The 889440-nt window shown below is 51.2% G+C and overlaps 274 protein-coding genes and 11 non-coding genes across 285 annotated transcripts; 143 read left to right on the top strand and 142 right to left on the bottom strand.

Annotated features, from left to right (window-relative positions):
• Positions 1-106: 106 nt before the first annotated feature.
• Positions 107-2052, bottom strand: V8C40DRAFT_246960 (F-box protein). The gene has a single exon (XM_083216220.1). The coding sequence runs from the start codon at positions 1902-1904 to the stop codon at positions 171-173; it is 1734 nt and encodes a 577-aa protein (XP_083072654.1). The 5' UTR covers positions 1905-2052; the 3' UTR covers positions 107-170.
• Positions 2053-2214: 162 nt separating this feature from the next.
• V8C40DRAFT_279811 (uncharacterized protein) lies at positions 2215-3962 on the bottom strand (the record flags this gene model as incomplete). Its single annotated transcript, XM_083221290.1, has 3 exons — positions 2215-2804; positions 2931-3255; positions 3853-3962. The coding sequence occupies 3 exons, from the start codon at positions 3960-3962 to the stop codon at positions 2373-2375; spliced, it is 867 nt and encodes a 288-aa protein (XP_083072653.1). The 3' UTR covers positions 2215-2372.
• Positions 3963-4421: 459 nt separating this feature from the next.
• Positions 4422-5833, top strand: V8C40DRAFT_246959 (uncharacterized protein). The gene is made up of 2 exons (XM_083216218.1): positions 4422-4750; positions 4807-5833. The coding sequence occupies exon 2, from the start codon at positions 4848-4850 to the stop codon at positions 5748-5750; it is 903 nt and encodes a 300-aa protein (XP_083072652.1). The 5' UTR covers positions 4422-4750; positions 4807-4847; the 3' UTR covers positions 5751-5833.
• Positions 5834-8206: 2373 nt separating this feature from the next.
• On the top strand, positions 8207-9481 carry V8C40DRAFT_266528 (uncharacterized protein; the record flags this gene model as incomplete). Its single annotated transcript, XM_083219763.1, has 5 exons — positions 8207-8473; positions 8530-8710; positions 8770-8942; positions 9013-9115; positions 9183-9481. 5 exons carry the CDS (start codon positions 8207-8209, stop codon positions 9479-9481), a joined length of 1023 nt encoding a protein of 340 aa, XP_083072651.1.
• Positions 9482-10611: 1130 nt separating this feature from the next.
• On the top strand, positions 10612-13621 carry V8C40DRAFT_246957 (Rgp1-domain-containing protein). Its single transcript, XM_083216217.1, has 2 exons — positions 10612-11318; positions 11389-13621. The coding sequence occupies exons 1-2, from the start codon at positions 10796-10798 to the stop codon at positions 13320-13322; spliced, it is 2457 nt and encodes an 818-aa protein (XP_083072650.1). The 5' UTR covers positions 10612-10795; the 3' UTR covers positions 13323-13621.
• Positions 13494-15586, bottom strand: V8C40DRAFT_28176 (aminoglycoside phosphotransferase family protein). Its single transcript, XM_083221673.1, has one exon. It carries the CDS (start codon positions 14937-14939, stop codon positions 13665-13667), a length of 1275 nt encoding a protein of 424 aa, XP_083072649.1. The 5' UTR covers positions 14940-15586; the 3' UTR covers positions 13494-13664.
• V8C40DRAFT_279809 (isopenicillin N synthase family dioxygenase) lies at positions 15432-17161 on the bottom strand (the record flags this gene model as incomplete). Its single annotated transcript, XM_083221289.1, has 4 exons — positions 16601-17161; positions 15912-16511; positions 15619-15845; positions 15432-15564 (listed from the first exon to the last, which is right to left on the bottom strand). Exons 1-4 carry the CDS (start codon positions 16643-16645, stop codon positions 15432-15434), a joined length of 1005 nt encoding a protein of 334 aa, XP_083072648.1. The 5' UTR covers positions 16646-17161.
• A 109-nt stretch (positions 17162-17270) lies between these two features.
• V8C40DRAFT_246951 (amidohydrolase family protein) lies at positions 17271-18597 on the top strand. Its single transcript, XM_083216216.1, has one exon. The coding sequence runs from the start codon at positions 17339-17341 to the stop codon at positions 18473-18475; it is 1137 nt and encodes a 378-aa protein (XP_083072647.1). The 5' UTR covers positions 17271-17338; the 3' UTR covers positions 18476-18597.
• V8C40DRAFT_246949 (J domain-containing protein) lies at positions 18278-19616 on the bottom strand (the record flags this gene model as incomplete). The annotated part of the gene is made up of 1 exon (XM_083216215.1): positions 18278-19616. A coding segment is annotated over exon 1 (737 nt), but the record flags the coding sequence as incomplete, so codon positions are not given.
• A 130-nt stretch (positions 19617-19746) lies between these two features.
• Positions 19747-21713, bottom strand: V8C40DRAFT_279807 (T6SS phospholipase effector Tle1-like catalytic domain-containing protein; the record flags this gene model as incomplete). Its single annotated transcript, XM_083221288.1, has 4 exons — positions 19747-20621; positions 20695-20915; positions 21003-21388; positions 21444-21713. The coding sequence occupies 4 exons, from the start codon at positions 21711-21713 to the stop codon at positions 19909-19911; spliced, it is 1590 nt and encodes a 529-aa protein (XP_083072645.1). The 3' UTR covers positions 19747-19908.
• A 1885-nt stretch (positions 21714-23598) lies between these two features.
• Positions 23599-27651, top strand: V8C40DRAFT_246945 (L-aminoadipate-semialdehyde dehydrogenase). Its single transcript, XM_083216214.1, has 5 exons — positions 23599-24339; positions 24391-24486; positions 24539-25046; positions 25099-26667; positions 26724-27651. The coding sequence occupies exons 1-5, from the start codon at positions 23708-23710 to the stop codon at positions 27468-27470; spliced, it is 3552 nt and encodes a 1183-aa protein (XP_083072644.1). The 5' UTR covers positions 23599-23707; the 3' UTR covers positions 27471-27651.
• Positions 27652-27785: 134 nt separating this feature from the next.
• Positions 27786-31507, bottom strand: V8C40DRAFT_275226 (uncharacterized protein; the record flags this gene model as incomplete). The annotated part of the gene is made up of 7 exons (XM_083220679.1): positions 27786-28871; positions 29484-29520; positions 29560-29635; positions 29696-30021; positions 30081-30352; positions 30402-30498; positions 30582-31507. 7 exons carry the CDS (start codon positions 31505-31507, stop codon positions 27786-27788), a joined length of 2820 nt encoding a protein of 939 aa, XP_083072643.1.
• Positions 31508-31943: 436 nt separating this feature from the next.
• On the bottom strand, positions 31944-34334 carry V8C40DRAFT_246938 (MFS transporter). The gene is made up of 2 exons (XM_083216213.1): positions 32496-34334; positions 31944-32421 (listed from the first exon to the last, which is right to left on the bottom strand). Exons 1-2 carry the CDS (start codon positions 33854-33856, stop codon positions 32115-32117), a joined length of 1668 nt encoding a protein of 555 aa, XP_083072642.1. The 5' UTR covers positions 33857-34334; the 3' UTR covers positions 31944-32114.
• A 1047-nt stretch (positions 34335-35381) lies between these two features.
• On the top strand, positions 35382-36602 carry V8C40DRAFT_275224 (alkene reductase; the record flags this gene model as incomplete). The annotated part of the gene is made up of 1 exon (XM_083220678.1): positions 35382-36602. The coding sequence occupies one exon, from the start codon at positions 35382-35384 to the stop codon at positions 36600-36602; it is 1221 nt and encodes a 406-aa protein (XP_083072641.1).
• A 2148-nt stretch (positions 36603-38750) lies between these two features.
• V8C40DRAFT_28036 (uncharacterized protein) lies at positions 38751-39323 on the top strand. The gene has a single exon (XM_083221389.1). The coding sequence runs from the start codon at positions 38862-38864 to the stop codon at positions 39174-39176; it is 315 nt and encodes a 104-aa protein (XP_083072640.1). The 5' UTR covers positions 38751-38861; the 3' UTR covers positions 39177-39323.
• On the top strand, positions 39268-41269 carry V8C40DRAFT_246931 (amino acid/polyamine transporter I). The gene is made up of 3 exons (XM_083216212.1): positions 39268-40127; positions 40194-40783; positions 40848-41269. The coding sequence occupies exons 1-3, from the start codon at positions 39392-39394 to the stop codon at positions 41130-41132; spliced, it is 1611 nt and encodes a 536-aa protein (XP_083072639.1). The 5' UTR covers positions 39268-39391; the 3' UTR covers positions 41133-41269.
• V8C40DRAFT_246928 (uncharacterized protein) lies at positions 40857-42053 on the bottom strand. The gene has a single exon (XM_083216211.1). It carries the CDS (start codon positions 41933-41935, stop codon positions 41360-41362), a length of 576 nt encoding a protein of 191 aa, XP_083072638.1. The 5' UTR covers positions 41936-42053; the 3' UTR covers positions 40857-41359.
• A 766-nt stretch (positions 42054-42819) lies between these two features.
• Positions 42820-44153, top strand: V8C40DRAFT_246926 (1-(5-phosphoribosyl)-5- ((5-phosphoribosylamino)methylideneamino)imidazole-4-carboxamide isomerase HIS6). Its single transcript, XM_083216210.1, has 3 exons — positions 42820-43229; positions 43313-43499; positions 43563-44153. The coding sequence occupies exons 1-3, from the start codon at positions 42930-42932 to the stop codon at positions 43850-43852; spliced, it is 777 nt and encodes a 258-aa protein (XP_083072637.1). The 5' UTR covers positions 42820-42929; the 3' UTR covers positions 43853-44153.
• A 1072-nt stretch (positions 44154-45225) lies between these two features.
• V8C40DRAFT_246922 (uncharacterized protein) lies at positions 45226-50937 on the top strand. Its single transcript, XM_083216209.1, has 6 exons — positions 45226-45694; positions 45780-45938; positions 46011-48704; positions 48846-49194; positions 49250-49980; positions 50071-50937. Exons 1-6 carry the CDS (start codon positions 45680-45682, stop codon positions 50533-50535), a joined length of 4413 nt encoding a protein of 1470 aa, XP_083072636.1. The 5' UTR covers positions 45226-45679; the 3' UTR covers positions 50536-50937.
• A 733-nt stretch (positions 50938-51670) lies between these two features.
• Positions 51671-53993, top strand: V8C40DRAFT_266513 (coronin; the record flags this gene model as incomplete). Its single annotated transcript, XM_083219762.1, has 8 exons — positions 51671-51704; positions 51779-51867; positions 51942-52084; positions 52204-52350; positions 52444-52865; positions 52928-52964; positions 53046-53160; positions 53220-53993. 8 exons carry the CDS (start codon positions 51671-51673, stop codon positions 53991-53993), a joined length of 1761 nt encoding a protein of 586 aa, XP_083072635.1.
• Positions 53994-54394: 401 nt separating this feature from the next.
• Positions 54395-54815, top strand: V8C40DRAFT_246916 (uncharacterized protein). The gene has a single exon (XM_083216208.1). The coding sequence runs from the start codon at positions 54419-54421 to the stop codon at positions 54752-54754; it is 336 nt and encodes a 111-aa protein (XP_083072634.1). The 5' UTR covers positions 54395-54418; the 3' UTR covers positions 54755-54815.
• A 997-nt stretch (positions 54816-55812) lies between these two features.
• On the top strand, positions 55813-56422 carry V8C40DRAFT_246914 (uncharacterized protein). Its single transcript, XM_083216207.1, has one exon. The coding sequence runs from the start codon at positions 56021-56023 to the stop codon at positions 56285-56287; it is 267 nt and encodes an 88-aa protein (XP_083072633.1). The 5' UTR covers positions 55813-56020; the 3' UTR covers positions 56288-56422.
• Positions 56423-63934: 7512 nt separating this feature from the next.
• Positions 63935-66273, top strand: V8C40DRAFT_27842 (homeodomain family transcription factor STE12). Its single transcript, XM_083221065.1, has 3 exons — positions 63935-65678; positions 65740-65823; positions 65894-66273. The coding sequence occupies exons 1-3, from the start codon at positions 64039-64041 to the stop codon at positions 66180-66182; spliced, it is 2013 nt and encodes a 670-aa protein (XP_083072632.1). The 5' UTR covers positions 63935-64038; the 3' UTR covers positions 66183-66273.
• Positions 66274-66694: 421 nt separating this feature from the next.
• Positions 66695-68017, bottom strand: V8C40DRAFT_246904 (uncharacterized protein). Its single transcript, XM_083216206.1, has 3 exons — positions 67623-68017; positions 67471-67559; positions 66695-67405 (listed from the first exon to the last, which is right to left on the bottom strand). The coding sequence occupies exons 1-3, from the start codon at positions 67909-67911 to the stop codon at positions 66827-66829; spliced, it is 957 nt and encodes a 318-aa protein (XP_083072631.1). The 5' UTR covers positions 67912-68017; the 3' UTR covers positions 66695-66826.
• A 590-nt stretch (positions 68018-68607) lies between these two features.
• On the bottom strand, positions 68608-70170 carry V8C40DRAFT_266509 (ankyrin repeat domain-containing protein; the record flags this gene model as incomplete). The annotated part of the gene is made up of 1 exon (XM_083219761.1): positions 68608-70170. The coding sequence occupies one exon, from the start codon at positions 70168-70170 to the stop codon at positions 68608-68610; it is 1563 nt and encodes a 520-aa protein (XP_083072630.1).
• Positions 70171-71267: 1097 nt separating this feature from the next.
• V8C40DRAFT_246900 (enoyl-CoA hydratase echA) lies at positions 71268-72546 on the top strand. The gene is made up of 2 exons (XM_083216205.1): positions 71268-71528; positions 71612-72546. Exons 1-2 carry the CDS (start codon positions 71387-71389, stop codon positions 72340-72342), a joined length of 873 nt encoding a protein of 290 aa, XP_083072629.1. The 5' UTR covers positions 71268-71386; the 3' UTR covers positions 72343-72546.
• On the bottom strand, positions 72427-73735 carry V8C40DRAFT_246898 (uncharacterized protein). The gene is made up of 3 exons (XM_083216204.1): positions 73125-73735; positions 72848-73064; positions 72427-72780 (listed from the first exon to the last, which is right to left on the bottom strand). The coding sequence occupies exons 1-3, from the start codon at positions 73358-73360 to the stop codon at positions 72514-72516; spliced, it is 720 nt and encodes a 239-aa protein (XP_083072628.1). The 5' UTR covers positions 73361-73735; the 3' UTR covers positions 72427-72513.
• Positions 73736-74156: 421 nt separating this feature from the next.
• V8C40DRAFT_246897 (uncharacterized protein) lies at positions 74157-77473 on the top strand. The gene is made up of 2 exons (XM_083216203.1): positions 74157-74316; positions 74423-77473. The coding sequence occupies exons 1-2, from the start codon at positions 74266-74268 to the stop codon at positions 77153-77155; spliced, it is 2784 nt and encodes a 927-aa protein (XP_083072627.1). The 5' UTR covers positions 74157-74265; the 3' UTR covers positions 77156-77473.
• A 26-nt stretch (positions 77474-77499) lies between these two features.
• On the top strand, positions 77500-79044 carry V8C40DRAFT_246896 (tryptophan synthase beta subunit-like PLP-dependent enzyme). Its single transcript, XM_083216202.1, has 2 exons — positions 77500-77840; positions 77951-79044. The coding sequence occupies exons 1-2, from the start codon at positions 77726-77728 to the stop codon at positions 78946-78948; spliced, it is 1113 nt and encodes a 370-aa protein (XP_083072626.1). The 5' UTR covers positions 77500-77725; the 3' UTR covers positions 78949-79044.
• A 62-nt stretch (positions 79045-79106) lies between these two features.
• Positions 79107-80353, bottom strand: V8C40DRAFT_275215 (uncharacterized protein; the record flags this gene model as incomplete). Its single annotated transcript, XM_083220677.1, has 2 exons — positions 79107-80167; positions 80233-80353. 2 exons carry the CDS (start codon positions 80351-80353, stop codon positions 79107-79109), a joined length of 1182 nt encoding a protein of 393 aa, XP_083072625.1.
• A 188-nt stretch (positions 80354-80541) lies between these two features.
• Positions 80542-81563, top strand: V8C40DRAFT_246893 (mitochondrial 54S ribosomal protein bL19m). The gene is made up of 2 exons (XM_083216201.1): positions 80542-80753; positions 80828-81563. Exons 1-2 carry the CDS (start codon positions 80609-80611, stop codon positions 81331-81333), a joined length of 651 nt encoding a protein of 216 aa, XP_083072624.1. The 5' UTR covers positions 80542-80608; the 3' UTR covers positions 81334-81563.
• A 497-nt stretch (positions 81564-82060) lies between these two features.
• V8C40DRAFT_27783 (uncharacterized protein) lies at positions 82061-83183 on the top strand. Its single transcript, XM_083221000.1, has 2 exons — positions 82061-82211; positions 82271-83183. The coding sequence occupies exons 1-2, from the start codon at positions 82192-82194 to the stop codon at positions 82881-82883; spliced, it is 633 nt and encodes a 210-aa protein (XP_083072623.1). The 5' UTR covers positions 82061-82191; the 3' UTR covers positions 82884-83183.
• A 1484-nt stretch (positions 83184-84667) lies between these two features.
• V8C40DRAFT_246884 (uncharacterized protein) lies at positions 84668-88034 on the top strand. The gene is made up of 5 exons (XM_083216200.1): positions 84668-84879; positions 84968-85403; positions 85519-85585; positions 85731-86710; positions 86767-88034. Exons 2-5 carry the CDS (start codon positions 85345-85347, stop codon positions 87641-87643), a joined length of 1983 nt encoding a protein of 660 aa, XP_083072622.1. The 5' UTR covers positions 84668-84879; positions 84968-85344; the 3' UTR covers positions 87644-88034.
• Positions 88035-88206: 172 nt separating this feature from the next.
• Positions 88207-90895, top strand: V8C40DRAFT_246878 (FAD-binding oxidoreductase). Its single transcript, XM_083216199.1, has 2 exons — positions 88207-90101; positions 90465-90895. The coding sequence occupies exons 1-2, from the start codon at positions 88488-88490 to the stop codon at positions 90495-90497; spliced, it is 1647 nt and encodes a 548-aa protein (XP_083072621.1). The 5' UTR covers positions 88207-88487; the 3' UTR covers positions 90498-90895.
• A 1397-nt stretch (positions 90896-92292) lies between these two features.
• On the top strand, positions 92293-94775 carry V8C40DRAFT_27701 (Zn(II)2Cys6 transcription factor domain-containing protein). Its single transcript, XM_083220919.1, has 4 exons — positions 92293-92546; positions 92708-93277; positions 93416-93535; positions 93627-94775. The coding sequence occupies exons 1-4, from the start codon at positions 92487-92489 to the stop codon at positions 94395-94397; spliced, it is 1521 nt and encodes a 506-aa protein (XP_083072620.1). The 5' UTR covers positions 92293-92486; the 3' UTR covers positions 94398-94775.
• Positions 94776-95688: 913 nt separating this feature from the next.
• On the top strand, positions 95689-96753 carry V8C40DRAFT_275213 (proteasome core particle subunit alpha 4; the record flags this gene model as incomplete). Its single annotated transcript, XM_083220676.1, has 5 exons — positions 95689-95719; positions 95789-95795; positions 95857-95909; positions 95977-96364; positions 96423-96753. 5 exons carry the CDS (start codon positions 95689-95691, stop codon positions 96751-96753), a joined length of 810 nt encoding a protein of 269 aa, XP_083072619.1.
• A 25-nt stretch (positions 96754-96778) lies between these two features.
• On the bottom strand, positions 96779-97644 carry V8C40DRAFT_246870 (CHY zinc finger protein). Its single transcript, XM_083216198.1, has 3 exons — positions 97510-97644; positions 97400-97443; positions 96779-97329 (listed from the first exon to the last, which is right to left on the bottom strand). The coding sequence occupies exons 1-3, from the start codon at positions 97512-97514 to the stop codon at positions 97010-97012; spliced, it is 369 nt and encodes a 122-aa protein (XP_083072618.1). The 5' UTR covers positions 97515-97644; the 3' UTR covers positions 96779-97009.
• Positions 97645-97867: 223 nt separating this feature from the next.
• V8C40DRAFT_246868 (P-loop containing nucleoside triphosphate hydrolase protein) lies at positions 97868-100855 on the top strand. Its single transcript, XM_083216197.1, has one exon. It carries the CDS (start codon positions 98026-98028, stop codon positions 100528-100530), a length of 2505 nt encoding a protein of 834 aa, XP_083072617.1. The 5' UTR covers positions 97868-98025; the 3' UTR covers positions 100531-100855.
• A 4541-nt stretch (positions 100856-105396) lies between these two features.
• V8C40DRAFT_246858 (cation transport protein-domain-containing protein) lies at positions 105397-108668 on the top strand. The gene is made up of 2 exons (XM_083216196.1): positions 105397-107243; positions 107358-108668. Exons 1-2 carry the CDS (start codon positions 105573-105575, stop codon positions 108318-108320), a joined length of 2634 nt encoding a protein of 877 aa, XP_083072616.1. The 5' UTR covers positions 105397-105572; the 3' UTR covers positions 108321-108668.
• Positions 108654-111820, bottom strand: V8C40DRAFT_246857 (VPS9 domain-containing protein). Its single transcript, XM_083216195.1, has 4 exons — positions 111479-111820; positions 110957-111280; positions 109165-110896; positions 108654-109087 (listed from the first exon to the last, which is right to left on the bottom strand). Exons 2-4 carry the CDS (start codon positions 111253-111255, stop codon positions 108902-108904), a joined length of 2217 nt encoding a protein of 738 aa, XP_083072615.1. The 5' UTR covers positions 111256-111280; positions 111479-111820; the 3' UTR covers positions 108654-108901.
• Positions 111821-112283: 463 nt separating this feature from the next.
• On the top strand, positions 112284-115071 carry V8C40DRAFT_246856 (uncharacterized protein). The gene is made up of 5 exons (XM_083216194.1): positions 112284-112382; positions 112473-113345; positions 113407-113687; positions 113759-114005; positions 114061-115071. Exons 2-5 carry the CDS (start codon positions 112875-112877, stop codon positions 114763-114765), a joined length of 1704 nt encoding a protein of 567 aa, XP_083072614.1. The 5' UTR covers positions 112284-112382; positions 112473-112874; the 3' UTR covers positions 114766-115071.
• Positions 115072-115188: 117 nt separating this feature from the next.
• On the top strand, positions 115189-115284 carry V8C40DRAFT_t132. Its single transcript has one exon. It is a non-coding gene; the product is annotated as a tRNA-Val (tRNA).
• A 281-nt stretch (positions 115285-115565) lies between these two features.
• Positions 115566-117446, top strand: V8C40DRAFT_246852 (uncharacterized protein). Its single transcript, XM_083216193.1, has 2 exons — positions 115566-116225; positions 116411-117446. The coding sequence occupies exons 1-2, from the start codon at positions 116105-116107 to the stop codon at positions 116989-116991; spliced, it is 702 nt and encodes a 233-aa protein (XP_083072613.1). The 5' UTR covers positions 115566-116104; the 3' UTR covers positions 116992-117446.
• Positions 117447-118352: 906 nt separating this feature from the next.
• Positions 118353-120105, top strand: V8C40DRAFT_246849 (glycoside hydrolase superfamily). Its single transcript, XM_083216192.1, has 2 exons — positions 118353-118510; positions 118584-120105. Exons 1-2 carry the CDS (start codon positions 118470-118472, stop codon positions 119938-119940), a joined length of 1398 nt encoding a protein of 465 aa, XP_083072612.1. The 5' UTR covers positions 118353-118469; the 3' UTR covers positions 119941-120105.
• V8C40DRAFT_246847 (uncharacterized protein) lies at positions 120049-124502 on the bottom strand. The gene is made up of 6 exons (XM_083216191.1): positions 122084-124502; positions 121839-122021; positions 121720-121779; positions 121590-121637; positions 121348-121503; positions 120049-121295 (listed from the first exon to the last, which is right to left on the bottom strand). Exons 1-6 carry the CDS (start codon positions 124176-124178, stop codon positions 120283-120285), a joined length of 3555 nt encoding a protein of 1184 aa, XP_083072611.1. The 5' UTR covers positions 124179-124502; the 3' UTR covers positions 120049-120282.
• A 167-nt stretch (positions 124503-124669) lies between these two features.
• Positions 124670-127904, top strand: V8C40DRAFT_246845 (uncharacterized protein). Its single transcript, XM_083216190.1, has 4 exons — positions 124670-125385; positions 125458-125659; positions 125725-125886; positions 125947-127904. The coding sequence occupies exons 1-4, from the start codon at positions 124825-124827 to the stop codon at positions 127212-127214; spliced, it is 2193 nt and encodes a 730-aa protein (XP_083072610.1). The 5' UTR covers positions 124670-124824; the 3' UTR covers positions 127215-127904.
• On the bottom strand, positions 127479-127578 carry V8C40DRAFT_t130. Its single transcript has one exon. It is a non-coding gene; the product is annotated as a tRNA-Ile (tRNA).
• A 197-nt stretch (positions 127905-128101) lies between the features above and the next one.
• V8C40DRAFT_266491 (uncharacterized protein) lies at positions 128102-129609 on the bottom strand (the record flags this gene model as incomplete). Its single annotated transcript, XM_083219760.1, has 2 exons — positions 128102-128973; positions 129036-129609. The coding sequence occupies 2 exons, from the start codon at positions 129607-129609 to the stop codon at positions 128102-128104; spliced, it is 1446 nt and encodes a 481-aa protein (XP_083072609.1).
• A 1297-nt stretch (positions 129610-130906) lies between these two features.
• Positions 130907-135185, top strand: V8C40DRAFT_266490 (ankyrin repeat domain-containing protein; the record flags this gene model as incomplete). Its single annotated transcript, XM_083219759.1, has 3 exons — positions 130907-131594; positions 132764-132844; positions 132916-135185. The coding sequence occupies 3 exons, from the start codon at positions 130907-130909 to the stop codon at positions 135183-135185; spliced, it is 3039 nt and encodes a 1012-aa protein (XP_083072608.1).
• A 911-nt stretch (positions 135186-136096) lies between these two features.
• Positions 136097-138387, top strand: V8C40DRAFT_246843 (uncharacterized protein). Its single transcript, XM_083216189.1, has 4 exons — positions 136097-136785; positions 136888-137462; positions 137550-137702; positions 137784-138387. Exons 1-4 carry the CDS (start codon positions 136365-136367, stop codon positions 138144-138146), a joined length of 1512 nt encoding a protein of 503 aa, XP_083072607.1. The 5' UTR covers positions 136097-136364; the 3' UTR covers positions 138147-138387.
• On the bottom strand, positions 138046-140271 carry V8C40DRAFT_246839 (putative sodium bile acid cotransporter). The gene is made up of 5 exons (XM_083216188.1): positions 139852-140271; positions 139512-139697; positions 138995-139433; positions 138562-138934; positions 138046-138502 (listed from the first exon to the last, which is right to left on the bottom strand). The coding sequence occupies exons 1-5, from the start codon at positions 140024-140026 to the stop codon at positions 138287-138289; spliced, it is 1389 nt and encodes a 462-aa protein (XP_083072606.1). The 5' UTR covers positions 140027-140271; the 3' UTR covers positions 138046-138286.
• Positions 140272-140857: 586 nt separating this feature from the next.
• Positions 140858-142843, bottom strand: V8C40DRAFT_279791 (Golgin subfamily A member 7/ERF4 family-domain-containing protein; the record flags this gene model as incomplete). Its single annotated transcript, XM_083221287.1, has 3 exons — positions 140858-141140; positions 141201-142515; positions 142674-142843. 3 exons carry the CDS (start codon positions 142841-142843, stop codon positions 141030-141032), a joined length of 1596 nt encoding a protein of 531 aa, XP_083072605.1. The 3' UTR covers positions 140858-141029.
• Positions 142844-144579: 1736 nt separating this feature from the next.
• V8C40DRAFT_27413 (uncharacterized protein) lies at positions 144580-145169 on the top strand. Its single transcript, XM_083220571.1, has 2 exons — positions 144580-144795; positions 144881-145169. The coding sequence occupies exons 1-2, from the start codon at positions 144684-144686 to the stop codon at positions 145057-145059; spliced, it is 291 nt and encodes a 96-aa protein (XP_083072604.1). The 5' UTR covers positions 144580-144683; the 3' UTR covers positions 145060-145169.
• A 109-nt stretch (positions 145170-145278) lies between these two features.
• Positions 145279-146852, top strand: V8C40DRAFT_266486 (uncharacterized protein; the record flags this gene model as incomplete). The annotated part of the gene is made up of 2 exons (XM_083219758.1): positions 145279-145757; positions 145838-146852. 2 exons carry the CDS (start codon positions 145279-145281, stop codon positions 146850-146852), a joined length of 1494 nt encoding a protein of 497 aa, XP_083072603.1.
• Positions 146853-151226: 4374 nt separating this feature from the next.
• Positions 151227-155135, top strand: V8C40DRAFT_27372 (TMEM198/TM7SF3 family protein). Its single transcript, XM_083220521.1, has 2 exons — positions 151227-151736; positions 151796-155135. The coding sequence occupies exons 1-2, from the start codon at positions 151421-151423 to the stop codon at positions 155020-155022; spliced, it is 3543 nt and encodes a 1180-aa protein (XP_083072602.1). The 5' UTR covers positions 151227-151420; the 3' UTR covers positions 155023-155135.
• Positions 155136-155553: 418 nt separating this feature from the next.
• On the bottom strand, positions 155554-157403 carry V8C40DRAFT_279787 (pheromone A receptor-domain-containing protein; the record flags this gene model as incomplete). The annotated part of the gene is made up of 4 exons (XM_083221286.1): positions 155554-156131; positions 156203-156220; positions 156317-156701; positions 156776-157403. 4 exons carry the CDS (start codon positions 157401-157403, stop codon positions 155684-155686), a joined length of 1479 nt encoding a protein of 492 aa, XP_083072601.1. The 3' UTR covers positions 155554-155683.
• Positions 157404-158712: 1309 nt separating this feature from the next.
• V8C40DRAFT_246822 (single-stranded DNA-binding protein) lies at positions 158713-159932 on the top strand. The gene is made up of 3 exons (XM_083216187.1): positions 158713-159329; positions 159429-159517; positions 159597-159932. Exons 1-3 carry the CDS (start codon positions 159046-159048, stop codon positions 159644-159646), a joined length of 423 nt encoding a protein of 140 aa, XP_083072600.1. The 5' UTR covers positions 158713-159045; the 3' UTR covers positions 159647-159932.
• V8C40DRAFT_246821 (glutathione synthase) lies at positions 159866-161815 on the bottom strand. The gene is made up of 4 exons (XM_083216186.1): positions 161372-161815; positions 161226-161301; positions 161003-161151; positions 159866-160947 (listed from the first exon to the last, which is right to left on the bottom strand). Exons 1-4 carry the CDS (start codon positions 161671-161673, stop codon positions 159924-159926), a joined length of 1551 nt encoding a protein of 516 aa, XP_083072599.1. The 5' UTR covers positions 161674-161815; the 3' UTR covers positions 159866-159923.
• Positions 161816-162411: 596 nt separating this feature from the next.
• V8C40DRAFT_246815 (DEAD/DEAH box helicase) lies at positions 162412-169373 on the top strand. The gene is made up of 4 exons (XM_083216185.1): positions 162412-162949; positions 163100-167958; positions 168016-168573; positions 168659-169373. Coding segments are annotated over exons 1-4 (5577 nt in total). The 5' UTR covers positions 162412-162948; the 3' UTR covers positions 168818-169373.
• A 795-nt stretch (positions 169374-170168) lies between these two features.
• On the top strand, positions 170169-172308 carry V8C40DRAFT_27305 (5-aminolevulinic acid synthase HemA). Its single transcript, XM_083220428.1, has 2 exons — positions 170169-170679; positions 170749-172308. Exons 1-2 carry the CDS (start codon positions 170358-170360, stop codon positions 172272-172274), a joined length of 1848 nt encoding a protein of 615 aa, XP_083072597.1. The 5' UTR covers positions 170169-170357; the 3' UTR covers positions 172275-172308.
• A 557-nt stretch (positions 172309-172865) lies between these two features.
• Positions 172866-176095, top strand: V8C40DRAFT_246812 (uncharacterized protein). Its single transcript, XM_083216184.1, has 5 exons — positions 172866-173506; positions 173817-174494; positions 174585-174770; positions 174855-175132; positions 175226-176095. Exons 1-5 carry the CDS (start codon positions 173409-173411, stop codon positions 175882-175884), a joined length of 1899 nt encoding a protein of 632 aa, XP_083072596.1. The 5' UTR covers positions 172866-173408; the 3' UTR covers positions 175885-176095.
• V8C40DRAFT_246810 (bifunctional hydroxyethylthiazole kinase/thiamine-phosphate diphosphorylase) lies at positions 176059-178240 on the bottom strand. The gene is made up of 5 exons (XM_083216183.1): positions 177821-178240; positions 177517-177652; positions 177086-177404; positions 176805-177016; positions 176059-176706 (listed from the first exon to the last, which is right to left on the bottom strand). The coding sequence occupies exons 1-5, from the start codon at positions 178104-178106 to the stop codon at positions 176154-176156; spliced, it is 1506 nt and encodes a 501-aa protein (XP_083072595.1). The 5' UTR covers positions 178107-178240; the 3' UTR covers positions 176059-176153.
• Positions 178241-178388: 148 nt separating this feature from the next.
• On the bottom strand, positions 178389-184465 carry V8C40DRAFT_27253 (snoRNA-binding rRNA-processing protein UTP10). Its single transcript, XM_083220372.1, has 3 exons — positions 183998-184465; positions 179775-183915; positions 178389-179708 (listed from the first exon to the last, which is right to left on the bottom strand). Exons 1-3 carry the CDS (start codon positions 184372-184374, stop codon positions 178803-178805), a joined length of 5424 nt encoding a protein of 1807 aa, XP_083072594.1. The 5' UTR covers positions 184375-184465; the 3' UTR covers positions 178389-178802.
• A 187-nt stretch (positions 184466-184652) lies between these two features.
• V8C40DRAFT_246806 (SGNH hydrolase-type esterase domain-containing protein) lies at positions 184653-186407 on the top strand. The gene is made up of 5 exons (XM_083216182.1): positions 184653-184893; positions 184964-185246; positions 185299-185395; positions 185458-185582; positions 185658-186407. The coding sequence occupies exons 2-5, from the start codon at positions 185241-185243 to the stop codon at positions 186243-186245; spliced, it is 816 nt and encodes a 271-aa protein (XP_083072593.1). The 5' UTR covers positions 184653-184893; positions 184964-185240; the 3' UTR covers positions 186246-186407.
• A 1074-nt stretch (positions 186408-187481) lies between these two features.
• Positions 187482-190061, top strand: V8C40DRAFT_27206 (uncharacterized protein). Its single transcript, XM_083220314.1, has 2 exons — positions 187482-188078; positions 188157-190061. Exons 1-2 carry the CDS (start codon positions 187886-187888, stop codon positions 189869-189871), a joined length of 1908 nt encoding a protein of 635 aa, XP_083072592.1. The 5' UTR covers positions 187482-187885; the 3' UTR covers positions 189872-190061.
• On the bottom strand, positions 189962-191441 carry V8C40DRAFT_246803 (Isochorismatase-like protein). The gene is made up of 4 exons (XM_083216181.1): positions 191092-191441; positions 191004-191019; positions 190852-190905; positions 189962-190755 (listed from the first exon to the last, which is right to left on the bottom strand). The coding sequence occupies exons 1-4, from the start codon at positions 191234-191236 to the stop codon at positions 190251-190253; spliced, it is 720 nt and encodes a 239-aa protein (XP_083072591.1). The 5' UTR covers positions 191237-191441; the 3' UTR covers positions 189962-190250.
• A 1001-nt stretch (positions 191442-192442) lies between these two features.
• Positions 192443-207533, bottom strand: V8C40DRAFT_279778 (AAA family ATPase midasin). The gene is made up of 2 exons (XM_083221285.1): positions 200223-207533; positions 192443-200164 (listed from the first exon to the last, which is right to left on the bottom strand). Exons 1-2 carry the CDS (start codon positions 207459-207461, stop codon positions 192590-192592), a joined length of 14814 nt encoding a protein of 4937 aa, XP_083072590.1. The 5' UTR covers positions 207462-207533; the 3' UTR covers positions 192443-192589.
• Positions 207534-207682: 149 nt separating this feature from the next.
• V8C40DRAFT_246787 (mitochondrial 54S ribosomal protein bL12m) lies at positions 207683-208659 on the top strand. Its single transcript, XM_083216180.1, has 2 exons — positions 207683-208004; positions 208095-208659. Exons 1-2 carry the CDS (start codon positions 207786-207788, stop codon positions 208422-208424), a joined length of 549 nt encoding a protein of 182 aa, XP_083072589.1. The 5' UTR covers positions 207683-207785; the 3' UTR covers positions 208425-208659.
• Positions 208486-210114, bottom strand: V8C40DRAFT_246784 (CTD kinase subunit gamma CTK3-domain-containing protein). Its single transcript, XM_083216179.1, has 3 exons — positions 209527-210114; positions 209265-209441; positions 208486-209191 (listed from the first exon to the last, which is right to left on the bottom strand). Exons 1-3 carry the CDS (start codon positions 209680-209682, stop codon positions 208763-208765), a joined length of 762 nt encoding a protein of 253 aa, XP_083072588.1. The 5' UTR covers positions 209683-210114; the 3' UTR covers positions 208486-208762.
• Positions 210115-210258: 144 nt separating this feature from the next.
• Positions 210259-211922, top strand: V8C40DRAFT_246782 (uncharacterized protein). The gene is made up of 2 exons (XM_083216178.1): positions 210259-210731; positions 210791-211922. Exons 1-2 carry the CDS (start codon positions 210544-210546, stop codon positions 211626-211628), a joined length of 1026 nt encoding a protein of 341 aa, XP_083072587.1. The 5' UTR covers positions 210259-210543; the 3' UTR covers positions 211629-211922.
• A 702-nt stretch (positions 211923-212624) lies between these two features.
• V8C40DRAFT_27139 (pyrroline-5-carboxylate reductase dimerization-domain-containing protein) lies at positions 212625-213993 on the top strand. Its single transcript, XM_083220269.1, has 2 exons — positions 212625-212819; positions 212925-213993. Exons 1-2 carry the CDS (start codon positions 212741-212743, stop codon positions 213872-213874), a joined length of 1029 nt encoding a protein of 342 aa, XP_083072586.1. The 5' UTR covers positions 212625-212740; the 3' UTR covers positions 213875-213993.
• V8C40DRAFT_246776 (histone acetyltransferase catalytic subunit HAT1) lies at positions 213895-215862 on the bottom strand. Its single transcript, XM_083216177.1, has 3 exons — positions 215645-215862; positions 215309-215590; positions 213895-215247 (listed from the first exon to the last, which is right to left on the bottom strand). Exons 1-3 carry the CDS (start codon positions 215670-215672, stop codon positions 214112-214114), a joined length of 1446 nt encoding a protein of 481 aa, XP_083072585.1. The 5' UTR covers positions 215673-215862; the 3' UTR covers positions 213895-214111.
• Positions 215863-216072: 210 nt separating this feature from the next.
• On the top strand, positions 216073-218722 carry V8C40DRAFT_246774 (LMBR1-like membrane protein-domain-containing protein). The gene is made up of 2 exons (XM_083216176.1): positions 216073-216588; positions 216659-218722. Exons 1-2 carry the CDS (start codon positions 216278-216280, stop codon positions 218445-218447), a joined length of 2100 nt encoding a protein of 699 aa, XP_083072584.1. The 5' UTR covers positions 216073-216277; the 3' UTR covers positions 218448-218722.
• On the bottom strand, positions 218713-221546 carry V8C40DRAFT_246771 (uncharacterized protein). Its single transcript, XM_083216175.1, has 6 exons — positions 221001-221546; positions 220826-220897; positions 220562-220626; positions 220229-220410; positions 219518-220149; positions 218713-219444 (listed from the first exon to the last, which is right to left on the bottom strand). Exons 1-6 carry the CDS (start codon positions 221085-221087, stop codon positions 219007-219009), a joined length of 1476 nt encoding a protein of 491 aa, XP_083072583.1. The 5' UTR covers positions 221088-221546; the 3' UTR covers positions 218713-219006.
• Positions 221547-222926: 1380 nt separating this feature from the next.
• V8C40DRAFT_27057 (cAMP-dependent protein kinase catalytic subunit TPK2 domain-containing protein) lies at positions 222927-225392 on the bottom strand. Its single transcript, XM_083220201.1, has 4 exons — positions 224007-225392; positions 223618-223871; positions 223186-223563; positions 222927-223109 (listed from the first exon to the last, which is right to left on the bottom strand). The coding sequence occupies exons 1-4, from the start codon at positions 225267-225269 to the stop codon at positions 223082-223084; spliced, it is 1923 nt and encodes a 640-aa protein (XP_083072582.1). The 5' UTR covers positions 225270-225392; the 3' UTR covers positions 222927-223081.
• A 1881-nt stretch (positions 225393-227273) lies between these two features.
• On the bottom strand, positions 227274-229179 carry V8C40DRAFT_246766 (concanavalin A-like lectin/glucanase domain-containing protein). Its single transcript, XM_083216174.1, has 4 exons — positions 228946-229179; positions 228860-228883; positions 228697-228767; positions 227274-228633 (listed from the first exon to the last, which is right to left on the bottom strand). Exons 1-4 carry the CDS (start codon positions 229027-229029, stop codon positions 227874-227876), a joined length of 939 nt encoding a protein of 312 aa, XP_083072581.1. The 5' UTR covers positions 229030-229179; the 3' UTR covers positions 227274-227873.
• A 1028-nt stretch (positions 229180-230207) lies between these two features.
• V8C40DRAFT_246765 (protein translocase subunit TIM13) lies at positions 230208-231083 on the top strand. The gene is made up of 2 exons (XM_083216173.1): positions 230208-230376; positions 230464-231083. Exons 1-2 carry the CDS (start codon positions 230290-230292, stop codon positions 230629-230631), a joined length of 255 nt encoding a protein of 84 aa, XP_083072580.1. The 5' UTR covers positions 230208-230289; the 3' UTR covers positions 230632-231083.
• On the bottom strand, positions 230972-232506 carry V8C40DRAFT_246762 (coiled-coil domain-containing protein 55-domain containing protein). Its single transcript, XM_083216172.1, has one exon. The coding sequence runs from the start codon at positions 232288-232290 to the stop codon at positions 231058-231060; it is 1233 nt and encodes a 410-aa protein (XP_083072579.1). The 5' UTR covers positions 232291-232506; the 3' UTR covers positions 230972-231057.
• A 27-nt stretch (positions 232507-232533) lies between these two features.
• Positions 232534-234188, top strand: V8C40DRAFT_246759 (uncharacterized protein). The gene is made up of 3 exons (XM_083216171.1): positions 232534-232848; positions 232918-233221; positions 233317-234188. Exons 2-3 carry the CDS (start codon positions 233093-233095, stop codon positions 233971-233973), a joined length of 786 nt encoding a protein of 261 aa, XP_083072578.1. The 5' UTR covers positions 232534-232848; positions 232918-233092; the 3' UTR covers positions 233974-234188.
• Positions 234020-238373, bottom strand: V8C40DRAFT_246756 (CPSF A subunit region-domain-containing protein). Its single transcript, XM_083216170.1, has 4 exons — positions 238033-238373; positions 235799-237878; positions 234321-235608; positions 234020-234250 (listed from the first exon to the last, which is right to left on the bottom strand). The coding sequence occupies exons 1-4, from the start codon at positions 238274-238276 to the stop codon at positions 234224-234226; spliced, it is 3639 nt and encodes a 1212-aa protein (XP_083072577.1). The 5' UTR covers positions 238277-238373; the 3' UTR covers positions 234020-234223.
• Positions 238374-238530: 157 nt separating this feature from the next.
• On the top strand, positions 238531-240465 carry V8C40DRAFT_246752 (zinc-finger of mitochondrial splicing suppressor 51-domain-containing protein). The gene is made up of 3 exons (XM_083216169.1): positions 238531-239409; positions 239472-240129; positions 240192-240465. Exons 1-3 carry the CDS (start codon positions 238581-238583, stop codon positions 240217-240219), a joined length of 1515 nt encoding a protein of 504 aa, XP_083072576.1. The 5' UTR covers positions 238531-238580; the 3' UTR covers positions 240220-240465.
• Positions 240466-240671: 206 nt separating this feature from the next.
• V8C40DRAFT_246747 (PXA domain-containing protein) lies at positions 240672-244416 on the top strand. Its single transcript, XM_083216168.1, has 3 exons — positions 240672-241363; positions 241421-242207; positions 243836-244416. The coding sequence occupies exons 1-3, from the start codon at positions 240865-240867 to the stop codon at positions 244293-244295; spliced, it is 1746 nt and encodes a 581-aa protein (XP_083072575.1). The 5' UTR covers positions 240672-240864; the 3' UTR covers positions 244296-244416.
• Positions 244417-255283: 10867 nt separating this feature from the next.
• Positions 255284-257690, bottom strand: V8C40DRAFT_26788 (GTP-binding protein RBG1). The gene is made up of 7 exons (XM_083219907.1): positions 257467-257690; positions 257357-257377; positions 256937-257219; positions 256442-256832; positions 256108-256354; positions 255900-256020; positions 255284-255801 (listed from the first exon to the last, which is right to left on the bottom strand). The coding sequence occupies exons 1-7, from the start codon at positions 257485-257487 to the stop codon at positions 255782-255784; spliced, it is 1104 nt and encodes a 367-aa protein (XP_083072574.1). The 5' UTR covers positions 257488-257690; the 3' UTR covers positions 255284-255781.
• A 185-nt stretch (positions 257691-257875) lies between these two features.
• Positions 257876-263996, bottom strand: V8C40DRAFT_246735 (ankyrin repeat domain-containing protein). The gene is made up of 3 exons (XM_083216167.1): positions 259462-263996; positions 259173-259399; positions 257876-259099 (listed from the first exon to the last, which is right to left on the bottom strand). The coding sequence occupies exons 1-3, from the start codon at positions 263387-263389 to the stop codon at positions 258578-258580; spliced, it is 4677 nt and encodes a 1558-aa protein (XP_083072573.1). The 5' UTR covers positions 263390-263996; the 3' UTR covers positions 257876-258577.
• A 561-nt stretch (positions 263997-264557) lies between these two features.
• On the top strand, positions 264558-266306 carry V8C40DRAFT_246730 (uncharacterized protein). Its single transcript, XM_083216166.1, has 3 exons — positions 264558-265301; positions 265368-265635; positions 265687-266306. The coding sequence occupies exons 1-3, from the start codon at positions 265164-265166 to the stop codon at positions 266052-266054; spliced, it is 774 nt and encodes a 257-aa protein (XP_083072572.1). The 5' UTR covers positions 264558-265163; the 3' UTR covers positions 266055-266306.
• On the bottom strand, positions 265402-267260 carry V8C40DRAFT_246729 (putative polyprenol reductase). Its single transcript, XM_083216165.1, has 2 exons — positions 266556-267260; positions 265402-266482 (listed from the first exon to the last, which is right to left on the bottom strand). Exons 1-2 carry the CDS (start codon positions 267124-267126, stop codon positions 266094-266096), a joined length of 960 nt encoding a protein of 319 aa, XP_083072571.1. The 5' UTR covers positions 267127-267260; the 3' UTR covers positions 265402-266093.
• A 1420-nt stretch (positions 267261-268680) lies between these two features.
• On the bottom strand, positions 268681-270646 carry V8C40DRAFT_26691 (WSC domain-containing protein). Its single transcript, XM_083219803.1, has 2 exons — positions 270330-270646; positions 268681-270277 (listed from the first exon to the last, which is right to left on the bottom strand). Exons 1-2 carry the CDS (start codon positions 270553-270555, stop codon positions 268704-268706), a joined length of 1800 nt encoding a protein of 599 aa, XP_083072570.1. The 5' UTR covers positions 270556-270646; the 3' UTR covers positions 268681-268703.
• A 3569-nt stretch (positions 270647-274215) lies between these two features.
• Positions 274216-278440, bottom strand: V8C40DRAFT_246720 (PCI domain-containing protein). Its single transcript, XM_083216164.1, has 3 exons — positions 278044-278440; positions 277658-277921; positions 274216-277566 (listed from the first exon to the last, which is right to left on the bottom strand). Exons 1-3 carry the CDS (start codon positions 278044-278046, stop codon positions 274597-274599), a joined length of 3237 nt encoding a protein of 1078 aa, XP_083072569.1. The 5' UTR covers positions 278047-278440; the 3' UTR covers positions 274216-274596.
• A 1404-nt stretch (positions 278441-279844) lies between these two features.
• V8C40DRAFT_246719 (ubiquitin-related domain-containing protein) lies at positions 279845-281060 on the top strand. Its single transcript, XM_083216163.1, has 2 exons — positions 279845-280596; positions 280647-281060. The coding sequence occupies exon 1, from the start codon at positions 279864-279866 to the stop codon at positions 280491-280493; it is 630 nt and encodes a 209-aa protein (XP_083072568.1). The 5' UTR covers positions 279845-279863; the 3' UTR covers positions 280494-280596; positions 280647-281060.
• Positions 280475-281495, bottom strand: V8C40DRAFT_246718 (uncharacterized protein). Its single transcript, XM_083216162.1, has one exon. The coding sequence runs from the start codon at positions 281489-281491 to the stop codon at positions 280868-280870; it is 624 nt and encodes a 207-aa protein (XP_083072567.1). The 5' UTR covers positions 281492-281495; the 3' UTR covers positions 280475-280867.
• A 1824-nt stretch (positions 281496-283319) lies between these two features.
• Positions 283320-283822, top strand: V8C40DRAFT_246716 (guanine nucleotide-binding protein subunit gamma). The gene has a single exon (XM_083216161.1). The coding sequence runs from the start codon at positions 283442-283444 to the stop codon at positions 283604-283606; it is 165 nt and encodes a 54-aa protein (XP_083072566.1). The 5' UTR covers positions 283320-283441; the 3' UTR covers positions 283607-283822.
• A 1082-nt stretch (positions 283823-284904) lies between these two features.
• Positions 284905-286309, top strand: V8C40DRAFT_246711 (Rdx family-domain-containing protein). The gene is made up of 2 exons (XM_083216160.1): positions 284905-285393; positions 285576-286309. The coding sequence occupies exons 1-2, from the start codon at positions 285268-285270 to the stop codon at positions 285948-285950; spliced, it is 501 nt and encodes a 166-aa protein (XP_083072565.1). The 5' UTR covers positions 284905-285267; the 3' UTR covers positions 285951-286309.
• Positions 286310-286599: 290 nt separating this feature from the next.
• V8C40DRAFT_26567 (type 1 serine/threonine-protein phosphatase catalytic subunit GLC7) lies at positions 286600-288075 on the bottom strand. The gene is made up of 4 exons (XM_083219678.1): positions 287788-288075; positions 287302-287703; positions 286849-287148; positions 286600-286758 (listed from the first exon to the last, which is right to left on the bottom strand). The coding sequence occupies exons 1-4, from the start codon at positions 287965-287967 to the stop codon at positions 286714-286716; spliced, it is 927 nt and encodes a 308-aa protein (XP_083072564.1). The 5' UTR covers positions 287968-288075; the 3' UTR covers positions 286600-286713.
• Positions 288076-291377: 3302 nt separating this feature from the next.
• V8C40DRAFT_246703 (PHD-zinc-finger like domain-containing protein) lies at positions 291378-296080 on the bottom strand. The gene is made up of 3 exons (XM_083216159.1): positions 294343-296080; positions 293232-294262; positions 291378-293157 (listed from the first exon to the last, which is right to left on the bottom strand). The coding sequence occupies exons 1-3, from the start codon at positions 295807-295809 to the stop codon at positions 292026-292028; spliced, it is 3630 nt and encodes a 1209-aa protein (XP_083072563.1). The 5' UTR covers positions 295810-296080; the 3' UTR covers positions 291378-292025.
• Positions 296081-298551: 2471 nt separating this feature from the next.
• V8C40DRAFT_26538 (leucine-rich repeat domain-containing protein) lies at positions 298552-301981 on the bottom strand. Its single transcript, XM_083219649.1, has 2 exons — positions 301364-301981; positions 298552-301299 (listed from the first exon to the last, which is right to left on the bottom strand). Exons 1-2 carry the CDS (start codon positions 301415-301417, stop codon positions 298801-298803), a joined length of 2553 nt encoding a protein of 850 aa, XP_083072562.1. The 5' UTR covers positions 301418-301981; the 3' UTR covers positions 298552-298800.
• An 11359-nt stretch (positions 301982-313340) lies between these two features.
• V8C40DRAFT_246687 (major facilitator superfamily domain-containing protein) lies at positions 313341-315982 on the top strand. Its single transcript, XM_083216158.1, has 3 exons — positions 313341-314353; positions 314416-314627; positions 314691-315982. The coding sequence occupies exons 1-3, from the start codon at positions 313755-313757 to the stop codon at positions 315731-315733; spliced, it is 1854 nt and encodes a 617-aa protein (XP_083072561.1). The 5' UTR covers positions 313341-313754; the 3' UTR covers positions 315734-315982.
• A 261-nt stretch (positions 315983-316243) lies between these two features.
• V8C40DRAFT_26455 (uncharacterized protein) lies at positions 316244-318549 on the bottom strand. The gene is made up of 4 exons (XM_083219545.1): positions 318214-318549; positions 317580-318149; positions 316569-317495; positions 316244-316483 (listed from the first exon to the last, which is right to left on the bottom strand). Exons 1-4 carry the CDS (start codon positions 318438-318440, stop codon positions 316360-316362), a joined length of 1848 nt encoding a protein of 615 aa, XP_083072560.1. The 5' UTR covers positions 318441-318549; the 3' UTR covers positions 316244-316359.
• A 1956-nt stretch (positions 318550-320505) lies between these two features.
• Positions 320506-323273, bottom strand: V8C40DRAFT_246684 (alpha-N-acetylglucosaminidase). Its single transcript, XM_083216157.1, has 3 exons — positions 322686-323273; positions 322470-322618; positions 320506-322401 (listed from the first exon to the last, which is right to left on the bottom strand). Exons 1-3 carry the CDS (start codon positions 322928-322930, stop codon positions 320552-320554), a joined length of 2244 nt encoding a protein of 747 aa, XP_083072559.1. The 5' UTR covers positions 322931-323273; the 3' UTR covers positions 320506-320551.
• Positions 323274-324747: 1474 nt separating this feature from the next.
• Positions 324748-326094, bottom strand: V8C40DRAFT_246682 (uncharacterized protein). The gene is made up of 2 exons (XM_083216156.1): positions 325931-326094; positions 324748-325877 (listed from the first exon to the last, which is right to left on the bottom strand). Exon 2 carries the CDS (start codon positions 325720-325722, stop codon positions 324904-324906), a length of 819 nt encoding a protein of 272 aa, XP_083072558.1. The 5' UTR covers positions 325723-325877; positions 325931-326094; the 3' UTR covers positions 324748-324903.
• Positions 326095-328307: 2213 nt separating this feature from the next.
• On the top strand, positions 328308-330295 carry V8C40DRAFT_279754 (Alpha/Beta hydrolase protein). The gene is made up of 3 exons (XM_083221284.1): positions 328308-328880; positions 328957-329112; positions 329182-330295. Exons 1-3 carry the CDS (start codon positions 328370-328372, stop codon positions 330240-330242), a joined length of 1728 nt encoding a protein of 575 aa, XP_083072557.1. The 5' UTR covers positions 328308-328369; the 3' UTR covers positions 330243-330295.
• On the bottom strand, positions 330204-331519 carry V8C40DRAFT_246678 (uncharacterized protein). The gene has a single exon (XM_083216155.1). The coding sequence runs from the start codon at positions 331324-331326 to the stop codon at positions 330367-330369; it is 960 nt and encodes a 319-aa protein (XP_083072556.1). The 5' UTR covers positions 331327-331519; the 3' UTR covers positions 330204-330366.
• A 322-nt stretch (positions 331520-331841) lies between these two features.
• On the top strand, positions 331842-333525 carry V8C40DRAFT_26416 (uncharacterized protein). Its single transcript, XM_083219516.1, has 2 exons — positions 331842-332093; positions 332224-333525. The coding sequence occupies exons 1-2, from the start codon at positions 332030-332032 to the stop codon at positions 333435-333437; spliced, it is 1278 nt and encodes a 425-aa protein (XP_083072555.1). The 5' UTR covers positions 331842-332029; the 3' UTR covers positions 333438-333525.
• A 4537-nt stretch (positions 333526-338062) lies between these two features.
• On the top strand, positions 338063-341140 carry V8C40DRAFT_246669 (transcription factor domain-containing protein). The gene is made up of 5 exons (XM_083216154.1): positions 338063-338504; positions 338578-338786; positions 338857-339208; positions 339284-339947; positions 340003-341140. The coding sequence occupies exons 1-5, from the start codon at positions 338195-338197 to the stop codon at positions 340808-340810; spliced, it is 2343 nt and encodes a 780-aa protein (XP_083072554.1). The 5' UTR covers positions 338063-338194; the 3' UTR covers positions 340811-341140.
• On the bottom strand, positions 341051-344559 carry V8C40DRAFT_246664 (OPT oligopeptide transporter protein-domain-containing protein). The gene is made up of 8 exons (XM_083216153.1): positions 343390-344559; positions 342987-343326; positions 342711-342929; positions 342461-342656; positions 342168-342373; positions 342057-342083; positions 341778-341992; positions 341051-341727 (listed from the first exon to the last, which is right to left on the bottom strand). The coding sequence occupies exons 1-8, from the start codon at positions 344141-344143 to the stop codon at positions 341240-341242; spliced, it is 2445 nt and encodes an 814-aa protein (XP_083072553.1). The 5' UTR covers positions 344144-344559; the 3' UTR covers positions 341051-341239.
• A 179-nt stretch (positions 344560-344738) lies between these two features.
• V8C40DRAFT_246663 (thiolase-like protein) lies at positions 344739-346379 on the top strand (the record flags this gene model as incomplete). The annotated part of the gene is made up of 3 exons (XM_083216152.1): positions 344739-345275; positions 345344-346066; positions 346147-346379. Coding segments are annotated over exons 1-3 (1292 nt in total), but the record flags the coding sequence as incomplete, so codon positions are not given.
• A 214-nt stretch (positions 346380-346593) lies between these two features.
• On the top strand, positions 346594-348027 carry V8C40DRAFT_246662 (ubiquinol-cytochrome C chaperone family protein). The gene is made up of 2 exons (XM_083216151.1): positions 346594-347126; positions 347180-348027. The coding sequence occupies exons 1-2, from the start codon at positions 346757-346759 to the stop codon at positions 347731-347733; spliced, it is 924 nt and encodes a 307-aa protein (XP_083072551.1). The 5' UTR covers positions 346594-346756; the 3' UTR covers positions 347734-348027.
• On the bottom strand, positions 347894-348866 carry V8C40DRAFT_246661 (dihydrofolate reductase). The gene is made up of 2 exons (XM_083216150.1): positions 348653-348866; positions 347894-348510 (listed from the first exon to the last, which is right to left on the bottom strand). The coding sequence occupies exons 1-2, from the start codon at positions 348797-348799 to the stop codon at positions 348043-348045; spliced, it is 615 nt and encodes a 204-aa protein (XP_083072550.1). The 5' UTR covers positions 348800-348866; the 3' UTR covers positions 347894-348042.
• Positions 348867-348957: 91 nt separating this feature from the next.
• Positions 348958-350424, bottom strand: V8C40DRAFT_246659 (thioredoxin-like protein). The gene is made up of 5 exons (XM_083216149.1): positions 350123-350424; positions 349906-349984; positions 349769-349809; positions 349227-349707; positions 348958-349135 (listed from the first exon to the last, which is right to left on the bottom strand). The coding sequence occupies exons 1-5, from the start codon at positions 350154-350156 to the stop codon at positions 349063-349065; spliced, it is 708 nt and encodes a 235-aa protein (XP_083072549.1). The 5' UTR covers positions 350157-350424; the 3' UTR covers positions 348958-349062.
• A 285-nt stretch (positions 350425-350709) lies between these two features.
• On the top strand, positions 350710-352196 carry V8C40DRAFT_26294 (uncharacterized protein). Its single transcript, XM_083219407.1, has 4 exons — positions 350710-351026; positions 351088-351278; positions 351351-351677; positions 351776-352196. Exons 1-4 carry the CDS (start codon positions 350933-350935, stop codon positions 352088-352090), a joined length of 927 nt encoding a protein of 308 aa, XP_083072548.1. The 5' UTR covers positions 350710-350932; the 3' UTR covers positions 352091-352196.
• A 105-nt stretch (positions 352197-352301) lies between these two features.
• V8C40DRAFT_246655 (chromatin segregase YTA7) lies at positions 352302-358330 on the bottom strand. The gene is made up of 4 exons (XM_083216148.1): positions 358088-358330; positions 355011-358007; positions 354673-354948; positions 352302-354614 (listed from the first exon to the last, which is right to left on the bottom strand). Exons 2-4 carry the CDS (start codon positions 357882-357884, stop codon positions 352905-352907), a joined length of 4860 nt encoding a protein of 1619 aa, XP_083072547.1. The 5' UTR covers positions 357885-358007; positions 358088-358330; the 3' UTR covers positions 352302-352904.
• Positions 358331-360550: 2220 nt separating this feature from the next.
• On the top strand, positions 360551-361284 carry V8C40DRAFT_26262 (uncharacterized protein). The gene is made up of 2 exons (XM_083219376.1): positions 360551-360793; positions 360920-361284. Exons 1-2 carry the CDS (start codon positions 360680-360682, stop codon positions 361133-361135), a joined length of 330 nt encoding a protein of 109 aa, XP_083072546.1. The 5' UTR covers positions 360551-360679; the 3' UTR covers positions 361136-361284.
• Positions 361285-361425: 141 nt separating this feature from the next.
• On the bottom strand, positions 361426-364482 carry V8C40DRAFT_246646 (C6 zinc finger domain protein). Its single transcript, XM_083216147.1, has 3 exons — positions 363232-364482; positions 362997-363134; positions 361426-362672 (listed from the first exon to the last, which is right to left on the bottom strand). Exons 1-3 carry the CDS (start codon positions 363895-363897, stop codon positions 361962-361964), a joined length of 1515 nt encoding a protein of 504 aa, XP_083072545.1. The 5' UTR covers positions 363898-364482; the 3' UTR covers positions 361426-361961.
• Positions 364483-369075: 4593 nt separating this feature from the next.
• V8C40DRAFT_246636 (uncharacterized protein) lies at positions 369076-370076 on the bottom strand. Its single transcript, XM_083216146.1, has one exon. It carries the CDS (start codon positions 369746-369748, stop codon positions 369497-369499), a length of 252 nt encoding a protein of 83 aa, XP_083072544.1. The 5' UTR covers positions 369749-370076; the 3' UTR covers positions 369076-369496.
• On the top strand, positions 369856-373045 carry V8C40DRAFT_26196 (uncharacterized protein). Its single transcript, XM_083219319.1, has 3 exons — positions 369856-371215; positions 371317-372247; positions 372306-373045. The coding sequence occupies exons 1-3, from the start codon at positions 370211-370213 to the stop codon at positions 372758-372760; spliced, it is 2391 nt and encodes a 796-aa protein (XP_083072543.1). The 5' UTR covers positions 369856-370210; the 3' UTR covers positions 372761-373045.
• A 664-nt stretch (positions 373046-373709) lies between these two features.
• Positions 373710-375722, top strand: V8C40DRAFT_246631 (tRNA dihydrouridine synthase). Its single transcript, XM_083216145.1, has one exon. The coding sequence runs from the start codon at positions 374113-374115 to the stop codon at positions 375577-375579; it is 1467 nt and encodes a 488-aa protein (XP_083072542.1). The 5' UTR covers positions 373710-374112; the 3' UTR covers positions 375580-375722.
• V8C40DRAFT_246630 (uncharacterized protein) lies at positions 375627-376839 on the bottom strand. Its single transcript, XM_083216144.1, has 3 exons — positions 376260-376839; positions 376029-376164; positions 375627-375967 (listed from the first exon to the last, which is right to left on the bottom strand). The coding sequence occupies exons 1-3, from the start codon at positions 376275-376277 to the stop codon at positions 375771-375773; spliced, it is 351 nt and encodes a 116-aa protein (XP_083072541.1). The 5' UTR covers positions 376278-376839; the 3' UTR covers positions 375627-375770.
• Positions 376840-379520: 2681 nt separating this feature from the next.
• V8C40DRAFT_266424 (uncharacterized protein) lies at positions 379521-381067 on the top strand (the record flags this gene model as incomplete). The annotated part of the gene is made up of 5 exons (XM_083219757.1): positions 379521-379556; positions 379623-379766; positions 379824-379871; positions 379947-380238; positions 380325-381067. The coding sequence occupies 5 exons, from the start codon at positions 379521-379523 to the stop codon at positions 381065-381067; spliced, it is 1263 nt and encodes a 420-aa protein (XP_083072540.1).
• A 463-nt stretch (positions 381068-381530) lies between these two features.
• V8C40DRAFT_246619 (beta-mannosidase) lies at positions 381531-385190 on the top strand. The gene is made up of 4 exons (XM_083216143.1): positions 381531-382148; positions 382229-382407; positions 382477-383882; positions 383958-385190. Exons 2-4 carry the CDS (start codon positions 382280-382282, stop codon positions 385109-385111), a joined length of 2688 nt encoding a protein of 895 aa, XP_083072539.1. The 5' UTR covers positions 381531-382148; positions 382229-382279; the 3' UTR covers positions 385112-385190.
• Positions 385181-387936, bottom strand: V8C40DRAFT_246618 (U2-type spliceosomal complex subunit CWC22). Its single transcript, XM_083216142.1, has one exon. The coding sequence runs from the start codon at positions 387819-387821 to the stop codon at positions 385464-385466; it is 2358 nt and encodes a 785-aa protein (XP_083072538.1). The 5' UTR covers positions 387822-387936; the 3' UTR covers positions 385181-385463.
• A 540-nt stretch (positions 387937-388476) lies between these two features.
• Positions 388477-389726, top strand: V8C40DRAFT_246617 (dolichol phosphate-mannose biosynthesis regulatory proteins DPM2). Its single transcript, XM_083216141.1, has 3 exons — positions 388477-388685; positions 388779-388859; positions 388945-389726. Exons 1-3 carry the CDS (start codon positions 388683-388685, stop codon positions 389128-389130), a joined length of 270 nt encoding a protein of 89 aa, XP_083072537.1. The 5' UTR covers positions 388477-388682; the 3' UTR covers positions 389131-389726.
• V8C40DRAFT_246615 (uncharacterized protein) lies at positions 389378-394269 on the bottom strand. Its single transcript, XM_083216140.1, has 3 exons — positions 393526-394269; positions 393273-393351; positions 389378-393096 (listed from the first exon to the last, which is right to left on the bottom strand). The coding sequence occupies exons 1-3, from the start codon at positions 393530-393532 to the stop codon at positions 389775-389777; spliced, it is 3408 nt and encodes a 1135-aa protein (XP_083072536.1). The 5' UTR covers positions 393533-394269; the 3' UTR covers positions 389378-389774.
• A 1589-nt stretch (positions 394270-395858) lies between these two features.
• Positions 395859-396785, top strand: V8C40DRAFT_25933 (uncharacterized protein). Its single transcript, XM_083218946.1, has one exon. It carries the CDS (start codon positions 396142-396144, stop codon positions 396661-396663), a length of 522 nt encoding a protein of 173 aa, XP_083072535.1. The 5' UTR covers positions 395859-396141; the 3' UTR covers positions 396664-396785.
• A 1-nt stretch (position 396786) lies between these two features.
• V8C40DRAFT_25932 (uncharacterized protein) lies at positions 396787-397814 on the bottom strand. Its single transcript, XM_083218943.1, has 2 exons — positions 397366-397814; positions 396787-397155 (listed from the first exon to the last, which is right to left on the bottom strand). The coding sequence occupies exons 1-2, from the start codon at positions 397550-397552 to the stop codon at positions 396890-396892; spliced, it is 453 nt and encodes a 150-aa protein (XP_083072534.1). The 5' UTR covers positions 397553-397814; the 3' UTR covers positions 396787-396889.
• Positions 397815-398186: 372 nt separating this feature from the next.
• Positions 398187-400713, bottom strand: V8C40DRAFT_275171 (uncharacterized protein; the record flags this gene model as incomplete). The annotated part of the gene is made up of 2 exons (XM_083220675.1): positions 398187-398333; positions 398413-400713. 2 exons carry the CDS (start codon positions 400711-400713, stop codon positions 398187-398189), a joined length of 2448 nt encoding a protein of 815 aa, XP_083072533.1.
• Positions 400714-401716: 1003 nt separating this feature from the next.
• V8C40DRAFT_266417 (uncharacterized protein) lies at positions 401717-402450 on the bottom strand (the record flags this gene model as incomplete). The annotated part of the gene is made up of 4 exons (XM_083219756.1): positions 401717-401849; positions 401927-402022; positions 402083-402136; positions 402224-402450. 4 exons carry the CDS (start codon positions 402448-402450, stop codon positions 401717-401719), a joined length of 510 nt encoding a protein of 169 aa, XP_083072532.1.
• A 2278-nt stretch (positions 402451-404728) lies between these two features.
• Positions 404729-405141, top strand: V8C40DRAFT_25857 (uncharacterized protein). The gene has a single exon (XM_083218751.1). It carries the CDS (start codon positions 404852-404854, stop codon positions 405080-405082), a length of 231 nt encoding a protein of 76 aa, XP_083072531.1. The 5' UTR covers positions 404729-404851; the 3' UTR covers positions 405083-405141.
• V8C40DRAFT_246605 (uncharacterized protein) lies at positions 404738-406688 on the bottom strand. The gene is made up of 3 exons (XM_083216139.1): positions 406089-406688; positions 405945-406026; positions 404738-405860 (listed from the first exon to the last, which is right to left on the bottom strand). The coding sequence occupies exons 1-3, from the start codon at positions 406469-406471 to the stop codon at positions 405201-405203; spliced, it is 1125 nt and encodes a 374-aa protein (XP_083072530.1). The 5' UTR covers positions 406472-406688; the 3' UTR covers positions 404738-405200.
• A 396-nt stretch (positions 406689-407084) lies between these two features.
• Positions 407085-409764, bottom strand: V8C40DRAFT_246599 (uncharacterized protein). Its single transcript, XM_083216138.1, has 3 exons — positions 409096-409764; positions 408426-408997; positions 407085-408248 (listed from the first exon to the last, which is right to left on the bottom strand). The coding sequence occupies exons 1-3, from the start codon at positions 409108-409110 to the stop codon at positions 407465-407467; spliced, it is 1371 nt and encodes a 456-aa protein (XP_083072529.1). The 5' UTR covers positions 409111-409764; the 3' UTR covers positions 407085-407464.
• Positions 409765-416574: 6810 nt separating this feature from the next.
• On the top strand, positions 416575-417684 carry V8C40DRAFT_246583 (uncharacterized protein). The gene is made up of 2 exons (XM_083216137.1): positions 416575-416833; positions 416910-417684. The coding sequence occupies exons 1-2, from the start codon at positions 416744-416746 to the stop codon at positions 417321-417323; spliced, it is 504 nt and encodes a 167-aa protein (XP_083072528.1). The 5' UTR covers positions 416575-416743; the 3' UTR covers positions 417324-417684.
• Positions 417685-417853: 169 nt separating this feature from the next.
• V8C40DRAFT_246581 (mitochondrial import inner membrane translocase subunit TIM14) lies at positions 417854-418874 on the top strand. Its single transcript, XM_083216136.1, has 3 exons — positions 417854-418006; positions 418159-418286; positions 418358-418874. Exons 1-3 carry the CDS (start codon positions 417956-417958, stop codon positions 418494-418496), a joined length of 318 nt encoding a protein of 105 aa, XP_083072527.1. The 5' UTR covers positions 417854-417955; the 3' UTR covers positions 418497-418874.
• V8C40DRAFT_246579 (uncharacterized protein) lies at positions 418624-420854 on the bottom strand. The gene is made up of 4 exons (XM_083216135.1): positions 420197-420854; positions 420082-420128; positions 419350-420033; positions 418624-419295 (listed from the first exon to the last, which is right to left on the bottom strand). The coding sequence occupies exons 1-4, from the start codon at positions 420584-420586 to the stop codon at positions 418854-418856; spliced, it is 1563 nt and encodes a 520-aa protein (XP_083072526.1). The 5' UTR covers positions 420587-420854; the 3' UTR covers positions 418624-418853.
• Positions 420855-420955: 101 nt separating this feature from the next.
• V8C40DRAFT_246577 (ATP-dependent DNA helicase YKU80) lies at positions 420956-423914 on the bottom strand. The gene is made up of 7 exons (XM_083216134.1): positions 423234-423914; positions 423118-423178; positions 422532-423044; positions 422087-422478; positions 421812-422023; positions 421292-421755; positions 420956-421225 (listed from the first exon to the last, which is right to left on the bottom strand). Exons 1-7 carry the CDS (start codon positions 423716-423718, stop codon positions 421208-421210), a joined length of 2145 nt encoding a protein of 714 aa, XP_083072525.1. The 5' UTR covers positions 423719-423914; the 3' UTR covers positions 420956-421207.
• Positions 423915-424033: 119 nt separating this feature from the next.
• V8C40DRAFT_25579 (DUF4149 domain-containing protein) lies at positions 424034-425538 on the top strand. The gene is made up of 5 exons (XM_083218129.1): positions 424034-424167; positions 424244-424277; positions 424402-424699; positions 424787-425117; positions 425190-425538. Exons 1-4 carry the CDS (start codon positions 424121-424123, stop codon positions 424951-424953), a joined length of 546 nt encoding a protein of 181 aa, XP_083072524.1. The 5' UTR covers positions 424034-424120; the 3' UTR covers positions 424954-425117; positions 425190-425538.
• On the bottom strand, positions 424970-426299 carry V8C40DRAFT_246570 (uncharacterized protein). The gene has a single exon (XM_083216133.1). The coding sequence runs from the start codon at positions 425682-425684 to the stop codon at positions 425283-425285; it is 402 nt and encodes a 133-aa protein (XP_083072523.1). The 5' UTR covers positions 425685-426299; the 3' UTR covers positions 424970-425282.
• A 1187-nt stretch (positions 426300-427486) lies between these two features.
• On the top strand, positions 427487-428961 carry V8C40DRAFT_246567 (4-nitrophenylphosphatase). Its single transcript, XM_083216132.1, has 4 exons — positions 427487-427831; positions 427897-427918; positions 427972-428040; positions 428112-428961. The coding sequence occupies exons 1-4, from the start codon at positions 427763-427765 to the stop codon at positions 428870-428872; spliced, it is 921 nt and encodes a 306-aa protein (XP_083072522.1). The 5' UTR covers positions 427487-427762; the 3' UTR covers positions 428873-428961.
• V8C40DRAFT_246563 (uncharacterized protein) lies at positions 428881-430657 on the bottom strand. Its single transcript, XM_083216131.1, has 4 exons — positions 430013-430657; positions 429875-429939; positions 429583-429809; positions 428881-429526 (listed from the first exon to the last, which is right to left on the bottom strand). The coding sequence occupies exons 1-4, from the start codon at positions 430469-430471 to the stop codon at positions 429099-429101; spliced, it is 1179 nt and encodes a 392-aa protein (XP_083072521.1). The 5' UTR covers positions 430472-430657; the 3' UTR covers positions 428881-429098.
• Positions 430658-431059: 402 nt separating this feature from the next.
• On the top strand, positions 431060-433335 carry V8C40DRAFT_275169 (DNA topoisomerase 3; the record flags this gene model as incomplete). Its single annotated transcript, XM_083220674.1, has 6 exons — positions 431060-431140; positions 431207-431404; positions 431455-431633; positions 431690-431859; positions 431911-433232; positions 433294-433335. The coding sequence occupies 6 exons, from the start codon at positions 431060-431062 to the stop codon at positions 433333-433335; spliced, it is 1992 nt and encodes a 663-aa protein (XP_083072520.1).
• A 313-nt stretch (positions 433336-433648) lies between these two features.
• On the bottom strand, positions 433649-434552 carry V8C40DRAFT_25482 (uncharacterized protein). Its single transcript, XM_083217907.1, has 3 exons — positions 434276-434552; positions 434040-434195; positions 433649-433737 (listed from the first exon to the last, which is right to left on the bottom strand). Exons 1-2 carry the CDS (start codon positions 434424-434426, stop codon positions 434044-434046), a joined length of 303 nt encoding a protein of 100 aa, XP_083072519.1. The 5' UTR covers positions 434427-434552; the 3' UTR covers positions 433649-433737; positions 434040-434043.
• An 854-nt stretch (positions 434553-435406) lies between these two features.
• On the bottom strand, positions 435407-436292 carry V8C40DRAFT_246557 (uncharacterized protein). The gene is made up of 2 exons (XM_083216130.1): positions 435936-436292; positions 435407-435871 (listed from the first exon to the last, which is right to left on the bottom strand). The coding sequence occupies exons 1-2, from the start codon at positions 435988-435990 to the stop codon at positions 435675-435677; spliced, it is 252 nt and encodes an 83-aa protein (XP_083072518.1). The 5' UTR covers positions 435991-436292; the 3' UTR covers positions 435407-435674.
• Positions 436293-437222: 930 nt separating this feature from the next.
• V8C40DRAFT_25451 (putative Sin3 binding protein-domain-containing protein) lies at positions 437223-438658 on the top strand. The gene has a single exon (XM_083217835.1). The coding sequence runs from the start codon at positions 437479-437481 to the stop codon at positions 438544-438546; it is 1068 nt and encodes a 355-aa protein (XP_083072517.1). The 5' UTR covers positions 437223-437478; the 3' UTR covers positions 438547-438658.
• Positions 438659-443675: 5017 nt separating this feature from the next.
• Positions 443676-446392, top strand: V8C40DRAFT_246544 (pH-response transcription factor pacC). Its single transcript, XM_083216129.1, has 4 exons — positions 443676-444256; positions 444384-444587; positions 444646-444727; positions 444794-446392. Exons 1-4 carry the CDS (start codon positions 444008-444010, stop codon positions 446119-446121), a joined length of 1863 nt encoding a protein of 620 aa, XP_083072516.1. The 5' UTR covers positions 443676-444007; the 3' UTR covers positions 446122-446392.
• A 1035-nt stretch (positions 446393-447427) lies between these two features.
• Positions 447428-449610, bottom strand: V8C40DRAFT_275167 (alcohol dehydrogenase; the record flags this gene model as incomplete). Its single annotated transcript, XM_083220673.1, has 3 exons — positions 447428-447500; positions 447712-448023; positions 448589-449610. 3 exons carry the CDS (start codon positions 449608-449610, stop codon positions 447428-447430), a joined length of 1407 nt encoding a protein of 468 aa, XP_083072515.1.
• Positions 449611-450751: 1141 nt separating this feature from the next.
• Positions 450752-451820, top strand: V8C40DRAFT_246535 (NuoB/complex I 20 kDa subunit family protein). Its single transcript, XM_083216128.1, has 3 exons — positions 450752-450990; positions 451118-451286; positions 451361-451820. The coding sequence occupies exons 1-3, from the start codon at positions 450948-450950 to the stop codon at positions 451809-451811; spliced, it is 663 nt and encodes a 220-aa protein (XP_083072514.1). The 5' UTR covers positions 450752-450947; the 3' UTR covers positions 451812-451820.
• Positions 451821-452664: 844 nt separating this feature from the next.
• V8C40DRAFT_25344 (NEDD4 family E3 ubiquitin-protein ligase) lies at positions 452665-455963 on the bottom strand. The gene is made up of 7 exons (XM_083217611.1): positions 455786-455963; positions 455655-455674; positions 455542-455580; positions 455357-455462; positions 455150-455286; positions 453041-455072; positions 452665-452969 (listed from the first exon to the last, which is right to left on the bottom strand). Exons 1-7 carry the CDS (start codon positions 455806-455808, stop codon positions 452870-452872), a joined length of 2457 nt encoding a protein of 818 aa, XP_083072513.1. The 5' UTR covers positions 455809-455963; the 3' UTR covers positions 452665-452869.
• Positions 455964-458080: 2117 nt separating this feature from the next.
• Positions 458081-459911, bottom strand: V8C40DRAFT_246523 (polyadenylate-binding protein). The gene is made up of 4 exons (XM_083216127.1): positions 459752-459911; positions 459402-459522; positions 459073-459329; positions 458081-458959 (listed from the first exon to the last, which is right to left on the bottom strand). The coding sequence occupies exons 2-4, from the start codon at positions 459477-459479 to the stop codon at positions 458701-458703; spliced, it is 594 nt and encodes a 197-aa protein (XP_083072512.1). The 5' UTR covers positions 459480-459522; positions 459752-459911; the 3' UTR covers positions 458081-458700.
• A 158-nt stretch (positions 459912-460069) lies between these two features.
• V8C40DRAFT_25219 (uncharacterized protein) lies at positions 460070-461226 on the top strand. Its single transcript, XM_083217337.1, has 2 exons — positions 460070-460702; positions 460791-461226. The coding sequence occupies exons 1-2, from the start codon at positions 460338-460340 to the stop codon at positions 461062-461064; spliced, it is 639 nt and encodes a 212-aa protein (XP_083072511.1). The 5' UTR covers positions 460070-460337; the 3' UTR covers positions 461065-461226.
• On the bottom strand, positions 461211-462925 carry V8C40DRAFT_25215 (uncharacterized protein). The gene is made up of 2 exons (XM_083217327.1): positions 462347-462925; positions 461211-462293 (listed from the first exon to the last, which is right to left on the bottom strand). Exon 2 carries the CDS (start codon positions 462237-462239, stop codon positions 461505-461507), a length of 735 nt encoding a protein of 244 aa, XP_083072510.1. The 5' UTR covers positions 462240-462293; positions 462347-462925; the 3' UTR covers positions 461211-461504.
• Positions 462926-463122: 197 nt separating this feature from the next.
• V8C40DRAFT_246516 (SNF2 family N-terminal domain-containing protein) lies at positions 463123-467303 on the top strand. The gene is made up of 4 exons (XM_083216126.1): positions 463123-463444; positions 463511-463678; positions 463774-466740; positions 466796-467303. The coding sequence occupies exons 1-4, from the start codon at positions 463361-463363 to the stop codon at positions 466946-466948; spliced, it is 3372 nt and encodes a 1123-aa protein (XP_083072509.1). The 5' UTR covers positions 463123-463360; the 3' UTR covers positions 466949-467303.
• Positions 467304-467496: 193 nt separating this feature from the next.
• Positions 467497-469750, top strand: V8C40DRAFT_246515 (oxygen-dependent protoporphyrinogen oxidase). The gene is made up of 3 exons (XM_083216125.1): positions 467497-467998; positions 468070-468678; positions 468736-469750. The coding sequence occupies exons 1-3, from the start codon at positions 467546-467548 to the stop codon at positions 469462-469464; spliced, it is 1791 nt and encodes a 596-aa protein (XP_083072508.1). The 5' UTR covers positions 467497-467545; the 3' UTR covers positions 469465-469750.
• Positions 469751-470221: 471 nt separating this feature from the next.
• On the bottom strand, positions 470222-473439 carry V8C40DRAFT_275163 (mediator complex subunit MED14-domain-containing protein; the record flags this gene model as incomplete). Its single annotated transcript, XM_083220672.1, has 3 exons — positions 470222-471629; positions 471708-472894; positions 472960-473439. 3 exons carry the CDS (start codon positions 473437-473439, stop codon positions 470222-470224), a joined length of 3075 nt encoding a protein of 1024 aa, XP_083072507.1.
• A 1269-nt stretch (positions 473440-474708) lies between these two features.
• Positions 474709-477179, bottom strand: V8C40DRAFT_246511 (glucose-6-phosphate dehydrogenase). The gene is made up of 6 exons (XM_083216124.1): positions 476976-477179; positions 476752-476827; positions 476667-476687; positions 476225-476569; positions 475204-476143; positions 474709-475118 (listed from the first exon to the last, which is right to left on the bottom strand). The coding sequence occupies exons 1-6, from the start codon at positions 476990-476992 to the stop codon at positions 475003-475005; spliced, it is 1515 nt and encodes a 504-aa protein (XP_083072506.1). The 5' UTR covers positions 476993-477179; the 3' UTR covers positions 474709-475002.
• A 2276-nt stretch (positions 477180-479455) lies between these two features.
• On the top strand, positions 479456-480174 carry V8C40DRAFT_266391 (60S ribosomal protein eL33; the record flags this gene model as incomplete). The annotated part of the gene is made up of 5 exons (XM_083219755.1): positions 479456-479480; positions 479543-479552; positions 479757-479852; positions 479918-480018; positions 480077-480174. The coding sequence occupies 5 exons, from the start codon at positions 479456-479458 to the stop codon at positions 480172-480174; spliced, it is 330 nt and encodes a 109-aa protein (XP_083072505.1).
• Positions 480175-485902: 5728 nt separating this feature from the next.
• On the bottom strand, positions 485903-487220 carry V8C40DRAFT_246496 (uncharacterized protein). The gene has a single exon (XM_083216123.1). The coding sequence runs from the start codon at positions 486550-486552 to the stop codon at positions 486169-486171; it is 384 nt and encodes a 127-aa protein (XP_083072504.1). The 5' UTR covers positions 486553-487220; the 3' UTR covers positions 485903-486168.
• V8C40DRAFT_246494 (DUF2406 domain-containing protein) lies at positions 487221-489798 on the top strand. Its single transcript, XM_083216122.1, has 5 exons — positions 487221-487963; positions 488046-488126; positions 488190-488306; positions 488373-488420; positions 488494-489798. Exons 1-5 carry the CDS (start codon positions 487720-487722, stop codon positions 489135-489137), a joined length of 1134 nt encoding a protein of 377 aa, XP_083072503.1. The 5' UTR covers positions 487221-487719; the 3' UTR covers positions 489138-489798.
• V8C40DRAFT_246490 (vacuolar ATPase assembly integral membrane protein VMA21) lies at positions 489708-490657 on the bottom strand. The gene is made up of 3 exons (XM_083216121.1): positions 490233-490657; positions 490069-490160; positions 489708-490000 (listed from the first exon to the last, which is right to left on the bottom strand). The coding sequence occupies exons 1-3, from the start codon at positions 490322-490324 to the stop codon at positions 489864-489866; spliced, it is 321 nt and encodes a 106-aa protein (XP_083072502.1). The 5' UTR covers positions 490325-490657; the 3' UTR covers positions 489708-489863.
• On the top strand, positions 490570-494808 carry V8C40DRAFT_246489 (DNA-dependent ATPase FUN30). The gene is made up of 2 exons (XM_083216120.1): positions 490570-493031; positions 493131-494808. Exons 1-2 carry the CDS (start codon positions 491099-491101, stop codon positions 494291-494293), a joined length of 3096 nt encoding a protein of 1031 aa, XP_083072501.1. The 5' UTR covers positions 490570-491098; the 3' UTR covers positions 494294-494808.
• An 888-nt stretch (positions 494809-495696) lies between these two features.
• On the bottom strand, positions 495697-497218 carry V8C40DRAFT_24933 (uncharacterized protein). Its single transcript, XM_083216728.1, has one exon. The coding sequence runs from the start codon at positions 497088-497090 to the stop codon at positions 496233-496235; it is 858 nt and encodes a 285-aa protein (XP_083072500.1). The 5' UTR covers positions 497091-497218; the 3' UTR covers positions 495697-496232.
• Positions 497219-498822: 1604 nt separating this feature from the next.
• Positions 498823-499165, top strand: V8C40DRAFT_246485 (uncharacterized protein). Its single transcript, XM_083216119.1, has one exon. The coding sequence runs from the start codon at positions 498886-498888 to the stop codon at positions 499117-499119; it is 234 nt and encodes a 77-aa protein (XP_083072499.1). The 5' UTR covers positions 498823-498885; the 3' UTR covers positions 499120-499165.
• A 3389-nt stretch (positions 499166-502554) lies between these two features.
• On the bottom strand, positions 502555-505369 carry V8C40DRAFT_24883 (SEL1-like repeat protein). Its single transcript, XM_083216623.1, has 2 exons — positions 503176-505369; positions 502555-503094 (listed from the first exon to the last, which is right to left on the bottom strand). The coding sequence occupies exons 1-2, from the start codon at positions 505244-505246 to the stop codon at positions 502847-502849; spliced, it is 2319 nt and encodes a 772-aa protein (XP_083072498.1). The 5' UTR covers positions 505247-505369; the 3' UTR covers positions 502555-502846.
• Positions 505370-513121: 7752 nt separating this feature from the next.
• On the top strand, positions 513122-516834 carry V8C40DRAFT_266385 (chitin synthase CHS3; the record flags this gene model as incomplete). Its single annotated transcript, XM_083219754.1, has 2 exons — positions 513122-516323; positions 516398-516834. The coding sequence occupies 2 exons, from the start codon at positions 513122-513124 to the stop codon at positions 516832-516834; spliced, it is 3639 nt and encodes a 1212-aa protein (XP_083072497.1).
• A 1019-nt stretch (positions 516835-517853) lies between these two features.
• V8C40DRAFT_24837 (PLK family serine/threonine-protein kinase) lies at positions 517854-521418 on the bottom strand. Its single transcript, XM_083216527.1, has 4 exons — positions 520779-521418; positions 520274-520722; positions 518527-520210; positions 517854-518455 (listed from the first exon to the last, which is right to left on the bottom strand). Exons 1-4 carry the CDS (start codon positions 521112-521114, stop codon positions 517934-517936), a joined length of 2991 nt encoding a protein of 996 aa, XP_083072496.1. The 5' UTR covers positions 521115-521418; the 3' UTR covers positions 517854-517933.
• Positions 521419-522197: 779 nt separating this feature from the next.
• On the top strand, positions 522198-523715 carry V8C40DRAFT_246467 (optic atrophy 3 protein-domain-containing protein). Its single transcript, XM_083216117.1, has 3 exons — positions 522198-522444; positions 522510-523502; positions 523564-523715. The coding sequence occupies exons 1-2, from the start codon at positions 522379-522381 to the stop codon at positions 523098-523100; spliced, it is 657 nt and encodes a 218-aa protein (XP_083072495.1). The 5' UTR covers positions 522198-522378; the 3' UTR covers positions 523101-523502; positions 523564-523715.
• V8C40DRAFT_24795 (uncharacterized protein) lies at positions 523336-524545 on the top strand. The gene is made up of 4 exons (XM_083216437.1): positions 523336-523502; positions 523564-523715; positions 523781-524006; positions 524091-524545. The coding sequence occupies exons 2-4, from the start codon at positions 523631-523633 to the stop codon at positions 524509-524511; spliced, it is 732 nt and encodes a 243-aa protein (XP_083072494.1). The 5' UTR covers positions 523336-523502; positions 523564-523630; the 3' UTR covers positions 524512-524545.
• Positions 524546-527213: 2668 nt separating this feature from the next.
• V8C40DRAFT_24747 (uncharacterized protein) lies at positions 527214-528510 on the top strand. The gene is made up of 3 exons (XM_083216337.1): positions 527214-527784; positions 527841-528157; positions 528222-528510. Exons 1-3 carry the CDS (start codon positions 527727-527729, stop codon positions 528279-528281), a joined length of 435 nt encoding a protein of 144 aa, XP_083072493.1. The 5' UTR covers positions 527214-527726; the 3' UTR covers positions 528282-528510.
• A 394-nt stretch (positions 528511-528904) lies between these two features.
• Positions 528905-529897, bottom strand: V8C40DRAFT_246457 (ribosome maturation protein). Its single transcript, XM_083216116.1, has 3 exons — positions 529535-529897; positions 529337-529460; positions 528905-529266 (listed from the first exon to the last, which is right to left on the bottom strand). The coding sequence occupies exons 1-3, from the start codon at positions 529696-529698 to the stop codon at positions 529210-529212; spliced, it is 345 nt and encodes a 114-aa protein (XP_083072492.1). The 5' UTR covers positions 529699-529897; the 3' UTR covers positions 528905-529209.
• Positions 529898-530735: 838 nt separating this feature from the next.
• Positions 530736-534002, bottom strand: V8C40DRAFT_279730 (uncharacterized protein; the record flags this gene model as incomplete). Its single annotated transcript, XM_083221283.1, has 7 exons — positions 530736-531605; positions 531663-531884; positions 531960-532194; positions 532251-532469; positions 532527-532631; positions 532801-533130; positions 533187-534002. The coding sequence occupies 7 exons, from the start codon at positions 534000-534002 to the stop codon at positions 530749-530751; spliced, it is 2784 nt and encodes a 927-aa protein (XP_083072491.1). The 3' UTR covers positions 530736-530748.
• A 1549-nt stretch (positions 534003-535551) lies between these two features.
• V8C40DRAFT_24696 (calcium-transporting ATPase) lies at positions 535552-538893 on the top strand. The gene is made up of 4 exons (XM_083216219.1): positions 535552-535769; positions 535871-536028; positions 536097-538723; positions 538784-538893. The coding sequence occupies exons 1-4, from the start codon at positions 535652-535654 to the stop codon at positions 538875-538877; spliced, it is 2997 nt and encodes a 998-aa protein (XP_083072490.1). The 5' UTR covers positions 535552-535651; the 3' UTR covers positions 538878-538893.
• Positions 538894-538979: 86 nt separating this feature from the next.
• V8C40DRAFT_246454 (proteasome core particle subunit beta 3) lies at positions 538980-540368 on the bottom strand. Its single transcript, XM_083216115.1, has 4 exons — positions 540133-540368; positions 540036-540054; positions 539517-539968; positions 538980-539440 (listed from the first exon to the last, which is right to left on the bottom strand). Exons 1-4 carry the CDS (start codon positions 540133-540135, stop codon positions 539297-539299), a joined length of 618 nt encoding a protein of 205 aa, XP_083072489.1. The 5' UTR covers positions 540136-540368; the 3' UTR covers positions 538980-539296.
• A 194-nt stretch (positions 540369-540562) lies between these two features.
• Positions 540563-543002, top strand: V8C40DRAFT_24622 (uncharacterized protein). The gene is made up of 2 exons (XM_083216072.1): positions 540563-541057; positions 541127-543002. Exons 1-2 carry the CDS (start codon positions 540921-540923, stop codon positions 542529-542531), a joined length of 1542 nt encoding a protein of 513 aa, XP_083072488.1. The 5' UTR covers positions 540563-540920; the 3' UTR covers positions 542532-543002.
• Positions 542478-543654, bottom strand: V8C40DRAFT_246451 (60S ribosomal protein eL36). The gene is made up of 3 exons (XM_083216114.1): positions 543482-543654; positions 543274-543374; positions 542478-543163 (listed from the first exon to the last, which is right to left on the bottom strand). The coding sequence occupies exons 1-3, from the start codon at positions 543536-543538 to the stop codon at positions 543004-543006; spliced, it is 318 nt and encodes a 105-aa protein (XP_083072487.1). The 5' UTR covers positions 543539-543654; the 3' UTR covers positions 542478-543003.
• Positions 543655-544821: 1167 nt separating this feature from the next.
• Positions 544822-545696, bottom strand: V8C40DRAFT_246446 (uncharacterized protein). Its single transcript, XM_083216113.1, has one exon. The coding sequence runs from the start codon at positions 545595-545597 to the stop codon at positions 545253-545255; it is 345 nt and encodes a 114-aa protein (XP_083072486.1). The 5' UTR covers positions 545598-545696; the 3' UTR covers positions 544822-545252.
• A 626-nt stretch (positions 545697-546322) lies between these two features.
• Positions 546323-547500, top strand: V8C40DRAFT_24647 (DUF5308 domain-containing protein). The gene has a single exon (XM_083216118.1). It carries the CDS (start codon positions 546476-546478, stop codon positions 547007-547009), a length of 534 nt encoding a protein of 177 aa, XP_083072485.1. The 5' UTR covers positions 546323-546475; the 3' UTR covers positions 547010-547500.
• Positions 547501-547512: 12 nt separating this feature from the next.
• On the bottom strand, positions 547513-550506 carry V8C40DRAFT_246441 (Transketolase, thiamine diphosphate binding domain-containing protein). The gene is made up of 6 exons (XM_083216112.1): positions 550313-550506; positions 550058-550104; positions 549881-549976; positions 549684-549768; positions 547904-549562; positions 547513-547835 (listed from the first exon to the last, which is right to left on the bottom strand). Exons 1-6 carry the CDS (start codon positions 550364-550366, stop codon positions 547719-547721), a joined length of 2058 nt encoding a protein of 685 aa, XP_083072484.1. The 5' UTR covers positions 550367-550506; the 3' UTR covers positions 547513-547718.
• A 1531-nt stretch (positions 550507-552037) lies between these two features.
• On the top strand, positions 552038-553336 carry V8C40DRAFT_24383 (uncharacterized protein). Its single transcript, XM_083215519.1, has one exon. The coding sequence runs from the start codon at positions 552130-552132 to the stop codon at positions 553222-553224; it is 1095 nt and encodes a 364-aa protein (XP_083072483.1). The 5' UTR covers positions 552038-552129; the 3' UTR covers positions 553225-553336.
• V8C40DRAFT_246438 (SacI homology domain-containing protein) lies at positions 553128-556711 on the bottom strand. Its single transcript, XM_083216111.1, has 3 exons — positions 556100-556711; positions 554269-556045; positions 553128-554209 (listed from the first exon to the last, which is right to left on the bottom strand). The coding sequence occupies exons 1-3, from the start codon at positions 556293-556295 to the stop codon at positions 553351-553353; spliced, it is 2832 nt and encodes a 943-aa protein (XP_083072482.1). The 5' UTR covers positions 556296-556711; the 3' UTR covers positions 553128-553350.
• Positions 556712-558128: 1417 nt separating this feature from the next.
• V8C40DRAFT_24388 (CASC3/Barentsz eIF4AIII binding-domain-containing protein) lies at positions 558129-560919 on the top strand. Its single transcript, XM_083215529.1, has 2 exons — positions 558129-559196; positions 559306-560919. The coding sequence occupies exons 1-2, from the start codon at positions 558547-558549 to the stop codon at positions 560798-560800; spliced, it is 2145 nt and encodes a 714-aa protein (XP_083072481.1). The 5' UTR covers positions 558129-558546; the 3' UTR covers positions 560801-560919.
• A 4529-nt stretch (positions 560920-565448) lies between these two features.
• On the top strand, positions 565449-568897 carry V8C40DRAFT_246426 (uncharacterized protein). The gene is made up of 3 exons (XM_083216110.1): positions 565449-565847; positions 565988-567023; positions 567085-568897. The coding sequence occupies exons 1-3, from the start codon at positions 565725-565727 to the stop codon at positions 568620-568622; spliced, it is 2697 nt and encodes an 898-aa protein (XP_083072480.1). The 5' UTR covers positions 565449-565724; the 3' UTR covers positions 568623-568897.
• A 687-nt stretch (positions 568898-569584) lies between these two features.
• V8C40DRAFT_246424 (uncharacterized protein) lies at positions 569585-574165 on the top strand. Its single transcript, XM_083216109.1, has 2 exons — positions 569585-573226; positions 573280-574165. The coding sequence occupies exons 1-2, from the start codon at positions 570028-570030 to the stop codon at positions 573816-573818; spliced, it is 3738 nt and encodes a 1245-aa protein (XP_083072479.1). The 5' UTR covers positions 569585-570027; the 3' UTR covers positions 573819-574165.
• A 220-nt stretch (positions 574166-574385) lies between these two features.
• Positions 574386-576685, top strand: V8C40DRAFT_246420 (gamma-tubulin). Its single transcript, XM_083216108.1, has 7 exons — positions 574386-574445; positions 574518-574558; positions 574709-574875; positions 574969-575151; positions 575219-575512; positions 575589-576053; positions 576148-576685. Exons 1-7 carry the CDS (start codon positions 574438-574440, stop codon positions 576376-576378), a joined length of 1389 nt encoding a protein of 462 aa, XP_083072478.1. The 5' UTR covers positions 574386-574437; the 3' UTR covers positions 576379-576685.
• Positions 576527-577875, bottom strand: V8C40DRAFT_246417 (metal-dependent protein hydrolase). Its single transcript, XM_083216107.1, has one exon. It carries the CDS (start codon positions 577790-577792, stop codon positions 576722-576724), a length of 1071 nt encoding a protein of 356 aa, XP_083072477.1. The 5' UTR covers positions 577793-577875; the 3' UTR covers positions 576527-576721.
• A 901-nt stretch (positions 577876-578776) lies between these two features.
• On the bottom strand, positions 578777-579960 carry V8C40DRAFT_24274 (camp-regulated phosphoprotein/endosulfine conserved region-domain-containing protein). Its single transcript, XM_083215276.1, has 2 exons — positions 579818-579960; positions 578777-579574 (listed from the first exon to the last, which is right to left on the bottom strand). Exons 1-2 carry the CDS (start codon positions 579851-579853, stop codon positions 579116-579118), a joined length of 495 nt encoding a protein of 164 aa, XP_083072476.1. The 5' UTR covers positions 579854-579960; the 3' UTR covers positions 578777-579115.
• A 3527-nt stretch (positions 579961-583487) lies between these two features.
• Positions 583488-586960, top strand: V8C40DRAFT_246406 (glutamate--cysteine ligase). The gene is made up of 6 exons (XM_083216106.1): positions 583488-584098; positions 584160-584232; positions 584292-584357; positions 584423-584592; positions 584650-585367; positions 585462-586960. Exons 1-6 carry the CDS (start codon positions 584088-584090, stop codon positions 586581-586583), a joined length of 2160 nt encoding a protein of 719 aa, XP_083072475.1. The 5' UTR covers positions 583488-584087; the 3' UTR covers positions 586584-586960.
• A 6779-nt stretch (positions 586961-593739) lies between these two features.
• On the bottom strand, positions 593740-594836 carry V8C40DRAFT_24151 (uncharacterized protein). The gene is made up of 2 exons (XM_083215036.1): positions 593989-594836; positions 593740-593920 (listed from the first exon to the last, which is right to left on the bottom strand). Exons 1-2 carry the CDS (start codon positions 594593-594595, stop codon positions 593862-593864), a joined length of 666 nt encoding a protein of 221 aa, XP_083072474.1. The 5' UTR covers positions 594596-594836; the 3' UTR covers positions 593740-593861.
• Positions 594837-596425: 1589 nt separating this feature from the next.
• V8C40DRAFT_246394 (GATA-type transcription factor) lies at positions 596426-598790 on the bottom strand. The gene is made up of 3 exons (XM_083216105.1): positions 597521-598790; positions 597149-597466; positions 596426-597097 (listed from the first exon to the last, which is right to left on the bottom strand). Exons 1-3 carry the CDS (start codon positions 598286-598288, stop codon positions 596918-596920), a joined length of 1266 nt encoding a protein of 421 aa, XP_083072473.1. The 5' UTR covers positions 598289-598790; the 3' UTR covers positions 596426-596917.
• A 1295-nt stretch (positions 598791-600085) lies between these two features.
• V8C40DRAFT_24101 (uncharacterized protein) lies at positions 600086-601608 on the top strand. Its single transcript, XM_083214934.1, has 2 exons — positions 600086-600424; positions 601056-601608. Exons 1-2 carry the CDS (start codon positions 600358-600360, stop codon positions 601454-601456), a joined length of 468 nt encoding a protein of 155 aa, XP_083072472.1. The 5' UTR covers positions 600086-600357; the 3' UTR covers positions 601457-601608.
• Positions 601609-608457: 6849 nt separating this feature from the next.
• V8C40DRAFT_246374 (uncharacterized protein) lies at positions 608458-609104 on the bottom strand. Its single transcript, XM_083216104.1, has one exon. The coding sequence runs from the start codon at positions 609092-609094 to the stop codon at positions 608837-608839; it is 258 nt and encodes an 85-aa protein (XP_083072471.1). The 5' UTR covers positions 609095-609104; the 3' UTR covers positions 608458-608836.
• Positions 609105-611151: 2047 nt separating this feature from the next.
• On the bottom strand, positions 611152-612453 carry V8C40DRAFT_246371 (uncharacterized protein). The gene has a single exon (XM_083216103.1). The coding sequence runs from the start codon at positions 612106-612108 to the stop codon at positions 611713-611715; it is 396 nt and encodes a 131-aa protein (XP_083072470.1). The 5' UTR covers positions 612109-612453; the 3' UTR covers positions 611152-611712.
• Positions 612454-616476: 4023 nt separating this feature from the next.
• V8C40DRAFT_279719 (glycoside hydrolase superfamily) lies at positions 616477-619314 on the bottom strand (the record flags this gene model as incomplete). The annotated part of the gene is made up of 8 exons (XM_083221282.1): positions 616477-617830; positions 617881-618047; positions 618142-618271; positions 618339-618442; positions 618520-618742; positions 618818-618981; positions 619049-619131; positions 619194-619314. 8 exons carry the CDS (start codon positions 619312-619314, stop codon positions 616477-616479), a joined length of 2346 nt encoding a protein of 781 aa, XP_083072469.1.
• Positions 619315-620236: 922 nt separating this feature from the next.
• Positions 620237-620308, bottom strand: V8C40DRAFT_t129. Its single transcript has one exon. It is a non-coding gene; the product is annotated as a tRNA-Met (tRNA).
• Positions 620309-621175: 867 nt separating this feature from the next.
• On the bottom strand, positions 621176-623043 carry V8C40DRAFT_23979 (guanine nucleotide binding protein, alpha subunit). The gene is made up of 5 exons (XM_083214687.1): positions 622802-623043; positions 622450-622634; positions 622089-622246; positions 621757-622015; positions 621176-621692 (listed from the first exon to the last, which is right to left on the bottom strand). The coding sequence occupies exons 1-5, from the start codon at positions 622917-622919 to the stop codon at positions 621348-621350; spliced, it is 1065 nt and encodes a 354-aa protein (XP_083072468.1). The 5' UTR covers positions 622920-623043; the 3' UTR covers positions 621176-621347.
• Positions 623044-625053: 2010 nt separating this feature from the next.
• On the top strand, positions 625054-625751 carry V8C40DRAFT_23947 (uncharacterized protein). Its single transcript, XM_083214645.1, has 2 exons — positions 625054-625494; positions 625575-625751. The coding sequence occupies exons 1-2, from the start codon at positions 625136-625138 to the stop codon at positions 625657-625659; spliced, it is 444 nt and encodes a 147-aa protein (XP_083072467.1). The 5' UTR covers positions 625054-625135; the 3' UTR covers positions 625660-625751.
• Positions 625752-626006: 255 nt separating this feature from the next.
• Positions 626007-626210, top strand: V8C40DRAFT_246358 (uncharacterized protein; the record flags this gene model as incomplete). Its single annotated transcript, XM_083216102.1, has 1 exon — positions 626007-626210. A coding segment is annotated over exon 1 (151 nt), but the record flags the coding sequence as incomplete, so codon positions are not given.
• Positions 626211-629913: 3703 nt separating this feature from the next.
• On the top strand, positions 629914-631939 carry V8C40DRAFT_246353 (spermidine synthase). The gene is made up of 3 exons (XM_083216101.1): positions 629914-630103; positions 630461-631027; positions 631335-631939. The coding sequence occupies exons 1-3, from the start codon at positions 630070-630072 to the stop codon at positions 631610-631612; spliced, it is 879 nt and encodes a 292-aa protein (XP_083072465.1). The 5' UTR covers positions 629914-630069; the 3' UTR covers positions 631613-631939.
• V8C40DRAFT_246352 (carbon-nitrogen hydrolase) lies at positions 631868-633324 on the bottom strand. The gene is made up of 2 exons (XM_083216100.1): positions 633116-633324; positions 631868-633002 (listed from the first exon to the last, which is right to left on the bottom strand). Exon 2 carries the CDS (start codon positions 632933-632935, stop codon positions 632027-632029), a length of 909 nt encoding a protein of 302 aa, XP_083072464.1. The 5' UTR covers positions 632936-633002; positions 633116-633324; the 3' UTR covers positions 631868-632026.
• Positions 633325-633414: 90 nt separating this feature from the next.
• On the bottom strand, positions 633415-633486 carry V8C40DRAFT_t128. The gene has a single exon. It is a non-coding gene; the product is annotated as a tRNA-Met (tRNA).
• Positions 633487-634036: 550 nt separating this feature from the next.
• On the top strand, positions 634037-635253 carry V8C40DRAFT_246347 (uncharacterized protein). Its single transcript, XM_083216099.1, has 3 exons — positions 634037-634181; positions 634326-634690; positions 634752-635253. The coding sequence occupies exons 1-3, from the start codon at positions 634133-634135 to the stop codon at positions 634932-634934; spliced, it is 597 nt and encodes a 198-aa protein (XP_083072463.1). The 5' UTR covers positions 634037-634132; the 3' UTR covers positions 634935-635253.
• Positions 635254-635324: 71 nt separating this feature from the next.
• V8C40DRAFT_246346 (phytanoyl-CoA dioxygenase family protein) lies at positions 635325-636800 on the top strand. The gene has a single exon (XM_083216098.1). It carries the CDS (start codon positions 635545-635547, stop codon positions 636469-636471), a length of 927 nt encoding a protein of 308 aa, XP_083072462.1. The 5' UTR covers positions 635325-635544; the 3' UTR covers positions 636472-636800.
• V8C40DRAFT_246345 (WKF domain-containing protein) lies at positions 636468-638430 on the bottom strand. Its single transcript, XM_083216097.1, has one exon. The coding sequence runs from the start codon at positions 638107-638109 to the stop codon at positions 636892-636894; it is 1218 nt and encodes a 405-aa protein (XP_083072461.1). The 5' UTR covers positions 638110-638430; the 3' UTR covers positions 636468-636891.
• Positions 638431-638435: 5 nt separating this feature from the next.
• V8C40DRAFT_246340 (proteasome core particle subunit alpha 1) lies at positions 638436-639943 on the top strand. The gene is made up of 6 exons (XM_083216096.1): positions 638436-638557; positions 638636-638777; positions 638842-638901; positions 639012-639106; positions 639162-639374; positions 639437-639943. Exons 2-6 carry the CDS (start codon positions 638771-638773, stop codon positions 639821-639823), a joined length of 762 nt encoding a protein of 253 aa, XP_083072460.1. The 5' UTR covers positions 638436-638557; positions 638636-638770; the 3' UTR covers positions 639824-639943.
• Positions 639944-641194: 1251 nt separating this feature from the next.
• V8C40DRAFT_246339 (tubulin beta chain) lies at positions 641195-643274 on the top strand. The gene is made up of 5 exons (XM_083216095.1): positions 641195-641342; positions 641528-641551; positions 641637-641662; positions 641744-641840; positions 641915-643274. The coding sequence occupies exons 1-5, from the start codon at positions 641331-641333 to the stop codon at positions 643091-643093; spliced, it is 1338 nt and encodes a 445-aa protein (XP_083072459.1). The 5' UTR covers positions 641195-641330; the 3' UTR covers positions 643094-643274.
• A 4090-nt stretch (positions 643275-647364) lies between these two features.
• On the top strand, positions 647365-648156 carry V8C40DRAFT_266352 (uncharacterized protein; the record flags this gene model as incomplete). The annotated part of the gene is made up of 3 exons (XM_083219753.1): positions 647365-647615; positions 647674-647839; positions 648025-648156. The coding sequence occupies 3 exons, from the start codon at positions 647365-647367 to the stop codon at positions 648154-648156; spliced, it is 549 nt and encodes a 182-aa protein (XP_083072458.1).
• Positions 648157-648614: 458 nt separating this feature from the next.
• Positions 648615-649667, bottom strand: V8C40DRAFT_246330 (uncharacterized protein). Its single transcript, XM_083216094.1, has 3 exons — positions 649162-649667; positions 648877-648969; positions 648615-648784 (listed from the first exon to the last, which is right to left on the bottom strand). The coding sequence occupies exons 1-3, from the start codon at positions 649463-649465 to the stop codon at positions 648720-648722; spliced, it is 462 nt and encodes a 153-aa protein (XP_083072457.1). The 5' UTR covers positions 649466-649667; the 3' UTR covers positions 648615-648719.
• Positions 649668-651508: 1841 nt separating this feature from the next.
• Positions 651509-653242, bottom strand: V8C40DRAFT_246325 (TOR complex subunit LST8). Its single transcript, XM_083216093.1, has 4 exons — positions 653092-653242; positions 652990-653011; positions 652432-652927; positions 651509-652371 (listed from the first exon to the last, which is right to left on the bottom strand). Exons 1-4 carry the CDS (start codon positions 653111-653113, stop codon positions 651949-651951), a joined length of 963 nt encoding a protein of 320 aa, XP_083072456.1. The 5' UTR covers positions 653114-653242; the 3' UTR covers positions 651509-651948.
• Positions 653243-656998: 3756 nt separating this feature from the next.
• Positions 656999-659797, bottom strand: V8C40DRAFT_23707 (uncharacterized protein). Its single transcript, XM_083214177.1, has 3 exons — positions 659236-659797; positions 658985-659169; positions 656999-658919 (listed from the first exon to the last, which is right to left on the bottom strand). The coding sequence occupies exons 1-3, from the start codon at positions 659530-659532 to the stop codon at positions 657467-657469; spliced, it is 1935 nt and encodes a 644-aa protein (XP_083072455.1). The 5' UTR covers positions 659533-659797; the 3' UTR covers positions 656999-657466.
• Positions 659798-662190: 2393 nt separating this feature from the next.
• Positions 662191-664472, top strand: V8C40DRAFT_246312 (interferon-related developmental regulator-domain-containing protein). The gene has a single exon (XM_083216092.1). The coding sequence runs from the start codon at positions 662689-662691 to the stop codon at positions 664066-664068; it is 1380 nt and encodes a 459-aa protein (XP_083072454.1). The 5' UTR covers positions 662191-662688; the 3' UTR covers positions 664069-664472.
• A 368-nt stretch (positions 664473-664840) lies between these two features.
• On the bottom strand, positions 664841-666596 carry V8C40DRAFT_279718 (major facilitator superfamily domain-containing protein; the record flags this gene model as incomplete). Its single annotated transcript, XM_083221281.1, has 5 exons — positions 664841-665219; positions 665320-665841; positions 665912-666096; positions 666210-666304; positions 666365-666596. 5 exons carry the CDS (start codon positions 666594-666596, stop codon positions 664841-664843), a joined length of 1413 nt encoding a protein of 470 aa, XP_083072453.1.
• Positions 666597-668178: 1582 nt separating this feature from the next.
• V8C40DRAFT_246308 (integral membrane protein DUF92-domain-containing protein) lies at positions 668179-669706 on the bottom strand. The gene is made up of 3 exons (XM_083216091.1): positions 669439-669706; positions 669294-669375; positions 668179-669225 (listed from the first exon to the last, which is right to left on the bottom strand). Exons 1-3 carry the CDS (start codon positions 669622-669624, stop codon positions 668363-668365), a joined length of 1131 nt encoding a protein of 376 aa, XP_083072452.1. The 5' UTR covers positions 669625-669706; the 3' UTR covers positions 668179-668362.
• Positions 669707-672209: 2503 nt separating this feature from the next.
• V8C40DRAFT_279717 (Zn(II)2Cys6 transcription factor domain-containing protein) lies at positions 672210-674306 on the top strand (the record flags this gene model as incomplete). Its single annotated transcript, XM_083221280.1, has 2 exons — positions 672210-673141; positions 673190-674306. The coding sequence occupies 2 exons, from the start codon at positions 672210-672212 to the stop codon at positions 674304-674306; spliced, it is 2049 nt and encodes a 682-aa protein (XP_083072451.1).
• Positions 674307-674342: 36 nt separating this feature from the next.
• V8C40DRAFT_246305 (ADIP-domain containing protein) lies at positions 674343-676978 on the bottom strand. Its single transcript, XM_083216090.1, has 2 exons — positions 676650-676978; positions 674343-676593 (listed from the first exon to the last, which is right to left on the bottom strand). Exons 1-2 carry the CDS (start codon positions 676830-676832, stop codon positions 674620-674622), a joined length of 2157 nt encoding a protein of 718 aa, XP_083072450.1. The 5' UTR covers positions 676833-676978; the 3' UTR covers positions 674343-674619.
• Positions 676979-677193: 215 nt separating this feature from the next.
• On the bottom strand, positions 677194-678937 carry V8C40DRAFT_246302 (ribosomal RNA-processing protein 7-domain-containing protein). The gene is made up of 2 exons (XM_083216089.1): positions 677886-678937; positions 677194-677659 (listed from the first exon to the last, which is right to left on the bottom strand). The coding sequence occupies exon 1, from the start codon at positions 678859-678861 to the stop codon at positions 677923-677925; it is 939 nt and encodes a 312-aa protein (XP_083072449.1). The 5' UTR covers positions 678862-678937; the 3' UTR covers positions 677194-677659; positions 677886-677922.
• A 258-nt stretch (positions 678938-679195) lies between these two features.
• V8C40DRAFT_t127 lies at positions 679196-679293 on the bottom strand. Its single transcript has one exon. It is a non-coding gene; the product is annotated as a tRNA-Leu (tRNA).
• Positions 679294-679551: 258 nt separating this feature from the next.
• V8C40DRAFT_246301 (pyruvate kinase-like protein) lies at positions 679552-681576 on the bottom strand. Its single transcript, XM_083216088.1, has 2 exons — positions 681217-681576; positions 679552-681151 (listed from the first exon to the last, which is right to left on the bottom strand). Exons 1-2 carry the CDS (start codon positions 681434-681436, stop codon positions 679716-679718), a joined length of 1656 nt encoding a protein of 551 aa, XP_083072448.1. The 5' UTR covers positions 681437-681576; the 3' UTR covers positions 679552-679715.
• Positions 681577-682287: 711 nt separating this feature from the next.
• On the top strand, positions 682288-682359 carry V8C40DRAFT_t133. The gene has a single exon. It is a non-coding gene; the product is annotated as a tRNA-Gln (tRNA).
• A 519-nt stretch (positions 682360-682878) lies between these two features.
• On the top strand, positions 682879-684110 carry V8C40DRAFT_246297 (AhpD-like protein). The gene is made up of 3 exons (XM_083216087.1): positions 682879-683594; positions 683681-683726; positions 683804-684110. The coding sequence occupies exons 1-3, from the start codon at positions 683112-683114 to the stop codon at positions 683848-683850; spliced, it is 576 nt and encodes a 191-aa protein (XP_083072447.1). The 5' UTR covers positions 682879-683111; the 3' UTR covers positions 683851-684110.
• A 98-nt stretch (positions 684111-684208) lies between these two features.
• V8C40DRAFT_23529 (uncharacterized protein) lies at positions 684209-685578 on the bottom strand. The gene has a single exon (XM_083213827.1). It carries the CDS (start codon positions 685284-685286, stop codon positions 684567-684569), a length of 720 nt encoding a protein of 239 aa, XP_083072446.1. The 5' UTR covers positions 685287-685578; the 3' UTR covers positions 684209-684566.
• A 740-nt stretch (positions 685579-686318) lies between these two features.
• Positions 686319-687494, top strand: V8C40DRAFT_246293 (serine/threonine protein kinase BUD32). The gene has a single exon (XM_083216086.1). It carries the CDS (start codon positions 686497-686499, stop codon positions 687274-687276), a length of 780 nt encoding a protein of 259 aa, XP_083072445.1. The 5' UTR covers positions 686319-686496; the 3' UTR covers positions 687277-687494.
• On the bottom strand, positions 687238-689165 carry V8C40DRAFT_246292 (uncharacterized protein). Its single transcript, XM_083216085.1, has 2 exons — positions 688485-689165; positions 687238-688415 (listed from the first exon to the last, which is right to left on the bottom strand). The coding sequence occupies exons 1-2, from the start codon at positions 688508-688510 to the stop codon at positions 687512-687514; spliced, it is 930 nt and encodes a 309-aa protein (XP_083072444.1). The 5' UTR covers positions 688511-689165; the 3' UTR covers positions 687238-687511.
• A 335-nt stretch (positions 689166-689500) lies between these two features.
• On the top strand, positions 689501-692119 carry V8C40DRAFT_266337 (clathrin adaptor complex small chain-domain-containing protein; the record flags this gene model as incomplete). Its single annotated transcript, XM_083219752.1, has 6 exons — positions 689501-689511; positions 689579-689612; positions 689717-689834; positions 689914-690188; positions 691359-691802; positions 691940-692119. The coding sequence occupies 6 exons, from the start codon at positions 689501-689503 to the stop codon at positions 692117-692119; spliced, it is 1062 nt and encodes a 353-aa protein (XP_083072443.1).
• A 126-nt stretch (positions 692120-692245) lies between these two features.
• Positions 692246-693612, top strand: V8C40DRAFT_23367 (RNA polymerase III-inhibiting protein MAF1). Its single transcript, XM_083213421.1, has 2 exons — positions 692246-692354; positions 692433-693612. Exons 1-2 carry the CDS (start codon positions 692349-692351, stop codon positions 693450-693452), a joined length of 1026 nt encoding a protein of 341 aa, XP_083072442.1. The 5' UTR covers positions 692246-692348; the 3' UTR covers positions 693453-693612.
• Positions 693613-695004: 1392 nt separating this feature from the next.
• Positions 695005-699431, bottom strand: V8C40DRAFT_23359 (uncharacterized protein). The gene is made up of 2 exons (XM_083213406.1): positions 696724-699431; positions 695005-696660 (listed from the first exon to the last, which is right to left on the bottom strand). The coding sequence occupies exons 1-2, from the start codon at positions 699034-699036 to the stop codon at positions 695284-695286; spliced, it is 3690 nt and encodes a 1229-aa protein (XP_083072441.1). The 5' UTR covers positions 699037-699431; the 3' UTR covers positions 695005-695283.
• A 4698-nt stretch (positions 699432-704129) lies between these two features.
• Positions 704130-705661, bottom strand: V8C40DRAFT_279715 (HNH endonuclease signature motif containing protein). Its single transcript, XM_083221279.1, has 3 exons — positions 705267-705661; positions 705094-705215; positions 704130-705031 (listed from the first exon to the last, which is right to left on the bottom strand). The coding sequence occupies exons 1-3, from the start codon at positions 705628-705630 to the stop codon at positions 704336-704338; spliced, it is 1182 nt and encodes a 393-aa protein (XP_083072440.1). The 5' UTR covers positions 705631-705661; the 3' UTR covers positions 704130-704335.
• A 1255-nt stretch (positions 705662-706916) lies between these two features.
• On the bottom strand, positions 706917-707522 carry V8C40DRAFT_266333 (uncharacterized protein; the record flags this gene model as incomplete). The annotated part of the gene is made up of 2 exons (XM_083219751.1): positions 706917-707159; positions 707220-707522. The coding sequence occupies 2 exons, from the start codon at positions 707520-707522 to the stop codon at positions 706917-706919; spliced, it is 546 nt and encodes a 181-aa protein (XP_083072439.1).
• An 854-nt stretch (positions 707523-708376) lies between these two features.
• V8C40DRAFT_246274 (cysteine desulfurase) lies at positions 708377-710650 on the bottom strand. Its single transcript, XM_083216084.1, has 3 exons — positions 710159-710650; positions 709262-710085; positions 708377-709008 (listed from the first exon to the last, which is right to left on the bottom strand). The coding sequence occupies exons 1-3, from the start codon at positions 710421-710423 to the stop codon at positions 708586-708588; spliced, it is 1512 nt and encodes a 503-aa protein (XP_083072438.1). The 5' UTR covers positions 710424-710650; the 3' UTR covers positions 708377-708585.
• Positions 710651-711268: 618 nt separating this feature from the next.
• V8C40DRAFT_23291 (amphiphysin) lies at positions 711269-713073 on the top strand. The gene is made up of 3 exons (XM_083213238.1): positions 711269-711522; positions 711674-712892; positions 712964-713073. The coding sequence occupies exons 1-3, from the start codon at positions 711487-711489 to the stop codon at positions 712984-712986; spliced, it is 1278 nt and encodes a 425-aa protein (XP_083072437.1). The 5' UTR covers positions 711269-711486; the 3' UTR covers positions 712987-713073.
• Positions 713074-714295: 1222 nt separating this feature from the next.
• V8C40DRAFT_266330 (uncharacterized protein) lies at positions 714296-716363 on the bottom strand (the record flags this gene model as incomplete). The annotated part of the gene is made up of 2 exons (XM_083219750.1): positions 714296-716149; positions 716220-716363. The coding sequence occupies 2 exons, from the start codon at positions 716361-716363 to the stop codon at positions 714296-714298; spliced, it is 1998 nt and encodes a 665-aa protein (XP_083072436.1).
• A 1456-nt stretch (positions 716364-717819) lies between these two features.
• Positions 717820-721628, top strand: V8C40DRAFT_246265 (chromatin-remodeling protein SPT16). The gene is made up of 5 exons (XM_083216083.1): positions 717820-718043; positions 718109-718193; positions 718270-718391; positions 718460-720065; positions 720134-721628. The coding sequence occupies exons 1-5, from the start codon at positions 717867-717869 to the stop codon at positions 721249-721251; spliced, it is 3108 nt and encodes a 1035-aa protein (XP_083072435.1). The 5' UTR covers positions 717820-717866; the 3' UTR covers positions 721252-721628.
• Positions 721629-721969: 341 nt separating this feature from the next.
• Positions 721970-724262, bottom strand: V8C40DRAFT_23197 (ligand-effect modulator 3 family). Its single transcript, XM_083213035.1, has 6 exons — positions 723861-724262; positions 723753-723789; positions 723591-723687; positions 722718-723504; positions 722496-722658; positions 721970-722434 (listed from the first exon to the last, which is right to left on the bottom strand). The coding sequence occupies exons 1-6, from the start codon at positions 723955-723957 to the stop codon at positions 722329-722331; spliced, it is 1287 nt and encodes a 428-aa protein (XP_083072434.1). The 5' UTR covers positions 723958-724262; the 3' UTR covers positions 721970-722328.
• Positions 724263-728003: 3741 nt separating this feature from the next.
• Positions 728004-729643, top strand: V8C40DRAFT_246252 (uncharacterized protein). The gene is made up of 2 exons (XM_083216082.1): positions 728004-728636; positions 728732-729643. The coding sequence occupies exons 1-2, from the start codon at positions 728558-728560 to the stop codon at positions 729148-729150; spliced, it is 498 nt and encodes a 165-aa protein (XP_083072433.1). The 5' UTR covers positions 728004-728557; the 3' UTR covers positions 729151-729643.
• V8C40DRAFT_246251 (hydroxyisourate hydrolase) lies at positions 729527-730446 on the bottom strand. Its single transcript, XM_083216081.1, has one exon. It carries the CDS (start codon positions 730095-730097, stop codon positions 729687-729689), a length of 411 nt encoding a protein of 136 aa, XP_083072432.1. The 5' UTR covers positions 730098-730446; the 3' UTR covers positions 729527-729686.
• A 427-nt stretch (positions 730447-730873) lies between these two features.
• V8C40DRAFT_246250 (guanine nucleotide exchange factor GET3) lies at positions 730874-732511 on the top strand. Its single transcript, XM_083216080.1, has 2 exons — positions 730874-731629; positions 731699-732511. The coding sequence occupies exons 1-2, from the start codon at positions 731246-731248 to the stop codon at positions 732332-732334; spliced, it is 1020 nt and encodes a 339-aa protein (XP_083072431.1). The 5' UTR covers positions 730874-731245; the 3' UTR covers positions 732335-732511.
• Positions 732512-733071: 560 nt separating this feature from the next.
• V8C40DRAFT_23054 (cleavage polyadenylation factor subunit MPE1 domain-containing protein) lies at positions 733072-735763 on the bottom strand. The gene is made up of 3 exons (XM_083212731.1): positions 735287-735763; positions 734940-735228; positions 733072-734881 (listed from the first exon to the last, which is right to left on the bottom strand). Exons 1-3 carry the CDS (start codon positions 735456-735458, stop codon positions 733339-733341), a joined length of 2004 nt encoding a protein of 667 aa, XP_083072430.1. The 5' UTR covers positions 735459-735763; the 3' UTR covers positions 733072-733338.
• On the bottom strand, positions 735686-736836 carry V8C40DRAFT_23078 (uncharacterized protein). Its single transcript, XM_083212789.1, has 3 exons — positions 736366-736836; positions 736087-736291; positions 735686-736003 (listed from the first exon to the last, which is right to left on the bottom strand). Exons 1-3 carry the CDS (start codon positions 736737-736739, stop codon positions 735914-735916), a joined length of 669 nt encoding a protein of 222 aa, XP_083072429.1. The 5' UTR covers positions 736740-736836; the 3' UTR covers positions 735686-735913.
• On the top strand, positions 736660-739112 carry V8C40DRAFT_246245 (metallodipeptidase). The gene is made up of 3 exons (XM_083216079.1): positions 736660-738134; positions 738195-738437; positions 738537-739112. The coding sequence occupies exons 1-2, from the start codon at positions 736738-736740 to the stop codon at positions 738373-738375; spliced, it is 1578 nt and encodes a 525-aa protein (XP_083072428.1). The 5' UTR covers positions 736660-736737; the 3' UTR covers positions 738376-738437; positions 738537-739112.
• A 73-nt stretch (positions 739113-739185) lies between these two features.
• Positions 739186-740694, top strand: V8C40DRAFT_246244 (yippee zinc-binding/DNA-binding /Mis18, centromere assembly-domain-containing protein). Its single transcript, XM_083216078.1, has one exon. It carries the CDS (start codon positions 739484-739486, stop codon positions 740336-740338), a length of 855 nt encoding a protein of 284 aa, XP_083072427.1. The 5' UTR covers positions 739186-739483; the 3' UTR covers positions 740339-740694.
• A 1214-nt stretch (positions 740695-741908) lies between these two features.
• V8C40DRAFT_246241 (alpha,alpha-trehalase NTH1) lies at positions 741909-745301 on the top strand (the record flags this gene model as incomplete). Its single annotated transcript, XM_083216077.1, has 5 exons — positions 741909-742102; positions 742311-742656; positions 742717-742780; positions 742847-744725; positions 744805-745301. Coding segments are annotated over exons 2-5 (2224 nt in total), but the record flags the coding sequence as incomplete, so codon positions are not given.
• Positions 745302-746748: 1447 nt separating this feature from the next.
• On the top strand, positions 746749-748587 carry V8C40DRAFT_266320 (isocitrate lyase 1; the record flags this gene model as incomplete). The annotated part of the gene is made up of 4 exons (XM_083219749.1): positions 746749-746979; positions 747046-747201; positions 747265-748160; positions 748230-748587. 4 exons carry the CDS (start codon positions 746749-746751, stop codon positions 748585-748587), a joined length of 1641 nt encoding a protein of 546 aa, XP_083072425.1.
• A 15-nt stretch (positions 748588-748602) lies between these two features.
• On the bottom strand, positions 748603-751670 carry V8C40DRAFT_279705 (kinase-like domain-containing protein; the record flags this gene model as incomplete). The annotated part of the gene is made up of 4 exons (XM_083221278.1): positions 748603-749606; positions 749692-750330; positions 750409-751244; positions 751303-751670. The coding sequence occupies 4 exons, from the start codon at positions 751668-751670 to the stop codon at positions 749317-749319; spliced, it is 2133 nt and encodes a 710-aa protein (XP_083072424.1). The 3' UTR covers positions 748603-749316.
• Positions 751671-752948: 1278 nt separating this feature from the next.
• V8C40DRAFT_t126 lies at positions 752949-753034 on the bottom strand. Its single transcript has one exon. It is a non-coding gene; the product is annotated as a tRNA-Cys (tRNA).
• A 637-nt stretch (positions 753035-753671) lies between these two features.
• On the top strand, positions 753672-756062 carry V8C40DRAFT_246230 (fungal specific transcription factor domain-containing protein). Its single transcript, XM_083216076.1, has 4 exons — positions 753672-754074; positions 754135-754226; positions 754282-755136; positions 755202-756062. The coding sequence occupies exons 1-4, from the start codon at positions 753997-753999 to the stop codon at positions 755905-755907; spliced, it is 1731 nt and encodes a 576-aa protein (XP_083072423.1). The 5' UTR covers positions 753672-753996; the 3' UTR covers positions 755908-756062.
• Positions 756063-756082: 20 nt separating this feature from the next.
• On the bottom strand, positions 756083-756164 carry V8C40DRAFT_t125. Its single transcript has one exon. It is a non-coding gene; the product is annotated as a tRNA-Gly (tRNA).
• A 454-nt stretch (positions 756165-756618) lies between these two features.
• On the top strand, positions 756619-759777 carry V8C40DRAFT_246227 (Zn(II)2Cys6 transcription factor). Its single transcript, XM_083216075.1, has 8 exons — positions 756619-757228; positions 757341-757435; positions 757507-757719; positions 757775-757939; positions 758005-758318; positions 758376-758578; positions 758641-759098; positions 759162-759777. Exons 1-8 carry the CDS (start codon positions 757166-757168, stop codon positions 759592-759594), a joined length of 1944 nt encoding a protein of 647 aa, XP_083072422.1. The 5' UTR covers positions 756619-757165; the 3' UTR covers positions 759595-759777.
• On the bottom strand, positions 756728-756825 carry V8C40DRAFT_t124. Its single transcript has one exon. It is a non-coding gene; the product is annotated as a tRNA-Leu (tRNA).
• V8C40DRAFT_246223 (uncharacterized protein) lies at positions 759490-760744 on the bottom strand. Its single transcript, XM_083216074.1, has 3 exons — positions 760573-760744; positions 759968-760509; positions 759490-759892 (listed from the first exon to the last, which is right to left on the bottom strand). Exons 1-3 carry the CDS (start codon positions 760657-760659, stop codon positions 759814-759816), a joined length of 708 nt encoding a protein of 235 aa, XP_083072421.1. The 5' UTR covers positions 760660-760744; the 3' UTR covers positions 759490-759813.
• Positions 760745-760888: 144 nt separating this feature from the next.
• On the top strand, positions 760889-763631 carry V8C40DRAFT_246221 (DNA polymerase epsilon noncatalytic subunit). The gene is made up of 2 exons (XM_083216073.1): positions 760889-761679; positions 761746-763631. Exons 1-2 carry the CDS (start codon positions 760988-760990, stop codon positions 763394-763396), a joined length of 2343 nt encoding a protein of 780 aa, XP_083072420.1. The 5' UTR covers positions 760889-760987; the 3' UTR covers positions 763397-763631.
• On the bottom strand, positions 763536-767525 carry V8C40DRAFT_246219 (Fusaric acid resistance protein-like-domain-containing protein). The gene is made up of 3 exons (XM_083216071.1): positions 767015-767525; positions 764395-766936; positions 763536-764333 (listed from the first exon to the last, which is right to left on the bottom strand). The coding sequence occupies exons 1-3, from the start codon at positions 767102-767104 to the stop codon at positions 763798-763800; spliced, it is 3168 nt and encodes a 1055-aa protein (XP_083072419.1). The 5' UTR covers positions 767105-767525; the 3' UTR covers positions 763536-763797.
• Positions 767526-767977: 452 nt separating this feature from the next.
• On the top strand, positions 767978-769766 carry V8C40DRAFT_246218 (HAD-like domain-containing protein). Its single transcript, XM_083216070.1, has 2 exons — positions 767978-768447; positions 768894-769766. The coding sequence occupies exons 1-2, from the start codon at positions 768323-768325 to the stop codon at positions 769501-769503; spliced, it is 735 nt and encodes a 244-aa protein (XP_083072418.1). The 5' UTR covers positions 767978-768322; the 3' UTR covers positions 769504-769766.
• Positions 769767-769795: 29 nt separating this feature from the next.
• On the bottom strand, positions 769796-772126 carry V8C40DRAFT_22842 (kinase-like domain-containing protein). The gene is made up of 4 exons (XM_083212304.1): positions 771528-772126; positions 771292-771449; positions 770685-771213; positions 769796-770622 (listed from the first exon to the last, which is right to left on the bottom strand). Exons 1-4 carry the CDS (start codon positions 771810-771812, stop codon positions 770089-770091), a joined length of 1506 nt encoding a protein of 501 aa, XP_083072417.1. The 5' UTR covers positions 771813-772126; the 3' UTR covers positions 769796-770088.
• A 2312-nt stretch (positions 772127-774438) lies between these two features.
• Positions 774439-779492, top strand: V8C40DRAFT_246214 (chromatin-remodeling histone chaperone SPT6). The gene is made up of 4 exons (XM_083216069.1): positions 774439-774838; positions 774901-775083; positions 775139-778760; positions 778827-779492. The coding sequence occupies exons 1-4, from the start codon at positions 774665-774667 to the stop codon at positions 779087-779089; spliced, it is 4242 nt and encodes a 1413-aa protein (XP_083072416.1). The 5' UTR covers positions 774439-774664; the 3' UTR covers positions 779090-779492.
• A 229-nt stretch (positions 779493-779721) lies between these two features.
• V8C40DRAFT_t123 lies at positions 779722-779816 on the bottom strand. Its single transcript has one exon. It is a non-coding gene; the product is annotated as a tRNA-Ser (tRNA).
• A 150-nt stretch (positions 779817-779966) lies between these two features.
• On the top strand, positions 779967-780061 carry V8C40DRAFT_t134. Its single transcript has one exon. It is a non-coding gene; the product is annotated as a tRNA-Ser (tRNA).
• Positions 780062-780078: 17 nt separating this feature from the next.
• V8C40DRAFT_246213 (O-methyltransferase) lies at positions 780079-781550 on the bottom strand. Its single transcript, XM_083216068.1, has 3 exons — positions 781321-781550; positions 780588-781229; positions 780079-780533 (listed from the first exon to the last, which is right to left on the bottom strand). The coding sequence occupies exons 1-3, from the start codon at positions 781396-781398 to the stop codon at positions 780495-780497; spliced, it is 759 nt and encodes a 252-aa protein (XP_083072415.1). The 5' UTR covers positions 781399-781550; the 3' UTR covers positions 780079-780494.
• A 1683-nt stretch (positions 781551-783233) lies between these two features.
• V8C40DRAFT_266309 (ATPase-stabilizing factor family protein) lies at positions 783234-785841 on the top strand (the record flags this gene model as incomplete). The annotated part of the gene is made up of 3 exons (XM_083219748.1): positions 783234-783411; positions 785392-785548; positions 785619-785841. 3 exons carry the CDS (start codon positions 783234-783236, stop codon positions 785839-785841), a joined length of 558 nt encoding a protein of 185 aa, XP_083072414.1.
• Positions 785842-787420: 1579 nt separating this feature from the next.
• On the top strand, positions 787421-788191 carry V8C40DRAFT_266308 (Pre-mRNA-splicing factor SPF27; the record flags this gene model as incomplete). The annotated part of the gene is made up of 2 exons (XM_083219747.1): positions 787421-787457; positions 787548-788191. 2 exons carry the CDS (start codon positions 787421-787423, stop codon positions 788189-788191), a joined length of 681 nt encoding a protein of 226 aa, XP_083072413.1.
• A 740-nt stretch (positions 788192-788931) lies between these two features.
• Positions 788932-790572, bottom strand: V8C40DRAFT_22647 (cyclic nucleotide-binding-like protein). The gene is made up of 2 exons (XM_083212275.1): positions 789782-790572; positions 788932-789710 (listed from the first exon to the last, which is right to left on the bottom strand). Exons 1-2 carry the CDS (start codon positions 790439-790441, stop codon positions 789018-789020), a joined length of 1353 nt encoding a protein of 450 aa, XP_083072412.1. The 5' UTR covers positions 790442-790572; the 3' UTR covers positions 788932-789017.
• A 3441-nt stretch (positions 790573-794013) lies between these two features.
• V8C40DRAFT_22602 (transcriptional regulator of RNA polII, SAGA, subunit-domain-containing protein) lies at positions 794014-796035 on the bottom strand. Its single transcript, XM_083212267.1, has 4 exons — positions 795702-796035; positions 795325-795614; positions 795155-795260; positions 794014-795077 (listed from the first exon to the last, which is right to left on the bottom strand). The coding sequence occupies exons 1-4, from the start codon at positions 795931-795933 to the stop codon at positions 794368-794370; spliced, it is 1338 nt and encodes a 445-aa protein (XP_083072411.1). The 5' UTR covers positions 795934-796035; the 3' UTR covers positions 794014-794367.
• A 306-nt stretch (positions 796036-796341) lies between these two features.
• Positions 796342-799519, top strand: V8C40DRAFT_246189 (Spc98 family-domain-containing protein). The gene is made up of 2 exons (XM_083216067.1): positions 796342-796624; positions 796705-799519. Exons 1-2 carry the CDS (start codon positions 796485-796487, stop codon positions 799220-799222), a joined length of 2658 nt encoding a protein of 885 aa, XP_083072410.1. The 5' UTR covers positions 796342-796484; the 3' UTR covers positions 799223-799519.
• A 3801-nt stretch (positions 799520-803320) lies between these two features.
• V8C40DRAFT_246180 (uncharacterized protein) lies at positions 803321-804545 on the top strand. The gene is made up of 3 exons (XM_083216066.1): positions 803321-803716; positions 803776-804088; positions 804141-804545. Exon 2 carries the CDS (start codon positions 803794-803796, stop codon positions 804073-804075), a length of 282 nt encoding a protein of 93 aa, XP_083072409.1. The 5' UTR covers positions 803321-803716; positions 803776-803793; the 3' UTR covers positions 804076-804088; positions 804141-804545.
• Positions 804546-805727: 1182 nt separating this feature from the next.
• V8C40DRAFT_246178 (uncharacterized protein) lies at positions 805728-806705 on the top strand. The gene has a single exon (XM_083216065.1). The coding sequence runs from the start codon at positions 805929-805931 to the stop codon at positions 806286-806288; it is 360 nt and encodes a 119-aa protein (XP_083072408.1). The 5' UTR covers positions 805728-805928; the 3' UTR covers positions 806289-806705.
• Positions 806706-807144: 439 nt separating this feature from the next.
• V8C40DRAFT_22523 (DNA replication factor Cdt1 C-terminal domain-containing protein) lies at positions 807145-808936 on the top strand. The gene has a single exon (XM_083212255.1). The coding sequence runs from the start codon at positions 807240-807242 to the stop codon at positions 808743-808745; it is 1506 nt and encodes a 501-aa protein (XP_083072407.1). The 5' UTR covers positions 807145-807239; the 3' UTR covers positions 808746-808936.
• Positions 808937-809907: 971 nt separating this feature from the next.
• Positions 809908-812270, top strand: V8C40DRAFT_246175 (major facilitator superfamily domain-containing protein). Its single transcript, XM_083216064.1, has 3 exons — positions 809908-810703; positions 810819-810961; positions 811018-812270. The coding sequence occupies exons 1-3, from the start codon at positions 810221-810223 to the stop codon at positions 812057-812059; spliced, it is 1668 nt and encodes a 555-aa protein (XP_083072406.1). The 5' UTR covers positions 809908-810220; the 3' UTR covers positions 812060-812270.
• A 543-nt stretch (positions 812271-812813) lies between these two features.
• Positions 812814-813657, top strand: V8C40DRAFT_22503 (uncharacterized protein). The gene has a single exon (XM_083212251.1). It carries the CDS (start codon positions 813040-813042, stop codon positions 813613-813615), a length of 576 nt encoding a protein of 191 aa, XP_083072405.1. The 5' UTR covers positions 812814-813039; the 3' UTR covers positions 813616-813657.
• Positions 813658-814912: 1255 nt separating this feature from the next.
• On the top strand, positions 814913-818553 carry V8C40DRAFT_246166 (DUF3405 domain-containing protein). Its single transcript, XM_083216063.1, has 2 exons — positions 814913-816136; positions 816195-818553. Exons 1-2 carry the CDS (start codon positions 815442-815444, stop codon positions 818056-818058), a joined length of 2559 nt encoding a protein of 852 aa, XP_083072404.1. The 5' UTR covers positions 814913-815441; the 3' UTR covers positions 818059-818553.
• Positions 818554-819363: 810 nt separating this feature from the next.
• Positions 819364-821352, bottom strand: V8C40DRAFT_22466 (uncharacterized protein). The gene is made up of 3 exons (XM_083212246.1): positions 820973-821352; positions 820258-820527; positions 819364-820161 (listed from the first exon to the last, which is right to left on the bottom strand). The coding sequence occupies exons 1-3, from the start codon at positions 821056-821058 to the stop codon at positions 819447-819449; spliced, it is 1071 nt and encodes a 356-aa protein (XP_083072403.1). The 5' UTR covers positions 821059-821352; the 3' UTR covers positions 819364-819446.
• An 833-nt stretch (positions 821353-822185) lies between these two features.
• Positions 822186-824756, bottom strand: V8C40DRAFT_246160 (cytochrome P450). Its single transcript, XM_083216062.1, has 4 exons — positions 824372-824756; positions 824197-824293; positions 823536-824128; positions 822186-823465 (listed from the first exon to the last, which is right to left on the bottom strand). Exons 1-4 carry the CDS (start codon positions 824490-824492, stop codon positions 822381-822383), a joined length of 1896 nt encoding a protein of 631 aa, XP_083072402.1. The 5' UTR covers positions 824493-824756; the 3' UTR covers positions 822186-822380.
• A 1669-nt stretch (positions 824757-826425) lies between these two features.
• V8C40DRAFT_266297 (formate--tetrahydrofolate ligase-domain-containing protein) lies at positions 826426-829596 on the bottom strand (the record flags this gene model as incomplete). Its single annotated transcript, XM_083219746.1, has 5 exons — positions 826426-826534; positions 826591-829118; positions 829188-829225; positions 829309-829329; positions 829473-829596. The coding sequence occupies 5 exons, from the start codon at positions 829594-829596 to the stop codon at positions 826426-826428; spliced, it is 2820 nt and encodes a 939-aa protein (XP_083072401.1).
• Positions 829597-831641: 2045 nt separating this feature from the next.
• Positions 831642-833404, top strand: V8C40DRAFT_246154 (translation initiation factor eIF3 subunit i). Its single transcript, XM_083216061.1, has 3 exons — positions 831642-831829; positions 831981-832578; positions 832643-833404. The coding sequence occupies exons 1-3, from the start codon at positions 831780-831782 to the stop codon at positions 833006-833008; spliced, it is 1014 nt and encodes a 337-aa protein (XP_083072400.1). The 5' UTR covers positions 831642-831779; the 3' UTR covers positions 833009-833404.
• Positions 833405-833698: 294 nt separating this feature from the next.
• V8C40DRAFT_246151 (zinc finger CCCH domain-containing protein) lies at positions 833699-835947 on the bottom strand. The gene is made up of 2 exons (XM_083216060.1): positions 835332-835947; positions 833699-835243 (listed from the first exon to the last, which is right to left on the bottom strand). Exons 1-2 carry the CDS (start codon positions 835706-835708, stop codon positions 834139-834141), a joined length of 1482 nt encoding a protein of 493 aa, XP_083072399.1. The 5' UTR covers positions 835709-835947; the 3' UTR covers positions 833699-834138.
• Positions 835948-839658: 3711 nt separating this feature from the next.
• Positions 839659-841735, top strand: V8C40DRAFT_22205 (beta-N-acetylhexosaminidase). The gene is made up of 3 exons (XM_083212223.1): positions 839659-839912; positions 839990-841159; positions 841225-841735. The coding sequence occupies exons 1-3, from the start codon at positions 839769-839771 to the stop codon at positions 841645-841647; spliced, it is 1737 nt and encodes a 578-aa protein (XP_083072398.1). The 5' UTR covers positions 839659-839768; the 3' UTR covers positions 841648-841735.
• Positions 841736-842300: 565 nt separating this feature from the next.
• V8C40DRAFT_279702 (uncharacterized protein) lies at positions 842301-843193 on the top strand (the record flags this gene model as incomplete). The annotated part of the gene is made up of 2 exons (XM_083221277.1): positions 842301-842412; positions 842466-843193. The coding sequence occupies 2 exons, from the start codon at positions 842301-842303 to the stop codon at positions 843191-843193; spliced, it is 840 nt and encodes a 279-aa protein (XP_083072397.1).
• A 195-nt stretch (positions 843194-843388) lies between these two features.
• Positions 843389-844401, bottom strand: V8C40DRAFT_266292 (uncharacterized protein; the record flags this gene model as incomplete). Its single annotated transcript, XM_083219745.1, has 2 exons — positions 843389-844158; positions 844236-844401. The coding sequence occupies 2 exons, from the start codon at positions 844399-844401 to the stop codon at positions 843389-843391; spliced, it is 936 nt and encodes a 311-aa protein (XP_083072396.1).
• Positions 844402-845808: 1407 nt separating this feature from the next.
• V8C40DRAFT_246142 (uncharacterized protein) lies at positions 845809-849559 on the bottom strand. Its single transcript, XM_083216059.1, has 4 exons — positions 847136-849559; positions 846803-847070; positions 846633-846742; positions 845809-846566 (listed from the first exon to the last, which is right to left on the bottom strand). The coding sequence occupies exons 1-4, from the start codon at positions 849144-849146 to the stop codon at positions 846205-846207; spliced, it is 2751 nt and encodes a 916-aa protein (XP_083072395.1). The 5' UTR covers positions 849147-849559; the 3' UTR covers positions 845809-846204.
• Positions 849560-849767: 208 nt separating this feature from the next.
• Positions 849768-850889, bottom strand: V8C40DRAFT_246139 (uncharacterized protein). Its single transcript, XM_083216058.1, has 4 exons — positions 850570-850889; positions 850432-850482; positions 850347-850359; positions 849768-850264 (listed from the first exon to the last, which is right to left on the bottom strand). Exons 1-4 carry the CDS (start codon positions 850570-850572, stop codon positions 850092-850094), a joined length of 240 nt encoding a protein of 79 aa, XP_083072394.1. The 5' UTR covers positions 850573-850889; the 3' UTR covers positions 849768-850091.
• Positions 850890-851031: 142 nt separating this feature from the next.
• On the top strand, positions 851032-852119 carry V8C40DRAFT_246138 (SUMO family protein SMT3). Its single transcript, XM_083216057.1, has 2 exons — positions 851032-851405; positions 851514-852119. The coding sequence occupies exons 1-2, from the start codon at positions 851169-851171 to the stop codon at positions 851580-851582; spliced, it is 306 nt and encodes a 101-aa protein (XP_083072393.1). The 5' UTR covers positions 851032-851168; the 3' UTR covers positions 851583-852119.
• On the bottom strand, positions 851724-854922 carry V8C40DRAFT_246133 (LIM domain-containing protein). The gene is made up of 2 exons (XM_083216056.1): positions 854579-854922; positions 851724-854499 (listed from the first exon to the last, which is right to left on the bottom strand). The coding sequence occupies exons 1-2, from the start codon at positions 854652-854654 to the stop codon at positions 852110-852112; spliced, it is 2466 nt and encodes an 821-aa protein (XP_083072392.1). The 5' UTR covers positions 854655-854922; the 3' UTR covers positions 851724-852109.
• A 472-nt stretch (positions 854923-855394) lies between these two features.
• On the bottom strand, positions 855395-855903 carry V8C40DRAFT_266288 (uncharacterized protein; the record flags this gene model as incomplete). Its single annotated transcript, XM_083219744.1, has 4 exons — positions 855395-855503; positions 855596-855686; positions 855758-855792; positions 855854-855903. The coding sequence occupies 4 exons, from the start codon at positions 855901-855903 to the stop codon at positions 855395-855397; spliced, it is 285 nt and encodes a 94-aa protein (XP_083072391.1).
• Positions 855904-857403: 1500 nt separating this feature from the next.
• Positions 857404-860900, top strand: V8C40DRAFT_246122 (dynamin-related GTPase DNM1). The gene is made up of 4 exons (XM_083216055.1): positions 857404-857695; positions 857757-858143; positions 858207-859826; positions 859910-860900. Exons 1-4 carry the CDS (start codon positions 857597-857599, stop codon positions 860219-860221), a joined length of 2418 nt encoding a protein of 805 aa, XP_083072390.1. The 5' UTR covers positions 857404-857596; the 3' UTR covers positions 860222-860900.
• Positions 860901-861015: 115 nt separating this feature from the next.
• V8C40DRAFT_246121 (F-box protein) lies at positions 861016-863465 on the bottom strand. Its single transcript, XM_083216054.1, has 2 exons — positions 862493-863465; positions 861016-862426 (listed from the first exon to the last, which is right to left on the bottom strand). Exons 1-2 carry the CDS (start codon positions 863174-863176, stop codon positions 861257-861259), a joined length of 1854 nt encoding a protein of 617 aa, XP_083072389.1. The 5' UTR covers positions 863177-863465; the 3' UTR covers positions 861016-861256.
• A 210-nt stretch (positions 863466-863675) lies between these two features.
• On the bottom strand, positions 863676-867092 carry V8C40DRAFT_21973 (transcription factor domain-containing protein). Its single transcript, XM_083212206.1, has 5 exons — positions 866673-867092; positions 866608-866610; positions 865473-866520; positions 864228-865415; positions 863676-864161 (listed from the first exon to the last, which is right to left on the bottom strand). The coding sequence occupies exons 1-5, from the start codon at positions 866792-866794 to the stop codon at positions 864027-864029; spliced, it is 2496 nt and encodes an 831-aa protein (XP_083072388.1). The 5' UTR covers positions 866795-867092; the 3' UTR covers positions 863676-864026.
• Positions 867093-868948: 1856 nt separating this feature from the next.
• On the bottom strand, positions 868949-870580 carry V8C40DRAFT_246114 (thioredoxin-like protein). The gene is made up of 2 exons (XM_083216053.1): positions 869541-870580; positions 868949-869490 (listed from the first exon to the last, which is right to left on the bottom strand). Exons 1-2 carry the CDS (start codon positions 870240-870242, stop codon positions 869416-869418), a joined length of 777 nt encoding a protein of 258 aa, XP_083072387.1. The 5' UTR covers positions 870243-870580; the 3' UTR covers positions 868949-869415.
• A 1898-nt stretch (positions 870581-872478) lies between these two features.
• Positions 872479-874991, top strand: V8C40DRAFT_266283 (drebrin-like protein; the record flags this gene model as incomplete). Its single annotated transcript, XM_083219743.1, has 3 exons — positions 872479-872674; positions 872742-874808; positions 874867-874991. 3 exons carry the CDS (start codon positions 872479-872481, stop codon positions 874989-874991), a joined length of 2388 nt encoding a protein of 795 aa, XP_083072386.1.
• A 710-nt stretch (positions 874992-875701) lies between these two features.
• Positions 875702-876515, bottom strand: V8C40DRAFT_21923 (uncharacterized protein). The gene is made up of 3 exons (XM_083212203.1): positions 876269-876515; positions 875904-876100; positions 875702-875810 (listed from the first exon to the last, which is right to left on the bottom strand). Exons 1-3 carry the CDS (start codon positions 876368-876370, stop codon positions 875783-875785), a joined length of 327 nt encoding a protein of 108 aa, XP_083072385.1. The 5' UTR covers positions 876371-876515; the 3' UTR covers positions 875702-875782.
• Positions 876516-879274: 2759 nt separating this feature from the next.
• V8C40DRAFT_279692 (uncharacterized protein) lies at positions 879275-880851 on the top strand (the record flags this gene model as incomplete). Its single annotated transcript, XM_083221276.1, has 1 exon — positions 879275-880851. Exon 1 carries the CDS (start codon positions 879451-879453, stop codon positions 880849-880851), a length of 1401 nt encoding a protein of 466 aa, XP_083072384.1. The 5' UTR covers positions 879275-879450.
• A 229-nt stretch (positions 880852-881080) lies between these two features.
• On the bottom strand, positions 881081-883371 carry V8C40DRAFT_246104 (eukaryotic translation initiation factor 3 subunit D). Its single transcript, XM_083216052.1, has 3 exons — positions 883055-883371; positions 881742-882978; positions 881081-881671 (listed from the first exon to the last, which is right to left on the bottom strand). Exons 1-3 carry the CDS (start codon positions 883263-883265, stop codon positions 881386-881388), a joined length of 1734 nt encoding a protein of 577 aa, XP_083072383.1. The 5' UTR covers positions 883266-883371; the 3' UTR covers positions 881081-881385.
• A 265-nt stretch (positions 883372-883636) lies between these two features.
• Positions 883637-886015, bottom strand: V8C40DRAFT_246101 (bZIP transcription factor). The gene is made up of 6 exons (XM_083216051.1): positions 885552-886015; positions 885212-885440; positions 885046-885133; positions 884607-884972; positions 884063-884443; positions 883637-883970 (listed from the first exon to the last, which is right to left on the bottom strand). Exons 2-6 carry the CDS (start codon positions 885348-885350, stop codon positions 883886-883888), a joined length of 1059 nt encoding a protein of 352 aa, XP_083072382.1. The 5' UTR covers positions 885351-885440; positions 885552-886015; the 3' UTR covers positions 883637-883885.
• A 1654-nt stretch (positions 886016-887669) lies between these two features.
• On the top strand, positions 887670-889060 carry V8C40DRAFT_246096 (lysophospholipid acyltransferase family protein). Its single transcript, XM_083216050.1, has 2 exons — positions 887670-888279; positions 888377-889060. The coding sequence occupies exons 1-2, from the start codon at positions 887781-887783 to the stop codon at positions 888805-888807; spliced, it is 930 nt and encodes a 309-aa protein (XP_083072381.1). The 5' UTR covers positions 887670-887780; the 3' UTR covers positions 888808-889060.
• Positions 889061-889440: the final 380 nt, after the last annotated feature.

Below are 889440 nucleotides of genomic sequence, written 5' to 3'. Positions count from 1 at the left end.
ACCTTACCCGTTGGATTACACATACCACTGTTTTTTGTTTTTATATTTAATATATTGTTGTCGGTCTATTTCATTCGCCAATTGCTCCCCCCCCCCCCCCCCCCCAACCTATTCATGCTGAACAACTTTATAAGATATTAGCTATCTTTGCATGGTGTCTTGCCAAGCGACTAGCGAGATTGAGCAGAAGATTGCCACCGTGGAAGATCCCAAGGTTGCTCAAAGTCCGCAAGAAATGCGTCACGTATAACGCCCACACCACGAGGAACTCCAGAACGGGTAGGTTTTCCGGCAAAGGGATTGTTACCACCATTATACAAGAACTCGTCGATTTCCTTATTGAGCTCAATAGCCTGTCCATCCCTGTAGTAACCTCTACGAGGAAGAGCAACTTTGACACTGGGTCGAATTTGCCGTTCTTGCCAACCTAGGGTGTCGCGCATATCTTGTAGCAGATCAAGATATCTCGCACCATCGTAAAAAAACAGAACGCCGAGCTCAAGTAACTTTAGCGTTTGTGGAAGCTGGGCTAAAAATAAGAGCAATTCGGATTTTTTGACATGAAAATTCCACAATTTGAGATGCTGAAGCTTTGGCCAAGAGTTAATTGGGATAATGTCCTCCAATGAGGGAGGTTCTTCTTCATCCGGATCCTCCATATCCATGTCAGTTGCTAGAGCAAATTGCTCCAAATCCACAGCTTTAGAAAGTGTATCTTTCAAGAGCCCGCTTCGGAAAGCTTGCCAGTTGTAGAGATACTGCCCCTCAACGTTAAGAGAGAGATGAAAGCGTCGCAGGCCAGGAAGCTCAAGGATCGATACCACATCTATGAACGCTTCGCAAGGTTGCTCAAACAAGCGGCAGCTAATCCCAGTTTGAAGTTGATTGGAGTCAATGAGAAACTCGGAGACATGGTGGTGCTGCCGCTCTTGTGCGAGAGCACAAGCAACAAACAGAAAACCACGCCAATTTTCTCTGACCTGCCTAGCCCAAGCCTCGCGCTCCTCGTCCACCCATGGTGCGGCATCCAAAGGAGACTCTGGCTCACGACGCGCGGGCCAACCGCGGGGAAGAGGGTAGTTGAAGCCAAATGGAAAGGCTCGAATCATTGGCGTCTTATAGAGAGGGCTAAACAACATCCCATGGGCGGCAGGCGTGACGGTGACAGTCCGTAATGAGGGGAACTGTCGGAGGCCATATATAAAAGCTTCTTTATCAGCACCGCTTGCAATAACCTCGTCCTGTTGGCGGACCAGATTCTGATAGTATGCCCACGATGCTGGGTATGACATCTCGCTCTCTGCCTGTTTTTCTCTTGTAAGACTATCCCATTGGCCTTTAGTGTGGCTTTTATGAGCGCCGATTTCCCATAGGTTCGCTTTTCGCGCACTTTGAAACCACTCTTCATCTGCTTCCTGAGCTGTTGACTGAAATTCCGCCTCCCACGGAGTGAGAGGGTCAGGAGGAGGGCCTGTGATCAACATTTCGGGCCGCCGTGTCGCTTGAGCCTCAAAAGCAGATCGCGGGAGCCGGGCATCGTCGTAGACAATTTCAGTAACGCCGTGGCGATATTCCTCATGGTCGGCAATTGCGCGGAAAATTTTGACGTTGAGCGGGTTCGCAGAAAGGAAAACACGATTGATGCGCAAGGCCGATGTACTAGCAAGAAGCCGGCAAGAGAGACGGAGGTTCTTGATATCGCTGTTCTCAAGCCGGCTCACGATGTTGCCCAGAAGCTCACGGGGAAGTTCTGTCAGCAGGGAATGCGATTGAGAGGACAGCCTGAGGTCTGGTTTGGGCTGCTGGGCATTGGTCGAATGAATCGGCTGAGCAGTTTCTGGCACTGTGCCCCGTGTGCCATGTGAATTAGCCCTCGGGCTCTGTTTTGGTGAATCTTCATCCATGGCTGTTGACTTTGCGCGCTCTCAATTCTCAGCGCATCCCAAGGAAGAACTCTTCGATTTAAACAAGGAGAGAATTGGAAGAAATTGGAAATGAAACGTGGCGGCAACGCCCCAGCGCCACGCAACGGCAGGACACGGTGAATGAATGCTGTTGGTTACCACGACTTTTGTGTCACAACAGTGTGGATCGAGTTTTTATTAGAGGTGGGCATATCCAGCAGGGTAACTGTCTTCATAGAGCATGTTGCTTTTTTATCTATATATTTACAGTCGATTTCTGCCGCAGCCACTTTGCAACCAAACTCTGCATCGAATTCGCAACCTGTTTTGCTGCTTGAGTAAACAACCTTTTTGCTCTGTTACTCTCCTCGAGTACCTGTACCTGCTTAAGTAGCAACCTCTTTTGCATTACTTGGGCTATTCGGAAATAAAGATATCGGGAGAAAAGAAACTATTTTTTGAAACTATCTAGCAAATTTCGTCATTGTGCTCATGTTGACCATATAGCTCTCGAATGCTTCCAATCCGGTGATGGGTGGTTGTACACTGACGCACAATTGCCCCCCAATCCGGATCATATACCGTGCCTTCTGGCCCCAAGTCATGCCACAAACATATAACCAGACGCTCTTTTGAGGCTCGTATAGAGAGGTCTGTCCCACAAGCAAGACAGGGGAAAAGAATTCGAGTGTCTGGTGGTGCTGAGAAAGCCGCGTAAATAATCATCGCAAATTTTAATTTCAGTTCATTCTCGTGGATGATTCCATCCAAGGAAATTAAATGAGAGCAAATTTTTAAATAGTTTACGGACTGACGTGATACCATCGCGCCAACGCCAAGATAAGTATGGACGGTAAGTAGTAAATATCTACCATCCACAACCTTGGGGTAGAATGAGCGCTGTTCGAGGATGCCGTCAACTATGACGATGATGTTACCACGTCGGCCCTCGAAGTGACGCGGCGTGAGAAGTGTTTAAAGGTGTTTCTGATGTGCGGCCTTTTTTGGCTGTTCAATCGAGTATACTTGAGCGTAAGTTCGACATCTATGCGCTGGAGAAAACTCTTCATTGAAGAAAATCTTTGCTTCCGTATGTTCTCCTAAAACATACATCTCTCCATCCCCACACTTGGGATAATTTAATAGGCGAGATGCTGGTGCGTCCCAGCTATAAGTTTGGTGGAGTTTGAAGCATGTGGAACACACCCATCGATCAGGCAGAGACCTGGTAAGGTGAGTAAGATAGTTTAATCTACCGTTTAGTATAACCAAGATGTCTCCCTTCCCAGCAAGAAAATATCGATGAATGATTGCGCAGAGGGGCCGACAGGTCTGGTAGACGAGCAGTTGGCTATAAGGAGGAAGAAAAGCAAATATCTCTATCAGTAATTCGATCGGCAGTTGAAGGATATAGCTGTGAGTCTGAGGCCGAGTCTTGGATCTGCGTCATGAGAGGCGGAAAAGAAAGTCACTGATTTTCATGGCAGAATCTCCTTCGCTTTTTCTTGATTTTTCTTATTCTTTGGTAGGCGTAAGTATTTTGGAAAGAGGTAGGATTGATCGGGGCTTAAGCTCTTTATAATTTCTGATGCGAGGTGGTTTGACTTTTTTGTTGTATTTGATTACTGCTAGTATTTGAAGTAATGTCGATATATATATATCTGAAACCTTTCTTGGTGTTATAATTCTGCCTCTTCAACATACTTTGTACTGGAAGCCCTTGTGGGATGATGTTAGCAAGAAAAAATGTGGAGAGTAAAATTGTAAGGCTCAGGTAGTATAGCTAATCCCAAAGTGGCTTCTTAGGCATACTCACACAATACTTGTAGAAAGAGTAGAGAGGGGGGGGGGACTAGGGTGCGTTAATAGGCTTTCACAACTAAGGGCTGTTTTGCATACCTACTAGTAATAATGACTATATCACCAGAGCGGGACACATGAGACTTACTTTGGAGGAATGAGCAACAAAGCTGGATCTATACCATTTGTTAACAGGATTCGGCAGAAGAGTACGAAGCTGGAAACATGATCTTCGCGAAAGATATATAATATAAGCATATCGGGTTTGAAGGCACCTGACACATCACTACGAATGCACACTGCGATGGCTGGAAGTTTGTCTGTCATCCACCTTGTCTAATGTGGCCAACTTAGATGAGAGTACTGGCACATAGTGTATATACTAGTTTCTATCGAAGGGGGGGGGGGGGGGGGGGTGAAGACTTGACGATTCTCGCTGCATGTGACATCCAATACCTCGGTACACTAGCATACATGTAGGTAGCCTCCTTTCGCTCTTCGCGTCCTAGGTTAGCAGCTGCTGCATGTTTACATGTCGGGTAGTTTTTCGCGCTGTTGTATTTAGCGTCCACGGGCCTTTATACAGGATGTGGAATTTTGCCATTTTAGTACCTTGCTGGTGTCAGAACTTAGGCTAAGTAAGGAAATAAGAATTTCTTGAAAAGATTAAGGTTATTATAGTAGTATTTTATAACAACAAAGGTCCCCACCGTAAGTCTCTCAGGACGTTTGCGTTTCCAGAGGACCGCGAGGCCTTGATGTGGTTATGCTACAATACGAGTATCTACCTATAAGGTACATGTAGGTTTGGAGTGTCACGCGGAGGGGCACTGGGCGGCTTGTGACTTGTGACTTGTGGCTCACTCTGACCTTAGAATATACTAGGTACCTGCAATCTCCCGCCACAGTTTCATACCGAGAAGACTTGGATTCTGCCATGCTTGCCCGCCTCTGTGTGAAGGAGAAGCACAAAACCCGAGAGCAACAAGCTTTTCCTCATTACCACCATTCGCAAGATCTCAGCAGCTTGCGACTTTTGGTACTTGGTAAGAACTTTGCAGCCTACCCAGCAAGCCAACACTTGAAACTTAACCAGCAATAGATATCGAACACTACTCTTGATCGTAGCTACCCTTTCGGTGAATGGATCAACCTTTTCGACCAGGCCAGATGACCCAGGGCCATTATAACGCTGCTAATGCAACACTTGGAGTCGCTGGTTCGGACACTCTAGACACAGGACAGTTAAGTGACCGTGTCGAAGATTCGAGAACACATTGCAACATGGAAGTTTATGACCAAGCCGAGGCATTCTCTGAGAAAGATGGAGATCTGGAGTTTTCCCACACCAAAGCCATCCTCCGACAAGGCGACCAATTTTTCTACTGTATATCTCAGCGTCGCCTTTCTTTTGGCTCTACGGTTGATTTCCCACCTTCAGACCTTCACGAAATCCCCCAGGATATAATCTGGCCCAAGGTTGACCTCAAGTTAACCGAAGCGCCTAGACCTTTGCCTCTCGACTGTTACATAAAGCAGCCAAGGTTGATCGAATATGGCGATACAGAGGCATCTCTCAACCCTGGCGCTCAACTTCTGCATGAGGCAACCATATGGGAGATTCTAAACAAGTCTCCTCATCCAAATATCGCTCGGTTCCTTGGCTGCATCATCAAAGACGGGCGCCTTACTGGGCTATGCTTCGTTAAGTATCCTATGAACCTGTTCGAAGCAGCAGCAAGCTCAAACTCATTGGACATACAACGTTGTCTACAGGGCATTGAGAATGGAGTACGGCATCTACACGGGTTGGGATTTATTCATAATGATTTGAATCCGTCGAACATTATGATGGATGGAGATACACCGGTCATTATTGACCTGGACTCGTGTCAACGGGAAGGAGCAAAACTGGGTCTCAAAGCTGGGACAATCGGGTGGAGTGCATGTGACACCGAGTTCGCTGAGCGCAAAAATGATATTGACGCGCTACCTAAGATCCAGAACTACTTAGAGGAGACCCGTAAAACACATGTTAACATGTGAGTCTTCTATGAACTCTATAGCTAAGAGTTCTCGGCACCTATACATAGTTAGAGGCTGTCAATCAAGGACGAGCTTATAACTCACATTCATCGCCGTGGCGGTACGTAGCTCCTCGAATATCTGCATGTAGTTCGATGACAATCCCACGCCTTGTACGTGTAGTAGCTTCCATCCGTTCGAAATGCCGTTCGAAAAACGCAATTATCAACAAGCGGGACGATCTGATCAGCGGCCATGGTTCGTAGAGAGTTGTCTGGTGTGAGTTGGAGGTTTGAGAACAAAGTAATTTCAAGACGACTATGTAAGGTTGTAAAAGCTATGGTTGAGTGAGGCTTGAATATGCGATGGTTACTTGAATTTATGCCCAGAGGAAAGCTCTGAAAACCATGCTCTGGTTGGAGATGGACTCTGGAACCTTCGACCTTCATTTACTCGTGCGGTAACATGCAGTGGCGGTGAAGTATGTAGTCAACCGCACATGAGTAAATCAGTCATAGATTGCCTATGTAGCTGTCCTTTGTTAGCTGGTTAATTGCAATCTATCTCGCACTCTTCCTCTATTTCAAACTGCTCTTGAACCCCAACACGGAAGCCAACATATTTCAGTGGCGAGATGCAAGGTGGACAAACGCTCAACCCAGAGAGAGAAGGATTCGTTTGCCCTGTCTGCCTGTTGACCTGCGCGGAGCTGGTCGAGACCACCCCCCTCCCCCTTGTGCCGTAACTCACCTACATGAAGGCAAGAGTGGCCGTGGTGTAATGCACCAATCAGCTGACCCTAACGGCTGTCAAGTAACACGAAAAGAGTAACACGAAAGATATGGTTGGGGTTCACCAGAGGGACCCTTCGCCCCAACTGAACTCACGTGGAACTCCTACAACTGTCGTCCCAAATATGAATAGTAGTAAGTATCGTCCTTGAAGAATTCATTTTGAACATCACACATTTTATGCGGGATGTATTTTTCTATTTATCGGCTTAGTCTTATGTTATTGATCTATCTGATATATAGAGATGTGTCCATATACACTAATCTAAATACTCTCCATGCTTATGACGTAGAAACCATCAGCAAAAAGAAGTATAGCCGATATCCGCAACGCCGGAAGCCAGTGTACTTTAAACCCGACAGAGACAGTAGCGCAGCTGGACACTCAACTCGTGGATTCGCAGCTCAAATAGTTACACAACTCTTGGAAGCCTCAACAAGGCTTTCCTGTTAGATTTGTTGAGTTTTCACTTGGATCTGTGTGACCACTTTCCTTGGTCAAGCCCACTTTCTGTTTGCGGCTGTTTGCAGCTAGCTTTTCCCTCTTTCATAGATCAACCTAGCAGAACACAGAGGGTTTTGCACCTTCCAGCTTATTAAGATCGAATTCACTAACATTTAGCACAACTACAATCCATCATTGAGCCCGAGGTAACAAAGCTACTTCAGTAAAACGAGCGTTGGTATTCTCACAGAAGAGCAAAGCGGCAAAGCGTTCGAGATAGGAAAGCAGTCTTAAGCAAGCAGAAATGCAATAACATCAAGTCTGAAGTAGGAGATGGTGAGTGATGTTAAGAGGTAAGTGAAGCGGTAGAGCACAGAGCTAGTAAAACGGATAGGACAACATGGAGTATTTACAGGCACTTAAACTCCGCATAGACAAGATGGTTGGTGGGGCAGGCCAAAAGCGGCGTCTATAGTAAATCACAGTATCCCTACCGTGTGAATCCTACGCGAAGCTATCCCATCTTGATTTGTCACGTTCTGCATATATGCCATTTACAAATACAAAGAGTAGCGGAAATATATACGTTATCCCACTTGACAAATCAGGATGGCTTTGCGTAACCTATTATCCCTGCGTTCTGAAACCTTCCTGATTTGTAACGTTGGGCATATATGTACCGATGTATTTGCCGTTTTCTCGTATATTTATGAAGGGTTAGCACATCATCACATCATAGATGTGGCTCGTTCAAACAACAACCCATGAGAAATCTTTTTGCGGACATTGTGTTTAGATTTCAGAGGATATAGATACATTTATAATCAAGATAGGAGTGACAATAATGCTGGAGTAGCTAGTTCAGTAGATAACTCCGCTACAGCCTTAGAGTCAAACCCCCGGATCAATTCTTTGCTCAATCTGATAAGCAACAGCTGATCACATCATACCCTGGAGAGCGGACATGAGAGCGGACATCAAAGCGGATAGAGTATAAAGCGGTTATTTGTCAGCTGCTCCAACCGGAAGGAAGTCTTGGATACCGGAATTAAATGGGTCTCTACATCTTTATATCAAGATTGTGAAAGCAATTAACATGGGCGTCTTGATATAATACAATATAGCTTCCTAATCCTTTCACAATTACTTGTGGCGGCAGCAAAGCTTCATTGTCATACCAACACAACGACTATTCAAGAAGTGAAAAGCAATTGAAAAGTCTAAGCGCAATTTCTGACAGTATGAGACCCTCTGAATACGCTATCCCTCCCGGAGGTTTGGTGCTAGTCACCGGAGCCAATGGATACATTGCGTCGCATGTTGTCGATGTATTGTTAGAGCTGGGATACAATGTTCGCGGGACTGTTAGGCAAAGTAAACCATGGTTAGATCGCTTCTTCGAAGATAGATATGGCAAGGGCAGATATGAGAGCATCGTGGTGTCAGCAATGGAAGAAGAGGACGCCTTTGCCTCTGCTGCCAAAGGGACTGACGGAATCATTCATGTGGTAAGAAATGGGCTGATATGCCAATCTCTGTATTATATTTACTAACTTACGCCTAGGCCACAGACGTTAGCCTTGCCAGTGATCCTCATAGGATCATACCGGCTGTCCGAAATGGCACAATCAATGCCCTCAAGGCAGCTTCGAGTCAAGAGTCAGTGAAGCGCTTCGTTCTGACGTCGTCTTCTACTGCGGCAATCGTTCCTCAGGCCAACAAAAAGGGCGTCATAATCGATGAGAGTAAGCATCGATTGCATGTACTAGCTACGCATATATAACCTGGCCTAACAATCCCCCAGATACGTGGAACGACGACATTGTCGCTCTCGCATGGAGCGGCAAGGCGCCAGACTCTGCAAAAGGCTACGTAACGTACGCAGCTTCGAAGACTGAAGGGGAACGGGCCGCATGGAAGTGGGTGGAAGAGAACAAACCCGGGTTTGTTCTCAACACTGTATTGCCAAATTGCAATGTAGGCAAAGACTCTTGGCTCTCTCGCAGGCTATTCGCTTTTTCTCACGGACTGGCTAATGAATCTCAAGTTCGGCCGAATTTTGATACCAGAGCATATGCACGGTTCTACAATGGGCTTCGTTCGTAACTTTTTCAAGCGAGACTACTCTGCCCTGGAATTGCTGCCCCCACGTAAGTAAACAGGAGATTTTAGTTACGGCGACAAGAGTTCGATTGCTAAAAATGATGCATCATCCAGAATATTTCGTCGACGTCAGAGACACCGCTCGTCTACACGTGGCAGCCCTTCTTGACCCAAATGTCAAAGCAGAGCGCATATTCGCCTTTGCAACAGAGTACAACTGGACAGATGTGCTTACCATTTTGCGCAAACTACGTCCAGACCAGGAATTCCCTGACGATCCCGAAAATGAAGGCCGTGACTATACGGAAGTTGTTCCTATAGCCAGAGCCCAGAGGTTGCTTCAAGATTTTTTTGGCCAGGCAGATTGGACATCTCTGGAGGACAGTCTGGCAGCTGGGATTGAGGACATCTAGCGGCTGATTGCAATATGGCCTGTGTCTGCGTTGAGCTTTGAAGAGAGATGAAAATGCACAAGACATCTCTTTTTGGGATGTCTGTGGTATAGATGAAAGCTAAAATGGTATTTTGATCGAGTCGAGTTACATAGGAGTGACGCTATCGTCAATGACAAATAAATTCTGCGTATAATCCAAGCCATTTATCTACTACTACAGCTATATTTTCTCTAATATTACTACTATATCTACATTTCTCTAATAACTACCACTATATCTATATTCCTCTAGTAATTACTACAATATTTAGGTATAGAGTACAATTCAGATGCTGGCTGAATAGGCGTTCCCCTACAAAAGCACTTCTTAATGGGTTAATTGAGTGCTTTCATCGCTAAATGTATGTACTTATTTATTTTGCGGTCTCGGTTTTTCTACCCTCCGCTTGGCAGATACGTGACTACTACCTAGTGAACATCAGCTGTTGTATGTTTATTTTTATTTTATTTTTTAATTTTTTTTGTTATCATATTATGGGAATTTTTTTTGGTCATCCGCACGGGCGGAAGCTGTGAACTCGTCGATGGTTAATGTGTCTTCATTTTGGGTTCCATTTCCTTCTTTGGCCACACTGTTGTACTCTCAGGCTTCCGTCTCTCATCTCATATGACATGCTGTGCATGCAAGTGAGTGCAGGGAAATGCGAACCTTGAATTGCATGCTCTGCTGCTGATTTGCATCTCCCAATCCCGTCTTACTGTACATACAAGTGAATACGCATCTACATTATCATTGAATGAAATGGACGGGAGTGTTTTGTTGCACCCATTGGCGGCTAGCTCAGACCCAGGACAGATTCGCCATTAGATTAGGCTGAATCAGAGTAGCATTGGCCGTGCTAGACATCAAAACACGAGCATTCAAGGGCACCCAGACAGGTAGGTCCTAGCAAAAGGTACATACACAAATACATACATCCTTGCCCTGTGCAAACAAGACAAGCGCCAGTGAGGGGCGCAAAGCTTCCAGGGACCTGCAGCAGCGGGGAGCCCGGCGCTGATTGGCTGCCGCCCGGCCTCCAGTGGATTGTTCCAGGGCCTGGATTGACAGACAGCAGCTCCAGCGCCCTGCTCGAATCAACTCAACACCATGACGTTGCCACCTCAACCGCACTCGACCATCGCCATTTCACCTCGCTCTCCCGTCACTACTTCTCGGCCCAGCTGTGTGGTGCTCCTCAGGCAAGGCTAGACGCAGCGCAGAGTTGGAAATGTCGGCTCGGCCTCGTCCTGGCCGCCGCCCTGCTCCCGCCTTGCGCTGAGGGCCGTCACCATGTCCGACAGCTTCAGCAACATCCGAGTCTTCGTCCACTGGCGCGATCAGACCGTCTTCGCGGGCGAGGCGGTTCAATGCACCGTCACCTTTCGAAATATTGCCCCCGAGGCAAATCAGCAGCAGCAGCAGGTTCACTCCCGCCCTCCGTCGCAGTCACAGTCGCAGTCCGAGAGGCAGAGGCTTGCGTCGCCCATTCAAACCCGGGGCAAGGCGGCTGCATCGGCCAGAGGCCATAGGCGTGCGGCTCTATCGCTAAGCGTGCCATCGCCGAGCACAAGAAGCCGGCAGGGCTCGATCCAATGGCCTCAAGCCGTCGTTCCCGGCGACCCCCGGGGCCATGCGCACAAACGATCCGTGTCCATCGTCTCCATCGGATCAACCACCAGCACCATCGACGAGCATTCACAGTCGCCGCGTTATGAAAACTCCCCACGACAGCCGCGTCATTCGCATAATCGCGCCAGCAGTTTGCAGATTGCGTCCCGCGGGCCGCCCACAGTGCCCTCCACTCCCCAATCAGGTATTGCAACTACTTCAGCAAGCTATGTTATGACTATGGACAACCAATTGGCTGACTGATTCCCCCCAAGGCTCATTCTCCCAAAGAGGAACATCTTCTCCGCTATTTACTGCTTCATATCCTCCCGATCGATTTGGTCGGATACCAAGCGGTGGTCCAAGAAGCCCCCAGTCGTCAACTCTCTCGGTGCAGCGCAGGTCCTCCAAAACCTTGGCCAGCCCCATGCCCGAATTCCGATTCCCCGCTGCGCCCGCACCAGATTCGGAACCAATTGCGAGCCCTCGAAAAGCCTCGGGCAATAATATCCATCTAAGTCCAAGGACGGGACCGGTCGACAGCCCCATCCCTATACGCTCAAAGGAGCAGATCTCGCCTGCGCCCGACAGACCGATTCTTACCGCGCGTATACTCTCTAGCACGAGCATGGCTGGAGGGACACCCCGGAGCAGTGGTGAATTTTATTCGATAAGCAATCACTCGTCCGAGACGCTGGCCTCGGAATATGTGGCGCAGCCTCTGACCAGAGGTCCTGGGAGGCCAACGTATCCGCGCCGGGGTTCTGCCTTCTCCTTGCACCAGTCAAGGACCGAATCGCTCATGATGGGCTTTGCCCAAATCCAGGGCTCTTTTTCGCTAGATGGCTCCCTGATTAGTCTTGCACCGTTTGAACAGGTCAAAAAGAAGGCCGTTGTTGGCGGGCGAGGTGGTGGAGTGGTTGGACTGGAATCGGGTCGTCGAGAGAATGGCCTCTTGCGGGGCTTTGGCTGGGGAAGCATAAGCAATTCCCTAGGCGACTTTCTCGGTGGCGGAGAGCTGAGCACCATCAAGGAAATGCGTGGTGTTGCAAACTCAAAGGCCGTTCCCCTGCTGAGCACCCCGCAGTCGATCCTCTTTGTCGACTTACAGCTGGCTCCCGGCGAGAGCCGCTCATTTGAATACACATTCAAGCTCCCCAGAGGGCTGCCTCCTACACATAAAGGAAAGGCCATCAAGATTTCATACAGTCTAGTCATTGGCACCCAGAGACCAGGAGGCGCTAGAGAACAGAATGTTCGGACAGTTGAGGTACCGTTCCGTGTTTTGGGGAGCGTTAACAATTACGGCGAGATTCTCGGGCATGATCTCATGAACCCCTATATCTTGCTTCGTGATGAAGCCCTGGTGAAGATGGTTGGGAAGCAGCAGAAGAGCCATAGAGAACGCGAGGTCACCGGGGCAACAGCTGCCATGAGCGACTTTTTATCATACGTCGACGGCCTAACGAATCGACCTGGTGATAAAGCAGGCGGCTCGTTGCTGTCTCCGACGGCGACTCCAGATCTACGGCGTCTGTCATCGTCGAGCTTTGACGATACGACCTCGGCCAAAGAGGCAATCCGTCTTGCTATTATGAAGAGCAACCTGACTGGGCAAGGACAGCAGAGCGCCAATCGATTCGAAATTGCGCGGAATGGGCAGAGGGTCGGCGTTGTAATGCTGACCCGCCCAGCTTACCGTTTAGGAGAGGTCGTGACCATGGTTATCGACTTTTCAGATGCCGACATACCATGCTACGCGGTACACGCAACCCTGGAATCGTCAGAAAAAATAGATTCGACGCTGGCTCTGCGATCAGATTCGAGTATTCACAGAGTAACTCGCAAGGTGTACGTCGCCTCTTCTGAATCCACGCTCTTCACCCGACGGGTGGTTTTCACCCCTACGATACCCATCTCTGCTACGCCCGAATTTGTCACAAGCGGCATCAGCTTTGAATGGAAGATTCGCGTCGAATTTGTGGTGCCGTCACAGGGGCACGATGCCTTGAGGGGGCAGCAAACGCCATTCCCACTGCTGGAACAGATTTCGAGGGACGACAAGGGAGGGTTGGTTCTCGTAGCGGTTGAGAATTTGGCGTGCGAGAGCTTTGACGTGCCTGTGCCTCTGCGCGTGTACGGAGCGGTCGGAACTGGGTTGGAGCGCTTGGAGAGAGATGAGGCGGCCGAAGAGGGGCTTGTGGTGTAAACATGGAGTATTTTGTTTGTAAAGAGGAGGAGTTGGAGTATTGATGTTTGTGTTGTGTTGTGTTGTATGTGAGTCTTTCGAGCTTTTCTTTAAACTTGAGCCTCTTGAAGAAATGTAAAGTATCGATGATGATTGGAATCAAAAGGCATATGATGAAGGGATATTGACGCCATACATTGTGCTTGGTGAATGAAAAGTTGAGATGTCTGTACCCGGAAATAACCCATTCTAGTAAACATGCATCAGATAAAAGAAAAGGAAAAGTTTCATTATTCATTATGCTGGCTGGCCATTTCGCTCTAAATCACATCAAATTCACATCAAATTAGCAAACACAATGTGTTACCTCTTCCCCATGACATTCTGTACAACAGACCCCAACTCTCTGCCCTCATCACCACTTCTTCCCAAACTCATCCTCCTCTTCCTCATCCTCATCCACTCAACACCTCCCCAACACGAAAAGTGTCCAAAATCCCAAAAGATGTTCCGATGATGCACTTTATCTAAACTCTCCAACCCGCTCGGCGCCTCTAGAAACAGCCGCAGCTTCTGTATCTCCGAATCGTCCCTCCCGGCCTCCACAACGCGATCTATCCTCCCATCGTCAAACGCAATACCCCTCCAGAGTAAGATGCCCAACTTTCGTGCTGCTTCCACCTGTCTCAACTGTATCCCCTCTCGTCTAGTCAAAGACAAGAATTTCCTCCAAAACACTTGACGCAGCTCTTCATGGTCTTGATAATATCTGAAACCTTCAGAGGGAACGTGTTCTCCGAGGATCTCTTCGACGCCGTACAGAGCCATCCCAAAGGGCAGCCATTCTGCCTCAGCCCAGTCAATAAGTCCCGTCAACCGTCCCGTCTTTGCATCGACCATCATGTTTCCCGGGAGAACGTCTCCGTGCGTAAGACACCAATCCGATGCCTCTATGCTGTCAAGCCGGCTCTGCGCTTCAGAGACGTGCCTGAGCAAATCTTCTCCCGGGAGGCCATTTAAAAGACCAAGACGCCACCTCATAGACTCGCCGATTCTGCCCTTGGAAATACTACCCGCTAGCATCGGCACGTCTCCCAAAGGCTGTCGCCCGCGAAATCCCATAGCAAAAACCTTGGCCAGGCCGCGCATCAGCCTCCTGTTGTATATCTTATCGTCAGCTTCACGGCCATTCATCTTCCGCCTCGTCCGAAGCTCCGATAGAGGGATTCCTGGGATCCGTTTATGCAGGTAGACGTGCATCGCTGGTGATCCGACATTGCTATCGATATGTTGTATCACGATGTCTTGGATTTTGCCTAGGTACGTCGTTGTCGGAGCGTATTTGCCATAAATAGCCTTCACCTCGCTGCAAGTATCTATATCCAATATGAAAGCCTCTGGCCGAAACTGCAACAGATAATCTTTTGATAGATTTAACGTATAAGAGCAATAGCCCTGCGTCGACGTCGGCGTTGCTTCCAGGCCAGGGAACCGTACACGTGCATATTCATCGCACGCATCTCTAGTCGTCACATCAAATCCGTTGCGAATGAAGAACGCTTCAATATCCTGATCATTCAAATAAATCTCACTGTCAGCCGTGCGGCTGCCGGCCTTTTCGGAGCTGCCCCAAACCATAATCAACTGAATGACTTATATAGCTCAGGTGCACAGGTGCGTTGAGCGTCTATAACACAGCATAGTGCTATTACACGGCGCAAGAAGCTCCATGACAGGGGCCGAGTGGTTTAAGACATATTCAGGTCAGATGATGAGAGATGGAAACAGGCCCCCAAAGCAGCCCTTTATAAGTCCAAATGTTATCATAATTCGCACTCATAGGATCGCTAACCAAAAGCCACCCCCACATCCTCCGTGGCTCTTCCAAAGCTGCACATGACGCGGCCCCTCATCAGAGTGCGGCTGAAATCGCCATCATGGGCTGTATCCTGGTGAATCCTCAGGCCAGGCTGCAGGGGTTTACTCATGGAATATCATGTAACCGAGCAGCGCGGGCGCTCCCCCCCTTGTCACCGAGTCGTCGAGATGGAATGGATTATCATACATAAGTATTTCCCTGTGCGCTCACACGCGCTCTTCGCCTTGATACCGGCCATCTCAACAACCAGTTTAATATGTCGCGGTGAGTCTCTGGACGAGGTAGTCGCCGCTATTGATGCTGTCATACTTCTTCTCCTTCTCGGTTGCATACGTTCCCGGTAGCACCTCGATAAGGTCCTTGAAGTTGGGGTTGCAAAAGTAGCTGTCCATGCATTAGCAGTGCGGAACATCAAATATTGCATCATCATCCACTTACGCAATGCTATATCGTGAAGGATACGTCGCGCCCTCTTTTCGCGGCGGCTCTACTACCCTATGAATAGTGCTCTTAATCGTATCGTTGCTCCATCTCGCCAACAGATCGCCGGCGTTGACGACGATGGTGTCCTCCATGGGAGTTGCATCGACGAATGTTCCGTTGGGGCTCTTGACCTGCAAACCGCCCCGGTTATCCTGGAAGAGAAGTGTGATGGATCCATAATCCTATATCAAAAATATTAGATGAACTCCCTTAAGCAATCATGACGCGGTGTGTAATTGGCCGCTTACGCTGTGCTCCCCGGCACGAACTTGGCCTGGGGTATTGAAAATCTCAGACTTGACTTCCGGATAGTGTAGCAGCCGCAAGTTATTATCACCGACGTCAACAAACCGATCAAAAAAGCTCTCCTCAAATCCCATTCCCAAAGCGATAGCCCGCATGACTTCAATATGCAAAGCCTTGCACTGCTCAAAAAAGTCCTTCATATCCGTCTTGAAGCCAGTAATCGAGCCCTCTTCGCTAGGCCAGTTGTTTGGGTGGCCTTCCTCATCGTCGCGGCCAATCTCAAAGCTCTCCTTCAAGTCTGGCACTGCGCTACGAATCTTTTCCACCTCGGCAACGTCCTCTAGCAAGGAAACCTTTTCACGCCCCTGGGCCACGTAGCCACGGTTGGCCTGTGGAGTGGTCCATCCTAGGACCGCTTTCTTTTCGAGAGGTTGTGCAAAGAAGTTTGCCGACATAGCAAAGGTGTGCTTTACCGTGTCTTTCGAAATGGGGTGGTTCTTGAGATAGATGAAGCCAGCGCCTTGGAAGCCATTGAGAATCGCCTTGGCGGTCTCTTGCCGTGTGGTTGTGTCGCCATTCAAGAACTTGGAAAAGTCGATGAGCTAAATGCGGATGAGATCAGTTAAAAAGTCCAATCGGTTGATCAAACACAACGTAGTGTCATATAATGAGCGTCAAACAAGGTACTTACGGGAATGAAAAGTCCATCTTTGCTCACTGCAGCATCAGTCGCCATTGTATGCTCGGTTGGGTAAGAGTATGCTTAATTTCATGGATATTAATGTGTCCTAGCAGAGTATTTTATCAAGAAAATCCAGCCCAGGTACATGTATTGTCATAGGTATTTATATGGAAAACTCAAGTCCAAATTAGCGCAGAGCTACAAACTTCCCCATTCCAATGCAACCTCTGACACGCGATAGCGCGGGCGCTGAAGGACAGAGTCGTGCCACCGTATGAGATCCTCCAAACTGAGTGAGATAAAAAGCACTTCGTATCTCAAGCCAAAACTTAAGCCTGCGATAAGCTGGGGTCAAGACACGGCAGCTAGTATGCTTAGTCCGGGGTGTGTGCATTGGATGACTGATTCGCTGGACGCTGACTGGTGCAAAGGGCTGATTATCACGGTGGAGAGTTGAGAACTGGTGCGGGGCAATGATCTTTGATGTGCCATGCCCCTCTTCGAGACTCTCTAGCTTGCCTGTTAGGTGTTGTTTTGATGGCAATGGATCCGCGTATCAGTGCAACGTCTGCGTCGCTAAGAAGGAGGTCGCTGAAATGAACCCGTGTGCTGGAGTTAAGCCACTCGAGGGCTATACCCCCGCTATGCTGCTGACGGAAAGATGAGTTTGTCCCACCATCATACCTCTTCCTCCTGAGTAACAGCCTGAAGCTTGCTTGTTCAAGATCGATTCTTCTCCAGCGTGAGATGGCGACCTCCAAGATTCGCGTTGTGGACATCCACACGCACATGTATCCTCCGTCGTATATCAAGATCCTCGAATCCCGCTCCGCAATCCCTCTGGTCCGTTCATTTCCACAGGCCGCTGATCCCCGCCTGATACTCCTCGAAGCCGAAGTCAAATCTCTTGAGGAAGCCACTCAAGATGCCACAGCTAAACTTCCTGGACGGCCGCTCACTTCTCACTTCGCATCGCTTGCTCAAAAGGTCCATTTCATGGACACCCATGGTATCGACATTTCTGTCATATCTCTGGCTAATCCATGGCTTGATTTCCTGAGTGCCTCTGAGTCGGGGAAGATGGCTGAATCCGTCAACGAAGAGTTTTCGCGAATGTGCAGCGAGCATCCTGGACGTTTGTTTTTCTTTGCAACTCTGCCTCTAACCGCGCCTCTTGAGACGTTGCTGGCCGCGGTATCACATGTACAAGGCCTCAAATACTGCAGAGGGATTATCCTCGGCACCACAGGTTTGGGCAAGGGACTTGATGATCCCGCTCTACTGCCTATTCTTGAAGCTGTGGCAGCGGCCCACCTGACTATCTTCTTGCACCCGCATTATGGACTTCCGAATGAAGTATGGGGACCTAGAGCCAGCGCAGAGTATGGTCACGTTCTGCCCCTCGCCCTCGGCTTTCCAATGGAAACCACCATTGCAGTGACGCGGATGTACTTGGCGGGTGTATTCGACAAGGTGCGAGATCTGAGAATGATCCTAGCCCACAGCGGAGGGACCCTTCCTTTCCTAGCAGGCAGGATTGAAAGCTGCGTCCTGCATGACGGACAGCTTGTGAGAGAAGGCAAAGTTGGAAAGGGTCGACGGACAGTTTGGGAAGTTTTGAAGGAACAGATCTACCTTGACGCGGTTATTTATTCCGAAGTTGGACTCAAGGCGGCGATAGACGCCACTGGGGCCGATAGATTGATGTTCGGAACTGATCATCCCTTCTTCCCACCTCTTGAAACAGATGAGCAAGGAGAGTGGGAGAGCGTGAGTTTGAATGCTGCAGCAGTGACTAAGGCTGTTGGTGAAGGGTCGGGGGAGGCATCGGCCATCATGGGAGGTAATGCTATAAGCATCCTTCGCCTGGATCAAGATATTTGAATAAAGTGGCGCTGGCTATTTTTGAGTAGTTCGTGCCAAACTGTAGACAGATGAGATATCAGAATGGGTTTGTGGTGTCTCGTTCCTCTGCGTAGGAATAGTTAGACAGCCGCGTCTTGCTGAAATTTTGTCTCTGCATCGTAGATCCGTTGCCTGGCTTCCCTCATTTCCTTCTCGGCGTTTTCGAGCTCCTCGCTATTCGTTACGTCCAGCTTCTGCAGGTTTCTCACCGCTTGAACAGCTCGCAACTTGTCGCAAACCAGTTCCCAGTACATCTTTTTTACTGAGCCGAGATCCACAAGATAATCGCCAGGAACCAGAACGGCGCCATTTGCAGGTCCCGAGGATTTCTTGACAGCACCCGTGGCCTTGAGCGACTCCTTGACCTGCTTCCGCCTTGCCTTTTCCTCTTTCTTCTCCTTGAGTCGTCGCCTAGCCTCGGCCAAGTCCTCCATTTCCTGCGCTGCCTCAGCCTGCCGCTTCTTTTCTTCCTCATGGAGACGCTGCTCCTCTGCTAGCCGCTCCCGCTCCTTGTCCAACTTCTCTTGCTCTCTCTGTTGCTGCTGCTGCCTCTGCTGTCTATGAGCATTTTCGCGGGCCTCAAGGTCGTCGGCAAACTTTTGGTGTTCCCTGTCCATGGCCTCGCGCTCCTGCTTGCGCAACAGTTTGGCCTTGAGGGACTGATCATAAGCAGCACGAGCATTTGGATCGGACAAAATGTCCCTGGCTCTCTCAAATAGCTCCCATTTTGCTGCATCAAAGTTCTCGCGCGCCTTGTCCGGATGGTAGTTCAAAGACGCTTTTCTCCAAGCTCGGTGGATGTCTTCCTTGGGAGTGAGAGCGTCCACCCCAAGGAGCTCATAGAGGTCAATATTCTTGTCCGCATACTCATTTGCGAACCCTAAAAGGTCCGCCTTCTTGTCGTCACTCATTGCAAGAGTCTGTCGGTTTCTTCCGAGTTATGTGCGAGATGAAGTTTGGTATAACGACTCGGAGAGAGTATGTCGCTGCTGAAGAAGTCAAAAAAAAGAAAAGAATTGAAGCTTTTGGTGCAAGTCGGTTTTTTAATGAGTAATTTGAATGAAGAGAAAAGAGTTTTCTAGAATTTTGATGTCGTTTAAACGGCGCCTGCCTGATGCTTATGAGATTTTTTGAGTGGTAGAATGCAGTCGCGCCTTCGCGCCTTAGCTTGATACGCTATCACGTGACTCCCAGAAGCCTCCAAACTTGCCACAATGAACAAAGCATCAGGTACTCAAGACAGTGCAAATCCCATTTATATCTTCATTCACCTCTATAAAATGCCGTCTTTCCAAATTCCAATGCCGTATTATATCCTAATGCCCTAACTCATGAAACACGCTAAATTGTCTGTGAACATCACTACTCTGCCATTAAATGATCAATCTTCAAGCGATAGCTCCTCGACCGCCTTACTCCTTGCCACTTCTCAAGGCGGGAATCTTCTTCCCCTGCCAGTCAATATCCTGAGTCTCGGCAAATAGATAGACGTTTGGCGTTCCCTCTGAGAGTTGAAGCAGATATCTCTCATAAGGCCCCAATGGCTCCTCCACCATGATCCTCTGCTTAGGGTCCGTAGGCGCAGAACCCTTTGGCCCCGCGAACTCCCAAATCCATCTTCCAGTCTGTTGTTTATCCACTCCAGATTCATCGAGCGGGCCTTGCCACCAACTAGGATGATGAGGGATTGAATCTTCAAATGTTGCATCTGTATGCTTCAACTGCCAGCTGGATAGTGAGGGACAGCTCCAGATTCCCTTGTCGTCCAATCCAAGCCCTTTGCAAGCAAGGCGTACTCTGGCAGAGCTGTGAATACGTTCATTGGTGTCTTGCAAGAAGATGTTGGTGTCACGTTCTGTCTTCGGATCGGTTCGCTTATATAAACCAGGCGTCCTGTCTTCGAATCCCGAGAGCTTGTATATGAAGCTGCCAGCCTTGTTGATGGACCCGAGTGCCCACGGCCGCACAGGCTGGTTGCTTGAATAGATGGGGTCAACAGCCCATTTTGGGCCCTTCTTCTTTGTAGTTTGCAGGCTTTTGTAGTAGCCGATGGTCTTTTGTGCGACCCTCTCGAGACATGACAAATCGAACTCGACTCCGACAGATGCCATCTGGTCCATCATCCCTGGTGTGCCCAATTATCAGTTCCTGGCTCAATTCTTTTACCAACAATTTTTCTCCTGATGAATAATACTTACAAGCAAGTGAAGAGTCAGAGGCTTCTTGGTCGGGCCAACCACCACCACAGTTTCCATGGTTTCCTGGGAACCAGACCTGCCTAAGATCGGTCGTCAACCTATTCTCTGGAAGACGTTCCCAGACAGCTGGAGAAAATGGAGCGCGGGTTTCATCTAGAGCAAGTGCCTGAAAGGCATGTTCTATGCGGTCCGACAGCGATGTATCATGCCATTTATATGTGCTGTGGAGGTTAGGTTCCTGCGATGCCGCAAATAGAAGGGAGACTTATTCGTCGTTTGAGGGATGAATGCCTATCTTGTCCAGCCACGAGACCTTGGGGATGCCCAGGCTACCAACAGTGTCCCAAACGCAGACGGCCTTGATTTTGATCAACTCGCCATTCTCCTGGTACACGCGTGTATACCCCAGCTCCTCGAGCCTCTTTCGGTATACGGCGGCTGCGTTTGGTCCTTTGGGTTTGTTGGGAAACGGCTGCCCTGGGAACTCGTCGTCATAATTATCGTTGTTCCAGTTCTCCATGTCCTTGAAGATGGGATAGAAGTACTCCAAGCCCTCTCTGGTGAGAAGGCCTAGGTTGCCAATCATTCCCGCGACCGATCGAGCTGTGAAGGCCCCTCGAGAAAATCCGACGAGGAATATTTCATCGCCGTCCATATGATTGGAGGATAGGTATGAGTACGCATCGCGGACTCGCTACATTTCCAAGTCAGCTCAATTTGCTTTCCAGAGAGAGTGCGATTCTTCTCACTTCTGAGAGACCCAGGCCGAATGCGCCGCCGGTGAGGGTGTCAATGGCATTACTACCAGTTCCCACTCCGGATTCATATGACATGACTTGCAGGGTGCCATCGTTGCACCGCCGCTTGAAGCATCGGCTAATTCGCGTCACATTCGAAGGTACTTGAAGTGTTCCCTGGGGGTGCTCCAGAGTCGGCTCTACGTAGCCGTTGTCGCTATTCATCCACGTCCCATCGCAACAGACGATGAGTCGCTTGTGGACAGGAGGCTGAGAACCCATCTGGACGATTTTCGCAAATCTTTTACGTATGAGACTGCTTGGGTAATTGATTGTTGTGAGTAATGAGAAGCACAACCTGACAAAGGACACCACTTACACAATACCTATATATATATAAATCAGGCAGAAGACACACACCAGTCCTCATGTGAGGCGGCCTCCCCGCAACGCCCAGATCGTCGGTTACCGTTACCCTCTCCAGAGTGAACACTTTTTACCAAAACAATGACTGACTATTGGTGGCGGAAGGGGCATGACCACAGCTACAAAGCCGGCCTCACAATAAGCTCTTCGTGATGGTGTGCATCCCATGAGACTAGGTGGTCAGCCCCAGCCATAGCCCATCGTCCCTTGCTTCAAGCTTCTCCTTACGCTACGCATTTTAGCATGTCCAATACCCATGACCAAAAAAGAGCCAAAGCCTAAAAAGGTTGAGGGGGCCAAGGCCAAGAATCTAAGGCTCTTTTGCCGTCAACCACTCAGGTGATCACCAGCAACTCAACTCAACAAGCGCTTCTCAGCTCCGAGCCGTTGTGGAGCGCCGTCTCTCAGCCCTACCGTTGCATCTGTAGGGAAGCAAATCCTGCGTCATTCAGGCGATGCTGACGGCTGTTTGACGACCCAACCACGGTGGTGCAGAATGGCTCATTATTAGCAAGTTTCAGTCCAGGCCTCGTCTCTCGCGTAAAGCGACCCTTGCAGTGCCCAGAACAATAGACTTAAGCCCAGCCTTTTGAGGTGGTTCTAGACCGGGTTGAACGAGTTATGATTGAGGTGTTAAGAAAGTGCTTATGTGCATTCTGAGCTAGTGCGGTTACTGGGAAATGAGATTAAGGCGCAGCTTTCTAGCCAGTAAATCGATTTGGTGTCCTGCAAGTACTGCAGAAGGATTATTCGCTGCCACCACGTTTCAATCAGCAAACCAATGATAGTTCAAGCTATAGAGGTGCATGTAAGTGGCAGTCATCCTCACTTGCTTGGCTAGTAGCATTTATGTTGAACAGGGGATGAATTCATATGGGCGCCACATATCGCTTGTACTGTGCTTTCACTGTAAATCCGAAGTACCTCTACTGGCAGATCCAGGAACAAGGCCCAGCGTTCAAGTTCTGTGCCGCCGCTGTTGCTTTCGCAGACGCAAGGAAAAGTTTCTGTGTAGTTCCCAATGCAAGCAGATGCTAGTTTTACTTCTCGCCTAGAAATTTTCTGGTAAAACAGCTCGGGAGGTTGGATATAGCGAGTGAGTATGGACTCAGTTTGCAGAATCCGCGCCAGTGTAATATGTCGATAGGGAACCCCACAACTACCGCCGAAAAGAACCGGTCGAGTGTCGAATATTACACAGCGCACCTATGCTCGATACACCATGCAATGGGCTATATAAAGGATCATGTGTTTACCGTAGAGAAAATCTTTTATTTCTATGATATGGAGGGTTTTGATGTAGGCGCATTAGGTCGCAATCTTTGCACAATCTGATAAAAACATTTCCCGGCATCCACGGTCGATTTGCGGATCAGTGTCACGCCCTTTGTACATTCGGCCACCGTCTTAATCTTGCGCGATCTAATTACTTATTTTACGGAAAAGACATTCTATGGGAATTATAAGAAGAAATGAATTAGTCGTTGCAACACTTGTTAAAACCAGATTTGTCAAGTATACCTCATACGTAGCAACGGAACCGGTACTGAGTAGCTGCACGTCATCTGCTACTGCTACGGAGTCCGTAATGCTACAGCTGTTCCCCGCCATCCGGCTCAGGCCCACCTTTTTCAGCTATGCAGCCAATACGGTAGTGGCTGCTAGCGACCGCCTACTATTATAGGATACAGTGCCCCTCCCGAAGATCGGAGTGCGGCAGAATTCTTTTAACCCTCCTCAACAGGGATGACTCCTTCAGAATAATAGCTTGAACTTATATATACTCCAGAGACACATTCGATACGAGGTGTCTTCCCATTCAGTATAGATCTTGCTATATTGCTGCCGCCATGGGGCTACCTGATCCTACCGCCGACCTCGATTGGTCAGGCTACATTGGCGCCATCCACGAGATATTCCACAAGAATGCTTTGAAGCATCCCGATGCGCCGTGCGTCACGGAAACGGCTTCTTCCACCACGCCCGAGAGAAGATATACCTACAAGCAGATCTATGAGGCGTCCAACATCTTGGCCAACCAGCTCCATGAAGCTGGAATCACCAATGGCGATGTTGTCATGATCTTTGCCTACCGTTCCGTCGAACTCATCATCGCCTTCATGGGAACCCTTGCTGCCGGTGCCACCATTACCGTCCTAGACCCTGCGTATCCCCCGGCAAGACAACAGATCTACCTCGAAGTCTCACAACCAAAGGTCCTGATCACAATTGGCAGAGCCAGGGACGAGAATGGTACTTTTGCGCCGCGTGTCCAGAAGTACATTGACGAGGAACTGTCTCTCAAGATACGAGTCCCCGAGCTACGAATGAGCGATGACGGCCACCTTACCGGAGGCGAGGTCGACGGGAAAGAAGTATTTACCGACACTGAAAACAAAGCATCAGCGCCTCCGGATGTTCTGGTGGGACCGGACTCAACAAGTATCCTCAGCTTCACCAGTGGCACGACATCCACACCCAAGTACGAGATCCGACAACTCTCCAAGTTTAGACATTAGCTAACTATTTTCAGGGGCGTGTTGGGCAGGCATTACAGCTTAGCCAAGTACTTTCCATGGATGGCCAAGACTTTCAATTGGACTTCGGAGACGAAGTTTGCCTGTCTAAGGTAAACCCCACCGAAGATGATGCCCGTCACAAGCTCTGCTAACCAATACCAGTGGTATAAGCCATGATCCTATCCAGAGAGACATTTTCAGTCCAATTTTCATGGGTGGAGAGCTCATTATCCCTGCTCGCGAGAACATCGCCCACGAAAAGTTGGCTGAGTGGTTCCGCGATCACAAGCCCAACGCGGTCCATTTGACGCCCGCCATGGGTCAAATCTTGTGCGGCGGTGCCAAGGCAGAGTTTCCTTCATTGAAATGGGTTCTTTACGTTGGTGATATTCTGACCAAGAAGGATTGCGCTTCACTGCGCAAGCTGGCGCCCAACGCGGACATCTGCGCCGCGTATGGTACCACTGAGACGAGCCGCAGCGTATCATACTACCATATCAAGAGCCACGCCGAAGATCCGAATGCTTTAGATAAATTTGGTGATATTGTTCCTGCTGGAAAGGGTATCGAGAACGTCCAACTCCTCATAGTCAAGCGGGATGATATTACCAAGCTTTGCGGCGTCGGTGAGGTTGGTGAGGTTTTGTTGAGAGCAGCAGGCTTAGCTGAGATAAGTTTTCCTCTTTCTTTTTTGAAAAAGTCCTGCTAACAATCTACTTTACGGATATCTGAACGACCCGGAGAAAACCAAGGAAAAGTTCCTCGACAACTGGTTCGTCGACAACCAGAAGTGGGTGGAGGCTGACAACAAAGTTGCCGACCACGCCAACGAGCCCTGGAGAAAGTATTACAAAGGCCCACGAGACAGACTCTACAGAACCGGTGACTTGGGGCACTTTTTGGACGATTCTGGTAATACCGCAATTACAGGTAGAGCTGATGATCAAGTCAAAGTTCGTGGCTTCCGCATTGAGCTCAATGAGATTGATAGCAACCTGAGAGGACACCAGTTAGTCCGCGAGTGCAAGACACTGCTTCGAAGAGACCGGAACGAAGAGCCAACACTGGTCAGCTACATTGTCCCTGAAGACCAAGAGTGGCTCAAGTGGCTAGCAGAACGCGGCTTGGAAGACACTGAGGATCAAGGTACCGAGATCGGGCCCGTCACCGTGTATTCCAAGCGCTACCGGCCAATGCAACCGGAGGTCCGGGATCATCTCAAGTCTCGATTGCCAGTTCACGCTATCCCGACTTATTTCATCTTCCTGAAGAAGATGCCTCTGAACCCCAACGGCAAAGTTGACAGCCCAAACTTGCCGTTCCCAGATGCGGCTCTGATCTCGGAAGAGGCTTCAGAGGAGGATCTGAAGAGATGGGAAACGCTCAGCAGCACCGAAAAGGAACTGGCAGAGCTGTGGGCAACCCTGGTCAATGGTCTGAACGCCAAGACTCTGCATCCCGAGTCTGATTTCTTTGAAAGTGGCGGGCACAGTCTGCTTGCCCAGCAGCTTCTTCTCACTCTCCGCAAGAACCTGGGGGCCAATGTGTCCATCAGCACACTGTACTCAAACTCATCTCTCAGGGCTCTTAGCACCCAGATTGACCGCCTGCGTGAGGGCAAGGGCGACTCGGAAGTGACGGAGGATGTCGAGGCCGCATATGCCCAGTCACTCGAAAAGCTTCTCGGTAGCCTCGACGCCAAATATCAGACGGCGGACCCTGCGGCACTCTCACCGGCAAGTAAGACGACCGTCTTTGTGACTGGTGCCACGGGCTTCCTGGGCTCCTTCATCGTCAAGGACTTGCTCGAGCGTGAGAATGTACACGTGATCGCCCATGTCCGTGGAACGAAAGGCGTCCCAGCCGCCCTCGAGCGGCTCCAGAAGTCACTCCGCGGATACGGAGTATGGCAGGACTCTTGGGCCACCAGGCTCAGTGCAGTCATTGGTGACCTGGCACAGCCGCGTCTTGGAGTTGATGACGACACATGGAAGACTCTTGGCGACACTGTCGATGTCGTTATCCATAACGGCGCCCTCGTCCACTGGGTGAAGCAGTATAAGCATCTGGAGCGTAGCAATGTTCTATCAACAATCGATGCCCTGCGGCTCTGTAACCAGGGCAAGCCTAAGCTTTTCTCATTCGTTAGCTCGACAAGCGTTCTAGACACGGATCACTATATTGACTTGTCACATGAGCAGACCAAGTCTGGACAAGGAGCTGTCATGGAAGCAGATGATCTCAAAGGTAGTTCTACGGGTCTCGGCACTGGATACGGCCAGACCAAATGGGTAAGTAACCTCTGCGGACCCAATTTTGCATTAACATTCATTCTGACGGACCACAGGTATCTGAACAACTCGTCCGCGAGGCTGGCAGACGTGGCCTCCTCGGATCTGTCGTCCGACCTGGCTACATCCTTGGAGACGCTACCACAGGTGTCGTCAACAATGACGACTTCCTCATCCGCATGCTCAAGGGCTGTATCCAGTTGTCTAGCCGTCCTCACATAGTGAACAGCGTCAATGCCGTACCAGTAAATCACGTCTCAGTCGTCGTCGTCGCAGCCAGCTTGAACCCCGTCCCGGCCGAACCCGCAAACAGTGGCAGCAACGATGTCGGTGTCCACGTCATCCACGTCACTGCCCATCCTCGCCTGCGCATGAACGAGTATCTCTCCATCCTGAGCTACTACGGCTACGATGTCCCCGAGGTAGATTACGATCACTGGAAGGCCCAGCTCGAAACCTTTGTCTCGGAAGGTCCTCTTCAGAAGGACGCGGAACAGAGCGCCCTGATGCCTCTTTTCCACATGGCGACGAACAATCTCCCCACAAACACTCGCGCGCCGGAATTGGATGATCGCAATGCTGTTGCTGTCCTCAAGGCCGATGCAGACCGGTGGACAGGCGTCGATGAGAGTGCTGGAGAGGGCATTAGCAGGGAAGCTGTTGGTCGCTTCTTGAGGTACCTCGCCGAAACCAACTTCCTGGCATGGCCAACTGGACGGGGTAGGGAGCTGCCGCCTATCAAGGCTGGTGTTGTCGAGGCGCAGGCGAAATGGGGTGTTGGAGGCCGTGGTGGTACAGCATAAGGAGAGGGAATGGGAACAAAAGTTGAAAAATCTGGATAGTGAAAAACATGTGTCGATAGATCAGAGAACATAGGAAAAAAGTAAAATTGTGAACATAAGAGACCCTTTGAACTTACAAGTAAAGCACCACATTTGTGTCTATACTGTTTGTTGTAAGCGATATAGGAAGTCTTCAGACGCCCCTATGATCAAGGTCAAATTCTTTATGAAACACTATTTGACTTTTTCTTCCGTCCAAATATCGTACATGATTCGTACACACATGAAACATGCTGCCTCATAGTAGTCGTAATACACACACCAAATCTATGCTCATTACTGGTGCTGTTCATCCAGCCTCCGTCTTAGCCAGTCCGGGACAAAGGCCTTGACCTTGACGCCGCTCTTATTATCCTCCTCTCCCCATTCCAGCTCAAACTCGTCGCCATCTTTAAACGTCGCGGCCGCCTGCTCCCCCGGCAGCACCACGTCCGTCATAATCTCCAGACGGCACAGCCCCAGCCCAATGTTGCCCACCCCGCGAAGCCACTTGCCGGCGCTGCGGCCTCGCTTGCCGGACCGCCCGATGCTGGTCTCAGCGGGAATCATGTCCGCCGTCAGCGTCTCGGGGGAGCCGCTCTCGGGCTCGTAGACGAGGCTCGGGGGCGCCGCCTTGGCCTTGTCGTAGATGACGCAGGGCAGGATGCGCTTGCGGACCACGCCGCGGTGCTTGGTGCGGATGGTTAGCTCCTGGCCTACGTAGCAGCCCTTGTGGAAGTCGACGCCGTTCATGAACTCCATGTTACTCTCGAGAGGTAGAGCCTGTTCGCGCAAGATCTCGTCCTGGCCCTCTGCGACGCCGTGTAGATATCGACGAATCGTGTATGCATCTTCGGTCGTCTGGTCAATGTCCACCTCTGGCGCCTTTTGGCCCGCAAGCTGGATGATTCTGTATCCCAAACCAGGCGCTCGAGGGTCTTCGTAGACAATTCTAGATTCGTTCGGGGCGATGTTGAGCTGCGAGCCTGGAGTGTCGTTCCACGCATGCCACACAGATATTTCTCCCGAATCTATTGCTCGGAAAGCAACTTTAGCCCTGAGCTTGTACCGCTTGATATACTTTGACAGCGCATTGATTTGCGCCGCATCCACCTCGATCAAGAAGCCATCCCCCTCTTGCGCCGGGTCACCCCGAACTGGGTATATAAAGACATCGTGCAGCACCCTTCCTGTCGCATTCAGGAACCCCGTGTAAAAGGCATCGGTCCGAGGCTCGCCCTTGCTAGAGACGACGTTGGCGGTGATTATTCCCTGTAGAAACTTGGCCGCGTCGGGACCCGTCACGGAGAGCAGCTGCCTCGAGGACAGAGCAGCCAAACCCGCAGCTGGAGGCCGAGCAGACGCAAATTGGCGACGCTGGAGCTTGCAATTGCGGCAGACGAGATTCGGCGAAAAGTCGTGCAGCAAAGGGCGCCTCGAGAGGCTTCGCATGATTGGCGCCGAGGCCATCGAGAGGGCCGATACTGTCTAGGGCTGTTCCTCTCTGCGATTAGAGGAAAATCGATAGCACGAGCGCTTGATGAATTGAGAGCGGCAGCTCGGTGGAAGCTTCAGCGCGCAACCGGAGAGAGAGGAAAAGATCTATGGGCGGTTTGATTACGCAGCAAAAGGTGGGAAATTCGGAAGAACGAACCACTCGAGGCCGAAAAGATGCAGCTGTGATCCGATGGTGGGGAACGTGGAGTGCTTTGTGCCTGGTGGGGGAATTCCGGCTCTTGGGCCGAGCACAGCCGGTCATCACTAACAAATCTACTATATATCTTCATTTTCAACAACTAGGAAGGCTTCATGATAGTAGTAGAAATTCAACGTTAAAATGTTGTAAATCATAGCTATATGATTAGTCTGTTTTTGTGTGCAGTGCAATACTTTGAAATGTCCACATGCTAGTAAGATAGTATTCCCATCGTCTGATATCTTGTCATCAGGACCTTCAAATCAAAGTGGAAAATAAAATATCGAATCTTCTCTTACTAACAATCTCCTTGATTCTTCATGCTTGTGTAATATACTAATAGAATCTAATCATTGGTCCGGGTCCTGGCTGTACCTAAACGGTCGGGGGCCGCACGCTGCCTCAGAAGCCGTTGTGATTTCTTGAGCATCCAAAATGTCCAAATAGACCCCTACTATCAGTTAGTCCAATGAAACAAGAAAACGCGATTCCACCTTAGCAATAAACATACTGGCCATTTTCCAGCGAGGAACAATATCTTGCAGCAGCTCCTTGAACAGTGACATCCTCCGAGTTGTGATATCGTCGGGCTCGCCTCGACTTAATCTGATGAGGAACAATGCCGCCTGATATGCGACATGCGCTAGAAATGGTGTGGCAACCAGAATTGAAGTGGTATCTACCATCTGGTCTCTAAATCCTTGGGCGGTGGTTGCTAGATGGTCCAAGGTAGACAGCGTCTCCTCCGAAGTGTCTCTCGCAGAGATGTAATTAGGTATGAGGTCCATATTATTGCTCTTCGCCCGCCATTGGTATTCCTGAAGCAGAAATATTGTGCTATAATTGGTCAATGTTTTGCACTGCATCACGCAACTCTCAATTCCGGACCCTCTTACCTGGAGCAAATCGATAATTGGGGACAGAATCCAGCACATGTCCTCAGTTCTCTCACACTAGCTTCAGCATTTGAGACTGTAATCAACGCATGAACAGCTCGTCTCAGTTGTGCTATCTGCTGATCCCTTTCCAATGGGTCTTGGTGATTATCCGGACAAACAAGATCGAGAGCTTGACTGAGCATATAAGTGGCCTGTCCAAGCCTAGAAAACATGCCCATCTTTAGTGAAAAGCCCTGAGAGATGCTGAAAGCATCGCTTGGCTTTGCAGTCTAGTGATACTGTCAGTTTAATGATGAAACTGGAAGCGACAACTCTTACGCCATCATCCCACAACTTATCATCAACCGGGAGCAAATCGTCAAAGGTTGGATTCTTTGTCGCGAGGGGTCTATTAGGATTGCTAATGTTCATAAACCTATCCATTTGTTAATGACAATCTGCGAAAAAGGTACTCCAGCCCCAGACAGCAGATCCTCTTCATGCCTCACTTAGACTCACCGATCCAAAAATAAGATGGTCCACCACGCCCGTCTCCGCTCGTCAACTTCGGACATTGAGCGTGGACTGCTGTATTCATTTGGTGATTCCTCTCTCAGGTTGTTCACCCCAATTGCCGTACCATAGCGTGCACAAGCTCCAACCGTCAGATACGCAGCCGGATAGATGGCCTGCCCGAATTCATAGAGCGCAATCAAGATGCCAGCTTGAAGAACCCGCAGCGACAAAACTCCTGCCGCCTCCATCTCGAAATGCAGTCTCTTGGCATTATGGTACAGAGCAGTAACATCAAGTGCTCCCGTCCCTGGGTTAAGATCGCGTGCGCAGTACAGCTGCATACATATGATGAGAAGACTCAGTTCGCTTCGTCGCTGCGCCAGGGGGTTCAGCAGATGTGCAAAAAATCCCTTTTTGGAAATGAGCGGCATCCACCAGTGGATCGAGTCAAAGAAGGTATACGCAATGTTGCGGATGCGTGAAGGATCATTTTCGAATGGCGATATATCTGCCGGTATAGAGGGATGGATACGGGGCAGCTCAAGTTGTGCCTGTCGAAAGATTTGCGGAGCGATGAAGTAAATCGCAGTTGCGGTGGCGGTTTCATTGGAGGTTGTAGGTGTCACAGGTGTCACAGGTGTTACGGGCGTCACAGTAGAAGTAGACGGAGGTATCCGGTGATCATATCGGCTATCCAGGCGTGATACATTCGCACTGGAGCTTGACAAAGTGTTTGGCGTGGCCGAGCGGCCCTCAGACCGTATCTGACGAGACCTTCGCCGCGATAGATAGACGCATTGGGCACCTTTCCTAGCACACAGGGCACAACGAGGAAGGGTTCGATCGCATCTCCGTTTTCCTTTCCTACAAGGATCGCAGGCAAACCGAGCATAGTTGGCCGGCGCTTCCTCTCCCGATGAGGACGTCATGTTCTGTACGTGGGTAGTAGCTGATCAATACATGTATGTTGCGGAGCTGGTCTGCGGAATATCCGCCCGGGATACAACATATGCGCCTCGGCTGCGAGATTCCGTGTAAGCGGCCAAATTGGTAAATACCGCAACTCGGATTGATAGCCGACTCGAATCGCTTTCCTTGAATGATAGTTTGGGCCGATCAAGTTCTGCAAGTGATGCAGCAGGACGAAGCATCGGGTATGCGGAGCTGCGGAACTGCGGAAGTTCCGCACCGGCAGTATGTAATCATTGCTTTCTATGTGAAGCTTGGCATTAAACCGCCATGTCAGCGCTATCGAGACGCCGTTCTTTGGAGAAACCACAAGCGAAATTCGCTAATCAATGAAGATGGCTGCTGCTCATCCGCTTTACTTCATTCACATAATTAACCTTAATTCCTTTCTCAGGTCGGTAGCCATGGCGTTAGGCACAATCTTATTCATTTCTCTAGCGTCATTGGAGACAGCATCGTGATCAAACATATTTCCTGGACCTACCTGATATAGGTGTCTTACTAGGTACATGTATGTATCATTGCAGAATAAAGAGACATAAATATTGAGTTGACATCATGATGCAGCTAAACAGGCGCTGGAGTACTTGACCTGGCCGGTTTTCGGCTCCGTCTCCACGACACAAACATAAAAAGCATCGTCAGGATCATTCCGAATCCTGCTAAACCTACGCTGAAATATAACGCCGATCGATATCCTCTAAGCAAATCGCTTCCATGATGATTCAGTTGGGTCTCAATAGTCCCCGCAAATCCCAAACTTAGGGAAATGGAATAGTTGATTGTTGTAGCAATGAGAGATGCTGCAAGGCCCTGGTGCTCGCGCGGCATGGCATTGCTTAGAAGAATAGTTCCCGCAGGAAACGACATGTCCCTAACAATCAGGTTAGTCCTTTCATTTTGCATCACCTTTAACGGATAGGACAGATGGCTCGCCCGTCCACATACATGCCAAAAGGGTAGATCAAGACCATCACAAACGCTTGTGCCCAATAAGTCTGATCGACCGGAGCTGTGGCCAGAAGCGTGGCTGCAATAAGGAACCCACACATTGCCATAAACATGATGACGCTTGGTGAAACGCGGCTGAGGAGGTATGCGGTTGTGAGGCCTGCGATTACGCCCATAATTGGCGCCGGAGCCCATTTACCTACCGCAAGGAGCGGTTCGTCGCCCTTGATAACTTCCATAAACTGGTAGTAGTAGTAAAGACCAATGCCAAAGCTGGCCCAGCCTGCCGCGATGCAGCTTAGAGTCCAGCCAAGATCCCCCGTAAAAACAGAGGTTGGGATCAAAGGGAACTTTGCCCTGCTTTCAACAATTCCAAACCCAGCTAGAGAGAGAAATCCAACAATAAGAAGAACATAAACATATGGGTTTGACCACCCGGCAATCGGTGCCTGGTTCCAGGCGAAGTTGATGAGAGCAAGACCGGTGATGCCAAAGAGAGCGCCAGGAATGTCAATTCGCTCAATAAAGTCGAATCGATTTCCCTGTTTAATCGAAGACTCTGTTCTCGGAGGCGGATCCAGCGCTCTGGGAATCACAAAGATCCCCGCAACAGCAAGGCTAAAGCAGAAGATGGCCATGATCCAGTAAGACCAAGGCCACCATACCCGCTGTGCCAACAGTGCGATGAAGACGCCCGCGACGTTGAATCCAGCTGGAGCAGTGGCTCCAAATAGACTAAACACCAATTCTTTCCGTCGCCCAGGAGGATACGTCCTCCCCAAGATAGCCACCGCATTCGGCAGCACCAATCCGGCTCCAATGCCCTGAAACGCACGGCAGCAGATGAAGAATGTCGTCGATGTCGAGTACACGCTGAAGCCAGCCAGCAGAGACCACAAGCCATACCAGAAGAAGCCGGCGATGAAGAGCCGTCTGTGGCCATACAAGTCACCGAGCCTGCCGGCGACGAGAATAAACGTGCTGTTGGTAAGAGAGAATGAAGCTGCGAACCAGCTCAACTGGCCATCGCTTACATGCTCCCAGCTCCGGCCAATGATGTGGGCGGTAATGATGGACAGAGCAAGGCCAGTCTGTCCTAGAAACTGGGCCATGGAGACGACAAAGAGGAAACAGGACTCGTGGAGCAGCGACTCGGGCCTCTTGGCCATGGAATGCGTCGATATCGCGAGAGAGACCGGGCGCGGGGGCCGCAGCGCATTTTCGTCGCTGCCATCGTCATCGTCTTCGACCTCATCTGGTCGGCCGTCTTCCTTCTCAGTGTCGGAACGAGGCGTTATTGGCGGGCTCTCGAGGGGAATGTCGTTGTCTCTGTGCCTGTGTATCCGTAGAGGCGCCATAATCTTGAACTGCGCGGCTGCGCAGGCGGATTGACGGCAAGGCTCCTGTCGCAAGACATGGTGGCTAATTAGCGAGCCCCCTTGTTCTTATATGGGAACCTGTTCATCACACCTCGGTGGTATATAAGAAATTGGTAAAGACCCGTCCGAGTGGAGCAGATCGCACCCGTCAGGCCGAGATTTGGCCAATGCTGAATCGTTCGGCGGCAAGTTGGGATAAATTTGACAGGGTTTCCGGGGTAAAATTTGACACGGCAAGGCCCTGTCACTGTTTCAGTGCCAGAGTAGAGTTTTGAAGACGGCTAAAGACGATGAAGTGATTTTGGCTAAGCCGGGGTTCTCGCTGGTCCGCGATCCCGCATCGACCAATAAACGGCTGGGCGCTGCTCTATTCAGGTCAAACTGCATCATTGAAGCAAACATATCCAGTTGATTGATAAAATAAATGCACGTAGCCAGCCGCCCGCACGACTCATGCTCTTGCCGCCAAATGTGGCAGTTCCGGCCGTCTATCCGGGTTGCATTGCATGGCAGATGAACGCGCGGGGCTGCGGACTCTGACTGCGGGATGCGGCATCCGCAGGCGGACATTCATGTTGAAGCTATGCACCTCATCGACGGGCCTCTAGAAAGAAAACGACATCGGTTTCTAAGTTGGTTGTTTGTGATTTCTCAGGATTATCAATCGCTCCAACACGATGCCGTCAAGTCCGAATGAATGTGAGAATCAACCTACATGTAGATATATGCTCACATATGCCAGCTGCAGCATGGCAGCCAGGGCTCCGACTTCTCGACGCCACAACTTTGGCCGGGATATGGTCATAAACATCGATGAAGTCTCACGATATCCTCGCCACTTGCTCCCCCTGCTGTTTACATACTCGTACGTCCCACGTACCAAGAATGACATACTAACGGCCCGCCACCTCGAAAGCCACAGCCCCCCTGAGACTATCATGTAAGATGCTCCCTCGTGTCAACGGCACGCCCTGCAATCCAACCCACCCAGAGCTTAGCTGATCTTTGAAAGAACCAACCAAAGTTCCAAAAGCTCCTCGGAAAAGCTCTTGGGCAGATGATTCCGGGGGTCTGCTTTCCGCCTCCACATCAACTTGGTAGCTCAGCGAAAGGCAATGAGACGGTGTGAAGATGCGTCAGCCTTGGCTCAAACAAGTTGAACGTCCGCAAGCTATTCCAACCAATCGCCTCTAGTATTGTGCTTGAACGAAGCCCGCACAATATGAAATCTAGACTGATACCCGCTGTTATAAGTATGGGGATTAGACGGGTTTTCACAACGAGTCACCGTGCCGAGCTGCTCTCATAGCTCTGTGCGATACTCGGGTTCTTGTTGTATGTGCTGGGCTTTCATGCTTCATATCTCTCTCTCTCTCTTTCGGTTGTCTATCAGTCAGCTACATCATAGTGCATCATATTACATTTCCTCTACTTGAGCTCTCCGATCTCATAGACTTACTTATCGACACTACCGACTGTCATCTTCATGGAATCCACAGCAACGATGGACTGTCCAGCGGAAAACACAGTTCTATTTCTCCCTCTAAAACTTGGGAATGAAGCCATTTCCAGTCGCATCGTCATGGCACCAATGGCAAGGCTTCGAAATAGCCGGCGACACGTTCCTCTGGTCCCTATGGTGCCTACTTATTTCGCTGAACGCGCCAGTTATCCAGGATCTCTTGTCATAACCGAAATGACCATGATATCTGCTCGCGCGTCTGGTTACCCGCACTCTCCTGGAATCTGGACGAATGAACAAGTTGCGGCATGGAAAGCCGTCACAGCCGCTGTTCATGCTCAAGGGTCACGAATCTACCTTCAGATTGGGGCTCTTGGCCGAGTCGCAAACCCCAGAGTACTAGAAGAAGACGCAGTGTTGTTTGGTCTGCCTAGGGACTCGGTTCGGTTTGCCGCTCCAAGCTCAATGCCTTGTAGCAAAGGGCATCCGACACCTACAGAGCTAACCACGGAAGAGATCAACACACTAGTAAAAGATTTTGCTACGGCCGCAAGGCGCGCCGTGTTTGACGCTGAGTTTGATGGAGTTGAAGTTCACGGCGGTTATGGCTACCTCATCGACCAGTTCATCCAAGACACATCGAACCAGCGCACAGATTGTTACGGCGGCAGTGTTGAGAACCGCTCCCGGTTTGCTCTCGAAGTCATGCGCGCGGTTGTAGATGCCGTTGGCCCTGAGCGTTCCGCAATTCGTTTGTCGCCATGGTGTTCCTGGCAGGGAATGAGGATGCACGATCCCATGCCACAGTTCATCTATCTTATCCAGCAGCTCCGTGGCCTAAAGCTTGCATATCTACACTTGGTAGAGGCTTTTAGAGCTAGGCAAACAAACTCTGCAGAAGCTTTATTCGGCGACAGCAATGATATTCTCATCCGTATGTGGGGAATGACAAGCCCAATCATTTTGAACCACGGTTTCGATGCCACAAGCGCCATCGAGGCTATCGAGAGATATATCGGGGTGGCCGACATTGCGGTGTCTATTGGCGCGCCCTTCATGTCGAATCCAGACCTCATCTATCGCATCAAGAAAGGAATACCTCTAGCACTGCCAGACCGGTCCAAGTCGCACTCAGTGATAGATCCAGACGGTTATATCACCTACCCTTTTTCAGATGAGTGGAAGGCAGAACAAGACGCGAGGCTACGCGAGACAAACCTTGGCATTTTGCGATCAGTGATGGAATTTTATTCGACATACTAGAGAACCAAATCATCAATTGGAGCATGTCTGCATGTAGATGTAAAGGCGCAAAGTCATGCAGCTAAGGTAGATCATATCTGGAGCTATACGATCCAACACCAGGATGAGTTAGCTCGACGACACCACCTCACAATAGGTAGTACTCGGTAGATACTAGCACTAAGCTTATATAACACGCATAAAACTATACAAAGCGAAAGAAATTTGGAAATAAGAAAACGCAAATATATCATGAATTAGATGGCAAAATGAGCTGTGCCTCGTTTCGAGAATCCCCAAAATGGTGCTATCGAGGTAGGGCTTGATACTCCCAGAAAGGCCCGGCATTTCGAACAGGCCATTGCCCAGCACCTACTTCTTGCTCAGGGTCTTTGTAGAGACACTCCGGAAGCTGGATTAGCCATTGACGGACCCAGGATATTCCGAACTTGGCAACTCAGCTGGCAGCTTGGGGAGCACAAGTGATAGCTCAAGTGGCCACCTTGATTGCCGGTTGTGTGTAGTCGCGCGCTAAACTGATTTTCTGTCTAGCCGTTCGGAAGATGCCGCCAGTCCGAGCAAACAATCGCACAAGATGCGACGCAACACACAAATTCACTTCCAGGACCGATAATCGGCGCAAATCAGGAGTTATTTGGAACACGTCCAATAGGCTACTCGAAGGATATCAAAGGTCAGCATGGGCAAGTGCGATATATGTCTCATTTTCGTTGTCAATTTCACCAAAAGAGAGGCGATCAGCCCACTGATAGGATGCCCTTTAACCAGTTTTGGCATGAGGCTCCGCAATAGTCAAAATCACACGAGTAATACTAGCATTAAAGTGTTGCTCTAGAGGTGGCTAATCGCTGATACGGATTCTCAGCTAAAATAAACATCAAACTGATAGGAGATTGGAATACGGGTGCTGACACGAGTCTCGCAGCCTTGGTGCCTGAATTTCCATCGTACGTCTAGAACGAAAGATAACACCAAGCGCAGTCACGTGCCATCCAGGAGAACCGCACGTTGTTTGGCGGTGGCAAAAACGCCACCACGAGATCTAGACTTGGCAGCATCAAAGCGAATCTTGATTACTGCATGATTCCGTGATCCGACGACGAGTGACGATGGAATTACAACTACAGTCAGCTTCGACCGGCCCGGTCATTCATCTCCTTTCCCCAAGGTTTCGCTTCCCCAGGCTGAGACTCCGCGGCCCCGTCAGGCTGGGGAAATAGTGTTTGCGGGGGATCGTGGGAAGGTGGTATTTTGAACCGTGTTGTGACCATTGGCAGGCGAGGTTTTACCTCATGGTATGATATTCTGTGGGTGTCATTTCGACACATGGGGCAACTTTCTGACTACACCGATTCAGAACCTCGAACCGGTTCCGATGTGGCGCTTGAATAGTGCGGGGAGAAGGTTCACTCTCGTGTCAAGTTCGCCTCCGTGGAATCCCGGAAACCCACAAGAATACACTGTCTTTGGATATCGTTGACTAATGAATTGCCCGTCAAGGCGAGCTTGTCAAAATGTCATGGGAAATGTCGGGGGAAATGTACCAGCTGGAGAGGCTGAGGATGTCGGGGAACGGAGCAAACTGTCAAATGCCAGGGGAAAGGTGGCTTGCTAGCGCATACCGAGGTGTGGGGAACAGCAAGGAAGGCCGGGAAGAATATGTGCAGAAGGAAAAATCGCCGCCACTGTCTTGACTCGGCCGTGCCTTGGGATGGCGGTTTGGAGGCTTTTGGAGAGGCTTAGGCCACTCAGCGCCCAGATCAAGCCAAGCCCTCTCGTCAGCGGGATCTACGGCATGTGCCCCAAATCTGCAGTGTGGCATACATCAAAGTTTTTCTTCAGCCAGGCACTACGCCGAATGGAAGAACAGTGTGCGTGCAGGAACGAGATCAGGCGCAAGGTGCCTGGAGTTTATCTGGGAAGGTTGCTGGCAATGTGCGCAGACATGGATCCCCACGAGGCCGTATCCATCGCATTATACATGAGGATTACTACCCGGACAGCTCAATGGACGCAATGGAGCCATATCTGGAGATAAGGCAGGGGCTGGACCATGGCCTCTGAGATGATCTTGAGTCAGGGTTGTTCCAGCTAGCGCACCAGCCTGTCTCCAGGCTTCCACTTTGATGATTGTGATGCTGCGACACACACTGGGTCCACTGCCGATAACCAAACGCCAGACTATCTCAAGCGGCGTCTCACTCTTTACCTAACGCGTCCCACTTGGATATCGGTAGCCGCAACCCCCGTGACTTGGTAATGCTGGAGGCGAAACGCCATCAATATGACGAATCTCTAAATTTCACCTATTTGGTCGACGATTCGGAGCATCGCGCGTGGGCAGTTCCAAGAAAAGTTAACTCGCGCATCCGCGTGGCCGGCGGGGAGGGTGATTGGATGGGGAAGTTGGAGCTAGATGGTTTTAGGATCTCACCGTCGAATCAGCGCATTGCAGAGTTTCATCGTCTTATCAAAAACGGGCATTTCTGGGGGAAGGGGGACCCCAAATTTCTCCAGTTCCCCGTCCCCAACATGGGCCGTTCTCGGGGGCCCCGATTGTCTATCGCCCATTGAGAAATGTCCCGAATCTTGTGTGCACTAGCTGCGTTATCAACTGCCCCCATCAGTGCCGGTAGTCTGACGCCTTAGAGCATCATCAGTCCCGGTTGCGTTCCCGGTTCCGGTCCGGTCGGTCAACTAGCTTCCTTTCTTGTACTCCCTATTATATCATTTCACATTCCCTTCTTCTTCTTCCTTTCTCCAAGTTGTCCTGCTTCTCCAAGACGAAAATGGAAGACTACAGCAACGACCCCAAACATGACCTCACCCCAGAGGCTGCCGCCCTGGCACAACTGGGTCACAAGCAGGAACTCAAGCGGAATTTCTCCCTGATTTCTATGCTGGGTCTTGCCTTTGCCATCCTCAACACATGGACGGCCTTGGCAGCTTCAATTACACTCGCTCTCCCCTCCGGCGGCGCTAGTTCCGTCATCTGGGGTCTGATCGTGGCCGGTATCTGCAATCTGTGCCAGGCTGCTTCTCTCGCCGAGTTCCTTTCCGCCTACCCCACAGCCGGAGGTCAGTATCACTGGGCCGCCATTGTTTCATGGAAGCGATGGAGTCGCGGCATTAGCTATGTTACTGGGTGGATCAATGTATCCGGCTGGGTTGCTCTTAGTGCCACCGGTGGTTTGCTTGGCAGCACATTCATCGTGAACATCATTTCGCTGCTTCACCCCGACTATGAGCCTAAGGCTTGGCATCAATTCCTGATTTACATCGGCTTCGCTCTCATTGCCTTGGTCATCAATGCTTTCATGACCAGAATTCTGCCTCTCTTCACCAAGGCTGCCTTTTTCTGGTCGGTTGCCGGCTTCGTCATCATCAGCATTACGGTTTTGGCCACCGCGTCCCCCGACTACCAGTCTGGCGAGTTTGTCTACGGCAACTTCATCAATGAGGTTGGCTGGCCCGATGGAATGGCTTGGCTGCTCGGATTGCTGCAGGGAGCATTTGCCCTGACAGGTACGTTGAACCGATATTTGTTGAATCACAGAGAAAGGGCACTGCTAACTCGTCTCACTTGAACAGGTTTCGATGCGGTTGCCCACATGATTGAGGAAATTCCGGAGCCACATAAGGAGGGCCCCAAGATCATGCTTTACTGCATCGGCATTGGCATGTTCACTGGATTCATCTTCCTCACCGCGCTGCTCTTCTGCATCAAGGACGTCGACGACGTCATCAGTGCTGCTTACGGTCCGCTGCTGCAGATCTTCATGGACGCAACCAACAGCAAGGCTGGCAGTGTGTGCCTCCTCATGTTCCCCCTCGTCTGCATGCTTTTCACCACCGTCACCCTGGTCGCCACCAGCACCCGAATGAGCTACGCTTTCGCTCGTGACAAGGGAATGCCCTTCAGCAGTGTCTTCGCTCAGGTGCACCCCACTCTCGACGTCCCTATCAACGCTCTGCTCTGGACTGTGGCTTGGGTCATCATCTTTGGCTGCATCTTCTTGGGCTCTAGCAGTACCTTCAACGCCATCACATCGGCATCCGTTGTGGCTCTCGGTGTCACCTATGCCATTCCCCCGGCGATCAACGTCCTCCGAGGCCGAAAGATGCTGCCAGAGAATCGCTCTTTCAGGATTCCCGAGCCTTTCGGCTGGATCATGAACATCGTAAGTTTTTATCTCTACACCTAGCGCAAGCGTATAGACCAGAAATGCTAACATTCATTGACAGGTTGGAATCCTTTGGGCTATCTTGACCACCGTCCTCTTCGTGTTCCCTCCGGAGCTTCCCGTCACCCCTGCCAACATGAACTACTGCATTGTCGCCTTTGGCGTCATTCTCCTCATTTCGGGCGGTACATGGATTTTCGGCGGCCGAAAGACGTACAAGGGACCTGTCGTGGACATCCAAGGCATGTTCCACGGCACTGTTGACGGCTTGGATGGCCTGGAAGGCCTGGACGCCGCTGCGCAGTCGGACAGCGTTCGCGAGGATCACTCTGCGGAAAAGAAATAAATTTCCTTGTCGTAGATATAGCGAGTTAAGCGGGGATTCTGTTTTTATGCAATGATTTTAATATGATACCAGTATTCATACCAGTCCTAATCGTGATATTCGCCGAAATGAAAAGTGCATATCGCAAAACTTCTTATGCCAGTCAGTATCCATACCGGTCCTAATCGTGATGGCCGGCAAAATGAAAAGTGCAATCGCCAAATTTGCTACGGGTAAATTTCCTTTCACTACCTGAGGTAAAGAGCGTGAGCCTTGCCAATTTCGACAAAATCCCAAGCCGTTCCCGCCCCTTCTTCTGCCTTCTTCTCGACCAACGACTTGCCGTCCTCAGAGATGGCCACCTGCCACAGCTCCTCACCATGAATCGTCAAGAGCACATAGCCGCCGTCTTCATGCCTCTCTGTCATGAAGTGCTCATTAGATTTGTGATGCGGCATGCAAGCTTGTAGCGTTTTGCTCTGCCCCTTATACCCAAGGTACGAGCCGGAGACGACGTTTCGGAAGCCGTACCAGCCGGATTTCTTGACGCATTTCCACAGCCATCCTTGTGCAGCGAACTGGTCTTCAACGAGTACCAGATCGCCGAAGAAGAGCGTGATTATGCGGTGTGGCTTTTGCTTCTCCCGAATCATGAAAAACCTGTCGGCTTTGGGATGGTGCTCTACCGATTGAATGGTGAGGACGGACGAGCCGTCGTCTTTGATGTTGACAGGGTCTGACATTGTGGAGGGGGTGGGTGTGTGACACTCGTCTGCCGAACTGGTGGTGATGATTGAGGCGGTGTCCCAAGTGCTTTCGTTCATTATCCAAGAGTCTTCATGGGAGGTTGACGAGGTTACGAAAAGGCGTTTTGATGGTTCAAGGATGTGGTTATATGTGCATATGCGTGAAGTGGTTCATGTTGGTTGATGGAGGGGAGATTACGTAGGAAGGATGGAAGCTCATTGCAGACAGCTAAAATACTGGGCGTCAGTCACTGTGGTATGGAGGCCTACAAACGGCAAACGGCGTGGCTGAGTGGGCAGTTTTCTATTGGCGGGAGGCTTGTGAGTTGCCTTGAAATCATTGGTTATCATTTGATCTGAACTTGCAAACGGATTGAGGCATCAATAGTATGCTATGGGTAGTTTGAAATAGTGAAAGAACTTGTTCAGGTTTACACATGCATTTCTTGCTTCGATAGAGCTGCAGATGGAAGAAATTCAGGGTAGCCGAGGACCAGTGTTGTACTTGGGTACACCCATTCTATTGATAGCCATGCTGATAAGACAATAGTTCATGTGATAGGGCGGAAAGATTTGTTATTGTTACACCACATGATTTTGTTATCTTTGAGATTGATAACGCCTCGAAACACAACTCACGAAGAAAGTAAACAAAAGGCTGATGTGGAGAACTAAACGACAACTCTGGGATACTGCTAGCACATGAACACACTACCAAAATACCCTAGAATCAACGGATCGCCTCTAATTAGGTACTGAGCGGCCAGATAGGCGAGGGGTTACTACAGGCAATCTAAAGCCAAATATCGGTGTAAACTAAACCAATCAAACCTTGGGAAGATACTAATGCTATAACAAATAAAGAAACTCGATACAGTCTTCAGACGTTAGTCGAGAATCGTAAATGCCGATGTTTTCTTTTAGTGCCGTGAAACTGGTGGCGTCACATCATCCACAACACTAAATAGCCCCACAAGGCGGATAGTGGGCAAGATCTTTGAAAAGAGTCATAAAACTTGCAATTCTCAATCGCAATTGTCGCTCTTGCGAATCCGGGGAGCCTCGCATCGTCATGACGCGCTTTCGTCCCTGCATCGACCTGCATGCCGGCCAGGTAAAGCAGATTGTCGGCGGCACCCTGGACAGCTCATCCGAGGCCCTCCAGACGAACCACGTATCGCATCACCCGGCGGAGTATTTTGCGCAGCTGTACAGGGACAATGAGCTCGAGGGCGCTCATGTGATTATGCTGGGCGGGGGAAACGATGGCGCTGCGAAACAGGCTCTGCAGGCATGGCCTGGAAGACTCCAAGTGGGAGGCGGCATTAAGGATACGAATGCAAAGGAGTGGATTGATGCGGGAGCAGAAAAGGTATAGAATAGACGGCCCCCTGTGTGTTACGTCAACCAAAATCAATCGTCTCGAGGTGCTAACCCGGATGCTCCTTTCGTTAGGTCATCATCACGTCCTATCTCTTCCCGGATGGCCATTTCAGCCAGCAGAGACTGGATGCTGTTCTCGGGGCTCTGGGAGGAGACAAGGCAAAGCTGGTCATTGACCTCAGCTGTCGCCGTCAGGGGGAGAAATGGTTTGTTGCCATGAACAAGTGGCAGACGCTGACAGACATGGAAATCAATCAAGGTTAGTCCAGTAATCAATCCCTTGGTAATTTGATTACGGGCTCGTTTTATTAAACATTTGCAGAGTCAATAAAGCTGCTGGAGCCCTACTGCTCAGAGTTTCTCATCCACGCCGCGGACAATGAAGGGCTGCAAAGGGGGATAGACGAGAAGCTTGTTGAGCGTCTGGCAGAGTGGTGCTCTATTCCGGTCACATATGCCGGCGGAGGTCGGCAATTGGAGGATTTGGAAACGGTCAAGAGGCTGAGCGGGGGTAAAGTCGATCTGACGATAGGGAGTGCTTTGGATTGTTTCGGCGGAACGGGCGTCAAGTTTGATGATTGTGTGCAGTGGAATAGGAGCCAGGGGGTCTGAGGAGAAGAGAACCAGACCGTTTGTTGACACCAAAAAAATCCCCCAAAAAATCCATGGATAAGAAATGGCCCGACGCTAAGGGACCGCCAGTGTGGATGGAGTATGTTATGTATGTTGTGTTGCAATGTGCCGTGCAGGTTACCGTCATAAAAATAGAGTTTACCACCCTGGATCAAACAAGATTGTCCATCTGCTGGCCCTCAGGTAGGACTGGAGTAAATGGAGTAAAGCCTGGGTTCGTTGAGTTGGTTGAGCCTTACGGGATCGGAGTGGATCAAAGGAGGTCATGCTCCGTATATACGAGTCCCCGTACTCATACAGTACACAAATTGGGTTGTAAGACACAAATGCGCACATCTTTGATAACGCAGCCAGGGCCTGGAAATTTGCTGGCTCAAGCGTCCTTCACAAAACCCAGGTCCTTTCTCTCGGTAACCATGGCGTTGCCGTGTTTCACAATCACCTGCGGTAAGAGTGGCGATGATAATACCAATAAAGGAGTAGCACCAGCACCAGCGCCAGCACCCGTGAGATGAGAGCGCCGTTCATGCAAAGTAAACAAAAGAAAGTAAACACCAGGATATGGGTCTGTCATGCATCCTCGAGCCTTGCATGAATCCACTGGCCGAAGGAAGAAAGGACAGCGAAAAAAAGAAAAAAAGATGGATCACCGCCTAGCAGCTAAGGCGTAAGGGTAAAAAGGCCAGAAGGAAAAAGAACAACATGGGCCATGGAGCAACGGAGTATTTATGAAAGTATGATGGCATCTATCGGAAACTGACCGCTTTGCATGTGTCTGATGACGACACGCAACAGGGCAGGCCGAATGCTTTGCAGGCCTCTAGCGCGAGATGCGGGTGCGAATAGCCTCTGCAAGCCTCTGCATCAAAGGGCTGTACGTAAACGAATGGGTGCATCGTGCGGCGGAATCAGCCGAATCAGCGTCCTCAGACGGCCGAAACTCTGCTCGCCGTCTTATTGTTTGCATGCTGCCTCGTCTCAGACCCCTGCCGGCTGCCATGGCGACTCTTGCAGGTTCCAATGTTGAGTTTTTGGGGCTGCAAAGCTCCCCGTCGCTCATAGGGCGCTGGTACGAGCAGAGGCTCTGCTAGCTCCCGTTTTCCTTTCCCTGGGCTGCAAGCCGCCTGACGAGAGCCCTGTTGCAGCACGATTTAGCGCGCCTCCAACCCCTCCTCAGCTGCGATGTGCCCCGGAAGGCCCCCCAAAGCTAGGCAAAACAGTGTGCACCAGCAGCCGCGTTGCCACGACAACCCCTGGCACATTGAGGGGCCCGTGTTTTGTTTTGCGTTAGGCCAATCACGCTGCCCGACGGCGGTGCATTTGCTGCTTCCATGTTCCCTTAAACACTCCCGACCTGCAAATGAATAGGCCCCCCTTCTCTGAACCTCGCCAAGTTGTCATCGTTTGATATCGATTTTGGATGCCAACGATCGAGTCGACTTTACGACTCCGAGGCAGTTTTTTTTATTTCCTTTTTCTTTTTTTTTTTAACTGACATACTGAAGAGAACAGAGTTAACCCGGCGAACATTCTGATATTCTCGCGCCCCCTTTCCCTTTTCCCCTCTCTCCTTGTTCAATTCCAAACGTTCGTTTTCGAGGCTGCCGTCCCCAACCTTAGCCTCCCTTTTATTTATATATACCCTTTGCAACAAAAATAAAGGAATACACACGACGCCGGCAAGTCGTTTTGCATTCCTCGCTCGAGTCACATCACCTCTTTGCGCTGATCCGCCCTACGCGCTGATGCGTCAAACGTCCTAGCCCAACCCGAGTGCAAGGATTAGCCAGACCAGTTTCGATCGATATGTCATCTGAACCGGTACGCCTAACGTGGCCCCCAAACTTGGCCCCCGACACGAGAGGCAGCAGAAAAAAAATACTAACCTCCAACCTCTTCTCTCCAGGTGCACCCATTGCGCATCGCCAAGGGCACGCCAGGCTCGTCACCAGCTAAATCGCCCAACGCCGCTCCCCAGCCCCGCCCCCTATCTGAACTTTCTCCCACGGAAAGGAGACGCAATTCTCCTAGCTGGAACAACCAAAATCAAATGTCTCCTACCAAGGTTTGTGGAATGCTTAGCGACATTGTGTTTGGTGATGTCTCGCGCTGACATGGGGCGTGTGCGTTTTTTTAGAAGTCGACTCAAAACAGCGGCAATGATTCGTCTCCATTCCAGAACTCGCCCGCCGATTCGGTGACATCGCCGCGAGTGTTTTGGCAAAATCGAAATTCGGAGAACATGTACGGCAACGGCTCGCCCTCTCCGACCCGGCGCTCATCGATCGAGCGTCTCCAAAAAGCTTCCCGCGTCAAGAACAGCAACATCAAGGCACTTGAGCAGAAGCAGGAATATGACCCAACCCGAGTTCCTCAGATCGAGAGGCCTCTAGCCAAGGTCCAGAGCACATACGGTTTGCCGATAGGCTCCCCCGCCCCTTACTACGCTGATGGCGACAAGTCCATTGCTGCACCTGCACCCATGAGTCCAACAAAGTCAGATTCTGGTCCCAGTACGCCCAGAGGACCCAGCAAAGACCAGGCTTCACCCACCAAATCCTCACTTTCGCCATCCAAATTCAAGAGCAGCTTCGACCATGAGACGGGCACGTGGTCTGCAGATGCATCTGCCGTGGACGGCTCTCCTAGCGGCCGCCCCTCGCATCGGCACACGAAGAGTGTGACGTTCGACAATGCGCCGCCCCAGATCAACGAGTACGAGATGGCCACTCCGGATCTCTCTTCTATTGGAACGAATTCGCGCGAGGGCAGCTACGACTCGATGGATGAGGACGAGGAGGAAGACGAGGATCTTCTCTACGATCCCAATCACATGGGCGGCCACGATGATGAGAGTTTCGATGCTTCTCTAGAGGACACAGACAAGACACCAGTCGTCGGCCCCGATGATTGGGCCAAAGACAACTCTTTGATGAACCACGAGCATGAGGATTATGATGGAAGCCCCATGCCTGAAGGGGGTCTGGGAGGAAGCAGTTCGGGGCGCCTATCCATCGGCTCTGTCGCAGAAAATCGCCCTCTTCCCCCTCTTCCAGGAAGTCATGTCAGAAGCCAGTCTACCGGCTCTGTGCCCTCATCTCCTGCGCTCTCTCAGGATCCGGAGAAGATGAGTGGTTCTCACAGAAGCCTACCTGTCCCACCTCCAGCCTCAGCCACAAAGTCGGATATCGAAGACTTCATCAGCGGCAAGATGTCACTTGAGGAAAGACTCAAGCTCATGATGATGTCTGATGACAGCAGCGGTAAGACCGCTGCCGAACAACAGCGCGAGCGACGTCTTCGCCGAAGTTCTGGTCGTAGTCGCAGCTCACTGTCCCGTGATGACACGCTCAACACGGCTGACGGCCACGATAGCCAAATCGCCCTCGACATCCACAAAGATGAAGAGGCCGAGGTCCATGAAGAGGAAGACAACCTCGGCGACATGTCCGGACTGGGAGACTATCAGCTGCCACAGCCCATCTCTAGGGAGTCCATCATGAAGCGTGTCAACGGGAGCAAGATATTGTCGGATCCCGAATCAGAGTACAACTTTTCTTCGCCACCGGGGAGTCCCCTTCGAGACCAACACTTTCCTCTTGACCCCGATGTTCCCATTCCGTCCACTGAGGACTCTCTGCTGGATGACGAGGACGACGAAGACGATGAAGAAGATGGTTCTTATGATGATGAAGAAGGCGACGGCCCTTATGATGAGGACGACCCCGTGGAGAGCAGCGTGATTATTCATCGGGTTATTCATGAAGACGATTCCGAGCTCGACATGTACGATTCCGAATACGATGACGAATATGACGACGAGTCTCACTTCGAATCCGACGATGACTTGGATGCTTCGGGCTCTCATTATGGGGGTGATGACAGCCAATCTACGGAGTCTGGGCTTAGGACTGAGCCTACTGAGCCTACCGTGGAAGACCCAGCCAAGGAACCTGCCAAGGAACCTACCAAGGAGCTTGTCACGGAACTTGTCAAGGAGCTTGTCGACGAGCCTGCTAAGGAACCTGTTAAGGAGTCTGTAGAAGAATTGTCGCCTCCGGAGCATGATATTAGCGAAGAGGCGCTGACTCCTCGTGCCGTCTCTCCGGCGGAGACTGAAGACGAAACCCACACCGAGGCTGAATCTAGTATGGTCAGCGAATCAGCACTTTCGGTTTCTGATCTATCATCGGACGCCACTCCTGAAGCTACATTGGACATATCTTCGTTTGACCCTTCTATGCTTTCGGGTTCCGAGCTTGAACCAGCCGCTCTTGAATTCAATCGTGAATTGCCAGAGGCGACAGACTCAGAGGGAGAGCACGACGTATCGCCAAAAGTATCAACTGAAATCCTCCGAAACAAGACTCCAGAGAAGTTGGTCCCCAAACCTGAATACGACGGTACTGGCTGGGGCGACGATTCATACGCAGACAGATCGGAGGATAGATCGGAAACTCCCGACTCTGTCATCCATAACCCCGTATCTGATGAAGAGGAGATTGTCCGCAAAGAATCCCCTGAGATTCCCGAGCGGCTTGCAACTATCAAGTCCTCTGGTTCCAAGTTGAAGACGAGGATTTCCAATACGCCTTCGGATATCGTGGCTATGCGGGAGGCTCGTAGACACGTTAGTGGTGAAATACCCAGTGTTCCATCAATCCCAAGCAAGCATCGCGCGCTCATGTCAAGAGATGGCAACGATGCTGAGTTTAGCAACGACAGTTTCCTGGCCCGGCACCCAAGCTTTAAGAACAAGAGCCTGACATTGGACCTGGACATGGGCCTCAGCTTGGATAAAGACTTTGAACGAGTCATTGAAACGCAAAAGGTAGCTTTTAGTCGCCCCTATTCTCACACAGCACAGATAACCACCAACCACAACCACTCTTCACCTCGACAAGTGTCAGGGGAGCAGCACACTTCACCAGATAAGAATCAACTCGATGCTAATATTACCTCTCGTTCTCAGCGCGGATATCTCATGCGACAAAACACCAAACTCGTCTCTGCCAGCGACAAGGATGCCGAGGATCCTTGGAAAGCACGATCTGCTAACAACTCACCCATCAAGTCGAGCCGGCCGCAGTCGTGGACTGTGGAACCCTGGAACAGCCAAACTCGCCGCAGTATTCGAAAGGGCCAGCCGATACTAAGCCCTGTTCCGCCATTGCCGGGCCAGGAGAGCAATTCGACCGCTCTGAACAAGGTTGTTGAGGAAGATTACAGTGTTGATGCGGCCGGCCCCGATGCGGGTGAGAGAGGCCGCCTGTTTGTCAAGGTCATTGGTGTCAAGGACCTTGACCTGCCAATTCCAAAGAGTAAGTGTTCTTCATGTCCTGAAATGGCAGCCGGATCTAACTTGTTGTTTCTTAGATGAGCGCAGCTGGTTCAGCCTCACTCTCGACAACGGTGTTCACTGTGTGACAACAGCTTGGCTGGAGCTGGCTCGCAATGCACCAATTGGACAAGAATTCGAACTTGTCGTGCCCAACGACCTCGAGTTCCAGCTCACGCTGAACGTTAAGCTAGAGAAGCCCACGTACTCCCATGTCCAGCCTGCAGCAGTCAAGATGACAAAACCCAAGTCATCCACTTTCAGCAGGGTGTTTGCATCACCCAAGAAGCGCAAGGAGCTTGAGCTTCGACAAAGGGCAGAGGAAGAGCGGTTTGCGCTGCAGCAAAAGGAAGCGCTGGCACAAAAGCGTAAGGATGCTGGCTCGGCCTATGAGCTCCTTTCACCGTTGGCTGCTGAAGATGGAAGCTTTGCTCGAGCCTACATCTCCCTGAAGGAGCACGAAAACCGATGCTTCGGTCGCCCGTACACAGTCGAAGTTATCTGCTTCAACGAGTGGGCTACTGAGGAAGAGAGTTTTGCATCCACCATCAAGAGCAAACGAGGCAACGCTGCTGGCATTCTCAGAAAGGCGCCGTACAATATCGGGAAGCTGGAGCTTCAGCTTCTCTTTGTACCGCGCCCCAAGAACGTTACGGATGATGACATGCCCAAGAGCATGAACTCATGCATTCGGGAGCTCAAGGCTGCTGAAGAGAGACTTGCCCGTAACTGGGAGGGTGTTCTGAGCCAGCAGGGTGGTGACTGTCCTGTAAGTTGAAGTTCCAACTTTTTTTTTCCCTTTCCTATTCTCTTTGCCCCCCACTCTTATGTTCTAGTTTTGGCTAACACATTGAATCAGTACTGGCGCCGCCGATACTTTAAGCTTGTTGGCACCAAGCTGACTGCATACCATGAGGCTACTCGCCAGCCCCGAGCGACAATTAATCTTTCCAATGCCAAACGGTTAATTGACGATCGTCGGACACTTATGGAGAAGGAGACAACGGGCAAGGGAGGCAAACGCCGCAGGTCCGCCTTTGCAGAAGAGGAAGAGGGGTACATGTTTGTTGAGGAGGGATTCCGCATCCGGTTCAACAATGGCGAGGTGATTGATTTCTACGCCGACTCTGGTGAGGACAAGGAAGGCTGGATGAAGGCCCTTTCCGACGTCATTGGCCGTGGTGATGCCGGATTGGAAGAGGATCCCAGTGGGCCCCGATCGCGGGCGAAGTGGTGCGAGCTTGTCTTCAAGCATGAAGAGCAAATTCGGCGCCGAACGGATAGCCGGAGAGTGCACTCACGGACAAGGAGCACGTTCAACTAAAAAGCGGATGGGCAAGACGCCAACTTGAGATGTACTTGCTATGTTATGAATACGTGTTGGATTATGGAGTATGACCGACGAAGTCGTGGCGGGGGGGGGACGGCGCATTTTTTTTCTCTCTCTTGCTACTACAGACACATTCATTGGCGTTGCCGGTGGTTTTCTTTGCGTTTTTTCTTCTTCTTCTTCATTGCTGCTGTTGGCCTCTCATTTTCATTTTTCCCCCTTTCTTCTTTACATTCTACTTTTTTCTTCATTGTTTGCTGTTTTGATTCCACAGCTGTTGCGACAAAAGATCGCCTGTACGTATGGATTTTGATTTGTACTAAAAACGTTTTTAGCAAGTATAATGAGACCAACGCAGCCAATGCGCAGTTCCTTGATGCAAAACTTGGAGTATGTAAACTGTAGTAGTTAGTAGTCGTCGCTTTGCATGATGTTTGACCCCTCTTGCTCGTTCGTTTCTGGAGAGTGAATGAATGGGTGCACGGGTGTAGGAAGTTAAAGGGGGTTCGGTATCAGGAAAGGGGTTATTATCATGCATGTATTTTAGGAGGATGGGCATGCTTGCTCCTTTAACACCCTGCCTGCTCTTGTATGTAATGAATATTGTATATAATAAACTATATGAAGCTATTCCCATGCTTATCAGATGCTTTACTGTAAACAAGGCATATAGTAATAACAACTACAGCATACTCACAGCAGCAACACCCCCTTTGTAGACCAACGTCATTTGCTTTGTTTCCTTAATCTTACAAGGTCCCCTTTGCATTCAAGCTGAGACACGTGACCCTTGCGCCATCTCGCATTGATGCCCGCGTTAATTGAGCCTTGGGAGCGCTGACGGCAGCACCAAAAAGCGGGCTGGTGGGGTCCAGCTGGCGAGGCGCAGCGGGCCCTTTCAGTGGGCTCAGAAGCTCTGGGGGGGTCCTTTTGGGGGGGTCCTTCGGGGGGGGCATCGTCACCTGGAACGGGGATGGTGAAGCACCTGGACTTCTGCTTCCTTCATCTTCAGCACCCTCAAACCCTCAGCTGTTCTTCCAAAGCGCAAGCCCGCAAGCCCTCGATTTCTCTCTCCCGCCTCTTCTCTTCTCCCTTCTCCCCCAGATCTCGTTCGCCAGAGGACGCCGCAATGGCTGGTCGATTCGTCCGGGCGTCCAAGTACCGTAAGGTCCCTCCTAGGCGCGAACGCATTTCACTGACTGGCGCTGACGACGACGACGAGGCTGACGGACTACAGGACACATCTTTGGCAAGCCCACGAAGAAGGAGTTCTGCTACGATAACCTGCGCATCAGCCGGAATGCCTGGGACACAAACCTGGTAAAGGTACGGACGGCGTCGAGACGCGACATGCGACAACTTGGGGATACGAGGTTGCTGATCAAAGAGCTGTAACATAGGCCAACGCCGAGTACCTGTCCGTCAATTGGGATTCCTCTGGAGGCGGCGCTTTTGCTGTCATCCCCCTCAACGAGAAGGGAAAGGCACCCGACCAGATTCCTCTGTTCCGCGGACACACGGCGACTGTGCTCGATACTGACTGGTGAGCTTTGCCCTCTCTGAAACCTCTCCCCCCTATTTCGGGTTGCCTTTTGCAAACGCCCCTTGTCAACCTGCCTTTCACTCAGAGGGTTTGGGTCGCTGACTTGTCTTATCGCCTAGGAACCCGTTCAACGACCGCATCATCGCCTCGGCTTCGGAGGACGGAAAGGTCTTCATCTGGGAGGTCCCTCAGGACTTTACGCTCTACACGGATGCCGAGGTCATCCCCGATGTATCGCCGGTCAGCAAGCTGGGAGGCCACACGAGGTAGGCGACTGCCCTTTCGATTTCGATACATGATCCGTGCTTCTGAAGCAGGAGGGAATAATTACAATAACCATACTAACCAGCTCGCGATAGAAAAGTCGGGCAGGTCCTGTTTAACCCCGCGGCCGATAACATCCTCGCCTCTGCCTCGGGCGACTTCACAATCAAGCTTTGGGACATCGGCACCGGCCAGAACCACTTGACTCTCCCGCACGGCGACATCGTACAGAGTCTGTCATGGAACGCCAGCGGCGACCTCCTTGTCACGACGTCGCGAGACAAGAAGATCCGAGTGTGGGATGTCCGCCAGGAGAAGCCTGTGCACGAGTACGCGGGCCACACAGGTGCCAAGAACAGCAGAGCAGTCTGGCTGGGCGAGCACAACCGCTTCGCCACGACTGGCTTCTCCAAGATGAGCGAGCGCCAGATTGCCCTGTGGGAGCCTGGCCGCAGTGACCCCATCGGAGGATTCACTCATCTGGATGCCATTTCTGGTGTCTGCATGCCGTTCTGGGGTTCGTTTATGCCAACACTTCTCCAAGTCGCGCTGATCGGGTCGCTGACATGTGATTTATAGATGATGGTTCCAACTGCCTCTACCTTGCTGGCAAGGGGTAAGCTCTCTCTCCTTCTTTCGCCTCTATGGGTTACCACCTTGTGGATACTGTGTGTGCAGCTACTGACCAGCTTTACAGTGATGGCAACATCCGCTACTACGAGTACGAGAACGACAAGTTTGAGTACCTGAGCGAGTACAAGTCTGTCGACCCCCAGCGAGGTATCGCCTTTATTCCGCGACGCGGTATCAACGTCAGTATTTCCAGCTACTCGTGGGCATTACTTTGACAGCCCCGGCTAACCCATCCCAGGTTCACGAGAACGAGGTCATGCGCGCCTTCAAGACAGTAAACGACAACTACATCGAACCCATCTCCTTCACTGTGCCCCGAAGAGCAGAGACTTTCCAGGCCGACATCTTCCCCCCGGCCGTGGGCCTCCGTCCCGCCGTCAGCGCCAAGGAATGGCTCGATGGCAAGACCGGACTCCCGGCCAAGATTGATTTGGAGAGTGTCTATGAAGGAACTGCCCCTAAGGAGGTTGCTGCCGACTACCAGCCACCCGCTCCCGTAGTGGCCCCCAAGGTCGAGCCCAAGAAGGAGGAGCCCAAGGAAGAGCCCAAGCCGGTTGTACGAGCTCCGCCTCCCAGTGTCAGTGACCAGAAGAGCTCCATTGCCGCCATGGCCAACAAGTTCCAGGACGACGAGGAGGAGGAGCCCAAGCAGGAGGAGCCATCCAGCTTTGACGAAGAGGTCAAGCCGGCTGTGCGAGCACCTCTGCCTATCCGATCCGATCCGAAGCCGGCAACTCCTCCAGTCGCCTCACCCGCTCCAGCTCCTGTCAAGCCCGTTTCCTCCGTCCCAGCTCCTACACCCGCCGCAGCATCCAGTGATCCTTCAACCTCCCTGAGCGAGATTAAGGAGCTTATTGAGAACCAGACCAAGGTGATTAGTGCGCAGAACGACCAGATTGGCCTCTTGACGTCCGAGGTCGAATCACTCAAGAAACGGCTTGGATCAGGATCCCAGGACCAGAGCGAGCGAATCAGGCAGCTCGAGCTAGAACTAGAAGAGGCACGATCCTAGATCCGTGTCTAGTACAGCAGTAGTATCACGGCCTTTACCTATCCAGATTTGTTTACCCTTTTGTTCTAAGAAAAGCTGTGTGTGTGTGTGCGCGCGTGTGTGTTGTTGTCGCCTCATCGAGAGCCTGGAGTCTAAGGGGCGTGGGAAAGACGGGAACGGGAGGATCTTGGAAAAAAAGAAAGCAAAAGAGTCATTCCTGAGAAGGGAAAAAGCAAATGAAGGAAAAAGCAAAAAAAAAAAAATAGCTTGATGTAAGGGGGTGAGGAGTGGTTGGTTTGATGCAAGGGCAAGCAAGGCAGCTGTTGTTGGTTTTCCTGTTTATTTGTTTGTTTGTTTTTTTCTTGATGGAGAAGAAAACGAAACGAAAACGTTGTAATTCACTTGAACTTGCATTTATCTGTCTGTCTGTCTGTCTGTCTGTCTGTATGTGTTGGAGCCAGAGACTTCTTCATATTTTGCTTTTTCTCGTCTTTTTTTTTTATAGCTTTGTTTCGAGCAATTCCCCTTGTTTTATTTCAGCTTATTGCATCCCGTTGTTGTATCCAAGGATCTCGCTTAAAACCTGCTTTTTATCTTACTCTTTCCTTTCTTTTTTTCTTCTTCTTCTTGAACGGTACGAGTATACGATGGTGTTGTTTTCCCGCCTTGTTTTCTCGGGACTTTTGTCCGCGGTCCAGCTTTGCTTTTTTCCCCAGCCGTATTTCTATCATTACTGTAGTAGACAAGGTAGTTCAACGTGTGCTGGTGAAATTTCCATGTGACTTGTGATGAGTAACAAAAGCCAGGGATGATCAACGAGGCTGTACATGATCCCTACTCATGCTTTTGTGCCGGGACTCACGGGGAATTCGAGAAGTGACCAGTATACAGAAACAGACAATCCGCACGTATGCAGCACACTAGACTCATCTAGAGAGGCTGATCGTATTCTCATGTATGCGTATAGTATACTCATTTTGCGGTCCCTGGTTTTCTTTTCTGCAACCTGCTTGGCACTGTACATGCTTGGTGAGTTGTATGGCATGACACATTCATTGGTTAGTTGCAAGCATCTGCGAATAGTATCTGCAAGCATCATCCTTCTTGCAAAAGCATGTGAGCGTTGAAACTCGAGGTCTGATTTGCGAGGTCGTATCAGCACGATGTCATGACCTCTGCTCATGATGGCAAACACATGAGTCGTTATTCCTCATCGTCACAAGCCACAACCGCTTCTTTTCCTTGCTTTTCATCTTTCCTTTTTTTTTCATTGCGTAAGCAAGGCAAGCTCTCTGCATTCAGGGCTTGTAAATGCAACGCCATCATACATGGACCATCCAAGCACGCCGCTTACAACGTGCATATGCGAAATTGAAGCTACCCTACAAGATCCTCCAAACGAAGCCGGATCTGCAAGGGCAATTTCCACGGGCCTGGGTAGAATCAGGCCATTTCCCCAGCGATCCTGTTGTCTCTCCCGCAAGTTGGTCTGAATTTCGCCTGGGACCGCGGGAATTACAGGTAACAAAAGCACGGACAACTCAACCACCCCCCGGTTCCCTGTCAAAAGGCGAAGGAACAGACGTCTAATTGCCGCGGCTGTGACCTTGTAATCGCATCACGGGGGTGTCATTGCTGTTCCCTCTCTTGTCTTTTCTCACATCTCTCATGTTCGTAACTTGCAGGCCTCCATCGCCGGGGGAACCGGGTGTGACAAATCACAATTCTCAGCTCTCACCAGCATACGCCAAATCATGAGATCAGCCCTATTTTGTGACCGTCCCTCAGATAGTTCTGCTGGTACGTACTCCGTGCCCAGCTTTTTGTTCCTATTATTAGAGACGAAGACGAACGAATGCTTTATATGAAACCCAGACATCGGACGTCCCCCTAAGACTTTGCTCTGGTAGTTGACCGAAGCGGCTGAATGGCAAGAGGAGGAGAAAGCGTGAGGCACCGCGCGCCGATGTGACGATGTCAATGCGACCTCTCCGTCACAGGGATTCCAAAACGAGCGAAATAGGAATAGACGGTGCCCACGGAGCTGGATGCCCTCTGTTTCAAGGCTAAAAGTTCCGGTTTCAGAACGTTGTACTGTGCCATGCGGCCAATCGGGTCACAGCCCATCAAAGCCATCACGACTTGCGATGCAGAGGGAAGGGGGGGTTAAACGGCATTACTATGGATTATACGGGAGCGCAGGCGAAGAGCGAGAAGCGGGCATCAGAAGCCTGTACGGAGTTGCAGTAGTATGCGCAAATACCCAGCGAAAAGAGACGCAAGTGATGGTCTGCAGGGGTCGGCAGCGGAGATGAACCTGGGATGTGATGGCTTTTCATAGCTGCATACGAAGGATGCCTAGAGGGCCAGAGCTTCTAAGTAAAGATTTGTGCCTGGCAGTCAGGGTGCTGGTAGCGATATTGCAAAGGGAAACCAAAGCGAACAATGGCTATTGCAATGCTGGTTAGCTAGCTTTCACAAAAGACTGATGCCCAGCCATGGCCGACATGCAACACCGAAGACTCGCATGCCCCCATCGCCGATGGCAACCATGGCAGACAATGCCAGGATTCAGTTCCCGGCCAGCGGGAGATCTGGGGCCGAAGGGTAGCACTCGCATCTGGGCATCAGAACGAAGCACCGGACTTTGAACCCGTCGGGCATGATGAAAAGGCCATGGGTCAGCATTGACCAGACTCGACAAAGGAAACACACATCAGCCACGCCAAGCACAGTAGACGTCCTTCACGAGTCAAGGCTCAGCTCAGCTTCTATGCTCAGCTTGGCTTCCAGAGCGCAGTTTCCAGCCTCGAGACTCTTCTGTGGCGCAATCATTTCATTGTTCGGTAAATAGAAGCCCTCTAGCTGAACACATGACCAATATTCCCATCTTCTAGATGCAATGGTCGTCGTCCGTTTCGAAACGTGATACGAACAAAGAAGGCTGGAAAATTTCCAGAAACGGACTGCCTTGGAGAGTTCGGGTCCGAGCAGCATGGCCCTAGCTGTTGTTAGTCCGTCGCTCGTCTTCTAGAAGAGGATGAAACGGGGGCCCTGAGTCTCGTGTATAATGAAATATTGCTCCGTATCTGGCCTAGGTCTCGACGTCTGCATGTTATCATGTAGACTAGCACTTCGTGTCGTGTAAAGAGAGCCAGGTCTCGAACAAATACTCCGCACAATGCTCAAAACTGAGCTCATGGCCGTCTTTGCTGCGGATCCACTGCAACGCCTATCGCTTTGCTAGACTCTATTCGCATTAGACAGCGATCGAGTCAGCCATGCCAGGGAAGCAAATGAGGGAAATTGACCCCGTAATCGATCGGCCGGTGAAAGGCCAGTGCGGCGGACATCGGTAGGTAACAGCTCATGCAGGCGGTCCGTCATCGAGCTGAGTTGGTGTTAGCAGCAGTAGCAGCAGCGGTGGCGGCAGCACCCTCTTGAACGAGTTTCGCCTTTTCGAGAGCTGATGCGCTGTTTCAGGTTCAACAGCTACTCGGACCTAGTGCCCAGCCTCGCCTACTAAGTGCGATGCGAGCTTCGGCCTGGGCTCTAAGGAGCTTGAAGACATCGTAAGAAGGCGCCGATCTAGTCTCCTCTCGTGCCAGCTTCATGAGAAGCCACTGGACCCAATTGCTGGCCAAGAGAAATTTGGAAATCAGTTCCGTGCTTGCATATCCTCCGTACTCGTACTGTAGCCCAAGCCAAATTGTGCGGTCCAAAACCAGCACCGCATTCAAGGCCAGGGTTGACGATGAATGACTAGCCGACACCAGTCCTGCGCTTCTTGGCTCCGTTTCAGCGTCTGAAGCCCGTGTGGCGTTCTTCAAGAAGGGCCTTTTTTGCCCTTCTTGACGCCACTCGACATCAATTCCATGCAGAAAACATGGCCAGCTGAATCACATCGCTCAGTCGTTTTGGCTGAGGGACGCGGGCCCATCCATGTCTTGCGTTACTATCTTTATCCCAAGGCCCATTCTCAAGACCGCGTTTGGTAACAGGAAGGGATACTCTGAGCGGTAATGCAGAGTTTACATGATATAGCACAGAGAAAAGAGAAAAGAGGATGATAACAATATGCAAGGGGCAACGTGCAGCAAACCAATCAGTACAAGCTCCGTGAGCACCACGGCTGGTGTGCTGGGACAAACTTTGAAGGGAACACGCTCTCGGGTCCCTGGTTGGCCGATAGAGCGTTAAGCTTGATCTATATTTGGCCCGCGCCCTGAGTTGTTGGGCGTCAAGCGGCATCTGGCGAGTGCCGTCGAGGGTTTACTACCAATGAAAAGCCTTGCGCAGTGCCAAACAACTCTTTGAGAGGCCGATTTGCGGGCCATGAATTCGCCACGCCATAGATGGATGTCGGGACTCCAGAAAAACCGTTTAATATATTCACATCGTGATCCAGCCAGTGCCGTGCGAGATGCATATTAGCTGCAAGCCGAAGCGCCAGGAGCCTCTCTGAGCAGAGGTGATGATGATGCTGATTTGTGAAGACTGGTGTTTTTACATCCTGATCATGCTGCCTGTATCGCACCGCATGTAAGACCCGCATGCCCCCTTACATGCTCCCTCTCACAAATAGCCATCGCCATCACAAAATGGCTCGGAGTCTCAGATGGCCGCGGCGCGTACCGGGCTATCAGTTCAGACGGGCGGGACGATCAAGCACGCACGCATCTATCTTCATGTTTCAGATGGCCGCTACCTTGGCCGGGGGGAAACAAGTCATCACATCGCAGGACCCCATAGCTGCAGGATCTCGTCATCTTTCCGTTTACAATGCCACTAGTAGCGGCTCGTTGTGGTCAAATCTTTCAAAGATGTCGTCTTGGCACATTGGCGGCGAAGAGCAAAAGTTTGATGCCTTCTTTGTCAACACATCGTCGGCCGCAGACTCTTTTGTGGAGCAAGTAGTTGGATTTCGCTTTGTTAGTCTTCCGCTTTGTGCGCCGTGCGCCAGACTCGTCGATCAATTGATCCAGACCGAAGCGAGGAAAAGTGCATGGCAATGGCGATTGTGCCTGGACGATCTGATGTGCTGGATCATCGCCTTGGCTTACTTGCATGAGATGAACTTGCCGAAGGGTGTTGGTGGAGGTCGTTTGTAGCAGCACAAACTTAATACTGCCTTTACAGCGTACACACGGAAGCATCCATGAGCAGATAGATGCAAAGCATTCACTTGGGTAGTGCTTGTCTGACGTCTTCCAAAGCGCCGAGTTCGTATCACAGACAGCTCAGCTCTGTGAGCAGGCATAGCCGCAAGCCACCCGGCTGCATCTTGCGGTTGCTCCAACGCCCGTGGGTTCTTAGTCTCTACCGCTCGCCGTCGTTGTCGGACAAGATGCGGTCGAGAAAGAGGACGGACCGTGGGCTCGCCATCCAAGGCGCCCGGGTACAGAGTCATGGCCCGTCTAGTTGCGGTCACCTGCATTCATCGTCAACACGACCTCACGGCATCAGGCTTAGCGACGTCGCATTCCAAGCTGTCGAGCAACCGACGCACCCATGCTCGTGCATGATAGCATGAGGGGTTGGGCTCAGCCATGATTCGGCGGGAATATGTGAAGCAAGACATGGGACAGGATCCAGGGGCGTACACACTCTGAGGGAGCCAATCAGCGCTGCGCGTGTCTCTAGCAACGCCTTGTCCCCGCCGAAGCGTCGCTCCAGGCGCGTTTCATGTTGAGAAGCCTCTCGTGCAGCCGCTTGGGCCAACTTGTGATCAGGGCGATGCTGGGTTTGCAAGGCTTTTGCGTCGATTGGCCTGGAGTTGCTTCTGGGAAGATGGGAAGAGGAAGGCTTGGCGTGGGCAAAGGCCATCGGCAGCGGAAAAAGGTTTGGCAGGCGAGGACCTGCAATCATGTGTACGGAGTACCAGTACCTAAACACGTATATACTTCAATGCTCGACGGTGCTCGTACATACAAGCAGCAGCATCGTGAGGCGAACAGAGAGATGGACGTTGCTCGCATTTGGCCAAAATGAAAAGGTTCCTGGCTTCGATACCAAGGAGGGAAGCTGGAAGCAGAGTTTCATTGCCACAAGCCACTTCGGAGAATGCAGCGCTCTGACTCTCCTCTCTGGTGTGCTTCGGATCGGATGAAATCAACGGCCTTTGCTCTCGTCTTTTCTCCCTTCCAGGATTCAACGGCCACAACCCTCTCCAGCCATTCTGTTTCGGATATGACAGGGGGGTTGAATGTGACAGGAGAGTCTTTTTTTTCTCTTCTGTCGAGGCAATTCTGCGCTGCCAAGGAGATAGCATCTGATCGTTACCACCGATTTGAACAACGAGGACCAGCATCGCCATCCAAACCGGACCGCGTTGTGGGGAATCCTGATCACATCACTCGACGAAACATGGGCATTTGTCGTTACAGGTGACGATTCGGACGCTATCTAGCCGGCTCTGCTCAGGCGGCATGCCGGGGTTCTACGAATATGAACGAGTTTGCAGACTAATTGCTGTCATATAGCGGACGACTCGGGATGCCACCCGGTGACTGGGCAGACAGAGGTCGGCAAAGATTGAATTTGCATACCGTGGCCTTTTAGACGAATGGCATCGGCTCCGAGAACTGAGTTTCTGCCTCTTGGAAGCCATAGTGGTGGTATTCCGGGATGAGTTGGATCCATGGCGAACAGCAACATGTCGCCGTTTCTTTCCAGGCAGCAACTGTGATAATCCACGATGCCATCTTGTTGGACAACTCTGGCGCCTTGATTCGATAAATCGAAAACAATGTTTATCGGATTCATCGTTGGGGGGTTCCTGGTTCGCATGCCGGCAGTGACGGATCACGGTGAGGCGAGACACCGGCAATGGGAGCGGGAGCAATCTTTTGGTAACGCTGACTTGTTCCTACGTCAAGGACCAGGACACACGACGAGCCCAATCGGACATCCTTGCTGACATGGCTACGAGATGCGGTCGTCTCATGAGCCGCCAAACACTTGCTCCTCGATCGGCGCTGCGAGTGAGAAGTCGCTCTCAGGGAGTGAGGTGAGTTTCTCGATTAAGCGGGTATGGACGCGTTGCGGGACCGGCAATGAGGCACGAAAAGCATGCGGCTGTACCTGTATTCTCCATTCCTAGTCTGTTCATGTGCTCCGAGGCTTTCATGTAATGAATAAGGGACCAAATGAGCCCTAGATTGCATGTTTATGCGGTCGACACATCCGGCCAGGGGTATGGACGACTAGCGCCCAGCATAGCAACGGACTTATGAGAGCCACACAATCAAACAGAAGAAGCTAACGCAGGTCTTCTTTCTCGTTGCCATTAATTTCCATTCTCCTTTTGGCCATGGTCGACGAGCTGGCGTTGCGGCATGAATGGCATTGAGCCGCCTTGTGCGCCATGCCCCGAAAGGCTATTCGTCCAACAAGTATCCAAGTTGCCATGTGGTTGCGAGCATGCTAGTGCACGCAGAGTTAATTACTTCGTACATTACCGTAGCACCGTACACACTGTAACGACAGAGTCAGTCCCTTTTGGGGGGCAGGGGAGCAGCCTTGGATAGAGAAAGGAGAAGATGCAGCAGCAAGGTCCGGGCTTGTCAAATGAGAGCAAAAGGAAGGCGTTGCATTGACTTGCCAGAGTTGAAGGTGACGCTGAAGGATTGGATTTTATGAACGCTCGTATGTCTGGATGCCACTCACTGACCTGCAGAGCGCCCAAAAGCCCCCCTTTGCTTATTACGAGCACTCGTCGTGTAGTGGTGATGGTCGACACACGCCCGTCCTATTTTTGTCTCGTTATCTGCACGCCCACTCTCTGACACTGTCGTGCAAAAAGCTGTTGAGCAGGGAACTTGGACTGGGCTTTTGGTGGAGGCTAGATGAAGGGGCCCGGTTTTGGCCCTCCCTGTAGCCCCCCCTTGGCTGCAATTCCACCAGCCAGTGCTTGTTCTATGGATGGACTCGTCCACATTTCGGCCGATGTGCGAATCTTTGGTCCAGTAGGTCAATTCACTGTTCGTCGCCGACTTGACTGGTCTGATGCTGTCGCTGCATATGCGCTGATGCATGTACTTTGGCTGTGATTGGGCTCTGCAGCAAAGCGCTCAGGCACCCAAACAATTGCTTTGTATGGAGTGGTTGGCTGTGGAGCCTCAGCCTGAGCGCCATGGCGGCGCCAAAAACGTGCACTGACCGACGCAGCTTCCACGTCAAGACTGCATCAATTGCTTTGCTGTGCTTTTGCTTTGCTTTTGCTTTTGCTTTTTTGCTTTGCTTTGCTTTGCCTGCAGCCAAAGAGCTTAGACGAGGCGAACAATCTAGCCAGTCCGGACCAGCCCTGTCCTGTCCTATCCCGGTCCTCTTATCGACTCTCGCCTCTGCACCTCGTACCTGTACTTGTGGCTTCTTGGTGGCGTGTCGTGCCGTGTTGTGCCTCTTCAGCCAGCACCGGTAACTGAACTGTACTGCAACTGCACCTCCACTCTGTTATTATTAGGCGGCGCTCTAGGGGACGCACCACCAAGGTACCACCGCCCAGGGCCTGGCCCCAGTGGGTGCTCATGCGCTATGACAGCAATTGCTCGTTTCCCAGGAGGCCCACACCCTCTCAGCAAGTCGCGCCCCCGCCGCTCTTGCCCGTACCGCCCACGTCCTCCATGCCCTCTTCAGGCTTAGCTTGTGCCTGGCTGGCGCCGAGCTGGCTGTGCGCACCGACCCTTGCACGTTGTTTTTTATTTTTATTTTTATTTTTTGTTATTAATGGGCTCCGGCTTTTTGATTATTTTCTTGCGCGTGTATTATTAGTGGCCCCTCACTCTCCTCCCCCTCTCCTTCCGCCAAAGGGAGCACAGCTTCGGCCAAAGTAGATACGGGGTACACTGTCACCCGCAGCCACGCCACAGAGTACGCCGCGTCTACTCCGTGCCTGGGCTGACCTGTTAATAACGGCTCTCCCACTTCCAGCCAGCGCTTCTTTAGCAGGTTCGGCTCCAGTTCACTCGGTTTTCGTTCGTTCAGGCACAGCACGAGTACAGTACAGTATACATACAGTACGTCCAGGCACAGGCACAACTTGCCGCGCAGCAGCAGGTACTCGTTACTTGTCCCGTCCACCTACACCTACAGTACAACACACCAATCCAATCCAGTCCAATCCAATCTAATCTCATTGAAGCTACCACCACCTAGACAGGCACCAGACAGGCACAGGCTCTCAGGCACAGGCTCTCTCTCCCAGGCTCAGGCATCGCAAAGACGCACAACCCATTTGCAAGGCCCGCGCCACTCCACCCCATTAAACGTGCCATCCCCCGTTGTCCATCCTCACAGTCCCCTTCTTCTGAAATCTCTTCCCTGTGTTTCTTATTTCAACGTTTTTCTGCCCTTTCGCTTCTCTCCTCCGCCTCCACCCTCTCCCTCCTGCTTTTCTCCTTCTTCTTCGGAGCCGCACAGAATTTCCTCTTTCTTGTGCCTCTCTCTTTTCTTCATTTTTATTCTTTTCCCCGCTGGGCCAGGCTGTCCCTCAATCGCGCGCATAGATCGCCGCAATCCGCTCGTCGCTTCAACAATCATCCCTCAAAGAACAACAACCCGCGAGGTTTTGCCGACTGCGCTCCTCTCCTGGACCCTTCGTTTCTATACGCATTTAATTCGTCTTGCGATCGACAACCGTTTCTGCTCCCCAACGCACGACGGCTTCATCCTCGCCTTGACGGTTCGCTTTTTCGGACGCGCCCATACATTCGCTAGACGCTGTTGTTCGGGTCGTTCCCCCCTTGCTGTGCAACCTCTTTCAGTCGTTTCGAGCTGGTCTCTCTCGGTCTCTCTCACTCTCTCACCAACGTCGCGTCGAACCATCAATTCCCGCGACTCTCGGGCAGCGCCTTTCATTTGATATTTCCTTTTCTCTGTCTACAATCTGGTCTCGCACCACCTCCGCGCGCAATCACCAATTACCGCCCGCCACGGTGTCCGCCACACCCGCAGGACAATCATCCGCCATCGCCAATTGCATTGGCCACCGCAGATCGCCGTCTCCCCAGACGCTGTCCTCCAACACACTTGACTCACCAAGTCGCATCGTCGCAACTCGCGCATCATGTATTCACAACACCCGGCCATTGCGCCTCAGAAACCTGAGACGTTCATGTTGAGCACCGAAGCTCAGCAGGCTCTTCCCCATGATGCCCAGGTCGCCCTTCAGCAAGTCGACAACCTCAAGTATTTCCTCATCTCCGCCCCAGTCGATTGGCAGCCGGATCAGTACATTCGACGCTTTCTTCTGCCGACGGGTGAATACGTCTCTTGCATCCTGTGGAACAACCTCTTCCACATCTCCGGCACTGACATTGTGCGATGCCTCTCCTTCAGATTCCAGGCCTTTGGCCGCCCCGTCAAGAACTCCAAAAAGTTCGAGGAGGGAATCTTCTCCGATCTCCGAAATCTCAAGTCAGGAACTGATGCCTCCCTGGAGGAACCAAAGAGCGCTTTCCTCGACTTTCTCTACAAAAACAACTGCATCCGTACCCAGAAGAAGCAAAAGGTCTTCTACTGGTACAGTGTGCCCCACGACCGCCTCTTCTTGGATGCTCTGGAGCGAGACTTGAAGCGGGAGAAGATGGGCCAGGAAGCCACCACTGTCGCCGTTAGCGAGCCCGCGTTGTCCTTCCAGTACGATTCGTCGCAGTCGCTCTACGAGCAGCTCACGAAGAGCCAGCAGGCCAACTCGTCCTCCTTCAGCGCTCAGCAGTCTTCCTTTCACCCCAGCCAGTCCACCTCTCCCGTCATGAGGGCCATGGACTCCATGCCTCCCCCGAGCATGATTCCCAACACCATGGCCCCTATGGCTGAGACCATGGACTCCATGGTCCCCTACGACACCATGACCATGGCTCCCGCCGTCCCCCAGCAGGTTGCGGCAGTCAAGAGGGAGGCTGACTTCACTCGCGTCCACTACAACCAGAATGGAATCCCCATTACGCACAGCCACCACCGCCATTCTTCGATGCCCGCCTACGGCCTGGAGTACTCGCCTGCTCCGTCCTTTGTGTCTTCGGGCTACGAGGACTACAGCAACCGGGGTTTGTCCTTTGAGCCCATCACTCCTCCTCAGCAGGCTCTCGGCATGACTGCCGAGCCCGCCTACATTGCCAACGAGGAGACTGGACTCTACTCTGCCATCCCCGATCACCTCTCTGCCATGTCTGGCCTCGGCGGAATGGTCCAGATGCCGTCCCATCTTGCTGGCCCGCAGTTCCCTCGCTCTTACGGCGCAAATAACATTTACTCCGTCATCGAGGGATCTCCCACCTACAAGCAGCGAAGACGCCGCACGTCCATCCCCACCTCAATGTCTGCCATGGCACCTACGTCAACCCCGTCTGCCCCTCACAGGCCTTCGGATCTGCGTCGGTCAGTCTCCGTCTCCATGGGCCCCGTCGCTGAGGGAGAAGAGTCTACTGGCAACTCACCTTCCAGCATGGTTTACCCCTCTCAACACAAGGACCTCATGGACATTTCAAGACATGGCAGCCCCGCTGTTCACCCCATGGCTCTCCAACATGACTTTTCCCACATCAGCGATGACCTCTCTGGTGAACGTTCCATGATGGCTGGCGGCATTGTCCGACGTGCTCGATCAGCTACTGTAATGGAGCTGGGTCCTTATCCTCACAAGTCTCACTCTTGCCCGATTCCCACCTGTGGCCGACTCTTCAAGAGACTAGAGCACCTCAAGAGGTAAGAGCTCCTCTAAAAATAAATAACCTTCGAGATGGCAAAGCTAATCATACGACCCTAGGCATGTCCGAACACACACTCAAGAGAAGCCTTACATCTGCCCTCACTGCAGCAAAGCTTTCTCCCGATCAGATAACCTGGCGCAGTATGTGAACCCCTTTTCTCCTCATAACTCCATGGTTATTACCAGCAGTTTCCTAATTCAATCGTTACAGGCACAAGCGTACCCACAGCCGCGAGGATGGTGGCGAGGGCTCATTACATCTCTCTGCCGAGGAGGAGGAGGAGTTTTCTGGCGAGGAGCATCTTGGATCTGTCGAGGAGGCGTCACCAACATCAGAATCAGCCTTTGCCCCTGGCTCGATCAACGCCGTTGTTACTAGCGGCGGTATCGCTCCTCAGACCACCATGACTTCCAGCCATAGCTTCAACAGCCTCCAGACCCTGAGCATGCCCATGACCATCAGCCAACCCACCCCCATCAACGCTGGCGGTGCCATGTAACGCGCCTTGTTTTAATCTGTTCTTTCTTTCCATATGATCTTTTCTTTATTTCATTTCTCTATTTATTTGCGTCATGATACAATTTCACGTTCTATGGATCTCGGTTTAGGGGATTTCATGTTTTGTTTCCTTCTTGATATCATTTCTTCCTCCATCTTTCTTTTATTTTACTCTTTTCTTTATGCGTCTTATGCTCGGATTGTCCTTTTTTATTTACGGCTGCAACAACAGATTTGCTCTTTATACACATTTGGCTCAGGGCCGACGCCAGCGGAGTAGCATCTGCTGTGTTTTTGGCTCTGGACGAAAAAACGAAGAGAAGGGGCTTGCATGTGACAGGAGTGAAAATGACGCCATCTGTATATATATATTATATACTATTTATTCTTCAATGTCAGATTATAAGGAAGGCTTCTCGTGGAAGGAATTACCACTTGGGGGCTTTCCTTTGTGTTAGTGTTGAGGTGTAGGATTCGATCAATAGACATGAAAAACAGTTTCTATTTACTTTTGTTTTGCGAGAATGCTCTTAGCAGTGATGTGATGTGTGCCAAATTGACGATTGCCCATCTACGTTATATAATATTTACTTTTCCGCTCTCAATCAAATGACTATGGTATTTCCAATTCAACGCTTCTGCTTCTCATCGCTTGCCTCCCCTTCTACCAAAAGTATCCCTCGTTCCCTCAATCTTCTTGACATCTCTCTCGCTGATTCTAAGCTCAGCACCCTTCATCCTACCCACAGCCGGACCAAATCCATTACCACCGCCGCCACCACCTCTCCGATCTCTCTTCTTCTTCTTGCCAGTCTCTCGTTCCAGAATAACGCCAGTCTCCTTAGCCTCGCGTCTGCGCTTAGCCTCTCTCTCCACAGCAGCAGCATTAATCCCCTTGCGCATGTGCATAGGCATCTTCTCCTGCTTAAGAATGGACGTCTTCGAACCAAGCGCCTGTATACGCATATCGAGCGCCTTCTGGCGAACGCGACCAGAAGAAAAGGCCTTTGGCTGGGCGTTGGGGGATGAAGTTGTGGAGAGTGCGGCGGCGAGGGAGAGGGGCTTGTTTGTTTGGAGGAGGTGGGATTCTGCGATGAGGCGGCGGAGCTCGAGGTCCTGTGCGAGGAGAGAGGGGGCGTCTTCGGGGAGGCCGGCGGAGGATTTTGAGGAGGAGGGTTGGGCGGTTGGTTTGGGGGAGGAGGTTTGGTCTGGGGGACGGGAGGACTGTTTGTATAATTGTTAGCATTGTGTGTAGTTTTGGGTGGTGGAGAGGGAGAGGGGGGATGTACCATGAAGGCTTTGAGTTCGCGTTTGGACATTGTGCTTGTTGTGGGAGCTTGAGAGACGGAATGATCTACTACTTCGATGACGGGAGTGTCTGGTGGTCAAGTCAGCGAGGAGAAGATACTACAAACAGCAGCAAATGCGATGCTCGTCTTACCGTCTTCATCTTCATCTTCCTCTTCGTCGTCGTCGTCGTCGTCGTCGTCATCTTCTACATCATCATCGTATTCATCATCGTCTTCGTTCGATAAACCATCCCATTCACCTCCTTCACTCCCACTGTCGCTGTCGTCTTCACTTCCATCCTCTTCCTCCACAGCCTTCGCCTTGCGCTTCGCTTCCGGCAGCGGAAGAAACTGCGCCTCAAAGTGTCGCCGAAAGATTTCTTGTGCGTCTTCTGTTGATACTGTCGGCTCTGGAGCCTTGCGCTTTCCGAGGACAGCCATTGTGAAGTATGTGGTTCGGTGCAATGATGTCGACTATGGCGCTTGCTGCTACGAGGAAACCTAAGAAAAAGAGTGAGGCTCGACTTTTTTGCTTTATCGTTATCGGTTTCAATTGTTGCGGTGCTGAATTAGGCTAAGCGCGGTATTGTAAGTGCTGGAGCTTCGGTCCCACTTTTACGGAGTGATGCCGGGACTTTCTTCTATCTATATGTACCTCCGTACTTGGAAGTGTCTTATATAGCAGGTCGAATTATTTATTTCTAGAGAGAATTGCAGTAATATCGCTTTTGCTGGATGACGTTGATTTAAATACAATGTATGAAGAAGGCTTGTAGGTTGGCAAGAAAAAGCATCTTGAACATGCAAAAGAAAGCGCTGGAGAAATCCATTGAGTCTCATTAAAGAGGGAATGTCGATTTAGCACACCACTTTTACTATCCAGCATCATGTGGCTCAAAGTTGAGAATAATTATAATACCAAATACTAGAAGGAGATATATATAATAGCAGATGATAGGAAAATATATCTACAGTAACGGATACCAGAGAATTATAGCGATAACAGCAAAAAGTAGAGATGGTAGAAGAGCGTAACGTATACTAGAGCAATATAGCGATGGTAGCAGAAAGTGGATATATATATCTATAATAGCGGATAGTAGCAGAATATTGCGACAATATCAGATACTCAAGGAACTAACCTTCCAAGCAAAGCATCCCCTCTATCCCATCCCTTCTCATCCTCGCGGCCCGAGTATCCCGGAAGAGAAGCGCTCGCACGCCTCGTTCGCCATCAATCATGGCCTGTTCAGTCTTTTCTCGCCCAAAACGATCTTCCATATATACCTCGAGGTTCTTGCACTTGATTATCGATTCCACTAAGCTTAGGGCAATATCAGAATCGACCAATGCGTTGAACATGACAATCATCTCTGCGTGGAGCGTCATCGTTGCTCCGTGCTCGGTTAGAAGCCTCATCAAAGGAACAGACTTGCTTCTTGGGGCGTTTTTGGCATGGGCGAGCGGCGTCCAGCCCCAATCGTCCTCCGCGTTAATATCGACATCGGGGTGTTTGACCAGAACCTCGGCCACGTCCGGCCACCCCATTTGCATGCAGAGAGCAAGAGGCGTCAAGCCGTCTTCGTCCAATGAGTTGGGATCAACCTCTTCTAGTTTAAGAAGCCTTTCAACCATCTTCTTGCGGCCCAAGAATGCAGCCCATGAGAGAGCAGTCATTCCCCAATAATCCTTCTTGTCGGGCTCAATGGCGTGCCATTTCAGTAGGTATTCGACTGCCCAGTCGTGGTTTTCTTGGACTGCTTTGATGAGAGGAGTCGTTTTCTTGCAGTTGCCCAGATTGGCGTCTGTTGCTGGATGCTCAAGAAGGAGCTTGACTATCGTCTTATCCGCGATACAAACGGCCTCCTGTAACGGAGTGTGTCCGTACCAGTCTCTCATATTGGGATTGACATTGGGGTGTGCCAGGATCGCCTTTATGGCGGCTTCATTCTTGCTTCTGACTGCCATGTGCAACACGCTGTTGCCCAAATGATCCTCCGCGTTTACGTTTACTCCTTTCTGCTGAATCAACAGGCCGGTGATGGCCATACGGCCACGAAGGACCGAAAAGGTGAGAGCTGTGATGCCATATGAGGCTTGAGAATTGATGCTGATTCTGTGTCCATGACGCTCGAGTATCACCCTCACAGTAGCTTCATGGCCATTCTCGGCCGCAAGACAAAGGGGGTTTGACCTTTGGTTGGAGTTCCAGTCGACTGTCATATTCGGATTATCCAGGAGCAAACTGACGACTTCAGCGTGTCCTGCCTTTGCTGCCCGTTCCACACACGTACATCCGGATTTGTCCTGCCGGTTCAGATCCAAGTCTGGTCTCTTGGAGATCCAGTCGACAATATTCAAATGCCCATTTGATGCCGCCAGGTGAAGAGGCGTAGCACCATCGTTGTTTACAGAGCGTGTGAGAAGCATCTGCTTTAACCGAGGAATGATGTTGCTAGATATGAGACTTAATTCCAGATCTTCATCTGGGAATAGCGACTTCAGCAGCATTTCCTCCCCATTTTGTGCTAGTATATGCACCAAGTTGTTGCCATTATCATCGGTGGTAGCCAGGAGATGCCGCGAGTACGTGAATTGACTTGCGAGCGACGGGATCGCACGTAGAAGGGCGTACTGCTCTTTACAGTCGAGGTACGCGGCTATGCTGAGTATAATTTCGACGGGAAGTATGGCCGCCATTTTGCGACTGGTAGGACGAGCAGATTGTATGTGATTTAGATTGTAGAATTGGATGGGAATATGAAGAAGAGAGGAAAGGAGAAAGCAAAGAGGGATGGTAAGCAGTATGTTTATATAGGTCGACAGCCACGGCTTATCGCTGTCATCGAATGTAAACAACATGAAAATGATTGGCGTGAAGCCACCATCTTTGGCTCATGTGGGCGTAAGTTAACGGGACTGGAGGCTGAGATTTGCACCACATAGCAACACTGGGAGAGACCATGGCGTAAGACGCCATAATCTTATTCACGGGAAGTTTGTCGACTCGCAGCATCATCTTTGAACCTTCGACCGCCGCAACTCATCTCCCCAGCGATGCGAAGAGTATAATGAATGGGCAGTGCTCTTGACTTCAGCTCATTGTAACAAGAGAGGCAACATGGGTTTATTGATTGATTCTTATCGTCGACCAGATGATAATACAATATAGATGAGGCAATAATGCAATTGAGTGCCGTGTAAGCTCGAAGTTTGGCTGTCAGACACTCTGGTTGGCGCATGTAAGCACGGGATTGAGGCATCTTATACTATTGCCGATTTCAATGTTAGCTGCGCCCAAACTAGCCCAAGCCATCCGCTCTTCTTGCTGGTAAAAGGCAAAAGGAAGCTCTTCAATAAGAACATCGAATTGACGCAGAAAGGAAGTGAAGTAAATTGGTTGCTTCATGTCCTCTGGCATAACACTGCGTGCCACCATGGCAATGATTCTTGCACCAGCTTTTTCCTCCTCCCTTTCGTGTTAGTCCATGCTAATTTTAGCTTCTGGGATTGTCTGACCGATACTGAGCTCGATCATCTTGGATTTTGGGATCGTTTGTCTAGCTGTTACCACTCGAAGCTCCTTATTCCCAACGTTATTCTTAACAATTAAGAGGTGCATTCTTTTTTCAAGATGTCAAAGATTGTCCATACTTGGACCTTGCGGAGAATGAATCAGCCACTCTTTGCGTACAAATTTTAGTACGTTGTCTGCCTTAGTCAGCACCCCTCTCGCCGTGTCGTCACTGGAGCTCCGAGTACAGGCACCTGGTAGCAGTTTATCCTCGGCTTAGAGCCGATGCTTTCCAGCATTTACCCATCCAAAGCCGGCATCTTCATCTCATCTCATTTTGTCCATTGGAAGCTTCTCTTTTGATCAGACATAAACACAATCAAAACACAAAACACACTCATCATGAATACTTTTCGTTTTGCGAGGCCCGCAGTCGCCAAGGTGCCGTTCCAGCGGTCCACGCTGCCTCGAATTGCACGAGCTTATAGCTCCAAGTCTTATGAGTATATCTTGACCTCGACCCCGAAGCCGGGCGTTGGACAAGGTGAGTATCAACAGGTGCAGCGTGATTCTATGTAGAGAAAAATGAGTTTGCTAATCAACAGTTTCTTATTCTCCCTTTTTTAGTGACTTTGAACCGACCAAAGGCACTCAATGCACTCTGCACCCCTCTTATCAAGGAGCTCAACGAGGCTCTCAACGACTTCAACGCCTCCGATGAGACCTCGGTTATCATTCTTACCGGCTCACAAAAAGCCTTTGCCGCCGGAGCCGATATCAAAGAGATGGCCCCTCTCACCTTTTCAGAGGCTTACACCAAGGCATTCATCGAGTCCTGGTCCCTGCTGACCACTCAAGTCAAGAAGCCCATCATTGCAGCCGTCTCCGGCCATGCGCTCGGCGGTGGCTGCGAGCTTGCCATGATGTGCGATCTCCTCTACTGCACCGAAACCGCCAACTTTGGCCAGCCCGAAGTCAAGCTGGGAACCATTCCCGGCGCTGGTGGTAGCCAGCGACTCACTCACGCCATTGGCAAGTCCAAGGCCATGGAGCTGATCCTGACGGGCAAGTCTTTCAGCGGTGCTGAGGCTGAGAAATGGGGCCTTGCTGCTAGAACCTTCCCCACATACGAGGCCTTGATGGAGGAGACACTGAAACTCGCCGAGACCATTGCTGGATACTCAAAGGTCGCTGTCCAGGCATGCAAGGAGGTTGTCAACAAGAGCCAGGACCTTGGCCTGCGGGACGGAGTTGAGTTTGAGAGACGTGTTTTCCACAGCCTGTTTGGAAGCCAAGACCAGAAGATTGGCATGAAGGCTTTTGCTGAGAAGAAGAAGCCTGAGTGGACTCACTCTTAAGCGGTTGGACAGATAATATGGAGGGCAGTAGAGATATATCACTGCGATGATACAGGCATGTACGCTGAAAAGGCGCAGACAAGATAAAAAATGATAGAAGCATTGATTACTACAAAACCTGGATGATTATTCATGCAGCCTTACTATGCGCTGCAATCATTTCCCGGGACTCTATTTACTTCCGCCAATTCTCGTAATGTCGTCACATTCCAGCGTTTCCTTCTCAATTCCTTCTGTCGCCTGGCTGAGTAACGTCGCCGCCACATCGTGTAAATAAACGATAGGGAGGCTGATGACGCTAGTGAGGACATTCTGAAAGGTGTTGGTGACAATATTTCCCTGCTGAGGATCTCGAATGAGGCCCGGCTTGACTACACAAGCCTCGATAGCATTGTTGGAATTCTTGGCAAAGTCCAAGACGCGAGTTTCCACCTCTCCCTATGATGAATTAGTTTAACAACAAACGTTACAATTCTTATTTTCTCATGCGAGATTTGATCCTTACCCTCATGAGACAGTAGTCACCCAACACCCATGGTTTCTTGGATTGGTCGCGCTCAGCATTGGCGCCACTGACATATACAAACCGCAGAGGCTTTGTCGTGTTATTCCGAGGAGCCTTGGATAACTCTTCAAGACCAGCAATGGTGTAGTCCGAGCAGATCTTGCGAACCTCATCCCACGGCATCTTGCTGGAATTCCGAGGAGTTACCGCCATTAGCCTATTCGGTAAAGAAGTGTTAGGCTATCAGCTCACTCAAATGTTCATGGATCAGTCTCACCAAATGCAGGCGTCGGCATTGGACAGATGCTGCTTGACGTTGTCCGAATAGTTCAAAAAGTCATCACACACAACAGATGTCCATTTTGCTGCATCACTAGAGTCTTTGAGGCTCTCTGGGACTGGCGTTTCGCGGCGACCAATTCCCACGACTGAAGTTACAACAGGACTGGTGATGGCTTGTCGAACGAGCTCTGTACCCACGAAGCCGCTGGATCCAACAATAATGACTTTCATGGTGAATGATTGCTTCTGACACTGAGTGATGTTAAGGTGAGTTTATTGAATGTCTGCAAAATGTGAATTGCGTCACTGGCTCTATTTAAGTATGCCATCTCCAATCCTTGCAGCTAAGTGTTTGACCTTACTAACTGGTCCGCATGCACCCTTTACACCCTTTACATGTGCCTACCTACATATGCTAGGATTCTGAGGATAGCCCACGTATGTGGCGGAGATAGGATTCGGTCCGGAATTAGGCGCTGCATGAGGCGTCGTATCGGAATTATTATGTCCTTAGAAGACTGGGTTGGTTGGTTGTAGAGATGGAATTTATATCGGAGAGTATCAGAAAGAGGGAAGCCATGCGAGATGCTATAATCAAGCTCCATCCATACCTTAGTTGGTAAGAGGAAGTATCAAGGTGACGGCCCAAAGTGGAAATAAGCTGCACCAGGCACTTTAGGGAGCTAATTCACACCTAGCAATTGGCTTTGGGTATTATGGCGTTTGTCTTGGATGGAGCTTGAAAAAATACAAGAATACTACACACAGTATGGCGTTTTTAAGCATATCGACTTTTGTTTTGAAGCTATTCACAGTCTATTTTCACAACCAACATCTTCTCAGCTGACGATGCTCATCTAATTGCTGAGCTGATCTTAATTTGCACGCCTTTGCCTGCAGCTCACCCAAATTGGTACCTCTGTCTACCTCGTATCCCGCCCTCCAGTGACGAGGCATCTGCAGTACGTACCCACCGCCCGTCTTGCCCTGAGTGGCCAGTGAGTGACCACCGCTCCAAATCTGCCCAGCCCTTTTCATGATGAATCGCAACTTCTCTCGCACAAATCATTTGCGTCCATATGCGCCGTCCAGATTGTCCGGGCATCTCCCCATCCGCCACAAGAACCAAAATATGAATGGAGTCTCGCAAGCCGAGCTTCGATCTGGGCAAGGAGTTGACGTGTTCGGTACGAGGCCCCGCCATTTGGTCCCTCCATGCTTGATGCTTGATGCTTGAATTCATATCTTCAAGGATATCTTCATAGTCTGACTAACATAACGCACCTCTTTTAGATATGCACTGAGCTCCTCTACCAGCCGCTCACTCTGCTCGACTGCCTTCACACATACTGCGGAGCCTGTCTCAAAGAATGGTTTCGCTTCCAGGCTGAAAAGGTCGGCCGCGCACCTACCCCGCCACCTCCAGACGCAATCATCTTCACATGCCCATCATGTCGAAGCTCGGTGCGGGACACACGACATAATGCCACCGTTGCGACGCTCCTTGACATGTACACCGCCGCCAACCCGGCCAAGGCGCGGTCAGAGGCCGACAAGCAGGAGATGGAGGAAAAGTACAAGCCAGGCGACCAGGTTCTGCCCAAAGTCAAGACCCGAGAACGGACGGCTGAGGAGAAGCGCGCAGAGGAGGAAGACCGGAGGCTTATCGACGAGGTTAGGGAGATGAGTCTACGAGAGGCGGTTGCCGCAGCTGATACCCAACAAGCGAGGTCGGCTCGAAGACACGCAGAAGGCCGGAGTAGCGATGGGCGGGCTCGATCAGGTTCAGATTATAGATCGGATGGCCGTTCGCAACGGGCAAGAGATGGGAGAGGGGGGAATGGACAGAGCAATACCGAACATTTGGCTGTGGAGGGCGACTCGCAGGCTCGAAGCAGACGAAGCGAGTCCCGGCAACGTCAAGTCGAGCACCAGTCGTCACTAAGGTCTTTAATCGGGTCCGAGATGAGTGAGCGGGATATTGAGAGGGAAATCGAAGAGTTTGCGCGGCAAATCCAAGAAGAGGGTCTTTTAGATGGCCTTGACCTTGACAACATCGACTTGAGCCGAGACGACGAGCTCAGTCAGCGCATCACGGAAGCGTATAGAAGGCGCCAAAGAGGCCGCTCAAGGCAAGAGTCAGAAAGGAGAGCCGAGACTCGTGCAAACGATAATGCTACATCTACGTCAAGGGATTCCAGGCTACGGCCAGATAATGCCCGATCCCAAAGCCGACATCGAGCGCATTCACGATCGACAAGCGAAGTTGGAGACAGGAATAGGCCGCCAGTTTCACCATCAGCAAACCTCGGAGTTCGGGAGCCAGAGAGGAGAGCAAGAAGACGAACAACCAGCGGCGGTCATCACCCAACGCTGCCGGTAGGCTCGTCTCTGTCTGCTATGGATACGAGGCCCGCTGCCCACTCTCAAAATGATTTAGTCCTGAGAAGGGATCCGAATGAATTTGATCCTACGGCGTCAGTACCTGCTCTCAGAATCGGCAGAAGCTCTAGCTCGACCACTGTCCCTGCTGCTGCTGCTCAACCGGCCGATAGACCAGCAATTGGCAATGGGAAAATTGCATCCTTTGCGAGTCGCGCGCAGAGCTATCCATCAGCTTCCTCGACTCCAAATTCAATCAACTCCGAGTTGATGGAAATAACAGCTGCGCGAAATTCAAAATCAAGTCGACTAACTGAGGTGGTGGTTAGCCCTCCTGATTCTTTGGTATCTAGCCCTATCCAAAGCCCAACGGCGGCGACGTCGCTACACCAACCACCACGATCTCAGCAGCTTTATGAAGAGCCTTCGATTAGTTGTTCAAGATGCAAAAGGCCTGACATTCAATACGACGTGCATTACAATTGCAAGGCATGCACTGACGGCCACTGGAACATGTGCATTGACTGCTATCGGTCAGGCAAGGGCTGCCTCTACTGGTTTGGATTTGGCTATGGAGCTTGGAAGAAGTGGGAGAAGCGCAAACAAGCTGACGAATCGATACCTATGCCTCACATGCTGAACGCTGGTCGCTATAAGCAGCCAGCGTCAACAACTGTTAGTGCGGACGGTAAGAAGAAATTGACGACTGACGATCCAAGGTCGAGACTGGAGACTGGCACATTTTGCTCAGGGTGCTTTGCGTGGACCAATGATTGCTTCTGGCGCTGCGACTTTTGCAACGAGGGCGACTGGGGGTTCTGCAACAACTGTGTGAATCAAGGCAAGTCGTGTAGCCATAGGCTTCTGCCATTGGCTCATGAGGGAACGTTCAAGTCTACATATGAGCCTCGCAGTCCCAGGTCGGGCGGCCGACCTTCTACGGCGACGGTCATAACAGGGGCACAGCTACCTGGGATCGGACCATTTAAACCACTAATATTCAACTCAAAGTGCGACATTTGCAAGGATACTATTCCGCCATCTTCAACGAGATATCACTGTTTCAGTTGCTCTAGCTCGGCTGTGCAAGACGCCACTCCTGGAGACTACGACATTTGTACTTCTTGCTACGGCAATTTGGAATCCAAGGGAGATATTGGTGAAGAAAACGGCTCATCAGGATGGAGAAGGTGCCCCAGTGGCCACAGAATGGTCGTTGTTGGATTCATCGAAGGTAAACTTGGACAGTGGCGATATGTGGAAAGGGATCTCGTTGGCGGGAGGGCCCTCCGCACCGAGCCTCTCGAGAATATTGCGCACCCGGATTTTCAAAAGTGGTCATGGAATGATGGAAAAGAAAAGGTAGAGCGTCTTGTCGCTACAGATGTGTCGGCGACAGCCCCAGAAAGCTTTGGCGAGATATCGTATGCGCGCACATTTCCACCAGATGGCGGCTCCGGCCAGGTAGCCCATGCAATGTGGTCATGGTATCCCAAGTCTGGTGCTGAGGATGAACTCATGTTTCCCCGAGGGGCCGAGATACAAGAGATCCGGGATATCAATGGTGACTGGTTCTTTGGGACGTACATGGGCGCCAAGGGTCTGTTCCCAGCGCCATATGTGAAGTTGCCGCAGCAGTCATGAGGAGGCAATCTGTGATGTAGGCTTTGGATGGTGTAATCGAAGGAGCAAGACATATCTACGCGGGAAGATGGTGCATGTGGCTGGCCAGGTACCTCGAGCATTGGGATGCTTTGAAGGAGATTAAGCATATTTGTTTACATGAGCTTCTTGGCTCTACTAGTAATAACTATTTGTATAAAGATGATAATCAAGCCTCACACAAGATGAGATTTGCGCTTATACCCAATATACCAATCATCCTACAAACGGTCGGTGTAGTCGGATAACTTTCGGCAACATGACAGACATAAAGATGGAATCATTGCCATATCATATCCATAGATCATATTAAACATTCATATTACCTCTAAAGCTCTCCGCTAACGGCATCTAATTGCAGCGCAAAATGACGTGATCGGACCATCGGGGAAATGCCCCACCACGGACCCTCGGCGCCAGCAAGCTTCTGGGGAAAGAGAGAGAGAGGCTTATGAATGTGAATTCTGAGGCTTTACAACAGCTTGCAACTCTCTCGTAGTTTATCAATTGAAGCTATTCCCAGAGGTTGAAAAGGCATAGCATCGTTACGCCATGTTCCGACACACGACGCGGCGTCTGGCGGTTGCGGCGGCCAAGGCTGCTGAGCCGAGCGCATATACTCTGGCCGTGTCCAAGGCGCAGGGCGTGGCACGAGGGTTGACTGGAGGTATGAGATGAGAGGAGATATGAGATGAGATGATGCTGTGATGTTGATATGACACTGTTGTTGTTGGTGTTACTGCTGTTATATATCGAGGCTAACCATCGCACACGCAGCCATTGGAAACACGCCTCTGATCCGCCTCAACCGCCTCTCCGAGGAAACCGGCTGCGAAGTCCTGGGCAAGGCCGAGTTCATGAACCCCGGCGGCTCCGTCAAGGACCGCGCCGCCCTGTACGTGGTCAAGGATGCCGAGGAGCGCGGCCTGCTCAAGCCCGGCGGCACCGTCGTCGAGGGCACCGCCGGCAACACGGGCATCGGCCTGGCGCACGTCTGCCGCTCTCGGGGCTACAAGCTGGTCATCTACATGCCCAACACGCAGTCCCAGGGCAAGATTGACCTGCTGCGGCTGCTGGGCGCCGAGGTGTATCCCGTTCCCGCCGTGGCGTTTGACAATCCGCAGAATTATAACCATCAGGCGAAGCGGCATGCTGAGGCGTTGGAGAATGCGGTTTGGACGAATCAGTTTGATAATACGGCGAATCGACGGGCGCATATTGAGACGACGGGGCCGGAGATTTGGACGCAGACGAATGGCAAGGTGGATGCCTTTACTTGTGCCACTGGCACTGCTGGCACGCTTGCTGGAACTACGCGCTATCTTAAGGACATCTCGGGTGGTCGAGTCAAGAGCTTCCTCGCCGACCCTCCAGGAAGTGTGCTGCACTCGTACATCTCGTCGGGCGGCAAGCTGATTGAGCGCACGGGCTCCAGCATCACCGAGGGCATCGGCCAGGGCCGCGTCACGGACAACCTCTCGCCGGACATTGACCTACTAGACGGCTCACTAACCATCTCGGACGAGAAGAGCATCGAGATGGTGTACCGCTGCCTGGACGAGGAAGGCCTGTACCTGGGCGCCAGCTCGGCGCTCAACGTCGTCGCCGCAAAGGAGGTGGCCGAGAAGCTGGGCCGGGGCCACGTCGTCGTGACGATGCTGTGCGATGGAGCGTATCGGTATGCGGACCGCTTGTTCTCGCGCAAGTGGCTGGGGGAGAAGAAGCTCTTGGGGGCTATTCCGAAGCATTTAGAAAAGTACATTGTGCTGCCGTGAGCTCTCTCATTGAATTTGTTTTTTTTTTTATATTGTACACGTATATATCATACATATATAGACTTTATCCCTTTCTTTCTTCTCTTTTTTGTGTGATCCTTGATTTGTTTCCTGACGCCTTCCCCCTTTTCCTTCTCTGCTACTTTGTACAATGAAGTTTACCACTTGGGTGCTTGTCCGACGATTTTTGAGTATTCCTGGTCCCAGCCTTTTGTCGGGCTCTTGCTGGTCTGAACAAAGTGTCGCAGATGATCAGCCAGAGCAACTTCCACCGGCGCAAGGCCCTGGGCCTCCTCTCCAACAATCTCGCGCGCGAGCGCAATACCTTTGATGTTCTGTGCCAAAACCTGCACGTATGCGCTTCCGTTCAGGGCAGTGGGAATCTTGACGCCCTTGGGGCTGGAGTTTCTCTCCAGTGTGGGGTTGAGCTTTGCGAATTCGGCCACCTCCTCCAGGTTGGCGTTCGTTGAGTCTTTCCACAGAGAGCTGAGCAGTTCGACTTCGTCCTTGAGGAGCAAAATGTCTTGCTCGACGGCTTCGCCCGCTGCCTGCTTAACCTTGATGGCGGATGCCCTCGTGAAGAGAGTCATTCCACGTACAACGCGAGAAAAGTGTAGTCTCTCTCGTGTAGGCTGGCCCTCGACTGTGTGTTCCCTGCGCTTAATAAGATCAAGGACCTGGTCCGCCCACTTCTGCGCCTGCTTCGTCTCGGCCTCGTCCCAATTGCTGCTGCTAACCTTTTCGTTGATGTAAGAGAGCACCCGTACCACCGTCTCTCGGTTAGTGAACAAGAGGCCCGTCTTGTCCGACTGCTTCGCGCACTCGATGACGGCGTGGATGTTGCCGCTCTTGCCTGCCATCCGCACAATCTTCCCCCAGTGGTTTGCTTTGAGCCGTATCCCCGCCTTCTTGTACCCCGCCAGCAGGGTTCCCAGGTTAGCCCAGTCGTCCTGGCTCTTCATGCTGCTGAGGGCCTCGGCGAGGATCGTCTTTGAGTTTTCGATGCCGGTGAAGTGGTCAATGGAGGAGAATTTGTGTTCGAGGCCCTCGACCTCGATGATGATGGGGTTTTGCTCGAGGTAGGACTTCATCTTGGGGTCGAAGACGAGCCTGCGCTGCTTTTCGGGGAGGTAGGCGGGGAGGATGATGTTTTCTTGGATGGTGTTGAGGATCTTGTTCATTTCGGTGTTTTCCGTCTCGGCGAAGACAGCCCTGACGCCTGTTTGTGCTTCCAGTTAGAATCTTCCGTTTACAAGGCTCAGAGCCATTCTTTCAACTGCATACCATGTGCTGGCGAGGTGCTGAATTGCCTCGAAACAAGGCCCGAAGACCTAGCCGTCCGTCCATTTAGTCGTCCAACCGACCGGACAGCCGCCCTCAGCGACTGACTTGACATTGTCGCCATGTTGGTGGGCTTTCTAAACAATGCCGTCGAAATGGAAAAAGTTCCTTCGTACATGCGAAGGCCCATTGCCGTAGTCGCAAGATGGTTGGGTGGGTCGGAGAAAAAGAGGCTCCGGGCCAATCACGGCAGAGAATTGCCTTTTGCTTTTCGACCCATTCGAGCTTTTGCGAAACGTCCGATCCTAAACCTCGACGTTGAATCCAGCGCAAACAACCGGCCAAATTCTCTTCCCGGTGGGCGCCAATTCCGATCACGATGAATGCTGCTGTTGCGAGGCAGCCGGTGGGCTGTCTGAAGGCGGCTTTGAGGAGGACGAGATTCCAGAGATCGTGGCAGCGGTGCATGGCGACAGAGGCTGCGAGCCCCTCCATCCCCAGAACGGCCTTCAGTCAGAGACAACGTATGGCACTCTTTGTTTGGGAATCAATAACTTGGTGGCAATCAGCTTTGCTAACGGTGGTTTTGATATTGTAGACATGGAACAGCAAAAGGTCGCAAAATTCCAGATTTGGCCTCAGGTCCCTTCACCACGAGCCACCCATCCCGATCCGATGCCCGCCTTGAAACGGCAGGAGATTGCCCGTCTCGATCCGACCGGCGCCAGGACGAGGCTCTTTTCCCGAGAGCACGCCGACAGTGCCAAAGTCGGCGACGTGCTCATGGTGACGACCAAGGCCGGAGAGCCCTTTTCAGGAGCATTCATCCAACTGCGGAGGCGCGGCGTAGACACGGCCATCTTGCTACGAGGACAGATGATGAAGGTTGGCGTGGAGATGTGGTTCAAGATTTACAGCCCGACAGTTACGGGTATCGATATCATATGGCGCAAGCCCAAGAGGGCCAGGAGAGCGCGGTTGACGTTTATGCGCAAGCCGAAGCACGACATGGGCAGCGTGGACAACCTGGTGTCTGCCTGGAAGAAGGAGAGATATGCGCTGAGATCCAAGGCCAAGCAGGGTGGAGGAAGACAGGTCAGGTAGAGGGAGAAGGGATAGAAGAGGCGTCATGGTTCATGTTGTATGATAGGGTCTGCAAAAATGTACAATTCGACTGATTACACCAATGATTTCAATACAAATGTAGCAAGACATCAAGTTTTGTTTTATGAGAATAGCTTTCTTACTTACGTGTAAACATTCATAAGTGAATCAAACAATAGAATTATACGTACTTGTGCTCACGCAAAGTATGAGGCCAAAGAAGCCAAAGCGATTTGCATTTATACAACCTTACAAAAGACACTCAGACGCTCAATTCTAGGTTAGTACATGCAAGTTCTCCAAGGACGGCCATGGCGGTTTGTCTTTATCGATAAGAGTGGCAGACCAAATCTACCTGCCTACTACGGAGATGCCAATTGGCTGCGACCATTGTCAAAACACTAAAAGGGTGGGAAGCCCTAACAAAGTACTAAGGCAGAGAAGAGGCAATTTGCAACCTCTCTATCTCCTCTTTCTCCTCCACTTGATTCTGCTCAGTGCTTGCGCGGAATTTGCCAAAGCGGACAGTATGAAGATGTCGCGCCGCTGCGGTAAGTGCACCGGTAAGTTGCAGGGAAGCAAAATGCAGGGATGATGCGGTTTTCGCCTTTGCGACTTTTACCATCGCAAAAGAAATTCCTGACATTTTTTCTTCATTTTCGTGGCATGGGGAAAAAAATCTTGGTATTTGGAATTTTGTATGTTGGAGTGGTAGGTTATATACTAAAATATCGCAATTTACATCGCCTTCGGGCATTTGGTCAATTTATAACGATGTACGTTGTATCCCCGCTCCTGTTTAGAGAGGTCGCAAGTTCGAATCGCTAACGGTGCAAACAACAGACAGAGAAGATTAGCATGGCCCCTGCACTAAGGATGTAAGTTCTACTACCCTGGACCACCGCTCAGGTCAACCAGATACTAATGGATTCTGCAGGACACGCTCAATCAAAGAGAAGCTAAACATTTTTTTTTTCTTTTTTGCTTCTTACAATTTCTCTTCTGCCTTCATTTTTTTTCTTCTTTTTTTTTCTCGTAGCGTAAAAGGACACAAACGTCTTGCAAAAATATATGCAATGCAAATGCATAGGAGCGCATGGAGTGAAATGGCTGCTGAGTCAGAAATCAAGATGTCTTGTGCTCCTACTGGAATCATAAGATCGAGTGCCACGTCGATCTTGCTTATACATACAGGGATTCTTTTGCTACGTCTACCTACTAAATATGTTATAGTCAAGCATGAAAGAATATCACTTATACTATGTTTTACAACTCTACGCATGCAAGTGAAGATGGGGCAACACGCCATGGGAAATAGAGCCAAGCAGAAAGGCATCAGACATATTTCACCCCACCGACATATAAACGCAATCCGCGTCAAGGCAGAAATAAAGACTCAAAAAGAAACCAAATTGAATCTCTGGGAGCATAGAATCCCTGTCTCATCAACACTCTCTGTCAGACATCGACGCTTCCTTCGGTCACCCATCAACGTTCGTGTAGATATGCATGGACAGACAAAGCGAAAACAGCAGCCAATCCTACCATAACGTGGGAGATAGGAAGCAGCAACATTGTTTTCCATACGTCTGGATTCTCCATGATATGAGATGTCAAAAATCTGCCAAGATCTCCACACATCGTTCCCTGCCAACAGCTGAAAGCGATGAAGCGAAAGTAAGCCGTCAACAGCAACAACCCGGGGTGAAAATCAAGGCAGAGATCCTGGTAATTGCAGAATGGAGGCACATCAAATCGACAACGATGGGAGAAACCGGGGAGATATTTCGAGCGACGGTGGCAACGGGCCTACCGGTTGACCGTACGGTACGACGGATGCAGCTCTTGATCCTCCATGGCAACTGGCATCCTGTTAGTTCCGTCAGATAATATCAACGTGTCTCAATATTGAAGGGAAAAGGTGCTTCGGCAAATATCCCTGACTGCATCGCATCGAAGACGACCTGTCACGTCCCCAGGAGTTGGCAGTCTGCGTGGTATAGGGGCGTGTTTGCTGAGTCCTTGAAGACGCGCTTTTGCCACTGCCAGGTGTGTCTTTTATTCTGGCCGTTTCGGTCCTTGCTGTGAGTGATACTGATGAAGCGGTCAATTATGAGCGTCCAGGATCATTGTAGCATCAAAGACTGCCGAGAGCCACGAGGTCTACTGATGGGTATTGATCACCACGGCTGAGGCGTAACGCGGCAAGTTGAATTGCCCAGGCTCACGATTGACAGCAAAGCTGATCCGAACCGGTTTCTGCAGCATCGAACGACGGCCGCGCAATCACGAGATGGCCGAGTGGATGAGATGGATCAGAAACGAGGATCCGTGCAGCCAAGCGAACAGACGAGGCGCCCGCCACGAAGGCCTGGTGATTTGCTGGCCTTGCGTGGTAGAGTTCCATCCACCGTTTTCGCGACGCATCGAGGTGCAGCTGCAGCATGTCGGCTCTGGGGTTGCTTGAGTACATGTACATACATGTAGGTTCGCTCTTTTGGATAAATTCGGGTGGTTGGACGCGATGCCAGCTGGACGCTCGTTGGGTCTTAGACGAGGCGAACTTTGTCCCCATCCTTTTTCGCCTCGATCCGAGCGTTGGCGGACCTGTCTGGACTGGCCTGGCGCAGAGTTTATGCGGCCGGCGTGGAGACGCGCATGAGGACCCAATCGCGTAGACGGCGAGGATGCTTCAACGGTGCCACGTCTGTGGTTACGGAGCATCTGTCAAGCTCGCCCGCAGGGAACTCCAGAAAAGTTTCTGATACATCTCAAACAAGTACTTGTCCAGAGAGTATAATAACAGTCGAGGCCCTGGTGGTAGAACAAGAAGAAAGAGACAGAAGAGCATCAAACAGTAAAAAAAGCATTAAGTCATATATACTACTTAATACCACTATATCCATCTGTTGATATTCTCTCTTTGGAGTTCTTGGCTGAATTTAAAGTAAAGCCACCCGCTGGGCCGTTCTATCGATAAGATACTCTGCCCCCCATCCCAAGTACCTGTACATGTACCGGTACCACGACGACGACCGTCTTTTACCGCTGCCACTAGTAGTGCTACTGCTGCTGCTCACCTCCTTCGCCATGGCCTATTACAGCCTGCGCCAGAGCGCCACAGGGCCGCTAAAGACGCCCAAGAAGATGGCGCCCACGCCCACTGGCAGCACCGGTATTAGCACCAGCAGCAGCGCTGGTACGAGTATTAGCGGCGTTAGCACACAAGTAACCGCCGGCACAACGGGCGCCACAGGCCTGTTGGAGGAGCTGCAGCCCGGCAACGTCGAGCTGGCGGACCAGTTCCCGGAATTTTGTTTACAACCCCAGCGCCCCTCTGGTCTAAATATCGACACCAAGCTCGCTGCTTCATCTGCATCGGTCCAGCTCCAGCTGCAGCTCCAACATCTCACCAGCACCAGAAATACTTGTAGTAGTACTACGACGACTGCCGCTGCTTTTACAACTGCTACCACTACCACCGTCACCACTACTTCGTCCACTTGCTTGACCTCCCTAGGTCTCTGCACGCCCCCCAGCTCTCCAGTCAGCTCATCCGCCGTCTCCAGACTCGCATCGCCTGTCAGTGTCAGTGCCGCCAAGGCTGAGGCTGACCCTGCGCCTGTGTTGCCAGTTGAGCAGCGCCTGCAAACGCCCCTCTCTCTATCTCTACCCCGGCCACGCTGCGCTTCGGACCCCCAGCGGAGTGGGCGGGACAAGGAGGAGACTCGTAGTATTACCGGCACTGCTGCACTCCAGCGGTCAGAGAAGCGTCGCTCGTCATTGGGCACCAAGGCCCTGAGCCAGTCTCCAACGCGCTCAAAGCTTTCCAGTCCTCCAAAGCCACCGCCCAAGCCAGCAAAGTTTTCCAGACAACCTCGCCCGGCAGAAACCCAGAGTCAAGCTGACTCTGACTCTGATCTCGCCCTAGCGGAGACCAAGGCCTCTGCTGCCGACGTACTAGTCGATTCGTCGTCGATTCGAGGGGTCCATGAACAATTCCTCAACAGGATGACTCTTTCAGAGCAGCAGAGATGGATCACGGTCCAGGAAAAGACGTTTACCAAATGGTATGTTTCTTTCAACCTGCCTGCCCGCCTTCCACAAAGGAAAAGAAAGGGGACATCCGAGTTACAAGTTTCTTAACCAACCCCTTGTGTAACATGCTGACAAAGACATCCCTAGGCTTAACACAAAGATTGTAGCCAGGAATCTTGAGGTCAAGGACTTGGTGCCGGACCTTAGCGATGGTGTAAGTTGACCCTATCCACACCACGATGCTGTTGACTATTTTCCTATTTTCATTTTATCTGCCTTTCCTCCTGCGTCCCATTTTTCTCTTGCCCATGTCAACTCAAAGAAGGCCTCGCATTAACACAGAAGCAATGGTTTACTAGGTTATGTTAATTCACTTGCTCGAATGTCTGTCTCACGAATCTCTCGGTCGATATGCCTCCCGGCCGAAGCTCCGAGTCCAGAAATTCGAAAATGCCAACCTGTCTTTGGACTTCATCAGGTCGAGGGGTATCCAGATGACAAATATCGGTGCTGAAGATGTCGTCGATGGCAACCGCAAGATTGTTCTCGGTCTTATCTGGACCCTGATTCTGCGCTTTACCATCAGTGATATCAACGAGGAGGGCATGTCGGCCAAAGAGGGTCTGCTCCTGTGGTGTCAACGAAAGACTGCATGCTATGATGAGGTCGAAGTTCGCGACTTTAGTAGCAGCTGGAACAACGGCCTTGCCTTCTGCGCCTTGCTCGACATTCACCGCCCGGATTTGATTGACTTTGATACCCTAGACAAGTCGGACCACCGCGGCAACATGCAGCTGGCCTTTGACATTGCCCAAGAGGAGATTGGCATTCCCAAGCTGTTGGATGTGGAAGATGTGTGCGACGTGGCGAAGCCTGATGAGCGAAGTTTGATGACATACATTGCCTACTGGTTCCATGCCTTCTCCCAGATGGAAAAGGTCGAAAATGCAGGACGACGAGTTGAAAAGTTTTTCAACAACATGCAGGGCGCGTGGGAGATGCAAAATGCCTACGAGAGACGAATGCGGGAGCTCCTCAAGAACATCCGAGGCCAGGTTGACCAGTGGCACACGGCCAAGTTTGAAGGCACCTATGTTGATGCAAAGGCCCAGGCCGCTCAGTTCTCAGAGTACAAGAGGGGTAAGAAGCGAGAGTGGGTTGCTGAGAAGAGCGAGCTGGCCACGTTGTTGGGAAATATCAAGACGAAGCTCAGCACGTACCGGTTACGGCCCTACGAACCTCCGTTCGAGGTCAGTCAAGAGGTCATTGAGAGAGACTGGAAGAGTCTCACAAAGAGCGAGATGGCTCGCGCACAGCTCATTAACGAGACCATTCGAGAGTATGTGGACTTTTTGTTCTGTATGCAGCGGAGGCAACTGGCTAACAACGTCGCAGTATCAAAAACGCCCTACGAAAGTCATTTGCAGATAAAGCCAACGACTTTGCAATGGCTTTGAACACCATGCAACTTGCCATTTCAGGCTTGGATGGCGATATTGAAGATCAGTTGCACCACGTCAAAAAACTCAGCGACAATTTGGCACCTCTCGATCGATATCTCAGCACCATTGCAGAAGTAGATGCCATGTGTGAGGAAGCAAACATTGAGGAGAACGACTTCACTACATACACATATGACGAATTGGCCTACGAGTTAACCTTGGTCAGATCGTCCGTCCAGAAAAAGCTGGCCTTTTTGGAAAACCAAATGGTTGCCCGCAACATGACCAACTTGACGCCCATCCAACTGGAAGAGTTCGAGAGTGTGTTCCGTCATTTCGACCGCGACGCTTCAAATTCGTTGCAGGAGCTCGAATTCAGTGCGGCCCTGGCCTCGCTGGGACTGGTTTTCTCTGAAGAGGAGATGCACGACTACTTTGTCGATACGTCTGGGGGCAAGGAATATGTCACGTTCGAGCAGTTTATTCGTTTCATGGTCGAGGTCACCGAGGACCAAAACACTGCCGAGCAAGTTTTCCAGTCGTTCCGAGAGGTCGCAGATGGAAAACCCTACGTCACAGAAATGGATCTGCGCCACAGTCTTGTTCCTGAAGAGGTCATTGATACGCTCCTCAACATGATGCCGCCACACAGCGGTCCGGATATGTCAAGGGATCGGGGTAAAGCCCAGTACGACTACATCTCCTTCATGGAGAAGATGATGGGTGGCGAGGATGCGGACGACGATATACCGCCCGGTGTGCTCCAGGATAGCACCAACACTGGTGATCGACCCCGAAGAGATTCCAAGGTCAACGGCGTGCATGCTTAAAGAGTCCCAGCGACGAGCAGAATGGTACATGGCCCACTGTCATTTTGTGGACGGCCTCCGTATATTTCTTTGTATACTTTCCCCCTTTTCTCCTTGTCGCGCACATATGCCCATTATACGGAGTACCTGTCTCCTATGTTGTCTGGATACTACTTGGTTGGAGAGGCAGCGGTGTTTTTCTCGGTCCCCTCGATGCATGCACGCATTGCTTATTTTGTTTTTTCTCCCTTTTTGGATGGTAATGGTGATGTGCGGATAAAAATTGGACACAATTCTATAGTGTATTGTATTCCCCACGTTGAATTAATAGTACTATTACGGTAGATAACCAAACTAATTGGCACTTGGCCTCCTATTTATCAATTACGAAGAAGACTCGTATTGCCTTTTACGATGGATTCCTTTTGCTCGTATTACATACAGTTGACCAAGCTTCTTACCCGGCATCAATTCTCCGAGGCCGGACTCGGAGGCAGAGGCCCACTAATGACTTCAGGGCCCTCAAAAGCACCGAATTGTAACTGCCCGACAGGCAATTGGGCATTTAACCAAGGGCGTCTTAGTGGCAGAAAAAAAGAAAAAGTGACGCCTGAAGGTGGCTTTATGGCGCTTAAGCATCAATGAGGTGCTTTTGCTTGGCTCATTGTCTACGTCCATACGGAGTACTAGTAAAGAGAAAAATAGGTAGCTCCGGCTCTTGCCTACCCGGTAATCGCCAGCCGATCGAAGGTGCTAAGCAAAGGAAGCTTCAACCTTGGCCCCTCTGATCTCACTCTGTCTTTTTTTTCCACCCTCCGACATTGGTTGGCCTCACGACAGCAGGATTCTCACCCTCTGACTGAAAATGGTGACACGATCGAGGCTTGTGCGAGTGCTGCAATCGCCCGGCCGGCGAATGGGCGCAATTGGCGGTGCCAGACTTGTGCCCTGCCATGCAATTTCGCCTGCTCGATGCTTTGCGACTTCGGTCCCGAGATTGTTGTCTCAATCACAGGCGGTCCAGCACCTCGCCAAGCTCACGTCCGAGACGTATCCGGGACTGACGAGAGACGCCAAATATGCGTCACTGACGGCGGATGATGTAGCTTACTTCAAAAACCTGCTTGGAGGCGAGCAGGCCGTGATCGATGGCACCACCGGCGGCGCAGAGGACGATCTCAAGCCCTTCAACGAGGATTGGATGCACAAGTACCGAGGTCAAGGCCGTCTCGTGCTCAAGCCAGGATCGACCGAGGATGTCAGCCAGATCCTCAAGTACTGCAACGACAGGAAGCTGGCGGTGGTGCCGCAGGGAGGCAACACGGGACTTGTTGGGGGCTCTGTGCCTATTTTCGACGAGATCATCATCAACATGAGCCGCATGAACCAGATCCATTCCTTCGACGAGGTCAGCGGCTCACTGGTGTTGGATGCTGGATGCATCTTGGAGGTGGCCGATCAGTACCTCGCTGAAAGGGGATACATCTTTCCCCTCGACCTAGGAGCTAAGGGATCGTGCCATGTGGGTGGTACAGTTGCCACCAATGCTGGAGGCCTGAGGCTGTTGCGCTACGGCAGCTTGCACGGAAACGTCTTGGGCATGGAGGCCGTGCTGCCAGATGGCACCGTCATGAACGACCTGTGTGCTCTGCGCAAGAACAACACGGGCTACGACCTGAAGCAGCTGTTCATCGGTGGTGAGGGAACCATTGGCATCATCACCAAGCTGGTCATCCAGTGCCCGCAGCGTTCTGCCGCCGTCAACGTGGCCTACTTTGGCCTGGAGTCGTATGAAAAGGCACAGCTTGCCTTCCGGGAGGCTAAGAAGCAGCTGGGGGAGATCCTTTCTGCCTTTGAGCTGATGGATTCCCGGACCCAGCAGATCGTTCACAAGATCAAGGGCGAAGAGAGGCCTCTTGAGGGCGAACACCCCTTCTACTGTCTTATCGAGACCAGCGGCTCCAACGGCGACCATGACTACGAGAAGCTAGAAAAGTTCCTCGAGGACGTGCTGACCAAGGAAATCGTGGTCGATGGCGTCGTGGCCCAAGGCGAGGGGCAGGCCAAGGCACTGTGGAGCTGGCGCGAGAGCATCACCGAGTGCATTGGCCACGGCGGCGGGGTGTACAAGTATGATGTCTCGATCCCACTGGCCGAGATGTACTCGCTTGTCGAGGATGTCAAGGCGCGCATGGGGGAGGCTGGCCTAATCGGCGAAACCGAGGAGCACCCGGTAAGCGCAGTTGTGGGCTACGGCCATATGGGTGACTCCAACCTGCATCTCAATGTGGCCGTAAGACGGTATGACGCCAAGGTCGAGGAGGCTCTAGAGCCCTTTGTGTACGAATGGATCGAGAAGCGTAATGGTAGCATCAGCGCCGAGCATGGGCTGGGGCTGGCCAAGAAGAAGTACGTGCAGTACAGCCGGAACGAGACTGTGATTGGCCTGATGAAGCAGATTAAGAAGCTCTATGATCCGGTAAGCCAAGCCCACACCTCGTTTGTTCCCCATTCTCAGTTGTCGCCTGTCGCTTGTTTCTTACCCTTGCTTTTGCGCCTTGTTTCAACCTGCTTTTGTTTCATGATTTTCCTCGTGTTTCCCCATACGATACGACCCTCTTTCGTTTCTGTCTTTTGCATGATCTGATTGCTTGCGGCTGGCAACATGGCATATCACATGTCTCTTGAGTCCCGCGCGGGAGGGCATATTCGTGGCTGTAGAGATGCCGCGGCGCGCGCGCTCTCATGCACCTTCTTCCCAATCCAACCTGACCTGAGCAATATCTCCCAACTTATGCACTGCTACGCACGTAGGGCTGACACTGACAATGGCTCATGACAGAATGGCATTATGAATCCGTACAAGTACATTTGATGACTGGGGGGTACATACAGTATTCGTCCGAGGTGGCGGCGGGGATGCGATAGCACGAGTAATATCAAACCAGCACAAGTGCATTTTTGCGGTCGGTGCATCCTAAAAAAAAACCCCCAAGGCTCCCTTTTTGGGCCTTTTGCATGTATGTAAGTCATGACAGACAGATGCGGACCGCTTGGAAGTGGGAGGGCCTTTCATGGGCCTTTCAAGGGCCATCCCCTCCCCTGGATCCCCTTAGGCAGATTCGTCACATCTTGTAACTCTTTTGAGCCTGGCGCCATTTCCCGATTTGGCTCCGTATCGGCCGACACCGGTTTGTGTGACGGCAGAGACGCGGAACAAGGAGAAGGCAGAAGCACCATGATAGTAGTATTTTGCAAAGTCCCCTATTTTTCTTGGTCTACTGTGTCTTCTTGTTGTTATCCCCGGCGCGGCGGTCTACGAAAGTGGGCAATACTGTGCTAGCAAAACTTGATCATCGTAATCAACTTACAGGCACCCACGCAGCACGGCTGGGACGAGGCTGTTGGGCTCCGGATGGTTCCTTGGGGTTTTCGCGGCTGGGGACCCCCGGACAACCTATCAGATTGCCGGACAGGGTGAGCGACGGATAGGTTGGGATAGCTTGAGGGAGCCACAGAGACCCAAAGAGGTCCAGAGGCCACAGGTTTTCTCATAGGTCATATTCCTGTCATTTCAGCGAGCCGGCCAATGGCAGCACGCGCCTTGTCCAAACATCTGATCGCTGACACAAGACGACTTGGGCGACCAAGCTCAGCCGTCTCGGTGGGCCAGCCAACCAGGAGCAGAGCTGGCCCTCCGCGTCAGCCCTACGAAACTTAGTGCCAGAAAGAAGATGGTGGGACTGCAGTCTGCAGCACAAGCAGAAGGGCTGCCAGGCTAAGGTAGCGTCATGCCGGGCGGACGAAGGCTGCATTTGCAGCGGAAGTTGCCCTGCTTGCTTAGCTGGGGGGGATGGGGGCAGAAGAAGCGGACCAAAAGTGACAAGACACACAGACGAGAAGACTCAAAGCTAGACCGAGAGCCAACAAGAGGCCTCGGAGCCCCTGAACCGACCGGCAATGTGGTAAGCCTTGCATCTCATGTCGTCCGTGGGGCTGAGGCCGAGAGGCCATCTCAGCCTTCCCATTCGCCGGACGCCTGGTCGCCGTTCGTACGTTTTTGCTTCGGTGGTTGCCGGGCCTTTACGTGGGATGCCACCAATCCACAGCCAAAGGGAGCCAAAGGGCCCATGCCAAAAGGCGGAGTTGTGTGCCTGGCAATATGTCCCAAGACCAGCAGTGACCAGAGGTGAAAGGCCACTCACAGCTCGAGATTGGACATCTTTCGTGTGGGGATTCACCATTTCTAATTTTTTCCCTCTCTTCCCCCCCCCTCCATGTATGGGACGTTTTGCTTGCCATGTGGTTCTGGTTTCCGGCTTGGGCCTTGTTCCCTTACCTCACCTCCGTATCATTAATGTCCCGACCCTTACACACCTGTCCCCCATCTACCTAACTTACCTACACAACCTTGTTAGCCGGAATAGCTCCCGCGTACCCAGTCCCATGCTTGGTCCTCGTCCAGGAGGCCTATAGACCAACGGCGTCCTCTTCCTCCCTCTTTTACAAATATAAAACAGACCCAACGATGATGCAAAGAGGATAAGCGGTGGCAAAGAGAAGCAAGACTGCGGGCCGGGTTGCAATAGACACCGACCAAACCAAACAGCTTTCAGCGACGAACGAACCGGACATTTTTCTTTTTTTGTTTCTTCCCATTTCTTTCTGGAAAAGGCTGAGGAACAAATTCGCCGGCCTTCCACCCCCACAAGAGACCACACACACACTTACGCGCTCGCGCATACACGAACTTCTCATACATACATTTGTTTCAAGCTCACACACGCACACACGCACATATTCGCACACACAATTATAAATATATATCTATATATATATACGCGTGAGTCCGAAGATCGACATCATGGTTGGTGTTCCGGGCAAGTATAAGGGGTGCGAGACCTGCCGCAGACGTCGAGTGAAGGTTTGTTCTTCTTCTTCCCTCCCCCCCTTAACTTATACACCTTTGTCGATGAAAAATGAGACATTATGATGAAGAGAAACGAGAAAAAGAGAGAGAGAGACAGACACACACGCAAAGAGGAAGATATAACACGGGCAGCAACTAACATGTCGAGAAAATAGTGCAGCAATGAGCGTCCATTCTGCCAGAACTGCATCAGCAGCGGCAGAACATGCGAGGGCTATGAGAGAGAGCGAGTTTTCATCACCGGTACGCCAGAGACCAAAGGCCGTGTAGCTTCGCATCCGAAGAAGACGACACCTTCCAAGAAGCCAAAGGCCAGCCCTAGCCCCAGTGTCAAGGCTTCGGACGAGCCTGGCAGCAGCAGCAGCAGCATCTTCAGCGGCCCTCAACTCTTTCAACCCCTGGCACCACTTACCTCTGCGTGGGACGACTACGTTCGATTGACACCCGGGGGCCAGGGGGGAACCGGTTTCCCAGCTCTCATCACCGCGCTCCAGACGAATTTGCAAAGCGTGGCGAGACTCGAGGCGGCTGTCGGTGGTGAAGGCGGCGGTGATGGATCCGCCGCGGGACTTTTGAGTGCTATACAGTTTCCTCCCTACGCGGCGGCTGAGTTGCTGCCGGTGGCGGACGATGCCTTCGGTATGAATGCGCAATGTTTTGTGCGCCAAAAGGCCACTAATTCTGAGCATGACTCGACAGAGAGCTACTGCGCGTTTCTATTCGAGGTGGGTTTTGTTTTGTTTTTGCATTTCTGTTCCCTCGTCGTGGTGTTTTTGCAATTGCAAATCATCACCGCGGGATTTCCTCGGACGAGGTTCGCTCTTCAAGTCCGGTCGAAGCTAATTCGGAGATGACTTACACAGCACGATTCGTCCGGCGCATCATGGAGGCTCACGGCCGAACAGATGACCAGACTTGGTCCGCACTATTTCGCCTCTTTCCCGAATCACCACTTCTTCGTGAGGGTATATCGCCCTGTAGCTGTAGGTCCTCGGTCGATGATTTCCCCTCTGGCTGGCTGTCCGGATCTTCCCCTTCCCCTTTTCTCCGAATGCTAATTGCTGGACAAAATAGATGAGCATTGCTCTCCTGAGCAGACGAGATACCTTTTTGAGAGCTCCGGAATGGACCACGATACCATGGGACCAGCATCCAAAATCTGCCCTCGACCAGCTGTTTGACATCATACTTCAGCTTCCCGCCATCTTCGAGCAAATGGATCGAATCATCCACCTCCAGGCAACGCTTGCCCGCCGAACACAAGCCCAGGAGCTTTTGCATCATTGTCTGGTTGTCGAAGCGCAGTTCCGCCAATGGCTGCAGGAGGCTTATAGGGGAACGGAAGAGCACCCGTACCCATTCTGGGCCGAGGAGCTCAGGAGCCCTGGCGGCGCCATCCCCTTTGCGAACGCATATACCTTCAAGGACGGAGTCACCGGCTTGATGTTCGTCTATTACTGGATGGCCATGATCCCATTCCACCGCTGTATTGAGCATATTCACATGGCCATTTTCCAACCGGTTGTTGACGCCTATCCCAACATGTGGCCGGAACTGCCGCCCACCCTGCAAATCGACCCAGCGCATTACCAAGACGGACGAGAGTTGGCCGCCAACATCTGCAGGGGACTGGATTCAGCGCTCAATTCGACCGTCCAGCCGGACTTGCTCCTAGGGCCGATGACGGTTGCCATGGACTTTTACCGGGACGTCAACGCCGCCTCACAGGATGGCGTGCTTGAGATTCTGTGGCTGGACGGCTTCAAGAAGCGGCTGTGGGCAAAGGCGCAAGCCGTGACGAGTGTTTTGCAAGCCCACAAATGGTCTGAAGTGGCCAAATTCTAATGAATAATCAGTACGCATACATATGTCAACCGATATAAGTTGATGAGAGGGCGCAACCAAAACCGAACGACGACGAGGCCAAGAACGAACGATGACATTACAGTGTAGAATAACTTGTATAGCGACATTTGAAACTTTTTAACCAGATAGAATCGATAGAGATTTTCATATAAGGGAGGCAGCTGGACTGCCGTTGGAAGGACAGACAGCAGCAAAGAAGGAACATTTTTGGGGGGAAATCAAGCGGGGGAATATTCATCTCACCTCCTTCAGGAAGGGGAAGTTTTTTTAAGGGGAAAAAGAGGAAAAAGGAAGACTGCATCAACTTTCTATAGCTTGAATATTATACATGGCCCAAACTTCTTTTGGGTGTATGCACGAGTATTGGTCATGCCTGTGATGTGGTGGCTAAGAATAGCTGTATAAGAGATACAGTGTGGGGGTATGGAATTTTGGGTGAGCGTTGCTGCAGATGTACAGTGCTTGGGGTGATATTGGTACTGTTGTTTCTGATTGATCTGATAGGCGAGGAAGGGGTGCATGCAGCGGTATTACACGCATTGAATACGAACTGCATCTTGATTATCTTGATAGAAACAGGGAAGCACGGTGTAAGCGGAGAGTTTGGAGATGATGTGAGTGGTGTGTGAGGGAATGTCGTGATTTTGCGGTATTGCGAATTAGCTTTGTTGAATGTTTGATTGGTTTTGGGGGAAGATGGAGAGATGCAATGGGAGGAGACTATGGCGTTGGGAATGACAGTTGTAAAAGAATTTGGCTGATTTTTTGGAATTAAATATTCTCTTTGGTAGTATGAATTTAATTAATTTGATCGTATTCTTCTTTATAAGTGCATCAGATGGAGTCTTGTTGCTGATTTGACTCCATTCAGCATGTCTTGATGCTCGTGTAAGTCGAGGTGCTCGCGGTACAAAGTACTTTGCAGTTGAGAATTGATGTCATGTGACCATGCTCTTCGAAACACAGAGTACGTACCTTGAGCCCGGCCCCGCCATCACGTTTCTCCGTTCCCCCCAGCGCGGCTGCCACAGGGAAGCTCCAGCCAGCTCCAGCCTTTCCAAAGTACCGCCACAGGCAAGGTAGGCTGCCACTCTGACGAAGCTCCGCTAGAACCAGCATATCGACCCCCCCAATTATCGACGTCAAAGTACCAGAAACAAAAAACAACAACCTCCTCTTGCCCACAGCATTGCCCGCCAGACTGCACTCGGGTGGCCTCGAACAATTAATCATTGAGTGACTTTTTTTCCCTTTGCAATAATCAGCGGCCATGGCGTCTGGTTACGACAGAGCTCTGTCCGGTAAGTTATTACGCATTCGCTGGCTGGTATCGATATCCTCAGGTTGCTGACATTTGCTGTGTGTTCTAGTCTTCAGGTTTGTTGCCCGCTGCAGCCGTGTCTACTATCGCGCCCTGTCCATCTGACATTTAGACCAGCCCCGACGGACACGTTTTCCAGGTTGAATATGCCGGCGAAGCTGTGAAGAGAGGTCCGTTTGGATGAAGCTGTCCACCCACCCGCCCCCCCACCTTCGACTGACACTTTCTCGGGAATAGGAACATGCGCTGTCGGCGTCAAAGGCAAGGAAGTCGTGGTGCTGGGATGTGAGAAGAGGTCTGCGATGAAGCTGCAGGACACGAGAATCACGCCCTCCAAGATCCAGGTCCTGGACCACCACGTCGCCCTGGCCTTTGCCGGCCTGAATGCAGATGCCCGAATCCTCGTCGACAAGGCACGGTTAGAAGCCCAATCGCACCGTCTGTCGGTGGAGGACCCCGTCACGATCGAGTACATTACAAAATACGTTGCCGGTGTGCAGCAACGCTATACACAGGCTGGAGGTGTCCGACCGTTCGGTATTAGCACCTTGGTGGTTGGATTTGACAATGGAAGCGAGGTGCCCAGACTCTACCAGACCGAGCCCTCTGGTATCTACTCAGCCTGGTAAGGTTCTCGTATGCATTTCATCAAGTCTCTGATGGCTGACTCTTGATCATTACAGGAAAGCAAATGCCATCGGCCGTTCCAGCAAGACGGTTCGAGAGTTCCTGGAGCGAAACTACAAGGAGGACATGGACCGGGAGACCACCATTCGACTAGCGATAAAGTCTCTTCTTGAGGTGGTACAGACTGGTGCAAAGAACATTGAGATCGCGCTCATGGCCCCCGGCGCACCTATGGAGCTGCTGCCGACGGACGAGATTGAGGGTTATGTGAAGGAGATTGAGCAGGAGAAGCAGGAGGAGGCTGCCAAGAAGAAGACGGGACGAACACCGGGCACCGGAAGCGCTGCCATCCTGACGAGGAGCGGCGATGACTCTGCTGCTGAATAGAGAATAAATGGAAATGGTATTTATTGGAATGCAAACTTTAGAGCGCAGATGCTATTGTATCAACATGATATGCAAAATTTGAAGAGGGACGCCATAATACGATTGCTACCTCGGCTGATGAACGAAAAAAAGAAAAGAACTCCAATTAATGTGATGCCATGGAACGCCGAAACAGGTGCTTTCCAAACAACGACCGTATAAATAGTATATACACAGCCCATGCCCCCCCCTCTTCTCCCTTTTTGAACATGTGCCTTTAGCCAAGCTTGTCAGCTTCTGGCGTGGGGTCGAAGATTGTCCTCCGGCCCTCCTGTCGGACCCTCTCGTCCTTGAGCAGCCTGTTGTCCATCCGAATGTCGTCTCCTTCGATGGTCAGCGCGGCCTTGGGCGTCTTTGCCTCGAGGACGTAGTGGTTGTCGCAGTGCGGGCAGTACTCGTCGCTCTCGTCGAACTCCTCGGCGTCCTTGCGGAAGACCTTTTTGCACTTTTTGCAGGCGAATGTCATTTCCATGCTTTGCTTGAGGGGGTGGGTTTCTTGTTCGGAGTGGCATTCGGCGCAGTCGAACCATTTTCGGCCTTTTTTGATGATGTTAGTGGTGGAAAGGAGATGGAAGGATTGTTGTGAGTTTGTTTGGGGGGAGCGTACAGCATGGTGACCGGATGGCGACTTGGGCGTTGAGAATGTGTTTGCTGGGAGGTTTTGGTTAGTTAGCTGTTTGCTGGATGTTGGGTTTGTGGTGGTTGTTTCGTGCGTACCACATGATGAATGAGATATTGATGAAACTGGATTCGTCCCTGTTGGGTATATGGACTTATGTAGAGCAAAACGAAGCAGAGATGGGCGAGATATAGGAATCCTCCTTTTTCTTGTCCTTAGTAACGAGTGTGGTGATATTTCTGGAGCTGCTGCAGAATCTCTTGGTCTTGGGTTTTGTCTCCCAGACGCCGCCCTCTGCAGCTGCTATTGGTGGGGGTGCCATTTAGTGCACTGGCCCCCTGGACTGTCTTCCGCAATTTACTTCTTCCTCTCGGTGGCGCGTCTTTGGCTTTGGTGCTCGGTTAGTCAGCATCTGCCTGCAGTGACGGTCATCTATTCGTCGAGCATGACCGTGAACTCTGATTAATCTTTCTTTCTTTCTTCTTCCCCAGTCGTCGGCTTGCTTGTTCTCGCCACTTCTCCTTCTATCCACGGCGGTGACGCGCGCGTCTCCCCATCAAGTCAGCGATTGCGTCTCGCAGTCTCTTTCTTTCGTAGCAGAATCAGAATCAACGATGCCTCCTATCAAGAGAAAGGCAGGCAGCAGCGCCGTGCAGGGAGGACTCAAGGCTGGCCGGTCCTCGCGCATGTCGACGCCTGGAGGCACGACTCCCCGCAGCATCGATAGTGGCGATGAGGTGGCGGAGGAGGACGATGCGCCGCTGGACGAGGAGCTGGAGCAGGACATCGACAAGAATATAGATCGCTTCTCACTGGGGCGGTACCAGAAGAAGCATCACATCCGGGAGCCTCTCCCGCACATCTTTGGTAGCAATGATTTCTCGTACCTCGATCTCAAGAAAGATCACCAGAACCGGCCGCTTTGGATTGACCCTCAGAAGGGCAGGATCATCCTCGAGAGCTTCAATCCACTGGCGGAGCAGGCCCAAGACTTCCTCATTACCATTGCCGAGCCCTTGTCGCGCCCGACGTTTATGCATGAATATGCCCTCACAACGCATAGTCTCTACGCCGCGGTTTCCGTTGGCTTGTCGCCTCATGACATTATAAATACTCTTGATCGCTTTCTCAAGACGCCTCTGCCGGACGAGATCCGATCCTTTATCGAGAGCTGCACCCAGAGCTACGGCAAGGTCAAGCTCGTCCTGAAGAATACCAAGTACTACGTCGAGAGTCCAGATCCCAACATGCTGCAGATGCTGCTCAAGAACCCCAGGATTGGCCCTCTCCGCGTGCAAGGAACAGCAGAAATCACGACATCCGCTGCGCCCAAGCTCGGCAACCTTGTCATTCCTGGCACGAAGAATGCTGCGGGTGCCAAGCAGGCGAACGGTTTGCAGCCAGCAAACGGCGAGCAAGCGCAAGACGGCCAACCGGCCATGCAGGGAGGCGACGTGCTTGCTCGACTCGGCGAGGAAGATGACGATGACCAGGAGGTGACGCACTCGTTCGAGATTGCCGATAAAGATGTCGAGACGGTTCAGAAAGAATGTCTCAACCTAGGATTCCCGGTTCTCGAAGAGTACGACTTCAGGCGAGATGAAGTCAACGCGACACTGGATATCGATCTCAAGCCCGGCACCCAGATCCGACCGTACCAGGAAAAGAGTCTCAGCAAAATGTTTGGTAACGGCCGTGCCAAGAGCGGCTTGATTGTCTTGCCCTGCGGTGCTGGAAAGACGCTGGTTGGTATTACCGCAGCGTGCACTATCAAGAAGGGTGTCATTGTGCTATGCACGAGTTCCATGTCCGTGGTGCAATGGCGAAATGAGTTTTTGAAGTGGTCCAACATTAATCCAGACGATATTGTCGCCTTCACGTCGGACTCCAAAAACAGCGTCTTCACGGGAAGCACCGGTATCATCGTTACGACCTATTCCATGGTTACCCAGTCCAGAGCTCGATCGTACGATGCTGAAAAAATGATGAGGTTTCTGACGGGGCGAGAATGGGGTTTGATGCTTTTGGACGAGGTGCACGTTGTGCCCGCCAACATCTTCCGAAAAGTCACGTCTTCCATCAAGACGCACTCTAAATTGGGTTTAACGGCTACGTTGCTCCGAGAGGACGACAAAATCTCTGATCTCAATTTCCTCATTGGGCCAAAGTTATTCGAGGCCAACTGGATGGAGCTGTCCAAGCAAGGCCACATCGCTCGAGTGCAATGCGCCGAAGTTTGGTGTCCCATGCCCACCGAGTTCTATGACGAGTATCTTCGGGCGCCATCGCGCAAGAAGAATTTGCTCTACATTATGAACCCCCGCAAGTTCCAGGCCTGTCAATATCTGATCAACTATCACGAATCCAGAGGTGACAAGATCATTGTCTTTTCGGATAACGTATACGCGTTGAAAGCATATGCGTTAAAGTTGGGCAAAGCCTTCATCTACGGTGGTACTGGTCAGGCAGAACGTCTACAAGTGTTGGAAAATTTCCAGCACAACCCGCAAGTCAACACTCTATTCCTGTCAAAGATTGGAGACACATCTCTGGACTTGCCAGAGGCCACATGCCTGATCCAAATCTCATCGCATTACGGTTCTCGACGTCAAGAGGCCCAGAGACTTGGTCGTATCCTTCGAGCCAAGCGAAGAAACGACGAGGGTTTCAATGCGTTTTTCTACTCTCTTGTCTCTAAAGATACGCAGGAAATGTACTTTTCCTCGAAGCGACAGGCCTTTTTGGTTGATCAGGGCTACGCATTCAAGGTGATTACCCAGTTGGCAAACATTGAAAAGACGCCCGGACTGGCCTTTGCAACGGCGACTGAGCGTCGTGAGCTGCTACAAAAGGTGCTGGTAGAGAATGAGACGATGGACGATGAAGACATCACGGATGACTTGTTTCACAGTGGTACAATGGGCCGAAAGAAGAAGAAGGGAGCTGCCCGCCGAACAGCCGGCACACTGGGCGAGCTCAGTGGTGGACAAGATATGGCTTACATTGAGCAGAACAAGAAGATGAATGGTGCTTTTAAGAAAGGAAAAGGGAAGAAGGAGAGCAGCGCATTCTTTAAGAAGATTGGGCGCGAAAATGCCAGGCGAGCCGCCTTGGGTTAGACGTTTGATCTTGGTGACAAGTTTCCTCTCCCCCTTCTGCCTTCCCTTTTCTCTCTTTTCATAATTATTCGTTATTCACAACATTCACAACCATACAGATTGGATGACCAGATACTACTAACCAAGGTTTGATTTTGATGCGAGGTGTTATGACATATATGAAGGTGTTGCTGAAAAGCACAAAAGCAGCCTTCTTGGTGAACGGCGTTAATCTCGGATTTTTTAATTCATGGTGGATAAGATTCTACCTCCTGCAACGGATGCATGGAGTTATACACTATAAAAGAATGACCATACCCATACAATATTATTATTACTATTATTATTCCTACTTGATGTTGCTCGTATTTTTAGACTGCATGCCGCGGCTAGTAAGTACACCTTTGTGTGAGCGTCTCGTGACAGCCATCGTATGTTGATTGGCATGGAGGGGGCTTGCATATGGCGAATGGAAAGGCATTGGTTCGGTCAGCAATGTGCAGAGGAGGTTCGATGCTGGGTGCCCAAAGCTCACTTGGTGAGTTGCATCGAGGAGCCCAAGCAGAGAGGAGAGGCGCAGGGTTGTTTCATTGGCTGCTGATGCGAGAATGGGCCACTACGCCTCCTCATGATGGGCTGCATATCACGAAGGAGGCGGGCGTTAAGCAGCGCGAGTTATGATAAGAGAAGTGAGAGATTGCCTTGCTTGTGTGTGGTATGTGGAGATATTGTTCATGTTATGTTGCTTTGAGAGGAGATGGGAGATGATAACTGATGGTGGTGAGGTGTTGGGATATTGGTCGTCTTACACGATGCCTTTGGAGTCTTGCATCACCTTTTTGACACATTGTATTGCGATCGAGATTGGTTTGATGATTCTCATGTAGCTAATCATTCTAAGAATGCAGGATTTCTTAAAATTTGGATAGTTTTGAGTAAAACTCTTATAGATCGTCCCTGCGAGAGTGATCGTATTTGATGCTGCGAACCCGACTGCTAAATATGAAGTGTTACTCGCTGCAACCGGCGTACAAGGGGGAAAAGAGATACTGGCAACACCACTCCAAACAATTTAAACCCATAAAGCAGTTAACTGTTCCTCCGACACCAATTATCCATGCTGGATTCCCCTTTTCTGGTAGCGTACCAATATAATTGAGAGTGAGCCGCTTGAGCCGCGTTTCTCATTCCTTTTGACGAAGTTTGAACCACACAAGGTCAATGACCCGATGCCGGCCTTCCGTAACTACCACTGGTAAAAGTCCATGTCAAGCATATAGAATTCCTTGTGTAGGCGCATGTACTTTTGGTCAACTCCTCACCGTATCGTAATACAATATCTGTTTGTTGCTTCTCGATTGGTGTAGCTGCCAACCAGTATACTCTGTGATGACACGCCTGCGTTTAAAAGGCCGACCTACTGCTGGCATTCAGCTTGGGCAGCAAGAGGCTGGTGCCTCATTGTGTGGCAGATGCGTATAAGCGAACACATTTTGAGGAGAATTTAGCCGCCGCCTTGTATGTAGTAACACGGTTTCACCCATCTTCTAACGTTGGTGCACTACGCGGATTTTGCTACCATGGAAAGAATGGTAAATGAACCATGAGTCTCTTATCTTTACGTGGTTGTTAGACTCTGTCGTCAGAATCAGGCCACGAAAGATCTCTCGACAAATCACCGTGTTCATCCATCACCCCAGTTGCACGTGGCTATACCAGAATTAAAAAGCTATATCGAGTACCCTGGGGAATTGTTGGGCCTGGCATTTCATTGGGGAACATGGCCTAAAATCCGATTCTAGATTCTCATTAGACGTCATGAGATTGGAATGAACGACGTGTGCTTTTTGTATGCACATGACGGACAACAGATGCATGGTCGGTGTGCGGGCGGCGGGATGCTTGCAAGACATGCATGGTGCTGTGAGAGGCTTTGCAACGGTATATTGATATTAATTTGGTGCAACATGCGTGTTGGTGGCCGGTATGCTGTCTCGTGGGGGTGGGTTGTACAAACGCTACGGGATGTTGAATTTCGTTCTAGAACTTGGCCGGGTCGAATTGAATGGGAAATGCCATTGTCTTGGTGTAACGCCGGGCGCGCACGGAGGGCAGTGCTAATGAATCTTGCGTTTGCATTCTGATGCCGTGCGTTGCGTTATCTTACACAAACTGGGGTCACTTGTTTTACTTAGTTCTGTTGCAAAGCACGGCGCATGAATCGGAGGTTGCATCCGGCCGGGGGAGGGACAACAAAAGAGGCCAATGGAAGAGTGAAAGTTGAATAAAAGTGCCGCAAATGACATGCTCGCCCGGCTTTGATTTGGGGGATCGGCAGCAGTGCATGAGGATCCCAAGTGACGGGGAGCAGTGACATCATTGCTGGCGTCTTAGATGCTGCCCAACGCTGCCCATTTTGGGGTGTTAGTAGTAGTAGAGGCAGATGATGGGGATATCCTCATATTGGCTTATTTGGTTGACCGTACTCTGGGGTTTCTCCTTTTTTGTGCGGGGAAGCAAATACTGGTAGCAATGGGTCATTGATTCTGTAATGAATTTTCACTGCATATTATGACCCTAAATGATCGATGCTGATGTTTCATGGATGTTCAGTTCAGGCGTTTTTTCCTTCTCTGTACCCCGGCTTTGCGGCATGGCCGTCGGGCGCTACGGGGGATTATTGGTCGGGGATAGTCGCTGCGAACGAGTCAAACTGGCTCCGTTATACATAGCGGGAGGATTCGCTGTTCGGCGTTGGCTGACCTTGCTGATGTTTTTAGGGGGCCATTCCGAGGAGCTGGAGCATGCGTGGCGGATCGAGTGTCCAATTGCCATCAAGACTAGCAGTGGTATCAGCAGATGGGCATTGGCGGGTTAATGTGTATAACTGATGTATCAATTGGGCCAAACTGACGATTTTCTTGTTAAAGAGCAATGCCAAATGTGCTGTCAATGCTGTAGATTTACTATAGCAGGGTGGGAAGCCTCCTCCTATTGATTCCTGATACTTGATAACAAGGGCATGACCCAGGTAATAGGAGGTACCAAACAGACGGAGCATGAGCTGAGAGAGGGCAGCAGCTCCGTCCAACGTACTGTCCATCGAGATGGAAAGCGATGAGTACTCCTGTTATCGAGGTACCAGCCCCCTTGGTGGCATCCTGCAACAGTCATCCAGCCTCCTCTTAGCAGCTACAGGTACCCAGTCTTGCCAGTGCTCCATGCACTGACGTATGTGGGGGCCTCGTTCTTGCGTTCTGGGTCAGCGAAAGACCTGGGCTAAGCTTTCTGCTAAGCCTCTCCCGGAATAGGCCGTTTGACTGAGAGAAGGAACGGAAGACGCTGAAAAGTCGGCAGTAACAAGTCGCACGAGGCGCACGTCGTCGATTTTCTTTTGCCCCCCTTCCCTTTCCTGGTGAGAGAGGCTTTGACTTCATCCCCCGTTTCTCTCCCAATCTCTCCCAATTCTTCCTCCTTCATCCTCCAGCTATCGAACCGAAACACTGCCAAACAGCGCCTCGAAACGGAACGATCTCGACCCTCTTAGACGGTGGCGCGTCTCGCACCGTCTGGCTGTGCTCCATTCTTGGCCGTCCGTCTTCCGTGCCACCAATCGCCGCCAAAGGGGCTTGGCATCTTGCCGCAGCCGCGGGACTCGACGAGGCCGGGATAATTGCATTGGCCGTTGCTTGCACCGTAACCCTGCATCTGAGCTCCGTCCACGCTGCATATTCGGGTGGTGGTGACACTACAAGTACCACAAGTCCGGCTGTTCAAGGGCCACACGCAATCCAGAGAGAGGGTGCCTTGCAACCACTGGCCTGCGCATCACATCAGCCCACGGGCCACGACAACGAGAAGGGGATCCCGGAACCCTGCTTTGGTCCCGACGTTTACAGCAATACTTATACGCCACCGTTCTCGTCTTTTTTTGCCAATTGCTTCACCGTCTTTTCCTGAGCCCGATTCTGCTCAGCTATCTGCAATTGTGCCTTGACGACGACCCCTCCGATTCCAACTTGCGCCATTGATCAAAGCGTCTGCAAACCAGTCCACAGGTTGCAGGCACGCCCGGCCAATTCGCAAGAGGACTCGCCAATTACGATCTTCCTCCTCGCCAATCTCCCCAGCAGTATCAGCGCCATCCTTGTCTTTTTTCCTTCTCTGGCTGCCACAAACCACGGCTACCTTGCAAGCATAAATCAGTCAGCGGTGTTACCTGCACTCCTGATAAGCTCGATATCAGGTCCAGGCCTCCTTGCTCCCCCCTCCCGCTACTGGCTCGTAAAGTGTCAATCAGCACGCGCTATTCTTTGTCGCTTTTCTTCACCCATCTCAGCGATAGTGTCGACTCCTGCATCCGCATACCACTATCGGTACTCCTCTTTTTTAACTCTTTCTGCTTCCCTTTTAGAGCTTCTGAAAGTCAGCTTCCCCTGGACTACGAGCTTTTCCCCCCTGACCAGACATGGTCTCCTCACGATAATCGCATCTCGCCGCCTGCATTACTCTCGATCATGCCTTTTTGCGTTTTGTTGACTGTGAGGTCCTTGGATTGGACTCACGCCTAAAGAAACGCAATCCGAACCCCGACGATCGAGATTTTTCTGTCAAAGGAAAATTTGTCTTGCCAGCGACATCATCTTCGCGCTCGCACCTCATTGTACTAATTTCATAATCTTATTATACTCTTGCGTCGCGTCCGCCTGGCGTATTTGGGACAAAACCTCGTTTTGTTCTTTGGGTGCCGCCTGCATCTACCCCTTGCAATACCTGGAGCCTCTGCTCCTCCTTGGATAAAATGTTTGACGAGACTCGCGCCTTTATAGCGGCGCAGATCAAGGGTGCTAAACCCGCTTTTGTATCAAAAACACCACATTTTAACTTCATCACCGTCCACTGTGAGTACCTCACTTACCCGTTGTACCACCTTTACATCGCCCAGAGCGTTTCCATACTGACTGACGCGCGGCTTAGATTTTTGGATTATTTTCGCAACATTACTGTCCGCCATTCTCATCTATGCCGGCGGCAAAGGGGAGCTTCATTTTATTGATGCTCTCATGTTTGGTAGTGGTGCAAATACACAAGCTGGACTCAATCCTGTTGATCTAAACAACCTTAATGGATTTCAGCTGGCATGGATTTACACCTTTTCTTTATTCTCAAATCCCATCACGCTGCATACATGCGTTGTGTTCCTCAGGCTTTACTGGTTTGAGAAACGCTTCCAGCACTGGGTCCAGGAAGCCCGATTGCGCCGCCGAACTCTCAGCAAATCCAAATCCAAAGCACGAAATGATTTGAGCCAGGCCGAGAATGGCCTCGGCGTGAATGGAAGACACATTACTATTGTGCCGCGGGGTGAGAGGGCAAACAGAATCACCAATGATGGCATTCTTCTGGATAAGATAGAAGAGGCCGAGCCTAAACCGGTTGCGAACAGCGATGCAAGTGATACGACTACAGTGTCTGAAGACTTGCACAAGAGCGTTTCTCTTGATGATATTGACCCTCTGGAACAACCTCGTCAAAAGGACACATCTCACGCGATTTCGGATGAAAATGGCTCTGCGCCTGGTCCTCAATCTGAAAACCCCCCTTACCTCTCAACCGCCATCACATTTGCCGATACTGTTAAGAGGAGTGATGGCTTGGGAAGCGACCCTACCAAATTTCCTCAACGACGCCCCAATGCCGAACATATTGCCATCCTTGAGAGGCAGCGAAACCAGGATAATGAGGTTCTTCGCATTCCCGGGCCGCGGGAGACTGAGAGGGGTCTAGGACCTCGCCGTCTTGAAGAAGATGATCAACAAGAGGACGAGGATCGGCCAGTTGCTCGTCAGAGAACTATTGAGTTTCGTCGTAATGACGAGCCCAGCGGTATCCACGGCCGACAGCCCACTATTACCATCGCTGAGCCTGAGCATCATAAGCGGGACGAACTCAAAGATGACGTTGCAGCTGCTGGCAACGTCGTTGATAGCCTAAGGTTCCGAAGGCCGCGCTTTTTCAACAGATCACAAGATAAGTTACATGAAGACGGCGAAGAACCCAGACACGAAAGGTCAAGGACTCCGCATCCACACCCTGTACGAACCAAAACAATGGACACTATTCGCTCTGTCTTGACACGGGACAAAGTGGATGACATGCCTTATCTTAGTTATACACCCACCATGGGACGTAACTCGAATTTCCTCGGCCTGACCCTGGAACAGCGAGAGGAGCTCGGTGGTATCGAATACCGAGCGCTGAGAACTTTAGCCTTGGTATTGATATTTTACTTTTGGATCTACCATATTCTGGGTGTCGTCTGTTTGCTTCCCTACATTCTTCACAACCAGCATTACGGAAACGTTCTTGCTGCCGACGACATTGGTAGGACATGGTGGGCGTTTTGGACGTCCAACATGGCCTTTATGGATGTGGGATTTACCCTGACTCCGGACAGCATGAATTCATTTGCGACTTCCGAGTGGGTCTTGATGTCTATGTGGTTCTTCATCATTATTGGAAACACTGGCTTCCCCGTCATGTTACGTTTCATGATCTGGGTCGCTTCTAAGCTTACGCCTCGAGGCACTGGCCTTTGGGAAGAGTTCAGATTTTTGCTCGACCATCCTCGTCGGTGCTTTACTTTGCTCTTTCCATCCAATGCCAATTGGTGGCTGTTCTGGATTCTCATTTTGCTTAACGTTATCGACCTCGTATTCTTTATTGTCCTCGATGTAGGTTCCCCTTTTCCCTTTCCCCTCATTTTCACTTTTCTCCCCCAAGTCTCTCTTTACCTCTTCGTCCACTTTTTTTCTGCCTAAGCGACTGATGCTGACGACTTTCTCCAGCTCGGAGCCGAACCAATTACTGCTCTCCCGCTTAGGAACCGCGTTGTTATTGGCCTGTTCCAAGCTGCCTCAACCCGAACCGCTGGCTTCTCGGCAGTCAGCATGTCAGAACTTCACCCCGCCATGCCGGTTCTATATATGATAATGATGTATATATCCGTGTTTCCCATCGCCATTTCTATCCGACGAACCAACGTCTACGAGGAGAAGTCTCTGGGCGTGTATCGTGACCGGGGCGACGAGGACGCTGAGGAAGCAAGCGCTCTCGACTATGTGGGGACACATTTGCGACGTCAACTCTCTTTCGACTTGTGGTATGTCTTTTTGGGCTTCTTTCTTCTCGCCATCACTGAAGGCGGCAAGATTGTTGGAGGCCGGTTTGACTTGTTTGCTGTTCTTTTTGAGATCGTCAGTGCCTACGGAACCGTGGGCTTAAGTATCGGTGTACCGGGTGTCAATGCCTCTCTCTGTTCACAGTTTTCCGTTATTGGCAAGCTGATCATCGTGGCCATGCAAATCCGTGGTCGCCATCGTGGTCTGCCATATGGCCTTGATCGTGCTGTCATTCTCCCGAGCGAAGCCCGCTTGAAAAAGGAACAAGAGGAGTCCGAAGCCGCTCTCGCTCGGACAAACACTGCAGTATCTACTGGCGCTACCTCAGCTTTGCAGCGACAGGCAACTACAGGACGAAGCCGGAGCAGGAGTCGTGACAGGGCTAACGGTAGCCTGTTAACACAATTGCTCCACCCGGGACCGGTCGTTCCTCCAGATCCATTCTTGCGACCAAGGGGAAGATCGGTGGAGGGACACCAGAGGAGCATGTCTGCGGACGTGACTGGCGCTCTGCCAGAACCCGCGGGCGCTCACTTACACCCCTCAATAGAGGAAGATGACGAATTGCACCAATTGTCGAGCAATGACTTCCCACACAAGCCAAGACGGATAGAGTCTTCTGCTTTTTAGAAGAATCCATGGAAATAAGACGGATTCGATCAACTTCGTTTCTTAATCGCCTAGGAGCGGTTCTGTTACTGCTGTATATATTCATTACGTTGTTTTGCATTTTCCACATGAAAGATTCCAAAGAGGGCTTGCGTAGAGCAAGTGGAATCCCCGAGTTGGCCGTGGGTGGCGACAACAGAAGCCCTCGTGGAGTTGGTTGGCTTACTGCGCCTGTTCATGCTTGGATTGTACTCGGAGTCGCTTTTGCGGGTTGGAGCACCTTTTGTTCCCAAGACTTTCATGTCACAGCGGTCGCCCGCATAATGTATTTATGATTGCAAAGAAGAAATATATGGGACTTTGCCAAGGTCAGTTTATTATTTCGTGATTGACGCCTGTAAGACCTGATGCTCTCTATCCGTGTTGCCGTGTAATGAATGAAGCCACATGCTCCGCCACCTTTCCATCTACTTGCAGCTATTAAGCAAAAGGCAGAGAAAGAGATGAAAAGAAATTCTATCCAGAGTGTTCGAAAAATGTTTAGGAAATCGGTGTAGATGAGATTACGAAGATTCCGTTCCGTCTCTACGCTGCCCGTTTATTTACTTATCCTCAAAGGCGCCCATGTTCTTCAAGGCGCCAGCAAGGCGACGATAATCCTTGAGCAGATCTAATACCTCACTGAGCCTCAGATCGCCCGGATTCTGAAGCTCCATGAACCGTTTATTGGGAGGGCTGATTTTGGGGATTTCTTTTGGTGGTAGGATACCTGCGATGTCGGGGAATGCCTTTTGTTGTAATTTGTGTTAGTGGTCATTGCATAACAAGTGAAAACAATGGAGTGAGTGGGTTGTTGGAAGCTTACAGTTGCCAAGTCTCCTCCATCAGTTGGCTTCACGCCATCCTTTGCGTCTTTTGAGTCTTTGCTATCCTTGGCGGCATCCTTGGCGTCCTTTGCGTCCTTGGGAGGAGTGACCACCGGGGTGGATACACTTCGACCAAAACCTCGGACTAGGCTGATGCCGGAGAGTCGGGCCATGGGGTTGAACGTGTTGCCCAAGTTTCGCATTTGGTCCAACATGGCTGGCTGAGCTGGTGTAGGAGAGGCGGCTCCGGCTTTTGCATCCTCTGCCGCAAAGAGCACCTTTTTAGAGGAGCTCGCGCTGCGACCACTGCGGGCGCTGTCTGTGCTATGGTCGCGACGACCGCCAATTATGCTCAATACGCGATCATCCCGTCCATTCTGGGGTTTGGCTTGCTCTGAATCTGTCGCTGCCGCTGCTAGGGAGATGGTAGTGTCTTCATCTTCAGGGGGTGGGGTGCTAACAAGCTTGCGAGCGTCGTCAAGGGTCTTTGGGACGGCGATGGGCTCCTTGGGATCCTCTTGACGCTCCTTAAGCTTGCCGAGGAGGAAACTGTAACTCTCACCCAGACTGTTAGAGATGGTTTTAAGTCCTTGATCGGCTGTGGTAAAAACGGCATCACTGGCGGCACCAAATGCCTGGGTGGGTGTGTTAATCAAGTCGCTGAGTCTCCGGTTCTTAACAGTCGAAGCCGGCTTGAGGCTGGGCGATGATTCGGGCTTTGGAGCCATAGCATTTTCAGTATTAACCGCAGATGTACTTTGCGGTGAAGTTGTAAGACCCTGAGAGTATGCGGGTGGGAATGTTTCCACTCTAGGAGTCGCAGGTTGCCCTGGAGTCTTTATGGGTCCCGATGGACGCTCGTCTTCTCTCAAGGTGGCCAGATCAACTGTTTGCAAGAAGCTGATGGCAGCCTCGAGGTTTGTAAGGCAGTAAGCCTCTTCACCCGTCAGCTTTTGCTCCCATCGAAAGCTTTGGATGAAATTGAGGTCGCTGATAACGTTGAGATGCTCTGGGGGGAGTGTGATGAGTGTATAAATTAGCATTGGCATGATTTCATCCGCAGAGGCTGAAGGATGAAACTGAGCAAGCGTGTCGACGATACTCTTATGCGCAGCCTTGAGACGATTTAATTTCCCAAGAGGATACCTTGACTCGCCCATTCGAACCAAGTCTTTCCTGGCAGACTCAAGCTGACCACGGATAACCTCTGTCCTCTCGGCCGTTGACTTTTCAGTTTGCGGTTCCACTTCACCCAAGTCTATCCCGAGATCTGAAGGACCAATGCCAACAAGGGACAAGGCGGCGGTCTTGGATCTAAGCTTTGCATCCTGAGCCTCATCCTGTGTACTCCTGTGGCGATAGATTCGGTCGTAGATACCCTCGCATAGCCTCCTTTCAACGGCCTCCTCGAGCAAACTTCGTTTCGCCTCTAGAGCTTTCCTTGCCTTCTTTCGATTTGCTAGCTCTTCGGGTGTAATCATCTGCTGTTCATTCTCTGCCTTTGATTTGTCTTTTGAGCCTAACGAGGCTGCTTTTGATCGAAAGCGGCTAGCGACGGAGGATGATGGTGGTGGAGGTTGAAAGATCTCACGGCTCTGGCGCGAGGCGAGGGCGCTAATATGGGTGCCGATATGAGAAGATGCTGTAGTATAGAATTCTTGAAAAAGCTGGGATAGCTTGGCGATATTCGGTGGAGTGGAATGAACTTTGGCAGAGAGTGATTCGACGAAGCTACAGAAGTCGGTCAGACAGGCACTAGGGTTGATTCGAGCGCAACATCCATCTCCTCACCTATCGGTTAATGTAATTAGCTCGATTGGAAGATCGTCGAGCTCAATGGATGCTCGCGTGATCTCAGGCGGCTCATCATTGTCGGAATTCTCGGCAGTGTCAAATGTGTCGGGAGCCCCGGCGTTGGCCCCGGCATCTCCATGCTTCTCGGAGGGCGATGGCGAGTGGAAAGTATGTGCTCTCTTGGGGGTTTCACGGCTGGCTGTAGAGGTGGTGTTTGTTTGATGTGAGTAGGAGGAGAGTCTGTCTGGACTTGGTCGAGCTGCGGGGGGAGTGTCGGTGGATTGCTGAGAAGCCATGAGCCTCTATACGAGTAATGGAGTCCTAATAGCACAATGGTGTAAGTCTTTTGTGGCTTGGAAGGGCGCATTCAAACAAGACAGAAACGAATGTATAAAGATAAGGTTATCAAGTGATGGCGTTGTGGAGAGTCGAGGAGAGAGCTGTGGGATGAAGTAGCGGTTGAGGTACCTAGGGGCTCGATGGGGTTTCACAAGTGTACCACAGATGAACTATACATACTTGATATGTCTAGAGTAGCACCAGCTGTAGAGAAAGTGGCGTAATGTAGATGCCCTCGCAAAAGGGATGCAATGGGGAGAGGTCGAGTAAGGAGAGGCTGTCGAGTCGGAGTAGTTGGGCAGTGGATTCGTAGATAAGGTTACGATGGCTGAAGAGCGGACGGCAGGGTTGAACGAGGGGCTGCAGATGGATCGGCTCTGCGGTGAAGGAAGACGAATAGGGAAGATGCCGAGATTTGGTGCCTGGAAAGATGCAAAACAAGGCCGCGACGAGATGCAATGCAACACAGACGAAGTTGTACCTGGGACGAATGGGATGACGAAGCTTTGAGATGATTTTGGAGTTGGAGTCTTGAAGCTCAGATCCGGCGCGCCACCAAAAGCTGTACCAGCACAGTAGCGGGCGGACGCCCCACTTTCTTGTTATCGGGCTTATCGATATGCCGCAGGCAGCGCTGTCACTGCGGTGGTAATGCTTATGCTGATGCTTACAGCATGCTCAAATTATCTGTCTTCTGTTCTCTTATCTCTTGCTGAGGAATAGAGAAGACAATGTCTCAAGAAAAGATAGTGAAAAAAGGAAAAAGAAAGATTGACCCCTTGGGTTGTATCCATAATGGATTTTCGTTTGCATCCAAGCAGTAAAAGATCAGCATAAGATTGGCCGCTAAAATCTCCAAAAGCCACTGTACGCAAACAATCAATTAGCACCGTCGTCATTCTCTCTCATCTCGAGCCGGGCTCTACTACACCCGATGCTTTGTGCACGCACACTGTACTACCTTGCTCCGTAATATCAGTGCTCTATTATCTTGGTACGACTACCTACGGATACCTTATCCAAGATATTAGTAGATGGAAATAAAGGGGATGAAGAAAGGAAATCCCCAGTCAATGGCTTAACTGTGTGTGAAATGCAATACCTCAGCAACACTAAAATCATCACCTACTCCGGTCCGCACTCCGTACTCCGTATACTAACGCCAAACAACCAGCCCAAAGATGCCGAAGAAATGCGGAGGAGTCCCCAGATTTCCCCCCACGGCTCCACGGACAAGCCTGGTCCCTCGATATTAGTCAATGTATTAGCCGTGCCGTCCCGCGAGTCGCATCGCAACACAACTGAGCCGCGCTTTAAACCGAGGGCAAGCTGCGACTGTCTTAAAGAAGCTCGAGCTGGGATCCATTTCTCTCTCTTCTCTTCTTCACTTCTTTAAGAGAAACCATCCCATTGCCACGACTGTATACCGGTTTCTTCTTCCTTTGCGCTTCCTACCTCTCCTATCTCATCGTTTCTCTTCTTGTTTCTTTCTCTCTCCATTTTGCGATTCTACCCTTCTCAATCACCCTTGATCCGAGGTCGGGGCCTCTCTCCATCTCCCTTTACCATCGCCATCATGTCCGGGCCACCGTCTCGCATCCGCTCAATTCTCGGCCATCTCATCCCTCACCAAACTCCGCCTCCTCACATCCATCACCTGTCGCCAACATTCTTCCTCGAGCGCGCTGCATCCATTGAGCCGAATGCCGAGGCAATCTATCACATCACCTCCAACGGCGCCATCTTGCACCGCACCTACCAGGAATTCGCCGACCGCGCCAGAGGCTTGGCCTATTATCTGAAAAAGCACGGCTTCAAGCGCGTAGGCATTCTCGCGCCCAACACGCCTGCTTTTCTCGAGGCCATCTACGGCATCCCGGCTGCTGGAGCAGTAATCGCGCCGGCTAACTACAGGCTGAAGCCAGACGACATTGCCTACATCTTTGAGTTTGCAGAGGTCGACAGCATCATTGTCGATCACGAGTTTGTTCATTTGTTGGATCAGTTCAAGGAGAAGCACCCAAAGGTTCCTTTGATTATTGATTCGGTACGATTGATCACTTCCCTGGGATCGTGTTTGAAGGCTGACTGACAAAACCTGTATTCAGGATACCGACGCCACAGAAGGCCAGCTCTGCGGACCTTTCGATGAGGCCGTGCTAGAGGGACTGAATTATGATCGCGCTACGGGCAATGCAGGATGGGCTGGGCTTCATGCGCATGCAACTAATGAGGATGATATGATTGCCATTCCCTTTACCTCTGGCACCACATCTCGGCCCAAAGGAGTCGTCTTCACTAACCGAGGTTCATACCTTGCCGCCATGGGTAACATCATTGAGTCTGGGCTTAACCAGGGCCGTTGCAAGTACCTGTGGACTCTGCCCATGTAAGCAATTCCACCTGCGGTAGACACCACCGCCGTTGAATTCAAATTGCTAACGATGACTTCTTTACCAGGTTTCACGCCATTGGATGGACTTTCCCATGGGCTGTTGTGGCGGTGCGCGGCTTGAATGTCTGCCTGCGAAAGATTGACTACCCACTGATCTGGAAGCTCTTGAAAGAGCAAGGCATCACTCATTTCAACGCAGCTCCCACAGTCAACACTCTCTTGGTAGCAGCAAAGGAGGCCGAAAGACTCCCTCACGAAGTCCGAGTAACGGTTGCAGCCAGCCCGCCAAGTGGCCATCTCTTTGAGCAAATGGCAAGTATACCTGGAAAATTTGCAAGTTATTGACTACTGGCTAACAAGTTTGTAGACCAACCTCAATCTTATCCCTGTCCATGTTTATGGAATGACAGAGACCTATGGGCCTCTCACAAAATGCTACGTCATGCCGGAATGGGATGATCTTCCACCGCAGGAGAAGTACGCCAAAATGGCTCGCCAAGGCCACGGTTTCATCACTAGCCTTCCCATCCGGATCGTCAAGCAGGATCAGCCGGGTGGAGTTCTGGTAGACGTGGAAAAGAACGGGAAAGAAATTGGCGAAATCGTCTTCTTTGGAAATATTTGTGCCAAGGAATACTACAAAGATCCCGAAGCCACACGAAAGCTATTCGAGGGAGGCGGCCTGCACTCGGGCGACTTGGCAGTATGGCATCCGGATGGAAGTGCTCAAATTCTGGACCGTGCCAAGGATATCATCATCTCTGGTGGTGAGAACATTTCCTCGGTGGCTCTTGAGAGCATGTTGGTCGAGCATCCCGACATTCTCGAAGCCGGCGTCGTGTCGGTTCCAGATTCTCATTGGGGAGAGCGACCTAAGGCCTATGTCACAGTCAAAGAGGGCAAGAGTCTGGTTGGGGAAGACGTGATCAACTGGGCCAAGCACCAGAGCAACATTAGCAAGTTCATGGTGCCCAGAGAAGTCGAGGTGGTCAAGGAGCTGCCCAAGACGAGCACGGGCAAGATTAAGAAGAATGACCTGCGGCAATGGGCCAAGACTGGGCGTAAGGAGTAAAAGAAGAGGCAATGGGCAAATAGCGAGGGTTTTAGGATTTTGTTTAGATTGTAGAGCGTCTTGACTTGTTTATTAATTTTGGTGGATTAAGACGGATTAAGAGGATAGAAGTCTTCCAATGTTGGTTAACGGCCGGAATTCATGTGCTTGGGGAGCACTGGATACATGTATGTATGCAGATTAGATATGACCCTAAACTCTGCTGTTTGGATATTGATCTTCTAGAGTTTTCGGCGAGAATCTGAGTTGTAATTATCTCTTTATTGGCATTTTTCTTGGTTTTTAGTATCGTATTCTACTTCTAAATATGGCACCTAATATCTACAAGTGGTATTTCTGATTTGCTGTTGAGAACATCAAAACATCCAACTACCGTGGCGCCAGCTTTATAGGCTGAATATTGAAGGCCCTTCGACGCGAAAAGGTCGAGTCGTATAACGGTTAGTACAGTCGCTTCACATGTTCAAATCGAGGATGCGGAGCGCGCGACAGACCCGGGTTCGACTCCCGGCTCGACTACGCTTTTTGCCGGGGCGGATATTATTTTTGGCTGTTGTGTTTGAAGATGAGCCGTGAAGAGGATGTTGTTGTCGGGATGTTCATTATGGAGCTGTTTAGGGAAGAGCAGGCAATGAGTGAACGATTCAGTGCCTTTTCCTTTAAGCATGAATCAGGTCTTGTCTTAGGGTGTGGCTGATAGCTTCAGCATCTGTACTGTATGGAGGTGGGATGGAGGCTTTCTGCAATGGATCTTTAGCTTTGAGCCACCAGCTACCTCCTTGCCTCTATCAGCTGTTACAGAACTGTGTGCATTAAAGCATTCCCGCGAGCTGCATTGGATTAGCTGACATCATTTCATCTCTACATCATCCTTGTTTGCTCGAATTAAATCTATCTCTCACCACTGGCTACATACATGGCCTTATGTGTGTAAAAGAGCAAAACCGATCGATTCAACGCCCTGGACAATCATTGCCTCTCTGGAACTCGAGCTCCCAGTGGGGGTCCTGTCTCTGGTTCTAGAAATTCGACAACGGCGCAGTGGAACGATCCAGCACCATCGAGAGCTTCTGCACCCAAGCTTTTTAGCGCACAGACACCTAAAAACCCCCCAATCACAGCATCCATCGATTCAATTCATTCATCCATCCGTCATCCCATCGATCGACTAAGCTGCTGTTGTTGTTTTTCTGCTTCATCCCGCCCGCGATTATTTATTTCTGCATTCACTCCACCTCTCGAGAGCGGCATTCAATTACCGGTCAAACGTCTTTAATAATCATCTTCATTTGCAATCCATCTTCAACTTCTTTCCTCTATTTGCAGGCCTCAATTCATCATGAGCGGGTCGCGGCCACTGCGGGGCGGGTGCCAATGCGGCCGGAATCGTTACATCATCGTCATCCCAGAGAATGGCATCAAGGACGCTCAGGTCCTGTTTAACACTGAGCCACAGCATCGTAAGTATTTGGCCCGTTCTGTATTGTTTAATTGATTGCTTGAAAGAGTCTCTTTTACGGGCTATCAATCCGCTACGAATTGGAATTGCATGGGGTCGATTGATAGTCCGGGTGATTTGTTGTTTTGTTTGTTTGTTTACTTGTTTTGAACCCCCAAAGCTGACAATCCTGGTGCAACCGCGCAGAGATTCCTCTTGCAACACCTCTAGCAGCGTACATTCGTGTGCCGCTATCATGGTACCACAGCTCTACGTACGCCTTCTTCCCAGATGAAACGCACACCATGATCCGCAAGGTCTACTCGCACCCAAGCCAAGACTACTCTAAACGGCATTTCTGCGGCTTCTGCGGGACGCCCTTGTCGTATTGGTCCGAGGAGCCTCGCAGCGAGGCCGAGTACATCAACCTCACCCTGGGAAGCCTGCTTCGGGAAGACATTCGAGACTTGGAGGACATGGGCCTGATTCCCGAAGGCGACGAGTCGCCACCTAGAAGCGAAGCGGCGACGCCAGCAGTACCGACTAGAAGAACCGCCCTCCAGCAGTCGTTTGGCGTGCCGTGGTTCGACGGGCTGATTGAGGGCTCGCGGCTAGGAAGCATGCGCAGGAGCTACGGCGCTACGCGATCGCGCGATGGGCAGACGAGCATCGAATGGGACATTGTCGAGTATTCGGAGAATGGCGGCGGAGAAATGGAAGTGGAAGAGGATGAGCCTGCCGGGGCAGTGTCGACGCAGCTGGGCAAAAGGAAGCTCAGAGATCATTAGTTTGGGATCCAGTGATTTATGCTCGGTACAAAGTCTGTGTATAGGCAGTTTGATAAGGGAAAAGCGATGGGACCTGGTTTAGGGCATGGCATGGCCTGGCCTGTTGCGTGTATATGATGAGCTGTCGCTTACGGCTGCTCCCTTCTTTTGTCTTTCTCGGTAAGGCGTTTAATGATTTGTTCTTTTGTTTTTGGCTCGGACAGTGGCCGGCCGGGGTGTTTTACCTTTAGGCGTATCTCATGTCGGCGACAAGACAGAGGCTATATAGACACGAATGGGATGAGGCAAGTCTTTGTAGTACTGAGCAGCCGTGGTTTATTTACCCACCATCTATCGACCTACCTATGTAGGTATATGTAGCCTAGCAAGATGCCGCCCGTTATGCATATAATATACGGAGGACCAGTAGGGTCAATACTTTTCAATAGTTTGCAGGACGAACGAATTATGCCACCGTAGCCGAAATGCAGGTTGCTTGCACTTGTGCTTCAACATGCAACTCTCCCACGTGGGCTGTCGGCTGAATCTATCCGTTCGGGGCTTCTGAGCAATGTATCCATCACAAATAGCCAGATCATCCATCAAGTGACTTGACTTGACCATCCCGAGTTCCCCGATGGGCATCTCTGTCCGTTCTCACCCCATCGAAATCCTTCCTCAATACTATCACCACTAGTAAGTAATATCACCACATTTCTCTTGTCGGCCCGCTGCCACCACTTCGGACAATCATCCACCTCACCCACCGGCCTAGGCTGCTTGGAGCCCGCCGGATCGCCATCCTCCGCGGCGCCAGCTTCCCCATTGAGGCCGACTAGCCCTGCCTTGTGACTTATTTGTCGTCGGTCAAGATGGCTAGCTGCTGTTGCAAGGCTACGTTGCGAGATGACCATTTTTTCGGTATCCCCGCCCGTTTTTCTTTTTGTTGGTTGGCCTCTCTGTTCTCTTCACTATTCAGTACTAAACTTGCACTGCATTTTAGACTTCCGGGGTAGATACCATGTTGCGCCCCATAGACTACCAGAGGTAATACGGGGTTTATACGGGGCATGTCGAGCAAACTAACGTCTAAGTAGATAAACAGGCACCAGACCACCTCGGACCCTTGCTTTTCTCACGGCCGTATTGGATAAACTACTCGCGGCCAAGCAAGCGGTTGGCTAAATGCGCAGGTACCCAGACGAGACGCAGCGCCATCCAAACTATCCGGGAAAATGCAGCGTCTCGCATGATGCGGGCTTTGTATTTCTCCATGTTTATTTTCCGACGTCAAGGTGTGAGGGGGGGGATCGTTAGTGTGTATATATATCCGGGGGACCAAACGCTATTTCTCGCCGTTTCTAGCTTTGCATGAACTTGCAAGTGGTGTTGTGAATGAGTGAAGTGAAGTGTGTCTTATTCATCTCTTGATTACTATATAGTATATATAGTATTTTTTATCTTACGGCTGAAAAAAGGGGAGAAACAAAATTGTGACAATGTTGCCCAAGGACTTTCAGTGGGGTTTTGCGACGGCTGCGTAAGTCTTTGTCTTGTCTCGTCTCACCTCATTCATCCCTGCAACATACAACTTACACACAAACCTCCGACAGCTACCAGATTGAAGGCGCCATCGACAAAGACGGCCGAGGCCCCAGCATTTGGGACACCTTTTGCGCCATTCCTGGCAAGATTGCCGATGGAACCTCCGGCGTCACGGCCTGCGACTCGTACAACCGCACCGCCGAGGACATTGCGCTGCTCAAGTCGCTTGGAGCAAAGTCCTACCGCTTCTCCATCTCCTGGTCCCGAATCATCCCCAAGGGCGGCCGCGACGACCCCGTCAACCAGCTGGGGATCGACCACTATGCCCAGTTTGTCGATGACCTGCTCGAGGCGGGCATCACGCCCTTCATCACGCTCTTCCACTGGGATCTGCCCGAGGAGCTGCATCAGCGATATGGTGGCCTGCTGAACCGCACCGAGTTCCCGCTGGATTTCGAGAATTATGCGCGCGTCATGTTCAAGGCTCTGCCCAAGGTGAGGAACTGGATCACCTTCAACGAGCCGCTGTGCTCGGCCATCCCCGGCTACGGCTCTGGTACTTTTGCCCCTGGCCGCCAGAGCACCACGGAGCCATGGATCGTTGGCCACAACCTTCTTGTTGCCCACGGCCGTGCTGTCAAGGTGTACCGTGACCAATTCAAGGACCTCAACGACGGCCAGATCGGCATCGTCCTCAATGGCGACTTTACCTATCCCTGGGACTCGTCTGATCCCCTCGACAGAGAGGCCGCCGAGAGGCGATTGGAGTTCTTCACGGCGTGGTATGCGGATCCCATCTACCTGGGCGACTACCCTGCCTCTATGCGCAAGCAGCTGGGCGACCGCCTGCCAGAGTTTACGCCCGAGGAGAAGGCCTTTGTCCTCGGCTCCAACGACTTCTACGGCATGAACCACTACACCTCCAACTACATCCGCCACCGCACCTCGCCCGCCACCGCAGACGACACCGTTGGCAACGTCGATGTCTTGTTCTACAACAAGGAGGGCCAGTGCATCGGCCCAGAGACGCAATCCTCGTGGCTTCGTCCTTGTCCCGCCGGCTTCCGCGACTTCCTCGTCTGGATCAGCAAGCGTTACAACTACCCCAAGATCTACGTCACCGAGAACGGCACGAGTCTCAAGGGAGAAAACGACCTGCCCAAGGAGAAGATTCTGGAGGACGACTTCCGCGTCAACTACTACAACGAGTATATCCGCGCCATGTTCACCGCCGCGACGCTGGACGGAGTGAATGTCAAGGGATACTTTGCCTGGTCGCTGATGGACAACTTTGAGTGGGCTGATGGCTATGTAACGAGATTTGGTGTGACTTATGTGGATTATGAGAATGGACAGCAGCGATTCCCGAAGAAGAGTGCGAAGAGCTTGAAGCCCTTGTTTGACGAGTTGATTGCGAAGGAGTAAGCGGGTGCTGATACCTATGACATTTTTGTGCTGGGATGCAAATATGAATTCACGATGGAAAGGATATGAACCAGAAAGGAACGAAATATGACATATCTGGATTGCTTAGGGAATTGGTATATAATGAGTAAAAATAGAAAATACAAAAAAAGAACTATAGTCCTATACAAACAGGATGGAAGTGACATAGCTGGGAGCCTCTGGCCCTAGCTTTCTCGATGCTTATGCCGCAAGATAGGTATGTGAATCGGTACTAATACGCAAGTTTTACAATATTGTTATTAACAAATAAAGTATTTTTGATCTCTCAACTGCTAGCATTCATTACTCATTATCCAATGTCTACGATTGTGCTACTGGAGAGGCTCCCTCATTACCTCTACTCACAGCTTGAGAAGGTATCATGTTCTGCATCATGGGCCATGCTCCATTTCCGTTCCCATTAGGCCAATTCTGACCGGACATCTGTTGTCCTGGATTGAACATTGCCTGTTGATTACCCATCATGAAAGGTTGCTGGGGATGATTCTGGCCCTGTGCAAATTGTTGAGGTATCCAATACATGCCTTGTGGACCATTGGCCATCACATATGAGCCCTGAGCCGGCATCATCTGAGGCGCCGCTGATTCTGAGGTTGAAGAAGGTGTCGCGAGTCCAGTTGAGACGGGCATGTGGCCTGTATTCGGGATGGCACCGGCCATCATGGGAGGCATCCCAGTCATCGGTGGAACCATACCGCTAATTGCTGAAGGAGGTATAGCTGGCTGAGTTCCTTTAGTAGGACCATAATTAGCCTCATCATCACTCGTGTCAGTCGTATCATCATCATCGTCTTCATCCTTCTTAGCTGCCTTGGGATTTTTCGCACGAAGCCTCATATTCTTGGCGACTTCATCCGCACTGAACCCATATATACTCTTAAGATAGCGCATAAACTCGAGATACGCGTCCGAAACAATCTGAACATGATGATGAGTCAGTTCCACCTGAGTAGCATGAGCATCACCACCTCCCGAAGCAGTCTGGGCATCGAATTCTGCCATGGCCAGGGCAGTTTGGCAAGCGTTTCGGATTTGGCGGCCGTTCCAACGCATGTTTTCGTGCTTCTTCCAGTAGGCGGTGGCGTATTTGAGGATGTCCTTTTCGTTGATATTGATGATGCGGCCTTTGTCTTCGAAGCGTTTTTTGATGATGCGGAGGTTTAGGCGGAAGATTTCGCGGGTGGAGGTTTTGTCGAGGGGTGGGTAGTAGAGACTGATGTGGATCCGGGATGTAAAGGCTTCGTCGAAGTCGCCGATTCGGTTTGTTGTGAGGAAGAGGATACCGGCGTAATATTCTAAAACTCGAAGAAAAACTGCATGCCAGATTAGATAACCTTTCTTCTATGTATACTGGAAGAGTCTTACCTGCAACGAGTCCATTTCGGACAAAGTTCTTTGGGGAGCGCTGGGCAAGGAAAACATCTGCTTCATCGAGGAGAAGAATGCATCCCCATCGGTTGGCAAGACTAAAATTTCTCTCTAGGGCTGCTTCTACTTCACTAGCAGTAGCACCAAGATCACCTAAATCGGGGGAATGAATACGTTAACATATGTCTTTTGTCTAGATACATCTCTCACAGAAAGAGGAAAGGGTATAGAACTCATACCACATGTAATTTGGAACAAAGGCTTGTTGAAGCGCTCAGCAACACCCTCTATAACGGTCGGATCAGTATATGCACACAGTAAAATAGACTGAGTTAATATTCAGGTTGCTATAGTAAATGTTATACTTACCAGCAGTAGTCGTCTTACCCACTCCGGGGGAGCCGTGTAGAAGAAGAATGAGACCCTTTCCTATACCGAGAGTTAGCCAGTATTCAAAGTAGCTGATAATCGGCGAAACACAGGACAACCTTTTCCTCGAATAATGTCGACCTCTTCATTGTCACTAACTCGGGCCTCCTTATTCCGAAAGTGCTGATCAACTAAGCAGTAGACTATATCCTTATGCTGCTTGGGAAGCACCAGTTGGTCAAAGGCTGTCTGTTCTTTTGACCCCTCGCTGACAGGACTCAGATACTTAAGATCAAGTTTTGCTATTAGTGGCACATGATTAGCAAACATTTCTGCATCTCCTTCATTGGTTAGGTGCACAAACCCCATTTGCGGCTTCGCAAGACAAAACCAAATACTCGATAGGACATAATAACCAGGTCATCATTCGTCAGAGAATTCTTGGAGGCCGTAATTTCCTTCAACGAACGGGGGTATATGGCTACCGATGGCTCATCATTAGGCTCGTCGGGACCAGGCATCAAACTCGCGATATAGTTTTCGTTCCTCGTCTTGTCGACGTAGTTGTCATTGTATATGTATTCGCCAGCACAACAAGCAGCCGAGCAGCTCTCCTCCTCAGATGAGCTTGATCCTCCCAAATCCTTTCCAATAAGAGATTCAATCTCGGGCTGCCATCCGCTTGACTGTGTTGCAGCAAAGGCCTCTGCGAAATCAACCATGACTTGACTGTCAACTTCGTCTCGTGCCTCCAGGGTGAATCCATTGTAGTGCATGTGCTTCACGCTGGCCACATCAATAAACATCTTGCCACGGTCGATGAGCTCTTGGTGGAAGGTAGCCTTGGAATCCTCCTTTGCGGAGTCGTCGCGGCTCTGGTAGTTTGAAGTAGGGCTATCTGCAAATCGGATGGGATACACTTCGAGAGATGTTATCGCCTTTTCACCGTCGAACTTTGAAATGACGAATGATTTCGACACTGGGCCGAGTTGCTTTCCGTCAAAGTCAATGTAAACACAAAAGAGAGTGATGTGAGCAGCTGGTTCGCTCTCGTCTTTCCTCCAGGCACGCCAGGGAGGAGTGACTTTGTGTCCAGTGCTTGTGATGCTTATAACTCGGTAGGCTTGTCGTCGGCCTTGCGCTACGACATCATCTCCCGGTTTGAAGAGATACCATAGGTGGTTGAAGGAAATGGTGCGAGGCTGAGTCTCTGATAGGTAATTTATCTTGGCCTGGATCGTGTTATCCATAAAGTCAATGAGGCAGCTCATATGCTGGTATGCCGTCAACGAATTTGTAAACTCATCATCCTCGCTTGCCTCATTGCCTTCAGCGCCGGATTTTGTTTCCTCTTGGTCCTCTGAGGGTTTTGGTTGGTCTAGTAAAACTTCGCCGTTGCCGAATTTCTCTTTTAGCTGTGCAAATTTCTCGCGAATTTCCTGGTTGTAGTAGACGAGTGCTCGGAAAGGTCGAATCATGACAAGAGCGCTGTTCATGCGATAATCCTTGGCTTTATTCTTAAAAATGTTGTTGAATATCTTTATAATGCTCTGCGATCTGATTCGAATTCGCTCTGGCACAAGCTGTTTGCCTCGGGTGACGTTGTTGGCGATCTCAGCCCACGATGAGACTTTTTGCTCTTTTCCGCCTGCGCTTATTGCTGGGTTTTGCGATTTTTCAGCGTAGCGCATGAACCAGGGGTTGTTATAGCCGTCGTAAGTGATCGAAGGCTCTTCCGTGAGGACTTCAATGATGAAATGATCCCTGTTTTGGTCTCCATGATGACCCTGGAATTTAAAACTGCTCCAATCCATTGGACTCACTTCCACCTGCACTACATTCGGCGTGGCCTTATCCGGATCGTCTTCAGCATCCGAATCTTCTGTTTTGATTCCGTTAACCTCTTCCAGTGTCGGAATGTGTGCTCCAGGTCGCGCATCTTGTAGCTGAGTTTTTAGTACGTCGAAATATGTAGCCCACTCCATTTCTTTCTTGGTCATTGTCTCTTTGGTCTTTTCTTCTTCTTCGATATCTCGAAGCTTTGTCCTTAGGCTCCTCAATTTACGCCAAGAATTATATGAAGTGTTGCCTTTATTTATGAGGGTTTCTGTCCTCTCTTGCATCAGTGTTAGTGAAGATAGAAGGCCAGGACCCTCTTCGTTTGCGATTTCCTCGACGAACCCCAGCATTTGCTTTTCAAGTCGCTCCCTATCGCGTTTCTCGCGCTTAGCATCTTCTTCTACAGTATTGAGTCTTTGTTGCAGTTTGAGCAGTAATTGTTCCATGTTTCCTTGGTGCCCATTAGCCTGACCAGAGGCATTTGTGACTGGGGATTCTGTCATGGTGATGCTTGGGGGTACTGCTGCGCCCTGATTTGATTCAGTTTTTTTCGCATCATCAGCCGAGGAAGCATCCATGGCTAGTCGATGAAGATGGTATTTGTATTGATTATATGACATGAAATAAATATAAAATAATGGAATGAGTTCCGAAACGCCGCAGAAGAGAACGCAATATCCTGCCTACAGCATGTCTTTCTTCCTAGGCAAGATACATCTATATGTATGTAACTAATGCTGGGACAGGGATCGCAGCAAAAGGCGCCATCTTGTCCAATAGAGACAAACTCCATAATCATGCAAACACTTGAAGAGGCCTGTCGATTAGGCAGCAATACAGCCAAGAAGGAATCATTGGCTGAAACGTAAGGCGACGGGACAACTAGAATACCGCGCAATATCTTGACGGTTGCAAAGAGCAAGGAGTGGTGCACTTATGGAGGGTCGGCAAAGCAATTGGTAGGAACAAAAACTCAGCCGCTTATGGATCCAGCGTATATGAGGTTAGCTTAAAGGAATAGGTAGCCTGTCAAAATATATATAGAAAGAGGGGTAAGTCATTTTTGGTTTCACAAGGGTGTTGAAAAGTGACAGGAAATAAGCAAGTGATAGGAAATATCAAGGGATGGCTAATACCAAGTGGCAATACTATTAACTATTTTAATATGTTTTCTGAATTACGGTTCCGTCAGCCGTAAGACACAAGACACTCTTCCTTGCCATATCCACCCTTTGTATAACAGTTTCTGTCTTCAACTCAACAGCCATGTCGACTAAACCTTCGTCGATTCCACCGGTTCACCTACAACCTCCATCTGTTGACTATATTGATAATCGGCTTCCAGAACACCACGGCGTTTTTAAAAATACAAATTCTCACTACGATCATACTGTACAGAAATATGTGCGAGATGAATCTGGCAAAGACGAGAAAAGCGTAGTCGGAAACCAGGACAAGGGTCAAACTCAGAACCAACTCAGTCCGACATCTCAACTGGGAGACATTGGAGACCCCGAAAAGTTTTGGGGTCTTATTTTCCCCGCGGCGATTGAAGCATTTACTACCAAGTATCCAAAAGAACCTGACGGGCTCGAGAAGCTAGGCTACCGCATCCGAGACCAGACAACATGGAAAGGCATCAATGCCCAGCTCCACAGAGCGCGTGAGGTTTACGATGGTACACAAGTAAATTTTCAGGGTCGTTGCAAGCGAGCGTTGCGCAAATTGGGTGATAGTGCTATTGAACCGACATCGAATGTCGTCAACCTCGTTCCCAACATTGAATACATCTCTCCTGTGCTTGGAGCAGTGCAACTACTTCTTAACGTGAGCTTAGCTATATTTCTTGATAATACACTAGGCATACGCAATAAATCATTGCTGACTTGGTACATGAAGGCGTATAAAGTGGCATCTGAAGTGCGAGAAAGAGTCACATCTAGCTTCGATGAGGTAGAGATTCAAGAACTCTTCAACGATGCCGAGGTCTATTTGATTACGTTTCCAGACAGTAGCAAGGTAAAAGATGCAACTATATCACTAGTAGTGACAGTGATGAAGGCAATCGAGGATGCTATCGTATTCTTCTTGTCTAAGCAAAGTATGTTTCTTTACATCAACGGCGGGCACTTTAAGCGGTTCAAGGCTAACATGATAACATCTAAGTAAAACGACTTCTATCCGCTTTTTATCGTGGGAAAAAAGGATATCAAGAGACTCTTCTCAGAAGCCTTGAGGCTATCAAGATCAATAGTGAAAAGCTCATTCAACAAGCACAGAGTGCACACCTCTTGTACACACAGTTCAATCTCGCAGCCATTCGAACCGGTAAGTTTCGATTACGAATCGGACATTGCAGACGATTTCTAACAGTGCACACCATTGTAGAAGCTAAACGGTTTCATAATGATGCCAAAGACCAATCGAGGTATACTACACTAATGCTCAACGATATACATGAAGTCTCCCTGGAAGCATGCAACAATGTACTTATCATGCTCAATGATGCCGAAGAGAACAAAAAGCGACAATTACAGATTTTGGCCAACCAAGAAAGTATACTCAGCAGACTGGAAGAGATTTCCAGAGGATCAACTCCAGTGCCTCCGGAGACTCTACCATGGCCAACCCAACAAATGTCGAGCTTCAATTCTCAATTTCAGTTTAATCCAGTACTACCAATGAATTATCAACAATATTTTCAGCCAGCACAGCAACAGATCCCTCTACATACTGGTCAAATAGGCTGGTTCGACAGCTTTCCTAATGCAGCCCAACCGAGGCCTGTATCACCACAGCCGAGGATCGTTAGCTCTTCGATCATTCTGGACTTGCTGAACATTCCACTTGACCTAGACAGCGTGGATCTACTGGCTGTCAAGGAATATAGTTATCGACTACCAAGGAAGTACCACACCCGTGCCGTGCAAGTGACCCAAACACGAGAATCCCGCCAATTCATCGTCGCCCCCACCTCAAGACGACTATTGATCCATGGTCACTTTTCACCACAGAGTCTTGATACATGGCAAAGTTCTCCGCTGTCCTTTTTCTGCCTCTTACTGGTGAAAATGCTCCGTGAGAGGGAGAGATACATCACCCTGGTGTTCTTCTGTGGGTTCCATGCTGAGGAAGAAGACAGCAATGTCGGTGGCGCAGCGATAATTAGGAGCTTTATTGCTCAGCTGCTACAGCAAATACCTTTCGATTTTATGCCGCTGGATACGGCGATAGACTTGGATAGTATCTCCAAGGATGACTGCAAGATCTCGCATTTATGTGACCTCTTCGTCTATCTGGTTCGACACTTGCTCCGCCAAGATCGCACTCTTGTGTGTATCATTGATGGCATCGGGGATTATGAAACAGATGAGCTCGAATCCGATATGCTGGCTGTTGTAAAAATGCTTCTTCAATTCTGCAATGAGGCCGAGCACGGCAATGGCGCAGGTCTATCACATGGCGATGTTAAAGTACTGGCTACAGCTCCATTTTCCACTGAGTCAGTCCAAGAACTGTTCATCGGTGAAGGAAGCGAAGATGAAGACGATTCGCCATTTCTGACAATGGAAAGCTTTCCGGATGTAAACGACACTGTTGGCATAAGCATGCCGTCGTTTTCCTTACGCAGGGGGAATACAGATGAGCTCGATTGAGGCACCGATGACTTTAATGATAATGTTAAATGAATTGTCAATAAATGATATCTTTCGTGTCATTCTTCTGGGGCCCGATCTCGGTATATCCTTCTGTTCTAAGCAACGACGGGGTACAGCCTATATTTCCAGCAAACGATCGAAGGTGAGAGGAAAGCTCACCTATGTAACCATGCATATGAACATGGGATACACTGAAGAGACAATTTTCACATAAGATTCAAAAGACAGAGAAAGAGCAAAAAATTAAGCGCATTGGAGATTTGCTCCCGGCAGGGCTTGAACCTGCGACCTTCGCATTACCAAGACTGGGCTGAAAGCTGAAGTATTAGTACGAAGCTCTAACCAACTGAGCTACGGAAGCGCTCGATGATGACCGGAGACGACGATAGGAGACTCTTGAACTCTGTTCTGCGAGGGATTGAATCTCCAAATCACGATGGAAATAGATGTTGGGAACAGGAACACAAAGAAATAGTCTTATTATTTACATAACACGGGTCTCAAATAGATGTAAAGCAAAAACATCACACATCACACATGACTCGCGTAAAATAGCTCGCAGTTTGTGATCATGTAATCAGCATCGCCAAATCGTTGGTTACCATAGCGAGATCAAGAGGAAACATCTTCTGTCAATCTGTTTCTCTTAATACTGACTACTTATTATCATCTTCCTGTGGTATCTTGGTGTAATTAATGAACAAACGCTAAACAAATCTCAGTAAACATTCGTGATAGTCATTCTCCTTGCTCCTCGTTAGAGTACATCCCCAATACCCAAAAACACTCAAACCTCTGGCTTTTCCTCCGTCACATCTATCGTTTGGCTGGGCCTCCTCCAGCCTTGTGACCAACTCCAGATAGATTTAATCCATTCTTTGCAATCACTCACCCCCCCTGGACATTTCGTTATCAATCACCCAGAACAGCAGTATAAGGGTAACAGGCACAGAGATGGCCCAGTAGACGTAGAAGAGTCTTTCACCAGCTGCAAACTCTCCATTCATAGACAGGACTGACGCCACAAAAGTGCAAGGCACAACAACGGTGGCTATCTTGGCGAGTTGGCCTGAACTTCGTGCCATTTTGTTGGTGGCTTCTGTCTGAAAGAAAGATTCACGAGACTGAATCTTGGCTTCGCGGGCCTCTTCCATATTAGCACGAACGGTATACATCCCCATGTGACTGCTGATGATTTCATCCATCCCCTTAAGCTTTTCCTCGAGAATTCTCCATGCCCTACCCTCCTCTGTTGCGATACGCTGAAGCTTTTCATCTTCCGGTGATAAATAACCAGTGTCTCGGAGTTGGAATTTCCAGGTGATGGCTTGTAGCTCCAGCTTATCAAAATTGATGCTCTGCCGCTCCTGCATCAGGCCATCATACGCCTTGATGGCCTCGTCGCTCTCGTAGGCCCATTTCTGCCTGACTCGGTAAAATCGTTTATCTTCCACCAGAGCATCGTGAAAATGACGCTCGCGTCGCCAGACATGCTCTTCCCACACTGCCCGGATGCAATTGCGAGCAAAATAAGTGGCTGAAAACACATCATCGTTAAAGACCATGGGCACGTTCTCGTAGGCCTTGACGAGACTGTTGAACATTGAGCGCTTGTGCACTTGAGCATGGCCGTTTTGCAAGGAATTTACCATCACTTCTCGTAGGACATCTCGCCCAGGTTCCCAATTCTCCAAAACAACCGATTCAAGCCCATTTAGATGCAAATGAGAAAGCTGAGGATCGAGTAAAATAACAGCTGTGTTGGATCGTCTCTTGTCAGCATATTAGACCTGTTTTCAACTCGGAAAAGCGACAAACCTGTCCATGAGCCGTTCCCATACGACTTGCTCCAATAAGATACCAAGCTACGAAACATCAACCAATTATTACTCTTGTCTAGGATCCCTGCTCCGCGGTAGAAACTTCCACAAAAGACGTCTACAAAACCATCAACACGAAATCCCTTGGGAAGGCAACGTCTTTGTGGCACTGGTACTCTCCAATACGTCGAGCTGCCTTGTTTGACGTACTGCTCATCCATGATATTGAGGTCCACGCTTTCATCGCAGTGTGCCAGGAAAAACTCTGGAGGGATGTCTAGCAGGACTCCCAACATCTCTGCTAGCCGCGCGGAGACGTCTTCTAGGATGATGATGCGTCGGTTTCTCTTCTCGGCTGTGCCGTCTTTGGGTGTATTCTCCCAATACATGAACTCATCTCGCGGGTTACAAAACGTAGGCGGGCCATTTTCTAGGCCAATATGATCCCCTTCAAACTCATATATATAGTAAGTGCATGATACGCTGTGCGGCACCTCTTTCCACGGGTGAGTGGTCTCTTCTTTCAGCATCTCAGTTTCTGCAATACGCCTTGCCCTCTCTGCGTACGCCATGGTTTTATGCTTCATATCATCATTATCCGCCCAAAACACATTCGGATCTGGAAATAGTCAATAACATGTTACATTATGCTTCAGTCGCCGTGACTTTTGCTACCTTGATCTGATTGTGGCATCGTGCCCCAGTACTTTGTTGGTCTCACTTACCGGTCTTCCTACCTTGCGCCTCCCAGTTGAACTTTGAAGACAATGACGATTAAAAAAAGATGAAAAGTTACTGATAAATCCAAGTGTATTAGACGAACCAAAGCCATCATCGCCCTTCAGATGCAACATCCCCCTTCAACCGATATCACTACAAGTGCCACTACTAGTACATGCAGCATCCCACACTTCACAGGAAACAACCGTCTTCTGGCGAATGAGGAAGCACTGTGCAATGACACATGCGAACTAATGCATTCAAGTGACCTATGGCGCTGTTAGCACAGCGAACTATTAGGCCTCGTCTGCATGGGTAAGCAGGGATTCTCGAAAAGCCAGCCGCAGCTGAAATGTTGAACTGAACGAGGGGGTGCTGGCATGACACACACAGCATAAATTCTTCTTTGCTAGATTCATTAATTTTGTATAAAAATACGAAGCATGACGACCTTATCAGTCCATGGGATCGCTTGTCTTGATGGTGTAACTCTCTCGTATCCCTCATTTGTTTTTACTTCTCTGCTAGCAAACACACTCGTGAGAGTCCATAGAGCTCTAGGATTATCTACCCAAGGAGAAGGCTCTTTGCTTTGGCATGTTTCTTAGATCTTAATAGTACATGTATGATAAGCTGCGATGGCTAGATCAACCAACAGTATACTCAGCCGACGCATGATAACTGCAGCGAAATCCTAGGGTAGATTCATCACCGGCGGTTGAGTAATAAAATTCCAGCCATACCGATAACGCAAGCCCTAAAGCATATAATAAAAAGGCCGCCTATGAATCAAAGCTTGAATAGTAGATCTAAAGTTAAAAAAAAAAAGGAGCAAAGTTTGATCATAGTCCCAATAAATAGAAATATACTCTACTAATACCCTGCATGTAGAATGCGATATTCTCCCACTTTCTCTAGCAGCGTATTCTTACGTCTACTGTCACCAAGGCGCTTTTAATCGCCATGGCTGTGTTCCATTTTCTTGGTGTCACGAACTCTCTCATCTTCTCGCAGAGACATCGACGTGAGCGCAATACCTCTGTCCCTCCAAACCAGTCTCCTCAGCCGAGCCATCCATCATTGGATCAAGTAACCGCCGCTTCTACGGAAGGTGCTTCTACGTTTAGAAAAGATCCTTCTAAAGAGAAAATGCCCAAAGAAATTGCGCCTCAAGATGACGCTCCTAGAGAAAAAGCTTCTGGAGATGATAATTTCGGAGATGATGAGGCTGGAGATGTTGAGTCTGCAGACGATAGTGAGACTGGAGACGATGATGAGTTTGGAGACGATGATGAGCCTAGAGACGATGATGAGGCTGAAGATGGCGGTATATGTCGGGACGATGAGGCCGGAAACGGTAATCCCAGAGAAGATAATTCCAGAGTCGGCGATCCCAGAGACGACGACACTCTTGAAAATGACGGCGATTCTACCCAGACGATGCCACCGTCGTATCAAGAAGCAACTGCAGCCTGGGAAAATATTGCTGACCCAGATGGATCCCGTTACAGCACCTCATGTGTTTGTGTATCTCACCAAGGCTGCTGCCGCAGGCATAACTCACTACGGTCGCCGGATTGCAATCCTTTACAAGCATTAAGCACATCTCAAGTCCTCCCCAGATGGTGGTCGAATGGAATGCATCTCATACAGATGGAAGCTGGAGATTCCAATGAGGGAACACCATCGTCTAGCACGCAATCAGCCCTCACACTTGCGCCTATACATTCTGCTATATCCTACCATCTATCGCTGGATAATCTACGTTGCATCCGTCGTCGAATTAGAGACGAAGTCGAGAAGGCCCGTATTCAACCACTATCCGACAAAGACCAATGTACCTCTGTAACATCTACCAGCTATAGGTGGTCCATTAGGTGGTCCAATGAGATATACTTTTACCGAGGCACCTTTTTTACAAAAGCAAAAAATCATCTGCTCTCTACCTAAAGGATACGAAAATTCACCCGAACGCTTCGCTGCCTGCCCGCATCAGAGTTTGTCCATCTCTGCCCCGAAGTTTTTGATAGAAAACAACCTGGATAAGGTACAGACATGCTTAATTTATAATCCACCACGCTGTTCTCGCCATCTAACGGAAACGTGGAGCAACACTCATGGGCCTTATGCCAAGATAACTGCTTGCGCGATATGCCACTTAGTTGCTGAGTGTTCCCTAAAGTTGCGGAATCGCAATTTTTATATAAAGTATACTTGCTACAGAGACCTTGGCCCAGGAACAGATCTTCATCATCCTAAATGGCTTGCTTTGCTTACAGGCGCGGGCAACCCCCATCTACAAGAAAACAGGCACGAAAGGCTTTATGCACACTTTTGGCGTATAGTTACTGCCTAGAGAAACAATTGGGAGTGACTTTTCGGCACCTCAAATTTGCTATCCACCATCCCTCATACAGATTCAACGGCAAGGATAATATCATTTACTAGAAGAATATAAAATATAGTAGTAAATACTAAAAGATTATAGCTATAGTAGCAGATACTAGGGGAAACCCGTTATAGTGATAGAAAGTAGCCATAGAAGCAGATACTCAGGAAATTGGGTATCAACAGCCTAAACAAATGCTTAGAGTCGTAAACAAAAGGCTATTTCTCACATATGGTTTCAATCTTCGAACTCCACGCTGCCACTAGGATTATGAATAGCTACTCCCAAATAATACCTTACGGATAGGGTCACTCACCAGTCATTAAACGGGGTGCCCCATGTCAGTTCTATGAAGGGCGAAACCTTGGCAGAAACCGCGAATAGTTTTGTTCAATCACATGTAAAATACACACCGCATCATTTTGTGATAACCAATCTTGGCCATTCTGTTTCTCGGTGATAGGTGCGGCTGGAATTCCAGCTTCTAATTCGCCTAGCTGTCGATCCCGTGATTGCAGCCTTATCCTCGGGCACGGCATGCCCAAGTATTTCAAACCCCTCAGCACACTCACAGCATCAATGCATCGACAATTGACACGCTGACAAATGTTTCCCAGCAATGGAAAACTACAGTATCTCCTCTAGTTCATTCGAAAATAACGTCCAGATCCACCAGGGAAACAACTATTACGCTTCTGGTCGGTCACGCCCATCTTGTTCCTACATAAACCTGGACGGGGGCACTTTGCTAATCCCTGCGACGGTACAGAATCGCCTCGAAGCAAATCCGACGCATGTCGAGATGCACTTTTTCTTGCAGACCCAATCGTCGATCGTGAGAGGCTCAAAAGCATAAAGGGCCGAAGGACTGCAGGCACATGCGAATGGATCAGAGATAACGAAACCTACCGATCCTGGCTTGACGGCGACTTACGATGTCTTTGGATTACTGGCGGTCCCGGCAAAGGAAAAACAATGCTCTCAATCTTCCTAACTGAAGAACTTGAAAAGCGCACTCAAGAAAGCAAAGCCACAGAACTTCTATTGTTCTATTTTTGTACTCCAGACGAGAAACACAGCAGTGCTGTGGCTATTCTTAGAGGTCTAGCATACCAGCTGGTCAGAATGCGCCCAAACTTGGTCAGCCATATCTTGTCCGACTTTGAAAGTGCCGAGAAGACTCAAGAGACACTAAATTCTCCGAACGCTCTCTGGATGGTATTGGAAAAGCTCCTGCAAGCCCCCGACCTTGGAACGGTCTTTTGCGTACTCGATGGACTTGATGAATGCGATGAGGAGTCATCAAGCCTACTAGCTGAAAAATTTTACGAATTCTTTTTGGAGAACTCCAAGCCAAGCGGTGCGCAGCTCAAACTAGCGATTGTTAGCCGAAAGATTGATAGGTTGGATGTCTTCCCCCAGGTGAAACTAGATCCTGACAACAACGAATATGTCAACAGCGACATTCAAAGCTTCATTGCCAGCAGCGTTAAAAGACTGGAAAGGATCCGGGGCTTCAATGTTTATCGCGAGAGTATCGAGGCCACTCTTCTAAGTCGAGCCCAAGGCACATTCCTATGGGTCGGCTTCGTCATAGCAGAGCTATCGAGAAAAAAGACTTGTACCGAGATCATGGAAACTTTGGAGGGAATTCCTCAAGGGCTGCATGGAACTTACAGCCGAATGTTGACACAGATTGAAGCTAGTCGTCGATCAGTTGTCTTTGACCTTTTGCAATGTGTCACCATAGCTGTTCGGCCTCTGTCATTATCTGAACTGACGGAAGTTATTCGTCTCCCACCCACCACGAAAACCAGCAAGGACCAGGCCATTCTTGATTATATCACACTATGCGGGCATATTCTCACTGTCTATAATCAGCAAGTCAGCCTTGTCCACCAATCAGCGAAGGATTACTTATTACAAAGTGATGCCGATAGCGACCCAATGCTCAAAGAGTTCCAGATTAACGCAGAACATGCGCATGCTACTCTAGCAGAAGTATGTCTTGACTATATCGAGAAGAGCGACTTTTGCAATGCAACTATGGATATAGAGGATGCGTTAGTCCTGAAGAAATGGCCTCTATTGCAATACGCTGCAATGCACTGGCCAGAACATGCAAGTCGGTGTTCAGATGCGGATAATAAGAATGCATTGAGTCTTTCAAGACCATTTTTTCAAGAGACATCTAGTGTGCGGAACCACTGGTGGCAGACTTACACCAGGAGGGATGGGATCTCTCTATTCCAACCCCCCTCCGATCTCTCTTTGCTACACATTGCCTCTTGGTTCGGGATATATGACTTGGTTCGGGGGCTGCTTATGGCCAATACTTTGCTCAGGACACCCCCAACGGCAGATGAAACTGGCAGTAGTTACGCCAAGCCGCTTGAGTTGGCTCTCAGCAATGGCCACATATCTATTGCGCAGCTACTGCTTGCAAACGGCGCGGATGGTAAAGACGAGGCACTGGAATCGGCTGCTGGCAGTAGTGATATAGATGCTGTGCAGCTACTGCTTGCATACGGCGTAGATAGTAAAGCTAGGGCGCTGCGATCGGCTGCTAGCAGTGGCCACATGTCTATTGTGCAGCTACTGCTTGCAAATGGCGCGGATGGTAAAGACGAGGCACTGGAAACGGCTGCTCGCTATGGCCACACGGCTGTTATGCAGCTACTGTTTTCGAATGGTGCAGATGGTACAACTGAGGCGTTGCGACACGCTGCCTTCTTAGGCCAAACGGATATAGTGCAGTTATTTCTTGCAAACGGCACGGGTGGTAAAGATGACGCGCTGACAGTGGCTTCCTTAAATGGCCAAACGGCTACGGTGCAACTACTCCTTGAAGACGGGTGCAAACGGTTAACGGAGGCGTTGGAGGGGGCTGCCAACAGAGGCCACACGGCTATTGTGCAGCTACTTCTTGCATATGGCGCAGATGATAAAAATATGGCGCTGCAAATGGCTGCCTCCTCACACCATATGGATATTGTGCAGCTCCTTCTTGCAAATGGCGCGGACGATAAACTGACATGATGCTATAGAGCTAGACTTAAAAGTAGGCAGCTCTTGATGGCAGACGGTGATGGCAGCAAAGATGTTGAAAGGAGCGGCAACTGTGCAACTACTGCGTCAACGAAGTAACCGCAACATATAAATGACATAGGTTAATCATCCAACCGCTAGACAGAAAAGATTTCATATAGTTTCGGGTAATTAGCACGCTGAGCCTCGCGTAGAACCAGCACTTATGATATGCGCATTGGATTTATAGGGCATAATACTGCCTACCGTCAACAACTAGTGATCGCATCTGTAGATTCGTCCTTTTGTTAAAGACCGGGCCTGGATGTGTTGTCCTTTTGCCCCGTTTCGTCTGGGGACTGGGGTCGGCGACGTGCTCCGGGCCGAAGCCACATACCGCTCCGGATGGCGTCTGGCGCCACTGCCGTGACATGTGGCGGAAGGACCGGCCAAAACGCCGGCAAGTTCGTGGCGTCAGTTTGTGGTTCTCGTTTTGACAACCTAATGTATAATTCTAGTCTTCTTATTTACCTTCTTGTCCCTTTTCTTCTTCACCGGTATCGTTGGTGTTATTGTTGGAGTCTACATCGAGGCTAAAGCGAAGCTATAGCTACTATTGGTGCTATCGATCGCATGATAGTTACAGAATATTCTCTATTTAGGGGTATTAAAGATAACAGAATACTGTAGAGGAGAGAAGTCTGATGCGCAGGTTGCCTCCGATGTTATACGCGAATATCAGTCATGAGATACCCTTGTCGGTGCAGCTAGGCAGACATCCGTCCGTCGCATCAGTAGCTGCGCCCACTGCATGCATGATGTGATTGGCCTCCGCTGGGATCAGATCCTGGCGCATGTTGCAGTGGGCTAGTGTTTGGGGATTGAGCCTGGGGATTGAGCCTGTGAGGCTCACTGCGAAATCGAGCTGAGCCTCAATTTAATCGCAATTCTTGTTTTCTTCGCCTCTTCATTTGGCTGGGCACCAGCCTGTCACAGGAATATAAACCAGGTTTGCCAAGGAGCTTTATCCAATTGCAACTAATATCTCGCAAATATCGTCCAACAGTTATCCTCGAGTGCCCACCCGGATCCTACACATTATACTGCATTTGACCACTGGTTAATCCTCGTCAGCTAAGGGGATATCTAGGGCCCAGCTGCAGACTCGCCCTGACAATCCGAGAAAAGAATATGTTGGAAGACTCAGCTGCTTCGGGCTTTGGAGGCCAGGGAAATCGGGAATGGCTATTTGATTGGTGTCCAACTTTCCGAGAGTCTCCCTCGGAGAAAGCCAATTTCGATGTTGCGATGATTGAATGTTGGAAATATGAAGACGATGAACCAACCAAAAAATACGAACTCTGTGGCTTCCACACAGAAACCATGAACTCGTGGCTGAAAGAGCCCACCCCGACGCGAAATGACCGACAGCCATCGGCCGGCTTCAAGGTGGCGGTGTTGCCTTGTGCCGATTCCGATAAACTTCCACACTTGACAAATAGCGAGATACAAGCGTTTAACGCTGCTTTTGGGCTGCCATATTTTCAGAAGCATTGCTGCTCCATAGACAGCGGTGCATGCGGCATGTTTTTGCAGCCTGACAACAGTTATGGTATTTGACTTCTCTATACATGCACCTAGGGGCCTACATACGTGCCTACTAGGTAGTATATGTATGCACATACATGTGTGAATAGGCACTGACTGCGGCTAGTCTTTATCATTCGAAGAGCCACTGACTGGGCTTCGATCGGTTCGGCGCTTCGATACGATCCCCAAACGAACATCACTTGTGGGATTTTCTATATTGCACTTAAAAATATCAGCTTCGCAAAGTTTGAGAAGATGCCTGAGCAATTCATGAATTGCAGTCATCCTCTCTTGCTGCCGCTGCTAGCCGTCGAGAAAACATTTGAGGCGAAAGCCAATCACCTTTGGATGAATTTAAGAGATCTAAAAAATATAGAAGAAATGACGGGATACGGTCTCAGCGTCTCGGAGAATGCGACAGACTCACAGAACGACTACCGCGTCCTGGTGAAAGGACTAGGTAAATTGCAAAGTCAGCTGTATTTGGCACTGGCAACAATAAATTCGTCTCGATACATGGCTCTATTTCTGCGTCAGAAAATACAGCATCTTAATGGAGTTATCCCAAAGGAATGTCAGCAAAAACTAGCACCAGCATGCCACATGTTGGATGAGCGAATCGAATTCCTTCTGAGCAATATGGAACACATGTGCATAATGGATGGCATGAAGGAACGAATGGAAGCGCAGCAAACCGTCGTAAGTACATTTTTATCTGGACTTCATTTTTTTTTTTTTTTTTAGCCAAAATGCAATTTGAGAAAAAATAGAATTGACAGTCAAAAGCTTTTCAACCTCATTGCTCAGGCAGATAGTCTGATCAATGTCAGCCTCGCGCAAGATTCCAGAGAAATGGCCGTGGCGAGCAAGCAAGACAGTTCAGCTATGAAGATCATTGCCCTACTCACAACTTTTTTCTTACCAGGCACCTTCATTGCGGTAAGTTTCAGACTATCTAGCTATCCCGCGGCTAAGCAGCAGATTCCTATTTGACGCATGATATGCTGACTCTCTTCCTAGTCATTCTTCGCCATGCCGCTATTTAACTGGTCTGAGCCTTCACTCCATCAGGTCGCAAACAGCCACTTTTGGGTGTACTGGGCCGTGACAGGCCCTCTGACATTAGTCACTATGGCAGGCGTCATTGCCTGGGCAGTCTGGAACAGCCGTCGCATCCAGCTCTTGCAGTCTCGTGCGAGAGAGAGCGTGGTTGGTGAAGCCAACAGACGCAGAGCGAGGGACATGGACGAGAAACAATCACAGGAAACGGAGACAAAACGGAGTTCGATGTCGGAGCGAGATGCTTACAAAAAGTATTCCATGTTTGATATCCTTAACCACCGCCGGCGCCACCATCACGATTCGGCCACAGCCGAGCCGTGAGAATTGGCAGTTGGACTCAAACGAGATTTCGCATACGATGCAATTCCATGGCTTAGACCACGCTCCCAAGCATTGATCTTCATGAGACATTAGGTGCACATTAGGTGCGCATTAGTTGTGATATCTAAACATATACCCCTCTATCCGCTTTTCACAGTGTCTTTCTCTTCAACCCTTTCTATCGGCACTCTTTCTTCCTCATTATCATCATTATCATGAGCCGTTATATCGCTTTCGTGATCTCCTGTTGTCGCAGGTTGCTCCTCATCAACAATCCCTGCATTACTAGCGCCTGGTTTTCGATCGCGTCGTAAATACCATCTAAAATAATAGACTAGACCTTGAGCCATAAAGACCTTATTCAAACGCTTGTTAACAAATAAACACAAATCAAAGAGTGGATCCAAAAACTCACCTGTTCAATTGTATAAAGCAACACTGGAATCGTGATAAACGCCCTTGTCAAATCGTCCGCCTGAGTCCACATTGACGTTACCAAAGGGATACCCAAGCTTGTCGTTTTGGCCGCTCCGCAGAAGCACACGGCAATGGTCTGCTCCTTAGACATCTTCTTAACAGAAACTATACGTTTGACGCGCTCGGGCAGACGAGATTCCGTGACATGAGGGTTGACGTACGTTGCAAGAAAGGCGGGTGGACGAGCGAGGTAGAAGCAGATAAGAGTGAAGATCATGTAGAGGCCGATATTAATGAAGACGTTGAATATGACGTCTTCTTTAGATAGCTTATAAAGCGCACCAGTGCCGAATGCGCCTGAAAATGTAGTCCTTTCGTCATATCTTGGTTAGTTAAACAGCAATACTCAGCTTGGAATATGCCCAACTCACCATACTAGCAATATCAGGCAAACGGCCGGCAGCTTTCCCAACATCGTCACCCTCAGCACCTTTGCCACGAGATCTCCCTTCCACCACCTTACCGCCTGTCCCACTGCCAGGGGTAGCAAGACGCTCAGGCCAAGCTGCTTGGCCACGTTGGCATACATGTCGCCCAGGGTACTCGGGTCCGCAGGTCGCCAGTTGTCAAAGACGGAATCTCGCGGTATGAAGCCGTATATCAAGATTGGCGTGAGGAACGAGCCGAGGGTGTTGCCAATGACTACTGAGATGACGGCCGCAGCTTCATCGCCTCCTGCCGAGCGTGTCATGACAACGTTTGAGGCGATGGTGGTGGGGAGACAGGCTGTGGCGAGCATGCCGAGGATGATGGGGATAGAAGGAGTGCCGTGCCGTAGAGCGCCAGCCGCAAGACAGATGTGAACAAAGGCTAGATTTCAAGATCTTGTTAGTATATCACATACAGCGACTATCACAGAAACGAGCCGTATTGACAATCTGTACTCACCCAGCATAATCACGGGAATAATCACAAAGCTGCAGCCCTGAACCATAATATGCAGCCTCCAATTTGTCAGGTTCTGCTTCAACTTATCCGGAGGAAGCTGCAGTCCGTTGATCAGAAATATGATTGCCACGGCACCATACAGGATGCTATACTCTGATCTGATGACACCCCCATGTTCTGCGACATCTGTATTTGTTGACGTAACCAACCGATTAGCTTACTCTATTCCACGACACCGCCCCTCATCCAATTGCCGAGGGCAAATCCGATTCAGAAAAGAAAGGGAACTCAGCATCGTTGAAGATGTCAACGAAGAGAAAATGAAGAAGAGAAAACTCACGTGGGAAGAAGCATCCAAGCACACATGCCACGCCGAATCCAATGAGCAACCACTGCGCCGCCACAAACTCGACTCCCTTCCAAATCCACACCAGAGCTTTGTTTTCCTTCCAATTACTCCTGTCCGTCGTCGCCGTCACTGTCGTCATCGTTGTCGTTAATGTCGTAGCAGCCATGGCTCCCAATCACTTCGTCGTAAATATCCAAAAAGCAGAATACACATCCAACGAGAAAATTTCACCATCCAAATGTCATAAAATCATCGAGAGCACGTTAATATGAAAGCCAACATATTCAAAATAATCAGAGTGAAAATGAGAAAAATGTGAGAAGAAATAAAGAAAGAGGGAAAAGTCACGATATGGGCCGTAGATAAAATACCGTGCCGGTCGGTCAAAATATGTTTAAAGACCGAAAGGGCTGCACAAGTTCTGAGACCGCGCAGGAATGCTGCGGGAGCAAAATGCGTCTTATTACCGGCGATGAAGGGCGGGTCTCGTCGGCCGATCGCTAGAGATATCTGCCGACATCGCATATTGGAATAGCCAGAATAGGACAACTGAGGCGGTCGTCGGTGGGATGATGGGTTGGAATCTTCTTGTAAGCGTCATGATAACGGAAAAGGGGGCGAGGGCCTGAAAAAAAGCATCAGATGCAAGGGGAACAACGAGCTTTGAGACAGGCATACAATGGCGTTACATGGGCATACTCCCGTGCGAAGCATAAAGATGTGAGAATGAGGACTCCTCATTAATGCTTGGATAATCACAATAGTATATTCAATCCAGACCGCTATTAAATACGTCGGCTACTCCTATCGTCTGAACTCTTCATAAGCTTATACAGTCGGGACGTCAGAACAACATTCGCCCTTCGTCACGTCCCGTTTTTCACCAAGTGACAAACATCTAATCATCCAAGAAAAAAAAAGTCGCTACCTCCTCAAAAGGTAGCGTCAAAGCAAGGCTAACCCCAACGCCGTGCGATGCCTATGGTATCAAAACAAACATTCCTCTGAAAAACAAGTTTTTCAAGGATCAAATCGTAACAAAAGAGCCTGCTCTTCTCATGGCGCCTCCATTGGTCGTGAGAATATTAGATGGAAGAATAAATATAAGAAGAAGAATGAGGCAGCAAATCTTCAGACAGACAAAGAAAAAAGTCTTAGCATATGGTTGTTTATGCGACGAGCACGGGTGCCGGCTCCAAGGGCATAGCTGCAATGGACTCAGCAGCACCGGTGCTACTCGGTGCCGGTGCAATCTCTGGGTCTGGTATTTGTATGTCCAGCTGAGGAAAATCATTAGCATTGGCCGCTGGAAACTCCAAGCAGGTGAGAAGTCTACTTACAGTCATGTAACCCGTACGCCGGAGCGAAATGAGTTTTGGAGGGAGAATGCCTTCCTCAGACGGTGTGGTCTTTTCTTTTTCTCGATTCCACTTCTCTATCCACAACTCCAAGTTGTTCAATCGGGATTTGATACCAGTCATACCGAAATCATCCCAAAGCCATCCAGTAACAAGACCCAATACCGCGTCAAGCACATTACGGGGATTGTAGGGATCAAAAGCCGGTACCAGCTCCTTGTTGAGTTTGTCTATGATGCGCCGGAATTCAGGCTCGGGAATCCCAGCAGGATCCAGGATCTCAGGGTAAAGATTCGAAAACGTGGGAGCAAGATCACCCTGGAGAAGCCAGTCGCGACGGATTCGGATTATCCGCGTCTTGGCATATTCTGCAGAGTCTGATGGTACATGGGGGTTTAAGTGAGGGAAGCAAGGGTGCTGCGGTCCCCACGATTCCCCTAGATCTGGCTGGATCTCTTCGCCCATGATTGACGAGTTGGATGACGAGATTGCAGATCCTATACCATCCCCAAAGGATACGTTGGAGAAGCGAGGGTGGTCCATTACATCAGGTCCTCGCTCCAAGTCTCTGGAGTGGGACCTCCTCGGTTCCTCATTTTCGGGTAGCATGATGCCTTTGCCCTTATCAACTTTGGGATTGTTGGTAGGTGGCGGCGATTCGCTAGTGAAATCGCCGCTGGTCCTCGTTTGGAAATCAAACCGGGTTGGGGAGAGGGTTTGTGAGCGTCTCTCGTCGTACGAAGCCCGGACAGATCCAGGCAAGCTTATGCGCTTGTTATCCGTTGTGTTGAGGTCAAACTGAAAGCTGAGTGGTGTTGACGAAGAGTGCCGCACCTGTCGGTGTTCGGTGAGAGTCAGCAGGGGATAGTCGCCAGCACCGGTGACGTTTGGGTCGGCAGTGTCGGTAGATTGATCGAGGGCCGGGTGCTGTAGTGGGACAGGAGGCCCAATCGGACTCGAAGGGCGTCGCTTATGGGAGGGAGCTCTGGGGGTTGAGTTTGTAGGATTCCACAGACGGGCGGAGGAAAGGCGCTGAAGTCGAGTCGGGCCTGCGGCCGATGTTGTGAGACTGCGAAAAATCGAGTGTTGGTTCCGCTTATGCAAGACGGGCTGTGGCGACGCAGGTTCCGTCACCTTGGAAGCGTCGGGACGAGGAGGCTGGTGAGAGGCCGAGGGTGAGGCTGGGACGGCGTCAGAGCGAGGGTTTGCCTGCGCGCCTAGGGAGGGCGGGCCGGTTGCTGTTGAAATTGCCTGAAGCTCGTATGAAGCCGTGGGAATGGTGGAAACGGCACGGCCGCTGGGACGACCGCGCAGCGAGGAAATGGCGAGGTCGCGTCGGGCCTAGAAGTCGGCGAGACCAGCGCAAAGCTGCTCCCAGATGAATTCGAGAGTGCCGTTGACTCTGAGAAGAACCGCCGCAGATGCGATAGAGTCGCTGCGGGAGAAAATTGAGACTCTTCCGCAGTGGCCGTCGAGCGCAACGCTGAGTTGGAAATGCACGTCCGGAGAAGTGCTGAGAATGGTTTGGCGTTGAAGCCGTACTCGTATCGGCTAATCAGGGGCGCGCGCTCGAACGGGTTAGTGCGGGTGATTAATTCTCTTGCGCGGCTGTTGCGTGATTGCATATTTATCGATTTGGCATCAAGTGCGATAAGACAGCATCGAAAATATTCGGCAGGCTGTGGAAGATGCTGGGAGAAGAAATATTTTTAAATGCCCATTGCTGGTGGTCCAAGTAACGAGCCGAGATCAAATGGTTCTAAAATAAGAATAAGAAGAAAAAATAAGAAAAAGAAAAGAGAGCGAGAATGGAGAAAGAAAAAGAAATTATGTTTACCCGACCTGTACCGGAGGAAGAAATGGTCTGTGGCCTTGGCCTGGGAGCCGCCTCACCTTTATCTGTGTTTGATGCTTGTTTGCTCGCCAGCCTGCACAAACCACTAACACGCCTTTGCCCTGACGATCCATGCAGCATCTCAAGTGCGAGAAGCCGTGCTTACTTACATCCATGAATGCTTGCCTAAGCCGCTGCGAGTGAGCTCTAGCTAGGAGAATGCGGCATGGCTTCGGGACTCTGCGTGGGTGGCGCCCAGCAGCAGGCGAAGCTGAACCGTTAGACTTAATTTTGCCCTGCCAAGGGTCATTTATTATCGTGGATCTTGTGACGACAACCCAACAGTCGAAATTCCACGATGGGACTGGGCTGCTATTCTAAGGATCAGACCCATGGCGAACAGAAATTTGCATCATCACTCGCGGCAATCCCGAAGATCTAGAGGCACGCATAACACATGGCATGGATGGTGATAATGCATGAGAGATCACACCGATTCACATCATGCCACTCACTGGAACTAGTAGACGACTCGCTTCAGGATGTGGCTTGCAGAAATACCTAGTAAGTTAGGGCTATTGAGCGATTTGACAGCCCTCACTGCGACCTCCTGATTGCTGCATAGAGGCGTTTCTAGCCTAGTCTCACATTTGTCTGAGGAAGCAACGCTGTTACGTACAGGCTGGGGCTTTTCATCCAAGAGCCAAGGCCGAAGGATTGAGTTTACCGGGGGATAGCAATACATCTACGAATAGGCTGGGGTGTCGAATAGAAGACTGGATGGAACAATGATAGCAACAGCTTCGTATCGTCAGCCTCAGCTTCAGCAGCAACAATAGTGCCAGGGGTCATCCCGGGCAAATCTATCGGGTCTCACCGACCAGGCTTCATGCGGAGAAAGAACTGAAAGATCGTAAACCCCTTCAGCCCGCCATCGATCGAGCAGCAGTAATTCCGAATAGGGGGCTGAACGAACCGTGCGCTTCCATATTGCACGGGCCGCTGTCACTGCTGTTCCCCGGTGGGAAATGCCAGCTAGTCACCACGGTGCGGGACAGGGGCCAGCACTCAATTTAAGTCTCCTATTATCACTGTCCGAACCAAGGTTAGAATCGGATTTCTCAAGATTGCCCTACCTGTTCACATTGCGGTGATACGGAATATCACCACGAAGGGAAATTATTCAATGCGCACTTGCGAGATGACGTAGGCGATGATCTGCAAGAGCTGTTCAGAGCTGGGAGGCGGGGCGAGATCTAGGCTGGACCTCATTTCTGGGAACTGACTTGTCAGCCCGCAGTTGTTTGCTGCTGTCTGGGGAAATGAGATGGGCAGTGTAGGGCCGAACGATGGAATACAAGCTTGATGCCTGATCTAAATCGATCCATCTACCGCAATTTACATGCATGTATACTGTAAATGCTATAAATGTTGTGCTCTTGATCGGTGGAGTTGTGGTCGATACAGGGCAGGCCTTGAAGTCAGATGACTATATGATGACGCTTAGAAAAGCGCGAAATAATGAGAAACCCCATCCAGCCATTAGTAAGCTACTATGGCGGATATATAAGAAAAATCAGGTAACCACTCACGACAGTGGACCAGTTACATGTACATGATTCATTCCATTCATGTCATCAATGGCGCTTTTGGCGCTCGGAGCCTTTCGTCCAGAACTGTTCCAGTGGAGACTTTGCGTGCTGTTTGTCGTGTCATGTTGCGCCGCTTTTTGGGGTAGCTGGTGTAAGGAATGCACAAAGATATCACTGCGGGAGATCATACATAGATGGACTTCTTATCAATCTTGAGGGTACTAACATAGATAAAGATGCATCAACACATCAAAACATTGCGCCATCTTATCCATCCATACCTTATCATTGGACCTTGTATCAATGCTATATATTAAGGTACCGCTATCAGTCGGTGACATTTTTGCTGTCTGCAGCCCGCCACTACGTCAAACCTGCCAAAATCAGCACAAGCCCGCTGTACCCCAGATTCTAGCCCGCCCAGCCATGCGGGAGCGCTAGCCATTAGCAGGGAAGAGCGCTGGAGCATCCACTGACACCCGCTAACAGCAGCCGGGCCTCGAATTCCAGTTGACGTAACGACTGGACGCTGGACGCTGCGTGTCTGCCCACCACTCCATCTCTCCCTCTCCTCCCTGCCACTCGTCCAATGATCCTCTGCTGACATCCTGCACAATCGTGCATATCCTAAACCATGTCGGCGGCAGCAATGCCAGACGACGGCCGTCAGGCCTCGACCGCTTCATCCTCAGCTCGGCCCGGACTCGCCGCAAGCTCCGGCATCAGCCTCGGCCACGGTGTCGGAAACGCCAGCAACGCTCCTCCTGGACATTCCATCCGCCGTGTCAAAACCCTAGACGAGCCCTCGATGCGATCCGGCTCCATGTCGCGGCACTTTTCTTCAGATTCCTCCTCCGAGGCGCCTCCGCGCAGGAGCTCCAACTTTTCGGATTACAGCCTAAATGAGGCACGCGACATTCTCAACCCCCGGCCGCACGCTCACGGCGAGGTATCTCATCACGATTCATCGCCGTTAGCATCTCTATCGCTGGCTTTTGCTCTATTGCCTGCCATCGCCGGCGTTCTATTTCAGAATGGCACCTCCGTCGTCACCGACATTATGCTTTTGGGTCTCGCGGCCATCTTCCTTCATTGGTCGGTGACGCAGCCTTGGTACGTAGCAGCACAACTATCGCGTGTAGCACGCTCTATATGGTAGGAAGTATAATAACGAGGCTCATACGCTATTATAGGCAATGGTATCACGCTGCGCAAGAAGTCCGTACCTTTGAAGAACAATCGATTAATATAGCGCTTGAAACGGACAGCGATCTCGACTCTCAGGCCAAGGCTCCGAGCACTAGCACACCCTTGGACGATGTTCCTGAAGAGCGAGAGGGAGATAAAGCAGATGATTCCAACTCAGAAAAGAGAGAGACGAGAGAGAAGGTGGTAACGGAACAGCAACAGGCTGCTCTAAAGGAGCTATATCGTCACGAAAGTCTTGCTCTCGCGTCATGCTTCGTATTACCGATGCTTAGCGCATACCTCCTACATTATATCAGAGGGCAGCTGAGTCGGCCATCTGAGGGACTCGTTTCCAACTTCAACCTGACGATTTTCCTAATGGCAGCTGAGCTGCGTGTATTGTCACATATAATCACACTGGTCCAGTCTCGGACGCTGCATCTTCAGAAAATAGTACAAGATAGCCCGTTTGGTCAACGAGTTGGCACCGAAACGCTACTTGAGGAGATGCTCAGAAGGCTTGAGAGGCTTGAAACTCTTTCAACGTCTCAAGGCAACGTGATTGCTGGGCACGGAGAATCCCTGGGTACGACCACGGCGACGGTGAGCCGAGACGTGAGAAATGCTATCCAGCCAGAGCTAGATGCTCTGAATCGAGCCGTAAGGCGATATGAGAAGAAGGCAACGCTCCTGCAGCTACAGACAGAGGCTAGGTTCTCTCAAATTCACGCAAGGCTGGAGGACGCCATATCCTTGGCGGCTGCGGCAGCAAAGCAATCGAATCAACGAAGCAATTGGCTCCCGTGGGCATGGAAACTGATCGTGACGGCAGCGACGTTTCCTTTCAAAGTTTTCCTGGAGATACTCGCCCTACCGTTGAAGCCCATAGTTGCATTTGCAAACAGAAATAAACAGCCATCTTCCGCCAACCTTCGGGCACCACGGAGCAAGCCGGGGAAGCCACCAGTGTCGGTAAAATATAACGGCGATCGAGTGCCGCCGAGAATCATCAAGAGATGATACCTTTTCAATTCATGTTGCTTCTTCTGTTGGGGTTGTGTTTTGGGCTTGTTAATGTTTTCGTTATTAGCAAGCAAATTGGTACAGCAGACTGGCCAACGGCTGTATTTGAATCACGATGGATATTATTGTTATTACCATGTACATCATTAAAGGAGATACCTGATAGCACTGCCTCTTGGAAATCATCACTACTACAATAGAGTTTGATCTTGAAACGCTTACCCTGCAAAGTGATGATTGATGAGCGGCCTTTAATTTCCAGCTGGAATAAACTTCCTCGCCTGCATATTTGGATGTGTTTACTACCAACTTAATTATTTACGGGTGCTTCGCTTGTGGCGTTGACTTGTTCACATTTCCCCACAAGCGCCTCTCTCAGCTCAAAGTGAAGCCCCCCGCGATGTCACGTCTATCACAAATCGATGTTTTGAACCCCATGTCAGATATCATGTCGCTCAAGCTAATCAACTATAAAAAAACAATACAAACCATTATCGGGTAATGCGTATGAGCACGTGTTCGTGAAAATTTCCTTTCAGGTTGTCCAAACCAGCTTTTCGGCCCAACATTCGGGGAGGGGACGGGGTTACAAGAAGGTTGTGCTACCACACGGCGATGGCTTCATATGTCAGGTGAGGCGCCTCAGCTCATGGTCACTCCAGGAGCGGAAATTACAATATTTTTTGAGTTTGAACTCTTGCATGTCACGAGACATTCATTGATTGTTTATTTTTGCTGTGCCAAGCTGCGAGGTAAAATTATGTACCACCATGCACTTCGAGTTGAGTTAGAAACTGAATCAGGTAGCTTTGAGTTGAGCTTTCTTTAGCATCGTGTATGAGCGAACGATGGGATTAGCTCTGGTTGATCAACAACAACGCGTCATAGCATTTCCCTAGGTTCCCCTCTTTTATTTGGCGAAGCTCGCTGATATGAATATGCATTCAGATGCAATGCGTATTGCTGCGTTCTTCAAGTACCACGTACAGTTCTTAAACTTTTTTAAACACCAATGGATGGTATACTACCCTACGGACTCGTAAGCCATTTCTCTCAACAGTAGGCGTTGCCTCGGCGCCAAAACCAACTAAATCTTTTGTGTCATATTGACACCGCTTCAGGGCCAGAGCACGGCTTCGATGCTGTGAAGAAAAAGCATGTGGTGCAGTCCACACTTTTCGCGTCTTCCACTATAGCAGGTAAAGCTGGAAGATGAAAACGGTGTGTGTATCGTTGAGCTGCTTGTAAGTGGAGTAAATACAGCGTGGCACGATTCCCAGTAGACCGCGCATGGTAAGGTTTCACTATCGACGGAGATGTGCACCCAAAGTGATCACTGATGAACCGACCAAAGTTTAAACAGGCCGATTTGCTGCTGCAAGATCGCGAAAATAAAACGGGTTTCATGGGAGGTACGGGCCTGAACGTGGGAAGAGGTTCTGTTGTATTGTGCACCACGACGAGCCAGTCATATGTCGATATCGAGTCACGCCAGCGGAGTGGATCTTTTAATTTCAGAGCACAATGTAGCGTGGCGCAAGGGATTGCATGAATGAACGCTGGCTGTGTCCTGGGCCCGAAAGTTTGAAGTTGCACCAGGACTCATACGGAGTAGTCCATGGCTGATAATGTCGCTGCTTTTCATGTGTTGCCAGAAGAGAACTGGTTCTTCCGTGCATGTGCTCTGTATATCCCTGGCTGCAGAAGATGATTGTTCATGCTCCTCCTGCATGCCAACATCGTATCATGCAAGGGATATGCGTGGTTGCGTACTCGTACGTACAAGTTCGAGTGACGATGGGCACGATTGACTGTACGTGGCTGGGATGTTTATAGACCATACGGAGTACATGCAATCTTTCAAAGTAGGTACGCTGAAGAAAGTGGTGAGCCGTGCAGGCGGTGGTGATTCTCTAGCAGACGGTGGCGGAGAGACATTCATAGACAGACATACAGCGGTCAACATGTCTGTCTGCGATGTAACAGTGTGAATCAGGATTCAGTTGGCGTTATCGGGGCTCCGTAGCCGCTGGAGACGTGATGAGCCTTGGATGCCACCACATCCGACAAGACAAGGAAATGCCTGGTCAGACAACTCGACAACTCTTGAACCTTGCATTGCAGTGTTTCGCAACCGGCCACTTCCAGGACCATGGGTGGTCAGCGGCTGCTCCGCCCCCAATTGCGATGCCAGGATATTCAGTGAGAAAGACGCTCTTTGGCTCGTCCGGAGTGCATCTCTCCGTACTAACAGGATGATGCATCAGTGGCGTCTCTTGCGTAGGGATGCGGTGCAAGGGAGGATTTCAGCTTCATTTTTGCTTTTTGCTAGCAGTACAAAATACGGGGTACGTGCAGCAATTTGTAGGATCCGGGAGCGAACCAATGGCTGGTCATTCACCATATGTAAGGGATAGCATAATGAGATACGGAGCACAGGAAACACTTGGGCTGCTGCCCGGTAATAGGAACTGAGCTTTTCGGTGGATTGAAGAGAGGCCAATGCCATGCCAGACACAGCTTGATAGGTAGACAGAGCACCTAAGATCTTGACTTAGGGGAAATGAGACCGGAGATCTCGGGTACACGGATCACTTCTGGTTGGGCTCAGTCAGTGTATCCAGAAATAAACAGTATCAGTACCCATGGAATTCTCCGGCGAATGCTCCGTACAGCAGGGGAGAAGACGACACAGTCGAGAATTTAGCCGTCCAGGCGGTTGGCCTTGAGTGACACAACGAGTTGAGGCTTTAGGCCCTCGTACTACTGCGGCGCCCTGCAACGAGCACTGCTGGGCCTCGATTTGGGTAATGGATGACGAGATGGCGTTGTTGGTGGTGCGAGTCAAACGAGCTGATCAATACCTCCTCAAGCACAGACTGATTTGCCCAGTACCAAGGAGCTTGTAATACTGTATGCATCATGATTCTCTTCTGAGTGAGAGTGAGGGATGAACAGTCAAATAACATGGACTGACAAATGAGTGTCTGCCACGAGCTCACCAATTCTTCTGTCGAACCCAGCCAAATACTGCAGCAGCTCCAATTGGGTGGCGCATCACACGGCATTTTAGCTTCTGGCTTGGCTGGCTGAAAGCGGATGGCACCGCGCCCGGCTTTCCTGCCAGCCTTGGCGTTCTTTTGGCGCAAGGGGCAGTAGCTGAACAACCCCGCCCGGCCAGAGCTCTTTCCTGCCCCTGGGCCGGCTGGAGCAGCACAGCTCAGGTACCACTGGGGCCACTACTACCACTAGTGCCCCAGCACCTGCGGTAGAGCTTGCGGTAGCATGGGGCAGCGGAGGTACTTGCGGGTACCTGATGCAATGAGATCGGCCAGGTTCCTGCATGCATCTCTGCCGAAGCCGCATCTGGCCCTTGCGCGCCCGCTCGCTCTTGCTCTTACAATCTTGGGCACAGAGCATTTTGCAATTGAGTACATACGAGTCAGTACCTGTGATTCCAACCAAGGCTGAGCTTGTCCGATTGATCATCTTGTCTTTATCTTAGCTGCTCACGCCAAACAACACCAGAATAACACCAGAATAACACCAGGCGTCATTGATGGGGGCTAGCTAATGCGTCCTAATGCTGCGAGTCCTCCCTCCGGACGCCTCTCAGTGTACGAGTACATCTGCCTGCACCACGGCGTCACGCTTCTTTGTGGTACCGCCCAGAGCTGCGAGCCTCTGCTCTCGACTTCATCTCTCCACCAGCCCTGCATCCACCGCTGCAGCCGGGAAATTGGCCCAACAGCCACGCGCCATGGCAGATACCCGCTATCCAACCAACTAGAAGCAACTAGCAGCTTTCAATTCTCACGATGGACCCGCCTTGGGAGCATGTCCCGCGATTCCGGGTTTGACTTTGGGTCCGTTCGTCAGAGATACAGGGAATAGAGCCATAACTGACGAGTACGGTACCAGCATGTGCCACACGTCCAAGGCTTACCAGGTGCTGATAGAACCGCAAGCACTAGACATGTGGGCAAATGCCGTGCCGATGGAACTGATGCTGTCCGCATGCAGGTATTACCAAACCAAACTATTGGGCCGGAGGGGGAAGAGAGTGAAAATTGTGACGCTCGTTGCTTTTTGGCCACCACCAGCCTCTGCCCCATATTCTTTCCCTCCTCTCGCTTGGTGTTTTCAGGTCTCGCTCGATTTTTTCATGGTTATTTGACCGTCTCCCCCCATTGTGCCTCCTGATGCAGATGAGACATCGTTGTTCAGTCTCTTCGTCCTCCTCCACCAATCCCCTACCGCCGCTACCATTCGTGTCTCAGCCCGTGCCAACTTGACCTGGGTGTAGACTCGCAAGCGTATTAGCGCTATCTGAAAGCAGTTTTTCTTTCTTTTTCATGTAATTACCCCGACCTGACGATACATTCTTTCGTGATTTTGCTCCTTCGCTTCATTCAAAGTAATCCTTTCTTACCCTTATTGCTACAACCAGTAGCTCTCGGATAATGCTTTTGTGAACCGGCAGATATAAGCGGGAGCCTTTTCTGATACTAGAAGATTCGACATTTACCGCTGGCGGTACCCGTGATCGGGCTGGTACAGCGAGGATGTTGAAGATGGTGAGGCTACAGGCACTCGTATGCCTCTTGTGTTTTCAATTGGCCACAGCCCAGGGCTTTCGTGCGCTGAGACGAGATGAACATTCCATCTCATCACCCACTGTGTCATTATCCAGCCCACAGCCAAGTTCTCAGCACTCGGCTACCAAAAAGCCGGATGACGAGCACAAACAAACAGACGGCCCTAAAGAGCCAACCATCACAAAGGCTCCCGAGACAACTGCCTCTGCGGAGACGACAATTCAAATCACAACGACGTCGATTGCTCCAGAGGCACCTCTCAATAGCTCGACCTTGTTTAACAGTGAGAACAAGTCTCTATCCTCTATCGATTGAAGTTTGTGCTGATATAGAGCGTGCTAGCAACGATCCCGGCCGGCCATCTACCAATCCAACCTACCATAACTCCAGGATGGGGTGTTGCCGGCGTCATTTTGATGCTCACCGGTCTTGTCTACACCCTAGTAGGCATCAAAAATCGATGGATTAACTGTTTCTTCTCGGCCGCCTTTCTCACTGCACTTGGAATCTCGGTTCTTATCGTCTACATCATGAATGTCCCAGTCAGTCTAGGTATTCAGGGAGCATATGTCGTTGCCGTTACCTTGTCTGGTTGTGCACTAGGCGGAGCATCACTGATCTTCAAAGATTTGACCGAAGGTTTGGGGTGTGCTCTGGGCGGCTTTTGCCTCAGTATGTGGTTCCTCTGTTTGGCACCTGGAGGCTTGATACACGATACGATCGGTAGAGCCATTTTCATCTCCTGCATGTCTGTCGTTGGCTTCTGTTTTTATTTCAGTCGCTATACTCGGGATTGGGCCATGATTTTCTTGATGTCCTTTGGAGGCGCGACGGCCATTGTTTTGGGCATTGACTGCTACAGCAGAGCCGGACTGAAAGAATTCTGGGCCTATATCTGGAATCTCAATGATAACCTGTTCCCCCTCGGTGCAGACACCTATCCCATCACCAGAGGCATTCGAGTCGAGATTGCAGCCATCGTCATAATCTGCTTGATTGGAATCGTTTCCCAAGTGAAACTTTGGAAAGTGGTTCGAGAGAAGCGCGAAAGAAAGGCCGCAAGTCTTGCCGAGAGCCGGAGATACTTGGAGGAGGAAGAAACGATTGTTGGTCGCAACATCGAAGCGCAAGCAGCAAGAGAACGAGTCGAGTGGGAAAAGGTCTATGCAGGCAGAGTCCTGGTCAACAGCAAAAGTACAGCTTCACAATACTCGGATGGCACCGATGGTGCCAGCAACAGCAAGAGCTCTCCCGCTGGATACTCTGGATCTGCCTATACAGGCCTCAAAGCTGATGGTATCGAGATGGCAGACCTTTCAGACTCAAGTGCTGCACATACTGGTTCAGATGGGCTTGTGTACTCCGAAAAAGCCAAGGGCGTCAAGGTCATGGTGCGAGTGGCTGCAGATGAGATAATGGAGTCGTCAAACGACAACGAAAATGAGATCAAGGAGAAAGTTGTAACTTTCCCAGAATCTGACGCAGTATCTTATGATGGCGAGAGATCCGCCTCAAAAGGGGATGTGGCAAAAGGGAAACAACCCTCCCAAGCAAGCTCGGAGGCCGATGGTAACTCTCAACAGAGGCACGTCACAACGGTACCTGAAGTTGTACCCCTGCCCTTCAAGATTCCGAGCGAAGACGACTTGAAATCCGTTGGCGATCGATCTTCTGTTGCAACTTTTGCTGACGACGAAGCTATCGCACCCGCATCTCTCCCACGAGATTCTCTTGTCAAGAGGGTCTCACAAGGTTCAGTCACGCTTCTGAGAAGTTTGTCCCAGCAGAAGAAAAATGTTTCCTCTGAGCGTCAATTAGAGACTGGCGAAAGTACTGAAGAGTTAGTTGAGCCGGTTGTCATTCCCCACCACGATGATGACCAGTCGTCCCTGGCTGCAACTGTTGACTACGACAGCTCGAGCGATGATGACGCGCATAGTTCAGTCATTGGCAACGAGCAAAGAAGGAGTATCGAGATTACCGCAGAATTGGGTGACGCTGAAGAGACTGGAGAACTAAAAAAGACGGAAACAGAAATTGTCGCTGAGAACAATGGTACCAAGGCGGATAATGAGGCATCCCAGAACAATGCCGAGCAAAGTATCGCGCCCAAATCAGACACAGAACTACAACAAAAAGATATCGAGCCAAGCCAAATGGATGAGAACCAGGAAAAGGGTAAAGAGAGCTTAGAAGCTAAAACTGAGGATGCGGCTGGCGTTGACGAAGAAAGTTCGCTGCCTCGCGAGCAGGAATCTACAGCAACTGGAAGCAATGGCGCCGAGGTTTTAAAGCCGCTCGAGCCCACTGAAAAAGCCACATCCCTTTCTTCAGCGACCTCGAATCTTGTTAGTCTGACCAAGGACCGATTGCCTGAATCTTTGTCCAGAGTTGCCCTTTCGTATAGAACAAACGAGTGGACCAAACATCTCAGCCATGCGGATACCCCGGAACCTGAAGCCATCTATATCGAGCCATATGCATCTGAACAAGATGCTCAAGAGGTCCCCAGATATGTCGACGTGGAGGACCTTCAGAAGACTGTCACTGGCGAGATCATCTCTCCCCCAGCCGCCAAGATATCGAATTCTAAGACAACACAAGTCTCTTTCGCTCAACCGAGCCACAGAAACGGCAAAAAGAAGCATCGTCTTTCTAATGTGGTTATTTCAACTGCAGTGCCTCCAAATGTTGCGAGCCCTAATGGAAGCCCCGGATCGCCCCTCATGGATGCCTCTCTCCAGCCAGCCTCACCAACCCTGCGACGTACTTCCACAGGATTTGCTCCAATTGTCGAAGAACAGGATGGCGTACAGGCAACTGGTATACCCATTTCCGAAGAGGCAATGCAACAAGATCGTGCGCAATCGAATTCGACACCTTTCCGGCCCATAGTGCCTCGCGTTGTATCCTTTTCTAACCCTAATACCTTGCTTGGTCAACGAGAATCTGTCCTCCGGAGTAGGTCACAGGGCAACCTTGTTTACAACGTGTCCGAGTTTCCTCCTATAGATACGCAAGGATCTGTTGGTGATGCTGAGTCGCTCCATAACTATCCCGTATACGGCCAAGTACTGAGTCCCGACCCTGATGATCTTCCACTCAATCGACGGAGAGAAATTCTACGCCAGAGTAGCATGACAAATTTGCCGCCATCGAATTTCAGACTGAATCGCACCAGTAGTGGTGTTGAGGTTTCGGGCAATACGCAATTCAACTCCCACCAGCCGAAGCGAGAATCTATGGTCTCAGGAGTAGCTCGAGAGACAAAGCTTGCCAACTTCAGACAGTCTATAGCTCACGACCTTCAATCTATGACTCCTGGTGTACCCAACAGTATGGGGCGCGAGACACCTTTTGCATCGACGTCTACTCTTATTGACGACATAGAAGTGCAACGCACTATTCTGATGGAGAAGAAGGAAGCCGAAATGCAGCGGAGGGAGATGCAGAGACGCCAAAAGGAATGGAATGATCGCATGTTTGACAGTCGTATGCGGAGTGGTGACCTCCTGGAGGCACATCGAGAAGTCATACGCAAGATGCAGAGTGCTGCAAGAGATGCATAAATGATCAAGGAAATCAGGAGTTGTCGGATATTGAGCCAATATGGCGTCATACAAGAGGGGTTTCACCCAGGTTCTATATTTATTTTCTTGTTTGTGTTGATGTGATTGATTACCAAGACGTATAATGCTGGCGATACCAATTTCTTTTTCTTTGGATGGATACAAAAGGGATGCTGGCGGTATGGCTTCGGATGAGAGCCCGGCCTAGGTAGTAGTCGCGGGCCATCTACATTACACTCGCTTGTACTAGAACATGGAGAGAGAAAGAATAAAAATATAATAAAATAATACAAATATATTTGACTTGCACGAACAATTAGCTGAATTATTCGAGGAAAAATGGGAGATATAAATTGCTACTAGCGACTATAACTTAGTGTTAAGCTCCTCCTTTTCATGACACTAGCTAACTGAAAACGTGAATGAAGCAAGTGAATATGATACGACTGAGCTCTCTCTTCCCTTTCCTCATTATGTCCATTGCACACTTGTGTTATAATACTGTATATATCAAGAGAGGTTTCATGAGTTGGATGCTTTCGGGTGGGGGGGGAAACAGGCGAAGACATTAAAAGGCTTAGAAAGACTGCGCTTCATGGAAACAGAAATGTACCTCCTTTTCTGCATACCCATAGCCACCAGAGCGATATGAATAACACATCTAATGTTTCCTTTCGCTATTGGACCGGTCCAGTGTAGAGTCGAGTACTAGCACTGGTGGAAGAGCCGTGATGGTAAGATGATCGTTTTCTTTACCTCTATCGTCCGAAGCAGTCTGTCCCGAAGCAGAAGCTGAAGGAGGGACAAAGAGCTTGGCTTCCTCGTCTGACCAACCGGATTGGTGAGTGGGTTGATAACTGAGTGGTTCCAGTGGAGTTGAAGATGTCTTTGTCTCCGGGGCCTTGAAGAGCGAAAGGCTGAATGGAAGAGAGAAGTTGAGGCGGGTGCGGAAGAGAAATGGGTTGGGCTGAGGCAATTGAATGGGGACGTCTTGGTTGTGTATGGGGAGAGATGCTGTGGGGAGAGGTTGTTGGAGAGCTGACGATGTAGTTTGGTTGGACAATATGCTTGAGAGGATGCCCGAGGAGGTTGTATTCTTTTTGGAGGATCTGGTAACGACTTGGTTAGCATTTCTTTTTCTGTGTTTGAAGTAGTAGACTATTAGTTGAAAAGTAATTACCTTGTTGATGCCGTGTTGCTGTTTGAACAACCGTTAGACATCGAGGCCAGGGCCCTTGAGTCAGGATTATACTCTTCGTATAGACTTGGAAACACTTTCCCAAGCCCCACATACAAGATAATAACTCGGTAGCAGTTCATGGCGTCTTTGGTCATGCCGAAGAAGACGAATACCGGTATCGCTGTTACGATGGGTACGTAGCAGATGTTCGTAAACATCCATCCTATCTGGCTGCTGGGTAGATACATAATAGTGTTCCAGGGGACCGATCGTTCGTTACTATGGATGGCTTTGAAGTCGAAAGGCTCTAATGGCAACGTATTGACGATGTTGATGGCTGCCAGGGCGAGGATGACAGGAAGGAAGGGTATAAGAATGGAGATGACCATGAGATAGAGGCGGCGGCGGGCTCGTTGGTTGCGGACGTGAGCAAGGGGGTTGCTGGAGAGAGCAGACTGAGTTGACTTTGTGATCTGGCGGAAGCGGATGTAAATGAAGACTAGGAGAGATGTTAGCGGATGACTCAGGATGTTTATTGAGCTGTGTATTTTGGGTATTGATTGTTATACTTACTCGCATAGCCGGCGGTGATAACAGACACAACTGCCTGTGGGAGAATTTCGAAGACGATAGTAGGCCAAGCAGAAGCAGTCGGCCAGAAACACCCAACCAAGGTGCCGACGTAATATCGCTGCTGTGCAAGAGGATACGTCCAGGCAACCTGCACCAGAGGCAACGGGAATATGATGAGAGCCTGGATAATGTTACGTCTTCGTTTCTCCCTCCGAGATGGCGGGTTGGCTCTCAGACTACCGATCTGGATGGCCAGGTTCCGCATGATGGCCAGGAGACATGTGGCGTAGAGACTGATACAAAAGTTGTGCAGGTGACCGTCGACGTCACACAAACCGTAACCAGGCCACCATGATTCCACATCGTCGTTGCGCCAGATGAGAGCATTGACGATGTTGCGGAGGTTCTCCAACTCCATGTTGAGGATGAAGACGACGGCGGCGAATTCTCCGTTGCGGTAGAGCAGTTGAAGGGGGATGAGGCAGATGAGGTTGGCGAGGATGCCGAAGAAGATGCGGCAGACGAGGTTGACCGTGAGGGAGGGAGTGGTGTAGATGGTTGGGGGTGGACCAAGCATGAAGATGGAGAAATCAGGGGTGATGGGATAGAGGGGGATGGTGGTACTCATGATGACAGGATTGATCGAGAGAGAAGTTGATGATGATGATGATGGGTTGGTATCGTGATGTTGAACAGACTTGTGGTGGATGACGAAGAAGGAGATGGTGATACTGATGAAGATGATGATATATAAAGAGAGGAAGAAGAAGTAGAAGAAGAGTGACGCTGATGAAGAGAAATCCGCACAACTTTTGAAGGCAGGCGAAAGAAAAAGAGTCTTTGCATAGATGAATCCAAGTTCATTAACACATCACTGGGTAAAGGTAAACGGTCGACAAAAGAGAGTCGAGCAATTGAATTTTATACAGTCAATAAGACAATAAGGCACAGCAACAGCACTCGAGGACGTTTCATTACGAACAGCGTCTAAGCGACCTGAACCTCCAAAATGATAAAAAACGCCCATCCGAATAAAAAGAAAACCCCAATCACCAGCTCATACAATTGGCCAAGATAAAACTATCGACCGCTAAAAGAACAGCAAACTGCAGCGGCAGCCTGCGAAGGGGGGAGAAGCACGGCATCAAGGACCAGGTTCAAGATCCAGCTCGAAGCAGCCCATTCATTTCCTTGCAGGTGGTTTCTCAGCAGGCACTGCAGGGGATACGAGCCTGCACAGCGCAGGCCAAAAAGCAAGTAAAGTACATATTTTAATTAACATGCGCCTGGAGATGAAGCATCACAGCGCGGGCAATCACACGGCGTAAGCAAGTTTTGTGAAGTTTGTCTCAGTTTGGAGGCGTTTATTGAGAGCCGTATTGGGAGTCTATTGACGACCGGATTGGGAAAGTCTGTGCGCCCGCCATCCCGCCTTCAGCGGCAGCGGCTCCCGGGATTTGGGATTGGAGGCAAGGCGTGGGAAAAAATAGAAAAAATAGGGGAGGATTAGGATTAGAGACGGCTGTGGCTTACTGGATTTAGTAAGAGTTTGGAGGGTGGGCAGTCTGTTTGATGCCGTGACAAGGGGGAGGCTTCAAGGTTGACTTGAGTTTGGGTTGTTGTGATGGGTTTGGTGGAGGGAGGATTGGAGGCTCACCGGAGAAGCGGAAAGGCAACCGGAGATGGAATTTGATTGGGGCGAAGTGTGTTTGATAGGATTATGTCTTTACATTCACGAGTTATACATAGTTGTGTTGCTATTATTCGCGGTAGGGTTATGCTGAGTATTATTTACGTGTTGTTTATTGCTGTTGTTGCTGCACATGTGAGGTCTGACTTACATTGATAGCCCGGATACTTGCCAGGTACATGGCTGCTCCTGCTAAAACTGCTAAAAACAGAGCAATGTGCTAGTCACCCCCGCAGTGACGACTGCCAGAAGCTACAAGGTACCTCATATAGCGATACATCCCTTTAGAGGCATATGAACCACATGCCCTGCATCTGTGCAAGGGGGAGCTTCTGCATTCTGGCGTGTTGATCTCACAACCGGGGGCCGGAAAAATACCCCGCCATCCAATCACTGCTCAGAGAGCTTGGGCGTGGGTCCTTGATCTTATCGCGGGCCGTTCGTTTTGACGAGGGAGAAGAGCAAACGGAAAAACAACAACCAAAGCTACGAAAACCTCTTGCTGCTGCTCTTCTTTACCCTTCCATAACTACTTTTTTTTTCTCCAATACTTTCCGTCTTTGCGTCGATTACCATCACAATGTCGTCCTTCTTGCTGCGCCGCGCCACCGTCGCTACTGCGGGAGCTGCTCGCGCATTTAGCACCACCTCGCCTCGCTCCGTCGCCCGCATCACCATCATCGGCCACTTGGCTGACTCGCCCGAGGGCATGACTGCCGGCTCTGGGGAGAGCCTGAAGGAATACGTCAGATACACCGTTGCGAGCAACAGTGGGCCCAAGGATGCTCGTCAAACGAGCTGGTTCCGCGTCACTGGCTTCGTCGAGGGTCCCCGCAGGGAGTTTATCATGGGTCTGCCCAAGGGGTATGTTATTTGTTCTGCTTTATTCTCTGTTTGGTCGCGAAAGGGCGATGAAAATATCTGTTACGAGGAAAGCTGCTGATATTGAACTTTGATTACTAGCTCCATGGTCTATGTCGAGGGCGATGCGTCCATCAACACTTATACCGATTCCAACGGCCAGAACAGACAAGGCCTCAGCATCATCCAGCGTAAGCCACCCTCTTCTTCAAAACCACGAAGCTATATAGTCCCAGCATCTTGCTAACTCAATGGTGAAAACAACTGCAGGCAACATTGAGGTTCTGAAGCGCCCCTCGCTCCCTGAGCAGGGCGAGTAAATCGATACAAACGTGGCTGGCTGCAACTGGTCGGGATCGGTGTTTGGCGAATTAAGTGGCGGATGGATGCCTACTATGTAACTGTATTGCCTGATGATATGATGTACGATCTGTTATGGTGGATGAACTCTCGGCTCTCTTGCTAGCTTCTATGCGATGTGCGCTCCCAAGGCTAGTTTGCCGGAGCATCTCTACTACGAATCACCCACATGTTTGTGATGACAAGTTATATTGGCTTTTATTTTGCTTTATTGATTTGATTCTAATTATTCGCTTTCTACACCAAGCTCACGCTATCCATGCAACCGTACCCTGCAGCAACGCCTCCCTCTTCACTCTGGTCTCCCTTTGAACGGAGCAGGTATCCTGCGCCCTTGTTGTGGAGTATCTCACCGGTGCCCTGATTCCAGAGACAAGTACCGTATATGCCCAACTCGCATATGATGCCACCCTCCTCTAGGTGGCCGTTGCGAAGGATGATGTTTGAAACCGGAGGCGGTACAATGAGTTCCATGAGAATGTATGCGCTCCAGTGGGACTCTGGCAGCGTCTTGAGGAACTCTGGGATGGCGCTGCGGTAGATGTTGTTGCCTCCACCCTCTCGCTGGGGCTTGAGAACGTATGCTTTGCAAAGCTCGGGATCTTGGGCCTTCCTGCGTGCTTCTAGACCGGCCTCGGATGTGTCCATGGGGTAAATGTTGGTAAACGTTTTCCAGAGCTCGGCTGCAGCTGGCGTGCTGTCGTCGATGAATTTGCTGAGGACAGACGGCGCGGATGATGGCCGAGGAGTGGCGAGCACTTGCTGGACCTTTTTCGTACCGGCGAGTTGGGTGAGGATGCTGGGGCACTTGATCGCACCAGATCGCTCTAGGTGGTATCTGGCGTCCCAGGCTGTTTGATCAGGGTAGTCATTGGTGTGGTAACCAGATCGCATGTAGATGACAGCTACTTCGAAGACTTTGGAGGGGTCACGGGGAAGATGGTAGAGGAGCTGGCGCTTCGGGGTGTCGGCGAGGGTGGTGTGCTTGAGGATGTCGGCAATGGCGAGTCTGAAAACTGGTATCGTCGGTGATGACTGGGTGACTTGGTACTCCAGATGGCGTTGGTCAAAGATGTTGCGCTCGCCGCCCTGGACCAGGAAGATGACGCACTTGGCGTGACCTAGCTCTGATTTGGGGTATGCGTGAAAAGCAGCTTGGATACCGCCGGCCAGACCCTGGATGCTTTGGTTGTCCGGAAGGTCGAGTGAGTTGGGTGCCAAGGCGTTTTGGAGTAGGGGGTACTCGGTATCAGCAAGGAATCTATGGGGAGGATTTAGCTCCTGCGATCATATCCAAAGATGAGGTATAGACTGACTTATGTAGCTTTGAGGTGTAAGCTGAGAGACCACCGAAAGATGCGGCAATGGTGTTGAATTCAACTTGCTTCGCTTGGACGGATGGAGGAGACGTTGAGCTGTCTTGGTGAACCATGTAGTCTGATCTAAACAGACCCAAGGATAGAGGCTAGAGATGAGGATGATGGATGAGTATGACGTTCATAGATGTGAACTAATTTTATAGGGTAATGTAGTAGATACCTGAGTATAGCCCTCAGCCTTGACCTTGAGATGAACATCCCACAGGTTGCGGATGAAGTCGTCACCATCTATGACCCTAAGCAGATTACCTCTGTTAGTTTGATGAAGCTCACAAAAGAGATGAGATGTTTATTGCTGCCGCTCACTCTTTGACTGTTTGCTCCAGAAATGCCTCGTCACGACTCACGGCCGCATACAGCTCATTGTAAGTCTGCTGCACTGCCTGGCCCTGCTCGAAGCACTTCTTCGGGAACGGACTGGGGAATAGAGTAACGGGGACGTTGATGGCCGTGATGCCCGCTGGATCTGTCTCAGCTGGAACAACCGTGGGGGGCGACCGCACAGCGAGGCCATTGGCAATGGCCCAGTCCTTGACGACCTCGACGAGAGCATTCTTCTCAGTCTCTTTCAGTGGTGGGGGGAATGCCCCGCTCGTGAGAGAAGCCATGACGGCTGAGAATGAGACGAGGCGGGTAGGAGGCCTCGTTGGCGGAGAGAAAGCTTGGCTAGTTGGAGGCTGTTGGTCTGGAATACGGCCGGTAGTTGTGGTGAAGAAGTTTCAAGTGTGGTTGTTGGTTGTGTAAGAGTGCAGTGTCCATGTCTTTGGATAGGCTGAGCGGATGGGTCGTTGATGCTAGGGCGCGATGTCGCTGAGTGGCTTATTAATTGCGTCTTGAATGAATTTTTTCTTCGCTCTTCCAGAGAGTAGAGAGACATCTTGATGAACTTGAATTAAAATTCATATAGAACTGCACTATATCAAGTTGATATTGACACATATGCATAGAAGAATTATAATAAACAACTCTAAGCTGTTCGTCCTTCTTCCACTCTTCAATATGCCTATCTGTCTGTTCTGTCGTTGGATCATCGCTGCAAAAAAGATGCCTTGTCCAGACGCAGCGCAACCCAGTGCCCGCCTCAGCCCCCGCGATCGCCTATCAGCTCCCCCAACTAGGCGCCAGTCCCCTGTAAACCACGTTTGTCTGAGACCCTAGACTACATACTAGCCTCCCTAGCAGTTCCCGCTTTGGCACTACTGCCATGGCTGAGACGCCCTGACACCGGGCCGTCAAGTTTTTAAGCTTTGGTGGGCTGAGGCCGGCATAAAAAAATAATTCAAAGAAAAAGAACATACGGAAAAACCAAACAACACCATAGATATAAAGCGCCTGGCCGCGCTCGTGGCAGCTGGGCATATACAAGGAGAAGAGTTGATTCGCTGCATCTGTGGTTTGCGCATTCGAGAGTCACGTGAGAGCGTGCTTGAATCGTTCTCTTTTCTCAACCAACAAACTCGAGCCAACGCGTATCGAGCCTGCACAGATGCGATCACCGCAGCAAACAAACTTGTGAGCACGCAGCCCGCATCTGGTCATTAACAGTCTGTGCAGGGTTGCATTTCTTTGTTCTTGTTGTTTTCTAGGAAGATTCCTGGAATTGTTTGCGGTTCTTTTACTTTCTATTTGCGTTTCTCGCTGATCCAGAGAGGGCACGGGCCATTTAATATTCCTCTTCCTCACAACCTCAGATATCAAGCACGCTCCCATCTCTTATCATTTCCATCTTTCTCTTTTCATCCCATCATCTCTCCTTTTACTCATCTCTCTTTAATCTTCTTCTCGACTGTTTCGACCTGTTTCAAGGATTCCTTCCCCTCTTCACAAAACCGTCATCTCTCTGTTCTAATGCACACGCTGCTTTCAGCGGGAGAAATCCCAGTAGTGAGTTGGCTCTCTATTTCCTGCACCACAATCTTTGTTTACGTCACATTAAACCTTGGTTGGAACCTCGCTCTTCTTTCTATTTGAAGATGAAATGACTAGCAAATCTTTCTCGGGCTTATGAGATGTTACTGGCTAACACATTGATAGTGGATTCGTTCGCATTGACTGCACCCGTGGCCCTGATGGGTACTGCGATCCAGAGTGATCCGTTCTACTGGGACCCAGATACTCTCTCAAGGGAACTCTGTTCTCAAAGCCATCTATGGGTCAGAAATCCGGCTGCGTTGGCCGCGAAGCTAGCTACTGAAGACATCGATGGAAGAACACTACTCACCTACGAGCTTCTTTTTGGAAGGAGAGAGCTGCAGGAAGCTCTCGGCATAACCACTGCGCGCAGCAAGGCAGGTCTAGCAGAGGCAATTCTTGGTTTCCAAGCGAGAAGTCAAGGTTTTCGTTCATGGAAGAAAAAATGGCTGAAAGAGAGCCGCGATGCGACCAACCTCGACGAAGAAGGAGGTGACGTCAAAGGCGAGATGGCCAATACACCTCCCGTGAAGCTGTATTCATATGCATCACCAAATTCAGGCCCACATGGCAATCCAGCCAAACATGAGACAGACCAAGAGCAAGGGATGAATTCAAGACATGTTCAAGATGTTACATCCTTCGATAACCTCTTTGCAGAGTTTGACGGGGACTGTATCATGCAAACAACGAATGGAGACACAGATCATTGTATCAAGGCAGACTCTGCATCTGTTCCTCCTCTTAATCTCATTGAAAGCCCGCCGCCTGCTCAGCAAAGCGAAGAACAGCCTTCTAAGCGGAGACGATTAGCGCCAACAAACTTGAGCACGAAACCTCTGGCTGATTCGGATTCACTTGCATTGACGCAAACAGCACCATTAAATTTGGTGGACACAGTTCCGGAACAAAGCAATAATGACGAGCGTCCCGCTACAGGAATTTCCCCTGTTTATGCCTACCTAGGCGAAAAAGGCCGCCATCGACAAACTGTGCTATCTCATATTGATTCTCCTGACGTCCCTCGGATCAGTCATGTCAATGGCGGATTTGCCGTCGTGTCTTCAAAATACACGATACATCCTGGGAAAAGACTTGTCACCAACAGCATCATACGAAGGCAATTACGTAAAAACTCCAAGAAAGAAGCGGCGCTCAAACGGGGTGTTGCTGTTGTTAGGTCTCCGACCCCTTCTGACAGAAGTGGGTCTGTGGTTAATCTTGACGACCTGCCAGATTCTTGGGATGAAGAGACGCAGCGAGAGATTGATGAAGAGAACGCAGAGACTGCTGCAAGGGAGCGTGAACAGGCCCGCCAATTCTCCACAGAGCGCGTGGGATCCATCTTGAAGGAAGAGATGGCTGCCATGGAAGCTAGATGGAAAGAAACAAAGCTGCCTAAATACAATCTCAAAGCCTACCAAATCTGGAAAAAGTCTACGCGAGGAGAGAGGACTAAGGAGAAGAGATTTAAGGTGCGCAGAGAAGTTTTGCGTTATGAAGCGCGGATAAAGAAGCTTTATGCCGAAATACTCGACAACACTTGGCAAACGGAGCGCGAGGTCCGAACGCAAGCAAGTGTCATGGAGCAGAGTTTGAGCGACAAGCTGTATCAAACATGGCTGCTTGAGCTTTTGGAACAGCGCGAAGCCCCGCTTAAACCCTTGGATATGCCAAAGCCAAAGCCGAAATCATCTACCGCAAAGACTCCCCTGGATCCTTTCGACGACGAAGTGCTGACTAGCTCTGATGAAGGTGAATTCATTGTGCCTGATGAAGAGGAATTCCTTATGCCTCATAATGGCGATGAAGATGAGATGAATTCAATTATGCCTGATGATGGCGATAAAGGTGACTTGTTCATGGCCGACAGAGAGTCTTTTGAAGACGTTCCCCAATCGCTACCATTTCGACCAAGTCACATACCATCTGATATTGAATCTGACATGGTCATCGATCTTACGCTTCTGGAGTCTGATGAACAAATCACAGACAGTAAATCGGCGATACAATACATTGATTTGACATCTCCGGTTAAGCGTGAAGTGCGAGAAGCTGGTGTCATCGCAGAAAAGTCATTGCTAGCAATCGTTTTGCCCGAAGTGGTACCGCCTATGGATCATCTGGGTAGCCTACAGACCATCGGTGAACATTCTCCAAGGCACTGGGCAAAGCAGAAAGATCGTTGGAGATTGGTTCTCTGTCTGCTATGGAAGCTTCCACAGACTCGCCGTGAATGGATTCTTCGATTAATGCAAGACAATACGGCAGAAGATGCTTGGCAGGCTTCAATACACTCCCACCAGACGAATCCTCTTACCCAAGAGTCCGATATTGGAAAAGAAGAGACAACGACCGTTGCATTTGATGTCACAAAACTCTTCTTGAGCTGCACGCGGTGCCGTCAATTGATAGATAAGCGAATCGTGGCTTTGGACAAGACAGACAAGAACAGAATCAATCGCGCAAAGGCTTTCTTCTCTACTTTCCATGCGTTTATTAAAGAGTGGGCGCCCCAATTCCCACAGAGCAACCAAATTTACAGAACCGATGCCTTTGACGACGAAATAGGGCTAGACGAAGCTGATGAGCATCAGCTTGGCGTTACCGATACGCCCTCAAAGGTGCGCAAACACGTGGTCAAAGAAATTATCCAAAATAAAGAGGGCGTTGCTCTTCGAGAACGAGAGATGAAACGTGCTGCAGAGATTGAGGCTCGCCGAGAGAAAGTGCGAGCTACTCTAGCAAACTCAAACGCTCTCTCTGTGGATAAGTCTCGAGTCATTATCAACGAAAGCAAGGAGGACGACCAACCATTCATTTATGTGAACGATGATATCGGACAGCGCATAAAGGATCATCAGATCAATGGAGTGCGGTTTCTGTGGGACCAAATTGTCCTCGACGCAAAGGAGCGAAAGACTCGCCAGGGCTGTCTCCTCGCTCACACCATGGGCCTAGGGAAAACGATGCAAGTCATCACATTTCTGGTAGCTGTGACCGAGGCTGCAAACTCAGTTGATGAATCTGTGCGTTCACAGGTTCCCCAAGAACTCAGAAAGTCGCAGTCACTTATCCTATGCCCCGCTGGCCTGGTCGATAATTGGCTCGACGAGATATTGATGTGGTCCCCCAAAGGCTTACTCGGCAATGTGTTCAAAGTCGAGTCAGCTCAGAAAGTGGATGAACGCATGTCAATTATCAAGACCTGGGAGCGAGATGGCGGAGTGTTGGTTATTGGACACAAATTGTTTGAACGGTCAAAAAACGACATGCGGGAGATACTTACACAGTCGCCCAACATGGTGATATGTGACGAGGCCCATGTGATGAAGAATCCGGAATCGAAGATTCACCGAGCTTGCCAGGAATTTCGCACTAGAAGCCGAATTGCCTTGACCGGCTCGCCGCTGTCCAACAACGTCGAAGAGTACTATTGGATGATCAACTGGGTGGCGCCGAATTTCCTCGGCCCTCAACAAGAATTCCGAGACATATACGAAAACCCAATCCAATGCGGCCTGTGGCATGACAGTACAAGGGAAGAAAAACGAAAAGCCCTGAAAATGCTGGAAGTATTGAAGCTCAATGTAGCACCCAAAGTGCAACGAGCCACCACTCAGAGTGTCAAACATGAGCTGCCTGCCAAGTACGAATTCGTCCTATTTGTTGAGCCAACCCCCACTCAGAAACTACTCTACAACCTCTACTTGGCCGAAATGGTGCCGTATTTGGCAGATTCGAAACAGGGAAAGGTATTTGGCGCCACAGATCACCTCAGGCTCATCTGCAATCATCCCCGTTGCTTCAGGCAAAAGGTGTTGGAAATGTCGTCCAAGGCAGATGTGCCAGGATCATCAAGGACACCAGCGGCGGCACAGCCGAAAGAACTTGACGAAGATGAAGACGACACAGACGACGATTGCAGTGAGAAGACCAAAGCTCCGGCGATAACCTTTCCCCAGAGTATGATTTCTAGTGTTCTTAAGGAGACAAGCAAGGCTGATAATGCCAATCCTGCTCTGTCGCGAAAAGTTGATCTTCTTCTCATGATTCTAGATGAAGCACGTGCTATAGGAGACAAGGTTCTCGTGTTTAGCCACTCTCTTCTTACCTTGGATTATCTCGAAAATTTGTTCAAGCAGCAGAGGCGTTTGGTATGTCGCCTAGACGGCTCCACGGCCACATTCAAGCGGCAGGAGCAGATCAAAGCTTTCAATACTGGAAAGCAAGAGATCTATCTCATTTCCACAGGGGCTGGTGGCGTTGGTCTTAACATTTACGGTGCCAACCGTGTAGTCATCTTTGACTTCAAGTGGAATCCGGTGACAGAGCAACAAGCGGTGGGACGAGCCTACCGATTTGGGCAACAAAAGACGGTATATGTCTATCAATTTGTGGTTTCAGGAGCTTTTGAGGAGGCATTGCAAAACAAGACTGTTTTCAAGATGCAACTCGCGTCACGCGTGGTAGACAAGAAGAACCCCGTTAGCTTTGGCAAGCGAGTAGGGGAGTTGCTTCAGCCAATAAAACCGAAGCCAGCCAAGGACCTCGGAGTCTTTAAAGGTCGAGACAGAATACTGGACAAGCTCATCGAGCATTCTCAACCTGGAGGTACCATTCGCGAAATTATCTCGACAGATACATTTGAAGAAGAAGACCCCACCAATGAACTGACAGCTGAAGAGCGAAAATACGCCCAAGAGCTGCACGACTTGGAGCGGATGAGGCACACCAACCCTGAGAAGTACAGGATGATGCTGGACCAGAAACAAAGAGCAGAACAGATTCGAGCTATGGCTGAAGCCGCCAGGCCCTCTAGGGTTGATATGGCCGCTGTCAACGCACGCTTGATGGACTTGTATATACCACAGTTGAGTCCGCCACCGGGCCTTGCTCATGACGAAACAGCGGCATCAAACATAAACCCTATGCCAGTTGCGCAAACACAGGCAGATGGTGTCATGCCACTTGGCCCTCAAGTAAGTAATGCGAGATCCTTCGTCACCAAGAGCCCATGACTAATATCTAGAGCAAAGGCGCACATGCCGCAGTTTTCGTCATCAGCCCCGTTACCAATGACCGGGGCAAACACACATATCCTGAAATCTAATGCTCCATCTATCTTTCCAATCACGCCATCGAATGGTACAGCAAGGGAAATAGGACAAGAAGTAGGATCAACGCCAACAGTTGCGGCACTTGCGACTAACACAGGGGCATCATTGTTCAGCCAGCCTCGAAGTCATGCTAAGGTCGATTTCGAGAAGGAGTTGGCTAAAATGATAGAAGCTCATTCAGAAATCAAAGATAATCCGCCTGATGTAGCAAGAATGCTTACCGAGGGAATTACCGTGGCCCAAAAAGCACAGGGCCATGGGTTTCTCCCCGACGACGCTCGATGGCGCCTCCTGCTGAGCCATATACGAAATAATCGCCGGTTTATGCTTGCGATAGTACTGGGCCATTGCACACCAACATACCTAGCAGCAGCGCCGGAAGAGGAGATCCAAAATAGGATCGCAATTATGAACGGTCATTCGGAGAAGGACTTTTTGGCCCAATTAAGACGGGTATTTGAGACACCTGACCCAAGTGTAGGTTTGTCATTATTTTCTTCCTATTCATGTTTTCCTCCTGGCTGTGTTTGATATGCTCTCTGCTTACACCGGGGTTTAACAGAACTTGAACAATATCCATCGGCCGATGCCACATTCGGCTCGAGCTACCGAAGATGCGCAGGTAATGCGGCGAGCAGCCGATAAAAGGACGGAGCGTCGCTTTCGGCTACCTCAATGGGCAAACAATGCACTCCACCAGCCCAACGGCCAAAACCTTTAAGAAGAAAACGTGCGCATACGATACAATACTGAGGACGGTGAGGCGGGTTCATTCCGGTGTTTGCGGCATTCATGCGGCGGAGTGCGGCGTTTGGGCGGCTAAAACTTTTTAAGCCTCTTTTTCTTTCTTTTTTTTTTTTTGGTGCTTCTTGTGCTCCTTTTAGTCTCATGTCAGTTTATGTAAAATCGAGATACCCACCAATGCTCCATACGGAGTATAACGGCGAGAATGCGGGTGTTGCTTGGCCTTGTGGTTTGGCGTTTTTTCTTCTTCTCTATCAGGGATGGTATTCGATTCTACCAAGTTCGTTGCAGACCTCTGGAGCAGCACGGGATGGGATTTTTGGAGTCTCTCTATTTACCGCTAGCTAATAGGACAGGAGAAGAAGATATACATGTAGGAAATGGAGATTGTGCTGCATGGGCAGGCAAGGCGATTTTTAGTGGATGTATGCGGTCTAGAACAGCAGAAATCGTACGAAGGACTGGGAGCATCAGTCCATAAAGTGAGCAATTTGAGTCATTGGCAATGGAGAATTGATGCAGAACATTTGGACTTGACAAGTGAGAATTACACATTTAAAGCACTAATAACGGCTGAGCAAGTAAAGGACAACGATGCAATGCATGTAGCCCGCAGTCGGGCAACGAGAATGACGACAAGGTTGGCTGCACTCCGTAAAACCGGAGAATATACGGAGTGGACTACAAGCAAAGACAAAAAGGGCTCAACGTCTTTTCCCAACTGCCATGGACCCTAACCGGAGATCCGAAGATGCAGGGCATTGGAAGGTCGGCCAATCAGCAGCGAGGCAATGTCAGACGACCCGAGGGACGCCGAGGCGAGCGGGTTGGTCTGACGGCTGACTGGCTGGGATGCACGCGCTATAACGGGCGGGTTTTGCAGGGGCTTCTAGAAGTTGCAGCGAGCGAGAGGCCGGAATCGCCAGAGGCGTAAAATGGCAGCTGAGAGGGCGTATTTGGGGCGTACTGTATGAGTACAGTACTGGATGTATGTTGGGGGACTCCGGCATTCGGGAAGTCAAGTTGTGGGGTGGTGTCGTATTAGTGAGTCTTGAGTCTGAGACTGTCTGGGAATAGATATTGGCGCTGTCCCCGAGCCTCGGATGGATGAGTTTCCATTGTCTTCCACTTTTCTGCATCTTCTATTTCTTCTTCCTTTTTCCTCCACTCGCATCGACTGGACAAGTATCTCTATTTTCTTTTTTTTTTCTTGCAAGCAATTGCAGGGACTCGAAGCGCAGTGCAACCGCTTGTGCTTGTGCTTTGTGCCGTGGACAGACAAATCTGGAAAGGCGACCTGACACGGGGTTTCTGTGGCTGGACTATTCCTCCGCTTTTTCGTCTCACCACTGACTAAACACCACGGGCTATTTTTTCTCTCTTTTCTCTTCCCCAGCTTCCTCAATTGTTGCCACGCTTACTTTGCAACATTGAACCTGGAACAACCCGAATTCTAGGCTTCTCTCATCGTCAATCCTGCAACCAGCGAACATCTGATCAACACCAACTTCTTCGCCATGGATAGCGTCCTGCGTCAATCCAAGGCCATGTGCCCGTTCCTGAAGTCGGCATCGCCCGCGACCCTGCGTGCCATGTCGACGGTGGCTCGCCCCAAGGCCTCGCCATTGGGCGGCACCATGTCCAAGCTGCAGCTGTATGCGCACCGCTGCCCCGTCATGGGCAAGGCCATGGCTGTCCAGTCGTCCAAGTACGGCGCTGCGGCTGGTATTCGTGCCTTTTCGGCGCAGACCAAGACCACCGGCAAGGCCAGGCTTCACACGAGCCGCAACCAGGAGGCCCGGGCTGTGGAGAGCCCAATTCTCGAGGGACGCAAGAATGGTAAGTTTTACTTAAAGCATACAATTGCAATTGTGAATCAATTCAACTGACATTTTTGTTCTGTTGCAGCGCCGCCTCCTCCTCCCGGCGTAGCAGCCCGTAAAGATGCGCCGCCGATCACCGCGACTCCGTCCGTCTTCAGCTCAACCGGCAAGTTTTCCTATGAGGATTTCTACCAGTCCGAACTGGACAAGAAGCACAAGGACAAATCGTACCGTTACTTCAACAACATCAATCGTCTCGCCAAGGAGTTCCCGGTTGCCCACATGGCCAGTAAGGAGGACAAGGTGACCGTCTGGTGCGCCAATGACTACCTGGGCATGGGTGGAAACCAACACGTTCTCAATACCATGCACGAGGCTCTGGAGAAGTATGGTGCTGGTGCTGGAGGCACTAGGAATATTTCTGGACACAACAAGCATGCCGTTGAATTGGAGGGGACTCTGGCCAAGCTCCACGCCACCGAGTCGGCCCTCGTCTTCAGCTCCTGCTATGTTGCCAACGATGCCACTCTGGCTACTCTTGGCAGCAAACTCCCAGACTGTGTTATCCTGTCTGACAGTTTAAACCATGCTTCCATGATCCAGGGCATCCGCCATTCTGGAACCAAGAAGATTGTGTTCAAGCACAATGACATTGCAGATCTCGAGGCCAAGCTGGCGTCGCTGCCTCTGCACGTCCCCAAGATTATCGCTTTCGAGTCCGTTTACAGCATGTGCGGTTCCATTGGACCGATTGAGGAGATTTGCAATTTGGCTGAAAAGTATGGCGCCCTCACCTTTTTGGATGAAGTTCACGCTGTCGGCATGTACGGCCCAACCGGCGCTGGTGTTGCCGAGCACCTGGATTGGGAGGCTCATGCCAACGGCAGGCCTCGTGGAACCATCATGGACCGCATTGACATTTTCACCGGAACTCTTGCCAAGGCCTACGGATGCGTTGGTGGCTACATTGCTGGCAGCGCCAAGTTTGTCGACATGATCCGATCGCTCGCTCCCGGCTTCATCTTCACCTCGACTCTGCCACCGGCAACAATGGCCGGCGCCAGGGCTTCTATCGAGTACCAGATGGCCTACGATGGCGACCGTCGCCTGCAGCAGCTCCACACCCGCGCCGTCAAGGAGGAGCTCAACGCTCGCGACATTCCCGTCATTCCTAACCCGTCTCACATTATCCCCATCCTGGTCGGCAACGCTGGTTTGGCCAAGGCGGCCTCGGATCTTCTCCTCCAGGACTACAAGATCTATGTCCAGGCCATTAACTACCCCACCGTTCCCGTTGGCCAGGAGCGTCTCCGAGTCACCCCCACCCCCGGCCACAACAAGGAGCTCCGCGAGAAGCTCGTGACCGCTCTTGACGAGATCTGGACTCGCCTTGATATCAAGCGCACTTCGCAATGGGCTGCCGAGGGTGGCTTCATTGGCGTCGGCGAACCGGACAACGTCCAGGAGCCTCTGTGGACTGATAAGCTGCTGGGTATCGAGCAGGCCACGCAGGAGGCCAAGGCCGCCGGTGTTCCTGAAAATGGCATCACCGAGGCTCTGCTCGCTCGCGAGGAAAACAACGCCAACCGCGTGATGGATGTCTCGGCTTAAATGGCCGAGTGTCGCCATGCGATGGCCGCGGCTTGCCTCGAGCCAGCTGCAAATCAAGTTCCTTTCTCTATATAGCCACATTTTTGATGACACTTTTTTTTGATGCTCCCACGACAGCTAAAGCTGCATACAAGATGGGATGACGAATACAAATAAGTTCTTTGGCGTCGTATACGATGCCGCCTATAACCTTTCTTGTGTCCCTCTGCATTGTGCCTTGTGTTTCTGTGTCTGTGTCCATCTATATTCATCTTGTGATGACGTACTTTGTATAACTCCGTGTACTTACTCGTATCGCCTTGGATTGGAACTAACGCCTTGTGTAAATGAAATCTTTAATTGAACGTTTTCCAGTTGGCCAATAAGACGCCCATGATTGCAAACTGCGTCATTCCCACATGCTGCATGTTGGCTGTCACTTTTGCCATGGAATGTCTCGCAGCTGCTACAACTGTATGTACGAGTACGAGTACAGTGCCCGTCTCCCCATTCGGCCTAGCATCCCCGGAGCTGGAAAAATGTCTCGGATGTCAAACTGTCAACTGTCAACCGCAACCCGCGGAACTCAGCCCCACAAGTTCCGAGACGGACGTCCGGTGCAATTTCAACTCCGACTCTCCGTTCTCTCAGGCCTTCATGGAGCCCTTCTCTGGATCGTTCCGTTTCTGCAGAAGCCCCCCGAATGAATGAGATTCCCTTTCCTCTCTCTCTCTCGTACATTGGCAACTTTTGTTTTTCTCTCTCTGCTTGTTTGTTGGGACGTGTTGCTGACTGGATGAATGGTTGCCTGTTTCGATTCCCCGTGCTAAAAATTCACACCATCGCCCAACTTACTTTTTGTTTTTGGTGTCTTTCTCTTTTGTCTGTCTCCTTATCACTTATCAACCATACTTTACTCTTCCGTGATATCAAGACGGAGCAACTCCACGCGGCGAGCTTACGGAGCAAAGGCCATCTAGGGCTCCGTAACTAACTTAAAGACCTAGTACTTGCACCGGGGATTTCCAATACCTTGTGTGTAAATCCAAAAAGTACAAGCGAACCAGCCCTCCACAAAATAATAGAGAGAGAGACCTCGGTATCCCCAGAAAGCAAGCATCAAAGAAAAGACCTTACCGTCCCGGCCCCCCGGCGATGGAGCTCACTAATAAAGGTCCGAAGGCTTGCACGACATGTGCAAAGGCCAAGGCGCGGTGCATTCCCGGCCCGGAGAGGAGCAGCAAGTGTGAAAGGTATGTGAGAGCTCTCTTGAATTTGAGTCTGCCCGTGGTGGTGCTTTGTATTTGTATTCCTCCGGAGCCCGATCCCGGGGGGGAGGGGAGGGGAGATGTATGTACGTGCGTGGGGTGTGTTTGTTGTTCCCTCCTCTCTCGGAGGGACCCGGGGACGGGATTTTCTTTTTGGTTGTCAGTGCGGCTCCGGAGTGATTTCCCTATCCTATCTCTCTTTGGGCTTGGTTGACTTTTGCTGTTGTTTACGTTATTGTGTGTTACGGCAGGACTTTGGTTTATTAATAACGTTTGCCTGTGTTGTTGTTGTTAGGTGCCAGAGACTAAACAAGGAATGCGTCTCGCAGCGGCCCGCCCCGCCCCGAGCCAAAAAGGCGCCGAAGAGATCCAGGGTGGCCGAGCTGGAGAAGCGATTGGACGAGTTGTCGTCGCAGTTTGTCGATGGAGTCGTTGCTGTAAACCCCAGGCCCAAGCAGCCGTCGTCGTCTTCGACGGGGCCGGAGTCGGTATCAACCTCGTCAACCAATGGCCAGTCGCTCACTGAACGGCCCCACGGACAGGGACAGTGTCCGCAACGGCGGCAGAAGACAAAGTGCGATAACATTGTCACGTTTGACCATATGTTCCCGTCGCCGAGGTCAGAGAGTGCCGAGGCTTCGGGGTGGAGCTCCGAGGCCGGGAGTAACGACTATGTTGCGGTTGATCGGCTGTGGCCCGATGCTGCGGAGGCGGAGGCGCTGCTGCTTCAGTTTCATGATACGCATGCGCCCTTGGCGCCGTTTGTGGTTGTGCCGAAGCATTTGACGGCGGCGGAGCTACGTCGACAGAGGCCGTTTTTGTGGAGCGTGGTGATGATGGTGAGCTGCTTCGTTGATGGGCCGAGACAGCATCGGTTGGGGAAGGAGGTGATGACTGAGCTGGGGAGGTTGATGGTGATGGAAGGGAGTAAAAGACTTGAGACTCTACAGGGACTGTTGTTGATAATCGGCTGGTGAGTGAAGTCTTTTTTGTCGCTAATGATTTACTGCAACCCCCTTGCTTCAGGATATGGCGATGCTAATAGTAGTTTCACCTGAAACAGGCACAACTTTGCCTTGAGGAGTGCGCAGTTGACCAATCTGCTCTTCCTCGCAAGATCTATGAGTTTAAATACAGCCAATACCGGATGTCTATGTGGCGCCACCGGCCCTACCAGCAAAGACGAGATCAGATGGGGAGAGCTAGAATACGCACGAGCATACGTGGGGACATACTACGTCAACGCCATGTAAGTTCAGCAGCCCTAAGACGAAGAATACCAGCTTTCAAACCCTATTGCCTCTCTCATTTTTCTAACGACAATACGAAACAGCGTCTTCAACACGAATAAAAAGGCAGATGCCTTTATAAACACTTCACAACTAGACAATTTCTGCAACATGCTTACTTCGCCGGGGGAATATCCCTCTGATATATACTTGGCGAAGCTCGTCAAGATTCAGATGCTGTCGCAGTCGATATCCATGGCCATGACGTTTGATCCTACGCAGCCGCAGCCGATGCAGCTGCCCCTGGCGATGGTGATACAGACGTTCCAGGAGCAGATTGATGCATATCGGGCATCGTTACCAGCTCATCTTGTTGACAATGGCAAGTTCTCTTCATTCCTTTTCTCTCCTCTTTTCTTTAACACTCTGTTCCATGAATATACCTATGGCCATCAACATTCTAACATCTTTGTAGGCACCATCCAATGTCACATGGCCATATCAGAAATCCTCCTCGCCGACATGTCCATCTCCGATTCCCACTGCTCCTCAGTCGGCCTCTCCCTCGAAGACCGCATTCAACTCCTCTGGTCCTGTCTCCGTGCCCTCCGCCGCTTCTACACCGCCCACGCAGCGGTCAAGTGCTGCGACCTCAGCGACAAGGAGCAGCGCAACTTCCTCGGCCTCAACGCCTCGGATCTCGCCTACGCCATCATCACGGGCATCAAAATGCTCATCATACGGCTTCCCGGGTGGGACCCCAGGTATATCGTTTCCGAGCTGGGCATCAGGGAGATGTTGGATCGGGAGGTTGAGGTTGTGGGCGCGGTGGTGGCGCGGAGGGAGAGCGATCGTTGGATGGAGGAGGATCCGCTGGATAGGATGTACAAATTGTTAAAGTACGGTAGGGATTTGGTGGATTTGCAGCTGCAGAAACTTGGGATGGAGATGGATGTGAGGAGTAGCAGTGATTCCGCGTCGTTATCGCCGCCGTCGGTGGTGAATAAGAGAGAGGATGGGCCGGGGTGGATGATGGTGGGGATGGAGGATTTGGATGATGACTTGTGGCAGAGCTTTATGAATGACACGGCGTGGAGCTTGAATGGGGAGCCGATGGTGATGGATGCGTTTTAATATGGTGTTTTTGGTTGGCTTGTAAGATTGGAGCATCAAGAGTTGTTTATGGATCGATCCACAGACTGGACAAAGTGGTATTGTCAGGCGTTTTGATTATTGAAGCGAGCAGAAATGGGCATTGGATTATATTAGCATTTTTGTATTATAGCCCGGCAGGGAACATACATCATAGGGTTTCTCTTCTCATAATCATATCTTATAACTTTCTGTCCTCCTTTTATTTGTTTATATATCAGCCACTCTAACTTAATACTTAGTTACACTTTTTACTCTACCGCCAGAGCCTCAATCTTGGCCTTTGCTAGCCATGCAACGTCTCCCTTTGCCGTCTCTGTCCGAACTGCACTCAGCTCATCTATAAAAGCCGGCACAAACGTCCCCGGCCCCCGTACATCATCCCTCACAGCCGCCCTCTCCGCCGCAATCTCAAACAAAACCATGCCCGCCACAGCCGCAATCAACGGATCACTCCGAAACGCGGCCTCCATGGCACTAATAGTCGTCCCAAGCGTGCATCCCGTGCCCGTAACCCTGCCCAAAAACTCATGCCCATTGTCCACACGCAGCGTCCGCACGCCGTCACTAACAACGTCCGTGGTGCCGGTCAGCACGACAACGGCGCCGGTGCTGCGGGCGACGGATTTGGCGAGGGAGGCGCGCTGGGGGATGGTCAGGGATGAAGAGGAGTCGACGCCGCGCTGGGTGACGGAGGCGCCGTAGACGGTCTGGATTTCGCCTTCGTTGCCCTTGATGACGGTGAATTTGCCGGAGGAGAGGAGTGTTTTGACGGCGTTGCGGCGGATGGAGGTTGCTCCGGCACTGTAGACGTGTGATGTTAGCATTATGATCAAAACGATATATGAAGCGAAGAAAAGTTGAATAGGGGGAAGGGGGCAAAAGGGGCATCATGGACATACCCAACAGGGTCGAGCACGACGGGCCCTCCAGCGGCGTTATATGCCTGAAGTGCCTGGATATGATTCTTCAGGCCTTCAGGCGTCACGGTGCCCATGTTGATGACGAGGGCGCCTCCCAGCTTGGCCAGATCAGCGGCCTCTTCGGCGTAGTTGGCCATAATGGGGCTTCCGCCAACAGCAAGGGCGACATTGGCAGCGAAGTTTTGCACGACCTAAGCATTAATACAATCAGTCAATATTCCTTTTATGATTTTCTCTGTTCTTCAAAGTCAGAAACTCACCAGGTTGGTCATGTTATGAGACAACGGCGTCGTGGCGGCCACAGCCTTGATGACATCCGGAACCCGGCCGGCGACGACCTTTCCAAGCAGATCCCGGGCCGCGGCCGCAGGGTCCGCAGCGGCGACAATGGCGCTGACGACAGCGATGCCGTCGAGGCTCTTTGCGGGGGCGGCGCTGGATTCGGCCAGCACGGAGGTGGCGTTGGAGCCGTTGATGCCGCCGATGCAGACGGTTGGGATGGAGTGGCCGGCGGAGGAGAGGCCGAGCAGGATGGAGCGGATGCCGGAGGGGCCGATGATGGATTTTGTGTCTTTTTTGCTGTGTTTGTGTGTGAGTTGTTTATTATACATTTGTATGTATGTATGGTAGATATCAGGGGTTGGAAAGAAGGGGGGAGAAAGAAGGGGAGAAGTCTCGTCAGACAGCTTACGTTGAAGTGGCATAGACGGTGCCCAGGCCGAGATAATCGGCGCCGGCTTCACATGCCTTGAGGGCTTCTTGGATGGAGCTAGCTGTGACGCCTATGATTTTGTCGGGGCCCAGCAGTTTTCGAGCTTCCTCGTATGCTGTTTGTTTTTGAGTCATGAATGGTCAGCTTCTCTTGTTACCCATGATATATGTGTCACAACGACAACCAATTGAAAGCGAATTAATCTCAACTAGAGAAGTTTCTTCATCTCATGCTCCTCAACAGTGGAAATAACAAGCAAAAATGAAATGAAATAAAGACTCACCCATGTCATCCTGTCCAATATGCACTCCCTCGCATCCAACCTCAACCGCAACGTCCACCTGGTCATTCACCAGCAGCGGCACTCCAAACCGCTTCGTCACCTCATGCAGCGCCCTCGCCGTCTTCACCGCCGTCTCCCTGTCGCTCAGCTTGTCGCGGTACTGCACAATCGTCACGCCGCCCTGCAGAGCCGCTTCGACGACGCTGGTGAGGTCTTTGTTGCCAAGGATTGCGGGCGTCGAGTCTGTTACCAGGTAGACGCCGTAGTCTACTTTCCCCTGTGCCATTTTGCCGTTCAATTCCTTTTTATTGATATTCAAAAAAGTGTTTTGAAAAGATCAAGTCGGTATTAAATGGTTGAGTGAATGAGAAAGAAATGGCGGTTGTTTTTTGAGGTGAAAATGTGATGTGGAAACTGCTCAAGACTCGCAGGGCGTAATTTGATACCCGGGAGGCGGCTATGATCGGACCCATAGGACATCAGCTTTATTATGACGCCATGTTGAAGTAGCTCACCAACAATGGCAAAGGGGATCAACTGATTCATTTTTCTATATGATGAAAAGAACAAAATGAGATAAATTATCAGCCAAGAGCAATTTCCGTCAACAAGTTTTCTACAATTTTTTTTTCCTGCGCATTTATCTAATTTCTAGCCCAGTACTCTAAAATGCTAGATACGATTCCCCAGAGACGATTCTGCTCTCAAGAGTTAATATTAAGTCGATCAAAATCTACCTCATACGAATTTCATACATTAAACATACTGACAGTCACTGTTTACCCTCTTGTATCTATTCCAAAATGTAGTCTGTATTTTGCGCCAAATGCTGCTGAGATCTGGAAATATACCCATCTAAGCTATTTATATCCACAACACCATATAATTCACATCGACAGCCGGTTTTTATTCCCCCTTTGCGTGACATTTCCTGACACGCCAGTCCATCCATCCATACTTTATTATATACTTCCCTCCCACATTACTGCAACATGGCATCCAGGCTCTCGCCAAGCACGCCCTCAATCTTGACAATCCATCTGTGAGTCTCTCTTTCAACCACCTCGTCGTCATCCTCCTGCAGCTCGCTGATTCTAGGAAGCATCTCATGCAGCATCGAGAGCCATTCCTCGCCAAGTCGATCCGTCAACGCCTGCTCGCACTTGACAGCCGCCAACCTGATGGCTGCCTTTTCCGATCGAAGATGCTTGAGCAGCGCCGAGTTCAGTTCCTTCTGGTGAGCCTGCGAGTCTGCCGCTGCCGCAAGCTCCACGGTTGTGGGAATCAGGGCTTCATCGACGTTGACCAATGCAGCGTGAGCGTATTGCTCCATCAGTACGGGGGCAATTGCTCCAAAGTGCGATGGCGCTTGCCAGAAGTCGTCCTGATCGTGCTCGAAGCATTTGGCCAGTGTGGTGAGAACGCGGCTCCAAAGCTGTCTTTCGCCGCTAATCTTGACGTCGACGCTGCTTAGAATCTTGATCGCGTCCTCCAACACGTACGTGGCATAGTTGGTCACGATTGACTTGAGGTTCTCGAAGAATGACTGCAAGAACCCGTAGACACTGTACCGTCGGGCTGCCAATCCAGCCTTGTCGTTCTTGGGGAGTCCAGTGCTGGACCATTCGATAAGCTGCACGAAAATAGGTCTGAAGGCGGCATCGTTGAGCTTGTAAATCATCTTCAGCGCCTTGTCGTTCATCGACTCCTCCAGGGCAGTGACACGAGCGAGCGTTGCATCGCTGGTCTCGCCCTTGGCCAGTATCTGCCTTCGCAAGTCGAATGCCTTTAGCAAGATGCTGGACAAAACTCCGGCATTCTTAGTAATGGCAGACTTGAGGTGCTTGTCGATAGCCATTCCCAGCATTTCAATGTACTCAGACGTAGCCTGTGTTTCAAAAGTTAGTGTCCTGTTCTCTTCTCCAAAACTTGTGATCGTATTGTCATATCTTACCGTAAAGCCATTGGATGTGGCGCTGTCCCAGTTCAGATCCAAGCTTGTGAAGATCTCCTTTGCTTCCAGTTTCTTCGCAAGGAACTCACGGCAGCCAACACGAGCCTCATTTGTCTCCGCATCAAGCTCTGCTTCTGCTGATTTGTTGGAGACCTCTAAGATTCGGCCAATGTAAGTGGAAAGCATGTATGGCAGGTGTTCAGCAAGAGCACTGATGAATCCGAAGCCGGCCGAGTGAAGCTCCTCGTCTCGTGTATCCTCTTGCAAGCTTTGGTTGAGATAGGTAACTGCCTGAGGAATAGCAATGGGCAAAACTGGCACAATGGCGTCTTGTAGCACGTCAACGAGAGACGTGAGGCACAAGAGAGCCATGATACGAAGCTGCTTCTCGTCTTGGCCAAGGCAGTGCTCTCCAGCAATTGTTGATGCAGCCGCAACCACAGCCTCGATATCCTTCTTGCCATACTTCTCAGCAATCTTGTCAACACAAGTGACCGCTGTGTGCTTGTAGCGGATATCTCTGGACTCCCGGATCGCCGCCGTGAGCTGCGGTAGGAAGGTGAGCAAGGCTGTCCTTGATGCAGGGTCTGTGTTGCTTTCTGATCCCACGCGGAGTTCCAACGCGCGAAGGACCTTTTGGCGCAGGTCAAGGTTGGGTCTGTCGAGCAGGCTCTCCACGGCCTTGATGAATTCACCAATTGAGAGGAGGTTGAGCAGGTTGGAAAGTGCATTTCCGCATCGGCTGTGCAGGCTCTTGTTCGACTTGACCGTATCCGCGAGTACCAGCACGTCTTCAAGCAGAGTTGCATAGAGTTGGCGAACCTCTGACGTTTCCATGTCATCTCGGTCGGCAAGCTTGCTAATCTGCACCTTGAGCTTTCGGTTTGCTAAAAGACTCGGGAGCACGGAAAGCTGGCGGAGGGCAATCTTTTCAACGTCCTTTTCTTCATCTTCATCACCGCTACCAAGCAGGATAAGCGACAAGGAAGGCTTAGGCTTGAAAAGATCGGAAGTGAGGTCGAGCAATTTAACCAGCGTCTCCAATTGGATTTCGATGCTGAAATCATTGAGAAGGTCCAAAACAAACTGGAGCAAGTCGTCGTTGAGCTCATAGCGGTCGACAAGCATGCTCACCAGTGTGAACAAAAAGTCCTTGGATCCCATGGTTTCAACTAGTGCTACGAACAGGCCGTGTCGTCGGTGTACCGGAATATGCTCGTAGGCCGTCGTGAAGCTGACCAGAATGTCCGAAGCACCGGCAACGGGGCTTTTCTGACCTTGTCGTAGCGACTCGATCAGTGGGGGCACGACCTCTTTGATTGTCTGCGCTACGACGTGAGCAGAGTAGTCGTCGCTCTGGCGAAGCACCGATGTACCCATAAAGGTGAAAATGGGCATGACACTGTGAAGCACCAGGTGCGGCGCAATAGTGGCCAGGTTTGCAATCAGCAGCAGCGCGGCGTTCTGGACTACAGGGCTTGACGACTTCTGGATACAGCTTACGAGCAGGTCTCCGTAACCGCCAGAGCTGTCCACCTTGAGATTCTTGTTGGCCTTGTACGCTGGCATCATGGCCAGAAGACTGCGTAGGATCAGGTTCTGTAGGTATCCTAGCTCTGAGCCGACGACAGTCCTAAAGTGTTGAAGCTCGGATAAAGCTGTGAACAAACCGTCCAGCAGCTCAGGATGTGATACAGGATCCGAGCTATCGACGATTTGCAGAACAAAAGTAACCTTGCGCAGCGCACGGCTCAGCTCGGGAGTAACCTGGGTGTTCAGACCGCGGTTGGCCTCGGAAGAGCTTGTTCGCCTTCGCTTGTTGGGAGGGGGCTCGGTAATCATCTTGGTGCCCGTCTGAATCGAGTCCAAGAAGAAGGATAGGATATCTGTCGTCAGGGGCACGGACTTGAGAAGATCTGCAGCCTCGGCGGGGATGACGGATTCCGTGTTCTCGGAAGCAGCCTCTGGTTCTTGAGACAGCTCCAAGAACTGTTCCGCCACCATAAACTTCATCTCGTCCTTCATCGAAACCCACATCTTCTTGATCCGAGAGAAAGCCGCCCGAATAAGGCCCGGCCTTTCGCCACTCGCAGTGCCCTTCAGCAGCGTAAACACAAATTCTAACCCGGCAGCGTCGCTGGGAACGATAATGTCAATGAATTGAGAGTCCAAGACGGACTTGTCTAGCTGTTGAGAGAGGCAGATCTCTGTCGACTCGGAATCCGTCAAGCCAGCCCAAGACCGCAAAGCGGGCAGAAGAAGTTGTGTCCTTGTCACGTTGGAGACACCGCGGATTTCGTTCAGGGATTTGAGGAGTCTACTCTTCACAAGCAGTAATGGAGTCGAAACAATGTGAGAGGCGAAGAAGGTTAGCAGCGCCTGTCTGCCGGACTGGGATAGGTGATCTTTCTTGTCCAGAGATGGCTCAGGGGCGAGTTGATATTTGCCGCTCTCGATGGCAGACTTCAGAACGGCAGAGATGTGCTCTGGGTCCATGACGCACTCTTCAACTGCTGGCAGAAGCTGGAGGTGAAGGAATCTGGCGGCAACATCTACACCCAGGGCTGCGACATCCTTGGATTTGAGCTTTCCATAGAGAGACTCAGCTCCCCATGCCTTTGCCGATTGCTTAGCAAAGGGAGGCTTGTATAGCCCAGCTGCTACTGTGATGAGATCCGCTGCTGCTTGACGCACTCGCTTGGAAGGGTCGCCCAGAGCCGCAACGCTGTAAGGGATAAGGGCCTGTACATCCACCGTAGACCCTTGTGCAGCCTTTAATCTGTTCCGAACCATATCCAATGCCGCAGCACGCGCCAATGCTGGATATTGTCCACACCAGATCCTAATAAAGAAGCTAAAGTATGTGCAGTCTGCCAAGGCCGATTCCCGCTTGAGCTTGGGGAACAGGTCAAGCTGGCCAAGAAGTTCCGGTTTTCGTGGAGTTTGGTCGGAGACGATGGACACAAACAAATCGCTGAGGCTAACAAAGGCTGCATCATCTTCTGTTGAGAGAGATGAAGCGAGAGACTCGGAGATGTTGGCCAACTCGGCGAGGCGTGCCTCAGGATCCTGAGATTGGGCTTGGGCAGCGGCGTCTCCTGCCTCGTCTTCTCTCGTGGTTTCGGGAAGTTTCCTGGTGCGGAAGACGAGATCCAGCTTCATTTCCAACTCCTCGATATCGAATTTGACTTCGTTAATGACCAGTTGAATAACCTCGCCAGACGATCCAGTAGTTTGAGACAAAGAAATCAGGGTAGATCCGACATCCCTTCTTAGAGAACCGTCTTTGTCGTTTTCGTCGTTGAGCTCATGAGCCGTTAAGAGCAGCGATTTGAAAATGACAGACACCTGCTTGTCCTTTAAGATGTTGCTGCCCAGAATCGTGGTGATGGTTGCAAGGCCTCGTGAATCGCCCTTCTTTACCAGTCTTTCGACCAGTGCCAAGCATAATCCGTTTGCCAACTTATCTACACGACGCTCCTGGCCAATTTCAACAAGAAGGCTACCAATATCTTGCACCTTCATAAGCGCTCTGGTAACTTTGCTGCTCATCTGTTTGGCGGATCGGAACTGAGCAAGGATCGTCAAGCAGACCAAACCGGGTCGAACGGTGTCGGCAGTCCAGCCGTGAACGAGCTGCTGCATCAGCGCGGTAACAGCATTGTCGTGCAGATCGCCCTTTGAAACGAAGACGGTCACAGCCATGTAGGAGGCAATTTGAAGGTTGGGGACCTTTCTCATGACGAGCGATTCGGCGAAGATGGGACCCAGTCTATGCAACAACGCCTGGCTGCTGTCGCTCTGCACCGCAGCTCGGCCAGACTTGGTGCGATCCAGGATTCCACTCACGGCCTCGGTTACGAGCCCGCCCCAAAAGGTGATGAGGGCGGGATACTGATAGCCTTTGCGGCATGATTCGAGAACGTATTCAGACACGGCAGTCACGAAGTCGACGTGGTGGATGGCCTGGTGAACAAAGATGGATCGGGGAGGTGGCGTGAGAGATCGAATATAGGGATCGAGGAATCGGAACTGGCTCGGAATCTTCGGGGGGAGAATGGATAGTAGAGTTGCAAATGCGGTGATGGAATGATATGGCAAGAAGGTCATGAGCAGAATCGACGTATTATCGACATGAACGCTGCAGATGAGTAGACAGGTCAGCTAACTCCCATTCAACTTGAGAAGGGACCGCAATTGATTTGCTTTGGTAATAAACGCACTTGAATCGTCGAACTAGCCACTCAATGGCCTTGATTGCGGGCATCAATCTCAGCCGACTTCCCACAAGCCTGAGAAAGGCCTCGATGTGACGATCCAGCTCTTCATTCTCAGCGATTGTGAGCTGGTTTCGGTCTTGGTTCTGGCTCTCTTCGCTGAATAGTGTTGATTGGAAGGCAGTGAATCGACCGTCCAGTTGGCAAAGCTCTTCAAAGCCCTGGTGGCATGTTGCATACAGAGTCTGATAGCTCTGGGCGGCGGCAACTCGAGGCTCCCAGATCAAAGACTTTGAATGGGCAGCCTTTTGCGCTTTGATGTCCAAACTCGACTTGGAGTTTGCGGCAACCTGCGCCAGCTGCGCAGCAAGCGAGGTCGCCATTATGTCGAAAGTTGAGGCTCCAGGTCGGAAAATGGACTCGAGATGGGAAAAATCAGGAACGCGGCGTTCTTGACTATGGCGCCTCGAAGCCTGTTGAACTTTTTTTTTTTTCAAGACCTGGAAGGTTGGCGGAGACTTGCTAATAATTTTCTTATCGATAACGCCGCACTAACAAAGTTGGCTGCAGAATGTACTCCACGCCCAATCACGTGGCTGCTGTCATCCATTTCACCACTAAATTTGGAGCACCGGCGATTACACTGACATCCATTGATCCGCGCAGTACGGAGTAGGTTGCCTGTAGTGCTGAGATGAAATTAGTCGTCCGGGACTTATCTTTTGTCGCGTGAGGCTGGTATTGGATTGTATGTGCGATGGCGCATTGTATTTGAATGATGCGCATGGTTATTTTCACCTATTTCTTCAGCTGGCGAAGTACAACTATGTATCTACCTAAGTAGTAGTATGAAGCTTTCGTTTTTACGCCTAGATATAACGACATGTTGTAGTACAATACCCGTATGTTCAATATCAAGTCTACCTAGAGGCGTTATTACTCTACTTGACTAAGAATTACTAACTGAGGCAGTGGTTGCGTATCTGAGTTGATCCATACAATTATATGGTGCCGTGTTCCACTGCATTTATACCCGACCAATTGGAGATTAACAAAGGCAGCAAAAGGGCAAACTTCGTTATTCGGTGAGATTCAAGTGGGGAGGAGGCTACTATTGATATAAGTGCGGGCAATACTCCGTACTCCGTAGAGTCCTAACAGTTGAACCCCCCGCATCCTCATACAGACCATTACTTCCGCATCTACAATTTCTTGAGAGGAAAAGATCTTTTGTAGTGTATGTGGCAAAATGGCAGTAAGTGGCTTAATAACTCTGGCAGTTTCTGTGGAAAACTCACTCGACATAGAAACCGTATCCTCAAGTTGTCCTCCTGGGAGACTCCCTGATTGAATTCACAGCTCTCACTCTGAGCGGCTTCTCATTCCAGTCGGCTCTTCAAACACGTAAGGGTTCCAAGTGCAGGCCTCGCAGACATAGAGTGGGATAGCTAACGAAGAATCTACAGGGTTGATACGACGCTTCGACGTGGTTAACCGCGGCTTCTCAGGATGGAACACGGCAAATGTGGTCAAGTATTTGCCCGAGATTTTCTCAGAGCCATCTGCTTCGTCACCAAAGATTGCGTATTTGGTGAGTGCAAATGCAGAGAGATAAAGTCTGACTCATCAAGAGTATACAACGCTGATAAGACGGGGAAACCACCAGCTTATTCTCTTGGGCGCAAATGACGCAGTTCTTCCTCTGGAGACTACCTCGCAACATGTTCCCATTGAAACATACAAAGAGAACCTGAACAAGATCATCAACGATCCTCGGGTACGGGCGCACAACCCCAAAATCCTGCTGGTGACTCCTCCTCCAGCGGATGAAATCAGGCTCAAGGAATTAGACATGGCACAGGGCCACGCCCAAGCGATCCGAAGCTCGGCGGTATCTGCGTCCTACGCAGAGAAAGCCCGCGAGGTAGCCCGCGAGAACCCCGGCGTGGTCTTGATCGATCTCTGGCAGGCCATTATGGGCGAGGCGATTTCCATGGCTCCCGGAGATTATCAGCCTGGAGGTCCGTGGCTGGGGTCGCCAGAAAATGGGAAGCAGGGGGGCCTGACCACGCTTCTTCCGGACGGACTTCACATGGGCGGAGAAGGGTACAAGGTGTTTTTCGACGAGATCAAGGCGCATATTGGACAGGACATTGTTCCCGATGAGAGGGGAGACTATGTGCTGCCCGACTGGAGAGTGGTGAGCCCTCCCAAGGTGGCTCTGGCTCCTCCTGTGCGCATCTCCCTTGGATAGATGAGCTGCCCCTTACCTCCATGCTTAGGCATGCTATAGATCGTTGTAGTAGATGTCCAATAGATAAGGTAGAGAGAGTGGTAGAAGGTGTATGTATAGATAGATGCTAAATGAGTGATGCGCAGTACGGTAAAGCTGTCTGACGTAATAAATCAAATTTATACATGAAGTGAAATGCGGATTTATATCGAGAAATCTGATGTGCAGTAATCAGCTGAGAAGGTACGTCATCTGAAGAAGGAATCATGCTGAAATGCATGGATGGCATGGAACATGAGAAACAAGCTCAACTCGCATTTGTCAGTCAGAACCTGGACTTACAGGGCTGTCTGCGGGGAAGCGCCAGCTTACAGCCGGCCGTCTACCCGCTACGGCGCTGTAAGCAATGGCTGGACTTGGGCTGCCCTGCGCTGTAAGGGCCGCTGTTAGCCAATCGATAGCCCCCTGGTCATGAGTGGTGTTTTTCTCGGGCTGGAATCCTGGATGTGGAGAGACGCAACAACCTCGCATCATCCATCGCCCAGCCCAGGCATTTCATCCCATCCGCCTTGAACCTGAAACCGCGTGCTGTGCTTGCCCTCAGCCGTTTATTTACCTCCCGTCTGCACATGCACATGCACATGCCACAGCCCGCCAATCGATAAGCCTTCTCCTTCTGCGGTTGTCCCTCTTCGGTCCCTCTTCTCTCCCGTCTCTGCTCCGACTCGTCGCCTCTCCCTCTCCAACGGCCTCCGCTCCAACAGCCTCCGCTCCAACAGCCAGCCAGCTTCTTCAACGCTGCCCCCTCTCGCCCACTCGCTCGTGCAGTTCAAACATCCCTACCGCCTACTGACTCAGCATATCTGTTGCCCGTTGCTCGTTGGACGCTGCGCCCTCGTCGCGACTCTCCCTGCGATATACAGCACCTGCGCCTGACAAGAGCAAACTGTCGAGCTGCTCTACTCCATACGCATCCAACATACACATACCGACATATATTCTGCCTCTGTATTCGGCTACTGCTCTGTCCTAGCCGTGTTATCGTATACACAGAAATTGTCCTGCACGTCTTATTAGCATTATACTCCCGCATACGAGGCCTCTTGGGTGTGGCTAGAGCCACAATATTGGTGCCGCCTTGTGTCCGTGACGACACAGTATCTACCACGCGATTTCGCCGTCACTTGAACCATTTCTCGATTCTCTCGATACATCCAATATCCAAAGTGCTCAAGCCTTGATTTCTACCCAGGCCATAGCGCACATTCTGCGTTATCGGCAGTGTGGCCCTGGGGTGTGGGCAAGGAGATGTGGTCGACGAAGTTGTTAGTGAACTGTTGATAATACTCGAGGGAATAAAGTCCAAGAAGAGCCACGCACCAACACCACCTCTCAACGACCGCCGAGTCGACTGTAAAGCCCAGGCTTACTACACTTGGTACCTTCTCGTTCTTTACCCCTGTGGCTTCAACATTGTGCAACCTTGCCTGAACCCTGCTTTTTCGTCCTTTTGTTTCCTTGTGTCGATACCTAAGCCTAATATTTTTTCTCTCTCCTAAACCCACTGTTCAAGTATACACTCTCCCTTCCTATCAGCTCGAACTTGTCTTTTTGCACCCTCACATGTCCCCTTAATCCCTTTGTTGAGAAGTCTTTCGGACATGGATCCCCGCTTTTCTGTTTCCCGGGACGAGCTGTACAACCTGCAGATGGAGTTGAAGCAGGTCCAATATGCCCAAGCAAACCACGCAGAACGAATCGTGAGACTAGAGAAGCGCCAGGCAGACGACTCTGCACTGAAATCTGTATGGAACTCACCGTTTCCAGGAGTTCTGGCCGGGACGCCACAGCATGGTGAGCCATGGCCCCCTGTACCGTTTATGCTAATGCATGTTTTCTTTATATCTTTACTAACAATAACATCTTCTGTAGGCCCCGTCCAAATTTCCACGAATGATGTGTTCGACGACTTGGATGAGCAGGGAGAGCAGCTGCTGGGCTCTCTACACTTGGGACCTGCAGAGGAGGAACCAGTTCGGCGCGGTGGTGCGGCTTCGCGAGCAAACAGCGTCCGGTTTGACGAGAGCGCGTTGCACGGCTCAAGCTGGGGTGCCCAAAACAACCGTCACTCTGGAGACTTTGGCGCAGTTCGTCCCGGATATATGATGGAACGGTCCCTGTCACACAAGTCAGACGGTAGGCATAGTTCGGCCGGCCACTCGGTTCACTCGCACCATTCAGTAGCGTCAGGCCGAGCCAGTAGCATTGGCCTCGACACAAATTTTGCCACGGGCGATGAAGACGACGACGACTCATCCTTTGACATGCCGGGGCTTCCAGCCTCCGTTTACGTCCTAGGAACGGTCCCTTCCATTGTTCGCTGTTGGCTGACCACGGATTACGCTCACGGAACGCTGTTCTATGCAGACATTTGCACTGGGTCACAAAAGTCCACAATCGATTACTCGCTCGTAAAAGAGCTAGACTTTCTCAGCGAGTTCCACCGAGATGTCAATGGAGTTTACAGAGCGAGGTTGGATGTTTATCTTGCAGAGGCCGTCATTACACGCCATAGCAGTCGGTCAGACTCCGCTGCAGGCTCGGTTCCCTCCATGTCGGTTTGCTTCGAAATGTGCGGCAGTGAACAGACTAAGCCTCAGGTGTCGAAAGCAGTCCGCATCTTCATCGGAAGCGATGCTCTGAGGGCACATGCGGCCGATATCCTATTTTCTCAGAATACCATGGTGCTCTATAGCAACGAGCGAGACCGGTTGCGAGTCCCCTTTATTCGCCCAGAGGACGAAGAGGTATTCCGCCACATAACTACCAGCAGCGCCGCTCCAGAACGGCCGAAGCTGAATGCCAACGCCGCGCCATTCGTGTTTGGAGATGGTAGCCGAGCTGAGGGTGATGACAAGGCCGCCTCTGCACCACTAACCGCAACATCTACAGCGACTGCAACGACACCTACATCAGCAACGGCAACAACTAAAGAGTCGGGAAGTAGCGAAACAAGAAGCCAGGCCTCTCCCGCTACATCACATTCCGAGCCTTCGGGCCGTGTTCGGGCGAATAGTGTTCCCGATTACGAGGAGGAAAACGAAAAGTCTGGAGGAGACGCCAACGGCTCCGAGCGCCGGCGAAGAGACGGATCAAGCGCGTCTGAAACTTCGCGACGAGGAACATCGTCCGGCATCTGGGGCTCTTGGCGCAACCCCAACGGCAGCGGAGCAGATCAACGTGAGACTGGACCGCCTCTGAGCGGATATCAGCCTGCACCTCGGGGGCGCAACATGAAGGTGCTCAAAGCCCAGAAATCGGGGTCATCATCGGCACGCACCGGGGCGTCGTATGAACCCCCGCTCCCATCCAAATCTGAGCTTGGCCGGCGGAAGAGCCAGGTGAGCATGAACGGTGAAAGTTCGACGGCTGCGAATGGCGGCATCAGGTGGGATCTCAAGGGGCCAGCGACGCCGGGTGAGGCAAAAGGTGAAGCAGCAAAGTCCGGTTCCAGCTCTGGTGGCCGGGCGGCCTCGACTTCAGTGTCGTTGCCCAGATCGGCGAACAACCCGATAGGAGCAGCGTCAGCCTTTCCTTGGATGACACCACCGGCGAAGCCTACCAAGATGTCGCCGTCGGCAGAATAAAAACGCCCAGCAAGGATGGTTGCCCCAGTCAGTGACAGTAGGACTGTTGTGGATTTGAACATTTACACTTCCTACGATGAACTGACACTCTATGCAGTGGTTGGTTTGATTTTGACTTGGGCCTCGCAGCCGTGTCTATTGCTGTAGCTAGGAATTGAAACAATTCAGCGCCCCTAATTCCTCCCAGATTTTCCAAACCTCGCTGTATCTAGGTACATACGTAAGACTGGTGATGATGACTTGCCCTGTGAATTAACTTAACTGCCTCCTCTTTAACCCAAAATGAAGATGCGGCACGTAGCCAGAATGTTTTGAACAAAAGTGTTTGAGCAGAACCGAATATAGGAACGAGAAAAAAAGACGGTATATTTTGCCGGTTTTAGATCTTGGGAGCAGGTGGCAGCACGTTCAAGACCTTGCTGTTCTCGCTGCTCTTATTCTTGACCACGGTGATTAAGGACTTGAACAAGGGGTGTGAGGCATCGCCCAGACACTCGTACATCCAGCTCTCGCTCGTAGTAACCGTAATACCGGGCTCGCTCCTCAACCTATCCAGGGCAATGCCGACTTCTCCGCGGTTGCAGGAGCTGACGCCGTCGGCGATGACGTAGGGGAAGTGGCCGGCGTCGCGCAGGTCGAGGGCGGTCTGGGTGATGCAGATGTGGGACTCGATGCCGACGAGGGCGATGCGGGACTGCGGTTCGAGTTGGGCGGCGACGGAGGGGACGAGCATGGAGAATTTGGTCTTGTCGTGGGGAGGGGAGGGGAGGAGGTCGGCGATGGCGGGGACGGTTGCGCCGAGCTTGGCGGAGGTTTGGGTTGTTGTGTGGACGGGGATGGAGAGGGATTGGGCGTAGGTGAGGAGTTTGACGGTGGTGGTGACGCTGTTTGGTGGTGTTGTTAGCTGGATGGATGGATGGTGATGATACCGGGTTGGAGGTTTGGTGATGCTAGGTGGCAAAGGAAAGAGATAGGCTTACATGCTGTCGAATTCGTAAATGACGTTGCGGAACTTGTCTTGCATGTCACAGACGCTGTGTGTTTGGAGGTGATTGTCAGCCGAGGCTCTCGCCATGATGTGTTCGAGATGGAATTGGGGTCGAGAGCGATTGTCTAGGTGCGCCCAACTTACAAGATGGCAGGGTTCTCTATTTGAAGAAAACAAGGTCAGCTCTCTTCAATGACTCCATTGAGATAAATTCTGTACATGTACAACTTACTGAACCGCAATTCCGTGGGGGTGGCCATTTTGAGGGGAGATGAGAGAGAATGCGAAAGAGAGAGGGGACGCAGGCGTGCGAGATTGGAGGACGGGAGTATCACAGGGCGGTGTGTTAGGAGGTGAAAGGGCCGTCGAATGAGCATTAAGAAGAAGAAAAATTTAAGGAAAAGAAAGATGTAAAGAAGAGGAGGAAGAGAAGAGAGAAAAGAGGAAGAAGGAAGATGAAGTTGCTGGCAGATGGTGCTATTAATTAGTTCTGGGGCTTGAAGATCTGCCGGCGGGGAAAGGGAAGGAATCCGGGGGGGGGGGGGGGTGTTTGTTTAGTCAGTTGTCAGTTTTGATAGAGATGGATAGATAGCAGATAGATAGCTAATGAATGTGTTTTAGAGTAATCATTTTTCGGAAATGGAATTCATCTCATCTCTTCTTTTTACGGCCAGAGTCTCAGTGTATTTCCACCTTCCTGGTGCGGCTTGAAGCTGTCAAAATGATTTGATTTTCCATCTGAGACCGAGATCGCCCACGGACGGACCTTTTTCGGCGTTTGAACCCCCGGGGCGTGGGGGTAGTGAAGAGCGTTGCGCTTTTACTGTATATCTGCTGATTTAGATGTTGGCATTAATAATAGAGTACATGCTCGATATTATTTCCGCTAGTAAATCCTACCTATGTATATGTATGAAGAAGAAACAATTTGCATTATTGTATATATATAGAATGGAAATACCAAAAGAATCAATTCTTCCAATGTCTCGACCCCGTCAACAAGAGGGGCAGCCCCGAAATCATATGAGACACACATATACGAGTATCCCCATAGTCTCCCCTCGTGACAAACATCTATCACGGCAGATCCATGAGCCGAGGCGCCTTGTCACTATTCCGCCAAGTCACAAAGTATTTCAAATCATCGCAGCCTAGCTATGGGTTCCTTGCAGATTTGATAGACACGCTAAGGCGAGATGACGAGAGGAGGGGGGGTAGAAGGAATAAAAAGTCTCAGTTGAAAGGGCCCATGTTCTCCCATTTCCAGTTTTCAAATGAGACAATGAACTAGCTAGCTGAGCAGGGATGAAGTAAAAGAATGAAAGAAGAAGCAGAAACTCAAATACTGAAAGACACGGTTATAATTGCGTTATCAGTGCGTTTGTAGACGTGGTTATTCTCGCCCCATGTTTGTGTAATTTTGCGGCATGGCTTGCATGATGCATATGAATATATTGACATGTGCAGGGATGGATGGAGTCGGAATGGCGCCATGTAGGATTTCAGACGGCAGATGTCAAAGAGAAGACGATTCATGCTGATTAACATGTGATTATTTGAAAATGAATAACATATCTAAATACCACGATTCTATGCATTATGATAAAAGAAAAAGGAAATCCGTCTAAGCTCTCAAACACACGCATAATATCACAAATCCAATCCAATCCAATCCCCAAGAAACGCCGTGTTCCCATGCTTTTTTAAACCTTATCCGCTGTTACACAACTTCATGATGCCACTTCTGCAAACCACGTCCGCAGCAATCCCGCCAGGGCGCTCGGCAGCTCCTCCAGATTATGCACAATCAGGTAGTACTGGAAGGGGAACGTGTCCAGGTACCGCTCAATCACGACCCGGCTCTCGCCCCCCTCGCTGATAAACTTGGCCTCCTTGAGCTCCAGCACGCTGTCGCCCTTCTTCTTGCCCGTGTCGTCCATGATGATGAAGACAATCATGATCCGCTCCTCCATGGCCTCTCGCAGCAGTCGCCGGATGGAATCGTGAGCCGACGATGGCGTCAATCCGTCCGAAAGGATCAGCGCAAGCTGCCACAGATCCGATCCTCCGCTTGACCGCTGTCGTGCCGTGCGGAACGTGTCAATGGTCTGCCGGATCAGCAGCGCAATATCCGTCCTGTCTTGGCCAAACGAGAACCGCTGCAGGACCTTGGCACCCGCATCCGAGGCAAAGGGATCCGTCAGCTGATGCGCCGTGAAGACGTCGGCGCCGAAGCCCAGCACGCCCACTTGGCCGGCCTCGAGCATCGTCAGGGATCGCGACACCATGACCAACGACTCCATTGCCAGCGCGCCAGACGACGACTCGCCCATGCTCTTGCTGTCGTCCACGCACAGCATGATCTGGTACGTCCGCTTCGTTGGGATGCTGCGCCGCATCCAGATCTTGTCTCGCTTGTAGCTCGAGGCGATGTAAGGGATGATGCGCTTGATGTTGAGGCGCTTTCCGGTGCGGAACGATCCCGACAGCTTGGTAGACTGCGAGGGCGTGAGAATCAGCCGCAGCTGAGATGTGAGCGACAGCGACAGGCTGTGGGACTTGGTCTGAAGTTCGGTCCACTGCTCAAGACACTGGGAAAAGTCGCGCAAGGGCCGTTGGTCCTCCCAAAGGTGAGTTGTCGAGAGTTGGGCGGATGCGTCTTGTACGTCTTCTTCTTCCTCTTCGACTCTGAGCTTTTGGTCCTCTTCTTCCTCTTCTTCAGGCGTAGGTTCCTTGTTGTAGGCACCCTGTCTTGTCTTCACGCCAGTGCGACTGTCATCCACATCATTCATGCCCGCTTCTTTGTCGTCCTCTGCTGGCTCACTGAGGTCCATCTTGTCAAGCTCTGCATCCTCTTTCTCATCTTCATCTCCATCCATGACGTGGCTGGTTGGGTCTTGCTTCTCCTCGTCAATTGCCATAGACTCATCCAGGGGCTGTGCCTCTTCGTTGTCTGCCGTGCCGAGAGCCTGAGTATCCTCAGCTGCTTCGTCATCCTTTAGGTGCTGGAATTCGCGTTGGCCTTGCTCTTCGGCTTCTGGCCCGTGCTGTTTCTCGTCTTCTTCCATACCGGCATCCTTGATGTCCTGTTGTTGGCGGTGCCATCTCTCCAGTGCGTCGCCCAGTTTCTTGAACGGGTCGCTACGAGCCTCTTCCGGAGCATCGCCGTCTTCAGGCTTATCTACCGTCTCCTTCGATCGTGATGTAGCTCCCTTGTTGCCAGCACTCGTATCCTGATCCGCCGCGCCGTCTCCCATGTCACCCTCATCTTGCTGAGCTGCCTTGGCTTGGAATTCGTCATCCATGTCCATGGAATCTGCGTTTTGGTCGATTCCAGAACTCTTGACATCGCTTGGTGCCGCATTCTCCTTGTCTGCCTTGGTCTCCTCTTGCTTATTAGGCGTCTGGTCTGGATTGGTCTCGTCTGGCTGCTCATCCTCCTTTTTCTCTTCGTCTTGCTCAGGCTCTGCTTCTTCTTGAATCTCGTCGACACCGACGTTCTCTTCAATCTCTTCCGCCTCGCTCACTTCATCCTCAACCGCAGTCTCCGGCTCTACTTGTTGCTCTGCGTCCTCTTCCATCTTCTCATCATCAACTGCCTCCGCATCTTTAGGCTGCTCTTCTTGTTCTTTGTCTTCTTCAATGTCCGACATGAGATCCAAGTCATCCTCATCTGAGCCCTCTGCGTCGTTCTCATCGAGATTCATATCCAAGTCTTCAGGAAGCTCCAGTGCGTCGTTCTCTTCCACTGTTTGATCTTGGCGGTTCAGCTCCTCCTTTGCCTGCACGTCTTCTTCCTCTGCCCCTATGTCCTCGGCTTCAGGCTCCTCGGGTTCTTCGCCATCGGGCTTTTGATCTTGGTCTTGATCTTGGTCCTGTTCAGCATCGTCTGGTTTCGCTTCTCCTTCAGTCGCCATTTGCTCATCCTCCTGCTTCTGGCCCTTTGCTTTATCACCCTCCTGGTCTTTCTCTGCCTTTTCATCATCGCCATCCCACATCTTTTCGTCAACGGCAGTGGGGTCAAGGTCATCTACGTCACCAGCCTCCTCATCCATAGCATCCTCTTCCTCTTCCTCATCTCCCTTCTGAGACTTGTCTTCGTCTTCTTTCTCATCGCCATCCACACTGTTCATGTCTCCTTCCAATTCCTCGTCTGCCATGTCAACTGCGTCCTTTTCATCTTCCATCTCGCCGTCCTTCTCCTTATTCGCCTCTTGTGCAAGCTCGGAAAGGTCCTCGTCGGCCTGAATATCTTTGCTGATATCTTCAGCGCCTTCACCATCGCCAAGACCAGTGCCAGATTCCAACTTGCCTTCGGCACCTGATTTCTCGTCCGATTTCTCTTGCGGCGTGCAGAATCCCTGTGAAGCGATTTGCGTGAAAGCTTTTGTCATGCCGTATCCCATCTTAACAGTAGCACGATGGATATCCACACCGGCCGTAATTGATTGTTCACATAATGCCGCGAATTGACTCAAGATGGGCGATGCGACGGTAATGGCACTCATTGCGGCCATGCTTGCCAGTGGTTGTCCCAGATCGATTTTCTGCAAGGCGCGAATGCATTGCTCAATCGTCTTCTCAACATTCTTCATGTGAAGCTGGTTGATCATGGAGAGGTAGGCATCGCTATGCTTCTTTAACCAGGCTGCCTCATCCTCTTTCCTCGGAATCTCCGCTCCGGCTTTCTTTGCATTCTCAACGGCTACCAAAACCGTGTCACACAGAGTGGAAACTGATTCTGCAAAGCCCAAAAGATCCATGGTATGGCCTCGAGCTTCCAAGGGCTCACTGGTCGTATGGCCCCAGACACGGAGTTGCTGAAGAATGAAGCCAACGCCAGGGTTGCTCTGAATAGCCTCGCAAATAGTTGACTGCAGCTCAGCTAAATCTCTTGTCACATCTTCGTGTAGCTTAGTATGGACATCGGACGTCAGCAGTGCAGGAAGCTTGGCTAATTCGCCCAGTCTCTTTGCGTGATTCTCAATGGTATCTAACCACGTCTGCAGCTTTTGAACCAATGCACTGTGGTCAAGCTTGCCCAATTTGCCGTGAACGCCTAGCAGGTGGATGGCGAATTTCAGTCCTTGCACGGTCCATGGGAGGAAACGTGACAAGTCAGTGATTCCTTGGCTTCGAGATAGACCACCCAAACTTTGGAATTTACCCAGGTCTTGGAACTGGAATATCGCCTTCTTAAGCGATCCGAAAGCGGACATGATACTAGCGAGGCTATTTCGTTGAGACAAGGTGAAGTGAATAAATCCTTCCACGAAGCCAATGCTTCGCGTGACCTCGGCGCCAGTCAAATCCTCGGAATGCTCTCGAGCTGCGTTTCGAGCCTTTGGAGCGAGATCTAGAGTCTTGTGGAAGTAGTACTCTGCTTCGCTCAAAATTCCAGAATCAGAAAATTCTAATGGCGCAGTAGAAGCAAGCACAACAGACAACGATTCTTGCTCGGCCAAATTATCCTGACCGAGATTGTATCTTAGGCCCATGCCACGGAGGTCTCGTAGTGTGTCGGCAAATAGCTTGCGCTTCCTAGTCTTCATGTGCTTGACCTGCTCTTTATTCTCGTCGGTCAGAGTTGAAGGGGTTTCTTTCTTCAGCTCTGCCATTGACTCTTCCAAGCTAGCAAGATATGCGTCCAGAGACTGGGGAACAGAGCTGGTGACTTCGGGGCTGGCAGCGATCTTCTGCATCACAGATACCGTCTTCACTACGTTGCCGAGACGTTTGCGCTTTTCCAACCAACCAGGGAGTGCTCCATTAAGCGACTCAACAGCGGCATCAGGCACGTCAATTTCTCCAACTTGGCTTGTCACAGCTGCCTGTTGAGATGTCGTCTCATCAGGAAGACCCTGCTCAATAACCATTTTCATTTCCGCGCCCAGAATGCCACGGAATTTTCGAACGATTCTGAACAGCTTCTGATGCGATCTCTTGGCGCTATCCCGGAGAGCATTAATGTTGGTATCTTTCCAGCTGGCCATAAGAAGCACATCTTTCATTTTCTTATCGAGTGAGGCCCGGCCTTTCTGGATAGCAGCCTCGGCAGCGTTCTCGTAACGGGCAAAGTAGAAAATGAAATTTGTGAGAGCATGGTAGATGACTGTCAGGCTGGGGTAATCTTGAATGAGGAGCTGAAGGTGGCTCTGTAGCTGTCGCAAAAGCGACAAACGGGTTGCAAATTGCCCAACGATGGAAGTCAAAAAGTACGTCTCCAAGCTCTGGATCAACGACACAGTATACTCTTGCAGTTCAGCGGGAGAATCCACCATAGAGAGGGGAACAGCAACGACGACTTGATAGGCGATAAACCACCATGAATAAGCGTCCTCTTGGCATTTCGTTCGTTCCGTCTCAAATAGATTGGCCCATGTTGACAGCTCCAATCGTCGCCAGCGAACAATAGTATCCGTGAGCGCGTTATAGAGCGACAGAACAGCATACACCTTGCTGGCCCACCCGCCGAATTGCCATTCATAAACGTGAGCATGTAGATGCTCTACCTTTGGTAAGATCTTGGCTAGGGGATCTTCATGGATGAGCTCAAGGACGTTGTTGCAGCTATGAATGACGTCCGCTAGCGGCTGCATGTGGCCAATTTCATCAACAAGCTGCAGTTCGCGGAACCTGGCCTTGATCTTGCCAATGAGAATCACAAGCTGTCGGGCTTCAGGCAAGTTGGGGCTAGTATAGAAGCTGTACGACTTGTCCTTCTCGGACGTTTGCAGCCCATTGAGCTTTTCGTCAAGGAGAAGCGTCGTGCTTGCGAGCATTCTGTTGTTCAGCTCTCGATCAAGATATGACTGATTTTTGGTTTCGTTTGCAACCCTATTGCCCACATCTCTACTCAAATTCTGAATCGAGACTTGAGCATCCTCTCTGTCCAAGAAGATCCTCCTGTGAGCTTCGGCAACCTTGAGAGACATGTTGCGAACAGTATCCTTCTTGTTTCCTGAACTAACAGTCTCCTTCTCAGCATCATACGTCGGGAACAGCTCGTTGAATTCTTGTTCATCGATTTCCTCCTCATCCTCCAAGGAGCCACGGAATTGGTAGATGCTGCCTTTCGTCTCTTCTGCCTTTCGATCTGCTTCGAGTTTCTTGCTCCACTCATCGTAGAACCCGTGGAAGCATTCTAAAATAGCCTCTCGCATGCCTGGTCGGAAACTTTCGCTTCCTTCGATATTCACTGCAACTCGGACAAGGCTGAGGAATTCAAAGTTCTTCTCAAAAGTGGACTGCATGGTGACATCCCAGGTTGACCCTCCGAAGAACGGCGTCATCTCTAGAAGCTGGGATGTAGGCGATGTCAACGATGAAGCTGCGGCTGCGTCATAGAGTGATAGGCCGATACGCAGACACTGCAAGAGGTTCGCAGCGGGCCTGGTCATATCCTGGTATGCTTCAAATCGAGCCGTAAGTCGATCTTGTAGCCTCTTGACATTTTCCTTCACCAGTGCCAACCCTTCCCTGTCAACTGAAGAGTTGATATTGTCAGATAACTCTAGCGCTGCTCGAAGAGCTGGGCTTGTGATCGCCTTCAGGACGTTGGAAAATTCCGCATGCAGTCGGCTTAGCTCTGACTGCTCTGGTCGGAACACCGGTTGGACCTCTTCAGGCAACGGGCCCATGCCGGAAAGCTCCTGGCTGAGCAATTCAATTCGCTCATTTGTCTTCTGTCCAGTAAATTTGCTTTCAAAGGCAATAAGAGAAGATATCTTGTCAGCAATACCATTCTGGAGCTCCTCAAAGAATTCTCTTTCCATCTTTGGGCGTAGCTGAGGATCAAAGACACGATCAGGCACATAGAGCTTCAGAACGCCAACGCTGTAGTGAGTCCATGCCAGTGCAGACAAATATGTGTGTCGATTGTCGCTTTTCTTCGCTAGCAGAGAAGCCATGGCCGGAATCAGATGCTGTTCAGCTACCTGCTGGAGATGGAGAGGCTCAATAGTTCTCAGGAAGGCATCAAAGAGGCCAACAGCCACATCGCCGTTGGTCTTGGCTTGTTCCTCTGCGTTGAGATAGGCGTGAATAGCAGCTTCCTTGAGGCTCGCTGAATGCGCACCAAATACTTCGAAAATCAGCTGCTGAAGAATATTGTTCAGCTTTGGTAACGGATCGGCAGCTACTTCAGCAGACAGCGAAGCGACATGTCGTCCCATAGCCGGCAACTCCACATCAAGCAATGCCAGAGATCCAAGGCTAACTCCACCCATAGACTGCAATTTTGACCACAAGATGGGTGTAAACGTTCCGTCCCATGGGAATTGATCCTGGTGTACCAAACAATCCATCGACTGTAAAAGTGCCGCTTCTCTAGTGGCACTCACAAGCGATAATCTTGTTTTGGTTGGAACATTTGACAGAATGGAGAGATCCCGGAATCCGCTCTCCAGAATAATATTGGGCGAAACAGATCGAAGAATGTCGAATTGCCTCAGGGACTCGAATTCATTCGCCAAAAATGGTAACAGCTCGGCTTCTTCGTCAGCAATACGGCTCTCCAGAGACTCTATTCCCGTGATGAGGTCTTTGACCAATCCATCCGTTGCAACAACGCCGTCTCTGATGATTTTGTAAGCTTGCTCGAGAGTCTGCTGAGCTTTCGACAAATCAACAACAGAGGCGCCAGCCTTCCATCGTAGGTTGTCGAATCTAGCGCCCAGTCGGTCAAGTTCAACGGACCGATCAAGAACTGACTTGTCAGGAATAGGGATTGGTCTCATCAGGTTCCAGAGCGATTCCATACTCAAACCGGTACTCAGTTTGAATCCGCCGTCAAAGTCGTCCTCCAATCTTCCTAGTATGTAGGTTGAAAGCTGACGATTATTATCGGATTTCGCAGCCAGGATCTGTTTCCCTAGGAGCGCTGTACCCTGTGCCAAATGGGCCTGGAATACGGCCTCGTCAAAATCACCCTTTGTTGCAAGGGCAATTGTGCGGTCCATGTAGTATCGAATAGCTCTAATGAACTGAGTACCCTCCCAAGTATCATGAGACAGCATTTCGAGCCCGAAAAACTCAGTCAGAGCAGTCAAAATTGAAGAGACAAACGTAGCCAACTTCACAGTAGAGTCCTTCGACACAGCTGCCACACGATCACTAATGAGAGATCTCTGTAGTCTGTTTAGAGAGATCAACTTTGCCGAGCGAGCTTGTGTCTGCCGCGAGTCAAGAATGCTTTGGATGTGATACAAGTGTCGGTATGTATCATAACGAGCTGCATTCCACCTAGCCAGATCAACCGAGGGGAGCATGTTGCTGACAGTCATATTGTTAAGAGGGTGTAATGGCTGTGTCGATGTCAGCGAATGACCAACTTCGGTTACAAAAAGAGATAGAAAGTCTTACCTGAGCATTTGCCAGTGCATCTGAGGCAGCACCAGCCAAGTTCGAATACAGTTCTTTGAGTGATAGCTGTAATCGCGATCCAAGTGGCGATTGTAGAAGCGTCAAAAATTCTTGTACGAGGGTTAGGTATGAGGCACGTTCTGTTGTCATCGAACTGACGAATCTTGGAAGAAGAGCAACGTCCTGGATAGAAAGATTCTCCAGAGAAACCAGACTGGCCTCCGGGTCAACACCCTCGGATAGTAGTAACTCCGAATATTCTGTAGATTTAAGATATCGTTGAAGAGAGCTCTCAACATGCGACATCCTAGAAAGGGACGCATCTAGAACAGGCGGCGGAGTGTAGATGTGAATCTCAATGGCACGGTTCCTCATGGCGCAGGAAAGCTCACCGTGGCGAGGATCCATGGTCAAGAAAATTCGGAACTCGGGATGAGGTTTGACAATTCTAGGTTCTCCTCCAGGGCCGCAGTGCTCATTGATGCTAAGGAAGCCATTGGGCTCAAGCAAAGAGTTCAATCGGTCCAAAACGGAAGCATTGCACATGTTGGCGTTGTCCAACACCAGCCACTGGCCAGTCTCCAGAGCCTTAACAATTACACCATCTAGCCATTCGAACCGAGGATTCGAGAGTACCAGAGGGCTGTGAAGAATCTCTAGAGCCCGAGAAAGCGAGAGGGACACTTCAGAACCGGCGGCAATCTGCTGGAGCAAAGCCTCTATCGTGGTTCGAATAGTGACGATGCTGTCGCTATCACTATTGTAGTTGTCGAGCTGGTGAAGCAGCTGTAGCACCTCACTTGGGGCCTGTGCAGGAACAACTGACATGACTGAATCCTGAAGGAAATCTCTCAGGTTCCGGAGAGTAGCATTGATCTCTCTCAGGGGATCCGCTTGTTCAAAGCCACCAACCAAATCCATGGTATCAATGTCCGCATTCATGGGGAACACGACAAGGGGCTTTCCAGCGAGTGCTGCTACATATTTCAATAGCACAGACTTGCCATATCCTGAAGGGCTGCTAAGAATACAAGGGATATTCTGCTTCACACAGAGCATAATGGATTCGAGCTCCGGGAGCCTTGGTACAATGTCAATACTAGGGAGCCTCTCTGGCTGGGAGTTCAAGTTCCTGTCTAGTAAAGCAAGACCAACTTGGCCGAATCGAGACCCGAGATCATGGTAGAAGTGGCGGGAGCGTGGTTGCCAGCTAATAACGTGCCGGAATATCTTGTCTACTTCAGCACGGTCGGCTTCAGTGCGGAAACGCTGCCTAATTACGATGTCAAGGAAGTCTTCAACATGGCGAGTCTTTAGGAGCGGGTCGGACGAGCTCAGTAGGTTGAGCCATCTAAGGACATCTCGGAGGTTGAACTCCCACGGACTACCTTGCGCACCAAAAGTCTTTTCGACCAGAAGATGGTGCTCAATCTGTGTTACAAATTGGATCAGCAAACTGATAACCTCAGCGGACAGCTGCGGGAAGCTGTGGCTGGCGATCAGTTTGAGATCGTCATCTTTGAAGACATCGGCATATACAACGACGAATCGGTTGACGAATGAAGCCGGAAGTCCCTTACGGCCACCACCCTGGTGGTGGGGATTTTGAGCTGCAAAGAGACGGAAGTTTGGATGGCGCTTGAACACTTGATCGAGTTCAGAGATGTATACTTCACCACGGTGATCCAAGCAGGCGTTCAAACCCTCCAAGACGGACTGAGAGGCAAGGTTCATCTCGTCGAGAAGAACCCATTCACCCTTTTGCATTGCTTGGAGGAATGGCGCATCTCTCCATGCAAAGTTACCTGCTTCTTCACCCTCAACTGGGACATCTGTTCCGAAGAGATCCATTAGATCAGTTTGATCTGACAGGTTGATTCTGGTCAATGGCCAGCCACAAGCTTGCGCCAAGGCAACCACAAGAGACGTTTTTCCAACACCAGGGCTACCTTCTAACAAGATAGGCTTTTGGGTTTGCATCGCTCGTATCACTCTCATGGCGTTTAGACGAGTAGTTGGCGCATGGAAGGCGAAACTTGAAGGATTAGAAGCGTCTGCTGTTCGAATTGCGCTGAATCCTCCAATGGTTAAATGAGATTCCGTGACGTCGAGTTCAGGTTGAGTCTGGTAAGTAGCAGAAACATCACGGCCAAGAAGTTGCCCCAGCTTGTTTAAACAGTCCACCCGTTGGCGGTGGATCGCGTTGATATCTGTTGCCAAAATAGCGGATGGGTTGGCGCCCAAGCTATCAATAAAGATGGCAGCAGCTCCATGAACTATTGATAGCACGACATCTTGATCCACCGATGCATTGATGAATTGTACCCAGGCGAGAACCTCTCTCACTGAGAATGGAGCAGTGGCCATTGGTCGAAACGTAGCGCCAAACCAAGCCGCAAACTGTACGACAGCTTCAGCGTAACTTTTGGCGGCCTCAGTCAGCTTTGTCCGAGTAATGTCGTAAATATCGTCGCTCTCTGAGAGTGGAGGAACCCAAATCTCGGTAAATCGGTTTCGCAGGGCGGGAGAAAGCTCTTTCTTGCCAAAGTCACCTCCGGGATTCATGGTGGCGAAGAACTGATAGCCGTCTGCGCCAACGACGAATGAATTATCCACCCCCTTTTCAGCTAACAGAAGCGTTCGCTGAGGCTCAAGAACGGAATTGAGTCGTTCCAGAACCGAATCATCGGCCAATGAGATTTCATCCAGGAGAAAGAAGTGACCGCCTCGCATAGCCTCAACGAGCGCACCATCGGACCACTCGAACAGGGCCATGCTTCTGGTCTCGTTTGACGCAATTCTCTCTTTTGTCTGCTCGGGGATGCCATCAAGGAATGTTTTATCGAGGGATTTGTATCTGTCCAGCCTATCTGTTGCCGTGCCAGATACATCGACATTGCAGTATCTCAAGACCTCAGTCACATCACTGTCCAGTGCCTCAATAATGGCGCCCCTGTTTCGGATAGGACGCTGAGAACCAATGATATCTCCAGTCTCTGTATTCTGGTGAGCATTCACAATATGCAATTGTCTGCCCAGAATCTCTGCAAGCAGCTGGACAACTGTTGTCTTGCCGCATCCAGTTTCACCAACCAAAAGAACCGGCTCGTTATTCTGTAACGCTCGAGACACCAGCACATATAATCTCCTGATTGCGTGAGTCCAAACAACGCCTTGCGCATTAGCCCGATGAGCAATGTCCTTTAGCTCTGGTGCCAGTTCTGCGGAGTAGAGGTCCTGGGGATTAAGGCTAACTTTGAACACTTTCTCAATAACCTCCTTGACGGCTGTTCGTTCCTCCTCATTGCGAACTCTTTCGGCCAAAAGCATGAATCCATGTGCGGCAATCTCTTCACGTGTGTCTGCGCTTCTGAGAGCCCATCGAAATAGATCTCGAAGAGTGGCGAAGCTGTCTTTCTGCTCAAAAAGTCTGCTGGTTTGACGGAGTCGTGATAATTCCTTGTAGACATTGACAATACGCCTACAATCGGGGGGTGAGGTATTGCGGCTTCGCTGCTGGAGAATGTATTCCAGTTCATCTTCGGGAATGTCGTCGAAATGAAGTTCGAGGAATCGATTTCGGAACGCCCTAGATAGCACTTTTCTGCCTCCATAAAGACCAGGGGGGTTCTGGGTAGCAAATAGAATGAAGTTCTCGTGGGGCTTAACAACCTCCTGCGTCTCAGGAATTAACAGCTCGCGGTTATCATCAAGTAGACGATTGAGCGCCTCAAGTACATCAGTCGGTGCCAAGTTCAACTCATCAAGAACGATCCAGTGGCCCTGTCTCATGGCCTGAACAAGAAGACCTTCCTGAAAGCGCAATTTCCCATCGGGCCCCGAAATGTAAGTGCCCAGATATTCTTGAAGATCGGTGTGCTCGTGGTTATTGATTCGGACGAATTTATTTCCGGTGAAATTTGCCAAATACTCAATCATACTGGTTTTACCGGCCGATGTAGGTCCTTGAATCAGGATAGGGAAGCGCCTAGTAGAAGTTGCTCGGACAAGATTGAGGAGATTTCTCTCCACGTAAGGAGTAATGATGTAATCGTCTCTCTCGATGGGTGTCTGCTCGCCTTGGAAGAGCCAGTAATGTCGATCCCGGCTCTGGTTTTGAAACTTGACATACTGTCTACCGTCGCCCGGTTGCTTTGGAGGCTGGGATAGTAATGACTGCGGATTTCCATGTTTGTCCAGAAGGTGGTGGTAAATTAGCGGCAGAAGCATCTTCTCAGAGTTTCGGTCTAGTAGTGTCAAGAATCCCATGGAGAATCCCTCATACATTGCTCGTCTTAGGCCATAAAAGGGGGCTATCATGTTGACATAGCTCAGCACTCGAGTTAGCGTACGGAGACTGAAGTGAGGAACTTCATTCGCTCCGTCTACCAAACGCTTCTCCTCTGCCATTCGCTTCGTGTTGAGATACAGGCGTGCGATATCATCTCCCACTTGGTCATTCTTGTTACTGCCATTGCCCAAGTATGTCTTGATAATGGTAAGGAGATCCTTCAAGTCCTTATCGGGGCTTTTCACATAAAGCTCAGTGAACCTAGATCGAATACCAATAGGCAAATCTCTTTTTCCAATATCGGTCGCTGGATTCATTGCACCAAATATGCGAAAGTTTGGATGCGCCACAATTTTTTCAATCTCTCCCGTTTCAGAGAGAAGGATGGATGGCCTCTCGTTGGGTCCGGTCAAGAGATCTGTAATGCTCTCAAGGGTGTCTGGTGAGGCTAGGTTGATTTCATCCAAAAGAACCCAGTCGCCATTTCTGACGGCCTTTACCAAATTTCCTTCCACGAATGAGAATGCAAAGGCGTTTCCACCCGAAATTTGTATATCAAATTGCTCGAGAGTGCGGGCAAACTGATCCCATCTAGGCTTGAGTTCCAGCAGCGTTTGCAGCTTGGACTGGGTCTTCCGTCTCTTTGTGGGTTGGGAATCATCTCCGTTTCTTGCCTCAGCCTTCTCTGAGTGAGCCCGCTCCAACTCAGACACAATTTTGAGAAACATTTTGGGAGCCTCCCTCCACAGTTTGGATAGTCTTGACCACTGCCCTTTGGCAAAGCATTTTCCGACCTGCTCGAGATACTTTTGGTTTTTGGATGCAGATATCCCTGTTGCTGAAAAGAGATCTTCGAATTCCTCCTTCAGAGGCACCGCAAGACTTCGGACATTGACGGGCTTGAAGCCACCCAAAAGGTCGCCCACCTCACTTTGCTGTGAAAGATTGACCGCGATAAGCTTATGACCGAGCGACTCAGCCAACTGCTGAACGACTGTCGTTTTTCCTATACCTGTCTCTCCGACAAGAAGTACTGGTTCGTTGAGCTTGACGGCTACAGCGATCTGTTCCAAGAGCTTCTTGGCATGCGAAGTGCTTGCAAAGGGTCGTTTTGATTTTTGCAGCCTGGTCACAGTCTTCTTTTTCCTCAGCTGAACTCGCCCAATGCTGAATTGAACATCATTCTCCTCCAAAGGGGGTATATTGGCAGTCAAATAATGGTCTGCCCGTTCTTTGGACAAATGCATCTCTTCCGCAATGGCATAAATAAGTTGTTTGCCAAGCTCATCGTCTGGACAGCTTCCCACAAAGCAGTCGACCGCTTCCATGAACATCCAGTCTCGCGTGGTCTCGGTTATTGGTTCGTCTCCAGTCGTTGAGCCTGCAGCCAGCAGGCATTCCTGTAGTCGCCGGCACCATTTTAGCAAATCTCTGAGGTTCATTTGTCGATCCATAAGTGCTCGTCCGCGGGATAATGACCGAGATCCGCCGCTGACTTGGGCCAGACGACCATAGACAGCGATTATTCCGGGAAGAAACTTGTGCAGAATAGGATGCGTCTGCAGAACCACCTCCTCTAGCTCTGGCTGAATCATGGGCTCTGTATACAGGGACTGCCAGAATCGCATGCCGACGATGCTAGGCAGATTTTCGCGTCCGTTCATACCCATTGATGTCCTCACAGTCGCAAAAAGACGGAAGCTATTCGCAGCTTTTATCCTCTCTCCTCGGCTCGGAATCAACAGTTCGTTCCGCTCAATTAGAGGAAGGAAAGTGCTTAGAACTTCGGTAGGGGCTCGGTCGAGATCCTCCACTAATACCCATCTGCCCTCCTTGATGGCTGTGGTTAGTACACCTGGGCGCCACGAAAAGCTGCCCGGTTTTGAGTCCGTCGAGTACAGGCCTATGAGCATCTTGGCGTCTGTCTGTTCGTTCAAGTGCAGCGTAACCATACCGGAGTACATTCCGAGTTGCTTGGCCATTTCGTGGACAAGGGCCGTCTTTCCAACACCTGGCAGGCCATGAAGAAGGATGGGTTCGGGATTGCGGATCATGGCAGCGAGCCGTTCGAGATTATTAGTAGTTGTTGCAGTCATGACAAGATCCGATGGGCCTCCAGTCGGTACGGATGGTCGCGGGAGAACAATTTTGCCATAGGACACTGCATGCTGGGTGAGAAATTGGAGTAAAGGCTGGCAATCATCTTCGGAGTCTTGAGCATATCGCTTCACCTGCTGCCGCAATGCGATGATCCTCTTGGCGCGGGCTTGTTCATGCAGAGACAGAAATCCATAATCCACCGATGCACCGTCGAAATCAGCCGTAATGGCATTCGCATTGCCGACGTGTGTTTCGATAAGCGACTCAAGCTTGAAATCGGAGGCGTGGAACAGCTGGCAGAAGATGCGAATCGCAAGATATCTCACTGCCCGGCTCTCATGCGCAAACAAGCTCTGCAGGTACTCGGGTGGAATTAATGAGCTGAAAGTCCTCAGATCGAAGCTGAAAAGTCTCCAGTATGTTAATAAAGCCTGCAGCAATGTGTCTGCATCCAAACCCAAGGTCACTCCATCAAGGGTCGGCAGCACCAAGTGAAGCGAAGGTCCCTGCGCCGCTTCCTCTCCAGCTCTGGCGGAACATTGAAGAAAAGTCGAGAGATACGGCGCAAATGGCAAAATCCTGGCAATAGCTGATGCAATTAATAACCGTCGTGGTCCATTGCCGGCGTTGAGAATCCATCGTGCGCAAATGTCTGAAAACACATCTTCGAAATGCACAAAGATCCTCTCTGTAAGTGATGGTATGAGCGCAGCTTCTGATACAGCATCGAAGAGCTTCGTCGACGACTGATGCTTGATAATTTCAAGTAATTCAGCGGGCAGATGGTCCAATGCAGCCGCATCCTTTAGGAGCGACCTCCTCTGCCGAGAAACATCAATCATGGCCATGATTGTGCTCTGTGTCGAACGAATTTTCACCTCTCCTCTATGCCGTTGTCGCGTTTCTGAACTTTTTTTTTTTCTTATCGATGGATATGAGAGCGCCCGCCAACTTTTTTTTTCCTAGTCGGGAACAAGGGTGCGGGAAGGAGGGGCACTCGGGGCTACGAATTTCCGGACCAATCAGAGCCCACCCAGACCAGCAAACTTGAAGCTTTCGAAAAACTTCATGACAGGCCATCGCACGACAGCCAAAGCGGTTCGAGTGATTAACCCCACGAAATTGTCAATTGCGAATTGCCCACCGCCGCCAATTCCTCCCAAACCATAGCAATGGCCACTCCGTGTCGGTTCGCTGCGCGCAGCTGCGCTCGCCAGTTGCGATCAGCCGCCTCTCCCCGATCCTCCGCACAAATGCTCCGAGTGTCATGCACAACGAGACGGTACAACTCAACCGAAGCCGCTGCCGTAAACCCCAAGATTGCCGACATTGTCGACCAGATCAGCAAGCTCACGCTGCTGGAGACTGCCGATCTCGTCTCAAGCCTAAAAGTAAATGACTAGCAAAACACACACGAGTGGCTGACCAAAGTCTGTCATGCCACCAAACACTCAACTAACATGGGATTTTTTTCTAACTAGAGCACGCTGAACATTCCCGACATGCCCATCGGTGGCTTCGCTGCTGCCCCTGCCGCTGCCGCCCCCGCTGCTGCTGCTGAGGAAGCCGAGGAGGCCCCTGCTGCCCCCGCCGAGAAGACTCTCTTCACACTGAAGCTGCAGTCAATCGATGCCACCGCCAAGGCCAAGATCATCAAGGAGGTCAAGGGCATGCTGGGCCTGAGTCTGGTCGACAGCAAGAAGTTTGTTGAGAGCGCACCCAAGATGATGAAGGAGAACGTGCCCAAGGAGGACGCAGAGAAGATCATTGCCACCATGAAGGAGCTTGGTGCGGTGGTTGTGATGGAGTAAAGGAAACGAAAAAGCAAAGAAAATATCGGGAGGATATTTGCATGATCTTTATGACACGATAGATGGTCGAGGTACATGTACAACAAAATATTGTGTATTATATATTCAAAGAAGAGAATTCTTTTTTCTATTTTCCCTTTGCATGACATGGGCCAAACCCTTCTCGGTGTTTGCGGAGTCCTGTTTCCCAATTGCAAATGTATTTTCCCAGGTCCATGAATAGTACAGAAATTCTCTGGGGTATCTCAACTCCATGCATATAATTTTCATAACCTCAATGTGTACACTGAAACACACAACGCCGCCCAATGCAGTAGCCAACTAACAGCATAAAAGATTCAATGGCCGTTGCCATTCGTCGGTGGTTGATGATGACACTGCTGTATCTCCATCTCCTTGGTGAAGTCGTCACCCTCTTCGGTCAGCAGGCGGTCGTCGTCATCGCCAAAGTCGCTCGTCTCCTCCCACAGTTTGTTCATCTCGGCGTCCTCTCCCTTGGGGACAGCCCAGATCCTCTCTCGCTCGCGCTTGTGTCGTTCTCGATCCTCCTCGATCCGCTGCTCTACTTGACGCTTATCCAAGCCATGGGTCGCGGGTCGCCGCCGAGATTTTGACTCGGAAGCAGGGGCGTCTGTCATGTCAACGTCGCTGTTGGGAGATGCAAGGCCCAAATCGTCATCATTAGTACCGCGTTCCTTGATGACGTCCTCAATCTGCGTAACCGCTTGGTCTTCCAGGAAGCCCTTGTGCTGAAGGCCTATCAAAACCTGTTGACGCCAAGTTAGTCAAAGGCACCAATAAAAACAAAGGGATGGTAGCTGAGAAGAGGAGTGCACATGCCTTGCGGACAACCTTGACATTGGCGGCTCCAGAGCCATCATCGGGAGCCACAGCATCGACCACTCTGATGATATCACGCTGCATCATGCGGATATAATCCGAGTGGCCATCCCGCTGAGCCAAGTCGAGGAAGTGCTCAATAAAATACATGATATTGGCACGTGTATTCATGTTATTCTTTTATGTGATACATGGTCAGCGTTGAAAGGGAAAAGGCAGAATAAGACCCCGTCAAAGTTCATCACCAACAACTCAAACTCACCCGCTCTACTTGCTCCAGGATACATGAGTGCAGGTCCTCATCCATGTCCTTGTATTTGAGCGCATATTGGGCTGCTTTTTGCGCCGAAGCAACGGATGCGTTGAGATGCTGCAGCTGTGAGCTGAAGCGCATGCGGACCTCGAAAGGATCCGCCATTTTCCGGGTGAATCCTCCGTCTGCAGGATTTGGGCACGGCTTTGTCGAGTCTGAATTGCTGCAGTGCGAGCGCAAGGCTGAGAGATGGAGTCTAGGGTGCGCCTCAGTGTGGCTTGCCCAGCTAAACCCGGTTCCTCGGTGAAGGGAACCGCCACAGCGCTAGTCTGGATCAGCTTGCAGGTGGTGCTCCGTATTACTGCTCCGGGCTTTGATGCTCTATTGATGCTATTGCGCTGTGCCAATCCGCGGCTATTATTCGACTGGCCTGGACTGAACTGGAGCTATTAATTTGCCTGCCATGCCATGCAACCCACGGGAAAGAGCCGGGACGCTGCATGGCCCCCCCATCTAGGCGATGGCCCCGAAGTCGCAGCTGGGACTGACGTTTCCAACGGTTCAGCCATGCCGGGAAGCCCCTGAAATCAAGCACACGCGAGCCTAAAGTGCTCCATACTAGTACTTTGCATACAAGTGATCGGAAATGATGTTCAAGATGAGGTGTGGCTGTGCATAGTGCGATTTATCATGTTTGCGCACCCGGAAAGTAACTTGAACCCGCCATTTATCTCGGCCAGAAATAAGCCTGATACGAGATGCTTGCTAAGCCGCCGACAATATAATGCTTCAGCCGCCCGGCTTCTGCCTAGATACTATCTTATGATTAAAACGTCGACTTTCCGCACGACAATATCTGAGGCGAAAAGAAAAGATGTTATTCATATGATACAAGCATCAAACCTGTAAGAAGGTTCTTGCTCAAGTATTTTCTCATCATCGTGAAGTTATCCCTGAAGTCAATCGCCCCGTGTGCGAGTTATACAATCTCGCCACTCAGCAGACGGTAGAGCCCTTTCACACGCGATGATGGGCCCCTGGAAATTGTGCCGTATTGTCTGGCGGCTGTTCTTGTCGATCCTCAGTGCTTGGCTGCTTCTGGCTCTGCTATGGGCGCTTCTTCCCTTCCCTTCCAGTGGACAAGACATTAATAACGGCGCCGACTACGCAACCAAGACTCTCCTCGGCGGCAAGATATTGCGTCGAGTATACTGGTAAGGCCATACTAACAAATTGAACAAAGACCAAAAAATTAACCTTGTCTTCTTTACAGGAAATACGCAGAGGTGCCCGATGGTTCCCGACTGGGCTTTGCGCTAGACTATCAGCTCAACATCTCCAGCCGTACCCTTGCCGTCTCAGGGCTGGAAAAGCCTATAGACATATTCCGCCATGTATCGGCTGAGGATAACGGACACACTGAGGATAACGGACACACTGAGGATAACGGACACACTGAGGATAACGGACACACTGAGGAAGTATCTGCGACCGCACGAGCAGGTGACACGGATGGCGCGAACTTGCCATACTTCCCAGAAGCAGACGCACTCTTGCTCTTCTGGCAGATTCACCAAGAGTATGCTACAGTTCCACTCAGACTGGTATGGTCGGCACAGGAAGCGGAAGATGTGCAAAAGTTTGATATACTGCTTAATGATCAAGGACACGGAGAAGATGCGCTCTTGTCTCTAACGATGAAGGGGGACCACATCTCGACACTAAGAGCCAGCTTCTCACCAGAGCCGCGTTCTTCATCGCCATCCAGCACGTACCCTCTCCGCGCTGCAATCATACGAGCACTCGCTCCATTCTCAATTTTACTCGCCGCAGTTTTTGGACCTCTCGCGGCACTTTTCGGCTTTCTGATGTCCTGGATGTTCAAGGGGATCTGTCTTGGACTCGTAGTGTCGGGTGTAGTAGCGATCTACTTGTGCTACTCCGGGAAACGTCCCCATGAGCTCGTTGATATGCTTGGAGATGAACTGCAGAAAGTGAGAGATTCTGAGACGATGAGAAGATGGAGAGAGTCAGATGCTGAAAGAGGATCGGCGGGTATCCCGGGAGAGCAGAAGAAAGCTTCTACTGAAACCGACGCCAACATCGTTTGATAAACACTTATTTGAAAGTAATTAGCTGACTTGAAGCCTGGCATTAATAACCTCGTACATAGGTATCTATCATGTAATATATCACCACCAACGCCCCTTGTACTTTCGCGACAAGTTCTGAACTCGTCTTCAAGTAACTTGTTGTCGGATTTTTGCCTCGCCCAATAAAAGAGATCTATTTGGTTCAATATTCACAGATAAATAAGGATGAACAAAGAAAATAATGCCATTATTTCAAGTGTTCGTAATTTTCTCTAGCACAGCACAGCGACTTCAACCTGGTCTACCTTTGGCTTACAGTGGGTGCACAGTACTAGCCACATGTGGCGCCCATAATAGGCAGTCCGTGCTCGAAATAAAAGTCCTGAAATAAATTCTTGAAAAGAGGCATACACTCGTTTCAATCTGCTCTGCACTTATAATAGTATCAACTCCATAATTGATCAGTATTATGGGTTCTCCATATTATGAGTATTAGTAGCACATGTAATACCCCGTCAATCATCTCCCATCTTAGTGGCGGCGAGGGCGAAAAAGTCCGGGGCAAAAAGCTCAGGCGTGAGCTTTCGCAGCGATGAAACATCGTCGGCTGAGCCATTAATTCATGCCCTCCCTCCCATTCAGCTCAACTGAGTCGGTCAGCCAAATCCAGGAGCCCAACACTTCCGTAGGCCGCCGTGTTTACACACACACACACACACCAAGATCCTTGTTCCCTTTTTTTTCTTTACTTCCTATTTGTCCCATTTTGACGATCCCGCTGGGCAGCAATCGTTACGGAGACAACCGTTTAAAAAGGGGGGAGGGGGCCAAAATGGCACTGTTTTCGGGATGGGCTCTCACTCGTCTTTTTTACTTATTTAAACTTGGACCAACTTGAGATGTGAAATAAAATCTCAACTTGGTCAGTTCTTTTTTTTTTTTTTTTCTCATCTCCCCTTTTTTAAATAAAACCTGTCAGCCTGGCAACGACTTGGGTGACCAGAACGCTTTCTCTTCTCTCACGGCCCTTCTTTTCGCTGTTCTTTTTCTTTCGGCCACCTGTCACCGCTAGTGCTAATAAACTCTTACTCCTGGAAACCCGGGACCAAGACCAAGACCAAACAGACAAAATGTCCAACCACCTGGCTCTCACGCATCACAGCATGCCTCAGCCGCCTCAGGACCTGACCATGGCGGTCTTGGGCTGCGGTAAGTCTTATAAAAAATAAAAAATTGAAGCCTCGCATCATCGCTTTAAGGCATCGTTTTGACCATATTTTCCTGGGCTCATACGAGATGCTTTTCTTTTTGTAGGCACCATGGGAATTGCCATCCTCAACGGCATCCTCACCTCCCTGGTCGAGATGCAAGGCCCCAAGCCACTACAATCTGGCGCCTCCACGCCCTCAGAAGAAGTCCCTCGCTCTCTGCCGTCTCGCTTCATCGCCTGCGTGCGGACCCCAGAAACAGCCAAAAAGGTCAAGAGCGCGCTGTGGGAGCACTCGTCCATCCTCAAGGTCGTCCGCAACGACAACCTCGCCGCCGTCCAGCAGTCCCAGGTCATCCTGCTGACCTGCAAGCCCTTCATGGTCAAGGAGATCCTGGGCGCCCCGGGCATGGCAAAGGCCTTGCACGGCAAGCTCCTCATCAGCGTCTGCGCGGGCATCACCGTCGAGCAGCTGGAAATCGCCCTGCACGGCGCCGTCCCGTCCAAGGACCCCGAGGAGGACGGCCGCTGCAGGATCGTAAGGGCCATGTGCAACACGGCCGCCCTCATCAGAGAGTCCATGACCGTCATCAGCGCTACCGAGCCCCCCCTGCCCCTGGAGACGGAGCTGCTGGTCACCTGGATCTTCAAGCGCGTCGGCGATGTCGTCTACTTGCCCGCCCGCTACATGAACGCTTCAACGGCCCTCTGCGGCTCCGGACCTGCGTTTTACTCTCTGTTCCTTGAGGCTGCCATCGAGGGAGCCGTCGCCATGGGTCTCCCCCGTGCCGAAGCAACTAGGATGGCAACTCAGACCATGCGAGGAACGACTGGTCTTATTCAGAGCGGAGAGCACCCGGCCCTTCTCCGCGAGAAGGTGTGCACCCCCGGAGGCTGCACCGTCAGCGGCGTTCTCGTGCTGGAGGAGGAGCGTGTGCGTGGAACCATTTCCAAGGCCGTGCGGGAGGCCAGTTTGGTTGCCAGCCAGCTTGGTAAGAACATTCAGGTTGCTACCGTAGCCCCCCGGAATGACGTTCATCAACACTACGATGAGTAGGTATTTGGTTTGGGTTGAGGAGGTACAGGTTTTCCCATTTAATGATTGTTTTAATGAAGAGGGAGCATTTAGCATGTCTTGCTTGCTCGGGTTGCCCAGTTATACAATAGATTACATAGTCATTGTTTTTCTCCTAAAGCATCGTATCAAGTTTTTCCCCCAACGCCTGCTATTAATTTACCTTGTCAGCCATCCACTAGGATCAAGCTCAGTCTAGATATGCCGCAGTCCTCCGTTTCACGCGTCCTCCACTCTGGCCTTCTTGCTGGAGGTCGCCTCGGCCAAAGCCTCACTCGGTTTCCGCTTTCCATTGGATGAGGTCGAATGCTTCATGGCACGATCATGGGCTGCCAGTATCCTAGCATATTCTAATTCAACGCTTCCTAGCGTTTCTGACAGTTTGTCGATCCTTTCGCCAACATCGATTTGAGAAAGGACTTCTTTGTTGTGGCGGTATAATCGCTGCTTGACAATAAGCTGCCACAGCTTTTCTTTATGCTTGTCCGCCGCTGTAGGAGACGGGACATAGTCGTCCAGTGACATGGTTGGACGAACTGATTTTGGGAGCTGAGACATCAGATGCATTTCCAGAACTCGATAAAACTGTCGGGGCGCAATCTTGGCCTGCAACCGAATCTTCTCGAGGTCATCTCCTCCAGCGATAAGTCGGGGCAGGGGGCCTGATTTAGGGACAGTCACCGCGGTATCAAGGCGAAGCTCCCTGAATTCAGGCATGCTTCGCAGGAAAGCCAGGTCACAGTTGTCCCGCAAATCGTCAAAAGCTTCATTGGGGTTCTCAACTGTGAACTCGTGTGTCTGGGGGTGGTCGTGGTAGTGCTTGAAGACGGTGTTGTATAGGTGCGCGCCTCTTCCCTTGCCCTGAAATGGTGGAAGAATGATAAACTGCGAGAGCCTCGTTCTGCATGGAAGCTGAGACAGGTCCATATCACCAGTGGGAAGCTCCCAGGTATCTGCTGGGGAGGTTGGTGGCGTCGGTAGTGATGGGAAATAGAAGAAGCGGTAAACCGTGGCATAGCCCACAAAGGTGTACGAGCTCTTTTCCGCGTCATCAGCGGACTTTTGCTTGCGATAGAGGAAAAAGAAGGTCCATCGTTCGGCCTCTGATAAATCCAACTCTGTCGAGTCCGACTCTGGATCATAGCCGATGTAGGTGCCTCCTTCGATGAATAAGCGAACCAGGATTTGAATTCGACTGTTCAACTGTCTCACGGCTGGGTCGGCGAGACTTCCTTTCCAAATCTCATACTGGCCATCAGGACCCTCGAACGTATCGTGCAGTGTTCCAGGAGGAGACCAGTTGTCGCCAAGTTGTTGCGAGCTGCTGTCAAAGTCTGACCCCTTAACGAAAGCAACTACATTAAGGTCAGCGAGTGTTGCTTAAAGGTACAGTATCCAACGTCGAGTAGCGCAAACCTTTTGGCAGATGGCCTCCCTCCTCCAGAATTTCCACAATATCGGTGGGCTCTTGCTCGCCAACGGGCTTGAACTTTTTGCTGTAGGCAACCCGCAGGTGCGGGCGCATATCATTGGCACGATATCGCAGGTGGATCTTCAGGTCCTTGTAACCAAATATTTTCTCCTCGTCGCCAAAGATGGAATACGTGAACTTTGGGTTGAATGCCGCAATGGTCTTGAGGCCCGATTTCGACGGCGCCACGAGACTGATGTTGAGCGCCTCGTTGGCATCTTGATACCCTGTTCCGCAAAGTTAGAAAGAGAGGATTTCCTGAGGGCAAGATGGATCCTTACACTCTTCGAGGTTGGGAAGACCAGCCATGGTCAAAGGAGAAGATAAGAGGCGCTAGATTTCAAAGGTGCAGTGAGGTAGCTGAATTGCGCAAAAGAAATACGAGTGTAGAGGTAGAGAACGTCTCTAATCATCCAATCAAAAAGGAAAAGAGGAAAAGAATGGAACGAGGCCGTGTTTGTCGCAACGAGGCTGGTCAGCTGCAATTCGCACCTTTGGCACTAAAAAGCAGAGCGCGTCTGCAAGCATCCTTGTAACGCGATTCAATTAAGCTGCTGCAGCTGCTGCTGCGTTGGTGCCTCATATCCAAGGCAGAAACAGGCCGCCCAGGCACAGACGGTACTTGAGTACTTGAGTACCACCCTTTGTTACGTCACGCATGCTAAAGTCAAGTCACCTGGTGGGTCTGCGAAACCCATCCAAAGCATCCCGTAACTTGTGTGGACATAATCCGGACTTGTCCATACAAAACCACCCAACGCTACGGCGGCTTGTCGATTGTCTTACGTGCCTTGCAGCAAAGCCTCTTCCAGCGTCGAAACGCCCTGCAGCTGCATCGCCGTCTTTGTCTTTATCTTGCAGCATCCGTCATACGAGAGCGCATATGGCGTTCACCCCTGAACCCCCTCTTCGCCATGCCTGAAATCGCGAGCAGTCCAACGCCAGTTGGCTCTTTTGTCTTCTCGTCCTTTGCCCTGCTACTGGTGTCGCTAGCAGTCCTCCTCATATTGCGCCACTACCTCCCTCTCCGAACCACGCCGGCCTTCTACATCGTCCCCATCTTCTTCGCCCTGTGGCTACCGTCGATTCTCGTTCTCCTGGTTCCGATAGATCTCGCTTCAAGCGCCATCACCGACGATGTGGCTTCGCGGGGCATCTGGTTGCCTCAGCGCGTGGTCCTGGTGCTGTGGCGGATCACATACTGGTTGACATTCTGCTTGACATGGTAAGGAGAGAGACTTTGGATTCTAAACTGGATCGTATGCTTGTTACTGTTTCTAACCCATCCCTCGCAGGTTCATCCTCCCCATCCTTGCCGAATACTCCGACACTGGCTATCGGGAGCCTTATGACAAATTTATGTACTCTCTCCGTGCCAACGCGCAATTCTATGCCATGATTCTGGGAGCTGGAATCATCGGCCTGGTTTACATATTCGCCTCCTACGAATTCTCCTTTGAAGCTCTCAAAGCGCTCATCATGGCTCTTTCTTACTGTTGGGGTCTTATTCTTGCCATCTACCTGATGGGCCACGGACTTGTTGCTATACCAAGACACCTACTCCGAAGCGGAAGCATTAGCGGCAGGCTACGGCGATTACAGATACAGGCACCCAGGGTGTATGAGAAGATGGAGGACTCTCTCACCGGTGTCGAGGAGGTTGAGCAGCAGGTTTCAGAGCTCGGCCGCCGGAAAACCGGAAGTGCCGCGGCCTTTCAGGATTGGATTGAGGAGCTTCAGGAGATTGCCAATATCCCCGAGTCACAGCCTCGATCAGGGCTTCTCGACTCAACGGCACCTGCCCAAGCAGTCCCACATGTCATTACCGAAAAGTACTTGGCCGACTTGACACGAAAACTCGTACGAGCACGGCACTCACGATCACAATATGTTGGGGAGTGGAATCGATTGGTGCAAGAGGCTGCCAACCTTCAAACGATCCTGGACTCGGTCGCCTCCCAGAAACTAGACTTTGGCAATGTTTCCCCCCATGCCGAATTCTGGGATAGGGTAAAGATACTCACGCCGTATTCTCGATTCGTTTGCTATTATTACGTCCTTCCTTATATTCGAATGGCCCTTGGTGGGTTTTTGGCTCTAGCGTCTGCCTGCATTGTCTGGTCAGAAATTGTCAAGTTCCCCTTCCCCAAGCTGTCCATTATTCGTGTCAGTGTGGTCCATCACTGGGTTGGCGACAAGGCCCAGGTCGGATTCGCGGGGCAGGTCATTTCCGCTTTTTGGATTTGCTACATGTGCGCTGCTGCTCTTTCGTCCATGACCGGGATCAAGGTATGGCGCGGACGAGCTCTTGTCAGACGAAATACGGGACACGAAGCAGCATTCTGGTTCGCAGGGCAAGTGGCAAAGCTCAGTGTCCCGCTCTCATACAACTTCCTCACCTTTTTGTCCGCCGAAGTCTACCAGAAGACTATCTTCTACAACTTCCTTGGACAATATGTTGATGTTACCCCGCTGGGAAAATGGTTCGACAATCTCTTCCCCATCGCCCTCGTGGTGCCTGTCCTGGCTGCCACTTTCGGGCTGTACGGCAAGGTCAAGCGGATATTTACAGGCGTGGACATTATCGAGGACGAGGAAGATAATCCTACGGGCTACGGCACTGGTAATTGGCGCGAGGGCCGTGATCTCATCGCTAGAGAATTGGGGGGCTCAACCCAACGACGCAGCGGCGCCGCAGCTAATGGGGCTTCGAGCCGAGCAGCTCCTATTCTCTCCATTCCCGCCATCCAAGATTCGGCTGCCACGCCGTCAAGATCACCACTGCGCTCCCCCGTCAGCAACAACCGTAGACTCGGCCAAACACAGCCCCGCTTCACCGACGAACCGCCCGAGGATGACAACATCTTTACGATTCTCGGACATCGCATGAAGAATACGGTCGATTCATTTGAGACGCCGCAGTGGTTCTCAGATCTCGGACAGGGCATCAAGAAACCCAAGTGGATGGGAGGAAACGATGATCCACCAGCCAACGCTGGTAGTGGGAGCAACAACAATGACAGCGGGACCGATATAAGGAGATGGTTCGGAGGTGGTGGTGGTGATAGCCATATCCGCATTTGATTTCAGAAGCCTCTTGTTGTTGTTCTTTTTCCATAATTTCTCTTGGCCACCATCTAATGTTCCGTCGGTCTATCTTGGGTATGAATGGCATGCCTTACTACGGCATTGTCATGGAGTTGTGGTGCTTAATACATCTTAGGTTTGGTGGAGTATATATTTTCTTTTCTAATATCCTAGAACCATAGATCTCATGTCTATTCTTATTTTTCTCTCTCCAGCGTTCAAATACCGCCTCCATTGTTTTTTCTTAAAGAAGGTTTTCTGGTAGTGTCAATAATATATATATTAAGTTTATTGCAATTTTGTATCGTTGCTTGCTATGCTATTTACGTATTACGTTTCTCCCAACTATGAAGCCAACCCACAGCTTTTTCACAATCTGCCGCCGTATGTTCGCCCACCCCCCTGAAACTTGAGTATATCCACGCCGAAACAAGCAAAAAATATATGCCCGCCATTCATAAAATTCGTAAGAAAATAAATATCGTTACCGTTTCATCATTCCATGAAGAAAGCGCCAAAGAAGAAGAAACCCCGTCGTCGTGTAATCATCACCGCTCTACGGAGAATTGAGCGTTTTATTGCGACTGTTCCAAGTATGCGTTTTACTCATCGTCCTCTTGCGCAAAGAATTCAATATATGAGCCTCCATCTGCTCAATGTCGCCATCAAGCTCCTTGTCCTCCTTCGCGTAACGAGCTTCCCTGCGTCGGTCATACCACAGCCAGAAGCCGACGATGATTACGGTCAGGGGTATGGTGATGATGAAGTAGACCCAGAGCCAGTTGGAGATGACGGGGTCGGCGCCCGACTGGAAGTTGAAAAAGGTCATGCTGAAGACGGAGGCGAGGTACGTGCCGGGAAGGAAGAGGGCGCCCATGAGGGAAATTGTCTTCATGGCGGTGCTGTCGCGCTTGCTTGCGTGGGCGATGCGGCGCTGCTCTCCGGCGATTTCGAGGTTGAGTCGGGCCTCTCGCTGAGAGATAATGTTGTATAGCTGATAGAAGAAGAAAAAAGGTCATGATTAGTATAGGAAAAGTAAAAGAATGCCAACAGAGAATAAAACTTACTGCTTCTCGCTGGACTTTCAATCTCTCCAGCGTAGTGTGGATATAATTCTCCAGCCCCTTGAGCTTGACCTTGTAAAACTCCAACCGCGCAAGGATGCTCCTATGCAGCTGATCAATCGTCTTCCTATGTGCAATCTCCTCGTCACTCAAAAAGTCCTTCTTCCAATCCAGCCAGGAAACCTTGAAGCGCTCCATGCACAGCTCCATCTCCCTGACCAGCATGAAATACGCCTGGGGCCGCTTCCACATGACATGGCTGTGGCACTCGACCAAGTCGCGGTTCAGCCCGTCGACGGACAGGATTCCGTCCTGGAAATACTGTTCCTCGGTGTCGACTTCGTCACGCATGCTGACTGCGTTCTCCAGGCGGCGCAGCCAGTCGCGCGCATCGCGCTGCTTCTCGTCGTTGGCGGGCGAGAGGTCGTGGGAGAGGATGATTGTGGAGAGGAGCATCGGGTGGCCGACCTGGCTGTAGCACCCGCGTAGGTGTTTGAGCGCCTGGACAATGTCGGAGCTGGGCGTGCCCTTGATGAAGCCTGTGGTGATGCCGGTTCTGAAGGAGTAGGACAGGATCATTTCCCAGCCGCGGGTTCTGCCCTTTTTGCGCACATCTGATTTGCGATGCACAATGTCTGTATTTCTGGGGTTAGAATAAGAAAATAAATGACACTTTATCGTCGCCATTATGGTTCACAGGGATATTTCACATACGCAGATGCGGATCTTCATCGTCTTGGTCATACGAGCACCAAAAGAAGGGCCCGACCACAGACGATGATTCTATGGCGCGAAAAGGTAGTTTGAGCGTCCTGGCCATGGTCATGTACTTGTCCTTTGGCAAGGAGATGATCCTCGGCATGAATGTGTCTTTATGTTGAGCATCTTTTTGGATACTAGGTGTGCATTCGTTAGCATCTTGTGCTCTATCCTAGTGTTAAGGTGCGTCGACATATGACTGCAAGGGGGAAGGACGCAATCTCAAATATTAAAAGCGAATAAACAAACCAATCAGACATCAAGAAGAAAAGAAAAAGAAAAACTCACATGAGTCGAATGCCGCTCAAGAGTTTTGTGCCCTCGCGCATCTTCTGCGGCGGCTCAAAGGCGCCCTGGTCGTAAAATGTTCATGTCAGCCTCACACTGTGACTGTCAAGCGCCCAAAGCTTCCATCCCATCCCATCCAACTTCACTTCATCCCATCTCACTTCGTCCCATCTTCATCTCATCTCATCTCTCATCTGCATCTTCATCTCCATCAATGCCTCTCAATCGGACAAAAGAAAAGACGGCACCCGCCACTGCACTCACCCTTCGGTTCAGAAAGTTTTCAAACTCCGACATGGGCAGCGGATGCTCCTCCACCGAATTGTAAAACGGATCCTAATCCTCGGCATCAGCTCAACCGCCTCATCCTCCCCTTTTAAAAAAAAAAAAAAAGCCATGATCGCTCGGGAAATGCCAAATGGACCTCTCAAATACTCACAGTGTAGTTGAAAATCTCGACATAGCTCGTCTTCTCCTCTACCACGCGACACTCATCCACAAAGAACTTGAACATGTACTCGTCCATCTTGAGCCCCCCAGCTTTTCAACTCCCTTAAAAACGGTAACTGCGCAATACCCGCCCCAAAAGCTCCCCCTTTGCAAAGTTCTCGTCGTAAACCTCGAGCAGATCCTAGAGTAAATGGCAGGTAGATTCCAACGTCGCGAGATGGTGATGGCGGGCAATTGTCGTGATGGGTTCAAACTGCGCTATATCGCCGAGGCCTCCGCCCAAACACAATGGAGGTCACGCTCGCTATGCCGCTTCCGCTAACGAATAAGAAGCAGCCGCACGCTTATAGAATGACAAATGGACAGTTCAAGCCGATTCATCAGTCACTCCCAATGCAACAACGAAGAAATAAATAAAAAAGAAATAAAAATCCCCATCAAAATAATCATGTACCGTAGTATGGAAGATCAATTCCCCACTTTCCCAGGTGAGAATAAAAGGGGACGGGAATCAAGCCATACAAAAGTAACCGATCAAAATAGGTTAAAAAGAGAAGAAAGAAAGAAGGGAAAAGAGACAAACGACCAGAAACTGTTTCGGGCAAACTCCCCCCCAGCCTCGCGACTTCGGCTGCAGCAAGCAACCACGCAAGCAAAAGGTCACCCCGAAAAGCCTCCATGCATCCACATAAGACGTGCTACCCTAAAAAAAAAAATATGCAAGCAGGGGGTTCTTTTTGTGGTTTATGATAGCTGAGATCTCCACGTCAGCGAACCGAACCGAGTTCAGTGGCCAGTTAAACCCCCTGTAAAAATAGAGACAGAGAGACAGAGAATGGAGATGGAGCGATACTGTATCAATTACCAAGACAACATGGAATCAACAGACGGAGTTATCTGTAGACCGCTGGAACTGGAGCATTGCTCACTCACCTACTCAATGTCACCACCTGCAGCACCCCTAGCGGCTCCGCACAGGGGAGGGTAAAACAACGTGCATTGAACATCAACTCACCTTACAGTAGTACCCAGTAAGCTACAGAATGCAACTCGGTATTACGGAGCACTGACTTTTAATCTATTCCACCGCCTTTCTCCGTCATCTCGCAGCATCGAAGGCCACACGATCAACACAGCACCACCTCAGCTTTTCCGCTCCGTGCTCCTTTTTTTTCCCGGGGGTTCTCTGTCATTCTATAGCCAAATGCAGCCAATCGGTCATGTAATGCCCCAGGCCCATGGAAAATCTCTTCATGCATTGGTACTACTATCAACAGCATGGATATACGTGTGCTCCATTACCTGGTATGGCATGCACGCGTCAGACTCACTGTTGTGTTTATATGATATCTCAAGGCCACCATTAGCCTCCTATTCACACGTATCATAGGCGTAACAGTAATCATATTCCGCACTATTACTAGATGCTCGGGTAACACACCATGATAGATAGGTATAGTAGTAGGTATGTAGTATTACTAGTACCAAGGTATAATGAGGAGCACAAGCAATTGAACGTACGCCCTCCTAGGCTCATCTCCTTCAGCAGCGACAACTCTCACCCCCGAGACAGGCCAAGTTTACAATGTGTCTCCCCTTCATCCCCTCTTCCCGCCCACTCGTAGCCCAAATAAAGAAAGAACAAAAGGAAAAAAGAACAAGAAACAGGTAGAGGAAGAGCAGGAGGAAAGAAAAAAGCTGGATATACAGGTGTGTCGTATAATTGGCTACCGGGCGAGACGGTTTTTGGCGTTGCAGCATCAAAACACAGCTCCTCCCTCCCCCGAATACACGTTTTCCAACACAGACTCCAGGTCGAAACGAGCCCCCCAAGACCGATCAAACCGCCCTTTCCAAAGAGAGAAGAAAACCCATCTCCAATGCAGAGCCCATCATCGAGACGCAACTAAAATGGCCCATCAACCCGCATCTTTTACATCCAAAAACAAAACAGTCAAAGAGCAGACATTGCTCTTTTGTTTCCCCCCCCCCTTGGGTCACGCATCCATCGCCTTACTTCGTCAAGTCATCAACGTTTTCGTGTATGCTCGGATATTGAATGTTGATCCCTTAGAATTCAGTAAACAGATTGCCGTACCTGCAAGAACACCCAACTTGTTAGCCACAGAAGCGTTCCAAATACATAGGGGAGGAAAAAAAGGAGCACCACTCACTCATCATGACCGCCCGGACCCCCGTACTTTTCAGGGTCCTCGGGGTATCGGTCAAACTGGCTGGCGTCGCCGGCTCCAGCCTTGACTGGCGGCGTATACGGAGCATCAATGTCTTTGCGAGCCAACCGGTCCCACGTGACTTCTGCAAACCACGGATGGTTCCTGACGTCTTGTGAGCCTCCAAACAGATTGCCCAATCTCTTGGTCAAGTCTGCCGTGATCAGCCGCTCGAGCAGGTTCTGAGCATCCGGGTTTATATACGCCGGGTACTTGACCTTGCCCTTGAGAATGTTTTCGTATATGCGCATGGGAGAGCCGCTGTCCCAGAATGGCGTGTATCCACAAAGCATCTCGTATATCAAAATTCCGAGGGACCACCTAGACAAGCACAATCAGTTTCGTCCATCCAAGCCCCAAGTTACCGTCACTTACCAGTCTACAGACTTGTTGTAGCCCTTGTTAGAGACTACTTCAGGAGCGAGATAATCTGGTGTTCCGCAGAGCGTCCATGTCTTGTCCGGCACCCGCTTCGCGAAGCCAAAATCGGTGATTTTCAGGTGTCCGTGCCGATCCAGCAGCAAGTTTTCGGGCTTCAAATCGCGGTAAATGATGTTTTTGGAGTGCAGGTATTCCAATGCCAACGTGGCCTCGGCAGCGTAGAATTTGGCGACCGGGTTAGGAAACCGCTATAGTTTGGAAAATTCCATCAAGTTAGTCAAAAAAGAGCTCATAGTCAAACCAAGCAGACATTTGACACAAAAACAAAAAAGAAAAAAGAAAACGCTCGTGCAAAACAATGGACAGGGGTGGACTCTTCATACCCCGGATTTTCTTAGCAGCGAAAACAACTCGCCGCCCTCTACAAAGTCCATGACCATGTAGAGATTCTTCCAGTCCTGAAAGGTACCCCACAGGGTGATGAGGAACGGGTGCTTGACGTCGCTGAGCATGCGACGCTCGTCGTTTGTGTGCTCGACCTGCTTCATCTTGACCACCTGCGCCTTCTTGAGCACTTTGACGGCATAGAAGCGCTGGTTGTGCTTGGACTGGACCAGGTGAACGCGCCCGAAGCTACCGGTACCGAGCGTTCTCAGGATCTCAAAGTCGCCGAGCGAATACTTGCCCTTGGTGACGCGGGGCTGGGATAGCGATACGCTGTGGCCATGGTGGATCTGGTGATGCTGCTGGGGTTGTTGCTGTTGTTGTTGCTGTTGTTGGGGCGGTTGCTGCTGGGGTTGTTGTTGTTGCGGCTGCTGTTGCTGTTGCTGATGAGGAGGATCGAGCTGCATTTCCGACGACAAATGCTGCTGCTGTTGCTGCTGTTGCTGCTGCTGTAGAAGCTGCTGTTGCTGCAGCTGGGCATTTTGGTCGGCCATCTGGGAGCCTACGGCAGCGGAGTTCTGATACGGCGAGGGGGGGTAGCCGTTGGTCGAGCCGTCATTCTGGGGCGAATTGATGAGGTTGCTGATGCTGGGGAGGTTCTGCGAGTCGTGACCCGGCGCGTACGAGTGAGGCGACTGAACGTTGACGGGATTCATGGCTGGCTGGCGGTCCGGGTCAGGAGCAGCGGTGGGAGGAGCGGCCGTGGCCGGGTCTCGCGCGGCGGCGGCAGTAGCAAGGGCGGAAGCGAGAGACGACGCTTGTTGATCTGAGGCTGGCAGAGGCGACGTTGTCGAGGTCAGAGTCGAGCCCGGCGCAGGAGCTGGCGTGGAGGACGCGGGTGCGGAGGCGGGAATGGGAGTGGATGCGGACGGCGAGATGGAGCCAGGCGAGACGGCGACGGTGCTTGAGCCTGGGCCTGGAGCTGGCGCTGGACCTGTGCCTAGAGCACCTGGGAAGTGATTGCTGTCGCCTGTAGTCGCTGTAGTAGTTGGACCTGCAGTGGCACTCGTACTCGACCCGGGCGTCACTCGCGGCTGTGTCGAATCCAAGTGCCTCGAGCCCGGCGTGGGTGCGACGGGGCTGGTGGGGTTGGCAGTGCTCAAGCTATTGCCGTTACTGGTGCTGGTGCTGGCTTTGGCTGAGGGGTCAGAGCTGCCCTCCTTTGTCCGCTTCTTCTTGAGGAATGAGCCGAAGGAAGGCATAAGGCTCGAGGTTGTCAATGGCTGCGGGGGTGGGATTGAGACAAGTGAAAAAAATAAATATAGTGAGACCAGGCCGCAAACAGGGCGTGGGGAGCAAAGGCAATTGGGTTGAGGGGAAGCGCTCGATTCGATTGATCCGATTCGATTGAACTGAGCAAGCTGGTTCTGTTCCGTTCGCGCCGATCTGAGCTGAGTTACGAAGGAGTACCTGCTGAGCTTGGGAGGTACCTCGTATCAAGTGCAAAAGATGGAGCACGCTGGGGGAAAAGTTGGGGGAGTTTGTAGCGTGGTCGTCGTTGGAAGGATGGCGGGCTGGAGAACTGGAGAGCCTGGGGGCGCTGGCTTATGGTGCTATTTAGGCGGGGGAGAAGGTGCTGCTTGGTGGCTGCTTCAGGGGCCGAGGCAGAGAGAGCAGTTCAGTTGAGTGCTGCGCTTTAGCGTCTGGGGCAGGCAAGTACCGGTCCAAGGTTCAGTTTGGTTGGAGCAGGGAATCGGGATTGAAATGCAGAGAATTGGATCTGATGGGCCGGCAATTGGCGGAGCAGGGCGTCAATGGGCTGCGTAGGTAGTGGTCGAGTCTGATGCAATGGACCTTTGGAGGGCAAATCACCAGAATGCGACTGGACAAGCTGGCCGGACTTGCTCCTCTGCGCACGTACCGCCTTTGAGCTCGAGCTGAGCTGCTGTTTCCCAGCAACTGAGGCGGGCAACAACAACAAGATTGATGCGGCAGAGCGGCACTCGGCTGCCTGGATCGGTTGCAATGCTGCGAAATCGGTTTGGCGAGATTTGGTCCAATTGTCCCTTGCTGTTCGCTTCGGCAATTGCTTTTGCTTTTTCGTCTGCTTTCTGCTTGGTGCTTCTACTTGCTCCTTCTGTTGGACGCTTGGCCCTCCCTTCGAATTGAATTGAATGGTTGCAGCCTAGTCCCCGAGCTTAACCCTCAATCAATGGATCCCTTTTCGTCTGTTGTCTCTCTTGCTCTGCTCTGCTCTGGCTCTGCTTGGGCTCTTCAGCAAAGTTCCTCCGATCAACTCAAGTCCAGTGCTCAGACCATGCGCTGCTCCCGACTCAATACGAAGTCCCCAAAGCCAAGCAATCAGCTACCAATTCGCTGGGCCCCACGGCAGTCCTCGGGGGGCAATCGAATAGCTGAAACACTGCAAATTTCGTTGCCGAGAACGCTTAATGATGTCGTCGGGCTTTTTCGAGGATCAAATGTCCGATTGAATCTCTTTGGAAGCATTCAATTGACATCAATGAAGCTTCCACTGAGTGACCGTAGCTGCTTGCATGTGTATCGCCCTGTTTCTTTCTCCCTGGACCGAACAATCGCTGAATAAGCGATCGTAGATGTATGATGACGCTAGGTGTAACTTGGACTCTCTCTAGCCGAACTAATGATGCAAGATGATGATGCCCATGAGCGAGATCTGGTTTGGAGGACCCTATCGATTCACAAATAGATATTGAATAATGCTTATTCTTGGATGTTGGATCGATCCATGTGTTATTCTTCGTCTTGCTCTCTCTAGTTTGTTTTATTTTCAAGCTTTCCTTATCGCCCGGCAGCGCAACCATGTCCCGAAAGCAACACAGACGATCCCTCCCTCACCGAACCAGCCGTTGATGTAAATCACACGAGCTAAGCCGCCACACTTTGCGGGGGAAGTCAGATTCAGCTACACATGCATTCGCGAAATCCGGGCAAATCCCATGTCCAGTGAAACAATGCCGGGGGTGACTCAGTGGAAACGCATAATTCTGACAAGGACATGCGTTGGAGCCAAGAAGCTAACTATCAGTCTCAAGTGGATGAATAAGAAACAAGAGAAAATAGCCAAGACAGCTCAGTGCATGAACCGGTGACAAGGTGACGAGGGAGGCCACATACACAGCAATGCACGACACCTACTCCCAATTCCAGTGGTGTAACCAAAATTGTTTAGTTTGCACCTAGCTCAGACTCTCTTTTCCCCTCATCCTTGACTCGCTTGCTCAATTGGCGATCCTTCATGGTGACGCCGTCAAAACTCTGAATTGTCCCAGAAATGTGGTGCTTCTTAGCTCCGGAAGACGACGGCCTCCTTCTCCAGCTATTGCTTGCAGCAAATCTACCTTGTAGCTTTTACAATATCCATATTTCGGGACTAAGACGCTTTGGGACAGCTGTGTTCTTTTCGTCAAGCTCCCTTTTGCTTAATTAACATGTTCAACAACACATCATCAATTATCAAACGGAAAGAAAAAGGTTGGACCAGTAAAGCCGTTATTTCGCTGCTAAGAATGCGCTCTTACCCATCAAACAATTTCCTCCGCCTCCTTACTTTATTTCCGTGCCATCATGATAAAACCCACCACCCCGTGCCGGTCAAGCAATGTATCACAAAATGACCCAACTCCCAGCACAAAGTAAATTCCTGACAGCAGACATGGCCGGCATCCAATACTAGCATGCTTTTTATGTGGCAATGACGTCTTCCCGCCTATCCATCGACCGTTTGAATTATATAATCCCTTCGATAAGGCCTCTGCCTGTGTCAGTTTCCTGGGTGAGTCCAACATCTCCATCCCTCGTTACAGGTTCAAAAACAGCGGCCCTGTCTAGAATCTGTGACTCTTAGTCCTCGACCTGTACGCGGTGAAACCCGCATATCCGCCGCCAACCACGAGGAAAAACAAAAAGATCTTGGTAAAGAACCAGGTCCAGCTTCCACCACTTGCCTCGTTCTTGGCCTTGAACTGGTTCCTCGTGTTCGCCTTGCCGGGGCCGCTGGCGGTCGGGCTGCTGTACAGGTTCTTGGAAGAGATGGAGATGATATCGTGATGGTCGCTCAGCTCGCCGGTCTCGGCGCTGAAGCCCAGGTAGGCAATGTTGGGGATCGCAGGGGGGTTGTCCACCTCGAAGCACACCAGCCAGTCGCCCACGGTCTTGTACTGGAGCTCGAGCTTGAGGCTCTTGTCTTGGAAGTAGGTCAATCGCATCTTGGTGGGGATGCTCGAGTGGCGGAGACCTCTGGCCGAGCAGCCAGCCAGCTCCGTCTCCTTGCCGTCGTTGTTCTTGTCGTAGGACTTCTGGCCGTCTCCAAACATGGCCATGACATAGGGGAAGACGACGCCGGGGCGGTTGTTCTTGTACGTGTCGACGAAAATGCCCAGGCCCTCAAACTTGTCGGCGTGGCCAAAGACAGGTCCGAGCTGGCCTCGCTGCTTGGTGATCCACATGGCGAAGCCATCGCCATACAGTTGGTTCTTGCCATGGATCTTGAACTCGACCTCGATTTCCCAGTTGGTCGCTGTGAGGGGTACTCGTGAAAAGAGCCAGCCGTTTTGCGAAGGTCGATCGGAGGTGAGGCGGATATATCTGTAGCATGCATGGTTGAGCTATTGGATCGCATAGAGTGAGTGCGCTGGGCATGGAACGTACGAGTCTGTTCTAATGATTGTATCACCACCAAAATCGAACCATCGGCTCTGCATGTCAGAGTCCAGGTAGGGCTAAAAAGTTATCACAACGCCAGTTAGCTTCTTCATTGTTCACATTTGTCCACTCTCCTGCCCCCTTTCCTCTGCATCGATTTGCGACTGACTTGTTCGAGAGTATGCGTCTTGAGCTGCGCGCGGTTCGTTAGCCCACAGTAATTCCTGCGCAATCCATGTCCGAGATCAAACCAACCGTTATGCTTCTAAAGTCATCCTGGGCCGCCGCAGTCCACGCAAACGCCGTGGCGAGCACCGCCGACAGCGAGGAGAGCCGCATCTTGGCGCGATTGTGACGCAGATTGATCCAATGGTCGGGCAGTCGGCGAGGTCACTTGGAGATCGGCACGGGATCTGATACCGCCTCTCTCGTCGTCCGGAGTTTTGGTGTTTTTGGAAATAACAAGCAACAAGCACCAGCCAGTGATGCGGTTCACATGGGAGGTTCCGAAAGGCCACAATTCGTGTTAAGCCCGCGACACAGTGCTATTCCTCAATGAGCTAGACTGTGGAGGCCCGGAGGTATCCGCCCCTACTAGCACCTGCTGGAGCTGCGCCGGGTGCTTTGGTACCTGTAGGTATATTTTGTCTGGCCTGCACAGATGTTCTAGGGTTCATGGCGCCTCGTATTAGTATTTTACGCTCCTCTATATCTTCAATACCTATATATTGTGTCCATTGGCAATTTTCAACTCTGAAATGCCAACACTGTGGAAAATTCACCTCTAATACCAAGTCACACATCGAGTATCGGTACCTGATGGAGACCACTTGTACGCCTGTAGTGGGGCATTATACACTGTGCTGTCTCAGGACATTGTTTGAGGCACGAGCTATCGAATACTGGTATGTGATCCATGAATGTAGTTTTTATTGAATAAATATTTCTTGTCTACCAGTTTTGCGACATGCAATCTGCTGAGCAGATACTTTAGAGCATGCCTTTCGTTGTCATTCAACCAACAGTTCCATATAGGCAGGTAGTCACATGTCAGATACCACCATATGCCGTATGCCCATAGCTCACAAGATCAGTGTCACAATGCGAACAATACAACCAATTTCAGCCATTTGGAGGCAGCATGCCACCGGAATTAAAGAAGATGTATTTAAGGTTTCTCTTCGTTGAAGAAATTGGGTGGTAATATCTAAGTACCTAGGTATGTACAATAACATGCATCATCAACATGCTCCAGCTTGTCGTATTATTTGAAAACGGGTAAGCGCATCATAGAATTACGACAAAGTGAGTGAGAAAGAAAGAATATTATACAACATATAGTGAATATAATATACATATCAGAGAAATCAATAAAAGTTCATTACATATTTTGTACTATTTTAATTGGAATTTACACCTCGACTTTACAACTTGAACTCGACCAATTCAGCCGCACCGCCTCTCCACTAGCTTCTAACGCCACACTCAGCCACTGCAACTTTGCAACTACTCCAGATCCTCACATCTCCAAAATCTTCCAAGTCAACCAATCCTCTCCAAAACAAACAACCCAATCGTTCTCGCAAACCTCAATCCAAAATGTCCGACTCCTCCTCCATCAAGCAATCCGTTATGAAGCAGGTCCTCGCGGAAGCGAACCTTGCCAACGCCCGAGTCCTCATCGAAGTACGCAAAATCCCCCACCTATCCACCTTCTTCCTATAATGATAAGAAGAAAACTAACAAGATTGTTTCCTTTCTTTTGCAATACAGAAACTCCAAGAGAACTGCTTCGAAAAGTGCGTCCCCAAACCTGGCAGCTCGCTCTCCAGCAGCGAACAGACGTGCATGACGTCTTGCATGGAAAAGTATATGGCCGCTTGGAATCAGGTCAACGCGGCGTACATCAACAGGATACGACAGGAGCAGGGAAACAACTAAAGATTCGATAATAATAAAGAGAATGAGAAATGATTGGAAGAAGCGGTGGAAGAGAAAAAGCATAAAATCCGAAATTGGATGATAAACGAACGAGCAAAAAGATGAGCAAAGAGATGTACTGTATGATACGGTTCAGACGGGTGAATGGGGCTGGGGGGAATCATGAATTGAGAAAACTACAAAAGGGTCTGACTACATTGGTCTTCGAGTCTCCCTCTGAGTTTTTGTATTACTATTTCTTCAAATTAGAGTGGTCTTGGGTGCCACGGCGCGGATCTCGGGACGGGATATAGAGCATATACAATGGATCATCCACTCTACCTCTTGAAACAATCAATTGCCTTGCAACTCGTGTATCATTCATTACATTTCGTTTTGGGTATCTATATGTAAGTGTGTATATATACATCATCATCGTCCGCACCATCACTCCGCCGCAGCCCCAGCAGCAGCCTTCTTCTTCTCCTCCTCCGCCGCCCTCTTTCTCGCCAGATACCTCTCCTTGGCCCCCATAATCTCCCCCTCTGTCTTGCGCGTCTTGGCCGCCCGCTCGGCCTCCTCCTTCTTCGTCTCCTCCGCCTCCCGCGTGCGCTTCAGCGACGCCTCCAGCTGTTCCGCCAGCATCCGCGACTGCCGCTCCCTCATGGCCTGCTTCCGGCCGAGCTGCTGCCCTGTGATTTCCCGGCGCTCCCGCTCCACCGGTCGTTCGGCTTCTCGTTGCGCCTCTACTTGCTTCTTTGCGCCGACGTTGAGACCACCCTTGAGCAACTGTCGCTTGTCGACGACTTGGCCGTCCTCGTTGACGGAGATGGAAGCGCCCTTTTCATTGAGCTCTTGCGCCGCCTTGGCATATTCCTTTTCCTTATCACCATCGGCTTCTCCTTCATCCTCTCCATTTGCCTCTGTAGGACCTCTCTTGGCCATTTCTTCCGCGGCCCGAACAGTCTCCGCATGTCTCTCCTGCTCCTTGTCCAGCAGCTTCCGGTAGAAAGACGCCATGCCAGTGCCCTCATTCTTCTTCGCCTCCTCCTCTTCTTTCCTCCGCTCCTCTTCCTCCAATTTCTTGTTCTCCTCCTGCTGTTTCTTGTATGCCTCTGTCACAAACTTCTCCTTGTCGGCGAACTCGTCTCCCTCGGCCTCGCGCTCCCGCGCAATCTTCTTCTCTTCGGCAATCAGCTGGTCTCGTTTCCGCACGTCGGCCGCGCGCATCAGGTTCTTCATGTATTTCGGTTTTCGTTCTTCATCTTCCTTGGACTTGTTTTTCTGAGGCTTCATGGAATCGTATATGGAGTCGTACTCGTAGACGCTGGCGTCCAGTTCGGTGGCTGCCTCGGCATTTTTGCGCGAGGCGAGTGTGCTGGAGAGGTCGCCAAACATTGTACTTGTTTGAGGTTTTGATTTTAGTTTTGGTGGTTCATTTATGAGGCCCTTTTTTGATTTGGGCCCCCTCGTTGACTCTGCTGGTGCTTGAGCTGGGGCAGATGTGAAATCATCCAAGTCGCCGCCAATTTCTTCAATATTGGAGTCTTTGGTAGTCCCTTCATCTTCTGAATCATCGTCGTGGTTACCAAACATGGGTTTCGATCTCGAAGGCATCGGCTTGGATGCGCCAGGCTTTTTCGTCAGGTTAAGCCCGAAGGCCAGCTTTGGTTTATTCATCGCCTCGGTTGACTTTGAAGACTGTGATGATGTGACGGATTATTGACCCAATTTCTGCGATATAGAAGCTAGTGATAGGAAGTAAGAATAGCAAAGCTGTGCGTAGAGGAACAGAGCAGTCACTACATGCAATTCCGATTCGAGAGTTCGTGGTAATGAAAATGGAAGAAAAAGAATAAAAGCTGCCAAGCTGTCGGCGCGTTGACCAAGTACCGAACCGGAGCACCAAATAGACGCGCGCCAGGCGGCTCCGCAATTTATCTCTGGATCGAATCCATATTAACAATTTTGACAATTTTGACAATTTTGACAGGTCCCGGGTAGCCTGTAAAGTGCGAGGTAGCTCAAGCAACTCAGTTTAGCCACAGACGCATTCATTACAGTAACAGGACAGTCCAATCTCGATATTCTCCCGCTAATGAGAAACCAAACCTCCAGCTCTGGCGCCCTTTCCAATAGCATCTCCCCCCATGTGGCGACAAACAACCAGAACAAGCAGCTTGTCATCGGCCATGACGTGATTGGCCCCCCATGTTGTCTCTCCCACGGCCAACTCGAGTATGTAATCCAAAAGCGGCGATTAAACTGCCTATTAATACAACCTACTAAGCACTCTATGTTATTCAGCCTAGATTAGTAGATAGCAGGGCAGGTGTCTGAGATAACTAAAATCACAAGACCGAAGTTCGTGCCTCTCTCATGCCTGTCACGAGGACAAACCTCAGGTCTATTTCTACCTCCGGTTCCAGTCCCAACATCTGCTTCTGTACATCTCGCAACTACTAGGTATAGTAGGAATATCATGGAATACTGCAGTACTTGCACAGGCAGCCTTGCCTCGTCGCCTCCATATTCGCAAGACGCCGCATCTTTCCCGCAGGACCGGAGAGTAGAGTGCTGTTCCCGAGTTATCTGCGCAAAGTGTATACAGGTTAGCCGCACAACTCGAAGCCGTCTTATCTACATGATGCAGCGTTTATACCAGTCCCTCGAAATCTGTTGCTAATCCGCGCAAATGTCTTTTAGAGCTACCCGCGCTTTGCATCCTACTGTCCATTCTGCCAAGTATCAAGCACGCCCTCGCCGTTACCGCAAGGCCTTCGGGATCCTCCTTTGTACACCTCGGTCCCAAGTCTGGGGTCCAGATCCATCCCGGCTTCTGCTCCCCCGCCACCGTACAAATCTGTAGATGATGCGCCACCAGCCAAGAGCAACAAAAGCAGCACCCCCGAGTTCGATGAGAAAGCTGCCCTAGACGACACTCTCCATTTCTTGGACCATGACCACGACACTGTCCAGTCGCTGTCGCTGCGGTATGGCGTGCCACCCGCGGCGTTGCGACGGCGAAACAACCTCACAAGTGATCACTTGTTAGTCGGCCGAAAGACGATCCTGATTCCCGGCGAGTTTTACAAGGGCGGCGTCAGCCTGTCTCCTCGGCCAGTCGAGGGCGAGGAAGAGGAGCTGAGAAAGGGCAAAATCCGGCGCTTCATGACACTTTGCAAAGTTGCCGACTATGATTACGCTCTGTTGTATATGGAACAGGCCGGCTATGATATCGATGCCGCCATCGTCGCTTACATGGATGATGAAGCCTGGGAGAGGACTCATCCAAATCGGCGAGAGAGGAATGCTGAGGCCAATAAGGTCAAGAGTCGTGGGTTGTTTTGGAGGGGCCTGTAAACCCGTCACAGCTGGTTTTCTGGCGCATATTTGCTTTCTTTGCTTTTGGAGAATTTGGGACATTAGAATTTCGTATTTCATGTAAACGTGCAAAATCTGCACGAGCATCTTCTTGGATGCCTTCTGCCTAGCCTATTGGGCATATATCATCCTGTATGTAACGCCATCATCCCTAAAACCTACTTAGTTACACCATTCATTGCCATATATTCCACATGATAAAATTAACGTAAAAGTAAAAACAAGGCTCTTAAAAGGCAGACCGAGTTCGGATGTCCTAAGTATGAAACGTTAGCTTGTGTTCTGATGTGATATGGTATGGTGTAGGCGAGAAGGTAGGTTCTTACCGATATTTTCCGCTCAATTTCTCGGACAGAGCGGTCCAGCTCCCCTGCAATCATTTGCTTCTTATCATTTGGAAGCAGAGCATATCTCTCACAGAGATCGCCGTCGATGATGCCCTTCATGGGTGCATAGTAGCTGCGGTACATTAGGTGGTCTCGGCCTGCTAGAGGAGGATCCTCGGCCCTCATATGCTGTTCTAGACTTTGGAAGAAGTCTGTATCTTCTCGCGTAACAAACGGAATCAAAACACCAATAGTCCCCATAAGTCCGCTCCATAACAGGACGTCCTGCCCTCCAACCACCAGGCTGGTTTTGGCAATGCTCGTTGGAATGTCCTGAGTGAAGAGGTGGCACATCAGATCCAGGCGATGAGAGGTTCCGTGAAGGTAATCTCTGGCGTTGAGTAGATGGAGTCCTGCTTGCTCCTCATCGGCCTCTTCACTGGCCTTCTGTGGAGAGCGCACGATGAAGATGTTGCCAAATTTGTCTCCACCGGCAACCGTCTCATAATCTACCATCGTTGTGCAAGTTGTCCATCTGGCGACCGTATCGTCCACGAAAGGAATGAGTTTGTTTGTTGACTGCTTGTAGACAGCGTAGGTTATGCCTTGCTGCACGTCTCCGACAACAATTCGGTTGCCTTGGGTACTTAGAGAGATGATCTGCTGTGGTGCGACTTCGGCTTGGGCCTTTCGTAGCAGCTGTCGCATACCAAGATCGTATATGCGGAGTGTCTTTCCAATGCCCACCAACACTCGTCCTTGGAAAGGTATCATGGTCATAGGAGGTTCTTCGACCTTGGTTTTGTGGATGAATACTAGACCTCTGCCATCGTTCTCGAACCGGTAGATATGGACGAATGCGTCAGAAAAACTGCGAGGGTTCACGACCATATCTTTCCCGGTTCCAACGACCAGGAAGGTTTCGTTCTCCTGACTGGCAAACGTCACGATGGCCACACTGACTGCGGCCTCATTCTCCTCTAGGTCTATTCTTTGCAGAACTTGACCATCTTCGGCCTGAGGGTCAACGACGCTGATACACGAGGCCCAGCGTCGGTTGCCTCTGGGGTGACCGAAGTCGTCTGGTGGAAGAACCTTGGTGTCCCCATTGACACGGGCTGGGTCTGCAAGCAATTTGGCGCAGAGCTCAGGAGCAAGAGTGTGATTATCCGCCTCAATCACATAGAAAAGAGGATGATCTGGATGCTTCACCATCTTCTTGGGCGTGTAAGTCAAGGGAATTGAACTCTGGATGAGTGTGTCCCCAAGACGGTCGACAGAGAAAATCCTAGTAATCGTCAGCATCTGCAATGGTAGGTTTCATGACATCAAAACAAAAACAGATGATCGAGTGCCTTTCAGTAGGAACAATTGGAAAAAAATGCGTAATAAGAACCTCATAGCCCGCAGGCTTGGATCCCATATTTTTCATCATTTGGCACGATAGGATAAAGGAGAAAGAGACGTCAATCACTTACCGTAGAGTTTGTCCTTGAATACCCACGACGCCTTCCTCGCACTGCTCGCTTGTAAAATTCCAGCCCCATTCCAGATCAACATAGTTGAGGGGAGTGACGACAAAGGTCTTGGTGATGGGATCAGCATATCCCAACCATGGTCGAGAGCTTAGACCAAGTACACAAGTCCTTCCCTGGACCGTTACCTGGAATAGTCTCACTTGCTTCGGTCCCAGAAACTTCTGCCGCGTGTCTGTCAATTCGCCAGTAACTTCATCTAAGACAGTCCGCAAGTAGACGCCTGAGTAGAGGCCAATGTGTAGGTAGAGGGTGGAGCCGCCTGATGACGAGTCTTCCATGGAAATGATGGCAAGGGAGGTGGGCGCTGCTGTCAGTGCTTGCACCGACTTGTTTTCCAGAGTAGACTCCGGGTCAAGGCTCAAAATACGGACTGTGCAGTCGTCACAGCCAACTGCAAGGAATGAACTTCGCAATCTGCCTTCGGGAACTTCGCCCAGGCTCAGGCAAGTAACTGTTCCAAACATTTCCTTCTTCTCGTCGTATTCTGCCAGTGAACCGTCATCATCCATCTCAAAATAGACAATTTCACCAGAGCTTAGGGCAATAGCTACTTGGTGGGCGTTGGTTGAAGCGGCCACGATAGAACGGTGCTGCGGAGCGTCCCACTGGTTAACTTGCCCATTACGGATATGCCTAATACCCTTGGGGTGAACTTGAATCAGACCGTCATCACCAAGCAGCTGGGCAGCCAGGGTTGGGACACTGGTAAGAAACCCAGAGTCGCTGACTTCTTCCACCGTCTCTCCTATACTGAGAACAAGAGTCCCATTAGTGAAGGAGAGGACAATGTAGGCATCATATTGTGCAGTTCGGTTCAGCTTCAGCGTCCAAACAGCGGATGGGATGCCGGGCAGCTCAGAGGACACGATTTCATTAATCTCAAGTCCGTGCTTCAGTGTCCGGAATGTGCTTCGAGCACCGTTACCACAAATGGTGTAAATCTGAGGCGCATCTTCGTTGGTCAGGTTGGCAACCTTGCAGTCAAGAAGAGGGTTCATGGAAGGAATGCTCTCAACGAGGACCAGATTTTCCAATGGCCGGGGATAGAAGTAGACAGGATTATACGAAGCCTGTGCATCGACGGGGAAATCGTCGCTGGTAAACTCCAACTCCTCGTCGTCGTCTCCAAGTTTTTCGAATTGGTAGAAGGAGAAGTTTCCGAACTGGCTGGCAACATAGAGGAAGCCGCTCTTCATAATACAGAGACTCGCTGCAGCTGGGACTGTATCGAAATACTTGATTTTGAGCCTTCTGACTTCACCTGTAGTGTTGCCTTCTTCGTCCTCTACCATGTCGATTGTGACCTTGAACATGTCACCGTCCTCGGTCTGTAGTAGGAAGAAGAAAGCGCCAGCGCTGCCTTTGAGCTTGTGCATGACACCAGAGATGATGGTGCGCTTTCTGGACGGATCCTCTGTTGCTCCTCGTCGGCGGGGAATGGGCACCCGGAAAGCCTCTTGGTTGGAATGGCGGTATGTGATGTTCTCCTCGCCACAAACCAGGACGCCACTGGGCCCATCATTGCCACCAGGTACCTGGAACAGCAGCGAGGCAGTTGAGTCTACAGGCTCTGACCACTTTCTCACAACGTGATTGAGACCGAGATCAAGCTCATAGTAGACCAGCTGAGTTTCCAGCTCTCGCAAAGCTTCCCCTGTAGCATCTTGGTCCGCCTCAGTATAGTCCATCTCTAGAGCAGCAAACACGGGATTGGCATATCCAACATCTAGTGCCACCATAGAAATGACTAAGACTCCAGGCTTGTGAGCCTCGAGGGGCGAGGAGATGGTGAGCTCTGCTTGGGAGTTTCGATTGAGCACGTATACGAGCTTGTTCTTCTCAATGGATGCAATGAGACACGCGCGCCCTTTGGGGTCACAAGCGAGATATTCTCCAGGAATAACTCTCCGCACGCCAGACTTTCCAAAAGTCTCCAGATGCAGCTTGTGGAATCGATTCTCTTTCGGAAGATACTCAATAATCGTGATCCGACCAGAGTCAGTTGCTAAGATTAAGTAGTCTGGAACATGATATTAGCCCATTGATCGCGAAATAGTAACAACCCCCCGCTCTATGAGGGGGTGTTTGTCTGGTAGGGTGCGTTGTAAAGCTTTTTTTTATCTTCACCATCACTATGTGGCCCCTCCAAAAATAATGGGAGCTGAGTAACTCACCCTTATTGCTGCCCGCTAGGCGAAAGGCCGCCAACGACCTGATAATGCCGAAGATGTCATGAGATAGCAGTGTGATGACCTTTCCCTGGGACGGGTCAGGCCGTAACAGAGCCAGCCGTGACCCAGCACCCGTGATGATGAGCTGCTCCTTGGTGCCCGCGAACTGACCCAGAACCGCTTGGACGACATTGGTTGGCGGCTGGATCGTCAGCGAGTAAAGGAACATGTTAGAAGTGGTCGCCATGTTCCTGACTGGGCGCAGTCAAGCCTGCGCGGCTTTTCAGAAGCTTGAATGGCCGATTGAGCAGCTCAGTCGCGTTGGGAAGCGGTTGTTGTGTGGAAAATCAACAGGCGGAGCTCTGCTTGAGATTTGATGCTAAAAGTTTGGAAAAGGGCCGGAAGAATGGAGGAACTATAATGCGGCGGTGGTGCGAGGGTGGTCCGAGCTCCTTGCAAATTGCGCCCATTCAGTCCATCTTTTTATACTGGCGCGAGAGGCATAGCGGGGGATCACTTTCAACGTCAATTCGAGTCAATCAGGCATTACAATGGAGCCGGCTCTACGTCGAGCGGCTCACAGCCTGTGTGGGCGTTGCTCAGCATCTTTGCGGAGGCAAACAGCTGTGCGAGGCGCATTGAAGCCGTGGGCGCAAGTGTCAATCCGGAGCGTGCATTCGTGCAAGTCGCAAGACGCCAAACGTACGATTGCGGGATCCAAGTTGGCAACTGCGCGGGACTTCACATCCAGCGCGAACGCAGCTTCTGAGGCTTCTGCTGCTGGGAAGTTTCCGGTATCTACACTTCGCTTGAATCCTGATGACCTTTTCCATCCGTTTTCCGAATCGCCAGTTCCCGAATTCCGTCGCCGAGCTGCCTTTATGAAGCAGCATGCATACTGCCCTCACCCAGACCACAAGCATGCTAGAGTTCCCCTCGATGCTTCGGCGGTTGACGATGCTGCTCCGGCCACTGGTGGCGATATGCCGCCTGCGAACGTGGATTTCGAATGCCCCGATTGCGGCATTGCGGTGTACTGCAGCAAAGAGCACTGGATGGATGATTATGAGAATCACCTGAAGATCTGCGATACTCTCCGCCAAATCAACGAAGACGATCACGATCTGCGATCCGGAAGAGTGTTCCATGAAGGCAATCTTCCCGACCTTCAGATGGAGAATGCTGCGGTGAACATGACAAATTGGGATACTTTTATGTACACTCGAGAGTTTGAGGCGGTTGACTCGGACCGCTCAATGAGACAAATCACTCGACTCCTTACATATCCGATTACCATTGGCAGTGTTCTTCACGAATTGAGCCCCTACAACATTCAAAACGGAGGCCGTTTAACGGTCGAGGGGCTGAAGAGCTTTAGCGGTAAGTGGGAGCGAACCGAACCGCGGACTACATATGGGACTAATGTGGTATTTGGATTCTAGCTTTGAGATATAACCTGCATATACCAAGGTCTGGCCGTGGCGCTGGCATCAACCAACTTCGCCCAGAACCCCCGCCAGTGAGAATATTTATTCTCGGTGCTCGAGCCGAATCATCGCTGCCACGACCTGTATGGGTGCAGCTGGCCCATCTATTCCCAGAATCACGACTGCACCTTATCTTTATCGGACCGGAGAGCATGGCCAACCGTGACGACGAATTCCCACTGCCAGAACGCACGGCGTCGAACCCCTTTGGCACCATAGTTGAAGACCGAGTGTGGTACAACATGAAGATTAGCACCATTGTGGATTATTACCACACCATTCACAAGACGGGTCACTTTGCGCCTTACGATCCCTATTTTGATTGCTTCATGCTCTTCCACCCAGGCCTTGGCCACCCTGCAAGCAGTCACGACTGGGAAGAAACTCTACCCTTGCTGCTGGAGACCAAGGTGCCAATTATCAGCACTGGATATACTCAGGTCGACTTGGATCGTGATGTCGAATGGGTGAAGAAGAAATCAGGAGGGGAGTTCGACATCCTGCTAGAGCCTGGAGAGAACAAATTCCGGAGTCTGCGATGGGACCTTGATGACATGGACCCTCAGGATATCAGCTGTGGCAACTGGGGTGTTTGGGCGTTCCGAGGAAAGAGGTTCGTTTTGACGATAATTGCATAATGCTTTTCCATTTCAGGCCGGCTAACACACTTGACAGATATGAGACGACCACGAGGGACCTATAGAGAAGAGGAAGAAAACCCAAAGAAGTAGGTGGGTTTTGATGGCGCAGGCTTGTGCTTAGACGCCATGCTGAAAGAGTGTAAACCATCCACCACCATTGTACGGCTATACTGTATGCATAGATGCACCTCTCCAATGTACTATATATCTAAGAGGCGTTTAAAAAGGAAGAGATAAAAAAACTGGTTTGTTTCAAAGTCATCAAATCCCTCGACATACTGTATAGTTCCTTTTATTTCAACTTGTCTGGTCTCGGATATGCAGGCTTTATGAGGTCCAGACTAAGCTGACTGCTGCAGCACCTATCTAAGAGCCCTGTATTACTGCAGATTCCCGCTGAAACAGCTCGCCACAGCGCCTAATCCAAAACGACATGAACCCACTTGACGCACGTGCGGGGTGACCTGCAGCGCACGGTGCAGCCCAGCCCAAGCCCATTCAAGGCCAAACATCGAACTGCATGCCTGCATATCCCAGACCTGCGACCCAACAGGCGACCCAACTTTACCTTGACGACCAACCTCCTCTGTCCAGTTCCGTGCAGTTCCGCTGCCTTCTGTTTCTCTCCGTCATCGCCTCTCCGCCTCTCCGTCTCCCCGCCTCTTGCGCGCAATGATCCTGCGACGACGCCGCTCGACTCGCCGGCCATGATAGCCGCCTCCGCCTCCGCTTCAGCTTCAGCTCCAGCTCCCCCTCCTCTCGCTCACAGAGCCTCAACGAGGCCAAAACATGTCGCCGCCTCTCCGCCCCCCGAAGCCGGCACCGCAGATCGCCGGAGCACCCGTGCCGTGCCGATAGACCCGCTGTCTGATCGGGCAACACTGAACCTCATCCGCCGGACGCTGTGCCCGCAGCAACTGGGAGATAAGGGCCGAGATGCCCAGCCCGCCATCCAGGACCTGCTGCTGCCGCCGCTGACGAGCCGCAATGATGTCGACCTGCAGCTCTACGCCTTCCTCGCTATAATCATGCGGGAGTTTGTACAGAGCTGGTATAGCAAGATCACTGCCGACGAGACGTTTGTGCCTGAGATTCTGCGTATCATTGCACACTGCACCACGGCGCTGGAGCAGAGGTTTAGGAAGTTGGATCTCGAGAGTTTGCTCTTGGATGAAATACCAGATCTGCTCGATAGACATGCTACAGGCTAGTAGTGGTGTGGCATTGCCGTACGCTTTGGATCTGCCACTGACTGGGTCCCAGCTCGCCGCGTGGCCTCTCGATCTGCTTTGCAATCCTCGGTTGATGCTGATCCCCGAGAGGTCTACCACTCCATTTTCCCCTTGCCGTTCCTTTCCCCCGTGCCTCGCTTGGATGATAACACGGCTGTGGAGCTACAACGAGAGAACGAGTCGACCTATCGCCAGTTGCTGGTCCAAGGTGTTCTAGCCATCCTGCTCCCTACTGAAGATTTGGAGAACCCCTGCCTAACGGCCCTTGTGGAACAAATATTCTCGGAGTTAATCATTGGCAATGTCATCGCGGGCAAAGCATCCCAGCCATGGCTGCTCTACGAAGCCATCTGCATCGCCGCAAGGTCGTTGGGCGAACAGAAAGATAGGACAAAGGCAAGGATCGTGTCTGGGAAGGACCGACCACCGGACCTTGGTCAGGATGCGGCCAAGTCTCCAAAGTGGACGGCCCAAGGGGTCTTTGTGTTGATTATTCACTTGGGTATCCTCTTCTTCAACGCTCTTCGGCTCATGGCCGGCACCTTGGCGGACTCCATATCGCTACCTCCCAGAACGGCGCTTCACCTCGATGAGGAAGCCGCAGAAGACGCTCACAACGACAAGCAACCACCACCATCAACGGATACGAACCTCGGGGCCAAAGTACCTGTACTTAGCTTCAAGCTCTGGGCGTGTTTTGGGAATCTGATTGAGCTGGAGGAGAGGAAACCCTGGCTGGGTGGCTTCATATCATTGTTACAGACTGCGGCCATTGATGGGCCATGGCGTATTGCGGGGCTTAATGGTCCTCTCGACAGGTAAGATACGCAAATTTCCTTGTTGTACTGATGAATCGTCTTGGCCCTTCCCTTCCGACCCCTGATCATTGTTGATTCTACTCGTCATCTCGCATCTTCTCAAAGTCACTGGACCTTCCTACCCCCCTTGCCTCCAGCGAGTGAGCTTTCAAAACAGGGTCTCTCTCTGGACGGACCGTGCCTTAGCCGGATGCCGCGTTCCCCATCTGTGGCACAAATACAATCTACATTGTGCACACACTCCTGCCCTGGCCGACGCCCTCGGAGTCTATCTAGTAGATAGGTAGCTCCATTCGATGAGAGGTCGAATATGGCCATCCCGACAGGGTTATCATGACCGGCGCAATTTGCAACCCAAGACCACACCACACCGAGCATTCTAGATCTGGGCTGCTAGCTCCTTACCTGGCCGGCCAATCGAAATGCAGGGTTCGCCATCTCGGCTCCGATTGCTCGAAATTGTCGCGCCGGCCTGGGCCACCACAAAACGGCCCGTCCATCGAGAAGCCTTTATTACGCGCCGGCCTCGAACAGGGGGGGCAATCAGCTACGAGGGAAAGCGGGTCAGGACCCCAGCTGTCTAGCCTCTCACGACGAAATGGTGTTGGAAGAGCATTTCGTCTGAAAATCAAATCACCCGCTCGCCCCGTGCCGCGCCACCTCCAGGTAGCCATCTGCTGTCCATTGGGCCGACTTCCCCCAAAGCAGACAAGGCCTCGTGGTTCCTGACCGCGTCGGTTTCTCTTGTCACACGGAAAGGAAAAAAACCCGTTTGTCCCAGCGACTGCTCCACCACGCGTGGGCGCTCGGTGGTTAGTACCCAAGGCCACTGATGGGACGCATGTCACTCGCTTCTCCTCCTCCGCTGGCTTGTTGCGGAAGCTGGGATCGTTTGCGTCAATGGCTAAAGGAATCATACGAAACTACCTGTCAGAAATCAACGGACTTTGGGCGAGAACGCGCTTATGCAAGGCGCTCGTTGGCAAGTGGCCTGTGAGCCTCCTTCACCCTCCGTCCTCGCAACGACTCCTGGCTGTTGCCGCATTACCTGACCGACATGGAGCACGACACATCACTTTCTCCCACGATGCCCATTGGCAGGTCCCTCGCCGCACTATGAAGATCCAGCAGGCACCGTACCACACATCGGAGATGTTCCTTTCTTGTTTTCCCCGCACGCAGCAAGCCTCCTGTCTTGCTATCCAATCTGGTTCAACATTTACCTCCATGGATCATGGATAGCATGAGGAGCTTTCTCTCCCCCCTCTCTGGCCTTGACCTTGACCCATGATCACATGTACCTTTCTGCATCACACCTTGAGAGAAGGGAACACGGGTCATCCTTGACAAGACGTCCCCTTTCACAAGCTAAACTTGCCAGCAAGTGGCTCTCGATGGCAACGCTTCCTTCTCGCATTCTCTATCTCTTTTTCTTGTCTACCCACACACAGCATCCACCAACCCCTCCCCTTCTGAATCTCGCTTTCTTTCCCCACCTATAGCGGGCGGACCCGATGGCAATATCCATTTCTTTCCCGGGCTCGTCGTTTTTTTCTCTCTTGCTCTCTGATGGGAGACTAAACTGAAGCTAACTAATGGCCCTTTTGCTTTTCCGTCGGCTTGTGTAGACTCCTCTCGCACCATATTCAATCTCTCTTCGATTCGTCTCATCTACCACCCATCCTTCGGTCGCTCCGAGGCGCCCTGTTTCCTAACAACAGCCCCGGCACGTCCACTCTTGTGGCTCCCCAGTCGGAGAGGGAGCTGCTCGCTCTGCGCCGTAGGGCCGCCAGCGCTATCTCGGACTTGCTCCCTGCAAGCGTGACCCGCGTGTACTTTGGCCGTCGGCATTGGCGCCTGGGCGGGCTATTTGGCCCTGGCGATGATGCAGGATCGCCTTCTGCCGCGATCGACGAGGACGATGACGAGAGGATCTTGGATGAGCTCGAGAGTCTCCTCGACGTCGTTGGGGACGAGTACTGCAACAAACACTTGATGTATAGCGCCTTGGAATTGGTTCTTGTGAGGCTGATGCCAGAGCTAAGCGACAAGGGCGTTGTGGAGCTACGGCAAGACAGACTTGGTTAATACTAAGCACCCACGAATATACCTTATTAACTGTAAAGTGCATAAACACAACCTTTTTGCACACGTAGTACTTTGTACGGATATGACCAGCAGTGTGTACGAGTACCCTCGTAGTCGTGCCCAGAAATAGTGTGTATTACAGCTTCTGCCTAGCCCCTGTTCCAGGTCCCCATCTGGACACCTGCTCTCGACTCTCCACATGGGATAGACAGACCATCGACATGTACCCAGTACACGCAGATACTAACACACACTCTGGCACTCACACACAATGTTAAATGTGGCCCATATTAAATGACAAAAGTTGAGAGAAAAAAACGGGGATTAGCCGGTACAAGTAACAAAACGAAAAAGCATGTAGATGCCGAGAAGAAAATTATGTCCCCATATGGGTTCCCCCCCCGCTCCCCGAAGACCCTCTTTTGGTCATTCCCGTTCAAAAAACACATTTGATATTGAAAAGCATGCTTCTCCGTGAGGAGTATGGTGCCAAACAGGCCCTTGTAATTTTTTTGGTCTTGTCTTGTTCCCCCAATTCATATTCTTTCAAAAAATGAAATATCACAAGAAAATAATAAAACAGGAAATGTAAAAATGTTGAGACCGAAGTTAGATAATCTTAAGAAAACCAGAAGCGGCAGGGGATGGAGCACACGGTCCTGCTTACTCCCACACCATGTCAGCGACACCTGTCCGTCTTTTTTTGTCCTTTTTTTGGTGTATCAAGTCAAACCAAGGAAAACAAGAAAATATGTTAAGAAAATTCCAAAGGCGGATGAAAAAAGAATCAAAGCAGTAGCACACTCAGGTTGCGCGCGAGCAGCAAGCAGAATCTTTGGTCGCTAGATATGTGTTAGGAGAGTGGTAGGTGTCATCGCACTGGTTTCGAATGGAAACCAGGTAAAAAAAATGAAATGAGTGATATCTGAATGATAGAAAAAAAAAACAGTTTTGATGCTGGTAGATCTGTTGCCAGATGAAGTCGCCTTTCTCTTTTAGTTATAACCCCGTTTCCATCCAGTTCAGTTCCTTATCCATTCCGTAAGGGCCACTTCCGTCGCCTGCGGTGTGGAAGCGGAAGCCTTTTCATGTTATATGAAATAGGTCGGTGCCGCAGCATTGATTCGATGTGAAAAGATCATCTTTGCTCTTACTCCGAGTTGGGTAGCCCTGTCCGCCGTCTTCTTCCCATACTCAATCCTTTGTTTGTTCCAGAAATGCTCCAAAAATTCCGTAACGCCAGGGGGAAAAAAACTTCGATAACAGATATTCAAAAAACAGGGAAACAGGCGTATGCGTATGAAAGAAGTGTGTAGTTGATATTCCAGAGACCCATTTGATGTCTCCGTCATATCCCCACCATCGATGTCTCAGTCAACGACTGAATTTCCCCATCATCGCCTTCGGGGATCCTCGATAGCCCTCCTATAGAAGGACGAGTAGTTTGATGCTGATGCAATTGTAGCTTCTTTGTGAGTTGAACGATTGTGGCGTAGTCGCTCTTGTCAAATGGCCCATTGGGCGTCATGCTGTGCAGGTAGTTTAGCAGCGTTTCCGCGGCACGCCTAGCATCCTCGGGGGTCGGAGATGTTGGCGAAGAGTCGGCAGCTGTCGAGGATACAGAGCTAGTGTTTGTGGAAGGGTTGTTTGACCGCGCAGCAATACTCGAATTGCTACTGCTGCGGCGTAAAGCCGGCGGCGATGATACTGTTGAATCAAGCGTGAAGGGAGTGTTTCGGATGTCATTTGTCGGTGATTCAAGCGTTGAAGCTGACGTGACGGCAGATGGGTGTCGAGGGGTGAGTGGACCCGCACTTATATCCTGGTTCACACAGTCGATGTTGAGAGAAGGGAATGTGTTGCTTCTCTTTCCGCGATGTTGTTGGAAATCAGGGGCGGCCGGTTGTATGTGTAAACTATTTTGAAACGCTCCAATGTTGGGGTCAGGTGAGAAGTGAAAGGGCGCTGTTGGGCTTATCGTATCACCGGGAAACGAAACACTCTGGTCCCTCAAATCACTGGCCAACGATGTAGAGGAGTGTGACCCAGCATGTCCGTATCGAAAACTGAAATCATGGGCTTCAGCTTGTAAGTCCTCGTCGCTGCGGCTGGCAGACAACGGGGAGAGTTGTTGAGTCGGAGAGACAGGAGAGACGGTAGGATTTGTTTTATCTCCTGTGAAACGGGGAATAGCTGTGGACACGGTCATGCGGTCCGGAATGTTCGTTTCAGAGGCACGGCGCATTAACCGGCCAGCCCCTATGCCGTGCTTTTGCTTGAATTTGAGAAGCCAGTTGCTGTTAATGTTAGTCAGCCCTCTGTCTTGGCTGCCGCTAGCTCGAGCAAAGAGCCTTGCTTGTTCGATTATCTCCTCATCTTTGACTTCAAATCCTCGTTGTTGTTGTCGACGGACATAGTTACTGAGCGTTCGATCAAAATCTGGATGCTTCCCCTTCAAACGCTTGAGTGCTGAGCTATCTGGCTCCGGATCTTGCTTAAGGTACTGATCCTTGTGCCTCAACACCTTAGATACAGTGCTTGACGCCGACGTTAGTTTATTCTCGTCCAAGTGTAAAGGGGAAAAGTCCCGAGTAATGTTTGGAGAGGTTACCTTCTTTCAACACCAAATTTTGCGCCGATGTCTGCCTGCCTTGTGCCCGGGTTGTCCTCGTGATACTGGCACATGGCCCGTTTTTGCTCTGCGCTCAAAGTCTTTCTTGCTTTCTCATGGTGCACAGGGGGCCTCGGCGACGGGTCAACTGGGGGCAGGCTGGACGCCGGCGCGATGGACAACGGAGGTGCAGAGTAGCTCCCTGATGGAGTCGGGTTTGTCAACTGGCTCGGCCACTGCGTGTTCAGCATCGGCAACTGGTGATGGCCCATTAGCGGCGCAGGCTGGATTAGTTGATGGGTCGAGGGCGGAGGAATGGACGGTTGAATGGGCGGAGGCATCCTGTTGAGTGATTCTGATGGCAACCCGTGAGATATAAATCCGCCAAAGGTGGCGCCATATTCATTCAGAGGGCTGTTTCCATAAGGACTCTGGCTATACGGACTGATGCTCGCCCAGTGGTCGCTGGAATACCCAGCTCCGTTACTCTGTACCATGGTAGCGTCCTGGCCCAGGTTGGCAGAACCGTGACCAGCAGTGTTCATTGTATGTATTCCAAGAAGTTTAGAGGCCCAGTCTATCGCTGGGTTTTGCTAGTTGCTGAAAAACTGAGAAAGTCAGCACTTGGCAAATAGTCTCTTGCCAGAAAACGGACAGGAGGAAGAGGAGAGCAAGAGAGAAGCGGAACGAGTGGGGGGTATTATCATTCATCCGTCAGCGAAGAGACAAAGTCCAAACCTTGTCTTGGGCCGTCATCAATGAGCCGGCAATAATATGTCAAGTATCGTTACGGGAAGCATTTGTTCAGAGCAAACAAAAAGAAGCGTACGAACCTCATGGACAGTTATAATAGGGAATGGCATAACCCTTTTCTTTTGGAGATGATCAGACCAGACGAGAAGGACAAATAAATGGAGATGCTAAAATATGATTGCAACGCAAACTAATGATGGAGAAAGGTATCGCAGTATAAGCAAGTTTGTAGGAATTTGAGAGCAAAGAGAACCAAGATGGGTAATAGTAAAGAATGAAGTCTCGGTGACAAATTTGCTGGATGAGGGGTGCTCTGCTAGATAATGTATCGCTACTTGGCTAGCTGTAGAGCAACGCCCTGGAGCAAGCAAAGAAGCAAAGAAGCACACCTGTCAAGGAAAGCCCTGCTTCTCACGTCACTTTAACTACTACTGAAGCGTGCAAGACCCGCTGGTGGACTCTCTTCCGCGCGGTAACGGTCTGGTGAGACAATGACGGAACTTTTCTTCGCCGTTACTCGCTGCCTCGTGCTTTCGTGGGGGTGAAAATACAAGACTGCGGAGAAGGGAAACGACTCATGTCAGCCCTGGGCAAGAACATAAAGTAGCAGCATTCGGTCTGGTCGAGGGGCGGTGATGCATCTAAGATGATAAACCAAGTACCGGCCCCGGACCTGGCAGTGGAAGTCGTCGCACCGCGTGCTTGTCTGTGCGGCAAGCGAGTCCGTACAAGATCTGACAAGCTGCAGCAGGCCGATGCTGTTGGTCAAGGAGACGGCAAGCTCGGTGGTTTGCTGCAGACGAGCAAGTGGCCCACCAGCCAGTGCTATGCTAGGTCTACCAAGCCGGGCTAGACTAGGGTATCCAAGCAGTATCCTCCCAGAGGCGTACAAGAAGTGGCTCTTGTAACTGTACTCGTCCTGGGAAGATGCTGAAGCCGGAGCGCATTGTCTGCGAAGGAAGCGGAACGTTGGCGTGGAGGCAGGCATGCAGACGCATGCACGAAGAGGTCCTGTACATGTACGTCCAGGGGCCCTGATGCAGGGGGCCCATGGAGAGGAGGGGGCGTGTGAGTCGGCAAGGTAATGGGCGCCTCTCCATCCAGTGGGCGAGTTGAGCTACAGTAGGTACTCGTACCTATAACCTATAAGTGAGTGAGTGAGTGAGTGAGTCTGCGTGTGTCAGTTTTGGCTGTCTACATAGCTTGCCTTGCTTGTCTGCATGTCCGGCGCCCTTGTTTGCTAGGGAGAAGACGGGTGGGATTCCGTCCCAGAAGGGAATGGGCCTGAGAGACCAGAGACCGGAATGACTGAGGGGTGCTCTGGACGGACAGGCTAGGATTGGGAACGGGCCATGGATCATGGAGATTGGGCATGATAGGGCAAACATTGACCAACGGGTGACCAGGGCCAGCATGGCCAGAAGAGGCAGCGTCGGCGGGATCTGGGAACTCGACATGGGACCATATGTAGGTACAGGCAAGGCAAACCCACACCCACTCACTGATTAATATTGGTTCGTTGGCGGTCTCCTGAGCTTCTGGCTGGCGCTGTGTCGCATCCGTGCCGTCGGCCTTGTAAGTTGGAAGTTTCCTTCTTTCTGCACGGCCTGTTGCATGATGCAGCATACGAATATGTATGCTCTTAGTAAGTTAGTAGGTAACATCGAGAGTAGATGCCCTGTTTGGTGTTGTGCGACGTCGGAAAAAAATGATTCAGCATTCCGTACCTTCCCTCCGTGACGTCGGCCCAGAAGCGTGACAAGAGCCATCAACGACAAGGATGGACCAGAATGAAGCTTATTCATCTCAGGCAACGGCAACGCTTCAAGCACGTTGAGCACCCAAAATGAGCCCAGAGAGAAGCACGAAAACCACGCGAGCGCAATACTTCCGATGGCCATGCACAATGCTAGTACAACTCGGTGCAAGTACGCAAAAAGCCGCTGCTTCCAAGCCCCATGTGGTTGTCTAGGATGGACATGGACCGTCACCGACTACGAGTGCTTGTACAAGTCCGGGTACTACGAGTATTGACTGCTGCCAGGGCTTCATCGCGATTCCAGCGCACGAGAGCCTGGCCCGGCATATTCATGGGTCGACGATTTCATCAGCCAGACTAGGAAATAGTCTTCCGGGCAAGCATCCATCCAAGCAGGATTACCGTACAGCACAGCACAGGTATTGTGGAAAATCCACTTCCACCCTCCGGAGCGCTACAGGTACCCAGTACGAAGCTGCTCTACCGTACGAGGACGCAGCAGCGTCAAAAGAACCCCGGCAAAAAATAAGAAACCTTGATCCCGGTCTCATCACCAATAGCCACAGCGAAGCCCGCGCAAACACACCGTACCTGGGCTTGTGGACAAATACGAATCGAAATATTCTGTATCAAACACCAAGAAAACACAGCCACTTGGTCTCGAGATTCGCCACGGAGTTGCTCTCCGCTCCTCAGCTAAAAGCAGTCTTTTTGCGCTCGAATCTCGCGAGTGATAGCTGAGTAGATTGACTGCCAAGTCGCTGCTCAAGCTGTGGTGGATGAGGCTTCAACGGCTCGTATACAAGAGAGGGGTTGGAGCATGTCTCTGTGGAGCGGCCCGAACTAGCTAGCGCACTTGTCGCAGATGATACCGATCAACAACGAATCATTTGCCTAGTTCAAGGTACAGTTATGCCCTCATGTACGAAGTGCCGCAGCTGATCATGTCCATCAAGCTAAGGAACGGTGGCCGTCGAGGAAGTACTCCAGATGTAAATGACAGCCCAATGCCAGAGAGGCACTTGTTCAGCCACAACCGTCTCCACCATCGCCGCCGTTTACGAGTGCAAGTATACGCAATTTTAAGCATTAGACAAATGGAAGTTTCAGATATAATAGCTTACGGAGATTTGAGAGTTGCCCCCAGATGGAGGTTACCTTTTAGGTAGGATGCTGAGTCGTACCTGTTGGTACTTCTACCAGCTGCCCTCTTCTCCACGTTTTCAGCTACGCGCAAGTCGAGCGCGCCAAATGATGGGTGCTATACTACTGACAGGGGTAGCTAATCCTAGCCGCTCATCGGAAATACTATCACTAGCAACAAGAGAAATTACAGCCGCTTTATCGACGCCATCTTGACTACGCCGCAAAGGCAGAGACCAAGCCGCCATTTCTTCCATCGGCAAGCCTGCTCATGCCGAAGCTGCTGACCGATGACTTTTTTTTTTTAGTTCAACGAGAAAGGGTCCAGGCTGTCCCTCTACTCGAGACACGACCATCGTAGCTTGGTTATACTCCGACGGATGAAGCAACAAGATTTATGGTCACCCGCTCATTCGAAAGCTAATATTGGCCTTGGAAGCTTTGAGACTTACCGAATCTGCCGTTGGCTCATCTTATAAGACAAGATTGATCGACATTGCTGTGCGAAATACCCTCTAGTGCTCTCGAGCTTTATTCTGAAAGTCAACGCACGGGAGCGCGGGAAGACCGTCCACGTTGGCCAGGGCCGTGCCACTAGCGCCTATTCCTTCTTGAGGTAAATACTTGTGTGAAGTATTCGACGGCTTCTATCTTGCAAGCAGTACTTCTGGAGGATGATGAGGCGTCGAGGCGGCGAGCCATGGCGCGGTGGTAGTTCACACGCTAAAGCACTGAGAGGGGTGTAATTGTTGGATCGCTTGACATCGAACATAACATTGGTTCGAGCTCATCGGCCATTCCACCAACAAGATCTCTGGCTACTACTATACGAGTACCTCTAGAGGGGAGTGTTTCTTCCATCGACCAATTTGGACGAGATCATGATTTATCGCTTGACCAACTTGGCGAAGTCATGCATGTGTTTCTCTATCTACGCACAAACGTCTTACGGTGCCGTTTCATCAGCCTATTTGTGCTAGAGGGTCTCTTGTTCAGAAAAAATGCGGCTTGGCATTGCACTAGACAACGGTATCAGTGGTCAGTTTACGACGGAGGTGCCTCTGAGAACAATAGCAGTGCTGCCACTCCAACCACAGCCTGTTAGACGGAACAACGTGATGCAGAACTGCTTATTGTAGCACCAGTCTCCCATCCTTGGAGGGTTCGATATCGAATTCGTTTACTATGGCGCTCAGTTCGAAACTAATTCACCTTCCCTTTCTTTCTTTTTACCCGGACGGTCCGGTGGAAATCACAAACAGGCACCTGTCAAGAGATAGGTCATGAGGATACCTATGATGCTTGAAAGTACGTATACAAGCAGCTCTGTACCCCTGTTAGTACTTGCATACCAGAACGATTACATATCGTATACCAACACCAAAGATTAACTTCATGCTGGTAGTGACATACTCATATAACCGGCATATCGTTAACCCGAACTCAAAAGCTTCCGATCCAAGGCCAGGGAGTTCTTAAGCTGCAGACTTATGAAGTTCTCGGCATCTTTGTTCTCGTCTTCACTCAAATTGAACGGGGACCAGGGGGCGGTGGCGTCCGCGCCAAGTGAATAGCTTCCGCTTCCAGGCTCTCTTCCAGTTGGCCAATTTCAACCCCTGCCTCTGGCTGCCGCTGCGTGGAGGTCCGTGCCCAACGGTTAACCCCAGCAAGATACACGGAGCACCTGGCACTTACCAGAGAAGACAGAGAGTCAGCACCTCACAGGCGTGAGACAACACTCGGCCTCCACGATGGCTTCTTTTAGAGGCATTCATGAGTCCAACACGATGTTGTACGGCCGAATATATTCACTGACTGCCGGCATTGACAACTTATATTCCCCATTCTTTCACGGTGGTGCGTTGAGGTTTGGCTCAGCATGGGTCCTGCCATGTGTTATTAGACTGAGGGCCAGGTTCAATTTAGCATCCTCTCGTCAATCTCATGCTATTAACCTTTCCCTCCCGAAAAGGGCCGCCTTTGGTCTCTCTACTAGCTCCTCATGCTCTGTCTCCGACTTACGAAATAGAAGTTAGGCGAATTGTTATCAGTGCAGTCAGCTCAACGAAGCATACCGTTGGGTGTTCTCTCCAACTAAATGTTGAGAGATGTGACGCGTCCTGATCCTGTGCTTTTCCCAACAGCCAACTGAACCAAGGCGGCATGAATATCATCACCAGTACCTGGTCATTCTGGACTTCGTGTAGGATAACAACCTTTCTCTCTTGGGCAGAGTCGATGATTCAGCTACACGCGATTTGATCCAATTGAAATGGAGACTTTAATTAGATGGAAGGAGGCGCCAATCCCGACGAGATCTACCGATGCCCACTCTTCAAAACGCGTCCAGGTGCCGACAATGTGGATCATGACTGGTTGGTGGTGATACACAAAAACAGCCAATTACACTTCTCGAGGGAGCTGATACCTCGAAGGAATATTGCCGCGTGACGCTCTCCGTAATAGGAAAAACACCCCATGGAATCGGTCTTCAAGGTTTCCCAGTTTCCTCGTGGCGAAATTGTCCGGTAGTCTGCTTGTACGACGTCGTTGAGTTCTCATTTCAGGCAAAGATGATACAATTGTCTCCGAACGATGGCTTCGTATATGCAACAATACTTTCCAGGCCTGTGGTAGACAATAGAGCAAACGCCGAGTTTGTCGAGCCCTCAGTCGTTTCATCATCCTAGCCGCCATAGGGAGCAGCAGGTGGAAAACTACCACCAACTTTCTACGTGTTCTGTGTGAAAGACTTCATTTGCGGCATGGCTCGGCCTGTACGATACAATGGCTTGTATGATGCGGCTCCGCGGCGGAGGCTCTGTCACCGAAAGCCCATCCAGCTCTGCTTGCACATGGGTACAGGGCATCATGCCTGGTTCACCGGCATCACGATGTTATCTATCGCATTATGCACCTCCACCGAGGCCCCATCGCAAAATTGGATTTCCCTTCTGCTGGCATGTACGTACGAGCATTGAACGCAGTCAAGTACTCGTACCTGTCAAGACATCGCAACTCAACTTTGCAAGGTCTCCATGTATGCTTTCAACAAGGGCAGCATCATGTTAGTGTCCTCTTGACGGCAGGGCCAACATTGGTCTGTGCCTTATGGCTCTTGTCTCCGTCTCCGCTGCGGGCGAACTACTCCGTAGTCAGTAAGGACATGCATGAGCCATGCCGCGCCGCGCGCTCATCTTTGCTAAAACCACAGGCCGCCACCAAAATCCTCGTTCCCGCGAAGCCTCTGCTCAAGCATGTACGAGTATCACATGGAGTGCTAGCAGCATGTACGAGCCCAGTACCTGTACGACTACGGCCACTGAGGATGCGATTACTGGGCCTAGTACTTACAGGTGAGCACCTTGCAACATGGCATGCAAACCCTCGTTTGTACAGGCTGCCCCTGCGGCTTCCCCTCCCATGTCCCGTCTCCTAGACCGGCCGCCATTGTCAAGATGGCTTTATCTCTCCACTCCTTCGAAGCAAGCGACACCACTCACCACTCGATTCTTATCCCAGGCCGGGTCCCGTACCTGTACGCATGATGAAGGTGGCTTGACCGACCGCGTGTTTTGTGTCTCTGCCTGTGGTCATGCTCTTGTTGCCCTTTGGCAGCACTCACTTGGATTCCGTATGAAGCACAGGGGTTCTTTTCAGACCGGGTCGCCGTTGGCCCACTCACCAATCTCTCGCAAAGCAGCAACTCAGGGCTCGACTTAGACGTTTAGAAGCCAGTGGCATTCCTCCGGCACTTGGCACCAAAGGTGGATCAGAGAAAAATCAAAAGCTCACAAATACGTACAGAGTTCTTGAACAGGGTCACCGCCATAAAGAACAGGAAACCAAATAATGCGCCTTCCGCATGCGTCTCCACCCGGCGCCCATCATTTTCTAGTTCTTCCTCGTCTGGGCGGCAAGAGAAGCTCTCTGAAAGGCTGGGCTGGAGACAACCAAGGCCCAATACAACTCCCTGGGGCGCAATGCAGCCAGCATCGGGCCTCCATATCCAGCGAATCGTGTTGCTGCGTCGCCCATCCAAAGCCACCCTGCGAACTTCCAATTAGCGTCATGGCCGGAGTGCCCTCTCTCTCTCGTTCTTTTCTCCCACTCTTTCGAACATACCACACCCCCCTCTCCCGGGTTGTCTGTTCTTGGTGTAGCCCCAGGTTGGGCTCTCGTCCGCAGCCCCAAAAGGGACTCTTCCCATCCCCACGTTTCTAGCTCTACTTTTTTTTTTCTGCGAAGGGCGGCCGCAGATCGAGAGGCCCTCGGCTATGCAGGGCCAAAGTACATCAGCCCCCCGGGGATTGGGCCATGGTCCATTCAACTACGTTGATGCTTTTCTTCACACGCCTAATGCCCATCCATCGTCGAATGGCGAGTAAGGCGTACGAAACAGCGGACCCCGAGGTTTATCTTCAGGACGAATTACTCGCGTGCCAGTTATCGCTTCTACGCAACTCATTTGACACCCGTACACGTGCTCTGTATGCCATGTCTGCTGTCCCTGTCGATGGCACGCTGGACGGACTTGACTGCTCTGATCGTTGGGAGAGGGAAATTGTGTTATTTTCTATGAGCGTCAGAGCACGGCGTACTACAAAGTACTAACTACTTTTCTCATTTGAGTCCCCAAAGTGAACGCCCTACCACTTGCTCCGTAGTTGGCCACCCCCCCTTTTCCTTTTGTTCTTTTTTTCTTTTTAATTTTCTTTTTTGCTGTTGTTGCTGCCGTTGTAGTTGTTGCTTGGTGGCAGCGTTGTTACTGTCCCATTTCCATGCACCATTCTACTCCCCATCTCCGTAGGGCCTAGAGAATCATTGCCGCCGATCATCATAGCTCATTCCCCTTCTGACGTGCCGAGTCGCGAATTGCCTGCGCATTGGCCTTTGAAACTGTCATGCTCGTGCAATATGCCACATCAATGCCGCCCATCCCTGTCCCGTTCCCGGCCAGTCACCCGGCCAAGGTTTGCATGAACTGAAAAAAACCACGTAGGATGTGCCCCTGGCCCCCGAAGCGCTCGGGCTTTGTGAATGAAATTCTGCTTGGTCCATTTGCAGGGCCGAAACTCGGGACTTGGGGCTTCGCGGGCAGATAACGGATGACAGCCTCCTTGGTTTGCACGGCACTCCAAAGAGCCGGATGAGTTATGTCGTTCTCTCCTTCATCCGGCGGATTGCCCACTATGTTTTTGGGCTTTGGAAATTGTCAAATCATCGCTTGATAATAGTCACTGGCAATAAGCTGAATTAGTATTGCGCGGTTCGCTGCCGTCCGATTCTCGGACAAGATAAGGGGTAGAGGACGTAAAGAGTAGATAGTAATACATACCGACATCCTCATCTTCCAGCTCGTGTGCCAGACCAACCCTCTGCGGCTGATGCTTCACCGACTTGCCATAAACAATGGCTGACTTGAACTGTTCCACAATGCTGCGGTGAATAGCGTTGCACTAATGTTGTGTAACGCACATTAGTTGAGAAGTCCTCGTGATAGTAATAAGGGTGGGAAAGGGGGAGTGGCCTTCTTGGTGACTCACAAAGTCTTCCACGGTGCATCTCGACGCTTTGAGCACAACGGGGGCTGAGTAGTCGGGTGCCCTGCCCTTGGGCTTTGTATAGACTCGTTTCAGGCTCAGCTTCTCCCACATGGCTTCCATGAGCTCGTCAATGTTCCAGCCATGCTCTGAGCTGATGGGGACGGAGTTGGGGATTCGGTAGAGCAGATCCAGCTCTTCGATGCTGATGGAATCGATCTTGTTGAGGCAGTAGACGACGGGAATGTAACTATTCGGCAGCATTAGCAATCCATCGTCCAGTTCACCAGTAAAACGCGTAGCTTCGGCACAATTCTCGTTGCCTCTTTCAACTTACCTTCGGCTCTTTGCCTCGATAATGTCAATCAGATCATCAACAGTAGCATCGCATCGAATAGTAATATCAGCAGAGTTAATGCGGTACTCGCTCATGACCGCCTTGATCTCGTCGTGGTCGATGTGCGTCAGGGGCTGGGTGCTGGTGATGTTCAAGCCACCCTTGTCCTTCTTCCTGAAAGTAATGTTGGGGGGCTCTTTGTTGATGCGGATGCCGAAGCCCTCGAGTTCGGCCTCAATGACTCGCTTGTCCGTCAAGGGCTTGTTGACGTCGAGCACAATGAAAATCAAATGGCACGTCTTGGCGACGGCGATGACCTGGCGACCTCTTCCTCGACCGTCCTTGGCTCCCTCGATGATTCCAGGAAGATCGATAATCTGCAAGGGGGCGCCTGCAGTAACATTTGATTAGCATTTCCCATCATTCCCTCGTCCTCTCGCTCTTCCAAGCGAGCGAAAAGAAAAAGAAAAACATAATAACGACGGCAACACGCACCATTGTACATGACCTGACCGGGAACCGACGTCAGCGTCGTAAACTCGTACGCCGCAGCTTCTGAGTGCTGCCCCGTCAACCTGCTCATCAAAGTACTCTTGCCCACGGACGGAAACCCAATGAAGCCAATACTGGCCACACCCGTCCTGGCCACGTCGAAACCGGCACCGCCGCCGCCGCCGCTGCTGCTGGGGGTGAGCAGCTCGCGTTTCAGCTTGGCCAGCTTGGCCTTGAGCTGACCCAAGTGATACGACGTCGCCTTGTTCTTTTGAGTCTTGGCCATCTAATGCAGGAAAATAACGGTCAGGGTCCTTGTTCCCAGTAAAAAAAAACAGCAGACCGCTCAACGCCGGATTTCGCCTTCGGAAATAACGTCGTCTCGTCGTCTCGCTGGGGGTGTTTCGATGCGGAAAGACATACCTCGGCCTCAATCTCCTTGATCTACATTGTCCAATGTCAGTCAAAAGCTCAGAGTAGAGAGAAAAATCACAAATTAAACACAATGCAAGCTGGGCGAGGCGAGATCATACCTTGTCCACAGTCGTCGACATGATGCCGGTGTTGTGTATCAGCTATTCCAAATAGGTTCCTCGAGTTCCCTCTTGCTTCTCTCTTCGATATTCGTGTGCTCGCAACTCTCTGCGGCGTCGTGCTGGCGATTGTGATGATAATCAGTCTGTTATCACAAACTTGTTTGTGTGTGGTGGCATGAATCTTTTGGAAGGAATTTGGTGGGGTAAATTTTTGGTTTGTGGTTCCTGGTGGCCAATGATGTCAGCCCATTTGGACCAATCCGCTTTAGGGAAGAGGAGCCACAGCATTTATATGGCTGGAAGGCTTTTTGCCACAGCTTGTGTCTCATAAGACCAATGATACCATCACGGCTCTTATAAGTTATAAACTTACAGGTACCTTATACGCAAACAATTCCATCAGATATACAAGAGCGAAAAAAACATAACTGTATTTAATACAAGGCTATTGTAGTCCATGTATCTTCATCACCCAAATTCCGGGGTCCTCCTAAGGGGGGAAAAAAGCCATCAAGAATTCTTCTTGCCCAATGCCGCATTGCTGGAAACTCTTGCATCAAAACGCCCTTCGTCTCACATACAAAGCTTCCCTTTTCCTCCCTGTCCGCCTAAAAAAAGAAAGACGACTCTGTAGAACCATTGACCTGTTCCATAAACAAGCAAACTGTCCAAATGTACCGTAGCATACCATAGCACTCCGTCCAAGCTGTAAAGGGAAAAAAGAAGAAAGAAAGGCTTTTTTTTGTCCCTCTGCTCATGCTGTAAAAGTGTCAAGACCCATGTCAAGCAAAACAGAAATCATTCCCTCCTCGAGGAGCCAGCCACCAAAACGTCGTATTGCGTTGCGTTGCGTCAAAGTGTGCGTAATGTGCGCGTGTGTACAAGGGAGCGCGCGGCCTCATTCCCGTCCAATCCACCACCATCCAAGTCTATAGACATTTACATGAACAAGGCCAAAGCAAGAAAAAATAGAAAAGGGGAGGAGGAGGAGGAGGAAGAAGAAGCCAAGAAACCGGAAACCAAATGCAAAGGGTGTCGGATAGCGCAAGATTGTACAGCATGAGTTGATTTCATGTATTTCTCTTTCTCTTCCGGGCCAGTTCTGCTATCAACTGGTCGATCCATTAATACCATTAGTTATACCACTATCCATTGCTGCCTCGTCCTTGACCTCATCTGAGGCAGCGTGTCCATTCGTGCCGTTCATGGTCGGCTTGGGCCGTGGGGCTGAAGTTGGGCTGATTGGCGAGGAATGAATGCCGTTTGGGAGCGGCGAAGGGCTCGTTGTATCCTTGATGAGATGCCCTAGGCCTTGAGTCAGGCAAAGGGCGTTGTAGTCCGTATCTTCGGGATACGCCCGGGTCAGGCCTCGTCGGGGAACTCGCGTCTCCGGAAATGGAGTTCGGCTCGTTTGAGAAAGAGTTGGCAGTTCTTCTTCGACCATGACTCCGTTGACATAGTATTTATGTCGTGGGGCGAGGCCGTGGTAGCGGCCGGCATCCGGGTCTTGCTTCCATTTCGAAGCTGATGCCCATTGTTGCTCGTTTTCCATGAGCTCACAATACTCTACCCCTAATCTGATGCCTCGCAGGTGTGGAATGCCAGGCACAATATCCATGAAGTCGGATACCTATGTCAACATTAGTTACATTGTCAGGAGAGGTTGATAATAAGAAATTCTCGTTGCCTGCGGTGCAACTTACCTTCACAAAGAACATGTCCGTTGCCTGGAACTTTTCCCATGCATCTTGCTTGAGCCTGTCCTTGTTGTCGTAACTCAGGCTCTGCGGTGCCTCACCGCCATAGCATCCAGGAAGCTGTTCGCCAAGCTCCCACAGCTTCTCGGAGAAGAGCGTGTATCGCACCCACTCTGTCCTCCAAAGGCTGACTTTGGCAAGTCGAGAAGTCGGTACGCGGGTCCAGGAAGCATCTAGTAATGTGTTAGCAAAAGTCTTTTAAGAACACGGAAGGTGGGCGTATTGTCCGGCTTACATTTAGGGAGACTCAGATCCTTCTCTCCCAACAGCAGGGCGACGTGGGTGTTGAGAACCCATTGCTCACGACCCTCGGCGGTATTGTTCGTCTCTGGGCGGATCGTGTCAAACCGGGGCGCGCGCATGTACTTGAATTTTTCGGCAATGGCCGCGGTCTTGGGGTTTGACGCTGTACAGAGCCATCGCAGCAATGGGGGCAGCTTCTCTACTCGAGCTCGCTCTTGCTCCTCTCGAAGGCGTTCCTGTTCCTCGCGCCGTTCTTGTTCTTCACGAAGGCGTCGCTGTTCTGCTTCTTTGGCGGCTCGTTTCCGCTCCATTTCTTCCCGCTGGGCACGTTCTTGACGTTCGCGCTCCCTGCGTTCTTCTTGTTCACGTTGTTGTCGGGCCTCTTCGGCAGCCTTGCGTTCTTGTTCTTTGTGAAGCCGTTCCTCTTCCTCCCGCAGCCTCTGTTCTTCCTCTTCCTCCCTCTTCTTCTTTTCCTCTTCTCTCCTCTTCTCCTCTTCCTTCCTCTTTCTCTCCTCTTCTCTCCTCTTCTTCTCCTCCTGTTCCAGCTTCTTCTTTTCTTCCTCTAAGCGGCGAGCCTCATCCTCACGCCGACGGGCCGCAGCCTCCTCAGCCTCGCGCCGTTCACGCTCAGCCTTCTCACGAAGTTTGTTGCGCGCCTCGTCTTCTTCTCGTTTCTTCCTATCTCTCTCTTCCTGCTCCTTTCGCTTCTTGGTCTCTTCTTCTCGTTGACGAGCCTCTTCTGCCTCTCGCTTCTTCCTCTCCTCAATTTTGGCACGCCGTCGTTCCTCTTCTCTGAGAGCGTCCTCTTTCTCAGCAGCTTCCTTCTTCTTGGCTTGTTCTTCCTCGTTTTCTCGATTCCTTCGATCACGGGGTGCTGCCTGTTCCTTGACATTGTCCGCATCTGGCATTTCGACGTCGTCATCTTCTTGCTTGACTCGTATCGACTTCTCGCCAGATGTATTTCGAACAGAGTCTTTTCGCTTGGGTTCCCGCTCATCGTGATTGCTCTTTGGTGGGTCGTCCTCGCGATGTTTTCTGGGCAGGAGAGCCGAAGATTTGGAAGAATTATCCCGAGATATACTACCTTTGCGGGGTTTGGCTTCTTCAGAGACTGGTCGCTTTGGCAGGGATCGCTTCTCCTGGCTGTCACCCTCCAGTCGCCGGCGCTTTACCGGCCCTTCGTCCTTGTCAATGTCGCTCGGCCGATCTGGGGTAATACTATTTCGGTGTCGTTTTGAGACACCATCTCCCGATACCGAGAGGCGATCTCTCGACTCATCGCGTTTCAGGGCCTTTGTTCGGTCATGATATTTCTCGGATAGCTTGGGCTTGTCTACACTTTCTTCATGTCTTGGCTCGCTAGGGCTGGACGGTTCCTTGGCCCCAGATGATCCGATAGACGCCAAGCTGCCACGTTTTTGCCTTTCCCGCTCGTCTCGCAATTCGCCTTTGGATATCAGCTTCCTTCTCGGCTTGACAGCCTCTCCTTCAGACGAGACACCGGTGGCATCTGACTCGGTGCGCTTCGGTTTGGGCACTTTGTGAGTAGGTGGCGCAGGGGACGCCTCGCGATCCGAAGCGTTTGAGGCCTTGTTGTCTTCTTTCCGTGGCCGTCCAGGTCCTCTCTTTTGAGAGTTGTCGTCGCCTCCATGGCCGGTAAAAGAATCCGACCTTCGCTTCTCCCTTGGGGCATCCGACTTGGGGGCTGAGGGCTTCTTCGGCTCTCGAGAGGGACTAGCAGCGCTTCGTTTCGGCGGTCTCGAGTCTTCTTTGGCGTCCTCTCTTTTAGCCCGCTTTTCCTCCCGCTCTCTTTCCCTGTCTCTCCGCGATGGCGATTTCGCTCTAGCTGAGTCCTTATGCGTCCGCCTATATTCGTCGTACGCGTTTTTCAACATGTGTTCTTCTTCCTTCCAATTCGATCCTTGCCGACGGCGGGCAATCTCATAATACGTCTCCCCTTTGAATTTCCGCGTGGGGTCAAAATCCTGCTGTTCTAAAAGTAATTCAACGACCTTGATGTTTTCTTGGCCGATAGCTGCGAGCATTGGAGTTGCAAATTCTGCTTGTAACGTTTTCACTGGGGCAGGGTCTGCATTGGCACTACCCAGGCCCAGTAGTAGCTGGATTACCAGATCATGGCCTCCTCTCGCGGCAGCCACCATGGATTCGGGGTCGTCGCAGTTTTCCTTGACCTGTAAAATACGTGCCACAGTTTCTTCGTCACCACGGCCAGCGGCCTGCCGGAGGGTTTTGTCGTCCAAAGGCATGTAGAGCAGGTCGTTCCTCGTCTTGGTGGACCGAACGGTCCCTGATCTTCGATTTGTTGGCATTGTTGTAGCTGGAGAGCGGCGAGGGCTGTCGGGAGCGTGAGAGTCTCGTGCGTCGTGGTAGTCGTGAGAATGACGGTCTTCAGAAGTGCGGCGCCTTTCGCCCTGTCGCTTTTTGGCCGCGAGAAGTAATGCGCGGATTTCGTCACCATGTTCAGTATCGTCCGTAACTCTATCAATAGGTTCCTCCCCATTCACATTAGCCTTTCGTGGATTGACGCCAGCGTCCAAAAGTAGCTTTACAACTGCAACATGGCCATTATCGACCGCATCCAGCAAAGGTGTGTCCTTATCGTAGTTGACACAATCCAAATTGCAGCCAGCGTCAATGAGAAGCTTGACGATATCTTCGCAACCATTAATGGCTGCGATTTGCAGAGGCGTGTTGCCGGCATAATCAGCTACATTCAGGTCTTCAGGTCGGTCACTGAGCCTCCTCTTTGCACTGTCGTATTCGCCACGTGCGCAGGCTCTGGCGAGTAAAGTCTGACCGTGTGCATCCAGGTGTTTCTTGTGAGGTGCCATTTTCACGGGCGAGGCATGAGACTCGGGCACCGTGGGAGTAGCAAGACCTCGCAGCTTGGCGCTCCGAGGATGAGGGCTCCCACTGGCCGAGGATTCGTCAGAGTGGTAGTCAGCTGAATGCAGCGGGGGAGGTAAACGCTTCTTTTTAAGGCTGCTAGAAAGATGATGGGCGGGTAGCTGTGTCGATACACTTCTACGATGCTGTCGAGGGTGTGGAGAGATGGAACGAGTCCGAGTCCTCGGGTCATGATGGGACTGCTTCGAGGCCAGCTTGGTCTCCTTGAGCGTCCGCCCGGTGTCGAGGGTGACGCTCGTGGTTCGCTGGCGGCGAGCCTTTCGCTGGTCAGCTTCGTCGTCGGACTCGGCCTTGGGAGCCTTTCGCTTGTGCGGCAGCAGACGCTCTCCAGACTTTAGCTTGTCACGCAGGGACGAGGAGACTGGCTTGGCGTGGGTGCCCTCAGAGTCTGACGGTGATGCGGCAGCGACGGCGTCAGATCGCCGACGGCGGTGAGATGGAAGCGGGAGCTGTTGACGGAGCTGGCTGTGATTGTGGGGAGGCGATGTCGGGGCAGAACTCAGGCCGCTCGAAGCGCCGTCCTTGCTGCGAGGTTGGCGGTCCTTGTCGACAGGGCCCGGCAGCCGTTTCTTGACACCCTCGACGGGCCGGTTGCCAGCTGCATTCTTGTCGCCCTGGTTACTGGCAGCCGGCTGGCCGTTGCCTCTGGCCGAGTCGGCGTCACTCTCGCTCCTGTCCTCCTGCCTCACCTTTCGAACCTTGGAGGGCGAATGGCCATCCTTGCCAGGCAGAACAATCGTCTCGGCGTCTGAGTCGCGGTCGGCACCAGCCACGTCGTCGATTCGGGCGGCCGTCGACGACGACAGCGACGACGACTCCCTCGTCTTCAGCTTGGGCTCCCTGGAGGGCGACGAGGCCCTCAAAGACGAACGCGGTTTCGGTTCCGAGTCGGAGCCAGAGCCTCGTCGCGGGCGCTCGTGTTTGTTTTGCTGCTGAGGGGAAGCGCCAGCATGCTTGGGCGTGTCGGACTCGGCAGCATTCTGCGCGTCCATGACATTTATCTTCGAGAATTGCCAACGGCTACCACCATCATGGAGATGAAACGAGATTCGGCAGCGTGCGAGCCGGGCAAGAGGCCGATTGATCTGGTCACGTCGACCGCCACGTCAGAGCTGCTGGCAATGGCCTCTTTGCGGAGATGGATTGGACAGCCGGGGGATTTTAGGCACGACAGCAGCTGGCAAAGTGGCGAAGCTCGTTACAGTATGCCGGCACGGAAGCGGCCGCCTGGGGGAGATAAACAATGTGAAGGAGAGAGAGGAATTATATCTGCTACGATGAGGGCCGATGGGGCGGGCGGCGAAAACAGGCGGCGTGGGAATGAGTCGATGCTTTTTTTTCCCGGTCGGTTGGCAAGAAAGCAGAAAGACTGGAGTTTCAATCTTCAATCGAAGCGTGTTCACCGTAGTGCTGCCCAGGGCACGGAGTACGGAGCAGTTTAGCGGGCTCGAGAGCTGGGAAAATAGCACGAAACTGCCGGGGGCTGGGAGCTGGGGTGGGCGGTCGCGACTGGTAGCGGAACATGTACAGGCATCGATGCGGTGCTACCAGCAACAGCGGCAGAGCGAGGTACTGCTACCGCCACGAGTAAGACGTGCTGGTACAAGCCGGCAGAGCGTCGAGTCAATCACGGAGGGCCTGCGCGTGCCGGGAGAAGGAGCAGGCTAGAGGGAACAGCGCAACTAGTACACGCACGAGCAACATCAACATTGAATGAAGCAACCCAGACAACATACATACAGCATCATGACTACACTACAACAGACCAGACAACACACACCGCAGACTAAGAGCCTGAAAACGGGACTTGGTGCGAAACTCAGCCAGCAGCGCCAGGCTAGGCTGCCGCCTCCTGATTGGCCCTCGCCCCAAGCCGCTCCAGCCGGCGCAGCGCCTTCGCGGTGCAGTTGTGCGGCCGAAACAGCGGAGTCGCAGCCTAAACAAAAACCCTGTCAAGCCCTGTCTAGCTGCCATCCCGCGTTGCCACCCTCTAAAACTCCCCCCCAAAAGGCCCTCACGCATTGGTTGCTGCAGCGGTCCCCGCCGTCTGCCAATCACGGCTGCAGGCGGCATCGGCAGTCCTGGGAGGCCACCTCGGGTTGTCTGGGCTTGAAATACGGGCGGTCTCGCCTCTTGGAGAGGAAGAAAAAGAAAAGGAACAAGAGAGAGAGAGAGACGGCATCCTTGCCCGCCCATATTCACACGCATGCACGCATCCGACCGCGCTGTGCCGTGGCTGCAATGGACCAAATGCGCTCTTTTTTCTTTCCCTGCTGTCGTTGGTGCGACCTGCAGCACGCATCCATGGATCCATTGATCCTATCAGCCCAGCAGCGGTGCACCAGATAGCACAGCAGACATGGAGAGCCTGGCGGCGTCTGACTGCCCGGAGGCGGCTCAACGCGATTTGACGCCAAACGCTGCACGCCGATAAACAACATTCGTGCAATTGCTTGAACTTTGCACAACCTACACCTACACGGGACTAATTCTGCCCGGCTAACCCTAAGCGGCATCCGTTCTGCTGCGAGGGAGCAAACAGGCGCTGCAGCCCCCCTAACTGAATGTGGCTATTCGCTGGCTCATCACCCCATCGTCCCCTCTTACGACCATTCGATTCGATCTTCTCCCAGTCAAGCCAGTCCATCCCCTCGCGACTCTTCTTCCGAACAGGCTGTCTCGCTCATTGGGGGGGTTCTTGGCGCAGCTCAAGGCAGCTTCTCCTCCTGCTCGACATTTTGCCTGCACAAGTCCCGAGTCCTGCCTATGATGGCAGCCCGAGGCATCGGCGACGCGTGGCTTCCTTCTTCTCTCGAAGCCGCCAGAATCACTTCACTTCCGTCGACTGCCTATTATTTGCCCAATTTTATCAGCGAGGAAGAAGAGCGCTTGATTCTTGATAGAGTGCGTTGTTGTGTTGTCGCCATGACGGGTGCCGTGGTGCAACCTCGCTGATGACGCCGCGCTCAGATCGCCGCTGCTCCTCGTCCACGATGGAAACAGCTCACGCATCGACGTCTACAGACTTGGCCGTCCGATCTCGTCCAGAACAAGCTCCTCGATGCGCCGCTGCCTTCCTGGCTTGAAACACCCGTAGTATCGCGCTTACTGTCTCTCCCGCTCTCCGATGACGGCCAAGGCGACAGTGTCAGACACATCTTCGCCGAGAGCCCCCACCAGCGCCCGAATCATGTCCTCATCAACGAATATCCTCCCGGTATTGGCATCATGCCGCATAAGTTAAGTATTATGGCAAAGTAGATGATCCTTCGAAATGCTCATCCACCCTAGGATGGCGCTGCGTACTGGCCCGTCGTGTGCACCGTCAGCCTCGGCGCAAGCCTCTGTCTGAACCTGTACCGCAGCAAGGAAGACGGTGCCCTTGATCCCGAGCCTGCCTGGCGCATTATCCAAGAACCTCGTAGTCTTCTCATCACTACAGACACGCTCTACACAGACTATCTGCATGGGATATCCGACATTAAGGAGGACCTTGATCTATCCGCCGATACGATTGTGAACTGGTCCTTGCTTCGAGATGCCGAGGCGTTTGCCAGCGGTCGAAACCCGAGGCAGACCCGCACCAGCCTCACGTACCGCGACGTCCTCAAAGTTTCCAAAGTCGGAGCCAAACTAGGTCTTTTCAACAAGAGATAAAAGTGCGCTCAATGCTCAATGCTCGATGAGCCAACTAGCCTAGAATACAAAGGGGATCATGATCCATTTCCCCACCAACTTATCCGCCCCGAATTTGCTGGCATACCAAGCTTTTGTTCCATATGCCGTCGCGCCGAGATTTGCCAAGACGAAGATCAATGAGCACAGGACTGGTCTGTTCAAGATGCATCCTGTCGGTGCCGCAACGACGGAAAGGCTCAAGTAGAGTAGGCATTCGAATGTGTAATGGGGGCAAATGAAGTATTTGAACCAGCCCTCGTTGGGAAGCGTATATTTCTTGAGTCCGGCCAAGTAGCTGTGGCATTGGTGCTGCTGAGCACCTGCCCACCCAAAGACTGCCGCACCAATGATAACTTGTGGTGTGAAGTGAATTGGCTGCGGGTGCTCCCACGATTGAAGAATTGCTCCTGTAAAGCCCCGTCAGTTTCACTTCCATGTTGACCATTTAACTAGAGTAGGGACAGAGCCCATTAGACGAACCTGAGCCCTGAATCCAGACGGAGACACCCAATGCCGTGTAGTAGGACAGCCCAAGAGCCCAGTGGACAAACCACATGGGAGATGATCCGGGCTTAGTGACAAAGATACACTCAAGAAGCCTCCTTGCTCCTTGGGAGCTCATCAACATCCACGCCACCAGCGTTCCGGTAAGATCAACCTCCGGTGTTTGACTATTGACTGCAGACGAGTGCTGCATCTCGGCCACGGTCCGCATCAACGACCCCTTGGACAAGTACTGGTAGCCCCAGAAAATGGACCATGACAGCGAGGTGATGTAGAAATGTATGAACCATGAATGAGGTACCTGGCCATAGCTTGTCAGGATGTCCAAAACCCCTTGATTGGGTTCCGGAGCCTTGGATTTCTCGGAAGGCTGACTGGGCTTCGCCCTCCTCGCACCGTAGTCCAACAAGGCCCTGCGCATATGCTCCGGGACTGCTGCGAGCATGAAAATGCTGGCCGCACTGACAATGAAGAAGATTTGGCACCACTCGGCCGGTGATGGGTCACCAACGCCAAGCGTGGCCAGCAAATTGGATTCACTGCCCATGTTTGATCTCTGAACAAAGACGCAGAAAAAAGAAGAAAAAAGAAGAGGGTTAGAAGATGAGACGAGAGTGTCCCGGAAACAACGGTGACAGGGACAAGAGATGAATAAATAAGTAAACAAAAAGCTCAGCGTTGGCTTCAGTCGGAAAAGACTTGAGTACTCGTAATCGGTAGTGCGAAATTTGGCTGTGGACAGCGAGAGCCGCTCTAGTGTCCTGAGCTAACAGCATCCATGGATCATTACTCCGACCCTCCCCACCACTGCCGGTACCTGATAGAGCAACTGCAGCAACTTCTTGGCAACTCATGCGGCTAGACGGATAGCAAAACCCCCCCTTTCTCTCCGCTTAGAAGATACAGGTATTGACCAACAGTTTCAACATCGGCGATAAAGGGCCAAGCCGCGTGCTAATGGACATTGGCGTTGCACTGATGTGGGGTTTGAGCGGCGGCTCGCTTGTGGATATGGGCGTTTGCCGCAAATTTGTTGCTTTTTGAGATCCACGATTTCACGGCTGTATGGCTGAAAGGGGAGTGCGATCCGGCATCTGTGACAAATCTTGGGATAGGGTTAAACAGAAAGTAGTGTATTTGCGAGGGATTGAGAAGAAGCGATGCGATAAATCAGGAATCATGACACGTGGACTACCGAGTATAGGGTAGCGAAGTCTATTCGTGGGCGGAATTGTATCGAAACTGAAATGCGATGGTGATATTGATCGACTAAAGAGGGGCATTTCGGAGATCAGCTTGTATCAGTTACATTGGCATTGTACGTATTATTACGCGTGTCCAAGATCTACTCTACCTCTACCTTGATCAAAACAAAACCAGAAGTGGCGGATACCTGCTCTCCGTCGGATATATAAAATCCGTGGAAGATTGGTAGTCTGAAGTCTTTATCCGGCAATGATAATGCTACCTATCTACTACATGCTGCAATCCAATGGTTTGCCTAGAATTACTGAGCTGGAGCTGCAGGCGGTGAGCATTGGTGATGTATGTATGACAGCACGACGGATATCTCATGCACAGATTCATGTCTTCCATTCAAACTGCGGTCTAGATCGCTACATGCAGAAACGTGATAATGTACCTAGTATATAACTTCTATCCGTGAATTTTGATACTATCCAAAATCCAAACTGCAAGAACCAATTTCCCATCATGCTCCCTTCCGCACCTGATGACGACAAACTCTGTCCGTGGCACGTGAATAAAGTCGTCAAAGACCAATCACAAAACGCGGGACGACGTCATTCACTTGGCTGTTGCCATTCTTAGTAGATGCCAAACGGAATCTAGTGCTCCTGCCTTCACAAGCCGATGATTCTGAGACATCTGTGCTCCACGACTATTATAGTTGTATCACGGGAAACTATTTTTAAATCCAATTTTTTCAATTCTTTCAACCTCCAAGCTCCAATACAGAAGCTCAAGAAGTCAGGATATCTACGGCATCAGCCAATTGTCATTATCGGCGGCGCTATGAACCCTTTGTCCCAAATCCGAATCCCTTTATTCCCTGTCTGATATACACCATGCCTCGCCAGGCTTTTTACCCAAAGAAATACGCTTTTAATAGCACCAAGTCTTGCACTGCTGCTTGGGGTTGACATTCTTGTTAACGGCCAAGCAGTCAGAATACTGGGCCTGGCACTTCTTGGCCGCGTTGGAAGGAGTGTTATCGCCAAAGCCCCAGTTCTGTGTGAACTGGCTGATGCCGAGCAAGCGCTTGGTCTCCTCATTACGCTTCCATCGGCCGCTGGAGCCATCCTGGCAGCCCTTCTGGTAGACATTTGTGCACTGGTCGTACTGCTCCTTGCAGGCATCGGCGCAAGCGTTGCCGCAGCGTGAAGGGGGGTATGAGGGGCAGTTGCGGCTGTTCTGGTCAATATACAGCTTGAAGGGGTTATTGCGCCAATCGCTGTAAATGTCATTACAGCTAACAATGGGCAGATCAATTCCACCGACAGGCTTGCCTGGGCCATATCCGTACTTGGAGTTGGAGGGCTGTGTGCAAATGTTGGTAGGAGGAGGAGGGCAGGTCGAGGGCTTTGTCGTGGTAGCCGGAGGCTTGGATGTCGTGGTGGGAGGGCAAGGGATGACGGTAGTAGACGTCTTGGGGAGGCTACCGCCCTGGCCGGGGTTGTGGTTCCAACAATCACCCTTGGAACACTTGCCGTACTTGCATGTCGAGCCGCAGTACTTCTGAATGTTACCGCACCACGCGCCAAAGTTGAAGCACTGGAGAGCATCGGGGAATCCAGCTTGGATGAAGCAAGAAGCGGTGCCGGCTACGCAAGTAGCGTAGGCCTTCAAGCAATCCTTCTCATTACCCCAATCAGGCAGAGGAGGGAAGCACCACTTGCCACACTTGTACTCGCAAGTGGGAGGAGTGGTGACGGTGGCCGTACACACGGAGCTGGTGGTCGTGGTGCTGGTGCTCTTGGTGGTGGTCGTGCAGGTAGTCGTGGTGGGAGGAGGAGGAGGAGCAGAAGAACTCGTGGAGGTAGGGGGAGGGGGAGGATAGCTCGTGGAGGTAGGAGGCGGAGGAGGATAGCTCGTGGAGGTAGGAGGCGGAGGAGGATAGCTCGTGGAGGTAGGAGGCGGAGGAGGAGCCGAGGAGCTGGTGGGAGTGTAGCCGCAGGGCTCTAAGGACTCCAGATCCTTGGCAATGTACAAGTTCAAGAGGCCTCTTCCGCCACATGTTTCCGACGAGTTTCCGTTGCAAGCAAAATTGCATTGCGAATCATCTACCTTGGCAGTGTTATTCGCAAGAACATTGCCGCACCAGCACTCGCCTCCAAACTCAGTTCCGGCCAACGGGAAGCCTTCTTTCTCGCAGGCAGCCAAGCAGCTCTCAGTGGTGAAGGTGGAGGAATCGACATCAGCGGACCAGGAAAGGGTACGTCCCAGTTGCGAATTGTCAGTGAAGCAACCAGAAGCCTTGTAGTCGCCGATGGTGACGTCCTTGGTGGGGAATGTTGGGTCTTGCCAGACAGAGAGGACATTGTTTCCTCCACATGTCTCGGATTTGTCGCCGTTGCAAGGGAAAGTACACTGAGAGTCATCAACCTGAGGACCATCTACAGTGTTGCCGCAGAAGCAGACGCCATAATACTCGAGGCCAGCATAACGGAAACCATTGCCTAAAAAGCGTGTTAGTCCAACATCAGGGATATATGGAGGCAACAGACAGACCTTTGCAGTCAGCAACGCACTGCTCAACAGTCATGTTGTCAGAGGACAAAGATGAGCGGAAGATGAGAGCTTGAGGGGTACCAGGTGTGCCATCTTGGAAACAACCGGAAGCGACAAAGGGCTTGAATTCATCCAAGCAAGGAGGCAGTTCCACGTTCCATGCCTGTGTGGATTTCACAAGCGAGAACGTGGCAACCGCGGCCACGAGGGACCGGGAGAAGGCCATTGTGATGATACTGGAGGAGATCTAAGACACGAGAAGCTGGTGTAAGTCGATCACCCCTTATTCAGGATGTTGAGACAGGCGGCTACTAGTGATGAACGAGATCTTGAGTGAGATGACGACGAGGGGCCGGGGATTTATATACACATTGTCGAAGCTACGCTTGCCCTTTGGGAGCCATACGACTACTTGACATCCAAACACCACCAGCCTCCACAATCTCTCTCGGACGACACCCACTCACCACTCGCGCATAGCGATTCAGGCCGCAGGGGTCTTACTCTCCGAAGTCCACCAGATCGGGTTGAGAGGTGCCCCTGTTGCTTGCCATCCCTTGTTCCCGAAAAAGATGCGCCACGCCGCTGCCAATGTAAGCAGCGTTGCAAGTTGCCGTGAGTTAAAAGATAGTAACAGGCAGTTAGCATACGAAAGCTTTGAACGAAGCACACTGCCAAGGCCAGTGCCGATGTCCCGCCTAGCTGCTTTGTGGTCCATTGTCGTCCTGCAAGGAGGAAATAGTATTGTCGGACAGACCAGAACTGCCTGTCACTTTGACCCAGCCAGGACGGGAGTGCTGGGATGCCCGAACTGAGGCTGGCTGAATGTAACTCTGTTGAGTCAAAGAAATTGGAAATGCCAGAGCGAGTATGGCTGGATATGCATGCACACGTTAGGCTGCAGTTCGCTTTGTGCCTGGCACACATCAGATTTCCTGAACCATTTCAGGGCAGAATGTGCGAAGGGTCCTCGCCCTCGGCTGGTTAATGCTACCATTTCGATACTACCCATGTCAGCATCGTGAGCATCTGAAAACCTTACGATATACTACTTTCAGCCAGGGACAGATTCGCTGTCAGGATAGCAACAAACCCGAGCCTTGCCGAGCATAACACAACTAAACAGTGCGTTTCATTCGTTGATTATTATTACCTGCCAGCAAAATACTACCTTGATGTCCGAATCCGCCTTTATGATGCTGGCCTTAGATTGAAGTACCACTGCAATAAGACCCTTCATACTAGGCATAAGCGTGTCGAGCACTACTAATGCACAACCAAAGTTTTACAAATGAATGTGTGAGCGTGTAAGTCAGAACGCAACATCACTGGGCGGGTACAGTTGAACCTTCATGCAAGGAGGGTTCTAGACCTCTCAGCCTCTCCAACCCCCAATCCTTCTCAGGTCCCGACGCTGCTTACCTTTTTAGCTTGGAGGGTCAGCTAACTTTGTGATTAACCCTAGGCTCAAGTGCCCATCGCGACTGGCTCTGCGTACGGGACACACTTATGCATATTCTCGTATACTACGAAAGACCCATGAGCGATACTGGTGCCACGACTTTTCAGCTATTATGCTGGGGTATCGGGGCTTTACGATGGGCGAAATGGGCACACTATGTGGGCTTTGCTTCTAAAGATCGAGACCCGCAGTGGAGTTCTCTATTTGATCTGTTGCGTTACTGGAGAGCCGATGACGGGAGGAGAAGACAAAAGTGAAGAAGAAATGCAATTGACAATTGACCAAGGCGTACGTATGAGTCTCATTGAGCCGGCTAACAACTTGAAAGATGTTGTGACGCTCATATCTTCTTGATCAATGACTATTTGGTCAATTCCTAACTACGCAGTAGCAATGCCAAGCAGAGTCGGTGCTCTTTGGCGTCTCTACGGTGGAGGGTAACATCAACATACCAATATTGCTACCTAAGAAAGAGCGTGAACGGACGTGCGTGCAAGGGAGAGAACGGAGTTTGCTGCCAGCTCATCATGCATCCCAGCTCAGTTCTTTGCGTACCACAGCTGCATTTACAGCTAGAATACGAGCGGCTGAAGTTTTCGTTTTTCTTCTTGTGCCGTGGTGGAGATCGCCTAATGGCGGCACGTACGGCGGAGTGCGGAGGAGCAATCGTTCGATATGCACGTCCTGAGAGAACAATGGCCTGCAGCATGTCCATCCACCTGTCTGTCTCAACCGACCGACCGACTATCCGCCACCCGCAGCGTTGCTAAGAATAGACGTGTAAACACAGAATTGGTGTTACTACAGTTGGGCTATCCCTGGAGGGCACAGACTCGTCCTATACCCGATGCTAGTTTTGAAGTCTTTCCATTGCGAAGCATTGGGCTGGAATCTGAGATGCTACGAGCATCCTAGTGCGTACTGCAGCTTGTCATGGACTGTCGGATACATCATGGCCGGCTTTAAGCCGATCTCAGTTGCCATCAGCCCACAAAGCCTGTCGAGTTCAGGCTCCTGTCAGTCAGGATAACGTTATTGGGCCAGTGTTGCAGGGCGGAGTCAAGCTTCAACAGCTGGCCCGAGGTAATGCAGGCATCAGTCTCTCGGCCGTCCGGCTGGTCGGCCTAGTCGTGATTGCTTCAGGCTGGGGCTGCGTTTTTGCCAGGGATACTCAACTGTAGGCGCTTGCCTGCTGCGAGGGTGGATACACAATGATGCTTGAACGCCTGTTCCTATGTTGTTTATTTTGGGAACTCATTTTAGATTATTCTCGGTGAAGTTTTCCGATACGGAGCACCTTTTCTACCGTCAAAAGAGATTAGTAGCGGAAACTAACACACCTAAGATTGCAGATCCTGATCCTCTTCTACAGGCCCCAAGTTCCGTATCACGGATACCAAGCCGAGAGTCGTCTTTGAAGTTTAGGGCCGAGAAACTCGTTTCGACTCTTCAACTTGTTCCGGAGAACATTACTTCATCTCAAGCAGAAATGGAGAACGTCATTGAAGAAGCTGTTCAGCTGGAATGACCAAATGACCATGCAAGCTGCAGCTAGTTTGCGCTCCCTACATACAGCAAACTTCAGCCCCCATCCATCCCATCCAGCCGCTCTGTCAAGGGGAGCCCACACCGGCCGGATCTACCCCTGACTTGCCCATCTAGGCTCCCCGCTCTGCTGAGCTAGGATCTCCGGGCTTGGAGCAAATCGTCTTCGCATCTTGCCGCCTCACCAAACTCTTGTGATACCCATCTTCAACGCCAAAAGCCACCGTATGCACGCGGCCGGCCTGTTCTCGAAATAAATCACCGACGGTGCTTGTCGTATTCCTTATTACTTACACACCATCATCTAGGTTGGCTCAGAGAAACCTAACAGTTACAACAAAGACCTGGTTTTCGTTTTCTAACTGCTGCGGCTTGTTATGTTGTGTATCTATGCTCAGTTGGAGGCCCTCTGCATGCATTGCTGTCGCCCAATTCAACCCGACAGTCCGACTCCCCGACATTTCCTTTTTCGTCTCACTCACCTGAGCTATTGATTGTTGGGCCGCGTCTGAGCCCTCTGTGCCGCCCTTGCAGCACAAGGCTCGGTGCCAGTTCCCACCAAGGGAAAACAACAATGAAGGGTCGAAACCTAAAAGACGGCACTGGTAGGTCCCGTAAGCCTTAGTAAAAACGCTGTTCAGGCGTTATACTTTGTCTAGATGTGGCAGTCTAGCCAGTACCTGCAGCGAGGGCGAGTCTGGTGACTTTTTGTCTGAGAAAATCGGGGTTTTTTGTCGTGGCTGGTTGTAATCCAAGAGATTGCACCTCGTGCTGTTTGTTGTTTGTTATGTCATTTGATTTGATATTGACTTGTACGGAGTAGAGAGTAGACAATCACAAACCGAGCGAATCTACCAAGAATGATATGCTATAGTCATAGCCATTACTTTCGATGGCCATACAATATGGACTAAATACATCTCATACATGATTCATCGTAACAAAACACATTTTAAGAAAACACGCAGTTGTTTATTTAGAATTACATCTGTAATATGGCTCATGACACCAAAGATTCGGGCAAAGACAGCTCCTCAGCTGGGTCACATAATAGATAAAAACGCAAAAAGGGGGGAAGCAAAAGAGAGAGATGCTGTGTGCTTTTTTTCTTCTTCCATTCTGGTGTGCTCGCACCTCAGAGGACGGCGAATTATGCTGAGCTCTAGAGTACATTCAATGCAAACCATCCATCCTCTTGAATTTTCCCCCAAAACGCCAGTGCAAAATATGTAGCCAGGACTATCCATGCGCTCATTCCCTTCATGACTTGTTCCTCAGGTGAGGAGGAACCCACTTGCCAGCAGTTCGAGTAGGCAGAGACTCCGTAGGGGCGGCAGACTCAGTCTTGCCGTTCTCGCCCCGTCTTGAGCCACCACGCTCAAGAGGCTCGCGAGGTTCGCGAGGTTCACGTGGAGAATCACGAGGGGACTCGCGAGGAGAGTCGCGAGGAGAGTCGCGGGGTCCAGGGCCTCTGGCAGGCGGGGGGAGGTTGTCGCTCGCTCCGCCCTCCTTCTGTCGGTCTCTCCAGCTTGGCCTGTTGCCAGAGCCGGCCAACTGCAGTCTTGGGGGGCCGCCGGATGAGCGTTCACTGGGGCGCTCGCCAGAGTCGGTGCGCTCCATCGGGGCTGCTGTCCGTGCTGGTGCGCCGCCCTCTGCAGCTCTGGCAGCCTCCTTCTCACGCTCTCTGTCTCTCCAGCTGCCTGAGCCAATGACTGGTGGTCGTCGGCCATCGGCAGGTGCAGCAGCAGGGGGAGCCTCTGGTCCTCTGAGGCCTCCCTTTTCTCTCTCTGCTTTGCGTCGAGCAAGGGCTTCTTCCTCGCGTCTCTGCTGGAGTGCTGCCTTCTCCAACATCTCCTGGCGTTCCTTCTCGCGCTGCTCCTTGAGCTTGGCGAGTTCGGCCTTCCTGGCCTCCTCACGAATGCGTTGCTCCTCCTTCTCACGAGCGGCCTGCTCCTCTTGTTCTTGGAGGATACGCTCTCTCTCTTCCCGTTCTCTCTTCTCGCGAAGCTTTCGGTCGCGGTATTCCTTCTTGCGGATGGCAATCTGCTTCTCCAGCTCGCGCTCGGCATCCCTGCGGCGCTTCTCAAACTCATCACGACGCTTCTCGTGCAGCGTCGCTCTGAATGTCTCGTAAACGCCCACCAGGCGGCTGAGGCGGTGCTTGAGCTCCACACTCTCCTTGTGCTTCTCCTCAGATTCCTGGAGTGTCTTGGCCTTGACTGTTTCGTAAATCTTGCGATCACGCTCTGTCTGCTTGGCATAATCATCGGCAAGCTTCTTGGCTTCCTCCTTTCGGTAAGCTCGCTCCAAGTGGTCGAGTCGCTTGCCAGTTATGCGAAGCTTCTCGTTGACATCGTTCTTCTCCCGTTCCAACTGAGCTAGCTTCATGGCACGAAGTCTGTTGCTATCCAGGTTGTCCAGGTCTTCCAAATCAATGTCGAGAGCCTTGTCGCTCATCTTCAGGTCTGCGATCTGCTTCTTAATCTCCTCCTTGCGAACACGGTCGTGCTCAGCCTTGATACGTCGGGCCTCACGCTCACGCTGCTCCTCAGCCAGGCGCTTGTCTTCGGCCTCTTGCAGAGCTTGCTCCCGCAGTCTCTTCTGTCGGGCGTTCTCCTTCTCCTTCTTAGCCTGGAGTTCGGATGCCTCCTCCTTGCGCTTCTGAATAACCTCCTTACGGGCAAGGGTATCGAGGTGCTCCTTCTCTGCGCCAGCCTTTGCACGAGCCAATGCAGCGTCATGGGCCGCCAGGCGATCCTTGTTGAAGTTGGGATCGATGTAGTGGCACGAAACGAAGAGCGACTTGGCAAGACGGGTCAACTGGGAGCGGACAATCTCGGATGGAGTGCTCTGGAGACGCTGAACGTTGCCAGTCTCGGCCTCGGCAGAGCCAGCGGAAGATCCGCTGTGGCCGGCCTTGGCAGATGAGAAGACGTCGTTGTCAAAGCTGAGAACGCCGGTGGCATGGTCCATGCGGATAGCAAGATCGCCCTTCTTGTTTCCGTTCATGATGAACTTTTCAATAGTGCCACGAGTAACCTGGTAAGGCTCGGGGAACTGAGCCAAGCTCTCAACAAAGCTGAGGTCCACAGTTTCGTAGACCTGAGACAGCTGCTGGAACAGACGGGTCAGGATGACCTGCTGGAGGGGTTGGATATACTTCTCCATCTCGGCATCAGCGGCAATCTTGGTCAGGATGGGCGAGATCTTCTTGCAGATGAAGAGAGGGTGGAAGTCAACTTCCAGGATGTTGTAAAGATCCCGGATTTCAGGGAGGGATCGCTGGATGATGGACTTGGACAGAGCATCGCGGAACAAACGAGAACGAGAAGGGGCCTGGCTCATGCCGAGCAGGGTGGTCAGGCGAGTGTTCTTGTTCTTACGAGCCTCGTCAAAGTCGACCATGGCACCTCGGGATCGGGAGGTGCTGATGACGGGGATGGCGAGGGCGGACAAGAGGACAAAAGAAGCAGCCCTCTGAAGATCGGCATCAGAGGCCGGGGGGTTGTCAGCCTTCTTGCCCTGGCCAGAGGCGACCAAGGCCGAGACCTGGCGGAGCAGGGTGTAGTATCTTGACCAGGCTGCAGCGTGGAAGAGGTAGTTCTCGCCAACGAGGAAGATTCGGGTAAGCTTCTCGTAGTAGTTGGCCATCATGATGTTCTTGGGAGGGCGCTTGCTGAGGTTCAGCAGAGTGTGGATATCCTCGACACTTCGGAAAGCCTCCTGCCACAGTTCCAGCTCGACGGCAACGTTGAGCTGCTGGAAGCGAGTCTCAAGATGACGCTGCAGGGTGTCCGGGTCGCTCAGGTTGATGGCGTGCATCTGAGACGAGTACTTGGCCGCGGTCTGGACATGGTTTCGGAGAAGCTCGCAGAGTCTTCGGAACTCGGTCTTTCGGGTGTACTTGAGGCAGAAGTCGAAGGCCTGCATGGCGGTGCTCTGGTAAAGGACCTCGAGACGAGCATTGTTGCGGAGGATATCGAGGACGGTTCGGTACGCCTCCCAGAGGAACTTGAGCCAAGGAGTGACGATGGCTCGGTCAGTTCGGTCACGGGACTGCTCTCCAGAGACGGTGGCAAGGAGGATGGACTCGGGGGTCTCGCTGGCTTCCAAATCATCGATGCTGGAGGTGGCAGCGGTGGCTTCGATGGTAGACTGAACCTCGTCGGCCTTTGCCTGGGCGGCGGTAACCTTCTCCACGGCGAGTTCGATGAACTTTTTCAAGACCAACTGTGGGGCGGGTCAGTAATCCATCCAACTGCGTTTGATTTCTTTTTTCTTTCATCCCCCTTTCTTGATTCAACGCCGGTATTTGACCTACCTCAATGGTCGAAATGTTGGTGTTCTGGGACAAGTTCTTGTACTGATACAAGGCATCCTTGGCCAGCTTTCCCTTCTTCTGCTCGACGGAGAGCTCAACCAACAGGAGCATAACCGGCTCCAGGGAAGCGATGGCGGCGCTTCGGGAGCGCTTGTTGGTGATGTGTTCATGGAGCAGGGTCAAGGCCGTCGGGGCCTGGTTGACCCCGATGAGCTCGTGGGCGCGCTTCAGGACATTTTCGGGCTTTTGATGCGGCGGGGGCGGCTGGAGAAAGGAAGCAAGGTCAGCATCACGGCCCAATGTGAATCCATGAATTGTAGGTGTATGGGGGAGGGGTAGCGGCTGGCAACAAGACGGTCAGTCGCATCGGGGCCTGTCGTACGCACCATGCTGGGCAACCTCCTTCACGGATCGACGTGAGCCGGACAAGGAGATTCGGGGGCAATGAGTAGCCGTCGCAGGCCTGAGGATGGTTGAGATGGGGCGCTGGCGTGGCACTCTTGGTGGTGAAGCGACGCACTCGGGGAGGAATTTTTCAATTTCGTGTGTGGACGCTATCCGAGCATGAGGGGCTGCGGAACGACCCATGTCACGTGCATGCTTATGTCATGCATCTTTTGCTGTGAGGTGAGCTTGCTGAGCCGTCTGGCTGCTGGCCGTGAAGTTTGAGTACAAGTCATGCCGTTGATCTCAACTTAAAAAATATGAGAAGAGTAGACACGGTGTACTACAGGTATATATGGCAGCTGTTGTGCACTTTTGCAATTTGGTACAAGAGATGGGGGTGGTGTATGTGATGGTCAAACATTAGGCCAGTGATTCACCTCCCGTGTATTATGTATGTAAGCGTCGGTTTGCTGGGACAATCCACGATGGGCTTCTAGTCACGAGATCGATGCCTTCGATTGATCCAGAACTGCAAGTGATGAACAAGATCCTTGGCCTTGGCTCAGTCATTTCCCGGACCCGAATCCGCGGGAGGCCAATAGCCAATAACCCTAGCATGGCTTGTTCCAGAACCAAGAAGATTGGGCAACTCGTGAGATGCTACTCCGTACGCTGGACTGCTGGCACGGAGTGGTTGCTTAATTTGCGCCATCCTGACTGTGCAAATCCGCTAGCACTGCTTTTGGTTCATGGCCCTTTAGCGGCCGCGGATTTGCTAGACTGCGACTTTCGCGCAACAAAGTCACATGACCACAATGAATGCAAACAAAGCACTTTACAGAAAGATGTACTCGTAAAAGTGTATATAATTATGTCTCTTTGGAGGCGATGAGGCTGAATTTTGTGTTTTCCATTCCCCGTTACTCGTGCGATATCTCTCCAACAGACTCAGTGTAGTGCCAAGTTAGCTATTGTAGGCTTACAGGCGTAGACAGGGATCCGTAGTAGAGGATAGTAGGCCGTAGTAGAGGATAGTAGGGGTCTGTTACCATGCCGGCACGGTGTGATAGGTGCCGACACCGTAGCGGCACTGTACGCTATATACCGCGGTGCCTGTACGGTGCCGTAATTTGGTACGGTGCCGGCACAGTGCCCTGTTGGTGCCATAAGGTGACAAAGGGGTGCCGTGAGGTGCCACGCGGTGTAAGTGTTTCAACGTTCCTGACGCACGGCACCGGTATATAAGGCAAGAGTACACAAGACACCTTACGCATATAGAGAAATAGTCAAGTAGTCTAGACAGTAATGCCTTCATTTTTTCACCTCTGTTCAATTCCCTGCACTTGTGAGATTTGGTGTAAGTAAAAAGCGCTGCATAAAAAGGTAGAAAAGGGCGAAGATGAGTTTCTTCTTTTGTGGCTTCGTTGGCTGTACAGCACCTCCGCGGTACCTTGCGGCACCTCTATGGCACCCATTTTCCACCGTGCCAGGCGGTACCAGGTCACCACACACTTCCACTACATGTACGGATTGTTCAAGCCACCTATCTGTAGGTTTCTAGCTCGAACCAGACTCTATAAGAAGAGGTTGCCCCCTTTGTAAAACGTCAACAAACATAAATCTAGCTCTACACAGATACAGCACACCAGCTAAATAGCTGCAAAGACACCTCTTCTCCTACGTTGTGAAAGTCCTGGCATCTTAGGAGGAAGCTCCATTTTTACCCGACCCTTTACCGAAGGGCCCCTCTAGATAGCTACTCTACCCTTCTACAGCAACAGGTGCCAGCAAAATCTGTGTTCAAACACCAACACCAGCCATGGACTCTTCCTCGCGAAGATCGCGATCGCGATCACCCCCGCGGAAGGCGCCAAAAGGCAGTGGTGGGTTTCGGTGGAAGGATAAAAGCCGCCCAAGCGAAGACAACCGCGGCAGCTATGATTCGAGAAGAGACCGATATGGAGACCGAGACCGGGACCGAGAAAGAGAGCGTGACCGAGGCCGTGACCGCGATTATGGAGATCGACGACGTGATTACCGTGATCGCTCGCGAGATCGTGGTGGCCGTGGCAGATACGAGGGCCGCCCAAGATCGCGATCTCCCCGACGATATGGCTCTGGGCCAAAAGACACTGGCGACAAGGTGAAGAGAGACGACAAGAAGGAAAAGAAAGAAACCAAGACGCCCAAAGCTCCCGTTGCAGCGGGACAAGAATTCATCATTGTTCATGTCAACGACCGACTGGGCACCAAATCAGCCATTCCATGCTTGCCTTCGGACACGGTTGGGCAGTTCAAGCTCATGATTGCGGCGCGCATTGGACGAGAAGCGGGACAGATTATGCTGAGGCGGCAGGGCGAACGGCCTTTTAAGGATCACATCACGTTGGAGGACTATGGCATTTCGAATGGAGTTCAGCTGGATCTTGAGGTTGACACTGGCGATTGAGCAAGTTGTTTTGGCGCCTCCTTTCTCTTTCATAAGTGCAACTTTATAACAATCCATATGCTCCATATTAAAATACCACACAACCACATCTGCTCTTACTCTCGTACGTAGAACTTCCGCGTATATTCTGATCCATTTACTGACGAATTCCAGATGACGACACATATAGGAAGACGAACCACCTACTACTATGCTGTGTTCTTGGTTCTTGGCGAAACTACCAGTCGAGGTATCATTGCATGCTGACTGGTACGCCCGCCATCATGCTTGTCGTAAACTTGGTATATGCAGTAATACGTTTGTGGTCATGGCTGTGCGTTCGCAAGATGCCTCGCAGGATCTGAGCTGACAGATGTAATGGTGGATCTGGAGTATCAATATGGCAGTTGTCGAACAGCGAGGATAATCCAGTTTATCATTAGTACAGTCTTGGCCAAGTTGGCGCAGCGGCGCTGTGCAGTTGGATTTGAAATGCCTCTAACAAGACAAGATTGAGGACTCATCTGACAAGGCATATCCTTGTTGGGATACTCGTGAGCGAGAGAAATACAAACTACAGCACATGACTTGAACGCAATGGTACCGAACATTCCGTAGCGGCAGCTGAAGAAAGACCACCGGTAGTGGCAGGTAATGGAGAGACAAGATGAGGTAATGCCAGCATCGCATCGTACGTGTAATTTAAAGCAAAGGCCTCGGGGGAGGAGCTGAAGGTACATGCACAGTACGGAGTTGCATTTCATGGGTGCGCGTTGTGAAAAGTACTCGTTCGTACAGGAACAGGAACAGGTTGGTAGCGAGGCCCGTTCTGTACCTGATGGAATGACGTGACGGCGATCGCATCTTCCGTTTCCGGGTCTGTGGGAAGTACTTAGTATCGTCAATCCCTCAAGGAATCGTCCTACTGTACGGCACCGCTCGACAATTGTCACGCCAGCAGGTCTTCTGAGATTGATTCCGCTGTCGAATTGCTGACGCGATGCGTCGCACCCGCGCATGGACGTTGCGGTGGAGGGTCAGTACATGTACTTCGTATCTGGAGCTGCATGTACCTGTAAGATTTGGTTCCCATTAAATCAGTACCAGCAGCAGGGTTGATGGATCCTCTCTGGCTGGCTTGGAGGCCGGAAATGGCAGTGAGGCTAGGCCGGACGTGGTCTAAGCTTGATGCGGACTGGGAGGAGAAAGGGAAAGAAAAGGACCTCCTTTGTTTTGTGTTGGCAAGCAAGGTACTGTACCTCGGCGAAGAGGAATGATTTGTACTGTTTTTCATGAGTGAGGAGAGGGACTTGTGTGGTGTAGGATCCTGGGTGTCAGGTAGAGGAGAAAACTGTCACACGATGAATCGTTTCCATCCATAATCTCGATGTAGAGTCTACGGGTAGATCCTACTGACACTCTGCCACGCGTGATTGATGACATTGAATTCTGTCTCTTTCTCTCTTCCTCAAAGTAGAGTTCTGTCAGTGCGCACTCAAAGTAAGGCACGAGTACTCGCAAACCCCAGGTACCTCTCAGCACGGGCACTTGACTCCAAATCATCCAGCAGCAGCAATCAAATATTACTGTCTGGGTACATCCATAATGCAGCACTAAAAGGCCCGGCAAGTGCAGCAGTGCAGTAGCGCACGTCGTAACGGGGTGCTAACGCTGTGCTAAGCCAGCTAGTGCTCGTACCTACGGTAAGGGGTACATAGCTGCAGCCAGGCGGCAGGTCACTCGCACGTTACATGAAGCAAAGCACCCACCGCGCCATGGGAAATCCGGGAGCAAATCCGCGCTTTGTGGTGCGCCTTGAGCCTGATTGCCTGAGCCCCCCAAAGTACCCCCCCTGGTCATGTCCAATTTCCAGCACCGGCGCACGTCCCACCCGGGCTCCCGCCAAGTACAGCCAGAACTAGAGAGCAAAAAAAAACAGCCCCCAGCACAATCTAGCCCCCTACAGGAGCATGGAGCAGCAGCAGCAGGCGGCCAGTTACAGCAGTTCCCACTGCTAATTATCCGCCGGCAGCAGCCCGCCGCCCAGCCCAGAAGCTGCTTGGCTTGAGACCAGACTTGGGTCAATCCAATCTCGTCTGGTGTGTGGCGGATTCTTCCAACTCTCTTCTCCAGGCTTTCCAACCCGCTCTTTCACTCTCTTGGGCCTCTCTCTCATTTTCTCACTCACACACACATTCACGTAACGCACGTCTCGCCTTCGCGACCAAACCCCCTCCTCTTCCTTTCAACCCCCCATATTGGAGCAAGTGTGTCGTCGCTGTTTCTCGCGACCGATAATTGAGGGTTTCTACGACGGTTGGTAAGTCTTTGCCATTTTTTTTTTCTCATTGTATCTCCCCGTTGCATTGCGCGATACGGTCTAGGGGGAAAGGCAAGAAGAGGAGGCGTCCCAAGCTCCGGCAGACACGACGTTTCGATGGCATGGCGATGGGATCAATTGCACAGACACGAGTGCATCGGCATGAACGAAAAGGGGCAATGACGAGAGGCTGGCATTGTTTTTTCTCTCGTTCTCCTCCATCACCAGCAGTCGATCGCGAGGCCAACGGGGGAGAAGCGAATTCCCGCTTGCCGCTGTTGCCGACTCCTGTATCGTCTCGCGGTGTCAATCTTGTTTCCATTCGTTGCACTGCGTCTCCCGAGCCGTCATCACCGTCGCGCCAACGTGACGGCAGCAGAGCAGACGGGCCTTTTCCATCGTCTCTGATTGATTTTCTGCAATTCTTTGTTCCACTTAGCGTCGCGAATCCACCGAGGCAACCGATCGGTGATAGTGCCTAGATGAAATTGAGGCTAACCAGGCAGCTGCAGGCAGTTCTCGCAACAACTCCGTCAACACAATCCATCGTCCCGGCTGACGAGTGCGAGCCATTCAATCACTCTCACCACCCCCGACTCCGGTCAAATCCAACTCTATAGTCATTCCTTTATTTTAACGTACCGTTACGATGCCTCAGTACACCTCCCGTGATGTCGGCGACCCGACCCAGATTAAGAAGACGAAGCAGTCCATGGCAGACCTCAAGCTTAGACGCTTAACGGAGCTCAACAACAGACTACGCGAGGATTTGGACCGGGAACGCATTCCCGTCAGCACCGCTTCCAAGAGGTAAGAGCTAAAAGACGCATCCACAGCCACTGCCGGACAGGGGACACGAGGCTAACGCGACGGCTGCAGCATCATTGCCTACTGCAATGGTACGAGAGACTACATGGTTCCTTCAGTATGGGGAACCGTACCAAAGGGCGAGGATCCCTACGCACCCCAGCAATCCGGCGGCTGCTGTGTCGTCATGTAATTCTGTTTCCCAGGACGTGGAGGAACGACCAATCGATGATGACTTAGTTGGGAGGAATTCTTGGCGCGGGACCTTTTTTCTTTTTCCCCTTGTGTGCGATATGGGTTTATTTTTCTCTCTCTCTCTCTCTTTATTTTTACAACGCCACGCAGCTGGAATCAGACAGCGAGCGACGAATTCGTCACGCCGACACACCATTCAAACAATAAACACCTGGTCCGGAAAGCCTTTTACGAGAAACTAGAACGGGACTCTGAGCTGGATCGACGCAGTCTCAAATGATTATATCAATGCTGGGGAAGGGGAGGAGGCGATGGGGGGGATGAGGAAGCAAAAGGTTGTCTGTGACCGAGGAAAGCCCCCACGCTCGCTTTTCTCAACGAGTTTTATTTTTTTTACTACTTATTTCAGCTCTCTCTTACTTTTTAATAAAGCAGTCGAGCGGTTTCTTCTAGGCAGGATGGGATGGAGGAGGAAAGAGAGATATCCAGATAAAGGGGCCTACGGTCTTGGCCCCTTTTAGCATGTATTAATTCCCGATCTCTCTATTGTCCTTTTCTGTTCAATCGAGTGGCTCCCCTATATGCCTTCTTTCTTCTTTTTCTCTCATTCTACGTTGACTCTCTGTTTCTTCTCTATGCATTGAGGATGAGGAGGGGGTGTGATGGGATTCCTGGCGGGTGATGAGGGAGAGGTTTTTGTGCGCGTGTATGGTGGTTTTGTGAAGTTGGATTGTCGGAGGACTCGGTGTATAGGGCCGCTGGTTACGCGGGTGTAGATAATTTGACGGCCGGATTCTGAATTGATATGGAAATGTGACGGAGAAAAAAAAAACTCGTTGAGTGCCTTGTCGTGATACCCTGTACGTGTACACGCGCGTGATAAATGTCCTTTGCACCGAAATGCAGCAATCCTACATAAATTACATCAAGTACTTAAGATATTTAACAAGAGACGCGTCGAATTGTCACATTGAAAAGAGTGGATTTTTATTGATATTGGAAGAATAAGTCGGAGTAGTTGGTACTGCTATTGTGTGGTGTTTTTCTGCCTTGGTGTGTCTGTGCACGTGAGGTCATGAAGAGGAGAACCCGCCGCTCTCAACGTAACATCACATGTCTTTGTCCAATATGGGATATCAATATCACGTAAATTTCAGATGTATTTCTGCTCTGCTGCGTAAGAGAAATATATATAACCAAAGTACAGTTTGCCACAGCTTCAAATAATATTTGCTCATGACGGGCAAAGAGTAAAAGTCGCTCACTTCATCCATAGTAATCAAAGACACATTCTCCACATAAAGCATTACAACAGCCATCCCGAACCCGGACCTCCGTAGCTTACTAGCAGTATTTCGTTTATCATCATTCGCCTCATACAACTGCTGATATTCACTACGAAAATATTCATTTGTCTACTACTTACAACGATATTTATATCTGCTCTCTTTAAAAAGGAAGACAACAGCAACCATGGCTACATCAACATCAACATCCACATCATCTCAGCCGCTGCAATATGCCGCCGTCACGGCTCCCCTGCCACGCATAACCATCCAGTTCTGCACTCAGTGTAAATGGATGCTGCGAGCTGCCTATGTACGTCCCCATCTACCCTTATTCCTCATACTTGTTCCTCATACTTGTTCCTCATCATCACCTTACATTTCGAAAACCACTCTTCCTTTCACTCCTGCTCCACAACCAGTTCCACTCAATCTCAACCCCCCTCACTCACTTATCACTTCTATATCATCATGAACTAACACATCCTACCGCAGTTCGCCCAAGAACTCCTCTCCACATTCTCCCTCTCCCTAGGCGAAGTCGCCCTCCAGCCCTCCACCGGCGGAACTTTCATCGTCACAATCCATCACCTCTCCCCAGCATCATCCTCTTCATCAACCTCTCCAGCATCCGTCCAGTCCACAACCCTCTGGGACCGCAAAACAGACGGCGGCTTCCCCGAAACAAAGGAACTCAAGCGCCGCGTCAGGGACGTCATCGATCCGTCCCGAGACTTGGGCCACGTCGACCGGAACCATCGCGCTGCTGCTCCAGCTGCTCCAGTGAAGGAGACTGCTCCCGTTACAGAGGAAAAGCCAGCCAAACAAGAGCAGGTCTCTTCAACCATTGTATGCGAAGACTGCACTTAAAGGAGGGAGTCCTTAAAGATGGAAAGGGTAGGAAGCATGGAAAAAGAACTCATGTATGATATCAAAAGCAAAAAGCAGTGTGGAGAGACAATCTGGATGAGCAAGATACCAAAGTAACAAGTAACACCGGAATCGAGAACTGACGTAGCATTGCCACCTTCTAGTTGTCTTCTGGAAGCCCTCGTACGGAACATGACAGATACATTTTATCCACTGCCTTGTCAGTTCGAGCTCTGCCAAGGACCCGTGCGTTAAGCCACTCTCGTGGCATAGGAACCAAGAAGCATGAATACGAACTCACCCCAATCCTTCCAAGCCACATGGATCAGAGCACAGGTTACACAGCAGGCATCTCCATCATTTACGGTCTACGTCATGTCATTCACACAGCACGTCAAGAAAGGGTCTGCCCAAACGTGTTGGGACAGCAAAAGTTTAAAGTGACATCATGATGTATTTTTTTTTCTGTGAATGATTTGATCTGTGAAGCTAAGAAACAGCCATTTGTCGTGACGAAGTTTGCATGTTGGGACATTAGAGGCGATGCGAGCTAACCGCCGAGTCGGTACATTAATGCAGGAAGGGCTCGGCGTGTAGTTCTCCAGGCAACCCGTTCTCGCCACCAGGGCCCAGCGACGGTGCGACGTAAGAGGTTGCAGAGTATGAAGAGAGTCGGAGAGTCAAAAAGAAAAGTCAGCGGTGTCAAGTCGTCGAGATGGATCGTGCTCAGTCGAGAGAGACCGAACAAGGTCATCCCGATGGTTTAACGCCGTCCGAACTTTTGTTTCTTCTCAGCAGGCTTGAGAATCTAATCAAGGGGGTTAGCTGAGGTCTGAAGATAAAAAAGCTCTCCCAGCTGGTAGTTGTTTGGAAGGCCTTTGGGTGGGATTGCACAAACCTGGAATGAGCAGAGCAAGCTCTCGTCCACGCTCATCATGGCACCTGCATTGTCGAACTCGCCACAGTAGTTGGGTGCACTAAACAGCGTGACGAGTTGACGCTTGGAGAAGAATTCGTAGCCATCTTCGACGACCTGGTGAGCACGGCAGATGAGGTCCATATCGTGCTTCTGTAGGAAACGAGACACCACGTCCGGACCAAAGGTGAAGGACACACCACGGTCGTTTTCGCTCCAGCCGGTAATGTCCTTGTCGGGGTCTGACCACAGAAGATCACAGAGCAGTCCACAGTCGGGAATCTAAGGGGATGGACAGGTTAGCGGACGGTCCCAGCAAGTTAGAGCACGAGCTGCCCTTGGTTGGAGCGGATGGAGCAGATTTGAAAGACAACAAAAGAAAGGAGCCGGATTCTGCTGTGGGTAGAAGGCTACTGAAAGAGAGGAGGCACGTACATCAGTGGGGCGCATGACGCGACGAATCTGCTCCATCGAGTTCAGATCGGGGCTGAGACCTCCGTGCATGGTGAAGATCTTCTCGTCAATGATGGCGGCAATGGGTAAGCAGTTGAAGCAATCGGTAAATGTCTTCCAAAGCTTAATGTTGTAGCGTCGCTTGCACTCATCGTAGAAGCCGTAGATACGGTTGATGGAGGCGCACTCGTGGTTGCCACGGAGAATGAAGAAGTTCTCGGGATACTTGATCTTGTAGGCGAGGAGAAGGCAGATGGTCTCGAGAGACTGCTTGCCACGGTCGACGTAGTCACCTAGGAAGAGGTAGTTGGCTTCAGGGGGGAAGCCGCCATACTCAAACAGACGCAAAAGATCATAGTATTGGCCGTGAATATCACCGCAAATCTGCCAAGCATCGAGTCAGCACCACAACTGCACCGACATTCCTCCCTGACAAAGGGGGTGGGTGTGACAGCAACTTTATCCTACCTTGATGGGAGCCTCCAGCTCGAGGAGGATGGGCTGAGAAATGAAAATCTCGCGAGCCTTAGTGCAGAGGAAGCGAATCTCAGTCTCGAGAAGCTGGACCTGCTTTCCAGGCCGGCTACCTCGGACCTCGAGCAGCCGGTCAATTATAGAATCGAGATCGACCTCGTGTTGGTCAGCCATCTTATAGATGCTCCCCGTGGGAGAGACGGTTCGTTTATATCGAATTAATAAGCCGAGAGAGGCTGCGCGTCAAAGAAATCGCGGGAGAAGTGAAGGGAGGGCGTGCTAGAAGCAGGCCGATGCGCAAAATAATGCGGCCCCTCGAGAAGGAAAAAAAGAGCAGTACGACAAATGATGATACACTAGACAATATGGACTTTGATAATTGAGAGATAATCCTGCCATCCAGCGTTAGAAGAAGAATAGACGAGAACCATCAATGGCTTGGGTTTAGTCATCGAGGGGAATTTGTTGCCTCCCAACTCGAGCAACGAAGAGTAAGAGGGGGAGAAAAAAGGGCGTGATGAGAGTCAGACCAACATCCCGATGACAGGAGCGATCCCAATCTGGCCCATCCAAAGACGATTGCCGTTGTGGTGATTCCATCACGCCGCCCCTTTCCCTCTCCGTCTCTCCTTCTCTCGTCAAAAATGAGGGGGAGCGGACAATCGCCGGCAGGATGGTTGCTTTTTGGTGCCGAAGAATAGAACGAGAAGCGCGCCATCGCCAGGCGGGGGAAAAAAGAGCGAAAAAACTCACAGCTATGCGGCAAATGGCTTCAGAGACCAACGCGAGAGGGAAAAAAAGAGACTAAGAGAGGGCGCAGCGGATGAGAAACAGGGTTCTAAACGCGCGATGGGCTTCTGCTCTCTGGATGGGCGTAAAATAAACGAAATGAAATAAAGCCGCTGGGTTGATGCAGCTGTTCGTCGCCGTTTGGGGTGGCCTCGAAAAGGGCTCGTCGCTGGGGGGGAAATTCTAGTTATGGGGATGGCCTCGCGGGGGGGGCAGTTCGTGTGCCTTCGTCTGCTCTCAGCGTCCTTTGTTGCTGTGGGCGCAGCCAAACAATCAGCCCGGAGTCGTCGCGTCTGGAAAGTCCCGTCAAACGGGCAGCCGTTGCAGAGCCGTGGGATCGATGCTGGATCGATGGACGATGATGGCTATCGTCGGTCGTCGTTGGGCAAAAAGAGGTCGTCTTTCTGCGGGATCGTCAAAAGAGAGGCTTTGACGGGGTTCGCTTTTGTGTGGTGGGAGAGAGAAAGAGAAGAGGCAAGCTTTTTTTTCCCTGGGCCAGGCGAAAAAGAAGGGAAGAGTGGGTTCAGGTTTTGTGCTGGTGCTGGCCTGGGGCGGCGCTTGGCCTTCGCTGGACTGGACGCAGCAGTGCAGGCAAGGCAGGGTGGCCTCCACTGTAATACAGCGCATCCATCGCCTCGAACAACCTACAGCTGGCAGTGGGCGTCAATTGATAAGGCCATCAACCTTTGGGAGAGTTCCATTCTGTGCGACCTGCCCATCAATCACTATCTGCTATCTGTCCATCTTTGCACGACATTGATGCACGCGAAATATCAATCCCAAACGCAATCCCACGTGCCACAAGAATGTATGTACAAGCACCGCACGTCAATCCCCCAGACAAAAACCCAACATACCCGAATCAAATCCCATCCGTGCAATCTTCACTCAGGAGATGAATGGAATGCACCATCCCAGGGACCCCCCCAAGAAAACGCCCGTGTCCAGGCTCTGAAGCGGCCTGTTAGCGGCCCCCTCCTCGCCGAACTTAGTTTTCCCTCCAGGGCCGGGCCAGGTTCCATCCAGGTCCAGCCAGGTCAGGTAAGCTGTCGTGAGAAAAAAAAAAAAAAAAAAAAGAAATAAGAAATAAAATTGAAAGACTAAACTCGGAAGCTGGAACTTGCGGATAGACGGACGCTTTGACTTCTATGATAGCTGCCCTGTCACGATGACTCGTACAAGCAAGCAAGCACCCGGTGCTTAGCAGGTACCTTACAAGCAGCAACCAGCTTCGAACGATACATGCCCACTACTTCCTTACCTGCTCTCTGCCTGCCCGAGTCGAGTCCTACGTGTACACCTACTCGTACTGTATCAAACCGGACGATATCCGCAACACACGAGAAAACGCGGCGCCCGTCAAAAACCCAGCCGGATTCGGCACTGCCCCTCTGCAGACGCCTGAAAAGCTGGTGGGCATCCAGATATGTCCAAATCGAGGCTAACGGGGCGAATTGGCCCTTTTTTTTTTGTCCCAGCTTGCCTTGGTTCCTGTCCACCCCTCTCTTCTCCAAACAGGTTATTCAACAGCGCGGCTCACAACACACGAATCACAGCCAGAACCAAGAATTTCCGGATCTTCTTTTTTTTTCGCCTTCTACAACCCACCAGCAATCACCCCCTTTTTTTGCCGATTTATTTGTTCTATTTATTTATTGGTTATGCCCAGCGTCGTCTTTTCAACTAGCTCCGCGCCCTTTTTCCTGCTCGTCCATTGGACAGTCTAGAGCCTGGCCCGGAACCCGCCGCCTCTTTCTATGTACCAACCTAAACGCACCTCTTTGTTCGTATCGCATCGAAGGCGTCTCGCTTTGAGAAAAAAACAGGGGCAGAAAGCAGAATCGAAAAACAGAAACAGAAAAAGACATCAAAACAACATCATCACCCGATAGATGCCCTCAATCCGGATACCAACACACACACACGTCCATATTTTATGATGCGTCGATTCCTCACCCCCTGCCGCCGCTGATTTTCGAAACCAAGTCGCCTCAAATCAGATGCTCGCGCAAAACGGGCTCCTCCTGCTTTTCCTTTTCTAGCTTCTCGCCTCATCACACTGCTGACGAGTCCGGCACCGGGGGACCGGGTCTCCGCATCGCCTTTTTTTCTCGCTCTCACACTTATTTTCCCCCCTCCCCTCCCTCGGCCATCCTCCCACCCCATCTGAAAAAGAAAAGTCACTGGAGCACACTCGAAACTTGGGATTCTCCAATAGAATTCTCGTTCGGTGTCCCGCTATTCCGCCTCGTTTCCTTCTTCCCATCTGGAGTTCCCCCCCGTCTGCAGTGCACGGAGACGGCAAGTCTATGTAGCTAGTAGTACTAAGTTCTCACTGTATTTGCCTACTAAAGTAGGTAGACACGGCTGCGAGCTTTGTTTTTCTTTTTTCTTCTTGCCCATCAGCCCATGCCTAAACCATAAATGCCCTTGTGGAAAGTGACAGTCAGCCGCAAAAATAGAACCCCAGCCTAAAAACGTTAAATTTCCTACAAACCGCATATGTACCTTTAACCTTTGCCATCCATGGAGATTCCTACAGTAAACACCCAAGTACGAGGTACACGTTGCTGTCAACCCCGCCACCCCGCAGAGGCTTTAGCTTGGCTACAGACGGACGAAACTCCGTCAAAGCCCTGTGTTGGTACTTTGTCGTCCTATCAGCGCCTTGCGCAGCCTCGCCTCATGTCAAAGCTTCACAGAGAGAAAATGGCCGCCAAAGAGAATCACACATTGCCTTCACCACAACAACGCAAGTTGGCACTAGACGTGTAATATGACAAGATAAATACAGCCATAAGGTGCTTTCAAGTTGAATTAACACTTATAATGCATACCGTGTTCAAGAGCGTGATTCCGGTTGACATGCTGTAGACCGCTCCGAAATAAGTCAAACAAACAATCATCTCATTGAGGATGCCAGAGTATACACATTTGTATCAGATCCATTGAATACGTTAATCCTACACATAAAAGTTGCACCTTTGTCCGCCCAATTATCATTGATCCAGGGCAATTCGTTACCCGTTCCTAGCTCACAAAAACAACGCCCTCCTCCCCTTGCCCGGCCCTGGCAAGTCAAGTCGCCCTTTCGTTTTCCCCCAAGGAAATTAAAAAACAGAAAAAAAGACGTGAATAAAAGGACAGGATGAGAAGAAGAAAAGAAGAGCGTAAAATAAAGAAAAGAAAAGATACGGTCAAACAAAGAGGCCGGATTACTGGGTGTATCAATAGGAAAGAAAAGAAAAGAAACAATAAAGAAGCAATGCTGCTGTCCTCCCAACGCCAGAGCCTTATATACCGATGCTTTCGTCGTAAAAGCGCTCAGCTGCAAAACAAAAATATCAGGACGTAAAAACAATCCCGTAACAATTTCGCATAGAAAGCACGTCTTGCCCATCCCAATTTACCTCTTGGCTTAAATCACTCCCATATTCGTGGCCCTATCGCCTTCTAGTCGGTCTTCGTTTCTTTGGTAGTCTACTCGCCGTCTTGTTCTTGTTGCTGCCGGCACTCGACGCATCCCTCGGCTCTTCCGTATCCATCGCCGCGGCTGTCACGGCATCGTCAAGGTCCTTAAAGTCCTCGTCATCGAAATCCGTCAGCTCTTCGCTGAGCGTCCGCACTGCATCTCTGCCAGCTGCCCAGTGCTCCTCAAGGATGGACGTTCCGTATGGTTCAAGCGCCCTAAGGTACCAAAGGATACCCCCTTCCGAGAGAGGATCGGCTGGTTCATTACCCAGGCTTCCATTGCTCTGCGGTGGGGTTGGTGGCCCATCTTGTGATGGACGAGTTATGACGACGTAGCTGCTCGTGCTGTTGGGAGGGGTTTCAGATGCAATGGCAGCGTTGACTCGCGCCGATTTAATATTCATCTCTGTCGTGATACCAAGGCCCCCTGAGGTGCGGCTGGTCATGATGCCCAGCCCGACGGTATTAACTTCGATGCTGTCACCTTCCTCCTCCTCATGGCGATCGTTATCATCCTCATCGTCGTCTTCATCATCTTCTTCTTCTTCATTCTCAGCAGTGTCCATTACGTCGCCGCCGTCGGAGACAATGCCACTCCCGCCTGCTAGAGGCTCACTCTTAATGGTAGGGAGGATTTCAGATGACGGCTCAGGAGCGTCGAGCATAATGGTGTCCTCGGCTGCCGCATCTGCCTCGTTGTGCGCCGCTGCGTTGGGCTGTCGCCCTACTTCGATGCTAGCATCAATAAGGGCCTCCAGCTCTCTCTGCAGGGCTTCAGACGGCTTTGTAGATATTTCGGCTTCAACCTGCAGCGACATTTCAAGCAGTGGCTGCACAGCCTTGAGGATTCGCTTTCCGAGCTTCCGCCGCTCTCGTATGTCTGAAAATGTTGATGTTATAATAGAGTTATTGGTGCTGTTGTTATCCGCTTCATCCTCCTCCATTTCACGATTGATGGAGTCTGAGAGCTCGGGAGGAGTCAAGATTCCCTTGCTGATGATATCACCGAGGTCTTGTGCAAAGCTCAAGGTATTGACATATACCCGCTTCTCAATGCTTGCCTGTAAATCGGCCAAGCCATCCGTGAAAAGACCCTTATCCAGCCTGTCCACAGTCAGTCAGTAAAGCCCATACAACGCCTGTATACCACCATAAAAAAGAAAAGAAGAGTAACTTACGAAATAGCCTTCTCTACAGCAGGAACTAGTAACTTGGCAGTAGGAAAGTAGCACTCGTCTACAAAGTCCTGCTCGAGCTCGGCAGCATCCAATTTGAGCTGTTCACGCTGCACAATGTCGTCGGCAAGAACCTTGAGCTGTTCGAGCTCGTGAATGATGCCCTGGGCAAACTCAATGCGGCGAGCCAGTCTCGCCTTGCCGCTGGGACCCATGGCGGCAAAGTTGCGCCTTGTCAGCTCCATGGAAGAGAACGACTCCATCTGCAGCTGCAAGCGCTTGAGGAGCGCGGCACCCCTACGTGCCTCTCTCTTCAGGGTCCAATAGCGGCAAGCTTCGCTGAGGAAGTCCTTGCGCTTCCTAAATGTAAACCGCTGAATAGATGCCTCGACGATGTCAAAGACGACTTGAGGGATGATGGGTGCTCCAGATGGCAGCTTCCAGAGGTTTTTGGGAGGCTGTCCTTTCTTCTTGTCGCCCAGGATGGCTAGATTCTTAGCGCCCGTCATTTGGCTCTCATCAGGCGGATGATCTGTAATGGCAGTGCGGTGTTGCGCTGCAATGACATTTGCCATGGCTTGATTGTCTGCCCAGATACGCCCACGCATGTTCCTCTTATAGAACTTTTTGGCGGCTCGCGTGGCCTGATGGACCTGGTTTTCCTGGGCATGATCCGGCGGGCAATGCTTATCGCAAAATGCCTTGAGCACCATGCTACCGTCCAACACAGCAAGAGTGCCCTGAACAGTTTTCATCTTGAGGAATAGCCGTGCTCTCCTGGCACAAGTGACATGGAAGGCCTGGTAGCAATTTTTGTTGCCACACTGAATGCAGGCGCCCATTCTCTGACGGCAGATATAACAAGTCAACTTCCACCTAGTTTTGGGGACCTTTTCTACGTCCATGACGGGCTCCATGAACGTATGGTTTCCTAAGGAGACTTCAGGAATCCACATGGCACAGAGTAGATGGGCCCATTTTGACGAGTTGGTTTGCTTGAATGCGCCGTCCGTATTGGGGCAGAATATGCATGTCTAGGAAAGGAAAAGAGTCAGAGATTAAGAGGACCAAAAAAATGTAAGGGAGAGAGAGAGAGAGAAGAAGAGAGTCTTACTGGTATTCCGCGACCACATAGCTGACATTTCCTGCAAAGCCACTGGCCCTCCGGGATAAAGGGCACACCGTAGCATTCTTGGTGAACCGCGAGGTTACAACCATCGCAGAAAACAATTGCGTTGGTATTTTCGCAATCTCCATCATCGCATATGGCGCATTTACTGTCGGGTTCCTCGCCGCTGTGAGTCTCGCCATTAACGGCCACAGCCGAGCTGGACCGCGGCCTGTGCGTCTGTGGTGGTTTGGGGTTTGGCTTTGGTATTCTTCGTTCCAAAGCATGCCATTCCTTTTCGATTTTGGTCATGGTGATTTCAAAGACCTCGCGCGTGATGGCTTCCAGCTCGTTCTGCTTGCGCTGGGCGTTGTATTGTTCAAGCCACATATCGTCTTGCTCGTCCATGTCGTACTCAACACGGCCAAGTCTAGACTGGTGCACATGGTCATCGCTCGCAACCACTGAAAACTGTTCAAATTCGTCATCGGCATTGCCATCGATGGCCTTGATCAGTGTACGTTCGGATCTAATAAAGTTGTCACTCTCTTGGTAGCCAACATTGCTCATGGCCTTGTCAACATAGCGTGCCTGGCCAAAAGTCTTGCTTTCAAACAGTTCGATGCGGTTGGTTTTTCTATATTGGGGTTGTTTAAGGTCGAGTCGCTCTTTTGGCGTCTGGTTCGATATAGGGAGGATCTTGGGGGTTCTGGGAGTAGGAGCAAAGTCAAGGGGTCGAACGTTGTAAAAGCTGACGACTTCACGAGTGGATCGGCGAGGGCGTCTTGATGGGGTGCCAGCAGCTGAATCGTCGGCGTCGACCTCTGGGCCGCGCGCTGCCTGGGGGTTTGGTGTATTACCCGTCGAGGCGGGGTTGACTGATTTGGACGGTGTCATGGAGTCCAGGTGTGGTGTAGTAGGAGGCTGCGCATCTATAGCGGGAGTATTCGGCGCCTCTTGCAGGACAACTCCATCGACATCATCGGCAGGAAAGATGACAAACGGGAGGTCGATATCAAGGTTTGGATGGAACTCTTCCCAGCTGCGCTCCTCTCGAGGCTTATAGTCTTCGGCCTGCTTCACGGACGCAGCCATGGCGGCGGCAGATCCCCATCGCATCTCGTCGCTGTCTTCGTTGGCAGCAGTTCTGGCTCGTGTGCTCCGCTCCCGCCGCGGGGGCAGGGACGGGGAGGCGCCGTTGAGAGCCATCCGGGAAGCCGAGGTTCTGGATCGCGAGGCTGTCATGGTGCGGGTTGTATCGGGGGTGTCGATGGCGTCGGCGTCGAGATATCGTCCACCACCTCCAGGGCCTCCGGGAACGTAGCGACGTCGTTTCTTGGGGGGTGGTTCGGAGACAGCGGCGGCGGCAAGTGAAGCCTGTCTGAGGGCACGCGCAGCGTTGGTGGTGCCGGGCGGACGCCCTCTGCGGCGTCCCGTAGGTGTTCGACGGGGAGTTGGAGAGGCCGGAGCCATTGTGCCCACTACAGGGCAGCGGTTTCACGGCAGCTAGGCTCAGTAACTGAGAGCAGGGCGCAAGGCGACGGTGGTGATGGTGTCGAGGGGAGGCGAGTCGAGGCGAGGCTGTCGCTCGAGGCGGACGGCGCGCGCAAGAGTCGGGGCAGCGGCTGGAGGGGATCGAGGGGCTTCTGAAGGCCCCGAAGCAGCAGCTGAAGCGCCAGGGTTCATAGGCAAGGCAAAACAGGCCCTCGTTGGCGAGCAGTCGATGGACGAAGGCAGCATCAGGGGACGACGTGACGTCGGCTGGCGGCTCTCGATTCGGGGGCGAGCGAAAAACAGACAACGCGTGAAGGCGTGCGCACGGACCACCTGCGGAATCTCGAACCAGACGGCTTCATTTTCAATGTCTGGTCTGCGTTAGTCAGATCAGAGGGGCACTTGTGCGTTTCAGGCTAGCGGCGTTCCTGGGGAAAGCCGTGCGCTAAACTGGCTGAGATCCAATGCACTACGTGAACTGTAAAAAACAGCTAATCAGCTGGAATATGGAAATGGATGACGAAAAGAAGAAAGATGAGACGATGGATCAATCAAAAAGGGTGATATTCAAGTACTATTCTTTTTCTATAGCTTCTGCTATAGTTTTGACAAAAGAATTAATGAAATGCGACGACAAGAAGCAACTGAATTTGGACATGTCCTTTCCTCAGGTCGCAAAGGAGGACCAAGAGTGACCACGACTTGCAATATAAACCGCGACTCATACCACCAATCTAGACGGTTTTCTAGAAGTATGCTCCAATATAGATCGCCTACCGACTCAAGATCATGTTCCATCGCTCGGGTGGATCATCAATGACAAAATATTCATGCAATGCGCCATAAGCTCCGATCCATCACACCTACACAATTGATTCCCGCCCCTTCGATCCAACATATTCTCCCCAATCTCTTATTACATGTACATTCTCGTATCTCTCCCACCAGTTCCCCCACATTTCAATCTACATATGTACTTCCCGCAAACACTCTAAAAATAACCTTGAAGAATCCCGGCGGCAATCGGCCTTTGTCCCAGACGCCCGGGGCGGATTCCCGGCTCGAGCCTTCGCCAATCACACCTCGCCCCGTCAGAAAAGCGCTGCTAGTCTAATTCATTCACAGATCGGGAGTTTTATGATGCGTGGCCGCCCATCGATCCAGGCACACGCCGATTGAGATTTGACATATGGGAAAATGCCGGTCCCCGCTCGATCCATAAGCCCGGGCGGCCGCTCCCCAGACCTGGTCTCTCTTGTCTCTTCTCTGCCGCATCGTTGGAGATGATGGCGTGGCTGTCGCTCGAAACTAGGTCATTGAATCTACGTTTGGACAAAGCTGCCATTTGTAGACAAGTGTGTGGATGAATCTGGATGCGACATGATCAAAGCATTTGATCGGCCATCAAACATGTTCTCTCGCAGTATCTACGCAGTTCGGCGATGAATCACTATTCATATTCTCCATGTGCGGCGGCATTGCCGAACCGTGTAAATACTGCGAGAGAACATGTCTATCATCGTGCAAGCACAAGATAACCAAGACCTCAAGAAGATGAAGAAAAGAGCATAGAGTGGGAGAGGGACAAGGGCACAATTGACGCGAAGCTGTTTGTAGCAATCCATTCATCTGCCCCCAAGTAGGTGGCGCCATGGGCAATCCATTACGACATCCCGGGAGCGGGAGAAAAAAAAAACTCGCCGAGATTCACTCAAAGACCCCTGATTGCCAAGAGCACAATGATGACACCCATCACATGGTAATAAACCCGAGCGCGGGTGCTGGATACTCTGACCTCCGCCAAGTTTTATAACAACGTGTCAATTACACATGACATGCAAGCCACATGTTGGTCGGGCGGGCCGCTGCCAAAATCATTGCGTACATGTACCTAACCAGGGGCCAATTGTCCATTGCAGATTTGGTAGGTCAAGCTTGGGACTCGACTTTAATAGACGGGCTGTATATCACATCATGGATGCGTATCTGCAGCGTCTAGTGCGGGCTTACGTACATGTTATTGCATCATCCTGCCTACATGTAGAGACTAAGTACGCATACCTCACTTTGCCTTACCTTAGTACATCATGTAAGGTAGTAGCCAAGGCACATGCCGTACATGTGGGCTGACATGAACATTCACATGCGAAAGGGGAACAAACATCGTCACAAACGAATAGGAACTCTAAGGTGCAACGTGAAACTCGCATGCTCTATCATTCTTCCGTCAACAGCTCATCAGTGTTACTACTCATATTCCCGGTTTGTCACAAAACCATCTCGACGCTTGCGACGCTCAAACTCGAGCATGTCTTTCAAAGCAATGGAGTGCCGACCCGAAGCTACTTGGGGGAGCACACGACACAAGTGCCGGCTCACCCCTATCATAACGCCGTTTCCAAGCCAAACAGAAAAAAGAGGTCGTAGACCCAGCTTATGCCACTGTTTGCTCTCAGCAAAGTCAAGAAAATAAAAGAAAAAAGTCATGCCAAAAACAGGAATTTTCATGCAACGTTCATAACGTGTCAAGCCACTTTTTTTATCCCCTCCCAGCCTCTGAACATCATGTAACAGAACCAATCCGAAGAAAACCAGACAGACAAGACGAGAATTCAAAAGAAAAGGGTTTACAATAAAACCCTGGCAATGACAGCAATTCCTAGCCGTGACGCCATATCCGCTATGCTCCGTAATAGAAAAGACAAACCGCGGTACCAATCAAGCCCTGTCGTGTGGTAAGGGACAGGGTGAAATAAGATGGATAAATAGACAAGATGAAGCAGAAAGGGTAGCTTAGCTCTTTCAAACTAGCTGCAGGAGAAGCAAAGGACGTAGGAGTGTGCCAGTGGGATGAGTAGGCAAATGTGTAAAGACGTAGAAAGGGTATCGAATCGAGGGGGGGTATCATTGAGTAAAATGGGTATATAGTCAAGGGCACTAGGCTTGAACTCGGAACACGCAGCCGGGCATTTATGAGTGGCCGCCATGGATGGCTTGCATGGGAGGAGCGTGATGGGCAGGATGGGCTGCCAACAGCGCAGCGGTGGTGGTCGGGATATTGGATGAGCCAAACACGTTGTTGGCATCCCAGCTCTCCTCACTCAGCACGCTCAGATAGCCCTCGCCGACCTTGTCACGCAGGGCCTCTATTTTGCGACGATAGAGCTCGCCGCTGGCATCCCAGTCTTGCTGCTGGATATCGCTCGTGCTAAAAATGTGGTCGGCATGGGCGGGACCGTTGGCATGTGCGTTCTCAAAAGTAAAGGCTCCGCTGCCAAACTCGTGGGCCTTTGGATATGAGAGGGGAGTCGACGGTTGAGTTTTAGATACGTGAGAAATTTTATAGCTCCCATCCATTGAGCCGGCAATTGGGGAATTGATCGGGTATTTTGGGCTATGCACATCAACCGGCGAGGGCATTGGGTTTTTGTCACTAGTCGATAGATCGACGATGCGTCGTTTAGTGTTTCTGCGGCGCCTCGTTGAAGTCGTGTTGATTTCGCTGGCGACGGCCTTTGGCACTGGCCTCTCCTTGCGCAGGACGGCAGCCTCCTTGACAGCACTATAGACGACGGTGGGCTTGCTTACATCGACGCCTCGCATCTCGGTCACGATCGGCTTCACCACTGGGACAGATTCGGGAATCGGGACTCGGTCAACCAGAATACGTTTTTCAGAGGAGCTGGGGCCTGAGCCATCGATGACGATGTCCTCGGTGTATCCCGGCGTCATGCGAAACAGGTTGAAAATTACCACACGGTAATCCTTGTGAGTGCGAGCGAAGGGGTTGCCCTCGACCCAGATCTCACGAATCTCCGGAATTCCAGTCAAGCGTGCAAGTTCCTTGGGGTCTGTAAGGCGGTTGTCTCTAAGGTCCAGCCTTTCCAAGGGATACAGCTTCTCGATTCCAGCAAGAGATTGCAGTCTATTGGCTCGCAGATTGAGAGCAGTGATGGCTGGGAGGGGGTTTCGGGTCAGGGAGTGCAGAGAGTCAATCATGCAATGCGACAGGTTCAGAGCGCGGAGAGCGGTGAGGGTGGACAGGCTGTCCGGGATTTGGCTGAAGAGATTGGATGACAAATCGAGAGAGAAGAGGGTGTTGGAGAGAGGAGCCAGGCTTGATGCTGGAATCGACGTCATGGGGTTATCTGCCAGACTGAGATGCCTCAGGAAGCGCCACTTGGACGAAGGTAGGACTGTGTTTCCCAAGAGGTTGGCAGAACTGCCTCTAGAGTGGTGATGGTACCAAGAGTCGGATAGGCTCGAGTTGGAACTCCCAGATCCCGAACGCCGCATTCTCTGTTGAGATCGGATGTGGGTATGATTACGAGAGCTTGATGGGCGTGACGGGGAATTGCTTCTCGGCCGAGAATCCTTGTTTAGAGAACGCGATAGGTCATCCGTAGATTGTCTTCGCAGGGTGCGGGCCGAGCCATCGGACGTGTTACCGTCCTCAACGGCAGCCTCGCTGGGAGCCATCGAGCCGACACGAAGTTCACCTAGGGATGATCGTGGATCGGGAGAGCCAGGAATCGATACTGATCGGGGAAATTCACGACCAGACATGGTTGGGCTCTTGCGGGGGCTATGGCTCCCGCTCCAAGGTATTGAGGGCGAGTGTTGTGACTTTGACGTTCTGCGGCGCCTCTTGTCCATATCGTCCAGGACAATGTCGATCAAAATATCAGCGGGATCTTCGATACCGGCATGCTTGAGCGTAAGCGAGCGGAGCTGGTCGGCCATGCGATCCCAGCCAAAGAATTGACGAAAGTCAATGTTGCTCACTTCCAGGGCCTGGACATTCTTGAAGACGTAGAGGGGGACCGCAGAGTCAAAGGGAAACTCTTCGTAGCCCTTGATGAGCCGAGCTCGCCAATCAGGGGCCAAGCGAAGACAGGGGATCTTGGTGAAGGCAGAATACAAGTACTTCATGTCCGCCTCCAGCGCGGCCTTTTGACGCTCCGTCCGAGCAGCAGATATGCTGGCACCGATGCCGAAGCTGGCCCACAAGGCAGACATGCCAGACATGACGCTCCGGATACTGGAGACGGAGTGGATGGAGCCAACATCTGAGCTATGGCTTCTAGACCGCTGGGTGTTGCTCAGAAATGACACGTAGTTTGCAGACGATGAGCTGTCGTGGAGATCCTCCAAGCGAACCTTCATGGGCCCCACATTGATACCCAATTCTTCGAAGCGAGAGAGGAGATAGAACAAGTGGTGGGGAGTGAGGGCGAGCTTCGCAGATTTAACTCCGTGAGAGGAAAAGTTGAGCGGCCCCAGGGACAGAGCGTTGGCAAAGGCGCTGGTGCTGGAGATTGCAGTTGAGGGACGCTCAGGAAACGTCGGAGTCTGCGGGATCGTGGCAGAACTCGTACTTTGTGTGGCTCGGTGACGCACATCGCGGCGCTGAAGTTGCAAGGCGTTGGCGAGAGCCTTTTCGTTGCTACGCACAAAGGCAGCAAGTTGCTGTTGGAAGTTAGCACGCCGATCTCGGGGCAGCAGAGGTAAATCACAGCAGCAGCGTATTTACCTTGATAAACAAGCTTCCGTCTTCTGAATCCATAGCTGTGGTATTCAGGGTCATATAGGCATTGGGGGTAAAGAAGATGTTTTCGCTTATTATATATTTCGGGGTGGTAGAAGTGAAAGGAGCGGCGAAAGAGCGTCGTAAACGGTCGAGTGAGAAGAAAACAACTGTGCTGAATCTTCGACGTCCGACTCGAAAAACCTAATGCCCTTGTGGTGCAACAACTTTACACCACACTCTGTATCGATACGTTAGCGACAAAGAAGCGAACAAGGTTGCCATCAGCGGGTACAATGCGAGTATGAGGGGGGAAATGGCAGAATAGGGTTCAAGAGAAGAAGGAAGAGAAATCGTGCGTACATCTAGGACGTAGCACTGCAAAGAGGGAGGGGGGACTGAAAGGATGCCACGATGGACCCTTTCACAGAAACATGGACAAACTGGCAATTGGCTATCAAGCAGGCTGGCTGATGAGGCGATCATCTTATCATGCTGCCCGTTCCCTTGGCCAAGCCCTTGAACGCAGAGAGGCCTCACCAAGCTTCCGGCGGCCACGGAGGACAGGAGAGAGACTAGGCACCCGAAAGAAGACACCAGGATATCAAAGTGGTATCGCCACGGTTACTGCTAACTGGCTGCAACGAAGCACAGGAGGATGACAGCCAAGAGGTGCCAAGGGGGCAGTCGTACGCGAAAGGGCAAAAGATGTGAGGGTTTGTACGAGGCAGGTGGTGGGTGGTGACGGTTGGACAATAGTAGAAGTAGAGGAGGCAGCGTTTGGGTTGGAGAGTTGACTGAGAGAGAGAGAGGATCGCCGCGACGGTTATTTTCTCCTTGTCGTTTCCCTTTCTTGATCTCGTTCTTGTTCTCGTTCGCCGCAGCAGGCAGACAGATGGGCCGAGCGAAACATGGTCAAAGAGTAAGGCAGGCAAGGCAAGGCGAGGCAAAGGCAAGGCAAAAGCAAAAGCAAGCAAGCAGAAGAGCGGTCGGTAGCTGATAGCAACGAAGCCAAAAACCAAATCAACACACCGTGACTCACCTCATCAATCGCAGAAGAAGAATATATAAAAAACAAGAAGAAAAATAAAATAAAACAAAAGACCAACAGGACAGGACAGGCGACCAAGTCCGCCAACGAAGGGAACAAAAGTCAAGGACGAAGATCGTAAGCCGAAATCTGCCGGCAGATACTCCAGGCTTTGATGATGGCGAGGCTTCTGATTTCTCAGAGAAGCGTTTGCCTCTTTGCAAAGCCTTGCAGCCCGTCTGTAGTCGCGCAGGTTCGGCGTTGAGCAGACGAGGGAAAGGGTCCAGAGGCAAGGAATGGAGGGGTCTTGGGATCGAGGTCTCTAATAACAAAGCGCCTGCCAGCGGTGGGCCTGGCGACAGGGCCCTTCTGATGCCTGCTGATTGGGGAGGGTCACAGGTCATCTCGCTGGGCCGGGGGGGTGGGCCAGTCAAAGCACAAGTACCCGGTACAAGATCGAGTCTTGCCGCGCTCACAGGCGAGTGCGTGCACTCCGAGTCTAGAACCAATCATTGGCGGCGTCTCTAGCACTCGCAGCGCCGGCGAGTGGTTTGCGGCAGCACGTCCAATCCATCGCCGTTTTCCCTGCTTGGAGCCCCTAAACACTACATGTACAGCTACTTGCACGTTTGCACACACTAACACTAACGCAGCAACGGCGTCGAGTCAAGGGAGAATCTGTCTGCCGTTGAACTCGACTCTCTCTGCCCATGGTTGTCCATGCCGTTTCGCCTCCGAAAGAGCCAAGAGAAAATAAAATGCCCTTATCTTTTCGTCGACAAGCCATGGCCGGGCTATGGAGCTTTTGGCGCTCGTATGTACTCGCTACTATCCCGGCTGTGGCGCTAATCTATGGAGCCCAATGACAGGGTCCTGCGGAGAGAGTCTGTTTTGGCTCTGTCGCTCTTTGCTCTCAAGCCTGATAAAGAGAAATAGTTGCACGCTAGGAAGGGGAAAAAAAAAAGTGAAGCCGGAGGATAGGTAAGTAGGTAGAGAGAAGAGAGGGGAAATGGGCAAAAATAGCGAGAGTGAGCGATAAGCTAAAAGAGTCCGGCTCGAGACAATTATCGACGAACTCCAAGACACGGAGTTTAGAAGCAAAGCGTCCAGTCTTCTCTGTACTCATACGTACAGTAGAATGTAGAACAAGTCGGCATGCAGCCAACGCAGCGCGCAGAGAGGAACTCCATGGTTCGGGGGTCCAATCACTGCTCAGATTGGTGATGTTGACTTGGAGGAGGGTCCATCCATCATGTGGGGGTTTCTTTTTTTTTCTTTTTTGGCGCGAGCAGGGATGGATCCTTGGAGTGCAGCAGCAAGGCGCAACCCGTGAAATGACGAGTTTGGCTACGTAAAACACGGCGGAGTGACGAAGTGATGGGCTCGTTTCAAAGTCCGCACGCCAATCGAGAGAAGCGACGCCGGTTGTCCATCGTCATGCGCTTGTGTCTTGTTTATGCGGCCGGCGGCTTGATTGTTCTTTTTTTTCTCTCTCTAACCTACTTTCATGAATTGCCAGGTGAATGTGCAGTAGAATCACATCATAGCAGCAGCTCAGTCCAGACCGAGCAGAGAATTGAGGGCGAGAAAGAGAGGCACACGACCCGTCCGTCTGCGGCTGACAGCAACAAGCAACATTACATACCCCCCAGCCCGCGGAGGTCTCATTCGAAGCCCAGCCCAGCCCAGCCCAGTCCCAGCCTAATATTTGCTGCTCCTTGCTCTCTCACGCACCACCAGCAATCCCAAGATCCAGCCAGTGCCGGTGCTGATTGGGCGACCGTCTTCCATGGCCATTTTAGGCTCGAGATCGCTGAGAGCCACTCCCTACCTCACAGCCGCCGATGGTGTCAATGTGTCTTGGGCGAGGTTCCAGATACATGTGCCGTCCTGTCATGGGACTGGGTGGCTGCGAGACATTGCCCAGCTGGTCTCAGACAGCGTCGCCGTTGACTGGCCGCCCGGTCAACACCACATGTAATTTCGCAGCTGAGCGCCAAAAGGAGAGGAGCGCGTGCATGGCCTGGAGTTGGATGCAGCCACCAATCCGAGATGCGACTGGCACTGCTCGGAATGCGCTCGCCGAAAGGGCTCCAATCGGCCATCCCCTGTCAGGCCAGTATCATGAATCGATTCTCTTGGGTGCGCCTCGCCCGCAGCCAGGGACGCTACTGTAACTCGCACAATGTGCGGAACCTTGTGCCTGGGTTGGTGAACATTGTCTGCCAGAAAGAGATTTTTGATGCCAAGTTACCATGGCGACTCAGCTCGAGCCCATGGTGATGCTGTACCCCGTACGGAGGACTAGGTAGCATCCGTCATGGCGTGACCCCCGATGACAGGGTTCACATGCTTGCATGATTCTAAACAATTTAGAGCTCCGTCCAAACGGAATCTGAAAATTCCAAGAGCAGGTAGCAGTACAGATAGTGTACGAGTACTCGTTCCAGGCGCTATACTAGCATGAGATCGACTGTTTCTCCCGCGGTGGTGGCAGTTGCAGCGGTTGACGCGCGCCAGTCCGTTCACCGGGCTGTCCACCTTGATGTCAATCATGTCTTGGAGGTACTCCGCAAACGGCCTACTCGTACGAGGACGAGGTACGTGCTTATTCTCTGGATCTCGGAACATCATGCCATCGCGTTAGCCTTGTGGGATGTTGGCCATGGCCAAAACAGTAAATGGGCGCATGAATGACAGCTTCTGGTTACCAGTGGACGGCATGGCCCGGTTGACATCATCTATTTCTGACGGGAAAAGAGGCATCATGACCTCTATTCTCAGCTGATTGATGAGAGGTTATAGCGAATCATGGCCCGAACCGCACTGCTGAGCTTAGACAGTGAATGGAGTCAGCGACCGATCCAAAATCCACCTGCGGCATAAACCGCTACCCGGGAAAGGTCCATGAGGAAACAAAGGAAGAAGAGACGTCATTGTGCTTGCTTGGCGATGGGGAACGACTCCAACGTATGATGCTGCTCAGGTGAATTCCATGATTCTATACAGCATCCTCCAAAGTTGCGGTATGAGAACGGTAGAGTACAGCATCTAGTCATGAGGCCAAGGTATCGGATACTTGATGAAGATCTTGGAGCCTCCCACCCGCAACAGTGGGGTTTTGCGCCATATTGCGTACAAGTGGTGGTGGCAGTATATCAGGATTGTGTGTAGGTGCATGTACTTGGTACCTGAGCCCGGCACGGCGCCTGGTACCTTGCCGGAAGAGCAGCTCCAGTCGAAAAATATCCCGTGCCGGGCCGGGCGTGTTCCTGCCTCGTACCTTTTGCAGCTAAAAACAACAGAGTCGAGTCGGTGCTGTTCCCTTTGCCAGAATCGTCCCTGGAGCCTCCCAGATATGTATCACACACTTGCAGTCCGATCGCTGGGAGCTGGGATTAACAAATCCAGTGTGAGGCTAGTTGTAGCCTCGCGGCCCTTTTTCCCACCCACTCGCATGCAAGACGCGCCTCTTTGAGATGAAGTGTGGCGGGTCTGGAAATTGCAAGCCCGCTTTTTGGTCGCTAAACTTAGCGCTGGTCGTTTCTTGGGCCCCACAAGCTCTCCCGAATGACATGCCCGTCACGGGCCCTGCGCCAAACCCGATAAAAAGAGAAAAAAAAGGAAGTGAGAGAAGAGACGGCCGAGACATGATCTATCCACGAGACTCGCGATATCCATGGTGTTTTGGTCAGCCCGTGCCATTGGCTTTGCTTCCAAGGGGTTGTATCGCATTTGCGCGCACCATCTTTTCGCCTATCTAGCGTGCACATGCATGTGCCGACTCACTTTGTACCTACCTATTTGCTCGATGCATCACGAATCACGAGCCAGACATGTTAAGTCTTGTTGTTCTCTCTGTCTCTCCCGCTCGCTCTGCATAGCGATCTACTACGAATGTCGATGTTTACAATAATAGTCACTCGCAAACCCTCGAATGGCTATGTCATAATCCCCGCCCGCCGTCTTCTGATTGGGATACAGGGATGTCACTCCGAACGACAAGGATTGTCTCGCATCGTCCGGACAAGCCACTCCCACTCCCACCACCATTGGCATTAGCATTAGCACGACCCCCACATTGCCTCTGCGCAAAGGGCTCTGCCAAATCTGAGATTTGACCAACCATCTCGTTAGAAGCTGGCGCTTTTATCATAAAAGACAGAATGGCCGACTCCGTCTCGTCTCAGACGAAGCGACAAGAGACGGTTGCATCCAACGCGCAATCCCCCCTTGCGTTTCGTCTGGGCTGCCGGAAATCAGGGTGCATGTACATGTACTCGTATACAGCACGGGCGACCGTAGACTGTTCTGTTTGTAGTGTATCGCATTCTCAAGACCTCCATCCATCCACTATCGATATGCGCACCATCTCTGAAATTTCAGCCGCCTTCTCGCTAGTCCGACGTTTGCTTGAGCCCGAGATTTCAAAGGACCTCAAGAGCGACGCCATGTCCACATTTAGCCGAACGCCCGTATCAGTGATCAGCGCGTCCTCCTCTAATACTCGTAAGTACGAGTAGCATCTCGACATGACACAACACCCAGCGTCTGACTAAGAGGCACCGCCCGAAAAGCCACTCGACGGACCGAGAGATGGTCGACAAGTTGAGGTTGAGGCTATACAAGTGCAAGTGTACCAGCAATCGCGGTTCACCATGATTTAGTTTGCCCCTCCATTCACGCTTCGAATCTCTCCGCCCCGAGATGCACGGCATGCCGGAGACAGTCCGTGCCACACCACCTTCGCTCTTCTATTTGCGGCTGGATTGGATCGCGCTCGCTCACCGCCTCGACGTGCGCACCAGGAAGTGTGCGCGACAAAGGCGCTTTGGCGCCGTGGCGAGGCTCAGCCCGCAAGCAAAGTCTGTTGTACGGAGTCGACCAATACTCTGTGTTTTCTTTGTGTTTACTTCTCGTTACATCCATGTAATTGGGCAGCTTGCTCTCTATCCTCTCTCCTCTCTCTATGTACATACCCTTTGCTCTGCTCTGCTCTGTTCTGAGCTTGCTGATGCGCGTACTTACTCGTACGGAGCATCACGACTGGACAAGACTCTCCGTCCAGGCGCCTAGCCGAAAAGTCTCGACCTCTGTGAGACACCGGAGAGGGCGTCAGCTTGCCACCCTGCGTACAATGTCTGGTACCATGCAAAGCCACCTCTTGGCTGCTTTGTCCTGTCTCAGATAAGCATCAGACTCTCCATCGCTATCACTCCTCAACTCTCCAATCTGGAGGCTGCTGTACAGATACCTATCTAGCCGTGCTACAAGTACGGGTGTTAGTGCTTGTCTGTACCAAGCAAGGAGCACTTCGTAGTTCGCTTCTGCTTGTGCCAGGGATGTACTCGCATGGCGTGTTGTCGCCCAACCAATAGATTGCCATTGTTTATGAGAAGTGAAAACGTAAACCAACAGCCCACGCCGAGAAACAGGTGTAGTGTACCGTATCGTGCTTGACACACCTACGACAACGGTTGGCGAATGATTCATGTCACGTATGGCGTTTTTTTCTCGTTGGCATGTCCACGAAGTGGTCTTTTTCACATCATCCCATCATGCTATACAAAACTCGAGGCACAGCTGCTCGGGAGATTGTACGAGTACCTCTACAAGCATCCTCCACCCAAAGCCTGGGGTAGACGTTTCGACGTCACTTGGACTGCGTACCCCAGTTAAGGGATACCCTTACAGCAGACTCCAGAACCTGGTAACGGTAGCATTCAGTTGTTGGTACTGCTACAGATGCTCTCCTACTGGATGCAACAACCAAGCGACGATCCTCCGCCAGACCCTGATAGGCAGGCTTGTTGTGCAGGGTCGATAGTCGATACCCTAGAGTCTGAGACCCCGAATTTTTCTCATCTGCCGATGAAGATCGGGCTTCCATGTTTGCAAGGTTCATGTTGCCTTGCCCCGTGCCCCCTTTCCCCTTGGTGTTGCGTCGTTTTGCCCATCGGCCGTTGAAACTTGAAGACATCCATGGCACTTACACCGGCGAGTATACATGCATGCATATGGTGGACTTACACGTATCAGCGACATCCATATTATATCCAAAAGTTTCTAGACTCATGCGCTGTTAGCCTGCCCCTCCGATTTTTCTGTGGACGAGAGATGATCAACGCGCCCCACTGAACTAGTTTCCCCAGCCATGACAAACTAAGCTGAGCCTACATGATACCAGTACATCTGTCTTGGGAATATCTCGTTACGAAACGCGAGGCATGAAACGAACGACTTTGGAGATCGTCACAGCCCCGGCCACGTCGCTTGGCCGTTTGACGACATGAGCCAGCTCACTCACAGTACGCCGAGGTTCTAAGACGATGGCACTTCTCTCAGTTTTTTTCCCCTCATGAGGTAAAAGTCGAGCCTCGCTGTTTGCTTTCCCAGGATTCTATTCTGGCTTGGCGCGGTACGAGCGGCTGTTCCATAAATATCACCAGCGGACCCAGGCGACACATGACTCCAAAGTGGGCATTCCAACGTCGAGTCGACGGGATTTTACGGTTTGCTATGTCTCCGACAGCCTGCTGCTGAGGGCCAGTCAGACTCCAGCACACCGCTGCAGCCAGCAAATGCTGTACGGAGGAGGATACGTGGATATGCTGCGAGCTACATCGACGATGGCGGCGGCAAAAGGTATCGTCTGCCAGCAAAGAGCTGCGGATAAGGGCACTTCGTCAGTCCGCTGGCTGGGAATAGCTGCACGCCTTTGGGCTCTCTCTCTCTCTGCCCTCCCCCCGGCCGCCGTCCCAAGCCCGGTGCGTCATACCTGCCCGTCTCGTCTTCATGCTTGCTTGCTGCTAATGCACGAACGCCGCCATCGAGGTGGAATGGCAGACCCTTGGTTGGCTAATCACGTCCTGAGCAGCGAACACCAGCTTTCTTCTCTTATCAATTTGCCAATCCTTGCTGCGGGGGATCGTCGCCACCTGCGCCATGGGCTAGACCGCAAGGCAAGGTAAAATACGCCACTTGGGCGAGAATGCTCTCTTTCTTTTTTAGTATTTGCAATGGTCTCAGATTTGAGGGAACGATAATCGCGAGCCATGATGGTTTTGGCAAACTGGGACCTTGGAGGAGGTTACCACAGGCGTGTGATTCAGCTGTGAAATGTTGCGATCTGCGTCGGCCATTTTTTTTCTGTGACGGCTGACTGTCATAACAGCGGTGAAGAGTTCATCTACGTTCCACAGGCCGAATTGCCTTTTTCTTCTTCTATCTTCTTCTTGCCTCTCTGGTGGTGTAGCTGCGAGTTTGCCTCCCCCCACCGATGACAAGCAGTGAGAAATTGTGGGAGCTGGGTGAAAGGTCTAGAACTGGGAACGGTGCATCTACAAGACTGGATACGCGATGACATGTGCCACAAGTACAGTAGTTCCAGCTCGCAAGAAGCTCTCTCTTTTTATTTTTGGCTGCAACATCTGCCTTGCTGTCCTCTTCTCTCTGATAACACAGGATTTAGCTCTCGAGCTAAAAGAGAGCACCCCCCCACCGAAGTCTGTGAAGCGTGATGCTGAAGACTTTTCCGTGATTCACATTTGGTATGGCTCGTAATCGGCATTGACTAGTTGTCGGCATCTGGAATTCTACGGTGGTTTTGGACTGAGATTGGAGTCTGAACTACGGAGCGGAATATTTTTTTCGCCTCCGAGGCTGCTTTGACGAATGTCACCTTCTCTGTGTGGCAAGTTTCTGGTCTGCTTATAAAGAATGATATCGTACATAGTGGTATCGCCTCCATATATGAGATCAAATAGAGCGCTTGTAGGTAGGTATGTAATCGCGGTTGCTTCGGCTTCGTGGGATCTGGAAATCTGGATTATTGCTTCCTAGTATTTCTTTTATGGACGTTCCGTTCTTTTTGCCATCGTAAGGTTGTTGGTCAAAACTGGTTGCACTGTAATATGTGATATAAGAGTCAGTCGCTCGTTGAAAGCGGTTGTAGTATGTGAGGGATCAAGCTAGGGATCCCAAATGAACAAAACAAGCAAAGAGAAGAAAAACACAAAAGGGCCAAAGGCACTGAGCTCAAATGCAAAGAAGCAACCTTTGTGATTGAAATCTGGGTTGCGATGAGGATGGAGAGAGAATAACTAGGCATGAGAGCGAGGAGCTAGGTAACAGCCACTCGTTGAAAGCGGTTGCAGTATGCGTATACTGCATATTTTTTCCGTAGCAAGGGGTTGGAAAGTATAATATTGCTTATGGAGTAATATTTTATCTGTGGAGACCGATGTCTGAAATTTTCTATCCATTTGCTGCATAGGTTGCTGTATTTGTCGGAGGAAAAGCGACGATGTCAGCCTTTGTAGTTGGGCTGTCGAGGGGGAGTGATGTAGCAATAGTGAGAAATCGTCGGTTGCATGCTATCCTGACCATCAGATCATTCATCAAACTTGCCCCAAACTTTTTTTTTTTACCGAAGTCTTGCGTTAATTATGTGCAGTCTGAGAAGTGTTGATTCGGTTATCGTTGTGCTCAATATCTCGAATTGACACTGCGGTCTCATCTCCACCCTCAGCCCCATGACTCGTTAACCGAACATTGCCGAATATTATATGATAAAAAATGGAAAAAGAAATTAAAACAAACAAACAAACAAAATAATAAATAAATAAAATTTCTGATTCAGGTAAATGGAGTAAACTATCGTTTCATCTATAATGGCAGTGTTCGATAGTTGATGGTTGTTGTGAGATTGAGTTCGCGTCGTTCTGGGCTGGTATCGGATCGTCTATCTATTGTTTTCATTCCATAAAATTAGCTTGAGAGTTATACATACATGCCATTTACTTCGTTGACCAGTGTTTAGGGCCTGTTAATCGAGGGCTTTTGGTGCCAGAAGGATCGTGGATAGCCCCAGCGTTATTTGTGACATGATTTTGTCCAACGGGTAGACTCTCGGTGGAACTTTTATTGGAGTGTAAGACGGCAAAGTTAATGCATCTTAAAATGAAAAGGGGCGGGCCATTGATGTGAGTGAAGGATTCGATACAGTCGTCCTGCTGGATAGGTAGGTGACAGGGGGTCTCGTCAACGGAGTTGATTAGCGGATTCGATACGGAATCACTCAACCACTCGACCACTCAAACGTTGCATTGGGCACCATCAAGAGCGCGAAGCAGCGAGGCAGCTGTTTTATTAGCCTTCCACGGAGTTTTGAGTGGTTTCCATGGAAGCCGGACGGACAATCGTAAGACGGGCGGCTATCTGCTGGAATCGAAGTATACGCGATTCCGGGTTGAACATGATGGAGGGTGGCATTTATAGGACTTGGAGTTAAGCTGACGAGCTAGCAGACAGATGAAAGAGGGGAAATGAAGAAAGATTCCAAACTTGATTGTTGCCTGGAATCCTGGCATATATACAATCTCGAGGTGGCAAGCTGGTGTTGCAGCTGTCAACCTTCGTGACTCGTGGTATGGATTCGACTGCACGATCTCATGGATATACTCTCCATGTCAAGTAGATCGGCTATTCATGTCCGTCATCGGAGCTCTCATTGCCGTCTTTTAAGGGCAGATAGACGGGCACTCCTTACAATACATCAGAGGCGTAAGACATTTACACGCAACTCGTACGAGTTACATGTAAATGTGGAGCACCGTGATGAGCACAGACGAGGCGACTCATTTATCACAAAGAGAATTATGGGTCTGACCTCGCAAAACTAGCCGTCTTATCAGCTCAATAGACGGCTTCATTGCAGGCCTAGACACGGCTGGATTTTAGTTGGTGTGACCTAGGAGTTTTGCGTGAACTAGTCCAATCCGTTCCATGGAACTTGGGATTCCGGGGACTGCACATCAAGACAACATATTACTTGCAGACCAAGCCGAGTAGCCTCGAACCCGGAGTCGCTGATCCATGCAATCCGGCTTTAATCCCGTTAAGCATACTCGACGGAAACAAAGGTCCAACCTGCTTAGTAAAGCTGGCCCATGGTGTACACGCGTGTTCGATGGAAGCAGTGGATATTGAGAGAACAGCCTTAGCGCGCCATGAGACATGCCCAATTAGGAAACTGTAACTAGATCAGGGAGAGAAGAGATTTAAATTAGGACCCAAAAGCTTCTAGATTTGTTCTTCGAGGCTTTTTTTTTGGCCTTACTTTCTGATGTCATGGTTAGTGTTAGGAATAAAAATGTGATTCCGTTGAAGCTGTTGATGTTTGTTTTGCGCTTTCAAACTGTTGACATATGTGACGTCCTTTGCCAGTTGCTCTCATCGAAAGCTCCAAGCTTACAGTAGCAACTCATGCAGCATGTCGTCACGAGCTGCTCAATAACGTACCTGGGTATGTACAAACAAGGTGCGGCTCCTTGCATCTTCCACGATGCCAAATGGAATTTGTGGCTGCAAGACGACAACCGATTCCGTTATTCCGGAACCATAGCCGGGAGACCCACCTTCCCGAGCACGCGGCGATGGTACCGAAGCCAGCTGCCGATCGAGGTCGAAGTCCATGGATAATTGACTGTTTTTAACGCCGAAAGAGGGGAAGCTGGTCTAGAGGATGATTTCAAAGGATCCTGCAGGTCATTTTGCCAAGTTTTTGTAATTAATCCTTGCGGCGAATATCGCGGCGTGCAAAGGCCCAAGTCACGGCTATGTCTCGCGGCACTGCTTCTCGAGAAGATTCTGCTACGTCAACTGTGACGCTAAGCTCCCCCTGGCCAGTGGAGCTGGGAATAATTTTCACGCTAAGGGATTTATTTCCTCTTTCAAAGACCCGCATAACCGCCGCTTATCGTCCAATCACGAACTCAAACGAGCGGCAGGGCTGGCGATAAGCCGCTCAAGCTTCTGGATCACGATGGACTGAGTGGGGCTCGTGCCCGGTTATGGTTGTTTTTGGGCAGCTGCACTTTTTTCTGCTCGGCTTCATCCGCGCTGGCCAATGGCGGCACTTGCCATGATGAAACTTTTTTCATCCACCAGCAGGCCGCAGTGGGGCGTCCAGCTATCTGCTTGCGGCAGCCGCAACCCTTGGCTCTTGCTTCCCCTGGCCAAAACGATGACGTCCGGCGTCGGCTTTGCGTTGGTCGGACGAATGGACCGAGGTTACAGAGCAGCTCTTTGGGAGTGAGATATAGCAAACCATCGAGAGCTTTTGGATCTTGTAAGTGAGTATATATATCAAGGGCACGCCACGCCAGGATCATGATGGCCTGATTCGAGCACACTCGCACACTCACACACACACACTTTCCACTCACACTTACACTTACATACACACACACACTTTCGACATCTTGCATCTGGCCATCTGACATCCACTTGCAACATTACCCTTCCTTCTACTATTATCATTCCACTTCTGCATATCTAAGTTACCGTCCATCTATTCTATCCGCCATGGCGGGATTACCTTCAACAGACTCCTCTTCAACTCTAGAGGGAGCAGCTACAGATGTGGATAAAGAGCTACATTTCCAGCCCATCCGCCGACCTTCCAACGCTGCGAGACGCGGTTCAACTGCTTCAAGAGCTTCAAGACGCGGTTCAATTTCTGCAAGGTCCCAAAAGGAGACCTACGACCCCAACCTCGATGTCAACTTGCCCTATCGCACCCTTAGCCGCGATGCCAACTTCGATGAATACCGTGTTACATCTCACACGGGCACTATCCCGGGCCCAATCGAGCCTCCGTCCGTCGCTGGTCCAGGAAACGAAAAGCGTTACCAGTTGGTAACTTTTACCCCTGACGACCCTGAGAACCCCAAGAACTGGTCCAAGGCATACAAATGGTACTGCACCATGGTTGTTGCTCTTACTTGCTTTGTTGTGGCATTTTGTTCGGCTGTCATCACTGCGGATCTGGTTGGCCCGGCTGAGGAATTTCACGTCAGCTTGGAGGTTGCATTTCTCACGATTTCGGTCTTTGTCATTGGCTTTGGTGTTGGTCCCATGGCTTTTGCGCCCCTTTCTGAGGTATTTGGACGACGAGTCATTTAGTAAGTCCACCACTGCGCACAATTAAAGACGGAAAATTATTCAGTACTAACACACTATGTAGCGGATCGACACTTTTCCTGGCCGTCATCTTCATCATCCCCTGCGCCGTCTCAAAGAATATCGGAACCCTGATCGTCTGCCGTGCCATCGATGGCATCGCCTTTTCGGCCCCCATGACCCTGGTCGGCGGTACGCTTGCGGATCTGTGGAGGAACGAGGAGCGTGGTGTTCCCATGGCCGCCTTTTCTGCCGCTCCCTTTATTGGACCTGCTAGTGAGTACCTCTCAAACCAAGTATTTTAACAGAATCAAATCATCTAACCAAATTGCAATCCAGTTGGCCCTCTTGTTGGTGGCTTCCTTGCTGATGGCGCTGGCTGGCGCTGGCTGTATTACATCCAGATTATCCTGGCTGGTGTTGTCTGGATTCTCATCACATTCACCGTCCCCGAAACTTACGCACCTACAATCCTTGCTCGCCGCGCCAAGAAGCTGCGTGAGACCACTGGTGATGAGAGCTACGTTACCGAACAAGACATTGATGAGCGGTCTATGAGCGAACGACTCACCGTTTTCATGGTCCGACCCTTCCAGCTGCTCTTCCAGGAGCTCATTGTCCTCCTCATTTCGCTGTACATGAGCGTTCTCTACGGCTTGCTTTACATGTTCTTCGTTGCTTTCCCCATTGTTTTCCAGGAGGGCAAGGGATGGAATGCCGGCAACACTGGTTTGATGTTCATCCCCTTGGCCGTCGGTGTCCTTCTCTCTGCGGTCTGCTCTCCACTTGTCAACAAGCACTACCTCAAGATGGTTCACAAATACAACGGAAAGCCACCTGCGGAGGTTCGCTTGATTCCCATGATGATCTCTTGCTGGTGCATTCCCATTGGCTTGTTCATCTTCGCATGGACCTCCTACACAGATCTCATCTGGGTCGGCCCCGCTCTGGGTGGCTTCCCCGTTGGCTTCGGCTTCATCTTCCTTTACAACTCTGCAAACAACTACCTGGTCGACTCCTACCAGCACCAAGCCGCTTCTGCCCTTGCCGCCAAGACTTGCATCCGAAGTTTCTGGGGTGCTGGTGTGGTTTTGTTCACTGAACAGATGTACCACCGACTCGGTGACCAGTGGGCCTCTTCGCTGTTGGCATTCATTAGCTTGGCTTGCTGCGCTATTCCCTACTGCTTCTGGATCTGGGGCGCTAAGATCCGTGCTCGCAGCAAGTATGCCTATGGCGGTGATGATGAGGTCGCAGCTCCCACGAACCCCAATGATCTCGAGAAGGCTCAGAGGGTTCCCACCAATGGCAGCGCTGTTCGCGACAATTCCGACAATGATCTTGACCTGAGGAGGGCGAGGAGCTACGTCAGCAACCCATAAGTAAACAAACAACAAGACAAATCACACAAACACCAGACTGCACGAACAAACCAACCAATCGAAACCACCAAATCAAACCAATCATACAATCATACAGCATGATAGACACGATTTTTTCTTTTAGAATGATATCCCCTACGATAGAGATTTTGATTTAGCATTTGGGCGGCGTTTTAAAAATGGATGGATATACCTGGACGATACTCTGCGTATAGGAGAGAATGGTATGGGGTATAGACAGCATACTACACATAATACACTAATGATAAGACTTTACTATATTTGACTTTTTTCATTGCTGTGAGATCGTGATTGACTACCAACTAACAGTGCTCAACTCAACTATCCACCCAGGAAACATTTCCTGTAGTTCCACTTGCATACGTGTAACTTGAATACCAGGACTAATCCACTATTGTACAAGATCCATCTCTGTCGATCTTTTCGGCCTCTGCCGAAAGCTGGAGCCCACTTGTCGGATGCAAGTCAAGCTCCCAGCCTTCGAGACCCACCGTGGCAACGACGATGGGGGCAGCACGGCCATCACATGATATCGGATGAAGAAAACATGAGTACTTGGTCGAAAGACGAAAACAGGGGTATAAAACAAATAAAAAGAAAAATCATCAATCATCTTCTGGGCGGACTGGGGCATAAGTAGCTATGACTGGCTGTGTCTTGGTGCCTACAACGCTAGTCTCTGCTTTTACCAATGTGGACGATGCCTTGCGATGTCGTCGGAAGAAGTAACTGCAACATTAATCTGTCAGCACCGAGAAGAGGAAAGGAACCAATAGAGGAGAAACTGTGAGAAGGGGGAAGGCTTTTGACTTACATGAATGCTCCTATGGCGGCGAGGAGGACTGGGACGCCGAGACCGACACTGACACCGATGATGACGGCGTTGCTCACGCGGTGCTTCCCGGAATTTTCTCCGGTTGATGAATCACCTGCGGCTGAACCTGGGGTTGATGATGTGCTTGTTGGAGGAGGAGGAGGGGGTGGAGTGTAGGACTTTGGCTTGCCGGATGAGCTTGTCATGGTCACGGCGTCGTCTTGAAAGTCGACCGTCTGAAAGGTGGATGCGGGACCTGTAGTCCAAGCAACAGACACGCCGGGTGTGATGGTCGACGTGAGCGTCTTTGTGACAACGGTTCTTTGCACACTTTGCATGGAGGCTGGGCAGTTGATCAGGCCGGAGGAGGCGCAGACGGTGGCTGATATGGTCTCAGTGGTGACTGTGCTTGTCACAGAGGGGCCATCGGCACGTTTCTTGGGGGCAGATGATGCAGCTGTTGTGGTGGCTGTTGTTGTGACTATAGTCGGTGGTGAGGATTTGCTGGTAATACAGGCTGCTGCCAGCGTGGTGAAGAAGAGAGGAATCTCTGTCTCTGGCGAAGGGCCCCAGGTGTTGCCGAGGAGTTCAACAGAGGCGCCAGCTGCGGCACCGATGCCAAAGGTGAAGCCCTGGTCTATGGTTAACTGACAGTTGTCAGTGTCGGTATCGCCGTCGTCTCTCTTTTTGAGAGAGTCGACTTCATTGAGAGTGATGTTTGTGATGAACTCGGCAACGTTGGCGTATATGCGAGCTTCCACTCCGGCACCGACTTTGAGGGGTCCTGAGACTTCTGATCCGACGTGGAGGGAGCCCAAAAAGGTCTCAAAGGCGATGCCAATGCGAGCCTCCACGCGGAGGATTGCCTTTAGGATGACTTGGCCGTATTGGATTGTTACGGGGAGGAATGCAATCTTGCCTCCATCGCTGTAGAGGGGCCTTTGTTAGCAGCTATTCATATGTTCTTGTACTGTGCCTTATCGTGGCACGACATGGAATGAAGAGACTTACAAGTCGATTTTCGAGGCTTCTTCGCTAAATAGGGCAATCTGGGTTATTATGTTGTCGAAGCGGACATGAAACCCGCTGCGGATATCGATCTCGCTGTCAACGCTGAAAATAAGATCAATAGAGAAGACGGCACCCAGGAGCAACTCGTCATCAAGGGACACACCGACAATCGTTTTGGATTGATATATATTGAAGGTGTATGTCATGCTGGCTGCGAGGATGGTGTCAATCTCCATGTAAATCTCCAGGTCTGTCAAGTTCACGGCCACGTTGTACTCTGGCAGCTTGAGGTCGAGATTCAGGTCGATGGGCGGAGGGCCAATTTCCTCAATCTTGTTGAATGTTCCTTTGATGTCTGTGATTGTGAAATTGTCCAAAACATCCTCTGCAAAGTCCTTTGCCCAATGCGTGAGGTTGTTGAATGTGTTCTCGAAGCTGTCTTTGGCTTGGCCAATGGCAGCACTGACATTGAACGCGCCTTGGGCAGTGAGCTTCGCGCTGGCCTGGCCTTTGACGTAGCATTTTGTGCATACGATGGTGACAGTCGCTGGGCTGTCATCGAGAAAAGGGCTTTTGAATGATGCTGTTAGAAGGGCAACTCTACGTAAAGAAAAGAGAAGCTAGTAACACTTACTACTTGAAGATTGTTTGCCCGTCGAGGCCTAGGGAAAAGGAAGTCGAATTGTCAAATATGACATTTGTGCCGGTTCTCTTCACTCTGTTGGCAAGCCGCCTACGGACCTCATGTACAGTCTCATCGGCCGACTTTCCAGGCAGGTTTCTGACAACGAGCTCCGAAGATGCGGCAAACGGCAGCAATACGCACAGCCAGCTGAGCAAGAAGAGCAACCTCAATGCCATTGTGGACTAGATTTTAATGACAGCGCTTAAGCCGGAAGCAATCTGTTACACTTCATCTAGAAAACGTGTCGAACCGGCACTAACACAATGCGGCACCATCTCGACTCTTAAGAAAACAAGCCCAACCCCCCGTCTGCTCGCGCCAAGCGCTTCTCAATTGCGCGAGGCAAGGCTGCGACAGCAAAATGCGGCTCTTGCGCAGGTCAGCCCGGCCTCGGTTACAGAAATCTGTGCGTTGGCCCGACTAGGACCGCATACATGTATGGTGGACTGCAAATATAGAAGCTCAGCGAAGAGAAAAACAGCTGGAACCAACGCGTGGTTGCAGCTGTGTGGAGAGAGTGCAAGGGTTTCCATGCTGTTGGGTGACCTCGAAACACCCAGACCCTTGTTTCACCCATCCATGCTTAATCCTTTCGTGCGGAGACGCAGGAGATGAAAGCTGCATTCCGCGGTTTCAGCTCAATGGGCTCATTGTTGCTGCGACTAGCCGCCGGCCGCCGGCCGCATGCAATTGCATCGGCGGAGATGCCGCGGAGGAACTAGACTCGCCGTCGCAATAAGAAAATGAGGTCACTCAACCCGGTCTCGCAGCTTTTTGGCATTGGTGTTGGTAGCAAGTGTGTGAGTGTGTCTGTAAGTGTGGCTGTGTCAGAGTTCGGTTGATTGAATCGTCTGTATGTACGTGTAAGTAAGGCGTACGACTGCTTTGACGGGCTCCACAAGGATCAAACTAACGCTCTCGAGAAGCAAAAATAGGTTTCATCTTTGCTGTCTGTGAGTTTTGGGGGATTACCAAGAGGATGCCTAACCTGGTGTGATCAAGTTGCGCGAGTAGCTGCATGGGGCTAAGCAGTTTGCTGGGACAGGGGGAGGTTTGCATCACGTAGAGTGTCTGGTGACTGTCGTTTTTGACAGAGCCGCATTTACGGATATATGGCTGTGGGATGACCGAAAGAACGATAGGCAAACGCGGACGAATGTAAGCTTAGGGTTACAACAAAGATAGGTGCTGTGTATATAGTCAAGGGTTCAAGTTGTTAGTTGCAGCAATTGATCCTAGGGTATCCGCTTCACCCGTCTATTAGTTCTTACAACACCAAGTCTCTTGTCAATGCACGGTAACCTATCGTAGAAGCGGCGAATTTTCACTGAATGAGGCAATTTTTCGGAGACGTCTTTACACACTAAGGAAACATTCTCATGTGATAGTCCTTGCTAACGGTTGCGAGTTGTCAGAGATCTTTCTTTTAACGTAACTGCAAGTATGACCATAGATGGCTCTGGATATACATTTCTTGTCATTGGCTGCCTTTGAATCCCCCAATCCAAGTCCATTTCATGTCATAAATACATATCTAAGTTGTCTAGTCTGACCACATGCACGGAGAGCTACAATAAGACATGCTGCCCTGCTACCCAAAGACAAGAAAACAGTATCCGCCCAGTATCCGCCCCGCCGTGAGAAGATTTCCAGTAGCGCAAGTATACCTATTTATAGTTATCTACATATTGAGATATAATGCAAGATAGAGAATCTAGCAATGCGTCAATTAATATCACCCAATTCGGAACAAGGCAGAAGGTCTATTTAGATCGGCTACCTAAAAAATAGTCGCAAAAAAGACTTTGTGACCATGTGGCATGTCGGTTACCGGCTATGCAACGATGAATGTTACCTATTAGGTGCAGACATGCAGTTGTGGATCTGTCAGGATAATGGAAACTGCTGCTGCTTCGAGGAATATGCTGATTGAAGATAGAATTCTTCTTACAAATCGTAATTGCTTTAGCAAACTTATTGCGGCATAGACTAATAGGCTTGGCCATATGCTATGTCTCCAACTTGTTGTAACTGGTTGCAACTGGTTGCAACAAAAGACATGAGTACATATTTATCTTAGTGATAGTAATAAGCACTATGTTCTAAGTATGCATGCAGTTCCGAATGAAGTACTTGCCGAAATCCCGCGAGAACCGAGAGTGGTGGAAACATCACATCCGGGCCCATAGTGCAAATTACAGGCTGACACATGACAAGGACTACTAACAATAGATAAGTGGCTTAAAGAACAACTCAGATTGTTATTATTCTAAGGCTATGGGAACTTCTAAAGCTTGAAAAGGCTACCCCAAGTCTTGATAGTTGTGTTCAAAACGGACCGAATATCGCTGGGTCCCGTTGCTGCCTTCTTGGTGGAGGAGGTCTGTTGTCCCCATTGTATCTCCCAGGCCATCAACTTCGTGTGGAAAGCGGTCTGGTTGTAGTTTGCGGGCTTGGTTGTCGCAAGATAGTCGATGAACTGCTGCCATCGTTCGACATAGTAAGTGCCAACCAATCCGGCCCACTGCTTCGAGGCGTAGTCCTCGATGTTGCCTTGAGGGCCCCACAGCGTGATTTGGTTGCGGGCGTTGTACTCAAGGAAGTTGGCCGTTGATGGACCACTTGCACGAGCCTCGTTGATCCAAGGTGTAAGTTGGAAGTGCACGTTGGTAGCGAGCACAGCATCGAGAGTCTTTAAGAGAGCAATGAGCTTGGCACCGCGAGACTTGATGACACTGGAGCTTGCTGAGCTGGTGTATGCATCAACGAGATCCTTGTAAAGGCCGTCAAATTCGTTGACGAGAACCTGGCGGGTCCAGTCAACAAGATCGTACTGGTACGCCGGGTTGGCGAATAGCTGGATGTCCTGGAGACCGGCCTTGAAGAGCTCATTCCAGGCCTCAACCATGACCGCCGGGTTGTAGGTGATGGCAGTTGGATGGTGACCGGTGCGACCCAAGAGACCGCTAGTGCTGGGCACCAGCTCCAAGATCGACTTGGGCACAGCAGTAATTGTCAAGTTGGTGTTGTTGAACACGGTAGGCCTCAGAAGCTCCCATCCGGTATACAGGCTCTTCACGTTCGTGGTGCCGTATCTGGCCGAGACCCAATCATGGAAATACGTCTCGGTGTCGATAGGCTTAGGGCTCCAAGCCTGATCCAACAACAGGTCATACATGATTTCGTTGCCCTCCTGGCCTTCCATTGTCAAACCGAACCCAACGAGAGAGCTTGAGCTGCGCACTGCATCCATTGAGTTGATGGTGACGTTCTCGATCTGGCCATACAAGCCCATGTTACCGCCATAGTCGTGGAGCTCACACCAAATCCAAGGCTTGCCATAGAAGGAGTTGGTCCGGAGCCACTGGGGGGCAGATTCAGCAAACAGGTCGAGGAGCAACATGTCCGAGTTTACGGGAATACCACCCAAGAAAGACTCAATGCGGTCGTTCGACCAGAAGGCGCTGTCACTTGAGAACAACCAGGCCTGCATAACCCAGACGGCATCGGGATCAGCGGCCTTGAGGGCAGTCCAAGTGTTGTGGCTGACGTTTTGAAGGTATCCCAGGTCACCAGAGAGCGGCTGGTTTTCGTTGAACTGATCCAAAGTCCAAAAGTTGGTAACATTTCCATATAGCTCCTGCTGCTTGCTGATGAAGAGCTTTTGCAGCTGAGCAAAACGGGGGTCAAATGGGTTGATGTAAGTATCACCGCTCAATTCCGTAGGAAAGTTTGACCAGAGAGGGCTTGTCGACAGAGAAATGTCAGGGAACACGCGAGAGATGTTGCGAGGAACGAATCCTGGGAAGGCCGGCAGGATGGGCGTGATGCCGAGCTCTTCCATACGATCCAAGATCTTGAGCTGGAGATCAAACTGGCTGTCGACCCAGGATTGAGGCATGGATCCGCCCCACGATCCTTGAATATTGCCAAAGTGGTTCCACGCCAGGAAAGCAGGTCCACTGATGAAGGAGTTGATCTCATCAGCATTCAGGCCAATTTCAGTAAAGACCTCGATGAAGATCTTCTCGACACCAATCCAAGCAAGGGCCAGATTGATACCACGGAGGGCCATCCAGTCCAGCTGCGTCTCCCAATCCTCCCATGTCCAGAAGGCACTGGTATAAGAGGTTGTGACTGAACGATATGGTCAGTACATGTACTCAATGCTATTGAGCATTCATTTTACGTGGAACTGAACCTACCGGTGTTCCAGTGGTAGCGGTAAGGGACGACACTGGTGCCCTTCAGGGGAGACTTGGGCTGGGGAAGTCGTTTCGGAGCTTGATCCAGCTGGCTCCCCACAAACCACCAAATGTCGACATTTGCCTCGCTAGACAGATATTTATGAAGACTGCAACATTACATTGGGAAAACTCATCAGCGCCGGCACAAAAAGGGATGGCTACGAAGAAACTCACCCTGACAGCAGAGCACTGGTCGTCGTACCCTCAATTCGGATCTTTCCATCCTTTGTCGAGGACACGGCATAGCTATCGTTGGTAAGGCCAGAGACCTGCGCAGGCTCAATGACAAACTCAAACGAGTCTACATGCTGTGGGAGACGGCGCTTGACAAGAGATTCAACGCCGGCAGTCGGGTCACAGCTGGACGCAGCAGCGCCAATGGCCGAGAGCAGCCAGACGCAGGACTTGAAGGCACGCATTACGGGCGAGCGAGTTGCTGATGCTGCAACGGAGTCGATGTGCTCTGCTGGAGGGGAAAGTTCAAAGACATCTTCCGGACGCTTTAGGGACCGAACTCTTATAAGAATCTCACGGCGAACATGGATGTCACCACCGCATGAAGCTAGTTTACATGTGGGGGTTTTACAGCATTCTGCAAGATGGAGCGTTGAAGCGACAACCACGTGGGATCGTGAAGCTGTCAACTAGACAAGGGTTGAGGAAACCCGGCAAGGGGGTTGGTGGGGAGAGGGCGCGGCACTTGACCGCGAGTTCGGAGCCTCTCAATGGCAATTGTCGGTGACACAATTCAAGAGATTAAAGAGAATTCAAGAAGAAGAAGAAACAAACGAAATAAAACCAAGGTTGGTGTCTCGATCTGATCCCAGAGCCGGAATCTGCAATGTAACGTTGAGTCGTGACTTTTAGCGCTTGATAGCGATTGATCAACGGTTCCATGCACGTCTTTCGCATATTCGGTGCCTGGGGCCGAGACACCTTCGGTAACCCCGGCACTTTTGTACACCGAATGTCCATCTTTATCGACATTTAGAATAGACATCCTTAACTTGCATGGTTGAACAGGCTTAAAGATACGGAGCATTTATTCTGCCCAAGGTACGGAGTATAGCAGGTCCAATGAGATAAAAGATGTCAGCAACGTTTCCAGGCACAGCAAGTTAGCTCGGGGTTTATTGTGGCGTGAGCGTTTGCTTTCGGTCCCTGATCTGCCGTAGCTATTTCTGCTAGGATGAAAAGGGTTTGGGGATGACGGATATAAAATGTCTTACCAAGGCGTGGATAGAATGGTTCATGATTTGACAGCTAACGTGGGGAGTTGGAGATGGTGGGACCCTGGAGATGGCATCCATCCAGGCACTAGCATCCCACTCACTCCACAGACACGGTCCCGGCTGTCTGGCGATTGGCGAATGAATACGATGAATTTGATGCATGTGGAAGGCTACGGAATACATCCAAGGCAAGAGATGCCTCTGCGTGTTGTGAGTAAGTTCATGTATGTTTCGCTATGAGATGTGTTGGTATCTACAGACAGACGATTAAACCCTGTACGTAGCTGCGCTTTTGCCACTCTTTCTTTACTCACAGGTGAATAGCTAATAAAAAATAAATAAAACACCCAAGATAACTAAGCAGCTCTTTGGTATCTGCTACTGTTGCTACTTTCTCTTGTTATATGTATTTTAATTGAGTATCTGCTAATATTATTATATGTTCCTGGTATCTGCTACTATAGCTACCTGTACGTTTCTTCATCGGGAGTGAGCTTCTGGTACTATTACTCATCCATCACTTCTGCAGTTAAGAACTGTAATATAAGATACTGGATATAAGTTAGGGCGCTAGCTAGCATTTCCCAAACCTTACGCTGTGACACATGGCATTGTCTCTCCGAATACCGACTGATGTATGAATCCTTGCATTATCGCGTACTAACGACCCGTTCCGAATACTACTCTAGATGTATTGTATGGTACACACACGAAGTCTCGTTTGGCGTAGCGTGTACCAACTTACACTACACTATTCAGGTCACGATGGGCAAGATCCACAAGCTACGCTGTTCCTGAATACATGCATGTTTTCCCACGTGGAGAGCGAGAGTATAGAGTAACAGCTCGCGTGACACGTGCGTGCTGAGCACAGTTTTTAACCTTAAACATGTGAAAGTGAATACATGTATATATGGCCGATATGGGAGGTGGTATTCTGTACAGATATCTGTATGACACAAGGCTGTTTGGCAGGTTATGAATCACATGAATGGGATTTATACCATGAATCAAGTCAATCTATGCTGTGTATATAATTTTCAGTGGATATAACTATAGCTGGCAACAGACAAAATCTTCATCCTTTACCCAACATTACTGTCGATACTGTAAATCAAGCCGTTCCAAGTCCTGATACCGATTGCTCAAAGCCCGTCTATCTATATATGCCCCTGCATCAACAAATGGCACTCTCTTGCAAGTTTTCTAGCCTCAGCCGATAAGAGATCCTGCTCTTCACTCACTTGCAACAGCGTGCGTCGCCAAGTCTCCCAATGTTGTGCCATCGTGCCTTGAACAGCATGCTGCTGTCCAGGCTGCCCGCCAAGCACAGGCCTTGACCAATTCCTCACCTCCTCTGGGTTCAAATCTTTCAACAGCTTTGTCCCGGCTACGGTAAGCCAAGCATGTATCTCGCCTACGACGACCTCGAGCCCCGGACGCCTCAAGCAAGCCAGATTCAAGAGCTCGTACCCCCAGTTTTCTGTTACGCCGCCGAGGCCTCGAACGTACAGATTGGCTTCTACTGTACCAATTGAGGTATAATGCTGACGTACTTTGGCTTGTTTGTCCTCAGGTATTGGCTCTCCTATTATCTCCCAGCCGTTCAAGCCACGCATATGAGACCGATATAGGTCACTCCACATGTTCCGAAGACCTGGGAGAACTGCCCAGTTGATTGCTCCGGGCGGCAGTTCCTGGATGGATTCGAGAAGATTTAGAAGCTTCTCGCGCTCATCGCTCAACTCTACCAGGGCTTCGCATAGTAATCCCATGAGGCGATACAGTTTGGTGGGTGGGTTGGCATCGTCCAGCACAGGCGCAGCTATTAATACCGCGGTCTCATTGGAAGTCAGGTTTCCATCGAGATAGTCGCCTAGGTAGATGAAAACGTCCTCATCTTCGTGGTAGCCATCGCTCTGTTGTAGTTGTCGTAATTGAATGATGTGTAGTTTGAGCCATTCCACCGTAGTCGGCATCGCGATTCTCTGATAACAAGACAGGATGATGAATATGGCGGAGAACGACAATACGAGATATGAGATGGAAAATTGACAGAAACAAGATTTTCAATAAAATCGCCCAAGGTTGATGGCGTTTGTTCAGCTGGGCGATGGAAAGCTCCGGATATGGGCTAGCAGAATGTTAATTGTTTGCGCTGCACTGTGTCCGTAGTATTCGCCTCACTGCAAGAAAATATCGGAAGAGACCGCCAGGCGGGAAGGAATAGAGTCAAGAATTGGCTCAAGCAAAGCTCGGCGAAAGATTGGATGGATTCAATAAAGCTGATACGATGCTGTGCAGATCAGTTGGGCTGCTCTACATACCACCTACGTACATATACATTACATACATGCACTCGTAAGGGACAGGCTCACATCCACGTATCAATGCATATGCATATGTACACCTACATATGCACATGTACGAGGCAGAAATGGCCTGGTCTTTTGAAGGGGGCTGCAAAAGGTGCATGCCGCCATGTATGAACAACCTGGACGCATTAAGCGACTGTAACTCTGGTGACGCACCGCATCCAGCGGAAACACTCTCATGGTCGGATCCTACGGTTAGCCACGTCACCAAAGGAGTCGCCCTGCGGGAGAACAAGAGTGGTGAGCATTGATGATGGTGAGCAACTCAGCAGATTCAGCAGTTGAACGTGAAGCAATGGTCCCTTGCATGAGTTATGCTAGTAAGACGAAACGAAGCCGGATCCTTGTCAAGTGTCAGAGAATAGCCGGACCCGGTAGTTGTTGAGATGGTAGCATCAGCCCCTAGTATCATATTATCTCCACTAATACAAGGCAGACGTGTTTAGAGAATAGATGTTGGAGGAATAATTGAGAGAAAAAAGGGCGGTCTATCTCTTGAGCTTTCTTTCTTGGCTAGTACTTTACTATGGTGTGTTTCGATTGGCGCTTCTGATTGTGATTGTGCTTGCTTAGCCGACAAGATGACCGGGGTAAGTGGTGTTTTGTTGGAGTTTTGTAGAATAGATTTGGGCTCGCAGATTCAATCTCTCTGGGTAGCATGTTCTGCGACAGTAAAATATATTTTGCTGGCATGAAACAGTACTTAGACCCGATCAATTTTCTACAAAATAATTTTACTTTCTCGCACCTGTTCACAGAGATATTCATATATACAAGCCTGCTTGGTACCACTGAGGTTTGAGTGGTTATGTATCTTTGAATTCGTATATCTAGTCTCTCATGGAATCGAGATACTGGACGTCTATTCCTATTGTTAACTACACAAGTAGCCATATAAACCCAGGCGTATCCCCTCAATCTGCGGGTTGTGGCTGTCCTGGGTCCCCAGTACTCTTTGGCGTGTGACTTCAGCCCCTGTGGATTTAAGATCAAAAGCCTCACCACCAAGTGCAATAGTACGGTGTGATATCAATCTAGAGCTCAAATCTACGCCAGTTTACATCTAGCAATGTCATAGGCGCCATCCTTCGGAACAAGGATAACTTCCGCGGCAACGTCTAGCGAATCCAAGTAGCCTGGTCGATCCCCAGTTTAGCTTCAGCACAGACCGTTCATCAGACGATTTCAGCGACGGTCACGGCTCCATCCTCAATATGCATGTAGTAATGCTTATTCATATCGCCAGTGGACTCAAAGATAACAGATAGCCGCCGGGGTGTAAAGGCGATCTGGTCATCTGCTACCTGGGAACTAGCTATTGTTGCAAAGCTAGGGAAGTGAGCAGATCTGAGAGCAACCCTACCAGACAGTTTCTGATGCTCCGTCTCGGAGAGAAATCTCACCGAGTGTGGGAATTTCAGCCCTTGAAAGAGTTGAGCGCCGGGTTGAGACTTCAAATATTACATGTATGTAGACCAAAAAGAGCTGAACAAGACAAAAGGCGGATTTCAGGCGAAACAACTCTGCGTTGAAATCCATCGCCTTCAGCTGCCAGGCATTGAATTATAGCTTTGATTGCCATTTGATGAGCAATACTTGGCGAAAACTACGTGCAAGCGGGGAGACTCTTCGTACAATCAATCGCTGAGCTGCCCACATGTACACTTAAAATGTCGAAACCCATATTGTCGTCGTAAAAGGTAAGGAGTGCGGAGAGCACCTGGTCGATCGCATTTCATGGGTGTGCCGCGCCATGTAACATCAAGGCTTGCATAGTAAGTGCTGTCATACTGTACAAAAGCAGAGAGAGGTATTACATGATACTACTCCAGAGACTGTCTTGGATTAGTATAGACTTACGCGCATTCACGGGGTATTACGAGATGCGCTCTCGGGAGACTTCCTATCCATGTATACAAAATGTCATTCGGGCTACTAAAAGGTAATTGCTGTGAAACTGTGTTTTATTACCTTGTTGATCCTTGCCGCCCTTATTCTTGTTTGTGCTCGGACCATTAATCTCATAGGGACACAAAGGTGGAACATTGAGCTTTGTACGAGTATACTGATAGTATTTGAAATCTCCGTGGATGTCAATTATTGCTTCGTACATGCAAGTAGCAGCTGCTTATTTACCTGTAGCTTCCCACCGCCTCGTAGGAGCCTCATTGTGTCATTCCCTTGTCTTTATTCGTATTCCGCGGCCAGTTAGAAGTTCTCAAATCGCATTGTCCGCCTCGACAGCCACAAGATGCGGTCTGCTTATGTGCACGCGATCTGGGGCCTGCTAGTCCACGACAGTCTTGCTGCTTTGGCCCCGTCCGCAACCATTCCCGACTGTGATGTAACCTACCGGGGTATCAATCGCAATGGGGTGGAAGCGTTCTTGAATATCCCGTATGGCATGACCACGTCCGGCGCGCATCGTTTCAAACCGCCTCGACTTTATATCCCAGTCCCTGGGGAAACGGTCTACGCGGATTCGTATGGGCCAGCTTGTCCTCAGGCCTTGGGAGGCTGGGTAGCGCCCTTGTCTTTGACAAATGTCACTCGGATTTCGGAAGATTGCTTGAATCTTAACATTGTCAGGCCAAAAGGAACAAAACCAAATGACTTGCTTCCTGTTATGATATATATCCACGGTGGTAGCTTCTGGGCCGGCCAAAACAGCGAGATAACTACTACTCCGGATGGCTTAATCCTTGAATCGGTCAAGAATGGGCTCCCAATTATGCATGTTGGCATGAATTATCGCCTTGGGTGTAAGTTGTAATGATTTCAATGTTCCCTGAGTACATAACGTTAGAGGTGAGTGCGCAATGGCTTACACGGATATAGTCTTTGGATTCGCTCAGTCTGATGCTCTAAAGGCGGAACGCTCTAACAATGCTGGATTGAGAGATCAACGGCTTGCTATGGAGTGGGTTCGAGACAACATTGCGCATTTCGGTGGCGATCCCTCGAAAATAACAGTATTTGGTCAATCTTCCGGAGGTATGAGATTTATTTCTATGAGTGCACAAAGTATCTTCATTGCTGATAACTTTTTTTTTGACGATATAGGTCTAGCCGTGGGTATGCATATCCTATCATTTGGCGGCAAGCAGCCTGTGCCCTTTCGCAATGCAATCGCCTCAAGTGGTGCTTTGGAGCCTGGAGTCGTTTCAAACATTACAGAAAATGCCATGAAAGCCGTTGTGGACTATGTTGGATGCAATGAGACCGACTTTCACTCTCTTGATACCCTACTATGTCTTCGTAACCACAGTATGGACTCTCTACTCCAGGCCTCTCTGAAGACTTATCGATCCGACATCAATGTTGGTGACATTTGGCTACCTTCCATCGACGGCGATTTTCTACCGGAGTGTCCTGCAGCTCTCCTTAAACAAGGGAAATTTGCCAAGAACCTCAATGTGATGTTGAGTTGGTGTGAGGACGATGTCACACTCTTTACTGACGAGAGCATCTCAACTGCCGACGATACTCGAGATTTCATCGCAAACTATGTGCCGAATCTGTCCAGTGAAAATCTTGATGAGCTTCTCTCGCTTTATCCTGGGTCTGATTTCGCCACCAACGGAGAGCTGTCCTCAGAGTTCTATCGTACTGCCAGGATCTTTCGAGACATTGTCATGACATGCCCGGCGCTTTATTTTGGCGAAGGTGTTGCCGAGCAGAATGCAAATACAGTGTACTTCTATCACTGGAACCAGACTATTTTGGGTCCTGTTTTGGAACATCTTGGCCATCCTCCTGGCATGGGCCCTATTCACACAGCCGAGTTCGCATATGTCTTTGGAAACCTCTCACACTATGAGATGGATGGCGTTCCCTTCAACCCTTCGCCTTCTGATATTGAGCTCACAGTCAGGGCTTCAAGATCCTTCTCTACCTTTGTTAACGTTGGTGAGCCGGGGTTACCAAACCGCCATACGTTTCGGGGCTTCAATCCAGCTTTTGAAAGACCGGGCCAGACCAAAGTCTTTATCGTTGGGGGGCCGGATGAGGGCCTCTCTTACATCGATGGGCTACAGGCTAATCGGGCCTTGGCCTCGCAAAAAATCAGAGAGCGATGTTCTTTTCTTAATTCAGATGAGGTATTGAAAGAGCTCGGAACCTAAAGGGGATACTGAGCTGGAGTGGTTACTGCGAATCCTGCAGACGCTTTGCTATTCTGAAAGGCATTACTTCGTCTAAATTACACCTTTTAATATTGTACATTTAATTGCTGAGACATTCTCAACCTTAATTTTTAAACCCTACATTTACAATTTGCTCCAGCGTTTTGAATCCGTCGTGGGCGTACCCTTTTGTGACGTCTACCTTGTACTGCTTTCCGTCCACCTTGATAATGCCGTATCCCACATCTGTCCACGCCGCTCTTACACCCTGAAACATGTTCACGAAAGCACGGCCAATTCTTCGGAAAGGCATGGTGAATAGATGTTCCATGTCGAATTTGAACAAAGCCTTCTTCCGTGCCTCTTCTTCAAGCTGCAGCTCGAGTCGTCTCAGCTCCGGCACGTATTCGCTCGGAAGTGAGAAGCGGGTCTTGAGTGCAACATTATCAAGCTCTGTCCTGATGACCTTGGGCTGAAGCAAGGGGACCATTCGCTTGACTGTCACTTCGAGTTGGGGCACACCAGCGGCGATTCCTGGCCGTGTGGCCGCTTGACCCGCCGCTTGAAGGGGTGGCAGCACACGGATACTGCTGACGATGTTGGGGGTCTTTGAGATGAGATAGAAGCCCATGGCTCCGAGCAGAGCATATGACGCCCCAAAGGTAAAGCCAACCCATTGCGGGATGCCCTCTGGCTGCTGGATGGCCGTTGGGCCGGTCAGCACCGTCCAGGTGATTATAGATAGACCGCTCGACCAGCATCCGAAATAGAACCAGAAATGCGAGGGTGCTTCGTATAGCAGGGTTGGTGTCTGCTTGGACGCCAAGCTCTTCACAAAGGCATATCGGCTGGGGGCTATTGAAGCTGACGGCGACGCGGAAGAGCTCGTTGGGCTTGTTGGTGATTTCGATTTGATGTCTTTAGGGAGTTTCGGTTGGGATTTCGGTGTCGCAGAGGCGCGCAGCCGCAATGATGCTGTGAAGAATCGGGATTGAGTGGATGTGAGGTCTGAGAAAGTTGTTCGCGGGGTCAAGGGCGCCCGCGGGCATGGGAAGAGGCGAAAGCCCCTCGCGAAACTCGCCATGGTTGGGCGACAGCAGTGAGTTGAAGCTCTGTTGATGAATGAACTGTGATACAATTGACTTTGGGCGACTCAATTGGCTTCTTGTGTCATAAAGCGGCTGCCATCACTTGCAATGGCCGATGTGGTGAAGCTATCGCAAGCACTTACATGTAGAAAATGTTGATAATCAGGCGATCTAAGAACTGCCGTATCTCTGGCCTAGCGCTAAGATAACAAGTTAAGCCTGTACCTAGGCCGAGAGCATGTTAAGTGTGTGCGTCCATGTCCCTAGAAAACAGCGCATTCTCCACTTGCGCTACAGGACAGCTGTTGTACCTTAAGGTGTTAGTACTTGATGATTGGGATTTCGCAGAGCATTAACTGAGCTACGGATAATGTAGTATGATCATAATTGGAAGAATAAATTCCTTGTAATAAGACCACGTAATTTTTATTTTTCGTTTGTTTGACTTAAGTATAATATTATAATATTTCTTTACCATGTTAAAAAGCTTCCACGAATTCTTCCGTGCGGCATTCCGTTAGTACCAGAAACTTCCCGGCGCCTTGCACCCCACCAAAAAAAGGCCCGTGGTCTGTGCGCGCCTTTCAACAGGGCCGATTCCCAACAGCAAAGAAAGCTCTCATCTGCGAGCATTTGAGCCTCTTCGCTTGAGCATCACCACCAAAAACTCGCCTTTGCGTCTTGGTCAATTGGGCTCCAATGGCTTCACTTGCGGCGGCGTGCCGCATTTCATCCCGCCTTGCAAGCGGCCGGGCCGCCCGCGGTACGTGTCCCGTCCCGTGCGCCGTTGCGCGCAAACCCTCCCACCGGAGTATAAAATGCAGAGACAGACAGCATGGACGGAGATATGCAGGGAAGACACCGTAGCTAACATGGCATGACCGCTTTTACAGGCTTCACCACTTCGTCGCGATGCCTCGCTGCCCAGAACTTCACCATGCCGGCCCTCTCCCCCACAATGACGGAAGGAAACATCGCCAGCTGGAAGGTTAAAGAGGGCGATTCCTTTAGCGCCGGCGACGTCCTGCTCGAGATCGAAACCGACAAGGCTACCATGGATGTCGAGGCCCAGGATGAAGGCATCATGATGAAGATTATCTCCCAGGATGGTAGCAAGAGCGTCCAGGTAGGCACTCGAATTGCCGTCTTGGCCGATGCCGGAGACGATATCAGCGCTCTTGAGCTGCCTGCGGATGAGCAGCCCCAGCAGTCAGCCCAGAGCACCTCACAGCCCTCAGCGCCCGCGCCGCGGGAAGAGCCAAAGTCTGCTGCAAAGCCCTCTGCAAAGCCAGAATCCGCTGCCAGCGGAACCTACGAGCACAACTACCCTCTGCTCCCCTCAGTCGGCCTTCTTGTACATGAACACGGCATCAGCAAAGAGGATCTGAGCAAGATCAAGGGCACGGGACCCAGCGGACGACTACTAAAGGGCGACGTATTGGCCTTTATCGGTGCTATCAACGCCGATCGCCCCGCCCAGGTGTCTTCGCATTTCAGCAAGCTGGCCCATCTGGACTTGAGCAATATCAAAGTAGCTGAGAAGAAGGCTCCTGCTCCTAAGGCGTCCGAGGCTGCCTCTAAAGCACCGAAAGCTGCTCCCAAGGAGGAAAAGGTCCTTGTCCAACTTCCCATCTCGTTGGAAAGTGTTGTGCAGCTGCAAAGACGTCTTCAGGATTCCGCCGACGTCTCCGTCTCAACAGCCACATTCATCTCCAAGGCCACAGCATTTGCAAACAGCCGTCTACCTGCCGTGCCTCATGCGCCAACTGCCAGTGAGTTGTTCGACGAGGTCCTTGGCCTAGGCAAGGCCAAAGCTACCAAATTCTCTCAGGGAGCCTATGTTCCCACCATCCCCGATTACTCATTCACTGCCTCCCGGAGGGCCTCTACCCCCAAGTCTGACATTATCGACATCTTGGCCGGCCCTGCCAAAAAGTCCAGCTCATCGTCAGCCCAACGGGCTACTCCTAGGCTCGATGCTAGACTTGCTGCCGATGGAATTCACACCTTCAGCCTGCTGGTTCCCAAGGAAGAAAAGGCCAGGGCCGAGCTGTTCTTAGAGCGATGCAAGCTCGCCCTGGAGGAAGTGCCCGAGACATTGATATGAATTTGAACCCCTTCTTGTCAGCTGAATTGTAATTATAATCACGTCCCCCAAAAACTAGACTTTTCAATTATACTTAAACACCATCTTCATTGTCACGTTTCTACTTGTTTCATGAAACTGGATTGACTTCAGGGAGAGCAGGAACAGGAAGCGGCTGAAATTTTAGGGGGGGACTCTAACCCATTCTCAGATTGGTCTTTGGTGGAGAGGTCAAGGTAATTTGCAGTCAGTGTTCGGCAGGGAGAGCACAATGTCATTGTCAGCGACTCATCTGACCCTTGGACACAGGTCAGTGTCGAGACATAATACGCCGGGCGTAATCCGAGAGAAAGGTGGCTTGCAGCTCGGCGTCGAAAGCTAACACTGACTGGGACGAATTGGGGACCTTCGCCAATGTTCGGTAAGCAGGGATACATACTATTCAGGTTGCCATTGCTGCAGTTGCTGTTGCTACCTACTGCTACTGCTGCTACTATTTTGTGCTACGTGTGAGCGATGTTTGTCCGACTGGCTTGGTCTCGGGAGTGAAGGCCACACGCCAGAGCAATTGCAGAACAGGGATGACTTGTCCCATGCATAAACCTTTTTTCTGCCCCCAATTCCCTCCTTTTTTCTTGCCAATATCCCCGTGTCTTAGACATCAGTGTCTGCCTTGTTATCCCAAGTGCGATTGAGAATAACTGCCTTGTCCTATGATCCTTGCCGTGGTTTCACAGCAGAGGGATAGCTTGTGATCTTCAGCCCGAAAGATTTCGACGTTTCTAATTTCTAACCCAGCTGTGCTGTAGGTAGGATTGCTCTTCATGGCCTAGCGCCTCACCACTAACGACGAAATGGTTGCAGCACGGCAAGATTCGACGTTGGACTTCCCCCTTCGAAGCTCTACCACACTCACACTACTCTTTGGCCAAATGCAAGGGTGATCAGGCACGTGGACACTCGCGGCGATGCCGCATCTTGGAAACATCGAATAGCACGCGTCAAGGCCTGGTTGTCCATTTCCAATCATCCCATGGCGCGGCAGCCAGACCCCGAGCTTTCTACACCGGCTGTAGCTTACTGTTCCGTCATTGGGTATGTGAGGCCAGCGGGGTACGCTCGGTGAATGTAGCATGGATGATATGCATCAGGTACGAAGTACGTGGCGCAAGGGATGCTCGCAGCCATCAGGCTCTCAAGTTTATGCGGGCGCTAGTCTTCGGTCTAGACTTTCGCGGACATCGATCTTGGACTCTCGACAGCATTGGTGACTATCGATTTGCAAACTACTGCTATCTAAACGCATGCGAGGGGGCGCCATTTGCATTCAGACGTGTCTACGCAGGCTCATCGAGAAGCATGTGACTATCCTGTTTTGAAGCCCCTACGCAATCGACACGGCGTTAAGAGCCAGACCGCTGTGGACAAAGGCAACGAATGAAGCATGAGCTGGCTGTTGTCACATTATGCTCGCCAAGTGGCACGAACCGTCTCCAGGGCTCGGGTATGTCGACTTGGGTGTAGGCGAAGCTCAGACGTCGTTTACATGTACTAACGGGATAAGCCGCTTCGCTATTTTCAGACACCAAGCTGGCAACATCGGCACTATGACCGCCAGTTTGAAATTGTGGGCGAGTACCGCGAGTACCGAACGCAGTACCTAGTACTCCGTACTTCCCTGTTCCTCGCCTGTCGACTTTGACTCTTTTCGTCATTCTGACGCTCTGGCACTTCCTCGAATCGTGGGCGGATCTTGTCTTACTTGAATATCCCGGTAATTTCACTTGTGACTACGAAACCAAATATGAGAGGATGAAGGATATGCTGTGTATCCTGAGTTTCATCCACCCAAGAGGGAAAAAAATTCGTTTCTCCTCACTTTTTTCGAACCAACGGCACACACGTCAGTTCCAACACGCACATCCATGGTTTGAAAAATTACACAAGGCTGCGATGCCCAACTATGCACATTTAATCGTTTGGCCTCGTTAGACTGACAGCAAGCGCTCCACTCCTTGATGGCCCGTCCACAATTGCGCTTACACGAGGCCCCCCAGTATTCGTTCTGGATAGATACTGTGATGGTTATGTTATTTTCCGAGTGGATTGCATAGAAGATTGCATGTGCCGTCCCGTGTTCATGACAAGGAGAGACAGTGTTGCGAGGCCCCTCAGCTCTCTCTTTCTCTCTCACTCTCTCTCTTTCTCTCCCTATCTCCTCCATGGGGGGCGTACAGGATTTCGTGATCATTGGCCCCCATCCAAGTTGAACGTATCAACCTGTTGGCGTTTGTTGCTCTTAATGATCATCAGCTAGTGCCAAACCGCTGGCTTTCCTTCTTTTGACACCCTTGATGACGCTTTCCTGTGGGGGAAATGTAAAATATCCACGCTACATCACATAAAGAACGACCCAGTAATTCGTCTCTCGTTTAAACGATGAGGGATACGCCCGAAGCCTTTCGATAAGCGTGCTTGGTACATGAAGTTCTCCATAATCTTGGCTGGACCGATGGTACGGCCAATCCCAGGTCTGTCTTTATATGTATGTATTACGGGATATGACCAACACTAACAGCTATCCTGACGGCAGCAGCTCAAAATCTCCTTATCATCCTCGAATGTTTCAGCTGCCAATAAAGCTTCCCCGAAAGGTTGCTTTGGCCAGGATGCTTAAATGACATGCGCGGTACTAGAGTCGCACTGTCTCATAGGCCCATGTCCATGCTGAATGGAGATACATCAAACTGATGCTATACATACAGCTGCAGAGCGGTCTGAGATGGTGAAGGAGCCAAGTCTCCACCTCAAGCGCGATCGGTGCAAGCCCAACTGGGCCTCAAGCTCCTAACTCGGACGGAGATGGGAGCTGCCGGACCAGCTCAGTGCTATTTGCGGCGAGGCTCAGACAAGAGAGAATACCAGGGACTACGGAGCTGAGCCCATCCTTGACGCCACTATTTCCATGTTCATGTCTTTGGCAGAAGCCTTCATCGGTCCTCATTCGTGTAAGATACTCGGTGCCGTTAGAACTCCAAGATGAGAGAGATCTCCGCTACGTCACCGATGGGCAGCAGGCATGAATTCAAAGCCCGACGCCAAGAGGGCCTTTGGGACAACAAGCAAACAGTGTTGGAACGATCAGGCGGGTGCTACGCCCTAGTACATCTTTACCAATCACTCGGAGTCATTAATCCAATGAGGACTTGCCACAGACCACCAAACGGCATATGCTTGAGTCCGAACAGCTCGGGGGTGTGTATTTGCTCCTGTCCCACCCACACGTCAGGCAAATCGCACACCGGTTCCCTTTTGCTAGGTTGATATTTCCCCAGGTGTCACCATTCTTTCAAAAGGTTTGGCTCTTTCAGTCTGACATTACATCCAGCTATCCACTCAATTCGAAGCCGTCGTCGGGCTGTCTCTGCACCAGGGGGTGTCGTGTTAACATCATTCACCCATGGAATAGGGACTGCCTCGTCCGTCTGCTCAGTTGTCATTCCAATCTGCATACTCCCGATCCAATCTTACAGCCATCGCTTCCCAAGAGCCCTTCACTAGCGGGCTAACATCTACGCCGGGAAGACCCTTGAGCATAGGGAGTGACGGGGCGATAACCTCCCATCATAGCATTGGGGGAAGTTTGTGCCTTACCGCCACGTGGGCACTTCTTACTTCTCGCCGACTCTTTTGCCAAAGGGCTCACGAGACGCGGGGGTTAGCAAAAACCAAAGCCTTATAAGTGCACGATGACGGTAGACGAGCTGTCGTGGAGGCTTTGTGAATTGCTCTACGGTAGCTGGTGCCTCCGCCTTTGGTAGCTATTACAAGAAAGGAACGATACCCGGTTTCGCAAAGAGGGCATCTGTCGGATGCACAGCACTCCTCTTGCCCCTCATGACCCGACCCAGAGTTCCTGACGACAAGCGGCAAAGGACTGCGCGTGCCTGTGATTCTTGCAAGCGCCGGAAGCAGAAGGTGAGCCTACGAGTCATCAGTCATATTTCATTCAGTTGGCCCTAGAGGATTTGGGGCTCGTTACTTTTCTTTTTGTGTACACTCCAAGACAAGGCACACACACTTCGCACTCACACTCACACACAACCTCGCTCGCTCTCTCTCTCTCTCTCTCGCACACGCATCCTCACACTCACACACGCGCACGTTCCCCCCCAAAAGAAAGAAAGACAAGAAAAGAAAAGAACAAGGAAAAGGGGCCTTGACCTCGCGGCTTTATTTGCGCTATTACACATTCCCACGCTCCAATTTCTGACTATCGAATGTCGCGATATGCATGTCACCCCCAACATGCGTTCGGTGTACGGAATATGGGCAGTTCGTGCGGGAAAAAAGTGGTATTTTCTTACTTCAGCTGCAGCGAACTATTCCGAGCGAGGCGAAACCATATGCGAGTGAGCGGTGGTTTTTTTTGATTGCACAGCATATGTACATTTCGTATATGTCTGTGCAATGTGACAGATCTTCTACATTCAACCAGCGCCCGGCTTTAACATGGCTTGACCGGCATAAGTGTGTTGGCAAGCGGACGCATTGCCCCTTTGGAGAAACCAGGCCGTCCGCGGTGTATCATACAAAAAGCAAGCTGCATGGAAAACGCCTTCGCTAAGAGTCTCGCATGCTACTCTCGTCGTCTCGGTTATGTACGCTGCATGAGCTGACTTTTTGCTTCCAAGTGTAATGGCCTTCACCCGTGCAACACGTGTATCAAGAGGAACTTGATATGCGACTACACGGACGGTCGAGGCCCTGCCAAACTCATGGCAGTCCATACGACCTCTCCGACAGGACAAAGCAACGCCTCTGACTCTGTCGATGCCGTCGGCGCAACTCCTGTCCGCGAAGCCACGCTCGAGACGTCCCCGAAGAGAGCATCCAAGCAAGCCAAGGCGGCGCGACAGGCGAAAAGGAGAAGCCAGGGCAAAGAAAAATACTCTCGCAATGTCTATGAAGTTTCTTCCGTCAGTGAGGGGGATGAAAGCGTCCGCCAGAGTACAGCGTCGGAATCGGACGAAGAGGCCGAAGTTATTGGTCAAATTAGAATGCTGCAGGACCCCATGAAACGGCTCCGTAAGTAGACTTTTTTTTTTTATTCCCTTGGTCAAAATTTCTGGACCGTTTGGCTGATGTCAATCAATTGCAGTTTATATCGGAGACTCGTCCACCCTTTCGTATCTGCAGTTAATCCGTATGATTGTTTTTAACACGACTGGGTCGTCTGCGTTTACAGATGATCCCAGCCGACACCACATCTTGGAGCCCGCTACAGCAACATCTTCGAGTTCCATGATTCAGTATATGCTGCCCAATAGAGATGTATCGAATTTCTTGGCTCAATCTTATTTTGTTAATGTACGTGCTGGCAAAACATCCCTACTTTACTCCCCATCGCATTACGGCCAATTGGCTAATCCCGCTACAGACCAATGCTCTCATAGAACTGTTTGATCGAGCAACTTTTTATCAGTATCTAGATGCATGTTATTCGACCCCAATGGAGGTCAATTCTTCGACACTTTGTTTGGTTTATCTGACTTTGGCAATTGGTTTTGTTCTTGCAACACCAGCCCCCAACAGCCCTGAGGAGCTGATGATGAAGAGTTTCCCAGAAGGGCCCGAAGGACGGGCAGAAACCCTGTTTCGGGCCGCCAAGTGTCTTAGTGATCCTCTGAATGTGGCTGAACATGCAGATTTATGGACAATTCAGGCCTGGACACTGATGGCGTTTTACATGTTGATTGTATCGAAGCGCAACGCAGCATACGCATATTGCGGTTAGTAGATTTCTCCTCCAACCTCATTCTCTTTTTCCTTTTCTTTCTCCTTTTCGATCCTAACATGAGCTTTAGGAATGGCTGTTCGCTCTGCGTATTCCCTGGGTTTGCATCGCATCCGGGACACAATGATGAAGTTTGACGATGAATCCGCAAGGCGGAACCTCTGGAGAAGTTTATTTGTTCTAGACAGATTTCTTGCTACAGCTCTCGGGCGTCCTGCTGCGATATGCGAGGAAGACTGCTCAAGTGATGCGTTACATCCGCCAGCAGCAGCCCAACAGGAAGAAGTTATTAGAACTGTTAACCTTGACGCCTCTGTGCGGATTTCCAAGTCTATCGGCACAATGCTCAAGAAGGTTTACTCGGAACGAAAGATTTCAACCAAGTTGGCTCAGGAGATTGTCGACGACTGCCAGTTGTGGGCTTTTAACGGTGATCCGTCCTTGGCAGCGCACGATCTCCTCCACGGCAAGGCGCCGGCGGAAACGGGGATCCCTATCTTGCATGTGCAGCTCCTTCATTACCACTCAATCCTTCTCCTAAGCAGGCCGTTTTTTATTGATCTTTTGGTGAAGACGCGGCCGACGATCTCAAATGATGTGGAACCCTTCCATCGAACATTTACGAGATCAGAGAAGTTTTCTCAGGCTTGCGTGGCGGCGTCGACTCACTCAGTGACGCTCATTCAGGCGGCGTTTGAAGCAAAGTATTTGCCGAGACGCAACCCATTTATCTTGTAAGTGCATTGGTCGGAATCACCCAAGACAAACCGCTAATAATCACATTTGCAGATATTTCCTTTTTGCGGCGGCCCTGATTATCTTGAGTAATGAGTTTGCTGGACTGTATGAAAACGAGCAATACGCAGACTCCATGAGGAGCGCCATCAATATCATGGACTACTGCGCTGCTGTAGACGTTCAAGCTCAAAGAATGCTCTATATTCTAAAATCATTCTTAGCAGACGTGGAAAAGCATTTGAAGTCCTCGGTACCAAACGAGCAATCTGAGCTCGCCCTGCCAGAGTGCCACATCGGTGACCCTGAGGAGGTTTTGCACACGAGAAGACAGAGCCTCACTGCCCGTCGCAACCACCACCATCACCACCAGCCCTCTACTCCTATTGGTGGGGGATCTTCGTCCGATGCTATGGAATATTACCATCACATCGAGACGGATGCTCGGCAATCGAGTGTTCATATTCAGAGCATGGGTCCCCTGGTGATGAGAGGAGAGCGTGGAATGCCTTCTTCTACTACCACCAGCCCGACTGTGCCGAGACGCTCAAACGCCCCTCGCTCAATGTATCGGCGAGCAGATCTCACGCTCGTGAAGCCAGACCGCATGGGAATCGAGCAAGAGTTTGAAGAGTTCGATCAAATCAGCCCCGCTGAATATCAGTCGCCCATGGATTCGGAGGAAACCAAAGTTTACACGCACGACTATGGCTCGGCGATGATGTCTCACGGGGAGCAAGCTGCTTTCCAGGCGCACCACGGAAGCGGTGGTGGCTTTAGAGGGTATTCTGCCCCTGGTGCGAGTCGGGAGGCGGAGAGAGCTCACTTTGGCGGACATTATTTATATGTCGATGAGAAGTGAGTTACTTGGAGACGTAGAAACAGGCGTTGAGGGTAAGTCTGATGAAGGGGGCGAGGGCGATATTATTTTTGAAGAGAAGGATTGTTGATCGGGAAAGAAAAAAAATAGTTTGAAACCTTTTATTTTATATCATCATCATGACGGCGAAGGATTATCCTGCTTGAGGGTATATGGAAGAGGAAGAAGGGGAAAGGTTTTTTTTTTTATATAAATTTTTTATATTTTATATTTTTTTTTCACGTTCGTTTTATATTTTCTTCCCTTTGTTTATATATTTATGACTATATTCAAAAATTTCGAATCTATATAGCAGTTCACTCCATGTTGGCCTCTTCCTTGATGGAAAGACATTTGTCGTGAAAACCGCCCAAACCTATAAAATTCTATGAAACCCAGCTACCAACCCTGTAACAACTCTTCGGTCCGTCTTCACCATGAACTTGGGCCAAAGTGCTCTCCCGCTGCAACATGTGCCCTTATAGCCGTACCCTTAGAATCCATCGTCGAGTCAACAACAGTATTCCCCCACCACTGCGGAGGATCAATCCCATTCAAAGTAAACGCGAAAAATATGAACAACGTAGCCAGCGCCAGTCCCAAGTCCAAGCCAGACGACGTCAAAAAGTTCAAGCGGCTCCACCACCTGAAGTAGCGCTTCTTGATCCAGAACTGGAAGATGAAGCCCACGATGCCCCAGGAGAAGTAATTGAGAGGGGTGGCGGGCGGGATGGAGCCGGGCCCGCCGAAAAGGAGCGGCGCGATGAGATATCTCACGGGGGATTTCGGGTATTTCTTGACGGCGAAGTAGATGATGATTGGGGTGATTGCGCCGAGGATGAAGAAGATGAAGAGGCCGGAGTAGATTTGGCCTGGGGAGAACATTCGGCCTGGACCAATGAGGCCCCAGATAACAGAGGCTAGAAAATTATGAGCATGGTAAATTTCAGGTGGGGAGGGCCATCCTTACCAGAATAAAATACTCTTCCACCTGGGCATGTGAAGTGGTCCTCTTGCTGATCGTCGCATACATTCGGGATGCTGTTGAGTGCCAAGTTAAGGACCAGGACTTGGATGACGCATGAATAAGTTGTGGCGACAACCTGGGCCATGAACATGGTCCTGGGAGGAATTTTCATGTAATGGCCGAATTTAAGATCTGACACGAAATTGAGTGCTTGAGACCTGTTTTAGGGGCGTGGTAAGTAGATTGCATCTATGAAGGGCGTTGCTGTGCGTTTACACTTACATTGTGATGTATCCAAACGTTTTGAAGCTAATCATGTACACAGCCATGGTTAATGACAAAGTATCTTTTGGTATTTGTCAGGGTTGCATAAAACGCGGGATAAAAACGTACAGCATGAGCGCTAGAGGCCGTCCCGGCTGGATGTAGCCGTAGACAAACTCCGTGAGCACATTCAAGCCAATCTGATTATTCGTCACGGCCTGGATGATACCGATTGGCAAAGAGAAGCCGAACGAAATCATGACGGCCAGTAAAAAGGCCCACCAAGTTAAATTGGTTGGGTACGCGAGCACTGTATAGAAGCCCAATGCCAGCATCTACATGAGGTACGATGATGTCAGCGGGTGCCGAAGATGATGGTTGCCTGTGCTGCTGAGAATTGGGAGAGGGAGGGAACAACTGACAATGCAGAAGAGGGAGAGGTACCACCAAGTCGGCGCCTCTTTGTACTTTCTCATCAGTTTCATGTGAATGTCCGGCTTTTCCGTGGTGCTGTTCATGTACTGCTTCCAGATGTACTTGCCGTGGTGCAGATACGTATACACGACGAGTGAGGAGATGGCGGCGAAAGACAGGCCATATGAAATGGCAAATGTGGTGCTATTGAGCCATGAGCCATGAGGTGAGATCACTCTGGAGCAGGTTGGAACTGACCTGATGAATAAAGGCGAATATTTATGATAGGCTTCCTCATTCAGAGTCATGTCTGGATTCACGACCCGACTGATGTTGTACCTTGCTCCCGTGTTGTCGTAGATGCTCGCGTCGTTGATGGGTAGGAACTGGGCATACCATGTCCCAGAATAGTGGAGTAGAATAGTCAAACCTGAATAGAATATGACAACGCTGATCAGGGTATTGGCAATCGCGTGCCTATGTTGTCGTTACTATCAAGAGTAATGCAGCAGGTCGTGGGCTGGTGTCACTCACCAAGGCGTAACAAGAGGAGATCCGATGTAGCCAGACACCTGGCTCCAGTCAAAGGTAATGGGTATAATGGACAAGCCAGTGTTTCCACCGAATAGCTGATTGATGACTGGGTTTTGCGGCGCCATCCAAGTTGCAAAAGCAAAGACGCTCAAGAACTGGGCAAAAAAGCCGGGGATGAAGTAGTATACAAAGGATGCTGCGGTAATGAGGCCAAACCATGTATACCTAGGTAGTCTGCCGCCGAGGACTGTTGGGTCAATGTCATCGCCCTCGTCATACATGGCATTCATCATAGCAACGGAAGCTAGATTTCCAGGCCATATCATCGACGCAGGATACACTACAGTCAAGTGGTTAGCTGCCATGCAAGCAGATTATATCAAAGAAAGTGTAGCCATCAAACCTAGGTATTTGCGCATAATGCCAGCAATTCCGTATCCCAACGACTGCGTGGAAACAGTGAGCAAGATCTGGAAGAGCAATCCGAAATTCTGCTTATAAAAAACCAGCTGCGCCAGGATAATATCTGTTGAATAGGCAACGGAAAAAGACACAGACGCCATTACTCCGATAATTGCATGCTCCTTCATGTTGAAGGGACCCGGGTTCAGCTGCCACTTGATACCAAATATGTTGAATTCTCGTTCCGGGACAAATCTTGCCCATCCATGACCGATGGGCCAGGCAATGATCTGAGCGACCAGAGCTCCGATGGAAATGGTCGGCCGGCGCAGCGAAAAGATGGTGTTCATTGATGCTCCGAGAATAACAAGAGACAGTCCAATCGTCCACGCACGGACAGTATTGCATGGCACATCTTCATCGTAATTGTGGACAGTAGCGCGAACCTCGGGATATGGGGAATCCTCCTCCTCGTCCTCATCATCAGCTTTCTTAGACCCGTCATCGGATAAGCCGTCTTCATGATGTGCATGTCGACGGGACTCATGATCCTCTGGCAAGTTTGGGTCCATGAGGAGCTCATACTCGGAGCCTTGATCATCGTCATCAGCATCATTCCGGGCGCCTGAATCGGGCCATTTGGAGATGTTTTCCCGTAGGTTCTCCATGAGTCCGGTAGTTGGACTCGAAAGAGAATGCCGAGGATGAACTCCGGATTCGCTCTCACGTCCACTCGCCTCAGCCATGTTATCCATGGTCGCCTCTATTCAAGGCGCTGGTTAAAGTATATGTATCTCAAAGAGCTTCTGAGAGGGGGAGACCATAAGCGGATTAGGTCAGCTGAGGACAGCGATGCGGTAATGAAATAAGCTTGTATAGTATAAATTTCCCTCTCTTTCTCTCTCTTCCCTCTGATTTCAATTTGGAGCATCCATCTTGAATGAAGTGGAATGAGTATTGTCGTGTTGGTTCGGAAGTGTTATCAAGGCTAAGCTCAGTCCGATAAGTGGCCACGCGACAATAGAACAAGCGGCTGAAGCCACGGCCAGCGTACTTCGGGTATTTCGGGAAGCTCTTTGTGGTTATTACTGGATAAATAATTTCCAGATGCTATTTCTAGCAGATGAGCTCTCGATTGAATGAATTGAGATGATTATTTGCTTGTGTTGAGAAGGATGAATGTCTGAGACTGAGACAGAAGAGACAAGTCGCAGGAGCGGCCTAGACGGTGAGCAGCTGCGTAACTGCAAAAAGAGGTTTAGTGCATTTGGCCCGCACTAACTGACAATACGCTGCTAAACCGGGTCGGGCTATTTCCACAAACATTTACATGTGCTCTGGATAAGTCATCTCAACTCATCTCGAATTTAAGCATTTCTCATCAGATCCAACAAAACGCCGCCAAAGTAAAATCGGTTTCAAACAACTGCTCACAACCCCGAATTACGTCAAGATCTTGATATGGAATCATAAAAAATGCGGCGGGTTGTCGTGACTGGCCTCGGCGCCATCACGCCTCTCGGGCTCGGCATCCAACGGACATGGGCTCGTCTCATTGCTGGCGAGTCCGGCATCATCAGCGTTGCGGATCGAGAACCTCGACAACGATGGAGAGAGCTGACGTGTACCGTTGCCGGCGTCGTTCCTCAAGGATCTGGTGGGAAGGCTGACGGCTTATGGAAGGCCGATGACTGGCTAAGTGCCGCTGAACAACGACGCATGTCGATGTTTACGCAGTATGCGATTGCGGCTAGCGACATGGCTTTGAAGGATGCTGGGTGGGAGGCATCACGAGTTGAGGACCAAGAGGCTACGGGAGTGTGTCTTGGGAGCGGTATTGGAAACCTAGAAGAGATGTATGACACGAGTCTGTCTCACGGTAAAGATGTAAGCCCATCAAACTCCATCTATACTTACTTATTGCACCCATCCAACTGACACAATGCCTACAACAGGGATATAAAAAAGTATCGCCGCTTTTCGTGCCCAAGCTCCTCATCAACATGGCGGCAGGGCACATTGCCATGAGGCACGGGTTCCAAGGCCCAAACCACGCCGCAACGACGGCTTGCACTACCGGTGCGCATTCTATTGGGGACGCAGCTCGGTTCATCTCGCTGGGAGATGCCGATGTCATGGTTGCTGGAGGATCAGAGTCCTGCATCCACCCTCTCACTTTTGCCGGCTTCGGCAGAGCCAGATCCCTGGCCACAGCGTACAACGATAGGCCGCAGGCGGCATGTCGCCCATTTGATGCCAATCGAAACGGCTTTGTCCTTGCTGAGGGAGCAGCAGTGTGCGTGCTCGAGGAGCTTGAGCATGCAAAGGCCAGGGGGGCCAAGATTTACGCCGAAGTTAGCGGATACGGCTGCAGTGGTGATGCGTATCACATGACGGCACCCCGGGAAGATGGACATGGAGCATATTTAGCCATGAAAAAGGCCTTGAAGAGCGCGGGCATCAAGCCGTCTCAAGTCGACTACGTGAATGCACATGCCACGAGCACGCAGGTGGGAGACTCGGCCGAAGCAGCTGCCATTAAACGGATCATGATGGGCGACGAAGGCGTTTCATCAGAGTCCCAAGTCACTGTAAGCAGCACCAAGGGCGCCATAGGACATTTGCTAGGCGCAGCTGGAGCAATTGAGGCCCTCTTCTGCATCCTGGCCATTCATGAGGTGAGTCTAAGCCCCATCTTCGTTCCACTCGTACATGCAAGGAGCTCTGTCGTGTCATTTTCTAACAACAAAATAAACAGGGAGTTGTGCCGGCTACTTTGAATCTGGAGCGGCCCAATGTAGACGTCAACTTCAACCTTGTCCCCATGACATCTCAAGAGAAGCAAGTCAAAGTTGCGATGAGCAACAGCTTTGGATTTGGGGGGACCAACAGCACGCTTGTGTTTACCAAGTTTGAGTAGGTTTGTAAGAGTAAGATACTTGTACATTATATATAAACATCAATGTAGAACTGAATAACATGACATTCTCCGATATTCTCAACTAAAAAAAATGAAGAATCATCTTATATCAAACATCAAGTCATTGATTCTCAACCCCTCCTCTACTATTGGACTCTGCGGAATCTGCCCCTCCATCGAAAACACATACAAACGGCCAGCCGAACTTCAGCCGCCACCAACCATCCGATCGTCTAGCTAATTTCTTCGCACAAGGGAAATCCACCGCGTCATGGAAAGCCTGCCGGGCCATGTTCAGAGAAAAAAAAATCCATCCAATATAGCTCGTCCGCCCAACGTCCCTCTCCCTCATGGCCATTCGATCCCTCCCAAAGCGCTCACCATAATTGATAATAATCTTTTCGCAATCTAATTTCTTCTTCTTCTTCTTCTTTTTTTCTTCTTCACAATGGCCTGCGAAAGCTGCAGATCACAGGCCCGGTCCTTGTTCCGGGTCGCATCCCGCACATCAGTATCCCGGTCTTCGGCCGCCAAATCGGTTCTTTTGCCGCTGCTTCATGCCAATGCGCCCGTTCGATCGTCGCCAGTGTCCCGGAACTTCAGCAGCTCTAGCTCCAGGAGGCTCTTGGGGGGTCTTGGAAGCTCGATTGGAGAGTCGTACCGAGTTCTAGGCGCCTCAGAGAGACTGTTCAAGGCATGCGCCAAAACAGCTGATTATCGCATCACTGAGGAGCAGCGCAAGAATGATCAAGTAGAGAGATTGGACGACGGCGAGGAGATTGGCCAAGCTCTAGAAGAGGGAAACATCTGGCATAACAGTATGTCGACTTCTGTTCCAAAATACAGCATCACACTTGCTAACAGACTTCAGCTTTCAAACTGCCGCCCACCTTTAGCACTTGGTCGCACGTCACCATGTTGCACCTCTACCTCATCAACGCCCGCATACGATGCCTCGAGCGAGACGCATACCGAAACTGGCAGCAGCAGCTCATCGACCACTTCTTCTTCGAATGCGAGAAGAAGATGCACATTGACCACAACATCACATCCAGCGCCCTCCGACAGCGCTACCTCAAGGACATATTTGTCCAGTGGCGAGGCCTCCTGCTTGCATACGACGAGGGCCTTATCAAGGGCGACGCCGTGTTGGCGAGCGCCGTGTGGAGGAATCTGTTCAAGGGCGACCCCGAGGTCGACCCCCGAGCGCTGGTGGCCATCGTTGGATGGATGAGATCGGGCCTTGTATCGCTGGAGAGCGCCTCGGACATGGCCATGCCTAATAGGGCGCTGGAGGTGCTAGCCAGGCCGGTTGATGTGTTTTGGACGAGACTGGAGGAGCCGTTCAAGAAGGAGGCTGGCATGGCTGCCGTCCAGGAGGGACAAGAAGTAAAGCCTACGCCCGAGGTGGCCAAGGCTGCTTGAATCAATAAGAAGGGTGAATCAAAACGACGATGATGATGACGACCAAAAGAAGACCGGCGACTATGGGACCTGTAAAATATATGTATAGTGTCAAGGGCGAAAACGGTGGCGTGGGCAAGAAAAAACGAGAGGAAGAAGATGGAAGCTCGAGGCGATGAGTCCCTCTTCTTTGATGGTGCATATAATAATGCAGTGTACGAGTGTGTTGGCATAAAGCGGAGGCCCGACACGCCACCTCCTGGTATATAGAACTTTGTTGATGTATAGATGAAAAAACAACCAATCTCACGCTCATCCTCATCCGCATGCTCACTCACTCCTCTCCCACATCTGAAACTCATACTTGATGCCCGCCTCCTCCTGTCCACCCTCCTCAACCTCTTCCCCCGTCCACTCCTGCAACTCCTCCCTCGACCTCTTCTTCCACCCATCAGTCTCCTCCCCCGTCAAGTTCAGCGGGAAAAACGTATCGCACTCAAACTCAGCATCAATGCTCGTCAGAAGCACGCGCTTCGCAGCCGGATGCCTCAGCGCCGCCTCGTAGATCTGCGCGCCGCCCATGACGAAGATACGCCCACCGCTCGAATTCGCCTCTTGCGCGTACCGCAGCGCCGCCTCCACGGACGGCACTCGGATCTCAGAGCCTGCGGGTGGAGGGGAAGAATTGGCGGGCGCTGAGCGGGTGATGACGATGTTGAGGCGGTTCTTGAGAGGGCGGAATTTGGGGGGGATAGAGTCCCAGGTTTTGCGGCCCATGATGACTGCATTTTGGGGGGTCTGGAGTCTAGTTAGCAAATTGCTCATATTTACATGATTATTTTTGTTTTGGAATTGAATAGATTAGATTTAAAATTCAGTCAAAGCAACGTTGTTTGTTAAGATGAACCTCAGGAAATGGAACAAGTTTTTTTCATCTTACCTGTGATGAAGAAGCCGGAACTCGAGTCGTCACGCGAGCAAAGTACTGCATTTCTCTTTTTAGGCCTTTCCAGGGCATAGTGCCCTGGAAGCCTATGCCCATGCTGCGGGTGGCAGCCACAATGAGGGTGAGTTCTGGCGATGCCATTGCAGATGTGTTGTATGTTTGATATGAGGATGAGTAAGTGGTGAAAAATGGTGTAAGTTGTTTAGTTGCCAATTTAGCGCAGTGAAAGTTGGCTGCATACAGGTACTTAGGTTAGGCCATGGGTGGATATGGCAGAGCAGAGACAACAAACGGCTGGCTAAATGGGATGATATCTCAAAATTAAGTCTCAGATTATACATGAACATCTAATTAATCCTGTAATACAATTATTACGCTCCTGGTCGCCGATTACTCTTTCTTCGCTACAACTTTGACGGCGTCAACACCGCAATATCTTGAAATGGAATGTCCAGAAACTTGTAAATATGATGGAATCTGAGAATCCAGTCAGTAAAATGAAACCCTCCTTTTAGATAGGTGTCGCTTATCCCCTCTTAGACGAAGAGAAATGTTTTCTAAAACTCACCGGTCGCTACCAAAGAACGGCTCCTGCTCGCCCTTTGCATTCGTCACCCAAATCCAAGGCGCGCCAAAAGCACCCTGATCAACAGCTCTCTGGGTAGTGGCCATAAGAACGTCCTTCATCCCACCACGGGCCTTTAGAATCTTCTCCACCTCCTCCTCAGTGAAGAGCTTCTTGCCAGTGCCCTTGCCAGGATTCTCTGTCGCCCCCTGGAGCACAGCGCGCAGGTTCTCCTCTGGGATGAGGTTGACGTGGGGAGGCGTCCAGAAGGCCTTGAATAAAGACTCAAAGGTGGCGAGGAATGTGGCTTCTGGGTAGTTGGCCTTGATGTAGTGAAGTGCACGCAGTGGCGAGACAGTATGGGAGACAGCCATGAGGTCTGGAGGGCCCTGGATACCGAAAAGGCCGACGCGTTCGGCGGCACGACGAGAGTCATATTTTAGGTAGGCTGCCTTGATCTCGTTTGTCCACGGAGGACGGTTCCCTGCATGGCCAGTCAATACTAAGGTGTGATGAATGTTGACAATATCCAAGTCATGGAATACCTGAGAGGTGGTTGATGCCACCCAGCAGCACAGGGTGTATCCTAGAGAATACAAGATGAGTATTTGATCCAATACAACTATTTCTTGTACACGATCATGCGCTGTGTCCTTGAAGGGGAGCATGTGGGATGACATACTCTATTTCAACTCCATTGGCCGCCAGCTTATCTCGATTCTGCGCCAAGTCTATGAACGCGATATAGCTGAAATAGGATGCTAGCCATGGGAATGCATTGATCAGTCATTTAAACAGTCACATTATCAGAATAAGAAAAGACAAGGGAAATGACAGCATTGCCCCAGCAGGGACACACCGAGGCCAGAAACCCCGAAACGGCACCGCGCAAGACTCACCGAGATCCAAGAAGCACTCAATCTTGCCGCCCATGGTTGGTTTGCGCTTGTTCCCCTTGTCTGCTCTAAACAAGCAGCTTTTCCCCCAGATTTCCGCTTTTTTCCCCCCAAAGATCTTGCAAGACTAAGGAGAATTGATTCCCGCAGATAGGCGCAGATGGCGTGATTGACAATGATGACAAAATCAGAATTCAAGAGGACATTGAGAGAGGAGAGCGAGAGGCACATGTAAGACCGCCCCAGTACTTGTAGTCCATAGTACGGCAAGCAATAGCGAGGCTTTCCCCCCATTACTCGATTCCATACGGACACTTAGTGTAATCCGTGGCTTTACCCCGGCTTCCATACTACAAATCCAATACTACAAACTGCTAATCCACTGCAGCTTTACCGCACAGCCGCGCTGTAAGTTTGCGGGGCAACAGCGCTGAGGACGCTATAATCAGCAGCTGGGCACGGAACCGAGGCATCAAGCCCCCTGATCCATAGCGGCGGATGTTGAGTAATCGGAAAAGAGCTCCCGGGTTTAGATGCTGTGCTCCACAATCTCGGCAGCTTCACGCCCAGCTTAACTGAACGATTTATAAGTTTCGAAGGGGATGACATACTCGTTATGCTTCAGGGCTACTGGAATCTCATCAGCCTTATAATAAGCTCTGTCTGCTTCTCCACTTTGTGAATTGAAAAGAGCAAGAAAAGCAATTGAGCATATCAATCTCGTCGCGTCTCCCGTTGTAGCCTCTCATCTCATCTTACTATCTTACTATCTCTCCGTCTCTCTTCTTACACGTAAAACAACCACCACCCAAAATGGTCAGCTCAAAGCCCGTAGCCCTCGTCGTGGGAGCTTCCCGCGGAATCGGCCGCCAAGTCGCCATCGATCTGGCTGCCAACGGCTACGCAAGTGAGTATCGAATCTCATTAAATCCACTTGTCCATCAAATCTCCAAACTAACATTATCTAGTCGTCGTGGCCGCCAAGTCCATCACAGACCCTTCCAAGCTCACCGATAAAGCCCCCAATCCAAAGTCCAACGACTCAACCATCACCACCGTCGCCCGCGAAATCACCTCTGCCGGCGGCGATGCCACGCCCATCCAGGTCGACGTGCGGTCCGAGGAGAGCGTGAATGCCCTCGTCGCAAAGACCATTGCTGTAAGACAAGACAAAAGCCTCTACTAATCCATCACCATCGCCATCACCAAATGCTAATACTTCTCGCTTCAGACATACGGCCGCCTCGACGTCCTCGTCTACAACTCGGGCGCCATCTGGTGGGCTTCCGTCGCAAACTCGCCCCTCAAGCGCTTCCAGCTCATGCAGCGCGTCAACCCCGAGGGCCTCTACGCCGTCATCCAGGCCGCCCTCCCGCACCTCCGCCCTCACGGCCGCATCGTCGTCGTCAGCCCGCCCATCTACAGCCGCTTCTTCCGCGGCAAGACCGCCTACGCCATGGGTAAAGTCGGCATGAGCGTCCTGACAAAGGGCCTGGCCATGGACTTTAAGCGCGAAGGGCTCAAGGACATGGCCATTACAAGCATCTGGCCCGCCGTGGTAAGTACAAGATACATATACACAAAACCTCCATCAAAGCATATACATTCACAGACATATACCATATATAAAAGCAACATTCTACTAACCAAACGCAGGCAATCGAATCCGCCGCCACCGAGCAATTCACAAAGAAAAACCCCGGCGAGGAAAAGGACCTTCGCAAGCCCACAATCTTCTCCGACGCCATCCTCGGCATCCTGCGCTCCCCCGCCGAAAAGGTCAACGGCGAGCTCGTCCTCGACGAGGACTTCCTCCGCGAGCACATGGGCGTCACAGACTTTTCAAAGTACAGCGTCGTCCCCGGCTCCAGCCCCCGCCGCATCATGCCCGCCCGCTTGCCTGACCTGACTGTCGCCGAGCAGGATGACGAGGGGCAGAGGGTTGATAGCGCTACTAAATCTAAACTGTAATCATGTAATTTTACCTTTATTTCTTAAAGAGAGAGAGAGAGAGAAGAATGGGCTGAAGAGTGTGTGTTGAATAGCAAGCTTCAACTGTTTGGGTTATGGAGCCGTAGGAAATTGGGTCTTGGCTAGAGCAAAGATTGTCACTCAGCCATTGTAGGATATCGAGACAAATACGTCAATGACATATATATACGAAGCACACAATTGCCTTGCCCATGTGTTCAAATACGTACACGTCTGACGTGATACTTATAGGTCCCTACACAGCACATCACGCCCGCCCATCCAGTCTTCAAAGAAACGCTCACACAATCATGCCATCACAGTTTGGTACTCAATTATTCATAGTGTATGTAGTATCCATAAGCTTATACATCTAGTTTTCCTCAAGGTATCTCCTATTACTTATCTCAAAAAGAAAAAGGTGCAAAGGAAAAAAAGACAAGGAAATATAACAAGCACGGGTTCCTGTAAACTCCAAAGCTTTAGGCAAACACGGGGCCACTCCTTTTTTGTCGGCGCCACCCTCCTCAGCCAACAGTCCTTTTTGACTTCCTCAGAATCTGTCTGCTTTTTTCTTTTCTTCGTACACAAAAGGGGAAAGATCAAAAAAAGAAAAAAGAAAAGATTAGACAAAGGGGGGGAAAGAAGAAGAAGAAAAAAGCGCTGTGCCAACCCAAATCCAGTATCCATAATCAATCTTACAAGAAACAATTCTGCATAATGTCTCTTCACATATTTTTGGTCGCTTCCAATGCTCTAGCGATGATGTCAAAAGATTGAAACAAACTTATCGCTTCCTTCGTCAAAGACGCTCCTACACGTCCATGTCCTCTCGTTGGCTCAGTGGACCCATGCCCTGGATGTTTTCAATGTCCCTCATCACTTCGTTGAACACTATCGACACGTTCCCGAGCACCTTGACTCGGTTCCACTCGTGTCTGCTTCGCCATATCTCGTCCATCATCTCACGGTTGACTTGCTCAAGTTGCTCAATTGTACAGCCCGAGGTATACTCTGCCACTCTGTGCAAAAGTTCTTCAATCTGCCCCTCCACTTGCAACGGTTGAGAAGACGAGCCCGAGTTGCGAACCGCGTCTCCCGCCGAGCTTGAATCATGAGACGGCAAGCTTATCACCGACTTCACACCTCCCGGGCTCTTGTGCGTTTGCGAATCGAGCGATGGGCGGCTTATGAGCGAAGCAGATGAGCTGTCTGCGTCGAGAGCTGGTCCCCTAGCTTGAGTATGAGGCCAAATCTCACTAGAAGATGACAAGATACTTTGGTTATGCGGCAACATTTGGCTCTGGTTCTGGTTAACTACCAACGTGTCCGGCAACGTATCATCGTGCTCTTGGTTTCCGTTTGTGTTCTGCGTGCTCCAGTTGGAAGACCTATGAGTCGACGGATCTGACGTCTTAGTCGAGGATGCCTCGTTGATTACAGCCGATGGTGATACCCCAGGAGGCAGGGTGGTAATTGCAGCTCGTTGAGATACCTGTGTTGCCCCAGCCGCCAAATTTGCTGAGGAAGACAACTCTTGGGATCTTGGCGGCGGGGCCATGGGAGAGGTTTGGGATTGGGTCAGATTCTGGGTGTCGTCGTCGGTCCCGCTCATCTGAACATCGCCCTCCTTTATCGGAGTGGGAACACCATTGCTAAGCGGATGCCCATTTTGGCCAGCTTCGCCATGTCCGTTGGATAAGGGGCTTCGTATCTGGAAGCGGGCCATGGTGCGAGCCCCCGGCACTGGTTCTCCAAGGGTGAGAGGGCCCTGCGAGTCGCTGTCATTGCCTCCGCCAAGATCCGACTGGACTCGTTCCAATACAGATTGCATGGCCTTTCGCTTTCGCTCCTTCTCTGCTGCCTCCTTGGCTCGCTGCTGCTGGCGCTGGTAGAGCGCTTCCCAATCAATGTGGGCTGTGCTGGCTTCGATGCTCGCTACATCTACCTCGACGTTGCTGAGCAACTCGTTGGCCTTGAGAGTGCGCTCCTTATCGCCAATGTTCTTGGCGTCCTTTGCCAGAGCCTTGATGTCGAACAAGAAGTCCTTGGGGCGAGCATAGAACCCGTTCGACAGGCGCTCCTCGATGGTTGTGGTCTCGAGATTGTAATAATACTTGCCAGACTCGACGTGCATCAGCACGTCATTTCCATGCTTGTCCTTGACAATTTCGAAGGGCCTGTTCTCCCCTTCTGCCAAATCAGGTCGTACATAGTTCGGATCTGCCTCCAGGAACAAGTACTCAATCAGGTTCTGTTGAAGAACTGGCTGTCTGAACTTCTTGTACCTGCGGTTGATCTGATCCATGATGGGCTGTAGTTGGATCTTGAGGGCATTCAGGAGCTGGTGATCTTTCTTCTTCAGAGCCTTCGTCTCTTCTTTAGTCGGTGGCTTGACAGGTGCCGGAGGAGCTACTGGGAGCTCCTCGAGAACTCTCTTCTTGCGGTTGTCAAGATCTGGGAAGGCACGAGGTTGCAGCTTCACATAATCCAACGTTTTCGAGAAATACTCCATACGGTTGGCCTACTGACTGTTAGCGATCCTAGCTCGCACTTATTATTATCGTGGCACCCTTTCTCACCTTGTTCGGTCTCGTTATCTGCATTTGGTTTTTGCGAGAGTAGCCGAAAAAGTCACGAACCATCTCTTGTGAGAGATCTTTCTTTTCGCAATCTGCGGTGGCCAAGAGGAGTACGGGGTCCGTCGGGGCGATCGACCTCAACATGGTACGGAAGGTGACCAGCGCCAGCGTTCCAGCCAGCACCGTGTACCAGGCGTCAATGTTTGGAATATAGATCACACTCGGCTTGTGGCGCCTTACTTCAGTGAAGAGGCCAACAATGACTTGCTCCATTGCCTATTATTCAGTTAGCGGTGATCTGATACAAACGAAGAGAGAGGGGGGCAGCTGAGGCTTACTCGTCCGTCATTGAGGAGGGCGGGAAGGTCAAAGTTCTGTACGTGAATCCCTTCAAAGTGATGGAGGATTGCAGACGAGATGTAGCCTTGGCCCATGCCATGAGCACCTGAGATGAGAAATCTGGGCCGGAAGACTCGAGAGCGTTCAAACTCTTGGTTCAGTGTCTCACGTCCAAATCCATGATCTTCGTCCTCGAACTGCTCATACATGGCCTCTTCCAACGCGGTCGTCTTCTTTCTCCGAGGCAAGAGCAGATCAAGAGCCCGCTTGGCCTCGTCGAACTGTTCACGGAGCAGAGGCGCAATAGAGTTTGGAAGAGGGCGTGCTCCTGATGTCGCAGAACGCTCGGACGAAGGTATCAGCTTCTTGATGGAGATCATGAAATCAGAAGCATGGACCGAGATTTTGGCAGGATCGACAAGCAGTTTCTCTGTAGAAGAATAAATCTGTGGGTATGTTCGTTGAATGGCGTTGAGTGACGCTTCAGTACAGAGAGCTCTCAAATCAGCACCGCCATAGCCCTTGGTGTTCTCAGCCAGTGATCGCATGAAGTCATCCGACAGGCCCCAGTCTTGCGTATGGATGTTAAGGATGGACCGACGGCCCTCGAGGTCGGGAAGAGGAAAGTAGAATTCTCTATCAAATCGTCCGGGTCGTCGAAGAGCAGGGTCAATGTTATCTGGTCGGTTGGTAGCACCGATGACAATGACTTGTCCACGTCCATCCATGCCATCCATCAGGGCCAAGAGGGTCGAGACAATAGAAGCATGGATTTGTTCTTGCTTGCTCGATCTGACCGGCGCCAGTCCATCAATCTCATCAAAAAAGATGATACTGGGCTGGGTCTTCCTCGCTTCTTCAAAGAGCAGGCGAAGTTGCTTTTCAGCCTCACCAACCCATTTGCTAAGCGCATCAGCACCCTTGCGCATGTAGAATGAGATCCTCTTGCCGCCAGAGCCAACCGAGTTGGCTAGAGCACGAGCGAGCAGCGTTTTACCGGTACCTGGTGGACCATGGAACAAGACACCACGGGGTGGCGTAACATGGAATCTCGTGAAGAGTTCAGGGTACAGCAGAGGAAGCTGAACCATCTCCTTGAGTTGATCGATGTGGCCTTGCAAACCGCCGACCTTGCTGAAGTCGACATTCAAATCCACACCGAGGGGATCAGCATCGGCAAGCGCTTTGCGGTCTTTGATCTTGCCCACGTTGGGTGTAGCATCGACGCCATGTCCCTGCCCACCAGATACAAGGCCACCAGCTGGAACTGCAGACGTCGGCGTCATACCAACATTTCCTGCGGCAGTGGACCTGTGTGTCATTTCATCATCACTGCTATCCGAGTCGACTCCGCCAGTGGCACCGGTCCCCCATGGCCCGCCAAGCAGAGACCCAACATCGCCGCCGCCGCCAAAGGGACCGTATGTGGTGTTGAGATTCCTGTCCCAGCCAACGCCGCCGCCGCCGCCTCGTCTACGATTGCGGGCCGGAGTAGGTGCAGGATCTTCTGCTTCTTCTTCGATGTTGGCTGCAGTCAAGGGAGGCATGTAATAGTTAACCTTATTTCGCCTACGGGAGCCTTCCTGGTACACAATGGGAGACTCTGTCCGGGCCTTTCTATGAGGCCTAGATGAGCGTCTCAGCTCGCGGGCTTCTTCGTTGAGCTCATCCAAGTCGAAATCAGGCTCCTCGTCAGCGGAAGAGTTTCGGCGGCGAGAGGTACGGCCCCGGGATCGGGTCTGTCTCCCTCGAGGCGTTGGGCTGTCCATAACATCGTCTAGATTCCCCTGCTTCTCTTCGGCGTCATCAGAATCATCACCAGGCTCAAAATCGCTACTAGGTTCCTGAGTGGATTTCTTGGTGCCTCTCGCTAGTCGGCGAGAGCGGCGAGCACCACCGGCATCCGACCCTTCCTCGGCCGCAGCTTCAGCGTCAACGGCCTCGGTGGTTTCGACGGCATCCTCTGTGGAAGCCTCAGCAGCAACTCGAGAGCTTCTGGTCCTCCGAGTGGTAGGTACGTCATCGTCATCGTCGTCATCATCGGCCACGTCTTGCTTCACTGCGGCGGAATCGTCCGCTGGGGCCTCTTCGTCCTCGTTGGCCTCCTTAACAGCATCCGGCATATCAGAGTCAATTTCTTCCTGCTTCTCACGATTTGGTGAATATTGCGAGAGCTCGTCGGGTTCATCGGCGTCCTCCTTCTCTGGGAAGCTGCTCTCATGGGAAGCCTCCAAAATTGGCTCGGGGGCTTTCTTCACCCCCTTGGCAGCGCGGGTGGCCCTGGCATTTCGTGCAGCCGCCTCGGGGCTTCTGCTTTGTGATTCTCGGGATGGAACGGCGTGCCGGCCCGAAGTGGATAGCTCCATGAACTCTTCAGCATCTTCGGTGTTTCCTCGAGTCCTACGCGTCTGGGCCAAGGCTGTACGAGAAACCTTAAGCTTGACCAGCCTTGAGGTTTCTCGCTTCGTAGGCTTGAGGGGAACATCGTCTAACTCATCGGGATCCTCTTCCTCTTCTTTCTCCTCAATGTCCTCGTCGTCGTCTTCGCTGCTCTCCTTGTAATTTTGCTGTTTGACTGCCACTTTCCTGGCCCGCCGCCCAGCCGCATTCCTAGGCGCTTCTTCATCCGATTCTTCAGTGCCCTCAGCAAAAGAGCCTTCTTCGCTATCGGATAACTCGTCTTCGTCGTCGTCAATGTCAGAGCCGCGATAGCGGTTGGTCCTCTTCTGTCCTGGTTTCCCATTTCTAGACTGGCGAGTTTTCTTGGAGCTCCGGCTGGGTCGTGCCTCTATCGGGTCGAAGTTTTCATCTTCCGAATCCGATTTATTGGGATCAAAGTCCTCGAGGACTCTCTTCCTCTTGCTGCCAGCCATTGTATCGGATTCTGCAGCGGTTCGGGGCGACGTTCAAGGGACTAGGCCAATGTAAATGATGGGAGATTGATGGATGAATTGCGTATGTGCGGATAGGTATTGATAAGCCCAACAACCCCTAAGCTATCGAAAATGAGTCAGTAATTGCTCTTGATTCCGGGCCGCGCATCTCATGCCTCCAGTGGTTGGGTTGAGGGACTGACCTATGACCTGGATGGTGCCGCACGGTGGATATATAAGGCGTGCATGGAATCGCGCAATGACACACTAATCATGAACAGGCCCGGCGGCGTCAGAGAGCCAGAGCAGCTACACACGCAAGGACCGTCTGGAGCTGTGCGTTTCGAGAACGTCGCGTTGACGGGGCGCGCCGAGACGAGCCTTTTGGCGAGCACAAAGGAAGTGCAGCAGTGGTCGCAAATCGAACTGGATACTTGTAACGAGACTTCGCGCGTCGCGAGAGCTATTAGCGCTGAGGCCAAAAAAAACGGAGGTGTCTCCTCACGTGCAGCCACGCAGGCACGAGCCGGGCTGTGAGTGGCCCGAGCTTTTTTTTTTTTCTACCTCCAGTGCACTCTGCCACTGCACCTATTCTAGAGTCTGCAGCCTATTGTGAAGCCTGTTGCCCAACCCAGGGCCCGCTATTCAAGGCCACAAAAGCGGCCCATGAATGACGATGTGCAACCAGGGCTTCAAACGAGATGCTGGTGAAAGTGAGAGCACGTTGATTACAGTTGGGATTGTTGCATGCATTGTGAACGAAAAATGAATTACAAAATACTGTTGCCACGATGATGCAAAGATGAACCGACTGCAGCATTTTGTCAATCTGCCAACTCGGCACCATTCCACTGCTCATAGCGGCGACGGCCTGTCCATGATGGCAATGTGAATTGGCATTGATTTAATTTCCAGCTTCCCCAGATTCTTCGATCTGTCTTCGGCACTGATCCCCCTGATGCGGCTCAAGCATTCTAGTCTTGCCGTAGGGCTGATGAAGAACTGCTACCACTGCTACTTTTCCTTGGACCCCACGCCTAATAAAGTCAGGTGGACAGGCACATCGTGGAACACAGAAAGTTGATGCCTTGGTGCCTGAATTTGGACTTTGCGTGCGCCGGTCTAGGGTAGGCCATGCACCTTCTGATCTTTGATGGATTCTGTCAATTCTGTCCATCGCCCTACGGTAGGGTAGGACTTGTTTGGCCACATCAACTTGAAGCAAGCACATCAATGTCAGCATCATGCAGCCCAGTCCTAGATTTGCATCGCTCTAGCCGTTTCTCTCCTCCTGCATCGTCCAAGCAGATTCTGAATCCGCTCCTCTGCACCACCATTCGCTCGTTTCACATCGAGTGGAAAAGTGGGAAATGTCTCTCTTTTTCCTCCTGAGGCGTGACTCATGTTGTGGTCCAGAGCCGGCAGCATGACTGCATTCCCAACAGCCAAGAGTCGACGGACAAGATGACCTTTGCCGTTGCTCGGAAGCCATTGGCCCTTGCTGGCTCAGCTCACGCCGCCATGACAGCACATTACGACTGCGACTAGCCCGTGCTACGACGAGAGCGGCAGTAAAGGGGCAGCTAGGGCCATTCCATCGCTCGGTCTCCCAGGTTACATTTTTTGGCCCCCGAGCTGACTGGGTACTAGCGACGGCTGGACCTGGTTACCGACGCCTGGAGTGGTCCAGCCGACAGCCGTTCCGTGATGCGGGTACATGGGTTGATGGGATAGAGCAGAGTTTGATGCCTGGCTTGGCAATACGATGAAAGACTAACTACGAGTACTGCTCACTAACGACCACTAGCACATGTAGGCTGTCGGAAGGGCCCGTTATTGAGTTCTCCATATCAGTACGAGTGCGAGTGCGAGTATATTCGGCTTCATCATGTTGGTTGCCGCTTCCTTGTTCTCGGCGTTGGCTCGGATCCTGGAGAAAGACAAAGAGAGAGACAAAACAGGGTCTAAGGGGGGTTCATCATGTCATGATATGTCGCCAAGGGCTGACTGGAGCTCATTGTCGGATGCCTACCTACTTGCTCATGCTGGACTGGCACGCTTTTCACCCTGACCGGCTGCTAAACTCTGTCTGGAAACGATTCCTTGCGATCGACACTAGCAAAAAGCCATCAGGTTCGAGGTCGAGCCGGACAGGGTCCCCGCCATGACGCCAGCTTCCCTTGCTCGTTCTCCTTTGCCCGTCACCGATTCCAGGTTTTTGGCCTGCTGTCTTATCGCGGGCTTCCCCATCATGTGATGGCCGTGATTGGCCCAGGCCGTCAATAGTCGCCATTTGATGTTTTACCGACAATATGGCTCCTTTGATGCTCCACGCGACTGGAATGCCGGCCTGGTGGTCGCACTGCAGCGTCTTGGCCGGCTGCATCTGCGGCCTGACACGGATTCGGTCAGCCGCCACATCTAGTCTGCGAGTTATGCGCATCGCAAATGAATAACACACTCCCTTTGTGCCCAGGAATAGCTGTCGTAGGTATTTATTCAGCAGCCATCCCATTCCCTCTTCCTTCTCTTCCATCTCGTAGTTCCATCAACGTATCAGTCGATGATTTGAGTACACCTCAACCTTTACTCTCGTCTTTTTTTGTTTTTCGCACCCGGCGTGCAGATCTTCAGCTGCCTTGACGGCACGGGTCATTACTATCTTTTCTAAGAGCAAGCTGTCAAGAAGCAAGCCTTCTTATTGTCGGACGGAGCAGAGAACCGCGCCCCGGAATAGAAATAGAATTCACGTCTTGTAACGAAATAACGAAAAGAAAAAAAACCACACGTTCGCTATGGGTCGCTCATCTCGTGCCACCCGTCCTTCCCCGTTGGAACTGGACCCTTCCTTCGATATCTCTGAATACACTCGCGACTCGCTGGAATCGCCGCTTTTCTCTCCATCAAAGGTATGTAGCTAGCTTATCATGACATGTCATCACTACTATATCCATATCATTTTCTATAAAAACAAACAAAAGCCACAAGCCACAAGTCACGTCAAATGTCAATGCTAATACCAAACCCACAAACAGAGAGTCGGAACAAGCTCCAGCGCCGCCACAAGCCCTCAATCCATCTCCTCCCCCTCGCGCAGGACCTCCTTCGGCTTCATCAAGTCCTCGCCCACTGTCAACGTCCACACCACCTGTGGCCGCCACACCGACCAGCTGCTCTTCAGCGGCCCCTCCCTGTCGGGTCTCGCCCGTACTTTTCTGTGGAAGAAGAAGAGACGGACCTCGAGCAACTGAAACAAGCCCGCCCGCCTGCCGAACAAGCTTTGAATGAATTTGACAGCGCTGAATCCCATGTGAAAGTGGGATAGCATGTTGAACACAAAAAAGCTAAATTGGGTCTCCTTTTACTTCATCATCACCTTTTTACGCTTTATTTCTTCTTATTCTTATCACACGACTTACAGTGCTGGCTGGATCGGTGCAACACCTAGTACGTTATACGATATGGCTTAATGATACGAACTATTTTACTACCATCACCCTATAATACTTTGGCAACGGGAAGGAAGTAAAACTAAAAGAGACACGTCTCATGTGGCTTGCTATTTATATCTTAGATACTACTATACTAATAATGCCACCTCCTTTTTTTTTTTTACGAGACCACACGGGATCATCAACGTGGCGGCTTACGAGTTATCACGTTCCTGTCGCCAATCAAATGAAGCCATCTCTGCAACCTAAAATCACCAGATCTGTGCGCACAACTGATCACACGTCAGTCATAAGGTAGTATTTCATAATAAAAGCAAGGCATGACTTGGACCGTTAAGCAAAAATCTCCCCCGTATCTGTATGTCGATAGCTAGCTGGTCATTCACACCATCCGTCGGTGAGCCTAGCTGGCTATCTCTCACTTTTTTACACGTACCTTGCATCCCAAATGTCTACAAGAAAATTAATACCCAAAACACCCTAGAGCTTCCCCTCTCCACCCTTTTTTTCCCCAATCAGGTAGGCGCCGGCATGTGAGAAACTTGGCAGCAAGGACCAAAAGCTTCCTTTTCTCAGCAGGGAGAAGAGAGAAAAAGGGTCCAGTCTCTCTCCGTTGCTCACCGTCTCAAAACGAGTACCCTTGCGCGTCCGCACGTGGACTCGGGTAGCTGTTCTTGTCCGTGGCCGCATACCTCTTGGAAAACTTGTCCAGCAACGAAATGATCCATTGCTGAGCCTCAACACTGGCAACTTCATACACGATTCTTATCGAATAACCCAGCCGGAAGGGCCCCATGGTGCCGCTCCCCACGCTCTCGACGGATCGAAGAATGTTTTGCACCAGCTCCTTTTGGGATTCCCGATAATCCACGGGCCACTCACATTGAAGCATCAACTCCTGCAGAATCAGCATGCTGGCCCAGTAGCCCATGTGCATGGACCCAAGCCATCCCACAGGATGTTCCAACACCACCTGGTACGGCGAGCTGGGGTCCTTTGACGGCACCTCCTTCAGCTCGACGCCGAGCTTCTTAAAGTCCTCGTACCACGCGGCGAACCGCTCATGGTTTGCGGCTGCCAACTCGGCAACATGCTGTAAACGCTTGGGACTCACTCGTTTACCGGCCAGGAGAGCCTGGCGGACCGGGTATCCCCACCACATAACCTCGGGCATGTCTGCCAGGCACACGAAAAACGAATTGACTACTTGCATCGAAAACCCCGGGTTTTCAGGAATGTAAATCGACTGCCCTTGGCCGTTGTAAATCACCTCCCTCCATTCTGGCTGAGCCAAGAAGCATTTATCGCTTGTTGGAAAGAATAGAGAGCTCATAATCTAAATCGGGAAAAAAAGACGAAAAAGTAGGGTGTGTTAGCTACTCGGGCTTCACTAAGGTAGTCTTTCGGAGTAAAGGAGCGTCTTATTCCTTCAAATTTGGCTGCAGCGGTATGCCGCTTCTCAGCCAGCCACTGGGCTTGGGTACAGCTTTTGCAAACTTTGGGGGCGTGTTGAACGCCCTCGTCCATTGTTCAACGCTTCAGCTCCGAAGACGCAGGAACAGACAGCTTCGCTGCCCCAGACAAAGCAAAAAAGCACCATCGTAATCACCAATAACATCGGGGTAGAAGAAATGGGAGTGGGTAATGGGAGTATGCCTACCAGGATGCCTCGGAAAGAAAACAGTATAGCTGCGTCATTGCCCTGCGCATGAGCTGCAGGACCACGTTGCTCCATCAGCGTAGCAATTCCCTGAGCATGCTGCAACCAAGTCTCTGCTGAGGCCGTACCCGCAAACAGCTGTTTCCCTGCGTCAGCAAGGCTCGGTCATGCCTTTTGGAGACAAGATAGAAGAAGCTGGGATGTGGCATATCACCGCCGATTGCTACAGGCATACCTCAAAGAAGCAAAGTAAGACAGCCGAGCAGAAGGTCTCGGACGTCTTCCACTTAGTAGGATGTCTCAATGTCTTCTGGAGAGCACCAAGGGACCATCCATATACGGTCCGGCTCCGGGCGACGAGGCTGTCATCCGCCAGCTCTTTGCCCATTAGATGCAGAGAGAGCGAACAAATGGCACCATCCAGAGCTGCCGCCGTACCAAACTCCTCGAATCTGAGGCGTCCAAAGAAGCCCAGAAACGTAGATACGTCCTTGGAGGCCAGTCTAGTCTGGGCCATGTCCATCAGAGTGCCAATAAAGAGGGCTCGATTGGGCTGAAGAGACGCCACAAGGGACGTGGACACGGCAGCAGCAGTACCACTTGTGCTGCCGCCGCTGCCAATACTTTCAGGCGTCGTGGCGGCGGCAGACAGAGTCGAGGTGGTGGATGGCGAAGCTTCCGACGAGGCAGCACCAGTGCAGCTCTGGTGATATTTTTGCAGCGGTCGAGAACCCTTGCTCCGGATCGTGTGCTTGCCAGACACGAACTTGATGGCTCGCTCGTAGCCTGGGCATATAGTGCCGTACTTACGACAGTTGCCGCACTCTGGCCTGGCCTCGTCGCACTTGACCCTTCTCTGTCTGCAGAGCTGACAGCCGCTGCTGCGCGGAACTCCGACCATGGCGACGGAGCCTTTGTGTGTCGTGCCCGTACGGCTTTGTCGCACGTTGAGCTATCGGAAAGACTCGAGGCGTTGGGCGTGTTTCTTGGCAAGGCAAGGAGCCATCGGGAGCGGGATAGAGCGAAAGGCGTTATGCTGCCTTTGGTCCCATGTGCTTGACGCTATCGCGAAGCAAATGCGGCGACCTCGAGATGGCAATCTTTGTTGGGATATTATGCATACAAGTACCCTGGTGTTTCACAGAGGTTTATACCTGTACAAGTATGACGGCGGGCGGTTGTTGATGATCAGGATCATTGATACAAGATGCTGTACACGTCTGCCTGGTGACATTGACCCGAAGGATTGAGCTGAATTTAGCACGGCTGTTGTTAGCACAAGTGGTCTTGTTAGTGTCACTTCCTCCAACTGTTTGGAGTCCATCTTTTGAGGCTAATCAACTATCAGCCGGTTGATAGATGCTAGTACTATTTGGGTTACCAGAATGGGGGGCTCTAGGTTAGGCCCGTTGTAGGGCAAAAGTCGAACGACTCAAGCCCAGTTAAAGCTGGCGTTTCTAATACTACCGTTCAACTGAAACGAGGTAATATTAGAGCAAACATGAAATAAGGCAAGGGATGTGACTGTGGAGCTTTTGATGAATAAAGGTCCATGTTTCCAGCTCTAGAGACACCGAGTTACTAAGCTCGGTCTGCCCGCACCGTGAGATAGATTGAGCATCTTATGTACCTACCACCTACTAATGCACGTACAATATTTACGTGGCAGCTTTGAAAAAGCTTGTTTAAACATGACAATTGCCAATCATTGCCGCAAGCAATTAATCATGGCTGCGAGATCTTGGCGTCTACGCAGTAGCTGAGCAGATTCTCCCCTCAACTAGCCCCGCGTCCAAGAAGATTTGAGCTACCGCGAACAGACAATCAGGGCCGGTTGCATCCACGGCTCCTCCCAGTGGCAAAAACCAATGTTTGAAAGTCCACAGCCGTCTGATCGGCGTGGCGTCCAATCCACAAGCCACGGCCCGTCTCAAGTTGAAGATGGAGACCATGATGGGGTTGTGAGGAGAACTGGGAGAAAAAAAAAAAAGACTCGCTTTCGGGCTGCCGGTAGTTGTACTTTGTAGTGGTAGTTGACATGACATCCATCCATTGATGATAAAGCCAATATATCACATGGGCTGGGTACGCGTACTTGTGCCACCTGAGTCGTCGTCTTCATTGATAACAAGCCTCTTACAAATAACTTGAGTAGAGTGTGAGCAAGGCGCCACCCCCTTCGGAAAAAGAAGGGAGTGGCTAATAGCCATCACCCCCGACCTGACTATTCAGCATTCCAGACTACAGTATGAAGTATATCATTACGAGATGCACCTCTTATCCAGTCTACCTGTACCTAGCTCTTCGAGCCTTACCCCTCTGCTGTGGCCATCTTCCTCTGGTATATGAAATCAAGTATCATGAAGTTCTAATGGCCCCAGCCTCTTCTATATGTCGTGTAGTCTGGGAAGCTTTTATGATACTGCCAAGTTGTTGGGAATGCATACGCCTGTGTATGTAAGTACTTATATCAGAGGCGGGCAAGGCGTTGTGTAACACCACCACTTCGCAGCTAGCCGGGAACGGATCCGCAAGATCGTATGTACGGAGCAACTCCGTAGAAGGCTTCTGCTTCGGCGAGGATAGAGATTTCTTGCGCCATGGCTTCGTAACCCGTGAGAGATCCCGAACTATTGGAACGGCCTAAAAATAACCGACGTGGGCCTCATCGGTGGTGGAGTGGAGGGTCTCGATTCTTCACGTCCGAGCATCACATGAACCTAAGGCCATCTTCTACCAGATGCTCCTACAGGCCAGAATATTCTGGAGACAACCACTTCCCCTCTGCGAATACGATAATTGTCGCATGGGATGCTACTCCATAGCGCGCACTGCATTAAGGTTTCCGCGTGGGTTTCTCATGCTTGTTACGTCATTTGCTTGTCCGGCTTCGTCCTTCTCCCTAGATTGTTTTTATGTTTTTTGCAACTCGTGCACAAAGTGAAGAAGCATTGAAAGCTTAGTTAGATTCTTGGGGGCTGCGCTGACCGAAACAAACTTTGATCATATGGGTGGAAGCGACAGAGCTTCTCTCCCTGGCCGTGGTAAATGAGTAGGACTGGAGCAATTTTGCCAATATCCTCGTTGTTAGGGCCCGCAATCTCCGAGTAATCACTCTACCAGTAAGCGCGTGGAAATTGGCTCAGCTGTGTGGGATACATAATATGTCTTCAATTCTTCAGCAACTTGCGGCTCGCTGCATGGCGTTGTAGAAAGCCTCTTGACCCGAGTCCGGCGCTTCTTTGCGTTCTCCTTGGATATTTCGTGCATATACATCAAAGCCAACCAGATGCATCCCGCCGGGCATATTGCCTCACCTGGGACTACTGCATGAAATAGCGCCATGAGGGTGTGGGCTGGTGGTGCTCCAGGATAGACGACCCACGCACCTGTGCTGTGGCCGTATCGTATTGATACAAGTTTTGCCGTAGCATCCACGATCCGTGGGCGCAAGAGCAAAAACATGGAGAAGTGATAGAGCACCAGGATTAGTGCTTGTCGATCCCCGTGCTTGTTCGTGGAGATTCGTGTCTCTTTCTCAAGGCATGGGAAGAAGGCTTGGGGTAGTTGCAAGGCCTTGTACAAGTAGTCCCTAGACCCTTAAGATTTGGATGAGGTGAGTCCAAGAACGAGCATAGCCAAGGTGATCCATCAGAAGCAAAGGCTCCTAGCGCTCAGTACGTACGAGGACCACTCGATCGTAGCGGTCCTTTGTCCGCTCGGTGCTCGTACATGCACAATTACGGCACGCATTGTAGGAATTGCCGCCTCGCCTGGAGCACGGCAGCATCGCTCAAGCCGTTGGCCGGTCATTACGAAGAGGCAGGTCACTTTTTGCCCGGCGTGATGGTGCCACTGCCAACTTCAGTCACCCAATTGAATGATGTCCATGGGCTTTTGCAAGAAATCTGCGGCATGGGTTGCTTACAAGTATGATGGGACAATGCAGCGAGGGGAGTGGCCAGAGAAGCGGATTGTCGTATCGTATTGGGTCGGCGGCTCGTCTGGAGGTCGAGCATGTACCGGTACAAAGAGGACAGCTAGCCTTGCTGGATATTTCGGATGCTGCGCGAAGTCGGATCTGGCGCTGCTAGATGTCGATCTCACCGTGGGGGGAGGGGGGATAATCATGCCAGCCGGAGGTTCTCGCAAATGAGAGACATTGACCGAGAGAAGCGTTGACCGAAGCAGCGTCGAAAGCAAAAAAGAAAAGACGACGCCTTCTTTTCCTGGCTTGGCAGCTCGTCCTGCATCCGGCCAAAGGCGAGGTTGCGGCATCGACGCAGCGGTACGAGCCCAAGGTCGCGCTACTTTGCAGTCATCTGCGGCCCTGGTCGATGGCCCCTGGCTATCGTACCTAGTCGCAGTGGGTTTAATGCGGTCGCGAGTCGGGGATGATCCAATCAGTCGCGTCTTGGCTGGTGCTTGTTCTGTGCATCGACGCGACCTTGTCCAAGGCAAAAGCGGCCGAGGGCTGCCTACGAGAACTAGCCCAGCAAGGCATGTGTATGTGTACTTTGTCATAAGTGTCAGGGGGGAGGAGAAAATAAAATGATACTGTACAGTACGGAGTAACTGCTGCTTCTTTTGTTGTCAATCTTCTGTTTCTCCAGAAAAGCCAGTACTTGGCTGGCGACAGTGAGCGAGTGACTGAGGGCATGGGGGCGATGCAATCAATGCGAGGTGAGGAGGCGACATTGCATTCATGTTGTCAAATTGCAGTGCTTAATCCATCCATGCCTGCTGCACGTGTACCTAGTACTGCACTTGCATCCAATCCAATGTACAGTAAATTGCATCCATCCAATGTGGCATCAAACGCGAGCGGAGCACGGTGCGGTGGGCAAGCTCGGAGTCCCAGCTAGGTTGGAGCCGTACCGAACCCAACAAGGCATGTCCAAGTACGGCGCAATGCTTGTCCAAGTTAGCAAATTGATGGATGCTACCACAGAGGCCGTACGGGTAATCGTACAGTCATGGCATTGATGGAAAATGAAATCAAATCAATAATACAGTTGAAGCTAGGCGGTCCGGAAGTTGAGACGCCCGTCCGGGGCATTCAAGCCCGGCACGGTCTCTGCGCTATTGACTGTCCTGCAAAAGTTACAGTACAGGCACTGCATCCAAGGTAGGTAGATGGTACCTGAATGTGCGCAAATGACGCCGTCAACACCATGAGACCATCTGATTTGATTTGATTGATTGATTGATTGAATGCGCCGCTCTGCCCGCATCACTCCAGTCTCAATCTCTCCTTTTAGCCTCTTGGTTTCAGAGGGCTGGGTCGAAAGGGTCGAGGTCGAAGGGGGGAAGCGCCGATTTTTAGTGCTTCGTATCCCCCGAGTCTGACGAAGCGGCGTGCCCAGAGCTGCTGCTGCTGCTGCACAGGTGGCCCACGCCATTGTTGTTCTGTGCTTGTTTGGTTCCTGGTGCAGGAACCAGTGCAACCCGTTGTTGCGCCCGCCTGGCCGCGCAAGTACAGGTACCTGTGGCCTTTTGCTGCTTCGGCGCCGGCCTGTTTACATCAAATGCACAACTGCGCTTGTACGAGAAAGAAAGAAGCCCGTTCCAGAGCTGCTGCTACACACAGCCTTGGCTCTCAAGCTCTGCCGCTACTCATAATCCATCCATTGCTAATCCAGGTACTGTGCGAGTATCAAAGGATTGGATTTCAAATGTTCAATGTCGTCTTTTCTCGCTGCTTGTCGGTTCTTGCAGGCCGGCCGCGCGTTGGCCCCCAGCCCTGGCTGTCGGTACGAGACCTGTACGGGGACACACCGGCCATCCCCAGCAGCGCTTGTGCGTACCTCTGCAGTACCTGTACTCGTGCCTTGCATGTCCTCAGCCAGAGCTCAATCAATCAATGCAGAGGCCCAAGTACCTGTACCCTCCGCTCCCCCAACTGGCTAACACAACACCAGGCCCCGCGAGATAGCACGGTTAGGGGCGTGCTCCACCCCTGGCAGCCCGCTAAACCTGACCCTAGCCAAGCCCAGCCGTTGCCACTGCCAGGTGCCAGGTGCCCTGTGCGCTGCCTGCTCTGGCGTGGTCACTTCTCTCGCTCTCTCTTCCTCGACTTTTCTGCCTCTGTCTCCAAGGGTGGCTGCTCTTCTCCTCAGCCCATCACCATCACCATCATCCACGAACCATTGCGGCTCGTCCACCTTCACTCTCTTCTTTTCTTTCTTTCTTTCTTCTCCATCCCCAAAGCCTTCTCCTTCTGCTTCTTGGTTCGCCTGCTTTTCTCTCGCGCCCTTGCCTCTGTCCGACTTTACACAGCACGCATTTCCGCTACGCTACGCCTTTCGTCGTGCCCCCTTTCCCAGCCTTCGCCTTCGTCTTCGAGCCATCTTGTTTCTTTTCTCTCTTTTCACCACATTGGGCGTTGCGCTTTATTGCACATACGTCGACATTTCTGACTCTATTGTCTCTGTCCTGTGCATTTACCTTTCCTTTTTCTTGTTATTTTTTTCTCTCTCCGTGCTGGTGACTGGCTCTGCCTAGAAAGCTCTACCTTTTTTTAACCCGTCATTTTCCCTTCTGAGCCCGTAATACCTCAGAGCCATCCTCCGACCTTCAAAGTCGGCATCTCGATACGAACGATCGATATCTGCACAACTCCCATGTTTCTTTGCAGCTAGTTGTGGTCCAACGTGTCTCATGTGACACTTGATCGTGCTCAACCAGTTAGCAGTTAGCCATCTGCTCTGTAATAGTCGATTGTGGCCTCGTGGTAATAGTGAGCTCTTCATTTCGACGCGAGGAATCTTTTAGCATCCTTGGCCGCTGGCGTCCTTCTATACAATCGTCATACCGGCCATTCTTCTTTTGCGAATAATTGGAAAAAAAACATCGAAAGCGAAATAACCGCACTTATTTGCTGTTGGCTCGTTCCCAGCTTTTGAGAACAGAAAAAAAAACGAAAAAAGAGAAAGGTTAGATCACATTTTGATATGTTCGCCTTCTATTTTTTCTTTTGCTGTAGTCCTGTTCCTTTTCGAATGGGCAATGCCATCTACGAAGACATGCGAGCAGTAGCTAATATTCGATAATGTTATAGCATTCTCGACTCCGAATTCATCGTGAAAGCGTTGCCGTCTATTACTTTTGATAAACACCACATTTCCGAACCTTTGTATCGGCACCCCGTATAATTGCGAGGAGGAATTGCTGCTTCGAGCACGTTTGTTTTTGGTTCCCGGTCTGGGAGGATTATGGCTGCGTTGATCCAAACGTATCAGCAACAGACTGGTACGGTGACAATGCTTCAACGACCAACACCCTCAGGCATGATGCCTGCAAGCCAATCTAACGGCCACCATCAATACACAACTTCGGCCCCGAGAGGAGGAGGAGGATACCGAGGGAGCACTGTTCCCGTTCAGTCATATGCCTTTGCAGCCCAACCGAATCTGAATCAGAGCCTGCAATGGCAGCAGTACGGGACCTACCGGACGAACTCAGCCCCCTCGGGGATTCCCACGCAGACTTTCGACCCCAGCCTGGTTCAACGCTCTCATCGCACCAACCCGTCCGTCACAAACATGGCCTTGATTCCTACCTACAACGGTAGCCACAGCAGTGGCCACAGCAGCGGCCATAGCAGCGGCCATAGCAGTGGTCATAGCAGCGGTCATAGCAGCAGCCACAGCAGTAGCCACGGTAGCAGCAGTGCACGCGATGACTCTGTCAAGTCTCCGTCTAGAAATGCCGCTTCACGCCCCCAGCTTTCGCACGCTTCTAGTGGATCACAGTCGACACTGCCTTCCAGTGCGATGTCTAAGAATGCACCTGATCGATATCGGAGACCTAGCCACTCAAACACTCGATCCCAAAGCTCGAACCCCCCGCTCAGTCCCGGCAATCAAAATCAGATGTATCATGCACCCAGCGGCTCTCGATCAGTCCCGAACCTTGCAGCTTCTCCCTCGGTCGGCCCGGGAGGGTCTATGGATGACTCAAATCTGCACCGCAGACCGTCCCCAGATGAGGCAAAGAAGATGCGCCGCCGAAGCGTGCATACCATACAATCCACAGATTCGTTCAGGCCCCTTCTGAAGCCCGAAAACACCCCTCGTCCAGAGCAAGCTGTCAATGTCAAGAGCGTTGACAGGAGTGAAAAGTCTCCTCAAGTTGCTCAGAAGATGGCTATGCACGTCCGTAAAGGAAGTAATGATAGCGCATCGTCTAGTCGAAGCAGTCATTCGCGATCTGCCTCGGTAAGTTGACCCCTTCATCGCCACTCGTCATCCAATCGCACTGTGGATTTTGGGGGCCCTTTTGTAAGTTGTGTGCATACTAACCAGGGATTGATGTGCAGTCTTCCAACCGCAATCCGACTACCCCCACCGGCAACCCCTCTTCACCGGGCGCTGACGAAACACCGGTCAAGAATGATCAGCTCAAGGTAGCGAATATACCAGCGAGAGGTTCATCTGCCGATGGAGTTAAGCGGACACTTAGTCCTTCTCCCTTATCCAAACCCGCCACGATGGCAAATGAACCAACTGGTGATGCCGCCGCCGCAGCGCCCTCGGGCAAGAGTGCGGCGTCTCCCGCGGCAAAGCAGCTTGCAGCTATCAATGAAAAGGACGTCAAGGGAAAGACTAAAACCTCCAGGCTTCGCCGCGCCTTTTCATTTGGAAGCGCAGCTGAATTCCGAAAGGCTGCTGGTCCTGATGGCGAAGGCATGGAAAGAGTGGAAGCGGCCAAGCTCCGCAAAGACCCAACATCTGAGGAGGCTTATGACGCCGAGCAAGCGCGAATTGCTGAAGCACAAGAAGCCGCGGGTATTGGCAACAGCATCTATGGCGGTCGTTTCTTTGGTGGATCAACAGACAACCTCTCCATCTCGTCTACCGCCTCATCTGCTTCTATTATGATCAGGAAGATGGGCCGTGGCATGAAAAAGAGCACTCGTTCACTGGTTGGCCTCTTCCGGCCAAAGTCTGTTGTGGGCGTGCCGGCGGCCGACGGTCCTGTTACCGAGGGACAGGCTGCCGTGTCTATGATTACCGTGGAAGCAGAGACTCGACGTGTCAACGTGACCGCGGACCCTCAGGCTGGCAAAGGTGGTACGGGATTCCCTCGCCTTGAGCGCAACTCCCTTGACGCTACTCAGATCCCTGAAATTGGAGCAGAGCGTCTAGGCAGTGCAGGAACGGATAACTCTGGGCCTCGTAAGAGCATTGTGGGCGGTGAAAAGGAGCGTGCAGAGGTACTCGCGGCGGTTCGCAAGGGCATCTTGAAGCGTACGTATTGCCTCGTATTTTCTATTATCTTTATTAGCGGTTGATTAACTGACAACAGGTTCAGGCTCTTCAAGCCCTTCCATTCGGCCGTCGGAGTCGCCAGATCTCGTTCTGCCAAACATTCCAGCCGTCACCGACTCACCTAATTCAAGTGCGCCGAGTACGCCAAATGATGACGGTAAAAGAACCGGATCCCCTGCTATTGGTACTGAGGACTACTTCATGAGTGCTCTAGGTCGGCTTGGAAAGAGCCGGCCCGGAACCCCCTCAGCTGGCCCCAAGAGAAATGCCACGTTTTCACCACGCATCATCTTTTACGACACATGGCCTAGCCAAGAGTATGATCGCCGTGGTGAAATTGCCACGTGCAACCGTCTCACACCGATGCTGGCTCAGCAAATCAAAGAAGAGCTGAACAGCTTCAAAATGGTTCGTCGAAACTCAATTGTGTTCCCGATGTGGGTTCTAGAAGGATCTAAACTAACTCAATTTTTAGGAAATGGAAGTCCATGAAAATTCCAAGATTTATACGCATTTCTTCTGATGATATTATCCGATGGACGAAAATCTTGTCAGCTGATTATTTTTTCCCCTCTGCTAGCTACCACCGGGGTATAAAGCCCCAACCATGTATTTCTTCACATTTACCATTTGCGGCGTTTAGGAACAGCATAGTAAGGTGTCACGGGCGTTTTGTCACACTACCTCACTACATGTCATGGTATTTAGCCCTTAAAGACTCATACATCTCATTAATATTCAGTTGGAACTCGTTGGCGCGAGGAATGGGCGATTGGAGGTGGCGGGAAGAGCCGGCGTCGGATGATGCCGTCTGTTGTCATTGAAAAATCGGAAACTCGTGGCTGCGGCCTATGGCTCAGCCGCGAGGATTGAGGATGGAAGAGCAGCATGTTAAATGACACGATGCCACGTTGGCACAGGACGAGCATTTAGAGTTGACCGTGGAGGCGAAGACGTTTAGGTATGGCAACTCAGCCGATTGGGAGGTGAAATATAGGCCGGCAACTTGTGTTTTTTCCTCTGCTTCATTTTTATCTATGTCTCTATAGCCGGATTTAGTCTATGAGCGTGATGTGTCTGGTGTCTCCTTTTTCAGCAAATAAAAACTCAGTACATTTAATCAATTCTTGCCTAGAGGCCCTTTTGCTACTAATATCTGCCAGGAGTGGGACATGTCGTGCTCAGCCCACAATTGTATTTGCATGGGATTGTCGATCTAGACTATAAATAGCTATAAATAGCATTAATTGGCACTTGACGATATTTCTGCTGTTTCTTGTGCTAAGAAGGTAATTCCAAAACCTTGGGGGCTAATCTTGTACTTGATGTCATCGTAGGCCGAAGGTAATTCTGGGGAAATTTAGTGTTGTCCGGGTATTAATCAGCCCCGCCGTTTAGTAAACACCAGTGATGGCTTTTTTTTTTTTCAACGCCGCCATAGGCCAAAAGAAAAAAAAAAGTCTTGGTCACAATTATCTTTCACTCATTGACCCTCGAAACTACTCTCCGTCCACCAAGTGCATAGGCAGTGCTTCTTTGGAGCACTTATGTGGCAGTGCTTGCTTGGGAAGACTGTGACATATCGATTGTTGCTTCAGTCTAGATTCTCTGCTGTTCCCTGCACTCTCCGTGGGGTTGCGACCATGACTGCGACAGAGGCGGCCAAGGGAGCCGATCCGCCCAAGAAGCTCCATGGACGGGCGTTTTACGAGAGCATTGGGAGTCCCAAGTTTATCGTGGCTCCCATGGTGGACCAATCCGAGTTTGTTTGTCTTGCATTGGATCCTGGCGCGCTCTGCTTTGCCATGTTTTGCTAACGTGTTTGCGCTCGACAGGCTTGGCGAATGCTCACACGATCTTTCTTGCTGCCCTCGGAGCAGTCCAAGCTGCTAGCTTATACGCCCATGCTTCACGCTCGACTCTTCTCTCAAGACGAAAAATACCGAAAAGCGCATTATCAGGCTGTTCGAGCGGGATCCGACGAGCCTTGGCTGGACGGAAACCCAAAGATTGACCGGCCTCTCTTTGTCCAGTTTTGCGCAAACGATCCCGAGGCGCTGCTCTCTGCGGCGCAACATGTTGTTCCATACTGCGATGCTGTCGACTTGAACCTTGGATGTCCGCAGGGTATTGCGCGCAAGGGCCACTACGGAGCGTTCCTACAGGAAGATCAAGATCTCATCTTTAAGCTGATCAACACATTGCACAAGGAGCTTTCTATCCCGGTCACGGCCAAAATCCGTGTGCTGGAGACGAAAGAGAAGACTCTGGAATACGCACAGAATGTGCTTAAGGCTGGAGCTTCTATATTGACCGTGCATGGACGGAGACGAGAACAGAAGGGCCACCTTACTGGCGTTGCCGACTGGGAAATGATTAGGTTCCTCAGAGATAGCTTGCCGCCGGAAACTGTGCTCTTTGCGAACGGTAATATCCTACAAGACGGGGATCTACAGAAATGTTTGGACGCAACTGGAGCGGATGGCATCATGTCAGCCGAGGGAAACCTCAGCGATCCCGGCCTGTTCGGCAATCCCCCGCCGGTAGAAGAGAAGAGCAGGGAGTACTGGAGGGGCAAGGACGGCAAAGGCGGCTGGCGAGTTGATGCCATCACAAGACGATATCTAGACATCCTGCACAAATACGTGTACGACCAGGAGCCTCCGCAGAGACGGCCGCTGTTCGTCCCCGGCGACGATACCGCCTGGATCACAGAGACCGAGAGTTCAGACGACGCAGACGAGCCCGCAAAGAAGAAGAGAAAGAAGGAAGACGACAAGAGCCTCAACTCATCGCCCAACATCTCGGCGCTGCAGCCCCACATGTTCCACGTCCTCAGACACTTTGTCACCAAGCACACCGATATCAGAGATCAGCTGGCAAGGGCCCGCAGGGACGGCATCGACGGCTACGAGCGGGTCCTCGCGGCCGTGGAGAAGAGAGTAGCCGAGGGCCTGCTGGAATACGAGCAGACGGACGGCCGGAGCTTTGAGGAGGAGCTGGAGAAGGTGATAGGCGAGCGGACCCTGGAGGGCGTGCCCGAGGAGGAGAGCTCCATCGGCACCATCAAGAGGTGTAAGCGCCCTTGGTGGGTGGCCCAGCCCATTATTCGGCCGCTGCCGAGCGAGGCCCTGGCCAAGGGGGCGATTTCTCTCAAGAAGGACAAGGGCAAGGCCAAAGACAAGGCCGACGGCGACGACGCTAATAAGGCGAAGAGCGGAAATGGGGTGGCTGAGGATAAGAAGGAGACGGAAGCACAGCGGCAGACAAAGCAGGAGATTGCGTCCAGAGACGAGCTCGTCTCCGGATGAGACACTTGCAGGACGCAAGGGAGGATGAGGAGAGATACAGGGTCCATGGCGGTTGGGTAGCAAAGATTCGTACATGAATAGACAACTAGCTAATGCAATTATCTTTTAGCAAAACCATAGAGATACTCGTACCGTGCTTAGATGATCATCTTTTCGCCTCCCCTCCTCTATCTGAAACTCGCTTTCCAGGCTCACGTTGCCGTGGCATTGCTCAAGCATTGCAGAAGCGTGTGTACGGGCCCTGCAGTCATCGCTCCTCCAGCAGCTAGAATGGCTGTCTTCACAGCGGCCATTCCCATCCCTCCAGCTCCCGCACTCTGCAAAATGGCAAACAGACTCTGTCCCGCAATGGGGCCTATGCTCGCTTGTATGGCTGCAGCCAGAGAGCCTGGAGAAGTTCCAGTTAGTAATCAACCAAGCTTTTCATAAAGTTGACATCCATGCCATACCGCCTGCTACACCAACAGCTCCAAAGCCAAGTGCGCCCAACAAGGGAACGGCAACGGCCACAGGGGCAGCGGTGACGGTTATTCCGCCAAGTAGCTTCGCCGCTTCGATGGGATGTTCGGTTACGAAATGCTGAATCTTTTTGGATGTTGGATGCAAGCATTAGTACATGTGTAATGCATAAGGCTGTTTTTTTAGAGAGGGTGTGGGCAGATATGCATGTGCCAACTTACACAGTCTTGAGGGGTCATGATGTAAAAAAAAAAAGGCAGAACCGGCCGCCCTCGCTAAACGAAGATCTCTTGTAATGATGGGCCTCGCGTCTGTTGGTTTCTCGGTCTGCTTAGGAGATGACTCCTCTTTCGATCTTTTCGATTTCGCTAGACAGCCACCGGAATCAGGATCAGAGCGGCAAGCCCAGGCATAAATTAATTCTGAGGCGCGCAAACAGACGTTCCAATGACGCTCTGCCAACTGTCACCGCAGGGAGCGGCAGCCAGTGAAGTGAGCATTTCGGTCTGCATGCAGGCGATGAATATGCACACGGCAATTAATTCGCCTGATGGCCCGCCTCTAAAGCCGAATTCCATGCTTTGATTCGTGCGACAGTCTGTGGATGCAGCTGTGGTGAGTGACTGGTGCGGTCTGGTGGCTGGGAAGTAATCTTGCGGCATGCTGTCCTCGCGCGTGCTAGTTTGTGTTCATCAAGATTCGTATTCGATTCGTCGTTTGATGCCGATGCTGCATTCTCGCTGCTTGAAAGAGAGATTAGCCAGGTCGATGAATGCCTTTTCGAGGCTATTAATAACCCACGGCAAGCATCAAACCGATCAAGAAAGCTGGGCTTTTTTTCACACGGAAATACGACTGTAAGCCTGCAGTGATAATCCCAGCACACCGAGAACCTCTTGCATAGACGCACGTGCAGTTGAATGCACCCCGTAAACTGCTTTAGTTTGTTCTCAAGGATCAGGTTATGCATGCTGGTTGCTTCCTGTTATGCCGTCTCTCTAGTGGAGGATATGCCACGGACATTGGCCAGAGATGAGAACGGCCCGATGTTAGTGATGAGAAGGGGCGTGGTTGTTGCTGTTGGGTGTGTGTTCCCTCGAGATAACAAGTTAGGTACGTGATATGCCGCTTTTGATTGGAGAGAATGGCCGAAGGAGAGCGTGTAATAGAGGATAGAGAAAGAAGTACTTGACTAGAAAGACGGCAGAGAGATGATAAGATAGGCAGCTCGATATGGCCTTCAACTTTGAGATTGAGACATCAATCGCACATGGTAATTCGAATATTGACTGCTCAACTGAACATCCCTTTGTGATAAGAAGTGGCCGCGAAATGGACAAAACGATGGGTCGGTCTCCCGGTCTCTCAATACGCATACCCCTGTATCTTCTTGTAATGGAATCCAGCCTCGCCGTGTCGTCCCTGTGATTGCATTGAAAATATTGCCATAAATTCGATTGTAGACTGACATTCTCGTCCAGCTAAAGTTGAATAGAAGAAGAAGAAGGTGATGCTGTGACGACATTGGTAGGAAGATCGGATTATCGTAGCCCAGTTTCGTTCCTTCCTCATATGCTTCTAGCTGCCGATCTTCACCTAGTGCTTAATCCAACTTGCCAACCTTCTTTGTAACTTCGTCTCGATCCAATAGTCAACGCAAAGAATATCGCAATCGTCACGGGGCAAAATTATCAGTGTCGATACTGAGCGTCGATTAAGAGGTAAGTGGGTTCGTTGGAAGAATGCAGGATGTTCGACAACTCAACACGACGCGACGAGTTCTCTCGATATCGAATGGAATATGACGCACTAACAGATCATGGTAAGATGCTCCGATGTTACCTGAAAGTCCAATATCCTTGCGAATCTATCGATTTGTCCATATTCTCATCCTTTGTCCTTGGGGAAAATAGTGTTGACAATGCTTTTTCACAGATTGAGCCTGAACAGTCTTCTATGCCCTGTGGTTGCTTTCGGATTCGAATTCACTTTCACAAAATGCCATTCCATTACTGCCACTTTTTACTATTGTCCAACTCCTTTCCATGTTAGCATCGTGGGAGCTCATTCGACTTCTCGATCACTCTTGTCGTTTTACTGGGAGAGAAGCATCGCGGCGGGCACCTTAGACTGTACAGTATTGGTTGTTGGCATTAGCAAGGATCCCAGTTTGTCATCCATCTCAACGGGAGATTAGACGCTTATTATCGCTGGGAATCGACATTCTAACTACTTTGCCGGCGTGTTATTCGTTTCTTGGCAGCGTGACGATCACTAAGAAGATCTGTTAGTTGCCTGGAGCACCTAAGATCTTATGAAAATGACTTACTCATGACTTCTTCCTGCAGAGTTTAGCCAAGCCACCAAACTTGAAACAAGTCTGGAGGTTTCTTCTGAGTCTGAATTAGTCTGGTAAGTAAGTGCTCCATGATCTTTAGAGTGGTGCGATTAATGAAGAAAGAAGAGTCATTCTTGGATACAATTTGGTGGCCAAGCTGGAACGTGTAAGTCACGGCAATATCAGGATGCTAATGTGAACAGCGACGACAACCTCCTATCTAGTGATTTTGCGACAACAACACCCGCAGGTTTGATCCAGACGCCATTAAAAGGGGAAAGAGTCTCGCGGATATTTTGAGTATGTTCTGGCCAATGGGATCCAGTTCCGGTAGAATTGGCCATTATTGAATCTTACGATGAACCTGGCCCCAACAAGATGAATGGGAGGGCGGGGACTTTGAGGCCTTCCACAACATCCTTTGGTTGAAGGTTGCCTGGACAGGCCTCTTAGTGGGTGCCAAGGCGGCCTGCATCGCAGATTCTTATGCATATAATACGCCGTCGAGGGCGCGATGCTCCATCACCATGCACGGATTACGAGTTGCATGCGTGTGCGTGCCCCGTGTCAGGCTGTCGATCGTCCAAGTTGCTAAAAAGATGAAAAAAACAGGGGGTGCCTTTCCGAGGCCTACCGCAACCAAAGTGCATATGCGGCCTCGCAGCTAAGTGGAAGTGAGTTCTCAAATCTTGGTTTCAATATTCATATGCAGCCAAAGTTCGCTGCATGGGCCGGAGCAGCTTGATTAAGCGGTGGCTGCGCTTCACATGAAAGTCATGTTGTCGTGTCGTGTCCGCCTGGCCTGCAGCTTCTCGCCCTTCCATTGGACATCGGCTGCTCTATCAGTTCCTCCGCTGCGACATGTCGTGCTGCTATTCGACCAGCGCAATGCTGTGCAAAGCGCCACTTCGGTGGCCAAATCAGAAGTCACAGGGCATCGCCTGGAGATGAGGAAGGGTATCGCACAGTCTTTCTACCATGCATATAAAATGACGATCTATACTTGTTTCATTCTTCCTCGCTGAATATGCGTCCTCTCTGGGAGTGAGTATTATGTTCAGCATTTCTTGAGCCACTCAAAGTATTGGAGATGACGGAAAATCAAGAGCATCTGAAGAGGTTGGAGGAGCAATGGAATTTAGTCATGGCAGAAGATGAGCGTAAACATGCATTGATCTCAGTGAGGCCCCAGAATCCGTTGCCGCCAGGGAATTCTCAATGATACACAGGCTAAGACCCTCTCTAGGACTTATTTGGGCACATCAGCAATTTGACGGCGCAGCTCGCCGAGGCCCATATGGACCTTCGAGACCGAAAGGATATGCTTGAGCTCAAACGCACCAAACTTGATCAAGCTGAGAAGCAGATTGAAGATTTACGACGCAAGACGGTAGGAGGAAAACGATGAACACCCGAAGATGTGAGCGAGCTGACCACGGTGACGCAGGATGAACATGTTTTTAGTATGGTTATAATCGATGGCGACAATATGCCGGTGAGTATACACGTGCCTTACGCCGTCGCCCTCCCTCGCGGCTACAGATTCGCTGACTGTTTATAAACAAACCAGTTTCAAGATGAATTTGTGAGAGATGGCCTGCTGGGGGGCAAGAGGGTAGCTAGCCTCCTGAGGAAGGCGATAGCCGAGGATATCAAGACAAGATTTCCATCCCTTCCTGCCAACGCGCAGGTGGTGATTCGTGTATATGCGAATTTGAAAGGGCTGTCCAAGAAATATAGAGAACTTCTGCCTGACTCGGCATCGTTTGAAGATTTTGTTCGAGGGTATAACACAGTTCACCCCACCTGCGACTTTATTGACGCTGGGTGTGGTAAAGAATGCGCAGACGAGAAGATCAAAGGTGAGCTGCCGTCGTGAATTTGGAGTTTCTCTCTCCCATTCCAATACTGGTTATAGGTTTACAATTTGGATACTGATATGACAAAGCGGCCCTCAAGTTTGGTCTCGGCGACAGCCATTGCAAGCAGGTGTTTTTTGGAGGGCCGGGAGACAACGGATACGCCCGCGTCTTCGACTCTTTCCTCGAAGATCAGACGATTCGAGGTCAAATAACGCTCATGTCAGGCCCCCCTTTCGCCTACGAGCTGGCAGCAATCAAAGACAAGTTCCAGAATGTGGCGTTCGACAACATCTTTAGGGGCCAAAAGCTCCCCAATGAGACGAACCGCAGGACCTCATTCCACATTACACCACCAGGAACACCGATGCCTTCAAACGCTCCATTGAGCTTTGCAGCTGCTGCCAAGGTGCCCACTAGTCCAGCACATAGTGCTCCCGCTCAGCTCTATTGTCCGGAGCCGAAGCCGTCGCCCAATGGAGTCATATTGCGCAACCGGCTGGGACAGAGAGTGGACTCGCGCCTTTCGTATTCGCAGTCTGATTTCTCCAGCTTGAAAGACCGTAAGCTCTGCAACAATTTCCACCTCTTGGGCAAGTGTTTTTATCTTGACAAGTATGGGAAATGCCACCACATTCACGGGGAAAAATTGACTGCTCAGCAGCTGGAAGCCTTGCGAGGCATTGCCCGTCAGTCTCCATGTTTGAACGGACTGAGCTGCAGCCAGACAGATTGTGTGGCCGGACATCGCTGTCCTAGGGAGCCTTGCCATTTGGAAAATTGCTGGTTCCCAAAGGAGATGCACGGCGTTGACTCCCAGGTCATTGACTGAGGCTTATGATGAACTTAATATTTTTTTTATACGTCAGGCATACGGACGGGAATTTGTATCCAGCGTTTTGGGGTGGACGGATGAATTGGATGGCTAACTGGCTGTCCGGCGTTATCATGAACGGTATACATGTGGTTCATTAGGATGCCGGCAGCATTGCTTCAACGGCAATGACGGAATTTGGCACTAGTTAATGTTTTTAATGCTCTTTAAGCAAAAGGAGACGGCGAGAAGTAATAAGGTAGTCTATCTCTACTAGGTAGTTGAGAGCTCGGAACTTGAAATTGAGTATTGATGAGCTCCATAGCCACGTTGTTCTATATCAATATCATGGGGCACTAACAGTACCGTGGGGGGCTATCAGGGCCACCGGAAAGCCCCCAAATTTCGACCCCATCCACTGTGGCACCGCTAAATGGACCCCTTCTAGGGGGGGACTTTCAGCTTTTGTTCGCTAAAGACAAGCTTATGTGGCCGGTTGACCGACTCGATCGATTGTTGACTTCACTTGTCACAACCAAGACAGGTAGACGCGTCTCCTGGATCTAAAAAGGATATATCCGGTCCATCATCACCTTCAAACAGTTACGAGAAGTCACCGTTACCGCTCTATTGCCGGCTAAGATGTCCTTTTTAGCCCCAACTCCGAGCAGCTTCTGGTCGGGTATTCTGGATTCGGAGCCATCGCGAGGTACCCGACCAGCTGAGGCGTCACTGGCGAACGGCCAAGTACCCCCTGATAAGCCCTACGCAAAAAAGGCTAAAGACGGCGTGGATTCGGGCCCCACGACGGCCAACTTTTGCTCCCCCAAACAATGTTCAACAACGCCTTTTGCTTCCTTGGACAGCCGCTTTTCGGCGACTATGAAGCTCTCTCGGCCGGATCCCCGCAAAGTGGGGGAGGGGCTTTTATGCTGTCGTGGGGGGAGAAATCAGGTGCAAGTTGATGGCTGAGGCGAGGTTGGAACGTGTTTGGAACTGCAGTAATCAGGGCTCTTCTATGATATATTAGAGTCCACCGGTCCCGGCGCGAGGTTTATTCTGTCTTCTTTAATGGGTGCTGCCCATATTGTTTGTCACAGTAAGTTGAAACAGGGAGAGAGGAGAAGAGAAGAACGTATAGCTGATGTGTGTTTGGTGCTGACTTGACTTGCTATCTAGACTACAAGCTTTGGACAGTCAGGCATATCGTCGACTTTCTTACTCTACAACATGTCTCGGCAAAGCACTCAGCTGGTCAACGGCTGGACCTTTAGGCAACATCAAGGTCCTTCCACAGAATGGCTGCCGGTGGAAAAAGTGCCAACGCAGGTTCATACGGATCTGCTGGCTAACAAAAAGTATGCCCCTATATGGGATCACGTATACACAGCTTCCACCAAAGCAATGTAGAGCTAACAAAATGATAGGATTCCAGACCCCTTTGTGGACCTGAATGAACGTGCCGTCCAGTGGATCGGCGACAAGGACTGGGAGTACCAAGTGACAATTACCCCTGATGCTGCGGAAGGTGAAAATGTGACAAGAGACCTAGTATTCAGCGGTCTCGACACTTTTGCCACCGTCTATCTCAATGAGGAAAAACTGCTGGAATCGGAGAATATGTTTGTCTCTTATCGTGTAAATGTCACAGACCGCATCAAAGTTGGGTCGGAGAACACCCTCCGCATCGTCTTTCACTCCGCCATCGTCAGAGGTGAAGAGCTCATTAAGGAGTACGGCCATGAGCATAAGTTCTACGTCCGACAGACTGAGAGAAGTCGTGTCCCGGTGCGGAAAGCCCAGTACAACTGGGGTTGGGATTGGGGCCCAATTCTCATGACAGCCGGACCCTGGAAACCCGTCACTCTCGAGACGTACGTTGCGAGGATTGACGATGTCTGGGCTCAGAGTGAAGTCAGCCAGGATCTGTTGTCTGTTTCCGGATCGATCTTCGCTCGGGTGGCTGGCGTTCCAAGCCAGGATGCCCAAGTTTCGGTGGCCTTGTCATTAGAAGGCCAGACGGTGTTCCAGCAGGCAGTAGACGTTGCTTCAGCTAAAGATGGACTAATCAAGATTCCGTTTAAGCTTGAGAAGCCCAAGCTTTGGTATCCAAAGGGATACGGAAGTCAACCTCGGTATCAATTGACCGCCAAGCTCCACCACAAGGCTTCTGATGCCAAAGAAATCGACCGCCAGTCCAAACTGGTCGGATTCCGACGAACCGAGCTGGTTCAAGAGCCAGATGCTCACGGCAAATCTTTCTACTTCCGCATAAACAACGTCGACGTGTTTGCTGGTGGCTCATGTTGGATTCCTGCCGATAGCTATCTCGCCGGTGTACCCTCAGAGCGATATTACGAATGGGCCAAGCTCATGGCAGAGGGCAACCAAGTCATGCTGCGAGTCTGGGGAGGTGGTGTCTACGAAGAAGATGCTCTTATCGAAGCTTGCGACGACTTTGGCATCTTGGTGTTCCACGACTTTCAGTTCGCTTGCGCATCTTATCCTGCCTACCCGTCCTATCTGAAGACACTGGAAGAGGAGGCAAGACAGCAGATTCAACGCCTGCGGACACACCCCTCCGTGATTGCTTGGGCGGGCAACAACGAAGATTACCAGGTCCAAGAGAGGTATAAACTCGATTATGACTTTGAGAACAAGGATCCAGAGTCGTGGCTCAAGTCTTCGTTCCCTGCGCGGTATATATACGAGCACCTCCTGCCAACATGGGTCGAGGCAGAAGACCCAGGCAAGATTTACCACCCAAGCAGTCCCTGGGGAGATGGCAAACCCACGGCCGATCCAACCGTTGGCGATATTCATCAGTGGAATAGTGAGTCTTCCCTTCCCCCCTTTTAAATTCCATCGCAGCTTTGAAAGCCAAACATCGCTAACAGTCGTCTACCAGTCTGGCACGGAGCCATGAACAAATACCAAGAGGCTGCCGGCATGGGAGGCCGATTCGTCAGTGAGTTTGGCATGGAAGCATATCCTCACCTTGAGACCACGCGTCGCATGGCCAGCGACCCGGCGCAGCTCTACCCCGGCTCCATGGTCCTCGATGCCCACAACAAGGCCATCGGCCACGAACGCCGCATGATCAGCTACGTCGTGGACAACTTCCGGCCCCGGCTCGATCTCGGCGGCTACACTCACCTGACGCAAATCGTCCAGTCAGAGACAATGCGTGCCGCGTACAAGGCCTGGCGAAGACAATGGGGCAAGCCCGGAGCCAGGCAATGTGGTGGTGTTCTGGTATGGCAGCTCAACGACTGCTGGCCAACCATGTCGTGGGCCGTGGTGGACTACTACCTCATCAAGAAGCCGGCCTACTACGCCATCTCGCGGGCACTGCGCTCCATCGACGTTGGCGTGCACAGGATATTCCATGACTGGACCCAGACAGGAGACTGGGTTGACAAGGACTCCGGCCTCGTCACCGGCCAAGTCGACCAGACCCTCCCGGCCCGCAAGGGAACCTTTGACGTCTGGGTTGTCAGTAACGACACCAAGCCCGTCGAACTGAACCTCGTCGTGCGCTTCATTTCCGTCCGCTCAGGGAAGGACGTCGTCGACCCCATCAAGTCCACAATCACCGCCGCTGCAAACTCCACCACCGACGTCCTCCAGGGCAAGCCACTCCCGCCGTCGATCCCTAACCCCGAGGACCTCACCAAGCCCTTCAATCTGGCTGAATACGACCCTTATGTTGTCCACGCCACCATCACTGATGCTTCCACCGGCGCCCTCGTCGCTCAAGATACCGCCTGGCCCGAGCCCATCAAGTTCCTCGACCTGTCTGACCGGGGCATCTCGTTCAAAGTCTCGCCCGCAAAGGACGAGGTTGTCGTTTCGGCCGAGAAGCCCGTCAAGGGATTCGTGTTTGAAGAGGTTGAGGGGTTGAAGTTGAGTGATAATGGCTTCGACATTGTGCCCGGCGAGAAGCACACTATCAAGGTGGAGGGCGCTCTGAAAGCGGATCAGTTGCTGTGGACGTGCGTTGGAGCCCCTGAGGCGTCGTTGACGATTTCTGGAGCATCTTCTTCGCTGCCCCTTCGATAGAGTGAAAAAAGCATTGGACTAGTACGTACGTAATATAGGATATGTATAATGGAACAATTGATATCTACGATTGCTTTAATTACATGATACGAACTACCGAATACCGAGAAATGGTCAATGTACACATTAAATGTTCATTTTCAATTTTTTAGTCGCTAATGACATCAATAAAGAAGGGGGCCAAAACTTGATGTAGGTAAACCCAGGATAAATCTCCCCAATCCCACTCAATCCATTACACACATATCCATTCCCAGCCCATTTCACGAAACCGTCCCAATCTGGCGATAGAGAGATAATTAAAAAAAAGAGTAATAATAATTATACCAATTTACAAGGATATGCCGAAACCTTAAGTCTCCCGCCGACCACGCTTCACAGGAGGCGGTGACCTGGAAACGCTCTCGCTGTCATACCGCCGCCTCTTCATCGGCACAGGACTCCTCTCTCGCGGACGCTCCGCCGAATCATCCCTTGCCCTGCGCGAAGGCGGACTACGGCTGCGCGACGGGCTGTAAGAAGCCCTTCTGCCACGCGAAGGAGCGACCGGAGACCTTGATCCCGACTTGGATCTTGAATCCCCGCGGGACGGTGATCGGCTGATATCCCGTCTGAGCTTCTTCCGGGGTCCTCCGCTGCTGACAGACGAGCTGTTTCTACGACCAGCAGGTCCGCCGGGGCTCTGGCGCGGTCGACCCCGTCGAGGTGGCGGGCTGGCCGAGTTTGCGTCTCGTCGCGGTGGAGATGGGGAGCGACTGTAGGAGCTGTACGAGTTGCTTCGCGCACGGCCACGATTCCGTTGTGCTGGTGGAGATTGTGAAGAGCGAGAGCGCGAGGAGTAGCTTCGGCTTCTGGAAGCATCTCGTCGGCCTCCCCGTCTGGGAGGACTGGCGGAGTAGGATCCTCGATCTCGTCCACGAGAAGAGACAGAGTCAGACCGAGACCGTGATCGTGACCGCGAGTCAGAGTATGATCGATCCCTTGCACCACGTCGTGGCGGTGTTCGAGAAAGGGATCGGCCTCGACTGTCGTCACGACGAGCCGCAGATCGAGAACGGGAACGAGATCGAGAAGAGTATGATGAGCGAGTATAAGACGAGTAGCTTGAGACAGACTCCGAATCCGAGCGGTCCTGGGCAGGAGGTGCGGGGAGCGCAGGCTTGGGCATGTTCTGGAGGTGCTCTCGCATCTCCTCGGTCAAAACACCCATGCCGATGCTGGTAAAGTAGTTGATGGAGAACCTGATGTTGCGAGGGTTCTCGCGGGGGAAGATGCCTTCGAGGCTGGGGCGGAGGGTTTCGTCAGTCATGCGTGCCCTCAGCTTGACCATGCCGACCTCCTCTGATATGTGCTGGAACAGGATCTTGATAAAGATACGGCTGCTGGACGTGGTTTCATCCTCGTTCAGGTGGATGACGGAGAGGCAGTGCCAGCCGAGGGAGTCGGCGGCAAACATGTGGCCGAACAACATGGCAATGTTTCGTAGCTTGTTGTTCTCATATCGGTGAATAGTCTCGTAGTATTTGGCAAAGGCCTGCTCAAAGAGATCGCACCACAGACGGTTGATCTTGGCAAACCGCTCACCAATCAGGCCAAAGAACTTGGTGTACGTCTTTTCCTGGGAGCAACACTCGACAATCATGGATGGCAGCTCAGGCTCCTGGCCAGCTGGCAGGTTGATCTTCATCAATTTGTGGACTGCTTCCTCTGGATCGGCGCTCGACATGATGGTGAGGTAGATGGTTCTTCGTAGATTGACCAAGTCGGCGTTGGACTGGTCCTTGATCTCCATGGCTTTCGATTCCTCCTCCTCCTCTTCATCGCTCTCGTCCTCATCCTCGTCACCGTCTTCATCGTCGCTACCCTCGCCGAGAATTTCCGCCTTGAGTTTCCGGTAAGCCTCTTCGTGTTCCTCCCACTCGGAATCGAATTTGAAGATGTTGAGTCCATCCTGAACATCAATCTCGCCATCAAGCTCAACCTTGTGTGTGATTTGGTCCTCCTCCTCAACCAGGTCCAGCTCTTCCTTGATCGCCGGGCTCTCCTTGAACTTGTCCTTTCGGATCTGGAAAAGCACCTCAATCATATACTGGGTTCGCTTGTCGATATCGGACTCGTGAAGGATGTTACGGAACTGATCGAAGACGGCCATGGAGATGGCAGGCTGCATCTCCTCCAGGTACTGCCCGACCTCCTTGCAGAACCCCACGGCAATCTCCACGCTGTCGTCCGTCGGCTTGTGCAGGAGCAGCAGCAGTATCTGGCCGGCCAGCATCTCGTGCTGGACCTGCTGGTTGATCAGGTGGGCGAGGAACGTCGTCGAGGAGAGGCAGACGGCCTTGTCGTTTCGCTTGAAGCCCTTGCGGAACTGCATGATGAGGCGCTTGATGAGCAGCTCGCCAACCTGCGGCAGCTTAGTGTTGACAATGGCCGCCATGGCCGCGTAGATGGGCGTGAAGGGCAAGCTGGCAGCCTGGGCCTTCATGATGGACCGGCAGAACAGGCCCCGCCCCCGGATCAGGTTCTCGCCAAACAGCTCGGGGACGATGTGCTTGATGTTGGCCGTGTTGACCTTGTTGATCAGGCCGTTTATGCTCTTCTTGAGGGCCTCCCACGCCATCCGCTGGTACTCCTTGCTGGTCTTGTCCGTGATCTGTGCCTGCAACGCCCTGAGCCTCGCGGGCGGAATGTACGTGCCTCCCGACCGCATGTTGAGCAGCTTCTCGTACTCGGCCTTTGCCGCCGCCTGCTTCTCCTCCTCCGTCCGCACCGGCACCGGTACGGGCGAGCGCGCAGCACGGGCGGGACGATAGGAATCGCCGCCCTCTCGCTGCTTTCCGCGCTCGCGGTGCGGCATGTCGACCACGGCCGACGCCATCGTTTCGCGATCTGGCTGGAGAACGGAAGTGTCGTCGAGGTTTGTAAAGGGGAGAGATAAAAGAAAGAGAAAAGCAATCAAAGCTGGATACAAGCGAGTAGGCGAGACAATGCAGTTGCACAAAGCGAGTTGCCTTTGTCGTCGACCCACGATCGAGACGGCGCAGATGATGTTTTATTCCAAGAAGCAAGAAAGTTGGTACGACGCAAGCAAAGCAGTAAAAGGCTAGGCTGAAAGAAAAGAAAAGAAATCCGTGCACGGACCACCTAAGCATGTCCCGATGGCTACATGCGCCACACCCAGCTCCAGCAGCCTTGCCACTACCGCTTCTACCCAAAGCTTTACCTCTTCGTCTCATACTCTCCGCCGCACAAAACCGTGTACCTAACGCACCGCCACAAGTACCTTCTCAACCAGCACCGCAAACCAGCCCCTAAAAAAGGCGCCTCGGAACCGAATCTCAATCCCTGGCGCGTTCATGCCAGCGTGGGCACATCGCCTGCCAACCTTCTCGTTCGTTCGCGATTCAGCTGCCAACTTTCTCTCTCCTCCACCCAAAAGAAACCACCCACACTCCTTTATAATCCTCGCCCAGTTCCTCTCCATACGGATACAGAAAGCTCGTATTACAATTCTTCAATTTTCTGTTCAATTAAATCGCATCTCGAAAGACAAGACCAAAGCCTCCCAACAATGGTTCGTCCCATCCCCCCTTCATCCCAGTGATATCACCATCGCTCCCACATCGACACACAGCAACGAAAACACAACAGCTAACACTCTCACCAGCTCGATAAACTCGTCGGTTTCGCCATGCTTGTGGCCGCATCCGTCATCTTCCTCTACTACACCATCTGGACCCTTCTCATGGTAAAACCCCCCCCCTCCCAATTAAATATGCTTCAAGCGCTTTGTTTCACAAGAGAGAATCAAATCATACTGACTAAACTCACAGCCCTTCGTCGACGACGACCACCCCCTCCAGAACCTCTTCCTCCCCCGCGTCTGGGCAATCCGCATCCCCGTCATCCTCCTCCTCCTGGGCTCCGCCGTCGTCGGCTCCTTCGTCGGCATGGTCATGATCCGGAGCAACCAGAAGAAAGCCGCCAAGGCCAAGGCCGCTGCCAAGAAGAAGGCGTAAAGAAGAAGAAAGAAGAAAAACATAATGCCTTTACATGTATATGGTGCCCATGTGCGAAATGGGGCCCGTCAATGTATGCATGGGGTAATTTGGGTGTTAGAAGTGGCCGTAGCAATCAACATTAATAGTGCGCCTTTGCACAATCATGTACGAACTCGGGTGCGCATATAAGCCTTGTACGACAGAGAGAGCTTCATCACAACGACTGGGAACAGAATATAGAGGGAAAAGAGGCGACAATGGTTTGGGTATCTCGAGTGTGGTGTCTATTCAGTAATGGGGTGCAACAGGAGCTGCTAAACTAAAGAGATGCTACCTATAGAACATAACAGGAACATGAAGCCGTACAGGCGACGCATCCAATCTAGATAAATCCCGAGCAGCCTTTGTCAGGGACTCGAAGAGTATAAGCATCCGTCAAACCAATCCTCCAACAGTGTTTGCTCAACTTTGCTTAAGAGAAGAAGAAGAAAGCCAAGCAAAACAGTGAACCCAATGTCAGAAGTTGTCAAATTAGTAGAACCTAGTTTATACCCAAGAAAAAAAAAGAAAAAAATTAGGGGAGAAGGTTCCCTCTCGAGTCCCAAGAAGCCCAAGGTAAAGGCTCGGTCCTGAAGTTGCAAGACTGCTCGGTAGCCGCTTACTTAGACTCTCTGGTCAGCAAAATCGAGAACCTCGCAGTCGTCCTCGAAGAATCCGTCGCCGTCAGGATCCCCTTGGTGGGCCCCACGTCGTCGCCTCGTCGTAACGACAATCTGCTCCGAATCGCCATATTCCATAACACGCTCCATGGCTGATGGAGGCAGAGGTCGGTGGTCCTCTGGATCGTCGTATTCGTCTTCAAAAGCAGAGGGGAGGCCCAGGTCCAGCTTGACAACGGAAATGTCCTGCCCAAACGCCCAGGCGGATGCATCTAACCCACTGCTTGGCGCATTCGCACTCAGATGCTGGGTCTTCTTTGCCTTCTTGGAGGTCGGCGCCGCGTTGGCATCCATCGAAGAGTTTGCAAGCACATCTGATCCAACGAGTTGACTACCGTAGGCTGGAGTGTATTCGCAAAGAACGACGCGTCTGTCAGTGTGGAAAGGTTGATATGGCGCACTGCATTCGATTTCTGCCTGGGGAATAGTCTCGCCCATGGTATGAAGAGTGTTGGAAACCACACGTGGGCGACCCTTGAGCGTCAATGTCGTTCCCACGTCCATTTCCGCCTCTGACAGCTCCAGATACTCTTCCTGAGCGCCCAGCTCTAGGATCTGGCGAACAGCCGGAGCAACAGTATCATCTGGCAGCAGCGGCAATCGATGGTCTATATATCGATTGGCACGTGTATTACGCTTGCCGCTGTGACGTCGAGACTTGCTGGGGTACGTTCGAACAAGGCCCCCGCCTAGGTTGAAGAGAGAGGCACTTCGCCTGCCTCTGATCCAAATGACGCACGAGGATGTAGGTAGTGAGGCACTTGGGGGCAGGGACACGCGGTTCTCTCCGGTGTGGCGTAACTGGCTGATGGCGGAGCCAGTCTTTCCAATGGAGCTGGTGATGCTCGCGGCAATCGCACGCCCACCCTGAGCTGCCGAGTCCTTCAGTATGCTGCCAGCACTGTTTGAAGTATTACCGCTGCCCTGGCGCGAACGTGTGACAAAGGGCATTGCCACCTGGTATGCAGCACCAAAAGCGCCAGATGCGAGGGAAACGGCGGAGCTCGAAGGCTCGGATGGTTCTGCGGCGGGCTTTTGCGTCACTTTGCGTCTGCGCGGCGGTGGCCACATGAAAGCGCTAAAGGGCATCTCCAAGAGATGAACAGTGCCTCTCTCCGTCACCATGGCCAGTCGCTCGCCTTGAGGCTCTGTCCAGACCACCTCAATGATGCGAGCCACAGTCATGCGCGAGAACTGGGCAATCTGGCGAACCTGGGGGCCGGCGCTCTCATGGGAGGCCAACGACGCCTGCAGGGGCGACGAATGGGTGTGTTGAACACGGAGCAGGTCCCACACTGTCTGCACGTCTCCCTTGCTGCTCGCTGTGAATAGAGATAAGGAGGATGGCGAAAACGACAGGAAACTGCAGCCTAGAGGCGTGGCGAAAGTGCAAGAAGGGTGAATAGAAGGAGACGTCACCAGCGAGTCAACATCCACGATGGAGACAAGTCCGGGATCCTTGGCCGAGACCGCTTGCGCAGACGCACCATGAGTTGGTGGGAATGAAGCACCGTCGTTGCGAGAAGCCCACTGCTGAGGTGGTGATCGGGGCTGCAACTGCTGTTGTTGCTGCTGCTGTTGGGACTGTGGGCTCGTTGATCGATTCCAATACGAATTCCAAGCTTGCAAACCCTGCTGGCCAACCCATTTCGCGCCCTGAATGAGCTCCTGGGTCGCCTCGCGCATCACCTTGTTGACGACACTGTCAGAAATAGGCAGATCCACGGCAGCGGTAACCGAAGGAAGGTGAGGTGGCGTGTGGGATGAGATTCCGGCCCCTCTTCCTAGAATTGGCACTGGTAGATGCGCTCGGATAGCGATATTCGAAGATGGCGGTGCTGGGCAGTAAGCAATCCTGCGACCGTTGAGAGCGAATATGGCCGTTGGAGGATTGGGTCGGCGGATCGTGCCGAGGGGATTCATCTTATCCGTCTCCTCAGCTACATCGCCGCCTCGCTGACCCTGCTGCACACAAGTCCAGAGCTTGGCGGTGCAAGCAAAGACATGTCCATTCTGCGGCTGTAGCAGTTGCGTGTATATCCAACATTCGCCAGTAGCGCCGGAGCATACCGCAACGGTTCCGGCATCTGCCTTGATGGCAAATGCCCCGGTGGGAGGAGGAGGTTGGAAAATTGGGCTGGTCAGAGAAACCTCTGCGCTGATGGGGATGGCAGGAGCCTGCAAGAGGACATCGACCAACTTGTTTGTCTTGAGCGAGTAGATTTCGACGGCCGTCTGGTAAGCCTCAATCACATGCCCATTCTGGCCACCCCGCCCAGTAAAAGCGTCTTGGTGAGCATAGGTAGACCGGGGGCTCGCGGCACCGTCGACTTTCCTCGCGGTGTCGTCATCGTCGTCCGGGCCTGCAGCCGGGGCTGCGCGCTGAGGAAGTACAGGGCCATGCACGACCAGAGCTACCAAGGGGAACACAGAGTCCTTGTCTCCGCCAGCAGTCCACGGAAGTATCTTGGCGTAATGAACGCCACCCCGGAGGCCCTTGAGGCTGGCGATGTGCTCCAGCCCCCGTTTGCTAACACCGTAAACCTCCAAGCCGCCCTGGTACCCGGCCAAGACGACATTTCCAGAGCCGGCAGAGCTGTAGGGGCTCGGGAGCTTGTCGAAGCCAAAGTAGAGTCCCTGGTCGCCCGGCTTCATACCGGACTGCGGCTTGATGGTGAGGTCTAGGTCTGAGACGCCGTAAAAGTGCGCCTGGGGTTGGTGGGGAAGCGGAGGAGGGTGGGATCCGATTCGGGAGTGAGTGTGAGCATACGGGACCGGAGAGTGAAGGGAGCTCCGGCGATGGTGGGCGGCGGTCGAAGAAGGCCGGGGCATGTTGTCCGGAGACACAAAATGGGGATCCATCTGGTAGCTGAGAGGCCGCCTCGGGTGACTGGTGGGTGGAGAGGGCGATGCCGGCGACGGCGTCATGAAGGCCCTCTGGGCCGTCCAGCCATGGTGAAGGCGGCCCGAGTCTTCGTAGGAAGAGGGCTGTGTAGGCGGCGATTCACTCGCCAGAGCGATCAGGTTGCTCGGAGAGGCTGCCATTCCGTTTCTCGCCCAGTCATGTATCACGCTCGGAGCGGTGCTTGCAGAAACCGAAGTGGTGGACAAGGCATCCAAGGAAGGCGACGGCTCAGGATTGTCATTGTCAGGAGCAGCCGTAGGCCTTATCTCGGGCGTGTTGATGGGAGGGGAGGAGGCGTTGGAAGTAGGAATGCTCTTTGGGGTGTCGTTTCCACTTTCGTCGCCGTCGTTGACAGGTCTCCTATTTATTCACAAGCACCAGGTCAGCAAACCCAGCTGTTCATACGGCATCAGATTGTGCCCAAGACCCGGAGCAGCAAGGAAATGCGCAGCAGAAAGGGTGAGTCACGAGGCCGAGGGCCATGCGCTGCGATGCCTTGCCATGGGCCATGGGGGGGTTTTAGCGGGAGGACTCACGCGAACTTGCCGGCCGTCTGTTTGGTCACCGCTGCGGCAATGCCGCCGCTGTGCTTTGCATTTTTCCTTTCCTTCTTGGCTGTAGGGAATTCATAGGTCAGCGATAGCGCCCTTTTTTATGTGTGTCTGTGTGTATGTCTGGCGGCCGATCGGTCTGTATGTCTGCCTCGCCGTGCTTCAAGGGATGGCGATGCACGCCTTATCGCAGTGTCGTCACAGCAGTGGTACAAGATAAGACGGGACTGTTACTCACCCGGCATTCAACCTGTGTAAGGGGATTGGAGCAGTGGTCCCGCTCCAGCTGCTTTTGCCTCCGCAGAACGAAACGGGTTCTGGAAAGCCAAAAGCTAAAGCTCGTTTGTCAAGTCGAGAAGAGAAAAAGGAAAATAAAAAAGAGTATAGTAGGTATAATGCGCAAGTATTGTCCCGATCAGCTCGAAGGGCAAAGATGGAAGCTTCTCGTCGTCGGGTAGGGCCAGGTACTAGGCAGCTCCGGCAGCAGGTCTAGCAGGTATAGACGAGATTTGAGGTACCGCCAGATAAGGGGTTTGCCTGCGGGAGGAACAGAGGGGCTATCGACGGTGACGAGGGGTTCGCGTCGTTGAGGTACTACTAGGCAGATATAGTAGTACGGGGGGGAGATGATTGGCAAAAGGATGAATACGAAATGTGCAGTAATACGCTGGTTCGTGCAACAAAAGAAACAAGGCGATCTCTAGGTTGGTATAAGTATAGTAGGTAGGCAGGGAATGGCGCAGCCACCAGGCCTCGTTTTTTGGTGTTCGTGAGAAGATGCGACGTCTATCGTTAATACAGCAAGATGTATGATATGGTATCGAAACAAGAACAAAGAGAAGAAGAAGGTCGTGTAAGTAACAAGATCAATATTAATCAGAGCAGAGCTGAGCTGAGCCGGTTCATCAAAGAAAGAGACTGAAGTGCTGTTTGAGCTGGTATCGTTGACTGGTTGTATGTAGTGTAGCAAAGTTGTAACATATGAAGAGATGAAGCAGAGAAGGGTTCCGTTGTTGCTCAAGACGTTCGGGGGGTGGCAGCTTTGATGAGTGGCCGCCCGCCCAATTACAGCTACAGCTACCAAGTACGAAGTACCAGACCTTACAGCATCGACACGACATGAATGCATGTACCTGCTGGTACTGCGACGGCCCTGGCGCTGTTGTCAGTGACTCGATAACGCGGGGGGAGTTGGAAGGTTCCAGGTCCGCTGGCCGGGCCTTGCAGTGGCAGCTGTTGGGGGGCGTGATTCCGCCAAGGGGGGCCGAAGGAGGGGGGTATCCCAGCCTGCGAGGTCAGAGGGGGAGGGGGGCGTGCCGCGTACAGTGACGGCGAGGTACTGGGCTGGGCTGGCAGAGGTGACGGAACAGTGGTCAGCGGCCACAGGGGCAAACAGCGCTCGCGGCAGCGCTAATCTCAGCTGGGCGAACCTGGAGTCTGGTGCTCCTAGCCTTAGGGGTGTCTGTCTGTCTGTCTGTCTCAATTTGTTCGTGTACTGTAGTGACGAGTTCCGGCGCTCGCCATCAAACGACGCATGGGGTACAGAGGACTTGTGCAGGTGCGGTTTTGATTAATGCAAGGTACCTCGAGATTTGGTAGCCACGATTACATCAACGGGACTTTCTCCTTGCCTGCTGCAGCTTGTGTAGATACGCAGCAGTCAGAGGTACATGGCAGGTACCGGTCATATGAGCGCAATCTGCCAATCGAATCAACGGGCTGCCACGCGCTACAGTGCCTATCGCTGAGTGGCCCTGCGGCTTCGGGTTCTGGCGGCGCGTTTAGAATGGATTGATCCCATTGACTGGATGCCGGCTGCTGCATGCATGTAGTCTGTACCTGGAGCAGCAGGGTAAACAGAGCCCTTGAGGCCATGACGCACGTACATGGTACCTGATAGCACTGCAGTTGTTGCGTAAAGCCAAGGCCATGTACATGTATGGACGATTCCGTCACTCCCGGGCAGCGCCGACAAGTACTAGGTAAGAATACATTACATTGATGTAATCAAATCAAATGCGACGACGAACACCCGCGGCTAGAAACGCTCAAATCATTCATCTTGGTCATCCGTGTTCTTTCTCAGCCCTTTGTTTCTGCCAAAAGTACCGAGTACCTCTCCCCAAGACAAGACAAAGCGGCATTTCACTAGCATGCCTCAGCCACCTCACCAGACCAGAACAGACCAGACCAGTGACCGGCTCCGGCGCGTCATCAACATCATCAGCCTGTTGCCAAAATGACGTTCCCCGCCGAATAGGAATAGGGATGGGACGCCCCGGCAAATGACTAAATACGATACGATACCAGCACTCACTCCTTTCTCTCCTTATCTCTCTCTTGTACCGCAGAGATACCCAGTTGCAATCATATCCGGTGCGGAGCTGCCCGCGAGAGTAATATGAGCAAAGTACCAGGTTTGTTGAACGAAGGAGCAAAATCGCGATAAGCTCCCCTCAACTTCTGCCGTTCACAGCTAACGAGCCTCTTTTTTGATGCAATGCTCCGGCCGTGTTGCGCCACAACTCTCTCCCACGCACACCCCTAACTATGTCCATGTCCATGTCCATGTTTTCCCTTTGGCATCGCCCAGGAATGGGCCACCCGTAGAAGCTGAGAGAAGAAGATCCGCAAAGTGCTATAATTACCGCCCTGCTACCAAGTTATTAAAACAAACCAAGTGCAGCTATCACTCCGGACGGAGGCGTGACGAGGTGTCAGGTGATGGGTGCCTCCTACGCCATGGACACGCAGCGGGAGCCCTCATTTCCTCTCCCCCCGTGGCAAAACAAAGCTAGGTATACGATGAGCAGTTCGCGTTGTTTTGAACTATTACCATATAGATCGAAGTGCCATGAGCGCTAAGTTGCCCAAACCAAAAGTTCGTACTGTAGAGAGTAATGCAAGGGACGGTGACGCTGCCGCGGGATCGCCACTGGGATTCCGGGGAAAGGGCTCTAGACAAACACAGCAAAGCAACGCAACACACAACCCCTCACCTCCATCGTCGTCGAAATCGTCATCGTCATTCACTCACGTAAAAAAGACAAAAAGATTCCCTTGGCTACCCGCGCTCCGTATTCCGTACTGCACATACAAGTACAATGTCCCTCCTCCCCCATTGCCGGTATCGCAACACACGCCCCCCCTTTGTCTGATAAGCTCCGATGGAACCAAAACCAGCCTCGTTGCTTATCTATCAGCGCTGCATGTGGCTTGCTTGTGCCTGTTATTTTCCCTGCAAACAAACGGATTCGAAACGTCAGCACGTCAAGTAAAACATTTGAAACGGATAGCAGTGATTTGTTCCCTCTTTTACGTGCTCGTAACAGTCTGGCGTTTTCATGTGAAACATTCGAGTCTTTTGCGGCAATGAATCAAAGCACCTCATAGTGGAGTATCAACGCAACACCTGCACGCACAGCACACAAAGTATAAGCAGGTACTAATGCAAGAGATGGATGCAGTGCCAGCATCAAATTGCTATTTATATTCGTTTTACACAAACATGGAAATTGATCAATTATATTGGTGGTTTTGGTCTAGTATATTGTAACATGCTGCTGTCCCTCTCCAACTCTCTCTCTCTCTCTCCAAAGTCTCTACTTGAGCAGATATACCCGGTACTCTGACAGCTTCCACACCTCCTCTCCGCCCTCAGCCTGCACCTTTTTCAGAATCGCATGTCCTGCCCATGGAACAGTGCTCGAGTTGCCGTCCTTGGTCTTGTACGCCACGTCGCCGTGCAGCATCAGCTCGGCCCCCTTGCTGTCTTCGTTGTTGTTAAACCGTCCCGGGAACACTTTGGTGACTGTGTGCTTTCGCTCTGCCACGACGGACCACATTCCCTCGCGCATTGTACGGAGCTCTATTGTGCTTCGTTAGTATACGTGATTAAATAGGTAACAGTGAGTAAATCAATCAAGCCTTCATGTAATTCAAGGCAGTAGTGTTCATCCGCTCTCGCTTCATGTAAATACCCGACAACTTATAAGAAGCATCCAAAAGAGTAAGAAGCTCTCATTCTCATTTCACTCCATTACTCTCAAAGAAGAAGCACAGAAAAAAAAAACCTCACCTTCTTGTCCATTCGCCTTGCCAGGCCCGATAGTTACACGCGCATCCTTGGTGAATTGATCAACCCACTGCTCGTTCGCCTCCGGTTTATCGGATATTTTGTAAAAATTGGTGATAAAAGTCCGGATCTCGGCGTCGGGAAGCCCATCGGGAACCGGATACAGAGGAGTGTAACCCGCATCAGCCATTTTGTATATACGGCGGTAATCCAGACAGAGTAGAGATGAAAGTGATAAATGAGTAGGGAGTATGACAGAGAGAAACAATGGGTGTTTAAAAGCTCTTCAACTATCGCTTCTCTCGCGTAGTTCTCTAAACTAGAGGCTGTCTGTAAAAGGGCGTTGGTAATCAAGCCCTGGGTAATCAACCCGGCTTCCAATCAAAACCCCGCCTCCGGTCGGCTGCCGTCCCCGTATGGCGGCAAGTTCCTCAACGTCGGATGTGTTCCGCCCACCGAACCTGCGATTCATGTTTGCGCTTCGTTTCTCGCTCTAGTTATTAAATATGTATTCATAGCACCGGCACGGACAGCGGCCCGTCAATTCAACTGTGATGTAAACAGACATCAGACAAACTGTCATCGTATATAGGTATCTTTGGTGAAGCCGGGAGGGGAAAACACCCGCCGTCTTCTTGAAGCCGTATGAAAGCAAAAAAACACGTAGCCGCCATATCTCCGATATTTCGGAGCGAGTATATCGGCGAAGAGTTGCCTACCTCATATTCCGTCCCAGCACCCGTATTCCAAGGCCCCCTAACTCCATGCTTCGCATTATTAACACAAGACAATCAAAACACACAACATACATGAAATAGGAAAGCCTACTTCTTAACCCCCCGCGCACTAATCTCTCCCTTCTCACCAATATTGAGAAGCTTACGACAGTCGGGGCAATACCACTTTGTCGTTCGCGCAGGGATGTCCGAAAGGCCTACACATTCGAGATGGAACCATTCCTGCTTGCAATTCTGCTTGCTTTGTCAGCGGCCGTGGTTTCTCAGACAGCATCTCTGCGGACAAGGGGGGGAAATGCTTGCTTGAACTTACATCGACGTTATCACACTGAATCATGGTCCCAAAGCTCACCCTATTGCAGAGGCAATACCGTGGCTCATCAGGATCAATGGGGTTGCCCTCATCGTCCACCTCCACCATCTCCTCCGTCACTTGACCCTTGTCTCTCTTAGTTGCGCGAGCCTTCCTCTTGGGTGCCGCTTTCCGCTTGCCAACGGCGCTGTTACCGCCGCTGCTAGTCGTACTGACAACACCGGGGGCGGGGCGTTTGGTACGTTTTCCCGGCTGCTTAACTTCGGGAACCGGTGTGTTGCGCGCCGTACTGGCACGGCGAGATCTATCCACGGCCAGTGACGGCTGTGGCTCCTGGCTCGCGGCCTTACCTCGCGAGCCGGGTCGGCGAGAAGGGAGCGACTCTGGAGCAGGTGTTAACCTGGGTGTGCCACTGCGTGATGACGGTTCAGGCGCCGCTGATTGGCCTCGTGGCAGTTGAGGTGACGTGGACGCAGATAACTGCTGCTGCTGTTGCTGTTGCTGTGATCGCTTCGCCGCCTCTCCCCGCGTTTCACGCTTAGTGGCCTCTCGCCCGGGCAGCTCTCTAATCGTCGGCGGAGGGATAGGTGTGGTAGACATCCTCGGCTCAGTCTTGGGAAGAGGGACAGGGGTTTCGAATGGAGCCTTGATAGGCGCGGGAGTAGAGACGGTGACAGTGCCATTGCTCGCATTGGCTGGAATGGTAGAGCCTGGCACTGGAGACGTTGCTGACCTAGTAGTGACGGAAGACTGTGGAGGAATGGGGATCGGGACGGGAGTCTCCGACTGGGGAACAGCACTAACTACCCCAGACGTCGTGACAGCTTGTGCAGAGTTGTCGGAGGAGACCGAGCTGCCCTGTGCAATCAAACCGGGCACTGGCGGTGGGACGGGTGTCTCAGTCTTGGTGCGCTTTAGCTGTGGCCGCGATGATGGCACTGCTTCACCGCCTTCTGCCGGTGCCGGTGCTGCTGCTGCTGCGGCGTCGCCATTGGTCTCGTCTTCGGCCTCTCTCTTTCGCTTAGATCTTGAGTTGGTCCGCGGCTTGGGCTGCGGTCCAGGGCTCTTCGCGTTCTCGGGCGTCATGCTAGAAGTCGTGCTGCTGCCCAGGAATAGTTTCGCCGCCTGCTGCATCTTACGAGCAGATTCCTCAGCTTCTTCGGCGGCCAGCTTTGCGAGCTGCTCTCTCTTGAGCTTTTTGGCCTCGTTGAGTTTCATGCCCCGGTTGCTGGTCGGTACTTCGGTGGCAGCCAGAGAGTCGACGCTGATGGCGCCAGCAGGCATCTGTCGAGTGCCGGATTCGTTGTCGATGATGGGCGTTGGTACCGTAGCCTCAAACACCCGGCCCTCCTCCTCCGCCTTCTTCTTGGCCTCTCTGTAAGCATCTGGCCCACGACACAAGGCCTTCAGTTCCCTAGCTATCATGGTCTCGCTAGGTGTCCATGTTGCATTCTTCTTCATCCGTTTCCTTAGTTTGGCCAGCTCATATTGGGTCAACTGCAGCCACGGTGCATCAGGGCTACCAATGACGGCGTTCTCGGGGGGAGGGTTAAGCAGCGCAGCCGCATTTGCAGCAGCTGCAGCACTCAAGGCAGGCGTAGCATATTGGCCCCGTGAAGAGCGGCCACTAGATTTCTGGCTCTTGTTGCTGACCAGTTTGATCCGAGGCGTGGGAACTTGTATCCTGCGGTTTGTAGCTGGCGGTTCGGACTCTTCATCAGAGCTGATATCGCTGTCGTCGCTAAAGGTGTCGTATTCAATTTCGTAGGGGGCGAGAACCTCTCCGGGAACCGTGATCCGTGGGACTCGGGATCGTCGCACTTTCTGCCCATCTTCTCCCGTAGCTCTAACCGTCAGCTTCGCCCTCGTCATCTGAGGAGACCTGGGCTCGACAAGAGCCTGCTCTTCCGTTGGGTAGTTTTCCATCATTGTCTTGAGCTTAGAAAGCAGCGCCGTCGCCTTGTTATAGTGGCGGTTGACATTGTCTGCCATCCTGACTGCCTCTGCGTGGGCAAAAATGCGCGAATCCAGCGCTTGCCTCAAGTGCTCCGAAATGTCAGCACGCAGCTGCACCGGCGATGGGCGCTCATGAGCCGGTAAGCCTGGAAGCTGGCCCCATACTGTCGTCAAGTCATCGACCTTGTGTGAAGCATCGGCATATCTCTGATCCAGCTGGCCCACGAGCGTGAGGGAGCGCATCATGTCGGCGGGCAGGTATTCCGTGAAGTCGAGGAAGTCGGTTACTGTCGTCTGCGCATCGGGATCGGCGCGTGCCGTGAGGACGCTGCTCATTGGACCCATGGAAGGGCCTTCGGCGATCTCAAAGGTAGCAGTCTTTGTCTTTGGAGAAACGACCTCCTCATGATCCATGGCGGATGGGACGTCTGCAGACTCGGTTGAGGTGGCCATGTTGTGTAGCGCAATCCACAGCACCTGCAGATTCGTGGCCGCGCACTAAAGATACCCGCTGCTCCGTAGATGCTGGTCAAATCAAGGGCTGTCGGATATTGAATATTCGCACTCAACGGCGTCCATTTGGAGATGCTTAATGTCGTCGCGATCGGGTAGATTTGTTGGCGTGACTTCGACAACCGCGTTGCGATGGCTAGCTTCCTTTGGGGAACTAAAACCCGGTCCGTCAGGGAGGGAAAGAGGACCGTGCGCCGTAAAGTGTCTGGTGCAACCGCACCCCAGGCTGAGTCATCACGGCTGCTGTAAATCGGACGAGACTTGGGCTTTTCAGCTCCGGACAATTTGGTTCAGCTGAAGCAACATCACACAAAAGCACGAAAAAATGTCTCGATGGGATATTTGCAACGTTGTGCTGGTGTTACAATCATGTTACGGCCGTTAAATTTGACCGCGCAGTTCTTCCTCTTTTTTTTCTTCCCCATACACCATACACCAAACTGAAAACCGTTTCAGTGGCTTGGTTTGGCAACCCTCCCCACAGCCATTAACACGATATGCCTAGGTATGCAGCAAACATGAACCTTGCATAGGCAGCCAAAGGCGGTAATATTATTAGTTGCTGACACGGCAATCTTGATGAGATCCTAGCTTGTGAGATTACCCTTATTTCATTAATCTCATTTCTTAATCTATATTACTCCATTTCTCAGGGGTACCTAACCCGGCAACCAAACGTTCCCTGCCTACTCCGTATACACAAAGGAAAACACCACGTCTATATCACATTTCATACCATGCTCTGTTCCCCAGTGGGTTCAAAAGCTCTCTATCGTTTCATTATGACAGAATACATGCCTCAAGCACACGCATTCTCTAGGGTATTTCCGTTGGCTCACAAATCCCAATCTGCCTCTGTGTCCCGCATCAGCTTAGCCCCCGCAATTTCTTCCGATTCCTCAACGAGATAGGTGGAATCTGGTCCAATGAGGGTCAATGAACCATATAGAACCAGGCGTCTACATTTCCTATTGTGATTATCAAGTCAGCCATGGTGTCTCCGTGGCGGCAACAGCCTTGTTGGCGCATGGGGATGCAATCTTACAGGAAGCCAATGATGATCAAGTTCCCCCAAACCTCGAGGTCTACCCCCTCAAGGGTACCTTCTACTCTCAGCTTTCCATATCCGATGATCTTGTCGCTATGTTGAATCTGCATTAGCAACGGTGGGGATGTGTGACGGCGTTTTACGGCGACTCACCTCGAGGCTAGATAGCCGTTGATCAAGATGTTGCCGTATGCTTTGATCTGTCCCCTTTTTCCAAAGAGCACGAGTCAGTATTTTCCCGATCTTGACCGCCCCCTTCTCTATTAACCCCTTTTGATGAAATGGTCAACTTACTGGCAATTCATCTCCCCATTTGTGGTAATGTTGCCATAGGCATCGATGGGCCCTCTGACGGAGATACAGCCCTGGAAGTTGATGCCACGGCCGGATTGCACGGAGCCAGCTACCTCAAGCGGGCCTTGAATATTGATCTCCTCTTCACTCTTGATACTCTTGGACTTCTTGACATTTCTCGGCGCCGCATATCCTGACGTCGATCCAGAAGCATAGTGCTCTGACATGGCCGAAGGAATGGAACAGAGCGCTGGCGTTTGTCCAATTCGGTAATGGAAAGCCCCAGATGTATTCAACGGGAAGAATACTACCTAAGTCTTTAACGTTAGGGTATCGGCTTATTAGCGCTCACACCCCTTGTCTGGCGATAGCCGAGAGAACCTGTCAATGATGAGCGTCTTTGACATTTTCCAAAAAGGCCAGAGCGAGGGGGCATCTTATACACATAAGTCAAATAGAGTGTAACGAGTCTTGGGGGTGGCCAAGGGCTTCTCCAGTACTCTCCAGGGCAAGGTGCCGTCGTAACAAGAGGAGGAAGGGGAACAAAGAAAAAAAGGAAAACACCCCGGAATCAGCTCCGTGGGAAAAGGGTCAGTCAGAAGATGCAGATGCAAGACGAGTTGGTGATGAGTCTCCGCCGTCGCCTGATTGCACCCCTGCCAGCAACAGTCATGTTCTGTTCAGCTCACCGTTTCCCCGACGAAGAGCTGAACCGGCCGAGTGACGATTCCTGCCTTGTTTGCCCTCGCCGGTGTCTCGTCTCGTCCTATCTCTCCGCCTTACGTCTCCCTTGTCATGGACAAAGAAGGCCAGATGCGGTAGGCTGTGTGACTGGGCGACTGACCGGCTCTGCCCACCCCCCGTTTCGGCTGTCTCGACGACAGGCAGCGTGGTAATATTGATAATATTGGCCCGGACGGGGCGGTTGACACGGCAGAGCAATTATTGGAAATCCTCACTCCGCACGAGGGGGTGGCCAAGGCAGAAGAGGAGCCGGAACGACGATGGAGAAGAAACGAAGGAATCAAAGCCTGCTGCTCTGCTTTCTGCTTTTGGTGTAAGTGCTGGTAGCTGCTGCGGAGATGGGAAAAACCGCCCAGCTCAAAAACGTGGCATCCCAGTTTGTCCAAATCCCTGGACCCAAGAAGCCTCACCTGGCTTTTTTATTTTTTGTTTTTATGGAGCCGGGGATTTCTTACGGGTATACGGCGTAATGTTTCTCTCCTCTCTTCTCTCGGTACTTTTTTTTTCTGTCATTGTCTTTTTTCCCCCCCATCTTGAACTAACACCGATTTAAAACCCCTCAGTAGGTTCTAGTTGTTGGTGAAATCCCCCCCCTCTTAGAACCAGTAACCTGGAAGGTAAGAAGAGAACCACTTGGTGCAGCGGGCCCCCTTTGTCAGATACCGAGGCCAAAAATAAAACAAGCAAATAAACAAGCAAACGGACAAATCAAGCCATAATGCTTAGCAATGACCCGAACAAATCTCGCCAAGCTCCCCAAAAAGAAGAAAAGAGGCACAAGACTCTCCTTTCATCGAGATGCTACCCTCGAAAAAACTACTAGCGGCTACACAAGGCATGGCAAACTCACAAGGGAGCCCCAGCCAAAAAAGACCCGAAGTTCAGGTTCTCCCCCTACCCTCGTCTCGTTAATTGTTGCCACTGGAGGCGTTATTAGAAGCCCTTGCTGCTTGTCCCGGGTTCAGCAATCCAGCCCGTTTTAATCAAGAACCTGCTTCCCGGGTTTTGCCTTTTCGCACGTGTTCCGGCATATGCACGAAGCCATGCCATGGAAAAAAGCACAGGCCTCCCTCCACCTTCCCATGCAACATCCCCCATGCAAGCCTGCATCTGTCCTAGTTTTTTCAGCTCTGAGCCCAATATAGAAGCGCCCCCAGTGAGCCCTGCTTTGGGGGCCGTTTTATCGTATTGATTGCATTGCATTTGCATCTGCATAGGCGGACTTGATTGTGTGATGGGCATTTCGAATCATTGCCTTGAATGATCAGTCACTCACACACCCTCTTTGTTTCTCTTCTCGGAATCTCTTCTCGGAATCTCTTCTCCCCCTACCTAGTAGTCATAGAAAGCTGCAAGCCTCATCATTCACCGTTTCTGGGCTACTTGCTGCGCTCTGCGTGACCCGTAGCCCGGGCAGATTGAGTTGTGATAACCGAGAGCTTGAAGGGGCTCGCTCCGCTGCCTCGTGTTAGGCATCTCGATTCCGGGCTGAAAGAACCAACCAACTGTCCTCTCGAAACATCATACTCTAAAGGGCGTTAGTTTCCCTTCCCTTCCCTTCCCACACCACAAGACAAGGCTTCCAGATAAAGTGAACAAGAACAAAGAGTGAGTGCTTCGTAAGTTCGTATACATGTCAAACTCGTGCTCATACAACGCACGTGCCATATAAAATAGCGTCACTCACCGTAGAGGTTTCAGTCATCCATGTCCATTATGACGAGCTGAATGATTCCATCGCACAGCATGATCAAACAAGGGCAAGATTGACTCTCATTGAAATTTGAAATGTTTTCTTTTTTCTTTTTTTCGGGGTTTCGTCTGTCAGGCTCACCGTCCCATGCCAGAAAAAGAAAGTAGCTGCCTGTGAGGATTTTTGTTCTTATGCTAAGCCCAAGCATTCCGTATACACCACCAACTACCCTGAACCATACACAAAAAAGCAAAAATAAGAAACAAGCAAAAGAAAACACATGTAGCCAAGCCAATAGCGACCTTCATCTTGTTCCCCCCTTCGGAGAGAGAAGGGAAAAAGAAAGAAAGCAAGTGGCCAAAAACAGAACCCTCCCGACCCATTCAAAGATCCGAAATGAGGCACTAGAATACACGTTTTAAATAAACAAAAATAAGCAAAAAGCAAAAAGCAAAAGACGTGGGCATTGCTGCCTGTCTCCAGTCACATCCAATATGCCCTCCCGAAACCTCATACATGGCGCCGTCGTCATCACACAGTTCAGTCGCGTCCCACGAGTCCCAGCCCAAGGCCCGTGCAGAGAGCTGCAAACACCCACACACCTGCGTACGCCGCAGCCCCGGCAGGCTCAACACCAGGGATCGTCATGGCGCAGGCGAGATACGTGTTGACGCCCGTGACCAGCAGAGTCACTGCGGTGCGGCCAATGGCCACCTTGGCCTTGGTGGTATAGCCCAAAAAGTTCCACCACATAGTCTCTCCCAGGCTGGCCTCGACAGGGTTGAAGTTGGTGACGCGCTCGTCTTCCTTTGTCTTGCCCGTGGTTGCAAACGGCGGGAAGATGAAGGTGCTGGCGGCGGCGCCAAACAGCAGCGTCACAGGCAGCACAGTGGCGTAAGAGGCCGCGTACGCCGGCTCGAGGTTGGGAAGGCCGTTGAAGTGGAGGACAAAGATCTGAGGCAGTAAATATCGCAGCGACGTAACCAGAACAACGGTGTATATGCTCGTCGACAAGGCCGCGGTGAGCAGCTGGAGAGGCAGGCCAATGAGCTCGCGGTTGGGCAGCTTCGAAGATGGCTTGTGGACGGCCGAAAAGGGCCGCAGGAGAGAAAAGGGAACCGATGCAGAGACGACGTCAACGGCGAGGGCAGCAATCGCCGTTCTCGGGCTGAGGTTGTAAAAAGCGAACAAGAGATACATCTAGAAATTGTAAAAGTCAGCTTCATCCGCCACACGTCTCCACAGCGTGGCAGCAGAGGAAGAAAAGCTTTTTCGTGTACATACCGCCGGTCCGTGGGACAAGAAATCCATCATGGCGACATCCAGCCCATCCAGCCCGCTGAACCAGCTCAGCGCCAGCTCAAATCTACGCCGTCTCGTTAGCAAAGATCCCGAAAACCCCAATTCTCGTCGCGAAAAGCCACTCACATCCTCCAGCCGGCAAGGATGCCGATGTCCTGTTGCGTCTCCTGGCTCCGGCTCACACTCGCCAGCTCCCCCTTGGTCAGCTCGGCCACCACGCTGTATCCAAGACTCGCCGTAGCAAAGCTGATGGCCGCCACGAGCGGAAACTGCACCAGCGTGGGGATCCTGGCTGAGCGCGCTGCTTCTACTGAATCTGGAGCCCCTCCATCCTTTGCGGGAGTGCTGGCGGCGGAAACATCACCGCCATCGCGGCGTTTGGGCGTTGTCTTGTCGACAGCCTTGTCCCTTGACCGGTCTGGCGTCGCTACCTTCTCCACGATATCCGTATCCGCATCCGCAGCCCCCCGCGCAGCCTCGCTTCTCTGCGCTCGCCGCAATGTCGGCATCGTGGCTTTTCTTGTGTGTGTTTTGTTTTGAGCTGATGCTCAAGCGAACCAAGTCGCAGTGACGATCGTCGGACGTGCGTGTCCCGAAATGCGCGTCTTCCACGGGGTCGACACGACTGGATGAGTAAGCAGCCGAGTACAATTGGTCGCAGCTGCAACTGAGGCTATCACAAGCTTTTTCTCGTCAATGCAAGATTGATTAAATCGATTGTGTTTGTTGAGGGTTTGATTCCCGCTTCGGAAGCTTGCCCGCGCCGGATAGCTGTGGAGCAACGTGACGTTTAGGTCGCTGGGGAAACAACGCCTGACCAGGTCCCCGCTCTTTCTCGATGGAGCTCAATCTCCAGCTAAAGCTCAATTTCTTTCTCTCTAGGGTCTGCACCAAATTTTTCTTTTTCCACATCTCAATCTCTTCACCATGAAAATCGAGGATATCCATTCTTGCCGTGGCCACTGCTGGACTCATTGCGTTACAGTCACCAATTCGCTCGTGTTTGTGGGCTAGATTTGATTCACCAGTTGGCAGTCTTCAAAAATGCATAACCATTATCATTATCACTGTGCACGTGTGCTTCCTGTATCATGGCATGGGCTTCTAGTGATGGTGTGAAATGTTTTGTTTTATTCTTTCTTTCAAAGATCAATGCTTTATTTATTCAGAATTTATTCGGGCGTACGCTCGACGCCTCGTCGAACCCTCACTTTAACCTCGTGGAGAAGCAATCTCATCTCAGACCATGATCAGTCCAGACGGGCCCTCCACTCTTCGGTGCTGAAGATTCGACAGCGGAGCAGAACCACCACTAATACAGTTGCTTCGAGTATATCGTTGTACAAAAGAGACACCGCGCCGATTTCCCTTCCCAGTTGGTGATATCCATAATTCATTCCAGAGCAATCCGACTCCAGAGGCCACATTATAAAAAAAACAAGAAGAATAGCGTTACGATTCGAGTTCCCAAGAGAAGTTGCTCCGTCCCATACCCAATAAGTTTACTCCTCCATACGACCAAAAACTCCGTCGTCATCTTCGTCACTGCGAGCGCGGGGTCGCATATCGAAATCGTCTTCGCTATCCTCCATCTTGACATCCTCACTTCCGCGACGCATCTCGCCGCGGGTGAAGCTTTCGGGTTGCCTGCTGGGGAAACTGTTGATGAAGCCAGCGCTGACAAAGGATGCGGCTTGATCTAAGAATTGAGCTGGGACAGGTGGTACAGGCGGTGCGTCTTCAACATGTGTTACAGCGGGTCGTGAGCCACTGTTGCTTCCAAAGCTGCAGCTCAACAACTCGACAGCCGCAGCCAGGTCGTGATCGTCCTCAGCGTTGGCGTTGATCCCGGAGGATGATGGCCGAACGTCAATGCTGCCGCTGCGGCCATGGTCGAAACCGTTCGCATTGGGAATGCTACCAAAGAGGAGAGAGTTCGACGGCTGCGGGGATTGAAAGCTTCGAGAAAATACGCTGCCCATGCTGTAACGCTTGTCGCGGTATGCAGAGGTATCAAATGCATGTCCCTCCTCGGTAATCGGGGGCGGGGTAGTGTCAGCGGAACTTTGACCATCTGCTTGCTCCGAGTAACCAGAGGCGGTGGGCGACGAAGCCGTTTCTGGCTCGCTCGCAAAGTCTCTGGCAGAATCCGGAGGGGTGATAGATCTCTCCTTGGGGTTGCCGTTCATGGCCACCAGGACAGACGCCGCCTCAAGCAGCTGCACTTGCTGGTGCTTGGAAATGAGCAGCTTGGAGGTGTATGACCACTCAGGAGTGTGCTCCCATCTAGTACCCAACGAGTCAACAAATGAAACTCAAATCACGCATGTTTTGCCAGTGTAAAGAGTGAAAGAGGGAGGGGAGGGAGAGGGGGGAAAGCCGAGGACCGGAGGTAGGATGAGGCATGCAGCCAAACCTAGGCAAGTGCAGACATCACAGGTACAAGAGGGGAGGGAGACCAACAGATGCTTCGTCAGACAGCTGCTGTGCTTGTAGCCCTTGCCGCACGTTTCGCAGCGGACCTCTACTCGGCTGCTCTTCTTGCCATCCTTGGTCAGAGGCTGTCCGTCGCTGGCTCGCCTTATACGGGCCTGGTCGAGGTGCGCCGCTTCGTCGGCCGAAAGCTCGTTCGAATCGTCGTCGATGGCACTATCCTGGACTTCTCGCTTGGCTTCCAGCAGCGACTTGTTGGGCAGGCTGGCGGGTGGTGAGGGCAGGCCGTCCATGAGCCCGGCCCGGACGGCGGACTGCTTGGACATGGTGTTTGTGTTCCGCCTCCCCCCGCTCGCAATCGGAATGGCACCGCTCTGCTCGCTCTCTCGAATGGCGGCCGCGAGAGCAGCGACGTTGGCGCCGGGAGTGGTGACGGACTTTCGGCGGGTGATTCGGTGTGTGGGATTGAGGGCACCGGCGAGGAGGGAATGCGAGTGCGAGTTGGTTCGGGCGTGGGATTGACGGCCGGTCAGGGCCGAGGATGCGGAGCTCGACAAGGGAGAACGCTGGTGCGTCAATGGCCTCGTAGAAGGCTGCATCTCCTGCGGGTGGACAAAGATATCAGCAAAAAGAACCGGAGCCTCACGAGCGCAGGAACAAGCCACATCGGCAACTCCCAGACGACGGCATCAGGTCATACTTTTGAGGAGGCCATTGCCAGGCGGGCTTGAATTGCTCGGGATTGCGAGACGACACACGCTGGACCGTCGCACGCTCGGGGTTGAAGTGGCAACGCTTTCGATCAACAGACGATGTCCACACAAAGTTTGTCCGGCTCGACCAGATGCTATGCGTAAATACGTTCAACTCAGCGCGGGATGGTGTTGTGAGGGAGAAAAAAAAAAGTCAGGCCAAAAAAAAAAAGCCAGGATCTCTTCGCAAGTAGTGAGAACGAGAAATAATTATTTTGGGAGGAACAATCCGGCGCCAGGACAAGGGAGTGTGTGTGAGTGTGTGTAGATGCGGCACGGCGGGGGCGCGTGTATTAGCATGAGCACCCGGGCGGTCTTTGGGTACGGAGGAGGCGTCTGGTGCCTTGTACGGGGTACATTAGGAGGGACGATACGGAGTAAGGACTGGTACGGCGTCCCGCATTAGAGCGCTGTGAACACTGCGCAGGGCCGAAGTACCTGCTAACCAAGGATACCCGGGTGAGCTGTACCGACTACCGGGACATGGACTGGATTACAGGTAGGAGTACATGTATAATGTTGTGCCAGACGCAGAGCCGCGACCAGAGCACAAAGACTTCAAGACAAAGGCGCTCCTCTCTTTCTTTCTCTTGTCGAGATTGAGAATGAAAATCGAAATTGCGTCAAAGGCAAGAAACAGGGCACGGAACACCCTCCGTGCGCTGCGCACTCGTACCTGGGCCGCACTTCGGTACCTGGTACCCCGTGCTGGTGCTGGGACTCCGTACTCCGTGCAGGAATCAGGAGACGGCCGCAGAAACCAGAAACCAAACGGCAGGGTTTCCATTTGGTTTGCCTCAGCAGGGCCGTTAGTGAGCACGAACAAACGTTCAGCCCGTGGGGCGCAGCATCGATGGCTGGTGAGAGCCGGAGTGAGTGCTAGAGTACACTGTAGAGCAAAGAGCCGTGCAGAGCCATGGAGAGCGAGAGCCAGAGCCAGAGCCAGAGCCAGCAACAGGCATCAATTGGCCTGTCCTTCCAGCGGCTTCCACAGGCGATGGGGCCCATCTCCATCAGGGCTCTCCATTTATTTTCCTGTCGCAGTCGCGCGCGCCCGACGGTGGGGTGTAGCCAAGTCTGACTGGGCCATTGGCCCGCTGACCCGGGTTGATCACCAGGTCGAATGGAGAGGCCGTAAAGGGGGATGCTGGAGGCATGCGAAGGAGCAATTGGAGGGCCACAAAGAGGTGCCGGGGGGCGTGTGGCGAGAAGGCCCCCAGCGCCTTGGTCGCTGGGCACTGTACGCTAAAAAGGGTCAACTTGGCTCTACAGTGTTAATATTCTTGATTAATATCGCTGCCTTGATTCTCTCCCTTTGGGGCAGTACAGTAATGTACGGTGATTGAATGCAGAGACGGAGGTGCTGTAGTGGTGGAATTATTAGATTGATCCAATTCCATTGATCGTTGTCTGACTTCCATGACTTACCACAGTACTGGATACTTACTCCCTGCGAGCCCATCCAGGTTCTAATCATAGCCGTCCAAGGTACCTGTACCGGCAAGGGATGGAGCGCTGGCACTAAAAAAGGGCACGACCTCCCTACCGGCCAGCTCAGCAGCATGGGGACACGACCAGGTGGGCTGTTTGGGCTTACTGGCACTGATCCATTGATAGGTACGTCCTACGAAAACAAGGTGCCAGGCAACGTGTCTCCCCGTCATGTCAAGTCAAGCCCTATCAGGGAACATGGAAGACGGCCCGTAACGCTCCGGAAAGGGATGAGGGCTGCCTCCTATCGGGGCCGTGGTTCAGCGAGCAAAAGACTTGGGAGGGGGACATTAGATTGCAATTGAAGTACTACCAAGGAGGGAATTGTACTGTACAAGATAGAATCAATCAACCACTGAGTCATCAGTCAATCAAGCAATCAATTCAATACCAAATTCGATGGGCTACTCCATACTGCTGCTACCTAGTGCCAACTTTCTGATACAAACAATGGAATCAGACGAAACGTTCTGTTTTATGCCTTACTCATCTCATCCAGCTGAGTTCCATTTAGTACGGTCCTCCTGGCTTCACAGTACTTGGTACTACCCCGTCCGCCTCACATGACGAGCGCCAGGCGTTTCTCGCACGGAGGCACCTGATTCAGTCGTGGAGGGGGAGTGGCTGACGAAGGATGGAACGAACGCTGAAATGAAATCGATGGATTCGACTTAGTACTCGTAGCAGTATTGCAGAGTACTCGTATGTACCTTCAATTATTACCTTAGTTCTTCGGGTATGTGAGAGCAGCATCCCGGCCTAGCGTCGCTGAGGGCCAAGTTACCACTATCAATTTGCTCCGCAGCCCAGCGCAATAATCAATATTACGCTTCATGTGCTCCGTTCTGACTGTACATGACATTACATGCGAGCGAGTAATACGAGTATCACCTACATGTTTCTCTGTAGCCCGGCCGATTGGCGAAAAGACACATGGTAATGAATTGCATTGGTCCGGGTGAGCTTAGTAGATACACGTAAGTATGGAATCAATTGCCCGCAGATAGATACACACATACGCACAGATGCAAAAAAGAAAAAAAAGAAAAAAAGGAGGGGGATTTGCTCAATGGGATTTCAGCTGAAAAAGACCAAGACCGAATTGAAATTGACCTGGCCGTTCAGCTCTCGCTTCGGCATCAGCAAGGTTCATGGGTCTTTGCCGCTTGGGTTGATAAGAGCCCCAGCCCTACCTCCACGATACCGGAGCTTGGTATGACTACAATCTATACTAACAACCGTAGCTGCCCGCAAAACTGAATCGCTCATCGTTGATGAAGCTGCATCGGACTCGATTCTCGCCAGGCCGAAGTGGATCAACTCCCCCGAGGCCCCGTTTCCACCCCCGCAACCAAGACTCCGCAAGGCCTCACTTCCGTGTATTCTCAGCAAGCGTCCTAAGAGGCCATCGTCGATCTGCTAAGAAAGAATCTCATCTTACTAGCATTTCGCATCAATTCGAAGAGGGGGGGGGCCAAGCTACAGCAGAAAGAGGCCTGAGCAACGGCTGGGATTCTTGGTCTTTTCGGGGGCCGAATACGGCTTGGGTGAGGGGCAACTGAAGCGGGGGAGATGATTTGGACGAGATAGATAGATAGAAGCTCCCATGTCCGTTGGGAACCGACGGGTGCGTCTAACCAGCTATTTTCCTGGCTACCAGAGGAGCTCGGCAGAGTTGAGTTTCTTGTGCGGATTGCACCGAGGAAGTGATTGGCACGTAACAAAAGTGTCAATTGGTCGAGATGGGCGGCCTCTGGCTCTCAATGCTGGGTTGAGAATTGGACGACAGCTAGGGATACTTTGCGCTTCGTATGCATGTCTGAATCACCACTTTGCTCATCTCCATCAGACCGCACAAACAGCTTTTCCTCTTCCAGGCAAAACCAGAGACAACAACAACCGCACAACAGCAATCGGCTAAATGCGGCAGGTCCGGGGAATCATTAAGCATATGGCCTTAGTAGATAGCGGAGTACGGGTACGAATGCTCGTATGCTGCATCGCATAGTAGTAGTAGCAGAAGAGCAATTGCGGTCACCGCTGGTCTGTAGATAAAAAGAGAATGCGCAAGAGTCACCAGTTGATTAGGTTTGTCGCCATCAGGTATAAAGGCAGCCGGTGTGATGGAGACGTTGTGGATATCATGGAGACATGGAGCTATGAAAGAGAGTAGCACCTTGTACGGAGTCAATTGGGGAACTAACAACAGCAGATAATAGGTCAACAGACGAAGACGCCACCGGAGGATAAAAAAGTAAAAAAGTAAAAGAAACAAAGGATCAGCATTAAAAAAACAAAACAAGAGGAGAGCAAAACAGCTCAAGACATGGGGGATAAAGTCAAACCCCTGGCGCAAAGAACAACCGAAACAGAATAGAATCACCTTGGAACGGAATAAAGAATCGCAAGGGAAAGGTCAAAAGTCAAAGGTCATGCCACCACCATGCCGTTGCGCCTCGTTATCCAGGAACCCGCTACAACTGGACGCCTCTGTGCCCTCTGGGTGGCTGAAGTTGATTTCTAGCACGAGCGCGATGACATTGTGATGGATGTAGTTTGCTAGCTGCACAGTGTCAGACGTTGCGCTAACACGGTATTTCTTACAGGCACCTTTGCCCACTAGCCACAGCGTTAGTTAGTTCCTCCCTCCCAGTGCCAACAGTTTAGGTTCCATCTGTTCCTTGGAATTGATTCGATCCATTCATATTTATGCTGTCTATGTACCTAGAGTGAGTGTGTGGACGCACCCCCCGGCCGTGCGCTTACGCAGGTCACGACTTCCGGCAGCGAACTAGTTCTAGGGCATTCGGCCATGGCACCATCGCAGGCGCATCGAGCAAACATTTCGATGCGGTTGAACCACGTTGGCCGAATCATGGCCATTGAAAGGGCGAATGGGCCGGGATTAGGATGGGATGTTGGTTCCCCCTATTTTTAAAAATGGCAAGATACTTCACTTATTTTTCTCAATTGCCTAACCCGTTCGGCACCAATGCAGATTCCGCAATAAACAAGGCCCCGAAACGGTTCCCGAAGCAGGCAACGAATGATATTGATCCCGCAGATAAGGGCAAACCAACGGCCTTTAACCTCAAACCACACAAGGCAGACAGATTATGGACAGAAAATTTTCCTCATCCATGGGCCCTTGCAGCAAAAAGCATGCCGGCCAAGGAGATGCCGAATTCGTTTCTTTCTCCTTTCAGCAGCAGCTCTAGCTTTCCAATTTCGGTGCCCAACAAGCAAACACTCCCCAAGCTTCTCTATTTTTTTGGCTGATGAATCCTACATCCCCCCGGGCGTCGGCATCACTTTTTGCATGCTTCGCCCGTCCAATGCCAGCGCAACCTGCTTTGGCCCAGCCCGTAAATGCACTCAATTGGAACCTGATAAATTGCAGATGATAATTGCATGACGTCCTCGTTGGAAGGATGAGAAAAATTTTCTCTCTTATACATGGTTTGCGGCCGTTACAGTAGTGGCGAATGGGTGCCCAACTCAAGCCAACTCTAGCCTTCGGATGATGGACAGACGGATCATCTTTCAGCTGGCGGCCTTTTGATAGCCCATGATCCAATTGATCGCCTTGCGGGGCCATGGCAGTCGGAGATGGTGTAGATGTGCCTGAACATCAATGGCGAACCCGCTCCGAAAAGGATGTCAAGTCTACAAGGTAGTATCAGTAGTATGTTGGCGATCAGCTCTAGAGACGAGCCGAGCCGGCGTGTCAACGGTCGTCGGATGAAGTTCTTGGGTGGGAGTCTTATCTCGCGATTCATGCGTATGCTAGTGACTGTCTGCCTGCACCAGAATTAGCCAACTTGATGCTACCTTTGTTGATATCAAATATGGAGGCCCTGCTTTCGCCGTCTATGTATACCACAATGATAGAGCATCTTGAATGATTTACATCAAATGCTATGACTCAAACCACCCAATGTAATTCGTACAGTATATATCGGTGAACATTAATACAGTGCCATCATTTCTTCAAACCTATAGCCATATACGCCATACACTCGTCCCCCTTTATCACTCCTTACTCCAGAATTAGAACAATCCGTCGTCGTGATTGCGTGCGCCGCAATGTCTCGACACTCATCTCGACTTCCGCTCGGCAGCCGCTCGGTAGCCAATCGGAGGCCGCAGTTCCCACTCCCAAGCCCAATCATCGTGTCACCATCGACCGAGAGCCATCATTGGGTCGGTGACGAGCGCAACGGTTTTTAATCCTTCGACAGGATCAATTAAGTAATAAGAAAGTCAGATGAAAAGGGGGGGGAGGACGAGGCAATTTGGTGCATGTATCGCCTAAAAAGCACACACCACGTCGTACCGGCATAGTACGAGTATGTTTCCCAGCTCATTCACTGCTGGTGCACATATCTGGAGAGGATGCCACCACTTTAATCAACACCATCAGCCGACTCGCCAATGATACTCCAAGGTCATGTCGCACAAGATGCACGCTCTATAGTTTTCGCCGTCTTCATGGCATCAACCATCGACGCCATGATTCAGTCAATCAATATCTGGGCAGAAAAGCTCATGCGGTGGAGGCCTAAAACAGTTCTCTGGCATCAACGCCTCCTCCCGTTCACCCGTATCAATATCCATCGACGCCTTTTGACTCATCCGATGTAGATACAGTATCACATACAAAGCGTGCATACCGGAAAGTACTTGTAGAAACCTGGATCCGTTCTTATGTAATGGTGCCCAAGTTTGCAGCTCGCTCACCAGCTGTGCATGGACCTTTTTTTGTTTGTTTCGACTTTTGCCGGATTCATTGCTACACTCCCTCGTTGCCCCATCACGCTGCGTCAAAGAGAAATAAAACGACACTGGATACGAATAAAAAAAACACAGTGTGTGCGCTACAGTTTCGGTGGATATGCGACATCTCTCCACCGTTCGCACTGTCCTCCGAAACGCCGCTTACATGGGACGCTTTTACATGGAGCATCTGACGCTGCATCGACGTTTTCTTGCATCAGCAAAAAACGTTGCTTGAAATACGCTCCCGGCTTTTGGGGCACGGACCTCGTCCCGCCGAAACCATGTCGGGATCTCCGGAACCAACTCGGCGAGAAGCACGCCGCAGAAAAAAAGATACGCGGGCAAGAATCCCTGCACAACTTGCGCATCGACGATTCCATGGAAGCCGGGCCAAGCGTCAGGGCCGCTGTAACTCGTAGATTTTGAGAGCGGCAGCCGCCCGCCACTTCCGAATGGGCGCAACGGGTAGTGCTGTAAGGCTTGATTGTCTGACTGGAGAAAGGATACTTGTCATATATTCGATGGCTCTTTGAGTTTGCCTTGTGGGGATCACCCAGTGCCTTGGACGGGCCCATATGCGAACTGCTGCAAAATCATCTGTTGTGCAGGTGTCGTTACAAGTTGGCACTAAGACTCATGGCTTCTCTTTGACGTTGGATCGTAGAATAAAGAGGCCGCCTGTCGATCCATGACCGACGATTTCCGCAGCAGAGGTTTGACAGCTATCCAATGCAGCGATACTTTGACTGATCGGCGAGAGTACCAGCCAGGCACGCGGACTTACATGCCATCACCTTGCCAAACTGCCAAAACTGCGCCAAACGAGGGCTTGGCTGACTTGACATGCATCCACGTCCTTTTGGCTCCCGCCTCCGAGTCAACCTTTTTGTCGATCCCCATCGCATATTTTTCCCGCAAGCCAAACTTTCACCCTTATGCCAGGGCCCAGAGCCACGGCCCAAATTCAAATACAAACCTTGTTGTTTCTCGCACATGGCGTCGACCCAAAGAAAATGGAATCCCTGCCTGGCTGCCTCGGGAGCGTCGTTTTCAATACCGCGTACGTCATGAACGGGTCCACATAGCCTCGTGACGTCAGCGAAGCCTCTTTGTCTTCCTACCATCACGCCCTGGCATCTTTTTTTTTTTTCCACCAAAAAACTTGGTCGGCTTCAACAAAACAAAGTGGGCTTTTGGTACGTAATTCAGAACGCCAAAGGTACGGTTACTTGTTGAGGTTAACCCTCTTTTATTTTTAATACTTCCTTCCTTTCAAAGTTCCACAACTCACACCCCCCCTTGTACGTGGCCTTGTAGCATTTTGCGATGCCTCAGGACCAAGATGCGCTCTACAAAGTCGGCCGCGGTGGGGCAGGCAACTACGTCTCGTCGAAACAGGCCGACGAGGCATCCAAAGTAAATCCCGATCCTGGCTCTCCCAGAGTATCAATATATCCCCTCCAGTGGTTTCTAATACAGCGCCCGCCTTTAGGACCTTGAAGCGCAGCAGCTAAAGGCCATTGCCTCTTCCTTCTCTTCGCCGTCAGCGGCCCCGTCGCAGCCGCAGGGCCCCGCAAGAGCCGGCCGTGGAGGAGCCGGAAACTTCATCGACCCGTCGTATGCCGCGCAGAACCAGGGCCGGCTGGCAGACGAGACGGGGGCCGCCGTTGCATCGAGCCTGAAGAAGAACCCGCAGCCTCACCGCGCGGGCTGGTCGGGGCGCGGGGGAGCCGGCAACTACAACTGGGAGCAGGCCGCTGAAGAAGAGAGGCGGCAGCAGGAGGAGGAGAACAAAGCAGAATTGGATAAGAAGATTAAAGAAGCGGTCGAAGGAGCCTTGAAGATGCCGGAAAAGGCGCATCAGCACGTAACCAAAGAGGAGGAAGCGGAAGAGGAGCAAGGGTGAAGTGCAAACTGTGGACAACACGATTTCCTTCAACCATCCTGCAACTGAGGCAAGCCCCTGCGTGATATCGGCCCCAGGGCCATGATTCTCAGCCGGACGAATGCCTACTATATTCAAGAGAACATCTTCAGAAGCAGGAAAGAGCCTTGAGTTCAAGCAACCGAGGCCATGCATCGCCGAGACTTGAGGCATACCTGCAGGCCGAATTATTACGGGCTACTGCCGAGCGCACTTAGATAGACAAGTCCCGACCTCGTACCGGCCCTTGAGCATCACCACAAGAAAGAAGCAAATCAATATATAGTTTATCATATATCGCTTTGTAAATTATATAGAAATTAAACTACAGTATTTTAACGAACTGCAGATCGTCCGCAACCAATCAACGTCTCCAATCCCCCTCCAATCCATGCATGCACATCATCCACGAGTCCCAACTCCCAAGCCATGCGTCTTCCCCGGAAAAACTATTGCCCCGCACCCATCATCCGTCCCTAGCAAAACTTCAACTTTCTCAGAAAGCCGATTCTCTCCAAACCCACTTGCAGTATTGCGACAAATACAAATCAACCTCCAACAATCCACAGCCAATCTCACTCATCCGAGATAAATAGAACAAATTTTTTTATATTATGGCTTCAGTAATGGCTTGGGGCGCCGGTGTCGCCGTCGCAGCATTCCTCGTACGTTGCACTCTCTTCTCTCTTCGGCTTCGTATAAGCGCAACTTCGCCATCCATGTCACACTTGCATCAAAACCACACATGCGCCCCAAATACAGCATCCGAAACAATAAGAATACGACCAACAGCTAACACTTTTTCTTTCTTCCACAGGGCCGCGCAGGCTTCGTCGCTCTCCGTCGCTCCCGCGGCGGCGTCGGCGCCATGGGCAAGGCTTTTTACAAGGGCGGCTTCGAGCCCCGGATGACCAAGAAAGAGGCCTCTCTCATTCTATCACTGAGGTAATAACAAACACAAAAGACGAATCACTTTGTAACGAAAAACAAATGGGACTAATACCGTTCATCTATAGCGAGCGGTCCATTACCAAAGACAAGGTCCGCAAGGCCCACCGAACGCTCATGCTCCTCAACCACCCCGATCGAGGCGGCAGCCCGTACTTGGCGACCAAAGTCAACGAAGCAAAGGAATTACTGGATAAAACCGTCTGACCGAGCCTGAACCGGTGAACTTGCAAAGAAGCGGAAATGAACGGCCCCATGTATCCAACCACGTAACGGATTATACGAACTCGCCGCGCTGGTAATGGGAGAAAAGATGGGAGTCAGTTTAGGGGGCCGTGTGTATATGTCTTGTACGATATTCGATTTCCATAGCGATTGGCGTTGGTGGGTTGGTGGGCTGAATTTGAAAGCCATCTAAGCGACTCATAGCTAAGGTATGGGAAAGATTTTAGAGATGAAAGGGGGCTAGCTACATGAAAGATTTCGCGGCTTGCCACTTGGGGGATAAAAACAAACCCACAAGAAGAAAGAAAATGAAAATACCAAGTCTCAACTCAAGACGGTTTATACCCACTTCTCCATCCCTTCAACCTCGGGCTCCTTCTGCTCGACGTCCCATAGTGCCGGCTTGTACTCTTCTCCTTTGGCCTTTGCCTCCTTCTCCCGGATTTCTTCAATGGCGACGCCAATCAAGGCTCGGAGAGTAAACACGGCGTCGTTGCCGGCGTTGTGCAGGTGCTTGCTGCGAATTGATAGATCGTTGAGGACGGATACAAGGCCCTTGCCACTTTCCCGCTCTTTCCAAGCCTGGTGAATATCCTTGGTGTCCAGTTGCTCAACAAGACCTCTCAGGGACAGAATCTCGAATCCTACACTCGAGAGGTACTTGACGTCCTGATTGGCGTCATGGCCGACAAATACCAGTTGACGCTTCTTTTTTATATACGGCGCCAGGATCTCCAGAATTGCTTCGGGAAGCTCACATTCTTCTGGAAAGGTACTTTTACTATTAGTATGTTAGCAGGAACTCACCCAAAAAGAGAGTGCTTTGAACAATTACCCGAAATCGAAGTAGCTAGGACAACCATGGACGAAGCGATGGTTCACTAGGCCTGCATACTCCTTGGTTCGAAGATGGTATGCCTTGATAAATTGCCACCAGTTGTGGCCACCAGGACCCGATGGCACGCCCTTGAGGTTCTTAACATCAAGGATGGCTATTCCGACTTCAGAAACCGGATTTGGCGGCATCTCGATGGCCTCGACGTCCATGCAGAGGAAAACAACATCTTCCCCCTTGCGGCTGTCTGGTATCAGGTGAAGAAATTCTTGGGCCTCGTAAAGCATCCGCTCTCTGTCAAGCTTTTTCTGAGCCGCCTTTCTTCCGTTATCCTTCTTCTTGTCGCGGAAAGCTGGCCTCGGCACCATCATATTCCAGGTTTCTTTCCAGTCTTGCTGAATGGCACCATGCGCGGCCCTGAAGCTGTCCCAGTCCGCCTGATGAAAGTCTGGGAAGCTTTCAATGTCCAACGATTTCTGATCTCTTGATCTCTTCAGATATCGCGGCCTTGGCGCATCTCCCTGCCCAAATTTCATGTAGAAGCGATCTTGGTTTGCGCCTCCCGGGATAGCGAGTGAAGTTCCGAGCTCTCTATTGATACTCTTGAGAAAGTATTCCAGCTGAACCGTGGGCACCACCAGACGAGGCTTGTCTCCAGGTTTCTCAGGATGGTAGAGATAGAAACTGCAAGATCAATCAGAATGCTTTCACGATAATTCAAGGGATACTCACAAATCCCAGACTCGATCCTCCAATATTTTGTCAAAGAAAGGCTTGGCCTGTGGACTATATCAACGACATGCCCGCTCCATGTTCGTATGTCAGAGCAACCGGATTCTGCACATACCCTAGGCCTGTTCGCCTTGCCGATGAAGCTATCTGGATACGCCAGAACGACCTTCCATGAACAAAAGCTGATGATCTCATCTGCAGGCTCTCCAACAATGAATTTAGAACAATCCAGAGGCATCACTGGAGGCGAATCATCAATCTTCGTAACTGGCGCTTTCTGCTCTGGCAAAGAATGGCCCACGGAATTCCAAGTGTCGCGGCCAGCGTCGTATTGCGAGGCATCTTTCCCTCCAGACTGAGGTGCCACTACGGCGGGAAACTCATCCTCTGAATTGATCGACGCTGTTTCGTTGAGCTCTTCCTCTCGCACATGATCGCCGTACTCAACATTCACCCCAAGGCTCTTGAGCGTCTCGAGACGAGATGTGAAGTCGAAACTGGCCATCTTGAGGCTAGGCAACGGTGGACGATATGTTTGCTTGGTAACACCGTGGATTGAATTCCGAGGCAAAATGAAATTTATGGCTGAAAATTAAGAAACGAGATGGCTTGAAGAAAAGAAAAACTGGAAAACACAGAGGCAAAGAAAGAAAGAAAGAGTGTGCTGGAAAGCGAAGTGAAGGGCAAGGTGAAGCGAAACTGAAGTGCAGCTGATTGGGCAAAATGCAGCTATAGCGGTTGGGCAGGCACTGACGGACGGCCGCCTGCACAATCAGATCACACAACTTGAAAACTGCAGGCAATAAATTTGACAGCGACAAACTTCAGTTGAAAGCATCACAAGGGCAGATTTTAGATGCTCGCAACAGATAGAGCCGTTTGACTAAATAAATTTAAGAGAGCAAAGTCACGCGGTGTTGGGTGAGGAAACAAGAAGCTGTGCTGTGGCTCTTAATTCTATCAAGGGGCACATGTGTACCATTATCCCCTTGCCTCTCTTTCATCTATTTCGTTATAATCATATAATTACATGCTCAATCATCGCCTTTCCAGCTTTTCGGTGTTACATAGCTCATCTACATACTGCCCGCTTGATCAACATAAGTGCAACTCCCACTTATTACCTTCATCTTGACTTGTAAAACTATCACACAAGTTAGCAAACGACAGCAAAAATTCTCACAGACCAACAGCATGCTGTGCTACTCACCTCATCTGCCTCTTCAGGCGTAACTGTCGATACCTCCAACAGCTTCTTGTCAATCAGTCCCTGTTTCGCCCACCTCAGCTTGAACCAAAAGTCTCGCCTGTCGCCACCCAAAGCCCCAGAAAGCAAGCTTTTCTTCAGGTCGCGCACAAATTCGTTGTACAGCCCAGGTTCTTCCAGGTTTGTGAGCTCCTCTCTCATTGCCCCAATGCCCTCCATTGCTTGGGCGTATTTGCTGTCCCCAAAGCTGTCTGTGATGAGGGATCGTACAATGGCTCCCATCTGCTTTGTCGCCTCTGCAATCTGTTCGACCTCTTCTGACGAGTTCAAAGCTCGCTTGAAATCGGGAATTGCATTCTCAGGACTAATTGAACCCTTCTTTTCTTCTCCCAAAAGAGCATCCACATCTAGCCCTGAGATGGGCTTGACCGCTTCTCTTTGACGTTTACCTTTAGCCTTGGGTGGTACTAAGGAGCCATTAGCACATTAAATTTCCAGTGTCTAGGATGCTTGTATTAATCACCTTTCTTGACATCTGCAGCCTGGACTAGAGAATCAATCTTGGCCTGCACTGTTTCAATCAGTTCCGTTGGAGGAGCTGCAAATCTGAGCAAGACTGGGGGGACTTCTGGTATTGGCCTTTCTGGGTGGACTGCTCGCTGCTTGATGGCATGGGTGATGCGATGTATTGCAGGGTTATATATTTCATCAATGGTGGCGTATTCGGCAGGCTCCCTGAAAAAACGAGCAAGATTAGCGATGGAAACTTATCTGAAGGGGCTATCTTCATATACTCACCCATCCTCGTCAATTCCATAATTTGATATATCCATGGCGTCCACGTAATCACTCATTGCCTCGTTAAGCTCATCTGATGGCAATAAGCGATGGCTGGTGAGTGTTTGACCACTGACAGTAACGACTCTGTCCAATGGAGGGAACTGGTACGGTCTAATGTCTTCTGCAAACGGTAGAGGGACATCGTATAGGCAAACGTAATTGGGCTCCATGTGAGGCATCAGCAACAGCATTACAGGCTCTTTTTCGTCCTTGGCCACTAGACGGGCCACGGCGTACGAGTCAAGCTCTGAGAGCGCCCACACCAGAGAGCTGAATGCCAGCTCCGACTTCTCGTCGTACTTGGCTGCAATGGTGACGCAACTTTCGCCAAGGTTAAGAAGCAACTCATACTGGAAGACGGTTAGATGGAATCCCGGTCTGGCGTTGAAAATCAAGAATTTACCTTTTCTTTCTGGACAAAGCCAATAATCTTGAAGCTCTTCTGCGTCTCTAGCTTGGTGACGTTGTGATCAGACTCACTGATGTGAACTGCTGTCCTGCCATACTCATACCCCTTGGCCAGAGACTCAAACTCGACATCACGCTTGCCACCGGGAGCATCTGGATCGTTGACCTTGTATGTTCTGGCCTGCTTGACAGCCGTAAGCTCCACCCCATCCATCTTCTCGTCTTCTGCTTCTTGTGAAGCCCCAGCCTGCTCCTCTTTGACCACCACAGTACTGGCTGTTGGCGGCCTAGCAAGATGTGTCTTGAAATATCTCTCGACGTGGATTTCCACAACCGCGGGGGCGTTTTTAGGATCTCCCAAGGTCAGAAAGCCGTCATATGCCTTGTACGGCTTGACTGACTTTGCTCGTGGCTCATTCATGTCGTCAATAGCTTCGACTATGGAAGCAAACCTTGAGGATTCACCGCAACCATCCACTAGTTTTCTTAGAGTCTCTTCATTTTGTTTCTAAAGAAAAACCCCAAGTATTAGACATGGTTGAAAAGGAGCAGGTAAGAAGCGACATTTTCGTCATAATTACCTTGATTGAAGGCTTGTCTTCCTCCTTAAAGCCATAATCGGGGGCATCAAAGTCAACGCCCCTTGTATATCAGTCAGCATTGTAAGTTACCATTCTAAAACGCCATTTCTACTCACAAGACTGTCAATTCAATACCCGACTCGCGCATCTTCTTTGAAATGTCGTCAATGTCATCCGGGTCTATCCCTCCGCGGCCGTCGGTAACCAGACAAATCTGCCGCTTCCACTTATTCTTCTTGGTGTAGGTGTCAATCATGTCGACTGCAACCACAATGGCTGAAATGGCGTCACCATCCTCGGTCTCGCTGGGCTTCACTTTGGACTGAAGAGTCTTGAGGCTGGTCATTGTCATTGGTCCCAGCGGCTGCAGGATGGAGATGTTCTCGTAACCATCTTCACCCAGCGTGTGGTTAGTCTCATCGGTTCTCAGTCCCACCACGCCAACACAGAGCGTCTTGCGGTTCGAGGCGACGACGTTGCTAATCTTGTCCCACACATAGCTCATGCCCCAATCAAGGTCTGATTCCTTCCGGCCCCCATTGGTGGCGGTCATGGACGCGCCGAGGTCGATGATGAAGACAGTGGCTTCCTTGTCCGCCATCGCTGCGAAGTCAATTGAGAACAACAGAAGAAGAAGAAAGATGGAAGAAATGAAAAAGAAACGAAAAGAAAAAGAGGAAATCGCCAATTGCTCGTCTATTTTATTCAACCCAGCAAACCAGCCCCCGGAATCGAATCGTGAAAGCTGATAGGCCCGCCTTGACTTGCACCCTCGCCCAGATTTAGGCAGACGACGCCGTTTCGCTGATGGGCGAGTCGACAAGCCCCAGTTACAAACGCGCATGTATCGCGACATCACGTGACCGCCCATGACCTCACGTTTCATCAAGGTAAAGGTGTATCGGATGATCGGAAACCACCGTTGATATCGGCCCAACCTGAGTATTTTTGCTCCTCAACTTCAATTCTGCCCAGCCTTGGTGTTTAGCTGGGGAACGGCAACATGGTCGCCTCAATTATTACTTCGATGGTTCCGTACCACATCATCTCGTGGGTTCTCCATCTAAGACAGTTGTCTTGAGTGATCGGTGAGCTAATGCCAGGCTTCATGTTTCGACTGAATTAGATACGGCACCCTACTGGGAACGACATTCTTCCATGTGCGTCACAAAGGATCCCATCTGCTTCTTCTTACCTCAATCTCTTACGTTTCCACCTGAGACATGTCGATTTCAGCTCTCATGAGAATTGGACCGCTGCTTACATTACACCACGCTACTGCAGTCCTTCATCAATGGCATCGTCATGTTCCGAACCGTCGACAGGCCATCCTTCTCCGCCGTCCAAAGCAAATTGTTCCCCATCTACTTCGGCATGCAAACCGCAATCCCCGCGTTCCTCGCTCTGACATTCCCCGGAAACTCCCTCTTGGGCATCAAAGGTGGCATCAGCGGCCTGCTTGAGGCTCCCAACAAGTGGAGCTCCTTGGTGCCCATCGCAGTCATGTTTGTCAGCGGCCTCTCCCAGCTTGCCGTGCTGCTTCCCGCCACTATCAAGACCATGAAGGACCGCCGTGGACAAGGTAGCTAGCCCCGACCTGTACCCCTTCAATTTGTTGAGATGAAGCCCTTGGGAACCCAGAACTAATGAATGAACCACCCCTCACCAGCCAAGCGAGACGGACAGGAGTGGTATGACAAGGATACAAAGTCGGATGAGATGCGTGCCCTCAACAAGAAGTTTGGTATCCTGCACGGCATCTCTTCGCTCGTCAACCTTGTCGAGTTTGTTGCCCTTGTGGGCTACGGCTTCACGCTGGCTGCTCGCATCCAGTAAACACGGGACAATCTCACCACATTGCAGATATGTCATTGTATTATATCCATTATTACGACTCGTTGGTATATACTTGAGCCCCTCTCGAAACCAGTTCCCCTCTAGTACAACAAGTAAAGGATTCTCGCTAGTCATGCAATACGAATCACGGCCCAACTGTGAAGGTTCATCGTAACAAATCCATTTTCCGCCCCCAGAAAACATCTCTAGCCTGCTGATGCTCTACTCCCCAGTAGCCACTCGGACACTCTCTATGGGTATATCTCCGCTTAACCGTTGCGCCACGCAAATAGAAAGCAAAACACGTAAAGTCGTCAACGTAATCGACATCATCGTCCTGCGCCGGGTCCCTTCTGCAAGGCACTGTCGTGGAACGCTAATAGTTCCCGCTTGGCCGCCTCAAAGTCTCTCGCTTTCTGGTCCTTGTCCTCGGGTCGGAGTGCAGCGTGTTGGGCTCTGATTTGGTTTGCCTTCATCTGGCCCTGGATGCTCCATCTCCCAGGCTGACGCTCAAGAGCCTCCTTGACGTCGATTTCGTTGGCGGGCTTCGGGTACTCTCGTGAAAGAGGCGGCAGAGGGTTTGTCAAGAGCTTGTGGGCGAAGCCGCCAACGAACTCGTGGGATTCTAGTGTAGGAGTTGAGGTAGCCGAGACAGAAGGAGTAGAAAAGTTGCTGTTGGCAAGACTGAGTGACTCGGTGGTCAAGCGAGGGTTTGGTGTCTGGGTATCCATCGATGATAGAGAGGAAGTTGCAGTCTCGCAGCTGGTAGATGGTAAAATGTGATACTCAGGCGAGACGTTGGATAATCGTTGTTGTTTGTTACGTAGGTGTAATGAATGCTTGCGTTAGGTATTCAAGCACGGTGTTTAGGTTGGAGAGTTGAAGAGTTTGCAGAGTGGGAGCGTGGGAGCGTGGGAGGTATTTGTAGTTTGACAGAAGTAATTTTTAAAAGTGGGAGGTTCCTATTTTTATTTCACCGAGCATCTGAACTTGTATTTTTTTCTCGCCGCCTTATCGGAGCGTCTAAGAACTCACGAGTCAAGCTGTCCAGGCTCTGCTAGCAGATTTCTAATGCAAGCAAGCAAGTGACTCCCCGTCGGGCTGGATGAGTCTTACCCGGGCCGTGGAACCTTGTTAAACTACCCAAGAAGTTAAATCCCTTGATACCTAGCAGAATAAGGTAATAAAATAGCACCAGCACATCAATATTGCTTTCTCGTCTTCGGGGCAAACTTGGCGATTCTCCGGCCCTTGTCCTATCGCCTTTCCATGTGAACCGTCTTTTGTGAGTCTACTGACCAGAACGCCGCCTTATCTCCTGTTGAGCAGGGGTTCTTTTTTTTTTTCTTCTCTCGGTTCGGCCGGGATCCATAATTTCGAGGTAGCCACATGGACGCTTTGCCTCATTAAAACGTTACGCCATCAAGGGTCCTCCGAGGCCTTGTATCAGCCACGGCGATCGGGCTATGCACTAAAGCCAGGGAATTGCCGATAAGAGCAACGTCTGTCCGGAAGTGAAAGCCGGGCAGTTTGGCCGATACAAAGTGTGACCGAGGGGAGCCACATATCCGTGCTCGTGCTTGGTTTATACGCCTACCTTGTCCCCTTGTTCTCTTTACGAGTGTGAAGTGATTCGCGTCCAAATAGTAGCAATCATGAGACGTGAGAGTAATGGGGATCCACGAAGCGACTCCTCTGCCTCAGCTGGTGAACACGTTACGCCAGGGATGCCTTGCACTGTCACGGACCTGTGTTCGGTACAACAAGAGGCTAGAATGGCTTCACTCGCGGAAGCGCAAGTCCGCCCGGTTTAGCGATGATCATACAATGAGGCTTGGTGTAAGAGTAACGCTGCGCCGTACGGAGTCCGTCCATGGAGACTTGATCGGAAGCTGCCTCCATCCCGTGACAAAATCCACATGTTTTCGGATTCGGCTGCAGTATGTGCGAGTGCCAATAAGGCAGCAATACATTCATGACCCCATTAAGAAATTTGACAGTTTGGCGGAGGAATATTCATTACATAGAAGCAACCCCCACGACGAAGCCTATTGGCATGATGATGCGAACTGGGTCAGCTCCATCCACACTTGCTCATCTACTGCCTAACATCGGTAGGCAAAATACGAGTGTATATGCATGCAGAAACATCTTTGGGCTTCAAGTCGAACGCCCGCAGCAAAAAAGAAAACCAATGTCAACATCTTCATGCCCCACAACCAAGAGGTAGCATTCGGGCCTGAGTTGTTCGGATTCGTGTCTCACTTTGAGTCTCGGAAGCGCCATCTACGGCATTAGGAATTAAGAGAAAATGCGAACTAAATGAAACCCAGTTTATAAACTGGTCCTTCTGTTAAAATAAGGTACACATCCGGGCTTGCCTTTGCTATGACGTAGTCCGGCAGCCACAGTTCTGCCTCCGAAACCGCATACCTTTGACTTACCCTACACTCTCAACATCAAGATTGAAAAAAAGTTGCTCTATTTTGAGAGACCACATTCTGAATTCGCTTCGTGCTTGCATCATTGTAATGGATTTTACAGACAAAATATTCTTCACTTCTAAAAATAAGATCGTCATAAATGATCTTGGCATGCTGCTGCAGCTGAATACAGCAGGTGCAAGGTCTTGGGCGTAATTCGTGACTAAGCACCAAGCAATGCTACATACTGACTCATTGTTAAGCCAGCCATATTTAGTAAGATTGAATCTAATCAAGGCTCAGTTAAAAAGACGGTGATTGATGAGACGAAATTTCTCATCTACAATTTTCATACATTCCCTTTATAACACATAGAGTCTTAGAAAATGGCCGCAACGCCAAAGTATCTCACCGGCGACGGTGCCGGGATCAAAGAGTTCATTGACAAGTTTGACGTGAGTGGTTTTATCATTCTCATCCTAAACTCACCCTCGTGGCGGTCACTCACATGAAGATGTAGACATTCCTATTCGACTGTGATGGTTAGCCATAATTACCCTTCTAAAAGAGCTGAGCAGTATCTCACATTTGTTAGGTGTACTATGGAATGGAGACCACGTGTATGAAGGCGTTCCCGAGACAATTTCTCTCCTCAAGTCAAAAGGTTGGATAACCCCCCTGAGACACAAGCCAGCTCAAAACTCATCACTCACACTCTTTCTTCTCGTTTCCCAGGCAAAAGAGTCGTGTTCGTGACCAACAACTCCACAAAGTCACGGCAGGACTACGTCAAGAAGCTCGAGAAGCTGGGTATCCCCTGCGACGCCGAAGATGTCTTTGGCTCCTCCTACTCCGCAGCCATCTACATCAACCGCATCCTCAAGCTCCCTCCCGGCAAGAACAAGGTCTTTGCAATCGGTGAATCCGGAATCGAGACGGAACTAGCTTCCGAAGGCATCCCCTTCATCGGCGGAACGGACCCCAACTTCAGGAGGGATATCACGCCTGCTGATTTCGAGGGCATGGCCAACGGTTCGATACTGGATCCCGAGGTCGGCGTTGTCCTGTGCGGCCTGGACTTTCACATCAACTACCTGAAGCTCGCCCTGGGCTTTCACTACATCCAGCGCGGAGCCATTTTCCTGGCAACGAATGCGGATTCCACCTTGCCCATGCACCACGCATTCTTCCTCGGCGCTGGATCAATCATGATTCCCGTTGCCAACGCCGTTGGAGAGCAGCCTACCATTCTCGGAAAGCCAAGCCAGGCCATGATGGACGCTGTCGAGGGCAAGTTTCAGCTTGACCGCGCCAAGACGTGCATGATTGGCGACAGGTTGAACACCGACATCAAATTCGGCATTGAAGGGAAGTTGGGCGGAACGCTCCATGTGTTGACCGGTGTAAACCAAAAGGCAGACTGGGATCGCGAGGATGCGATCGCGGTGCCGGCCTACTACGCTGACAAGCTGAGTGATCTTCTTCAGGGGGCATAGATTCATGATATTTAGACTCTAGATTAGACCGTTTTTTCTTTCTTTTTTAGATGTGGTATGATATAATAGACAAAAAAGCATTTCCAATATTTTCCCTATGTTTGAACCCCCCCTCTTGGTTTATCCGTATATAGCGACTATTGTTTTCGTAGAAAGTTCTATAATTACACCGTTGAAGCAGCTCATTGCATTGGAAGTTGTGCACGTATTTATAGAGTTGTTCATTTCAGCCTTGCTTCTTCTTGTGCTTCTGCTTCTGCTCAGCACGCTTGACCAGCTCGCTCGACCTGATGACTTTCGGCCCAGGGGTCGCATACGGAATCAGTGTCTTGGGGATGAACATGCCAACATGATTTTGATAGGCCTTGTACTCTGGATATTTACCAGACGTAATGTTCTCTGTAAGGTTGGTGGAGCCCTGGAAGAGCAAAACTAAGAGGACGGCACCAATGCCAGCCCAGCTGTATGGGGTGTTGGTGGCGAAACAGCTCCATTGGTAGAGCATGAACCAAATTGTTTGTTCAGCAAAGAAGTTAGGGTGTCGGCTATAAGCCCAGAGGCCCGTTGTGATGAAGCCCCTATCCAGCTCAGCCGATGTGTATCTACTGGTGAGTTTCCCAGTGTCTTTGTATTTGTATTTGGCGGTTTGATAAGCTGGCATAGTGTTAGTACAGATGGAAAAGCGGTTTTTGATATTGAGTTCAACATACCCCATTGCTGGCCATCGCTTATCCACTCGCTCAGGACGAGGAGGATCTCAACGCCGGCAAAGACCAGATCAACTGCCTGAACCTCAGGCTCAAACTGGGATGAGAGCAAGATGACGTACGCCGGCACACACGAGAAGAGGTACAGGAGGATGCTCTGAATAAACGAAATAAAGGTGACGTTGAAGATGAACCAGACAACTGAGTTGAGTTGCGCTTTGACAATCATCCTGCTGAGAATTAGCCTGCCTCGCACTCTACTGTAAGGCGACATGGTGATGTGATGTGTCCTTACCACCTGTAGTCTTCTGAGCCAATGTTGTAGCCACCACGTCTCCAGTAGTTATACGTCAAACGAATCTGCAACAAGCCCGATATCAGCAGTGCCCTGAAAATTCTAATCACATCGTACTAGCACATGAGATCCACATACACTCCATAGTGTCGTACAGACAGCAATCAAATCCACTCGACCATGCGGCAAACCAGCTACACGTGCCCAGAGCGCAATGTGGACAACGTATAGGTTGGGCAGAATGCTCCACAGCCGGTCGATTTGAGAATAGTTGCGATTGATCTCGGACACGATCAAGGCGAGAAGCCCAACGACAAGAGACGCCGCAAAGCCTGAAATCAGGGGATTCGTCGTGACATAGAGCTCTCTCAGAGCATCCAGGCTGTCGATGCTCTCCCAGATGTGGTGGGGTAGCTGGTAGAGCTGGGGCAGGAAAGGCTCAACGACCTTTGAGTAGTCGACGCAGTCCTGCAGGGATTTGACCTGGGGCAGAGCCATTGCGGGCGATCGCCAGATGTTGAATGAATTGAGGGTTGAGACCAGCTTGTCAAGCATGGGCAGCTCAACCCCCGTCATGGACTTTATATATGCGGCCATGGCGGTCCAAGTGCTCGCACAGGTATGTAAGGGATTGATGGAATCAATGCCTATGACGGAGCAGAAAATCGGTGGCGGACCAATAAATGGGCCGTAGTTGTTGGCTGTGGCCGATTGCCTCCAGCGCCTGCGACCGCGCTGATCGAGGCGCGGGTTAGCGTCTACAGGCAGTTTCAGTGCCGTCCCTAGCCTGGAGTTTCAGTGCTTTTGGCGATGTGCTGCTTGGCCTCGATCTGGTACCATCCCAATGTACAGTAGCTGGAGCTCTGGTGGGGCGATTTGGTGCAGCTTTGCCCGTGCTCCAGTGAAATCTCGGCTCAAGCTCAACTTCTCTCGTTCTATCCGATCTGATACTATCACGAGCACACTGTTCCACACACGTGCAGCTGTCGAGAAGCAGCCCCGTCAGTCTCGGCAGCTCAAGCATAGCGTGAAGCTTCGCAGAATGGCAGTTGAAGAAATTCCCGCTGATTGGTGACCCAAAAACGCCTGGTGGAGGTCGATGTATGAAAAGAGAGACGTGAATCTCGATTCGAGAGCTCCATGCACTTCACCCGTCGGTGTTTGTCCGCCCTCAAGCCTCGAGCCATGAAAGTCCTCTGCGTGGCTGAGAAGCCATCCATTTCCAAGGCTGTGGCTGGCCATCTCTCTGGAGGCTCGTTCTCAACAGTGCGTACACGTTCATGTAGTCCAGCGTGATCTTTGGCGAGGGAACTGACATGAATCTAACTAAAGCACAACACACGCAACAAGTTCATCAAGAACTACTCGTTTGATTTTGATTTTGGCCAGCAATGGGGATCCTCAAATGTTACCATGACCTGCGTTACAGGCCATCTGACCAATGTTGAGTTCACCGCCGAGTACAAGAACTGGAGCCATCCTCCACCAGAATCGCTCTTCACCGCACCGATAGTGACGAATGTCCATGATGTGGGTGTTGCTAAATTGGTCCGTATAAGATGGTGCTGACCAATGAACAGGATAAAAAGGACATTGCCAAGAATATAGCCGATCAAGCCAAGTATGCTCGTCTACTGGTGATATGGACTGATTGCGATCGTGAAGGGGAGCACATTGGCCAGGAGATTGTCGACGCCGCCAAGAAGGGCAACGCCGGTATCCAGGTGAAGCGCGCCAAATTCAGCAATGTGGAACGAGCGTATGGATCATCTTCCGTTTTGTGGCATTTCCTTGTGCTGACACCTCCTTTCCCAGCCACGTGCTGTCTGCAGCCAGACGTCTTGTTGAGTTGGATGAGAAACAGGTTAATGCAGTTGCGGCAAGAATCGAATTGGATCTTCGCATTGGATACGCGTTTACGCGCTTCATAACGAATAACCTCAAGCATCTTGGTGGACCTCTGGCAGACCTGGTTCTCAGTTATGGTACGTAAAGAACAAATGCCCCTTTATCTCATACTAAATGAAATTATGTAGGCTCTTGCCAATTCCCAACTCTGGGCTTCGTGGTGGATAGATACTTTCGAGTCAAGAATTTTGTACCTGAGCCGTTCTGGGGCATTTCATTAATGCACAAGAAAGAGGGCAAGCAAGTTCGCTTTTCTTGGGCTCGTAACCGTCTATTCGACCGGATGACAGCCGTGCTCTTATACGAGCGATGCCTTGCTGCCAAAAAGGCCAAGGTCACCAAGGTGCAGGAGAAACCGACCCTCAAGTTCAAGCCGCTGCCTCTCACTACCGTCGAGCTTCAAAAAGCGGCGACACGCTTGCTTCGTATGTCCGGTCAGCAAGCCATGACGATAGCCGAAGGTCTGTACAATAAGGGCTTCATCAGTTATCCGAGGACAGAAACCGATCGTTTTGACAAGGGCATGAATTTGAGGGCCCTGGTTCAGAAACAAACAACAGATCAGCGCTGGGGTCCCTTTGCTCAGGGACTCGCCAACGGTGGTTTTCAACAACCAAGAGAAGGAAAGCATGACGATAAGGCCCATCCGCCTATTCATCCCATCGCGCACGTGGCACCGACCGCATTGACCTATGACGAGGGACGGCTCTACGAGTATGTTACGCGACGATTTCTTGCATGCTGCTCAGAAGATGCCAAAGGAATGGCAACAGATATTGAACTTCTGTTTGGAGATGAGCATTTCAGCACGCGAGGAATCATTGTGCTTGAAAGGAACTACTTGGACGTCTACATATACGAAAACTGGACTGATAGCACAGAGCTTCCGAGATTCACCGTTGGTGAGCAGTTCGAGCCTACCGAAGCAATGATGACTGAAGGTAAAACATCGCCGCCAAATTATCTTACTGAAGCGGATTTGATTGCGCTCATGGACGCCAATGGCATTGGAACCGATGCTACGATGGCGGAGCACATCCAGAAGATTCAAGACCGAGAGTACGTGGCAACTACAACAAGGGGAGGTACGGTAGCTACAGAGGGGGACGAGGATGGGCCGGACGAAGCTCCAGCTACTCGAGGCGGTCGTGGACGTGGCAGAGGAGGCCGTGGCCGAGGAGGAGGTGCCGGCGGCTCAGCAAGAGGGGGCCGGGGAAGTGGACTGAAAGTGTTCGTGCCAACTCAACTTGGCGTAGCCCTTATCTTGGGCTTCGACCGGATGAGCTTCGAAACGAGCCTCGGAAAGCCCTTTTTGCGTAAAGAAATGGAGCTTCAGATGAAGGCCATCTGTCAAGGCAGCACAACACGCCGGGCGGTTCTTGAACAAAGCATTGCACAGTACAGACAGGTATTCCTTCAATCTCAGGAACAAGTGGGAGTCCTTAAGCAGGTGAGTGGAGCCCTCCTTACTCGAACATTGCATCCCTTAATAACGTTTGTACTTCATGTAGGCCTGCCGCGAGTTCATCTTTGGTCAGGGGCCAAGAACATAACCCGATTGAAAGCGTGTCATCTTCGTGCTCCTCTTTGTTTGTACAACAAGCTTTGTCTCTTTTTGACTGCCAGCTGTATAACGCTGGTGTTAGCTCGTGTTATCCCACATGCTCAACTCAGCCTAGATCTAATCAATCGCCGATGCACACTACAATCCCGATCTTGCTTTCTTCGGGGTAACCAAACCCTACTCTCTGTCGCCATCATCACACAAAAATGAATATTCTATCTCCTGGATTCGACACGAGCGCGTCATTCAGCTCCTTAATACTAGCCTATAAATAACAACCCCATTACGGAGCACAGCTACCTCCTTTAAACCTACCAAGGTTCTCGCGGGACCCATCCAAGGGGGCGTGCAAGAAATAAGCGTCGCCGCCGATCGCCTGAAGTCGTTGTACCTGTTCATCAATACGTCACTAAAGAAAACCAACACGGGTAAAACTCCACAATCTCATTGTCTGGGCACTGGGGCTCCAGCCCTCAAACCACCAACGAAGCCACTTGTTATGCGGAATTTCGAAAACAATATTGCCTCGAGCGCACAAAGGAAAAAGTGGGATGAGATGAGATGAAGCAAAATGACTCTTATCGCTAAATAGAACCGTTTTCGAGAATGTCGGGTCCATGTTCGGCGTGGCTGACACACACACACGCCTCAGCAACTATTAACACACTTGGCTTGTCACTAACAACCACTTACACGCTCACACACACACACCCAAATCGAGAAATGGGGGGTCACATGGAGGCGCGGTAAATGAATCGTTACCAATCAGCTTATCTATCGAGCAACGTGACGGTTGCACAGCGTTCAACGGTTCTGGTTTGAGAGAGTCGCTGAGAGCTGTTGGAGGAACTGCACAGTACCAATTATTCGTACTCTCCAGATAGAAGCGCGGACCGTTTTGTCCAAGTATACAGTAAGTAGCGGCTTACCTGTTTGCAGACATTCGGAGGCGGATGTAGTTTCTTGTCCGTTGCGGTCGCCGTATTGTTTCTCTACTAACAGTTCTGTTACTGCAAGTGCGTGCATATTGTCCCATGAATTCCGTGTACACCCAGATGTAGGAGGTACGGGCAGATACATGCGCAGAGCATACTTGCGCAAGTTCCGATGAAGTTGAAGAAATCGCTCCCGCCTGGGCCGGTCACTCGGGCAGAACCAATGCAGGGAATGATCATTCAGTGTCAAAACGTTGCTTCTTTGCGGATAGTGTCAAGATCGGGATCGCCTGATTGCCTTCGCAGGCATTGACAGGCATCCATCAATCCGACCAGCTGCGTTGTCGGACTACCCCGATTGGCTGCCGGCCGAACGCTTGATTCTTCAGTGCGCGCCATCACATACATTGGCGCCAGCCAGTAATGTGGCCGTTCAAACCACACTGCGGATGCGCGTTTTGACGTCGGATGTCTGTCTCTGCCTCCCATAGCCGTGTTTGCATATTACAAGACAAAGACCCGCGGCAAGAAACCTGTTTGCGCCAAAGGGCTGAGACAGACCCAGAGGGCGGTTCTGCCCACAAGCTAAAGCCAGCGGGGAAACTAGATGGTTCGGCTTTGTGTTTACCCAGTCGGGCAATCGGGTCTGCCCACGGCTCTCCATGGTTTCGAGCATCGTGACAGATGGGAGGTGGACTCGGACTCCATGTGCTCCGTACTAGACGGTTCATTATCGCAGCCGAACAGACCGTCTCATTGTCTAGTCCGATAACTAACGGCACACCCCGCTTTAGCAAGGAAGCCGTTGGCCGCGATGCCGCAAAGGCATGGCGCGCACAAACGTCGATTTCCCGCAATGGCCATGGGGGGTTTTGATGCTTATCGCGATGGAAATTGGCGCAAAGCCTCGCCTACGCCCGCGTCAAAGCCCTAGAATCAGGGCTTGGTGACTTTTGTTCTGTGCACGAGATGAGTGTCAGATGGATGGCATGGTAAAGCCCAGCTACAATGACGTTGGTTGCTGACGTGCAAGGTGGCATTGCCATAAGACTTCGTATACCACCATGTAAATCGCAGGTTGGTTGAAGCAGGTAATATCCATACACTGCGGCGGGGTCTACTGCTATCTCCTGGGAACAGTAGGAAGTAATACCGGGAGCAAGGGCACAGGCAAAACTACCACCTACCTGTCTGTATATGGCTCGTACTTGGCGATATGTACTTGTCTATGACATGACATGACAATGCGTTTTTGTTACGTCTCATGGATTTTGTCTGTGGCCTCGTTTGTGCCCCCTAAACAAACTAAACAAAAACCAACGACAAATGCCGAGCCAGAACCAGCTCGAATCACCCCTTTCCGAGGCATAAAGGCCTCGCATCGTCGGACGGGTCAAGCCAGGTGTTTGTACGAGGACCACAACTCCCGTCGAATAAGAGCCAGCCCGCGATGAATGTGCGCGCTAGCTGGTTCCCCAGACTCGGGCCAAGATGGGGCCATGGGAGCCGTCGACGACAGCCTGGAGTGACGCCTGCTTGCACGTTGTCCAGTCCGTGGCCGAAATGCTCCGACTATCCCCGCTCCCGAGTCTCAGTGATAGGCTCATGTTAGAGACTCGCGGTTGTGCGCGCGGGTTTGCTAGCTGCGACTTACTCGTTGCCCACGTTAGTCGGGTTGACGACTCGAGCTCATGGTGTGTGAATCCCATGTACGAAATACATGAACCGAAGAGCCCTGCCGGGTGCTTTAGCGATGCAGGAGGAGATGAGGGACAGTCAGCTCGAGTCAACTGGCAGAGTAAGTCGGCGGGTGGGAGGTATCACCAAAGTACTGGGGTCCGTCTCCGGTGTCGCTGCGCCAACCGATATGGAATTGGGAATGCGACAGTGATTGAAGTTTAATCAGCCATTTTGTCAGTGCAAAGGGTCTGCCTTTATTCGGGAAATACTTTAATGCCCGGAAGAGCGTCTTTGGCGTGATACATGCGCCTCTTTGAGCATCAAGCCCCGGGTGATTTCCCATGTACGAGTATACAGTACGAAGCATCTATACCGGTTGGGCTCGACTTGCTGATACGAAATGCCCCGACCCAAGCACTCGTCAAAGCCCCCGTTTCTGCCCTCTCGCTTGACCACGCACTGCTCCTCCTCAAATCGACGCCAAATCATTACCTTGCCTTAGCTGGTGGTCGCATTGGGCTCCGGGACGCCGTGCCGCGGAGCGTATCAGCATTTAGAAGCTGGGGCTGGCTCATGCACTATGTATAACCAACGAACCAAATCGCTGTTCGCCATATACAGTGTTTGAGTGGTGGCCGACAATTTTTCACCTCATCACCGACTTGCGTCAAACGAGCGTCTCTCAATCATTCCCGCCTTGATCTCATCTTATCTTGGGCTGCAAGTTGGTGCTTCCAAAAACGTCCATGCAATAATAATTACAAGGCATGGATGGCCAAATCCCAAGTCATGGGACGGGCTGAGGTACAAAGGAGTACTGCCAGGTACCTGGAAGCCCGCCCGGCGACGCGCTGCAGCCACGCCCCTCCCCTCTAAAGCCTCTAAACCTCTAAACGGTTCCAGCGCACAGTGGGCCCGTTTTTCTTCCCTGGGGGCGCCCGGCTTGGGTTTTAGAAGGCTGCAAGCATCTGGGGCGTGCGGCTAGCAGTCGCGCCTTGTATCTCGTGCCTGCGCATGTACTCAGACTCGTACACACGGCCTTCATAATCGCTTCAGTCGCACCCTTCCAATCCTTTCTCTTCTCCCTTTCTTCCTCAAAGCAATCACAACAACGCAAAACCGTGCAAACGATTCACATCGGGAATCATCTGTCACAGTCTCGATCGTCGCGCCAGCCCTGCCACCGAAGCCCTTTTCTCTTCTTTCCAACATCGCCTTTGTTTTGCCAGGCTGTCTGTCACTGGTTTGCTCCTTTTGGTACGTACTCCGCAGGCACCCCTGGCCAGTGACTCAACCCCCTTTGCCAGCAAAACTTGCATTACCGCTGCTCGAGCATCACCGCCTCTTGCTTGCTTGCATGCATGCGTTTTTCCTTTGTTTTCTTTTTGCCTTCTTCTTCCTTGTTTCGCGTGCGCCGGGCGAAAAACAAAAAAGTACATATACTGACCGAGTCGCCTCCCTTGCCGCAGACTTAGCTCCCAAGCATTTGCAAATCCCGGTAAAAGAGAAAGAAAACAATGGCTTCTTTGGCGACTGCTGCCCGTGATATCCCCCAGGCCTCCTTGAGCCGAGACAACTTAACTGCTGTAGCGGCTCGGAGTGATCCTGCGATGACTGTGACACGATCTCGGGACCTCCCGACCCCTCCAAACTCCATCTCTCCCTCCTTGCCGGCCCACGGCCTCAAGGCCCAGCTTCAGAAGGCCAGGCTCGACCCTATCGACTCTGACTTGGATCTTCACGACAACGCCAGCGGAAGGTCGCTGTCCCCGGCGCTCGAGTCTGCAGGCGCCATCACCAGCTCCATGCTGGCTAAATACCACCTGCCCGAGATTCTGCTAAACCACGGACCGCTGGCCATCCGCCACATCATGGGATACCTTACCACGTCAGTTCCTGGATTTTCCGGCATCCCGCCGACCAAGGCGCGCAGGGTGGTTGTTGGTGCGTTGGAAGGACGTGGTGGCGAAGGTCGTGGTGTCGATGGGGACGTCGTCTTCGAGAAAGTGGGCTGGGGAAGATGGGATGCGCGCCGACGGGGACAGGCTGCCCGACACCGTCAAGCAACTCCGCCCAGCGGCCCATCCTCGTACACCGCTGGAATCCCAATCTCTAGGGTCAGCGGCCGGGGCTTGAGCCTGAGCAGGGCGAGGCTGAACATGGCCGGGTCCAACGGCGGGGATTCGGTGCACTTCTCCCACGACGACCACTATGACATCTCCATGATGGAGCACGAGGCCGATAAGATGTCCATGGATGATGACTCTGCGTCGGCTTCCTGCTCCGAGGCCCCTGACGATGATGTCGCTATGAATGATGACCCGGAGGATGTGACGGACGACGAAGACTGGGCCGCCGTCGGAGCCGCCGCTCTGCGGGCCGACTCATACCCAAACATGGCCGCAGCCTTCGAGTCCGGCCTGTCCTCCAACACTTACGCTGGCGGGATGCGCACGCTGCCTTCTACCTTTGGAGGTGTGGCGCATCCACCACAAGTCAAGATTGACTATTCTGCGTTCCCTGGTCCCTCGGACGCTCAGGAGCGCGAAGCTGTCGAAGCCCTTCTTCGACTAGGTTCTGTATAATACCAACTGCATGCACGGCGTTTGCTTTTCTTTTTCCTATTTTTTAATCGGGTGGGCGCGGCTTGCTTCTTTTTGGGTTCCCACGGTGGGAGGGTTTTCACTCGGTTCTGGGTGGGCTGGTTGGCTGGACCATGGAATACGTGTCACGCAATGCCCGGGGCGGCGTCCCGGATCAAACCCTTTCATGCTCATGACGACACGGTTGTTCTGCACGCATTGATGTTATGTTTTTGGACCCTTTTACTTTCGATACTCCGCACGCGGCATGTTTCTGTTTTTGCGTTTTGGCCCCTCATCTTCCCCTCCAAACTGAGGGGAGGATCACCACTCTTTTCCATCTGCCTAGATGGAGACGAGCCTTGGGCGGCTCGCATACCTCACTGCGACCCTAGCCTATATCGGCTTTCGATGGGACTCTTCAAAAGAGGAGAGAAAACGGACACACTGATCCGAGTCACCACCAGCACTCGCTATTGGGATATTTTCTGCCTGGATTTTGGCAACTAATGCCCGTCATGCATGTCGAAGAGCAGTGTCCTACTGCTTTGTGGTACGACCCGCATACCGGAGAACTCTTATACCCTCGTCTCACGACGAAAACCTTTTGGGTCTTCCCTTGATGGGATGACTTGCCCCCTTTTTCCATTTCATCTTTTCCTATAACGGGCATTTTTCTTGCACATACACATTTTTTGAAATGAAAAAAACTTAATAATACGGCGCTTCCCGAAAGCGCTTGGCTCTTCAACACACCACTCGCGGAAGAATTTCCAATCTGCCATGGCTGCCCAATGGCGGCACTTCAGGCTCGAGATGCAACAATTCTCCACTTCAGTTGCTTTTATTTTATCTTATTTTTCACACTCCCTTGCTTGATATTGCACAAGAGGAGAGGGGATTGGTTGGCTTTATAGAAATGGGAATGGCATCATGACGGTGAAGGACTGGATGTTGGATTTACGTGGAGAAAGAGGTCACAAATGCGCAAAGCTGAAAAAAAGAGGAAGTGAGGGGGAACAACAAAGGTGACGTGGCTTCTGATGCTTGTCTCTTTACAGAGCCCCTCAAAGAGAAGGATATCTCAGTGAGGGAAACACAAAGAAAAAAAAAAAATACTATTAACCGAGGACTGGCATAGCCAGATGGGTACCTAGCTTCCGGTCTCATTGAGGGACTCGATTTTATAGAATGGAAGTATTGACCATTTCCTCAAGGTTTGGCATTTCTGTGGCATCCAGTGATGTGCTTGTGATTGATAATTGATTCGATGTTGGTTGTGCGTGTCAAGATGGCTTACTGTTAAGAGGTGGAGTGGACTGACTATTGCTGCTCGTATGCAGCACACAATGCAATGCCGGCTAGCAGAGGTACAAAGGCAATAGCGTGGCGCTTCTGCAGGGAGCTGAGGCTGAATAGGCAAAAAGGCTTGCTGGCAAGATGCTAGAGGACGCTCGCTGAGTTGTCAGCGCAGATGGGGCTACGATTTACGTACGGGCAGGGAATGTAGATGAAGATCAACGAAGGGGGAGGGAAGAAGGTTGTCGATCAGATGCGAGAGCCGAGGAGGGGTCCTAGAATGAGACTTTGGAAAAAGGACATTGTGAGTGTATGTGTGTGTAGAGGGGAGATTTACGAATATGCGATGGCATGATATGGTGTTGCATACATGAGAGATGTTGTTGAGGAGAGAAAAAGTAGAATATTATGGGTGATGGTGTTTGATTGACTTTGTGTGTGTGTGTGTGTGTGTTTGGTTGATGTTTTGCGTGGGAACGTGATGGGTTTAAAACACAGCAGTGGGCTTATGCGAGAGACACGAAGATGACAGATTGTCACATTTGGGTAACAGAGAAGAACAAAAAGAACAAGAACAAGAATCCAAGATTATCTTTCAAGGATTGCACATGTAAGCTTAAAGATTCCATGCAAGTAAGAAATGAGCAAGATGAATGGAAGGATGATTAGATAACAGCTGGAGGGTCTTGGCGAGCAATTGCGTTACGCCCGGAAGGGCTGGTGCCAAGACATCATCGTCTGTTATAGTCCTTTTGACGAGATAGTTGGCCTTTCTGATGTGATGGGACGGAAGAAACGCTCCTTGTTAACGCGGGATAATAAATGTGCGGGTTTGAGGCTGGTGGTTGAGAGGGTGAGGGTTCATCGCGAGATGATACGCGGGATACGAAAGGTCTACTAATACTATTACTACTGCTGCTGCTGTTGGGTGATGGTGGTACAGATACAGGAGGAGTAGTAATACGGAATCCTTCCGAATTGCTTGGCTCTTTTTCTTCCATTTTATTCGAAATCTTTGATCCTATGAGAAAAGGATTCGTGATATACAGCTATACTATCAGAATGTGCCTATGCTAACATCTGGCCCTCCTTCGAACCTCCGCCATGACTAAACAATTGTATAATAAGCACCTCGGAGTTCTCCAGCTATCTCTGTTTCTTTTCTCTTCTAATTTTTTAGGTTGGATGCACTGCCACCATCCTCGGAGAAAGGTGTGTGTAGCGGACAATGAATGTGTGTCATTGAAGAAAGTAGGAGCAGGTGGCGGCTCCTTGGCAAAGTGGCAATGTTTCTTGGTATTACGGAGTAGTGGGTTTTGCCCAGCTGGAATGGCTTGTCTTGGCGATAGGGGGAATATGGAGTCGTTTTGATGGGAACGGCCTTTTTGGTTTACCGAGGAGGGGTCAACATGTGCGAGTATGTATGTGCAAATATGGGAGGAAGAGAACAATAAGTTGTGTGTGAAAGCCCGGGGGATATGTGTGTGTTCCAAGTATGAGTGTGAAATATAGAGATGGGTTAAATGATATGGTGATTTGGTTGTTGAATGTTGGTGAGGAGAATGGTCAGAACGGAATCGGAAACAGTGGTGAGGTGATGCAAGAGCAGCAACATTTGATGATATCTACGGACTTCTGCCAGGTAGAGAGATCCTGGCCAGCATCAAATTGACATAGACCTCCTTCCTAGTCCATGGTATCGGGCCAATCTGATGGTTTCCAGCATCCATGTGTCAGATACAGCTGTATTAGGCAGTAGATTCCCGGACATCAAGCAGCATCAGCATCAGGTACGAGTATGGGGTACTGCGTACAATTAGCCAGGCACAGGCGCCATGCCAGGGTCCTGTACCAGTGACCAGCTGCACGGATTGCTCAATCAGGAAAGGGGGGTCAACAGGACACAAAGAATGGCCCCAAAATGCGATCAATTAACATTTGGTTACGTCGAGGAGGATCCATTCATGTACCAACAACAACTGGTGTAACTCTCTGGATGTGAGAAATGATGGTGATAATAGCAAAAGTTGGTAGTACTCGTACTGGTTGTGAGCGTAATGTATAGCCACGGAATCTAGAGAGAGCGTATATGTACATAGCCGAACGTTATCTGGCTATCGGGATGGGTCGGAGTTCTCTGGGTCCGTCAGGCCGCCAATAAAGGAGCTGGGCCACGTTTGCAGTCTGCCGTAGTCAATCGACTGAGAGCAAGTTAAAGTCAGATCGCAATTTGGCACCGGTTTCCGTCCCCCATTGCAAATGACCCCTGGTCCACCGAGCCACCCCATCTAAGGCCATGCCTCAATCGTCCAGCAATGCTACTCAAGGTGACTTGGAGTGATGATACCGGAGGCAAGTTCAGCACTCCGTACGAGCACATGTCCTGACGAGCTGAACCGAGACCCAAGGAACAAGCCGTTGTCGATCAAGCGGTTCGGTATTCGGTACGCGCGAGCTGTGCGTGCAGCAGGCTAGCTAGCGGCTTTATCAATCTTCAACCTTCTCGCTGCTGGTCCCTTGCACGCGACCTGGCTGAAGGGAGAGGCGCTGACGCGGTGCTCAGACGCCAAACGGGGCGCTAGAGTTTGATTTGGGGAACATGACAGGCTAGTGTCGTCTCGGCGAGCTTGGCTTTGTCTCTAATGCGGCGGAAAGCTTGATTCAGGCGTCTCGAGATATGCATAATGTTGTTCCGACTTGGCGAGCATACTCATACACACATCGACAGGTATACAGCCCATCCCTCCACCAGCTGCCATGTCCATGGGCGTGTCATGTCATCCACACATGGCCTGTTGTTTGGAAACGACAAGCTCAACCGTTGAGGTAAATGAACAGGCTAGGAAATATGGATTCGCCACGGCCAAAGCAAAATAAAGCGTAGTGAGACCTGCGGCGGGTATAGGTCCTGCGCAGGTATTGCCGTAAAGGAGCACATCTGATAAGACGGAGGGCCAGACTCCGCATACGATTTCGTACCTATTTCCAAATATCCGTACTTGGTGCAAATTACTCCGTACGGGAAAAAAGAGCACCGCTTGTTTGCTTTGTTAGGGCCGCGTAACCGCTAGATATCGAGGCCAATTCGCGGGTTGTTGCTGCTGCTATCCGTTGGTTTGGATGTTGTCATTTCCATCATGTCTGACAAAATGAGGTTCGTCCCGTCTTGTCTATGCCGTCTGAACCGGCGGTCCCTATTTCCACTTGATGCTTTCCATCTCCATACATACGAGGTACCTGCAGCATAGGTGCCACCATATACTCGTACCTGTATGGATATGGATACATGCACCCATCCAACGTTTACTGTACGGTACCCGTATTAGTAGGAGCAGCAGTTCTGTATCACGCATGACAGCATGACGGCACAAAGCAAAGTACAGTAGCACTGCCTCTCCGTAAACGCGCGAGGGCGAGATTAAACCGACGGGAACCAGGAGATAGTAGGGAGAGGGAGAAGAAAAAGAATTGGACACTGACAGACATGTGCCATGGCTCGAATCGATTTACACAAAAGGTCGGAGTGAGCGGCCACAGCGACAGCGACTGCGACCAGAGCGACGCTGGCGAGGGCCACGAGGCCAATCGAGAGCGCCGGGTGGGCACTGCGCCAAGGATGCCAAGTCTTGGCATTTCTTGGCATCGTATGCGCCGCTGCTCTCCGGTGGGCTGGACTGCTAGGAAATACCTGTGCGGGACCTTAGGAGACCAGTGAGTTCTATCTACTGAGCAAGTAGTTTTAGGTCCCCCTCCATCCGAACCCGCTAGCCCAGCAACGCCAAGAAATGCCAAGAACGCCAAGAATTTCCGCTTGGCCCTCTCGCGCCTGCCCAGGCCTTTGTGTCGATGTAAAGGGAGCCTCTGCCCCCAGAAAGCCTCGACCAGAGGCGCGAGTCTTTTCCCCCGGAACTTGCGTCCATCATAATCCCATATTTCATATCCCGGCATCCCGTATCCCCCAGAAATTCCAGCGTCTGCCTTTCGAGATAAAACCGCCCTGCAACCGCCCGCCCGCCGTGGTTGCGCATCCCGAATCTTGCATCTGCAATCCCCCTTCTGAAATTTTACTGCTTGCTGCGCCAAAGCGCCTCTTGGCCCCTCCCCGAAGATCGCGGCACCTCTGGTTGACTTTTCTGCTGCCCCACCACCAACAAGCCCCCCGACAATGTCGGCCCAAGTCCCCGACCAGGCGTCGGCTCTGTCGCCCAGCCATGATCACAAATCCGCCTCACCAACTGATGCCTCGTCCACCACGAGTCCGAATGGCAGCACCAGCACCGGCAACAATGCCAGCAGTGCCTCGTCCAACGCGCAGGTGTCGCCGTCGCTTGGTGACGCCGTGGATGCGCCCCGGCAGCTCGTCTGCCGCTGGAACCAGTGCGGCTTGAAGTTTACCAACGCCGAGACGCTCTATGTAAGTGATTGAGTGATAACTTGATAAATGGTAGCTTGGTAGCAGACATGGAGATGGTCTAGCACTGAGCTTACTTACTTTACACTTCCTTATGCGAGGATAATGATGCTAACCAGGTCTCGTGCAGGAACACATTTGTGAGCGTCATGTTGGTCGCAAGAGCACAAACAACCTAAGCCTCACCTGCCAATGGAACTCTTGTCGCACCACCACTGTAAAGCGTGATCACATCACTTCTCACATCCGTGTTCACGTCCCTCTCAAGCCCCACAAGTGCGAGTTCTGTGGCAAGTCTTTCAAGAGACCTCAGGACTTGAAGAAGCACGTCAAGGTACTTATTCCCCATGCCGGCGATGGTCGAGTACTAGTTGACTTACTCACTCTCCTAGACCCATGCCGATGACTCGGTTCTCTCCCGACCTGGCCAGGATAACCAGCCAGGCATGAACTACAGACCACAAGCTCCCAAACGTGAGTACTCTGCAGCTTTATTTCACTGTCTCGACCTTTCATCGCCACTAACTCATACCCTCTTAGCCCCTAGCTATTATGACCACAACGGACAGATGCGAAGCCCCGTCACCGGCTTCCCTCAACCACATGCTGGCGGCTATTATGCTCCTCAGCCGTCGACAAACTATGGTCTCTACTTCAACCAGCAGCATGTCAACACGGCACCCCGCTCTGAGCACATTGGCTACGCTGCAAGCTATGACCGCAAGCGCACTCATACTCATGAGATGGTGGACGACTTCTTTGGCAACGTCAAGCGTCGCCAGATCGACCCGACTTCCTATGCTCAGATCGGACGTTCCCTGCTCCCTCTTCACAATGCCCTGTCTATCCCCAGCGGACCCATGGCCGCCACTGAATCTTACTTTCCCCAACCGGCTGGTCATGCTGTAGGTCACGGTGTGGTCCACGCTGCGCCTGCGCCCGCGCCTACTCAGAATCCCTTGGCCCAGCAGTACTATCTGCCCATGCCCAATGCGAGGTCACAGAAAGATCTCATTCAGCTCGACCAAATGCTAGGGCAGATGCAAAACACTGTGTACGAGACCGCTCCTCAAATGACCACAGGAATGCACCCCCATGAAGGCCAATTCGCCGGATACCGCAGCACACCATCACCAACTACGCTTCACCGCGGCCCAGATGCCATGCACGTTGGTGCTGATGGCTACCACCAGCCTGTCTCAGCAGCAAGCATGGCATCCCCTCTGACGGCCATCTCGTCTACTGGCACCCCTGCAGTAACACCGCCGTCCAGCGCCATGTCATATACTTCTGGCCATTCTCCAAGCCCCTCAGCCTCCTCGGGATTCTCACCACAGTCCCGCCACAGCTCGACTGCCTCGTCCATCATGTATCCTAGCCTGCCCACTAGTCTGCCGGCCGTTAGCCAGGGATTCGGACAGTCCACCACGGCAACGCTGGGCCCTAGCTTTGACGCGGGCGAGCGCCGCCGATACTCGGGTGGCATGCTCCAGAGAGCTCGCGGCGCACCGCCACGATCTGTCGAGGAACCCACTGGCGCAGTCACTCCCAAGGCAAGCGAGTCTGCTCAATCGATTGGATCTCCCTCCTCGGAATCATCAGACGTTAGTGATGGCACCCGCGAAAAAGAGGAGCAGTACGAGCGATGGGTAGATAACATGCGGGTGATTGAAGCCCTTCGTGAGTATGTCCAAGGGCGCCTCAAGCGCGGTGACTACGAAGATGAGTACCCTAGCGTTAGCAAGATTCGCAAGGATGTTGATGCCATGGACCTCGAGGGCAAATCCAGAAGCCCGCTTGCCAACGAGCGCCCCATGTCCAAGGAGAGCAACCCTCTGTACCCTGTCCTTCCAGTTCCCGGTACCTAAATCATGTGCCCACCTCATGAGATTGGTTGTATGAGGTGGCTTACTTTTCTTCTCTTCACATTTTTTTTTATATGGTACCATGTTGGTAAAATTTGACGGATCAAAATGACGCACTGCGACGTTCATGGCATTTGGCGTATGTGATACTAGGTTTATTCTCTATTTATTCCCAATGTGTACGATTCAGGTTGGTGGAAGGGTTTTATATACTGGTGTGGGGAACAAATTCAAAGGGAATAGTATGAAGTGAATATTATAAGCTTGACTGTCCCCTGATGGCTGTACCTCGTAGTCAAGTGCAAGATGAGCTATGTGCATGTAGAAGAGATGTATGTATTTGCCATGCTGTAATTTTATTAAGTACGTTTCACGTTCTATCAAGTACATTAGTAGGTATCTAGTGCCAACAAATGGTAATAGAATCTTTGACTAGCAGAATACCGTGTCTATTTGCACCGAGTACTTCTCGCCAGAGTCTAAATATAGAGGCAAGGTGTCTCAAGCAGCTCACGGGAACAAGCATCGTCATTTCCTAATCACTGTGCAACCACCGCAAGGTGTACTGACGCAAAAAGGCAATTCCCGAGAATAACATTGACTCTCGGTGACGTCGATGATAATGACGACGGCCTTGACAAGATCAGGAAAGACCGACAGAATGGAAAGACTCAGAATCCTCTCTTGGCGAATCGAATGAGAACGTTGCTGATGTTGGCGCAGCTGTTCAGGTCTGGAACATATTAGTATGTAAGAGCATGCAGCCTCAAGCCGAGGAGAAGCCCGTGCGGTGATTGACGGAGCGGGATACTCTAATTTCGGGGCTGGAATGCGGCTGCAGAGTCGAGTTACACTGATGATACTCAGACGGGGAGAGTCTGTGTGTACTTGCATGTACATTATGTAAAAAGAAGAAGATGAAGAGGTAAGAAGGCCAAGAGAAGGAAGAGGCAAAGAGGAGAGTGACAAAAGGGCCGAGAATGTTTAAGGAATGAGGAGCTGGAATTGGGTGTTGGCGAGTAAACGAAGGAAGGAGCACGAGGCAACGGCAAGCTTGTGAGGTGAGCAAGGAAAGAGCCGGGTCGTGCCTCGTCTGATGTTTCCTCTCATAGCCCTAGGCTAAGTACACGGACCATATCTCTATTCATTCTTCTTCCTATTCAAAAGTCTCAACAAATCCGCTGGAAAGCCCCTTCTCGATTCTCATTTAACTCCCCTAACTGGATCTCTTCATTTTCTGCTTTTCTCCTGGGATTTTCGTGTGCAAAAATCTGCCCTTGTTTGCGTCTTTCCGCGTGCGCAAACCAGATCACCACACTTCCTCCCGAGACAGAAACGAGTGTTGGTTGCCCCAGACTGTCTTTGATTCTGAGACATTTGGCCTCCCTTACAGGTAACTGACGGTGAGAATAAAAGCCGACGGGCCGCCGCCTACAGCAAACGAAACCAGCGACATACAAAAAAACACAAACACGCCAATTAATTACCGAGAAAGAAAAAAGAAGAAGCCCATCATGAAGATGCTTTCGTTTGCCGCTCTCTCGGTGCTGGTGTTGGGCGCTTCGGCCCTGGCTGCGCCGCCGGCCCACCCACCGGCCGACAATGGGTGCTGCTGCTGCGACATCAACAAGAAGAGAATCGACTGCGACAGGTCGATCCCGGCGTCGGAGTGCATCTGCCCCCAGGTCATATGCCCCGCCGGCGCGCCCACGTTCACGCACGGCACGCCGCCGAAAGCCACCCCACCGCCCACGCCGCTGCCGACTTACAAGCAGTGCTGCTGCTGCAATCCCAACATTAACAAGATTGTGTGCTCGCTGAGGCTCGTGGAGGACTGTATCTGCTTGGCCGTTATGTGTCCGACGGATGCAAAGACCATCTTTGTCAGGCCAACTGGCGTTCCGACTGTCGCTTAAGAGTATTCGTTGTTGAGCTGACTTGCCTGAATCCTGGACCGGGGACATGACATGGGGGGGAGGGAAAATACAGGGAAAGGCATTGTGAATGGTGAATGCACAACACGCGTGGCAGACTGGTCGAAAAATTGATGATTTACTGATGGGCGGCTTTGGAGATGGCTGAAACTTGAGATGGGGGCATGCCGGATGGGTTACTTGACAGTATTTACACCGTTTCTATTCAACAATAAATGGAATTCTCTAGATAATTGTTACTGAATTTTAACCGCACACCACGGCATGGTTGCATCTGATGGGCATCTGATGGCCGCGAATGTTGTAGAACTGAGTCCAATTGCTTTTTATTGATCAAAAAGTTACACTGCATCACTGTACAATCAGTTAGGGGTGTACTGCCTCTAATCCCTTGGGACACAAATATGTGCTCAAGTTGGCAAGGGTATGGCCTACCGCTCTTTCCTTTTTCTTTTACTCATTCGTCGATTCTCCTCCCAAAATTAAATTCCAACTCCCAACACCAACACCAAGTACCAACAACATCATCATCTCACTACATTATCAAGACATTCCTAAACCGCGGCTTGCCAGCTTCTAGGCTATCGATGGCCTTCTTGACGTCGCTGAATTGGTAACGCTCAATCATGCACTTGACCCCGTGCGTCATGGCGAATTGAATGGCCTCCTCGCTATCCAGCGCATGGCCACTCGCCCAGCCTTGCACGCTGGCGCCCTTCATAATCAGCGTCACAGTGTTGACATCGACGGAGCCCACAGGAGCCAAGCTCAGGATCTTGCCATTGGGAGCGAGGCCATCAGCCAAGGCGCCGACGACCTTGGGATTGGGCGCCGTCTGGACGATGATGGAGGCACCGCCCATCTTGGCCAGCTCGGCAGGACCGTCGGCCTTGCCCGTGTCGATGTAGTGGTGCGCGCCCAACTGCTTGGCAAACGACTCCTTGTCGCTGCCGTGGGACAGCACTGCCACCTCGTAGCCCATCTTGCTGGCGAATTGGACGGCCAAGTGACCCAGCCCGCCGAGGCCCTGGATGGCGACTAAACGGCCCTGCTCGACCTTTTGCTTGCGGATGCCGTTGAAGACGGTGACGCCGGCGCATAGCAGCGGTGCGGCCTCCGCGGGATCGATTTCCTTTGGGATGCGGACTACGGCTTCGGATCGCAGCAGGACGTATTCAGCGTAGCCACCGTCGCGCGACACGCCGTTGATGACCTCGTTCTTGCAGTACTGGAACTCGCCGCGCTGACATTCGCGGCACACGCCGTCATGTCCTCCGTGCCATGGCCCGCCCACGCGCTGGCCCACCTCGAGATTCTTCACGTCGGAGCCGAGCTCGACAATGTCGCCGACGATTTCGTGGCCTGGGATACGGGGGAAGACGTCGCCCATGTGGCCGTGTGCGACTTCCATGTCAGACCAGCACACGCCGCAAGCGATGACCTTGACGAGGACCTGGCTGGCCTCGGGGTGTTTTAGGGGGACATCTTGGAGCTCGATGGGGGAGTTTGGCCCCGTGAGGACAAGGGCCTTGTATGTTTTGGGGAGGGAGGGCGTCATTTCGAATATTTTGCTTATGATTCACCAACTAGGTATTGTATATGCCTGTCTTTAAGCTTCAAAAACAAAGTGCTGACAGACTTGGGTTGAGAGACAGGGAGCTCGAGTTTGAAGAGTTTGAATGTGCCTGAATGACAGCTCTCATGGCACAAACTTAAAATGGGAATGGAAGCTTCTTGAGTATTTATAGCTTTTCCATTTCCCTGTTGCCAGAATGGCTTTACTTACAAAGGCATTTGACAATGCCCATTGACCCAATGGGTCGAGCTGCTCCCCTCCCACTTGTACCTCAGCGCCGGCATCTAATCAGCCGAAACAGCGCTCAGCTCTGCAATATCCATGGAAACTATCAAAAAGTTAAAAAGCCCATCTCATCCGGGCGAGCTTGCTAGACGGAATGGGAAAAGAAGGACAAGAACTAGTGCGATGGGCTGAAGTCAATATGACTTCACCAGTGGGGTGGGCTGGATGCTTTGTAAGGAAACTGAGCTGATCGGAGGTAATTGGGGATAGGAGAAGGAGGGAACCAAATAGTAGGATCTTCCTTATCTTCTATATCTGCGTTGTGTCGTAGAGGTGGGAAGCATTTGGTTGGTTGCAAGCTGGGGTTTAGTGGCTTCTGCATCGTGCATTTGGTGTGTTAAGTGATTACTGAGATCGAGATTACGACATCGACGACTGGTTGCATGGAGGTAACTTGTTCTATTTCGCCCGATGTCCGATGTTGTATCCGCTAGGAGTCCAAATGTTTTCTAATTTGGAGACTTCTTGTTTCGAATGAGGTGGATGTATCTGGATTTCTTCTTTATGCTCTCGGTTCTCGTGTATATGCAATGTCGGACAACTGTCAGATCTGAACTTGCAACCATCCTCGTATGTTCCCGTGAGAAGCAATGGCTAAGAAACATGATTTATTATAAAGGATTCGTACCACACCTTACTACTCATGTAGCTACGTATACACAAAATTAAGATGTCGACACCTTGACGATCTCATTCTTATCTTGAATCTCGACCAAAATCAGGAAAAAATGCTCCCGGGTAGCCTTTCCATCATAGAAAGCCCATCTATGACAGCGCGGAGGCGAAATCCCTCCCCACGGCTAATCCTCGCTCCCTCCATACTCACCCAGCCAATCAGCATCCTCGTAATTCCGGCATCACGGGGCGAAAGAGGCGAATCAATCAATCAATCAACCTATCTTGGTTCCTCCCCAACCCGTCAGCCTCAACCTTCGAGCTTCGTTCCAACAGCCGCGGCTTCTTTCAATCGCCCGACAGGTTCACCATCCGAGGCCCTATTCGAAGCTTCCTGTTCGCCTCTTCTCACAGCAGCAATGTTGCCGGCAACGCGATCCGCGGCCTCAATGGCCCTCCGAGGTGCGTCAAATTTTCCAAAGCAGACCAAACAACTCAACACAGGCTGTCTCTCTCTCGTGAAGCCAGCATAGCAATATAAACCAATGGGATAAAGTTGCTAATGCAGAATCTCTCGTCACAATTTTAGTCAAGCCTGCCTCTGCGCTGATTCCCTTCCGAGCCGCTGCCGCCTTTACAACAACGTCTCGACAAGATGCCACCTCGCTGACCCCCCACTCCGCGAGCTTCGGCAAGGTTCGCAAGGAAGTTCCCCTCCCCAGCGAGGAGGGCACCAAGGGCGTCATGCAATATGCGCTGTACGTTTAAATCTACCAGAAGAAGAAGAAGCAAAACCAAAAACAATTTCTAACATGCCAATCTAAAAATACAGCACCACGCTCGACATCGTCGCCAACTGGGCCCGTCAATCCTCCCTCTGGCCCATGACCTTTGGCCTCGCCTGCTGCGCCGTCGAAATGATGCACCTCTCGACCCCACGATACGACCAAGATCGCCTCGGCATCATCTTCCGTGCCTCCCCCCGTCAATCCGACGTCATGATCGTCGCCGGCACCCTCACCAACAAGATGGCCCCGGCCCTGCGCCAGGTCTACGACCAGATGCCCGAGCCCCGATGGGTCATCTCCATGGGCAGCTGCGCAAACGGCGGCGGCTACTACCACTACAGCTACAGCGTCGTCCGCGGCTGCGACCGCATCGTCCCCGTCGACATTTACGTTCCGGGTTGCCCGCCTACGAGCGAGGCACTGATGTATGGCATCTTTCAGCTGCAGAGGAAGATGCGCAACACCAAGATTACGCGAATGTGGTACAGACGGTAAAGGAAGAGCAAAGGGAAAGAAGGAAGAGAATGAGGCGGCAACATGGGTGGGGATGGATGTCCAAGTGATTTCAACGACACCGAAGATGCTACTACAAGGAGGGATTGAAGAGAGGGGAAAGGGGCCCCCCTTTCAATCTTCTTGGAGAGAAGGAAATCACTGGCAGAGTTGGGATATGAAATGAGATTCAATGGAATCCCAAGCAAGAGAAAAAGAGGAAGAAAAAAAAAAAATTCAAGAGTCAGCATGACGGAAGGAAGGAAGCCACGTCAAACCTTGACTCGACGTCTCATAATTCTTTTTTATTTAACCTGTTTTTTTTTGTCCTCAAAAGTGTACATACACTCGCTGGGTTGTGGGAGGTTAGAGGTGTAAAGTATCTGCCAAAATACTGTGCCAATTCTAAAGAACTATAAGCGATCCAAGAATGGAGTATATCATGATTGTGTGAACTCGTAATAACAGCCTCGCTTGCCAGAATGAACAATCTCAGCCTATCAAACCATTGAATCTAGCCAACATCGTCTACATCAGAGCAAAAAAGGGGGATTGGAGAAATAAAAAAGTCAAATTCCATTCAATGCTTGCCTTTACTATATATATATCGTAATACCTCCAGCTATTAATAAATATTGGCGCTCCAATCATTCACAACATCAAAAAATGCCCATGCAACAAGGCACATTGGTCATCGACATTCGAGCCCAAACAACCTTGGTGCACAAACGCTAGCCCATCTCTTCTCATCCGGCATCATGGGCTGTCTTTTGATCTCGCATCTTCTTTTTCGCTCTCATGTCAATTGACAGCGCTGCATTTCGTTCCATCCCGTCTCGTCTGATAACAAATAGATCCCACCAGCGCCAAACCAAGCATACCAAGTCTGTCTGCTGACTCTTCAACCAAAGCATATGTACCCAAAGAAAAACCCAAATACTGTCAATGAGGGGATGTGAAGGGATCTGAGTGAAAAAAGCAATACTGCTACACAGCACTGTACAGGGCTGTGGCTTCAGGGGGCCCCTTGATTTGGGCACTCCATACACCAAACCTCTTGTCTATTCTTGGCCAAAGCCCATGGTCTCCTCAACGGCAATAGTAAGCTTCTGTTGTAGCGTTTCCAATGTCTTATATGCAGGCAGATCAATTCGGTTGAAGCTGTGTCAAGATTGTTAGCATTTTGCGCCTTCTCTTTTTCTGGAGATATATAGTAAGAAAAAAAAACTGACCAAGTATGCGCCTTGGGTAGGTTAGTCAGGTCACCAGCCTTTTCAATAGTGAATCTTCTGGGGCCATCACTGCCCTGAAGGTCCTTGAATCCGTTGACTGGGATTCTGGAGGTTCCTGTGGTGAACTGCAGCAGACGCGACTTCTGCTCGCCATCCCAGGACCGTACGGTTGCCCAGAAGTTCTGGATAACCTCATCGGACTCCGTATATCCGCGGTAATCTGTGTGCTTCTTCCAGTCGTCGACGTCAATCTCAGCAATACCACCAATGAGCAGTTCGAGCTCACGCTCGTCAAAAACGTTGATGAGATCCTGAGGGATCAGCTCCTGGAAGCCCTCCTTGAAGGCTTGGAATTGTTCGGCAATGCGCTTCTCGATGCGCCACTTGACCATGAGCTCCACATACTCCTTCTTGTTCTCGTTGGTCACCTCAATGTCACGACCGCCAGGGATCAGATCCTCTGTCGTCAAAACTCCGAAGCGCTCGTCTTCCGTGGAGAAAGTTTGCTCAAGGATACCTCCCGAGATATCGTTATCCAGCATCCACTGCAGTGAACGATGGAAATCTGCATCTACACCCTCCATATCTGCCAGCGTGACACCCTTGCCAAGCACCATCTTGTAAAGAGCACCAATGAAGAAGGCGTCCAAGAATCGTCGGTGGAAGATGGCCATACCAACCACGCGCCCGATAAACTTGAAGTAGTTGAGATGTTCGGGGTTGATGCCGGAGTGAGGGTTGATTTGGAGGGTATAATTATCGTGCGCTGAGTATTCGAATAAGCAGTAGAAGGGATTGAACATTTCGTGAGAAAGGAGGAAGAAGAACTCTCGGGACAGACCGCCGTAATCCAGACCATCTTCGCCGTCAAACTTGATCATGAGTCGCTTCTTCAGATCCGTAGCAGACTGGCGGGTGATTTCGGCGAACGAGTCTTCAAAAATGTGTGATCGTCGGACCTTGATGTGGCACTGCCCGCTAAGGATGCGCATGGCAGGCTGAGATCGGAAGTAAATGAGCTTTCGTCTAAAATCTCGCTTGTACTGGGGCACATTTTGATCCAGCGATGAAGGAAGGCGTGGATCATCCCAGGTAGTCGTCTTGGTATTGTGATCAACAAAGTAGACTCTAGCCGTATTTGTGAGACGCATCTCCCACCCGCTAGGCAGAGGGCCGAGCTGAGATACGGGCTGCTGCTGAATCTGGCCATTGGTGTTGTTCTGGCCGTACATGCGGATGAACTGCTGGCGGCGTGGGTCGACCCACGTGGTGGTTCGCGTGTTGTGGTCGACAAAGTAGGGGCGTCCTTCGGGGGTCCAGCGCTGTTCCCATCCTGGAGGAAGCTCACCGGAGCCGGGTTGAGTAGCACCCGTATGCATCATGGCCGTGTGGCTGTTAGGGGCGGCATTGCTAGCAGCGGCGCTGTTAGGGCTGCCCGCGCCAGAGCCTTGCTGTTGTTGCTGGAGAGTGGGCGAGCTTGTACCGGTCCTATCCTCGGGCAGGGTTCTGTTTTGGTGTCTCTGGCGTTCAACCTGAGTAACGGCCTCTCGCTCGTTTCGGGTTTCCGCGGCGCCGCCGGCGGCCGTCGGGCGATTCCAGCTGGTGGTGCGAGTGTTATGGTCAACATAATATGTACGGCCGAGGTTATCCTCCCTGCGTTCCCAACCGGCAGGCAAACGGCCTTGGGAATCCTCAAACGGGCTCAGCTGACTAGTGGGGCGGGATTGAGAGCCATTGACGCTCGAAGACGTGGGTACGGCATTGACACTGGCGGGATGGTGGGAGGAGAGGCTGGGTTGAGAAACAAGCGCGTTGCCGTTGGGACCAGACATGGCAGAACTCGGCCGGTCACCGGCCGGAGCGGACAGGGTCGAGAGGTTAGAGGCACTGGGCGCACCAAGGGTAGGTCGGTTGGATGACGCTTGGCCTGCGCGAATGGGGGTACTAAGGTTGCAAGATAGGTTGAGAATGAGTTTGCCGTGCACGACGAGGTTATCAGTCGACTTCTTCAGGTCTCTCGTAATCATTTGATCTGGAAATAACTAAGCGTTAGCGAGCCTACTAGCAGGCTTTGAAAAATAAAAGGGGGAAGGGAGGCCTGAGACATACCGTCGGCTTCGGGTCCGACTTCTGGAATCAGGTCACCGATTCGGATATTGATAACGCCAAGGAAACCCTGGTCCTTCTTTTTGAACTTCTTTTGATCGAAGACCTGGACGGCCAGGATGCTTCCCTCGTCGACCCGACTATACAGATATCAATATTCAGCTCATCAATGGGGATGTGGTGGATGCGAGGGGAGGAGATTGGTCGTACAAATCAAAGCTCTCGTTCCAGTACGGGTTGAGCGTCTTCTTGCTCACAGTCGTCGTCTTGGTCTGCTCTCCATTGATGGTCGCTACAGCAAAGGGATCCGGGAAGCCTGATGTTGTTAGCGAGGTGGGAACTGGCAAAAGGAAGCGGAATGCGTTTATTAGCAAGCAGGAGGGGGAGGCACATACGAAAGACATCTCGCTTGTACAAACCATCGGCGGCGATGACTATGAGAACGCATCTATGTTAATAACGAACATAAGGGTCTCTTAAGCGGGAGTGGGCTTTATCTAGGACGCACTTGTAATCCGCAGATTGGGTCTACTGTAAGACATGCGTGTTAGCTGGGCGAGGCTTGCATAAAGAAAGGTTCCGCGGTCTGATATAAAACCAAAGCCAAAACAAAAACAAAACAGTGAATGTGATGCTTACCCAGAATCGTTTCGGTTCGCCATGGTGACGGGATCTCGGTCGTGTTCGCAGCGCTCCAGGCACGGCAGCACCAGCCTTCCGACAAGGCACAGCAGTCAGGACAAGCGGACGGCAGCGGTTGTCGATGGCGCAGTTTAAGGAGAAGGACGACGGAGACGCTGCAAGTGACGACGATGCGAACTGGACTGAGCAAAAGTTGGGGCTGTGCAGCAATAGCAGCGCCAGACACTCCCCGCTCTATGGCTTGGGTGGCGGGCGATAAGGAGCACGTGACGCGATCTCGTGCTCAGCAGCGAGGGCAGCGACGAGAGGCAGACGCGAGGGGCTGGGATCTCACTGCAGCAGCGATAGTGATGGCAGGGCAATGGGCGGGATGGCAGAGCTGATGATGGAGGAGATGGAATCTAGTCGAGACGAGTCGGGATTGCAAAGGCGGGCTGACAAGTGGAATCCCCTCTCAGCGTTACTGTAACGGGGCTGTTGCGGCCAGTGCCAGGGTGGGGAGCCAAGAGGCGGCCTCCTTTGGTCTCCTTTAGGCTTGCCGTTGCCGCTGTGCTTTCGATTCTTTACAGTGTATTTGACCACTCTACGGAGTACGGGACCGGCATCTAGACTGCCTACTTATAATGCTTTTAAGAAATCCATCTTTTGCCATGTTGTGTAAGTATTTATAATACTTGTGGATGAACCGACAAGATGAGCCCGCTATTTTGCTTGTTCCGAAAGCAGCTACAGTACCTGTACACCTACCTAGTAGGTAGAGGGCCATCTGGTGACGTTTTGGGTACATTACCCTTAACCTCACGCTTCTTTTTCTCTACAGCCTCTCTACCTTACTGCCTCTACCAACACCACTCCCACTAACTTCTGCTACTACTTCGATACGGCCAGTCGGCACAGAACAGCCACAGAAAGCTTGCTGCTAGTCGTGCTCCCCTGCTATCTGATTGGATGTCGCCCTGATGTACTCGTACATACTACTGCCAATACGCACCGCTGATACTGCACTCTGCCCGCTCCAGCCCGGTCGAGGTACCTCACAGTGACCCCAATGGGCAATGCAACAAGCACGGGAGCATGATCCTGGCGCGAACAAACACCTTCGACGCCCTGACAAACTCCCTAAGGCGCCCAACTGATTTGCATGTTTGCCTGTGGGAGCACGACATGCCCAGCACTTCCGCTGGCACTGCCTCTATCCGGGGGTGGGTGCCGTGCTGTATCTTCCTTGCTAACCACCAGGCACTAAGGCACCCGAACTGTAGCACGAGCACTGCACGAATCGCCCACCTAGCCACAACCTGTCAATGGAATCTCTCAAGGTGCTCATATTAGTGTATGCTGCTCTCGTCTCTTGTGGAACATGAGGAGCCATGCCGGCACAGCCAGCTTTGACTAATGCTGTCAAATCAATTTTTATCGGGGCAGCGTGGTTGAAAGATGCCCTCTCGTCCGTGATGACCAATGTTTACAGTGCAAGAGGTACAGCCGCTCTAGGGCGCAGTTTTTGCCATCGAACCAAGCGGGTACAGAACAAGCACCGCTTTACGGAGCAAATCAATCAACCCCCCATCTATATTACTCAGACTCTCTGTACGTGTATTACTCTGTACTTTGTACCACCAACTGCCCTCTTGTGCTGTGCTGTACTATTATTGGCATCAAACGCTCAATCTGGAGACGGGGTGCCGGGCTGGTGACCCCGAACTCATCCAATCCAGAGCCAGATCGCTCCCCCCCAGTTTCCGAGTAGCACGGAAGATGGATAGGTAAACTAACATGGGTTGGCTGACACAAGCTCCCAACTAGATCATGATGGCATGAAAAGGAATCGGAAGTTGTGCCAAAAGGGATTAAGCAAGATGAAGAAGGCACCAAAGAGAAAAAACAAGGGATTCGAATGCTGTAGGCTGAACGGCAAAAGTCACAAGCCACCTGGCCTCAAAATGAGACCATCTTGGTTGGTGTGGCCGGCCGGCTTCTGCGCGGAGCTGTATCATCAAAAGATTAAAAACGCCACCTTGCAAAGCCCATGCTGCTTGGTTTGTCATCCTTTGGAGCAATCTCATAGGGCGTGCCATGACTCTGTCGAGTCGGGATGACCACTACGGGCATGGATCTGCTCTATCTTCTCTGTCTATGATGTGAGAATCCGCCGAAGGAACGTCGAATGTTGTCAATAGTAGGGCGGAAGTCGGTGGAAGAGGGGTCACCGTCCCCTGCATTCACGCTTTGTAAGAGACGCCCTAAAGAGTATGATTGACCAAGTTTGAATCATCACATATCACGATGTATGGCAATTGACTGTACATGATAGCCTTGCAACAAGCATAGCTTAGACATGATGCGCCTTAACTGTACGCCTTAGCTATACGCTTTAGCTGTGGGCCTTGACAATGAGCGAAGTGTTACAAAGCTGATAAGCATAGAAAATCAATTTACTTCTCGTCTAGCCTCCGATTAGCATCTGGTGTCAATACCAAGGCCTAAAACTCCAGATCCCTTCCCTTGTCGAATTCTGATACTATACACGCAATCTCGTCGCCCATATCTGATCCTGTCTTTCTCAACTTGGACCCAGCAGCTACTGGATGACACGCAGCTCTTCCATCAAAGTAAAGCAATACCGGCGTCCTCATCCTCCGTCCATTTTCTTGTTGTAGCTCCCTCCCAGCCCTTCTCCTCAATTATGCCAACCTAGATGCTGGATATCTTTCGTCATCTGCGTAGAGAAAAGAAGGAAAAAAGAATCCGCCATAACTCTCCAAAACAAATAAAATCAAGTCAAAGAAAAGCAAGCAACCGTTTTAGTCGCGAGAAATGATAAACCTCCCCTCAGAGCCGGTACCTAAAAGACCATCACTCGATCCATCGCTCTGGGCAGGTCGTGTAATTGGAGAAACACTTCCTTGCTCCTAGTAAGGGGCGTAGCCTCGTCCACGGCCCCGGTAACCGCCACGGTAGCCGCCGCCGCGGGGGAATCCGCCTCCGCCGCCGCGTCCAAAACCTCCCCGACCACCGCCGCGGAAGCCTCCTCTTCCACGACCGCGGCTCATGCCAGGAATATTGGTGCGCTTGGGGGTGACCTTGATGTTGCGTCCCTTGAAGACACTCTCGTTCAGGACGAGGGCTTGGGCCACCAAGCTAGGCTCGGTAAACTCGACATAGGCGTAGCTATAGAAGGGGAAAAGGACGCCATTGTTAGCTTGTGAAATGCACAGCAACAAGAGAGTGTGAAGGGAGCCAGAAGGTAGTTGAGGTGAGATTCGTAAAGACGTTGTGCTTACCCCTTGGGCTGTCCGGTGAACTTGTCAAGAAGGATAGTGACTCGGTTGATGGAACCGCAGCTCTGGAAGTGCGCCTGGACCTCCTCAGGAGAGGCCGAGTAATCGACGTTGCCCACAAAGATGCTGCGCGCATCCACAGACTCCTTGTCGTCGGCGAGATCAGCAGACTGCTGCTCCAGCGTCGCCTGCATCTCGCGGAGCTTCTTGGCTTCTTCCTCCATCTCAGCAACTCGGCGCTTCATCGCCAGAATCTCCTCCTAGCAGGCGGGCGTGTCAGATCCATCACGTAACAGCTTCTCGTCTCGAAGCGCGCGTCAAAGTAAACCCACCTCTTCACTGGCCGCAGTCTCGTGCTCCGGCTCACGCTCCCCCTCGGGGATGCCCTCAGGCTTGTCTGCGTCCGACATTGTGCTTGACCGAATGAATCGACAGAGTCTCTTGCTGGGAAAACTGAAAAGGACGACAATGGTATCAGCGATGGTTGTTCGAATGCGACCAATGGAACGGCTTGTCTTTGTTACTTCAACAAAGAGCTGTTGATAGGACGGGAAGAAAAAAAAGCTAGGATGCGACCACCCCTGTGCAGATTGGGAATAACCTTTAGACGGAGCCTGAAGCGCGACCGCTTTAGGTTTTCTGCGTCGAAATAGGATTCATCGAAGCGCCAAAGGCTACTGACCTGGATTAACTGGCTGCAGCGATATCGGACGCGACAGCTCGGTTGTCTGCGACGTAAAGGACAGTAACGGATCTGAAAGAGCAAAGAGAGGAAGAATTCGAGATGGGAACAATCGTCACTTGAGCCTCGTGTTGCCGCGACGCAGAGCCGAAGTTTGCCCGCCCATAAGGCTGCTTGTCGGTGCGCGGCCCACTGGAGTTACTGCTGGTGCAAGGCGGTGGTAGCTGGGGCCTGGTTGTGTGGGGGAGCAGATTCACTGGGCTACAGTATTATCCACTGGCTAAATGGCTTCAATCACATGGATTGCTGCCCGCATATCAGCATGGATGGATCGCTGGTGACGAGCATCTTCAGCTCAACCACTCAAATCACCACTAGCAGCTGACACTCGATACTACGTTGCTAGACTAATGCATTTCAGCTTCTTTTGACTTGTAGCGTCCTTTTCCTGCAGTGCAAAATCCCGAACATGCTCCTAGACCTGCACTTATATCCTGAGGCTCTGTAGTTTTGTTTATCTCCGACTCATATCAAAACACTGACAATATCACTCACTCACCCACCAGCCTCCCACAACTGTCCCATCATGGCGGATCGCTCATCAGCCCCCTTGCTCCAGTCCTACCATGGCGACGACAGCGATGATTCTCCCGCCTGGGAAAGGTCCTCCCAACAGGGTTCATCTACATCTCGCTCTTGGCAACGATGGCGCAGAACAAGCCAGCGCCTCCTCGAGTCCCGCACCAAGCACTTCGTCGTCATGGGCATCGTTGCGCTGGATGTCGCCGCCCTCCTTGCAAACGTCTTCATCCAGCTGATTGCCTGCGAGATGCATCAAAATGATGAGCCCTGGGTGGAACAGCTGACTGAGGGTCTGGAAATTACCGGTCTGGTATTCAGTAGCCTCTTTCTTATTGAACTCGGGGCATCCTTATTTGCTTTTGGCTTGCGGTAGGTCGAAAAAAATATCATTTTATTTGTTTGTTTGTTTTTGCATTGCTTTGGTTCATTTCTATCTAACTCTATTGGTAACCTGAAGCTTCCTTGCCTCTTGGTTTCATCTTTTTGATGCTGCCGTCATTATTGCCAGCTTCGTCATAGATGTAACGTCCAGAGGCTTGACAGAATCCATTGGATCTCTGATTGTCGTGCTTCGTCTATGGAGACTGGCCAAGATATCCGAAGAAGTGGTGCTGGGCGCTACTGAGAGAATGGAGGTGCTGGAGAAGCAGTTGGAAGACCTCGAGGCCGAGAATAGCAGATTGCGATCCCAGCTCGGCATCGAGTTCTCTGACCATTCAGGCACTGAGTAGGATTTGAATCAAAAATTGGTATCATTGACATATATTACAGTTACAATTAATCTGTTGCACAATCAATGGCCCCCAAAACAAATTTGCGTGTCCAGACAATTCAGAGCTGACATGTTAGCTCTGATTCATGGTATATGTATGTTCCTAGATTACTCCCATTCATTCCTTCTATTCGAGACAAACTCCAGGTATGTATGACAGAATCCTTCATCCATTTACACCATCGATGCAGTTTCGTTCCTCCAAAATGAAAAATAAAAAAACGCCCCTGATATCTATGCTACCTCCCGCCCATGTCCCGCAGTTGCCCTATGTTCCCATCCTATGTATACGAAATATGTGGCGGTGCTATGTCTGCCATCTCTGAACGACATGGTGATCGCTGGTAGAAAAAACAAAAAAGAAAGAAAGAAAGAAGCGCCGCTGAGCGTGGAAAGCGATCATGTATGTCGACTGCGTTTGCTTCCGTTGTTCACAGGATCTTTGCCGCCTAAGCAGCCTCCAAAAAAGTCGTCAAAGTCCATCCTCCGTTTCGTTCCGGCTCCGCGACCAAGGTGTGGTGAGGACCGCGGGCCCGTCCGAGAAGAGCTTCCTCCAAATTTGGAACTGAAGGATGTTGGGAAAGCAGGTACCTCCTGCTGTCTTTGGTCTGATAAATCCAAGGTGGCGATGTTAGGATACGACGAGTGGAAAGTAAAGGCGTCTTGCGTGGGTACGACGAAGTGGGTTGGTTCTTCGTTCATAGGAGCGACATGGACGGCAGCAGGAGGGGAGACGGTTCGTGTTTCGATCGGAATTGGTGTCGAGGTGGATGGTTCGGCGCTGGCTCTAGCGATCTCGGGAGATGTATTTCGTTCGCCCTTGTCGACCTCGTCCTCGCTCTCAGCGCTCTGGTGTCCCGCGTCTCGGCCATCAAGCCTTTCCGTGGCCCACCTCCTAATCCGCCAGCCCTCGCCATCGTCCAAGCCAATGTTTTCCCTGTCGAGAAACATGAGCAGTTCGTCCAAGCACTCCTGGTACCCATCCGCACGAGCGCGAGCTTCTGCCTTGGCGGAGGTCTTGTAGAGCTTAGTGACGGAGAGTGCCGCGGCCTTGAAAACGTCGAGAAGCTGTTCAGGTGAGTCATACTGCGCCGCCTGCTTCCCAACGGCGCTTCGGGTTTTCGACGAGTCCATCTTCGAAGAGGGTATTTGCTGTTATGGCAAGCGCGTGTGTGTGGTATGTATGGCCTAGCTTCAAGTTAGGGTGGCGTAACGGCAAACTGGGAGCTTTGTGTTCCTACCTGAGGACTCGTATGGATTCCAGCAAGCAGGCTTAGGGAGAGAGATTCCGCGGCCTGGTTTTAGGGGGTCGCACGGCAGGGACAATGCCGAGTTGTGGGCTAGGCAGCCTCAAAATCGAATATCAAGCTCTCAAAAAAGGAAGAGAATGAGCGAAAGGTCTGGAGATGGTCCCCAAATCGGATCAAACGATGGAGGGGAAAGTCCTGGCAATTTAGTCTGGAGCGGCAAACTTCGAGGTCAGCAGGTTCGAAAGGTGGGCGAAGGCGGTAGAACGGCACGTGGGGTTGATGGGTCGATACCCTGGCATCAACCACGTGACTTTGAAGCTGGCCGCAAGCTACTGCTATTAGACGAGAGCAGCGAGAGATGCTTTGGAAAATACGATAGCGATACGGGAGAATTTATCATTAAAGTTCAAGGCTTTGATTATGAGGTGTGTATGGCGAGCTGCCGAGTGCTGGGAGCTGGACGAGACACGTGCACGCACCGCGCGGTGATTTCAAATGCTACGAGTACGAGTGCATGCACTGCGCACTCCTTGCAGGCCTTGAATGACGGGAGGCAAATCCCCTGCTAAATTGAACCGCATCTGCATTTGCAGCGCTGAAAAGCCCCTGACGCTGTTGACGTCGTTGGCTAATCCCGCTTGGGCTCCCGGACTTTTCTTGTTCCTTTGAGCAATAAGTGGGGGGCCCGAATCGGCTTTCTTTGGCGGAGAGACAAGGGTGGGACCTGCACAAAGCGCTAGGCCCAAAGGCGACAACCTCTGGATGAGCACGTCGAGCCTCTTGCCAGGCGCAATTCTAGAAAAAACATCTTCTCCTTTCCACCAGCAACAGGGAGGTCGATTCACGGCTTCCAACACCGCCCAAAACATCTCGAGAAACCAGAGGCCACTGCTAGATTTACGGAATCATCACCGGCCCCTCGCACTTTCGCCCAGCGGCGCATTTGAAGCGCGTTTCGTGCACGCAAGTCGCGTAAAGAGGCTCCCCTCTGAGATTTTAGTCGCAATGGCTCCGCGACCTCGAGCCAACGGCGTGGATACGGACGCGTCCATGTCTGACGCTCCGGAGCATCCTCATGCTGAGGAAATGGTATGTTCATCTATTTAATTGCTGGTTTTCGCCGCTCGATCGATGTTTTAACAGCTATAACCCCAGGAGGTTGATGAGACTCCCGACTATACCGATTCTGACACCAACCCCAACACCACAGCTAGCAGCGTAGCTGGTGAGCCCCTCACAGATGGTAGGAAGCGACGTAGCGAGGCGAATCAATTGCGTCGGAGCATCTTCGGAAAGAAGCATGACCGCCTTGGAGAATCAAAGGTATGCTTTCCCATATTGCCTAGCTATAAGACAATGCCTGCCTAAGATTGTATTCGATATTAACGCTTTGACCTTGTTCTTTCTCTTTCAAACAGGAAGATGATACTATTCGAAGATTTCGATACTTGCTCGGCCTTACCGATCTCTTCCGGCACTTTATCGAGACGAATCCCGACCCTAAAATCCGTGACATTATGGCCGAGATCGATCATCAGAATGCCGAAGCTGCTCGAGGCAAGAAGGGCGCTGGCAGAAAAGGAGGCGCCACAAGTGATCGACGGCGACGAACGGAGGCCGAGGAAGACGCGGAACTCTTGAGCGACGAGAAGCATGGTGGATCCGCAGATACAGTCTTCAGAGAGTCACCCTCGTTTATCCAGGGTACCATGAGGGATTACCAGGTTGCAGGCCTCAACTGGCTCATTTCGCTGCATGAAAACGGTATTTCAGGCATCTTGGCCGACGAAATGGGCTTGGGTAAAACTCTGCAGACCATCTCCTTTCTGGGTTATCTCCGCCACATCATGGGTATTACTGGTCCCCACCTTGTGACGGTGCCCAAGTCAACGCTCGACAACTGGAAGCGAGAGTTTGCAAAGTGGACCCCCGAAGTCAATGTGCTGGTACTCCAAGGTGCAAAAGATGAGCGTCACGAACTCATCAACGAGCGTCTTGTCGACGAGAAATTTGACGTTTGCATTACGAGCTACGAAATGGTCCTGAGAGAAAAGGCACATCTCAAGAAATTTGCTTGGGAGTATATCATTATTGACGAGGCACATCGTATCAAAAACGAAGAGTCGTCTCTTTCGCAGGTCATCCGACTCTTCAACTCCCGTAACCGACTGCTCATTACCGGTACCCCGCTGCAAAACAACTTGCACGAGCTCTGGGCTCTCCTCAACTTCCTCCTGCCCGATGTCTTTGGCGATGCTGATGCGTTCGACCAATGGTTTTCAGGACAAGATCAAGATCAAGACAAGGTAGTGCAACAGCTGCATCGAGTTTTGCGTCCGTTCTTGCTCCGACGTGTCAAGAGTGATGTTGAAAAGAGTCTTTTGCCGAAGAAGGAGGTCAACGTGTACCTGGGCATGTCCGAGATGCAAGTCAAGTGGTACCAGAAGATTCTGGAAAAAGATATCGATGCTGTCAACGGTGCTGGAGGAAAGCGAGAGTCTAAGACCAGGCTTTTGAACATTGTTATGCAGCTGCGAAAGTGCTGCAACCACCCCTATCTCTTTGAAGGTGCTGAGCCGGGTCCTCCATACACAACTGACGAGCACCTGATCTACAATGCTGGCAAGATGAAGGTCCTGGACAAGTTGCTAGGACGACTTCAGAAGCAGGGGAGCAGAGTCTTGATCTTTTCACAAATGAGTCGATTGCTCGATATTTTGGAAGATTATTGCGTCTTCAGGCAGTACAAGTATTGCCGTATTGACGGTAGTACTGCTCACGAGGACCGAATTGCAGCCATCGACGATTACAACAAGCCTGGATCAGAAAAGTTTGTCTTTTTGCTCACGACGAGAGCTGGTGGTCTGGGCATCAACTTGACAACGGCCGACATTGTCATTCTCTACGATAGTGATTGGAACCCGCAGGCTGATCTGCAGGCCATGGACCGCGCACATCGTATCGGACAGACTAAGCAAGTTGTAGTGTACAGATTCGTCACTGATAATGCGATTGAAGAAAAAGTCCTCGAGCGAGCGGCCCAGAAACTACGACTCGACCAGGTCGTCATTCAGCAGGGCCGTGCCCAGGTTGCGGCCAAGGCCGCTGCAAACAAGGACGAACTCTTGTCCATGATTCAACACGGTGCCGAGAAAGTATTCCAGTCAAAAAGCTCTACGGACGAAGCAGAAAACAAAGACAAGGAGCTGGACGATGAGGATATCGATGAAATCTTGACTCGAGGCGAGTCCCGTACCAAGGAGCTGAATGCCAGGTACGAAAAGCTTGGTATCGAGGATCTCCAGAAATTCACATCCGAATCTGCTTACGAGTGGAATGGAGAAAACTTTGCAGCTACAAAGAAGAATATCGGCATGAACTGGATCAATCCGTCGAAGCGAGAACGCAGGGAACAGAGCTACTCGATGGACAAATACTTTAGACAGGCCATGTATCCCAACCCCAAGACTGATGCCAAGCCAAAGGCTCCCCGTGCGCCGAAACAGGTACCAGTTCACGATTACCAATTCTACCCTCCCCGACTGCAGGATCTGCAGGACAGAGAGACTGCCTTCTATCGCAAGGAGATTGGGTACAAGGTTCCATTGCCTGATGGAGACGATGATAACTTGTCCGAGCGCGAGGCTGAGAGAGCACTCGAGCAGCAGGAGATCGACACTGCTACACCCCTCACAGAGGAAGAACGAGCTGAAAAAGAGGAGCTCTCCAACCAAGGGTTTGGCCATTGGAACCGCCGTGATTTCCAGCAGTTTATCAACGGATCGGGAAAATATGGCCGCAACGACTACCAGGGCATATCCAACGAGATTGACAGCAAGACGACGGCGGAAATCCGGGCTTATGCCAAGGTGTTCTGGCAGCGATACACTGAAATTTCTGACTACCCCAAGTACATCAAAGTTATCGAAGATGGTGAAGAGCGAACCAGGCGCATCGACCATCAAGGCAAGCTTCTTCGGAAGAAGATGCAGCAGTATCGTGTTCCTCTCCAGCAACTGAAGATCAATTACTCGGTCTCAACCACAAACAAGAAGGTCTACACCGAAGAAGAGGATCGGTTCCTGTTGGTTCTTCTCGACCGCTATGGCATCGACTCCGAGGGCCTCTATGAAAAGATGCGAGACGAGATCCGTGACTCTCCTCTTTTCCGCTTCGATTGGTTTTTCCTCAGCCGCACGCCTATTGAGCTGTCGCGACGATGCAACACGCTGCTGACGACTATCGTTAAGGAGTTTGAGGACGGCCCTGGAACTGGAAAGAATGGGGTCAATGGCAAGTCCAAGCGCGATCTGGACGAGGAGAATGATGAAGACAGCATCCTGAGCATGGCACCGGCAAAGAAGAAGTCTAAGAATGGCGTCAAGGTATGTAACATCCCAGACTAAATTAAAAGGGGCGAATGCTAACACACGTCTCTAGAATAAGGCTCTTGACAACGTCAAGTCAAAGTCCAGCAAAGCCAGCTCAGCTTCCCCTTCAAGAGCCTCCAGCGTCGCTTCCAACGCTAACTCCGTTGCCGGTGGCTCTTCCAAGGGCAAGAAGACCAAGACCGCAGGTCGAAAGAAGAAATGAGTAAGATGAAAAGCGGGAAAAGCAAGGATTAAGGGCAAAACAACTCGGGCTCAAGGAAAGGATGCGGATACGAGTTTTAGAGAGGGGAATAACGTTGCTTTATTATGTCGACAAAACTTATGGCGTTTTCATGCTTGGGGGGATTAATGAGGATTGAATCGAGCTTGGTGGTGGATAATTCTGTCGGCAGGACAGTATCTTGATCCCGGGCAATGATGGTGTAGGAAAGGCATCGACGATGCTCCAGCTTCTTGTGTCAGACGAAAAAAAGATATAGTTTGTGTAGTTGTACAGTAGTAATGCATTGAAGGAACTCAACTTGAGAGAAGCCGTTCACATCTTCTCTTAATAGTTTTACCACCTAGGCAGTCAAAGTCTGTAAAACAACAAAATCAACCCGTAGACATCGAATACACCGTCTCGTACTCGTATCTCCGCCGAGGCACGACTCCATTCCCAGCGCCCGGAACAAAGTGGGCCCCGATCTCCGATCATCCCATCGAGTACCCGGAGAGCTCCAGAGGTGGCACCATTACGATTCCTATTTTTACTCGCATGCTCGGCCAGAGCTCGACAATGACCAATTGAGCTGCCAACATGAGCCTTCAGCGCGCGGATGGCGCTGCAACGGCCCTCCTCAGGCTGTCAACCGCCTGGAGGAGAAGCGCCGCCTCAGCGACAACCCGATCCGGAGCCTGGCGCATCCTGGGCCGCGGCTTGAGCTCAGCTCGCAACTCGACCGACGATGGCGGCGCTGCTGCGAAACGAAGCAAGGCTGGGAAGCTGCCTGATAACGCAAACGTGGCCGTACTGGGAGGCGGCCTGACAGGTTTGACGACGGCGTATTATCTGGCCAAGTGGCTGCCGGCGACGACCAAGATTACGCTGCTCGAGGGCGGCGATCGGCTGGGCGGATGGATCAGGACGGACAAGGTCCCTGTGAAAGTTGGCGGTGTTGAGGGAGTGGTGAATTTCGAGCGTGGCCCGCGGTCGTTTTCGTCGTTGAATAAGAGCACTTGGCGATTTGACGACTTGGTGCTCTGGGATCTGGTGCGTCTGGCTGCGAGGAAGATGTTCAAGTGAAGAAAGAGAAAGCTAACAAGGTTATGCTACTTTCATAGGCTCTCGACCTAGGTCTCAAAGTCGTCTCGCCTCCCGATCAACCACGATACATCTACTATCCCGACCACCTCGTGCCGCTCCCTCCACATACCAGCCTGGCTGCATTGGCACGTGAGCCCGTCGTTCTCGAATCTCTATGGGCAGGCTTCGGATACGTGATGCGACGGCTCTTTAGCAGAAAGGACGGCGTGCCCGTCCAAGACCTCTCCATCGCCGACTGGATCTACCACATCACAGGTAGCAAAGCCGTGGCCGAGAACCTGGCCTCGGCCATGGTCCACGGCATCTACGGCGGCGACATCTACACCCTCAGCGCGCGGAGCGTCCTCGACCGTTTCTACTGGGTGCATTATCTGCCGGCTCTAGGGCCCAACATCCGGCACATGGCCATCTCGGAACAGACGTTTATGGAGGCCATGGGCCAGGATCCGCAGATCAGGAAGCTTGCGCAGCAGCCGAGGGGTGCGCTGTTGAACTTTGGCGAGACGGGCATGGAGACGTTGCCGATTGCGTTGGGAGATGCTCTCAAGGGCCAGGCGAATGTCGAGGTTAAGCTTAATGCCAAGGTTACTGATATTGACTATGACTCGGAGACTGAGCTCATCAAGGTACGACTGAACAGCTAACATGTATACACTCGTTCTTGCTAACGCCTCGAAATCTAGATCACAACCGGCGAAAACTCGTCTGAGAAATATACCAAAGTCATCTCTACCCTACCCTCCCAGCACCTCGCCCGCATCACCGACGACATCCCCAGCCTCGGCTCCTCGCACGCAGTCTCCATCATGACCGTCAACATCTGGTATCCCCAGACAAACCTCAAGCCCCCAGGCTTCGGCTACCTCATCCCCCTCTCCGTGCCCGAGGAGCAGAATCCCGAGCGCGCCTTGGGCGTCTTCTTCGACTCCGACGTTGGCGTCAGGGGCCCCGACGAGCCCGCCGGCACGAAGCTCTTCGTCCTCATGGGCGGCCACTACTACGACAGCAAGAAGGAACATGGCCCGACCGTCCGGGTGCCCTCCGAGGAAGAGGCCATCCAGCAGGCAAAGGCCGTCCTCGAGCGCCATCTCGGCATCCCCCAGTCCACGCCCTGCTTCGCCATGGCCCGCCTCGCCAGCGAGTGCATCCCGCAGTACAACCGCGGTCATCAGGACACCATGGCCGCCGCAGACCAGGAGCTGCACGACGGCTTCAAGGGCAGGCTCGCCGTCGCGGGAGGGTCGTACACGAAGATTGGCGCCATGGGCGCGCTGCGCAACGGCTACGACATTGCTAACACCGTTGCTAGGGAGAATTGGCTCACTACGGGCCTGGAGCAGCTGGAGTTCCCGACTCAGTTCTGCGGCGTGCCGACGGAGAGGATTCCCGTCAGGAGGTTTTCTAGAAGGTAAATAAACAAAGGTCGGAAACGGTACGATCAATAGGGGGTTATATGTACGAATCTCTTTCTCTGGTATTACCATATAGATGGCGGAAACGAAAGGGGGAAAGTACACATCAAAAGCTGAGTTGGTTCACCAGCAATCACCACTTTTCATCACCATAGCATAGATTTCGCGTTGGACGCATCAATATATAAAAAAACAAGGGCATTAGAACCAAAGCGGGATCCCGCCGCACGTTATGCACATAACATTAATTACCAGGCATCTATCTCATAATACAAGCCGCCTCCAGTCTTCCATCCACATAATCTTTTTTTATCAGTCAAAAGGGGAGAAAAAAAGAAGAACAGAGTGAAAAAAAAGACGAATGATTATAGAACCCCCCCGTCCGCCCCCCCTTCCAATGTAGATTACCCTGGCTGATGAATGCTCCCATTATCCAAATTCTCTCGCTGCGTAGTGAGCTTTTTTGCACGTTTCACTCGAGGTATCATTAGGCGAAAGAAAAAAACAAGAAAATAGACAAGAAAAGGAGCAGAAAAAAAAAGCACGAATGCCGCAAATTTCCCCCTTGATACCGAACCGACCAAACCCCCTTCCAAGCTTCGTAACAGCCCCTTGGTTCTTTTGCAATCCGTCCCCTTTTTTGATATGACAAGTCTTGACGGAAACTCTCCGCAAGATAGTCGTTTCGTTTGTGGAGAGTAGATATATATATACCTCTGCCTTATACCATTGTAGGACCCCCCTTGCGACCTTGTAGTTAGTCTAAAGTAATCACCTCTGCTTTCACGCCGCCGGGTGGTATTGACGGTGACGCATGTACAACTCCTCGAATCGCAGCATCAATCGCAAGCAGCATATCCATGACAGCCTCATTAGACTGGGCTGCTGCGCCGCTGGTAAGACCAAGCCAATTGTTCCCTTTGCCTTCCCACACAGCTTTCAAAGCCTGGTCAAAATCGTCGGGTGCTGCGTTGGTAGTAGACCGCCAAGCGTGCCACCACCCTTCACCACGGCGGGCCTTCATTTTGACATCTATGGAAATGCTCCTCTTGACCTTGTCTCCAGGTTGGCCAGTCGCAAGATCCTTATACTTGAGATTAATCCACGTCATGGATTTCATGCTAAAGTCCAACTGGCCCTGTCCTTTTTTAAACAGCTCGGTCCACTGGGCGTCCAGCTGGACAAGAGCCTTCATGGCGTGTAATGACATAGGAAGCCAGGCCATCAGTAAGCCGATACCACCTTCTGTGCTGGCCAAATTCCTTGCGAGATCGATAACCCGGACATGGGGGTTATCCTTCTCCATGTGAATATCAATATCTTCGCTGGATAGATCCATCTTCACTCTCCATAGTTCGCGAGCTGGAGCAGGAGCGGCAGTTTCCCCATCCGACGGCGCGGGTACCGGCGAGCTATAGCAAAACACAACTCCCTTCAACGTGATCGATTCGCTAATAATTGACCCCTTAGCGTTCTCCATAGCTTCGAGAAAGTTGACAAATCTGTCAATTGCCTTAATTCGCGACTTTAGGATGTCAAAAACTGGCTCAGTGACGCGACGCTGGACTTGTAAGATGAATTCGCCTCTCTGAGGGTTGTAGGAAACATTCCGATCCACCACGCCCTTCAGGTCCAAGAATCTTGTTGGTCGTCGCACTCTGATCACCACGTCTGAAGTGCAGACCAGCTCATGGGTTGTTGTGTAGCTTCCTTCGCTCGTCTCTTCACGTCTGGACTCTGAGTGAACACCCTTGAAGTTGATTGCAACCATATTTTCCGCCCACGGTTCCCTAGCCGAGGGAGAGATTCCCGCCTTCAACCGTAATAACGCAAGTACCTGCGGATCTTCGTTCAATCCAAAAGCGCTGTGGTGCTGTGATTTTACTTCGTCCGCGTCTTCTTGCGTCACTGTTGGGAATATGGCCGATAGTGCCACTTCGATGGATGGCATTCTGACTTGTTGAGGTAGAGATAAATCGATACTTCCGTTCGATTGGCACTTAACCCTACGTCGATGTAGCTCTCTCATATCGACTGACTGAGTAATCATGCCACCTGCAAATAGATTCAGGTTATCCCAAAAACTGCCTGACATGTGAGGTGTCCCCTTGTTAAGTGGAAGCTTGGTGTGGAACTTGGAGACACCATTCGTTTGAGTAGAATCCCTAAAATTCCTGATTAGCCGCGAAGAGAAAAAGGGGGAGCAACAAGAAAATATCAAGCTAAGAGCGGCATATACTCACGTCTCGAGCAACCACCATTCGTCACCCTCCAGGCTGAGAATCACTCCAACAAACCAGGTTGAACCCCATCCTCCGTGTTGTAGCCATAACGTACGGCTCCATCTTCGCATCTTGGTAATTGACCTCAACTCATCGACGTTTACGGGTGCTTTCCGGACAGACCAGCCCCTAGCAGTTCCCATTCTACCCAGTTCATCTTCTATAATTGCGCATCGCAGGTGTTCCAAGAAGTTGACTCCGTCTTCCGTTGGGTTTTTGCCATTGTTTAGCTGAAGCTCCGGCTGAATAGAAAACTTTGAATGTGGCTTCATGGCAAAGGCACCGCTTGTTGGCTCGATTAAGAGTGACACTGTGCCACCGTACCCTACTTGCAGATTTAGGCAGGATGCCACGGGATCGGTTTTTGATATGTTTAGGACCACGCCGGTTTCGCGATTTTTGAACCTTGGCGCTGCCAACAGCCCAGAGTGAATATTTGACAGGATGTGCTCGATGTGCCGTCCAACGACGTCTTTCAACAATGACTCCGCCGACAGATTCTCAGTGTTCACCTCAATCTCAACGTCTTTGACCTCTTTACCATCGCGATACCACTTTGCCGCTAGGAAACTTGATGCCTTTGGATCTGTCCTGCCTCCCTGCTTGCGTCCGCTGTTTACCGCTACAATGATCCAATTTTTCAGACCAGTAGCGGGTGAACGAGACGTCCAGTACTGAATGGACAAGGCTCTGTTTAGAGGTTCCACTGCCAATGTGCCGGTCCATGATGTTCGGCTCAGCTGCAATGCTTGGCGCTTCAGCTCATTAATCTTGGTGGTTAAGACGTATTCGTGCAAAAATTGATAGCAACCGGTTAATCCATCCTTTGCCAGTGCCTCATTTACGCAGTTTTCGAGTGGTGTTCGTAACGATTCGGGGAGTGATAGTGCCGCCGGTCGAAAGGCAAATCTGAAGTCGATGAACCAAAACTGCTTCTCGAAATCTTCGTCCGCAATCGTCAAATCCACTTCGAATTCTCCAGCAACTTTGAAAGTGACCCGGCCTGATCCAATCGTGTAGTTTCTGAACTGATGCGGAATTTTGTCAAAATCGTCAAGGTTTAATCGCAGAGATAGCAACGTATCCAAATCACCAATGCCCCTCAGCTGCTCCTCTGTTGTCAAAGGGGGCGGCTCAATGTATTGAAGCTAGAGACATGAAATCGTAAGAAAAGGATCAATCTAGTTTGGAGTTATAAAGGAGTTCCACTTACATCTGGCATCCATGGCGCCGTTCCAGTGGAAAGAACTTGTAGCGCCGTCTTCAGATCAGGGCTTGGCATACGGGCATACGTCAAGTCCCGCTTTACATTGATAATGCTATCCAGGGCCGTATCGTAAAGGATTCGTTGTTGATCGAGATGGAATTTGAGATCGATAAGTTTGCTGACCATGGAAGCCTTCCTGCTCCATTCCACAATAACAAGTGCTTTAACCCATTTTGCATGCATGTCCTGGGTGAAGTGTAGTAACATCGCCTTCTTTCTCAGGTTTTCGCCTGAAGTGTCATCCGGAGCGCTCTGAGTGTAGTTTGTAGTCCCATTCGTGGCAGCAGCAGGAAGTGGCAGTTTGGCCAGCTCGGCGATCTTGTCTTGTAACATGTTGTGCGTAGACTGAGCGAGTCGTGTTAGAAGGAGGGAGAGCGGAACGAAGCCCTGAGTAATGTGAACGATTTCATCAGGGAGATTGTTCATCCGCGAAACTTGCTCGGTCGGAGAATTTGATCGAGCCTCGCCCTCGGGTCCCCCTCCATTGACAGCATTGCTCCCATTGTTGGCTGTAGTTGTAGCTGGCGCCTTTCCCTTATCTGGCGCGACTCGCGGCCCGTCAATGCTCTTGACACCGTTAATGCCGTTCACGGCCGAGTCCTTGTGGTGGTCGGAAAGTGCGCCATTCTGGCCTCCACTGTCCATAGTGACGACGCCAGGCATTTATCGAGCTGTAAAAACGAAGTCGCCGCAGCCCCCACGCAGAAACTGATACTGCCAGCACCACGCCCCCTAACAACGCAATCGGCCTGGCTCGCGAGAGAGATGTCGAATTATCGCACGCGTATCATGGAAAGGTTATGTTCTGCCTCTTTATGAGCGGCGGCAGTGGAGCATGACCGTCGAGGTCGTCTGCACCGATGCGGACGGTCGGAGGCGCGTTGGAAACGAGTTCGCATATAAATTCAAAGGCAGCGCTGAGTAATCAAGCAGCTATTCCGAAGAGGCTGCTAGGAATCAGAGTTCTCGGTAGATGTCGCAACAAGATCAGCAACGGCTGAGGGCGTCTGCACGTGTTGGATGGCTCGGTTTGATTATGGGCCTTTCGCGAGAGAAAGTGGCACGGAAGCAGTCGAGAGAGCGCGAACGCGGCTTGAATTCAGGCACCGGATGTTTCGAGGCTCGGCGATACTGGCGGTGCTCGGATCAGTGCACCTTGAGGTGGGAGGAGGATGAAATACAGGCGCGGATTGGGTCGTGGTCGGGGGTTGAGGATGATGCGCCAACAAAGCCGCCCTTCTCCGTTTTCAAAGATTCGAGGTAACACGGGCAAGGCGGACGCCGAAAGCTACGGCAGATCACGTGAGTTTGCGCACGGACCAGATGGACTTGAGAAGCGCCCATAACAACTGCCCGAGACGAAGTACCTGAACGGCCGCATCTTAGCCAGCAATTCGGATGGTGGTTCCGATCAGTGCATGGCAGCACTATATAGCCTAAAAGTTGGGTAGAATGGGGGTCATGTTGGCAAAGGAATATATATGGAAACTTGACCTTGAATAGCAGTTTTCCAAGCAATTAACCAGCCAAGTCATTGATTGCATAGTACGGTGCACGGGTAATTACTGCTACTGATGGGATTGTTTGGTTGAACTACCTACCACACGGACCTCTCCCAAGACACTGCGACATCATCACTCGGCAAAGACTACAACAAAGAAGTTGAACACTAGAATGCACTTCGGGAGAAAATTGTCATCTAGAATTTTTTATTTTTCTTCATATTGCGAAATAGAAGCTTAAGCTCTTGATAATCCAGTACGTGCCACTGCAGCTTAGACGACGCTCAACTTTTTATGAAATCCATACTACCTCACAGCCATATCCCGCCTGAGACCCATGATACGTCCAATGCATTATATTTGGGGACGATGTATATAACAAAGATTTTTTTCTTTTTTTAACTGCAACAATTGTTACTATGCTTGCTCCATCTAGGATCCAAGGCAATACATGTCAAACATTGTGCATTGCAATTGCACCAGCCACTTACAACTTGGTAGGAGGGGCAGCCGAGGTTGTCGGCCACTGGTAGCCGGCAGCATCGCTGAACTTGTATCCATACGATGCTGTGAAATCATCCAAAACAGCGGGGCCTCGAGAACCTACACCGACGGATTAGTTTGAAGCTCAATTCAGCTAGGCCGTGAAAATGCCCCAAGGGTTGGCAAAGATGAGACAGAAACTTACCGTAGGGGTACTCCATGGGGATAATCTCCTTGTTGTCTTCCAGGTAGTGCAGCAGGGGAGTGAACATGCGCCAGCTAGCATCCAGCTCGTCGTCACGAACAAAGTTGGAGTGGTCGCCCTTCAAGCAGTCAAGGACAAGTGACTCGTATGCCTCGGGGATCTTGAGGTCCGAGAATCGGCGTCTGTAGGTAAGGTCAAGCTCGGTAACGACGGTCTGGGTGCTGAGTCCAGGAAGCTTGGAGTTCATCTTGATGTAGACACTCTCGTTGGGCTGAATGCGCATAACAAGCTCGTTCCGTGGAATGTCCTTGAAGATGCCCGAAGTAACGTCCTTGAACTGGATACGGATCTCCGTCTTTTGCTCGTTGAGGGCTTTGCCAGCCTTCATGATGAATGGAACGCCATCCCATCGCTCGTTCTTAATGTAGGCGACAAGAGCGCAGAATGTTGGGCATCGAGAGTCCTTGGGCACAGTGTCGTCCTCCTTGTACGACGGCTTGCTGCCATCCAATGACCTTCCATACTGTCCAATGATAACGTTCTTGGGCTCAATAGCAGGCATGGCTCGGAGGACACGGACCTTCTCGTCTCGGATGTCCTCGGAGTCGAAGGAGATGGGGCGCTCCATAGCCAGGAGAGTGAGGACCTGGAGAAGATGGTTTTGCATGACGTCTCGGATAATGCCAAACTCGTCAAAGTAGCCTCCACGGCCTTCGGTGCCAAAGGGCTCCTTGAAGGTGATTTGCACATTGTCGATGTGGTGTCTGTTCCAGGTAGCACCAAGGAAGGAGTTGCCGAAGCGCATGATGAGAATGTTCTTGACCATCTCCTTACCGAGGTAGTGGTCAATACGGTAGAGCTCCTCCTCCTTCCAGTCGGGCTCAAGAGACTTTTGCAGCTCGCGAGAGCTGGCAAGATCCTTGCCGAAGGGCTTCTCAATCTACAGGCGAGTGATTAGGAGGGAAACAACAATAAAACGAATGAGACATCAAGGCAGAAAAGAAGCATGCCGTCAACTTACAATGACACGGGCGATACCCCTGGTTGGGTAGCAGCATCTCTTCAGGTGCTGGGAGACGATGGTAAAGACACTGGGAGGCAGCGCCATGTAGAACAGGCGGTGCGCTTCTGGCCATCCCTTCTCCAGGTCCTTGAGGTGGTTGTCCAAAACAGCAAAGGACTCATCCTTGTCGTACTGGCCGGAAATGTAGGTGCACAGGCTGGTGAACTCCTCAAGCTGCTTCTCGATTTCCGGGGTAGGCGTCTTGATGTATGACTTCACCCGTCGCAGGTACTCCTCGTGGTCCATCTTTGTCCGGGCATATCCGACGATCTTGACGCCCTTGGGCAGAAATTGATTTCGGTACTAACAATTGTCATGTAAGCTGGTGCACATCTCGATGGCCGCGCTCCTCTGCAAAAAAACGCATAGCCTATTCTGTGGTTATGGTTGGACTGCTTACCAGGCCAAAGAGCGCGGGGTACTGCGAAGTGCTTGTGTCAGCGCAAAGAGTTGCAAAACAACGATGAATTAAGGTGGCCTCTCACAGTCTTCTTCTTAGCAAGATCTCCGGAGGCACCGAGAACGATAATCGTCGTGTTCTCCTTGAGCTCGAGCGTTTGGCTGCATCGCAATTGTTAGCGAACCGTCTTCTTGCGGATGCTCTTTTTTTCTTCTCTCGATGCCAGAGTTTGGCTCAACCCCGCCGTGCACTGAAGCTTGTAGACGCAGTGACGATAGCTGGTGTCATGGTGGGGTTGCCGGTACTTACGGCTGGTTGGGGTCCATTGCTGCGGTTTGCTCTGGATTCGGACTGGATAAGGTAACGCGGGAAAGTGAAAACTGGCTTCTTGTTGAGCGTACAAGAGAGTAGCAAACAACCGGTCTGGCTTGGGGCGAAGATTGAAGGTGCAGGCGCCGGTCCAAGATCAAGGTTCAGCGTTGGGTTGGGGAGAGAAAGAGAGGGAGCTTGAGGATCGGAGGGGGAGACGCGGTGGGCTTGCTTGGTTTTTTAGGCGACGGGGTTAGAATGCGCTGACGGAGTTTGGAGCTCTGGCAGTACAGCGTCAAGTGCTCCAGTATTAGCGCAAGTCCTGCTAGAGCGCCCCTCAGTGCTGTTCTCCGTCGGTGCCGTCAGGTACCTGCTGGGCTGCAAAGTCATCAGGAAGCTCGGAGTCCTGCTAGCCGCACTGCGATAGTCACGTAGCCTCCGGGGCTCCTTTCGAGGGCCGTTCTCCACCATCCAGCACGGTTAGTAATTTGCCCGGCTTGAGTCTACCGGGAGAAAGATGGGGGTTCAACTGTGAGCCAGCGTGGGCGATACCGGGCGGAGGCAAACAGCCAGGAGACAAAGCTTGAAGTTTACGGCAGTGAAGTCGGGAATATCATGAAGGGACTGGAGTTGAAAATAGGTTACTTGTCCAGGTAATTGAAAACCACTATTGTCAAGTATAGCACAACGGGGCATTCATTCAACTGGCACCTACCTATCATGGCTGTAGCATCTGCATAATTGCACATCGGCATCTTACTTTGCCTTCGTGGGTATGTACTCGTAACTGACAAATGTAAGCACCGTATGCCTATTTCGTACTGAGGGGGTCACCCGCAGATTGAGTTGCAGATAACGCCTCAACTAAACACCAATTGCCAAAAAGGGCCATATTTGCATCCCCTAGCACACTCGCCAAGGGAACAAGATTCGGGACGGGAACATTATTATTGATTGTTAAAAATCTTTTGTCGTTTTCTAGTCATGGATCACCCCTTGGGAAGCCATGTTGCTTACAAAGTCTGGGATAATCCACCTAGGTACCTTATGCGTGGAAGGAGAGGAACACAGTGGAAGAAAAAAAGCGCAGCATAGAACTTGACGGATGTTCCCGATGCTTGACTGGGCCGAGCAACTAGCCAGCCCGTCCGCTGTCCACGTTATAGGACCTATTGTCCCGGGTTTCCAGAGACATCAGGTGGTGCTTCTGTTCGATTCTCAGGGCCTTGTTGCCGCTACGGGAATTCGATAATTCCGCTGGAAGCGCAGCAAACCCCCTAACACCGCACCAGTGGACCGAAAGAGCGAGTATACGGCAGAGCCTGTACAAGATTCTGCGAGTAATACCACATGGGAGGGATTGGTAATCTTACTTCTGCCTGTTTCGAGGTCTGGTCGCCCCGGCTTGCCCCCTCATGGAGCCGGGAACTTTTAGACGGCCTGTGGTTGATCAGTCGCCGCATCTTCCGAGAACAACCCGGGCCGGACTAGGAGTGGCCTCGGCGATTTTGGCACGCTGAATGGAACATTGGAAACTTTGTCCGAGCATCCATCCATGTTGGTGATTTACCACTAGCACTCGTAATAACCATTCAACCCATATAACTTGCCTGATGCTGCCTCATGCCCTTTTGCCTCGTGTCTTCTTTTTTCCGTTAGTTGGTTTTTCTTTTTCTTTTTTCTGTTTTGTGCCAGTGCCTTGAGTTAAATCAACCTGTTCAAATACATAGTCCCCATAGTTGGGTTTCATCTTGATGTGTGATAGCCTAACTATCATGGATAACCTAGTGTCTGTGCATTTACCCAGGTAGGTAGTCGGCCTACCGAAAGTGACGTATGATCCCGTGGGCATAGAGATGGGCAATTAATGGATCAAGATCCAAGAGAACTAAGAGAGCAGCGCTGAATGATTCGATCAATGTTATGCAAGCGAGGGGCTGAGCACTCAGCCGGCTATTTGATTGAAGAGGACAACGGTGACCAATGGTTAATCCCCGCAGCCCCCAACATTTTCTCTCGTCTTCCAGAGCTCGGGAAGAATGATACGTTAATATCCAGTTTGGCAATGGATTCAAGAAGGAAAAAATATTCCCCGAAGAGCGTGATATCTAAGAGAGATCTAAGCAGGCAGGCCGTCCCCGGTACAGAGGTAGGGCGAATTATTTGGATTAAAATGTATGCTTTTCCCAAATAGGCTAGCTGATGGAAGACTCTAGCGAGAAAACCAAGTGTGGCTCCTTATCGATATCTGAATTCGTAGGAAATGAGGCGGTGCGGCGCTCTCCAGCCACAGTCGCTTGTGAACTAAAATGCCCTAAGCCACCACGTGATGCCGAGGGCTCAAATTTTCGTGCTAGAGCCACCACACACGATATCGCATCCACCCCGTTGCCATCAGTTCGACATCACGACAAACGACGAGCACCAGACCTCCTTGTATATCGGTTACTTGAGAGGGCGGAAGCTACACAACAGACACGATGCCTTCCGAAAGTGGTCACAGATGTGAGTTGCCTTGCCGATGGACTCTGCGAAATTGTCATCTAATCGTACTAACTTTCTGGCAGTATACGTCAAGTAAGTAATTGCGATCGCGAATTCCGAATGGCAGCGGAGAAGGAGAGGGGGATCACAGTGAGGGAATGGGAGAGATGGGTGCCTTCTTGGCTTTGACGAGAATTGCCTCATCACGTCGCGAAACACGTTCCTCCTCGAAATCTCCCGACTGCTTTGCACCAAATCCGAAAGAAACCGAACGTTGGCTAACAGAGACAACCATAGGGGACGTCACCTGAGCTACCAGCGCTCTCGTAACATCACCCACCCTGGCACCAGCCTGATCAAGATCGAGGGTGTTGACAGCACAAACGCTGCCAAGTACGTTTCACAATCTCGAGCGCAGAATGATGGGGAGGGCAACAGTACTAACAATGCGAAAACAGCTTCTACCTCGGCAAGAAGGTCGCCTTCGTCTACCGTGGCCAGAAGGAGATCCGCGGCACCAAGATCCGCGTGATCTGGGGCAAGGTTACCCGACCTCACGGTAATAATCTATTCTCGTCACTGAAGCCATTTTCGATCCAACTAACGCTCTCAACCAGGTAACTCCGGCGTTGTCCGCGCCAAGTTCGCCAAGCCTCTTCCCTCAAAGTCTTTCGGTGCTTCCGTTCGCGTCATGCTGTACCCCTCGTCGATATAAATAGGATTTCGGATTGGAGTTGGTAGTGAGGGCGGTTCTCATTTGGTTGCATTGGTCGAGGCAAGGATAAAGCATATCGCCTTGCTTTGAGGCACTCAATTAAAACTCGTCAAATTCCCAACTTCGAAAGGTTCTTGGGCAACTGTGACTTGACGTATGTGGGAGAAAATTTTGCGAACTGCAGAAATGGAGACTCGAAACGAAACGAACTGAGGCTGTGGCAGACCAATTCTTCTTCTTCTTTCTTCTTTTTCCCCCCCTCCAAAAATTGGCGCCTGTCTTGTTACTCGGTCTCTGGGCTTTTTTTTCTCGTGTATCCATCCAGCAAGAACTGCCTATCTCATGATGGCCTGCAATTCAAAGGAATTGCGCATAAAAAAACAAAACAAAGAAAAATGATACACGACAGATGGCGGAGTATTCGTGATGCGATACCTGCTTAGTGTTTTATATTGGCTTTAATGGATTTTGCACTGCAGAGCGACACTCCAGTCGCCTGTCCACGGCAATTCTCACATAGAGAAGATAGTCGTTGGTTTATTCTTATGACTTCATTACTGCTCTGTCTCCTCCAATTGGTTCCTCTGCAATTCCTTTGGAGGCTTCGCAAGTCCACCCATGTGAAGATAAATGTAATAATAGCCCCTTTTATGAAACACGACGAACCCAGTCTGAGCCGTAGTCGCCCTAATCCCAATGAGACCAATTATTCACAGATCAGATCTTATCAGATCTATCGGGCGTATATACAGCAGAATAGTAAGAGGCAGAAACAACACAAGTACCCGGGGCAGAGTAGTAGACATATCATTTATATAGAACGGTTGTTGCCATACTGGGCTATCAGCTACCCAACAGTTCAAATTCATCGGTTCTACTCAATGGGCGAAGCTATCATTGGGCATCTTCACATGATAATTAACTACTAGGTACATGGATATTCAGGCTGTACCTCTAGGCAGCTCTCAGGTCAATTTATGCATACTTAGGCATTAATCAACCTCATAAACAATCGGTCACCCACTTAGCTCTTTATCTTCTGTGCTACAAAGGTTTCTAGACAAGAATGCCGCCCTTCTAGAAAAGATTGAAAGAAAAGCAGCCGAGTGCAGATCCGAAGAAAGACACTGGAATACATCTGTCCGCCAAACCTGATTTGCCGAGTGTGCTCAATGAGTCTGTACCCGGTCTGAGCTTGCGCCAAACTGCAAGCCAGATATCAAACCCCAAGCGGCTTCAAGGGAGGCTATAGAATGAAGTATACGAACAGCTGAAGTCAAATAATGCCGAATCAGCCCATATAAGGAAACATTGCTACGTAATAGGACAAAGTACGGAGAAGAGCAGAGATAATATGGATTCAACAGTAAAACGAGACTGAGATTCCCATATCGACTGAAGAAATTCTGACGACGACTATATCGAGTCAATGTTGAAGTCCATATCGAAGGACTAGATATCAAACACCTTCCCATAGCATATGGCTCGAGTAATAACACCAAACTGCCCACATGTACTAGAATAGAAACACCATACGGTTAAAACACAGTTGCCTAATTCAGCGGATGGAAAGCTTCAGTCTTCACAGTCTTCATGAGCTAGCATGTAAATGGGGAAACCCGCTTTCCATGCTGCAGAACAATAAGTTTGCATCACGTTTCACATTCCATACACGGGTTAATATTCCACGGAATAGACTTGCTCAATCTCTACAGAGTAGACTTACTCAGTCGTAATATTCAGCAGCAATAGGCTTTTGGATCACCTCCAATCGCAAAATACAAATCGATACTTCACAGACAAATATCGCAGTGCGATATTGAACCATTCATTCCACGATCATCATCTACAAGACACCAAACAAAGCAAACAATGGCCGACGCCCCCCGCGTCATTATAGCACTTTGACTTTAAAAGGACCCCTAAGTTCATGTGCGCGCGCAAAAAGGATTAGAAAGACAAGTCACGTCGAATTCCATAGAAGAATCCGTGGTAAGACAGATAAATTCCAATGGATGATTCTCAGCCCGCGTACGACATCAAATGTCTCAAATAAGCACGCTTAAGCACACTCCCATTATTTGAGTCAAAAGACCTAACACGAGGTCTATGAAACTTTGTCAAAAAGAAAAAGAGAAAAAAAGAGCAAATTGTGGCGAGGGAAAGATCTCGGTCTCTCCCTTCTCATGGACCCCGCGTGGCTAACAATCAGCTCACATGCCGTTATGGAGACGCCGAAACGTTCAACTCTAAATTCAATTCCTGGAGTTTATGTATTTCGGCACATCGGTTTGCCAATGTCAAAAAGGACAGGCTCAGTACAAAGGATCAATCTCTTGACACGCTTCTCAGGCTTCGTGGAATCTGGACACACAGCCTCGGGGCTCGGCTGCAGTTGAAAGCACAGTGTGTACGGAATACTTACTCCGTGAGTTATGCTTACAACAAGAGAGAAAAAAAGAAGAAGCGCATTGCCAATGGAAAATTAGGCTGGCCGCAGAAGCCACACGCCGCCAACTCACGCACTTGCGCAACCCCGAGCCACGTCTCTGAATGGATTGGGCGGATTGGCCAGGCAAGGTAACCTAGTCCCTGCAACTCTGTTCCCCCTCAAATCCTGTTGTGTGCGATTGATTGTGCGCTCGCATGTATGTGCCGAGAAGAGAAACAACAAAACAGGCTCATTGTCCGGGAGGCTCGGGACTGAGACGCCAACGTGTGGCTTGGGCATTGATGCATATCCCTTCATGCTCTTGTACTCCGTAAGGTACTTGTAGCCTCGATTATAGTTTGCACTCTTTGCTTCGTATTACTTGCTTCTCAGCCTTCGTGTTGGCAGTGTCAGTCAGAAAACGCCCAAGATGTCTTACAATCATACCTTAAACCACTGTGGCTAGGACGCGCCACAGAAAAGAATGCTTCTGGGAGAGGCGTCTGGAGAAAGAACCGCGTCTGCATTCCATCCAACAGGAATAGAAACATAACGCCCGTCCTCCTGGGTTATGATCGGCCCGTCCTAGTGTCACGGTTTCTGAACTAACATCCAGCCATTGCCCCTCAGTTACTGGGATTCACCGAGTCTTCTAGAGTAAACAAAAAAAACAAAACAACAGATGAGGTCACTAGCTCTGGCTGGAGCACCTTTTAGCCGAGTAATAAAGGAGCTCAAGTTTGGTACGCGGAACCACTACTGGTACGAGCACTTCCCAGAATAGTACCGATACGGAGTCTTCTGTGGAATGATCGTCGATGGTCATTGTCTCGGGCATAAGAAAAGGATTGGGGCAAGCCTGCCTAGTGGTAGGCCCCCATCTCCCCTCCCCCCGGGCGTGGATCGACGATTTGAGATGGCAATGCTGTTTGGCTCCGGCAGAATGCAATGCAGCATGTCGCAAAAATGACAATTGCATTATGCCGGGGAGGGCATTCGTGACAGCCAAGCTGATCCCATCGGGACATGCCATGAATATAGAACCAGAAAAAAGAGGCATTAGTGTCCCCGAACGAAACAGCGCACCCTGGTAACTGGGAGGCACGATGAGGTGTAAGATACGTCAACGACATAGAATAGACAAGGGAGAAAGGAGATTGGTAGTAGTGGCTTTTCGCGCGCCGTCTCTTCCAGGCTGGCGCGATAATCAAATCAGCTTGTGCATGCTTGGCATTAGTGCGCTGATTTCAAGAGCCTAGTTACTTATTTTTTTTTTTTCTTCCTCTGAGGGTTTCATCTGGACACGCCAGTTGCCAAGAATCCGCTATTGAGAAACTATTCTCAATCAGCTCTGCAGAGTGGAATTGAGACAGCATGAGAGTCCTGCAGCTGCGACTGAGACAGAACAATTCGATAGCTGCATGATGCCGTGATGAGCTCACGGTATTACTCCGTATTCTAGAGGGGAAATGAATTATCAAGACTTACCCCATATAGCCTGGAGGACGAGGCTCATGGTAAACGAGGAGCTAAAGAAGGTCGCTTGCAAGGTTGTTGGGGGAAAGGAGGGTGTGAGCAACACCAGAACACGAAGCTCGGTGCCGACGCTTGTCCAGGAACATGAGGGCACACCTACTTGGCCGCGGCGCTATTGCCATACAGGTAGCACTGCGTACGGGAGAATGCAGACTGATAACGGGATTTGATTAGTATCGCTCGTATGCCTGTTGATGCATCACTATCTACTTCGTAACGCCTCTTCGCAGCCCATTCTGATGTCGTGGAATCAAGGGCAACCTGTGCAACACCTGACTCAAATTGCCATGTGTCTGGCCGAGCGCACACTTGTGGTATTCGAGCCTCTCATGTGACACAGCATCCGAAATGGGACGAGAAAACAAGATATCAGCCAGGTTGGTTCATTACTGGGAGGTAGCCGGTGAGAGAGCGAGGGCAACCGGGGACCCTATGGCATATCGTTAAGCTCAATAGCTCCTCTCACAAGCATTAAGGTTTGGTTCGAGGCCAATCTGGTCTCCGCCTCGAATTGCCTATCCCGGCCTTTTCCTGCCAAAATTAAATTCATTGACGATTGCGGGTTGGACGACAGCGCGGGAATGGGGCGGACGGTGGAAAAGCAAAAAGAGCATGAGGCCGAAACCATTGTCAAGGGCATGGCGAATTGGCCGAGCTCGAGGCAGCTGGTGATACTAGGTGCTCCATAAATGCTCCGTACAAGCAGCCCTAGCAGACGTAACGTGAAGGTAGCACTCCGTGGGCTTGCTGGGGCACCGGACTGGGCAAGTCGAAGTAATCGTGGCCAGGGCTTGGGGGGTTCGCGGATATCACCGTCGAGACATAAACAAACCAGACGCCTCTTTCTGCTGGCTGTTCTACTGTTGATGTGCTCATCAAATCAACAACAATGAAAAGCAGCGATGGCTGCTGCATACTGTACAGTACAAGAGCTACTCGTATGGTGTCATTGCCATCGGTGGGCAGAAGGGATTGACGCGCAGCTCGCCGCCACAGCTGTCGCACCTGTTGATCCCGGGTTTCGCAGACGGCACATCACATCAACTCCCGCTTATCCAAGCACTGGGGAAATCGTCAACCATCGAACGCCATGCGGGCATATGGCGCTTTAGGCGGCGCTCGCTTGCTGTTTTGTCTCGCAGCGAGGCGCATCCGGTGTCTTGATTGCCTGAGTCGCCCTGAGCTGCGGCGTCTAACTGCTGATCAGATCCTCGTACATATAGCGGGCTTGGATCCCGCAGGCGTATTCTTTTGCCGCCGACCTCGTATTCAGCCAGCATTACGCACATTACGCACATGCTTTGGTTGTCGCCTGAGCCGCCCGATCCCACCTCGCAGCAACTCGTTGTGCGATAGTAACCCATTTTGATATTAGTTCTCTCATCTTTTTCCATTTGTTCGCCCTCTTCTTCTCTCGCCCCTACACCTCCCATCTAGTTTTTCGTATTTGGCGCAGCATCATTCGTCGGTGTCGGGCTAGTCCGAAATCTTGGACCATCGTCATCGTCCGTGCTAATCAATTTTTTCTTTCCTTTTTTTTTTTCACAGCCGCCGCATCTCGATTGTCGCCTTTGGGTGGCGCCGAGACACACACGCGCTCCACTTGTTTATATTAACCAAGACAACTGCATGCGGTCTGAGACGGGCGGTTGTGTCATCGTCGCTCAAGAAGCCGTCAGTGGAGCAGGGGAAACCGGCAGACCAGTTCCAGGAACTCCGTATCGTCAGCTAGCAGCTCCATAGTATTTCGCACCAAGCCCTGTAGTGGTGTGCAAGCTCTTGGCCTCTAGCCACTCGCGTCCTCAGACGAAGAAAAAAAAAGATAGACAGACGCCAGAAGCCTGCCCAGCTGGACCAAGCTCCTGTTTCTAGCTTCCGGCTCCAGCAATCCAGTCCCCCCTGGGCTAGGCCGCGCTGTACACGTACTGGACTTGTGTTTGATGCTGGACTGGACGCGGAACAAGAGCCAAATCCGAGGAACAAAGCGCAATCAATTGACGTCAGCTCACTGATGTGGTGACAGAGCGTCAGAGTACACGTTTGATGTGACTCGGACGGCACCAGCCACATTTGATGTCGGTCGATTCACTAGCCGCACCCCGTTTTCCGCAGCTCCAGTACCTCAACAAGTACCAGTACCAGCACCAGTGGCTATAGCAGTACCTGTGCCTGTGCCTTGGTGCCTTGTGCCTGGAACTTTGCTTGCATTGATAACTGTGCAGTAAGCGGCAGGCCAGGCCAGGGCCGAGCAGAGAGGCACGGACAAGAACTTCCGAGGCCGCTTCATTCGCCCAACCTCGAGCTGTGAAAAATACAGTCGAAACGAGAAGAGAAGAAAAGACGGGCCCAAAGAAAAGAAAGCATCGACTTCGGAACAAAGAGACTCCAAAGGTGGCACAAGCTGCGCGCATTCAGCTGCTTACCTACGGGTACGAGCACGACTAGTTGGTGCTGTAGCTCAGCCACAAGGTTGTTTGCAGGCATCGGATCGACCATCAAACCATCGTCGTCGTTTTCATCTGCAGCATCGCAGTCACGACAAGCTCTCCCCATTTTCCCTTGCCCTTCCATCTCCATCCCGGCTGCATTTTTCTACCTAGGTTGTGCTTTTTGTCTTTTTGTCCTGTCCGAGCCTCCATCTCACCTCCTTCGTCTGTTCAGTTCTTCTCTTCTGTTATCTTCTTTCTTTCTTTCTTTCCTCTCCCCCCTTTCCGTTCCCCCCTGCCACCGTCGTTCTGCATCGCTAAAGGGCTCTTCTCCCTTCGCCTTGCTTGGTTCTTCAAAAGCAAACGTCACGCCGCTTCTGTGCCCTGTCGCAGCCCTGGTACCGCTACCAGACTATTTCATTCCCTCCTGTGCAGCTTCCAGCATCTGTACAAGCGGTTGACCTCCCGTTCTCGGCATTCCCCAGCGCCGCTATCAGGTACCAAACGCGTACAGACGCAGCTCCCTGGCCTGCAGCGCTTCCGTACACCCCTCCCCCCCTGGCACGTCGTTCTGCTAGCACTAGATTCCCTCTATCGTTACCCGCTGCCACGCAGTTCTGGCACCACAAGCTACTGGGCTACAGCTTCTTACAGGCTGCCCAGTTTCCACTTCTGATAGCCAAAAGGCTCCGGAAGCATCGTTCGCCTCGCCCCCAACCTCTCTTCCGCCAACCTCTTTTCTCCTCCCCCCAGCCCATTCCCTCCCGGCGACTCGTCAACACCATCGCGAGAATTCCAACGCCAGGAATTGTCTCTGTTGGCCGTCTCATTTTTTGGGCTCCACGCAAAACCGCTTCTTCTGGCCAGTTTGCTCGTCATCCTAGCATTGTTTCGACTCGACTCAGGCTGCCGTCGACCCGTGCCCGCCCCATTTGTGCTTTGGACAGGGGCCCCCGTAACATTAATTACTAGCACTGCTGTGCGACGACGACAAGAGTCAACCTTGGACATTATCGTCCGTCCTCTCTGCGACCCGCATTGATCGCTCGATCCCCACGACCGTGCCGAGTGCCCTAGGCACCGTCGTCGCAAGAGCCCCAGCTATCTCGTCTAGCTCAAGATAAAGAAGCTCCAGTCCCAGAATCAGGCACCATGGCGACTCCGGCAAACAAGGAGCGCCCTCTCCCGTCGCCTACTCAGCAGGCCTTCTCGTCGCAGTCGGCGCAGCAGCAGCAGCAGAGGCCCAATTCGCGACGATTTAGCTTCTTGTCCGACAAGTCTCGCAAGAACAGCGTCGGCAACAAGATCGACCTGCACGAAACGCACGCTGAAAAGGATTCTAGACGCCTCCACAGCAAGGCCGATCCCACGTTGGCCATGAATGAAGCGGAGCCATGTATGTTATGTTCCTCTCCTCAGCAACGCGCCTGAGGAGCCTTTTCGCTTGGCCGTCCTTTTTCTGACACTTTGTAAAATAGCTGTCGAAGCTGTGATGACAGCGTCGTCACTGTCTTCTCTTCGCGCCATGCAACACAAGGATTCCTACGGGAACGTGATAGGTACGTGATTCTCCTTTGTCTGATGCCAATGGCAGTCCTTACTTACACTCCATTCTACTTTAGCCGACCCTGATTTGTCCAATCCGACGCGCAACCGATGGGAGCGACCTCTCGACACCATTCGAAGCTTCGAGGCGGCCATTGAAGGCGACTATGCGCGCAGGTCCATGCATCGTTCAGGTATGTTTTCATTCAAAGGAGAACTTTCATGATAAGCGCCTCAAGCTAACCCTATTTTTTGTTTAGAAACGGACCCTGCTGCGAACTTTAGCCGTCGAAACAGCTACTATAAAGGTACGTTGGTGTGATGCTCGCTATTGGAGCTTACGCATTGGTTATTCTAACATTGTTTGTTCTGTGGAATTAGCAAATCAGCCACCACGATTTCCTCAAGATAGCTACTATGGTAGCCGTGCGGCCTCTTTTCGAGGAGAGGAAGGCCCATACGGAGGAGGCCCACCACCTGTCTCGACGAGGAACAGCTACTACGACAATCAGCAATATAGCAACAATGGCGGCTACTATACTACGAATGCAGGCCCTAGCGGCTATGGGCGACGCCCGTCGCGAGAGCCAAGGATGGCTTCCGAACCACACCTCCGAAACTACGGCCGAGAGCAAAACGTCTATCCTTTGCCTCACAAGGATCGCTCTTATGAGACAGTGACGTCTGCGGCCGCCAGTGGAAATTCCGACCCCGCAGGCTACCAAACCGACCCTACTAGCAGTGATAACAGCTCGATTCATCGAACTTCTCCGGCTAAGCAAGTAAACGACTACGGCATCGCTTTCAGCCAGTCCCAGTCCTACAAGGCTCCGACCTTGACAGTGAACCTAAACCCTCCTGGAAACGGTAAAATGCCAAGCCCACCGACTGCGAGCTACCAAAATCCTCTCCCGGCGATCCCTAGAAAGGAGGCTTCGTTGCTTAAGAGACAGGTCTCTACTACGCCGTCTGGAGGAGAGAAGCGAAAGAGCTGGTTTTCTCGCCGGTTTAGCAAGAATTCCTAAGTCTTTGGAAAGTCAAATACCCGATTACATCATCATCATTCCTTTACATTTTCCTTTGAACGCTCTACTGGACTTGGCTCCCTTTTGTTTGTCTTCTGTCTGTTTGTTTGTTGGGGTAGAAAAGGCTCCATTAAGTTGCTTCACGATTGGTTTTTTGGGCATTCATTGCTTGTTGCCTATAATTACGCCATTATTGCAGGTCTAGGAGAGACGAATACGGCTGGGCGGGGATACCATCATTTTTGCTTTTCATTTTTCTTTTCCTTTGCACCATTGGGAAACTCGTTTGTTTGAAAGAGCTCTATTAGGAGCGCTTAGCACATGACATTCTGGACGAGGATGGGTATATACGCGGATAAACTCCGTATGTGGCGTTGAGGTGTTGATAAATCCTTGCCGTTGGCTCTGACGGAGAGTAATAGTCTGCTTCAGATGTATGGCAAGAAGAGCATGGATCTGTTCATGGCAATGATGCTAAATCATCCCCCCGTCGACTAAGCTGATTGTGGCATATAGACGTGGTCTCCTGAGAGTAAGATTTCAGGAATCCGCATGTTGATGATGACAGGCTCTACAAACATAATGAATAGGAGATGTCTATTTTTTTTCTCGTGTTTTTTTCTATTTTGAATTCTTTTTCTGAATTGGACAAAATTGCTTCCTGTTCTGTCTTGTGAAATGTGATATTAACAACTATGATGCGATGCGCCCCGCACATCTGGCTATTTACTGTGTCTTTTTGCTGTCCGGTTTTGTGCCCTCTCTTAGATCTGTTTGGTCTTCCTTCATGGCTACCACTATGTATGAAATAAGCACAACGTTGGCCAGCACAGCAGCCATACCACCGGCGAGCGACGAGTTCCCTGCATTGTAAAGGTGAATCAGTTATTAAATCTGCGCTGGTCTACATCAAACGAAGAAGGGGCGCTACCGTTAAAGACTGTATGGACGGTCGCAAAATATGATCCAATGGGGATAATGATCATGGCGGCAGAGAAGCCGAGAAGCTTGTAGATGACGTCTCTGGTGATGGTGAGGGGAGTTGGTTAGCTGGAATGCGCATATGTGTTTTCTTTGAGATGAGAGCGCTCTCACTTGGGGACAGCGGGGCTGATGTTGGACTTTTCCTCCGTGTCATCTTTTTCGAGGATTGTCCTTTCGGAGTTGACGATGCGGCGGGTGGCCATTTTTGATGGTGTCGGTGATTAGTGGTGAGAGCTGGGTGAGGTTAGGATTGAGACTGAGATTGAGATGAGATTGAGATGAGATGAGATTGAGATGAGGCCCCCGTACTAACGAAACAAAGATTGATGGAGCTCTCGCCAGAAGAGGGTCCCAGCTATTCTTATCAACGCTACCCGTTAAAGTGGCTGGGGGCAAATGCCAATCTGTACCTGCCCGTGCTTGCTCTCACTCTTTCGAGGTCTTTGTTGTCTTTTCTCTCTTTGTTGAAACTCGATCTTCTCTGAATCTCGTCCTTGTTAAGAGCCCTTAAGCCTGTCGTCTGCTGTCACTCAAGCAGTCATGTTGTCCTTCTAAACTTCCTCCAGCCACCGCATCGAGAGTAAAGTGGTCATGTGACTTCGCGACTTGGTGTTCTAGGCACGGCGCGTCTCAGGCTGTCACGAAAATTGTTGCAAAAAAGTGCCACTTTGTTGCGCTTCAAAACACCCGCCACCAGTTTCTTCTTCGGCTTTCCCCGTTTGTACGATCTCTACGCCACTTTAGATCTGGGCATCTGGCGGGCGGGTGCTTCAGATCTCTTTTTGACCCTGGTTGATTTTTTTTCTTCTATCGTTTCCTCACTTTCGTCTCACTTCCATCTCAGTGCTGCGTCAGGCTGCGGGCGGGAAGTTTTAGCTTCTTTGTCTTAGAGAGAACGAAAATCGCTTTTCCTCACTAATTGGCTCCTCCACTCTCGCCCCCTGAGGAAGAAATTCTTTCTTCTTCTCTTCCTCATCATGGCACGAAGCTCATCACCGCTGCCACCAATTGCGCATCTCGGCATTGTACCGCGAACGCCTTCTCTCGGACGAGGACGATTACAACAGCCGGCGGAAGACATGGATGAACTGGCTGGAGACACGATCCCTTGCTCACCGTCAGTCTTCATGAAAGATCACGACACAACCACCCAGGCGACGCAGGTCCTTAGCCGCCCTGGGCTTACAATGGCCGGCTCTTCCTCTCCCGCCCCGAGCGTAATTGAGGTTCCTGCATCGTCGCCATTCCAGCCAAAGCTGCAGCAGACGCGGTTGGGCTCTCGTCTGGCACCGGCCGGCACCGTCTTCCGCCCCCCTCGACCACAGCCAGTCTCTGAGAAGAGACCAACGCCAGAGCCCATTGATCTCATCTCAGACGACGATGACGACCTTACGCCACCGAGAGGAAACATCCGCCCTACGAATTTTAAGGCACAGATTGCAGCCTTTGCTTACAAACAGCCCACATCTTCCATTGACGAAAAGGAGACAACAAGGAAGCTACGGCAGATATTTGACGTTTTTGGCGATCGATACCCGTCGGATAAGGTTAGGGAAGCCCTTCGGACGTGTAGAAACGACTTGGACGATTCAATAGAATGGCTGGAGCGCAATGTTCCACGCCAGACTCAGACTCAGAGCCGGATTGCAAACCCTCCTTCGAAACCTACTGTCAACCGACGCTTGGTATCCAAGGGCCAAATGCTTTCACTTTCAAAGCCCACTGCTACTTCTCCTTCCGTCACTTCTATCACTTCAAGTCCTCCCAAACCACAACCCCCGCCGCCCAGGCGCCGACTCATGCAAGGGCTACGCAAGAGACGTGCCTCTACACTCGAACCTGACGTGGAAGAACTACCTAAACCGGCCTCGAGCGACGATCCGCTAGTCATAGACCTAGTAGACGACGGCAGAGAAGAATCGTACGAGGCAGAGGAATCCCCGCCAGCTTCCCAGGAAGATGACGACAAGGTGCTTGACTGCATCAATGAAAGTAGCGTTCAGGAGCTGGCAGCCATGACGGGCATGAAGGAGGATCTTCTCAAACCCATCATCGACAAGCGCCCCTTCCACGACCTGATGCAGGCCAGGAGAGTGAGCGTCAACAAGAAGCCTGGCGCCCGCAAATCTGCCAGGGTCAGCATCGGAGAGACCGTGGTGGATGCTGTCGAAGTCTTCATGGACGCCGTTACCGCCATTGACAAGGTCGTGGCCAAGTGCGAAATCAAAGGCCAGGCAGTTAAAGGAGTTGTCGATTCCTGGGACCTCAACATGTTTGGTCAGAACAAACGCAGCACGAGATCGACTCCCTCCGATGATGATGCTCCTCTAACACCGACGAGCTTGAGCAGTACCAAATATTCGAAACCCCTAGTCTCCCGTCAGCCGAAAATGATGGACGGTCACTGCGTAATGAAGCCGTTCCAGCTCTATGGCCTAAACTGGATGTCGGTTCTTTACAACTATGATATCGGCTGTATCCTTGCCGACGAAATGGGTCTCGGCAAGACCTGCCAAGTTATCTCATTCATGTGTCACCTTGTAGAGGAGGATGCGAGAGAACCCAAAGACAGACGGCCATGGCCAAACTTGATTGTGGTACCACCCAGTACATACAACAATTGGCTCGGCGAATTCAAGAAATTTGCGCCTGGATTATCCGTGATAGGGTATCGAGGGTCTCAAGCAGAACGTGCCGAGATTGGTTACATGGTTGAGCAAGACCCTGACTCCTACCATGTTGTCCTGGCCACATATTCACAGATCAATTCAGAAGAGGACATTGCGGCCATGCGGTCGTTTGACCTCAACGCAGCCATATTTGATGAGGGGCACAAGATGAAGAACCCAGAAACCAAAATCTACAAGGACCTTCGAAGGATTCCATCCGCTTGGAAGATGCTGCTTACAGGTAGGTGCCATCAAGCCCACTTATAGATGAGATTCGATATGTATAATGAGGAGGCAGTTGTAAAGGGACTAGAGAGCTGACTATGGTATCATGATGCAGGCACTCCCGTTCAGAACAACTTACTGGAGATGACTTCGCTCCTAAATTTCATCAACCCGAGACTTTTTGACGGCTACATGAATCAGATCCAGTACATCTTCAGCCAAAAGGTCACAATTCGCGATGTTACAAATGGCGCTTTCTTATACAGCGAACGAGTCAAGCGCGCGAGGACAATCCTAGAGCCGTTCATCTTGCAGCGTCGTAAAGATCAGGTTTTATCAGATATGCCTCGCAAGATTTGCACAGTTGTTCACTGCGACATGCCCAAGGAGCAAAAGGAGGTCTACGATGAATACGAAGAATTATTCAAGATGGAGCCGTCACAGCGCACCGCACGAGGGTCCCGTGGTCGTCAAAACGATCAGAACAACGTTTGGATACAACTGCGAAAGGCGGCGCTGCACCCGCTCCTCTTCCGCCGCCAGTTTACAGACGAGAAAATCACAGAGATGGCCAAGATACTAATGGACAGGCTCCCACAATCAGAGCTTCATCAGCCAGATATCAAGCATCTCATACAAGAGCTCAAGAACTCATCCGATTTTGAGCTTCATCTTTGGTGCCGCGATTATCCTCGCTTACTAAAGGAATTCGACATCCCCCCTACAACAGAGCTTGACAGCGGCAAAATCAGAAAGCTCTTGGATCTTATCAAACAGTACCAGGAGAATGGTGATCGAGTCCTGGTCTTTAGCAAGTTTTCGCGAATCATTGAGCTTTTGCAAGAGGTGCTCGCGCGCAAGGACATTGATCATCGCGTGCTCATGGGCAACACCAATGTGTCAGAACGACAGACGCTGATTGACGAATTCAATCAAGATACGAGCATCCCCGTCTTTTTACTAACTACGGGTGCGGGTGGCACTGGCATCAACTTGACGTCAGCCAACAAGGTCATCATCTTTGACCAGTCGGATAACCCACAAGACGACATCCAGGCGGAGAACCGCGCCCATCGCCTGGGACAGAAGCGAGACGTGGAAGTTATCCGGCTCATCTCAGCGCACACTATCGAGGAATTGATATACAAGGCCTGCCAAAAGAAGATTGAATTGGCAAACAAGGTTACCGGTGCAATTGAGGAAGACGCCGCAGACGCGAGCAAGAACCTCGAGCAGGAAGTTCGCAAGATGATGGAAGAGCAGATGACGCCCCCGTAGGCCGGTGAGGCCAGTCCGTTCTAATCATTGCAGAAACCTTGGTTTTCCTATTCTTCTTCTATATGGTTTTTTTTTTCTTTTTTTTTAAAAAAAAAAACAAAGGCATTGTCTTAATGAACGGCATTTGAAAGAGCAGCATGATCAAAAGGAGCGTGGGAAGATTCAAGAGAAAGAAGATAGAGAAGAGGCATAAATGCATGCGTTAGCTTTAACATCATGAGCCTGTTTTGCTACGTTCTTGTTCTGTTTATATTTTTTATTTGACTTTGTATGGATTATATGTCGACCAGCTATGCGAGGGGTCTGGTTGGTGAGCATGGATACCGACGTACACGCATGATACAGTGCTGGTATAATGTTGCTTTGCAATTCAGAATGAGATGGCATGATAACTTTGTCATCTACTTACGAGCTTTATTATTTTTGGGAGGGGGGAATAGAGGAGAGGAGGATGAATGGCTAGGGAGATATAAAGTAGTAATTACATATAGAAAGCGAAAAGAGATTACGTTGATGCCAATGTTAATAAAGGGGTGAAAGCAGATGTAGCGAGGTGATTGTATCTGCAGCAAAGCTGTTAATCTGGATCGATCAGTCAAGTGACCATTGAGTCTATTACTAGCTGGGAGCAGATCCCTTGAAAGAGTACACGAGTATTGGGCTTACAAACTGAAGGGAGTGAGAGAGACAGGCCCGATTGCATATTGAAGGGCTCCCTTTGTATATGGACTACTAACCCACGGAAAGTCACGGCGTTGGGATGGCTGGAGTTAGGATTAAGAGGTTTATACGGAGTAGACGGGTTTCCCTTTATGGATTGGGAGTGTTGACTCGTCGTTAGCGATGTTTTGTTTCCCTTTGGCTCTTTTTAAAAGTTTGTGCCCTTGTTATGTATGTAATACTCCTGTTGTTTCTACGCTTGTATCAATCCATTTTTGAAGCAAAGAGTAGGTTTTGTGCAATGTTGGTTATACATGTTCACGAGGTTTCACGAGTTTGACATGCAAGATAACAATCCATTAGCTTAACTACAGGTTTCTCTTTTCCAAAGCAAATACGTGTCAAGTTGAATCCGTTGAGCAGTCTCAAAGGCACACATATTGCAGAAAGGTAAACTGCGAAAGGAGTAAAGTGTATTTGTCCTCCCTTGGCTAAAGGGGCGAGGAGGCTGGAAGCGTGGATACCTGGGATGTGTTCAACAGATGGCTTCTTTCGGCGGATTTAGCAGCTTGTGTGAAACAAAACGTGGCTATTTTTTTTCTCTTCAAGGGATCCGTTAAAGTGGTTGCATCGATGGATCGTGACGATCTCTGAGTGGTCCCTTGATGACGTTTCGAGGGCGCCCATTTACACAGACTACGGTAAAGTAAGTGGCTGTACCAAAGGTCACGAACAGGCAGAAACTCGTAATAGTTATTTTGATATCTTTTTTTCATTGTGCTGATCCAGCTAGTAATAGTAATAAGTAATAAGTAGCGGTAGTAGTAATACCGTAGTAATAGTTGTTGTAATAGTCCAAAAGGTAATAATATCCACGGCACCCAAAATCCAGGTGTGCCTCAATAAAAAAAAAAGAAAAAGCGTACAAGTAATAGTAGGTGGTAGGACCTAGTAGTAGTGAGTCTCCCCGTTGCCTTTGTTTTTTCCCCTCGACGCCAGTGCCCGAAAATATGCGCTGTTTACAGGTAGATGATGAATTGACAAAGTAGGATGTTGTTGTTGGTACAATGCTTGACAGGATTAAAAAAGAGGTAATAAGCCAACAAGCCATCTTGACAAAGGAAAACAAAATAGTTGTCGAAAAGACAGACATATTAGTAGGTAGGTAGTAAATAATACACCGCTAGCTTGATCAGATTCGACGCCTCCCCCACAAAAGTACAACAAGGAAAAATAAAGTGTAGTAATAAAAAGGATTGTAAGTGAATGATAGGAAGGCTCATCGCCAAGTCGAGTGGATTCTCGCTCGCCGACTCCTCGTTTTGACGCCAATGTCGCCGTTCATGATGAGGCTTTTCCAGCGCCTATTGACGCTGTGTCGGTCTTTGCCCAGACTTCGCGCGCAGTCTTTCCACTCCATCTTGGACAGCTTCAGCTTCTCGAGCACCAGCTCAACAAGGACGCGGTCGTCTTCGACGCTCCATTCAGTGCCGTCCGCCTCAACTTGGACGTCTGTGCCAGGCTTTTCTGTTTCCTGGTCAAAGGCGCTGCCTTCCTGGAGGTGGACATTGTGAAAGTCGGAGCGCTCGAGGCCCAGGGGCAGTTGTTCGGGCGAGATGCGCGCGCGCTTGGGCGTCGACGGCGCCTGCGGTGATGATGATGACAAGGGCGGGATTTGTAGTGCTTCAGCCTCCAGCTCGGCCTCAGTGTCCATGTCGGACTCGTCGTTGCGCCCCATGTCGTCGCTGTCGTCGCGCCGGCGTTTGTTGACGCCTCTCGGGGGCGCGCGCTTCGCAATCCTCTTCCTCGCCACGGGAGTCTCGTCGCCTTTGCCGTCCGTCTTAGCGGCGCGCGACCGCAGGCGCAACTTCATGGGCGTCGGGGCATGTGCGAGGGGAGGCGTAGGGAGTTGCGTGAGGGTGGGCGCGGGCGCAAGCGCGCCGTGGTCGGTGTTGGAGGCGGTCATGGAGATGAGAGACTGGAGGGAGCGGCAGGTGTTCATGATGTTGTCGATGGAGTATTGAGCAGAAAGAGTCGTAGGGCTGGAGGGCGGCGATACGAAGCGGCCGGCCTGTGATCTGGCTTGAGGCGCGGCGTGCGATCCGCCATCGCAGGAGAACGCGGACGGGAGAAGCATGTTGATTGATGGTGGTATTTTCTTTTCCTTCGCAGGTGATTGTAGTATTCTATAGATTTGGGTCTCTTGGGAGAAACGTCTTTTGAGTATTTGCGCCCAGCTGCGCTTGGATGTTTGGTTGTTGTTGTCGCGACTTGGATGTTCAAGGATTCGCGCTCTCACAAGCCAGCAGGCAGACTTGATTGACTGCGGCGACGAAAGGGAAGTGAATGGACGCTGATTGCACAGTTGTAACTTGGTAAGATAAAACGGCGTATTAGATAATAGCGGATGCCAGCAGCCGAGGGTGGGCAAATTCGTCGTTATTCAAAGGAATGAAGCTGTTGTTATTGTTGTTGCAGAAACTTGGAGATGCGGGAGCGGGAGGGCGAAGCGCAGGTAATATGAGCGCTGGGCGGTGCCTGGGGGGGGATCATGGATGCGACATGGCAGGGGGCCATCCGCAGAATTGGGCGTTAGTGTTAGCGTTCCCAGAGGACCCTTCAGGCACTAGAGACAGTTGGCAGCGGGAGGGTCGAAAAGGGCCAAACAAGGTGCAAAAACTGGGCAACGGCGGGCACCGTGCGAGCGACGCTTGGAAAAATTCAGCACCAGGCGCCAATATTCAGCGACAGGGGGTTGTGCTTTTAGGGGGCCTTGACGGCCTGGAGGGTCCGGCTGCTGCCCTGGGACAGGGGTTGGTAGTAGCCGGATGCGGATTGACGTCTGGCGCGGGTCTGAGGTAGCGGATGGGTAGCCGCTGAGTACTTGCTGCGTTCCGGTTGCGCGTAAAGTGCCTTGAGACGAGACTGCTTTCGCACGGGCAGCAGTACGGCACGGGTACCTACAAAGGAGAATAATGCACGGTGCTTTTCTGACAGTTTGCACACGGCTTCCGCCAATACTCTCTCCAGTAAGAAGGCCCACCAGTCCAAATGCGGCGACGGTACTTGGTGCACTCTCAGTTTTTAGTGTCGTTTGCATCTCTCTCACCTCTCCTGAGATTCACCGTGAAGTTCAGTGACAACTCTTCTTCTGTTTTCCTCTCTCTCCGCAAATCTGTTAGCAAACAAGGACGAATCCGTGCCCTTACAAACATACAAAACAACCAGACGAATTTCTCAATCCGTTCGCCAACGTGCCGCTGCACCGCCTCCCCCGCAATCTCTCGCTCTTGGGCCTCGTGTTTCTGCTATTTTTTGTGTGGCCTCGTGTCTCTTCACCCGCCCAAGTCAGCCCAAGCTCCATCATGCAAGCACTTTAGGCGCGCCTTGCAGGGCCATGAGGGAAAAACCGCTGGTGCAACATTCGGCGGAGCTTACAGTACGAGCTTCTTACAGGACAAGCTCACGGCGGGCTTCAACACTGTGCCGCACGCGGACACGGACGTTGGGCACCTCTTTTTTTGCGAATCTCTGTCTCGCCTTGTCCCTCGTCGAAGCCCTTTTGCTCTCCCTCGCCAAGCCCTCTAGACCTGCCTGGATCAACCCATTGCGATTGCTATCTACCGAGAGTCAAGTCGTCATCTGCAAAGCATTGCGGGGGACTGTCTTGGATGTGGTCTCACGGGAACGCCCTGACAGCAGGAGCCATGCGAGAAAGAGAAAAAGAGGAGGCAGAAAGGCAATTTGCCCAAGCTGCTAGTTTTGGTCCATTGAGGGAGTCTCTGTCTCTCTCGCCTCTTTTTTTTTCTTCAGCAGCTGTTTCTGCCCCATCGATCCCCATGCGTCTTGTCTCGGTCACACACACCTGCACACTTGCTCGCATATTCTCTTTTCGCCCTCTCGCCGACTCTCTCTCCACTCACACTAGCTACATGCAAGTAGCACCAAGTTTAACAGCTTCAAGCCCATCTTTAGTGGCACGGGACCAAGAGGAACGGCTCGCCCTTGTTAGTTCAACTCCTCTTTTCATCAGTTGCAGCAAAGGGACGGAAGACCCAACATTGCCAAGAGATGGCAGACCAGATGAAATCGGAAACGCTTCGTCAAGTGACGATTCGATAGCTCCTCCGTTGATTCCAGCACATTCTGATCCAGGGACACTGTGATATTGCTCGTACGGTATATTGGTCTTGTTACAGCTCTACGCCATGCAAACCAGCATCCCCCCATGTCCACCGTGAATGGGATCTGCTCTTTGTGCCCGAAAACGTGCGGAGCCCGGGCCAGATTCCGGCATAATGCGCCGCTGACAAGTTCTTGTTTCCCCTCTGCCTCTTTCGCTTCGTCTTCCCCGTGTATTCCGGCCAGCTTCTCATACTGTATGATGATAACGACTTCGATGATTCCCCAAGACAGAGATTTGCACGATGCCAGTAGCGTCATCAATGAAGTCAGTGCCTCCCTCTAAACTGGAGTTGCTTGCCCTCCCCCCTGGTATACAATAGTTGTTCCGAGTAGACCGTGAGCCCTTGGAAGGAGTCAAGGTCAAAGCCATTGCGATCTCGATCCCTCTTCTCCTTTCCATCATGACGCATCCTTTCCAGCTGATCAATGGTTTGGCCTATTGTCTGGGTTGCCCGTCCACGTCGTAGAGGGCATGGTTGTGCAAGACGATCCCGGAGAGACATTAACTTGTTTGCCCGTTCGTACTCGTACGTGCAAGTGGCTTGGGATGACAAGCACACTCCGAGCTGACAAGAAAGCCGAAGGGAGGGAGGGCAGGTGTTTCTTTCAGTGCCAATAGCCGGCAACTATTGGCACCGGCGATACCCATATCCGACGAGCTCGTGTTCAGGTGTTCACGGTCAGCTTGGCCGTATTCTCCTCTACTGAGACTATCCTAACCAGCCTAGTACCGAGTCATTGGCATCAGCCTACCATTATCCTCTCCAAGAGCCGTCCATCCGAACAAGAACAGCTTGCCATTCGATGCCCTCAGGATCGGCCTTTACATAGCCGCTGTGAGCCAATTCAGGGGCCTATCGGATCGAAACTCATCGAGACTCGGCCTCATCTCCGCACTGAGGCCCCAATTGGCATATGTGAGCGTGAATTGCCTCACATCATCACATCGTGAGGGGCTCGACCAGAGCCATTATCGATACCCGCCTCAGCCATGGCCTGGTGACGATTGAAACGCGCCTCCACGCGTGTCTGACGCGCTTTGACACGCCCCATTAATGACGCAGCCTTGGAAACACCAGCCAATAATGCATCACGGTTCGGTGGGCCGAGTGACCAGCTCCCCCTGCGAAGCATATTCCGCTTAAGAGCTTGCAGCCACAGCCGCCACAGGGTGCATGTCAAGGGTTTGAATGGGTCCCTTGGCATATTCTACCATGGCCGTGAGAATGGAAGCCTCTCCATGGAACGAACATGTCAAGCTATTCACTACATCCCCGGGTAGTTGGATGACCCGGCATATGAACGAGTGATTTCGAGATGCCACAACTATGCCCAATGGTACATGCAATGGCATATCCTGAGCATCTCGAGCGTTATGAGAATCACATGCAAAGTTCCCTCTGCTGTACACAGACATTCATTGGGACTTTGCAATTTGAACATTCAACTGCCATAAGATCGACCCATGATGGTCTCAGCTCTGTGGGGCTCGCAGGGGTAACAAGCTGCATAGCCCGCACGTGTCATTGTGAAAAGCGCCGGGCCAACCTTAGTCTTGCTTCCAGGCAACGCATGACATTATCACAACGGATTTTAATATAGTGACATGTGTCTGCCAGGCACTCCCGTTTCACCATCTGTCCAATCGAGACGCTCCGGTGACGACACATGTGTTGATCGGTTCCGTCGACCAGATATCCGGGCTAGTCGAGCTTCAATATTTTTCATCTCTAGCCTCGTCGCAGATTGAGTGCAAGGTAAATTGGGGCTTTTTGGCCAAAGGGTGACGAACTTGTTTGCATGCTTTGTGTCACGGAAAAGGGCCTCCCCCGCATGCGCCTTGATGGTAACACAGACAGATATGCATCAACTGATGAACTTTGGTGTAACCTCGGGGGAAGCTCGATCCGTACCGAAGCCGTCATTGCGGACATGTTACGTGATACTTGGCGGGACGATGAACCAACCAGCTGTTGGTATGCCAAAAGCAACCCGCCTCACAAAATGCTCACTCGCCATGGAATCACATTCTCATCCCGGCAACCAGACATTACGCAGCGTGGCCAGTTAATCCTCTCCATCTCCTTCTTTCTTTTCGTCTCCGTGTCACTCTGTGTACTGTGGGATTCCCAGGTCCCATGATGCCCTCTGAAATGCAGTTCAGCCTGGGAAAGCGTAGTATAGCCACATTCCTCTAGTATTAGCTATCATAGCTACCCATCTATGTATTTTCAGTCAACGGGTATTCATTTCGATTACTCTGTTTGTCCAGTACCTACTCAGTATGATTTGCGTTATCACGGGATGCTGAATAGCAAAATTGGGGTGCTGAATAGGGCATTCCCAAAACTTATCGTCCGGATTATCTGAACCTTACACAAGATTTCACCATATAACTTCTTTCTTTAGACTTCTATTCGTAATACTGCAATATTCAGGGTATAATTAATACATACCACAGCCCCTTTCAATAATAACTATCCCCAATTACCCATCACTCTAATACATCAAATCTCCATCTCCAAGAAGCAACCAAGAACCACATTGTCTACCAGAAGTACAAGCCGTCAACACCATCAAAGCGTCACCAAGCAAAAGACAAAATCTCACTATTCAGTTTTCATTCTCTAAATAAAGACGCAGCATGCAATGCCCATATTATCTGCTCCCAAGCAGGATGCATTTTTTTTGCTACTTAACTTGCCAACTCCCTCTACACAGCAACGCACGCGCGCAACAAAAAGTGAAAAGCAGAGCCAATATCCAACGGCACAAACTGGTTGATGCAACTCCCATAACGCCACCGTGAGCAGTTAGAACAAAAAACTAAACAGAAAAAAAAGGAGAGGAAAGGGGTAGAAAAGAGTTGTAAGGAAGTAACACAGCGGCAGCGCAGCTTTGTCCAATTTCCATACCTCCGCAGTTTCTTCTCAAATATGCAAAAAACGAGTGGCATCCAAAACAAGAACAAGAAGAAAAGTGCAGTGTAGGCTCTCATTCCCCTTCGAAAACAAGACATTAATCTCAAAGGCGACGGGGAGAGTCTCTCCCTCTCTCTCCCTCTCCCCAGCCTCGCCTTCGTCGTATGTATAGGTATATAAATAAAATGAAAATGGAAAAGCATTCAGTCAACTTAACAATGCCTGCTGTATCAACCGTTTTGAAGATTTTTTTTTGTTTTGCTTTGTTTCCCCTTCGCCAGGAAATGATGTGTTTTTTGCGAGGGAATACAGTCCTCTAAGTCAAATCCGACCTTGTTCCCACCCCCTATCCCTCTCTCCAAGTGGTGCTCTAAAAGGCCCTGCATCGATGAACCAGAAAATTGCAGCATATGCTCTCAATATTAGATATAGATCAAAACTTGGCATAAACGTCGTGAGGCCACGCCCGTGAATATCAAAGCTTCCAGGACAAAATTCGGCGCGGGTATGCAGAGAATAAGAAGAAAAAAAGGCGGAAAAAATATTATCAAGGAGAGTTTCCGACGGTAGTCCATCTCTCAAAATATCCAAGGAGAAAAGTCGTCAGAAAGTTTCCAAAGCTCGCTTGTTCGTATTAATCATGCCGCGGCCGCCTAATCGTTGCTCTTTTTTGTTCGTGTTATGTCGTTCTTTCGCCTGAGTTTGGTTTGAGTGCAAGGTAATCATTTTCCCTCCCTTCTTTTCGTTCTTCTTTCTTTCCCTTCGTTCACTTCTTCTTCCCAGCTTCTCACATGACAACGCAGTCCTTGTCGTCTTTGCCTCCTTTTGCTAACTTGCTGTTTCTCGGAGCACCAACTTCCATAGGAGTTCCCTGGCCGCTCACAGCTGCTTGGATGATGGACAACCGCTGCTTGGCTCTCTCATCGCCTGCATCTGCAGCCTTCACGTACCAAACATTAGCTTCAAGAATGTCTCGTCTGCAGCCAATACCCATCTCCGTAAAGTATCCAATGGCGTACTGAGCCTTGACGTAACCTGACGGATTAAAAACAATGTAATTAGCGGTCATACTTAACGAAAAAGTGAAGATATCGAAGAACAAATCTTGCAACTTACCCATATCGGCAGACCGGCGAGCCCACTCATAAGCCTCTTCTTCGTCCTTTTCTAGCATTGGAGGAGCACCAACCATGTACCAGGCACACAGGCCCATCATGGCGGGAGCATGTCCACGTTCAGCAGCACCAGTATAAAAGTGAACGCTAAGCGCCGGGTCTCGCGGACAGTTGAGATGACCATGCTCATAAGCGTCACCCATGCGGAAGTTGGCCTCTGGGTGGCCCAGCTCTGCAGCCTGTGTGTACAGTTCGGCCGCATAGTTGAGGTCGAGAAATATATCGTCGCCATAGCCCGTCTCGTACAAGCATCCCAGCTGGTAAGGGGCGGCGTTGTACTGCGCATCAGCGGACTCTGCAGCCAGCTTCAGCCACTTGATACCTTCACGATATCTCTTCTCGCCCAAATCTCCGGAAAGGCATGCCTTGCCGAGGCGGGTCATGGCTCCCGGGTGCCTCTTAGAGGCAGCCGTGCGTAGAAACTGAACCGCCTTAGCAGGGTCCTTTCGGCAACCCCAGCCAAACTCATAGGAGAGAGCAGTTCGGTATGCGGACTCGGCGTGGCCATGCTTGGCGGCAAGGACAAAGAGAGGGAACGCTTGGTTGTAGTCTTCTTTGCCTTTGTTAAAGAGCCCAGAGGCATAGCCATCGGCCAGGTAGTACTGCGCAAACGGATAACCTCCACTGGCCAGGCGCTGCAAGATCTGCTTGGCCTCCCGGACCAGTTCAGTAGGGCTAGCCACGGTGGCCTCAACAATGGGGCTGTCCAGGTCGCGGAACGGCTGCGGGCTGTTCTTGCGTCCCTTGGGATCAGAAAAATCCAGCCCCTGCTCCTGAGCCACAGAAATCAAGAAGACGGCGAAAGAATACTGAACCGTAAAATCATTGGTTTTCTTGACATTCTGACGATACATCTCAAGTGTCTTCTGTACACTGAGCAGCGAGGCATTGTTGCCCACGACACCACGAAGCCCCGAGTTGTCCATAGTGATGGGCGGCGGAGCCTGCTGGGGATAAGGAACATTGAGAAGCTCGGCGTATGTAGAATTGCGGACATCAGGCGACTTTCGCGATTGGACTGACGGAGCGCGCATATGTGAGCCACCAGGCATCAAAGCAGGCGACCGCCCTCGCTGCCCCTCAGAGAGCACAGAGTAGGCAGATTGGGGACGCGGCAGGGAGCTTCTGCTCATGTTGTTGAACGTGGGAGTCAGGTGGCGCTTGATATTGCCTGCGCTGTCCACCAATTCCGGGTTAGAGGGAGTGCGAATGCCATCGTTCGGAACACTTGATACGCGGGGTGGATAATCCTGCTTGCGATACTGAAGCTGCTGCATCGACGCGCCTCGAGGCAAGTTGCCCTCGATGATGGAGCTGCCGGGAGAGTCTTCGTCGGGGATGTATTCCGGTCCCTCGTTTATACCCGATAATGAGCTTGCGCTCGTTGTTGCCGAAGATTTGAAAGAAACGGGTTCTTGGGAGGGGTTGGTTGTCTCATCGGACTCACGGCTATTTCTGTCCACATCTTCCTTTCGCACAAGATCCCGAGAGCTCGTAGCAGTCGAATCGGTTCCATTGACCGTAGCGGCAGGTGGAATAGGCGGAGGGGCGCGGTCAGGTGTGGGCAGGCTGCTCTCAGCAGCAGCCGGGTTAGAGACGTCATCCTGGGACGACTGTTGCTTCGAGGTTTCAAGGAACGGAAGCTGTAAGTCGAGAGAACCCGAGACGGGGCTGCTCAGCAGTCCCGTAAACGGTTCCTGCTCTTTTGGGGGAGCTACTGCCTCTGATTGTTGAGGCGCATCGTTGAGATTCAAGTTGAAGCTCAGATCAAGTGGCTGAGTCCAGCTATCATGCGCCGAGTTCGTCTGGCCGGGAGACACCGGAGCTTCCTGCGGTGATGCTACCTCTGCAGAAACCGCCGTTGGAGCTGCCTGCGGTACGGGCTTCCGCACGGTCCCTGCGACTGGCTTCCTCGGTGGTGATAGGGCCTGTGGTATGGAAACTGAGTCTCGTTGAGTTGGCGAGCTGGGAGAAGTGGCAGTTGGGGGCGGCGAAGCGGTGGCGGCGGCCATGGTGGCGGCGGACAGACCGGCACGTCGATGAGGTTGTTGTCTCCTTGGCCTCCGCGGACAGTCAAGGGTAAAAATAAAGGAGAGAGTTCCGTGGCAATAAGATGCGTCAAGCCGTGGGAGAGGTAGCCGCTAAATGATGCCGTTCAACTAGCGAATGGCGAAACGAATGCAAAGGCGCTGCGGGCGGTGCCGCTGCGATCTCCTCTCTTTCTCTATTTTTTAACTTGGTCGTATAACGATGCTGATATTATCGATGTATTCCCTTCTCGCGGCGACAAGCGATTTGGCGATGCCGAACGCAGCTGTATTGCGCGCCGAGGTCTGCAACTCTGGTCGTTGGTGCGGCGTCTGGAGCACAGCGGAGAAAGCGAGCGACTGGATGGGCGTGCGACGGCGAGACTGCGCTGGGATGTGAGCAAAAGGAGCGCACAAAACTGAGAGGCAAAGGGATTCAGCGAGAGGACAGCGGTGATAATAATAATTGGCCCGGCAGCAGCAGCTCGGAGGAAGCTGGAAATTCGCTGGCTGGGGGGGGTGGAGGAGGAGAGGCGACTGGAAGTTGGGGGAGAGGGCCGACGATATTCAGCGAGGAGGGAAAATTCCACAGCCCGAGACAGGCAAAGACAAGGTACGCTCTTGGTACCTACCAAATGAGTAAAGTGGAGGGAGCGCTACGGCTCAGCGAGGGTACAAGCACTAGCAGGTGCGGGAGACGCGCAGGCAGGTTACAGGTCACAGGCAGCCAGGCCAAGCACCGCCAGGTATTGACTGCAGCGGGCAGCTCAGGTCCAGTATTTACGAGTTTGAGCCCAGGTTGCCTGCCTGTAGCTGCAGTGGATGCACCTGCTGAGGTCCAGCCGGTGCTCCGTCAATCAAATTGGATGCAATTTGATGTACAGTGAGTGGCAGGCTACTCCTTGTAGTCAATACTATTGATACCAAGTACTACTAGGTAGTACCAATACCCGGACCGTGATATTGAATCAATAGATCGACACAAAGGGATGGTAGTTGTGCCAAGCGGTGCAGTCGCTGCCCGTTTATCAGACACTCGTCGAATAGATCAAATCAAATGCCTTCAATGCTGTTGGTATTAGCATCCTTCTGTCAGCACCCATGGCATGTGGTGGCGTGAAATACAGTAGCGCCAGAAAGGGGGTAAGGTTAGGTTGATGGGCAATACGGAGTGGGCAAGGTTCAGTTAGCACCAAGGCTGGGTACGAGTCCATCCATTACTTACATAGAAGGGTTGAGAGAGCTCTTACAGGTCCATACCTCAGACCAGGGACCGGCCAAACCTTAGTTCCTGTCGGCCGAAAATAAGTGATCAGAGCAATCTGGATTGAATTTGCCAGCGGGCGATTCGGTGGGCGGGCGCTGCTAGCGGGTTCGTGGGCGCCTCCAGCAACGGTCCAGTCGGGGGTTATGGCTGTTGAGTCGTCACTTTGCACCTGTTTTGGGGAGACGGGATTTAATCTTGTTTTTAAGCCAGGCACAAAACCTCCCAAAACAGCGCCCACCAGCTCCAAGATGGAAAGGACAAGGCAACAAAAGTCTCGTCAATGCACGCCATTGACTCAAGTTCAGCTCCAAGGCTTCCACGGCGACTCTGGTTGGTGCTACAGCTCCTATCCAGCAGAGCTGAAGGCTAGAGCAGTGGGGTTTCCTGAGCAGAGAGCCTCATCATCCCGCTAAGGGGAGGGGAGGGGAAACAGAAGCGCCGAGCTAGGAAGGACGAGCAAGACAAAGAGCCTCATTCAAGACCAAGGGGAAACAAAGCGTGAAGCAAGAGGGGATCCAGCTGAGTGCGATTGAGCCTTGGCTGGGCTCCGTCTCCGTGCCCTTGATACGTGGCCCCTCTCACAAGAGGGATCGAAATATCGGTTTTGCATATGTGCTCGAAACACCAAAGATCCTGCCGATGGCGTCGAGTGTCTAGCCTTGCTGTTTAGGCTTCGACTAACACTAGCGATTCTCCATGCTTTAGCAACTGCCCTCTAGCTTCAACTTGCACATCAGCTCCGGGCCATAGCCCCAGCGCCAGACAAAACTGTTGCGTCAATGCCAAGCCCAAGCTCCATATCTCGAGCCCACATCGGCCTTAGCACGATGAAGCAATCGGCGCGGCGAAGAGGGAAGAAGCTCACAGATGTCGAAGTCGTGAGTGATTCCGTCAACTCAGGTCGCGGCTGTAGCGGATACGAGCGTATCGAAAGCGCAGTTGCGGGCATTCAAGCACCAGGACATGTCGAGATCCATACATACAGGCACGGGCCCTGCGTCGAATCCCCGTACTTCCTACACAGCCTTTTCCTAACGCATGCACGTCTGACGAGACCAAACCCCGGGCTCGTAACCTTCTCTTGCCGGCTGTCATGCAACGTCCCAAGGCCAGCACTTTGGGCTTGCATTACCCCCATACCCATACTTTGTGCTCGTACAAGTACAGAGTGCTCCGTAGCCGTCATACATATGGACAGCACCCAGGTAGGTACGGATGCAATGCAGTCAACCGCCAGCGAATTCCTTCTTAGTTCGGGAAGCCGGCTTTGCGCTGGATCTGACCAGCCACAAGGGTTGGGGCAACATGACAGCGTCCATCCAGAACGCACAACGGCGGGTTGCCTGCACCCGAAAATGGAGTGCGGACTCCAACCATCTCCAGACGCCGTATCCCGCCCTGTCCTGACACCGGACCTCTGGATGGTGCCAGCGGAGTCACTTGAAGTACATGGTAGTCCACCGTTTGCGTGTGCTTCGAGATGCTGCCAAGAGCCGATTCCCAGTCATTACATCAGAAATATGCCCCCCTTTCCATGACATGGCATCGCATGGCATAGTGGTATCATGCCGCGTCGTATCCAGAGTTCGCTGGTCATCCGACACTACCAAACCTCGTACAGAAAATGCACTCGCCCACAGATCCGTATTACCTCCCTTTTACGGCCGAGATCTGCCGGTATACGGCAACTGGCACTCTGGAGGCCAATGCTGGCCTTGCCGCTTTGCTTTGTCTTTATCTGTATTCTCCAAGAACAAGCTGTGTTTGCCCCCCATATTCCCACTTTTCCCCAATGGATCACCTTTGAGTCCCTGCATCTTGGTGTTCCTTTCCTCTCTTGACCTCTGTCATTCTTTTTTTAGTTCTCGTTTCTGCTTCCACTCGTGTCAACTCGTGGCAGTGTGGAGATGAGACGAAATAGTATCGGAGACTGCTTCATCTGGAAAACCCTTGACGCCAAGTCTCTGCAGACAGTCATTGGCTACAGTTACCCGAAGGGACCTCCAAGAGCAGCCCTCAGAAAAGAGAGGCAGGCTAGAAGTTGAAGAACCACAACGGCAAAGCGGATCGCCGCCGAAAACGAGGCGAGGCTGCCACCCGCAGTCTTGATTTGCCGTTCGTGATTCCGTCAAGCCATAGTGAAAACGTTACGACTGGCTTCTTCCCTGCTAGCACTACTTGTTTGTTCGGATTTGGATGGAATGGCCTAAACAAGAACAATTCCCCTGGATAGATAGACTCCAGTTGCAAGCGCCATCTCAATAGTGCGCCTGTCAGTACGACTTGATCATTTGGCGCCAGCACTCAACGGCGCTACAGCATGTCAAATCATGTCGAGATGTTTCTTTGGGGGCGTGTGCATCCGGCCCGCTTGGCCAGCGCCTTACATACTCCAAGAGCTCAGGCGGCATCCTACCGGCATCCTCAACTCCCGAGCCAGCACTTCACTCGATAGCCTCTCAGCCATTCCGTGTGTCATTGCCCGCTCCTACAGCCTGTCAGTGAGCGGCAAAGGCGCATGGCTGGCCTTGGGACCCTTTCATATAGCATCCATGTCAAGTCTCCGATCATGAATCTGTCATGGACTGCATCAATTCTCCCAATGTAAATCCCTGCGTCCTGCCGAGTGTAGCTATTGCCGCTGTTGCAGTAGAGTTTTTATAGTTGGCCGGGGCATATCGTGGTGGCAATCTCCCCATGATTGGTGAAGAGTGTGAAATGTCCCATGTCTGTTACGAATACGTCCAGCTGCCCCCTTCATGTGCATCTCCCATGCAGTCAACCAACAAGCAATTAGGCGCTTGCTGGATAGTAGCCTCCTTTTCTTCAAAGGCTTTATTGGGATCCAAAGCACTGCAGACATGTACAAGCATGGAGCAATAGCAACCCGACTCCGTTGATACTATTGCCCAGTAGCACTTGTACTACTATGTAGTGTAGCCAATGTTAAAATCAGCTGGAATGGGGACCCATCTTGGATCCATAGTTGTCCAAGCTCCCTGCGTCTCGACCCCGTGGGTAAAAGGCTTCTCTTCTTGGGCGATGTGAGTGAGAATTGACTTTGAGACGATGCACTCACAATACAAGCAATCTCACCGTGGCAGCAGACTTGCCGAAGCCGACTTGCCCTGGGCTCAAGATACGGCGGAGTCCCCTTTTGCCAGACCACCAAGTGGCCTCGTATTTGACAGGGCAAAAGTCTTGGCGTTCCCCATCCCAGCACATCGGAATAAGAGCGTCCATCAATGGGTCGGTTTGTGGTCCCCACTGCTGCACATCACTCCGCCTGTATGTAAGTACAGACTTGTACTCGTCCGCAACCCGCGCATCAACGTCATATCTCGGGTTTGAGAGAGCGTCCGGCGGGAGAGCTCTGGTTCTCTGCGCTATCTATGCAGATGCCGGCTTATATTGCGCCACTTTATACGACGGATCCTTGGTCTGTTAGTTGTGCCGGCGACAACTGGACGAGTAGAACGTGTGCCTGGCCTGGAAGAAAGAAGACAAAAAAAGATAGACCAGGTTTGTCGCAAGTGAGTGCATTAGAACGCTGCTCGCCTTTTTGTCGGTTTCGATGCTAGTAATATAGCTCTAGACTTGGTTCGGATTAGCGCCGGGCAGTGCGCCAACTGTAACGCCGGTCAGGGTCCAGGTGTCGATGCAACGTCCAGCCGTACCACTGCTTCTAGGTAGGGACAAGTACACGTGCAAGTAAGGAGCACGACATCAGTGATGAATGAGGACGGTAAGTATCCTCAGGGAAATCGAGTTTCAAGCCTCGAGTCACTGACGTTGTACTCAGTTGTTCCAACACTTTGTCGAAGTCGAAAGACAGTGGTGGCGGTCCAGTTGCGAAAAAATACGAAGTACGAGGCACGCTGTCGAGTCGTGGTGACGCCGCTGCCGTGGACTAAAGCTTGACTTTCGACCCGCCCGCCCAAAATGTATAAACGACATATTCATCAAGTGTTAAGGTTTCGAAACGTCACATGGTAATATCGGGGGCCGTGGGATGCTATGTTAACACTTTCTCCGATTATGGCACGGTGAGACGGCCTAACTAAGGTAGCGCTTTTAGTCGTGAGATCTGGTGACTCGGCAATTTTCTCATCGGGCTTTCGGCTGTCTTACCCTGATGAACTAAGGCACAACGTACGTATTTGATGGTGAATTGTGTTTCGTATTGGACAGGTCTGGTCAAGTTTTGCAGTGTTGATTCGTCAATTGGAGGTTGATCCTGGACGGGCAATGGTCTTGGAATGCCAAATCTCGCTGGTTTTGCCTTTTTTTCGGCAGCTCAGAGAAACGACCTGGCTGGGGCTGAGTATCGGAACGCTAACGGCCAACTCATGTACCTACATATGCAACGTTAGAATTGATTTGTTGGTCAGCTCTCCAGCAGCGGTGGGCTAACACTTAAGATTGGTGCTTGCTGTGTACTAGGCCCATGTCGAATCAATAATAGTGAGGCGAGGACATCGATGGGATTGGCAGAGAGATGGTGAGAAGAGAAAATCCAAGCGAGAGACGACGTTGTGTATCTCCAAAGTAGGATGTGGAAGCTGCGATGAATTGATGTATGCATTTCCCATGTACCTGCCATTGCACGAAGCATATTAAGCTTGGCAGGAACAAACTGATGGCAGCTCATGCAGTGGCGGCCGTGGCGTAACTCGCTTGATTTTAAGGTGAAGGGATTCTCAAGCCACTGAATCTGTCACCATACACAAGACTTTGATGAAAATGATTATCTTCCATTTATGTACTTACTTAGTATATTCACATAGATGGCAATCATCAAACAGTACAAAGCATTGATGTCAATGTCGCTGTTTTTGTTTTGCAGCTTCCGGGTAGCAATCGATGGATGGAACATTTTACTTCTCCACCGCTGACCAGATACGAGTGCTTAACTCTAGTCTAACCCTAGACTTAAAAACTGTTTTTCGGACGGGGAAAAAAAGGATACCTGTGGAGAGCGGGTATCTAGATCATATGTTCCATATATCATAGCACAACAGTACTGCTTGTGGACGTACGAGTATTAATTAATCAACAGATTAGGATCGTCTTTAATTACACTTGTGGAGTCCTGCGCCCGTGCATGCGGTTGGAAACAGGAAAACTGAGAAGCAGATCAGAAACAAGGAGTAAAAATCAAGAAAAAGAGTAAGAAAACACAGCAGGAGCCAATGAGAAAAGCGGAAAAAAAAAGCACGAGAGCGCAAGAGCGTTGACATCCAGGAACCAAGCAAGCGAGACTGGTTCGACTAGGTAGGAAGGTACCCAGCGCCACGCCTGTACATGGCGTCTGGGGCAAAGCATGGGCTCCAAGCCCGTACCCCTTGGCCATGCAGGACCTTCCGCAGCAGGTCGCAGATGTCCACTGGTGCTAGCACCACAACGAATTAGCAGCTGCGAGCAAGTCAACCGCACATCGTATCCATCAATCCAGTCACTAACGCAACAGGCCATGCCATCTGGCTCGGCGCCTCTAGCGGGCTAGTACCGCCTAAAATGCTCCCCGAGTCGCCCCCCGCGCCTGCTTTTGGGGCTGGTCTGGTGTCTGGGACAAGAATAGCCACGGAGGGCGCCGTACAGCTCCAGGTCGCTTTTTCCTCCTCGCCTGGACGAACTTCCCCCCTAACCCAACCAGAATCTCTTCTGCGAGCGCTGGGGACGAGGCCGCGCTCATCGTCTCTCGTTCAGTTCCTGGGACTTCCATTCGTTCTCGCGGCGTGTCTTTGCGCGTCGCTTCTTGCAATCGGCACGACTTTGTTCATCGCGCCTGTTCCCATCGCGAGCTGCGTCGTTGTTCCAATTTTCGCTCTATTCGAAACGGTTCCGCTGGGCTCGTGTCGCTCGCTGCCACCGCCTCTACTTTCGCTTACCTCTCTGCTGAGCGCCTTATTCCTACCCTTGGGAACCATCGATCGTTTGCGTCTGCCTGTGCTGCCTCGATCGATTCCCCCCTCTTGGCCCCGAGTTCGACTTTCGCTTAGAATCGCATCTGATCAATTACTCGTGCTTCAACGGCCGGTACAAGCTCGTTGCGAGTGGGCCATCGTGGGAGCTGGATTTGATTTGATTAGCACCTGCTTAGGCACTACGGAGCACTGCTGCGTCCGCTAAGACAGCGCGCTCACTCGCTGCAAGTGGCCTCGTGTGGTTACAGCCTCCATATTTTCGGTTCCCCACCTGCGACGCCTTAGCGCAGTTTCTGTTTCGGGCAGGCTGAACAGACCACCGCCCGTCTCCCAAACAACCCGCCTCTCGCCAATTGGCTGCGCATTGTTTGTTTGCTGCGCTGACTTCGCATCGGGTGAGCAACTGTGTTTATTTCCTTCCGTTGTCGCTTCACATCTTCATCACTCATTCTTTGCCCTCAAAAAGCAAAGTAGAAGAGTGACTGTTGATCTTCTCCCTCTTCTTTTGTTCCCTTTTTGTTCCCCTGGGCTTCGGCCACTGAATCATCGCCTCCAGCGCAAGGGCGGACTTCTGCTTGTCTGTCCCTTTGGAATGCTGTCCCTAACGGCCACCACCCTGCCGCAGCAACAAGACGTTTGGTCACTGACATTCTTCATATAAGAGCCATGTCTCTGCCTGAGAGGCCCGGGGCTAGCCCCAGCTACGATCGCCGAACGAGCTATCGAAGTCCGCCGGCATCGCGACGAGCACGACCCATGGATGTCGAAACCGGCGCATACGAACCTTCAGTTGCCGGTCATCATCGTGGGAAATCCGTCTCCTCATATGCCGAAACTATTTCGAACTCTAATGTGAATACAGAGAGCACGCCTCTGTCCCCTACGGAGATGTCGGGCAGAACTCCTGACCCTGCCTTCACCCGCAAGAGAAGCCTGATCAGGCCGGAGAGGAACCGCATCGACAGAGACCACAGGAACTACCACTATCACCGCCATGCCGCTAATATGACCGTCCTACCCTCGTCCACTGGAAATGACCCCCTGTTGGAAAATTTGGCTGGGTCGACAGAACGATCTGCCAATACCGAAAGTGTCACCGACGAGACTCCACGTCCGTCTCGTAGCCGAACCGCCAGCGGAGACCACGAAAAGAATGCCACCACAACCCAACAGCGCCGCGTGTCGGGCAAGATCACAAAGGAAAAAAGCAAGCGATCTTCGAAACGCAACAAGACCAAACAGGCAGAGGAGCTGCGACCGCCCAGCTTTTGGAATGTTTACTGCGCCATTGTGACCTTCTGGTGCCCTGATTTTATCCTCGGATGCTGCAAACCGACGAGAGCCCAGCGCCGAGCTTGGAGAGAAAAGATGGGATTGATTAGCATCATCTTGGCCATCATGGCCATTGTCGGTTTCTTGACATTCGGCTTCACCGCTGCCGTTTGCAGTGCTCCTCCTGTGAGACTACGTGTGAACGAGGTCTCTGGCGGTTACATGATTTTCCACGGCGTAGCCTACAACCTGGCCAACTCTCACCACCCTCCGGCTGAGGGTATCCCTTTGAGGCAGGATGGCCTCGGCGCCAACGTCCTTTTCGACCTTCCCCAGAAGCACTCAGGAGAAGACGGCAGCTTTCTTTTCCAAAATGTCAACGGCAACTGCAAGAACCTAATCACCCTTGCCGATGGCTCTGATGTCCCAACTGATCCCTCAGGCGATCTGGCTTGGTATTTCCCGTGTACAACCTTCAACCAAGATGGGTCCTCGCAACCCAACTTGACTATTCCGTATTACCTTGGCTACGCCTGCCACACCTCAGTCAATGCCCGAAATGCCTTCTATGTCGACCTTCACGGCACGGCCGATGTCTACTTTACTTGGGATGACATCAAAAACAGCTCCCGCAACCTGATTGCTTATTCCGGCAGCGTCCTAGACCTCAACCTTCTCAATTGGTTCAACGAAAGCCAAGTCCAGATCCCTGATCGTTTCAAGGAGCTGCGAGACACGAGTTCCGACGTCAACAAGGCGATCCGTGGTCGCGATGTGACGCGAATGTTCCAATCTTCGGCCGACAAGAAGTATATGCAGTGCTTCCAGGACATCATCAAGGTTGGCTCCATCGATACTGAGACTGTTGGCTGCATTGCCTCCAAGGTTGTGCTCTATTGCGCTCTGGTCTTGATTCTCTCTGTTGTCGGTGCCAGATTCGCCCTGGCTCTTGTTTTCCAATGGTTCATCAGCCGCAATTATGCCGCCGCCAAGACGTCTCAAAGCTCTGACCGGAGAAAGCGTAACCGCCAGATTGAAGACTGGTCTGAGGACATTTACCGTGCTCCTGTTAGGCTCCCGGGCGACGGCAGTACTGTTGTGACCTCGGATAGGAGCAAGCGAGCGTCCTCGTTCCTCCCCACTACGTCCCGATTCTCTGGTGTGTACGGGCCAGACCGAAGCTCCTCATCCCGCCGTGTTCCCACGACTATGGCCAGCCAAGGCGGCTCCAGCTCTCTATATCCACCTTCTCCGATGTACAAGCAGGGCAATGACAGTCGCGCGAGTTTCCTTCGTTCAGACCCGTTTGGCTCTGCGCCCATTTCCGAAGGCCCCGGCCCCGCTGGCTTTATTCACGAGGCCGTCGTGCCCCAGCCTCCTTCCGACTGGATGCCCTTCGGATTCCCTCTTGCACACACCATGTGCCTGGTCACGGCCTACTCCGAGGGAGCTGAAGGTGTCCGAACTACCCTTGATTCAATTGCTACCACAGATTACCCCAACAGTCACAAGGTTATTGTCGTAATCTGTGATGGTATCATCAAGGGTGCAGGCGAGACTGTGTCTACCCCAGATGTCTGCTTGAGTATGATGAAGGATTTCTCTATTCCTCGCGAGATGGTGAAGCCGTTCTCGTACGTTGCTGTAGCGAGTGGATCAAAACGACACAACATGGCTAAGGTATACTGTGGGTTCTACGACTATGGGTCCTCGTCTCGCATTCCAGCCGACAAACAACAGCGTGTGCCCATGATCACCATTGTCAAGTGCGGAACCCCCGCTGAGGAAAAGGCATCTAAACCCGGTAACCGAGGCAAGCGTGACAGTCAAATCATCCTCATGTCGTTCCTCCAAAAGGTCATGTTTGACGAGCGAATGACGGAGCTCGAATATGAAATGTTTAATGGATTATGGAAAGTCACTGGCATCTCGCCTGATTACTATGAAATCATTCTCATGGTCGACGCCGATACAAAGGTTTTCCCAGACAGTCTCACCCACATGGTGTCTGCCATGGTCAAGGATCCGGATATCATGGGTCTCTGTGGCGAGACCAAGATTGCCAACAAACGAGCCAGTTGGGTGTCGGCTATTCAGGTGTTTGAGTACTTCATCTCTCACCATCTCGCTAAATCGTTTGAGTCTGTCTTTGGTGGTGTCACCTGCTTGCCCGGATGTTTCTGCATGTACCGCATCAAAGCACCAAAGGGAGGACAAAACTACTGGGTGCCGATTCTGGCCAATCCTGACATTGTGGAGCATTATTCTGAAAACGTGGTTGAGACTCTTCATGAGAAGAACCTCTACCTTCTCGGCGAGGATCGTTACCTGACCACGCTCATGTTGCGAACTTTCCCCAAGAGAAAACAGGTCTTTGTTCCCCAGGCTGTCTGCAAGACCACGGTTCCAGATGAGTTTATGGTTCTGCTGTCTCAACGACGTCGCTGGATCAACTCGACCATCCATAATCTTATGGAACTGGTTCTTGTCCGCGATCTCTGTGGCACCTTTTGCTTCAGTATGCAGTTTGTCGTTTTCGTCGAGCTTATCGGTACTCTTGTGCTTCCAGCAGCCATCGCCTTCACCTTCTATGTCGGTAAGTTATTGAACCTCATGAAAAAATTCATCCCACATTTAGATGCCTCAGCCGCTGATTTGTCGCTATTATAGTCATCACGTCTATCATCCACCGGCCACCCCAGATCATCCCATTGGTGCTTCTGGGTCTCATTCTTGGTCTTCCCGGTGTTCTCATCATTGTCACCGCGCACTCGTGGTCCTACGTCGTCTGGATGTTCATCTATCTCTTGTCTCTCCCCGTCTGGAACTTTGTCCTCCCGGCCTATGCTTTCTGGAAGTTTGATGACTTCTCGTGGGGTGAAACCCGCAAGACAGATGGCGACAAGGGCAAGGGCGGCCATGACGAGAGCAAGGGAGAGTTTGACAGCAGCAAGATTACGATGAAGAGATGGGCCGAATTCGAGCGCGACAAGCGTGTGAAGAGCGCTTACTGGGGATCGAGAGAAAATGTCGTTGGCGGCAACACCAATAGCTGGGCCATGCCTCCTCCTGGCCACCACAGCGAAGAGTACCTCTCTGACGCATGATTGAGCCGTTATGGCATATGATGACCCGAAAACTAATAATATCGGACCCCCCTATTTATATTTTATTTTTATCTTTGAAATAATGGAATACATATGGTCACATACGCATATTTTTACACAAACAACAGAAGCTCACCTGCGCATATGATTCGGAGAGAGAGAGAACTCGCTCGCCTTTTGTACCACCATCCCTTGTTTCCCCCCTGTCCTTCACTTGGCGAAGGAGATGACTGATGGCATTTTTAACGAATCGCGATTTGCTACATAGAGGAGGACGTTAACGTGATGAACAGAAGAGGGGGAGGTGTGTTTTTTGGGCGTCAGATTTGTTTGTAATGAGGCAGGCGATTGATTGATTGATTGAGTCTGATTGACTGAACTGATTGATGGATTGAATGGTCGATGAAGTTTTTGTTGTACATAGTTATTTTTGTTGATTTGAGCCCTGGTTCCGGGGGGAAAGATCTTTTATGACGACGCCGGTTTATTTGTACCATGTCCTCCTTAGCTCACCAGAGCGCATAATAATAAGCACGTTTTGTTGATGACTTTGTTGCAGGAGTGATTTCGTAATTTCCAGTTCTTTTCCTTGAAACTATTATCTATTAGGAGAATATTCAACATGATTTCTTCTCTTTTTCGTCTTTTCGCCCAGTGTCCAACCAAAAAACTCAAGTTCATTCATTCAATCATTCATCGCACAAACCAATATCAACACGTATCAAACATGTGTAAAGAGGGTATTATATCCCATTTCAAACAAAAAAAAGGAGAGAGCAGAAAACAAAAGCAGAAGCCATCTTCCACCAGCCCTTCCCCTTTCCCCGCCAACGCCAGAATTCCCAGAAAATCCTTCCATAGACCAAAGTCCGTCGACGCCATTTCAACGCCGGCCTACCATCATAGCTGTTTGATGCATATGAATCGGAGAGAGAGATAGAGAGAGAGAGATAAGAACAAGGATCAAGGCGAACAAGGCCTCCTGAATACTAGACATTTATTATTCATAGTGGCCTTGTCCTCTCTTGATGAATTAAACCAAAAACACAAAGCTTTGTTTGTATAGCCCAGCTTATAGACCCCAATCGTCGCGGTAGATTCATTTCTTTGAATTCTCCACCTCCTCGCCCAACTCCCAGGGTTTGCATGGGTCGACGAATGTCGATATGCGCTGGTCGCCCCATCGAGCGCCGATGGTGACCCAAACGTGCTTTTGGGGAGCGGTTGCATGGACCGTCTCTCGGTATCCGGTCCATCTCAGACGTGATTCCCTCTCCATAGAGCTGTTGCCGAGACCACCGTTGGTAGCCCACTCCTTGACAACGTCCTTAATAAATTCGACCTTTCGGCGGAAGTCATTCGCCGCCGGGATGCCTTGAATCTCTGGTTCGATCTCAGGCCGCCTCCTCGACGCCGTAGTCGCAGTTCGCGTTGATGACCTTGCCTGGAAGTTGAGTAAAGTCTGTAGGGGATACGACAGTGTAGCGCGGTCGTCCAGCGCGGTGGCACCAATTGAGCCTGTGCTGGCGAGCCTCTCTGCCGCCTCCTGAGGTAGATGCCAGAAGTGACACCAAGTTCCTGTGGCGTCTAGGACAATCTTGGTATGATCAGGGAAGTTGAACTGCGCAAAGGAACCATTAGTATCTCATTCCACGCCAGAATTGTTACAAATCTTATCAAAAGTCTTCTTACCTGAAGGTGTCCGTCGCCAAAGACCCAGCAGCCAACATCTCCGAATCGCTGGTAGAACGTTACTAGCTCTGCAGGCGTTCCCTTTTGCCCTGGAGACAAGGTGCTATCTGCCTCATCCTCTTCAGCCAACACATCATCCCGGCCATAAGCAATCATATAGTTGGCAAATTTCTTCCATAAGATGATTCTTTCTCGCTTTCGATGTTGAAAGACGTCCTTACCAGGGGCCATCTTGCCGGCCGTACCGTCCTCGTTTATGGTCACTCGAAACTGGTCGGGGGAGATTGTAACCTGGGAAAGGCCAGCCTCGCCATTGTTCTCGAAGAACTTGATGGGCTCTGTCATTGGTACTGGCTGATGGCGGTCTATGTAGGAGTCATCTTGTCGTCGAATGATGTGTTTCTCTGCGCTGCGAATGAAGACACCTGCTGGAGGGAGTAAAGCGGTTTTGCTACCTTCAGTGGTAGGAATGTCACGAAGGATGCATCCCACGCTGCCGTCGTTCAAGATGTAACCGAGACCAAATTTGTTCGTGTAATCAACCCACTTGACCACAATATGAGGATGTGGCGGCGGCGCGGTCTTTGAAGAGATGATGGCCATGGTACGGGCGTTGAGAGCTCGCTCAAGCTCCGTCTGGAGTTCGCGTAGTCGGTCGAGGATATCATCGGGCTTTGACCCTGGCATTTCCGTAGGCGACTCGGCGGGGCTGAACAAAGTGGCAGATCGAATGGATTCCGAGTTTCGTCTTTTGTGCAATGGTACATTTGCGGACGAGCCTTGCGCTGCCCTCTCGTGTAAGTTCGGTGCAGACCGAGCTGCTGAAAGCTGAGCCCTTGCTGATACGCGCATAGTTCTGGCAGTAGTAGCAGGCTCAGGGGCCTCTTTCGACGGAGGTGACGGCCTACGAGTAGCGGAATCTGGTCGGTCTGAACGGGGTCGGATTTTGGTACTTTGTGAGGCAGTGAGGACGGCCTCGGGAGCGGTTCGACTCCTTGTGGAGGTAGATGGTGCGAGAGGTCGGCCTTGAGATCGTTGTTGAGCCGCGAAACTCTGAGGTGGTTGTCGTAAGAGGCCTGTGGGAGGAGGCATCCTTTCTGAGCCAACCGTGGCATTTTCTTGCCCCTCCATGGCCATTGATCGTGCAGAGACGGATGCTGCATGCTTTGCGCGGATCTGATGTTGTTCTCTGAGCCAGTCATCAAATGGTCGATAGACTATGCCATCCGCGAGAGGAATAATCGGTGTCAGGCCTGCCTTTTCCTCGGCGGCCATCTCTTTCCAGATCTGAGTGTGTGAAGGCTTTTCTGAGCTCCAGGGTCCAACATTACAGTCCCGGCACTGCTCCTTGAGATTACGGTGAGACTGAGCTAGCGTAGAGCTGCTCAGGCGCGAGGCATAGTACTCATCCGCCTCAGGAGGGATTTCTCGTAGCTTGGAAGTGATCTCCACGGATGATGGCATATAGCCCGTAGTAAAAAATGGATGCTGGACGATGGCGTCGGGGTCGGGCCGCTGGTCTGCATCCTCAAGCATCGTGGCCACCAGGTCTTTAGCCTCCTGGCTAATATATTTCTGGGATACCTCTGCACTTGGCCATTCATAGTCTCGTTCCCTGGCGCGGCGATAGATTTCGTCTGTAGTCGAAGACTGGAAAGGCGGTTTCGAGGTAAACATGGCAAACCTATCCGTTGTCATTAGCTTTTGAAAACCGGAATACAAACTTCAAACTGTCAGTTGGTCTTACATAATAATGCCCAAGCTCCAAATATCAACCATGTGGTCATGGCCTTTCTTTCCCTTTTCAAGGATCTCAGGAGCAATGTAGTTTGGTGTGCCGCATAGAGTCGTTCGTCGGATGGTCTGCATATCCCTGCCCGTGACTACCAATGCAGCAAGGCCAAAGTCGCCAATCTTGGCGTTCATCTGGTGATCCAAAAAGATGTTGCCCATTTTCAAATCTCGATGAATAATGCCCTTGCCGTGCATGTACTTGATAGCGCCGGATATCTGAACGGCATAGAATCGGACCTCGGGCTCGGTGAGGCCCTTTCGACGCTTCACCATGTCCATAAGAGAGCCATTGGGGCAAAGCTCGAGCGCTAGGAAGGTGCAGTTGACGTATGAAAATGCCCTGAAGAACTGAACAATGTTCCTGTGGCGCATCTTGGAATGGATTTGCAACTCGGTTTGAAACTGCTATGTGGTGAGCGGATTTGAATAGTCAAGGTGAAAAGCGCAACGGGACCAACCTTTTGCTCCATTTTGGAGGGCATTTGGCTCTTGACAATCTTGAGAGCGAACTTTTGCTTGCTTGGTAGCAGCTGGCCGCTGTAGCATATCGCGAACCCTCCCTTTCCCAGTAATTTTCCAATGTGGTAGACGGCGCCATCTGGACGATCTGTGCTGCTCGGCTCGACAACCTCTGGCGGAGGAGGGGGCGGGTGTTCTTTATCTTTGGCAGCCTTCAGCTGGGCGGCCGCTTTGGCTTTGGCTTCTGTGGTTTTGGGCATTCGCTGGGCGTTGACATCCCTAGGGGACAACGCCTCCACGTCGATGCCTCCCCTGGGGACAAGCCTGTGTGCCATGGCGACGGAGACTCGGCTGGTGCGAACGAAAGGGCCGGCCGATTTATGTAGCGATTAGGAATGGGCACGCTGACGGATTCAGCAGTTGCCCGAGAACGTGTCGTGAGGAGCCTGTGCAGAAAAATTCAACGCGATTAGAAGAGAGATCCCCTTTGCAAGAGAGCTACGATGTAGAGGAAAAGGTGCGCGCCCAAAGCTCGGCCAGGTGGGAGGCAAATGGACAGAAAAAACAAAATAGGGCGAGGCTCTCAGCTTGTGACATAAGCTGCATGAGAGCAGACGGGCGATGCTAAAAAAGGTCAACTCACAGGATGCTTGGACACGCACAACATGCAAAGGAGCAACGATGCAGCGAAGGCGTTTGTTGTGACCAGCTTCAAAGCATCCAGCCCGCAGCTGTGTCAACAAAAGGCATCAAGCAATGCTGGACGGCTGTCAGGCGGCTGCTCGGCCGGAGGATGGAGGTTATGATGCAAGAAAAGGTGAGCGCAAGCGTGACCAGTCGCAGCCACAGAAGCCCTGGCAAGTTGACGTTGACCCCATATTGTGATTTGTGTACTTTGTGGGAGCTGGTTGCTGCTGGCAACAGCATGGCATCTTGCGGGTCTCACCGCCATTGCCGTATTGATAAGTGGCTGTAGCGAGGTATTTGGGCCATTGGGGGGCCCACAGCGGCCAGATTGGCTGCCGTTGGAAGGCGCTGCGAGGGAGGGCTTAGCGGACGGTAGTGGCTAGCTCCCACTGAAGCTCTGCCCGCTAAGCATCAGATAGCGGGCGAAGTGTGTACAAGCACATGCCTGTGTAGACAGCTCCAGCTGTCACGCCAACAACAACTCAGCTCTGGCGAATCAAGGCTGGCATTGAGATGGATTGGTGTGGTGCCTCGACACATTCAGAGCATAGCCGTAGGCACCTAGTTTAGCGTTTTGCTCCAGTATGAGCTGAAAGCAAATCAGCTCAAGTAAGGCTCAGGTTACAGTAGTTGGGCTGTGCTGCGCTGCGCTGTATGCTCTCCCGAGGGCCAGCGCCGGTGGGCACCGGAATAATCGCGGGCTCCGGCGCGGACAAGAGCCAAAACCATGGCGATGGCCGGCTAGCTCCTCCCGTAAGGCCTCCATGAGAGAAGCACATGTTCAGCCCAAACCTCGCGCTTCGAACAAATTGAACCTGTGATGGAGTAATTGATAGAGACGAAGCCGCCCGAACTCATTGAACCGGACAGGGAACCCCGCAGACGGCATCGGCATCGGCCCCAGACCTCACAATGGTGCCCCTCCCCTTGTTCAAGCTCGCCTCTCTTCTTGTGCGGCATGTCTCCAAGTATGGCGCGGTACGTATTGGACCCTGTTAAGCCTCATTGCCGTCGTTTTGATGCTGATGCCATGTCATTTCTAGAACCGTATCAAGCTTCAAGCCCATGACCACCCGCGATTCCGGGCGTTCGCAGCCAAATACGGCCAAATGATCCACCAGCTCAACATGAAGATGTCCGTCGCCCTCCTCAGAGACCCCGAAGCAGAGCGACGAGCAAAGGAGGCTGCCGAAGCGCCCACAGTCAAGACGGAGGAGCAAACCAAAAAGGACGAAGTAGCCAAGCAGAAGGCGAAGAAGAAGAACGAGCCCGAACCGGCAAGCTATCCCAGGTTTACACTCCAGAACGTGTGGAGGCGTAAATTCCGGCCATTGCCAGAAGGCAAGGCTGTAGATCTGTTTGCCGATGTTGCTGGCGACACATTTATACTTACCGTTGCGGGAGCATTGATTATATACGAGTACTGGAGATCGTCACAAAAGCCCGATGCCAACAAGGAGCGGTTTGAAGAGCTGAATAGAAGGTTCGAAGAGCTCCAGAAGAAGGAGGCGGAGCTCGCAGATGCAGAGGAGAAGCAGAGACAACGATTCGATTCTCTTGAGGATGCTCTCAGGACATTGAAGGATCCAAAGACGAAGCAGCCGCTATTCCCGTCATTGCAAGTCAGCTCCTAAGCAGCATATTCACCGGCGCCGTGGCCTTATCTAGTTACCGATATAGGCATTGCGATTTGCTAATACCTGTGATATGGTGAGCTTGTAAGATACCAAGCCTGGTGGATGATATCTTGCGTCTCTTGGTAAGGGCAAGATTCGAACCCGCATATGGGATCTGAGGCTTCTTGTGCAACCAAACTCGGTCTTTTTTGGGCCGCTCAACACTCCACTCAACATCGCTAGCAATGTATTTTTTTCTTCAATTTTTACTTATACTGGATATAAAGCGTATGGAATAAAGGTCGATGGATATTTAAAAGGATCAATGGGAAAGGGATTGGACATGAATGGCGTGGAGAAGGAGCGAAGAGGCTCATTCCCGCATTGAACATGCCAGCTGTCATGGGGAGCGTGGTTTAGGTATATCTACATCTTTCATACATACAACACGAGTAGAACCCTGAAAAGAGAGGGAAACTAGAATTTACTTGAACAAGACAGCCGCCGAACTGTCAACTTTCCTTGTCACCAAAGAAGCAACGACTACAATGTTTTGCTCGTCTCTACGGCAGCGAAAGGATTGGGCGCCAGTGGTTCCAGCTCTTTCACGAACCACTGGCTCAGGCTGGAAAGGCGAGTCAAAAGCTAAACAAGATCCCGATATCCAAAAGCCGAAGCTGATGCCAATTGCTCGCCAGAGACCACTCTGGATGGCTATGATGTTTCCTTCCCACTGGCACCGCACAGCAAGCACCCTCATAGGTTCTTTAGGATCTTGCTGCTCTCATCTGAAGAGGCTAAAACGCCAGCTGCCAGAGCAAGAATCGAACGACTATCCATGCTCGACGGCGGAAAAAATGTAGCTGTGATGCTGCTCCTAGACCAGAATGGACGTGTGGACTCACTGATTGACCTGCAGATGAGGTGAGAGCTCACATACCTGACCTTGCACCTACATGTATGCAGGGCATCTGCGCAAGCGCCCGTCCCTGACAGAAGAGCCCCCAGCATCGTGACGCACGGCATGGCCTCCGTCCCCATAATCCCCATGTCGTCTGCAGCGGAACTAGTCGGACGCTTGGATGCCCTGCGCCGTCAATGTGCTCAAGCCCATACCGCCAGCGTTTCTCGTCGCAGCCATGCCGACGAAGTGGCAGAGATACGCGGGCTCGCATCGCATTGCGTGCACGGCCAGGCTCTCCCTCCGGAACATGTGGACATCCTGACTGACGTTTCGGCGGGATTGGGGAGCTTGGCACAGCTCGTGTTCAGTGCGGACGGACAGAGGAAGATTTGCGACTTGCTCGGCGATGCGCAGGGCGGCAGGGTGATTTCATTTTTTACGCATGGGCACGAGGCCAATCGCCGTTTGAGCATCTGGGGACAGGCTCAGTCATCCAAGGGCGAGAGAGACGGACAGGGCCAGTAGAGATTCGAGTTTGCGGTGAATGGCTTTCTTCTAGTATTCGTCTTTTTTTAGAAGATCAATAAGCATGATGAAAGACATCTGCTACTACCTACTTGTACGAGTGGATGCTTTGAGCGGGGATGAAAATACGCAGAATCAGCTCGGCATTTGTGTCTGGCCATGGCATCCGACCCGTCTGCTCATTCACACCGTTAGTCCCGGGCTACATATCTCGTCACCGAGCTGTGATTGCTTGTCAGATTTCCATTGCCAATATCACGGCCATGATCCATGCGCTACGAGCCCACGTGAAGAAGAAGAAATCTGATGAAAATGGGCCGGCATGGCGGTCAATGCAGACAAGAGCTTTGTAATGGGGCAAAAACCTAGTGCTGGTCGATAGATGGTGATAGCGGCGGTGGTTGGCTGGGGGAATCAAGAGGGGAGCCAATCAGCGAGGGTGTAGAGCCGCCCTGAGGCTGAAGAGGGCAATTCCAAGGTAATCCGCTGAGGGCGCTGGGACCACGGTTTTCGACGGTCTGTCTGGCTACGACTCGAAATAGTGAGCAGTACGAGATAGTTTTTTTTTCTCTCAAAAAAGGCCGTTTAAGCGGTCTGTCGTTCATCCGACGGAGGGCCCTCGGCTTGCTCTAGGCATGCTAATGTAGAGTGATTTGATGTGATGAGAAAAGGTGACGGATAGTGTATGTAAGGTAGTAATAAGTGATAGCCAGTGAGCTGCTGATAATAATGGAGACCATCAAGTTCCGCCGTATAAACAACCAAGCATGAAGCTGATGGCAGAGATCGTTTCTACGAGGAAAAAGCTTATATTTATTCATGCGAAACAAATAAAAAAGCCATTAAAAGGCCAACAAACACAATGTAGCATCGCCTGTTCCCGCCAACGTGGCAAGCGGGACACGGAAATGCAAGCACAAAATAAGGGACGCTCAACCAACAGCAAGATCTCAAAGGGCTCGGAAGCCAATGATGAGTGACGACACAGAGAAACAAAAAGAGACTGGCATCGCGACCCGCAAGTTTCTATTTCTAGGACCCCCCCGGACGAAAGTATCATGCACAGGACATGGGTGCACTACAGTAGCTTGTAATTTTCTCTCGCTCTCTTTTTTTTGCGTGAAGGCGACCAGGGGAGGTCGAGTCCCGCAGAGGAGGAGGCTTTGCTGCCCTAGACGAAACAGGTCAAACGCGGCGTGCTTCACAATTGGGCTATGTGAGACTGCGATGGTCGCGCCTCTGTTCGAGGAGTCGAAAAGAGGAGTTACAAGGTCTTTCGTCTTTTTCTTTTGTCTTTTCTTTTTGCTATTGAAGAAATGGCAAAAAAAAAAGAGAGAGAGAAGCTGTGTCGTTAGTTCATGTAATAATATTGACTGCATCCCGAATGCAAGGCATGCGGAGCAACAAGATGCCCGGATCAGAACTCCGAACTGCAAGGGAAAAAAAGCACCCAACATACAGAACATCCAAGGCGCCAATCCTAAACGGGCCTCTGAGTTTTTGAATCATGCCGACGTGCCTGTTCGCTCTCTCGCCAATGTGCGGCTGCAGCGGAGGTGGCATCGCATCTTTGGCCGACGCACTCTACCGCAATAATACTTGGCAGACACACACTGGAAACGGCAATCATCCCGCCCAGCCAGTGGTATCTCATAAGTACTGCCCGTCCGTCCATCAAGCTCCAAATGCCCAGATTACAGTAGAGGCAAATTGGTCGTATCGCAGGGGTCCTGTATAAGCCAGTGGATCATCATCAACCCCCCCCCTGTTCCCCCGACGCACAGGAGCAGCGGCATGCACGCTGATTGGCCGTGGGCCTCTCTGTAACCGCCGACGATGCACCAATCGCCGCAGCGCTGCCCGGCTGGACACAGGCACAACACCAAAAGAAGCAGCACGACAAGACAGACAAGAGGCCTTTTCGCACACGCCATTTGTGTGACGATGCATGGCTAGCAGTAGCTCACCTGCAGTCTGCAGTCGGCGGTCCCACTGCGCCCGCCGGCTTGGCTCGTCCGATCGCTGCACTGAGACCTCCATGGATTACACGTACTCGTAAAGACTGGTGCAGTATTTCATCCAGCGCTTACACTGCTACAGTACATGTACTCGAGCATTCCCTCCTCTCCCCCCCTCGCCCGCATTTCTCTTGCTTCCACTGCTTCAGAAAACCTCCATCGTCCTTTTGATACCCCCTCAGCGTTAATTCAGTTGCACGGCCTCTCTTTACAGGCCTTTTTCCTGTTTTCTCTCTCCCCTGTACGAGACCACGACTGCCGACGACTTTCGTTACTTTGCTACTACGCCTAGTCCAGCGACTTGAAACTCTTGTCTAAATAACCTCCCCCCTCTCAACCCCGGATCTGGATTTTTGAGCTGCTGGTCGGCTCGTACAATCTTTTTGCTTGCGCTGCCCCCCAGTCGCCAAACAAACTTCAAACAAGCTCCTCGTTAGAGATCTGCCTCAGGTCTCTCCACCCTTGCTTGGCTCGAAACGGATATCGATCTATCCGACCTTGTCGCCCATCGCCTACATTGGCAACGCCCAAAAGTCCATGATCCAAGCTCGACAGGCCCAAACCAGCATCGCCAGCACGGCCACTCTTACCAAGACGGGCTACCAGCACGCAGAGAACCCTCCCCCAAAGCTGAGGCAGACCAGTCGATCCCTCGGCTGCCCATCTCGCTAGCTTCCCGGGACCTGACACAAGGCCTCAAACCGTCCATTTGCTGCATCGGCGCCAAAAAGACCAAACGCACAGGCCCAAAGAGAAACCAAACCAGGGACGTCGGAGGAAGCCCAGCCGCTGCTGGCGGGTTCCAATATAGACTCGAACCGCCCTGCCTTCTTCTGCTGTCTCGACTTGGTTCTTCCTTGGCCACTCTTTTTCGTTTCCTTTGTGTCACCAGCTGCGAGTCTGCTCGGTGTCCTTTTTTCCTTCTTTTTTCACTTCTCTTCTCTTGATACACAGGTCCGGTACCTGTCTTCTTTTTTTAATCAACTTTATTTTAACCTTTTTTTTTTTCTTTTTTTCGTCTTTCGAGGAGTGTTCGGTAGATCCGATTTGGCTGTGGTGTATTGTTCAAGGGTTTCAAGGGAATAAAACAAAGGAAGAGATATCTGGGAATTCTCATAAACGCCTGAGACGAGAAAGACAATACGGGAAATAAAGAAATCGGATCACGACGACATTTTTTTTTTATAAACCGCAACCATGGGAAAGCTTATCAAGAACCACTGGGCTCGGCTCATCATGTTGACGGCCGCCACCTGTATGTGCTTCCTCCACTTACACAGACGTGCGTAATTACTAACACCTCTCTGCTAGACCAAATCGGCGCCGCCATCGAGGGCTACTTCTGGCCCAAGATCTTCTGGGACTTCCTGACACACTCGCTCGACGCCGCCGTCAGGCCCGCCCCCATCCTGCAGACCATCAACCTGGTCTTTGGCATCGCCATGCTCGCCCTGGAGTGGCCCCTCCCCCTCATCGCGGGAACCAGCATCCACCGATCCATCGAATTCCGCCTCGCCATGCTCCCCCTCACTGCCCTCGCCTGTCTGCTCATGTATCAGTCAACAAATCCCGGCATCTACTATCTGATCGGAATGGGTGCTTATTTCTGGGCTTACAGTGAAGGCGAAGTACGTTCTTGAACCCCTCTCAAACTAGTATCATTCGCAAGAGACTAACATATTCCTCTTCTAGATTATCTGTGCAAAACCCTGGACTCTACCTCCACGAGCAGGCAGCTCAGGCAAAGTCTGAGAGCAAAAGACAAGAAAGGAGGTGGGAAAAGGAGCAGTGAACAATTCGCATGTTCTCAGAGAGACATATACCATGGGAACCACATTGGAACACAAAGGAAGCAAGGCAGAGAGGAAAGGGAAAGGAAAGGAAATGGACGAGCCAAGGATCAGCGTTGCATGTACAGTAATTATTGTTTTCGGAATCCCGCGATGAAAACCGCCAAATCGAACTTCTCTACAAGAGGCCTCACGAGAGCTATCTCATTCTCCGTCTCCGTTTTCTCCGTTTCCATCTGTTTTTCTTGCTTTACAATTTTCTTGCTTTGCATTTTTCTTGCATCAGTTGGCATTTGGTAGCGTGTGCTACAGTGTATTACTATTGTTGTTCATGTTGACAGTTATATTTCTTTATTCTTTGTGTTTTCTTATAGTCATAATTTTTTTGTTTTTCATTGTTTCATTTACTGTATTTGAACATGCATGAGGGAGATGAACATGTAGTGACGGATATACTACCACGGTGTTCAAAGGAAAGCACACGAGATTTCGATCAAGACCGTGAACCGCATTGGGACATCATAATAGCACGATGCAATAAAAATATTACAGATGCTTCACTGAGAATCTCGTATCATACGGAGACGTTGAAAATGCAATGCTTGATTATTCCTTTGTAAAGAGATTCCTACTTTAGTTACGTAAGAAGAGCGACGTTGTGCAGGCATGGCTCATTGCATGACCTCTCTGTCACGGAGCGCTGTAGCTGAAACTTCTTCGTCGCTCAATCAGCTCATATTCCATATTCCTCGCACCACCATCTCGCTGCCATAGTACCGCTAGAGAAAAAAAAAACATGAAGGCGGTAGGCACCGAGTAAGAGGCACTCAACAAAGCCCATGAAGCGTTTATTTCACCCTCATCGAGCTCGTAGAGTTGTTTGTAACTCCTTATTTCACCCTCATTGAGCTCATAGAGTCGTTTGTAACTCCTTGCCGACCAGGCATCTATTCAAGAACCACCATGATTAGTCTTCTGTCAAGAGCAGGATGAGATCTGGTGAATGAAGTAGCTTACCTCCATAGTTTGCATGGTACCTTCCTTCAGGATCCGCTCAATCGCCTCATCGGCATTCTCAGTGTCAAACTCGGCCGCTAGTGACATCTTTGACGCAGAGTCATAGGTTCCCTGGGCACCTTGTCTGTAGAGGGAGTATCGTGTTAGCCGCCTGTACATCTCATTTCATTTCCCCAGAGAGATGTAGCAAAAACATACCGATGTGTCTGGAAGACCTGGAAGGTAGAGATGAAATGGGCTAGAGGAACGCTCTTGTCGCTCTGCCACTTCTTGTAGGTATCGACATCGTCCACGAAGACAAGGAAGTCTTCCTGCTTTCCCTTGTAGTGAACCTTGGACTGGGTGGATTCTCCTCGAGTCATCTTGGCGGTTGTTCGTGAGACAGGGGTGTGTTTGTTAATTTAAAGTGGTTGGAGGGGTCGCGTGACGGTGCGCTAGAGAGAGGTAGCTTGATTGGTGTTGTAGGAGTCTTGTCTGGAGTGTGTAGATGATAAGAAGAGTAAAAAAATCAGAGACTGTTCTTATTCTTTGTCTAAGGTAGAGTTTAAATGTTCAATGAGGAGAGGGAAGGAAGAATTGGAAATTGGGAAGAAGCAGCAGTCTTAAAGAAGTGCTTGAAGAGGGGAGCTGTCACTGCCCACTACGTCATCGTGGCGTGCAGACTGTGTACATCTGCGCACACCTGCAGTTGGTACCAAGGCTGCAGCTTCCCCGGCTCACCGTAGCTGATTCACTGCACTCTCCACAGCAGGCATCGCAACGGGTACATGATGACCTCATCATTGTCTGTATCCGGCACTGACGACACGCGCAATACGTAAGAGTTGCACTTTGCTCTGGGCCAGTTGTGGATCGTCTTAGCCGGCGATCCAGGAACAATTCAGTTCCATGGCAGCTCTTGCAAGGCATTCACCGTCTTCAATCAAAGCTCCTCAATTGCTTGCTTCTTCAGCCTTCTACTGCCATCCTCGGTCCCACCTCCCACTCCTCTGGTCTGGAGCTGTGGTATGGCCAAGGTATGGATGCACGGGCACAGTCTCACAGCTTCGCCTACATACTTTGCCCTGCTAATGTGGCTCGCGGCAGATGACATGCCAGCTGCTCTAGCCCCAGATCGTCTCAAGGTACTGTAGCACCTTGTTGTGAAAGAAATAGCGTCATCGCCATCCATTGGACCTTCATAATCGATCTGCTCAATCTCATTCTCACGTGAATAATCTATACCCTGCCTTCTCCAGAGTCTGTAGAACCAGGGAGCTAATCATACACACACAAAGCCCATAGATATGCTTATTCTGTTAGTAGCCAGACAAAAAACAACTATCCACCCACAGTCCCACGCTCCCCATTTCCAAGTAATGTGCATCCAACAACTTGCTTGGCCATCCCCACGCATGACAGCATCCTCTCAATTACAAATCTCTGCCAATTGAAAGAAACTTTCTGAAACTGCCAGGTCCGTCGTTCTTCCCCACACCGAGCTTAGCCCATCGATCAAGATATCGGACCTTTTCTCTTGCTGGTTTTCTCGTCCTACCCTTACTCTCGGGAGGCATCGCAGCCTGGGAATTCGTAGGCCTTATCGATCGTGAAACGTTCGTGGTTGCTATGCGAGCGGGAATTATGTACGTGTCGCTGGTGGGATCTGACCTTGAGGGCGCATTCTCCTGTGCCCGGCGTCGTCGAAAGCTTCCCGTAACCTCTTTCATGCTACGAGCGGGCGTTCCTAGTATTGCGTGTCCCCTGGCGGTGCGCTGTCTTTTCACCTTTCTGCCTGCTTCGTCACCTAGATATGCATCGTCACTCGTAATCGAACCCATTGGACGTAGAATACCCCGGCGCTTGATAGTTTCCATGGCAATATGTTCACAAGATTGATTCTTGTGGGCAGAAGAGACCGATCTCTTCGTAAAAGTACTGGCGAAGCTAGCCACGCTGAGTTTTCTCATGACCGTAGATGCCGAATTTCGAACTAGGTTTTCACTTCGAGACTTCATCGTCATTCCGGGAAACGGGAGTACTTCTCTGCTCCATACGTCTGACAGGAGAGCCTCTAGCCGAGCTCTCTCGCCTCTTGGCGGTGCAAGCACCGGAATTCGAGTTGTGGTTGTAAGCAGAGACTGAGAGCGGTTGATAGTCGAAGCCGTAGAGGCATTCCCGCCGTGATCTTTCAATACATTGGTATTCTTCAAAATGACTTGGCATAGAGGCGATTTGGCCCCTCCCACAGTGGTGGCCCGCTGTATAGATATCCGCCGAACCAGTGTGCCTTGGGCCTCAGTTAGCATATGACAGACTCATTCATGTTGATGTGGTGATCGCATACCCTGCTTTCCAAAGACAGGCCCCAAACTCTTTATATTCATATGTATTGTGCTGAACACATCCGGCCCCTTTACCCCCTGGTCATCGCTCGATGGCCGAGATAATCTTGCTCTCCATTCCGTTTCCTCCTTGGATGTACAAGCTGTCATGATAATTTCGTATAATTGATGATCGCATTCAAACACTACCTTCCAAGAAAAAGGTGCGGTATGGCACTGCAACCCTGGTAGCTGTCAGTTTTCTCGTCTACAGAGCTGACTGTTATTTCGAGTGTTAGGTAGGTGCTTGAGAGGCTCACCTCGTCCATTATCCACTTTTTCGATCCTGATGCTGTCAATATTGATACAAGCCATGATGGTGTAAATCGGGTCGACTTTGCCAGCAGAGGCAAGACAGAGCATATCGCGATAAAGTAGACAAATGAAATATTGACCATCGACACCTTCATCTGTCTGCCAGCATACGTGAAGTGTTCCGCAAAGCCGAATGTGGCCAAAAGACCGTATTTGTCTTTTAGAAATGGCATCAAATTTCTAGACTGAGAGTCAGCTTCTTTAGGCCCTATCATGGATTGTCAATTTAAATGTACTCTGTCTGGGAACACTAATCGATCTTGTAGAATCCACGTTTTTTCAAGCGTAGACTTGATGTTCCCGTCATTCGATGCCCTGTTGATCTCCGTGGTTGCTTCGCGAAGCCTGGTCAGGGTATTGTCGACTTCCATGTGAGAGTTTGGACAGTCTGATATTGGAGTGCACTTGAGAAGCTCGGAAAAGATGAGTGGGTATTTACAGATCCTCTGGATCGGCTGCAGCGCGTGTTAGCTATTTTCACATGGAGAGTGGCATTGTCTGAATGAGAACACCTTGACAAGCAGGTCATTTATAGTCAGAGCTTTTTTGGCTCCATCTTCGCTGCCTTTGACGGACCCCAACGCCATCGCCAAAGCTTCAAGGCCTTTTTGATACGTCTCCCAATCTGGTATGGTTTGCTGGGCTGAAGCAATGTCTTTGATCATCATCTCATATGTTGCTCCGTATTCCTCGTATATGAAGAACCGGCTTATCTAGAAGTAGAGCAGGTTAGTCGAATTACAGTTCCGGAATGTGGGAAGTTGATACGATGTGGCAAGCAGCTACCTTCTTCCCAAAGGCCTTTGAGACCTCTGCCGCCACCTGGGGATCTGACAGCATGCCCGGGGCTTTCAACAGCCACCTTGCTTTCGTATTTTGCTCTGGCACGGCACCAAGACTAGACCATCGTCTGTGAGAATAAGGGTAATCAAAATTTGGCAAATGAGTCAATGGGGGAGTCACGTCGGCTTGCGTGTATTCCGAGTGTGGAACAGCTCGGTGCAATTCGCCAAGGAGTTCCTCGTGTAGCTTGACTATTTCTGTCAAATTTTGGTTGATGGATGACCGCAGGCCGACACATATGGAGGGTAATGCAGCCAAGATTGTGACGTATACCTAGATGCTAGTTAACACAATATGCACCGCAATATTACGGATTAGTCTCAGATTACATTCATGAGGAATCGTATGTCGCCAATGTACCCTTCTTCCGTGCTGATGAGCTCTTCTAGCACTCTCCGTCGCTGCAGTGATCTCTCCATGGCAGCCAAGTTGGCTAGAGATTGATTTTCCCGGAGCCCACTATCTTCAGATACACGAGGACCCGAGATGGATGCTCTGCTGCTGCGCTCCGTTGTGGAGAAGCCCTGTGAGCGCGGTACGTTTCTTCGTGATCGTGCCACAACACTGACGCTGGCACTGGCAAGACTGGCACCAGCACTTCGAACCGCCGAAACGAAGGCAAAGGAAGATCCAGAGGATGATTGTCGATGGTGCGTTCTTCTCCAATGAGCTGTACGGCTGTAGACATCAGGATCAAATGGCGGCCGTAGAGAACCAAAGCTTTCGTCCGACCGTGTGTGTCGATGCTGTGCTCTACGATGTATCGTCCGCATCCATTTATGAAATGGCCCCTGTGATTTGAGTTGTTCAAGATTCTCGGACTCTATCTCGGGGGTAGGGCTCTGATCAATGATAATTTGGGGCACCTCGGGGGTGATGTCCATAGTGGTAGTCTCGACAATTGTCTGAAGCTCCATATCAGTACCTTGGGGGTCGAATGGAATAATCTCGGTCGCTTCGATATCAAGATTGGCCATTCTGGTAACCACTTGGGCGTCGTCGGCGTCATATACAGCGTCGTATACGGCATCATCATTTGGATACTCGACTGCATCTTCATAGTTTTGCATGAGAGCAGCCCAGCTGGAGCGTCGAGAGCTGGAGTTGGAGTCGCTGGGACTCGAAGATGAGTCGACGGGAGCCATTTCGAAGGCAGATCAAGAGAGAAGTAGAATGACGAGACCCAAAAAGGAGATGCAAAATAGGCTCCAATATGTCAAGGATGAAAGAGAAGTAGGAGACGAAGACCCAAACATGACTTGGTGCAGAAACCGGAAAAGAAATAATATGGACATAGAAACCATTTGAGCGTGTAAAGAGGACAAGAAGGTCAGAAACAGAATTGAGTGCTTGAAGGCGGCAATAAGCGATGGAAGCTACAGGAACGATCAAATGTGGTTGGCAGGGCATTGGCTCTTTCCAATAACTGGGCATGTGCAGGCGAAAGAACGAGCACCATCATGGTCACATGTTAAGTGCTCGATACATGTAGGACACTGTAAACTCAGGAAAAACTAAGGTAAATGATGTATGGATATTTGATGCTATCACGATATTGAATAATACACTGCTAATGCAACTGATAATGGCATCACAAGCGATGTTTTGGTAGATACATATCCGCACTAGTATTTGATAGGCTCTTTGAGGCTCTTTGAGTCTTTGGCAACATTGCACATGTAAAAGAGTGACATCACCCGGATCTGAAGCACAATATCGTCAAAATCTCAAGCCGTTGATCTGAATTCTTCGCTTTGCCACCTCGAATCGGAGCCATGATATGCGGACCGACACGGAGCAAAATTGTGGAGTTGGACGGCTTCAGCTGGACCCTACGGAGAAAGGCACTTTGGACTGTGGAGATGTGATTGACGACCGGTTTGCCCAGGATTGGTGGACAATCGTCCAGTGTTTTGCAGAGTGAGGGTGGCGTCTGGTCTTAGTAATGGAACAAAACGCTGCATGCCAGGCATCTGCCGCGTTTTGCCATCCAAGGGAGAAGAGCCAAAAATGAACGCGGCATGGAATCAACCGTACGAGTATGAAGAGTACGAATTAATTAATTAATTAATCGGTTTAATCAATCATGCTTAATATTGCAAGGGCCTTTGCCGAGTCGTAGTGTTGCATAGCCCTCCAGCTTTCTCCGTATCATCAATCTAACAACCTGGAATCCATGCCCTCCAAAACACGAAAGGTGCAGAACCTGCCGCCCGAGATCGCACTGTGACACTGCCGCATTTCAGTGGACCGACACCCGCCAAAAGGGCGCCGCCGATGGCCCGCGACCTGCCGCAGCCACTGTGCGATTAACCATCCTTGATCCCATGCAACCAATGCCAGGGCCGACTCGCCTAGCCGGGCGCTGCAAAACGGCCCTGAAGCTAACCGCACAGGGGCAAGCCCAAGCCCTTTGCGCGAGGCAATGCAAAGTTCCGCCCCTTCGGTCCAAACGAACACGTTGAACTTTTCTGGTGACGGCGATGAGACCCCCCAACTTTTTTTTCTGCTAGTACTGGAGACCTATAATATAGAGGGTAGCCTTCTTTCGCCCGCCACGTGGAGCCTTGCGGAAGCCTTGACAAATCGGCCATGTTGGCATATCGCTGAAGTGGCCCTGCTGATTCTCTCTCTTTACCCCGACATCCTCTTCTTTTCTTGTCTCGTTACCCTCTTTTGAGTTTGACTGTCTGTTGTTGTCTCGAGACTTGCGTATAGCCTCATCTCGAGCAGACGATAGCACGATAAGGATCTAGAGCCCGTCGCCCCGCCGCTCTCGGCGCAACCCGCCATCATGGACAACGCCTATGCTCTCCCCATCGACGCGGTTCTCGCCAACTTCAAAGTCGAGGAGCACAACGGCTTGACTGATAATCAAGTCACGGAGCTTCGAAACAAGCACGGCCGCAATGGTGCGCAGCCCCCGAGTCCCGGAGCCTCAGAATCACCCCGCCATATCAGGGCGGACGGGCGAGGCCTCGATTTGATATACATGGTGCTAACATGGGCGTAGCGATCCCCGAAGAGCCTCCTACTCCCCTGTGGGAGCTGATTCTCGAACAGTTTAAAGATCAACTAGTCATCATCCTCCTTGGTTCCGCCGCTGTCTCCTTCGTCCTCGCTCTGTTCGAAGATGAGGGCGGCTGGAGTGCCTTCGTCGATCCCGCTGTCGTAAGTGGACATGCCTGACTTCAACCCGTTCGGCTACGGTCGCTAACTGTGTCTCGTTTTACCTGTAGATTCTCACAATCCTCATCCTCAACGCTGTCGTCGGTGTGTCCCAAGAAAGCAGTGCCGAGAAGGCCATCGCCGCTCTGCAAGAATATTCCGCCAACGAAGCCAACGTCGTCCGCAACGGTGGTCACGTATCCCGAGTCAAGGCCGACGACCTTGTTCCTGGCGACATTGTTTCCGTTTCTGTTGGAGATCGAATCCCCGCCGACTGCCGTATTGTTTCCATCGAGAGCAACAGCTTTTCGGTTGATCAGGCTATCTTGACCGGAGAGAGCGAGAGCGTTGGAAAAGACTCCACCGCGGTCGTCAACGATGATAAGGCTGTCAAGCAGGATCAGGTCAACATGCTCTTCTCGGGAACCACTGTTGTTACTGGACGTGCAAAGGCCATTGTCGTCCTGACTGGCTCCAACACCGCTATTGGAGATATCCACGAAAGCATCACCGCTCAAATCTCTGAGCCTACCCCCTTGAAGCAGAAACTCAACGACTTTGGTGACAACCTGGCCAAGGTCATTACCGTTATCTGCATCCTCGTCTGGCTGATCAACATTCCCAACTTCAACGACCCCAGCCATGGCAGCTGGACCAAGGGTGCTATCTACTACCTCAAGATTGCCGTCTCCCTGGGTGTGGCTGCCATTCCCGAGGGTCTTGCAGTTGTCATCACCACTTGTCTTGCTCTGGGTACCCGTAAGATGGCGGCTAAGAACGCTGTTGTGCGTAGCTTGCCGTCTGTCGAAACCCTGGGAAGCTGCAGCGTCATCTGCTCCGATAAGACTGGTACGCTCACCACCAACCAGATGAGCGTAAACAAGGTCGTCTATCTCAACGAAGCCGGAACCGACTTGACCGAACTTACCATTGAGGGTACAACATATGCCCCCAAGGGTAACATCACCCTCAACGGCCAGATTGTCGAGAACCTGACTGCCTCTTCTTCTACAATCCTCCAGATGGCCGAGGTTGCCGCTCTCTGTAACGACGCTCACTTGGCCTATGATTCACGTACTGCTGCCTTTTCCAGTGTTGGCGAGTCGACTGAAGGTGCCCTCCGAGTTCTTGTTGAGAAGATCGGCCCTTGTGCCCCTACCGGAACCGCTCTTGAGGACTGTGGACACTTTGCCAGCGCTGCTCACGAAAAGAGGCTTCCCCGACTCGCCACTTATGAGTTCTCCCGTGACAGGAAGAGCATGTCGGTTGCTGTTCAGAATGGTTCTGCCAAGAAGCTGCTTGTCAAGGGAGCTCCCGAGTCTGTCATTGAACGCTGCACAAGCACCATCATCGGTGCCAACGGTAACCGAGTCCCCCTGAACGAAAAGCTCCGTAGCACTCTGCTCAAGGAAGTTGTCGAATATGGTAACCGAGGTCTTCGTGTCATTGCCCTGGCTAGCATCGATGATGTTTCCCAGAACCCGTTGTTTGGCCACGCCAAGACTACCGAACAGTATGCGCAATTGGAACAAAACATGACCTTCCTTGGATTGACTGCCATGTTGGACCCTCCTCGCCCCGAAGTCCCCGCCTCTATCAAGAAGTGCAAGGATGCTGGTATCCGTATCATTGTCATCACTGGCGACAACCGCAACACCGCTGAGAGCATCTGCAGACAGATTGGCGTCTTTGGCCAGCATGAAGATCTCCAAGGAAAGAGCTACACCGGACGTGAATTCGACAACCTCAGCCCCAGCGAGCAGCTGGAAGCGGCTAAGAAGGCCTCGCTATTCTCTCGCGTCGAGCCCGGCCATAAGTCCAAGCTGGTTGACCTTCTTCAGTCTCTGGGTGAGGTTGTTGCCATGACCGGTGACGGTGTCAACGATGCCCCCGCTCTGAAGAAGGCTGATATCGGTGTGGCCATGGGTTCTGGAACTGATGTCTCCAAGCTGGCTGCCGACATGGTTCTGGCCGACAGCAACTTTGCGACCATTGAGGTGGCCATCGAAGAGGGCCGTTCCATCTACAACAACACCCAACAGTTTATCCGCTACTTGATCTCCTCCAACATTGGTGAGGTTGTTTCCATCTTCTTGACGGCTGCCCTGGGCATGCCCGAGGCACTGATCCCCGTTCAGCTGCTCTGGGTCAACCTCGTCACTGACGGTCTCCCCGCCACTGCGCTGTCCTTTAACCCACCTGACCACGGCATCATGAAGCGCGCCCCTCGTAGAAGAGATGAGCCCCTCATTGGCGGATGGCTGTTCCTGCGTTACCTCATCATTGGCACCTACGTTGGTCTTGCAACCGTTGCCGGCTACGCCTGGTGGTTCATGTACAACCCCGAGGGCCCCCAGATCACCTTCCGACAGCTCTCCAGCTTCCACCGCTGCTCGGCCGAGTTCCCCGAGATTGGATGCGAAATGTTCAGCAACGAAATGTCCAAGTCTGCCTCGACCGTGTCTCTGTCGATTCTGGTTGTGATTGAGATGTTCAACGCCATGAATGCCCTGTCATCCAGCGAGTCGCTCCTCACCCTGCCTCTGTGGAACAACATGATGCTCGTGTACGCCATTGCCTTGTCCATGGCTCTGCACTTTGCACTCCTTTACACACCCGTTCTGCAGAACCTGTTTGCCATCCTGCCGCTGAATGCGCTGGAATGGCAGGCGGTCACAATTATCAGCGCGCCTGTAATGTAAGTTCTCAACAAGTCCAATATTCTTTCATGTTTCGATGGAAACTAACCAGCTATTAGTCTTCTTGACGAGATTCTCAAGATTGTTGAGAGACAGTTCTTCATGCAGCAGAAGCCGGCTGACAAGGCTATCAAGGCGAAGAAGGAGGAATAGACGAGAGCTTAGAAGAAAAACATATACACATTTATACACATACAATGCATACAGGTATATAGACGGAAAGAAAGGCGTCACAAACTCGGCTTATTGTAATTGGATGATTCAGAGTGCTGTACATTGTGCTTTGTTGCCCCATCTGCCTGTGATAACTTTTACGGTGAACAGAAGTTAAGAAAAAGCAAGGTATGGCGTGAAAAAGACTGTGGCGCAATAACTTGGATGGAATTTTCTTTAGGTTTTTTTTGTTATTCTCTTGTTTCATTTGCTTCTTTTTGCATGCATTAGTAATTCGACTCGTTGGGTGTTCCAAGTCAAACTCTCTATTTCATACAGCATACACACGTTCAGTCAACTTGCAGACCGCAGGCGTATGTCATATTCCCCCCATCTCTATACGTGGCATGTAATCAACCTTAGTCCTGTCTACCCTTTAGTAACCTCTTGGTGACCTTGTCCTTCTCGATAATGTACACGTGGGCTCCCCAGCCGGATAGGGCGTCACGGTCGACGGCGTTTAGGAGGGCTTGTGAGATGGTCTCGAACAACGCATCGGGCTCCTAGAGAGAGGCAACAAATGTTAGTAAATGATTTCGTTAAACAAAGGAGGACGAAGAGTAAGAAGAAGAAGCGTACCAAATCAGGCTCCCACAAGCCTTCGCACATGCCAAACAGCTGCTCCGACGCCGTGCCAGACACGATAAAGTCCTTTGCAAAATCAATGCAGCCAATACTGTCAAACCCGCAAATAAAAGGCTTCCCCGTCTTGGGGTCCAGGCCAGCAACAACGGGAGACACAAAGTAAGGCCCGAAGCGGCGCTCGTAGAGGGAGGAGGAGACGAGGTTGGCAAAGGTGCGCGGGGCGATGGCGCGCTCCTCGCGCAGGCGGTACATGTTGACCTTGTAGCGGAAGAGGTCGCTGACGGTGCTGACGTCGGTGGCCAGGCCCGTCAGGCCGAGGAAGACGTCGCCGTACTGGAAGATTTTGGGGAAGTTGTTGGAGATGGTGAGGGCTTGGAGGCCCAGGCGGAGGTCGCAGGCGATGGCGACGCAGTCCTTGCCGACCATGGCGACACAGGCGCCGCCGTCTGAGGTTTGTTAGTTAGGACGAGGGGTGGGATTGGAATGAGATCAGAGCTGGAGATGGGGACTGACTGATCGAAAAGGGAGAAGACTGTATTGAGCCATGTTAGCATGTGCCATCATCGGATTGCTGGTGGTGATGCTGGGTTGGGTATACGATACGACATACCATGATGCTTCTGTTTGCTTGTCTGTAACTGGCCGAGTAAATCGATCAAATTCCGAGCTCCAACCAGAGATTGTTAACAATCTTTTCTCTCCGTCTCTCTGTAGAGCCTCGTTCGAATCAATGCCCGTTCGTGAGATCGTATGTTAACTGGAATTGTTTGGTGTATGTATGAAGCAGTCAGTTCAGTTGCCGGACAGCTTCCCTCCAAGCTTGCACCAGCCCCAGCTCCCCCCCATCGCTGGCACGCAAAAGCGGCAGGCAAACATGGTCTGGCGTGGCCGCTTGGCTGCTAGAGCGCTGTGGCGTAGGTTGGCCGGGGTTCTGCCGCTGTGGCTGGTGCTTGTTACGTACTGCGTCGCCTTGGAGGCTGCCTGCGGATTGTTCGAGAAAGAGGGTGGGGCCGGGATTTGATATCTAATCTGGCTTCTGAGCTTCAGACAGTTTGGGGGTTCGACGGCAAGAAATAGCTGAAGAAAGATATTAGAGGTCCTTTCTGTTTCAATCTATCTGTGACATCCTCATCTATTCGATTCACCACTGTCATCTTATACCTCGCAGCCTGATTTGTGCTACTTGAGCTTGTCGCTTTGTTGCTTCAGTTCTAAAGTACTCCGCCGAGTACTAGGTAGCTATCGACGTATAACCCCACCATAGACGACATCCAGCAGCGTTCCCAGACTGTTTCTCGAACTTTCGTGCTTCAATTTAAACCGCTTCTACCCCCGTCTCTTCCTTCGGGGAGCTTGCTCAACTCCTTAATAAAACAACTCTCTCATCCAGCCTTCATCATGGCGTCGCATGTCGTCGTCATCGCCACGGATCTGAGGCGCACAACCGTCAAAGTCAACCCCGGCACATACCTATCAGATGTTCTCCAGGAAGCTTGCAAGAAGCTCAGCCTGGACAGCGACAAGTTCTTGCTAAAGTAGGTGTTAAACCTAAGACGCTATGAACCTTTCATTACATGTTTTTCATATCTAACACGTCCGTATAGGCACAAGCAGAAACAAGTCGACCTTTCTGTACCGTTCCGCACCTCTGGCCTCATCGCCGGCGCCAAGTTGGAGCTCGTGCTAAAGTCAAAGACACCCTCCGCTGTGCAAATCGCCCTTCAAATACCTCAACCCGAAGCCAAAGAAATCCCCGGCGGCCGATTAATCAAAAAGTTCCCCTCCGACTTGTCAATATGGCAGGTGCTGCGACAGTTTGAGAGCGGCGAGGCGAGCGCGGGCAAGAACATCAACATCACCGCCAGGGGCGTGGCCCAGACGGTCGACACCAACAACTCTGGCGCCGGCCAGCTGTACTACGAAACGCCGGTTTTGAACATCATGGGGAGGGAGCTTGGGTCGTTTGCTGACTTCCAGAAGACGCTGTCGCAGCTGGGCCACAACTCTGGCAATGTCCTGATACGGCTGACGTTTAGGAGGACTGAACAGACGCTGTACGAGGCGATGGAGCAGATTGGCGTCTTTTTCAAGGAGGAGGCGAAGAAGAAGGAAGAAGAAAAGGGGAGTGCGGCTTCAGGCGCTCCAGAGGAGACACCGAAGAACCCATCCGCGGATGAAGATGTGCCCATGGCTGAGGCTCCGACAGAGCCCGTGAGCAATACGACTGAAGCCCGAGAAGCAGATCATGCAGCTCCTCAGGCCACACAAGACTCACCATCACTACAGCTCGATGAACATCAGACATTGCCAGAAGTCAATAATTCGGATCCCCATTCACGCCTCCAACCAGTTAATGTATTTCTCGCCCCCACGAACTCGACTCCTGCCGCTGCTCTTCTCCCAGCCGAAGACAGTGATTTCACACCGACAGTCGCTCATGCCCAGCTGCATCAACAGCGTCTGCTAGAAAGCTCTCGCAATAAGCGGCTCCTATCCGACAGAGAAATCGAGGAAAAGGAGGCAGCTGAGCAAGCCAAGATCGATGCTGTCAAGTCTGTGCTCATCAAGGTGCGGTTCCCAGACAATACCAGCAGCGACTGGGAAATTGGCCCGTCAGACACAGGGGCCTTCCTGTATCAAGCCGTGCGACATGTCATGGCTAGTAATGAGCATTCCTTCCACCTTGTCATTCCCGGCAGCAAGACGGTGATTAAGGACGACGACACCCCCAAGCACAGTCTAATCCGGGCGTATAAGCTCTCGGGCAGGGTGCTCGTTAGTCTGGTGTGGAATGATGGTGTGCCGGCTGATATTCGAAAACGACCTTTTCTCAAGTCCAATTTTGCTCAGCAGGGCCAGACAATCAAGGTACCTGAGATACCGACGGCGGAGGATGATAAAGACGGATCATCGGTGGCACCCAAAGTTCAGCAGGCACCGACGAATAGAGACGGAGGAGAGGGTTCTGGGAAGAAGATGCCAAAGTGGTTCAAGCTTGGAAAGAAATGATTAATCAATAGCGAGAAGTTTTTGTTTCTTTTTTTTTCTCTTTCGCATCCAGAGAAGATGTGCAATGGAATAGCGTAATGTACATATATATCACGGGCAGTTTTACATCAAAGACGCAAGAACGAAAGTTGCATACTCAAGACAGATAGCACAGGCTTCTTAAAGCATTAATCGAGGCATTTTGTACCCATCATGTTGGGCGGTTGAGGTTCAGGGAAGAAGAAGAAAATTTTCTAGGTTGGGTCATAAAGACGGCATGTCTTGAAGAGTTTAGAAAATTCGATGAACGAAATCGCAGCTATATAAACGCTGCTGCGCCCGCATCAAAGAGCCCCATTTGAATTCAATCAAAATTCATGACCACGCCAAATCCATGCGAAACCCGTAGTTGTTTAAATTCATTTCCCTGTTGAAATAATTTTTGTTTTTCCCATTACCAAGATGAATCTCCCCGCTCGCTTAAAGGAATCGTTTAGTGAGCACGACGAGACTCGGCGATGACGCGCTGGAGCTCATCGACCTTTCTCTTGGCACGACCGAAGGTACCGAGCCTCTTCTTGGCCAGCTTACGGGCACGCTTGTCCTTGCTGTTTCGGAGCAGTTCGATGACACGACGCTCGTAGGGGGCGAGGCTATATAGGAACACACACTCAACGTCAGTATACATCCTTTCAATTATACCTTTCCTTGATCCCAAGACCAAAGATTGAAAACCGGTAATAAAGAGATGTGAAAAACTCACCCAGCAACCTCCTTGACGACCTCACGCACGAAAGCGGTTCGCTTGCTCAGGTGGCCCTTGGTGCGCGAAACACGGGGCTTGACGACACGAGCAGTGGTCTTCTATATTGAGGAAAATAACAAACCAAACGTCAGCGTCCATCGTCTGCCGATATTCAAGGGGGGCAGAGATCCTCCACGAGGTGAGATCGCGAGTTGTATTGACGTACGTGGCCCTTGTTCAGGCCAACGGCCAGACCGGTCTTTGCAGGCGTTTCCTTAGCCATCTTGAATGAATTGTCGACTCGTCGAGAAATTTCGTTGTCGAAAAAGAGGAGGAGTGAAAGAAAGAGACGTCTCTTTTTTTTTTCTCTTCCACACAAGGGAATTCGACAGCGCTAGTGGGCAATTTTTGGCGAGTCTGTGGGTAGGGTCGGTGTGTGTGATTTTCCGGGCGGAGGTTGTGGGTCACGTGCACGAGGGTAAGCGATAAGATAAGATGGACTGTGTTTTGCGGTTTTGGCAGAGAGTGAATGTTGAAGTGATTTGATTGGTGAAAATGGGGGCTCCTTTTTCTGAATTGGGATAGTGCATAATCTAGCAGCTGTGTTATGTAATGGCAAAATCGCGACTCACTGAAGCCATGACTGATATCCTCGGTATCAAAGACCTCTGAGACACACGATAGGAAACTATTTGGTGAGGGTTTGCAACTCTTGCTCAACTGAGCAACAAATTGCAACACACAAACATATTATTCAATTGGTCACGATGAGTTTGACTCGTCTTATCTAAAGCCTCTGCTCGTGTCCATTAGCCAAAGCACAGTGTCATAGCCATAGCTAAATCTTGCCAACTCGCACGTGTGTACTAGAGGAATTCTAGAACAAGCCTTATCTCAGAGCACCTCTTCTTTCACGAGTCATGCAGCGGTTGTGTTGAGAAGCTAAGCTGTAGCCTCACGAACCAGTTGCTAATGCAATAGATATTTCCGTCGGTTAGCCGGCTGGTAGTAGCTAGGTTGGTGCAAGGGGGAGAGAAGATACAGCGCGAATTGCTCGACTCTTTGTGTTAACGGGCATGGTCCGAAGCCATGTCCGGATCGCCAATCGAACTCGATCATGATTGAGCTTGATAATGACCTGTCTTTTCCCGAGGCACAAGTAAGGGGTCACGAGCCACGAACAGGGCCATACGTAGCATCAGCGAGCAAAAGAGACAAGTTGAACATCCTTGCTCCGCCGTTTTGCGATGCAGCTGCTCGTACTTGTGCAGTAGGTATTATGTACGATACAGCAATTAATCCGACAGAAGCTCCCCCTCATGGGTCCCTTTTCTCCCCCGCTTCATTCTTTGAGCTAGTTGTTGGCCGTTCGAGGTGAGAAACAACAGACCAACCGGCAGTCGTCAGATGGGACGCTAAGGCGGAACTGTGTCGTCTTGCATCCCAAGCGGCGTTTTTGGTCGCCATCGTTGCCCATTGGCGCTCTTTGCATCGTCATCAAGGCGGCGACAAGGGCGCTTAATTCCATGATAATATCCCGTACTGCTGCTGTCCCAGACTCCATAATAGTAGCAAAGGAGGAAACGAGGTGATTTTCCCATTGCGAACCCCCCCTTTATCGGTGCCCCGGGCCATTGACTGCTCGGCTCCGTCGTCGCGCCCGTATGAGATGGAGATGGGCTCACATCCTGGGCCGTCGTCTTGGAGTCGTCAGATCACCGCCCGCTCGCATCGCAAGGACACCTTCTGTGTTTGGAAGTGCCTGACAGCTGCCAATGCTTTGTCCATGCCATTGGGCGGGTGATTTAAGGTATGAGGCGGTTGTCAGGTCGGCACACGGTGACGTAGTTATTTGGAGAGACGGGCCAGGACCGGCTCAAGCGATGGATCGTGGACGGCTTTGGGGGCGAGATGAGTTGAGACAAAGACACTTGACTCGGACAGCTCATGATTCCATGTTGCTAGCGCGCCGCTGCTAGCACTGCAATACTAGGTAGCTACGAGTACCTGCTGTACTGTACTCTGACAATCAATTGATCAATCGCCAATTCTCGCAGAAATGCCATGCACGTGTGCATCTGCATCCGGCTCTCGTTATCAGGGGGTTGATCAATTTCCCCCTGGTGACTTGCGGTCTGTCTGCTTCGTCTGTCATGTCTTGTGCTCCCTTTGCTCCGTGCTGTACCCGTGCTACCCGTAGCTGTACCTGTCTGTACCTGTGCCTGCTTCGTACTCCGTACACCTGCACTAATTGCCCGTCCGGCTTGATGTCCATGACGCTTCAATGTTTTCACCTCAGGTAGTACTGCTAAGTTAGGTAGTAGTAGTAATGCGTACCGCATATCGTCAGGCAATTTCTCCCCTCTTTTCCCTTCCTCGTACTTCTCTCCTCTCTCCTCTCCTCGTCCCAATTCCCCGCCCCCAAAGATGCAATCAGCAACAGAAGCAACACCACTTCCCTCCCCAATGCTACTGTACTATGCCTCCTCTCCTTGTGTTAGTACATTAGAGCTCAACTCGCAAAAGGCCAAGTGCTAACGCAAGCACCAAAGCGCGGGGTGACCCAGCCTAGCGGGGGCCCAAAGAGGGGGGGCTGGACCTCTTCTCCTCTAGGCCCTGTCTCTTGTCTCTTTAGCGCCTTTACCTAAGATAGGGCCCGCTGCGACAGCTTCCCCGACGCTGCTGGGCTGCTTCTGCTGCTGCTGCGCATGTATGTACGAGTACATGATAGCAGAGAATGGACCCTCTTAATACCTCAGTGTGTCTTATTGCACCGACAGCGTGACTCGCTTCTTTTTACTCTCATCTCTCATCCTTTCCCCCTTGTGCTCGCTCTTCTGTCGTTTTCATCATCTTTTCCCCAGCTTCTCTCCCTTTTCCTCTGCCCAGCTGCGAGAACGACGCGCTCGCAATGACACGACGATAAAACGCCTTGCTACACCGACGTCATCAGCACCCACTCTGTCGAGATAAGGCGAGGCAGCGACTTCACCTCCATTCTTGCCCATCACCACCATCGCCAACCAAATCTCGAGCGTCTTCACCGTCCCATGTCGCTGCGGAAGCAGAAACTACAATAACAGAGGGGGGAAACAATAAAAAAACTACATATACAAACCAAAACAGGAGGGATAGCGCAGCAAAAACCTCCCTATATACAGACACGGAGACTACATCATCCTTGGACAAGCAAAGCAAAAAAAAAAAAGACTCCTTCACCATGTCCAGTCTCCCGTCACAGCATCCTACCCTCTCCCTCCACCTCACCGACCTCACCCTCACCCCGCTCATCACGTCGTCCTCGTCGCCCACCCATCTCGAATCCCTCACCTCGCTCACCTCGAGCGCCATCACCTCCCAGACCACCGCCCAGCGCGCCAACCTCGGCCGCCCCCAGCGCATCATGGTCGAGTACCCCGACTCCGGCGCAGTCGTCCTGCAGTCCTACCTCGACCCCCGCGAGTCAGGCGGTGGCCACTCCGAGTCCGAGCCCGGCTCCAAATACAAGCACGGCCACGACCATGACCATGACGCCGACGCCGATGCCGACCCGGACGACGCAACGGCCAGGACCGGCAGCGACGACGCCGTTGCCCCCGTCCTCATCGGCGTGGTCGTCGCCGCCTCGTCGGACGATGCGAGGGAGGCCCGGCGCGCTGCTGCCAGGCTGGAGCGCATCGGCCGCGAGTTTCAAAAGGAGTGGGCGGCTCAGGGACTGGAGCAGGACACCGACGGGAGGAGCACTCCTGAGTGAGAGCCCAGTACACCCTCAAACGCTCCGCTGCCATATACATCTAGCAGCAATAATAGCAAGAGAGACGAAAACAATAGATGGTATATATAACCATCCCCCATCTCTACCAGCGACAAAGCTCGACACCGAACCAGGCGGAGTCGGCTTTTATAACAGCTCAAAGAGAATGGATCCGAAAGAATTCAGCCGAGGCCGCACTCGAGCGAAATAATACATTGGGGCGCGGAAGACAACAGCATTTTTTGGGAGCGCGGCGCAGAGAGAAAAAACGGACGAGTATACAACGCGCGTTAATGAGAAAGATGGCTGGATCGCTCTTTTTTACCTGTTGTTTTTTCTTCTTGTTCATTCTATATTTTATATTTTCCTACTTGTTTCTCCAAATCTTACGCACGCAGAGTCAAGAGTCGGGTTATAGCATACAGGAGATTTAGCTACCACGTTGGCTCCACTGGCGTTTAAAAACAGGGTTATCATAGGCAATTGACTTTTTCATCTCGAGGTTTATTTTGTTCAATTTTTTTTCATTTCAACTATTTGCGATATATAAAAAGGAAATCGATCGTTTCCTTTGATCTCAGAGTACAGTCGTCAATACGTGAAATCATATTTTCTCCTTTTCTTAGCAACCAACGTTTTCTTTCCACATGTTTTTGTTGTATGATTTAAATTTTTATAGAAGAGTTTTTTATTCCGTCTGCTGTAAAATTTAAATGAGTTGCTGGAAAGCACGGTTGATGGGAGAGCGAACGTTGGGGACGTCCTTCCAGAAGTCGATGGTGAGGAGAGCACGCTTGGTGATACCCTCGGGGGTGAACTCGAACTTCTATAGCGATGGGTTAGCAGGCTGTTACTTTCTCGATATTTTCTTTTCTTCTTCTTGCTCCAACGTACCTTGTAGACATCCTTGTAGGCACCAGAGGCACCGAATCGGTTGAGGCCAAACTGCTCGTGAGTGTAGCGCTCCCAGCCCATGGTGCTCATCACCTCAATGGACAGAGAGGGGATGCCGTCGGGCAGGACGGAGAGTCTGTACTCCTTGGACTGGGCATCAAACACCTCGAAGCAAGGGATAGAGACGATGCGGGCCTTGACGTTGTGCTTCTCCAACAGGACCTTGGCGGCATCCACGGCAATGGAAACCTCGGAACCGGTAGAGACCAGGGTGATCTGGGCACCCTCGACCTCCTGCAGGACGTATCCACCCTTGATGGCCTTCTCGATGATGGAGCCCTCGAGCTGGGGCAGGTTCTGACGAGACAGGGCAATGATGCTGGGAGTGTGCTTGGAGGTCAGGGCAATGTAGTAGGCAGCGCTGGTCTCGTTGCCGTCAGCAGGGCGCCACACCATGCAGTTGGGGAGGGCACGGAAGTGAGCCAGAGTCTCGATAGGCTGGTGAGTAGGACCATCCTCACCCAGACCGATGGAGTCGTGGGTGGCAACCCAGATGACTCGGACGCGGGACAGGGCGGACAGACGGACGGCACCGGCAGCGTAGGAGACGAAGTTGAGGAAAGTACCACCATAGGGGATGATAGTTCCGTAGGCGGCCAGACCGTTCATGATGGCACCCATACCGTGCTCACGGACACCATATCGGATGTATCGTCCGGAGTAGTCGCCGAGGCCGGTGGCAGGGGGCTGGAAGTCGACGGCCTCCTTCCAGCGGGTAAGGTTGGAGCCAGTCAGATCGGCAGAGCCACCCTGAAGCTCGGGGAGGATGGTCTGGACCTTGCTGAGGACGGTCTCGGACAGCTTTCGGCTGGCAATGGCAGCGTCGCTGGTGCTGTAGACGGGCAGGCTCTTCTCCCAGCCCTCGGGCAGCTCGCCCTTCAGGCGGCGAGTGAGGTCAGCGTGCTCGGCGGGGTACTTCTCAGCGTACTGAGCGAACAGCTTGTTCCACTCCTCCTCCTTGGCGGCACCCTCAGAGGAGTGTCTGCCGTAGAGCTCAGCGACCTCCTTGGGGACGACGAAGCTCTCCTCGGGGTTGAAGCCGAACTTGGTCTTGAGCTGCTTGATGTCGTCGGCCTTGAGGGGGGAGCCGTGGACACCGTGGGTGCCCTCCTGGAGGGAGCCGAAACCAATGGTGGTTCGCAGCTTGATGATTGAAGGCTTGTCCTTGACGGCCTGGCACTTCTTAATGGCGGCCTCCATGGCCTCGAGGTCGTGGTCGCCGTTCTCGACGACCTCGACGTGCCAGCCGTAGGCCTCGTAGCGCTTGGCAACATCCTCGGTGAAGGCAACGTTGGTGTCACCGTCAATGGAAATGTGGTTGTCATCGTAGATGCAGATGAGGTTGCCGAGCTGGAGGTGACCAGCCAGGGAAGAGGCCTCGCCAGAGACACCCTCCATCAAGCAACCATCACCGAGGAAGCAGTAGGTGTAGTTGTCAACCAGGTTGAAGCCAGGCTTGTTGAAGGTAGCGGCAGTGTGAGCCTGGGCCATGGCCAGACCAACAGCATTGCAGATACCCTGACCCAGAGGGCCGGTGGTGACCTCGATACCGGGAGTATCGTGAGCCTCGGGGTGGCCAGGGGTGATGCTGTCAACAGTCTGTAGGAAGAAGACACGAGTTAGTGCTGCTCGACATATCCTAGCCTCTTTTGCAAAGGCTAGGCAATTGAGCTTTTTTTTCCCCTTCTCTTGTTCAGATCGGAGCTTGGCGCAAACTTACTCGGAAGGCCTTGAGGTCATCGATGGTCAGGGCGTAGCCGAACAGGTGAAGCAGAGCATACTGGAGCATGCAGCCGTGGCCGTTGCTAGATTGGGGCGAAAAAGAAGCACCTGTTAGTCGTGCGATTCGCAGAGCGGGGATATCTCTCTCTCCTCTATTCCCTTCAGAGGGAGGGGCGGGACGGCGAGAGCACTCACGAGAGAACAAATCGGTCACGGTTCAACCAATCGGGGTTCTTGGGGTTGAACCTCAGGAACTTGTCCCAGAGAACGTGGGCAATGGGAGCCATGCCCCTGCGATATCACCGTTAGCAGCCAGAACGGGCGGAAGTGGCGGGAGCGGAGCTTCGCGTCACGAAGCGTGGCCAGACTCACATGGGGGCACCGGGATGTCCCGAGTTGCTCTTGAAGGTCGCATCAACCTGGAATCGCAAAGCAAGTCAGTCAATGCTCTCCGTCTTTGTCCTGTCTCTCTTGTCTGTCTTTCTTGCACTTCTTTTTTTCGTCCTTCTCGCGTTGGTGCCTCGCAACCTCCACCACTGTCGTCGGGCGTAACCAAAACTTTCCAGCCCAAAGCTCTCACACAATGGAGGGGCAATGGCGGGGTAAAAAAGCAAGGGAAAAACATACCGCGAGCAGGCGGATGGTGTTGATGGCCTTCTGGTCAACCTCTGTGTAGCCCATGATTGCGAATGGTCGGATCTGCGCTATAGAAGAAATCGGGTATCAAAGTAATTGGGAATATGGAGAGAGAGAAACGGACGGGGCCTGATGGGGGGAGGGCCGCATATAAAGCTGGTGTTGAGGGAACCTTTTTGTTGAGGGGTTAATGTTATGTCACGGATTAGGGGATGCTTAGCTCAGGCCATCAATGCTCCCCTAGTGAACCCTCTATCGGCCCCTCTACAGCAGCCCTGGAAGAGCTTCCCAAGTTCCGTAGCCCCTCCACGAGCCACTCTGATGCCGCCCTACTGGAGCCCCGGGGCAACGCAGCCAGGCAACGGCAAATGGAAATCGGAGCGCAAGTTCCAGCGGGGCCCGTTTCCGCTACTGGGAGCCCGCCCGTAGCTTGTTGCGGCTTGCTGCAGCGCCGATTCGCCCTCTTACTGTGTGTGCGTGTTGTTTCGTACTTAAAAGGATTTTAACGTGGATTCCACGCTTTCCAGGTTTTTTAAACTCCGTGCTCACCAAGGGCTCCTTGTGACTTATGGTCCCCTGTAAGTTAGTATGCAATTTCTGCGAGGAACCTTTACGAGGAACCTTTATGAGGAACTTTACTACTCATGGGTCAATGGAATCATTAGATTGTTTATTGCTCACCCGGCTGGTACATACCTACATAGTGCCATTAGATAGCATGCACTCTGCTTACAGACAAGAACCGTCTTCAGAGGCAACAGAGGCAACAAGATCTACCGCCCACTTGACGCAATCCTATCCACCGGGCAAAACGCTCCATTCCCGCAACAAAGAGCGGAGACTCTAACCGCCCTGACAGCCAAAAGATATTTGAAGCCATCAATTCCATTGTTCCTTGCCTTTTGCAACGGCAACCTGCAACGGCATCCCGCATTCGGATACTCCGTTTCGGCCCGGCCTCTGACGTAGGGGCTGCTGATGGGCCTTATCATCACCTCACTCAAATCTCACAGACAACGGGAGTCACAAACGGATGTGATGGATGGATGGTTACAGGTTCCCAGACCAGGCAAATCACTCTCTCTCTGACCCTCGTGAAACAACTGCGCCAACGTCTCCAAACCCGGGCAAGCCGCCAATGCAACTTTCAGACGTGAACTGCGCCAAGTTCATCCATCCACACACACAATAGGCTACCCTTGATCTCAATGCCTATCCGCGTCACCTGCAGCAAAAATCCTTGGCCTTGGCCTTTATAAGCGGCCTCGAGCGTTATTCCTAAGCAATCGTTCATCGCTTGCCAAGCGAATCCACCAATCAGACAGGCCAAATCAGACACCTGAGCGGCTGGCGCTATTCCAATAGCCGATCTAGCATCCCGGAAGCTGCGCGTAAAGCGGCGCTGGCCGGATCGTTCTTTAAGACGGGGCTGAAAGTCAAAAAGGATTTCAGGCTATTTGTTGCCCTCATACTACAGAGGAACTAGCAATAAGCATTGATGAATAAGTTCGTAGGTAAGCATGTGTCGGCACCACCACGAGGATGCAAGCGAATGAATCACAAGGAAGATGAGATCGACCATCTGCCGTGTTGACGAAATCTGCTATTTTTTATGATGTGTGTGTATTGGCGTAAGAGAGAAGAGAAAGAAATGAATTGAACTGAGATACACTTATTTCTAAGTGAGGCCTACCAGCACTATGCACCTATCAATTTACCCACTTTGGGTGAGAAACTCAATTTTTCACCACATCAAATTCCCCATCTCATTCAACCAAGTAATCCATCACGACAACAACATATAAACAATGGTTAAAAAACAGACCCCTAGAAAGAATCCATCCAAAAAAGATAAACAGGCACCAGCGGCTGACCCCATCCCACCCGTCGACCCCCAAATCCTCATCCATCAGCAGCGCATCCTCAAGCTCTTTTCAGATGCCTTCAATCCCGTCCTCTCATCCGAGGACTTCACAGCCCGCCTCCAATCCATAAAACAGGCCCTCTTCAACCGGGAATTTGACACCGCCTTTGGAACAGAGGAGAATCTTCAGGCGTATGCTGCAAGATGGAGTCCTACCAGAGCCCTCTGCTACTCGTCCATCTTCCAAACCATCGCCCACCACTTTGATGAGATGGCTCTCACATCCCCTCCTCCTACCGATAACGACAATGATGAAAACAGCCCAGACGCAGCCAGCATCGAAATATCAGATTCACAACCTCGCAAAGCAATCAAAATGCTCTGCATCGGCGGCTGCGCAGCCGAACAAATTGCCTTCGCCTCCCTCCTCCATCAAACAAACTCCTCCGGCCACCTCATTCTCCAAGACGCCGCCCCCTGGACACAAGTCGTCGCCCTTCTCCAAAACCACATCACTTCTCCGCCTCTCCTTTCCAAATACGCCTCCGCAGCCATCAAGGCCGCAAACACGCCTCTCCTCGAGCAGACCCAACTCGAGACAACATTCTCCCAGGGCGACATCTTGGCATTAGACAAGGAGGCACTATCTTTACTACTTGGCCGTGAACCTCTCACTGTGACGCTAATGTTTACGTTGAATGAGCTCTACACCAACGGAGGCATCGGTAAAACGACAAAGTTCTTGAAATTGCTGGGCGAGGTCATGCCGGACAAGAGCATGCTGCTCGTCGTGGACAGCCCGGGCAGTTACTCAGAAGCCGCCGTGGGAAAAGAGCAGAAGCGGTACCCCATGCAGTGGCTGCTGGATCACACTTTGATTGATCCTCGTGCCCCGTCTCCGGGCTACGAGTGGGAAAAGATTGAGTCTCACGACTCAATATGGTTCCGCTTGCCAGATGGCCTCTCTTACCCTATTCAACTAGAAAACATGCGTTACCAGATGCATCTATATCAGAGGAGGAGCACGTCCCCAGCTTAATGAAATTCTATTAGGAGAGGATGCTTTAAGAAAGAAACTATAGTTGATAAAGCTACCCTTGAGTTGCCATGTATAAAAAAGAGCCATATCAGGTCCTTTCGTTCGGGATATCTATCTACTAGGTATCTATGCCCACACCAGCTTCTTCAGCGAGTGGCCCAGCTGCTCGAGTAACCCGGTGCTGCGTCTCGCCGTGTCCAGCGAAATAATATCACCCTTCTCCATCAGCTTCTTTCGCTCTCCTCCCTCCTTAACCTGCTGCCGTTCGAAAGCAAGGCGCTCAATCTCCGAGCATATCGTGTCGATAATCTGCATCTCTGTTTGCCGTGGCCCCGCCCCGCTCGCCGGCAATGAAGAATCGGCATATGGCGCCTTGAATGCGAGTTTGCGAATGGCAGGCTCCTTGGATGCATTTGCTCCGGAGAAAAGGCCAGCGAAGCCAGTTGGTGCGGGTAGAGGCTCGCCGGTAGCCGTGAACTTTGGTGCGTCTTTCGTGGACAGTGTGCGGGTGTTCCTCCTCCGCACGTCGCTTTTGCCCGGTTGATATGACACCACGAAACCCACGTTCCTTGCCTCATTCACGTGCGCCTGCGAGATGGTTGAAGTGATGTAAGTGCCGATTTTGATATTCGTGATGCTGGCAAGGGTAACTCTCTCAAAGGACGATACCTTGTCCAGATCCCAGTCAAAGCGGCACAAGTACAGCGCAGCGTCGGTCAAGAGAAGAACGGTTTCTTCCATCGGCCATGATTTGAGAACATTGGCGGCATTGGGACTAATCAAAACCCAGCCGCCGTGGAATTCTTCATTGACGTCTGCCACGACTCGCTTCTGGCACAGCTCCACGGCACGCTCCCGCATTCTTTCTACGGAAACAGCCGGATCCTTGGTCATCATGTCCATCTCAAATTCTTCAAATACTTTGGCACTGACATTTCCGAGCAGGAAATCTATGGCAGCTTGACTGAAGTAGTCATTGACCATGCTAAAGGGAGGATGATGATTAGCCACTAAGCTTCGAAAGAAAGCAGGAAAAAAACTCACCCAGTATAGAGACGTGTTAGGGATATGCCGAGATCATTTAGTGCCCCCCTGTAATCCCTCTTTCGTGTCCTCGTATAGTCACCTTTCATAGCGGATGTAGAGGCGTACTGCTTTGAAACGGCATCGCCGTTGTCAGCCCAGAGAGTATTGAACCAGGCCGTCTCTTGGTCTATTTGTGCACTCATGTCTATGCCTTCTTCTTTCAGTTGTAAATCTAGCAAGTGTTTTGCAAAAGAGCTCTGGCAGACGTTTGTTCGGTCCAGGCAGTCCATACAATTTGTCCTAAGAACACCTTGTTGCTTACGGACCAGCTGGCCATTGTTCTTCACCGTGCTGCCCAGCGTCTCTAATTGATCTTTCAATGTGGACAACAGATGGCTCACGTTCTCAAACTTCATGCCACGGCAGGCGTGGTGAAAGTCAAACCACTCAAATGAAATCTTTGCCTTGTCATCGAGCCCCTCGTTGATGCGCGCCATCGTATTTTGATATTGCGTTCCAATAGGGCCCTCAACTCCACGTTTCTCGACAAGATTGACAATCTGTACCGTGCCATAAGATGCCGAAAGCCTTTCAAAATGCTGCTTGGCGGCATTGTAGTTTGCGTCCTCAGAGTGCTGTAAAACCGGCACGGGCTTGAGCGCGTAAGCGGTCTGGGTAAAAAAGAGCGGAATGCTGCCTCTAATCTGAGTAAACGAATACACTGGAGAAGAGGTATCCCATGCAGGAGATGAAAGGACCTGCTCTGTCTCGACAAAGTTGGCCGTATAGCCGCCCTCGTCAATACCGCGCCGGAGATATCGCAGACCAGCCCTCTTAGTTGATCGTCGCGATATGAGGGTGATGAGGTAACTCTTTTCAGTAGGACGCAGCTCCAGAGAATGCCTCGCCGTGCCTGAAGGCGGCGAGGCCGGAGCAGATGGCGGGGGCGAGAGGTCCTTGAGCTCCATGGATTCTGTTCCAGGGTCATCTACCTGGGGAGGCTGAGAATCCGCCACAAAGGTTCTCTGGCCGACAAAGCCCTGCATCAGAGGTAGGGTCAGGGCATCTTGTCCGGCATCAATAAAGGGTTGAATAATATGCCGGTTCCAAAAGAATGTCTTCTTAACCTGCTCATAGAGGGAGCCATTGGGGTTAACCACCGAGGCGCTATCACTCGGACTGCGGGTTATATCCAGGTCATAGGAAAAGTAAAAACTGCGTGATGAGCCAAATAGTATTTGGACGGTCCGAAGCAGCTTCGGTAGCAGCGTGGATGCCGGAGAGAGACTCTCATCCGCTTCTTGTAGGCTGGCGAGACTAACCACTGGGGTCTGTGATGCCGACGGCGCAAGGGGCGGCGTGGACGTTGGCGAGTTGCTCATTCCCATAGTCCTTCTCTGGTCGACTGTCCACCCGCTTCGACTAAACCAGCGCTGTGCAAATCTCCCATAACTACCCCGTCTCCGGATCACGTCTTCGGCAACACTGCTCTTGGGGTCTGGCGGAACGTCTCCTTTGTCGACAATCTCGTCATCGACTTCCTCATCAGGAGTCGAAATTGGCATCTCGCCTTCCTCATCACTGCTGCTATCTTCATCATTATTCACGCTGTTGGACGACTCCGTACGCAAAAGACGTGCCGTCTTGGCCACGGATTCCTCAGCATCCCTCTGCGACGAGCACGGCGTCACGGCCACTTGAGTGACAACGTAGATGGGCAATCCAAACACCTGGGCCACCTGTTCTCGGCGTGTAATCGTCACCAGATACGTCAACCGCGACACCGTAATCAATCCTGGCGACTGTTTAACACGCCATCACATCACATCAACGCCTGCCCGGGACTCACCAATGACGCCGAGCGCTTCAAACCACGAATCGGGCTTTGCCGAATCAGGGGCCTGGTCGCGTGCCGCCGACACCGACGCATCGCCATACTTGACTCTCGCAGGCTGGAACGGCTTCTGTCCCTTGGAAGACAATGGCTGGATGATGAGGCCGTCGACAGCGGCAAAGATTAAGACCTTGCGCGCAAGACCCGGCATCGTGCGGGGTCTGTGTCTCACCGCAGGAAACTCCGAGAATTAGAGAAAATGCCGGAAGTCGGTCTAGGAGTCAGGAGCCGGGGCTCGTGGCTACAAGGACGAGTAGGAGGAAGCCATTGGGGTGATGTTGAATCGAGGCGAATAGGTAATGAAGTTGTATTGAAGCGAAGTTCAACGTCATCAATTACACGTACATCCACCTCTAGTAGGTACATCCGCCTGCGCCCAGAAGCCGCAAACCCGCCTAGAGCTCCGAGTCAGTGGTGCTTAGGCGTTGTACTGTAGAAAACGTGGATGCGCTGTCCAACCAGAGACTGAGACAACAATGGGGACGCTGGGGCTTATGGGGAGCTCCATACAGCTGTTAAGTCTCGGTGATCGATGAAGTGCCATCAACAATATACGTTTGACGCTACATGGATATTTACGACATTGGCGCCATCTTCCGCAACCTTACTGAAACCCTGGTGCTCTTAACCTGGATGCTCTATATCCGCAAGGTTCCAAGTGACACATGGACCCCTAGTACCTCAGAGGAGAACCACCTCCAACATTCTCCAACAGCGTCGGGTTACTATTTCTAGAGCATCTCAACTACAATCATCGCCCGCCAATTCCTACGCTGTACCAATAGCGGACTACTCTGAAAGTGCATCAGCAAGTCATACAGACACATCACATTGAATAAGTGTCGGAGTTATATCCCACCCGAGCTGGTCACTGCTACAGCAGCACAATCCAGGCGAGCTACCGCCTGCGTGAGATCAAACAGCGTCATCTGTCTGTTGTGCTTCGGATTAGTGAGATGCAGAGGGGCATTGGCGTCGTGGTTGGCCAGCGACGGCAGGGATGCTCTGCACTCTGCAACAAAGAACGAGCACCTCCAGCAGCCATTCTGGAGCTGTCGAGCATCCAACCGCTCAGTCCGCGGCCCAGAAAACCCGTGGGGTAGCTCCGTCTGCCCGTCAGCAGCCATGGTCGCCATTTGCATCAACGGACAGGCAGCAATGCATCCCGAGCACCAGTCGGCGTTTGCGGCCTTGGTGGCCAACAGGACGAGCTTGCTTGATGCCACTTGTGGACCTCATCTGCAGTTTGCACGTCGCCAATTGCATAAGCAGGCCAGTGAGGGGTTGCGACGCTGGCAGGACGACATGATCCGACCGAAACTCGCCTACGCAATGCCCATTCAAACGCATGCATCCGTGCCTGGCTGTGAGCATGAGAAACAGAGCCAGAGGCCGGCGTGATCGTGATGGTGGCCGTCACCCATGTTCTGAGTGGTGGTGGCACGGCGGCGGTGGTGGTTGCTTGATTGATTGATTGATTGACGTGGTGTCGACCCCTAGAATAAGCCGGCTGATGATGGGTCACGTCAAGCAAGCAGGAAGAAAAGAGGCTCTTGCAGTGATGACATGGGCAGATGGCTGGCTGCATCCCATTTGCTGCGATCGCCCATTTGACAGATCTGGCGGTCGTGGTGACTGTTGGCATTTGTTTGGGGCGTCTAAAGTCGGCAAGAGGTAATCTCCGCTAGCTTTTCACATACATTGGGATAAGCTTGTACTACCATAGAGTACCTTACCGGTACCTCATTCAAGAGCCGAAGCGGCAGCTTTGTTTGGCCTTGGCCCATGACGCTGAAAGGGGAGCGCCAGGGCCTGGAGGGCCTGCTGCAGCCAGACCAAGTCACTTTGCACCCATCCTGCGCGTAAAAGCTACATGGCTGGGGAGGGGGCCAGCAAGCCTGGATTGGGCTAAGCGTCCACCACCTCACCTCACCACTTCACAGGCCAGCACCAGCACTTTTTCTAGGGCCTGGCGTCAAATCTTCCGCTTTCTGTCCTTGGAAACCACCATCACGACCTCTCTTCATTCGCCGTCCCGGCCCCCTGGATCATCAACGAGGCGCCCGAGGACCGCTTCCCGCCTTCTTCTTGTCTTTCTTTCATCTCTTGCCCCTTCTTGACCCCCTTGTCTGGTCTGGCCCGTCGAGATTTGTTTGCTCGTGGGCATCGTACTTCTTTGCCTTTCTCTTCGTGTCTAGCACCGCAGGACGGGTTGGGCTCCTCACTCCTCCTTGCGGCCCTTTGTTGTTCAATCTCCTCCGACTTGCCCTCTGTCCTCGCCCACCACCCGCCGCTGCATGGTCTCCCTGATCCATCACTCGCCCCTCTCTCCGTCCCCGACGAGCCCCATTCGTCCGCCGTCTAATCGTCTCGCTGAAGCCGCCAACTAACAACCCCCCATCATGGCCGCTGCCCCCCGACGTAGAAAGCTCATCGGCCAACGACGCCGAGTCGAGGACGAGGGCGACGATGAGGGCCGTCCGGAGACGCTGGAGCTGGATGACGACTCCCTGACCGAGGGCTCCGTCATCTCCGACGACCACGATGGAGCTGATGATAGCGACACCAGCAACATCGACGAGGCGTCACCCACCTCACCCAACGCGCGGAAGTCTGCCAACGGCACCGCAAAGGGGGCCGGCCACAGAGCCGCCAGGGCTGGTGCTCAGGGAGATGGTAACAAGTCTGTGTCGGATACCGAGCTGATGCTTCATGGCCTGTCCATTGCGGATCGGCCGGACTCTGCACAAGAGCTGCAGTTCGACGAGGTGACGCCGTCGCCACCCAAGTCGCCCTCTGCTCCCGTCATTGTCAGCTCCTCGTCTGCCATGCGGTCTCAGTCTGGGCAGCCACCCAATCGACGCCGACAAGAGCACGAGGATTACAAGCGCCGGAGGGACGAGGACCCAGCCTTTGTGCCCAACCGGGGCTCCTTCTTCATGCATGATCATCGGCATCCGGGGCCGGCCGCGAATGGCTTCAGGCCGTTTGGAAGGGGTCGGGGCAGAGGTGGTAGTCGCGGTGGTATCGGGGGCCCTTTTGCTCCAATGAAGTAAGTCACATCGTCTCTTGTCGTCGCCATGATTATCGTCTCTTTGAGCTCTCTCTATCCCCCACCTGGCCCTCTTTGCCTCATCTGCTAACGTGGAATTTCTGTGTAGTAGCCAGATGCACCACCCCGCCGATCCAACCACAAACTCCCCATGGACGCACGACATGCACGAGACTGTCGCAGACGTGATCCCACGTCGCCCTCGGCAAGCACCTCATGAGGAGGGACCGCCTAACGGCAATGGCTTCATCCCCACGTGCGAGCCCAGTGCTACTCCCATCAACAGAACCTTGTCGACTGAGAAACACATCGGCAACGCTCAAGTCCGCGTCATTCTGCCTACGGTGGCCATCTCGAAGGTGTTTCCTGGCTTCCCGGTCAAGCAGTACACGAAGCTGCCCGATCACCGCCCGCCCCTGCGTAGGGACAAGCCGGTTCGCATCTCCCTGCCGAACCATCCTCCGAGATACATCTTCCCCGCTTCAGACCGATCGTTCACCTTCATCCCCCGTGCATTACGCCCCAACCAGCAGCGACTTAGAGGTAAGCCCCGGTCTGCATGGGGCTCCGTGGGTGGATTTTCGCGGAGGACCAGCATATTTGGTGGCAGCTACTATGGTGGAAGCATATACTCCCCCAGTGCTGCCGTCAGCAGGCGATCATCCATCGTGGTGCACGATAGGGAGGCCATATTTTCGCCTACCGGGTCCATCATCTCCCGCCCCGCACCACAGGCTGATACCAGGCCTGTGGTCCGTCTACCTCCGGCTCCGCAAACATTCAATATGCCGCCGGTTGGAGTTGAGGTGCCCGTAGGCCAATCGGACCCAATGTTGATGGGCGGACAGGAGGCTTCGATCGTCGACATGCCCCAGCCACAAACACACCCGCTTCCGCAGAAGCCCAACTTCCAGGAGAACTTCCCGGCATCGATCCCAATGCACCAGCCTCGCCCTCAGAAGAACATTTCTGTTGCGGGCATCGAGTCGCCAACGATGTCGCAGAATGGCCCGGGCTTCCAGCAAGCCTTCCACCAGCAAGTTCCCGTGCAGATGGCAAACGGATTCCAGGACTCGCACGCTCGCCGGCCCTCATATTCAACCCATGTCTCGACCGGCACGCCTCTGTCCCAAATCCCAGAGCGGGCTATACATGCCGCGCCGTTCCAGCCCAACACGTATGGTCAAACGGCCTACTATGGCGGCCAGCCGTACCAGCCTCACCCTCAACAGGGATACTACTATCCACATGGCTACTCTGGCCCAAGCATGCCCGCCTCTGCTGTCACCGCGCCTCCATTCGTCCCCCAGGGACAGCCGGGCATGCCTGGAAGCTTTGCACCTCAGAATCCAATGGAGCAGCCAGGTGTCAACGTGACGGGGCCACCGGCACCCCCCAATACAAACCTCGTGGCCCAGGAAGTCAATGGCATGGTTTACTACTATGATGCTTCTCAGCTGCCGTCCGTAAACCCTTACCAGTCGTACCCTGCCTCACAGCCATATCAGCCTAGCGTGATGGGAATGGGTGGGATGGTGACTCCCAGCCCCGACGGCTTTTACTACCCTCAACCCGCGCCGGGCATGGTCTATTACTCGCAATAGCGTTGATTCGTGTGGTGGATGCGACACCGACGCTGGCATGATGATTGGCTTCTCAGACCCATCGACCTTTAATAACCCTATTGCAGACCCTACACATCTCACTCCTTCTCCTGCACTTTCTTGTTGATTCTTTTTCCCTTTGGTGTCATGGGTTGGGTTCTACGCATCATTCTTATCCATTTTCGCGGTTCGGGTGGTTGGGTGCTCAAAATCATGAACTTTTTTTTCCCTACTTTTTTCAACGTTTGATATTGTTATCTTCATCATGCGTATCCTGGGATGGCCAGCTGGGAACCCCGGGGTGGCCTTTACGTCTTTGTGTGTGCGTGTGTACTAGGGAAATGGACCTTTTTTTCTTGAAAACCAAAAATAAGTATTGGAAGTTGGAGGTTGAAAGATGCTTGCTGCGGCATTCATTTGTGTTAGTTGAAGTTATCGTCACCACGGTCAACAATCGATGGCCATATGCGGAGGGATGGAAAAACGTCTTGCGGGATGACCTTTTCTCTTTTTTTCGGTCTGAGCTAAAGGGGAAGAAACGCATGGGTAGCTGGGGAGCGATTCTGTAGCGGCTTCATTGCGTCCTTTACCTTTGTTAGCCCGGATGTCCTTGTAACTTCGGGGTTGATTCCTTGTGCTGTTTCATGGCAGCGGCGTTTAGCGGTGTTTGGAGGCAATTATGTAGTAGCTTTAAATGTGCGGGAAATGGAGTTGCAATCTGTGGAATATCTTTGTGTCTACTCTCTCTTTTTGAGTTTCATTTGCATATATTTTATTGAGCGAGCAGCTTCTATATGCTGGATGGTGACTGTTTTGGTGAAGATTGAGTGATGCCAGTAGTTGCGAATGTCGTCCGATGCTATGAACGTAGAAGCTAATAACTTCAAATGCTAAATCAAGTTCTTGGTTGCCTTGAACTATCTCGCTTGCGTAGAGATCGGGTTGAGCTATATAAGAGGTTCTTCTTGATACCTGTCCAGGCGATTTATAAAATCCCATGAGCAGTACTTACTTAGGTGGTCACGGATTCGAGCTAGATAAGCTACCTGTGCATTTTTCATATGATGTCGCACTTGGCTCTTCTTTCCCGAATACATACATCACCTTACCTCTTTTCCCCATCTGGAGACGCTCGTTTCAGATTACACTTCCTCTACTATCTCAAACTCCTTGTTTTTTCTGTATCGTTATCGCCGAGAGCTCCGAGATGCGTAGGATTGCCGACGCCCCTCGCCGTGATAGGCGCAGCTTGCCGAAAGTGCTATCAGGGTAGCCCCCATTGCTGGGCGTAAAAAGTTAGTGGAAGATAATAGATGAATGGAATGAAATGGGACTGTGTGAAGTATTATAGGTGCTATCTAGAGAAACAAAGTATTTAGATCTTGCAGAGTTTGGTGAATGAGTTTCTTCTATAATCTGAAGTGAATGCTCGGTGTAAGTTGGGATTGCGTCGGAAGGACATAAGAGGTATATAATAAGATTTTGATAGAAGTCAATTGAGCTCTAGGGCTCCATAAAAATAGACGAATTCACCTTTGCATTTTTTTCTGAGATGCCTTGTCTTTTATCAACTCTTTTATTGATAGCTTATCGCATTGGTTGGAATTGTAGGTTTGAAGGAATATTTTGTTGGCTTTGCTTTTCTATTGCATCTATACCGTCGACTAGTAAAACAGCCGTAAGCTCTTATGTAGATGCCAGATAGCTGGCGTAGACCGAGGTTAGAGAGTAATACCTACTACTAGGTATATATCTTTAACAAATGCGGCTGTAATTTTTCATCATTGGGGTACTGATAAAGTGAATGTTGTTAGGCTGCGAGGTTTGTTAGGCGGACTCGATAATAACGTTGCCTACAATTGGAGTCCTCCCGAACGGTCCGCAGGCTGGAGTATGGCCGAATCTCTACAATTGTCATGGCGTGGACATGCCTTGGTGTATCCCTGACGCCTAGAATATAGAGGGAAATGATGTTCTTTAAAAGCCTTTTTCCATGTGATAGCTAAGGACACGGTTGATAGCAGGTCGAATCTGGCCTTGAGAAATAGCAGCCTGCGCATGAATTATACCTAGGGAGCACGGACTAATATACAATAAGAGGTATGCAGTCTTGATTCACCCCGGCCTCTCTCACCCGATGAGTGCCGGGGTTTAGTAAAGTATACAAGCCAAAGTAGAGATTTCTTCCCATCTATGAGGTTGAATGCACTTTGTGGTACTACGTAAAGCGCCTGCTGACAGACAGGAAGAGCAAGACGCAAGGGAGTGTAATAGGCGTCTACTAAGATTTTAACGAGTGGTGATGACAATGCAAGGGATGAGCCGGCAGATTACATGAGTAGCATCAGGTATGTAGAAGAAGCAAAAAAGAGAAGAGAGAAGCGGTAGCACCAAGCTTCGGGCAGGGCGCATCGAGCTAGCAATCTCACGTACCGCATTGATACTTGGCTTCAAAGGCTAAAGTGAGACATTGCGTTGAAGCCATGGAAACCTTGGTGGTAACTTTGGACTGCTCAGAGAGCTCCACAGAAAAGAAGAGCAAAGAAGAGATAGTCATAAATTCAGACGTCTCTCACCAAGAATGATGGTGTGTATGTGGCTTCGCTCTCAGACGGGAGCGCGTGTGAATTGGAGCCTGTTGTAGCCATCTAGTTAGGCAGTCCTTTGTGCTGAGAAAGTACGAGTAATCCATCGAGAGCTGCTCGTCTGTGCAATCCACGGCCTGTCGTGTCCCTCCCAATGACCACCAATCAATGCTGGAGCCTGGTTGGGATGCTCCGACATGCTCGGCTCGGTGACACGATATGTTGCCGCATTCGGCACATCACGCGCACCGAGCGGAGCCAGACAGGCAGAGCTCGCATCGATCCAATTGCTTCACGTACTCGTATCGCGCTATGGCGACAGGCCCGGGCATTATTACTACGAGTCCTAGTATTACATAGTAGTTCGGGTATTATATAAGAGCAGAAGCACCGCAAGTATCGGGTACTTTGGCAGGCAAAGTACCTGATCAGAACTCACCGAACGAGGCACGTACAGTAGCATCGGGTCTCGGGATGGCTGCAGTTTGTGGTGTTTGTCTGCCTTCGTGTTATTACATCTTACTTTGACTTTGGAGCGTCAGGCAATCTACGCCGCCACGACGCCGTACCATGGGATCTTGCTCTTGTTTTCCCGAGCGAGCTGCAAGTCCAAAGGCCCCCAAAGTGTCGTAATCGGCCTTTGCACAAGCCTGCCTACGAGATGCCGTGGCGGCCGATCGAGCATGAATCGGCAAGCCCTGAAACCGGGACCAGCTTCACTAACACAACCTTATCCGCTGTCTTTGGGATGGTCGCAGCTGGCTGGTAATAGCACCACGTAGTCGCCGTCGCCTGAGAGGGGTCGGCCGGTCGCCAAGGCAAGGGATGCTCGAGTAGTAGAGTGCGAGGACAGTGTGGATGGATGGGACGAGGTGCGAGGGAGAGAAGCTGGCGTGGCTCCTCTGCAGCCTGGGCTTTTTTTGTGTCCCGTCTCCTCGCCTCATCCGCAGCCAATTGCTTGTGGGAGTGGCGAGCCGTCCAGGCATCCGGAGCCAGCTAAGCTGCAGTGGCAGCGCCATTGGCTCTGGCAGTGGCCAACAGCAAGAAATGAAGTTAGCCCCATGATCAGAGAGAGTTTGACGTCTGGTCTGCTTCCATGAGATTTTGAGTTGCCTGCTATCGGTCTCATTGCCCAGTGGCAGCCTGCGTAGTCTGTACATAGCATAGCTCGGGGCTTGGGAATGGATGGGCCGAGGATACCGTAGGCTGAAGCCGTCTTTGTCTCTGGCGACACCAACGTTACCCAAAGTTTGCAGCAAATGACAGCCACTGGATTTGATTTTTGATTTTGATTTTGATACCAGTACCAGAGAGGTCAAAGGATGCGAGGCCCTCCGAGGCGGCACACATGTGATGCTGCGCTCTGAGACAGGACAGGCATCATTTCCATCTTTTGGCCACCCGGCTGCTCTTCTTCTTCCTGGCGTTATCGTGCATCGTGCAATCTGCGCTTGACCGCCTTGGTGCTGGAATTCCTTCGCCCCATGTCGCCATTGGCCGCCATGAGTCCACCTCTTGCAGTCCCCCAGCTCGGGGCAGGGCAGGGATTCATTCCGCCATTGAACCCTCCAGGGCGCAGACAGTAAATCCAGGTGCGTAATGCACCGTGTGTCCGCTGCAGCTTACGCGCCGACCTTCTCCGCATTTGTCGTTGCCCGCACTGTGACGTCCTGGAGCTAGTCACATCCACTGACACGGCCCACTGAGCACCCGCTGCATCAGCGCTCAGTGCTGCTGCACCTCAGATGCTTGCGGGTACTGTACCTACTACCGTCGCGGTACCTGAGTGCTCAATGGCCGCCAAGCTGGCTGAGTGCTCCGGTCGCTGTGCTCTTCGCCGTGACTCGCCGTGGTCCCACCGCTAAAGTTCAAATCAATGTTGCCTCATCGCCTCCCTGTCGGTGTGCCAGTGCCAGAGCCGGGTCTGCGTCACTGCACAGTCATGTAGCCGCAAAGTACCTATCTCAAGTATCTGGTACTTGCGTTAAACTCTCCAGTTTCCGGCTCGCCTACCCCAGTCAGCCTGGCGTCTGGAGCTTCTGCTTCTCTCCCAACCACGCAATCGTCATCTCTCCTCTTCCTTCTCTCTTCTTCAACCAACTCCCATTTCCTTCTCCACACAAAAAGCATCACATCGCCTCACATTGCCTTCAATATTGCCATCTGTCCTTTATCGCCCGTGTTTATATACCTGAGCCGCCAGCTCTCGATAGCATCCATCAACGGGGGAAAGTTGTTATCGCGTGAGTCGCCTCTCCCGGTCGCCCACCGCTTCGTCACCGTCCTCATTGTGCTGCATCTTGCTAACACAGCATCGTCACCACGACAGGCTGCCCATCATGGCTTCTGCCCCCCAGCTTGTTCCGGAGACCATGGTCACCCTCAAGGTGACCTTCGAGAATACCACTCGCCGCGTCAAGATGCCGCTGCGCGACATGGTGCCTAATATTCTCGAAGCCAACGTACGTGCTTCCATCAATCTTTCATCGTTTATACTTGCCCAATCATCGTAATTTTTTTCGACAACGCAACCATGCCATGCATTGGGTGCCTCATTTGAGTCTTACAGACATATTTGATAAATGCTGACACTTCTGTCCAGATCCGACACTTCCTCCACATACCACTTGAGACCCAGGTCATCATCGAACGCTACTCCGACTCTGCCAGCGCCTTTGTTGTTCTCGACTCTAGTAACGCGCCGGTCTACAAGCAACTGTATAGAGCCGCCAAAGCCAAGTCAAAGTTGAAACTGCGCGTGTTTATTCCCGACCTGCAGCCAAAGACTACACCAAAGCCGGTCACAGTGGAGGACGAGCCCGAGGCGTCCGTAGCAGAGCCCTACGAGTCTACCGAAAAGATTACTCCTACCGAGAGCGAGGAATCATCGTCAACGGCTGAACCTGCCACAGAGATGTCGGTGCCTTCTGCGGCCCCGTCTTCAATCACCTTGCTCTCCGGAGTTGAATTGCCCCTACGAACCTCTTCTTCTATCCAGCTCGATACACCTGAGGTGACCAAGGTGGAGGAGGAGACTGAGGCTGCTACTCAGAAGCAACCAGCAAACTTCGCTCAGTCTGCTCCCTTCGACCCTCAATCAATATACTCATCGTTCGAGGACTACTGTGCTCCCGCCGCGCAGTCACACCATGTCATTGCTCCCGCCCCATTCGCCGTCTGCTGCAACAACTGTGAAAAGACTGTTTCAGACGTGCACTATCACTGCCAGACCTGCGATGACGGCGACTTCGACCTCTGCCAGGCTTGCGTTGACCAGGCCGTCAGTTGCTATGACGACAACCACTGGCTCATTAAGCGGACCATGATTGACGGCCAGCTCATCGCCAGCAGCACCGAAAGAATTGAGCCCAAGGCCCAAACCAAGAAGCAGACCGAGAGCCCCGTTCAGGAGGCCTCTATTATCCCATCAATTGAGAACGTCGAGAAGGAAGAGAAGGAGACTCTCAAGATTTCCCGCCCTGAGAAGGCCTCGGAGCAACCCGCTCTCCAGGCGTCGCCGGATGCCATGAATGATCTTCCCTTCTTCGTTCCTATTCACCCATCGTTCGTGGGTGCCCCTCCAGTTCCGAGGTGGTCCTGCATGGGCACCATGCGAACATGCAACTGCTGTGTCCAAGGTATGTTTGAACGCATCTCCTTACATCCATGAAATATGCCAAACTAATCAATGATTTACAGAACTTCCCGAATGGGAGTTCCTCCACTGCACATCTTGTGAGGACTTTGACCTCTGCCAAGCATGCTTCGGCAAGGATGCCCATGGCCACCACCCCAAGCATGCCTTTGTTCCTGCTGTTGCAGGCACCAAGATGCCAGATCACATTACTGTGAAGATGGGCGCTGGCCGCAACCAGGCGCACCACGCCATCTGTGACGGCTGTGACAAGTACATCACTGGTGTCCGCCACAAGTGCCTCGACTGCCCAGACTGGGATTACTGCTCCGACTGCATCCCCAACGCTGCGTTTGTCCATGCCAACCACCGCTTCGCGCCCATCTATGAGCCTCTGGCAGACCTCCATGCCTGTGCGGCTGCTCAGCCGGTGCACATGGGTATCTGCTGTGATGGCCCCCTGTGCTCCAACACCCAGGGCTATCCTACCTACATTAGAGGCGTGCGCTACAAGTGCGCAGTCTGCCACGACCTTGATTTCTGCGCAAGCTGCGAGGCCAACCCTGCCAATGACCACAACAAGACCCACCCTCTCATCAAGTTCAAGACTCCTGTTCGCCACGTCAGTGTTACCACCACTGGCGAGCACCAGGATGGAAAGCGCATGCCTCCTATGGGTGACCGCGCCAAGAATGCCTCCAAGCCTTCCGAGGTTCCGACCTTGAGCCCTATCCAGGCCGTCATTCCCGAGCCAACCGTGATTGATGCCAAGCCTGAGGAGCCTGAGACTGAAAATGTCGAGGTTAAGCAAGAGCCCGAGGTTGAGGCTGAGACCAAGGAGGTCGAGGTCAAGGAGGAGCCTACCCCTGAAATCAAGGAGGAGGTTGAGGAGGAAAAGGCTGCTGAGCCCGTCCCATCAGTCAATGAGCACGATCTCCGGGCCGTCTTCATTCGCGACTCCGTCTCTGATGGCACAATCATGCCACCCAACCACGTCTTTGAACAGACATGGGTGCTTCGCAACGAGGGTACCGCTACCTGGCCTGCTGGATGCTCCGTCAAGTTTGTTGGCGGCGACTACATGGGCCACGTTGACTCTGCCCACCCTGCTGGCATCTCGGAGCTTGTGTCGGCATCAGAGTCGACAGTCTGCTACGCCCCGCTTGCCCCCGGCAGCGAGTTCCCCTTCACCGTGCTGCTCCGCACTCCCGCCCGCGCTGGCCAGATCATCTCTTACTGGCGTCTGACTACGCCTGAGGGATTCAAGTTCGGCCACCGCCTCTGGTGCGACGTCAGTGTGCGCATGCCGCCTGCTGAGGTCCTACCGGCGACCACGGTTGAGGAGCCCAAGAAGGAAGAGGATGCCCAGACCGGCAGCGTCATGATCTTCCCTAAGCTTGACAAGGAGTCACCTCACTCTAGCATGCACGCAGAGATGCAGGCCGAGTCCGTCTCTGGAGCCCCCGAGACCGATGCTCAGACTGAGGAGTACGAGTGGGATGGATCCGACGACGGCTTCATGACCGACGAAGAGTATGACATCTTGGATGCCTCCGATGAAGAATATCTAGAGGATCGCGAGAACAAGAAGCTGAGGAAGTAGGGGATGTGTGTTTTATGAGCAAGAAATTTTGTAACGGAATCTGGGATCTTTGGCGTGCATTTCTTTTCCTTCTTCCCTACCAAACGGGTAACAGTACTGTACTTTTCTCCATCCCCTCTTAACTTTGGGATTCTTTTTCGCTGGCAGTCACCATGGCCTGAGTTCTACTGTCGGCCTGCGGGACGAGTCTGGCACCACTCTCGTTTGATTTCCATCTAGTAATTGTAGGATTTGATTAGGAATAGGACGCTATTATTGACTGTTATTATTAACTACCAGTATTGGTTTACTTTGGTTTTTTTTTCCTGCTTTAATTTTCCCTCTTTTTCTTTTTTCCCTTTTCCTTTCTTTTTTCCTTGGCCTCCGCTCCCACGCCCTCTCGTGATGTGAGGTCGCCCTTGTTAGGCGTCTTTGCCTGTTTTTTTTTTTCTTTTTTCACAGCTGGGTGGGTGGTGCTCGGTACGGGGTACCAAATGAGTACTTGTGATCCGTCCTCGCAGTCGGGCGGCGTGATTGGCTGGAGCAGCGACGTGTGAGTGCAAAAAATTCTGACATGGTGACGTTAATGGGCAAAGGCACGCCCGGGAGCTGCAGCAGCGATGGTGTGCTGCCTTGGCCTGGCATGTCCGGTTGGTAGCGCCGCGGTAGCAGTGACCTCAGCCGCGGCAGTCACCAGATCACCTGCGTGCAGCAGCAGCCATCAACTGACAGCTGCTGGAAGCGCCGGCTTACCTAAGGCAAGTTGTTACAATAAGGCCGGTGTCCTGCCTCTGGTTTCTTTTCGCCTCAGGCATAACCTCACATAACCTGGCATAACCTGGAGCGAAGAGGGGCGCAGAAAAGCGGGCCCCTAAACCTGCTCCCTCATCCCTGTACTCGTACGTGCCCGCTATCTATAACCTAAGGTATAACCCCTTGCCGGCCGCGCTGCTCGTCCCTCGTTTTTTCCCTCTCTCTGCGCAGGTGCCGCCAAAACAAGCTGCGGGCCATCACTCGACTCGACTTTTTCAAACACCGTCGCGGGTTGTCGTGTCAACTCTCAGCAACGGCCAGGGCTGGATGCCACCAACTTGCATCAGCGCTGCATCGCGACGACCGTTGATGAGCCCCTGATTTTATTTGCTCGTTTGCCGCACTCTCTCTTTTCTTGCGGTGAATCGCTTTGTGCTCGCTGCGAGTGCTTGGCCCTTTGACGGCGTGTTATTTTTATTTTTTTTCTTTTTTTTTTCGCCTCCCACTTCTGCCTCTGTGGACTCCCGCTTTTGTCCCCTTAGGCCGTTTTCATCCACCTACCCTGACGCGACGCAGCACATATATTACCATCGCGCCTCGTCGCTAACTACTCCACCGTTGTCCTCTTTTTCCCATCTCCCCTCCCCATCATCATCTCTCTACTGTCGCCGCCATGGTGACCTTCGCCCTCCCCGGCGAATACGACGGCGCGGATGTTGCCAACGGCACTCCCAAGTCACGTCCTCCTCTGCCCTTTGCGAAGCGCACTTACGTCGCGACGCCCTATGCCAACAAGCGCCTGTCAACGTCTGCGGCTTCATCGCGCAAGCTGCTGATTACGCGCGATGAGACGATGAACCAGGACCCTGTGTCCTCGTCACGCAACAACCTCTTCAGAGCAACAGCGGTCGAGAGCCCTCCGACAAGCACCACCTTCTCTCCCACCAATCTGCCCCAGAGCACGATGAAGAAGGTTTTTGCTCCTGGCGTGACGCCCATGTCAAATCGCGTTTATCGCGAGAACACTGCTCGCGCGACGCCGCGCGGCTTGGCTGCTAACTCGTCAGACAAGGAGCTGTTCAACATGCGAATCTCATCGCCTCCTCCAGAGCTGACTGGCGAAGTCCTGGCGAACAAGGTTCCAAAGGACTGGAATTCTAAGGGATCCATCTACGCCGATCAGTTCTTGGCTCATCTCTGCCCTCCAAACCTCGACGACGAGCAGCGTCGCCAGTTCTTCTGCATTCTCGATCTACGTCGACTGAAATATGCCGCCAACGAGATCTTCACCAAGAAGAGCTGGAAGCTCAACATCATGAACTTTGCCAAAGAGTTCGAAAAGAGTCGGTCTATCATCCTGCTCCGATATGGACTTTACGAGTTCCAGAGCGTCAAGCCATCAAAGGAAGTTCTCAAGAGATGGCGACGAGAGCACGGCTTGCCCGATCCCGTGGAAGAGGCAGACGAGGAGGCAGCCGAGGCTCTGGACGGCACGCCAAGCAAACCAGCGACTGCCAAGAAGCGCAAGGCTGATGACAACTTGTCAAAGGAGACTGTTGATGCTACTGAGAATGTGGCCTCGGCGGTTAAGCGAAGGGCCACCGTCAGAGATGAAGAAGACGAGCCTACTGCCGCTACCCCAGCTCCTATGAAGAATAAGAGAAAAGCCACCATCACCGAAGAGTCACCCGCCAAGCTGCAAAAGACGCCTTCTTCTTCCGCCAAGTCGCTCTTTGAGAAGATTGCCAACAAGCCGGCTGCAAGCCCCGTCCCCGTCAAGGCAGTTGAGAAGAATGCTGCCAACGGCAGACTTTCTCGCTCAGTTTTCACTAGCTTGAAGCCCCCGGCCAACGGCGTCAGCAACGGCAACATCTTTGGCTACCTTTCTGATGCTAGCTCTGCCAAGAACAGCGGAATTGAGGCTGATGCTGAGAGCGAAAGCGAGTCTGACAATGACGAAGAAGTCGAAGAAAGCCAGGAAGCCGGTCAGAGCGACGAACCCAGCGGTGCTAGTGACGCTTCGCCTCAAGTTGGATCCAACCTGTTTAACACTAAGCCATCAACTGCCTTTGGCACTGGTGTCTCTAGTGCTGCAGGTACCCGCGAGAGCACTCCGGGACGCAGCCTGTTCGAGCGCATTACCAAGGGTCAAGATGGACAGCCCGTTCGGGCTGATGAGAATGCAGAGGAGGTCATCCCCAAGGCCCCAGCATCATCCTTGAACCAGACCTGGAATCCCACCAGCACCCCCCTCAAGTTTGCGCCTGCTGCTGCTCCTTCTACTACTCAGAACGGCTCGCTCTTTGGTAAACCAGCCTCTGCTCCCGCTGGCTCCATCTTCGCACCAAAGAGCACCGCACCATCCAACATCTTCGGCGTGTCTAAGCAAGACCAGAGCTCCAAGGCCAACACTCCTCTTTCAGAGACTGACGTGACTGGCGGAGAGTCTGATAAGGAAAACGACTCCCAGCCTGCCAAGAAGCTGTTTTCTGAACCCAAGGTGGCTGCTCTACCCAGCACCACCGCCGCTCCGCTGTTTGGTTTCAAGCCCGCTGCAGCCGAGCCCGCCAAGCCCGCAGCGACCACTACCAGTCTCTTTGGCGCTATTGGAAGCTCTGATGCAACCTCTAAGCTGTTTGGTGATGTCAAGACATCAATCCCTTCGGCGCCTACCTCCGCTCTCTTTGCTCCCAAGAAGGAGAGTGAGAAGCCCAAGGGCAACGGCCTGTTTGGTACTTCCGACGCAAATGCGACTCCCCTGACCGGCGCATCTGCAGCTCTCTTCGGCATCAAGCCGGCAGAGACGCCTGCTCCCGCTGCCGCTCCCGCCCCCGCTACCAGCCTCTTTGGCACTGCGTCTTCAGCTCCTCCTGCAACGACCGCTCCCGCTATGTCGTCCAACTTGTTTGGTACTGCAGCCCCTGCATCTACATCAACCAACCTGTTTGGATCCGCCAATTCCAGTTTCACTTCTGAGCCTGACCAGTCAACGCCCGCTCCCACTACCACCAACTTGTTTGGCGCTGCTTCATCGGCCCCAACAACTTCCCTTTTCGGCGCCTCAAGCTCTGTGCCCTCTAAGAAGGATCCTTCCCCCTCTGCCACAACTCAGCCCGCGTCTGCGCCTCTGTTTAGCTTTGGCACGTCCGCAGGCCCCAAACCCACTGAAACTTCTCAGGCCGCTGCCAAATCCCTGTTTGGTGCTCCAAAGTCCCCTCCTGCGGCATCTTCCGGCTTGTTCGCTGGAAGTCCGATGAAACAGGATGCGGCATCACCTGCTAAGAAGCAGTTTGGTCTCGGCACTGATACTTCGGCCCCTCCTCCGGTGTTCAGCTTCGGCTCAACTGGCGCAAGCTCAGGTTCGTCAAACTTGTTTGGTACCCCTGCGCCTTCTGCGCCTACTCCGGCTCCTCTCTTTGGCGCCACTCCTTCAAGTGCCCAATCGGGATCTGGAGACAGCAACGGTGGCAGCTTCAACTTCAACTTTGGATCTGGAGCAGCAGCACCCGCCTCTACAGGCAGCTTCAACAACCCTTTCTCATCTGGCAACACTGGGGGAGCCCCGGCTCCGGCATCAGCTCCCGCACCCGTGTTCTCCTTTGGTTCTTCCGCTCAGCCAGGAGGAGGATCTGGTAGCTCTGGCGGCTCTGGAATGTTCCAGTTTGGCAACGGCACCGGAAGTCAGCCCTCTCAAGCATCAACGCCCTTGTTTGGCGGCGCCTCGGCCACGACTCCCAGCGTGCCATCTTTCACTGCCACGGGGCCTTCAAGTCAACCATCGACTTCCATGTTCTCCTTTGGAGCAAGCAGCCAGCCTTCCTCCGGGTTCAACCTCGCGCCGCCAGCCGGTGGATCCTCGACCACCGGGACAAGTAAGTCACCTTTTCCGCACCGGAAAATCGCCCCGCTAAAGCGTCGGGTCTAGACTCTCCATTCAACCTCGGGGGAGGCTCTAGCTTGGCAACCACACCAGCTGGCGGGACGCCGGAACCATCGGCCCAACTGAAGACGAACACCAGCGCTGCTGAAAACAACGACGAGGAGGGCGAGAAGCATGAGCAGATCAGCCTGACCGAAGGCGTTGAGAAGGATGAAGAAGTCCTACACGAGGTTCGCGCAAAGGTGCTGAAGTTTGTCCCTGCCGGGGAAGCGTCCGAGAGTGAGGAGAAGAAGTCCAAGAGCCCCTGGGCTACCAAGGGTGTTGGATCCCTGCGCCTATTGAAGCACAAGGAAACCAACAATGTGCGTCTGCTCTTGCGAGCAGAGCCCAGAGGCAACGTCGCGATGAACCGCTCTGTACTGCCAGATTTATCGTACAAGGCGGATGAAAAGTATGTGAAAATGACTACGTCGAATGAAACGGGTGACGGCCTCGAGACCTGGATGATCCAGGTGAAGACAAAAGACATGGCCAAGGCGTTGGCTGAATCGTTGGAGACGCACAAGGCGTTAAACAAGAAATAATGTGGAGGAACATCATGTATTTTACGACCGGGCTGTTCATCAAGAAACGGAGGGATGGGGGAGCTCGTGGGGGTTGTCCTTTTTTAGCATTGCGGGCGTTAGAAAGCATTAAAGCTGGATGCACTTTGGTTTTGATTTTTGGCTGGGTTCTGTGAAAGAATGAAACTCTATATATCCCACGGAGCAATCAAGCCTTTTTGATTGTGATGATTTCCCTCTGCCCCCTTATCACCATCATGGTTCTGTAATAACATTTCTGTACTTTAATTTGGGGGTGCTGCTGTGCTGGTTGGAGAGGTGAAGATGCTTCTGTAGAAGAATTACCAAAAGTCAAGCGTTTGCAGTGCAACATTTATTTGAATAGCTGTGATGATCTTTAATGATGAAGTATTTGTTTTGTATTATAAACGATGTAAATGCTTCATTATGAAGTTGTAGAGTCCCGTGTAGAACAAGCCATCTCTCGTCTGTGGGGGCGGGGAGTCGCTATCGATAGCGGTACCTTGAGCGCTGCCAAATGCGCGTGGCGCGTCTGTAGCTCGCTGGCTCTGGTATAACCGCAACTAAACCTCCTACACCACAGCTCCCGTCGAGAGCTTGCAGCCCAACGCCAACAGCGATGCCACGGTACGGCCTTTCGAATGCCCTGGGAGAAAACATGTCGTTTGATGAACTGCGCTGACGTATTTCTCATCCTAGCGAGATCATCACCATCCAAGCTGGACAATGCGGCAACAGCAGTGAGTGTCATGCGCTTCAGGCCTCCCTCCTTTTGTTTGTTTACCGTATCGCGGGGTGTATTTGTCTAGGGAATGCGATGTGATGATAGTTGTTGATGTTTACTTTTTACTGACCGGTGGGGGGTGTTTTACTCCTTTTCTCTTGTATAGTTGGAAGTCAGTTCTGGCAGCAGCTTTGCCAGGAGCATGGAATTAGCCAGGATGGCAACCTGGAGGACTTTGCGACGGAGGGCGGCGATCGCAAGGATGTGTTTTACTACCAGAGCGACGATACGCGATATATCCCCAGGGCGATTCTGATTGATTTAGAACCCCGAGTATGTTTGCCCTGCCTCCTTCTCTATCTCTTCGCGATACAACAATACTGGGAAAGGGAGCAAGAGTGCTAATATGTGTGGTTTTGTTGGCAGGTGTTGAACAGCATCCAGACGGGTCCGTACCGAAACATTTACAACCCGGAAAACTTTTACGTGGGGAAGAATGGAATGGGTGCAGCGAATAACTGGGGTGATGGATATCAGAGCGGTGAGGCGGTTTATGAGGATGTCATGGAGATGATTGACCGAGAGGCCGATGGCAGTGATTCGCTAGAGGTAAGAACCTCTTTAGCCGTTCCCATTTATCCATCGCATGCTAATTGGAACGGTATGATTTACGCAGGGCTTCATGATGCTGCATTCGATTGCCGGAGGTACTGGCTCAGGTCTGGGGTCGTTCCTCCTTGAGCGGCTCAACGATCGGTTTCCCAAGAAGATCATACAGACATATTCCGTCTTTCCCAACACAACAAACGCCCCGGATGTCGTGGTGCACCCTTACAATAGCATTCTGTCCATGCGGAGGCTGACACAGAACGCCGACTCGGTTGTTGTCCTTGACAACGGTGCGCTATCGCACATTGCAGCAGATAGACTACACGTTCAAGAGCCGTCGTTTCAGCAGACGAACCAGCTGGTGAGTAGCGGCAATATATACGGCACACGACTCATATTGCAGAGAATGAATGGCTAAACGATGTGGTTCAATATAGGTCGCAACTGTCATGTCTGCAAGTACTACTACTCTCCGTTACCCTGGGTACATGCACAACGATCTTGTTAGCATTTTGGCCTCGTTGATACCGACGCCGCGATGCCACTTCCTTATGACGGCCTACACACCATTCACCGGTGACCAGGTTGAGCAGGCCAAGACAGTCCGCAAGACGACGGTTCTAGACGTGATGAGACGACTGCTACAGCCAAAGAACCGCATGGTGTCAACGGTGCCGGGCAAGAAGAGCTGTTACATTTCCATCTTGAACGTTATTCAGGGAGAGGTTGATCCGACAGACGTGCACAAGAGTTTGCTGCGTATCAGAGAGCGAAAGCTGGCCACATTCATCCCGTGGGGACCTGCCAGTATCCAGGTGGCGCTGACGAAGAGGAGTCCCTATATGCCCATGAGCCATCGCGTGAGCGGGTTGATGCTGGCAAACCATACGAGCATTGCTACGGTTCGTTGCTCTAGACATTGCCCCTTTTGCTATCTCCCCCCTATTTGTCTGTTTCTAGAAGCTTTCCCACGGTTGCTGACAAATGTTGGTATAGCTCTTCAAGAGAATATTAAAACAGTACGACGGCATGCGTAAGCGCAATGCCTTTATTGAGGGCTACAAGAAGACGGCGCCCTTTTCGGAAAACCTGGACGAATTTGACGAGGCAAGGCAAGTAGTATCTGACCTGATACAGGAGTACGAGGCCGCAGAAGACGCAGATTACTTGAACCCGGACAATGGCGAAAAGGCCACGTCTGCTGAGACGGACAGGCGAATGGCATGAGGTGGAACACGGCGCTTGGTTTTCGCGCCATATCATGATACGCAAACGGGACTGTTGTGCGCTGGATAGAGCGGACGGTTTCAAAACCCCCGACTGATATGACAAAGCTGGAAGAATTGGAGCGGCCGGCGTTTAAGGCAAGGAAATGCATTGCGATATATCACTGTTTTTCTTCTTTCTGTTTTTGTTTTTTATCAAAGTAGCCAGCTGGCCAAGGCAAAATCTAAGCAAAGTTGGCATATTTTGGGATCCGTTTTGAGTATGATGCTTTTTTCTCGTCATTAACGTCGTTAAAGTCCAATCCTATCCTTGTTTTATCCTTTCCAAGTCCCTCTTTTTCTATTTACAGCGCCAACGCCTTGGTAGCCATCTCCATGGCACCCTCAAACGTCTTGTTACCGCCAATGAAGCCCGCAGCATGAACAAACACACAGCCGTCAACGCCCGCGACACCATCCAGCTCAGCGTCGCGGAAGCCGCGCCAGGCCTCGGGCAGGGGCTTCCTGCTGGTGAAGCTGTCCTGGGTCTCGGGCACGCACTGGATACGCCACTTTGCGCCGGGCTGGGTGCTCTCCGCGTAGAGGACGTAGAGGACCGAGGGGTTGCCCTCGCCTTCGAGGCTGTAGAGGTGTTCCTTCCAGGGGACGCTCTGGCCCTCGAGGACGAGGATGCGGCCCTGGGGGTCGTGCTTGAGGCGCTGGTCGAAGGCGGTTTGGACGATGGAGCGGGCGGGCAGCCAGGCGTTTGTCATGAAGTCGAGGGTGCGCTCGAACTCGTCGCCGATGCGGGCGCTGGCCTTGAGGAAGAGCTCGTCTTCGGCTTGTTGGGCTGCTGCTGGGTCGGACGGCTTGGGGTCGTTCCAGGCGGGGTTGAGGCGGCCGACCATTGCGCCGAGGGTGAAGCCGCCGGAGGAGAAGCGCTGCTCGATGCCCGCTGCGGTGAGGGCGTCTCTGTCGTAGCGTGAGATGCCGTTGTCGTGAGCGTCGACGGCCTCGATGAAGTTTTCGTAAATCTTGTTGTACAGCAGATCAACGTCCGGAGCAGCCTCGTCCTCAACCTTAAGCTTCTGAGCGATCAACTGTCGTCCAAAGTGCATATACACGAGCCCCGCGGACGACAGCTTGGTGTTCTTCCCCGGGAAAGTGGTGGTGAACCCCCGCTGGTGGTGGTCGTAGCGATTCCGCTCAGCATCATATTCACCACCGACATCGACGACGGTGTGGCACGTCTCGAGCGTCTTGGGGTCGCGCGTGCGCACGAGGGCGCTGTCGCGGTACGAGGGGAGCATGCGCAGCATGTGCACGGCGAGGGCCTCGTCGGCGTGGAAGTGGCCGTTGTGCGTGCCGACGAGGACGTCCGTCTTGAGTCTCTTGGGAGCGGATTCGGCCATTGTAGTGAGTAGGCGGCGGAACATAGACCTATGGAGGGATAATTTGGGGTGAATGTTTGGGAGAAGAGAGAAAGGGAAATGGGCTTTGTAGATGTGATGGTTTTGGGCTAAAATTTTGGGAGGGAAGAGGACGAGGCTGTGGGGGATTGGGCCAATTGGGGGAGGGCATCCCCGCTATGGCACCCCGCTGGAGGGACGAGGCTGCCCCTCTATTGCAGCTGCTGGTGGTGATATACCCCGGGCTTACTATTGTGATTGCTCTGGTTGGTGCTAATATTTGACGGATTGTGCCTCATCCATCTCCTGGCTGTCACGTCTTAGATATGTACAGGAATGCTGAATTATCGCTTCGAATTGGTTACCTTGTTACCCTTACATACGGTATTATCAGCCTTCGTTTATTTGCCCAATTTGCAACACAGCCGGCGAATCATCCATAGCGCCATCCAATCCCCATCGAATCAACGGCAGTGTTATTCCATATCAACACACAGCACACGCGTATATATCCTGAATAAGTATGTAAGACACATAAGGAGATGTAGGAGGTGTGTGAATGTCAAGTACATAATACTATCGGCGGCCGGAAACAATCTAGCAACAGTTCAACTACCTCATCTCGGACTCGCAAAGCAATGCAAGCACAACCCAAAAAATTGGAATAAGTAGACAAGATAAGCGAAGAGAAAAATCGTCAAAAAAAAAAAAAAAACAGAAAGTACCAAAAAGAAGAGAGATCACACAACATACACCAGTCTCTCGCCTCTCCTCTTGTCCATTGTTAAAAATAGCACAGAAATAAACGCAAAGCACCATGAAGAGATAATAAGAAAAAAAGAACAGATCCAAGACATGGCTTGTCCATTGGTACTTGAGGGTTAATTGTTCGTTTGTGGGTTTTCTCTTTTTTTTTTTCTGCGCAAGATTCATGTCGCCCGAGATTTGATAATGAACATTTCCCTTCCGCCCAGTCCCTAGTAAACGCCAATAAAATCAGAAGGAAGAAAAAAACTGAAGCAAGAAACTAAGGCTCGTCAAACAACAGAATTTTCTCATCCCACTTCCAGTCAATCCTTTCATCTCAGTCTCTTCCACCCCCTCTCCTCGTAACAAGCATCTTCGTACATGAAATTTAAGCAAGGCAGGATGAACGAAAACAAGGGTGAAGAGAAAATCTCATTCCATTCATGTTTGCTTCGGCACACGTTGTCTGTGCCGGTCATCATGCCGCCTTCAAATAAAACTCCCCATAAAGCATTCCTTTTGCATCTCATTGCCTCCATACTACAATGTAGTCCCATCGCTCGCATCGGCGGGTATATGTCGAATCCGGCTATGCATGCGAGGTTATTGCCGAAGAGGCATGGCCTCTCCAGCAGCAATGGGCGCTGAAGTCAGTCCGGTGACGACGGGCTTGGCCTCGACGCCCTCAGCTGGCTGGTCCTGGTCCTTTTTCTCGTCACCGCTCAGCGTTACCTGGCCCTCGGCCGACGTCTCTCTGTTCAAGAAGCTGCCCTCCTTGACGGGGCTACCGGCCTGGATGCCTGGGATTGATCCGCGGTGAGTGTGGCCGGGGGCGTTGGGGCCGCCGTTGGTGGGCGATGTCAGGTGGGGGATGTTCTCGGGGACCGGGTGCTGCGAGCCTACGGCGCCAGCGTCCACGCCGTCACCCTTGCCAGCCTTGGACATGGCATAGTCGCCTGAGTCGAAGTATTTGCGGTCCTTGAGGTGCTTGGCGAAGTGGTCGGATCGGGAGGGCAGCTTGCCGTAGAGGCGGAAGAGACGCTGCTCATCCGGCGAGAGCGACTAAAGGGCGCAGTTTGGCGGGTTAGCAAATACGTGGCCTTGAAGAGCGATGCGATTCTGATGCCCGGAACATGATTTTCCTTTGCATTGCTCGTGTGACTCAACATGGGGGCGGTGTCAAAGTTGCCAGCGGCGTCATGGGCTTCCCATCTGGCCTTGCCTGGCAATTTACCCCAACGCTGGGCCAAGCGGAGGAGGGGTAAGGGAACGGAACAGCATAGGACAGGCAATGGTGGCTCTCACATTGATGTCGACCTTGTTCTTCTGGTGAGGGTTCATGATCACTCGATTCAAAGGTCAAACAGAGGTATTCGAATCGACTTGTCCTCAGACCGCTCGTCGCACTGGCACAAACAAACGAGGGCAGTCCAACTCTAGGGCCTCGGGAAAAGTCGACGAGTTTCGTTGTGCGTTAAGCGTCAAGAGGGGCGGATGCGGGGGAACAAAGGGCCAGTTGAGTCGAGTTGAAGAGGGGAAAAAAGAAGGAGAAGAGTCAAAAAGAGAGAATCGGGAGTTTCGTTGGATAAGAGGAAGAAGAAGGGGGAAAATATTGACGTGAATAAGAAAAATAAAAATAGTCGGTCCCTGAAGGGTCAGGTCTAGGTACTCGTAGTGTCCAGTCTGCTGCATACACCAAGGCCAAGGTACTGTCACAAGAGGGGACAAGGAACAAGGAGCAGGTGATCCAGTTGATCGATGGGCCTTTGGGCCGCGTTTTGGTTGGCTCGGCAGTGGCTGAAGCAGCTGCAGCTGTAGCTTCAATGCTCCAAAAATGCGCTGTGCTGCTACTGCCCAATGCCCTTCCACTTGGTTTGGTCTTCCGTTTCGAGGGTTGATTGATTTGCATTTACAGTGTCGATTCATTTATTCATTTCAATCACCCTTTTCTTTTTTTCTGTCAATTTTTTTTCTTGCTGTTTTCGCAAACTGTTCATCTACGGGGTAGCTTATAACTGGGAATGTGTCACTCCTAAGCTGAGCTCAGGTACCTATCAAGCTACGATTAACCCACCTGCATTTGATACCTGCCCAACAGTGGGTTCTTGGCTCGAAAATGCGGGCTGAATGTTCTCTGCGTGACGGAGCATTGTGCATGAATCTACCTAGCAATTACCTATCTCGTAAGTAGAATGCAATTCGCAGTACTGGTACCTGATAGAGGTGTTGAGAACGGCATTTGTCCGGCAAATGCACTCTTGTTTCATTTCATGCATTGGGAGGCGCCGACGAAGAGGGGTTCGGCGATCAACTCTTAGCATCGACAAGAGACACATGAGGTCAGCGTGTTTAACCGGATACAAGGACAAAGCGAGCTACTACAAGAGCACCATTATGCATACCGAGACAACCAATACCTTAGAAGAGACACATACAATCAAGCTGCGATGCCGTCACCACGCACTTCCCCTTCGTTCTGAAACAGATGGGGGTCCTACAGGAGGGTCATCCGTGCCCACAAGGGTCCTTGTGTCCACTGGATCGGAAGCGTTTTAACACTTATCTTGCCTCTATCCACTCGGGGACATGTCTATCTCGCAACAACCTAACACATATGTACTGTAAGGCACACTGGACTGGCTATTGATTAGTTTAAATCACCTCGTACTGTAGCAGTTGCCTCAGTCATCGGCAAAGTCGTGAGCAAGCCGCGGTGACACTTTGTTTGAATATGACGTAATCAATGGCACGCTCTCCACCTGTCCAGTCACCAAAGCCGAGTGACGTCGTGCCATTTTATGACGCCGTTCTCGTTCTACATACTGTCACTGTAGAGTACATGTCGGCTGGAGGCATGCGAGTTGGCTGTTTATCACTGTCAATACTTGATACAAATGCTTGATTCTGAGCAACGCACCATGGGAATCGATATGAAGGTTGGCATAATTCACACTGCCACCATCTTCCATCCTTATCCAAATGTGCCATCTGCTTTCTAGGCCAGAACGGGCCAAAAGTCAAAAAGACCCCCCATGATCCGGAGTTTTCGATGGCCAAACGCTCACCAGTCACAGTCATTCTAAGACGCAAATCTCGCCCTAGAGCAAATACGACAGCCAGTCACATCACCCACAGCTGTGATGCCCCTCCCTCCTGGCTCTCGCTCTCGCCCTTTACCTTGCGCCCTTTAGTCTTGGTTGTGCGTGTTGCAAAATGGGCGGACCAAAAGTCAATTGACTTGACATGACTGCCTTTATCCATTGGGCAAGGCCTGTCACTGTCCAGCACACTGGAGCGTTGGAGAGCTGCAGACACTTGGTTGATAGACTTTCATACTTGTTCTTGCACCCAGTTTGCTCGCACATGGCCAGAACTGCCGCATTCCTTGAGTTATAGACAAGATATGCGGCAATTGCCAGGTTGGTTTCGTTTCATGTAGAGCCAATCACAGGTAATGCATGTGTACATGCAGCCTTTTATCAGCCCTGTGAATTAGTATTGGAACGATAATGAGAGTTGAAGCCCATTCTGTTGTGGTCGTCCCACCGGGTCATCCCACAAGCCGTACCTGCGGAGTTTGTGACAGGACCCGGAGCGTACTGTACTGTCCTGTACGAACCCTGCCTTTGCAGCCCGTTGCATGGATTGGATTCCTCTTGGTAATGAATACTGCCGCAGGACGCATAGACCCGGTGCGCTACGGAGATAACAGAGGAATATTGATTAGGATTTCGTGCTTGGTCAGCTTCTCCACGTCGGAACGGCATGGCATTGCATCGGCATGGCATGATATGATGTGCAGAGCGGAGCAGGCGAGACGGTGAGGAGCCACGGTGTGTGCTCGGTGTGTGTTGTACTCCGACTGCTACGGTAGAGAAAGGAGAAAGAGTAAGGTTTTATATGGGCGTCTCATATCTCCCTTGCATCGACTGCAGATTAATTGAATGCATATCGTACCATCATCCAGGCCGAAGTGGTGGTGTCTCTTCTCGGCGTCTAGCGCGGCTTTCCCGATTCTCACTATTCGCCTCGGCTTCCGAATGCCAATGAGCCTGGCCGATGGTGTAACACACAGCCAAGACTGCTCGGGGGACGAAATCCGCATGAAGTGTCTCGTCCCTGTGAGCTGTCTGCAGGGTTTGTATGGTTTACATGATATATGAGAACATCACCTTGAGCACATGACGCAATGCATCGGTTGCATGTTGCCATCGCCAGCTGAGATGGGTGTGTTTCTCCAAGGAGTAGAGGCATGGGGGCAGTATTACTGACATTTGATGTTTACATCTTTCCCTGTGCAAAGACAAGGAGACAGAAATAGTTATAGTAGTGTGCTAGCATTCCTCATTAATAATTACTTTAGTTGGGGATGGTTGTGGTCGGCTCTGTATGGATTTGGCGGAGTTTGAGGAGAGTCGGCTATAACTCCCCGTATGACAGTAGCAACAACATCAACAAACGCCTTAGATTTGACACAAACTGCAACCCACTGCCTCATACAAATCATTAAATGCCCGATTTCTTCTCTTGCCCCATATAGCCCCATAGTCCCTTTCCGCAACAGCGTACTTGCTCCTTCCCCGACAAGCCGAGCGCGAGGAAGCGACGTTCCAGCTCCGAAGCTTGGATTTCTAAGCTTTCACAAATTTTCGGCCAGCAGCTTCCCGCCCTAGGCCCCACTGCGTATTTGTTACGGATCACCTCTTTGGTTGGGCGAAGCGGAGAGAGAGATTTACTACCTAGTATGGTACCTGGTTATATCATTTTTGACGTAACTTTAGTTTGTTTTTATCATATTTTTCTTTATTCTTTTCCTTCCTTCTTCTTGCTCTTTATTGCCTAGCTGGGGCACTGTCTTGTTGTATAGCTACTAGTTTTCAGCCGTAGTAGAGGTGGGGGAGAATGAAGATGAGAAAGAGACAAAAAAAAAATGCATGACACCTGATTGGACCTATAATAAATAAACCATCACCATCCCATCCTCAACGTGATCCAACTCATTTCCATTATTCATCTTTCCCCCAGATCTTCAATAGTCTAGCCACTTGTGATTCCAGATTAGATCTATCTCAGCTTTTTGCTGCCCTTTTCGCCTGTCTTCCCCCCCCGTCCCGGCGTGGCTTTTGGCGCCCTTCTTTCTCCCGGAGTGGGGGCGACCGTCTCTAACAAGTTCGAGATTTTTTTTTTCCTCTGCTGCTTAAGTACATCAACCCCGGCATCGCCATCGTCTGTTGGATTGATCTTCTCTTCACCGGGTCTCGGGCTTGGTCATAGCTGCCGACCTGCTTACCGCTCCCCGTGGCTCTGTGACGCTTAATAATTCAGCCGGGTTGGTGCGACGACGAACTTCAAAAGCTCGTCGTTTACCGAGTGGTCGGAACTTCCCGAGGAGAAGGAAAATCGTCTCTCTCATCGAATTCTTCTTCCTTTTTATTTTCGCAGCATCTTTGGAATCACTGCTGTCCCCGCCGTCACTAGTGGCATCTAGGGCAATCTTTTATTCCAGTTAAATTGCCCTTCACGGCTTCGGAGCGTCTTGCACTCGGCTCTTGCCATCCCACCCAATTGTTGAACCATGGGTCTCTTGTACGTTGTGCTCCAATTTGTATTGCAACTGCTGATTGGCTAATGAGTTTCGGTTGAATAGAGCCCTTGGAACGGCACTGGAGTGGCCAGAGGCCAAGCTGCGCGCAAACCAAGTGAGAGAATGGGGCATCAAGGTTGGTTGGCTTCGCTCTTTTTACTCTCTGATTTAGGACAGCCTCTGACATTACTGCAGCAACTACTTGAGATCTGGAATAAGGCCAAGGGCAAAGAACGGGATGCCTTGCTATGGGGCGATGAGGTTACACGCCCTCGATTTAATCTGGCAACACGCCGCTCTCCATCGGCTTACTAACAAGAGTTTAGGTCGAGTATCTTGTTGTAACGTACTCAGAGGATGAGCCAAAGGTGCTTCTGTCTCTAAGACAAGCTGAGATTCTTACGGCCCTTGCAGCCGATAAAGAGCTTGCAGAGGCGGGATGTGTGCCTGCGCTTCAAGACGAGCTGCCTGCCGGGAAGCCTACCGGGAAGCAAAGGTAAGGCTATCAGTCCTTGTCTACGCCTTTCGTCATAATCTGACTCAAGTCTTGTAGCAAACCTTCTAAAGTAACACTTCCCGTCTTCCACCCAGAGTTTGGCCGCTTCATGCTTGAGGCCACACCAGGAAAGCCTTGGGGCATTGGTTTGAAGGAGTTACTTGGCGTTGAGCCTGATATGAAGCTGCGGCGAAAGATTGCCAAGGAACATATGCTTTCCACCGAGTACCCCATTACTCTGACGACTTTCCCCCAAATCGGAGTTCCGGGCCAATTCACTTACCCGTTTTACCCTCCCTCCGGACCAAAGCTGCGGTCACAGTTTGTGCCCGACGAAATCGCCAATCCTCACATCCGCTTCCCAACGCTGGCTGCTAATATTCGCTCCCGAAGGACTCGCAAAGTGCAAGTCAATGTCCCCATTTTCCATGACAAGAATACTCCAAACCCCTGGAAGGACCCCACCGTCAACTACGACTTGCACAACTGGCCCGAAGACGATGATGTACGCAATGGAGCTGCCCCGGATAACTTCATTCACATGGACGCAATGGCTTTCGGAATGGGAAGCTGCTGTCTTCAAATTACTTTCCAGGCCAAGAACATTGTCGAAGGTCGGGAGCTGTACGATCAGCTAAGCCCTCTAGGCCCCATCATGTTAGCCTTGACTGCGGCAACACCTGTTTATAAAGGCTTCCTGGCGGGCACTGATGTGCGGTGGAATCAGATTAGTCGTGCAGTCGACTGCAGAACACCAGAGGAGCTTGGTGAAAAGGTAAGCCAGGATTTTCTCCCCTTTGTCAGAGAGAAACACATGGTGTCTCTCTCAGAAATAGATATCCGTAATGCTGACTCGCAAACTTATACAGCCCCTGAAAAATGATCGCTGGAGGATCCCCAAGTCCCGATATGCCTCCAATTCAACCTACATCTCAACAAATCCTCGACTCCGACCAGAGTACTTGGATCCTGATTTGGTCATTGATCCTGATATCAAGGCCAAGTTGATTGAAGGAGGCATGGATGATCGTCTGGCTACCCATTTTGCTCATCTCTTCATCCGTGACCCCATCGTCATCTTTGAGGAAGACCTTCAAGAGCTTGACTTGACAAAGACTGACCACTTCGAAAACATCCAGTCGACTAACTGGCAGCACATGCGATTTAAGCCTCCGCCAGCTGACAACAATATTGGATGGAGAGTCGAGTTCCGGTCGATGGAGATTCAGGTGACCGATTTTGAAAACGCAGCCTTCTCTGTCTTCATGGTTCTGGTTACAAGGGCTATCCTCTCATTTGACCTCAATTTTTATATCCCCATCAAGAAGGTGGATGAAAACATGGAGCGTGCCCACGGCATAGATGCCGTCCTCAAAGACAAGTTCTACTTCCGCAAGAATCCATTCCCACCTCGACCATCGCGCGCGAATACTGCCTTTGGAGATGATAGTCGGCCAGGCTCCGCAATGCCCAGTCGACCCGGCTCACCTGGAAGCCTTCCTGTAGAGGAAGAGTACGAGGAGATGACGATCAACGAGATTATCAACGGTTCTGTCGATGGCGACTTCCCAGGATTGATTCCCATCGTCGAAAGCTACCTTGACAGCGTCAATGTGGATGTGCAAACTCGATGCGAGCTTGCAACGTATCTTTCTCTCATTAGCAAGCGAGCAAGTGGCGAGCTCGACACCGCCGCGCGATGGATCCGCAACTATATCGATACCCATCCCAACTATAAGCACGACAGCGTCGTTGATGATACCATTACCCATGACCTCATTGGATCTGTCGTAGCCATTGGTGAGCGGGAAAGCACGGGCAGAGGTTTCGCTGGATTGGACATCCCCGGATTTTCCAAGTTCCTGGGCAAGTTCAGAAGCAATGGGCGCGCAGTGAGCGGGCAGGCTGAGAATGCACCCGAGGCCGGACTTGGGTCGCGGAAACGAAAGAGCGAATGGATAGACGGAACAACAGCTGAAGTTGGAGCATAATATGACATGAAAGCACGGAGTTTGGATATTGCCCTGCTGAGAGCAGGTCATCTGGCGATTTAATCCATGGGATACCAAGCATATAATTCTTTCTTATTCTATCTCAAACGTAAATGACAGAGATTATTTATCAAGTTATGATCATAACTTTCTTTTATCTGTGTCCAGGTGGGAGACTGGTTGCGGAGGTGTCGTATATCTGGCTACCTCCAAAATTATAGTTGTTGGGCGGATTTGATGAATACTCTCATTCTTTTGAACGTACAAAACTCAGGGGAAGGAAGAGCAGACAAGGATTTACTGGCATTCGGAACTATCTTAATGAGAAGTGATGTCGTAAACTATTCTCAAATGTGATTTAGCAACATCTACCGTTGTTAAAGGGCTATTTGGCTATGTATACATGTGTGTGTTGTATGTGTTATAAACTGTCACGTCTTCAACCATGTATAAAAGATGCGAGATTTCTTTAAAACGATGCAATTCCTGAACTCATATGTCATCTATTAGATTCGATTCATATGATAATAATCGAGCAGTATGTTGCAGTTTGACCGGCCCATAGAAGTTGCAGACTGTCGACGAGATTTTATCACTGGCTGGGAAGATACATCGCTTGCCAGTTGGAATTGACAGCTTCTCTGCAGTGATCATAGAATATAGAGTGAAGCAAGCATTATAATATATTTGGGCTGCGTTTATACATGCTATAAGCTTCGACATCGATATATATGCCATATTATCTTATACAGCGAGTAGGTCCACGAATAATGATGGATTTTGCATTAGATATGTTTGTAATAGAACCTTTTTCTTGTATCTGGGTTGAAAAAAGCAGACTCTGCTTAAATATACCACTTCAGGTGAAAGGTTCAAGCGCAATGCAGGCTACAGAGAAGAAACAGTTAAGAAGTCATGGCAACACTGCCTCTACACTGATACTATTACAATCTTACCTCACTTTCTTCTCTTCTTCGCACGAATTCTTCACCTTGACAACACCATTCCCCAACTCCGACATGCTTAACCTATACGTGCATATATCATATCACCCCACACCACATCTCCAGCAAACTTCGCAAAAGGCAGTAGTGAACGCCCTATACTTGACAACCCAGTGCTCGTATACTCTCCAACTGAACACTCCAACGGTAATGTCTCACAGCCGCGTAAAAGCGGCATGCAAGAATCCACCAATCCACCCAACTCTGTTACGTCGACACCCGTTTCCCATCTCGATGCTGTCTCACCTTCTTTTTGGCGCCCGAAGCTTTGGTCCAATAGAGAGACATACACACACATGAGCCGCGAGATCTGCTCCCTAGTTTCAGGGATTCTCCTACCAAAGCTGACATCAGATCTCTTTGTATCGACACACATTCCAGATGTCCATCTGCCTAGAGATCCGTCTTGAAGTAGTCACAACATTGTTCAGTCTACCCAAGTAGTGATCCTTGTGTTCGTATTGTAAATAGCCTTCAGTTTCCTTCTGGCTGGTGTGGGTGTCAAGGAAGATGGATGGACAAGGATTGCATCTCCCACCGCAATGGTAGCGCGGTCAAAGAGAGACTAGTCGAAATTATAGAGTAGCAGCGTAGTGTTTGTTTAACGCATGTCTCAACATCCTAGATGGTGAATGCAAGAGCGGGCGGACCGTTCATATCAAGACACTCGGCTCCGACAAGGCAGCCGAACGGTGTCCGATAACAAGATTGGGCCATTGGCATCTCATTCTGGTCCCCCCTTGCGACAAATACTGGAAGCGACGTCGCCGTCCATACTGACTCGGTTTATTTGCTGTCAAACAAAGGCTGGAATGAACCCCGTCAGGTGGTCTCTCCGGCCCATGTTTCGGAGGGGAAACCGATTTGTCGGTCAAGAGCATTCCGAAGAGGACCCCTTTCCCAAAATGCCTTGTCTCGGGTGTGTTTCCCGCTCTGGGAGTTTTCCTTTCCTTAATTCGGAGATGTGTCAGATGATGCTACGATAATAGAACCTTGTTGGTGGAGAAGAAAGAACAAAAGGTGTCAGTCAGGGGTATCGGACGTCTCTCTTTGGTGTCTTACCCTCTATTGGGAGCGCGTGGCATTGGACACACGATATTACAAACATGTGAGTCCGGATACATCCCGTCTTTTCCCTCATTTCCTCTTTAGGAGCATTCCTCTGAGCTGGGAAGAAAGAGAGACAATGTTACGTTTTTGGCGGTAGCGTCAGCCGGGCTTCATTGCCAAGCTGTCAGTGATGTCTTGGTAAAAACAGAGACATGGATGGGATGGGACAGAAAACGACACTATTATTGCCCAACATACGAAGCACCTGTCTCGGATTGATGTTAAAACCCATATTAATATTTGAAGCACACTATTCTTATTCCATATGGTGAATAATCAGTATTGTATTTTAATATGTTGACTTACCTAAGTACACTATCGCGGCTTGCCCAGTAATATGGATTATGAAAAGGGGGGAGGGGGGGTAACAATCGACTGCCTGAAAATTCTAGACTGTTAGAAGGACGACGTACGCAGGATACCGCTATGATTTTTAACGGAACCATGCGTACGAACGCCTGCACTCGTGCCGCTGTGGAAGCCAAAAGCTCCGTTTGCTTCCTCAGCTGTGGACCATACTTGCGCGTTTTTGGCAGAGGCGGGCTGCACTATGGGCATGCAGAAAAGCACTAGTTTGTCGGCTCGGACGATTCCAGGACACCGTAGCGATGGAAAGCAACCAGATGCCACCGATCGTATTAGCCCAGGAACTAAGTGGGCGTGTGTGTGCGTGATGACTGCTAGATGAAGCTCGGCTGAGATGCGATCCATGGAGCATGTCTCATCCGTCACTCCACAGAATGTCACAGGTGGAGCTCAATAACCAGCCAGTGGGGAGGGAACCGCAAACACGAGAGTAAGAGCCAAAAGCCAAGTGAAGAAATCAAACCCAAAAGATCGTATATTTTGAAGCTGGCCGCAGGGAACCACCAGTTGCTTGTTTGACAGGGCCAAACCACTGGTTTCTGTGTCTTGACAATTCACAAACTTGTCAAGGCAGGATCAGGAGCCCGAAGGGGGGCGTGAGAACTTTGCCGCCGGGAGAGATCTCGCGGCAACAAAGAGTGCCCTTCTGATCTGATCTGATCTGGCCTCGCAGAATTAGGGGCGATCTGCGGTCATCCATTGGGGCAGGACACAGGTCGCTGGGACAAAAAGGGCGTGCGACGTGTGCCTATCATAGAGGCGTGCCTGTATCAAATAATCAAATGCGGTGGGCAAGGTCTCCTTACCGGCCGCCTCACTCAAAAACGCACAGAGTCACCGTCCGTATGGTTGGAGCTGGAGCTGGAGCTGGACGCCGACCATCTGCCACTTCATCTCCCTTACCTCTGGAAATGATGCCCGAGCGGAGAAAATTGTCCGGCTGGCCTCCATGGCTCGGGCCCATGTCTTGGGTTGCTTCAGCCGCAATCCCCAGTCGACGTCACCGACAGAGGGGATGCGACGGTGGCCACGTGCCGGCCTCGCTGTCAAAGGGAAGAAGCAAAGGAATGAAGATGGGGACGGGAAGAGATGCTAAACATAGCAGTAACACCAGCGATACTTTGCCATGGCACCTGATTGCATCTCCAGGGGTATGTATAAGCAACAAGTATACTCGTATCTCACACACTTGTGCAAGTAGGGTACGTGTTAGTGTGTAGTCGCATCTAAATATGCACCTTGTGTTTGTCCCCGGGCAGATCCCGTTGGCCCACTGTGCGGCTGAAGGTGTTGGCGCGCTCATCGAGTCCCATCTTGTTTCGGCGATGCCCAGTCGAGCCAGTAGCTTATCTCGCCGAACCTGCATGGCTGGAGGAATCGTCGGCGAAGTGGTGTTCCATTTCATTCATGCGGGCTAGTTTTTCCCAACGCATTCGCCTGCCCCAGATATAGGATGGTCCCCTCAGGGATCCTTGGTTGGCTAGATGTACTCCATTCTCTTTGTACATCACTCGATGCCTGACGGCCAAGGACTCTCGTGAGAATTGAGCGAGGTTGTGACAACGTTTTCTTTTTGCGCGGCAACGCAACGGGCCTCTTAGGAACCCCCTTTCTATTCGACCAAAGTCCGAATCCCCTGTCATAATCTGAGTCGATCTTACTTCCCATGTGCTCAAACTCCCTTGGACCCCATGGATCGGAGCCCCCTTCGCAGCGGCGTGAAAGTAAAAGTGATTCAGTGATGCCACCCCTTCCGGGAAACGCCCACCCACTTATGGCGTAGTGCTTGCGTGTGGAAAGGTTTCAGTCTTGTGTGCAATCCCGAATTCCTGTCGAGTGGAATCGGATGCTAATCAAGGGTAGCCCCCTCGCATCGGACCCGTACTGGAGTAGAAGTTGTACGCGTACTTGAAAGCATTATTGCACAACAAAGCAGACAGGGCCGCAGAGCAGATAGAAAGGCACAACAAACAGCACGTTTTGGGTTGTACGAGTACAAACGACACTGCGTGGCCAAGCCAGCTCCGCTCGTCTTCTGCGTCTATCCGCTGACCGGCCGTTTATACGAGACGTCGTCGATTACACGAGGCGGCGCGTGTCAGTGGCAGCCGCAGCCGGGGCGCCAAGTCGCTCTGCTCTGCTGTCAAGATGGCGTTTGTCTATGGATGGCAGCGTTGTTTTCTTCCGAATCACTTGGTCTTGGTCTTTGCTCTTGCTCGTACACCGATCGGAAGATGGAAGAGGCCGCCAAGCTGAACAGAGGCCATGGCTGAGACTCTGGACCCGCGTGGCTGGCTGCGGGCTCACATGAATGATGAGAAGGAGTCGGTACCCAGCAGTTCTCGACGGCAATCATTGGCTGCAGTATCCCAGCGGTGGCTTGACCGTTGAAGTCTCGATGCTTTTTGTACCAGGAATAATATCCAAGGGGAGGTGACAAGGTCAAGGATGAGATGTGCGGTCTGTCCCGAGCGAGGAGGGCAGCTGAGCTTGGATCGACACCCAGCGGTTCCTTCCCCGTCTTAACCTTGTCACTTGATATGAAAGTACAGGTACATGTACCTTGATCTGGACAAATTAAGCTACTGTAGGTACCTGAGCAGGAGTATTTTACCCATCAACACTTTGAATCATATTAGCCTGTACTGGATATGCCCAGCAAACTACTGCACAATGTAATATACGAGTGCCGTAGTCGACGGGGCCGAGAGGCGAAGCAGTGGATCAGGTATCTCATCGTAAAATGATCTGGTAACTACGGAATGATTCCTAAAGCACGTACTCGTACGATTAAAAAGCAATGGGGGTGCACTAAGTAACGCTCCCAAGTGCCTGGTCTACTCATACTTGGTCGATCAGGGTCTGGTATGAATCGTGCTCTACCGGCAGATACAGTCGTATCCAGGTGGAAACGGCTCGAGATTCCCTCTCCGGCTTCTCACGAGAGCCAAGAGAGGGATAATCAAACATTGGCCCTCAGCTTTCGGCCCTTGCTGCCGCTGAGCTCGGCTCGTCACATGTGCTCACGCCCCCCCTTGGGGTTGCGCAGCATGAGGCTTGGAAGCCATCAAACGGCCATTCACATGATACACACACGCACCCGTGCATATGTGCTTATAGCTTACTTGCCCGGTATCGTATGCACATGTGTATGTATATTATATTGTATACATTACATTCATGCAACGCACAGCACAGCACAGCACAGGTGATACAGCCTTTCTAGCGCCTGCATATGCCATGATGCCCAAAGGTAACCCCAAGCGCTGGGCAGCGGGCGCTCTCCCCGGGATTTGACGGAAATGAGATCAAGATTGACTGAGATCAAGGCTGGGCTCTTGGTCGTCTTTGCAGCGAAGCTAGTCTCTGCGTAACGGGCGCGATGCAACCGCCGTCGCTACGAAAACCAACGGCAACCTGCGATGGCATGGATGTGCCCGATTCTCGGTCAGCAGCCTGGCCTATACTGTAAGAGGCCCTTTGTTGAATGGCTTGCTTGGCCCATTGCAGTACGACACCAAACTATCCCCCAAGTCACAAAGGATGGTGGCTGCCACGTAGGGGACTCGCAATATATCCAAAGCGAGCCGAGCAGCATCTGCCGCGCTCCTTGGGGATGTGATGTGATGGGATGCAAACGGTGCAGTATGAGACGAGACGAAGAGCAAGGCTGTGTCTGGAGTGGACACCCATGATCGCTGCAGGGTGTTTGTTAGCCATGGACGGCGATCGAGACCAGGGACAGGGGGGCCTGGTTGGCTGGATTATTTGCCGACGAGGCAAGAATCCAGCACAGCACAGCTTCGGGTGTAGGCATGACAATGCATGCTCTTTGTCTGCTTCTGGACGGACACGCATCTTTGGTGCTTCAATTGTTTATTCGCTTTACTCCGAATGGTGTTATTTAACGACTTTGGTACGATGCAAGTACACATAGAAGGCTTACAAGTACGATATTCGCAACGTTCATCCTTATCACCGCGAATTACACATCACCCCCTCGGCAACGACATCCGTACTCCGTATAAACCTCACAGATATAAACGAGCAACAACACCAAAATTAAACCCCATCTCAGCTCGCCAATCCATCAATCTCCCAAACGCTCCACCCCCTCCAAAAGGGAGAGAACAAGAACAGAACGGCAAGCCCCAGCCCAGCTATTCCGGCGCGCCACAAAAAGCCACCTAGACAGGGATATCCGTGTTGTGCTCGGTTTGCCAAAACCACACCGGGTGCGAAGCTACATTCGCGCACTGCATACCAGAAACGGAATTGCTTTTTTTTTTCTTCTTTTCCTGCGAGAATGAGAAAACAAGACCCCCCAGTACGCGTACACACGAGAAAAAGAAAAGAAAAGAAATTATGAGGCAGGGAATAGCTCGTGGCATTGCCATGTTTCTGTGCTTCCAAAGGTCTACGCCCCGGGTTGACGCCACAGCCCGGCAGCTTCTTCTTTTTTTTGCCCCCTTGCTGCTCAACGGGCTGCCTTAAACCACGGCAGCTAGCCTCGAAGCATGGATAATGCACACCAAGTGCTACCGAGAAAAGCATCTACGAACTGCCGTGGTTTTCTTTTTCAGCTAACGGCTCCCTTGTATGTTCGTGATATAGTACAGAATACTGTGCTGTAGACTTGAATCGTGACAAGATGCTCCAACCGAGCTGACTGACTCAACCCTCCTCCTATCCATTGCAGCTGTATCACAAACCGTACAATGGCCCATACCCAAAAGTCTCATCCTCACAAACAGCTCATCTATATCCAACTCCATGTATGCCCTTTGCCCCCCCTTGCTCATGGCCCATGTCCCACGGCCGTCGTGCCACAACAACGCCTCAGTCCAGCGTCACTCCCTGTTTAGAAGTCGGTGGTGAGCCGTGACACGTTCTTGTTCAATAAGCCTTGTGGAAGCCAAACGCACGAGCACAAGAGCACAGAGCACGAGCACGAGCACGAGCAAAGGCGTGCCACAGAGCAACCCAGAAAGCAACACAAGAGTTCAAGATTCCGCGTCTTGTGTCCGATGAAGTCCAGCAGGCTCCCCGCCTGTCCGATCTTTCCGCGCCCCCCTCTCCAGCCTCGTACGACTTTTCGCAGAAAACCCAGGCCGTTGTTGCCAGAGAACGAACGGGGGAGGGGGAGCAAGGTTCAAACTCGTTGGTTCTTTGGGTTTCTTGTCCCTGTTTCATGCAATGCACTCCGTGCGGCGGCGCATGGAGCAACCGTCGTCTTGTTTCCTCCATCTCGGCTGCTTCCAGCTCACTGGCCACTACCCCCCCTCTCCAATCCCCATCCATAATCCATGGCCTATCTCTCGCCCATCTCTCCCTTGCATGTTTGCCGGAGCCACCTCCCGGCCCATGGCTTTTCTCTTGATTGAGATGTGACCAGTAAATGTGACCAGTCTTTCGCCTCCAACGCGGCTGTGAGCAAATGCCAACGCATGGGGATTGGCGCCAGAGTAAATCGTACGAGTGAGTAGCGTCCACAGTGCTTCCTACTACCAAAAGCTGCTGAGCGGTTTCCATCGTCTCCTTGTATCATGTCTCACTAGAATGGCCCATGTCGTGGCTTCGTGTGGAGTGGTGAGGATACTGCCAGCAAAGTGGCAGTTCCTGCTCTGTGCTCTACTACTTGTGCATGAAGGAACACCTTAGTAGTCGTTGGCTTCAGTTCTTTTTCGAAACCCGGGCTTGGTACCGAGCATACGCGGCGCACATGGCAAGAAGAAGAAATCACCGCCAACAACTCTTCGCTTCGGACAGTCCGAGGCCACGGCACGGCCCTGACAAATGACCGACTGCTGGCACGCAGTAGCACTGGTTGACCCAGCTCGGGCCTTGTGTTGGGTGCGTTCTAGACGGGTCTTGATCGAGATGAGATGATGTGGTGTAAGTCGAATCAACAAACGATCCCGTGGGCAGGGATGCCACGGCTTCCAATCAAAACGCCAATGACAAGAGAAAAATCCAGGAGGAGTCAGCAACCCAAGAGAAAGAGGGGGGAGACACATGCAACACCAGCATCTCTCCCTCTCTCTCTCTGCTTTCTGCGCGCACCCGCCCGCGACTAACAGCAGCTCGATGGTGATGATAGGTCTCTACCCTCTTGTCCCCCCTCTCCTTGTCCATCATCCATCTTCCAATTCCGTAAGGTCATGCATATCCGTCGCTGCAGCTACCCGGTCTGCCGATCCGTCCGCCGTCAGTTCTCAGCCCGTCCGTGGCTTCTTGTTAGAACCAACAGTATGACCCGGGCTCTCTCTTAATTCAAAACCCGCACATGGCCGTAGAGAACTATCACCTGCATGAGAGCAAGCGGTTGAAGGATTTTGTGACAATTCATGCAAGCGAGGGGGGAGAGTGCATGTAAGCCTCGCTACTATTGATTGATCCCGTTCATCTTTCTTGGGTTAACGGTTGTTTTCTCTTTTATAGGCACTCCATACCGTAGATGTAAGCTAGTTGTCTCGCCGCAACGTAAAACGGCCGGCCATGCTTGATAACTGATTTCCAGAACGCTCGCCTAAAGCAAAAAGAAAAAAGAAAAAAGCAAAAAGCCAAGAAAAAAAGAAAACAAGGGAACATACATAAATCTCCGCATACAAGCAAAGCCGTGGAGCAGGTCACGCCATACAGAAAGGGGGTGTTGGTTCAACACACGCATCTCTCTACCCGCCGTACGGAGCAGAAAAAGCAACCTGGAAAAAGGACAAAAAAAGAACACGGCGCTAGAAGCACATTTGCCCCAGCCATTGCGCAAAACCGCCCCCCAGTAGGAAGAAAAGAATAAAATTAGAAGATCAAAAGACAACGGCACAATTCAGTAAAGTAAAAAGAAGATGCAAGAAAAGCACTTCTTCTCTCTTCCCTAAGCTTACGTACTTTTCACGAAAAAGGAAGTGCACAGCACAGAGCCAGCCTCGCCCATCAGCACTAGCCGCGGTATCGACCCTAAATTGAACGGAGTGCTACAACTTAATCTCACCCTCTTCTACCCGAAACACAGCGTCACTTGATCTCCCTCACCCCAAGATCTCATCCCTCCCGATCCTATTAGTAAAAGTCAGATGGGCCAATCAGCGCCATATTACCTCAACAGCTTAGCTCTAGTCTATGACGCACCAATTTGAGGGAGCAACGAAAAAAAGGAAAAAAAGAGGCAGCAAAGAAAAGCAAAGAAAAAAACTCGCTTGCACAGAACTTGAAGCGACGGTTTGAATGCATCACGCGCACGGACATTCTCATGCATGCGCGCCTACAATTGGAAGAAAGAAAAAGGAACAAACCAGGCATGTCGCATCTTGTACTCCCCCAGGGTTCACTGCATCCATCACCATTGGCACCAAGATTGAGCGATAGTGTTGCGAATTTTCTTCTTCATTCTGCCTCTGCCAGGGCAGGCAATAATAAAACTATTTTATCTAAAATCCCAAAGTAGCTTGGCATCGTTGTTCCCATGGCAAATTCTCATCATTAAAGGTGAATGTTGCCCAGACCCTGAAGTATATGTATATATATTGAACGCCTGCAATGCCATGATGATTTGCCGCCCAAATCCAATGAAATAAAAATAGAACAAAGAAAAGAATAGAAATCCCCGCAATCAAAGACACATGTACAGTAAAAACCATCAGTGCAGGCCCTCGGCTAGAAAAATGGGTATTGTGTTCTGCAAGTTTTTTTTTTCTTCCTTTCAGTGAAAAAGAAATGTTGAATATTTCTTTGCGTCATCAATATGCTCCGCGCCCGTTAAGCTCCGTGCCCAGAAAAAATCAATAAACATCATGCAAAGGACTAGGGAGTTTGAAAAGTGTAAAGTAGGGTGATAAGGCTCGGGTTGGCCACGCTCTAGCTTCTCTCCTCAGGCTTGGGACGTAGTGATCTTGCTTCTAGCTGGCGTTTGCGCTCAAGCTTGGCGTAATGGAGACCACAGGCATTGCACAAAGTCCTGGCACCATCAGGACCCCGTCTCCATTCTGGAGTGTCGATGCGATTGCAGCTGTGGCATCGTCCAGGAGGGGCAGCGCGCTGTTACTCTATTAGCGGGGCTCATGTATACAAGATTGGCTGTAAGCTTACGCCTCGTCGCTTTTTGACTTCTGTCATGCCATATGGTGGCTTAATGGAGTCTCCATACATGGGGACGTCTTGGTCTTCCTCATAAGGGCCTTTTGGTGGTTTGGCACCTTCGCGAGCCCTCTCGCTCTGTAGTGAGGCTACAATTACCTCTCTGCATTGCTCGAGAGAACGCTTGAGGTACTCGACGTTGGAGAGCATGTCGCTCACTTCTCGCTCAGTCGGAAGACGCTCGGGAATTGGTTGAGATCCGTGCTGCTCTTGGGCAATTCGGCCGTAGGCCTCTGCGAAGTTGAAAATGGTTCGCGAGCAGGTTCCAATCTATATACTCATTTAGCGCATACTCTTTTATGCCAGTTTCACGTTGTCACTTACTCGGCTCAAAGCTTCCTGGTAGCTCCAGCTCTCAAACGATCGCGAGGTCCCGTTATCGTATCGAGCCCTGGCAGCATACTCGGCCTCTTCAGCATGTGTAGGCGCCGGCCGAGAATCGTATTGCCCGGGCAGATGCGAAGCCGCATGACCTCGAGGTGATACCTGATAAGGAGGGAGCGGCTGTTGCCCAGGTGGAAGCTGTGCCGGCTGGTACGGGACGGAAGTCGGCGGGGGCGGTGGTTGGGAGTAGACCCCATTCAGTGAGCGGTGATCAGATGGCTTTGGCGGTTCAGCCAGGTGGTGAGGAAGGGGGTGACCATCATGCTTCGTCGGGGGAGTAGGCCGGCGATCAGAAACGGGAGGGAGACCGGGTCTGCCAGTGCTAAAGGGCGGCCTCGGTGAATCTGAGTATGCATTGTGGCTTTCCTGTCGGGGAGGAAAGGCAACAGAGTGCAGAGGCTGAGATGAGTGCTTGTCGGCTTCGGGGTACTGTCGAGCAGACGGAGCAAATGGTGAGGGCAGGCTTGAGCCAGGCTGCAGAGGATGCGCAGGCGGAGGGTACTGTCCAGGCCGTGCACCAGAAATGACTTCTGAAATCGATGGTAGTGACTGGCGAGTCGAGGACTCATTGTCGGGAGAGGGTCGTCGAGGCTCCGAGGAGATCATGTTGGCAACACTTGGCCCGGATGAGGGTGGATGAGAGTAGTTGGAAGGATATGGCTGAGGTGGGTAGTGGGCGTTAGGGGCGAGAACTGAGGCTGCTGCCATGGTAGGCTGGTCCAGATACCGTCGGTCGACGGCTTCTCGGTGTTGTTGGTGAGAATGGGGAGATGTTGCAAGTTGATGTTCAAGTCGCGTAGGAGTAGAAGAAAGACCGGTGCTGGGGAGAGGGGGACGATGTGAGTTAATAATTCCGCCGATTTAGAGGGGGGGCGTACGATGGAGCGGCTAGGCATGGAGGAATGCACGAGTAAGAACGCACCTCTGTCGGGTTCCAACGTCACCCGCTTCCATAGCGCGTGTGGCAAGTAAAAGATCTGGCGCTCAGGGTCGTCGATACATCTGACTTAGCACGAATGCTAGGGGCACAAAGCGCTGGGTCGAGTTCGGCGTGTGCGGTGGAGTGACGGCTGGGCTGACGACTTGCAAACGGGGCCAAGGATGATCGCAGCAGACACGCATATGTATGTACAGATACAGGTAGGTGGTATAAGCAGACCGGGCCCAGACGTGGGGGGCCAGACCAGCAGAGATAAGTTGGAATTTAAATAGAGAAAAGGGCAGAGAGGGAAGCGAGGACAAGGCTATAAATGGTGATGCTAATAAAGGCCTGTCGCCGAGTTGGCCAAGCCCTGTCGTCTCCCAAAGCATGACCGGGGTCCCAGGAAAAGAGATCTAAACTCGTGGTGGCGTCCAAAGTTGGGTGATGGCTCACCCCAAAGCCTGGCCAGTACGGAGTCTGCTCCGTACACCTCGAGCGGCTTGGCCAATGGGCAGGGGTCCGAAGTCAGTCTTGTTAAGATGGGAGGCTGCCCTAACGAGGCCCTTGGCCCGGCCCCAAAAGAACAAGAGATTGAGATGAGTGCGGGTGGGACCCTGCCCAGCAAATCCGCGGTACTGGATTGCACTTGCCTTTGCGTCCGAGCTAGCGAGTTTGGGCGGGCGGCCATAACGTGGTTCTGGGCGTGGTGTGAGCCTAAGATTTCGAAATTCGAACCTTGCCGTCTAGCGCCGGGAGAGGGGTGAAGATGATGGGAAAAGGGCGGGAGGGAGTGAGGTTGGAGACCCATGGATGGAAAACGACGACGCAGTGGGACCCCCTTGCCCTTAGCGGCACTCCTCCACTCCTCTGCCTGCTGGAATGCTGAAGCAGTGACAGGGGCGGCTGAGATGGATGAAAGCCATGTTTCTGCGCAGAGAGGCGTGTGCGTACGAGTACCACTAGTATGTACGATACGGAGCTTGGTCGCCGGCCAGCGGTCACAGCATGCGCGTACATGTACAGGTCGGTAGGGTGTGCTCCGTTTTGATCTCGATTTGCGCCTTTCCCTGGTTGACGCCACGATATGGAGTGTTCGCGCGGCGAAGAATGCTGCTTATTTGCCTAGGCGCTGCGGAGCTGAGAAAAAGTCGACTGACACTGACAGCCCAGCTGATGGAGTCGAGTCGGGCGTTTCCATTCACTTACGTACCTGTATTTCAATCGCCATCGTCTTCATCTCCATCTTCATCTTCATCTCACCAGCACGCTGCAACTGCAACGGCAAAGTGCTCGCGTCTCGCATCTAGATGACGATGGCCTGGACACTTCCCGTACCCGTACTAGCAGCGCGGAGAGAGATGATGCATAACAAAGATGGAGCACCAAGGAGATGAGATGAGAGGATGAATCATGGGAAATATTGTCAACTGCCTACTGCCGTACGAAGTCTTATGGCCACGGCGGCGATTACCTTACGGAGCGCTACTTACAGCCGCGGTACCTGGTACCTGCCAACAGAGCTGCAAGACAGGGTTGGTGCGGGTATGGACTACGAAAGCCTAGGAGTACAGTACGCACACAGAGGTAGACCTTGGTATTAGATAAAAAAGCGGGAGAAAAACGGAAAGAGACACCAGGGGTTTTGGCCCGCTTCAGGACGAGATCAGCAGAGATTTTGGAAGGGTACAATAACGGGGAAGGAGCCAACGGCTCTAGCCTAAGCCAGTCTGGGGAGCGCACTTGCCCATCCCCATTCAGCAGCCTTTCATGCACGGCCTCACCGCAGACACATGGCGCCACGTGTGTCTACGGGAGACACACGGTACTCTTCCTTTGCACAATAGAATGCCTGACGATGCCTTCATTTGTACGGTGGGTTCAACCAGGGGAGCGTCGCTTTATAGTGGCCGTCTGTCTGCTAGGTGAGTTGACTGCTATCGTTCTCTCTCTTTTCTCACTCCGCCTCTTCTCTCCCAGGAGAGGAAAGGGACGGTAAGCGTGCATGAGCTCGCGTTAGGCACTTGTCGATCCACCATGATGGTGACAAGCCCTGGACTCGATACGGCCGGGTTCTTAATGGCCGTAGTCATCGTGCTAGCACCCACAGGGTATTTGTGCTGTTCCCAGCACTGTACAGGTAGCAGCTTACTACGGCTACCCAGTACGGAGTTCGACTAAGGCGGTATTACCTTGGCTCTTGGTACCTTGCTGCTCCATATCGTACGGCACGGGTAAGATTTGATGTGCCTGCCTCATCGGTACGATCACATCTGCGATCACGAGCCCGAAAGGGTCGAGACCCTCGCCACGGGATGACGCTGGGCTGTCGGCATCGTCAGCTTCACTGGACGTGCTAAACCACCACTGCCGCTCTGCTTAGGCTTAGGCCCCAGCAAAGCCCCGTCGAATCGTTACAAATTCCACCCGTCGAGATAAAATCAAATGGGAGGGCTGTGTGGAATCCAAGAGTTGCGAGATCTCGACAGACCAAAGAGCTGACGGGGAGGATCGTGCATTACATCTTCATGCAGGAGCACAGCTGACCATTTGTAGTAGTCCTCGCATTCGCCACTCCCTCTGCAGCAGGTCTGAAGGGGCCAACTGCATCTCAAATAAGCCAGAACCGTCGTCGAGTTGCTCGTCATCCTGCTGCAGCCATGACCGCTGATGCACTTCTGACTTTGGGACAGGGGAGATGCCAGATTTATGAGTATACAGTCCCCAGAATCGGGCCTCCTCGCGCCGCAGCTCAACAGCAATGCAGCTCTCTCGCATACAACTTCTCCGTCCTCCGTCAAAGCAGTTTCATTCCAACGGCTTGGCAATTCGTCATAGGACTGTACCAGATCAGTCTTGGTACAAAGACTAGATGGTCTAGAAAAGACTTTTCCAGGACGATGCGACGTTGGACTGTCCGCTCCGTACTCGGTGCACTGTCTGTTATTTTATTCTGATTTTCGCCCCCAGTTAGCGCTTCTGGTGTGCCGCTCTCAGCAACCGCGTTTTCCTTCAACCAGTGTTGTTAGTGGCATTCGCCTACCAGGAACCTTGGCGCCATGGACGGAGTAGCATCCAGAGCGGTAAATCTGGCCCCCTCGGCTGGGGTCTTTGGCTACCGGCTCTTCAGTGCATCTACAATTGGTGGGCCGTCACCCTGAGCTTAGCGACGGCCGCAGCTGGACGAGCGAGCCCTCAAGACCTAGAAGTATCGAGAGGGCATCTCGGTCAGCGGTCTGCTGAGGCTTCGGCTGTTGCCCCATGGTTGTGGCGGAGATAATTATCGTGCTTGACTTAACCCAGTGCACAGATACGAAGTACGAGGGTATGACAAGACCTGCCTCATGGCAAACTACTCCGTAGAACGTTGGTTGTTTTACCAGGGCGAGTGTCCAACCACCGCCCCATCAGTTGACAGAATAGACCCTCTTCCTTCGGCAGCCTCTAACTCTAATGACATACCTGAAGAGTCATTCTAGACATCCTATAGACTCCTAACATGTCTTGGCAGGACTAGGTATTACTACGCCGACGATTACGACTCGAACTAGCCTACGAAAATCTACTCTGTACGGAATCGCTCAGTGGCAGCCACTTACTAGCTGCTCCAAAGTCTCGAAGCCCCTTACCGACACCCAAGCAGCGACGGCGCTACGATAGCTGCGTGCGGGTGGCACCCCGTTGCAATCGCGGCCTTGTAAGATGGCGAGATGGCCCGTCGACCCAATCTCGCTGAGATACTAACTAGCCTAGATCAGATGCCTCTTTAATGTGGATCTTGATCACGCCAGGTCAGGCGAGCCTTGTCCGCTCCTGGTTGGTTCTCTTCTGGTGTTCAGAGTAGAGTCCCTCGTCACTGGAAAGGCAACCCACATCGCAATGCTCATCAACCCATTCGTGACAGATGGCGACGCGCTACAGCTTCCTTGGCTGCAGGCTGCTTTACTGGATTTAGAAGAGTGACTTTTTGGTCTTGCTTTCCCTTCGGACCTCCTCTCCGAGCGCTACCTGCACTATGCTATCTGATCACACCAAGGGGTGACAGCCCAGCGGCAAGCTGAGAGACGTGGAAATGAGCATTCAACAGGGATATGCGATTGGGCTTTACTTTACGACGTTACCATGAATCGTCCGCCAGAGGCATTTACACATACCGCTTAGGACATGAACTTGGCTGGACGAAATACACTTAGTGGCACCGATATGTATTTTGCCCAGCTGACTCTGAATATCGACAGCGCTCAGGCCATGCTGATCGATCAGCTAGCCATTGGATAGCCTCAACACATCGATCGCGCTCCATCTCCATCATCGTGGGGTGCGATTGTCAACAATATCAACACATTACCTCAACATCTTGAAGCATGGCCACTTGGTGGACCGTGTTACTCTCGCAACCCATTCATCCTCTCCAACTTATCAACCTTGTGTTGGCTTGCTCGTAGCACATGTGCATATTGATCAGCCGTGTTGTGCAACCTACAGGATACATATGCGTATATGCGTGCGACGACCACCTTAAAAGTCTAAATGACAGATGCTCAACACACGCTCCAATCAAGTGTTATCACCCGAAGTCTGCAGCAATTCTTACTGGGTTGCACTCATTATACAGTCTCTTCTGCCGTGCATTGTCGCCTGCAACTCTCCTTGATCAAATCAGAAGCACATCATGCTCCATTTGTCCTGCTCGCTTGGCTACAACTAGTCAAGTCTCAGGGAAATCGGAGTGGGCGCGAAGAAGCGATCATTGATTGCCAGGCTGCTTACCCCTTCCCTCCTTTTTGTATGTTACTGATGCTACCACTATTGTTTGACCAGCCTCAAATCTCAGAATTCCAGCCCTTTCCCAGCAGCTTGTCGCATCATTTCCACAAGGTGTGCCCAGGTTGCAGAGGAGTTCGGTGAGGGCCACTAAGAACATATTCTCAGATGCACGAGGGGACGGCAAAATATCCCCTGGTTTGTTCATTCACTCACGCCGGCTTCAGTCTATGAGGGCGTGATATAACCCGCTGCATGCATTTCGTTGAACAAGAGTGTTTCTGCACTGCAGGATCAGACGGTACTGCTAATACCGCCACTGCTACTACCCAAGACCTCGAAAAGGCATGGGGGTAGACGCAGGATGGCATCCACAATGAAGCACTAGCTTCGATCTCGCCCCAGCAACTGCTCCTCGACCACTCGATCCTAGCCGCTTTTCTTTACATCTTGAATAACTGGCTGAAGAGATGCAGAAGCGTTATCCGCACCCATACTGGTACACTGTTTGTGCGCGCGCCACATAACAATCAAGACGCGGAATTGGCCAGCCACAAAATGAGTCACTAAATCCTTCACGCTTCATTTGTCCATTTGACTATGGTTGGATGCAATATCTGTCCAGTGCATTTACCCCGGCGAGTCCAGAACGTGCAGGCCACACAAGCGTGCTCAGGTTGGCACACCTCACCACAGCCTCCGGTCCTTGTGCCGCCAAATCGACCGACTTGCGGAACTCGGAAATTTTAATATATTCAAGCATGGCTGAACCTTTGTGGTTGGTGCAGCCAACTGAATCACAAACTTGCTTGTGCATTACCTCCCGACAGCGGTAATTGAAAGGGTGATGCGATAGGAATAGCTGTCTGTTTGCACCACAGAGGCTCTATTTGGCAGAAGTTCAATGCTTTTCGAGCCTTACGGAGTATAACAGAATCATGTTTGGCAAGTCTCCAAGCTCTCAACGCCATACAACGAGGATATCAATCTGGTTCGTGTCGGTTGCTGCACAGATGGTCTTCAAAGAAGATTTAGGATACGTCCATCAAGTACAAGTGGCAGCATTCGCCGCCCTCAGAAGACTCGACGACAATCAGCCCTCAGGATGCTTAAGTCGCTTGCTTCTCTAACTCATTTCCCCTTTCAGAGAACAAGCCATCTGGCTGCCGCGTTACAGCTGGAAACACCACGCACAAAAAAAACAAGAGAGATGGGCAAACATGATGCCTGCTCTGTTGCATCCTTATAATATATTCAACTGTGAGCAGTTACACTAAGACCAACCAACATGCCGGACTGCATGGCGTTTGCCCAAATGCTTGCTTGGGTCAATCAAAGGCAATGGCGTACGCCGAGGTTTCAGGACATCACGGCTCGGCCAAGGCTTGCGTACCCGTCTCTAGTCAACGCAACTACTACTATTACCTAGTACCTCGCAACACACGGCAAGCCAGTTTTCGTCGTCATAAGACGGGCAAAGCGGGGTTGGATATATTGGCTCGGTCTGGAACAAGAGCGCCTTGCCCTTTCACAAGGGGTTCCTCAGCTCGCGCAGACAGCATCAAGAACAAATTTGCTTTTGGCTGAGCAGGGACCCTTGCCTGGCCGGATAAAGCCATTCATGGGCCAATGGAACACCCCACAGGTGTCGGAATCGCACGTGGCGTGTGCTTCTAGCTTCTAGGCTGGGAGGATCGAATATTCTTGCAGTTCCGAGCGCGCAAGGCGCCAAGCACAAAACAGTCCACTTTTGACTAAAGCAGCGGTATCGTTCAATAGCGCCGATTCTCTGTTCTTGATGGATCGATCAAACGGCGTCCCACTCGAGAGCCACTTTTACGTCGCTTTTTTTTTTTTTCTTTCGATCACACGCACACACGCCAAACCACTGCGCCCGACACGAACCTTCTCCATCGCAAGCCCGTTTACGAGTCAACGAAATTAGCATGCATTAGTCTGTGTACAAGCCATGATGGGCCGCTACTCTGTGCCTTCGCCCTCGTACATGCACGTCTTGCGCACAATCACATTTAATGTGATGAGTTTTTGATGTTGTTGCTCTTATGGTGATCCTTCGCCTCCTTCTGTGCCCTGGCGGCTCTCTTTGCGTTGGCTGGGCTCGGCGGCCTTTGCCCCGATGGAATTTGGTCACTTGTCGGCCGAGAAAGAAAAGAGAAGGGGGGAAAGGTGCGACACCGGGGTCCAACACTAACATGGCCCGCCACGGCGCTGCGAGACGTTGAGATCGGGGCTGTCGAGTTGTCAAGCTGCCAGGCCGTTCAGTAGCAAGCGAGGATCCGCTGAAAATAATAACAGCACCTCGTACTCCGTACTTGATGCGCAGGACAATGCTAGGGATCATCTCTCTGGATATTCCGTATTCGGCACGTTTCCTGCCTAAGCGAGCATGTCTCTTTCTCCATTCTTGCCCCTTGAGCACGATGGCGACCTATCCGGGCTGCAAAATCGGCATCAACAAGTCAATTTAAAGGTCATATGCAAGGCCATCTGCAAATCCATCGAGCCCTTCACCCGAAACCCCCCAGAAGACAGCTTGCCTGCATAAAGGGAGTTGAGAGTTCCACCTCTTCACACCATGATTAAATCTTGGTTGTAATTTTATCAAATCGCTAGAAGCACCCGTATGGCAATTTGCTCCGTGGCAATCATTAAAGTAACACTGCTACCTGTACGGAGTAGTATGATCTGGATGTCGATGTGGTGTGGCAGGCAATTTGCCCTTCACTAGCACGCCACACAAGCTTGATCCGAAAGATGGACCATTTCCAAAGCTGGAAGCCTCCGCCGAAGAAGAGACAGATCCTACCACATGTACGGGGTGAGGAGAGCATGGCGTGTTGGTTGGGGCATCTTACCGAACAGCATGCGTATACGAATATGTGGGCTATCATCTGAAAGTCTGTACGCTGCCTGACTTAACTTTTTGCTCGTCGGCAAATGCAATTCTCGGGTTTTCGGGATATTTTCATGCATGGGGACAATTACGCAGTCCAAAGTACGGCCGGCTCACCTCCATATCCAGCATGCCATTCCTCCACACCTCCTTTCTTCAGATCCATTTGTAACTGTCCCAAACGCTCAGGCATGTTGACCAGGGAGTATGGAGCTTGGTTGTGGCAGCATCTTGGATGACCTCGGCGCTACTACTTTCCATAATGGCAATGCATGAAGGGGGTAGTGATATATGCTCGTTCTCGTAGCAGGGCTGTATGTGGAATACCTGCACTTCAGCCATATCCATTTGAGCTTACGGGTAATACTGGGTATGGTGATCGAGAGTTTGTATTGGCGTCGGATGATACCACTGCTTCCCATCTAACTCTCATGGCATGCCTGCTTCGATATGGGCGTGGCATCTGAAGATGACGGGCATGGGTAGCATCCGCGGTATTCTCAGTCCATTATTAGTATACTACGCATCTCCTCCTGCCTATTGCAGAGGTCTATTGGGATATGTTGCCCTATCTGAGTTGAGTAGCTGACTCTCTTGATTAGAGGGCGCGAGGGACCGTGCAGCTGTGGCAACTTCTGACGGAGAATTTGGGAAGAATTTGGTCGTTCGATCTGGAGTCTGGAGGCATCGCCAATCTTCCCAGGTCTATACTCTGCCAGCTGTATTGATTACGATGTACTTTACATCTTGCTCGTATCAAAAGAACAATAAGCTTCCAGGTTTCGATAGGAAGGTCGGAGGCCTTGCAGTGCGTCATCATGACTCGAAGATCCCGTCGAGGTTTATTGTCTAGCACCTAACCTGTAGGATGAGCGTTTCACTACGGCAAGACATGTCAGAATTCTAAAAGCCGAGCAAGATGTTGTCTCCTAGCAGAGCAGATCTCGAAGCTAACTTGATTGGAGACTGGTCTTACACTAGGTGACCGCTGCGAGTGTCTTGAGTCAGCAGGAAAAGAATCCGCGAAGGAAAAAAAAAGAAAGGAGTGAACTCACACCGACTTGCAAATCCGTATCGCGTCTTTCTCTTCTCACCTTGTTGCCGGGCCAGATGCATGAACAAAATTCCAGCTAATGCTACAGTAAGGCGACACTAGCCGCGACTGCAAGGAGAAGCTCTAGCTCGCTTGCACAAGACCCTCTTTCATGACAGCTAGACGCCCGCGCCAGTGGGCAGCTCTGACTTGAAGTTCTCTGAAGGATGACAAATGATGGACTTGAGATCTGGCCACGATACTAGCACAATCAGATGCGGCGGGGGGTTGGAAGCTTTTCCCAGCCACCATGCCCATGCCACGCTAGTGCAAATTGCTGGGAGAATATCACGCCAAGAAGGGCGAAGCTCGAAAAAACAAAGGGGTATCGCATCTCCTTGGAGCCTTGATACTGGCACGCCCCTTCGGCAACGGCCGGGTAAGTCGACGTTTTGGTCAAAGGACGATTCCCGATTCTGGGACGCTGTAACCCCCGTGTGAGATTTCTTGGCTTATATCAGATGTACTCACCGACGTTACTCAGACCACAGGCTACAGTGCTATGGCGATGGCGATGGCGAGAAAGAGGATAACGTCCGCACGCCCAGAGCAAAAGCAAAATCAACGAGAAGGAAATGGCAGAAGAGGGTGGAGCGTAGCCGACCGATCGTCTGATCTGGGAGATCGGCCGTTGTCAATACATGTACATACGCCGTACTCGCTTCGCGCACACATACCGACAGACTTTGGCTGGATGCAACTGGCAGACGCCCTACGTCCAGCCCTTCGGCGTGAGATTTACGCTCCGTGTGACTGATCGTAGATGGATCAGATGGGCCGATTTCCTGCTGCGAGGGGGGAAGACTAAGATTTGGGGGTCGAGGAGTGGTTCTAGAGGAACGGGCAAAGGGCCTCTCTGCTGACCATTCCAGGTCTTCGATTTCCCAGGCTGGCACCCTCAACAGGCCACATTCTGTAAATAGCGTCGGAAGGTCCCCAAGCTACCCATCCCTGTGGTGGTGTTGCTGAACCCCCGGATTGAGGGGTTTTCCCCCTACGAATTCGGGAGGGGGGTCGATTAGCTTTTTGGGCTGGTGGGCTGCTTGGGAAGCCAGAAGGGCAGCGAAATTGAAGGGCTCAGTATTTTAGGCTGCAGCATGCATCTGGAGCCTAGAATGTGGGATCGAGGTCGATGAAATGACGGATAATCTAGCCAAGTGCTGGGGGAAGGGATCCCGGCGGTCATGATGTCAAGACTCCGCTGGCCGGCAAAATGCAAAAGGCAACGCCCACGAGCATCTCCGGACTTGTGCAGGGGTGGTTTTTTCTCCCCTTCACCTTTGCGCGTCAGGTCGATGACCGTTGCCTGTTCTGGGCTAATACCACCGTACAGTATGGTAGATTTAAGAAGAAAAAGCCCGCGTAATAATGTGGTTGGGAGCCCTCTCTGTGTGATGTGACGCATCACTAATGATATCTGGGCTTCTCTGCCACTCGCCGCCACACCAAGGTAAGCCCAGCAGACGCCTGAGTGGTGGCCGCTGTTCTGCAGACGGGAGATTTATTTTCAGCCATTGCGAGAGCGCGGCTGTGCCCGTCCAGATGTCAGCCGGACAATGTGCGATCCTACGCATGCAGACAAGCCCCCAAGGAGTATCCTGTACGTACGTACGTATACGGAGGGCCGTGTAAGAGTAAAAAAGGCACTCCCGTAAGAAATATCCCCTTCTCAGATTTGGACCGGGGGATGGGGAGGGAGGACGGATTGGGAGTATTATGGCGAAAGTGACGTGTAAGATATGACAAGATGGAAATAATAACAATGTCAAACGCCAACCCCGTACTCCGTAATTTTTTCTTGCGCTTTTTTTGTAATAGGATCATTTAAATTAACAGAGAAACCCGGGGAGCTAAAAGGTTCCTGAGCTGGGTTACCGAGGAAGAGAGGTTCCGACGGCGTATTGTCATGAGTACATACAGTACAGGCTGACTGAGGATGGAGATGGAGCAGACGAATGAGGAGAGGAAATAAGAAAAAGGCAGATTTCACCCCCCTTTCTTTCAAATTCTTCTTCTTTCTTTCGGGAGTACTTTGTTCTCACAGATGATGCCGACACGCCTCGTTGCAGCCAAACGTCGTCATCCTTCAAGCGCGCCCAAATCATGAGCACTGCAACTGTCGCAATATAACGTCTGGCGTACTCCATAGCATCGAATAGAGAAGAGGCACTACTGCACCAGAATGCAGAAAAAGCACGTACTAGTAAGTGCATGGGGCGGAGGCTTGGCGCGCAGCTTTTGGACGAAAAGAATGAGATTGTTCATGCGCTGCCCCGAGGGGGGGGGACCCAGTCAGATTTCTTCGTCTGTCCGCAGCAGACCTCACGCCATTCCGTTGGGTCTGATTTCTTTGGGTTCCTCTTTTTCTTCGTTCTTGGCTTCTTGATTCGGATTGGTTTTTTATTTTTGCTTCCTCGAGATTTGAGATTATAAAGGTGGGGGCTGGAAGGGGGTGAGATTTGCTGTTCTGCTTTCTCATTGCTGGGCTTTTTGTGATTTCATTATATGTCTACCTTGCCTATATCTTACTCGTAGGTGTAGCTCTTCTCGGCGGTTTGCCTCGAGATAGACGCGCACGTTGAGTGTCTATAGCGCTACGTCTCTTGGCACAGGCTGGATTCCATCTCGGAAACAGGGGTACGTCGGTATATAGGCAGTACAGCATTAGTAGATTCGAGGTAGATTCGAGGCACGGCAGATCGGGAGAGTTACTTGCGGAATACCCAAAAGCAGCAGCGGGTTACGAGGATATTTTTAGCGGCCGGTGCATCTTTATTTGCCATCTTATTTGGGCGTCTTTGTCAGAACGACAAGCTTACCTAAGGCCCCCAAAAGAGGCCGCGCACAATGTGGACAAACACAGCAACTCTTTCTTACTCGTACCTTCTCTACAGGGCCAGGGAATCGCAACTGCAAGGTACCTGGCAAGTACAGCGCTGGATCTCTCCTTGTCCTTTTCTCCCTTCTCCCTTCTATCCACACGCCGTCAAACCGCGAATTTCTTCCCCATCTTCCATCCTCGACACCCTCATCTGCGGCCTCCAAATAAGCGAAGGCCGAGAAGGCTGCCGCCCGTCAGCCCGCGATTTGCCCTGTGCATTGTCAAGTCAAATCTCGAGGTCGGCCGGCGTCATCCTGGGGCCATTGACTGGCCTGCGACCGCCAATCATTCCACTGCCAGGCGCGCGAGTAAGTTTTCTGGCTTTGGTCGACCTCGGGTGCTGCTAACGTGACGAGTCTCTTTTCTGCACGCTCTTTCTTCTTTTTCCTTTTTTTGCTTTTTGCCAAGTTTAGCCACCCTATTAAGGAGGCTCTGTCGACCGTTGGTTCAAGGGGTGCCAAGGGGGCTGATACGACGCCGTTGGCACTCGTCGCGTGGAACAACCGGGTCATCGACGCCGTCTAAGCTTGGGCCGATCCCATGTCGATATACTACGGCAGATTTCCCCCATTGGGACTGGCAAATATGGAGTTGCTGTCCTGACGTACTGGACTCGCACCCATGGCAGCGTCGTGCTGTGCAGCTTTCACCTACGGCATGTGCTCTATGCTACTCCGTATACGCCAGCATGGGTCAAAAGACACGCTGGGCCTCGCAAGAAAGAAAAGAGCTTATGTGACGTGCATGGAAATTGCGTCTTCTGCGATTGTCCAACGCCCGGCGGTGCTGCTCGACTCTCCGCGCCTCTCTTCGCTCCCACCCCTTAGAAAGAGATGAGCTTCATCAGGCCGTGACGATGACGCATTGTTTGTGCTCTATGCACACCTGCATGCATATTGCATGGACGGAGCACCGCTACTACGGCTGCATTCGTACTGTTTGATCAAGCGCCAGTGTATCGTATACGAGTACTTTGGTGGTGCTCGTAGCATTTGCGAATCGGTACCGGCATGGATCGGCGGGAGGCTATATCGACCCACTCACGCGCTGGCGATGGGCTGTGATAACTCTGCATGTGCAGAGTTGCAACGGCAACCCTCCAAATTCAACCGTCGCTGGCAACCCAAACGCCACTAGAGAAATCTTCTGGGACGCGGTCGATAGCGCCGCCCGGCTTCGTAAAACACAAGCTAACCCCGCCATCTCCAACCAAGGACGTGATGGGAGAGACGACTCGAGCCCGATAGAAGCTGACGCTGATCACGGCACAAGGATCGTTGGAAGCGTATTATTGCGCTTCTCCCTATCGGCAATACTGCATCTAGCGATTCTAGCCCGCCAAAGCAAAAGCCATTGCAGAGCTGGGCCAAACTCTTTTTTACAGGCATCGCGGATCTGTTGCCTGTCTCCCGCTGCCCTCTCAGCCTTACCGCATCAATAACAAAGACCGAATCCCAGCAAGCTCCGATGCTACGCTCCAGTTCAGTGAGGCTAACGATGATACGAAAACGGCAGCCTCATTTCATCTCTTGTTATAATATCATGCCGTACAGTACTACTTTCAAGGCAGCAGAATCATCTCGGGGAGGCTCCGTCGGTTAATCAAGCCGGGTTTCTTACGGTACCGTTCTTCCTGGTTATTCAGCAGGATGCGTTTTTGGAAGCATGGAAGCAATGGCTTACAGTGGTCTGCCTCGGCCAGAAACTCCCCAGGATACATTCCCTGAGCCAATGGCCTATCCTCCATGATTTCCCATTGCTTCTCCACAACCTTTAATGCCTTCTCCACTTTATATCCATTGTCATCTGAAATCGTACCATTATATACCGGTCCCAATTGGCAATTTAGGTCGGCGCCAGGCCAAGAAGTGCTAGTGACGTCCAAGGGGATCGTGCGGCTTACTTTTGTCTCTACAGTACAAATGCAGCAGGACGCTATGACAGCCAGTACGAGCATATCGATCCGTCATACTGCTAGTACGAGAGTATACAACATGCCAAGAGTGGGAGTGCTATGAGGAATAGTAATCGTTCCTTGTCAATGGAGTGGATGGCCCTATTGACAGCTCCTGGGCGGAACACGGTCACTCCGGCGCATAATAGGCAAGAGAAAAGCAAGTCAATGCGATCAGTCCTCCAATGTGTACTCCTTACTCATGCACAATCCGGATCACACGGTATGAACACTGCGAGCTTACCATGGAATCAAAAAGGGCAATCACGGGGTTTGTGGTGGAAGTGATACGAGGCACGGAGTAAAGATTCCAGTGTCACGGTCGATACATCGCAGATTCTTTTTCACGCGCTTCGATTCGTTCCTAGATCGCGCACGAGGAGTCGAAAGATCTCGCTTCCTACTGACAAGGACAAGGGACGGACCGACATCATCAGCTTGGGATACGCTAACAGGGGGACTTGTACGAATCGACCTGGGCTCTCCGACAACCTTGTCGTGCAGTTGACGGTGCAGATTGGTGCTCCGTAGCATCGGTCAGATCCCTCGATTCTCGGCCAACCTTGGCTTAGTTGGCCGAAGGGGGGTGCGAGCACATGCAGTCCAGCGGCCTCGTACAGTACACCTTCGTACATGCGCAGCCGCCAAAACCAAACGCCGGCCTTATCGGGTTTGCATCTCTCTGCCTTGGGGAGGTATGCATGTGCGTGCCTGTACTCCGTACGTCTGTGTGTTTTGTATGCACGCCCGCATCCTGTATGCAGGCCTTTTGGGAGATCACACGGACAAGGACAGCTAGGTTCAGAGCTTATTGGAGGCTTACCATGCAATCATGGCTCCCGTGTCTCTGTTTTACCGACCAGTTCCCTCTCGTCTTCTCAAACCCAACCGTCTGAGTGGCTTGAAAAAACGAGTGTGGTTGCTAACCTCGAAACACATTGGCTAATGGGTGAGATGGGTTCTCTGCTTTGTATTCGCGTGTGCCACAGCTCCATCCAGTGTGGAGCGATTTAAGTGACAGCTTCATCCGATGCCATGGAGAAGGGTGACGGCAGCTCACTGCTTGCGCGCAAAATCCTGGCCCTCGTTGACCCCTAGCCAATCCTAGCTCATCTGCCCATCTGCTCATCTTCTCGTACTTTGCACACGTCCCCTTGTTAGTGGACAAGCTGACATGACAAGCTGTTAGGATTGGCGGGTATCGGCGCCCATCTTGTGCGCAGGTGATCTATCTAGGTTTCGCGATTAGCCTTCCTTGCTGCCTTGGACTGAGGCTTTTCTCTCCCCTGATGGGTGCCTTTTGAGAGCTGCTGATGGTGGCGGCTTTGCGGCCTCAAACTTAAATCTACTCCTGTCGAGTTGATTGGTGTATAGGCTCTCAAAAAGCTGATGGGCCGTCCCGCGCCGACGCCTGTTTCGTTCGCCCTCGTGTGTGCGGAAGAAAGTCATTGGTTCGCTAGTATTGAAGTCATGATATCCGTGTGATGCAGCATTTCGCATTTCTGCCTGGTCAAGCGGCCATTTCTGCCTCTAGTTTTGCAGCAGGATAGCCCGGGCTCCTGCAGGCTTCGTTCACGCCGAATGACCTGCGGCGTACAGACAAATCGAAAGAGAGAATGAGCCTCGTGCTCGATGACTTTGTAGCCAAACATGGCGCTCAGTACTTGACGGTTTTCGCCACCCCCAGAGAATGCAATTCGTCGTGAGAATTGGCTGTGTCTGTGCAACAAAACTAAACTCCACTCAGTCTTTTCTGCCAGCATCTCCTCGGACGCCCCCTTTCCTAGGTAGGTAGCAAACCTGGGTCAGAATAACTGCCGGCCGCTTACGCGCCGCAGCCACATCACATCGGGGCAGCACCGGATTTAGTCTCATCTGAAAGCATCATGTCACATTTGATAGATGCTCGAGATATCCTGGCCAAGAACCTATTCCTGGGCGTTGGACTGAGCCTGATACAGAGACACACCCTGTGCGGCCCTTTTGTCTTGTTCTTTTCTTTCGTCCATCTGTGCCCGGGCTTCTGCTGTACCCCTGCCGTTCCCTCTCATTCGGCCTGCTATTACTGCAATACCACTTGCAGGTGTATTCCTTGTGCTAGTATGAAGAAGACAGGCCTGCGAGTCCATCAAGCGAGTCGTACACAGGTCTACCTGAGGGAAGGACTGTGTATGGGCCAGCACCCCATGCTTTTTGCATGATGCTATTTCACAAAAGCTTTCGGAACGTGGCGATACTTATTCAGATACTCCGCCATTTCCCCTCCCCTTGTAATCGACGGGCTCTTCCGAGATACTAGCGAGGCGACAATTACGGATCAGTTTCAGCGCTGCTGCGGCAGAGAATCGGCGATAAAGCGGGTGCAGCGAGCATCATCTAGATATTGATCAGGCATCACCACCACCACTACGGAGTTTGCAAGATGTGAGATCGCCAGAGTGTGCTACACCAACTACGAGACTTGTTCGATGAACTATTACCAATGCAAATATGGGGACGCAGCGATTGATCCATACACACTGCCGTTCCGAGACACGGAATCTAATGGAGCGGCAGCCTTGAGCCGCTAGTCTGCGCTGCGAGACTCCAATATGACTAGCGATGAGAAAATCGTACGATTTTTTCGAGGCGTGGGGGAAAAAAGACATGTTTGTCCGGAAGTGTCTTGGGCTATTTTTTCTTTTCTTCTTTTCTCCGCTGCTTTTTCTTTTTCTTTTCTCTTCTGCGTTGGGTGCTCCAGCTCCTCCGGACATCGGCAGCCGTCATCTTTCCCCAAAGAAGCATCGTGTGTCCACCGGAAGCCGCTCCCTAAGACTAACAGCGATTATATCCCATGGCCATGGTAAGGGGTGCCCTTGAAATCGGCTTTGCCGAAAGAGTCTTGTCCTGGGTCAAGGATGAGCCAGCCTTTGAGATCAAAAAGTCATGGGCCCCCCTCCCCTAGCCAGAATCTTTGCTGCCAACGGGCTGGGAAAGGAAAAAGAAAAGAGGGAAAAAGCTGGGTACTGGGATAAAGTAGGGGTGGGCCTTGTTGTTGGCTCTGCCCGCTGTCAATGATGCCGATCGCTTAAATCTAGCCGCACTGTTCATGTTACAGAACAAAGAAGCCAACGAAGCCCGGTCTTTCTTTTTGCCTTTTGGACTAACTGGGCACGACGGAGTCTGGAGTTCCGGTAGGAGGCTTGCTTATCAGGGCCAAGCAATTTGCGACGGAGGCCACTTTTTCTGTTTCGAGCAGTAAACAGTTCATGCGATCGTCGATCGTGTGACTTTTTGTCCGCACCGGCGGCCGGGGAGGGGGGGGTCTCTTTTCTCTTCGTCTTCTTTTCGTTCTATCTTCGTTGAGAAGGCGATCTATGATGGCCAATTTAGGGCGCGCCACTCCCCCTACTAAATTTACTCCATCATCTATCTAAAGCAGCCGGACTCCCCCATGTCGATGGGCAAAGCCGCCGGCGATTGGGGACGCAAATCTCACGGCCGTCGGGGCATTCTGCATTGAACGTAATCTCGTCCACAAAATATTGGAGAAGGGACAGGAGACCCATCGTGAAAATGGGGAACTATGGAGAAGGAAAAAAAATAAGGAAGAAGAAAAATGCACCGAATGTGCGGCTTGTTAGTGGTTATTTTCTAGGAGTAGCAAGTAGAAACTTGCCTACTGTACTCGTATACTAAATAGTGATACTCCATACTCCTCCATACTGTAGCTCCATCTGACTTGTAGTCTTAGTTGTAGATGAAGAGAGAGAAGGCGTATTCGGTCGGCGATTGGAAGCGGAACATACCGCTATGGGCCGCATGAAAGAAGACGGCACATGACACACAATGCTCCATGGCAATCGAAGCTGCGATCCGCCCCTTTTTTTCCTTCTTTGATGGTTTCCATTGCTTCTGTACAAGATTCGCCAAGATGTCTTACAAGGGCATACGAAAGCACGAGTAATGTGCTATTGTAATCGAATTGTAATTATACCGGGGAGGCTCCGAGCGTTGTGTTGAAGATTCAAAAACGTAAAATGCCGTTGGCACTAGATGGACCGAAAGGCTCTCGGTATAACACGGAACAAAAGTAGGCGGTGAACATGTCAGATACGAAGCACCGCTCAACTCGGCGTCAGCTCGACTACTCAAGTTGCCTATTAGAGCCGATGGACCACTTCCACGTAGTACAAAGCAAGTAAATACGATCTATCCAATAGACGGTTAGTTGCTGCCTTCTCAGCGCGCTTGAAGGAGGAAACAACAACCTTCTAGCAGCTGTATCTACACATGTATGTACGGATACCCCATACAGAGCTCCATTCGTCAGCAGCATACCATTTCGCCATGCTCAAGCTGCGTTCGGGAGTCTGCTGTGCCTTGCTTCTCTTATAAATCCATCGTCCCATTCAGGGGCAGTCGTCTGCTGCTGCTTCCAACGTAGAACTTGTAGTTGCCCTTCTGCAACTGCCACTTCTGTCTCTCTACGCTCCACACGCTCAAATCTCTTCTTGTGAGATGGAACGTCACCGACTGTGTCTCATTAGGCTGCAAAAAGGGCTTTTCAAAGCCGCGAAGCTGCTTCGCCGGGGCTCCTGGAATACCAATGTAGAGCTGCGCCACTTCGGCACCAGCAACGCTGCCTGTATTCTTGATGTTTACGCTGACGGTGGCGATTGCATCCCAGAGATCCGTTTGTCCGCCGCTGACAATAGGGCCGCCCGGCCATGGATAGGTGTTTGCCCCCTGAATATAGTTGATGGATATATTGGAATATGCAAAGGTCGTGTAACCAAGTCCAAAGCCGAACTCGTATCGAGGTTCAATGCCCTTCTTGTCAAAGTAGCGATAGTCAAGATAAACCCCTTCGTGGAAATCGGCCTGGGGAAAGTTGACGAATTCGCCTTCTGGCTCTACTGGATCGAGAACATCGCCATAATCAGATTCATTCTTCGCCACTGTGTACGGAAGCTTGCCGGAAGGGCTGGTATCCCCAAAGAGAAGTGAAGCGAGTGCTGGCCCACTCTCTTGACCTGGCAAATGGGCAAAGATGATTGCTGTGACGTTTGGATGATCAACAAAGCCGTCTACCAATCGAGGCCCTGCGTTGTGGAAGACGACAACGGTTTTGCTGCACTGGTCAGCCACTGACTTGATTAGGGAGTCTGTATAATCATCTCGGATAGCAGGACGGTCGTATCCTTCGCAGGACCATGCGTTACCAAAGACAATGCAGGCATCAGAACTGGGCTCAACAGAGGGCTTGTCAGATAAGAAATCGTTGAACACAGCAGTGCCCTCCTGGGAAGCCCTCATCTTCAAGGCCTCGAACGGAGAGATTGGGAGTGCCGGCGTGATGGCCCCGGAGCCACAGCCGCCGAACATGGTGCCATTTTTGCCAAAAGTGGCCAGCCCATTATCAGAAACATAGTTTGAGTCAAGCGCCTCATTACCCGAGATCCAATTTTGGCTGTAAAGTAGATTTGAAGAGGGATTAAAAAAGTCTGGAGTCTTGGCAGAATAGCCAAAGAGGGAGAGCATACGAGGCGACTTGAAAGGGAGAGTATTCTTTGTGTTTTTGACGAGGACGTGACCTTCAATGGCGCCATTCAGAAGAACGGGTGCAGCGGCAGGATCTCGCCCGTCAACAATTGTATGGGGATCTAAGACATTAGAAGGCATGCCAACTCCCGGCTTGGGGAAATCAGTGTCCTGGTTGAACTGATACCAGGTGGCAATGACTCTAAACGTATATCAGCAGTTGTAGAGTTCAATAACGATTAGCGCCATTACCTTGTTGCCATGTCCGTCACTCGCGACTCTGGCAATGAGCCATTCTTTACGGCCTCAACCAAGTGATCGCCCCAGAAATCGCTTGCACCGGGCATGGCCACATCTAGGCCAGCTTCCGCGGTGGCAACACCTGCGTGTTGAGCGCCCCAGTCGGAAACAACGAACCCCTTGATTCGAACAATTTGTCAGTGCCACCATACAGTGTATAAGAGGGGGGTATTAAGAAAAGATAAGAGGGCCTGAGGATAGGAATTTACACACCTGGAAGCCGAGCTCAGTCTTGAGAAGGCCATTCAAAGTCTTGCTATTGGAACAGCCGTACGAGTTGTTGACACGCTGGTAGGAGCACATGATATTTCCACTGCCTGCTCTCACAGCATCTTGGAAGGGCCTGGTAAGAGGCGCTGATGATTAAAATTTGACCATAGATGGCTATCAAGGGAGCAGCTCTTCCTTACCATAGATATACCTCGTGCATTGTCTTATCGTCAATGTTCGAAGAAACAGAGGACGTATTTCCTTCTGGATTACGGTTGGTCTCTTGCTCGTTGCCGATGTAGTGCTGCAAACGTATCAGATGTCGTGCTCTAGGATCTAACATCTCTGCTGAATGACGAGGGCTATTGGAAGCCGACTTACCTTGGTACTAGTAATAACTCCCTGCCCCTGAATACCAGAAACAGTCTGAGAAACCAAGACGCCAGACAGCCAAGGATCGGCAGAGATGCCTTCCCAGTTTCTTCCACCACGAACAATACGCCAAGCAGGGCCAACAACAGGGCCGAGTAGGACATTGACGCCTTTCTTCTTGAACTCTCCACCCATGGCAGCTCCTCTCCTAAAAGCCAAGTCTTTACTCCAGCTAGAGCGCGGTCAACCTGATGGTGTTCTTCGACAAGATAGCCGGAGTTTGACTCAAACTGAAAGAGCCTCTTACCTAGCACCCACATGAATTCCACTGGGGAAACCGCTAACAAAATCTGTATTGCGAAGCCCATTGCCAGCATCACTGAGGCACATGCCCGGAAACTTCAGACGCTTGATGGCAGGAATAAAGCCTGAGCAAGTAGACTCAACTGTAACACCTGCTGTAAGATTAACCTAGCAGTAGGTCAGAAATTGGGTTCACTTGTAAACGGCTTCTAAGTCTTGTAAAGCCTCCCCTTACCTTTTCTTCTAAAGTCATCTTGCCGACCAAGGCCTTGGCCTTTTGGAAAGCCGCCTCCCACTCATTGCCGCCCGCCATTTCAGCTGTTCGGCCATAGTATCAATATCAGATCTTATATCTTTCAATCAGGCTGTTTGGGACATACGCGATGGATAAACTGGCGGCGATTGGCCATAGAAGTGAGAATCATCAGTGATAACATCCGCAGCGGCGCCCGTCCAGAACGCGAGGCCCGCGAGTAGGGCGATGTGCCTCATTACTACCATGATTTCGGTCGATCGCAAAAGGAATATGAGCGCTAAACATGCGTGTCTACAGCTGGCGATTGAATACGTAAAACGAAAAAGTGATTGGCTCTAGTAAAGAATCATTCGCGCGCTCGCAGGCTCAAAGGCGAAAACCTCATTGAAATTGCAGAAAATGACGTTGCCGACAAGTCTTTCTATTACGAGCTGTCTTCGCCGAAAGAAACAAACAATTCCATGCTACTCGCAGACGGCAGTAGAATCAAGAGGAAGAGTGTAAAGAGGAGAGAAAAGAAGACTAGAAAAGACACGAGAAGAGGGGAAACAAAACAAATTGATTTATCCCCGTCACTGATCTAAACAGCCGTGAATTAAGACATGCCATACAAACAAGCTCCCTTCCATTGTTCCGTGCAACTCGAAAATCAGGTGCCTGCCAACCGGCAAAGCGGCAGCTCTTTCCCACTGGCTAAAAGGCGATCAACTGCCTACTAGGCATGTAACAATACAGGCAGCTGCCGTAAACCGCAACCGCAACCGGCCTTTTTGTTGCTTGCTTGTTTACATACATTACAAACTTGGAGCTGGGTGTGTGTTGCCTTCCCCGCAAAAGCCGGACGAGAAAGATGGCGGGAAGGAGCGCAGCAGCCGATTGGCGAGCTGGCGAAGGCTGGGGCCAATGAGGGAGCTTGGAGCTCTTCTTTTTGCTTGGCGAAGGGTGACCCACTGCAATGACGATTGTGTGCATGACGTTGGTAGAAGTACTCTGTACTGTGATGTTGGTTTTTATGGATTTTGTGTGGTATTCATGAGTCAAAATACGAGGTTATGTTTATCTTTACGACGCGTTTGTTTCTTCAGACATTGGATAAAAATAAAAGTGAGTACTAATCAGGGGGGAAAAAAGAATGGGAAAAAGAGAAAAAAAAATCAACTGAACGAGTAGCAATTGCACGTTTCGATCGTGCGACCTCCGGGTTATGAGCCCGGCGCGCTTCCACTGCGCCAAATTGCTTTGTAACCTGCTGCGGTTGTTGGTAACGATGCGGAGCTCAATCTGATTATGAAGAGAGCACCAAGTCACAACAATCAAAAAATTCAACTCTTCAAGACTGGCTGAATTCATGCTACAAAATACGATTTGCAAAATTTGCATTTTAGCTGTTTGATTGTATTCTCAGAGATCAATCGCTAAAACATGAAGATTTCTGCAATAATCCAGGCACGCATCTGCCTATCAATCTGCCACGTGCTTTCATCCCGTCGTCGCGCTATCCGTCCGTATATCAAATATCTTATCAAAAAGGAGAGAGAGAGTTCAAGCACACTTTTCAACTTTATCTGCTTGCAATTGCAGACTGATTAAGTCTAGTAATGAAAATAAGAGAAGACTTAGGTATCACTGATGAAAGGAAAGAAAAATATAATATCCACCAGTCCTTCATTTGTCCACAGGATTCTGGTTTCCCCTTTTCCACCTCTTCCTCATTGCCCTCCCCTCATGTCTTCTTAAGATATCAACTTCAACCCTAGTAACGTAAACTCAAGCAGGCATCCTCCTTCTCATCCTAGATTTCAACAGTCCTCCCCCCTCCATCCCCTCCATAGCCACAGTATAGACTGGCCGGGGGAAATATACAAAGAAAATAAACAAAAGGGTCAAAATAAAATAAAATAAAAAATAAAATAAAAAAACACGGAAGAGTGGCATGCCCCCGCTAGTGTATATGTGAGACAAAAAGCAAAAATGCAGCTGAGAAGCTTTGGTGCCGATGAATAATGAATGTGAAGCCGTAAAATGCCATAATCATGCATGAAAAGGGGGGCCGAGTCGACTCAGGCAGCAGCCCTAAACCTAGGTGTCAAAAAATAAACCGGTGGTCGAAGCGTGAATCGAGATCCAGGCAGGTAAAATAACGAGTAGGCGACGATAATAACAACATTGATGGAAAGATGAACAAGGTGCTCTAAATAAGTAACCTGGAAAAACACAAGTGTTAATAATCCACGCTACCACGCACTGTAGCAATAGATTGAAAAGTACGTTAGGGACCTTATAGTATTAACTTTTTGAGGTTTCGCTGGATAATCATGTCTTGGACGGAGCCCATTGTGATTTTCAGCAGGTTTGTGTCGGTGGCATTTGTGAAATGACCGTAGATTTCTTTTTCGGGGTTCCTGCTCAGGGCTCGGAATTTGTCTAGGAAGTATTTGCTGGCCGCCTTGTAGTCGTCGTCGGGTCCGTGATAATCGGTGAATCCGTACTTGGAGATCGGGCTCTTGGGTAGCTTCTCTTTGAACAAATCCATCTTGTTGAGGAACAGGATCAAGGATGTCATGGTGAACCAGTGTGAGTTGGCGATGGATTCCCACAGCATCAAAGCCTCGTTCATTTGGTTCTATCGTCTCATGTCAGTGCATCGTGTATCGTTGAGTAGACCTTCTCTTGCAATTAAAACTTACGCCATCCTTGTCTTCCACGAGACACTGATCGTAACCACTAATAGCAACCAGGAAGAGCAGACAGTTGACATTCTCGAAACAGTGGATCCACTTCTTTCGTTCTGATCTCTGGCCACCGACATCAAACATACGGTATGTCAGCTGGCCAAGGTCAAAAACGGTTTCTGTGATACCTGTAGTTCTCAGTCGAGAGCGGAGCAGATCTTGGTCATTCGGTACGTAGCCGTCAGCCCATATCCGGTCAATGTCTGTAACGAAGCTGGACGGGAGTTAGCCATTTCGCTGCAACTGAATAACGTGGTGGCTGCTTAAGCAGCAAAGGGTGGACTGACTATGTGAGGTTATCGTGTAAGGCGTATTCATTGCCCTTGGCAACTGCCGCCAACACTCCGCTGTCTTGCCATAGCGCCTTGATAGGCTCTAGGTAGTCCTCAGGCATGCCACTGTCTGGGCTGATTTCGTTGTCAACCAAAATGTGAGCCATGTATTTCTATAAATAGAATACGCGTTAGTAAGTGTTTCATGATCTTGAGCTGTGTAGCACCCTTTTTGCTCCTCGGTGTCATATGGCATTGCATCCACGGACAGCGTAACACAAGCACAAACACGGGGCTGACGTTGGGAGCGTATACAGAGACATGCAATGGTTGTGCGGCGACAAGGAAGGGGCCGAGGCCGATGGTGATTACAAACCTCGTTATCTGGGCTGTCATATTCGATTCCAATCTCGGACATGGCCTCGGAGATGGTCTTGAATGACTGGACAATGTTGCTAAAGATGACTGGCTTGAAATCAAGTCTTTCGCTCTTGTTGAAGCCCTGAGCATAGATAAGCTTCATCTGCTTCAGAATTGTAGACTTTCCAGACTCTCCAGCACCTATAGATGAGCGCGTTAGCATATTCAATATTAGAGCAGCAATTGATGCTATGCCTTTGTCCATTCTATTGCTGTCCATTGCTATGTTATCTTTTCTCCTAGCAGCTGAAGCTGGAGAAAAAAGGAAAAGGAAAAGGTTTCAGCAGGATATCACAAGCAAGACTTACCCAACAGCAACAGCTTGACTTCTTTAGCCATGCGCTTCTCCTCCTGGCGGATGACCTTGTCCAGCTCTCGCGAGCGAGCCTCGCCATCTTCGTTCTTGTTCCGAGCGCCGAAGCACATCGTGGTGTTCTGTGACCAAGGACTGGCCGTCGTGACGGTCTAAATGGTGTATGTGATGTGCAATGGCTGAATCGGCGGCCGGGTCGTGAAGTCGCGTTCACGGAAGCGGCGGCCTGCGGAGAAGGCTTGAATCAACGGGTAGCGGCAGAAATACCGGCTACTTTGTCTTTTCTTTTTTTGACGTGTGTGCACAAGTGTGTGCGTCCAAGGCGTGTCAGTTTGCAATGGCAAGATTGTCGCTTAGCAAAAATGCTACCGTGCTGCCAACGTTCGATTGGGAGGGAAATGCGGTGCTTCCCGGGCTTTCTCTCTTTCGCCCCTTTGTTTCGCGGTCTCTGTGCTGCGCGAAAAGGCCCCTGTCAATCTCGAGTCCCTGTCGGCCCGTCGCTGTGTAGGGTCCGTCAATCGTCGCCGTCCGTCGTCGATCGGGGTGAGGATCAGGGCACGGATGGAGAGGAGAAGAGAAGACGGGCTTTGGAGAAGAGGTTTGGAACTACCAAGTAGGCAAGGTTCAAGTACAACTAAGCAAGCAAGCAAGCCAACGACACTGAACTTACACTACTAACCTTGCCGGACAGACAGCACTAGCACTTCGGCAGAAAAGTGGTGACCAAAGGTACAGTACGAGGAGAAGAGAAGAGAAGAAAATGACAAGATTAAACCCTTTGCCGTCCCCCGTCCAAAAGGCGCCGGGGATGACAAACTGCGACAGCCTATTGTGCCTTTGGGGGGATGGATTTCTTACAGCAGTCAGTCTAAACAACCTGTATTGAGCAAGCTGCTGCCGAAGCATGGCATTTGCATGGGGGCCCTTGGCGGTTCTTTCTATGCATGACCGGGGGGTCTCTAGTGCCTGCGGCGGCCGAGCCTGCCATCGAGCTTCTCTTCGAGACACCAAGACACTCTAGCGTCCTTCGACGCTACGCTACAGGGGGCGAATAAGGGGCTTGTAGTGGACAGGCTTAGGAGATACTTATATGCTACTCGACAGGGATGGGTGAGTACTTGATAAAGCAGAGGGAGAGTTGGCAGAATCGGCAGAGAGCACGCTTAGTATGAGCCCACGGCTATTGTATCGCTGTCCCACACAGAGGTACTGTCTGGGTCTTCATCCCGAGTCGACAGCGGAGTAGAGTGTACCGCCAATTCTACATCTGGATTCCAGTTTCGGCCGTATTGGGTACCACGGCAGAGCCGGCCATTTGCGGCAAAACGCATTCAACAGGAGTGGCGGAACCAGCGCCCCCGAGGTCGCCAGTACCAGCAACTGCTCAATCTCGACAGCAGCACAGGTACACAGTACCTCCGGCTGCGTACTCCGCATGGCTTCTTGTAGCTTTGGGCCTACCACCTGAGTGCCACGGAGCTCCTCATCTTCAACTCCATTTTAGTGGTCCCTGCATGCGGCGCACACGTTTTTCCACACCAAATGCTGAAGAGACATTTTGCCAACTACCGGAACGGCGGATCAAGACGACTCGTGGCATGACCTGATGAATATGGGCAATCCCTGCGCGCGTGCCGCCGTGCGGAGCAAAATGTCATGACAGAGGCAAAAAGATGTTGTCAATATGATGAAGAAAATTTTGAAGAGAAAAAAAAAATAGAAAAAGGAAAAAACAAGAGCCCACAGAAAGGGAGATGGAACTCCGGAGATGGAGGCAGATGGAGGCAAGATGGATGCAAAAAGTGGTTTCATTCATTCGCAAGCACAGACTCCCTCCAAGTTGCTCTCTTCGCCACCAATGCTACCGCACTCATCGGCAGATGGACCAGCTCCTACCTGTATAAGCATGCAGACAACAAACCATCCTGCTTACGACCACAACTCACCAAATGCTTACCAGCATGCGCTGCGACTACGCGCTGCTACCCAACAACATCAGACGGCTGCGCTCTGAGCCGACCAAGAGACCAAAAGGCCGCGCCTTGGGAATTCCATTCGCAAAAGCACCGGCAAGGCTCGCACTTGGAGGCACTAAGGCCGGTGCTAAGAGCAATTGATCCCATGCCAACTGCGGTTGACATTACGCCACCCGACTCAAAAAGCTGCCTCAGGGAATACGGAGTGGTAATGCTAGTGGCTAGTGATTGCAGAACGAGAATGGCTGATCCGGGTATGCATCCAGAGTGCCTCCGTAGTCCTGTATCATTTCCTTTCCTTGGTTTCGGCACCAAGGCGAAGGATGGATGGGACATTTGATTGATGACCCAGGATGCAATCAATGCAGACATACAGATCGGCGGGCATCGTCCATCCAGCGTCTCAGCTATCAAGAATGCGAAACACCAGTCTGCCTTTCTATTTTTATTCTTATTTCCCCATCCTCTTTGTACGAGTAATGCTCTTGCTCGTGCCAGCATTGTCCCGAAAAGACGAAGAAAAAAAAGAAAAGAAAAAAATGGGAAGAGAAGGCAAGGGAAGAGAAAGCCTCCCTACCGAGAGACACTCGCAAGCATCACCGTGGCGAAGGACGGCCCGTGCCAGGGGAGGCTCTCCGCCTTCGCGTGCTAGGTGGAGCTTGGATAGTTCGTTCAAACTTGCTAGCAAAGGACCGGCCATGTTGATGTCTCTGTTAGTTCGAGCCTCCAATTAATCCTACTCGTACATTACGAGGCATACGACACGGCGCAGGTGCTTATTACTCGTACTAGCATGACTGACTTCCACTACTGTGTTGCGCTCATTCTAACAGCGCCGGCGTCAGGTGTAGCGGCGACGATCACTTTGATATCGTGAGATTTGGCCGGAGCGGTTGGGGGGAAGAGAAAAAAATAGGAGAAACCGGTTCAACACATGGCGGGAGCTTATTCACGTACGAGTACACGGTAGCATCGGTAAGCCTATTGCATGTCATTTGCATTCCTATCGGAGGAGGTGGCGGCCGCAAACGGAGATTTTACAACTCTTGCCTTGGTCGCACATGCTCGGCAGCCTCGTGCTTCTAAGACTTGGTGTTGCAGTGCAGCTTGGATCGGCACTTTGGGTTGTCTCGCCTGCACCGCACGCACAAGGAAGAAAGAGGCTCTCGTATTTACTTCACATGACTGCCATGCTGCTAGGATATTTTTGGGTAGATTTGTTCAGGGAGCAAGGCTCTAGGATGATGCTACTTCACAGTGCAATACCAAGGTCAGTCAATACAGTAGCACAGAGCCTCGTCCATGTGGCATGCAAGTCATTTTGCAGCATTCGTTGCATACAACGATCTGCCAGACGACAATCTCGACGCTGGCTGCAGCTCGTCAGCCTAGGGTAGCTAGCGTATTGCAATCCGTGCCGTGTCTCGCTCGTACATGAGATTAGAACGAATTGAACTCAGCTGGAACTTGCACACACACGAAGCAGCTTATTAGTAACAATCTCCAGATGAAAATGCCTCATTGGGCATGGAGCAACCTCGTGCTTGGTCGCATTGGCTCTAGTGTCGATAAAGATTCCTGTTTGGCATCGAATAGGCGTTTGACTCGGTTGCATTCCGTGGAAAGCCGGCTGCTTATCCGCGAAGTTGACCAAAGACATCAGACAACGTCCACAAGATCTGAGTTGCCCAAAAGGTTATGAGGGGGCCAGATGACAGACAGCCAGACAGCCAGACAGCCATCGTTTGTGCAACCTACACGACGTGTTACAGTGGTCTGAGCCTTGGCCAACTTCATGTTGTCATCTATCAGCTTCTCTCCCAGGCTGCCCGGGGTTTCATTTGCTCAATGACACCAGAACCGCGTGGCAATTTCGCAAGGTGCCCTTGGCCAGTTCATTTTTTGCGACATGTCAAAAAGGGCACGGGTGCTCCATCCCCGTTGGCAACTGAAGAAAAAAGAAAGAAAAGATTAGTGTGCCGATGGCGGGCCATGTTTGATTTGAAACATCGGCGCCATGGCAAGGGTCTGTAGCGTGGGTTGAGGCCTAGACGGGGGGGTCCCTTGTCTTTTGACCAGGTACGAAATGGTGTCGATGGAGCGGTACGGAGTGGCATCGCCTAGGTCGGCCAAGTCGAATATCCAGTCAGTCTCTGTTACACTCCGCATCTGGCTGTGTACCGGGATTTCAGTCTGCTTGGAGATTCCGCGATGGGCAGCTGTGGGCGATTCGGTGCTGATAGAGCCGGTCTCATCGGTGCTTAGTGATGCTACCTTGCCAACTTATCAGGTAGGTAGTTTTCTTCAAGATTTTTTACACGGACTGGGTACGGAGTATTCAGTTGGAATAAATGCCCCGAGTCCGATACGTCATGCACGTGCTGTATCTATGTTGTGCCGTAGATGGCCATCGTGAACATGCGTTTTTGGTGGTGCTCCCAGGAGTGGTGGCTACGCATCAGCGCACTGACACTCACGGTAGAAACCCGAGAAATATTATACAAATTCTAGCATTCCTGATTTTAGTAGACATACATTTTTAACCGTAATAGATTGGACGGTCGGCAAGTATCGCCATCATTAGACATGGAGTTGTCGGCCCCAGAATCGAGCTACCCTGGAGCATCACCAGTGAAGACGATTATAGAGCACACCCGGAGACAGGTATAGCCTAATTAATGTTTTTGGATGTCCATAGAAGTGGGTAATACAACATGTTGTGCTAGTGGCATGATATAGCTTGTTATAGTGACTATGAGTATCTCTTGGCGATTTGGTAACGCACAGATAACCTTACCTCCATTAATAGATCCTTCAATGCCACACAAGACATGGTCCCCCACCCTTCGAGACAGAACCAACTGCAATGTGACTTCGGTTATTTCTAACAATGGCCAAAGATCGGCATTTTGGACTATTTTGGCAAATCCCGCGGGGAAGACATTGACATGCCTTCCCAAGCGGCGCCTTGTTCGATCTCTCCCTCCCTAAAGACGGCTTATTCTGGCCTCGTGATACCATGCGAAGCACCTCTGGAACGATGTATAATTTCACTGCAACAATGTGTGTATCAAATAACTTTCGCTGTTGATTGAGTCATTTATATGTAGCAAGATAAACCTTTGTGCTGTAAAGACGTACGCATTGAGCATTATGGGCGGGACTGAACGAGCCATCCATCTTCCAACTTTGTGTCTCCGGGGCAAATGCAAAGATAATTCGCTAGAGCCGCTCTGTCTTGCGGACATAAGCCTCTCTTTACGGGACTTTGGAATTGCTTCGATGTTGGGAGAAGAATTTATGTACGTAAGGATTTTTGCCATATTGTCCACTGCCTAGAATATAGCAGTATCCTAGTTCCTAAATATGAATACCCAACGTAGCTCTTCAGGGTTCTTTCTTGCCATGATCCAATCAGATATGTTTATTAACTCAAGAACACCGTAAACATTCTTTACAATAACATCCCTGTCAAAATTATCCGCATAGGCAGACATGTCAAGAACGATAGCAAAAGACCCGCGATTATCGAGCTACTGGTAGAGTTTGTGCTAAAAACAACGGGTCATCACTCTCTCTATGACAGATATTTTTTATTACAAAACTTGAGAGAGAGGATTATCACGATCGACCGGCAACTGACCCTGCCCGGAAGTTTTGAGTTGAACCTGGAGTCTTCAGTGAAGCATCTTCGTAGAGGCTGCTGGACAGAATAACCACCATGGCTGTGTCTTACCTTGGGCAAGAAGTGAATGGCTATTACGATCAATGCTGATCGGCTTTGCTGTTTGTTGGTTACTACTTGCGAAAACCTCATATTTGCTATCGATCGTGAGTCTGGAACTGGTGGTTCTCCATATAAGCATGGAAGCTGATAATACACTGCAGCTCAATGGTATAGCAAATTTAAATCATAAATATCTTTTGTCAGAAAGGGAACCTGTCACAGTATCTATATCAAGGATATTCCGAAAAGGCAGTCACCTTCGCAAGGGGCGGGTGATGCTGTGATGCCGAAGATGATGCCTTCAATCTACCAATGATAAAGGTCAAGACGATTTCCCAGCAATAGTCCATGGCAATCAATTATACTGTAAAGATAGGGAACCAATTCGGACAGCTGCTCTAAAATATCGACTTGTGATGCTGCTATTTTATTCGTGATTGTTCCAATATTATGACTATACATTTGTTCCGATGAAATGGCATGCATTCAAGCCTCCCGCGTTAATAACATCAGCTACTAGAAGAACAGTGGTCATAGTAGCAGCAACAACAACAATGCCTCTTGACCGTATTACGGAAGAATGACAACAAATAAAAATTGGCCGCCTATTTATGTACGTAAATGCTCTCACTCTCTGCTTATTGCAGTGACAAACACAAACGGTCATATTGACCTTAGAGCAAACGCTTGAACGCTCCTCGAACAATGTTGGATATAATGTAACATATGCCATTTAGTATCTACATTGAGACTAGTTCTTCATCGATATTCTGTTGTAACAACTCCATAGAGGACTGCAACGCCTGAGTAGCGTGACAAATTGCCTCATGGGGGAATTTCCTGAGAATCTGGAGGTTTGGTGGATTCAGGGTTGGTCAAGGCGGAACTCGCCAACCAGTCATCTGGGCTACCAATTTTTTCCCTCTTCTCCAGGTACATGGCCCCATTCCGCAGCTTAATAAAGGTACCTGAAGAGAGATACCGTTTCGGTTCTGGAACCAGGCGCTGTGGCCAATCAGCAGCTCCGTAGACAAGCTGGAGCCCAATTGCTGGTCTCGGCTAGCTCGAAGCTTCCCGACGTCATGCTACGCAGCAAAGTAGACTGATGGTAGCACCGCAAGCAGAGGAGGTACCTGGTGTAAACTCTCGTTAATCTTCAAAACCACCATGATATTGATGTTTAGGTATTAAACAAAAGAGAACACTGGATTGCACAGACAGACCGCCATACGAACAGACATGATTCAGGCAGTTTGTTGTCCTCGTGGCACTGCATCTCGCACGATACACAGCCGGGCTCTTGCTCTTGCTCTCAGTCTCCAGTTGGCAAAAAGTGCGCCAAAATTTTTCACCCCACCAAACCCAAAGCCAAACCCAATTGCGACCGGTCTGTTCCATGCCTCTGTAGGCGCTCGGCTCCCTGCTTTTCCTCGCCCGACTTTTCTTCCCTTGACGTCGACTTCTTCTTCTTCTTCTCCTTTTTCCCCTTCATCGACTTTTCTTCATTCCACTTTGATACCCCGTTTCCCATCCTTTCGCCGTTTCCACACAGCAAACACAATGTCTGACGAAATTGTTCACCCCACCATCCAAGGTTTGTAGCTAAATCCCATCCACGATCTCTCTGCCATACCCCGCCCTGCTTTGGAAATTTTTGTTCCAACTGCCCTCCCATGGCCATGATTGGCATGACGATGGGACGATGGATTCATTTGTCCGCTTCCCTGAGTACATGGGCGAAGCCAGTGTTGTACAATGCTCGAGAATCTGGCAAGCTGCCTGTTCATCCGGGTGTCTTGATAAGATACCTATCGAGATAAGGAAAAAAAAAGTTGTCATGGCGGGGTCTTTATGATCCCAAGGCCTTCTATGTGAAATCGACGTCAACGCCTGATTGGACCTATATCGATACCTCGCGAACCTGATGCTAACCACTGGTGCTACCTCACAGATGGATGGTACCGCGAAATCTCCGACATGTGGCCCGGCCAGGCCATGACCCTCAAGGTCGAGAAGGTCCTGCACCACGAGAAGAGCTTGTACCAGGACGTGCTCATCTTCAAGTCCACCGACTACGGCAATGTCCTCGTCCTCGACAACGTCGTCCAGGCTACTGAGCGCGACGAGTTCTCTTACCAGGAGATGATCACCCACCTGGCCATGAACTCCCACCCCAACCCCAAGAAGGTCCTTGTCATTGGCGGTGGTGATGGTGGTGTCCTCCGTGAAGTTGTCAAGCACGACTGCGTCGAGGAGGCCATCCTCTGCGACATTGACGAGGCTGTCATCCGTCTGTCCAAGCAGTACCTCCCCGGCATGGCCGTTGGCTTTGAGCACCCCAAGTCCAAGACCCACGTTGGCGACGGCTTCAAGTTCCTCGACGACTACAAGAACACCTTCGACGTCATCATCACCGACTCTTCTGACCCTGAGGGCCCCGCCGAGAGCCTCTTCCAGAAGCCCTACTTCCAGCTCCTGCACGACGCTCTCCGTGACGGAGGTGTCATCACTACCCAAGGTTGTATGTCTCTTTTTTCTTTGGGAAGGCGAGCGGTCCCCCAAGGGTGTAGCCAGCCTGCTGGAAGTGACCTGAGCTGTTTTCTTGACTTTGGAATCAGTTTTGGTGATTGCATCAGTGTCCGACTCCCTAGGGGCTGCCAGAGCTAGTGCTGCCTTCTCAATTGAGCCTCTTGGTAGTTCCGAGAAAGGCGACTTTATCTCAGAAAAGGAAAACACACAGGGCGAAGCGTTTTCGCTTAGCCAGAATTCCCGAGCCCTTTTCATTCTTAGATTGGGCAAGCAGCTAACATTTCTGATTCAACCAGCCGAGAGCCCCTGGCTCCACCTCCCTCTCATCGCCCGTCTCAAGAAGGACTGCGGTGAGGTCTTCCCCGTCGCCGAGTACGCCTACACCACCATCCCCACCTACCCCTCTGGCCAGATTGGCTTCATGGTTTGCTGCAAGGACGCCACCCGCGACGTCAAGGTTCCTCTGCGCAGCTGGACCAAGGAGGAGGAGGACGAGAAGCTGCGCTACTACAACTCCGAGATCCACAAGGCCAGCTTCGTCCTGCCCAACTTTGCCAAGAAGGCTCTGCAGTAAGGGATGTTAAAAGACACTTGTGTTGATTTTTATTGAATGAGAGCGTTTGGATCAAACGAATGTAAAAAGGAAAAATAAGAGAGAGGACGCGGGTTGTCCTCTACTGATGGGCAACGGCTTTACGGAAAAAATGTCTTAGACTGATAGCAGCCTTGTAAAGGATTGAGCGGTACATGGGAAGATCTACACTAAATGTAGAAAAGACATAAAACAAGATCTTCTATATCGATTTTCTCATGAAGAGACTGTTGCGTACTACCTGTTCGTGATAAGCAAGATGCGAATGTCTAGTACATTGCCCTCTTACAATAAGATACTTCCACATAACGTTCTCGAATCACTGTGTCAGAATCATGATTAATTATTATTTTACTGCTTTGTGTATTCTTTTTCTCTATATGATGCCTAGATCATTTATAGCTCGTCAAACGAGATCTTGCCTTGATTAATATCTGGGTATACATCAAATCTTCTCTGGTTATTCAACGGGATATTCTTCCGAGCCTCCGCAATATCCTCGCCCACCAACTCCGCCTGGACAATCGTCTCAGTCTCCTCGGCCTCGACCAAGATCTTGGCCATTGGGTTGACAATTAAGCTGTGTCCCCAGGCGTTGTAGCTGGCGCTCATGTCTCTGGCAGGGCTGCACAGGGCTACGTAGATCTGATTGTCGACAGCACGAGCCTGAGCCAGCAGGCGCCAGTGCAGGGCGCCAGTGGTGAGGTTGAATGCGCCGGGATAGATGAGAGCAAAGGCGCCGCGGCGGGCAGCGATGGTAGCGAGCTCAGGGAAGCGGACGTCGTAGCAGATGGCGACGGCGATGGTGCCGTACTCGGGTAAGTCGATGAGAGTCAGTTTGTTGCCGCCGCTGAGGACGTCGGACTCCTTGAAGAAGATCTTGCCAGGGATATCAATGTCAAACAGGTGAACTTTGCGGTGGGTGCCCAGCAGCTTGCCGTCGGGGCCAAACGTAAGGCTGGTGTTGTAGTACTTCTTGGTCTCGGGATTCAGCTCGGGGATCGAGCCGCCGACGAGATAGACGTTGTTCTCCGCGGCCATGGCGGACAGGGCGTGAAACGAAGGCGACTGCTCCTTCGATGGCGGCGAGGGGAGCAGCGTCTCTGCGTATTTGGGGAAGTAGTCGCACCCGTAGGGCGAGTTGAAGCACTCGGGCAGGATCACGAGCTTGGAGCCCGACTGGGCGGCCTCGGCGACCTTTTCGGCGGCGTGCTTGAGGTTGGCATCCTTGTCGGCGCCGGAGGCAAGCTGGATGCAGGAGATCTTGATGGGCTTCTTGAGCACCGGGGCGGGAGCCGACGACATCTTGCGGAGGAATGGGGAGCAGAGGAGGGGTGCGAAGGAGGCTTGGGGCGTGAAGATGTATCTGGAGCTTTGGAGTATTGGCAGTCCGATTCTCTTGAGAGATGTTCGCATGACGGAGGGGACAGAGTGAAAAGTACGGCTGGCGATGATGAGGTGAGGTGAGATAATAGCCTACCTTACCTACTAGATTGAAGCCCGATAGCGATGCCGGAGGGGCGGCGGTTCGGAACGGCTACGGAAGGGAATCATTACGGGGACTTGGGAGAATGGCGGGTATTGCTGCAACAAAGGTTCATTCTACATGTATTTTATAGGCGGCGAGGGGCTCGGTGCATGTACCCAGTACATTATGCACGTCATTGGGAGCTGGTGCAGAAAGAAAAAAAAAAGAGAGAAAACGAAGAGAGACGAGAAGAATTACAGAGGAAATATATCGAATAAATTTAACTCAAAAGATGCAAAAAAAGGAGGATACCAATTAGCAATTGCACGTTTCGATCGTGCGACCTCCGGGTTATGAGCCCGGCGCGCTTCCACTGCGCCAAATTGCTTTTCTTTGGTGATATGGCACCTTGGTATGAGTCATGATATAGCCTTTGGCCATAGTGCTGGTGGATACGCGAAGGCGTGATGACAGTGGCCTGGCGCAAGTGAGCTTTGTTATCAATGTCTGTTATCGCGCATTGTGTCCCGTGCCTCTTATCGATGTGGCTCTTGTGCTGTGTAAGACATTGCGATAACGAATAATAGCTTAGAGGAGATGCAGTTAATGCAGATAGTGTCGCATGCCGTGCTTTCATTGGAGGTGATGGGAGTTACGAGCGTCATACAAAATGGATGAGGTGTCGCATTCGTCATTTGCAGGTGGACTAGCATGGAGTTGGCAGGGAACGGCAGCCAAAGGTGCCAAGTAGGGTGAACTGTGCTAGGTATTTAACAGGATTCCGCATAAAATAGTACAGTGCCTTGCTAAGACACTAACTGCAGCTGTGTGCCGCTTACCTTAATTCAGCTGCCTGCTTTCTTGCCAGGTACCGCAATCTGCCACAGCCTCAATCGGGCCAGGCAGCCTCTCCTTCATTTCATTGCTCAATTCCCATCTCGACACCTGTTCTCTACTAAAAAGAAATCCTACGATTTTTTCCTTTGTCGGCCCTCACAAAGAACTAGTCCGCGATACGTCTTGTTGCCTCAGTCATGACCCGGGTCTACGTGTATACGGCGGGTTTCGTGGCCTTTGTTGCCGGTACGTCATCATAATGGCCCCCCATACTGGCAGCTCCAGCTTTGAAGCTTTGGTCACGATGGAATCGATCGCCAAGCAAAAAATTGGCAGCGCCTTTTAGTCACTTACGTGGCAGTGAAAGACGGGACTAACTCGAGCGCACAGTCACCGCCATGATAATCGCCTCTGTCTCCGAACCCCATTGGGTTTCGTACTCGGTGACAACGACCAAAGGCGAGACGTTGGAGAAGCACATCGGGCTGCACAAGAGCTGCTCCAGCCTGGACGACCCCCACTGCCGTGATTTCCCGTCCACAGAGCTGTGTCAGTATGGCGAGCGGTACTTCTGCTCCATGTGGAGGACGGTGGGCTTCATGGCCTCGTTTGTCATTGTTCTGTGTCTGGGCAGTCTGATTGCTTTTGCGATCGTCATGGGTGGCGGCAAATATAGGCGCGAGACGGGCTGGCCGTTTGTCGCTGCTCTACTGACGCTCGTCTCTGTCGTCGAGTTTATCATTATCTCCATTGTGGTACGTAGAGATATGAGTGCACTGTTGCAGCGGGCCCGGGGACTGACGTTACACATCATAGGCATACCTGTACGACCATGACGATCAGTTTACCGTTCCGGGATGGAACCTGGATGTTTCGTGGTATCTTGGCACGGTTAGCGCTGCGCTCTCTTTGATTACTGCCGGTGGTCTGGCTGTATCTGCCTATTTGCTGCCACCGGAGGAAGGCTACGAGTTTCTCAACGACCCTATTAATGCTTGAGTTAATCTCGTCTTTTCACGATTTACGGCTTTATTCATTCAGTTTGGTTCTTTTCCATCGGGCGGCATTAATCTATTGATTTCTTCTTTTCAACTTCTTATTCTTCGTTATTGGAGACTGGACATTTGGTGTTATAGCTTGGCGCTTGGGAGTTGTCAAAACGCACGGTTGGCTGAAATGAGAGTCTGACGCTGTGGCGTTATGTTGCTGTGCTTCACATACAGTTGCGATATAATAATACAAGACATATTCGCGATCAAATCATGAGCCCCTCGTATCAAACCCTGTAACCCGCGATCTTTACTAGCTAGAGCTGCTCTATTTGAATCTTTATCTAGGGCCGTCGGCGGAGTCCGACTCTCGGAGTGAAGCCCCGGATGATATGAAGCGGCTTCCGGCGGGGTTGATGGAAAACATGGAGCAAAAGGCAATATCACCCCACTTAGAGACACTTACACGCACACTCATTATCAAAAGTTCGCCGATGGCCGTAAGGCGCTTGTAATTTTACCTGGACCTTTTGTTCTGTGTGTCTTTTCTCTTTTTCACTTCTTCAATATCACCTCAAGTCTCATCGTAGCTCTCTCCCATTTGCGGCGGCATCTTCACCATGGCTTCACCAACCCCCGGCCTCACTCCCGAGCAACTCTCGGCCTTCCAAAAAGACGGCTATCTCATCATCCGCAACGCCCTCAAGCCAGAAACCGTCTCATCGCTCCTCAGAGAAACAAAGGGCCTGCTCGAGGGCTTCTCCCTCAAGGACCATCCCTTGACCCGCTTCTCCACGGGCGAGAAGTCGGACCACGTGGGCGACGACTACTTCCTCACGTCGGGCGACAAGATCCGCTTCTTCTTCGAGGAGGACGCCTTTGACGACGCGGGCAACCTGACCAAGCCCAAGGAGCGCGCCGTCAACAAGATCGGGCACGGCCTGCACGTGCACTCGCCGCCGTTTGCGCGGCTCATTGACGAGGCGTCGACGCGGGCCGCGGGGGAAGTGAGTCCTGCGGCTGTAGCTCGCGATCTCGGGTTCAAGGATGCGCGGTGTCTGCAGAGCATGGTGATTTGCAAGCAGCCCGAGATTGGGGGCGCGGTGCCGCCGCACCAGGACTCGACGTTTTTGTACACGAGCGCGCCGTCGGCCGTGGGATTTTGGTATGCGCTGGAGGACGCGACGCTGGAGAATGGGTGCTTGAGCTTCTTGCCCGGGTCGCATCGCTGGGCGCCCGTGGAGAAGAGGCTGGTGCGCAAGGAGGGCGGCGCAGGCACGGAGATTGTTGACAATGACGGGCTCAAGTTTCCTCCTGGAGAGGAGTATGGTGGAGAGCAGCGGGACGGGGAGTACATTCCTGGTGAGGTCAAGGCGGGCGATTTGGTTTTGATTCATGGCAACATGCTGCATAAGAGCGAGAGGAACACGAGTCAGAAGGGCCGTATCATTTACACGTTTCACATCATTGAGGGCGAGGGAAGGACGTATGATGAGAAGAACTGGCTGCAGCCGCCGAAGGAGGGCTTCACCAAGTTGTATGCCTAGAGTGAGCTCGGGAGAATAAAGGAATTTTATCAGAATAAATGCTTCCTTCTTTTGTGGTTTTCATGTGCTCATTATGTCTTGAGGGAGTCTATCCAGCGCTCATGCTCTCTAATGATACATATATGCGTACACACAATCAAGCGTAAATGGAAACTGAAGAAATAGTCACCCCTTTGAGAAGAAAAAGGAAAAGAAAGAAAAAGACCATTTAAACTTGAGAATCCCATCCCAGGTATCATATAATCTCCCCCTATGTGGTATGACCACATGCAAACAGCTTACACATAACCCATTCGATCAAGAAGATAAAAAGAAAATTGACCCTGTACACGATAAAAAAGAACTTTTGCCCACATCCCGAATCGCCATGTTTTATAAGAGAAAGAAGAAGAAGAAGAAGAAAAAGCGCCGTGACATCTATTACTCTTCGTCTGAGCTTTCGTCGTCCGAATCGGAACCATCTTCAGACTCGGAAGATGAAGACGACGATGAGGAAGACGAGCTGCTGGAGGATTCGTTACCCGCATCAACTTCCATGCCATTCTCATTCTCATCGTCGGAATCGGAATCATCCGAAGAACTGCTGCTGCTCGTATCTGAGTCGCTCTCCGACTCGGAAGAGCTGCTGCTGTCATCGACATTGGTACGCAGCTTTCTCTTCCGCTTGCTCGGTCCATCGCTCAGTTTCACCTTGCTATCGCCTTCGGTAGCCTTGGTGGTGTTGCTCTCGGCAACGCTCACTTTTCCAGAAGAAACCGTCGTGGTGGTTGTCTCGCTGGCATCGGTCTCCTCGCCCTCAGATAATTGGTCGAGAACCATTTCCGCCCGCATGCGCTTAATCACACGTGTGATGACATCATCAACGTCCTCTGACGATGTTCGGTATTCTTGCTCGTGAAAGGTTTTTCTCTTCCGGCCGGTCTGGGAATGCAGCAATTGCGCAAGCAGCTGGTCGTACCTGATCTGCTTCTCCACAAGGTTGACTGAACCCTGTGGGAAGCCTGCGGCCCCTTCTGTGCTGTCCTTTGTCCGCAGTTCCATGGCAGTTTCTTGTAGTCTCGTGCGAACAAAGCCCTTGATATCACGAATATATGCGTAGAAAGTGTCAATGTTGGCGGAAGGAAAGAGTGTAGGATCGAAAGCGAACTTGATGAGGGTCGATTGGTGATTCTTGTTAAACTTCCACGAGTCTCGAGCCGAATTCCACAAACTCAAGTACTCAAGCGCAGGCTTGATATCCGCAGGAGTAGCAGAGTTGGCCTTAGCAGCTTGCTTTTTGCCAGGGACCTTTGCTTTCTTGGGTTGCGGCTTGTCGACAGGTTTCTTGGCGTCGATGCCGCTCTTGGTGGGCGTCTCGCCAAACGTGACAGACTTCTTCCTTTTCAGCTGAGGGCTAGGAACCGCAGGCTGCGATTCGTTCCTTGATTTTTTCAATGCCGACAGAGGTTCGCCCGCTGGCGGGGCTTCGGGCTTCCGCTTGGACGGCATCGACTGGGTTTGCTGGGTCCTGCTACTGCTTGGATGCCCAACCTGCAGGGTTTCATTTGCTGCCTCGGGGGCGGAAGACTGCTTGAGCTTCAGGCCCAATCGTTTCCAGGCCGGCGCACGAGCCGTCGCTCCGTCGCCTGAGGACACCATGTTGGGTGATATGTGTGAAAAAAAAGTCTTTCTGTCGTGGTCAAAACGTTTGGAAATATGGCTTTTGAGTCGCAAAAGATCGTCAATTGGGCTCTAGTCGCGTGTGGTTGGAGCCAAGCTCTTTTGGCGTTGGACAACTCGATAGCAGGAGGCTCTCAGCTGTTGAAAACGAGAAATGAGGCGATTCCGGTGCGGAACAAGCCAATGCAGGTCCCCAATGGCTCGCTGCAATCGTAAATCAGGAACTAATCGATCTCCCGGAGAAGTTGTTCGCGCGCATTTGATCTCTTATTTGATTTCTGCTTGCTCGATAAGATGCCCCGCCGGTTTTTTTTTCTGTCTCCACCGTTGCATATCGGTCACCGCGTCTACTCTGTACCTGTAGAGGTTAGAGCCTAGAGTGGGGTGGCAGTATCTGCTGGCGCCTCAGGCTCCAAGATTACATAAGGTTTCAACCTCAGCCTTCCCAGACAAGCTCCCAGTGCTCTAGGCAAGCTGTGCTAACGCGTACGAGGACGGCCTGTAGAGCTACTGGCCCATATCGACGACATCTTGAACTTTGCAATTCCCTCGCTTCGGACCTGATCCAAGGCAGTTTCCAACGGCTTCTGCGAATACATCTCCCTGACATTGCCCTAGATAGGGCCAACATACCGTCACCATGTCTGGTTCGTTTGGGCCCATGCCAGCTCTCCCCGCCATACGCCATACTGACTTGCAACACCCTCTTAGCCAGCGCATACGACCGACACATCACCATCTTTGCCGACAATGGTCGTCTGTACCAAGTCGGTAAGTTGAAATCTCCGATTAGCAAGGCCGATCCGAATGCATGGATCGATCTGCTTCGTTCGCACCTAGACATTCAGCCTGAGCCGACCCAACTGACATCCCCAACACAGAGTATGCCTTCAAGGCAATCACAGCCGCAAACATCATGTCTGTAGGCCTGCGAGGCAAGGATTGTGCCGTTGTCTTGTCACAAAAGAAGGTTCCCGTACGTATTTTGGCCTCAGAATGCCTAGTGACATCGACTGATCTTGGGAGTGCAGGATAAACTGATCGACCCCTCATCTGTCTCCCACATCTTCCAAATCTCGCCCTCCGTGGGATGCGTCATCACAGGCTCTATCGCAGATGCCAGAGCATTTTCTCAGCGTGCTCAATCAGAAGCTGCAGAGTTCCGATACAAGTACGGCTATGAGATGCCAGCTGACGTCCTGGCCAAGCGACTGGCCAACATCAGCCAAGTGTACACCCAGCGTGTAAGGACAACCCTTGTTACCGGATGAACCTTAGGAACTACGTCACTGATGTTTTCTACTAGGCCTACATGCGACCCTACGGTGTTGCCACCACAATCATCAGCGTAGACGAAGAGCGGGGACCCCAGCTGTTCAAGTGCGATCCGGCCGGATATTTCATCGGCTACAAGGGCACTGCCGCCGGACCCAAACAACAGGAGGCTATGAACCACCTGGAAAAGAAGCTACGGAACAAGGAGCATGCTGAGGGATCCTGGGAAGAGGTTGTCGAGCTGGCCATCACAACGCTGAGCACAGTTCTCAGCATGGATTTCAAGAAGGGAGAGATTGAGATTGGCATTGTCGGCGGACCTCGGGCAGATGGCAAAGAGGGCACGGAGCCAGGTTTTAGAAAGCTCACTGAGGACGAGATCGAGGAGAGATTACAAGCCATTGCTGAGAAGGATTAAGTAAATCGCATAGATGGATTAATGAAGCAACGTTAGAGACGTCAATTGTCTGCCGAACCAAACAGGCTCTAAGCAATCGTCAGAAAGCTGCAATATTGAAATTCGGCCCTATTCAACCACAAGAGTTCAAAAATCGGTGCCTTCCAAGTGCTGACAGCCCATGGTGAGTTTCTTGTTTCTAAACGAGCGCCTAGAGTATTCTGGAAAATTGATAGTATAACCTTGTTTCTGTAGGGGGAAAAAAGGTTGCCTGTTGAGGCAGCAGGATTATTTGAGGCAGCCGTGATACTGATCACAAAACACAAAATGGATTACTATTCCATGTTTATACGAGTCATAAACACATATGCTCGTAATAATACGGCATGGCCTCTCTCGTAATCGTAGCCGAGCCATACAGTTGCACTGAGTAGGACAGACCGTACGGTGAGGATCCAAGCAACCGGGTAAAGGAGAAGTCAAGGTTATTTGGAGTGGTAGCTCATGTGACAGACACTCTTAATCCACAAGCTGACGCTTAGACTGTCCGGGGAATGTGATAATGAGCACTGCCGCGGTTTTAGTTCTCCGTATTTCGGGTCGAGATGACCCGCCCAAGACCATTAAAATGGCAATTTCGTGGAAGCCTATGCTGGCGCTGATGCCCAGGGAGGTACAAAGGGCAGATGAGGCGGTAATTGGGATTTGATATGGGTCCCGCTGGTGGAGGCTAGGAGCAAGGGCTTCTCGAACAGGGCGAGCAGGGGGGAAGCGGAAGACGCAGCTTTTATTAGCAAAGTCAGGCGCTATCCAGTGTTTAATAAAGCAAATCCGCATTTGATTGGGCGTTTGGTGGTATTGTGATTATCAAGCGACCACTAGGCAGTAATTGGGCACGAAGCTGTCAAGCTACTGTACGGTAAATAGGTGCCTTGGGACTCATGAGACGTTGGCACTCCCATTAGTAAGGGCCGTATGCATGCATTTTGGATGATGTCAAATCACGACTGAAGAGGTCGAATGTAATTTAGAAAGAAGATCAGTGACGAGATACGGAGAGAGTAATAGCAACAGAGCATCATAAAGCACTACATCTCTCAGAGCGAAGAAATTGCCCCTGATGAGGAACCCCTAAACCAGGTAGGACAGTCTAGCACAGAATTTCCCCTTGGAAATTGTACTGCGGTTGAGCTGGGTGTTCATTTTGGCAGCTCCTGATTAGGACTAGCTCCGCCTGCCCCTCGACAACTGAAGCGCTAGACCGGATCATCCCGTCATAGGCTACTCCCAAAAGGGCACTAATTTTCTATTTATTTTTCTCTGTTTTTTGCTTTGTTGATTTTGCGACTGCCTGCCGCGCCGGCTGGCCTCGACTGGCCGTTTTTTTTATTACCCAACTCCTCCCTCTCTTCCCTTTCTACATCTCCCACCTCTTGCATTTCTTCTCATCTGAAGCTGCAGCAACTCGATTCTCCTATCTCCTTTTAATACAAACTATTTTCTTTAGCTTCATCGCCCAGTCTTCAAAATGCGTGAGATTGTGAGTTTGTTTTGGTCCTTTCCCCCCCACCTTGAGAGCTGGCGTTGGGAGCTTTCTCTCACGCGCCCACCCGTCTTCAATCGGCACCTGAGCTCCCAATTTGGTGGCCCAAACTGGGAATCAAAATGCCCATATCCGTGAGATGAAAAGCATGCAAGCTAACATGTTTTCTTCCCCTCGCATAGGTTCACCTCCAGACCGGTCAGTGTGTAAGTTGCTTCTCCCTTTGCCCCTCCTTGGGCGCTGCCCCCCCGCACAAAAACGCGACCATCGCGATGCTGACAATTTCCTCAGGGTAACCAAGTTGGTTCTGCCTTCTGGTATGTTTTCCTTTAAAGAGCGGCGACGAAAAGCTCGAGGCGACGCGTTTTCGACGAAGCGGATACTCATAATCATTATAGGCAGACCATCTCTGGCGAGCACGGCCTCGATGCCAGCGGTGTTTACGGTGGTACTTCCGACCAGCAGCTCGAGCGTCTGAACGTCTATTTCAACGAGGTGTGTAGATTCCACCAGCATTCGCTTGATTCAGGCGCTGTCTAGACGTCAGGACCTAACATTGCACCCTTCAGGCTTCCGGCAACAAATATGTTCCCCGTGCCGTTCTCGTCGATCTCGAGCCCGGTACCATGGACGCCGTTCGCTCCGGCCCCTTTGGCCAGCTGTTCCGCCCCGACAACTTCGTTTTCGGCCAGTCCGGTGCTGGTAACAACTGGGCAAAGGGTCACTACACCGAGGGTGCTGAGCTGGTTGACCAAGTTCTCGATGTCGTTCGTCGCGAGGCTGAGAACTGTGAATGCCTTCAGGGTTTCCAGATTACCCACTCCCTGGGTGGTGGTACTGGTTCCGGTATGGGTACCCTGCTGATCTCCAAGATCCGTGAGGAATTCCCCGATCGCATGATGGCCACATTTTCCGTCGTTCCTTCTCCCAAGGTCTCGGATACCGTTGTCGAGCCTTATAACGCCACCCTGTCTATGCACCAGTTGGTTGAGAACTCGGACGAGACCTTCTGTATCGATAACGAAGCCTTGTATGATATCTGCATGAGGACCCTGAAGCTGTCTAATCCCTCGTACGGCGACCTGAACCACCTGGTTTCTGCCGTCATGTCCGGTGTTTCCACCTCCCTCCGATTCCCTGGCCAGCTCAACTCCGACCTTCGCAAGCTTGCCGTCAACATGGTGCCGTTCCCTCGTCTGCACTTCTTCATGGTGGGCTTTGCGCCCCTTACCAGCCCTGGCGCGCATTCTTTCCGCGCTGTTTCCGTTCCCGAGTTGACCCAGCAGATGCTGGATCCCAAGAACATGATGGCTGCCTCTGACTTCCGCAATGGCCGTTACCTGACCTGCTCCACCATCTTCCGTGGAAAGGTTGCCATGAAGGAGGTCGAGGACCAGATGCGCAGCATCCAGAACAAGAACTCCACCTACTTCGTCGAGTGGATTCCCAACAACATCCAAACCGCCCTCTGCTCTATCCCCCCCAAGGGTCTCAAGATCTCCTCCACCTTTGTCGGCAACTCTACTGCTATCCAGGAAATTTTCCGCCGTGTTGGCGAGCAGTTCAGTGCCATGTTCCGCCGCAAGGCCTTCTTGCATTGGTACACTAGCGAGGGTATGGACGAGATGGAGTTCACTGAGGCTGAGTCCAACATGAACGATCTCGTTTCCGAATACCAGCAGTACCAAGATGCTACCGCCGATGACGGTGAGGAGTATGAGGAGGAGGTTCCCATGGAGGAGGAGTAAATGTTTGCGATCTTTTGGTATTGCTCTCAGCCGCTAGTGGTTGGAATAAAAACTTTTTTTGTTTTCACCGGGGTTAATTGTTAGATGCAAGCCCCTTCTTTTGTGAATAAACTATACTGTTTTAAATAGGCTCAATAATACCCGCGGGCCCAAATATTGAGCTTCCAGCTCTCGAATCAGAGTGATTTGCAAATTCTTTAAGCTTTGTGTAACCCTAAGATGTGGCTAACCATTGCCGCCTTGGTTCATGGCGATGGGGTGGCGGGTGAGACATTCATCTCTCTTGGCGTGGCCAATGTAACCTCGTAAAAGAAAGTTTGATGCTTTCCAGCTGATATGGATCAAGGGGAGTGATTAGATTGTCTGAGACGAATTCAGCATTCTCCCGGCTGTCGGTGACTGACAGTTTAGATTAAGCCGACGTTTATAGGTGCATGTGGTGATGTGTTAGCTGCATAGGTGGGTAGTGCGTATCTGGTGTGTGAGACGAAAGATGACTTTATGTCTAATTAGATATCATAGAATCGTGCTTGTAGGATATTACACTGTATGGAAATAGAGAGTATAGAAATAGAAAGTATGGACACAGAGAGTATAGACACAGAGAGTATAGGAGTAGAAAGTATAGAAATAGAAAGTATAGAGATAGAGAGCGTAGATATGGAGAGTATAGGGATAGAGAGTATAGAGAGATAGTTTATAGAGATTGAGAGTATAGAAATGGAGAGTATAGAAATTGGACGGTTATGGGCCAGTTGTTCTGAGAAATAATTCTTGTATACTCACGTCTTAAGGTCCACTACTCCAGACGAAATCCGTCCCCCATTTTCACAGTGGCATATTTTTGCCAAGATGTCATGATTCAAATAAAGACGGTGGCAATTGTATGCAAGGGAAGTTTAAAAACACAAAGGTGTCTCTCCTAAATCTCGGGTCCAGGTTTGACGCCCGCTGTATGCTGGCCCCTGAGCGGATGTGCTTAACTTATATCCCGTAATCACCTCCCTTTGCGTAGTGCTCGGAGAGTTAGCTGCGGAACGTTGCTCCCAACAATGCCCTTAAGATCAACACCAAATGCCGCATATCATAGGTCAACAACCGAAAGCCACCCATCGCTCTATAGAGTTAGGAGCCGCGTTGCTTGGGGGCTGAATCACCAGAGGGGGGCTTTTGCTAGCAGGGGGCTCGTTATTGCACAAGATTCGAGCTGTTCGATGGAGAAAAACAGGGCAATCGCCTTGTGGATGTCCCCATCTCACTATGTGATGGGCGCTTTTGGGATGCCATTGGTTGAGGCTGAACATTGCTGTCACGGTGGCGTTTATATGAGGGTGTGCTGCGTGGTTGACAGTGCAGTCCAAACAGGGCGTATCGTTTCTAGGCAAAAGCGGTTGCGGCCAAACAGAATCCATCACTGAAAGTGGCTTTGTGTGGAAAATTAGTAGACAAAGGGGGGAGTGTGATGGGAGTGATGGACAAATTCACACCCCTGAGTTCATGCTGCTGCTTAGTGTAACGGTCTTTGCCCCAACTCGACGCCCTGCTCGGAGATTGAGGCAACTAGAGAAAAAGAGGCATCAGGATAGCTAAAATTGGCGATGTACTAGGACGAACACGATTAGTAATGTCCATAGCTTGATATCTGATGCTGGCGTAGGATCAGAAGTGGTCAACCACTCTTTGGCCGAGTCCGGTATGTCGACGGCAACGTTGCAGTGTTTGTCTCTTCCCCCTTCCCATCTTCTTTGTTTTTTTCTCCCTCCCTTAGACCGGCTGCCTACAATCGATCAATGTATTGTATTGGTTGAACTATGAGTCAATGTCTGTTCTGAATAGCAGTCATGCCGGTGTCTTTGTTAAGCTTTCTTGATGATAGCTGAATGATCCATCCTGACACGCGTACGGACATGGCCTCATTACAAAGCCGTAAGCAAAGACGATGGGATGATTCATCGGCATCTGCCAAGCCATGTATTCAGCTGAAGTTGCATCAACAAGGAACATGGCTACGACGAGTTACTTTGGGCAAGGTGAGTCTGCGTGTCCACGGCGTCGAGTAGGCAGCAGCCTCGTCTCAGATGCAATCTCCAATCATAGCCCCCCGATCTGGATGCTTGCCGTCGTCGGGGCTCGAGAGACAAAGATGCAACATTGCAAGTGACCCTTGCCGTGAATCATCGGGCGATGATCAAGGACTGAGTTCAGCCAGCGACGGTTGCCAATCGGGCGCAGCGCCTCGAAGCCTGCAGAGTGACTTGGGAGATGCAAACGCCAACCACGGGCTCGGTGACGTGTCTCTGGATCATCCGCATTGCCAATTCGAGGCGTAGCTTGGATTGTGAATCTTGTCAGTTCTGCGATGGAGTGGAAGCAAAAAAAGACGGCCGAAAAAAAAGGAAGAGGAAAGAAAACAGAGGCAAGGAAGGAAGCGTTGGCGGGCACTGCCTCTAAAAAATCTCCCTCCCGAACGGCTTAGGCCGGCGTTGGACAAATGACAGGGCGCAGCGGGTGTCTCTCCAGAACTTGCCTCTCGCATTTGACTTGCATCATCCAAGAAACAACGTCTTCGGCTTCTGAAAAAACCCACGATGCATCTGCAGGCCACGGCGGGCTGCCATTGGTCCCTGGGGCTGATCCCTGGCACACGCAGCTCATGCAGGGCCCGTCACTCTGGCTTCGTTCGGCAAGGCTGCGTGTGGTAGCGCCGCTGAGCCGGAGCTGAAGCGTCTGTTTGGAAGAGGGCGAATGCACACCATAGGCCCGATCATCCACGGCCGTCTCCACTGGGCAGGGGTCTTCAGGCGAGGATCCAGTATCCAGTATCCGGACACGACACCACGGCATGCCATTTGGTGGTTTGCGTCGCTCTTCTGTCGAGCTAGACGGCGCCCTGGAGCTTCCCGCTGTGTAGCCTCCCATGGCCGCCCCAATGCGTGCTGCAGCAGCTTCAAACGAACCGCAACCTGCTTCTGCTTCTGCTTTAGCGGTGCGGCGTGCATCTAACGGCGCTGCCGGGACGCCCCCCATCCCCGTCCCCCCTTCGTCACGGGGAATCGATGGCCTCATGCACAAGGTCCCTTGATTCGACCCACGGAACGGGGACCAAAAGCGTGTCTCCCCCTGGCAGGCAAGGCTTTCCTCTGCCTCGAGTCGTTAGCCTCGTCTGGCTCTGCCTAGCAGTCTGCTGCTGAGATCGACGGGGCCCGGTACTGGCGCAAGAGTCACCCACCCAGAATGCGAGCCCAGCACCACACAGGCGCCCAGCCTCGGACCTCAGGCTGGCTGGTGCAAGAGGCATCAAGGGGCTAGGATAGGGCTGACAACGGCTCCGGTTGGACGGCTCCCGATTGCCAGCTTGTCCGGGGTTCTTCAGGTTTGAGCTTGCAAAGAGCCACCGGGGTGGAGGTGACGGAGAGCACTCTCGTTGGTGTTTGTCAGAGAGCAAGTGGTAGCTGAATGGTTCAGCCTGGTTACCCTCTTAGGGCCTCAGATTCATCCGTCCACCAAAGCCCAAGTCCACCGTAGCTTTGTAAGGCCGAGATGGGCATCGAGCCCTTCAAGGCCCAGGCGAGAACTCTGCTGGATCCTCCGACAACACCGGACGGGGTCGATCATGGACGGAGCATACTTAAGGATGGAGCATCTCGCGTCGAGGCAAATCGAGAATAGCATCCAGCAGAGTTTCTTCATTGCTTGCCACGCTGAAGACAGCTTCGACCCCGACTACTCCATATCGCCACGCTATCCGCTGCTGAATATCGAATTGATAGTGCTGTTTTTTCAGCTCAGCATCTCGAATCTTCAGCTTCAACGGCTTTGACCATCTCTTTGTTCACAAACTCTCTTTCGAAGAGAAGACGACACTGCGTCACCGTTACGAACGACGTCTAGAGGTATCGGCCGAGAGCCATTGTTGCATCTCTTCACCTATTTCCTTGTACGGAAATACCAACTAGGCTTCTCTGTTGGCCCCCCTTTCGCGCCTGGCCCCCAAGTCTCATCCGGAAGCTTTTCCCTCGACACTATGGACGGATGTAGGTCACTAGCCTCTTAGCGAATTGCTTTTATTGTCCCGCTATTTCTGCTCCCCCCAAGTCCCAAGTAAAGCACACATGCAGACCCGGGCGGCACGCCCCCCTTTAAAGGTCCGGTATATGCGCTTTACGCGGGATACGCATCCACTTCCTCATACAAAGCACAAACCCAGAGCGTAAAGATGGCCATAGCACATCTCAATCCAGTCTTTTGGTGAGAATAATAACTAATTCAACATGGAACGAGAAGTGAACGAGTGCCGCACCGCCCGAGTTGCCGAAGTCCTGGCCGACTTCCGGACTCTTCAGTACTATATCGCAGCCGGTCCTGTCGAGCCAGAAAACGAAGAGGACTACTACACCGAGGGATGGGCTACCTTACGCCAGTGCACCATCGATGGCCAATACATTCTCGACGTGGCTGCCGATACCAGGGTGCCTGCAGCCCAGGGAGGCGAAGAGGAGCAGACCAGAGCCGAACTACAACAGTGCGTTTTCTTTCATTCAGCAGACGAAGCATCGAATCAGCTAACATGGAGTCCAAAGGGTTTTGCTAGATGCTTACGCTCGGCGGCACGAGGGGCAAAAGATTCTCTTGAGGCAGGCGGCGGCGCAGCGATGGATTGAGTACCGGGACCAAGTCTTGCAGGGCCAACGACCGCATCCGGGGAACCATGCCCAGCTGCAGGCCTTGGATAACCAACTTCGAGCGGTAAGCTTACCTACAACTTGCACCTCCAAAAAGGCTCCCTCCCTGGTTCCGTTTTCTTGGACGCAGCCTTTTCTTACGGGAAATGGCGTCTCCACTCGGTACATGTCGGGGAAAATCCTTTCTTACCAACATATGCACGGCCAAAGTAGTGGGGATGTAATGTAACTAATTTTCGTGTTGCTTAGGAGTTGGCTGCTATTACCGACGAGTACGTTTACACCGAGCTCTTGACCGCGGACCAATCGCAGGGCCGCTGGACAATGGAGGATCCGAGTTTGCGAAGAATCATGCGCTGGCTTCAGGCTCGACAGCGGTAACAGGATTGCTGCAAATACTGGACGATTCAACAGCTACATCTTGTCTCACCTTGACTGCCGGCACCAAGAGCAACTTTTCCTCTTCAGGGGGGCGAGGCATCATTAACGTTACATCAACTACCACCCTTTATTTTCATTTTCTACAACAGCCTTGTACAGCCGATGCTGCAAGGTCTCTTCGATTGTTCTGGTACGGAGTTGTCTTTTTTTCCGGGGGCGTGATTTTGGCGTATGGGTATGGACACAAGGTTCATAGGCAGCCACAGGGCAAAGGGATACCTTTTTCTTCTCTTGGTTATATTTTTGGTTGTTTTGGCGTCCTATTTACATAGGCATGGCATGCCACAAGACTGCGTGATAGACAGCAGTCTTCTTGAGGATACAAAATTGGAGGATATACGGGTCATAGAATTTTCTTTTCTTTCTTGGGCTGCCTGGAGCAGCCTCACCTTTTTCTACAGCAAATGAGTTTTTTTTTACTTCTACAAATATATTGATTTTATTACAGCCGCTGGCTTATGATGCTATCAAAACGAAACTTGATATACTGAACTGCCTATGCCTTAGGTCTTGCTCTGAACACACAATGCGATTCCCACCAAGGATAGTGTCATGCCAATGCCGGTTTCTTTTTTTCCCCAAAGCCCTACAATTAGCTCTTTGGTCTTTGGTACTACGGATCGACGTCGATACTCGTTGGGTGGCAAGGCTTGTACGTACCTCTACTAATTACTTTACCCTCGACCAACCACTCGCCCACAACAGTAAAGAGGAAGGCCATGGCATTCACAATCGGGACAGTAAGGCTCAGCTCTAACAGGTGGCCAAAGACTGGGTCAGATCTGATGCTCTACCAAGGAGGAAACAAACCAACCCTCTGGGCTAGCCCAGCAGGGCGGTTAGGTGTGGAAGGGGATGGGGATGGGGGGATCTGAGACACCCGGAGGCCTTTTTCGGAGGTCCAAGATGAGACATGTGGGGGAGTGTTTGTTTTTGGAGACTCACCAGCCTTGCCAATGAGGAGAAAGAACCAGACGCTGCCGGTGAGGTTGAGGACGAGCGGGACGGCATAGCGCGGGTTGCGCAGCAGATCGAGGACCGAGAAGAAGGCGGCGTAGAGCCTGGAGCGGAGCCAGCTCTGCTTGACGGCGGGGGAGTCGAGCAGCGGGTGAGGCGCGGGCTTGTGGGTGCGGGCGGCGCGGCGGATGAAGGGCGTGGTGAGGCCCCAGGCGAGGCCGACGAGGATGAAGCTCAGGACGTAGTTGATGGCGGGGGGCCGGGCGGTTGGTGGCTCTTCGGGCGATGACATGGCTTCCAAGGTTCTCTTTTGGCAGGGCTGAATGGGGGGTTGAGGGAGAATTGGGAATAGCGTTGGGTTTGGTGTTCTGGTTTTGTTGCGATATTACTCGCACATAGCCTCGTGGCTTCGTTGTTTTGCTTGGTGGAGTTGTAGTGGTAGTGTGTGAAAGGAGGAAGAAGAAAAAAGAGGCTACGCTATGCTACTTTGTTACAGGTGTTGGGTTACTCATACCAGATCGAAACAGCATCCATCCTGATTCGGGACACTCAGATGGGGAGTCTGGGCCGGTGATTGGCCGGTTTACGGCCCCTCCAGCGAGGTTTGTTTTAGCGCATCTACAGTGGGGGATTTGTTTTAGGTCCAAGTACGGAGGTACGTTTCAACGTTCCATATTGCTACCGGATCTACGAGTTACATCAATGCAGTCTATTGAATTGAATTGGTGGAAGCTGGTCCCAAGGCGACGCTATAGAGCGGGGCGGCACGGGCACAGCCTTTCTGGGGGGACCAGTTTTGACGTCGAGAAAAGGGCTAGCCGGTTTACGTTTGCCACGCGACGGTGCAGCATGCAGGGCCGGAGAGAGCGATTGGGAGCGTTGCCGGAAAGGGGAGCGTGGGTGGCGAAAAAATGGCAGTTGGGATTATAGATGCAGACATTCGATTTGCTGGTGTTTTGTAGATGGGAGAGACACAGAGAGGAAGTGAGACATGGACCCGCTGGCTATTAACGGTTTACACGTTTCTGCTATGGTGCTAGCTAGTAACTAGCACGTCAGTTACTCCATGACTCCATACTGAAAGGCACGTAAGAAGCCCGCATATAGCAAGTCATGATGCAGCTTTTCCTGCCGGGCTAAGGCAAGGTACCTGGGAACTGACCTACTACGTACTAAAGGTAATGGATAGTTTTAGTTTAGCAGCAACGGCTGTGCCCGAGGCGAAAGAGGCAGCCAAAGGTCAATGCTTTCGTTCTCCATGGGTTCGATTGAACTGTCAGAAAAAGCTTGGTCATGCACCCGGCGAAGAGGCTCGTCATTCGGGCAACAATGGCTGAGTCACGGAGAGAGATTGGACCTTGTAGAGCTGTATATACGCATATACGACATGAGATGACATGATACGACATGACATGGATGACGCAAAAAAATAAAAGCCAAAAAAGCAATCACAAGACACTGAACCCTAATCCATCTAGCACAATCAATATTTTGTACGGCATTCAATAGCGGCCTTCCTTCAAGTCGCTAGTTAGACTACAAACTGCCCAAGACGTAAAAATGGGCTTTCCAGGGTCCCCGCCCCAGTCAGTCCGACCAGCTAGCGTACCCGCGAACATCCCTGTCCAGCTGGACAGTCCCAGCGCCTTGGCCCTTTGGAAACATTCACACACGCGGGTTTTTTTTTTCTCTGGGACTACGATGAAAGCCGGCCAGCCAGTCGTTTTACCCCGAGGGCCCGGCACTCCAAACTAGCGAGAAACAAGAAGAAAAAAAAGCTCATGGGCACACCCTCCGTGGGGGATGGAAAAAAAAGGTGACGTGGGCAGGGGGGGATATTCACCTATCCCTGACACCTTGAGTATGAATGTGCCTTTCGGTGTTTTGGTTGGTTAGGGCAGAGGGGAAGATCGTCATGTATGTTGTTCCTACTGACAGATCAATGAAACACATGGGAGTTTTTTTTGGTCTTGCGGAACTTGGCCAATCGGTTTATTTTGGGCCTTGCTTCTCATATTTGAGTTCTCCTTCCTGCAGGTGACAGGGCGTTTTGGAGGGTGCCTAATATACGACGCAACAAACAAAACCAGGTCAAGCCAACCCAACCCCAAAAGCCGTTGCGCACACCCGGAAGCGTATTTCGAAATCCGAAATCCGATTATCCCCCAATTGTCCGATGCTTGTTGCATGAATGCCCTTGCTGGGATAAGAGCTGAGGCAGCCCCAAACGGCGACAAGTTGCGAGGCCATCGTGAGATGGTGCTGCACCTCTTGGGCTGAAGCATCACCTTCAGCTGCTCAATTCGACGACACCATCACATATTACAAACTGAAAGCGCTTGGCATAGAATTAACTCATTTAAAAAAGTCTATAGCTCATGCGGCCACATCCAAGACCGGGTGGGTTACTTGCAGTAGATGCCAAAAGAAGGCATTGCACCATTGCTGGCATTAGATCCAGGCAGAATCTTCCAACCGAGTCTGCTTTGACAGAAACACCAGAATCCTGTAGCAGTCACTAACGCCTCTTGCACTTTGAATTGAGAAAGTTGAGAAAGCGCAAATCATGCGCCTCAAGGCTTGCCATATCAGCATGTCAAGGGCAGCATACGGCGCCAATCGTCATCTCCGAATAAAAGATATAGGTTAACATAACCAGAAGCGATACCAAAACGCCGCGCCAAATCATCCATGTGTCTTCAGTTCCAAGGTCCATGCCGTGCCATCACTCCCTGTATTATTTGATGGCTCAGCCGACGATTCATCTGTAGGACTCTAACGTGTCTCTGAATAGTCGTTGAGCGCCACGCAGACGGCTCCTCTGTGATGGCCATTGTACTGGCGTATGATTTGCTGGCTGTGCAGTTCCCATAGTCGTGCATAGTGGTCTGAGCACGCCGTCACCAAATACGCCGAGTCTGCACTGAACGCACAATCCCAGACCCATCGCTGATGGCCCGTGAGGGTAGCCTCTAGGGGAAGCGGCCTGGCCTCGTCGGATTTGCCGTTGACCTGCGGCTTGACATCCTTGATCTCCCAGATCTTGGCCGTGTGGTCTGCGCTGCACGTGGCCAGCTTCTTTACGTCGGGAGAGAGGAGAATTCGCGTAATGTACTCTTTGTGAGCGCTGAAATGCGTTACTGGGAGCAGCTCCGTCTGGTCATAGTTTTGGCGGAGATGCCACACAAACACATTACCCTATCAGAGGTTAGCTAATCGGGTTGGGAAAGAAGAAATGATCTGTTGGGTGCGACATACTGCCGTGTTTGCGGCGCACAATAGCGTCCCGTCACTAGCAACCGTCACGCTTGATACCGACACGTCTTCTTCGGGGATGAGCTCGTGCGCGCAAGTGTTCTCGGCCAGATCCCAGATCCTCACGCTGCCCGATCTGTCGCAGCTTATGATTTCGCCCTGATTCGGGTGAATGACCACATCGTTGGCTGGGCATCCATGATTATAGCTTCTCTGGATCGAGCCCGTCCGCGTTTCCCAAATCTTGACAGTGCCGTCTTCGGAGCTTGTCACCATCCACTTGCCCTCGCAGTGGAATGCTACTCCTGTGATGTTTCCCGTATGACCCTCAAAGGTAAGCAGCGGATTGGGATTTGTCGACTTGATATCGTAAAGCTTGACTGTATGGTGGCCGGCCGCTGCTAGAAACCTCTTGTCGGGGGAGATACACAGGCGGTTCACCTGTGAGTCTGGGTGCTGGATCGTTCGCGAGCAAATTCCCGATAGCGCCTCCCAGAATCTATGTTGCGGGGAGTTAGCACTGCGCATAAAGCATCATCCCTTTGGTGGACGCCTGCGAACCTGATTGTGTGGTCGTAACCCGCTGGATCGCAATTAGTACTGAAGCTCGCGGCAGCTGACGAGAATGGGAATGGGAATGGGGATAGCAGTGGTAGGACCAACCTGTGCACAAAATCACGGACATGGCGACTGGGCTTTGGCTCCTCGATCACCGAATATCGAATGCCTGTTGAAGCGATGAACTGGAGCTATAATGTTGTTTGCTAACGATGACCGACACGGCTGAGGTTCTTTGGTCCTAGGCAAGGCTTAGTCTGCCGCAGTTGAGATTAGGTAAGGATGAGCTCAGTAACGACCAGGGCGGCTCCTGTTCTTCCGAAGAAAAGCCGCAGCGACTTCCTAGGAAGTCGCTGGACTCACGACTTACAAGATGCACGACCCCAGAGCAAAAGAAGCTTCTTGGGGATACACAACCAGTCATTTTCAATTCTTCAACCGAATCGGCTGTGGACCTGCGGCTCGTACAGCTCGTGCTGCTTCCGAGTCACCAATGGCTTTCGAAAGAAGACACGTGATTTACCGAAGATGCACTTGCCCGTCGTCCCCTTGATTGGACCGACTCTAAGATGGCTTCGTACACGGCATCGGTTCTTGCATTCATTCGCTTTTCATCTACCGATACTAGTGTACCGTTGTATCTACGCATTATCCAAGGATAAGGTATTATTGGACAAGTGAAGCAAGCCGTTGTTGGAAAATCTATGCTCCCCAACTGTGCCCCCTCTGGATTGGATATTCATCTGCCACGGAATGAAGCTGATACTGCTGAGCCTTGGTGCGAGTCGTCACTGCATTGGTTTGTTTCCCATTGAACTAGGCAAAAATACTTGACGATATACTAATTAGTGTACCGTAGACTATTCTCGTTACATGAGCTTGTCCAGTTTTTAAACTGGGAGTCACACAAATGTGATACCTTTACATATTACTGGGCCACCAGCAGAATTGTTGCCAAGTAATCCCATCTATTGTTAAAAAATTGAAGCCAAAACCACCTACAACCTCAGTAGGTATGAACACCGGCATCCTTTCCCCAATGTAACTACATTGCGAGGCTGAATCCTCACACCTGTCCAAAGAAAATATACACTAAAGACATTTACATACATGCGCTGATATGAATAAACCTGTTCGACGTGTGCTAACTGCGTTTTGAATAGACACCTGATGATCTATGATCCGAATCTGGATGGTTGTTTTGTTCTGACGATGATCTGCCAGCCTGACGAGCAAACGGCGAAGCCGTCATCGAATACGAATAATTCTTGGGGACCATTCTGACAAGCGAGCCCCTGCAGTACTCGCAATCGAGTCTTCAAATTCAATTTTAGCAATCAGATTTCTTAAAGAATGCGGTAATAATAAACGTACTGCCTTATACTGCACATGTCGCAGGTTATCGGCACCAAGCCTGCTTTCATGCCAGCAGCAAATTCAGAAGCCATGACTGAATATATAGTCGACACGGGTTTATTTGGAACAAGATTTGAATTGAGTGGATCAAGAAAAGAATAGCTGATGATGAGAAGACGGCTGAGATGAACACTTGAAGGAATGATTCCACTGAAGAGAATGTGCGGCGAAACCTCTGCTTAAATACTAATGTCTGCGTTGGCAGAGACTCAGGAACCTGGTCGCCAGCTCAACCTGCTTGACTCCATGATACACTACGAGACAGACTACGAATCCTTCTGACCGCCTCGATTATCCTCAGCTACAATTTAAGCCATCATCACACCGGATGCAACAAACCTCACGATGGCCTCTATCCATCCTGTGTGGTTGCCTCGACATATAGACGAGGCAACCAAGCTATAGGCAACGTGATACCGACCCGCCGGGGCTGGACATGGATTTTACACGGAGTCCTGTCCGCTTTAATTTCATAAAACGCTCAGCCCATGGCCTATATGCGCCACCGTCACGGACGAGCGCTCGGCGACGTCGAACAAAAGCCTTACCGCCTCATCATACTCCTCTCGCCTTTCCACTGTCGAATGAGAAGAAGGTTTGGCAACTGCCGCTCTACCGCGAATGAGCCGATTTGAGTATTTAACTGCGACACTGGACCCGTACGCTGTCCTCTCTTAACCCGGACCGTTCCATTCTGTGCTCTGGAGCTGAGAATCCATGCAGCCACCCGGATGGCTGATCGGCATGCTCCCTTCTCATTTGTCAATAACCGGACCGGTCAGCTCTCTGAGGGACGCCCTGTCGACCCAGCTTGCTCAGCTTGCTAGACGAGATAGATTGCGAGTTTCAGCCCCAAAACGTGCGCCTGCAAGATGACGATTCTTCTCGTCTTGGCAGTTGTATGGCGTCTGTTATTTCGGCACGGGAAACGCGGCTATTGCACTTCACAATGCTCATGCGAACGGCTGATCATTGGGGGCGCGCCTCTGGCTGTCTCGACGGTGATGGATCCGACGCAGTGGCTTGTGTTCCCGGAGCACAAGACAACATGCAGCTTTCCCTGGTTGGACGCTTCCCGCCGAGAGAACAACAGCCTACATAGCTCAACAGCGAAGAAACTTTGACCATCAGTCACCAGGCCTATATCGGCACCCTTCTTGGCTCCCCTTGGATACGAGTTTGGGCCACACAATATGACCCACGAATCAAAACCCGCTCTGTGTACCCTTTGCTGCCCTGAAGAAGACACCTGGCCGACCAATGTATGTCATCAGTTGCCAGCTCTGCAGCGTACTCATTGCACCATCGTTTATCTCACACGACAAGAACAAAGCTGACCCCTCAATGATCGAACCATGGAAGGCTGCATTAGGCATCAACCGATGCGGATAGCCCTTCCGAACCTTTTAGACCGGCCCGCCACGTGGGGGGCTGTTGATCCCTCGCGGACCGGTCTCTTGGCCTTCCCTCCCCTCGCGGATACAGCTCCTCACCGGCTTTTCCTCTGTGTACACACCCGTCATGGCGGCGTGCATTGACACCTTTCTCGGATCAAAGTTCCGATGTGCTCGGTTATTTGCTTGGCCGAGTGAAGCTAGACGAGAGACAAGGAAGAGAAATAGAAGAAGAGAGAAGAGAGAAGAGACACAAACTGATGCGAGAGAGGATTGGCGTAGCAGATATCTACGCTAGCCAAGGGGGAAATGGCCTTGAGAATGGCCGCCGCTCGGTTCTGTTGCTGCTGCAATACGAAGTTTCTTCTATCTCCAAAAGTTTAACCCTTGTTGGTTCAGAAGGCGGTGACTCGAGCTCGCGTTGTCAACACCGAAATGACGCCCCTGCGGGTAAGCGTTTTGGTCGGGAAATGGTGTAAAGGTACACGACTGTGTCTACCAGAGGAGGGCCAGTCTCGCATCTTATTCGCCAGGTCATCTCCGAAACCTCGGCACTACCTTTTCGGGCAACTTGTGTTGAAAAGATTTTTTTTTTTTTTTTTTAAAAAAAAAAATGTTAAGATTATTTTGATTATGGAAGTGTTGTCTTGCTCTTAGGCGGATGATGAAACAGGATAATTCCTGTGGCGTTGTGGTGACCCCTATAACTCTTGCTCTAGTTTTGATGTTTCTATTGACGTGTTCATCTAGTTTAGGAGACGAAACAAATTCACAGTTACCCATTGCGAGAACGACAATACTCTGTTGAAAGTATACCCCATAGGCCATTCATATATGATTATCACGTCGACTTGTATATCGACCGAGTTTTCTTTTCGAGTACTTGAGTAAAAAAAAGAAAAACAAACAAAAGTGATGATATAAGGCTGTAACGTTCGAAAAGCACAGGCGTGCCACGAGTATTACGCGCTGACGAAAATATTCCGTAACGACACACTTGATTGGTGTCTAGTGGGCGCCCTGTGAAGCCTTCGGAGATTCAAACTACTCTTGCTGTGGTCAGTAACACACAATGGCCTGTGCCAAAAGAGTCCACGCGGGCAAACAAAACAAGTTGTTGAGATACCACACGTTTAGCCGGTTGATGGATACTAGATACTGGATCATGCTAATCAACAATAGACACACAAAGTAGTGAACATAAGGATAAGAAAAAAAAAAGAAGTTTCAATTTATTGCCTTTCCTCCTAAGTAGAGATTTATAGCACTATTACAAAGAGAAAGAGTCAAGCCCCCTAATGACATACCAAGCTAAGAAAATCGTTGCCACAGGGTTTCGTAGATAAGAGAAAGAAATACATGAAAAGAAGACCGTGTAGAAGTAAGTGAACCACAATAGTCAGGCCTGAATCCTGTCCAATTCAACCAACAGAAGCCGAGAATCAGCTGTAGTGCGGGCGACAGATTGGCAACCTAAATCATCCTATACCCCAACGCCAACAGTTATAATGGCGACCCAGTCCAAAGAGTCGAATTTCTTCATAAGTAAGAAACAAAACATCCGTATTAAGAACAAAAGAAAAGTGGTAAAGCAAAGTAAGAGTTTCATGAAGGATCAACAGTCGTAGTTGAGGGGCTCTGCATGGATATTTCATCAGATCCCACAACATTTATAGTGTTGGGGCAGTGGCAATCAAGGCAGACATGACAGCAACTCCTCCAAGTGCCGCATATCCAAAAATTTCAGCAGCTTTGCGCAGTCGCTTCACTTGCGGCTCCTCAGCTCCGGAGTGGATGTCGACGGGAGAAATGTCCATTGCAGAGTCGTCAACAGACGTAGGCTTTGCAGAAGGTGGAGAGGACTCTTGAACTGGGGTGAGCTCGGCGAAGGGTATTTCCTCGGCAGTCATTTCGGAAATTTCCATTGCCTTGCGTTTGTTTCTAACCGCCTTCTCTGGAGACTCCATAGGCTGATCAGCGTCCGTGTGGACGCTTCTAAGCTCAGCCTGCGGCTGCTGTTGTTGATTCTGAGCCTGCTCGTCTTGCTGGATCGGCTCGTCTTGCTGAATCGGCTCTTCCTGATGAATAGGCTCGTCTTGTTGAATCGGCTCGTCTTGTTGAATCGGTTCATCTTGCTGAATCGGCTGCTTCTTCTGCCACTGTTGCTGAAGAGCCGCTTTAGTTACCTCGAATTGGTAGGCGGAGGATTCGTCATAGTCAAGAGTATGTTCCTCCGATCTTATGTTTACCTCAAGATGCTCCTTGAGTGGAGACTTGAGGAACTCGGCTCCCGAGTCCAACAGAAGACTGGACTCAGTTGCTCGACTCTGGGCAACGTCCACGGGCCAGAATCTGGTCTCGACTTGCTCAGGAGCCGTGTGGACACTCACAAAAGATTGATTTGGGGTATCTGTTTCATTGGTGTGAGTGTATGTTGTGTTATTTTGACCTGTGGATATTTCCTGCGATCGGAAAGTGTCGAAGAGGGATGGCAGCTGCACGCCAGGCAAAGGTTGATTTGGAGCAGAGGCTGCATTTGGCAGCGAGAAATTCATGATGGGAGGCAGGCAATGGTTTTCAAACCGATCGAATATTTCTGCCTCATGAATTTCCGTGGCTTCGATATGAGGGACATGCTGATCGCTGTCCAAGAGATTGTGATGTAAAGGGTGATCAAGATGAGTGTCTTCTAGTGAAGATCGGCCGTGGGAATCATCATCAGACTCAGACATGTACTCCCCCTCATATTCATCTTCGTAGAAGACGGCGTCGTCGTCTGAAATATCATCTGGGATATCGTCTGGGATGTCAATCGTTCCCGGGGGGGAAGGTATACGTGAGTGAGATTTCTCAGAGATAGAGACAGCCCTGTCAGTCATCAGATCCTGGATGGACCTGGTAGAGGCTGTTTGATCCTCGGGCGCGGGCGAACCCATCTCGTTGTCAGATAGGTCAATAGTTACAACTTCTTCTCGAGTGATGCAGTTTTTGGCCGGGCGAATATTGTTGTCTCGCAGAACCTGCAAGCCGTGTCGGATGGTACTATCGCCGTGATCTTCATCGGCGCTCTCTTCCTCATCGGTCTCGTCGGGCACTCTGAAAACGGTCGGGGCTTGAAAGGAGCTATGAAAGCGTTAGCATTCAGTCAAAACGGATAGAAGAGAAGAAAGTGGGAGAGAGAGGCATACCCCTGCGGCCCAAATTGAACACCAACTTCCATGATACAAGGAGCACATATATCTGATCCTCTGTCAACAGGAATACCGAACCGGATATGGTCGCCGTCCTTGATGGCCTGAATTTGATGAGGCTTCAATCGGGTATCGTTATAAAAGGTTCCGTGAAGGGAACCGACATCACTGATGAAAACGGCCTGCATGCGAATTAGTTTGAACCAGGTTGCGACGCCCGTCTGGGTGATGATGATGATGCAACATACCTTGTGCTGATTATCAAAATAAAGTGAAGCATGGGTTCTGGACATGACGGCGGAGTCTATCCAACCATTCTTTCCGGTGGCAGCATATGTGGTGTTTTTCTTGCTCATACGTCCAAGAGGGACTGATTGGTCTGGTTCAAGGAGAAGGCGACGAGTCGGAAAGGAAAAGTCGGGAGACGGATTCACAGCAGTCAGGGTGACCAGAACTGCACACGAGATTAGCTTTGGAGAGTCTCGGGCGCTGCGCCGCATCTCGGAGGGAAGCTCACCTTGGTCACAAAGGTAGGGCGACGCCATGATGAAGCGTATCCGGGCCGTGGGTGCCTTCGAAATATCGAGTCGGTCGGAATCTATGCCCAGTTGCGGCCGGGCTGCAATGCAGACGAGAGAGGATCGGGTATGGAAGGACGCAGTGGAAGAGAGAAGAAGAGGGGGATGAAGCAGATTAAAAAGAAGAGTGAAGTTGTTTGGTTAAGAGGGGAGAAAGTCGAGGCTTCGGAAGTAAAGGATGGAGTGGGGCTCGAGTCACTTTGACCTCAGAAGTTTAAAACGCTGGGGTCCAAGTACTTTGAAGAATTAATAGAGGGTACTTGACATGAATGCATCTAGCTGGTTGGCATAGGCGGGAGAGCGTCTGTTTGGCGCTGAGCCGAGGGGGATTCAAGGGATGGAGGTTGTTTGTCCACCAGGCGGTTCAGTCCAGTGTTTCGCGATCTGGCTGGGAGATGCTGATGTGAAGTAATGGTAAAGTCTTGATGCGCAAGATACCCAGGTATCTATGAGCTATAAGGTAGATAGAGCAGAGCCACAGCGCACTTTACAAGATGGATGGAGGTTTATTTCAAGGGCCAACGGCAAAGGTACGAGTATGTACTGTGCCGTACGGGAGCAGTTGATGCAAATGTAGCAGTACTTTGTTCTATATACGGCACTAATGTGCCCTGTAGGCAGCCCCAGGCAGAAGCGGGCAGCAGCGATAAGCCCCGCGATGGGTGGCTTATCGTAGCTTGAGTGGGGCATTCGGAAGCCGAGTATGTCACTGCCAGATTTCAGCGCTGGTATTTGTATTTTTTATTTTGCGACGCAACCGCCACTCGAGAAAGAGAAAGAGGAGAAAGAGGACATGAAGATGAATCAAGGTATGCAGCGTCGCCGACCATTTTACTAAAAGAACGGGCATGATTTGCTGCGAAACCGACGCCCCGTTGTCTCTGCAGATTTGCGTGGCCATGCCCGGCTGCCAAGTGGGCGAGTCACAGTGCAGCACAGGTACCAACAGCGCTGTTCCCGCATTCTTACAAGCAGGTACGAGTACCGATACCCACGGCATGCCAGCCAATTGATGGGCCGCGACGGGTGCAGCCAGAAGCTGCAGCTGCTTTGCTTTGCCTTAGCGCCTCGACTCGACGCATGATTCAGGTGCTGTCGATACGCCTCCGGTAGGGGTATCGGTACATGCAACATACATCAATCCAACATGAAGCAACCCGGCAGAAATGGGGTCCGTTTGCCTGGGTCTGCAGGCCACATGTTGCAAAGACATGGATGGTGATTTTGTATGATCCGGGCAGGTCGGAGCACGTCTTATGTGAGGTTCCATGACGGATCAGTTAATATTAGAACCAGCAATAAATAGCTCCGGCACGACAGGGAGGGCAGCGTGAGCGAATCTCGCCATGCAGAGTGAGCTGTTTATCACGGCATGCCCCAGCCAGATGGCTTCAAGGCGGAGATGGCTTCATCCAGTCACGCAGAGTTTACTTGTACTGTTGAGCATCCAAGGTACATGACTGTACTCTCTACGAAGTACTGTTAGGAAAAACCCCTCGTCTTGCGTTTCAGCGACCAACAGCTCTCCAATAGGGCTGGGCTCGTCCCCCTTCAAACGCCTTTATTTGCCAGTTTTGCCTCCCTATGGCCGGCCGCCTGCTGACCCGATGCCCAAGGGCTCGAGCCATGCCCCGCCATGCTGCATAAGAGCCGTCAATAGCAGGTCAAGAAACGAATCGTAGTTGCAGCACGTGAAAGCACACTGGACGGGATACGAGCCAATACAAATAAAACGGGCAGACAGTCACGAATCATCTCTTGGAGGTTGTCACCGAAGCAAGTAAGCCGGCGACAAGGCAGAAGTTCAGCCAAACGGGCTGATGCGACAAACACAGAACGGAGAGACGAGACAAACAAAAGATAAACCGGCTTTATTGAGACCCGGGAATCCTTTGTGTGTTAAAGTGGCTACAGCAATGACGCATGACCAACAGGGATGCCGCATCTTTCTGCGGAGTAGCTCAGCAGCCGGAGCAAGAAACCAGCCCGAACTTGGCTTGGGTGATGGGGCACCGAGCCTGAATAAAGTACAGCTACTTTGCTAGCGGTACTGGGGAAGTCTCCATTCTCTATATCGTCATCGTTACTGCTGTTAGTAGGTAGGAAGTATAGCCTAGCTACTTGTTCTCGTGGAAAAGCTTCGAGATTTATGGCGGACTGAGAATCGCAGTAGGCCGAAGCAAGGCCGAAATGGAGCGACTTTGGAGAAAAGAAGAAAGAAAAGTAACTCGAGGCAGCGAAACGATTAGGCTTTTTTCTGTTCCAGCGGCTTTGCCATACTAGAGCTCTCCGTACGGCTGTTCGTATTTGATGATGCTGAACCAGATATCTTGATACCGTATTATGCACGCCTGGGAATTACGAGTACCTTTGCTTCTCGTACCTCTACATGCACACCGTCTGCCTGTCAACTTTGCAGCTTCTCACATGCTCTTCGCGGGCGATCTCAGGGCCGCTTGGTCCTTGCCCTAAGCCAAGTACCGGCTACTTGCCCCGATCAGCCTAGCGCGCATGTTTCTTGGTAGCGTCGACATGGGAAGCTTTGCGAGACGGTCATGCCCACAAACCGAACGCCACCGAACCACTCAGCTGCGTTGCTTTATTTTCTGGCCTCACCCGTTCATCGCCTTTTCCAATCTTGCTCCCTTCAACGTTGCGTAAGCTATTCCTGGTCGCCTGTCGCATTCTCGTTTCACGCCGCTGCATCTGCTGTCGCCCTTTATATTGTCGCCACCCTCCAATTTACGCTGCATCTCGACTCTCATTCTCATGGACAGTCTACTCCTCCATAGCCTCACCAAACCAGCATCCGACGCCCTCGCAAACAACCTTGGATCATCCAGACCCAAGCGCAAACCGACGTGACGTAGCCTGTGCTTCCATCGAATTCAAGGGGGGAAGCAGAGACTGGCCACCAAGGGCTGCAGGATTGGATTGTACTAGTGGAACGTTTAATTCCCATCATCTCCCTACAAGCCTTATACTTTTCACTGGGAATTTCCGGTCCGGAGTCGACATTTAAGCTCGACGACTGCCCGTCGCAGCATCTTTTCTCGTCTTTTCCTCTTTACCACCAGCTTCTTTTTCTAGCAATTCTACTCTTCTTCAAGATTCTTCTTAAAGATGATGAACCACGCTCGAGTCAAGGCCCTCAAGGGCAACGGCAAAACCGTCTCCAAGAAGGCCATCAAGTCCGGTCGTGCATCCGGAAGCAACACGCCGCGGGGCTCTCCTTTGCCTTCGCTATTGGCATCGCCCACCAATTCTGCTGCCCACAGTCGCGTCACATCCGATGTCAGCGACGATGATGGCGATTTTGAATTGGACGACATGGCGTCAAGCGTCTACTCCGGCGGATCCCACGACGACACACCCGAAGAGCCCGACGCTCTCGTTTTCGACACAAGGGCTCTCATAGAAGGCCTTCGAGATCGAAAACACAACAACGGCGAGATGCGAGAATATTTCCTCGGCGTTTACATCAAAACGATTCGGAACCACTATACCGCCGACACCCATCTCTGGCTAGACGATGCCTCGGGTGAGCTGGCAGAGCTTTTCCTTCACGACTCAAATCGTGCTGCTACCGCCAAGGAGCGACTACTGAGCCTGCACGCCTACTGCCTTACAATCGGAACGGTCGGGTCTCTGGAGATTTTTGATGGCGCACAAAAGATTCTCAAACAAATCATGACAGACGATGATGACGATGATTGTCGTGTCTATGCGATATATGCACTTTGTCTTACAGTGCTCTATGCTGGTGGCCTAGAAGAGGCTGCTCTGGAAGTCATGGAATTCCTTGTTGAGATTGTACGGACCGACGGAGAGCACATTGAAGCCCATGACAATGCCGTAATCGTCGCAGCCGCTCTCCAAGGATGGTGCTATGTTGCCAGCCATGTGGCGGACTTTTCCGACTTTGCCGATATGGCCATGGATGCGTTTGTGGATCAGCTTGATAGCGATGATGTGGAGATTCAGTCCAATGCCGGTGGCTGCATTGCTCTCATTTTTGAGGCGTCGCGGAACCACGTTGAAGAAACAGGCGAGCCGTTCCAGCTCCAGTATGACCCGCAAAGGCTGGCTGGCCGCATGGGCGAACTGGCCAAGCTCAGTGCCAAGTCGGTATCGAGAAAGCACCGTCGGAGTCTGCGAGAAAACTTGATGAGCGTGGTGACCTCTCTCGAGAGGGGCGTTGGCCCTTTTTACTCTACCGCCCTCTACATTCCCGAAAAGGGTGAGCATGTGCCCGTCTCCCAGCGCACCGATGACGGACAAGCAGAGTACGGTTATCGATGCAAGCTGAGGTTGGGTAACCACGTTGCCAAGATTGATACTTGGTCTCTCTACTTCAGAACAAGCCTTATGAGGACCATCTTCAAGGGCGGGCTTCAGAATCACGTCTTCATCAACCCGGTTGTAATAGAATGCTTGGAAGATGCACAATTCATACAAGACTACTCACCACTCCAGAAACCGTCCAAGGGCCGGAAGAGGTAGTTCATTGACAGCATGAGCATGGGTTATTTTCAGAATGTTGTTTCTTCGGTTCCTCTGCGAAGCACATGAGAGCCAGAGAGCCACTGCAGATGGGTGTTTCCTCTCCTTCGCTCCCTATCATCATTTTATGGCCTATTGTTCTTCTTTTTTTTCTTTTCTCTTCTTTTTGAATATGTGTTACGTAACGACTGACTCATTAGAATCGGAATAATGGTCATTCAGAGCGCAACAGAGCTCTCATTGTTCTACTGCACAGATAGTGGTGATTGGCGATGGCGAGATGAATTAGGCTGGGCTTTTTGTCAGTGTTTTGCTGCTGTATACCAATAAAATGAATTCAAAGTTTAGGTAGTTTTCAATAGTATCGATAGATGATTCAATTAAAAAAAAGACGAAAGGAAAAATAAGTTCAACTGTGAGAAGTAATCGTATGCACAAGACAGTCAGTGAAGCGGGCACCGTAATATTGTTTAATGATTAGGATTGCTATTGCTACCTTTACTGACCATGATCTGTAGAATCATACCTTGTTCATTATCGTCATTATCTCATTACCGATCCTTATTATTTTCCCTTTGACTTTTCCTTTGCATGTTCCATAAATGAACAGCACTAAATCTGCACAGCCAAACGCCTTTATGGCATCTCTATCTAGCCATTTCATAAAACCTCCCAACGCCGGGAACTGTGTGCAACTTGAGTAGATGTAGGTTTTGCAAAGAATTAAAAATCCAACATCGCAAGCCCACAATTGCAATCAACAAATATTACATTAGAAGATGGCTTTTCCTCCCAGAGGCTGCCACCACAGACGCACTCCAAGGAGCATCAGCGCTCCAAAAAGAGTAAGCGAGGCGGAAAAGGAAAAGACGGCGAACCAGGAGATGGTCGCGTCTTTGATGGCGCCGCTAGCAGGACCGCCCGACAAGGCGCTGAACGATGCAAAGGCCATCATGAAGCCGATGCGTAGGCCAATGTGGCCCATGTCTGGCGTAGTTTGTGCGACGCAGGCTGAGCCCAGGGGGATGAGGCCGCCGGAGAAGAGGCCGAAGAGGACGGCAAAGGCCATCATGCCGCTGAGCGTGGTCATGGCGCCCCAGCAAAAGGTGATTACGGCGGTCAAGACGCCCATTATGAATAAAACATTAAATCTGCGGGTTATCAGCGTTAGTTTGGGGAATCGGACAGAGATGCTAGGAGCCGTTGTCCTCACGGGAACGGGCTCGGTCGGGAACAAGTGGGGAAACTTACCGGCCGAAGCGGTCCGCGATCCAACCGCTTCCCACGCGGCCGACGACGGAGCCGGCGTATCCAATCGCCAGGAGGTTGTTGGCCATGGTGGCGCCCACGCCGTGCTCGATGGCGAAGAGCGGGATGTAGTAGAAGGGGATGAGCATGCCGCCGTAGATGAAGAAGAGGGACAGGCAAAGGGCGAAGAAGCGGCCCTCGACGACGGCCTTGCGGATGCTGCTGCTGTTCTTCGACGACTTGACGCTGTTTTTCTCCGACGGCTTGACGACGCGGTTGCCCTCGGTATCGTGGCCGGCAGCGTCCTTGCGCTCCGTGACGAGGAAGCAAGCAGCGAGGAGGACGGGGATGGAGATGAGGGCGATGATGCGGTGCACCCACGGGGCGGAGACGACGGTGAAGAGCTTGTTGATGATGATGGGCCAGAAGATGCCGCCTACGGAGGAGCCTGAGAGGGCGATGCCGAGGGCGAGGCCTCGTTTGTGGTTGAACCACTCTGAGATGGCACCAGTAGCAGGGTAAAAGCTTTCGTTTGGAAGAAGACGTGTCAGTTTGTTTAAGTTCTGGGGTGGAAGTAGGGAGATTTTCAACTTACAGCAACGCATTACCGATTCCGAGCAAGATTCCTTGAGCCAAGAGGTATTGATAGAACTGAGTAGCAAAGCTGGAGCAAATAAAGGAAAGCAGACAGACGGCAGTGCCCGAAAACATGAGGGCGCGAGAGCCGTATTTGTCAAAGATGGGGCCGACGACGGCGCCACCGAGGAAGAGAATGAAGAGCTAGTTGTTAGGGAAAGAATAGTTAGCATGAAATTGAACTTTCTTTGCTTTTTCTGTTTTCTGTTTTGTTTAAATGAACAGCATGGTGTTGGAGTCTGTCTTTGTGTGCTTACCTGAATGCTACCAATCCAAGTGATGGTTGAGGTGGAGAGCCAAGTCCACTCGCTTTCATAGCGAGCTTGAAATGTTCCAAAAGAGTTTACAAGACCTTTATAATAGATATGTTAGTTTACTTCAAGAAGAGAAACAAGACTTGAATAGAACCCACCAAAAGCAATAGCGAAATCCAAGAATCCGCCAACAACCACGAGCCAGGCTCTGAATCCGCCATCAGGAATACCAGCAGCAAAGTCGTCCTCAGCGACCTTTGTCTCCTCGCTCATAGCAAAGGACGTCACTGGCGAGTCGAGACCTCCCGTGATGTTGGCCGTGACGGGCGGGATCTCGATGCGGGCACCCAGAGGGTTGTGTTGATGCTCCTTGGGGCTGGGATGAGACATCGCGTTTTCCATGTTTGGCTTGACTCTAAATTACTCTTCTCTTTTTTTTATGGCTTTCCAAAAAAGAAATTGTTTAATTAAAAGCAAAGAGTGTGTTGAGGACGTTTGATGATGGTCCTTAAGCTCAAGGGAGGAGGGTTGAGATGGAAGAAGCAAAGGGTTGAAGAAGAAAGAAAAGGAAAAAGAAGGAAAAGACGGGATGAAAAATATGCAGCAAGAAAATTTTTTCTTCTTCTTCAATTCATAGTAAAGCAAACGGACGACAGCCAGAGAAAAGAGCAGAGAGGAGGGGGGGGGGGGGGGGTCCCTTCAACGTGTGGGCCTGTGGGTGAGTGCAAAGTCGGGCGAGCAGTTGGCCAGCTGGCAGAAATTCATTGAGAACAAATTGACAAACGTCGAAATTATGTTCAAAACTATATGATTGATGCGGTACATTTTCAATGCTGGAGACAAAGAAAAAAAAAGGAATTTTGGTGTGAGATATAGTATCGCGATCGTGGACGGAAAGGAGGGCAGCGGACCGCATTCCGGGGAACTCCTACACCCCTACCTAACAATTCGGACCCGGGTTGGCGGTAATTCGATATAAATCACGGGAAGCTAATGAATGGCTTAGTTTTTTCACATGAATATACTTGTTTCAGAGCCTGTTGTATGGCGTCTCAGCCTTTAATTTCGGCTTGACCCACGACCCCGGGAAAAGGACGCCAAGGATTCTATACGAAATATCGCTAATAAACAAGATGAACCGTTCCACTGCCGCGGCGCCTGTGGCGCATACGATATGATTGGTGTGGCTTCTTTCAGTAAGTTTATGCGTTGATGCGAAACAATAATGCCTTTGATGTTTTGATGTATCATGTTCAGCTGGCCGGGGTGGGAGACAATTATCTGGGGTGCGAACCACGGAGGCACTGCAACACATCTACCGATACATCTTGGAATTATCCCATTTTTATGGTCCAATTGTTCAGGTAATGCAATAAAAAGCAATTTGTAAGGCTTGCCGTTGTGGATCTCCCGTGGAGTTGGCATCAATTGCTGTTCAATTCGCTAGAGGAAAAAGCCAACCAAGCGGCCGGGTTGCGGTGATAAAAGGATTGACTAGTAGACCATGTCCTTTATACATGGGTATTGCGAATCGGAACAGATGTTTACAGTATCTGAAAGCAATTTAGACACATTATTTCTTTTGTTATTCATGTGTATTACTGTTCATGCTGCTTTAGACTGAACATGATCCCCGCTGAAGTTTTCGGAATCATATATGAGCACCCATGTCAGTTATTTTCAGCCGCAGAAGGTAGACCAAAATAGGTAAAATCGTATGATTCAACAAAGACACTCTTCAATTTAAACATGCGCGCCAGCCCGTCTTTTACCGTTTTACCGACCGTCCCTGCTCTTTGTTCGTCTGCAATAACCGTCGCGAACCGTGTCCGGGCCAATCAAGCGCGCCCATATAGCAGGCTTCATTCCCAAATTTGGACAAGGACCAGGAATTCAACATACTTAGATTTCCTCTTCATCATTGTTCACCTTCTCCCTTAGCAGCGTGGCGATAAAAGAAAACTTCAGATCATCTTGGTAGAAGTAATTAGGCAAGGCATCTCTAACATATGTATTAGGTTGTGAAAACCCTCATCTGGCTGGTCTTCATCAATACTACAAACATTCTGATATTACACCCAGTGCCATGTAACCAGTAGAGGAAACACAAGGCGCATCGCCAATTTGTATGGTCAACCCTTTCCATCTTGCTCACCTCACGGGGTAAGAAGGCTCTGCCAAGGAAGCCCCCAGTACCAGCTGGCTACCGCCATTCCACTAACGCTCATGGTTACAGCCATGAGAAAGTTGACATCATTGTTGTCAAGCAAGTCCCAACCATTTTCGACTATACGAGAGGGCTGCTCGTCACCGAAGCTAGGTTTTCGGTGTTTGTTCTTGGGGTCGAACTTGTCGGTGGCTTCACTCGACTCATCAACAGCTGATTCACTCGCACCCCCTGCGTGTTTCAATGAAGCCTTGATATCAGCCCGCTTATCTGAGCCCTCGGCTTCGCTAGAGACCAGCACTCGGGAGCCACCATCACCTTCAACAATCTTCCCGGTCCGCACATCCTTCACGGAACGTTGGAAGATGGCTCCGAGAAAGCTGTCCAAAACGCTGCCGAGGGTACCCCACAAGACCAGGAAACCCATAAATAGCCGCCTGTTGTCTGCCGTCCAGGGGTCACCACCTCCACGCTTCGAAACGGTTAATTCGTTGCAGACTGGCAAGAATAGCATAGAAGACGTGACAATTGTAAGGGATCCTAAAAGTCCAGCTCCCAAACCCAATAACGTCACCCCGCCATTTGTGCCGCGGGGCACCTTTCGCAGCGTAAGCGACGTGATGAGGCGGGGTTCGCTCTTGGACAGGATGCCCAGCTCCGAACTGAATGTGTCGGCCGCAACTGCAGCGTAGTTGGCAATGATACCAACGATGAAAAGATCGCCTCCCCATGAGTAGCACATTGATCCATTCGGTTCCGGAGCTCCTGGAGTCTTGAGGGCAGCAGCTCGAGCGTAGAGCTGGTTGGCGTGGAGCACAGACAAGATGGATGCCACGAGCGAATTGGCAAAGACTTAAGCATGGAATTAGCTTCATCCTGGCAACTAGACGCACAGACATGTGCGGAATTCATCTGCTTACCTTGAACATGTGTTCGAGGACCCTCGCCGCCTGAGGTTCCCTTTGCACTCACTGTGAGCGAGGCCTTGACATTTTCCTTGACCTGGTTCCATCGTTAGCATCCCAGGCTGCACCTATGACCGATATATCGATCTCATTAACTCACATGCGTGACTCGTGTGCCGGCCAAAAAGAAGACAACCAAGAGGACAAAGGGCAGATTCCACGGGTGGTAGGCGTGCGCAATAGCTGTGACCGTAGCAGCTACCAGACCTGCGGGGGTCAAAGACTTCTTCTTCCAGGCCCTCAGCACAAGGGCTGCAATTGCTGGAACGGCAATGACGAGCTTCATGATGCGACGAGGCTGCGCTGTTTCGTCCCACGGGCGAGTTTGTAGATGTTATGCGCAACGCATGTGGTGAGTTGTCCAAAAGGTGAGACGCTGATATTCCTCCATGCTAAGGTACCAGCTTGGCCAGTAAGCTGTTCGCTTATCTCGCCTGTACTCACTAGCTGCTTATCAGCTCCAGCTGCGTAATCGTCCTCGTCCACTAATAAGGCGCTGTAGCAATAGCCTAAGCAATGGCGCAACAAAGCACTGGCGCTTGCGTATAGGCAGGTACAAGCTGGTGCTCTACCTGCTCAACAAATGTACGTGATCCATCTGCTTGCCATCAGGATTCCATTCCCACTCTTACCTCCCGAGCTGCCCGAGTGCTTCAGAGCTACAATTACTCATTTTTCACTCTCTAACTTTCACACTGTGGAATATTCCTCCCCTCACTATTCGAAAATAGGTTGCCTTCGGCGCGATCCGCCGTAGCCCAAACGCCGCTTCACTTACAAAACGCAAGCGAGAGCTGAGGGTTTCAATCATCTGCTACTCCCAACTCCAACACAACGTGGTGTACCACAAGTATTGTAATAAATCCATTATATTCATTATCTTCCTATGTTAACACTGGTCATCTAAGAATCATGGGTTGTCACACGAAGCTAGAAGTCGGATCTTGAATCGTCGAGCCATTCAACAGTCAACCCCCTCGTCAAGTTCAGAGGGGCATAAGTCGCACCGCTTCAAGATCTTCAAGGTCCTCCACTTCCATCAAGCAATTATATCCAGTGACGCATTGCCGTCGTATTCCAGACTGCAGATATCCTAATTCTACATCCTTGTATCTTTGAGAGCCAAGGACTTGATTTTACACCAAGCAACTTGGAATAATGCACAGCAGCTCTCCATCAGTCTTTCGACTTCTCACGGCTATCAGTCTTGAGGTTATCGAGGCGCAAATATTAACTCAAACTAGATTTAGTTTTCAAACTGTCCAATCTGGGCAATCTGTGAAACCACCAGATGGGCAGCAATGCTGTATTCAAGTCGCATCCCAAACGCCGCCACATCACTCCGCCCAAAGCCAGACGAATACAGGCCGCAGAATATTCGACGAAGACAACACCCCAGAGATCGGCTAGCTGCTGGGTCGACAACATGCTTAGCCTTGTGGATTCAGGTTTGCCTTCAAACCACACGTCAGCCAGAACACGTATATCATACGGTCACACAGTTTCACAGTCGTGGCCGCCTAGCTATACGGGATATTATAGGTGAGACAATCATGGAAGCCTAAAATAACCACTCGTATACTTCTCTCAGAGATCACAACACTAACAAAAGAAGGCTCCCAGACACCAACACTTGGCCAGCCTGGCTTGCATAGGAGTGCATAGTTTGCACATCAGATGCAGCTTGCCTCACACAAGTCAAGATTGTACAGAGTATCATGATCCAGCGTGTTTGACTTCTGTTCATTCATAAGCAAGTGCATCACGGCGAAATCTAATGAGTTAATTACAAAGACAAGATGCTACCGTGAATCAACATCCTGATAACGTTTGAAACTCTCAACTTCAGGGCCAACACCAGTCCTGGCTCCATAGTTGAGATTGACTTTTTTTTTAATCAACATATGACCGATGCAACAAATAATACTGAGACAAAGATCATCGGTATCTGTTCAATCTTCTCAGCCCGAGCGACTTCAGGGACTATGTCACCTTCAAAAAGACTTGCCCCTGTTCTATGTCATCTTATTAGTGATACCTAACCTTCCCCTTTGCCGTGAAAAGCAAACCCTCGGGCGCTTTCTTACATTGTCGCTAATATTTGAATCCATTTACCGAAGAATGAAGTCAATAGCGGCAGTAAGTCGACGAATAACTACCCAGAGAGATAAGGATCTCGCCTTAGACACCACAAAACTAATACTGTAGCCGCTTCTTTCTCCAGTGTCGGGCTATGCATCTATGCTCATTCTCTGAAAGCTCTGTGTTTATCATCGTCTATCAGATGTCAACAACCGTTTCAAAACTGTACTTTCCTGTAGAGATGATGCCGTATGGCGGTTTCACGTCGATTAAATCATACACACCGAGCTCCCTTTAGCCAGTCATTAGCCCCCTTCACGCAATACGGACGAGCCTATACTAGAGACGTACGCGCAACACAACTAAACTTCATTGTCCACAAGAATCATCCTTCCTCTCTCAGCCGTCGTATACAGAAGTGGCTTCTTCGCAACACCTTCTTGAATCGGTTAACATGGACTCTCTTAGCCGCTCTCGGCACTGCTAACGAGCCACACAAACAAAAGAGTCGTTGCAAACGAGGCTTTCTTTGAGGCCTGGTGCTTTGTTGCATTACCGACAAAGACGAATTAGCCACTATAGACTTCTTTGAATGCTATCTATAGCCATACTTCGCAGAATCTTCATAACTATGAAAGTGGTGATCCACAACGGCGATTTTCCAAGACTCTGATCCTCTTGCGAGCATATCCTGACCGCTAAATGCGTTGCCATCTTTCATGTTCACTCATACTTTGTGACCTGAAACTCGTTTCCTCTAATTCGAAATACCGGATGCAAAGTTACACTATGACGCTTCACAGACCGGGAGACTATACCGAGCCCTCGTCTGGGACTACCGCCAGCCCCTATATCTCTGGGCGCACACTCATCGCCTGTCAAAACTGTGCGAGTGCAAAGACTGGCTGCGACAAAAAGATCCCTTGCTCGAGATGTATCGATAAGAACCTACAATGCACCGCCAGATATGCCCGGCGAGCGTCCAAGGCTGCGATCCGGGCAGCCCAAGCGACAGCCTCGTCGACAAAGAGTCAGTTAGCCGGCTTCTGCTTTGAGTCACAGCCATTTCAAAAGACTTCCTTTTCCATTGATGTAGGCCACTACCCTGAAAACACTGCTCAAGATTCCTCGCAGCGCATACGCGGAGATACAGATCAACAGGATGATAGTCTTTGGGATATCTTCAACCCCCTTTCGCCATTATCTGGCTACTCTGTTGCTGCTCCATCATTGGGCGGCAGCCCATCTTATTCAGACAACCGGAATGCTTTTGAAAACAAGCAAAACTCGCCCATTCCTATCTTTTCCGAGTTTTCTACCAACCTTGACCTCCTCAACAACGACATCTCGATGAGGATACCGAAAGGCCATCGATACTATCCGGAAACCCTACTCAACGACCCCAATAACTCTAATTCTCTATTCGAAGTATCATACTTACCGAAAATAAAAGACTATGCTAGTCTGGTCCATTCGCCAGATGCCCGTGAAGACACCTCTAGCTTCTTACGGGGCGGTCAAAAATCCGGGCTCAACATCTGCAGCGCTCCCAACCTGCCCCATTCAGAAGAAGTTCCAAATTTACCCTGTGCAAAGAATTGGATAAAGAAGCTTAGACAGAAGGGACTATTTGATAGCTATGCTCCAGACTTTGCTGTGGGCGAATCGATGCAGTTGCATCAACGGCCAAAGGGGAAGAGCCGATACTCAGCTCGCGATAGGTATGTCTTTATGACAACTCGTGTGATAGATGTTAACCATTTACGTAGATTATTATATAACTGGGTCAAAATGGATCACGAGTTGAGCCTCTTTCACGATACTGAGCAGGCCATTTCCGCATGCGACTTAGAACGGCCTCTCCCCGATCCCAAGCTTCCATGGGACACGAAAAACCTCTCACAATCTAGCGATTTGTATCTTTTAGACCGTCTATATGTCGAAACAGAAGAAGCACTTGACTTTGAGCTCCGTCCGACCTTGAATCAACTATTCAAAGACTTTTATCATGGGACTCTGTCAAAAAGAGTACCACCACGGCATCTCCAGCTTCTTCTTCACCCGCTGCAAGCTCTGGTACACCATTCGCAGAGTCTCCTTTCTTGGGCAAAGCATAGCTATTCTCCAATATTATCCGACGCAGCAAATTCCACTCTACTGGAAACACAGAGACTCCTCCAAGAGTGGCACAATCTTGCAACGGAATCCCACAACGGAAATCTCTACACTCAGGATACTACACCAGCTTTAATCCTATATCATTTCACATGCCTCAACCTTGTAGCCAACTTCGTCGACATCGAACGGCTCGCCAACCGAGAGAGTCTCAGCATCAGCTTCTGGCAGCAATCTCTTCAAAACGAGAGAAGCATCTTCAACCGCCAAGACACCATTTTTCACTGCGGCCAAGCGCTCCGATACTTGCGTGCTATCAACGACGACACGCGCCCTTGGTGGTGGCCAACAGCCGTATATAGAGCAATCTTGACGCTGTGGGCGGCTTCTACCCTTGGATCCAGCCCAAGTCACAGCAAGCCAACGCCGTTTTCGCCAAAAGATCCCTGGCCGCGAGGTTCCATGGACGTGGACCCGAGAATGAACATGTCTGCTTCCCCTGAGCCCTCCATTGTCGCTATTGACAACATCACTGCTGAAGATCCTGTCTTTAACGATGCAAATTGGAGCGAGAGGCACATGCTTGTTCTCACCCGCCAAGATGAAGGGGTAGTGGTCTTGAACGATGCCATGGGTATTCTTCAATATGGCATCTCGCTCATCAATGCGTTTCCAAGCTCAGCTAAGGGGGAAGCGGTGGTTACGAAACTTATGGATCTGAGACAAGCTTGGGAGGGAAATAAGAGCAGTCAGATATACTACCAAGATTGATTGTTTTTGTGTTTTCTGTTGTCGGCGCTTTTAGCATCGAGCATTACTTCTTCTCTTCAACTAGTAAAGTTTGAACGAATCATATCTTCAATGACCGTAATAATATAATATAAAATATAAAATCAGGGGGTTGTCATATTCATATAGTCCGTGGCTACCAATAATGTATATACCGTGCTCAAACATCCATAAAAACGCCGACGGCAATGCCTTTCTGAACTCTAGACAGCATCAATAAAACGCCACTATCCAAATGGCAAAAGATTGCCGCAGTATCGTCACATCATCACATCATCACACTCTCACCAGCCACTCACTCAACATTACCAGATATCAAACTCTGCAGCTCAAAAGGACTAAGTGTGCTCCTCCGCCTCGACGTAACCTTGGCCACTCTTCTGTCCCTCTTGCGTTTCTCCGGCTGCTGTGCTTCTGGCTGCGCAACTTCTCTCTTTGCCGGACTCAAACCCCTTGCGCTATTGACCGCGGGAGCGCCCGTCCTCGTCGGTGCCGGCCTCGACGATCCTTCGGCAGGGGCCACGGTAGGCTCTTGGGCACCTTCCGTATTGTGGAGAGCCCTGAGCTTTGCACGGGCGCGGGCAGCATCAGCCTGTTTTTCTGCAGCGGCGAGCTTGGCAGCAATGGCAGTCTTAGATGGAGACGGAGGTTGAGGTCTCGCGCCATGTAGTCGCGGATGTGGTAAACGAACGGGCACACGGCGTGGTATTGATCGTAGATGTCCCGTTTTTGAAGCAGTACCAACGGCGAGTCCGCTTCTCGAAGGAGCATGGTCTTCGGAACGGCTGTCCTCTCTCTTGCTAGTCTCCTTTTCATTATTTCCCAGTAGGGCTTCGTCCAGAGATGTCGTAGAACCCATACGGGTTTCCTCTGCGGGTTTGGCAACCTTTGTGGGAACAGGCAGCTGCCGTTGAGCAGCAAGAGATCCGGTAACCCGGTCAAATGTCTGCTTGGCGGTGTCGGTATTGGCTGTTGCAGCTGGCTGTTGTGGCTCCCTTGAGGAGGAGGCAGTGTAAGTAAGCTTCTGCCGGAGTGTGTTCTGCTGAGGACCACGGTTGCCAGCCGAGGAAGAATTCTGAAGAGGGCCTGTCTGAGACTGCTCAGATTGCGACTCCAACTCCATAGATTGCCCCATATCATCGGTTACCATGGCGGCCTCTTCTGTCTCCTTTCTGTGGTCATTCGGCTCTTCAGTGTCACATTCCATAGCTACCACATCGTCGTCGTCGCCGTTATCACCGGTGTCGTTATCATCGTCCCCGTTAGCTTCTTCGCCATTATTGCCGTCGCCAGAGAAGCCACTGAACTCGTCATCACTATATCCATATAGATCTTCCTCGGGCTCTTCCTCCTCTTCAACGGCTGGTAAGGGCTCACGAGCGTATCTCGTTTCCTCGACACCAGAGACACGAACTGGGCTCAAATGCAACCCCATCATAATATCCTCCTCTCCAATGGGCTTGCCGCTTGTCGCCATTCTCTTCCGCCAACCATCCATCAGTTGGACAGTATCTTCCCATCGGCTCTCCATCTTGATCACGGCCTCCTTGAGCTGGTCGATCTGTTGCTCTCGCATCACGACTTCTTCGATTGGTACAAATGACGGGTTCGTCAAAATGTTTCTCATGTGGTTCATCACAGCACTCAGCTCTGATGCAATCTCCTCCCAGCCTTGAGGCTTGACCACTTCAGAGCCCTCTTTCCCTTCACCGGTCCATCCACTCATTTCCTGCAATTGGTCCTTCGCTTGCCGCACTACTCCCAAAAGGACTTCATTCTCCTCACTCAGGTTCTGTGCCAGACTCGCCAGAAATGTATTCGTCTCGCTGCGCAAGGAGTAATCCTTGTCCTCAAGGTTTCCGCCACCCAGCGGTAATTTCCTCTCTTCATTGTTGACCTCTCCTGTCACAGTAATTGACAGGATTCCAGAGCCGGACCTCGTCCCTCTGGCACGGCCCGCCTCGCCAACTTGCTTCTTGAGGGTTTCGATTTGGCGATCGCGCCGCCGTATCTCGGTTGCGCATGATGCTCGTACCTGAGCCACTAATCCTTTTGTCTTTGCTAGTTCGTCTTTAAGTCCTTTCACGACAGACTCGGCCGACTTGAGCTGCGTCTGAAGTTTCGCCTCGGACGTCGCTGCGATGTCGCTCCTTCGCTGTGCCTCGGCACATTTCTCTTTTAATCGGGCAATGTCGTTTGTGTTTTTCAAGTTCTCTGCTCGAAGATTGATAACCGTTGCCGAGAAGGATTCGCGCTGCTCTGCGTCGCGCTGAGGAGGGGTCAGCCAATGTTTGCGCAAGGAAAAAGAAATACTGCAAAGCTTACATCCCGTCGAAGGATCAGATCATTCAATAGGCTGATGACGCGGCTTGCGTTGCGAGGATGTCCAAGTCCCCTCTCTCCAAAATCTGCAAAATTAATGTCATGGCCATCTCTGATCAGACCTCTCGAAAGCAGCTGGTTGTTGATGTACAGCGAGGCGGTTCGAAGATTGTCCGTATCAATCATGGTGTGCCACAGCGGAGAGGCAAAATAGAGACGACTGAAAAATATGTGTATATATCGACCTTATCTCCAATTTTGCAGTGTCATGCTTCTTGTTCAAAGCTGCTGTGGACACAAGCAATCGATGATGCGCTCTAGTATTGCTATCTGTTATCGGAAGTTTTGGTTGCTAGGCGGAGAAAGTAAACAATGCCCAAGTTGCCGCGAGTGATTGGCTGACTAAGCGCGACTATCTGCGAACCAGATCGCCAGATAAGAATTCTACTATCAAGGCTACTTTATTACTTCTGATTCAACATCTCTTATTTATTTATTTATTTATTTATTTTCCTTTTCTTATTCTTGGAAGATCTTCTAAGGACCAAAGTAAAACAAATTGCTCAAAGTTCTCCATTCAAGTGCGGTCTCGAAAGTATCCAAGACCATTATATCAGCCCCGCCTTAACAATGTACACTGAACAATCATGTATTGCTTCTGCTTTCAAATATTTGTATATGCGATAGGCAATTTTTTAAACGCCATAGTCGATCTGAGGATATCCAAAATATTCCTTATTATTTATATACATTGGGGGTATCATCATCCACCTACGCTTCCGCGGCGCGATATCCTCATGATGAGCTTTGCTGCTGCATGAGCAGCCCGCAGCTCTCAACTTGTAAGTGAGTCTGATGGCAATCATCAAGATAGAGTAAGTAGATCCGATGCAATATTTGATGAAGTTGCATGATCCCAACAGGTGATAACAAGATCATATAATTGCTCCACGTATACCTCGTTTTCTCTTCGCTTGTTCAACGCCATCATCAGACCGAAAACTCTACTGTTCCTGTGCTTGGCATTAATACCATTTCTCATCCTCAGTCATCATATAAAGCACCATTGATTATAATTCAAGCTTCAGAAAAGTTTGAGAAGATTGTTTTACGCGGTTTTTGTCGACATTAGCCGAGCAGGGCTCAGGTTACCCCGAGCCCATTCCAGCCTCTCGATGGCCCCGCGTGCGTCATCATGCTTGAAGGCAAAGAAAAGTGAACAATGAAAGTTCGACTTACTTCACTACACAGACAGTGTGTAACAGGCTCATCCATATCATGTTTCGGGCTTGAATTTTCCTCTCTTTTCCCGCATGGCATTGACCTTCTTCTTGTCTTCCTCGAAACGCTTGAGCAGTTCCGCCTGCTCTTGCTTCCGTCGTTCTCGCAGCTGGAATCGGTAAAAGTCCTTCATTTCCGACTTCTTCTTGGCCGCCTTTTCGATCATCTTTCGTCTAGCCTCCTCGGCTTCGAATTGGTTCGCAGGAGTACCCTTTCCACCGCGAGTAACAGTAACGAAGCCATCTTCGTCAGGTTCGTTGCGTAGTCGCTTGCTGATTTCAGCAGCTTCCTTCTCCTTCCTGTTGAACACATTGAAGAATGCATGTGTGGCTTTTTGTATCTCGGCCTTATCGGCGCGGCTAAGACGCAGATGGGAAGACACCCAAGGGGCTCCCAGTGGTGGAACATCGCCTGATAGGCCCTGTCCCCATACAGGATACTTTTTGGTCTTCTGAAGCTTTGTAATCGCTTTCAGGACGAGTTGCACACTCTTCTCATCGGCGAGCAACACAATCGCGGTGCTGCTGCTTCGGTAAAGTCGGCGCGTCCAGATGTCCGGTAGCTGTGCAGCTTCTTCTTCCGCTTTTTCTTCATCTTCCACGTCACTTCTCTTCCGCTTGCGCGCAAGGGCAGCAGCCTTGACTGCTCTGGCAGGGTCAATGGCAACCGCAGCCTTGTCCTCTCCTTCAAATGTTATCGTCTCGAATCGTCCAGCACCGACGAGCTCGGTAAAAACGGCCCTGAAATGGGGCTCTGTGCTATCTGCAGGAATATTCTTCAGGAAAAGACTGCGAGAATCATTCGCCGTAGGAATTTTGGGCGCATTTCTTCGTATCCGCACTTCGTGGAGAGCAGTTTCGGGGAATGAAGGCACTGGGGGCATCTGGATAGGAAGAATGGCGAATTGATCGCCGGCCGCATCTACGGGAACCATGTTGTAGTGATTTATGGCCCCCGAAAGAGATGTGTGCGTGTTTAAGAAGGTTTGGTTCGGCTTTGCGTGTAGCAGCAGGACGAAGTTTTGTTTAGCAGCTCGACACTCTTGAAGTCCAGAGAAAAAATTGGCCCCACAGTCCGTATCGATATGGGTGGGTCAATCCGACGCTCTGTGTAGAAAGGATTGGCTCTCCCATCTGAACAAGAAAGGCAGCAATGCAGCGCAAAAAAACAACGATCAACATAAGAGGAAACTCCTCATGACTCTTTTCAAAAGAGCAAAGCTCATGATGCTCTTATCGGCAAAAATGATATTCGAAAACATCAAAAAATGACGAGAGTGGGACTCGAACCCACGCGGATTGCTCCACCAGGAATTGCTGTTAAGGTAGCCTTAACCTGACGCCATAACCAACTCGGCCATCTCGCCGTTCGATGATTTGCGAACGTAATAATTGCATCAAGAGCCCTTCAGCCGCTCCGGATGTTGAATCCTTTGGCTTCATTTGTGGATTGTGCAAGTAAGTAAGAGATGAAGCTGTAATATCCGTATGCTTAGAAGATTCGATATTCGAGGTATTACACTCGAGGTGGGAAATAATTTTAGGGAACGCCTATTCAGCAGTCCAATTTTGCTATTCAGCATCCCATATTGCAAATAATACTGAGTACTAATGGACAACTGTAGTTATCGTAGTAAATACTAAAAGTATATAACTATAGCAGCAGTTACTAGATGAATGTAGTTATAGTAGTAAATACTAAGGAAATATAGCTATAGTAGGCAGATATCTTAAAAAACTAGGTACCGTATATGTTAACACCCTTACACGAAGACACCCTTCCTGACGTCTAAACTTCAATTGCAATCCTTCCAACACCACGGCTCACACACGTCAACATGCAAGATTCTTTCTCATCCGGCATGAGTGCCGAACCTCGATGAATCACCTCTCCGCTCTTGAGAGTAACCTTACAGGTACCACAATTGCCCACCTCACAGCTCGAAGGAATATCTCCAAATTCGCGCTGAAGAACCTCCAAGAGACTCTCTTCTTCACCCACTTTGACAACCTTGTTCTTCCTATTCACAATTTCTACCTCAAAGGGATCTCCGGTCGTGTCGGCGGAAAAAGCCTCAAAGTGTATCTCTTGGGGAGGGATGGAAGCCTCTTCGGCGGCGGCTTTGGCCGCTTCCATCATACGGTTGGGTCCGCAGACGTACAGGAAGCTGTTCCAGGGCATGGTCTTCATGATGTTCTTGATATCCATCCTCTGGTCTTTCGATTTGTCATATATGATGACTCTCTCTCCATACGACTCCAGTTGTTCTCGAAAAGGAACATCGTCTGAGGACCGTACCGCGTAGTGAAGTTGAAAGCTCCAATTAATAGAGTCATACATCTTCATGAGTTCCAAAAAGGCCGTGATGCCAATTCCTCCCGCTATAAAAACGTGGTTGCTTGCTGCACTGACTGGTCCGTTGACATCGCTCGTCACACCACCCACTTCAATGCTGTCTCCGACTTTGACAGACTCGTGGATATAACGCGAGCCGCCTCGGCTGTTTTCGTCGAGAGCAATACCAAACTCCAGTCTTCTTGGCGATTCAGTTTTCTTGCCGCTATTTGACACGACGGAATACGTCCTCACAAGTCCGTTAAGAAGCTTCAATTTGGCATGAGCCGCCGACGGAAAGCCGTCAGACTGGGGTTTAGCAGGAGCCTCAATTGCCAGCCAAACGGTCCTTGCCGTCTCCATCTTCCGGCTGACCACTTTGTAAGTTTCCCAGGGTTCTTCTTTCTTCTGTTGCTTCCGTTTTTGCGCCTTGGCCACGCGTTTCTTGAATTGACCGCGGGCCTCATTGCCCAGAGCCTCGATCTCTGCCAGTTTCTCATTCATCTCATCATTGTCAGTTACACGGTGTAAATATTCCTGCACACGCTCAATTGTCCACTCTGGCCATTTCCTCTCAACCAGCTTCAACTCATCGCCAGTGCTAACGTTGCCCTCACGAAGGACCCGATAGTACCATCCAGTACGACTAGTCTTGTAAGTTTCAGGGGCGAAGTTCTTCAATGAGAAACGGTGGTTGAGTTTGAAACACGGTTGCCGCGGAAGGGATACTTGGAGGACCACTTCAGGACCAACAGATATAACGTCTCCTATGCAGACGTTTCGCTCGTTCATGTGCGCTGTGACAAAGTTCTCTCCGAAGCCTCCTGGGACAAATTTGTCGACACGTTCGGGATAAGATTCCTGCCAAGATGGGTAATGCGAAGAGCAGTCTAATAAAAGCAAGAACATTCATTAGTTAGTCTGTAGTTCACAGCAGTCATTGAGGAATGCCCACATCCAAGAATTGCCTTGTCCAGGCCGCCGTGAAATGTAAGATCGTGCCAATCCCCTTCCAGTCCCAGCTTGTCGACTTTCATAGAGACAGTGCGAAGCTCCTTGTCAATGCCAGACATGACGGCCAGGCCCGGCATTCGCTTCATTCCGGACGTGCGAATTTCGATAAGCCGGTCGGCCTCGAAAGGCGCCGCAAGATCATCAAAATAAGAGCTTCTCATGGTAATTTCTATAATTATTGTCGAGGAGAGCGGCGGGAGAATAAGTTGGGAGGAGAGAGATCTAATAAAGGTGTAAGTGCGAATCCTGCTGAAAGCTATGCGCCTTACACGGTTGTTGTATACAGTTTGGACACTGTTGGCTGGTCTCGCTCGCTCTGAGTCAGAATAGGCAAGTTGTAGCGACAGCGCAACGCGATTGCGACCAATGGGCTTCTATTTAAATCCGATTTCTTAGATCCGAAGTATCGTCTTTGACTAATTCAAGCATCTGTATCTCATGGTTATTTCCAATCTTCAGATAACAGCCGTCTATATCATCTACACACCCAAAATGTCCTTCTAGTCGTTCACGGATAGAATCCTCCATCGCCGCACTGTGCTGAATCTTTCCGGTTAGACTCCCGAGCAACTCTTATCCACCATGCAATGTAGCATCGAGCATTATACAAATCAGGTCAAGCATGCGTGAAACCGGGCACATATACAGGCAGATGATGTTTTTCTAACATTTTCCCCTTTCAATCAACTTATACGCTGCCGCTGACACAATCGAGTGCCAGTCCAGGGATCACGGCCGATGCAAGGCAACAATGCAGTTTTGTCTCGGTGTCTGCAGAACACAGCTCAAAGCAATGCACTCCTTCCACTATCATCCCAATGATGCGAAATCTTCACAAAAACATGAATCGGCCAGCAGCAAATATTTTCAGCCATATTTGAAATCCAGCTCCCACGATGTTGACATTTCCGCGGCGTGGCGACGTTACCCTAGAGTGAAAGGAAAAAATTCATTTTGTAGGGCCAAAGGTTTATAATGCTAAATACGGGAAATTTGACCAATGAACCTTCATGGTTCTGTGGTCTAACGGTTATGACTCCGGATTTTGATTCCGGCAGCGAGGGTTCGACTCCCTCCAGAACCTGTTTCAGGTCTTTTTTTTTTCTTTTGCCCTTTGGCTGTTGGATGAATTTGATCTGTGCTTACGCCGCGCGAATCCACTTGGGCAGTATTAAGCTCGTTGTGGCCTGCTCTTTTGGCTCAGAAATGGCATTTGTAGAATCGCAGGATGCTTCTTGGATGCCTGGTAATATGGGCGATTTACACTAGGTGAGCTTTGCGTCCTCCGATTTTCGCATCAAATATTCTCCAATATCAGGATCCTTGATACAGGTTGGCTCATCTATGCCTTTTAGAGTTGAATCAATCGTAGGCAATCAGCAGTTAGCAATTCATGGTTCTTTTCTTTGGAGTGGAGCGTGAAGAGGGTAATCTCTCCATTTGCCCAAGACTCACAAGAACGAACCAGTCACCAAGCAATTCGTTCCGAATATTGTAAACAACCAGGATTCTGATGACTCCAAGCAGAGTTGAGTCAGTGTTAGCAACCTACTGTACAGCTTGTAGCACTCAAAAACATTCATCCTGGACCCCAGTCCCCATGCCCCTGCTCTGCCCTGTCATGGAAGAAGCAATTGCCGGTTTTCGGCCCCGATGTGGACTGCGGGTCGGGAAGTGACTCCGGTACCCCGCGCGTTTCTACCGAATCCGCCCGGTATGCCCCCCCGGACCTTTGAGATATATATGTAGAACGTGAACAATCAACAGCATCATTCTCGTTCATTGCCTTAAAAACTACAAAGTTAAATATCTAGACATCACATCGTCACCGTCACCATGCGTCTTCCTTACGTCGCCGATCCTCCTCCGGTCCAAACCGAGCAAGACGCCGCCATCGTGCAACGCATCCGAGACCGTCGCGCCCCTCGCCCTCTCCAGGCCCTGGATCTCACCCTCCTGCACTCACCCAACGTATCAGACGGCTGGAACTCATTCCTCGGCGCCGTCCGCACCAAGACCTCTCTCACAAATGATGTGCGCGAGCTGGCTATTTCGCGCGTCGCCGTGTGCAACAAGGCGTGGTATGAATGGGGCCACCACGCGCCCCTGGCCATCAAGGGCGGCGTGAGCGAGGACGCCATGGAAACTGTCAAGAGAGACTCGTTGGGGGAGAGGCCGGAGGGACTGTTGAGCGAGAAGCAGTGGGCGGCGCTGGTGTATGCGGATGAGATGACCAAGAATGTGCAAGTCGCGGACGAGACGTTTGCGGCGTTGAAGCAGCACTTTAATGATCAGGAGGTTGTAGAGATAACGGCGACGGTAAGATTCCTCTACTTGCATTTTCCCGAGGCTGACGAAACTGTACATTTCGATGATTTACTGACGATGGAATATTGGTATTATAGGTCGCTGCCTACAACTGTGTGAGCAGATTCCTGGTCGCTCTGGATGGTAAGTCAAGTTGAAGCTCATTTTCAAACTTTCATTTTTATTTTATTCTGGTTGCCAATTTCTAACTTTGCATACAGTGGGTGAGAAGAATGGTACTGGCCCAGGTGCTTTATCTGCTCATTGATAGGAATCTGCCTGGGAGAGAGTACTCATTGTGGATTCAAAACAGGAAAATGCAAAGGGAAGGAAATAGAGCGAGCGTAGAGCTGAATGATAATGAGTGTAAAAGGTTGCATAGAAGAAATGAAAGTGATTAACTGTGATAGAGGTAAAATTTGGAGAGGGAGAAGCTGCGTGAGCAATCTTGGTGAAGTGAAAGGAAAGTGGAATAAAAGGGGTATCCTATCTAAGAATAAAGTGTGATGTGATGTGGTTGAATAAGAGAAAAAAAGGAGACAAAATCATCAAAAGACCTTAGTCCACCGCCCACACCCGTATCCCATCCATATCCCATCCATATCCGCGCGCGCCATAAACAAAGGAAATCAATTCGTGCCTCGTAAACTTGAAACTCTTTTTCTTCTCTCATACGTCGTAAAGTAAAGCTAGCCGTCGAACACTTGTTCTAGCTATCAAGCCGTCTCTCTTTATTCGTTCTCGTTGCTGGTAGTGTCGTGTAAGATTCGTAACGAAAGCCATGGCCATGTCATCGTAAAATTCTACTGTCTGCATGCCGTTGAGTTGCGTGTGTGTAGGTATGTTAAATCATAATCGGTTGGTCTTGAGAGGAACCGGATGTGGAATAAATCAAAGTAATGAGAAGGGGAAGCGAAGAAACAGCAAGAGAACAGGATCGGCCCAACAGAGCAAAAAACCCCAAATTGATGCTAGGTTTTGCTTTCAGGGTGACGAGTCTTCCATGAGCTTCTCGATGGAGGCGTGTCGTGCCCGCATCCGCGGCGACATCTGCAACTCCTGGACGACTCCAGCCCAGCCACTGCGCTGGGGTGTCTCAACGTGCTCGTTATGGCCGATGGCCTGCGTGGTAAGTCTTCGGGTGGGCGTGCGCCGGTGTAGATCATCAAACGACTTCTTTGCCGAGGGTCTGGTGGGTGTTGTGTAAGTGGTCTTTTCCGGCAGCTGCTTGGGCAGCGGTGGCGGAGGCGGCGGCTGCTTTTCTGCGATTGAGGTTATAATGCCTAGATAGACCATCATGAAGCGCATGCGCAGCGTTTCCAGTCGCCTCATTCTCTCCTCCAGCTGCGAGCGTTTTGACGCCCACATGAGCCTTGAGCTGGTCCGCAGCGTGGTTGCGCCCTCCTCGAGGACCAGGCAGCTCAGCTCATCGCGCAAGTCATCACCGATTTTCTGGATTTCCCTCAGCAGGCGGTTAAGGCGGATCTTGTCCTCAAGGCGCTGGACCTTGGAAACGTCCCGGTCGTAACCTTCGTTCTCCTCGATGGAAAAATCAAGAGTGTCAATAAAGCTAGCCACCTCCTGCGGCGCAACCTTGTATGCCGCCCAGTACGAGTTCGCAGTTTGTGCGATCATCACGATGGACATGCCAGTGGCGGTGGTGGCCAAGAGGTAGGCCCACTGGAGCCAGCCTGAGTCGGCCATTATGCAGCGGAGGGCAACGAAGCACAAGTCGTGATGTCGTCCTGGGAGGGCAAAGGCATGGTCCGGCGGGAGGAGGCGGGAGCTTTGGTGGTTGACAAGGGGGAAGAGAGGGAGGAGAGAAAAGGAAGAAAAAGAAGAAGAAAAGGGAAGAGAGAAGAAAGAATCAAAAGGAAAAAAGAATCACCAGCTAATGCGGCGAAACGGATTGCGATATTACGTAGTGGAGGAGGAGGAGGAGCCCTGATCCAAGCCCTGATTGGGCTGGTGTGGCAGCAGAGAGGTAACAATAATGCCAGCAACTCTCTCTTTTAGAACCAAACCAAGGCATGTGTGCAAGCATTGTGGACTAAAAAGGCCGAGGGAGGAGAAGCAGGTAGACTCATAGTGCTACTAGCGGAAGAGCAGATACTGTGTGTGTGTGAGTCGGGCTCTGGGAGCGCACAGAGGCGAAGCAACAGAGCAAACAAACATGACGGATTCCGGATTCCGCACTCGCCTGCGTCAGCCCCTGCAAGGGCATTAGCTAGACTCAGCTATGACGACGGGGAAGAAGTTCGTTGGGGAAGGGTTAAGACTGGAGGAGTCACATGGAGATTTGTCGTACGGCATTCTCACGACGCGGGAGTCCGAGATTGCTGCTGTAAGGTCTTAGCTTCACTGTACCTACAGAGGTATCGCACCTGAGGCACCAAGATCTATGCAGCATCTGATTTACACCGGGAGGCCGATCGAATACTTTATGTGTCGAGAGTTTTCTTCCAGAAACATCATCATTCCCCTGCTGAATCCCAAAATAAGCAGCCCTGCAGAAAACGGGACCCAGTCCAGCCCACAAATGGCAGACTGTCTAGTGACTTGTGCTTCCATCGTCTTCTTCGTCCTGCATATCGGCCTCTTTTTACGCTTGACTGCTGCGCCGGTTGCTGGCGGGCGTCGATCCCCAACCAATGGCACCGGCAATCCCTCGCTGTCAACCCCACTACAGCGCGTAGTACCTTTTTCTCTCTTTTTTTTCTTGTCAACCTTGCTGCAGGAAAAAAAGGGCCGTGACTGCGGTTAAGCACTTTGCGATGACCTGCAGAGTGCATCGCAGCGGTCCAACCCCGAAGCAGAACTTGTTTCGTCCATCTGTAGATTTCTGTTATCTTATCCGGGATTGTGCCTAAAACAAAATTTCTCTCCTCCGTCCCTCCCACCAAAATCTCCAACCATGGCGGCCACCGCCTCGGAAGCCGTGGTGCATGAATTTCCACTGCCCGCGATTCTCACCAACCCCGCGTCGACCCCGCCAACGCTCATCACTCAAGGCGCCGAAGGTCGGCTCTACAAGACGACATACCTGCTGCCCAGCATCCCCTGCGCCCTAAAGTACCGGCCGCCGAAGCCATGGCGACACCCGATCCTTGACCAGCGCTTGACAAGGCACCGCATCCTGTCCGAGGCCCGAATTCTCTCCAAGTGTCGCAGAGACGGCCTCCGTGTTCCTGATGTCTATGCTCTGGACGAGTCGGCGGGGTGGCTGATGTTGGAATGGGTTCAAGGCACACCCGTGCGAGTAAACATCAACCAGAGGCTGGGGAACAGGACGGAGGGCATTGAAGACGACGAGGAGCTTAAGGATTTGATGCGAAGAATCGGCGCAGCTGTGGGCAAGATGCACAGCATCGGCATCATTCACGGCGACCTGACGACGAGCAACATGATGTTGAACCCTCCCGTGGGCCAGGCCGGAACCGACAACGTGAGTGGACTTGAGGGGGAGATTGTCATTATCGACCTTGGACTCGCCAGCGGAGGAGTACACGATGAAGATCGGGCGGTTGACCTGTACGTCCTTGAGCGTGCCTTTGGCAGCACACACCCCCGTGCTGAATGTGTATTTGGCGAGGTTCTGGATGCATACAAAAAGTCTTTCAAGCAGGCTGGCGTGGCCCTCAAGAAACTAGAAGAAGTGAGAATGAGGGGTCGCAAGAGAAGCATGCTCGGTTAGAACGTGACATGAGACAAGCAAAGACAAGAAAAAAAGAAAGAAAATTCTTTATTCTCTGTTCTTTCTCACTAGCAAGAGAAAGAAGGGAGGAGATTATGTGACATAGCTCCCTGTAATGATGCCCGCTATTATGATATCCCAATGGACAGACCAAATCAAACAAATAATAAATATCGCTTTTAGTGACAAAAGAAACATGATGTCCAAAAATACCCGACACAATCCATCCATCCGTTTACTGAAGCTCAGCTCCTGCAAAGTAGCCCTTGTTCTCAATGACACCGCGATCCTTGACAAATGCCACATATCGAACGACCCATTGAGGAGAGAGCTCACCCTCAAGACCAGCACCGCCGTGAGCAGCATCTGCCAGCACACCAGCTCCCCGCGGTCCGTGGCCGAGCAGCTCCCGCAATGTTCCACGAGGGAGGATATCGGTGCAGTCGGTGTGGACGTTCAATTCTATGCCCTCTTCCTCTGCTAGTCTCTGGAGGGGCGCGGGGACGTTGCAGCAGTCCTGAAGGTTGACCTGGTCGACAGTTGGGTGGATCGACGTGCGCTCGATGAAGGCGCGAAGCTTCTCGCTGCCAAACTCGGCAACACCAAGCCGCTTGGCAAGGCCTTGTTTGTGAAAGTCTTCAAAGACTTTCCACGACGCCAATTCCTCTTCTAAGTCACCCTGCTGGGCGTTGATGCGCTCAGCTTCCTTTTCGCATGTGCCCTCAAACGACATTCCGGGAAAGGAGACGATGAGAAGGTCGATTGCTTGGATGTTGAGCTCCTTGCGAACCAGATCGAGGGCTTCGCGCGCATACTGCTCTCGCGCCGAAACTGATGTACCGGGGAGGAGGAACAGTTTAACGGTGATTTCGTAATCGCCAGCCTCTTCGCGCAGACCGGCGGCTTGCCAGTTAATTCTAGGAATGTAGAGAGTCTTGTCGTCTAGCTCCGTCCACACCTCCACGGGCGTCTGAGGGGGTGAGGGCAAGGTGTTGGAGCCGTTGGCGGGCGACGCATCAATCGCATAGTCTAGCCGCGTGGAAACGAAGTTGTCTCGGAGAGAGTTGACGAGCTCTTGGTTCGATTTGGAGTTGCCGCCGCCTTTGCGAATGATGGATGGGCCGCCGGACATGACATTGCTGCCATGGTGTGTGTGGTTAGCGGGAGCAAGTTAAGAGAGATGTCTTAGACCTGAAGGAAGGACAAACCCCGTTGAGAGAATGATCTTGGTCATTGTGATGTTGGTTTGGGATCCTAGATATCTGCAATGAGTAGAGCCTAGGGCGGAAAGACTTGAAGATTCAAAAACGATGGAAGATAAGAAGATGGGAAGATAAGAGGTCGACTTTGGTTCGATAGTGCTCTATAAGGTAAAAGCAATCAACCCGGTTCTCGGCATATGCGAGCAATAACTTTTTTTTTCTTTCGCAAAAATGCCTAACTAAATGTGATGGTAATATCCCGTAGTCCTACTCCAGATGGCGCTTGTGGCGGTATATAGCACGCATTACTAATGAGGGTTGCTGAGTGGATATTGGGAGGATGCGGCCTCGGCGATAGAATTTGTAAACAGATGGTATAAGCTATCTATTCTGACACAAAATGGACCTCTTCTTGATAGTTTTACCGATACTGAAGAGGCTGCTTGAGGTGGGGGAAGATGTATATGTGCCGGTCTCCAGAGCCGGACTTTTCGTGGGATGTTCTATATGTGCCTGGTGACGTCCTAGAAAACGAGAGAATCTCTCCACTTTTTGTCTCGCTGTTTTTCAGTTTCCTTTATTTATGTTTCTTCGTGTATATACCACTGACTCAAATTGACTTTTGCGGAACAATATGTAGCGAGGACCCTTAGGGGGGAAATACACTCGTCATGGAATCAACTGAGGCCACGCGGGGTTGATTGAGCCTTACAGCCAATCTGGTCCGGGCCCTAAAACTGCAGGGCTCTCTAGCGCTATTGTCGTCCGTCAAGCGCTGAAGGTTCGTCGTGACAAAGAGAGGGGCACAAGGTACGGCCCAGACCAGCGGAAAACGGGGCACGGAGCAAGGTACCGGAGTACGTACAGCCTGTTCTCCCGTCCAACTGGAAAGCACGCGCTACTGCCTCGTCACCGACCTGGCAAACTTACCTGGTCTGAACAAGAGACGCCAGCTCAAGTCTATTCAAACCACATCTCGCCTCTGTCACCTTGTCGCGGGTGATGTGAGAGAGCCCGTCACAATGGCGATTCAGTGCGTACCGTCTCTGCTGCTGCTGCGGCGCTCGTCGACATGATGCTGACTTGGCATCTCTCTCTAGCTATCTGATTCTGTTGTCCCGTCAGGGGAAAGTGGTGTGTAGCTCCTCGTCGCTCTCGTTGTAGGCGGTGCTGTTGAATGGCGGTGGAATATGCCACGAGTGTGTCTGGTGTTTTGCTGACCGACTTCTCCTTATCAGCGTCTTGCAAAGTGGTTCACTACGCTGTCCCCCAAGGACAAGGCCAAGATTGTCAAGGATGTCTCACAGCTGGTCCTCGCTCGAAGAACACGCATGTGCAATTTCTTGGAGTACAAAGGTGCGTGATGGATGCTATACTCCATCCGTTGCCTCGCTGCCCATGGCAAGTTTCACTAACGAATATCTGTCCTCACTAGACACCAAAATTGTATACCGACGATACGCCTCGCTCTTCTTCATTGCGGGATGCTCATCCGAGGACAACGAGCTGATTACGCTTGAAATTATCCATCGGTACGTCGAGCAGATGGACAAGTACTACGGCAACGTGTGCGAGCTCGACATCATCTTTTCCTTCACCAAGGCATACTACATCCTCGACGAGCTACTTCTTGCCGGAGAGCTACAGGAGAGCAGCAAGAAGAACGTGCTGCGCTGTATCGGACAGCAGGATTCACTCGAAGACATGGAGGTACGTGTTATATACAATTCTTTCTGACGGCCGCATCGCACCGACTTTCGGCACTTCCCCTGGCGTGATGCGTTTCCGCCGCCTCGTTCCGGTTAAGGCTATGCGACTTTGACACAGCTGACACCGAATTTCCTAAACGCAAAAGGTCGAAGACGAGGTCACCAAGATCCTATAAATTGCGTGCATACGACATTGAGAACTCAAGCGCGCAGCCTTTGGACGAGCGATCCGTTTTCCACCGACCGGCCCATTATCACCACCTACCACACAAGGACATGCCCCTATCGTCCCACCAGCTTCTTGGAGTCATCGAGGCGCAAGAGTTGAGATGGATTTGATAGTTAACAATTGGTGCAGCAGGCCGAGCAAATCACAGAGAAGCTTCGCGAAGTGGGGATTCTTTGATACACAAGCCTCAGGATACTGAGCATCTCTTCGATGGGAAGAGAGGACATACTGGGGAGAAGGGGATAGGGATGTGGACGTGGGTGTGCTGGGAGAGAGAATATGGCGTCATTTTTCTTTGTGTGTATAGATCTTGGAGGATGGAAAACCATCCTCTCCCGTGTCAAGAGAAAACAGAGGCATCAGGGGAACGGTCTCCAAAGTCGGCGGACGTGTTGCCGTCATTCATGAGCAAGGGCCATGAGTTGGCCATTTGGTTGAGGTGTGAATCTAATATACCAGGAGACGAGATGGAGCAACAACGTCGAAACCAATTCAAGAACATTTCCACATCGTCCACATCGTCCACATCGTCATTGATTCCAATCCAGTCCACTTACTGCACAGTCTCGTCTCATCTCGTCTTTCGTTCCGGCCTCCCGCATCACATCCTCTTGTCGTCGCGCGTGGCAGCTCCATGCATCGTTATTCGTTGCACTACCAAAACTGACACCAGCAAATGGGCTCGCACAAACCGCCCACTCTGCCAACTGGCCCCCTCTTTTCCCGCACCATGACTAGCAGTAGCTGAGTCTGTTGTGGTGGTGCAGGTCTTGGTCGTCTTACTATCCGACCATCTGGCCATTTGCCGGGCGCAGCCGACGCGGCGATCGGATTCGGAACTACCAGGAGAAGCGCCAAAAACCCACCGACTCTTTGGCTTGAGGAACGTGGGCCATGCACGGAATGGCGATGGACGTTCTAACTTTGCTCTGGCTTGTCTAGCTTCCGATCAACAGCTCGACGTGGGAGTTTGAAAACGCCGCCGGCAAGAGAAACCAGCTGAGGGTTACATGGCTACAGCAGTGCAGCGCTCAATTCCCCCTATTGAAACCCCCAAAATACAGTGAGTACAGTGAACCCACCGTCGGCCTCCGCCTCCACTGCAGCACGCAAGCCCCCACCATCTGGCGACTGATTGATGTCACTGCCAATGTCGGGACGCTGATGCGTGTCACCCCCCGATCCGGCTTCCTGTCCACTAATGAACCGAACCCGACAAACCACACAGTGCCGCCAGATCTCCCTCTCCCTATCTATCCCTCTCGCTCTCTCTTCATTAGCCCTCCTAGCCTGCCTTTGAATCTGCCGGTCTTCACCAGCCCTGTCTTCCTTGCTCGCGAATCAGCTGCACTTAGCGTCAACAACGGCTGCGCTACTAGATCTCAGGTCGAGCCTTGCCGCAACACCACCAATCCCTGATTCCTCCTCCCTCCTTCACCCTCCTCGCCTTGGGTGACCAGACAGACAATCATTACCAAGATTACGATTTCGGCCCTTCTCCCTGCTTACTTACTGCACGGCAGAATCCGACAGGGACGCTGGACTTGATTGTATCGCAGCGCTTCTCCCCCCTGCTGCAACTCGATCGCCGTGCGGATCCGCGAATACGGCCCCAGAGTAGATACCGAACAACCGACGAGCGTCACTACAACGAACCCGACCTCGCCTTTGAGTGCTTCTTTGCGCGCAACACGAACCCCTGAACAAAGCGATACCGCACGTCATCTGCTACCAATCTTGCCGGCTCTAGAGACAGTTTTGAGTCTCCGTCTCTAAATCTCGCCTTCATTACTGTCGCATTCACCGCTTATCGCTCGGAGATTCACCTTCGGTGCAATTCACGGTCTTCACCACACATTATTTCTCTCTGTCGGCTTTCCCCCGCCGTCTATCAATTCATGCAAAGAACCAGAGCAGAATCCAGCAGCCAACATGAAGGTGAGCGGAATACATACATAACCGGCTGAACTCCGACGTGAGACAATCCCCGGCTGACGAGACATCCCCACTACGCAGTACCTCCCAGTCCAAGAGTTCGAGGCCGTAACCGGCGCTCTCAATTTCAACACGCCCGACTGCAATGTCACAGGCGGGTGCGATCTTTACACAACTAAGTCTACCGGATCCGATAAGAAACTATACAAGAATATCGACAAAGATCTCAGTTCCCAACATGCTGCGCTGCTCAAGTTGGGCGCCAGCCTGTCACCACCTGACAGAGAGCACATGCTCGCAACATCGCGCAGCATGCAGCTATTCTCACACTCAAGCGCATTTGGCCCGCTATCCGAACTTTCTAGTCGACGGACGTTTGCTTACCTGATTGCGACGCTCAATGCGAGTCACCCTCACTACGACTTCTCCCACGTCCTGCGGCCAGGCGACTTCAAGCGTGAGAGGAACCTGAAGCGTGTCATGGCCAACCTGGACTCCATCTTGCAAAACACACGACCTGGGTTCGATTTAGGCTCCTCGTATGACTCCTCCGCTGGCAGCGACGTCAACGCCCAGTGGGGGCCTCAGTGCTGGTCGTTGATCAACAAAGAGATGCGCTTGAACGAGTGCACCATCTTTAGCTACCACCCAGAAGTCGACCCCTTTGAGGAAGACGAAAGCGCCATTTGGGCGGTGCACTACTTCTTTTTCAATAGGGCGCTCAAGAGAGTTGCCTATCTCTATGTCCGCGTCGTCCCTGTCATCTCATCACAGAGCCCGACATTGAGACCCGTAAAGGGTGGTGTCCACAAGCGACACACGGCGGTCGAGTCAGACGGCGCAAAGAAGCGCACAAAGTATTGGCTAGGCGATCAGGACGCTGAGCTAGTACCGCCGTACGAGGACGACGAAGAGCCGTTGGACGATGGCTTGTACTGGAACCGTGGCGAGGATGGCGATATTGTGCAGTTTTCAGACGACGACTTTGCTGAAGACGAGCCCGCTGACGAGGACGAAGACGAAGATGACGACTACGATATGACGAGTCCCAGGCGGGAGAGACTTATGAGCGAAGATGTTGCAGGACAGATGGAGATTTAAGGCAATGCCCTGTCAACCACACTGTCTCCAATCCTATCAAAGGAAAAGCCATGTCTCTTCAACACGACATGCACCACTCTAGCATGACAAGAATGACCTCCACGTCCGCCTCTATACTCCAATCTGCATGAAACGACTCAACCCATCTCATATCCACTCCCAGCTTTGCAACTCTTGGAAACGGAGAGCTACATTTGCCGATACTCTTCTCGAGCCTCCTTTGCCCTCTCCATCTACCGACACATTACTCCTGCTTGCTATTTATCTAATTTGGTTTGGATCGACTGAAGGGGGCCTCTCTCACCCCCCGCTATGCTTTTATGCTTTATCATTGCTATGATTATGATTTTGTGTCCTTTAGCGTGGCGCAAGGTTTTGGTTTCTGGTCGGTGAGAGCGACTGGGAACAACGTCGCCCGGAGTTTACCATTTGTCTTTGTTTTTGCTTGGCTTTGTTATTTCCCTTATTCGCCTCATTTACTTATTTTCTTTCATTGTGTTGTGTTATTTTTGGATTAATTGGTGGCTGCCTCCGTGAGAAGGGTGGCTATTTATCTTTGTTGCTACGTCGTTTTATTTTTCGTTTTTAAGCCTGGATCTATTGATATCCTCGCGGAAATGATGTTTTGCTTTATTTCTTTTTATTCCTTTTATTCATCTCTTTCCTTTCTTTCTTGTTTTTATTGTATGGAATCACGCGGTACACGTATATATATAACGCAGTAATGCTCCGATCCGCCTCGCTGGCAAGAGGCATCGATGGCTATTCTATTTCTGAAACTCGGCCGGCTATGCAATTTAGTTTTCAAGTATTTAATGTTCATTATATGTTCAAAACATCTAGTTCACACTGTTTGTGCTACTATGTGTCCCTCGAGTCGTATATCAAACCATTACGGCAACTGCAAGTAAATCAAACAAGTTGAGCAGGCTCGAGTCCTCATGGGGGATCTTGGAAAACACACAAGCAAAGGTCAGGAAAAGCGAGACCGCGGAATGAATACGTACATATATATATTCAGTAAGGTAATATGAGCACCTAGCCAACTCGTAAAACGCCTATTCAGCCAGCACCCGAACTTTATTATATAGATATAGTAGCAGTTGTTAGAAAAATGTAGATATAGTAGCAGTTACTAGAGAAATATAGACATAGTAGGGAAATGTAGATATAGCAGCTACTCCTGTTGTAGGCGTACGGTTCAACTCGTGGGTGTTCGAAATCTTCCCGGTCTCGGGTTTTCTGTCCTCGGCTTGACACACCAACACACACATCCAATTTCTTCACCGGATACACAATACAGTCATGTAGCACGAGCTATCCATTCATCTAAATAATGCGGCTAACGAAGAAATGCCTGCAAAGAATAAGAAGCGAGAAAGATAGAAAAATAAAAAGACTAACGAAACCAGCCTTCGAGTCCGCCCAGCATTTTTTCTTTTCCGCCCCCATGGCAATGCCCCCCATTTAGTAATTATCAGTCCCTATATCTCGACTGCTCTTTACGCAGAATCTCTCCAGTCCGTATGATTAATCTCGGGGTATCAGTAATCGTAGATGTAATAAAATGAATAATGTGTGATGTAAAGAGCACGCTGCCATCAAATGCTCTACCCAATCCCCGTCGACTGGACCATTTATCAATACTTCTTGTAAGCACGGATAAATATCGTTGAGTAGGAAATATATCAAATGCAAGAGGAATATCAGATGCAAAATGCAAAATGTAAAACGCGGGGCCAGGCAATGCCATCAAACAGCGTATTTGAAAAAGAAAGGAGGTGAAACAAGAATGTAAGCTCATACTATGAAAGTACGGCGAAATCGGCTCCTAAACAACGGATGCCTTTCTCCTTCGCCCAAACATTCTGGCGAATCCACTGGGCTCGTCTTGCGGGACTGAAGTTTGAGTGGGAACAATCTCCGGCGGGGGTTCTGAATCGCGCAGAAATCTCGCCAAGTCCGCAGTCTGTCCATAAGAGACAGGCTCCCGTGTCTCATATCTCTTCATGGGGGCTCTGTTGATATTGTTCATGCTCACAGGAGGAGGAGGTTTGACGTTGGTCGGCCCATACGCATCGTAGCCTGCTGGCATTTGGATCGGAGTGTGCTTGCTTCGACCATTCATCGAACGCGATTCGCCACCAAATCCCAAGGCACTGGCTCGACTGCTGGGTGCCCGACCTTCGTTGAAAGTATTTACTTCCTTGGAGCCACTGCGAGTAAACCGGCCAATAAGACCGGGTGTGCTGGTCTTCTTCTTTGGCATCTTCATGGGTGGAGATGGGGGCTCCGGCGGAGGATCATAGTTGAGCAGGAATTCTGCGAGGCTCTCTTCCTTCTTGGGGGGAGGCCTGGGGGCTATGTCAAAATCATCATCCTCTTCTTCGTCGCTGAAGTCGATTGCGTATGGGTCGCGAACGCGGCGAGTTTTTCTCACAGGCATAGGCATACCCATGTCGTCGTCGTCTTCTTCACCAAACATTTTATTCGCCTTTGGCATGCCCCTGTTCTTGAGAAGCGCGGAGCTGGAGTTGACGGAGGACTGTATCGATGGCATCGAATTATCCGTCACGCTTGTAGATGCCTGGCTATGACGCATGTCGGGAAGAACCGCATCAACGGCCCGGCCGCCCACAGCGCCTGACATCATGTCCACATCCATTGTGTTGCGGAAAGGTGCCACATGCCGAGGAATGTGATTCTGGCTACCTGGAATGGGTGGCCCTTGTCGTATAAAGTCGATCAGATCCGAGTTATCGTTTCTGCTGCTAGCAGCAGCCTCTCGAGGCTGGTAGCGATTTCGAATGCTACTGCGACTGTTCACAGTAGAAGTAGATTGCTTGGGCTCTGGGATGCTTGCAGTCGGGCTGGCAGGAACGCGAATATTGCGCAGAGCAGCTGGGCCTCTGTCACCCGCTGGGCCTGTAGACTTAATAAAGTCGGCAAAGTCTGCAAGTGACTCGCCAGGTGCGCGAGCATCACGAGCCTGAGCTCCGCCCATTCGGCCAGACATAGCAGCGGTTCCTGCAGGGGCACGAGGAATTGGTCCAGAAAGCTTAGGTTTATGCTCAGGAGCCCGAGGACTGGAGGGCTGTACTCTTGGGATGGATGGCGATGTACTCGAGACAACCGGTGAAGACCGCATTAAATCCTCGCTCTTACGAGTGACCTTGGTAACAACCGGGCTGTCATGAGGTGTTTTGACCTAGAGCGGAGTAAGTCAGCAAACTCTATCAATGCTTACATAAAAAGAGAGGCGGGAACATACGTCAATGTCACGCATATTCTCCGGAGTCAATGTGTATGTGATGGTTTGGTTGCTTTGGATGAGCTCCTCGAAGTTGCGCGCCATGCTTTCGGCGCGGTTTGATGAGTCGTCTGAAGTGGTTCTGACCGCCCTGAATCGGCTGGTAGTACTCGAAGAGGCAGACGAGCCAGATGTGTGGATCTGACGAGGAGGAGCGATGGAATGCAGCGCTGCTTCCTCCCTCTCCTCCGGCACTGGTAGGTCGACCGCGGACAGCGGAATCTGCCGATTGGGATGCGCTCCGGCTCTGTGAGGAACATCTGAAAACTGCGCATCGGTAGCGCTTTTGGTGGCTTTCAACGAGAACGATCTTTGGCGAGCGTGCTCGCTTGGGGAAGTAGAGCCAACGTTTGTTTGCAGGCCGTGTGGGAGACGATCCAGTTGCTCTCGCGTCCGAGACGCCGTTACGGGCTTGACAATAGGGTTCACTTGGTCGGTGTCTTCCTCGGACTCGGAGATGGTGGCAGCGTTTGGAATTGGTGGCCTCATCCTCTCGACCGGAGATCTAGCCGCTGATAGAGGCACTCCCGTCCGCGAGCTGGTGTCGATTGCCTTGGCTTTTCGCAGCTCGTCGGCGCCTCCCGAGCGTGACAGAGGGCTTGTGCCAGAAACGGTGCTTGCGCGCGGCCGCTCCGTTGATTCCAGTGACGGTGGCCGAGTAGTGGCGGGACTACGGGGCGGGACGTCAATGAGGCGCGCAGAGTGAACACTGGAAGACCGGCTTAGATGGATGGGTCTATCCGAGGCGGATCGAGAAGAAGTGCTAGAGACTGACACTCTGGACGATGTCAGTATCTCGGCCTTTTCATAAACAATCTCGTCGAATTCATCCGATCCACTTTCGTCTGAGTCGCGGTTCTTCTTGAGAGAGCCCTCCTTGTCTTCGGGTGTCGATTTGTGCTCCTTCGATACAGGGGCGTCTTGTTCTGCCTCGGCCGATTTCGAGCTTGGTCGTGCCGTTGCATAAAAGACCGACCTTCGAGAAGTTGGCAGCGAGGTAGATCTCCTGTGAAGTCCAAGCAGGGTGGCGTAGTGCCCTGACTCCGTGGCTAGAGAATCACCTATCAAGGAAGCTGTCCCGGCGAATGACTTGACGCGGCGTGCGTCAACATCAACCTTTTCTTCCTCCTCCTCATCCTCGTCGTCACTGTGGTGGGCCAAACCCGGCACCTCGATTTCAGCAACGTCATTGTCCCCCATAGGTAGCGGGATGTTCATGGGGTGGACTTCCTCTGCAACGGCGTTTTCGGTTTCGGAGCGATCTTGCGCCTCGTCAGAGCCATTGTCATTCTCAATCGCAGGGCTCTTCTTATCCTGAACCACAGCGGCTGGACTATCTGCCTTCATGTGGCTAATGGAGAGAGACCGGGCGGTTGCGAATTCGCCTGGCGGTGCACGCATCCTCTTTTTCCATCCTCGCCATAGGCGACCCAGAGTTCGATCAAGCGCAACTCGTTCCATGTCGACATCCTCCACTACAATTCTTTCAGAAACAGCAGCAGGGCTGCGCGTTCCATCTTTGAGCTCCTTCTCAATCTTGGAGCGTATTCTTTGGCTGGCTGCTTGTCCAGCAACAGTAAGTGTGAGCTCACCCATGTATTCCAAGACTGAAGTCAGGAAGATGGCCACGGCGGGCGAGATAATGTCAGAAGTTTTCTCATTCTCGCCAATCTCGAGGTTTTCTTGCGTCATGTACTTGTCTTCGTCTTCCTCCTCTAAATCTCCCAGAGATGAGTAGACCATACACCTCAACCTGGCCCGCTTCCAAGCCAATTCAACGTCCCAATCCCGCGTATTCGGGCTTTGAGGGTCGGCATACTCTTCTTCTTCAGAGCCTCCAAGATACTCTCTAAGCTCCTCGTCGGCATTGCTTATAGTTTCTTTAGCTAGCTTGGGCTTGAGCACGTCGGAGACAGCCGGTCGCAAAGCGGAAAGTGAGGTAGATCTGGCAACTTGTAGAAAGTTTAATAGCAGTTGGTCGAGGAAACTGTTGACTAGCTGTAGGGCGGCAGGGGATATCTGAGCGGGTTCTCCAGACGGCTCGACACCGTTTTGGTCGTACCAGGTAGCTTCGTGGCCATCGTGATCGTTGGTGACAATTTGGGAAGCTGCAGTCGAAGCAATGAAGGCGGCCTCTGGCGATACAGAGAGCGGAGGTGCGAAGAAAGTATGGCTTGCGATCGAAGGTCTGTCGCTAGAGATACTCTGTGATCGCACTTGGCGCGGCGAACTGACGCTGCTCGTCGGGCGCGACTCGACGGCGGAGCCCGTCATGGCTGAAGCTGGATGTCTATCGAATGTGTCGTAAGGAATAGAATAGGGGGTTCCCTTGATATTTGGCCCCTCCTTCTTTTCCCTTCCTGTCTATCGCTTTTGACAGAAGTGATGACTTGTGTGATACCAAATCAAGTGGAAGAAGAAGAGAATCCCGAGTCCTCGTGTCGGATTCTGCAGCTCGTCGGCAGTTAATGCGAACAGGCGACAGGCAGAGCAGCGTAGTGCGACTACCTAGCTATTCGTGGAAATGGGGCCGCAAAAAGAAAAAAAGGTAATCAATGCTCTAGATAAAGGGCCCCTGTCGTTAATTAGTTCATGAATCGGGACACAATCGAACGACTGAAATGGCGACAGGCCCGCAAGCACATGGCTTTCTGGGGACCGGGATGATGAGACACAGGAGGATAAAATGCTGGCTAAAAGTGAGTCCAGCCTGTGATGGGAAAAGACACGACGTGGAACAAGAACAGCCTGGTGCCACAATGGAGCAGGTCAGACTGATGTTGGCACTAGCAATCAGATTCGCGCGATGACACTGAATGCACAGGGCAATGTCTAATGATGGAAAGACATCAAAATGAGGTTGCTGGGAACAAGAAGAAGATCAAATGCAACTGTGACGGGCGAGGTCGAGAAGGTGAAGCAAAAGAGGGAGGACGTGCATCAAAGGGGGGGAGGCGAAGAGAATAAAGCCGGCACCGCTTGGTACGGGTACTTTTCTTAGTGCAGCAAGAAGTGCCAGAGCTTGAGGTATAGCTCACGATGGACAGCAATCTATTGATGTGTTTTTCTTCCATACCTGTAAGAGAGTGAGGATGTGCGCTGGCGAGTCAATGCAGACAAAGCACGGCTCGTGACATGCCCGCTGCTACAGGTGGTTGAAAATGTAAAACAAAGCACGCGTCGTGATACGAAAGAGACGTCGAGATGCAGATATGGATGGGGCTTACGGTACTGCAGCGGACGGGGGTTTCTTCCGGCTGTTTTTTCTTTAAATGAAGACTGGACCCCTTTCGCTAGAGTTTAATGCTGCTGCTAGTACCTGGATGGCAGTTGTTAGTTGCACCAGACGTTGAAAGAGCAGCTGGATTAGAGAGAGAGAGAGAAAGAATGAGCCGAACAGGGCTCGTCTAAAATAAGCCTTGAAAAGGATCTACATGGCATCAAGTGCTCTCTTGCATGAATGTATAATTGGGATTTCGGATTGCTCACCCAGTCAAAATGCTCCTTGCACGACGAGATTGACGCAGTGCCTTCCATTCAGTCGCTGATCAAACGCTACCTGACTTGTAAGCTGATGTTCTAGTGTCTGTCTGTCTGTCTATCCGTCTGTCTGCGCCTCCCCCAACCCGTTTCCCCTTCCCTCCTCCATCCCACCTCTTCACACTGTCCTTTTCTTCTTTCTCTGTTATTAACAATTCCCCGCCTCATCGGATCTTTTTTCTTTCTTCATTTGCCCTTTCGGCCCTGACCCTCAACGGCCGACTCGCTCGTCCGTTTCCAATCCCAATCCTCCAAAGTCCCGCCTCCACTCCGCCCCAGGCCATGGCGAGACGGGCCCTGGCTTGCCTGAACTTGGCTGGCCAGGATGCCTGAAGGGGTCTAGCACTGGAGCGCCTAGCGTGTTCTTTGGGGCCCTTAGCCGTGTTCCCACAGCCGCTAGAAGGAGCCTGCCAGCACTTCGAACCCGCAAGCTTTCAGGGGTCGCATCAACGGTGCCGCTCAAATTAATATCGGGACGAGATTTGGAGCCTCGATGCTGGGATGCCTCATTTCTTGGGATCCGGAGGCTATCAAAGGCGACAACGTGTTTCTCAGTCCATCTGCTGCCTCGTCTGGTGCAACAATGCTGACGAGTCCCGTCCTTTCGACAGACTGTACACACTGTGTTGGCTGATCACAGCATATAGACTCCATACATACTACTGCAGAGCACATACAATCTCGACTATGACTCCCTCACATCGTGCCTCCACACCATCTGCATCCGCATTCCTCCTCGGAGTTTGGATAGGTCAGCCTGGTCGTATCGCCAAGGTGCCCATCGGTTAGTCCAACACTGCCTAAAGCGGCAGTCCTGATATCAACGGGCCAACGCTTACTGGCGCTATCGAGAGCTGTCGTGATGGAATCGAGCTGCGGAGTTCATCCGAACAGAGAGAAAACTTTTCTTTTTCCTGGACGGCACGGCTATCGACAGTTTGCAGCTCAGCTCGCTCGCCATCGATGCACCTGACTCGGACACAGTCTGTCTGCTTTGCTAGTTTCTGAAAGCAGGGCGAAACGACACGAGACAAACTCCGTTGTTTGGCCTGCTAGCCTCACGGACTAGTTGTATATGTGCGGCGCATTGCTCCACGCACCAGGGATCATGGCACGACGACATCTGTGTGTATAGAGTCTGATGCTGACAGTTGTCTCAAGGTGATTTCGTTTTGCTACAGTTTTCGAAAACGTGCACGTTATTTGCGGTATTGCGGCCATACGAGTCACCCAAGACCTCTTGCTCCTGGGAAGCATCGCAACACGACCCAGACAGTATCCTCTCAGGATGGCTCACACTGGCGCGAACCTTTCCGGCGCCCCTTCGCACCGACCCGTTAAGCTCCCAGCTTTGTCTTCGCAGCGCCATGGCAAGCTAATCTCAGCTCCCACCCAGCCACTATGACGAAGTGAATCCCCAGCCAACAGCACTAACAGCCTCACTGCGCTGCCAAAACGAGATCCTTTCGGACGACACTCCTGGATCCTTTGGCAGACAACCCATCTAGTACCACTGAGTACCGAACATCAAACGCATACATGTCTTTACGATATTGTAAACTGCTGCTGCCTTTCATACACGTGGGCTATGTGCAAGGCACGGTGCATGGTTTGCTACGGAGCATCCGTCCCTTGATTAATTGCCCCCCCTCACCCATGAACGACGAAGCATTGGCCATCCGTCCCCCGCTCACTACAGATGGCCCCCAAGAGCATCCCCCCAAATCCCGAGCCGGCATGGCCGCCAGCCCCGGGCCTTGTGGCGTATCTGGCCTGTCCTGAAGCTGGGCCAATCAAGAAACGACTACAAGGCAATGGTTAGAAGGCGAAACACGCCGGAGTCGGTTAAAGCCTTGGGGATTTTCCAGGGTTGTTTCGTTTCGACTTTGACGGCGACCTGGCTTTGCGCTAGGAGTCTTTGCTGTCGACATTCCAGCTAGCCTTCTATTCTGATCTGGTGATAACTACTAGTACATACTAGCAGACTTACTCCGCAGTCCGTGCCAAATACTCTACCGCAGGTGGAAGAAGGGCATTCTCAGCCACTGGCAGAGTTTAAACTTGGATTGGCCAGGCTTCATCCATCGCTTATCGTGGCAGCTTAGCCTGCCCCCGTAGTAGCATTATAGCCCTGCATTCAGCGGAGCATTCGTACATTTAGGTCTTGTGCATGTCTCGGAGCATATGAATTTCTCGTCGGTCGAAAGACGCTGAGGCGTTTTGTATACAGGAGCCAGCATCTGCCCAGTGCTCGATGCTGCCTATAGTAGAAAGTGCAGCAGCAGTGATAATATGCAGTAGTATCGAGCGTTACACTATGGGTTTCCACCTGCCTGAAGAGTTGATGCTGACTGCATAGATCACCTTAGCTAACGCATACAAGCACCGCGATACACTCTCTGCAACCGTATCAGGGCTCTGCTCTGTCCACCAATAGGACAATCTTTTTAACAAAAACTGCCCTGTTAGATGCTCGACAAGGCATTATTCCGGGGCTGCCGTGCTTGTGCGACTACGAAGTGTATGGGCATGTTAGCCAACCAGCAAGGAAGGACAGCGGCAGTTGAACAAGATGCCCCGGCATTTCCAAGGGACAAAGTAGATGTAACGGACGGATTTCTGCATTTGAATAGACATGAATTGATAAATTAAGTAACCTAATAGTACTCACCGCTCAACAGTTTGCTCGGAGAGAGATATCCATCGATACGGTTCTCGGGGCATTACTGAGAGAATCACCCGGTCAGTCAGCCTTGTATATTCCATGAAAGGATTAAATCCCCATCCTCTGTGCCTCCCTCCCCAAAGAAGAAGTTATGAGATCGACAGAGCCAGGGCTCCGCGTCGGCATCCTTTTGTAGCATCAGCGTCCTTCACGCAGCAACAAGGTGAGGTTGCGTGGCACAAAAAAGTCGCTTCCCGTCGAAAATTCCACGCAAACTTGAATGTCAGCTCGGCGAAGCCCGACGTCCGCACTTTGCTGGAGACGGAAGGCTCTATTGTGCGACTTGATGGATATCCCGATCCCTGCTTGAGATAATGTTCCGAGAGGATTGCTTGCTACAGATATGTGGCAACTTGTATGGGTATGTAGTTGTAAGCTGTGTACATGTACGTGCGAGTAAACTTGATGGTTTGCCAAAGGCGCAATCCGGTGTGTGTGGCTTCAGTCACCGGCGTTTGTCCAGCCAGGATGACAATGTAAGTTTGCATCTTTGAGTCTACAGAAACTAGCCTTGGATCTCCGTGTGCTACTATTTGGGTGGTTTACGGCATACAGAAATTAAGGGAATAATTACTTGCTGCCTTGCTTAACCGGAGCAGGAGTCTCGTGGTGGCAACTCTTTGACTTACTTTAATCCGTCTTGCGGTATTGCTCATATAATTCAGAATAGATGTAAACAAATCGTAATCAAGGTCTAATACAAAGTACTTTTGGAACTGTATTGGATTGTAAAATTACTAGTCGACATTTGGTTTGCTGCCACGAGTGTGTAGATCGTACATACATATATCTTCGCGGCGTGACAGAGGCGTCACAAGATTAATAACGACATATAAAAGCTGCAATGTATTGAGAGCAACAAGTTTAACAGACATAATAATCACCGAGTAGATAAATGTGCAATAAAATCTATGGCGATATCACAAACAGGGAACCAATTACTTTAATTTCGTGCAGAGGAACCAAGCAGGAAACAGTATTGACCTGCTTCGATGCTCTATTTTATAGGGAGTAGCAAGTATTAAATGCCAGGTTCTTCAAATATTTGCTACTATAGACACATTTTCTTAGGTAGTATCTGCTAGTAGCTGAACCATAGCTCCATGCTCATTCCATGCCTCTATATCCGCTCTAACGAGACATGTTCTCCTTCACCCTGGAAGTCAACCGCTGAGAAGACGTTTTGGTCGGAGACGACGTCTTTGCCGGCGACGATGCTCTCTGCTTTTCCGAAGATTCATTTTTTGGCCTCGAAGACGAGATGTTCTCGCGAAGAACCATTCGTGCCATTCCCTCTTCGCCTGTTTCCTAACGTGACGAAGATTGGGCGGAAGCGGTCTTCTCGAGCCACTCTGTGACCATTGCATCATCGTCTTTATCCGAATTATCCTCCAGAGCCAGGACGCCAGCGGCTCCAGACATAGCTGCAAGCCTAACAATAGCCCACTGCACGTCAAGTGCTTCCTTCAGCTTAACAGCATCCTCATTGTCAGCCACGATGTCGAAGGTCTGACCAGTTTCGAGCGCATGAAAGGAGTCCCTTTGAACGTCTGCAACAATACCAATACCGCCACCGTGCTGAAGCGTGACTGTCTGGAGCATTTCACTGATTGCCGTTTCGTAGGGAGGCTTCACCAGCTCGTGGGGGTTGATACCATTCCTCGGCATCCAATAAAATTGTATCTGGACCCGAGTTGATCGTCCATCACCCTGAGGGATAAGTCCCAGGCACTTCAGGCTAAACAAACACTGAGACCACCACGTATGCAACGTTGGATGAAGGCATATCATATTCCAACTTTTGTCAAGAGAGCTCAGAGATCCCTTCTTTATGATGCGTGCAATCTGCTCGCCGGGGTTTCCCAACAAGCCCTGTACAACATTGTTTTTCATGTAGGCATCGATGTTTGTGTGGTTTGCCGTAACGGCGTACGGTATGACATGACATGCTTGAGGACTTGCGGCTTTCGTTAGAATACAAGCCTTTTGATCTCTGAGACAACACTAAATAATAGATTAGTAAATGTGTACGATAGGCTGATTGATGGATTAGTAGGTGGCTATACCTTCTCACGCTCTCGTGTATTGCGATATGAACTTTTAGCGCTGTTTGCTGAACCCTCGGACGTTCCTTTGCTTCTGGCTCGCTTGGTGCCAGCAGTAGGGGCAGGGAGCTTTCCTTGGACCACTATACCATTGTAAGAGTCATTCATCAAATGCAACAGAAATGATCACGTACTCAGAGACAACATTTCCATAATATCCGGAGGATTTAAGACTTTTTCGATGGATAAGATTTGACCGCGTAGGCCTTGTAGAGCGTTGAGTGGCATCAGGAGCAATGTTGATACTTGAATGTAAGATAAGTGAAAGGCCTTAGGCCTGTCTTCGTCTTCACTTTTGCATTGTTCCCAGAAAGTTCGGATATCTTCGATTATGTCCAGCCTCGTAGTCAGCTCTTCTATAGGAATAAGAGAGCTAGGAGTGATGAAGCTTGGCTGCGCAACTAGAAACTTCCGCAATTGCATTTTCTGATTAACCGTACCCCGTCCAAGGAAAACTGCAGTGTCAGCCAAGATGGCTGCATCCGAGAGGCTATCCATCGTCGAAATTGACAGATTGAGAATCGAGATGAGTGCGGGAGAAAAGAAGGCCAAGATGAGAGATGCAAAGAAGGGAGAGGGGGTAAATAAGAGCAACAAACGGCAGTGAATCAGAGTTGAGTGGAAAGTGAAAACGCATGTGGGGGGCCAGCCTACAAACGCTCCTCACGCCACTGCTGCTATCCGCTTAGAAGATTCAACATTCGTGGTATTATACTCGAGGTGGAAAATAAATTTAATTCAATTGGCAAACTGTATACACCATTTACGAAAACACCCTTCCCGACATTTATATAGAAGATATGGTCTTCATGCTTCGTGTAGGTAGGCTCCGTGTTTGTCCTTGAATTCTCCCCGAAATGTGTACATTTACTATAAAATAGGGACGCCTAGTATTCAGCACCCCTATTTTACCATCTACTATCTACGTGTCGTAAATGATAGCGAATACTAGAAAAACGTAGCTATAGTAGCAGATGCTAGAGAAATCTAAGTATCTTAAGGAAACTTTATTTCTTAAAAGGTCAGAGAAGTCATTATCTTTACTAGTATCTCTAGAGCAATACAAGTCTTAGCCGTAATAAATTCCTAAAACTTCTTTTATAAATTACCCCTGTTTCTAGAGCATTTGCTTCCAATGGATGACTAGCACTATTCTTATTGCTAGAATCACTATAAGTTGGTGAAGATATGTGCTCCCATCAGCAGTAGCACCAACGACCGTAAATCCGCCCTCAATTCTACAAAATCCACGCTCACGATCCTCTTCCGCTGTCCTACAGTGAAGCTCTCCCAGAACGCGATTCTCGCCATGCCCGCCGTCACATCACACTTCAGAATCATAGAGGTGGAATCCAAGCGAGCATTATATACCAACCACAACGCGAGACACTACCTACACGTCACATGAGCACCATATTTTCCTATATAACCGACGACACTTTCGCCAGAGCAATACTCATACAGCAACTCTGTTCTTTTACAACTATTCCTTCTCGGCTTTCTATTTCTTGACAACACTCGCTGGCATGCGAGATGAGAATGTCATGACTTCTATAGAGCAGATTGCACTTAGCTCTACCAAATATAGGGACACAGCAGCAGCAACAGAACAGGTGAATTCAGGGGCGAACAATAGCAGATTCAAGAAAATCGAGTCAATTTGGTGATCAATTGATCAAAGCTAAAGACTATTCATAGGAATTCCGTCAAATCATAACACGGTTAGGGTATCTTTCCACGATCCATCGTCACTTTCCTCCCCATAACCATCAGCTCTGCAAGCCTTAGTAGTTGGCCTCGCCTTGCTTCTGGATGTCGTGCTCGGCACCACGCTGTTGTGTCTTGCCCTTATCGTGCAACTCCTCGTAGTGTGCCTGGCCTGAACGGTCTCCGGTGAGACCAGCGACGGCACTGCCGACTGTTCCCTGGACACGATCACCCATTCCGTGGCCGTAATCGTGAATCTGGCCCTTGGCTTCCTGCTGCTGGCCCTCGAGGTTCTGTTGACGACCTGACGACTTCAGAGACTGTAATGACAAAACATGTTAGCATAAGAAGATATCACGGAAATTTTGAGGGAAGCATACCTCATTGCCAACAAGACCACCAAGTGTCTCCTTAGCGGCACCAACGGTCTGGTTCCATGAACCCTCGGTTCGGTTGGGGTCATCCTTGGCAAAGGCACCTGTGCTGCCGATGGTGCCTCCGGGGATCTTGACTGCTGCTTGTGAAGCGTCGTACTCAGCCTGAGCCTTGTCCTGACGAAGCTCGCCCTTGGCCTGATCGCCTGAGTTGCCCATCAAGCTGCCGACGGCATTCTGGACGGCACCAGTGGCGGAGTCGACGTAGGACTGGAGAGTGGAGGGCTTGTTGTTGGAGTTGTCAGACATGATTGCGGTTGTTGTGTGGATGAATGTAGTGTATAAGTGTGTGCTTTGTAGTAGGTTGTTGAGATTGAAGATTGTAAATGTTTGTTTGTTGTGGTTGTGATGAGTGTTGAAGTAGATGCAAGAAGGAAAGCCAAGACAGCCTGGCCCTTATATAACATTCACCCTCCCGCGCAAATCATCCCAATCAAGGGAAACCGCAATCATGATGCCGATGACGATGCATGCAACCGCCATCCACGATCCACGCGTGGCAGCTTCCAACTGTTCCAAAATCCACAATTGATGTCATCAAAAGCCAGTTGCGTTTGATCTTGTGAAAGCTTCTTGGTAGGTGCTCCAAGCTGTGGCGCAGCTGACGTCATGGATTCATCATTGACTGCCACCAACTAAGACTCGCCATTGTACGTAAACTGGAAACTGGACCCTCAAAGAAACTGGATAGAGGGGCAGATGCATGTGATAGATAGATGCCTTGATAACTGCCAGTTGTTCTTTGAGTGGCAATCGCGATACAGCTTTGATAGGACAAGATACCTGTACCCAGATCGTGCTGAGGATATTGTCGGGATAATGCCGGCGCTGCAGTTTGGCTGACGCGCTGCCACATTGGCTGCAGTGAATAGAGCCCCATTGCCAGTTTGGGACACATGACTGGCATCGGTTGGATGGCTGCTGTAAGAGGGGCAGAAGAGCAATCATACTCGTATGCTGGTAGATTTGGCCACTACCAGAAGTAGCATCTCAAAAGCCCCTATCAAGCACCAGTTCCAAGCTTCTCATCGTTGAAAGCATATTATCCAAGTACCAAGCAGTAGACCCAATAGCATTCATGATAAGCATTCATGATAAGCAAGGCAATCCAATCTGTTCATTTGGGGAATTGTCATTATTTCGTACTCGTAAATCAGGTATCTTATACTACAATATGCTATTACAGCGGCTTGGCTGACGCAAACCCGGCGCCTTTTGGCCAAATCCCTTGGGTTCCGCTTATACCCAGAACCAGTTGATAACTTCCCCAACCCAAAACACCAGCTTGTGTCATGCTCAATCTTGGGACACTTTAGTGCTGGCTCCACTGGATCGTGTTCAGGTCGATGCCCTCTTGCACAAGCTCCCACAGCGGGCTGAGCTCACGCAGGAATGTGACACGCTCCCTAACCGCCTTCAGCACGTAGTCAATCTCTTCCTCTGTGGTAAAGCGGCCAATGCCGAACCGGATACTGCTGTGCGCATTCTCGTCGCTGTTTCCAAGCGCACGAAGCACGTAGCTAGGCTCAAGCGAGGCCGAAGTACATGCGCTACCCGAAGACAGCGCAATGTCCTTCAGGGCCATCAATAGGGATTCACCCTCGACGTATGCAAATGAAACGTTGACGCAGCCGGGGTAGAAGGACTTCGAATCGCCATTCTGGTTGGTGTGCTCCATAGCAAGTAGTCCACCCAAGAGTCGATCTGATAGGAACTTAATCCTCTTGGAGTCGTACTATACAGCGATGCTCGGTTAGTTATGCCGTAATAGGACACGCAAATGATATGAAACCAAGACAACGTGGAAAAGGGAAACCGCAAAAATCAGACAGGTTGCTACACTCAACACGAAGGGCCCTGTCACAGGCCATTCAGAAAGCCATGCATGTATAAGCTAATCATCACATGGATGCGGAAGGGAATTTGATGAGGTGGTTGTAGAGAAAGGAGAAACAATAAAAAAAAGAGGGGGAAAGGTGCCAACATACCTCCATCTCTTCCTTGGCAACGCGGCATGCCTCACCAAAGCCAGCAACCAAAGGCGGCGCCAAGGTACCGCTTCGTAGGCCTCGCTCTTGTCCACCACCAGTGATGAGGGGGTCGAGCCGAACCCTCGGGCGTCTTCGGACATAGCATGCGCCAATGCCCTTGGGGCCGTAAATCTTATGTGATGAAATGGACATGAGGTCAATGTTCATGGTATTGACATCAATGGGGATCTTGCCGACAGCCTGTGCAGCGTCGGTGTGGAAGAAGATCTTCTTCTCACGGCAGAGCTTGCCAATCTGTTCGATCGGCTGGATGACTCCGATCTCGTTGTTCACAGTCATGATACTGACCAGGGCCGTCTCAGGCCGGATGGCAGCCTCAAGATCCTCCATCTTGATCAGGCCGTTGCTCTGGACAGGCAGGTAGGTAACCTCGAACCCTTCATCCTGCAGATGTCTGCAGCTGTCCAGCACACACTTGTGCTCGGTCTGAGTGGTGATGATGTGCTTCTTCTTGCCAGATCGGCCGAAGAATCGCGCAACACCCTTGATGCTCATGTTGTTACTCTCCGTAGCACCGCTTGTGAAGATAATCTCCTTGGGGTCGGCGCCAATCAGATTCGCCACATGCTCTCGGGCTTCCTCCACGGCCTTTTCACTCTCCCAGCCGTAAGCGTGCGTCCTTGAGTGGGGGTTGCCGAACTCGCCGACGTAAAACGGCAGCATGGCATCAAGGACACGGGGGTCAACAGGCGTGGTAGCCTGCATGTCGAGGTAGATGGGTCGCTGGCCCTCCTCCATGACGGCTGCGGTCTTGAGAACCTCTGCAATTGCGCATTAGCCTCTGTGGTGTTCATTCCTGCATATCGCAACAAGAGGTAACCGAGGACGACATACCGGCCATCGGGCTGACCTTCATGTTAGGCGAGGTCATGTCCACCGACTGAGGAATGTCCGCAAAGTCCTTCTTGTCCAGCTTGATGGCTGTTTCGACCCGCGCATTGTCTCTCTTGGACTCGGTCACATAGCCTCGCCTCCCGCTCCTCCTCGTAGCCGCCACCAGGGCAGCTCTGTGAATTCCTCGCAACGGCGCCGTAGCGACGGCCGTGCTGGAGCCAAGGCGGCTTGCCGACCTCAGCGCTGACGATGCAATACTAGCCATGGCTGTTGTGCGGATGGATAGTTTACATGAGGACAGAAACTTCCAGCCAGGTGAGAAGGTTGGAGTTGTTAAGAGGTAGTTTTTTTCAGACCAACGTGAATTTTGTAGTATTTGTCAATGGGGTCCGGCTCGGTAGCTAGCTCGGTGATACGGTGCGGGTAATTGGCTGAAAAATGCGTGGAATAGTCGGCTGAATCCCGGAAAGCCAGCTCTCCGGCGCATTCAATTGTTTTTTGGACGTGAAAGGCCGAGATAGGCCGGTGTCTTTAGCGTGCGGCATAGCAGCAATAGGTAGTGGCGGCCTTTGTGTGATTCAGCAGAGAGAATGACCCCGTTGGCGGCAAAAATGGTCTCGGATATCGAGGCCAACGACGTCATGTCACAAGCTGGTGCTCAGTTCAGCACCTTAATAAACTGTGCGTGGGCTTCCTTTTGCACTGAAATCACTGTAGCTTTTGAATGTATGTATTACAAGTAGGCTCTGGTGATTATACTGATGCATCAATATTATGCCCATCAGGCCTTGGCCTGGGAGAGGTGATAAGAAGCTGGGGTGATGCATTTGATTCCATTAGCGCTAGGGAATCTGCTGCATGTCAGTCCGAGACGTCAAGCTGCAACGAGTAAACTGCCAATGCTAAGCTGACATGGCTTGGGTACAGATACAAAGCAATATGGTAAGCAGCCCCATCTTGGGGAAATCAAATTCAGTCAATAGCCGTCATCATCATATTACGGAGCATGGAGCATTTGCTGCCACTAGGTAGGTAAGTATAATAGCTTGGCTTCTGCCCCAGCCCAGGCAAATTCCGGCGGCTTCCACAGCGCTGCGGAGGCCCGGAGTTGGACTATGCGCCACATTGGACGCTACAAGCTCGCACAGCCACTTAAAGTTCGTCACCAGTCCCAGAGGTAGGATTTAACCTCCAACCCAGCTGGCGAGGGCTTCTGTCCGTCTCCCGGATCGCCGGTGCTTTGCGCGCGCAACTTGCTCTTTATCACCACCAGAATTTCCGCTTCCTTTGCTGCTCCCGTACACAGTTTCGACCACGAGCGCGTCGCCATGAGTTTCAAAGGCTTCCAGAAGAGCCTTGTTAGGGTAAATGCTCTCTCTTTGATTCCCCTTGCCCCTCACCCAAAGCGGCAGCAACACAAAGCCGCCCCTCCGAACGGTCGAGAAGGAAAAATAAGAGACGTCATGATCGAGACTGCGATGTACCCCAAACAGCTAACCCGTGCTCGCAATCTAGGCGCCGCAACAATTCAAGTCAAAATTCAACATTGGCGAGCACACCAAAGACGCCGTATACATCGACGCCGAGCGACGCTTCCAGGAGCTGGAAAAGGAGACAAAGAAGCTCCACGATGAGTCCAAGAAATACTTCGAGGCCATCAATGGCATGCTCAACCACCAGATTGAATTTAGTAAAGCAATGACAGAGGTCTACAAGCCCATCTCTGGTCGCGTGTCCGACCCCGACTCCATAAAGCCTGAAGGGAACCCTGAGGGTATTGCTGCCTGTGAGGAATATGAGGCTGTTGTGCAAGAGCTACAGGAGACGCTGGCTCCAGAGCTGGAGACTATAGAGTCTAGAGTTATCCGGCCGGCCAACGAACTGCTGGATGTGATCAAAGTCATTCGAAAAACTGCTGTGAAGCGAGACCACAAGCAGCTCGACTACGATCGGCATCGTACCACTCTCAAGAAGCTCCAAGATAAGAAGGATCGCTCGGCCAAGGACGAAAAGGCCATGTGGAAGGCTGAAGGTGACTGTGAGCAGGCAACGCAGGATTTTGAATACTACAACAATCTCTTGAAAGACGAGCTGCCCAAGCTATTCCAGCTGGAGCAGGAGTTCATCAAGCCGCTCTTCCAGTCCTTCTACTACATGCAGCTCAACATTTTCTACACATTACACGAGCGGATGCAGCGGTGCGATATCGGATACTTTGATCTGACTAGGGACATTGAAGAGGCCTTCAACGAGAAGCGAGGTGATATCCAGGAGCAAGCTGAAGCGCTCAGTATCGTACGATTCAAGACTACTGGACAGCGACGGCCGCCTCCTAAAGTCGGTGGTCGCCCTACGATCGAGGCTGCTAAGCCTCAGGGATTGCTCACCGCAGGTACTGCGACACCAGAGAAGATGAGCCCCAAGTTTGGTGGCTTCCCAGCAGAAGACGCAGGTGAAGCCGCTGCACCGCCACCATATAGCCCTTCTACGAAGCCCGGCCTTTCAACGCTTGTTGCTGGCAAGGCGAAGCCTCCGCCGCCCCCCAAGCCCAAGCCGACCCGTCTAAGCGGTGCGCCGCCGCCTGAGACAGTGACGGCCCTATACGACTTCGCGGCACAGGCAGAGGGTGACCTGAGTTTCCGAGCGGGTGATGTCATTGAGATCATTCAAAGAACATCGAACGAAAATGAATGGTGGCAAGGCAAGGTGAACGGAAAGCAAGGACAGTTCCCAGGTATGCTTTGTTTTCTTTTGCCATTGCTGCAATCCCCTCTTTGCACCTTTAGATGCTAACCCGTGCTCTAGGAAATTATGTCAAATTGAACTAGAGGCAATACGCCCTGTGGAGAGTAGCAACAAAGAGGGAGAATGCGTGGATGCGAGGAGAATCTGGGAGAAGGAGAGAGAGACGGGGGAAGTAGAAGGAGTTTGACCCATGGTTTTTCTTTTTCCTTTTTTTTTGTTTCCTCAACTTTATTAGAGCATGCCAGGGAATCAACAGGTTAGCCTATATATGTGTATAGTGTACTTTGATAATCAGGATTAAAGCGGAAGACAAAGGCGTCGAGTCCCAACCATAACGACCTATCTCTATGTGACCAATTTTGTGAGATTTGATTCAAATATGCTGCTTGGCATTGGTCGGTCATTCGTATGATATTGATATCAGTGGATCACTCAATATGAGGCGACAACACACGTGTTGAGGTTACACAAAGCCGTCGTATAACCTCATTTGTGAGATGCACGCGCGGCACGGCGCCTCCAATGGCACGTTGACAATTGTACAAAGGGAGAGAGACTGACTGTGTTTCAGCTGAAGTCTAGCATCGATGACGAGACAAGATTACGATTGTAGCAAGAGATAATATTATAGTAGATACATAATAATATATAGGTAGCAAGTGGTAGGCTGTCTTGGCGCGTACAAATATGTATATAAGAAATCAGCCGCGTTTCGGGCAATGTGAGGCATTCGTGCATATGCCCATATGTAGTATTTCCCATTTGACGGCTTTTGGATCCCATTGCATTTGAGCCGCGAGAAGCCGTTTATTAGTCTGACATATGAAAAATCAACAAAGCGACTGGTCATGTCGTATATGTGATGGTGAGATGGCGATGAATTTGTTGCGTGTGATGTATCTGTAATTGTGCCCGACATCATTCGCTTAAGATGCAACTCAAGCCGCGTTTGTCCTAGTATCGCGCAAGGTAAATTGGCATACTGGGCAGAAAGCCCAAAAAGATATGGAAAGTAATTTGTTCCAAATTGATCCTCTCGCCATGCAATTAAGCCGTGCATAACTTGTAAAGTGCCCGCCCAGTCGAGTTCAGCCTCGGTAAGGCATACTTCGCCCGTAAAACGTAATAGATAGACATACACCCAAGCACACGAAAAAAAGAGGACTTGAGCGAATTAATCCTCCATTAATGCAACTAAAATTGTCGCAGGAGAACTTTTGCCTGTGAAACCTCCATTGTTGGGTTTCAAAGAGGCTCTTCGCAGTCGAGCTGGGCGAATTGGCGGTATGACCCCAAATGGCGGGTTTGTTTCGAGTACTTCCTGAGTACATACCAACCCACGCCACTTCTACCTGCGTAATGATAGATCACTTCAGGCCATTGATCCCCAAATCATCCACAATGGATACTGGCCGTATTTGTCGGTATAAAAACTCCCTCAAGACGGGGCTTCTTCCGGGCTTTGAATGCTGTGAATCCATTGAGAGATGCCTTCGGTGTCGAGGTGGAGGCCCGGGCTATCTGCCGGGATTCCCCTGTGAAGTCGAGACCTAGGATCTTCGAGGAATGAGGAGCCACCATTTCCTCATTCATCGTTGTGCTTGAGCCCAACGGGGCATTTCCGACTTTGCTCAGCTGGTAGCTCATCGAAACTGGCGGTGTCGAGCTTCCAACCCAATGACACTGTTTTGGGAAATGCAGTCCGGGGTCAAAGGACACGAGAATGATGGAGCGTGGCTCATCAGGGCGAGTCAAAGACTTGGGAGAATAAACCAAAACACGTTCATCCATTGCCCAGTCGACTTCGTCAAAGTGCGGCTGGGGGTTGAGGAGCTCATCGCAATAGTGATCCAGGGACTGGTTAGGCTGTTCACTCCCTGGCTCTCCCTCGTCTTCCGGCCATAGTCTGACATATTGATCTTCCGAGTCATTAGCAACCTCCGCCAGTTCGGTGGGCGATGATGGCATATGGCCTGATTCTGAGGTTGGGCACGGCTCCTGTGGTCGTCTTCTGACCCGCAACCGGAGTCGTTTGGCTATCGGACTGGCTGCTGTTGAGGTACTCACAATGTCGACAAAGGCTTGGCAGCTTGGGTTGTAGGAACGAACCGGAGTATTGCGGAAGTCGAATGTCGAAGAGGAAAAACCAGTATCACCGCGGTGGACACTGTTTTCTGGGGCTGATTCATAATGAGCCATGCTGTCCAAGTTATCGGGGCATTCATCTTCAGAATCTTCAGGGCGGTCATCGGGATGGCCGTCTGTACTCTCGGGTATAGAAGGCCAAAATAGCTGCTTTCTGTAGCATGTGCGTCGGCTCCACGAAGAGAGCCACTCTTTTCTAGTTTCAAAAATAGAGATTTGGCCTGATTTCTCGTCTTGCGCAATCTGAAGGTGGTTCCAGCGGTCATCGATGGGTCCGTCTGTCGCACCTCGCCGCCACAGAGCTGACCTTGGTAATATTTGAATCTCGCCAGGGTCACGCAGAAGGAGCCGAAAGGCGTAATAAAAGGAATCTATCGGGTGTCCCGGCGAGTCCCACTCATACTCTTCGACTTCAGCCAACTCTTGGCTAGAAACTCCGTACAAATAGTTGCCAAAGATTTCAAAGCAGATGGTCGACCCCATTTCGGCACCAGCCAAATCCCAGAGAATGGTTCTGCGAGGAAACCATTCCAAGTCTTTCAGAGAGAAGCCTTCGATCACCCATCGGCGCTGCCCCTGGGCTGGATAAGACTTTGTGCCGTAATATAGATATTGGCAGTTGTTGCGGACAAAAATATTGGCAGTCGAAAGCAGAGGGCGGGCATCGAGAAGCTTTCCCTTTTCAAGGCTGTATATAATCAACCAGCGGGCAGTGGTAGGAGACTTTCTCTGCTCGTATAAGCATGAAACTATGCCATCTGCATGATACAGTGGCCTGAATTGGTAGGGTCGAGTTTCTTCAAAATGAGGTATATCACAGTCTTTTATGAGATTAGGGACATCGATGCTTACTTCTTCGACAGAAGGGCCCTCGAGAGTCAGGATTCGCAGGCGGTGCTCGTAGACAGGTGAGAGTTGCTTCGTAGTGTAACACAAAGCGCCGTTTGTGTACGTGAACTGAACAGCTTCGCTGGAGACTTCCAGCACGTGAAACGGTCTTGCCATCTGGAGAGACTCGCGTCGCTTGATGAGCCTCCTCAGCGCTTTGTCATATTTTCCAGTTTCACGCTCTTGCCTGTAGCCTGACGAAAACTTGATGCTCTTTTGAAGCACGACATGTTAGCATCCCTGGTGAGTACGAGTAGATTCCAAGTTGCGGTGACAAACGAACCTCCAGGACCTTTCGACATATGACAGGATCATACATGATGGGTTCGAACTGGGGGCTGCTGATGGCCAGGTGGAATAAATCATCAGGTTCAAGATTAACGGCAATGAGCCGAAGAATCTCAGAAGGTACCTGGGAAAGGCTCATGGCTGCGGGCTAGACAGGTGATGCAAATGGTAAATCAGTTCAGAGAGAGGGGGAACAGCAAGCTGGTGAGGGGCTGTTTCCTTCAGATGCCGGCAACAATCGAACGACAAGGATTGCATATATGTACGAGTATAGAAAGAGCCGCGGCGCCTCCTCTTTTCCCTTCGGATGCAACGTAAATTCCCGGACGCCGCTGAACCACCTCAGCTAGATAGTGAGAGCATCAAATTGAGCCTCAACACTTGCTGGGCTCGGTTGGCAGCGACACTTGGATATCAGGAAGCGCGTCCAGGTACTATTGCGCGTCTTAAGTTGGGCACAGTCACAGCAATCCAGGCCGTGGCAGTCTCTCATTCGGACGGCCAAAGTGAAAGATGAGAAAGTTCGGTGAGGTCAGGCTGTTGCGAAATGACAAGGTACCAGATAAGTAGTTGGTCGCTGTCGTACGGAGTTCCATCTTTGAGACACAAGCCTCTCCCTCACACAAAACAGAGCTTGAGCCGCAAGGCAGGGATACCTGGAGCTGTGCTACACCCCCCGTATTAGTAGTAGACTCGATCACTTTCCGGGGCTTACTGTACTAGGTATTCTGCTCACTGAATCATGGATGGAAACTAGCCGGGAGCATGATGAGCTAAAAAGGCTGAGCAGCGCCATGGCGGCTGTAAAGGCGCTCGGACTCAACAAACAGCAGTCAAAACATGATGTCTCAGCTCGGCTAACACGAACGATGGATCGGCCTTGCTTGGCTTTGGACTTAGTTAAAATGTTACACAACTCAAGGGTGCCTCCCTCGTGAGAATATAAGTCTCTATTATGGAGTAAATAGCTTGTGTTAGTATGGACAGGGGGGATGCCACACGATGCATCTCCAGAGCCGCAGCAGAGCCGCATGGTTCTAGCCACCAATACCTCCACCATCTGCAAAGGAGATTATTTTTTTACCACATTCAAGCAAGAGGCAAATTTAGTGGCATTACCAACAGCAACCTATTTATGCACTGGCCAATAAGAGCTACATACTGAGTACTACTACTACGAGCTCTTCAAAGAGTGTGGATGAATTTTATGCCTCTGTACGGAGTATGATATGTCGATTATGTATCACTGATCACTCAAAGTCCTTCTCGTAGCACTAGTGCTGCACAAGTTGTTGCCTATAAAGGGCTTCTTCAATCAGAGGTTGCATATTTGCGGGGATAGTCCATCCTATGCTTGACTAATTTCTCTCGATGGCAGGTTTAAATAATTATGAAATCATACAATAAATAAAGGAAACAGCATTTCATGTGATGATATGATCCAAACGGCACAGCTTTTGTTCTCCTTGCAGTAGCCCAGTATTAGATGGGGCATCAGGTACGGAGGTACAGTAGTCGCTCGGTCACGTGAAGCCTGCAGCAGCTCTGGCTCTTTACGCGACTACTTTTTCCTTCGCGCGTCAAGGCGCCGTGATCCATGCAATAGCTCCCTCTCCCGCCAAATGTTCATCCATTAACCACAATGGCGGAGATCAAGATCGACAGCAAGCTCTTCCAGGAGCGCCTCTCGCATTTCGTCACTGCCTGGAAGAATGACCTCCGAGCCAAGGATGGACTCTTTGGCGGTGTCTCGTCCTTCGTCATCATGATGGGCAAGGTCGAGGAGGTTCCCGAATTCCACAAGAACAACGCCGTTCACGTAAGAGCCAGCCTGCGCCCCGGTACCACTACAATCTGACCCTGAACGCTAATGTCCTGTTTCAGTTTTGGCTTTTGGGCTACGAGTTTCCGACGACCCTGATGCTCTTCACCGTCGACACCCTCTACATTCTCACTACGGCAAAGAAGGGTACGTGGATCGTGAATCGCCTACCACTCAGGCCGCGCTACTGCGAAGCCCTGCCGATTGCTAACACCCGACACAGCAAAACATCTTGAACAGCTCAAGGGCGGCCGTTTCCCCATCGAGGTGCTTGTTCGAGGCAAGGATGCAGCCGAAAACGAGAAGCTGTTTGTCACTGTGGCAGACAAGATTAAGGAAGCGGGGGTAAGGCCACATTCAATGCCAATTCATTTACACCTACAGGCTCAAAACCTAACGCATCTTGACAACAGAAGAAAGTTGGCGTCATCTCCAAGGATACGTCCAAGGGCCCGTTCGTCGATGAGTGGAAGAAGGTGTTTGCCGAACACTGCAAAGAAGTCGAGGAGGTTGACATTTCCACCGCTTTGTCCACTCATGCCTTCTCCATCAAAGACGAAAGCGAACTACGAGCGATGCGGACGGCTTCCAAGGCTTGCGTGGCCCTCATGACGCCCTACTTCCTCGACGAAATGTCCAACATTCTCGATGCCGAGAAGAAAGTCAAGCACTCCGTTCTAGCCGACAAGGTCGATAAGAAGCTTGACGATAACAATTTCTGGAAGACTGTTGAGCTCCCCAGCAAAGGCAAGCTGCCTTCGGACCTCGACCCCGCGCAGCTGGATTGGATCCTGCCCCCCTCCATCCAGAGTGGTGGTAAATACGATCTGCGATTTTCTACCGATCCAAATGACGACAACCTACATGCTGGGATCATCATCGCCGCGCTGGGTTTGCGATATAAGTCATACTGCTCAACGATTGCGCGAACGTACCTGGTAGATCCCAACAAGTCTCAGGAGAGCAACTACAAGCTCCTTTCAATGGTGCACAACACCATCATCAAGGAGATCCGCGATGGCATGACTGCGAAGGATGTCTACGCCAAGGCGTTGGGTGTCATCAAGAGCAAGAAGCCAGAGATGGAGAAGCACTTCTTGAAGAATGTCGGTTGGGGTGTTGGCCTTGAGAACAGAGACCCTACTCTTGTACTGAGTGCCAAGAACCAGCGAGTTCTCAAAGACGGAATGACTTTGATCATCAATACCGGATTCCAGGATATTGAGAACCCACAGCCTCAAGACAAGAACAGCAAGATTTACTCACTTGTTCTGACTGATACCATTAGAGTAACAGCTGCGGAGCCGGTGGTTTTCACTGCTGAGGCGCCGACAAGCGCCGACGCCAATTCATTCTTCTTCAAGGATGATGAGGAGGCTCAGCCCACGCCCAAGAAGGAGAAGAAGGATTCCAGAGTAGGCGCGGTCGCCACCAAGAACATTACCAGCACTCGCCTTCGCTCCGAGCGTACCACACAAACGGACGATGACGCGGACAAGAAGCGTCGAGAGCATCAGAAGGAACTGGCCGCCAAGAAGCAAAAGGAGGGCCTGGCCAGATTCTCCGAGTCGACTAGTGGGCAAAATGGCGGAGAGGTCAAGAAATTCAAGCGTTTCGAGTCATACAAGCGGGACAATCAATTCCCCTTGAAGATCAAGAACCTTGAGATTGTCGTTGACTCAAAGAACAGCACTGTTGTTCTCCCCATCATGGGACGGCCTGTCCCCTTCCATATCAACACCATCAAGAATGCCAGTAAGAGTGACGAGGGAGAATTCGCCTTTTTGCGGATAAACTTCCTGTCGCCCGGCCAGGGTGTCGGTAGAAAGGATGACCAGCCCTTTGAAGACGCATCTGCCCACTTTGTTCGCAGCTTAACATTCCGATCGCTCGATGGAGACAGATATAGTGAGATAGCTACTCAGATCTCGAACCTGAAGCGCGACGTCGTCAAGAAGGAGCAAGAGAAGAAGGATATGGAAGATGTCGTGGAGCAAGACAAGCTGGCGGAAATCAGAAGTAAGTCCAAATACCCACTGCTGAAAGTGTCAATACCTGAATACTGGATGCTAACTTGTTCCGCCAAGATCGACGCCCGGCTGTTTTGGACAACGTGTATATCCGCCCAGCTATGGAGGGCAAGAGAGTACCTGGAAAGGTCGAGATACACCAGAATGGTATCCGTTACCAGTCTCCTCTCAATGCTCAGCATCGCGTGGATATCCTCTTTTCAAACGTCAAGCACCTATTCTTCCAGCCTTGCCAGCACGAGTTGATTGTCATCATCCACATCCATCTAAAAGACCCCATCATTGTGGGCAACAAGAAGAAGACGAAGGATGTGCAGTTCTACCGTGAAGCAACCGACATCCAGTTTGATGAGACTGGTAACAGAAAGCGAAAGTACCGCTATGGAGATGAGGATGAATTCGAGGCTGAACAAGAGGAGCGCCGTCGCCGCGCCGAATTGGACAGGCTATTCCAAGGTTTTGCCCAGAAGATTGCCGAAGCCGGTCGCAATGAGAACATCGAGGTTGATATGCCCATCCGGGACCTCGGATTCAACGGCGTGCCTTTCCGCAGCAACGTCTTCATTCAGCCAACTACCGACTGCCTCATCCAGGTTGTTGAGCCCCCATTCATGGTCATCACCATTGAAGACATTGAAGTCGCCCATCTCGAGCGTGTCCAGTTCGGTTTGAAGAACTTTGACATGGTATTCGTCTTCAAGGACTTTACACGTGCTCCATATCACATCAACACCATTCCCGTCGAATTCCTCGATCAGGTCAAGGATTTCTTGGATTCTTCAGACATTGCCTTTACAGAGGGTCCTCTTAACCTCAACTGGCCGACGATTATGAAGACAGTTAACCAAGATACCCACCAGTTCTTCGTCGATGGCGGTTGGTCGTTCCTACAGGCCGACTCGGACGATTCTGGTGCCGAGGACGAGTCCGAGGAAGAATCAGCTTTCGAGATGGACGACGAGGAGATGGATGAAGTGTCCGAGTCCAGCGAGGAAGATTCCGACTTTGGTAGCAACGCCAGCGACGATGACGATGATGAAGAGGCCGACATCGATAGTGAGGATGAGGGCGAAGATTGGGATGAGATGGAGAAGAAGGCCAGGAAGCGCGACCGTGAGAGTGGCCTCAATGATGATGAAGGCCGTGGAAGTGGAAAGAAGTCACGCAAGCGATAATCGGATAAGCAAGGGATACGAATTCAGACGAAGTGGCTCGAAGCCGAACCGTTAAATAGGGGAGTGAATGGGCTTTTTTTTTAAGTTTATTTCTTGGGCAGTGTGTTTTAAATACTGGAACTTGTATTAAGAAAAAATGAATTGCTGATGCGGCTGCGTAAAGGCCTCTTGGCTTCTCTTATGATGAAGTTTTGCTTTTCAAGTATGGCTCTTGTAGGATCGGTATAGCTTGAGTGGTCTGAATAATAATAAGGACTACATCTTTTTTGCAAGTGAATTTTAGCCACTATACATTACTCATCGTCGTGAAAACACACTTTATCGCACTTTGGAAGGGAGGTATGGAGTTTGGATATGCTGAGTTGGTAACAAAAGGTGCTACACTTTTCTATCAATAGCCCCTTTTCCAGCATTTGAGACGAGCATGGAACTGGAGGGAAACAAGTAAAAAATGTATAAAACATAACAAATAAGGCGGTTCAAACTCCTCAACTCCAACAGGCAAAAACCTCCCCCTTCGAGAGGGTAGGAAAAACCCCTTTCACCTAGTTTCCCCTATTCCTTGCTCCCTCTCGCAACTCGTGTCCTTTGATCTTTCATAATCTTTCATCCTTCTTCTTCTTTCTCATCCAGCGTTGACTACCTCTTATGATTTGTCTTTTGAGCAAAAAAAGAATGTGAATAATAAGAATAAGGCAACGTTCAACCAGCCTTGAACAACCCGAAAAAAAAAATAGAGAAAAGGAAAAGGAAACGGTGTTAAACAAAAACCGGCCAGCGCACGGGGAACAAACAAGGCATTACATCGATATAAGCGCATGAAAAAAATCGGGAAGAGGTAGGTGTAGAGCAACCCTTTTATCTCATCTACCACGCCACATTGTCCCCCGCTGCTTTTGATTTGATTTTTCTTCTTCTTTTTTTTTTTGAATTCTACGCAAGCCGGTGGCTCAAGCGGTCATAGAATTTACTATGAAACCTCGGGCTCATGGGCGCCAGGAAGATGTGAGAGCTGGAGCTGCCACCAGAGGGCATCGGGGCCATGCGGAGCGCGGCGCGGGAGCTGTCGCGAGTCGCCTAAGCATCAGGACGGATCTCGCGGCCCGAGGCCACGGCGGTGTTGCCGCCGGGTTTGGATGTAGGAACGTTGTTCCACGACAGATAAGTGTGGTCACCGAGTTTCCTGGTGGTTGACGTGTTAGAAACGGAATGGGAATGGAGAGAAGACTAGAATAAGAACGAACCTTGGCTTGATAAGATGAGAAGCGAGGAAGATGACGCCGAGAATAATGCACAGGCCAGCAACAACAATGTAGGCGATGCCAAGGAAGTTGTTGCGACCTCCCACAACGGTGCGAGTGGTGATGATGATGGACTTTTTGCCTCTGTATTCGAGGGTAGGGAAGACTGTCATTTCATAGTTAGCACACAAAGTTTGCGCCGTAATTCACCATGTCATCACATACAATCGTCGATAATGATTTGGTAGCGTCCCTCAGCCATCGCCTGGGTGTCGTTGCGCTGGTAGAGCTTGCTGAAAGTTGGCAGACCAGCAGTACGCATCCAGACCTGGAACGCCTGCCACTCCTTGAGGTTGGGAGGAGGGTTGGTCTTAGTATAACCGTCCGGATAACGCAGACGCCAGTTGGGTGGCGGAATGATTTCGCTCAGCGACTGCGTGGTTGGGTTGTACAAATCTCTGTCACTGCTCCAGGCGATGTTGGTGTTGTTGGCCATGAGGTATGTCTGCGTCTCGTTGCCACGGCCTCCGGGAGGGTTCAACAGCTCGGGGCTGGTGTAGGAGTCGTTGAACATGGAGTTGGCAATGAGTCCGCACGGATAGTACGGCTTCTTGACGCCGTCGACAGTCTCACCTTCCAGAGGGGTGCATTTCGAGCCGTGGATATCGCCCCAGGATCTGTTGTCTCCCTTGAGCTGGTTGACGTCGAACGAATCGGCGTATCGACGATGGTTCTGGTAAAAGTTTGTGAGCTGGTAGTAGAACAGAACCGGGGGGCCCATGCTCTCGGGGATGTTGAATCGCAAATAGCATCGCTGTCCAGACACCTTGACGCCCGGGTTGACTGGGATATCGACGTCGGATTGGACGGCCCATTGCGCATCAATCGACGTGTTGGAGGTTTTGAACTGAGTCTCTATGTCGCTGCTGGGCATGGAGCCAAAGCCCTTGCCGTTGTTGTAGGCCGGAGCATCGGCTGTGCAGTGGGTGTAATCCAGGCGAATCTCTTGCACCTAAACCATAGGGAAATTCGTCAGCGCCAGGATACAAACAACCCATACAAGAGGACGGATATCAAAGCCAGGATCTCCGAGCATACCTGAGTGCTGGCATAAAACAACAAGCCGCCGATTGGAGCGAATATGACGCCGATGGCGAAGAAGAGAGGCAGAACTGTCTTTGGAGTAAGAATTGGCCTGCGAGGCTGTCAGCATCCTGCAGACTCGGGCTTTTGCGCCGTTGAATCGTCCGGAAAACCTACTGCCAGGCTTTGAGTCGCTGTTGTCGAAAGGCCGTGTCTATGATAATCTCGTCGTCAGCAATCCGGCACCTCCCAGAAGCGCATCCAGAGGCATCGTCAAGCACTCACTCGCTGGGCGACGGCTCTTCTTCTTGTCCGGCTTGTTCGGGGCTGTGTCAAGAGAGTCGAGGGAGTCGGTATGACCAACCCGCGGTGAGTCGGACATGGCGGCGAGTTGGACCGGAACAACAATGCGCGGATATCGAGAAGAGGCTGGCGATTACTTGGTGATGATTGACGGAGTTTGCGTTCCAAGGGGTTTGTTTGAATGTCTTCGACACGGGGATGTTCAGAGTGCTCACAGCTGTGGCTGCGAATTACGAGTTCGCCAAGGCTATGTGTGGCGGTGCATTTCGTCAGCAGGATCCGGACTTTCCATGTCCGTAATTTATTAATAACACTTGGCGGACTCTAGGGTAGGCGGGCGTTGCGCAACGGAGGATCATCGTGTGTAAGGCTGGCATATTCCTTTGCTTTTTCTTCTTTCTTTCTTTTTTTTCCTCTCTCTCTCTTTGACTTTTCTATTCACGTGCTTTGTGTGTCCTTGCGAGATGACGCGTATCGGCTAACAATCACCCCCGTAAGCTATAGCCAAGTGTGATTATGTGATTGGTGTTTTTCATTTAAGATGATATGGAGTCCAAGCGCTGCATATAATCACAGCATATTAATAAAGAAAGATACGGAGTATACAATACCGGTACCCGCTTCAAAACAGTACTGAGACTTACTCCTCTCCATTCTCCCTACTCGTAAGGCCTCCAATGACAATCATTTCGTCGGAACCGACTTGTTATTTCGATGGCCGAACATATTGCTCAAACCGCGGGAAGAAAGGAGGCCAGAGAGGAGTCTGGCATGAGGGAGCGCCTACCAGTCTATTTCGCTTCTGCAACGTCTCCGTGGAAGCCAATCTAGCGCATGACTTATCCATAGCTTCCACAGGCGTGTCTCTAATCTTCTAGAATTTGGAGCGCCAAGAAATGGTCTATAGATGGATCGAACTAATATCGGAAACTGTCCATCACTGTCCATCACTGCCTAGCCAGCTGAGGGACAAATTCTGATCAACGGCTTGTGAAGATGACCATGTTTCTCTTATTCATGGATATGATTTGCCAAGCGCTGGGCCGGCAAGCACATGGACAACCCAAATTAGCATCGGCTATGGCGATGAGTGATTTTCAATGACATCTCTGTCAGTGGAACACCACATGGGGCTCTTTGTCAAGGTGCGGAGCCGATCAACCGATGCAAGCTGAAGCCGTCTTCCACGAGAGGGAGATCAACCGTCATCGTAACCGGGTATCGTTGGATCGGCCCATCGCATATGCCTTAGCTTCCTCTGTTCCTCTCCCAACCCTGTCCTTCTCACTGATGATATGTTCCCATGAATAAAAAACCATCGTATGCGTATGCATAGTAACGATGAGTTTCGTCACCGCCAGATGCTAGCGGCAACTCGCTCATGTAGCAAGGCGGAGGAGACCTGGGGCTTCATGCAGTCCAAGTTACCGCTCGTATACCGGAGGGCGGAGGGAACGGCCCAGCCACCACCAATGCACCTCTGTACAGTACTTGCTCGTAGATGTATCAGAACCTCGTTTGCCCTTTTGTCTTGTAGTTGTCTGCACAGCTTGGAGCTAGCGACTCCTGGCGTCATGGTTGGCTGGCTGCGGCTGCGAGACATGCTTATGCGGCCCGATTGAGTAAAGCTGGGGACGAAGCCGAAGAGCCAGACTGGTCATCGATATGCACATGCACATCGCACATCGTTCAGATGTACAGGGGTTTTCAGGTCATGGAAGAAAAACTGTTGCAATGGGTAAATATCAAACGTACAGCACTCCAGTGCACGAGTGAAACCTGAGTAAGCCGTGCAAAGCATGGTCAGACAATCTCGGATGGTCAAGGGGGGTTCAGCCGGCCTCATCTCTCAGCTTCCCATTGCTCTTGCTGTACATAACACTAGTGCTATTCGAAGCACAAAGCAATGCCTGTATTATACCCTGTGATGCAGACGAGACAATACATGGTCCCGATCTGTTGGGAAACCGGCGAGCGCGCGCTCCGGGCAGGCGGTTCGTGCCCTTTGCTGGGTGAAAATGCGTAGTATTGGTACGAGTATGCCGGTCCGGCACACATATCCGAAGTGGCCAAATTCTTCGACGGCTGAAGGAAGGCTGACGACAACGCCGAGCCCCGGAGAGGCGAATGCTGTGCTTTTTCTCTTTAAAGGTTCCTCATGGCCGTCATATTTCCTCTGGGGGTGTTTTGTCATGATGGCATGTTGTCGGACTTACGACGTCTCGGATTCCAACCGCCAACCTGTCGAACTGTGCCGCCTTGATCCAGACGGGCTATGCACCTCGCCCTCCACTGAGTGGCCCAGGCCGCCCGGTCTCGAAACTCCGCGCGTGTCTGGTTCGTCTCGACCCCAGAACGGCGGTTGATAGGCTGAATGTCCGGCCGTGGCAGCAGCCGCTCCTCCGCATCAACCTGACGCACCGAACTTTGAAGGGGCGATTCCAATTCGTTGCCAGCTTGCGTGGCGCCGTCTGAGCAGCCATGCCGTCCTTTCCATGATTAGCTCCTGTTGTTCCTCTGCGGAACGCGTATGGTAGCTCAGGACTGAGCGTTGCCGCCTCTAAAGATTAGCCACTAGTTTGGGAATCGAGTCCGGCTGTTGTTGAAGATGCCAAGACTCACGGCCAAGAGCCGAGTGGTGCATCAGTAGAACTTGGACCAACGAAATCGTTGTGTTGTCTGTTGCCTTTGCCGCCCTGCTCATCATCATGTCAATGTCCTGCCCACAGAGTGATTTAGAGTTTGCCACGAGAGAGCCGCCGTGGCTGGGAGAATAAGATCAAATCTTCCTTGATGAGCGCTTGTACTTGTACTCTGTACAGCAACCCTACCTATGTAGTGCATTATCAACGGGACGGTTCAAGTTGTTGGCAGTGCGTCTCGTCAAGTGATGTGGATAGTCTCCCTACCTAGTAGCTTTACTCCATACTACCTAGGTAGATATTCAGCTAGACAAGATGCTTGACCGCCTACTGAAAGGCCATGTGTGAGACATTCATGTCTTGGAAGTACAGATCGAGGAAGGCGCGATGAGCACTGCGCAGTACATGCCAAGTATGGAGAACGGAGCACCTGCCGTCGAAATACATACGAGTACGAGTACTTTGTACTCTGTACAACCGGACGTCATATTCTCACCACGATGATTACCTGTATTACGTGAAACAAGATTCCCTCCATTTCTTCGTTTCTTTGCTCCAGCTGTGATAGACCGACTGCTTTACTGTCTCACATATCCAGTCTTTGGCTAGACAGGTGGGCCACTAACAGACGACATACTGGTAACTATCAGATACTAACAGCAAGCAAACTGCACAAGGCTCAGAACGTGGTTTGCACTATTGCCATCACGCGATTTGATTTGCTTGGCTCAGCTCTTTGGCTGCCGCTAACACAAGGACCAGAACTTGTGCTTCTCGCCTAGAAGAGTCCCCAGCTTTTCTTCGTCTTGGCTTGGAGACAGTACTTACCCCCATCTCCACTGAAGGGCGAGGCGCAGCAAAATCGACATGACTGACCGTCAAAGTGCCTCCAGGCCAAGCAGAGCCCCATCTGACGACCCCCTGTTTGCCGCCTCTACTCGGATTCGGCAGGCCTGGATTGGACAGGACAGGACAGGACAAGTCGCCGGGTGTCTGACACTTGCGCTCAGCAGGGCCAGCGACTGTGTTTTGCGAGAACGAGCGCTGCGGGAATCAGGTTGCTAGTCTGTCATCAGGCTGCAGCCCATGACCTGCCCAGAAGGCTACAGCGCAACAGAGAGAGACTCTCCCATCGGCTGGGTGAAAGACGCTCGACGCTCGACAAGGCGAATCCATTGATGGACGGCCTCCCCCCACAACAGGAGTTCGCTGAATTTCCAAATCTCCGTGCTTCCAATGATGTGTACTAGCTTCTGCAGCCTGAAGGCAGCTTGAGGATTTCCGAGCTATCGGCGAGGGCGACGGCAGCCGGGGATCGCTGGTTAGTAGCGTCTCGGGCCCTCTGAGCCGTGGTGCCATCAGCTGCCTCAACAACAAAGTGCTCACTAGCAATTCATCCGATTCATCGCCTGCATGCATGCAGCGCCTAGGTGCTAGACAGACAGACTACATATACAGGCTAACGGGCCCTGCAAAGTATCTGTACGAGTGCTCTTGCTTGTGCCTGTCCCCAACTTTGGCGCTACTCACTCACTTATTTGCTCTTATAACCTGAGTGTAGCCGCCCTCATCTCGCTGAATTTCCCACACCCTAGACCCGGGCGGTTCGGCTCCTTGAAGCATTGTCTAAGCAATCCTTGTTCAAATGAAGGGATTCATTCGACTTTCCCGAAGCATTCAAAGCCTTCTTTGACGATTAGATCTCACCGAGGCCTTTAAGAGGAACCTGGCCCCCGCCGCAATTCCCATTACGCATACAAAGTAGCATACATTTGCCTCCAAGGTTGGCTTTACACCTACGTCCACGCATCTGCCAGCGGGGCGCTCACTCACCAGCCACCAAACTTTGCTTGCTCCCTCTTACAAGGCCACGCGCCTTGCTGTCATTCGGCTATCTAGCTTGCCGTCAGGCCCATCCAGCTTATTCTTCTTTATTCCTTTTCTGTCTTCTATTTTTGTTTGATTCTGTGTCTTCACCGGGATTTCTTTATTATTCTCGAATATCTCTCCGATAGTCAAGCCATCTGGCATCTCATCATGGCCTCTTCTAAGTCGACATCTCGGGCCGCCCGCCATGCAGATCGGGATACAGGCTTTCCAGAACCCTTTGATCAGTGTGAGTAGACATATCCATTCCTATGTTGGGAAGAGGGTTTCTTTTTCTTTTTCATCTTTTGGTCGTCATTTTACTAACATGTTTTCTCTTCAAAGTCAGCAATACTACTCTCCCTCACCCTGACGCCGACCTCTCGCCAAACGCTTGCATCTCACACGATGACCTGGCTGGCGACCATGCTCTCAAGAGAAAGCGACTCTCGTTCTTACACCGACACAAGACCAGGCGAACTCTGATGCATGGAATCATCGGCCCGCAAACCGAACTCGTCAGCAGTGTCTTGTCATTGTCGCTATCCCGCTCCAGCAGCAGCCTCCAGGTCGGAGAGGCAGCCCCTAAGCTGACGAGTCCTTCGATAGCCAGCTTTCAATCCAAAAGCGGCAGCGAAAGCGCGGAGTCGACCAAGAAGGAGGACGAGACACCGCCATCGTCACCTGACAGCATAGGCCACAGTCCCAAGAAGCACCACCGGTTCAGCAAGTGGCGACGTTCTCGAGGTGAAGAACGGGATTGAGCAGCGGGCCTTATACGAGTACATACCGCCTTCTGACCAAAAATGCCCGTCTGGGCGACATGCATCATACATTTTCTTGAATCTTTTGGACACTGGAAGAAAAAAGGGGAAGAAAAAAGATGGAACGAATTTACGACTCTCTTTTGTGGCTTGACTTACAGCATATCTCTCACCTTCTTAATCTATAAGCGACGGCGTTTTGGGGCGGGTTTGAAATTGGGAACCGGACAACAGACGGACGATACGGCCTTTGTCTCGAAATCACGGGTATTACTATTGGCTTTTCCTTCAAGAGAAGGGATCTGTCTTTAACTTGGCAACAAGTACATTGCTTGGGAATCTGTTTTGTGAAATAACGACATGGCACATAAAGAACTGCAGTAGCTGATGTGTAATAAAAGAGTGACAGTGTTGACATTGCCACGACTAGCACGCTTTCTTTATCATTGTTGTCATATATATCTCTGCATATGAATTCTGAATCTGAAACTGAAACGACTGTGGCTGTGAAGCCGCGTTGTCCTCCTATGCCCCCTTTAGCTTCCCCGGTAAGTGGTGTAGCTGTACGGACTCAACAGCAGCGGCACATGGTAATGCTGACCCTCCTCAACGCGGAACACAATGGTGGCCTCCGGGAAGAATGTGTTTTCCTCGCCAAAGTAGCCGGCAGTATCGAAACGGAGAGTCCACCGCGACGGCCCCTTGATGGCGCCCAGGACGTCCTCGAGAGTGTAGACGGGCACCTCGCCGGCAGAGGACTCTGAGCTGTAGGGCAGCCAGACGGTGATGCGGCCGTCGTCGTTGGTGAGGGACTCGAAGGTGTTGACGAGAGTGTGGGCGTTGGGTGAGCTGGGGACGGGGCCTTCGAGGCGGACGCGGATGCCCTTTGCGGGGCGGCCGGCGGTGGTGTCGAGGACGTGGCAGGTGATGCGGTCTTTATCGGCCATGATGGTCGTTTTTGAGGTTTTAATTAAGTGAGGGTTACTTTTCAAGAAGGGAATGTTCTCTCTTGCTGATGTAGGTGCTGTGTGGTGAGAGGTTGGATGAGATGATGGGCTGAAGATGGTGGGGTAAAGCTGAATGAGATGCGGCCTCAGGAAGTGAATGTGAGATGCACAAGAAGCAGAGCCACGGAGAGGAGCGTGAAAGGAGGCGGATCTCTTTGCTTCTTTTATATGGACTCAAGTAGCGTGAGACGAACAAAGGGCTGTGATGTGACGGGACAACACAACAGGAGCAAGGCCAAGCAAGGCTGGGAGTTGCGTGTTTCTATTCTTGAAGCTGCATGTTGATGTTAGTCGACGTTGGAGTCCCATCTACTGCACCTAGTGTAGGACTTCAATGTTGAACTCGGCCGGGCATCCAATCAGTGAGCGGCTCAGCCACGCTGTGCGCCGGGTGCCGTTAGTGGAGGTGGCCGCCTGGAGAGCGCTGCTGTTTAGCGGACGGCTGTCCTGTAGGTCTCTGTAGGCCTAGGTTGTGATGGATCTGGAGATTGTGATGGACGGCTGTGATTTGCTTGCATCTAGTACTATTGATTTCAAGTTCACAGCCCAGGCTAAACAAGGCCAAGCCACGAACAACGATGGTGATATGATATGATTTGATGATATGATACGATACAAGATGCAATGCAATGCGACGTGACTGAATCAGCCTGTCCTGTCCATAAGTCGCGACATGTCGTCACAGCTGCCACACTCCTTTTCCCATCTCCTTTTTAGCATCAAAAGTAAAAACACAGAGCAAAAAGAGGAACAATGCAGAATGTATGACCGCATCGCTTCTCCAAACGGGGGGCCAAAATACGCCGGTGGCTGCTCTCACCACATGGCCGCCACCTTTATTTTCCTCCGCGAATTGCCCCTCCATGGGAATCTTCCGCCTTCGAAGCGCCACCTTTTAATCCCCCCTTCTTGTCCCGTAGCCTCGTTTGACCGCGTCACTGCCAGCCTCGCCCTCTGCTGCTTTTCTCTCTTCTCTCTTCTTCTGCTTCTGCTTCTGGCCTCCTCTCCTTGGTGTTCTTCCATATTTCTATTTTTAAAATCTCCTTCCATTCTTCCCCCCTCGTATTCTCTCCTCCTCCCAACCAACCATGGCCGCAGTCATCGACGAAGACGCCCTCGAGCCGTCCCTCCAAACCCTCCTCGACCAGCGCTCCCTCCGCTGGATCTTCGTCGGCGGCAAGGGAGGCGTCGGCAAGACCACGACTTCGTGCTCCCTGGCCATCCAGCTGGCGAAAGTCCGCCGCTCCGTCCTGCTCATCAGCACCGACCCCGCCCACAACCTGTCCGATGCCTTCAACCAAAAGTTCGGCAAGGAGGCCCGCCTCATCAACGGCTTCGATAACCTGAGCGCCATGGAGATTGACCCCAATGGCAGCATGCAGGACCTGTTGGCCGGCCAGGGCGAGAGCGCCGAGGATCTCAACGCCATGAGCGGCGGGATTGGAGGCATGATGCAGGATCTTGCCTTTGCTGTATGTTGGCAGGATGCAATATATACATGTATATGGATCTCAAAAACTAACCTATTCGCCCGTATATAGATCCCCGGTATCGACGAAGCCATGTCCTTTGCCGAAGTCCTCAAGCAGGTCAAGTCCCTCTCCTACGAAACCATCATCTTCGACACCGCCCCCACCGGCCACACCCTCCGCTTCCTCCAGTTCCCCTCGGTCCTCGAAAAGGCCCTCGCAAAGGTCTCCCAGCTCTCCTCCCAGTACGGCCCGCTGCTCAACGGCTTCCTCGGCTCCAACGGCGCCCTGCCCAACGGCCAGAACCTCAACGAGATGATGGAGAAGCTCGAGTCCCTGCGCGGCACAATCTCAGAGGTCAACACCCAGTTCAAGGACGCCGAGCTCACCACTTTCGTGTGCGTCTGCATAGCAGAGTTCCTTAGTCTTTACGAGACGGAGCGCATGATTCAGGAGCTGGCGAATTACGGTATCGACACACATAGCATTGTTGTTAATCAGCTGTTGTTCCCCAAGAAGGAAAATGATTGCGAGCAGTGTAATGCTCGTAGGAAGATGCAGCTCAAGTACCTCGACCAGTATGAGGAGCTCTACTCTGAGGACTTCAATGTTGTCAAGATGCCTCTGCTGGTGGAGGAGGTGCGAGGAAAGGAGAAGTTGGAGAAGTTTAGCGAGATGTTGGTCAAGCCGTATGTTCCGCCGCAGTAAAGGATGAGGGGGCCCTGCGAGGAGAGAGAAACAATAGAAGATTCTTGAAAAAAATTAAAATAAAATAAAAAATAATGAAAAGAGAACCGTATTTCATGTACGAGTAAACACTTAATGGGCCATGTATGCGTCTAGATTCCCCCCTTAAATATATGTACAACTTGAGGGTGTTTTCACCTACTTTAGGATAGGTAGTAGTAGAAGTAGTTGATCTGACAGCTCTACAGCTCTACATACGTATAATTTATAAATCAATAAACAAACAATTGATATCTTCGTTTTAATAGTGGGCGTCCTCAACACTTCACCGAATTCATTCACATTCACTAGTCTCAATAGAACAAAAATTGATGGAATTTGTTTCTTGTATTTCAAGCTCCCTTTTTCTCGAAGCTTCTGCCTCCTATCCTACCAAAAGTCCTAAAATGCGCTTTCATCAATACCCTCCTCAGCTCATCTCGTTTGCATAATAAACCTCCCAGCTATTCTCGCTCGAAAAAAACACCATACATGCTGCACATCTTAGGAGTGCGAGGGAACGAAGCCGTTTCTCCCCCTTTGCCATCAAGGGCAATCATCTTAAAAAAAGAAAAGGAAAAGGAAAAAAAAAAAACATGCGTAGACTCAAAGGACATGACCAAAGAGTAAGGTAGAGAAAAACAAAACGCCTAATCCAAGCCAAGCTGAGCTCTGATATGAGAGTGTCACCCCCCAAGCCCTTTCAAATATTGCGTGGTATTTCCTTCCTGTTCATCCATTGTATTGTGTTGTAAAGTGCTTGCCAGCTAAATGCAATTGGGCTCAAGTTTTTTTTTCTGGTATATGTCTGCGCTGAACAAGCATGCAGCGCGGCCAGCATTAAAATGTAGTCGTTGATTGAAAGGAAAAAACGAAAGAGAAAATGCCTCCCTTGCTCCGTGTTTTCGACTTGAAGCCATTCCTGATGGCTGTCGAATGCAAGTTTGTAGTGGATATTGTCATAACAACTTCTCTCTCTGCCACGCTTAAAGCTCTCGGTAGTCGCTTGGCCGGACTCTTCGCTGCTTGTTCTGGTGTCGATGCGGGTTGACAGGCTTTCGGAAATAGGCATCGTCTTCGCCACCTCCCTGTGTGAAGTTGCCGCCGTTTTGGAAGCCGTTCATCATGCCTCCGCCGTTCATCCCGTTCATGCCGCCGCCCATTCCACCCATGGTGTTCATCCCATTCATACCGCTGGCATTGTTCATGCCCCAGTTGTTGTTCATACCACCGCCATTCATGTTCATATTGTTCATACCGTTCATGTTGTTGTTCATGCCGTATCCTCCATTCATATTTCCATAGCCCCCATTCATGTTGTTGTTGTTGAAGCCTTGCATACCCATCATGGGCATATTCATCATAGGCATAGGCATAGGAGGCATGCCCATGTTCATACCCATGTTCATGCCCATATTCATTCCCATGCCGCCCATGCCCATCATGTTTGGCATCATGCCCATGCCTCCATTAAACATCATGTTGTTCATACCCATGTTGGGCATGCCATTCATCATGTTGCCGTTCATCATGTTCTGGGATTGTTGGTTTTGCATAGCGCGGGGTCCTTTGGGTATCTTGGGATTCTCTAAGAAGTCTTCAGCGGGCCGCTTCTTCGAGACGGCATCCTCTGCCTTGACTAGTTCAGTCTTGCCATCTGCAGCCTGAGAGCTGGGAACGAGACTCTTTGACTCGGCTGAAGGGGACTTGGATGCCGAATCGACTGATTCTGTAGCTGGTGAGTTGGGTTTCTGCTCTGAAGACTCGATGCTCTTCCGCCTCGTCTTGTCCTCCACAGCGTCTGCTGCTCCATCTTCCTTATTTGCTGCGTCTTTAGCTTGATCATTCTCCGAGTTGCCTGGCACTTCTTCCGTGTTGCCCTTAGGTGACGACGGGGGAGTGACCTTGGCAGCTTCCTTCTCCTTGAGGTACTCTTGAATCTTCTTTGACACTTCTTCATCAGGCTGGAGATCATCTATTAGCACACCTTCGGTCTGACAAGCAGGGCAGACGAAGTCGCTTTCGATGAGTGCATTGGTTATGCAGTCATTGCAAAACGTCTTCTGACAGCACGGGGTTTTCATTGGCTCTATGAACATCTTCTTGTCAATTGAACATTCGAGACCACGCTCTTGCATTTCCTTGTCTTCCGCCTGCGCCGTCTTGGCCGCGGCAGAAGAGGACTTGGCCTTGGCCTGGAATTGCTCCCAAGAGGCCCTGTCTGGCTCAGCAATGACAAAGTCTCCCTCAGCGTTGACCATGATTCCTGAGGGCCGTTTGGTTTCATCACCTTCCGACTGAGCTAAAATGACAGACTTATCCACCTTTTGTAGAAATGAACGAGGTATGCCAGTGGTGCGCTTGACGCGAGGTCGGTTATCAAAATCGGGATCATCGTTGGTTGGGCACAACTGGATCCAATGGCCCTTGTTTCCACATCGATAGCAAATGTACCCATTGGGGGGGTCATGGTCAGGAACATTCGCCGGCCGCTTGGAGCCGGGTTTACCGAAAGGCACTGGTGCTTGGCTGTTTGAATGGTTAGTAACTTGATCGCATCGGTCATAAGAAAAGGATGGCAACTTACTGAGACAACTCTTCTTGCTGGGCTGACCACTGCTCTGTTTGAGCAGCAAACATGGCGGCCATTCGATCCTCCTCTGTCATGGCATCGTTCATCTGGCTGAAAGCATTTGTATTTGGCTTGGAGGCCGATACTTTTGCCAACTGTTCCTTACGGCCGGCATTCTTAGCCGCTACGGGCATCTTGCCTGAGACATATCGAGCGGCTCGCCCAGCTCCAGGCTTAACGGCGGGCTGTCGCCGAGCAATCACTGTCGTTGACCTGGGAACAATTGTTGTATCATCATCGTACTCTGCGCAATCCCGAGTTAGTATCTAACTAAGACATGACCGTTGTGTTTGTAGACTCACCTTCACTGTTGTCGTCTGTGTAAATATAGAGGTCGAAATCCGTGCCATCACCCAATCCGCTCTTGTTGATAATCTCACGTTTGAGCTCAAAGACTGAGATACCTGTGCCGTCAAATTCCACTCTAGTGGGCTCCTTCTGCGACTTGAACTTGAAGAACACCGAGGAAGACATTGTTGCTGAAGATGGTGATTTTGTTTCTTGGAGTTACGGTAACAAAATGCAAAATGCAAAAGTAGAATAAGATATGTCAAAAGGACGTTAGGCTCGTCAAAAGTAAGACCGAAGGGGCTATATATCTGTAAAGTAAATACGTCGGAAGACCTCAGCCATAAAACAATGACTAAGTGAGTATTGATTTTTTCTTGCTGCTAGCGAACTTTTTTCTTGTTTTGATTCTTCTCTTCTTGGTTCTGCACCTCGGTGCTGTTTCAACTCAAGATGAACTCAAAATAATCAATTCTGATGGTAAATTGGAAGAAAGACAAAGACAGTAGGGCAAATGGGTATGTTGAGTAATGGAGTACAAGCGGCAATAAGCCAGAAGGAAAGACAACCCTAGAGTTCCCCCTCACTTCCTGATCACCATAACAGACCAGCCTATGCACCAGCAAATAAACAACCAACTGTTAGCCGTCTCTGGACCCTCCGTCAGACAGGCTAGCAAAATCCAAAGAAAAGCAAAATAAGGACGAAGCGAATAAACGAGGGCTTATTCGCTGGGAGAAAAGGAGGTGGAAGATATCAGCGTCGTCTCGGTCGAGAGGCCGCCAAATGGCTTGGGCTACGTGGACGGTTCTACCGGATCGATCACGCAAACAGAGACTGCGAGAGCTTTGAACCCGTCGAAGCCACCGCTCAGCGCGATGAAAATCGATGGACGGCGAGCGAACAATCGCTTGGGCGCAAATCGTCGATGGTTCGGAGATGGATTCGATGGGCGGACGATGAGTCGTGATGCAAACAGGGAGAAGGAGAAGTGAGGAGAAAAAAAGAGAAGCGGAGGCCTGGGGACCGTTAGTCCATTATTAATGGGAAGCGCGTATTGATAGCGAGCGCAGGCCACTTTTTCGTAACGAACCGGCAGCGTTTGCCTTTGCCGGCGAAACTTTCCCCCAGCCCCGGGGAGCTCACGTGCCGAAACTCCGTCTTGGAGAAAGCTAAAGAAGTGACAAGGAACGACAGGGGTGACCTGGATGGTACTTTTAGCATCAAGCCTTGCGCGTCTCTGCCCACACAATGTAGGTGGTTGAGACCGCGCGATAGCTTCGTGGTGTAGGTACCGCTACGGTATCTGCACCCATTTTCATCAGCAGCTGCCGTTGGTAACCGGCTCGCCAAAAAAAGTTCCCCTCCAATCTGCCCCGCCGCGTGAAGCTTCTGCAGCCAGCAGAAGTGCGTGTATCTTCGCGCTGCAAGAGGTAGGGCGACATGCCCCGCACCATCTTTCTTCATGACTTCGCTCCGCTGCCCTCGACAAATCTGGACGAGGATCAAGCCTTTCTCTTTCTCTTCCCAATTCACACAGAGTCCTCGAACAGCGACTCATTCGTTTCGACCGTATCTCACCGACTCGATCCGTGCTCACCAAGCTAGAAAGATGGCGCCTCAACTCGACAGCTTCTTCAAGCAGGTTGACAGCAACACAGATGTCTTCATCGAGCGTCTGCGCAAGGCTGTCGCCATCCCCTCCATCTCGGCCGAGGATGCTCGCCGCCCTGATGTCGTTCGCATGGGCCACTTCCTGGCCGACGAGCTGAAGGCCCTGGGTGCCTCGGTTGAGCTGCGCCCGCTTGGCAAGCAGCCTCACAAGGAGCATCTCGATCTGCCCCCCGTTGTCCTCGGACGATATGGAAACGACAAGAACAAGCGAACAATCCTGGTCTACGGCCACTACGATGTCCAGCCTGCGGAGAAGAGCGACGGATGGGCAACCGAGCCTTTTGAGCTCACGGTCGACGACAAGGGCCGCATGTTCGGTCGTGGCTCTACCGACGACAAGGGACCTGTCCTGGGCTGGCTCAACGCCATTGAGGCCCACCAGAAGGCTGGCGTCGACTTCCCCGTCAACCTGTTGATGTGCTTTGAGGGTATGGAGGAGTATGGCTCCGAGGGTCTTGATGATCTGATCAAGGAGGAGGCCAAGAAGTTCTTCGCCGATGCCGATGCTGTCTGCATTTCGGACAACTACTGGCTCGGAACTGAGAAGCCTTGCTTGACCTATGGTCTCCGAGGCTGCAACTACTACTCCATCGAGGTTTCTGGCCCCGGTGCCGACTTGCACAGCGGTGTTTTCGGTGGACAGGCCCACGAACCCATGACCGATCTCGTTGCCGTCATGGGCTCCCTTGTTGACTCCAAGGGCAACATCCTGATCCCTGGTATCTCGGAGCAGGTTGCCCCCGTCACTGCTGATGAGGAGAAGCTCTACGAAAGCATTGCCTTCACCATGGAGAACCTGCACGAGTCTCTGGGCAGCACCACCACCATCCACGAGGAGACCAAGCCCACTCTGATGGCTCGCTGGAGATACCCCTCGCTCTCTCTCCACGGTATCGAGGGTGCTTTCTCTGCCCCTGGTGCCAAGACTGTCATTCCTGCTAAGGTTGTTGGCAAGTTCTCCATCCGAACTGTCCCCGACATGGACATTGAGACGACCAACAAGGTTGTCTACAAGTATGTCGAGGAGCAGTTTGCCAAGCTTGGCAGCAAGAACAGCATGAAGGTTTATGCCCAGCACACCGGAAAGTGGTGGGTTGCCTCACCAAAGCACTGGAACTTTTCCGCCGCTGCCAAGGCGGTTGAGCGTGTCTGGGGCGTTGAGCCCGACTTCACCCGTGAGGGTGGAAGGTGAGTTGTCTTTTTTTATATTCCTTCTACATACTACCAAATACTAACATGATCCTGCAGTATCCCTGTCACCCTTACCTTTGAGGAGGCCACTGGCAAGAACGTCCTGCTGCTGCCCATGGGAAGCTCAACAGATGGCGCTCACTCTATCAACGAGAAGCTTGACAAGCGCAACTACATTGAGGGCATCAAGCTGCTGGGTGCTTACCTGCACTATGTCGCCGAGGAGCCCCAGAACTAAGGAGGGCATGAATGAACGAATAAATAAATCAAGATATCAAGATGCATTGGAAGCAAAAGCGTGTACGTTACGAACTCGTAGGACATTGATACCGGGCATGAAAAATCGCAATGTATCAAATGTGAAAACTCGTCGGCTCACCACACCTACGTCATACGCAGCATTATCTCTCTGCGTTTATTTGCACTCCATTCTATTCCAGAGTATCCAAAAGCTGGAAGAGGCAAGGACTGATGCTGCAAATACCCAGAATGAAGCCAGTCCCAAGCATGTACATTCATCTAGGCGCATTATGCCAATCGGATAGATATTCTGCCTGTAAATATGAACAATCTCGATCGGGCTTCAATCTCGTGTTAGTGCCCCTCCCCATCCGTGCGGCCGCGGCTTCCGGCTAGCGGCCCAATTAGTGGATAGTTGAGCATGGATGGATCACTGGCTTGACTGGACTTTGATTGATTGATCGACTGGTAGCAAGTCAGAGACAAGTACCGACGCTGCGACCGGCCGCTAATCACTAAAGGGCATTTTGGCGCCCCATGACCCTCGATCGGACGGGCGGGAGGTTCAAAAACTCCAGCAGTAGGACTATTCGCTGCTCTATCAAGGCTAGGTGATTTGCAATAGAATACGTGCAGAGACGAAGTTACATGATGCTTCAGCGAGGCTACGCAGATAAATAACCTGTAGTAAAAGCTGGCGGCTGTCAGGGAGATGACTGACAGCGGACATACACTGACGTACGATTTCGATGTTGGCCGGTTGGGTACCATTGAACCTAATCACTTCGCCGTGCGGTGCAAAAGAAAAGACGGAATCCCTTGGCCGTACTAAAAGAGAGACTTGTCTGCGGGGTTAGTGGTTGATCAATCACATCAACAGCGGTACTCGTCAGATACTTGCACATAAACGAGCAGCAGGTGAGCTCCCAACGCAAAGAGAGTTTGGGCGGTGTCGGCGGTTAGTCGAGCCATCAGATCAGTGGAAGCTCTGCAGCAGCACCTCGTTCGAGGCCAAGCTCCCTGTCCTCATTTCTTGTGCTCTCATCGTTTCTTCCACTAAACATCTCGTCTCTTGCATCCTCTTAGGCATCCATATTGCTTGCTCTATGGCGGGCGGCATTTGGGAGGCCTTCTTTTTTGAAGACGACATTCGGGCCATGGTGCGAGAGAGCGGCATCTCGGCGACCAAGCCGATCTTCCCCAGCTATCTCCTGCCGAGCTTCAAGTTTGCATTTCCTGGGCGTCGCCGCCACTCTGCATCGTCCACATCGTCAACAGGGTCGGAGCCATCTAGTAGCCGTAGCGATGACGCTTCGTCGGCAGTGACCACGCCAACCGGCTCTCCACCAGATGGTGATTCAGCATTCAACAGCCTGAAAAACACAGCAGAGCCTCGACGTCTCTCTCGGACGGCGGCAGATACGCTGCGCTGTTCGAGCTGTGCTACGGACATTGCTTTTACGTCTCAAATTATTTCCAAGGGATTCACAGGTCGCTACGGTCGTGCGTATTTGATCGCACCTCCGCCGGCAGACTCGTCGCTGCTGAATATCCGCATTGGCAAGAACGAGAACAGACAGCTTGTCACCGGATGGCATGTGGTGGCGGACATCTGCTGCGGGATCTGCTCGCGCAAGCTCGGCTGGAAGTACGTGGACGCCAAGGAAGAATCACAGAAATACAAGGTGGGCAAGTATATCCTAGAGACGGAGCGGGTGGTGACACATCGGAACTGGGAAGACACCACCATTTCTGAGGGCCAGGAAGAGCTCATGTACGAAGCGGAACAAAAAGAAGACACGGCGAAAAAAGACGATGATGACACCGAGATTGAGTTTGACTCTTCGGATGAGGATGAGTGCGAGGCCGTTTTTGCTGGCCTTTGGGATGCGGAAACCGCTGCAAAGCGCAGGAACCGCTTGGCGGCCAGACCGAGGGCAGCTCAGCAGCAGGGCGAATGATGTCGCTGGGCGCTGAAGCCATTATTCATGAAATTTGATACCATTCTTTGGCGTTTTTTGCACGTTTGTAAAGAGGAATACCCCGAACAGCAGTTCTGTCTTTCGTTTATCATGCTTTGGCTCTTGTTGGTTCTACATCTACAAAGATGCTCTGATAGTCTACGAAGCATTAATACTATGACGCAAGTTGATCTTTGTGTGCGTCCTGTGAGCAACAAGGGCTATTCTACAGAGCGGTTGACCGCAGATGTTTTGAGATTTTTTCCGGTCACGATGCTTGGTGCTATATACTTGATGCTTCCTTAAGATATCTACTAGCAAAATTGGGGTGCTGAATAGGCGTTCCCTTCCTTTGAGACTGTGTACTACTAACTGCTAGGCGGTGTCGGTGGAATGATCGGACCATTTGTATTCGACGTCTCCTTCGGGGAACTAGCAATAGTACCTGTACGTCGGTAATGAGGTTACAGTGGTGAGATTGAATCTGCCTGTTGATTTCCCCATTACTTCGTGACTGTACACCATCTATCCGCCTGTACCAAGGGAGCCTGTCATACATTGGGCACTTACAATTTGAACATGTGTAACCGAACATGATGAGCTGACAACATGAAGACGCCTATATGTATAGGTACGACGTGCAGTCGGTGTAGATGTAGGCTGATGTGTCATAAGTCCAAGATGGTCCAAGGGCAAGATTTGGCCGCAACATTCGAGCATAGGAGGCCATCACCAGATGCAAGGGGGCTGATGCCAGGCGTGATGCGCTGTACGAGCGTACCGTAAGCATAACAGGTAACAGCCCGTCCGGTGCGAAGTAGACAGTACTTGTGAGGCTCGTGTTTTCAGCTTCATTCCCCCCCTTTTCTCCCTTTTGGTCTTGGAATCCTTGTGCGAAGGATGGGGGAACGCAAGTCCGGTGCAAGCCCCTGAGCGGGATGCCGTGGGAGCACCAGTACACTAAATAAACACACTAAGTGATATTGTTTTTTATAAGGAGTACATGTAATTTTATCTGTCACTCGCTCTCCGCCCGTGTATCTAGCATATCTTACGAGTACGCACGAAAGAACCAATGCTCTCAGCGTTCGGTCGTTTCCTCGGCAGTCCATCGGTTCCGTGAGATTTTTAGCTCTGCTGTAATCATGTTGTGCTGCCGCAAACGGTGGACCGCTGTGGGTAGATTTGGGACGTTCTAGCGGGCTTCAGCGCGGCCATGAATGGTAATTTACGGAGATGTCGAGGTCATCAATCCCGGCAGTACCGCTGACCTGTTCTGTACTGTAATTGCCCGTTAATGAGGGGGGACCCTTGGGGCTTGCGAGCCCTGTAACTTCGTCACTGGCGAAAGGGGGCACCGGCCTGTAGGGGCCGAAACGTGGGGGCTCCAGCTGTCGATGTCACTATCAGCGGGCCCTTGTTGGCCGGCAGGGCATGCGTCATATCGTCACTTTTCGAATGTACACGCATCCCGTGCAGGTGCCACAGTGGGGTGGGCGGTGAACGAATTGAGTTGAGCAGCAAGCAGCTCAAACCCACAGCTGCGTAACTGGTTTGGCAGCAGCGTCGGGTTGATGCAACCGCCAACATCCCTCTCCAGTGCTGTCTTTTCCCCCTCCGTCGATCAAGGTCTCTTCGACATCTGTCCTTCGCCCAGTTGTATCATTATTACAGTCCGTCGTTTGCATCCTACCGATCTCACCATCGACGATACCTACAGCTACTTTGCAGGCGCGCCAGTTCCCGCCCTGCCGCTGCGTACCGGTACGTAGCAGCTTCGCCCCTTGGCCGCACCAGATTTCTGCCCCGCAGGGTCCATGCAAGCTTGCACTCGTAGTGGTGGTCATTGCAATACCTGGAAAGGTGGTGACGGAGATGGGAGTTGGGGAGCTCGCCCACGCTCGTGACCCCCCTGATGCGATGCGAGCCCGGGTAGCCTGTACTTTGCATTCCTGTTTGCTGACTTCTCCAGACCCGGGCCACCAGTGTCACCTCCAGAGCCCTGACAGTTATTTATCATCCCCCGGGACTGTTGGACCAGAGCTGCTGCGGTTCTCCGGCCCTTTCTTCTACTGGTCCATCACGACACCACCACTGCTATAATTGATACCCTCCGATAGCTTTCCATCATCACAGCCAAGCCAATCCAGCCGACTCGATAGACGTTCAGAATATACGTATTCCATATGCAAGGCACTTCCGGCCACCGCTCCCGCGGTTCTGAGGAGTACGGGGTGTACGATGATGCAAAGACGTACTATGCTTCCGAGGAGCGCCACAGCAACCGCTATGGAGTCCGAACTCGAACGTACTCGCAGGTAGGTGCTTAATTGGTAGCAGAAGAGGGACAAGACAATACTAATGAGACTTTGCTACAGAATAGCTTGGTGAAGCAGTTGGAGAGGATGGGGGCGCAGGAGCCGTTCCGACGTGGAAGCCACGGTTAGTCCTCTCTTCCAATTTCAATGGAGAGGTGGAATGTGCAAGATTTTAACCATAGCTATGTAGACGAGACCACCATGGAGACGGGTCGCCGATTTCTCGTTCAGGTTGATGCCACACTGGAAATCCTGAAGAACCAGGAGGACACTGACGGAAACATGCAAATCACGATTGAGGATAATGGCCCCAAAGTCATTTCTCTGAGAACAGCTGCCTCGGCTGGCCACAACCGATTCGAAGTCCGAGGAACTTACATGCTGTCCAATCTCCTGCAGGAGTTGACATTGGCCAAGGAGTATGGCCGCAAGCAAATCATTCTTGATGAAGGTCGCTTGAACGAGAACCCTGTTGATCGTTTGTCCCGCTTGATCCGGGATCATTTCTGGGATGGACTTACCAGGCGAATTGACGCATCTAGTATTGAGATTGCGGCTCGCGACCCCAAGGACTGGACAGATGACCCTCGTCCGAGAATCTATGTCCCAATTGGAGCTCCGGAACAGTATGAGTATTATCAAAAAGTTGCTGCTGACAGACCAGAGCTCCGTCTTGACGTCCAGCAACTGCCGGAGAAGATCACGCCAGAGTTGATTCGCGACATGAACGACAAGCCGGGTCTGCTGGCTGTAGCTGTGGAGAAGGTGGAAGAGGAAGATGATCTAGGCAACAAGACGACAAGCTTAAAGGGGCTTCCCTTTGTCGTTCCCGGTGGCCGTTTCAACGAGCTTTATGGTTGGGACAGCTACATGGAATCTCTAGGCTTGTTGATCCACGAAAGGGTCGATCTAGCCAAGTCCATGGTGCTCAACTTTTGCTTCTGCATTGAGCACTATGGAAAGATTCTCAATGCCACTCGGTCTTACTATCTGGGCCGATCTCAGCCTCCCTTCCTGACGGACATGGCTCTTCGAGTATATGAGAAGATTAAGCATGAGCCGGATTCCAAGGAGTTTTTGAGACGAGCCATCCTCGCAGCCATCAAGGAGTATCACAGTGTCTGGACCAGCGAGCCTCGGCTAGACCCGGTGACGGGCCTCTCCAGGTACCGGCCAGAGGGTCTAGGAGTGCCTCCCGAGACGGAGGCAACCCACTTCGTCCACATCTTGAAGCCCTACATTGAGAAGCACAAGATGGAGTTTGAGGAGTTTGTCCGAGCTTACAACTATGGCGAGATCAAAGAGCCTGAGCTGGACGAGTACTTTTTGCACGATCGTGCAGTCCGCGAATCTGGCCATGACACATCGTACCGTCTCGAGGGCGTCTGTGCTGACCTTGCCACTATCGACCTCAACTCTCTATTGTTCAAGTATGAAACAGATATCGGACGGACCATTCGAAGCCTCTTTGGCGACAAGTTGGTCATTCCAGCTGAATTCTGCCAGGGAACGCCATACCAGCCCGGCGAGTCCGTGTCATCGGCGGTCTGGGACCGACGCGCCAAGCGGAGAAAGTTGACAATGGACAAGCTGATGTGGAACGAAGAGGAGGGCATGTTCTTTGACTACGACACAGCCAAGAGACAGAGGTGCACGTATGAGACTGCCACGACCTTGTGGGCGCTCTGGGCTGGAATTGCAACGCCCAAGCAGGCTGCCGATTTGGTGAAGAAGGGCCTGCCCAGGTTCGAGATGTTTGGTGGTGTGGTGGCTGGAACGGAGAAGTCTCGGGGTGCAATTGGATTGGAACGCCCCAACCGGCAGTGGGATTACCCATATGGCTGGGCTCCGCAGCAGATGCTGGCCTGGACTGGACTGCTTCGGTACAGCTTCACCGAAGAAGCTGAGCGCCTCGCTTATAAATGGCTCTTCATGATCACCAAGGCGTTTGTCGATTTCAATGGAGTAGTGGTTGAAAAGTACGACGTCACGCGTCCGGTCGACCCTCATCGTGTTGACGCCGAGTATGGAAACCAAGGCCTGGACTTCAAGGGCGTTGCGAAGGAAGGGTAAGTCTCGTGCAGTCCCTGCCGCTGTGTGAGCACGGCATGTATGCTATCGTGGGATGCTAACGTAAACGCGCAATAGGTTCGGATGGGTCAATGCCAGTTACGTTTACGGACTCCAGATTGTGAATGCGCATATGCGACGAGCACTGGGAACGTTGACTCCATACGAAACGTTTATCAGGGCAATTGAGCTGAACAATGAACGTGCCTTGGCCGGCCTGACCCTGACGTGACATTGTTGATTCGGAGACCAATACCGAAGCGGTGACTGCCCCGAGACGATACGATGAGCGGCTAGAAGAAGAATGTCACCAGTACGCCGCCAAGGCTGAAAGGGGAATATGAAGAAACTGGAGACAGATCGACTTAGAAAATGTCATGAGAGCTGTTCTGGCAGTCCATGAGTCAGCAAAAATGCAGGTCAACAGAAACGCATAAGAAAGTAAAACAGAAAGCAAGCAATAAAATGACGTTGTTTGAAACGCTTTAGTCCGACCAACCTTGTAGATACTCGTTGATAGTAGCTAATTGCCCCTATAGAAATCAAGAACACTTCATGAGAAGGTGCCATCATGCAGCTCATTCGCGCGCGTGTAAATGCAATCCCATGTGATTATGAGCTTGATAGGGTCTCGTAGCAGGATGGATGGATGATAGCTGGGCTGTGTAAACTCGAGGGGTAGGAGTCATATTGGCCATCAATTGCACCAGCCTGCGGGTTGCTGGTGTAAGACTCGCGGTTGATCATTTTACCGAGCCAGCTCCGAGTCTTTTCGATTGCTCCATAACCATACAATGCAGATGCAGTCACCATTTATAGACTTGGAGCACTGGGTTGAAGGGACACGATCGAACATTCACATGTACTATCCATGGATGAAGAACAGTTTGCCATTTATCAATATTATTCGATTGAGAGCCAGATGCGTATAGTATCTACCCTCTCTTTTCTACTGCGCACCTCAATAGACGGATAAGTACTTATCAGCTGGAGCATCTCACTTGAATGTACAGTAGAATCTAGATGCGTCACTTCACATGCAAAAGAGTTCCGGTGGGCCGTGGGGAAAGTGGATTGGCTGGCGAATTGCCGATTTGAGCGTGCTGTGGAGAGGGTTCGCCACTTAAGACCGGAAAGAAGGTACTACCGGACGGCGCAGGTTTGAGAAGGAGAGGATGTCGTTGAGAGGGAAGGAGGGAAAGAAGGGAAAGAACAAAAAGAAAAGTAAAAAAAGAAAGAGGCAGGAGATATAGCTATCCGTAAATTTGTATCAGTTCAATTTTTCATTCTCTGCATTCTCTAGACTTCTCAAGATCACAGCACCAGCTGGAACTATCGAACTGTTATACGCAGACTACGGACACATGGAGGCCACACGACAACGCGGGGCCGACGGCTGACTTTCTCTCGGCATCTCGGCCAATGGCGGCTAACCCACTCCATCGACATTGAAGCTCCCTTTGAGCCGAGCTGGAGCCGCGCCGCATCTGGACTCTTGCCAGCGCCTGTGGCTTTCCCGCTTAAACAGCAGTGAAGCTCGGTCACGTCACGCTGTTTAAGCTGCAAGGGGGGCTGGCATATGCGTGGGCTGCCCTCTCGAGTGCCGAGCTTCAAGTCCCCAGGCCTCGTCTAAGTGGCTGGACCTCGCTGAGGTGTCGGGCCATTCCGGCGCTCAGAAGGCGAGGTGGAGTGGCAGCCGTGGGAGTCAGACTTCAAGATCCGAGGTGATACTGCAATGGGGGAAAGGGAGAGACAGCTGCTGTGGCTGGATTCGGAGCCATGACTGGACGCCGCGTTTGATGGGTTGTGTGAGAGCACGGGTCGAGGCCTGTGACTCGGCTCAAACTTTAACTTCTTGCTGTTCCTCCTCCTCTTTTATTCTTCTTCTACATCACTTTTCCTCATTGAAAGCAACTTTGGTTGTGTGATTAGTCTTCTGGATCTCCTTGTTTCTTCATCTTCTATTCAATTGACTTGATTCATTCCTTGTCTAACACGCAGTGACCACTTGCATCATTCATCATGGCTTCCAACAACATGGTGACGCTGGCTGTGAATCCAGACAAAGAAGATGACCTCTTCCTCCAGGAAGTCCAGCAGGTCAAAGATTGGTGGCGCGACTCACGATGGAGGCACACCAAGCGTCCCTTCACTGCCGAGCAGATCGTCTCTAAGAGAGGCCATCTGAAAATTGAGTATCCCAGCAATGCCCAGGCCAAGAAGCTGTGGAACATCCTGGAGAACCGTTTCCAGGTGAGTCATTGCAGTCATTTTGCTATGATGGTATCTCCAAGGAAGCCTTCTAACAAGAAGATGTAGAACAAAGATGCTAGCTATACCTATGGCTGCTTAGAACCTACAATGGTCACTCAGATGGCCAAGTACCTCGACACCGTCTATGTCTCTGGCTGGCAATCATCTTCAACCGCCTCTGCGTCAGACGAGCCCGGCCCTGACTTGGCAGACTACCCATACGTAAGACTCTCGGTCATTGGACATGTACACAAGAACCATCTTGGCTGATTTCCTTCCTCTTAGACCACTGTGCCCAACAAAGTTGGCCATCTCTTCACGGCCCAACTCTTCCATGATCGAAAGCAGCGCCAGGAACGCCTGAGCATCCCCAAGGCTCAGCGTGCCAACGTGGCCAATATTGACTATCTACGACCCATCATCGCCGATGCCGATACTGGCCATGGCGGTTTAACTGCCGTCATGAAGCTCACCAAGCTCTTTGTTGAGAAGGGTGCTGCTGGTATTCATATTGAAGACCAGGCTCCTGGCACTAAGAAGTGCGGCCACATGGCCGGCAAGGTTCTCGTCCCCATTAGCGAGCACATCAACCGTCTGGTTGCCATTCGTGCGCAAGCCGATATCATGGGCTCTGACCTGATCGCCGTCGCCCGTACCGATGCCGAGGCTGCGACTCTCATCACCACCACAATTGATCCTCGTGACCATGCTTTCATCCTTGGCTCTACCAACCCCAATCTGCAACCTTTAAACGACCTTATGATCGCCGCCGAGCAGAGCGGAAAGTCTGGTGATGAGCTTCAGCGCATTGAGGACGAGTGGATTGCCTCTGCTGGCCTAAAACGATTCGATGACGCTGTTGTTGCCGCCATTGAGGCCAGCTCTGGTCCCAACGCGGCCAAGGTCAAGAGTGACTACCTTGCTCGCGCCAAGGGCAAGAGTAACGCTGAGTCTCGTGCTCTCGCCAAGAGCATACTTGGCAAGGACGTCTTCTTCGACTGGGAGGCCCCCCGAACCCGAGAGGGTTACTACCGCCTGAAGGGTGGCTGTGACTGCGCCATCAACCGTGCCATTGCTTACGGTCCCTTCTGTGACGCTGTCTGGATGGAGAGCAAGCTTCCCGACTATGCTCAAGCCAAGGAGTTTGCCGACGGTGTCCACGCTGTTTGGCCCGAGAAGAAGTAATTATACCCTCCTCCCTACCCCTTTGCTATAATTCCAAGTTGTTTATCTAACAAATTTGCAAATAGGCTCGCGTACAACCTCTCGCCCTCTTTCAACTGGAAGACTGCCATGCCCCGTGACGAGCAGGAGACTTACATCCGTCGACTCGCAAGCTTGGGCTACTGCTGGCAGTTCATCACTCTTGCTGGTCTGCACACGACCGCTCTCATCAGCGACCAGTTTGCCCGCGCATACGCCTCCGTTGGCATGCGCGCGTATGGTGAGCTTGTCCAGGAGCCCGAGATGGAGCAGGGCGTCGACGTTGTCAAGCACCAGAAGTGGAGCGGAGCCAACTACGTCGATGAGCTGCAAAAGATGGTGACTGGCGGAGTGAGCTCCACGGCGGCCATGGGTAAAGGAGTTACTGAGGACCAGTTCCATTAAGGGGACATTCGTTGTCTAACATCTCATTCCCTCATAACCCTTTCCGCCAATCTTTATACCCTGTTCCAGAGCATGAGAGGAGTACATTGATTTTAGTTTCTTGGATAATACGTAACGTCACTTGATTTGGGATTAAAAAGATTGACCGCCGCAGAAACACAAATGAAAAAAAAATGTTACACATTAAAAATATGTACTTGTAGTCAATACTGTTTCCCATAGATTCAGCAATGCAAACGGCTTTGAAAAAAAAAAAAGACCCTTGAACCGCAGTCAGCATGCTATTGGCGTTGAACGTTGATTCATCATCGTCGAAACACCAGCCACCACCGATCCGTCCCTCGCTCCCCATGGCGCGGACAATAAATGCTGCGCACTCCCAGTCTAACCATTGACGCCCACCCAGAATAGCACGGACGTTTGAAGCAAAAACCAAAAGTAAGAAGAAAATGTTTAGCAAACAAGAGGCGTCTGTAAACAGGAGCATCAATGTATGATTCCTAATGTCGCAAGTCCCCCCCAGAAAACGTTCTCCCCCGAGATGAAGGAAAAGAGAGAAAAGTCAAAGGAAAAGCTCAGCATAGGATAAAAGGGGGCAACGAGCATTTCTAGAGGTTATCCTCTCCATTCTCTCTGGAACACGGCCAAAGCACCCTTAAAGACACCAGCCAGCCAGGTAATACTCCACGCACGAAAGTCGTTCAGAAACGCAGCGATCCTGGGCCGAGCCTAGTCAGCCTCGGCTAGCTGCATAATCAACTTGGCGGCCCGATCCAAGAAGGGGAACGGGCTGGTGACCTCCTTCTCCTCGAGCAGCCTTCCGTCCTGGGTCTCGTAGCCCGAGCACTTGAAGTCCACAAGATAGACTCCCTGTTCCATCTCATAGATTTGAATGTCCATGTGCAGGGCAACGAAGTCCTTGCGTGAAGTCGGGTCTTCGGGAGAGTAGACGTGGAAGCTGTCTGGCGACCCGCTCTTCATTTCAGAGTCTTGTCGGCGTTCTGCCTCTCTTTGGATGTCTAATCATTGGGTACGATTCGTTAGAATTATAGATTCTTCAGGATTGCGTTGCATGGGAAGTTGAAAGTTCACTCAAAGACTTACCAGACGATGGCCATCTGACTTGGATATGCCACGGATCCGCAGGTAGTTTATACTTCTTAGTAGGATCAGAGTCACCTAACTTGCGTGCCAAAGGAACGCCGTTTGCAAAGCTGCTATCACGACTTGTAGCGTCGTCCCCTCCTCTGCCGTGTGCCTCGTCGTAACCCTCATCCCGGAGATGAGATGCACCAAGCTTGTGGAGGGCTTTGTGAATACAGAGGAGGGCCTCCCATGGCGCATTGCGAGACCGGATGCCAAATTGCCAGCGCACAGGCTTGGGCTTTTTGGCGGGTGTAGTAATTGGTGTCATTCCTTGTGGGCGTTTACTAGACTCGTCCAGGCGTAGAGCATTGCGTGCGTGAGGATTTAGACGACGTGCTGCCTCTTCCTTCTCGGCCTCGGTTCTGGTAGCGGGTAGCTCATCGTTAATCGCTATAGCTGGGGGTAGAGTCTCGTGATCGGTTCCATTCTTTTCCCTCTCCATGTAATCTTTGTGATAGGCGGGGAGACTGCTCGGCAGGATGCCGACCTTGTTGACGTATGGACGAGGGGATGTGCCTCCAGGTGAAATGGCGGATCGAGTAGAAGATATGCTCATCATAGGACTGCCTTCCTCACCAGTGAGGCCAGATTCTGGATCTGGAAGGCAGTTAGTATCCAGCTGGCTTGGTTACAAAGAAGCGGCAGGTTAGTGGGAAATGGAGTATATGAACTCACTATTTGCTAGCATGAGTTTGTTTTCTCGGACAATCATGTAGGCGTCCTTGATTGCTGAGGGTTCCTCGGATTGGAGAGCCTCTTCGACATCGTCTTTGCCGTAACCCATGGTCTTGCTAATCTTTTCTGTAACCTCATTGTGGAGCTTCTCTTGCACCTTTTCGGGAGCATTGGGTGCAATATCACTCTTCTGAATAGCCTTATTGGGGTCAACGCCAGTATGAAAGAACTCTTCGACGGGAGGCTGCAAGTATGTGGGCAAGTCGGTGTTGAACCACGGGTCAGCCCTAATCTCGTCAATGGTCATTCGCTGGACCGGATTGACAACTAGCATGCCCTTGATCAAGGCGGCCGCACCAGCCGGCATCCATTGGGGCATGCTGTAGGTACCCCTGGCGATTTTGGCAAAGAGGCTAGGGATGTGCTCATCATCAAAGGGTAGCCTTCCGACAAGCAGGACGTAGAGAATAACACCGCAGCTCCACACGTCCACTTCGGAGCCGGCGTAGAGCTTTCCACCGATGACCTCGGGGGCAGCATAGTTGGGGCTACCGCAGCTCGTCTTGAGGAAGTTGCCGTCGGTCATGATGTTGCTGAGACCAAAATCGGCAATCTTGACGTTGAGATTCTCATCCAGTAACAGGTTTTCGGGCTTGAGGTCTCGGTGGACAATCTTATGACGATGGCAGTACTCGACAGCACATATCATCTGCTGGAAGAAACGGCGTGCCTCTGCCTCCTTCATGCGGCCGTTCTGGACAATGTAGTCAAACAGCTCGCCACCGGCGTACTCAAGCACCATGATGATTTCGGCCGGGGTCTTAATGACGGTATAACTAGTCGACGACACAAGATTAGCAAGAATTGAAGGGCCGGGAGAAGGAAGTGGCATACAGCTTGATGATGTGCGGGTGGCGGAGCAGCTGGAGATACTCAATCTCACGCTCGACTCGGCCGGCCATGTCGCGGCTGATGAGCTTCTTGCGGGTGATGATCTTGAGGGCAACCTGCTGGCCGGTGCCATTGTGGATGGCCAGGCGAACCTTGCCAAAGGAGCCCTCGCCCAGCGTGCGGATGACGGTGTAGGCGCCGATGCGCTGCTCGGCCCGGGACTTCTTCTCCTGCGGCTGCTGATCGGTCCTCGCGATGTTCTTGGGCGCCGTCGCGACATCTTCCTGCTGAGGCTGCGGCTGGTGCCGGCGGACGTGGGTGGACGACATGGAGATGGTCAGCTCCTCATCCTCGAAGCCTCGGGGGGCCATGGCGGGCAGCGGGAGGAGCACAGGCTAGGCGCTCGCTGGGGGTGTTTATAGGCGCTCAAGCTGGTCAAGGGTCCGGTAAGGATGATGGATATTTGTGTTTGGTGTCAAGCAACGCTCAGATGCGCGGTCAATCAATCAAAGCCAGACGTGGAGAATGACTGGCGCTGGCTTTGGCAATGGTGGAGCGAGAGTTCTACCTTGTCTACGTCTGGTCGAGATGGAGGGGTAACGTCACTCTATCCGGAAAATTACAGGTCGCAGGCCAGCCGTGGGACAGGCGCTAGGGGGGTGTGAGGGCTCCACTGCGAAGGAGAATTAGCGGACAAAAGCTGCCAAGACTGGAGCAGTTACAGGGCGCCGTTGTAAAGGCTTCGGGGCTGCTCGCTTCAATTGAGCGCTGTCAACACGCCGCCACCGTAGCGTAGCCGGGCTGAGGAACTGCTAAACTTACGACGGGCTATTATGCGCCATTTCAGCTGGGCAGAGCTGCATGCTGTGATGAATGGATTGAATCATTGAATCGTTAAAGTCAATGGAATGCCGCAGTGTTCCAGCTCAGAGTTGCAAGTTCTGACAGCAGGGTACATTCATTGGTACTGTGAGAACTTAAGGCGAGATGCAAGCAGCGCATACATGTACTTGCTTGTACCCGGTAATAATATGGCGCAGAGATGAAGAAACATCAAATCGCAATCTGCACAAGACAAGAACAAATCGAGCCATTGAAACACCATGGATGGCTCTTCCGTCTAGCAAGCTCCATCACATGCTGTCAACACCATTTATTTGTAACAGCAGCCTCGCCCGCTGACAGCTTCCATCAGCATTAGCCTGAGACCTGCATGAGATGTATCGCATTCCTGCCACTGCCATGCGCTCTGATTGGGCCTCTCAAGCCTAGTTGTTTAGGGCGAGCCGAGACGGATGGGATGAGTTCACGTCTCTGATAAACTCCATCATCATTGCGTTGCCACTCAGCAATTGTCATACGACTTTGGTGGCATTCCGATACGTGCCGTCGGGTGTTGTTATCGAGACTTGCAACCGGTGCCAAAGCCGTTTTGCCCTGCCACAACGTGCCGTCCCGTTTTTGACTTTCACTCGGTCCTCGCCACGATGGCTCCAAAGGACTTCGTCATTAAACCTAAACAGGCTTGATTCGAGGCAGGATGAGGCTGTGAACAGTTCATGTATCTATCGAATTAAAAAGAATGATTTAAGTTCCTTGCATTGCAGGGGCTAGAAAAAATGGGTTGCATACAAAAAGAGCAAAAAACGAGGTTCCTGCGTGAATCGAACACGCGACCTAGAGATGACTGCGCGAAACTGCAATCTCTCGCTCTAAACCACTGAGCTAAGGAACCATTCGGAAGACCGGTTGATCCGGTGTGGCGAAGGGGAGATTTATTTTGTCTTATAAGGGATTGCCATCTGATCCGACCATCGCCGTTCCGTGATCCACGCACCGCTGCCGGTGACGGCCGCAAGCTCTACCCTGGAGCGAATACTGTTTTGTACGTGATTGCAAAAATTCAGAACAATCCATAGCAAATCGCTTAGAAAAAAAGATAATGGAGTATACCTTGGCAAAGACCTAGTATGAATGGTCCGACAAAAAATGAGAATACAAGCATATATGCAACTTGACGATGCATTAAGTAGCTGAGTACCTATATCGTGAACGACTATAACAGACGAAATCCTATGGTTATTGGAACTTCTTGTGGCCGCTTTATGATGCACGTATAACACTCCGAATAATTGCACATGCGAAAAACTTGACGAAAAATGTTATGTCAGTTAACAGATCCAAACTGGAAGCTCAAGAGTAGAATCTCCATACAATCGCGACATCAAGTTCAGCAAGCCGCACTGCCTCGGGTCTGAATCCGCTTTCCTGAACGCCGCTTAAACGGGGCGGACTTTGATCCGAGATGATTTGGTGGCTCCAATCCTCCACAGCGTCAGTGCTAATACTATTCTACCAGCCACTTAAACCATCTCCGCGCTCATTCGTTATGATTCCTCGAGAAATTCCATTTTGGCTCTTCTATTCACAGAAGGAGAAATAAAGGACTTGTTAACATATATTGCCTAAAAAAGAGGAAAAAAGTCCAGGCCATGGGTCCTCTGGATTGAGAAACTGAAACTTTCGTTCTTTCTTCGCATTTCGCATCGCTTCGAGAGGACCTACCCGGCAATGGCAGACGCGAACGAGAGGCAATCTTCTGAGACATCCTTTCTCACACTCACCAACCTCATTTAAACTCAAAATTGGCCTTGTTTAATTCAGTCTTTGTTTTACGCCTAATCAAAGTGATCAACAATGAGCGAATCCGCTGAAAATGCGGACTCTGCGCGAGGTGGCCTCGCATGTCAGAATTGCAGACGGAGGAAGAGAAAGGTTGGTTATTCTTCAGCTCATCCATATGTCTCTGTATAATTGATAGCTAATACTTTGTAGTGCGACCGTCAAGTCCCGCGTTGCGGTTCGTGCATAAGACGAGGTCTGGACTGCGTCATGCAAGTCATCAAGAGCATTGATGGACAAGAAGGGTCAGTATCACATCTCGCTATCAGGATACTGCAATGCCCTAATTCGATAATGTAGAGCTGTTCAAAGTCTTGAAAAGGAAATATCGAACCTCGAAGCTCAGCTATCACGGCTACAGACCACTGCACCAGCGCTCCATTCAACACCCGCCGTCCTTCAACAGCAAATTAATCCAACCCCCGTGCCATTTGAAGCTTCCATCTCATCGATTGATACTAGGGAGCAATCTATAGACACTGTTGATTTAGATGTTCTCAGAGAAGTTGAGACTGTGTCACTTTACCGCGGCGAACTCTACAGCCTGCAAAAGATGACTCGCAGGGCACTCCGACTGGCCAATTGCGACCCCCGTGGTATACTGGATCTCACTCCGAAGAAGAGCTTGCTAGCATCATATGACGCCTCTATCTACTCAAAACCTAATGGCATGGGCGACTATCTGGACTACGACATTGCAGTCTATTATGCCAGCAAATACTTTTCTTATATCCATCCGACTTTCCCAATTGTCTCTGAAGCTGTAGTTCAGAGCATACTGAACAAAGTCACGGTCGGTAGCCAAAGCAATCTTGGGGACCGCGTTATGTTCTATCTCATCATTTCCATTGGAGCCATTCTTCCAATAGAGTCGTCAGCCGCCTTTGACACGCGCAACTCTGCCGATTATTTTATACGCGCCATGGAAATCCAGTACTCTTACGACGAATCAGCCACTACAGCACAAATTCTCCTCCTCCTCGCCATTTATTCACTCTTCGACCCCGGCACAGGCAGCTCGTGGCACCTGATGGATCTTGTCACTCAAGCTTGCATTGTTATGGGATATCATCAACTCCAGCCTGAACCAAGAGGAACCGCGGCTGCAGATGGAGATGGAGTGAAGCTATTTCAGGCAGCTTACTTATTTGACTTGTAAGATCATTCGCATCCAATGTGCGGTATCAAGACTGACTAATCATGTTTTTGCGGATAAACAGCTCTATTAGCTCCGCATTAGGGCTGCCGATGAGCATTCAGAATCGCGACATTTCCTCTGAATGGGAGGCATGTATAGTGAAACCTCCGGATATCTGTACATCCGATTCTGAAGGATTAACCCTGGTGGAGATGTTCAGCTGGGCATATGAGCTTTGCGGCAGCTTCCAGAACGGTGGTGCGAGCTACCTATCGTACTATAACGAATACCTCCGTGGCAGAATATTGAGCAATAAAGGGGAGATACCGTTTCTATCAAAGATATTCGGACTCCATCTCGCAACCCAGAGTATAAAGAGGTCGGCTGGGGCCAGCTCTGCGCTTGAAGGCAGAGACAAATTGGTGCAAGACCATCTGGCCGTCCTTCAAAATTCAGTTTCCACATGGTTCGCTCTGCCGTGGATCACGGGATACAGCATCTTCCAGCTTGGACTATTACAAGTCTTGTTCTGCGGAGGGCTACCCCAAAAACAGAGGATAGGCCAGATCTCTCAGACTCTGTCCTTGGCTGAGATGATCCTATCCGTTATCAGCACTAGATTTCCAGGCCTGTATCCTCACAAAGCGCTTGTGAATAAGGTGCTCACGCAGATGGCATCCTCTGACGTCGAGTCTCGTCACAATATCGACTTTCTCGATGGCAGTGATTTATACGAATTCTGCACGAATGCTCTGATGTCCATTGGCATGAATATATCCCATGGATGAGATTTTCTCAAATACACACAAGAAGTTTATCAACTATATTGTCCATTCTTAACAGTGATGACACTGCTACCTGTCAAGTCGGACAAGCTGAAATGCCCAACTACCTGCTTTTAGGCATTCCAGAACAGCAAAGGGACCAAAAAGGAAGAAACACGGGCAAAAAATGAAATTTCAATGCGTAATCTGGGAATCGAACCCAGGGCTCCCCGACGTTGCTCGGATGGCAACGGAGAATTTTACCACTAAACCAATTACGCTTGTTCTTCGTTGTAGGACTGAGTCGAGTTGATGACTATAAACCTATCACGAGCGGGAAAGCTCTTACTCCCCCACCAAACAACGGCAATTGGCACTCTTTAAAAACCTCGAGTTGAAATTTTCTACGATATTATATTGTACATCTCTTTGAACTCCTTTATCTCACCGTTATTTGTCTCTTCACGGCCCTCGAGATCGGACGCTATGCGGACTCAACTCAACTCCACCAAAACTTCCTAAATAGGCAAGTCTCGGAAAGCCGTCCGCCTGAAAATTACTGTTGGCGGACGCAACTCCGGGAGATACCCCATAATAGTCCCAGCTGGATCTCGGGAATCTACGGATTAGCTGTGCTGGCTTGATGGGGATGGATGGCCTTGTCATAGCCGAATGGAGAAGCTCCAGCCACCCCAATGGAAAGGGAAGCAATAAGGATAGGGCAAAATCCAGAGACGAGGAACGGACAACCCCAGACTCTTGTATGTTTGTCAAACCCTTGCAAGACGCAAGGCTGTAAGTAGATATGGCAAAAAAAAGATGAAAAACGCAAAAAGAAATGTCTTGACGAGAGTGGGACTCGAACCCACGCGGATTGCTCCACCAGGAATTGCTGTTAAGGTAGCCTTAACCTGACGCCATAACCAACTCGGCCATCTCGCCCAGATGCTGTGATGTGATGGATTCTGCCGTTGTTCGGAGAGACGTTTCTGGCAACAACATCGTCGAACTGTGTTGACTCCGAGCTTTTCTTCTTCTCCAGAGTGCTGCAGGGACGGGGCGTTTGGAACAAGACGCCACCCGCCCCTGATGCCAGGCTTATCGTCTTATGGGTGCCCTTGTCATTTTAGTGGCTTGAAGTGATTAAGCTCGAGGGTCAGCTGCAGCGGCGTATGTCGGAGCAGCATCGCCAACATCCGCGTCGAACATCTCGCTGAAAGGAAATCTTGCTGATTCCTGCATTGGAGATGCGAGAATCCAATACTATTGGCATCTTCTGAGCATGCCTCGTCAGATTACCAACTTTTCTGGCGCGTGCGCCCGTTGTCGTGCCAAGAAGCTCAAGGTAATGAACGAATGAAATCAGCTGGTTCAGCCAACAATGCACTCAGCTTCTTTCTCCGTTTTCACTCCCTGGGGTCTAAGTTGCCATTCTAACTAATAAATCTACATCCAAGTGCGATAAAGATGCTCGAGTCTGCTCCAACTGTAACCGCGCAAAGACCCCCTGCATCGAGATTGATCCGGTCTCGGGGGAGCACTACGAGAGAGGGTGAGCTGGATCTCGCAGCACATCATGCTATGTAAAAACCGGTAATTGCTCGTGTGCTCATGTATGATTAGATACATTGAAGACTTGAAGGCGCGAGCAGCCTATCTTCGAGCCGCCTATCTTGAAGCTCAAGGCAACAGACCATATGCGCAGGCCGTACGGACCAATGACTCGACTCCTCTTGAGCTTCAAGGGCACGGCATCTCACCAAACGTCAGATCTATTGCCGGGTCTTCATCCAAGGCTACAGGAACTCCCAAATTCACCGATGGCAGTATATTTAGGTGAGTCAGCTTAAACATCGAATATCGAATGCCCTTTAGACTGATGGATTTCAAGTCTTGGACACCTAGTAGCAGCAGCGCTGTCTATGCACTTTTCCCAGGGAACTGGATTTCAAGCAGGATCACTACTACAGCCCCAAACTGATGGGATCGAAATCTCGTTGAGTGACGAGGACAACCTACCACCTCTCTCGGAGGCCTGTGATCTGACTGATGCCTAGTGAGTTTTTGACATCTCACTCTATTACCTGAGATATGGCCAATCTGCTAATGCATCGTTTTAAGTTTTGAGATTGGCTTTCACAGAGTCTCCCCTTTTATGAGTAAAAGTCGGGCATATGAGCAGATCGAACGCTTGTATGACAATCGCTCTGCCTCGAGTTCCCCCTTGGAAAGAAAAAATGACTTGTATCAGCTATTCATGATTTTTGCTGTTGGACTACCATTTTCGAGGCGACCATCATCAAGCAAATCTCCAATCCATTACTATGCTTCCGCCATGCAATATGCTGAAGAAGTCTTGTCACTCACAGATGGCGAGACACAAATACAAAACACCCTGTTGCTCCTTGTTTTCGCTCACCAGCACGCTACTGGAAGTAAGTGACCCAACTAAAAATTGTGGAAAACTGTCTTGACTCATATCCTTCATCTAGTTGGTAGCAGATGGAAATTAGCGAGACAGGCCATGAGGACGTGTATTCAGCTTGGATACCATAGAGCTCCCTCCAAACCGCTAGATGCGGTGACTGAACAAAGGCGCAGACGGCTTTTCTGGTGCTGCTACGTCCAGGAGCGATTTGCTGCATGTGGTCTAGGACGGCCTATAGCAATTGCCGATCATGATATTACCGTTGAGGTGGGTATACCCAAAAATTGGCGGAATTGTATGTATTTTGCGTGCTAAACAGTTGAGTTTAGATGCCCGACTACGTTTGTCTAGATGACCTGGAAAAGGGGCTTGACACAAGTATACCGAATGGATCTGAGGTTGCTGTACTCATCCGACAATCTCAGCTGCGAAGAATCTCAACAAAAGTCCGCGAACAGCTTTATGCAAGACGTACAAACGACAGCTTCCAAGCCAAGGCAGAAGCCGCTAACCTACTCTACGCAGAGCTTGAGCAGTGGCGTCTCTTACACGAAGAAACAAGCACCATCTCTCATTCCCCATGTATCTTTCTAACAAAAGAGTATATGGAAGTCAACTTTCATCGAGAGAAGCTCTTTATTTTCTCTACATTAGTGGTACCTACGGGGCAGGAGGCGCACTTATTTAAGCCTGATGTGACATATCTCAGGCATTGCTTAGACCCTGCCGTTCAAATCATCTTCCTTTACCAAACTCTGTTGGCTAAGGGTGTCAAGACGACATTATGGTAAGCGACGACTGATTCAAATATGCTCCAATTTGATGCATATACTAATTGGAATATCTGTAGGACGTGGATACAAGATATACTACGCTCCGGGTTCATGATTCTATACTGTGGAATCCACACATCAAACATTCTCAGCAGCCAAAACGAAACCGCTGCTTCCTCTATAGCTACCAACCAGATCCCGGAACCTCAGTCAATCATCAAAGCCCTCGACGACTGTCGGCAGATGCTAAAAGACATTTCTCTAAAGTGGTCGGCAGTGACTCCGCACTGGGTGGCATTTGACCGGCTATCCTGCGACGTGAGAAAATTAATTGAGAATAGCTCATCACCAGGAGCGATGCTGGGTGGACATAACGATATGCCTGTGAACCAGACGATGAACCAGGGACTTTGGGATGTGCCGATGGATATGTCGTACTGGGATGACCTGTTGGACGGGGATGTAAATATGAACGAGGTGTTTGGTTTTGACATGAACACTTTTGCGTGATGGAACAATTGAGATGCTTGGCGAATTACTAGATGATGAAACGGCATATGGAGTTTGAGAGATGTTGGTGGCGGATGACCACACAAATTACGATCAGATATACTTGTCATTAATATACATGAAGGTGCGGCGATGGCGTATACTTGTCATCCGAAATACGCATTAGCTTTCTTTTGTTCCTAGTTTACATCCGCGCCGTGTCCCTAAGTAATATGGGCATTAAGATCCTCTCTCCTTCGCCTCCTCCTTACGGAGCCTATCGATCAGCTTGCCTCTCAAGAACGGGCTCAGTCCAAGGCTTGAAACAGCAAGGTTAGCTCAGACAGAGTAAAAAGAGAGAGATGACAAGCAGTTGGATTTGTCCAAAACTTACATTCCTTCATTAGTCACGATCCTATACGTCCCGCTTGGCTGAAGCTTTCCGACAACTTCTCCAGACTCGTCCACTTCAACGCTTCCTAAGATATCTTCCGGCCAGGCAATCCGGCCAAAGTCAGGCGGATTCCTGCGATCGCTCAGATGAACGAACCCGCCTCGGCCTGCACCGCCCGGCCCGCCCTGCGCACTCGCTCCTCCGGCTCCATCTCCTCCAGCTCCGCCGCCTCCTCCTTGCTTCCGGGAAGATCCTTGATGGCGCTCTTGGCGCTGCCCGGGGAAGAATGAGCCACCGGACCCGAGATTGAACCCTCCTGGGCTGGCAAAGGCTTTTGCTTGCGCAATCACATCTTCATCTTGATGGCCGTATTCAGATACGACCTCGTTGAGAATCGATACAAACTTTGGGTTCTGTGTAAATGAATGAGGTGTCGGGGGAACGGCTGTGGTAACGCCAATTGCAAGCGTTTGAGAGGGAGGATTTGAGTCTAGATAGGTGAGGATATGTGATGAAGGTGCTGCTGCATTGTCAAAGACTTTCTGAAGTGGATTTGGTAAGCTCATCAGTTCTCAGTGTAAACCGGCTTTGCGTTTGCGACTCACAATGTATGAGTTATTCTTCAGCGTAGACACTGTTCTCAGAAACAGTCGTGAGCTTTGGTGAGCTATTCGAAATCTGGTTGATATCATGTTTGCGGCTGTGAAAGTCCCCCAATCGGATACAAAGTAGAGGGAGAGATTGATGAAAATATAGCCCAGCAAATTAATCGCCAATGAGGTCATTCAGAGCTTGAGCTTCTGGCAGCTCAGACTTTACCCCACGCTCCCCGGTATGCGCATTTATGCGTCTAAGCGAAATCAATTAGACGCGTCGACGCGGTCTCCCCTCCAAAAGTTCGCGATAGTAGAGCTCAGGTGGGCTATCAGCTAAAATTCGGGCAATTGCTGTCTCGATTCTTCTATCCTATTTTCTGGTGCGATGCCGACTTCAAGCTCTTAATCTCGACAGCATCAAACCATGGACAAAACACCGGCCCCCATTTTCCGCAAGCAGCGTCCACTGATTCCATCATCATCAGTGGCGCCCTCATCGTCGCCGGCATTCGGAACTCCAGTCCACCCTCCGAAGCCATTCAGCATCAATGCCCCCAAAGCCGCGATCCTCCCCATCATCCTCCCGCCTGCGACTCTCCGACCGCTCGCCTTCCGCACATTCACAAAGAAGCACTCGCTGACACTCACTTCGTCGGCACTGCAGGAGCTTGCGTCCTTCATCGGGCGACACTGCGGCTCGGGATGGCGTGAAGAGGGCTTGGCAGAAAGAGTGCTGGAGGAGGTGGCGAGAAGCTGGAAGAATCGAAATGGCGGCGTCATGGTGGAGGGGGCGAGCAAGGAGCTGCAAGACATCCTCAAGACGCTGGAGGGAAACATGAGTGGCGGCAAGATCATGGGCCAGGGCAGAGGGCTTCCACGGGGAGACAGCATGCTGGAGATCAACGACAGCGATACAATCAACACTAGACTCGGTATCAGACCAACGGCACTCCCTCGGCAAGACAGCAATGTTAGCTTTGGCATGTCTGGATTGGGGGTGCAAGAGGAGGCAGATGATGACGAAGAGGCCAGCGATGCCCGCGCCTGGCTCAAGGTCATTGACGCCTATGACCAGCCACGGCTCCTTTACAACGTGGATAAGAAACACTTTGAAAGGTGAGATATGCCACATTATACTCTGCTCATGTTGTATTTCAATTCAAACTCACACGTGGAACATAGAGATACCGCCAAGCCCTCATTATTACCTCCAGCTTCCCACAAAACCACCGTCTTCCGAAACCGCTACCACGTCATTCACCAACGTCTCCTCCGAAACGAATCCTTCCAGACCTCTTCCGTCACCTCGTCCCGTAAACACACTCTACAACGCTCACTATCCAACCAACAATCTCTCAGAATCACGCCCATCGCCAATTTGCTCGGTCGACACGGAAGCAATCACATGCTCCTAGGCCAGCTGAACATCCTACCGACAGGAGACCTTGCCATAAGTGACCTGACAGGCACCATTGCCCTTGATGTTTCACAGGCGGTTGCCATCCCCGATGATTCAGCATGGTTTTGCCCCGGAATGATGGTCCTTGTAGACGGCGTGTACGAGGAGGAAGAAGAATCAGTTGGTAAAGGTCTCAGTGGCAGTAGCGGCGTTGGAGGCACTCTTGGTGGCCGATTCCAGGGATTCTTCATCGGGCAGCCCCCTTGCGAGAAGCGTAAGTCGACTCTCGGCATCAGTGGGCTCGATGGAACCGACCATGACCAGACCATTGGGGGAGGCTTCGGTTGGATCGACTTCCTCGGCGTCGGTAGTGAGCGTGCAGTCGGATCCAAAATGCGAAGGCTGGAGAGAAGATTACTACAGCCGGCCCCTGAAGAAGACATGCCCTCGCGGAATCGCGTCGTCATCATTGGTGAAATCAACCTCGACCAGCCGCGAGCCCTTCAAGCCCTCCGCAAGATCCTGTCATTATACGCCGCCGAACCCGAAGGCACATCGCCCCTCACATTTGTCCTGGCCGGCAACTTCACGCAACACGCCGTCATGGCCCGAGGTGGCAGCGGCGGCAGCATTGAGTACAAAGAGTACTTTGACGCCCTTGCCTCTACCTTTTCTGACTTCCCCACGCTTCTCCAGTCCTCCACCTTTGTCTTCGTTCCCGGCGACAACGATGGCTGGGTCTCTTCCTTCACAGGTGGTGCGTCCGTGCCACTGCCTCGAAAACCTGTCCCTGAAATGTTCACCTCGCGCATTCGTCGGGCTTTTGCCACGGCCAATGCCGAAGCTGGCAACACGGGCGTTCAGGGTTCTGCTGTATGGACGAGCAACCCAAGCAGAATGTCGCTTTTCGGACCAAACCACGAGCTTGTCTTGTTTAGAGACGATATATCCGCCAGACTGAGGCGTACCTCGGTAACTCTCAAGCGCAAACCCACCGCCGAAACAGATGGCGCTCCAGGGGAAGACAATGCCTCTCCCGATCTCCCATCAGCATCACCCGCTGCCGAGGGCGACGCCATGGATCTTGACTCGGCTGCCGCTGACAAACCCTCCACCAGTACCTCCTCTTCTCTTCCCCTCGACGTGAAAACAGCCCAGAAGCTCGTCAAGACGATCCTTGACCAGGGCTACCTCTCTCCTTTTCGCCAGTCTACCCGCCCCGTGCACTGGGACTACGCTTCCGCGCTACATTTATACCCCTTGCCCACTGCCATGGCGCTCATCGATACGACGGCGCCGCCGTTTTGCATCACGTATGAAGGGTGTCACGTCATGAACCCGGGGAGCATTCTCGTGCCTGGGCGGAAGGGCGTTGGAAGATGGGTAGAGTATGAGATTGGGCGGCTGGGGAAGCTGAGGGAGTGTACTTTGTAATCATGTAGGCGCAAGCATTAGAGGGAAATAAGGGTCTGTTGATATAAGGGAAGAAAAGGGAATCTTGCTTGGTGGGATATGGAATTAGATGTAGCATCACGTAACGCATGAAATAACTACCTAGTCAGGGACGACTAGACAATGGATATGAAATAACATTATTATGAGGATTGATCAAACCGAGACACGATAAATGCCATGTTATATATCTTAATATTCAAGAAATCAAAGGCCGTGCGCCATCATGATTCGCTTCATATGCTTCATTTGATCCTTCCCGTTATGAAATATCCAAACCCATATTATTTTACCCCAAAAAGTCGTGTATGCTTGGGTATCTAAAAACATCTTTTTACCAATCAACTACAACCGTCATATTTCGTCCTGTTTCTTCTCGTATATTATTCCAACAGCAGCTCATCCTGATGCAAAACTCCATACAGGCCCTCAATCTCCTTCTTAATCTTCTTCAACTCGGCGGCCACCTGCGCCGTGACAAGGGTATACGCATAAAGCAAAGCATAATCTTTTTCTTCCGTCATGGCCTGGACGGCATCGTCCTCGCCGTTTCTCAAGTTCATCTCCATATGATTCTTGCGGTACTGATAGATTTTGTTCAAGAGGCGGTCTCTGGTGCGGTCAATAGTAGGAATAGCATCCGTAAGAGGATACTCTAGCATAACGCACGACGCCAGGACTTGGAAAACGTGGCATAGGCGTTCACATAGTTGTACCCTTTCAGCAGCCGTAATTTCCAGCAGGGCACTCTCGCCCTCTGAGAGAGTGTCTCGACGCTGTGTAATGAGACGCATAGCGTAGAGGCCGTCTAGTATGTGCTTCGTAGAGCGCATAATGCGGCCATAGGCAGCTTCAGGGAACGGCCCGCGAAGTTCAAACTCAGATTTGGCAGAATCTCGCAGCGACTCCAGTTTGAACACTGTATATAGTGATATAATTAGCAAGAGCAATCAGACACGTAAAGGGGGTATTAATCATACCATATCGCCGAAGGGCTATCTGTTCGCCCTCCTTCATGAAATCCATGCCTTCATCACCGCCCTCTAGCAAGGCAGCCAGAGGTCCACGTTTCCAAATGAGCCCAAGCTGTAGATATAGCACCGAGAGCCCCTCTCTGAATTTCTTTCTCCCAGAGATTGGCCATAACAGTCGACAGACGAGAATACCCCACAAGATTCCCAACGTAACCGCCACTACTCGATGGTACGTAATCTCGAAAATGAGAGGATCTATTCCACCCTCATCGTCATCGTCATCGTCAACATCTTGCGTCAAGCTGTAAGCATACAGCACAATGACGTTGTATGCCAGAAGCGAGATTCTCCCCAGGGGAGCTTTCTTCATGACTAGAATCACATAAAAGTTTCCCAGCGCTACAATGATGGTGCAGAGCTCAAGGAGCCAGGGATTGGTCATGCTTATTGACCACGCGAAGCAAGCACAGGCTCCCCCTATCAGGGTCCCAATAAATCGGGAGCTACCTGTCGTGTTGGAGGCACCAGTTGTCATTCCGACAACAATCATGTAGGACAGAAGGCCCCATTCGCCTCTCCAGTGTTGATACACTGGTCTTGTAGCAGGGATGAAAGCAAGCATGGCCCATAAAACGGCACCAATACCTACTTTGATTCCAAACATCACATCCTCGCGCGTTAGGAACCGAAGAAACTTTAGTAAAGCCTGGGAGCATTTGCGAGCAAAAGAATTAGACTTCTGCGGTGAGGCATCCCAATGAAATGAGTCTCTCTTCTTCAGCATGGCCTTGGGTAGACCCTGAGGGGTAGGCGACTTCATTCGGCCCCTGGGCTTTCTGACCAGGAGGGGTTCGTGTTCTGCATCACGGTCGCTGCGGCGTTGAAAGAGCTTCCAGTGCCTCCAGAACTTGAGCCACCTCCAGCTGCGATCTTGGTGTGCCAACGGATTTTGCAATGATTCAAGCACGTCGAGGTACGCATCCATCTCCTCTGCCACTGCCTGCAAACTGAAGGAAAAGTGGCCACAAGCAGCGGCAACCTCCTCTATATCAGCTTGAATGTTTTCGGTTCGCGATCTTCCGAGCTCGATGCTTCGATATAGTTCTCGAAGGGCCTTGCCTCTAGCATTGTTGTACAGATTCACCGCATCCCGGAGGCTGGCACGCAGGTGCACATTGACAGCCACCTGATCTTCAGGGTGTTTGCCAAAAGGGTTCTCTTTCAGCGTTTCTGATAGAGTATATGCCAAAGACTTCATCGAAGGACCCAGCAGTGCCAAAAAGAGCGCGAATATATCGGATGGCACACGAAAGATGGGCGACTTATCGAGCGTAGGGTCTGAGTGGCTATTGAGGGCCGAACGACGTTCGAATTCGTCTTCTTCAATGACTGATAGGCCATCAGAAAAGTATGAAACACTTCGAGTCATTCCAGATGCTGGCTCAGGAGAAAATAAGTGTGATTGCGGTACCACAATAGAGTTGGGTCCCTCTTTCAGAAGCGTCAGCTGGGTCTGGAGCGCACTACGAAGACCCCCAGTCGCCTGCGACAGCGTTTCCAACGACTTGATGAGACGTTTATCCAACCGGTATATGTCCTCTCTCCCGAGAAAGTATTGCTCGATTTTAGACTCTCGGAGAGTTGTCATTATCTGAGCATACGATGAGTTATATTGAGCAGATGCCTGGGCATACTCGGGAGAGTTGACCTCGTCCTCCGATCCGTTTAAAAACCCACTGGTGATAAAAGACAAACGATCACTCAGCGCCACTGCTGCAGTAAGGATAGATTGGCGCAACACCTTTCTTGCCGACACGCGCCATAACAGGAGGTTAACAGCCACGGTAAAGGTGATTCCAAGCAACAACAGCTTAAACATCTGGATGATCTTATCCACGGAGAAGTAGCCATTGTTGACGGATTCTTCTTTGGTAATGATGGATATAATGGCCATTGATGCCAAGGTAGAGGCGGTGTTGACAAGGGGCTGGTTCAATCGCTGCTTAGTCCAGCCGACCAAGCCAAGACCGCCTCCAATGCATACAAGTAGGACGATGGCATGTGCGGGAGCGGCAGATCCAGAGATGGCGCGAGAGGCAATAGCTATCCCCATCGACAGCATACAGACCAGCTCAGCATATATCACGGCCACAATGGCAATCACAACAGCCTCCAGCATGGACCCAGCCGTCCGGGCTGGGTGAAAGTACACTGTCAACGTCGCCGCAATGTGTTTTCCATCCCGGCGGCCCAAGAAGTTGGACAACGGCGGCCAAAACGTCGCCGTGGTGCCCAAGAGATATGCCAGCGTGCACTTGAGCACTTGCCGCCCCTCGTCGGTCTGCAGCCATCGCCAGGCCGCCAGCGACTTGGTCCGCACAGCTCTCGAAGCAGCCTGGAGATGCTGACCAACCGAATTCACCGAAGTTGTTGGCGGACGACGCTCGGATCCATTGCAGTGCGACCGGGTCCTGGGAGTGCGGAGGGTGAATTGGCGCCGGGAGCGCTCGCCCGTGGCAGGGATGATGAAGGTGCCATTGCGCATTTTCTATTGATAGGAAACGGCCGAGTTTAGCAAAGCGCCTCATGCAGAGTAATCTGGAAGGGGGAAGGCGAGTTCACGTACACTCCTCTTGGAGGGACGCGCGGGCGGCAATGCGGCCGTCGTCGAGGACATGGAGCTGGAGCTGTCTCTGCTGCCGTTGGAGCTGCTCATGGCTGGAAGCGTCGGCCGCGTCTGCTGCGGGACAGAACAAGCATTCTCATGGGCTCGAGAAAGGCCCCGAGCCGTGTCTCCAGGTCAGCCCGCGATTCGGCTGCTGGAGGCGATTGCTGCTGGCGTCTGTGTGGTGGTTGATGGATGGCTAGGGCAGGGTTGGGCTGCTATCGTGGGAAGCTCAGGTACTAAGCTAGCTGAGCCAGCTGCCGCGGTGACGAGAGAGCATTGAGACGGGAGCAAGTTTGAAATTTGAATCAGGTGCACGCACTCCGTACTGTCCGCTACTGTAAACACTCAGTTAGCGGGACCGAATGCCGGGAGCTTATGGCATGGGGCGCAGCGGTCGTTAGCGGCCCTGAGCGTGCTGGAGCGCCTGTTCAGGTACCGGCACTCGTTACGGAGTAGAACTATGTTGACACTTTGCAGCGGGGCCAGCAGGTGGGCCAGATGTATGTACTCCGGGCTTTGGGGTTGGGGCAAGCTGTCAATTTGCAATTACCGCCAGATCGTGAGCCATGGAGCCTTGAACCCTTGGCGATCTCTTGGGCCACCTCCAATCGGCCGTCGCCATCCCATGCACCCACGGCAATGCTAGTGCCGAGCAATATAAACTATTAGATGTGACAGTCGAGTAGCACTGCTAGCGGGAGTCGGGATTTGGATTGCATGGAGCTGTTGATCAGATGCATCACGGACGGCGTGATTTAATGTTGATTTGGGCGCTTGTGCACGTCCAACAGCAGCTTGAAGCTTGTCATTCGGGCTGCGCCACCACCACCGACCGCCCACTAGCCACGATCTGATTTGATGCCTTCCGTTATCAGGCGCTCCAGCGTGCTCCTAAACTCGGGCCTTGCTCCAGTGCCGTCGCCTGTTTGAGCCTGTTGCATATGTCCAGACGCAACGGATCTTGACTCTAACGCTTGGCGCCGTGCACATTCATGGAGCCCAAAACAAGTGCCATTGTGCTATTATCTGACCTGCTGGTTAGAAATCACGATAAGCCTGCTCCTCACGCCGTTCCGCGCCGCTTCTTCCTTCTCCCATCCCTCCAGTCTTGCAGTCTCCCAGGCGCGCTGTCTGCTCGTCTCACTTAGACGGCTTCCAGGTTCTGCTTGTGCGTCTGCGTCTGGCCTCGGTGTCCCGCTTCCCTCTTCATCAACATACGCCAAATCGCCCACGCTGGCCACCTACTCGTTCATCCGACGACGGCTCATGTCCGCCATGGCTGCTCCGGGGCCCAGAAGGTTCGCCCCTTTGCGAGCAGCAGCCGGCCTGTCACCATTCCACAGCGATCCGATACTGAGGGGCATCATATTTGACATGGACGGGACATTGTGGTATGAAACACCCTATACAGCCAGCTAATGATTGAGCTGTCTTACCTAATGCCCCCTCTCTTTCCCTTTGTTTTTTTCTTTCGTTTTCTTCAACGCTCTTCTCTTCTCTTCTGAAGCCCATTCTGTTATAAAAGCCTTCTATCTTTTTTTTTCTTATATATTTCTCTCAAGTGTGATAGCCCTATAGTTCTAGGGACAAGATCAAGTGATTTGTCTTTCATATTGTCGGGTGGCATTTGGGCAATGGCAAGTTTTGCTCAACAGCCTTGTCACTGACTCATTTTGCTTACTGCGTTTATATGCCCCTCATTCTGCCACGGAACAAGATGGAAGAAAGACAACGGCAAAAGGATGAACAGAATAGAAGGGAGGAGAAGAGAATGAAGAGAATGAAAGGGGAAAATATGCTCTCCACAAATTGGCATTGCCTCTGACATCCTCAATAGTGAGCCTCAAACATACATGTTCAGGGAAATGCGCTCCGTCCTCGGCATCCCTCAGTCAGTGGACATTCTCGAACACATCGACAAGCTCCCCCCTCACCAGCAGCCGCCCGCCCACGAGGCCATCCGCGCCATCGAGCGCAAGGCCATGGCCTCGCAGACGCCCCAGCCGGGCCTCCAGGACCTCATGTCCTACCTCGAGGCCTACCAGGTGCCCAAGGCCATCTGCACCCGCAACTTCGACATCCCCGTCCAGCACCTCATCTCAAAGTTCCTGCCCGCCTCCCAGTTCTATCCCGTCATCACCCGCGACTTTCGCCCTCCTAAGCCCCATCCGGCAGGTATCATGCACATCGCCCAGAGCTGGGGGCTGGTCGACGGCTCCGGCGCCGTGGACACCAGCGGCTTGATCATGGTGGGCGATTCCCTCGATGATCTGACGGCGGGGAGGTTGGCGGGCGCTGCCACCGTGTTGCTGCTCAACGACGTGAACAAGGAGCTGGCCAACCATGAGCATACCGACTTGGTAATCCACAAGCTCAACGACTTAATTCAAATCCTGGAAAATGGATTTCAGGGGAGAGTGATAGAACAAGGGCGTTTACCATTGTGATTTTCCGCATATATCCAAACGTTAGATTTAGGCGCTTCTCAGCATCAAGCACAATACATGTAAACAAATCCACCAACACTACATTGGACATAGGCATATATATATACTCTTTGTATACGGGAGGGAAATGGCAAATACAAAATTCATTTAATGCTCACTTGCAAAAGCCACTTTCTCTTTTCTCTCACTTTCATCTCATCTGTTATTTTCTCAGCTTAAGCTGGGTTGCTAGATTCAAACGCTCTGCGTTTGCTACATAGGTAGGTACATCACACGAGAACATGTAACACGATCCAAGCGGTTTCATTGCGTTGAAGTGTACCAACAAAAACAAAAGGTGTTTTTTTCTTTCCATGTGCAACTTATAGCTGGTTTCGCAGCTCATTCCACATAATCGTTCCAGAGATTTTCTTCTTTCGCTATCAATTTTTGTTTGGCGCCTCTAATCAGAACAGACGTGAGGAGACAGAGACATGTCCATCAAAAAAGAAATTGCGCCGAGGTGATGCTGAGGCAGAGAGAGAGTTGACGAGAGGATGTCGATACGAGTAGGTCAGAGGGTCAATAGTATGGTGGCGGCGGATCCTATACGCCGTATGAAGGGTTCGGGGGCAGCCCGTAGGTTTTGACCTGCCTCCGGCTCTGGCCTCGTGCCTCGTCTGACGCTGATTTTTGCGATCCTCCTTGCGCAAAAGCACTTGTTGGTGGCGCTGGTCGGACAGGAAGGTTGAAGGTGTTGGGAGAAGAGTGATGGGAGCCATCTGAATAGCCAGAAGACGAGTTTGTGGGGACTCGTTGTCCGAGGCCCGGATGAGCGGGCCGGCTCGCGCCAACACCATTTCGCGATGGTGATCGATTCTGCCCAGCCAGCTGATCCCTTGGTGAGAGAATTCCAGCTCCAGCGATTGGGATGTCTCCGAATTGGGGCGTGTCGAGCGGCAGCTCCTCATTTCGCGACTGTGGCGATGAGTCGCTTGATCGAAGCAGATCGTGGGTGCCGCTGGGCGAAAGCTGGGGTACGAGATGAGACTTGCGGTTGTCCCTCTCCATGAGGCTAAATGCCCACTCCTTCAAGTCTACCGGTGTTCTCTTGGCAGCTTGCACAAAAGGATCACGCTCCTAGAAATATTGTCTCAGTCACCATTCGACAAGCCGAGGGTAAAGGGGGGGGATCAACTTACAAATAATTCTTGTGGGGTAGGCCGCTTCTCCGGCTCCTTAAACAGGCACTTCTGTACCATGTCCTCCAGGATGCTGGGGAAAGCGTCGCTCTTGGGAAGCGTCGGGGCCGGCTCGTTGACAATCTGCTGCAGCAGATCCAAAATTCCAGCGGGACCAGAGTCATCTTCGTCAATGTGCTCGCTTGCAAAGGGGAATTTGCCAATGGCAAGCTCCATAATAGTCAAACCAAAACTCCAGACGTCCGACTTGACTGTGTACTTCTCGCCTTGAATTCGCTCAGGGGCCATGTACGTGGATGTGCCGACAAAGGTATCGGCAATGGAGTTGACCAGCTCTCCAGACACTCCAAAGTCGCAGAGTTTGATAGAACCACGAGAGTTGATGAGAATATTTGACGGCTTGATATCTCGGTGCATGATGTGGTGCTTGATGTAGAGGTAGGTCAGACCGCCCAGAGTGGCCTCTGCAATCTTGCCCAAAACATCCACGCGGATTGGGCCAAAGACTCTCGAAACTCTGTCGAGCGCACTATTCAGATACAAGAGTCAGTCACATTCAGTACGGTTGATCCGATCTCGTATCTTGGATATATGCAATGAAACTTACCCAACATCCATATACTCCATACACATAATGACATCGTTGTTGTGATTCAAAAAGGCACCGTAAAATGTGACAATGTAGTCGGAGTGGCATCCGTGCATAATCTGAAGCTCTCGAACAATTCGCCTTCGCATCTCCTTTTTGGCTTCGACGTGTATAATCTAGGTACCCAGCATTAGCTCAGGCTCCATTGGGGACACCCAGGAAGTAGGTTAGGGGAGGGCCAGGAGGGACAGTACCTTGCGAGCCATGACGGTCCCTGTCGTCAGATGTCTGACTTTGCTAACGGTACCGCCATTGCCAGATCCGAGTTCTTTTATGACTTCAAGTTCCTCTGGTCTTAGGTCGAGCTTGTATTCGATGCCAATTTCCAGCTGCTCCTCCTTGCCGGCTTCGTCTTTGTTAACCTCCGAAGGCCGTCTGCCATTTTCGGCCGGTGGCGGAGGTCGTGGCGCTGCCGGCGTCAGGGCAAGACCCTTGACGTTCTTGCGCTTCATCGTGCGCGGTGCGAAAGCGTCAGCCATGTTGGGCAGAAGTTTGAGGATGCTGAACGGGAAAAGAAGTGGTGAGTTGGTGATGCTTGGCACACCAAGGCGCGGGGCGAGGCGTCGGTGTCGATTAGGGGGCTCAAGTCCAAATCACTTGGGCAAGGCTCGCCAGAGTCAGAGCACAAAACAAACAAAGCCTTGCTAGCCCAGCAGACAGTGCTCTTAGAGGAAGGCTGAGGATGAAAGTTCAAAGCCTTGCGTGTAGATGAGAGGAGCGATGTGTCGTCGCCGCTCGGAATAGCGCAGATTCTTCGTCAAGTCGTTGGCGGTCGGTGTCGAACAGGTTCCGGCTGTGCTGGCCCTGCGTTGATGAATACTCGTATACAGCCTCAGAGAGATGAAGAGAAGCAAGTGAGTATCACGTCGAAAATGCCTCTGGTGGTCGTTTCGCTTCTCCGCAGAATAGAGGACACCCCTCGAAGTTCGGGTGCCGTGGGGGATATTTACGGGCAGTTGTCCGTCCTCCGTGCACGAAATGGTCGAGGCTACGGGCACGTTAATTAGTGGTGCCCAGGTGCCTTGTAGCGCTGCAGCGGTCCAGTGTGGGGTCCTGCAGAGATAACGTGATCCTGGTCGGTTTGGGGTCTGGAGCGAAACCTGGAAGCTACAAAGACTCGGGGGAGTTCAGAACAAAGAAAGACCGTGGATCGACTGAATTGGCTCTCATGAAGGCCTGCACTCGCCCTTTATTTAAATATCTCCGGACGGGCTGCAAAGGATTTTTCAACAATGCACTTGACCAGTTGCCAACGCCAGGACATGAGATGAAATCCCGCGTCAGGAGAATTTCTCCAATCATGCTGTACCGAGTTCTATTTTTATAGCCAAGCAGCCACCAAAAGAATCGTGGTTGAATGCACGTTGCCTGTTTGGGCGACCCCAAGAGCCACCACCACCAGCCCCTAAATCGCTGGCCTTGTTTAGGCGCCCAAGCCTGGCTCCCCCTATCATAGCTTTGGAGCGCACTGATCATATCAGCACAACTCTGTGCTCCGTGCTTGTTTGTATTCATCATCACCAAATGCTCACACGAGTCGCGGGCAGCTGGGCTCATCAGCGGGGCCCGGGCCATTCACGCGCATCTTAGCGAAGAGCCGGAACGTTTGGACATGTTTTGAAAGATGGGGATGCCTCAAGTATACGAAGCACAGAGGGATGAAACCCGGCTAACATGTTAAACGCTCCTGGGCGCGCTTGACCCTCACCAATCATGCATCAGGTACCCAGATCTGGCATTGACCCCTAGAGGTGCATACTCGTCCTGTAGAGGTGCAATGGAACACACGCATGGCATCGACTAGCGCGTCTGGCTGCGGGACGATTCAGGTGAAAGAACCCGCCATCTCCTTTCTCAAGGGCCATTTAAACGACTCCCAGCACAGGCGAACGTCCCTTTGATGCCAGTCCAGGCGCACCTTTGCCGTCTCATCTTCCATGAGCGTTGCCTTGTTTGGATATCGACCCATTATTCCCCATGACGTAGTGTTACGAAAAGTTGTTTCAGTGCATCTATATGTGTTCCTAGGATGACTTGGATGAACTGGCCTGCCTATTGCGATGTTCCCCTAGAACGACAGCTCACCGGCGCAGCTTTACCTTTTTCTGGATTTTGTTTAGCATCTAGGGAGTAAATGTCATCGATCATCGTCTGTACCTGTCATAAGCCCGACCAGTCATATAATACAGCATCATCCGATTTCAGCTGTGAAGTTTCCCTTCCAGGGTATCATAGGCGTTCACCTCCAGTAAAGCTCTTGTTAACTTGGCATTGCAACTAAAAGGCGCTTGGCAGTCTCATCAATAGCAGATGTGACCAGTTCATGAGGTGATACCTCAATCTTCTGATTTGATATAATCCAGCTCGCCATTTCTACTGGCCGACGGGTGAACCAATACGAATCGCCTTGCAGCACTGCTTCAACCAAGCTCTCAAGCTCCCTCTCTTTCAACACCAATAGCTACCTAGTTGTCGATGTGGGGTCCTCAGTCCGTCTTCTAATTTAAGTCTCCGGGCTGCCGCAACCTGCGGGGCTAGCTTTTGCATTCTCGTAAATGCTGGTATCAGGCCTACGACTCCACACTGGCTGTAGCAATCCAGAGCTGAGGCCCGATCTTGAAACTAGAGCCAGCTGCAGTATTTGCCGTTTCCCGAATGCTCGGAGGTGGGGGAGCGCATCGTATATGTCGACTGGGCTGCATACTAGCACAACAAATTGCTGCTAGCCATCTTCAAGAGCAGATAATTCTCCTTATTCCCGGCCATGTTCAAACTATTCACACATACAGTAATAGTCTCTGGTCAAGTATGGGATGTATTCTAATGGTGAAGGAGACGGTGAGATGTAAAAGGCACATAATTTTCATTGTACATGTACTTTCAATGTACTGGGAATCTTCAGGCGCATATAGATACTTTTCTGTGATTTTAAGCTACTTCAAGGTTGAGAAATCAAACCCTATTGCAGTCAATTATGTGAATGGCTTGATAGGCTTCGGAGGATTTGATGGCGGAGCATGCAGCTCCAGGTAGTTACATAAGCATTTTCGAAAACGGATAAATATAATTCCGCTTTACCCCCTGCCACACGCGACACGAGGCTGAAGGTGGTCGCCGAGACTGCTCAAAAATTCATATAGGCTTGTCAGGAGAGAAGGAAGTTAGTTGGCCTCATTGCCAATTTTCGCCGGAATCAAGGCCTTCTGCCAGTCTTCATCGGAAATCTATCCGGCCATCAGCTGAATTGCGTTATCCGCGCCCAATTCGGACGCGAGTCCCTCGATCAACCTTGTGACATCCTCCCAACGCGATAGCGCCAGGCACCGACAAGATGAGCTCCTCTATGCGCGACCTGATTTCGGGAGAGGCCGAGTTGGATGACGAGGAAGATGACGAATCTTTTGATGAAGATACTGGCGAGGAACGTCGAAGGAAGCCATCCGCCCGTGTCGACGATTCTAGCGAAGAAGAAGAAGACGATGATGACGAAGAAGAGGCTCGCAAGGTAACACTGAAGCGCTGTTGGCTGCTGACACGATCACTGACTAACGCGACTGCTTGTCCTAGATTCGCGAGGGCTTCATTGTCGATGAAGACGAAGAGGAAGAAGAGGTCGAGTCCGACGTCGACAGTCGGCCGGTAAAGAGAAAGCGAGAGCATCGGAATCGTGAAGAGGAAGAAGCACTCGACGAGGAAGATTTGGAACTCATTGGCGAGCAGTTTGGGGAACAGCCAAAGCCCCAGGCACCAGTTAGTCTCTCACTGCTCGTCTGACGCTGTTTCTTTGTTAACACCTCATCTTTAGTCAAAGTTCAAACGCCTCAAACGTGGCCACCGAGACGAGGACGATTCAGCCCACGAAAAGCGAGGCTTGGAAGAAATCTTTGCAGACGATGACGAGGACGCTGCCGAGCAACGTGGCTATGGTAGACCTGGCTTCCGTTCCCAAGTCGACGAGTTCGACGACTTCATCGAAGAAGACTACCCCGAAGATGAGGATGAGCGCATACGCCAACAGGAAGATGCTGAAGTCGCCCGCCCTAGGGATCGCGGTGTCGGCGGTGTTGTCGATACTACAGGCCTTGACAAGGATGCGCTGGATGATATGGAGGCCATCTTTGGCAACGGCGAAGACTACGACTGGGCACTCCAGATGGAAGAAGAGGAGGAGGACCGAGAGAGAGAGGAGCAGGGCATCGAGCTCAAGGACGTCTTTGAGCCTTCACAGCTCAAGGAAAAATTGCTCACCGACGAGGATAACGAAATTCGATTTACAGACGAGCCCGAACGCTTCCAACTCGACCGCAAAGCATTCAAGAACCTGCAGCTCACTCCTGATCAATTCAAGGAGGAGGCCCGATGGATTACCAACCAGTTATGGCCGAAGAAGGGTTTGGCTCAGGAACTCCAAGCCCCTTTTGGCAAGGCAGTTGGTAAAGTACTCGAGTTCTTCATTGTCGACGAAGTCGAGGTTCCATTTGTGTTTCAGCACCGAAAGGATTACCTCCTTCACTCCAAGAAAATTCGCAAGTCCACGAGGGATGATCCCGACGGCCCTGATTATACGATTCAGTCAGACAAGCTACTGAACCAGGATGATCTATGGAGAATTCTCGAGCTGGATATCAAATTTCGCTCATTCGTGGAGAAGAGAAATTCGCTTGAGAAGTCGTTTGAGAATCTCAAATCCATGGATGTCCAAGACGACATGGTTGAGGAGATGATTCCCGAGGCTACCACCATGGAGGAGATTCAGGACCTACAGGATTATCTGCAGTTCCAGTATGCCAACAAACTAAAGGACCTCGCGACTCTATCCGGTAGCGTATCGCAAACGAAACGCCCAGGTTCAAAATCTTCACTATTTGACCGTGTTCGCAACGGAAAAGCATACTACTTTGTCAAAGCTTACGGCATCACTGCCGACCAGCTAGCGAAGAATGCCCTTCGACAGGGTAGGAAAGTCGCTCCGGATGACCACGAGCAGTATCCGATGGATCTGGCAGACAGCCTGCTTGATGACAGCTTTAACACCGGTGATCAAGTCATGAATGCTGCTCGTCAGATGTATGCTGAAGAGCTGTTTGCCAGTCCCCGGATGCGCAAGTACTTGAGAGCTTCCTTTTACCAGGCGGCCGAAATTAGCTGTCGTCGAACTGACAAGGGCCTGCGAAAGATTGACGACACCCACCCGTACTACGAAATCAAGTACATCCAAAACCAGGCCATTGCGGATCTGGTACACCAACCCGAAGTGTTCCTGAAGATGATGCGCGCCGAGGAAGAGGGTCTCGTGGAGATTAAGCTCGAGATGCCTTCACGATACGATTTCCGGAGGCAACTCTACCAAGAGTTCGAGTCAGAGAATTTCAGTGACCGAGCGGAGCAGTGGCGAGAGGAGCGCAAAAAGGTGTTGGATCTTGCCTATCCTAAGCTGGAAAAGATTGTGGCCAAAAACATCAAGGAGGTTATTCGGACTTTCTGTCAGGATGAAGTTCTCAAGATGTGTCGACAAGAGTTCTACCGCAAGCTTGATCAAGCTCCGTACAAGCCCAAGGGTATGATCCTGGGTACTACACCGCGGGTGCTCGTTCTGTCCAACGGAGGTGGCGACCCCACTCGCGACCCCGTGTGCTGGGCTTGGGTGGAGGAAGAAGGCAGGGTGCTTGAACAAGGCAAGTTTGGCAACCTCGGCAGAGACGAAACTCAGCGCGAGAACTTTGTCGAGCTTGTGCGGCGGCGACGGCCTGATGTCATTGGTGTCAGCGGCTGGTCATCGGATACGCAAAAGCTGGTCCGCGACTTGGAGGGCCTTGTGAGCGAGAAGAGTCTCATGGGGGCAGAGTTTGAGGACCCCGAGACGAACGACTACCGAACCGAGCTGCTTGAAGTCATCGTCGTCGAGGATGAAGTCGCACGCCTTTACAAAGATAGCCCTCGTGCCATGGCTGAGCACCCCTCTCTGAACCCCATCACAAGATACTGCATCGCCTTGGCGCGGTATTTGCAGAACCCGATGAAAGAATACGCTGCGCTTGGCAAAGACGTATCGTCTCTTTCATTCCACCCATGCCAAAGCTTGCTGCCTCCGGATAAGCTGATGAAATATTTGGAATCTGCCATGGTTGATACTGTCAACATGGTTGGAGTCAACATCAACGATGCCATGACGGACACTTATACGGCTAACCTTCTCCCTTTCGTCGCAGGATTGGGACCGCGAAAGGCTACTAGCGTAATTAAGACCATCAACGCAAACGGAGGCGTAGTCAACACAAGAGATGAGCTTGTCGGTGACCCAGATAGCGGAAAGTTACCAGTTGTTGGACCACGTGTCTGGAACAACTGTGCCAGTTTTCTGTATATCGAGTACGACGCAACCAATCCCTCATCGGATCCTCTCGACAACACCCGTGTTCACCCTGAAGATTACGAACTGGGCCGCAAGATGGCGGCAGATGCGCTTGAATTGGATGAAGAGGACGTGAAAGCGGAGACGGATGAGAACGGACCTGGTGCTATCGTGCGAAAGCTCTTCAAGCAGGACGAGCAAGAGAGGGTCAACGAGCTGGTGCTTGATGAATACGCCGACCAGCTGCAGAGGAACTTCAGCCAACGTAAGCGAGCTACTCTCGAAGCCATTAGTGCCGAACTGCAAGCGCCCTACGAAGAGTTGCGCAGGAGCTTTGCGCTCCTTACGCCATCTGACATTTTCACCATGTTTACGGGCGAAACCAAGTTGACTCTCTGCGAGGGCATGATTGTTCCAGTCAACGTGCGCATGGTCAGAGACGACTTTGCCATTGTGAAGCTGGACTGTGGCATCGAAGGCAGAATAGAAGGCCACGAAGTATCGAACCGGGCTTCTGTCAAGGACGTCCTCAGCTCAGGGCAAACGGTGCAAGCCAAGATTCTTGAGATGAACTACAAGGATTTTATGGCCAAGCTTTCCATGCGGGAAGAGTCTCTGCGTGTCCCCTACAAGGCCCCCATCAACTTTGGCCGCGACGGCTGGGACTATGCCCTCGAGGCCGCTGATAAGGAGGAGCTTCGTGAGAAAGACAAGACCACAGGCAGGACGCAGCGTGTGGTCAAACACCCCAACTTCAAGCCCTACAACTCAATCCAGGCAGAAGAGTACCTTGGATCGCAGCCCCCTGGCGAGGTCATTATTCGACCCTCTTCAAAGGGTAACGACCACCTGGCTATTACCTGGAAGGTTGCCGATGGCGTTTACCAGCACATTGATGTCCTGGAAATGCAAAAGGATACTGAGTTCTCCGTTGGCAAGCTCCTCAGGATAGGTGGAAAATACACCTACAGCGATCTCGACGAATTGATCGTGGATCATGTTAAGGCCATGGCCAGAAAGGTCGAAGAGATGATGAGAAACGACAAGTACCAAAACAGGTCACGCAACGAGACCGGTAAGTTAACTTTAACCAATTTGTCACCCGAATCCCTAGATGAATATTATTCTAACATCCAAGCAGAGAAATGGCTCATCACTTATGTGGATGCCAACCCCAACCGATCTGCATATGCCTTTTGCATCGACACCAAGCATCCAGGATACTTTTGGCTATGCTTCAAGGCGAGCAAGACGGCACGTGTCATCGGCCTGCCGGTGCGAACCATTCCTCAAGGATTCGAGCTCAGGGGATACCAGTATCCCGACATGCGTGCCCTGTGTAACGGTTTCAAGCTGCGGTTCCAGAATGAGTTTTCCAAGATGGGGGCGATGGGGGCGCGCTAAGAAGAGAGAATAATGATGACCTAGACGTGGCCTGGAGGCGGACATGGAAAAAGCGAAATCTAGGGTTACAGATTTAATGACTCGTGTGTGTTGATTATTTAGTATCATTGTGTAGAAAGTCCGGATTCAAACTGGCTCGGGAGGAACTCGATAGCAGTCCTCGGGAGCGAAAAACACCCTTTTCCCCCTTCCTCATTGTTCATTATTTTCAGAGAAAGATTGGGGCTATGGGGACGGCATGGATGAGCAGCAATATTCATGGAAAAAACAAAAGATTAGAATAATAGGTAACTTGTTTTTGAGAGGGGGCTAGCTGGGTTGAGGAATGTTTCAACTGACTAGGAACAAACAAAGCCTGCTCTTGAATCGATGCAGCTAGATTGGTAAATACAGATTATGTGCAGATGGATACAGGGACCGATCATTCGTGATGTTTGCTTCCAATGTGTTTGATCAATGACGAACAGCTGCCAAGGCGCCATCACACTGGGTGGTTGACTCATACAAAGAAGTATAGAGAACTCAGCAAGATACAGCTTGATGGGAACAAGATGGAAAAAGAAACCAGTAAGTAGTCCGATTGCCATATGGCTGTTGGTTCAAGAGGACGCGAGGGCAAAAAAAGAATTGAGCGACACCTGCAGGATTCGAACCTGCGCGTGCGAACACAATGCCTATGATACCTGTTGATAGCAGGGCATCGCCTTAACCACTCGGCCAAAGTGTCTTATCATCTCTTATCGAGTTAGCCTGGTAACCGTCATCATATAGTCATATTGCAATGCGACCAAACTAGCAAGACGATGCCATCCGCTCTTGCCGCTGCGTTAGCATCATAATACAGAATACTGGCGGACCATGTATAGACCAATCAGAAGACACTTTGGCCGAGTGGTTAAGGCGATGCCCTGCTATCAATAGGTATCATAGGCATTGTGTTCGCACGCGCAGGTTCGAATCCTGCAGGTGTCGTTTCTTTTTTTGCGTTTGCCGCAGTGACTGTTCCTTTTTATTGCCCCCGTATTCTGCATTAGCAGTAAGCTGTGATATTTATCAGTGGTTGACTCTCCTTCGCGGCAGAGTGACATTCTGTTTTTTGGCAACTGAAAATTACGTGCTACGTACGAACTGCATCGCTTGTGCATCTAACATACAAAGAGTATCATCATATCAGGTTGTAAAGACAAATCAATAATGACAAAATAAGATCCATCTCCTATATTTTTGTGTAAATAGGGAGAGATCTTGAGAGCGCGACAGATGGGATGCACGGAGTGAGAAACTTCGCCACATCTCTTGTACAGCAGCAGCAGAGCTCGATGGGCAGATGTTAAATCCAAGATCAGTAGATGTAATGAATAGCCTGCCTTCCGCATCTCTCGAGTCAAGCTTTAGCAGCAAGTGTTTAGGCCGAGCTCGTAACATGTGTGATTTCGATTTCATCCTTTGCCGATGTCAGTAACAATAGACTCCGCCGTAGATTGAAACTCTTTCTTACCTCGAGATCTCCAGGTTGAATCAATCCCACAACTGCGGTGCTCTCCAGCCTCGGGTGGTCTCTGACATACTTGCGATACTCAGGGGCACCTGGCTTCACCACGTTGTCGGCCGCAATCACCGCGCCCTCTTGCAAGAGACCCAGTTCCTCGCAGACCTTGAAATCAGAGACGTACAGTTCCTCGACATGGTCCAAGAATAAAAAGTCAATCTTTTTCAGATCGCCCTTTTCGTGAAGCTTCCGCAGAGACTCTTCCGCCGGGCCAGTGACGACCTTGACGATGTCGGAGAGTCCCGCAAGCATAATCAGCTCCCTAGCAATGGCCGAGAATTCGCTGCTCATCTCAAGACTCAGCACGCGGGGCTGTTGGCCTGGCTTGCTGTTGCGGCGCATGGTGTCTGCGAAAAGGATGGCAGAGTATCCCAGATAGCCTCCCAGTTCGACAAGAGTCTGGGGATTTTCTTTAGTGACCAAGTCGGACATGATCTTGGCCTTGTGGCCGCCGATGCTGATGAGGAAGTCATGCTTGGCCGAGTATTCGTCCATGACGGAGAGAAGCTTGGAGGGATTACCCCTCATGTCATGTAAATGAGGGTGAGAGAGAATATAGGAGAGCAGTCGCTCCTCGCGGCCATCGTGAGACTAAAATAAAGGGGAAGCTTAGCGACGTGTTCAGAATGCTTTTTGTGCAGAGTTTTTTCCAATGTTAATAGACTTAAGGGAATAATAATACCTCGACGCCAGTCTCAATCGGCCCCCTCAATGAGGGATATTTCTCAAGAAGCGCAACGATTTCTGGCGGGTGGTCCATTTTGGAAGGGGCCTCGTAGTTTTGCCACGCGATGGAGGGGAAGATGTATGACGATGGAATAAGCTCACAGCTTATGAAGAAAGCTCAAAGCAGGTTGTAGTTATTTTGGCCCTTAGTTCTTCCGTCGAATTCACTAAGTTAGCTTCAGTGTGACACATTGAAAAAGAAAAAAAGGAGGTTTAAGTTGATCTGCGAAGCTGTGCGTGTTATTTATAAGAGTGACGAAGGATTCAAAGTTCCCCGCTGCGTGCATGTGCTAGTACCCTTTGAAGAAACTCCCGATTAACAGCTGGAGCTGCGATTCACGGGGTTTAATCACCGAACAAACGAGGTTTGTCATGGTGCTATTGTAATTAATTATTAACTGCCGAATATTATTTTTTCGTATTGCATTGCGTGGATTATAAGAGGTAATCGCTGGACTGGTTGAACAGAGTCAGTCAAGGATGCGTGTGAGGAAGCGCCGCATTCACACTTACTTACCCCTGAATTTGAATCCTAACCTACCCGACCACACCACCTACGACGTGAAAACTCTGCGCAAGAGGTGAATTGTGCATCTGCGCCCAATCTTCCCATCGTGTGACTCTTGCTGATAAGAAATCCCGCGATCAGATCGCAGCTGTGGAATGTCAGTGATTGAAATGGACAAACATTGTGATTCGGATATTACGTGGGACCAATCTGTGATTGTGGTAACTGAGAGCGTCTTCGCTTTTTCTCCTGTTGGCCGCTTTGATACCAGCAGCATCATTGATGTAGATGCCAGAGGAAGCAGGGTGTAGCATGTGTACGTGTGGCAAATAGTATTGTCAAGAATTTCCCGACACTCGACGATTATTTGAGAGGGAAGATTTACATGCCAGTAAAATATTCTACATAATCATCTACACAGAGGTGGTAAACAGCTCGTTTACAGATGGGAGATGGCGGATGATCTATTGAGAAATATTAGCTCATGTAGCCCTCCCTCCCTGTCTCTATTCTCGTCACGAAAATCCGCACTTGGGCATACATTTCGAGCAGCAGGGGGTGGCAAACAAATCTCTATAAACATAGCGGGATAAATATGACGAGAAGGAATGATGAGAACAGGTTTTAATGCAAATACTTGCTTCTTAGAGATTGCTACTCTACAGCTTTAAATGAGGGAACTAGGCCGTGAAAGAGTTCCCTTCCACGACTGGTAAGGGTCACGAGTGTAGAGAGCATCATCAAGCTCACTATCGGATCCTCTAGATGAGTCTTGTCGTCTGTGGCTTGATGAGGAGGCAATGACCTCCTATCCAGATATGCGTCGCGTCGAAACATTTAGGCTTCGTAACTAGATTGCTGGGAAAATTGCGCTCAAGATGATATGCTTCCTAGCCACTACAAAGCTACAAAATTACAAAATTACAAAGTCTATGCAAGAATGTTGAAAAAAGTCTCTACAACACTTACATCATATATCCAGATAAACAAGGCTGGGGATGACACTCAATATTTACACAATATGAGTCAATCCTAGGGCAGAGCGGCATTGATTGCCGTACAAAAAACTTGACAGTCACATCATTACCTACTTTCCCTTACCCCTTGCATGATATCCAAGACTAGGTGTCCAAAACGGCGCAGCAGTAGTCTAGATTCCCAATTGAATTCAAGACATAGAAGGGTCGAGTCGTGTCTCATATCACGTCAATGACGGAAGCCTGGCCGAGACATTGGACCCTCAATTCCCGGCATCAGCTGAAGACATCATGTGCCTGGTCGATGCCGTTAAACGCGCAGATTCGAGGTCGTTTGTCCATACGAGTATCCGTAATTGCCTCGAAGCTATCAATATATTGCAAATGGATTCGGATGACTCCGAGAACTCGCATTGCCACCTGCCATCGAGTCGCCCGCATTGCCTCCTCCCTGCAGCCAGCGACATCGGCAACGATGGACATCTATCCATATCCATACCAAATCGGACTATTCAACAAACGTGGCCTCTTCTCCAGATCACGGCCGAGAATGACTCCCAAAGTGAGGGACCAGTGGAGTCTTCAATTAGCCAACGTTTAGCTGGCGTCTGGCCATGTTTTTGCTTTGGCTCGCCCGGACACGGAAGCACTCGGCTGAGACTTTGCCACGGCGTCTCCACAGTCGGGGCTCCGTGCAGAGAGGCAACGCTACTGGGGAGGAGGCTGAATGATGAGCCAAAAATACCGCCGAGGCACCGATAAGAGGTTGATCTCGGCCGGTTTCAGCAGGGAATTTGGGTTAGAAGTGACCGTTGTTTGTTTGTTTGCTCGGAGTTGAGATGACGCAAAATGGTACTAAGTTGACTCGTACTCGCACTTTGTAGCTGTGCTCGTACTCCGTTGTACGGAGCAGACGATGGCGCCTGCACTATTACTAAAAAGCAGCACGGAGCATTTACGGCCTCTGCATGTACACCGTACCCCGCTTGGCTGCGGCTGGCTCACCGGGTTGACCGTACCCAGTACCTGCCTCGAGTACCGAGCACAAGTCCACTTGACAACGTCACTAAAGTCTGGGGAAACGGGGCCCAGGGGTCCAGAACAAGGCAGCAGTGCCGCAAGCGGGCGGGTGCGTGACTGCAGAGGTGCAGCAACAAGCGTCAGCCCAATTGGAAAGTCAATTGAAGAAGCAATTGGGAAGCGAAGGAATTGATCACAATTGGATTGGGGGGACACAAATGGAAGAAAAAAGAAGAGCTACACTGTGCAATCCAATCCAATTCAAATTTTTAATGCAATGCAACCCGCTGGACCATCCAAGTTTCAGCGGGCAGGGAGGCCCAAAAGGAGGCGGAAGGGCACAGCGTAGCGCTTGTTGCGTCAGGTCACGCGATATATGGTCCAATCTAATGCTATTGAGCCACTGCGTCGTTCTGGGCAAGAACGCACGCGGCAAAAGCAGGAAAGCACGCACGGAGTACACGGCCTCGAACCCGACAAAACTGCAGGTCACCGGCAGGTCATGAGCAGGTAGAGTCACCCGTTAGGTCGCCGCTTGCGTGGATTGATTTCGGTGGGCTCAGCGGCCGATCGGTACATGGCCAGTACCTGACGCCATCGTAACTTTTGCCCACCCCCCTCCCCTCTTTCTCCTCAGCGATTGCTTCAACAAATTTCCATCTTCTTACCCAAGTCAATTGAGCAATCACGCCCAATTCACCTCACCGTTGCGGCCCTCCCAGCCTCGCCATTGGCTGATCTTCCTTCTCCCGTCTGTTGGCGCCACCCCCGAGACGTCTCGCGTGACACCTTGTGATAGAATGCTGCATCCATTCACCTTGACATACAAAAGCCCAAACTGCCCAGCTTCCTCACAGCTCTCTTTTCCCGACTCATCTCATCACATCTCTCACACGCATATAACCTCTGCATATCTCCATCTCTCTCTCATATAACAAGCACAACAACCAACAACTCCAATCCCAATTCATCAACTATCAACTCTCAACTTCTCCAGCCACCGCCTCCCTCCATCTCTCTCCTCTTCCACAACAACTCCCCCATAAACGGTGCCAGCCAAAAAATCACTGCCACCCGTTCCGGCAACGCCTCCTCACCCTTACTCCAACTTTGTCTCCCTCTACCATCTTTCTCCGGCCAATTCGTCGCCATTGATCCCCCCCGCTCTGCCTCCGTCTTACCCCTTCTGCGCCTAGCTCTCATTTTGTCGCCTCTCGCCATCCATCCATCAAAAGTAAGTTTCCAGCTGCAGTTACGCACCCCCGCATCTGCATCACGTCTCTCCCTATTACTGTTACGCTGCGACGTTTCTCCTTTCCTCCATCCCGTTCGCCCCTCTCACACACCGCATAGGACCTACAATTACATCTACATATCACATCAGAGGCCAACTGTCTGCGGCCTCTTTCCATCAGATCCTGATTAACCAACCACACATCACTCAAACAGTCAGCCTAGAGCCCATTCCCAATGATGCCCATTTTGCCGAGATCAATATGCTAACCTGGTCGTCTTGTAACAGTGACTCGTTCTCACAAGTACAACGACCGTGACCACAAGGGCATTGCCGATGGCAGTGTCTCTCCAACAGAAAACCTGCCTCGCTTCTTCGCCAAGAGCGGCTACGTTGATGTTGACCCCAAGAAGGTCAAGAAGGACGGTTGTGGTAAAGGCAACTGGTACGTCATTACACTGTTTGATCTTGTTCCACCGCATGGTTCACTCTACTAACAATGTATTCCATTACAGGGGAAGCGCCGGCGAAGAAGTCGTGGATGAGGGTTTCCGCTTCACCAATGCCCGCCGTCGCTCCAACAGCTTTTCCCACCAACATCTCTCTGACTTCAAGACCAAGTTTGAGGTGAATGAGGTTGACCCTCTCTTCGAGGAGCATCTCCACGGACCTCTTGATGAGGAGAACGGCGACGACCTCTCCAAGACGGACTCGGCCGAGAGTGTCCACTCCGTCTAGACGAGACAAGTCGTCTCGCATGCCCCAGAGAGCGCTGCTATTAGTCGTGCCTACCCTGGATTTGTCTGAATGCCCTCCCACGATACATCATGATTCATATTTACTATAGCTTTTTTTATTCTTCTCTTTTTTTCTTTTAATCGGGAAGGAATGGGATAGTGGGATATGACAGCCACGGAACCGGACATGACGGCACTCATCTGAGGCCAAATTCATGATACATACCCGCCGTGACGTTGCTTTGCCGGCGGGATGACATGTATTACTGTATAATACGCTTTTCTTTTTTACCAACGATATGAAGGCTGGGGCTCTCTGATAGAACCAATCAAAGCCGTGTAACATTTTATGATAGCTTGCGTTCATTCGTGAAGAGTGGTTCACTGTTTACATTGCTATATGAAAGCCACCGGGATGCTTATCTGCTGCCCCTCAAGCGTCACGTCAACGGCTGCGATCCCAGCTACGATTTGCCCGAGTCATTAATCAATGCCCTCAGACGACACGTAAGGCCTTACTTGAACAAGATAAGGCCGTGCCCCAACTGGCAGCAAGCGTCCCAGAACTCACCGTGTTGGTGGTCGCCGATACGACAGCGTACCCCGCTCGGGGTAAATGCAAAGTTGAATAGCCCAAGGAGAGGCTGCAGATCGATGGGTGAATGGGGGAATGTATCGGCAGTCGGATATTACGCTCGACACACTGCATAGAGTACATAGCACACCTGACACTTTTTTGTGTTGGGAATTTGGGGGTGGACGTGAGGCAGGAAAATGTGCTGCAGTGATGCCCAGGAATGTGTGTGTGTCGTGCGTGATGCATGTAGACAGACAGACACGGCCTTGTTCCTTGGAGATTGATGGAAAACGACAGAAAGAGTCCAGCCAAGCAGGCGAAATATCAATTTCTTCTACTTGGCTTCTCGACTAATGGACCCTTTCACCCCTGTATATACTCTCGTATCGATATGATTGATTATGCAATTCCCCATCAGCAGCAAAACGTCCTGCCTCTTCAAGCCTGTTCTTCGTCTTGTCTTCTTTTCTCCTCTCCGTCACCCCCGGACGCCAGCCCCCACTTTTACCGCATGCTGGTCCGTGCACCGGCGACACAACGCCAAACGCCCAAATCCAGAACCGGGAATGATTATGTAAGCTATTGAGAGCGTTCAGCCTTGCGTCGCGGAAAACACGTGCTGGTTGGCCCAAGGCTTGGCTTTGCAGCTGTCGGCCATCTTTTTCTGCATCATCTTTTTGTTTTTAGCAAGAAACGACATTGAATTGATTGCATTCGACATCGCCTCTCTGTCGATAAATTGGAAGAGCAGAAAGAAGACACAACTTGCGAGGTTAAATAATATCGATCCATTATCTTTGACAACGCTCTGTTCTGCGTCCTTTCGCACCAATCCTGAAACGACGAAAAAAAGATATCGCCATCGCGAGATTCTTCAGCCTTGCGACACCACAACGACTTTCCCTTCAACCAATCAGCCAATTCACCAACCAACAACGGCCATTCAAACCAACAATCGCATCACCATACAACCATCCCACCAAAAGCAAAGCAAATAGATAAAATGGCCGTCCCACCAGCATACCACGAATCCCTCCCATGTACGTTCATTCCCTTCTTCTCCCCCATCCCATCCGCAAACACCAAATATCAAAGCAAGAAAACAAATCCAACTAACCTCCTCCTCACAGACATCGACCCCGAACCCTCCTCAGAAGCCCTCTCCGCCGCCCGCGCCCTCATCGCCGCCGAACAATCAACCTTCTCCCCTCCACCCCCTTCATCCTCCTCACCCCCCCAAGAACCAAACTTCTCGCCCGCCATCGCCGCCGAACTCGCCCGCATCGCATCCTCCGCACCATCCAAACCCCTCGACCTCTTCCGCTACGAAGCCCAAGAACTCTCTCCCCCTCCAACAAAAAAATCAACGCGCTCCAAAAAGTCCTCTGCAGCAGCATCAGCAGTAGAAGCATCAAGACAACCCCTCTCAAACGCCTTCATCTCCTCATCCTACCTCTCCTCCCGCGCCCAAAACCTCTCCCTCCTCGACTCCCACGGCCGCAACGCATGGCTCCTCTCAAACTACCACCTCGAGGCCGAGCTGCGCAGCATCGAGCGCGACCTCGCCGCCACGAAGCGCGACATGGACCTCCTCAACGCCGCACGCGCGTCACGACAGAACGAGGTGAAAGGCGAGATGCAAGGCCTGGAGCAGAACTGGCGCGAGGGCGTCGGCAGGGTTCTCGAGACGGAAATCGCGGTCCAGGAGCTCAGGGAGCAGATACGACAGGAGCTGAGGAGCAGGGCTGCCGCTGCTGAGCATGCTGCTGCCTAATTACGACACTGAAGAGATAGGGCTCTGTTTTTACCTTACTTTACTTTTGTTCCATTTTACTCCTTTCTTCTTGCTCAAATTCTCTTTATTATTTTGTCTTTTTTTTAAACTTTTATTTCCTCAGAAGGAAACGGTTAATGGACGGTGACGGGACTCATGGTATTACAATTTACAAGACATAAGGAAAGCACAGCTGGCGTCAAAACGACCTTGATTAGGTAGCTACAACATAAAATAAAACAGACATCTTGATATGAGGTACAATAATATATTCTTTTCCTGTAACAAACACATAATGAAAGTAGGTCGGGGAAAGGGGAATTACGGTAATATCAGAATGTGTAATCACCCCAAGTCAGCCCTCAAAGAGATATTGTTCGCATTGATAACGGTATCAAACAAGGTATCTGCTCAAATAGACAATGTCTCAAAGGGAGGGAGAATAACGAGGGTGGAGATGTTAGGGGTAAAATATGATAAGGAAAAAAAGCAAAACAAAGAGTATCCCGAAAACGCCGGTAAGCCGTGCCCGTTACATAGGGCCTCCGATAAAGCGAGCAGTCGTTTGCACGAATTCGCAATCGGCCATGTAAAAATGCAACCCTTTTGCCAAATGCCCCAGCCCGCTCCCGTCACTCCCGTAGAACCGATCTGAGGAGCCCATCTATGCTCGGTACCCTTTTCATGTCCAGAAAATCCTGCCTCTTAAACTGCTAGCGTCATCACCACACCTGTAACTTATACCCGTGCAGACATTATACACCTTGAAAACGATACAAACGTACACATAAGGATGCTCGCTCGTTCGTTTCTTTCTTGTGGCAGCTTACTGCTGTAGGGGGTCCATGTCTTCCACACCCGTCTTGACGCCCTGATACCTTGTCCTTCGGAGGAGGCCCTCGACAGGGCCCAAGAGCCGTTGGAATGCGTTCTTGCCCAACGTGGCCACCTTGACGTCCGTCGCAGCCACGACACTAGCGGCTCGCGGAGCGTCGTTAAGCAGCGCCAGCTCGCCAAAGAAGTCGCCCTTCTTGTATGACAGCACCTTTTCGGTCCCCTTGAATGCGTCTGCCTCGCCGTGCTCGAGGAGGTAGAAGGAGTGGCCAGGGTCGCCCTCGTGGATGATGACGTCTCCTGGGGCAAACTTTTGTGTTTCGAGGGCATCTGCAATCTTGGATCGTTCGTAGGGGGTAAGCGTGGACAGGATGGGCACTTCCTCTAGGAAGCTTTCGTACATCCGTCTGCGAGCAAAGGTAGACTCCATAAGGATACGACGGAATGTCACTCGGTCCAAAGCCCACAGGGTGCAGCTTCCCTCGGCAGAGATGATGGTTGCTGCACGGGGAGCGTTGTACATGAGAGCAAGCTCGCCAAAGGAGCCACCAGCCTGGATGCTGCTGACCTTGTTGCCCAATCCATCCGGGCCAGGCTCAATAAAGCCACAGGGGTTGACATAGACATCAAACGAGCCACGCTCAACTACGTAGAAATAGTCACCAGCATCTCCCTGGCTGATTACCTATTTGTCGTGTCCATTAGTAAAATGAAAGAAAAGGGGAATGTGTGCTTTTCTTGTTGTGCTCTGCTTACCTTGATGCCCCTGGCGGGAATGGGCTTCTCGACAAGAGCACCCAGAATCTGTGCGCTCTGTTCATCGTCCAAGTGGTTGAAGAGGAAGTTTCCCTCAATGGCATGCTTGAGTCGCTCAACCTGCTCGGGGGTCTTTTCGATGAAGGGAGGGGTCCAGTTGTCGTAGCTGTCGGCGCTCGGCTTCAGCGACTCTGCTGAAACGGACGTCCGACGTCCAAAGTTGTACTGTGCCGGATAGCTATCGGTGGTAGGGGGGGCCCTCATAGTCGGTGGAGCCTCGGTAGAAGCGTCGCCCCCAAATGCTCCTGAGAACAAGGGGGCGCCGGGGGCCAGATGATCGCTCTCGTCCTCCTCAACGACGCGGTGCATCACGTTGGGTGATGCCATGGGCGACGTGCTGCCGCCAAAGGGGTTGGCGTTGGCCCCAAAAGGGCTCGAGAATTGGCTAGACATCATTGCAAAGTGGCTAGTGGGCGACGGAGAGAATCTCGGCGAGGGGGTGCCTCGGTCGCGGAAGATGGAAATGCTGGCCGCTCGTTCGGATGCTAGTCGCGAGAGGAAGAAGTCGGCGCAGAACTGGAGGATATCGGAAGGACAGGTTTGCAAAACCTGCCGGTTGAGAGCTTGGATCTCATGTTGGTAAGCTTCTGGTAGAGACATGACCAGTGAAGGGTGTTTGGGTGACGGCTAAGTATTAAACAGATAATGACGTAAAACTCGACAAGAAAGAAGAAGCAACTCGCAGAAGGAGCGTATTTGAAAGGTACAGGTAAAGAATGACCGGAGTGAGTTGGACCTACAGCTTGCGCGGGAGCGGGTCTGGGATGTAGAGCCGTTTTGTATGCGCGAAGCTGCGCGACGAGAATTAGCAGCACGCTACCAGGCGGCCGGGGTGCAGAACCGGGTGGCCCGCCATCGCAGACAAGAGGACGGGAAATTCAAACGGAGGGGCCAATCGACAAGGGCCGCAAGTCGTGGGCATTTTGGCACGCCCCCCAGGTCAGGCCTGAGGGACGGCGTCGTTACCGGGGAGGCCGAGATGCGAACGACTAGAGGGAAGAGCAAGGACAAGGGCTCGCTAGCACCCGATCGGGCGGCATGGCAATGGGCTGGGCAGGCATGACAGGAAGAAAATGAAGGCAAAGACGAGGGCAAACGGGCGAGACTGGGGGCTGCAGGACGGCGGCAAACGAGGCACAAGACGCAGCGAGTTGACAGCCAGAAACTAACGGTGGTGGCCGAAACGTCGTCCAGCGCGCTACCTGCTGCGTCTGGAGCCGAGGAAGCAGGACGAAAAGGGAGATACAGACGAGAAAAAAGAGAGCTTGTGACCTACCAGCAGTAGCGGGTGCAGCGGGCGAAGGATACGGAGGCGAGGCTGCGGCAGCACGGCGAGATTAGATGAGGAGCTGAGAGAGAGAGGCGCGAAGAGGACAAAGACGAAGACGAGGATGAGGACTAGGGGACGAGGAGGGGTCGTGCGACAGGATCAAGCGTTTGGATCGACCGAAGGACGGGCAAACGAAGGGAGAAGAGGGGCCGAGCCTAGAAGGGCGAAGCGGAAGACGGCGTGGGGAAGAGAAAAAGATGACGAGCCAAAAGGTGACGGACGCTGCGAACGAGGTTTGGTGGGCCTTTGCCCGGGGGATGGGATGATGGGAATGCTTCACTGATGCTCGCGGGTGGCGATGCTTGTGCTGTGGTGGATTGATTGAGCCTGAGGGATGATGAGAGGAGGAGTTTCCAGCGGGAAGAGAAGCTTTCCTGAGGCGCAAAGAAATGGGGGGGAAGCACAGCAGCTGGCAGAATCGAGAAGCTGGGAATGAGCAATAGCCACCACGTCAACGCAACGCACAGCTCAGCACAGACAGAGACAGCACAGCACCAACCAGCAGCTGCCAGCCCAGCAAAAAACCTTAGACTTTTAGTTGGCACTTACCTGGGAATTAGCAACTCGAACTAGCACCAGCTAGCGGGCGGGAGCTCTCGTCCAGGTTGCTGCGAAAATGAAGCTGAGCCTAATCAGCCGGTGCAGAAAAGCCAAGTGCAGAGAGAATGCAGAGGTGGGGGAGGCAAAGAAAGGCGGCCGGTGGCTCGAGACAAGGGCCCTGCGGAAGCTTTCTAGAAGCGTCGCACGGGCCTCATGTCCCCACCCTTTGCCCTCCCAGCGCTGTTCCGCCAGGGCTTCCGCGGCTTCGGTGCAGGGCTCTAGCAGTGTGTACAGGCTACAAGCTGCTTCTGGCTCGCTGCGAACCTTTTTAGTGGGTGTTGCCACCTGGGGAGCGCTTTTGGCTGCTTTCTGGTGTTGAGCATGTGCCAACGCAGGTACATACTGTGTGTGCGTGCCGTGCAGTTTGCCAGCAGGTACATACATGCTCGTACATACATCCACACATCCACGTTGATCAATCTGATGCATCATCATTATCATGCCGTCTCCAGCAGAGGTACAGGTGTACAGGTACAGGTTACTGAACCCGGCATCAGCCTGCAAAGTCATGAGGTGACTCAGCCCTTCTCCTGCATCGTCTCGCCTCGCCTCGTCAGGTATCAGCAGCATAGGCAGACAGGCAGCACAGCATGGGGAATCTTCATCTCTCACCCTCCAAGGAGGAAAAAATACCAACACAACGTTTCTTCTAGTCTCACCCAGCCAAAACCCTGTCCGGTACATGACTAGCAGCACAGGCACCCCGTACTTGCATGGGCTTTCATCTCGTGGCAGTGGTGCTATTGAATTTCCTCATTTCGGGCCCTTTCACGCGCCCTGCTCCTAGTGGGCAAGGCCCTGGGCAATCTGCCTAGCTCCAGCTACCCAACCTGACAAGCGTAAATGAGCCTGAACCTTTTTTTTCTCCCCCCTCTACTGGTACCTTACTGGAATGGATGTTCCTTTGTTCCCAGCCAAAAGACAAAAAGACCCGTGGATGATCTTTGATGACTTGTAACAAATCCCTCATCAGCACACGTCTTACCTACTCTGCACCACCGGACGGACTGAGGTTAGGTACCTCTACGGTAAGCACTTAATCTTTGACCCGAGAGAATTCCAGCGCGCAAAAGCACGTGTACGATACCTACACAGAGAGAACATGGAATCCAGCACATACTCGTAAGGAGGTTTGCGAGTTTCGTACCGATTTCACGCGATTGGCACGGTGTACTCCGCGAGCCACAGTGCAAATTACGGCCATTGCAAGTGGCGCACCCACGCCTTTCTTTGCTCATGTCCTTTCGGAGATGACCATGAGACAACGAAGAAGGAGGGATATTTACGACGAATAAAATAGAAAAATCATGCCATGAATCTTACAATCCGCATTTTTATTATTTCACATGTCTCTGCAACTGTGGTTTTTCTCGTGATTTGTCTCCTGTTTTTCTTCTCGCAACCTGAACTGTTACATTCGTCGCTCTCAGGCGTTGGCTGGGCGCATCACACCTCTCATGCCTGCGTAATTCTCTCGTACACGCACTGGGTATCAAGTACCGTCATCTGCCGGCCGTTAAGTGACGTCGTGGCTACTCGGTGGCGAAAGAGGAAGATTACATTCTTCTCTAGTGGCCATCAGGACGGATTCAGGAGTAAAGAAGGTGTCTTCCTATCCAGGTTAGCCAGCCAGCCAATAAACAGTTCTGCTGGATGTGTTGATGGTACCGAGTAATGGATGCCTCATCGCAAGGCGAGAACTGCAGTGCACCAGCTCAATTGTCAGCGCTTCACGACATGCTTACGGATGCTGCGCTCGAGTCAGAGCCTACATCCTTTACAGAGGCCACGAGTATCGAGATATACTATATATAGATATATATGGCTATTCCGTGTTGTTTTATTTCTCGCATTCAACACCACCTACTACTTTGGCACCTCCTAAATAAATATCACGAGTAAGACGCTCACTCCGGCAGCCAGCAAAATGCGCTGCCGCCATTGGACGTGTACAACCACCTACCGTTCTGCTCAGCTGTGCCTCGCCCCCATTCGGCTGTATGTACATGTTCGCTTGACCCCTTCGCCTCGTGGTCTGTTTTGCCTTTGCCCCCTGCCACTAGGGTATCGTTCCATACAAAATACAATTCATAGATGAACAAAATCAACCATATAATCCCCCCCTTGCCTCAAGAAATAACAACGCTGTGGTGAAGATAATTGCAGCCCGGCAACGCCGTTTGAATCCCACCGTTGTGACAAATATTACAGAACAGGAAAAGCAAATAAAAGAAGAAAGAACAAGATGAAAAAAAAAAAAGTGAAAGAGAAGCAAGGCAAAGTATACCCAGCTTTTGCCAAGGTTAGTCAAAGCCTGTAGCTGAGCATCCGTCTGCTCGAGTAAGGCTGAACCCCTGCTGAATCAACCGCGATCCATCCACTCTATTCCGGTGTGGATGTCCTGTCAAAATCCCGGCATCCCATAGTCATAGGTGCCCTGTCAGCCACTTAATCTATCCAAAGCCGCTTACTTTGAAACACCCCTCCCCTCTATCGCGTTTGGGAGAATATTCTATTCGGCATCGCCGTCAGGGTGTCTTGCTCAGAACGGCAGCAGCAATGAGCGGCCAAAAACGCATATTTCTTCTTTCTTTTATCATCCGACGGCGAGACACGAGTCCAGGACGCTATCCAACATATCCATGTCGGGGTTTTCTGCTCCCTCCCACCCTATTTCGTTATCAATATCCATATTATCGGGGAGTGCGCCGTTGGTCAATGCCAAGTCGCCATTGGTCACGAGTTCCTCAACTGCTGGTGTGGGTGGTTCGCCGTTGACCCAAGTGTAGTCTTTCCAGTTTTCGAGCTCGCCGTCTCGGTACCCGTAGAGAATCTGCGCTGTAACAATGGGGAACTGAGATATGCCTGAATCTGCCATTTCCAAGGCGACTCGTACATCTGCTATACCCAGTGGGCCTCTCTCACTGGCAGCCTTGGACTCGATAGGTAACAACCCTGCTTTGTCTCGGGTGATTTCGCCTCTCTGTGCTGCATCTTCTTCTCGATGAAGTTGCCGACTGTACTTGTGCGTCTGGATCCATGTGGTACCTACTCCGTAGCCCGCGCTACCAGAATCGCCAGGCCCATTACTCCGAGTGCGGCTGAAGATTTGCGTCAAGACTTCTTTAATAAACGTCTCGGTAGCAACAGACATGAGTTGAGACGCATCAGGTGCATGGCCGTTGATAAGCCCGGCCTCATAACAAAAGGGAAGCATTCGGCCGGCTATTTGACCCATATCAGGAAATTCTCCGGATTCGACGGCGAGAGGTTGTGTATATCGTTTTCGAATCTCCAGGTCAAAGTCTAGAATCAAAGTTAGGAAAAGAAGAGAACAAGAGAACAAGACTTTTGGGAGTAAAAATCCAAGTCAATCCACTTACTCATGTTGTTGATACCGCCAGCTGCGCTAGGGGGCACATCGGCAGCTAAGGGGGGTTTCCGGTGTGATTCGGTAAACATATTTGCCAAGCTCTCATGAGGATCATACTGTTTTCAAGAATTGGTTAGTAATTGGATAGTAGCTGCAAGTCAAGAGCTGATGATAACGAACCTCGTTTTGTGTGAGCTCCTTGATGCGCCGTCGATCCCGTGCGGGTAGTTGCATCACCTCTCCCTTTAGCCTCCGTTCTGCTGCGTCACCCGACACAGGTTTGCTGCCTGTCGTTGTCGTGGGCTTGTCGTTAGCACTAACCCATGGCGCAAGGCCAGCATCGGGCATCTCCCGGGTGACATTGCCGTAGATTGCAGCAATGAGCTGGTTGTGCAGGTGGTTCTTCTCGCCCGTTGGCGATGACAATATCGGGTCAATTCGACTCGAGTATTCGGTTTGGTTGAGACGGCCTGTTTTTATCACATGATGAGAATCTAGTCCGGCGTGGCGGATAGGGGCATGATGGCAGTCTTGTGCCAAAGATGGTTAACCCATACCAGTCAGAAATTCCGTCGTAGATTCTTTGTATACAAGCCATTGCTCCGAGCTAATGGCGGCTTTCAGCGCAGCATAGAGCGGTTCAAGGTCAATTCGAGCCGGAATTATCTGGCTCGTCTTGACAGCCTTCTGGGAGCCCGGCGCAGTGAGGGTCAGCGTTTTTGTTGATAGAACCGGTGTTGAAACGCTGACGGATGGGCGGCTCAAGGCCGCGGGGTCGATATCGGGCATCGTGGATCGCGGAAAGACAACTAGAGTTGTCGCGTGCGGCGATGGAGCGGCGCGCGACGCGAGAGCAAAATCATGAGTTGATAAACGGGATCACAGATACCATGCGATCGCTGCTGTGCAATTATCTTGATGAAAAAGGCATTGTGAGGTTGGAAAGTTGATGGCAGATTCGCAGTGCTTTTCGCAGCTGGGCTGTGGGAAGGGGTCAATTGGTTAGAGTGAAGTCGAAATTTTGCCGAACGAGTGACGAATTCAGAGGGATGGTGCTGAAGAGCGGCGAGCCAGGTAGCAGGTACCCCTTGTTGGGCCCAAGACCGCCCGGGCTCTAGGTTGCGGCTACCTGGCGGCCGCTACAGCAGCTGCTACATCCCACTTTATAGCGTTCGAATCGCGTCCTCTGCGCGTACAGCAGCATCCGTTATGTTGACTTGAGACATAGCATAAAACGACGATAGGCAGCTCCAGCAACTCTTTATTTCTCTTGATTTTTCTTGACTCTCTTTTTTTGGGAAGCTCACATTCGAATCATTGCTGGTCTCGACAATGCAGCCATGGCACCAGATCGCGTCGCTAATGCCCTCGACAATCTGATAGTCCAAATTGTCCCCCCCAGAGGCCCAAACGAAGGCCAGGACTCGTGGCTGTCCCGGTATAACCTGAGCCATGAACTCGTCAGAACTATAATAAACACGTAGGTTGATGTCTGCACAATTGGATTTATGCATTTGTTCGAAGCGCAAGACAGCTTGCTAACGACCAGCTCTGCCACAGTCCACCTGATCCCGACATCTTGTCAGACGTCGACCGGGCCGCCGATTCAATCAAACGAAAGCTCATCCAGAGCAACCCTTCCCACGCGCTCAGATTCTCAGATCTCTACTCTCGACTGCTTGCGCTCCCAGTGCTCAAGTCAAAATGGGCAATCCTATATCTACTATACGCTCTGGCCGACTCTCCAGATCCCAGAGCTCCCCCTCCACCCCTCAGCATCATCCAGCCCTCGTCTTCGAATTACCGTGAAGCTGTCGCGCGAGATGCAGTCAAGAAGCGTGCCAGGGCTCGATCAAAGTCTATTCCTATGCCAAGGATAGAGGACGAGGTCATGAGAGATGCCCCAGCTCCTGAAGAACTACCACACAAGATACCAAAGGAACCGAAACGCATCGCGGAGGAGAGGCAGCCTCAGCCTGAGCCGGTAAAGAGAGATTTATCCGTCAGGGCGAGCATGCTGTCCAACAACTACGCGGAAATCGACCCTTCAGAGACGGCCATCCTACGAGACCTTCCGTTTACACTCCAGGGTGTATCGTCCACAACCCTACCGTTTGCAAAAGATGACATTCTCAAGCTTCCGGCTACCCTTCCTCTGCCACTCATATCCATTCTGCACACTCTGGCTGAACCCTCATTACTCTACCGACGGCTCGATAATTTCTGCCAAACTCCCGCCAACGGCCTTTTAGCTCAGAGTCTACGGTCCGCAATCAGCAATGAGCTACGATCATACCTAACATTAGTCGCAACTCTCGAGGGCCAGATTCGGAAGGCACTATCTTCGTTGGACGAAGCTGCACCGAGGGGGGGTATCGGGAAGACAGGTGTCACATTGAAAAGATGCGTGGTATGGACACGAGAGGCTACCATGGGGCTTAGACTCATGTCCCTCATTGCTGAAGAGTCGGACAAAAAGAAGGGTGGTCAGCTCATCACCCTGATACACAGTTTTGCTTCTTCCAACGGAGACCCCGTGGTTGCCGCCTTCGCAGAGCGGCTATTGGGCAGTTTTACTCGGCCTTGGTACGGCATCCTTCGTCACTGGATTTATGATGGAGAGCTGTCAGACCCATCCCTCGAGTTCTTTGTCCGGGAACAAACCGATTCACAGGAGTCTATGCGGGTTAGGGGCAACGTGTGGGAGGATCAATACGAGATAGCCCAGGACATGATACCGACCATTATTTCGCAAGAATTTGCGCAAAAGATATTCCTGATTGGCAAATCGTTGAATTTCATTCGACACAGCTGCGGAGACTCGCTGTGGGTTGAAGATTACTCCAAGGCCGCTTCAAAGGAGCTGAGATACGGTGATACGGCAACAGTGGAGGTATGGATCGATGAGGCGTACAAGACAACAATGAAGCGATTAATGGATCTGATGGAGACCAAGTTCCGTCTCTTTGCCCACCTCCAGGCCCTGAAGGATTACATCTTGCTGGGAAAGGGCGATTTTATTGCCTTACTCATGGAGTCCCTCGCCGCAAACTTGGATCGCCCTTCTGGCGCACAATACCGGCACACTCTTACAGCTCAGCTAGAACATGCAATCCGTGGCTCAAACGCCCAGTACGATTCTCCCGAGGTGCTGCGGCGATTAGATGCCCGAATGCTTCAGCTATCCCACGGCGACATTGGCTGGGATTGCTTCACTTTGGAATACAAGATCGATGCCCCCATGGATGTGGTTGTTACTGAATGGGGCAACCGCCAATATCTCAAGGTTTTCAATTTCCTTTGGCGAATCAAGCGAGTGGAGTTTGTGCTCCTCTCAACATGGCGGGAGTGCATGACGGGATCTAGAAGAGTGCTACAAAGCCCTAACCAGGCGGTGGTGCAGACATGGAAGTCAACGCGAGGCACGCTCGCCGAGATGATTCACTTTGTGGGGCAGCTGCAGTACTACATCCTCTTCGAAGTCATTGAATCTTCGTGGGGTGAGCTCCAGAAGCGCATCCGCAAGGAAGACTGCACGCTGGACGATGTCATCGAGGCGCACAGGAGATATCTCGAGGACATCACGCACAAGGGTCTGCTGGGGCCGAAGCTTCGCCATCATCCTTCCGATAACAACAGGGAACAAATGACGTACCTCGACCAGCTCAGCGAGATATTGCGGTCCATGCTCAGCTATCGCGACACCATCGTCGGGCTCTACGGGTGGACCAGCTCCGAGTACACTCGGCGGCAGGAGGTCGAGCTGCGCAACATGACGCGCCGCGACGACCACGACGGCGGCTTCTCGACCTTGGACAACGTGCCCTCGGAGTTCCCTGCCCTGCAGGAACGCCTGCGGCACCTCGGCGACAAGTTCCGCAACAGGTTGCAGGTCCTGCTGGGCGATTTGGCGTACCAGCCCGACGTGGACATGAGGTTCCTGGGCGTGGCCATGAACTTCAACGACGTGTACGCGCCTCTTAGGAAGAGGGGCAAGACGGCTTCCATTGTCTCGGCGGCAACGTCGGCAACGGCCCCGTCTACTTCTGCGTCGACGTTGAATGCGTCCAAGGTCTAAAGGCTTGAATGGCTAAGGTGGTGGGAGATGAATGTCCAGAGACAACTACTACGTCTATGAAAGGGGGGGAAAGGTCTATGTAGCGCTCAACAACTTTTGATACTCTTTGTGCAAGGTGTGACGATGGCATGACATGATGTTATATGATACATTTGAATAATTTAATGAGACTCCTTCGTCTCTCAACTCGGTGCAACAGTGAGACATTCGACAAACGCCAGCTTTGGGTAAAAGGTACGCTCATTACAAGACATGTCAAGCACAGCAGGTAGCTGGAATAATGATAATAGCTTACCTATCTCTGCCCACGTCCAGGAAAACATCCCTCACGCAGTCTCGCTTCTTTCGTCGATCACTTGACGTGCTTGGCCCCTGGCTGCTCCGTGTCTTAGATGCCTATGCACGATAAACCCCCGTGCCTCGTGCAAGATGTTGGGGCCATCTCAACGATCTGCCCGTGCGAGATGCGTTGAAGCCCTGCGGTGACATGACATCTGCATGTTAGATCGCCATGCCATGCCCATGGCGTGCATGAGGGTGCATATGAAACGCTGAGAAAGTGTTGTTGGCCCGGTATCACGGCAGGGAGAAGGCAAAGAAGGGAGAAGGGGAAACTGGAGCCTGATGCTGCTCGTAGCTTCTCGATCCAGCCATAAAATGATGACGAAGCCATGTACGCATAGCATTCCAAGCTGAGCCAGCTCATCTACAACGGCCAATGAGCTTGTATCACCTAGCTTATATGCCTCCTTGGATGATAGCTCATCCGCAGGGAAGCTTGGTAAGACATGGGGTAACTAGGCTGCTGCAGCAATATTCAGCAACTCCCAATCAACCTCTCATGTAACCAAAAGACTGAGCACATGTAAGGGGCCATTTGAGAAGCTAATTGCTAGCATCGCTGATAGCCCAATTCTCAAACCCAATGGGAGCTCTCGCAACTCTCTTACTCGAAAGCAAGTGAGACAGTGAGACAAGCCATCCAATAATCGGCGGTAGTTTGCGTGATGCTCCACGGATCGTGCTGCTGCTTGCTGTTGGAAATCTTGGCGGCAATGTAAACCCGGAGGAGCTACTCCAATCATTCCCATATCAGCAACCCTCGTTGTTGCACCAATCTTATTTGGCCCGTCAGCTACTCTTCAGGACAGCGATGCTTTTCACCCTGTTATCGACTTGCTAATATCGGAGGGAATGAGTACCCGAGTACGACACGCAAAGGTCTCATTCTGTGTCGGCTCAGCCTGCTTGCTGACGAGCCTAGGTGACCAAAACTGGTAGCTGTCTTGGACACCAGCTCACCATTCGCAAGGATCTCGGAATCTAACAGGCCGTACTCCGTAGAAATAGAGACAGGGAAGAAAGGCCATTTTGAGCAATGACATTAGCAGCTAGCTTCTGTTGGCCAGCACCCCAAAATCTACCTTTCCGAACGAAGAAGCTTGCGAGGGTGGCCTGCGCAGCATTGGCGTACAGAAATTGGACTTTCGATGAGATGCCTCAGCACGCAGGGAGGCAGTCGATCTGGATATTCTGTCTTGCAGAGCCGCATCGGTTGAGCTAGTACAGTAATACTAGGACTCATAACTTGGCAGTAGTAATTAACCACCAGGCGACATTAGTAGTTGGCAGATGAATCGATTCGCGAGTAGACGACCCTGGCCCTCATGACTGTCGTAATCTTCTAGAAAGGAGGTACGGCCAGGAAGATGGCCTGTACGAGTACTCGTACGCATGAGTTGCCGGGAATCCAACATGAGAATCCTCCCGCCAAGCTGCCTGGTGCCGTTACAGGTGTAGCATGTATGCAATATAGAAGACGGCGGTCGACGGCCATTACTCGCGTGTAGAGCTACAAACACGGTCCGCATATGAAGCTTCCACAGGCATTCTCGAAAAAAGGCCAGCATCGGGGAAGCCGTGGGAGCACCCCCTGGTCACTTCTTCTCCCTATTTCAGGCAAACCGGGGTAAGGGGGGGCCTGGAGCTGGTGGAGCCACGCCATGGAGCTCGTCCGACGGGACGTAAGGCTCTGACGACCTTTTTTTCTGATGCTATTACACGCATGCACGCTCATGGCTCCGTAACGAGTGGGATGCGTGTAATGGTAGACTTGTCCGGCGGATTCGGCCATCCTTCATCTGTCGACCTGCCACGTCAGGCCAAGGTTCTGCTGGGCAGCATCGCCAGCCGGTGGGAACCTGGACCTGGGGTGTTGCCTCTGTGGAAAAAAAAAGTAACTTTGGAGGCAAACAGGCTGGCGGCAGCAGTCGGGTGAGTGAAGTGTCTCTAGGCGGCAGACGCATTAATGCCCTCGGGCGTATGGATGGCTGCCCTATCGGGGCGCGTTTGCTCTCCAGGGGGTTGTTCGTGTTGTTGCCAATCGTACAGTACAGAGTACCTGTTGGAGGTTGTTGGGGCCACGAGAATGGATGCCTGCTTGTCCGCCTCAAAGTCCAGTTAAGACACGGTTGGGAGCTTCTCGTATTGCCTGCTCGCACCAAGTACTTGTACTCGTCCGTACGGAGCGCTGCAGTCGCATTCCCGGTACCAACAGCAGGGCAACATTTGGAGTCAAGTCGCAATTTGTTTGCCCACGTCCGCCATGCTAGCAGCTAGGTAAGTACTGTAGGAGGCCGTCGAGTCAGCCAAGGCACCTGGATAGATATGGAGATGTTGCAACATACAGAGAGCCATGTTCCGCGGTTTGGCATCTGCCCAAACACAACACCCGCCCCCAGCAAGACTCCCAAGGAAAGCCGCCGAACGTGAGCAGCTCGTACGAGCATGAGCACTACAGCAACACTAGCAGTAAGCTTCAACTGCTGCTCTCCATCATCTCAACCCCCTTGTCGACCAGCAACCCTGCAAGCTGTTTGGTCCCCACAATACCCCAAATCTCCCAATTAATCGGGACGTCGGGGCTGCTGTAGCTTTTGCGTGGCCCAGAAGATCCCTGGCCCATGCCGGGTTTGGTTTGCCCAACGCTTTGTTTTGCAAGGCGGTCGTGTGTCATTTTGATTAGCGGCATTGGCGACGTGTTCAAGCATGAATCAGTCGGTTTGAAGCGTTGAAATAACGGGACAAGTTGCGCAATGTGCTACCATGGAAGGTTAGGAGGACCTCAAGTACAAATACTTTGCGCCTTGGGTGCAAGGCATAAAACACAGGTACGGAAGGACACAGCATAAGGCAACGGGGAAGGTTCTCTCACCCTCGGTCCTGCGTACTCGACCCAACTTTCACAGGGTCGGTGTTATACATGTGATGTACATGGCATTTTCGGTTTTATTCTTTCACAGTGAGCCTGTCTGTTGTTCAAAGGCTTCGGTTGTTTGCCTCCGACTTCCCCAGCGCTGCTGCACCCCCCTTTTTCCCGCCTGCTGCCAATGCTGCCTGGTCCACCAAAGCAACTGTAGAAACTTCAATGTAGGAAAATACTTTTTCGTTACTTCCGTTACCCTGTCTCTATGTATCATCGCTGCCAGATGGAAAGTTTCTTGTCAAACGTACCTACCATGTGAAACCATGTACATCTACCGCGGTAAACAAGGTACAAAGCCATCGGTGCTTACTAACGTCGCACACCCCCCAAGCTCCCATGTTATGCAGCTTGCCACAGCATCCCCGGATTCTCACGAGTTTCCCCGGAGCGCCTCTGGTGCGTCCCAAATGGCGAATTCAGCCCCCGGAACTTGAGTCGTACACCCCCAAAACTCTCTGCCCAGCGCCGTCCAGGTACCGCCTATGCTTTTGCGGCTGCATAAAAGGGCGGTTTGACGACTGCCGAGGTACAGGTACAGGTACCGGCTTCATATGAAAGCTTCATGTTCCGGGTTACCTATTCGTAGCCGCACGCCCCCTTTCATGTCCTCTCCCCTTCAAACGCACGTCTGTTCTTCACACGCCCTCCTCGTCCTGGGCAGCCGCCCTTCCGGCCCCCGGCTATGCCTTGTTGTTTCTTTTTCTTCGTTTCCAGGTTTCTTCTTTTGTTTTGCCCGTGCAGTGGTCTATAAGCTAGGGCCTCGATCCCCGACCGACCTGCCCTCTCGCTTTTATAATTCAGTCTCTCCTCCTGCTGCAAAAAACAAACTCGGGCCACGATCCCTTTTCCCTCTCCAATCTCCCGCCTAAAGTTGGCCTTTGCTTTCCTAGGCCCCTTACTCTCACACCAATTTGTTATTGCCTGTGCATCTCTGCTGTGATATCAACTTGACCAAACTCACTACTTTTCTCTCTTTTCTTCCTGGCACCGGCGGACCTCCCTTAGCCCGTGCTCTTCATCGGCAAATATCTTCCATCGCTACCAGCATCTAGTCGAACTCGACCAAGATTCTCTTGACCCTCATAATCTTGCATTATCATTCTGCATATTGGCATCGCTGCACACTACTTTTGATACCACTTTGCAAGCCCAAGAAATTGTTCGTATTCACATGTCTCTCTCCACTCGAAAAGTCAACATTCATTCTAACCCATCAGAACTCAGTCTCGCTTTCGCATCATCCAACTTCATCAGCATCTTTTCGTCGACTCAAACACACAATACATACCCAGTCAATACCGACAACATGTCAAGCGGTCAAATTGCTGCGCCTTTTGCTATCAAGCCTTCCCAGCGGGCTAACATCCGGCTGGCAACGGCTCAGGACCTTTACTCCACGCTGAGCAGTTGTCTCAGCCCACTAAAAGGACATCAGCAACCAGCTATTCCTTTTGACACCAAGCAAGGCGACGGCTCCTCAACTCCTGCTCATCGCATCCTTGAGGATGACTACACCGTTCCAGCGCCACCTCCGCCTAGCCCTGTTAGTTTCAGGGCCGACCGCTGGCCCGCGCCAGCTTGTCACTAAAGGGGTCGAGAAGCTGTTACACTGCCTTCAGCCTTGTTCCTCGGAGTCTAAAGGGTCCAGCTTACATTACAGCTGAATGCACAGTGTCGCCGGGCTAGCACCGGTATCATTCATCCTTCGTTTCGTTCTTTGTTCAATTAGGGTTTAGATGGACGGCCTTTGTATTGTATTTGCGTTGCTTGCCTTTGTTCCCTCTTGAGATATGAAAGAGGTCTTTTTTGGAGTTGGGGTGTTTAGGAATGGTAATGGGCAAAGGGTGGAAATACAAACAAAAAACAGCCCTGTGGATTGCCTGCATTTGCCCAGGCCAAGCGCTTGGCAGAGAGCACGGTACAAGTGGCGGCGGACTAATGGTTTTACGGGGTAGGAGTTTTTGTCAGTTCAGTTCAATCATCTTTGGGTCGAGTCATTCTCCTCCTGTAATCAAACGTTTTTGTTGATGCTGCACTACCTCATGTTAGTAGCTGAATGTCTCGCTGTTGCGCAGAAACAAGACTAGCACGGCAGAATGCAAATTTCGCGATGCGTACCAGAAAGGAACTAGCAATGCTCAGCCTTGAAGTGATACAAGACAAGTCGGAGGGCGATTGACTCATAAGAGCGGTCAGAATATGTCAGCCATTGGATATTATGCCACCTTCTTTCGCAAGGAGGATGTAACTACAATTATGCATGCGCCCAATCAGTTGCTGCTTTGCCACCATCATTGGCTTACACGAGATGCCACAGAAAGGAAGCTTGCCGCTATTGCCATTAGCGATGAGGGCCGGGCAGGGTGGCAATTGGCAGCGCAGAAGCACAAGCAGACACATTTAGCCGGAGACGGTATAAATATATAAATGAGCTGTATGGTGCACACAGACTACTGATGCGCCAGATGCGGCCGTTTACGAGAGGTAGCACAGCGCAACGTAGGTGTCTAGACGCTGGAGCTAGATTCTTATCGCAATGGTAGTAGGCTCAATCCAGCTTGAGATGGGACAAGGCCAACTTATACGAAATTAATTCAGTCGACTTCTATGAGCTGCACAAGTTGGTTGATGATTCATACTGTTTGAAAAGGGTATATTATTGCTCGATTCACGCGCTTGGTGTCGTTTTAAGGTATTTTGATGTCCTCTAGGTACTCAGATGCCGAGGTAATTTCCATATTTGGAAACGCATCTATTGTTCCTCTTACTACGTCGATGGATATATAGTCGCAACAGCCTTGAAACACTCACAGTGAGCCATCTCTGCAATGCTATCTTTGTTATAACCTGCCTTGCCTCATTAAAGTTTGTATCAGTATCATCTCGCTGAGGATAGTCTTGCTACATAGATAGATAGATTCCCTTGGTTCATATAGATTGCCTGCCTATTTCGTTGTCAACACCAGGAAAGGCTCATCACGACTCAATCAAAGCCAAGATATCCAAGACATGAGGCTGTCAATATTACTACCTAGAACTCTACTATTTCACTATAAATCGGACATTCCGAAACAATATTTTGGTCACGAGAATCCGTGCTGTTGGTATGGAGACGGGAGCGCGGAGTCTACAAGGTATAGTTGCTGAAGAAGACGTCTCACACCATTTGCGCAGTATCGTGAATATTCAGCTCAAAGAAGAATCTTTGATCAGTAGACATTACTAAAAGAAAGAAATGTGAGCAAGTCTTGGCAGAAAGCATTGTTCTGGGCTCATGGAAGGAAAGTATAAGTAGGTAGCCGACGTCCTGAGTTGGAATCATGAACAGCTTCAACCACAGACAGACAGACAACAACAGCCATCGATCTACTCCCTTCACCTTCAGTTATCCACTAGTTGCTTACCACGATTTCATTATAAATATCCAAAAGAGCCGCCAATATGCAGCAACTCTCTCAGCTTATGGCCTTCGCCATGCTCGCCGCCTCGGCTCTGGCCAGTCCTCTGCAGTCCAGAGCGCCCGCTGCCTCTTGCTATATAAACAAAAACACCGCCTGGTGGATTCCCCCTAATTCCCCTACTACGCCTCCCACAGTGACCCTTTCAGACATTTGCAAGCAGGGCGGCGTTGGGGGATGCCAGCAAAACCTTGGGCGCTTTTGCGTTCTCGGCGACCTCGACTACTGCGACAGCCTGGGAGATACTCTCGACTATTATCAGAAATGGGTGAACAATAGCCACTGGGAGTTTCCCTCGGTGATTCAGTGCGGCAACCTTGCAATCAGCGTTGCTTCCACCTAGAATACAACGATTAGGAGTCTGTGGTATAGCCAGACCAAGGCACTTGTGCTGAACGCTGGTAAGTTTACAGAAGTGCCACAGACTGACTTATACTCGGCCCCTCGAAAGTGTCATCGGACTAACTACGTTTCCAAAAGGTCATTATGGAAATAAGAATAGATAGCCTGTTAGGCATGAAGGGTATCACTATCAAGGGACTGTATTCGCAATTTACTCAACTTTAATTTTTTCACATGTATATACGGGAATTGATGGCTCTTTAGGATCCTGCAGTCTTGATGCGAATAGCGCTCCAAGAAAATATAAACACCTGAGGAGCAGAGATGCCGAATGCTGTTTTTTTCATGTGGTTGTGTGTAAGAATCTTTAATGGTAAGCCACTTTTCGATGCAAATATAATGTAAATAGAGATTTTCTCATACCGCCTAATTTGAAGAGTAGAATCTCATCCAAACTTCCATTCAGCGCTGAGAATTGTAAGAGTACAAGAGCTGTAACCGTCCGTCTCGGCAAAAGTGGGTCCTCGCGGGGTCGTGTCTGGCAGTCCCGAAACCGCGTCGTTGCCGCGTCTGCGGGTCGCGTCGACACGACAGGCATGAAGCCTTTTCGAGAAAAACCAGCGCTTGGACTTTCCAACCCTAGCAAGTTCGTTGTCGAGGCAATTTGGCTCCCCGTTCCTTCTCTTCTTTTCTGACTCTGCAACTCTTGCCAATTTGACTTTGTACTCTACGTCCTGCTTTCCCATTTTTCTCATTCTCATCACGTCTGCGAGCACTCACCCTTTCCTTGCTGTGATTTTGCAACCGTGATTCTTACTCAAGCCGGCACGCATCATTCCTGCCAACTAAAGTTTTTCCGTTGTCTCGACTACAGGTTAGGTTAGGCACATTGCACGGGAAGGAACAAGGAACAAGAGAAGCAAGCAAGCAAGAACTAGCAACAGCAAGAACCATGGCGCGAACCACGAGAAGCCGCAAAGCCGAAGCTCCTTCTGCACAGCCCATCAGCAGCTTCACTCGCGTCTCCAAGAGCCAAGCTTTCCCTGAAGCAACCAAAAAGGCCGTCGTCTCCAACGCTGAACCGACGAGGAAGAGGAAAGCTGCAGTCGTCAATGACAATGCCGAGAGCAACCACCCCCGAGCCACCAGAAGGAACGTCTCGTTTGCTCCAAGCAGCGATGAGGAGCCGCAAGCAGCACCATCGAAGCGTGCCTGCCGAAGAGACTCGACAATTGACGAGGCCGTGACGGTGACAATCGCAGTGGCGCCTCCAGCTGCAAAGCCTGCGTCAAAGGCCCCGGTCAAGGGAAAAAAGGTTGCCAAGTCAACGCCTTCGCGGGTTGCCGCTGCCCACAAGGCCAGCGAGTCGACCATCATCTCAAAGTCCAAGCAGGACGGCAAGGCCAAGACTGTGCAGACAAAGCTTGACGCCTTCCGCCTGGCCGGCCAGAAAAAGACTCCAGCCCAAGGCATTGAGGCCGAGTTTGCCCCCGAGCTCGTCGACCTGATCCGTCTGCACAAGGCGTTTCTAAAAACCGTCACCCTCCAAATTGCGCACAACGGAACCATTGTACCAATCGATATCTCGTCCATTGCGCCACACATCACCCGTACCTGGGGCAAGCGACAGGTCACAGTCGACGACATCCGAAGATGCATTGCCATCCAGACATCCACCCGAGATTCCAATGTCGTCTCTCCCTTTATTGTGTCCGATTATGGCCGTGGCAAGATTTGTATAGAGTTACACCCTGACCATGACAATGGTTCAGTGGCCATCAATGAAGAGAGGCTCTGCAGACAGTTTGAGGAGAATCTTCGTGCTCTTTGCGCGGACCGAACCCACGAGGACATGGCTGACGTGGACGTCCCTCTTGCCAGCCTATCCCTGGACGAGCTTCCCTGTGCCGAAATTAAAAACATGAACCATGGCATCAAAGCCAACCCCATCTTGGCTAAGGGACACGATGCTCTCTCTGCACTCAAGGGAGGGATGCTTGCGAAACAGCAAGAGAAGGAGACTAAGCAGCAGGCTACTGCCGCAATGGTCAATCCAGATGGCACCAAGATGAGCCTTTTGGACCGTCTACGACTCAAGCAACTCGCCAAGGCCAACGAACCTCTCCCCCCAACAGGGCCCGAGCTCCAGCGCCGAGCTGCTTTGAACCGAGTCGTTGACGTAGCCGCTACGATTTCCATGCTCAGCTTGTCAACCCCAGCGTCTCTGCCAAGGCAAGCCTTTACCATGGGGCTCGTCTCGGACAAGCTCAAGGACTCTCTGCGAGTTCCTGTTTCAAAGGAAGAGGGAATGATTTGTGTGCGATTGATTGCCACTGAGGTTGCACCTGAATGGCTCAAGGTTGTTACCATTGGCGGGAGGGAAAACGTTGTCATTCAGAGAGGCTCTCAGCCCGTTGATCGAGTCATCGAGGAGCGAGTGCAGAAGCTGCTAGCATGAAGGGGCAAATTTCATCTTTTGCGTCTCGCTCCAACCAATCTCATAATACCTGGATACTCTAAACACAGAGGGGAAGCTTTTGTATTCTTATATCGAAGGGAGCTTTGAAGCATTTTCGATTCTTTTCAACATTGCATTGCGCTGCGTTTTGTTGGTACTGTTATATATTTACATCACGACGAGAGACGGTCTACGGGAGCTTCTGATGTACAAGACAATGCATGCGTTGGAGTATGGAGTTTTTGCATAAAACAATGGTTCAAGAAGAGGTTTAGATGTATACTAGACACTTTGATAGTGTAAAGAAACTGGTGATTTGTTGTTTCATTCAAGTGGCCAATGTGGTGACGGGGGTTCTACCAGTATTACCAGCGTGTAAGATATGTACCTAGAGAGATACGGCAATGCATGTAAAAGGAGATTTTACCTACGGATCTTGGCCGATGCTACGGCACAACATAACGGCTGTTTGCTCTGCATCGTAATTGGATTGCTGGAGCCTTTTGTTATCGTGAATGGAACTACTTCGTTGATAGGAAAAGATTTCGTCTTGCATTAGTTCCCGCAGCTTCTACGAAAATCACCGGATCCTGAAGAATGCCCCCTTGCATTTCTAGCCACAACAATGTGAGCTTCTGGCCTGTTAGATGATTCATAGCTTCATACCGAAAACCTATTCGGCCCCCAGCTCTTTAGAGCGCCGAAGCACGGCCGGGTATAGCACGGCCGTTGCCGGAGGACAACCCATCCATATCTATTATCAAGTAACCATTACGATCTTCCACCGCCCATGAGCAAATCTGGCCGGTTCTCGCAGCAAAATGACTGCATAACTCACGTTATCATCGACTTGCTGCACTAGAAAAGGGGTGTGACATCGAAGGCTTTTTCGAGGAGCCCTAAAGGCGGGCCGATGGCGGGCTTTCGAAGAAATTCAATGCAAAAGCAAGGCCTTCTGCCGAGGCTTCTGTTCCATAGCCCGGGCGCGGCTCCGCTTCCCGGGGGAGCTTCGTCCGATAACGAAGCACCGGACGGGGGCTATTTTGGTGGAGAAGCCGCATATAGGCTTCTTGCTTCGGTTACTAAATTCTCTGCACGAAATATCGTGATGTGTAAATTGATATATTCTACCCATTGCCCCCCCGTCTCCCAATTGTTGGAAGTTCGGTTTCTTAGTCTGGACCTGGCGTATCAACCTATTATGGTATTTCTATTCTGTGATGAGAATTCTGCCTTGTTGTATGAGGAAATCATTTGTTTTTGTTTAGGTGCAAAATCAACGACTTTTACCTAAAAACTTCTTTGTGCTGTTATGGCAGCCTGTGACGTTTCTGCACGCTGCCATTTTGCCTTGATGTGCTAAAAGATCTTTCTTTGGTTTCTCGATAGAGAGGAGTGCCATTGTTCAAATTTATTTGGCAGGCGAGTCCTCGGTCTTGGTGTTGTTGTGAATCCAGTACATCAGATTCGCAACCATGACGTCCACCGACGAGAAACATCCTATACCGACAATCTCTCCCGAGAGTAACGGCATCTCGGAGCTGCCACAGCCGCCATTGGCTTACAAGGGACCCTTCGAGAGGATAACCGAACCGACAAGGCCATTGGACGTCGTGTATCGATCACCATCTCACGTGTCAGGCCCAGACGTATTAGGCCCATCCTCAATACAACCGCCGACACCACCGCCTTCTTCTGGACCCCACGAAGAAGCAGGAGATGAAATATACGACCGCGTGTCACCACACCGCAAGCATGTCATTGTGACCGTCCTATCTTTTTGCGCGTTTCTAGCGCCGCTGTCAAGCACGAGTGTTCTGGCTGCTGTCCCCCAGGTGGCAGAGACATATCACACAACTGGGTCCATCATCAACGTGAGCAATGCCGCGTATATGGCGCTGATGGGTATATCGCCGGTAGTATGGGGGCCGATGAGCCAGGTGTTTGGCAGGAGACCAGTAAGTTTGGCTATTTCTTATTTTCTTTTCGATGGAGGCGGTCTCTTAGTCGTGAATCTCATCGTCCTTTGGCAAACAATAGGGATAGTGTTGTTCACATGCTGATTTTATATAGATGACACAATTAACCACGGTGTTGTTTTTCTTGCTGAGCATAGCTACTGCTCTTGCTCCGAATCTAGCGTCCTTCTTCATCTTCAGAGCGCTCTCTGCTTTTGAAGGAACAGCCTTTATTTTGCTGGGAGCAGCTTGCATTGGGTAAGTTCATCAGTATATCAGTATTTGCGGTGGTGACTGATGAATCTGCGTCTTAGCGACATATATCGTCCTACGGAGCGAGCAACAGCTCTCGGGTGGTTCATGTCCGGAACACTCATCGGCCCTGCCGTCGGCCCCTGTATAGGTGGTATCCTGGTGACTTACACGTCGTGGAGGTCCATATTCTGGCTTCAGACGGCATTGGCTGGCACAGGAGCTCTGGGTGTCTTTTTTCTTGTGCCAGAAACCATCCACCGCAAAGCAATTGACGACTTACAAGACCGCTCCAGGAAAGAAAAGGTCATAGCTATACTTCATATGACGAATCCGATTCGAGTGATGCGCCTGTTCAGATACTGGAACCAGGTGTTGGTGGCATTTGCCAGTTCAGCACTCGTGTGGAACATGTATAGCTTGCTCACGCCGATTCCGTACGTATTGAACCCTCGATTTCATTTGGAGTCGCCGTTGGTGTCAGGACTCTTCTATCTAGCCCCTGGCAGCGGCTACCTCTTGGGGACATTCTTCGGGGGAAGATGGGCAGACAGAACGGTAAAGCTATGGATCAAGAAACGCAACGGCGTACGTATCCCAGAAGATCGTTTACGGTCCGCAGTGCCGTTCATGGCAATTCTCATGCCAAGCTGTATCCTGGTGTATGGATGGGCGGTTGACAGGGCTGTGGGCGGCATTCCTGTTCCGGTTATCATGCTCTTCCTGCAAGGCGTCGGCCAGCTCTTTTGCTTCCCTTCTCTCAATACGTACTGCTTGGACGTGATGCCCGGACGTGGCGCAGAGGTGACAGCAGCAAACTACTTTGTTAGGTACCTGGCAGGATGCGTGGCAACAGCCGTAGTCCTTCCAGCCGTGGAGAATATTGGCGTTGGCTGGTTTGAGACCATATCCACTGGGTTGGTGATTCTCTCAACCATCGGAGTATTGGCCACCATTCGATGGGGCAAAGAATGGAGGGAAAACATCGATGCAAAGAAAAAAGGCACAGCCAACGATGAGTCCGACGAAGTGACGGACGTGGACGACAGTCAACAACAAGAGGAGAAGGTCGTCGATGGTGAGAAGTCAAAAGAAACCGTTTAATGAGATATGATGGCGACAAGAGCATAGATCTTTTAGATAATGATGGATGAGCGATGAGTGTAAGTACACGGCAACAAATTAATTCCATTGTAAGGGGCAGGGCGATGAGGTGAGCTGGGATATGAATGATGCTCGCATGTAATACAGAGAGTGGCGATACCCTCGAGGCTGAAAAATAGGCTATATAGTTATGATAACGAATAGAATTCACGAATGATTTTGATTAAAAAAATCGGTAATCGGTTGTCTCACATTGTAATGATGATTCACTCAAACCAAGAGAGACAAGAATTTTGCTTCCTGATGCCACCTTTGCATCAATCATGCAGCACGGGTGTTGCGACCTGTCATGGTTTGTAGGTTTGAGCATCGTCGTTGTTGCTGCGTATACGGAATACTACACTCGTAGCAGAGCCTCCACTCCATGCAGGATACAGAGTTTACACGCTTCGTGTACTCCGTACAATAAGCTCAAAGCACACCTCGTATATCTGACGAGGAGTAGTATTTTGCATGTTGCTCCGTAAAATCCCCGAGTGCAGATCCTATTTTTAACCTGAGCAAGCGCCTTCTTTCTTTTGTCATTAATCCCACCTCATATGAGATGTCTTACTTGTGTAATGCGCGCCGGGCCTTGGCATGTGGGTGTCTCAGATATCGGCGACAGATGTAGCGAGTCGTACTCGGCAGCGGCTGAGTTGGTTGCGACCATCCCATTGTGTCCAAGACATACATACTCGTACATGGTGTGTGGCCTTGTCTAAGCGGCATCAAGAAGACGCCTCACGTCTACTGTAGGCAGCTGGCTTGGAAGCTTGGAAGGGGCTTAGCAAAGACGCTGGCGACCGTTGGCAGATTGCTGGACGGGTATTCAATCCGTAGTCGACTCTTGGCGGCCGATTCTTGTCACCCTATGCTGTAGACGGGCCACTTTTATGACTTAGGCCAAGAATCCCTCCACGGGGGCTTGAGCGAACGAGATGACAATGGACATCGGAGCTCCACCACAAGTCAATAGTGGAATGGTAATTCTGCTGCTCGGTAATATTTTGATGAAATATTGTGAACCCCGGCTCTGGAAAAGGAGAAGCTTACGGCTGAACCGATGCCTTGAACCCCTAGGACAGTCAAGTATCACGGAGCCGTTGAACAAGAGTTTGGGATGGAAGATGTATCTGTGCGTGTTGGATTTCAAGATCCTCCATTCGATGGTGATATCACGCAAGCCCTCCCCAGCCTATCTGGTGATTGATAGGCCACGACGAAACGAAACCGGATTTCGGGAGCCTCGAGAATGTGCACCGCCCTATTCTACCCCTGTCGTCGACGCGTGTTTCATGTTGTTCGGCGGGATGGTTGGACGGCAAGGGCCCACGCCACTGCGTCTGCTGCTTTTTTTTTCTCTTCTAGCGACAGAGGAGATTCCACCATTAGCTGCGAAAAAGGCCGATCTTGCCGACCATGAGCGAGGCGTAAGAGCAATAGACTTACTCAGTAGAGTGGAATCTCTCCCCAGAGTAACTCTCGCAGACGACAGCTCAAATCGCTTGGCGTAATCCCGAATGGCTCTCTTTGTTCGTCCGTCGTCTTGGCTGTTGCAGTAGACGTCTCCTGCGGCATCAAGATGACGCAATGGTTGATCAACAGGCCAAATGCCAACAATCGAAGCTCACTGTCGCAGCACAGGGATTCCTTGGGCGGCATAGTCGGGGCAGCCGTACGGGATTCCGGCTGAGGCTCGTGCAGCGCTGATTGGCCCAAGACAGGTAAACAGCGCTAATGAAGTTATTGGGATGGGCTAGTGAGGCCCTAAGTTGGGTGGCTTCGAAGAAATGCGCCATGCCGCTGTGATGGAGGCTATCACGGCCCTTGGCGCTGCTTGCGTCGTGCCCTTTTGCCGTGTGAGAATAGCACCATGGTGGTTGAACTCTCAAACTCTCTTTTGTGCAGCTTCTTTATTCGGTCCTACAAAGAGCCAGAAAGCAACTTGGCGGTATAAAAAACAGCTCGCAGGGGCCTTGACCTATGGCTGATCCAATCCCGTGCGGCTGTCTTGCTGGGGGGTTTCAGTTCATTCACCGTTGGACGGGGCCCGGCTGATAAGGCGAATCAAGCCTTGTAAAGGCCTTGGGAGGCGGCTGTAGGCGATGCGTGGTCTTGCTCCGTAATACTGCTAGCGGCACTTGCATACATTGGATTATTCCCAGTAGTCTCTCATGTGGTGAGCATTAGCACGAGTAGGTACAGCTGCCTCCATGTCGTTGATGCTGAGAGAGGCAAAGAGCGAGTGTGTGTGTGCGTCGTCAGTGCGGATGCGCGCGTCTGTATGGAGGGATGCGGCTCGTATCATGGCTGCAGCTCCATCGTCTCACATACGCACTCACGCGGCGATTCGCCAGTAAGGAGGATTGCCCGGATTTAGTTTTTAGTTCTTTGAGTGCAAGGATCAATGAATGTGTGTCTGGTCCCAAAATAGGGTTTGCGCTGTCAGTGCTTGTGGGTGATGAAACTGGAGAGCAATGAAAGAGAGAAGATTGGAAGCCTCCACTGGCTGGGTTCATCCATTGATCACAGCTCCTGCAGTTTAGTGTTCAGCCTTTTAGTGTTTGGGTACCTGAGGTTTAGTGGACTCGACTGCGTACAGTAGGCCTAATCGCTAGCGGCCCAGCAAAAAAGTTCTGCGCAGCGCATCCATCGCCTGTAGCCTCAACTCAACTCAACTGTTCAAAGGATCCTTTCAAAGAGTTCCAACTCTTTGCCAGTCATCTACCTGCCCTTGTCTCATCCATCCGCTGCCTGTCGATCTCTCTTTTGCGCGCGCATGGACTGCCCAGCTGAGTCCAGAGGCTCCTGTCAGTTCCCACTTGGCGTGTCCCTTTTGGGGGACCCTTGGACGTCGTCGTTCTAACTACCTTGTAGGCTCCTGTACAAGGTTTATGGTTATTACAACATAAACTCTCAACCCAAAACTCTGGGCATTGTTGCGCCTTGTTTCTTACACAAAGCCCTCCCCTCTCTTATCTGTCTTATTCTGGCCTCATTTCCCCCATTCATAATCTCCAGGTTACTTTTCTCTTCGCTTGCCGGCTCTCCACCGATTTCTTCTCTTCCATATCTCGCCCTTTGCTTCCATTTCAACCGAGACAAAGGTAATCGCCACCATTTTCTTACAGGAGGGGCACTTTACTCAGCTTCGCCTCGCATTTCCAAAAAAGTCAATTTTGCTTCTCATTCATTGCGACAATCCAATTACTCTCCTGTGGGAAGAAGAAAAGAGCAAGCCGAAGCACGAGGTAAACGGCAATAACATCTTCCTCGCGATTGCGCCGCCTACGAAATCCACAGTCGAGGGTGTTCGTCACCCTGCCACGCTCCAGCCGCCATGGAGCGCACGGCTTCCCTTCTGAGCTTCAGCAGCCGCTCTAGCTCTGATGCCTCAACGAATCGAAATGACCCCTTACTACCATACGCGGAAAGCCTTTTGGAGAAGAAAGCAGCTCGGGGACAGTCAGTCTTTGGACGGGGTTTATATCGGAGAATCCTGATATGGACCGTCATCAGCATGATCATCGTGTCGTTTGCCCTATTCAAAACCGGCGACGGCATTGTAGCAGATGCGGGTTCGCGATTCACACAACCTAGCACAACACCCTCAACAGGGAAGGCTGCTCCGGCGCAACCTACAATAATCGGCAACGAGGATGGCGGTCCTGTCTTGGTGATTGTGGATAAGGAGAAGGAGGCCAAGGAGAAGGAGGCCAAGGAGAAGGAGGCCAAGGAGAAGGAGGCCAAGGAAAAGGAGGCCAAGGAAAAGGGTGATGCGAAACCCGAGGAGAAGAAAGAAGGAGAAAAAACAGAACCTAGTCAAGACAAAAAACCAGCAGACGAAGAGAAGAAAACCGAAGAGGGTGGCAACAAGGACGGCGATAAGACAACGGAACAAGACAAGGGGAAAGATGGCCAGCAGAAGCAGGTACCTGTCGACGACAAAGATGAACTGAGCGCTGAAGAGGACGCAGAGGCACAGAAGAAGTGGGATGAAGACCTGAAAAAGATGCCCTGGCTCAAATTCCCACCGTAAGTCGCTAATTTTGCATACTCCAAGTTCACACTGCTGACATGGCCGCTCTTCTAGTTTGAATGGCTACTTCCATGGTCTCAAGGCTCTGGTAGCCAAATCCGAGCACACTCCCGAGTATCCTAATCCTGCTCACCAAGCTCCTCTCGGCGAGCCTCCTCTGAACCAAGATATCCCGACACCTAAGCTATACAATCCTTACTCTCCCGACTCGAACGCCGAGGTTTGCTACCTTGATAAGAACAATACTATTCCGGCCCCAAGTCTATACGCCTACGAGGGAGTCCCGCAATACATGCCCGACCCATCCATTGGCTCCCACTCCATTTTTGGCATTCGAGATGATGTATGCTTTGATCGATTTGGCCGTTATGGGCCCTATGGCTTGGGTTACAAATTGGTTGATGGCGGTTCGGACGTTGGAGTTGATACAGAGAGCTCAGGCAGCGAAGTTGTCTGGGAAAAGACTGGACAAATCAACTATGGCCAAATTGACTGGGCCGAGGTGCAGGACCGATGTGCTGCCGCCAACAAACACCGATTCGCAGAGCCGGACCCGGACACCGACAAGCTCAAGCTCGTTGACGGTAAGAAGGGTCGGATCGCTATCGTCATCCGCCTGTACACCGGCTTTCCGTGGACGCAATTGGTGGTGCTGAATTTCCGGGCCATGATCAACGAGCTGGTTCTCAAATCTGGAGGAGAGTACCACGTCCACTTTCTGCTGCACGTCAAGGACAACAACTTGCCAATTTGGTCCGACGACGTCTCGGTCCAGCAGCTGCTTGACTCTAACGTGCCTCCCGAGTTCCACGGCCTGGTGACGTTGTGGAGCGAAGCACAAATGGAACTCTTCTATCCCGGCAAATTCGAAGACCCCATCGGCAAGCCTCCCATTAACAACCCCGCCATGAGGGGCGTTCACGGTGTATTCCGCAGCGCTCATCTGCCCCTTCAAGTGTTTGCCCTGCAGCACCCAGAGTATGAGCATTTCTGGAACTGGGAGATGGATATGCGGTATCTGGGCAACTGGTACGAACTGTTTGATCGCTTGGGCAGCTGGGCGGACAAGCAGCCGCGTAAGCTGCTCTGGGAACGAAACGAGCGCTACTACATCCCGTCGCATCACGGCACTTGGGAAAATTTCACAGAAGCCGTCGAGCAATATACGAAAGACTCTGGCAAACCTGGTGTCTTTGGCCCCGTTAAATTTGACGAGGGAAAGCAGCTACGCTTCGAACAGCAGGGAGAATCTGCCATGCCTAGTTTGTGTGTCGACGATCCAGACAGCCCAGAGTGCGGTGTCGGCGAGGCAGCAGATCTCATCACCCTGAACCCGATTTTCGACGTCCATGGCTCTGCCTGGGTTTTCGCAAACGACGCGACGGCCTATGGCAAGACTCCACCAAGACGATGCGCCATCATTACGGCATCTCGACTGAGCCGTCGTCTTTTGCTGGCGATGCACGAAGAGGTGTGGCGCCACCACCACACCATGTTCTCTGAAATGTTCCCTCCCAGTGTCGCGTTTCACCATGGCTTCAAGGCCGTATATGCGCCTCACCCCGTATACCTGGATCGGGCCTGGGATCCCCTAGGCAGCGCAGTCGACAAGGTCTTCAACGGGGGACGCGACCACTCGACTTCGGCTGTGGGAAGCCCATTCGACCTGCGCAACGAGCACAACCACAAGGGTGCAACGTGGTATTTCAATAGCGAATTCGCTGGGCTTCTCTGGCGGCGATGGCTGGGATACGCTCAGCGGGACACCAGAGGAAAGGACGGCCACCGGAAAGGCGGAGGCAAGATCCTCGGCGGGAAACGCGCAGAGGAGAGCGAGGAGAGCAGCGGGCGCATGTGTCTGAGAAGCTTCCTCGTCCACCCAATCAAGTTTGAAGCCCCTGATGAGAAGAAATTATGAGAGAGAGTCCCATGATGGAATGGGTCACAAAAAAGAGGTCTTTGGCGCGCTCATTTTCGAACCAACGGATGCATACAGGAACGGCGTTTTTTGCTTATTTTCTTTTTCTTTTTCTTTTTCTTTTTTATACTTGGGGGTGTCTTGTCTCTCTTTTTATATACATATATAGATATGTCTTTGGACAATAATTATAACCCGAAAATGTCGAGGGTTTTCTTCCACAGCGCTGGCTTCTACACTGAGAACGTTTTTCGTCTCGTGAGGGGCTCGCTGTGCGAGAAAGAGATGGAACAAAGTTGGCTTTACGAGAAAATCGCCTCGACAAAGTGGTGTCTTTGAAGAATTAGAAGTATGAAATTTAGCCGACATGAAGGGAATCAATCATGTACAAACATCGGGAGTCATAGAACATAGGGTGCCTATTATAGCAATTTGGATATGATGAAACTATCACGCCTTCTCTTGATATGTTGGTACTTGATAGAAACACAACGCATAAACTTACTCCTTTGATATAGATGGACACATGACATCCAAACAGCCTCTTCACAGCATCATCCCCGTTAAAAAAAAAAAGCAATTCATTTCACTCATAGCCTAGCTCATCTCTCGCCGTACTAATCCTATTTCCTTCCCATCAGCATAAAAGCTGCCAAACCGACCCAAAGCATAAAATGAGATCCCCCAAAACTTTCCCGTCTCCCTTGCAAAAAACCCCACGATATTTGATTGCACCTTCTCTGCACCCAACGCAATTTTCAAACCCCGTTAAATACGCCGCGACGAGAGCGCTAGACGAGCAAACTGAACACTTGTTGTTTGAATTGCTCCTTCCGAATGACGAATATTAAGATGCCGATTCATTCCCTACTCCTGGGAGTGAAATGAAACGACGCTCAGAAGCCCTAAAAGACGGTGCTACCCAATGAACTCATATTCCCTAGAGCTGCGAGATATTCTTCCTCCAAGAAGACTTGAGAAAAACAAAAGATAAGGGACCAAACCCGATAAAAGAGGACGGCAAAGAGGCAGCCTTCATCTCACCCAAGAGACAGAAAGACCAACCTTCATACCCAATTATGCTTATGAGCATTTCGAACTGGTAATATTTCAAGACCGAAAAAAGGGCATGGTATCGAAGAAAATCAACGCAAAATCGGAACCAAGAACAGTCAAGACGAGAAAAAAAAGACGACAATGGAGAGCCGCGCTTTGACGCCATCGACACCTAAACGCCGCTTTCCCTCCGTTTCCTTTGCCACACTAAACTGTAGTTGTAGTGGCAGCCATAGCAAGTTTTGTAATGCGGATGAGAATAAGAGGAAGGTACTGGTGAAGTTTCGGAAGTTCTCATTCCTCAACAACAGAAAAATTCTCTCTTCGCTCCATTATTTCTTCAGCACCGCATCGTAAATGCTAAGCAAGCCGGTAATGGCGGTTCCGGTCAGCATGCCCTTGTAGCCTCCGTAGACAGCTTCGTTGAGCCGTTCGATGGCTACTTCAGAAAGGAGGCCACCGAAAGTGACGCCCTGACCATAGACAACAAACGAAACGAGTGCCTTGACGATGCTGAAGGTCAAGGGATCGACAACAGTCTCGGGAGCCTGAGCGCGAGAGCGAGTCTTGGGTCCGCTGGAGGTGTTGGTGGCGCTAAGATTGAAGAAATAACCAAGCAGGCTGGGCAGGATGAAGCTGGTGAAGGCCCAGGTCAAAGCAGGAGACCAGAAGCTCGCAGTGAGCAGGAGGAACATGTCAGGCAAGTAGACGGGATAGTCGGAAGTGCCGAGGAAGCCAAGAGCAGGGATGGTAAAGGCATAGCGGTTAGCCAGGATCTCCGGCCGGATATACCAAAGTTCGAAAGCGGAGACGACGAGGAGAATGCTGTTCACATTGCTGAGAGTCTCGCGAGTGGCATTGGAAGCCTCGCCAATGCCGCTCTCCTGATAAAAGGACGAGACGTGGCGGCGCACGGCCAGAGTGGAGCGATCGACGGCTTGGGCGACGTCGGCCGGCGTGGCGGGAAGAGGGATGCGCGCGGCGACGCGGGACAGGCTGCGAGCGGGAGTCTGGATGAGGGCAGTCGAGGCGGCGCGGACATCTTCGCTATCTCTAGAGAGTGGGTCAGACAAACGAGAAAACACCCTGGGACACAATGCCTCTCAAGATCTAGAGGCGGAGAGCATTGGCGAGAATACGTACGCAGAAATCAGGTCCTCGGCAGTCTTGGTGACCCTCCGCTTGGCGGCCTTGAGGCCCTTCTCCAGCTCCTCCTTGATGGGCTCCTTGGACTCCTTGGGCTCTTTGGATTCCTTGGGCTCCTTGGACTCGCGCTTGACGGGAGAGCCCAGCGCCTTGGTCCGGCTGGCGAAGTAGCCAGACAACTCAGATCGGGAGGAAAGGCGGCCGCTGTTCCCCGCAATGAAGTCGTCGAGAGCGGACTCGAGCTCCGTCTTTTTGAGACCATCGTAGCTAGTTGCCGGGGCGAGCGCATGTTAGCCTATTTTTTGTTTTGTTTTGTTTGTTGGAGCACAGAATGCAAGGTGAGCAATGCGGCGACGCGCCAGAGAGGAGCGGGCAGCGGTGGGATCGAACAGAATGAAGTGAAATAAAGAAGATGAGGATGAAAAGAGAGAGGGAGAGGGAAATGGCAAAAGGAAGATTGAGCGTGATCTTGGGAATCGCGGCTTCTCTCCGTCCGCGCCTGCCGCAGCAATGAAATGCGCGCGGCGCGCCACCGCTCACGAAAAGCGGCAAGTGCACACAATGAGAAGGACAGAGGGAAGAGAAAAGAGGACAGACAAGTCAATGACGCAAGGGAGAGCAATGCGGCATAACGCTGCAGGAAAAATAAATTGCGTCGCGATAAGATCATCGAGAGCGAAGAAGAAGAAAAAGAACGTCAAAAAACACATACTTCTTGAAGCCGACTTGGTCCGCCAATTCCACCAGGTCGCTCTTGCGCTGGGCGCGCAGCCAGCTATTCGCGGGCCCGGTTGACATGGTTGCCTTTGTTTTGTTTGTGTTGTGAGAATGAGAATGTCGCGATGGCGATGCGATGCAATGCGATGCGCGATAGCGATGATATCCGTCGCCAAAATAAATAAAAGGCGGCCCTAACAAAGACGGGAGATAAAATCGAGCTATAAAATAAAAAATAGAAAAAAAAGAGGTTGTCGAATCAAGAAGGATGAGAAATGATTCGATGCCCAATGATATTCTTGCGGTGTGTGTGTGTTGCGTTCCAAGAAAAAAAAAACTAAATTAAGTGATTGGTTGGATGTGATCAAAGCTTTCCCGTTGCTTTTTTGTCACCGTAGTAATCACGCTTTTTTCTTTCTGCAGCTTCTTTTTTCTCTTTTCGCTTTTGTTTGCTTGCTGTGATTTTTAAGATAACGTAGGGCTAGTAGGCCTTATTGGCTATCGTGGCGATTTGCAAAGAAAAATAAAAGCAGGATGTCGAATGTTTTCTCTCTTCTCTCGTGCCCTTCTTTCTTCTTGCGTTGCTGGGGGGTGGTCCCTCACAAAAGTAGATTCGCGCGGGGGGACCAAGGCGAGCTATTTGTCTTGTTTATGTTGTCCCATTCGGGACTAGCCCCGATGTATTTCTCTGCCCGCGCTGCTTTGCTTTGCTGTGTGTGTGGCTAAACGCTCAACGGGGCAGGCGGGGCACAAGTCGCCTGAGCTTGTTGCTGCGTTTGCGAGGTGCCACGCTGGCAGGCGGCTACGTGCTGCCCGCCCGAGGTACTGCACTAACAGCGCGGTACCTTTTGAACCAAGCTTCGGCGCGCGTGGCTGAAGCATGGGCGAGTTTTGAGCCAAATGGTGACGAATGGGGCCGTTTGCGCCGCTGATGCGGGTTTTACCATTTTGCTGTTGTGAGAGATTGATTACGGTTGGAAACGGCGGGTGAGTTTTTTTCGAGGGAATCCGGGCGAGAGCAAAAAGCAAACACCATGCTCGCCTGTATCGACACCCCTGTTGCTTGCGAGTGCCATCAAGGATGGGGCCGTTGAGAATGTCCACTGCAGGGTTGCTCCGCACTTGATGCCCGGCACAACGACAAGGGAATCAATCACACGGGATGGGATGATGGGGTGCTGCGTTGTCCTCTTGCGAGATCAGAATCAGGTCAATACGATTGTCTTTTTTGTATTCTCATTTTGATTTTCTCTCATTTTTTTTTAATGTGTTTTTGTGTGTCTCTTTTCGAGAAGAGATGCTCATCCTCAAGGTAAGCACATGTAGTAAGCTGAGTTCTTATAATACACTGATATAACCAAAACGCTTCTTTGCATAAAATCCTCGTACTGTAGATGGCGAAATCACTCCTTATCCACCCAGTCCACAAACTTCTCCTCTCCCCTCTTCGCAATCCGCACAGGCACATGCATGCCGTCGTGCAGATTCAGCGTCAACCTCGACGATGCCTGTCCCACCGTCCACAGGCTCTTGTCCTGAGCCTTCTTGTAGACCTGAGCCCTCTCCTCCCGGCTCATCTTGTCCACCTGTTCCTGAGTCGCCCACTCGTCCACGGCGAGCTCGATGCTGTAGCTTCGGAAAATGACTGCCAGAGCCGCAATGATCTCCACGACGGCGATGCGTCGTCCCAGGCATGACCGCGCTCCGTCGCTAAAGGGAATGTAGGATCCGCGCTCGGGCTTAAAGAGCTGCGCGTTGATATCCGAGCCTTGGAAACCGCCGAAATCTTCGGAATCGGCGCCGGCGACGACTTCGCTGCCCTGGCCGTCCTTTTTCTCCTTCGTCTGGAACCAGCGCGTAGGGTCGTAGTCGAGGATGTTGGATTTGCCGGGCGTAATCTTGCTGGGACGCGTTGGCCAGTAGCGCGGGTTCACATGAGTAGACACCGTCACCAACGAGATGCCCGTGTCCTTGGGGATCACGTATCGAGTGCCGTCCATGACGAAGCTTTCGTCGGCATCGGGCGAGATCTTCTTGGGAATCTCAGACACGGCGGGGACCAATCGCAACGTCTCGTACATGGCGGCGCCAATCATGCTGGCAGTCATCGGGTTGATCAGGCTGTCGTAGTCCCAGTCCTTGGGGTCCTGGTTTCCGAGGATATCGTCAATGTCCTTTTGCATCCTGCGCTGCGCCTCGGGGTGGGTTGCGAGATAGATGATGGTGAAGTGGATGGCGTTGGCCGTCGTCTCGTGGCCGGCCACGAACATGATGAAGGCGTTGCCGATGATTTCCTCGCGCGTCAAGGTGGCGTCCTTGTTGTCGGTTCCAAAGCACGATTTCGCAAGCTGTCCCATGAGATCCATGCCTTCTGCGTGCTCTCCCTTGCGAGCTTCTTCAATCTTTTCATCCAAGAGCTCATTCATGTAACTAACGTACTCATCATAAGACAACACTGCTTTCTTGACCTTCTCGGAGGGAATCAATCCTACCGTCACGCTGCATTAGTATCACACACAGCACGCACAGATATGCAAGACCAGGGGAGCAGGACTCACTCAGAATCCACCGCGGAATAATAAGAAGAAGCAAGAGGTAATGCAGAAGAATCTCCATAGTGTCCGTGAAGCTCAGCTGGTGTCCATCTGAAGGCTCGTGGGAGCCGTACTTGACAATCTTGGGATCCGTCCCTGCAGCGTGCGACTCGCCAGGCCACAGCAGACGCATGCCGAATCCAACATAGCTGATGATGTTCAAAGCCAGCTTCATGGTGTCACGCTGAAGCGATTTCAGCGGCTCCGTTCTAGTACCAGTAGGACCCGTCCACATACGCAACATGCCCTGCGTCTGAGCAATAGCTTCGCGGAACACCAAGGCAGCGTTCCTCTCATTGAAGGAGGCAGACGTGACCTTGCGATGCATGCGCCAGATGCTCCCTTCGGTGGTCAGCACATTCTCGCCAAACTGCCTCAGAATACTGTAGACAGCGGTCCACTTGGGGAACTGCTCCCGCTTGAGCGTAATGGTACGGATGGTTTCCGCATTGTCCGTCATCATCACCAGCCTGCCGGGAGAAGCCAGCAGGAAGGACTCGCCTAGCTTGTCGAACCATTCGTGGCGAGTCCGGTATGCAAAGTTGGGGATCATGATCCTGAGAAGAACAACAGATGTTAGCCTCTTTTTTTCAGCTGACTTATATTTAAAGAGACTCAGCCGTACTCGAGCCAGCCATCCCACCACGACTTGGGGAATAGCTTGATGATGGGCACCCATAGCTTATGTGAGACCTGCCAAGGCAGCCAAAACGGGGAGCACGCTTCAAATTCGAACGATGTCCAAGTCAGCAAAATTCTAGACGCTCCGCGAAACGAGACTACTAGTAGGTAAAACGCACGAGTGACAACATAAGGCAGACCACTTCTCTTGGCCTCATTGACATGATATCGCAGGTTCACGGCCCAGTTGATGATGCCATAGGCGACCAGCACCGCAACCGCAATGGGAATCAGCGACATGGCTGTCGAACGACAACGCACGATTTTCCCCCAAGAACTCGAGGTTGTAAGCAGAGATTACCAACGGTAAATCGGGAATTCAAAAGCTGCGTCCTGGCCGGAGGGGGCGAAAGTTTCACCACCGGCTTGAATCTATGCCGCTAGCAGAGCCCCTGAACGAAGCGAAGGTAAAAAGAGAGTAAGGCTAGCAAAGAGGAGATGATGAAGAGGAAAGAAAAAGGAATGAACAAGACAAGACGAGAGGAGAAACTAGTAGTTCATCGAAGGGCAAGGCAGGGTAGTATAAATATATAAATATAGACGGCAACTAACGTCAGATCTAGGTCCATGTGGGTGGGATAGGCCGCAGCAGCACATGTTACAGAAACGGGGTCCTCAATCTCTCCCGCCCCGACTAACTCTCCCCGTGTCAGTTTAAGTGTTCCATAGTCGATGTTTCTGGCCCCCCCGCATCCGAACTTCAGGTCATGGCGTCTATATTAGAACCCCGTAGTGGGTGTAGGAAGAGTCACTTGTCTCTTATCTTAAGCGATGGATGACTCCAGCTCCTCCGGGTTTGCCGTTTTCCCCGTTGGCCGTCGTCTTCTACCTAATTTGCAAGTTCGTAAGCATTGCCAATCGGATGCACGCCGATTTCCAACAAAAAAGAGCAAAATAAACCACGCACAGACAGGAACGAAGCCAGGCCACCAAGGTGTTAAAAAGCTGAGGTGCTGAAAGACATGCCCCCAAAAGCTTGTCACTACTGGTGGGAGGCCGGGATTCCGTAGGGCTAGCGGAAGCCGCCCCGTCATGGATGCAAAGGGCAAAACATCCGAAGGGAGTAATTCCATACCAGGGGCCATTTTTCAAGCATCAGACGAACCACAACATGAGCAAAGAGATGCGTTTCATTATGCTTTGTATGCTATTCGCTGGATTCATTTCTTGCTACTGCGGTTCTTTCCGCATGATACAAGGGAGCCATGTCCATTAACCAATGTTTAAATCTTCCGCCTGAATCCTTAGATCACCTGCATTAATTATCATACCCTTCAAACTCTTATCCCACGGTTCATAAGACGCAATACCCCATATCTTGGCATCTTGTGTAACCCATGTCAAACGTCTACAGCTAGTAATACGTGTATTCCCTACACCACATGCCACCAATTTAGCCTTACCACTCTGTCCGTCCACGTACGAGTAGCAGCTTGTCTCAGCCTCATGAGCCATCAGCATCCTCTCTCGTTCATCAGTAACATTCCAGTGCAATCCACATCTTTGTTGCCTTTTTCCGCATCAGTATTTCATCTTATTTCGTCCCTTAATGTGCTCTCCAACAGCATTGCCCTCTGTTCGGCCGAGAGTTCCTCCGAATCCCAAGCCGGATCAATTCATCCAACCGGCTCAATCTCAACTAGCTGCCTTTTTGTTACCCACCTGTTCGTCGATACGACGTCTGTGATGCAATCTGGGTGCAATCTATTCTAACCAATCCACCAATGCAGGGACAGATATTTACTTAATCTCATCGGCTATTAGTCCAGGGGCTGCTTGTGGTGAGCTGTCATGTACATAGCTGTACTTCGTATATACCTTGCAGCTGCCCACCTCGGGCATTGCTAGAGCTTAAAAAGAACAAGAGAGGAACAAAAAAAGGTGCTATCCAAGCAATTCTATTGTATGCTCTAACATCTCTTGTTTACTCTAAACGGGTCAATCATCCAAATCATAACCCGGTACCTTGCATGCCTGCGCCATATGTTGAAGATGCACCTGCCGTCATAAAATCCCATATTCCATACATCCTTATCGTGCCCCACGTTGAGTCTCTGGGTATATATATATATGTTTTCACCAACATTGATAACGTGGCAATCAATGCATGGAAAAACCATGAATGCCAAAAGAAAAGAAAAGAAGAAAAAGAAAAGGTAAGTAGACGACGAATTTAGAAAAGACCGTCAATCTCGCCAGTCTCAAGGTCGACGTCAACGTTGAGGTAGCCAGGGGCGGTGGGGAGACCGGGAATGGTTTGGATATCCGCAGCCAGAGCATACCTTGGAGACGAATTAGTACAGTCATTCAAAAATCTTATTGGACAATATCAACTTACAGGTAACCTGCACCGGCAGCCATGCGAACGTCTCGGATGGGCACCGTGAAGCCAGTGGGCGCACCCTTCAGGTCAGGGTCGTGAGACAGAGAGTACTGAGTCTTAGCGACGCAGATGGGCAGGTTGCCGTAGCCCTGCTTGGTGTACGTGTCGATCTTCTTCTGAGCAAGCTCGCTGAACTCGACGTTGGCAGCACCGTACATCTTCTGAGCAATGGCCTCGAGGCGCTGCTCGATCGAGCCGTCAAGGCCATAAGTCAGCTTCAGCTCCTTGGGCTTCTCGCTGGCAGCAATGACTCCCTTGGCCAGGTCAACAGCACCCAGACCGCCCTTGGCCCAGTGATCAGCAAGGATGGCATCTTCAGCACCAGCGGCAATAGCCTCTTCACGGAGGACAGCGATCTCGGCCTCGGTGTCGGTAGCGAACTTGTTAATGGCAACGACAACGGGGATGCCAAAAGACTTGGCGTTGGCAATCTGCTTCCTGAGGTTGACACAACCAGCTCGGAGGATCTCTACATTCTCCTGCTTGTAGACGGCATCAAGGGCAGCGCCGGGGGCGATGGGGGGGCCGCCACCGTGCACCTTGAGGGCACGGATGGTGGCGACGACGACGACAACATCGGGCACGAGACCTGAAGTGCGGCACTTGATGTTAAAGAAGCGCTCACCACCCATGGTGAAGTCGAAACCGGCCTCGGTGACGACGAAGCCCGTCTTTTCGTTGTGATCCTCATCGGGCTCAGTGCCCGCAAGCTTCAAAGCCAGTCTATCGGCAAGAATGGAGCTCTGGCCAATGCTGATGTTGGCAAAAGGACCCGCGTGAACGAAGACGGGGGTACCCTCCAGCGTCTGCATGAGGTTAGGCTTGATAGCATCCTTCATCAGAGCGGTAAGAGCACCGCCGGCACCAATGTCGTCGCAAGTGACGGGATCGCCGCCGCGAGAGGTGCCAATGACCATGCGGCCCAAGCGGCTGCGCATGTCGGCGAGGTCGGTGCTGAGCGCCAGGATGGCCATACACTCACTGGCAACAGAGATATCAAAGCCTGTCTCGCGAGAGTGTCCCTTCTCTGTGGGAGCGGTGCCAACAGTGATGCCTCGAAGGTGGCGATCGTTGACGTCCAATACGCGCCTCCAGGTGATGGTCTCTGGGTCGATATCCAGTCGGACGAAGCGGCGGATTTCGTCAGGAGTCAGCTCATCAGGGTTGGTCTTGTCGATGCCAAGCTTCTTGAGACGGCCCAGCATGGAGGGAAGGAATTTTCTCACGCCGTTCTTGGCAGGTACCAGACGGCGGTACAGAGGGCCATCCTTCTGGGTGTTCTCGTGGAACATGCGCGTCTCAATGGCGGCAGCCAATAGGTTGTTCGCCGCGGTGATGGCGTGGATGTCGCCTGTGAGATGCATGTTGAACTCATCCATGGGGATGACTTGGCTGTAACCTCCACCGGCAGCACCGCCCTTGATACCGAATGTCGGTCCTTGGCTGGGCTGTCGCACGTTGGCAAAAGAAATTCGGCCAACGTGAGCGCCGAGGGCCTGAGCCAGACCCATGGTGGTTGTGGACTTACCCTCACCAAGAGGTGTTGGGGTGATACCAGTGACAACAACATAGCGGCCGTTTCGTCGATGCTCGAGTCGCTTGAGCAAGCCAAGGTCGACCTTGCCCTTGTATGCTCCGTAAGGCTCCAGCTCGTGGGACTCAATACCAATTTCCGATGCGACACGGGTAATCTGCTTGGGGGCTTGGGCGCGGGAGATGGCAATGTCTGACGGAACGGGAGACTGAAGGTGAAGGGGGAGGGGCACAGTCTGCCTAAGCTTCTCATTCTCGAAAAAGCTGTTTGTGGCCTCGACAACGTTCTCCAACAGCATGGCAACGGTCATGGGGCCAACACCGCCTGGAACGGGGGTAATGACGGAAGCGACCTCAACGGCGGAGTCGAAGTCGACGTCACCTACAAGTCGCTGGCCGGACTTGCGTGTAGCATCGGGAATGTAGTTGGTTCCTACATCGATGACAACAGCACCAGGCTTCAACCACTCGCCCTTGACAAAGTTGGGAGCTCCAATGGCAACGACGACAACGTCGGCGTTCTTGAGGTAAGCGGGGAGATCGCTCGTGGCGGAGTGGCACATGGTGACGGTGGCATTGGCTCGGTTCAGGAGCTGTGTAACAGGGCCACCGACAATGTTGCTGCGGCCAATAACCACAGCATTCTTGCCAGCAAGCTCGACGCCAGCTTCCTTCAGCAGGGTGATGACACCCTTGGGAGTGCAGGGAGTGAAGATGGGCTGGCCGCCGCGCTTGGCAAGCTCGCCAATGTTGTTGGTTCCAAAGCCGTCAACATCCTTCTCGTCAGCGACAGCAGAGGTGATGCTTGCCTCCGAGATGTGCTTGGGGAGAGGCAGCTGGACAAGGATGCCGTTGACAGCATCGTCGTTGTTAAGACGACGGATCTGGTCGAGAAGCTCGATCTCGGTAATGTCCTCTGGGAAGTGAAGCAGCTTGCAGTCGATGCGGGCCTGGAGACGGCATGTTAGATGAACATTTCTTTTGGCAATTTGGACTCTTTATGGTTCAATATGTCTTACCTCCTCGGCGGCCTTGAGCTTCATGCGCACATAGGTAGCTGCGAGAAAAGTCAGCCGCGGTTCGAAGATGAGCCGACATGGACATGGGTTGCGATAAGGATGAGGTGGGGAGCAGACGTACTGGAATCGGAACGATCGCCAACTAGAAGCAGAAAAAAAAGTCTGTTAGCTTCTATTGCGCGCAAAGTAAATTGTATAGAGAGGATCAAGGAGAAGAAGGTTTTTCTTCTTCTTTTTCCTGGCTTCTCTTCTATCAGAAGCGCTTTTTCGCATTGGCGGTCGTACCTTGGATGATTCTGAGGCTGGGGTGATAGCGGGGGTTCTTCTTCTGCTTCTCTGCAATTTCTGCGCCCAGCCGTTCGCGAATGGCCTTGGCAATGCTGTTGCCGTCAAGCTTTGTGGCAACCATGGCGGCGGCTGTCGTTCCAAACGATCGCTGCTGCTGAAGTTGCGAGGGCAATCTGCCAGTGGAAAGGAGAGGCGAGGACAGAAACGAAGAGGTAGAAAATGAAGAGAAGGAAGACCGAATAGTCACCGATGCTGGGGAGAAATGGCCGATAGTGTCTGCGGAACCACGCCAGGGTTAGTGGACAAAAGTACTGTGCAGCCGCTGAGGGGCTCGAAGTCGCCGCACCTGGGGCCCTGGGGCTGCCGGAAATATGCGGCAAGTGGCGGGCGATGTTCGCTGAAGTCGCAGCCTCGCCTGTGATACAGCGCAACGAGCTTCTGAAGACTGGCCTTGCTGTGCGCAGACGTTGATGAGGCGCCATTGGTCGTGATTTGATATCGGATGCTGTTGGTACGTGCGTCTCTCACCACATGCAGCCAGATCCTATAATCGGAGTCTTTCGGTGCCGGGAGGAATGCTCGCTCAACCAGGATTCTGCTCTCGTGAGCATGCACGTAAGAATCACTGGGTACGGAATGTGATGCAATTGCAGAATTCGACCGGGTTGTTGGTTTTGAAGTCAGCGCAGCATTTGCGTCCTATCTTGTCGCTCTGCTTTTTTTTTTTTTTTTTTTTCTCCGATAGCGCCTAGTAGTGAGAAGATCGCACGCTATGGCGTTGGTCCCTGCGTCGACGGCTTAAGGGCCCCAACTGAATGGCTGAAATTTGGGGGGCACGCCCACAACGGCAGATTATGTTGTTTAAAGATACAAGAAAGCACAGCACGGTAACAAGAGAAAAGAAAGAAAAGAAAAAGACTCAACAACTGCTGACGGAAATATTGGTCTTGGCTGGGCTAATACGCCGACTTACGGCGACGACCTGGACAAATTTATAGAATCCATGGATATCAACCTGGGTCAATTATGTGTCGAATCCCGCCATGTGGGGATTGGATCCGAGACCGTCGAAAAAGGCTTGGACTGGACTGAATCTATCTCTACCAGGACCACGAATTCACGCTGAGATTGCTCTCCATGGCCAAATGCCGGGCCTCTATCTCTTTCAATCAAACAGGTCTGTCTTGGCAGCTCCAATTTCGTAATCACATTGCGTTTGCTCTGCTTATCAGAGAGAGCGGTCTGGCTAGATCGGGATAGCATCTTACTTACATGCTGATCTGGTCCGGATGGAGATCAACGGCGGGTGTATCGATGGCGTTAAGTGAAATTCCATGGAGGAAAACATATCATCAGCGGGTGGAAGATGCAAGGATATCTGTGGAATGAGTTGTCCAATTGATACGTTGCTTGCTTGCTGGCATTGTACGTTTTGGTATTCAAGAATAGCGGCCTGCCTGTTCAAGCAGGTATGGAGGATATGCTTAATACGCTTACCGCTTTCCTCTGCTTCTCTGTCAATCTTGACGTGATGTGTCGGAAGCGATTTGTCTGAATCTCCTATGAAGTGTAAGTACGGAATTACCATGCTGTCTTACTGCACGCCATCGACAAGCACGGCATTTAAGAGGCCTCGTCTGAGAGTTGATGACGGAACAAGAAAAAGAAGGCGGATAGAAGAAGGACTTTAGTTTGTCGAGCTTGATGCCATGAATGCTGGTTTTTGCAATTAATTGCTAATAGTAGTTGCTTGTCTTCTGATGGAATACATGGCAACAGAGAGACGTCAATGGGTTGCTTTGTCTGACTCCAAATGATGGATTGTGGTTGGCTGTGAGATGACTCAACGTAGAGCATGACTCACTTGCGATTCCTTCAAAACAGATCATGAAGCAAGCCACCATCCTCATATATGTTATAGGACACAGCCAGTAGAGTAGTAAATGCATTTGCCACATGGGTTGAAGGCCAATTAAATGCAGTAGGCCATGATGATGAGTCTGTTTCTTGTAGTTGGTACACGTAGATGAAACCCAGGGCAGCTCCAGGCAGGTGCCAATTAGGAGGATCAAGCTAAAATCCACACATACCAAGCTCTTACTCACCCCCCAAATCTTCCCCTTTGGGCCACGCCACCAATGACTCCCCGCGCCACAACTTCAAGCCCCACCAAGACGCACAATTATCGCCAAAATTTCAAAGCACCACCATCTCCAACCTCGTCCTCGTGCTGGCCCATATTATAACCCCCCCCTCTTCCCTGATCACTTCCTCAGCCTTCCAGCATCAGGATCACCAGCCAAAATGAGACCCATCCTTCTTTCCGGGCACGAGCGTGCTCTCACCCAGATCAAGTACGTCGCGACCTAGAGAAGAGAAGCAATTTCGACACCATCTTTTCTTCTCATCTGTCCAAGCCCCTCCTCTTCACGATGCTGCTGCTCCCCTTATTTTTGCCAACCACCAATAGGAAGCCTCAGCTAACCAAATTTTCCTGCGCATCAGATATAACCTCGACGGCGACCTCATCTTCTCTGTCGCAAAGGACCAGCAGATTTGTGTCTGGTTCTCTCACAATGGCGAGCGTCTAGGAACCTACCACGGCCACGTCGGTGCCATCTGGACCGTTGACGTCGACCCGACCTCCACCTACATCGCCTCTGGTTCAGCCGACAACACTATCCGCTTGTGGGAGGTCCAGACCGGCAAGTGCCTCAAGACTTGGGAGTTCCCTACCGCTGTCAAGCGCGTCGAGTTCAACGAGGATGGCACCAAGCTGCTGGGCGTCACCGAGAAGCGTATGGGTTACCTCAGCAACATCGTCGTTATCGACATCAACCCGGATATCACCGCCGAGCAGACCGACGAGAAGTCCCTGACCATTGTCTGCGACGAGAGCAAGGCCACTGTTGCTGGCTGGAGCCAGGCTAGCAAGTACATCATCGCCGGCCACGAGGACGGCAGTGTCAGCCAGTACGACGCCAAGACCGGTGAACTGCTGGACAACGTCCCCATCCACGAGCTCGACAAGCCCATCGTCGACCTGCAGTGGTCACCCGACAGGACCTACTTCATCACTGCTTGCCGAGACAAGACTGCCAAGGTACAACCTCTTTCACATTCCCCTTAACATGAATCTCAATGCTGACATGGTATCTTCGCACCAGCTCATCTCTGCTCGCGATCTCGCCACTCTTAAGACATACACGGCAGACACTCCCCTTAACAGCGCCACCATTACCCCCAAGAAGGACTTCGTTATCCTCGGAGGTGGTCAGGCCGCCATGGAAGTCACCACCACTTCCAGTCGCCAGGGTAGATTCGAGGCTCGATTCTACCACAAGGTCTTCGAAGACGAGATTGGCCGTGTCCGTGGCCACTTCGGTCCCCTCAACACCGTTGCCGCTGACCCTACTGGCCGCTCCTACGCTAGTGGAGGTGAGGACGGTTACGTCCGTGTCCACCACTTCGACAAGGGCTACTTCGACTTCAACTACGAGGTTGAGAGGGAGCGACTGAACCGAGACGCCTAAGGGAGGAAACGAAACGACACCGAACCTTTTTACTCTTTTTTTCAATTTTGGTCTAGATTTTGAAACCAAAAGACAGCGAAAGGGAGGAGAGACATAGAGAAAAGGAGCCGGGGGGAGAGAATAGGGAAAATGACCAGTCTGTGTTTTGATTATTGCGGACTGCCTGCTTGCTTGCTTGCATGCGTTACATATAGTACGGCGTTTTTGGAAGGGCGGAAAGGGAAACAAACAAGTTCTTCTTGCGGGAAGGGAGAGGGGATATTCAAGGTTGGGGAGGGAGGACGACTGATTCCCGTATGTAATCCATACTAGGTATCTCCTTGTGTTGTAGTAGAGAGAAGAAGAAAATATTGTGCCACTTCAAGATGACGAGTTTCACTTTCTATACAAACACAGGAAAAGAGTAGTGAAAATTAACTCTCTATTGACTGTAAGTTTCTCTATATAGGAAACGCCAGACCATCAATATTGGAACATTTGTACAGAAGTGCGTCCCCGACATAGCCTTAGATAGAAATGTAGGTCAACGTCAAATCCGAAAGGAGAAATAGACAACTCTACGAGGCACAAGCTCTCTCCTGCCAAAGGTTTAATGACGCGGTACCTGATGTCGTTCGTCACCGTTCTCTTGTCACAATTTCTTAAGAGAGGACACAACTACATCGTCACACAATCGTAAGCACACATTAATTCGGTTTGGAACATCAATTCTAAACAACGACAGAAAGAAGCAAGTATCTGGTATTATCTGTCGCTAGGCTCTCGTGGTTTTCGAGCCCACGGCCGAAAATAAAAACCGGCCGCTACCTCAGAATGCCAACCAAAGAGGCGTGTATAAAACTTGTGTGATAAATCTCCACGCACGTTAAAAAACCCATGTGTCTCCCAGTCCAAAAACGCCTTCCCATGCCCTGCCCAACGTGACAAGAAACATATACGTCCAGCATAATCGTACAGGTCCCCTCCAAGCCCCAAAGTCAAAAAGTCATACAGGGGGCTGTAGTGGCCGTCTTTTTATAGCAACCGAAGCAGAAAAAAAGCATCACTAGAGAGTGATGCCTGGTATTCAGAGAATTTTGTCATCCTTTCTTTTGTTTTTTGTTTTTTAAAACCCCTCCCATGACCTCCCTTTAACCAATAATCTCTTGATCCTGTGCCAGCTCTTCCTTGTGCTCCGTCTCTGGCTGAATCATTTGCTCTTCAGCATTCTCATCCACAAATTTTCTCTCGCTGACATGCTCTCCCTGGCCTGGTGTCCAGACCTTGTCCTTGAAGCCTCCTTGCTGACCCTCCTCGTGGGCGAAGGGGCAGGTAGGATTTAAGCAGGGAGTGTATTTGCACTTTGTCGTGACATGTGTAAACTTGCAGTTTGGTGTAGTGCAGCCTGCACCGTTGCGGCAGAGAGGCATCGAGGGGTGCTTGAACGGGCATCGAGGGTTTTGACAGTTAGGGAAGAACTTGCATTCCTGTTCGCTCTGGTGCGCAAGTCTTGCGGCCGGTGAGGGATGGCGTCCGACACACTTGCGGTTCTTGCAGGCGGCGCCAAAGGTGCAAACATCGTTGACATCGACAGAAACTCCCGGGGGCGCTGCTGGCGACTGATGCGCAAATTTGCAGTCCTTGTTGGTGCAGTGAAGGTTGTATTTGCAAACAGTCTCGTCTGGGTTCGGAGGCTCGCGCTTGCCCATGTCAGCATCTTCGCCTTCGGCGCCCGTCTCCATGTTCGAGTCCTCCCCGTTGGCGTCGGCCTGACCCTGACCTTGGCCTCTGCGAAAGTTATTCTTGTGGCGAGGGTCCTGGGTCCTCTCAAATAGAGACTTTCCTCCTCGTCGCTGGTGGCCAAAACCCCGGTTTCCGTTGTTCATCATCTGTTGAGACAGCTCCAACATCATTTGGCTCTGCTGTTCTAGCATGGCCATTACGTCGATCTGAGTAGGCTGGCCTTGCATCCCCCATTGCGGGAACGCAGGTCCGCCAGCAACACCGGGCATTGCGCCGGCCTGCATGCCTCTGTTGTTGTTGTTGTGATTCCGCATCATGCCGCCGCGACCTCCGCGTGGGCCAGTAGGGGGAGCACGCCCATGTGTGTCGATTCTTCCGCTGCCCCCACGAACTCGATGAAGCACGTTGTCATTTGATCGGTCCATGGCTTTGGACATTTGCCCGAACATTCGCTTGTCCCGTCCTCCCCTGAAGTTGCCGTTGCCGTTGCGCATTGAGCGGGGACCGGTGGGCCTACAAAAAAGCTCCAGTTAGCTCCAGCAACACCACAGATGAAGCATCAGAGCTTCAGTCAATGCAAACAAGAAGAAAAGGTACTTACGCGTTCAGTTCGGGCGCACCGTGAGAGCCCATATCAGTGTCCATATCTCCACCTGCGGCGTCGCCTGAGAAGTCGCCCATGGAGTCACCGCCGTTTCCTTGTCCGCCATGCGCGTTGAGCATGTGAACTTGGTCGAATAGCCATTTGGAGAATTCGTGAACGACAGGGTCATCGAGCGGCAGACTTAGGAGATCTCCAGACAGCTCGGCAGCAATCTGGTCTTGCGTTTTGCCATTGACAAGCATGAGAATGATGTACTCGGCGAGTGCGGAGTCGTCGCTACCGCCCGTGCCCCATCCAACCTCAACCAGCTTCGGCGGGATCGCAGCACTCAGTGCATCCGCCAGCGGCGTGCCGAGGCCAATCTCGATAGACATGGTGTCGAGGTAAGGATCGTTGTGTCTGGACGACCAGTGCGACGGTGGTTCTTTGCTCGTGTCCAACTTCTGAGACGCGTTTATCTAGGCGGCGGGAGGTGATCGCGCGGCAGAGAGATTCTCGGGTTTGGGGCGCCTCTTTAAACAGGCGGATAAGCGTGGAAATATCGCAAGGTCGTATGCAATTGTGAGTGAATGCTGGAATGGCGAAAATCAGCCTGCTCTGGCTCACATGTAGCAGATGAGGTTCACAAAGTTCTTCTTGACTGCTAGGCAACTCGAAAGAATGGGTCGGATTGGTGTCACGTGATGCGATATCACTGGTGGCGAAAAGGTTTGTCATCAGCTTTGCCGGTGGCTGAGTACATGTGAGCTACTGGCTCTAGTGATGAATTGTAATCATGGCAGCTTTGATTTCATTGTGAATCCGGTAGACTTTTCTGGTTCTCTGCGGCTGACTGTTCAACTTTACCAGGATTTGGGCTTTGTGCGTGGTCGTTTCCGTTGTATTACGCAGTACTTTATTGGCATTTCTCCCAAAAACGGAAGCCTTTCATGCGGCAGTTGGAGTCTCACGTGCCATCCTGCGGCCTCCTCCAAGCAGTGAGTATCTGCGCTCTTATATTAATAGTATCATCAGTGCCTGAACTTGGCGGAGGGCATGAAGCACCGTTCAAGTCTGTGCATTCACTTCCAAAAGTTTGTATCAACGTGAAGGATCTATTTTGGGAGTGCAATTCTCACGACAGCAAAGAAACAGCTACGACAAAGAATTGAGTGCTCTTTGTGGCATTCTTCCAAGAGAAGAGACCTGGTCTATATTTAGCTCTTTGTTCTCTCTCTGGATTTTATAAATAGGTGATTGACTGAGGATCTTCGGCGCTTTGTTCGTCAACCTTGAAGATATCTCAAAGAGGTTCTCTGCGGAGCCAGTAAAGCCAAGTACTGGGTACCTCGTATTACGATTTGGCCCCTTCCAATTCGGCAATCTGGGGTTACAGACTCCCCCACAATGTGCCGGTCCTCATCACGATCTACCTACTGTATGTAGATGTCTTACTCGTACAGCTAGTATACCACTCGCGCCAGAGATTGCAACGGTTGCTCCATTTCCACCAACGTATACGGATCCTCGTATACTTTGGTCGGATTGGAAGCTCTCGGTGCCAGGTTTGGAACGGGATCCTATGAATATGGCAATCTAGAGCAATGTACTGCAGATTGCGGCCAGGCACATTAGAGTCCTTGGAACAAAGAGCCATACAGCTGTGCTTTATCGATAGCTTGCTGGTTCGTGTCACCGAGGCGGACATTAGGTTATAAATGAAACGCCAGCTGGTACTTGGCATCTCTCATCTCGCAAGACACCCCAACTGCAGAGCACAGAGCTCTCTACTCCATACCAAGTATTAACAATAGGTGTGCCGTACTAGACATCAAGCCTCAAGACTCCAAGTTCAGCTGGTTAGTAGTGGGGTAAATGCATGCGTTCGGATAGCCTTCCAGGCGAGAGATGATTCGAAATGAGTATACGCTTGGTCATGAGATATAGTAGCTACAAGGAAACCCTGGCGATGTCTCCAGATAAGATTGGCCATGAAAGCAAGCATCCATATCAAACTGGCTTGCATTATGTATCATCGCGTCCAGCTTTCTCGATAGTCTAGCAAAAGATTGGACCTGAGAACCATCCGGATTTGACGCGATACCACGAGCCAGTGTTACATGCCGCTTCGCCGGAGATGCCCATGTCTGAGCAGCGCTATGGAGTGTAACCTAGCGAGATGGTCGAAGGGTTGAGATGGAGACTTGCAAATCAAGCATCGTCGGTTCAGCAGCAGTTTAGCCTCTCAGGCCTAGCGGCATGTCCCGCATACTAGGTACTGTACTACACGCCACAGGAGGGGCCTGGAGAGGTGAGGTTACAATCGCGCCAAGGGTACGGCCTGTTATACCGTCTGGTGCTTTTGAAAGTAACGAGATAGTCTATGTACCAAAATGCGAGAACGGAGTAGTGCTGTTTGCAAACAGGTACGTAATACAGGGGTGTGCCGTAGTAACAATTCAGCACAATAGGCCAGTTGTACTACCAGTCTGCTGTATCTCTCTCATCGTTGCGCCCTTGTGTAAGTAGAGGGACGGGTTGATATCAAATCTCTACCTATGGAGCCGACGATATGGACTGGACCCTCTGTTCAACGTCGCTCTAGACAGGGGCCGTGATAGCTGCGATTACACGTAGTACTGTGGTGTAAGTACGGGGCAACTCTGCTCCGCAAGTGCTGCTGCTGGGCCGTAATGATTCAACTGATCCATTCTCGTACATGCAGTCCAGCAGATTGCTCAGGGTCATCATTGTGAGTGATGTAAGGTGCTGTATTTAGCACTTATCTTGGTATCTATCAGGGGGTCCATACCTCTGAGCAAGCATACAGAGGGTTATTGTAGAGCAACTCGTACTGGCAGTAAGCACCATGAGCGATGGTAATTTAACTCGATCCCAGGCACGGCGGCGATAAAGACAGCACCGATGAAGCTCCCAAATTATCGCTAGCAATGCAACGCCCATCTGTCAGCTTCACACAAGCAACAGCGCTGTCAACTCTCGACTTCAATTTCCGCCCACGGCTCAAGGCCCCGCAAAATAACCCGGCAAACCACCGAACTGGCCATTGACAGATGCCTGATGCAGACTAACGCCTCATCAAAAGGGCAGCCCCCGGACTAAGGCTTATCCGCCACTGATTGGCTCGCGATAACGGGCCGTGGAGAGGCGTCCCCGCATGATGATCGCAATCAGGGATTCTCCAACCATGTGCCGTTACAACCACACAAGAGAACGAGACACGGCCCTAGCAGATGCTTTAGCGACCACAGAAACAAAGTCCCGGGGCCGTTGCGGCATACAGCGCCACTAGCTGATTTCCTGGCCGGCGAAAAAGAGCGGCTTTGGCCTCTGTGGCCGCTCAGTCGATGGCGACACGGGCAATGTCTGGGACAATGGATCGAGTGACCTCTGGATGCAACAGCACTGCAGCTTCAGCTCTTGGCCTCGATCGGTCCATCGGTACAAGATGAAGCTGATTAAACGCTTGGTTCTTTGTCGGCGCTCTACTGATGCTGGAGCATGGAGTAGCCAGTCCCATTGCCCAGATCTCTCGTCAGATCCCACCCCTGTCGAAATATCATTGTCTGTGTTTCAAGTTGCCAGCAGTATTCGGACCACGGAGTATATCGTACTTGCAGGGGTGCTTCTACAGCAGCTAATTTGTCCGACTTGCCAATCTCAGCGGGCACCCTTTGCCTGGATGATGGAATGATGGACGGGCATGTACGAGGACTCACAGGGAGTCGCTGTGGGATGCTCGCACCTGGCTCAACTCGATTTATTCAGCATTCGCCTTAATCGTCGCCTTCTTTTTCTTTCTTTTTGCCATTGGCGTCTCTTGCCAAGCATTGTTTTCTGCAAGCAAAAAAAGTCTTAGCGAAGGAGATGCGTGCTGTTGGTTGTTGTGCGTGGGGAGTGCGTCCAATTAACACCACCAAAAAAAGGTTGACTTAAAGTAACGTTGCCCTCACAAGTTACCCAAGTCAACTCGGCCCCCGGCAGAACGCCACAGCTTCACCATCAACAGGGAAGTCTCGTCCATGTCTGGAGCACATGCTCAGCCTCAGCTTCTGCCCAGCAGCCAGTCTCCCTGCTGCCGACCTGCCGAGCCGCTGGGATCTGGGAATGGACAGGCATCAGCTGCCTCTTTACACGCGTGCCATGTAGCATTGGCCTCTGGATCGTTGAATTTGTCTTGCCAGTCGCGTGTCAAGGGTCATGGTCCATCCTAGCGCATAACGTCTTTTGGGGGAGGCATGCCCATTTTAGAGATCCGCACATCCCTTCGAGGAACCGTGTTGCTGGCCAGCTATTTAAATATTCGGTTGGCCCCCCGTGTCCGAGAGCTGTAGCAGTGCTGGCAGGACGACATCTCCACCATAGAGTCGACTCATTGCTGGCATACGGAGCATTCCAATCTTACTCGTAGTAGTGTTATTGCCATCGCTCATCATGCTGCCCAAGGCGATCATCGCGATTGCCGCATTGGCTTTCAGCCCAGCAAATGCGCTGTGGCCCATTCCTCAGAAGATCTCGACTGGAGACAGCGTGCTCTTTATTGACCAGGCTGTTAGGGTGACTTACAATGGAGTACCGGTATGTCTATGAAGAAGACGATGATGATATTTGATATACGCATGCATAGACCTCAGAGACTAACACTTTGGCAATAGATCATCCCTATCGGCTACAACCCACCGGCCAGCTCCAACTTCGATAGCAGGCAAATCGTCCAAGGCGCTGTCTCACGCGCTTTCCAAAACATCTTCAGCACCAACTATGTGCCATGGAAGCTTCACCCGCGTAACAGCAACTTTGAGCCGAAGGTGGCCCCTCAGAACCGAATCCAGTCCATCTCAATTCAGCAGACTGGAAAGGATACTTCCAAGACGTTCAAGCCGCGCGCCGGAGACGTTGATGAGTCGTACTCTTTGACCATTTCCAAGAATGGACAGGTCAACATCAGTGCCAAGTCTTCTACTGGTGTGCTGCACGCCCTCGAGACCTTCTCGCAGCTTTTCTACAAGCACTCTGCTGGACCTTTCTACTACACGACTCAGGCACCCGTGTCCATCACAGACGCACCCAAATACCCCCACCGTGGCATCATGCTTGACCTTGCCCGTAACTATCAAACCATTGATGACATCAAGAGGACCATTGACGCCATGTCGTGGAACAAGCTTAACCGCCTGCACTTGCACATCACCGACTCTCAGTCGTGGCCGCTGGTGATCCCCTCGCTGCCTAAGCTGTCCCAGGCCGGTGCCTACCACCCCAGCCTCGTCTACACTCCCGCAGACCTTGCTGGCATTTTCCAGTACGGTGTCGCCCGCGGTGTTGAGGTCATTACGGAGATCGATATGCCTGGCCACATCGGTGTTATCGAGCTCGCTTACAGCGATCTCATTGTTGCCTATGAAGAGATGCCTTACCAGTACTACTGCGCCGAGCCACCTTGCGGTGCCTTTTCCATCAACAACACCAAGGTGTACAGCTTCCTCGACACCCTGTTCGACGACCTTTTGCCTCGCGTCGCTCCTTACAGCGCATACTTCCACACCGGTGGTGACGAGCTCAACGCTAACGACTCCATGCTCGACTCCCACATCAAGAGCAACGAGACCTCCGTTCTGCAACCCCTGCTGCAAAAGTTCATCAACTTTGCCCACTCCAAGGTCCGTGCCGCGGGCTTGTCGCCATTTGTCTGGGAGGAGATGGTCACCACCTGGAACCTGACCCTCGGCAGCGACACCGTTGTCCAGTCGTGGCTGGGTGGCGATGCCGTCAAGAACCTGGCTGAGAGCGGCCATAAGGTCATTGACACCGACTACAACTTCTACGTAAGTTTATACTTTGAAAATCGAGATGCGACTTGAAGGATAACTAACGAAATACGCATGTATAGTACTTGGACTGCGGCCGTGGTCAATGGGTCAACTTCCCTCCAGGAGACTCCTACAACACCTACTACCCATTCAACGACTGGTGCCAGCCCACCAAGAACTGGAGGCTCATCTACTCTCACGACCCTGCAGCCAACGTGTCTGCTTCGGCTGCCAAGAACGTCCTGGGAGGAGAGCTTGCCATTTGGAGCGAGATGATTGACGCCAGCAACCTGGACAACATCATCTGGCCTCGTGGCAGCGCCGCCGGTGAGGTTTGGTGGTCCGGCAATACCGATGCCTCTGGTGAGCAGCGCAGCCAGCTGGACGTTGTTCCTCGTCTGAACGAGTTCCGAGAACGCTTGCTTGCTCGTGGTGTCAGCGCGTTCCCCATCCAGATGACCTACTGCACTCAGCTCAACGCCACTGCCTGCACACTATTTTAAGTCTAAGATGACTTTTTCTTTTATTGGGCAGGGTTTTTTCTATTTTTCACGTATTATCATTAGTGTACAGTGATTAAAACAGGTATGGCTTAAGAGGAGCTGGGAGGGTATCCGGCTTGGGGCGGTATATTATTAACTGTATATAATTCAAATTCATCTACATATATGTTATGACATGCAAAATTCGTCAGGCTGCGTCGTATCTCTCTATAATTTCCGTAATGAGGATGTGATTAATTATTTAGGGAGACGCTTAGACTCAAGCCCACCCAGTAGGCATCAATACACTGACTTAGACTTTTGGTGTATTTCTATCTTCCCGAGACAATTTGAAGGCACAAAAGCTTAATTATTACCTAGATCTGGGTACCTGGACCAGGGCCAATCTAGCAAGGAGTAATAGTACCAACTAATGCAAGTTACTTTCTCATCTACGGTATGCCGTCATACTTACCTACCAGGTAGATTTGGAGGTAATACTAGTAGGTCAGATTCAATAGGTGGTGCAAGATTCTACAAAGGGGTTCATCTCTTTATAAACCTCAGGAGGCATGTGATACTCCAGCAACCTATTAGGCAAACTATCCGAATCGTTATCCGGATTTCGGTTATAAACACCAAATTCGTCTTGACTATACAGAATACTATTTGCGATGGATCAGGACGAAGCAACGGCCGATTCAGTGCCGACAATTGGATTTACAAATATCGAAGACTTGGTCAGAGAAAAGCATTCCCAGCAAGGAGATGCACTGCGCGTAACAAGTATGTCTGTCAATAGTTTCTATCTCTAACTCCCTTTTCTTACTCATTTCCAGACGTATCTCTGGCAGATTTCAACAAGATAGACGAAGAGTACGAATGTAACAAGATCCGCATCTCCCAATATCTCGAGTCCTCCCAATGTATGCTGGTGTCCATCCCCACAACTGCCCACGAAGTGCTTCACCTGGGGCTAGAGAGAACGATTATCATTCAACTCCATCAGATGGGATTGGATAAGGACTGGGGTCTCACAGGAGCGGTGACTTGTTACAGCCAAGGGTTTCGTTCCGGCAGTGGCAATGGGAGCGCGGGATCGGCAGACTCGTCGATGACGCCGTATAGAAAGGGGCAATATAGAGGTTTTCCTACCTTTATGATCGAAGCTGGATGCTCTTGGTCTTTAGCCAGCATGCGGGCCAAGGCCAAATGGTGGTTTCGGGTCTCAAATCACACTGTCAAGACTGTTCTTTTGGCAAAGCTGGACGAGAGTCGGCTTACCATCTTCTTGGAGAGGTGGGAGGAGAGACAGCAGGAGCAAACTGGTGAGGGAGAGGCAGAATGGGAGGCGGTTTGTCAACAGACCATTACCATTTCTGATACTGGTGCGAATCCGCCAGTGTATCGAGTGACTGGTGGTGATTTGATGCTAAATCTCAAACTGCTGCTTCTGGATAGTTCGCTCCAGGAAGAGGAATGCGTTGTTATGACTACTGACGATTTCCAAGATTATGCTGGACAAGTGCTTGAGTATGCCCTAGGGCGACATGCTGTATCGAGATGACTTATGGGCTCAGAGGAGCTATAATTTATTTGATATTTGTGACTAATATAGTTACTCTTGTCTAGTAGAGATATCTACGTCTAGTAGATTTGCTTATATCTAGTACATTTATCTTTTCAAGTAACCATAAACAAGTTAGACATCATCTCCCAAAGAAATTAGTCTGATACGCCCTCTCCTAGACACTTTCTCCCCCTAGTCCTCAAGAGCCTCTTCCCAAACCATCTCCGCATAGTCTTGCAAGCGGTGGGCAGAAATCACCACATCTCTCTCTCCTTCACCCGGATCCCTCAAAAACAACAACCGAAAACTCAGCTCCAAGTCACCAGATATCTGATACGCTATCGGTTCATCGCTAGTCTTCGTAATCGTAACCACCTGCTGACAAGACGGCACTCCTTCAGACCCCCATCGTGTTGTTGCCGCTCCTTCACGAATCCCTCGTGGCCTCTCTTCCCACTTTTCAATAACTGTCATCTGTCGTCCGGGATAAAACTTTGCCAATAGCACAATCTTTACATCGTGGTTAGAGATTTTAAACCACCACTTCGCCTTGGCCTGCATAATCGCCAAAGACCGAGTACACCCTGCCTCGACAACAAGAGTGGGAAATGCACCGCGTCCACGTCGTTCTGGCCGCGGCCCTCCCGAAGAATCTGGTTCTCCGCTACTCCCTCCGCCATCACCATCATGGCCGACGCTAGTATTTCCAAGTTCTTCACCAGAGGAGAGACCCCCGTGGTAGAAACTCGTGGCTCCCATGGGTTTCCATGCGTCACCAAGGCCCATGACGAACAGGTTGTATATAACCTCCATGTATAGCCATATATGAAGTTGCACGTGGGCTCCCGTGTTCAAACACACAAGAAGCCGCCGAGAATCTTCGTCGTACCAGTTGAAGCGGAATTTGCGTCCACGAGCCTCCCGTTTTCGCTCCAACATACCAAAGGTATCAGGAGACACGTCTAGATTGTGAGAAGAGAAGAGGAAAAGCCATGTTAGTATTCAGAGTACCGTTGCGGAGGGTTGAGTTCAAACACACTCGTTACAAGCAGTGTATCTACTTCTCCTCTAGATTCCACTTCGTAGGATCTGGATTCAATAGAGTCAATAGCTCGGAATAGCTGCTGCCCGCTGATGAACCGGACGACTGGCATCGCAGACTCGTTTTCTCCGTCTAGAGACCCCGGCAACATTGATAGATCCATGCTGCTGTTGGCTAAATTTGGATGAACAATGACATCGGTGACCAAAATGCCTGAATATATGGCTGCCAAATAGAGAATAACGTTTAACTTAGGCAGCCCAAAGTAGAAATACATAAATTCAATAGAATTTACAGGCATCATTAACTTCACGGTGTGGCGTATCCCCCTCTCGATATACTTTCATAGATTCTTCCATCATCTAGCGCTCCTTGGTCAAACTGACAGCCCCCCTGTTTCCCACCTTTCCCTAATCGCACCAGGAGGGTGAAGAGCCATATCTCGTTCTTTAAATGGGCCTTGAAGGAGTACCCTATACGGCGGATATTCTATAAATCTCGCCCACTTCCAATCTTCTGGGTCTCGGCACTGTCCCACCTGATGGTAGGCGGTGATCGTGATAGACCAGCCGTCGACTACCGGTCCCAAAGAAACCTGCTCCTCAAATTAGTTACCTCCGTATATTACACACAGCGTCAACGATACTTCCCTGTCCAAGACGATCCTGTATCCTCTCCTGCACCTCACCGCGCTCAACCGTGGTAATGTAGTCCGTTAAGCACACATTGCAGGATCCCGGCCCATTTTGGCAATCCTCGAAAGGCAACAACTCGTTTGACTCATATTCCCCCGGCTCCAACAGCTCTGGCATACTGCGGAAACGATCACGAGTTAAGTGGTTGCAAATACCAGACCATCCCCTGTCAATGATATCCCGTAATGTAGTTCCTCTCCCTGCAAGCGAATGCGTGATACAGAGGAAAAGTTCATCGCCAATAATCCTTGCGGATGGGGTTTCCTGCCAGAATGGCTCGTCCGGTTCGTTCCTAGCTATGGCTGGAAAGGCAATACTTTCCAGAGGTAGTCCTTTTGGGGAACCATAGAAGTGACGGTTCATGACAAGACGTGCATGGATATAGATCCTGTTGTTGTATCAGGCAACTAATTTTAGAGGTGCTTCTTGAAGGGATACCTACAGTTTATAGGAGGATGCGTTATTCGGCATAAAAATATTACAGTAGTGGTAGCGCTTGCAGCTGCTGTAATGGCTGTAATGGAATAGATCTGCGAGATGCCATGGCTGCGGGAAGCGGTGGAGATTTCGACAAGTTGGACAATAGAAGAACCTATCACCGAGATCTTTCTCTAGCAATAGCAATAGATCTTTCCGCGACTGATCACATAGTTTCACTGCGTCCCTGTCAAAGAAAGAAAAGAGAGTTTTGCAAGTTAGCGAGAGGGCAATGAGGGATTCAGGGGATGAAGACAGCCGAGACGCGATCAGTAATAGGATCTCGGGGGGCAGGTTTAGAAGCGGTGGTAGAGGCGGAGGCGTATGCCTGAAGATGCAAGAAAGAAACTGGCCCATTGCTCAGATATATGAAAGAGTTCAAAGTGGAAGAATCATGAGCTACATACATACAAACGTCATAAGGGGAGGGTATCAAGAAGCCCTGCACGTGATGTTTGTGCCGCAGCAAAGTCAAATACCTCCAAGCCAACACAAGTACTTAGCCAACGGGATCAAAACACGACAAGTCAGCCTTACACGATGCTTCTATTATCTGCGTGGGTATGTAACCTGTGTGTATAAGCCGTCCACAACATCTTCCCACACACAATCTCTCCTCCTCTCTCCTCCCTCTCCCCCTTTTCCAATAGAGCCCTCACCTATTAAAATGCCGTGCAACACCTAGAACCACATCAAGGACAAGAAAGAAAAAAAAAATAAGAAATCCCATAATCCTTAATTTCATCCCAGCTGACCAAAAAAGGAAAAAGAAAAAATCCCATACATGCTATACACTACGCAGGCCCAATGACGCTCGCGTCCCCGGTTCCAGTCTTGACCGACCACAAATCTCGCGACCATCCCATCTCCCGCTGCTTCTTGCTGCCAGATCCAGATGGCCTCTTCTCTCCGGTGGCAATGGCCAGCGCCTTGCTGCAGGCGGCAAAGGCCTCGACGAGCTCCGTCATGCGCTTAGCGTCGGCGAAGACGTCCTTGAGGTCTGATTCGCGTTCGGCTACCAAGGCGGCGAGCTCCATACATTCCAAAAGGTTCTCCCGTGACAAGCCAGTGCCGGCGAAATGTAGAGCGCTGATGTACGCCAAGATGGTCTCTGGTAGGTAGGCAGCTCGAATATCCTGTAGCTCGGCATCACCAGCTATACGAGAAACTTAGTTAGCAATCATGTATGACGGATATATGCAACATCAAAGCCAGAACATACCCTTGATTGCTGGCATCAGCCATCCCTTCAGTAAGGGCTTCATGTAATCCTTGACGTTCTTGATTGATTCACCCGCCGGACCCCAAAATTCCCGATCTCCATGTGACAGCCTACACCAGGATTTGTCAGTGAATCCAGCTTTATATCCCTAAGAATGGGCAGTTACATACTCAGTAGAGATGAGCATCAATGAAGCAATTGTCTCCAGGCCATCTAGAGCCTTGACGAGAGCTTCAAGTCCGCGGAAAATTCGTGCCTCCGCCTGCACCTGCTCGGGGCTCATGTTGGAGACCTCGCTGCGCTCCAGCAGCTTAGCCCAAAAGTCGGCATCCTCATACCAAATGTCTTCAGTTTCTTCCTGTCCCGAAATCCCCTGAATAATCTTTTCGAATGATATCCTCTCATAGAGCCGTCGGGCAGCTCCCAAGCGTCCGGAACCTGTCAAACTGTCAGTCACATAATCCCTAAATCGCATCATAACTAAGACCCGCGAGTAAACTTACGCAAGAAGAACTTGTAAACCTTTGTTCCCATAAAAAAGACATCGGCCCACTTTCCATCCACCATCAAGAGCCACTCCAAGGAACGGATAACATGGTCATCGCCGCTCGACACGACACCCTCCTCATAGCCAAAGAAGTCTGCCTTTATCAGCTTCCCAAACTGTGGTGTTGAGGGTCCATCGCTGATGATGCTAAAGCCAGCTTGCTGGGGAGCCTTGTCGCCCAATGCCTCGTAAAAGAGCACAACCTGCCTGTCCACAAACTTCAAGACGTCGATACCGGCCTTCTTTATCAGCTTCAACTGCAATAAGCGCTGTTCGGGGTCTTCCTCGTGAATCAAATTCCAGCTCAGAACGTCATATTGCCTGGGTGCCTCCAGTATTGAGCAGTACAGAGGGATAAGCTCTGGGAGACCAGCACGACGCAAGTAATCAGTATACCCCGCCAAGATACTCTCCTGAGAAAATGTCAACTGGGGTGGTGGTGAAAAGTTGGAGACCTTTTTCTGAGCACCGCCAAACTTCTTCATCAGGGCTGTGAGCACATAGACGTGTGACACAATGCGAAGCCCATCATCCTGATCTAGGCTAAAGTACTTCTTCTTCACAACACCAGAGTTAATGGGCTCAGATGAAGGCAGAAGAATGGATTTGCCGTTTGAGTTGGCGTCCGCAATCATGACAAGTCCTTGTTCGTACAAGTGGCGCTCAACATCCCTGGCAATAAACGCGGCTTGCAGAGCTTTACTAGGCTCCGTCGCCTCGTCATGAGTCCTTGGCTGAGACTCTAGCGAACGAACAAGGCGCTTCTCAACTCCTTGTGGCTTTCCCAAGAATTGAACAGCGTCAAAGGAGGGGAAGTTCTGAGTTAATGTCGAGGTCACATTTGGCGGACATCGGCTCAGTACGTAGCTGTCAAACTGGGTTCGTAAAAGTGCGTTGTAGTTGGCAAAGAGAAAGTCGTCCCATCTCCGGGCAATCTTCTCAACACTGGTGATATCGCCAGAGAGTAAACCATACACCGCACGTTCGTAATCATCCGAGCCCCCCTGTCGAGCCAAGGCAAAGCACATGCGTCTCCAGAGAGCCAGAGACTCGGGCTTCAAGTCGTCAACAGGGACAGTCTGGTCCTCGGAGAGAAGCATGGCAGACATGGAAACAGCCCGCCACATCTCCGTCCGCTCCTGGCACCACTCGCGCAGTTCCTCGAGGCTGCTACCACGGCGAAGGTGTTCAAAACAGCCAAGCCAAATCGCACGCTCAAAGTACTCGTCTGCAGGCTCGAGCTTTCGTCCCTGGCGGGTGATGGCATCGGGGTCCAGCTGCGTAATTAGGGGAGCACCATCTTTATTGACATGAGATTCCATGACTCTAGGCTGTTGGCGATCCAGCAGCCCGTTCCATGCCGTCAAATTCTTCCGTAGCTTAATCGTCGCTCGGGTGTGAAGCCAGCCATGTGCAATGATATCCCCTCGGTCGGCCTGTTTCAGAAGATCCCGGGCCAAGTCGTCAATATCCGGGCCATCGGCCGCGTTGCTCTGAAGCCACTGCAGCACCGCATGGCGCTCTCGAGCCAAGGGATCCGAATTCAGAAACTCGAGCAGCAAATCGGACTGCGTCGAGCCTGTGTCCATTTCTATTGCCGGCCGGTCGTCTGTCTTTGCTTCTGGAGTTGCGTAGCGTAGGGGGAGTAGTCGTCGGATAAGGTCCCAGGTCTGCACTTCCTTTTCCAGCTGCTTAACCTCGTCAGCCTCCCCAGAGAGACCATCCCCATCGGCCGTCTCGATCTCATCAGCATCCATATCTACATCTTCGTAGCCGCTGCGAGCTCGCTTCGGCCGCGCCTGTTGCAGTCGTCGGACCGCATTTTCGTAGTACTTCCGAGGGAGGTCGAGGATTCGGGCTCGTTTGTCTTCCTGCGATAGGAATGGCGAGAGACAGTTGTCAAGGGCGTTGGCAAATTCTTCCACCTCGGGGCCGACATTGAGGTCGAACACAAGCGCTTGTTCCATCTTGATTTCCGCGTCGCGCACGCAGAGTGCCTATGTGTTGCTCAAAAGGATGGATAGGGGAAAATACACGTCCAGGGCTCTGCGATTTGTCGATCTCGCCGTCGAAAGATCCAACCAGACGAACCCAATAGAGTCTGGCTGGCGTCCAAGTGCCGGAACTTTCAGGGCGTTGACCTTGGCCGCATAACCCAAATGTGAGTCGCAATTGGTCGTCCAGGAGAAGTACGGTGTCGTAACAGTGATCGAGAGGTCCCTCGTCCGCTGAAGGAGTTCGCTATGATGCCTGGCGAGATCGTGGGTTTACCAGCGCAGAAATTCAGCACCTTCAATATTTTGTTGCTTCAAGGCGCGCTTGAGCTCGCACACGAACGGCTTCTGGACGCTAAAGGCAGCGCTAGACTCTGATAGGTCCTTGGTCGAGTGTACATAGCACTCAGGCTTCTTAGACGCCTAGAAGGAAGTACTCGGTACTAGTCACTTGAGAATCACAAGCAGCGACCAAAGGTGGAACTCTTTCGGCATACTGCGATATGCAACAAACCGGGGCTCCGTGCGTTGGTGAATCCGACTACTACTGCAAATTTTCATCACACTCTTTTTTTTTTCTTTTTCTCTTTTCTTCTTCATCATAATGTCATCGGCATTCGTATTAGAGTCTCGGAATAAGCGTTCAATGCTTGTTCAGGTCCTATAAGGATCTCTTGCGTGCTCAACGATCGCCTAGAAAAATCGCTCCTCATTAAGTTGCCTGAAATTCTCTACACTGGTTGACACACCATACGATGAGCGTACATATCTTCCTCTCGCCTCTCCTGCCTTTATATGGTACATGGTACAATTCTATCTGGGTACACTACTAGGTATCTCGTAAGATGTCACGCGTGTCTAAATGCGTCGTAGAAGCAGTCTGTGGTCGCGAACTGCGTGTTTTGCCCTGCTGCGTCTTCATTTCCCTTCCTTTTGCTGCTGGATCTTCAAACGAAGTAATTTCGGCTTTGGACAGCTTGGAGAGGTAGCATCGTCGCCGTAACGCTGGTAGAAGGCGTCACAGCATTCGTACAACGCCTTGATGGCATTCTGGCACCGAGCCTCGTTGTAGTTGTTTTTGGAGAGACAATCTATGGTCATTTCAGCTCTCAAGTTCTTCTTGGGCGAGTACATATCTCCAAATTATGTGGTTTGTGTGGTATGATTGCCTACCCTGGATGGCACACTGAGAATGCGAGGAAAGCCCATCTCGTCAGCACTTCGAGATTCGACGTAACACCTATTTGCTAAAACTCACTGCTCGAGGATGACACGGCGGGCGTGCCTCCACGTCGTCTTTGGGAGATGGCTGCAATACCAATGTCTGTGATCAGCTGCTGAAATGATACATGCTGGCGAGTAATGACGCCAAAGCGGTAGGATTCTCACAACGAACCATTACTGGATAGGATCTAACAAGCCAACAAGTTCCTCAAATAAGGTAACTCAAGTATAGTGAGATCTCAATGGCAGAATAAAATATCGCTAATCTCCGATTGATGTAAAAAGAAGCCCAAGTCTCGAATCAATCATCCATCCCAAGCGAGTTTCAAGGCCAAGTTCCTCGTCACTGATGTCATCCGTAGCCGTGAACTTTTTAGCGCCCAAAGTACTGCAAACCCCCGGCCTTTAGTCACACAGGCACCTAATCACGCCCCGACAAGCGCTATAACCTCAGCGCTCCAGCGTGCGCACAATCACTCAAGCTCAGCGGTGCAAGATACTGTGCCTGCCGCGCTGTACCTTTTCCGAGCCTCAGCCGCCCAATCAGATGCCTCGCTCCCCACTTCTTGCCTCGATGCACTGCTAAAACATCAGGCCGCCTCATTCGCCTTGCCATCGCATCACTTTTCGCCCAGCCTAATCGTTTCCTTTCCACTTCTTCCCACATACACTCTCACAAACCAAAGCAAAGGAATCGAAATCCCCAACCTCTCGAAACCGCACCTTTCAAAATATACACGCGCGCGCGCGACGCAAAACCACACAGCAAACATGTCCGAAAACGACCAGAACCAGTCCCCAGGCGATGGCCAGGCCCCTCCCCCCAACACCGAGCACCTCAACATCAAGGTCACCGACAACAACAACGAGGTCTTCTTCAAGATCAAGCGCAGCACCAAGCTCGAGAAGCTCATGACGGCCTTTTGCGAGCGCCAGGGCAAGTCCCTCAACTCGGTGCGGTTCCTGTTTGACGGCACGCGAGTGCAGCCGACGGATACCCCGGACGCGGTATGCCTTGTTCCCCCCTCCCCCTCCTGCCTCAGTCCTTCTTTCTCTTCGCCATTTGTATGTCTACAGTGTTGCTAACGTGATTATTTGTTTGTTTGCACGCGTTAGCTCGAGATGGCAGACGGCGACACTCTCGAAGTGCATCAAGAACAGGTCGGAGGACGTCTGCTGGGATGACGCTACAAAAAGATCAAGGGCGGACGGGAGATGATGATACCAAGTCGGAGAGGAGAGAAGCAGAAAGATAGAAGTCGGAGGGACATGTGCGTCAGAGCTGGGTAATTTGGGTCGCATTCTACCTCCCACACTATCTACCGTGGTTTGTGTAATACATTAGAGCAGAGCAGAGAGAGAGAGAGAGACAGTCAGAGTCAGAGAGGGAACCCGCTATTCTACGACGTCGATTCAAGAGCCAAAACGGCTCTTTCTTTACGCCCTTTCGTCCTTTCTTGTTTTCCTTTCTCTCTTCCATAATACGGCAGCGGCGCATCGGTTCGGAAAGGTGGAAAATGGTTCTTTTTTACACGAGGTCAAAGTGCAATTACAGCCGTAAGCCGGTTTTACCTAGTTCACCATTATCCCAAATGCTTTGCTACCCATCCCAGTGCCGTCCTCCCTTTAACTTGAAAAAGAAAGAAAAAGAAAAAAACGCCTTGTTCAAAATGAAATACGCAAAATGTGTTAGTGGCATCATCGCATCGTCTTTAGAATTTGAGCTCCCTGGACCGGCAATTGGTGCAGAGAATAATGGCGCCCGTTGCAGTCTCTTTGGGGAATATCTGCCCATCGTCGAACCCTCCCTTGCACTCGTGGCAGCGGAAGCAATGCTCGTGCCACTCGCCTCCCAGCGCCTTGATATATTGGCCAATGACCGCTGTCTTGCACATCTTGCACTTGGGCGCACGGCGTTCCGTCCGCTTTGTCTGGCAATTGATACACCATGCGTAGCCGTCCTTCTCAATGTGTGTCATGCCATGCTCAAACGGGTCGCCGCACTCGGCGCAGAAGAAATGACCATAATGCCAATGGGCCCCAAGCGCCACAATATGCTCCCCAAGGATGGGAGTCGTGCAGTGCTTGCAGCGTGGAGCGAAGAGTTCGTGCCAGTCGAGATGGCAATAGAAGCGGAGTCGTTCGTCTCCGTCTTCCGCCATGGTCATGCCAGGCTTCTCATCCAATATCTCACCCGCCGCTCGACGCCGAATCCTCTCCACACGCTCAGCCCGTGATGCCTCGGGCTCTGGACTGATCTCCATGGCTTCAAGTCTGGTGTTACAGGTGTAGCAGCGGAAACAGTGAGGGTGGAAGCGTTCAGGAGACCCAGCCAGAGCCACAAACTTGCCCTCGATGGGGCGCTGGCATTGGTTGCAGACGGTTCCCGCTGGCCTAATGGGACCTGATGCTGGTGACCAGTGGCCTCGCGGCTGCGGTAGGTCGCGCGTGCCCTGAGGCCCACGAGCCCCTGGTGTTGGGAGAGGGCGTGCGCCTCTCACCGAGCCTCTCACAGGCGAGTCCCTCGGCGTTGAAATGCTGGGAATGCTACGGCGACCCGGCGCTTCATCAACTGAAATAGACGGGACGTTGATTGCGGGTATCGGCCGCTTTGGGGCCTCATCCGGTTCCTCTATCGAGATGGATGGCACACTCCCGCTCGTCTGCGCCCGTGGTCTCGGCGAAGGGTCTTCCGCCACAACAATGCTAGGGATCTCCATAGGCCGCGATGGCGTTTGGGGCTGGGATTGAGCTTGGGACTGAGACTGGGACTGGGACCGGAAGCGGTTTGATGCTGGCGTTGTCGGGTCTGGTCGGTCTGAACTGGCATCAGTGGACGAAGACTCCTCCGGGGCTTTCCAGTTCGTATCGAAGCTTACAATGGGCCTTCCAGGGCTGTCGCTGACTGCAGTAGGTTCCGGGAGTCTAGAACTGCGGTCCTTCAGCCTCATGCTAGTAGCTTCGCGGATATCCTGACTGCGAATCTCGACTCCATTCAGATGCTGTCCATCAGAGGGCTTCTGACCGTTGACAACGGGAGTGTTGACTTGATATTGAGCGTTGCGAGATCGAGTTGGGGGATTCCTGTGTATTTCTATGCGTTCCAATCGCTTGGTCGGGCTTGTCTCTCCTTGATTGCGCGGGAAGGGAACCCGTCCGATCGTATTGGACGGCTTAGGATTCAGCGAAACGGGCGAATCACCGCTGGGAGGGGTCGTTGTCGTGGGTCCGTCGCCTGACTGGGCTTCGGGCTCTTCCCATATCTGATCACCAGAGAACGGTCGTTCGACTTCCCCACTGATATTTCTCTTCATGCTGCTGCGCCGGCCTGTGAACCGCCCTCCGACATTTCCATATGATTTTGCCTTGGTTGGAGACTCGTCGGTACGTGCTTGTGCTTTTGCTTCGGGGGATCCGTTTTGTCGAGAGCCGTTTTCTTCTTCCGATGAAGTAGTCGAGTATGAGTTCCTGTTCACTTTGTTCGTGCCGGACGGCTCTTCTCCCTGCCCCACGGCAGCTGCCCGGGCATGTGCGTAGCTGTCCTTTCTAAGATGCGGTCGGTACCGGTACGCACCCTCGGGTGGCCGGGGTTTGACTCCATGCTGATGTTCCCATACGAGCTCAGCGGCTTCGTTGAGGGCAGCGTTGTAGATACGGGTCTCGTCGTCCTCGACAGCAGGATCGTTATCAGGAGAAGCCTTTCTGCTCTCTCGGAAATCCATTTCTTCCATGGCATCTCGCAGAGACGATGCCTCCTCTCTTTCCATCCATCGGCGGCCCCTCTCCATATAACTAGCCGTGGGCACAACTGTATCGGGCTTGATTGGAGGTGGCGTTGGGCTGGTGGGATAGTAGTCGCGGCTTCGGGAGCTGATGGTAGACAAGCGAGTTGATGCCATGCTCCCGGCAATGAGGCTGGGCGTGTGCGACTGAGACCGCTGATGGCCTAGCTGATGAGCCGTATCTTGTGACGTCGTCGATGCATCGTAGCTAATGTTACTGAGACTATTTCGATTTACCTGCGGACGGTTGCTGGGAGGCGGTGGCCTGGCACCACCGGGTCTCACCACGGGCTTGCTTCGAAGGTTTGCGAGATAGTTTGCTGCTCACGACGGTTTGGAGATTAGCGACTAGCCTGAACCATCGGTCAATCCACCCTCCCTGTATCCTGTATGTCGTACCGAATTCATCCTTTGTCATGTATGATGGCGACGGCGGCGTCGCCCTCCGTGACCTGACCTCACCAGCTTGCCTCATGTTCGTTTCGTTGGACGCGGATCGTAACGAAATGAAGGCAAACGGCCGGTCTCAGAAGGGAGGTACGAGGGCTTTATGTGTGCCGTCGACCTGTTCTGAGGTACCGGAGGCTGTTGGCGGTGACGGGAAGCTAATTAGAGAGGTCGCATGCGAGGCGTGACGTTTTGTATGCAAACCTTACAGGTATGTGCTCGGTACTGTGTCAATGGAGTTGTGCAAGTCATCATTGGGGGTGGGGGTTGACGGGGCAACCCCTTGGCATGTTCCGAGACACCCCAGAACTAGGCGCCTATTGCCTTTGCCGTAGCGGTGCGTAGCGCTGGCCAGTAGCGCTGTGTGCCTGTAATCTGCACCGCTAGCCGGCACAGCTCAGCTGCTAATATAGCGCCACCCAAGTTCTGCGTTGGCATCCATCCTTTAAATGATGGTTATGTGAGCATAAAGCATAAAACAGCACGACTTGACTAAGGCGCAACCTTGTCAAGCCATCCATCAATGGTAAAGGGAGTGAAGAGATTTGTTAACAGGGGGGACGCTATGGTACAGTACAGCGGGCTTTGGAAAGTTCCAGATCGCTGCCAGAAATACTATGTACAAGGAACTGATACGGGTTGGGCAATGTCACCATGGGAACGGCCAATAACTTCAAGCTTCCTCCCCCCCCTTTGCACCTCCGTGCCTGTGCTTGTGCCTGGCGACTAGGGACGCCTGTCCGACTATGGGGATGCCCACTCGCCTTACTACCACCGGAGTTCGCCTTTGACGCCCTTTTCTGGCTCTGCTGGGGCTTTTGCCAGCGCAGGGTCTGCGAAGCCGAGATTCTTGAACTCGTCCCGAGCCATCAGATTTCTTAATTTTGCCGATACGTTAGCCCATGGCAATGTCTTACTGCTCTGTTCTCTCTCTCTTTTCTTTACCTATCCATTCTGCATGACAGATACGCCTTGGCCAAATTGCGACATTCGTCTTCGTTGACACCACGGACTTTCTTCATGCAAGCAAGGTAGCTGGTCATGGCCTTCTTGCACTCGCCTAGTCCAGTTAGACAACTGAGCCATCCAGGAGAGGCGGGAAAATGGACTGAACCACTGCAGCGGGCTTACCATCGTGGTCCAAGGGGAAGCTCCCTCGCTGTGGCCTATGGAGACGGCGGGTCAGCCAACTCCTGAGCTTCAAATCAACGGCGAGAGAACACGTACGGGGTTGGCTTGGTTGTTGGCAGCGCTCCAGGGCTGCCGAAGGTACTCATTTCTCCAGGTGCCGCACCAGGGGCATATCCCTTTTTTCGTTTCTTTTTTTTGAGATGAGACTTGAAAGGCACGGCTGTCACGCATGATGGTTGTCGAAAGCGGTGGGGCCGGGCCCCGATAGAGCGGCACGCATTGCTTAGCTAAACTTGACCCTGACGCTTTAGCAATTGTGGCGAATCAGATTGCATAGCTGCATACGGAGTACAAGCATTTAATACTGCCTTGGCCTCATTGGGATGACAACATCCGAGCGACGGAGGGTTTGGACCGTGGATGGGCGAGTTCTGATCAGGCGCTTTGCGTTGCTTTTTGCACGGTATGGATATGGGATGGCACAATGTCTCCGCAGCAGACTCACGACAATTGTCAAATCCAATCAGTGACTGTCGTGGGAGCAGCCAGAAGCAGATTCTGCTCCCTTGCATTGCTTGCAGGGCTCCCTCTGGGTCTTGGAACGGACCATTCGCGTTGTGACACACTGCAAGCCAACTCAACCGCTAGCTGCATCAGTCGTGTTTTTTCGGTCGACTGCGGTATCCACAGGCGCCCAACCAGAGACAGTCAAACAGTGTTCAAGCAGGCGACGATTGGCAGACTCGAAAGAGCCCGTTGTCGCAGTATCGGGTCGGAAAGCATCGTCGGGTTGGCGAATGGACACTCCGTTGTCGGGCCGCGGGTGTGAATGAGAGAACCAATATTCTTGTGTGCTGTAGCACAATCAGGTGAGCGGCGTTGTGCGCAGTATGACATCTTGTCTTGGTCTGAGAAGCGGCTTTCACACGCAAGCTGAAGTTGAAGCATTAGCCGGAAACTAATCTAGGATTCAAGGGTTATGGTTCGACACTGTAATCAAAGTTGTCATGTCGAATTTGTGCTACATGGTGAATCATCAATAGCTCTTCCAAGGAGCGCGCTAGAGCTGGTTATGACCTGTAGCGGGTTAGCAGCTCGTATCTTGTCTATTAAATGGATGATGCCGGCTCTACGTATATAACGAACCCGACATGACGGACGAGATATCTAGCGTTCCGTCTCATGTATGCCGGAATGCTAGATGACCTACTCCGTAATCCATCCAGCTTCAGTAGAGAGAGAGATGAAGAACAAGCCTGGGTATTCACGGAATAGCCCTAAATGCCCCGTGAGCTCAACAAAAATCAAACAGAATAAACTAAACATGCAATCGTATTCCCGCAATATGTATGGCAGCCCATCTCTCACATGCCGTCTCCAGTTAGGCTTCTGCCCATGCCTTGCCCTCAACCGTTTATCTCATCAGATATCTGGAGAAATGGGGGGCGTTTGAACAAAGGGAGGCTGAGGTTGAGGTTCTCGGTACTGCCAGTGTCCCACGGATCTGCACATAACGCCCGGTATCTGGTACCTGTGGCGTTGAGAGGCAAGCCATTAACCAGCCCCACCCTTTACACGTGAACGAATCGGTACGTACTCGATTCGTTGCCAAACAGCCCGAGAAGCCATTGTTTCGGCTTGCTTCTCTTCTCGATCGCCAGAAAAGCCCAGCGCAAGTCGTCGCGTTGCCTGTGCGAGCCTGAATCTTTTTCTCGGAGGCGTCTCTGCTGCTCTTCCAACCCGGTAATTGCATTTAATTGACCGCTGCGACTGCGATAACCCCGGCCGAGGCGACGAAAAGAATCTACAGGGAAAAAAAAGGCTCCCAAGATCGCTGCAATGGCGGCCCTCGGCGAAGATCTGCTCAACACGGTCAACAAGCTGCAGGACCTGGTGTTCAACACCATTGGCAGCGATTCCCTCGATCTCCCCCAAATTGTGCGTGGTGCAAATCTGCCTCCCCTTGTCCTCGCTTGATGCTAATGCCCCGCCGCTCCAGGTCGTCGTGGGATCCCAGTCCGCCGGAAAATCTTCCGTTCTCGAAAACATCGTCGGCCGAGACTTTCTGCCCCGAGGCAGCGGCATCGTAACCCGCCGGCCGCTGATCCTGCAGCTCATCAACATCCCGGAGGATGAGACGGCACCCGATCCGTTCAACGACCCATATCGCTCGCCCGGTGCTGCGCGGCGCTCAGAATGGGCCGAGTTCCACCACATCCCCAATAGACGGTTCAACGACTTTATAGATGTCAAGCGGGAGATTGAGAATGAGACGTCCAGAGTTGCTGGTACCAACAAAGGCATCAATAGACAGCCCATAAACCTCAAGATTTACTCACCGCATGTCCTCAACCTGACCCTGGTCGATCTGCCCGGTTTAACCAAGGTTCGTCTTTACCTCTTACTACCTGCTCATCTTCTAGGCTAACCTGGCTCGAATCATGCATAGGTACCCATTGGCGACCAGCCTTCTGATATCGAGAAGCAAACGAGAAATTTGATCTCTGAGTACATTGCCAAGCCCAACAGTATTGTTCTGGCGGTGTCACCGGCCAATGTCGACCTTGTCAACTCGGAGGCTCTTAAGCTTGCCCGGCATGTGGATCCTCTTGGCAGGAGGACCATCGGTGTTCTCACCAAGATCGACTTGATGGACCACGGCACCAATGCCCTCGACATCCTGTCCGGCCGTGTATACCCTCTGAAGCTTGGCTTCATTGGCGTCGTGAACCGCTCGCAGCAGGATATTCAAGGCAACAAGCCCATGGAGGATGCCCTGAAAGCCGAAATGGACTTCTTCAAGCACCACCCGGCTTACCGTAACATTTCGAGCCGATGCGGTACACAGTTCTTGGCCAAGACGCTTAACACGACTCTCATGGCTCACATTCGAGAGCGGTTGCCCGACATCAAGGCGCGCCTCAACACTTTGATGGGTCAGACCCAGCAGGAACTCGCCGGCTATGGTGACATGCACTTTAGCGGAAAGGAGCATCGCGGTTCATTGATTCTGCAACTCATGACGCGATTCGCAACCTCCTTCATCTCCTCCATCGACGGTACATCCACTGAAATCTCGACCAAGGAGCTTTGCGGTGGTGCCCGCATCTACTACATCTTCAACTCTGTTTTTGGAAGCTCACTAGATACCATCGACCCTACTTCAAACCTTTCAGCGTTGGATATTAGAACGGCAATTCGCAACTCCACTGGTCCTCGGCCCAGCTTGTTCGTGCCCGAGATGGCCTTTGATCTCCTTGTGAAACCCCAAATCAAGATGTTGGAGATTCCCAGCCAGCGCTGCGTCGAGCTTGTCTACGAAGAACTTATCAAGATCTGCCATACATGCGGCTCAATAGAACTTTCTAGATTCCCAAGACTCCAAGCAAAGCTCATCGAGGTGGTATCGGATCTTTTGCGAGAGCGATTAGGCCCCGCCTCAAACTATGTCGAGTCACTCATTTCCATTCAGCGCGCGTACATCAACACAAATCACCCCAACTTCCTAGGCGCCGCCGCAGCGATGAGCAATGTTGTCAGCGCCAAACAGGAGCGGGAGCGTAAGAGGATCATCCTGGAAGAGCGTGAGCGCCGGGAGAAGCGCCGGCTCAAGGAGCTTGGACCCAACGGCACGGAGCCGCAAGAAGATGGCGATGAGAGCCCGGTTGCGGAGGGAACCCCGCGAGCAGCAGAGCCCAACCTTCGCAAACTCGCCACAGCAAAGCCTTCACGAAGCATGTCACCTGCCGTCCACCAGGACGCCCTGGTTGGCCTCGGCGCATCCATGAACGGCATCCGGCCATCGTCTCCGGGCATGAATGGACAAGGAATTGGCGGTGCTCGCGATACATTCTTGAACTACTTTTTCGGCAAGGATGGCATGGCGCCAGTCAGCGCCCCAATTACTCCCACCACCAACGGCAGACATACCAGTCACCCTTCAGAGCCCACCTTCTCTCAGAGTCTCCGCCGTGAAGAGAAGTTGGCGATCCGAACCTCTACCGCTCCCCCCTCCGTGACAGATGAGTATGACCCATCATCTCGAAGTTACGGTCTGGCATCACATCTGGTAAGTCTTGATACAGACTCCCTCCTTAACAACACAGCCCTTTTGTTCTTTTCCTCCTGACTGACTCCTCTCTTCTCCCACAGGGCGAATCTAATGAACCCGCCATGACCGAGCGCGAAGCCATGGAAGCAGAGCTCATCCGCGCCCTCATCTCCTCCTACTTCAACATCGTCCGCGAATCCATCGCCGACCAGGTCCCCAAGGCCATCATGCACCTCCTCGTCAACCACTGCAAGGACGTCGTCCAGAACCGCCTCGTCAGCGAGCTCTACAAGGAGAACCTCTTCGAAGAGCTCCTCTACGAGGACGATGGCGTTAAGAAGGAGCGCGAGAAGTGCGAGAAGCTCCTCCAGACATACCGTGAGGCAGCAAAGATTATCGGCGAGGTTTTGTAAAACAGGGGCGAAGGAGCTCGCAAAGATGCCTTTTCTTCTTCTTGTTCTTTTTTAATACTCTCCCCTTTCTTCTACGATGGTCTGGAAATCTACCATGAAGAGAAGGAAAAAAGAAGTAGAAGATGACAAGATGACATTAAGAGAAAAAGAAAAAAAGAAATGGGAGGTTCAATGTCTGTATAAAAGCGGTAGGTTTTCCAAAACACGAAAAAAGGCGATCAATGAGGCGTCCATGGGGATCTTTAACGAAGGCAAACGGCTGGGGGAGGAATGGATGACTGGAAGAGGAAAAAAAAAAAGAGAAACACGCCTGTTCAGAGAGGGAATAAGGAGAGAGTGTGTGATTTGTCAAAATGAGAGTTTTCATTTTGAAGTGTAAACAACCTGTATATGATGCAATTGGAGGGAGAGAGGAAATGGGAAGAAGGGGCAAAGAGGATACATTTCCGTGACCATGGCTGCAAACGATTTCCTCATATTTTCTACAACTACACCGCTCGACTCTGTCATGTCTCCAATGATAGGAAATATACTTGTCACTACCTGTACTGCTTAATGTGTGGCCGTGTTGTATGGACTGATCTACGACTATATATCTCTAGTTTCTTCTAGCATCTATAGTATCTTCTAGTATCTCTAGTATCTTCTAGTATCTCTAGTATCTTCTAATATCTCTAGTATCTTCTAATATCTCTGAATATCTCTAGTTTCTCTAGATATCTCTAGTATCTCTAAATATCTCTACATCTCTCTAGATATCCCTAATATCTCTAGAGATATATCTAAATCTACTGGATATATTGATAGTAAACACTGTTTGTAAAGTTTGCACCTTCTTGGCAAAGAACGTCGAGTTAAGAGGTAGGTAAGTATTGAGTTATTATATATAGATATGTACAAACTACCATTTCCTCCTCAATTAAATAACTTTTTCCTCAGTAGTGAGATGCCTTAAAACGCCGTCGTCATAAGTGTTTAACAAGAACAAAAATGGAAGAGAGAATGCTCCTATGGAAACTCTAATCTATGCCCATGTTATTCCCAACCTCCCGATCTTCTATTGGCCAATGGATCTCGTGACTCATAAACATTATAAAGCTGTGGTAAGGCTCCAGTATTGTTGTGCGACTCCCTGATAGTATAGTTGGAATAACTAGCATTAGAGGGAATTCTATAGTCGTGAAAGATGGGATATTGAATGTAGTAGCCATTCGGTAAATTCCGCACGTCAACAATGTCGTAGGACTGGTAGAAGGCCGTGGACATCGGTTGTTGGTAACCACTGGCGTGGCTTTGTTCTCTTTGCGAAGCCATGACCGGGGCTGGTGTTTCTATCGCATGGGGTATTGTTGGATTTGAGCTGACAGATGCTGAGCACGTGAATGGAGGCTCCTCAGGCCACTCCGTTTTCCAAAGCATAGTCATGCTCTTCAACTTCTTTGAGCGGTGCTTCATAGCATAATGTTGTAGGATAGCTTGAAGGCCGTACCGCTTTTTACTCGGGCTCGGGCATTCCCTGCAGCGAAAGAAGGCCGTCTCGTGATGATTGGTATGTGGCCCAATCTTATGATCGAATACCCATTTCATATCGTCGAGAGTTAGTCCTCGCGTCAAGGAAACGGCCCTCGCTCCGTCCTTATAGAACTGTTTGCGGACGTATGCCAACACCTCCGCGGCGAAGTCTGAACAGTTTCCCTTCTTGACGCTGCGTCCCTTAACCCAGCTGTCTATGACCTCATCTGCGAGGTTGGAGATGTGAATTCGTACAGTAGTCTCAACATCCTGTCGCTGCTTCTGTAGAGTTTTAGCAATTTCCGAGCCTTTTTTCCCTATCCATTCCGGCTTGTTAGCAGCAGTAGGCGTTGGCTGAGCCGAATGTCTGCGCATTTGGCGGATACCTCCTGACAGGAGCCACCTGTCCCACCGGGAAGCGTCATGAATTTGTTCGATGCCTCGAGTTTCTAAGCCTTTTTTCCACTCTTCAGTAGCTGCAACGCCAAATCGCTTGACTTCTTCAAACTCTTCCTGAAGCCTCTCCACTTGGGCAGGCCAATACACTTTTGTCAACTGAAGAGGGGTAATGGCCCCTGGGATGCTTCGCAATTCTTGAGGGGAGATTACATTCATGTCAGGCGTCAGAAAAACCATAGGAAGCCCCGATGAGATGAGTGATGGTCTTGATGTTGATAGATAGAAGTCAAGTTCCTGTAAGGCAGAAAAATCTCGTCAGCTACTTGATAGATTCCAACAAGAGAAAGTAAAGTCACTCACCTTGATGCTCTTCCCAACCAAACAGTTCCCGCACGAATTGATGAAGAAAGGAAAGATAGGCGATACAGTGGTATTGCCAGGTCTGCGGGGCTTTGAAGAATCCTCAGTGGTATTGTAGGCTTTGTCCAACTGGCCGCAGAATTGGCAAAATCGGGTACAGGCAAACCGCCACATATCCAATTCAAACTTTCCCTTCAGCGGCGCGGGCATGGCTGGCCAGTGAAGACATCTGGACGCTCGCCAGATGGCGTCTGGGGGCAGTGTAGGCAATATACGAGTAGTAGGCACGTGTATCACAGAAGAGATGAAGGGCGAGACAGGATCGAGGTATCTGTGGAACAGCCGGTTGACACGTAGGCAGCGTCCAAGAGTAACCGGCGAGAGTAAGGAAAAGATGTGATGCCACAACTCCGCTGGGAGCTGCCACGACCTGTCCTGGGGCTCTGCGGGGCCAAAAACAACACTGTTCTGGCTAGCAGAGGTGATCCTGGTCTTCTTGGAAGTTTTGCCCTCGCCCTCGCTTGAACTCTCCAGTCGCCTTCGTTTCCTAGCGCTCGGGGATCCCAGGGTGCTGCTGTCAGATGAAACGAGTTGTGTCCCGTTTAGAACTCGCATCTCATCCTCAAGCCTCTGTAGGTATGCCAGACTGGCATCAACCACGTGCCCCTGCCGAACGTTGTCCATGACTGCATAGAGAAGAAAACGAGCTGTAGAAGAGGTGAAGAGGAAGAGGAAGACATCAATGTGTTGAGATTATTAGCACTCTTGGGGTGTTTTGCAGGAGCAATGCAAGGGATCAGCCCTTGCCCAAAGTCCTCGCAAGCACGGGCAGGCACGTTGGAGTATCATCGAGAGACTCTAGTAGGAGGATAACCTGAGAGGGAAAGAAGACGCAATGAAAAGGCACGGAAAGAGCTCTTCTGCTCTTGATCTTCTCCGGAGCTTTTTCGGTCTCGCCGCTGTGACGGACACTAAATCCCCTATAAAGCAGGGGCTGACGTAGAAATATACTGCACACTTTTGCTAGAGGCAGCTTATCGATTGGTGCTGACTAAGCAAAGTAGCGACTTGAGATACGCACTCCAGAGTGCTTACAGAAGATGTGTACGGTAGAGAGATATAGTAGATCATAGTAGATATAGTAGATTAGAGTAGCCTATAATAGATATAGTAGATTAGAGTAGACCATAGTAGACCATGGTAGACCATGGTAGATATAGTAGAAGATATTAGACCATAGTAGACTGTAGTAGATGTAGTAGGTATTATTACCCCTGAAACAGTACCATAATAACTTATTTCAGCTTGTCCAAATACCTATTGCAAAGCAGCTATCGTCACCATAGAGCGAGAGATACTAGAACACCATTTACTTATGAAGCGGAGAGAAGGCGGGGGCTTGGAATAAAAGTAACTACAAATGTCCCTGCTCATAAAGACCTTGCATTTTCCCTTATCCAAATACCAAATCCAGATCAAACATGTCCAACGAACGTGTTCTATGATATACAAGAGTGTTTAAATACACATCAGATTACTGCTGCTCGTTCATCATACTCGCACCATCGCCCAGCCCCTGTTCCGGAGACGATTGCTCCCCAGAACCGTAAATCTGGAAACTCTGGTCTGCTCCCCAAGTTGTCATCTGTGTGTAGTTTTCAAATGCACTCTGTTTGACACAAAATTGTCAGTCAATGTTGTTCCAATGCTAAAGGAGAGGAAACTGCAGTCTTACCCAGTCAAAATTGGCCATGTCGCCTGCCCCAGTGCCACCCAAGTTTGTAAACATGGAGAGCGGAGAGGCACCGGCGCCATTACCGTTGAGAGCGTCAAATTGCGGGAACTCGTTCCCGTTCCCGTTTGTAGCCCGTAGACCAAAGTCCATACCCATAAAGGCACTGCTCTGCGAGAATGGATCTTGGCCACCAAAGCCAGGGATCCCGATGGGAGACACAAAGCCCAATGACAATGGTGTTTGATCCAGTGATGAGCCTGAGCCTGAGCCTACAATTGAGGCAGACAGGGAGTCGGTTCGAGATGGGACTTGGTCGCTGTTGGAATCCATGGCCTCTCCACCAGACACCTTGATCTTGTCAAGCATGATTTCAATGACTTTGGTAGCCTTGAAGGCTTCCATTGAAGTATGAGCAAGAGCGGCCCATATGCCCTTGGCGGTCTCGAGCGCAGCGATCATTTTGCTTCGTTGCTCGTCCGTGTAGACGAAGCCGTCGTCGGTGGGGTTGGGCGATTGCCGTGCAATGTTATCATAATGAAGGTCTAGAACAAGTAGCATAGCTGGCAAGGTAAACTCTTTTGTCGCAATTGATTTAATGTACCACGAAACAGATCGCAGCCGGCCGTTCCCCTGAGATTCGCGATGCAGCTTGGTTAGGTGTTCTAGCGCCTGCAGTGACGCTTCGATGGCACTGCGTCGAGAAAAGGCATATCTTGGGTTATGCTGGGCCTTGGCGTGATATTTGCGGTGCAGCAGACAGAGTATCTTCTGAAACAGAATATCAATATTGTACCTCGCAATGATCAATGTCACCGGATCCTGAGACGCCTCCAGTGCACCGAGTCGGAGATGAGGAGGAAGCTCCTGCATGATTTGGCGAAGCTTTGCGTCGAATCGGATAACCTCGTCGTATGGAACAGTCTTGCCGACCATATTTGTTGCCTGCAGAATGTTTCCCAACTCAGAGCAGAGCCTCACTTTCGCAATCATGTATGATATCGGCGTCGGTTCTGAAGAGGGGCGTGAGGGTGGTAGTTCTTTGGTGTCGGGGTGGAATTCATCATCGAAAAGGTTGTTTGGAAGCTGAGTATCGCAGTCGTTCTCGTAAATCATATTAGGCAGTGACACCTGATGCGAAAAGACGACATCAGACATGCGGACCAACGCCCACGCTCTCCTTCTCATTTCCTACGTCATCTCGTATCAGTGGTTTGCTCGTCAACGAAGCACCAAAAATGAACTTACAGCTTGAAACGGTGTAAGATTGGGAAACCATTTTGCGTCTCGATGGTATCCCATGCGGAAGGCTATCCTTGTGATGACAGAAACAATCAACCACAGCCCGAGGTCGGCATCCCACCGAGATGAGTACTCCCCAAAGACGTATAAAAGCATAGCTTCAACGGTGTACTCGACCGGCTTTGTATAGTCTGCCTTGATCAGACATTGTACTGTCCGTAGCCGATATTCTGACGCCAGCTCCAAAGTCCGGCCTCTCCACTCAGGAGGTTCATCACCAACTTTGTGATAGCTCAGCATGGCAAGAGTAAGCACAGAATATAGCAATCCCAGCCACATGATTGGCGTTTTTGACGGGTCCTCCCAATGGCTTTTCAGCTGCTTGAAAAAGGTCGGGCCGTGTATTATACACACAGCGTTGTCCATTGAGTTGAAGTAACGGCTACACAGAGTCAGGATGCTCGACTTTGGAGGCAGCTCCGCGCGAAGCTCAATCTCGGAGGCGGGCAAGGCACCAAGCAACAACGTCGGCCCTTCCCGAGCCGCCATTGGTTTTGATAACCTGACACGCTCGTAGCTCGTCTCCAGCTCCTTCTTGTGAAACATGAAATAGTTTTTCACTTCGGAAATGTCGGACAGTATCGTATGCCAGTGCTCTTGGCCGATATACATGGACTTGCCCTTGTCCGGGTCGACTTTCAAAACTCCCAGCGAAGCCGCGAGTCCCTCTTCCGTATCGCTATCGTCTTCGAGCATTGTTACCCCCTCGTCGCGGCCAGCTTTGGCGGAAGAGCCGCTATCAGTTAACGACTGCGACGTAGAGGCCGCTCGACCAGCCGCAGCGGCTGAAGCAGGGTCTACATTAGCCCCGCCATGCATCAAAGACAGGACAAGGCCTTCTAACCGGTCGATCCTATTCTGCATGTCATCCGGCGTGGCGTCAGCCTGGTTCTGGCTCTTTTTTCGGGTTGCCGGGGCTGCATAGGAGCATGACGACGTGTCCATGCCCTCTCGCTTAGTGCAGTTGCTGCACGGGTGGTTCCTGTCGCATTTCCTACGCCATGTTAGCAAGTAAAAACGCATCAACGGATGCTGCTCTTTGGCTGTTCGTCAAGCCATATCCGAGCGCCCAGGCACTCACAATCTGCATGGGAGGTTAGCACGCCTACACTCTTGTCCATGGACAGTGCGGAGATAACGACGTACTTTCTTGTCCTGCATGGATAGCAGCTCAAAGGCACACGATTTCTCTTCCTCACAACGCGAAACTGCTCCTCAGGGGAGCGACCCCCTGTAGAAGAGTTGGTCGAAGGCGGAGTGGGCGTCATTGTAGAGGAGGGGAAGGAAAGCTGAGGGGCTTTCGTAATCTCAGACGGTTGTTGGCTGATGAGGCGATTCGGATTTAAGGATCACACCGAAATGCTCTGAACTTCAGCCGGCCTCACAAGCGGCTTGCCGGTTATAATTGATGCGGCGCATATATTAGACCTCTGAGGGCTCCGGAGAAGGCAGGGGGAGGCAGCCTGTCAATTGCTAGAAGCAGCCAGGCCGAGAAAGGGGAAGAAGCGAGGCGACGGCTCAGTGCGACGACAGAGAGAATTAGACTGGCCCTTTTAGAGGATCAGCCGGTAGCTGGTCAGAAAAGATTGCATTCGCCGGAAATAAAGCCAATCCACGGCTTCGGGCTCGAGTTGTAATGCGAAAAGAAGATGTTCTGCGATGGTTTCGGACCCTGGACTGGAGATGCCAGTGGTTGCGCGGCCTCGTTTGGGATCGGACGAGAAGCGGGCGGAATTGCCTTGGTGGCTTGATATGGCAGTCAGTTGTCAAGTGTTGAAGGCGGAGAGGGGCCGGAAAGCTTGAGTGGCGGACTTGGGGCAGACGGAAAGCCGAAAACGTCAGAGTCCTGCAGGCGAAGCTGGTGATGCAGCAGCAGGAGGAGAGAGAAAGGCGTCAAAGCGAGGGGGATGAGAGAAAATTTGCGGTTGTGAGAGAGGAAGAGGGACGTCTGCTGGAATTAGAGGTTAAAGCACAAAATATAATAAAGAACCCCCCGAGAATCGCGGTTGGTGGGGGGAGCCAGGAAGTGGTGTCGAGCCGGGCGCGAGTCTTGCGTGATACCAAACGGTACCACCCAGGAGGTGCGTCTATGCATTAATCACTGAGGCGTCTGGTCTCCAACTTTTTTTTTGCGGTGCAGCACTAACAACGGTAGCTACTGTGCTAGGCCCCCGGCTCGGCTGTGCGGTACGATTGGATGCTACTGCTACTACCAGGTGATGTTTACGATGAACAGCTGTAGCAGAACGCAGCATCTGGTTCTCAAATCCCTCATCCAACAGTGAGTCCGAAAGGTTAATAAGACAGGTCATCAACTTGACTTCATCTCGACAAATTAAACCTGCAGCATTGCCCACCACATGCAAACATGGCATTAGAGAACCTTCGATCTCATCCACCACCGAACAGGAAGCTTATCTCAAAGCCGAGCGGCTGCTTTGTCAGCCGGCTCTGCAAGTACCCCGTGTTAGTGCATGGCAGCAATCCCCATTGGCAGATCCATGACGACCCCAGCCATGGGAAAGGCTTCCAGGCGGTCCGTTTATTCTTCCATGGCGCCGACGTCCCTTTGCAAAGTAGAAAACAGAGCCTGTCATTTGACCTGCGCCTTTGCAAAGCAACTTAACCTTTCGACTAAGCAGAGTGCTAACACGTCACTGCTTAGACGCTGTGTTGGACCCTGGGATTCCGTGTACACGCGAGTTGCTCGTACATTCGTTCCGGAGTACGGACTTCGGTCGAGGACTTCGCAGGGCCATGTAGCAGCATTTCCCGTGGTCTTTTCCACGCGGGAAAAACTTTGCGAGATGAGCACAGCCCGGAGTTAAGCCGCTACACGCACGAGGTCATTTCCTGCGAGCCTGGATATGGACAAGGCTCCAGCTAGTTTACGTAGTTGACGCTGCATTCTGCAACTCTGTGACTCACCCTCGCAGGCTGTCGATTTTTAGCAGTTCTGCTAGCGCCCCTGTAGTTGTAGCGCGGAGTGTCAGCGAACCAGCCGATTAGCCCCCTATCCGGCCAATGGAAGTGGGCAAATTAGCCATGGAACTCCGTACGGCTGATTCCATCTCCTCTTTTCCTGCTGGCCTTGGGAGGTGCCAGCGGCAGTTGAAATACCGGGCAGCACGTGCAGATTTGAGGTTTCAGGAACACTCCCAACAGGGCATGGACTGACATGTGCGGTGTTGTGGTGTATCGAGTTGATCGGACGCAGCTTTAACTTGGTGCCTAGGGGCATTGGAGATGCCTGATACGCTCGCAGGTATAATATAGAGTGAAGAGCCAACACGGAGTATTCCCGGCAGACATGGAAACATGGTCGACGTCTCTCTTTTGCTATGAACTAAACACCTAACAGCTTCCGATCTCCACGACTCCCAAGTTGAGTTCCCATGATATGCAGTGCATCAAATACTTCACGACGGAACAGTATTCAAATCTTTATTGTTCAGTTGCTATTTTTTATTTGTTCTTCAATAAAATTGTGGCTTTCATACATCATATCCTCCTCTGCTCTCGTGCTCATCAAATACCCGACTCGGCAGACATGGCCAGTTCCGTAATGGGCCCTTCTTTTCTACTATTGGCCACGCATGTTCAACCTCGTCGATATATATAACGCTCCGATTCCAATTTCGCTCATCCGACAACTCGATATAGTATGCAGGGGCAAATTTGCCATTGTGTTGTCGTCCCACGCATCTCACCTCCTAGACACTTGCGTAGTATGCTTCTTCCTGCAGTTGAAGAGACCGGAGCACTTGAATATGGCTATGTGTCACGGCTCCACCACCAACCCATAATAGTTGGCAAGATTATTTTCACCAGAGGTATCACAGACGGAAATGTGAGCAGGTGCTGTCTACACCTTTCTCGGCTTTGCCTCCTATGCCGCCGTCGGTTCGGCAGTGACGCTATATGGCTTGAAGAAATCCTCGTTGCTGCTGAGTTCCTCCTTAACCTGTAACCAGTGTCAGTGAAATATCAGAATGCTCATGTAATAGCACATACAATGTCGAGGCCGCCAACAAGTTCGCCGTCCACCCACAGCTGCGGGAAAGTCGGCCACTCAGCATACTCCTTCAAACCCTGGCGTACATCATCGTCGGCAAGGATGTTGAAGAATCCGTATTTGACAGAGTTGTCGCGCAAGATTCCGACCATCTGTCGCGAGAAGCCGCACTGAGGAGAGCTGGGTGTGCCCTTCATGAACAGCATAACGGGGGCTGCCTTGACCAAGTCGCCGAGACGCTTGAACAGCTCCTCCTTCTGCTTGGCCGGATCAACAACGGTGGCATCAGCTTGGGCCACTTCGGCGGCCTGAGCAGTGCCGTTGGTGGCGGCAGCACTTTGCGTCGCACCTCCGGCCTTGTTTGCGTGCTTCTCGATAGCCGTCCGCACCTTGACGGCGCTGCTGCCGCTGACGGTCTCGACGACCTCGCCGTTTCGCAGCAGCACCAGGTAGGGAACCGCGGTCACATCGTAGGTTTCGCTGATATCGCTGAGGTCCTCAGCATTGATCGACACCCACTGGGTGCTTAGCGGGTTGGTGACGGGATATTCGGATGCGAGCGTGGACAAGACGGTTGCCATCTGGGCACATGGTGCCGCCCAGGGTGCATGGAAAGAGGCGACAATGAGGGTTGAGGCGGGCGCAGAGCTGAGCACCTGCTGCCACTGCTCGTCGGTCAGAATTTCGGTGATGGTCGACATCTTGTCACCAGGCCTGAGGTCGAGTTCAGGATCGGATATGTAAGATGACGGATGTTTGTATGGCGGTTGTGGGCGAAGGACGGCGAGAATCGGCCTGGAGTATCAGAGTTGGATTTTTAGCGGGGTAAAAGTGATGGCGCAAGGCCCATTGCTGCAAAGGTCATCGCAAGCATTTGAAATCAGGGCCGCTGCTATTTCTACACCGGTGTGTCATTTGTAATCAAGCCGATGAACTCTCAAGAGCCGAACTACACGAGCCAAATTCTTTGCCAATGGAATAGTTCACAAGATATGATCATCAAGCAAAAGAAAGAAAGAAGAGGGCCTTTGAAATGCAGAATTAATGGCAGAATATGCAGATTTTGATGAACCAAAATGACATCACAAGTTGTGATTTTTGCCGGGATTGATTGCTAATTTAGGAAACGCATGGAGAGGTATGCAAGGCCTCTTAGATGCCTTTAGTGCTAATAAAGTAAAGAGAACGAGTCGGCGAAGGATTGAGTGCATGCGATTTTCATGGGGAATTCAGCCAGCCATGCGCTTGTACATGCCAGGAAGTGTGAAATCTCGTTTAGAAATAGCCTCTACCTGTTATAAGCTCGACCTTATGCTTATTTCGGGGTATGGCCGTAAGAAGGAGCAAAGTACGTACAGCTGAGAACGGGAGTACATACAAAGGCATCATGGCAAGAAACTCATATCGTAATGTACGGGCTAATACAATACAGGTAGAAATACGGTCATCATTGCGAGCTGAAGTCGAGCTGATATTACCATTTCCTTCCGCGGTAAGGAATCCATCCGATTGGCTACCCATCACCCCAGCCAGGTTGGGTACATTTGCACGGCGAGATGAAACGCGTGTCGTTGGGCTAAATATACGCAATAATGTGGCTCGGCAGCTGAAGTTGACGAGCCCTAACAACACCGAGGCTCATCTATTTCGAGGGCTCTCTTTTCTTTTTCTCCTTTTTTAGAATGACGGTAAATAGTTCCTAGAGAAGTAAAGGGACGGTATCTTGGCAGGCAAGGCACCGGCCGAAGTATCTGCAACGCGGCCTTGAGGAAGAGCCTAACGCCGGAATGGAGCTCTGATTAGACGGCAGGGTACTCCGGACTCCGGACAGCCAGATCTTGCAGCACAAGTGTTTATGCTCCCCTTGCATACGTCTAAGGCCTAGCGATTCCTATGCATCTGGATGTGCATCTTGAGCTTTGGGGTTCTGACGCCTTGCATGCAACGGGTTTGCCGGAGATGAGATCCAAAGTGGGCTTGTCTATGCAGAAGATGGTAACTACCCTGTATTTGGAGGCTATGCACGACTGTCCTAGACACGAGCCAATAAACAACATAGAACATGAAGCTATATCTACCTCTCGGGGCCGTAGTTGGTATGTAAGTTGGTAGGGTTGATTCGAGGATTCGTTGCAATGAGGGCTCTAATCTATCCGGGTGCCTGTGCCTCTACTTGCTGAATAGTGCACACTTACGCGTACATGGTAAGATTACGCCGGATTGTAATTTTGTTACCTAAAGAAAGGGGAATGATGAGTTTGAATCCAGCACTAAATCGAGTCGAATGAATCTCAAAATCAAGCTTCATGCAAACATCAAGAAAGCGCCGTAGTTCATGCCTGACCTCCTGAAGATTGAGTTCCAGCGCTCTCAGGCACCAGCAATAAGCGATACACGCTGCCTGGGGCGCTGGGGGTGGCGGACCTGCCACCAGCAAGGCCAGCAAAGAGGGGCAACTCTGCGTCATTTGAGCTCCCCAGCTCATCCCGACCCGATACGTGCAATCCACCACCGGGGCTATGCATCTACGCAGGCTGCTTATTGTCCCCGCCTCGGCGCCACGCAGTGTCGACGCATGTCCCGCCAGACAGGCAGTCCATCAGCTTGCCAGCTCGAGTCGGCCACGAATCCCCGAATCCGAATCTCCCCCTTTGTGCCCGAGCAGTTACTTCTACTTCTTACCCGAGAAGCCCCTCTCATCTTCTCCAAAGCATACATAGCCTAGCCGTGCTATTTATTGGGCTGCCGATAGACGGCCATTGCATTGTGAGGCCACAACCAGAACCCGCCGTTGCTAGTCTCCCCTGAGTTGCATGCTAACGAAGTCGTCGCTAGCCATTGCTGAGCGGAGCTCAATTCCTCCCCTCTACTCTATACTCTCTACGTCCCTTCACCTCCATCGATCTCTATCGCTACGCCCACGATTCCTACCTCGAGATGGCGTCTCTCAACCTCTCTACAAACGGCGCCTCCATAAAGAGCAGCTACAATGCTGTCGTTGGCGGAGAAGCGCCGGCATCCGGCTCGCCCACCTACGCCCAGTGGGCGCTCTTCTCTGTCCAAGCTCCCCTGGTCAACGCTTTCCAGGACAGCGGTTCCAAGGAGAGCGTACTCAAAGTTCAAAGCACAGGCGGTACGCGAGCCATTGATGATCCCTTGCGCTTTGCACTCGTCGGCTTAAGATACTAATGATTCTCCAGATGGCGAGCTCACCGAACTGATTGAGGACTTCAGCGAGGGCCGAATCCAGTTCGCCTTCGTCAAGGTCAAGGACCCCAATTCAGGTCTCCCCAAGTTTGTTCTTATCGGCTGGTGTGGAGGAGGTGTCCCTGAGCGCACAAAGGGATACTTCACCAGCCACTTGGCTGCCGTGTCCAAGGTCCTTCACGGATATCACGTTCAGATCACCGCCCGCTCCGACAGCGACCTCGAGCCTGAATCCATCATGCGCAAAGTTGCTGATGCATCGGGTGCCAAGTACTCGGCCGGATCTTCGGCTGGAGCTGCCACACATGCGCCCCCGCCAGTCAAGGCCAAGCCTGTTTTCACACCTTCGTCGTCAGCAGGCCGTCCTGCCGATCCTCTTGTTGCTGCTCGATCCAGGAATGCCGGCGTTGTCGATGCGGATGGTTGGGGAGCCGACGCTCCTCCCGTCACTCGAACACAGATCGAAAAGGTCGCGCCTGCCTATCAGCCAACCAAGGTGAACATGGCAGAGCTTACAAGTCAGAAGCAGGAGCCTTCGCGCTTCACTGGCGCGCCCCGACAGGAAACGGGCTCGTCTGATGTTGTCGGAGGCGGCTACCAGCCTGTGGGCAAAGTAGACATTGCGGCCATCAGGGCACAGGCCCAGAAGAAGGGAGATGACAGACCCACGCCGGTCAAGGGAGCGTATGAGCCTGTCGGAAAGGTCGACATTGCTGCGATTAGGGCCAAGGCACAAAAGCCAGCAGAGCCAGCCGCAGAAGAGGCCGAACAAGAAACCCAGAGCTTTTCCGATCGAGCAGCAGCTTTCTCGCAGCCAAGTGCTGGACGACTAACCTCACTCCCCAAGCCTACCGTTGCGAAGAAGTGGTCCGGTGCCTCCGCCTTCACCGGCACAAAGGCGCCATCCCCAGGCGGTCTCGGATTCGGTGGCCCGGCTGCCCCAGCAGCCGCCCCAGTCGGAGCTGCTAGCCGGACGTTCGCAGACCAAGGTGGCAAGACCCCAGCTCAGATCTGGGCGGAGAAGAAGGCGAGAGAAGGCGGAAGCATTAGTGGCATCTCTGTCGCAGCGTCGCCAGTGCCAGCTGCTCAGCAGGCTCAGACGACCGGCGGCTCGTCTTCTTGGAAGAGTGGCTACACGGGCAAGAGCTGGGCTCCAGTTCAAACCGGAGGAGCCACACGTGGTGCTCCCGAATCTGCGGATCAGCAGGAGGAAGAGACCAGAGAGGCTGCAGAGGACGAGTCCTCGGGTCCCTCGGGCGTGTCTGCCTTGAGAGATCGGTTTAAGAACACCGTTCCCATCGGGGCTGGCCAACCACCGACGTCTCGAGCAGTCGAGGAAGAGTACCAGGCCCCACCGCCTGTTCCGGATGGCTCCAGGCCAGCTGGAGGTTTCGCCCTCCCCGGCCTTCCCAACCGCCCAGCTCCTGCAGACGAGGAGGAAGAGGAGGAGGACCCCTCGGCATACCAGCCGGTGGCCCAGGAGCGAGAGCGCTCGCCATCGCCGATCCGTGTCGCCGTGCCCGTGGCTCGCGGCCCTGAGCCCACCATCGAGAGGCCCGAGGAGCGCGCACCTCCTCCCCTCCCTGTGGAGGAAGTCCCAGTTCCCAGAGAGGAGGAGCTTCAGGAGGAGCACGAAGCTGGCCACCTTGCAAGAGCCGCAGCTGGTGCCGTAGCCGAGCAGACGTTTGAGCACGCTCCTCAAGTGGCCGACAGTCACGACCAGCAAGGCGGCAAGCGTGCCCTGGTTCAGTATGATTATGAAAAGGCCGAGGACAACGAAATCGACCTGGTCGAGGGAGAGTATGTCACCAACATCGACATGGTGGACGATGACTGGTGGATGGGAACCAACGTCAGGGGAGAGAGCGGTCTGTTCCCTAGCAACTACGTCGAGCTTGTTGAGGATGACGCCGCCGCGCCGCCCCCTCCGGCCGCCCCCGTTGCCGCTCGAGAGCCCGAGCCGGCACCCGCCCCTGCTGCTCCACCAGCAGCGCCGGCCAGCGCAGCTGCAGGCCCGACAGCCACGGCTTTGTACGACTATGAAGCTGCTGAGGACAATGGTGAGAGAAACCCCCCCTGAATTGATGATGTCATGGTCAAGGCTAACTTTCGTGGCAGAATTGAGTTTCCCTGAGGATGCTACGATTACCAACTTGGAGTTCCCTGATGAGGACTGGTGGTTCGGTCACTACGGCGGTCACTCGGGTCTCTTCCCCGCCAACTATGTCAAGCTTGACGAGTAAAGAGAGCCAGATGCTGGGAAGAGGCGTAGAGGGACCGAGGGAGGCTTGAGGGGAGATACGTGATGAGGTAGATGTACAAACAAATAAACAATCATGTTATGCCTGATGAGGCTAGTAAATGAGTTGTTTCCACATAGATAGGGTTTTTAGCAAGGCGGATGGCGGAACAAAAAAGATGTTTTTTTTCTCCTTATCATGTGAAAACGATGCTGTGAGTTTGAGATGTCCTCATGTGTTGTTGCTAGGGACTTGGTTCCATTATGTATCTGTTGGTCAACTATCCATTGAACAAGTGGGATACGTGGTATCATTGATCACAGGGTGCTCGCCAGTAATCTTTCTTAAGACCCTGCCGAGACATCTTTCGTTCTCTCGCTCACTCACTCACTCATGCATCTTCCTTGCTTTCTCAAAACGATCTTATAATTAACGAGGGGAAAAAAAAATTCGAGTCGTCACTCTTTGGTACTAAATCTTTCTCTCTCCATTATTCCTCTGTAAGAAAGCAGGCGGGGTATGAATTGACAAAAATGAGAAAAAGACAACGAAAGAGGACAACGTATTAACCCAATTTCGGAGAGACAAGTGAAATATTATGACTGAATTTCGCGTAAAACCTAGCGCTCCCATCCTAAGCGCAACCAAATAGCAAACAACAAAATTAAAAAAAGGGGTAACTTTGTGTTCCCTTGGTTTTTATTTTCTGCCTCCTTCTGTCCCGTCCACTCCACGCTGGGGACATTTACTCTTCCTTTCCTTTTCGTAATTGTCGGATATGGTCGATTGGTAGTTTAAAAGAAGCATTCGCAAAGATCGATACTGGCATGGTATTAGTGATTGGCGCAAACAAGGTCGCGGGGGGGAGAGGTTTTGGAAAAAGGGGGTAAGGTTTGAGATGGGAAAGCCACATACCAGCACTCGCATCCCTCTTCGATGGCGCAGCAACAGCACAGAGCGGCGATACAGCCCATCAAGCAGCCCTGGTCACCGCCGCGACCGCGCTGGTTATCCGGGGGAGGAGCCTGCTCGTACTGCATGGGAGCTTGGCCCTGAGGAGGACCATATTGACCCTGAGGAGGGCCGTACTGCCCCTGGGGAGGACCGTAGCTCTGAGAAACGCGTCTGGTTAGCGAATGACCTTGACTTGACTTGGGGACTGATATGACTAGAAGATGCGACGCCCGATTGCCGAGTTGATGGTTCAGGAGTATATTTTGAATCGATCGAATCGGCGCACGGGGTATCAATCAGAGTCTGGGGAAGAAGGGTTTATTTACAGCTTGGGGCTGCTGAGGATAGCCCTGGGGAGGGTAGCCTTGCGGAGGGTAGCCGCCCTGCTGAGGAGGGTAGCCCTGCTGGTAGTACTCGTTGCTGGCCATTTCGGTGATTTTTGGTTTTTGGTTTTGGTTTCTGGTTCAGATCGCGCTGCGACGAGACGGAGGAAAGAAAAACGAAAGTTTTGTTTTAAAAAGAAATAAAAAGGATCCGAAGAATCGAAGAGAGAGCGAAGGGGAAATTAGCGATGGAAGGGTGAGAATGAATGCTGGAGTCTGGAAATAAAGATTAGCGGGTTCCAGCATTTAAAGTGGCCTGGGAGTGGATGCGCAGGGAGGCTGTGGCAGGCCGGCCGGTACTTTCACAAGCACCCGATGAGATATGGATCAATGGATCAGTGCATCATGGGTGTAAATGAGCGCTAATGCTACTCGAGGTGCTTTGTTAGGGGACCAGCCAGTGCCATTGCAGCGCCCGTTTCAACTTGTCACGGCACAGTCGGTTTTTGACGAGGATTTGATGAAGCTTGGCTAGCCGGGGGGAGGGACGTCAATGCCTGCAGCCCAGGCCAGGGAGTGGGGATTTTGCGGGTGATGCTGAGATGGGCCAATCTTGGCTCTTTTTTGAGGCCCAACGGATAGAGAATGACAGGTAGAGGAGATTTGTTTGGGGAAATGAGGGAGGTACAGAGGAAGAGAATGAGAATGGATGTTGCAGCTGTGCAGCTCTGTATGTATCACTGGAAACTTACCTCGACTGCGTTGATGCTCGCGAAATGATGACGAGGGAGCAAAGGAGGCCTATGAGGGGGACACGGGTGGACGAAAGAGGAAGTCTGGTGGGAAATGAGAGTTGAAGGAGGGACGGGGGAAGAGAGAACTTGGGCGGCCTCAAGTTTTTACATACACGTGCAGGTACCAGAGAATACAGTACGATAACACGCAACAGCTACGACTGACCTAAGCTACAGCATAGCAGAGCACAAGCACAGCTCAGCACCAGCGCAAACACCGTTCCATGTTCCCATTGAATTGAATTTTCTCCGACAAATCTCCCCCCCAACTACTAAACACCATCAGCCACACCCTTGCCTCTCATTGTCTAAGTCAGACCCCCCCCCCCCCCCCCCAAGCCTGCAAGCCGTGCCGCGATTCCGGCTGAGCATCACCCCAGCGGCCCCTGTCGCCGCTTGCCATTGGTTCGGCACGATGCGCTGACGAGGCTGTCCGTGGCGCCGTCTGTTGGCTCTCGGTGGGTTTGGCTGCTTGGCTGCTGGACAGCGGACAGCTTCCATCGGAAATCTCCACCTGCAGTTACTATTCCCACCGGGCGAATGCGATGCGATGCCTGCGTGGCAAACGCTTGGCTTTTCTATCTTCTCTAGCACGAGACCATTATGGGCTCATTCATACCTAAGCATTGATCTAGACTAGTTCTCAGCTTGGTAGAGGGAGGTCATCGTCATCCGAATTGCTGGACTGTTGGAGTACGCGCATTTCTTTTGCCTCACACCACACGCACAGCCTCGATGATCCGTGGCGCATAGGTACTCGTACGCTCTTTGCCATCTCCAGCACCAGGTCCAACTCCAACTCCATCGGGCCAACTTCTGCCCGTTCTTGTTCGATCGATGCCAGCTGGAGTTGAATCATGCTTGACGTGTATTTTCGTCCGTCCGAGCCAACACAGAGACAGACAACACAGACAACGCATCTACATGTGTACTTACATGTACATGTAAGCAGATCAGTGCTACAGGACTACTGCAAGGGCACTGGACATTTTGCATTGATGCTACACGCATGAAACACTGCGAAATTCCCCCTTGTTTTAAGCCCTGCGCGTACCGTAGCGCCTGATTCTCGCTTGAAGCCCTTCTACGATACATCCAATCCCATTTGATACTGCCTGTACATAAATACTTCATACTGCCGCATCGTCGGCAGTTCTAAGCGCCACAATGCCGCGTATCTCGTCCAGCTGCGGCTGATCGTCCACCAGCGTCCAATGACCTGGGCAGGGGGAGTGGCGGCTACTATCGAGTATGTACCTGTTCGTATACATGTAAGGAGTAGACGTGCATGCAAGCGCCACAGCCCATCAATGGATCTCATCTGGCAGTAAAACATGCGCCTTGGCGTTGGCCCCCAAGCGCCATCATCGTGGCTGTGAAAATCTGTTTTAAGATGGCATTTCCATCGCCATTGTATAGATGGAATAGAGTTGTTCTTGCTGTACATGTCGTGGCGCGATGAGGAGCGCTTGCTTACCTGTCTGTGTCTAGTGGCAGCTTGAGAGTGAGCACTCAGAGCCTCGGCACATGTGCTTATAACACGTATAATACATTCATAGCTAAAAGTATTTGCCTATCTTGTCTATGGACAAGTAGATGTTGCCATTTAAAAGATGAAAATCAAGAGAGTAAAACACATGGTAGTAAAAGAATACCCGTTTCCAAGTTCTCCTCTCAATGGGATACTTCCATCGTTGTTCCATGACTTCCAGAACCATCATCTCATCCTCCAGTTCGCCCCCATTACATTTGAGAGCCATCCAACTCTAGCTTTGATTCAATGATTAATTTCACATGAATATATAAACACATTTCTCCTAAACGCACCAATATCCTCTCCAACCAGCCGTGATCATCCTACAACTCGCTCGCTCGCTCAACAAACGGAACAACTCAACTCATCACCTCCCCTTTCTCCCAAATCCCGAAAACTCTCCCGACACTTACACTGAATCACATAACATCCCTTCTTGACCGCTAACCTCTCTATCTACAATTCTTGTCTACTTCCTCTCCGTCGTTTGCAACAGTGAATCTTGCACACACGTATCGTTCCGTAGCGTTCTTCAGCATCATGGCCTCTTCTCCGCTTACATGTATTTATTTCAGCTTCTTCCTCTCTCTGCTCTTGTGTTTTGAACTTCACAAGACCACACACTCCTGCTCACTCGAGCCTTTCTGACTCTAGAGAGCTTTACGGGTGTCTGGTGTTGACGGGTCTTTTACGGTGACTTATATCCTTGCCTCTTGGCTATTTGCTTTCTCTTCATGCCCAACTGACAGCAACTCCTTAGACCAGAGCTACGATACCGAAAATTCAGCATTACTGGGACCATCCTCGCCCTGAGGTGACTTATAAGTGTGACTCTCACAGAACAAAAAGCCCCAGCGATGTCAACCCTCAAAGATGACGGGAACTACACCTCCCACAAGCTAGACAAGAACCCAGCCACAGATATAAACCTGCATCCTACTCTCAATCTCACCAACACCCCAGACGAACATCACGGAATAGCCACCACCGGCCCCGAGCCTCAACAACACCCGCCCATCTTCGACATCGCTCACCACGGATGGGACGCCTCCAACGTCCCCACCGCAAAATGCGATCTCTGCCATCGCCAACGCTGCGGCACCCTACAAAAATGCCGTGTCTGCAAACTCTCCATCTGTCAAGAATGCTGTGTTAGCGGCCGTCTGCAAAATGACCCCAGACATACCATTGATACCGCCGCCGTGGACTGGGACGCGCCGCCTACCCTTCGCAAGCGGAAACGCCAGGCTTCGGAGATGCCGTCGGGGACTAAGAAGCAGAGATCGGGCGCGACACCAGGCCGTAAACGGAGACTAGGTTATGAATCGAAGGGACCCTTGGCTTCTTCTTTCGTCGCGGTGTCGGACGAGGCTGCTCGAGGTTTCGATGGCGAGACCTCTTGGCAAAGGGATGCTCGGATTCGGGAGTATGGCTGTGATGGTCCCATGGAGCCGCGGCTTTCTGTTGCTCCGGCGTCATACTATCATTCCGTTAGTCGAACTCAGGGGATGGATCAACTCTCGCCCAAGGATACCGCTCGTTATGAACCTCAGGCGACGAGTTCCAGCTATAAGAGAATACCACCCGTCGAAGAGGTCCGATATGATGGCAGCAACGATGGACAGTATCGAGATTCTCTCAGCAATGAGGGTTACCATGCGGCTTCTGCCTCGGGGTCACTATCTCGCGGTCCCGTTTCTCCGGCAAACGACTTCTCGCAAGCCGCTCCATCTCGGCCTGTGCTCCCACCTATAACGCCTTTGCTCAGGGACAGACACATACAGCATCACCACTCCTCTGAGACTTTCCAGATTAGCTCAGACATCCTCAACCGTCTCGACCACCTCCTACACCACCACTACCAACAGCCCGTCTCCAACGAATCCTGGCCTCTGCACGAACATACCGATTCTCTCGGCACCAGCCTCGCCAACGCCGCTCGCGAAAGCCATCACGCATCCAGCCCCCCTAAGCCGCTCGACCACTGCCTCCGCGAGAAGCTCCAAGCCATATGGACGTCCCGCGCTTTCATCGCCCAGGACCCGGACGCCGGCCGTCGTTATCGTCGGCTCCTTTCGGCGGCGTATTTTGCTAGTACACGTCTTGGTCTTGAGCCGCGAAGAAACGCAGCGCGGGAGTGGTTGTGTGGAGAGGAGAGGAAGATGAGGGAGATGGGGTATGAAGCTACTAAGACTGCGCCGTTGCTGGATTTCCTTCAGGAGGTTGGGATCTGGTATCTGCAGCAGGTTCAACGTTAGAAGAAGGGATATGGAGTTGTATCTGATGGGAAGGGGAAGAGTTTGTTTGTTTTCGTTTTCAGGGGCTCAAGAACGGTGAAAAAAAAGTCTCCTAGAACTTGTGTGAAGCGAGATGCGATAAGAAGAATACCCAAGATAGATCAGGCACGAGTTGCATTGACAGAGGGTTTGGTTACGAGGGGCCGAGAGACAGAAATAGACACAGCTGTTAGACAAATAAAACATGTGAGCGTGACAACTCCTGCTAAGGGTGAGTCAAGATCAAAATGATATAATCATGAAGAAACAGATGGGATATAAAAAAAAACTTTTTTGTATCTTCGTTTGCCCATTCCTAGTAAGCTACCATGCTCCTGAAACGAGACCAGATCTAGCCTATGCATGTATCCATCATGAGATTTGCCGTTTTCTGGAAAAATCGAAACCAACTCACTCATTAAAAAGTGGAAAAAATAAAAGTGTTGGACATGGACAGGTATGAAACACATCACATATAGTTGGTAAAAAGAGAAAAACACAACAAAATCAACGGCTTTACTCTTCAGCCTCCTCCTCCACCACCTCGGGCTCCTCCTCCTCGTCGTCCTCGAAGCTGCCGGCGGGGACCGAGTACAGTCTCAGGATGGACTTGTTGGGGTCCTTGACCAGGACGAACTTGCCCTCTTCGCGCTTGAGGCACATGTCGGCAATGGTGCGGACGATACCCCAGCCGTTGGACAGGGACAGGTTCATCTGGTTGGCGAAGTCGCGAGGCTTCCAGCCAATCACTCCGAGGATAACGTGCTTATCGTTGCTTCGGGGGTTGGCACGAGAGACGAATCTGTGATTAAAAGTGTTAGCAAATACTGAGCAGGAAGAAATAGTTTCAGTGGACGAGGAAGGCTACGTACCCGAGCTTCATGACGTCGGACTTGGACAGGATGCTCTGCACAGTCCATCTGGCCAGCTTGCAGCTGTTGTTCTTCATTTCGGTGGTGACAACAGCACCGCGCTGGGCCACGAGCTTCGTCCGCCAGTCGAGGGCGCCTCCGCTGCCCTGGGCTCGGCTGTCGAACTCGTTGAGGGCCTTGATGGTCACGAGCTGGTCCTCGCCGCTGATGGCGTTCTTCTGGACGGCGTCGATCTCGGTACGGACAATCAAGTACACAGGCTCCTCCTCGTTGGTAGAAAGGTCGAATCTCCTGTACTTGTAGGCCTTGCTGGCAGCAGGATCGGTATCCTCGGAGGAGTTGTAGAAGGGGTTGGCGTGGGCCATTTCAACCTTGGTCGAGTCGCTCTCGGACACAACCTGGTTGGCGAAGTTGTGGTTGATATAAGTGGCCTCCTCGGCAAGGGCAGATGGCTGGTTAATGGCATCCTTACCGCCATCGGCAGCCTCCAGAGGAGCGTCGGCGGCGTTCTCGTTGACGGTCACCATATCCAGGTTGGCATTGTCACGCTTGTCAAGGAAGATCTTGTTGCCCTGGCGAACAATGACAATATCCCAGGGGTAGACTGAGCGAGTAGAGCACATGAGCATGGAAAGAATGCTGTCGGTGGCGAAGATGGTGGCCTCGTCCTTCTCGGCGTACTCCTGGATGACGGGATCGGATGAAGTGGTGACGTTGTAGGCGGCACGGTCAATGGCAGTGAGCTTCCTCTCGGATCCCTTAACGGGTTGCTTGTCATAGGACCGGTCGTAGTAGTAGAGGAAACCATAGTCGTCCAGGTCCTCACCATCGTCGGTGTCGAGGTTGAGCTTGGCGAGGCGGTTGAAGTCAATCTCCTCAAGAAGCTCCCAGTCAGCCTTGATGTTGATGCTAGCATCGCGGTTACGAGCAGGCTTGTCATAATCCTTCCAGCCGAAACGACGTCCGCCACGAGCACCAGCACCACCGCGGCCACCACGCTCGTATCCTCCATAGCCACCCTGTCGGCCACCAGCAGCTCGCTGGAACTGGCCTCCACGTCCACCACGGGTGTCGCCCCGACCACCACGCTGGCCACGGCCGCGGGTGAAGACGGCGCCACGGCCGAATTTTGACTTGGTAGAGTCTCTGGTGTTGCTGACGACGGAAAAGCTGGTCTCGTCCTCGGCGGGAGGGGCATTGAAAACAACGGCGTGGCCGGTACCGTAGACCTGCTGGTCTATTTTTTTGTGTTCTTTCGTCAGCATACTCGTCCCCCTTTCAAAGGTCTAACAACACGAATATGGTTACCGTACCTCTGTATTGACGGCTGTACTGAAGGCGTCCACCACGCTCACGGTCCTTGCCCTCGGCAGTCCAGTCGGCCATGCGCCCCAGCTTGTCGCCCTTGGAGAACGGCGCATAGGGAACGCCATCCAGGGTGATCTCGCTCGTTACCGAAGGACCCCAGCCGTCCCCGGGGGGGCAGCTCTCGCAAATCTTGACAAAGTCAAGTGATTCGGCCATCTTGACGGAGTTGCTTCGTATGCTCTCTTTGTTTCCGGTTCTGGGTCCGAGAGAGGCTTTTCGCTATGCTCGTGATGATTCGTCGTCCGGCCTGCGATGAATTTGTCCAACATTGAATCGAAATTGTGGTGGGGTGTGGGGCGACCTAACGAGAAAAAGTTCCAAGCCCCGCGCCACCAGCTGGTGCCAGTTGTTGCACCGCCACAGGCATTTTGTGCGTTATCTTATCGCTTCCTCAGCTGTATTAGCCACAGCACTGAGAGAGAGAACATCCTCGCCGTGCATCATGTTGTATTGCATTGTAGTACATGCTCTGGACAGGTTTGCACCAGAATTGGTCTGCATATATAGTAGATAGGGAACCGCATATACTGGGTATTCAAAATGATTTGAAATAGATAAAAACAAGATAATGATATGATATATACATCATGACTGCATAGCCCAGCAAAAGAAAAAATACCGCCATTAGACATGGACGCAACCAATCATCGAGGTTCGCCCTGGAATCTTTAACATAAACACCCAACTATCATTAAAACAAGACAAGGGGGGCCTGCAGTAGCCACCAATCAAATGCAAAAGCAACTTTTAAACAAAAGATGTGAGTAGCAATAGGTTTAGAAGACCATTGCCTCGGGGCGACCAGAAAAGATGTTTTCTATAGCATCCCGTAATTCAAACTCCTCCAGAACAGCGCCAAAACTGTGTTTACAAGGGTCAGCATACCGAGGTAATTTTAAGAGGATATCAATCCCCGACAAGGAGTTGAAGAAGAGGGGAAAACAGAAACTTACCCGTAACACCTGACTTTGCGCAGCAACTCCTCGGAAAGCTTTTCAAAATCGCCCGCATCCAGCTCGGCGAACCTGGAATGAGACAAAACCATCCCCCACGCCATGACTGGAGTGATTTCGCCGTCTAGGTTGAGCTTCCGGCTGAGGTCCAGGAGCGTGGACAAGTCGGCTTTGGTGAGCTCCCACGTGCCTTGGCTTAACGCGTGAAACTCGCCGCCGTTGTCGTGCGTGTGCCCGTTGCCGAAGGGAGTTTCCGATGTCAGGTCTTGAAAGGGGGCGGGAGGGCAAGATGCCATGAGGGCGTGGCCGCACGGTGCGCCGTCGGCGTCGCTCGCTCTGTCAACCAAGAATGGCATGTGTGCCATGCAAGGTTTTTCGAGCCTACAATGATCCCTCGACAAAAAGTCGCAACCGTTAGCATACCGGCCCTTGCGCATCAAGCCCCCGACAGTGTTGGCTCGCGCTGTGCTGTGAAGTGGCAACCTCGATCGAGGGTCACTGCGGGGGAGGTGAAAGATATGCCTTCGAGGAGGAGTTCTCGTACGTTAAGACGAAGTCAATACCAGCCTGCTCAAGATCAGCCCCGCTGCCGGCAGGCGACTGCTGGCGGTTGTCCGGCGACATTGACATGGAGGTTGTGTGAGACGTTGCAACAGGCGAGAAGCCGCTTGAGGACCCGGGCGCGTAGCTAATGCCAGAGGCACTTACACTCATCGCCTGCGCAGCACTGCTTGCCGAATCGTCCACTCTTGGCAGCTGAATGCCCCTCTGGACAAGGACCTCCTTGAGCTGCTTATTCTCATCGGCCAGTTTCTGTTTGTCCTGTGAGATTGTGCTAAAGACTTCTTTCAGTCTAAGAACTTCGTCTTCTAATGCCTTGATGTACAGTTCCTTCCTTTCGCGGTGGGTACTAGATACGACCAACGACTCGTTAGATTTTGCTACACTCTCACTACGTCGCATGTCGTTGCGCAGATGCTTACCGCTGAGCCTGTCGGTTGAGTTCTTGCCGCCTAGTCAGGGCGGGCTTGCTGTCGGGCTTCGGTCCACGGCGTTTGGGAGGGTTTCCGGCTATTCAAGGAGAGGAGTAGTAATCAGCGGCCGCTCTTCGCAAGAGTGTCAAGTCCGTGACATGTCGCGAGTACTTACTGCGAGTGACCTTTTTATCTGATGACAGGTTCTTGAAGAAGTTGAGGTTCAGAGAGCCGAGGACGCCCTTGTCGGCGCCTTCAGTAGAGGCCCGAGAGGTGCCTCCTTCGAGCTGGTCGGGGGATAGCGACGACGACATGGTAACTCGCGATGCTTCGGATGAATTGTGAACGAGGAGTAAATCCGGTTGTACGGTCGCTGGCGCGAGGGATGCTAAAATATTCACCGGCTGTGAACGGATAAGCCACTGTGCGACGTGAGATTCGGACGAGCTCGCAGCCACAGTGTGGCAAAATCACAGCCCGCCAGAAGCAATTGGATTTGGGGAGCGGAGGCGTACTGTCAAGCGGTGCTCGGGCGTGTGAGAACAGTTGGAAGAAGGATTGAGGGTGTAGAAAGCGAGATGTTGATGGTTTCAAAGGCAGCGTTCACGGTCCGATAGGGTGATAAGGCGAGGCAGGGGTTGAGCTACCCGCATCCACAGGAGAAGAGGAGTTGTTACTATTACTCGGACTAGAGCAATAGATGTCTGGGGTTGCTGCAGTCGGAGTTTGTCTGAGAGCGGTTCGGGTCGGCGAGTCGAGTCGAGACGAGCTGGGTAGCGACGCAACAGCAACTCAAACCAGGTAGTTGGGAGCAGGTAATAAGTATTTGCAAGAAATAATACAGAAACAGGGAGAAAGTAGCAGCAACTGTGAGGTAGTATCTGAACGGTTCAATTCCCGACAATCGGGTTTTGGCCTGCTTCGAGGGTCCGGACTTAAATGCAGCGGGATAATGGAGAATAGGAGCACAGACGCAAACGTGCGAGGCACAGCGGGGTTCTTGTGTCCCACGGGGGCTGCGAAGGCCCTGAAAGACGGGTTGGTCGGGGAGCCTTTAGCGGTGCTTGGCCCGGAAGTCCAGGCAAAATTAGGCGAGTCAGTGGAGCGTTCGGCAGAACTATCTTACATCAATCCAGCACGTCCATCCAATGGTTGGCTCCCCAGTCCGGCGGAACAGGTTGCGAGTTGGGTCAGAGAGAAGATTGGATGAAATTGAGTTGAATTGAATTGAAGTAGTAGAAGCAGAAGCACAACAGCTCAATATTTGTTCCGAGTCACGGCAAATTGCACGGATCCATGTCTCGGGTCGCGCAGATCAGAGGAGGGGAGTTGAGCAATAAGACTTTGTGTAAGGAGTAGGAGGTGGAAGCCCGCGGGCGGTGCGACTTGAACTTGGCCTCCAGTAATCGTACATGTACAATGTCCCAGCGTCGGTACCGAGTACATCCATGGCGCATGCAAAGAGGGAAATTCACAGCCAGAATGGATTACGAGGTGGCAGAATCACAAGTACAGGAAACATTGGAGCTCTGACTTCAAGATCCTTTGCTCAGCAGCCGTTTCTCAAATCATGGCGCCCCCGAGTCGCGAATCCGAAGAGCGAAGCAAGGCCGCCAAGCACCAAAGCCACCTCTTGCGTCAGTCCTCCAGCAGGCGTAAACTGTCGCTTTGGCCAAAGTTGAGACCGCGCGTGAACGGGTTGCAACGCTAAGAAACCGCACTCTTTTAAAGCGCCAATGAACTCGCAGCTCCTTGCTTACGATGGCCAAGTGCCGAACATTGAGCATCCATTACTAATGGGTACCAATGTAATGCTACCACAGAAGTCCGTAAGCACCAACGTCTGGACTCCGTACTGAGTACGACGAGATATGGGGCAGAGCGAGTGATACAAGGCGGCGGCCAATTTAACGTGTGGCGGGCTGCAAATGCAAGAAAAAGAAAAAGTGAAACATTACACATGAGAGCACTGCAGTGATCCCACCATTCAAGAGTAACCTATGAAGCAAGTGGCCTGATATCGTAAAAGCCATGTACTTGGCAGGCAAAATTACTAAGACAGACGGTGAAGCTCCTGGAAATGAATAGTAGTAGCACGACATAGTAGAGCTGGATATGTATCTGAAAATGCCTAGAAATGTAATGGGCTGTGAAGACGAAAGACTAGCAGGCAGGTTTATCATCAAAGACTAATACTTAGATACAGCACTGCCTTGGTGGTTGATGGACAGGAATGTACTGCTTCATTCTATTTTGTCCGATAGAACCTATTGAAGCTATTTCCTCGGAAATGCTGTGGCGTGGGATGGATAGCATAGGACGAAACGGGCGCTGGCTGGCTCGGCTGAGAAGCTCAAGCCTCGAATTCTCTCTCAGAGCTCCTCTTCTAAATGGATAGCAGCCTACACCTGAAGCAAGCTCCATGTACCTTTTTCAGCACTGTATGAGGCGCTCACTCTATGATCTCCTATTTTGAATCTTGAATAGCATTAAGCCGTCTCAATCATTCAAAACCCAACAAAAACACGAGCATGGCGTCATGTGAGCCGACAGTCTGACCACCAGCTCTAATCCAAGCTGTCTTAAAAGGCAATCCCGACTCCCAATTGCGATAGATTTCCTGCATCAGACAGAGTGCTTATAGTGGCACTGGCTGTGCTACAAGAGGTACTGCCACTTCAATCCTTCCAATAAGAGGCTCCAGGCGTACCTGTACATACCGGACTTGTTTGTGTTCGGACGGGATGCCAATCCCTTCGCATAGGTCCCTGATAACACATGTCCGCGGCATTCTGCTGACGGCGCCTTGGTTCCTGTATCTGTTCCTGGCAGATGTAGCCCTGTCGCTACTACTACCGCTCAAGCCGCTGGCTCCCGAGCTCGTTTACAACCTCTCGTCTCGCCTGGCCGGCTCGGTGTGGTCGTGGCTTCAGTTCATCTTCCAGCGAGTCAATGGCGCCAGGATTGTGTGTTCCGGCGATGAGCTGCCCCCCGGCGAATCGGCCATTGTCGTCGCCAATCACCGGGCGTGGTCAGACTTCTATATGATCCAAGCCCTGGCAATACGCTCGGGCATGCTGGGCCGGTGCCGCTACTTCGCCAAGCGCCAGCTGCGGTTCGTGCCCTTCCTTGGCTGGGGTCTCTGGGTCATGGGTATGCCCATGGTGAGCCGTAGCTGGCGTAAGGACAAATCGGGGCTCGACCGTGCCTTTGCCGGGCTCGTTTCCAGGAGGCTTCCAACTTGTAAGTGGCCCCCGTCCGTCATTTCCTCATGCACGAAATCCGTGTAGCATGTATGACAGTATGAGTATGAGTGCCTGACAAGATTTCATCGCCGTAGGGCTCATCAGCTTCAGCGAGGCCACTCGCTTCAGCCCGCGCAAGTATCAAGAGTCGCTGGCATGGTGTAAGAAGACCGATCGCCCCCATCCCATGCATCTCCTGTATCCCCGCACCAAGGGCTTCATCACCACGGTCCAGCACCTCCGCGAGGCACCAAACATCAAGGCTGTGTACGACGTGACCATCTTGTACCGGCGAGGCAGTGATTTCCAGGAGGTGCCGACCATGTGGGACACCCTGAGCATTCCCAACCTGAGCAAGGAGGCCGGCTACGCATTTCACGTGCACACTCGCAGGTTTCCAATTGAGACGCTGCCTTACACGGATGCTGAGCTGGCCAGATGGCTGGAGCAGCGATGGATTGAAAAGGGAGAGTGGCTTGAAGCCCAGAGACAGAAGTGTCTGGCCCGCAAGGAAGGGCCCTGCTGAATTTCAATGCCTTCTCCTCTTCTCCAAGTACATACTTCTCCGTATACAGCACTTAACCTTTGCCCTAATTCATAGGACCTAATTAGCCACAGTACCTAATTAACAAGAGACTTCCAACTAGTAAAATAGGTAAAGACCGACTCTTATACTAATATAATCCTAGTTAGGAAGCTAGACCAGAATAGTTAAGAAACTTATTACTGCCTTTGGGTTAATTTAAACTGTAATTTTAGCCTTATTTAACTTTTTAATAAAGCTTTAGATTAATTATACCTTAAAATATATATATTTTTTTTTATTTTTAAAGTTACTATTATTTAAAAGCTTAAAAAGATATTATAGGCTAATTTATAAAGGTTATTTATAACTTTAACTTAGTAGTTAATTAATTAAATACTATTCTTCCTTAGTCTTCTGCTTAAGGCTAGGTATAAGGGGTAATTAAATTTAACTAAATTATTATATTTATAATAAGCTTTTATTAATATTCTAGTTTATATAAATATATAGTATTTAAAATATAACTAGGAATTTAAAAGCTTAAATAATAAATATTATAATTATAAAAAGTTATAAAGGGTTTTTAAAAAAGTAAAAAATCTAATAAAAATAACCTATAATCCTAATACTAGG

This window comes from Trichoderma camerunense, assembly GCF_050948025.1.
Source record: "Trichoderma camerunense strain CBS 138272 chromosome Unknown V8C40scaffold_10, whole genome shotgun sequence".
Classification (NCBI taxonomy): domain Eukaryota; kingdom Fungi; phylum Ascomycota; class Sordariomycetes; order Hypocreales; family Hypocreaceae; genus Trichoderma; species Trichoderma camerunense.
This window is presented reverse-complemented; position numbering and strand designations above follow the sequence as displayed.

What these genes read in the sequence shown, in the direction of transcription:
- V8C40DRAFT_22503 (XM_083212251.1), top strand. Translation starts at nt 813,040, where the DNA reads ATGACAATGGACATCGGAGCTCCACCACAAGTCAATAGTGGAATGGTA.
- V8C40DRAFT_246371 (XM_083216103.1), bottom strand. Translation starts at nt 612,108, where the DNA reads ATGCTCGTACTGGCTGTCATAGCGTCCTGCTGCATTTGTACTGTAGAG.
- V8C40DRAFT_246302 (XM_083216089.1), bottom strand. Translation starts at nt 678,861, where the DNA reads ATGGTTCCCGTAGATGCGGCCGGCGATCAATTCGCCATTCTTCCTATC.
- V8C40DRAFT_246138 (XM_083216057.1), top strand. Translation starts at nt 851,169, where the DNA reads ATGTCCGAAAACGACCAGAACCAGTCCCCAGGCGATGGCCAGGCCCCT. An exon ending in CGACGGATACCCCGGACGCG is followed by an intron (nt 851,406 to 851,513) that starts GTATGCCTTGTT and finishes TGCACGCGTTAG; the next exon opens with CTCGAGATGGCAGACGGCGA.
- V8C40DRAFT_246858 (XM_083216196.1), top strand. Translation starts at nt 105,573, where the DNA reads ATGTTTGGTAGTGGTGCAAATACACAAGCTGGACTCAATCCTGTTGAT. An exon ending in TATTCTTTATTGTCCTCGAT is followed by an intron (nt 107,244 to 107,357) that starts GTAGGTTCCCCT and finishes GACTTTCTCCAG; the next exon opens with CTCGGAGCCGAACCAATTAC.
- V8C40DRAFT_246735 (XM_083216167.1), bottom strand. Translation starts at nt 263,389, where the DNA reads ATGGACGCGCAGAATGCTGCCGAGTCCGACACGCCCAAGCATGCTGGC. An exon ending in GGATCTGAGTCTCCCTAAAT is followed by an intron (nt 259,400 to 259,461) that starts GTAAGCCGGACA and finishes ACACATTACTAG; the next exon opens with ATGCTTCCTGGACCCGCGTA. An exon ending in CGGACATGTTCTTTGTGAAG is followed by an intron (nt 259,100 to 259,172) that starts GTAAGTTGCACC and finishes ATGTTGACATAG; the next exon opens with GTATCCGACTTCATGGATAT.
- V8C40DRAFT_25219 (XM_083217337.1), top strand. Translation starts at nt 460,338, where the DNA reads ATGGCGGATCGCTCATCAGCCCCCTTGCTCCAGTCCTACCATGGCGAC. An exon ending in TTATTTGCTTTTGGCTTGCG is followed by an intron (nt 460,703 to 460,790) that starts GTAGGTCGAAAA and finishes GGTAACCTGAAG; the next exon opens with CTTCCTTGCCTCTTGGTTTC.
- V8C40DRAFT_246180 (XM_083216066.1), top strand. Translation starts at nt 803,794, where the DNA reads ATGTCAAGCGGTCAAATTGCTGCGCCTTTTGCTATCAAGCCTTCCCAG.
- V8C40DRAFT_246782 (XM_083216178.1), top strand. Translation starts at nt 210,544, where the DNA reads ATGATGGGCCCCTGGAAATTGTGCCGTATTGTCTGGCGGCTGTTCTTG. An exon ending in ATATTGCGTCGAGTATACTG is followed by an intron (nt 210,732 to 210,790) that starts GTAAGGCCATAC and finishes TCTTCTTTACAG; the next exon opens with GAAATACGCAGAGGTGCCCG.
- V8C40DRAFT_246451 (XM_083216114.1), bottom strand. Translation starts at nt 543,538, where the DNA reads ATGGCTAAGGAAACGCCTGCAAAGACCGGTCTGGCCGTTGGCCTGAAC. An exon ending in TTGGCCTGAACAAGGGCCAC is followed by an intron (nt 543,375 to 543,481) that starts GTACGTCAATAC and finishes TCCTCAATATAG; the next exon opens with AAGACCACTGCTCGTGTCGT. An exon ending in GTCGTCAAGGAGGTTGCTGG is followed by an intron (nt 543,164 to 543,273) that starts GTGAGTTTTTCA and finishes GTTCCTATATAG; the next exon opens with CCTCGCCCCCTACGAGCGTC.
- V8C40DRAFT_246154 (XM_083216061.1), top strand. Translation starts at nt 831,780, where the DNA reads ATGAGACCCATCCTTCTTTCCGGGCACGAGCGTGCTCTCACCCAGATC. An exon ending in CGTGCTCTCACCCAGATCAA is followed by an intron (nt 831,830 to 831,980) that starts GTACGTCGCGAC and finishes CCTGCGCATCAG; the next exon opens with ATATAACCTCGACGGCGACC. An exon ending in GCCGAGACAAGACTGCCAAG is followed by an intron (nt 832,579 to 832,642) that starts GTACAACCTCTT and finishes TCTTCGCACCAG; the next exon opens with CTCATCTCTGCTCGCGATCT.
- V8C40DRAFT_26567 (XM_083219678.1), bottom strand. Translation starts at nt 287,967, where the DNA reads ATGGCTGACCAACACGAGGTCGATCTCGATTCTATAATTGACCGGCTG. An exon ending in GCGTCATGCGCCCCACTGAT is followed by an intron (nt 287,149 to 287,301) that starts GTACGTGCCTCC and finishes CCATCCCCTTAG; the next exon opens with ATTCCCGACTGTGGACTGCT. An exon ending in GCTTGCTCTGCTCATTCCAG is followed by an intron (nt 286,759 to 286,848) that starts GTTTGTGCAATC and finishes CCCCTTGATTAG; the next exon opens with ATTCTCAAGCCTGCTGAGAA.
- V8C40DRAFT_246230 (XM_083216076.1), top strand. Translation starts at nt 753,997, where the DNA reads ATGAGCGAATCCGCTGAAAATGCGGACTCTGCGCGAGGTGGCCTCGCA. An exon ending in GCAGACGGAGGAAGAGAAAG is followed by an intron (nt 754,075 to 754,134) that starts GTTGGTTATTCT and finishes AATACTTTGTAG; the next exon opens with TGCGACCGTCAAGTCCCGCG. An exon ending in AGCATTGATGGACAAGAAGG is followed by an intron (nt 754,227 to 754,281) that starts GTCAGTATCACA and finishes TCGATAATGTAG; the next exon opens with AGCTGTTCAAAGTCTTGAAA.
- V8C40DRAFT_246293 (XM_083216086.1), top strand. Translation starts at nt 686,497, where the DNA reads ATGGCGGCCACCGCCTCGGAAGCCGTGGTGCATGAATTTCCACTGCCC.
- V8C40DRAFT_246812 (XM_083216184.1), top strand. Translation starts at nt 173,409, where the DNA reads ATGGAGCTCACTAATAAAGGTCCGAAGGCTTGCACGACATGTGCAAAG. An exon ending in ACATACTACGTCAACGCCAT is followed by an intron (nt 174,771 to 174,854) that starts GTAAGTTCAGCA and finishes AATACGAAACAG; the next exon opens with CGTCTTCAACACGAATAAAA. An exon ending in AGCTCATCTTGTTGACAATG is followed by an intron (nt 175,133 to 175,225) that starts GCAAGTTCTCTT and finishes ACATCTTTGTAG; the next exon opens with GCACCATCCAATGTCACATG.
- V8C40DRAFT_246121 (XM_083216054.1), bottom strand. Translation starts at nt 863,176, where the DNA reads ATGGACAACGTTCGGCAGGGGCACGTGGTTGATGCCAGTCTGGCATAC. An exon ending in TGGTTGGGAAGAGCATCAAG is followed by an intron (nt 862,427 to 862,492) that starts GTGAGTGACTTT and finishes TCTGCCTTACAG; the next exon opens with GAACTTGACTTCTATCTATC.
- V8C40DRAFT_27206 (XM_083220314.1), top strand. Translation starts at nt 187,886, where the DNA reads ATGGATCCCCGCTTTTCTGTTTCCCGGGACGAGCTGTACAACCTGCAG. An exon ending in GGCCGGGACGCCACAGCATG is followed by an intron (nt 188,079 to 188,156) that starts GTGAGCCATGGC and finishes CATCTTCTGTAG; the next exon opens with GCCCCGTCCAAATTTCCACG.
- V8C40DRAFT_28176 (XM_083221673.1), bottom strand. Translation starts at nt 14,939, where the DNA reads ATGGTTTGGGGCAGCTCCGAAAAGGCCGGCAGCCGCACGGCTGACAGT.
- V8C40DRAFT_246406 (XM_083216106.1), top strand. An exon ending in AAGCCTACCGGGAAGCAAAG is followed by an intron (nt 584,593 to 584,649) that starts GTAAGGCTATCA and finishes CAAGTCTTGTAG; the next exon opens with CAAACCTTCTAAAGTAACAC. An exon ending in CAGAGGAGCTTGGTGAAAAG is followed by an intron (nt 585,368 to 585,461) that starts GTAAGCCAGGAT and finishes AAACTTATACAG; the next exon opens with CCCCTGAAAAATGATCGCTG.
- V8C40DRAFT_246938 (XM_083216213.1), bottom strand. Translation starts at nt 33,856, where the DNA reads ATGGCGCCTCTACGGATACACAGGCACAGAGACAACGACATTCCCCTC. An exon ending in TTGATCTACCCTTTTGGCAT is followed by an intron (nt 32,422 to 32,495) that starts GTATGTGGACGG and finishes CCTGATTGTTAG; the next exon opens with GGACATGTCGTTTCCTGCGG.
- V8C40DRAFT_26294 (XM_083219407.1), top strand. Translation starts at nt 350,933, where the DNA reads ATGGTCAGCTCAAAGCCCGTAGCCCTCGTCGTGGGAGCTTCCCGCGGA. An exon ending in GGCTGCCAACGGCTACGCAA is followed by an intron (nt 351,027 to 351,087) that starts GTGAGTATCGAA and finishes AACATTATCTAG; the next exon opens with TCGTCGTGGCCGCCAAGTCC. An exon ending in TCGTCGCAAAGACCATTGCT is followed by an intron (nt 351,279 to 351,350) that starts GTAAGACAAGAC and finishes TTCTCGCTTCAG; the next exon opens with ACATACGGCCGCCTCGACGT.
- V8C40DRAFT_246515 (XM_083216125.1), top strand. Translation starts at nt 467,546, where the DNA reads ATGAGCCTTCAGCGCGCGGATGGCGCTGCAACGGCCCTCCTCAGGCTG. An exon ending in ACTTGGTGCTCTGGGATCTG is followed by an intron (nt 467,999 to 468,069) that starts GTGCGTCTGGCT and finishes CTACTTTCATAG; the next exon opens with GCTCTCGACCTAGGTCTCAA. An exon ending in CGGAGACTGAGCTCATCAAG is followed by an intron (nt 468,679 to 468,735) that starts GTACGACTGAAC and finishes CTCGAAATCTAG; the next exon opens with ATCACAACCGGCGAAAACTC.
- V8C40DRAFT_246684 (XM_083216157.1), bottom strand. Translation starts at nt 322,930, where the DNA reads ATGCGTGCCTTCAAGTCCTGCGTCTGGCTGCTCTCGGCCATTGGCGCT. An exon ending in ACCAGTGCTCTGCTGTCAGG is followed by an intron (nt 322,619 to 322,685) that starts GTGAGTTTCTTC and finishes GTAATGTTGCAG; the next exon opens with TCTTCATAAATATCTGTCTA. An exon ending in CCGCTACCACTGGAACACCG is followed by an intron (nt 322,402 to 322,469) that starts GTAGGTTCAGTT and finishes CATATCGTTCAG; the next exon opens with TCACAACCTCTTATACCAGT.
- V8C40DRAFT_22523 (XM_083212255.1), top strand. Translation starts at nt 807,240, where the DNA reads ATGGCGCGAACCACGAGAAGCCGCAAAGCCGAAGCTCCTTCTGCACAG.
- V8C40DRAFT_246557 (XM_083216130.1), bottom strand. Translation starts at nt 435,990, where the DNA reads ATGGGATTCACACACCATGAGCTCGAGTCGTCAACCCGACTAACGTGG. An exon ending in CCGACTAACGTGGGCAACGA is followed by an intron (nt 435,872 to 435,935) that starts GTAAGTCGCAGC and finishes CCTATCACTGAG; the next exon opens with ACTCGGGAGCGGGGATAGTC.
- V8C40DRAFT_246292 (XM_083216085.1), bottom strand. Translation starts at nt 688,510, where the DNA reads ATGACCAAGATCATTCTCTCAACGGG. An exon ending in AAGATCATTCTCTCAACGGG is followed by an intron (nt 688,416 to 688,484) that starts GTTTGTCCTTCC and finishes ACACCATGGCAG; the next exon opens with CAATGTCATGTCCGGCGGCC.
- V8C40DRAFT_246719 (XM_083216163.1), top strand. Translation starts at nt 279,864, where the DNA reads ATGGACTCTTCCTCGCGAAGATCGCGATCGCGATCACCCCCGCGGAAG.
- V8C40DRAFT_25857 (XM_083218751.1), top strand. Translation starts at nt 404,852, where the DNA reads ATGCTAAGCCCAAGCATTCCGTATACACCACCAACTACCCTGAACCAT.
- V8C40DRAFT_246884 (XM_083216200.1), top strand. Translation starts at nt 85,345, where the DNA reads ATGACTCTTTCAGAGCAGCAGAGATGGATCACGGTCCAGGAAAAGACG. An exon ending in GAAAAGACGTTTACCAAATG is followed by an intron (nt 85,404 to 85,518) that starts GTATGTTTCTTT and finishes AGACATCCCTAG; the next exon opens with GCTTAACACAAAGATTGTAG. An exon ending in ATTAACGAGACCATTCGAGA is followed by an intron (nt 86,711 to 86,766) that starts GTATGTGGACTT and finishes ACAACGTCGCAG; the next exon opens with TATCAAAAACGCCCTACGAA.
- V8C40DRAFT_23359 (XM_083213406.1), bottom strand. Translation starts at nt 699,036, where the DNA reads ATGACGGGCTCCGCCGTCGAGTCGCGCCCGACGAGCAGCGTCAGTTCG. An exon ending in AGAATATGCGTGACATTGAC is followed by an intron (nt 696,661 to 696,723) that starts GTATGTTCCCGC and finishes ACTCCGCTCTAG; the next exon opens with GTCAAAACACCTCATGACAG.
- V8C40DRAFT_24647 (XM_083216118.1), top strand. Translation starts at nt 546,476, where the DNA reads ATGTCCAGTCTCCCGTCACAGCATCCTACCCTCTCCCTCCACCTCACC.
- V8C40DRAFT_23979 (XM_083214687.1), bottom strand. Translation starts at nt 622,919, where the DNA reads ATGTGCTTCGGCGCTCGGAACAAGAACGAAGATGGCGAGGCTCGCTCG. An exon ending in AGTCAAGCTGTTGCTGTTGG is followed by an intron (nt 622,635 to 622,801) that starts GTAAGTCTTGCT and finishes GCTCATCTATAG; the next exon opens with GTGCTGGAGAGTCTGGAAAG. An exon ending in ATGACAGCCCAGATAACGAG is followed by an intron (nt 622,247 to 622,449) that starts GTTTGTAATCAC and finishes TTCTATTTATAG; the next exon opens with AAATACATGGCTCACATTTT.
- V8C40DRAFT_246214 (XM_083216069.1), top strand. Translation starts at nt 774,665, where the DNA reads ATGAGCTCCTCTATGCGCGACCTGATTTCGGGAGAGGCCGAGTTGGAT. An exon ending in ACGAAGAAGAGGCTCGCAAG is followed by an intron (nt 774,839 to 774,900) that starts GTAACACTGAAG and finishes TGCTTGTCCTAG; the next exon opens with ATTCGCGAGGGCTTCATTGT. An exon ending in CAGGTCACGCAACGAGACCG is followed by an intron (nt 778,761 to 778,826) that starts GTAAGTTAACTT and finishes ACATCCAAGCAG; the next exon opens with AGAAATGGCTCATCACTTAT.
- V8C40DRAFT_26455 (XM_083219545.1), bottom strand. Translation starts at nt 318,440, where the DNA reads ATGGCATTGAGGTTGCTCTTCTTGCTCAGCTGGCTGTGCGTATTGCTG. An exon ending in GGGCAAACAATCTTCAAGTA is followed by an intron (nt 318,150 to 318,213) that starts GTAAGTGTTACT and finishes ATCATTCAAAAG; the next exon opens with CCCTTTTCTCGATGACAGCC. An exon ending in GAAGCCTCGAAAATCGACTT is followed by an intron (nt 317,496 to 317,579) that starts GTAAGTCTCTTC and finishes GCCCCTCTACAG; the next exon opens with CGATGGAGGCAAGATTGCAT.
- V8C40DRAFT_23947 (XM_083214645.1), top strand. Translation starts at nt 625,136, where the DNA reads ATGCAATCAATGCAGACATACAGATCGGCGGGCATCGTCCATCCAGCG. An exon ending in CCGGCCATGTTGATGTCTCT is followed by an intron (nt 625,495 to 625,574) that starts GTTAGTTCGAGC and finishes TACTCGTACTAG; the next exon opens with CATGACTGACTTCCACTACT.
- V8C40DRAFT_279754 (XM_083221284.1), top strand. Translation starts at nt 328,370, where the DNA reads ATGCGGTCTGCTTATGTGCACGCGATCTGGGGCCTGCTAGTCCACGAC. An exon ending in CATGAATTATCGCCTTGGGT is followed by an intron (nt 328,881 to 328,956) that starts GTAAGTTGTAAT and finishes ACACGGATATAG; the next exon opens with TCTTTGGATTCGCTCAGTCT. An exon ending in ATTTGGTCAATCTTCCGGAG is followed by an intron (nt 329,113 to 329,181) that starts GTATGAGATTTA and finishes TTGACGATATAG; the next exon opens with GTCTAGCCGTGGGTATGCAT.
- V8C40DRAFT_246485 (XM_083216119.1), top strand. Translation starts at nt 498,886, where the DNA reads ATGCAAGTAGCACCAAGTTTAACAGCTTCAAGCCCATCTTTAGTGGCA.
- V8C40DRAFT_246244 (XM_083216078.1), top strand. Translation starts at nt 739,484, where the DNA reads ATGGCGGGCGGCATTTGGGAGGCCTTCTTTTTTGAAGACGACATTCGG.
- V8C40DRAFT_246347 (XM_083216099.1), top strand. Translation starts at nt 634,133, where the DNA reads ATGACCCGGGTCTACGTGTATACGGCGGGTTTCGTGGCCTTTGTTGCC. An exon ending in TTTCGTGGCCTTTGTTGCCG is followed by an intron (nt 634,182 to 634,325) that starts GTACGTCATCAT and finishes TCGAGCGCACAG; the next exon opens with TCACCGCCATGATAATCGCC. An exon ending in TTATCATTATCTCCATTGTG is followed by an intron (nt 634,691 to 634,751) that starts GTACGTAGAGAT and finishes TACACATCATAG; the next exon opens with GCATACCTGTACGACCATGA.
- V8C40DRAFT_246703 (XM_083216159.1), bottom strand. Translation starts at nt 295,809, where the DNA reads ATGGCTCCGGCCTCTCCAACTCCCCGTCGAACACCTACGGGACGCCGC. An exon ending in TATGTGGTCGCGGAATACCA is followed by an intron (nt 294,263 to 294,342) that starts GTAAGACTCTCT and finishes TTCCTTTCCTAG; the next exon opens with ACATGCATATTCTGCCCCAA. An exon ending in GCTGTAGAGAAGGCTATTTC is followed by an intron (nt 293,158 to 293,231) that starts GTAAGTTACTCT and finishes GACTGTGGACAG; the next exon opens with GCTGGATAAGGGTCTTTTCA.
- V8C40DRAFT_246878 (XM_083216199.1), top strand. Translation starts at nt 88,488, where the DNA reads ATGGTGACACGATCGAGGCTTGTGCGAGTGCTGCAATCGCCCGGCCGG. An exon ending in TTAAGAAGCTCTATGATCCG is followed by an intron (nt 90,102 to 90,464) that starts GTAAGCCAAGCC and finishes GGCTCATGACAG; the next exon opens with AATGGCATTATGAATCCGTA.
- V8C40DRAFT_246274 (XM_083216084.1), bottom strand. Translation starts at nt 710,423, where the DNA reads ATGGCTAGTATTGCATCGTCAGCGCTGAGGTCGGCAAGCCGCCTTGGC. An exon ending in GAAGGTCAGCCCGATGGCCG is followed by an intron (nt 710,086 to 710,158) that starts GTATGTCGTCCT and finishes GCGCAATTGCAG; the next exon opens with AGGTTCTCAAGACCGCAGCC. An exon ending in TTGCCAAGGAAGAGATGGAG is followed by an intron (nt 709,009 to 709,261) that starts GTATGTTGGCAC and finishes ATCGCTGTATAG; the next exon opens with TACGACTCCAAGAGGATTAA.
- V8C40DRAFT_246806 (XM_083216182.1), top strand. An exon ending in CCAGTCGGCTCTTCAAACAC is followed by an intron (nt 185,396 to 185,457) that starts GTAAGGGTTCCA and finishes AAGAATCTACAG; the next exon opens with GGTTGATACGACGCTTCGAC. An exon ending in CACCAAAGATTGCGTATTTG is followed by an intron (nt 185,583 to 185,657) that starts GTGAGTGCAAAT and finishes GGAAACCACCAG; the next exon opens with CTTATTCTCTTGGGCGCAAA.
- V8C40DRAFT_27305 (XM_083220428.1), top strand. Translation starts at nt 170,358, where the DNA reads ATGGATAGCGTCCTGCGTCAATCCAAGGCCATGTGCCCGTTCCTGAAG. An exon ending in TCTCGAGGGACGCAAGAATG is followed by an intron (nt 170,680 to 170,748) that starts GTAAGTTTTACT and finishes GTTCTGTTGCAG; the next exon opens with CGCCGCCTCCTCCTCCCGGC.
- V8C40DRAFT_25579 (XM_083218129.1), top strand. Translation starts at nt 424,121, where the DNA reads ATGGTCGCCTCAATTATTACTTCGATGGTTCCGTACCACATCATCTC. An exon ending in GTTCCGTACCACATCATCTC is followed by an intron (nt 424,168 to 424,243) that starts GTGGGTTCTCCA and finishes CGACTGAATTAG; the next exon opens with ATACGGCACCCTACTGGGAA. An exon ending in TGGGAACGACATTCTTCCAT is followed by an intron (nt 424,278 to 424,401) that starts GTGCGTCACAAA and finishes ACGCTACTGCAG; the next exon opens with TCCTTCATCAATGGCATCGT.
- V8C40DRAFT_24696 (XM_083216219.1), top strand. Translation starts at nt 535,652, where the DNA reads ATGGACAACGCCTATGCTCTCCCCATCGACGCGGTTCTCGCCAACTTC. An exon ending in CCTTCGTCGATCCCGCTGTC is followed by an intron (nt 536,029 to 536,096) that starts GTAAGTGGACAT and finishes TTTTACCTGTAG; the next exon opens with ATTCTCACAATCCTCATCCT. An exon ending in ATTATCAGCGCGCCTGTAAT is followed by an intron (nt 538,724 to 538,783) that starts GTAAGTTCTCAA and finishes ACCAGCTATTAG; the next exon opens with TCTTCTTGACGAGATTCTCA.
- V8C40DRAFT_246339 (XM_083216095.1), top strand. An exon ending in ACCTCCAGACCGGTCAGTGT is followed by an intron (nt 641,552 to 641,636) that starts GTAAGTTGCTTC and finishes CAATTTCCTCAG; the next exon opens with GGTAACCAAGTTGGTTCTGC. An exon ending in TGAACGTCTATTTCAACGAG is followed by an intron (nt 641,841 to 641,914) that starts GTGTGTAGATTC and finishes TGCACCCTTCAG; the next exon opens with GCTTCCGGCAACAAATATGT.
- V8C40DRAFT_22842 (XM_083212304.1), bottom strand. Translation starts at nt 771,812, where the DNA reads ATGGCTGACGCTTTCGCACCGCGCACGATGAAGCGCAAGAACGTCAAG. An exon ending in GGACCGTCATGGCTCGCAAG is followed by an intron (nt 771,450 to 771,527) that starts GTACTGTCCCTC and finishes CTGGGTACCTAG; the next exon opens with ATTATACACGTCGAAGCCAA. An exon ending in CTACCCCACAAGAATTATTT is followed by an intron (nt 770,623 to 770,684) that starts GTAAGTTGATCC and finishes CAATATTTCTAG; the next exon opens with GAGCGTGATCCTTTTGTGCA.
- V8C40DRAFT_246729 (XM_083216165.1), bottom strand. Translation starts at nt 267,126, where the DNA reads ATGGGCAGTGAATCCAATTTGCTGGCCACGCTTGGCGTTGGTGACCCA. An exon ending in CGTCTGGATTCAGGGCTCAG is followed by an intron (nt 266,483 to 266,555) that starts GTTCGTCTAATG and finishes GGGGCTTTACAG; the next exon opens with GAGCAATTCTTCAATCGTGG.
- V8C40DRAFT_246615 (XM_083216140.1), bottom strand. An exon ending in CAGACGGCCGGCAAGTTCGC is followed by an intron (nt 393,097 to 393,272) that starts GTGAGTCCTCCC and finishes GTGAATAAATAG; the next exon opens with GAGACCTGTCAACGACGGCG.
- V8C40DRAFT_246752 (XM_083216169.1), top strand. Translation starts at nt 238,581, where the DNA reads ATGGAGCCGGCTCTACGTCGAGCGGCTCACAGCCTGTGTGGGCGTTGC. An exon ending in GGGGCTGAAGAGCTTTAGCG is followed by an intron (nt 239,410 to 239,471) that starts GTAAGTGGGAGC and finishes TTTGGATTCTAG; the next exon opens with CTTTGAGATATAACCTGCAT. An exon ending in TGGGCGTTCCGAGGAAAGAG is followed by an intron (nt 240,130 to 240,191) that starts GTTCGTTTTGAC and finishes CACACTTGACAG; the next exon opens with ATATGAGACGACCACGAGGG.
- V8C40DRAFT_246618 (XM_083216142.1), bottom strand. Translation starts at nt 387,821, where the DNA reads ATGCGGTCGGGAGGCACGTACATTCCGCCCGCGAGGCTCAGGGCGTTG.
- V8C40DRAFT_246353 (XM_083216101.1), top strand. Translation starts at nt 630,070, where the DNA reads ATGTCTGACGAAATTGTTCACCCCACCATCCAAG. An exon ending in TGTTCACCCCACCATCCAAG is followed by an intron (nt 630,104 to 630,460) that starts GTTTGTAGCTAA and finishes GCTACCTCACAG; the next exon opens with ATGGATGGTACCGCGAAATC. An exon ending in AGGTGTCATCACTACCCAAG is followed by an intron (nt 631,028 to 631,334) that starts GTTGTATGTCTC and finishes TGATTCAACCAG; the next exon opens with CCGAGAGCCCCTGGCTCCAC.
- V8C40DRAFT_24383 (XM_083215519.1), top strand. Translation starts at nt 552,130, where the DNA reads ATGGTTAAAAAACAGACCCCTAGAAAGAATCCATCCAAAAAAGATAAA.
- V8C40DRAFT_246489 (XM_083216120.1), top strand. Translation starts at nt 491,099, where the DNA reads ATGGCACGAAGCTCATCACCGCTGCCACCAATTGCGCATCTCGGCATT. An exon ending in TTGGAAGATGCTGCTTACAG is followed by an intron (nt 493,032 to 493,130) that starts GTAGGTGCCATC and finishes ATCATGATGCAG; the next exon opens with GCACTCCCGTTCAGAACAAC.
- V8C40DRAFT_246535 (XM_083216128.1), top strand. Translation starts at nt 450,948, where the DNA reads ATGTTGCCGGCAACGCGATCCGCGGCCTCAATGGCCCTCCGAG. An exon ending in GGCCTCAATGGCCCTCCGAG is followed by an intron (nt 450,991 to 451,117) that starts GTGCGTCAAATT and finishes TCACAATTTTAG; the next exon opens with TCAAGCCTGCCTCTGCGCTG. An exon ending in GGCGTCATGCAATATGCGCT is followed by an intron (nt 451,287 to 451,360) that starts GTACGTTTAAAT and finishes CTAAAAATACAG; the next exon opens with CACCACGCTCGACATCGTCG.
- V8C40DRAFT_24622 (XM_083216072.1), top strand. Translation starts at nt 540,921, where the DNA reads ATGGCGTCGCATGTCGTCGTCATCGCCACGGATCTGAGGCGCACAACC. An exon ending in AGCGACAAGTTCTTGCTAAA is followed by an intron (nt 541,058 to 541,126) that starts GTAGGTGTTAAA and finishes ACGTCCGTATAG; the next exon opens with GCACAAGCAGAAACAAGTCG.
- V8C40DRAFT_246897 (XM_083216203.1), top strand. Translation starts at nt 74,266, where the DNA reads ATGGAGTCTCGCAAGCCGAGCTTCGATCTGGGCAAGGAGTTGACGTGT. An exon ending in GCAAGGAGTTGACGTGTTCG is followed by an intron (nt 74,317 to 74,422) that starts GTACGAGGCCCC and finishes CACCTCTTTTAG; the next exon opens with ATATGCACTGAGCTCCTCTA.
- V8C40DRAFT_246340 (XM_083216096.1), top strand. An exon ending in TGGTCGTCTGTACCAAGTCG is followed by an intron (nt 638,902 to 639,011) that starts GTAAGTTGAAAT and finishes TCCCCAACACAG; the next exon opens with AGTATGCCTTCAAGGCAATC. An exon ending in GCCAAGTGTACACCCAGCGT is followed by an intron (nt 639,375 to 639,436) that starts GTAAGGACAACC and finishes GTTTTCTACTAG; the next exon opens with GCCTACATGCGACCCTACGG.
- V8C40DRAFT_246251 (XM_083216081.1), bottom strand. Translation starts at nt 730,097, where the DNA reads ATGGCCGATAAAGACCGCATCACCTGCCACGTCCTCGACACCACCGCC.
- V8C40DRAFT_246096 (XM_083216050.1), top strand. Translation starts at nt 887,781, where the DNA reads ATGCCAATCCCTTCGCATAGGTCCCTGATAACACATGTCCGCGGCATT. An exon ending in TTCCAGGAGGCTTCCAACTT is followed by an intron (nt 888,280 to 888,376) that starts GTAAGTGGCCCC and finishes TCATCGCCGTAG; the next exon opens with GGCTCATCAGCTTCAGCGAG.
- V8C40DRAFT_24274 (XM_083215276.1), bottom strand. Translation starts at nt 579,853, where the DNA reads ATGAACCCTCACCAGAAGAACAAGGTCGACATCAAT. An exon ending in AGAACAAGGTCGACATCAAT is followed by an intron (nt 579,575 to 579,817) that starts GTGAGAGCCACC and finishes TGCGCCCTTTAG; the next exon opens with TCGCTCTCGCCGGATGAGCA.
- V8C40DRAFT_24883 (XM_083216623.1), bottom strand. Translation starts at nt 505,246, where the DNA reads ATGGCCGCCGCCACCGCTTCGCCGCCCCCAACTGCCACTTCTCCCAGC. An exon ending in TCGCCGGTCTGCCGATATGG is followed by an intron (nt 503,095 to 503,175) that starts GTAAGTTGCAAG and finishes TTAATCCGTCAG; the next exon opens with GTTACGTCAAGGCTCAGTAC.
- V8C40DRAFT_246305 (XM_083216090.1), bottom strand. Translation starts at nt 676,832, where the DNA reads ATGATTGATACGGACAATCTTCGAACCGCCTCGCTGTACATCAACAAC. An exon ending in ATCTGATCCTTCGACGGGAT is followed by an intron (nt 676,594 to 676,649) that starts GTAAGCTTTGCA and finishes ACCCCTCCTCAG; the next exon opens with CGCGACGCAGAGCAGCGCGA.
- V8C40DRAFT_246669 (XM_083216154.1), top strand. Translation starts at nt 338,195, where the DNA reads ATGGCAGTCCATACGACCTCTCCGACAGGACAAAGCAACGCCTCTGAC. An exon ending in GGACCCCATGAAACGGCTCC is followed by an intron (nt 338,505 to 338,577) that starts GTAAGTAGACTT and finishes AATCAATTGCAG; the next exon opens with TTTATATCGGAGACTCGTCC. An exon ending in AGACGCAACCCATTTATCTT is followed by an intron (nt 339,948 to 340,002) that starts GTAAGTGCATTG and finishes TCACATTTGCAG; the next exon opens with ATATTTCCTTTTTGCGGCGG.
- V8C40DRAFT_246803 (XM_083216181.1), bottom strand. Translation starts at nt 191,236, where the DNA reads ATGCTCATTCGACGGCCCTTTCACCTCCTAACACACCGCCCTGTGATA. An exon ending in ATTTACGAATTCGACAGCAT is followed by an intron (nt 190,756 to 190,851) that starts GTAAGCCTATCT and finishes ACCACCAAACAG; the next exon opens with CGTCACCACCACCGTCAAAC.
- V8C40DRAFT_246151 (XM_083216060.1), bottom strand. Translation starts at nt 835,708, where the DNA reads ATGTCTATCGAGATTGGCCTCGGCACGCCGCTGGCGGATGCACTGAGT. An exon ending in GGTGCGCCCGAACTGAACGC is followed by an intron (nt 835,244 to 835,331) that starts GTAAGTACCTTT and finishes GCTTTTTTGTAG; the next exon opens with GCCCACCGGTCCCCGCTCAA.
- V8C40DRAFT_246114 (XM_083216053.1), bottom strand. Translation starts at nt 870,242, where the DNA reads ATGTCGACCATCACCGAAATTCTGACCGACGAGCAGTGGCAGCAGGTG. An exon ending in TTGTTGGCGGCCTCGACATT is followed by an intron (nt 869,491 to 869,540) that starts GTATGTGCTATT and finishes CACTGGTTACAG; the next exon opens with GTTAAGGAGGAACTCAGCAG.
- V8C40DRAFT_246945 (XM_083216214.1), top strand. Translation starts at nt 23,708, where the DNA reads ATGGGGCTACCTGATCCTACCGCCGACCTCGATTGGTCAGGCTACATT. An exon ending in ACGAAGTTTGCCTGTCTAAG is followed by an intron (nt 24,487 to 24,538) that starts GTAAACCCCACC and finishes AACCAATACCAG; the next exon opens with TGGTATAAGCCATGATCCTA. An exon ending in GATACGGCCAGACCAAATGG is followed by an intron (nt 26,668 to 26,723) that starts GTAAGTAACCTC and finishes GACGGACCACAG; the next exon opens with GTATCTGAACAACTCGTCCG.
- V8C40DRAFT_23707 (XM_083214177.1), bottom strand. Translation starts at nt 659,532, where the DNA reads ATGGCGTCGCCCTACCTTTGTGACCAAGGTGAGCTTCCCTCCGAGATG. An exon ending in ATTTTGATAATCAGCACAAG is followed by an intron (nt 659,170 to 659,235) that starts GTATGTTGCATC and finishes ATTCGCATGCAG; the next exon opens with GCCGTTTTCATCAGTGATGT. An exon ending in GTTCAATTTGGGCCGCAGGG is followed by an intron (nt 658,920 to 658,984) that starts GTATGCCTCTCT and finishes ACGCTTTCATAG; the next exon opens with CTCCTTTCAAGCCCCGACCG.
- V8C40DRAFT_246845 (XM_083216190.1), top strand. Translation starts at nt 124,825, where the DNA reads ATGTCGACTAAACCTTCGTCGATTCCACCGGTTCACCTACAACCTCCA. An exon ending in CAGTGCAACTACTTCTTAAC is followed by an intron (nt 125,386 to 125,457) that starts GTGAGCTTAGCT and finishes TGGTACATGAAG; the next exon opens with GCGTATAAAGTGGCATCTGA. An exon ending in TCTCGCAGCCATTCGAACCG is followed by an intron (nt 125,887 to 125,946) that starts GTAAGTTTCGAT and finishes ACACCATTGTAG; the next exon opens with AAGCTAAACGGTTTCATAAT.
- V8C40DRAFT_22602 (XM_083212267.1), bottom strand. Translation starts at nt 795,933, where the DNA reads ATGCCCGATATCGACCCCGCGGCCTTGAGCCGCCCATCCGTCAGCGTT. An exon ending in AGGAGCTCACACAAAACGAG is followed by an intron (nt 795,261 to 795,324) that starts GTTCGTTATCAT and finishes TCTTGAAAACAG; the next exon opens with TATGATCCTCATGAGAGCTT. An exon ending in TGGCGGTATCAACAACATGA is followed by an intron (nt 795,078 to 795,154) that starts GTAAGTGGATTG and finishes CTTTGATTCTAG; the next exon opens with ACTTTGACCTGGAGATTCGA.
- V8C40DRAFT_26788 (XM_083219907.1), bottom strand. Translation starts at nt 257,487, where the DNA reads ATGTCGACGACTGTGGACAAG. An exon ending in CGGTCAGGTCATGTACAATG is followed by an intron (nt 256,833 to 256,936) that starts GTGCGTGTTGCC and finishes ATGTTACTGCAG; the next exon opens with GCGCCCCCTTGCAGATTATC. An exon ending in GCTGGAAGATGAGGATGTCG is followed by an intron (nt 255,802 to 255,899) that starts GTATGTATTACT and finishes GCTTATTGCCAG; the next exon opens with TGACTATTATCAAGCGATGA.
- V8C40DRAFT_26416 (XM_083219516.1), top strand. Translation starts at nt 332,030, where the DNA reads ATGGCTTCACTTGCGGCGGCGTGCCGCATTTCATCCCGCCTTGCAAGC. An exon ending in AAGCGGCCGGGCCGCCCGCG is followed by an intron (nt 332,094 to 332,223) that starts GTACGTGTCCCG and finishes CCGCTTTTACAG; the next exon opens with GCTTCACCACTTCGTCGCGA.
- V8C40DRAFT_246227 (XM_083216075.1), top strand. Translation starts at nt 757,166, where the DNA reads ATGCCTCGTCAGATTACCAACTTTTCTGGCGCGTGCGCCCGTTGTCGT. An exon ending in ACCGATGGCAGTATATTTAG is followed by an intron (nt 757,720 to 757,774) that starts GTGAGTCAGCTT and finishes ATGGATTTCAAG; the next exon opens with TCTTGGACACCTAGTAGCAG. An exon ending in TCACCAGCACGCTACTGGAA is followed by an intron (nt 758,319 to 758,375) that starts GTAAGTGACCCA and finishes TCCTTCATCTAG; the next exon opens with TTGGTAGCAGATGGAAATTA.
- V8C40DRAFT_246664 (XM_083216153.1), bottom strand. Translation starts at nt 344,143, where the DNA reads ATGGATAACATGGCTGAGGCGAGTGGACGTGAGAGCGAATCCGGAGTT. An exon ending in ACGTTTGGATACATCACAAT is followed by an intron (nt 341,993 to 342,056) that starts GTAAGTGTAAAC and finishes CCCCTAAAACAG; the next exon opens with GTCTCAAGCACTCAATTTCG. An exon ending in TGGAAGAGTATTTTATTCTG is followed by an intron (nt 341,728 to 341,777) that starts GTAAGGATGGCC and finishes ATAATTTTCTAG; the next exon opens with CCTCTGTTATCTGGGGCCTC.
- V8C40DRAFT_246822 (XM_083216187.1), top strand. Translation starts at nt 159,046, where the DNA reads ATGTCGTCCTTCTTGCTGCGCCGCGCCACCGTCGCTACTGCGGGAGCT. An exon ending in ATCATGGGTCTGCCCAAGGG is followed by an intron (nt 159,330 to 159,428) that starts GTATGTTATTTG and finishes TTTGATTACTAG; the next exon opens with CTCCATGGTCTATGTCGAGG. An exon ending in AGGCCTCAGCATCATCCAGC is followed by an intron (nt 159,518 to 159,596) that starts GTAAGCCACCCT and finishes AAACAACTGCAG; the next exon opens with GCAACATTGAGGTTCTGAAG.
- V8C40DRAFT_246849 (XM_083216192.1), top strand. Translation starts at nt 118,470, where the DNA reads ATGTTGCCCAAGGACTTTCAGTGGGGTTTTGCGACGGCTGC. An exon ending in TGGGGTTTTGCGACGGCTGC is followed by an intron (nt 118,511 to 118,583) that starts GTAAGTCTTTGT and finishes AACCTCCGACAG; the next exon opens with CTACCAGATTGAAGGCGCCA.
- V8C40DRAFT_246420 (XM_083216108.1), top strand. An exon ending in TGGACAATGCGGCAACAGCA is followed by an intron (nt 574,559 to 574,708) that starts GTGAGTGTCATG and finishes TCTCTTGTATAG; the next exon opens with TTGGAAGTCAGTTCTGGCAG. An exon ending in TTCAGCAGACGAACCAGCTG is followed by an intron (nt 575,513 to 575,588) that starts GTGAGTAGCGGC and finishes GGTTCAATATAG; the next exon opens with GTCGCAACTGTCATGTCTGC.
- V8C40DRAFT_21923 (XM_083212203.1), bottom strand. Translation starts at nt 876,370, where the DNA reads ATGGCCAGCAACGAGTACTACCAGCAGGGCTACCCTCCTCAGCAGGGC. An exon ending in ATCCTCAGCAGCCCCAAGCT is followed by an intron (nt 876,101 to 876,268) that starts GTAAATAAACCC and finishes CGCGTTTCTCAG; the next exon opens with AGCTACGGTCCTCCCCAGGG. An exon ending in GAAGAGGGATGCGAGTGCTG is followed by an intron (nt 875,811 to 875,903) that starts GTATGTGGCTTT and finishes ATACCATGCCAG; the next exon opens with TATCGATCTTTGCGAATGCT.
- V8C40DRAFT_246223 (XM_083216074.1), bottom strand. Translation starts at nt 760,659, where the DNA reads ATGATATCAACCAGATTTCGAATAGCTCACCAAAGCTCACGACTGTTT. An exon ending in TGAAGAATAACTCATACATT is followed by an intron (nt 760,510 to 760,572) that starts GTGAGTCGCAAA and finishes AATCCACTTCAG; the next exon opens with AAAGTCTTTGACAATGCAGC. An exon ending in ATCGTGACTAATGAAGGAAT is followed by an intron (nt 759,893 to 759,967) that starts GTAAGTTTTGGA and finishes TGCTGTTTCAAG; the next exon opens with CCTTGGACTGAGCCCGTTCT.
- V8C40DRAFT_24747 (XM_083216337.1), top strand. Translation starts at nt 527,727, where the DNA reads ATGGGAAAGCTTATCAAGAACCACTGGGCTCGGCTCATCATGTTGACG. An exon ending in CATGTTGACGGCCGCCACCT is followed by an intron (nt 527,785 to 527,840) that starts GTATGTGCTTCC and finishes CCTCTCTGCTAG; the next exon opens with ACCAAATCGGCGCCGCCATC. An exon ending in GGGCTTACAGTGAAGGCGAA is followed by an intron (nt 528,158 to 528,221) that starts GTACGTTCTTGA and finishes TTCCTCTTCTAG; the next exon opens with ATTATCTGTGCAAAACCCTG.
- V8C40DRAFT_246544 (XM_083216129.1), top strand. Translation starts at nt 444,008, where the DNA reads ATGTCGGCCCAAGTCCCCGACCAGGCGTCGGCTCTGTCGCCCAGCCAT. An exon ending in ACTTGAAGAAGCACGTCAAG is followed by an intron (nt 444,588 to 444,645) that starts GTACTTATTCCC and finishes TCACTCTCCTAG; the next exon opens with ACCCATGCCGATGACTCGGT. An exon ending in CAGACCACAAGCTCCCAAAC is followed by an intron (nt 444,728 to 444,793) that starts GTGAGTACTCTG and finishes ATACCCTCTTAG; the next exon opens with CCCCTAGCTATTATGACCAC.
- V8C40DRAFT_246346 (XM_083216098.1), top strand. Translation starts at nt 635,545, where the DNA reads ATGGCTTCACCAACCCCCGGCCTCACTCCCGAGCAACTCTCGGCCTTC.
- V8C40DRAFT_246523 (XM_083216127.1), bottom strand. Translation starts at nt 459,479, where the DNA reads ATGTCGGACGCAGACAAGCCTGAGGGCATCCCCGAGGGGGAGCGTGAG. An exon ending in AGACTGCGGCCAGTGAAGAG is followed by an intron (nt 459,330 to 459,401) that starts GTGGGTTTACTT and finishes CCCGCCTGCTAG; the next exon opens with GAGGAGATTCTGGCGATGAA. An exon ending in TTCACCGGACAGCCCAAGGG is followed by an intron (nt 458,960 to 459,072) that starts GTAAGCACAACG and finishes CCCCTTCTATAG; the next exon opens with CTACGCCTATGTCGAGTTTA.
- V8C40DRAFT_246687 (XM_083216158.1), top strand. Translation starts at nt 313,755, where the DNA reads ATGGCGGGATTACCTTCAACAGACTCCTCTTCAACTCTAGAGGGAGCA. An exon ending in TTTGGACGACGAGTCATTTA is followed by an intron (nt 314,354 to 314,415) that starts GTAAGTCCACCA and finishes CACACTATGTAG; the next exon opens with CGGATCGACACTTTTCCTGG. An exon ending in TCCCTTTATTGGACCTGCTA is followed by an intron (nt 314,628 to 314,690) that starts GTGAGTACCTCT and finishes ATTGCAATCCAG; the next exon opens with TTGGCCCTCTTGTTGGTGGC.
- V8C40DRAFT_246847 (XM_083216191.1), bottom strand. Translation starts at nt 124,178, where the DNA reads ATGTCATATAATCAATACAAATACCATCTTCATCGACTAGCCATGGAT. An exon ending in TTTGTTCCAAATTACATGTG is followed by an intron (nt 121,504 to 121,589) that starts GTATGAGTTCTA and finishes CCCCCGATTTAG; the next exon opens with GTGATCTTGGTGCTACTGCT. An exon ending in CCGAAATGGACTCGTTGCAG is followed by an intron (nt 121,296 to 121,347) that starts GTAAGACTCTTC and finishes TCTGGCATGCAG; the next exon opens with TTTTTCTTCGAGTTTTAGAA.
- V8C40DRAFT_246189 (XM_083216067.1), top strand. Translation starts at nt 796,485, where the DNA reads ATGGCACCAGATCGCGTCGCTAATGCCCTCGACAATCTGATAGTCCAA. An exon ending in GTCAGAACTATAATAAACAC is followed by an intron (nt 796,625 to 796,704) that starts GTAGGTTGATGT and finishes GCTCTGCCACAG; the next exon opens with TCCACCTGATCCCGACATCT.
- V8C40DRAFT_246133 (XM_083216056.1), bottom strand. Translation starts at nt 854,654, where the DNA reads ATGAGGCAAGCTGGTGAGGTCAGGTCACGGAGGGCGACGCCGCCGTCG. An exon ending in CATGACAAAGGATGAATTCG is followed by an intron (nt 854,500 to 854,578) that starts GTACGACATACA and finishes CGTCGTGAGCAG; the next exon opens with CAAACTATCTCGCAAACCTT.
- V8C40DRAFT_246511 (XM_083216124.1), bottom strand. An exon ending in ATCTTGCTAAGAAGAAGACT is followed by an intron (nt 476,688 to 476,751) that starts GTGAGAGGCCAC and finishes AGCACTTCGCAG; the next exon opens with TACCCCGCGCTCTTTGGCCT. An exon ending in ACCCCGCGCTCTTTGGCCTG is followed by an intron (nt 476,570 to 476,666) that starts GTAAGCAGTCCA and finishes GACAATTGTTAG; the next exon opens with TACCGAAATCAATTTCTGCC.
- V8C40DRAFT_246682 (XM_083216156.1), bottom strand. Translation starts at nt 325,722, where the DNA reads ATGCCGACTACGGTGGAATGGCTCAAACTACACATCATTCAATTACGA.
- V8C40DRAFT_28036 (XM_083221389.1), top strand. Translation starts at nt 38,862, where the DNA reads ATGCTGGAGGCGAAACGCCATCAATATGACGAATCTCTAAATTTCACC.
- V8C40DRAFT_24151 (XM_083215036.1), bottom strand. Translation starts at nt 594,595, where the DNA reads ATGGAAACCGCTCAGCAGCTTTTGGTAGTAGGAAGCACTGTGGACGCT. An exon ending in TGCTCTGTGCTCTTGTGCTC is followed by an intron (nt 593,921 to 593,988) that starts GTGCGTTTGGCT and finishes ACTTCTAAACAG; the next exon opens with GGAGTGACGCTGGACTGAGG.
- V8C40DRAFT_246441 (XM_083216112.1), bottom strand. Translation starts at nt 550,366, where the DNA reads ATGGGCTACACAGAGGTTGACCAGAAGGCCATCAACACCATCCGCCTG. An exon ending in ACACCATCCGCCTGCTCGCG is followed by an intron (nt 550,105 to 550,312) that starts GTATGTTTTTCC and finishes TTGCGATTCCAG; the next exon opens with GTTGATGCGACCTTCAAGAG. An exon ending in GGACATCCCGGTGCCCCCAT is followed by an intron (nt 549,977 to 550,057) that starts GTGAGTCTGGCC and finishes GTGATATCGCAG; the next exon opens with GGGCATGGCTCCCATTGCCC.
- V8C40DRAFT_246756 (XM_083216170.1), bottom strand. Translation starts at nt 238,276, where the DNA reads ATGGCGACCACTTCTAACATGTTCCTTTACTCGCTGACGATCCAGCCG. An exon ending in CCTAGCGGGCAGCAATAAGG is followed by an intron (nt 237,879 to 238,032) that starts GTGAGTTACTCA and finishes ATCATGTTCCAG; the next exon opens with ACTACTTAATCTTAGCAACT. An exon ending in AAATTGAGCGGAAAATATCG is followed by an intron (nt 234,251 to 234,320) that starts GTAAGAACCTAC and finishes TTTCATACTTAG; the next exon opens with GACATCCGAACTCGGTCTGC.
- V8C40DRAFT_246784 (XM_083216179.1), bottom strand. Translation starts at nt 209,682, where the DNA reads ATGGCGGATCCTTTCGAGGTCCGCATGCGCTTCAGCTCACAGCTGCAG. An exon ending in TCCTGGAGCAAGTAGAGCGG is followed by an intron (nt 209,442 to 209,526) that starts GTGAGTTTGAGT and finishes ATCACATAAAAG; the next exon opens with AATAACATGAATACACGTGC. An exon ending in ATGTCAAGGTTGTCCGCAAG is followed by an intron (nt 209,192 to 209,264) that starts GCATGTGCACTC and finishes TGGCGTCAACAG; the next exon opens with GTTTTGATAGGCCTTCAGCA.
- V8C40DRAFT_246581 (XM_083216136.1), top strand. Translation starts at nt 417,956, where the DNA reads ATGGCTTCAGTAATGGCTTGGGGCGCCGGTGTCGCCGTCGCAGCATTC. An exon ending in TCGCCGTCGCAGCATTCCTC is followed by an intron (nt 418,007 to 418,158) that starts GTACGTTGCACT and finishes TTTCTTCCACAG; the next exon opens with GGCCGCGCAGGCTTCGTCGC. An exon ending in TCTCTCATTCTATCACTGAG is followed by an intron (nt 418,287 to 418,357) that starts GTAATAACAAAC and finishes GTTCATCTATAG; the next exon opens with CGAGCGGTCCATTACCAAAG.
- V8C40DRAFT_246815 (XM_083216185.1), top strand. An exon ending in TCATGCCACTTGGCCCTCAA is followed by an intron (nt 167,959 to 168,015) that starts GTAAGTAATGCG and finishes TCTAGAGCAAAG; the next exon opens with GCGCACATGCCGCAGTTTTC. An exon ending in TTGAGACACCTGACCCAAGT is followed by an intron (nt 168,574 to 168,658) that starts GTAGGTTTGTCA and finishes GGGGTTTAACAG; the next exon opens with AACTTGAACAATATCCATCG.
- V8C40DRAFT_246765 (XM_083216173.1), top strand. Translation starts at nt 230,290, where the DNA reads ATGTCCGACTCCTCCTCCATCAAGCAATCCGTTATGAAGCAGGTCCTC. An exon ending in ACGCCCGAGTCCTCATCGAA is followed by an intron (nt 230,377 to 230,463) that starts GTACGCAAAATC and finishes TTTGCAATACAG; the next exon opens with AAACTCCAAGAGAACTGCTT.
- V8C40DRAFT_246352 (XM_083216100.1), bottom strand. Translation starts at nt 632,935, where the DNA reads ATGTCGTCGGCTCCCGCCCCGGTGCTCAAGAAGCCCATCAAGATCTCC.
- V8C40DRAFT_246438 (XM_083216111.1), bottom strand. Translation starts at nt 556,295, where the DNA reads ATGCCGGGTCTTGCGCGCAAGGTCTTAATCTTTGCCGCTGTCGACGGC. An exon ending in TGAAGCGCTCGGCGTCATTG is followed by an intron (nt 556,046 to 556,099) that starts GTGAGTCCCGGG and finishes AACAGTCGCCAG; the next exon opens with GATTGATTACGGTGTCGCGG. An exon ending in CTAACACGTCTCTATACTGG is followed by an intron (nt 554,210 to 554,268) that starts GTGAGTTTTTTT and finishes TCCTCCCTTTAG; the next exon opens with CATGGTCAATGACTACTTCA.
- V8C40DRAFT_246636 (XM_083216146.1), bottom strand. Translation starts at nt 369,748, where the DNA reads ATGAAGAGCTCACTATTACCACGAGGCCACAATCGACTATTACAGAGC.
- V8C40DRAFT_246213 (XM_083216068.1), bottom strand. Translation starts at nt 781,398, where the DNA reads ATGGACCACCCGCCAGAAATCGTTGCGCTTCTTGAGAAATATCCCTCA. An exon ending in CGATTGAGACTGGCGTCGAG is followed by an intron (nt 781,230 to 781,320) that starts GTATTATTATTC and finishes CCTTTATTTTAG; the next exon opens with TCTCACGATGGCCGCGAGGA. An exon ending in TTCAACCTGGAGATCTCGAG is followed by an intron (nt 780,534 to 780,587) that starts GTAAGAAAGAGT and finishes ACATCGGCAAAG; the next exon opens with GATGAAATCGAAATCACACA.
- V8C40DRAFT_27842 (XM_083221065.1), top strand. Translation starts at nt 64,039, where the DNA reads ATGTATTCACAACACCCGGCCATTGCGCCTCAGAAACCTGAGACGTTC. An exon ending in AGACTAGAGCACCTCAAGAG is followed by an intron (nt 65,679 to 65,739) that starts GTAAGAGCTCCT and finishes ATACGACCCTAG; the next exon opens with GCATGTCCGAACACACACTC. An exon ending in CGATCAGATAACCTGGCGCA is followed by an intron (nt 65,824 to 65,893) that starts GTATGTGAACCC and finishes CAATCGTTACAG; the next exon opens with GCACAAGCGTACCCACAGCC.
- V8C40DRAFT_246577 (XM_083216134.1), bottom strand. Translation starts at nt 423,718, where the DNA reads ATGGCGGACAAGGAAGCCACTGTCTTCATCATCGACCTCGGCGCGTCC. An exon ending in GGTATTGAATTGACAGTCTT is followed by an intron (nt 423,179 to 423,233) that starts GTGAGTAGAAAT and finishes CTGATATACAAG; the next exon opens with GGGCGTTGACTTTGATGCCC. An exon ending in AAGACAAGCCTTCAATCAAG is followed by an intron (nt 423,045 to 423,117) that starts GTAATTATGACG and finishes GTTTTTCTTTAG; the next exon opens with AAACAAAATGAAGAGACTCT.
- V8C40DRAFT_23054 (XM_083212731.1), bottom strand. Translation starts at nt 735,458, where the DNA reads ATGTCTTCCTCGGTGTTCTTCAAGTTCAAGTCGCAGAAGGAGCCCACT. An exon ending in CACAGACGACAACAGTGAAG is followed by an intron (nt 735,229 to 735,286) that starts GTGAGTCTACAA and finishes GGGATTGCGCAG; the next exon opens with AGTACGATGATGATACAACA. An exon ending in CAGCAAGAAGAGTTGTCTCA is followed by an intron (nt 734,882 to 734,939) that starts GTAAGTTGCCAT and finishes CCATTCAAACAG; the next exon opens with CCAAGCACCAGTGCCTTTCG.
- V8C40DRAFT_25451 (XM_083217835.1), top strand. Translation starts at nt 437,479, where the DNA reads ATGGCTTCTTTGGCGACTGCTGCCCGTGATATCCCCCAGGCCTCCTTG.
- V8C40DRAFT_246122 (XM_083216055.1), top strand. Translation starts at nt 857,597, where the DNA reads ATGGCGGCCCTCGGCGAAGATCTGCTCAACACGGTCAACAAGCTGCAG. An exon ending in CCCTCGATCTCCCCCAAATT is followed by an intron (nt 857,696 to 857,756) that starts GTGCGTGGTGCA and finishes CCGCCGCTCCAG; the next exon opens with GTCGTCGTGGGATCCCAGTC. An exon ending in ACGGTCTGGCATCACATCTG is followed by an intron (nt 859,827 to 859,909) that starts GTAAGTCTTGAT and finishes CTTCTCCCACAG; the next exon opens with GGCGAATCTAATGAACCCGC.
- V8C40DRAFT_246617 (XM_083216141.1), top strand. An exon ending in CCATCTGGACCCTTCTCATG is followed by an intron (nt 388,860 to 388,944) that starts GTAAAACCCCCC and finishes CTAAACTCACAG; the next exon opens with CCCTTCGTCGACGACGACCA.
- V8C40DRAFT_246957 (XM_083216217.1), top strand. Translation starts at nt 10,796, where the DNA reads ATGTCCGACAGCTTCAGCAACATCCGAGTCTTCGTCCACTGGCGCGAT. An exon ending in GCCCTCCACTCCCCAATCAG is followed by an intron (nt 11,319 to 11,388) that starts GTATTGCAACTA and finishes ATTCCCCCCAAG; the next exon opens with GCTCATTCTCCCAAAGAGGA.
- V8C40DRAFT_25482 (XM_083217907.1), bottom strand. Translation starts at nt 434,426, where the DNA reads ATGTATCTGCCCGTACCTCCTACATCTGGGTGTACACGGAATTCATGG. An exon ending in CTCCGAATGTCTGCAAACAG is followed by an intron (nt 434,196 to 434,275) that starts GTAAGCCGCTAC and finishes GGTACTGTGCAG; the next exon opens with TTCCTCCAACAGCTCTCAGC.
- V8C40DRAFT_246218 (XM_083216070.1), top strand. Translation starts at nt 768,323, where the DNA reads ATGTCCGCCATGGCTGCTCCGGGGCCCAGAAGGTTCGCCCCTTTGCGA. An exon ending in GACATGGACGGGACATTGTG is followed by an intron (nt 768,448 to 768,893) that starts GTATGAAACACC and finishes CATCCTCAATAG; the next exon opens with TGAGCCTCAAACATACATGT.
- V8C40DRAFT_246931 (XM_083216212.1), top strand. Translation starts at nt 39,392, where the DNA reads ATGGAAGACTACAGCAACGACCCCAAACATGACCTCACCCCAGAGGCT. An exon ending in GGGAGCATTTGCCCTGACAG is followed by an intron (nt 40,128 to 40,193) that starts GTACGTTGAACC and finishes TCACTTGAACAG; the next exon opens with GTTTCGATGCGGTTGCCCAC. An exon ending in TCGGCTGGATCATGAACATC is followed by an intron (nt 40,784 to 40,847) that starts GTAAGTTTTTAT and finishes ATTCATTGACAG; the next exon opens with GTTGGAATCCTTTGGGCTAT.
- V8C40DRAFT_23529 (XM_083213827.1), bottom strand. Translation starts at nt 685,286, where the DNA reads ATGGCCGACTCAGGCTGGCTCCAGTGGGCCTACCTCTTGGCCACCACC.
- V8C40DRAFT_246467 (XM_083216117.1), top strand. Translation starts at nt 522,379, where the DNA reads ATGGTGCCCCTCCCCTTGTTCAAGCTCGCCTCTCTTCTTGTGCGGCAT. An exon ending in ATGTCTCCAAGTATGGCGCG is followed by an intron (nt 522,445 to 522,509) that starts GTACGTATTGGA and finishes TGTCATTTCTAG; the next exon opens with AACCGTATCAAGCTTCAAGC.
- V8C40DRAFT_23197 (XM_083213035.1), bottom strand. Translation starts at nt 723,957, where the DNA reads ATGTCCGACTCACCGCGGGTTGGTCATACCGACTCCCTCGACTCTCTT. An exon ending in GAAGAGCCGTCGCCCAGCGA is followed by an intron (nt 723,790 to 723,860) that starts GTGAGTGCTTGA and finishes AGATTATCATAG; the next exon opens with ACACGGCCTTTCGACAACAG. An exon ending in TGTTTTATGCCAGCACTCAG is followed by an intron (nt 723,505 to 723,590) that starts GTATGCTCGGAG and finishes CCTATGGTTTAG; the next exon opens with GTGCAAGAGATTCGCCTGGA.
- V8C40DRAFT_246308 (XM_083216091.1), bottom strand. Translation starts at nt 669,624, where the DNA reads ATGAAGCTCGTCATTGCCGTTCCAGCAATTGCAGCCCTTGTGCTGAGG. An exon ending in CCGGCACACGAGTCACGCAT is followed by an intron (nt 669,376 to 669,438) that starts GTGAGTTAATGA and finishes CGATGGAACCAG; the next exon opens with GTCAAGGAAAATGTCAAGGC. An exon ending in TCCTCGAACACATGTTCAAG is followed by an intron (nt 669,226 to 669,293) that starts GTAAGCAGATGA and finishes TCCATGCTTAAG; the next exon opens with TCTTTGCCAATTCGCTCGTG.
- V8C40DRAFT_23078 (XM_083212789.1), bottom strand. Translation starts at nt 736,739, where the DNA reads ATGAAGAAAGATGGTGCGGGGCATGTCGCCCTACCTCTTGCAGCGCGA. An exon ending in GGCAAAGGCAAACGCTGCCG is followed by an intron (nt 736,292 to 736,365) that starts GTTCGTTACGAA and finishes AACGGTCCCCAG; the next exon opens with GCCTCCGCTTCTCTTTTTTT. An exon ending in CTGTTTGCGTGATCGATCCG is followed by an intron (nt 736,004 to 736,086) that starts GTAGAACCGTCC and finishes CTTTTCTCCCAG; the next exon opens with CGAATAAGCCCTCGTTTATT.
- V8C40DRAFT_246457 (XM_083216116.1), bottom strand. Translation starts at nt 529,698, where the DNA reads ATGACTCGAGGAGAATCCACCCAGTCCAAGGTTCACTACAAGGGAAAG. An exon ending in CAGGTCTTCCAGACACATCG is followed by an intron (nt 529,461 to 529,534) that starts GTATGTTTTTGC and finishes CTCCCTCTACAG; the next exon opens with ACAAGGTGCCCAGGGAACCT. An exon ending in GTACCATGCAAACTATGGAG is followed by an intron (nt 529,267 to 529,336) that starts GTAAGCTACTTC and finishes GTTCTTGAATAG; the next exon opens with ATGCCTGGTCGGCAAGGAGT.
- V8C40DRAFT_279715 (XM_083221279.1), bottom strand. Translation starts at nt 705,630, where the DNA reads ATGGATAGCCTCTCGGATGCAGCCATCTTGGCTGACACTGCAGTTTTC. An exon ending in TATGGAAATGTTGTCTCTGA is followed by an intron (nt 705,216 to 705,266) that starts GTACGTGATCAT and finishes ACAATGGTATAG; the next exon opens with TGGTCCAAGGAAAGCTCCCT. An exon ending in ATACACGAGAGCGTGAGAAG is followed by an intron (nt 705,032 to 705,093) that starts GTATAGCCACCT and finishes TCTATTATTTAG; the next exon opens with TGTTGTCTCAGAGATCAAAA.
- V8C40DRAFT_246219 (XM_083216071.1), bottom strand. Translation starts at nt 767,104, where the DNA reads ATGAGCAGCTCCAACGGCAGCAGAGACAGCTCCAGCTCCATGTCCTCG. An exon ending in CGCGTCCCTCCAAGAGGAGT is followed by an intron (nt 766,937 to 767,014) that starts GTACGTGAACTC and finishes TCCTATCAATAG; the next exon opens with AAAATGCGCAATGGCACCTT. An exon ending in GATAGCCCTTCGGCGATATG is followed by an intron (nt 764,334 to 764,394) that starts GTATGATTAATA and finishes CACTATATACAG; the next exon opens with TGTTCAAACTGGAGTCGCTG.
- V8C40DRAFT_246646 (XM_083216147.1), bottom strand. Translation starts at nt 363,897, where the DNA reads ATGGTCGGAGTTCCGCGCAGCAGCGGCTGTCAGCTCTGCAGACAGAGA. An exon ending in TCTTACTTTGCTTCTTTGAG is followed by an intron (nt 363,135 to 363,231) that starts GTATGCCTGTAG and finishes GCAGGGAAACAG; the next exon opens with CTGTTTGCGGGTACGGCCTC. An exon ending in TTTCTTTCCGAGGCATCCTG is followed by an intron (nt 362,673 to 362,996) that starts GTAGGCATACTC and finishes TTCCCGATTTAG; the next exon opens with ATTATGAGCTCTCTATTCTT.
- V8C40DRAFT_26262 (XM_083219376.1), top strand. Translation starts at nt 360,680, where the DNA reads ATGGGTCGCTCATCTCGTGCCACCCGTCCTTCCCCGTTGGAACTGGAC. An exon ending in CGCTTTTCTCTCCATCAAAG is followed by an intron (nt 360,794 to 360,919) that starts GTATGTAGCTAG and finishes ACCCACAAACAG; the next exon opens with AGAGTCGGAACAAGCTCCAG.
- V8C40DRAFT_246662 (XM_083216151.1), top strand. Translation starts at nt 346,757, where the DNA reads ATGGCCTGCGAAAGCTGCAGATCACAGGCCCGGTCCTTGTTCCGGGTC. An exon ending in GGGAAACATCTGGCATAACA is followed by an intron (nt 347,127 to 347,179) that starts GTATGTCGACTT and finishes AACAGACTTCAG; the next exon opens with CTTTCAAACTGCCGCCCACC.
- V8C40DRAFT_246852 (XM_083216193.1), top strand. Translation starts at nt 116,105, where the DNA reads ATGAGCGGGTCGCGGCCACTGCGGGGCGGGTGCCAATGCGGCCGGAAT. An exon ending in TAACACTGAGCCACAGCATC is followed by an intron (nt 116,226 to 116,410) that starts GTAAGTATTTGG and finishes GCAACCGCGCAG; the next exon opens with AGATTCCTCTTGCAACACCT.
- V8C40DRAFT_246496 (XM_083216123.1), bottom strand. Translation starts at nt 486,552, where the DNA reads ATGCGCGCAGCTTGTGCCACCTTTGGAGTCTCTTTGTTCCGAAGTCGA.
- V8C40DRAFT_22647 (XM_083212275.1), bottom strand. Translation starts at nt 790,441, where the DNA reads ATGTCTCTACCAGAAGCTTACCAACATGAGATCCAAGCTCTCAACCGG. An exon ending in TTCCCGCCAGGGGCATCAAG is followed by an intron (nt 789,711 to 789,781) that starts GTAAGCAGAGCA and finishes CACGACAAATAG; the next exon opens with GTAATCAGCCAGGGAGATGC.
- V8C40DRAFT_24795 (XM_083216437.1), top strand. Translation starts at nt 523,631, where the DNA reads ATGTTTTGCTCGTCTCTACGGCAGCGAAAGGATTGGGCGCCAGTGGTT. An exon ending in CACTGGCTCAGGCTGGAAAG is followed by an intron (nt 523,716 to 523,780) that starts GCGAGTCAAAAG and finishes ATTGCTCGCCAG; the next exon opens with AGACCACTCTGGATGGCTAT. An exon ending in CTGATTGACCTGCAGATGAG is followed by an intron (nt 524,007 to 524,090) that starts GTGAGAGCTCAC and finishes AAGAGCCCCCAG; the next exon opens with CATCGTGACGCACGGCATGG.
- V8C40DRAFT_246101 (XM_083216051.1), bottom strand. Translation starts at nt 885,350, where the DNA reads ATGTCGTCGTCGCTATCCCCCGACCAGCTCGAAGGAGGCACCTCTCGG. An exon ending in GGTATTGACTTCGTCTTAAC is followed by an intron (nt 884,444 to 884,606) that starts GTACGAGAACTC and finishes GGATCATTGTAG; the next exon opens with GCTCGAAAAACCTTGCATGG. An exon ending in CGCAAAGTCAGGTGTTACGG is followed by an intron (nt 883,971 to 884,062) that starts GTAAGTTTCTGT and finishes TTGTAAACACAG; the next exon opens with TTTTGGCGCTGTTCTGGAGG.
- V8C40DRAFT_246221 (XM_083216073.1), top strand. Translation starts at nt 760,988, where the DNA reads ATGGACAAAACACCGGCCCCCATTTTCCGCAAGCAGCGTCCACTGATT. An exon ending in GATAAGAAACACTTTGAAAG is followed by an intron (nt 761,680 to 761,745) that starts GTGAGATATGCC and finishes CGTGGAACATAG; the next exon opens with AGATACCGCCAAGCCCTCAT.
- V8C40DRAFT_246810 (XM_083216183.1), bottom strand. Translation starts at nt 178,106, where the DNA reads ATGGCACAGGGGAAAGTAGACTACGGCGTCTACCTGGTAACAGACTCG. An exon ending in TATTGGACAGGATGACATGG is followed by an intron (nt 177,653 to 177,820) that starts GTGAGTCTTTAT and finishes AAAAACAAACAG; the next exon opens with CATACGAGGAAGCTCGAAAA. An exon ending in GTCGTGCTCGACCCTGTTGG is followed by an intron (nt 176,707 to 176,804) that starts GTATGTCCATGA and finishes ACACGTCTACAG; the next exon opens with TGCCGGAGCAACCTCCATCC.
- V8C40DRAFT_246711 (XM_083216160.1), top strand. Translation starts at nt 285,268, where the DNA reads ATGGCTACATCAACATCAACATCCACATCATCTCAGCCGCTGCAATAT. An exon ending in GGATGCTGCGAGCTGCCTAT is followed by an intron (nt 285,394 to 285,575) that starts GTACGTCCCCAT and finishes ATCCTACCGCAG; the next exon opens with TTCGCCCAAGAACTCCTCTC.
- V8C40DRAFT_246330 (XM_083216094.1), bottom strand. Translation starts at nt 649,465, where the DNA reads ATGTCATCGCCCGAAGAGCCACCAACCGCCCGGCCCCCCGCCATCAAC. An exon ending in TCTCCTCATTGGCAAGGCTG is followed by an intron (nt 648,970 to 649,161) that starts GTGAGTCTCCAA and finishes GCCACCTGTTAG; the next exon opens with AGCTGAGCCTTACTGTCCCG. An exon ending in GGGTAAAGTAATTAGTAGAG is followed by an intron (nt 648,785 to 648,876) that starts GTACGTACAAGC and finishes GGGGAAAAAAAG; the next exon opens with AAACCGGCATTGGCATGACA.
- V8C40DRAFT_27057 (XM_083220201.1), bottom strand. Translation starts at nt 225,269, where the DNA reads ATGCCTTCCTTCGGCTCATTCCTCAAGAAGAAGCGGACAAAGGAGGGC. An exon ending in CGCTGCTAAGAAAATCCGGG is followed by an intron (nt 223,872 to 224,006) that starts GTATGAAGAGTC and finishes TCCAAACTATAG; the next exon opens with CGGTTTCCTAACCCGGTCGC. An exon ending in GGTCCGGGCGGTCATGATGA is followed by an intron (nt 223,110 to 223,185) that starts GTGAGTGGTGCT and finishes GTGTTCTTGCAG; the next exon opens with GTACGGCAATCTGTTTACTG.
- V8C40DRAFT_26538 (XM_083219649.1), bottom strand. Translation starts at nt 301,417, where the DNA reads ATGACCCTGAATACCACAGCTATGGATTCAGAAGACGGAAGCTTGTTT. An exon ending in ACGGAAGCTTGTTTATCAAG is followed by an intron (nt 301,300 to 301,363) that starts GTAAATACGCTG and finishes AACTTCCAACAG; the next exon opens with CAACTTGCTGCCTTTGTGCG.
- V8C40DRAFT_27372 (XM_083220521.1), top strand. Translation starts at nt 151,421, where the DNA reads ATGTTGAAGATGGTGAGGCTACAGGCACTCGTATGCCTCTTGTGTTTT. An exon ending in TAGCTCGACCTTGTTTAACA is followed by an intron (nt 151,737 to 151,795) that starts GTGAGAACAAGT and finishes AGAGCGTGCTAG; the next exon opens with CAACGATCCCGGCCGGCCAT.
- V8C40DRAFT_246142 (XM_083216059.1), bottom strand. Translation starts at nt 849,146, where the DNA reads ATGGAACAAGCGCTTGTGTTCGACCTCAATGTCGGCCCCGAGGTGGAA. An exon ending in GGTTTACAAGTTCTTCTTGC is followed by an intron (nt 847,071 to 847,135) that starts GTAAGTTTACTC and finishes ACAGTTTGACAG; the next exon opens with GTTCCGGACGCTTGGGAGCT. An exon ending in TTGATGCTCATCTCTACTGA is followed by an intron (nt 846,743 to 846,802) that starts GTATGTAACTGC and finishes ATCCTGGTGTAG; the next exon opens with GCTGTCACATGGAGATCGGG.
- V8C40DRAFT_246175 (XM_083216064.1), top strand. Translation starts at nt 810,221, where the DNA reads ATGACGTCCACCGACGAGAAACATCCTATACCGACAATCTCTCCCGAG. An exon ending in AGGTGTTTGGCAGGAGACCA is followed by an intron (nt 810,704 to 810,818) that starts GTAAGTTTGGCT and finishes GATTTTATATAG; the next exon opens with ATGACACAATTAACCACGGT. An exon ending in CTGGGAGCAGCTTGCATTGG is followed by an intron (nt 810,962 to 811,017) that starts GTAAGTTCATCA and finishes TCTGCGTCTTAG; the next exon opens with CGACATATATCGTCCTACGG.
- V8C40DRAFT_246821 (XM_083216186.1), bottom strand. Translation starts at nt 161,673, where the DNA reads ATGGCTTCTCTCACGAGCGGGGCATTCCCCCCACCACTGAAAGAGACT. An exon ending in CTGGAGCAAACAGTCAAAGA is followed by an intron (nt 161,302 to 161,371) that starts GTGAGCGGCAGC and finishes TAATCTGCTTAG; the next exon opens with GGTCATAGATGGTGACGACT. An exon ending in AGGCTGAGGGCTATACTCAG is followed by an intron (nt 161,152 to 161,225) that starts GTATCTACTACA and finishes CCTCATCTCTAG; the next exon opens with CCTCTATCCTTGGGTCTGTT.
- V8C40DRAFT_246896 (XM_083216202.1), top strand. Translation starts at nt 77,726, where the DNA reads ATGTTCCGACACACGACGCGGCGTCTGGCGGTTGCGGCGGCCAAGGCT. An exon ending in GGCACGAGGGTTGACTGGAG is followed by an intron (nt 77,841 to 77,950) that starts GTATGAGATGAG and finishes TCGCACACGCAG; the next exon opens with CCATTGGAAACACGCCTCTG.
- V8C40DRAFT_21973 (XM_083212206.1), bottom strand. Translation starts at nt 866,794, where the DNA reads ATGACGCCCACTCCGCCTTCGACCAACTCTTCTACAGGGGGTCGCTCC. An exon ending in ATCTTACACCGTTTCAAGCT is followed by an intron (nt 865,416 to 865,472) that starts GTAAGTTCATTT and finishes GAGATGACGTAG; the next exon opens with GAAATGAGAAGGAGAGCGTG. An exon ending in ACATGGCCAATTTTGACTGG is followed by an intron (nt 864,162 to 864,227) that starts GTAAGACTGCAG and finishes TGTGTCAAACAG; the next exon opens with AGTGCATTTGAAAACTACAC.
- V8C40DRAFT_246312 (XM_083216092.1), top strand. Translation starts at nt 662,689, where the DNA reads ATGATGAACCACGCTCGAGTCAAGGCCCTCAAGGGCAACGGCAAAACC.
- V8C40DRAFT_246922 (XM_083216209.1), top strand. An exon ending in ATCAAATGTCTCCTACCAAG is followed by an intron (nt 45,939 to 46,010) that starts GTTTGTGGAATG and finishes GCGTTTTTTTAG; the next exon opens with AAGTCGACTCAAAACAGCGG. An exon ending in TGACCTGCCAATTCCAAAGA is followed by an intron (nt 49,195 to 49,249) that starts GTAAGTGTTCTT and finishes GTTGTTTCTTAG; the next exon opens with ATGAGCGCAGCTGGTTCAGC.
- V8C40DRAFT_246297 (XM_083216087.1), top strand. Translation starts at nt 683,112, where the DNA reads ATGCGTCTTCCTTACGTCGCCGATCCTCCTCCGGTCCAAACCGAGCAA. An exon ending in TTGTAGAGATAACGGCGACG is followed by an intron (nt 683,595 to 683,680) that starts GTAAGATTCCTC and finishes TTGGTATTATAG; the next exon opens with GTCGCTGCCTACAACTGTGT. An exon ending in ATTCCTGGTCGCTCTGGATG is followed by an intron (nt 683,727 to 683,803) that starts GTAAGTCAAGTT and finishes CTTTGCATACAG; the next exon opens with TGGGTGAGAAGAATGGTACT.
- V8C40DRAFT_24933 (XM_083216728.1), bottom strand. Translation starts at nt 497,090, where the DNA reads ATGCTTCTCCCGTCCGCGTTCTCCTGCGATGGCGGATCGCACGCCGCG.
- V8C40DRAFT_246900 (XM_083216205.1), top strand. Translation starts at nt 71,387, where the DNA reads ATGAATACTTTTCGTTTTGCGAGGCCCGCAGTCGCCAAGGTGCCGTTC. An exon ending in GAAGCCGGGCGTTGGACAAG is followed by an intron (nt 71,529 to 71,611) that starts GTGAGTATCAAC and finishes TCCCTTTTTTAG; the next exon opens with TGACTTTGAACCGACCAAAG.
- V8C40DRAFT_246661 (XM_083216150.1), bottom strand. Translation starts at nt 348,799, where the DNA reads ATGGCATCGCCAGAACTCACCCTCATTGTGGCTGCCACCCGCAGCATG. An exon ending in TTCCGGCTTCTTCATCACAG is followed by an intron (nt 348,511 to 348,652) that starts GTAAGATGAAAA and finishes ACTAGACTCCAG; the next exon opens with ACCCCCCAAAATGCAGTCAT.
- V8C40DRAFT_25933 (XM_083218946.1), top strand. Translation starts at nt 396,142, where the DNA reads ATGAGCGCTAAGTTGCCCAAACCAAAAGTTCGTACTGTAGAGAGTAAT.
- V8C40DRAFT_246960 (XM_083216220.1), bottom strand. Translation starts at nt 1,904, where the DNA reads ATGGATGAAGATTCACCAAAACAGAGCCCGAGGGCTAATTCACATGGC.
- V8C40DRAFT_246718 (XM_083216162.1), bottom strand. Translation starts at nt 281,491, where the DNA reads ATGCGCGGGTGCGACGCATCGCGTCAGCAATTCGACAGCGGAATCAAT.
- V8C40DRAFT_27253 (XM_083220372.1), bottom strand. Translation starts at nt 184,374, where the DNA reads ATGGCGACCTCGCTTGCTGCGCAGCTGGCGCAGGTTGCCGCAAACTCC. An exon ending in TGGCTAGTTCGACGATTCAA is followed by an intron (nt 183,916 to 183,997) that starts GTGCGTTTATTA and finishes ACTCATCTGCAG; the next exon opens with CGTTCATGTCGATAATACGT. An exon ending in CCACATCCAATGGCTTTACG is followed by an intron (nt 179,709 to 179,774) that starts GTAAGATATGAC and finishes TTTGAAACACAG; the next exon opens with GCTACGTCTGAGTACATTGA.
- V8C40DRAFT_246166 (XM_083216063.1), top strand. Translation starts at nt 815,442, where the DNA reads ATGGAGCGCACGGCTTCCCTTCTGAGCTTCAGCAGCCGCTCTAGCTCT. An exon ending in CCCTGGCTCAAATTCCCACC is followed by an intron (nt 816,137 to 816,194) that starts GTAAGTCGCTAA and finishes CCGCTCTTCTAG; the next exon opens with TTTGAATGGCTACTTCCATG.
- V8C40DRAFT_246766 (XM_083216174.1), bottom strand. Translation starts at nt 229,029, where the DNA reads ATGCGGCTCTCCTCGCTGTCGGCGGTGCTCGCCACGGCGTTTGCGTGG. An exon ending in AGACGCATACTCTCGAACAA is followed by an intron (nt 228,768 to 228,859) that starts GTCAGTCGCAAA and finishes ATAACTTTTTAG; the next exon opens with CCCTACCTGGACTCTGACAT. An exon ending in ACAATCATTAGAACAGACTC is followed by an intron (nt 228,634 to 228,696) that starts GTACGTTCCATG and finishes TGCATGCTACAG; the next exon opens with ATATATCCGCCTCACCTCCG.
- V8C40DRAFT_246914 (XM_083216207.1), top strand. Translation starts at nt 56,021, where the DNA reads ATGCCCTCTGTTTCAAGGCTAAAAGTTCCGGTTTCAGAACGTTGTACT.
- V8C40DRAFT_246490 (XM_083216121.1), bottom strand. Translation starts at nt 490,324, where the DNA reads ATGGCCACCCGCCGCATCGTCAACTCCGAAAGGACAATCCTCGAAAAA. An exon ending in ATCAGCCCCGCTGTCCCCAA is followed by an intron (nt 490,161 to 490,232) that starts GTGAGAGCGCTC and finishes CACCATCACCAG; the next exon opens with AGACGTCATCTACAAGCTTC. An exon ending in CGTCCATACAGTCTTTAACG is followed by an intron (nt 490,001 to 490,068) that starts GTAGCGCCCCTT and finishes TTTACAATGCAG; the next exon opens with GGAACTCGTCGCTCGCCGGT.
- V8C40DRAFT_246843 (XM_083216189.1), top strand. Translation starts at nt 136,365, where the DNA reads ATGTTGGAAGACTCAGCTGCTTCGGGCTTTGGAGGCCAGGGAAATCGG. An exon ending in GCAGCCTGACAACAGTTATG is followed by an intron (nt 136,786 to 136,887) that starts GTATTTGACTTC and finishes GACTGCGGCTAG; the next exon opens with TCTTTATCATTCGAAGAGCC. An exon ending in TGGAAGCGCAGCAAACCGTC is followed by an intron (nt 137,463 to 137,549) that starts GTAAGTACATTT and finishes GACAGTCAAAAG; the next exon opens with CTTTTCAACCTCATTGCTCA.
- V8C40DRAFT_27413 (XM_083220571.1), top strand. Translation starts at nt 144,684, where the DNA reads ATGTCATCAATGGCGCTTTTGGCGCTCGGAGCCTTTCGTCCAGAACTG. An exon ending in CGCTTTTTGGGGTAGCTGGT is followed by an intron (nt 144,796 to 144,880) that starts GTAAGGAATGCA and finishes ACATAGATAAAG; the next exon opens with ATGCATCAACACATCAAAAC.
- V8C40DRAFT_246655 (XM_083216148.1), bottom strand. Translation starts at nt 357,884, where the DNA reads ATGGCTGGCAGCAAGAGGAAGAGAGTCCTCGAGGACTTTGATCCCAAT. An exon ending in CCCTCCTCAATGACGGACGA is followed by an intron (nt 354,949 to 355,010) that starts GTAAGCCTCAGC and finishes ACTGAATAATAG; the next exon opens with GCAATGGAGCAAGTCATTGT. An exon ending in AGATAACGAGACCGAACAAG is followed by an intron (nt 354,615 to 354,672) that starts GTGAGAAAGGGT and finishes AACAGTCAGTAG; the next exon opens with GCCAACCGTATGGAGTATTT.
- V8C40DRAFT_246776 (XM_083216177.1), bottom strand. Translation starts at nt 215,672, where the DNA reads ATGGCTGGTCTTCCCAACCTCGAAGAGT. An exon ending in TCTTCCCAACCTCGAAGAGT is followed by an intron (nt 215,591 to 215,644) that starts GTAAGGATCCAT and finishes TTTGCGGAACAG; the next exon opens with GGTATCAAGATGCCAACGAG. An exon ending in GGGAGGCCATCTGCCAAAAG is followed by an intron (nt 215,248 to 215,308) that starts GTTTGCGCTACT and finishes ACCTTAATGTAG; the next exon opens with TTGCTTTCGTTAAGGGGTCA.
- V8C40DRAFT_246926 (XM_083216210.1), top strand. Translation starts at nt 42,930, where the DNA reads ATGACGCGCTTTCGTCCCTGCATCGACCTGCATGCCGGCCAGGTAAAG. An exon ending in TTGATGCGGGAGCAGAAAAG is followed by an intron (nt 43,230 to 43,312) that starts GTATAGAATAGA and finishes TCCTTTCGTTAG; the next exon opens with GTCATCATCACGTCCTATCT. An exon ending in AGACATGGAAATCAATCAAG is followed by an intron (nt 43,500 to 43,562) that starts GTTAGTCCAGTA and finishes AAACATTTGCAG; the next exon opens with AGTCAATAAAGCTGCTGGAG.
- V8C40DRAFT_246252 (XM_083216082.1), top strand. Translation starts at nt 728,558, where the DNA reads ATGGCCTCTTCTAAGTCGACATCTCGGGCCGCCCGCCATGCAGATCGG. An exon ending in TCCAGAACCCTTTGATCAGT is followed by an intron (nt 728,637 to 728,731) that starts GTGAGTAGACAT and finishes TTCTCTTCAAAG; the next exon opens with TCAGCAATACTACTCTCCCT.
- V8C40DRAFT_246516 (XM_083216126.1), top strand. Translation starts at nt 463,361, where the DNA reads ATGGCTCCGCGACCTCGAGCCAACGGCGTGGATACGGACGCGTCCATG. An exon ending in ATCCTCATGCTGAGGAAATG is followed by an intron (nt 463,445 to 463,510) that starts GTATGTTCATCT and finishes CTATAACCCCAG; the next exon opens with GAGGTTGATGAGACTCCCGA. An exon ending in AGTCTAAGAATGGCGTCAAG is followed by an intron (nt 466,741 to 466,795) that starts GTATGTAACATC and finishes ACACGTCTCTAG; the next exon opens with AATAAGGCTCTTGACAACGT.
- V8C40DRAFT_22466 (XM_083212246.1), bottom strand. Translation starts at nt 821,058, where the DNA reads ATGTCAACCGGGCCCGCGAATAGCTGGCTGCGCGCCCAGCGCAAGAGC. An exon ending in GACCAAGTCGGCTTCAAGAA is followed by an intron (nt 820,528 to 820,972) that starts GTATGTGTTTTT and finishes CCCGGCAACTAG; the next exon opens with CTACGATGGTCTCAAAAAGA. An exon ending in GCCGAGGACCTGATTTCTGC is followed by an intron (nt 820,162 to 820,257) that starts GTACGTATTCTC and finishes CTCTAGAGATAG; the next exon opens with CGAAGATGTCCGCGCCGCCT.
- V8C40DRAFT_246424 (XM_083216109.1), top strand. Translation starts at nt 570,028, where the DNA reads ATGGTGACCTTCGCCCTCCCCGGCGAATACGACGGCGCGGATGTTGCC. An exon ending in ATCCTCGACCACCGGGACAA is followed by an intron (nt 573,227 to 573,279) that starts GTAAGTCACCTT and finishes CGTCGGGTCTAG; the next exon opens with ACTCTCCATTCAACCTCGGG.
- V8C40DRAFT_27701 (XM_083220919.1), top strand. Translation starts at nt 92,487, where the DNA reads ATGGTTGGTGTTCCGGGCAAGTATAAGGGGTGCGAGACCTGCCGCAGA. An exon ending in GCCGCAGACGTCGAGTGAAG is followed by an intron (nt 92,547 to 92,707) that starts GTTTGTTCTTCT and finishes TCGAGAAAATAG; the next exon opens with TGCAGCAATGAGCGTCCATT. An exon ending in ACTGCGCGTTTCTATTCGAG is followed by an intron (nt 93,278 to 93,415) that starts GTGGGTTTTGTT and finishes TGACTTACACAG; the next exon opens with CACGATTCGTCCGGCGCATC.
- V8C40DRAFT_246839 (XM_083216188.1), bottom strand. Translation starts at nt 140,026, where the DNA reads ATGGCTGCTACGACATTAACGACAACGATGACGACAGTGACGGCGACG. An exon ending in TGCCTGATATTGCTAGTATG is followed by an intron (nt 138,935 to 138,994) that starts GTGAGTTGGGCA and finishes ATATGACGAAAG; the next exon opens with GACTACATTTTCAGGCGCAT. An exon ending in TGCTTTATACAATTGAACAG is followed by an intron (nt 138,503 to 138,561) that starts GTGAGTTTTTGG and finishes CGTTTGAATAAG; the next exon opens with GTCTTTATGGCTCAAGGTCT.
- V8C40DRAFT_246959 (XM_083216218.1), top strand. Translation starts at nt 4,848, where the DNA reads ATGGATCAACCTTTTCGACCAGGCCAGATGACCCAGGGCCATTATAAC.
- V8C40DRAFT_246570 (XM_083216133.1), bottom strand. Translation starts at nt 425,684, where the DNA reads ATGGATACCCAGACACCAAACCCTCGCTTGACCACCGAGTCACTCAGT.
- V8C40DRAFT_246928 (XM_083216211.1), bottom strand. Translation starts at nt 41,935, where the DNA reads ATGAACGAAAGCACTTGGGACACCGCCTCAATCATCACCACCAGTTCG.
- V8C40DRAFT_246454 (XM_083216115.1), bottom strand. An exon ending in GCTTGTGGGAGCCTGATTTG is followed by an intron (nt 539,441 to 539,516) that starts GTACGCTTCTTC and finishes GCCTCTCTCTAG; the next exon opens with GAGCCCGATGCGTTGTTCGA.
- V8C40DRAFT_246720 (XM_083216164.1), bottom strand. An exon ending in CCAACATTTCGACCATTGAG is followed by an intron (nt 277,567 to 277,657) that starts GTAGGTCAAATA and finishes CCCGCCCCACAG; the next exon opens with TTGGTCTTGAAAAAGTTCAT.
- V8C40DRAFT_246579 (XM_083216135.1), bottom strand. Translation starts at nt 420,586, where the DNA reads ATGGCCAGTTTCGACTTCACATCTCGTCTCGAGACGCTCAAGAGCCTT. An exon ending in GAGGATCGAGTCTGGGATTT is followed by an intron (nt 420,034 to 420,081) that starts GTGAGTATCCCT and finishes TTGATCTTGCAG; the next exon opens with TTTCTATCTCTACCATCCTG. An exon ending in CCTAGCTACTTCGATTTCGG is followed by an intron (nt 419,296 to 419,349) that starts GTAATTGTTCAA and finishes ACATACTAATAG; the next exon opens with TAAAAGTACCTTTCCAGAAG.
- V8C40DRAFT_246857 (XM_083216195.1), bottom strand. Translation starts at nt 111,255, where the DNA reads ATGGCTTCTCAGCAATCCACCGACACTCCCCCCGCAGCTCGACCAAGT. An exon ending in CTAATTACATTAACCGATAG is followed by an intron (nt 110,897 to 110,956) that starts GTGAGGAGATGG and finishes CGACTTCTGTAG; the next exon opens with CTTCGTCGAATCACTCTCTG. An exon ending in ATGGAGGAGACTTGGCAACT is followed by an intron (nt 109,088 to 109,164) that starts GTAAGCTTCCAA and finishes TTACAACAAAAG; the next exon opens with GCATTCCCCGACATCGCAGG.
- V8C40DRAFT_24388 (XM_083215529.1), top strand. Translation starts at nt 558,547, where the DNA reads ATGGCCGCTGCCCCCCGACGTAGAAAGCTCATCGGCCAACGACGCCGA. An exon ending in GGCCCTTTTGCTCCAATGAA is followed by an intron (nt 559,197 to 559,305) that starts GTAAGTCACATC and finishes ATTTCTGTGTAG; the next exon opens with TAGCCAGATGCACCACCCCG.
- V8C40DRAFT_246160 (XM_083216062.1), bottom strand. Translation starts at nt 824,492, where the DNA reads ATGTCGCTGATTCCCATTGCGGTTGCGGTGCTGGTCGCCTATGGCATC. An exon ending in TGGTGGGATGGCTGGCTCGA is followed by an intron (nt 824,129 to 824,196) that starts GTACGGCTGAGT and finishes TGTTCTTCTCAG; the next exon opens with GATCATGATCCCCAACTTTG. An exon ending in TATTCCGCGGTGGATTCTGA is followed by an intron (nt 823,466 to 823,535) that starts GTGAGTCCTGCT and finishes GCGTGACGGTAG; the next exon opens with GATTGATTCCCTCCGAGAAG.
- V8C40DRAFT_246747 (XM_083216168.1), top strand. Translation starts at nt 240,865, where the DNA reads ATGATAGCCGCCTCCGCCTCCGCTTCAGCTTCAGCTCCAGCTCCCCCT. An exon ending in GCTCGATAGACATGCTACAG is followed by an intron (nt 241,364 to 241,420) that starts GCTAGTAGTGGT and finishes ACTGGGTCCCAG; the next exon opens with CTCGCCGCGTGGCCTCTCGA. An exon ending in CTTAATGGTCCTCTCGACAG is followed by an intron (nt 242,208 to 243,835) that starts GTAAGATACGCA and finishes CGGCTTGTGTAG; the next exon opens with ACTCCTCTCGCACCATATTC.
- V8C40DRAFT_246446 (XM_083216113.1), bottom strand. Translation starts at nt 545,597, where the DNA reads ATGCGGTACGCATTACTACTACTACCTAACTTAGCAGTACTACCTGAG.
- V8C40DRAFT_246916 (XM_083216208.1), top strand. Translation starts at nt 54,419, where the DNA reads ATGTGTTGGAGCCAGAGACTTCTTCATATTTTGCTTTTTCTCGTCTTT.
- V8C40DRAFT_246567 (XM_083216132.1), top strand. Translation starts at nt 427,763, where the DNA reads ATGGCCGCAACGCCAAAGTATCTCACCGGCGACGGTGCCGGGATCAAA. An exon ending in ATTCCTATTCGACTGTGATG is followed by an intron (nt 427,919 to 427,971) that starts GTTAGCCATAAT and finishes CACATTTGTTAG; the next exon opens with GTGTACTATGGAATGGAGAC. An exon ending in TTCTCTCCTCAAGTCAAAAG is followed by an intron (nt 428,041 to 428,111) that starts GTTGGATAACCC and finishes CTCGTTTCCCAG; the next exon opens with GCAAAAGAGTCGTGTTCGTG.
- V8C40DRAFT_246178 (XM_083216065.1), top strand. Translation starts at nt 805,929, where the DNA reads ATGCAGCAACTCTCTCAGCTTATGGCCTTCGCCATGCTCGCCGCCTCG.
- V8C40DRAFT_27783 (XM_083221000.1), top strand. Translation starts at nt 82,192, where the DNA reads ATGGCCCCTGCACTAAGGAT. An exon ending in ATGGCCCCTGCACTAAGGAT is followed by an intron (nt 82,212 to 82,270) that starts GTAAGTTCTACT and finishes TGGATTCTGCAG; the next exon opens with GACACGCTCAATCAAAGAGA.
- V8C40DRAFT_246345 (XM_083216097.1), bottom strand. Translation starts at nt 638,109, where the DNA reads ATGGTGTCCTCAGGCGACGGAGCGACGGCTCGTGCGCCGGCCTGGAAA.
- V8C40DRAFT_246759 (XM_083216171.1), top strand. Translation starts at nt 233,093, where the DNA reads ATGGAATACTGCAGTACTTGCACAGGCAGCCTTGCCTCGTCGCCTCCA. An exon ending in TCTGCGCAAAGTGTATACAG is followed by an intron (nt 233,222 to 233,316) that starts GTTAGCCGCACA and finishes AATGTCTTTTAG; the next exon opens with AGCTACCCGCGCTTTGCATC.
- V8C40DRAFT_246583 (XM_083216137.1), top strand. Translation starts at nt 416,744, where the DNA reads ATGCCTCAGGACCAAGATGCGCTCTACAAAGTCGGCCGCGGTGGGGCA. An exon ending in AGGCCGACGAGGCATCCAAA is followed by an intron (nt 416,834 to 416,909) that starts GTAAATCCCGAT and finishes GCCCGCCTTTAG; the next exon opens with GACCTTGAAGCGCAGCAGCT.
- V8C40DRAFT_24101 (XM_083214934.1), top strand. Translation starts at nt 600,358, where the DNA reads ATGCCTTCATTTGTACGGTGGGTTCAACCAGGGGAGCGTCGCTTTATA. An exon ending in AGTGGCCGTCTGTCTGCTAG is followed by an intron (nt 600,425 to 601,055) that starts GTGAGTTGACTG and finishes GACCATTTGTAG; the next exon opens with TAGTCCTCGCATTCGCCACT.
- V8C40DRAFT_279778 (XM_083221285.1), bottom strand. Translation starts at nt 207,461, where the DNA reads ATGGCCATGATTGATGTTTCTCGGCAGAGGAGGTCGCTCCTAAAGGAT. An exon ending in ATGCACTGGCAAATGCTCAG is followed by an intron (nt 200,165 to 200,222) that starts GTAAGACTTTCT and finishes ACATCGACACAG; the next exon opens with CCATTACACCCTCTTAACAA.
- V8C40DRAFT_246599 (XM_083216138.1), bottom strand. An exon ending in AGCTGTCTGACGAAGCATCT is followed by an intron (nt 408,249 to 408,425) that starts GTTGGTCTCCCT and finishes GTTGGGTACTAG; the next exon opens with ATGGGAGCACACTCCTGAGT.
- V8C40DRAFT_246774 (XM_083216176.1), top strand. Translation starts at nt 216,278, where the DNA reads ATGCCTGAAATCGCGAGCAGTCCAACGCCAGTTGGCTCTTTTGTCTTC. An exon ending in TTGACATTCTGCTTGACATG is followed by an intron (nt 216,589 to 216,658) that starts GTAAGGAGAGAG and finishes CATCCCTCGCAG; the next exon opens with GTTCATCCTCCCCATCCTTG.
- V8C40DRAFT_246893 (XM_083216201.1), top strand. Translation starts at nt 80,609, where the DNA reads ATGAATGCTGCTGTTGCGAGGCAGCCGGTGGGCTGTCTGAAGGCGGCT. An exon ending in GGCCTTCAGTCAGAGACAAC is followed by an intron (nt 80,754 to 80,827) that starts GTATGGCACTCT and finishes TTGATATTGTAG; the next exon opens with ACATGGAACAGCAAAAGGTC.
- V8C40DRAFT_246716 (XM_083216161.1), top strand. Translation starts at nt 283,442, where the DNA reads ATGCCTCAGTACACCTCCCGTGATGTCGGCGACCCGACCCAGATTAAG.
- V8C40DRAFT_246868 (XM_083216197.1), top strand. Translation starts at nt 98,026, where the DNA reads ATGCCTCCTATCAAGAGAAAGGCAGGCAGCAGCGCCGTGCAGGGAGGA.
- V8C40DRAFT_22205 (XM_083212223.1), top strand. Translation starts at nt 839,769, where the DNA reads ATGCTGCCCAAGGCGATCATCGCGATTGCCGCATTGGCTTTCAGCCCA. An exon ending in TGACTTACAATGGAGTACCG is followed by an intron (nt 839,913 to 839,989) that starts GTATGTCTATGA and finishes CTTTGGCAATAG; the next exon opens with ATCATCCCTATCGGCTACAA. An exon ending in ACACCGACTACAACTTCTAC is followed by an intron (nt 841,160 to 841,224) that starts GTAAGTTTATAC and finishes ACGCATGTATAG; the next exon opens with TACTTGGACTGCGGCCGTGG.
- V8C40DRAFT_25344 (XM_083217611.1), bottom strand. Translation starts at nt 455,808, where the DNA reads ATGGCGAACCGAAACGATTCTGG. An exon ending in GTACAAGCGAGATGTCTTTC is followed by an intron (nt 455,463 to 455,541) that starts GTATGTGCCTCC and finishes TAACAACATCAG; the next exon opens with GCTTCCCGGATCCCTTTGCT. An exon ending in AGTCGGACCCGAAGCCGACG is followed by an intron (nt 455,073 to 455,149) that starts GTATGTCTCAGG and finishes AGTTATTTCCAG; the next exon opens with ATCAAATGATTACGAGAGAC.
- V8C40DRAFT_246762 (XM_083216172.1), bottom strand. Translation starts at nt 232,290, where the DNA reads ATGAATAAACCAAAGCTGGCCTTCGGGCTTAACCTGACGAAAAAGCCT.
- V8C40DRAFT_246325 (XM_083216093.1), bottom strand. Translation starts at nt 653,113, where the DNA reads ATGTCCGTGATTTTGTGCACAG. An exon ending in GTCCGTGATTTTGTGCACAG is followed by an intron (nt 653,012 to 653,091) that starts GTTGGTCCTACC and finishes ATTGCGATCCAG; the next exon opens with CGGGTTACGACCACACAATC. An exon ending in GGTTACGACCACACAATCAG is followed by an intron (nt 652,928 to 652,989) that starts GTTCGCAGGCGT and finishes CCCGCAACATAG; the next exon opens with ATTCTGGGAGGCGCTATCGG.
- V8C40DRAFT_246730 (XM_083216166.1), top strand. Translation starts at nt 265,164, where the DNA reads ATGATGGCAGCCCGAGGCATCGGCGACGCGTGGCTTCCTTCTTCTCTC. An exon ending in AGCGCTTGATTCTTGATAGA is followed by an intron (nt 265,302 to 265,367) that starts GTGCGTTGTTGT and finishes CGCCGCGCTCAG; the next exon opens with ATCGCCGCTGCTCCTCGTCC. An exon ending in TATTGGCATCATGCCGCATA is followed by an intron (nt 265,636 to 265,686) that starts AGTTAAGTATTA and finishes CTCATCCACCCT; the next exon opens with AGGATGGCGCTGCGTACTGG.
- V8C40DRAFT_24837 (XM_083216527.1), bottom strand. Translation starts at nt 521,114, where the DNA reads ATGGCACACAGGCTTGTCCCCAGGGGAGGCATCGACGTGGAGGCGTTG. An exon ending in TGGAGCTTGGGCATTATTAT is followed by an intron (nt 520,211 to 520,273) that starts GTAAGACCAACT and finishes GACAACGGATAG; the next exon opens with GTTTGCCATGTTTACCTCGA. An exon ending in TTGGCGACGGACACCTTCAG is followed by an intron (nt 518,456 to 518,526) that starts GTAAGAAGACTT and finishes TCCTTTGCGCAG; the next exon opens with TTCAACTTCCCTGATCATAC.
- V8C40DRAFT_246426 (XM_083216110.1), top strand. Translation starts at nt 565,725, where the DNA reads ATGGCTTCTGCCCCCCAGCTTGTTCCGGAGACCATGGTCACCCTCAAG. An exon ending in CTAATATTCTCGAAGCCAAC is followed by an intron (nt 565,848 to 565,987) that starts GTACGTGCTTCC and finishes ACTTCTGTCCAG; the next exon opens with ATCCGACACTTCCTCCACAT. An exon ending in ATGCAACTGCTGTGTCCAAG is followed by an intron (nt 567,024 to 567,084) that starts GTATGTTTGAAC and finishes AATGATTTACAG; the next exon opens with AACTTCCCGAATGGGAGTTC.
- V8C40DRAFT_23291 (XM_083213238.1), top strand. Translation starts at nt 711,487, where the DNA reads ATGAGTTTCAAAGGCTTCCAGAAGAGCCTTGTTAGG. An exon ending in TCCAGAAGAGCCTTGTTAGG is followed by an intron (nt 711,523 to 711,673) that starts GTAAATGCTCTC and finishes CTCGCAATCTAG; the next exon opens with GCGCCGCAACAATTCAAGTC. An exon ending in AAAGCAAGGACAGTTCCCAG is followed by an intron (nt 712,893 to 712,963) that starts GTATGCTTTGTT and finishes CCCGTGCTCTAG; the next exon opens with GAAATTATGTCAAATTGAAC.
- V8C40DRAFT_27139 (XM_083220269.1), top strand. Translation starts at nt 212,741, where the DNA reads ATGTCCAACCACCTGGCTCTCACGCATCACAGCATGCCTCAGCCGCCT. An exon ending in CATGGCGGTCTTGGGCTGCG is followed by an intron (nt 212,820 to 212,924) that starts GTAAGTCTTATA and finishes TTCTTTTTGTAG; the next exon opens with GCACCATGGGAATTGCCATC.
- V8C40DRAFT_246659 (XM_083216149.1), bottom strand. Translation starts at nt 350,156, where the DNA reads ATGGGCGGCAAGATTGAGTGCTTCTTGGATCTCG. An exon ending in GCCAATGGAGTTGAAATAGA is followed by an intron (nt 349,810 to 349,905) that starts GTATGTCATCCC and finishes TGTATTCTCTAG; the next exon opens with GATACACCCTGTGCTGCTGG. An exon ending in TGGCATCAACCACCTCTCAG is followed by an intron (nt 349,708 to 349,768) that starts GTATTCCATGAC and finishes CTGGCCATGCAG; the next exon opens with GGAACCGTCCTCCGTGGACA.
- V8C40DRAFT_246301 (XM_083216088.1), bottom strand. Translation starts at nt 681,436, where the DNA reads ATGAGAAGCTCTTATTTTGATGATCTTGCGGCGCCTTTCGAGGCCGAC. An exon ending in GGACAAGGCAATTCTTGGAT is followed by an intron (nt 681,152 to 681,216) that starts GTGGGCATTCCT and finishes TGCTTTTATTAG; the next exon opens with ACTGCTCTTCGCATTACCCA.
- V8C40DRAFT_246494 (XM_083216122.1), top strand. Translation starts at nt 487,720, where the DNA reads ATGGCGACTCCGGCAAACAAGGAGCGCCCTCTCCCGTCGCCTACTCAG. An exon ending in CATGAATGAAGCGGAGCCAT is followed by an intron (nt 487,964 to 488,045) that starts GTATGTTATGTT and finishes TTTGTAAAATAG; the next exon opens with CTGTCGAAGCTGTGATGACA. An exon ending in TCGAAACAGCTACTATAAAG is followed by an intron (nt 488,421 to 488,493) that starts GTACGTTGGTGT and finishes CTGTGGAATTAG; the next exon opens with CAAATCAGCCACCACGATTT.
- V8C40DRAFT_246250 (XM_083216080.1), top strand. Translation starts at nt 731,246, where the DNA reads ATGGCCGCAGTCATCGACGAAGACGCCCTCGAGCCGTCCCTCCAAACC. An exon ending in TGCAGGATCTTGCCTTTGCT is followed by an intron (nt 731,630 to 731,698) that starts GTATGTTGGCAG and finishes GCCCGTATATAG; the next exon opens with ATCCCCGGTATCGACGAAGC.
- V8C40DRAFT_246619 (XM_083216143.1), top strand. Translation starts at nt 382,280, where the DNA reads ATGTCTCGGCAAAGCACTCAGCTGGTCAACGGCTGGACCTTTAGGCAA. An exon ending in GATCTGCTGGCTAACAAAAA is followed by an intron (nt 382,408 to 382,476) that starts GTATGCCCCTAT and finishes ACAAAATGATAG; the next exon opens with GATTCCAGACCCCTTTGTGG. An exon ending in CGATATTCATCAGTGGAATA is followed by an intron (nt 383,883 to 383,957) that starts GTGAGTCTTCCC and finishes GTCGTCTACCAG; the next exon opens with TCTGGCACGGAGCCATGAAC.
- V8C40DRAFT_246870 (XM_083216198.1), bottom strand. An exon ending in CGCCATCCGGTCACCATGCT is followed by an intron (nt 97,330 to 97,399) that starts GTACGCTCCCCC and finishes TCATCAAAAAAG; the next exon opens with GCCGAAAATGGTTCGACTGC.
- V8C40DRAFT_246856 (XM_083216194.1), top strand. Translation starts at nt 112,875, where the DNA reads ATGTCCGGGCCACCGTCTCGCATCCGCTCAATTCTCGGCCATCTCATC. An exon ending in TACCTGTGGACTCTGCCCAT is followed by an intron (nt 113,688 to 113,758) that starts GTAAGCAATTCC and finishes CTTCTTTACCAG; the next exon opens with GTTTCACGCCATTGGATGGA. An exon ending in GCCATCTCTTTGAGCAAATG is followed by an intron (nt 114,006 to 114,060) that starts GCAAGTATACCT and finishes ACAAGTTTGTAG; the next exon opens with ACCAACCTCAATCTTATCCC.
- V8C40DRAFT_246394 (XM_083216105.1), bottom strand. Translation starts at nt 598,288, where the DNA reads ATGGCAGCAGCCTCAGTTCTCGCCCCTAACGCCCACTACCCACCTCAG. An exon ending in ACCAGGAAGCTTTGAGCCGA is followed by an intron (nt 597,467 to 597,520) that starts GTAAGTGACAAC and finishes ATGAGTATATAG; the next exon opens with ATTGGAACCTGCTCGCGAAC. An exon ending in AAGTCAAAAAGCGACGAGGC is followed by an intron (nt 597,098 to 597,148) that starts GTAAGCTTACAG and finishes ATAGAGTAACAG; the next exon opens with CGCGCTGCCCCTCCTGGACG.
- V8C40DRAFT_246245 (XM_083216079.1), top strand. Translation starts at nt 736,738, where the DNA reads ATGACTTCGCTCCGCTGCCCTCGACAAATCTGGACGAGGATCAAGCCT. An exon ending in TTCACCCGTGAGGGTGGAAG is followed by an intron (nt 738,135 to 738,194) that starts GTGAGTTGTCTT and finishes ATGATCCTGCAG; the next exon opens with TATCCCTGTCACCCTTACCT.
- V8C40DRAFT_246630 (XM_083216144.1), bottom strand. An exon ending in AGCTGTTGGTGTAGCAGGCG is followed by an intron (nt 375,968 to 376,028) that starts GTATGGCATGGA and finishes GAACTTCTCCAG; the next exon opens with GCTCTCTGGCTGCAGCCATA.
- V8C40DRAFT_246417 (XM_083216107.1), bottom strand. Translation starts at nt 577,792, where the DNA reads ATGTTCCGCCGCCTACTCACTACAATGGCCGAATCCGCTCCCAAGAGA.
- V8C40DRAFT_246771 (XM_083216175.1), bottom strand. Translation starts at nt 221,087, where the DNA reads ATGGACGAGTACATGTTCAAGTTCTTTGTGGATGAGTGTCGCGTGGTA. An exon ending in AAAACTTTCTGAACCGAAGG is followed by an intron (nt 220,627 to 220,825) that starts GTGAGTGCAGTG and finishes TTTTACGACCAG; the next exon opens with GGCGCCTTTGAGCCGCCGCA. An exon ending in CGATGAAGATCCGCATCTGC is followed by an intron (nt 220,150 to 220,228) that starts GTATGTGAAATA and finishes CCAGAAATACAG; the next exon opens with ACATTGTGCATCGCAAATCA.
- V8C40DRAFT_246898 (XM_083216204.1), bottom strand. Translation starts at nt 73,360, where the DNA reads ATGAAAGTCATTATTGTTGGATCCAGCGGCTTCGTGGGTACAGAGCTC. An exon ending in AATGCCGACGCCTGCATTTG is followed by an intron (nt 73,065 to 73,124) that starts GTGAGACTGATC and finishes TTTACCGAATAG; the next exon opens with GCTAATGGCGGTAACTCCTC. An exon ending in GTGACTACTGTCTCATGAGG is followed by an intron (nt 72,781 to 72,847) that starts GTAAGGATCAAA and finishes AATTCATCATAG; the next exon opens with GGAGAGGTGGAAACTCGCGT.
- V8C40DRAFT_246374 (XM_083216104.1), bottom strand. Translation starts at nt 609,094, where the DNA reads ATGATCCTATTACAAAAAAAGCGCAAGAAAAAATTACGGAGTACGGGG.
- V8C40DRAFT_246904 (XM_083216206.1), bottom strand. Translation starts at nt 67,911, where the DNA reads ATGGCTGTCCTCGGAAAGCGCAAGGCTCCAGAGCCGACAGTATCAACA. An exon ending in GGAAGATGAAGATGAAGACG is followed by an intron (nt 67,560 to 67,622) that starts GTAAGACGAGCA and finishes CTTGACCACCAG; the next exon opens with ACACTCCCGTCATCGAAGTA. An exon ending in GCGAACTCAAAGCCTTCATG is followed by an intron (nt 67,406 to 67,470) that starts GTACATCCCCCC and finishes TTATACAAACAG; the next exon opens with TCCTCCCGTCCCCCAGACCA.
- V8C40DRAFT_25932 (XM_083218943.1), bottom strand. Translation starts at nt 397,552, where the DNA reads ATGGCTGATGCGGGTTACACTCCTCTGTATCCGGTTCCCGATGGGCTT. An exon ending in CAAGGCGAATGGACAAGAAG is followed by an intron (nt 397,156 to 397,365) that starts GTGAGGTTTTTT and finishes GAAGCACAATAG; the next exon opens with AGCTCCGTACAATGCGCGAG.
- V8C40DRAFT_246563 (XM_083216131.1), bottom strand. Translation starts at nt 430,471, where the DNA reads ATGGCCGCATATATAAAGTCCATGACGGGGGTTGAGCTGCCCATGCTT. An exon ending in TCTGTACGACACTATGGAGT is followed by an intron (nt 429,940 to 430,012) that starts GTATGTGGATCT and finishes GGCTTGTTGCAG; the next exon opens with ATTCGTTTGACGTATAACTA. An exon ending in AAGCGATGGCCAGCAATGGG is followed by an intron (nt 429,527 to 429,582) that starts GTATGTTGAACT and finishes ACACTATGCCAG; the next exon opens with CTTATCAAACCGCCAAATAC.
- V8C40DRAFT_246265 (XM_083216083.1), top strand. Translation starts at nt 717,867, where the DNA reads ATGGCGGAGATCAAGATCGACAGCAAGCTCTTCCAGGAGCGCCTCTCG. An exon ending in TCTCACTACGGCAAAGAAGG is followed by an intron (nt 718,194 to 718,269) that starts GTACGTGGATCG and finishes CACCCGACACAG; the next exon opens with CAAAACATCTTGAACAGCTC. An exon ending in CAAGCTGGCGGAAATCAGAA is followed by an intron (nt 720,066 to 720,133) that starts GTAAGTCCAAAT and finishes TGTTCCGCCAAG; the next exon opens with ATCGACGCCCGGCTGTTTTG.
- V8C40DRAFT_246678 (XM_083216155.1), bottom strand. Translation starts at nt 331,326, where the DNA reads ATGGCGAGTTTCGCGAGGGGCTTTCGCCTCTTCCCATGCCCGCGGGCG.
- V8C40DRAFT_26196 (XM_083219319.1), top strand. Translation starts at nt 370,211, where the DNA reads ATGGCTGCGTTGATCCAAACGTATCAGCAACAGACTGGTACGGTGACA. An exon ending in GTCATTCGCGATCTGCCTCG is followed by an intron (nt 371,216 to 371,316) that starts GTAAGTTGACCC and finishes ATTGATGTGCAG; the next exon opens with TCTTCCAACCGCAATCCGAC. An exon ending in TCGCAAGGGCATCTTGAAGC is followed by an intron (nt 372,248 to 372,305) that starts GTACGTATTGCC and finishes AACTGACAACAG; the next exon opens with GTTCAGGCTCTTCAAGCCCT.
- V8C40DRAFT_246605 (XM_083216139.1), bottom strand. Translation starts at nt 406,471, where the DNA reads ATGCCGACATTGCGGCGAGCGCAGAGAAGCGAGGCTGCGCGGGGGGCT. An exon ending in ATCCTTGCCGGCTGGAGGAT is followed by an intron (nt 406,027 to 406,088) that starts GTGAGTGGCTTT and finishes GAGACGGCGTAG; the next exon opens with ATTTGAGCTGGCGCTGAGCT. An exon ending in TCTTGTCCCACGGACCGGCG is followed by an intron (nt 405,861 to 405,944) that starts GTATGTACACGA and finishes TACAATTTCTAG; the next exon opens with ATGTATCTCTTGTTCGCTTT.
- V8C40DRAFT_26691 (XM_083219803.1), bottom strand. Translation starts at nt 270,555, where the DNA reads ATGGCCTTCTCCCGGTCCCTCGTGGCCGCGGTTGCCACGTTCTCGCTT. An exon ending in GTGCGTTGCTGACTGCAAAG is followed by an intron (nt 270,278 to 270,329) that starts GTCTGTCTGTTG and finishes CACGCTTTTTAG; the next exon opens with GCAATGGTTTCCGTTATGCT.
- V8C40DRAFT_246631 (XM_083216145.1), top strand. Translation starts at nt 374,113, where the DNA reads ATGCTCACACGATCTTTCTTGCTGCCCTCGGAGCAGTCCAAGCTGCTA.
- V8C40DRAFT_25215 (XM_083217327.1), bottom strand. Translation starts at nt 462,239, where the DNA reads ATGGACTCGTCGAAAACCCGAAGCGCCGTTGGGAAGCAGGCGGCGCAG.
- V8C40DRAFT_246787 (XM_083216180.1), top strand. Translation starts at nt 207,786, where the DNA reads ATGGCCACTCCGTGTCGGTTCGCTGCGCGCAGCTGCGCTCGCCAGTTG. An exon ending in ATCTCGTCTCAAGCCTAAAA is followed by an intron (nt 208,005 to 208,094) that starts GTAAATGACTAG and finishes TTTTCTAACTAG; the next exon opens with AGCACGCTGAACATTCCCGA.
- V8C40DRAFT_246951 (XM_083216216.1), top strand. Translation starts at nt 17,339, where the DNA reads ATGGCGACCTCCAAGATTCGCGTTGTGGACATCCACACGCACATGTAT.
- V8C40DRAFT_246104 (XM_083216052.1), bottom strand. Translation starts at nt 883,265, where the DNA reads ATGGCCGAATCACTTGACTTTGTCAAGATTTGCGAGAGCTGCCCCCCC. An exon ending in GTACAGCCGTCAATACAGAG is followed by an intron (nt 882,979 to 883,054) that starts GTACGGTAACCA and finishes ACAAAAAAATAG; the next exon opens with ACCAGCAGGTCTACGGTACC. An exon ending in TCCGACGTCATGAAGCTCGG is followed by an intron (nt 881,672 to 881,741) that starts GTACGTAGCCTT and finishes TTTTAATCACAG; the next exon opens with ATTCGTCTCTCGTGCCAACC.